This window comes from Columba livia, chromosome 4 (assembly GCF_036013475.1).
Source record: "Columba livia isolate bColLiv1 breed racing homer chromosome 4, bColLiv1.pat.W.v2, whole genome shotgun sequence".
Taxonomy (NCBI): Eukaryota; Metazoa; Chordata; class Aves; order Columbiformes; family Columbidae; genus Columba; species Columba livia.
In genome coordinates this window covers 28,233,584-29,082,683 of record NC_088605.1, presented here as the reverse complement: position 1 = coordinate 29,082,683, position 849,100 = coordinate 28,233,584, and the positions used below count along the sequence as shown (strand labels likewise).

Sequence of the window (849,100 nt, the reverse complement as noted above, 5' to 3'; positions counted from 1 at the left end):
CCTTTTCTGCTGTGGCACCATGCATCTCCTCTAATTTCCCTGGCAAGAGAAACAGGGCCTTAGGTCTCGTAGGGATGGTCCCAGCCCTATGGAACCTGGGCTGACTTTCTTGCCCCTCTGTTCTGGCTTAAAATCACTCTGGTAATGTTACTGTGGAGAGTTTCTGCAAGAATAATGTCACCCTATCACTCCATTTGGAAGTAATTGTATCTGCCAGGGAAGGCTCTGGAAGATGCCAACTGAAGTGTACTTTATTTAATACAGTTTGTCTAATTACTCTGCATGGCCAAAACTCAGTCACAGATACTGAAAATTCTTTATTAATTCCTGTGGTCCGTATACAAATAAAACTAACCATTCACTGCTGAGGGTGGGATTATTCAGTAAAAATAGATTTGACATGAATAACTCATTCCAACTTAAATTAACAAATAGTTTGCAAAGCGATTACCTGCTTTTCTTGAACTTGTCATGCCACATAAGGATTTGCTGGAGGCAGCTGCTGGTCTGGTGGGCACCTTCCATCACCCACCAGCTGTGCCAAGTCACCAGCGCTTCTTATCCTGGGACCTGGTGGGATGAGGCAGTCAAGTTGATGTGAGACCTGCAAACAGCAAACCAGTCTCATCATCATCCACCTCCAGCGCCTGCATTCAGGGGCCGTAACCGTGCTGCACGCCCAACCCAAACTGAAGGGGCTGCTCTCCAGACATCGTAGTGTGGCAATTTTCACCTCTGCCCATGCAAAACTGGCTCATTTTCTACTACATTAGCTGTGCTGCTTCTCCTGTGCTTGTGTGGGGAAGCAGGGAGGAAGGGACAGCAGGCAGATCACTGAGGGAGTGAAACTAAATGAGAGCAAACGGGTTCCTGGAAAACTCTGTGCTGCCATGGGTAGATCACGGCCATGTACTGCAGGGCAGCACCTGCCCCAGCACTAACCTGCTTTCTAGGTAATTAGAAACACTCTGTATCACTTTCTCTATTAGGTTCTTAGTCCTCAGTATGGTACCAAAAGAAGTAGCTTCCTACCATTTGAAAAAGAAAGGTCTCTCACCAGTGAATAAGGAATGTCTGATACATTAGATTTGCTTTCTGATCACCTGTAACCTACCACAAAGGGTAAGTAGCTGCATATTTTTCTTGGACTTCATGCTGTCCATGACGATCCTTTATTATACAGACTAATAGCTTCAGGCTGACTCTTTCAGAAGCAGAAGGGTTGCTGGGGACACTGGTGCAGAATGAATTTGTTTGTATTTCGTATATGCTTGGACCAATGGCCGAGAAATAAGTGACGAGTAACAAACTGCCTACTCAAGTCAGCCTCTCTGGATGTATCCACCTAATTTTAAATAATGCAGTGTGGAAAAAAAGTTATTCACCAAATGCTGTTTCCAAGTGAGTCTCTCTGGTGTATCTGCTTCTTTACATATACACTAAATCATTTGGGATTTGTTAGGCAGTATTATTTTTACTAAAATGATATTTTGCATTCCACAGCTTCCCGTTTCCTGTAAATGAAAACGATCTTAAAATATAAAGCTAAGCCACAGGCAGACAGGAAGAAGCTAATGCATAGGCTGGCTCCACCTGTATAAGCCAGAATTTAAAAAAACAACAGCAAACAAAGAAAAAGTCACAAATGTGAAGTAAAAGCAGAGAGCCTCCCTCCTTAAACTTTGACGTTATATTAACTTCCATGTGTCAGGAAGCACAAAACCATCCACTGTGTAGGCTTTCAAGTTCACTCCTCGCTAGAAGTAGCCACAGCCTTCCTGACCCTGAAATAATTTTGTACTTTTGCCAAGAAAGATTGGACCAGATAATCCTTGAGGTACCTTCCAACCTGGTATCTTATGATACTATGATTCACGGAAAAGAGACGTCTGGCACAGGGTGTGGGACCAAGGGAAGCTGCAAATCACATTGTACCAGATGGCTGCTTCAAGGAAGGAACATGCAGGGATATAGGACCAGCCTGGTCTGGCCAGATTTGAACAAACACTGCAAGTGCCTTTGCTTCACTTCAGCTCACACAGAAAGGTGGCTTTGCGTCTTCCATTGCTGGTGTGCATTTGTGACCTTCTCTGTGCATCACCGGCTTTGTGTGGGCACGGGCAGGCAAGAAAGATTTTTTTACTGGGGTGTGTACTGACAGGAAAAGGAGCAACAGCTTTAAATTAAAAGACCGTAAGTTTAGTTTGGATATAAGGAAGAAAGTTTTTTCTATGAGGGTGGTGAGGCACTGGAACAGGCTGCCCAGGGAAGCTGTGGATGCCCCATTCGTGGAAGCGTTCAAGGGCAGGCTGGGCAGGGCTTAAAGCAGCCTGGTCTAGTGAAAGATGTCCCTGCCCAGGGCAGGGGGTTGGACTACAGGATGACTGATAGTCCATTCCTATGCAAACCATTCTATATTTCTGTGATTCTATGCAGGATGACGGACAAAGTCAACTTTGCCAGTGAAATCAGTGGAGATGACTCTCACCATCCTGGCTGTGCTGGGAGGCTCCTACCCCCGAGCTGGGTAGATACTCACTACAAAAAACATTAGCAATCCTGCATGAAAGAAAAATTAAAGAAGTTACTGCCACTTTGAAGCAATTTCTGGAAAAGCTATGGACAAAGCCACCCTGGCAACTATAGACCTCTCAGCCTCACTTCTGTTCCTGGCAAAATCATGGAAAAGATTGTTCTGGGAGTTACTGAAAAATATCTGAAAGACAACACAGTCATTGGTCACAGCCAGCATGGGTTCATGAGGGGAAAGTTTTGCCTGAACAACTTCATTTCATTCTACAACAAGGTTACCCACCTAGCTGACCAAGGGAATCCTGTTGACATGATCTTTTTGTATTTCAGTAAAGCCTTTGATACTTTCTCTCACAGTATCCTCCTGGACAAGCTGTCCAGCATTCAACTGGGTAAACACACAATGCAGTGGGTGAGCAATTGGGTGACAGGCAGGTCTCAAAGGGTTCTAGTAAATGGGGTTATGCTGAGCTGACGACCAGTCACTAGTGCGGTTCCACAGGGATCCATATTAAGGCCAGCACTCTTCAATGTCTTTATAAATGACTTAGACTGAGGACTTGAGGACTTGCTTAGTAAGTTTGCTGATGACACAAAATTGGGAAGACTTGTCGACACTCTCGAGGGCAGAGAGCCCCTGCAAAGGGATCTGAACAAATTGGAGAACTGGGCAATCACCAACTATGTGAAGTTCAATAAGAGCAAGTGGTGGATTTTGCACCTGGGATACAGCAACCCTGGCTGTACATACAGACTGGGGAATGAGATGTTGGCAAACAGCTCCATGGAGAGGGATCTGGGGGTTCGGTCGACAGCAAGTTGAACATGAGCCAGCAGGGTGCCCTGACAGCCAAGAGGAACAACCGTGTCCTGGGTGCTTCCAGCACAGCATTGCCAGCCGGGCAGGGAGGTGATTGTCCCGCTCTGCTCTGCACTGGTGCGGCCTCACCTGGAGCACTGTGTGCAGTTCTGGGCACCACAGTATGAAAAAGATATAAAGCTACGAAGTTGGTGAAGGGTTTGGAAAGGAAGCCGTATGAGGAGCGACTGAAGTCACTTGGTTTGTTCAGCCTGGAGAAGAGGAGACTGAGGGGAGACCTCATCATGACCTACAGCTTCCTCACAAGGGGAGGAGGAAGGGCAAACGCTGATCTTTTCTCTTCGGTGACCAATGACAGAACCCAAGGGAACAACATGAAGATGTGCCAGAGGAGATTTAGGTTGAACGTTAGGAAAAGGTTCTTCACCCAGAGGGTGGTGGAGCACTGGAACAGGTTCCCCAGGGAGGTGTCATAGCCCCAAGCCTGACAATGCTCAAGAAGAGACTGGACAACACCCTCAGACACATGATGTGAACTGTGGGGTTGTCATACGCAGGGACAGGAGTTGGAGTCATTGACTCTTGTGGGTCCCTTCCAACTCAGGACATTCTACGATTCTATGATTCTATGATACATCAACCCATGGATGAACAAGGCTGGCAAAATGGCAAAGCCCTTGAAGCTACCTCCTCACTGGGAGCCAGACTGTGACTCCCAACACATGTATCATGTGTTGGTGGCATCTCTGAGCCTTTTCTTACCATGCTGGGAGCAGCATCATGGTTGGTGAGTCACACTTGTCACTGGCTCCTGCAGACATCTTGTTACTGCTGGCACATGAGTGGCATCTGAAAAATCACTTCTGACTTCTGCTGGTACTTGCATTTATTAGTCTTGAATTGAAGGTCCTTAAATGACTGGGACTGGAGTCCCTCAGACAACTCCTCCCCGTCTGTGATAACTGAGCTCATCGGCACTGTGGTCAGTGCTGCTGGTAACCAGGAAGATGGTATTTTCATCACTTAAACTGGAGGCAAGGAAAAGTTCTATAAGAGAACCTGAGAGGTTAGAAGAGAAAATAAAAACCTAAGAACAGGCATATCCCAACAAAGGAGAGCCTTTTTTTGTCTCATGCCTTCGACTTCACTGCATCTTCTGCCTTCGCTGATTACAGAATCAACCTCTTGATTTTTCTGACATTTAGATTTTGTTTTCTTTGTTTGCAGCTTCTTACACATGCTTTCCAGTTCTGAATTTGTCGAACCAAGCATCCCAGAAATCTTTTTGAATGTCAGTTGCAATTCCTACTTTGCTGGCAATTCTCTTCTGGGTTTCCTTACTCAGGATAACAGGAATCTGCAGTGTCTCCAGTTCCATTCTCTCAGATATTTGTTTATGAAGAGTTTCTCTAGTTGGAAACAATATTTTTTCAGAACAACAAGGTAAAAATGTAGCATTATGTTTTCAGAAAGCAATGAATGCAACAAAAAAGCTTCCACATGAATAATCATACTGGCTGACAGACACCATGAGATCTCCAAGCCCTTCAGCGTGGTGGCAGTCACCTCTATAACCGCTGCACTGCATCTGCAGATCACATGAGGGGTGTGGAGAATGACTGAATTCTCTAGAAAAATGTGAAACACAGAAAGTGAGTGGTACTACAACCTGTTTATACAGTGTCTTGCAAAGTCAATTTGGGCTTTGCAAAATCACCTCACTTTGGATCAGGTCACTGCTGCCTTCCTGCTGGGTTGTAAGAAACAAGAAGGGCCAAGTGGCTACACAAACCTCATCATTCATGGGGAGGTTCTACATATGAGAAGCAGAGCTGCACACAGATAAGTGTGTGTGTGAGAGAGAACTGTTCTGCTATGGGAAGTTAGCTTAAACTGGTTTATTTTAACAGAACTAAAACCAGAAGGTTTTTCCAACTTCAAATATTTATATGAACAGGAGTACTGTACTATATCAATCAAATGCTTGTGGACTGAAGTCGTGTTGAAATCTATGTATCTGATTCTCTCAGAGAACTCCGTGAGCTGCTTGGAGCTAGTTTATGTTTAAAAAAAAAATAGCCCGAACGACAATACCAGAGCTTGTTAGTTCTCTGTTTACACCGTGTGAACTTAAGTTACTAGCATGACAGGAGAGGATGTATATTTTAGATAACACAATCTGGTTTGTATCTTTTGTATTTGTAGATTTTAATCCTATTAGTATCTTAGCCAAGCAACTGAGTATAAGGTTTAACTATTGTTGCATAGAGGGAAAAATCAATTGAAAAAACAATAGGTTTGAGTATAAAGAGTATAATTCCACTTGGAAACTGAGTCACATTTCTCAAACTTCTTTCAGTTCATGAACCTTGCAGTGGTAAAATAAAAGCAAATGGATTTGCAGAATTTTTGTTTCTGATGCATGCCTTTTTGTCCCTCATGAACAGAAATAGACTCTGAGAACTGCCTTCTACAGGCATTATTTCTCAGCAATTTTCATAACATTTCAAGTAAAACATCCACTTTTCCTCTGCCTGCCTTGTAAACACCCATTTGAGAGCCAAGCCAGATCCTCTGCTCTTTCCGTGTGGTCGCAGAACCCGGCCCCATGCCCAGAGCAGCTCCAGGAGCTGCAGGACCTTCTGGGAGCACCTGTGCTGCACGAACGGGTCACCTTCATTTTCTACCTCACTTACTGCTGCCTCACCTCACTCTCCTGCTCTCTGAAATAACATTTCAAGATAATTAGTCTACTTCTGGTCCAGGGAGAAAAATCTGGAGCCTTGGAAGATATATTAACTAGGCAGCTAGGCAATGGTGCTGGAGCTGCAAATACCAGTTTGTGGGGTGATTTTTTGAGAGATCTGACTGCTCTTGGCAAGCAACACATAGAGCTCATGGAGCTACTTACCTGTGAAAACCCACTGGTAGCATATAGCAGTAATTATGCCCTGAAACCCCATGGTACCGGACATAAGGATAATAAAAAATAGGTGAAGTGCTGTCTTCAGTTGAGGCAATCTCACATATTCCCAGGTGTATCACTACATGAAGCTAAGGCCACCTCTGCATCCTTGAAAGACATTATGCTGTCCTAGGAGAATGGGCAGGTCCCCAAGTTGACCTTAACCAGTTGTGCCTGAGGTTCAGGAGCTGGCTTTGGCCAGGTGGTTTGCCTGAGCCCTCCCTCGCTCCTACTTCCTACTGTCTGCACTGGGTGAACAAGGGTAACCTGGTTAAAAAAGGTTATTGTTGCACTGTATGTGCAAGTCAGAAGATTATGCACGTTGATTTCCACCAAAGCAAGCAAAATAAGGCCACAACAGGAGCTGAGTGCCTGGTTAAAATAAATGGGAATTTTGCCTGAGTAAGGTTTGCAGCTCAGGCCTTTAATACAAACCAACTCAAGAAAAATACGTTTGACTCAGCACTAGGCTAGCTACTTAAAAAGCTCTGAACAATACCTCTGATTTGACTGACCTTGAAGAAATTTTTTATTTATGATGCCATCACCAAAAAGGTTCAAATCCCTACCGAGGCTTTGCAGGGTGGCTTCCTAGGAAATTTATAGCTGTGGTAGCAAAAGCAGCAAAAGCAATTCGGATAAGCAAATAAGTAGATCCAGGCCTGCATTTTTCAGTGGATGTAAAATATAGAGCCAGAGAAAGAGCAGAAAAATTATGTTTTACCTAAAGGATAGTACTTATTAACAGATAATAGTTTGTTAACACATGCTTAATTTATGAGGGACAATATATAGCTCATAACTAGTGTATAACAATCATAGCAGCTTTTACCTATCAGCTCCGACTTGCCAGGAGGACAGACTAGATATCTGGGTTGCTGTGTCATCTCTTCCTCTGCCAGCATATTCCTTGAGTGAGCTTTCCTCACCTGTCCTCTCCTTCTCCTGCAGTGATGCATGCTGCTGCCATCCCTCCTGGCCACCACAGCTACTCACATGCCTCCCCAGCTGCACCACCTGCCCCACCACAGGGTTCAGGCTTGGCTGCTCCTGCTTCTCTCTCCTTACCTCACAGCTCTGTTAATAAAGACCCTGATATAGCATCATTCAGCCTCTTAACAACCCTTTCAAAATGGTGCATTAAACACACTTCTGTGTAAAGAGGAGCAAAGAAATATTAGGGGTTGGCCCCACCTCCAAAGCAATTCTGGAAAAAGTATCTGCAAACACTGGCAGGGTCCCCCTCATGGGTTTCTTTACCCGCAGCCATTACCATCAATGTATTTATTCCTGCTACTCCTGCAAAAGCATGTCAAAATTCGGTAATGCGTTAGAAATGGCAAGATATCTGAAGGCTTGTTTGGTCCCTGTCTTCCTCCTGTTTCTCCTGTGGCCATCACTGGCCCCCACAGCACCACCACTGGTGCAGCTCGATAGGCAGTGCAGGAAGCCCTGAGGGAGCCTGAATTCATACGAATCTGGGACTTCTGGGCATTTCAGATAACCTCACCACAAGTCTGAGCTCACTTTTGCTTCGGTGGTAGCAATGCTCTGCCGTCCCCATTGCCCAGCTGTTTTCAGCCCCGTTACTTAATCTGTGGGGTGATTTATGATCTTTGCTCTGTTCAGTGTGAGGAGCACTACTAAAAGGACAGGGTGAAGGGTATTTTAAAAAGACAGATTACTATAGCCGTGTGACAAAAGTGTGAAGACTTTTGAAGACTTCTCTTGAGAACAAATGAGGTATCAGATGTCATCCTAGGAACACACTGACCTACTCATTTCAAGATACACTGTCAAAGAAAATAACTATCTGATGGTTTTCCTTGTACAGCACTGTAAATGCTTCATATTCATGTTTCCATAGTTTCATATTTTCCTGCAACCATGTATACTTATACCTCCTAAGTGATAATAAATATAGTATGTGTCACATCCACAGCTACAAGGCCTCAAAGCATTATCCAAGACTGACATTTTGGTTAATCTTCAAAATCCTCTAGGTATAGGGTCTGCCTGTGGCAGCCTTAAGTTTAATATGTCGAATGTGAGGCAAGAGGCAGAGTCACTGACTGGAAGGTGGAATCTCAGACATCTGGGTGCCCCATTCCCCTTTCGGCATTTAAAAACCTCTTGTTTTCAGCAGAACTGTAGGCATCACTCCATCATCTCTCTCTGCAAAACCTGAAGGCAGTAACGTGCCTGTAAGGGGATGGTGTGTGTGGCCATCTTCTCAGAAGGCTCAGCTCATGCCCTGTAATGCTCCTCTTCAGTCTCCTAAATTTTTTAATGCCAGCTTTTGTGCACATCGCTCCCAGGGGGTGCCACAGCCTCTCTCCTGACTGCAGCAGGGCCCGGGGGCCAGCACATCCCTGACACTGTGCTCAGGAATGTGCCCAAAGCCAGACTGGATAGATCTGGGTGCAGGTATGCCCAAGGCATGGGATGGAGAAAGCCAGGAGACATGCCCAAGACATGGGCAGGCGGAAATCCAGAAACAGAGAGGGGTTAGAAGAGAAGGGAATGAAGATGGATGAATCATTAAATGAAGGGCAGCACACTGTCTCTCTTTTCACACCCTGCTTACAGAACGATGTGATTTTCTGATTAGACATCATGGGACAGATCAGAGTGCAGCCAACAAGTGACTTACATAATAAGCTTACACTAAAGAATGTGATGCCAAAACACCCTGTAACAAGGATACTAGAGAACAGTTTTAATAACATATTCCAAACTTCCTGAGGTTGTTTATACCTTACTTCAGACTGATGAAAAGCTTTTTCTTACATGTGGACTGGTGTGAAATACCTTTTAGCTAATGCTAAAAGGTTTGGGGCTAGAACACAGCACATACTTTCTCAGCTAAGGACAGAAGAATTGCTTATGTTCCTCAAGAAAAAAAGTCACATAATTACAAGATTTGGGGTTTATTCCAAAGCCTTTCCTTCTATAAATTAACATCTCAAACAGGAGATTAGCTGTTATTTTTAGAGTAATTTTATGGTGTAGATGTTATTCTGCAGCTTTTTCTTTCTCAGACATTAGAAGAGCTTTGCAGATTGATGAAGAGTTGTGACACATCGTATGACAATTGTTAGTCTGACCAGAAAGAGGGCCAGATTCACTTCTGCACCCAAAGTGTATGCTCGTGCAAACCCCACTGTCAATGTCACAAACCTTAAGAGTTACAATCATGAATCAGAACCAAGTCATTACAGATTGAAATTAGTTACTAATGAATGACTTGTTTGGTGAGCCATATGAAAAAAGATGGTGTTTTCAGTACAGATCTTAGAAGACAGATGTCCACATTTCAGAAATTACTTCCAGACTGGTACTACTTGGCACTCTCAGCAGAGAGAAAAAAGATGTAAAAGAACACTCTTCATCTAAAAACATGTTTGTATCTAAACTATATTTACCCACTATGGCCCGTGAAGTTTGGAAGGAAAGACTTGGTTCTGCAGTTGTGTCGTTGATTGTGTCAGTCTCTAGACCTCAGAAATACTTTCATGTGTCTCACTTGAATTGATAAAAAGCATGCAGCTATTTCTAGTTCATCTTCTTCTACCAGGTATTGCACCCCTTTACCCAAGCATCTCCACCACCTGTTTCTAGCTCTTCTGATTTACTGAAATCCCCCAAAGTTACCAGATGAGGACTCTAGTACAAAGAATATTAAATCTCCTCTGCAGGCTTAGGCTTATTAAAAACTTTTCATGGTCCCCTACATAGCTCAGAGACTGGAGAAGACTCCACACCTAAGGGGAACCCCACAGAGCTGCAGGCTCAGCACACATTCAAGGTGAAGGAAACCCCAATTCTGCTCTGCTTTCCTCTGAACAAGGAGATTTGCATCTGCATCCCTTCCCCGGGAGACTATCTTAGCCTTGCAAACTGTTGTGCAGCACTGAAAGGCTTCTGCAGTCTCTTCCCTTGACATGGTCTCACTTTGCACATTACATTTGAACATGAATTGCTCCAGAGGGAGCATTACAGTGTAGTGATCAGGGCACCCAGGTGGGAGCTGGGACATGTGGGACCATCAGCACTAATAAATATTTAATCTTTGTATGCAAAGTGTAACAGCTTCAGCGAGAAAGCGAGCTTCTGCACCCGCCAGCCCCACGCAACCCGGAGCCTGCTCAGCCAGGACTGCGGGAAAACGAGCTTCAAACAGATGGTGGAGTTGAACTTGGATCTCTCAAACCATAAACACATGCTTTAGTCAATCTGCACATTCAGCCCAATTAGTGAACAGTGCCAGATCTGCCAAAGCCACATTTTTCTCACTCTAAATGGTTATCAAAACAAAATAAAACATCTCACCCAGGCTCACCAGTGAGCCTTGCTGCTGCTCATGGCCCCACAGGCAGTGCCAGTGTTTCACAACAGTAACTGTCTTCAGCTGTCAGCATGCATCCCTTGGACACCAGCAGGGAATAAAGCACGAAACTGGAGACAGGAAATTGTTTAATGACAGAAATTAGCAAAGGCAGGTGTAATCCTCCAGCTACTTTCAACTGATTTTAGGAAATAAGCAGGTATCATTTTGACAGCATCCCTTTAGCAAACAAAGGTAGAGATTCCTACGGTAAGATGTTGGTAAATTCCCATGGTCATTCTGTTGGTAAATAGAGAATGCCAGCTTCATCACAGCTGGGGTGGGAGATTTTGTGAAATCAGACTAGAAATGTACATATTAAATTCAACTTTTTTGTGCATTTAATGTTATTTTTAAATGACAGCTATGGTATGATACAAATTGAAGGAAGTCTATTAGTATCTGCCTTTGATTTCACAGCTGCTGTATAAACATAGAATCATAGAATCATTTTGGTTGGAAGAGACCCTCAGGATTGAGTTCAACCACAACCTAACTCCAGCACTAAAACACCAGCTTTGCCTCGAATAGTGCCCTTTCTTTACCTATAGCTGCTCCTTTGCGGCAAGCTTTGAGCCAGGTTTAACTTCAGTTCGTTTAATCTCTAGCACCTTCCCTACCTGTGGACTTGTCTCTGCTCTTTTCCTGCCTCTTCTCATTAGCGTAAAACACACAGTTTTGATTCTCAGTTCTCCATTCCTCATTAATTTATTTTTCAAGAAGCAAAAAGTGAAAATAATTATACATCTAACCCCCCAGAAATTACCAAATTTAAACTAAGGAGATTATTTTTGTGCCGGGAAGAGTTTGAGGTCACACTCCTGTACCGCTCTTCATGGCGACCAAGAGCCCTGCAGGCTCCTTGACAGCTTCCGTGCACACAGGCAGCGTAAATGTAGGAAAAAAAGGGCAACCACCAACCCTTTCCAGCTGTGCCTTCACATACACAGACAAATCCTGCTAGGAAATGACAGGGAGCAGCTAAAGGAAATGGACTTCAGAGATATGAAACGCTCATTGCTGCCTCCCTAGGAATGGACGAGATGAAAGAGGAAGTGTCAAATCCAAGCCAGACCCCGCACGTCCACCTGCGACTGTGTACACACAGCCATCTGAACCTGCAGAAGACGAAAAGCAGATGAACAACTCAGCTTGATAGGGGAATATGGGTGTTTATGTTATTACATGCTAACGACCGCACGTAAGCCAGAGTATAAACCTGCCCTTTGTGAAAAAGGGGGAGACAAATAGAAGTTAATAATTGTTTTCTTGCAGTTCTGATTCTGGGTATAAATACTTGAGACCAAAAGCAGTGCCCGGATCTCCTATTGAGTATAGCCCTTAAACTTTCTTTCAGTTTTATTCAAATTACTGCTAATTATAAAAGCTCATCCAGTCAATCTCCAGTACTGTTCAGTAACAGCTTCTGGGATTCTCATTTTTAAAATGTTACGAGCAAATTGAAAAAGACAAGAGGAAGGATTTTTTTTTTTCCCTGCCAAAGCAGGTAACAGTGCACATAATACCACTTAATCATCTAAATACTGGTGGTTTTCCCAGAGAATGCAGTTCTGGAGAAGGAGCCCTAAAATCTTCTGTGAACTCCCATGGACTTCTGTGCTGGCAGGAGAGTTGGATTGGCTATGCATTGTATCAGGTTGCTTTGCCATGTCTTTGTGATGGATGGTGAAGTCCCAGCTGCTGGAATCACAGCTTGTTCACTTTCATTTGTGCAACATGCATTGCTAGCTCTCATAATTGCAGATAAATATCGTATGAACCAAGCACAACTTGAAATTCCACCAAGTGGAACCGAAAGAACCCATCATGTTTTGGCTTGATTTTAAATCATACCTTGGAGGATCAGCCTATGATTTTTTGTTATTTGGTACAGCAATGCTTCAGGTTTTTTCCTGAGCACCATCATCATTTTGCCCCCTAGACATCTATCGGGGCTAATAATGTCAGCCAGTGAGTAATCAAGACAGACTTTGAGTCAAAATCCTTCTACATAGTAGGAATTTTTCCAGACTTGCACCAGAAGATAAATAGGAATTAAACATCATGTGAGGATATTTTGGATAACTCTGTGATAATATGTTGGAAGCAGAGACAGGAATGGACCTTCATTTACAAAGTACTGAAGAGTCATGAATTCAGGATCTGGAGATGGTATTGGGGGACTGGTGCATATTGTCCATTTATTGTTTTGATAATACTGCTTCTCTGCTTTTTCTTTCTCTTCTCCAATGGGCAAGTCTTGCATGAAAATAAGTATTTTAAGGAGACAATCTAGCTGTGGTCCTGAACAGTGACTCACATATATGTCCCTTCAAAATCTGTAGGTTTCAAACCCAAGACCAAGCAGTGATTCAAAGTATTGCAGTGAGCACCAAGCAAAGCAGCTGTGCCCTCCAGAGCAATGTTCAGATGAATGAGTCACAACACCTGCAGGAAGGGAAGAAGGAGTCAAACTGATTTTCCAAAGTTCTGACCGCTGACATGTAATGGGGGTGATGTGGCCTTAAGGGAGGGGAACGACAAGAAAGGAGAATGGTATTGCTACTTCGTGACTTCCATCATTATATGTTTGCAGAACTAACAGCGAGAGAAGCAGGAAAGGCAAGTATTTATCAGTCACCACTTTCTGGTTGTTGCACACTAAGAGACCTTTCTGGCAATTTATTTGTAAAAAGAGCCGGGCTTGCTAAAGTCTAAGCTGGGGAGGGGTTATATTGAGGCAGGACACATGGGCAGCAGGGCACAGACAAGCCCAGTCACTGCAGATCATCCCTCCTTCCCTAGGACCGTCTTATTGCCTGCCACACTTTGCTTTTATTACTCCATCCAAAATAATTGTATCTCATGTGAAGTTTTGTCTCCAGAGAGAAAATATGGCCGTTTTTAACAGATGTATTGCTGTACATCTACATATTTAGCCGAATTTATTCTACAGAATTACTGACAAAGTCACATCCAAAAGTTGATATGATGGAACTGCGTGTCTAGATTTTAGACAAAATGTAAATAAACCCTTTTTGATGCAGTCCTGTTAACATAATGAAAAGTTTGAAAGAGGTATAACTTCTACAACAAACTAATATTCTCTATTGGTTTGAAGTATTTCTGTCCAGCCTTTGAGCACTTCTAGTCACAGAACTACTAAAGCTAGAAGGATTCAGATAGTTAGCAAAAATTGTATGTCTTCAAGATCTGCCTGCTCTACTAAAAAGATTTGGTCTCAGCCTAGACTGGATCACACAAGACAGACAATATTTTATTTTCTATTGCTGTTGTTAAAATAATTTTTACTAAATTAAATCTCTTCTCTCTTCTAATCTTGTTTTTTCCAGATCCGTAAAAAGTGGAAAACTTCCAAATAATTCCAAAACTTTCTGAGAGATATTTTAATGAAATGTAAAAAATCAGCAAGACATTTATTTTCATTTCATGAATGATGCAGAGGATATATTTCAACGCACCAGATGACCAATATTTGGAGTGCTTGACCATTCAAAGGGAGGTGTACATATATGTATATGTTACATGTATACATTGTATACCTGTATACATATACATGTATGTATATGTTTTCAGAAATATAAACAATCCAATCTTGTGACACTATGGCTACTTGACTTAAAACTCTAGCTAGAAGGAAGAATGGGTGGTTTGAGGAGTTGACAGAAGGATCAATTGTCAACTGTTTGAAACCAGCCCAGATTGCCAACAGGAATAATGGTAGTAATGGAGCTATCACTGCTACCATCTGACAGCTGTTTGGCTTAAGTGAAATTAGTCAGTGGTATGCACAAAATTCAGCATGTCTTGAGTGATGGTAAGAACACGTGGAAATAAGAAACTTCAAGACAGAACCAAAAAACACTCTGAACCCTGAAAGGGCGTCCTTCAGTGCAGAACTAGGACAAAGTGGCTGCTTTCATGGTTTCTTGAAGTTCTTCTGGTGACTTTTTCAAGGCCAAATCCTTATTTGTCCCTGTGTCCCTCTAAGTGGTCTGGGAGCATCATGCTTTTGGACTTAATTGTTCTTGGCCACATCCTTGTGAAATGCTCCTTTGTGAATGAGAACTGAGGTGCTCTGTCCTGGACAATGGTGACAGGGTTTGATCTTTGCTGGCACTATAGGGTGTGCTAGATGATAACATTTACCCTCGCCTCATATGGTCCCATTCCTACTCATCTCCTTCCCTCACTAGCAGATGACCCAGTGCTATCGCCTGTTGCTGGAGGGGTCTCCTGGCCAGAGCTACCATTCCCCCCAAGGCACAAGTCAGATGGGTTTCAGTAGTAGGACCAGCAGTGCATTAATGATGGGAGGATGGGGACAGTGTGGTGGTCAAGCTGCTGGAGATAGAAGAAGACAGGGAGAGAGGTTTGCCATGAGATACATCACCACCATTCTGTAGATATGTAAGAAAACCCTTTATTCTGACTTAGCACTCTCACAAGCCGCATGCTCACTCTTTGGTACAGGAGAAGAAGATGACCTGAGCAGCTTTGTGACAAAATTCAGTGCTGGTGCAGCAGAGCTCCCCTAGCTGAGACAGTCTGGCAGGTTCACAGACAGACATGATGCCTTTTACAAGCCCTTCCTGGTGGCTGGTAAAACCCGGGCAGCACCAGCAATATCTCTGACTGGCATGAGGTTGCAAGACCACGGTGGGGCTCAGACCCCTCCTTTGCGTGGCTCCTGGGCCATAAAGGTGATTGCCCTGTGGGCAGGCAGGCAGGCGGGCATGTGCCCAGACACAGGCACCACTATGTTCTCGTGGACACGTGATCCCTTGCATCAGCAATGCCCCTGGGAAAGGAGGATCTCCCCAGCTCCCACAGCTGGCTGCCACGGGGCAGAGCAGAGGAACAAAGTGCATCTTTCATGTCTGGGCAGGCTGCGCCAGTCCCCTGCCCGCTCACTGAGTGGCACCCTGGCAAGAGCAGCTCTTGCACTCCTGTCCTTCACCAGATTTTTTTTTTTTTGGAAGCTGCTAGGATAATAAATCCTCATAAATACTCCCCTGGAGTTGTAAGGAAACTTCTTACAGCTGTTCTTATGAAAGGTCCTTGTAGCAGCGCAGTCTTGGTGTCAGCACAAGATGTCATAACACCAGGGATGGAAAGGGGGGTCCTTTTCAAGAAGGAGGAAGTAAAAGTAGATTTCAACAGGGGAGAAAAAAATAAAAGCTTGCTTTCTACATTCTCCATAGCGAACATGGCATTTTCAAGAGAAAATTTGAATACCAAAATATTCGAGCCAAAGAATAAAGTTTTTAATTTTTGGCAGCTCAGGACAGGTTTGGGCTGCTCAATTTTTGACAGTAAAGCAACATATATTCGCACCGTTTTTTTTCTTCCTCTTTTACAGAATGCTGACATTTTCAAATGCATTTTCTCTTCAAAATGCCGTTTCTCTTACACATTTTCAACAACACTTTTTTCACAGTATTTTATTCTGTGGGTTTCTCACTGCCAGGGGAACAGCCGAGGATCCAAGGAGGAGCTGTGGGAACGTGTTAGAGATGCAGACTCTCAGGAGTGGTTTGGAGTGGTGCTGGACTCCTTTGACCCCAGCCTGTGGCAGTGGCTGAAGTTGTTTGAGTCTGAATTGGGGCAGGGATGCGGCAGAGCTCCCAGCCCTCTTCTCCAGGGGGGAAAGCTGAAAAAGGTGTGTGGGAGGAAAAACAGCCAAGTCAAATGCACCTTCGAACAAATTGTGCAGTCTTAGCAAGACAGTAGAAAAAAAGCAGAATATGTCATGCCCCAGAATCGTCCCACTGGTTGTGCCAAGGTTTTAACCAACAACCTTGAAGTCAAGGAGAGCATCTCCTGACCAGTTCACAGCTGTAACAGAACAGGGACAGTCCCCTGTGCTTGCAGCCGAAGGCACTAGCAAAAGCTCCATATTGCTGTAGTATGTCGTAGTTGGGATTGGTATAGAGTGTCCTCTGTCCACTCCTGCTTTTGCACACGTAAAAGCCGAGGGCAGGCAGCTCTAGACTGAAGCCCTGGGGAAGGTGGCAGTGGCACTCCTCCTGCTTTGCTCAGAGCAATCTCCCTGGGCCATCAAATGGGGAGACACAACTTGGAAAAGGTCTTGGGACAGAGAGGAAAAACACATTTAACCGAATCCACCTACATTTCTTACTGGGTAGGAATGTTATACCATGTTATACCACAATTTTGGCTACAGGCGTCTTTCCTCCTTCAGGCCAATCCACCTCCACTAACTTCCAGTCAGAGGAATTCCTGTTTCATACACAGAGCATCAGAATATTGTACACACATAACCAAAACTGCCAAAGGCAGCCAGCAAAAACTACACTGAAAGTGATTGAAATGTGTTGATGAAATCCCACTCCCCCGCTCATCCAGCTGATCAGACTAGAAATGATGCCTAACTGGCTTCTGAGCTCCTCTGAGAAAACAGTGTGGAAATATAAGTCTTGGTCTGATGCATGCCCAGAGTGTTGAACTAATAACACTCGTCTCGCATATAAGCAGCTGCAAAACCTGATATTTACACAAGAATTCACAGAGATGAGAAAAGACTGCTTTTTTTCTAGATGACAGGCTCTGGTTCAAATGGGAATTAATTTGGGAAAACCCTCTGGTCTGTGTCATACAGCATGCCAGATCAAGTGACGACACTAGATTATTTTTTTTTTATAATTGAAGGTTGGCCTTAAAGCATTGACTTTGTTCCCACATCAATATAGAAGCATTTTTACCTACCAAAGCACCCATCATTTTGCATGTCAAATAGATTGTGAGCGAAACAAAACTCTACCTTTGAAAGCAATCAATCAACAAGCTCACAAATGCACTTGGTATAAATACAGATACACCAAAATTCACTTGCCAGTGGGAGCCACCTTTCTGCAGAGTTGCTGCTGGTAGTGTGTGCATGCTTGGCTTACCTTTGACAAGGTGGTTCCCATTTCAAAGCTTAGAGCTGTCCTTAAGTAGGCATTTCTAAGACTAACGCATCAGCTCACACATGCTACTCATGGCAACACAATGGCTGTTGTCTCAGCCACCCACAAGTAATATGCAAAAGATGTCTTTTTTGGGGCCAATTACTAGAGTTCAACAATACACAGTTTTCAAATATGCAAGCCCTACCTCAAGTCCCGACCTGAGTTATTTCTCTTTTTTTTCAGTTGTTATCAGTTGCTCTAATAAATCACATGCCCCTTCTTACAAAATTTGCATCACTTTTATGTAAAAATGATGAAGCAGGTGAAGCTCCTGCTGGTGGAGTGCAGCAGTGCTGAAGGCAGGGTAGATATGGAAATGCCTGGTACATCAGAATTTGCTGCAGAATTTGGAGTAGTTACGAACCCAGACTAACCCTCAAACCTGCATGCTTTCTGAGGGTTAGAGTTTAGGGGTTCTGTTAGACCAGTCACACTACTTTGGTATTTTGAGTATCACAAAGGCACATGGGTCTGGTCTTCAGCTCAGGAGTGCTTCTGGCCCCTCATCTACAGTCAGCACAATACTGAAGCAAGAAGAGAATGAATGTAGAAGTAAGAGATACAGCCTTAGCTGAGTTTAGGATATTTAAGGTCTCATTGCTTGCAATATTTAAAATCATGTTCTATTCTAAATCCCTCCCTTTCTTCACTAGAGGCAAGTTTTTTGAGGCAGAGGGTCCTTCAGTGCCATAAGGGATAGCTTGAGAGTCATCAGTGAAGTTTCTGGCTTTGCTGAATTTGGGCTCTGTGCTGTAACACAAAATGGACAACTGTAGCCCAAAAAAATTCTAGGCAACTTCCCTGACTTCCCTGATGCTCCTTTAGTTTTCCCTTTGTTAAGAGTACACTTGAGCATGTGTTTCTTTTGTGAAAAGGAGTGTTCACCACAGGTCCCAGCCTATGGGAAATTATGGTTATCAGAACAGGTTTAAAATTCTTCCAAACAGGACATTTGGAGCTGACGGACAATGTATGTATTTCTTCTTATTGCTCTAAGGCTCCAGCTGTTCTGCCTCTACACTGGCAGCACATCTGTGCTGCTGTGAAAACAAACACAGAAAAGAGATGAGGAAAAGAACAATTTAATAGATTTTTGTCTGATGCTTCCATCTTGTGGCCAACTCGGAAAAGGAAAGTTTGGCTCTTGATTTCAGTAAAAGTATTTTAAAAGGTAAGGCTACATTAAAATTTTTAAAGATGTACCAAATCATTATCTCCAGTTACATGGAGGAAGATGAGGTTGGATGAAGTTTTCCATTTTAAAGGCGCTGAATGTAAGTGCCAGCAGAGGAAGGGGCTGGTGTCTCCTCTGCCACCCGCTGTGTTTTGGCCTCATGCCCGTGCCCTCACACTCACCCTGGCTGTGCTGAGGGGAACGGGACTGGGGTGGGGGCAGGTGGACAAGCCCATGAGCACTGAGCCCTGCCCTTTGCCTTGCTGTGGGCATCGGTGATAGGAGTCCCATGGCATAATGAATCCTCTCCAACTGCTGGCTTCAAGGACCAGCCCAGGTCCATGAGATTACTTTCCCTCTTCTTCATTTTCGAGCACAGATAAGACTTTCCTTTGCTTTCCTCTAGCCTTTCTCGGGGGTTACCCCAGCACACAGCTCCTGTACCACACACCCTCTAATGATGGGGATAAGGTGATGGGATGTGGCCATCTCACTGAGACAGCTGCAAGGGCACCATGACTCAGGTTCCCAGCACTGCCAGGAGCATCTTGAGGTGGCTGGGTGACTTGCTTCTGGCTGATGAACCTGCTGCTCCACTTTGTGCAGCACTCATAATGACTCAGAAGCTTAGCCAAAGGTCTGTTTACCTGCATAAGCTAAATCTTCATAGGGCCCATGTGGAAAGCCATTCCTTACCTTTCGCTTCCCATCCTGGCCAGGACCCAGCCCCTTTTGCTGCTCCAGGCACAGTACTGCTCTCCCCCCAGCTCCTCTCTCCTGGGCTGACTGCCCCTGCCCTGTGCCAGTGGGCTGTCCCTGTGCATTTCCAACCAAATACTTGCAGATACCTTGAGCCAAGGAGCAAGACAATGACTGTGACTCCTGCTGGACACCAGGGCTGCAGTTTTCAGTGCAGTGAGGGTTTAGGCTTTGGCTCAGAGTGGATCTTCCTCCGCAAAAGGGTGAGATACTCACCGTCCATGCTCCCCAATGTAGACACACCCTCGTAGGCACCCACAGCCACACTCTACACACAGGAGATTGCATTCCCACTCTGCAAAGAGGAGAAAGAGGATGGAGAACTGAATATGAGCTCTGTACCCAGCTGCAGGTTCTTGCACAGGGAGGGATTTTGGTACCATCAGCCTTTACTGTGCACAACAGAAATAACAAGTCCATCAGTCCTCATGTCTCACACAGCTGCTGTACTTCCAGAAGAGCAAGTGCATGACTGATCAGGACAGATGTAAGGACACAAGTGTTGCCATGACTCTTTCCCAAACCCCTGAGGTGGCATGAAGCTTGTGTGTCCATGCAGTGTTGTAGGATAAAGATTTCTCTTCAGCAAGGACACAAAGGAGAGAGAACCTGCATAAACTCTCACCTAAGGCAAGGGCCTGGGCTGCTGCACCCTGCTCAAAGAGAGGAGGGTTTTGCTTTGCAATGAAGTGGTGAAGGAGGCGGAGATTTTAGGTGAAAAGTTCATCTCCAAGTATTACATGTTTAATGTCTCTATTATTATTAATGATGTATTAATTAATGTATTATGTATTAATATGTTTTAACAAAGGTGACTGCTCCAGGGACAGGAGACTGCTAACCTGCCTGTTCACAGGGCTCTCCCATGGCTGGCCTTGCCCAGCTCCTGCTGGCAAACTCAAATTCACAATCAGTTATATTCACTGTGTAACATTAATTACTGTGGGAGCACAGAGCCTTAGGACAAAATCTAGTTTGGTTCATAAATAAGAGGAGCTTGCAGCCATAGCTGGAAGCAGAAAAACCATGGCCATTTAAAGGTGAGGCTGGCTAATCCTCTGTAATCATCAAGAGCTTTAGGCTAAAGTCTGGTATAGGTTCCTTTTAGTCCCTTTAAAAAAAAACACCTTTGCATAAAACGTACACAGTGTGCAGAGCATACATGTTGGACACACAGCACAGTGTGTCCATTTGTATCCCCTGCGCCCCCTTTCCTTGGTGTGTGCCGACTGGCAGATGTCAAAGCCACCAGCACACATGATGCCAAGCCTAAGAAGAGCTCCATCTCGTGTGGGGAGCCCTGGACAAATGACTGGGCAGCAGTGACTGGAGCACCACATCTGCCATGTTTTGGGGGACAGCATAGCTCCCCACAGGTGTCACTCGCTATCCAGGTCGTTTGCCATGGGCACTTCCCCACTGTACCCATTGGAAGGGCTGAGACACCTGCTTGTCATTGCTGCTCAATGCCTCTGCAGAGTACTCAGTTAACCAAAAAACACTTTGGAGGAAAAAATTCCCAAGCAGGACTGATTCTATATAAGCACCTCTCAATAAGTGAGTATAGACCCCTCACATATCCTTAAATTATATATCATTTATTGAAATATAGAGATCTTAATTTACAGGATTTTTTTTCAAAGACAAAATATCAGCAGGGGCATTTTGAAATACATTTTGTGCCTACCATCACTCAGGCCAGTTTGCCCTTCTTCAAATATGTCACAACAGCCACCATTTTGGAAACACTTCCTTCTTTATTATTCTAAAATATAACTTTTGGACATTCAAAGTGCAACAGTTAACGTGCCTGTGGAATATATCACAGTAAAAAAAAAAATATAAACAAAGGCAGTGATATAGCTGTCATAAATGTTTTGGCAGTATTCTAGAAGTCTATATAAAAATACTTATATACATATTGATGTATAACATCACCTTATCTCACGTCCTTCATCATGTAATAGGACCATTTTGTACAATTTGCAGACCACGCTGTAAGGAATTGTTTGGCCATTCCAAATCAAAAGCTGTGTTTCATAGGCTAACACTGATTGTCATTATACAATTACCATAGTGAAAGGTTTGGGAATATCTCTTCCAGTGGCTTCTCCAAAATTAAGCCATAAAAAAAAGCTTGTAATACTGATAATCTGGTAAAACTAAATGAAACATCTTCTCACACTTCTCCCTCTCTAGCAAATCCTCTCTCTTCCTCTGTTTCTCATTCCAGTTTTCAGGCCAGTTTATCTGATTCCAAGCCTGCACTGCGCTGAGTTTGACTAGACCCCTGCCATGAATGCAGTCCATCTACACAATATTCATGACAGGATGGAGAATCAACATAACTATTCATTGGAAAGTGAGCCAGCTCTGGTTCATGTCCACTGCTTAGGTCTAGCCCTGAGATGCACTGCGAGATACAGAATGAAACCAGTGAGGGGAAGGGCAGACCACATTAAAGTGTCCTTAGATTCCAGTAACTGGTATAATAAAACATGCTGGGGCTGATTTTCAAACCCTGAAGAATACTAGGCCATGTGCAAAAATGCAGGTGAAATTGCTTGCCTAATTTGAATGTATAGCTGTAATGACTACACATGCAAATTAAGGCACGTGTGGTCTCAAGTGGCCATTCAGATATCTAGGATATCCAACAGACAATTTGTGTTTCCTCAATTCATAGTTCTTAGTTAGAGGAAGACTTCACAGCACCTCATCCGTTCTGGCTGTATCAAGAGTCTTTACATTTCACAGTTACCCCCGTACAGAGCTGTGACATGTGTTTGGCTAAAGCACAGGCTCCCAGGAAGACACTCAGTTTTGATCTGTTGACTGCAAGAAACAGAGGATGCACCATCACTCGCCGTTCCTTCTGATTGTCAGGCTCCATCGGGGTTGAAAACACAGGTGCCTCGCTTCAGGTCCTGTTTTCACATCTGCAGTATGCTTCAACGTAGCCTCAGCCAGGTGACATTTTGAAGCCCAGACCCAGAATTATTTGCCTGTAACCCTGACAATTTTACATTTGCAGCCATTTGATCCACAACTGTCTACAAGTGAAGTCAAGGGGACTCACGTAGCATTTCTTAGGGCCATTAAACTGTAGTTTAACACAGCAGCATGTTCAGTCGGTCACTGCTGGTCCATCTTTCACGCTTCCTAGGTAAAATACTGCAACACAGGGATGAGTCTGCACCACATTTGCATTAGTTGTGTTGTGCCAGAGGCTGAGCATGTCCTGTGAGGCACTCATCACGCTGAATTAAGGCTTAGTTTGAAGGTTGAGCACCAGAAAGGATGGGGCCCTTGGCAGTGGTGTACCTTTTTTCACATGTAAGTTTTCTAAAGCATCGTATCTCAAAAATACATTCTACAGTGACAGGAGTAATCATGGTACTTTGTTCATGTAAGTGGTGTCAAAAAACAATTGCAGGCTGAGAGCAGGTTTGTTTTCATGCACCTTCTGAAAAACACTCTTGGATACAATTACCATTTGTAGTAACAGTCTGCAAAGATAATAGTCAGAATTTTCTGTTCCTGGTTAAACCTGAAAACTAAGACAAGAATATTCACTGCAGAATTATTTCTGCTTATTTAATCTGGGGTTCCAGTCTAGGAGACATATATTTGTTCCTTGTGCAGTTTGAATATCAAATCAATTTTTCACAACTAACCCCAGGACAAGATTTCTTTTGAGTACCCATGAAACTCTAATAATGTGATGTCGCTGGTGCTTTATCATAAACTTCCATTCTCAAGCATCTTGGAAATCTGGCATAATTTTTTTTAATTAAATTTTTAGAACTTCATTTAATCAGAGGACAATAATTGCTTCTAGTATATCTGGTTAGAAAAACTACTCAGCTTATGATAGAAAACTAAATCTTAAATTTTTCTCCATGTTAAAGTAGTTTTATCTAACCAGAGCAGTTACGATTCTGTGTGCAGCCAAATAAAACAATTGTTTCATAAAAATTTTAGGTCATAATTTTTTTGTTTGTATTCTAAAAAGGCTTCTTGAGACTGTGCTTTTACTGAAGGACAATGAATTATAAAATATACATTTAGTGTTATTGAAAACAGTAGTAGTATTATTTTGAAAAAACTATCTTCTATAGTTAATAGACTTACTAGGTTTCTAACACCTATTATAGACTGGGTTTAATTATTATTGTTATTATTATTCCCCTTTACTTGCATTAATGGTAAAAAGTAACACGTTTTGTAGTACCGGTCAGTCCCTTGTGGTTTTAGACCTTTTTGGTCCAAAAGTGGTTTTTGCATGTTCTTCAATTCACATGATAGTTCAACAGCAGCTGACATTGAGATTGAGGGAGGAAGTACACAAAATTCTTGAGCAATCTCTTCCAAAATCCATGGCATACGTTCAATGTGCACCTCAAAAGATCGTTGAGTAGACAGTTATTTACATAATTACAATGGCGAAGTATTGCTGTAGTGGAAATTTGATCCATCAAAGTCATATGAATGCCCTTGAAACACAAAACCGGTCTGTTTGTGGCCTTTTCTTTTGTTTCCTGAAAGTCTGAATAGCAAACAACACTGAGATGCTACTGAAGTACTGCAAGAAGCAACACTAAAAAAATCCATCTTTGAAGTGTCTCTTTCGTTCATAGTCAGGTTGATTCCTCTGCCCATTGCTGGGACTTTCTCTGTACAAATCCACCTCCTCTTCACATCCTTGACATTGCAATAAAGTGGTTTTCTCTGTGGAGCAGAAGTCTGTAGACAACAAGGCAAAATTCCCCATGTGCAGGGCTGGGAGGTGTCCTGGGGCTTACAGGAAGCTGTCCTCCACCAGGTCTGAGGAGTCGATCCCAATGTCATCCATCATGTCAATGTCCTCAATGGTCTCGTCCTCTCTCTTGATGAAAGTAGAGCTACTGGAACCAGTTTCAATGGCACTTTCTTCAGATGTCTGGGAACTGGAAGAGACAAACATCTCAGCGATAAGAAATGTGGCAAATGTGGCTAGGTAAGTACTCCAGCCTCTAGCAGAAGTGAACACTACCACCCTCCATGCTTTCTGACCCACAGCACAATCTTGGGTGACTGACCGCCCGTTTCTTAAGGCATGACACATCTTGTATCTCGAGTAAGAAACCGCCTTGTAATTTAAAAGAGCAGGTTGTTCATATGTTCCTCCAAGTATTTTCTGCCAGACACTCATTAGAGAAATAGCTTTATGACACTGTTGTGACAATAGGTCATTCAGGTAAATCTAGGGAAGTCAGGTGAAAATAAGATAATAATAACAGAGAATAAGATAAGAAAAAGAGAGAGAGGTAATAAATCTTAACCTGGATAGTGCTTCTTAGAGACTTTGTTTATCACTCATTTGAAAATTACAAAAAATATCAAAACAAATAAGTTTCTAGGTTGCTAATTCTATATACTATGAATGAAGGGCTGAATTAATCCACTGCCACCCACAGCAAGGGATACACGGTGTGGTGCTATAGTGGAAGTGGTGATGCAAACTGACAAGGGAGCAGTGAAAAATCCTGGATACCCTGCTGTCAGTCAAAAGAATACTATGAAAAATATTAAAAACAACTTCTCCCAAATTTTGGACCTGGTCTCACATGGAACAAATCAATCCCTTGAAATGTCGTATGCAGCTCTAAGGCACCAAGCTGTAGGGGCAAGATGTGTTGCAAAATGTGCCCACAGAGCCATCAGCCAACCACTGTGACTTGGACAAGCTAGCAAAGGAGTCCCAGTGACATACAAGAGCACTCTACCAATAGTCCCTTTCCCCTGACAGTCAGAAAAAGAGGCAAAATTAGATTTTTCTGATTGAAAACAGTGTGGCCGGTCATATTGTCATACCTACATGGGACCATCCAATAAGTAGTTTATAACAGAATCAAGGAAACCATTTGCAGAATAGGATGCTAAAAATTGTTAATGCACATCACCAAACATGATCCAGAATGGTGACTGTGGGCTATGTGGTCTGTAAATCTCACATACCTGTGCCTGTTCCTTTTGCCAAGCTCATCCTCAGAAACAGGGTCAATGTCAGGCAGGGGGATGATGTACCCACTGTCAGCACTCAGCCTCTGCTCATCAAATCCACTCTCTCTGTCCTTTAACTTGTCCTCATTCTTGTAGGTGACACCAATGTAAGCGTTGTCGCAGTCCCCTCTCATGCGTGTGACAGCTGGGTGATCACTTTTCAGGAAGTCCAGGTGAATCTTCTCATAGCTCTGAAAATATTCATTTCAAATATCTCATTAGATGCTATTCACTGAGGCTGCCTTTCTTCAGATGGTGATCCATTAACCCAGGAGTTATTCTGTTCTATGAGCCAGCAACACTGGATATCTTCATCTTCAAGTGATTGGGAATTTGAAGACAAGCCAGTTTTAGGAGATGCAAGAGTGAGTGTGGCAGCACAGAGCAGGCAAATGGATGTGAAAGAGGGGCAGGGAGTGGGGGAAAGGAGTGAAGGTGGGTGGGAAAATGAAACACTGAATTATGTGGCAGGCAGAACACGTCCAGAGGTATCAGAAATATGAGGGAAAAACTTGCTGGTATCAGGGTTCAAAAAGGGAGATAGGGAGATTGTACACATGGACCAAGTTGTCCCCTTTCTAGAATTCTTTCACTGACAAGAAAATCCCTTGAAATATATATAAAACTCATTCTCCAGTAGAAACATTAAACTGGTAGGATTTCATTAGAATTTGGGAGTTCTGCTTCCGAGCTAATACTGCAGAATTGCTTCTCTCAGTGACCTTAGTTTAATTTTCTCTGAACATGCCAGGTTCCTCTTCAAATAATGTAATTCATATAGGTTAGGGTGTGGCAGTCAGTGCTCATGGCTCTGATGGCTGGAACAACAGTTACAGTTCCCTCTAAACCAGTATGTAGGAAACACAAAGGCAGTTCCAAAGAGCAAACCTTTTTGTACTCTCCAGGCAACAAGCTCTCCACAATTTCACTCAGATGGTAAAAAGAAGGTCTTTTCTCTGGTTCACTGTTCCAGCACTTCACCATGATCTCATACCTGCAGATAAGATGGAAACTAATTTATCCAGCTGGCAAAGGAAAATGAGTAACCAAACAAAAACTAAAGCTGAAGGTGTCCAGAGACTGGCCAGGTGTGGGAAAGCCAAATGCACACGTACACTTCATTGGTAGCATGATCGGGTTTGGCCATTCGGTATCCACTCTTGATCTTATTGTAGAAAGTAGAGTCAACCATCATGCCAGGATATGGTGTGCCACCTGCAGGTAAAAGTGAAGAAAAAATATTATTCTATACTAGACTATCCATGCAGAGCTCCCAAATACTGTCTTGCCGTTCTCGTCAAAAAGTTTTAACGCTATAATTTGACATGCCAACAAAATTAATATTCCCTAGCCAGTGTTTCACATCAGAGTTATTGTCTTGGCCACATTGAGCCCTGACATGAAATGTTGGCTAGTGGGTACTACTCAGAAAAATAAAAGCCATTTGTGGTGTTAATAGAGTATGTTGAGGGGGCACAGAGACTGGATAATACCTAAATCAGGTCATCAGCCTGCAGTCGGCAGACCTGAGATCACAGTTCTGCTCTGCCACTGGCTTTCTGTGCCACCTTGGGCAAGTCACTTGCTCTGTCTGGTTTTAGTGCCTTTGGCACCTGTAGGACAGCTGAGAGTCAAATGGCGCAAGTCGTTCACCTCATCCCAGCTGTGAGGCCAAAGCCTTGCTGTGAGTCTGGCTCCGCCATAGCCGAGTCTTCCCACCTGAGCGACCAGCTTTGGACAACAGCTAATGTATTGGTTGCAGGGGTTATTGAAAAGTTGGGGCTCAGCTGCTGCACTGACAGGTTAAGTGACCATTTGGGGCTGCAGCATATAGACATCAGAGCACTTGTGCTCAGTTGTCATTGACGTGTAAAAGGTCCATTCAAGCTGAAGTTAGTGTTGCAGCAAGATGTCAAAGTTGACCTGCTTAATAAACACCACTGAGGATTTGTTTTGCTTTCTGAGAAAGAGCAGCTTTCTCAGGCAGAGGAGACATACCATAATATTACTCCAGAAATCCCAGCCCTTTCAAAAGCAGGATTTTCTCCTAAAACTGGGCTTCAGAACCTTCCTTACAGGTAGGGCAGTGAAGCACAGGCTTAGCTGTGCCTGAGCTCCTGAGCTATCCCATGGCACTCCCGTGACTCCCAAGGGTGCTGGTGAATGGATATTTTCAGGATCTAATGAAGCACAGAGACTACAGTAAACCATACCATAAAGAATGGCACAACTGCTGTTTTCTGAGAAGTAGCTACTTATTCTAGAAAATAACATTAGGCTTGGACTTGCAGCGGGGCAGTAGCAGATACCATATAGGCATTATTAACTCTGCTCAGAGTAGATCTGGGCAATGCACGCTCACTGAAGCAGGCAACCCACCCGCACGAGACCCTCATTAATCAAGCGAAGGAAAGAGCCAGGCTGCTCCCAGCTGGGAACTGTATATTGTCTATAACTGCTATACATTGTCATAACCACTTTATGCTGCCATAAACCAACTGTGTGAACAGTGCTGACCTGGAAATGAGAAATCAGCATCCCAGAAGACTGACATTTGTTTTCTTTCTGTAATGGGACTAAGACAGGCTCTTTCAAAACGTGCATGAAAAGACTGTTTCAAACCAGCCACTGGGCTGGGCTGCAGCCCAAGCACCCCATTGCAAAGGAGGAGCATTGTCCTTCTCGCATTATAACAGCTAAAAAATCCACCCTGGCCTGGCACACCAATTCTTCAACCCTATATAGAAGGATAACTAACAGTTAATTTCACACATATATTTTTACTATAGAATTTGAAATACTTTATGTAAAACAGCTTAAACTGAAAAAGCTTAATCACTACACATAAGAAAGAGTTCACAGTACATACCAAGAGAAAATATTTCCCACAGCAGAATGCCATAAGACCAGACATCACTTAATGTTGTGTACAGATTGTCAAAAATGCTTTCAGGTGCCATCCATTTTACTGGGAGGAAAGTCTGTAGCAAAAAGAAAGAAACCCCAAACCACACAGATTAGTTATTAAAGAAATGCTTTCCATTACAACTGTTGTTTGAGAGCCAGGATTAACTTCTCTCTAACAAAAAAGCTTGTGCTAACCTGAATCGTGTGTATTTTTAATTCCATATGACACAGAGGTACCAGGATTATAAGGAATGCTAATATTTACTCCCAGCAAAAACTAATTAAGCCATAACTGTATTCATTTTACTACTAGCAAAAAACAGGCTGATTTAAGGTATGATACAAAATCTTGCACCGCCCGTCTAGGTCGGATACGTCATTGACTGATGTGTCACTGCTCTACATATCATAGCAACAGTTCCTTAATAATTTATCCAGTCAAAAACTTGCCAGTTTAAATGTAAGTCTGTGAAACACTAAGTGTGGCCAAGTGCTTTTCAGCTGAAAAGAGAAGTAGGAAATTTACAGGAATTAATGAACTGAAGAAAAATTGTTCTCAGGAGCATTCATCCCAACTGTCTATTAGTGTAACCAACACTGAATGGCAAGAACATTAAACAGCATTTAAAACTGACACTTCTCATTTCAGTTAAAGCAGAGCTCAGGAGATTACAAAGTACATACACTGCCCTTGGAGACATAGTTGGCATCATGCATGATGTCTCTAGCCAGCCCGAAGTCACAGATCTTCACAATTTTTCCTTGAGCGAGGAGGACGTTACGAGCTGCCAAGTCACGGTGCACACACTGTACGGAGAAAAAATAAGTTGTTCAATGATGTGCTAATTCCATGAGGGTCATTTTTCTTACAAAGATTCCTCGAAAATGTCTGTTGACTTTCTGGACACAGTCTTAATAAGACTTTCTGCTGAACAGGCACCTGTACTGCCCCACTTACAGGGGCAGGGAGACACCAGTGCTCAGAACCAGTGAGGTCTCATCCGGATGCACTACAATGGGGTGGAAACAAAAGTGATTCCACCCTTTCCCCTCCTACCCATCATGTACTAATGATACATCTATGTTTCTGACCATGCTGGCCTGTAGCTGTATGGGGTCTCCACCCTGCCTAGATCCACCACTATCTCTGGCACGCTCACTCCATAAGAAGTGATTGGTTTTTCCACCATGGTTATCTCAGCTTCCAGGTAAGAGAGGAAGCTGTCTACAGCCTCAGAAAGAATATTACATTGTGTCCTGTATTCAAAATCTAAATTGAAACCCATAGTTGGAGATTGAGATGTTTTTACACTTACTTACATTTTACTTCCTCTTTTATTTACTTACATTTTTAGAAGCCAAGAATTCCATTCCCCGTGCAACCTGGTAGGTGAAGCTCAGCAAATCCAGTAGGCTGAGGCCCTCTGAGCTGTCGTCTGAAAGAAGATTTTTGACTTCCGATTCTATTGAAAAAGAGAGAAAAATGTGTTTGTGCTGTGGAGTGTGAAAGCAGCATTCATTTCTCCCTACTTATCATGATTCTGAGCTGATGACTTTAACAGAATACCATGACCAAACCAGCCTTTTCATAATAACTAACCACTTTTAGTGTCTACATCAGTCACTGACACATACTGCATTCTTAAAAACATCCAGAATTAAATATGTTTTGTTTTTTCTCCTGTCTGTATACTGTATTATTTTTCCCAGAAAACTGCAGGAAAGGGTGAAGTTAAAAAGGTCCACTGTAGTCCTATAAAGGTTGTTTATAATATTCAGCATGTGGTAGAAAAACATTTATTTAGAGGTGGTGCCTTCATTAGATTTTTGTGCATGCGTGTACATTCTTATCCGTTTACTTTTGCTGAACACTGTTATGTTTCCCAGCAAGTATTCACTGGGATTCATCCAATACCAGCAAAAAGGGTCAGGAATTCTATGGCAACAGTTCTTATTTTTTTTTTATGAAAGATGTCAGCAAAAAAGCAGTCAAAATCCAGTGATTCATTTACCCCAGCTGTCCTAGACCACAATATGAGTATATTAGTCTGCCATGTAAATCTGGGACTGGATATGGTTCAGTTTCCGAGGCCTACAGGCAGAAGTGATGTTGCCTATTTTTAAAGCAAAGCATATTTGGTGTCTGAGCACAGGGCCAGGGAATGGGAGACAACTTCATTATCTTCATTACATAATCCAGGAAAGTATTTGGGAGTGTTCTGCATTTGGTGAGTGTCAGTTAACATGAAATGTAAGTGGAAACAGAACAATATAAATTACTATTATTATTATTTATTGCTGTAGCTCAAAATCTTGCCAACTACAAGACTGATAAAATTGTTGCTTCCAAAGGTTGCCTGCAGCCCCATGGCAGGGGACAACCCTCAGCACTTCAGTTCAGAAGCAAACACGACTGGAGTCCTTCTGCTTTGGGAGCAGGCACTCCAGAGCACGGTGAAATTTAGCTTCTAGCTTATACTTAAGTGCTTGCAGAACACAGCTGAGTAGTTATGTCCATATGGAGGGCAAAAATAAAACACACATTTATACAAGAATTATTTGTATTAGTGATGTATGCAGAAGGGACAGTTCAACATTACCTGACACAGATTTCTTCTTATATGAAGCAGGCCGATCATAAACAGACCTCTGAATATCAGAGTATTTAGAACCCTCCTTCCTTTCCAGCATTGGCACATACTGAGTGGTATCAGCTTGTTTCATGTCCATGTATTCTCCAGTGTTTTCAAATGATAATATCACATAACTGAAAATGGAAAAAAATATAGGTGTATCAGCTAGTATTGCCTAGGTAACTTCCCTGCCAGAGCGTCTTGTAGATCTGACAGTTCTCTTCTGATGTACAATTGTATTGCTGTGAAATATAAGAGCTGGTATCTTGATAGGGAATACATAAAGATCATGTATTACAACATCACCATGTATTCTCACATATTAGTACATGTTACCATGCATCATTGTAGTCAAACACAAGTTCTTCAAACTTATCCTTTTGTCAATAGTCAGGTATGTAAACACATATTGTCTAAGTTCCTAAAATCTCACTGAATTCAAGTATTACTATCTAAGGATTTTAGTTCAAGGTGCCCCAAATGACAGATTCAATTTATTCACCTAGACAGTTAGTAACAAATCCAGTCCTGCTGAACAAACACATGCATCCTGGCTGTATCCAGCTACCCAGTCAGTTGATCTATTTGCCTGAGTGATTTTTTGAAGGAATCTCTGTTCACCTTCTAAATCCTGGCTAACTTCACAACATTATTTTGTTGCCGAATGTATGATGACACACTTCCTCCACTATCATCTGGAAAAAGCTTTGGGATGAACCTTAACCATGAGGAAATTACTGAGACTGAGCTTGGAGAACAAACTCTGCCAGGTTGTTTGAATGGAAGGAGTTTTAGACAGTGGGAATTCCTCAAGCAGGGAAACAAGGAAATCAGGTACTTGTGCTTTATTTTTAAAACTTGGGTGGGCAGAGGCAAAAGGATGTTTTTAGAGAAAAGAGGAACACTGGACTATGCTTTATTAATAGAAATGTTCTTTGTGACCTCAGGATGTCTATGGAGAACCCACTGTGGTCCTGGGACTGCAGGCATCACTACAGAGAAGAAACATGGATCTAAGACACATGTTAGGGAGACTGAACAATAAGTGCTGAAACATTGCCATACCTCTAAAACCTATTAGGGAGGGTTCTAAACCAATGAATGAGAGGAATGCAGTAAGGGTTAGTAATGATATTTCCTTAAAGTGTAAGCCTTTTTTTTTCCCCTCACCTTCTGGTGTTTTCATCAGCTGGGTTCATCCCAAAGATATCCAGATCTTTCTTTGGCTTCTCTGGGTGTCGGCTCAGGAAATTGTCCCTGTTCTTATGCAGATAGTTCACCAAATCGCCATAAAAGCAGTATTCAGTGATGATGTAAATAGGACCTGATGAAATAAAGCAAAATACTGCATTGATGAGTATTTAAAATAAATACTCCAAAAAGAGTAGAAAATAGAATATAAAACATAAAAGGTATTGTGGATTAATACATTTTTGTTTGCTAAGTTATGACTGCAACTACTACCAAATGTCAAGTAGGTTCGTGGAAACTTTTGTTTTAATTTGTTGTTAAATCCCTTACTTGAAACTTGTGTGCTTGTTAAACAGTGAACGATGGCTCCACAGCAAACCTCCACTTTGTCAGCCAAACCCACCTGATTTTGTACAAGCTCCAAGCAGATTCACAATATTCAGGTGGGGGCCGAGATGCGTCATTATCTTCAGTTCAGACATAAGCGCCTGTTTTTCACTGGATCTAGCTGTAGCTGTTGAAAAAACACACTCAGTGAGAGCAATCACCTTTTTCACAATAGCAATTTCTCCTTCCTTGCCACATTAAAGCATTGCTACCATGCATGGGTTCTTGCAGACAACCATGTCCTTTACTTGACAAGGGGCTTTCTTAAGACTTGCAGAGGAGTCACAAATCACTAATAAACAACTCATCTGATCCAGCTCAGTAGCTGACCCAGCCTGTCTGTCCCTCTCCAGGGGTACAGTGCATTGCCCAGGTAGCACAGAGGCACTTTACAAGCTGCCAGTTTCAACACAAGAAAGCTCCTCATGGTTGCTCCAGAATTACTGCGTCAGCTTCTCAGCTCATGAACTGAGAAATCTTCAGTAAATTTAAGATTCTCACAATTCCTCCTTTATTGTATGGCTTTCATTTTTTTTATAAGCATTTGTGGTTATTTCATGTTTTTCTGAACTTGCTGGATTATTGTGACTGCTACAGTCCATACAGTTAAAAACAAACTTTGGATGTTTTCAGAAGCCTGGATACTTTCAGTCTTGAAATACGATGAAGTAATTTAAAGTATATTTTCAAATTTCATTCATTCCACAGTTCATTTTCAGCTTCAGATATGTAGAATCTATTTATATACAGTCAGTGCTCAAATAACCCTGTGGGAAAATGCCCTACCTAACTTGGAAAATGGAACCGCAACAACTTACGTTTCAGCATTTTCACAGCTACTTTCATCACTGGCTGAGAGCGACTCAATCCATAAGCAGTTCCTTCAACTACTTTTCCAAATGCTCCAGAACCAAGGATTCGACCTGAACACAAGGGAAAGCGTTATTTATTTCAGAAAGGAACAGTAGTTTCCCTCGCTTCCTGCTGCCATTCCTCCATAGATTGTTCATTATTATTACTGTTGTTAAGCAGAAAAGGTAAATATATTTTAAAGAAATGCTGTCATTAAGTGCAACGCTTAAATTAAAACAAGTAAGCAAACATCAGGAGCACATCTGCACATGGGAGCTTGTAGGAAAGGGACTCTGAGAAACAGCTCAACTCATTCAAATTTGTCTCCCACTCTCTCTGCCCTGCCACCCTCATTTTATCCTTTCTCAACACTGATTCTCCTCTGATTAAGTGAACTTCTCTGCCTCAGTCAGCACCTGACTACAGTACACTTGTGCCCTAAAAATCTGAATTGAACTCCTTAGCTGTTATTTAGATGTTGTTACATCAGTGCTGGATACATCTAGCAGTAAGATGGACTGAAGTGCGTCAGCAGCACGTTTAGAAACAGACAGGCAGGACATCAGTGTTCTGCACGAAGCTGAAATACATGTTGATCACATATGGGGGGAAACTTCTCTGAAGTTTAATGTACAAGTGTGCTTCATATGCTTGAATAAGTTTTATTGCAAATTTCCAAGTGCTGTAACAAAATGGCTAATGTTTATGCACACTTTACTCTTCCCACAAATCAATTTAGACAAAAACTTTGGATTATCATATCCTGTATCCTGACATTGATAGAGTATGCAAAAGAATTGTGTGCAGATTGAGTGAGATTTTAGAGAAATATGAACTGCACAAATATACTCTAAGATATTATATTTCATAGGTTCCATATTGAAAAGCAAGTTCATTAAGGCAATGCTTGCTCAGTGAACAAACCCATATATGAGGTCCAGATGCCAGGATATTTTCATATTCCTGACAAGCTCCATATTTTATTTTATGTTACTTTTATCTTCCAGCACAGGAAGAATGAGTAGTGATTTTTACTATGGAGATATACAGCATTTTGTCTTGTACATTTGTCTGCAGTTAGAACTTGCAACCATTTACACTTCTGAAGGTGCTATCTGGCATGCAATGCCATGTGTTTCTGTTATCCTCTAGCTACAGCTCGCACTTTTATTGTATACACACTTTTAAAAGAAAATTTCCAGCCAAATGATATTTACATCATTAACAAGCACAAGAAATGGTTAAAGCATGCTTAGCTGAGTTAACACTGAAGAACCTCTCCAAGAATATGACAGCATAGTTTGTCAGGCACACAAAAACTATGCAATTTCTTTTCAAGATTCCTGTGCTCCAAAGGTTATCCTTCCCAGTCAGGATGTGAGAAAGCTTCCCACTAAATTTCCAGCTAATTCAAACAACCTGAGTCTGAAATTTGGCCACTGAAACTCTTCAGACCAAGGGTCTGGGAGCCACATGGCAGGATGCAGCCCTTCAGAATGTGATGGCATTTGCTGATGCTCCTTGATCTTGTTGTCTTCACAAGCCAATTCTTCCCCAAACCATATTGTCGGCTGAGCACGAGGCGCACATCTCCCTCTCCATCACCTCTGCTGAGCTGGGGTGCATGTGGAGACAGTGCAAGCGCTTCCGGAGCGGTGAACAGTGAGCTCTGTGCTTTCCCCTTTTTCACCGCTCTCCAGAGACATAACCCAAGCCCCATATGTTTGACACTTGAAGTTTGGAGCCAGGAGGGAGCTAACTGCTTAAGAGCTGGAGGCATCTGTAGTGCCATCACATTCTGGATGTCGAGGCCTTCAGTGGAGCCCAAAATTTTAACATGTGTTTATACCTCCCCAAGAGAGGGATTGTGCTTGGAGGGGCAAGAGTTATTTCAGCCTCTGTACCCATCCACAGAGCCTATCTGCTGAGACTGTCAGAGAGGTGCTGGTTTTCTGCTCAAGGAGACACAAATACAAAGCTGAAGTCTGCGAATTGGGATTCTTCTTTGGCTAAAATTGAACTGGGATGATCAGTCCACCCCAAATTAAACCATAACTCTCTTGGTCTATATCAAAAGCCAAACAAGTAACAAGCTTTATAATCCACATATAGTTCCTAGACTCATAAGAAATTAGGCATCACATCCTTAAACACTATGTAACTTGTGTCTTAACTTGCCTTTTGCAAATGAGTATGGGTCTGGTTCTGTGTCAGGCCAGCATTTTGATTTTATTAAGGCCAACAGGATAAATGGGTGGCTTGCTGGGAAGCGATAGGAGCAATTCTGCCACAGTCTGCAGCCACCCCAAGATCACGAGAAATGACAGCACTCAGACTCCACTCCTCAAAAGGCCATCTCAGCTGAAAGAGAAGGTCCAGCTCCTGCTGGGACCTTGCTGCTCATCAGCAGAGCAAGGAGAAGACAGTGGCAAGCAAGCAGTGCACTGTGATATTGCATTTGTCATTCTGTTACACATCTCCTAGTCTTGTGCTGGCTGCCGGGTGCTCTGAACAGCAGAGCACTACACACATTGTGCAGGAGCAATAGCAATGGGAAATTTGCAGCATAACCCAAATTTATCAATTGGAACTCCAGCCAGCCAGCATTCAGAGTTGGCATTTAACACAGAATTACACTCCAGGCACTACTAGCTAGAAAAAACAAATAAATGCCAGCTGGCTTACACAGCTAGGATGGGAAATGCTTATCTAGCTGAGCCAAAATGAGTTTGTATCCTGCTTCAGAGCCTCCCTGAGCTAAAGGTGTAATTATTTTGCTGTCATCTCCCACTTAGATAAGAGAAAACCCACACAAACCAGAATTATCAGCCCTAGAAACATAAGAGGTGCCCACCAGAAAGCATTTCACATGGCAAAGCTGCCAGTGGGTAAATGTTAACCGTGTCAAGAAGAATGTTTGTGCAATCCAGATCACTAAAAGGACATGTAGTGTTAGTTTTTAAAGCACTGACTATCCTGAATGTGCTTGTAAACAGGAAGGCATCAAAGTAGGCTGGTCCTCTTGAGTCAGAGGGAGACAAAGTCACAGTGGTGGTCTGTTAACAACTCAGATCTGACAAATCCTATTCAGGCATATAATTAAAGTCTGGGTTGTAATAAAATAATTCAATTAAATATCCACCCTCCTCTAGTTTTCAATTAGCAACATGAATTTAATTAAAGGATATCATTCCTGAACCAGAAATTTTTGTGCCGCTTCTTTCAAGAATTAACATCAATTCTTTCTCTCTGATGGGGGAAAGAGAACTACACCAGAGGAGTATGTTTCTTGAAATATATCAACCAAAAAACATATTTCATCTTCCTCTCTTGTATTTTGTGATACAACTTGGTGCCCAGATACCTCCAAGAGAAGGAAGCCTTGTAATTTAAAACACTATCTGGATAGAACGTTAAAGTTGTCTATAATCAGTACACTTACAATTGATACAAATAACAGATTGGGCCATCTTTGAAGAAGTAATTACAAGTGAATTCTGTATGAACTCCAATGCAGGAACAGCAAAGCAAGAAAGCAGAAGGGTAAAGAACAAGTACAGTAGCCACAAAAATAAGTTATGCAGTTGCTCAGCACTGATATGTGCACAGTGTGGATTAATAATTTTTAAAATATTTTTATAAAACTACATAGCTAGTTGCAGATTTCCCCTGGCCTCTGCACATAAATATATAAATGTCTTGCAAATAAAAATGCCGGTGCACTTCTTGTGGCTGCCTCAGCAGTAGTGAATGTTGAAGAGGGCATTTAGTGCTGGGACAGGCCCCCTAAGCCACGTGAAGGTGGCAACTGCACACAAGGCATGTGGAGGAGAGCTGGAATGGAGGTCCAGGAGACACTGACACAAGGACCTCAAGGCTGACACCACTGGAGAAGAGGATGCTGAAGGAGAAATGAGAAGAACAGACAGATACATAGGCTCTGGACATCATGACCACAATCACAAATCCTAGTAGCACAGATCTCAGAGCTGCCCTTGATCGCCCTTCTCCCCAGAGACAGATGAGATTAGTTCCTTAGAGGAAACTTACCAAGCACTAACCCGTCTCGAGGAAACTCCCATCTGGAATCATAAGGCAGTTGCATTGGGTCCACATAAATGTATTCATGGCCATCAGGGCTGATAGACTCAATGACTCTCCATCTTATCTCATACCTTGGCTTCTGTAAAGCACATTGAATGCAAAACCTACCATTAGTCCTGTGCCTGACTCCAGAGCAGATCAGAACCCAGCAGAGCTCAGCATCCAAACTGAAATACTTTCCTGCATTACCTGTTTCCATATGATGACCAGGACAATCAGTGAAATGATCACAATCACTAACAGCACTAAGACTGCAGCAGCCACCGTTAATTCTGATCGCAAGGCTGTGGAGCAAAAAGACCATATTTTCCTCCTGAGCCGTGAAGAGCATAACACACACACAAGACACCCACCTCCCCTACCATCACAGATCCTGTGTCCTGCAGATGTGGCAGGAGTAGTTCTCAGGGCTGGTGACTGTGAAGTCTTTCCAAGCCCAGAGCTGCTCTGCCTTCCTGTTTCAAAACCAGAGCTTGTCTCAAAAAACATCCCATAGTCCATGGCCATAACATCATAAAATGAATCATGGAACCACATAATAAGTGAAAAACAGATGCACCATAAAGACCTGTAGAATGCCTCATCCTCAGATGAAGCATCAAACTGGCTGCTGTAATTTCACAGAAGGACAAAGCAAACTCACTAGGAGCCACAAGCTTCAGTTCCCGAGTAACAGCACCAAGGTCATTCCTTGCCACACATCGCACAGCCAGGGTTTCCTCTACCTTCTGGAAGGTCACCTGGCTTTCCACCATGTTTTTCTCATCCAGGTGGGCTTCCATGTGTATATCAGAGATATTGTTAGTCAAAAGAGTCCATGAGGTGTCATTGCTGCACCTGCAGAGAAGAATAACAGGGAAAACAGGAGTTGGGCATAGGTATGGATAAAGAAGAGTGAACAGAACAGTAATCACCTTTCCCGATTTCTTCTGACAACAATTGTTTTAAACACCAGAAATGCTTAAGAAGACCACCTCTGTAAAAAGCCTACATCTTTCTTCCCTCAGAATAATTTACTCTCATTACTGCTGCAACTTTGAGGGCCTGACAATGCAGCCCAGTCTGGTATAGGTAGATGTCGGTGTCACTATATATCCCATAGACTTACAGTACTTGACAGACCTCTGTTTCTTCCTGAATCCTTAGTGCTGTACAAGGCTCCCTGGGGCAGGACTAGGAGGACAATTGTCCCACCAGGCAGCAAAAGGTTTTAGTACAATGAGAGTGAAACACACCTGGGAGGTGCCCAGGGCTCCCAGCCTTCTTCCACACACGGTCTCCCTCTCCCTGGTGGATAACCTCCCAGGGAGAACCCTACCTCCCAGCAGTCACAGAAGGAGCCAGTCTAGAACTAACAACAATTACAGTAATTACTCCAGGTGCCTAAAATACTTTGAAGGTGAAAATTATAACTAGGGGGTAAATAATTACAAGTGGAAATATAGAAGCACACCAGAGTTTTAATGAGGCAGACAGAGCTGTATGTGAAGTGATAAGAACTCCCTGTTTGGAGGGATAGCTACTCCTTGAGATCTTTACTCAAACTGGGACTGTAAAATCTGCTGAGTTTGCTTATTGAACACCAGACTTTTATGAGAGAAACCTCCTGAATTGATGCATTGTGTCTTCTCCTGCAAGATGCAGCAGGAAGGGCACTGACAATCTCTCTTGAAACATTAGCAACCTGCCTCTAAAAAGAAAAAAAAACATCTATAGCTTACTGGCCACTGATCAGGAAACCATGGTAGGATAACTAATACTGTGAAGCTAATTAAGGATGCAACAAGTCATATTTTTATAACAAAGAACCCTCTTTTCTTACTTTTTAATGTCTTTGCAAACCAGCCATTCCACATCAGGAAGCGGGGTCCCCTCTGCCAAGCACCTCACCGTCTGCCCCCCTGCAGAGCCATGGTGATCGTCCACGAGATCTAAAATCAGGGCTGGAACTGGGAGGGATACAGGAGTTTGTTAAAATACTCATCAGGTTCTGCAAATGCAGCCTGAAATTTCAAATAAACCATGACAGGTATTGTTTGGCTGACATCTTAGCGATGGACAGAGACACGGACTCATCCAGGAGGTCCTTAATATCTGTAGGACAGAGCAGATCCTGGGCTAGAGCCACGAAAAGGAAGGGCTGCGGTTATGCCGTGTCTTCATGTCACGCTAAATGAGCTATCGTTCCTGCTGTCAGCTAGAATAACTTAGGCAGGAGGATAAAGTTTCTTATTGGCACAAGGCCAGAGTCAAAGTGAAAACCAGGATCAGGGTACAAGAGCTCCAAGGACTCAACATGCACGCACTCCTACAGACACTCTGTTTCATGCCTTTCTTGTCTTGTCTCCAGGGAAACAAATGGATAAGTAGATCAAGACTTTGCTGTGTGCCATCAATTCCGGTGGAGAAGGCTTTGGGGCTCCTTACCTTGTATTAGCAAGGAGAAGGTATAGCTTTTAATCTCATCTTCATTTTCAGCAACCAAAGTGTAGTATCCACTGTCTTCTTCCTTGGCCCGGATCAATTTTAATATACTCTGAAACCTGTAAAAATGAGAGGTTTTGCTTGTATTTTAGGGTAGGCATTAAAAAAAAAAAAATCGCTTTGGTGCAACATATAATCTAGGTAAGTGGAGATTGTAATGTGGTGACATTTGGCACTTCTAGGATGCCTTTACACTAAAATCATTATTCAAACAGTAAATAACTACCAAAATACAACTGAGAAACAGGTCAGCATAGTAATATTTTGCAGGGATCTGACACAGGCCATGGTGTTATTGGAAATAGCTAGAAGTTATTTGTGTGGAGACATGTTGGAGAGACCAAAGAGGCTTAGCACTCAGAAACCAAGATTTCTACAGTTTGGAGAGGTTGATGTTAACAAGGGAATAAGAAGAGGCAAATTAGGCATCTCACTCTAGAGTAGAAAACAAATAAATGATTTTTAAATGCCACTGAAGAAGGAGCAACAAACTGTGGTGGAAAGAGAGAGCAGGAGCTGTGCCCAGGTTTCTGGGGGAGAAACTCAAGTCAAAATGGTAAAGTAAGGGTCAGGAGAATATTTTTACCTTGTTTCCTGGACTCTATTTGAACTAGTAACAATCTCAGTAAGATTTTCGATCAGAGTCACGTTATCCTTCAACCAGTACATTTTTGGAGCTGGGTATGCCTGCACATCGACGACAAAATTTTTTACTTCATGTAGATTGACAGCTTCCAGAGGGCTAAACTGAGGCTCCAGGTGAACGAACCCTTTGTCTGTAAATGAAAATGCCTTGTGTAAACAACCATGTGCAGCATTTTTCAAAAATTGTGTTTTCCAAAATGTTGATAATTTTAGGACACTAAAATCAGACTATACCATGAACTGTAATGACTACTTTCTTATTCTCCTTAACCTCCTTGGTCGCATGCCGAGCAGTACATTCATAATCCCCTGTGTCTTTCACTGATGCCTCAGGAATGGTCAAGGTGTAAACCAGCTTCTGTGATGGGACTTTGATATCATCAAGTTTTATCAAACCTTTTTCTTTCTGTAGTTTGGAGAAGAAAAAACAAAACAAAACAAAACCTTACTTAACTAACTGAGCTGAAAACACACCACCGAGGAGCTATGACGCCACTGAAGTGAAAGCACCCATCTAAACCCTGTATGGCAGAAGAATTATTTATTCAGTCAAGGATGTATTTTTCAGCCACAGGCATAGAAGGTGTGTCTATAAAAATACACCCTTTTCAGGGCAGGCACAGAAGTGTGAGGGCATTGAGAGCTCATAGTTTGTTCACTCAAAGCAAAATACCATTCAAAATTTGGTTGAGCAGTGCAAAAGAGTGTTTTATTGCTTATGCACTATGTTTTTCTCAGATATTAAAGCTGTGGGGGCTTAGTTTTAATTTTATTTGTTCAGTTCCCATGAAATAGGGTGAATCTTTATCCCCTCCACCAGATTAAAAAGTAACCATTTGCTAGATGCTATGTTCTGTCTGCTCTCAAAACACAAATATTTTATTGGCAAGGAGAAGAGTGCTGCAACTAAAACGATGCTGAGAATGGCAAAGCATGTTATCATGAGAGACTGGAACAAAAAATATGCAGGGGATAGTTTTGAAAGGTGGCATATGGCAAAGATTGTAATGTGTAACCTGGAAAACAGAACAAAACCTTCTCAAATCATTTTTCCTCTTGGCCTTTTAACTTACTTAAATAAAAGGTGGGTTTTGGTGCCATAATTAGATAGTCATTTAAACTACTCTATCCGTTCAGTGATCAGACTTTTTACATGGGATACTCCGAAATTCTGCATTGACCAGGACCGGCTCTAACCAAGTTTCACTGAATAATAATTTCCACTGCAGAAGGATGTTAAGCCAGTTTGAAAATTTCTGAGGGTCTCCAAAAGTTTTAAGATTTTCTTACTAGGCAGTTCTCATTAGTGAGTGATTAGAATGACTGCACATAATGAGGAACAACTAAGTCTATGAACCTGAGTCTTTATTATCCTCTATTACGCCAAATAATCCAGGGTTTAAGAGAGCAGTATTAGAGGTTCAGACCTACAGCAGCAGAGCTCCATGCAGATCTCTTACACATTCCCAGATGTCTATTTCCACAACATTTATTTTTTGAACCAGCACAAGACCTGAGAGGCAGCATTCCTCCCCTTAGAGAATGGACTCCTAGTCACACATCACCTTTCTTTCGTGCTTTGCATACTTACTAACAGCAAGCTCTAACTTTTGGGACTGTTTTTTGTGGTAACCTAAGAGTAAAAGAAATTACTTCGTACTATTTTTACAACCCCACCTTCTCCCCCAATAAGTCAGTGCAAACATGTAAACAAAATCAAAACAAAATAAAACAAAAAATTACCACTTTCCCAGGGTAATTCCACTGTAAATTAACCACCTCATTGTCAAAGACCACACAAGTTACCACGATGGTCTCGCCTGTTTTGTAGACAGTTTTAAGAGCTTCAATTTCAACTGGCAGCTGTGAAGTAGCTAAGAGAAAAGAGAAAAGAGAGACAGAGAGAAGACTTAGTTTGAAACAGTATGCAGTTTTCACACAGTGTGCTTTCAGGGGTACATTTCTGTTTTACTTCCTCCACTGAGGAATTACCTGGAAAATTCTGTGAAAATGCTACTGATTTATATGGATATAAACTTTGTGTATTTAAAGCATGAAGACTACAGGCATTGAGATCAATGTCACAAAGAATGATCTATCTCAAATTCCCCTGTGAAAAGGCACTTGGTATAAAAGCAACTTCCCATTTTACTAGTCAGCGACTCTCTTTGAGAATCCACTGCTGGCCAACGAAAACCTTGTTTTCAATATATTCAAATCATTATATTTTTCAGACTACCTGAGGTCCTACAATTTGATGCTTTTGGGAAATAACAGTCTTTTAAGTTATGTTTCAGCAAACAGGATGAAAATACATACATTACAGAAGACATTTCTTGCAAACATTTGGGAGAGGAGATTAAGTTAAGGTCACTTTATTCTCATGAAAATTGTACATAACCACTAAGCAAACTAGCCACTAAATAACTAGCAAAACTTCCACAGGAGCAAGGAGCTCATCATCAGGGAATTATCTGATATAAGCCCGTGATGCTGATGCTAATAAGGCCCCTACAGTGTGAGGAAAGAGCTGGGCTGAATATTCTAACTTCTTTTTTTTTTTTTAATGAATAAAAATAAATACCTCTTAAAATATAGATGAGGAACTCATCGGACTTGAACTCCACACCATTAACCATTGTTTTGCATGTATATGAGCCTGCAGGGAAATTCCCTACAAAACCTTGTTTGCTGTCATAGAAAGCATAGACAGCCTTGTCCAAACTGTTAGTTAAAGTCACTTGAGCACTTGGGTCACTTGTCCGACAAGGGATAACAGTGGGATCACCTTCTTCTACTAGGATGAACTGGTCTTCTGGTATAGAAGGAACAAAAGGCATGTCTGGGTCTGTAAAAAACAAGAGGTAATTAAGTACTGCCTTGTTTGTAGTAAGTCCACATACAAGAACTGGATATCAATGACTACTTATAAATTTTAGCTGGGATGAGTACAATTCACTACTCCACTTTTTCAGAGGTAGGGCATGGTAATTGCATGCAGGGTCTTGGTTTTGTTATTTGATGTGGCATGTAGCGAGGCACTTGACCTAAGCACTGAACAGAAAAGGGCTTGGGATCCTTTAGGATACAGAATAAAAAATACAAAAGATTCCCCACCCCACCCTCGCCCCCCCAAAAAAAAACAAACCACAAAGTATTATTATTCCCCTTAGATATTCCTACAGTGAGGCCAAAAAGATATTAAGTGATAAAAAACAAGAAAATCACTACTGAGTGTGAAAACTTTCATGCAATGGTTGGGGGTGAAAATAAAGATACCCTCATATTATCATAGGCAACTATAAAGATATATGCACAGCAAAGATCTTAGGGAAGAAATTGGACTTGAACATCCTATTTTTATGACACAAGATTTTGCGTTTAGGTACAATATTCACTGCACACAAAAATTATTTAAGAGACTGCCTTTTATTGGCACAAATCACTTATCTTTCTCAGTTAGATTTTTTTTCCTTTGGTGATAGTAGCTGTTCCCTAACCAATATATAAGTATAAGCAGGGGGGGGAAATGAAAAGAATCAAAAATCCAAACACTTTTAATGTCAAAAAATATAAATTATTTTCATGTTGTTTACGTTGAACACCATTAAAGCCATATTTCATCAAAAATGGTACAAGGTACTTATCTTCATGCATTTCTAACATGTCCAACGTTACAGCTATGAGACATAGTTAATTATGGTCATAGCATGTGGTTTTCAAAATATGGTATTCAACCAAAAAAAAAAAGCAAACTAATACCTAGTAGTTTTATTTCTTTTAAAGTCAACAAAATGCATGCCAGCTTTCCTATCTGGCCAGTCCAAAGTCTGACTTTAAAACATAATTGTATAACATATCCAGCTTAAAAAGCATAACCAGCAAATTATCTCTGTTTGGCCATTCGGAATAAACAAATAATCCCTGATAGACTGAAGCTTCTGTGTGAAGCTTTATAATAAAATTTAATAAATCGCAATCCAAATCTCTCCAACAATAGACTTTCTGCTGCACTGGCAGGCTCTTTGTAGCAATATTCCAAACACAGCACTCCATACCAAACACGCTGCCAACTCCATGTATTCATTTTCCCACTGTAATTTAAAACAGAAACAGGATTCACCTAGTTTGTTTTTCTGTGTGCTGTTAGTGAAAATTGGATATTGTGTGAAGTCTCAATGTAATCCTCCTTGGCTAAAGTGGGTTACTGCCACCCATTGCCCTCCTAATTCATTGCAGGAAAAACAATTGTAAAGACAAAGTTTATAGTGGAAACAGAAACATTCTCTATAATTTGAAGAAAAGGATATGTTACTGCACTTATGACATCTTGATGGTTAGTGAGTGGAAAAAATTACAGGGTGTCTCTGCCCTGGAAATCTGGTAGGCGGATGTCTATAGGCATTTAAAAACCAACCCAAAAAGCCCTCTTGAAGAAAGTTTCCATCTCTTGCCTTTATATTCCTTCGCTGAGTGAGTTACAAGACTGCTTAACACCAACAACATCTTTGGGTGATTTGGTTAGAGCTGTGTGGAAATCAAGATACATGTGCCAAAGCCTGCAGCCCCTGCTGGAGCATCTTCTTGCTTCAAGAATGAATGCAAACACTTTACATTTGTTATGAAAAACAGAGAAAAAGTTTTGGAAGAATCACTGTCCTCAAGTCACACATTCTGAACCGCACAAACTTAATGTCGCTGCCAAATAGCCTTTAAAACAAGTCCCATTAGTGCTTCATGACTTTTTCCTCTTCCACAGTCTTCCTTGCAATTGCAGACATCATCTTCACAACATACTGTATATTTTCAGGATTATTTGCAATCTTTTCTTCTCTCTTTCATTTCCTATTCAAAATATTTACTGCAAATCTACTGGCTTGATCTTTCCTGACCCTGTAGTTGTGCCACTCAATACCCTGAACTCCAGCCAACGTCGAGGAAACATCCAGACGGGGCTTTACAAAGGCAATCGGTTGTGGCTCAGCCTCTGGTGCCTATCTCAGCTATGACAATAAAGATCTTCATCCCATGGACAGCATGGAAAGCCTTTAAACAGACTTGCAGTCGGAATGAGGGGGTAGGAAGGCAAAACAGGGGATAGGTACTTCCAAAAAGAAGGGATGCCATTTCTTCTGAGTCCAGCAGGTTTTCCACAACTAAAGAGAAAGGCAGCGCAGGGCCTGGGAAGGCTGTGTTTGCTTTGAAAATTACAGGGCACTGCATTGTAGCACCATATTTTTAATCTTGCATCAGACTGGCCAGCAATAACACTTTTCGTTTCACCCTCCCTTGTGACAGCCTCTCCCAAGACATCTCCACTTCTTGTGCTTCCCAGACCCTGTGCACACATGAGCTTTCTCCAATTCTCAGTTTGAGCCTAATTTGGGTTAAGAACAAGATAATGGTCTTCCTCATCTGGCAACTGTTTTAGTGTCAGACATAGCACTGGTTTGGTCAGTACACATCCCAAAACATCCGCCCAAGTGACCCCTGAAAGGACTGGAATTGACATAATCCCCATCTCAGGGCCAGGCAAACCTGAAGGCTAGACATGCTCCCATAGCTGACCAGGTCTACTACCTGGTCGTCAGAAGAACTCACTCCTGGAGTTGTGAATTCATTCCTCTTCTTGAGAACTAAAACTCTTACCAAAAAAGTGAAAACTGACAGAAAGAAAGAGGAACATATCCATAGACTCACAGGGGCTGGTCTTGATTTACACTTTAGGCAACAGCCCTGGGGCCATTTATCTTCTTCTGGCAGCAAATTGCCACCAGAAATACACCTCTTCTTAACATCCACAGTTCAGCCCTCCCAGCCAAACTTCCCAGTATGGCTGTGGCATCCACCACTCACCAGGAACATAGATGTAGATGTCCTTCCCTTCCACTTCCCCATCCTCCACTTGAGTGTGGTTATAATAGCAAACATACAAGCCCGTATGAGCGGCTGAGGCATTTCCTACTTCAAGCACTGTCACGAAGAGGCCACTGTTGTTTTCCTCATGTCTAATGTCTATCCTGTGGCTTCCCTCAGTCACTGGGTATTGCCAGCTCACTTCGCTGTCTCCGGAGCATTTGAGTGTGAAATTGGAATTCAGCTGTACCACCATTTCATTCCTATTGGGAACAATAGTTGGCAGAGGAAGCTGGCAAAGTGTTAGGAACGGTCCTGCAAAAAGACATGAATAAATAGCATATGAACACACAGAAGTGCCTCAGCACAGGATGTGAAAGAAAACCAAGTGGGTCCAGAGCAGTTGTTTTTCTGACCATTTCAGACATGTTGATGTCCCTGCAAATTTGTCCTTGTTAAAAGTAAGAGCTTTGCCCAAAGGATGGCAAACGGCTTCACTTTGAAATGCTAAGTGTCTGCTTGCTGACTTCTGTTTGTCAAATCAAGAGGTGAAAGACAGAGGTGAAGTTAGAGATGGCTCCCAATCCACACCTCAACTTCCCAGCCCCAAATGTGGGAACCGCTCTGCTACAGACCAGTGAATCCCATACCCTGGCTGCTGGGTCATGGGCATCTTACAGGTCCTCGCAGCAATGATCAGGAAAACAACAGTTCTGTCAGCCTTCAAATAACTTCCCAAGACCAACACCTGCATTTTACATCTGGCTTCTATTTCTTGCAAAGGGCCAGAGTGGGGGCTTAGATCCAAAATTTGTGCATCAGGTCTACCTCTAGCCAAAATGTACATGTTTATAACCGAATAAAACTGTAATTCACTGAAATAGATGTTATAGGTGGTACTGCAATCTACACTTAAAGATTTGCAAGCCTAGGTAATTTGTAGGTGGGCTGGTGCATGTCCAACTCCCAGAAGGAAAATTAGAGGATCCACTCCCTAAAAATGGGGAATTCACCAGGGACAGATTTGCTGTTTCAGTCTGTCAAATGACCTGAACAAAACATATAGGGCAGTTCATGATAAACAAGCACTTAGGTGCTCAGTGTAAAAGTGGTCTCCTTGCAATAAACCATCAGCAGGAATTCACTGTCTTTGAAACCAGTTTCTCATTCCTGCACATGTTACCTCAGTCTACAGACCCTTTCTATATTTGGCACTCTGTGGCAAACCCTCCCCTCCCGGCACCATTCTCTCGGCAGATGTCAGGAGGTTCAGCAGGCAGCCCTGCGGCGAGGTGCTGCAGCGTGGGAGGATGCGGGGAGCCCACACAGGCAGCCTCGCCTGCACCACGCTGCTGGAGAAACCCCTGTGGGACAGGACCAGGACAACTGGAGGTAGGCAGGCTCACTTTCCCTGCGCAGCAGACAAACTGGGCAGGAGGTTATTGCAGCTGTAGGGATGCAGAGTCAGCCAGTACAGGCTAGATAAAGTACCGTCTTTTCAGTAGTTCTTGTCTTGGCCTAGCAAAGGGCAGAAAAATTGAGCCTGTAGCCAGCTGGTGACCTTTTGGCATTTGTTATTGTAGGCACAATGCAAGTGAATTTAAATAAGTATTTACAAAGGAGTAGGGTCAGAAAGGCTTAGAGGACTGAGGAACATTACCTGTGAGAAAACATCCCAGGATCAGGAACGTCCGTGGGGAAGTGCCCATAGCTACCAACAACTGAAACAGAAAGGAGAAGGCAAGAGGGAGCCAGTTAACGGACTGAGAACAGTATGAGAGTTGCAGGACCCCCTTTCTGCAGTGCCCTAGCACAGCTCTGCAGCACTCTGCATAGAGGCACGAAGAGAAATGGCCCAGGGACCCTGGCTCACACCCACAGTCTGTTGAGACATGTGCAAACACCTCCCTGGAGGTACATGGTGCCACAGGCACACCACTGGCATGGGAAATGCAGCAGAGGCACCACAACCCCTTCTCTCCACTGGCAATGTAGAGAAGCAAAGTCTTGACACAGCCCTGTCCCCAACAGCTTGCAAATAGCTCTGATAGTCACAGAACACCCCAGGAGCGAGCCACGAAAACCCCCCTGCACATATGCAGTACCCTCACAAGCATCGGTGAGGATGCAATGGCTTTATGCAGTAATTTCTGACCTTTTAGCTGCAAGCAGCATTTGTGGGAGAAAAAGCATATTTAAAAGCTACTTTTCATACAAATCATACAATCCTGAGTGATATTTTTGTTTTGCCATTGTACATATGTATATATATAGCTTACTGAATACAATACAATACAATAGTGTTTATTGCTTACTTAGCAAGAATTCCCTTGATCGAGAGACATGCTATTTAAAACATATGTTGAAATTTTATAACAGAATAAATCCATGACAGACTGTAGGCTAGCACTGCCATTCGCAGAGCATCTCTTCTCTCCAACAGTGTGGAGAGTCATAGATCACATACAATAATTTCAGCTTTCAAACATATAATCCTAAGGCATCAGTCTTGAAGAGGCAACCATGATAATAAGCATTTATGTAATTTTTGTGCCATCTAATGACATTTCTACTTAAAACCCTCAAGCAGCCTGCTAGATAATTTCCGAAGGAAAATCTCCTACAAACCCTGGTCCCATTGAAATCAATGAATGTTTTGTTGGTGACTTTAATAGTAACTGAATCTGGCCCAAAGCCAATACAGATTAAAAAAAAAGACTGCACTGAAAAATCCCTAATCTGAAACACAGACCAAGGAGCAAAATAAAGGATGATGTGCCAAGACAGGGACCACTTCTCAAAGGTTCTGCAGAGTTTCTGTCTACCCTCTGGTATTCAGCTCATGACGCTGAGTTACGAAAGCACACAGATACATGTAGTTATCACAACTATGCCAGTGCCCTATGAGAGTTAAATGATTACAACATGCCAAGGAGTGTTTCTGAATTAGTCCCTCCTTCCCTTTGCAACACGTGGAGCAGACAGCATGCTTCTGAAAAGCAAAACGTATTTGATACTTGACTCAAGCATAAAGGTCTCAGAAGCAGAATTAGAAGACTTACAAACTACCAACCTCAAAAATATGTACAAACAACTTCAGAAGTTCAGCTGACAACATTCCAACAGAGAAAAGGCATTTTGCCTGATTCTTCAATAAGTGATAATTGCCATGTGTTTATGTATCTGTCTCCCATTGATAACAGACTCTCGGACATCAAAGTCCCTCAGTCTCAGCCTCTTTTTACATTTTTATCAAATTTACATCCTGTAACTATTTTTTTCTGATAAAGCAACCCACTGTAAGTCTTTAAAGACTTACCAAGGTCTGCTTTATTGATTTGACTCCTGGCTTCCCAAGATCTGCAAGACAATGTGCAGTTTTGCAGGCTGTTCAATGCAAGTGATGCAGCACAGAAGGAGAAAAACAAATCTAGCTCAGCTCTTGCACACCAGTCTGCAGAAGCTCTGCCAAAGTGGACTTGCATTGCTGGAGAGCTGTCTGTGCATGTAAGCGAGGAATAAAGCCCCATGACTATGTTGATGCAAGTACAGGTGATGTCATTTCCAAAGTGCTACTTCAAATTTGCTGTCTTGGTTGGGCTGCCATAGAAATCAATAAGAGCTGAGTGCCTCAATCTACCATTGCAGTTTAAAAACACAAGGGCTTAACTAAATCTGTGTTTTCCAGCTGGCTATTCTTTCACAACCCAGAGCTTTGATCTTTCTCCAACGAGCTACTAATCTCATCAAGACCCAGAGCAACACTTCCACACTGTGAAAGAGAATAATGTACTAAGGATTCACCATCATCTATACTCAAAGTCTATTTGAATTGGATTTAACTACACGTGCATCCAACTTAAGCATGCTGGAGTCCATCTAGAGCATAACCTTGCACATCAGTGCTAGAGTCAAGGTTTAATGTGGGAACAATTTCACACTTCTCATTTCCACAACACCAAATAGCTACACTTACCACGGTTTTGTTTATTTACTATCACCTAATTTTTTGTATGCAGTTCTTTGGCTTTTTTATTTTCCTTAGGGTTAAGCAGCATTCTTTGTCCTAAATCAGCTCTGAGTAACTGCATCAGGTTCAGTTCCTAACACCACTCCATCAAACCATAAATTGGCATAACCTTGCTGAAGCCAGTAGATTTATGCAAGCTGAAGCCCAGTATTGACAGCACACATACAACATAAATTTGAGCCAACCTTAATTCCTTGCATACCTTGAACATTGCTAGCTAAAATTGAAACCTGTATGTGTATAGCGAAAGCTAGATAATGCCATGAAGGGTTTGCCAAATTCTCTGCAGGGAAGGCTCGTTGCCCAAGGTAAAAGAGTTTTGCATCTACTTTAACCACTGGATTTTGAAAGGAACTGACTGAAAAGTTGGTATCACTCATGTGCTTCAATGAAAGAAAAATCAGGAAAAGAACATTTAAGGAACTGTTATCAGCAAAGACCCAATCTTCTAAACACTCACTGCCAAGTGCTGGCTTCCTATCAAGAATGGTTTAATTGACTGCACCGTAGAAGGCAAAATAAAGTCAATATCCAGAAAGCAGATGGAAATATGTCTTCAGAAAATGATTGCTCTACACGACCTAGAGAGAAAGTACGGTGGTGGACCAAGAAGAGCCAGTGGTCTATATTTTTTCATATTGCTGTAAATCAGAGATCTCTTTCAAAACAGTAAACTAGGCGGGCTACCACGAGACTGAAGGCTGTACAGACTTCTCTCCCGCCAGCCACTCAGTCACTACAGTTCATCCTCTTGGCCACAAGATGGCAATGTTGATCCACATTAATGAGACAGACGGCAACGCTAGTCTCCATAGCAGATGGAATCTAAACTGTGTCTCCTGGATCAAGTTAAAAATTCAAAATTCTTATATTTTAATTTCATGCGAGTTCTCCGATTTAAAAACGAGTAATAAAACCAAACTCGTCCCTATTGCTCTGTATTTACATAAGTGTTAGGACAGTAGTTGGGTTGCAAATCTTGGCACATAATGATGTGATTATGCTTGTTATGAGAGGGCTGGAAAATTTCAGTGGTGATTTTGTCAGAGTTGCAGTCGGTCCTTCTGGGAAGACTGATCTTTTCCAGGAAGTGCTACGGCCAGCCCAACAAAAGAGGGGGACATTTCTACCTTGTGGTATATGTCACTAGCTGAATGTAAAGGTTCAGACAGCACCTCCTGAAACGTTTGTTGGTTCTCAATTCCCAAACTGCAACCTTAGCTCTCCGCAAGAGCAGGGCTGCCCCACAGCACTAACAGGCGGGTCTAAAGGTTTCACTGGGAAAAGGCACAAAGGACAAAAGAAAATTTATTCAGTGCAGAAGACTGGCACAAATGTCCTCCTAAAATGAAGCTTGTTCCACAGTCGTTTACAAGTATTTGCATCCAGCATAGCCTGTATGCAAGAATAACTACATACCACAACTAGCCCAGTGCTGGGCTCCTGCAGAGCACTTCAGGCTCTGCAGGACACACGGTGATGGCTGCTGCCCGACAAGCCTTCCAGTCAGGCCTGATTCTCTAGCCAAACCTTCAAGGACAGACTCCACCAGTCAAGGAGCTAAAGGTGGAGGGAAATTTGCAAAGTTTAACTTTTCTCACTTAGTCCAAAGAGGACTTTCCAGACTGTCTCAGCAAACAGACAAGTATTCCATCTCACTTAAGTTCTCAGGATCAAACCAAAGAACACCTCAGACTCAAGCTCAAGTGCTCAGAAGCATTGCATGGAAAAACCAATCCATCTCTGTTGACCACAAGAGCTAGAAAGCCTAGCTGTTGCAAACTTTTCCCTTGGGTGTGCATGCAAAGCTTTATTGGCTTAAAAGAGATGAGTCAAGCAGGAGCTCAAGGCAAGAGGGAGAGAAAGGATTATTTGCTTACTTGCTTGCTTTTTTAAAATTACCAGCAATTCTTGCCACCACCAGAAAAAAATAACCTCTCAGAACTCATTCCCTGGTCTTTAAAACAAATGAAGCAAACATATTCTATTAAAATTTGCACAGTTCATGCACAGAAGCAGTGCCATTGTGGCCACAATGACCTAAGGATGCAAGCGAGGCAAGGAGTGTACAAGGTTATACGTTTCACCCTCATTTTTAGACCAACTGGTATAGCTGGAAATAACCAGTGAGGTCTGGGGTATGCAAGGATTTTTCTGCCTATATACATTGTACTCAAATCCTAACTTGGTACTGTAGTACTGTAGAGTGGTATTTTATTAAACTATTTATTACTTCCTGCTCTCTTGAAACCTAATACCTATGTATTATTCTCACAGCTGCACGAAGATTTCCCATACATCAATGAGCAAGTAACAGTGAAGATGGCCCCAGTACCCAATGGTAGCCAGACTGGCACATCTCCGGCCCCTTGCTGCCTGGAGAAGACTATTAGAACAAGGGGTCTCATTTTAAAGCGGTGGGAGAGCGCCTGCAGGCTGGGAGAGCTGGTTTGCTTGTGGACTCCTAAACCCCAGGGCTTCGTGCAGTCTCATTTTCCTTCAAAGTTTTGGCTTTGAGGTTGCTTAAACCACTGTTTAGCTGAGGGCCTTTTCAAAATGCTCTTTGTTAACTAGAAGCTAAAACCAAAGTCCCTTGCTGAGAGATCTTTCCCTAATGTTTCCAGACCCAGAGTTAAAAGTTGGATCTCAGCAGTTCAGATTTTGATCAGCCGATGACAGAGGAACCTTTGATGCTTGTCTCCTTGTTTTGATCCCATCTCTTGTGCCATCCAGGGACATGGAGTTAAGGCAACCAAACTGGGAGCCCAGCTGGGCTCTGTATCGGCCCTGGGAGATGCTGAGGGCATAAAAAGCCTCCCCTTCCCTCTGGTGCGCCCCGTCGGGGAGATGGTGGACAGTCTACAGCCAGCAGGAATGGGGATGAGAAGGATGGGGAGGGTTACGTTTACACTCTCGAGTCCACATCAGCCTGCGGGGGCTTTCCAGAGACTGCCTGCCTGCGGGGAGCCCGGGCAGCAGCCCCCAGGGAGTGAAGCAGCAGCGCTGCCGTGGCTGCCCCTCCATCCGCGGCCTCTCGGCGGAGCCCGACGGCTGGAGCTGCTGTTGATCAAAGGCTGCCCGGGACACCGAGCAAACCTAGCAGAGATGGCAACTCCCAGCCACTCCGCTGTTTGTCTGGGAAACAATAGGAAAGCCTTTGCCAAGCTGGAGCGATTTTTTTTTTTTTTTTTTTCCTAATGCGAGGTAGCCAGGAGAAAGAAAAGTGGGGTAAGGGGGACGGAGAGGAGCAGAGCAAAACCGTGTTCCCCTCCGGGACTGGCTAATTCTGCTGGCGCTGCTACCCGCGGGTTTCTTCTCCAGCCCTCTCCATCAGGCGAGGCATGGACCCTGAGGGCGCGGGATCTGGAAGAGGAGGCGGGAGTCTCGGCGGGGGGACCAGGCGTTGTGCCCTGGCTCTAAGCTGTGGGACCAAGGGAGGGCGACATGCCCTCAGCCCTGAGAACGGGTCCATCGGTCCCCATTTGGACCGAGGTGATGCCCTGTCCGTCCCGGGTGCGCACCTTTGGGCCTCGGAGGAGCGCCAGAGAGATGGAGCGTCTAAAAAGACCTCGCTGAAAATGCCGTCGAGGGGTGGCGGAAACCTGTCCCCCGCGCGGGGGGCAGCCTCCTGCCGGGGTGCGGGCAAGCCCCGGGGCTGCTGCTGCCTCGCTAGGTCTGTCGATGCTGGCTCCAGAAAAAGCTGTCCAAGTCCTGTTCTCTGGAACGGCTCCTGTGGGATCCGCGTCCAAAAATGTTGAGCAACACCGCAGACAGCCAAAAAGCCATTTCCTACTTGCTCCTAGGACTTTTCCAGGGGACTCCAGCCTGGCAGAGGCTGGCAAGTTTGCAGTCTTTGCGCTTGACAAAAATCCAAACGGTGGCCGCGAAGATTTTGCCCACCCTCAGGGTAGGAGGCGGTGGGCTCCAGCAGTCCATCGGGGCGTGCGGCAGAGCTGGCGTTCCCGTTACGAGAGAAGGCTGTAAACTGGAAAGGCTCCAGGTACCAGTCCTGCCTAAATGCAGCATCTTCCCTTCCTCTGAGACACGTAAAAAAAAAAGACGGGGCGCGCAGAGATGGAGATCGGGCTGCTTGCGGGGAGGTTTGTGTGCGTGCCCCTTCCCGAGATCTCGGAGCATTTCAGGCTACCCGGGCAGGGGGAGTGAGGTGGGAAAGGGAATTCGAAGAGAGCAAGGTGGTGAAAAACAAAGGGTGGGGGAAGGGACGGGAGAGTAGCGGGGTGAAGGCAGCAAGGGATGCGAGAAGAGCGGGAGCGGCTGAGCGCGACCCTACCTTACTTTGTCGGAGCGTGTCTCCCCGTCCCCGCGGGCGGGCACCGCCGCTTCCCGCAGAGCCCCAGCGAGTCGCTCCCTCCCCCGCGGCAGGAATGCGGCGCGGTGGCCCCCGCCATCCCAATATGTTTGTCATTAGCGCTGCCCGCGCTGCTCGCCGCCGCGCCCCGACGGTACGCGGAGCGCCGGCTCTCCGTTTCCCTCCGAGGGGACTACTAGCGCCCGCCGCCGCCTGCGCCCAGCGGGACGGAGCCCCACGCCCGGCTCAAAGCATTGAGGGGGGGAAATAAAATAAATTTAAAAAAATACAGTGGAGAGGGAAAGAAGAAGAAAATAGAGGAAGAAAAAGTGAAAAAAAAAAAAAATGAAAAGGTAGAGAAACTGCCACTCACATCTTACCTTCTCCTTTATAATTCACAGCCCCACTCCTGCAGATTGTAAAATATCCAAAATATGTCCACGTCTTTCGTGACTTTCCCCACTCAGCCGCGCTCCTTCCCTCCCGCTCGCCCTCCCTCCAGATCCGACTGTAATGGTCTCACAAACCGCGTCCCGTAATTGATTCAATGTTATAGTCCATCCTTCCAAAACTAATCATTTGCTTTAAGTAAATAGCTGTCAGGAAATGAAGCCCCCCTCCGGCCCCTTCAGAATAAGAGCCGCCCTGGCTCACCCGGCGCCCCCAGCCCCGCGGCCGGAGGCGGGCGCGCCGGCGGGAGGCTCTTACGCAGGCAGGGGGGCCAATCTCTGCCTCCAGATTTCACCAGCCTTGCAGGGGAGGGGGGAGGTTAGCCATATGGCAGGGGCGAGGGGGAGGAAAGGGGAGAGTTTTGCACTGCAGGGGGAGAAAGGAAAAAAAAAAAAAAAACAACACCAAACCCAAAAAACTTTCATGAAAACTCCGAATGCTCCCGATTTCATGAATGAGCCTTCCCTCCTCAAACCCTCTAGGACAGTGGGTCGTGCGCCGGGCTCAGTGTTCACGGTCACAGTGTGAGTTTATGGACGGGGAGTTTGATCTGGAAACGAATTTGCGGCTTCCTCATGTCCTTTGTACACCACTGATCTTGGGCTTGGGCTAGAGAGCTGGATGAACGGCCGAGAGCCAGCCAGGAGCAGGAGGCACTGAGAAAGGGGGAGAGACGAATCACTAACTTTTAGGAATGAAAGACACAACGAAAGGTAACCTTCGACACGACTCAGCCCCCCCAAACCCCGCTGCTCCGCCGGCACCGGGAAAGCTCTTCTGTTCCTCTCTGCCTTTGCTTTGCTCAGCGCAAAAAAGAACCCAGTAATAACCAAGACAGAGGGCACGGCGAGGGCCGGAGGTGCCTGCGGAGGCGAGGGCAGCGCACGTCCGAGGCCGTCCTGTTTGAACACGCTCCAGACGGAGCTTTGATCCCCGCTGGGGAGCAAGCACCGGGTATCTCTGCTTTGTTGGCCGTCGCTATCTGTTGGCGATAAGGGGTGGCCGGGGGAGCTGCCCTCGCAGCCCTTCTGCTGCAGGCTCTGTGCGGAAAGCGGTCGGCGGGGCGATGCGGCGGCCGCGGGAGAGGGGGCACTGCAGCCCCAGGAAAGGCTCAGAGCGGGAGGCCCTGCCCGCCTGTCTCCCTGCCTGCCCGCCTGCCTCCTGGGGAGGGCACCGGCCCCGGAGCTGCGCCTCGGGGCTTCTCCGGCTTCCTCTCCTCCCAAGTCTGGCCCTCCTTCCCCCGACCCCTCGTCCTTTGCACGTCTTTATTATTTCTAGTATTAAACAAAAGAAATTTGTCCTCGAAGTCAAGCGGCAGGATCCGATGTTTTTTCTCTCTCTTAAACGAAGCTGAATTAAGCCTCTGAAGCAAAGATGCCCCGAAGAGAATGGGGGCAGAAAGTAAAACCGTCTCCCGTGAAAAACGCGCTCAGGCTGAGGTGCCCCGGGCTGGGCTCGCAGGGTCCCCGGCGGAGCTCCCAGCCCTTTGCACGCCCTCCACTAGTGCATCCTCGGCTCTGGTGAGTGCACGGCTCAGCTATTGCTTCCACATGTTCCTCCAGGAAATCATCGGAGTCGGAGCTGTGAGCAGCCCCTGGTCGGAATGCTTGCGAATAAACAACAGGCTCCCAGTGAGCCAAAAGCATGCCCCCCCCCAAAAAAAAAAAAATATAAAGGTGGGAGGGGAAGAAACAAACAAACAAACAACCCTGCACCCTGGAACTCTCTACCTGGGCAGTGGGGGCGAGCACAGCCAGCAACCTGAACCCCTTAATTTGTGGAGGGCAAGGTCCTCTCATGACTTGGGTCAGAGTTGCAGGCTCTCATAGATTTAGGGCCCACGAAGACGTGCGGTTCAGACTGGCGGCAAATAACTGCCTGGGAGCTCGGAGGCGATCCAGCCCTGCCAGGCTCGGGGCGTGATTTACCGGCGTGAACGTATCTGTTTTAACGTGCGAGGTGGTGGCGGTGATTCTTGGCGAAGTACCGTCAGGATGGGATGTAATGCGAGAGTTACTCTTACGAAAAGAAAGGAGCAAAAGGAAGAGGAGGAGGCGCCTTCTGGTTGCAATTACCTGCCTCATTTGAATAATGTCTTTGTCATGATCATTATCGAGCGGTTGTTAACGGCTTCCACGTGGGATCTCACAAGACTCGGCGAAAAACAAAAATTGCAAATTGGGGCACTGGCAAAGCTGCCGGCCCGGCCAGGCTGGCGCTGCGGGCGGGGAGCCCGACGGCCTCTGCGGGGGCAGGGACGGTGGTATCGCCGTCGCCTCAGGGCCTCTCCGGGGAGCAGTGACACTTTCCCCGACGTGGCTTCACCCTTCCCCAAGCAAAGGACCGGGCCGCGCTGTCCCCACACTCGCCGCACCGGGGAGAGACCGCACGGCCCGGGACGGGCAGCTGCTGGGCCGATCCCTCTCCGAAATGCCGGCGGTGCCTATGGATTGGTCCCGCGCAGAGGAGATGGTAGTTAAAATAAACCCTCCAGGACGGCTCCTGAGCTCTACCCCCCGCCCCGTGCGGCTCAGGGGGGTCCTGTCCAGGGAGGAGCGGGAGACTTGGGGTTAGCGAGAGGACAGGCTGGGGGTGGGGGGATTTGCACCACTGCAGCCCCCTCTCCTCGCCCCTCTCCTCCCGCCTTCCCCTCCCCCGAAAGGCTGGAGCATAAGGCATCCCGCTAGCGTGTGTTTATGCGGCAACAGATGGAAGCTGCACATCTTAAACAAAACTGCGGCGACCGGGCTAGAGCCACTCTCGCCTGTTTACGCTCCCAACCTGCCCCCCTGGGGGTGTGTTCCTCCCCGCAGCGCCCGCAGAGTCCGGGCAACGAGCCCCGACGGGGCGGGTTTTTGCAGGGCGGCTCGCTCCGCTCTCGGACGCTTCCAGGGGAGCTGGGAGCAGTTGAGCGCCCCCCCATCCTCAAGGAGTCCCAATTTGCTGAGAATAATGAGCCCTTCCCTGCAACTCTCTCCCAAGGGTGAGCCGGGCAGCGTTTAGCTGCCTGAGGCTATTAGGCAGCCTAATAGGTGGCTCATGTGGGGTCTGAACGGCCTCCTGCGGGGCGTGGGCGAGCGAGATGGGGTGCCCCGGCTCGGCGCCCCGCGGGAAGTCCCGTCATGGGGCCGCAGCCTTTTGTCTCGGTGGGAAGGCAGGTCTGGGTTTGATTATCGTTACCCACGTTGCAGCGATGCACGGTGCGGGGGTCAGCTACAGCTGGCTCACGCTTTTGGAGCAGGAGCCCCAGCCTGGTAAAGAGCAGCTCCAGCCTGAAGCAGAGACCCCTCAAACTCCCTAGTGAGGAAGGAGGCAGAACAGCCTCTCATCGTCGCTATAAATCTGTGCTCGCATCTACCGTGGAGGGAGGAGAACACAGCGGTGAGGGCTTCCTACTACAGAAGAGGAGCAAGTCAGGGGACCGCCAAGCCCCCTAGCCCCTCCGGGAGGGGTGTGCTGCCTGCAGGAGGTCACTGTGTGCATTTACAGTCCTACCAGTTGTTGGGAGGGGGATTTTGTGTTTAAGTTAGTTTGTTATTTTTTTTCTTTCCCTCTTGCCACAACATCAGATTCCCTTATTCTGTTTGTTCAAAATGATGTGACTCTGAATAGCAGGGATTCCGTGTCACCGGGAGAGCAGGAAGCCAGACAAAAGAAATTATGGGCTGCCCTGAGTTTGCCCAGTCTCCCCTCAGTAACCTTTATTTTGATTCCCCACATGGTTGGTTAACGTAGTTCCCCGTGCCCATCGTTTTCTCACTGAGGCCGCTGCTGTTGCAGCGTTTTGCCTTCATTGTTGTGTTTGGCTCTTGACATTAAAAGATGCCAAAACAGCCGTGGAAGCCTTAATGTTTGAAAAACAAACTTTGTTTTTCCTTCTTCTCCCTCCCTGACTTTTTAACTGGGACAGAAAGAAAAGGCCACTCTGGTTCAGAAGTGGCCCAAACCCAATTTAAGGGTAAGGCAGCCCAGAAAGGCGAGAGGAAGACGGGTTGTTCCTCCCGCCAGCACTTCACTAGCGCCTTGCTCCGCCCTTCGCGCTGCCCCAGCCCCCCAACCCCCGGGGCGGGGAGCTCCCGGAGCCCCCTTTCACCACCGGCCGAGGGTGCCCGGGCAGCGGCGCCACCGCCCGCAACGCTAGAGGGCAGCGGAGCCCGCGGGAGCAGCGAGCCCGACGGAGCCCGGGGCATCGGGCGCCCCGCCAGTCTGCGGTGTCTCTGTTGTTGATTCGACTGGGTTTGTAAAGAACGGGGAAGACGGGCCGCCCTCCCATCCCCGCAGGTCCAGCCCTGTACTGCCCCGAGCTGTCGTGGGCCGGGCTCAGCAGCTCGGGATGTGGCATGCTGCAAGTAAAGAACAGAGAGCTATTCCTCCCGAGCCACAAATGAAAAGTTTTCTCTCTGAAATCAAAGGACCTCCTGGGCTGATTCAGCCCAGGTTTGATTTCGGTTCATAAGTCCCGAGACCATTATCTCTGCCTTTGTTCTTTCAAGCTGCAGCAATTAATGGATTACAGCGGGACACAAGCACAACCAGACCAGGCTGCTTTGGTTCTTTGTCTACTTACTATTAGTATCAGCTTTGCCCCCTCGGGCAGCTGCGTTTAGGGACCTAGCCCTGAGATCTGCATGGGGAACCTGGCTGGTGCGGAGGCCACCCTGGACATAGTAGTCACAGTTACCCTGGACACAATGGGCATAGGCCAGCCCTGGTCCATGTCAGCATCAACCCCCACATATGCCATGACTGACCTCATCCACTGTACATCCCTCCCACGGGCACAGAAGAGCCAAGGTAGGCTGAGCATCATGGCGGGGGGGAGACTCACAAGAGCCAGACCTCTTTACTGACTACCCTGAATTGCCCAGCTCCAGACATGGGATATCATTTTTCTGCTTCTTCTCAGGACAGATTTTCTTCTGATGCTTAGTGATAAACAACTCATCCCTCTGTGATGATTTGCCACAGAATAACTGGAGCCATGGCCAAGGTTTCTGAATTATAATTTGCTTTCTAAAAGAATCCCTTACCTCCCTGCATATTTCATGCTCTAAAATACCATGACAAACAGAACATTATTCCTCTGTTTCTGTGGCATGTAGATTCTGAGAATAAGTCTCCTCATGCCAGGGATGAAGGGGAAGAAGAGCCAACAATGCCTCCTAAGAGAATGAAGAGTTGGGGTTTGTGTGGAAACAGTGGAGGTTTTGAGTCATCCAATACTTTCCAATACAGGTCAACCCCTAATCCACCATTAAGAACTGCAAGGATCAGCATCAGCATTGACAAAATCAGCAGAAAGCTCCAGACCTGGAAACAAATCTAGTCATTCCTCTTAGTTATTGAATTCAAGTCTTCGTTTTACCAAGATAGTGCTAGAGGTGTGTCGGCAGGAGGTGTGAATCACATTGTCATTCTTCTTGCAGCACTGTGTGTTTCCTGTACTCAGACACAAAACTGAGGTCGGTTCCACAACCGTAATCTGTGATGGAAGAAATCAAACAGATGCCAATCACACCTAGAGCCACTCCAAGAGTGCCGGTGACTGAAGCCTGAACATGCATTCTTGAGTTGGGATGCAGGAGGGACTGATACTGAAAAGTCAGGGCAAACTGTTTCTCTCTTTTTTATCACTTCTAGAAAAGACTATTTTGGCTTTTCTCTTTGTCTGAGGTCACCAGATTCCATTCGAAGCTTCCTCTGATGCTGCAGGGAACACTTGCTACTTCAGTTACAAGTCTGCACATTGTTGACAATCCTTTAGAGTACTCTGTTATATGCACTTCAGTTGGGCAAGGTGGTTGAAAAGGAAGGAATGAAGAAGTGAGATGAGAGGAAAATACAGAGATAGGTCCCTTCCCTGTAGCCATGGCAGTGAAGCTACAGCTCAGGCTCAGCTCAGCCAGGGGACCTCTGGCATGACTCATGAAGAGAGGATACAGCAGTATGTAGGTAGATGTTGATCCTTGGACTTCTGTCTGTTTTAGTCAGATACCCCAGTTTTTAACCTAAACTGTCTTTTGAGAAAGTGTCTAGTGTGGAAACTGGGACAGATTCTGCTTTGTGTAAATCTGGTGTAACTCCAACTTCAAGGGAAATATGCCAGATTAAATCTGGTATAATTACGATTAAAAATTGGCTCTGCAAGTCTTTTCTTTGGCAATAAATTTAGAGAAGTACTGTGAAGAAAAATAATTCAAACCAGAACATTGTTTCAGTGCTGTTTTAAATAACATATGCTATAGGAGCTTTGAAGGCATTTGTTCTCCATGGCAGCAGTATTTTAAAACTTTCACTTTGTTTCCACTAACCAAGTTAACCCTTGATAACCAACTGTGTTTACAATATGTTATATACAGAAGTTTATCATTTTATAGGCATTTCCTCCTCAAAAAAAAAAAAAAAAAAAAAAAAAAAGTTAAAATTATGTGATTGCTGCTGTGGCAGTAGCAAGTTTCTTCTTGCTGGTGAACATTTCACTGTTCTAGCCACAACACAGGCATGGCAATGAATCTGAATTTATACCTCGCTTGTCAACAGTTTTTTTTATGGTGAAAACCTTGTTATCTGACTGCTAAACTCAACACACTGGCTTAGTGTCCCTGGGAAGCAAACTCTGAAAAGAATCACTGAAGGAATGCTGAAAAACTGAAGATCCATAAATTACTAGACATTTTTCTAGCTCCTGTGAATCAGACAACAAGTCCCTTGGTAGTTTCTATGTCCAATATCACTTAATTTCTTAGGCCCATGCCCCTAATAGAAACTATTTCACCATAATTTGATTGTATAGTAGTTGGTGAGAAGACACTGGCCAATTTTTTTCAGGCCTAACATTCAGCTCCAAGAAAATATTGTTCTCTTGAGTGGTCCCAGATCTTCACCACAGGTTAACCTGGTCTTTAGGGTCCGTAGAAAAAGAGGGCAAAAATGAGAATGAGCTACACCTCTCTTTGGTTCCTTGTGGTGTATGAAAAGCACTGACTTGGAAAATTTGGTTTGCTCTTTTTAAGTGTGCTTGGGATGTAGGAGGAGTCAAATCTTGTTTGTTATTTCAAAAATACAGGAATACCAAGCCTTGTCTGCCTTCTTTTTGCTGAAGGACTCTTTGCTGAATCAGTGAACAGAGACATCATGGTGGAGCTGTCTCTTTCACAGAGCGACCTTTTCAGGTGTTTGTTGAGCAGGTTTATAGAGTTAGGGAGCAGTGAGACACACGTCATGCCCCAATGCAATGAGCTCATCCACCATCCCCCCTCCACCTTGCAGGGGTGCCTCAGAGGGATGCAGGATGCAAATGTGGGAGAGTCCAGACCTCAGCTCTGAAAGGACCTGTACTGCAAGAGCCAGGAAGATGGGTCCCAGTCTGATTTTACCAATTTGAGGTTTCTTTCATAGAAAAGGAATAATGGGATTATCCCTCACCTTCCTGGACCCTATTGCCATCCATGTTTTACTTTCTTTGTCCCACACTAACAGGCTACGTACTGAAGAAATAGCTGTAAGGATATAAAAAATGCCTAAATCAGAACAATGCTCTTTGCTGGCTCTCTTTGTCCATCAATGATGACACCGCAAAGAAGGAATAGAGTAGGAACAGGTCATTTCATTCCTATTTTCTATTTTCGTAGTCAGAGGGAATAGAAACATGCTCTCCTCACCGTCCAGAGAATACAGAATTTCCTTTCCCTCTGCCTTTGTGATGGGAAAACATTTGTAGAGCCAAAGTCAATCCAAATAAATTCTTCCAATTCATATCCATCACTGAACTTATATTTTCTCTCCTTAGTTGTTTTTCTCCCAATATGCTTTATACTACTATAAGGAAAAAGTACAGTTTAATCCACGCCTCTATAGAACTTTCTTGGTAAGAAAGCTGCAAGCAGAGTTTCTGGTGGTCTAAATGAATCTATGAGGCCTGCTCTGATTATCATTTTCCAAAACATAGCAGGATTTAGTCAGCTTGACAAGATGAAGGGTGCAAGGAAAAGTTTTACTCCAGAAGCATCAGCAGCTGTACAGTTGGGGACTGATCAAAATAGTGCTCCAAAGTACAACTGTAGCCTCTGCCATTAGGAGGAGAGTCATAAGCACGCAGTTGTGCTTATGGGAGATTAAAACATATAGGTAGTTCAACAGTTTGAGTGGACAGAAGCCATTGTAAATATCTGAAGAGTCGAGTGCTTTTTTTTTCTGGAAGACAAATGGTCCCCCAGCCCACTTAGCACCTGCCAGTGCCCCTCCGTTGCCCTTTGCCCCATGGGGCTGCTTGTTCTGACGGCTTCTGAAGCTCTCCTGGCTTCAAATTCCTTCTCCGTATGTTGGCTTTTTTCACTACTGCCTATCCCAATATTGACTTAGGAAAAAGAAGGAGAGTAGCTAGCTCCTGTACTTTCTACAGACCTTCTGGCTAAGCTTTGCTTTAGGCTCATGAATCACAAACATTGGTTTAAACTATCATTAGCATCTGAATGGAGATAAGGGGAACAAGAGGAGCTAGGGTAGGCAGTCACCTTCTGTAACTATCACCCTTCAATTATTTTGAGGAGTAAAGGAAGAAGCAGGATTACAGAAGAGGATGTTTGCATCCCATTTCAGTAGCAGGGATTATTTGGAATTAATGATGTAACAAATTCACTTTCAAAAAAACACACTGGATCCCTCAAAGAGTCTACTGGAGCCTGAATGAAGCCTACTGTAATTCATGGGTAGCTTAAATTCTTCTCTTCTCCTCAGTGCCCTCCTTGCCCCTAAACTGCTCTGCCCACCCAAACCCAGGAGTAGCAAGTATGAAGTCCCAGGTCACTGGGGTATGCAGTGAGAAGGAAGATGGTTTGTGACATCGAGGGGGGTTCTTACTGCGGTGGGTGGCACAGTTTTATGAAGGTCAGGAAACCTGGGCTCTGTCAGACCACCAGAGAGATTGGGTTTCTCAGCTGAAATCACTCAAACATGTGTCCCTGCACTGAAAAACACCCTTGCTCCAGCCTCCAGGAATGTGTATCTTCCACAGTTAGTAAAAATGTCCCAGAATATCTCAGCGTTGCAGTGTTACACAAGAAGAGAGCCAGACTCTGAGAGAGACGCATTCAAAACGGGATTAGAATCAACTGCTGGCTCTCCACCCAGAAGCAAAAATAAAACGAGTGGCGTCTGTGAGCACAGGCACCACAGGCTCCCACCACCCAGCTCCACAGCTCCACCAGCTCTGCAACTCCTGTGGTGTCTCCAGGAGCTGCAGCAGAAAAGAGACACCACAAAATCAAACCTAAAGTAGTCTGTGGTGAAGTGTTCTTCAGGGACAAAAGCTTTCAACCTCTACAGAGGGTAAAACATGTGAGGAGTGACTCTTTTGAGCTTGTTTGAATTCTGAGAGCAGGAGGTGAGCCCAAAAGATCCCAGCACTGTGGCTTTCCTTGGCAAGGAGTCAGCGCTGAGAAATCTGATGTCACCCTGATGTCAGAACTTGAATGTGATACATTAATATGGCAATGTATTGACTATATCCATGTGGACTTGGGTCTCTACCATTTGCTGAGGACGCCTGAGGACCAGTTCCACCACACAATAAGCCTGCAGATGAGGCCTGGGGGCAGGACAGTAGTACATTTGAGGACATGCTTGCTGACATGCCCAGGTAGCAACCTGGCTGTCCTTGAGACAGAACAGAGATGGAAGGTGTGCAGCCACCAACCACGCAGGTCTTGGGCTGCTCAGGAGGCCACTCTTTCCTCATCATGTCTTCGTGGCTTTAGAGCATGTAAAAGACCATCCCTGTGGCTCCAGCCCTAGAGCACCAGGAGGGTTCAGCTCTGGGGACCACAGGAAGGAGAGATAAAAGAAGAGGGATCTACAGAAGCTCTAACCTAGCCAAAAAGCAATTTTATATTTATGTTCTATGTCATTCTTCAGGTTAACAGCGGAGGCAGAGCTGAGACAGGGTAAATTACAATGAGCAAAGAACTGGACCAAGAAGATGAGCTTGTTTTCTTTGAAGTCACAGTGATCACCTGTGATGTTTTTCAGTTTTGGAAAACTGAAATGGTAATACAAAATATCTGAGAGTATAATATTATATGTAACAAACTGTGTCTACAGGGGTCTCCTAGATGTCTCTCAGAAAAAAACAGTGTTCTAAAGGTAGGGTTCTAAGAAAAGTTTTTAGTGTTTTCATTTCACTCATTCGATCTATATTAAGAATACCAACAAAATGACTTTGTTTTGGAAACACATAAAAATCAGAGCCAACTTTCCACTTCCAGCATCTCCCATTCAGAAAGAATGTGAAGAAGACCTTGATATGATATGAATTAAAAGGCTTCTGTTTTTGCCAGCCCTAAATTCCAGGAAGTGAAACACATCATCCTCATCTGCTCTTGCAGGGAACATTTGTTTTTACTCTAGCCTAAATACCAGACTGTTTCCTAAATCTCAAGAAGTTGACCATTTGCTTAGAATCCTCAACCCCTCACAGCAGAGCAGCAGGCTCTACACAGGCATGTCATGTGCTCTTGTAAGCCATCCAAAATCAGCTTCTGCCCCTGGGGATGTACAGGCGCCTCTGGAAGAAACGCAGTGGGATTCCACCTCACACAGAGCTGGTGGGACAGAGCTGGTGAGACACACAGGCTGCCCAGGGACCAATTCTGCTCAGTGGCAATGCACAGAGTGCTGGGGCAGGGAGATCCCTTGCTATCTGAAGCCAGGTTAACCTGCCAGCTAATGATTCTGCAAGGGAGTAGATTTCATAAAGTAGATTCAGAGTTTCATTAAATCCTTCCATAGGCCTGCAAGGGCTGCTTTCCACTATTGCTTCTTTTATTCTACTCCGTAGTGTCTTCCATTGTTCTACGTTCTGTGCACAGGCAGTGGGCATCCTACCTGCCTAGCACATACTCTCAAAAATGTGCAGAAATTCTCCAGCCCTGGCTCTGAACTGGTGGATATTACTGAGCCAGTCCCTTGCTCTCTGACGAGCAACTGGGCCGACGCTCTCCAAGTGTGGCGAGCATCATGCTAGCAACATCTGACACTCTTCAAAGAGGCTGTACACTGTATCTGACGGAGACGCTGGATTTGCTGCTATCATGTAGAGGAAGGATGCAGATAAAGAGGCTTCTGCAATCACCAGACAGCTATGAAAATTTAGAGGTCCTGATCCTGAGGACAATTGCGTCAATAAAAATCTTAAATTTGTCAGGACGCCTATGCCTGCTGTAGGCTGGTAAACCACATCCCTGCTTGATTCCCCCTCCTCTCGCCAAATTCTGCTGATGGTGGCATCCCAGAAGCACAGCACTGGTGCAGCAGAACAAATAGTTAAGCATGCTGAAGTGTGTGGGGTTTCTCTTGAAAAATAATTAATTAGACCCAATAGCATATTTTGGCAAACATTGATATTTCCCAAACATAAAGAAAATTATCATTGTACTAACTACATAAGAATTAATCAGGGACTCTGCAAGCATTTAGTCAAAACCTGTACCTCTGGATATCATACATAAAAAGTCTTTCTGCTTGGCTATACTACCTGGGACCTGGGTTGAGATCAGTGTTCCCAAAACTCACTATAAGGTGTTTAAAAAACTTCAGCGTGCTACACCCATATATACCTCACCTCATGTCAGAGGTTCTCTTTCAGCATCACTATGGAAGAAACTTGGGACAGTGAGTGTAGCTCAGTATGGCATTTTCCATCCAAAATGCTTCTATGGCTAGCAGCACAAAATCACTGCTTCAAACGGCCTTCTGGCAGCTAACGTAAATGAAAAAGCTTCAACTAGCCAAAACAGGTCACTGTTTTTTTACTGGAAATTTTTAATAGACGTTTGTGGGAGGTTTGGTGGTTTTTTTAATTTTCTCAAATAAATCTCTTCTTTTTTTGACAATATTAAAAAGGCTCAAATTGTAAACTAGAAAAATCCATTTAAACAGTCAGGCTCCCATCTTCCACATTTCTTTATTAATCTGTTTTTTCACTTTGCTCCCAGGGCATATGGGGGAAGCGGGGGGGGGGGGAAGAAAGAGAGAAAGAGAAAAGAGAGAAGAATGAAACCATCTCTGCTGTATAGTGACTTTCCCCAGCTCAAGAGCTGACACTGAACACCCGACATATCTCAACTCCATACTCCAGTTGGGCTTGTTTACTACTTTGTGCAATGGTGCAGTTGTGCTGGCTCACTTTCAAGCTGTTGCAACAGACAGACACATCCTGAGGCTCTTCCTCCATCTGTCTGTCTTCAGACTGAAACACATTCCCATTTACTGGACTGGGGACAGAGAAAAATTGGATCAAGAGAAAGACAGGTCGATGTTTGCTCCTCTGCGACTAAACCAGTGCTGAGGCTATAAGCTGTGCTGGTGGCACAGGCAGAGTGGATACTGCAGTTCTGGACTGAATCAAGAGAAACACACCTGAGAGAGAAGGAGATTGTGATGGGATTGGTGCATCTAGGGATCCAAGACTTCTCTAAACATTCTGAGAACAGACAGTGGTGAAGAACGCGGACCAACAAAATGCAGACAGGTCCTTCCCAGCTCCTTCTCCTTCTGCTACCAGTATCATCTGAGTAGAGATGATGTGACTGGGCATGGGTTCAACAGACAGAGTGACTGTAATCATAAATGTTTGTATAGCACATCAAAAAACAGGAGAGTTTGAAAAAATACTTAATTTTATGAAAATATTGATGAGCGCATGGTATGCTGCCTCATGAAAATGAGATATGCAGTATTTTCAGTAATGTAGATAACATTCATACAAGAAATCTTAGAGGAATGTGACTACACACAATATTTAGGCTGATTTGGCTGAGTTTTACTTAATTTGACAACTGCTTTGAAGAAAATAACATTTTAGATTGATTTTTCGTTTCCTATACTGGTATCAAAGGATTTTGATGTGCAAAGGCCACTCATTTTACCAAAGGGTGTGGTGACATAGATCAAAAAGTTATATCATGACATTAAATTTGCTTCATTACAAACTTTGATCACTATCAGGTTGTTATGATTTCTGCTGGAGGAAAACTTTGAAAAAATCAAGTTCTGATAGCACAGTTTTGAAATGCTATCTCTAGCATTTCTTTTGAAATCCCTTTGAAATATTTTTGTCACATTATTTGTTCTTACTGGTTTGTTTTCCTAATCTTTGGGTTTTACATTTCACAAGGGTCTTCTTAGTGGAAAAAAATATATTCTGAATAGTTCCCTCATAAAAGAGAAAAGATATGCCAAGTTTGTTTATTGTATTATATATTGCTTGTCACTTTGATAATAACCTAATTTGCAGACATGGGCATAATTTCAAGTTGGCAGCATCACCTTAAACTTTTATTTCAATAATATTATTTTATTAACATGGCTTGACAAATTCCCATAAGCCAGCAAAGCTGTGCAATGCTGCTTCTGTGTTTTCATCCTTTAGCACACATATTTTTTTTCTCAGAAGAGAAGGGCATTGTTACATTTTCAGAGCAATGTAGATAAGTTTACAAGATGCCTCTGCTAGAGAAAGATTTCCATAATCCACTGTTTCCTCCTCTAGCTCATCCAGAAATGTATCAGCTGAGTAAATACAAGAAGGGAGAAGACTCATTTAAGGAAAAGCAAAAGAATATAAATGTGTTAACAGATATTGATAAACAAAATAACAGTAAATAAGTAAATATCAACCATGCACATATTTAGGCTGGTGATCAAAATGTTTCCAAGCACCAGAGTGATGAGATTAGAGATGGTCCTCTAAAATGGTTGTCTGGTCACCAAGTGGCCTGCAGCAGCTTGAGAGCAACGAGGATAGAACCGTGCCTAGCTTCACCTGGGAGGTAAAAGACCCCTTATGACCCTTGTCTCAGAGAACCAGGCTCTGTATAATCCTGAAGAGTATTTGTTTTGCCAGAAGAATGGGACCGCAAAGGCAAGTGGGCATCAAAACTGCTGTATCTCATTCCCAGCTTGGAGAACCAAGCTGTGTGGCAATGGTTCCTGTTATGGGGAGGAGGCATCTCCCTCATCAGTAACCTCCCTTATATACACACCAGTTTTTCCCTTGCTGGTGGCTGCAGTAACTGCAGTCTGATTTTCCAGAGCTTTTAGTTGCACAAAAGAGGCTAAGTTATGCCTATGCTGAGAATCAGTGCTGAATTATGACAGTGCACAAACCACTGCAGTGCAGAGAGGAATAAATTTATTAATTATTATGTTTAAAGGTCCTAAATAAAAGGAAATAATTAATTGCCCTGATAGTTCATGAGTTGACTTGTTAGTAGCTCAGTGTTTTCTCAGGATTTCCTAGGTTACTGGGAAGATTACACTTTCCTGAAGCTTGCACTGATTAGCTGGTAGCTACAGTTTCTCCCCAGTATTGAATTAAAATTCTAGGGCGGGAGACAGAAAAAGAACGGGAATGGAACCAAGACTGCAACCTGTTAACTTCGCTGAGACCTGGCACACTCCTCTGAGAGCAGCTCAGCACGTTGTTAGTGCATCAGTTTGTGAAGTTCCCTTCTCACCACACAACCCTTCAGAAGTTGGCTGGAGGTGACAGAGTACCGCAAAATACCTTGACAATGTGTTGAATTGTCTTATTACACTGCCACAAGTAAAGGAACACTGTTAAGTCAGGCATAGCTGGAAGCTGTATTTGCAGAGTGATCTGGACCTCATGTTATTTATATCTGTAAAATGATTAACCCTTGCACTCTGCTTTCAACACGTTGGTTCTATTTTCTTTTTGAAATTACAAAAGGAATGAAGTTTGTGGGTATATCTTAAGTAACTCTGCACACAGCTGCCATCATCTCTTGTTCTCAGGGGCTCTTTTCTCTTCAGCACTCACATCTAAGTTTCTTCAAATAATTATATATAGGGGTTGGTACTGTGCCAGCCTCCTCTCCCTTGCGTATAGTGGTTGCTTCTTGGTCGCTGAGAGACACAGAACAGAGATTTCCCCAAGGTGGAGGGAAATATTTCCTTCTGCCTGCTCAGGCTCACAGTGCAAATGCCACCCTTGCTTCATGAGTTTACCCTGTCATCTCTCATCTCCCCTTCTTCTCTGCTGCTTCCAGAAACGAAAACATTTTGCCTTGGACCAAACTTTCAGCTTTCCACTTGTTGTTTTTGTGAATGGTGTAAGGGAAATTCCTGCTTTTCTTCACTCTAGCAATCAGTCAGATATTTTTTTTCACAAAGCTTTGAGAGTATATACCTGAATAGGGATACTGGTTTACCCCTATGGGTGTGTGATTCACCTTCCACCCCTGGGGACATAACCTGTGACTGAGGGGGCAGAGACATGTATTTTGAAGCTGAAGGATGATAATTCCGTTTCTATACTTACAGCTGATTGAGTTTTAGAAATAATTAATGTCAACTGTGTCCTGAGTTTGTGCCACAGGGCTCACTAATATACCCACAAAATCTATTAGAAAAATACACTGGTTGACTGCATTGATTTAAAATGTAGCATGTTTCCTGCAGAGTGACAAGTTCCACTATTAGCCAATGGAAAATGAGGTCTCTGTATCAGCACACATGGAGGCAGGAGGGGATTAGAGTCCTTTCAATAATCAAAAATGTATAAAGTTAAGGCTTGATTCAGAGCCTGAATCAGAATCCATTGAATTTGCTGGAATAAGTCCAAAGGCAGTAGGCTTTGGATTAGTTCCAGCCTGCAGAAAATAAATAGGTGAAATTTAATATCCTGAGATATATGAGAGGCCACATTAGATGAACTAATAATTTCATTTTGGATTTCAAGTCTGTGCATCTTGTCAAGTCTGAGGCTCTTTTTGCCTCATAAAAACAGTTGTTGCATGAATGGTCTGAAGAAAACACAGAGTAGATGTCTGCAATACACAGCGGGAGATGTTACAGAGATCCCGGAGCCACTGCTGACTGCATGTTGTCCCCTCAGCTGCATGGCACCATGCCCAGGCTAATGTGACCTGCTGAGCAACTGAGCTTGTTAGCATCATAGCATTTTGGATTTTAGAGCATCTCATCTCCTCTGCTCCTTTCACCCATCCTCACATGGAAACCCCATCAGTTCCTGTACTGTCTGCTCAGCTGCTCATGAATTGTTCCCTGATATACTTCTGATGAAACAGGTCAGGTTAGCAAAAATCCCCTCTTTAAACCAATTAAGTTAATATGGACCATCTCTGTTGACTATAAAAAGGGAAGGGCTCTATGGGAGCTGCTCCACAGGCAGATGCAAGTGGTAGGGAGGTGGTGGGAGGATAAGGACAAACAGCTGTGCGAGAACATCTTCTGCCACCCAGCTGCCACTAAAGAACTTAAAGCAAGGAATTTATTCCTAAGACTTACTCCAGAAATAGTACCTGTCAGGAAATGACCTGTCATCTAAAAATGGCTATACCTTTTTCTCACAGCACACCAAGTCCTAAACATCTTATTTTAGGCAATGTTTGCAGCCTTCTGTAGCCCAGACTCTCAGGCACTGACACAACTGTTTCATTCTTGAGCAAAGCTGCAGCTCAGCTTCAGGTCAGGGATTTGGGATTAAGTGTGATATTGATAAATAGGTATCAAGCGCACGTAGAACAAATACAAACAGAAAACTCCTTTACTGATTTATTTTGATACACTTCAATTCTTACAGGAGAGAAAACCAATGTAGAAAAATAATTATATTGCTCCACCTGCTCTTAGTTTCAAAGCAGAAAAACTTTCCTATCATCATAAACACAACCACCAACATGGTAGCATAACATTTTTCCCAGAGTTCAGTTTCATGAAGTCTCATTCCCTCCTGAGACAGTTGATTATGTTTCTATGTAAGAATAAAAACTGATTGCAGGATTCTTGCTAGTGTTGTTCTTTCTAAATATTAAAAGGCAGCAGTGGTGATTTCACTGAAAGGAGATATAGTATGTAACATTTTCCCATCATGCTTTAGAGCTGCTAAGAGCCAGGAAGAGGCCGTAACTCTCAAGAATTCTGGAGGAATGGAAATAGCAGTTGGTCCTTTTACTGCAAAAAGCAGTATTACTCAAATAATTAATCATTTGAAACCTTTGCACAGCCCATTATAACAATATTTTAAATCAAACTGTAAGGGAGTTAACCCCATAAATCTGAAAATGGGCTGAGCCCTCTGGGAATGACAGTACTTGCTTGATAGGCCAGGTTCTGCATGACTGAAATAAAGAAAAAAAATTGACTTTCCAGAGAAAACTTATGAGAAATTTATGTTGTCAAATTTCACCCCATTGTTAAATGACAGCAACACCAACTGAACATATTGAATGCTGTATTATAGGCATTTTTTCTCATCTGTCAAAATATTTTCCTGAGCAGTTTAACAAAATGTTCATCAGCTCAGCCTAAAGAGGTCACACTCTTGTATACATAGGTCCAAATCAGGAGGAGTCGTCCCATTGCACTAGCAACACATCGCTGCACACCTCATGTATGAAAGGAGAACCAGGTAGGACAACAAAGCAGGTGTATGTTACCTGCCATTTAATATAAACTACTCCAGGAAATTTGTACTGAATTGAGAGTCTTCTCAAACTGAACACTTGTTCATATTAATTTTATTTATCCATATTATGTGTACTTGAAAAATAAAATCTGTGTATATATATGTGTTTGACATCTCAAAATACCATTTCCTTTCCATTTGAAAAAGGCATTGGTATTTTTCACCCATGACATGAAAGGTTCTTTTATCATCCCATCCCTGATTTTGAGTGTGCAGTATGAGTTTCCAAACCTTGTGGTACTGCAGAAGTGCTCCATGAATTAGCAGTGTTGAGGAAGAGGAAGCAAAGAATGCCAAGAAATCCGCCCAGTTTGGAAAATATACCAGCAGAGTAACTCTGGGGCCCAATAGGAAAACTTATAAGGATGACTTGAAACTGAGGTCAATATTGACATAAAGAAGTAATGTCGTTAATAAAAGCACATTTAACATTTTATGCCGTGTGTACTACCTTTATCTAGAACTGCTCTATATCATGTGTGAAGGTGCTTCTAGATAAAACCTCACAGAATCACAGTTTATGTGTGGTTACCTATATTATACCATTTTCTACTTCCTCCTCATTTTTCCTTATAAAGCTGTCAAAATAGTATTGCAGATATAAATCAGACCTCTTTGGTTTTTGCCCAGTCTTTGTCTCTTCGCCAAGGCTGCATGAGCTGTGTTCCCTCAACAGCTCTCAGCTCCATGATGGGGAGAGCAGAAATTCCCATCCTTTACATTGGCATCACATACCTGACATACAGCAACCAAGCATGAGCTGCTCTATGAGCTCACTCTGAATCTCGTCCCATGCTCTCACAGCCATGGTGCAGGTTGGATGGGGATGGGTAACTGGGAGGACCAAGGGGTTTGACCCACCTATACCCTGTTTTCTCTCTAGGGGGTTTCATTTCTTGCCTGCCAAAGGGCTAATGTCGAATTACTAGCCCAGGCTGCCTGTGCATCTGCCTATAATTGCTATTCCTAAGTCAAAGCTATTTCAGATTTCCTCTGTTAGATCCCCTAATTAAAAATAAAGCCTCTTTGAAAGGCTGCTACTCACCCTAAGGAATAATCTTCCCCAGGAAGAACTGTAGAAAGTTCGCAAGCTGAGGTGAAGATGAAGATATGGAGTGAGGAGAGAGCAGGGCTGGAAATTAGACCTCATATATACATTAAAAAAAAACCCCAAACTTGAAAATCCTCCCACTTCTTACTACATCACCACCTTGTGTGCAAATGAAAAAGGAAAAATCTAGGAAAAGTAGAAAAATTTCATCTATGCCTTTGTATGTCCCTGTAAAGACAGGAAATTTTCTGAGTTGGCGGGGAATACATCCACAACGGTTTTTCTCCCAGACATTAAGGGTTAACGTTTAGTATTAAGAAAATAAATAGGGGGCCAGACAAACTTAGGAGCAGAAGGCACATGCTGAAGAAGCCTTCTGCAACCTTCAGAGCTCTGACATAAAGAGCAGCAGAACTTGCCCAATAGAGTCCAATGCCAGCTTGAAGGAGTTTTTTTATGCTGAGAGTCAGAGCTGGAGAGAAAGACACTGGCTGATGGAGCTTGTCATTTGGGATGGGGAAATGGGAAACTGTCCAACCTTATTTCAGAGCTATATCCACTGAGAAGGAACTTGGAGCAGGCAGCTCTGGCCATCTCCATGCAGGTACCCAGGCTGAGCTGGTTGCCTCTGCATTCAATGGAAAGAGGGAGGTGTCTTCAGGGAGTGATTCAGGAAAACACTTCATCACATACTTAACCTTTGAAGTGTGCTTAAACAATAGTGAATTCTCTAATTAAAAGCCTGGATACATTTCCAGTGTATAGCCATAGTGATGAGATTAATCAAAGGAAATGAAATACTAAAATCACCAACCCACCGTTACCTCATGTTAGAAACTATTTGCAAGATTTCTCTTTAGAGCACATATGTGCAATGTCTTTTGCTCATCCAGCAGAAGTGGTAGCAGGATCAGGTCTGTAAAGAATTCATTAAATAAGAAAGTCTTCTGATTCAAAGGCTCGTTGGACTTGGTTCCTAAGGGGAAATCCATGTACACTGATGAGTGAGATTAACAATAGCACTGTCAACTCCTCTTGTAAAACCTCTGCAGTACCTCTGAAATGGTTTACTTGAAACACTATAAACAAGACAGCTCTTTGTGCTCCAAACAAGGGAACTGTTTGCTTTTAGTAAAGTGTCTATCTCTCTCTGACACTCTTCTGAGTATTTCAAGCTGAAATCCTCTATGCAGTTTAACAATTATGTTTCTCGAAAAATTTGAACACACTGCTGGGTATTCTAGGTACCTTAAAAATAAAATCAATCTTTTGACAATGTTGACATTATTTCATTACTAAAAAAAACAAGAGTGCATAAATGCTGAAGCATACTTACAGCACTTTACAAACATTACGTAGAGCAAAGGGTGAGAGGTTGTCTTGTCTTTAACAGTTCTCACATTTCTGTAGTCCAAATAAATGGGAAACAACAGGAAGCTCTGACACCCTGTAAAATATATAGCATGGCCAATTCCCATACTTCAGTTTTTTTCTGGCCAATGAGGGTTCATTTTGCCTTGCTTCAGGCATTCAGGCATCTAAGCTATTTATTTAAGCAGATTGGGATACAGTCCATGGAGGAAAATAATTGTGCTGAAGTGGCCCAAGCCTGTATTTTAGAAATGTTATTTCACTTTGCCTTAGGTTGTTATGCTTACAGTAAAATTGTTTTCAAATGTTTTCTTTGATTGTTACTATTATTTATTAACATAAAATAATATGAGTGTAGATTTCAGCTTGAGAAATAAAAAAGGAAAAAAAAAAAAAAAGAAATTTCTTCCCAAGGTGCCTTACAACCTGAAAGTGTATTTGTGTTTTCTTTTTTGTAACAAATACCCCCTTGTTATAGTGTCTTACCACCTTAAGACTGAAGACTGCAAGTTTTCACCCTGAATACCAGAAATATGTTTATCTTTCTGAATCTGCGCTAAGGCTTTGGTAGTGTTCCTGAATCTCAAAGTCAACATTCTGATGGCCACAAAATGACAGAAAAACCTAATGTGTGCTGTAATTCAACATAAAAATTATCTCACTGAACAGTTAATAAAGCACATTAATTTTTGCTGTTTGAAAATGTCTGAAGTGTTTGAAAATGTGTTTGAAGAACAATGTATGATTGAATGCATAGGAGAGTATCATAGAAGTAGCTGTCTCGTGTTATACTATTATAGAATCTAGGTTTTATACATTAAAAGTTCTTATGTCCGTCCACATTACCTTAGGAACTGACTTTGCAGTCCATGAAATCAAATAGTACTTTGTCACTGATTTCAGACAAACATACTCTAAAAGTGTAGGCCTTTCTCGAAATCGGACACTTTTTTCTTCCAAAATTTCAGGTAACTGACTGGAAGATGCAAAAGACTGGAATGGCAACTTGTTGAATGCAAAAGTGGGTATAGAGAAATTCAACAGCCTTCACCAATATTCCTTCTTGTTGAGCTGATTTTGAGTTGTAACTAATATAGCCAACAGCATTTCCAAAATTTGGTCTTTGGTCAACAAGCTGTACTCAGTGGTCCATTATTTTCATCCTCCTCACTCAACATAAGGAGGAATGTCAATAATTCTTCTCTAAGGAACAGATCAGGGAAAGATCCAACAAGCCATACTTTCTACTATTTCAGGAAACTGAGTATCTTAAATAAATACATAAAATAATCTAAAGCAGCATAAAGGCAGTGATAGCTTTCCATTCATTTTTATCAGAGAACTATTTTGAATCAAGGTGCAGTACAGTCCTGCATTTTTTTTCTGCATTGTGAATAACATCTTTATTGATGATTTAGATGAGGGGATTGAGACCATCATCAGCAAATTTGCTGATGACACCAAGTTGGGAGAGAGTGTCAACCTGCTGGAAGGCAGGAGGGCTCTGCAGAGGGATCTGGATAGACTGGAAAAATGGGCTAATTCCAATGGGATGAAGTTCAATAAGGCCAAGTGCCAGGTGCTGCACTTTGGTCACAACAATCCCCTGCAGCGCTACAGGCTGGGCGCAGAGTGGCTGGAGAGCAGTCAGACAGAAAGGGACCTGGGGGTACTAATTGACAGGAAGCTCAACATGAGCCAACAGTGTGCCCAGGTGGCCAAGAAGGCCAACGGTATCCTGTCCTGTATCAAAAATAGCGTGGTCAGCAGGACAAGGGAAGTGATCCTTCCCCTGTACTCTGCATTGGTGAGGCCACACCTGGAGTATTGTGTTCAGTTCTGGGCCCCTCAGTTCAGGAAAGACATTGAAGTGCTGGAGGGGGTCCAGAGAAGAGCAACACGACTGGTGAAGGAACTTGAGCATAAGACCTATGGGGAGAGGCTGAGGGAGCTGGGGTTGTTTAGTCTAGAGAAGAGGAGGCTTAGAGGTGACCTCATCACTCTCTATAACTACCTGAAGGGAAGTCATAGCTAGGTGGGGATTGGTCTCTTCTCCCAGGCAGTTAGCAATAGGACAAGGGGGCATGGGCTTAAACTCTGCCAGGGGAAATTTAGGCTGGATATTAGAAAGAAATTCTTTACAGAGAGAGTGGTCAGGCATTGGAATGGCCTGCCCAGGGAGGTAGTGGACTCGCCGTCCCTGGAGGTTTTTAAACTGAGATTGGACATGGCACTTAGTGCCATGATCTAGTAAACGGACTAGAGTTGGACCAAGGGTTGGACTCGATGATCTCTGAGGTCTTTTCCAACCCAGTTGATTCTGTGATTCTGTGATTCTGTGATTCTGTGATTCTGTGATTCTGTGAATGCAGGAAAATAGATTGGTTCCTTGAGGGTAAACATTGGGCTAACAAAACCTTAGAAGAGTAGAAAAAAGAAAGCTGATGGAAAGCATCCCACATCGCTTTTACTTTCGGGTTGCCCACAGCATGGCTGATGATGTGCTGCAATGTCTCTGTGAAAGTGTTAGCTCCAGATATCCTGCAGATATCTACAAGCAATGCAAGCACCAGTCTCTTCATATTTGCATTTGAACATAACCCATTTCATTCAGACAACAGCCTTGCACCTCCTGCCATTTTATAAGCTGCGTATCTGGAAAATTATTTTGCCGTAATGTTACTGAGATGCATGAATGCATTATGATCCGTTCAGATAAACAGTTGTATTTCTTTCAGTGCACAGAACTTCAAGACTATTCCTTTTGTTCAAAATCTATCCCTTTTACTCAGAATACTGATTATAAATTTAAGATGAGATCACTGACTATACATACATGGTGAATGCTTTCCAAATACCAGAATAGCAGAAGGACAATAGGGTTCTAAAAAAGACAGCATTTTTAGATTATTAAGTACCAGAAAGTATTGAAAAATGTAAATGAGTGAAAATAATTAATTCCTCTGGGATAGATAATTAAAACAGAATTCTAGAAATAGCTTTTGTGTTAGATGGAAAACCTAAATAAACCCTGAATTTGAAGCCATCACCCATCCCATCTTCTCATCTGTACTATGATTTTTTTATTAAAAACAATGCAAAGTAATTTAGAAACTTAGCCTGGGTGTATTTTCCCCCATCAGTACCTCTCAAAGCTGTCATTTGTTTGCTAAAGGACACATAATGTTGAGGTTTCCTGACTGTTCTGGTAAGGTGCCAAGAGTACATAGAGGGGTCATACATCTTCTAATCAGATTTGAAAAAATTCTATTAACAAATATGAGTGTTCTAGAAGACTATATCATAAAGAGTTAGAGGATCACCTAACTGGAGAGACTTGGCTTTCATCCTGCCCCATATTTACTCCCAGTCGTGCTCTGACTATGGCTTTAAGAATTAGCAGCTCTCTAACAGTTCCCAGGAGCTTTTTCCATAAGGATTTGTCTGATCCTCACTGTCATTCACTTCTGAATTCTAGTTCTGCTTCTCTTCTAACTGGATACAACCCAGCAAGCTGATCTTACAAACCAGCAAGATCTTCCCAGTTCTTTCCCAGGAGAGTGGGAAATAGCTAACAGCATGGAGTGGCCCAGGCAAATATCACCACCCTGCTCCACTTTCCAAAACAATTAAAGCAACATTTTCACAGTTTTCTGCTCCAGTTAGTGAGTTTGTGTGAGAAAACTCCCTTTTACGTGTACATCCTGCTTTGCATGTGCAAACACATGCCTGCACAGACACTTCAAGGTTTGTTTGTAGGTCCAGTTGTGTTGCACATATCTGAGCCATGCACACAGCTTGAAATGTTTGTCTCTTGACCTTTTCTGCTTAGAATAAGTGCAGCCCATCTTAGAAAAAAATCTAAGTTTTGGAGTGTTCTAAGTGACTGGAATAGGCTGATATAGAAAGTATTGCCTTAGTCACCTTAACATCACTTTCACTATACTCTAGAGCAGTTCAAAAACATTTATTGATTGGCATTAATGTAGTTAAACTGGAAGTTTCTGTTCTTCAAAGATGAAAAAGTATTTGCTAATGCACTGCTCCGGGGCTATGAGCATGCAGTTGTTCTAGCAAAGAAACTGGCAAATTGTACAAAATAAAGAGTCAAAGGGTGTTAGGACCACACAAGTGTACCTTGTTAGGACTGGAACGGGTTAGCTTTGTGCCATTCCCATTCTCATTTACAATCATTGCCCCTCGAATGGATTCATGTTGTGCCATTTTCTCCTCTGGCTACAGTAAGAATGAAGTTTTCAAATCCGTGTCCTCTCTTTAATTTGATGGTCATTCCTGTTCCCCCTTTTATGGAGGCTGGCAGCTCAAACAGTAAAATTGCCAATGAATCAAAACACTCCCTTTTGCAGGGAATAATCTTGTTCTCTACTTTCCCTTTTCAGCTTTCACCTTTTGCCTTCAACATGCACTCCAAAGAGGGCCCAGATGGGAACCACCACCCCGCTCCCCTGAACTGACCCCAAATTTCAATCCTCTCTTTGGCTGCAGTGGTTTCCCTTCTCTATGAGATGGCAACAGTTCAAATTCCCTCTTGGACCAAATTGCTCCAAGGACTGTACTCCCCACCAAAGTCCCTCCTGGAGCTGGCCAAACCACATCTTCTTTCACTCCTTGTCTCAGGTCTGGATGTCACCCATCCCCAGCACTGTTAATTCTGTAGGCTTGCCAGCATCCCCTGCCAAAAACTTGCCTTTTACAAATGTGTACGATTTTAATGTGTAAATAGCCTTTTTAAATGCACAATTTCCTATGAGTTTCTATAGCTCCTTTCATTATGTAAAAAGAACTGCGCATGCACTCTACATGTCTAATAGAAAGTATGTGTATAAAACCAACAAATTAATTATAAACCAGTGTTCAATATTATTCCGCTTGTTTTCAAAAGGCAAAGATGTTGGAGGGTGAAATGGACCTCCAGAACAGCAAAAAGGGAATAACACAAATCCGGAAAAAAAAAAAAAAAGAAAGAAAAATGGTTTCTGCGTTGTTAGTTCTGTGCTCTGGTAGAAAACCTGGGGTAGAATACACGTTGCTTTCCCATGAAAAAAAAAAAAAAATTGAAAATCTTTCTGCAAAGTATCACCTGGAAGGAGATTCCCAAGCTCCCTCAAAATAAGCTAAGTCTAAATAAGATTAAATGGGAAGGTCCAGGTGAAGACAGAGGGGAACCTGCTGGCTGGGGACTATGGCTTGCTGCAGAACCTGGGGAAGCTGGAAGTTCTAAATTACAGTAAAACAGAAATAGCTTTCAAAGATTTGTATCCCCTGTTAACTATTTACACAGAAATTTCTCCTCAGTTTCAAATGTCAAATTTCTTCATATGCCCCTGAGCTTGTCTCAGAGTGCTGGGGGAACACTAACATAACAGTAGATCTCTTCCATTTCCCTTTAGAATTATGGGAAGAACTAAACACAAGACTAACAAGGGAAAAAACAGTTATGAAAACAACAGATCTGTGCTGTCCTTTGCTCTGAACATGCATTATGTTTACTCACTCCTCTTCCTGCAGTTTTATGCAAGTATTTTCTTTGCCTCTCAGAATCCCCTAGTTCTAGGGGCAAAGGACCACCAAAGCTTAATGACTGCAGGCTCAACATGTTCCTGTTGACATTCCTGTACCTCAAGCATTGTAGAAGTTTTCCTCTGGAAAAACTTCTTTCAAAGGCTGCATTTACATTGGAGGTTTTTCAAATCATCTCAACTTTGACCTAGCAACTAAGGAGTGTATTTTCTGCCAGCAGCTGATACTATAAACCTCATTTTTTAAAGAGATTAAATTTATGAGGGTAATCTGCCTGTCCCTCCTTCTGTCTGTCTCTCAAACTTGTCCCACCCACTCAGCTCCTCTGTAATTTTGAGATCTATTAGCTAATGTTCACTAGGAAGGGAATAGAAATCTTAAAGATATATTGATCCTCTCTCCTCCCATGTAGGTCCAGTGTTGTAAACAGAATGACCTGATCATTTCCTGTGGTTTCATGTACTTCTCAAGAAATGGGATGGAGACAAAGGCAGAAGTTTCCACAGGAAAGAAACAAGTGCAAAGTCTGGGATGGCTCAGAGAAGAGGCAGGGAATGACAGGAGGCAAAGGCCGCTTTTTCCAGCAACAGCACTGGCTTCTTTCATGAGACTCCAGCATAAACTAGGCTGATACATATTGTGCTGGCTGCCTGTGCTTCTCATGATTCAGTTTCATTTACTTTCAAGGGATTTCCCTCAACATTGAAAGTAACATCGTCCCCTTTGTTTTTCTGATGGACACAACAGCTGGTGCCCTCAGGATGGTGAGTTCCAGGACTGATGCTCCAATCTCAGCAGCATGGGTGCAGTCACAGAGCTCAGCACCGTGGCAGGGGATGCACGCTCTCCTACCCCATGGTGATGTGCATCTGCTGCCCCTACTACCTATACTGGTAGTATATGCAATACAGATGCACTCCAAGTATCAAGGTAGTGATCTCAGTCTCTTCCAAAATGTTTCCAAAAGCATCAAGTCCTGAATCAAGATGTTTGAAGGACTCCACCTGTTTTGTAAAAGGTCTCCAACTAACTGGGGTGTTCTTTCTCCTCATACTCACCTGTAACAACAGGTGACCCTGCTGGTCACCTGCAAGGTCTGAATTGTTTCCCTAAAACAAATTTCTAGCTTAAATTTATTCTGAAAGTTGGTTCTGAAGAGAAAAAAGATCTGCTTATTTTATCACAATGTGGGAGATTGCCTCAAGAGGCAATCTGTTGCTGAGGCAGCCTAGCCTGCGTAGACTTATGTTTGGAACTCACTGAATTTTGTCTTTGCCTATGAAACAGCAAAAACTTGAAAGCTACTTTCTGTGCATGCAATCACTTGCTCACATTAAATAGCAGTTGAGAAAGAGAAAAAATTTAGACGATTGTACTGCAATTTGACAACTTTTGCTGAAAACCCAGTAGACTGAACTGCCACAATCTATTAAATTGTACATTGCCTAAGCACACTCAGTCTTACATTAAATACAAAAAGACAAATCAGATCCCGAAATATGTTTTATGAAGAGGAAACAGGCAATACAAAAGCAAGGAAGCAAACCAACCAACCACCTCTGTTTTGTGAACTTTTAATGGCATCAGCATTTTAATACAATGACTTCAGAGCTGGTATGTTTTGCCTGTAAAAAATTGTCAGGTCCTCAAAACAAACAAACAAACAACAACAAAACACCACCTCCTGATGGCTCTTCTTTAATTTGTTAAAATCCAGCTTTCCTTTAACTGAGCAAAAAAAATGCAATCTCAAAACAAAACTGTGGGAGCAGGTGAAAATGATGATAGCAACATGAAAATTGATGCTGTTGGCATCAAGTAGCATTTTTTTCTGCCAGTATCCCAGCTCTACCTCAGAGGTATTGCATTTTTTACACAAGCAAGATTGACTCACCAACCCAGTTCTCCTGTACTCAGCTGAATCACTCACATGTCTAAATTGCTTTGTGGTGTCTACTATTACTAGTTTAGTAAAAGTCAGCATAGGATCCATGTCTGTCTTCTCCAGAACATGCATCAAAAGCCAGGACCAGCCTTTCAGGGGAATTGAAGCAAAAAGCAATGTATCCCTCCTTTATAGTACCTAAACTGGGGGTGTCTACTTGGTTTTCTGTAGCAACATCGAGAATATGAAGCCACAACTGATTTGACAACTGTTATAGAAGAATGGGATAATATTGGTAGGTTAATTAAAATCTAAGTCCACTGGGGAAAAATTAAAATACCAAATTTTTGTTCAAATGCATTGCACATGTCATATGTCAAGTATACTTCTTGGCTCATTACTATTTGCATCTTCCGCATGTATAGTTGACCACATTCTGGCCTAAGCTTCATCCTATTTTGAGATACACAGTTCTGTGGGCAGTGGCACTAGTTCTGAACGAAAACTCATCTGTTATTACAAGAGTTGAATTATTTAAAGTAAGATGACTACGTCATGTAAGGTATTTCTCAGACACCTTGAATTTTGGAGTCTGAAATGGTATTTTCCTTATAGCCATGCATATATTATGGCCCATTGGCTTCGAAAGGTAAAAATTAAGAGGAAACACTATGTCTGGGTCAGTCTTAACCTGAGGTCTCCAGTATTTTCTCTTCTTTGGCTGGCCTTCAGTCTGTCCTAGGGTTTGGTGCTCCTCAGTCTGTGAAAGCCCTTTGGCAGGCTTACAGTTGACCCCTGTTGAGTGACAATTAAAAAATAAAGAGAATTCTTAGGGAAAACCGACAACTTTGCTAGTGTATTAAACTGCAGTTTTACCAGAGCCTGTAGCCCTTTCCTGCAGCGTGGCAGGCAGCCTACTTTGCTCCACTATGCAAACACCCCTAGGCTGGCGGGGGATGCTCCTGGGGGACTGTGAGACAGGCCTGGGGCTCAGGGTTGTGCCCCCCGGGCAGCGCCGCGCCCCGCCCAACCCCGCCCCTCCTCCTCCCACCGCCCCTGCCACCAAATCCATGCATAAATAACGGGACTGACACGTAAAAAACCAAACAAACATACCCAACACCCAACCCAGAACCGCGGTTGTTGGTATTTTTTTCACCGCCCCTTCGCATAATTAATATATTCGCGTTTCCTCCCACTTTCCCAATGGGCTACCAGCTGCAGAGGTCCTGAATAGCGAGCTTAATTGGGCTTTGTCATGCAGAATACCTCCATTTTCTATAGCAGGTTACAAAGGGGCCCTTGGCAGACGTGGCGGGCTGCCCTGGCTGCGGGCCCTGCCCGCCTGCGCCCACCGCCTCTCCGCACGTCGCGCAGGTAGCGCTGCCCCTCCCGGTGCGCTCTGCGGAGTCACCGCCAGCCCGCACCTCCCCGGTGCAGAGTCACCTCCAATCCGCCGCTCCCGGTGTCCGGTGCAAGGTCACCTTCAACCCGTCACTCCCACGGTGCCCGGTGCAGTCTCCACCCACACGCTGCTCCCGGTGCGGGCCATCCCCGTCCGCCTCTTCCTGGAGCTGCCTGCCGCACGGTCACCTCCAGCCAGTCGCTCCGCGGAGCTGCAGGGTCACGGCTCCTGTCCCGCTGCTCCCCGTGCGGCTCCCGAATGCCGCCAGGACACGCCGATCCGACTGAGCCCTTTTCCCTTGCGAGCACAGCAGGGGTCTCAGCCAGGGTTTATTTCCTACGCTATCTAATGTTTTATCGAAACTCGGACTTCATGAACAAATGTTCGCGTTTATATAGCAAATCGGGGTGATTAGGGTTAAGTGGCAAACCACGGACTCAAAACAGATTTGCCATTATAGGTTAATCATACATTGTCTATGTGATATAAACAGTATAGATGTAGGGTGTGGATACTGACAGCGAATTACAGCTAATTATTATTTATATATCAAGCTACTACTTCTGCCCGTTGATTGGCACTGTTGCCTTCGGAGTATCTTTTTTCCACCTCTTGTTTCTTGTTTTGACAGTTTAAATCCAGGTCTATGTGACTTAGAAAGCTAATAAAATTCTCGTTTCATTGTTAATCTGATTTCATCGCAGTATAGGTTTTTACCCTCACACCTGCGTAGCAGGGTGTAATTCCATTAATAATAATAAAAAAACCCAACATATTCATTGCATGTCTTTTCCCTGATGATATATTGTGAGCAGTGTGAGTTGAAAAAGAGCCATTTATTCTCACGGTGAATGAGTCTGCCTGGAACTGAAGACTTCACCTGCCTCCTCAGTCAATTAGGAATGTATCGAAAATTCTACCAGAAAACGAGTTAAATTAACCGTTAGCTAATTTCCTTGTGTCCCTCCTACATAATCCCCCCTTTTCAGCTTGCCCCAGAAATTACCACATGTTGCAAGGTTCAAATAGTGCCTAATGAAACAGTGACTAAATGGTTCGCTCAAATCCACAGTGAAGCCCTTTAGCTGTGCCTTCAAAGCCTGGGGGGCTGCAGCGGTCGGGGGTCCCACTCTTTTTAAAAAAAAAAATAAAAATAAAATAATAATAATAAATCCTAGGGTTTGGCAAAAATGATAAGCCGGAGGGGCTGCGCCCTACTTCCCTCCCCGCCGCACGCACACCGGGGCTGGGGCAGTCCGGCTGCCCCCTGGGCAGGGGAGAGGTGTCCTCTCACCCAGAGCAAAGCGCCTGGGAACCGGGGAGGGCCGGGAACCTGGGGGGACAAGAGCTTGGCCTTGCGCGGGTGAGGACACCCGTGAGCTGCCTCGGGGGGGTACATACAACTTTATTTTCAACGTGTCGAGTTGGTGTTTTCTCGGAGGACGTAGAAAGTGTTTTTTAAAAAGCCTTCTCGGTATTGTCGGGGTCTGCCGGGAAGCAGCGTCTCCCCCCGGCATTTCGATATCTCCCCGTCGCTTTCTTTACATCCACACAGAGCCGAAGAGTTTTCTCACTTTTTCACAGTGGTTCCATGTAAATTGTAAACCTTGCTTTCACCGACGTTACTCAATTTGAGGACGAAAAAACAGGCCCCGGTCGGCAATCTTCTTTGCAAAACCCGCCCTAAGAGGAGTTTTGCCCCGCCGTTACAAGCTCTTGCTCCTGTCTAAAGTGGCTTCACTGAAGTGTCATCTACTAAAACTCGGTAAATTCCGCAAAGAGAGTAGAGTCACTTATTTGAAACGGTGAGGCTAATACAAAGTCATCAAAGCACTATGGTTCTTGTCTTTAAGTGACAACCCTCTTTATTGAACTGTTTGAAATACGCCTCCTGCTTTTCAATGTCTCTCTATCCATCTTTGTCTGCTCTTCAGAAAAGTAGACAATATAAAGCAAAGCCTGGCGAGCTCCCCACGCTCTGGCATGGGCAGTGCCAACTTGAGCCTTGAAATTGTCACTCCTTCATTAATCTGAAACTAGTTGTTTTTCCAGAGCACACACCACACGCTTCCGATCTCTTCGTGTTCACTTCCAACAGCTTAAATCCCCCCGGACACGCTGGTTGGGGTCGGGGCCGGGGGGCGGTGCATGGCCCGGAGCGGAGCCGGCTGGAAGGCGCGCAGGGGGGCGGAGAAGGGCGCGGAGCAGATCCTGCGTGAAATCGGGGCTTTCATGGCCAGAGCTAAGGGCCCTGCCGCACGGACACACGCCCCGAGGTTTCCCGAGTGGCACATTGCATTCAGGCTGTTTGTTATTCCGCTGTCATGCGGGGCGCTCCGGCAGCTGCCCAGCGCACGCGTTTCGGCTCCGCGGAACGGCCCAGCCACCGGCGGGGGCCTGGCGGGGCGAGCGCACCTTCCCAGCGCCGGGGTCCAGCCGGGCACCCCCGGGCCCGGGCTGCAAACCCTTCCTGGTGTTTCTCCCCCAGATCGAAACCCAGAACAAGGTCCGCGGAGGCTGCGGGGTTCGGTTCCCGTTTAGTCTGGCGCTGAGTGAAAGAAAACCCGACCCGTCGGGCTGAACCGTGCGAGAGGGGAAGAGAGCCGAGCGCTGCCCGCCGAACAGCCCAGTCCCGGGCAGCAGCCCAGCCCCGGGCATCACTGCCGACGCTTCGCCCATCCGTGCCCGCAGGGCCAGCGCCAGGCAGCAGTGAGCCGCTCCCGGGCAATGTCCCAGCGGGGTCGAGTCAGCGGGAGGGGCGGGAGTAGGAAATTAGGACAAACTAAAGATGAAAGCAGAGGGATTAGATAAATCGTCCCCTCTCTTTTCCAGCTCCAAAACCGGAGCTGTTTGAGGAAGGAGGGTTTCCCTCAGTCCCCTGACCTGGATATCAGGGTCCCTACGCTGTGAGCCCTCCTCTCCGTGAGCTCAGACTCTGGCTGGTGGACCCGAGCCCGCTCCATTCACCCCTGGGTGGACCCGCAGCCGGCCGGGACCGCTGAGCCCTTCGATCTGGGGATCCCTGGCCCTGAGGCACAGGCGCAGGACGGACAGATCCTGCCACGGTGCCCCGGCCACACCGCGGGTGAGATCAAGGAGCTGCCACCGAGGGCTGCGCTCCCCCAAGTTCAGGTCGGAGGTGCGAGACGTCGGTGATGGGCGAGGCGGCCAGAGCTCCCGCAGTGGGGAAAGGTTTCAGCCGCGCCCGAGGAGACCCAAGGGCGGCACAATTGGAGAGAGCAGCCGAGAGGGGGGGGAATGCACTCCGCACTGCGAGGTGCCGGCAGCCCGCTGCCAGCTCTGCCCTTGGGCAAACAGGTCCGAACGAAGCATGGCAGTGTGTTGAAACAGGGGAGGTACGTGCCGTGGATCTGATCTCGGCCGTGCAGACCAAGGGCAGGGAGACTCTCAAAGACCGACGTTTTCCTGCCTCGTTTTTTGTAATAGGAAAGAGTTAAATCGAATTAAAGGAAGTAAATAAATTTCTAAAGGGAGAAGCTGTGTTGGAGGAATGCTATGTTTGCTCATTCAAGCCCCGAAAGGTTACAGAAGGTCGATAGCGGGGTCACTCACACAAACATAACTCGTATCCCTCGTGCAAATGCAGGGGTTTAATTGCTGCCCTTCCTCTTGCAGCTCCCTGCCTGAGGGGCGGGGGTGGCCGCGGCGGCGGGCTCAGCGCGGTGGGTTCTCGGGGGCGTGGAGGGGTGGCCGGGGCCTCGCCTTTGGGGCTGTCCCATACCTGAAAACCACCTGGGAAACACACGGCCCTATGAAACCGTCACCCTGGGGAACAGGCAGCTCCTCTGCCGTCAAGTTATGTCAAGATTAGCGGCTTTAGCAGCAGCGGCCGCAGATAGCCGCTACATGCTCATCTTTGATCGCCCAGAGTGGGGCACATCTGGTGGATAATGCACAGTAAGTGCAGTGAGTGCAGCTGGAGTATGTCGGGACCATGCCTGGGACATATCCGGTGCTAAAAACGGGAATAAGGCTGGGAAGTTGCATGGAGCCTCAGGATGCGAGGGCAGTGCCGCAACGGCGATCTGAAACTCTCCAAGGCTTCGTTCTCGACCTCTAAGCAGAAGCGAATGTATTGCTCCCACGGGACCGATAAAGATAAATACAGCCATGTTTCCAATGCTCTCAAGATTGTCGTGACAAGTACCAAAGGAAAATAAGAGGGTAAGATTTGTTTCTTGTTCACTGCACTTTCAACAAACATGCCTTGGGATCACACTGAATGGTAAAAGGAAAAATCGGTTACCTGGATGGTGTCTTAGGTTCCCCAGGTCCTCCAGCATCTTCTATAGCTTCTGTTCCCAGCCCTTTTGCTGACCATACCCTCTGCCTCAAGGTCTGCCTCCATTATACCATCTTGTTCCCCCAGAAGACATCCTCCTCCAGCAGGCTGCTGGGCGAAAGACATGCTGCTGCCTCCAAGTTGAGGGTTGCCTGATTCCTGCCAGACTGGATGGGTGGCAGCTGAGGCCTCTCCTGGGTCTGATCCCCTAGCTGGGCTCTGCAGAACTCGTAGGAACTCGACGTCTTGGAGACCCTTGCAGAGCTATCATGTCAGCCGACTGGTTGGCATTGATCACAGGTTTTAAGAGGTATGAAGGAATGAGGGTTAAGTGCCAGACAGATAAGCAGAGTGCCTGCATAATCCGTATTTCCTTAGAAAACAAATGATAACAGGAATATTAAATAGGGAGATGAACACTGACTTTCTTGGGTATTGAATGAGTAGGAAGAAAAACCTGCACCTTGTTGGGGGGGTGGGGGGAAAGAATAAGTAGAATTCGGAAAAAGAAAAAAAAAAAGAGGCAGAAAAAAACCCAACACATTATCATGTCAGGGCACAAGGTAAATTAATTTAATTTGCCTAGGATTTTTTTTTTTTTTTTTTTTTTTTCTCCTAGCTGTTGAACGCTGGACTTTGAAACCCTACAATATGTTTACTGCAAGTTAGGGTACATACAACTTACAGCAGTGCTCCTGTCACACTGGCCTGGAGTTCCCAGTGCTAGGTTCAGGTTAAGCATTGTACTAGCCTTCCGAAATATGTTGGAAATATGAAAATGACCATCAAGTCATTTCTCTTTTCCAAATTTTTTGATACAAAAAGTCTACTTTGAAATAAAAAAAAATCTGGTGATGACAGCAACTGTCTTGACAGGATAGCTTGCATGTGATAATATGCCATTAATTCCTTTCAGCCCTTGAAAGATATGTTAGAACATTGTTTACTACAAGAAATAGCAACTAGTGTATTTCTATTTTATTTTTAAGAAATTGTTAAATACTGCCATTAAAACATTCCTTCTCACATATCTCTGGAGGAGGTTAATTCTAGAAGCAGAGGGAAACAGTCATTTATTCACTGAGCTTCATACTTTCACTGACTTAAACTGAGAACAGACACACTACCAAGAAATATCTTTGCAGTTTTAAAACATCTTTGAGTTCTGTAGTACCACCCATATTAGATTTGAAAGACCGTGGTTCTTTTTCTCCCCCGGCACAGCTTTGCCTTCCCAGGCTGCTGCAGGCCTGTTGCCTCTCTCCTGTAAGAGGATGACATTGTCAAGAGGTTGGGCAGGACTTTCTGTGGTGATAACTCCTCCTCCAGACCTTCTAGGTTGGAAAGGACCTCATGGGTTTATAGGAGCTGGGTAGACACAGGGGAACTGAATCAGAGGAACAACAGTTTCCAGATCAGATTTTAGGGCAAGAGCAGGTAGCCTCCTCAGCCAGGCCCTCCATGAGGTCCCCTGGAAGAAAGTCACCAGGCCCATGAGCCTTTGGCCATCTGGTCTCCCCAGCCTGGCAAGCGAGGGTGCTGCCACTTGGGTGAACAAAATCCTCACCTGCTCAGCTGGGATGTGGGCTGCTGGGCTCTGTACAGGCCCTCAGCTGAGGCAAAGAGGTCATTGTGAAATGGAAGAGTGAGAGTTTGTATTTGTTTTCCAAATCCAGGCTAGAAACTTGGGTCCTTCTGTTCCTTCCCCCTCCTGTCACACTGCAGGTGTGCTGGGCACTGCCTCTGCCCCAAGCCCTGGAGCTGGTCCAGGCTGTGGGGCAGTGGACATGCCAGGCCCCCTCCATCCTAACCCAGCCCTGCCCATGTACCTGATCTCTCCTCCAAATGTGAGCAGTGTGTTGCTGTGCTGTGGCTGCTCTCAGCAGCTCTTCTCAACTAACATCTCCCTCTAGCATCCAGGGCACTGGGATTACTCAAATTGCAATGGCAACAACAGTCATGCTTATTGCTTGTTTTCTGATTAGAAGCAGAGCAGGAAAGTGAAATTGGAGACCTACCCCTGAAGCCGAAGGTGAGGCATCAAACACAAGAAATGTAGGGATTGTTCAGGGAATTATTTACCTAAAACTTTTTGCAATAGTTTCAGACACCCAAGTCAAAAGTGCAGGTGGGGTTGGTGAAAAACCCACACAAGGAAAAGGTGTGAGTGGGGAATAGCACAGTGTGCAAGAGGCACTTCTCATCTGCTCATATGCTGTCTGCCAGGACTCACGAACCAAGAAAGAAAGTTATAAAGAGGCTTGTTTGAGACTGACTTGCTTCAGCCTCACCCTACTGGGCACCAGCCCCCTGCAAGGAGCTCAGGACGGACCGCTCAAGGCAGAGGCAGGACGGAACCCACGGCCGGTTCTCCCCAGCGCAGAATGCAGAGGGATTCAGCCCTGTCTCAGCCTGACCCCACGGAGCAGGTCGGCTCTCGGATCTGCTCTGTGAGCCCGGCCAAGGCATCTGAACGACAACACCACCCAAAAGCCTGGATACTGTCCCGCCGCCTGAGGAAAAAAAAAGTGATTAAAACTGATTTCTGGTTAACACTATCCCGGGATAAGAGAAGCGAAGTTTCAGCCTAGCGAAAGGCTGATGTACGCAGGCAGCCCCCTCAGTGGGGAAGAGCCGAACGGTGCCAGCCGTAGTGTCCGGGCGCGCAGCCCCTCGCCTGGCTCCGCTGTCTGGAGCGGCGGTCCCGGGCCAGCGGCAGCCGGGTGTCCTCGGCGCGGTGCCGCCGGGCGAGCAGACGGGAGAAAGCTGTCAGCCGCGGCGGGGGCGTGCGCTGGCTCCGGCTGTGAATTAACACAAAGCTGCGCGGCTCAGAAAAGCGGGCTCATTTGCATCCCGCTCGGCCGAAGCGGGATCCCCCACCCTCCTCCGCCCCTCGGCCGGCCCGAGTCACAGGGGAAGAGAAAACATAGTCGGGTTAGTAGGCGGTGGCATTTATTTCTAGTTTTTAGGGAGGTCTGACACGTACACACCGATGCTTCTACTGTACAAAGGATTGTGAAGAAACGCACCCTGCCCCAACCAGCCCACCTTGGCTGCTTGGACTAGAGTGGCACTTGGAATTAGGGAGGACAAGAAAAAAAAAATGAGCTCTCGTCTGATCTCTTTTATTTAAATAAATATAAATATAAATTTTATATAAAACTATTCACAAACAACCTGCCGTCCCAAACCCAAACGACTGATCTTTATTTCTTTTCTTATTTTTGTTCATCCAGGAGGTTCGCAGCCTTACAAGTTTTTATTTGCTTTTCAGTTTTTTAATGTCTCGGTTTGTGGTTTTTCTTTTTCTTTTCTTTTATTTCTTTTTTTTTTTCTTTTTTTGTTTTGTTTTAATTCACATTTCCTGGGGAAAAGGCGAGGGGAGGCAGCCTGGGCCATGAGAATCCAGTCCTGTGTTACACGTTAGGAAGAGCAGGTGCCCGCTCCTGGGGTTACATAAATAACGTTTCAGTTGAACTCTCACGACTAAAACATTTACATTCCAAAAATATATTTTCATATATCTCTCTATTACTGCGAAGGGATGAAATGAACCTCCCGGCCGGCGAGGGCCAGCCCACTCCGGGTCGGCGGGCTGCTGTCTCCGGGGCAGCGGTGCCAGGTGAGCCGCCGCCCCGCTCCGGGCTGGCATTCGGCGGCGGGAGTGAAGCTCCGGGCCGGGCTCATAACGGGGAGATCTCTTTATCCTCGGTAGCCGACGAGGGGGATAGAGACTCTTCATCCTCCGACCTGGGGTAGTGCCCCTGACTGGTGCTGCACTTGCAGCCCCCGTGCGCGTTGCGCTGGGTGCCTTTGCCTTCTTTCTTGTGCTTCACCCTCCTGTTTTGGAACCAGATTTTCACTTGCTTCTCGGACAGGTTCAGGTACGTGGCTATCTCGATCCTCCGCAGGCGGGACAAGTACATGTTGGAGGAGAATTCCCTCTCCAGTTCCAAGAGCTGGGTGCTGGTGAAAGCTGTCCTCATCCTTTTCCCGTTTTGAATTTGGCTGGAGTCGGACCCTCCTGGACGGGAGAGAAGCAAGATCTTCAGTGGGATGGGGGAAAGAATGGGGGAAAAAAAAAAAAAGAGAGAGAGAGAAAAGACGTTCTCCCACGTTCTCCCACAGCTTTCCGCCTCGGGGCAGCCGCTCCCCCTCGGGCACCCTCGGGGGAACCCCTTCTCCCCGCTGTCCCCACTCCCCGGCAGCCGCAGGGCTCCTACCCATGCCGAGGCAGTGAAACCTCCGGGGGTCGCTGACGCTGTAGGTGGTGGCGGCACAGGCAGGTGGGTGATGCGCCGGGTGGCCCAGGGCGGCGGCGGCGGCGGCGGGCACGGATGCAGCGGGCGGCGGGTGCTGCGGCGGGTGGTGAGCGTGGCCGGGCCGCGGGCAGCACTGGGCCTCGCCGGCTGCGGCGGGGAACTGGCTCTTGAGCAGGGGGATGGCCCCGCCGCCGGGGCGGGAGGAGTGCAGGTGCGAGGTGACACAGAGCGGGCAGACGCAGAAAGCCCCGCTCTTGCGGGACGGGCAGCCCGGGCCCGACACCGACATGACGAGGGGGGAAGGCATGCTGAGGGGGATGAAGAAGTCCTGGCCGTGATGATGCTCAGGCAGGGACGGTGCCGGCCTCGAGGAGTCTTTGATGATTAAGGAGTCGACATAGAAAGAGCGGGACATTTCGGAGGGCTGCCGAAGCCGGGGGCGGCTCTTCCAAAGTCGTGTTTTTCCTGCTTGGCCAAGTTGCCACTGAAGTCCTGGCGAGGCGAGAAGGTGCTTATGTTTGAGAGCTGAACAAAAGGGTCCCTGGAGAGGGCTGGTCTTAAAGTCCCCCCGCCTGGATCCCTTGCGCCGGGGTTTTATATCAACTATTTAAACACGTGATGGCTGAAAGCCTCGCAGATCTAAATCTCCCCGGCTTCCCAGGCCAGCAGGAGAGGCTGCTGGGGGGGGTGGGGAAGGCAAAGCGGGGCCCCCCCAAAGTGTGCGTGTTCGCTCGCTGGGCGATGACTTCAGTCCTTCGCCTCCGCCCCAGATAAATTATAGGAGCGGGGAAGCCGAGGAGGGGCTGCTGTGCCGCGGTCCCGTAACGCGCCGCGCTCACAGGCACATCCCCCTGTCAACACATCCGAGGGGGTAAAATCAGTCGGAGAAGGTTTGTGGTTGGGGATTTTTCCCCGAGGAGCTCTCTCATTTCCCCTCAGGGAGGGAAGAAGAGAGGGGACAAGGTGATGCGCTAAAACAAGCCGGTCAACACCGACCCCCATCCCGGGTAAAGTGTGGTGCAAAGGGCCCTGACTCCCACGAAGGCGCGGGACCAACACCTTTCGCCGGTCCGATCCACATCCTGCATGCAGGACTCCTTCAGGAGGCCATTTCCACTACAGAGGAGCCAGGATCACAGATACAGGCATAAAATCAGGGATCGCGGGGTGTTTGTACACACAGGTGCATGCAGGGTGGCTTGGGGTTTTTGGGTGGTGTGGTTTTTTTTTTGGTTTGTTTTTTTTTTTTTTTTTTTTTTGTTTGTTTTTTACCTTTTTCACCCCGGGTGAATCTTGCCAAATTGGTAGTTACTCCAGCGGACAAAGCGTTCAAATATCTGGACACTTCTCAGCCGAACGGTATCAAAACGGAAAACTTCCAAGCGAACTTCCCCTCCCGCCTCAGGACTGCAGCGCGCAGCGCTAATGAAAGGCAAACGTGTCAGGGGGGGATTCTTTGATCTCCACCAAGTTTGCTGAAGCAATCATTCAAAGTAAAATTGGATAAACAGCTAAATACGGTCGGTGGCTCCGGAGTATTTCAGATTGCATTAAAAAGCCAAGGTATTCGCAGCATATTACACGATTTTCCAATGACCTGTTTTATGGGAGTTTAAGAAGAGACTTATCGTTAATAGAAGGGCGATCGCGTTCTTGTTTGGCAGATGCGAAGCGGCGTTTAAAACTGACCACGGATCCCATCCCACTTGACTCGGGAAAAGGAAGCGACAACTGTGCTCTAAAGCAGAAAACACAGGCTACGCCTGATTACCAGAGGCTGAGCAAAGCCTAGGGAATGAATCAATAGCCGTAACGTGTTTAGAGGAGGTTATCATGCACAAAAGCCGGATCGGAACGCGGACATTCTACAAGCACTCCCGCACACCCACTTCCCTTCTGTTAAAACGCAGCAAAATAAAACTGCTGCTCACCTTCCGATGGATACGGCATTTCCTCGACCCCGGGACCAGTAAGGCTCAGAGGTGCAACTCGAGTCCTGTGAAGAAAGGGGCCAGGTCTCGCCGTGCGGTCCCATCCTTGTCCCCAGCCTGTCGCGAGCCGTGTAGGGAACCCTCCGAGCAGGGGTCGGCTGGACCCCGCTCCTGCTCTTCGTCCCCGCCACCTCCCCAAGGGCCCTAAACAGGCACGATGCAACAGTGTTTTTAGGGACAGTCCGCACTCGGCGATCTGAGGATTTATGGATGGCAATTAAAGTTTTATGAATTGCAGCTGAGGCTGGTTATGGAGCTATTTGAATGTGATTAGAATTCAATTAGAAAGTGTTTACCGGCCGGCGGGGCTGCGGAGTGTAAACAGACAGCTATTCCAGCAATGCGCTAATCCTGCGTCTTGTGACAACAATTAGGGACTCGCGGGGTTTAGGCGGGTCGGCTCCGACCTCACCTACTTTTCCCCAAACTGCTGCCCAGGGCTCAGCCGAGGCCCCGCAGCCCCGGGCCCCAGGAGCGCTGCCCGCGCCACCGCCGAGGCCCTGGGGGCCGTGGCCCCCGGGGTGTCGATGGGTGCCCCTCCAGGAGGTTCTGCCTTCTGAGCTCCGGTGGGGCTGGAGAGATTTAATCATGGTGACAGTGCACAGGCATAGCATTTTGTCCAGCTCTCCCCGTTTGAAACATAGTTCATCTGGCAGAGATTTGAATTAATCTCTGCGTTTCCTCTCCCTTTTTTTTTTTTTTTTTTATTACTCCTTGCAAGAAGCTATTAAAAAAACCTATCGACCTCAGTGGAAAAAACTGTCTGCAGTGATAGAGCGGATCTGGGGAGGGGGCTGTCGTAAGTGAAGGCAGACAGAGCAAGAGTCGGATCAAAATTGCAATTTGTAATTGTTATAATAAACCAAGTGCAGTGATAAAAGAGAGGAGGGGAAAAAATAACCACATAGAAAAACCCACCCCTGAAAGCCAGAGCAAGAAAATAAGTCATTTGAAAGCAAAGATATCCCAAACCAGGCGGAATGATGTAAGGCGTGCGCCCACATCACATCGGCCTCGTTACAATTTTATTTTTCAATAATTCTGTCCGATAAAATTTCATTGTCCATTAAGTAATCCCCGAAATGAGAGCTCTTATGAGCCTATAATGAGCTCTAATTGCTACGACTGGGAGAGCCACGTGGAAGGATTTAGAAGGTATTAAGCAGTTGGGTACAGAGCACAGGCTGTTACCTAGCCATTACTTTCATAATTCAAGGAGAAAATTAGTCCTTTTAAGGGAAAATCCTTTGATTCCCTTCATTCTGCTCGGGGTGACAGAGTATAGCTTTGTCTGCCTTTAGTTCAAGACAGTGTAACAAATGAGAATGTAACGAAATTGCCCCCTTTTGAAAGTGGAGCAGTTCAAAAAGAACATCAGAGCCGCTCCCCTGGTCCGCCGAGAGCAGGACTGGGTGCTGGTCCCTCTTTTCTTCCAGATGTCTCTAACACCTTTATGTAGAAGAGATTCACGGCTTAAATGACAAAAGCAACTCTTTCCCTTCCCTCCCCCAAACCCCGCAGCTCCCGGCAGAAGAAAAAGCCGTGGCCGCCCGCAGAAAGGGCCGGCTTTCAGGCGCACATCTCCGCCGGGTTCACGGGAGTAGCTGCCTCCGTGGAAAGCGTCGCAGCCCGGGGACGCGTTTCGATCAGAAAACAACAACAACAAAGCCCACGACAACAACAACAAAAACCCCAACACCCCACAAAACCCAAACCACAAAAAAAACAACCTCCTGCAGAGCCTGGTGGCAAACGTCAGGCCAGGGTGATATGCGGTGGCGCTGGGCAGGATGCGCCCCGGGCAGGGTCAGTTCCCAGGCGGGAAAGCCCCGCTCAAAATAAAGCCCTGCTTGGGTAAACGACGGGGCGCAGGCTCCTGCGCTGTAATTGCATTTATTCGCTCATCTAACATCGATTTCTTATTAGTTTCCAAAGCGATCGGCGATCTAGAAGCTGGGTTTTGTGAAGGGAAGGCAAGCAAAAGACAGGACTTGCCCCCAGTTCCCATTAAGGGGGTCATTATAAAAGCGTGAACAAGTCTATTAATGTTTTATTGAAAGCGCATCGTTAACTTGTATCCATCCTTTTCTGAAAGTGGCATTGTGATATTGCTGTCTGTGGCACATCTTACCCAATATAGCCCGAGATTTCTCCATTATCTGTAACCAAGCAACACTTTCTGAATACCAAAAATTGAAAAGAACCGCTTAGTCTTCAAGAAAGTCCTCAATAATAGTGGAAAAGAACAAAGATCCAGGAGACAACAAAATGCCACAGGGGTGACTTTTCATGAGCAATTATCTCTCATTAATCAGAAGAACAGCTGCAATATTAATTTTCCCTCTTTCTTCCTCTCTTTTCACAGTCCCCAACATTTGAATAATCATAAATTTTGATTTCATGGAGCAGCAACATTGCCAGCGACTTCGAGACACAAGCTACCTACGCAGGGCGCACGCTTTGCACATAGCTCTTATTTTAAGTCTGCCAAATAATAAAGAGAGGAAAAGTTTGGCCTGGGTTTCTTCCCCCCCCCGCCCCGCTCCCCGCTTTGCCTCGGAGCACGGATTAAACCAGGAGCCCCTTCCCTCCACCCCTGCCTTTCACTCATGGAAAGTAACGGGCAAATGTACCGAGTGTCTGCACTAGCCTAAAGCGTGGGAGTTTCAACAACCTCGCTGTCCATTTAACTTCCAAACATGAAGCCAAGCGTTGTAGATCTGTCCAAAGAGACAATCTTTGGGCGTAACACGCATTGTGAGACATCAAAAGGCCCTGGCGTTATATGCACTAAGAAGTGCATTCAGCAAGAAGGGTGCAATGCCTCTCTTTTCAGGGGCTCAGCCGCTGATTGTTTAACAAGGGACGTCGCCGCGGCAAGAAATCCGCGCGCCTCCAGAGATAAGGATGCAACTTTAAAACTCGCTTTTTTTTTGGATTTCAAAGAATCTCATTAAGGGCAGGGGCCGGCGACCGCCAGGCCGGGGATGGAAGCCGTGCCCCGGGAACGGGAGCGCGCAGAGCTGCCTGCCCAGCTCCGCGCTACCCGGGGGTCAGACCAGAACCCCTCTTAAACTCTGCAGCCCCACTTCCTTGGGAAACCGGACCATTTCCGAGGAAATGGAGGAGTTGACTGAGAGACCTGCGAAGCCTCGCTGCAAGAAAGAAGGACAGGTCCCCGGCTTCCCTTCCCCGGGACCCCCGAGCCCCTCTTGCCCATCCCGCAGCCCGCCGCGCCTGCCACCGGCGGGGCGGGGCTGCTGGCGGAGCCCCGGGTCCCTCCGCGCCGTGAGCGGCCGCTTCTTGCTGGGGAGAAGTCCGCCCGCTTTTTCACTCCCTCACAGCCCTTGGAGAGGTGGTGCTGCTCCCGCTTCACCTTGTTGGTGCTTATCACTCAGGTTTTTTGCACCCGATCAGATCTAATATTCCACACGAGTCCTTCAGGGCAGCTGCGATCCCTCGAGTTTGAGTGAGTGCTTCCAAAAGACCCAGCAGCAGCCTTCGGGCCGCCCTCTCCCTTCACGGCCTGACTCTGTGTCTTCTACCTTCACCTGCGGGTCTACCACAACTACCGTCTTCAATGTAATAGACAACCAGCAGGTCCTATTCTGCTTTCACTTTTTATTTGGAGTGGGAACTTTCATTAACTTTGTAAGATCCTTCCTAAATGAATCAGGTCTGAACTTAAATACATGGTTGGAAGCCTTAATTCTCTCCCTCTTCGACCCTCTTAAAAAGAGTGTGTGCTTCTTGATGGGTTCCCCTCAGTGTCTGGATGCAAAAGAAGCTTCTTGTTTGTGCCTTCTCATCCTAGTGAAGTCTACGACAGTGTTCCTGCATGGTCCTCCTACAAGAGGTCATGTGGAGGAGCCAAAGGAGGAAATGACCAGTGAGATTATTGTTACCTGCAGTCTTGTCTGATATTTCTAAGCCTGGCTTTGCCATGTCCTTAGTACTCCTCAGATACGGGGCAACAATGGGCCAGACATTCCAGGCAGTCTGGGCCCTGGCTCAGTTAATGACCTGTGTCTAGAGCTCTAGCAGCTAAAATTGTTAGCTGCTACAGATGACGTGTATGAGGGAAAGTTGTGATGGTGAATCTTTAAATGGGATAAAGCTAAACCCCTGCAACAGCCTCAGTGGAGGTTTACGGTGGGAGAGCGAGCCAAAGCCACAGGCTCATGTGAGTCAGAACAAGGATACAAAATGCTGCTGTGGACTCCGGAACATGCCAACCATGGCCAGCTTTGTTTTTACATCTATGCATCACAAATCAACACGAGAGTGACACTTTGTATTAATACAGGACCCAATCCAGCAAAGAACATCAGACTTTGTATAATACTAAATATCCCGTCTTTGAAATTCAACCCTCACACATTTTGATCCTCAGCAGTCATGCTTAGGCTGAAGCATTCTGTTTGAAAGTGACCAAAAAGCAATTTTCTGAATTTGCTGTCAGAGGAAGTGCTGCCTGCTTTTTGTTTGTTTGTTTCTTTCTTTTGGTTTGATTTTGTTGGTTGGTTGGTTTGTTTGTTTTAGGCCAGATTAACAGAAATGGACATTAAATGCTGGTTATGAGAAACATGAAGTGGTCATCGGGCACATCATCTTATTATAGGAGCTGCCTATTTCACAGTTTGAAATTGTACACATTTGGATTTTGCTTCATCCAGCCTAAACTAATAAAATTATTATAATTTCTTTCTTTTTTTTTCTGTAATAAATGTATGGATGTAGGGTAGTTCAAGAACTGAAAAGTGGTGAAGGAACTACCTAAAGAAGAGATTATACCATTCCTGCAGATCCAGGAAGCAGAGGGGAATACAGTTAATGATGGAATTCCTTAGGGGTAAATCTCAGAAGCAGTTGAATTTCTCAGTTTAATTTGTTTTCTTGGCATAGCCAGAAGGACTTCACTGACTTCACTATTCACAGGAAAGCAGTGAAATCAGCATCTGTGGAGACTGGAGAGCCATACTGGAAGAAGTGGATTCTCTGAGGAGTAATAGAAGTGCAACGACAAAGTCAATACAAGCTAGGGGCTCCATGGCTGAACACGACATTGTGACTGAGGCACCTGGGCACGTTAATCCATGTTTACATAGCACCACTGTGGCATGGTCAGGTGGCAGGTATGACAGAGCATAACAGGCAAGGCCATTCCACTAAAGAGATGAAATACTAAAGCAACCATGCATAGGGAAACCTTGTCTAGGATAGCAGATAGTTTTACATGTCCATCTCAGAAAAGGCTAAATCAGAACAGGTCCAGAGACCCTCATGAGGAGACTCAAAGAGAGGAGACATGACTACTGCTTATACCAGTGAAGTAAATATCCAGAGGAGAGAAGAGCTATTCCATCCAAAGAAGAGTATCACCACAAGAACAGATGCATATACTCTGGCCACGTAGAAGCTTAGCCTGAAAATAATAAAAAGCTTCCAAGAGAAATGAAGTTCCAAAATTTCCAAATTTGTGGAATTAACCATTGGGAAGATTAAATGGAAGCAGTTTTAAGAGAAAACTTGACATATTTCTGTTATATAACAGTACCTGAAACCTGGGATATTATTCTGGAGTGAAGACACACAAAGACTGCTTAATATCCATTTTGGCATAGTACTGACTTAAAATTAAGTTGTTGATTATTTGAGGGAATGTATTTTACAATAAAAATGCTGGATTAGTATTTCTAGAAACTAAGGTCCACAGATCAGCTAGAGCATGGCTGGAAGTAGCACTCTACTGTGTCTTCCCTGTCCTCTATTCTGTACCATCCATGTTTGTTGCCTGGTTAGTGTTCTGGATACTGCCTCTGCTCCAATAGGAACTGTTGTGGTTTTTTGGTTTTGTTTTTGTTTTCGTTTTCCTTTTTACATTTGCTATTTGGATAATGGAAGACAAAAGCCACATGTGCCAGAATGGTAGTTTTGTGGGTTTGTTTGTTCGTTTTGTTTTGGTTGGTTGGTTGTGTTTTTGTTTTGTTTTTTGTCTTCTTTCTTTCCCCAGAACAAACATTGGTCTGATTGTGATATGATCTGGAAACCCCTATGAGAAATTAACCTACCATCTCATTTCTTCAGCTCCCTATTCACAACATAGTTTTAGCTTTGTCCAAGTAGCTGTTATGTGAAAACAAATCTCTAATGCATGTGGCTGGAAGCAGCTGCTTTTCAGTTTCATACTTTTATATGTATTTTTATCCTCAATTTAAAATAAAGGAACACATCCAAAAGTTTCAGAAAGCAGAGTTTCAGTGAAGTACAAGCTAGAGCAGGGGTGTCAAACTCATTTTCACTGGGGGCCACATCAGCCTTAAAAGAACTAAATGTAATTTTAGGAAGGTATAAATGTAACTACTTCTACAGTACTAAAATTACATTCATCCCTTTCAAAGCAATCGTGAGGCTGATGTGTTCCCCAGTGAAAATGAGTTTGACACCCCTGGGCTAGAGGTGTCTTATTTCTTGCTTTGCTGCAAAGAAAGTAACATATTAAAGAAGCACACAATATGAGCATATCAAAATATAACCAAAATGAGGACTTGTATTAAAACAATTAAAAAAAAAAGTTTTGCATAGCCTTCCTCTTCCTATTTATAATGAATACACTGTCCAAGCTTATATTCAAAGTTTGCTCTTTGAAAAATCATAGAAACAAAGTACTTTCACATATTTTACAATCTTGTGTAATTATATTAGCTCAAAGCTTATTCAGTCTGCTATAGTGTTGAGGCTATGTCAAAATCTAATGGAAAAAGAATGTCAGAAGTCCTGTAAATTAGTTTATAGGGTTTAGAACACTATTCTAGTGAAAATACATTAAAATGAAAAAAAAAATACAGTATGAAGCTTCTGAAAAAGGAAGAAGTATTGTAACTTAAATGACCAGAAGACATAACCAGGAAGATATAAGCCACAATTTTAAAGTGCAAACAAAATATAGTAAGTATTATACATTGACCAGATGAAAAAACACCAGCCAAGAAAGAGTTCAGTGCTTGGAGAGCAACTCAGACTCAAGTATCTCCACTTCAGCAGTCTGGATTCTCTCTGTTACACTGCAGCTGAGCCAAAGAACTAATATTCTTATTAAGACAGCTATACATCTAGAATACAATTAATACTACAGTGTATAAGAGGTACCACTGTCTACACATTCAGACGTACTGAGATAGACTTGTTACAGCTCAGAAGATCGAAACGTTTGGGTAAAATACTACTTTCAGTTACAGAGCCATAAGACAGAGTTACTCTGTAGCTATTCTGAATGGTGCAGTGGGAGTAGAATTTGGCCTCGTGTTTTCAAAGGTTAGTTAAACAAAATATGACCTTTTTCAGGCCAGGGGAACAAAAGAGGTCAGCTCATTCTCCAGAGCTACAAAAGGTCTTTCAAGGGTACCAAAGAAATAAAAATAAAAGCCATGATCACACTTCCTAGATTCACACATAGAAACAACATTTGTATGTTGAGGTATCACCCAGTAAGGAAAACCCTGGGAGCTTCTCAATCAATGAGAGTCCTGCCAGTAGCTCACCCACTATGGGAAAGATGTACAGATTCAAACAATCCATTTTGTCCAGGGTCTCACAGCAAGGTAGTTGCAGAGCTGGAGTTTGACCCAATATCCTATCTTTCTTGCAGTAAATTACAGTGCTTCATTAGGGATCTTGCAAAATTGCAAAGAGTCTGCTGACTCTGATTTCACCTTAATAACTCCTTGGGCAAAAGAAGCCTAATGAAGCTTCCCCATTTCTTTGTGGGTAGCACTTTATACAGGGTATCCTCCTACTTGCAAGGACATTCTGGTACGAGTTGTCCATTGTGAACAAACAGATCAGTTACCCAAACTTCACTGATTTTATTCTCTGTTGCAGGTCGCAATTGTTACTCTAGTCTCTTTCAGGAGAGAAAACAACTCTACTCCAACATCTTAACCAAGCTGCAATGAGATTTACAAATCTGATCACATAGTGCCTTTGAATCACATACGCAATTCTTCCCTCTGCTGCTTCTTCACACATGCGTCAAGAATTGATAGCATTCATATGGTGATGGGATAAAGCACAGATTTTCACTCTGCTATGTCAGGCCCGATGCTCAGGGTGAGACTGCCAGCAGCCAAAAATTAACTGAAAGAAGTAACCGGATCACAAAGAGAAGCAATTTCTTTCCAATATCTCTCTTGCTTTGAAAGGAAAGTAAGTTTATTTTCAGGTTGCAAATTATTCCCATCTCTCATGCTTTACCAGAGAGTTGTTATTTGTTCTTTACCTTACTTGAGGACCTCATGCTCTAGGAATGTAATATATTCCACTGTAAGTACTTTTTTCACACTTTAAGCAACTTCTTGGAATAAGAGCCTCTATTTTATTCGTGCTGATAAACCAACAGTGGATCATGCCTCATGCTATCAGAGAGAAAAATATATCATTGGAAGCAGAAAAGATGTTATTTTAAAGGTGTTCAGAAGGAAACAAAATTGTCATATCTGAAAGAGACAGCTGCTAGAAATCTCTCTTTGCTTATATGCAATAGCAATGAACATGTTAACATGCCCAAATATTAATGAACATTCAAACGTTCAGAGGAAATCTCAGTTGTTCATGTTTTGATGATTTTAAATGAAAGACATCCTTCTCTGTTCTCTTTAGATCAACATTTGTCACGGTAATTAATGAGGAAGTAATTATAATGTAATTTGTCAGAATAATCTGACAGGCAAAGAATTATGTTCTCAGTCCTAAAGGAATACATAGTTCTAGTTTTCCAACAGATTGGGTACATGTGGGTGGCATAGCAGAGAGAATTTGCCTTTAAGCAGAATAAAAATTTTGGTACTTTCTGCTTTCAAGCAAAAATGGACAGAGGCATTGTCTAATTCTCTAAAACATGTTATATGAAGGCATTTTATCTTAACAACAGATTAGTAAATCTGATTTTAACACATTCTTCATATGAAAGCTAGTTATTTTTACAGTGACTCTGAGATTCACAGTTCAGTTGCAATAGTTAAGTAGTCACTCATTGTTTCTTTATAAGATGCTGAGTAAACAACTTAGTAATTCAGTCATATTTATTCAGAGACCAATAACTGTCCTTAAAATAAACTATGAGGTGAGGCACCAAAGGATGTAAAAACAAAGAAACAACAAAAAATAAAGACAGTAAATGAAAATCCTTGCTGATGTTGAGGGGAGTATGATTACTAATTTCAACAGCAGCTAAAAGAGCCCCACATTTGTCACTGGCTTTTTGTTTGTTTCGTGTTTGTTTTTTTTTTTTAGCACAGAAGATGACTACAGCTTTACCAAACTAACAGCATCTGTACCGCTAACAGATACAGCAGAGGATCCAGCCCACGGTATTCCTTGATACTTGTTTTCAACACTTCCAATAGATATGGTTCTTAAAGGTGAGCTTCTGAAGAAAGGTTTGATACTGTGCATTTGCCATTTTAAGAATGTCTTAAAAAACCTAGAACTTGCTGTTCCATTTGTATGTTTATGTGACTTTGTTTATATTTGGTTTTAGTGGACTTCACACTTTTGTACTTGCAGCATTGAAAACCCCTGTTGATTTCAGTGCTACATTTGTCTCACATAAAATTAGGAAAAGAGACTTTTTGTGTGTTTCTGTTTAATTGATGTGATTATAGGAAAACAAACAAAACAAACCCAAACTCAGGAAGGATTCTGCTATATTAGATTCTTGTATTGATGGGAAGGGAAGAAACAAGTGACCATACATATTTCCTGTATCAGTGAGTCCTACAAGAAAACAAACAAACAAACAAACAATGTCATGTCTAAAAACAGCCAAGAATTTATCCTGGCTGTAGGTATGTGGAACGCAAGTAGGTTTTTAAGTCAAGCATATTGCAAATTCTTTTTGGATTAGGAGATTCTCTCTTCAATAATGTGTTGTCACGTGGTCCTTGAAAGAGCAGGAGTATCCAACTGCACCCATTCACAGTTTTAAAAGACTTAATACTACAAGGACTCTATCTTTCATTTTGTTGTAAGTCAAGAAAATTATGAAAAGGAAGAGTCTGCTTTTCTCTTTAAATGAGATCTATGCTTTTGGTACTTTGTGAGTTACAAAGAGTCTCTTTTAGAAATACTATTTTCTATATAGAGGTACCTTTTGAACTTTCATTAGCCTCATATAAATGCAACATAGGAAGCTAGAGTGAAAGGAAAACAAAATAAAATGCTTGAAAAGGAAAAAAGGCTAATAAAAAAGTGAACTGGAGCTATTCAACATATCTTTTTGCTCTAAGAGCTCAATTCTGCATCATAAAGTCAGCAACAAAAGTCTGACTTATTTTAATGGTTTGGTGTCAAAACATCCCTTTGCTTTTCACACAGAAAACCTTGGTTAGTTTACCTGCGGTTTTACAGAGATTTTGCAAAATAATCAGTTAATCAGCAAGAAACAACGCAACAAAACTGGTCAGAGAAACGAATGCAGTCCTATGGCTCTAACAGTAAGTTCTGCTGTGTTACTTGTATCTGCCTGCTCCTTCCCAAGTTTGCCTTTCTGCATTTCTGCAATATCGTAACTAAAATCTCATTTTCAGGTTTTGTTTTGTTTTGTTGAAACTCGAGGGGCGATGGTGACTGATACCATTAGCCTGAACATTTAAATTATGGACAGCACATTAGCCAGGCTTGTCAAGAGCAATGGGACATCGAAGCAGGACAGAAGAGCCAACCCAGAGATGAGAGGCTTTGTGTCATGGAAGGGACCAACATGAGAGGAGGTCTTGGGGCAGAAAAAGCAAGGCATATCCTGATGTGAGTATCCTTGGAGGCTTGCTACAGTCCCGTAGCTTTGCTAAACTCCCTCTGTAGTGTCAATGAATGGAAGTTAATAGTCCACTACCTTCCTGTCTCTTGTCTCTCTACTCTCCTATCCCCTCCCCTGCTTGCCCTCTTCCCTTGCTATCACCACCCACTCTTGTTTTCCTTTTTACTACCTCGCTTCTCTTAATTAATCAGGGAAAGAAAAACAGAAGCTGTTCCTGCCAGTTTTGCTTTGCTGTCAAGTAGCGGTAGGAGTTCAAAGAACAAGGTTACTCCTGCACCTGCTGCTTGTTCTTTGATGCCCTGTTGCGTGAAACAGTTTCCCTCAGAAGTCCAACAACATACTAATTAACAAAGGAAAAGACAGGGAGAAACAAGCCAAAGAGTGTGGGAGGAATGAGGCCAGTGACAATGGAAAAGATGTGAGAGGGGAGCAGAGGAAAGAAGCAATGGCAAAGGCGGATATGGGAAAGAAACACACAGAAAAAGGAGAGGGACAAACCATGAAGGAGAGGAAAATAAATAAAGCAGGTGGCAAATGAGAAAGAGAGGGAACTGGAATAAAGAGATACAGAAAAATAAACATGACAATGATTTAGACTCCCCTTCAGATTACAGTACACAGCCTTTACAGAGCAACTCTGAGGACAGTCAATAACTTGGTCAGAGAGAGCTGTGTGTGGCATCAGTTCTGCCCCCCTGAACTGCTAGGTGTGGTGACCCAATCCACTGGGGAGGGCATTCCTCCCTGAAACAACAGTACACGGCTCTTCCAGATAGACTTTAGGCCCACCCTCTTTTATTTAGATATAAAGAGAGTAGGTGGCTTTAAAAAGATGATCAGTACAAGCCTGGCGTTACTCTCACTCTTCCAAGAGAAAGGACAACGCACTGTAAATAGGTGTCCCACCATTTCCAGTCAGGGTACACACCAAAACAGTCACCAGCAAACACTGTGATGTGAAAGCATGGACCAGGGAAGTGTATGGCTGGTGGGGGGTTAAGCACATGACAGTGAGGTGACAGAAGTGGAGAAGGAGTGACTGCTCAAGTGATACTTCTTGAAATAGAGAGGCTGATGGTAAGATCTTATTTAGTGTGTGGCAGGACACCAGCTGCACAAAACGGGGAGTTCTCTTACTGCCTGCAACGGTGGCCCAGTATTGCTGAGATGTGTCAGCAAATGAGAAACAGCAAGATTAAGGCAGTTAATTTTTGCGTGACAAACAACACACTAACAGTGCTCATGTGAGATGATGGAAATGTTACTTAAACTGAGTTTTTTGTAGGTGGCTGCTGGCTGCATATACTTCGGTTTGAGTGCCTGTCCCAGAATTCCCTTCACTCAGCCCAGAAACATGGCACTTCCACTAAATACCTGCCACAGCTGTTTGTCTGTTAAAGGTCACCACATACTGAACATCTGGAAACAGCAGATGACAGGACAGGTACTTGTTGGGAAAGTAAGGTGCTCCTAATGCAATGAACTAACCCAGGACCCTAGGACTTTCTTTCTCCCTGTCTTAGCTACAACCCACCAGGTGAGCCAACCAAGCCACACAGCACAGGGATGTGGGACCTCCAGCAGGACAGCTGGGCCCCACCACTGCCACCCGGACTCAGCTGTGATGTGGGCAAGCCTGCCCCTTCAACATCATTTCCAAGAATTCCAGTGTGGCGTTGCACAGCAGTAACTCTGTCACCTGGCGGCTGCCGTGAAACGGCCATTTGGAAACCAACAGGTCATCAAATCCGTGAGCAGAGAGGGCCAGCACCAGGAGGCACAGCTTCACTGGAACCTGCGGGTTTCCTCTTCCTTTGCCAGTACTAAATTTGGGCCATTTTCTCAATTTCGGGACTATTAGGCAGAAGCAATGAGTCATCAGTCCCACTAAGTCCAATTTCCGTGTGTGACACAACTGCAAGAACAGAAACTAGGTAAAAACAACCAAAACAAAACAAAAACCCAAAGAAAACAAAACAAAAACCAACGAAACAGTAAACACATGAACATGCTAGCATGAAAGCAAACTATTACGCAGGGGAATTCTGTGTTATTCTGTAGAAATCTGTTATTTTGGAAATGAAACCTGTTGCAAGTAGCTCATGACACAAAAATACTTAGTTTTCCAATGTGACAGTAAAAGATGCTGCTTTTTTCCTTTACAGCAAAGTGTCACAGACTATCACACAACCATCTTTGTATAGACTTTATTTCTGAGAAATACACCACCAAGATCTTTACGAGTAAAGGAGATTAAGTGGCAACGCAGTCTTTCAGAAAACAGGCTGATCAGTATATGCACTGTAAGAAGACAGGAAAAAAGAATTGCAGGTTTCAGAATTAAAATGATCTAGCAGTGAAGATTTTAAATATGAAAAAGGTGTTATTGTAATTAAGATATATGGAGTGAAGCACTGAGGAAAGGGTAATGTAGGGTAGTTCTTTTCACACTCATGAAAAGCAGGTTTAGCTCCAAATGGTTTCTTGAGAAGTCTTCCATGTTCCTTGAACTGCCATATCTATACAGTAAACACTGCGTAATATGTGACACACCAGTTCACTCTGTCAAATACAAAAGATCTACTCTCCCTTTTCAAAATGTCATCCTGCTACTGCTAAATTCCACCTCAATGCCACCTTCCCCTGTTGTCACAACAGCCAATGGCCTACTTGTTGCTAAGGCCATTATGCTCACACTGTCATTTTCCAGCCTTTACTTTAGGTTTCGGTTATGACAAATACCAAAACTGGAGAGAGAGAACAAGAGTCTCATCTATTTTTAGGGTTTTCTGGTTAGCTTTCATGTATATAGTCCTAAAAGTAAGCTGTGCCTCTGCAAATTCACCGTGTTTGTTTCCTCTAGACTCCATGCAAATGGTCTCAGCATGGTGCTTTTCATGGAGGTGTGAAAGGCTCCTGGAGGTACGGCAGACTAGGATGCAGAAGGCACCAAGAGACATGCGAACATTTGGCATCAGCCCTCATCTGAGTTGGCCAGCCCTGATTACGTGCCGCTTCCCTCACATTCCCAAAAGCTAAGAACTCCTCAGCTAACAGTCCCAGGAATCCCTTGGTTACCCTCACGGACACCCAAACAGGGGCTCAAAGGAAGGGAAAGCAAACACCCGGCTCACACACACCAAACGAGCCGCACGCAGAGCGCCCCAAGGCTCCCGGCGGCGCAGGCCCCCTGGAGGGTACCGCTCGCGCCTGCTGCCCAACCGCCGCCCAGCCACCGCCCAACCGCCAACTGCCGCCCAACTGCCGCCCAACCGCCGCGCAACTGCCGCACAACCGCCGCGCAACCGCCGCGCAACCACCGCGCAACCTCCGCCCGCGCGCCCCCCCCCCCGCCAGCTGAGGCGAGCGCTCGCCCCGCCCCGCGCGACCGGTGGGCGGGGCGGAGGCGGGGCGGAGGCGGGGCGGGCCCCGCGGCCGGATGTTGTTGTTGTTGTTCCTGCCCCGCCCCTCGCCCCCTCCCCCCGCGGAGGGTGACGGGCGCTTCCTTGCGCGGAGCCGCCGCCGCCTCAGCCACCGCTGCTGCCGCTTCGTCGCGGCTCCGCCGCCACCCGCGCCGGTATTGGGGCGTCCCTGCCGGCCCTCTCCCGCCGGCCTCCGCGGCCGGCCTCGTCGCGTCGTCCCCGCTGCTCTCTCCCACCGGACGCGCGGGCCCGGCCATGGCGGACTTTGACGAGATCTACGAGGAGGAGGAGGACGAGGAGCGGGCGCTGGAGGAGCAGCTCCTCAAGTACTCCCCCGACCCGGTGGTGGTGCGCGGCTCCGGCCATGTCACCGTGTAAGGGCTGCGCCGGGGCCTGCGCGGCCGGGGAGGGCGGCGGAGGCCCGGGCGGCGGGACGGGGGGCGGCTCCGTGCCGGGCCTGGGGGCGGCGGGGCTGGGGGCAGCCCGGGGCGCGTAGCCGGGGGTTACAATTAGGGGTACGTCGGGCAGGTGGGCGGGGAGCACCGGTCCCGTACCGCACCCCCGGCTTGCCCCGGTGTCTGTGGGATTGCGGGAGGGCTCTCCTCGGCCCCGCCGGGCGGCCGGTGCCGCCTGGGACGCGCAAACGGTGCAGAGCTCCAGCGAGGCGCCGAGGAAACAAGCCTGACTTGGGCTGCGACTGGTAGAGGAATGTGAAGTATTTGTCCAAAGTGATGAGCTGTCAGGAAGTAAGGTGCATGTGTTCCTGTGTGTAACAGGTATGTGCCAGTGCATGACTGGCTGGACTGTTGTTTAGGGTTGTTTATGTATTTGATACCCACTCCCAGTTAAGAGGTGGCCTGAGGACTTTTAAGAAAGAAAAGGCATCCGTGAGTCAGACAGGTATATGAAAAATCATGTGAAGTTGTGATTGATAAATATTGTTTCACTGCGTTTGACACGGGAGTAATTGAGTTTTGAGCTGTGAATGTTTGGTGTCCTGGACAATCTAGCAGTGAGTGACCATGCATTAGTGTAGTACTTCTCATAACGTGACAGATGAAGTTATCTTTTTTTCAGTCAGTTGTCAGGCTCACTCTACTGAAGTGTAGTGGTTGTCAGTTATGATGCACAGTTTCAGAGGCTGAAATATCAATCTGGAGACAAAACTCAGCAGTGTGAACTTTTTAACATTCACTGTGTAACAGGACTAGGAATATCTTGCAATAGAAAGATAAAAGTTGAAGGTATTGTGGTCTGTTGCTCTGAGTCCTGTGAACTCTACTGATTTTTGGAGACTGACCTGTTCATAATCTGGCATTAAATTTAGAGTAGTTTTGTGAAGCTTTGGTGCATTCTTACCTTAATATTTGGTTGACATTAAGTAATACTAACAACTGGGCAGTGCAGTTTGCTGTCTGGTTAGAAACAGGAAGTCAGACATGACTGACTGAGAGATTTGGAGGATTAGAAGGACATGGATGGGCAAGAGGCTGAGAAGGCCCTGTAAAGGAACAGAGTCATGTAGATGAAGTGTTCAGTGTATAACTCTGTCTATTGTGAACAAACGTTGTTACTGTCCGGTGACTTATCTGAAAACAAACTGGTAGCTTTAGTTTGTTTCTGGTAAGCAGATCAAAACCACAGTTAGATTGTTGTCATATTGGCCAATGCAAAAGTATAAAGAACTGAAATGGAGGCAAGCGCTTGTTTCTTCTATACCGGAAGGTAAGTTATGTGAGACAAGATCAAGGCCTGTTAGTGGAATCTAGAGGAAGTTTGTGTAGTGTGCCTATGACTAGTGAGGGCATTGTGGTTGAAGAAGGATGTTTGCCTCATTAATTGTTCATTAATGGTCACTACCTCGTTATTACTTTAAATACTACCTCAAAATATTTATTCTTTAGGTTTTGGGTGAGCAATGAAATATGAACATGTACATCAAAAATTAAGCAATTGGTCTTCATCTACTTTCCTTATTGTGCTGTGAACAGTTCTCTAAATAGCATCATCCACTCTTACCTTTGTACAGCCTATAACTTTTTTGGTCATTTATTGAAAAACTTGTTATTAAAAGTTAGATCACTGTCAGAACATTCACTTGGTGGATTTAAGGAATAGGTCAAGTCCTATGTATATAATGAATTAGTCTTTCCTGGTATAAAACTACGTATACATTTTTAAGGTCTGGCAAAAATTATCAGCAGTTAAGCAAATACTGGATTGATCTGTCCCTGGCCCTGCAGTTGAAAGAGTTGCTGACTGCTTTTGCCATGTGTATATTTAAACAGAAGCTCTCTTTTTGTTGTCTGTTGTCATATCCTCTCTGATCTTACATAGGAGTCATAATGTTGAGTTTGAAATATGTAATTTCCATGATTACAAATTAATGTCAGAAAGACATTTAGTATTACTTGATTTCATCCAACAGACAATGGAAGTGTGTGACAGTCCTTTCTAAACTGAGTGGTTAAATGCAATTAAAGGAAAGCAGGTAAATATCCAAATAAAATGTACAAAGGCCTTGCCTTTCCTTGGAAAATGGGCCTTTTGATTAGCACTAAGAGTTTTCTTCTCAAACTCACTGTTTGGAGCATGCTGCCAACAATTCTAAAACTTCTTTTTTAACATTGTTTTTCAAATATTCAGTGAAAGTGTTCTTGTGCCAGCAGGGTTTAGATAGCTCTGTAGTCAGGAGTAATATTTGACCTGGTTTCTCATAACTTGAGATAATCACTCCTAATGACAAGAAACTTGAAAGCTGACAAAATATAGAACTTTACTTACAATTGAAATGGAACTCCAACGTATTTCCTACCTTTTCCTGAAATCGTATTAGCATGGAAAGAGTTTGAAATTGCATGAGACGTATGTGCTTTATATATACCAGACTGTATTTATTGGTAATATTGGATTTATTAGTCTTTTTCAGTGCTGGAATGATGGAGAGCCATTGAGATGTGCTAATGAATGTCTTTCTGTGCTGTTTGTCATTGTAGCCTATTGTGTGTTGATGCAGTATGACTATGGAGGGGGAAAAAAACTGACAAAATATATTTTCATCCAAGTTAGTTTCTTTAATGTTAAACTTAAGTTTGCTTATATATTTTTGGACCTCACACTGTATCAAGGATATAGGAGTGAAAACAGGGCTATATAAGAATTATGGGTGGAGACTGTGAAGATCTGTGGAATATATTTTTATTTTGTAAGGATTGTGAATATGTGGAACTGAAGAGTGTGGTTGAGAGCAATGAAGAAATGGTTTAGTGTCCTCATAAGGAGAGGCCAAAGAGGAAGAGGATAAACATATGTCAGTTTTGTGTGTTAGGAAGGTCTGAGCTGCAGGCTGAGAAAAGGTGGTAGATTGGCTGTGTCCTGTACTGTAAACTTCTGTACCCTGAAGTTTTCACCTCAGTATTTCTTTATCCACTGGACACAAAGGCAGGAACTCAGATGAATCTTTCAAGCAGAGTCATGTTCAAGAAACACTTTTTCAGGTTGCAGGAAGGTTAAAGAAAGTACTCATGCATGAGGTGAGCATGGATCTGTGGAAACATGATATAGAATGGGAAAGGCAAAGAGCAAGCAGAGAAAAGTACGTGTCACTGAAGATGGAGTATTGTGTAAAAGAAATCTTGTACTCTGTGAGGACAGCTGTCTGAGAAAATGCATCTCCAAAATATTGATTTCCAGTGTTTGATTTTAACTTTTTGCTGCTTTTTTGTCAGAGCTGTTATGTCTTTACAGTGAACATATAGTAGTGTTCTGTGGAGTTTCTAATATTTTAATTTCCAAATTGCAGCATGCAGTCAAGGATGATAATAGTGAGATCACATAATTGTTTACCAAAGCTTTTAATGTATGGAGTCACCCTTTTTTACTACCTGCATATGGTAACGAAACTGTAATATGGAAAGCTCAGAATGATGTTGGTAGCTTGTTGAGCTAGCTTTGATGTTTCAGTTTCGCTACCCCACTATGTATTAAACATTGCCACAAGCCGTGAGTATGGAGTCTCAGTCTCATTTGCTTATAACTTCACCAAAGTGTAACTGTATTGGTCAGAAGTTTCTGTGCCTTACTCTGCTTCAGCATGTTTGTAGGTTCAGATACCTCTAGAGCTTTGTCAGTAGGGTTCACTTTGTCAGGCATGGCTTTTGCAATCTCTGTGAATATGTGCGTGTGTCTGAAGCTGTCAGCACTTGAATACTTGTAGATTGTGCATTCTCAAAAAAAGCCTTCTGTCTGTCCTTCTCCTTTCTGGCCAACCTTCAGCATGAGACTGAACAGTGCTTTCCCTGCAATTACATATTTTTGTAACTTAAATGAGAGTAGGAAGATTTTCTTCTGCCTTTGCCTTATGTGCTCATGCATCAGAGCAAAGGACTTCCTCAGTATTCTGGGTAGAGGGACAGCTGAAATTTCGTCTCATCTCTTGGTCTGAGGCACAGCTTTCTTTTAGTTCGTGCAAGAAGAGCTGCTTTACACTGAATTATCCTTGTAGTTGGCCATTTCTTTATTGTTCAAATTTATATTTAATTCAATTTTTCATAGTAAATCTCTTCTGGATGTTGAAGCATCAAGTACATGAAGATGATTCTTTGAAGAGACATCTCTTTAGACATCTGTCTCTGATGTTGATTTGATGAATTAATTATATAGTAAAGTGATGCTTAATTTGGAGCCTTCTGATGGCAGCTGTGTATCTTGAGCTTGGAGTGTTTCTCCAGGCTTGGCTGCTTATGAAATGTATATGGATCCAAGGGATTTTTTTGGGCTTTGCTTTCCACTTCAACCTACTGGCAATTTTAAGTAGCTTAACTGATAGGGCATGACACTTGTTTCTGACATTTACATAACTTTTGCCTCAGCACTTGGTTTCACTCAGGATTTTGGAGAAGGGGTGGATGGTCCTCTTGTCATAGGGTATTCAACAGGATTTTCAATGGTAGAGGTATGTTTCCAGTAAGTATGGATTTTCTTTGTTTTTTGTTGAAGTGGTAAATTTGCCAAATATTTCTCTGGTTAACAATTTTAATTTGTTACTTCACCAGTTTTGAGGGATTTGTAGGAGTTGCCTGATCTAGTGACAGGTGGGTTGGACTAGGTGATCTAGGTCCCTTCCAACCCAAATCACTCTATGTTTCTATGATTCTACTGCCTGCAGGCAGTGATAAGGAGGTGACATGTTTACTTCAGACCATAGGTACAAATCACCTACAGCATCAAATTCATAAACTCTCTAGCCCAGCATGCTGTTGCAAACTGTGGCAACAAGCATTGCTACTTATGGGTTGCATGCAAGTCTAGCTGTTCTTGGTGTCCATTCTCCTTGTACTGCCTGGCATCTGCGGTTGTGTAGGATGATGTATCCTTCAACAACATCTTCCCTTTAGTGTCTGTTTGTCAGGGAACTTGTGTAATCTTTCTTCAAATCTGTTGGCACAGCCTGTGTTGCTAACCTCAAGTGGAAACAAACACAAAAGTTTGCTACTTGCAGCTTAAAGAAGCACTTTCTTTTATGTGTTCTAAAACCAATCTCCTGCTACTTTCAGTGAGTGTGGGATTTGGTGATTAACAGTTAATCATTCACCTTATGCACAGCCTTCCTGCATCTTTGCACTTTGATCATACACCCCCTCAGCCTTCTTTCCCAACTTAGTGTCAGCTGTGTTAGTTTCCTAAGGCAACTGCTTTGTTCCCTTACTTAGATGAGTCTTCCTTCTCTCTGCTTTCTCTGAACTCCACCAAGTCCTCCATGAAATGTGGATGCCAGAACCACACCCAGTACTGATTATGCTGGATAAAAAACTGGTTGGATGACCAGGCCACAAGAGTGGTGGTGAATGAAGTTAAGTTCGGTTGATGGTCAGTCACAAGTGGTGTTCCCCACGGCTCAGTTTTGGGGCTAGTTCTGTTTAATCTCTTTATCAAAGATCTGGATGAGGGAATTGAGTGTACCCTCAGTAAGTTTGCAGATGACACTAAGTTGGGTGGGAGTGTTGATCTGCTGGCGGGTAGGATGGCCATACAGAGGGATCTGGGCTGACTAGATTGATGGGCTGAGGCCAATTGTGTGAGTTTTAACCAGGCCAAATGCCAGGTCCTACACTTGGGTCATGACAACCCCAGGCAGCGCTACAGGCTTGGGAAAGAGTGGATGGAAAGTTGCCTGGCAGAGAGGGATCTGGGGGTGTTCGTTGGTGGCTAAGAAGGCCAAGAGCATCCTGTCTTGTATCAGAAATAGTGTGGGCAGTAGGACTAGGGTCCCCCTGTACTCATGGAATCACAGAGTGGTTTGGGGTGGCAGTGGTTAGGGTACTTGGCACTGATGAGGCTGCGCCTTGGATACTGTGTTCAGTTTTGGGCCCTTGACTACAGGAAAGACATTGAGGTGCTGGAGAGAGTGCAGAGAAGGACATTGAAGCTAGTGGGGGGCCTGGAGCACAAGTCTGATGAGGAGCAGCTGAGGGAACTGGGGCTGTTTAGCCTGGAGAAAAGAAGCCTGAGGGAAGACCTTCTTGCTCTCTACAACTACCTGAAAGGAGGTTGTAGCATTAAGGGTGTTGGTCTCTTCTTGCAAGTAGCAGGTAACGAGAGGAAATGGCCTCCAGTTGCACCAGGGCGGGTTTAGATTGGATTTTAAGAAAAATGTCTTCATTGAAAAGGTTGTGAAGCACCACAACAGGCTGCCCAGGGAAGTGGTTGAGTCACCATCCCTGGAGCTGTTTAAAAGATTTGTAGATGTGCTTAGGGACATGGTTCAGAGATGGGCTTGGCAGTGCTAGTAAGAGTTGGACTCAATCTTAAATGCCTTTTCCAACCTAAACAATTGTACATGGGCATATGAGGGTTTTATGGAGAATCAAAATGGTGCCCCCTGTGTTTGTTCTTAATCACCTTAGTGGTGCCCAGTATTTTATTGCTATTTCTGATGGCTACTGCTTGCATTCAGCTTACATTTAAGAGTATCGTGAGAGGTGATAAAAGGTCTCTCCTGAGCTGTAGCTGCCAAACTTTAGTTGAATGTCACATAAGCACAGTTTAGCTTTCCCAAGATTCAGCACTTTTTATTTATCTACACAGAAGCTCATCTGCCACCTTTTGTCCACTGGGTTTTGTGAGGTACTTCCACAGTGGCTCCCCATTGGTACAGCAGTAACTGCCTGTTAGATTATTTGGGCAAAGTTCTCTATTGATGTGCAGATCAATCAGTTCAATAAGGAAAAAAAAAAAAACAAAACACCCCCACCCCCCCAAATAAAAAACAAAAAAACCCAAACAAACAAAAAAAACCCAAACAGATGAACACCAAAAAAACCCTGAGAACAACAACAAACAGCAAAAAACCACACCAAACCAAAACAAAATGAACCCACCACCAACCCTAAGAAATGCATAACTACTCAATAAACATATTGTCTAAGCAAATTATGTCTTTAAATCCTTCAAGTATCAGAGCTCGGGTAAGCTTTTCTGCACACAACTGAGCTGTGTGTGATAGTCTTGCTGCCAGTATTCAAATATTGAGCAGTTTAATTTCTGATTTGTGTTGTTTGCAGTATGTGATAGTAAAACTACTTTGGTTTATATTCAGAAGGTTATTAATGACAAATTACATTTTACACTTGCTGCTATTTACAAAATTACTAGCCAGTCATACAGTTGTATTAGTGACATTTTTAGACTGTATGGTCTCTATTAGAAGTTATTTCCCAGACCAGATGCCAGAAAAAAATCCAGATTTTCTTTGAACTTCATCTATTCATGGACCCAATCAGCCAACTGTAAGATAGAAAACTTTTTTTTTCTTGTTTCATAGGCAAGATGAAACTCTTCTAATCTTTAGAGCTTCTGAAACCCAGAATAGTCAGTAACTCCAGCTCATCTCAAACTGCTTCATAGCTTTATATTCATAATTGTTTTGCTTCTTTCAAATGAGTTATCATTTAAATAATGTTTTTTTAGGTAGCATTTTGTGTTCTGAAACTTGCTAGTTTATTTTCTTCTGAATTAAGAAGCTGGTATCAATTCCATTTTTATGCTTAAACCAGTTATTTAGCATGAGGGGAATAGCACTGGATGAGGTTCTCTTCAAGATACATCTGTACGGATGGAGGAGGCGGGTGGTTCAAACTGTGGCATTAACTTCTCCTCTTAAGTACTTCAGGTTTCACAGTTATAAAGATTATGCTGAACTTGAGCAAGAGTCAACAGTATCAACAGAACTTGAAGAAGAAACTATAGCCAAGATGGATTCCAAAGTGTGTACAATGGTGTACTTTTGTCCGCTAGGATAATATTAGGAATTACTTTTAATAGCAACTGTTTTTTTTTTTTTCCTGAAATGAATGCTGTTGTGATACAAACCCTGAGAGTATTATGACGTGCTTGTGACTTGAGGCATGGATTTGGCTTATTTATAATTCTTGTATGGTCTTCATTTTTTTCTTTTTTTGTAGGTTTGGACTAAGCAACAAGTTTGAAGCAGAATTTCCTTCATCTTTAACTGGAAAGGTGAGTATCTGTGAACAGGAATTTGTAATTAGAGTAATATTTTGTTACAAAACCAAGAATTCCAGGTGTAGACCATTGTAGGAGTAATAAATCACACTACTGTGGTACTAGATGGTGTTTTTTTTCCCTCTTTGCAGGTTGCACCTGAAGAATTTAAAGCCAGCATCAGCAGAGTTAACAGTTGTCTTAAGAAGAACCTTCCAGTTAATGTACGATGGCTCCTATGTGGCTGCCTTTGCTGCTGCTGCACTTTAGGTTGTAGTATGTGGCCAGTTATCTGCCTCAGTAAAAGAGTAAGTTGAACTATTCTTATAATTTGATAGAATTCTACTTGGTTCATTCTCTTTTTTTTATTATTTTTCTCCCCTTCCTTTAAAAACTGTGTGCTAGAACTTGTATTCAATCAATCTGATTTAAATATTTTGGTATCAGTTGTCTGTCATGCTAGTTAAAGTTACAACAGACAGAAATCAGAACTTTGAGCTTATAACTCAATGAGTGCTGGTATAGCTGAATGTCTCTGCTAGAACCATGTACTGTACAGCACTTATTATTATTACAGTAACTTTCAACATACTTTTTAAATAGCTGCATCTTTTCTGTGATACTCTTGGATTAACAGAATTTGACAGTGATTGAGTGTCAGTTTGTTGTGAGGAGCTTCTGATTGCACTGCTGCCCAAATAGCCATGGAGTTTTCTTTCTTTTTTTCTTTTTTTTTTTTTTTTTTTAATGGTTTGGATTTTCCTTCCAAGCTCTAGATTAGTAAGAGGTTATTTTTTACATGAACAACTAGAAAGTAGTGGTTTGTCTGTGTACACTTGGCACTTTGTGTATTGCTCACAACAGAAGCTCATTGCAATTGCCTGTTTTTCACCTCTCTTCCCTCAGTGCAGTTAATTAGGCTGCACTCCCATCTCCTCTATTTTCATGTGCATAAAAATTGTTTTTGGCTAGTCCTATTTCACTACTTTACAAGAAGCCTCTGTGCCTCCCTATCCTTTCCTCTCTGTTGATATTGTTCAACTTGCCATTTCATGGCAAAGCTTGTGTATATTCTCATATAATACCTCTTAGTGCCACAAATCTTGTACAGTTCTATACTCTGAACATCGTCGTGCTTTTATTTATTGAAGTTCTTACTTTACAGGGTCGGTAAATCAAGGCATTAAAAAAAAAAAAAAAAAAAAAAAAGGAAAAAAGTATAGAATGAATGCTGATCATAACAAAACCTGTACACGTTTTTCTGTCATCTAACTTTCTGTGTTGAGGTCTTAATGTTTAGTCCCTTCGAGAGATTATTTAAGATTACAGAATCACAGAATCGACTGGGTTGGAAAACACCTCAGAGATCATCGAGTCCAACCCTTGGTCCAACTCTAGTCCGTTTACTAGATCATGGCACTAAGTGCCATGTCCAATCTCAGTTTAAAAACCTCCAGGGACGGCAAGTCCACTACCTCCCTGGGCAGCCATCCCAATGCCTGACCACTCTCTCTGTAAAGAATTTCTTTCTAATATCCAGCCTAAATTTCCCCTGGCAGAATTTAAGCCCATGCCCCCTTGTCCTATTGCTAACTGCCTGGGAGAAGAGACCAATCCCCACCTGGCTATAACTTCCCTTCAGGTAGTTATAGAGAGTGATGAGGTCACCTCTAAGCCTCCTCTTCTCTAGACTAAACAACCCCAGCTCCCTCAGCCTCTCCCCATAGGTCTTATGTTCAAGTCCCTTCACCAGTCGTGTTGCTCTTCTCTGGACCCGCTCCAGCACTTCAATGTCTTTCCTGAACTGAGGGGCCCAGAACCGAACACAATACTCCAGGTGTGGCCTCACCAATGCAGAGTACAGGGGAAGGATCACTTCCCTTGTCCTGCTGACCACGCTGTTTTTGATACAGGACAGGATACCGTTGGCCTTCTTGGCCACCTGGGCACACTGTTGGCTCATGTTGAGCTTCCTGTCAATTAGTACCCCCAGGTCCCTTTCTGTCTGACTGCTCTCCAGCCACTCTGCGCCCAGCCTGTAGCGCTGCAGGGGGTTGTTGTGACCAAAGTGCAGCACCTGGCACTTGGCCTTATTGAACTTCATCCCATTGGAATCAGCCCATTTTTCCATTAGTTTTGATTGTATACAAAATAAGGTAGAAAAGCCTCCTGGTAATGTTGGAGTCTGTGGAAAAAATATTGTTGACATCAGTGTGAATTATATCAGACCCTAGGTTTTATGTTTTTAGGCTGTCACAAACTAGTACGTCTGCTGTAGAATGATTGTATATTGTGAGAATCTGTTAGAAGAAATTAGAATTTGCTGATTACTTCAACAGATAAGTTGGTGACCTAACTAGCTTGCAAAGAAGATTACCTTTTGCATTCTAGGCCTAGCTCTGGGCTTTACGAACACAAAGGAAGCTTGCGTTCCTACTGCCCATGTTTAACTTATACAGGAAAAAGCTTCTGGTGCTCTTTTATTTGACCCTTTTTGCTCACTTAATGGGCTGTTGTAGCAGGAAATGATGACAGGATGTTCCACTGTAGTGGCTGATGCCACAAGCCCTCATCTTCTGAGCTGGTGTTTCTTAATTTACTACCGTAAGTCACAAATAATCAACTTTGTAAACACTATTAAACTAAATCAGGAAAAAAGGCAAGGACTTGTAGCATCTAGGGCCAGAAAATAGGGTTTGAAGCTGAGGAAGGAGGTTGTGTGTGGCAACCTGGTGAAGCAACAGTTAGGTAAGTGCTTCTCTTGAAAGTTGTGTGGGATAGGAGTTAAGGTAAGCTCCCTGACAAAAGGATAAATCTGGAAAAAATACATTAATACTCCATTTAGCTGCCTGGGGGGTTGTGTAGTCTCCTACTCTGGAGACATTCAAAACCCACCTGGACACATTCCTCTGTAGCCTCATCTAAGTGTTCCTGCTCCGGCTCGGGGATTGGACTAGATGATCTTTTGAGGTCCCTTTCAATCCCTAACATTCTGTGATTCTGTGATTTAGAGGAGGCTGGGAAGAGGTTAGTTCTGTAATTTTTGCTATAATATGCAGACTGCATAAAGATAGAAGAGTTTCAGGGAATGAGCAGCAGGAGAAAAACCAGAAACTTGAGGCCGAATTTCCAGAAGTCATCCTAGAGGTACGGCCCAGGTTGTCAGTAAATGACGCATTTTTCCTGTTAAAAGTTGGTACACATCTTTTCCTGCACTTAAGGCTGGGTGACTCAGGCTGAAACTTGTATGTCCAGCATTAGTGAAACTGAGGGTAGGACTCAGCTGCCTGAACATGGTATCTTGTGCCATTGTGGATGGCACAGCGGTGCTAGACACTGGTGGCACTGAATACCCATGTTTTGGCAGTTTTTTCATTCCTCCAGAATGAAAATCCTTTAAGTCAATTTGGAGACTTTAGATCTTCTAGCAGCATTTGTGCATGTCAGCAGCTCCGCAAACTGATATCTGCTTAGAGGGTTGTTTGTCAGGCAGAGAACTCAGAATCTGGTGTAGGCTGGGCATCTGGGGAACGTAAGGTAAAGAAGACTTGACTGACTTGTCTTCTTAAGGGCAAACTGAAATGTACAAGAATGCTTTCCCAAACTATAACTCTTAATCCTGGACCTGGCCAGGAAAAACTTTATTTCTGGTAGAGGAGGTAAGGAGGAAAGCTGTGGAATATTTTCAAGGACATATTTGCAAATTCTAGTGTAGGAAACAAGAATTTGTAATGACTCTATTCAAGGCTGCTACTCACAGAAAAACAGTGAAAAGTTACTGCCACTTCAAATGCTTGTATAGAATGGATCCAACTTACTTTTCTTTTTTTTTTTTTTTTTTTTTGTAGATGCAGTTCACAAAGTAGAAAGTGATTTAAACCCTTTAAATCCCTTTTACCTGGAATTACAGGTTTTGTGCCCTTAAAGATACCAGATCTGAATTGCATCCACAAACTGGCAGCAGTTGTAAATATAACCTGGTTCATCTAGATTTTAGTCTGTAGTTTGCTCAGCAGATTGCAGTAGAACTGTGACAAAAAGCAACTTCATATTCTTCCACAAAAAAAAAAAAAAAAAAATAATCCATAGACTATTTTGGTTTGCTGCTAGTGCTGCAGTTGTGCTGATACATAGCAGACTAATGTATTCAGAGTGAAGTAATCACTTAAATTTGAACTCTTGTACTGTACTGCTCGTCTCTGACTTTACTGTGTCTTGGAAGAGGGTTGTGTTGATCAAATGATCTTCAGTGCCTTGACTTCTTCAGTTCTTTCACTGGCCAGACTCCAGCCATAGGTATAATCACAACAGCCACAATTCACATCTTGAGGAAACAGGGTTTCAGGGTGACATGTGCCTGTTTTTTCCCTTCAGCTTTTAGATAGAAAGGGTTATTTACCACTGACACTCACAATGTAAAACAATTACAAGAAATGAACAATAAACAAAATGTTACTTATTTTACAGTATGTGCACTTCACTGAGAAGTGTTGCCCAGAGAGCTTTGCTAATTCAGCCCAGTCATAAGTGATTCCTAGTGAAAGGACAGTTACTTGGAACTGGCTTTTACATCCTTTGCTGCAGTGATCACAAAAGACTCCCAAGACTATATAATTAAAGGGTTTGATTTCTGAAAGCAGAATAGAAGTGTTCCCATGTAGAAGTGAAATTTGTGTAGTACATATTTTAATCATGCAATAAAAATATACCAGCCTTCATCTTTCCCCTTTTCTACTGAAATAGAAGACTAATAAATTTGCTTTGTTGAATTGCATGTACAGTGAGCTAACAAGTGGGAGGGTTTATCAAGTTAAGGATTTTATTAAACAATGGTTTCAACTGTACAATTTCTTACTTTTAGTAAAGGGTAATTTTTCTCAGAATGACCAATTAAGAAATTCCTGTTTTAATGAGGCTGAACCAATCTACCATGCTCTTAAATTGCTGGTATACTTTGTAAATCTTTTTCAGATAAACACTTTTTAAGGTTCATGTAGACAAAACGAAAGCTGCAGCTCCAGAGTTTGTGAGGTTACAATAATTCTCTTCATCTTTCTCTGTATTCTGTCTTTTTACTGCCTTTCACTGACTTCTTTTAGTTCTAATGTGGGAAAGTTATCACAAGTGTAAGTATGATTTTTGAAATTACAGACAATTATTGAAAGTTTGTGTGCAATGGGAATATATTTTTTTTTGTTACAGTGAAAAATAACTTATGGGTTTGTCTTCTTAAATCAGCAGGTGCTTCAAACTAGAAATTTGTTATGTCACAGACATTTGTAAGTTTAATTGTTAATTATATCACTTTAATGCATTTCCATGGAATGAAAGCTTTCCCTTCACTCTGTTTTTCTTTTCAGTGCTTTGTTCAGTGCTAGTTTTGGAAGTCTTTGTACAGTATTGTTTCCTTTCTTCTTTTGCATTGAGGTATTTGAGAAAAAGCCTGCTACTCTTCACCAGTAGAATAAATGTTTAATTTGATTCAATATCTTATTGCCTCTTTCCTTTTATGTGGTTTTGATTCAATTTTAATGAAAAAAAAAATACAAGAAATTACAGGAAATACAGTCCCTCGTTTGCAGATTTAGATCGTCAATGATCTTCAGTGGTTTTACTCAGAGATTGTACCGTCCTTTCTGGGACAAGCTCCAGATTTTACAGATGAACATTAAGTCTTTAAGTTACTGTTCTTTAAATAAAAAGAATGACACAGTGAATTATAATTCAAAAAGCACTTCAGGCTGAGGTGCCCATTTGAAGCCACTTTTTCAAATGAATTGACACTCATTTTCACTGTTAACTAAATGCTGTAGTTTCCGATGTGTAAATAGGATAAATAATTTCAACAGAAGCAGTGACAATGAAATCTATGATAGAATTGCAGTACTGTTAGATTTCTTAAAAGCTGGTATTGTACACGTAAATTGCATGTTTTATAAGGTCCATGGGCAGTCTCTTAAAATGAATAGAGCGAGATATTTAAGAGTGATCCGTACTGACACTTTCAAGAGCTACTTGTTTGTTTGTGAATTCACACAAAGCTGATGAATGTTGCTTAAGCCTCATCATTAGTTGCCACTTATGTAGCAGTTTACATCTTCAGAATGCTGTATAAACATAAGCTAATTATGACTTCCAAAGTATTGATTAAATATGTGGTGTAGGAGCTGCAATGAATTTTCTTAAATACGTAGTCTTGCTTTTCACTGGCTGATACTGATGGTAGAAAACGTTAGCTCAGCTTATTTAAGTTACAAATACATTACATTTATTTAAAAAATGGAAGGAAATATCGATTTTCTTCTCTGTCTGTCTGCCAGGGACTTGGCTTTGGAGACATTCTAATACCATAATGCTTTTCCAAGTAGTTCCTCAAGGCAATTACGTAAGACTGAAGGTGCCTTGTTTTTTCACATCTCTGTTGTGGCAATTTACATTGTAATTCAGTTTGGAAGAATCTTTACAATTGTAAAGTATTTATTATGTTTATCCTAACCAGAATACATGTGGTGTCTATATTGGCTCAAGTCAACTTAATAAAACTTTTGTAAAGTAGAGCTTGTATATATCAAATATGCATTCTTGACCATTGTTTTCAAATATATCCAGAGGTCTTTAAAATCATCTCTCTTTTAGTATCATGAAATGAAATTTAAAAAAAAAAAAAAAAGAGAGAAGAAATAAAAACTTTAAAAGAATCAGAAGATTCAGGCTTGGTATATAGTTATTTAAAGAATGTTCACTATAATTTTAGTCAGAAGAATCACTAAGTGGCACAGCTTGTAGAACGTTATAAATGTGAAATCATGATGCGTATGGCTCTATGATTTTTTGTTTCTGTCTCTGAAATTTCCTTCAAAGCACCTTGTAAAAGTGTATCAGGTTTTCATGTGCTTTCCTAAAGCGTAGTGAGTTGGTGCATAATGAGGTGTGGGAGCAGATAGTTGTCATGTCTTTTAATTTGCAAACCTACTTGGGGAGTGGGGCAGGGCAATAAAATTGGCATGAAGAACACTTACAAATATAAGTAAATCACAAAATATTAGTTTGCTTCTTTATAAATCAAATGCAAATCCTTTAGTATTTAAAAATATGTATTCTCAAGTTAAATTTGTAATTTCATGTATTATTAATAATAGGCTTTATATTAATCTTAAGTGCAGCCTATATCTTTGGTTTGTATAGTGAATATTCTAAATGCCATTTAAAATTTAATTACATTTGTAATTAGAATGATATCTCTGAAAATTCTATCAAAATAATACATGTAGGATTAACATTTCCGCGTTAAGTGTCCTTTACATTGTGATGGCTAAGGTGTAAGGAGAGAGCTGTAAGTCATGCAGTGGTTTGGTTTTAATATTGCTTTTTGTATTGCTTTTCATGTCCAATTTGATGTGTTTCTAAAAAAATGAATATGAGCTAGTTGAAATCTGCATAGAGCTATATTGAAAGAGCATGCTCAAAATGATCTGGCTAGTTGTCAGATTTGTAAGGCAGGTTAGGAAGAGTCACTTATAGGATTTTGTCTTTAGCAACCTGTAGATGATGCCAAGTAGGGAGCATATGCAAACACTGTTGAGGAAAGAATTAGAATGCAAACTTATCTGCAATTCATTTTATTAAAATAAGTAGAAAGCATGTCACTGAATAATAACTTTCTAGACTGTGTTATTGTAAAACAAACGTGAGACTAGAATGGGCTGCTGGCAAGTGTGAGGTAGTGACACTGCTGTACTTCTTTTCTTTTTCTCAAAGTAGTCTTGCTCTGGAATGTATTCACTTTTTCACTATATTAAACAAACCAGGGTAAAACATATTCTGCATAAGTGGAGCACTCTCAGTAACTCAAGTTCTATGTATAAATACAGCAACTTGTTATTTAACAAAAAAAAAAAAAGTAGTTCCAGGAAAATGACTGCTGAAAAAAACAGTTGGGAGGATGGGGGGACAGTTTTTCTACAAAAGAGAAGACTGAAAGAGTTGGTAAGTCTTCTGCCATACCAAACATACATGTGAAGTGGAAAGTGACTAATAACTTTTCATTTTGTTCTCCATAAAATTATTTTTGCTGAAATTTGGATTAAATCCTGAATTTACAATAATAAAGATGATGGATTTTTTTTCTTTTAAGTAGCCAGATTTATTTTTTCTAAATTGGTTATCCAGCTACAGGATCAACCTGTGTGAGATTCTGTAATTTTCTGGTTCAGTTCTAGATGGGCAAGACACTGTATAGGATGTCCCTTTAAGAGAAATCGTTCCGTTCAGCGTGCACACTAGCAAAGCATCGGATTTTACAGGGCCTTCTGGAGTTATTTTGTTAAGTTGTGCTGTGTTTCAGTCTTTCTGGTCCTATAGCCTCTCTTCCATTCTTGGCCCCTGCCCTTAGACTCAGTCCTAACAGCAAGAGTCAGGCTTCCTACATACCAATAAATGACACCTGGGAGCGTTCCTAGGAATCGATGCTTTATAATTGGTGAGGCTCCTGGCAGGCTCTGGATGTTGTGTTGTGTTGTGTAACAATTCCTAGGCATTACCAGAATACTCCAGGTACTATGAGTGGCTGGGAGGTTATGAAAACCTACTGATATAGATGAAAACTTACTGATACAGATGTCAACTGTTCCCTGACAGCTGGCTTCAACTGAATGGGAATATTTCTGGCCACAGCTTCATGTTCTAATAGAGATGTAAACTGAAATTCTTTTGTTTCCGCACCTGCACTGACCGTTAACTATGGTCCATGGCATTGTACTGGATATTTTGGAAATAAATGATGGAGACCCAAATTAACATCTCTGTAACCTTAAAAGAGAAGATGGAGGTGGAATTTTCATTCATGTTCAGTTTATAATTTCCCACAGTGGATGATACTAGATGAGTTGTTTCGACATTCAGTCCTATTTCCATCCCTGTTACAGTCAATTGCATCTTGTGTTTTAATTTTCTGTGGCCTTTTCTGTGAGAATGTCCTTCAGCAGGAGGTGGATGCTTTAGATTGTCATAGCCAGATTTGAATAATTTGTTTGCAGGGTGCTGAGCTTCATTGGTTTTGTTTCATTATGATGACAAAGAATCAGAGCTAGAATTTAATCATAGAACAAAAGAGTTAAAAATCTTTCTTTACAAATTAAAGTAACATCATAATTGTAATCCTGATACTTCATGGATCAGTTCAACATCTGTCTGTCTGTGGAATGTGTTTTTCCACATCTCAACTGGACCTTCTCAAGGGAAGCGTGTTCACTCTGCCAAGGTCAAGGCCATTTCTTCTGCAAGGCTTTGCCATAGTGTGAAGTTTCCACCATGGTCGGCTCTAGTCACTGTCATCTCATTACAGAAAGTAGCTAGCCACACTTCTTTGGTGACTTGGCTATTAGAGGGGGGCTAAAATACCGATGACCGTAGTACCTTGAATCTTTTGGATTGTCTGTATTTGAGAGGAAATTTATGTAAGACTTTTGTAATCAACTTTTAGGAATTTGAATTGATAATTTGTCTCTGCCACATGTTTCTACCACAGACCAAAATGACTTTGGAAAATCCTCATCTACTATCTATCAGTTAATACATTGATGATAATACAAGATGTTTCTCCATTGCACTCCTGCTTAGTGCATGTGGGTTTTTTGTGTCTGTCCGCCTTCTCCATTCTCCACATACTTCATGGCTTTAGTGCTTGCTTAAACACTCTAGAAGTTTGAGAATCAAGGTAACCAGAGTCTCTGAGGAATTGTCTTCCACTTAGATATTAAAAACTATTGCATGCAGTAATGTCAAATAATGCTGCTGTCCTCTTTCAATCAGCAGCCGATTTGGTGGAAGAGACCTTTCCAGAAAGTAGTTGATCTGATTTGATTGATTAGGCTTTAAATCTATCTCTCTGTGATGTACCGACCCAGGGCTGAGACCTGTTAAAATTAGGTCAGTTTATGACTCGTGAGGATATTGGACGGTATCCTTGGGGCTGTCTTTTAGAATGGGAGGTTTCCTGAGGTCAATTTGACGCTGTCCATTCTTCTGCTCCAAAATTCTGCTGGTTATATTTCTCTTCGCCTGATCAAGAGCTTTGATCTGTGCTTTGGTCTGGATTCAGTTTCTGCCCAGAATCATCTTAAGGTAGGTCAAGGTGCAGCAATAGTAATCCTGTTGGACAAGGCAGTTATTTCAAGATCATACAAAAAGCACCAGAATGCCACATTTATTTCCAGATATTCTTCGATCTGTGTAGTATGGATTTCACTCACTTTCTTGTATGGATGCTGCAGTTCCTTCTGGGATGAGCACCCTTACAATAGTCTCCAGTAAGAAACATCCTAGCTACTAATAGGAAAAATGATGCAAGATGCACCTGTGTGGTTGAACAGACACCTTTTCAAACTATGGTACATGCTGAAGCAGGTATTCTGGGGTGTCAGGATCTGAAATCAGCTCCAGTTTCACCTTCGTCATCCTTCACAAACAGAGAATTCCTCAGTAAGAAGGGAGTGTTACCAAGTTACAATTTCTAAAGGGTTTATTTGGGGTACAGTGTTCAAGGTGGAGACTTTCTCAGCACAGATAAAGAAATGTGTGATTCAGTTATGCATGTTCCGAGTACAGCTTGAGCATTGTCGTGACACCAATATGGGCCTCAATTGACTTGAGGGATGCTCTGGCATGTTGAAAATGAGCGTACAGTTATGTGACTCAGTTATCTTCTAACTTTATATTTGTTGGTAATTAAATTACTTGTGTATAAATTTTGTAGTAAGGTATGTCTTTGTTTGGAGGATGAACAGAAATTCCTGCTTCCATCATTTCTCTCTTTGACTGAGTGGCGATGGTGTAGTTCAGACCTCTGACAGAATCCTTCACCTTTCTTCCATGGGGTGTAATACAAATCCTCGTCACAGGAAAATCAACAAAAATCTGTTTAACTTTGTCTTCTTGTATTTTGAAATTTGAGCATAAGCTGTATTTTTTTTTAGGGCAATATTAAAAGTGATTAATACTAGATTGTGATAAAGTTTTATACAAAGTAATTTGAAAATCTCCACATAGTATATATTGGACTAATGTTGCACTACATTTACGTATGTTTTGGAGTTTTCAGATGAGAAGTCAAGATCAAATGCATGTAGCAAGAGATTCTTCTGTTGTTCCCAGACAACTACAAATAAAATTCATAGTGGAGGATTGTGTTGTTACTGTCCATGTTGTTTCCCTGCTTAGATAAAGACAAAGGGAGGTACTCAAATTAGCACCATTTTGGAAGTCATGTAAGATCCTTTTGTTTAATATTGTACCAGTCATTCACTGATTTACAGCAGGAGTTGAGGGGGCTTTGGCCCATTCACTAGTACGGTGTAGTGTAGCGTGCGTGTTCCAGGTCATGCACTGCGAGAGGGGGCCCTGGGGCTGCACAGCCTCCCAGCCCACAGAACTGCAGCCGGAGTTGTGAGCTAACTTCTCTAGACACTGCAAAGACATAAGAGAAAGATCTTGCAGTTGGCAATACAGGTAACACACTGTTTGTATTCAGTATTGCCTTGGTTCTGCATGAAAAGTTCATACTTTTTTTTTTTTTTTGGTCTTCCGCGTTTAAGGGCAAAACTTTATTTTACTTAATTGGGAGCAATAAGCATTGATGAAAGCGTATTCCAAGCTGGGCTTTTTTGGTAGCCTGATGTTTCAAAAGACACTACCAAACACTAATATCTTTAAATAGTTATTTTACAGGAATGTTTCATTAAACATTGCATCTAGAAAGTTGATTGAAGAGGTTTATTTCACAAAAATCTGTGGATAACATTAAAGACACTCCTTTTTTTCAGAAAGTATGTTACAAAGCATACTTGCTTATCATTGGTATACTAAAAAGTATACTTGAATTGCAGTTTTAGCTTTGCTCAAATATTGGATTGGGTTTTATAAGAAAAAATTTTAAGAGCTGGATAGTATTAAATCTTCCTAATAAGCAAGTTTCTCTTCCACTTAATTTGTGCTTTTGTTGTAGCTAACAAATAATTTGCTGTATGGGTTTTTCTGTACACCATTGATAGAATATATAAGCTTGTCATCCTAGTGTGCTGGAAATGCTACACTCAAATCAAGTGTTCCTTTCTGGTTTTGTATATCCTCACCTGCTCCTCACTGTAAATCATTGAGATGTCAAGAGCAGTGATTAATTAAGCTGCACGTGCAAGTGCTTTTTTTCACCTGTCAAGTAGGAAGAAAACTTACTATAGTGAATTGTGTGATGCTGTTTAATTAATTTCTTTTTATGCCAAGCTCTGAGTTTTTCAGAAATATGTTACAGTCTAATTTTCATTAACATTTCTGTATTGATAATATGGCGTGATTAGGGAGCCGTGACCATCTTAAATTATACTACAGGCAGATTGTATTTAAGGCTCTGGGAACGTAAATAACTGTGGTCTTGGGCCTGCGTGTATTTTTATCTCACAGTAGTCAAATGACTTTAAACTGGCTTCTTATTTAAATAAACCAATTAATAGTACATAAATAAGAAATGGATAGGTAGTTATGTGTATGTATTGTAATATAGATGCAATTTTATTGGACTTGGAAAAGTTTGCATGTTTTTCACACTCTTTGGGGCAAACAATGAAATTAAATTGTATAGTGATCTTAATCTATTATTAAAAGGTCCTGGAAAGGAAGATTACAAGGTAGATTCAGGTTTTGAATCCGTTTTGCCATTGGTTTAGCAGCGGGTGGGCAGGCAGATGCCTGCTCAGAGTAGAACCTATTGCCATTTTTCACCATTGATAGAGTAGCCTTTCAGAGTCAATGAGCTCTGTCAATGTGAGCTTGTCAAGGCTACAACTTCATAGACCTGAGAGGCGGTTTGAGAGGTCAGCCCTTTTCAGGTTTGCTGTGATGCAAATGAACTTTAATGCTTAAACAACTATTGGAATTTTTATGTCTGCTCCTTGTTCTTTTTTCTTCACAAAGTCATTGACGAGACATTCAGTGCTTTTTAAATTGGAAGTTGCATTGTGCTAAAGACCTAGTACAGATTTACGGAGGGCTGAAAGCAGTTAGATCATGTTCTTTTCATGGTGCGATTAGAATCAAATCGATTTCCCTACAGCCTTCAGCATTCAGATGGCAATTTTAACAAAGCTTGGGGGCTAGACAAGGGACAAAACGACTGAACTGAATGTTAATTACACTCTGCAGCCTTATTTTCTTTTGATTTGGAGCTGACTGGCAACTAAATTAACAAAAGTGTGACCATAACTGCTGCCCTATTTTCATTTAAAAGGAGAGCAGACTCTAAAAGGCTATCTTTACAAAGAAACAAGTGAGGTCTACTGATTATTGTTAAAGGGCACTGTCTTTAAAAACATAATAATAACAATAACCCCAGAAATACTCAATTCCCAATCGAGGTGATGAATTAGTCACTAGCACATCCACCACCTTCTGATAATTCCATGACTTGCACTTTTTAAAATAAAATGTAATAAAAATTCAGTGTAATGAATACTTGTAGCCATGATCTGATTTTTCATCATGTGACCACAGTACATGCTTAGATGGGTTTCCCCACAGCCGCTTTGGTGTTAAACTAGAGAGAAACTGATGTTTGAAAACCAAGATGTTACTATTTGGTGGGAAATGAATAATTTGTTGTCCAATTTTTATTTTGCCCAGACATTCTTGTTTCTTGTGAGACCATTTAGTTTGATTTGTTAAGGTTCATTTACAGTACTTGTATTTTGTAGTAATAACAGCAAGATGCTTTCTCATCCCTTCCCCTCACCCCTCTCTGCCTTGTAAGGAAGCTGCAGCTGCACTAAGTTGTATTTGATCCTTGTCATTGCTCCGTCCTTTTGCACCTGCAGCTCTGTTGGTCTCATCTTAACACCTGGCACCATGAATTATCCTCTTTTTATTCATAGTCAGTAGCAAATCCCCTTTAGAGCTAAGCAGTATATATTCTGGCAGTCAAATGACCATAAATGTCAGAATGTATTTCTCAAATGTAAATATAACTGAATAATTATATTCAAAATGCTGTGAAACTTTACAGCACAGAATGTCCTTTAATACTAGCGTGCATAATCATTAAAAGCTGTGCAGAACAGCTTTCGGGATCCTCTATCTCAAGTGTCAAGTGTGGACAATATAGGCAGTAAAACTTTGCTTTGGAGTCCTAGATATTGGGTTTGCTCTCTATATACAACTCACAGCTTTAGTAATATTCATTTGTGCGATTTACTGCAACTTTCTACATTTAGTTTTCAGTCTCTAAAATCTGGATATAAAAGTAACAAAACCTTCTCTTTTGTTTAGAGTACTGCATAGTTGTACTTGACCTACAGCACTGCAAAACAGTTCACAACGTTTGTCGGTTTCGATGCCGACCTTAGAAGCCGTATGTTTAGACCACTGATACTGGGGGAGCAGTGTTTCTGCTTTCATACTTGGGTCACTTCAAAATTTCTGTGGTTTTCAAGTTAGAACTGCTAGAAGAACCAGGAAGCAGGTTCTGTTCCAGAGTGGTGTGAGGGAGCTATCTGAGTGTCATAAAAAGTTGTTTCTGTTCTAGTTACTATTTAATACCAGAGAAGTTTTGATAGTATTACAGACCACCCTGTACTCAGTCACTGTCCTGTACCTCTCTCCTTTTCACACAAAAGCAGCTGCAAAACAAAGTTTTTCTAAAACCAGTCAAGAGTAAAATTCTTTCTCATTTGTCTTCCAGACACGAAGATCGATTGAGAAGTTATTAGAATGGGAAAACAATAGGTTATACCACAAGGTGAGTGCCGCAGGGAGCAGCTTCGTACTGTTGGAGTTTGAATTGCACAGTATGGAAACAGATGCTTTTGTTGAACGAAAAATATGAAAGGTGGACAAATGGGCTAGTCTGTGTGCTGCAATAAAATACAGCTCATTTTTCTTCTTTTTCTTTCCTCCTTGTCTAGCTGTGCTTGCATTGGAGACTAAGCAAAAGGAAATGTGAAACGAATAACATGATGGAATATGTAAGTTAAAGGGCTGTTTTGTGAGTTTCTCTATTAAATGATCATTTATTTTGCTTCTGATCTTATTCTTTTCATGATTATTAATCAGTAAAGGTGTCAGGAGCTTAATCGCCTGAGTGCAAGGATTTTCTACGGTTCACAGATGCATGGTTTCATGTGCAGGACTGATTTATAAAGTTATGAATGACTTGAAAACAAGGCTTCACTGTGTTCTGAAAAATAATAAATTAATTGCCAAGATAAAATAGCTTGAGCATGTGCTGATGGAGTGTGAAATTTTAGATGCTGTATAAAGAATAACCACAACTTTGGTTACGCAGCAAGTCAGATATGGCTGTTTTATATAATGCTAATGAAGTCTAAAAGTATGGAAGAAGACCTTTCAACAAAGCTGTTGGAGCTTAAGAAACCTTTAGCCTTTTTAGATTTCAACTACCCCTTACGTCAACTGTCTTCAAAGTATCTTTATCTGCAATTGGTGTCACTAAAATATTTTTAAGTCAGTCTCTGGAGTTCTAACTTATTTCTGTCTTTGAGACTCCATAAGCCCATCTTGGAAATACACAGTGAGAAGTGGTTTAAAATGAATGACGACCAATGTGGGACTTCAGTTTGATGAGCCTGCAAACTTTTTGCTGTTTTTTTGGTACTGTTTTTATTTCCATTTTCAAAATATCTTGGAGGTAAACAGAATAGGATGAAATTAAGCTGCTGAAGTGTAAGAAACATTAGAATTTGCATAATTTCTTTTAATGCTCTGGTAAGTAGCCGATAGGGTTCACTTTAAAAAAAAAGATTAACCCTTGAGAAATATTTACGGTATTAGTTCCAGCTTATCTGTGATCTTTCATTACGTGGTACTTCGTCTGTGCTTTGAAACAACAAAGCTATCATGCATATAAGCATTTAAAAAGTAATTAAATAATAGTAAATTATATTGAAATAATATTTTTCTTTTTGTCTTCCCTTTTTTCCTGTTTCTACATTAGATCTTTTTTATAACCTGAAACGTAAAATATTTAAACCACGTTTTTTACAGAAACTCTTCATTTTGCTGCATAAGTAGACTCTTTGTAACATCTGTTCCACAACTTTTTTGTTTAGATATATGAAATGTGACTGAAAATGGAATAAAGCAAATTTCAGAAAGTAGATTTTTAGGTTTACCTAAGTGAAGGGTTTTTAGTTCGCTGCAAATTTTGTTTTTCTACAGGAAAACATTGTCACATCTGATGTGTTGCAGATTAAATTGAAAAAAAACACATACAATGCTAGTTTGTAAATACTATGGCTCAGCAACACTTACAGGTGAACATTCATTCTATAAATACAATTTAAAATCAACTTACCTGCTTACATTGGTAATATGTAAGCATAGGCATATAGTTTTACAGGATAAAGGTCAAAGATTTTATTTTCAGTTTGTGTAATGTCTACCATAGTACCTCTGGGTATATTTGATGAGAAATTTTTTTACCAAACTTTTCTGTACCATTTTCTCATTTTCAGCAAACCAAGTTGCTAGTCCTAGTCTCTTGAAAACTGCCAGTAACATTTTGTTCATGATTTGATTTTAAATAATAAATACATTGTAGTCTTTTTTTTTTTTTTAATACAGATCATTTAAATTAGACTCTGGTACCCAAAACTTTGTGCTTTGCCAACATGGTGTTCTAAATCCACTGTTGTAGATACTAAATTACATAAATAATTAAATAAATTAAATATATTTTACACCTTTGGCTTAAAGACAGTGTTCCAGCTTTGCTTCTTGCTCCCCTTTGGAAACCTTGCCTGAGTATCAGAAGCCCTGGTATATCCGAAGCATTCAGGGGTTGGCTCATATCAGTGATCAAGGGATTTTGAGCAGTTTGCATCATTTCTAACAATAAGTAACTTCTGAATATCTCTAAAGATAACATCAAAATCAGGTGTATAAGTTTATTTCAAAAGAGTTTGCCTTAGAAGTATAATCAGAGACTTCTACTTTTCTGATGTTCCGTATGCTATCAGAGATAGAAGTGTTTACCCTCTAAGCAGCCAAGCTGTGTTCTCCTTTACAATCAAAACCAGTTAAAAATTGTTTTAACTTCTTAGAAAGGCAAGCTCCCCTTACAAGTAAATAAAATCCTTAGCACTGTTGCCTTTAATCGTCATCATGACTTGATGTACTTAATAAAAAAAAAAAAGAGCATGTGAATTATCATTTTGATAGATAATAGGATTGCTGCCAGCTTCCATTTAATATATATTTGTTTTCTTTTTATACAGGTCATCCTTATAGAATTTTTACCAAAGACACCGATTTTTCGACCAGATTAGCATTTGATTTATTTATAGAGACTTATTAAAGTATGTTGTCTTTCCAATGGTGCCTTGCTTGGTGCTCTCCTGGTGGTGACATAGCATTGGTTCTACAGAATCTTGTGGTGTTTTTCGTTATTTTTTGGTTTGTTTCATTTTTGTTTGTGTGTTGTTTGTTTTTTTTTTTTGTTCTTTCCCCCTCCCCCCCCCCCCCCTTTTTTTCTTTTTAATAAGAGCGTGTCAAAGTGCATTTGGTCAAACTTGGCAAAGTCATTTCATGCAAATGTTAACTACTACTTAAGTTATTGTTATCTTACTATTTCTGTTTATTAACGTATCTTAATTTTCTAAGAGTCTTTTATATGTGTGTGCGCATATGTGTACATATATATTACTATAAATACACAGCTGAAAATGGTGTACAAGTGAGCAGGTATTTTTTTATCCCCAAATGACACAACTAATTGACTGTACATTGTTTAAGTCCTTTTAATCATTTGTTTACATGCTGAAGTACCTTCGAAGATCTTCCTAAACTTTTGTCAGCGACTAGTCAGCTGTAAATATTTTTATTTCTTTTTAGGATATTGGCTAGCCTCTTCCAGCAAAAGCAGGAGATAAAGTTCTTTTTGAAACCCAAATGTCACTGCATTAGTAGAAATCTGTGTTTTTCATGAAGAAGCCCTGTCAGCTGGTTCTGAAAAAGTCCTAATTTAAAGGTTAAAAGATAAAAAGCAGCAAAGTAGAATTATATTACTTAGACTAGGAGAATCACTGAGAGAATTGCATGCATCTGGTTAGTAGGATTAAAAATCACAAAAATATATTAGTATTACAGTTTATAATGTAGCTGTTTTAATTCAGGCTAATGCCACCTATCAGCTTTATTCCTATTGTTTACAAGATCCTGTACACAGGGGTGCAGAAGGACTTGTTTTATTAAAAACTATTGTGCAAGAGGACCTTTCGGGGTGGGTTTGTTTTTTGTTGTTTTGAAGCCACATAAACAGAAAAAAGTGATTGAAGAAATTGTGAGCAGTACAGCTCCAGAGACAAATGCAGCATACACTGGGCAACAGTGTAAGTTTAAGTGTGTTAGGTAACTATTTATTGCACCCTTGTTTCTGCTCATTTTGGTTTACAAAGCTTATTTTCTGCACAAGTATAAGACTTTTTTTTCACTGGATATGTGGTGTATGCATGGGTCAGGCCAGTTCTATTTAGTTTCTTCTACTTGTATCTTAGTTGTACATATCTTAACACATTATAGTTTTTTAACTGCAACTCAAACATTTTTAAGTTTGCATTAGATATCTAAAATTACTGTACATGAACAATAATGTAAGTTAAGAATATGTTCCTTGTACAGTTGTGGTAGCAAGCAATAATGTGAATATATGAAAAAACAGATATATTCTGCTTAATATTTGTATGAATGAACAGATGATACCACTACAAGAATAATCTTCTCTTTTTAATCTTTTAAATACAAGTTTTATTTCAAGGTAATACATTACAGGTACCCTGATGCTGTGAACTATTTTTCTATGTCTACAAAATATTTATTATCTTTAAAATATTCTCTAGTGAGTATTATATTCCTAAATTGTTGACAGTGGGAGTGGTCTGGAAAGTGTTAAGTTTTCTTAAATCTAAGCCCTCTGTATCAGTTCCCAAAACTCATCCTTTGCTCAGCTTTTGTCTGTGGATTCCTGCTGTTTACGTTGAAAATAGCTCAGCTCTGCTTTTCACACAAGCATACAAGTGTGTTTTTTTGACTAGACGGAGATATGTTTTTAAATTAACAAATATTGGTTTTGTGCTGCCTCAGTCTACTGTGTCCCACAGCCATTTCTCTCCAAAGTAAGTGGTTATAATTTTTTATAAATCAACTTCGGCCTCTTCTTTACCACAAATCTGGATCTGCAGCGCTCCTCCGCTCACCCAGAAGCTTTAGCAGCAGCCAGTGCTGGGGGCAGCGGGGGTTGTGGAGGATGGAGGTGCAGGGGAGAGGTTGCAATTGAACTGGTGATAAATACTGATGAACAGAAATATATGTTGATTTCTTCAAGTGTCAGTTTCCAATAAAATGACTATTGACCCATACAAGGCCTAGATTTTATTATGAAAATTTTCAGTTGACTGTGTAGATAGGTTTGTGTCACGGATGCAGTTTTCCACTGGTAGTTCATTGGCGAGGAGGGGGAGATTTGATGTGACTTGTGATACGTTCATAGCAGCACTGCATTCAGCGTGAGCTATTCACTTTAGTTTACTACCCAGACTTTCCAGACTACATTCTGTGACACAAATACCTTGCCAGCAGCGTCGAAACCTACCTACAGTAAAGCTAATTTGAGCATGATACGTGCTCAAACCAGAGCAGTGGATAGAGTGTGGCTTGCCGGTTTACAAAGAGTATCTTGTTAGTAAAGCTTCCACATAAGCACTAGTGCTGTTTAAGATCTTCTCTACTTTTAGGTGCATCTGCAGTCATGTGCCTGATTAGCAGGCATTTTGATATTTTAACTGTTTCTCTCTAAGAATTCTATTATAGGGATCCAAAGTAGAGCTCTGAGCAAATAAATAGTTAACTCTCTTGGTAAGGAGCCCAGACTAATCACCCCTTAAAGCATTTCTGATATCTTGTTGAAACAATGTCTCTGACTTAAAATGCAACCAGGAAACTTGAGAAACTGCATATACATATATATGTGTGTGTGTGTATGTGTGTGTGTGTGTATATATATATATACACACACATATTTATATATGTGAGTTTTGCTCAAAAGTGTTACTCTCTTGATGAGGTAGTACATTCACCTGGTAAGAATGTTATAAAACATTTTCATATAATCCCTTTCGATTCATTAATTACAATGATAGAAATTGAACATGGCAGGAACTTTAATCAACTGTTTAATGCCTGCAGCAGTCTTCAGGATTATCCTTTGATGTTGTTTCTAAAATACTGAATCTATTTATTTTGTACGCTAGTGAGAAGACATATATTACCTTTTTTTTTTTTTTCGGTCCAGTTGGCAGAGGATGAAGTTGCAACAGTTTGAGGTTTGAGCAGGCCAGAAGCTGTAGTTGGACCTCCAGGGCATAGCCTACTCTTTGCTGAAAAAAGTATTACATTGTGCTAACTTGTTCAGCTTCTTGCAGCTCAGCAATTTCTAAAAATAACCTTTTCTATTTCCAGTTTTCTTGAATAGTAAGAGTTAGGTACCCACTTGATATTAATAATTTAACAAATGATACTAATTATGTCCGTTTTACCTTTAGCCTGAAAAACTAATAGTAAAGGCATCTATGGCTCACTGTGAAAGCTAATTATTATTATTTTTAGTTATAGTGGCCATTAACTGGCCAATAAAAATTCCTTTCTTACTGAAATACAACCAAATTAAATTATTTTTAACCTTTTAGTGATACGTAGAAATAAGTAGAAATAAGTCCTAAAGGAGAAAGGCTTTCTGTCTGACCATACGTGAAGAATTCTGCAGAGCTCATCTGTTGTTAAATAGCTATGATTTGAAGTTTTTGCTGAGTTGGGCAGACTACAGCAGAAATTAAAATGTGTATGGAGATAGTTTATTAAAAAGACTACTACTGAGCTATTACAAACAAAAATTACTACTTTGTGTAACCAATGTATGCAAATGCAAAATTCCCCACAATACTCAAAATCAACTAGATTGTAAAAACTTCTCACAGCACTTAAATTATAATCTCTGAATCAATTTGTTAAATGATACATTTTTGTGAATCTCGAGGCCATGGTGTTTAAACGTAATACTCTGTCTCTGAGATACATGCTTACTTAAAAGTCAGTTTTCATTTTTTTTCTCAGTGTCATTATTTAACCCTGAAGATTGTAGGAAGAGCTTTAAAATGCAGTCTGTAACAAGCCAGAAGGCAAAGAAAAAGAAGTTGTCCTTATTCCCTTCCCTCCACCCCCACTCCAAAGTCTTAATTTTAAATTGGTCCCCTTGTCTTGGGAGCCGTAGCTTATGGTTTTTGAGCAGCTGGCAACAATGCAAATCGTGCACCAAAAAACCCCATTTGAATTCTGAACAATTTAAAGAGATCACTTTAATTGAAGAGGCAACAGACTTATTAAGCAAAGAAAATCCCTGGTTCTTTTTAAGTTCTCCCAGCACTGCTGTTGTGTAATTAAAAGAAGGATCATGATGACCCTACATTAGGTCAAAATCCAGATGATATTGTGTAAAGGAAATGTTCAATTAGAGACGTCTCGGAGCCCCAAATGTCTTGGATTCACAGTAGTGACTTATTAAGGGTAAGTGTCGCTGGCTAGTTTTGTATCTGTGACTAAAATCATTTATGTTGCTCTTCAGCAACCTTGCTTATGAAGAGAATGCATTTTAGAAATAAGATCTATATTAATCACCGCTAATTTCCTGTAATTTCTGTGCTGCTTCTCCCTAAAGCCACGTTGCATTTTTATTGCAAACAGCTAAAAATGTATGATCGTTATAATGCCTTTAATAGCCATATTGTAGGTAGAAATATTAACTTCTCAGGGACTAATAGGAAATACAGAAATGGAGTTAATGAGCTGAATGCCTAACTGCATGAAGGCTTACTTTGCAAACAGCACCCTAGAAAACTTCTGATTGTAATGTGCATGACCATTATGAATGTTACCAGTATACAGCTATGACAGCTCCCTTTACCCTGTTTTATTAGTCTGCTGAATGTCAAAGTATGTTGTATAAGGATAAATGAAGTTTGGTGGGGTTTTTTTGCTGATTTGGATGGAGTGATTAGTTCTAATGGTGCTACCTTCTTAATTCCTGTGTCTATTCTTTGTAAAGCTCTCTGCCGGCTGGGTGAATCGAGTTACTGGTGTAATTCTTAAGCAAGTGGAAATGTTTCAAGGGGAGAAGTACTCTAGAAGCAAAAAAATGCACTGCTGAAAACACCATGCATTTATTCTTAATTACTTACAGATATGCATTTGGGTTGTTTTGTTGGTAACAGTATTTTGCAGTTCATTAGTTTTTGAACTTCATCTTTTTGCATGCTGACGTTTCAGTCAGCGTGGGCTGAATTAGAGGCCATTTTTTTTAAAATGAAAAGAACCCTTGCATGAAACTTCCTATTTCGACACTTGTTCTGCTGGTGTGTGTATCTCCACTACATGACACCTGGGTAATACATATTTTATAAACTAGATTGTATTGTTTTCATAGAAGATGTCCTTTTAAAAGATTATTCTACTTTGTTTAGCTCATTAATATTTCATTAAGATTTACCTTATTGAAAAAAGATTTGTAGATGCTTGACTCCTCAGAACACAGCAGACCATTAGGAAAGATTTAGTGAGGGAAAAGATGAAACAGGAATTAGGAGAAACACCACCCAAAGATTGAATTTGGGAATTAGGTTTGGAATTTTCTGTTTGTGATGGAAAGTAGTTTTGACCTGAATGAAATAGTATCGAATAATTAAATTAAAAGCTAGCAATCCCTCTAAGTAATTATATAGACTGTCTTCTCAGACACTTTTTTTAATTTTAACAAGTGTGTTACTGGTTTATTTTGATTATGCCCTAATTGATAGACAGTTCTGCTATTATGCAGATTTTGAGGTAAGCTTCCTTCTAAACTCAGCATCTCTTAGTTTAAAATATCCAGATCAAACCAGAATCGCTGATGAGAGCTGCGCAGCGATTGCAGAAGAGTCTTTTCCTAAGCTGGAGCCTGCAATGCACGGCTAATTGTTCCCAAAGAAAATTCTTGCCTTGTCCAGACAGCTCCTGTCATGTGACAGTGTATCTAAGGCCCAGGGGGAGGATCCAGTGAGGATAATTTACGTTCAGGTGAGTAAGGAAGACTTTTGTAGTTAGTTGTAGCTTTTATGGTGAAGGGAACTGTTGACAAATGTTCCCTTTTGCAGGGCAGATAGTAGGTTTTGTAACGTTTATTGAAACATGCTCTGCACCACACTCTCCCCCAACCCCCCCAAAAAACAAACCAACGAACAAGCCCAACAAACTTAATCATTGAAAGTTTCCTTACCTCATGCTGAAAACTAGGCTTGATAGTTACGTAAAGATTTTTGTCTGTTACAGCGGTTTAGGTTTGTGAAGCCAGTTTTTAAATCGTGTTTAGAAATTTTTCGAAAAGTCAGATATCCTGATGCCATATAACTGGTATTTTTAGTGGCTCTGTGTTTAAACTGATTTCATTGTACCAATATAAATATCTCATCCACTCTAAATGTTTATCTCTGATCCTTCTGTGCTTGCAACAGGCTTTCAAACTTGTTAGTATATGCACTGTGCATCCCTGTTAATGTTGTCAATGGACAGTTTGGTTCAGTCAGGTAACAAGAAATTGTTCAAATCATTTGCTCCTGATTTGAAAAGTCTGACTCGGATTCTTGTTTTCATAAAAGACTGAGTATGACAATCAGAACACCGAACTAATTCCAACAACACATTTTAAAGAGAATGGTAAACAACAGAACAGTGCCTATGTGTTGTGTGCTGAATTGGCCCTGTGTAATTCATATTGCTTTAAAAGAATTCACAGAGATTTGCATCTAATTGTATGTGCTTGGGGAAAAAAATGTTAAATGTACGAAACAGTAATGATAAATAAGTCGCTGAAGGGATGTTATCTTTCAAGAAAGCAAACTTAAACCGCAATATTTTGGAGTATGTTAAAAATCCATTTCAGGCAAAAAATGTGTAAGCAGTAATTTAACCTAGAACTGGATATTAAGGAAGCTGCTATTTATGGATACATGATGGTAATTTTGCCTGTTGGGTGTCTTGTCTCATACAGAGTTTAGGAAGATAAGGTTGCTGTGATTTCCGCTATTGTAACATTCCTCTTCGAATATTTTAAGTCTGGCCGAGAGACTGAAAGCTTAGAGGCCAGTACTGTGTTCACAGGGTGCTCGGCTTTGGGAGAAGATAGGAAGAAAAGGACTTTTTTTTTTAAAGTCTGCACAATTGTATATATGCATATTTAAGAGTATTTAACCATGTCTGCTAAATTACTGAAGTGAATCTATTGTTGAATTCTAGAATATTATTTAATACATCAGCATTGTTTTTTCCTGACCTGACCCAGAATTGGACTCCAATATAATTTTTTAAAAGCATTTCTTAAGCTGTATGTATTATAAACTAATAAAAGAATTGTTAACCTATCTACTAAGCGTTACCGTTTTTCATATATCCAATATGTTGGGGGGGAGGGGGAGCATGGTAGGGAGAGGAGGAAAAAGAAAAACCCTAGAAACTTCTGCCTTGCAGTGCAATGGTCTGTTCTAATTTCCAGTTGATACTTTCAGTCTAAATCAGGAAAAAGAAAAAAAAATGGTTTGGGGTAATTTAGGTGACTCTGGGGCTAGAGTTACCAAATTCAGAGGGATTGCCTGCCTGAAAGTGTTTCAAACTGGCTTTTCATTAAGTTTGCGCTTGGAGTTCTTGAAGCTTTTCAAGCCCTAATGGTAGCAGGATTTATTATATGTATCACCACTAGGGTTGAGCAGTCATGTTGAAGCTGTTTGTACGTGTTTTCTTTATACACTAGTGCTTTCAAACAAGATATGCTTTCAGCTAGTTAAGGCAGACACCATTTATTGAGACACGATCATTCCCATCTATGTAATTTATGTATTTTTGAGACTATCAGAGATGAAATGCTGGTTAACGTGAACCTTACGAACAAAAAACTAACCCTGCGCTCTCCAGCGCTCCAAGGTCTTGCTTCCCATCGACCAGCCGCTTTTCTTTGCCTGAAACATTTTACAGCTCTTTGGTTACCCTGGTATGGAGATCTCAACAGCCGCTTCATAATGCGTGCATGTATAGTGTGTGGAGTGTCCGTGGGTGCTGCGTGCAGCTGTGCGGTGTGTGTGCGTGGGGAGGCTGCTCTGCCCGCCGCTGGGAAGCCGCATTCCGGCTGTTGTAATTTGCGCTTCCAAAGCGGTATGATACAATGTTGCTGAGCAGAAAAGCGCACGATAGATTTAATGTAGCCAATTGTGTACTTTTGAAAAAAAGAGTAACTGTTCAGTGTGAGTTAATTTTGGATTTTTTCAGCATCTCTCTTTTAGGCTTTGTGCTGCATTCTTCTAGACAAATGCGTATTCCATGTGGGCCACTGTTCTGCTAAATGCTCTCAGTTCTCCTTTTGCAATCAAGATTATGTTGCTAAGGAGATTTTGCTTTTATTGGTGCCATTGATTTGTGTTAATACGTTTTGAATACCTCTCGGTATTCTTCCGTAGACAAGGCCAAAAGAAAAACTTCCCCGAGTTTCCCCATTTACATTACAAATGGAGCGGTGGTGTAATGAAGCCGATATAAAGTGGGCAGTTGAAAGGGAACTAAAGAAGGGCACTCAAGTGAGAAATGAAGAAATGTGCCGAGAGCGGTCTGCGGGCCGCCTCCGGCCCAGCTGCGGCAGCGGCCTCGGGCCGGCGCCGGGGCCGCGGGGAGAGCCCGCTCCTCCGGCCGCCCGGACCACCCACTCGCTGCGCCCGCTCCGCGGATTACCCCGCCGGGGCTGCCGGGGGACCCGGGGCCCCCTCCCGCCGCTGGAGCTGCCACCGGGCCCCCTCCCGCCGGCCCCTCCGGGCTGCCGCGCTCGCAGCCGGCCCTGCTTTTCTCCTCCGCGCCTGGCTGCCCCTTCCAGCCAAAGGCAGGGCCGGCCGAGGGGAAGAGGAGGGAAGGCTCTGCGGAGCTGCAGAAACGTGGCCTCAGGCTCTACAGTGATGCCCTGGGCGCCTGCACAGGACACCGGCTCCCCGGGGCTCCCGCCGGGGTGCAGAAGCGCAGCCTGACCTGCTTTTCCCATGCACTGCTATGGCCAGGCTGAGAGCCCGCTCCCTTGGTGAGGGGCAGTGGAACTGCCAGGGCACCGCCCGAGCCCTCCAAGTCTTCCTGCGCTTTTAAAAACAAACAGTCCCCCTCAAAAAAAAAAAAAAAAGGCAACAAACCCTCACCAAACAAGAAAAACCAACACTTTAATATTAATTAAAAAAAAAATCCCACCCAAAGCCTTTTAACCTGCTGTTCAGAGATGGCTTTGTTGAAGACAAGCCCCAGGAGGATATCGCACATGTATGTGGATAAAGGTCTCCTTTGGCTGTTTTTGCTCTTCCATGTTGCATACATGAGCTCTTGAAGGACTCAAAGACCTGGGACTTTTTATATGAAAAGATTATTCAGAGAACATTCACACCAAAAAGCCAAAGAGTGTTCCCATCCGCCAGGATTTGCCATCACACAAATCTTCTGCCTGTGATGATCTAAGCCCTTGTTCCCTGTTTGTTGTCGGGATGGCATGGAGAAGACCTTGGTCTACGTCCACAAGCAAGGTAAAAAAACCTTTGCCAAGTGATGTCAGTACTTGCAAAGCACCTTGGTGCTTGCACTGCAGATATTCAGAGACCAGGACCTCTGTTACATGGCCCCCCAGGGTCACAGGGGAGCAGCGTGAGCCCTGTGCCTGCCACATGCTAGTGAATGAGTTGGGACAGTAAATGGCTTCAGGCACCTCTTCCAGGTTTTGGTTTTCTCCTGATACAGGCAGATGATCCAAAGTCACAGTATTGCCTGACTTGTGATCCAAAGGAGCAAAGGTGTTTTGAAATGGAAAGGGTCTCTCTGCCTTTTGCATTGGGATCAGCAGTCTACTTTATGCTGTGTATTACTTGTTGTGAAAGTGTCCCATGGCATTTATGTAGGCTCAGCTTGCTTCTTCACGTTGCTCCACGTTGTTCAAGACGGAGGACTTCATTCTTTGGCTGTTGATCACATTATGTGTAGCATAAACTTCGCTTCTTGCACTCTCACTCTCTGCAGTATTAAGCTCCTGCCAGTAGGATGGGCACTTAGGACTGCTGAATAAGTGGGAGGAGTAGAGAAGCTCAGCCTCTTTACTCATTCTCTACCAGACCTTTGGAGGACTCCAGGTATTAAGTGACTTATTCCTGTTTGTGTGCCTCGGGAGGTCTGGATCTTGAGTAGTTATTTAAGAAAATGAGAGAAATGCGTAAGGATGGCTATTTGATCCAAGGCATGCAAAGATCATTTTAGCAGTGGGTCTTACTCAGGATGTCATGCCATTCTGTATTAATTTCACAGTTCTAAGCAAAATCCTTCATCGTGTTTCAAGAGCGTGTGCCCAAATGCATTATCTTTAATATGCTTTTTCATACCTTTTCCAACACGCTCTATGGAAAGGGCCTGTTTTTAAATGAGATAATGAGTCTTGAGGTTAATGAGGACAGGGCCTAGAATTCCTACTGCATTGTGTGCCATTGAGTATACAGTAGAAATAAATTAAGAGAGCAGACAGTGTTTTAAAAATTCTTTCACTTAGGCATTTTGTTTAGCATTCAGAACACAGCCACATTACATGATTAGCTGATTTTAATGAGTGTTCTCTAATCAGTTACATGAAACTGTGTGAAAAACCTAAAAAGATTACTTTATATTTGCAAAGACAGTCTGTTTACATTGTTCTACCTCAGCTAAGAGGATACTTGGCATGTATGGTGCATCTAAGAGAAAAATGTGGAAGGCCAAAGAAACCTTGAAGACAATTGGATCCAGCTCATTCTCCTCCTCTCCACAATGCAAGCTCTGATGACTTAGTATTTTAATTAATGTCAACCCTTACCATCAGTGCTCATGGGAACAATCATTAAACCAACACAAAAACATTTTAAATGGCTGGCAACCTACCAGATATTGAGCTAAGCATTCCCATGGTAGAGTGGATGGTTTCATAGCCAATTCTGCACTGGATTAAATACGTTCTCTAGCAGTACTGGCTCAAAAGGCTATTATTTTCATACTAAACAATGCAGTATGGTTTCTAAGTTCTTCTATTTTAAAATGTTTTTATATTTACTTCCTAACACTAGTATCAATGTTATTTATGTGGATGTGGTTGAATTGTACTCTTTGTTGTTACTAAAACTTGCTTTTCTTTTTCCTCCTGTTCTCCCCTTTTTTTTTGGTTTTCTTCCTGCTAAACCAAAACCATATTCTCTTCTCTTTCAGATAATTCACATGATCAGTCACAGCCTAAACCAACAATAAGTTTCCCATGTAGCTCTAAAAATTGCTGGCTGAGTGAATTTTAAAATTGGACAATTTATTTATATTTGGTTTCGTATGACGTTACTTTTGCATGGTAGGAACTGGGTCACATCTCTACCTATTAGGTACTCTGTTGTCCTCACCGCTGCAATATTTGCTTGCCAAGTGAACTAAGTAGCCTGATGTTTCTTATTCCTCGAAGGCCTTTTTCCCTCCTCCCATCTTCTGTGTTTGCTGTTTGCTCAAATTGTTTAAACATGGAGCTCAATGACAGGCTATTAGTGCTGACTGGAGCCACACATAATGTGGCCACATGTTGTGTAAGCTTCACAACTTGTCTGCTAATTCGCCTCAGGCCTGACCTGAAATACCCTTGCTATTCTAGCTCTTAGCCCTTCCCCAGCAGCCAGACACTCATGTGAACTCCTATGACACATTGGTGGGGTCTTTGATTGTGGGCTAAGCCTTGCCATGTTTTCTGCTGGTGGTGGTGCTATGGCAGCCGGTGAATCTGCCTGAGGAGGAGAAGAGGACAGAGCCAGTTGTGTCGTGAGGATGGGGGTGAGGATGAGAGCTCTTACCTCTTCTGTTGCGACCTGTCGGGAGCGAAAGCGTCTGTGGTTGCAGCACAGCTGGCATGAGAGGCATTGCTGTCCTCTGCCTGTGGCTCTGGGGCTCCCACTGATGGTTCCCTGGGGAAAACACGATTTCCATAGGAAGTCCACAAGCTATGAGGAAGGAACAGGGTGGGGAAAAACCAGGCTGGCAAGCAGAGAGTGTTCTCCATTTCATTCTTGATCTCTGATGGTGGGAGATTTTGGTCAAGTGGGCAAAAAAAAAATAGCAGCCCGTTTAGGAAGAGGATGAGGATACTGAAATACTTAGCGAGGAGATCAGAGAATTTACTTGTTAGAATAGGTGCTTATTGGACAGAAAATAAATGAACCCGTAAAGATCTGAACAGTGGGAAGTCAAGATAAAAATGTTGATGTGTAGCACTAGTATCCAAAAAAGAAATTAGTTGGAGAAATGGATTTCAGATGTCGAGGTAGGTAGATTAGGAAGGAGGGTGCACAGCAGATTAGGCTATAGGATTGATGTGTTGATACGTCTGATCAGAGATTGGAAATAAATAGAGGAAACCTTAAAAAGACCATAGAAGCCTCAGCAACAGTGTACAAACAGTGTGAAAGAAAGACTGTAAAGCCAAAAACAGACTAGAAAAGGGAAAGAAGAAAGTTTTGGGAGGGTGAAATTTAGGAGAACATGGAAGGGTAAAGTTTAGTGCAAAATAACAAATTATGACAAAAGGAAGAAAAACAGCACAGAAATAAAAAGCAAAAGAGGAAACTGTGAAGACCAGGAGGGAAAGGATTTAGAGGTGAGAAGAGGAGTGCTATGTGAATTAAAAGCATGGGGAAAAAAAGTGACGTGGTCAGAGAGAAAAGGGGGAAAAAAAGGAACAGGAGGAGTATACACAAAATGTAGTCTGCATGCAGTCTTTAGGAATGCCTTTAAACCTTCTAAAATGTGGACAGCTTTGGAAACAGCAAACCCCATGACCACCAGCTCTGTTTTAGTGTGTCCACGGTCACCCTGCAGGATGAACAATTGGGAAGCTCTTTCCCACTCCCGTTTAATGAATGCGCTGTTACTCTCAGGAGGTTTTTCAGTTACAGGAAGAACTCTTGCCCCGTTTTACTCTTCTTTTTGCATCCTGAAACACTCCAATATTCAGTCCATCATCTATCTCAGAGACCAAGACCCACAACAAGCTCTTTCACTGTGTTTTAAGATCCTTGTCGAGCTTTTCCTCATTCACAACCTGAATTCCCTGATCTGGAGAGATATGAATAGCAAGGGAGGCTGCATTTTACCCTTAATAAGCTGCCACAAACATCTTTTGCCATTGAACTGTGATTTTTTTCCTGAAGATGAAGGGTTGTTTTCAAAAGCACTGTAATGATCTACAGGGTTTTTTTCCTTCATTCAGTTTATGACCCATGTTACAAATGTAGGTTGTAAAACCTTCAGTTGCTACAATGTCCAGAAAGTCTCTGGCAAAGTCATCATCTGTTTCATAAAGGTGAAATTTTCTGGAGACAGATGAATAGAGTTTCCTTAGTTGAGACATATACATAGAGCAATAGAATTTTCATGAAAATTCCTCCCCTAGGAATAATGAACAGATATACAGAATTCAGTATGTCATGCCAGACCAAGGGCTAAGGACAAATGTTCAAAAGATGTATAAAAAATTGAAGCCAGGCAGCTAAAAACAATTTAAAGTTGATATAACCAAGATCTTGTCTTTTCTTGAAAGGCACATGTGAAGTGTGTGATGCTCTAATTTATGTAACAAATAAGTATTCCTATTTAGATAGTAAAGTTTAAAAGTTCAAATTAGGATAGTAAGCTTGTTTTCCTATGTGCTGTACAAATATATGTGCTAGAGATGGACCTTGTCTCAATGAACAAGCTAGTAGTTAAACAAGAGAGGCAAACAGAAAAGCTGAATACAAGCAAAATATCTTGTTAGTTCCCTTAGGAATAATGGTGCTGCTTCATCATTTCCCCCCACTCATTTCAACCATGCCAAACCAGCCCTGCCTGGTGCATACCAAGCATCCCCTGTCACCCCCCAGCAAGGATTTAGTTGGGGGAGAGGTGTGTGACAATCAACAGGATTCTTCTATGTTGTTTGGGGTTTTTTTTTGGTTTTGTTTTGTTTTTCCTTCTGAGAAGCAATTGTCTTTCTCAGGTCTGGTATGAATAAAAAGAAAGAGTAAAACCAGCGTAGCTGACACAAAAACCTCAAGGCAATTTGATTTTCTTCCCCAAAAGACAAGGCATCTCACCCCTGAAAAGTTTCGCTTCTGTCTAGCAGCATATAGATGTCTTGCTTTTCCCCATTCAGGTTAGTTGAATGTTAAAACCGATTTTCAAAGATTCTTTTTCTTTCACTCTAGTCATGAGAGAACTGACTCAGCATCCCAACAACAATGCATTTAGAGCAGGCATTAGTTTTGAAAATGTTGTTTCAACTCTGTGAGAGACCATGGCAACAAAGATAGGATGAAGACCTTTGAAGAAACCTTTGAATACTGTTTAGAAGAAGGAGAATGGATAGGAAAACAGAGGGAAAGAGAGTAGGATTCATTTGCTTCTTAGTGATGCTACCATTTTAAGGGGCAGTACTAATTCCTATAATAGATTTCACTCCTGGGCAAAGAATGCTACCGAAAAGCCCCGAATGAGTGCCACTTCCCATTGAGATAATGTCTAGGGTTGTACTGAGGGTTTTTTCCCCCCGTGTTTGTTTTGACAAGTAGATTCTTTTGCTTTATCTCTCTTAAACAAGAGAAGTTTTAAGGCTTAAAGATTTGAGCCCTCTGAGAAATCAAAACTTCAGTCTTTGAGATTGTGCTAAGTATATTTACTCAAGATTTATGACAAATCCCACAGAAGTAAGGAGAATGCTTAATACAATTCAAATAGGCTGGAACTTACCATCTAAATAAGGACTAATCTACTGCCTGCCTGTGCTTCCCTCGGAAGAAACACCACCACTCCCAGTGTAAAACAAAAGAGGACTTTAGGGAAATAGAAAGTCTGAAAATCCTCATAGTCTATTCATGGGTTGTCTCCTTTTAACTGACATTTCAAAAGTTATGCCCGCTCATGACTAATGCACGTTTCAGGTTTTGCAAGTTTCGTTATTTTTATGATTTTTCAGTCCGTGCTAAGAAAATCCTATAATACTTTATCTTGCTCTAGCTATAAACGTGGAAGAATTTTGATCAAAGGAGACTATTTTAACAGCTGTCTTTTGAGGCAACATGTGCAGCTCTCTTGGCAGCTTCAGCTAGTAAGGTTTGAAGAAAACAGAAGTCCTTGCAAAGTCTTTGCACATTTGAGGTGTCAAAAATATTGGATGTACTGCCTTTGCTTAGAGCTTTCTGGGATCTCAGAGCCATGGTCAGGCAATAAAATGCCCTGCAGCAGGAACCCTTAACTCAGTTCAAAGAGACCAGGATGATTGCTTTTGTGGCTTTCTTTTTTAGCATTAATAGTCTGGTTTATCCAGCTATTTGTCAGCAGAAATAGAATTTTATTTTCTTGGATAAATATGGTCTAGGATTAGTTACAGGAAAAAAGGAGGGACTGTTGCTCTTTTTGCCAAAACAGAGAAGAGGGACTCCCCTCCCATTACCTTTTCACGGGCAGGGAAATGAACACTTCCATTATGCTGGACAATGAGGAGCAGGAGTAGCAGGTGGTGACTGCTGCTAATCAGGAAGTTAAGTAATAGCCATACTTGAGCACTTTCTAAAGGATTATTGTTTATGGGAAGATTTGTCCCCTATTTGGGCACCACTGGGAAGGAAAGAGTGAGAAAGATGAAAAGGTGCCTATTGGGTACAGATTTTCCATCCCCTCCCCAGCTCCGCACATGAACACTCACTGGCTGCTGCCCTCCCTTCACTGCCCCAACCTGTTCAAATGGCTCCAGCAGACAACTGGTAAACCCATAAGAATAGATCCTTTACTTAATTCCATCCCTGCTGCTACATTTTTGCTTAGGAAAAGGCCAGTCTTTGCCTTGCACACAGGCTCGTGTCCCTCTGAGCTGTCGCTTGGCTATTCAAAGGGAACATTGACTCTTCTGGAGTAGGCTTATAAATCTAATGCCTCTACTTGTAACAGCACTTTTTGGCAGGGAAGGGAAAGGAAGTTATTACTAACATTTTTACTCCAGGAATTACACATTTATTATCTGACAGATGCCAATAAAGAGGCTGAGATTTGCTAAAGCGCTTTAACCATATGTCCAAACCCTTCTCCATGAAGTACCACAATGCTAATTCTCCAACATGAAAAGAACTGTAGAATCACACAATGGTTTGGGTTGGAAGGGAGCCTCAAGAAGCCTCTAGTCCAACCCCCTTGCCAAGGGCAGGGACACCTTCCACTAGACCAGGTTGCTCAAAGCCCCGTCCAGCCTGGCCCTGAGCACTTCCAGGGATGGGGCATCCACAGCTTCTCTGGGCAGCCTGTGCCAGTGCCTCACCACCCTCATGGTGATGAATTTCTCTTCCTTATGTCCAATCTAAATCTACTCTCTTTCAGGCTGGTCCCACTGATCACCAAATCTTGTCAGTTTTATTGTTGAAGACAGGAGTTGTTTTTCAAATACTCAGGTAGGTCACAGTTTGAATTACGTTGTTACAAATGTTTAGTTTTTCTCTCATACTTCTACCTGATCTTGAGTCAACAATGGCATGCATCTCAAACATACACATGCAAAAGTAGATCAAATTTGATATACAAATCAAAGCCCCAGAACTGCAGAAGTCTCATCACTCTCCTAACATCTCTCAGGCTGCCCTCAGGACCCAGGCTGGGATCAGGAGCCCAGGTGCTTTGCTGAGCCTGGACCCAGCAGCTGTCCTGTTAAGTTCACTGCTTCTCATGCAGGGAGGAGATAGGCACAAAATGATACAGCACTGTCCCACATCTTGCCAAGGAGAGCTTAGCTTGCATATATTTTGTGTGCCATCATCTTGAATATGTCCACAGGTCACAGCTACCTCAACGGTGTTTGGTAGTTTTGGTGTGGGTTTTTTGTTTTTTTAATTTTCGGAGTGGGGGGTCAGGGGGTGGTGGGCAGGGGTGTGTATGCCATTTTTTTAGACTATGCTAGGTAGGGCTGACATTTTTTAGCTTTTGGATCAATACAGGGCATGTAATTCCTTCAGGCAATGAACTGCAGTTTTTCAGGTCTCCCCTCTGGACTAATGTGATTAATACAAATTAGGTATGACCCGGTAGACCTTGCTATACTGCCAGCATGTCCTGGCAGCATAAAAGAACATCCTAAAATCACCAAGTACAGACCTTTCTGAATTTGCCACAACTCCTCCAGGACAAAACCTTCTTTTAAATACTGTTTGCTCCAGCCATTTCAGTACCACTGTTTGCTTTCTTATCTGTTGACATGGTGGCTTAGCTTCCTCAGAACATTTTTATCTGAAAGATCATTATTTTCTTTTCCAAGCATCCCATGAACAGACCAATTGTACTTCATCAATTTTAAATTTTGACTGTCTGCCAATTGCTTTCAAGTCTAAAGCCAATCAAAATTTAGGGAGATTCAGAAAACAGTGAAAGAGGAGCACATCCACTTCAAAAAAGGTTACTCAACTGTTTGTTATTGTTGTTTCATTTTGTCTCAGACTTTATAATGATGGCTTTCAGCATCTTGGCTCTGTTTATGTGTCCTTGTTTAAAAATCAGGGCTGTGCCTGCCCTTCCCCAGGCTCCAGGCACACAAATGAGCTGCTGTGTGGTTCGTCATTCACATTCGAGCCTCTGCCGACTCCAGAGTCCAGTCTGATGAATAACTGCCAGGAAAGATGCCTTCTGCATTTATGCAGAGGGGCTTCACTTTCGCAGCTGCTGATTATCATAAATAACGTGGCTTGGAAACACCATATAATGTCTGTGGGTTTTTATGGGCATCTAATTTTGCTTGTTTTAACAGACTAAAGATAAGCCTGATAGTCGGTTGCAGATATTTTATGAGTAAGACTTTTAAATTAGCTGCATGTCCGGGAACTAATAAATGCTGTCCGTTCCTAGAATAACTAAGGCCCAGTGCTACTTAGCTTCTCAGGACTGAAACAATTCATGCTATAACATCTTTGACATCAATATGATCCCAGAAGGATGAATCTGCTGAAGTTTTCTTATAAAATTGGAGACTTCAACAGAATTCATAAGAAATTATGTAAAAACCTACTGCTGCCTCTCAGGTGTTCAGGTTGTGCTGCTTTACTGACCGCAGGGTCTGTATCTTTGCACAAGCAGACCTGCTGACCTCCACCGTCATCAGGAAACCTTGTACTAGTAGGCAGTGGGAGCAGATGGCTTTCCGCTTTACAGTGACATCCTGATTTCTCTGCTGTCCCAAACTGGCACCTGACCGAGAATTTGAAAAATGAATGCTTCACTGCAAGAACTTGGGGTTGGTTTTCATTATCCAAACTAAGGCAAAAATGTTTCATACGGACAGCTTTGATTTTCTCGAAGCCACGAGTCTTTGTACTTGTGATTGCTTTGTTACAACCAAGCATTTCAGCGCTACTCACTTGAGACTGAAAACTTTGGAAAAATACTGTTTTTTGAAGGTTCAAAGAGTTACTTTCCTCCTCCTATCAACAACAGGAATGGTTTGGAAAGTACTTTGGCTGTAGAGGAAAAAACAAACAGTAAAATGTAGTTACTACTTATGTAAGACAGGATTTTGTCATATTCTTCATGTTTAACAAAAAAGAACAGAAAACAGAAGACTAACATTACTAGTTTTTTACTAATGAACAGTACTGATAATTAATGCTGCCTTTACTACAGTAGTCAAAGGTGACAACACACACTTAGGGGGTTCCATTTTGGGACCGCAGGAAATAGAAACTGATGGAGGCAAATGGGCTCACTCTGTGCTCCACGTACTTTGTAGCAGCAAGGCAAAAGGAGTGTTAGGAGACAGTCGCAGCTCTAGTAAGTCAGGTTTTGCACACAGAAGGCAGACATGGATGCTGAAAGAGTGGAATCAAAGTTAAAAATTACTTTTCAGAAATCAGCTCAAGCCATAAGACTGGATCTGCATCCTTCGGGGGATGAAAGAAGAGCCACATCCCACTTATTTTCTTCTGCTGAACTTGAAATGACAAATGCTGCCCAGAGCAGGTGCCAGTGTCTAGAGAAGGATTTCCAGACTGTGAAGCTCAGTATCAGAGGGAGGAGATGCACACAAGCTGGAAGGAAGAGCATGTGTCTCAGAGAGGGCTGAATACAACCGTATTCCTCTCTCTGGAGTTCCCAGGGTGTTGTCTTCAGCCTCTCTACAGGCATTGTGCTGGTGGTTGCAAGTCCCATTCAGGTACTCCTAACTCTCCCTTTACAGTGTGTTACACTATTTTCTGCAGGAACTATGGTGTCTAACTCAGTAATTTAACTCTGGAAAACATAAGCTGAAAGTTATGAGTGGCAATGAAGAATATAACCCTTGTGGTTTGGGCTGTAAGCCAAGGTAGTTCTGCTGTGGCTGTATATGGTTCATTTTCCTAGGAAACCAGTCTATCTCTCCTTATTTTTTCTTAGTGTTGACAAAGTTTAAGAGAGAAATAGTGGAAGAGTATAAATACCTAGCAAAGTGGAGGGCATATGATTTTAGTTACAGTTTAATTTTTAGTAAAACAAATGAAATATGAATGAGTACAACTTATCTCCTAAGTATTTCTATACTTAAACTGATAGTTTGTGGGAGGCCATTTTGAAGTGCTAAGGTGAAAAGATGACTAAAGCTGTAAATTGTTTAAGACAGTGATTTTTATAGGTCTAAAAAATACCTGGAAGGAGACAACTTTTTTCATAAAATTAATGGACCACTATTGGGGGTAAAGATAGTTTCTCTTCCTTAACTTTGTGTAATGTGAACAGATTTTGTATAGACAAGGCAGAATGCTAGAGGAACAGAAAGGTTTGGTTTGTTTTCTTTGGAAGAGCCAGTTTCAGCCTGACTCTGACAGAAAACAGCCAGATTGTTTAGGCTCTTGTTGACTTACTTCACTGTTGGGGTTCTGTGCTCTTTCCCTCCTGGGAGAGCTCTTGTGTTCCCTATTGCTGCTTCTCAGGCTGTTGATAGCATCATTAAGCACAGTAACATGGTTTAGAAAAAACAGCAGTGAAAATCAGATATACGAATCTGTAATGTTTCAAGAAGTGCAGGTTCTTGTCTAACTGCATTGCCAAGCTAACCAATAAGATATAGCTTTTAAGGTTTACAGGCGGGGCTATTTTTAGTCAATATTCAGTATGTCCTTGTTAAATGATGTTTTGCAATACGATCTGGGAAAGTATCTACCCTCTAAAGTAACTTTGTGAACATATGAATAGTAACTATATGAGAAATCTTAGCCTGCTTTACTTTTGTGTGAAGTACAAAGTATAGTTTTAGGTGTGGTTTAGGTAGTTATGAGTATGATGTATCTGATGGTGACGTACGATGAGGCTAGCTCTCAATAGTACCCACACATTGAGAAAAAAATGTGTGAATCCTACACCTACAACCTTAATTGAAGTTAAAGGTTGCTAGCCTGCGTGGACCACCAGTATAATCTAAAGCAGAAGAAAGAAACAAATGTTTAAGCCATTGAGCATCCCGCCCACACTTGCACTCATTAGTTCCACTCAGCCTGTACTAACACTACAGTCGTGCATCAGAAGCGTACGACAGCCATCTGGCTAACCCCAGAAAGACATGTGGGCAGCTTATCTTCAAAGATGAATACTGGCATTTAGCAACAGCACTAACAGCTGTATCAGGCCAAAGAATGGAAAATAGATCTCCTATGTTCATCTTCTTCCATAAAGGAGCAAAAGGGTTTGACAGCACAGCTTTAAATGGAGACACTTGGTCAGATTTGCATGTACTTCCCTGTCTCTTTGTAAAATGTGCTATACAGCTGATTACAGTTAAAGACTATCAATTATGCCTTGAATCCATAGGATATATTAGCAGATGGATAGTTTTTCCTTGCCTAGTGGAAAAGAGGAATACTCTATGGAGACAAAAGATGAGAAAGTTACCCTTAAGAGTTCATATGATCTTTAGCTTTCTCTTCCTAGTAAGCTCTACATAATCACTGTGAGCTGTTTGAAACTGCTTTGAGAGATGTCTCCTTTAACTCTTACAATTGTATATCTATGGCATTTTAGAAAATAGTTTTGGACAAAGAAGTAGAATATTTTTATTTCAAATCAAGGCCAAGTATCCCGTTCAGCAATGAGAAGTGTTGCGTTGCTTCCTGGATTACTCAGTGTCTTCACTTCCTGCTTACCTGTTGTGAAACTAATGTGTTCCAGAAAGGATAGAGTTACTTGAGCATCTGAATTCCTACAGGGAGTGTGAGGGTGAAGTACTTTTTAATTGTTTTGACTCTACAAATGATGCAAAACCAAGTGCATGGAGCAAAGACACACTGTGAAGTGTGCTGCTACAGTCATCACCCTAAGAATGATTTGTGAATCATTCATACAAACTGAGGTTTGATTCTTTTTGCCTCTTGGCCGTGACATTATTTTTCCCCATTCATTTCGTGTGAAACAGGAAATGACTTGTCTTCTCCCTGAAGAGAACACCTTCATGTCATCTGCTTTGTTAAATGATTCCATAAGATTAATTTTCCTTAGGAAGGTGTAAACACAATAAAGATACTGAATGCATACTTACCACCAGCAAAGAATAAGGATCATGCAGAACAGCCATATTTAAAATAAAAGAAAAAATGCTTCTCACTTTTTAAATGGGAATCCCACTCTTATCTGAATATATACGACTGTAATATCATATGGTCCTGAATTCATCATAGTGCTGTGATCTTGCAGTGGTTTTACAATTACTTGGTCATCCATTATGCAGAAGTATGAATACAAATATATAAGTGTTCTTCATACAAATGATATTTCCAGTGACAAACCTGCAAAGAGATCATTATACAGGCAAGGTCATTCCATGCACATAACTAAGAGACAGAAAAAGAAGAAGATAAACATTCACAATACTTTGCTAAGCGGTTCTTTTAATCTCAACCCATTCCCTTTCTGCTAAGCTCCATTATTAGCCATACACATGGCAACTACAGATATATGGCTGTGTTCTAGGAAGATATAGAGCAGGTAGAAAAAATTCCTCTGATCTTTTCTTATCCCCCCATCTGCAGGGTGCCCTGGAAGAAGCAGATGGAATAAACAAAATACACAGATCCATCTTCAGACTGGTTTTCCACAGTCATGACTATCACCAGGCTCTTGTTGGTGTTTCCCAAAGAAACCACGCCTAGCTCACACATCCAAATTCAGCATCTGCTGCAATAACACACTTTGTTTTGAACTGAAGATACTCTCCCCCAGCACTTCAGCAGGGAACCACAGGGCCTTGTAGACTGATTGTCCAGCTGACAGCCTTTTAACTCTACACCTCCCTTCAGCATCACTTGTTCACCCCCATCCCCACTTCATCATATAAGACCCAAAGACCCTCCCTCTCCTTGTTTGCTTTGTAAAGGTGACTCGGGAGCTGAATCCAGCTGCATCTCATTTCTGAGGTAATTGCCGGCATTGCTACAGCTGCGTCAGGGATGGGCTGAGGTTTTAAATGGCTGCTGGAAGGGCTAGTTTCTTCTTCTCCTGTGTTTCTGACCTTGTGTACTGATTTCTACTGGCAAAGCAATGAGTGCCTCACTGGTGAGGAGAAAATACTTTGGTCCCAAGCACCACTTCTTTTCAGAGAGCAGGAAGGGATTCATCACATCTGCAGCAGAAAAGGTACACGTTAAGGGCTGGGTTTTATTGTGAGGTGTATATTGTAATCAGGCACACAGGGCACATTCATTTAGGAGGCTAACTTGCAAACATTTTCATCACATCAACTTGCTTTAGCAAGCTTTTGGTCATAATTGAACTTTATCTGAATAAAACTGGAAGAACTGCTGCCTGATTATCAATACATTTTATGTGGTTTAAATTGTGTAAAAGAGTTGAAAGACCTACATTAAAACTGCAGAGCCAAGCAGTCAGAAGATTGACTTAAAATTGCCTGTGTGGCTGTAATTTGGTTTCTAAGTGCACGCTTATTGTCATGTTCTCTGGTGATTTATGGTTGCATACTGTTTATTTTCTACTTCATCTGTGCTCAGAACACTTTTAAGAAATACTTTAAGCTGTTTAGTGCGAAGTCTTGTTTCATGTCAGGACTTTGAAGTAGAGACAAAATCCAGCGTTCCCAGGGGTATTCACTAGCTTTAACTGTAACTATCTTTGCTCTTGCACTTATCTCACGACAGCAGCTTTTCACATGGAGTTCTGCTGCACTCTAATCATGACTGTAAATACAGATTGAATGCAATGGGTGCATTAAAGCTTCTAAATGATTCTGTATCAGAAATGGCTTGTGCTCTGCTGACTTACAATGTGGAAGAATCTGTTGTATGGCTCTATGTCCTTGCTCAGTGGAAATCTGGGCCAGGACATGGGATACTGTAGATTCAGTTCTATGAAGAAGCTTTGCCTGTCCAGAACTATGCAAACATCTGCAACTCCTGTCATTGTTTAGCTTTGAAAAAATAAAACCTTCATCTGCAGATAGGCTCCCCATTCTCCCTAAGTTCTTCACTCTTGAAACCTAGATCCTAGGGAGGTTGTTGTGTAAGAGCCACAGGCAGAGCTTTTAGGGTGTCACAGGGTGTAGTTAGGGTGCTGTTATACCTGGGTGACTGCTGAATCAACAGAACTGCAGACCTGGCCTTTTGTGGGGTCAGGTTGGTGTCTGCCTGCCATGGGAAGGGAAGTGGGAGAACTGCAAAGAGGAATGCTCCCGTGGTTCACTGCTCTGATGCCAGGGAAGTTTAGCTGTGCACCTTGATAATGGGACTTCTGGTTTTCTTCTGTCCTTGGTTGTTTGCTTTTTTATTTTATTTTAATTTTTTTTAAGGAGGGCATGTTTGATTGTAGGAGTTAACTGTTCTTAAGGCCATGGGTATTTGGGTGAATACTGCAGAGCTAAGTATGTGCTGAGAAATGGCTTTGGTTTGGGAGAATTACTGAATACCAAAATAAAGACCTGCCATGGGTGTTTTTGTGTAAGTGTAATATGCCATGCTCAATCACAAATACAAATGATCAGAGAAAGTCAGATGGGTACTTTAAAGACCTGGTTGCTTCCTTTTGTGTATTAACCAAAAGGTGTTTGATACACTCTTTTTTTTTTTTTTTTTGACACTGACAGTATGGAGATGGCCATGAGTTCAAACACTGCAACAGGCTCAGCTGACTGCTAATTCAACCCATTCGAAAAATTAACCCTGATAGTGAAGCACAGCAAGTTTATTGAGAAATTCTGATAAGGGAAGGAGGATTTTTTTTTTTGTTCTTTTAAAATGTCTAAGTCTCTTGTCTTGTGGTCTTTTTTTTTTCTTCTCTTAATACCTCTGTGTATTGGTGTGTCTGCTTTGGAAAAGAGAAGAGCCAAATGCATGTTCGTATGGGAAGTCATAAGGTAGCTTATATATAAGCATTTTATCTTAAGTACTGCATAGTAAGACATACTTCTTTGACTTTAAGTGATTACTGCCAGTTTTCTATGCATGGACTTAAAGTCTGTATATGGACTTACAAAGGAATATTTTCTGCAGATCCCTTAATTCTCGGTGGCTTGTGACTGTAATTTTGTCTTCTTTTCACAATAGAACACAAAATTGATTTTGAACTCCTGATGTTTGTTGCACTGACTTATTGATACCATTTTCTACTAGAAGCTTTTCCAGAAGCAGCACTGGTGTAAGCTGAAGCATTTTTGGAAATGATAGCAACTATCTGATCTTGTACGTTGGTCCAGAAGTGGGCTGGTGGTGTGGGCAGGTGCTTTACCCTCTTTTATTAGAGGAATATAAGGAGTATGTACTGCCTGGTATTAGGATGGCATATTTTTAATTTTCACACCCCTGAGAATATGCTTTATTTCCCCCCAATAATTGTGAACATAGTCTGGTAGCATCTTTAGTTGCTGTCTGTGAACATTCTGCTTTCTGATACTTTAAAAGATAAAGGAAAATTAATTCTTCAGTAGGTGAATGGACATTTTTCTGTTAAGTAAATCTATGAAAGAAACACTTTAAATTTTGGGGCATTTAAACCTAACTTGGTCATTTATGTTTTCAAGTTGGTGCAAGCCAATGGAAATTTCACTGCAGTATTTATATGTATCCAGGTCACAATGTAATTAAACACTCAATTTTCTCTTCTAGTTGATTGTTTTTGAAGGTCCTAGCTAGTTTAAGGTCCTAAAAGTTGCTTTTCAAAGTGCTTTTTAGTGGACTTGTTTAACACTGTTTGATACTTTACCCAATGAGTGTCAATACTGTGAAAAGTAGTGATTATATATTAGTCTTACCTGTATGCACAGAGTAAAGTAATTCATAGCGATATCTAGTGCAACTTGTCACCTGCTGTCCATGCATTTGTGTGAATCATGTTGCTTGAAGTAAAAGGCTTCTGTTCTCCAGGCGTATGCTTCTGCCTGCATATGGTAGGCAAATTCACCACTGGGGAGAAAAGAGAGTGAATGTCCAATATCAAAACATGAATAGTTTTGCTCTCAAGCAGTGTGCATCTGACTAGTGAGTAATTCTTAAGTAAACGCCTACTTGGGAATATCAGGCAGAAGAAGGCCCTTCAAAAAAAAAGCCCAAACTGTGTAAATGTACTCAGATTCTCCTATTTTTGAAACAGATTGCTTCCATGTGTGTTAAGAGAACCATTTCTAGGTGGACCTCCTGAAGTTATTCCAGTATAATTCCCTTCCAACTTATATAATACATTAAAAATATCTCCTCCGCTAGTATATGTCCAAAGTGACCCAGGACTGCACATTCGAGACCACTTTATAAGGAAAATTGGTTGAGCAAAGAGAAACAGATGTTTCCTGTCTAAGTTGCATGGAGTTAGTGTGTTGGACAGCCCTCTAAAGTTAGTGGAAGGAAATCCAGGATTGCAGTTGCCATGATATTCTCCCTAAGCAGCTTCAAGACTACAGATTTTTAGCAGCTGCAGGAGGAGACCAGCATCCACTGTAGATGCAGTTACAAAAGCAGAATGAGAGATGGGAGACAAGGATTTCTAGATCAGGAATCAGCAACAAGTAGTGCTGAGTAGATGAAGATTCTGGTTTTGCTTAATGTCAGTCCTTGGGGTCGGCCACCACACCAGATGGTGGCATGGGCTGTAGGGCAGCACTGGAGGTTCAACCACAGTGTCTCAGGTGCCCGTGCCATCAGGATGCTGTGTTGTGGTGGTTTGTGAGCTGTCAGCACCCCAGCTTACTTCAAGCTGCCTTGCGTGTCTCTCCCTGACCAGAGACCTACTGAGAGTTCTTGAAAACTCAGACTAATAAGTTTTCTGGCAACAAAAATTATATAAGAAACTAAGTGGTGGGGGTGGGGTAGAGCGGGTGGGGAAATATTGCAGAAGGCCACCTGTTTCTCCAAAATGCAAGGCAGCTGTTGTCTCTCCTCTGGCTAAAAGATTGTTTTGTTTTTGTTTTGTTTTTCTTTTTTTTTTTTTTTTTTTTTTTTTCCTCTCCATTATGTCCTCCATTTGTAGGCTACTCTTTTTCCCAAGGCCACTTCTGCTGTTCCTGGTCTGCTGTTGATACCCTACCTGTAGGGTGCTCCGACAGCATCACCGCTTTTCAATTTAATCTTACAAGGTAGAGTAAGTGTACGGAAACAGAGGCTCAAACCTCTTATGTATAGCACAGGTTTAAATCTGCATAACCCGCTTGCATAGAGAGTGCCACAGATGCCTGTTTATAAGCCACCCCTAATAAATCCACTGTAACATCTCAGGATGCGTGGAAGAATATTCAGAGTTCCTTAGGCAATACAGGAAATGTTCATGAGGCAACAAAGCATGAAGCTGTGCATTTGTCCTGCACTGGCAAAAGGCTTGTGTTTTATGCCTACTCTTATGACTCTTTCTGTATTTTATTGCATCAATAATTTCAGAAAGATGATCCTTCATTTACCATTGAACTTACTGTTTAACTTAAATAAGCCTATGTAGCTTTTTCTTTTTGCCCTCCCTCCCCAGAGGGAGCTTTTACTCCAGATTATTTCTGTGATGAAATAGTGCATATGCGTTCAGAAAAGATAAATCTTGGCTTCATTGGTGCTGGATGCAAATGGAGAGACTGGTGTAGTCTGGAGCTCTTTCCTGAAGGTATCATGCAGGAGGCTGGTTGCTGGAAATGGAAAAATAGAAAGACAGTGGGCAGATCAGCACCCTATAATCACTGCTTGAGCTGATTTCTAATGAGTCTGGGATTTCAGACAATCTCCTCTTCCCACAAGGCTTCCTGACAGAGACTTTATAAAGTGAAACTGAGGAAGGGACAAGAGAGTTACTGAAAGCATACGTGTGAGGGCTTTTAGCTAATGATTGGGGGTATGGCTTGTAATTACACTCTGAAAATGGTAAAAAGAAACTGATACAATCATGTGGTGTGTGGATTTTTGTGTGTTTTTTTTTTTTTTAACAATCTCTGTTCAGAATGAAGTGAAATCTATTTTGACTTTTTGTATTATTTTATTGGAAAAAGCTTCTGCTTTTATAAAGCAGTCAAGCAACTATTACTTGCATTGATTCATGGCCATTTCTAGTTTTAAGAGTTGAGCAAAAGGTACAAGGGGAAAATTGTAGATTGCAACTATGTTATGTTGAAACTAAGTCTGATTTAGGAATGAAAATAGAGAGAGCTTTGTTTGTTTTATCTGTGAACATTGGAGTGCATTTGCTTTAGTCATGCTACACTGCATAAGGAAGAAGTAGTTGGGAAATTACTTAGTGGGATTAAGAGACTGGGAAACAGTTATTTTTAGACTCAGATTTTCTGTGTTTTCAATATTTTGTCTGGGCAAGAAAACTGGAAGCAAATTGAACACCAGGGATTCATGAAGAGAGGAGGCTGCTTCTAACATCCTCATGGGACTGATGAAGTACTGTGAATTGCTACCACTCATTTTGCTTGTTTGAGTTTCCAGGGAAGGCCAGTAGATGTGAATGCACTTTTAATGGGCTGCAGCCTACACTGCTGTTACCACCTATGTGCATATGACCTCAAGGTCTCCCACCCCCATAGTAGGGAGATAGTTGCCTATGAGTTAGCTGATCCATGCAACTCCAGAATCATATTCTCTGGCAGATTTATCTTTTCAACTATCATATAAAATAGGTGGGAGGAGGTGAGGTATCTTTCAGGTTATGGAGTAAGGAGGAGGTGGGAGGGCAGATGACATGATGGGAAAATATACACCTTTATTTCCAACCCTGGCTTCTCAGTAGCACAGTGAGCAACTGAATCCAGTAGACACCAGTTTGTAATTTGTGACAAAAGCTTGAAATACAAATACAATAAAATTTTCTTACAACTAACTTAAGGAAAAATATAGTGGCGTTTTTTGTTAACTTCCAAACCTTGAGCTATTACTGTGATTGCACATACACTTCCTGCTCTCAAAACAATCCTGTGTACTGTTATGGTAGATTCGTCACAGTGTTTTCTAGTTTCAATTTTCTTTGAGTTGGTGACCGAAGGGACATTGGTGGCTTTTGTTGGGAAAAGCTTGTATTTGGTTGAAATGTGCTGCAATTTCTTCTACAGGTTTATTCCCAGGGGTTCTTGTGATTTGTAATCTTAGGATGGACAATATAGCTGCTATCTCGACAGGTTGGTGGTGGCTGTTTTTTTGAAAGCCACTGTTTCCCCACACAGTCGGGGTAACTCTGGTGTTCTCTCCAGCTATTCTCTGCTTCTTTTTTTTTTCCTAGGGCCTAACAGCTCTTCTTCAGTGACTTCAGATCTTATCTCTGTCTTTTGATTCCTGAAACTTCTTCATTCGTCACTTCTGCCTGTAAGCCTGCTGAGAAGGTATTCCTAAAATACAGACATAATTAATTTATTGAATTCTTAAATATTCCAGTGACTCTTTTACTAACTTGTTTGCATTTGCATAAATACCTAGAAGGAAAATGTCCTCTGCTGAGCTCTCCTGGCTGTCTAATCCCGGTGCACACAGAGGTTGGTACGTTACTACTGGGAGAGTTGTGCAGCAGCTTTGTTAGGAGTTCATTGCAGCTGGCTGAGATAGGTATCATCCATCTTGATTGCAGAAAAGAAACCTTAGGCTGTGAATATTGCTACTGTTGCTTTTGTGGAGGCAGGGATATGGGCTTGATGCTGCTTAAAACTGGTGGCAGTGGGCATGGGGGTGCATGGGAAGGGGGTGAGGTGTTTGCCTGGAGCATGGCTCAGTTCCGTGCAGTGGCTGCTGTCGAGTCATCCTCCTCATGCAGGGGGGACCAAGGTTGTGGCACCAGCAATCACCCCAGCCTACACTGATCCAGGAATGGAGAAACTCTTCCAGCAGCTCACGAGAACATGCCTGTGAAGCACAGATACTGGGATGGGAGGATGAAAGGACTGTCTAGCAGAAACACTGCTTTTAGAAAGGTGTTGGTAAAGGAAATAAGTGTTTTATATTACACAGGGTACATGAAATCATTAAGGCTTGTGCACCATCCACACTATACATCTTTAGAGCCATCAGGGTTCTGGTCACTTAAAATGATATTGATCCTGCATTATTTAGGAATAGTTTAAACGTGCAACAGAGCACCACATTTATGACAGTTATATAAGTCCTTCAACAGATTACTGCAATTAAGTGAAAATTGTCACTTAATCTAGTCAGAAAACTGCAAAATTATTCCAATACTTATCATAATTATGATGACATGAAGTAATTTCTGTTTGTTTTTGTTTCTTTGTAAATGAGATTTAAGTATTGTATCCTACAAAGATGGCACATCTAGCTGCATGACTCCCAGGTGCATGAATTCTGTTTGTCTGCTAATCCCTTGCTGGCTCTGGGCTCTTTGGCAGCTAAGCATCTCCTGGGGTGCACTGTAATAACAGGCAGCTGTCCCGTTAGTTCCACTGAAAAAGGAGATAATATGGTAGACAGCCTTTACTTTCTCCTTGCAGTTCCTTGCAGTTCTCTAAATTGATTCAGGTAACTGCTCTTAGCAGATGATGTTCATGTAGAACCAGGGTGGATTTCTAGGGAGCAAACTTACAAGCTATTGGCTGCGGAGGAGGCAGTGTGCAATAGTTCACAACTGAAACGCCTGTAAGGAGTCAATGTGTTTGCACGGAAGAATGGCCGTTTGTTTCAATACAACTGAACTTTCCCACTGACTTTTATCTGTGAGAAACTGCAATGATGAACAGGCTCTTCTGGATTCTGGGGATTGAAAATGAAGAGCATATTGAATGAGGTGTTGAGGTTTTTGGTTGTCATTTGGTGTAGTGTCTTGCTGGAGTCTTTCCTATCTCCTCTGAGAGGGTGAACACCCCCAGCAACCCCTGAGAGAACCCAGCCTTTTTTGCCCATAATAGAACTTAACATTAATACCCATGGTGACACAGAGCACTCTGTGCTGGACACATGTCAGCTGCCATCACTTTGGCTTGAACTCCTCTTCTTGAACCACCCATGCAAAATAGGAGGTGCCCAGGGCTAATCAGTGTTTTAATACTTTGATATGTCTAGATGTCAAATGTTATGAGGAAATATTCTTGCAAAAGGCAAAGTACTCTGAAGTTAGCCATCCTGGGTTTGATGCTGCGTGGAATCAGTCCTTCGATTTATGGATCTTAAGTAGCTAATCCTGATTACAAAATTTCTTCCCAAGTAAATAATTTCATTTAAAAAACAGTCTATCTCTGTTTTCATCCACAGGCACAAGCAAAGGTCTTTTATGCAAAGAAATCATTTATTTGCAAAACGTGTTTCCACATCTCAGACTATCTAACTTTTATGTATCTCTCTGAATTTAACTGTATCCTTTGCACTGAAGTGAGGTAGTGTTGCATTATCCCCTGGGCTGTACCTGGTGACTTTTACAGAGTTATATCCAAGTCCAGCTCATCTCCAGGGCTGCAGTGTAACAACTGACTTCTTAGGACTGCACATGGCTAAACTACTGCTTTAAGTACCCTTGGATCATGCAAATGGAAACCATTTCATGAATTATTGCTCAGCAGTTATCCTTTTATCAGGTCTTTTGATGCTTGCACTTTTTCCAATGTACTACTCTTCTCTAAGTGTAATGTGTAGAATGGTGTTCAGTATCATTGTAAGCTATAGTTGTGCAATAACTGAAGCCTGTAAAGCAATGATGTTAGCCCTGTAGTTATTCAGTAGGAAAGCAGTTATGTCCTTTGGAAATTAATGTCTATCTTTGTATGGGATTAACTTGTCTCTCTCTAACATGGACTTGATTTTTGTCCTGGAAACTTAAGAATAATTTCTTCATCTAAGTGTTTAGGACTACTTCTCATTTCTTCATTCCTCCCAACATAAGTTAACTTACTTGAAAAAAAATGGACACCTTGTAAGCATACCTGTGGGCAGGATACAATTCATAAGGGGGAGAGGGTGGGATTTCAGCCAGATCTGACAAATTGGTGGAGAAGGGAATCACAGCTAACTTGCCAGCTACTGAAGTCCTTGAAGTTGATTTAATCCTGATGTCAAGCACTCTTTCCAGTGTGGGCAAACAGCCCATAATGTAAACTCTGGGGATGAAACTGAAATTGGTGGTCACTTGCGTGCCTTGCAGCATGAAAGCAAACTTGTGGTTAAAGCATCTGTCAGGGGATTAGGAAGGTCTAAAGTTGAAAGCAATGATCTTCTAGGAAAAAATAACAAGCATGCTCTTAGTAGAAAACATGTATAAGCTGCCCTGCTAAACACTGGCAGTGCATATAATTGCCTTACAATGAATGTGTCAGACCCTTGGTTGGTGGAACGTGACTCTCCTGGCTCCATGCAGCAATACCAACTTAAAACACCCAAAGGCACAATCTGTTGTGTGCTGCTAAATGCGGGTCTGGCGTGGGCTGGTGGACAAGTTTCATCTTTCTAACAGCCCTGCAACGGGCCACTCTCTCTAATGGTATCCTTGTTTGATCAGAGACTGCAAGACAACATAATTCATTTTTGGATAGGAAAGATATCTGCTAGTAGCTCGCTGTTTCCTGAAGAGCACAGTGGTGGGGTAACAAAGTCCTGTTGCCCCTGAAGGCTGCAGTGTGTCTGCCACCTCCTCCCATCATGGGGACAGCCTTTGAACTCCTCTTGTAACTCTGCCAATGGCTCAAGCATGAAGTTAAAACTCACTTTTTTGAAAGTTTGTTTCCATTTTGTTTTGTCAAGCTCTTCGAGGAGCTGAAAAACAACTTAGGAAAAAAATATACCTGAACTGCCTGGACTTTAGTCTTGACATGAAATGAGGCTGAGGAGATTCTAGGTACCTCAAACTTGCATGCTTCTTGGGTCAGTATAAAACCTGCTTAATAATGTGGGTTAAAACCTCTCCGTGCTTCAGTCTTACTCCCATGTGAAACGGAGCTCTCTGGACCTCAGTTTTGCAGTTTAAATTTCATGAACACCTCACAGGAAAATGTGTGATGCTGCTGTTACTGGCTCCAGGACTTTGGGGGACAAAAGGGGAGCAGCTCAGATGGACTTCTTGGGCATTTCTCCTCAGCAGAGGAGCTGACAGCAGTGGTGGCAGTGAATTTGAGACTGAGAATTATAGAATAAGGATTTTCTTGCTTTTTAATGTCTTGTGGCTATCCATGCACAGGTGTAGGTGAAAATCCACCTTGAGCTTTTGGTATCCTATCCAACTACCCAATAAGACTGCGTTTGCTTGTTAATTCATGACACCATGTTCTGTGGCTTTTACAAAATAGTTGAACATATTTTACCTTGTTTGCACAACTTCCAATGGAAAGATTAGATACAAAGAAAATCTAATGCACTAATCTTGTTTCAGGTACCCCAACCAAACTTCATTAGAAGCAGTTATCTTTCTTTTAGCCATGGTGTTTTCCAGACTATCCCTTTAAAACATGATATGTGTAATGCTGTGTTTCCTCAGTGCATTTTCTAATAAATTTCTAATATTTTTGTATTAGCCGAATCTCACAGCTCTAAGAGAAGACTGTGATAAAAAGAAATGACTGCACCTACTGTGAAGATTTATTATAGAACAGACCTTTCTGTCGTGTATCAGAATATTGTATGAATGTTGTGAGCCATTGTGATACTGCTGTTACAAAATTTTCCCTTCCAAATCATTCTGTTGAAAGTGAAATTCAACCAGGACAGAACCTAGCCCAGTGCCCTAATGGCCAGCATGTCACAGCCTCCAGCAGTCAAAGGGTTAAGCTTCAGCCCAAAGAGAGCACTCTATGGCAGTGTCATCTGCCATTGCACTGGGTGCCGTGCTGCTGGTGTAGAGGTGAAAAGGCTTACCTAGGGAAACCTCTGGTTTAGCAGTGCCCACAAGCCTCTGGGGGATGTTTGATTTGCAGCACCCTGTTCAGTTTGTGGGTGCTGAAATCATTACATCAACAACCCCGAATGGCTGGCGGGCAGTGCTTGCTGGTGGTCTCTCTTGAACTGGCTCGTCTGTGTGTTTCCAGCTGTTGACTGCATTACAGACAATTGAAAATTTATGGACACTTTCCAAATATTACTTATCCATGTAAGACACTGTTCTGGTTGCCAAAAAGATGTACTGGGATCATGAATAAATAGAGATGTAGCCTGTGCAAATGGGATGGGAAATTTTCACAAACCAGTTGCGTGTTTTTGTGTTTTTTTTTTTTTTTTTTTTTTTTTTAAATTTATTATGATGATGTCTATACACTATATCGTGTTGGGGAATACCCATATTATCAACTGTGATATTAATGGAGTGTATTGCAGAGATGCTGGTAGATAATATCTAGCGTCGGTTGGCTGGCCATTGGTATTCGGTGGTTATTGTTTCTTTTTTGTTTTTATGACCCACTCTGTGGGCTACACAGATACAAGGATATTCTTTAGACAGCAGATCTGGTCAAAGGCCCTCTTGGCCAAAAATGAGACTTCTATCAACGTTTTCCCTAATGCACAAAGCACTTTGGCTTCTTAAAATAAACAAAAGAATTATTTTTTTTCCTGGGCTTTTGTGAAGCCTTCAGGCTTCAACATGTGCTGCAAGTTGGAAAATGATTCTGTAATTTGATTCAAGCCTACTTAAAAAAAATCAAACAAATAAAAAGCTGGTTCTTGCAGGTTCTGAGGAGGATGCAGACCTCTCCCTTTCTGTCTAACAGGTTCAGGGGTCCCTTATCCCAGGCTTTAAATATCTGCTCATTAGGATCTGAGTTTGGGAGAAGATGTGTGGCCTTTGAAGGCTTTTTGACATGTTCTGGTGTGAGCACTCAACAGTTTTTTAGGATGGTGGCCCTGGTCATTTCAAGTACTCCATCTAAATTGCCACTTGCTAGTTGATGCAAGCCAGAAATAACACTTTCCTGAGTGAAGTTGCTGGAGAGATGTTTCACAAAAGTAACTGTCTGATTTCAGTTATCCTACTATTCCTCTCCAATTAGCTAGTTTCAGCATCGAAGGCTGTATGAAACTGCTGAGCCAAATTTATCTGCCTGTATGACTTCAAGTACATAGAGCAGTTTGGTATCTGGCACTGGGACCTCTTGGCCAGAAGTTTAAAAATGGCACTAACAAAAAAAGTATCTCATGAGAGAATGAAGGACCTTCTAGCTGACTTTTAGCCCTTCAATTCTGCACCTTTCAATGAGGATAAGGGAATGCATTGTAAGAGTGACTGTGGAGTGAAGGATGAGCTGTTTCTCTGGATCACTCAGTAGTTAACTCTCCAAATGCAGAACTACATGGATTATACTGATTTAAAGTGGTCAGAAGTGTTTTCTTCCATCATAGAAGAGAGAAATGACAAGCTATGTCTATGTAATACCGCCTCTGATGCTGGCAAATGTTCAGAATGGTTAAAGTAGATTTTGTGCAAACCCAAGGTACTCTAAAGCAAGCTAACTGTGCTATGTCATCTAAACTTCCCTGCACAGATAAGGCCTGTGATCTCTCACCACAGCTTCTGAAAGCCAGCTGTGTTCAAAGGCAGGCACTGCAACCCATTTGGACTCATCTCATCTCAGGCTCTGGCTGATGTTGATGGAGCTCTGTGTGGAGAGTTGATAAGATATGTCGGTCTCTTGTTTCCCTGCTTTACATCTGAAAGCATGTGGTGAAGATTTGCTTGTAAGGCTACGGAAAGCATTTGATTTTCCCAGATGCTTCACAGCAAGAGTAGAAGGGAGTAGAGGTGTATCATATCTTCTCAGCACCACTGTTGAAGGCCCCAAGAGTTCATAAATAGGTGAATTCAACTGAGACAGGCCTCGACACAGCATTGAGGTAGGAGTCTTGCGGACTTCCACCTAGGTAGAAAACACATCCAGTAAGTTTTTACAGGCTGAGACTAACATTCAATATGAGTGTTCTGCACAGCTGTATTATTGCTGTGCCACACAATTACCTGAGATGACCAAGAACTCAGCCGAATATAAAAATCACATGTGTGACTTGAGATTACATCACTTCACCAACAAAGTAGAAGCAGAGATCTGGATCTGAATGTAGGAGCTGTTGTGTCTCTGCTTTCATCATTGAGTTGGCTGAATTGTCACCTTTATTAACTGTATGCTATATACAGCATGTGTGCACATATATGTCACTGAGGAGAAAGTGGAAAGAATGAACTACATTCCCATCTCAATTTTCATGGTAGGGTTGATATAATCCCCTGAAATTCAAGATCTAAGAAACACTGAATATTGTATCAACATCTAGAGTAACAGGTAATTTTGCTCTATAATAAAATCTGACTTTTGGAATAAAGTCTCAAAACAGTACTGAACTATTTATTAAATAATATCTATCCCCTAATGATGAATTCAATTTCAGTTAATAACAAGTCTTTGTGAAGTATAATGAAAAATACAGTGCCATGCATAGTAAACTGGCCTCTGTTTTCTTTGACAGCATGCCAGTTCCTCAGCTGCAGCACTACTATACTATTCATCTCCATAAAGGGCTCTTTCGAAAGCGTTATTAAACAGCAGGAAGGAATGGTGTATGACAACTTCATTAGTCACTGGGAGCCAAACCTGGCCACTTTCTGCTGGGAATTATTAGCACATTCCAAAACATTCCTGGCTTGATGGCATCCAAATTTTTTTTTTTGCAAATTTTTGGCGTGTGGCCAGCTCTCAGTTTGAAAATCCCGGAATGGTAGTCATAATATCAAGTCCTCTCTGGATGAGGTCAGGCTCTGTTTGCAAGAAAAACATGGACTTCCCAGTCTCAGCAGTCCAGAAATATTTGCAGTGGACTGTTTGGGTTGAAATACAGAGACACAGGAAGCTCATTTCTGCAAGTGCAGAATGTGATCTTGCTGAAACTGCAAATGCTCCAGCACCATCACTGCAGGCAAATCTCTATGTGCCAGATACAAAACTTGAAGATTTTTTTTTTTTTACATTTCTGTGTAGTGTTCATGAAAGGTGAGTCCAGCAGGCAGGATGCTCTGATACGTTAAAAATGTTCATGATCCCATTGAAACCTCCCATGTACTGGTCTCAAGCTAACACAGTGCTTCAAACTCTGCATTGTTAGCCTGAGATCAGCTGTATTTAAAGTGGGGTGCTTCTGAATCTTGCTCAACAAGAGCCTAAGCTACAGGATAAACAAGAGGTGCAGAATCAAGCTCTTGCGTAAATCTGTTGCATGGTTTATTGCTTTTGAAAATATCACAAGCTGTTTGTAAAGTGAATTAACTGTCTAAAAAAATGAAAAAGAACAAAGCCTGTGAAAATCTTGCTGTTAGCATGAATGCTTTAGCTAGCTTTGATTCCAAGAAAACACCACCTAAAAGCCAGTTCTTTGGTACTGAGGCTTTGCTGAAAAGTGAAGTCCAGGGAGTTGATGGAACTCATATTAAAAACACAGTATACAAAGAAGTATTTTACAGTCCAGCTGTTGTTAATTTCCTGTATATTTGTAAAAATAAAATTATCCCTTAATACATAGTTATTTATGATTTTCTACCCACATGGAACCTTCTGTGAGTATTTTACAGGTAACGCCATTCATAATTAACAACAAGCCAACAAATGCCTGGTGCTTGAGTGATGACTTAATGTACACTTGCGAGCTTATCCAAGACCCTGGTGTGACTGAACCAAATGCTGGAGAGGAGATTGTGCAAGAGCGTGCCTCTGCATGCTGTTGGAATTCCTGACTGTGGCTATCTCTATCGGTGTGACCGTTCTGCTTGGGCTGCTTGGTGGACTTGAGCCCAAGCAATAGGTTTGCCTCAAAGTTCCTGGAGGCTCCAGCTCTTGCTGAGCTTCCCTTACAGCCTACACTGGGCCATTGCATTTGCACAAGCGTGCAAGCTTCAGTTTTGGTGTCTCCTGTTGCCAGTAACAGCTGAGATCCTTCAACACAGAGAAGATCACAGGATGCAATTCTCTTCCAACTTATATTTTTTTTTTAACATAGAATATCTGGTGTGAGAGTCAGTTCTCATGATTCTTGGGGGCTCTTCCTTGTTCATGCTATTGCAATGACAGCCTTGAAGCTAAAGTGCGTTGGCCCAAAAACCTTGTGGGGGTTTACTGGTAACAATAGCTGCAAAGCCGCAACTGAAAAGCTGTGTGCTTAATCTACAGGATTAACACAAACAAGATGTCCTTGAGCAGGATAGGTTTACAGCAGCCTAGTAGGAGTAGTTTTCTCTGAGAACAGAAAACAAAACCTTTACAGCCCATGCCTGGGGAGACAGGAGCGGAGCAGCCTCCCAGGGTGACTGTCAGAAATGGGCTACTGGCTCTCCCCACTGCTAATCCAAATGAGCCGCTCTCCGTTTCAGTAGCGTGCGTCTCCGTGTGTGTGTGATGCTGTGATGAGGAATCATTTCCAGTTCTCTGCAAGCTGGAGTCATTGCTGCAAGTGGTTTTTAGTGCAGTGTGCTCTGAGGTGCTGGAGAGTAGACCTTGGGCATGGACTGTGAAGTACCTTCCCCTATACACTCAATTCACTCATGACCTTTCTGGCTTTCCTCAGTGTGTGGAAGCCAATCCCTGTTGAATTACAGGGTTTACTGCTAGTGGAAATAACATTTTGCTACTGAACAGTGGAGGGTTGGAGAAGAGGGTGAATGCCCACTTGTGAATCCCACCACAGTGTATAGTTCCATTCCAGCAGCAACACCAGATTTCTTCCCACAACTCATCTTCATTTCTCCCCTAATGACTTTGCAGTTCATTTGTTCACTGGACTTTTGTTTGTGCATCTGTTTTATTTGCCTTTGCCCATTTGTTCTTGCTGTTGGGCCTCACTGAAAGCTCTCTCTAAATATAATGGGAAGCCATGGAAGGGAAGAATGTTTGATATTATTGTACTCTTTCCAAAGCTACCACTTAAAGTGAGCTAGTCTAAGTGAGCTCGTCTAAAAACTGATTTAAAAGTATTATATTAGCCCCTTTTCTAATCCTCTCTGATAAAGATAATACCTCTTGTTGATATTACTCATTGAATCTCTGTAGACTCAAAGTTGTCTTGATTTATACTTTCAAGACTGTCTATGCATCTAAGAGGACTAAAAATTAATTGTGAAAAATTAAAATATTTCTTTTGAGGTTAAAGAGAATCCCTAACATGCATGAGCTAAACAAATTCATCCTCTCAGAGAAAACAAAAGGCAAAATACCATATAAATCATTAATTGTATAATTGTTTTTCACCGGTGGGAGGGATTGTGCTTATTTGGAAAGGCTGTATTTACTGAGGTAGCATGGGTTTACAGCAGCTTCCCTGGTAGTTGTGTTCTGCAAGAACACAAAAGGACATGTGTGTGTGTATGAAATGTAATCCTACTCCAGAAGTTTTAGTGGACTCATTGTCTACGGGCTGCAGCTTTGCAGGTGTGATGGCTAAATTAAGTTTCACAGCACTCCCTTGGGACGGTGCCCAGGGAAAAATACTAGGCCTGGAGATTTGAAGCTAAATCCCCCTAAATAATTTCAAAAGCAGATTGGTGGCACTCTGGAGAATAGTGAAATGAAGCAGGAGAGGAAGGGAGGGGGCTGCTGCCATCCAAGCAGGACCAAATCAGAGGGGTAGGGAAGGGTGTACCGGCAAACAGGAGAAAGGCACAGGAGGCTGAGTTAACAAGTGACCTGGGTGACATTAGGGAAAAGATTATTTGCTTTTGTAGTGCTAGGAAAAAGACTGATCATTTCCCAGTGCTATGTGTGAAGGCAGATGCTGCAGTGGTGGGTGAAGAAGGCAAGTATGGAGAGGCAGTGGGTTTCCCTGAGTGTTTTACATCTTCCTGTTTCAAAAACTGCTTGTCAAAGACATTAGCAGACTCTGTGTACTCTTTTGAAAATGATTCCAGCCTTTGATATTGTAAACGTAACTGCTTTGTACAGTGAAATAGTACATTACAAAGCAATTTTGGCTTTTCTTGCTGTGTGTTCCCTTTTCATTTGCAGCTTTCTGTCCAACATAGCAATTACTATGTACTTGTACCAGTTGAGTCTCAAGTGATAGTAGTGTAAAACTGTGCTTGTGGTGACTCTGGAGAGTCATCAGAATATTTCACTGGCAGGGCTTCGATAGATGTAGGCGTAGTTCTCCTTAACTTGAGTTGAAAGACCATATATTAGATCAATTTTAAGAAGTGGCAAGAGATGATGTTAGAAACACCGGTCAAGAAGTATTCAACTTCATTTCAGTTATCTGGCTGTAAGATTTCTGAGCTGGGCTTATACAAGATAGAAATACTAATTCTGTGAAGGATTTCTGCCAGTCTCTGAAAGTACCTAGGTTGAGTTTGGCCTCAAAATAATTTCTGATGAAGATTTTGTCTGATATTTGTCTGCCTTAATTTATTGACATGTAATACATTACCTACTACACTGACACATTAACTAGCCTTCTAGCTGAGGTGCCATAGACACCTCTATGCTGTTTTATTGCAACAGCTATGAATAATTTTGGAGCACACTCACTTTTTTTTTCTTTTTTTTTTTTTTTTTTTTTTGAAGAGACAGACAGCACTGACATATCTGTGAGCATTTGGTCCATGTTTCAGATTCACTGTGCTACACATGGTTTGGATATGGTTGCCTCACAGCCAGTCCCAGGCACTATCACATCTCCATCTCACAGCTGAAAATGCTGATGTGACATTGAAGTAGTAGTGCATGGGGTCAGCCCATGTCCCTGTGTTTGGTTTCGTAATGCTGGGTGGACTATTAATAGATAGAGCCCTGTTGGAGTCACCCAACAGTTTGAGTCCCTCTCCAATACCCATAATAGATAAATATTTTCCAGTATGTGGAGCAGAGAAGCCTCTGCTCTTCTGGATAATGTAGTTGGTTATTTCTGAATGATTTCTTCTCCATCGGTTGTAAAGTTAACCAAGTATGTGATGACATCTATTTATTTTGAGAAGGCTTAGGAGGAGACTGAGGCCAGTACAGTAGCATTCATTTAACAGCATAGAAAATGAAAACTCAAGTGCAGTGCATCAAAGACTTTGCTTCCATTAAGCTCTGACAGTGCTTCACGTGATCTTTCTGAGTGGAGAATGATGAATACACGATTTGAAGTGTGGGCCCAGTATCTACATACAAGAGTAAGCTCTCCAAGGCAGAAAGAGTTTCTTAAGCCAAAATGACCTCTCAAACAAGACTGCAGGGCTACTGTGCAAATGGGTGCCAGCCATCTGCTCCTCAGCTGGCAGACATTGACTGCACTTCAGGAGCTGAATAGTCCTCTCCTGTAGTTAATTTCTTTCCTGGCAAAAAATGTTGATGTACAGTTTTGTTTTAAATAATGAGAAGAATAATAAGAACTACAAAAGCAGTCAGAGGAGTTCCATTTTTCTCACTTGGCTCAGTCCCTAGCCCCAGCCATTGCATTGCCATCCTGGTTGAGTTCAGGAGATACCCTGCCTGATGCTTCTTCCAAGGTTGTCTGAGAGTCAGTTGGTGGACTGCACCAAACCAGTGCTGCAAAGAGAGTATCTTTCCCTGAAAAGGGAGCAAGTTGCCATAAGAGGTGTCTTTCTTTTTGGCCTGGGGATTACTGGTGTAAGGTCAGTGATTGCAAGGATAGGGTCATGAGGTACACCTGATCAGCTCCATTCAAGGACTTGGGGCAGCCTTATGCAGCTCCAGGACAGTTGGAGGCACTTCGCTTCCTACTGCTGCCTTGCTGGTCAGAGGGCCTTACTGAACCCCACACCATGCACCTGATATATTGAGTCACTAAAGTACACGTGATCTATGTAAGTGCTTTTTAACTGTTTTTAACAAAAATATGTACACCTTTGTCACTTTCTCCCTATTATTATGCTTTATACTTTAGATATTTATTGTACAATTCAAGTATTTGCTTTAAAGAAAATGTAATTTGATGTTTCCCTAAAGGTTTGCTGCTCCCCATAAACATTGTCTAGAAACATCTGCTTCCCTCATATGGATCTCATAATTTGTGCTTTGGATTTCAGCCAGTGCTCTGTGAAAAAATGATGCCTTCCAGAGACAGAAACCTGATTATGAGAAACCTCATGGACAATAGCGAGTGCCTTTGTTGTAACTGATTTTGGAGAGAGAGAGAGAGAGAGAAATTGAGAGGGGAGAAGCAGTTTTTATAAAATGCATTTTTTGCGGGGACATGCCACACACTCTTTTAGTCTCTTCAGGCAGATGCAGCATAGTCTCAGCCTCTTTGGATTTTTGACTCGTCAGTCATCTCCAACCACATCTGACAGATGGGAGGGTTTCGAAGGTAACCTTGTTCTTGAAGTTTGACCAAAACAGGTGGGTGTAAAAAGAAAAGGGCCATTTTCTCTGAGTGCCCTGACTACAGCATTACATTGTCAGGTATCAAAAAAATCTATGTAGCAGAGAGAACTTGCAAAGAATATGAGAATTAAGCAAACTTTAGCTAGTCACAAAATACAAGCTTGCAGGACACCAGGCTTTTTCATTTCCAGTGTTGATGGACATAGTTGGAAATAAAGCACCTATAGTCTCCAGCCTGAAAAACAACCTGTGCTATGTCCTATACCAAGCAGGAACTGTGCAGCCAGCAAGAGATAGGTCTGATGTTTTTCCTCCTCATCTTGTTTCACCCCTTCTATGGCTGTGGAAGATGATCCTTTCTGCAAAACAGCAGTCAAGAAGGAGGTGGAAGAAGCCCTGTTCACCTGCCTTCCCTTGCACCAGTTGATGGTGCATAGGAAGGATAATGTGTTCATTACCAGCCTATGTACTTTCGGGGCACAGCCGTTTTGGCACTCCTCAGGCCTTGTCCTTGTGGTGAAGAATAACAGCTTTGGTTATATAAACCAGATTGAAAATAAGTAGTGGCAAAAAAATGGTGAAAAGAGGAAGTTACCAGAAGAGGCAGGAATACAAATTTCATTTTGGGTGTTCAGTGTGCAGGTCATATGCAGCTAGCCATTTGTCTTTGCAAACATGATTTGAGGAGGAGATGACAGCCATTACATATGGATCTGGTGGTTAGAGTGTTTACCCAGGGATGCAGAATTCGGGTGTGTCCTCAGCCTGAAATGTCTGTGGTCCCTTGCCTCCTGCTTCCCACACCATCCCCAGGACAGTGCTGTAGTGTTTGGGTATGAGAAGAACCATTTTGCACTACTGTGATTAAAATCTACATAACAAAAATTCGGTTGGACCAAATTTGCAGTTAGACAAGTCTTTTATTGGCTTCAGCTCTGCATTTAGCTTTGCTCCACGCTCTTTGTGGAGCTCTGGATAAATAACTGGTCTGTGCTCTTGTTGTATTGACCTCCTAAACATGTCGCAAGACTTAATAATTCAGCCTGTGGGAGCAGGAACTTAATTTATGTTTCATCCAGTGCCAAATCCTTTGACAAACATTAAGATATGGTCCAAGATTTCCTGTGCAGGGACAGTGGAAAGGTTTTACCTCTGCTTGGAGAAGCGCTGAGGGTCTACCAGGCTGTATGTTCACTTGTGACATCCTACACTTCTTGGCTTTTGGTAGCTGCCCACACCCTTCCCTTGTGTTTGTTGTAATCGGTTACATATGTTGGTTTGTTATTGTACGCATCCTGACCTCAAATCGGAACAGGAAAATCTCTCCTTGGGAATAGCTGCGATGAGGTACATATCCTTTGTATCATTGCTTGTGATCCTTGGTTGTTTGGTTTGGGCTCACCTCCCTGTATGCACACATCAGTCTTGCCAGGCCCCTGGATTTTTTTTCTTGTGTTTTGCCCAAACCTACTCATAGGGGGAGGCTTGCCTTCTTGAGCAGTGCCTTTTGGATGTTCTCACATGCTGCTATGTCCAAATAGCATTTCATAAGCGCATTTACACAAATTGTCTGCTTAAAATTACTGGGGTTGAGGCCTTGGTACCATGCAAACCTGGACCATGGCAAATGTAACTATTGCATCTTGACTGAATGAAAGCAACAGCTTAATTCCTCCACCCTCTTAAAACATTTATTATAGTGCCTTATTTCTAATTCTTCATCCTATGGTCTCCTTATGTTTGAGGAAACTTCTATCTTCTCATCCCCATTCCCCACCCTTTACCCAAGAACCTTAACACAAAAAAGGGTCCATTACTATCAGTGGTTTAATGCTAAACTAGCTGCTGCTCTCTCATTTCATCTTCTGGTCCCTCCTGGGTGCCCCAGAAGAGTGTGCCTGGGTACAGGTCACTGAGCAGCCCCCAGCTGAACAGTGCAACCCCGCAAACATGAGCAGTAACTCCTTGCTCAGGGATGTCCTGGCTCCAACTGTGCTCCACGATGAACAGCCAAGTTCCAGTCAGAGCGTGGAGAGAGGTCAGTATTTATGGGGTCTGAGCGTTACTTTATGTCACAGGAAGAAAAATAGAGTAGATTATGGTTACCAGTCCACTTCTGCTGCACAGACACACAAGAAGCATCATTAATGCTTGAGTCCAGCAAAGATCTGGTTTGTTTACAGCATAGCTCACCATCTTACTCATTTCTGGGGAATAGGTGTCTGCTGTTTTTTAGTCAAACAGTCACCAAATGGTACACTTAGTAAAGAAAGAAAAAAAGTGAAACAGAACAGGAATATGAGTACAGGCTGCCTTTTCAAAATGCAAATTGTGCTGAGGTAAAGCACTTCCCGGGACAGCAGCCATCCCTGGGTGGGGTTGTTTTGGAGGGGGGAGTTTAAGTAAGCATGGACACAGATGAGGCAACTGCTGCAGTTTTCCTGAAATCTGAATGATGTTTTTAAAATTTACATCCTCCCTCAGAGCTTGGGGTTGCCATCTGTCTCTGTTAGGCAGACAAGTCTCAGCTTAAAATCTAGCATAAAGTTCATGCCCAAATGGTCTGCTGGGTGTAGTGAACGTCAGCTAAATGCTTACTGGTTTCAGTGGATTTGGACCACGCATCTGTCTCTGCAGGAGCCCGATCCTTTCCTCCCTGCAGTCCAGCCCAGCGCCTGTTGCTGGGAGGGAACAGGCTCTGGGTTTGCAGTTGGATGCTATTGCCAACTGATGATGATGTGGTTTGGTTTGGGAAAGGCCAATATGCTCCATCCCACCCTTCCTGGCATGACTCTTCTTGCTCATCAACCCTACTCATCCTTTGTTTGTTTTATTCTTTGCAATTACTATTATTTTTCCTAGAATTTAAGAGGTTCCAGGTGGCAAATGTGGGGCTCTCGGGCTGCCCTCTCTTGGGTAGCAGGGATGGTGTTGCACCTTCCCAAAGTCCCTGAGCAGACACTTGCCGGGAGGAGTTTCCTTGACCAGGTTTGGGACACCAGGGACACCAGACATCGCCTGAGCTCATCCTGTCCCCACTGGGATGCCGGAGCCCAAGCCTTGCTCCTGGCTGGGCATCCAGGAAGGGGATATACTGATGTGGCTCTCATGGAGCATATAGAACATCTGAGCCCCAGGCAACTGCACTGCTAAAGCACCAAAACTTTAAAGGGCCCATCTTTATCAGTGTAATGTACCTGCTGCTCTGAGCCCAGGAGAGGTAAAGCTTGGGGCATGCAGTCAAACAACAGTGCAATGGAGCAGGGCTCAGCTTTTCCCTGTGTGGTGTGGGGTTGTGGGGTTTTTTTGTTTTGTTTTTGTTTTGTTTTGTTTTTGTAATAAAACCTTATGAAATATATTTTGCCACCCTCCAGACTTCAGAAAGAGTGTGGGGGGAAGCCCTCCATGTCAGTATGAAAGGTGACTTTTAAAGGCTCGCTATTTATTTGGAGAGAAGGCAAATGGAGCTTGTTTGCTTGCTTTTGTTTTTTTGGTAAGAGTGTTGCCCAATATCTAATCTTCTGCAGAACACATAACTTCTGTTTCCTGTGTTATGAAATCCTGGAAACAGCCCTGAATTTTAAGGAAACCAAGCACACTTCTACAGAGAAGATGCAGCAAAAGAGCTCCCTCTTTTGTCCATTACATGTTTTGGCCAGTTTGCTGCAATTTAAGTGGATCAGGTTAAAACCAGTGTGAAACTGACATTAAATTACATGGGATTGAGAATTTATCTGGAGGATTCTGCTTTATGTCAGTTTAATTCAAATATTTGGAAAAAGATGAGTAGCAAGCATTGGCATTCAACACCCAGCTGAAAAAAAGCCATCCAACTGTTTTTGATAAAGTACTAAAATATTACTTCTGAAATAAGTCCTTAAAACACAGTAGGAGAGAGATTTTTCATGATATCTATAAAATATTCAACAAAACATGGTTTTGATTATATTTTTCTCATCAGCTTTCATTACCAGTAAAACTGCATTACACGGGGTAAAAAAAAACACCTCTATAACCCTCACTTTAAGGATCAGATTGGCTGGGCTGAATCTAGTTGCCATGTCAGTCTAATTAAAAGATGTTTCAACAGGAGCTGTTGAGCCTCACCTATTTCTAATGCTTAATTACTGTCCAAAGCTAGGAAAAAATAATTTGCAAAGCAGCACTTTTTCAAGGTATCTCTAGCAATCTTCCATGTCTGAAATAATGGCTTTCTGGGCACAGCTGTAGTAAGAGTTGCATGTTCAGTGTTAAAGGCTCCACTTAATTTGTGCCATACTTTGTATAGACAAGTTACTGCATTTGTGTACTTGGTTTTCCAATCAGAAGCTTGCATTTAATGGGAAAACAGCTATACTAAGAGGGCAGTTAATGATACAATGCTGCTTCTAAACTGTAAATGTTCACTGTGTTTGGAATATGTTTTCTGTTCTGAAACACATTCTCACCCCTAGATTTAATGTCCTGATTAACCGCATCACCACTTTTATGACTTCATTTTTTATTTTTTTTCCTACTGAAATAAGTAGATTTTTTTTTTTTTTTTTTTAGAAGTTTCAATCTGAAAGCTTTGCAGAAAATCACTCTTCTGCCTTAGGAATAACCAAGTGCTTTTTATTGACAATTCATCTAATGTGACAAAGCAATTGCAGCTTTCTGACAGCCTTGTAACTTCTGCCCCGCAAGAAGACAGAAACCAAGCAGTGTATAAATCTGCCTCCATTTTTTCCTTTAAGTTCCATGTACTCTTACCTAGAATGTCCTATAGATTTTCCCTGAATTCTCTTCACTCAAGGCCAGCCTGATGTTTGTGAAGACATTTAACAGCTTTAGCTTGGACTGAAATCTACCAGTCTTATCAAGGGTGGGGATACTGATTTTGCAGAAGGAGCTGAATGACTGTGAACACCATTAAATGGATCTCTAGTACTCAAGATAAATGATGTTTCTTTAAAACAGTGGGCAGAAAGGTCTTCAAAGTCTGAGACAGGGATTAATTAAAGAGGGAAAACAGATCTTCCACCCAGCTTGGTTTCTTGCTTTTCTTAAAGAAACATTTCACTTAAATTAAAATCTGATGATACAATGAAAAGCTGATTTCATTGCCTTATTTGAAGAGACTACTTCAGCAATTTCAGGTTTCTTGTTACTTCAATAAGACCAGGCATTTCAAATTTTTTTGGTGTGTGTTGTGGTTTTTTGTTTGTTAGTTTGTTGTGTTTTTTTTTCCCTTCTGTGTATTATGTATTTTGTTCAGTCTTTTCATTATATAATGTCAGATTTTTAGGATGGTACTTCCACAGTATTTTCAAAGCACATGGTGAGTTCTGTTACCTTGGTTTTAAGTGTTATACAGGCTCATCTATTGATGAGAGACAGATGAGTACAACTTGAGAAATTACATGCATGTTAAGGAAAAAAAAAAATCTTACTTTAGTAAACACAGACTATGCAAAGGTAGAAAAAAGCAGGTCTTTCCTAGAAAGGAAAACACTTTAGCCTTGTGATGAAAAGGGTGGGAACTTCTTCATATGCTTGTTTTCAGAAGTTTTAGAAAACATTTAATTTGTCCTTTTCTAGTTAAGGCCTTAAAACACCCTTGTGTTTCTCAAGTGGGCTGTAACGTAATGGAGATATATAGCAGATAAGAAATAACGTATAGAAAACAGCCTGGTGGTTTTAATGTGTTAGGTCCTCCAAAGAGGAAGCAAAACTTGAGCTGAACTGTGATGTGTTTCCCTTCCCCTGGCAATGGCTTACGCCGCTGGGAACCATCCCTACCAGAGATGGTTAGAGGAGATGGGCATCCTCACTGGACCACTTCTGCCTCTCCTCTTTATCCCCTGTTGTCCCTTTCCAAGGCTGCTCTGAACCCCAACCCCTGCCTCCTGGGAAAGGGTGACTTTCTTCCAGGAAACTCAATTTACTTCCACAGATACCATGTTTGTTTTGAAAGTGACACTTAGCACACTGAAAGTGGCCTTGCCAGACTGCTGGCTACTGTTTTGTAGAGGCTCTAACACTCCAGTATCCTACTGATAAATCAAGTAAAAAGTAATAATGAACTAGAACAGATATCTGTTTAAAAAAAGGAGATGGGGGCAAGAGGGGAAGGCAGTTTGTTTAGCTTACCTTCACACAGAATCCCAGTATCTATCAGGTTAAACTACTCAGTCTTTGCTGGTTCCAGAATGATTTTGGTGGTATTGTTCTCTGGCCTCCCAATGCTTCCTTTTTTTTTTTTTTTTTTTCCATTTAAATCTCTATGAGTTACTGTGTAAATAAATAAGGAGCACAAGGCTGCACTGTGTTTCCAGAGCGCTCGGTGATGCTGTGTGTGGGGCCAATGCACTGGTTATCCACCACCTCTCCAAGCAGCCACTCACCCCATCTGACAAAACAGATCTCCCAGCCTGGCTTTGAGCTTAATGTCAACAGACAGAAAAGTACAGGAAAAGGGCTCTGTGGAGTGGAGACCCCCAGCCCCCACCAGGATTTGCTGTATATTTTCCTGCAAACCACGGCTAATGGCACACGAATTTTCTGAAAGTGCTACAGAAAAGTATTATGATGTTGATTTTTGAAGTGGTAGATTTTTTTTAGTTTTTCCATACTCATTTGGTCTTAAACAATTTGAGGAGAAATTCAGAAGTAAACAAATGGCAGGATGCTCTGGCTGAAGCTCTCAGGGGGGCATGCTAGTTGTAAGTCAGCTCAAAACCAGTTCAGACAATGGCTCTTTCTTTTTTTTTTTTTTTTTTTTAATCTAAAGAAAACCAGCTCACAACTTTAAAGGCTGTAAGCCATATAATAAAACACAGGTCGGGCAAGGCAGATTCAACAGCTTCTGCTGAAAAGTCCCACACCATCCAGAATGTACAATAATGGATACTATCAGACGGTGAACTCTCATTTACAGGGCCATATGCTTTACAAGGAATGTTGATAGGTTCCCCTTATCTCTGTTTGTCATCACTCCTCTCCTTCATTTCACTGCTTCCAAAGGAAAACACACTAAATTGTTAGTGTCCTCTGCTGAGCCACTGCCATTTCTTATTTCTGATGTTGGTCCTTCCTCCCTGGAGTTTTTACCCCCAAATCTGAACTCCCTCATTGTTCCACTTTAAAGAGTGGTTATACACATGCAGTTGTCTCTTTATAACTTGGTATCAAGCTTGTCACCTGCTGCCAACATCTGAAGACAGGAGTTTAGAAAAAAGGGCACAATAAAGCACACAAGCACATAAAACCACAGTTAGTGATTTGTCATGCATCTCTGCATACTGTTAAAAATGGGCCCTGTTTTCACCATCGCAGTCTGAGGGCTGCTCTGTTCCTTACAAGCGTTCCCCGTATAAACCTGATGCCAGCCTTCATACATGCCAGCAAACCCCACAGCAGAGACCCCTGCTATTTTGGGGTGTCTTCACCTGCAGGATGGTGCATCAAGGTGATTTGCCCAGTGTCCTGGAATGCAAGCAAAGAAATGGGACCAGCAGGACTCTGCTGTGACTGTGTTTGCTAAATACCAAATCCTCTGCCACGTTATAAGACTTCTTTGACAATGTCATCCCTTCTCCAAAGCAAGAAAGTCAAGTATGGTCCCATGGGACCTGGAGGGAACAGCAGAGAAGCGGTGTTACCTGGTCTCCTTCCCTGCTGCTTTCTCAGGGTGTGTGCAGGACCTCCTTGCACAAGGACCTCATGGGACTGGGTCTCAAGGAGCCTCTGCTCATGGGTGCAAAGCCTGGTCAGGGGAGGACTGGTCAACCAGGCCCCAAACCACCCAGCAAGAGGGAGAACAGCTGAAGCTGTGGGTTGGCTCTGGATTCACTGGTTCTTGATCAGTTGTGTGTGGTGTAAATTGATATTTTCTTCCTCTGGGTTTTTCACAGATCAAGCACCTGGCAGGGGCATTCCTCTTCCCATTCCTTTAGGCTTTACCAGTTCCTATACTCACTGAGGTTCCCAGGTGATTTTGCGCCAGGAATGATGCAGACCTGTGGACAGGGACCTGTGCTGCCGTTTGCCGTTCTTATGTGTGAACAGAAAATAACAGCATCCTGGTCTGGTGCTCTCTCTGTCCAAGGGGCCAGGTCTTTTACTGTTTTCTTTAATGCTGGTTTTGTCTGTTTCTTTCAATTCCATATCCAGAGTATTTTCTTACTTGAACCACTTTTTTTGTCCTTACCTCGCTCTTTCAGGGAAAGCAGTCCAGAAACTCCAGCTGTCTAGTACAGAGTGTGAATTACAGCTTGCCCTGTACCACTGCAAAATGCCCGTATTCAGAAAACACGCTTGTTTTGCAAAAATAAGGAAATGGGACAGGTGTTATTGTGTGTAACATTTTGTTTGACTTTCCAGTGTTTTATCTCAGATGGCTTTATAACATCAGGAGAGTTGCACTTAAGGATGCGTTGCAAGCGGGCTGACGTACAAGCCTTGTAGGAAAAGATTGATGGCTAGATTGGTTGTTTTGACACATCTGAGAGTCTCATCTCCCATGTGCTTTTACAAGTGCAGAATGTGTAATTTCCCTTGTTACATAAGGGCTCAGAGGATCTGCTCTTCTGTGCCTCCTCTTTCTGGAGCAGATTTCAGTAACACAGCTCAGATATCGACTGAGCTTATGGTCATGCCTCAGCCGCCTCCTGGGGTTGGATCATTGCAAAATTTGGAGAAGGGGAGGTATGGGCTGGGGGCAGCAGCTGGAGATACAGAAGGAAAACTGTTAATATGGGAGAGATTACCTGTAAGAAAATAACTGCAAAATAATTGGAAAAACTGGGATTTCTTTGCTGGAAAATTATTTTTGTCAGCCTCTCTGATGTCTAGCTACTTAAGAAGAAAGTAATAAAGAAACCTGACGTACTTTTTCACACCAAACAAAAGTGCCTTTCTTCCTTAACAACATACCAAAGGTTGTTTGTTTGTTTGTGTGAGGCAAACAGATCTTTCTGTGGAAGCACAAAACTGCAGGGCTCACAGCTGTGCAAATGCAGGACTGCTGTGTACCGGGGCAGGGGTAGAAAAAAAGAGGCTTCGAAGTTTCTTTTTTTGAGGGTTTACCTTTGTTTTGTTCACAGTTAGCTCAAAGCTAAGCAGGGAGCAATGCTAAGCATGTCTCTTCTTATGCTGGAGGTTTACACATCTTGCCTTATAGCAAATAGGGGCTTATACTGTTGTACAGGAAAAGCAACTATATTTCATAACGGCAACTGCTCTTTCCAGAAATGTGGCCAAGTTCCAGTTCTCCCCTCTCAGCTCCCTCAGGTAATCGAGGTGCAGGCAGCCACCACTCTGTCCCCTGAGAGACTGCATATGCTTACGTACTCCAAGATGCAGCACCACTACTTCAATGGCCCAGGTGTGGGCAGCTTTCCCATCTAAGCGCTGGGGGTGATGCCATGCACAGCGTGTGTGGCTGAGTCTCATTTTCTTCTCTTGCTCCTAGTCTTGCTTCCTTCTCTTGATCAGGTCCCTGGGCCTCACTCCATGATGGACTGGTCCCACCCTGGGATAGTGTCTCATATCTCAACCTTTGCCTTGTAGTGAGCGTGCCCTTCCTTTGATTTCTTAGTTTTTTGACTTCTCTCAGTTCCCACCCTCTTTCCATGTCTTCATGCTTGTCCTGGTCCAACTGTTCACAACCTGGCTGCCATTCCCACCGTTGGCCTTTGCTTTGGCAAACACTGCTGTAGGTAGTGTGACTGAGGAGCGCAGGAGGCTACTAGAAGATGGTGAAACAAAAGGCTGACACATGGCGAAATGCCACTGGAAAAAGATTCCCTGTGGCGAGTGCAGTGGCCCGGAACAGCCTCAGCCCCAGGGCTCAGGGGTTGCTTTTTCTGTGCCATGTTGACTTAACTTTGTAAGAAGCCCATCTTGACCACATCTGAGCATCCCTGTGGAGTTGTCTCTTTGTTAACTGTGTTATCAATTAAAGCCTCGCTGTAATCCGAAGAATCTGATTACCCCTCCTGGCACACTTTTTATTAGAAATGGCTCTTGCTCATTCTAGCTTACTACTTCTCCTACCATAGAAGATATCTGAAGCTTTTCTTCCCAGTTTAGAGCCTCTTTTTGTCAGTCTTGCCATCCCAAAGTACAAAAGGAGCAGCTTACCTGCTTTCCCTCAAAGCTGGCCAACAGGGAACTGCAGACCTTGGGCTTTGTTGCAGCCATGTCTGGTATAAAACAACAGAAATACAGCAGATTGGCTTGTGTTTGTTATTTTTTTCTTCTCCGTGATGGAACATTTTAGAAGCCAGACAGGAAGCTTTTCCCACGTGTTGGGCTGTAGCAAAGAGAAAGATTCCTGGTCATTTTGGGAGAGCTGCTGGGTTTGGAGAATTAATTTCCATTGTATTACTTAATTCAATTTGCTTGTGCTCAGTAAATGTATTTTTGCTTTACTTCTTCTAGCTTAGGTTCGTATAGCTTGATAGAAAAATGGGGTCTGGCTTCTGCAGAAAAAACAAAACCCCAACAAATCTCCCCTGTCCTTTGAGAGCAAATGTTCATTCATCTCCTTGCCCTCGGTGCATTTTTCTGTCGAGATCCCCATTCTCTGAGCTCATTACATTCCCCATCTCCTCTCCCCTCCAGGCCCCAGCAAACATCTCCCACTAGCCCTGCAGTTTGACCTTGCACCTCACTTGCTCTCCCTAGCTGACCCCGGCTGTGGATCCTGGCAAACCTCCAAGCTGGGGAGCTCTGGGAGAGAGGGGGAGAGGGACAGAAGTTTGTCTTTCTTGACTGCTGTTCTCCCTAAGATGCATGGCAGCTGGAATAAGAGGTCATCACTGGGCACGTGGTTTCACGCTTCCTGAAAGAATAATCTTTTGGGGAAAACCTGCCCAAAATTGAGGGCCGAAGTACTTCTGTTTTCTGTACCACTTTGTAAGAGCACAGCAATGCAACATCAGGTTTTGGCACAGTATCCAGAAATTGTAGGAAAGCTGGGAGGGATGAGGGAGATCAAGGGTTTGGGAAACAAGAGACAAGAAGTCTAAGTGCAGCTTAGACATTCAATTATGTTTTAACCTAAACCATAGCTTTTACCAGTCACCTTACTTCTTTCAAGAATGCATTTTCATTCCTAGCTATAAATCAGTTTTACTCAATAACTAGCAGTTTCACCTAAAAAGCAACTGGCCAGTGTGTGGTAGAATGCAAATAGCAGTTGGAGGAAGGGATGATATTAAAATACAATAATGAAAGTTGACATGTTTGGAATATCTGGGAACAGTAACCTACTGGTTGTCTCTCTCTCTCAGTAATTGTAAAAGACAGGCTGCTGCATTTGCAATAATTTAGGAATACTACAGGAAAAGTAATCCAAAAGATATTTTGCAGGAAAGTCTTGTGAAAAATTGTCTCCACACACACTTCATTCTCTGGGAAGCTGAGTACAAGCAACTCTATTTGTATTTTTCGTGAGTGTAATACATCCCTTTAACCTTAACAAAGTTTAAAGGATCTTTGAGATTTATGGTGAAAGAACAGCGACTGCCTACAGAAAATGGTATTTTATACTTCTGGAGTATTTTGTCCACTCTGCTGGCCTTTGGCAGGGCGTGGTTTGAAAGATTCACTACTATAATTAATACAACTTGTGAGGCCTCATTTTCTCAAAAATCTCAGATTTTTTTTTTTCCAAACTACAAGAAGTTCAGATCTCCTAATAGCAAAATGAAACCTGAGTGAGTGGACAGTGAGCCACAAAGGATGCTCTGAACTGTAGAAACCAGCACGTTTACCTTAAGAGCGTTAACACTGAATCCTAATGATATTTTTACAGATCATTATTACTAGCTATTTCTTCACTGAGTTTACAAACAGCTTTTCAGTATCCCATGATAATGGATTGTTTTATTTCCAGGGGAAAAAGGTAACCATTTGGACTTTTTTTTTGCCTTTGGACTTTTTTCTCTCCTTCCTCCACTCTGATGCTTACTTAGTATGAGGAAACAACCTAAAAAAAATATACCTGCACTGAATAATGTTTTCTCTGAACACTGGGATTAACTAATAAACATCAACATCCTGGTCAGATATTAAAATGAAGTCCACACTGTGGCCATGTCTTTGTACGCCTGACCTGAGCAAGCAGCCGATCAGTATTTTTAAATCAGGTACCAGCATGAACACATGGCCAGTGTTTGCTTGACTGTGGTGGTGTCTGTACAGAGATGTCAGAGGAGTGGATACAGATGAATAAACAAACTGGACATGTTTAAACATATGTCTGTAGTTATATAATATAGATTTTGAAAAACTTACCTACTGTTTCAATAGAATGGGGACAGAGAGTCTCTTGGGTAAAGCTGGGCATTGCCCAAATGCCAGTTTGTGTGCTGAAAACCTCTTTCAGAAGTGTATTTTGGAGTTAGATTTTCTGGGAAACATCACAGGCAGCTTTTCTATATCACAAGGTAATTCTCAGCACAGCCAGGCATCACTCTAGTTTCCTTCTCCTGTAGTACCTTAAAATTTTACAACTGCTGTTCCTCCAGCAGGAAAATCAAGCAGACTTGCTGTACCTCTCCAAGGGGAGCTGATGTATGCTGTTATAACATACAATTGCATTTAAAGCAGGGAACCAAGAAGCAATGTGGCATTCCTGGGAGTCTGGGCCCACCATGACTCTGTCTCAAAGAGAAATCCAGGTGTGCACCTTGCTCCTAGCAGAAAGAAATGCATCTGCATTCACTGGGAGAGGGCCAAGCTGTCCCAACAGGCCCCAGTCTGGGTACAATTTCCTTCAGATTCACTCATGAGGCTGGGGACAGATAAAAGAAATGGAGATTTCCTAATCGATCATTTATTCTGTACCACTTTTCCCCTCTGCTGGAAAGTGAATATTGCCTGAGATCTTGCAAAGAAATTTGACTGTGGGAATATGGATGCTACTTGAACGCAGAGCTGTCTTGCTCTGGAATTTGTGGATCAGTGCAAATAGCTGTTGAATAATAAACATTCTGTATGTGTACATGTACTTACGTATACAGGGTCTTTTAAATCACAAACTCATTTTAAACCAAACTTTGAAAAGGATTTTGCAAAAGAAAAAAATAGTGAAAACATGGCTATAAATAACACAGCCAAAATTTGTTCTCTGAATAATCACATCAGCAGAAGACTTGATTTATTGTTTAAATGTTTTTTTATATCTGGATAGAGATCATTCTCAAAGAGTGATCCTTTAAAACTCTTTTAGTCTGCCCAGTAGCTTTGTGGCAGGTACTTTGTCTGCGATGAAACAAATCACTTCTATAAATCAACTGTAATTTGGGAGGGAGTAGTATATTTTTGTGGACTTGGCATTAGTTCATTCTCTCACCAAAATTCTAAACCCTTTGAAGTTTTATTGATCATTCTACACAGCCAAACTCAGTTTTGTTGAATAATAGTTAAGGATTTCAGCAATGTTATTTTCTCCCTGCTGTCTATAAAAAAGACAATCCCCACACTAGGACCAGTGCTTACTCTTTGCATTGGAAGTTCTGCCTTTAAAGAAAATATCAGCATTTCATTTGAATGTCCATGTGTTAACTCCTTCATGAGGCATGTCTAATCTAGATTTTTCTTTCCCGTCAGAGAACCTGAGAACAACAATTTCTGGTGAATGTTTCATTTTCCATGGTTTCTGAATGAAAGTGAACCATTTGGGATTTAGCTACTAGTTCTCTTCTGTGCTTTTCCTAGCCTTCCATGGCCCTCCCATATAAGCTTATCTCAGATCAGAAATGGATTTATTTTTTGTTTTTCCATTTGACTGCTCTAATTTGTTCCAATGTCACTGCCCCTTAGAGGCCAGTTTGGGATTATCACAATAATTTGCTTGTCCCTGTGTGGTACCACTTTGACGACATTTCCCCAGCAGCAGCTTTGCTTGCTTATCTGGTGCAGCTTTCTAAGGCACTTTAAATCCACCACTTCGCATTTATTGACCATTGCTGTTGAATTCCTTGTTTCTTTTTTTCTTCAAGGCTGTTACATGGAGAGGCTACAGCGAAATTGTTTGAAATATGGGTTCTCTTCTGTAGAAGAGAATCAGGGCAGGGGGAAGAGGGCAGAAGGAGGGGAAATATCTACTAATTTCATGAAAGAAAGATTAACAGCAATGACTTTAGCCTTTTGAGTTCTGTTTGTTTGTCTAAGCTTCATTATTTCAAGTGGGCCAAAGCACTGTCTCCAGCAGGAAAACCTTATGGACATAATTAGTTCAAGGCATTTGGCATTTCCTGTCAAAATGGCAGACATTCATCAAGCTGTGAAGATCACTGAGTTTCATGTCTACTTGGGGCTGATGCTCAGACAATTTTGCTGGCATATGACTCTGCACAACTCACACATCTTTGTTTTGAATTATTCCTCCACAGCCAAACCTGGCTCCTCAGTCTCTTCAAAACCTCCTGTCAAACCTGCTGCTTTGACCTTGCCCTGCTCTCTCCTAGGGCATTGGTGACTCCATGAGAGGTGGCTGGAACTTAGCTGTCTCCTCATGCCCCAAGAGGAGCAGTGGGTCACCAGCACATGCTATGGGGATGCTGGGCCTCCTACCTTTACCGTGGTTGCAATGCCTGAGCAGGGTGGGGGTCTTGGAGTCATCCCATGACCTTGTTGTCATTCACAGATGGGTTGGCCAGGAAACTGCAGCAAAAGGGGTGTAGGAGCAGGGGGACAAATAATGAAAAACAAGGAGAAAAGAGCTTTGGACAGAGTTTAAAGGAACAAAGCCTGTGGCTACACGGCTGGGTGCAAGCCAGCTCCAGGCTTTCAGGCACATTAGCAGAAGAGCATTAAACAACACTTAAACAGCAAAATAAAGGAACCTCTTGGCAGCAGGACTCTTCTGCGGGGTGCTCTGCCCCCCAGGAAACCCCCCTGGCATGTATCCACCTTGGGCTGTACAGACACACCTGATGACAGGGAAAGGTTTGACTACGAATAAAACCAATGTATTTAAACACTTATGGGATTTGTCAGCATTTGGATTCCTCCTTCAGCTTTTTGTCTGTTCTGGCTCTTTGTGTATGGTCGCAACTCTCACACTGCTGTCTGGAAGACATGGTCTTGTATTTTTCACTGCCCCCTATTACAGCAGAAATAGAGTGGATCACTCAGAGAACACATCCGTTCACAAACGTTTGTGTTGCAAAGATTAAATCTCAATGAAAGAGTGAAATGGTTTTCTGATTTGTCAGAAGTCCAGCAGGTTATATTTTAACTTAGCAGAAAATGATCAAATTAGGCGTGACAGAAGCACAAGAAGTTCATAGTATAGCCCTGTCTTGTAACTACACTGAAATTAGGTGAACAAATCTGGTTGATAATGGCTTTAGTAAAGTAAATGTAGCATCTAAATTTGACAGCTATGTGGTTGAACTGATATTATAGATATGGTGATTATTGTTGGCACGCGTCAGAAAAATAGAATTACATTGTGTTTAATCAATGGGACCTAGTCTGGGATAAGCCTTGAATCTTTCCTCTACATGAAAACCAGCCTTTAGAACAAAGGAAGTTCTGCAAAATGTTATTTAGTCTTACGAACTACTAACTGTATGTCAAAGCCCTGATGAAGTCATTGCTTACAAACCATTAAGAGATAGCATACAATCGATGTGATGTACTTTCCTTTAGTTGTGAGACATGCTTCTGGCAAGTAATCAAGTGATCAAGTCCAGTGTGCACACACAAAAATTACCAACAAGCTAAGGTATAACAGACAACTCCCTTTCTGCCACCCTAAAAAGAGTTTTCTTTTAAAATGTACTGTAAGACTACTGTTTGTGTTTTCTCTCGTCTCTAATGTGAGTCAGAATAGTAGATTTGTGTGAAAGAGAAAATCTCCAAGAACTAGTTTGATATTAGAGAAAATATGTCTTCTGGCCTCCTATCAAAATTTAATAAGCATCTAACACTGACACTAATGGTCCAGGGAAGAAGTGTATTCTTTGCTTTGGTTAAAAAATTGTATTTTCTGTAGGAAACGAGCCCTTGCAGAATGAAAACTACTGCCAGTAGAAATATAATGAGCCCTGACATATTTGCTGGGGGAAACATTTTAATTTAGTCACACAGTTGACCCCCACTCAAATTCACTAAATCATGAAGGTAAGCTGACTCACCTGATACCAGGGGCTGTAGCTACAAGAACGCAAAGGAGGAGTGAGGAGTGGAACGATGTGAGTGTCACCCATTGCCTATCACAGAATAAATCAGGGTTGAAACCTTTCTTTTGTGCAGTTTGGAAGGCTCGTAGGCCTTGAAGACAGAAGATTTGGACCAAAAGAGAAGTAATTTCTTTATCTAGTTGTAATTAACTGCAGGTGGTTTTTGCTAACATGATTCAGATTTGAGTCTCATTTGTCTTTTTATTTCCTGGAGACAATGTAGCTCTCCCATTTTTGGGAAAAGTCAGAAGAAAAAATTAATTATTTTCTTATTACTGCAGATCATATATTTCTGTTTGAATTCTTGGCTGTTTTTTCTTTCTTTTGATAATGATAACACTACCTGTCACTCTGTGACAGATGAGCTGAACATGACATGGGACAAAGCGAAACTGGTGAAGGCCAGGGCCAACATCTTTAAAACTGAATCTTGTCTATCAGAACAGCTATGAATAGATGTTCCTACTTGTGCATACGTTTCTCTCTCCCTGCCAATAAATCAGTACCGTCAAATCATTTTGCTCAGTCTTACTCTGCATTTTGTAAGAGAAAGATTCTTGAGTGATTTCTTCCTTCTTTCTTCTTGGCTGTGTCAGCTACAAAACCCTGTAGCCCTGACACATCTCTTTTTCCTCTCTCTCTTTTACATCAGTGTAAATCAGGAATAACTCACTGGAGAGGCCAAGGCGGTATAAAGCTGCTGGGACAAAGCTGTGGCTGTTGTTTCTATTCCAATCGTGTTGCCTGAATGCTGCTTGTAATCATATTCCTCTCTGGAAACTGGATCCTTCTTAAGGGAGGCCAGAGCTCTGGATATTTGGCATCTTTCTGGTCTCCTTAGTCTCCAAAGAGAGAAAGAGGCTCAAAGACCAACGGGAAGATTGAGAGGTACAGTGAATTGAAACAGGGTAAGATCTACATGGACTTTGTATGACTTGGGATGCAAGAGTTGTGTGACACGGTTCTGCAGCAATGGCTGAGAGAAGCCAGGGGTAAGCTCCAAGAAGGAGCTTGTGCTTCTCCTGGAGGGGTAAAAATGTTGTGTTATTCTCTCCTTGTGCCACAGCTTAAGCTGGTTCAAGTGATCTGGGGCAATAAGGCTCCTTAGCACAGAGCAGGCAGCAGCAACAGATGTTGGGAGCTCTCTGAAAACCACTTCTCTGTCCATTGCAACAGCAAAGTAGGTGGAAGATAAAACTGCTCCCAGACCCTGGGTTTTAAGGAAATATCAGTCTCTGGTAAGTTTGGACACCTGCAGCAATTGACTTATTTCCAGCACAAATCCAAAGGCATATCCAGCTTCCCAGCAAGTCATTTTCTTGTAGGGAAGAGGCATACGAGAAGGTGGAAATGGAGGGAAGTGAGAGAAGATAATACAAGGACAAAATGTTTTGAAAGCAAAACGCTGTGCAGGCTGCAGTCTGGGAGGAAAGAAGAAAGAAATAGAACATGCAAGACAAAGCATATGTTTGAGGTAGCTGCAGCTGTCATGTTTAGCTTCAGTAGTGGGTGTTATCTTTGGGAAAAATGGTGAGTGGGAAGATGGGCTAATAGGTTAATGCTGTTAAGGTGGGATGGAAAGTCTCAGTGATGCAGGGTAGATATCTAGTTGAGGCAGTTCATTTTGCCGTTTCTTTTACCTCCCCAAAAACCAGCAATGAGACTGAGAACTGAATGTACCAGAATAAATTCCTGTCTTGGCTACTTGGGAGAAATTCCAGGACAACCCTTCTAATATAATCAGGGTCAGATTTTTGCCAGAGCTGTAGGATGTGTTGGGAGACTGCTGCAATAGTCCCCGTGGGCAATGGGTCAGCTCATTTATTACCACACCGAGGGGTTCCCCCTTGCTTAACATGGGTAGAGACCTTGCTGTGACTTTGGTGTATAAGCAGGGTTTCCAACTATTTAGTTTCTTTTTTAAGCGCTTGTGTTATTTTTGAGAATTATGACCTATTTTCATGCTTGTATCACAATTTTTATAGATTTAAAATCAGCTTCCAAAACATTTTAGTCCAAACTTTCCTGATGATTTTAATTTGTTGGTTTTATCTAATTCAAGAATCTACATCCTTAAATAATTTAACTTCCCAAAAATGCATTTGAAGATGCTAACTGAAAACTTTGAGTTTGTTTCAAGCCATTTTTTTTTCTGAACAGCTGTGCTTTCAGCAGTGGCTGTGAAGTGATGTTATTTAGTTTTTCTTTGGTTGACATACCCAAGAAACTGTGTTTGTCTGACACATCAGCATGGAAATCAATAAGGGACATAAGCAAGTAGATGATTCAATTCCCAAAGGATATTGTATTGTATGACATGGATAGGAATAATATATATGCATGCATACACACAAAAAGAGTTATAATTGCTTCATAAACTGTGTACAGATGCATTGGTAGCCAATAGTTAGTGACACCAAATTAGATTCGTAAAGTTCCTAGAATGTGTTAGAAAATAAAAACTAAAAAAAAAGGTAGATAAATATTGAAAAACGTGGATTTAACAGCCAGTATTTGCAGAAAATCTTTAACTTTTTGAAGACAATAGTTATATGTTTACAATGGACTTCTTATGAAGCAGAAGTTATTCAGTCTTCTCAACTGCACTAATTTGCACAAATATGATTTGTTCTTGAAATTTGTAGTGTATTAATGGATTTTAAGTGGTTCCAGCAATTCCATTAAAGGAGGATGGAATAAATAAGTGAGCAGTTTGCCAAAGGTGGAGACGCCACAGTTGTGAAACCAGCCAGTGGTTTATATCAGACACAGTCATTTAAAAAATATAGTGGTGAATTAAAGGAAAAGTGACTTAAAGATTAGGTATTCTAAAAAGTGTTGCTCTAAATGAAGACAGGGGTATGAGCAGTAACATCTGGATGAAATAAAGGTCCATCTGAGAACTGAAGTAAAATAATATTGCTACTTTGAACAATTTCTGTTAGAAAGTAAAACCTAATACCAAGAACAAGAGTCTCTGGGAGTTTTTGGAAGAGGGACAAAAAGCTGACAACTGATACAAAAATTTCAGCAGCTCTACTGTCCATTTTAAGTCAGATACTTTTCAGCATTTGCTTATGACATGTCTATTGCCCATCCCCCCTGCCTGCCTTGGACGACATCTTAGAGGTGTAAAGTCAAGAGAGTGACTTGTAAAGCCAGCTGAAAAGACATCAAGGGTGGCATAGAACTTAATTGTAAATGCATTGTGAGATAATCCATTCTTTGTAGCTCCTTCACCTGAGGCCACACAGGGACTGAACGTAGGTGTGTGCTTTGGCTTGTTGAGAAAATACATGTAACAGCCAAGCCTAGGTTTTCTTTTGTTCAGAGTTGTACTACTAGAGTGGTTTTAGCCACTATGGAGGTCCCACATGCAAAGAGGTTTTTACTTTCATAAGAACCATTGTCTTGCACGTAATACTTTTTTTTTTTATTTTGGCCAGCTTCTTCCTCATTAACCTACTATAGATTTATACACACCAGGGCTTATTTAGATGATCTTTTAAGTGTTGTTCCTGTTTATAGAGTGATTGGCCATGTGCACCAAACAAAACATGAGGCCAGGGAGTGGAGGATACCATGCTAACAGGAAACACATTCATGTAAATAATGGTGATGCTTCACTTTGTCCAGTAACTACCTCTTCCTTGTTTGGAAACAGAAGTATTTCTTCTATTAACAGGATTAAGCGAAATGAGAGATGGCCATATTTGCTTTTAGACAAAAAAAAAAAAAAAAAAAAAGGCAAGTTCTGAATTTGCTTTGGGTTACTGACACTATCGTATCCTTGGGAGAGTTGAGCATTCCTTTGCCTGATGGACTGAGATAATTTCACCTTGATATTATTAGCCTTGACCATATGAAAGAACCTTCAAGTATGCACTGGGGACAGTGGTGCAGGTGATAGAACAGGCTCCTCTGAGTAGTACTGTACTTGCTCAGACATCTATTATTCCTAGGGTACCTATTAATGGCATGGTTATATCTGTTGTTATTACTATATTTGTACCATTATTTAAGGACACATATGGATACCAGAACAGAGACATAACTGACATAAAGTCTTGCCAGATTACTTTCTGAAAATGTAAGTGTCTACATGTTCAAACATTCTTGTCAAATAAAAAAATGAAGACAAATTTGTTAGTTTTCATTGAGAAGGATTGAAAGTTTTTTCTGCATCCAAAATGGACCTTGGTGGTCCCGCAGTAGGTGACAGTTGCCTGTGACCTCCAGTGGTTCCAGGCCTGGATATGGTGCACTGATCCCACCTACTCCCAAACAGACGAAAAACATGATCTAGAAGCTCCTTGGTGGACAAAATTAAACACTGCAGGTCAAATGGAAATCAATTATAAGCTGTGCAGAAGACTGTGGAAGTTAACATCAGCTCTCAGCCATGAACTGGGATGGAGGCAATCAAATGTCAGGTCAGCTCAGGTCACGCTGTGGCTCTGGTGTTCATTTTTCACTCAATATAGGGTAAGGAACTCTAAGCATCTGCAACAGTGGATGAAGTTAATAGATGACTTGGACATACTGATAGATCCTGTGCTGAACACATTATGCCAGTATAAACAAATAAAATTATTTAAGCAAAAAAATAGCTCTTTTTGTAGTAAGCACAAGCACAGTCATGTCCACCTAAACAAAATCTCCTAATTTTTTGCATTTAAGGCTTTGTCTCCAGTTTATATATGAAATCTATTTGGTATCATCTGCCTAACGCAATTAGAGTGTTTTCAACATTGAGCCTGTCTTAATATTTATATGAACACAGAAACCTTTTTCCTCCACAATAATAACAATTGGCAAGACTTTCAAGAAAAGCACCTAAATGAATTAGAAGTTCAAAATGCACTCACTTCTGCTTCTATATAGCACAGTGCTTTGAAATGGAATATCCTAAGATGTTATTTTTATGCCACTAATCTTTGAAAAAAACCCGTGAACTGAGATGGCATCAGTGCTTCAATTTAAATTGCAAGTTGTAATTTCTTGTAACACTTATGTTACATATCTATAACACGTACAAATGTATCCTGAATGAAAAAATTGATTTTTGGTGAATCTAGTGGTTATTGAAGACTTCTGGAACTATGACAAGACAGAACTCATCATAAACTAACTTTACATCTTGACATTACGGAGTTATTTCAACCTAAATTGGCAATCAGAAGTGCAGGGTATTGCAGCCTGGGTCGGGTGTACAATTGTGACAATGGACACGGATGTCTTCACCACTGTACATTTTATTTCCAAAGCATGTACAAAAGTCCCACAGGCACACATGGGATAAAACAAACCAAACTTAGTTTAGCAAGCACCTGACCCAAAAACTGAGGACTGTCCTACCAAAGCTTTTTTGACTCTGAGTGACTTCAGTCTCTTTCTCTGTGCTTTTCTTTACATTTCCTGCTGTTTTTTGCTCTTGTTTTCTTAAAAACCCACCCTCACACAAAACAAGGCTCAGCACAGCCCCATCATACTGCTCATCCATTCCTGAGCAGATGTAGGGCATGCAACCTACTTCTGTTTGGAGTGGTTGTGAATTCCTGCATCTTGACATCTCTGGGCTTTGGTGTCGGTAACCCATAGAGAGGCTGCCTGGCAAACTGGTTGAGAGTTGTGAGCATACCCAGATTATAATTCTTTCAGTGCGTGTGTTGCACTGTGTTAGTGCAACTGTTAGTGTTATGTGTGAGCTTTTGGACTGGCTTGTTTAGATTGGCATTTTGGGACAAGAACTTTATTTCTTGTGCTTGGTGCAGAGTTGAGTACTTAAGGCATATAACCAACAATGATAACCTTGGAATGGGGAACTTGCTAGATTTGTCTGTGATTTGATTGTTCTTTTTTTTCAGCAATATTGTAGCAGTTTTATCTCTGTCATGGATCATGGGATTAACACAGTAAAAAAATGTAATTTCAGCCTATGCAAGATGAAAAGCAACAATACTAGTAAGTCTACACATTCATAAGTATCTCTATGCTGCATTTATTTGAAGAAAGGCTTCTCTTTCTCATAATTATTTTTTGTGCATAGAAGACTATGGTATCTCATGTAAGTCTTACCCTGTCCAGGAGCCCCGGAGGGAAAAGTTAATTTGTATAAAATCAAATTGATAACAGAATCTATGCTTTCAAGATAGGTATGTGTCATAAGGAGGTCCTGGGTCAGATAATTAAATATTCTTACTTGATCCCAGGGGCTTGGCTTCCGTCCATTCTGGGTCCCGAAGTCTCCACTGATGGGTGACTGCAGCTGCCTGTAAGGACTCTCAACTGTGGAGTTTTATGGCCTGCATCTGGCTCACAGCTCATACCTTAAACATCCTCCAGGGAGATGATAGTATCATTTTTGTTCTTAAACACACAAGAACAAAATTAAAATAAAAATCTAAAATGTAAACCTTTTTCCCAAACCATGTGGAGGTCAAGGAAATAACCTCTTCTGCAAAAACATCAGGAAAACACATACAGAAAAACAGCTATCACAAATAAAAGTAAGCAGCTCTTGTAACACCACTAGCAATCTCCTTTTTAAACTGGCTAGCAAGTGTGGAAAAGTTGAAAATGTTATTTCAAATGCCTTCCAACAGCAAAGGATAGGATATTGCACTAGGCAGGATATTCTAGCAGGTGGGTCCCACTACCTTCTGCTCACACGTGTTTTCCATAATAAGTCAAAGCAAAGAACTACTTTCAATGTTTCTGTTTTCTAAAAGTGAACTTTCAAAAGAAAATTCTGCCCCGAGTCTTCCATCACAAGTGGTCTAATGGCAGTAATGGGGACACATGCAGAGCCCTGAACAGAGATGCTGATTATGTCCTTGGGAACAGGTCTCCCTACTTGCCAGCAGGCTCCCCCATGACCTCATGAAGGGCTGGAGGGTTTCAGCCACCAGTTCCTGTTTGTCAGGAGGCTGCTTGGCAGCAGTGTTCCCACATCCCACTCAGGCTTCTGAGCAATGCAAGGGGAGATGATTTTTCCCTGCCCCCAGATGAGCCCTGGCACCTACTCCCTTGCACGAGGGATGCCATGGGAAGAAGGACAAGCAAAACTAATTGTGGACAGAGACGTTTCTGCCAGAAGCTTCTGCAACCTTGCCCTCAGCAGCTCTCAGTTGACCATGTCTCTGGCATAAGTGACAGAACCAGGACTCCTTAGTTGCCATAGCCATAAGCCTGCTCTCCCTGGAGCTAGAACCAGTTCTGAGGCTGCCAGGGGCTGCCTGAGTATAAACGCGTTTGAGTAGAGAAGAGCAGCCTCTCCTCCTACCCACAGGTCAGGAGAAGTTTGGTCCAACTGCTCTATCAATGTGGAAGAACAATGATAATTTCATTACGCACAAAATGAACTGCAGGCCAGTGACTCAGAAAGCCCAGGTCTTTGTTGCAGCATTTGGTGCTGACTGTATTTCTGTGTTTTTTATGATGCATACATAGACTGCAGATCAAAGGCTATTTCAGGGTTATTTTACCTATAAGATTATTGAGGTTTCCTGCTAAATCACTGAGAACAGTGAAAATTTGCAGTGTTTTCTTTAAAACTTGTACAGTCAGCACACAGAAAAATTAGAAGGTATGTCAACTTGGGTATAAGGACCTCAAAGAAACCAAAATACTTCAAAAACCAAACAGTTAAACAAAAGTCAACTTATAAATCTCTTGAAAAGTCCCAGAGACCTCCCAATCTGTCTGCTGACACCTTCTGCCTGTCTCTGACCCTCCTAAATCAAAGCATTTATCTAAAGTACAAAAGTTGACAGTTTGCATTTAATAAAAGTTGCTTGTCTTGTCAGTCTGCAGAATTCTTGTTCCCGCTGGCCATTTCCTTGATGATGTGTTACAACAATGCAAGGGCCAGCAGCACTTACAGAAATAGATGCAAAAAGTGGCTTGATTAATTTTAAATATGTTCATTCTTGAATATAAACTGTAGGTTGTAGGAGAAAAAGAGGGAAGGGTTATAGGGAGATGCTGTGTGTTTCAACTCGCAGAAGTTCTATTTTAGGGGGGTGATTACTGTTCTCAATAACACACCATGGTACAGCAACAGCAACAACAAAGGACCATATTTTGCTCATAGGCATTTTCAAGGGGGTTGTGTTTAACAATAATTCTGAAACTGTTTCAGATTCCTGGACACAATTCTACTCATCAGTAAAGTTAAAGGTCTATTACATTTGCAAGCATTAGAAAAAAACCTTTGTGTAACTATGTGCTGCTGTTGCATTTCTGAGGTTTTAGAGACCTCCAGTCCTGTGTACTTCCACATGGGGCTTTTTTTTACCCAAACGCTGTAAGTGAAACATTTGCCTGCATTTAGTAGAATATAGACTGGCGTCAGTTTGTGATTTTGAGAAGTATGTGTTTGCTTGCATGTCTTGCACCATGTCTTCTTCATAAGCTAATGTTAGTATTTAGCACTAAGTACCCCACCAGCCATCACAAAACAGCCTCCTGGTCTTTTCTAAGAGTATTGAAATTAATTGGTTGTACTTAGTTTTCCTCTTGTTTAGAAGAAAGGTCTTTTATGATACACTGTTGAATACACATCAGATGGAGGCAGTGTAATTAATACTAAACAGTGTTCACTTGTTTACAAGCATTTGCTCTTCCCTGGACTGGAAGGGGACTGTGGAGCCTTCTAGTGACTGCAGATGGCTATGTCATCTGAAACAGCCTCTGAAATTTTAGGCTACTTCAGGACTGTAGACTCTACTCAATAGCTTGGAGGGGAGAGCCAAGTCTGTTGGGACCAGTTTAATCACCAAGCAAGATCAGGCAGGGTGTAGAGCGCACCAGGCTGCTGTCAGCAGCCCAAGTTTACCAGTAGGTCCTGCTGCCTATTTTTCCTATGCTGAGCTGTTGCACCTTCTTCAGGGGAGGGAAGAGGCAAAAGAGAAGTGGGCAGGCATATCCAGGCCCAGTAGTAAGGAAAGATAGGCAGGATAGCTGAGGAAAAGCAAACCCAGCTGAAGACCGTCAGCCTCCCCTTACCTGCAGACCCACACTGATGCCTTTCAGGAAAGCTGGGACGGGGTGTAGGGGAGCAGGTGTTTTAGGAGAAGTGGTGGCATGGCAGTGTGGATGGAAACATGGCACAGCACAGACAGATGTGGTGAGACCAGAGGGTAGTTGAAGACATTTGTGTATGATAAACGTGTGTAATTCCTGGGTTCATTTTTAACAACAGTGTTCGTTGGTAACTCCAGAAACATCCACATAAACCTCGGTCGGGGTCAGAAGAAACAGTAAGGTGTGCCCACTTCTGTTTCTCGAGACTTCCTGGTTGTTTTCTTCTGTCCAGCTCACAAGTACTTTTTGAAAATTTATTTCTGTCAAATGTAGATGGTAACAGAGTTAATACTCTTTTATTGTCCTGGGCTGTCAGAATAGCTTTAAGCCTATGTATTGGCAACATCAAACAGGTATTTTTACTTAGCATAAATTCAGTTCTAATGTCTACTTTATTAGAAGCAACATGCTTTAAATGCATATTTTCTACCTTTATTTTATGGACTACACTCTTCAAAACAAATATTCTCTGGGAAAATACAAAAAGGCAAAGTCTGATATTTATCTTACTTTATTTTACTGTTGTTGCTTTAAAAGGACCAAAGTAATACCTGTGAGTTTTAAAAAAATAATTGGTTTTGAAGTGGGGTTCAGACCTGTAAATTGAGTTCAAGTCCAGATAATTATGCTGGAGTTGCATGGAAAAGCCTGGAAGGAGGTCTTTCAGAGAAACTTACAATTTAAAATTGAAATAAATATTGTATTGAAAAACTAAGTATGCAGACTGTGGCATGAGGCTTAGAAAAACACAGCTGAGGTTCTGTTGACAGAAGTGGAACGCAGCTTTACCTTGTGCTCCTCTACTCAAAGACACTTGTGGGAGGCCCAGCTCATGAATCTTGCTGTTGGACAGTGCTGAATCCTGACCTGCGTATGGTTATAGCAAGAGTGATTCTTTGGACAGTTTGAAATTCATGAGCCTTTGCTTGCAGAAGGCATTTTTAAATAGCAGCATTTTGGACACCGCAAGTGCTTCAGTGTGGAAAAGCATTTCTTTATTCGTTCTTCTCTTAAGGAGCTCTGTTCCAAGCCAGCAATCACATCTTCTGGTCCTGGTTAAGGCATCAGACAAGGGAGTCAAGCTTTACAGTCAAGCTTATGCAAACACACGCACCCCCACGCATCCTCGTTTGTTTTGTTGTAAGGCAAGTGAGGGTTACTCAAAGCTTCAGCCCGGGGAGTTCAGAGCCTTAGCCCTGGCACCAGCTGCTGTTCTAAACAGATGGAGCACAGCAGAGTTGTGATTTAGTTGCCTGTGGTGTTAGTAGTTTGTTAGCTGCATTTATGGAGCTGATGAGAGCTCGGGCTTTTTTGATATCTGGTCTGCAAGGCAGAGCAGAGCAGCAGGGTGGTTTCCTTGGGAAGGAATCTGCCCTTGGACAGTAGCCCAGGATGTGCAGATCCAGGTCAGCACTCACCTGGGTTAGCAAGTGTCAGGATTTGGAGTAATTAGAGAAGTCAGGTTGTGAGATACTACCTTTCATTTGGGAGTCCTGAAACCAGCACAGCTGGTGAAGATGGGGAAGGCCAGGGGGAGGCTGTGACCACCCTCCTGCCGTAACACAGACCCCCTTTCCAGAGGAGGTCTGCAATGTGCCCCTGCAGTCACCCGCCTCCCTCTCTGCTCTGCAGAGGTTTTCTGAGCATGGCTTCCAACCCCTGCTGTCTGCACTGACCACGTAAACCACAGCCTTAAACCCCAGGCTCAGCCTCCAGAGGGAGAGTGTGGGGGTTTCCTCTTCTGGTAGCAGAAAGCTGTGTTAGCAGTGTCTGTGCCAGGCTGCGGTGTGGAGGGAGTGTGTGAAAATGGTCAGTGCCAGCTGGCCCACATGCCCTTGGGACCACTTTTTTTTTTTTTTTTTTTTAATAATTTATCGTATGAAAAATTATATTAGCATAGTTAAGAGTAGCCCTGAGTTCCTTGATTTAGGGATACTTTGAATAACTTCTGGGAATCACAAGCAACCCTCTGGAGTCTCTAATTCAGGGAGACAGCAATCAGCTCCTTTGGATCATCATTTCTATGCTGCTTTTTCACTGGGGATTGCAGACAGCCGTGCTTACTGAGGCAGTTCACATTGCAAAAGCTAGTCTGTCAGAAGACCAGATTTCTGCTTGCAATTAACCTGTGATGGCTTAACTGTCCACCTACAGACTGCAGGTTGGACTGACTTTGGTTTTAGCTGTATTTCCAAATCACCCTAATAGGTTATATTAATATAGATATGTATAAATATATATGTATAATATATGTTTTACAGACAATATCTATAATCTACATCTTATATTCATATAATGCTTGCTTTTTTATATAGATATTTTAAAAACTGTTATTTCCACTGTCAGTCTTACCGAAGAATCAGTTATAGGCTTCCACAGTGTGTCAGTCGACAGAATACTCCTGACTAGGCAGTGGCCTGGCATTGATTTTAAAATTAGATTCTTCTTTAATAACAGACACATGTTTAGTATTGACGGCATTAGGCTCTGCAGTGTCTACTAGAACCATGTTGTTCTGGTTACTTGCCAGATCACTGACCCTATTGTTTCTCTTACACCTCTGTATCGAGTTTTTATGCAGTACTCAACTCCAAAGGAAAAGTTTTAACAGGACACTGAGCCTTCTATTCTTTCCACTTCTCTCTGTAACTCCAACTGCAATGCACTTTATTTAATTCACTGTAACTGCTTCTCCATTAATTGACCATTTATAACCCACTGGAACCATAACAATGACCTATGCGTTAAAATGAGAGTAATGGAGTATCCCACTGACACAGAGTCAGCCCACCTTGAAAGCCCTGACATTACCACCACCCCACCGGATTAGAGGAGATGTGGTTTATATTAGTGACCTGAAGAAGGTTCATGCCCTCTGGAAGAAGGCTGTTCCCTGGAATGGCAGTGTGATTAATGGTTTATTTACAGCACTGACATCAAGGCTGTCAGGACTCTTCATCAGTCTTTGATGTAAAACACACCAAGAGGCCCTAGGTCATTCTTATCTGCTCAGAGAAGAGAAATCAGAAATAGGGAGTGGTTCAGCGTGGCCACAATTCTGGTATTAATATTTTCCATGATAGCAACAATGGAAGAAAAGTACAAGGTCACTTCTACTTCACTGGCCTTACTGGTGAGAAGCTGTGACCACAGAGAGGGCAGCAAGAGAACACTAGTGACAGGTAATGTTGTGAGAACATACAGATGCCTACATCAAATCCACAGGACATTGTTGAGGGATGAGTGCTTCAGTTCTGCACAAATCACAAACCAGGATGGATTTTTCATATCCAGGGTAAAGCTGAGCTTAGACAGATATTTTTAGCGATTACTGTGTAGTCCCCAGCACTATCATGTATAGACATTTACAATTTTTAATATTTAATACTTTAATACTATTTCAGAAAATACTTCAGTTCCTGAGAACTTCCTGCATTTTGTTGCTGAGTTGGCTAAGCAGGGTCTGATTTTCCTCAGTTCTGTGTGCTGGTTCAATCCCACGCAGCCTGCTGCTCTCATGGCCTGGCTGATCAGTGAGATAATGTTGAGGCAGCGTCAGCCCTTTCCCTCAGCCCACTGATGGGAACGGGCTTGCTGACACCCAGCACATTTGCACTGGGCAGCCGCCCCCTCCCCTGCCCATCCAGCTCCTGTGGTGCAGGACTCTTGCAGGAGAGCTTTAGACTTGGGGGTGTTACTCAGTGTTGTGCCTGTGGTGCTTCAGTTCTGCATTGCCCTCACAGGGGACTTGTTTAAAAATGACTAAGATGCCTGAGAAGTTCTCCTGGTCCCAGTTGAAATAATAACTGGATGAAGACCAGTTACTGAATCTGAGCCAGATAGTTGAAAATAATGCTGAGAGGGAAGAAAACTATGTTGGAGAGCCTCAGCTTCCCCAGAATTTCCCTTGGTTAAGAGGTCTGGCACTTGGGCTATCAGCATGTTCCAACCCACTTGGCTTGGTGTGGGCTCCTCATTGTTTCTTGGTGCCTGAGCAGCACAACCTCATGAGATAGCTCTTCTGCCTACAGAAGGTAGGCTGCGTTCTCTCTTATTGGCTTAAGATCTACAGATAGCAATCTGTGACTTGCAGGAATATGCATAGGATATATGCCTGTGAATCAAACCATTGATCTTAATGGGGCTCTGGTTTGTTCAAAACCCTAGTAAGAGGCTTGCTTGGCAGACTTGGCTTCCACTGCACCTTTTGCTGGGGCCTGCTCCGTTCTTGGCTTCTTGTAGAGTACTGGATGGAAGTTAGCATACACAGTGAGGACCACCCAAAGCAAATTATTTCAATTAGAGCTAACAAGACTTTAAACACAAGAGTGTAGGATGTGCATGCAACAGGAAAGTGATTTCTTGACAGCAAGTGTCACTTACAGGAAGCAAAAAGCCTCAGGATGTATTTTAGCAGTAACAAACCACCCAAATAAAGCAATCGAGAAAAAAATACAGAAGCAAATTAAAGTTTGCACACAACAAAACCAGAGCCAAACAAAAATGCACTTCTCTGTCCTAACTTCAGTCCTTTAAAAGGTCTTTAGACATTGCAGTAGATGGCTGCTAGCCCACATGTGAAGATCCTAGCTACCATTGGACAAATGACTGTAATTAGCAGTCTAGTTGATTTTACTTCCTGAAAGTGCAAATTGCAAATAGTTCAAATACTTATTGTTTGATATTTCTTCTAAGTTTCTTAGGGGAGTAATTCTCAGCTGTGGACCATTTACAAATATTTCATTCTCAACATTTGATCTTTTTCCTGTTGGCAACATAAAGAGATTTTTCTTTCTTGATTGGATGCCCATTAATTACTTGAAACCTTGTATGCCAAAGATGATATATGAATGTAAAACCTTAGATTCCCAGGTCTGGTTAAGCAGGTAAAGAGAACGATACTCAAACACTTCCACTAGAATACTGCTAAGAAGCACATACAAACATCAGTGTTGAAAAAAACCCAACACCTTTTGATGCAAACATTTCACACAAACATAAAAAAAAGGAAAGGAAAGGAATTGTTTTTTAAGAAGGTGAAACATTGCTTTCCAGCTTTACCCTAAAAGCTGTAGTATTTTCATGACAAGTGTTTGCATTTGATTAGTACGGTTCTGTGTACAGAACCCAAAACAGGAAGATTGGATAAGACAGGAGAAAAAAAATACACAGAAAACAAGTCTTTTTTGATGACTTTCCTCGTTTCTCTTTCACCCTGTTTCACTAAAGATTCAAGGTAACAGAAGTTTATGTGGCTGGTGAGTCACAACCAACAATCATTATACTCAGTACACCCTATATATATATATTTTGGTATTTTCCAGCTCCCAGTGAAAGTTGCATCATTTTTTCATTTTTTAAAACTTTCCCAGACCACTCCCTTTGTAAAATCTGTTAAAGGGCTTTTAGCCATTTTGTGGTCAAAGCTTTGTTGTCCTTTCAGTGTGCTAGTCCCAGAGTACATTTCAGTAAATTCAGAACAAAGCTGGATTGCTCTCAGTGGCCCCCACTCCCTTTCTTCTCTCCCTCTCCCATCTTCATGCTAGAACTCAAAAGCCTAAATTACAAAATGCTGCAGGGTTTGTTGTTAGTGATGAGCAGCTTCAGCATCGAAATCAACAAGGGAAACCTGGATTTTGGGGCACCCATCTTGGGAAACACCCAGACCCTCAACCTGGTCCCCTCCCACCGCTCTTGTTTCACTGTGGCTACCTGTGTTCATCCCTGGCCACGTGGGCTTTTGGTTCCCTCCATGTCAGCCAGAGAGATGCCTCCTCTCTGTTGTCAGCCTGCCTACCTGCTGAAGGGGACATCTGCAGCCTGAGCTGCTCGGGGCTGCCTCTTTTCATGCTCCAGTCCAAGTGTGCTGGGTGAGAAACCAGAGTGTGAGGGAGCACTCCAGCACTAGCAGCCCAGGTAGCAGCAGGGGAGATCTGTCCTCTGAGTGCAGGCACAGGGAATCCAGAGCTGGTCTGGGCTGCTGATGGTCACATGAGGCTACGGAGCTCCCTGTTTCTGTCAGGCTCTTTCCTGCCTGCAGTGCCCTGGTGGAAAGCAGAGGCTGCCCTCCCCTCACAGGAAGGGCACAAGACTCCTCCCAGGGAGAAGCAGGTGATGTACTTGCATGTTTTAGGTGACCAGCAAGCCAAGAGTTAAAACACAGCTTTTCCACAAGCTCTGTTTTAGGTACAACTCAATAAATCATTAGCAGCTGAATCATATCTGCTTCCCGGATCCCTTCCTAGAGGGAAAGGCAGCCCTGCCAGCTCCCTGTGACACACAGGAGGACCTACCGGTTTGCTGGTCCTGCTCTGTGCCCTGGAGCCAGCTCCCCACCCACCGTGCATGCAGAGGGAGGTGCAGAGACTTTACCAGCAGCCAGTGCAAAGCAGGAGCAGGGGACTGTAGGCCCTGTTACCACTGGCATAGGTTAACGGGATGGGCCACAGCTTGTTTCTAAAACCTGATTTCTGCAGCAGAAGTCACAGCTTGAGCAAGCCTCTTTGCCTGCACTCGCCCCAAAGCAGCACGTAAAATTTCTATTCTGTCTGCTGTATACAGAGTCTGATATTGCTTCTCGAGTCTGACATAACCTGCTTTACATTTCATAGAGTTCTTGCTGTAGGATATATTGCAGGCTCTGACAGTCCTTACATTGTATGTAACAGTTCTTCAGGTGCCAATTTTTTCCAGTTTAACACGCAGCAGATGTGCTCGCAGTCTTTTTGGAGCTGTTTTTAAAAACAGCTACAGTCAATCTATTTTCAAAGCTGGCTGGAAAACTAATACATCCTTGCTTAAGGGTGAATATTTTCATAACTAGCCCCAGGAATGGCTCATAATTTTTCAGTGCTCTGTCTATAATGCACTTCATTAATGACTATTGAAAATCTACTGTAGGATTAATTTGTTGATATAATATGTTCTTTAAAAGTTTCTGCTTCCAGCTGGAAAGTTGATGGTTAATAGTCAAGCTTTGACAAACGCACTTATTCATTTTTACAAAAAGGTATCGTAACTTTTTAATTCTGTAGGGTTTCAGTTATTAAATGTCTGTGGGTTTGGACGAAGTGCCTGAAACATAGCAAAACTAAAACCTAAATGGGGATACAGCACTGACAAACTGAAAAGCAGAGCAACCACAATACTCCAGGCACAATATCCCCTAAGAGTCGTAACAGACTTCTCTTCAAGAGCGCAAGTGTGTAATGGGTATAATGCTGCTGTGTCACAGTTAAAGACAAAACTTCCATTGACTTAACTGGGAACAGCATCAAAGCCAAGCAATAACATCTGATAACAGAGCAAATGGGAACCTTCTTGCACTGGAAGATACAATAAATGATGGTGTACTGCGTTACTGTGCATGAAGTTTTGTTTGACAAGAACTGAGTGTGAGGCATCCAGTCTTGTTCCGGGCTCACAGAAAGAAACATGTTGACACTGGAGTTTTTATCATAATACTTTGGAGCTGTTTCTCCTCCTGTCAAAGCAGAAACACAATAGTGTTAGCTAAATTAGTGTCTTTTTTTTTTACACACCAGACTGCAGCAGTGGTTTTCTGCAAGGGTGGGCTGTACTGTAGTCAGGATACAGGAATGGGGCTCTGGTATGAAATGATAGCGTTTCTCCCCATTGACTTGCTGGGACATTTTTGGCTGTCCGAGGCCTGGATTGAGAGGCGTAAGATAGCTTTCAGCTCCTCAGTGTGGTGTTTGGGTTGTCGTTTGATGCCTCCATGGTCAGGTTTTGTGCAGCTTGCAGTGCTCAGCCATAGCAAGTTGTGTTACCCAGCCTAGGGAGACAGGACCACTGATGTCCTGGGCATCCCATGAACAGATAAGTCTGTTGCTTGTTCTGTCTTAGGGCAAGCCACTTATGATCAGATTGATGGAGGAACTTTCACAACTTGAACAGGATCTGGCTCACATATAGGAAGACCAAGTCCATGAAGACAATCCCCAAAGACCCTGCTCGGCTACTCTCCCAACCTGGCAGCACCCAAATGCTATAGGGCTCCCCCTTTCTTTGGGTTCTTCAGGCAACTAGGGCTCCTGTGCTTTCCCAGTAGTGCTCAGCTCTCTGCTTCAGGGCTTTGTCTGTGCTTGGATCCAGGACTAGATGGTCCTCTGCTGAAGTCTCCTGAAGTATCAAGCACGATACCCTCGCAGCAGATGCTACTTCTCTCTTTAAAAGGCTGGAAAGAGATGGAGAAGCAAGTGGCCTGCCACTTTCCATTCCTGCTCTCCCTTGAGCTAGGACACCTGCATCTAGCTCTTTCCTCTGTTTGAAGGCACTCAAGCCCACTGGTCTTGTCGGCTGAGCAGAGCCACTGCAGCATGTACCCACCTTGCTGCGCTGATTGGCAAGCACCAAAGTGAACACGGCTCTGATGAGAGCATGTGCGTGGGAGGGAGTTTGCAAAGGTGTAACAGGCCTGTCCAGGGCAGCACGGGGTGCAGCCTGGTGAGGACGCCTAGCTGTTCTACGCATGATTTCTGCTCTAGGAGTCCAGGACTAGAAGTCACGAGCACCCAACAGCTGCCTTCGGGATACCGAATTCACAGTCTTGCCCTCTGTCGTCATGCTTTTGCTCTTGTCTATTTGTGACACAGAATTTAATTTAAAAGCAATTTTGCTAGCATAAACGCTAGTGTTACTCAAGGGAACTGGAGTTTACTGGCAAGGGATGAAGTGCAAAGTACAGCTGAAGGAACAGCGTCTCAACATAACACGTTAGCAAGCCCTGAGTCAGCACAGGCGCAAGACTGTAATCAAGAACATCGCCTGCTTACTTCGGTGTGATTAGTATCAATCATCTGTTCTTTGTTTAATGGTTAGATCCTTGATAATAGGAAATTTCCTGGAGTTATGTATATCTCTCAAGAATTTACCTGCTGGCTTTTCACCTTGTGTGGCAACAGCAATGGCTTTGGCACCGGGGTGGCCAGGGGCAAGGCTGATCCAGCTGGAGGTGCTGGACACTCAGGAAATCCCAGAGGTGAATCAAAGCTGAAAATTAATTGTTTTTTAATTTAGCTCAGATCTACAGGCCATGTGTGAGATAAAATAATGTCTGAGATATTAACGGTGTTCCCAGTTACGCTAAACTTTAAAAGGAATCTCTTAGCCTTATGCAGATTAGGTCTCAGTCTTTGACATGGAAGCAATTACTACTTGAATGTGGTCTCTTTTTCACTGTCATCCTGAATTGGCCTTGCCTCTTAGCAAACTAATGCATGTCGAAAAGATTAATGGATTAAACATGGCCAGGGATAAGCCTATTACACTAAAGCCCTTTAAAATCCATCCATAGCTTTTAAAGCAAGAGATCACCTGAAACACAAGCCTCAGGGAATATCTGCAGGGTGCTGTGACCATCCCTACACCATGGCTGCTGTTGTAGGCACAACTAGACTGGACAGGCCAGCTCTGAGTGTTGCACAGACCACAGTCTAGCTGGACACAGGGGCCCAGGAGGAGCTTCTTGCTGCCTCACCACCACCCAAGACATACCCTAGGTAACTAGTTTTAGCACTGAGAAAGATTTGCTCACAGATGAGTTTACTGGACTGAGTTTCCCTTGACTTGTCAGAGGTTTCTTTTGCAATTCATGGTCCAGGCTCAGACTCCGAAATGACTCCCCAGGAAGATCTCACTGGTGTCATCTGCCATTCTGCCTGCCCCATGGAGCCTCACACTTCCCTGCAGCTCCGTGGTTTCTCTTGCAGCATTTTCTCAGGAGGTTTTGAGGGATGTTTCACAAACAATTGGGCTAGCATGCAAAAAAAAAAAATACCCATCTTGTTTATCTATGCTCCAAATTATTTACCACAACTGGTCATTTAAAATTATAGTTTACACAGAGTTTGAACAGTTTATTCCATAATTTAAGGGTTATCTTTAGAGATTTTTAAACATTCTGTAAACTCCTTTTAAAAATAGATTATTATTTCATATATAAAAATGCAAATGAAGAGAGGGACAAGGGAGCCTGACCCTTAAAGCAGTGACCTGGATAAAGAGAAGGAAACCACTGTCTTGAGTCTGGAACCAGCACTACCTCTCTGCTCCAAAGCGCACACTGTAGCTTTGAAGACCTGCACCTGGGGTTTGCATCCACTGGAAGTGGCATGAACGGGAAACAATAGAGATCTGATGCCTTTGAAGCCAACTTTCCATGTGTTTGTGCTGAAGCCAAAGGGATTGCCTACACAATAGGCTACCACTTTCCTGTTTGCAGCTACGGCTGGGTAGCTGACGCTGCGTGTCCAGTTTCATGCTACCTGTTAAACCTGCAGTGGCAGATGACCTTATAAACAGCCTTACAACCTTCTCCACAGTTGGGCAAGTCAGCAGCAGTTAACTTAATACATCAAGATTTTTGCAAGTCAAACTTAATTTGACCTCAAGCCTGCAAGACCTGTCCATGTCTAAGAATGCAAGTATTTCAGAGGGTTAATCTTACGCATGGGAAATATAATATTGGACCCAACTGGAGGCAGCGTGAGCAAACACTGCACAGCTCCCAGGGCACTCCCAAATTACCTGGTTGTGTTGCAGTTATCTGACTTCAGCCGACAGTAAATTATGGTCATTGATCTCCTGTAACGTGATGGCTCTATTCTTGCTGTAGGTCTTTCGATATTAGAAAACCACATGGACAGATCAGCTGCAAATAAGATGCAGACTGAGATAAACTCTTTTTGGGAAAATCACTTCAATGTCAAAGGCAAATTAAAAGAGCCAAACAAGCAGGCTAAGCAAAATGAAGTGAGAATCACTTATCCTAGCATAAAATACAGAGCCTCTGGGAGGGTACAGAGGGTCTTTCAGCCTTGAGTAAACCAAAAGTTAACTAAAGACACAAAGGATTTTGACTGTCTCTGGTGTTACATTTTCAACTGTAGGTAGCTTAACTTTTAGAGGTGTTTTTCTACTCTTTTCAGAAAAATTATGTCTCTTGAAGACCTTAGGTGGTAAAAACCTCACACTGAAAAAATTAAAATGTTTCCAAGGTAGAATCTGCAACTATTAAAATAAATAGTATTACAATTTTTATTAAAAAAGTGAAAGAATCTTGCTCTTTTGAACAGTGTTTACACTACACAGATTTGACTGACAAACTAGAATCTGATTGATGGTACAAAAATGCTCACCATATGTGCCTTCTCTGTATTCCAGGAGACTAGATAAACATACAATGCTTTCTTGAAACGAAAGAAGATTTTGTAAAAGCTATGTACATAAAACATAGAACTTCATGAATAAAAAAGATGTTATCTCTGTAGGTATTCTCATCTTTAGAAACATGATAACTTTTCATTTAATTAGGGTCATATAGGACAATTAGTTTGTTCCACTTCAGCCACATTTGTCTTTAGGTTCTTAAAGAAAAACAGGGCTTTCTTCTTGCCTGAGACTGTTCCTCTGTCTTCCTTTTTCCTTTATTTTTTCAGGATGAGTTTCATGATGTAAATCATATTGACAATTTGAAGTCGCTGTAAAAAACAACAGCAAAAGTGTTTTGTCTTACTGCAATAACGGTGTAAAAGTTGAGACACGGGCTGGAGTACACAGGGACTCTGAAGGTTGTAAGGTCATTTGTTAAGTTTTTTTGAAATCCATTCTCTCTTCATTTCAAATGACCACTGGAATGTCACGAGCATTTGGAAATGACTGCATTTGCCTTGAAGGTATGTTGAATCTTTGCTGTGGAGAATGACCATAATGCTTTAAAATCTAACTGACCATCAACATTTCCAGATGTGCAAGAAGGACTGGATTTCTTTCTCAAAGCTCCTTTTCAACACACAGCTAGCCAGCAACGCAGTTCAGAACATATGGAAAAGGCAGCAAGCGTCTGACCTTCTGCTGGAAGAGACCTTTACTTGAGATTTGTCCAGTGTGTATCTTACATAGAAACTAGTGCTAAGTATACAAAGCAAAACCACATTTTTGGCTTTAGTGAAACAAACTGTAGCCCCTGACGCTCCAAAAGAATGCAGGCTACAGAAAAAGGAAGAAAAAAAAATAATAATGCATCCTAAGTAAAAGAAATCCAACATGTTTAAATCCAAACCCTCCCAAAAGTTGTATTTAAATTAAAACATCAAGGGAATAATTTCCTTTGATAGCCACGGTATTTCTACTCAAAAGGTCCTGTGCAGGTCTCTTTCTGCGTGTACATCTACAGTAATACTTGTTTTCATGATTTTTAATTGTTCTTGATTCTTTAACAGAAAACTAAAGGGAATAATGTTATTTATTTTTGAGAACAGAAAGCCCTCATACAAATTAAATCATACACGTGAAGTGCTACACATTATATGTATTTATTCTATTACACATGTAATGCAACTGCTAATGCCATAACTCCTCCTTCAAAACAAAAGTCTTTTGTTCTTTGTCTCATTCCCGCTCTCCATATAACAAAGCAAAATACCTTTAAATGAGGAAAATTCCCAAAGTAACAAGCAAACAAAAGCTTGATTTAGTGTTGTCATGCTATGGCAGTAAATGAGGACTCAGGAAATGTCCTATTCCAAATGTATGGCTAATAACAGAGACTTAAAACACTGTTATAAAATATAAACTATTCACCAATTCTTCACTGGGCTGTACTCCAGGGAAACTTTATTCTGCTTTGCCGAATTCTAGGGCTGACAGAAATGTAAATAGAGTATATGTCTATATTGGAAGAAGATTTTGCTTTTCCATGCTGAAACTATCTCAGAGAATTTCTAAATCTATGAGTGGGTAATAGTTTCTTTTGCCAAACCCCAGGTATGATAAATTATCCTCTCAGAAGAGCATTTTAGCAATTTTTGTTTTGAAGCAGCAACAGCAGAATTGGTAATTGTATGAATTACAATTTATGGACAACACAGGATGCTTAGCCAGTGAAGTTGCTTTAAGGTTTTCCTGCCAAGTACGGTGCCTGTATCAGTTCAAGTATTGCTTGATTCTCTAGTGTGTGACATGCCATTTCACTTCATTTTGTGCCATAATTTGGCTCCAGAGCTCAGGAAGTACAAGGTGGTTACATAGTTCTTCGCGGTTATCATTCTTGCTGCCAGTAAAATGCTGTGGATCCTGACATGGGCTCAGCCTTTTAGAGACTTTGAAACAAATGTATCTCAAACTATAAGGAGCTATTTTTACATTGGAAAAAAAGGGTGTAAAAAGAACCTTTTATGTTAGTTTAACTGGATCAGTTTATAGGAGTAGCCATTTGGCAACAGCATAACTTTCTTTTTGTAGATAAATCCTGCACTTGGCTTTAGACCCCATTGAAATATACTCTGTCTTTCTACAATGGATGTTACACTTATATATATTTATCTTGTTTTGACAAATTCATCACCTGATGGATGAAATCATGAAATCATTCAAGCACAATGACTGAAAGATGGCTCATCCAAAATACTAACTTTATTTCCATTTTGATGTTTGAGCTATTCCAAATTCCTGCACATCTTGTAAAAGCCTCTCTAATATTTTCAGTCTTTGACCGATGTACAGAAAAACCTCTTTGCAGAAGGTCTCTCTTTATCTTCAAGACACTAACTGAAGCAGGAGTTGTTGTCCTCATTCGTCTTGTCTGGGTTCAGTATGGGCTTTGTCCTCAAAGAAGTGTTCCTTGTCTGAGGCACAGCAAACAATTAATTATAGCCATATCCTGAGGGCACTTGATGAGGGGTGACACAGGCGAATACAGCTGTAGCCATGGGGTATGTGAGAGAATCACTCATGCACGAAGAGTGGACAAGAAAGTGAGAAAGGGGCCAGAAAAAATCCAGGGGACTTCATCTGCCAGAATCAGCAAAGCAGGGATGGGTTACAATGAATTTAGAAAGGCAAAAAGCAAGAGGAAGAAGTTCAGGGTGGTTATATAGGCTGTTGAGTCTGTTCACAGCTACAGGGAAGGGACAGAAGAAGATTTGTTCTAGGCAACCATTAATTGTACAATGAAAGGTTACAAAATGTTTTAGGAAAAGGTGTTGCCCAGGAGTGTTTGTAGATGATTCTCCAGGGGGTGGCAGAGTATAATGCCAAATGTTCATACAGATACACCTCATGCTGCAAAAATCTGTCTGAGTTTGATCCTTTCATCACACTTTGTCAGCTACTTAGGCAACTTCTCTTTATGCCTGAAAAACAGAGAGGGTATTAAAATAGCAATAAGCCATGGAAATCATTAGGGACTGCTTATGTGTGTTCAAGCAAAAATATTTGGCCTCTGGACCCATTTCGTATCTGCTGAAGTTGTTAGGTTGGCAGAGGGGGAGTTCTTGGGTATGAAGGGTTTCGGGCCTTTGGCCACAAAGCCCAACATTCGCTAGGAAGCAGCCCTGACCAGCTTTGAAGGGCTTTCCAGCTAGTCCTTTCTGTTTAGAAAGGTTATGGCTCTGGCATGAGGTCTGTTTGGTAGCACTACGCATAGGCATTGATGTGTTCCTTGTCAATATTTTTAGGAATTCAGATACTTGCTAGCTAGTGCAGCAGCACAATGTTGGAAGGAAGCCCCTAATAGAAAAAAGCCTGTGGGTTTACACAGAAACAAGCTGATATACGAGAATATATATCAGCCTTGGCAGAGCACATTATTATTGAAATCTCCTGTCTTTCAGCCTACTGCAGGGTGGTGTATGCGCAGCAGTAAGAGGATAACTAAGACCTGAAGAATTAGAAGTGATGTGGTTTGGACCCAATGGTCCATGGAGTTTTTTTACTATTATTACCATCATTATGTGTGCACAGAACATTCTCTAGGGGAGCAAGCAAGGTGTGTGATTGTACCACAGCACAAAACAGTTAAGTGATGTTTTCTCTTGATCCATCCTGACACTCAGTTTATGCTCTCAGACTCACAGGGTTGGGACAGAAGCAAGGATGGGGGTCCCAGGTAAACAGGATGGGGTTTGGCATCCCAAACCAAGGGTCTTATATTTTCTCCTTCTCTTATGATTCTGAGTTGAACGAGAAGCTGCTGTGGGTCAGGTCAGTGCAGGGAGGAGGAATCAGTCAGCGCCATTTCGACACATTCAACTTTGACCAGACATTATATTTTTTTTTTTAGCAAATGAAATACATACTAACTCCAACAGTAATCAACTGGTTTAATTTGTATTTTGACTTAAAGGCTTCCAAATGCCATTTGTCTTAAATAAGCCTCTGATCTTGTTTTTCTGAATGTGCTAAGCTGTTTCCTCCAGTCCTACCCCAAATCTTCCACAGCCTTTTCCTCCTTTGTCCTGCATTCACATGGCTGGGTAGCCAGTGTGGGCTCTTGCTCTGAGCTCTGCTGTCAGCCATGCCCCTGGCATGCTAGATAGCCATCACCTCCGCCACGGTGTCCACATCTGGAGGTGGAAAGAATGGAAATTGTCTCCTCTTGTAAAGCATTTTGAGTTCTCTGATGTCTCTCTCCTAAAGAATGGCCTTCAAGCTCTGCTTTCTACGCCACAAAAGCAGATGTTTAATGAGCCTCGTGTTTTCAAAACTCTTCCCATTTTCACAAGAAACAGCAACATTTGTTGGCACCATGCTTGCTAGGATGTTGCCGCAGGAGAGTCTGTGCCCTTTAATTCAGTGCTGAGGCCATCACAAAGACTGCACATTCCTTCTGATTACTCTTTTTGCTTCACACTCCCTCATTTTTTAATTTTTTTATTTTTGGAGAAGATGAAACAGAGTCAATGAGTGCCTGCCTGAAAGAGAGATTAGAGACCATGGATTGTTTGGTTCAAACCTAAGCAAGCGAGGAGAAAGGAGAACTGTCTGTTGACCAAAGTACAAACCAATTGGTTCCCATGGGAAACAACTGCTGTGTTTGCTGCAGTGGGTTTTGAGAATGGGCGCAGGACACGTTTTAATAGCCGGTTACACCATACCTTTTCCAGCACAGCTCCAGTCTCCATTTTACAGAACTCTCGGGGGGATGCAATGTGTGTAATTAATTCTGTCAGCAGAGCTGGATTATATATGAACTTGTCCCTCTGCAAAGGCACAAAAAAGTCCCTCAGTTTTTGCTTGCCCTTTGCACTGTGAAGGGTGCTATGGTAGCTATATGTAGTGAAGGAGTTTCTGCTTTGCTAAAAAAAACCCTTATTCTAAGGTTTACTAGTAGTTACACATAATTTCATAGAACACAGACTAGATGCTCAATATTAGGATTATAAATTGATCTTTCTGTAATTTATATCTAGGACCCTAAACATTAACTTAGAAGCTTAACTTTTGTGACTGGTGTTTGAAAATAATGCTCCTGTATTTTCTTGTATGCTGATCTCTGGAACATTTCAAAAACACGTGCTTTACATCCCCAAAATGTCAATGTTCACTTTCTGTGCAATCAGAAGATACGTCATTCATCACGAAAACAGGGTTTTGCAGAGTTGCTTAGGAAAAAAAGGCCATTATGTCTCTGCAGCATGTGATTTTCAAAGAGCTTTTAATGTAATAATGAGTGCTATGCATGGGACAAGTCCTGCCTCCAATTTACTGTTTAAAAGGACAAGAAATTTACAAGTGACATACAACCCATACTTGTCAAAATGCAAATTCCTGCCATAGTTTTAAACCTTCATGCAGCAGGTACTTAATTCCCCAAATCCTTGGTTTTCAGACTATAACAGGAGCTTCCTAAATAAAAGGATTGAAAAGACTGTTTTCAAAGCTGAGACATGCTTTGGTTCAGAACTCTCTCAGACATGATGGTTCATCACATAAGAGCAATGCAAATCTATGCAGGTTTGCCTTTCCCTGAAGTCAAGAATATTGTGGCTTTCATCCCTGCAAAAAATACATTAAATCATCTGTGTTACTTCAGGGATTTCTTGGTGAAAGACAAATCTGCTTCAGAATAGTCTTTTGGTGCTGCCGCACTGCAATCTGAGAGTTCAAGGTCAGCACACATTTCGCACTAGCAGTATGGCATCCAACTCTTTAATTTGCTATAGGAAAAATATCATCGAGGTTATGTTATCAACATTTTCTAGGTGCTGCTCCTATTAGGCAACTAAGGCAGAAAAACGTGCTAAAAAAGCACTAGTGTCAGCAATGTCCTATTAATTTTCCCTCCAGTTGTCTTCTGTTGTAATTGTGGCAGCACAGCGGGGTGAGAAGGGAGTTTGAAATATTTTGAAAGGACTGGTTAAGCTTTAAAAGGCCAATTTTATTGCACAATAAAGGAAATTTTCATTTATCTCCAGGATTTCACATTTTTTTTGCCGTCAGCAAGTGCCTTTTGTATTCTTCATTCTCCCTAAGCCCCATTACGACTCATTAAAGAATTTTGTTGCAACAAACTGTTTGCTGTTGTTGATATCTAGGGTCAGGTTTTCTAAGGCAGCTCCGAGTAATTCTGCAAAGGACAGGGGTTCTGCTGTGGCCCTTGTTAAGTCATCTTTGTGGATCTCCATGAGCGCTGATTGGGTGCTGGCCTGCTCACACAGTGAATGGGAAAATTGGTGCTTATGTGGAGGGATAGACAGAGGTGAGCACATGGAGCTGGGAGCTGAGCACCAGGAGATGCTGAGGAGAGGAGCAGGGCTTCAACTTTTACCTCTGAGTGATCTGGGTACTTCCCTCCTCTTCAAAACAATTAGTCCCAAGTCCTTCTTGGGATTTACACAGCAGAAGATGCTTAATGACAGCCTTGGTATGAAGTGATTTTGAAGTTGAAGAAGTACCAAGAAATTGGTTACCAGACTTGGTAACAATGGTTAAATTGCTAATGATACAAAAAGGAACTCAGTAAGTATTGATGTCATTTTAAAATAAGCAGTGGCAGGCTGTCTCTAGATCTCATGAGAACAATGAAGTGCTGTTCAGTTTGTCAGTAACCAAGGGGATACAAAAATACATTTGGGCGGAAGAAGAGTATTCAGTTTGGTTTCCTACAGAAATGAGGCAAAAAGGATCTCAGTCTGCCAGATCCTATCCCAATAATTCCAAACCTGTAGACTAATTCTTATGGAGATGTTTCACAGATATCAGCTCCTGCAAGCTTTGTGAAAAACAACAGCTGGGCAGAGGAGAAAAACCCCATTAATGCCTCATTTCATTAAGGAAAACTCAGCTGCTCTCCGTTCTGTTTGGCAGCAGGCAGCTGTTGCCAAGCCTGCAGGTACGTCTTGGCCAGCTGGGCAGCAGCGTGTGGCTCCAGGTTTCCAGGCAGCCAGCCAGATTCAGGCACTCGTATTCCAGAGAAAGGAGCCTCGGGTGGAAAGATGAGGTCGGACACAAATCTGCTTTCATCTGTTCCACTGCTATGGTCCTCTGCTTGCAGTAGAGGCTCCTGAAACAGCTGTCTGCAGGGATCTGAACCCCACTGGCTGTAATTTCTACTATGTTTTGGAAATCCCATCAGAGAAGTAGAGTTGTGCCACGCATGGTAACTAACTATAAACTGGTTAATTTCATGTCAGTTGTGTCAGCTGCCTATTCAGGAACTTAAGTAAGAGACAACAAATGGACTACACTTACAGCAAGTCAGCACAGTTTCAGAAAATACTAGGACATGTTAAACACTCATGATTTCAGAGTTCAAAAACTGAGGCTTGATTGAGGCAGATAGCTGACACTGGAGTTCTGGGACGCATTAACACCACATCGTGTCCTGATTGCAAAGCAGTGCTATAGTGTAGCAAGACACTTAACAAGTGACTTAAGACATGGCAAGCTGACAGATCTCAAAATGTAGTCATAAAAAGCAAATTGTAACTAAATAGACTAGAAATTGTTGTGTGGTGCTACAGGGACCAGTGTTTAACACACTGCTATCTAATGAGCTCATTAATAACCTTCAGGAAAATATTAAATTTCTGCTGACAAAAGTTTGCAAAGGTTAGCATGTTCAGTCTCACAGCATATATTGTAAGTGGAAAAGAATCACCTTCATTGGAGGCTTTTTAAGAGCAAGTTAGGCTAGGTCTGTTGTGAATGGTTTGCATAGTCCTTTCCCTGTGTATGGTGTGGGGGGATAGACTAGATGATCTTTGAGTTCCATTTCGGGGTTATATGTCTGCTCGCTTGCAGGCCTGGACGATAAAGTAGCTATGTTAAGCTTATCATCTATGACTTAGATTTTCTCATAACTTTCCATTGACTCGGTAGCTTGAAGAGTAATAACATCCAAAAGAAAAAGTCACACACAAGCCTGATGCATGTAGAGGTCATCATTCATGCTTAGTCTCTGTTGCCATAAAAGGAGGTTGTGATTTCTTCAGAACCGATGGGTATTTCTTCTAAATGATGGTTTCCCTTAAGCTGTTAAATGGGAAATTATCCAAAGAAACCAAGAAGAACAGAAATATTATTTCCACTTGAATTTTTAAGCAATTCTCTCTAGTAAACTATTGCCAAATCAGATTGTCTTTTTACTAAGACAAAATGTATACAACCTAGTGTAAGCAATTCCTTCAAACAATTCCTTAGTGCATGAACCATCATTGATCAGTGTTTGGAAATTGGGTGGTCTTCCATAGGACAAGAAAGGAGTTTTGCACTGCTAGCCTGCCTCCAAAGTGTTGTGTTTACCCTGATGTTGTTTTGTAGTAGAGCAGCGCTGATGAACAGCAGTTTATAAATTGCTGTGTGCTGGTGGTGTTCACCATATCCATTCAGAAACACAAGGACTGGGCACTTCCATTATTTGGATGACTAGACACAGATCTGTTGAGGTCCTGGCCCCTGTCATGGAGGGGTCCTTTCATGGCCACCCATAAATGGAAGAAGGTGTTTTGGCTGTTACAGGTATTTGTCCATCCAACCCCACTGAGGAGCCAGAAAGACTATGAACTGCTTTCACAGTCCAGACAGGGACCCTCTCAGTAGGTGGCAGAGATTATAGGCAGCTTTTTATACAAAAACTTTCTGTTCCCACTTTTTCTCCTGGGTTTCCAGAAGGCGAGGGAGTAACTACCTGCCAGACAAGACTTTTTTGCACTGATGTTCTTGGGGCTGCAGACTGATTTTGCGCACAGACATGAAGCTGGTCTCTCATCTGAGCCAAGCTCTGCAGGGGAATGAGCCCCCAGAGCAGCTTTAGTTGGCTCCCTGGGGAGCCAGCACTGCCCCCACCCTGCCTGCCCCACAGAAGGCAGGAGAAAGGAGGTAGCTCTAGCCCTTGGGCTGGTCTCCTCTCTCAGGGCAGGACATGTATATGGGAAAAGTGGGCTCCTGCTTTTGGGCCAGTGTGTCTTGATGCAAGAGGAGCAATTGAGAATCAGCCTACTCTCAGCAACATAGAATTCGGGGAGATTAAGGGTGAGAATAGTCTGGCTCATCCAGCGGGGGATGGTGCATGGCTGAGAGTCCCTGGTATGTGTGAAGGGCACTATTCAAGAGCTTTGATTCATTACTAACACCTTCCCACAGTAAATGACATGCACACATATAAACGCTTACATAGGCTGCTTCCAGAAAAGAGGAGACACAAAACCAGCTCTGCAGCAAATTGTGGCAGTGGGAGAGCTCAGGTGTTGGAGTGGGGTGCAGAGGAGAAATGAGGGGCAGTTGCCTCATCTCCAGAGCACCCATTATGGCGTGTCCTAACTCTGTCCATCACACAGCCAGATGAAATTACTAGACAGAAATCATGAGTCATCACACCCTAGTAAAATGCATATGTTACACAGCTGTGTTCTAAGCCAGACACATTCTTATCAGCATGTGTCTCAGGGCTGTGTTAGATGCTCTAGATGCACAAAAAAGCAGTTTCTGGTTCTTTTTGCCCAAGTGGGTGCATTTCCCCAGGCTGGCTGCAGGGACTAAGTTGCAGGTCCAGGCAGGTAAGGTAGCCTGGCACTTTGAGAAAGTATCTTCAAAGAGAAAAAGCAACGTGTTAAACAGTGCTAAAACAGGAAAATCATTGAACTAGTTCAGACAACAACTTCAAAACTCTACTGGGTGTTTTTTCAAAACCAGATGTTCAGCAAGTGATGGGGCATCATCCCCTAACAGCAAAGAATTTACTTTTTCTTGCTGTTGTTTTGTTTTGTTTTAAAAGGTGTGATATTTACATCAAATTCTTACCCAGGAGAAATATTACAAGAATGTCATGAAGCTTGTAAAATCAAACACTCAAGAAATACCATGAGTCAAACTGCAGTGCACTCTTAATTCATCTCTACTGTGAGTGTGTTTAAATAGTAGCATTTAACCACATGAATGCAAAAGTCTCTCCCACTCCTTGTTCAGAGTGGGTGTTTTTTTCTCAAGTAAAATTACAGCTTCTCATTCAGTACTTGGCCTTGTGTCTTTTTTTACAGAATGATTTTTAAGATGTGCTTAGAAGATAAATCTATTAGTTTTTTTTTTTTCCTGGCTTACTCTGATGTCTGTCATGAGGGTGTTTCACAAAAGTTACCAAAGTGATACTTTCATTGAAATAAATGAGCATTATGATGGTCTTGCTCAGGGGAAGTTAGCCAAATGAGGGCAAAAGTGAAAAAATTTGTGGAGTAGGGGTCTTCTGGCACAGGGTTCTGCTCTATGAATGTTCATGCAACTCAGCAAACAAGCAGCTCGAAGCAACTTAGATCATGTAGGTAAAAAGAAAGCAATACACAGTAGCTCACCACTGAAGAGTCATCCAGTTCAGCTAATCTAGTATTATCTAGGTAGAAATAGATGGTAAAAGCTGATTTGCTGGCTGGTATTCTGCTGTATTGCATGTAAAACTAAATTTTTTTCACCTGCAGTCCCCAGCCTTATCTTCCAAAGTTAATTATTTTCAGCAGAATCTGGACTATGCGAAGAGTTTTATTCTGTATTTAAGTCTACTGTGTTTCTACGGGTTCTCTTTCCCTTGCACTGACTACGGTAAGGGATTGTATGGAAAAACTCTATGTACTCATGTATTGATAATTGCAAGATGATAACCCGACAAACAGACATAAAAAGAACTGCTTTTGGCTTGTAGAGACAACTTCATTTCAGGCCTTACCTGGCTTTGTCAAACTTAGTCTTGTATGTACTGGTCTTGAAGTTCTGTTTTTCATTTGTTCCCATGTATAACTTCCCAGTTTACCTTTAAAAGAATAGTTTTATCCCCGAAGGTTTTGTAACACAGTGTAGTAGTGGCATTTACTTGCCACCTGCGCTGCGCCTGAGGCTGTAGAAGCTATTACACAGGTCTCTGGCACTTTAAATAACTTAGTTACTGACCATCACTAATTGCTGCTGTCCACAGGGACCTGGGTGAGAGTGGCAGGAGAGGCCACCTGTCACCAGCTCCTGCAGCAGAGGGATGGAGAGCCTCAGGTGAGCCGGGCTCCATCCTGGCCTTGGGACGAGGAGATGCTCTGGTAAGCAGTGCATTTGTACGCGGGTATTTCTCCTCTCTACCCACTGATTCCTGCTGCTTCTGCCTTCTCCTGTTTCCTTCACCATCCGTTTGCTATCTTCCCTCCCAGGCTTCCCACCTTTGCAGGTGTGGCTTGTGTGCTACAGGTCCCATGTTCCTGTGCTGCTGCACCCAAATCCCAGTCCCTCCCTCAGAGCAAGAAGGCCTGAGAGTCTTTCCAATAAAACCTTGCTAGTGCATAGTGGGTTCTTTAATGTGGGATAGAAAATGCTTGTCCATTAGAGTTTGTTCTCAGAAGTGACTGAAATTTTTAGTCCCAAACTTTTAAAAACTGCAGATTTCAGGCTCTGTTTCCCTCGGTCCTGTCACTCTTTTTTGCTGTTACTGTCTTAAAGGTGAAAATGGGCAACTGCAATAGGATTGGGAAATGTTAAAGGCAGGTCAGGCTAATCATGCAGCCTGTCCTCTATATACACAAAGAACTTAAGGCGTTTATATTTCCCAAAACAGTGCTTGACAGTGTAAAGCGTTTTCATGCAATCCAGTATCTGTGAAATCTACCATAAGTGCTTTTATAGGATGATTTAGTGTCAATAATGGTTCCATTTCATGCCAAAAATATTTATACTATGTGATTGTAACAAACTACGTATTAATCAAGGATAACTGAGAAAGTATGGTGGGCAGGAGGAGCTGGATCAGTGATTCCCCTGAGAGCACTGCAGGGGCCATGGACTGCTGTTAGACCCCAGAATTTCTGGGGAGGTGGACCTTTTGTCTGATCCTGTTTGTACAAATGAGAGATTGTGATGAAGCAAACCAGGAGAGATGGAAAGCTTCAGCTCCTTGAAGGTGCAGTAATAGCTGAGGAGAGGAGTAATGGCACTTGCCCTCCCTTTGACAAAGACTCAATGAGGGAGACTTGAATCAGTCAAACAATGCAATAGCTCTGCTGACTCACAGCTCAGGACCTAAAATCCTGGAGGCTAGAGGCTTGGATCAGAAGCACCACATTAAGTTGAAAGGAAGGTGCCTTCTAATTTGAAGTGGTGGCAAGCATAATTTTTCCAGAAAAATGTAATGAAGTAACTAGTACTGTACTGCAGCACACCTAATCTACCGCATCCCTCCAGTGATTTTTATATTGTTCTGTCAACAGGATGTATTTTGTGGCTGCTCTTCGTTTACACATACAAAAGGTCAGTTTATATTCCCTTCATAGGACTGTCCCTGTTTTATAGTGCCAGCTGCTTGCAAAAAGACTCAGATAGTATATAACTGAATAATTTAATACTGGGTAGCAAAAAAATACGTGTGAAACATATTTTTTCCCTGCTCACTTTAATTTACTTGGTCACAATGTCACAGGGGACTAATTCTGCCATTTTCTGAAGGCACAGTTACATTATTGTTGTGTACATCTGTCTGGTTTTATCAGCAGCGTATGGCATTATGTCAAATAATATGAAGTGACATGACTAGTAGAGTTCGACGGGATGCTCTAGGGGAGCCTCTGAGTGGAGATGTCATCTTTAATGCATCTACATGGAGTTTTAGAGTGTGCTTTGTTCATCCTCACCATTCCCTGTAATTAGTGTGCTAGAAAGAACCTGCTCCTGCTGTGATTGTCCTGGGAAACAGTTTATTCATTTTCTGCCCACAATGTGGGCCACGTCTCAAGTTATGACGTCCAGAGGGAAAATCAGCCTCTGAAGACATCGGCATCTTCTTAAAGTAACCAGAGACAACCTGAACCTTTATCTTGAAGTGTCATTTGCTTTTGCCATTTATTCAAGATTTCAAATGTTTAAGTCCTTTCTGACTTTGCCACATGTGATTTGGGGCCAGAGTCTGCCCAGCTTTTTGCTTGGGGCGAGAGAAGAGTGGCTGGCAGCTCTTTGGGTTGCGTGATCTGTTCGGGAATGTTTGCGAGCATTGTGTGCCTGTGCACACCTCTCTCCTGGGCGGCTGCGGGAAGAGAGCAGCCCAAAAAAATGCAGCACAGCTCTTTTCTTGGCCCTCATTCTCAAACAGTATCACAGAGCAGGGAGTCAGCAGCGAGGCATCCCTCACCCTGTTGGCAGTGTGAAGCAGAGCACTGGTCCTTGGCCTGGTGGCACCTAGATCCTGTGCATTGATGCAAGAACTGCACATCTCTCTGCGTGAGCTGAAGCCTGTCACAATTGCAGTAACATTTTCCGCCCATCCCCGACGCCGAAGGCCAGTCCCATGGGCTGGGGCACTTCTACTGCCATGTCAGACAGCACGTCTCCCCTAATGCTAATGGAGAAGGCTAAGATTAACCAGGAATGTACAAGCAGCTCCCAAATGAGCTGTGGCCAGAAGCCCACGATTAAAGACATAGCAGGCTGCAGGTCGACTGAGGCTGCCAACAAGCCTCCTGAGCAGGAAGAAAACACTTAGAGCTGTCTAAGCACTTAAAGGTACAATCCTGCTCTCTGGGCTTGGCTCCTTTTTTATTTTTTACCTTTTATTTCACCTATTTTTGTTTTTCAGGGAATTAATGCTGCAAACAGTAGGTTACTCTGAAAGATGGTCCTAACTTGAATAGTGGTTTGAATTGTGAAAGGATCGAGGCTTCAGTGACTGAGAAGGGATTGCAATGGGATCAGGCTGCTCTGCTCTCAGCTACAGTGCTGAGTGTCTCTTTGCTCCTAAGTTTCACCAAGTCACTTGAACCCCTCTGCAGCTTCACTGCAGCAAGATTTAAAATTCTTTTTTTCAGATTGAGAGCCGCCTCTCCTAAGACTGAAATTTCTAAAAATGAGGAATTACATGAGTCTTTAGAGGTATTGTGGTAGAGGCAGCCAGTACTTGAAGCTAATGACTGCAAGAGATCACATGTTACAGTCTTTCTTTCTTTCTTTCTCATTTTCTGTATTTTATTTACTTTGAGCATTTGAATTGCTGTGGGGGAAATCCTGGCTCTGCAGATTTCTGAGCACTGTCAACTGCAGTAATACCAAAATATTGCCCTTGGGGTATAGATGTTATAAAGTTTTGTCCAGACAGTCACTGTGTTAGTAACTTTTCCTATTTCTACATGTCTTAACACAGGAACAGAGGAAACATTTACACTTCTTTTTAATAGGAAAAAATGATGGCTAAACCACATCTTGGCAGGGGAAGCAGGGATAGGTGTGCGGGCTAAAATTTCTTTAGCTCTCTTTATATTGGCTAATTGTCAAGTTGACTTGTTTCCATTTACAGTTGAGTACAGTACTGGAAATTTATATGTATGTGTATGTTTCTATATGTGTGCACATGACATGCACATAATTTTTGACAAACTTATTATGCTGTCACTAGAGAAAATAAAAATACAGCTACGGCAGACTGTGTGTGGTGGAAGATGGTTGTTTTGATTTTGTCACAGACAGCATTAGTTTGTACCACTGAGTGGTAGAGTGGAATTATCAGCAGGCTACCACCTCAGGTACATTTGTGCTTATTCTTCCTGATTCATTGTACACTGAGGGAACTGTAAAAGAACATCAAGATAAGCATGCAGTACGCGAGGAAGAATAGCAGCTAAACCCCATTTTCCTGAAATTGTTCAGCTATATCTCTTGAGATGTTTCACACTGAGCCATATACTTAAGGCTCCAAAATTTGGGGTGATTTGGGTATCACACTGAGCTGTGATGAGTTCAGGAGACTACCTACTTGTCTGCAGGAGACAGCGGACTTGCAGAGAAGGGACCAGGCTGTATTTTGGCCCAGTTGGCTTGTGCTGGGAGAACTGGCTGCCCAGCAGCTGCCGGTGGGCTGGCAAGCAGCTGGTAGCCTCTGCAGTGAGGAGGTCCCAGGTGAGCCAGGCTTCTCTGGTCACCCTCCTGCCACTTCCACACTGGTTGCTGCCCAGCTTTGGATACCCAAGCAATGAAAACCAGAAAAATTACATAGATTTTATGCTCTCTCCTCTACCGCTATTTTGCTGTACCAGGCTGGGAGTCGGGTTTTTTTGGGTCTTAATTCCACTGTCTGCAATAGAAGCAACACCTGTAAGCCTTATGATACATTTCTGGATCAGGAGTCCCTAATCAGGGAAGGATTTTGTGCAAATGTGACTTTCCTGCCTGCGAGGGACGGGATTGCTGGCATCCACTCGCACTTTCAATATTTTGAATGCACAGTTATGGATCCTTGTGTTTTGCCAAGCCTTCTAAAATGGGGAATTTGAAGTTTAAAAGACTACAGTGCTTCCTGAAAGGGAAGTCTCAACTGTGCGGACTGCAATATTTGAAATTCAAATTCAGCTCTTGTTCAGGCCAAGGAAATCTTCCAGCCAAAGCATCACAGCTATATCGTGGAATAAATCAGAAAATAACAAATGCCGTGGAAGTCTCTGCTTTTGAAAAGCCCAACAAATCAGCAGCTATTCTGAACTGTTCAGAAACTGTCCAGAAATTGATTCTGTTGGGAATTTTTCTTGTAAACTGTTAGCTAAATTTTTAATTCATATAGACTGTTTCTTTCACCATCTGTTTGCAAGACTCAAACTGCTTGTGATGAGTGTGTGAGGTTTGTCCTTGGTTAGGACAGCAAGTCACCACAGCTCGCCACTGTCTGCTGGGTGAAAAATGGGAGATTGAAGGGACAAGAGTGAGACAGCTTTTCTTAGTGCCGTAGAAGGACTGATGTTTATAATGCATGTGATGAAAAGGAAGCATTTTTGCATGCCTCTTTCTATACCGTGAACAATTGCCCACTTAGTCGGGGGTGGGCGGGAAGGCCTGTGAGTTTAACACAGATATTTTAATGACTTTTTCAGCCTGGGTTCTGTAGTCAGTGATGCTGGCAAGGCCCTTCATGACATGTACATGGCCCCTCCAGGTGCCTTGCTGCTGCTGGGTACTCAAGCAGCTCCTTGAGGCAACTCCTTTCACCTGCAGCGAGCTACAAGTTTATATTCCCCACCATCAGTTGTTGGATAGGCCATTGCAATGCACACCTGTGGTTTCTGGGCTGGACAATAGATACCTGGTCCAATGAGCAGTTTTTCTTCCAAATCTAATTTAGTCTGTGACTGGTCCAGGCTTTCTCATTTGGCCTCCAGCAGTTCAGATTCTCAAAGGAAAATCGCCACAGCTCTCTGCTCATTGCACTGGCCTCTGCAAAGCCACAGGTCTGGTTGCATTTTGCTTTGCACCTTGTAGTATGGCAGTCTAGCCTTGAAGACCTGCACCAGGCTTGAAGCCCTGCCCTGGGGTGACCATTCCCAGCAAAAGGGATCCTTTGACATCCCGTACCAGGAGCCTGAGAGGTGATAAAGAAGGAGAAACTGCTCCTGAGAGCTCAGCTGGTGCAAACACAAGCCGTGGAGGCCTGCTGTTTCACTGGGACTGCCTGGGGTGGCAGAAAATAAAAAATAAAGAGTCCATTCTGCAGAATAATTTGTAAAGGTACACAAACATGTAGGTTCAGTCAGCACATAGAAGGTTTCAGCAGTTAGCCTTGGAAATATTTTGATTTCTTGGCTCGAATTTCAGCCTTTTCATCTAGGTACGTTGAACTAATGTGTCCTCTGTTTTCCTCTTGTGAGCAAGAAGAAGCCAAAGAACACATCTATCAAAAAGATGAGAAATCAGGGGAAGGGTAGAGAAATTAAAAACCCTGTTTTCAGTGCAGTTGTTTATTTCTGTCCTCAGAGGGGACAGAGGTGTGTTAGACTCCTAAGTGTAACTGTGATTAACCATGAGAGCTCAACAAGGTTTGGTTTCTACCAGTCTCTGAATTCAGAGGGCACTGGGGGAAAGACAGCCTAAATCTGGAGGTTTATCCCTCTATTGATGTGGCAGCAGGCTAGTTCAGGAGCTCTCATGCATTAAATCACAAGTTGGTGCATTCAAGAATGAAGTTCTTTAGTGTATCTGCATATTAATTGCCATTAAATTGTGAGAAGAAGGGGAGAGAGAGAGGGAATGAGAGAATCCCATCTCTATAGAGTGTAAAAAACCCCATCACTTTAGTGACTGGACAAAGTCCATTGTCAGCTCAGCTGTAACATACAGTTTTCTGGAGGGCAAGAACTATTCAGGTGTTTCTGAGTTAATGAATAATTGCAGTTGCTATTCAATCAATACCTCACCCTGTTATCTAGAACATATGATATGGCACTACAATAGGATACTTCATTCAGCTTTAACGTGTCTGAAGTGAAAGGTTAGGGATCTATTTATGAACATCCTGCTAAGTCACACTGTGATGAAAATTGGACAGTGTGTGGAGGCATAGACACAGATAATCATAGCAAGGCTCTGAGTGTTCCTATGGTGTTCCTTAGATTGGATTACATTGAATTTGACTTGGCTCATTGGAAAACTTTTTGCATCCATTTAACTGGGTTTCCTGTAACTTCTCTTAAAATTGTTTCAGTCTCAAAATTCTTGGTTTAGACTCTCCCCACTACCACCCCCAAAGTATGTACTTTTTCCCCCCTTATGGTATGTTATTAATGTACAACAACAAGATGTTAAGAAAAAAAAAAGTTTTCAGAATACATAACTAGATTTCAAGTTACTTTATTTTTCTTTGCAGTGATTTCTATTAACAAGCTATATCTAAAAGATCAGAGTATTATAAACTTTTTATTGTTAATTACATAAAGTCTACAAACTACTGATAAATATGTAATATATTCCACCTACATAAGCAGTGATGCAAAAAAGATGCTCATCTGGGAAGGAATCTACTTGGACTAGAAAATAAAATGCATCTAGATGTGGTGTTCATGCAAAAAGCATCCTCTCCTTCCTGTTTTGCAGATAGTTTCATACTTCCTGTGTGCAATTGAGCTATTATTCTTATTTTTAGTTGAGACAGAAAATTGCTTTCCCTCAGCACTCTGCAAGTTAAATGTCTGTGACAATACAGTAGAACAGACAATAAGGTGTTTGAGAGGCTTGTACTAATCCATTGGTACAAAATAGAAGTATGTGGTGTGTCTACAGTAGATCTGATACAGAGCTGTCTTTTCAGCCTCTTTCAGAAATTGCTGTATCTTTGGTTAGTCATTTAAAAATGTGGGAGTCTTTCCTGTGTGCAAGAATGTGAAATTTCCTCTCGTGAGTCAGACCAGATTTTGTATGATTCAGTTTGTCTGAGGAAGGAGCTGAATCACCAGTCCAGTAAGTCCTGGAAGAAGGAGAAGCGGCATCACCATTCAAGACGAAGATGCTGGCCTTTGCTCTGGAAACGTTCCCAAAATGCTAACCCAACATTTTGGAGACATGTGGCTGAAAGACCCATTGTGAATACAAACCTCTGAAAGCCAATGTTTGTGGTGTGAGAGCTGGGGCTGTGACTGCCATCAGTCATCCTCTGACTGATGGTCTCGTCACTTGCAAAATGAACTCAGTGGAAGTATTGCTTGGTGAGGAGACTCCCCTAAAACCCAGACATCTAAATCTAAGAGAAAACACCATTTCCATCTCCTGTTCTCCTAGAGTAGACTCTAAGCTAGTCCCACTCATCAGCAGTAATTTTTCTTTGGCAATGACATTTCTAGGAATCGTGTATAGCTGCTTAGAGCACCACCTCTTACTTGGATAACTGAAATTCAGCACTGAAACCTCTGAAGGTGGCCTATTTCATCCAAAAGCATTTATCCCTCAGATTTAAGATCAGAATTTATATCCCCAGTCTGTAATCATGCAAAACTTAATTTTTGCCTTTTTTGTTTTGTTTTTTAACCTGAGCTTTTCTTGGAGGCTGAGGCTCAGGTGGGAGGACTTTGTGCAGACTGAAACAAAGCTTTTCTGGATTTCATGTGAGCAGCAGTGGATTGCAGTCATATATTTTGGGTTGTTCTGTATTTTTTTTTTTTTTGACTTTTTGCCTTTCTGAGGCTGGGACAGGACAGTACCTGTGCCCAGCACCACAGCTCCTACCCCCAGCCCCAGCAAGGCAGGAAGGCCATTGAGATTAGAGCTGATGCAGATGGCTGTGCTCCAAGGTGCACATTTCCTGCAAGAAAGCTCAGCTGGGAATGCTGAAAAACAGCTGGAAAACCAGGTTAATGTTTGCCTTATGCAGTGGAGTCCTAGACGATATTGGGAAAAAACTACTCTGTCCTGACAAACTGCTGCTCCTTTGCAGAAGGTTTTTTATTTGTTTGTTTACAGCATTTGCACACAGAGGATTTCTCTTCCATTTCTCCCCTTTAGTGATAGGTCTGTGCTGTCATGGTTTGGAGCTCCAGTTCAACATGGAGACGAATTCAGACCACACACTGAGGCTGAAGAGGAGATGTTGGCCTGGTAGAGCTGCACACCAGGTGCATCACCTCCTGCAGAGTGTATGGCCAGCACAAGCTTCCCTTGTTGTGCCAATCAGAAAAAATGCCAGCCACCGAATTCACAAGCCTGCTGCTTACTTTTGCTGGAGATGCCTGCCTCCAAGCACACCCCTTCCCCACTGCCAATGATGCCTCTGCACCTCCTGCCCTCTCAGTCCCCACTCAGGGTCCCCAAAACAACCGTGTCCAGGGCTGTACCACAACCCTCTGTGGTATGCAAACAGGAGATTCCTGGAGGCGACGGGTTTCCTGGGTTTGTAACGTCCCAAGAGCCCATAGGTGCTGGTATTTAGACACCCAGCTTTATATGAAGGAGGTTTTCCTTTTGCGTTCAGTGCTCCCACTGGCCTGTTTGTGATCCAGATCAATTAACCACTGATGCTGGGCTTCCAGAACAGGAGAAGATAAATGCCCGGTTTAACAAAATGAGGGCAATACATGTAGCTGTGTAAAGCTTCCTTGCTCTGCTTGCTCTCAGAGATGGCTTTCCCTCCAGCTCTTGAGGCAGAACAGCTGTGCCACCAAAATATCTTGGCTGCTCTTCTCTGCTGCCTGTTCTGCAAGACCTTCACTTCTGTCTTCCACAAAACAAGAGAAATCTGCAGATGTTGAAAACATTGTGAAATATGACCCATCAGATTTAAGCTATAAAATAGTTCACCCTCTGTGATGTGCTGCTCTAACTCCATAGCTGTTTATTGTTTGAAATGAATTCTTACTTGAAATGAAAAATTCAAAAAATTAGGACAGAAATGGATAAGGGATGTTGATTCATGTGCAAGGGATGCTTAAAGTTTTCTTCAAACCCACGGATCATGGGTATGAGAGAGAGGCAAATGCCACCTCAGCTTTTTCAGTCTTCTTAAATTTGACCTCATTTAACATCTGCCAACTTTGCCTGACCCAGAACACCACTATAAAATTTGAGTTTCTCCAATTGAATTTATGGACTAGAAGAGCTATTCCATACTGTCCTCTGTCACAGACTGACAGGAGGCTGAGGCACTCGGTGTGCAAATAACAGCAGCAGTTCCTTCCCATGGGAGCAGCTTGGCATGAGCATCCTGTCCCAGGGTGGCAGCTCTGGCTGGTCCAGGGTCTCTGCTGCACTGTGACATGACACAGCAATGTAGTCACCCATCTCTATTCTCCTGCTTTCCCTTCCACCCGGCTGCAGATGAGACAATTTGAGCATTATTAATTCATAATTGTAGAATAAAACCACAGGGAGACCAGAGAGAGTCTGTGACCCCTTCCCAGTGTAGCACATGGCCATTGAACTCTGGTTTTGCTTATGTACTGGTACCTCTCTGCTGTGATGGTTAGCACAAGTGTAAATATCTCTGACAGCTCTGAAAGGGAGAGAAAATCTTTCTTAGGTCACCGGAAATAATGGATTAGGTCACGAAACCTTTTTGTTTTAAACAACGTGATTTGCTCAAGGTGGGATGTTTGCATGCAAGCAGGATACTTCAGTACCTTTCAGAATCTGCGGTTAAAATATTCTCCTTAGACTACCTTTTCCACTCATCTAACTTACATAAATATTTGACTTGAACAGATACCACTATTAATCTGTTTAGAATGCTGCTATACTGTTTACACAGAGAGGAAAGCTGTAAGCCTGCTTGTCCAAATAGTTTTAAGCAAGGGCAATGCTGCTTTTTAGCACCTGGCATAAATATTTGGGAAAATTTATAAATCCCAGATAACCTTGCCTCTTTCAGATGTATTTACTGCTTCCTAAACCCTTTTGCCTAAAGGTCTTCTCTTTTTCTGTTGTTCTTTGGGAAGAGCTTGATTTTTCTCCATGAATTTTGTTTGCATATCCTTCATGATCTTGATCAATGCTGTGATTTTATGAATTAAAATGTTTGTCTACCTAGATTTGTACAGGTAATACAATCTAGTAGAATACAGCCAGATCACTTGAAAATGCCTGGGATGTAGGTTAAAACATGCATATTTGAACAGATCATTTCAGAATAATGCAATAAGCTGTCTCTTGTTCTATCTGTCCTAGCTGTCTTCTTACATCCGTTTGAATTGCCTTATTATTCCCTTGAAGGTTTCCTGTGCCGAGAGAGATTGCTTTTAAATAATAAAAAACCATAGCACCACCACAGTGCAGTTGAGTTTTGTTTTGAAGCTGTCTTTTATTAAGCTGAGAGGTGTTTGAAACAGGTCTGTTTTTTAAAGATATTATCCATTACCAATGATTTTCATTTGTTATATCTGCTAGGTGAAACACATATGATTGCACATGCAAGGGAAAAGAACCCTACTGTATTCTCTAAGCAGTTCATGGTGGGTGTTTTTTGTTGTGGTGTGTTTTTATTGTTGTGTTTTTTTTTTTTCTTTGTTGGTTTTTTTTTTTTTTTTTGTTCTTTTTTATTTTCTGGCTTTGAGCCAAAAAAAGATCGACTGTGATATTTTGATATGATTATCATTGTTATTATACTAACATTTCAAGGGCGAGTCATCTGCTCTAGACTCTAAGTGATGCACACAGAGCAAGGGAGAGACGAGTGCCTTAGGGCAGGAGTGTGCTTTGTGCATTGAGATTTCTATACAAACTACTGATAACTGCTATGAGACAAAAGTATATTTATGAAGTGTTTTCCCAGCTTCATTTAAGACTCTGCAGTCTGCTCTTTTTCTTTTATTTTCTTTTATTTACTTAAAAAGAAAAAAGACAAAATTGCTTTTGCACGAGAGCTTCTTTGAGTTTGAGAGATCGGTTTCAGTGCGCTTGACCTCTTGTACTAGTTGTTCAGCCTTTCAGAAAACATTAGCTTCCTGGTTTTAAAAATCTGGGTCTGTTGAATCACAATTATAAAACTGCAATGTGATGAAGACAAAAACTGATCACTGGAGTTAAAATGTATTATAAATAATGATCTTGTTAAGTACAAACTTGCCTCATGAACAAGCAATGATCTAAATTTTGAAATGAAAAATCTAGTTTTAAAAAATGGGAAGAATCTGACATGCCTTGGCATAATTTCCACCTGCCTCTGTCTCAGTTCCCTTGCAGACAGAAACACGGGGGAATGCAAGGAGTAGACCCAGAGGAGATCTGGGGATGGTGGGGTCTGCCTGACCAGGGCTTCATGGGCACTGAAGGGCAAGAGGAGGCAGTTCGGTGATGTAGGAGAAGGAGGTCAGAAGGAGCTGTGGGTGGGGAAGCTGTGGATGCTTAAAGACAGCACACCGCCAGCACTGACAGCACACAAGCTGGGGACAAAAGACTACAATAAAGCCAGGAAAGTTTCGAATATGTTTAGGTGGCTGCTACTAAAATTTGATTTGCAAAGGAGGTTGTTCTTGTGGTCTTGAAGTTAAATCAGATCTTTTTCATAGCGATATGCACAAATATCACCTGGAAATTCCAGTCCGTTTTCCCTAGGATCCGTGGACCTGGTGAAATTTTGTGAATGGTCCAAATGCCATGTGTGCAGGAAATGAATCCCCACATGGAGGAGAAAATGTTAAAGTGGCACATCTTTTCTGAAGAAGTCAGAGGAGGAAGAGGCAACAAAATCTAAGAGGTACTTTTAGTGGAACTGTGCCATACTAACATGCTGTGCAGTGTCATGTTATAATTTCTCTTTAGTTCACAGCAATGTGATTTCTTTCCAGTCAGCTTTCTCATAAGCAGAAACTCCACTAAGTTGCATTTAATTACAACACAAAGATTAAAAAATGATTTGTTCTTCTTGAACTGGTGCTCTGTAAATGTTCAAAGTGCCTGTAACCCCTACTGTATATCACAGAGCAAAGCTATAGCCTCCCATCTCCAGGAAGGTTGCCAGAACCCTATTTCTGCATTGTCTCTCAGTCAGGAAATCTAAACATGTATTCCAGTTTGTCAAACTTCCCAAAGTACTGCTATGTATTTTGTGGCGTGGTGAGACTCTGTTTATACCTCCCTCAACCATGAGAGTGAGAGCACTGAAAGAAGAAAGGAAAAAGAATAATGGGAAAGAAGAACAGAAGTAAGATGTTTCCCATTGGAAACTGCAAGTATTGGTAGTATACAGGCTGTCCGATTTCAAAGTTGGGGGCCCATCCTCAGCTATTACATATGTTCAGCCAAATACATGGAAAAGCTGACAGTGACTGAGCTGGCAATTGTTTGGTCCAGACTTTTAGAAAGAGGGAGAGGGAAGGAGGAAGGGAGAGAGAAGAGGAGGTGGTAGATGCAAACAATGAATTTGTTTAGGTGTTAACAAAATTCATTTGAAGAAAAATGCAAGTACAGATGTCCAACAGTTAATGCACTTCGTTTGACACAAAAATGGTTATAGATTTTCCTTTCCATATGTTCTCTAATTCTGTTGAAACAGAATACAGCAGTTTTGGTGGTAGTTTTTGAGTTGAATGATGATGAACAAAATAAAGTTTTTTAATGTGTACTTGATTGATTAAAATATTTGAAAAATATTAATCAGGTTAACCTTGAAGAGGTCAAAAATCTCCACCCAAAGCTACCTGTTTATTTCATATTGTTAGTATTTACATCCTTTCCCAAAAAGTTAATGCAAAGACCAGATACTCTCAGCATTTTGAAATGTTAGTCACCTATGAAGGTGTCTGGAGGATGCATAGATACTCCATCTGTAAAAGCTGAAGTTTGGAAGTGTTGTGTGCCCCTCCATGCTTACCTGCAGTGGAGCAATCCTTTGTAATAGACCATGAGAAAGGACTCCTCAGGGCTGATGCTCATCTCTGCTCTGAACCTTTCTGCCCAACATAGGAAGAAGCTGTTGAGCTAAGACCTACTTCAACATTATTGGGAAATGAAGACAAGAAAAGCCTCAGAGGGTGAGATGCCAGACAGTCCTGCCCACCCCCACCACACCACAGAGCTGCTTTCTGGCCTGGCAAGTCAGGAGAGGAGTCAGGAGTCCTCTTGGCAGGAAGTCACCATCCAACCTGCTTTTTATTGTCATCCAAATAGTTTCCCCATGTTTTCTGTCATTCCCTTCCTATGAGTACACTTCGCTTTAGTTACTATTGGTCTGGGACCTGTCTGCAAGGAGAGGACTAGAGAAATGGTGGCCAGCAGAAGCTTTTCAGGGAAAGGTAGTCCAGGACACACATGGCATACTGCTCTCCTTGGCATGATCTTCAGGCCATCAGCAGAGTGTGCTGATGTTGACTTATGACAAGTGTTGTGATTCAGGGTTCACATTTCTGCAAAGTACATACCTCACAGAGCTTTTCCTGCAAATATTTTTGAAGTCGTGGAGCTGCCCTGTTTTATGAAAACTGCTGCTCCAAATAATTATGCGTAGGCTGCAATGTAGCATTGGGGCCGGGTGGTGCATTAGCTGGTGACGAGGCAGGGGTTGGAAATTTAGCTCTGCTTCAGCTCCTTTCCCTCAAGCAGATCTCTGCAAGCAGGAAGCAGAAAGAAATTCATGCTTGAAATAGATGAATCCAGGTTGTAGTATTCCACTGCAGGAAAGGTTTTATAAAATGCACAGCCTAAGCCTTATGTGCTGCAGAACAATCCAGGCTCTTCTGCAATTGCTGAAGGAGTTTTCTTCTTGATCTAAAATGCCTGTACTTCCAGAACAGGCTCTGACTTTTACAGTCCCAGATGGAGCAGAAAATGGTTGGTTTTGGATTCAGCTCATCAAAACCACAGACAGAAACACTGTGATAGGCTGCAGTCAACTCTTTCCATGAACAGGCAAGGCAGTGCATTGGATGATATGCTCTGTGGTTATCTGCTACTTAAATATGCTGTCCCAAATCTGTGTTCGTAACAAAAGTCATGGTAGAGACTGTGAGACAAAGCTCAGTAAAGCCTCTACAACATGACTCTCCTGTTGGAAATAATAAAAGAAGAAAACATGACTTGTTTCTTACTCCCTGTTAACACATCTATTTCTGGACAGATTTTTAGTCCTGCATTAACCAAACCCTAACAATCTCCCAAAAGGAGGGAGGATGACAGGAAGACTGAATGGCTGGGGACTGGGGGAATGGATGAATGCTGTGGAACTGGAGTCTCTCCAGGTCTCCTGAGCTATTTCTGGTTTTGCAACGCTAGTTACTTTGCAAAGCATTTTTCTGTAATTTAAACCTATCTGTTTTCATGGATGACTCATTTTAGGAAATAGCGTTCTGGCTAAAGGCAGATCTGCACAATGTGCTTAGAGCAGAAATATCCTTCTCACCAAACAAAAAATGTATGAGATTTTCTGTGTTGTCCAGTCAAATAGTGTGCCTGAGATGGACATGGTTCCCCTAGTATTTCTATTAAAATTTAGTCTCAAACCTGGTAGATCTGAATAGATTTGTGTAGAGAAATTAAGGCAAAAGTCTGACTATCCCTACCAAAAGTATGGAAGAGCCATCTCTGTGGGGCTCAGTGAAACCCTACAAAATGAAAACAGGCAACAGATCAGGAGACAGATGACTCCAAGCACTATAAAAACATTTTAAATAAAATGTATACTTGGAAAACATTTTTCTGGGAACAGGCTTCTTGTATAAAATATACAATCTGCAGCTCAGATTTAAGAGAAAAAGAAAGAGTATGTTCCAGGCTTGCTACGGGGGGTGGTGTAAGAATCAACTGGGTAATCTCTTAGCATTAAAACTAAATATGTAGCAGTCAGAAAAATAGATATTTTACCAAACTGATATTACAATGGAGTAGAGAGATTATTTTATGATCTCTCTGGGTTCACATATGGCAGCTAACAGTAATGTTTGTGCAGAATGATCACCCTCCATGAATGCCTTAGAAACACCTTAGTATATTGAAATGTTCATAGATATGTAAACTTACAGTTTCTCCATGTTGACAAAACTATTCTAATGCTGCTGACATTCCTGTTTTCTGATGAAACAGAGTAGATGGGATTTTTCCTTCCACAGTAAGAAAACAATCATCTGGATGATAAAACAATTTCAAATACTCAGCATCATTGGCACAAAACCCCAGCCATCTGCAGCTGATCTGAAATCATCTCATAAGGAAATTGGCCCAAAATGGCTGGTCAGCGGCCTTGCAGGTCAAATCATACATCGTAGCACAAGCAGTAAGAAGGCTGGAGGAGAGTTAAAAATAAGAAAAACATATCTAATGTGACTCTGAGACTTCAACACACTGAGCTTTCTTCTTCCCAGGAGAGCAAGAACTTATAACTTTCTTTCAGTGAAATAAATTGGTTGATTTTTCATTTCTTAGTGTGGATTTTTTGGGTGTTTTCCACCTTGCCAGCAGGATTCCTTGCTTACCCCTCGCTGACACCCTTTATAGTAATATTTTCGCTACCTTTTAAAGATCTTCTCTTCCTTTATTTTCCTGAGCACTTTCAAATATCTACCACTAGGTGCACGTCCAGATGTGCAGCACCTGTACTCCTCTTCTGAAGACAGACTTCCAACAAATTTGCTCATTCAGTGTCTTTATCCATCATGTTCAGAATATGCTTAGCTCTTATGTGATTGTAGAGATATAAAAAGGCAATGTAGGATGTCTTCATCGTTTGCTGGGATCTGCTAGATGGCTAAATTAAGCTACTACTGTTACTGTGAAAAATAAATAATTGATTACTCATTTTTCAGTATATGGAAGTGGGAGGCAGCTTTCATCATTAGAGGACTTACTTATTTTTCCATATCAAAACTTAATAGGTGGCTCTTTGTTTAGTAAATAAACCTGTACTAAGGATATACACAAAATCCCATTGCACATTATGGCAGCATTCCCAAAGGATATGACTATATGAGAAATAACTCTTTTATAAGTACTCAGGCAATAGTACATGCTCATGGGGTTTTTATGTTTGCGTTTTGTTTTGTTTTTTTAGTGTTCTAAATTCATAGAAATTTGATGTAGACTTTTATTTTATTTGAAATGCACATTTTTTTTCTTGTTACAATTGCTGAAGTACAGGTTTCCATGGATGGTTTTAGTGTCCCCAAGATTGTCAGTCTATATAACAGTGGCCAAAGGGAAAATCTTACCCTTCACCCCATCAACACAGTGGACTGGTTTTCTGATCACAGTTTTTTTAGATGGCAGCTAGCCAGTTTGGCGGGAACTGTTTCTAGATAGAAACCCCACAAGATCTTAATAGTTGCTATCAGTTAGATATGATCCCTGCAGTCTGTCACTGGGACTTGACATGGGTGAAATCCCAGTGAGTGTAACACTCAGGACTGGAGAAAATATCAACCTTGTCATGTGACATTGTATTCAACTTTGAAACCCTTTGAAACACTGTGCTGATGCCAGAAAACAAAAACTCCTGTTTTCCTGCCAGCATTCCTGCCTGTCTGATACTTCAGAGAGCAGGAGCCTGGAGCCCCATTACCTATGTGTTTTACAGCTCTCCCAGGGTTTGAGGTGGACTGAAGGGTTCACACCTTTTCATTTCCCACCTCAGCTGCCTATTGTTTTATTTGCTTCCCAGTATCCAGATGTGTAGACCCTCACTGAGAGTAGTATTACCTTCAGTGCCCACACTACTTTGAATTGATGGTTCAAGCACATAGTTTTCTTTATCAAGCAGGATGCAACCTTTGGTCAAGGTTCCTCAGCAATGGTTGATGGGAAAAGGTAGCAAGAAAACATCTCTCCACAGGTGTTCTGTTCTCTTCCTCTTTCCTGGATGTGTCCTGTGGGGCAGAAGCAGGGTGCTGGGCAGGATTCTCATTCTGACCCCATTTGTCTGCCTTTGTTTAGGAATTGGAGGTTAGCCATTTCATTTTCAGTCAAAACTGCCTAGTTTATGTAAGTGCTAGCTTATTTCTTACTGATGTGTCATCTTGCCACGCAGAAATACTAGCACCAGCAGTGCTGTGTCTCCACAGGACCTTCAGAAGAAGGTCAGGGACGTCCAGCTTGCAAAAGGTTTTGAGTTTCCTTGTTGATCACAACAAGGGTGCAATTTGATTAGGTATCCGAGCATCCATTTTTGTTTTTTTTTTTTTGTCAGGAACATTATTTTTGCTGATAACCTCTCATCTGGGCAAATCTCAGTGTAACTCTCCCCAGGCTGATTGATGGTTTCCTGGAGCTGGTGTTGCAAGGCTGGCTGCTGAACACTGCTTCCTCCAGAGGCTCCGCTGAAGCAGTTTGGAGCTGTAAATGGATCGCATACGCAGGCAGCTTGGGAGCTGCAGTATGCTAATGTTTTATGGGGTTTTTTTCCTTCTCATTATGTCTAATACTGGTCATCCAGGTGCCATGGGCTTTCCCTTCCCCAATCGTCTTTGTCACGTGAACTTGCTAGGAACTGTTTATCTGACATTTATATTACCAGAATAAAAAATTACTGCATTTGTATTTTTCTTTATTTCAAGGTAGTTGTACCGCTCCAGAGGCATTAACAACTGTAGTGCTGCAGGAATATTTGTTTCCATCTTTCATTTGGCTGATTTCCACGTTGCATCTGCTCTTTGCTTTTAGAGTGATGGTAAAACTTGAAGTTCATATGTGTGATAAAGATCTGTATGAATGGACTTAATCAAGATTTCTTCTATAACAAAGTATGGAGATTGTACTGACCTACCTGACCAGTCATCCAAAAAATATGTCTATGGATTCAAGTCATTTATTAGTCTTGGCTCTTATTTTATTATTTTTTTGTTGCTCACCATGAAATTTTCTCTTGCTGAACATGAGATCCTACTGGGGATTTTGATAGCTCTGCTCCACTTCTGTTTGTGTGTGATTGAAATATGCTGCTGTTTTTGCTCTATAAATGTGAATCTCTTTCAGTTGACAGAGGTTTTTGTAGTACAGATCACTGCATCCAGTGTCTCAGTCTGGATTCCATGGTCTTACTCATCCCAGCCTGTTAGTGTTTTCTGCTGGTTTTTAGAAAAACAATTTTAGCTTTTATTTCCTGTCAGATCATCTTCCAGCCCAGTTTACCGCCTCCACCAAAAGTCTCTGAGAGAGAACTATGTAAATGTCTCGAACTATAGTATAAATAGATCTTGCAATTTGTTTATAAACACGCCTTTTTGCACAGATAGTAGGAAAAAAGAGCAATAAAGGCATTTTGACAAAGCAGCACCACTTAGATCACCACATGTTTATTCACTAGCCTAGGCTCTTTCTGGAGTGTATGATAAATAAATACATGACTGAACTAGATTTACTGCATGGGCATCTCCCATGAACTGATGAAGGATGTAGCAAAGCAGGGCAGAAAGTCCCATCCTGTGTGGTGCCAGTTTGAACAATCCTGCTTGGAGAAAGGAGGCTTGTTCCTCCCCAGCCCTCTCCCTGTCCACGGGGGTGGCCGTGCTGCTGCCCTCCTCACAATGCGGTCCTGGGGTCAGCTGGGAGCCTGACCCTGGGCACTGGCTCCCAGGGCTGGTGTGTATGTGTGTGTGTGTGTGTGCGTGCGTGTGCAAGAACCCCCAAGCTAAATTCCCACCTCCCTGCGTGTAGGGCATGTGTTTCATCATGGCCTTAGATTGCTTCCAGATGAGCAGAGACAGCTACAGAGGAAAGCCTGTTTGCAAAAGTGGTGATGCTAGAAATGGACTTTCTGCTTGTGCAGCTTTGCTGCAGGCATGCTGAGGCCAATGTCTGCTCTGGGAACAGCAGAAAAGGGGAGACAAGAGCTGTTGAGCCCCTGTCTACACTGCTCCCTCTCCCGGGGTTGCATTTGTGCTCTGCAGCAAACTACCCAGAAAACCATCTCTGGATCAGCTCTCCTTCCTCCCTACAAAGCAGACAGGGAAGATGGACACTTTGGTGGCATGGGCCAGGGGGCTGCCATCTGCTGGTAATTATTCTTTTTTTTTAAAAAATTTAAATTAATGAATGCAGTTCAACACCCTTTCAGAGGTACCCCAAGACTCTTTCATTAAGTGTGATTATGCTGAGGAGTTGCCCATTGCAGCAGTCGGTGGAGGCAGGACTAGCTGACCATGGGCTGAGGGATGGCTGCGTAGGTGGTGCATCCAAGCAGCGGGTTCTGGAGGTCACAGGGTGTCACAAGCTGCCGTGAGTCAGTAGAATTGCATTGCCGCAAAAAAAAGCAAACATCCCACTGGTTTGTATAAACAGGCATATAGCCTGCGAGAAATGTGAAGTAATCCTTCCGTCCTGCTCCACATGGATAGTGCCTCAGCTGGACTATGGCAGATGACGCATTTCCAGAGGGTCTGGAGAAACTGGAGCGAGTCCAGAGGGCAGCAGCACAAGAAGTCATGTTTCTGAGGCCTGTCGTCGATGAAGGGGAGACTGGATGATTAAGTTTACAGTTGTCTAAGAGGAGTAGTGGTACAGGACCTGGCTGCAGCCTTAAGGGATGCGTAAAAGCTACCAGGGCTAGTCTGTCCTCCTTGGAATCAGTAGAGAGGATACAAACTAACAGACTTCAATTTCATCCCAGAAAATTCAGGTTAAACATTGAGAAGAGCTTTCTCTTGGTGGGGAGGAGGGAAAAAGTTCTTGAGGATAAACTCTCTGACAAGGCTGCAAAGTCACTGGTCGAGTGCTGATGATGTTCTTCTTGGGAGGGCAGGGAGGCAGCAGACAGCCCCGCTGCTCTTTCCTGTCCTCGCCTTCCCTGGGGCATGGGATGCTCCCCTGGCACCCATTGCCCTCCCCACTCACCTAAGACAGCCCCATCGACTGTGCTGAACCCCTAGATGGAAAACAGCTGCCCGATTCTTCTAGCTGTACTGACCTCAACTTTTCAACACAGATTTTGTTTTTGAAGGAATTGACATCCTACATTAGATCTAAAAGTGAAACTAGAAACTACACTGCTTATAATTTTGCTACAGATTTATTCTTGGATAATACTAGACATTACAAAGGTTCAAAACAAGTTAGGTAAGGTCAGTGTTGTGATTCCAGATTGTTTCTTTTCCCCTTTCAGATGTGTTACGCCTGGCATTTTAGTGACTCCAGTTCATAGCCCTATTTTTGCTTTGTGTGTTTTGTTTTTTGTTCAGAAACAAAAAAAAGTGTTAAAATGTGTCATTTAAAGGAATTTTGCAGCAGCATGACCATCTATTTTGGAGCTTGGTAAGTTAAGAATTTCCATATGTCATGGCAGCAGCCCTAAGTCAGAGTACAATGTATGTGTTCTCAGCATGTAGAAATGGTAGAGCATCAGAGTGAATGTCTGGGAGAATCCACCATTTGTTTCAGGTCGATTGCTCAGTCAAAACCTGAAAATATTTTTGGCAAGGCTTTCATAAGCATAACGGTTTCAGGATAGAGCTGCTGCAAGTGCCAGAAGACCATGAATTTAGTTCATTTTTCTTGAGGATCCTGGAAAGAGTATCAGTACAAAACCTTTTCCTTTTATCTTTTGTTTCAACTGGATTTTGATAGTTACAGCTTCCGTTTAGGCTGACTCTGGCAGTGGATAACCCATGATGGGAATTCCACGGGTTTGGGGGAAACAAAAAGTTTTACATGGAAATTTTAGACACCCCTGTGAAGTGTATCACCACAGAAGTGGGTAGTTGAGTAGCAGTTGCAATACCTCTTGGTTTCTAGATTAATGGATTGTTGTTAAACATAAGCATGATCTGTGATTCTGTGATCCCTAAGAGTTCAATAGTGGAAAACAGAGCTTTAAAGTGTTTTTCAGAAAAGAAGCACAGGCTGCTTTCTGCACCTCCCAGTAAACTGGGGACTCAGGAGGATGACAGGAAGCTTGCATAAGTTTGCTGAGGCTCTCCCTGAGGAAATTTCTCTTTGCATCTTTCATGATGGCCAGAAATAATGTTCTAAATCAGAGCAGCACTTCCAAGCACAGGTTCATGTAGTTTGAGCTATATTTTGGAAGAAACTAGTCTGCTGCTCAGATGAGTGCTTTTCACACAGATAGTTCTTATTTGATAAATGCATTTTCAAGGTTGTTGGTTTGGGAGTTTGTTTACTTTTTAAAAGTATGTAATTTGTGTGGAAATACTTTCTTTTAGAGAAAAAGTGAACATTCATCTTATATCCAGAAACACTATTTATTTATTCATCTGTCCAAAGGGTAAAGCATTTGACCTAAGTATAAACATTTTGGCTGTAAAGGTGCCACAAATATTCATGGGAATTTTTGTTTGGGTATCTGAGACTTGTATTTCCCTGGAAAAGATGATCTTCAGCAGATCTTTGGTTCATGTGATGCATTGTGAGCACACGACTGCCATGAGGAATTGCTCTTCTTCATAAGGAGAAGAAAACACACTGTAGCATGAGGAGCACGGCTTTCCTCCAAAACCTACCCAAGGCACAAGCGTGATAGTGCTCCTCTCCTCATGTAATTCGGATTCAAAATATTTTTTATTTCTTCAATTGCAAAAACTTTGGCTATTTCAGGTGAAAAATTTTCAAGGGCAGAAGAAGGCATGAATAACTCTTTTCTGATGAGTTCTGATATAAATCATTGAACCACATTTCATTAATATTTTATTTTGCTGCTGCTATTGCTTAAGTGCCAGGCTAGAGCAGATGCTCAGAAGTTTACTTCTTACTGGCTTCTTAAACATTATCTGGTTTTTTTTGTATCACTTATCTCTCTTTTTGTCCCTCAGAAGGAACTGTCCTATCATAGTGACATAGAAGATACTCAAGTAATTTTTATGCCAGTATGTCTTTGTTTCATTTGTAAAATTCCATTTTCTTTTAAATTCAGGAAAGATGCTGAATGACAATCTTGAAAGCGAAATAGCTATTTTTCCTTAGGAAGCCAAGAGCTTGTTTTGAGTAGCAGACTAGCAATAATGCAGTGAGACTCATTGGTCTAAATTAGGCACCAAGTTTTCTTTTTTTTTAGAGCATTACTTTGGATGTCTCTGAGTTGTTTGGGATATTGTGGCCTCCTTGTGTCTGCTTCTCTTTTTCCTGATCCAGGCCTCTCTTTGAGAGAAAAGATTGGTTCCTCTGGTTCATAACTTTGAAAGTTATCTTTCCGAAATCCGGACTTTTCAAGAAAATCGCACCCTCATTTGGTGCATTTAACATCCCTTACCATTCCCGAACCCCCCAGACCCTGCGCTGTGGTGCTGCCTCCAGCTTGGTAGCCAGCGTTGTGTCCTGCCAGTGTGCAACATGAACCCTTCTCTGGGAAATGGGGCATCTCTCAGCATACTGTATGCCAACAACAACAAAATAATTATTAGTAATAAGCAAATGTGATGGGGTAACTTGAGCAGGTTTCCCCAGCATCAGTTCCAGGAGACCATATCAGAGTGCAAGTGGTTGATCCTCAGTCATAGCACCGAGATATCTTTGCAGTATTGTACAAAACGTTTGTCCATGTTTGCATGCTTGAGAACAGAAGGTTTCTTTTTTCCTTTTTTTTTTTTTTTTTTTATCTCCTTGTAAAAACAACAGATTCCTGAGAAACCCCTGAAAAACTCTGCCAAAATGCTGGTAGAAATGAGAAACATAGTTAAGCTATGAGTCTGAAAATGTGTGCGGCTCCTGAGCTGGCTGGCAGCCTCAGCTCGCTGTATGAACCTGTCACCCGAACACAGGAGGCTTTTTTCTGAACTTCAGAACCATTCCTTTCTTTTCACTGTTGTTTATCTCCAGTGCTGAATGCGGAGAACGGGACATAAATCACAGAATCACAGAATCACAGAATCGACTGGGTTGGAAAAGACCTCAGAGATCATTGAGTCCTACCCTTGGTCCAACTCTAGTCCGTTTACTAGATCATGGCACTAAGTGCCATGTCCAATCTCAATTTAAAATCCTCCAGGGACGGCGAGTCCACCACCTCCCTGGGCAGGCCATTCCAATGCCTGACCACTCTCTCTGTAAAGAATTTCTTTCTAATATCCAGCCTAAATTTCCCCTGGCAGAGTTTAAGCCCATGCCCCCTTGTCCTATTGCTAACTGCCTGGGAGAAGAGACCAATCCCCACCTGGCTATAACTTCCCTTCAGGTAGTTATAGAGAGTGATGAGGTCACCTCTAAGCCTCCTCTTCTCCAGACTAAACAACCCCAGCTCCCTCAGCCTCTCCCCATAGGTCTTATGTTCAAGTCCCTTCACCAGTCGTGTTGCCCTTCTCTGGACCCGCTCCAGCACTTCAATGTCTTTCCTGAACTGAGGGGCCCAGAACTGAACACAATACTCCAGGTGTGGCCTCACTGTAATTTCTGGTATTCTGTAGTTACAGAAATGTGTCCTTGCTGCAGTACGTACTTGCATCTAGCTCATTGCTGCTCAGACTGACAGCAGGTCAAAACTGCACAACACCCATCTCTGGTTTTAAAAATAAATAAATAGCAGACTCTGTTGACTCTGATATGGAGAAATGCACATCTGAATTCTCTGTTGTATGCATGAGGTGTTTCCTCATTTACCAGGCTGATAATTTTGGATGTACTTTCTGTGGTGATGTATCTCACATGAGAGCTCAACAGATAACAGCAGGAAAAGAGGCTGTGACTTGGGGTTAGTGCCATACATATGAGGTCCTGTCTCAGTGGGATTTACTCCATCAGTGATGCTGCAAAAATGTCAGGAGCCCAGAGCAACCACCACGAAAATATGTAAGCATCAGTAAGAAGAAAGAGAAGAAACAAACTAAGGTATAGCAATCCTTTTATATTTCATATCCCTTTCCTTCTGTGGATAGCTGTCACACAGCAAGCAGAGCAGAAAGAAATCAGCAAACAAGTGGAAGGTGCCTTAGATAGATGGACAAGGGCAGCACAGACAGGCGGAGGAGGGAAGCAAGCTGAGTCTGGCCTCAAGCCTCCCCGTGTCCCAAGAGTGTCCATGGTGGCAGGGTCAGGCCCCCTGGCCTGGGCAGTGGCCTTGAAGATGAGCAGCCCAAACTTCTTGTGGGGAGCAGGGACCTCCCGTGGGCCACCTCCACTCCCTGTTTCGAAGGGCAGGTGCAGTAAGGTACTAAGCAGGCGGGAATAGGAGGCTGTAATGAGCCATTAAGGGATGGAAATGGGTTGACTCAGAAAATGACGAAATGCAATAACAAGAGATGGCCAAAACTCCCAGGAAGTAGGAGTGCAGTAAAAAATGTGGACTGTTCCTCGGAAGGAAAGCAGTGAAAGCCTCACTGCCTCTGACAGGAAAAGAGACATACTTCACCAGGGTAATGTTTAGGTTATGCAGCAGGTCTTTTCCATCTCTGATTCCTGAGATCATACAGCCAGGCATGTTAACTATAATTAAGCAAACCATCAGGCAGCATTTACCCAGGGGTGTGCCTTGGCTGCTCTGTGATGCAATTGCCTCCATTAGGCACAGCTATCTGAGCACAAGCATCCGTGACTCACGGGTGGGGGGGCTGTCAACCTGTCTGACTGCTCACAGACTCAATTAAACACCGTCACGGAGCAAAACACAGTGTCCATTTGCACTCTGGCATGCCATGGCAGCCTGGCCTGGTGCGTCAAGTTACCTTGTAAAGGTGCCTGGTCACGACCACGGGATGCGTGGTGGCACCCTCCTGCATGTGTATGTGGAGAGCTGGATGTTGATCCAGCACTTTAATGACAAAATCAGGCTTAGTATAAATATTGCTCTCTGCCACCCCCCCCCCCCCCCCCCCCCAAACAAAACAAAACAAAACAAACAACCAACAACAGACAAAAATCAACCAAACAAACAACAAAAAACCCCCAACAAAAATAGTGGAAGTGGTGATGTACACTAAACACTGTCCTTTTTAGAGGTCTGATCTCTGCTTGCTCTGAACTCAGTCCTTACCTTTATCAGTGTCATTTTTAATGCTGCACACTTGGACTGCTGAATGGCAGAGATCTCCAGTGCAATGCAGGGGTTGGTGTTAAGACTCTTGCCTAATACTTGAAATGCCTTGTTTTTATTCCCTGCTCTGATGGTCTAATCCCAGATTCATCCCAGCTAAATTTAAACACTTAACAACTCTGCCTGAGGTAGGAGATTTACTTCCTTTCCGGAGAAGACAAGAATGACACTGGGCTGTGGTCTTTTTGTACCTTACAATTCTCAGAAGCTGGGAGGGATCTGAGGAGGTCAGGGAAGGGCTGGGAAAATATGAAGAGAATGGAAAAGAAGAGGCACTGCTATCAGTCACTGAAGTGAAGGACTAACCATCAGGTAAAAGCCATCAATTTTCATCTCTGAAGTAAGAGAAATTATCTTTATGTCAGAAAAGGGTAGGGAGGAGGAATGTGTTGAGAGCTGTGAGGCATGTTGATGTGACAGTAATGGGGACAGTGATGGGGACCAGGGCAGGGAACTTTTATTTAGAGACCATGCACCAGTGCCATGTACCAAGTAACTCTTCAGGATCTGAACAGTGTCGAACTTTCCTTATGGGCCTGTCAGGCAAAAGCTTGCATTCTCTGTAATTATTTGAAAACAAGGTGGCAGATGAGCTGCCACCTTTCTATAGGCCTCTAGAAGAGGTTGGAAGGATGGGTTGAACCATGTTGAGGCAAAAGAAGTGTTCGCAGAGATGTCAGTAACAGTCCTGCTTGGTACATCAGAATATACTTGCAAGTGCCCCCGTGAAAGAGAAGAAATGTTATTTTTACAGATATCATGACAATTATTTTTCATGAGTGCATGCAAGGGTTAGAGCAGACATGAAGATTTAAGGGACTATCATATGTGGCTGCATGTCATCATGAAGAGATGACGCAGAGAAGAAATCACTGGATTCCCATAAACAGATGTTAATGTACTGCATCTGGCTTCTTTTTTGTTTTGAAGAGTACACCAAGTATGTTATTACATGACTGTGGTAAAGAGCAGTGGACTCTAATGACCGTAACAAATTAATCCTTACAAAAGCTCTATGAGTAGTAGCATTATTATTATTGTTGGTAAAAGTCTTTAAAGGCAAAGCATGAAGAAAATGTAAGGTGTTTACATTAGCATTCCAGACGTTTGACAATGAACAGCCCCATGGAGATGCACTTGCTCGCACCATCTTCTCTGAAGTATGTCAAAGGTGAGAAGAATACAGTGTTGTGCCAGTCCTGAGGATGCCTTTTGACTTTTAGGAAATGTCGTCCTGTGTCCTGTTGTATTTTTGTTGTGGCTATTGATACTGCTGGTTTCTTTCAGTTCTACAATAGGAAGCCTGGGGGATTGCGTTGTGTCTGAAGAACATCTTATCCTTTGCATCTTGGTGGTCTTCAGCTTTATTATGCAAGATAGCTTTATGTAAAACGAATTACAAGAATATGTCTCTTTTCCCTAAAGCTGTCACTCTAAATAGGGAAGACAGAAGGAAATATGTGTAAAAGAGTGGAAAAATTAAATATGCCTGGCATCTTCCCTGTGTCAGACCTGTAATCCAGGAACCATGCCAAAAGGCTGGCTGCCTTCCTCTCACACAGTCACTATTCTGCTCCTCTACATTTTTAGTATTTTTTTTAACCATTTGGTAATTTCTTTCCCATTCCTAGGATGAGTTGCCTGAAAGTCTTGCTGTTGGTTTGAGAGTAAAACCAGATTCAGAAGAAAGTCTCTACTTAGTGACACAGCATGTGAAACTTCCCACTAGTCTGTGACGCTCGAAGTTTCCATCTTGGGTGAGAGCTGTGCTTGGAGCAGACGCAGGAGGCATCGCCCTGCTCCTGAATTGCTAGATTTTCCTCTAGAGGGGGGAAAGCATCATCCTTAAGCCTGACAGGTGAAGCAGACATCCTGCTAGTCAGTCCCGGCTGTTGTCCAGTCACCCCTCCAGGCAACCGCATCCTGAACACTTCACCCTGCTTCAACTTGGTCACTTAATTGGCGAGAGGCATGGGTTAAAATTAACCCTCAGCTTCCTGAGCTTGTCTGTATTTCATGAAATAAAGATGCCTTGGGGAGCTCTGAACTGTGGATGAAGTTCAGAAGGTGCAAGGGACAAGCACCTAAGAAATCCACCTCTGACAACAGTGAGCCAGTGTGCTTCGGCCTGTGTGAGCTAGACATCATTTCTGTAATTATAATGAATGGGTCACTCCGCTGTCCTTCTCCCTGCTGTGGGTCCCTAAATCTTAATTTAAAGGTGGGATACAAAATAAGTTGCCGAGGCCTGGAGCGACTTGCCCAAGGTACTTCAACAGGTCATTTGATCAAGCAAGGTGGGAGCAGATGTGTATTATCAGGGCATGCTCTGCCCTGGATGGGCTGACGTGCTCCTCAGGTAATACTGTGTGGGATAAGCAGTCTGTGCACGTGCAAGAAACATGTTTGACCTTTGGAAAAGCAATGGTAAAAGCGATGAGAGATTCTCGTTTATTTAGTTATGAGCTCCCAAGGTGGTGGTGGGGCCAGAAGTACTAATGGAGTTGTTTGAATGTGGGTTCAAGGGAAGCTTGGGGGGTTTCGCTCAAGGACAGGGATACCATTGGTGTGAGAGAAGGTTTAGTCTGGGAAATAAGTGTGTGTGTGTGTGTGCTGAAAAATGCTGAGCAAGCTGCCCAGCTTTTGAAAAGGAGGATGAAGGGAACCTGAAGATTATAAGCTCTTTTCTGAGAAATAACACCCTTGAGCCTGGACACAGACCCTGTGACATGTAACAAGCTTTTAACCAGGTATCTTTCCAAGTTTTGTGGTGTGTTACCCAACACTGGGAGTTTTTGAAACCATGAGTTGATTTTTTACTGAGAGAGATGTGTTTAGTTCAAATTGGCACTAACTCAGGGAAGTCCTCTGGCCTGTGTGATAAAGAATATCAAACCAGGTAGATGTGCTAGTCTTTCTTTTGATTTATTAATTTATAAACATTTTCTCCAAATAGTATGTTCATTGGATATTTTTTCCCAGATTGCAAAAGATGTTCTGTGTGATTTTAAAAATTTGTTGTTGTGATCAGCAGTTTGCACTGATTTTTGAACAGGAATGGATTTTCCTGTGAAGTACAACCAACTTCCACCCCCTCCTTTTCACCTCCACCCCAGTTTGTGCATTGCTTTCCAATATGAAATACTTACTAGAAGGAATATTTGGTGGTTTATATTCTGGGCAGAATTCATAGATTGCAAGCTTTTTGTGATCCATTTTATTGCAACAAGATTCTTTCCAGAAACATTATACTATGTGTTGCTGTTTTGTGATTGGGACATGTGGTAACGGTACTTCAGGAATGAGTCAATGCCAGATTCCACAATACATTTCTACGTTGTCATGTGTTAAGAGGAAAATCAGAAACATCTGTCCTTTTTTTTTAACTCATTGAAAAGAAATATTACAAGCTCAAACTGGTATTGGTAGTAGAAGTTGATGCACAAGCATGAAACTAAAACAGCCATGTGGAGGCATATTCTGGAGTTTATTAATAAGAAAGACAAATTATTAGCCATTATTTACTGGTAATAAACTGTGATGTTTAGTATTCTGCATCTCTTTAGAAGTCGTCACTGCTGGTCTTGTGACCATGTGTCTACATGGAAGGTGACTACCAGCTTCCAGTCTCTGAAATCAATTGCGATTTTTCACCTTTGTTGAAGCTTGCAGCTGTGTTTTTAAATATTGGCTCAAATTTCATATTTTAGAAGTTATTTTTTTCTTTAAGAATATATTTATTACTGTGCTGTTCTTTAAACCCTTTAAGGCCAGGTGTCTGTTCACCAGGACACATACTTCCTTTCTGTTCACATTTTACCATGCCATAGCCAGGCAGAACAGCTTCAGTGTTGCTATATGGAAAAATTTCTCAGGCCCTAAAAGTTAAAATTGGGAAGATATTACTGGTGGATTAATATAAAGAAAAACAATGCATTTTGCTTGAAGAACAGCAGGCAGGATGAACAGCTTCTTAGACCTTGTTTGGTACAATCCTTTCTATTATACAAGCTCACAGTCACTCCTATCAATAAAAGCAACAGTCACGTTTATTGTGCTGGGGTGTATCAGCTCCATGGGATAAACTGAGCAGCATTCTTGCTCTGAGTACTTGGAAAGCATCCCTTTATGTCCCAGCTTTCAGCATTCCTGTAGATTAGGAATAGTCTGTCTCTCCTTTTTCACCTTTTGTAATTCATATCAAAAGAGAGATCACTTTCCCTGTGTGCTTATTACAGTTATATTTTTGGAAAACAGCATGCATTTTTCCAAATGCTTTTGGCTGATAATATGACAAGAATATACCAGTGCTATTCCCTTAGATTAACAAATCCCAGTCTAGACAAGACTGAGACAGTAAGGGCTGAGTGAAATATTTCTGTTCAAACTTCTTTAATGAACCTAGGCAGCAATTTAATATGCTTTGAAAAAAATGGGTTTATCACAGCAAATTATGATTTCTACTGGGGAAAATAAGACATAGTTTTAAAAGCCTCTATATCATCTTAAAAATATCAACAAAATATTTTAGAACTCAGAATGATTTCGTTCAAAATGCTTCACATTTAAACACAAATATTTCACCTTCCTAACTGAAGTTATTTTTTTAGTCTACTGAAAACTCTGAAAAATAAATAACCATTAATTTTCTTCTAGCAGAACTACTAACATGCCAGATAATCAGTCACATGCATCATCCCTTGGCCTTGTATTTATATCACTACCAAAATTAAAAGGTATGTAACTGTAGTGATGCTGAAATATTTTTTCATCTTTGTTTCTAATTTTGCCTGGGTAGGGTTTGTCCTCTCTGATACTAGCTCCTATCTGATTTTTTATGATCCTACTGACTTTGTGCATGCTTCTGTAACTAAAATGTAGGACACAGTGCTGCAGACTTTTGTAAAGACCCAAAAGGTAATATTATTCAAAAAGCGTTAGACAGTTTCAATAGAAAATTTACTTGGAATTTCCACTTTATATAAGCTGTTGTCAGTGATCATGACAGAAATGAAAAATGAGCAGCGGTAAGAGTTTCATGAAGATTCAACGAGAGGGAAATGTCGAGAGTGTGCTGGCTTGGTTTAAGAAGCGCTATCAATGTACCCTTTATTGTGCAGGAACAGTCGTGCCTTTGTTCTGGTGGTGCTGTTTTTTGGAAGATGAGTGAATAAGAGACCATTGATAATATATATTTTCCTTTTTGCCAAATCTTACTCATGTCCTTAGCCTGGCACATCTCTCTCTGAAGCGTAAAAATAGTGTGCAACTTTGCTTTTTACATATTTGAGGAGCCAAAAAGCGGGAAAGGCGCAGTGAGTAACAATACTGTTGGGACTAATGGCTAATTTTACTCTGAGACTCAGCAACTGAGGCTGTTCCCTGGCAATGCCAGGGAGCATCACTGCTATGTCCTCAAGCTTGTCACAGCTAGACACATGTTGACAAATGATATTTCCAGATAATGGGTGGCAAGTACCGCAAGAGTAATGGTGTGGGAGAACCGGTGGTGGGAACGGTCTCCTCACAGGTTGTTACCACTGTTGTGCTCGATAGACGTCTGAGATAGGTCCCATGAAGAGAAAGAGAGGGGAGGTGGAGGAAAATGGTGAATTATTGACAAAGGCTGCTCTGCTAGGTCATATTTTTTTCATTCAATTCTCCCTTTGGTTGTAACAGCCCAGACTTTGCATGACAGATGGCTTATTGTTCTCTCCTGTAAGCTGCTAAGAAATTTCTGAGCAGAAACACGCAGTGTTACTTTCAGAAAGGCACTTTGCAACATGCGATCTATAAAGAACCTGGGGTATGCGTCACGGAGACCATAGGGAGGGAAAAAGCGATGGGCTTGACATGTAGCATCCAAAAATATGCTCGCTGCTTCTACTACGTGCTCTTTGATTTTAGTCTGGGATTCAGAAAATGTAATGACTTCCAGATATTGCCAATACTAACACATTAAAATATGTCTTTTTGTGCGTGTGTTAAAATGTTAGTTTAAAACAATGAAAAAAATTACTGGAAGTATAATCTTCCTGTAGAAGAAGTCTGTTTTAAGTTTATAGGCCTTATGGCCACACAGTGAGAAGCAGCATGGCATCTTTAGAAACATCTACAACGAAATGTGTCCTTTTGTAGACAGTAATGAATTTAAGTAAATTTAATTTGATCTTTCAGGTGGCATTTCTTCAATAGCTATTACAAAACTGCATATGAATGTAAACACATCATTTTTATGAAAAACAAACAAACAAACATAAAAAGTAGTTCAGCTTAGATATTGGCCAAGATCTGGTCTATGGCCACAGCAGCAAGTGTGTGGCTAGACCATCAGAGGCCCTAAAATATAGGGTCAGAGAAGGTAGGCTAAATTAGGAATGGTTATTTTAAATCATTGAATATGGGTTGTGGATTTTTTTTCAGAATTCCTTATACCGCAATGTAAGAGAAAAGTTTGGTTCTAGCTGTTTTAGTTTCAGCAAAATATTATACTGGATGTGGTATTACTTTAAAGCTTATCCTGTGGCTTTAATTCCTCACATGAAAACTGCCTAATCTTTATGTATATTTGTGAATATTGCAGCAAGCATAAAATAACATTGTGCTTTATAACAAGTTATTCCTTTATTTGTTTTGTTTAAAGATATAATGAATCTTGCAGGCCAGGTTTGATTAATGATAAATTTGTTTGCTTTTCTCATGCATATCCAGTATCTTGCAGAAACATAGAAGAAGGTACTGGAAAAAGCTATAACTATGTGCAGACTTGCAGCAGTAAACAAACCTTAAATTCTTACCTAAGGACTAGAAGAAAATATGTTATGTCTCTGGCCTATCATTCAAAATATTTGATGACATTCCTCTAAATCCAGAAAAACCTTCCAAAGATGGACTTGTGAAAAGGGGAAAGTAAAAAAACCCAAAAACATAATTAAAAAAAAAAACAACACACAAAAAACCCCAACAAACAAAGAAAAAACAAAACCAAAACCCCAGCAACAACAACTGAACAAACAAAACCCAAACCAACAAACCAAAAAAACCCAACAGAATGCCAGTAAACAGACAACTGTATCAGGTTTATGTAGATGCAAGGTCCTGCTACTATTAGTTTATCCTCCTAACTAACTATTAGTTAGTTAGTCCTCCTAACTATTTAAAGCCAGATGACACAAAGTGCTTTTGAAAATTAGGCTACTTGTTTCCTCCCAGAAATCCCTTGGCAGTTTTCCTCCCCTTCACAGTAGCTGAGATCCTGCCTCCATCAAAGTCAATGGGGCGTTACCCTGACTTGGCTGGGTACAGGTTTGCATTCACATGCTTGTGCTAGAAGAATGGTGAAAATAAGAAGAAATAATGTTCCTGGTCACGTTCTGGCTCAGTGTTAGACTTTTGGGTGCTGTATGATCCTTTGATCTTTTCCTGTGAAGAGCCATCACCTGATAAACCTTGGGTTTGTTTCTTTCTTTTTTTTCCTTTTTGTTTTTCTTTATTGATTACTGTATCAACTTTCTCAGATTTGAATGAAATAAGGAGAGGTGCCTTGATGACCAAATTATTTTTAACTATTTAAATGTGGTCAGGGAAGGGAGTAGGATTTGCATTCAGCAAGCGAGCTTAAGCTCACAAGCAGTTATTTTATTCCTTCTTTACTTGGAGCTGCATAACAAAGATGATTTATTTGCAAATGAATTACTTTAATAACAGGTTTTGAGTTACACAGAACATAGACGATCTTGACCCCATCTCTGCAGCTGTAAAAGTAAGAGCGTGGGTGTGGTTGCCTGGTGGCTGGCCAGGATGATATAGTTCAAGGGGGTGGATAAAATAACATTTACACTTACAGTAACTGTTTAAAAATGTAATTTGAGTTCTGCCAAATCCTTCAAGATCTTTATGGGAATCCAGCTTGTTAGGTTTGCCAACACTCAAATCTTCTCACCCTAGTTTTTTGCAAGTTATCTCCTCCTGCCAGATGCATTTCACTGCAATAGTCTCAGAATCACAGAATGGTTAGGGTTGGAAGGGACCTCTGGAGAACATCTAGTCCAACTGCATGAAACATGAGGTTCCACCAGTCTGCTCTGCAAATGGTGATGGAGGGACACTCCTTGCTGACAGCCCTGCCTGAGCAAGCAGTCACCTAGTCTGGCCCGTGGGATTCAGCACGGAGTGGGAACACAACCCTAGAGGAAGGGTTCCTCTCTGTGTCTGCTGCAGCAAATGCTTCCCAGCCAAACAAGGCCAGGTATTTGTTGGATCCTTGAGGAAGCATGTGGCACAGAGGATGGAGGCGTGGAAGCTGGCACTCAAGCTGCTGAGCTGGAATTGCAAAAGTGCTCCCAAGCAGTGGGGGCACCAGGCACCAGGCATCTTGTCTAACAAAGACATAGGATGAGGTCTTGACCACTTTGCAGTCTCATAGATGCTTTCTGAAAGGGGGAAAGTGTTGCCTGAAATAAGTAGACAACTCCAACTGGAATAAGCACTTTCTCTCCTTGTATTCCTCCCATGGCAGCACCCTGTTTGAGGATACAGGGTGATCTTGCAGCGTGGCCAGCACAGGCTGCCTCACGCAGAGCTTGGCTGTGTCAAGTCCTTGCAGCCCTCACCTGCGTCACTGCTGTGCAGAGCAGTGCAGAAGTGCTGCAGCACTCCTGAACAGAACGTGCAAGGCACTATTTACGGCTGCGAATAACAGTCGCTTCCAACGGCATACTGTGAGCTGTGCTTGCCTATGCAGATTGATGGATTACAGTCTTAATTAGACAAAGAACCCAAGCAGGGTGGTGCTTGGGCTGCTTGTGCAAAGAGAAGCATTTTGAAGAGTTTGCAGTCTCTGCTGGTTGAAGATCCACATTTGCAGTAGGTCTATTCAGCTCACTTTTTAGGAGTACTTGTGGAGTCCTCGCTGTCAACAAGCTATCGCATGATTGTGTCCGTGACTAATGGATGTCTACCATTGCCGTGTCATGCTGGAGATTTGTTCACAGGCCTGAGAGATCACTGCCTGCCCTGTTTAAGTTAGGCCATCATACTTAATTCACTTTGGCTAAAATATGGGAGGATTTTTTGGACCAGCATATAGTGTGGAAAACATAAGAAATGTAGAATCAGCTCTTTGGTGACTTGCTCATGTGGCTAATTGCCTTCTTCTATTAAGAAAAATTCAAGCTTTCTGCTTTGAATTTGGCAAGCTTTTGCAGCTTAAAAATGTGTTGTGTTAGTTTCAGAACAAAAAACCCTCTTAGTCTGAAATTCCTTTTCCTACTGAGGGTACATACATGTCCACACTGTCATCAAGCCAGCCTTATTTTGCATCTGGCTCCTGCAGTGGTGAGATTTGTGATCCTCCTCCCTTTTGTCTGTCAGCTTCTCTAACAAATTTGGAATACTTTGCTGATTCCAAACATATTTGAAAGAGCTTGGAAGTCTCAAAGAAGAGAGTTCATGCTGGCCTGGTGAAAAATTGGCCTGGATAGAGGAGAAAGACTCAGAGAAGGGAGATCTCAGCTATCACACGCTCTGGCAGAGTAGGGACGCAGGTCAGCGTGGATGTATTCCCAGGCTACCTGCAGCGTGTGTCGTCTCAGGTCTAGTAGAGGGGTCATAAGAGACATCGAGACTAGGGGGAGGTTTCCTTCAGTTTTGTTTTCCTCAAGTCCATTTCCTCTCTAAATTGCTACAATTCAGGCATCAGGAATTCTGTTGCTCATGGAACATTTCTTTTTTATATAATGAATTGTTTTTTGCTCATTAACCTTTTCAATAGTGACATTTTCTTCTGTCCTCTGTGTCTTCTTGTCTTTCTCATTAACTCTCTCTGGATGTTCCAGCATCTGAAGTGTCAAACTGTATGTAGAAGTCTATTATTTGCCTTAACAGAGCCATATTCACACGCTTACTTTCTCCTTTCTTCAAAAACTTCAAGCTCCTCTTCCTGCAGTTTTGAAATGCAAATGTTGCTTAAGTGTCATGAAACCCTAATTTGTCTTTGTGGCTGATGATTGCTAACAAGAAAATCCTCTCAGAATAGATCTAGTTTGTTTTTCTTTTAAAACTTCTGAAACTCTGCATTTTTGATGGGGAACTTGGACATTAATTTTTCAAGGAAATTAATAATACAAATCTTCTGCTTTTAAATAGGAAGTGAATATCTTTTTTTCTCTTCACAAGTTTTTATTAATGCCTTGACCAACTTTAAGTGATTCAAACACAGAAACTTCCATTCAGTATCAGGCCAGAATTTATAGAATTGTGCAGTCAAAATTCTGGAAGACATTGAAGAAACTATGCCTCGGCCTTTAGTATTTCTAAGTCCATTTAATCAGGCTGTTGAAGGAAACATGAGACTGTAAAATTGTTTAGACATTCAAATAAATGAAAATTAATTGTGAAGAAATTTTCCTATCTCCATTTACTAAACCAATTCAATTCATGAAATGTGCTTAAGTTATCATTCTAAGTGAGCATTTGGGACTACACTATTTTAATTAGGACATGGCAGTTTCAAATACAACTTTTGGATCCAACCCAAGATTTTCAGTGTACACAGAGTCTTTCCAAAACACACTTAAATATTTGAGCTTCAGCTCTGGTTTTAAGTGCTGCAGTTTGATGAGCTGTTCTAGTCTGGGGCTAGTAAACAAGTCTAGAACTTGCTGGATTTCTCACAGCAGATAAATCGCCATCTGCTTACTTTTAAAGTTGTCTGAATTTGTCAGACTGTCCTGCAATCATCGTCTCCAGGATAACAAGCAATGCAGTCAGCTCATGGGCACACAGAAAGATTTTCAGTTGCAATAATAACATTAAAGTGAGCTTTTTGTGAAAAATCTTCCTCATGGCTATGAAAGAGGTCAGCTTTCCTGAAGGTAAATTCTCACAGTAGTCTGCAAGGTTTTTTATATATCACCCCTGCTGAATTTTAATAGGGATAGAGTGCCTGGTTTTGTGTGTCGTAAAGATGTTTGATCTACTTCCAGATCATGAATTTTGTTTTTTTTCTTTAGCTTCCCAACATGCAACAGCTGTACAGGTAAGAGCAAACTAGTATATGTGTGGATACAGGACAGCATGAAAATGCCAGCTTTTGTGGTTACATTGCCTATGGATTTCCACGGTCAAAAAAGGTCTTTTCAATTCAATGCAACATTTTTTCCAGTTGTTAAGAGGATGTGTGAACATCTGAACATGAAGTTATTCTGTGCTGTGCTTAGACTGAAATATTTTGTGCTGTTTAAAGACAGAAGTGCTATTGTTTTCCCATGTTTTTTGTTGCTTTGTTTGAATTTTTAAATTTCTTTTTCTTACTGTGCTTTTCTTTCCCCTTTATCACCCCAGTACATCCTAACATTTTCAGCTTAAATTATACTTCACATTTAGTATAACTTTTACTGTATAGAAAAATCCCTTTTTAGACAAGACAATCACTGTATTTGCCAAGACTTGCAGAGGTTATTTCTGAAGTGTCTAAAGAGCATCCTACGTGCAGACAATGGTATGGATAGGTGCATGTGAACATGGCAGGTACCTCATTGCATCTTTATCCACAAACATTTTGGATAAAAATATGCTAACACACCAGCTTGCTGTCCTAAGCCACAGAAAGCTTCTGGTCCCTTCTGCTTTTCCTGGCACCCCTGAAAAATACCTGGACACCACATGATATCTCTGTCTTCTTGCCTGTCTTCTTGCTACACTTACTGCAGGGCAGACAGGCCGGTTCATGGTCACAGCTGAGCTCCTTGAACTCTGGCTTGTTTTATCCCCTGAAGATGTGTGTGTATCAAAAAGTAGATGGGCTTTGACACCCAGACATGAAAAACATCTGACCAGCTAGGCCGTGTCAGAGGTCTGGAGGTGGGTACAAGAGGGAGGGGGTTATCTGAGCTGCAAGGAAAGCTGAGAAACTGAGCTGAGTCACAAGTTTCTGACTGAACGGCCTCCAAGTTTCACAGACTTTCTTTCCCAGCAGGGCAGTGGACATCAGGGCTCACCCTGGGAGCTGTGCAAAGGCTCTTTGGCTGGTGGGGGGAGTCTTGCTGGCTGGAAGGAAGAAGACATTTCTGGTTAGTCTTACTCTGGCTGACAAGTTCACTACCGTGCTGACTCCTTGTAGCTGTAACAAAGTCCTTTCTCCCCTCAGAGGGGATGTAAGATCTGGTCTCTGGTGGGCTGCTTTTCTTCTTTTGATGTGCTTTGTGTAAAAAGTCAGAAAGATTTTTCCTTGGCTTTTCACTGAGGTGCTCCTAGTCTGGTTGTTACACGACACTTTTAAAGAGCTATTTAAAATCTCAGCTGACTAAAGTGGGGTGAAGAGAAACCTGTTTTATATTTTGCCACAGAAAATATTATGTTTATCCTTCATTAGATAAAAGAAATGAAATCTTTGTTTTAATGTGGGTTAACTCTAACAGGGGAATTCTTCAGGTCTCCAAATTCGCAAAGTGTTCTTCCTGAGTGGTTAACTGTTCCCATATTTGTAAAAAGGAGGGGAGAGGAAATTGCCAAAGAGGTTTTGAAAATCACCCTGGGCATTAATGGTTGTTTTCTGTTTGTTTGTTCTTTCTTGTTCTAATTCTAATAAAGGTTTCTCAAGTCACACTGTTGTGCCACTCTCTTCTAAACGTCTGCTGTGGAAATAAGAACAATGTTGGAAACATTTGTATGGAGTTGGTCTGTATTGCATTACAAAGCTTTTCTATATCATAAAGCTCTGAACCAGGTCTGTATCTTCATCATTAAACATGAAGGGACAGAAACTCAGCTGGTCAACACTGGCTTAGCTCCGTGGAATACACTGCTGTGAACAAGTTAAAGATTTCACCATTTGTAATAAGATTCCTCCTTGTGAGATTTATTTTCCTTTGCATATGTTAATAATCCCTGAAATATAAAAAGAAATTGAATCGATTCAACCTTGGTTAGCTCACGCAAGAAATCTCATGCGAGGCAAATTGCAAAGGCCGACATGACTCCTCTGGCTGTAACAGTCTGCAAGTGGCAGGACAGCACCATGTTGTGTGGTGCTTGGTCTGGGATTTGCCCATGGGGCTGGGATGGCTGAAGCTAAGTCAAACATCTGCTTGGAGAACGCATGGGTAATTTAGTCTTAGCTTAAGCCTGAATGTGTGATAAACCATGTCTCTCTCTTCTGTGCCAACTCCCAGGAGCCCATGGGTAGTTTCCTGGTGAGTCCAGAGCTGTGGCACAGCCCTTGTGGCACCAGGGCACTGGCCCTGCCTGGCTCCTGGCCACCCTGGCAGAGGTGCTCCCACCAGCCAGGCATGGTGAGGACTGAGCCAGTGACAACTGCAGCAGTGGTGGTACCCAGACCCTGGTGTGGCAGCAGCAGCACTGCTCACACAGCCCAAAAGCCAAGGCAGCCAGCTCCTAAGAGCCCTCTGCTAGGAAAGCATACTGATTTATTGATGAGTTTATATCAACCAGCCACAAAGTGTTAGCTAAAAATACTAGAAGGGCCAGCATTGCAGGCTGGTGGCAGCCACCTTTGTCATCTTGTCAGAGCTGGAGCTTGATTTTGATTCCTGCTTTGCAGCTCTGTGAGGTGACAGAGGACCATATTTTTTAGATGCTTTATGATACCAAAAGTTGAGGACAGAAGCAACAAACTTCTGAATACCTAGCTTGGCATTTACTTATACCATTAGGCTCCTTAGTCCCTTCAGAAATCTCCCTCTAACTTTCTCAGGCAGTCACCCTCACAGGAAATGCGTGTACCTCTTATGGGAGCCTTTCTTTATGGGGCCTAATAATTTTGCTGGCTTCTGGAGGGTTAGTTTTTTTGTTCCTATTCTGTCTTTCTTTGAAACGCAGCCCAGCAGGGTGACAGTAACATAGAGAGTCCCAGCAGAGTGCTGTAGAGCAGTCCCAAGGCTCTGAGGTCTCTGCTGAATGGTTGGCGTGTATGTAGGCATAACATCCTGCAGTAGAGTGAACAGGCAATTAGCCTTCAAAAAGGAAAAGCAGAAAACATGAAAAGTCATTATTTGGAAAGTCTGGCAAGCTTACTCTGAGTTTTTTTGGAAAGGATGAGGTGGTAGCTGTAGAGGTTGTTATTCCATGAGCTAAACCAAGGAGGCAGGAAGCTCCCATCAATTGCTTTGTGGCAGAGTCGTCAGACTGAGTTCCTACCTCATCCTGTCCTTTCTAGCAAAGAAGAAAAATGTTCATCCTTTAAAGTGGTAATTTGAAAAATAATAGAAGCAAAGTCTATGTAAGCAATCACTGGAGAAGTGCTGCCTCTTTTTGTCTTGATGCGACTGTTTTTCTATGCATGGGCTTCTGCACTGTCAGCAGGAAAAGTACAGCCTGCTGGACAGGGAAAAATCCTGAAGAAAAGTCCATCCTGGAGTCAGAAAAAGGAAACCAGTTTAGGAATAAACAGTACCCGCTGGTCTTAATGGCATAGTCGTTCTGCTGCTCACTATGGGGGGTTTCTGGTGCTCATTGTAAGTAATCAATGCTAGAAAGGAATTCTGCATAGGCTGCTAATTCTAGCCACCTGCCAAGATCCCCCACTCCTCATATAATATGGTCATTTTCCAAGATATGGAAGTTTTGTTTTTCACAATTATGTACTGAAAGCAGAAATAATCTTGTTCAAGGTTGGTGGGAATAGTTACATTCTTGAAGATGTCGGGAATTTAACTACTCTGGCGTGATCCAAGCTGTGAAGTATCCTTACTTCTCTTGGGCTCAGTGCAGTAGCTGGGTGAAACCCATGGACCTCAGGAAAAAAGACCTGAGCAAGGCCTAGACCTGGCCAGGAACTCGTACTGGGGAAAGGGATGTTTAAGTGACCTCTGTAGGAGGTACTGGAGTGTATCCAATTCCACCTTGCGATTACTGTATTTAGCATTGCTCTCTGGTGCATGTGGTGGTGTCTTCTTCTGTGGTGCTTGGAGTGCGGGCTACTCTCTACTCACCCTAAATGAAATGGTATTACTGCATTTTTCTCCTTTTCTACACAGAAATTGTATTGTCAGTTCCTTTCTTTCTCCTGTGTAAGGTGGGGGGGGAAGGAGGGAAGATATTTTTTTTTTAGAAAGAAAAGATTGGAAAAAGAAAGGCCGGTATTAAAAAAGTGGCATTTATTTTTCCTTCTTGGACTCCTATTTATCTGAAAGCAACTAATTTTCCTTCTCTTTTAGAACCTAGGTCCTGTTCTCTTGCATCCCAAAGCACAGCACTTGGGTGCACAAAGGTTTGCAATGGTATTTGCTTTCTGATAGCCCACCAAGTGCAAAACCTTGTAGAATTAAGAAGGCTGGAAGAAGGAAACCAGGGCACAGCTGATGCTGATTGGGTATGTCTGTGAACAAGGCCTTTGGCTGCTGCCTTACTGTACCTGGCAGTACTCAGATAAGTTTGCCTTGATATTGCTCTCCTGAGATTAACAGATCCTGTATAAGTGCTCTGTGCAGACTTAAACCATCAGGCCATATGGTGTATGACAACGTTTAGCACTCTAGGGCTGCTTACCTTGCTTCTGAGATATTTTTAAATTGGTGTATCAATTCTTGCATTTCAGTGCTGTGTCTTTTAAAAAACACTCAAATGTGAAACACATTGAATAGATAAGCTAGAATCTGCAGTTGATGGAAGGAGTTAGTTGAAAGGACTGGGTTTTCTTCCTTTCATTACCAAGCTCTTTCAGATAAGGCAATATCATCTTAAAAGCTCTTTAAGTAAATAACCAAATAAGATATTTTAAATGAAGGACTTCATAGAAAGTCTTGAAAGAGGCTCATTTTATTTCCTTTCAATTAATCCTATAGAGTTCACCACAAAAGTCACCTGTTTCTTTGTAAATTGCCTGGACAACATGGTACAAATGTGCAAGCTGAAGCTCAGTCACTTCCCTTGCATATGCATGTGCAAACCTGCAGTTGTACAGGGAGCCCTCAGACAAAACCAGACTGTTACGACAGTATATAAGCACAGGGCTTGGTCACAGAACTTTTGATTTTTTTATTCCTATGTGACATTATCCATGGTTTTGTGAAATACTTTGACATCTTATTTGTTTAAAGGACTTCAGTAAAGAACTCACAATGGCAACATTAACTCAGACAGTTTGCTGCCTTTTTCTGCAGAACAAATGGACTCAATGGATTTTTATTTTAGCTCAAACTCTATTTAAAGTCTGATCAAATAGTTTGGGAATGTCGAGTTCCACACATGAAATGTTGGTTGTGACCAATTAGAAACACATAATGCTGTTTCTGTTCTTGGTTTCGATGAACTCACTATTAAACCAAGGATAGACTTGTAGATCTCTGAACGTCTTGGTGCCAGCACATACTAATTTGTAGTTTTCTCACATCACCACGAGCATGGGAAACATAGAGGAAGTCTAGTCTATAAAATTCTTTCATCAGCATTGTTCTGTGAAGAAGTGCTCTACTGGAGGTGCAGCTCTAAGGTCTTTACATTATCTTGGCTTCTTTTCCTTCTCCAAACCAAGGTAAGTTCTACTGCTAAGAGCATTATTTATAGCTGTTTCTACACCAGGGCTAGTCCCTGCACAAGAGATCTCCATAATTGTCCATATAGCTGAGTACCCTATATTAAGAAATGGACAGTAACAAAAGCCATTGGAAGGGATAAAAGAAATGATGCACAGAGTGCCTGAAGGCATGTTCAAGAACTTTTCAGCTTTGGAAATCCTCAGCCACAAATTTTATATAAGCTATATATAAGACTTACACTATGGCTCTGATCAGGTTATTTTTTGATAAAGATGTGCTTTGGACCTTTTGAAGAGGTTGTAAATGTATTTCCCTGTGTTGGTTTTAAGCCTGCTGCTTGATAACCTGATTGATTGCTGCCTCTTTCCTCTGTGTTAAGGAAAAGGAAATAATTGTCACCCCTGTTTATTTCCCTGTGTCTTTCATTATTTAATAGATCTTCATTTCACCTCCTGTGCTGTCTTGGTGTTTCTTGTAGTTCTATTTATCTCTTTGAGAAAAAATAAAATAAAATAAAATAAATCTGAATTTATCCACAGATGAATTTAGTGAGATAACATTTTCTTCCTTAAATAATTTCTGATGTTTCTTGTAGTGTCTCCAGAGCACTGTGTTGACATTTTCCCAGTGATTCTAACATCTCTCTTCTGAGAGGTAACTGCTACCTTAGAATCACAGGGTCACAGAACCACAGAATGGTTTGGGCTGGAAGAGAACTTAAAGATCATCCAGTTCAAACCCCCCTGCCATGGGCAGGAACACCTTCCACTAGACCAGGTTGCTCAAAGCCCCATCCAGCTGAGCACTTCCAGGGATGGGACATCCACAGCTTCTCTGGACAGCCTGTTCCAGTGTCTCACCACCCTCATGGTGAAGAATTTCTTCCTTATATTTAATCTAAATCTACCCTCTTTCAGTTTAAAGCCATTACCCCTTGTTCTATCACTACATGTCCTTGTAAAAAGTCCCTCTCCAATTTTCTTATAGGCCACTTGTAAGCACTGAAAGGCTGCAATAAGGTGTCCCCAAAACCTTCTCTTCTCCAGGCTAAACAACCCCAACTCTCTCGGATTGTCTTCACTGGAGAGGTGATCCAGCCCTCTGATCATCTTTGTGGCCTCCTCTGGGCTTTAGAGCCAGGTACAGTTAGGTTAATTTTCCCCTGGTACACTACTTTTAATGTACCAACTCCAACGGTAACATGACAAAATTACATTATCAAAATCCCTGTGCCTATACTAGTTCTGAAAAAAATAATGGATAATTCTATGATAAAATATGGCTTTCTTTTCTTACTTTTAATCAACAATATGCCATAACTCGCATTATCCAGTTTGACTCAGCTGTTAGAAGCTGCAACTTGCCTCCTTGGGGAAGCATACAGCATGCTGTTCACAAATGCTTGAATATGCCATGTCTTCTTTTATTTTGCTGTATTATTATTAGAACTATGTGAACATTTATAGGAGTACCATCTCTATTGGGTTTTTTCTCCCTTTTTTTTCCTTGTCAATTGTTAATTTTCTGCTAACAGTTTAATAAATGCATTTGAGAAGTTCATGATCTTAATAAAGCAATTCTTGGTCTGCAGATTATTGCAACTTTGTGAGCAAAGACAGGATTTAGAACATATGTTGTGTTAATTATGCAAACTACCCAATCAAGCCACAAATTGTCACATAATTTAGGACTGGCTCAAGCACAAGAGATTGCTAATTGTATAATTTATGGTGCCAGTTGAGTTGTTTAATGCAGCTGTTAACTATGAAGGAAGCATAGAGTTTAAATTCTTGCCTGACAAAGAAGCATGTGCCTAAGAGAGATGTTGGTTTTAGACTAGTCATGTTTGAACGTTTTTTAAAAGCAATGTCATAGGGCATGGCTGTGTTGTGGAACCGTGATTCTCTTCAAAGATAAATGCGTAATATTTTTGGGGAAAAAATCAGTTTGTAGTTATCAGAAAAATGCAATTGCTTTCTCTACAGCCTTCCTCCACTTTGCTTGTTCTGTTGCCATTTATTTCAACAGTTTGAGCCTTAAAAATTAGGATGAATATAGAAACAGACAGCTCATATGCAGTTCTACATAGGAAAAAGGGGTCACAACTCTGAGAACCTGACTGAAACAATTATATTGGTCACTGAAGTTGCATGTTGCACACTTCACTGCCAACAGGCAAATCTGTGTCTGCCATGCAGCCTGTATGCGCAAGAACTTCCCAGACTTTGTTGCAAAAGTCGTTGAAATGACCTTACAAGCAGCCAGTTAACTTTATTTAAATACTTGCTAATGGCCAAAGAACAAACATAGTGCAAACTAAATCTAAATCTTGGAATTCTGTTTAGCCAATAATTAAACTCAAGCCTTGTAGGCAATGACCTGCTATTACAGTTTGGCTGAAACCCTGGCATTTTTCCCCTGAGAAAGGTGCTGTTGAATGCAGAGCTGTCATGACAGAGTTGCAGTTGCATTCGTTGACAGCATGCCTGAGGGTATGAGACTTGCGTATATACAAGGTGTAGAAAATACTTAATTTACTTGTTAAATCAGTTCCCAGTGCTGTTTCACAGTAGCAAAAGTCTTTGCCAGTTGTGACTGTAGATCCTTCTAAAGCTTCATGGAAGTGGTTTCTTTTTGCTTGTGTTTTTGCAAGTTGGATGTTAGTCCTCTGCATGTTTCAGAAGGTTTGGGAAGAGATTCCTAGGAATGGGCAGAAAGGAGCCACTCTCTTCCGGACTGCCTGGCTGAGCTGAGCCAAGTCATGCAAGCAAGAATTATGTACTTTTCTTCTAGGTGTGCCAAGAACCCAATGCTTCTTTGTCTGTGTATGTCCCTGGAAGCATTAGGTGGAGCATTTTATTTCTGCCCTTGAAGGGAGGTGTGTGCCTGGGCTACCTGGTTCAATATGGTATAGTAGAAGCTGGCAGTATGTAGCACATATCTTTTTAAAAGACATCACCTGCTTTCCTGGCTGCCTAGTTTGCTCTGTGTCTATGACCAGTAAGGACAATTCTTGCTTAAAATGTGAAACCATCCCAAAATGGAGACTCATGCATCTTCAATGATAATACAGAGAGCTAGCAAGTTATTATTAGTGTATGCATACAAACAGCAATAAACATCAGTGAAAACAGAGAAAAGAGGCTGAGATGCATTTGTGTTTGGTGGATTATTAGTTAAAGATTCCAAAGGTTGGCTTGGAGATCCTGTCTGCTACCAACTTTCTGTGTTTTTGAGTAAACCATGTACTTTCCATGTAACAAGTTTCTTACTTGTGGAGAAAGACTTGACTTTTCTTCCTTTTCCATTTGTTTGTTTGGTTGGTTGGTTGGGTTTGGTTGTTTGTTTTACTGTGTGTTTGCACATTGCTTGCATATTGTGTTCCCTTGGAGGCAATACATTTTATGTCAATACAGACATAAGACAGTTTTAAGTATATGTATAATCTAATTGCCTAGACTGTGAAGAGCTTTGAGAAAAAATATATTGCCATTCTAACAACAAAATTAAAGAGCTGTAAATTCTCAAACTGTACATAATTTCTAGTCCTTTTTTGCTTTATGTTTATGTCACCACTTGATTTGTAAAATTACGGTAATGTAATCCAAAAGATGGACAAGAATACTGTTCTTATTCTAGGTGCCTACAAACAAAAACTATTTGAGCAGGTCAGTCAGTAACGTGTTTGTCTTTTAACATCTAAAGCCAAACCCTCTCAAATGGATTGCATGATGAATTTTCTTAGACATAGCTGCCAGACTAGGAACTAGACCTTCCCATTCTGGGGACCTTATTCCAGTATGAACAGGAGAAGTTGGAATCAGGATGCCCTTCTGTCATCTCTAGAACCAGCTGATATATAAGGAAATCTTCTTGCAAAACCAAAAATTTATGGAGATGAAAACCTTTTGCCTCTGAGTGTATTAGCTGGTTTCCAAGTCATTGTTTCAAGTCTGCTCAGAAGTTAAGATTCACTTAGCTTAGCTCATCGTAAAGATAGGACCTGTCTTTTAAGCTTGAATTTAGCTGTGGATCCAGGCTACCCTGGATGGTGTTTGTAAGGCTGGAATTTCCATTCTTGTGTAACTTCATCTGTGGCCTGTGCTTTAGGAGAACAATTCATCACCCCCGTAGCCTTATTTGCTTAGTACCAGTTAAATGATCAGGAGGTCTATGGAAAGGGTTGTTATGATTTTTTTTTGTTGTCGTTTTGGTTTGGTTTGTTTTTTTTTTTTACCTAAAAGAGACCTGATTGGAGGGAAAAAAATACAGGGAATAGCATCACCAGAAAGTAACATACTGTTTCCGTGCTTGATCATTTCCTAACAACTACAACATTTCTAGTGACAGTGGTATAGATGCAGTTACAGAAATTGGAAAAGAATTGGCAAAGAAATGTTTCATTTTGTTAAAACCCAAAAGGTTAGATTTCTGTTCAAGCCAATCTTTTAGGAAAATATAAGTACCACTAAAACTATTAAGTGCTTTTATTCATCTTTCAGTTTGTTAACATTGCTTTCTCAGAGAAATTCTTAGTTATCAGTGTTTCTGAAAAAGGTGTAAGTTGAAAACATTTGAAAATATTAAGATAATTTTCCTTGTTTAAAACTAATTTGTTTAAATTGTGATTAATTTTAATTATAATTTAATTAAACTTTATTAATTCAAGTAATTGGATTTTTTATTACATGAGTTAATATTTTGCACAGATTGCTTGATGACTGAAAGACAAACATCTTGTTGCAAGAAGATAATAACTCAGTCATCCAAGCATGTTGAAGTAGTTCTGCGAGTACGTGTATAGACGCTAGGTCAGGCCTAGCAGTAGCATACTCTGCTGACGGAGAGCTTGCAGGTGCCTTGCTGTTGTAAATTGTCCCATGTTGTAAGTATGTTCTGCAACATGGGAGTAGTTTGCTGGTCCTGCTCCATTCCCTCTGAATAGAGCTGCTCTTCCATAGAGGAGGTGATCAGGTGGCTACGGATCAGAGGGAAGAGGAAGTAAAGGAGACACAGGCTACGTGTGCGGTGACAAATGTGGGGTCATTTCAGGAACAGTCCTGGTAGGCTCCAGAGGAAGCTGCAGCCAGCTGTGCTGTGCCCGGGAGACAAGAATCACAGTGTGATGTAAGGACCCCAAGGATAAGAGCAGTAACCAGCAAATATGGGGGGTTTGTCAGGGCCCCTGTTGTTGACAGGTCTAGCTAAGGCACGAGGGAATATGTTGTTATTCCAGGAAGACTTAATGAGTTTAGCAGTTGGCTTTCAAGGAACCTGCAAATTTTTCTTATTCTGTGTAGTAATTGCAGGTTTCCTGGGATGCCATGAATATATCAGATGCATTTTGATATGATAGTTAAGGTTTGAATCTTTCTTTTCTTATAAAAGTGCAATCTCTTGCTTAATTGCAAATATTCCCCCTTCATGTAACAGTTAGGAGACTTTTAGTTTAGTGTGTGTGTAATTTTATACAAATGTCTGAGATCCAGACTGCTAAGTCTGTTCAACGTGCTCCTAAGAGAGATTTCTTACTTTGGAGAAAGGAACTGCTTTTGCTTTCAGTGTGAATGAGAAAGGAAGGGCAATGGGTAAATACATCAACATGTATATATCCCACATACACATAACTATGTGGAATATGAGAATAGAATATGCATATATTAATGTATATTTGGAACGTGGGTATAATGCTTTTGCGACTGGTAGTATGTGTTTATAGTATAATAGATATGATCAAAGAGTTGGCCCAACCTGTACTTTGTGTTATTGTCAGGCTGGTGTTTTCTAGGTAACTCTTACAAATGTTCGAGTAGCTCTGAAATTCAGTGAAATTCATTATGGTAGATTTCTGTCAGTGCTATCAATTTTTGGTCCCAAATCAACCTTATCAGCATGCTCCTGAACACCAGGAACCACTTTTTTACTGTGAGAGTGACTGAGCACTGGCACAAGTTTCCCAGGGAAGTTGTGAAGTCTCCGTCCTTAAAAAGCTGCCTTGGGGAACCAGCTCTAGGAGGCCCTGCTTGAGCAGGTGATTGGACTAGATGACCTCCAGAATTGCCTTCCAACCTCAGCCATTCTGTTTCTGTGATTCTGATCCAGATTGGAGCTGGTTTGCACGTGTTTGTGTTCAGAAAGACTTAAAGAACTTCCCCTACATTTTAAGCACATCTGTAATTCCCATAAAAAGCGGTAACTAGAGGAATTAAATTTTTTTTCTAGGAAGAGGTGAACCCTCAAGATACTTCAGTTTGTTGATGTATCTTCTGTGCTGTTACTGCATGGATTCAATTTGCTCAGAACTAATAGCAGGCCTTCCAACATGAGGATTATTCATGTGGAAGCGGCTGCTGCTTTCAGTCTAGCAGAGCTGTGCCGGGCAATTACTAGGGCCTGGTGTAAGCTTCTTTCTACTAACTGCTTAATTATCTTAGCAAGGCATGCCCTGTATTTGATCTAGCTCAGCCATCCACTTGGATGACTCACAAAGTTGAATTTGCTGAATTGGAAAGGAATGCAAAGCACCCAGACGACATTGGCACTGCACAGTGCTGGGGGAAGAGCTCCAACATGACAGGAAACCAACCCATCTGGTGTTTTTCATCTTGGTCTGCAAATAATCTGCATGGTCTCATTGCCCGTGCCTGTTCCTATGAACCTGTGATCCTCAAATCCTTATCCCAACTGTGTCAGTGCAATTTTGCCCCTTCGAGTTCTGTACATAAATTTATGAGTTTCAAAGCAACTGGGAGTGTCCCAGTGCAGAAGAATGTTCTGCGTGTGTGTGCGTGTGAGTGCGTGTCTGTGTGTGTGTGTGTGTGTGTGTGTGTGTGTGTGTGTGTTAAGAGTACTTGCTCCCTCCTCATCCCAGCACCAGGAGGAAGCCAAGGATTTCTGCAGTAGGGAAGCCAAGTCTCTTGTGGGAGCACTTGCAGTGGTCCATGCCTCTCCTGGGGCTGTCACCCTTGTTTCCTTCTCACCCCTCAGCTCTGCTGCCTTCCCTCTGGTTTGGGAATGCCACAGCACTGGGGCTCATCCAGCTCAGTAGCTGTATGAATTAGGGCAGATCCCTCTTTCTGTGTATGTGCGTTGCATCTCGGGGTGCAAATCAGGATGAACAGTGCAGTCCCGTGGCATATTGAGCCAAATCTCTACTTTCTCCTGATGTAAGGGAAACTATAGTAATATTTGTGCTAGAGAAGTCTTGTGCAGCCTGTGATTTGCAGTCCACGGCTGATTCATAAGACATAGGAAGGTGATAGCAGACATGATGGCAACAAAACATTCTCCTCTCTGGTCATGGCAATGGCAACATAACTTTCCTGATTGGCAGTGCCCAGGTGAAAGTGTGCAACTGGAAACAAAATGAGCAGTTTTACAAAGCAGTACCAGTTTATTAACTTACTACTAAGTGTGCCATTTCATTCCTGCTCTTCCAGCCTTCAAAAAATATGTGATACAAGAAGGACAGTCTCTTTTCTTCCCTCACAATGTTAGGTTGTACTTTGAGTTTAACATGGCCAAGAAACACTGCTTTTAAGCATCCAGCCTGCTAGCAGGGATTGATCCTCCAGGAAATAGCTGATGTGAAACACAAACAAGTTTTGAAACCATGCTGGCTAAGAGCTGAATGTGACCAGCTGACATATGTACGTGACCATTACTGTTTGGTGTGTTTAAACAGTGTTTAATTAAAACAGGCTTGCTATTGCTCTTGACTTCGTGGCTGCAGTGAAGCCCAAGACAGGTGGCTGCCTGTTATGGGAGAGCGAGTCCCTGCTGCTATGAGAGGTGCTGCTTTCAGCAGTGCTTGTAGAAATTGGGTTGCCTGTGTGTGGGATCTGCTCCGTCCCTTGTGTCTGCACCAGGGCTGCCCTACAGCTGAAAAAATGCAAGGGTAAATCCGAGTCAGAAAGTACTGAGAGGGATTCTGGTTTCCAGGTTTGTTTGAGTGTGGCTTTGGGGTTTTTTGTTTCTTTGGGTTGTTTTTTTTTTTGTGTGTGTGGTTGTTTGTTGGTTTTGTTGGTTGGTTGGTTTGTTTCTCCAACCAACCCCCAAAATATTTCTGTTTGGAATGCTTTAAAGAGAAAGAGAGGAAGAGGTTTGTGAGCGTGTCCTCTTTGTTGAATGGTGGAGTAGTTAAGGGACCTGTCCAGGTCTCCTGTCGCTACTTCATCCGAGGAGCCTCTCCTCTTGAAGTCGTTCCACTTTGGATAAACAACATTTACTAGGAGAGGGACTGGTGCTCAGGAAGTCTCATCTCTCAAAAGCAGACCCACCAGGCTACTGATTCATGCACACACGTGTGCTCTCTCTCAATGAACAGTTAATGTTTTATTAAGAGTGGAGCAGATCCAAGGGGATGATTCAAGTCTCCTCCCTGGATCCAGCACTTGGCTTTCAGCTAATATGCTTTTTATTCTATCAAAAATGTCATTGCTTTTGCACAAATCCTCATTCTTTTCCTCTAAATGTCCTTCTTTCTTTCAGTTTATTTTTGTTTCGCTACTTGCCCGGATGCTGCCCTACGCTACCCTCTCTGTTGCTCCTTTACCCTGGGAGTAGGAGATCTGTGGCTCTGTTATATTTGAGATTAGCTGAACCTGTGGAAGGGTCAAAGGTAGGCTTTCTTTTGAATCGAGCTGGGGAGGGTTATGGTGTTCCTATCTCCATGCTGTCTTCCTGAACATTGAGAGCAAATTGACTCTCGCCTGCTCCATGCTCCCTCAGCAAGCCTGTGGACACTTGGTGCTTCCCAGCCTCCTGCTTTGGAAATCAGCAGAAGTTGAAGGGTGCCTTCAACCCTCAACAAGCCCATTTTCACCACTGCCCATTGCCATCTTCTGTCTCTCTCAGGGTGGTTTCAAAGCTGGCAGTTCCTCGGAGGAACTACAAGTGGTAACCAGCACACACGGGCTGCAGATTCAACCTGCATTGCTTTGCAAAAAGAGAAACCCTGAGGGAAATCCCAAGCTGAGGACCTAAAATAACCTTGATTCTGCGGAATATAACCCCAGCCTAAACTTGAACCCAACCTGAACCTCAGAAACCTTTAGTGATTTTTTTCAACTGCTTTTCATGACTGTGAGCTGTAACTCAGGCTGCAATGTTTCAACCCAGAGTCTGTCCACATGGTGACATTAATATGTATGTTGTTGCATAACATGTTGTTATCTCTGGGGGTGGAAGAAAGTGGAAGTCAGGCTGAAAAAGGTGAAGGAGATGAGGCTGTTGTCTCTGCTCTGGCTGTTGGCTTGACTGGTTGGATTAGTCACAACCTGGAGAAGAGTTAATGGCTGCCCCATGGCTGATAGTAAGAACAGTACCTAAGTGGCACTTACAGGGCCAGGTACTAATTAAAATTCAGATGCAGCCATGAGCATTACTTGTTAACTCTCTAGTTTCTTTCATTTTCTCTTTCTTTTGGCCAACATGTACCTTCTAGCCAGCTTCTCCACCTCTGTAAACTTCACTTGTCTGCTTTACCTCCACGTGGTGACAGGAAAGCTGCATAAAACAATTGTAAAAACACCCACGGTAAATGTCTAGCCAAGCCCCATCTGTTGCAAACCACAGTGATCGCATTGATATCCCAGAGCCATTAAACCATTCCATATGGGAATCTTTGCCATGTGCATAACCTTGCCCACAACAAAGCCTTGTGAAGGAGCCATGATGTTAGGAAAAAACTATACAAAACAAGACAACGGTTAACATATTGGGAGAACGTTCAAGCAGTCTGCCAGTTGTAAATTGTAAATTCCTGTTGCCCACCGTGCAGTGTGGGGAGAGGAATGTGAGTAATGCCAGCATCAACACTCGTATCTCAGACCATTTGCACCAAATGCTTTGATTCATCTTGGTAAATGGGGGTTTCACATTATCTGCTGTTCTTCATGTGGAGCAAGTTGGTTTTTGTGATTCATAATAATGCAGGGCTGTACATTTCTCACCTAACTTTATAAACCTGGTGTGCCTGCTGCCTCCTGTATACGGCTTTTCAAATTGACCTAAAGTCCAGACTTCTAATTTTTTCAGAGCACAATCATCATGTCCTTAAAGTGCTTCCTTTGTTTTGTTGTTGTGTCCAGCCCTCCCACACATAGCGTGAGCTCTACTTCTTGGCTCTCTGAATAAACTCCCTCTTGCAGGAAAATCTGTAACGCATCGTACTGCAGTTTCCACTATTGCATATGTCCTTCTTTTATCCCAAATAGCATTTCAGCTAACTTGGGCAATGTAACATAAATTCAGGTTATGCTATCCTATCCATTTGAGGCTAAGTTTTTCTCCCTACCATGGCAAAAATGAATGATGCAATTACATTGAGATTTAGTGCTTGACTGAAGAGCAGGATCTCACAGGAAATGCAGTAAGAAGGAAAAGTCATTCCACTTTTGAAAACTGTAGCCAATGTTCCCTCCAAAACTTGCTGGCTGCCATTTGCCTTCTGGTTTGCCAATGCTTTTATTAGTTACTTTGTAAAGGTGCCAGAGACACTGAAGAACCCAGGAGTCTTTCTTACAATTGTGGTTTAAATCTCTCCTAGGTGTGATGGTTGTGCAGAGACTATTCTGTAAGAAAAGCCAAGAAATGCCACCTCAAAGTCTTCTTTGGGATGGGGAAATTAGAGCCTAGTAGCCCCCAGCTAAGGAAAGAGACGTCTGAGCTACATCACTCTTCTTAGAGAGGCGATGGTCACTCTGAGGGAGCATGGAGAAAACAACCAAACAGAAATGAGCTCTGATGATTTTCTTGTGTAAACCTGTGCTGTACTGACTTGCTGACCTTCATTTCATCTGTACGAATCATAGAATGTCCTGAGTTGGAAGGGACCCACAAGGATCATTGAGTCCAACTGTTGTCCCTGCATATGACGACCTCACAGTTCACACCACGTGTCTGAGCATGTTGTCCAGTCTCTTCTTGAACACTGTCAGGCTTGGGGCTGTGACACCCCTCTGGGGAACCTGTTCCAGTGCTCCACCACCCTCTGGATGAAGAACCTTTTCCTGATTTCCAACCAAAATCTCCTCTGGCACACCTTCATGTTGTTCCCTTGGGTTCTGTCATTGGTCACCAGAGAGAAGAGTTCCACACCTGCCCTTCCTCCTCCCCTTGTGAGGAAGCTGTAGACTGTGATGAGGTCTTCTCTTAGTCTCCTCTTCTCCAGGCTGAACAAACCAAGTGACTGAGCTGCTTCTCATATGGCTTCCCCTCCAAACCCTTCACCAGTTTTGCAGCTCTCTTCTGGACACTGTTCAGTAGCTTAGTATCTTTTTTATCCTGTGTCTCCCAGATCTGCAACCACTGCTCCAGGTGAGGCTGCACCAGTGCAGAGCAGAGCGGGACAATCACCTCCCTCGCCTGGCTGGCAATGCTGTGCTAGATGCACCCAGGACATGGGTGGCCCTCTTGGTTGCCAGGGCACCCTGCTGGCTCATGTTCAACTTGCCATCAATCAGAACCCCCAGATCTTTTTCCACAGAGTTGCTTTCCAGAATCTTGTCTCCCAGTCTGTATGTACAGCCAGGGTTGCCATGTCCCAGGTGCAAAACCTGACACTTGTTCTTGCTGAACTTCATGTGGTTGGTGATTGCCCAGTTCTCCGATTTATCCAGATCCCTTTGCAGGGCCTCTCTGTCCTTGAGAGCATTGACTGTTCCCCCCAATTTTGTGTCATCAGCAAATTTATTAAGTAATCCCTCAAGTCCTCAGTCTAAGTCATTTTTAAAGACATTGGAGGGCGCTGGCCCTAGGATGGATCCTTGCAGAACCCCACTAGTGACTGGTCACCAGCCCAATGTAACCCCATTTACTAGAACCCTTTGAGACTGGTCCGTCAGCCAATTGTTCACCCAGTGCATTGTGTGTTTACCCAGCTGAATGCTGGACTTCTTGTCCAGGAGGATACTGTGAGAGACGGTATTGAAGGCTTTACTGAAATCTCGAAAGATCACATCAACAGGCTTCCCTTGGTCAACTAGGTGAGTAACCTTGTTGGAGAATGAAATTAAGTTGGTCAGGCAACACTTTCCCCTCATGAAGCCGTGCTGGCTGGGACCAATAACTGCATTGTCATTCAGATGTTTTTCAATAACTCTCAGAACAGTCTTCTCCATGATTTTGGCAAGCGCTGAAGTGAGGCTGACAGGCTTGTAGTTGCCAGGGTCATCCCTGTTGCCCTTCTTGTAGACTGGGACAACATTTGCCAGCTTCCAATCTTATGGGACCTTTCCAGATTCCCAAGAACACTGAAAAATTATGGAGAGAGGTCTCACTATGATGTCAGCCAGCTCTTTAAGCACCCTTGGATGAATAAAAAGGCAACCCACCTGCATTTTTTGCACATCTGTTCCCTATTGTTGCTTGGCTGACTTGGAAGAGTACTGGGAGCAGAGATGCACAAGCTGCTTCCCACTGCCAGCCTTGTACCATGTCCCTGTGTGCAACACAGCTGGGAATTTAGATGCTGGGTTGAAACCAGGTCCTTTTTGAGTGGTGGGGTTGGGCGACTGAGCCTGCAGCTTCCACCCCAATTTAACTCATGCAACATCTCTGCCTCCTCCAGAACCCTGCTGCCTGTTTTGTGTCTCTACAGAAGTCTTGTCCTCTCTTTTCCTAATAATATCATCTCCCTGTGGAGTCTACCAGATTCAGGCAAACTGAAACCATTATGCCACCAGCAGGGTATAAAATTCCCATTTTTCATTAGAGACTTAAAACACATTTTTTTAAAAAAAACAACCCAACAAACACCCAGTGGGGTAAACATTCTGGGAAGCTGACATTTTTCATGTGCAGGCCAGACACAAGCCTTCCCCTTCAATAACTGAACTGCAATTAGAAAGATACAGCTGTGACTCATTCGTGCTCTCCTCTGACAATCTGTGAGCTGGAAGGTTGGAAAGGAGGCTACTCTACACTAGGTCACAGGACTATGGTGGATGTATATTTTACAGCTGCTTTCAGGATGCTTTCTAGTCTTTTCTTAATTTACAGACTTTTCAAGTAGCAGATATTTTAGAATTTTTCTGCAGGAAGTTAAAAGAAATATCATTCATGTTTTTTCTGTTTTTAATGTTGGGGTTATTTTCTGTTTTTCCAGTTCTAAGCAGCTCTTGGCATTTTCTTTCCTCCAGTAACTGTCACGCTTTAACTCTTTTAAAAATCTTTGTTAATGACCATTTTTTATGAGCCTGTGGGACATGTTCCATGAGTACTTTCCTTTTCCTTCTGAACATGTGGTAACTTGGTTTCAAAATACCGTCTTCAGCTTGCCAAGGTACTCTGAAGAGAATTTTTTCCCATGTTTCATGACAGCAGTGAGCAGGCAAATCAAAATGTTGGTTTTGCAGTAAATCAGATACCTATTAGAGGAAAATATTCTCAATTAATACACTTTCTTCTCTGAAGAATGGCAACAACGCAGATGTTTCATCAACTGTGTTTTCCCTGACAGATGAAGGAAATTCTGATCACTGCTACAGTGCTTATTCTGCGCAGATGTATATCTGGGTTATGGTCAGGCCTCCTATCTGTCCATGACTGACACTGACTGCAGAATGAGCGCCTCTTATAGATCTCAAGGACTATGGTAGCCACCACTGCCAGAGCACTTGTGGTCCAGCTCAGCAACGCTGCAGAGCAGATGAAAGAGCACTGTGGTAAATCTTGTCCTTCTTCTCTCAATGACATTAATGAAAAACAACTTTCCACTCTTTTCATAAAGCTTTTTTCGTCTGGAGAGCCACAGGTTTTGGTTAGATAGATAGATTTTTTTTTTTTTTCTCTTCAGTACTTAGAAGAGACATCTAGAAAAATTTGAGGTGCCATGAATTTCACAGCCAGTATTATGTCCACAGTTCTTGCCCATGTATGTACTTCTGCACGAATGCAATCAGATAATCTGGAGGTATTTCCCTATCTCAACAGGCAGTGAGCAGGGACAGCAGAGCCTCTGGCCCTTGTTCAACTAAGACAAGACTGAAGTTCTACCAGCTGGAAGAGAAGAAGGATGACAGGGTTACTGCTGACCCTCTCCATCCATGGGAACGTATTTTCTCCTCCTCTGTTGAAATAATATTGGCCACTGGTCCCATTTCAGCAGTTCCAGGACCCAGTCTGAAGTGCGGGACCTCTTCCTTCAACTGCAGGCACACTGACTGCAATGTAGGCTGGAAAAGACCTAAGGAGAATCCTTGTTTATTTAAAACAGGTTGTCACACACAACAAAATAGAACAGGTCTTCCTACAGCGAGAGAGAGAAAGGCAAAAAAATTAACCCAGAAAGATGGTTACAGCAATGGCTATCCAGATAGAGTGTCTGGTAGGCTACCATTCTGGCTGGCAGATCAGCCAAAAAAGCAGCCTAGTACTTGAGCTAGTACTTGGATTAGAAATCTGGGGATTTTTTTTTGCAGAGACACTCAGAAGAACTATTTTAGGCAGGATTTTGGCAATACTAATGACAAAATGCCAGAAATACTTAATCTCCACATGACTTACCTCTTGTGGACTTCGAACTAGCACTCTGTGAAGAAGTATCTGAAAGTTGAAGGATGATGAAATAAATATAGATGGAAAAAATAACACTGCACAGTGTAAAGCACATAGAGTACCAAGCGTGTGCTTTAAAAGTGAAAACAAAAAGCACCCTCTGCTAAAAAGGAGCTAAAATACTTTGTTGTGTTTTCACTATGTGAGCCGCAATAGTTTCTAAAATGATGTTTCAATTAGCTGTGATTTATTTTCTGTTGTTACGCACTTTCCTTTTCCACGATTAGTGTGCTATATCCTATAACTGAATTCTAAAGATATTTCGGCCTGGGTTTTAAGTCTGCGGCTCTGCTGCAGCCTCCCACCCGTGGTGAGAATGACACTGTGAGGCCACGCAACATGTTCTGGTTGGTCTCTGAGATCCTTTCTGAATGAGTGACTTTGGCCTTGGGAAAGCTATCTGTAAAATGAAGTTAAGGACAGCAGTTCTCATTCATAAGACCTCTCTTGCCTTTTAAGGAAGAATTTTACAGTCATTTCCCCCCTTTATTCTTATCAGTGTTTTTCCACAGAGCAGCTAAATTGGGGTGCTGCCCACCACCCTCTCCTCTGAACTCTCATAAATGAGCAGGAACAGACGTTGTAGTTCCAGCTGGCCAGTAAATGGAGTGTGAAAAAAAGCTTTACCTTTCTATTTTAGAACAGAACAGAGCTTTAAACTGCTCTGCACAGAGAGATTACGGGCATTGAAACAGTAAAATAGCACATATCCTGTGTAGCAGATGGTGGGAGATGAATATTTCAGTCTTTCACAATTTTTACTCCATTTTCCTCAAGTGTTTTATATAGTTCCATTGAGACACCTTAATTGCTGTAGGATACCCTCTCTCAACAAAGATTTCCAAGAGTATTGCCAGTTTGCAATATAGGGAAAGACAAGCAAAACCAACATCCTTAAAACGAAGCCCCTCTTTCCATTATAGACTCTAATAGTACCCTAGTAAAGGAATAAAGTTGGGGTCTGTGAAACAGTTTTCAAATTATATTGTTTTGGGCATAAGCAATGCTGCAGACTCGTGTCAGATATCCGTTAGCATAAACTCAAAATATGAATTGGTTCAAATTGCCTGGAGAAGCTCCAGTTCAGAAAGTGAAAAGGCAGAGGATGGCCAGGGGAGTGGGAAACAGGATGAGCTGTACTCAAGGTACCTGGCTGCAGCTGAATATGGAAGTTTAGTAACTCCAGACTGACACTTCCAAACCCTGTTGACAAACCACTTGTAGGCTTGAGAGAATACCAGCAACACAGGGAAACTCATTGCTGTGTATGTCCAGTAAGATGAAGGAGAGGTGAAAAAAAATCATCTAGTAGTGACCTGAATATAGAGGGCACATTTCACTGATGGTGGTCTTTTGGTTTTTGGGGGTTTGTTTGTTTGTTGTTTGTTTTTTCTTTTTGTAAAAAGTTATTGAGATGTTTTAATATTCAGGCTTACTTTTTTCCACAGGTACAGTTAAGATACTTAAAAACACATAGAGAAAGCTCCTCCTCCTACTGCAGGCATATGAAAGGTTGTCAAATTTCTGCTGTCTTCTTTCTAACAGCAATGCTGAACAAGTAGATGCTGCCCCTGGTGTGGTTAAATGAGCACAGGAGGATGTAAACTTATTTTTCAAGAGCACTCACAAGCTCCTAGAGTAGAATAAGTGACCTTTTTGGGATGAGTGGGGCAGAGCTTTTCTGCTTCTATGGAGGAGAAAGCATTGTAGACACTTAACATGCATATCTCTCACTTGATGATTAAACAGAGGACACAGTTTTGGCCACGAGCCAGGTCAAATCCTGTCGTGATCACTAAAAAGTGTTAGACAAGCCCTGTATGAAAGTGGAACAAACTGGAGTTTATCTCTCAGAAAAACAAACAGAATTACCCCCTCAAAATCCAGCAATCCCAACATCTTGCCCTTACCCATCTGTTACTCTCAGTCCCTGAGATAAAGCGCTCTAATGCCACCAGGAACTCAGCCCACTTCCAAGCTGAGTGACTACTTAGTCATGGTGCCTGGAAAGGGAGAGAGAAGTTCCAGGCATGTCTGTGCAAAAAGACACTGTAATCTGGAGACTGCTGCCATCAGTACAAACCTGTAATTCCAACTCCACTGTCCTTTTAGAGGTTCACTGACTGTAAAGCGGAGCTGCACATCTAACTTTCCAACTGGAGTGAGGATGCAGCTGTAGCATCCTTGGAGGATGCATATTTTGAGGGGGGATAGGAGCCTGCAGCATGACATGATCAAAACCCTGAATTAAATCTGCAAAATATGCAATTTCATGAAACATACCGGTAATTAAACAGCAACGTCACAGCAGCTTATAATTTCAGCTTGAAACCTGTTACTAGTCATGCTATTTGCCTTTTATATCCCCGACTTTCCTAAAAATCTATTGGCATCACAAATCAGCATAATTAATCACAGTGGATGTTCCCCAGTCCTTTTAGGCTGGCTCATATTCAAGTTTCTGTAGTGTTACTTTTTTTTTCTTCTTTAATATTAGGGATACAAGTGTCTTATTTGTTCATTGTTTCTTTATTGTCCTCCTCAATATAAGTGTTTCTTTTGTGTTGCTTACAGTTCTGGTTTTACAGGAGATTATGTTCTCCCTTCCCCTCCCTCCTGGGTGTATGCTTGCTTGAGCTGTTGGTGTGTGAGAGCTCGGCTTTTCTATCTACAGTGCTGAAACCCATGCAGGTACAACTTCTGCAAAACCAATCCCATAGTATTTAGTGCAAGTGTGCCATTTCCTCCTCTCAGGCCATGATATAAATGTGGTTTTTCATATGTTACAACTGGAAACTTTTGGGAGTTTCAATATAATTGTTATGAAGTTACGTGTCCCTTGCAGGTGGCACTGCTGTAGCATGGGGAACTTTTTCCTCACTTCTAATCCATGTGTGAAGGCCAGGCAAGGTTGTTCCCTGGCATAATATTGAACATTAAGAAAGATGCCTGGTTAATGCATGTACACACACAGTGCTCTACAGAGATGTGCCTGGTTAACATGAATGCTGCTGTCAGTAATGAGCTTTCTGGAAGACAAGATGCTCAGCCATGCTCAGAAGCAGAGCACAGGCCATGCCTGGGGACATCCAGTGGCATTAAGGCAGGTATACAAATGGTTTCTTGCTGTCTGCCCTGACAATTTTGTGGAAGCTAAGCAAAGTGTCATTCATGAGTGTGAATGTTTTGCTTGCAAGTGCACTTGTTTTGGCAGCTGGGAAGACACCCACATATGTTTGCTCTTGTCATAGGTAACACCCAGGGAGTGCAAGAAGACTTATGATCATGGACTACAGGAGGATGATGGAACAGAGGACATAGCCTCTGCAGGGTAACTCTTGCAATCTCATGCAGCTGCCTAAATTTAGGCATCTAGTGCCAGCTGAGATGTCCCAGAATATCTGAGACATCTGCACAGAGCTGGCAGCAGTGACACAGGAACTACAGGAGGTCCGTGTCATGCTGAAGGCCAGGCGTCTCCAACACTCGAGTGCCTGAAAGGGCACGAAAAGCCCAGAGCTGAGTTGCACGCCTAAGCTGGGAGGTGACAAAATACAATTCAGGCCTAGACAAGCTGTTTTCTACAGATAGTCAGTGTTTGTCAAATTGAACACAATTTAGGCACTAGTTCAGTATTTTTGGTTGCTTTTCTGCCTTCTTTTGTGGAAAGAAACTTTTCTGTTATGTAGTTATGAGAGTCATCAGCAATGAGACAATATTTGAGGCCACTTAACAGGCCGTGTAGACTACCTTCATGCCTCAATACAATGCAAATGTTGCAAACAAAGGCTTCCTGCAACATGCTGTTTTGAAATAATAATAACAAGGTGATTTGTCTGGCTGATTTGCAGAAGGACTGTGTTCTCAGCTAGTTTGAAGGCTGTGGCTCACCTTGGCCCTTCAGGGATGACCATTTGGTTTCTGCTGGGGAAGATAGATGGTCCTGGTTCTCCCTTAGTCAGGTCAAGAGCTGAGCAAACATTCAGACTTGATAGGCTCTTTCAGGCAGTTCCTCATCAATGGATCGACACCGCGGCTCGCGGCCTCTCCTGTTTTCTCTTTCTCATCCCCTTCCCCCTCCCTGTCTCCATAAATATGACAAACAGCGCTGTGTTATGCAAACTCTTCTGCAACAGTGGAAACATCTGTGGCCTGAACACTCCTGCAGAAATGTCACATGGGGGAATCGCTCTTCATTTTATGAGAAACCTCTCTTTCAAGCCCTCGGAGGGTCCAGGGAGGGAGGGGATGCTGGGCTTGACACTAGTTCTGCGTTGTTTTTCAGGGATTTTGCAGAAGAATGTTTTGTCTGATTTTGTGGATTGTCAAAATGAAGCCAGATGGCAGTGGATTAAGTGTAATGCTGCTTTGTTGTTCTTGGGTTCACAACTGTGCTTCCCCTGGAGCAAGAGAGCCCTCCCTGTGTAGCCCCGTGTGCCCCTGGCCACCAAGTGCCCCTTCCCATGGACTCCCAAAAATGCTGCCCTGGAGGTAGGTAGCGGAAAAGCTTTATTTTGGTGAGGATCACTAATTGGAAACTGTTTACTTGACATTTTTCAAGCCTTGATTATTCATCAAGAGCCTGTTTGCTGCGCTCTGCATCCAAGAAAATAGGGGTATTACACAATTGCAGTGGTCAGTTTGCTTGCTGAAGTGAAGTTGCTGGGTGAGCAGCTGAGCCAGTGAAGCCTGGTTTCTTACAGATTTGTGTCTGGTAGCTGGATTTCCTGATGTTTAGAAAGGCGTGAGTTCAATTGAAGTGTTTCCCATGAGGGATTCAAGTATTTCAGGCCTTTTGTTGATTCTTCACTGTCTAATAAGGGATGTATTTATGCCTCGACTTTCCTCTCCATGTGAATGCTTACTGGGGTCTCTTTTCTCTACCACTTTGCCTAATTTTCTTTATACTTACAGGCATGTAAAATCTTTGAGATCGTCATCCCTTTGTCAAAGTTAAGATACTGAAAATAACCACTGTATCTGAAGATACAGAGGGAAGCAGGCAGGCACAGACAAAAGTGTGATTGCCTCAACTTTGTTTCCCTAGGAAACTGGGTTACTGATAAATTAATAATCAGGAAGAAGGTGAATTTAAAGTTACCATGCTGAGTATCTTCTAGTTTGTTAATTAAACAGACAGGTAGACAAATTTCCTCTTAAAAGGATCGTTCTTCCCTGTACCCTCTCCCCCTGGCATGAAGACCTTCTTTTTCCAGGATAGTTTTGATAAGTTTGGGTTACAGAGCACTGTACTGTCGCTCACGCAAAGTCCCATGAGAGCTGTGCAAGCTCTGGTCTGTTTGCTCAACACCTACAGACCAATGCAATTCCACCAGCTTATGAAAATACCAGCAAAAGGTGCTGTACATTTTTTCTTTCAGACTGCATCCTCACTTCAACCATAAGCTTAATACTTTCTGTTTAACTTACTCCTCCATGAACTTTCATTGAAATTTCCACTTAAACCAGCAATTCTTACTTTGTAACAAATCTGCATTTCTTCACGTAGACCAGCAAAGGTCTGTTCTTAGTTTGTTATAAAGTACTTTGGGCCTGGAAAGAATTCTGACAAAAACCTGCTGCCTTGATAACTGAGGAGAAACCACAAGCCAAGTCAGTGTTGCTGCTTTGTTGTGCTCTGTCCTGTTCTTCCCCAGGACTAGATCTCAGCTACTCAGAAGTTTGTTTGAAAATGAGCTGTACATGAAAACTGTTCAGAGCTTTTTAGCCACCTTCAGCAAGTCACTATCCCCTATCTTTGTCGAGAGTCAGCCTTTCCAGCATGACTTTCATGTCATGCACATCCATGTAATGCAGATCTGCATAACACTGAGTAGTTCTGGATTTCCGTGTGCAGAGCTGATCTGATCTCAGCTGCTTAGCTTGCAAATTCTTTGATGTGCAGACTGTCTGTGTGGCATGCACAGTACAGTCTACCCTGCTGGTGTTTAGAAAAAGAAACTGGGGGAGGAAAGGGACTGCAATTAGGATAATGTTCGCTTTTGTATTACATGTTGTTATAGTTTAGAATACAGATAGCCTTTAGCTAGTCACCGTCTCCAAAATGTAATTAGAGATGACAATTTTATAGTGACCAGCTATTATCAAGATGATCAGAAAGACTGGGGTTTCCTAATCTTCATTTCAGTAACTGTAGAGATAAATTTTTCCCGAGTCTTGAGGAGATACCCTAGTGATATAAAAGAAATTTTTCAAAGAATTTGAGTCCTAGTAGTCAGCCCGTAACCTCTGTATTTCACCTTCTGCCTTGGTGGTCTAGTGGGAGTGGTCTCAACATCAATTCTGACTGTACTTTCATCTTCCTTGAACTACACTGCACAGTCTGGAAGGTATAAATTAGACATATTTCAGTATTCCACTAATGTGCTTAGTCTATTTTAAGCAGAAAATTCACTAATGATTTATTTTCTGTTAAGCAGAAGTAAGTTTGGATGTGGTTTTGTTTTTGTTTGTTCTCAGAAGTATTTTTCATTTATAGTGTGAGCTTCTCCCCCTCAAATTCTTCTCCTGTTTTTCTTTACTGTATCCTGTTGTAATATTCCCTTTGGAAGGCCTTTTAGAGAGTATTTTTTTACGGATTCTAAAAACTTCCTTCCTGGCATTTGCATTCTCTCTTCAGATGTCAAAATCAAAGATAATGGCCCATTGCTGGTGTTTTGGGAAGGGAGGGGTAGGCAAGGGAGTTTGCAGTCTCCACACACTCAGTAAGTCAATGTACTTTACGTGTGGTGTGAGGGACTTAGTGTGTCCCAACAGTAGTTCACTGTTAGCCAGTACAAGGAGGAGACATTGAAATTCAGAGCAAGCGTTTTGAAAATTGTCAGTATTTTCTGATCCATTTCCCCACATACAAAGTGAACAGATCTCCCAAAGAACTTTGGGAACATGGTGTGAATCAAATGGTGATTTTGTTTGTGGGGCATGAATATAGACTTGTTCTGTCTGCAGCAGGGATACATGTCAGGGATGCTCTGAACAACTGCTTCAGCCTGAAGCCTTTGACAGATAATGGCAACCCCATTCATATTCACTGAGTAAGTACCTTGTATAGGGTAAGCTCTTAGCACCTGTTCCCTACCAAAGCAGCAAGAGGGAAGGTTGGTGGCATGAAGCACTGGTATGTCAAACATTGAACCTGTGAGGATTCAGGTTCACCACCTGCCATCATATCATACACAGAAATAGTTTGGTGGCTTTACTGTCCCAGATCTGGAATGTTTCAGCATATGTGGTCTACAGAGGCCTAAAACCACATCAGCAAAATGTTCTGATGTCACTGTTATCAGCTGAGATTCAAGCAGCAGAGCTGTGGTGGAAGTGCTTTTCAAAAAGCTTCTGTATCATATGCCTGGGTCAGGCTTTCATTTTTATCTTTTTAGCAGTTAAAGATGTTCAATACAGATCATCTGGGTATTATTACACTAGAGAAAGCACACAAAACATTCACTGAAGACATCACCAGGCACTGAAAACCGAGTTAAAGGTTTTCCAATGTCAAATAAGTCTTATCTTCTGTAGTTTGCTGAAGAGCTTGTGGTGGTTTTGCTGCAGGCCATAATACACTGAAAGGGAAGTGCACTACTACACTGACCCAATAATATGAGATTTGTAAGTCAGCTAACCAGACACTGTTAATTTGTTTTTATCAGTTTTGATGGACTTACGACTTCTAAGGCATTTCATAGTACAATGCATAAAAATAAACGCTTTCTCAAGGAGCTCTAGTTTGAAATTATACTTAAGCATTCACATTGTGGACTGCAGACAAAATCAGTAACATCATCATCATCTTTCCATTAGAAACTGCTCAAATTTAATTCAAATATTTGTTAAATTTTATATATATGGATGTATTATATATATATATATCATAGTTATATATGCATTTGTTATAGTTTTTGAAAACATGCAAGATCTGAATTTTCCAGTGTGGTAAACAAGTATAGTTAAACAAACAGATTCACAATCATCAGTTCTAAAGTATCCTGTTTTACTGTAGATTCATGAGTACTGTGAGCTCCAAGGGAGCTGTTTGGACATTTTAGACTTCTTTCCCATGCTAGGAATGGGTGCTTTGTGTTTTAGTAAGACATATTCAGTGAGAGTATTCTCCGGATCAAAATGCTGTAAGTCTTTCATCTCCACCTGCTTAACAAACTTGTTTAATTGCTGTTGAAAGCCCTACTCATCTGTCAGAAGTGGTTGAAATTGTTTCTCGAATCCAAAAGTCATCATGGGTTCTGGGAGACTGACAGGTATGCAAGCACAGTTACATGAGCTGCTGGAAACTTAGAAAGTGTTTTCTGTGTTACAGAGCGATGGCAGAAGCCCATGAAAGGCCGGGACTTGTGCTGTGTGGGGAAGGTCATTAAATCAACTGCTCTTCTTTCCACTGTTTTTAGAACTTTGGCTTTGTAAGCAGAAAACTTTAGGAAAAAGCAGCGCTTACTCGTTTTAGCTTTAGGTTATAGCTCTTTGCTAAATACTTTTGCTTATCACCATCTCACAGTTTGTAATGGGCATTGCTGAGGAGGTTTTCTGTGTACAACATGCTATAGGCTTCATTTGTCCCTATGTAAATGTGTTTGTGTGTTCTTACAGCTTTTGTTTCTGATGTAATCTATACTCTATGCATTGCACTCTCCCTTGGATAAATGAATTAGTAATTTAAGCCACTGCTGCATAAAAGGACTTGTGCTTAGACTGATACTTAACTCATTTAATAAAACAAAGAAAGGATGTTTGCAAGGTGGGCACTGCTCCTAAAACAGGCCCTGGTCTTCTTTAGCTAGATTGCAGAGGGTTTAAACACTTTAAGAGACAATCCAGTATTCAGTGCAGTCGGTGCGGGCTAAGTGAAACCTGCTTCCTGAAAGGGTTTTATCTCTTATGGAAAGGCAGGTACCAGCGTGGTGACCAGACATGTGTGAGGTGGTTGTGGGTATTGGCACAGCCCCTGTCCGTTCCTGTCAAGGCTCTGCAGAGCTTTGTAGTTTGTGTTGTGTGAAAAAAAGCAGCTATGAGTGGGTGACTGGCAGACATGTGCAGATATTAATGCATTTCTTCCTCATCTGTGTCTCTTCAGAGAGTTTCCATGACCAGCTCAGGCCAGCACTGAGTCCTGTGACTGCCAGGTTTTGAAAGTATTGCAGCAGACTGTGATTCCTTGATAAGTTGTGCCTCTGTGACCTAAGTGGGCTAGTTGCACTGACGTTAAAAATCTTGTTGCTGAATTATATTGCAAAACCACCTGCAAAAACAGGACTCTCCAACACAGAAAGAACAATGCTGAATGTCATTATTTAAATAGCACTGCAGATACAATATCCCAGCCAGCCTGTGTCAGCATCCAAGGGGTCAGCACAAAATGTCTCTGTTGGTTTTGGACTGACGACATATCATGGAGCAAAACCATGTACTGGCTCGTAATATATGCAGTACTAAATGAGCGAGAGACTGAATAGGTGTGGCAGGGGATAAAAAGTCGTGATGATTAGGAACTGCCACAACTGTATTTAAAGTAACATCACACTGAAGGGGATTAAGAAAGTAAATGTGGTTCAAATTCACTGTGTCAGGAACAAATTAAATCAGCGTGGTAGAAATGCATGTGGAAACGCTTATATGCTGAAGCTGGGAGCCTGGGTAATAAGAGGAACTGGAATTTCTCAATAATCAAGATAAATTCAATTTAATTGTCTCATCAGGTTTCAGTGCTAGAGGGACCTGTATGTCAGAATATTGTATAAGCTGTTTAAGCAGGCTAAGGGAGATAAAAGAAATTGTGAGAGAGGAATGACTTTGTGTATGACCCAGTGGCACATATACGCATAACTTAGAACTGAGAAGTGCAGGATTTTAAGAAATACAGTGTGAGATGCTGATTACCAAAGCCCAGGAGCAAGCATGCGTGAGCAGAGGTGGTATTATAAGTCACTGAACTAAATCTGAAGACAGGATGAGCTACTACTGCATGTGGGAAGAGAACCATGTAATTATGGAGAACTCTATTTTGGAGACTTGCTGAAGATTTCATTTAGCTACCTGTGAAACATCACTAGGGTAGTGTTAAATACTGGATGATAGTTCTATGAAACAAACAGTGTAAATTGTGGCATGGAAGAATTTGGTTTCTGAGTGGCCTGATAATAGATAAAAATGGATTAATCTGCTAGATGGGGAATCACGTTGCCTGAGGAAGAGGTAATCATGATCTGATTACATTCAATATAGTTGAAGAAAAAACAGTCCCAAACAGTGATATGCTGTTTTGAAAAGGCAAATTTCCCAAAGCCAAGGACAGTCCTTAACAAAAGTGACTGGGAAGAGAAAGGTATGAATGAAAACTGCAAGTTTTTCAATAAAAGTTTGCTAACTGGGCAAAACATTGTTAAGAGAACATGTGTGGCAAAAGAAGACAGAAAGTAGAAATGTGCTTACATAGGAGTACACACGCATTTAAACAGGTATATATTCGCCTACACATATCTGTATATGGGTCTATGTATGTATATATATCTATAGACATATGTGGACATGAATACATACAGAACTTACATATATTTAAATAAAGTGTGTGGTTGTGTGCTGGAAAAAGGGGTTAGAAAAGGGGAGCTAGACATCTGTTGTTATTTATGTGTTATGAAGTATGGAAATTACTAGCAAAGGCTAAAGCAAAATCTGCTCTTGGCAAGAAAATGGTGTTCTGAAGGAGTTTTTAATTTACATAAGAAAAAATGTAGCGATGGTGTAGGCCCAGCAAGGACTGAAGGCACTAGAATTGTTAATAAGAAATATATAGATGGCTGAAATGTTCTGAAAATATTTCTGGTTTATGTTTGGAAATAAACAAGATGATGTGCGTATATCAAGTGAGGAGGATGAGTTCTTTTCTAGCCCATTCGTAATTAAGAGAATGTTAGACAACTCCTACTTCAGGAAAAGCTTAAGAACCTGCATAACCTGCATCTGTGTATCCTTAAAAAAAAAATCTGAGAAATTGTCTGGCCCACTGATGTCAACTTTTAATAAATTTGAGGATGTTGGAGAAATTTGCCAAGACTGAAAGCATGCTCATTTTTTTGACAATGTCCTAACAGCACAGATGGGATAATTCTGAGAACAACGGGGCAGCTAGTCTGACCTGACTTCCAGTAAAATGATAGAGACTCTGATACGGGAATTCGAGTAATAAAGAACAGAAATATTATTAATGACAGCCAATTATGTTTGCGTTTAACATGAGTCTTGTTAGGTAAGCCTGGTTTATTTTTTTTATGTAAGATTACCTGTTGGTTAATAAAGTAACTATACAGGTATTACAGACCCTTAAAGGTGTTCAGCTTGATATCCTGACATATTTTGGTCAAAAATGAAGCATTTTACATTCTTGTGTAAGCACATGTCAGGTGGCTAAGAACTGATGTATCAAAGCAGTTGATGAAGAATCACACAAAAAAGGTTATTTCTGGCAAAATTCCAGTGCCAGATCAGAACTCAGCACACATCTGCTATGTTCATTTCTTGGTCTTACAGAAAAGATATTGGATCACTCACCGATCACACATGGTGCTACAGAAAATGGAGTCTGAATTGCGTAAAGTGGGGTTCAGACAAACACAGAGTACTCTAAAAAAGCCAAATGCAAAATTATAAACCTGGAATCAGGAAACATGTAGTGAATCTACAGAAATGGAGAAGACAGCTTAGGAAAAAGAATAGAGACTGTGGAAAGACTTCGGAGATCTTTAAGGACAATCTCAGAACGTGGTCCTATCCCAACAGCAGGTCAAAATATCTAGTGTGATCCTTGAGTACACATGCAGAAGGGAGTCAAGTCAGAGCAAGGACCTGATTTTGTCTGTGTAGCGTAGTAGTATTTGTTGTATGTATGCATACAGGGAGACTCATGTGGAGAAATGTCAATCACATCACAGTCAGCACTTTAAAAGATTATTTAAAAGTTGGAGGAGAAAGCAGGAAACAGCAAAAATCTTACCTAAGGACTAGGTAATATACATGCTAGTTGAGCACAATCTTTTTGGTCCACATGAAAAATAGACTGGGATGTTAGTGCAAGTCTAACAGGTAGTGGTACAAGATGCAGCTACCAGCTTGGGAAGGGCTCTTTCAGCCAGCTAGGAAATGCATAGCATAGACTGATGATGGTAACCTGAAGCAATGTCATCAAATTAGCAATAAATTAGCCATGTGTTTTTACAAGTGTGAATGATTAATTCCCAGAGCAAACTACGAAAGAGGCTAGTGAGTTCCCCACCAAGACAGGAGGCTTTCCTAGAAAGACTCCTGATATGGCTAAACCCAAGGGCACAGAGTAGGGGATGTGGCAGCCTCTGACATGCAAGGAGTTGGGAAAGATGACCTCCTTCTTTCTTCTAACCTTGAACTCTATGGACTGCTCCCAGGATACAAATCTAGCTGTGGAAGTTAGTTCAAGGAGGGACTGTGCATGCTATGCATTTGTACATGCTTTTAATACAGACATTTTACTCCATCTTAAATGATCCCCTTCAGTGTGTTTGACAAAGTATGGGAGAATTAGTGAGATGCTTTTTATGCCAGAGACTTCCTTGGTAATTAGGAGCAAGTCACTTAATTTCTGTGCCTCAGTTTGCCCCCTTCTTCAGAGTGAACCCAGCTTTCCTTAGTCTCTCCCTCCATGCTGGAGAGACCTCTGAGTGGTGCTATGCAAGTATATTCTTCTGAAAAGGCACAGGTAATCAAAAAACGGAGGTAGGGCACAGGCTGACATTTCTAGCAGATCAGAGAGCTTCCGTCCTGGAGAAAGCATTTGCTTTACTTTGGTCAGCAATCCACCCATACCGTGAACCTTGACAAGATGACTATAACTGTTCTGGGGTCAGTTATGTAACAAGCTTGCTTTGCAATTTAACTAATGAATGTGCTGAGAGCCCAGATTAATCTTTTAACTTCAAAAATTTCTCCCAAGGGAAAACATATAGAGCCTGCCTATCTGTAATTTTATCCTCTCCCAACAGCCAGAGTGTTTTGGCCACTTGAATGTTTGTTTTGCTTATGTATGTACAGCTCATGTGTTCACAGCTTTTTTTTTTTTTGGAGGAAGTGGAAGGACCCTGAGTTTCACTTGAGGCTGTACAGCTGGATCTGCAGGCTTTCCCCATTGGAGCCCTTCCTGATAGATGCCACGTGAGCATTTTGGTGGGATGATATTAGCTGTTGGTATGGCATAAGTTGCTGAGGTTTTTTTTGCAGTAGGGCCATATTTAATTATGTGCTCTCTCAGCCCATGAGAGCTGTCAATTTCAAAAAACAGTAGTTTTAAGTCTCGTAGTGTTATTGGTTCATTGATTGAGGACAAGAGATTATTTTAATACCGTGGGTTTGGTTTCCTTATTATGCTCCTGTTCTCCTTCTCAGGAGTTTTCTAGAAAATGTAAAGGTACAGAATACAGAAGATACAGTAAATTTTTATGATAAATGAAACATGACTTCCCAAAGTAATACAGACTGTGTAAGATCCTTGCCATCAGTACATTGCACCAAGTAGGTCAACTTTGGAAATCAATATCCTATTTAAGCTGTCACACTGTAGTGAATTGCTAGTTTAACGTCCATGATTAATGACTGTAGAGTCCATAGTCTGATTTCCAAGAACATCAATGGCACTCAGTAGTCCCCAGAGAGTCCATAATACAAGTGCTTGGCAATCTTTCCTTTTAAGTTTTGTGATCCAATTCAGATTGCTGATTTTCCATCAGAAGGAAACAAGAAGAGGGAATTGACACAAAAACTGGCACAAAAATTCGGGACTCATTTCTAAACCTGATTTTTCTCCCCTGGAGTTTGTTCCTACTCTACAAGCCAAGGTATATATTTGGCACAATCCCACTTGAGAACACCGAACCAAATGCTCATGCGAGATGTGGAAGTGGCCTGCTGTTATTGCAGAGAGGTGATGGCTTTATCCCAGGAGGGACTAAATCTCCTCCTTGCTGGTCTGGCCCCACTGCCCCACGTCATGACCCGCAGCTCTTGATGCTCCTTCCCCAGCTTCCTGTTCTCTCTGCTCCTCCATCAAAGCAGAGTGTCAGTCAGGGTCACACACTCTCCACCTCCGGGTTGTCATCCTACTGTCCATCCATTGGGGGCAGAGATGAGGGTGTGTTTTGTTGTTATGGGGTCAATCACAGAAATACTCGACAGCACTGGAAATTAATTCCCTGTGTGCTTGAATGAGACAGCCCATCTCAGCCACATGCCGGATTCTTGCAGACAGGAATGTAGCTCACACTGGATATTGGTCTTTTATTTTCTTTATGGCAAGCTGGCTGCTGGCTGGCTGGGACCAGGGGCTGGCACAGAGGGCTGAGTGGCAGGAAAAGAGCTGATCTGCCCCTTGCCCTGTCTGCTCTGGTTTCATGGGACTTCGGAGGAGACTGCATGGGCAGTGTGTTTGCCAGACATAATGATGTTTTCAACCTAAAGCAGATGTCATCCATTACAATATTATCACCTAATATTTGATTATTGCAGTTTTCCCTAATTTGACTTGACTAATCTTCTAACTTAGCTTGCACAGCGTCTGCTGCCAATGATTGCAATATATGCTGAAATCTTTGAGCTGAAGTAAATAAATGACTAAATCTAATACAATAGAGTTTATAGCATGTTGTCCTCCTGGAAATAATCTCAGCAGTAACACAGCACAGGCTATCTGCAACTGGAAAGGCCTGTACTTATATCCATATTTACATAGGTTGAGACAAACTGTACAAATTTGTTTTAAAATTAAACAGGCTAAATGTGTTAACTTCTTTCACCTCCAGTGTATGAAGCTATACCAGGGAATTATAAGTTTATCAAGCAAGTAAAATTACACCAGTCATATCTATGAAAGGCTGCTGCCATTTTGATGCAAAAGAATGAATTATATTAGGAAGATACTCTCACATTTTTGTGCCATTAATGAAGAAAATCTGTCAGAGCCTTTAGCCAGTTGCAGGCAAAGGGAGGAACCCGTTTCTCCCCAGCAGATGAAAGACAGTTTCAGCATAGGATCTTCCATCGGTGGGTACAGCTCACCAGCTCTTCGGTTCAGTGCCAATAACTAACTCACTTCTGGGGAATTAATTTGCCAGATATGTGTATGTATGTATGTGTATGTATGTATGCCATATTTCAGAGAGAATAATTTAGACAGGAATGGGTGCCTGAGAGGGCAGTTTGCATAAGCAGGAGAGAGCATTTCTTCTGAGCAGAGACTTAGAGAGTTTGAGTGCAAAGGAAAATAGGAAAACATGTCATGAGATGGGAAAGGCTATTTAAGCAATCCAGTAACATTGGCATGAAAACAAATGAGTCTGAACTGGCCCTTCGTCTGGAAACTTAGAAAAGCCTCTCAGCAGTGGGAGAGGGTGAAAACTTGGCCACTTTCTAAAATGGGATTTAAGTGTGTAGTGGAGAGTGTCTGATGTGGTCACCTGTGACAGCAGGGCTCTGGGCTTTCTGATCTAGGGAGATCAGCTGTGGAGAGACCTCACATGTGAGGAAGGATTTAAACACATGCTTTGCTCTGTGGGGATGTATTTGCTAATGTTTAAGCTTCTGTAGCTCAAGCACGTTTTTAAAAGGACATTGCATATTCATGGCTCAGTTTTGCAGACGGCTGACGCATGAAGCTTACATATCTGGCCTTGTGACCATCGAGGACATCTGGTCCCACGCGGGCCGTGTCTCTCTGTGTTGCACCCATCCCAGGGGAAGAGCAGCAGCAATTCAGCGCTGCACAGTGCCACAGCTCCAGCACGGTGCTGCCAGCACACACCTGGGTTTCGGGCGACTGTGCACCGAGCGGTTGTGGGATAGCTTGGTGGGGATCATCCCAGGTTTCCTCAAGAAACTCAGAGCAGAGGTTTTGTGCTGTCAGGCCGGGAGAGGCAAATGCTACTGAAAACAAGGATCCAGCGGGCTAAGAGGGTGACTGTCTCACTTGCTGGTAGGACTTGACAGTTCCCTTGATGATTTCTTAAAATAAATATTTAGCAAGGGATTTTATAATCACAAGTAGCACATATGCTTTTAAAATGTTTGAAGAGAAACAAACTTGCGTAAGAATGAATTGGAGGCCAAGACCTGGTAGCCATAGATGTTTATATCACAGGCTGGGGATTTCCTTCCGCCTGTTTTTGGCATATACTGCAGTTGTTTACTTCAAGTCCATCTATGAAGCTGCCTTGCTTCCTCTATAACATTTCCTTCCTTAGGAGCAAATACTTATGATGGCTGAAGTAGTTTCATTTATTAGTTATTCAAGTAGTGGGTAGATCAGGGTTTCTTTTCCTCCACTGGAAATAGTTTTTGAAAAAAAAGATCTTTTTTCTTCTGCTACCTTTGTAGTTAACTTCCACACTCAGCTGCTGTGTTACAGTTCAGCAATACAATATTTTACCCCTTTCTTGGGTAGTTTTTCAAATGAAAATTACGGGAAGATAGGGCTATCGTAGTCTTTATTTTGCAATATTCAGAAAATTAGCAAAGCTTTTATTTTCGGCCAGCTGATTCTGGAGTTTACAAATTGCTCTTATGCGGTTCACATCTTCACCATGAACATCAAGCATGCAGGGACAAGGTGAAGATCCAGCTTCCAAAGCATGGACTCAGGATTAGAGCTTGCAGGCCTCATCTTCCTTTTCTATGGGGAAAGCCAAATGAATCTTTTGTCTTGAAGCAATTTTTAAGATGGTCCACTGGACTTTATTAAATTTGAACCACATTGACTGCAAAACTGCAAGAAGAAAAGAAATGCAAGGAAGAGCCATATGGAAAATGGACTTTGATATAAGCCGGAAAGAAAAGTAAAATCTTCAGATTACACTGTTGTCTGAGCAACCTGCACTCGCTTATCTGCCTGCAGGAGAAATGACGGGGAGGGTGTGGTTTTCTAAACCTTAAATTGCTCAGGTTTATGCAATTCAGCTTTTCTTTGTACCTTCTGTCATGCCATAGGCTTCCCTGTCTGATGTGCCACCGTCTGCTCCCTGCCTGCAGAGACGGGGCTGAAGGCTGGATGCCCTTCCCCTGCCCGGTGGTGCTTACCTGAGCCCCAGGATTTCACACCAGCAGGACCTCACCAGCAGCAGATGAGAGACACAGTAAAGCCAGACACGTGAGTTTAAAGACTTATATTGGGGTTTTTGTGCTGTTGCTGCTTTTACCCTTTGGTCAGGTGTGAGCTGCTGCAGAGTGGCAAAGGTGGAAGGAAACACTCCAGCAAACAAACCAGGTTTGTGGCAGGAGGGTCCGAATTTCAGCCTGTGCTCTCAGCAGTGCCATGCAGCAAGGCAGCAATAAATATTTACTATGCCTGCCATTAGTGATTCAGTCTCCCTAATATCTAATGCAGGGATTATTTTCATAATCTCACGAAGAAGGCCATATAATGCACATGTAGGTTGCTGCGTTTCTTGGTAGTGGTACTACATGCCAGTATGCAAAAGTGCTTTGCTTAGTTCATTACCTTCTTGTTAGCTAGATGTGTTTGCTTTTCTGTTTTCCCTTTGCTAAGAAGGTCTTTTTCTTCTGTAAAGCATATTTAAAGACAACTGATTATCTGTGGAGAGGTACCATTTGTACTGCAGCTGTTTTAGCCCATCGTTTTATTAATCCTCTGGAAACCCATTTCTTCCCCTCCCCCAGGTTAAAACCCACAAACTCTCGCTGCAGCTGTAGGAGGTAAATTGAGGTTACGTTCGCCCTTGCTGTATCTTGCAGCTTGATTTTATGCATACAACTGCAGCTGAGGTGAAGAAAGAGAACTTGGTTTAGTTTTTACCTTTAACTCATGTATTTCTCCACTGACTTACATTCAGTTCTTAACTTCAAATAAGTCTTGTTATTCAGTACTGATATATGCAATGGTTGCATCTGAATACACATGAATACAGATAACTTGTTCTAAGTTTCATTTCTACCAATGAGCCTGATTGTTCATGTGAGAACATGTATATGCACAGATACAGCAACATAGAACCCAGGACTGTGATGAGGATAGGCGGACAACCTTGTACACTGAAGCATACGCTTAAAGTACTCACTAGAATAGAGGTCCAGGTACATAAATCATCAGGACCCATGCAAATGTTTAAAGCTAAGCACATTTGGGGGTGTTTTTAATGAACAGGGGTGAACTGTTTGCATCAAGATCTCTGCTGCTTTGACATCTACTGAGAAAAAAAAACAGTCCAGGAAAGGCATGCATATTAGACTTGTAATTCATGCTTTCTCTGTGTGCCTCATGACTAGGAAAGGGTTCCTCCAACTGCAAGAAAAGCAAGAATATCTTAGGTGTCTGTACTGGGCACTATGCAAGGCAATTGTTTTCCCACAGTCTCCTGTAGAAACGGAGCTCTCTCTTCATCCCACCTTCCAAACCAGTTTTCATTTGCTCGTTCAGGTTCATGCAGAACAATATCAAGGCAGCCCCACCATTTCATTGAAATAGCACTGCCTGTCATAAGCTGTCATTAGAAAACACAAATGCTGATCTGTAAATAAAAGCCAGGATTCACCATTAGGCATTTGGAAAGCTGCTGCCTTGTGAGTTGTATCCTCAATGTTCCCATCTGCTTTCCTGAGACTGAAAACTCCTCTTAAGGAAGTAATCTGTTATTAATTTGTTATTTTATATTCTTCCACCCCAAACCTCAGAGCCTATGTACATTTTCCAAAAATGTAAATTGATTCAATCTGGGGAAGCTTGTTTCTTCATTATCTTTTTCTTGCCACCTGAAAATGTTATTTCTCTTGCTGCTAATTCCTCTTACTTGTTCATGGTCCTCTACAAGTTTCCTCCCCTTCACTCACATGAGTTCTGCTTTTTGGAAGGTGGTTCCAGGCTCTTGTGTTTGAGGATTAACTGCATCAGGATTTAATTGTAGCACAGAGTTGGAAGGAGGAATGTTCCTGGCTCCCAGTTGCGATAGTCTATCAGAAGAAAAAATTGAATTGTCTTTTGGAAGAAGTTTGAAGATGCTGGCATCTTCCCCCAGCATAGCTTTTCCTTTGAAAAATGCAAATAAATCTTGCACGTAGGATGAGATGATAGATAAGCTTCATTTCACTGCAAACCAGGAAATCAAACATCATTGTTTCCAGCAGGGAGGTAAATCAGTAAAAGCTTTCAAATGCAGAGCGTCTCCTCCAAGCTGGCTGCTGGAGGGAAGCAGTGAGGTGTTTCTGGAGCTGTCAGTCCTGTCTGCGTGGCTGGATGCTGCAGTCTGGCCCCTCTCATTACAGGGGCAGGTGGAGGCCTGCAGCTGATTTCGAGGGACCTTTTGGGGACCTAACAAAGACCCTTTCCGGTTAAAATGGCGAGGCACTGGTATCATGGCAGACTGTCAGACTTTGTGCTTGTTTGCAGTGCAAGTCCAGTTCTTCCACTGAAATTTTTGCTCCTAGAAACTGGGATGTGCAGAGATGTGGTTGATTTTTTTCCAAGGCTTTCCCCAAAGGCTCAAGCTGAATCTGTAAAACAGACCAATACGTCAGTCACTTGATTCAAGGAACACGGAAACAGGAACTTTGACCTTTGGTAAATGTTCAGGGAATGGTTGGTTAACAGCTCCTGTCAGGTACAGCGGCCTCTGACTGCATACTGTTTGCCAACCCTGTGAATAGACATCAATTACTCCTTTACAAGGAAATCAAGGAGCTGAACACGCTGAAACTTTCTACCTGTCTAGCGGTTCCTGGCAGCCCTCTCCTTGGTCCTCCAGTTTTATTTTAATACACCTGCAACAATCTTACTAAAACAAGGAGCCTCAATGAAACAACGGTTTACATGTGCTAGTAATTTTTTATTAAATGATAGTAGCTACTTCTCTGTCTGGACTCATTCACCTTTTTAGAAAATGGCTTGTCTGAAATGAGGTAAATTTTGATCTGATATTGAATATAATTGTAGTCCACATTTTGCTTGTCTTTTCCCTAGCCTTTTTCTTTCCACACCTACAGATACATAGTATAGATATTGTTGATATACTGATACTACGGGTGACGTTATTGTTTTATTTGCTTTTCTTCTTCAAATCTGATTTTTCTTTAATGGTGACGGTTCACAAAGGATTTTGCAAGTAGAACTCAGTGTTGGAAAGCATCTTGTAGCACAGCTTTGGTTTTTCATAGTTTCAGTTTGAGGAGTCATCTAGTCATACTGCTGCTATTTAGAAGAACACCTCAGTTTAGATCCAATCAAAAGGGTCTGAGGCACTGAAATATCTATGACTTCTAAGAGGAATTTCAAATAATTAAAAAATCCCCTTACCTGCATGCATGCAGCAGATCATATCTGACTCTGTGGAAGGATGCAGGAAGCAGGATAGTTTAAGCACCTAATTCCAAATTGGTTTCTCATATACAGGATTAAGCAGCACACAATTGGTCTTCACACCCGTAGAACCAGTTCTGGAAGCAAATATTAATTCTGCCAAGAGACTTAATAATCTTTCTAGCATCACTCCGATGTCGTGACTGACAAAACTTAGTAAGCCTCTTCGTTTTAAGGACAACGTTACAAGGTTATCAGCAACACATGCATCTTAATTAGCACTGTATTTTATTGAGGAATTCCAACAAAACCCCAATTAAAGCAATGACAAATCCAGTCCAGTGATTAGTACCATACTCAGGGATACTGTTTCCCAGCACTGAGCAGCTGAGGAAGAACCAGGCTCTAGAGGATGTGTTTTGGTAGCTGAGTGCCCAGTCACTTGTTAGACAGGGATCTTAGACATTACCCTGCTACAGAAAGGCGCCCTGGAATGGAAACTATTGCACAACCTTAGCTTGGGAGCTGCTTCCACTCCTGCTCAAATACTTTGTCTTTCCCCATTTGGGAGACAGCTATAAACTCTAGCACACAGCTCACTCCCAAATGAGAAAACGGGACTATCAGTGAATATAAATGGAAATGGTTAGAACCGTTTCGTAAGGGAGAGATAACTGAGTGAAAGACAGTATGCTCCTTGTTCAAGACCCAAAAAGTAACCAGTGTTAGCACCAGAAAACATTGTCCAGCTGCAGTAGCTGGGCTGCTACGTTCAGCCTCTTCAGTGTGCAATATGTTTCCCTCTTTCCAACAGTGATTTTTTCTTAAATGTGAAATTCAGCACTTGGCATTGCGAAATGCCTCTAAGCTCATCCAAACTTCTTCCACTTGCCCTCTGAAATTTGTTTCCAGGTGCATGTTGTGTGTCTGCCCATTATTCAGGAGGCTGCCTCCTAAGTTGTTGAAATCTACTTGCTGACTACCCTGCCTGGGCTTGTGTCCTCCTTTTTCCAGGTGCCTGAATGGGACTGAGTGGCAGGGAAGGGTTTTGGACTGTGTTATTTTAAAGAGCAGAGTGTCTCTGTTTCATGCAGTTTTCAATAAGGACTGTTTGTTCTGGTTAGAATTAGTTTATTCGGTTGGGTTTTTTGTGGATCCAAGTGGCAGGAGGAGGAGATATTATTGAAAGTGTAGACATTTACAAACCTATAACTTCAATTATAGATTATATTTGTAAATTTTAATAATACTAATTTTCATTATTAGATTATATTTATTATCTAATAATAATTATATATAAATTACAGTACTGGAGTTAGGTGCAACGTAAGTGGAATTGAGATACAGATAACTAAACTCCTGCTTCACTGAATTTGCTTAAATTTGCCCATTGAGTGCAATGGGCCAGAGGTTTTATCTAAAGCATTCACTTCTGCTTAGCTGAGTCCCACTGGGGAGCCAGCTGCTGCAAGTTGCTGCTGTCCCCCCATGGGTGCCCATTCATAAAGCAGAGGGCATAGCCCTAGAAGTCAAGAGTTTGTGCAGACTTTCCCTCAGCTCAGGTCTGAGCAGGTCTGTGGTGTGGGAGCAGCCACCAGCCCCTTCCTCTGCTCATCCACCCATGCTGCGGGCTGCTCCTAAAGAAGGTCCCCACAGGGTGTTGTGAGAACTCATTAAGTAGTTTGTCAAGCATTAAGAGACTCCTAGATCAGAGGAGCAGTTGTAAATGCACGGTGTAATTAAAGCATGGCTGGCTTTATTATGTGTTATTAGCAGGGTTATCCATCGTATGTTCTGTGCTTTGTAGTTATTAGACATTGTCTCGTGGTCACGTGTGAGAAGGTGCTTTGAGGTCTGAGGGTGGCAGGTACCATGGCCATGTGAGTCAGGGTGAGGCACAGGGCTTCATTGTCCTACAGGGGAGAAGTCCTTCATGGTGCTTTTTGCCCTTGCCTTCTCATTTCCTATTCAGCAGTAATTCCCTCCCCCGTTGCTGATGGGATGGAGTAGCAGAATCTCCCGTCTGCCCCCCTGACCCTCTTGGGGCCCTGGGAGAGGATTGTGAAGGGAGATTAAGACTTACTGTGAAGCTGTATTAAGATTGTCATATTTCCATGCATTTTGCTTTGCCTATTGTGTTATTTTTTTCAAGTTAAGTAGGGCAGACCTGCACGGAGGACATGTGGTTCACATGCCAGGTTGTTCGTGCAGATGCTGCAGCTCTTGCAGCTGTTTTCTGTTGTGATGTGTGTGTCTGTGTGGAGCGAACATCTGATGGGACGTACAGGTACTCTCGGGGTGCGTTTGTGCTGGCTGAGCAACTTGCACGTCATGAAGCTGAGAGTGAGTTGGGCAAGTAATTCTTCATCTTTACCAACACAAATATCACACTGATAAACCACAATGAAGTTTGTGCCACAAAAGAGATAAAAGATACTTTAAAGCATTTAAGAAGATGCTGAGGGTGGGGTGGTTTTTCTTGGTAATTCTTCCTGGTCCTACAGATGGAGGAGTCTATGAGATTACTTACCCGATGCCTGAAGACACAGAATCTTCAAAGCATGGAGAGCAAAACATTTTAATCAGAACAAGCAAGTCTCTGAGACTGAACAGGCACCACTGGCAGCCAGGGTGCCACCATCTAGGCATGTGTTCTGTCTGTCCAAAGCATGATTACCCCTTTACCCCAGTACCCCTTATCCCCTTACCCTTTACATACTGACAATAGCTTGCAGTCACACTGACGGTCATTTTTTTCCCCTGATGGACCAGGGTCATGAGGGTCACGGTTTGCTGAGCTCTTTCAGCTGGGCCAGCTTGGAGAGTAGCTGAACCACGCACAATGGAGGAAGGGATATCTTGCTCTTCTCAAAGAGACTGAGTATTTTTTCGAGTATTTTTGCTTTGTGGACATAGTAAAAAGTGCATTCACTCATTACGAAGCCAGAAAGCAAAGGGCATGGCTAGGGGGAAACCTTTTTGTTCAGGTAGATACCTCCGCTGACAGTACGAGCCGTGTCAGTGCCTGTGCTGCTGTGTGTGAGAGGAAGGAGAACAGGCTTTCTGGATTATGTATCAGGGTTCAGTGAGCAGAAGAATTAGTGAATGCTATCTCTCTGTGGCTTTGCCTAATGTGGTGTAACTCCAGCATTAGTTTTTCTTGAAGGCTGTCTATGCACCATTCTCTTTTCCTGCCTGTCTATGCTAATATCAAGTATGATTTGGATTTACTCTACAGCCTTTCTTTTTGTGGGAACATCAACCTTTTTTCTCTCCTACCCAGCAACCTATTCTCATGGTAATTATGATAATGTATATGGAGGCTTCTGTCAAATGGGGCTGAAATTGAAAAATAGATCCAAAAGGTACTGGGGAGCAAAAGAGCAGGGACGAGCAAGGAGAGTCACACAGAGACAGAAAACAAGTACAGAACTGCCCTATTTCTTTAGGAAATATGGTAGAAGCAGTGTCGTGGAATTCACATGAGGAACAAAACTCACGCTCTATGTATAGAGCATTTATTTTATTTATTTTGAAGTAAATTAATTTTATTCCAAGTTTTGCATTTTGTAGCAGCAAGGTTTTCATACAGTGTTTCAGTGTTGTCATGTATCCATTGTGGGTCCATAATATGTCTGGGGGCAAAGTTGTCTGGATTAAGGAGCACCTGGCTGGAACACCTGTGGCTCCAGAGTGGTCTGCAGGTGCATGGTTTTTTGCTCTGAAACACTGGAGCAGGGTGGACAGGCACGTGTCCCTCATGTCTCAGACACAGCAGACGGACACCAGGAGCAAGGACCAGGGATGTGCTCCCTCATGCAGTCTGTATGGACTGTTGTACCTATTCCTAGCTACGAGCATCTTGAAAGGCAGCTGGGGCATGTGGTTATGCATCCACAAAATTCAGTTTTGTCATTGGGTCAAATGACTGAAAGCAAGCCTGTGGTATTTGTGAGGCTGTCAGTCTTGCCAAAGTCAGCCGAGCAATCAGCCAAATCAGAGCAGTAACATACCTTTTGTTACAGCCATGCAATTTTATAATTTAGTATGTGAAATGCCGATGGCATTTATTATGTCAATTAGAATGAGCACACATTTAGGAAGCACCTTAGGAGCCAATCATAATTGCTCACACAGCCTTGCTTCAGCCACATGATTGACTTCCTCTGAGCAGGTAGACCGTGTGCCTCTGAGAAGTAGTTACCCACAGCCTGCCCATTTTGCTACAACTTGTCTTTGCACTTGGGAGTCTGAGCTTGTAGTTCTGGCATATGCTGTTGATCCAAGTCTGGGCTTACTGAGCTTTGAAAAAAGCAAGAAACGGAAATTATTACCTCAACTAACATGGTATTTAACAACTAGAGGCATGCCAGCAACAAGTCTTCTCAGAAATACTGCCTTCTGCTAAGGTGAGTTCATTCATAAGAGGTATTCCTGATGGCATGGGTAGGTTAACCTGTGGATATGTAATGTCTTACTCAAATCTTCTCTTCACTCAAATCTTGTCCAGCTGTTCCTAATATTCTCAAATTACTTCTGGGCTGAATTTTTTCATTTTAACGTGCTGAGTAAAGTTTTGTATCCATGAAATTGTCAGAAAGAGCAATTCAGGTTTGCGTGGGCGTGCGAGAGAGAGACAGATGAAAAAGCAGAATGTATTTCCATACATTCCTAACAGACATTTCAGATACGTAATTCCACAACAAAAAAACTTTTTCCAGCATTGGTTTATTCTGTAAATTCCAGCATGAGCCACAGAGAAAACCTTTTTTTTTCAAATAATCTGGTTCTGGTTTTTGAAGTTATTGTGCATGCAGGCACAGCATGACATTTCTGTTAGGTTTCACAGCTTGAGCTACAACTTTAAAAGTCGGGGTTATTCACCTACTGTACTATTGAATTTTTCTATTCAGTTGGAGATGTCTTTCATCACCAAAGGCTCTGCGAAGTGCTTTGATTGTTACAAGCTCTGAGAAGGACTTTTTGACTAATAATAGCTTTGAGAAACCAGCTGGGTCCAGGCAGAGGAGATATTTTGGAGTTCCTGTTTGTTGTCTCAGAGACCTTCTGTACTGATGTGCTGAGCTTTTAAATACAAGTATTTTCTCCTAAGAGCCAGCTCTAACAGTCTTTTCTATGATCTTGAAAGTCAAGCTGAATTCTCATCTGCTAAATTGATACCTCCAGGATCCTCAACCCTTCTCCAATTACCAGCTTTTTATAGAGAGTTATACACCTCAGCTCTGTCCGTAACAAATCTTGGTTGGAGATGGTCTACTACTGATTACACCTCAAGCAGAAAGAAAATGTTGTGACTTTTCTATAGGTAGAACAGATTTAAAATAAGAGAGGAGGAGGAAAAAAGAGAGAGAAAGATACACACAGGAAGAATACTGGTCCTAAAATATGATTATAAGGTTTTAGGCACTTTGGTGTTTTATAACCTTCTTTTAAACAAAGTTTCAGATCTAGGCAGACAGACTCACCCTGTTGGCCTCAAGTGCAGCTCTGCCAAGGTTGGTGCAAATTATTACATTATCTGTTTGACAAGATCTTTGGAATGTCTTTTTGGATGGAAAATTTCGTACAATAGGTAATACTGGAGTATGGGTCACTCTATAATGCTTTCCACAACTGTTGTAGTATTGTGAAATAAACAGACTGCTCAACGACCTCTGAGTATCATCACAGCTAATCCTGCATAACCTGAGGGTTCTGAGCTATTGCTAGGGGAGAAGGAGGACTTCTCTCCCTCCCTCCTTCCCTCCCTCCCTCTTCTTCCCAGTGTGGGTGAGCCACTAGGTGGGGACAATGCCCACATCTCCTGACCTGCCCATGTCTTTGCCACCAGCACCTGGGCTGAGGCTTCACGAAAGAGTTAAGTCTGTGACTGTGAAAGGTGCCAAGTCTCCTAGTAATTTTAAGTGGGTATTTTTTAACATTAGCAAGGGAGATGGCAGTCTCCAGGCTCCTGGCAAAACAAGCTGAGTATCAAGAAAGGCAGATGGTTGCAGCGTGCTTACAGTTACTGTGACAAAAGGAAGGCCAGGTAAAAGCATCTCTGGAAGAATAACAAGCTTCTAATTTTACTTAGCAGCTGGCAATGCTGCTGTCATGGAGCAGTTTCCTTACACACCTACAGACCAGCCCTTGTCCATGCTTTGCCTTGGTGAACCACATGAAGGCTTGCCCTGAGTCATTTAGAGGTCCACATCCACAGGAGGTAACAGCCCATGCAGGGGCTGGGGGAAGGATGCAGCATGACTTTGTTATCTCAGCCCGGCTAAAAAGAGCACAACAGCTCTATTGGTAGTACCTCTGCCTCCTGCAGGGTTGTACAGCAGAAAAACAGGGCATGAAAAGGCATCCCCTTTTAAACACTGGATATAGGATTTATTACGCACATGCTTAGGAGTCCAAAAATAAAACAGGAGCATTAATAAATGTTACTTAAATACACAGAGAGAAAACCAGATGAAATGAAAACAAAAACATCTAATATTTTAATCTCACTGTACTATTCAGAATCCGTTTTCCCTTCACTTGTTGGCCACCCTTTCCCTTGACTGAGGATTTCATTACCCCAAGCCATACTGCTTCAAATCTACCAGAGCTAAATTCCTCTACCTGTTTTACAGCTCATCTGTGTCACTCCTACATTTTCAAGTGATGCCTGTTTGCTGGCTTGTCTGTCACCATTTGGGATTTAAGCCCGTTGCTGCCTTTCCAGTCTCTCTGTCACTGCTTCTCTGGCCTTTAGGCATCTGTTTATTCCTTCTTGTGTTAGCTGCTTCCTCGCTATCTTTCATCACTTGATTTTCTCTCTTTTAGCCTTGGCTACTCAGTTTGTACTACCTGAAGCTTCTTCCATTTTGCACCATGCTACTTCCAAGCGCAGGTTCCTGCGCTGCTGGGTTAATATGTGACAGTGTGACTGGGTAGAGGCAGTGGGGCTTTGCTGCTCTACTCGGTGAGCCCTCCTCTTGCTGCGCTGCTGCCGGTGTAACTGTGACGGTAAGTCAGGATTTAAGCTTAAGGTTGCTGAAATGCCTAATTGGGATGGGACAGTCGCTAGCTTGCCTGTGCAAGGGGATGAAAGGGATTCTCTTAACCTACTTTCCATGTTTACTATCCATGGTTTTTGTCTGGATTTGTTTTGTTGTTCTCTTAAACATGTCTGTTGGCTACAAATTCGTAAGGAGTGAAGACCCGTAAGATGAAAACTCTTTCAAATCAATGCAGTCTGTTGGGTAAATATGTACAAAAATGTGTTAGCTTGATACTGGCTGCCACTGTGGCCACAGCACTTCTTACCTTCATGTGACCATTCTTGTTCCAGCATGTGCCTGAAAGCTTGGCAGAACAGATATATAGGATGACAGTGTTCTGCCTTCATCATTTGCACCATATTCCTGTGTTCCAGCTCTGTGCCTTGGGCTGGAGCTTGACCTACTGCAGTGTCACAACACTGTGAAATTGTTACAAATCAGTATTTAATTGTATTCATCTAAGCCAAGCTGTGCTAGGCAATGTACAACTATGCTAAATCTGGGACTTCAGTTGTTGGAACCTTCCTGTGCAGCAGTGAAGGGGCAAACACTGGCAATGGCTTTTTGGGCATGGTACCACCACCACATCTAAAATCTCCTGCTGCCAATCATCTGTGCAACAACTGGTTCCTGTATAAAAAAGCTCTCGCTGTAAGCCAGTGTGGGGCTGCCTAGGTGACATCCTCGCCCTGCTGAGGTTGCCAGTGGTCTTGACACTGACTGCAGGTAGACACAGGTTTCCTCCCCCCTCATTTTCCTTCTCCTCCTCCCACAAGCACAGGCCTTGAGAAAGAGACTTTCAGCCAAGTAATAATCGCATTTTTTCACTTAGCTATGTTTTATCATCTACCTGTAGAGGGTTCCTTGATCAAAGCATGTTTTATTATTCATAGTTAATAGAAGTACAAATATGTGCTGGTTATCAGCAGGTCAAATTTAAATCCCCTTTTCCCTCTCTTCTACATCGCTCAAGAGAAACCGTTAGCAAATCTCAACATTGAGGCTTTAAGCTTCCTAAAACAACATTAAACTAATTATGTAGCTTGTTGTGACAGCACATAAATGTTATAAATACAAATGACTGCAAACATTTCAAACAACATCTGCCTCTGACTGAATTTATGCAACAACTCCATTGCACGCCCTTTGTGCTAATTCCTGTGGTGGTATAATCACCTCCCAAGGACAGACAGTGATAATTTAATTACTTGATATGTTCGGCAATTTAAGAAGGTTCTTCATAGGTGAACACAGACCAGATTAGCCAGGAGAGGCTGACAGATTTTGTCCCCTCCCTCCTCGCCCCCCCTGAATTTGTGTTATTATCTAGTCTAAATTTTATAAGTAACAGAAGCCCTCGGACTCGAATGAAGTCCTCCTAAAAATTTAGTGCCTGTTACTAATTAACATGGATGTTTTTATTTTCCTGCACTGTAGCAAGTATTTGCAATTTATGAAAACGTTTTAAAATTCAGGTACAGCTCCTCACACCTGCACTTTCTCACTACCAATGCATTATTAGCCTGGCAGGTTTGTAAAGAGTATCTATAATGTGGCCAGGATAATTTGGCTTCGTGTCCACTGGAGCTTCTCTCATCATTTTTGCTGCAGCAGAGTATGGCCTCAGGGTATCAATGCCTCTCTTTCTCCATAGCCATTGCAGGAATAATTGCAGTTGCTTCAGAGCTGTAACACTGTTTCCAGTTGCATCTAATCTGTATCAGGGGAACTGATGTGTTGTACATGTGGGAGCAAAGGAGTGATGCTTCCAGGGTTAGGACACGAGGCCGTTGGGATGCCTGTGCTCCTGTTCCTGCAGCCACTCCTGCCCCAGGGCAGGGCTTCGGGTCCAGCTTTCAGCAGGATCGCTGATGGAAGCCACACACTGGGTCTCCTGCTAGCAGGAAGGAAGAGGTTCTGTCCTTGGGAACATTTGAGGCAACAAAATGTTGGGGTTGGACTTTTGCTGGTGTGCAGGGAGAGCACCCATGTGGATCCACCTGTGTGTGCTGGTACAAGAGGATGTGGCAGGAGAGTGGAGAATCAGCATGATATTGCCCACTCCCCTGGTTGCCCTGGGTGCCAGAAATTTCAAGAATGTAGGAAAGAAAAAAGTTCATAAAGCAATCCTACTTTTGTCCTGCTTTATTGATTTCTAATTCATTTTATGACTATTTTTAAAGCTATAATCCCACAAATTCCTGAGGCGTATATTGCCACTCTTGCAAGTGGCCCTGTTGACTTTGGATGGGCTCCTTCCACGTGTGAGGGATACGGAGATCAGGCGAACGCTCTCCCGCTTCCTCTGTGAAACACAGCTGCTGGTAAAGCAAGCACCAGCTCGCAGCCACCCCACTTGATTAAGAAGCTGGCTAAGAGTAACCTACCAGGAGTTTGTTTCTTCAAAAAGAGCTGTTCATAAAGCTCTGGTGAAGATTATTACAAAAGGAAATGTTTGCCATGGTATAGAGTATTTTAAATATTTACAAGGATTCTAACAGGCAATGATTTTGATTCAAATGAAGCTACTGCTAATCAGGAGACAGAGCTTATGCAGAACTTAGTCTTGCAAGCAAGAAATATTATTATGCAGCCACTTAGCATAATTGCTACATAAGAATAGGATCTAGCAAAGCATTAAAGTGAATGTTTTGACATTTAAACATCTGGTTAGAGTTAGTGGGGCAATCATTTTACCTTTATGTCAGAAAAGCCTTGCTATGTTAAAGTTTAATTTCTCAGGTTTAGAGCCCCTGAGCTTTGCACAAAAATAAGGTGTTGTTTTATATGAAAATGTGCTCTGTCACAGTCAGATTTTTTTTTATTCTTTCCCTCATTTGCCCTCAAAAGTGGGTGTCTGAGGCTGACACATTGTCTCAGCAAATTAAGCCTAGCTGGAAGAAAGGGTACAGTGTTATGGCAGAACAGCAAATAAGATTTACATTTTCAAGGAAGAGTAGTAATTAGGCCATTGCATATTTTATATCATCATGTTTATTTTCAAAGCGGTATATCAAAATGAGCACGGATGTAAAGAGACATAAGTGCTCCAATGAGCAGTTGGGGCTCATCAAGTAAAAACTACAAATTACTCTTCAGTTTTGCTGCCACCCACAGAGTTTACATCTTTAAAATGCCAGCAGGCAGGTGCTCTGGCCAGAGCTAATTGGGTCTGTAGTTAGGGACATACTGAGTGTCTGTAATACATATTATTAAGGAAACAGGCCTAATTTTGTGATACAGTACTTGGCATTGTGTTGTGGACTTCAGCATGTGAGGTATTTGGTGCTTTGGGAAGTAAAATGACATTTTGAGCTGGTTATGCTGGTGCAGATGTTTATAACTTCTTAACTTGAGGCACTCAGAGCAATGATATGCAAGCATACAAACTTTAAATTCAGAGTCTCAGGTCCCCGTGACAAGACAGAGAAGATCTGAACTCTCCCCAAAGTACATTCTTGAGGTCTGTAACACCATTTTGTGCAATGTAAAAGATGGGGTCTTGTGTTCAATGGTTTTGAAAGTCAGGGAGATCCATTTCTGCTGTGGGAAGAGGATGGTCTAGAGGGTCTCAGGTTCTAAATCCTCAAGTGTTCTCCCTCCGGCTGTGTGTACGGTGTTGGTATGCTGCTGTGTGCCAGGTGAAGCTGCTGCTCTCCCTCGCTCTGCTGAGGCGGCGACTTGGGCAGTAACCGTTATTCTTACCTATATGTCTGCACGCAGTCTTGCAATGTTTGCATACACATGATGCTGAATTTCCAGCAGAAGTAATGTGGCCATAAAATCAGCTGACTGGAACTGCAATTATATGCTAATGCAAGGTTTTCAACCATTAAATGCCTGTAGTATTTCTTCCTATTTTGATAGCTTTCTTTACAATGAGAGCAATTGTGTAAACTAAGCTAGATTTAAGAGAAAGAGGTCCCTTGAGTTAATTGGCTACCCTTTTTTTTTCTTTTTTTCCACTTCTTTGCTTCACCCTCCTCTCCCAAAGATACGATCTTTCCCTAAAACCTGCTACGGTACTTCATATCTGCATATATCCTGTAAGTATGGTAAGAGAAAAAAATCCAGAACATAACTCTTTGTCTTGCTTCCCCACAGATCTGATGGCACACAAGCTTTGCTGCAGCTCTCACAAGTAGAAAACGGGTTGGGTGTTCCCGTCTGCCCTCTTTTGAATGGCATCAATTTTGATTATGAGCCAGAAAGAAGAACAAATGGAGGATAGCTTCCCGCCACTCTGTGTCACCTGCGGCCAAGCACATTTACCGGAAGAAAACCACTTATACAACTACACTGAAGAAGTAGATGATGATCTGATATGCCACATTTGCCTGCAACCTTTGCTTCAGCCATTAGACACGCTCTGCGGTCACACCTACTGCATGGTCTGCCTTACGAACTTCCTTGTGGAAAAAGACTTCTGCCCCATGGACCGCAAGCTTGTGGTTCTCCAGGCATGTAGGAAGTCCAGCATACTAGTGAAAAACCTCCTGGACAAGCTAATGGTTAGCTGCCCTTTCACAGAACACTGCTCAGAGGTCGTGCAACGTGGTCAGCTCGAACAGCATTTCCAAAACCAGTAAGTTTTTTGGATAGAATTTTTTTTTCACTCTTTTTCTTAAGGAGGGAAAAAAATATCTTCAGTTAATGCTGATTAAAATAGAAAATTAATGAAAAGAAAGATTTATGGATTTCAGTTGCAATGAACACCTACAGTATCATCAATTTAGAGGTTAATTTAGTCCATTTACATGACAATATTTCACTGTATTTTTAGAATTACATGCATTCAAGGTACTTCATGCTATCATTAGCAGTTCTGGGCAGATATCTTGTGGTGAGATGCATAATGGAACTGTGTATTTAGTCATCTGAAGATGTCTGTGAGTTTTGGGAAGCTGAGTTATTATAAATGTTTTAGTAGTACATTAAGGGTTTTATAATTGCCCTTTCTTCAATCCTTTTTTGAATCACAAATGACCTATATGAGAAGTAGAGCAGAAAATATTCTGGTTTGGTATTGGTCTTTGGAGCTGAGCGCTCCTTTCTTCCAGGTGAGCACTTCCCTGTGCCCTGCACGCTGAGGCTTGCAGAGCCCCTGCTTCTCCAGTGCGGAGTGGAGGAGCTCCCTGGCTGGACCCCTCCTCCAGGCTCGCATCTCCTGGGGGCCAGGACATCTCACCTGCCTCTGGGAGAGATGTCTTCAGAGAGCGCTTTAGTTCCTTTGCAAGGATAGAGCTGGTGGTGAATGATCCTCTGTTTTGCAAGGTAAAAGTGTGTGCTGCTGCTCTTCTCTTGCGTCTTCTGCCTTTTGGAAGGAAGGCAGAACAGTAAAGAGACATATTCAGGGTTGTGATTTCTGACAGTAGACAAATGCTTTGACATAACCCAGGTAACAGCACCTAGGATTTGAGGAGAGGTGGGATCTAAGAGATGCGCTTTTTTGTGGCCTCTATCTGTTGTCCGGTGAAATGACTTCCCCTGTGGTTTGCAGGTGTGAATTGTGTTCCTAGGTGTCTGCTTCTGCCTCTACATTGTGGAGAAAGTCCTGGGCGACCAGCGCCGGGCTCCACACTTCTGCTGGGGGCACATTCCTGCACAAACATGGTAATGCTCAGGGTCAGAGCATCCCTGGTGAGCTGCAGCACAGAGGTGCAGGCTGCAGGCTTCTGGGTCTTGAGCCCTGTAACTGGAAACGGCTCTGCAGCCTGCCATTCAAATGTGTCCCCATTTGAACTGGAGATGACATTTCCTAAAGCACCTGGATTCTCACAAGGAATTTATTCAACATAGTCACTGAAGTTATTGTGGTTTAACCAAAAAAACAAAGTTGACTGTTTTACATTACAAAAACTGATAGACAAATAAATAAATGGAAAATTGGCAATAAACTCCTTGGAAAGGGCAAGAGCCCCACTTTTCATATGCTTGTGGATTTGGGTGCCCTTGGCCTGCCCATTTCTGGACCTGGCTTTCCCTGTTGAAGTTGCTGCTGTCTCACAGTCCGTGGTGTAAGAGGTGGCAGCAGCAGCCTCTAGCCCAGGCTAGCAGTGCTTTTCAAGGTTAGATTTCTGTTGCTAAGGGAAAAAATCAACACAGTTACTTAGGATTTTCTGCCTTTGGTCCGTACTTCTCTGACAGACCTCAAATAGAGATTTCAGCAGTCGTGCAGGTAAAGGGACTGACAGTCTGCTGTGAGCTACTGTCACTGAGATTATGTTTCCCTACAGATTCCAGCCACAAAAATATTGAGTCCCTAGTGTAAATACCCTTTCCCTTTCCATTTCATACAGATGACTCTAATGTACTCTAGAATTTTCTTTTTTGTCTTCAGTTTTTGAGATGGTGGAGCTGCACCCATAAACTAGCAGGAAACCGCTCTCGCACTCACAATAAACAAGAAGAGTGGAATTGTGTTTTTTACATAGAGGCCACACAACTAGTACAAATTCTGATTTCTGTAGCTGACTCTCCTACATGAACATGTGCAAGTCTTTGTTTCTCCTCCTAGACACAATAGTAAAGAAAGTCTTCACACACATGCCTTGCAGAATAGCAGTGTTGTAAACCATTATTTGATCCTGTAAAAGCCTGGCAAGTTTTATTCCAGGGCTTATTACTGAATGTCCATGGCCTGGACTTACTCCTCAGGAATTTCAAGATCCTAGGCCTCTGGCTTACGTAGCCTGAGCCCAACCAGGGGCAGGAAGAATTGGCTTAGTAACCTGTTCCCACAGCTTCTTGCTGTCCTTCCTCCCCTGTGCCAGGCTCCCCATACCGAATCCTGGCTTTGCAAACCCAGGGGGCAGGGGACTGGAGAGACAGAGCAGTGACCTCCCTCCTCATCAAAGCCTAAGGCCTCCAAGGAGGTGCAGGACAAGGCAGTGCTACACAGGCTGGGTGGCTTCTTGTTTGCCACCCATGACATGTGTTTTCCTTCCTCAGTGTGGAGACCTGAGTTATCTTAAGGCCAAAGGGCAGAGGTGAGGGAGTAGGAAATAACGGAGATCCTCTACTGCTGGGGAGTTCAGCTTTCTGGGGCGCAGATAGTGCAGCCTCACTGGCATTCCCACCCAAAGGAAGAATTAGAAGGGAACTTTATGAGTGACCCCTAAATGGGCACTTCTGCAACCTTCTGCTTGAAGGGACTGTGCAGTTCCGTTATTATTTTTAAGCGTGGCATTAACTAATTTATCACCAAGGGTATCTTATGCCTCTGCCTAATCTCATTCTCAGAAAGGCAGAAACTTCCCTTGCCATCCCACCTCCAACTCATGGCAGGGCAGGAGAGGAGAAGGGCGTTGTGCTCTTCAGACACCCGCTCCAGCATGCTGGGGCACAGACTGAGCAGACTGAGCTGCCGCTGTTCTTTTTAATTCTGGTGAATCAATAGAGGAGAGAGAAAGTGTGTGACTTTGCTAATAAAAAAAGTCAAATAATAATCATAAACACTCTGGTGCCTGCGGCGAGAACAGCTCGGTTCCCATCTGAAATCTCGACTGAACGTGATTTGTGCTCTCAGTGAATAAATTAAAGTAGACTCTGCGAGAGTCACCAGGGCAGTCGGCAGTCTTCGCATTTCTTGCATGATTCAGGCTTGGATCAGTCCTGGTTCTCAGAGAGAAAATGAAAGCTTGCCCTGATCAGAGACGAGGTCATTGATGGGACAAGATGAGTTTGCTGTTTTATGCTTTGTAATTGATGAGAGAATTTAAAAAAAAAAAAAAAAAAAAAAAAGTGGTTACCATGGAGTAGTCCATTAAAAACATCCTTATTTAAAATATTTGCTCTTGCATCCTTAAAAAAAAATCCATGTCCTTGGATTATTACATGATTTATGTTTGCACAGAAACATCTGACTGGATTTGGGGAATTCAGACTGAGATGCAGACAGCCAGCAGTTGACTGTGATCTTTTGTGGTGTTTTACTTTAAAAAGGTGTGGTCTTCTGATAATCGTCTGCTTCAAAACTCCACGGGGGGCAATTTTTCCCCCACTTGTCAGACAGCTACACTCTTCCGTGATGCAGTTCAGCTCGTAACCCATCTGCTTGTGGGCAGTGATGTAAACGTACCAGCTGCCTCTGAAGAACCACTCTGAATCCTGCAGGAGGCAGGTCTCTTCCCCGAGCATCGCTCTCCTCTGCAGCATAAGTCACTGTCTCGCCAACCACGCTGTGCTGTCCCTAAACCCTCACATCTACCCATCCAAGAGTCAGATCGAGTAATCCTCTTACAGGTCAACGATTTTTGCAGTATAGCTTTGTTTAAGGGATTTAAGTTTGATTCATAATGTGCTACCATTGCATTGAAATGGAAAGGCTCGCTTAGAAGGGGCTTGGCTGGCACAAAAGCTTCACGTTGTGTGTCCCACCAGCACAGAGAGACAGTTGGAACGAGGAAACCCAGCAGCAGTGCCAGCCCTGCACTGGAAATGAAGGCTCTACTGTTACTGGTTCTACCTTGGCTAAGTCCTGCAAACTACATAGACAATGTGGGCAACCTGCACTTCTTGTACTCCGAGCTGTGAGTACGCACAGTCGCGCTGGCGTCGTGCTCTCTGTCTGTCTGTCTGTCTGACCCGAGTGGCGGGAAGGGGCTCACCATGAGCGTTTTGGGGGGTTGGTCTGTCTTCCTGTGTGTCTGTGTGTCTGTGAAGAAAATCCTGCAACGTCTTGCCAACAGTTTCAAACCACGCTGTGAGCTAGCTGCTGCCCATCTGGAGGGCTAATAATAGCAGTGTGTCCCCATTGCTTTCTCCTTCGGAAGCAGCTGAGGTATACGGAGTGAAGCTGCCTTTTTCCTCATCAACTTGCTTTTCTGTGCTGACATTTTTGGTGATTATTTTGTTTGGTTTGTTTTTGGTTTGTTTCTCCATTTCTGAATCTGTGTCCTGGCTTTCCATAAATAGCTTTTCAGGGAAGCTGGGCACAGAGGAGGGCATCATCAGGATAGACGCCCCCAGTAGAGCTCTCTCTCTGTGTACATGCATAATGTTCTGTGTGTAAAGCTGCACGCCTGTAGCAAAACAATGAGAAGCTTTTCACCAGAAATTATTCACTTGAGACAGGAAAAAAATTTCCCATGTTAGTGTTTTTGCTCACAGCAGAATGTTGTTTTCTCTGTAACGCAAATTTAAATGTAGCAATTCATGCATATATCTTCATGATTTAAAAAACCCCACCACAAACAACCCCATAGCTGATCTCTCCAACCCATAAAACAAATATTGTATGGCATCCTCTGTAAATGATGCTAGTTTAATTTGTGCTTGAATGTTTTTGTACTGGTGTCCCTGCCCATGGCAGGGGGGTTGGAACTAGATGATCTTTAAGGTCCCTTCCAACCCAAACCATCCTATTATTCTACTTGTTAGGGTTTTTATGAAGAGAAATATGTTTTTTTTTCCCAGTGTGTTGCAATTAATTATTATTTGTTTGTGTTTTAATAAGTTATAAACTCCTAGATCTTCCTTGAGATAAGGAATGAAATGGCTAATTCTGTTCAAAAATGGAAAACGACTGTATTGTGCCTACAGTGGGCATGTTTTAATAACAGTTACGATTAGTACCAATGAGGCTAATTTCCAAATGATTTTGCCTCTGCCATTAGAGAAAAACAGCAGTGTTTTGCAGAAACACAAAGTCCCCTTTTGAAACTGTTCCGTGGTATATATGGCAACTATTAATAATTTAGTCACGCTGCATACAACTGCTCAGAATTTCTGTATGCCATAGGTGTTTTTAAACATTTGGCAAATCTGATGTTGAGGGTTGCAGTGATGCCCTCATTTTAATTCACTGACATTTTGTGTAGGAACGTTAATTTAAAAAACAAACAAAAAACAGTCAAGCCAAGCAGTCTACAGGAGCAATCAAGCTAAAAACAGAGCAGATGAATGCTTATAATGGAAACAATGGCATCTGGGGCATCTAGTTTCCAGGAAAACAAACTGATGAGATTAATCAGAGCACAGGCGCAGATGCAGCCTACTTGCTCTTCTTGAGGAATTCAGGTTCACTGATTTGCCCAGGGTAAAGGCCTATGATGTACGGTAGCTATTCAACTCTTATCTATTTAGCCTTCTAACCCACAGAGATGTTAGTCTCACTGGATGTTGGCAGTCATTCTTAACTGAGTGGCTGTGGGCTGGGGCTTGGACGTGCGTCTTTGGCTGTCAGCAATGGGAGGTGCACCTCGCCTCCCCAGTCCCAGCACTGGATGCTACCTTGACACCAGGAGCTGGTGCTCAGGACCTGGTACATTGCTGTGCCTCTGGCCAGGGCAGCGGGAAGCAGGATTTGCTGGGGCTGACATAATCCAAAAGGGCGACAGGCAGTTTGAGCTCAATTCAGGAATTTCTCCTGTTCCTTCTCTTTCTGTATTTGGGGCATCTGGCTGCTGCTGCGTGTCGCACAAGGCACTGATGTACTAATCCGTGGGATGGATTCAAGGTCCTCTCTAATAGCAGCAATTGAAAGAGAAAGAGAAATACTGTTTTCAGTCCTGTATAATCAGTATATAGGAATGTTACAACCCGCAAGCTGCTGCTTCAGTTGCTCAGGCTCATGTATGCAGGACATCTTTCACGCAGAGTTTTGTGAGTAGGACAGCATGGGCACTGGTGTCCAGGACGGCCTTGCACCTAAGGACACAAGTTTGCTAACCCAGCCCTTTTGTGCCCCCAAACCCACAGAGGCAGCTTCATAAATCCTTCTCCGCATGCAACTGTACAGCCACCACCACATATAACGTATCTGACAGCTTGCTCCATGGATCAAAACCATACCATAGTAAGCAGAAACTTTTTTTTTTTTTTCTTTTTCATTATTGCACTATCTTTGGTTGCTGGCCAGTACAAATACTGGCCTCAGTCAGGACTTGTTATTTTGTTGGCTGGCAGCCACCAGAGACACCAGGCAAGGGCGAGGAGGGGACTGCAGTAGGTGTGAGTGGCAAGGCAAGAGCTGGAGGACCATTGGGGATGTGGTCACCATTACTGGTGCTGGCACAAGAGAAAGAATAAGACTGATAGGATTTGCGCTGCCCTCCTGTTCATACATCCTGTCTCTTCCCTTCTACCCTGTTCAAACAAAGTTATTTGTGTTGCACTGCAGGGGTTTGCTTTAGTTTGAGGGCATTTTTTTTTCATAGGCATGGAACAGGCAGCTTGGGGAATAGGGATTACAGTACAGCCTAAAGCCCATCTGCAGATGCAGGCTCTGGAATCTGTCTAAGAAATAGAGAGGTTCTAGGAGAGTCAAGGAGGAGAAATGAAGTTGGGGAAAGTCTATGTCAGACCTTTGTACTTCAGCTGGGTGCCATGCAGGTAGGAGAGTTGTGTGGATGTGTTGCAGTAGCACTTGATGGGACAGATTTTGGGTGCTGCTATTTTTGGTTTTCTATTAGCAGTCTGATAATTATAGGTATTTTCACCAAGCAAATATGTACCTCCTGACACTGTTGCCCACACTAAAACCACTTCCCTGATCATTGTCTGTTGTACCTCCCTTGTCCCCAGCAAAGATCTCAATACACATGATGTTTTTGTCCTTGCTTTTAGCCAAATCCTGTGGTAAGCCAGGGTGCTCCCTTCTCAGGGGAAGCCCATGAGAACACCTAGCAGAAGGACAGGAGAAACCTGTAAGGTCTTCCTTGAGGAAACTCTGGAAAGGAGTGGGATGCAGCCACACCAGCACAATGTCTTCTGGCATCAACAGGGTCTGCATGGGTCTTGAGAAGTCCTCAGTCCATGGTCCATGCCTTCTCCTTTACATCCCTGTAAAGCTACTTTGACAGGCATGTGGTCTCTTTCTTTCTTATCTAAAATATCTTCAGAAAGGAAATACTTGTCCAAGCATTCTTTTGAGTCAGGCTGTGTTATTCCCCCCAGTTAAAAACCTGGTGTATGGTTGGAGAGCCAGCCTGTGGCCACTGCAGAAGGCTTTCCTGAGGGTGAGGACCTGGTGGCACTGCTCATACCAGCCTCCATTGTTGTCCCTCTCACTTCAAAGCAGGACCTGTGCAGTGGGCTATTTCTCAATAGAAGGATTTTTTGCACTTTAAGCTCAGTGAGTACTTAGAAATAAAATTGTGAGGGGAAGGAAGATGCAAGTGAACAAGTTTACCTTGTCCTTTTGAGGACCTCAGTCACGTGGAAAGCGTGGGGTGATTTCCAAACTAATCCTGCTTTGACACATGGCCATACTGACTGAGCGAGCACTTGGGAGGGTGCTGGGCACCCTGTGTGCTCAGCACAGGTCGAATGCTGGGCAGCCCATTGCGACCATGTTTGTTAGCACTACCTCCCTCCAAGGATTAAACAGCTCCTGGCTTCAGTCACTGCCGGTAATCCACCAGCTAGATCCACCCCACTAATTTGAATCAAGCCATTTATTTTAAAATCTGTTGCTTGTTAGAGTGAAATGCACAACCTTCTCCTGCATGCGAAAAATTTCTTCATTTTTTCTTACCCTTCTGGGGTTTTACATGAAACAGTCAAAGGCATCTCACCAAATTAACTGGATCAAGTTTCCCCATATAACTGTTATATGATAACTGCTCTCTTAAATTTCAAAACAGTACTTTGAGCTGGAATAGCTATTAAACTTTTGTTTCTCTGTTCATTCAATTTTAAAATAAGAAACACAAGATCCAACTGTCTCCCAGTGTCCTTGGGCACAACTTTTTTATGGAAAGCACAATTTGGGTTAAGACATTAGGGGTGCCCTCGCAGTCCTCTACCAGCACTGAGCTGAACCATACAGCCTACTTCTTTAATTTCTGTTCAACTCAGTGAAATTTGTGTCTGGCTTCAAATCTGTTCTTGTGAAGTTATCTGCACAGAGGACAGGGAGTACAGGGTACATGTTATTCATGGCAAAATTGATACCCCTGGAGTGCCTTTTGGGGTTGTGTGTTAATCCACTGCAAAAGCCACATGCTGGTGGCCTCCTTATTCCATGCAAAACTACATGTATGGAAATCTGTGTTAGAGTTAAGCTGTGAGGTTAATTAAATCTGAAAGTGTTGGAAAGCGAGGCTTGAATGGAAAGACTCTTGAATGAAAATACAAATGAAATATTTAGAATATCTGCCTTAAGTATCCAGGACAAAGCATTCTGGGATAAAATGTGAAGGTTTTTTTCCAGCGTACTAGAATTGGGTGCCTCTAAGGGAAAACAGAATTGAGATTAATTAAAGCAGAAAGGCATAAGTGCATCAAGGGCTGCCCGTTAGCTTCACCCCTATGCTACAGCCTCACAAAGGGGCCAGGATGAAACATGGCAAACTCTGATCTCTTGCATGAAAGAAAAAATTACAGTCTTCTCAGTTCCTGATTCTTCTTGTCTCCACCTGGAACACTGTGTGCAGTTCTGGGCATCACAGTATAAAAGAGAGATAAAGCTGTCAGAAAGTGTCCAGAAGAGAGCTACAAAGTTGGTGAGGGGTTTGGAGAGGAATCTGTGTGACTACTGACTGATGTCACTTGGTTTGTTCAGCCTGGAAGAGAGGAGACTAGGAGGAGACCTCATAGTGGTCTACAGCTTCCTCACAAGGGGTGGAGGAAGGGCAGGTGCCGAACTCTTATCTTTAGTGACCAATGACAGAACCTGAGGAAATGGCAGGAAGATGTGCCAGGGGAGGTTTAGGTTGGACATTAGGTAAAGATTCTTCACCCAGAGGGCAGTGAAGCCCTGGAACAGGCTTCCGAGAGAGGCGTCACAGCCGCAAGCCTGACAGCGTTCAAGAAGAGTCTGGACAACATCCCGAGACACATGGTGTGAACTGTGGGGCTGTCATAGCAGGGGCAGGAGCTGGAATCCATGATCCTTGTGAGACCCTTCCAACTCAGGACATTCTATGATTCTATTCTATGATTCTGATCTGGATATTATCTTATATCACATCTGAGCCAGTACTGTGGTGCAGGGGAGCCGCAGGCACTGGGCACTCTCAGGATTCCTTTCTGTTTCTTCCCCAAGCTCTACGCAAGGGCAGTAGGTCCTCCTAGGACATAGCTTTCCTTCAGACTTCTGGGATCTCTCCCAAAATCTCCAGCAACAGCTAGTGTCACTTCCCCAACCTGTCCCCTCCCTGACTTGTGTTTGACCACCCCTCCACCCACTCCCCTGGCTTCTGACTGGCATGTGCGCACAGTGCCAGATCTGCAGGTGGCTTTGAGACTTGAGATCACTGTCCCTGGCAGGTGTGGGTGATCCTCAGGCTTCACATTGGGAGGATGCTGCAGCCAGGGCCGAGTCTGGCTGTTGTGTTCTGTGTGTTCTTATAAATGAGTGAGTTGTAGGGTGTTATTGACAGCCCAAGTCCCCATTGTACCAATGACATGCAAAGGGGGAGGCAGTGGCAGGGATTTAGGGAGCAAGCTGAAAACCATCCCTCACGTTGCCACAAGCCATACTGATGAGAAGAATAATTGCCAGCCAGAGGAAGGAGTTTACATGAGAATTTCAGTTTCAAAAGCTAAAGGTCATCTTCTTACACTCGTCTTTATATTTCCAGCTGTTAGAATTGCACAGTAAATCTTGAAATTTTAGTATAAATATGGCCCAAAAGCTTCCAAGCAGAAGCAGTAGGTGAACTGCAAAGTTACAAAAATATCGTATTATTTTTAAAAGTACAGGAGGAGCTGTAGTCTAAACTCATGGTGTTGAGGTGCCCAGTAAGAATTTTCTAAATGCGTTAGGTGTTGTATTCAGGAGTGTTTGATACAGACTATACTGCTAGCATAGGAGGTGCAGCAGAAATTAATTGTTTCCACTGATCACAACTGTTCTGGGTCCTGTCACTCTTTGACCAAGGACTAACTGCACTCTGCCAAATATGCAGCATTTTCCCCTTAGCAACATGGAGTGGTCTGGGTCTCTCCCCTGCCTTCTGCCACCCTGTCCCAGAGAAGGTACCTTTCCCCACCTGCACATCCTGTCTGTCCCACAGTCCAGGCCAGAGAGTGCTGCAGTGTCATGGCCTAAGTGTTACTGGTTAGCATCTTTTTCCCAAGGGCTGATTCTAGGAGCAGAAATAAATCTGTCTGGGGCAGCTCCAGAAAACAAAACACCTTTGAGAGCTTTAAGAGTTTGTTGATTCTGCCTGGGAATTTTGTGTGTAATGAAAATTGGCATTTCAGTTATACTTTGAGAAAGATGTTCCTTCATTTTTTCCATGCATGCATGAAATTTGCCTTTACTTGATTCACAGCTACCTACAGACACTTGAAATCAGGATTAGACCTTTTGGTCTTTCTGGAATGTTTTCCCATGGCTGGAGCCTTCTCACACCTTTGGAAAGGGCAGACTTCGGCCAGTGTCAATCCCAACAAATACATTTTGTTGCCAAAAATAAAACCTGACATAGCCAAAAAAACGTGAAATCCTGCCAAGCTAGAAAGGCGATGCAATAATTATGGTTGGTAGAAAGTTTTCTTTTCATGAATGAGATATGTCTCAGTTATGTCTGATTTTTGCGTAGGCTGCTCATAAGAAGTGTGCTTACATGCTTTGACTGTGTAACAGGAGCAGGGAGGGGGCAAACCTTATCCAACTCAGAGGTGGGTTTTGGGATGCAGACCAGAGAGGGGAAAGTGCTGGGGCGGCCCTGAGAGGCCAGTGGGGTAGCAGTAAGGAGTGAGGTGGTTGGAGCTGCAGGAGGTCGGTGGTTACTTACAAACACCAGACTCTCATTTCTCGTCTGACATTAAGCCACACAGGCCGTATGCTGTGAGTTTGGCCGACCTCCGCATCTCTCTGACAATTAACCTAGTTTAGCACTGGCACTGGCAGCATGACAAGGATATTTTTCCTTGAGCTATTTCTCTGACAAATCTGGCAGAACTGGGCTGTCCTGCAATGCAAGGATAAACACTGCTCTTGAAGATCCCTGTCATAGCTTAAATCCTGCTCTGAATACTGGTGCCGAGACCAGCTGCAATGCAGTTCATTTCATTGTAGTGAAGCAGACTAGTAGGTCTGAGGTCTTTTTTTTTTTTTTTTTAACACTCTTGACCTTTTTGGGGAATCTGCCTTCAAGGTTCCCAGACTACAGAGCAGCCAGCTGCATTTCATTACCTCCTCCATGAGCAGAGCTATCATTCAGGAACTAGAACTGATTTTCTGCATCTTGGCATGTGACTGCATGTCCAGACCCAAGACATGTAAAGACTAGGTGCATGAGGATGCCAACAGCACAGGACACAAAAGCAAAGGTTTTATCGTAACATCACTGACAATCATGGACTAATAGCACAGCCTTTGTGACAGCATAGATGTGTCTGCCTGGGGCTTCCTATTTCAAAATGAGGGTCCTGGCTGGTCACTCTGTGTTGAACGGGTACCTCGATGGAGGTATCTGTTAATCAATGAGATGTCATGGGCCATGATTAAAACCCCACTGCCACCAAAGGGCTCCTGGCTTGGAGCTGAGCTCTATTTGGGGATTTGGAATGTGAACTTTTTTTTTAAACATCTTAGAAAGCTGAATTCACCCCTAGGCCTCAGCAAAGTTCCAGATGGTGAAGACTGAATTTTACCAGTGAATCCTTGGACTCTCTCTAGAACATGCTTTATCCATTCCTATAATTTATTGATTGACAACAGATTCTGAATAGCGATTGAAACAAGTTCAAGGGCAACCTAGTGAAATGGCTGGAGATTGCAACAGATGCTGCACAACATTTACACACACAAAAAATTAACTATGAAATATCCATAACATCTACATATTGTACAATAGATCCTCCTGATATAAAGGAAAAGAGGCTGACTGTAACAGTGGGTAAGTTCAGCCACATTTCTAGGAAGTTTCTGTCTCTGTTGAATTTCTGTTGGCAGCACCATTAAACTTTATCAATAAAAGTCTTGTTCTTCTTAGTAGTGAAGGCAGACAATCAGATTTGTAACAATCACACATAGCATTGACTGAATCTGCTCTGGTATTCACTCACTCTTGTTTTTGTCAAGACACTGAGCTGAGTACAATGGAGGAAATAATCACCATTGACTCCTTTGTCCCTGTGGTGTCGTCTTGCTCCATGACATTGCTGTGACACATGGCATGAAGTCAGGTTAAGACAAGATATTCGCAATTGCTGAAGCCATGCTCATGTTTTATTTCCTCTTCTGCTAACTCACTGCAGATTATTTAGCTAAATAATGTAAAATAAATGAATAAAATGTCTTTAGTGGTATAAATTTCAGCTACAAAATTCAATCCGTGTATTACTTTGGGATTTATTTTTCCTTCTTTGCCTCTCTTGAAATCACTTTGGCAGGAAGCAAGTGTTTCAGGTCAGCAAGTCATTTCATGTGCACATATTGGGAAGCTTACACCTCTCTCTATATTACGCATTGCAGTCCCATAATTCAGTATACAGTGTGTAATATATTCTTAATGTAAAATTTCAATAATTTAATAACCTCTTAAATAGAGGATGAAGAGAATCTGACATGCTCTAAGGACGGTATTTTCCTCTTTCCTCTACAGAACTTAGTGAACTGATAATATTGGTAGACTAATGTCCTCGTTTTGTTTTGTGTTTTATTAAAACAAGATAGTACTATTTTTGAAAGCATAATTCAGGTATTATATTTTCTTCTCCATATGTGATAAACATTACTGTTGTATGTTATTTTTAACATTCAGTTAGCACTGGCGATGTCCCACTGTTTTTAACCCTCCTTCCCATTCAAAATGACTACTGGAGTGGTTTCATAGGGGCATCCATGGAGGCCCCTTCACTTGTGGATTTTATAACTAAACACTATGAAAGGCCAGAAAATGTCCCATGTGGAGCAGGCTTTTATGGAGAGGAGATGGGCATGATTAACCAAATCTGTCCTGTGATCCACAGGAGGCCACTGAAAGCAGAGATTTTGTTATGCTGCTGCTACTGTGTGAGGATGTATAGGTTGATATGGATGAGCAAGGTTGTTTTACTTGATGTATATGAGCATCTCCTGCCAAGAAGCTCAATTACATTCAGAAATAAGTACTCTATATGAAGAGCACATGTTGCAACACAGCCCTTTGCCAAACAGGTTTTGCAGTGGGAGCGGGAATCCCAGGCGGTTGTTGTGACTTGCCCTTGTCAGCTCCCAAAGCAGCCTCACCACTGATTCTGGTTTAAACTTTTGGCACATCTCCCCTTTAGGCATTACTACCTGGTTTGTAATCGCAGCAGGAAGATGGCAGTGCTGGAGAAAGGGTGAATACAATTCTTTCCCAAACGCAGTGTATATATGCTGGTGTTTCTTTGTTGCTCCTGGCATTGCTGTGGTTAGAGTTGTCACTGAGATCTGTTGTGGGGGTGAGAACAGTTTCAAGTGCCAATTGCTGCTGCTTTGCCCCAAACCAGACTGTGATAGAAATATTGATACTAGCAATGTTAGTAAATCAGTCTAGAAATACTGAGAAGCTCCTGCCATCGGTGCCCAGTGGTGGCTACTGCAGTCCATGCTGTCCTCGTGCCCCACCTGGGCCCTGGCATGGGGCTGGCAGCATCCTGCATGTCCCACACAGACTCCAGAGTTGGGAACATGCTGTGTTCTCCACATCTGCTTCCACCTGCTCTGTGCTGCCATGGGCTGAGGGTACAGCCACGCAAATGTACTTTCCTTGGTCCTGTATCTCTAAATTTTCTCAGTGTCCATTTTTAAGTTGCATTTAAATTTTGCATATCTTGATGATTTATAGCAGATTGTGCATCATTTCTAGCAAACATGCTCCTTCCAGTTTTTTCCTCAGGGGGGATTAAATTCCAGAACATTCTTGTTTATCCTTCCAAGGCATGAGTGTAATGAAGTTGGACAGTAATGGTTGTTGCATTTTGCTTTTTTTCTGCTCTTTTCTCAGTGGTCTAAACATCTGTAGGTTTGAAGGCGCTTACAGTTATGGTCTTTGAGTTCAAAATAAATCAGAAGATAATACACCCAAACAAACTAGAGCATTTAATAAGATATATAGTCTACATATAAACTTGCACTTAATATGTTGAGCTGACAAAGCAAATAAAAGCAAAGTCCCACAGATCTGTTTTTTTCATAAGTCAGGCTTGAATAATAGTAACATGACCCAAGGGAACAGAAGATATTTATATACTATAGTGTGTTCAGTTTTGGGTCCCTCACTACAAGAAAGACATTGAGGTGCTGGAGGGAGTCCAGAGAAGGGCAATGAAACTGGTAAAGTCTCTAGAGAACAAGTCTTATGAGGAGGGGCTGAGGGAACTGAGGCTGTTTAGCCTGGAGAAAAGGAGGCTGAGGGGAGACCTTATCACTGTCGACATCTGAAGGGAGATTGTAGTGAGGCGGTCTCTTCTCCCAAGTAGCAAGTGATAGGACAAGAGGAAATGGCCTCAAGTTGCACCAGGGGAAGTTTAGATTGGATATTAGGAAAAAACTCTTCATGGGAAGGGTTGTCAGGCATTGGAACAGGCTGCCCAGGTAAGTGGTGGAGTCACCATCCCTGGGGATGTTAAAATATGCATAGATGAGGTTCTTAGGGACACGATTTAGTGACAGGGTTAAATTAATGGTTAGACTCATTGATCTTGAGGGTCTCTTCCAATCAAAATGTTTCTATGATTCCATAAAGGGAGGTCAAGACCAAGTCACCCTCTTCTAGAGCTGATGAACTGTAATCCACACCAGATATTTCAAAAACACCTGTGCTCTCTTTTACCTACCTCACAACACAATATCTTTTCCCTTCCTTCCTCAGCAGTTGCTCAGTTAAATCCCTCATATTTTTGCTAACTCAGTATCGCAGAGAGGATAACAGTCCCTTTCTTATAGGGAAAATGCTTTTCACAGATTTGTGATGGTCTCCTTGCTTTTGTTAAGGTCTGCTAATTGTTGTTCAGATCTTTTGTGCTTCATGTCCCCGCTGTTTTTCAAATCCCCAGCAAATAGATGTTGACAACCAACGCAAAAAATACCTTAGTGATTTTGTGCCCTGTGGTGCTTTACAACACCAAGCGATCTCACAGCTGACAGCATGAAGATTTTTTGTCTGTGATGAGAGAGCTTGATTTGCTTGCGTGTTGGGTAAAAATAAGAGTTTGCTTTTAAATAGCTGCTCATCTTTTTGCGGTGTTACGTAAACTCTCTTGACGCTACCTGCCAAGTGTGAATTGGCTGCTTCTGCCCTGTGCATGTTTTGAGAGAAGATGCAGGTTTGAAACTCTTTAAATAGGAATCTTTCTGTTGGCTCCTTTGACAAGACCTGTCATGCTCTTTCGGCCTCTGTCACCACTAGTGCCAGGCGGTGTTTTGGTTTCTTTAGGCATTTTCCACCTGGCTGCTCCTGGCCATCCTAAATCTTTGTCTTTTCATTGCTTCCTCTCAATTCCTGTTTTCTTTACACCTCCGTTCTTACCTCTCCCACACATCTGTCCTGCTTGGTACAGCAGTAACGAGGGATCAAGGTTATCAGAAAAGCATGGCCTTGAACACTGCACGGCATGATGGCAGCATGTTTCTTCTGCCTGATGAAGCAGAATTGAAATGGTTTAAAAATATCAGGCACCCTCAGACACAGACTCCATTGTAATCATTCTAGTAAATGCAGAGTCAGGATCAAATAAGGACACAGTAAGCTGGTCCTAGATTTAACCGTAGTAGGTGAATGGAGAACACCCATCCGCAATTTCAAAGTTACTTGAAGCTGGTAAATTCAGTCCATGGAGAGACACTTTTACCGGGGCTGCACAAGCCCTGTCCTTGTAGTCAGTGGTGGTGAGAACCTGTCTGCTCTCTTCTCTCGTCTCCAAGTGCCTGACTGGTCTGTGCAATACAGAAATAGTCTGTGAAAGGGCTATTCCCTTGAGTGTCTTGCCTTTTTCAAGGGTGGTAAGGAGGAACGGGAAAGAGAGAAACAGGCTGACTTGATCTGTCAGGGACTCTTGTGATTTACTCCAATGATGCAAAGTCATGTGTCTTGCATCGCCTCGCACTATTGCAGCACTGCAAAGCTCTGAGCTGTTTATGCTTTTTATTTTAAATTTATGGATTAATGCATGAGTAAATTGTGAATTTAAGCCACAGAGCTTAACTTCAGCAAAACATGGGGAGCTGAAGGCTAAAAGCAAAGAAAGCCTTATGGATTGACCAGGTTTGGAGAGACTCTCTTTATATTAACTTCACTTCAGCAGTCTTGGTGAACTCTAAACATTTATCTGTTAGACTAAACATAGGTTAAGCTAGGCCGTGAAATAGCTCAGTTGTAGAACTGACATCTAATCATATTTTTATCAACTGATCCTCTGCCTAGTTAAATTACCACCTGAACCAAAATCATTAAGAGACTTGCAAAATGGCCTACAAAACCCGCTACAAACAGTGAAAATAAAATAAGGCAAGAAAATAAGGGTCATAAGTTCTTCCCCTGTATCACTCAATTCCTCTTACATAGTTGATTTGTTCGGTTCAAGGACCTTTCTCTAATTGTTACTGTATCTCCTATTCCAGTTCTCAGACAGAGGAAGCTATAGAAGATGGAAGAAGTAATGAAAAGAGTAATATCAATGTGCTTGATTTTTTTCCTGCCTTAGATTACTTCTATATGGTTATTATTCCATTGACTTCAGCAAAATACTCTCTTGAATTTCATTTGAATGAATTAGGAAGAAAATGAGGGTTTGCATACATGGGCAAACTTCTACTTTTTACACCGATATAGCAGAGAGATAGAATAGTAGAGATTTAAAAAAAAAAAAAAAAAAAAAGGAGGAAAGGAGCATCTAACCACACTGATTCACACCATGCGGTTTTTAGCAAAACCAGCAATTTTTAAAAACAGAACATCCCTTGAGGGCATGTGGCTGAATGAGTTGAAACAGTACAAGTAAAATGTCATGGGCTGCAGCTTCTGCAATCTCTGTGACAACCTCCTTCTCCCTCCAAAAAAACACCCCCATGTGTAGGAGCTTTGCAAAACCTCAGACTACTGTCCCTTGTGACAATGGTAGCTGTATGACAACAGATACTGCAAAATTGTGACTTTTCTTCTATGTGTTTGGGTTTTTTGGTTTGGTTTTGTTGGTTGGTTTGTTTGTTTGTTTGGGGTGGGGGTGTTTTGTTTTGGTTTTGTTGAAATGCATTTCCATGCATTGGCAGGAACAACTCCATTACTTTAACACTGACCAGAAAGTCCCTTTTAATCAGAATGTTTTCAGGAGGGTAGCAGGAAACAGTGATCCGTGGCTGAATGGTGAGATCTGCAGCTAAAGGGCAAGAGTGTGGAAAGGTCCCTGTTTGTCTCCAGCCTTGAGGCTAGTCCTTGTAAGGGTCATCCACATCACCACAGAAAGCCTCAGGGGTTTTAGAGGATGAATAGTCTTGCTGCTGTCTCAGAAGAAGTTGAACAGTGTAGCTATAGGCTGAGGATGGATCCTGGTCCCCCCTCACCACACACTTGGTTGACCACAGTGATGAAGCAGGAATTATGGTGGCATCTCCACTTCACCTCAGTGTCCCTGGGCACAAGGAAGTGGAAGGGTTTTTCTGCTGACTGCAGGGAAATTCAGGATTTAAAGGTTTGGTTGTCTTTCTTGAAAAAGCTTCTGTGCATTTTTTCCTCTCATCTCTTTCTGGTAGTGCTCAAGAGTGAGATAGGTCTGGCACCGTACGACAGTCTTCCCGTACTCCATCCCCGTCCTTCCTCTTAGGGAGGCCCTGGGCACCAAGGAGGACAGGAGGCAGCTCTATGTCCACCTGAGCACTTCTGTGACTTGCTGCATGAGCATAAACCTGCAGGAGTTCAAAACAGCCTTGAGATCATGTTTTGCCCCCAGAGGTGTGTGATGTCTCACAGCCTGGGGACAATGTTTTCCTGTGTGTCTGTGGATGCTAGTGGGACAACAGACCCTGCACAGACCTTCCCTGTGGCAGGCGGCTTGTGAAGGGGACAGATGAAGGAAGAGATGTGGAGCCATGGGTATGGCCTGAAACCCTTCTGCTGACATTCCCTGGACATGTCTGTGACCAGGCTGATATGGGGCTATCTCAACTGCAGCATCTACGCTGAGGCATGCCTATGTGCTCCTTTGTCAGAGACAAACAGGGAAATTGGATCCTAAATGAATTTATAATTTACATGTCTGTTTATCAAGTGGTGTTTGCTATCTGTAGAGTTAGTCAGACCTTGGCTTCCTGAGCAATGGTTTCGAGAAAAGATTATGATGGGATGGAGAATTATTCTGGAATCACCTATCTTGCTGTCTGCTAATGACAAGTCCCTTGGCACTTTATTTTTACTCTCTGACATTTCCAAAATGAACATCTGTTCTGTCTATGGTCCCCTGTGCCAAGAAAGCAGTTGCTGATGTTATCCTCCCTTCTGACTGCTGTGCAAAGACTGCTTCTTTCAGGTCTTCCAAAATAGTCGTATTGAAGACAAATAGTCTTTGACCTTCCATGACAATGGTGAGCTGTGAGGTCCAGGACTGAGCACAGAAATTTGGGTGACCCATGATTCTGCATCTTTAGCAACACTTGTATACAATAGAGCTCTGTTTCAAGTCCCAACTTTTTGTGGTTTTAGAAGGTAGATGGGTGTCTCTTATTTTTGTTTCCCTCTTTTTTGCTTGAAATGCTGAAGTATCTGGCAGGGGATAGAAGTGCTTGTCCTACAGTTAGGGCTCTATGGGACTGCTTTTATTCTTATTGCTTTGTGTGCTGTGGTAGTGTAAAGGACCCACAAATGAGCAAACCATGTGTTGTGGGAGACACTGAACAAGAATCCCTAGGGGATTTTATTACAATGTGCAATGCCATTGAGAAGCTAGCACCTAAAATTCACACTAAGAGCTCCCACAGTTTCTATTTGGTGCCCAGAAGAAAGGGCAGAAATTATCCTAAAAAGATGATCTGAGCACAAGTTAATCTATGATGAAATGGGATGTGAAGTGGCAATACAGTTCTTACTCTAGGGTAGCTTCTGTGGTGAAAGCCCTTACTCTGGAACGGGATGTCTCCAAGGAATCTATTCTTGGATGTGTGTCTACACATATAATACCCATGGTGTGGCTAAGGTATCATTCCACAACCACTACAGGAATCATGTACTTCCCTCTTGCAGACAACCCCGTAGGAAGCAGCAACATCTCTGGAGGCTGATGTGGTTAACCTTTGCGTAACACTTCATGCTTGATTTTGGGAGGTGTCCTTAATGCTAATATCTAAGTACACAGCAACCCCTCCTACACGATGCTGTAGCATATTCAGTTAGCTTTTAAAGCAATGAGAAAATAATTTGCTGTGATGATGTCTTGTTTACAGTCACTAAGTTGTTAAGTATTTCTTTCCCTTTCTTCCTCCTCCTCCTCCTCTTTTCCCTCTGTATTGCACCCTTATGAACACATGGTGTTGAGTGTCTGGCTTTGCCCTTCAGGAAGTGAAGTTGTTTCAGGGGCAGTTAAGGAAATTCCTCAGCAGGTACAACTAGCTGATGACAGGTAAACCACCAGCCACTGGTCCAAGACATTGCAAAAAATACTAAAACAGAGAGCCATGTCTCAATTGCTAATATAAATATTTAAATGCATTACCAGTTCTGTTTAGTCAGCCTACTTTTTTTTTTTTTTTTTTTTTTTAAAAATCCACAATGTCCATGTCAGGCTGGGGCAGATATTTAGAAACCAGAAAAAACTTTCTCATTGTAGCTACAAGATTATTCTGTGTTATAAAGCTGGTCAGTTTGGCTCAATGAGCCATCTGCATTGACAGGCTGTTGCAGTAATATTTACATGAAGCAAGTAGGATTTGTTCTATGTATGCCTGAATCTGGGCTGCCAACATGTCCAATGCCCCCAGCATGCTGCTGTCTGCTGGACGCCAATCTAGATGTCCAGCTGGAAATCCTGTCTGCTGCTGATGGCTTGGGTCACCTTGAGTTGTGATGTGGGTAGTGCCTTTGCTGTGAAAATAACCAGGTGATGAGGTATGGCATGAGCACACTTCTGGGGGTTAGATTGCCAGCTCCCTTCTGAAGGATGGGGATCATCTCAGCTTGAAGAAGATGAATTGAATCAGCTCCTTTTCAGAGCTGGTAATGAACTGACATAATTCCCTACGTCACCTTAGTTTTCCTTCAGGGAGTTCATTACCACTGCTAATGAGACCCAAGTCTACATAGATTGTGATGAGACCCAAGTCTACTTAAATTATGACGTTAACAAAATCACAGCCTGGGCTGGAACAGCCTCAGGCGCAGAGGCTGACTGAGTCACCCAGATGCCACAACCTGTCTCAGAGAATTCACAATTTGGATTCATTTCAAAGCAGCCTCTCACACAGCAGCCTCCACCCACTTCGTGGGAGCAGCAAAGTCAGGTAGGATGCCCCTCTCCTAGGACAGCAGAGGCAAGGCCACTGTCTTGGATTTGCTGCAGGAATATAATTGCAGCTCACACTCAATGTTCAGTTCTCCAAACCTGCTGCCCAGGTTTGCCCACAGTGCTCTAGGTGCCCAGCTGCATCTATGATGTTTATTTTTTAATTTAAAAGCAAAAATAGTCATTAGAGCTCGAATATTGGAATTCCTATAGCTGTGCTGGCATAAAAGGGGGAATGAAAGAGCAGCTTCTTAAAGAATATTTTGGGTTTTTTTCTATTTCCTGTATTTTAGTAGGAAAAGTAAAAAATGTGTTTTGTAACAGGACTGTATGAGATGACTGCTTTTTACCCCAGACTTTTAAAAATTAGTTTAATAATTAAAGAAACAAACAGAGTGATAACATTTTTTGTTATTTATATGATGCGTGAAACCTGAGAGAGTAAAAGTGACTAAGAAAACCTAAAGAAATCTATAGCATCTATAATCTATGGAATATGAAGGAGTAGCAGGAACAACTTGAGCTTAAAGTAAGATACGGTGCAAAAAGTTATTTTCTCCTACTTTTTTACAGGGGGAACAATCATTCATGTTCCATTCACATCCTCCCCAGGGATATGGTAGATTTCCCACCACTGGAAGTTTTCACAATGCAACTGGAGTGCTAGACAATCTTGTCTGAGTTCCCTTTCTTATGAAAAGTTGGACCAGATGATCTTTTGAGATCCCTTCCAGCATAGGCTGTTCAGTGATTTTGTAATCCTTGCCATTGTCAGGGAAATCCGTTTTGTGCTGTTGGTAATACGGTACCCACTTCTGAAGGCATCTTCTGTAATTAAGGGGGCCAGGGGTTGGATTCCTGCTTCTACCCTAGTTTATGCACTTAATCCCTTGATTCATCAGTTAAATTCTGGTGGTCTAAGAAAACAAGACACATTTTTATGGAGGGGTTCTCAATCTATATTTGAAGCCTTAAAGGTCACTTCTTCAGCTTCAGACTGAAGCAGGGCTTGTGTGCCTCTATGGTATCGCCCATTTTTCCCCAAGACACTGGTGAGACTAACAGAGGACAGTGCCTTTTCTTATGAACCTCTCCTAACTCCAACTGAAAAGCCACAGCAGTTTTTGAAGCAGGGCTCAGATTTTCCCTCCCCAGGCACCCGTTTTTCATTTGACGATAGCATCAGGGCTCCCAGTTGCTTAACCGACCTCTCTGAATAAGCTTCAGCAGGAGGAGCAGGCATCAGCCTTACTCCAACCTGACCTGAACCTTAGTGGTTAGAGCACTCCCAAAAACTGAGGTGTGAGGGGGTGAAATCCCTCAACCTCCCTTGCTCATGTACAACAGGAGGGAAACTGCACCACCACATTTTTGGATGCTTTCCATGGCATTGAGTGTAGCAGTGCCTGCAGGTAGCAACGTGGGGGAAGGACTGAGTGGATTGGGCTTCTTTTCAGATCGGGCTAAAGGAATTCAGCTTTAAAGTATTTCTGACAGTTCTGTTAAAAAATGGTGAGTCAAAAAAAGTGTTTTACACAATTTTTACAGCATAAGTGAGCATTTCCTACGATGTGAACTTTCAGAAGACTGTAAACAACATTCCAGCCATACTTGTGCTGTGGCTGGATATGGACTTTCTGAAGACTTTAAATGCTTTTGCAATGTGTGCTTATTTTAATGGAAGGGTGAAATATTTCACTGAAATATCTCGTATTTGACTGGATGGAACTCATAAAACCAGAAGCAGTGAAGATTTCTGCATGCCCAGTGGGTTGGGGAGATTTGTTCTGAAAACTGGCTTGTAACATCCTTCTGATCCACCCTCTTCCAGCCATATGTGCAAAGAGGATGACTGCAGAGCCAGGAGGAGTAGAAGCCAGAACGGTGTTTCTCTAGCAAAATGTACTGTTGGCTATGTTATCTTCACAAAATAAAACCCACTAGTGTAATGAGATATTAAGTCAATAGTGTGAGTTATATACTTACACTAGCATTTAGGCTGAAATGCTGGAAACTGAGCTCTGTGATACACCAGGAAATGTTGTACTTTTCCTTCTCCACCCCAACAAGGAGCTTATGACATTTTAGGGTTTTAAGACACACTGATTCACATGCTGTTCAGTTCTTACAGGACAGATTAAGGGTCCTTGTTGAATATCAGACATTGGATTTGATAGGACAGAACTAGTCTTCAAAATAGGAAACATTTGTGACATCTTAAAATACTACTTAGTCATGGTGGTAGAGACTTTTTCTCAATACTTGGGTTTCTGACAGGAACCTCTGTAGCCTTCCAACTTCTGAGAAGGTGTGCTGAGTCCTCCTTTTTGTGACCATTCCCATGTGGAAAAAAGTATGTGTTCAGAGCTTGATGTATACTAAGATGTGACAGCAATGTAATTTAGATACCTAAGATGACCTAAAAGGAATCTCATGTGACTTTTGGGTCACTGAGGTTACAGGCAAGTGCCACCTGAGCTAGAGCTGCGGGTGGCTGTCCATAAAATGTTCTGTCAATAAGAGGGTATAAAGACAGTATTCATTATTTACTGGCTGCAGCCCCCCTGTTTCCCGTAATTTCCAGTGGAGAACATATTAGTAAACCCAGGCGTTGGGTTGAAAACACCTTGAAATTGAACACAATGTCCCCTTGTTATTATTTTACATCTAGATGCTTATGTATAAGTGTCACTGCTTTGTGCTAACAGAAGCCTCAATGCTGCTCTCAGCAGTGCTGGCTTATTGAGTTTGTGTCATAGCAGATACTGTAACTAGTTTTATTTTTAAAAGAAATGTGTGCTAAGTATGTGTAAGTACAAAGTTTCTGTCTGGCAGGCTCTTCTGTCTGTAGCTGCAAGAATTGAGTTATGCTGATACTGTCACTCTTGTCAAAAACCCAAAACCTCTTGTTCCATTGCAAGCATATTTTGCTCACTGCATCATGAAGTCTTTATAGTATAGGTGTGGATAATAAGAGGAGAAGACAATGCTGAGATACTGAGTTCCAGGAGACTAGTTGAATATAACCCAGTGATCAAAACACTGAACAATAAACATGAAAAACATATGCATCAACAGATTGAATGTTTATTCTTAACATTAACTATGTGTGTGTTCACACAATTTGAAAAACAGCGTACCAGATTGTGAGGTATAGCATTGCAACACTTCAAGAATTTGTTTTTCCTTAAACTTGTTATTTTTGTCACAGATAACTTGATTTTAGCAGCATTAACATTTTTTGAGTCTTTGTATATATATGCTGTAATTTTACTCAGGCTCATTTTTCAGTTAAGGTTCTAAATGAAGTATATATTCAGTGATTCTGCTGCAGTCTCATTACATACGATCTCAATTCCTACTGGAAAAAGATTATATTATTATTTTGTTAGTATAAGGCAAAATCAGTGGTCAAGATTGCCTGCAGGGTACCAGTGCTGTATTTTGAGTGATCTTGGGTGAGTCTGAAACCAGCTATGAAGCTGACAGCTGCTGATAGCAAGTGTTATATCACTTTCCAAATACCCAACTGACACTCACTGCATGCGATTGCACACCAATTGTAGATAAAAGAATATACAACTATTGATAAGTACCCAAGTTTTCTGTGAAGAAAACTATCGAGGTCTTCCTAATTTATGTTTTCGCACTTTCTTTGGAAACAATGTCCCAGTTTTACTCTTCTTCATGAATGAGGAAGGCTGAAGCTTTAAGGTATGTTATGTAGAAAACAGTGCAATTCTGGAAGGTAATGAAAGCACCTGGTAGGGTTTCAATCAATCCAGCTTCACTGAAGTAGAGAAGAGTTTTGAGTGCTTCAGGACTTTAATATAACACTTGAACAGGTTTAGCTGGTTTAAATGATGTATTATAAGCTGTTGAACGCCAAAAGCACTAGAAGCTGTCTGCAAGGTTCTCAGCAGCTCAAAAATGTTAGTGCCATGTGTTTTATTTTTCCCTCTTATTTTGCTCTCCTAGCCAGGTACTCATATACTCCTTGCTGTGTCAGTACCTGAGCATCTACCAAGAGTCAGAGATAGTGTGCTGCTCCTCTGTTTTCTTTGTTTGTGTCAGCTGGTGTGAGTAGATTGCATCAGATATGTTTAATATTATTAGCTCACTCTTGGGGAGCTTTAGTATTTAATTGCGTAAGTTTTGTGGTTGAGACGGACAAACAACATAGACCAAGTTCTTCCAGTATAAAAGTAGTAGATGCCATTTATTGCCACAAGTGCATTTTTATACAGTTCTACCAATTCATGTGTCTCTCCGCTATTGGTTACAAGTTACAGCAGTAACATCTCATTGGCTATTTTTGCTATCATCAGTGTTACTCTTTTACTCCCTTCTCTCTCACGGGTACATCCTTAACATCTCTGGGTACTGCTTTACTCCCATCTTTCTCATGGGTAGGCCTTCATATCTTCAAGGCTAATTTCTGTTCCCATGCCCTCTGTCAGGGAATCCACGGACCCACCGTTGTCCTTCACAGGTAAGTTCAGTATAAATAAATACTGTTGTTGTTTTGCATCACAAAAGATCACTGCGGTTCTGTATTGCTGGCCAGTAACTTCTCTGTGATGAAATATGTTTGTTTATAGTAATCTAGGTGCAAATAATGATGAATAGGCTGACTACATTCTTTCAGCCTCACTTCTGTTGCTTGAGGTCTCTTTGTGTTGTACAAACACTACAAACATTTAAAGGCAGCATTGAAAAGGTAGAAGCTGTGGTGGCAACCCAAGGTCATGCCTTATGTCAGTACCGGAAAAGGCTGCGGATGTCCTTGTGCATTCTCAAAGCATTGGTAGCTTGGGCACAGGTGGGGAAAGGGCAACAGAAGGTGAAGCCACAAAGTCAATTGTAAATATTAGATCCTCTAAGGTAGTAGTTGTGTTAGGCACAATAGAAGCTGTGCTAATCCATAAAAGAAATTGGCATTTCCAGCCTGTGTGCTGACTTGCCCATCTCAGCTGTGGCAAACAATTTACAGCTCTGTTCCTCTATATGTAAGACAGCTGCAATTTTTTTGAATGGTTTAACACTAGAACTTGAAATGATGCCTGAACCTTGAGGAGAAATCAGTACAGTCGTAGTTTTAAAATCATCAGTGACAAAGTAATGGCCTGGAAGAACTGTCAGGGGAGGGAGATAATGTGATCTGGATCAACAATTTGTACACGGTCCCAAGAACAACCGGGATCATTGCACAATAACCCCAGCATGATTTTTGCCCACAATTGCAGGCAACTAGCATTGTTTACCTATTTCTTCCAGTTCCCTTTCCCATGATAGAGGTTAATGGGCCTTTTAGGAGATTTCATAAGAGAAGCTGATGATGGTGGCTGCAGTACAGCTTTTTGCTTATTGAATGGAATTAAAAGCTTAAACATGACCACATGTTACATGACTCTTTGGTAGCATGTATGTGATGTTTAAACTCTACAATATTTTAAGAACAAAAGTGTGTTCCAAGTTCTTTCAACCTCCTGGAAATTAGTAGGAAATCTGGAGATTCCTCCCTTCCCTCAGTATGAGCAGTCAAATTTAAAATGGGGATTTGGTTTCCATTGAGTCCTCGTTCAGTGTGTGTCTGGTACCAACTGTCCATCTGTCGGAAGTTTTGGGAACTGTGGGGACTGAACTCTGAACTGCAATTCCATTCTTCACCAATGCAAAATACTTCCAAGAGCCTGTACCAGAATCACTAGCTATGCTTGCTCCTTCTCAGCAACCAAATCACAGAATTAGGAATATGTCACTGTAGCTGATGACTAACGTAGTAATTATAAAAAATGCTCAATATATAGCTTCTTCATATGCTTAGAAAACTGTTGGGTTTGCTGTTGTTTGTGGTTTTGTTTGTTTGGGTTTTTTCATCTGTGGGAACTATAAGTCATTTTTCTAGTGGTGTTCATACAGAGTATCTGACATGGATGTGTAAGTACACAGATATTCCTGCACATGTTCTTTATATAATATACGAATACATTTTGTTTGACAGCATTATAGTGCAAAAACATTGCAAAATGACAGCCTGTCTCTGGGGTCAGATCTTTATGGACAGGACACAACACATCTTTAGGCTTTACCAGTAAGGTAGTTCCAGAGCTTATTGAATTATGATAGCTTCATTAAAAAAAAAACCTCTAAGAAACCATATCAGGGATATGCAGAAATTACACTGGGGAAAAAAAATTATATATACATATATATATATATATATATATATATATATATATGAAGGGTTTTTCCTTTTTTATGGGAAAGTATTTAATCTAAATAATTTTAGCTTAAAGAAATAAATGTTATGAGGACCTTTATAAATATTTAGAGAGTAGTAATGCAGAAATATAGAATCACTATATCCACTATGTGTTTATACTTTAGCAAAGGCCTCTGGTTGACAACAGAGAGCGAATAACATGAGAAAATCTCTCTGACAGCTAGACACAGAAGCCATTTGCCTCATCTGAACTTCTGTCGTAGTTATCGCCATGCTGACACAGGGAAGAGTGTTGTTTATGGGAGTGTAGGCGGAACTGCTCATGCCCAGCCCTCCAGCCCTGTGGAGGGAGCGGGATTCAAGCCGCTGGCCCGTGCCTCTGCCCCAGCCAGCCCCGATGCCCCAGGTGTCAGGAAGCTGTCTCTAAAAGGCTTTTGTTTATGGGGTTATTGAAGTGGAAGAGTAATAGTAACTGGGACGATTTCCCACTTAGGTGAAAAATGAACAGTTATTTTTCCTCAAACAAGATGGCAAGCCTGTGGCACCGTGACAAGGGAAACCATCAGGGAGAGGATACCCAAGTGCATCAATGTCAAAGTACAGAGTTCACAGAACAGCAGTGATGAGCATCTAGAAACGTTGCTGGCATTATGAAATACAGGTGCAGGTGCAGAGAACATCCAGTTTCTAGCTGCATGTTTAGACAAGGTTTTTGCAGCCTGACTTTCAGCAAATGTTGGTTGGAAACTGTAATCCATAAGCTTAAGCTTTGCTTTTTAAATGCCTGATCCTCTTCTTTATGAATATTGAAGAAGGTTTAATGTAGTCAGGACCTCCCTAGCTATAGCTGGTGTCCACAGTAGCCTGAGGAATGCTTTGATATGACACAATCCTTTCTAAAAAGCAGAAAAGAAAAATGCACTAAAAGAAAAAAAAATCAGGTACTTATTTATGTAGCTTTTTTTTCCATGTGCAGCATTCATGCAGCAATTAATCCATGCAAGAATTCAGAATTACCAAGGATAAGGCATTGCTGTTAAGCATTCAGTCCCAGGATTGGTTTTCATGTATAGCCAACAAGAAGAATTTTGCATGTAGGACCAGAATTCACAGGAGCCAGATTTCTGAGCCAATGTGATACAACATCATTGGGTGTAAGAAGCAGCAAGGTATTAGTCACCTTCACTGTTGAAAATGTTGAGCTTCTGGCCACTTAAGCACCAATATGGTTGGTCTGGATGGGAGACTGTGTATTTGCTGCCTTTTAGCTTAGATCCATAACATGGGATTTGGTTGGAGTTCTGGAGAGTTTGTTTTTTTTGCTCTTGTTCCCGGTGCAAGGTGATCAAAAGTAAGATCAGAACAGTCGGTGTGATCTCTGCCTAAGAACTGACAAAGTCAGTACATGCACTTATGATGAAGTTTCAGAAAGCTTTAAAATTTAGGCATTTGGCCTGAAATCCATATGGTAGGTATTTGCGTTATGTTTGGGCTACAATCACTGCTGATGCACACACAGTGCAAATGGTTCCCATGGGGCAGGAACTGCCAACACCCTTTTGTGAGTCAGCCTCTTCACTTCAAATTCCCCCTTGCTTCCCAGACATGGCAGGAACCTCTCACCAGGTCTCACAAGTGAGGTTATCAGCACCTTGGTCACCTTCATTTTCTCCATCAGCCTTTCTGATGGATCGGTTCAAGGGTACCCCAGCAGCCAGGAGAGTTTGTGTGAGAGGGTCGGGATGTGATACGTACTGTTGGTACTTCTGGTCCTGGCTTGTGTAAAGGCCAAATTAAATGAGGATGAAACTGCTTGCAGGGAGGGCACAGCTGAAACACACTTGTCTGCTCTGATCAGGGTTGAGCTTCTGATAAACGATGGCAGCCCATTATGCAGTATTTTCTTCTGCTGGGCAATTGTGAGTGCTTTGTATACGTTATTCTTAATTGCATTCAATGTGTTCATTGCTGCTGCTTTAAAGCAAAACAGACCCAAAATATGAGTGTGCTAGAAGTGAGGTTGGGAAAGTGCTGCTGTAGCTGGGTAGGGAGAGCTTCTGCTCCGTTTATTTGTGCCAGACCTGGCTCACAAGCCCTGTCAGTCTCTAGATTCACTTTTTTCCCCTGTTGCCAGCCCAGACAGTCGGGTGTGAGACAAGGAGAAAGAGGGATAAGCTGTGAAGTGACGTAGACAGAAGGCAGGGCATTTTTTTAAAAAGCAAACACATTATAAATATACACATATATTTTTTGTCTGTGCTATGGTTTCATTTATATCACTAGAATTGAAGTAAAAAAAATCCATGCAGTTGTTCTTGTTATGTTTTGCCTTTACGTTTTGCCCATGTGTCAGCCTGAATGATGGAAATCCTTGAGGTCAACCTCACTTTCAGGCCCTCCTTGCTATGCTGTGTGAGTGTGTGATGCTGCAAGGAAAACACATCTCTGCTTTTAAACCACTGCTTTCATTTGTATTTGCAAATAACATGAAAATGTTTCTGTTGGCTTTCAGTTTGACTGAAGCTTGTTTTTACGAACAGTAGGACCATGTTAAGGCAGCCACAAGGTTTTGGATCTCTGGACTTCAGCGCTTGGGACGTGCAGCTCCTGAGTACTGGGCTGCAGGGCCTTCCTCATGTGTGGAGCAGGGTGCGTGGCAAGGCTTGCTCTGTGGCCACCGGTGCTGCTGCCAGCCCCAGGTGAAGTTCCAGCAGCCACCACTGCCTGCTCGCTGCCTGGCTGCTAGCTCATACAGACAGTATTTAGAACAGCATATTTCTGCTTCATAAAAGAGGCTTGCAAACAGAAGAAACCATTTTCTGAATTTCCCATATGCACCTAGTGACACTGCTTTAATAGCATGAGTTGTACAACACACATTATTAATGTCTGTTTATCTCTCTTGGTTTTGGCCTTCAAATTGTTTCGGTATCTTACGGCTGCACGGATGTACTGATTGTCCAATGGGACTGAGAAGGAACATAAATCTGTAGTTCACCTTGGCCACCAGACAGCATTGTGTTCGCTTTCTGACTGGCCTACGCTAATCAGGTATCTCACTCTTCCAGCTGTAAATCAGGCAACTGATTAATAATCACAATGAGAGAGGTAGTTAGTACTGGTATGTAGCTTTTTATGGATCTCTCTTTTCTGGGAGCCAAAAGCAACCATATGGAAAAACGTAGCTGAGACACTATAAATATGATTCCACTTAGACAGTCGTCTCTTCTGTTTTCTGTTATCACAGCAGTGTCAGCACAAGGAAAACAATGAAAGTGAAGGGATGCTGTTGTAGATTTTATTACAAGTTTGAAAGCTTGGGACTTCTTTTTTTCCTTCTTCAAGGACAGTGTGTTAATCTGAAGAAAGAGGGCTTGATTTGTGTTCATTTATGCCTGCCACAATTATTTAAGAAATAGCTTCAGTGCTCATATGTTGAGAGCTTTGGTTCTCTTTTAACTATTTCTGGCAGAGTTAGAAAGATATGCCTTGTGCTTTGTATCATGACAACTTGTCTTCTCCAATAAGCCACATCTGAAACTGGATCAGCCCTCTCTGCGTTCAAAGTGACTGTCTTCTGTTCATTGCTGTTGGACTGATGTTGTTAACGAGGTGTCTGCAGTGCAGCCAAGCAGCAGCGAGTGAGGATTTCCACAGAAAGTGGAGGCTTTAGTAGTGAAGTGCAGATGAGCACCAGGCAGCAGCTGAATCCACATAGCTGGGCATCTTTGGGCAGAGCTTCTTCTGATCTTCATGTAGATCTTCATGAAATACACTAAAAATAAGAATTGTCTTCTTTGGAGGACACAGTCACGAGGCTGGTGCCCTAATATCAACTGCTGAAACTTTACTGGCATAGTGAAAAAGAGGAAAATAAAATAAATTGTATAGTAGGAGTATCTCCTGTCACATTCTGAAATATAAATGAAATATAAAGGAGAGCGTCATGCCAGGGTGTGGGGTGCTGGGAGAGGTAAGAAGTCAAGCCTCTTTGTGCGGGAAGGAATAGGAAAATGCCTGCTGTAGTGGAGGCAGGAGAGCTCTTCCTTTCTATTTTACATTATTGTTGTTGCAGTCTAGTCTTGGCATAGATGTCCAAACAGCATTTTGTTGGCCTTTTGAAATAGTTGACCATCCTTCTCTTCCATAAGAACATTTTTTTTGAGACACCTCCTTTTGCTTGTGAAAGGTTTTAGAAATAACTTCTGTCACAGCCATTCCCATCCAAACCTTAAAGCGTATACAAAGCCCTTAAACAACTGCATTAGTGTGATACGGTTTGAGTTGGGCTTTTTCTTTTCCTCTTTAAGATGGAAGTTGTCAGAAGCAGTATGAGGGAAATGATGGTAAACGATGGTAAATCATAATTTAGTGCTAAAAAACAGAGTTTAGTTCAATTGTCTCATAAAAAGCCAATACTATAAGAGAAATTAGACCACTACTTCAAAGCTGATACAGAGAGCTCTGTGACTCATCCTCATCTCATCTTTCTGTCCCATAAATCATATCTCTTCCAAGGCTACACTCTGTTCAGTGTAGTAGTTCTTCTTCTGACACTTAACCCACTAGCATTGTGTACTGTATGTATTATGCATTGCCTTTTGTGTATGCCATGTATTACAAAGAGCTTTCTCTCCTTCAGGGTTTCTGCAGTCATTTCTGTGAGTTCATCCTACAGGGCACTTTCATGAAAGTCATCAGTTACCCTTCACTATGAAGAAAGAGATCATAGTAACTGAAAGCAGGCCAAGCTCATTAGATTATGATTAAAAAGCAGATTTTATTTTTAATGCAGTGAATGAGGTTCTAATGGGTGGGCACTGGACAGAAGTGGTGCTGGAGAAATGTCATAAGTGTTGTATCCTTGGACCACTCTGTCTCTTCAGTTGTTACGTAGCTTCAGTTAAATAGTGACTCATGAAGAGTACAGTGACTTCCAATTTCATTCAAGTGACTTTCTTTAACAAGTCTTAAGAAAGGAAAGCCATGCATAGTCCTGCCTCTGCTGTCTAGTATGAATCTAGAGCAGAAGGTTGGGACCACAAGTAAGTTGTTCCAAAGCAGGCTTGTAATTTGCCTCTTACAATGCTGTATCTTCAGCTCTTCTGGGAATATTCATGTCTCCACAGAAATGGAGGATTTTGTTTCTGAAGAGGTTGAGTCAGGATTTAGGATTTGGATGTTCCTCTGGAATTATTTTAGAACCAGCCCTGAGGTCCCCAAACTGGTGGAAGTCCCAGGTTGGCCCAAAGACATTGTTCTGAGGTCTGTGCTCCCTCCTTGGCTCTGGTGGGGCCAGTGGGACACTCCACCACCTCTCGCATGTTTTTATCCACCACGGTGACAACCTCTCTGTTTTAATGTCTCAACCAAACTGGAAATTTCACCTCCATGGCTGGATTTGAAAATAATTGATCAGGTGCAGTTCACGTAGTAAATAGTCTGTACAGGCACAGCATGGGGACTCAATTCCCACAATCGTCAGGCATTCAGCCCTTTCTGGCAGCCCTGCCTTCAAGGATTGCATTGGCCTCTACCCAAAGAGCAGATCCTGCCTCCTGCATGGAGGACCACAGCACTGTGCTCCTGGTGTGACCACTCTGGTGACTGGGAAGATTTGACAGGGCACAGGGCTGGGTAAGGTGCCTTTTATTTCACCAGCAGACCTGGAGAAGTTAATAGGTCTCATCCTGCTCTCTTTCATTGACCAGAGGCACAGGGAAAATTATAGGCCATAACCTCTGGTTTAATTAGCCATCTGCTATCCTGTCCTCTTGCACCTACAGTAACTATTTATACACAAGACTACAGGGCAGGCTGTGGATCTCTATATTTTCTTGACCAGCAGTAGTCTCTCCATGTAAGGTGCTAATTCAGCTAATTTGGAGGACAGTTTTCCTTCTTTATGAGTCTCTGTAACATGATGGGATTGGCGTTTTTGCCCTCTTGTTAAGTGTCTGTGTTTCATCAGCCACTACGATTGTTGCAGTTTGTACTCAGAGTGATTCCTTGGCACCAGATAATTTCCGTAAGTATACAACATTTAGATACAACTTGTTATCATGTCTCCCTTTTGCTCCCTTCTCCTTAGATGTAAAGGAGCATCCCACTACGGCCTTACTAAGGAACGGAAGAGACGTTCCCAAGACTGCTCTCCAGACCATGGCTCCAGCCTCGCAGTGACCTCCCTGGGCCCCGAGCTCTCAGCAGCTGCGGCCATCGCCTTAATGACAGACGAGCCAGGGCTGGTGAACCCGGCCTTCAGCCCCACCTCGGAGGACAGCCAGTCAGGCAGCAGCCCTGGAGAACTGCATCGCAGCAACCAAAACAGAAGTAAGAAGTGAAAGTGGTGGTTTCAGAGATTGGTGGCCTCCTTCAGCACTCATTTTCTGTGAAACATATGTTGTTAGAGGCTTAAAAAAAATTAAAAAAAAAAAAAAAGAGAGAGAGAGTGAAAGCTTTATTTTTACATAGCTTGTCAATTTGCACACTCAGTGACCCAATAGATTTGAGGTGAAAAACACATTTTCTTGGCCAGGGGCATCATCAAGCTGTAGAAGGACCAGCTGCACACATGCAAACTGCAGGTTTTAAGAAATACTCTTAGGCAGATCAGCTCATTTGCAAGACAAAATGGCATATGTGATGTGCCAGAGAGGTGGTGCAGCTGTGTAATAGCTTCACCAAAACACAGTGGCACAAGTAATCCACATAGATCATGCCATGAGCACTTACCCAAAAGCCTGTTGGTAACTGTGTTTGGCAGTTGCCAAGAATTTGCAGGAAAACAGACCTTAAGAAGTGCCTGGGATCTTGGGGGATGTTTGCCGACCTCCCATGGAGGTGTCACTCAGAGGAGCTGGTCCTGCTGAAATAACCAGAGTCAAGGACAAGTTGCACCAGGAAACCTTGCCTTGATCCTTCACCCTGTGACACTGCACCCAGCTCTGATGAGATGAGTGTCATATTCAAAAAACGTGGCCTGGCCCAAAGAAGACTTGGAGGTGTTAACAGTGAGTTCAGAGCTTGCATTGAGGACACTGAAACCAAAGTGAATATCCTACCTTGTGTTGCACCAGCTGCCTGTTGTGAGGATGAATGAAGGGCTGAAGAAAGAGTAAAAAATGAGCAGTGCTATCCTCTTGAGTGCATGGGGCTAGAGAGGTGAGGAAAGGAGGAGGGTAAGAAAAGAACACCAGAATGAAATTAAATCCCACTGATTTCATTGAGCTTAGAGGTCACAGTCTGGTTTGAGGGAATGCTGTATTATTAGATTACTCTGTTTGACTAGCATGCAGAGCTCGAAAAGACAGCAGTAACAGCCACAAAGACATCTTCAGAAGGATGGAAAAGAGCGTGACATGTTTTGAAACTACTGTGATTTTTTTTTTAATTTATTACCTTACCCAAGTTAGATGATGTGATATAGTTGGTGTCTCCCACCTGATAATCTTTGAATTCTTGACATGAAACTGTTGGCAGCTTTGGAAGCATTGCAGGGTTTCGAGGCAGTGGTGCCAGTTTTTTTCCAATAAGAGTTTTTAACAACAGGTTCCAGAGGGTTATTTGGTCAAATTTATATAGCTTGAGAATGGCAGAGCTTATTCTGCCTCAGCTGAGGATTATTCTCTCCCAGGCCACCATGCTCACAGGAGATTTATATGCATGGCTGGTGAAAGAGGGGAGGTGGCAATTCCAGAGTGTGGGACAGAGAGAGGATAATCATACCCAGATTCAGGTGGGTGCAGCCTTGCAGTGTCAGCTGGAGTCAGGTGCAAAGGTGAAGTGCAGGCAGCCTTGCTGTTGCTGGTATGCCCTTTTTATGCCGACAGTTGCAGAAATGACATGGTTCTAGCCCAGAACAGCTGAACTGCATTGATTTGTTTTTTCCTACTGTTGCAGCTCGACACTTTGAACGGTCCACTCTAAGAAGCAGATCTTTTAAAAAAATAAACAAGGCCTTCAGTGTTCTTCGAAGGACAACAAGTGGAAGTGCGGTTTCCAGCCAGGCTGGCCAGGAAAGGGAGACTGTTCGAAACTCTGCTGTTGGAGGGGAAGGTAATGTTTTGCTTCTCACGTGTTATCACTTAGAACGGGGTAGGGGACCTTATCCGTGTGGGAATTTGATGTCCATGACTGACATGCCTTTCATGTGGTGGGCTGTGCATGATTAAAAAAAACCCCAGAAAATACAATATTTTCTTATTTTCTTTTAAAAATTGTTAGTGACTGGCAGGCAAGAATATTGCTGGGGTGTGTGGGACCTCATGTAGGGCTGTTCTGGTAACAGCCTGCATTCTACAGCCAGCACAGTATCTAGCACCTGGGTTGTGGGATCTGGGATCTATTGCTGGAGCTGTTGTTGATTTGCTGTATCATTTTGTTGAAGAGGCTTTATCAGCATGCATGTGTCCCCCTAAAGCAAATGGATCACAGTGATCATACATGATAGGAAATCAATCAGTTTTGGCTAATATTTATGAAGCGCTGGAAATTCCCAGTGAGGGGATGGTATGGAAGTGCAAAGTACTGTAGTTATTCCTGCATTGCTGTGTGATCCTTGGTGACAGACTTGTATTACCTCAGCCAGACAGGTGATGAGGTAAGAATGCTGTGCTCTTAAACAAGGGGGAGAGGTAAGTTTGTCTGATGTACGTCAAGGATGAGGGGTCTGACAGGCACGAACACTTAACATTTGGCATTCTCAAAGCAATAAGCAAATGTTACTAATTGCTTTGGACTATAATTATGAAGCCAACATCAGCATTTGTGCATCAAGAGGAAGTGATGATAGATTTGGAATCGTCATCTTAATCAAGGTCTCCACTGAGCTCATTATTCCTTTGCTTGATGTCTCAGCATCTCACTTCTCTTCCCAGATCAAATGTCCAGGCTAGGAGCTTGACAAGGACCAAATATCCAACTTCTCTTTTCTCTGTATTTCACATTATCATAGAAACCCACACACAATGAGGACAAAAGGCTGCCAAATGCTGTGTTTAGGCACCATTATTCTTGAAGTAATGAACCGGAGAAGAGTGTTCAATATTTCTTCTCAATATTCCCTTATTCCTTCAGGAGAGTTCTACTACATTACTGTGTTATTGGTACTTACTCTCCTGGTCCACATACTTGCTGATGTAGTCAAAACCTGATAATTCAAAATTGTGAATCTTTTCCATAAAAATAATGTGAATCTACTACTTGGCCTGGAAACATCATTACAGTATCACAGTATATTTGGGATTGGAAGGGACCTCAGAAGATCATCTAGTCCAATCCCCCTGCCAGAGCAGGAACACCTAGGTGAGGTCACACAGGAACATGTCCAGGTGGGTTTTGAATGTCTCCAGGGAAGGAGACTCCACAACCTCCCTGGGCAGCCTGTTCCAGTGTCTGTCACCCTCACTGAGAAGAAGTTTTTTCTCAAATTTAAGTGGAACCTCTTGTGTTCCAGCTTGATCCCATTACCCCTTGTCCTATCATTGTTTGCCACCGAGAAGAGCCTGGCTCCATCCTCATGGCACTCACCTTTTATTTACTTTATATACTAATAACTTTAGTGTTTCGATTCTTTTTTTCCCCCCCTGAGTAAAATTTTGCAAGTAATTTGTCTAAATCCCTCCTTGAGCAGACAGATATGTTTCTCATTCCCTAGCAATTGTTCAATCCATTGTAAGCAAAAGCTTGCCCTTCTTCAGCTGGAGTGAAATTCTGCACGCTTCAAGTTCATACTTTTCAAAAGACCCCTCTTCAGGATGGGGCATAGACATTTTTATGGCCACTTTCTACCTGGGTTTATAGCTTACTTTACTGTTTTTTCCACCAAAAGTGCAGTTTCATATCCAGAGTGTGTGAGTATGATCTGGATGCAAACAATACCTATTCAGTAACTCAGCACAGTCCACATGGTAATAAAAGGGAGATGTGAAAATGACACTGGACTTTAGATTTCCAGCAGAATGAAAGGCACTGTTGCCTCCTTTTTAAGGGACAGATAATGGGGCCCAGAAGTGATTGCCCCTTCAGGGTCCCACTCAGAGTGTCAAGATTGCCATTCTGTCCTTGGCTCTGCTTCTGGTTTCATTCTTCTGCAGCAAGCCTACCTGTAAGCTTCCAAATATATTCTGCTGCACTGGAAAAACAAGGTAGGCATGTAATTACTTAATGAGCAGTTACTCTTAAGCATGAGATCACAGAAGCTGGGTACCTAAATTACTGTATTAATTACATATGCAAAGAATGCATTTTAATTACACAGTTCAGCAATTTAGTCTTTAAAAAACTGCAAGTAACTTACAGGAATACAAATACACATTAACAAGGATCGCTACTCAGTCCTCTGCAACAGGTGTTTTATGTAATGGCATCTCAAAGGCTCTCTCTGTTTCTTCTTACTGGAGGAGCAAATGAATACACTTCTTTCTGTAGCAGTTCTCATCCTGCCAGCTGGAGGCTTGTTTTCTTCTATCATTCTGTATGTTTTCTTTTTTTATTTATTTTTAAAAATCCTCAGCTGTTCTGAGCAGTCTGTAGTTTGACTCCTGGTTAGAGTTGTTGGTCAGTCTTTAGGGATAGCAGCAGTATGCTCTGCCCTGTGCTCACTAATGGTCAAGTCCAAACCCATTGGAAAAAAGCATCTCCACATGCCTGTGTCCCCATTGCTACTCTGCTCTCTGGGAATGGAAGTGCTCCTGTGGGTAGTGGTTCCTGCCCCCCCACACCCAGTGTGAGAGCACTGATTCCTGCTGCTGCCTTGCCCCAGGTTTCACAGCTTCGTGCCTGGCATCACCTGAGAGCACATCTCAGCCATGCCTCATTGCTCCAGGAGTTTGGACAGCATCTTGTGATCTCTCTGGTGGCTCCTTTCCTCACCAGGTGTAGTCAGCGCATGAGCAGAATAAAGCTGAGACTGTGCCAGGCACAGTGTGAAATAACATCTTCTGGCTGATAACCTTTTTGTGGTAAAGGAGCTGTCAGATCATCTGTCAAAACTCAATGTATTACAGTCCATCTGTCCCCAGTTTTCAAGAATTTTCTCATCTTAGTTCAGATGTTGCTGATATTTATTTTTTGCCTGTATTTTGGTCAAAGGAGCTCCAAGAATGAAAATCATAGTGCATACCTATGTATTGATCCTCAACATGAGCAACACTGATGTCAAATTTACTATTTGCCCACTGCAGAGTGTGTAGGTGCCTTTAATCTGAAGCTGATATGTCTGTGAGGCCAATGCTCAGCTGTAAGGGTACAAGGCAAAATAATAATTCCTAGTGTGGGAGAAAAACATTTAAATAACCTTGATTCTGCTTAACTTGTAGCTGGATGCAGTACTGGTTTTGGAAAACTCCTCTGCTACCCAGGGACACTGAAAAATTTGCCTACTGGCAAATATATTTCTTTCATAATTATAGCAGAAGAACAGTTACAGTCTAATGCCATCCTATATCTGGAGCTGCTAACAGTCTTGCACTCTGAAGATAACTTCGCGATTCCCATTTGCAACCTGTGGTTTGATTTGTTTAGACAATGTGCCCATTTTGTACTGAAATTATTCAGGCTTTCTTTGTTCCTCTATTTAAATGTTTTGGTGGCATTTTGACAGAGAACTGTTCATTTTCCAAACCAAAGAAAATATTAGAAGTGAATGAAAAATGCAAACACTGGTGAGAAAATATTTAGAGGAAGGAGGCATTAAGATTTTCTTTTGTAATAATTTATAAATTTGTAAATAACACACGCAAAGAAGTATTTGTCTGTAGTGCAGCACCCAAGCTTGTGATACCTGCCTGAATAGTAATCTTATTAATAGCACTTACAGCTACAAATAACTTTCCAGGTCTGAAAAAGAAATTAGTAAAGTTTAAAAGAGATGGTTTCATTCTGAGAAGTGAAGGAAGCTGACAGGAACATCTTTCTGGCACTGATGCATTTAAGATGTAATATCTTCTGACTTTATGTACTAGTGTAAATGACCTTGACAATCTACTTAAATGATAAAATATCCCCAAGCAAAGACTGCTTCAGCTTTGCTATGTTTATTTGTTTGGCATCACACTCTTTAAATTCACTTTGAGGAAATACTGTATCTATATACTCTTTGCTCAAACTGATCTACAGATCAGTCATAAAACAGCTAATGCTTTAGGAGGAAAGATTTTGGGAATGCAACTGCAAAAACCTCTGTACAGATTTACAGTAAAAGGGAGCCATGCTGCTGGTTTTCAAAAATGTTCATCAGTTCCATTTTGCAGTAAAGTAATTATAAAATTAATTGAATTTATGATTGCTTGAGGATGTCAAACATTGTTCAAAGAGAAACTCATTCCTCTGAGTATCATGGTGGCTGCATTGTTTTTGCTTTGCAACAGTTAAGACCAAGGAAGCCCTGGCAGGCGCTAGCAGCACCACAGAAGACACTCTCCTGTCGTATGGCTGTATCTCACTCCTACTGTTCAGTCTGAGTCTCGTTGTGTTTTATATACCTATAAAATAGATAGATATGTATGATATGTACTTCAGTGTTTGGGAAAGGTAGACGAAGAAAAGGAAGGTAAGTGAAACACAGATGGCTCTAGGTATCAACCATTTCATGGCATTAACACTCTCTATATGTAGAAAAGAAAGTGGCTTATTCAGCCACAGGACAAGATAGCAGCAGCCCAACCTTCATCTCAGGGAGGCTGCACCCCACAAAAATCCCATATTGTTCCTGTTTGCCCCAGTTTTGATTCAGCTGCAGTTCCAATTTCCCAAAACAGTTGTGGAAAATCTTACAGGGCTGGTTGAAAGTACTCTGCTCCAGGACGATAAGCCAGGCAATTTTCAGAAGAGATCATTTCTATAGCATTTCTTCCACTGCAGACCAATAAAATTTGCCTGTTTCAGATGAGACAGCTACAACTCTTTTGGGACACTTTCAACTCTACAACAGTTTGAATTTAGTTCTTTTGGAACTCCTTTGGTGAGAGGAATGTCCAAAAGCAAGAAGAGGTATTAGAACTGGCATTGTCTTCTATCTGTCCTCTGTATCAGACCAGCATCCCTGGAGAAATAATGGAAGGCATTAAATCAAAATGATGGCAAACCACTGAGAGAATGAAATGGTAAATGAAAATCAGTTGGAAAGGAAGATATGTAGAACAAAGTTCCATGCTAGTGCAAGTGCACATCACATTCACAGACAAGAATTTTTCAAGAATAGTTTACAAAAGCTTCATTTACGTTCTGGTGATGAGGTGCTGGGAAGCATGAGCGCGTGTCCCTGCAGATAGTGTTATCTGTGGAGATGGGCTGGCATCTCACATCAGTCAGAACTTCTGATCTAAACAAGGACTTGCAACCTGAGACACAGGTTTTGTTTACAGTGACCTTTGGTTGATCTGGACTCCAGAGTCAGGGCAAACAGTGGCTAGTGCTTTGTCACACTGGATTGTGGCAGTGAAGGCAGAAGTTATCCTGATGGCAGTACTGTCAGAAAGAGCACGGTGCACACAGAAGTCAGCTGAAACCTGAGCACTGAGAAAACACTTGCCATTAAGTACCATAAACTGTGGGGATAAAATATTAAGCATACTGTAAAATTTGTGTTACAGTCTCATAGCTACTATACTAGTGAGTGCTCAGTGTCCTACATCATACCAGACAAGTGGAGTTTACTGTGTAAAGCTGGTCTCTCCTATGTTATTTGTTACCATAGTGGGATGTGTGAAAATATCAATAAAATTGCACACTAATATAAGGAAAATATTGCTTGAGGGAAAAGCACGTACTACCTTTCTGAATACAGATGACATTTCATTATATTGACAGATTCAGAATGCTCCATACAACCCTCGGTGACAAAAACACAGCACTCTGTGGGAAAACCTGCAAGAATCACCAAAAACAAGACAGAAAGTTTTCTCCTTTCTAGATTCAGCAGCTCTTCGATATATAAGAACTGGAAATATAAAATGGTAAAGAAAGGTATGCAATACTCCTGGGTTTTCCTGATCTGGAAAACCTGGTTAAAGGGAACAGAGAACTCTAATCAAGAGTGTAAGGGCTGGAAAATGGGGTCTATGCAAACTGATGCTCCAGCCTCACAACAGGCTGTGTATGTGTGAACGGTACAAGCCCTCAACTTAGTTAGGGCCCTTAAACTGGGTTTGCTGAGGCCCCATTCATTGCATGCAACCATGTGCTGGAGCAGGGTCCACCTATTTTGGGTATGGTATACACACTAGAAAAATTTAAGTTGAAGGCATTGCTTTCCCGACATGGCGTTATTTCAAAACAGCCATGGTAGGTTTTGACCAACTGCACACAGTGCATGCAGACTGTTTGAATAAAAAGCTATAGTGAATTTTCTTACTAAAAAAAAAAAAAGTGTTTTTTATACATTCAGTTTGTCAGACTTACCCTGTGTTTATTAAAATAGGCATTGGCCTTTCACTTATGACAGTCTAGGTTGTTGGTAACACAAACACCAACGTGTATGTCTGGGATGAAAAGAAGAGGCAAGTCTTCAGTGAATATAGTAGAAATTAGGGGATCATGGAATTATTTTGGTTCCTTGGCCCATCTGAGGAAAATGGTGCAATTTATTAATTATATTCAATAAAGAACACAGATCAAATGAAGACAGGAGGTGAGACAGTACATCCTGCTAACTATGGAAAGAGAAACCTAGTGACTTGCAGACTGGCAAGACAAATGTCTTGGGAAGATTTGTTTTGTTGAGAATGATGTTAGACAGTAAAAATTCCTCTGAAAGATTCTTCAAAAAGTTATATTGAAAATCAGCCAAGTGCCACTGCAATACTTAATAAACCAATTAAACCATTGTTCAAGATGCAAGGAAACTTATGCATGTTTATATCCTATATAAATATTTATACAAGCATTATATAAGTGTAGAGACCTGTTCACTGCCACATTTCTCTGATCTTGCTCTTGGATAATTACAGGCTGAGATGATGAGGGAGTGTCAGTAGCTTGTTCAGTCCACAGTTCTCCATGGCCGAGAAATGAAACTGGGTAATTCCTTCAAAAAATTTTCAGATTGAGGTATGAGGAATGAAGGCAAATGAGCGTTTGAATAAAAAAAGCACAGTTAGGACATGAGGTGAATGCAAAGGGAATGGAAGCAGTTCTGCTTGGTTAACCTCCAAAATATACGGACATATATATTTATGCTATTTCTGTGCAGAGAGGGTCTGGGGGAGGGTTCAGATTATCATTTGGATTTTTACTTATATACACATACACACCAATAGCCCCACAGAGAGTATTAAATGTGCATGCTTATTCTGATGTATAGGATCAGGCCTTCGGTGATTTTTGAGGAGTAATTGTATCATCTGACTTTAACCACCCCACTGAGATGCCAGCATTGATTGCCTTTCTTCTTACATAGCAGTGGAGAGACTTTAGCACCTCCAGAAGTTAATTAGTGGGTGGTGAAGCTGGTATCACTGCCTTTGGGTGCCTGTGCACTGTAAGGGAAGCCAGAGCAAGCAGATCATCAAATTATGCATTTGGGTTAAAGGTCTGGATTTAGATGGATTTAGATCCATCCTTCAGGCTAGAGAAAAGGGAACAAATTACAAAATGGGCAAACAATTCAGAAAATAGAGGAGTATGGGGAAAATAAAGCACATTCCATTCCTGAGATGTTGAAGTTGTGTACAAAACCGAAGTAAATCTGTATTAGTGCAGTAACTGCTATCACAAGAGTATAAACTAGATGAGTACTTGGATATTAGGTTGATGAAGGCTGTATAGTTGTCTAGATAGGTTTTTATTGCCTGTTGACTCTGTGTAAAACCACAAAGTCAAAGTCTATGCTACTGGTAGGTGCTTTTCACAGATGTGGAGGAAGATGGTTTCCTTCTTTAGTGAGCACATGATCAAAGAAGTAATAAGGGATGCACCATGCTGTTTCTTATACTTTTTCTCTGTTCTTTCTTTCCCCTTTCTCTCTCCCAAGAGGTTTTGGTACCTTGCTAGTTTGTTACCTGCTGATTCTGTAGTAGAAAATATTTATTCTGCTTCACATACTGCTCTGTTAATTTTCATTTAACACTTTACCGCTATGCAGTAACAATGACTGTACTTTCATTTCTAAAATAGGTTATTGAAAAAATATTAGCACTTAATTTATTGACTTACAGGTTTTTCATGTAAGTGCTGGGTTGGACCCCCCCACAAAAAAAAAACCCTCAAAAGCTTTATTTACATGTAGGGAATTCAAAATATTTGAAGTCTGATATACCTGTGCTAGAAAACTCACTGGTGCTTTTGCTTCAGTTTTGCTCACTGTTGAACGTGGATTAAAGTTTTGAATTGACCTAGAAGGAAAGCAAGTATTAGGGACATGCTGTGAAAGCAAACATGCCAGCTGAAAAGTAGGGTTTGGAAGAGGATACTCTTCTCCAGTGCATTATAAATACAGAAAGGACCCCTGCCCACGATTAGTTCCTCTTCCTCACACCCAGGCTGCCCGGCCCAGCAGAGATCTTTCCCTCCAGGCACCTGCAGTGTCCTGTGGGTTTAATACAGACACGTCACAGTAAGGACCAGTTATTCCTAATTCCTAGAGTTCAAGCTGGGATGAAAAGAGAGGGGTCTGGAAGGGAAACTGCTGTTTGTTTTGGGTTGTTTTGGGTTGCCTGAGAAATCTTGCCTTTCTGCCAGCTGAGGGTAAAAGAATGCTTCCTTGGATGTCACAAGCCAAGCACCCAGTCCTCAGCTATGGCACAAAAAATAGAGGAAAACAGGGCAGCTTGGGATGCTACAAGTGAGACGGTGTGCAGCCCATCACAGTGGGGAAGGAGGTTTGTGGAGTGTCCATGCACATCTTCTCTAGGGCCAGCAAGGAACCATGGCCTGGCTTAGAGGGGTCTCTGGTGACTAAAAATGTATTTTGTTCCCTAAAAACATTAGCATGTGTAACTGTTGTGTTTGTTTGTTTTCTTCAGTACATTTCATCTGTTTGGATTACATCAATGGTTTAGAGCTGTGTTTTGTGGGTGGGGAAAAAAAAAAAAAAGGATGTTTGAATGTATTAATTAAAAAAAGATCCCTTCGAGTCCACTCCGCAAACATATATATCCTTTCCTCCCCACTTAGTGTAAGTCATATCCATGCCCAAAACCTAGTTTGGTTGACTGGCAGAAACCTGCAGTTGTGCAGTGCATGTGTCAAGAAAGCAAAGCTGTGATGCCAAATAAATACCTTACAATGTGCATTTCCAGGTTTTCCCAGGTTGTATCACCTGATTCCAGATGGGGAAATTACCTGCATCAAGATCAGCCGTACAAATGCCCATGAAAACCTGGCAATTAGGATTGTGGGAGGCAGTGAGACTCCTTTGGTCCACATTATTATACAGCATATTTATCGAGATGGGCTAATTGCCAGAGATGGAAGATTGCTGCCTGGAGACATAATACTGAAGGTACAGTAATGTGAAGGTACAAGATAAAAGTATCCTAACAAAGAATAAGATGGCGTAAGTCAGTCATAAGATGAGATTTGAAATGTTGCGTGTTTGTGTGGGCAGAATAATGCATGAAGAAAGATGTTCAGTTCCTCTGCATGCTGCAATTATTTCATTCATTTCAATGGGTATTGAGGCTTACAGATTTGTTTATTTTTCCTGTTCTCTACCAAGCCTCTCTGATTTCTACCATCTACAAACATGGTAGATCCAAAATGCAGTGTTACACAATATACTGTGGGAATTTCTGACCCAGTGGTGCCAAAACTTTTTGTGTTGTTTCTACTGAACTGTGGGCTTAAATCTCAGTTAGTGAAGTTTCCATTGCCTTACATTCCTCTTACACCAGGTGAAAAGGGCCTGATAAAGGTTAAATTCTTTCTACATCTAGGTCCCATGTGTGAGGTGTTCAGCACTATATAGCATATGAGGTGCTGCCTGTTCTGATTTTGGGAATGTTGCTCCACCAGCAGCCACAGGGGACATCGCTAAAAAGAAATTTAAGCAGCCTTCCGGTGTTAACTGTTGGCTGCTGCTTCTGCTCCTGTTTCTATAGAAATGTATAAAAGATGAACTATAATTGGGATGGATGGTTAAAGATCATGTATCTTGTGAGCAGTGGCTTCAGCAATAGCTTCTGAATGGCAACTGCACTCTCAGCTACCCCAGTGACTGGGAGATCTGCAAGGATGCTAAATCATGTTAATACTTTAGTCCTTAGAAGGAAAGTGCAGTAACAGAAAATGCTAGTTCCTCTTCTTGCTTCAATACTTTGATGGTGTATACTTGGAGTGCACAGGTATATTTACATTGCATGCCAAAGGTACAACTGAGCTCACCCACATGCTCACCCAAAGCAGCTTTAATCAGCTAATTCAAATATTGGTGACAGCATGGTTAGGGATGGCAAAGAGCTCCATAGGTTTTCCAAATTACAGGCAAACTTTTGAGCAGAGTGCTTTGTTCATTGTGAACCATGCTGCCATGGACAGACTGGTGCTGGTACTCAGACTGACCACTGTGGCATTGCCTGGGATAAGGCTACACGAGCTGCCGAACTGCAAGGCAGGTATGTATGGCCCATGTGTCTGGGCTTGTGTATCTCAGAGTCATCTTCTAGGTGGGCCTCTGCATGTCCATCTTGCTGCCTTCTCTAGCATGCCTGGCTGGTAGGGTTAGTGAGTAGTTCTCCCAGCCTTACTGATTTCTACTAAATATTCCATGCAAGTAATTAGAAAGGGTACTGTCCTTTGAAGTTCAGAACACCTGTAAGCCATCATGCTTTCCAAGCTTTTGCTGACCTTTCTTGTAGCTGAGTATGCTTAAGGCATGTCAAGTTTGTGACATGCCTTCTGCTTCATATCTGATGGACCGCTGGCCAGAGAGTTTTTGCAGGATCATGATGAGGGGATATTTTGCTCCAATACTGTTTAAATGTGCCTCTGGATTGTGGTTCCAGGTGGCAGTTGGATGTCTTTCACCCAGTCATGCATTTTGGGGAAGCTTTTTATCCTGGTGCTAGCACAGAGCAGCAAAGTTAATGGCACCACTGAGCCAAAACTGTCTCTGCAGGGAATATCCAAGCTGCAGTGGGAAGATGTGATTGCAGCATGGACGGGCCCAGCTCAGCACTTCTTGGCCACACCTGACTGCCTGGGCATTTAGCAAGGATTCATGACTATTTCAGCATCATGCTGGTGCAGCTCACACCATTCGTGGTACCCAAGCTGGCAACTCAAAATTACTTTAGCTGTGCCTCCAGGGATGCAGTCTCCCTGTGAGGCCACAGCAGGAACATCTCTGTCATTCCCACACAGGTATTATGCAAAATCAAACACCAGTCAAATGTTTTTTTTTTGTGTTGGGAAATATTTCTGTTGCGGTTTGGAGATATTTCTTAATATTTAAGTGGTCCAACCTGTGAAATGTAAAACTACGTGGAAATAGCTTGTCTCGTTCAATTTTTCCAGTGAGCAAAGAATTACAACCTTGTAACTGGTTTTCATTTAGCAGTGATAAAGTGCAACATCTAGTCACTCTTATACATGTAGACATGACAGGATTGACTGGAAGCTCTTTTTTTCTCCTTCTTTTCCCCAGCCAAATCAAAGAAGTGGCAGTTCTTCAGTTTTACTGCCATCTGAGCTGAATCTTACCTAGAAAACACTGAGAAACATAAAAAAGCCAGTTGTCTAGTGTGGTATATCAGCACAGTTGCTAGTAAATATCCAGGACATTTGAACTTCTACTTGAGGCTCTTTTCTTCATTTTAATTAGAGATTCATCGGTGGGAAACATTTATTTTTACTGTACCTAAAACAACTGGGAGCTAATGAAGACAACAAATGGCAGAAAAGTGGTGGGAGTGAAAGTAAAGACTGGCAAGGTGATTTGAAATCAGAAGCTAGAGGAATAAAACTAAGATATATGAAAGGATGTTGGAGCCTGGGGAAGAGCTGTAATAAAGCTAAAAAATAACATGTATGTCTGGAGAGTATCAGGGAGAAAGCAGAAAAAAAAAGAGGCAGAAATTGTCTGTACAGCATGTCCTTTCCTCAGGGGGAAGGCTGTTCTGAACCACAAACTTGGACTCCTGTGTGACACAGTTTGAAATAGCACACGTCACTTCGTATGAAGACATCTGTGTAAACATATCTGCCCTCTCCAGTGCCAATTCAGATCAAGCAGTCTTTCTGCTGCTGATTTACACTCCTCTTTTCCAGGTAAATGGCATGGACATCAAAAATGTGCCTCACAACTATGCCCTGTCAATCCTGAAGCAACCCTGCCACGTGCTTCGACTGACAGTGCTGCGAGAGCAGAGGTACCGATGCCGAAACAGTGGACTTTTCCTTGATTCTCTCTGCAACAGGGATGACAGTTTCCATGTTGTGCTAAACAAAAGCAGTCCGGAGGAGCATTTGGGAATAAAGCTGGTCCGCAAGGCTGATGAACCAGGGGTATTTATTTTCAATTTGCTGGAAGGCGGCGTGGCTGCCCGTGATGGACAGCTTCAGGAGAACGACCGGGTGTTGGCCATCAATGGGCATGACCATCGGTACAGCAGTCCAGAGAGCGCAGCCCAGCTGATACAGGTTTGTCGCCCCCACTTTGACCCTGGGTTCTGGACTTTGCAAAAGCCAAGAAGCGCATTTTTACCATCCACTGCAAAGCAGGGGCCAAAATTAATGAGTGTGTAGTTTGGGGAGGGAAGGAGATGTGTCAAGCTCTGATGGTACTTTACACCTCTAAAAGCAACCTTGTTTCACTGTGGGTACAAGGATGAATATGGGCATGGACCACCTCCCAGTGATGCCTGTGCAATCCGCTCACTCAGGGGGCTTTGTAACATACAGGTCAATGTAAATCTCCGCATACTCTCTGCATCAGCAAAGCGTGGTGCCCTCTGCCAAAGGTCAGGCCAACCTGTGTCCTGGGAACACTGGGTGCTGCTCCCTGGTGCAGACCCAGAGCAAACTGGAGCTGCCTGAGGCAACCAACAGTATGTGTCAGAATGAATGTCATCCTCCCAGACTCAGTGATTTCCCATGGGGGTGTTTTCTGACCGAAGGTACTCCATACCATGTAGATATTTCTTACCTAAATCCAGCATATGGAAACCCAGATGTTTTGGAGAAAATTGATCTGTATCTGTAGATTTTATAAACCTCTATTTAGACTCATATGCAGAACTAAAGGTGTGCTTCTGCAATGCACTAAACAGTCTTACCAAAAAACGGTCAGAAAAAAACCCTGTGCCTTTCTCAGCTACAAAATCAGTCAACTTCTGCCTAATTTCACCTCCACAACCATCTTCATGTGTTTTCCCTCTTCACAGCCTACCTTTTTGGAAAACTTCTCATACAATGCAAAACCAAGAATCTTATCTTGCTTTTGTCTCATATTCATAGCAATCATTATACTTGTGCAATTTTACATTTCATTTGGAGGTATGCAGAGTGTTCACATATTGAAGAATTTAATGAGTCTCGATAACAAGATGTTAAAGCAGGCTGGCTGCTTTCCCTTTCTGACAGGTACAATCAGGGTAATATGAGTCAGATTGACAGCAGCATTCAAATTAATGCTTTTTTGTGGGAAGGATTCCTGCTTTAGCATAGGTGCACAGTTCGCTGTAGCCAACTTCTATTGGCAAGTTCATAGCCTAGGTAAAGAAAACGGCACCTCCTCGCATAATGCCAGTTGTTGAAATTCTGGATTGCTTTGTGTAGCTCACTAAGTGGGAGCAGAAAGTGGCAGCAGAAGCAGTTTAAATTCTCTGAGGGGAACAAAGTCTGGAATGAAAACCTTTTAAAAAAAAACCCTAACAAACAACAGTTTTTATGGCTACAAAACAAGGCGACAGTGCTTCATAAGCAAAAAACACATGCAGCCCAGAGATAAAATGGAAAAAATGACTAATGAGACAGTTCACACACAAGTGTTTAGAAACACAACTAAAGCTCTTATTGGGTTCCAAAGAGTGGGTGTTACTTATAATAATGCTTGAAATGCACACCAGTGCCTGGGAATTTAAACAACACGCCCATCAAAGGGGAGACTCAGGTTTCCAAAAAGCCAGGATTACATGGCATTGATGTGAGCTCTATGAATCACATTTGTCTCATGCAAAATTCCCAGAACCTGTGTCTTTTTTGTCATGTTTTTTCATCAATTATCATTTGCTTTTCCTGTTTCCATGTCATGCCAGAGAAAAAACATTATACTGAAGCCACAAGTGTTTTGCATTTTCTTCCTACACAAAGGGGTGTTTCACTCTGCTTTCTCAACAGTGTCCTGCCTGTCAGGACCTCAGCGTGTCACTCACAGTACATTGAGGTCTTAAAATTAGCAGTGGTGGAAGTTTCAAATACACCGCCAGTTTCTTTAAAAGCAGAAATAATATTCACTAATATCATAAAAGGTGGCGGTGGCTTTGTTAGGCCAAGCACAGCTGGAAGAATATTAGATTTCTGCGGAATCTGATTAGTTTTGACTTCTAAATAATGAATAATTGAGACAAATTTGATTCTTCAGGCCTTCTTCAGCATATGTGAAGCAGTTGTTAATCAGTGGATTAGGTGTCTGGCTGTTTATAAGCTCAGCCACAAGAACTGAAATGAAGTAAACGCTCAAGCGCTAATTAGGAACGTGTACACATCGTAACACTTGGGAGTCTGCTGCTTCCCATTTGTCGTGTCATCTTTAGTGATGGCCTTGTGTCAGATGTGGCACTTTTAAGCTAAATAACGTGACATTCCACATCTGTTTTCCATGGGAGTGACAAGAAAAGGAACAAGGTAACAGATCAGTGGGCGCTCATGTGAGCCCATCAAGCCAAGCTGCACGGGTTGAGCCAGACTTTACTGCCACCAGATGTTCACCTTCCTCTCTCCATCTTCCCCCCACCACAGTTCAGAGCATCTGCAATGGGCTCACGACCCCTCTCTGTCACGACAACCGCTGTCAGCAAAAAGCAGGTCCTGTGGCTGCTGCAGGCAAACCGTGTCCCTGCTCCATCATCCCTGAGAGGGATGGGGCAGCTTCTGCCCAGAGCAGAAGATGCAGTTGCCACTGTGTCTCTGCTTCCCTGTCTGATTGGTTTTGGCAGTAACAAATTTTAATTCTAGTAGATTGTTTCAGCTATTGCTTGCATTCAGTCTCAAAGCTAACCTAATTTCTTTAATTCTTGCTTCAGTGTAAAAAACAGAAAAGAATTTGTGGGATAAGAGGTGGGGAGGGAGGGATCAGAATGAAGTTGTCAGTAATATTCTGATTAGAATAAATGCTAATGTGTTTTGATATGGAAGTACTTAAATACAAAAGCTGGCCTTGTTGTTTGGATAACTTTTTAAAACACGCTGGACTTCTGAGAAATTACTCAACTGACCTGGAGACAAATGTGACATTGCAGTAGAGACTCTAGTTGAACTTTTGCTAGTGGTTCTACAAGAATCAATCACATTTACAACCTTCCTCTAAATAACTAACTTTGAGACTAACCATGTGGCAGCAGACGAGTTTTAAACAGAAGTTACATAAGTTGAAGCTGTTTGTTTTAGAGAAAACTGCATTTTTGTGGGGCCATATGCCCTTAGGAGGTTTAGTGTTGCATTGTTCAGTTCCATATCAGTCATGTTGCAAACTAGTGTCCAGGGTGGTTTTATTTGTCCCGAGATACAGCATTCTGCTTTTGGGTACCAGATGAATCCAGAAACTAATATTGCATAATAACAGACATGGTAAAAATACCTAGGAAGATATTATGAAATATGTATGTATGTACCAAATGTTATATTATGAAGCTGTGGTGATTTCAGCTACTGATGAAAAAGTTATTATCCCTCAAAGTATTGGGAAAGCGGCAAAGCAGTGCACGTTTTTTACTGAGATACCACCTTCCTTGCAAATAGCACAGCCTGAACGTGCAGATTTCAGGCTTACAGTGGAGGTTTAGGAGAGGTAGGTTGTTTGTTTTGGTTTTTTAATGATAGTGACATTTTTCAAAAGCATTTTTTAACTCTCAACTAACACTATTGAATCCAACTCCAGAAAAGACAAAACAAAGATAAAAACAAAAATCCCAGGGGCCTCCTCTGGCTTCTGTTAGTTGTCTGTGGGAGATTTGATTTCAATAGTGCAGCTGGATTTGGGTTTTGTTTCCAGCTGATTGTTCCACACCAGCTATCCCTGATCTTCTCTCTGGCCAGCAGGGCACATCAGTGCACCAGCAAGCCAGCCTGGAGGTCTGATGTCCCCAAGGCTGTGGTACCAACAAGCATCGCTACTGCAGCCCTAGGGGGGAGCAGATACCCAGACGTGCTTGTGGGGGCTCCACATGAGATCCTGAGCAGTTCCTCAGTGATAACCTGTGAGCAAACAGGCACGAGTACCTCTGAAGACTGGCCCTTGAAAACCCCCCTGCCTGTCATCACACCAGGGTCTTTAGCCTGGACAGAAGGAGATTTGAGGATTATTTTTTTTATTGTCTTCTGAGTATGCTTCTATAGCATTGTGAGCTTTTCTACACTTCAGATTATCTCTTTGTTTTTACATCAGACACCTATGATGTACCCAGCTAAGCCCCATCATTACTGCTGTCTTGAACAGATTTCTATGAGTCTCACTGAGAAAAGAATGAAGCCATCTGCATCTAGGGAAACAGTGCTGATTCAATAAGACAGAAAAATTTCACCTCTACACAGAATTAGTTACACTGATATCAGGCACACATAGAACACACTATAAATAATGAGCAAGCGAAATCAGTGGAAGTTTTGCAGCATCTCTCAGGCACATACATCTCACAACTGTGCTGTGGAAAAAAAAAAAAAAAAAAAGAAAAAAAAAGGCTCAGAAGCAATTTGAGCTTATTTTGAGTTATTTTTGCAGTTCCTGTTCCTAGTGTGAGAGTTTGTGCTAGTTTCACATCCTGAACTCCATTACTCCATGTGCTTTCTTCAAGCTGCCTTACATTTGTCATGCTCATTGCATGCAGGTGGACTCAGTTACATCGTTTAATGCCCATTTTCACCAGCCAAGGCTTGAGCACATCCCTCCTTATAGGGTTAATCGCATTGTGTTCTGAGTTCCCATCTGGCAGCAGCAGCAGCAGCTCTGGTTGCCTGTCCGTCTCTTGTGGCAGGCACATTGTGTTGCTGTATGCAGGTGTGTGCAATAGCTGGTAAGTACTTGTGGTGGTGGGATTGCTGCTTTCAGACAAATTTGGGGCAGATATTTTTCTTCCAAATTAACACCAGTTTTTCAAGAAAAGTAATAAGTAGGTGGCAGTAAACTTTCACAGACTTTATTGATCTGAAGTGATGCTACTGCTTTATGTCATTGCAACCATATTAGTGGAAAATTCAGGAATTTCATTAATTCTCTGGAGCTGAAGTGCAGGGATTTATTGTGCTGGGGTGGTGGGATTCACATTCTGTCTCCTCCCACAGGCCAGTGAGAAGCAGGTTCACTTCATCGTGTTGCGGCAGAACAGGCAGCAGACCCCTGACATCTTACAGGAGACAGGCTGGAGTTATGGTGGCAGCAACCCCCAGCCCTGTCATGTTGAGAGGAAGAACCCCAGCAAGGTGAGGACACAAGCGCTCGCATGGTTTCTCTGCTGTCTGTGGGACTGGGAACTAGGAGGACAGACAGCGTTTTAGGGTGTTCTCTCTGGTTTCTGACAGCAGAAGAAACATGTCTTGTTTTGCAATGGAAATGTAAAAGATGTGTTCCTCATTATTTATACACTGTTTCTGTCCTGCCTCTGGAGTGGGAAGAGAAGGTGAAGGGCAGTGGTGGGACAGGGGCTGATGTGCGCACAGCATCCCGGCCATAGGCATGGACCTGGCCAGCAGTGTGAGCCAGCACGCAGCAATGAGGTCCAACAAAAATAAGAGGCTTATCTGAAGGTTCTCCATCTTGAGCAAAGTCTTCAGGCAAAAAGCATTCATATGCTGGGCTGAGATTCCCATAAGCTCCTTGAAAACTATGGTATTTATTAATCTGTTGCTCATTTCTTAAGATACCCATGCTCTGACCTAGCTGGCAGTCTGGTGGCAGACAGTGGCTGTGGTCCCCACAGATGCTGTGAGTATGTGGTCTTTCTGTGGAGCTTTGGACCTGAAACATGTTGGTTCTTCACTGACAAAACCTGGACTTGCAGGGGATGGGGACTGTGAGGGCCAGCAATGCTGGACACAGACAGACCTGTCCAGAGCCACCCAGCACAGAGCAGCTGTCTCCCCAGATATGGCTCTGTCCCTCCAGCTGCTCCTCTGTACCTGGTTACATCGTGTGTTTAGTGCATTTAGACTTGCAACATGTCCTCTGCATAAGACAGAGAGGCTTTCATGGTCAGATAGTATATGAGATTTTAAAGCAGAAATCAACTCAAAAAGAGCTTTGAAAATACATTTTCTGAGTTTACTCAATGTAATTCTTTGCACTATAGACAGAACAAGGTGTGTCCTTGCAGGAGTTGAATTTATTTCAGTAAATCTAGAGTCACGTGGCTGGTTAATTTATATTAATCACTCTGTCACCACTTATGCAATCCTTTGTGAGCTGGTCCCCTAGCCACTGGCACCAGGGCTACATCAGGGAGCTGGATGGGCATGGTTGGTTTAAATCCATCCTGCCTGATGGGCAGCCAGATGGATCCTAAAAGGGACCTTTGGACTGAACCAGCTGTTAGATCAGACACAGCTGTCAGCCAGGAGACAAGCCTAGCTCTGCATCTTACAAGTGCTTAACGATACCCATTCTTTGCAGGTTTTTTTAACTACATCTGTCTAATGTTTTTATGTATAAAAAAATATGCTAGTGTCTATTTATCTATTTTTAGTTTTCGTTTTCCATGAATCTCAATCACAACCCTGGTTAGGTAAGGCTGGTTCAGCCAGAGTTAAACTAGATAGCAGAGTCATTGCTCAGTAGCTACTACCCAGTAGCAAAGCGTGCCCAACTAATCACACATCTGCAAAGGATTACTTCCTAATGAAGTAATTATTTCCTTAGGGAGATATGTATAGGACAGCAGTCAGCTTGTGTTGCTACTGTATGTTTTCTGGTGATGGTCTGAGCACCTGCTAGCTCTACTATATTAATCTGATTAACTGATATCACATGGGATTATTTGGGAACATGTCTTCCATACTCTGCCCTGGATCCCCATTTAGGTGTTAGTTTGGAATTCTTGGTAAATCACATGTTATTTTGGGCACCTGTGAGATTGAAGGACCAATGTGGACCTTGCAACTGTCCTTCAAATATTGCTTTTTGTTGGATAGACCATAGCTTTTAGGAGGATTTCCAGTTTGCCATGAAGAGATGGGTGCTACATAAACTCATGAGTGGAAATGCTGGTGTGGGCATCTGCCCAGTGCCACCATTTGGGCACCTTTCTGGGAAAGATCACAGCCAAAAACCAAAAAAAAAAAAGTAAATTCCAAGCTATTCCTAACTTCCTTTGGCTTTGTGCATGTGCAGTGGAGGGTTTTTATCAGAGAAAATACACTGGCAATAGATCAGTAGATCAGTACAGCTGACAGACATGATAAGCTTCAGGCACTGCAGGCTCTTGGTCCAATACAATCAGTACTGGAGATTTATTTGCCATTTTATAGAGTATGAGTGTGTCAGTTTGAATTTTTCTCGCTTTTTTGCTGAAGGTGTAACTGAACATCATTTGCAATTCAACATCTTTAAATTCTGGGCTTTGGCAGACTTAAAATGTTATTTGTTTTTAAATAGACATTAGTGCAGGAGTAATGCTTGCAAGCCTAGGGCCTGTGCAGAGTCCTAAAGTGTGCTCCTGCTCAAAACCAAGGCAATGCTCCTTGGCTGCACTTTACTGTCAAGGGATTTTCCTGTGTGCGTGTGGTTTAATGAGTCTGCTACCTGCTGCCATCGGTGGGATTGCTTTCCTATGTGTGGTTGATAGAGAGATTGCTAACTGACCTGAGTTCCGGTGAATTTTAAGGTGTTCGTTTCGACCCTGAGCTTACTGTAGGAGCTGATACTAGCAGGTCAGGAATGCTCTCACTGTAGAGCACGTGTGTAAATGCGGGCTGAAATCTGCTCTCAAGCTTTGACTGTATTCAGCTCCAAGAATAAACTCCAGCTTGCAGCAGCCGTCGTGCTCATATAACAGCTCAGGAACCGCTTTTGGCCAAGCTGTTGCCCTCATGACAGCCTGCCTCCATCTGGAAAGCCCAAGGAGGCAACTCTCTTTCAGGCCAATGCCAATGGCAACCAGCCATGCAGCCAACAAGGCGCTGGAGAAAGAGGACAGTCTGTAATGACCATGTCCTTCTCTGGCAGCAGTGACCTCGGGTGTGTGGTGTGCCAGGAGGCTGGTCTTGCACAGACTCTCACCAAGCTGTTTTCCTGTGGATGGAGATAGAAGAAGCACAGCCCAAAGTGTTCTGGCTGCTGCCTGGATGCAGAAAAGAGAAGATGTCAGAAATAACTTTCTTCTGCAGCCGAGGTTGTTAAGCCGGGCTGTAACGTATAAACAGACCAGACTTGACTTCTTTGAAGTCAGTGGGAGCTTTCTCATTAACTAAATAGCACTTGTTTTTAATTTAACTGTTTTCTTACTCATTTCTAACAAATTGTCTAGTACTTAAAACAAATCTGTTGCCCTGTTGCTAGGGCAGATGACGTTCTCTGCCCATACAAGCAGGTTAGCCTTCAGGTGACACACATTTTCCAAGTAGACCCAGCTACATCCTCTGCTTCTAAGACACGTGTCATGGCTTTGAAGTTGTGCTAATCTGCTGTAAATATTTATTTTACAGTAAAATACAAAAAAAAAAAAAAGAAAAATAAAAAAGAGGAGGAGATGAAGTGTTATGTTTTTCTTCTCCTGACCTCCAAGGTCGCTTCAAAATGACAGAGGAAGACAACTGTTTAGAAGAGAATGCATTGAAATGCAATCACTGATAAACATTGCCTTTTAACTCATTTACTCATTATCAGTTGTACCTCCAAGGAAGCTCTACGTGTGTTTACTAAGAAAGGCTTTGCTTTCCTTTCATCACTGCCTTCGTCTCAGCTGAGTCCCTCAATTCCCTTTTGTCTGCAGTCATGCAAAAAATTACATGTGGAAGAGCAGATTCAAAGGAAAACTGGTCCTACGTGCTTGAGCATACAAGTCCAAGTATTTTTGCGATTCTTCATCGAAATGCAACATGACAATTTGTTACCAAGCACTGCCTTGAAATCTGCTTGTCTCTGCACTGGTTCCTCAAAAATAGGTTTATCAACTAATGCTTTTGGTACCTGAGACATGACGGACACTGAACAATTAACAGAATTGCTCCAAATGCTTGGAGCTGCAAGCCTAATTCCAGTTTCATATTTTGCTACAAAATTTCAGACTGCATTTTTGTGACCATTAGTAGTGTCCCTATCCCACATGCTTCAGGAAGTGGCCTTTTCTTCATGGGAAACCACTCCTTTCCAAGGGGAAAAAAGGCAAAACCATTTTTTACAAATAAGGTACAAACATGGATGGAACATTAAGTTTGCTTTGCATAAAGTTAGAACTATTATGTTTCAAACATTTGCACCTAAAAGACAAAGGTGAAAGGTTAAAATTATCTGGACTAGAACATGCTTTTTTTTTTTTAAAGAGAGTGTTATAAAACCTTCTGAAATTTTAAGGTTCATCTGCAAATGATAAGCCCGTTCACTCTTACACAGTGGCTGTGTTTTGCATGGGTCAGATGTGATATGTCCAAATAACTGTATCAATTTTGTTTTTTTGGGCTGGTGACTAAGAGAAGACCTTTTATACTGAGCTCTTTGTCTTTTTGTTCCTGGAGCTCTGTGACAGCTGCTGTACTTCTGCTCAATCATCTTGAGATCCTTTACTAAGCTGCTAAAAGGTTGTAGGTGTTGTTTTCGACATTGTATCCCAGAAATTCTGGTGTAGAGTTAGTACCACCAAAGACGCCTTTAAGAAAACAAAAAACAACAGCAACAAAATACAAACACACCTTTTTCCCCCCCCCGCCCAATATATCCTGCCCTGCCTGTAAAACAAAACCAAAACCAGCAGCAAAAAAATATAAAACCCCCAAACTGAAATTGTTCCTGTGCTATGGCTAGGCAGGTCATCCACCTTCCTCTCTTCACACTACTTAGTTCCCACCGAGAGGCTGTTCCTTCTTTCCTTCTGCTCCCACAAAACCCTCTTGCTGCTGTCTTCCTTCATCCATTGTTGTCACTGTGAGAGCAGCTGCGGACTCACCTGCTCCATGTTCTGTGCTGCTGGCCCAGGAATTGAGGTGGAATGTCTTTGTGTAATCTCAGGTTTCTTGGAAGAGATTAATGTGGCTTTAAATTACATTTATAGATTATTTTTGCATATTAGAAATGTAAGGTCACACTTGTGAATGAAAAGGTTGTTTGTTTTTTTTTTTTTAATATATATTTGAAATGTATTTAGCAGCATGCTATTGTATCTACATGTGAGCCTGGAATGGATGGTGCTATTCCTGCCGGAAGGACTGGGATCTTTAAGAGTTGAAGCCAGGAACACAGCTTATGAAATACTTAAGTAAATTAAAGCAGATAACATTTAAATCCAGATTTTCTGGACAAGCATCCTTGTTTCCAGAGCTCTTCTGTTAGAGCTGGGTCTGTTGTAAATGTGACATTTGGTTCACAGGTTTTGTTGGAGCTTGTGTTGCCTCTGCATACCAAGGCCGCCCATGAGTTTGTTTCACCCTGGCTCATACACAAGTTGTTGCATGGCCAGGGTGGTGTGTGTAACTTCTGTCTAGAGGCAGGAGTAAGGGCATGGCTGTTCTCAGAGAGTAGAGCGGGCTGTCCCAGCGTGAATTTTTAAGCACAAGCACTAGGAAGAGCACCCTGGAAGCAGCTGGCTCTTCACTCTACAAATGTATTCTCTGAGTGAATTCTCTGAATGTATTCCCACCAGTAACTTACAAAGAAACACAGAAATAGTGAAGAGCAAGTGAAATGTATATCTCCTAATTTATCCCCAAGAGTTTTATTCCTTTAACCCAGGTAGGCAGTTTCCCTTTAACTGTACAAATGATGTGCAGACTGCAAGAAGCTAGATAAAAACCGTGACCTGATAGTCAAAGATAAGAGGACCACTAGTGATATTAATATCAAGAACTTTTTTTTTTTTTTTTTAATCAGATTCCTTATTTGCATTTCAAAGACCTGCTTCTGTTAGTCTCAACACTAAAACATTTCTGATTTTGGCAGGAGTAGTGCCTGACTTTAACTATTAAAGCACAGATTATCTCAGTGGTGGCTCTGACTCCACAGATGCCTGAGCCCTAGAGAGAGTCATGCCAGCCATCTGGCCAGGCACGGCAGGTGGCTGTGAAGTGTTGTGGTGTTCCTTCAACAAATATTCATTTTAACAGAAAATGCCTATGCTGTCGAGGAGGTGCCTGTGACTACTGTGTTTGTTGTTGCTGCTTTCTCCATGACAGAGTACCCTTCATGCCGTCACCTGTCACGAGAAGGTGGTGGCTGTCCGGAAAGATCACACAGAGTCGCTGGGAATGACTGTAGCAGGCGGAGCATCTAATCGGGAATGGGATTTGCCTATCTATGTGATAAATGTTGAACCTGGAGGAGTTATCAGCAGAGACAGCAGGATAAAAACAGGTAAAAAGAGGGTATTTTGAAAGCCTGCTTTAATTCAAAGGCTTCCTTTGGAAAACAGAGAGACAGTGAAAGAGCATTGCACCCTGATATCTTTAGCCATCCCATACATTTTTGGGATGCATCAGATTAGACGGTATGAAGTCAGCTGACAGAAAAGGTTTAGTATGCAGCAATAACTGTTTCTGTGAAGTGGGGTGTAGGCATATTCTGCAAGGAAAAAAAGTTTTTCACAAGAAAATGACCTCGTGCCATCATCTCCTAACTACTGAAATCTTCATTGTGCAACCTTACTGGGTTTTTAATGTAAATTTTTGTGCTTGTTTGTCATAACATTCGTGGCTTTGAAAGAAATATAAATGAGCAGAATTCCCATCATATATGAAGCAATGTTAGTCCTTGTGGCTCAATACCATGTCTGAAAACACTGGCTTCGTAACTCCATTTGGCTCTTGATGTAACAGAGTGACAAAATTAATAACTTCTCTCCTTCTGTATGATTAAGCATTTATAGAAATATGGGGAGCATATTTTATTGGTGGGTTTTGCAGGAATAGGTAGGCAGTAGAGGAATGGTGAAACTCCCAGTTTTTAGGATGTCACATCTCCAAGAGCCAAGTGTCTTTCTTCTCTGCATCCAGCAACCACACAGCTCCCCGTTCCCTTGCCCTTCATCCCCAACACTCAGCTTCCACCCAATTGCTGCCCGGAAGCTGAAGGGAAATTCTGAGTGCGAGGGAAGTGAAGGGACCCAAAAGTGGGCAGAATAGCTGCAGTCCAGCCAAGTCCCACAGGCCTGGGTCACAGCACCTGGCAATGGCACAAAGCGGAACCTGCCCTTTGAGGGAGCTGTGGCTGCCCATCGGAACCCATGTAAGAACGTGACAATGCCAGCAAACCATCAGATTTCCCTTTCCCTCCTGCTGGGAAGTGGCTACCTCTTGGTGGGATACATTTTTCAGAAACTATTCATCATGAGGCAGCATGGAAAATTCAGCCTAGTTAATTCGATAAAATTGGATACAAATAAGTATGTGATGTTGTAACAGCACCATAAGCCTCCTCAGTTGAGAGTAGCCCTTGGGCTGTTTGTCTGATGGAGGCAAACTGCAAGGAGAGGTTAATGTTCACGCGGCACTGCCTGGAGTGCCAGTGAGCACAGCCCTGCCTGGAGGAACAAGCAGGTGAAGCTCAGAGGGCAGCTGGGGAAGCCCTGGCATTGGAACGTGCTGTGGAGGGTAGCAAAGTACTAGGCACTGTGGCTGCTTGCATGGCATTAATGACGTCTTTATTGTTGTCCTTGTGGTAATTGAGGTCATCTTTGCATTTTTCTGTGAAGTTGCTGTGCCTACATTATAAATAACGCATACAGAAAGATGTTTTGGCTTGCAGCCATTCAAACAGGCATTAACATTAAAATAATAGTACGTTACTCTGCAAAACAAACTTTATGAAGAGCCAGCTGGACTGGCAATCCTCAGTTCCTTCAGGCTTCAAGCTCAGGTTGAGTACAAAAGTTGTTATCTGGAAGTGAGCTTCAGAGACCTGGACTAGCATCAGGTACCCTTACTAAAGCTTGACCTTGACTGTGACATTCAGCTCCAGATGCAGGACATATTGTGACAAGAAACCAGGACCAAAGCCTCTGTCCAGCCAGGTGATGCTCATGTGAATGAAACCCCTTCCCTCATGCCTGTGGCATGTTTACTAGCATATGCTTCACATCCACATTAAATGATAGGATTACCAAACAGCCTCATCAGGCAGCAAGTTCTCAGCCCTGGCTTTGACTCACTTCTTTGTTGGGGTGTGGAGAGGATACTGGAAACACTTGCAGGGTTTTTTATCATCCATTTTATTGGTCTCAGGTGACATCCTCCTGAATGTGAACGGTATTGACCTGACGGGAGTCAGCCGGAGTGAAGCTGTTGCCCTGCTGAAAAACACCAACTCGTCAGTGGAGCTCAAAGCCCTGGAGATGAGATCATGCAACAGTCAGGAGGAGCAGGACCACCTGCCACCCCCTGAGGCCATGCAGGCCACCTCTGAGAGCAGCGACTGGTCACCTTCCTGGGTGATGTGGCTGGGGCTGCCACGGTAAGTCCCCGTATCGCATCTTCTCACTGAAGGGGAGTGGGAGGAAAGATTTATGTTTTCTGGCAATTCTTTCCTTTGGCTTGATTCATTGCACTGACATCTTAATTAAATCCAGGCTCTGTCACAGACTTGACTCTAAATACCTCCCTTTTGTAAACAGGCATGTGTACGTGGCAAAATAGACATGCAGATCTGCTTGCAAGGGAGGAAAGGATCCTGAATTGTTCCAGTCTTGAAAATGTATCTGGTACTTAGGGAGTGAAAGGAAAAGTTCTCAGGGACACAGGAGCTTGTTGAACTGGGATCTGGGCTCGACCACCCTGCAGAAGGCAGAGCTACCCCTCCTGCTGCTCTCAAGCCGCAGAGCCCTTCTCCTCAGCCAAATCCAGCTGAATTGTTTGACTTTGCCCAGATGTTGCAAAGTGCATGCAATTGGCCACTGTCTCCGAATCACCTCTTTTAACCCCACCCCCAACCAAAAGAAGTGCATTTGTCATACACAGGAAGCAGCTGTGTTGTCATTTCAGTCAGGATAATAAAAGGCACTTCGCATGTCATTAGGTTCTCTCAGGCACACTGTGCAGGGTGTATACATGCAGCTTCAGAGGCGTCTTGCAAAGTATTCAGTGAGGACATGTTGTGAACCTGTGAGTATATGAAGCTAGCATCACACAGCTGAAATTCTTACTTGGATTCAAGGAATGAAGAATTTAGCCTACCAGTTACTTTTGCCCATATTCCTAACCCTGGCAGCAGCGCAGAGTGTCTCTTTCTCTTTTAAGGGAGGACATGAAATGATGGCCTGCAGAACAGGTGGGCTTTTGCTCCAAGCAGTTTCAGGACTCCTTTTCATTTCCCAGTCTCTCATAGTAGGTTAGATGTTTTCTCCCTTTCTGGATTGAGCCATTTTGAGCTCCTCTGCCTTGCAGCAATGTGCTGTGAGGACCAGATGTGTTTTGGGGCTTGACCTGAGGCTAGTGACTGAGTAACGTGCTGAAGCACTGCAAGAGCAGAAGGCAGGCTAGATGTCTGTCACCCACAGACAAAAGGTTCTTCCTCCAGTGGAAAGGGCTACATCCTTATTCTTGTGAAAGAAAGGCAGTAAAAAGAAAAAGCAGTAAATGGATGGCCCATAACTTGCTACCCAGGCAATGGTAAAATTTTCTTACCCAGTCTCACTGTGGACAGGCAGGCCCAGGGAGTTCTTCGTTCCTGCTCACATCTTCTGCACCCCTGAGCTTGACTAGCAGCATCATGAAGGCACTGGAGCATGGGCAATGCTCCCAGCAGAGAGACAGCAAGCAGACTAGAGGCCTTATAAATGCTGCAATCTGCAGTGCTGAGTCTTGCCCTTGATCACCATCCATTGCTATAGTAGATGGGCTGAAATAATTGCACTCAGCCAACACCTGCCCTAACCCCATCTACGCTGAGCTATATAGAAAACCTGAGCTCCTGCCCACAGCTGCCTGAAGTCCCCATGTCCTCAGCAAGGTGATGGAGATGAAGGACAGAGCTCCACAGTACTGCAGGCTCGCACCCAGGGTTCACATCAGTTCCACTTTTCAGTTTGGGAAGAAAAGGTGTTTTTCCCATTTCAAAAGAAGCCTCTAAGCTCGCTCTATCTGCCCTCCTCTGAAAGCTGCATGTGTGAAGCCGTTCCCAGCCCTTTGGTCTGAAGGAAAATCAGCCCCAGTGTCAGCAAGGCTGAAGACAGGAACTTCATTGTAGCTCTATCCCCAGCTGCGACCCCGTGCACAGAGCACAGCGCGGCCCTTGGCTGCCGAAGAAAAGCGGGGGAATTGGTATGCTGGGCTGGTACGCTGCTCTGAACATCTGCTAGAGACAGGGACCGACACTGATCAGACGTGACAGTAACAAAGGTGTGCTTTGTCCTTATTAGTGGCTGGTCTGTTGAGTAGGGACGTGAGGATCAAGTTTGGGTTTGCACATTAGGTATTATCAGAACCTTCAGCCTTCCCTGGCATGAGTGCACTTACACTCTTACTCTTGTACAGATTCTCCAGGGCCCACACCAGACATCTGGAAGTCCTTTAAGTCCTCTCACCAGGACATGTATCACATCAACTCATTTCCCTCCAATCTGAGCATTTAACCTTTCCCTGTCTGGCATTCAGTTTGCTTTTGGCAAGGATCACATCCCACTAGATCACAAGGTATTGCCAGAAGTCGCATGATGTTTTCCAGGCTATTAGAGAAAATTATTCTCTGCCCAAATATGTCTGACAGGTCCATCTTGATAAAGGTGCCTCGTATGCAACTATAGACAACATGGTTAAGATTCACTTATCTTAATTAAAACTGTGATGTCATTAGTAAAGCTAAACTATTTACCAGAGGGACTGCTCCAAGGCACAAGTCTAAGAGGTTTGGTACAACTGATATTAATAGAACAGTAGAAGTGTCAAAATCATGACTATACAGGAACATGGAAGGTATCTGGGAAGGTGGGCAGGATGGTAAGGACCTACATAACAAAAACTGAACAAATAGAAAAGGTGGTAGAATGGGTAGGCCAGGAACAAAGGTGGCTGGATGGTGGATACTTTAAATTCTGTCAAGAAGGGAGAGTTGTGGCTCTAGATGAGACACAGCAGTGCAATGTATCTGTTCACAGCAAGCAAGGCAGGGAGTGCAGAGGCAGACTGACATCACGGCTTAGAGCGGGAGGCCCAGGTTCAGGTCACTGAGGGGAGAGTCTTTCCTTCTGTGTTCCAAAAACACGGAGTTTTGATAGAAATCCTGTGAAGGATGGTCCCATAAATTGTGCTGAGTTGAGCTAAACACTAGAAGATGTCTACACACCTCTGTCTATGACTGATGAAAAAGAAAACAGGCTAGAGTTAATAATGTTTCGTGATTAAAAATATCTTCCTCACTTTTGAGGCTGGTGTACTATAAATGCCTCATTTTCCACACCAGCACAGAACTTGCCCCTTTCTCAAGGACTGTATGAACATTACAGAGATGAGCCCAGACAAGAGGTGAGAATACTGGGAGTTAGGGAATTATCCCATTTTTCTGGACCAAGACAGTAGCAGCAGAAATCGGAGAGGTTATCTACCTCCTTGCACCAAAGTGAAATGCCTTGGAAAAGCTGTCTTGCATAATTTAACATTTGTGGCTCTCAAATTTTGGCCCTTTCCTTTTGAGATATTGAAATTGGCTTGGGTCACTTTTATATGGCTTGGTAATACATAAACAACTCCTCTGTTCTTTCTGTAGTACAGTCCAATATGTGGTGGTTATAAAATAGACGCACATGTGCATCTGACATCTGTCAAAACTTGGACCGTGTGCAAGCGGAGGGGCTGCGGGCTGGGCGTGGGGAGGAAGCAGTGATGCAGGACCTTAAGCATTCCTGCCTGAAGACTTATTTCAGGGCAGCTAATATAATTGTTTGTTGTTGAGGAAGACAGGTCTGTATTGTTGGAGGGAAATGTTGTGAAGCATGCACAAGGAGCAGCTGGTGAGAAGCATTTCCGCGATGTTTCTTCTACTCTTGCTTGTTTTCTTGCTCTCCCTTCTTTGCTCTCCTCACATTTCCTTTCCCAAGCTAGCACTTAAAAATACTTTACAGATCATCCTGTCATAACATTTGCAAACATTAGTACTTCACGTGAGTGCTTTTCTTCATCCGCAAATGAGATGAGAAAGACAGGAGGTGGTTAAAGTCATTCTGCAAACCAGGGGTAAAAATGGATGTAAAACATGGAATTAGGAGAGAAACTCCCCAAATTAACTCTGTTTGGGCTATAGGGGTCTGATGGGAGTGATTCTCAAATATTATTGTAGTCTACTGCCACTTATCTACTGTAACAGGGCAGGGGGAGGGAGTCGTGTGTTTCATACCTGGTATCACTGGTTTTCCTCCTGAAGTCAGGCTGGTTTTGATTCCCAGAGCATAAGGCTACCCACTTTTCACAAAAAGCAGCAGTGAATTGTGCATTTAACTGCTTGAAAAACAGGCACTTTTAAATTCCTCTTGCATCAGTAACTGATATGCAGTTGTAGTATTTCTTATGATAGGACCCTGTGTCTAGACACTATTTATCCTCAACTCGTGAATCTGAGGCAAGTTCACACATAAATTACTCCTTGTCCTCAGCTTTTGGAACATTTACAGCTAGAGGCAGAAGGCTGCAAGCCACTCTCTTCCAAGGGAGAAGACAGTTCTCCCTGGACCAGTTGCTGTTTAGTGGGTTATGGCAGTTTAACTGGGTCAAAACACACAGACTGGGACTTTCGTTACCGCAGAGAAGTAATCTACTCAAACACATTAAGCATCTTCAGATGACGCAAGTACTTATTTCATTTTCTCTCTGTGGTGCTTTCTAGCTTGTCCTTATTACTGCACAGCTGTGGGCAGACCCAAATGAACTAACTCCCTTTGGGCTGCTCTTTGCTCAGGCAGAGCAGGAATCTCTGCTCATGCACTAAACTACTCAGAGCAAGCAGTACCAGCATTACACGTAGCTCAGCTTCGTGTACATCTGCCCCCAGCATCCTTTTCCTTTAATGTGTAACTGAGGGATGGTGCACTGCCATGTTTGTTCCCTCCGTCCCAGAGGATGGAGATAAGGAAACACCAATTTAAAGGTGTAAACACCATAGTCACTCTACTTGTGTCAAGAGCTGATCTCTAGCTACAGCCAGTGTGATGGGTTGGACCTGGCTTGTGCCAAGTACCTGCACAGCTTCTCATTCATCACCTCCAGCAGGATGAGTGAAAATAGGAAGAATGAGAACAAAAATACTCATGGATCAAAGTAAAGACAGGAAAATCACTTGACAGCCATGCTTGTGGGCAAACCAGTCTTGGCATGGGGCATTTCAAACATTTAATTACCAGTTTGGGCATTGGGAACCAACGGTGACAAAAACACGTAGAGACATTGGAAACCCCCTTTCCTCCCACTTTCCTACACTCAGCTTAACTCCAGCACCTCTCATCCTGCCTTCCTGGTCTCCACTGCCTTGTCACAGGTTACACCCTGTCCCTTCAGTGAGGTGACAGGTAGTGCTGAGGGTTGGAGTCGGGACACAGTAGTTTCCCTCTGTTGCTCCTTCCTTCCCACAGGTTTCCTCTGCTCTGGCAGAGAGCACAGTCCTAATGCTCGTGTGCTGTGTCTACTTTACTTAAATTTAGCGTAAACTTTGACAGCCAGTATGGTTTCTGGACTGAAAGAGACCACGTAACTGATAACCTTACCGACTGTATGTACAGAATGCACAGGAGCCTTGTCTTCACTCTGTTTTCTCCTTGTGTCTTTAGCTGCTCAACGATTTCATTCCAAAGGCATTAGGATTTAGCTGATCACCTCTTCCAGTTTCAGCAACGTCCTCCTTGTGGTAGTGTGTGTAGCACTGGGCAGCAGAGACCCCCTGTCCCCCAAAATCAACACTAGGTAACAGCACCAGTGGCTGAATCCTGGCATCACTTGGTCATGACCTTGATAAGTATCATCAAACATAGAGGGTTTAAGTGATTTTGCACATTGAGGAAGATCACAGATGGTAAAGTAATAATCCCTGGCTGCTGAGGAAAGAAACAAATGTCACCTGTTTCTTGCATTAGCAGCCAGTGAATTCTTGTGCAAATATTATATACCTACCATCCTGGCAGCAGGTGAATATTTGTAGGTCCGTGGGGACTAATCTAGTAACCTATAAAATCCTGCTGTGAAACTTGGCAAAAGCATTATCTGACAAAACTAAAAAACAACTAAAAAAAAAGGTAGACACATCACCCTTTAAGATATTTGTCCTTTTACAGAAGTGTCAGATGTCTCATAGAAACCTAAAGAACCTCTGAATAGAGCTGGTAGCAGCTGCTTGCTGTAGATCAACCCACCTTTTCAGATTTGCAATAGCAAAAGGGTTCTCAGGCCCTTCAGTCACTGCTGGGTACCCCTCTAATGATTAAGTACTGAGGACAGAAATTTCCATTGCTCCATAACTAATGAAATCAATTTTGGTTTATTTTAATGGTTTTTAAAAAAAAAAAAAAGGTATTGAAATTAATTTACTTGGAGCAATAGGCAAGGTGTAAGTGTCTAATAAGCTTACTACTCTTGCTTTCCCCTAGTCTTTTTTTCAGCTAAGCTTTGACTCAGCATAACTTATGGTATTTTAAAATACATTTGAAAGACAAATGGAGGGAGCAGATTTCAGCTTTCTTACCATAAAATCTTGTGTTAATCATTATAGTGAGGACAAGCTGTCTTCTTGACAGCAGCCTTCGAACACCAAAGCACTGACTGTCATGGACAGGCTGTTCTTGTCTTCCACGCTGCGATGTACCATGTTACTTGGTGAGAAAAGCTCAGGACCCCTTCTTTCCCTGGTGCTCTTCTTTGTGCCATCTTGTTATCTTTGTAATTCTGGCTCATTTCATTGGCCTTGAGATTATTTAGCTGGACTGTACAATGTAGGTGAAATAGTTTCCAGAATGAGGGTTTACAGATAACAAATCCAGTCTCAGTTAAGCATTTTTCTCCATCACTTTCAAATGTAACTAGATCATTTCCATGAATTCTTACCCTATAAACCAACTTATTTAATATTTTAACCCTAAAACTACCCAGTAATTTTACTTTCGGGATAACTGGTTATGGAAGGTAGCACTACAAAAACAAAAGGGAAGTGTAGGTGTTCAATGCAGTGTTAACTTTGGTGCTATTTTGCATCTTCAAAGCACTCTATGGGTGTACAAAAAGGCAGATGAATCAGCAAAGATTCATCATAATCTAAAGAAGTTAACTGTAAGACATTTAATTATACTGGTTTGTTTCAGGTATTTGTACAGCTGCAAAGATATCGTATTACGAAGAAATACATCTGGAAGTCTTGGCTTCAGTATCGTAGGAGGTTATGAAGAACATACTGGGAACAAACCATTCTTTATCAAATCCATTGTTGGGGGAACACCAGCATATAATGATGGCAGAATTAGGTAATGATAACTACCTAATGAAAAGTAGAATTTGAGTGTGTCTTCCATCTAGTTCGTTTGAGGGGTTTTGTTTGCTTTTAAAAACAAGTTTTCATTAAGACAGTGGGGGGGAAGACTCATTGATACAGAACTGACCAATCTGGAAACAGGACGTAAATGTCCTGAGCTTGAACAGATTGCTTTCATAGCAGAATGTTTTCAGATGTCCAGCAATCACTAGTATATGAACAAGTATGAGGATAAGTCAGTTTGATCTCTAGGGTAGTACAAAGCATGCCAGCACAGAGCAGCTTTCCCACAGCCCCAGCTCAAAAAAAACCCAACCCAATCAACCAACCAACCACCTTCCCTGCAAACACCAATACGAGTAAATGCAGAATCATGGAACAAACTTATATCAATTAAGAATTCTTAATTGATATAAGAAACATAGCAGTTTCTTCAGAACACAGCTCATTCCCATCTGAAGAAGCTATATCCTATTTTCTTTCAAATACGTCTAATTAATTACAATATTATAAGGAAAAAAAAAACAACAAACAAGTGAAGTATTTTCACCCACTTTATTCCCTTATTCAGGACCAGTAGTTAGCCAGAGAAAGAATAGTAATTCTCATTTCTACCCCTTCCTGCCAGCTTCAGGACAAGCTTTGACATTCGCAAACATTTAAGGTAATAAGTCACCTCTTTTAATTGTTCTCTCACATTTGCCTTCGTTTTTCCAGATGTGGTGACATCCTCCTTGCTGTCAATGGCAGGAACACATCAGGAATGATGCATGCCTATTTGGCAAGGATGCTCAAAGAACTGAAAGGAAAAATTACTCTCACAATTGTGTCCTGGCCTGGCACTTTTTTATAAAACAAGTTTTCATGGAGAGTATGACAAGCAACTCAACACAGGAAACATCAGTCTTCACTCTTGGGGGGTGTCAAGTATGTGTTTATAAAGAAAAGATTTGTGAAATTTCAACCTGCATGTCAAGAAAAGCCAAGTTTAGGCAAAGCAGGGACACCTGTCAGATAATCACTTCAGTGACTTAAGTTACAAATGTAGTCTTTCCTTCCCCGTGTTCTTAAGGGTTTTTATGGTTGGTTGGGTTTTTTTTGTTTGTTTTGCCTTTTTTTTTTTTTACTATATATATTTAATGCATTATAATAGTAATAATAATTAAATGCAAGGAGCGGCAGCTCCTACTCACCCGCTTTAAATTAAAAAATAAATCCTTGAATAACTTATGGAAAAATTTCTTGCAATTTTTCTAGGTGCAAAAATCAGGTGCAGGTTTTTACCCAATACATTAATAGCACTTTGATTATGTGTATTTTTCATGGTCAGCATGAAGCTGGTATTTTCAGGACTTCCAAGTACTGTTTGTTAGTCTGTAAAACTGTGAATTAAATTTCTAAAATAATTAAAAATAACTGTAACTGTGTACTTGTACAGGCATTATTTTCATTCAAAAACAAACGACCTAGTTTCCCAGGTATCACTAATACTATTAAATCTAGGATTTTTATATAGAATTATTGTTTTTAAGGAAGTACGCTGCACCCTGCTAATACCATCGAGTAAATCTCCTAAATAGCACTGTACTGGATGGAGTAAATATGAAAGTGATCATGGTCTTATATTTTTCTTAAAATATATTATATTCTTTGCCTTTACCTATATTCTTTACCTATATTCCAAAGTCTTGTTTTTTCCTTACAAGCTAGCAAGGGGAAGAGAACATGTTCATCCCTCTTTATCATATTAAGGACAGCTGTTCCCCTAGAACAAAAGCCTAAGATGAACTTTCTCTTAAGCCACTGAAAAGCAGCAGGGATGATTATCCAGCTTAACTCACCCAGACATAATTACCAAGCGTATGATCACCACACTCAGTGCTCTGTTAGACTAAGAACAATCAGCACCTTTCCTTGTTTCCCTGATTTTATTCATTTCATCTTAGTACGAGGATCTTGGAGAGTCTGCAGTTCCTGCCTGTCCCTGTAGTAAAGGATGACCTTTTCAGGTATAACTCTAAAAGCTATACTAAACCCACATTGTTCCAGATGTTGGTACATAATAAAGTGAATGCACACTGTTTCTAAAGTCAGTAAAGAATGACCTTCCCACTGGCTTATGAAAAAAGCAGGCAATTTAATATGAAGAATTTAAGCCCTACATATAGTGTAAGAGCATAAGCCTCTAGCTGTGAGATGTTTTTTCACTGCTTCTTAAAAGACAAAAAGTCAGTCCAGGAACCTTAACATGAAAAATTCAATTTTTTTATTTCCAAAAAAAACCAAAGTAACCTTTGATTTCAAACTAACAGAACAAGATTAAGAGCAAATTATTTTAATACCCAGAAAAATAACAAGATTTATAGTAATCTATTTCTGGCACTAATATATATGCAAGTAGGCAAAAGTCACACAAGTCTATTCCACAGGGGCAGCTTCAGTGTTTTCCTGTTCAGGAGCAGGTTCCCCACTGGTTTCTTTTCCTTCTTTGCTTCTTTTGGATTTTTTGTGTTTGTGCCTTCTGTGGCTGTCCCCTTCTTCACTGTCATGACGACGTCTGCTGTTGCTAAACAGAGAGCAAAAATACCTCAAACAATTGCATGACACTTCAGGCCCAATTTAATTACTGAGTACAAAAAACCCAGCCTTTGCATTTATATTTGAAGACTGGCACCTGTTCTGACTCATACAGTATTTGGTTGTCAGCACCAAACTGAACTTTTCATCTAATGGTACATACACCCCCTATCCTGTACTTTCTGTTGGGAAACTGGAAAGATTCTTCACATTTATAACCCATATTTTAATAGCAATATTTTTCATAATCTCATGTCCTTATTGGCATTCCTTAATGATTTAACATTCTTATCGACACCCTTCCCTGCACTTAACCTTTATTTCTAACTTAAAAAGGATCGAGCTGAACAATTTCTATCAAGTGACCATGAGGACTATTTTACTTACTAAGAATGACTGTTGAGTTCTTACATTAATGCTGCTGAACATCCGCTTCACTCCACCTCTTTCTGACCCACCATCTTTATCCCTCTTTCCCCAAATTCATAACTTCTGTTCACTAGCTAAGACTATCACATATATCATTCAATATGAAGTTATCTGAGGCCAACACTGCTTTTTGTCTGTCCACATTTTATACAGCAGACTTGTCCCAAGTAGTACGTCTAAGTGTTTACAGTCTTTCCACAAAACTCCAGTTTGTTTGGGGTTCTTTTAAAAGTTTATTTTTTTAAACTGGTCAAGTCTTTCATATCGTATTAAAAAAAATTCAAACCTTCGAGATGACTTGTGTCTAGTCTCTTCTTTCTCCCTGTGTCTCCTATCTCTGTGTCGGTCTTCTTTCTCTCTACTTGTTCTATGGCGGTCATAGCCTCTTTCTGCATAGTCTCTGTATCTGTGTCGTTCTTCATCACTGATTAAAAAAGAATATATTTTCGGGACAGTAACACCAAGCAGTATACGTATATTGAAACAAACAAACAAACAATTCTTATTCTCAGGATAAATGACAGAAAAATCTTTTATGTTGCTTTGGGGTTTCTAAACAAGATCCACGATGTAGGTTAAAGGGACATTAACTACGTAAGTCTAGTGTGTAAGGTGAAGAGTTTTAATGTAGTTTTGCAAGGGATTGTTCAATAAAAATGGAAAGAAAAAAGACTGTAACAGTGTCACCTTAATTTTATACAGGAGTTATCGAGCAGTTAACTTAAACCTGTATCTAGCTCCAAAAGAAGTCCAATCTACACAAACTTTAGTAATGTTTTCAGATCAGTGTGTGTAACGCCCAACACTTACCAGCACACTTTTTGACTATTGCACCATTTGGGTAAATTAAATTGAATTTTGGCATAGTTCATCTATTTCCTTACATCAGCGTCAAGAAATGAGAAGCTAGGTGCAAAGAGACTGACAGTAAAATATACTCAGTATTTTGGGTTGCTTTGAAAATTAAGTTCTCTACAGTGCCAACGCTGTTTCTACTTACACTCCTCTCTTGGACTACCACAAGGTGCTGCCCTGCCACAATACTGCTAAAACCCCCTAAGAATTAAAGGCTATACAAGAACTCAAAGGCTTTTCATAAGAATGTAGTTTCATCTTTTGACTTGACGAAAAGGGCAATTCTAAGAGTTTAGTGCAATTTTTTTAAAAAAGGAGAGCAGTAGCTATAGTTAGCCAATGCCACGCAAATGCTGCATTAGCACAGCTTAAAAAGACATGCTCATTTCATCCTTTCTCTGACATGAAAATTCTACCCAGAGATGGTGTCCTGTGTCATTTAACAGTAAGACCTCAATACAAATGGACTTACTGTAACTATGTAATATATCACATGAAGTCTTTGTAACCACAGTTCAGAAGGATCCCTACCAAGTCCTAAAGAAAGGTACAATGTGACCACTTTCTGAGGCATTACTCGAAATAAGGAACAATGTAACTATTAAGCTGACAAAAGCCAAGTGTTCCATGCTTTCCATCTTTGCCAACATTTACTAGAAAAGCACGTCTTTTCCTGAAGGCCCTGACAATACCAGAACAGATCACACATGAACAGCTCAAGCCTAAAAACATTCCTCATGTCCTGGAGCAGTGAGAACTTAAATAAAAAAACAATTTATCTGCCATAACTTGGATCTTGTGGCAATTTCTCAAGTGAAGACATTACATTAGTGATTATTAGAGCTAAGTGTGACAACTCAGAGCAAGAAGGGGGAATACCCGAAGCAACAGCATTAGTCTTTCTGTGAAACTTCACGATTATATAATGAAGCAAATTTCAAGAATTAGCAATTCAAGGCACTGTACAGAAGCATCAAAGATCCCGCAGAAAATCCTGGTTTTCTAAGGGATATTAAAAATACTCACACATCAAAATCAGGAAAACCACAGCTATTCCTAAAGAACTCAAAGATGATATAATATTTGTCACTGAGTAATATGACTGCATGAATTGGTGCCTGTATTGTTACACAATCTTGTAACATTTATAAGATTTTATCACACACACACACAACTGCAGATCTGAGAGTAAGCTGATCAAATCCTGCAAAGTACGTTTGTGACAGATCAGAGAACTACAGACTGCTTGAGGTTGGAAAGCATCATTGGAGGTCATCTGGTCCAAAGCCCTGCTCAAACAGGTCCACCAGGACCACCAGTTGCCCAGGACTGTGTCCAGATGACTTTGGTGTATCTCCAAGGATGGAGACTCCATGACCTCTCTGGCCAACCTGCGCCAGTGCTTGGTCAACCTCACAGCCATCAAGCCACTACTACTTCTCTTACATATTGTCCCTCTCTTAAGACAAAACCAAAATTCAAATGCTTACACACTTTAAGACTACGTTAAATCTAACCTCTCTCCCCCACAAGAAAACCCTACAAAAGAGACTTCAGCGTATAAAAAACTGAAGGCAGTACAGCCACAGAACATGGATTCTGACCACACTACTCTACAGCCATCCTGAGGCACCCTAGGTTACAGTCCAGGGTATGAAAATAAATTTGTCTGCTCCACTAAGATGTCCAACACCCAGGCAGGTAAACTAAAGCACTTGGGGGTGGTGGGAAGGGAGAAAATAAATCCCAAATCTTACAATGCTGAAACCTCAACTCCTATGCTTTTAACCCATTTCTATCTGTATTGATCATTTACAATTGTTTTACCCTCAAGTTTTTGCTATCAGGGGAAGGAGGGAAGTGTAGGGGAGACATTTAGAATCCAAGCCCCTTTCTACTCAGTATTTCTTTTCAGGAGAAATTCAGGCTTCGGGTAAGGGGTTAAAACTAACAATTAGAAGAGTTTTCTTATCAAACGTCACAGAAAGATGAAGGTTGATATCAACTCCTAGTTTCTACGACAAGTCACACTGAATAGACAAGCCCAGCTAACACAGCAGTCAGTTTTGCAGTTCAGAATGAGAGTCTTTATTTGATCTGCATTTGAAGTGTGTCTTAACTTGGTGTGTAACAAAACAGCACCATAAAGACAGCACGTTCCTTGCGAAGTCTAGTTGTAAAGCTCAGTTTTAGAATATATAAAAGAGTATAATGTTCAAAATTAAATAAAAATTGTGTTCTGAAATCCACCAAAAACTATAACCAAAGGTAAAGTCTGACTCGAACAACTAAAAATTTTCATTAGAGACGAGATTCCTGTATTAACATACACCTTTAAAGTGCCACTCGTCATTTGCATGTCTTCCTGCTCTCCCATCTAATTGGAAGTTCCCTTGCCGTGTCTTTTAACTTATTACCTCTTGTCCTTTCTCTGTGCACCTTGAAAAAAAGAGTCTGGCTCTATCTTCTTTATAACCACCCATTAGGCAGGCGACAACAGCCTTTAAGAACACTCCTCATCCTTCACCTTTCAAGATAAATGAACTCCATGCCCTCAGCCCTCCTAACCACCTTGTCAGTACTCCACTGGACCCTCCAGCCTGTCAGTGGCATCTTTTTCATCTTTTTCACACCAAAGGTTGCAAAACTGGGCACAGCACTTCGCACGTGGTATCAAGCGCCCCATGAGAGGGGAATAATGGCCTTATCCACACCTACGCTATCGTCTAAAGCAGCCCAATGCATTTTGACCTTTATAGCACATTGAGTGCCGAGTCCCGTTCAATTTGTTGCCCACCAGGATGCCAAGTTCTCTCCTGTAGCCGCTTTCTAGCTGGACAGACCCTTGTCTGCTCTGGTGCTTGAGATTCTTGGGCTACAGGACCCTGGAAACATAGTTGTTGGATTTCGTGGTGTAGTGGTTTGTGGTTTTTTGTTGTTGTTGTTTGCTGTTGTGGTTTGTTTTTTTTTTTGTTTGTTTGTTTTTGTATTTTTTTTTTTTTTCAAATTGCTAAGGGTGAAGCACAAAATGCTAAGGTATCAATCAAATTCCAAAGTTTACATTTTTAGCGGTGACTAAATGACTTGAAACAATCAAAACAGAAAACATCATTTTTGCAAAAGGTACAACAGACCAAAAAGAACAGCATCTTCTCATGGGGGCAGTGACATATATTGTGAAAATGCAGTTTCATCTGAGGATAGTAAAGGTGGAGTATAATATAAAGATAGCTGAAGGTTCATTTCATTTTTAAACCACATTTTGGTTATACTAATAGAATAAAAAGAATTCCCATTTTCTTACAACTTTAAGAAATACTATAGCACAAATACAGGCTTTTTATCTGGAAAAGAACCACTGAAAACATAGAATGCAGTCATTTTTGAGCAGTAAAAAGCTAGAGATGATGCTTACTCCTTATCTCCACCACAGCATTGTTAAAGTTTAAACAAAGAGAATTTAAACAAAAGTAACGTATCTGTGCATTCGCTAAAATAGTTCACATTCTCTTCCTCATAGCTCGTTTAGTTTTATTTTTTTAAGTGGAACTGAAAATAAACCTTCTTAGAAAAAAACATTACAACTGCATGTTCTGTCTTGAGCCTCTCCCACCATCTCTGTGACTTCCAAACCAACTTATACTAGTTAAGGGCTTCCCATTTTCTTACACAGCCATGTGGCAACAGCTTTGCTACAGATGGTGGATAATTTAGTCACATAAAGTTGGGGCCTGCTCTTCCCCCTCCTCTACAGATAACTCTGGCAGCAGCACAGAGATTTCTCTAGGCCTGGAAGCTATTAAGGTTCATTTCAAGCACCCTTGAATGACCAGGCTTCTTTCTGGCCTTCAATCAAGCTGTCTGAGAAACAGATGTTTAGATTGGTCTTGAGTTCTCAGAAACTGACCCTGGAACACGGCACATGGGACAGGACATCAGCACATCTGCATACGTGGAAAATCCCTATCTTACACCCAGTTTGGGTCTTCAGCTGACAATCACTGTGCAACAAATGTTATCTCTCAACTGCAGTAATATGGACTCTGGTCGCTCTCATTCCTCACAGCGTAGAACCACTGGTAAAAACAATCTGCTTAACAACTCATGTATATATTCTGCAAAAACTGAAACTTAACAAAAAACTCTTGAGAGAAATGTCAGGACATTTACCTAGAAATACTTAGCAAATAATAAGCAAAGCAAATGTAGACAAATCTGGCAAGCCAACAGACCTCTGCTCTGTGCAGTCACAGTGAGCTCAACATTAAAGGCTTTGTACTTGTGCACATGCACCACAGAACGGTTGCAGCTTTTTTTTTTCCCAAGTAGTTAGAGGGTTGAAAGGCAAATAGAGTTATCTGCCATTGTTTTCATCATTCGCCTCAAAATGAAAAAAAGTTCTTGACCTTGAGATAATAGTTTTAAAAAAGATAGGGCAGATTATTATTCAGCCAGTGCTAATGACCAAACTAACCAACTTAGCAGCTAATAACACCATTAATTAAGGTCAAGTGTTGCACCACATTGCTCTTAGCACTGAATTGACAACTAAGACTGATTTAGTACTTCTATAGATTTTTCTAGACCTATGGATGCCAAAGAGAGCTAGATATCTCTCTCATACACAGGGCTTAAACTACACCTTTAACCTTCAAAGCACTATGACAAGTATACTGTTGTTCTTACACTTAGAAATATAACTATAATTTCCAAGAGAAGAGGGGAAGGGATGAAAGCCACACCCTCTAGATCTTTGGACTATAAAGCTAAACACTAAATTGTAGCATTGAAGTGCATTATTTAACACAGACACACAGGTTTGAGTAGAGTTCCAGCACACTTAAGACATTTCACTAACCTGTTGAACACACTTGGAGTTGGACTGTGGTCTCGGTCCCTTTCCCTGTCTCTGGTACGTTCTCGATCTCTGTCTCGGTCCCGTTCCCGGTCGCGATCCCGATCTCGGGATCGCTCTCTCTCTCGTTCCCTGTCCTTCTCTCTTCGTGCATAGTAATCCCACTGTTTGCTGGTGTCCATAAGACTAGACCACGAAGGAGCAGAACCTGCAAGGTGCGGAAAGGTGACTAAAGAAAAAGATGCGAGTATTAGAAAGAACAAAATCAGAAACCATATGAAAACTCTAATACTGCTTATGTACGAAAACACAGACATTTGTCAGCCTCCTCCAGTAACATTTTCAAATCTTCGCCTTTCACATAGAAACTAATTCCCAGCAAACCCTGTATTTTTTTCCATGATGCTAATAAAGGCCTCTGGCACCCATTAAAATACTCATTATGAAGATGTACAGAACCAGGATGTACACCTAAGACTGCCTAATCCCTTTTGAAAATAAAAACAAACCCAAAATCTACTGTGTAAAGAATTGCTAAAAGAATTGATTTTGTGTGGCGCAATGGCTTTGTTTTGGGAAAACAACAAAACGAAAACAACCAGGAAACAAAACTGACTTTGAAACTCAGTGGCCCTGAAAGTATATTTCAGAAAAAAAAAAAAAAAAAGAAAGAGAGAAAGAATGCTTCCAACTGTATATTTAGACGCTACTAATTTTAGGTTTTGTCCTTTAAAATCATTGTATTTAAAATACGTTAGTTACAATGTTCTCATTCACTGATTTATATTCTATACTGTGCTATGCCACACTTTTCTGATTATGGAATGTAACAGCAACTTTAGAAATATCTTCCATAAATTCATTCTGTGGAGAAGTAATAATGTTCCCAATTATGCTTGGTAAGATACCATTTTTAATTAATATGCAGCACAACCACTACTACCACTGAAATGTAATACTTTCAGAATTAAGTGTATTATCTTAAAGATAATATGCTTAAGAAGTGAAGAAGGAAGTCATGACACCGTCTCACAAGCTTTTTAGGTTACAAGCAATGGGAAGAGAGAAGGGGTGCACTTCTCCATTGCTTTCTGCCAACTCCAAGGTAATAAATAACTACAACTTTAAATGCCCCAACTGTTCTGTCCTGCCCTCCCTCTCCAGAAGCCCCGTGAATGCCTGTCAGTGCAATATAAGGGCTGTGGTATTTAACTGGAAACAGCACTCTCTAGTGGACTTACAGTACAGAGGACTTTCCACTCTCTGCTTATCTGCTTTGCTAGCCAATGATAACAGAGCCTTCAATAAATGGTTTGTTTTGAGTTCCACTTCATTATCTATAATATGAGAACAATATTCACTTGATTCCATGGTGTCACAAAGAGACATTAATAATATAATTAACATAATATCCACTGAACAATGCACAGTGCATTACTGATGCTGTATTTAATACTGTTGAGTTACAAAACCAGTGGCTTCTCTGGACAGTGACGTTCAGGCTGCCTTGCTTCCAGCGGCTGGGGTCTGCCTGCCCCAGAAAGCTTTGGCAGAAGCTGAAGACAGCAGTTTGCCAAGCGTCCAGAGGAGGAATACAAAAGATCTTTTGAGCAGGCAGCGGAGCAGGAAAAAACACTTCATTGTTAAAATATATTTGCGACGAAAAGCATTATAATTCTCTAAAAAAAGCATTTATACGAGGCTTTACCTCTAACAAAATGCTTGACACTGTTTCACTTTAGGGCTAGAGAGAAAATGAGGAGTTAACAAAAAAAAAATACCCTAATACAATAGTATGTTGTTCATTATACTGCCAAAACCTGAAATTCTTCTAAGGAAAGCAGCCAGAAATAGCAAAAAAACAGCTGGACTTTAAAGACTGCTAATTTCCTTGACTTGCCACTATGTCAACAACATACGTATGGTCTACGAGACTTGAATACACTGGCTGCCAGAATATTCTGATCTAAAGTATAAACTTCAGTTTAACTTTAAATGTATACTACAAACCAATTATTCATATTAATGGTAGTATAAACTTTTATGACAAATTTGGTTACTCCCTCACAGCTGCAGTAGTTCTCAGACAGAAGTATGTCATTTCAACCTCAATAACCTGAGATAAACCAGTTATTTGATACTCTGTGCATTTTTATATCTAGATTATTAACAGTAATTATTCACAACACACAAGAAGCTTACTTTCTACTATGAATTGTTATTCTGAATTTATGACTTAGAATGAAGTAATTTGTCAGTTTTTGTACTTCTACACAGATTATTCCAATAATTTCTACAAAAAGGAAGACCCTTCCAAAGTTTAACTCTGATTTTATTTCTAAAACAGGGAGAGAGGGAGCTTTGAACAGTCAATAGTTTTGGAGATGGTTTAAAAATTTAAAGCTGCATGGTGTCACAGCATATGGCAAACTATTAATACATCTTCTCCGTGCCTCAAAAAATACTGACTCTCAAGCTGTCTCAGTAACACTACATTCCTTGCAAGTTCATAAGATATAAAGACCACGTAGAGCACAGAACAAAACAATGCTTGAGGAAAAAGCGAATGAGCATACAAGTCGCTTCACTGGCAGACCAAACCCAAAGCCATATACATTGATTTCTCAATATAATTCAAAGATCTGATAGCAAATGTAGCACTGAATTGTGAAAGGATTTAAGAGCAAATTGAAGAAACTGCATTGATGCAGTGGAAGAGTACAAAGACAAAATAGATACTCTTGAAGCTACAAATTAAGAATATTGTTTTACTATGCAACCTTCCTAATGTGCTTGCAGCAGGAAACATGCCTGACCACCAGGGAAGAGACCCCAAGGCATGAGATTAGCGATTTGAACAGGCAGAAGAAGGGCTAGAATCTTCATCAAGATTGGTATTTTTTGCAATGTGTTCCATATGCTCATCTTCCCCCACAATTTTAACAAAGCCATAAAACATACAGACTGGCAAAAACAGGCAACTGGTTGGCAATACAATGCTACCATCCAAAGCAACTATTAAATAAATATACTTAGTGATTCTTAATTAAAATGATCACGTGTATCCTGCTGCACTGTTGAGCCCTCAATTCACTTAAGTTCTGATCCACGGGAGAGCACTGGTAAAATACTGGCCAGTGATCACATTGTGAGACAGGGACTATGAGCGCAAGATGCTGGCCAGGAAAACATCTTTCAGTAAGGGATGAATATCAGCAATAAAATGCCACTGACCCATTACGGATCCAAAAATTGGTATGACAGGCACAGCTTACAGACAGACAATTTGCTTAGTGCAGCAAATATGAAAGTTTTTGCCACAACTGGGATGCCAGATATATTGGCAACATGGGAGCAGACTGGGAGGATGGGAGCAGAATGTGATTCTTGGTATCCATAACCATACAAAGACAAGCATAATTTTTTAACCCCACTGAAGAAGTTCAAATTCAATGTTGGCACAATCATGATGACAGTCATCTTTTGTATATTCTTACTGCAATAACATAAGCATGCTATCACCTCCAAAGGTCAACATAAAACTTGGAAACATTGTTGTGTCCTTGACAATACTTGACAGAATAGTAAAGTCTAACAAAAGAGATTCCAAAGTGAAAACATTTTGAATTGGAGATGACATGTCAGATGCAATGGACATACTAATGACTGTCGGACTGCTTTCCTTATGATACTCTGCATGGCTTTAGATGTTAAAGCTTCTGCCAAAATAGCCACTTGGGTATCTTAGTTGTCTGCCTCAGCTTTACCTTTTTGCTAAAATCAGCAAATTAACAGTTCAATTACTGCTAAAAAAGTAGTCAGCATAAAGTAGCTGCTTGCCCACATCAAGAATTCTTCAAAATATAACAAACTTCCATGCATGAAAGGAAAAACTCAGTAACTGATGAGGAGACCCTTTCAATGCCAACAAAGTATCTGTGTTACTCCATAAACTGCTCCAACTTCAAGAAATTACAAGTAATTCAAAAATCATTTTGTATATCCTTTCTAAAGACATATGAATATTTGGGAGGTATGTTATCTGAACATTTGATCTGTGCTGAATGTTTTGTATCCCCAGAACTGGACAGAACTATCCCTACAACTTCTCCTCCCAGCAGCTAGGATCCAAAGGAACAAACAGCAAGGAGACAGAAACTGAGCTGGAAGAAAAGGCACTCGGCATGGGGCTGGGTGTCAGATACACTGGTGGCAGAAGCAGTGACTGGCAACATGCAAGGTCCTGCACAGGCGGCGGGGCAGGACTCAGTACCAGTACAGCCTGGGTCATGAACAGATTGAGAGCAGCCCTGCACAGACATACTTGGAAGTACTGAGGGATGAAAAATTAAATATGAGCCAGCAATGTGAATTTGCAGTCCAGAAAGCAAATCTATCCTGGGCTCCACGAAACAAAGCATGGCCAGGAGGTTGAGGGAGGCGATTCTTCCTCTGTGTACTCTCAGGAGACCCCACCTGGAGTACTGTGTCCAGCTCTGGGGCCTCCTGTACAAGAAAGACATGCTAGAGCAGGTCCAGAGGAAGGCCATGAAAATCACTGGAGAGCTAAACATCTCTCCTAGGTTGTTTAGTCTGGAGAAAAGAAGGCTCTGGGGAGACCTCATTGTGACCTTTCAATACTTAATGGGGCCTTAATAAGAAAGATGGGGACTTTTTACCAGGGCCTGCAGTTGACAGGACAAGGGGCAATGGTTTTAAACTGAAAAGGGGTAGGTTTAGACTGGACATAAGGAAGAAATGCTTTATGATGAGGGTGGTGGGACACTCAAACAGGTAGCTCAGAGAAGTTGCTGGTGCCCCATCACTGGAAGTGTCCAAGGTCAGGTTGGATGGGTGTCCCCGTCTATGCTGGGGGGAGTTGGACTAGATGATCTTTGACAGTCCCTTCCAACACCTACCATTCTGTGATTCTACATTTCTTTTACCTTCCCAATTTGGGCTAGGTCAGGAAGAAGCTGAAAGATACCTTAGTACTCTTTCGGCTCAAGCAGCAGAGCTGTGCTAGGTAACAGTCCTAAACTCACTGTAGGTTCTGTGGATGTTCATTTGATTGCGTATAATGAAACTTTATTTTTTGAAGTTACAGCTCTGCAAAAGCAGCATGAAATGGAAAGAATATCCAGCATAAAAATAAGTAAGCAAAACAATAGTATTTACCAGCAGCTGTTACATTTGCAAGAGCTTGTATCTGTTTACAATGGTAAGCAATAGCTTTCCTAATGAATTATTGAAGGGATCTGTTTAGACTCTTTGCTAAAATCCTGATTAGTATATCAAGCAATTTGATATAGCACTAGTCAAAATTTTCAAAGCCAGTAAGCTTACTCACCGCTGCCATATGAAAATGCACGAACAGAACGACCATCATACCCAGAAGAATGTCCACTGTTGAAAAGAAAATACATGTAAAAACTCAGTTTTACCAAAGCTAACTTGATCAATATACAAAGCTACCTCCATCAGCATACATTTAATATTATTTCCCTGAATTCTTACCACCATACAGACAAAAACAGTGTTTGCTGTAAATGGATTTAAGTCCTCCATTTTGAGCATTACTAATTAAGAACACTGCCCATTGTCACAAATACGTATATCTCATGTTTTACTACATGAGGTGAAAATTGCATTCTCTCATCTTAAAATTTGAAACAAAACATATCCTTATTATCAAAGCTGTTATTTTGCATTTTCAAATGCTGCAGGTACCATGTTTCTGTACAGATACTGAAGTTAATCTTCAGTTGCTTGGAACCGCTTCATTCATGAATGAAGCCATTCTCATGCTTTCTGTTAAAAAGTAGATACATGAGCATATCTAAGAACAGGTGGACTTCAAATGCATAGTTCTATAAATAAACTGTTAAATTAGCTACACATTTTCTAGGCTGACTCCTTTCAGTGGTAGCCAACTCAAGTAGGTAAAAACCAGAAAGCTTAAAAAGGATGGTATGTGAACAGGGTATAATTCATACATACATAATTCTTTCATGACTTTTAGTACTTCCTACATAATTTGAATGAACTATCTTTGCCATATTTAACCTAAGCGTTATTTCTGTTCTTGAAGGCACTAGACATCATGAAATAAGTTTTGGGTTAGCTTAGTTTAAAAACCAAACAAAACCAATGATAATGAAAGGCAAATACAATATCTTAACATCTAAAAGTATGAGATTTAGCTCCTACATTCTACAATAAACATGATTTTTTTACATCGTATTTCAGGAACTATATAAATATTTGCTACAAGTAAATGCAATTGCCATTGCTTAACAGTCAGAAGCAGCAGTGACTCACAGCATCTGTCAGTATGAAATAATACATTTACTTTCATGCCCATCAAGTGCATCCAGTTAGGGTTTTTTTCTGAATTAAATCAGATGAGGATTTTCTGAGAGATTTACCATCATCATCCTGTAGCATATAAGTTAATAGAATTTTCAATTTCAAAGGAACAGAGGTGTGCACCTTCCTTCAGTGAAATCTGAAGGACTGGCAAGAGGTTTGCACCATCTTCTTAAGTGAGCTTTACACATGACCTGGTTTTAGCCTCCAGCAAAATATAAATACTTTACAAAGGCCAACTTTTTCTTCTTCCTTTTATATATGTATATACATATATATTAATATTTAAAAGGTATTGAAAAAATACTGTTAGGTCTATTAAAGCTGAACACTTAGAATAAATACAGAAGGAAAACAAATTTGGATTCCATGGAACTCTGGCATTTTCGATAGCTATGAGGGCTTGAATCTGTGGCCAAATTATTTATTTGCATTTATAGAAAAGGATACAGTAGCGACAATTATACAGTTTACTTAAATCAGCCTTCAGACTATTCAAGAATACTTTAACAATCATTCCCTTGACTTTTTTCTTAAGTCTTGGCATTGACATAATGTCATAACTCAACTAAACTAATAAGTGGTAAAGTAACCTACTCCAAAGAATATTAAGTATCAGACAGGTGAGACTAGTAACATATCTGTAAAAACACTGTAAAAATCTGAAACCATCTCCCCACTCCCAGATAAAACCCATAAAACACTGGGTAGTGTAATTTATTTCAGTTACGAAATACTGATATATCGCTTTATAAGATTTCAAACAGATAATCACCTTTCTATTGTGGGTATAAGGGAAGGTGGAGGACCGCCAGGTGGTGGTGGAAAGCCTGTAATAATAAATCAGGTGAGGGAGGAAAAAGATAACAAACAAAACAACCAAAACAAAACATAAACACATAAAAGAACTGAGCTAAACATACAATGACAAACAAATTCCAGAGAGTATAAGGCAAAATTTCTCACCCTGTAAATGGGTTTTATTTTGTAAGACTGAAAACTATGTTCCAGCTTAACAAAGGCAGAGCATTAAACACATATTATTAGTACTGCAAATCAAATACCTTATCATTCTTAAAAATACAGTAATTCAGAAGCACAGGAAAATTCCTGAGTATCCAACAATACTTAATAAACAAAAAAATCACAACTTTTTCTGCATAACTGACAAAAAAAAATTGAAAGAAAAGAAGAAAGCACAGACCTAAGAAACTGGCTGATTAGGTTCACTAGTCAATGGCATTTTCATACATTTTCAATTCTGCCTGGCATCAAAATAACTGAGCCTACATCTGTACATGAAGTTTTGTATTTATAAGCTTTTATCTGTGTAACTAAAAGAACTGCTAAGTTGCACATCAGTTAAGTTTTCATTTCTTAACCAAACACAGAAAACAATTCTAAGCAAGTTTACCTGGTGGTGGCACTGTTATTGGTATACCTAAAAAGACAAGTAATATATCAGTTACAGTGTTAGTTTAGGTTTATTATCTACAGATCTAAAATCAGATTGAGGTATCACCACATACATGATCAAGGAGAATGATAACTTCTTTCTCAGATCGAAATCTCACATTAATACCAATTGTTAAGATTTTATGCAAGCCTTGTGAAATCTGGCTTTTTATTTAAATTCCTGTTCTTCAGGATCTTATTTAATTAGTGATAAAAATAATGAAGAATTACTCTGGGTCTCATGATTAGAATTAAAACCATAACCTTAAAATGTTTACTATCCAGAAGAAATGTAACATCCCATAGAATATATTTGTTTTATTCTATATTCCATAACCGGACGAAAGGAAATGCAACTGGACTCTGACCTTTAATAGCTTAGTATAGGAAATGGTAGGTCCACATGGCCAAAATATTCCAGCAACAGTGAGCACTATAGACTTTTAAGCCATTCCTATGCCACACTGCAATTAATCCTTCAGTTGTTACTTGGAGGGAAAAAGAGTGTTAAGTACTCTATTTTCTTGTAAATATCTGAGAAAGGAGCATACTTTAGTACAAACAAATTCAAAAACTGTCATAACTTTTCTGTTTTACAGACCTAACCTAGCTGTTACGAATCTACCTAAAAGCTGAGAAATTGTTCCCAACCATATTAGCTGACATAACAAAATATACTGCCTCAGCATACTAATGCATCTTATTTGATTATGAAAGGAATGATTACAAGGTGAAAATAATTCACACACTTTAACGGGCATTATCTCCTCCTACTTTGCAAAGAACTAGCTTTACCCCAACTAAACACACAAAACACTGTTGCATCAAAATAATAAACTGGGCTAAAACAATAAAATCACAAAACAGACTACCACTCATAAATCTATTTTAGTCATGAACAACTCTGCTTGCATTAAAAGACAGGTACTTCCAACCTGACAACACTGCAAGACTTCGGAGGGGAGAGAACAGAAAACTTTGCCAAGTGCTTTCATCGGTTTTGCCATAATGGCATTAACATCCAGACAGAACAGCAGCCAGACCCACTTAAATTAAAACCCATGCCATTCAAGTTCCAGACTTCATCATTCAGAGAATATCCTGGACATACTGGCCACTGCATTATTAATTTTATGTATGTATCACTAATTCAACATTAGAACAAAAAGACTTCTGTATGACAGCAACATTTAACTACATCTACATATTATAACGTCTAGAAATGCCAACTGCTCCTAAATTGCCTTGGCAGAAGGAGAGAATGAAGGAAATATGCAAGTTGAGGAAGAGTAATCTGTATCAACGTTCACTAACTTCTGGTGATTTCACTGACATGAATTCTCACCAGCATTAAGCTGACAGGACTAAACAAACTGAAACAAACTTGAAGTTGCTGCCCAATGCTGAAGATTTAAAATCTGATTTGTTAGCCAAAATGTAAATTAGGAGACAGTGATCCCCAAAAGCCAAATTTCTAAACTACATAAGCCATTTTCTCTTTACCAGCAAGCAAGCTTTCCAAGGCACACTATCATTGTTAGAAACACTGGAAATCACACCATAAAGTTTTGATGCTGTAATGTTTGAAAGACCAAGCACTCCTGAAGAAACTTTCTGCAAGAAAAGCAAGACTGGCAGCCCAAACTGTTACATAGCTGAAGTATCTTCTATTCATCTTTTTTGGTTAACTGTCTATCTTAATAGATTCTTCATGAGCCTACAACATAAAATACATATATACGTATAAATATATTAAAAAATACCTCTGAGACAAAATTTCTCCAGCAATGTTAAGAGCATAAGCTAGAAAAATACGAGTTGTTCTCTCAAATTGATTTATTAGCTCTACGCTATGCTTAAAAATTTCAATTGCTGCACAAGAAACTGTATACTGTAAGCAGTGAACACGGCTCTCACCACTATGCATAGAATTTCCTGGAAAGCCATCAGCTATTACTCTTTACAAAAAGAAATAAATTCTGATTAATCAATTAACATATTCCTCAGAATTTTATCTTGTGCAGAAATACAAATAAAATCTCATCACAAGATTACAAGCTAAATGAAAAATTTCACCTGAAAGCCATGTAAAGTCATGACAGACTGAATCAAACTAACATCCAGAGACTAAACGTCCAAATAATTTCAACTAATTTCTTATGCAGGGTATCATACTAAAAAAACACATCGGCATTTTTTCCTCAAAAACCTTTAAGAACATTTTAAAAGTCATGGTTAACGATTATATAATTTTAAGACAGAATCCAATCTACTTGATGGTATCATGAAGAAACATTCTTCTACATTCCAAGTTCGCAAGTATCACTAAAAAGATCTAAACAAAGTTCTTTTCCTCACCTTATTCACTAACACATGAATGTGACAAAACAAGAAACAAAAAAAATCATGAGCTGCAGTTATAGGAAAATTAAGACTCTCTTAAGTCTTCACTGTTTTGCCTTCTACTAATGCAGTGTATGGAAATACACTGGAAGCACCATCAGCCACATATTACTTCCGAGAAAGAAAAAAGACTCTGAAATATTGGGCCATTTCTTGCAATGTAGGGACTAAACTTGAGTACCATTACAAGAAGGTTACTTGGAGTAGATCACACCACATCCCTAAAACATGTGGTACTGCCACAAAGGTACACCTGGCCTAAGACTAAATATTCAGACTTCTCTGTTAAGAGCAATCTGAATGGCACTAGTGCAGCATTTGACTTTATGTGCTCGGAATTGCTTTCAGGACACTGTACACCATCCTTCTAACTCAAGAATGGTACGTAATTACAGAAAACCAAGTGGGTTTTACCAAAGAAAAGCAATGCCACACGTGCTCCGCTTGCAGAGTAAGTAATCAAACATGGTAACACTGCCAGAGCTTAATGAGATACTGTGAATTTGCTGAACTGTATAAAAACCCACAGCAACGTAATACAAGTCAATGTGATGAAAAACTCCTTTTGCCACAGGCTAAACTAAATCAAATTGTCTCTCTTTTATCACAAGATAAAAAGTTGACGCTTAGATTGCTGGGGCTGAGCTCCTTGCTAAGCCCTGGTACTAGTCTAGGTAGTCAGATTTCCCAATGTTATGCAACAGAAGTTCAATACTCCAGAGTACCTTTTTTTTCTTTTTAATATTTCAAATACATGTCAAATTTTGACCACAGTCTTAAACCAAAACACATAAAACAACTTTTAAAGCCTGTTAAACAGAAGCATCCGCATTCTTCTTTAGATTTAAAATTACTCCAACATAGCAATAAACCAAGCAAACAAAAAACAACACATTTTTTGCCACAGCCAGTGATCTCCTAGGAGTATTTGAGAATTTTCTGCATTTGGGCCTTTGAATTGTTCCAGGACTTCGTTCACAAAAAAAAGATTTGAATCACGAGAGTGAATGAATTCAGAGCAAGAGATCCAACTTCAAAGCAAGATACTTTTTCAAAGGGGTTTTTGGAGGATGTTTTATATTTGGAATACTTAAATTTTCTGGCAAGTAGTCCTGGTTTAATATTGGGTAAGAGTAGATTTTTTCCCTCCCTCTCCACTGAACCTAGTAGGGATGGCAGGTTCTATTTTAAGAACAGCTTTGAAGATAAAGAGCTGGCAACAGCACAATTAAAACACAGGCCTGAAGAAACCAAATCCACAGCTCTTAACAGTTATTTTTGAATCTACTCGAAGCACGGAAGGATGTTGAAGGAGACCTTCTGAACAAGTATATCTCATAAAACTGTCTGTAAACCATAAGACTAAAGCCAAACCTGGTTGCTAGATCTGTAACACATATGGATTTCTTTCACCTTTAAAAGCTCAACAGGTGCAGGGTTTCATAAGAACAATCCAGTATATCTATATGACATCCCTGCACCAAGTGTGTTTGGGGTATCTGTGGGCATTCCTCTCACACTTTTAATAACATACAACTTAGATCACCTTTTCTGTACCACAATTAAATTTTAAAAAATACTTTCTAAAAACGTGCAATGCATTACCTGTATCATTGTATTAGAAAGGTTTTAATGCAACTTAAAAATGAAATTAGCATTAGCATGACATTCCTTTCCTTTCTGTTACCCCTGCAGTAAGGAAACATCACCAATTTGCCAGAGCAGTAGCATTTTCTCTCTTCGAACACCCTATATTTTACATTTATGCACAAAAACTTGGAAAAGGGCACAGAACTATTTCATCTTTAAATCGCTTCCCTCTTCTGTTGTCTAAGTTACACCGTCTTGTGTATGACAATCACCAATGAAAACCAGAACTTGCCAGGCATCAAGAGTTAATAGTTTTAAAATTATCATCAGCCATTGAGGAAAGCAACTTCTTCTATGAGAAACTGAACCCTATAATGCCCCAAACAAAGTTGTTGCATAGAAATAATGATGTTACTTCCTTGCTCATGTGTACAAGTAGTAATAGAGAAACTTTTTAAAGATTCCCTATGTGACCAGAATAGCAAAGAAACTGCTCAGCGTGATTTTAGAACAAGTCAAGCAAAAGAACACAAGGAACACAAGGATAAAATAATGAAAAATCAGTCTTGTCTATAAACATATCCTTCACTTTCCTACTGAAATACTCCCTGAAGTTTCTCCATCTGTTTTCATATCTCACTGACCATTCTTCTTAGTTCCTTGCTAAGTCCTTTTGAACTTAATTCCTTAAAACGACAACACTCAAGTAACTGTCCATGACATTGCCTCCAGTAAATTTCCATAAATATCAAGCTTCAGTAAACGTTCAGTAAATATCAGTAAATTTCAAATCAGATTTTACAATAAGAAGAATGCTCAAAGAGCTCTGATTCCTCTTAGAATCACAGACACAGGACACTGGATAAAAGCATCAAGTGCTAATCTCTGACTGAAAAGACATGGCACAAATGCAATTCTTATCAGACTGTCGGGAATTCAAACATACTGTGATGGGAAAGAAGAATTAAATTTTCCATTGCTGCTTTGACCTTAGACATCTGAGAACCCAACTTCTAACACAAATCCACAGTATGCCACACTCTTAATGCAAAAGTTCATAGAATTACTTGTTAACATGTACCGCTCAATAGCACTAACAGTAGTTGAATTATACAAAGCAGCTTCTCACTTTAATATTTTTCAAGGACACAAGATCCAACATTTGCTTTCTAGGTAATTATTCACTACTTGGGACTACACATACTGAGAAAGTAAAGATGGAAGTTTGTGTTTCTGCCTTGCAGATTAAGAAAAGAATACGAAATTTGGCAATCCTGCACAAATGCATGGAATGTGCCGTCTTTAATTCCTTACAATCAAGCATTTGCATCTCTCACTTTTCACATCATATGTACTGCAGGATATTTACCTGGTGGGGGAATCAGAGGTGGAGCAGTACTGACAGTTGGAGGGGGTGGGAGAAAAGGAGGTGGTGGAAGGTGGGTAGGTGGAGCTCCTGGAGGGAAAAATGGAGGTGGCTTGGTAAAATTGTCTACTTCAGGATTAGATCGTTCTGAAAGAACCTGTAAAATATCAAACTATAGTTACAATTGCTATGTCAAAAGGGTAGAAGGTAGGTTACCTCTCTTTCCAGTTACTACAACAGAAAAGTATTACTTATACTCCTAAAGAGCCATATTCAGATGGTTTAAGTTCTATCTGCATTCCTACGTTCTGTGTCCCATACCTGACAGGTACCTCTGAGGGTCTAAGAGCAGCCAATAGGGAACAACAAACAAAGTTTGAGAGGGAATATAAACCATCTGAATATGGCCCAAAACACCAATGTATATATAAAGGAAAATGTTTTTAAAATCAATATAAAAAGCACGAAAAACCCCAACTTTCAATTACTTAAACACTATGAGATCAGTTGAAAAACACATGGCAGTGTTTTCAATATAAGCACTATAAGCCATTACTATTTTCATTGTTTAACCTTAACTTAAATTGGCACGGAAATGCAGCTAGGGCACCAAGCAACCTTGATTCTTCTCCACATGTAAGTCAGGAAAGAAAAAGTGTATTCAACCTTAATGTATTTAGTTGTTCTCTTAAGATAATCCAAGCCCCTAAAGACTAAATTCATAAAAACTGATCTTACAGTTCATGTTAAAATAATAAAATATTATTTTTAAAAAGTATTATTAACTATGTATTCCTTCACAACTTATTTTTAGGAGACTGCATTTTTCAAACAGCATATGAAAAGGCTTTCACTTCCAGCATTAGTGTCTGTCAGGAATAGGGGAGAAATGGACATCAGTTTAAATCTTTATCTTTGTCACTAAGTAAACAAAATCCTACCCCATGCAGATCTAGCAGAGCCAATGCTGTCTCCTGGATTGTAAATTTGCAATACTGCTCATTTCCTTTCAGTAAGAAGTATACCAAAACATTTATCTTTTGGAATATATCAAATATTTAATCTTAGTATATTTCAATTAACTGCTGCAACTTTCTCCCTGAACTTAAAGCTACTTCTGTATTACTCATTGATACACAATGAAATGTTTGAATCAGAAGCTATGAGGAAAGCAAAAAATGTCTTTTAGTCAGAGACAGTGTGCAAATCTGCAGTATAAAACCTGTATGTTGCTGTTTTCATTAGCACGCCGTCGTCCTTCCACCCTGCTGATAGTGATGGTCTGTCCAATCACATCTATTGTGCCAGCTAATCGCCTGCAACACAGGACAAACCAGAATCAACAAGCAGAATTAGAAAGGGAAAAAAAAAAAAAAATAAAGATAACAAAGTCTTATGGACTTCTCTCATTCTAAATGCCACAAGTTCCTTCTCCTGCATAAAACATAAAAGACTGTTTCTGAAGATAAATTTGCTGAACCATGCAAGTATGTAGAACCAAATAATACTGGAGGATTCAATGGAAGATCAAGTGAAGTTAAGTTAGGAGGCAGAAATAAACAGAAGCCCACCCCACCGTGCGTACTGTTGATACTACAGCACATACTGAACAAAATCAGCTGCCATCCCTCTTATCTTGAAATACAGAATGTATACAAAACTAGTAGACCTTGACTCTTAAATTAAACCTTGCATGAAACTCAAAGGAATCTTAGACTAGCCATTCATACTTCTGTTTCTCAGTTTTCCAAATGCAAAATGTTTCTCCCAAACACCTCTAAAACACTTGCACAGCTAAGCACTATGTTCACTTTCATTAAAGAAACCAACAGAGCAGCACAAGACCCACCTCAGTCTCCCTTAGAACCCCATCAGGCAACAACAGAACATAATGTAAATTAAGAACATCTACCAGAGAAGTAGTTAGTAGTGGATTTTCAGAGAAAGATGACAAGAGAAGTGACATGCATAACACACATTATTTCCCTCCCAGTTTCTGCCAATCAAAAACTTCAGGACTTCCATGCAACTGTGTTTAATAGCCCCGATTAACTTGCATTTTCATAATCTCTTTTAAACACACTTTTACATTTTCTCCAGTGATAAGATTTGTTTCAGTTATTTTCCTGCCTGACAATTTTAGTTGGTGCCCTACAGTCCTTGTGTTTAAAAAAACCAACCAAACAAACAACAAACGCAAACCAAAAACCTGTTCTTTGGCAATGTACTATTTGTGGTACCTCTGTTGTATCTCTTCTCAGTTGTCTGTTTCCCATGCTGAACTAGTCCACATATCTCCTCATAAAAAACTGACTCTATAACTTTCACTATTTGTTTAATCTTTTTGTGAACCCTTTCTACTTCTGCTATATCTCTTCTTGTCTGACATAAGCAGAACCACAGACAACATCCAGCTCTCAATGCATCACGGCTGTATGCACCACCATAATGACCTGTCCCAGTTTGCTCCCCCTGCTAGGGATGACTACCATGCCATCTCTTACTATGGCTAACACTGGCAATCGAACTGACATTCTGGGAAGCAGCTACAATAATTCCAAGATTTCCTTCTCAAAACATATTATTATTAATTATTAATGAATAATTTGAAGAAGTGCGTCTTATTTAGAAAAATGTAATCTAGGATTAAAATTTTCAATTATTTTCAGTGATTTTAGTTCACTACAAACAAGTGATATCAGTCCACACTGGAGTCAAATGTGTGAACTTGAAATCCAAATGTATCTCACTTCAGTTTCCAAACCAGTCCGGCTATTAAGCTTATGCCTGTTAGACTTAAGTTGTTCCTATTATATTAACTTAACTCCCTTAACTCCCATGTATATATTCACCTAGTCTGTTAAGAGAGGTATCTTTCAGGCCCCCACACCATCTGATACTGTGGCCACATAGCTGTCAACTGTAACTTTTTAACTTTTCAAAGCAGACTAAAAATGCTAAACTGGGGGTAAAGGCATGATGGCATTCCACTGGATAAAAAAACCAGTTTTCAAAATCTTCAATAAATCAACCACATGGGAATATACTGACAGTAAAAAAGGATTCCAGGCACCAGACCAGAAAATAATATGACAAGGATCTAAGTGTTACCTACTAAAACTAAAATGTGGTATCTGTGACAACGGAGAACCACTATTTTGAAGAGAGGAAGAATCTAAAGTATAGTGAACTTTCCTTTTTGCAGCCCCAAAACAACAAAACCCAGAAACCTAGCCTTAGAGAGAACTATTATTGTTATGCAGATAGAACAAAACCTACCTGCTTTGCAGCCCATGGGTAATTTCTAAAAGAGGTTAAAAAGCAGGATTCCCTTAGGTCAACTCCATTAGAAAATGAGGTACAGAATTACATTGCTAATGGATGACAGAAACAAAGGTACATCTGTGTCACACCTATAAGGGAAACCATAGTAGAGAAAACTGACAATATTTACCAATAGCACGATACACAACAAAATAAAAGAAAGACTAGGAAAAATCTGTCAATAAATTACAGAAAAGAAAACCATAGAAAGAAAAAAAAAACCCTTCTAGTTTTAAAAGACAAGTTCTTGTACTTTTTGTATCTAGTGGACTACTAACCACATTAATAGCAGGGAGAACAGCTGGAAGTTGGGACTACAGGCTCCAAGTTCTGCCAGACTGACACCTCTGCCCCCAGTTGCTCACACACCTCCACTCCACTGCAGGTGAAAAAAGCACAGCAGATGCTAGAGTATGAGGCAGCAATTAGATCTCCCAGAGATCATCTAAAGTTCCTTGGCAGGCTGCATACTGAGCATGAGCCAAATGCCCTTCCTTTGAGCTCTGCAATGGCTGGGTTTAGAGCTTCCTCCTGGATTTCAAAGCAAGCTCATTAAGCACAATGGTTTGGAGGAAAAAAAAAAAGTCCAATCGTGCAAGAGGCTGAGAACACATCTGCAAACTAAAATGTTATCTACTACACAGCAGCCTCTCCAAGGATAATACAAGTTCAAGAAATTCTCTGATCTTCTAACATCTCATCCTGAATGTCAGATTGTTTCACTCCAAATCCTGAAATAATCAACACCTGCTTTCCTAATCCTCCTCAGTGGTCTTGCATGGTATTCCAGCACTGCCACACTTTTGATTACAATTATTTTGCTTCCAGTAACTAAATTGAAAACACAGTTATTATAAAACTATTTCTAAACCAACTGTGTTTCACTACAAAAAAGACAAATGTGTTTTCATAAACCAACGAAGCTTTATCTCAGTCTTCACTCTGACAGCTCATTTGGTTTCTACAATACTGCTTCTCCTCCATTGCTGGTATCTTGTCTAATTATCTAAAACCAGACTCTAGGAAAGTCATTTTACCTAGCTTTAGTTCTTGTATATGATAGACAAGTCTCTTCTACAGCAAAAAGTCCGTCCTCAGGTGATCCCATTTGGCTCACTGCACTGTTTTACAGGGCTTCCACTTGGGAGAGATGTACGTCAAACTAAGATTCTTTCTCTCTCACATTACTTGCACATAGCCAGCAACTCCTGGAATCAGCATTGAAAACACAGGCAACGGACACCAACACAGAAGTAGTGGGAATTAAAATAATATGTGCATCAACCATACTGCAATAATGCTAATTTAGGCTTGAAAAGCAGCCCAAATAAAATGCTGCATTATTACAGGATGCAAATCTAGACTGGCAGTTGGTTGCTAGACTTCAACTATACTGAAATGAATAGGACTTTCATTTAACTTTTCTAGGGTCTGAAGAATACAGCTATGCTCACTCACGCTCACTGAGCTGGTGCTTTATAATTTTTTTTTAAAAATGTTTTATAGTGGTATGTCCATTCTTGTTCCCAACAGCTGTAATGATATATGAGTTCAAGAACTTGCCATCATACCACAAAGCTGGCAAATTCTCTATTTCCAAGACCGTAATAATGATTTCAGCAAGTACTCCACTTGGAACAAGAGAAAGCATTTATTCAATTGTGAACGGAGCGGCAGACGACACCACTGTCAAAAATGTAACCTTCACAAAAGCAAGAGGGGAATCTGAAATGTCCAGAATGGAACAGTTCATCAGCTTAGTAGAACTGGTAAATCAGAAGCCTTGGATCTTGATTAAGTCATAGCAAGCTGGCACACGAGGAAATTTCAAAGACTCCCCAGCCATTATCTAGCTTAGTGATAAGATGTTAAGCAGCATTACCAGGCTTCTATCTCAGCACTGTATGCAAAGAAAAGGAAGGGGTTGGTTTGTTCCTTACATGATGAGGGCACCTGGGATACAGATGCATTCCCAATTGATACACCCAAACATAAAAAGGCAATCCACGCGTGTGGGATGCACATGAACCCAGAGCAGAGTTCATACAAAGTGTAGCTTGAAAGGAACATTCCAGCAACTCAGTGAGCGATTTCACTCTAATTAGAGAATGGTTATTTACGAGCTATTTTCACCATCAATACCACACTCCATGGAGATTTAATTCAGAAATATATCACTTGGCAAGCTAAGCTTACTTAGGTTCCACAGAGCAAAGACAAAGAGGGGGAAAAAAAGGGGGGGAAAAAAAAAAGAAATTTTTTTTCCAAATTCATAGTTTCAGAAATCCCCCCATCCCCACCACAAATAATATAATGAACTGCTTTTTCAAAAAAAATCAGAAATGGTTTAACTACTGGATGCCACATTTATTCACTAGACCTATGGTCCAGTCTAGGAATTACAGAATTATAGTATACTTAAAAAAACATATTAGATATGTTCCTTCTTATCCTGCTTACGTGTTTTATGCTTTATTCCCCCCCTTGAGGACAGCCTCAGCTTAGTTGAACTCATCACAGATGGATATAATTAAGAAACAAACAAATTTAATACAGAAATCACTGATCTACAAAACATTTTTTTTCAAAATAATATCTGAGTCTTCATCATTTAGTCTTGTGAAGTTAGTTCATGAAACAAGAGAAACTTGTATTTTTTTCCTAGTAATGATGTTATCACAAATCCATTTTCTATAAAAATTCTGTTTACAGAAAGGCCCAAGCACAGAGAAAGCCTAACGCATCCACGGGCTAATTTACCTGAAAGCAAAATCAATTTAAATTTAATGTACTCTTTAGTAGTAACTCAAAAAGCATAAATACATGTTAAACAAAGAAGAGCTTTTGACAGAATGAAGTTTTGTGATAGATAACTATTCCAGGTATTACTGGAATGAGAAAATACCCATTTTTGCATCCAGCTTGTAAATGAAACTTCTGCTTATTCTTCTGCTACTAAATAAATACTATCTCACAGTCCTTGAAAAAGGACAAAAGAAAAAGCACGGGTCTAAAAACCAGTAAGACCTTTCTATGGCCTGGCTGGTTAAGATAGGTTTGAAATATGTTAAATCCTCTTCACGTTCTAAAAAGCATTATACTGAAAAGAGATCCCTTCAGATTTTTACCTTAATTGTGGGCATGCACACAATCTTTAATTAACTAACTCTAGAGAACAAACATTATATTTTTATACCATATTGTTTGTATATGACGTTTATTTACTAAAACATTTCCGTTATGTTCTAACTCCTCTTTTAGAGTTACGCCACACATCATGCTTTTCAATAGCCCGAAATATCACAGAATCGATACGATATGTTCCGGTGTCACTTCTAAACAACTAATAGCTTAGCTATGATTGAGACAGTAATTGTTTATTAATCCAAGCAAAATTACTCAGACACGTTGTATGAACAAGCACTGAAGTTTTCTCTGAATTAAACATTTGGGATGCAATTCTAGTGAAGTAGTAACTTTTATTTGCTGGTGAGCAATAATCCTGTTTGTATTTAGCAAACTACACTCTCCATATTGGTAATGAGTAATATTCTTGCTAAACCTCAGAGAATTTTTATTTGAGAATTTCAACTGAAATCATATGGAAACACCTACTGTACTCAAACTAAAAAGGTAAAAACAGTAGGCACAGAAATACTTTAATGTTTGAGTACAAACAAATGAAAAAAAGCAAACCCCACCATCTGTCCTCAGACTTCCCATTAAAGAGAAATACGCGCTGCAATATCTATTTGTAAAATCATCCACCAAGCAATGCTACAGTCCTGACTAGTAAACGGGGAATTAAAACATTAAATAAGGATCATGCCCTGATTTCCATACCCTCCCTTACCTTAATTTGTGTGTATCCCCCCTATATTGTTTCTGCCACTTTCTGATGCCTGAGCTGGCTTTTCTGGAGACAGTGCTCGTCTGTGACTTCTCTGAGAAGAGGTGCCACTCGTAGTGAGATAAACAGCCCAGGTCTTTCTTTTCTTGTGTCTCTATCTTTTCTGCTTTTTCAGTTCCTCTTCTTATATCCAGCTCCTTACCAATTTCCACACAAAGGCCACTATACCCAGTTGTAGTTTTCCCTCCTTTTCACCAAATAAATCAACTACTGGTAGAACCTGATAGAAGTTTTACTGCTACATGAGAAATGTGTCCAGCAACACCACAACAAAACTACTGCAAATGCTTCATGGCATAAAGGCAATTACTTTAAATTATCAAAGAGTTGGATTGCCCAAAATTTCTGCCTACCTAAAATCAGCTCTTTCATAAAGAAATAAAAAAATCCAATCCCCTAAAATGCTGCCTGATTATAAAGAAATTAGTAATATAATTTTTTATATACAGAAAACAGTATCTGCATTCTGAAGAAGTCATTCAAGTAGAAGTACATGTAATCCGCACAGTTAAGATGCACTCATTCACTGAGCTAATCTCAGACTTTTAAGCATACCATTTTCTTCCAAAACCTCTTCTGACCACTTGGCAGAAATACCTTTTTCTTCAGACAAGAATTTATTTTAAGCAAATGTATCCAAAGGAGCAGATATATAATATGGAAAGAAGTCAGCTTTGCCATTGTAACAACTTACAATTACAGTATTCACACTAAATGTTTATATAGCAACATACTAACTATTGGAATGCATTAAGTAATACAACTAGAAATGTACCATTTTGTTTCTCCTTTATCTACACACCAGATCAACTTCACTTACTGGCTTCTTATTCTTAAAGATATACAGGTTTCCCAACCTTTACTAAGATAAATTTAGTTCCTGGAGAAAATAAACATGTCTTAAATTTCTCAGGAAAGTTCTGATTAACAACCAATATTGTAATTTTAAAAATTTAAAAAGCAAAAAGATGGTCACTTAAACTTGGGATTGCTAACTTCAGGCAGGAAAAGAAATCACATAAAAATGCTGAATAAAGACATCTATGGTAAGATAGGTTTATCTTAAATAGACCATATGATGAAGTTTTTACTTATGAAGCCTACACCATGCACATATATGATCCTATTGTATTACGCTTTCTCACAACAAATGCAAATTTCACAGAATCACTGAATTTTTGCAATGCATTTTTCCTGCAACTTCAAGCTTAACCGTATTTCAATATGCTGGTCATTAACTACTTTCTAAAGTGCTATAGAAGTCTTCTGTCCACCAGTGAGCTGCATAAAGAATTGAAATCCTGTAACAAAACCTGTACTAAATGCAGATACGCAATCTTTACCCTGTGAACAGTACATTCAATTTTGAGAACTCTGTTACAAGAACATCACACATCAGAAGCAATTCGGAAAAGAAAAGGGTTGGTACAAAGTTTGGAAAACCTGTACTACTTCATAGACAAATAAAAATTAATAAAAGCAAACCAACCAACCAAAAGAAAACAACACACTAAAAATCTAGTAAAACAGAGTAGTATAACTTGATAGCTCAGAGAATAATTTAGGCTACCAGGAGGAATATCCTAGGAGTGAAAGAAAAATGCAGGTAAAAGTATCACGATTTTTTTTCCACCCAAGAGAAATAGATTTGGGTGTTGAACTGACTCTTAAGGGACGGAATAAATGAACACTATTGCCTCTGAATTAGTCAAGGTACTTACAGATGCAATGCCGAAGACAAGTCATAGATGCTAATCTTTAACTGTTGATGACACAAGCATACAACCTGCTTTACTTCCCCTGCCACTATTTACAAGACAATTGTTTTCAATCTGTGCAAAACCAAAACATTTATACAAGATCACTTGAAAAGGAAAGAGACTAGGTTCCAGGAATCCTCCCAGTCACTGAACTCATAGCTGTCCAACTACATTTTGTTTAGCTGAGATGTGTTAGCTAATACCCACACCTACAGAACCACAGTCAATCTAATTCTACTCAGAAAACAGTGTTGCACATCAACCTGGATTTTTATAGCTGCCTTGTTATTTGGTTCTGCTGCTTCTTCCTCCCCTTTTCTTCTGCTTTCTCTATCTGAATAGCCAAGAAGGTAGCACAGCATTCATGTGTAACTGTGACTGAAACAGAAAAGTGATGAGGATCACTTTTTCCCTCATTTCTACCTGTTACAGAAATACGTTCTGCTTTTTTCCTACAAAAATCATGAACTTCAAATACACAGAGGTAACAGTATAAAAGTTTTTTGGTCTTGAGTTACAACTATCTAACTGACCTGTTTGTTGGAATTCCTGATTTGAGTAATGCAGGAGGAGATGTGAAATCAGCTTTGGTCGACTGTACTGCCAACTCTTTCTCCAAATTTCCAGTTCTGCCCTGCTGTACCTTCAAAATAATGTTTTATCATTAGTTTAACCTCAGTATAGTAACCCCAACACTCAGCACAGCACATAGTCAATGCAAAAAGAAAGCAGGTTCAACTTTAATCAGATTTTATAAAAAACTGTCACCTTTCATAGCTAATGAAACTCTGTACTTTATAAGGATATATTACTTAAGAACCATGTTTAATATGTATATAAGAAGCAATATGGCAGAGAACAATTTATTACAGAAGATTAGACAGTTTTAATAGTTATTTTCCAAGCATTTGATTTGGATGTGAACAACATACCAAATTGATTTTCCTGTAGTATTTCCTGTATGAACAAAATAACACCTTCATTTTTAAAAGAAGCAAAATTATTATTAAAAAAAAGATGTCTTCATAATCTCAACAACAGAGATATCTAACACGTTTGCTACCCAAGAACAAACCACGAGACAAGAAACAGTCTGTTCTCCATCTGCCTTACTGACCATGAAATCTAGTAACTTAATTTCCAAGTCATACCAGGAAGTCACCTCATACTCTGGGTTATGCAAACTTTAAAAGATTTTTCATTAGTTCAGAATAAATGCTTCAAAAACATACTACTTTTTCTGAAGTACTGCAAAACTCCACTTTATTTAAGCTACACCAGACCTTTTGTGCAAGTACTTGAAGTTTTGTTTGATTTTGGCAGCACGTTATACATGAAAGAAAAATATGTATGGGTTAGCACTAAAGACAAACCCATACTAATTCAGTTTTTAAAGATACTCCCACTGCACCAACCATATAGATACATCACTCTAGCGAGGTCATTAGCCAAAGATGCATTAATCACTAAGCTCAAACCTCAAAATTACAATTGAGAATGAACAGTCTTAACAATACAAAAATCATCCGAAAGTCATAAAGCATTTTCCATTTATTTAACTTGGATACCAGGGATTTTACATAACTAAGTTTCATAAAGAGCAAAATATGCTCATTATGGTACAGGAATCTAGCTAGTTCACTCATGGTATAACATCATACAGGCTCTGATCTCAGAGCTTCTTGTAGGCAAGTGAACTACTAAGGTTTCGCAGAATCTCACTTCCAAATACAAGCATTTCTTTCTCAACCCCCCCAAAATGCACATAAACAGTTAAGATTCACTAAAAAATTAATTAAACTTTAGTATTCAGAAATATGAAAAAAAAAAAAAAACAAACTAAAAAGAGGTTTGGGTTACGTATTTATCTGAAAAATCTGTAAGACTTCTATTAATTGATGAGTAATTGGAAAACGTAGGAGACAAAGTCTTACCAGTTACAGAAGATTAATCTAAACATACCACATAAATATCATGAGACTTAATATTTCAGAAGAGTGGAAAAAAAATAACAAAATTATTTAACAATTACATGCACAATTCTTGTAAAACACATGACAAAGTCTTACTTCAGACTCTTACAACACAATTATTATGTGTACTGTTTGATCACTGGACCCCCAAAGAGTCACTACTGAGACAGAAATAAGGGAAGCCTTAGTTTAGAATAGTTATCCTTCTGGGCAACAGTTCAGAGAAGTTTTGAATGCAGCCATCAGCTACAATGGCAAATCATAACTTCCACTGCCCACCATTTCCACCATCCTGCAACAGTGTTGTAATGATAACTGTGGACAGCCAAAAGCCCTGGAGAACTTCTGTTCTTGCTAAGATAAAGCAAAAATGACCAGAGACTCCTAAATAGCATCTGAGGGGAAACAAATATACCTGTCTGCAACTGACATCACAGGAGTAAACAGAAGAAAACAGTTCCAAGTCAGTTTAATGACAGCTCGTGAACAAAAATGATTGCATATTGAAAATAAGCAAAATAAATAACTGTTGTATTCTTACTTCAAATTTAGTATCAAACAAAAGAGTAAATGAGAAAATGAGAAGTTGAAAAACAATGTTCAATGCTTAAGATAAATCCTGTCATACAGATTTTTCTGCTCTCTGAAAATCAGCATTTCTGAACGTAAAAATTTTATAACTTGAATTATTGCCATATAATCCCGAAAGGACAATAGAAAAATACAGAAGATTGATTTTCACATCTCAGAGTTGCCAGGGATAAGCGTTACAAAACACAATGAGAGCTATAAGGCCACAGGAAAAGTAAATATGCCATAACAGGAAAACAAAAATATGCCATAATCTACAAAAACTTCCTCAGCACATCTGCACAAATTCTTTAATCTGCACAAACAAATGCACTACAACTAAAAATAAAACAAAAATTACTTTCACTGGGATATTTGTTAGTTCACCAGGCCACTAACTCACATGCTTGCAGAATGGTGACGAACAAAGCAACACTTTTTAATTGGCATTTTGTGTCATTCACAAGAAGTCACTGATGTAAATTGAGAGTTCAAAATAATGGCTATGTCCATTTCAGTTGTTCTTCTGTCAGTCTGTGGTGGCATGGGAAGCAATACTCAACAAAAATGAGAGCAACCAACAAAAGTTTACTAAAATTCACCTTCAAAAGATGGTATCTGCCATCGAGAATCTCTGCACTTGGTCTTACTTCCATAGCATTGTCTTCAGCCTAAGTTAAATAACACATTGCCCATTAAGACACCACACAACTCTTAAGTGATGGGCCACAACCTGAATAATGGTACAGATGCAATCTGGCTGCAGCTAGTCTGTCACACTACCCACACAAACTGCCAGTGAAGCAACACAGACACATTCAAGGCTCAGGATAGGGAGGAAGGTGCAAACTCTAACAAATGCACTGACCTGGGCAGAACCAAGCTTATGGCACACAAGCAGCTTTACAGGGAAAAAGCATGTAGAATACAACAAAAGTTGCACTAATTACCGTAATTTTATTTGTAGTTGAGGTAACTGGTAAAACTTCAAGACCCATTCGTATTCTCTTTTGTTTTTCACAGTAAGCTTTCCAGGTATCTTCATTGAATCCATAGTTGAAATAGTCAGAGAGATCAGCTCCTTTAAATAGAAAAGCATAGGTTTTCAGGACATGACAAAGTTGATCTTCACTGAACATACATATAACTCTATTTACAATATCAAAATGCACTAGCTATTGATCTAAAAACATACTACTGAAATGTACGGTACAATCTAAAATCATTAAACATAGAGTATTCATGGCTACCACTATAAAAACATTAAGAAATAATATCTTGCCTAGCATTCTGTCTCAGGGATCACGAGTAGATACTTACAGAATATCATAGGATATTATAATCCCCATATCTATACAATAGGATGCATGTAAGATCTATAGGTTTGCTGTATGCTCAGCGAGCAATCACTCACTTTTGCTTGTTCTGTATATGACTCCTCATTTTGTTTTGACTCCTAATTTCATTTGATGCCACAAAGTATTTTTATTGTAAGAAAGAGACCAGACATAACTCAAATGCACAGAATATATTTCAAATAGCTAACAGTTCAAACACCAGAATATTAGGAAAGGCTTCTTTTTGTCCATGTTGTAGACACTATTTGCTTCACCAAAGCAGTATACGAACACTAGAAAAAACTATACACAGCAACTAGATGTACTGCCACTAAAAAAACAACCAACTAATGCTGGTATTAGACAAGTCTGGCCAAATCACTTGAGCCAACCAGACAATACACACAGGAGACTTATGGGAAGCCCACGTGGTATCAGCTGCTTCTTCAAAGTTTATGGACATCTATGAGTGAACACAAAAAAGCACAAGTAGCTACCTTTCCCCATTCTTCACGCTCAAACCTCCTAGAACTACTTTCCATTCTGCTCCACCTTCTTTCTTATAGCACAGACCAATGACAGCAGATTTCACACGAATACACATTTCCAAGGAGAGTTCAGGATACACATTTTTTAAAAAAAATAAAGGACATATCCTACTGTCTCTTTTTTGCTGACATATGTGTGGGATGTATACCAAGAAACATGGCACACGCACAAACTCTGCAGCATAGCACACAGGGAACACATAAGTTTGCTGCTTTTTCCAAGTTATATTGTACAGTATCTTCTAGCTATATGGTAGACAACATCTACATGCAGTAAATAGGAATTATTGTTAATAAAATAATCTACTGAATACCAATGTATCAGTTAATGTAAACCAGAGCATTACCTGGCTTTCTCCAAGGTTTATCTTCAAAAGAATCTAAATCTACTTCCAGAAGTGGCACACCATTAATACTCCCCGGTGCATCTAGATCCACCCCTTTAACTTTTGCACCTGTGAAGAAGTTAGAAAGTTACAACCTTCTGTATTGCCCGAAGAAAGTTTTAACAGTTGTAACACACTTAAAATAGAAATAAAAAGTCAGATTTAAATTTATCAAGAAGTTTTGGAAGTTAAAATTATTTCCTTCATTCAAAACTATCAAACTTTTTTGCAAAAAAACAATAATTCTGTGTAAATTTTCTTACCAGAAGATCCATAAGCTCGTCCTCCTGTCTTAATATTGAGATTCACAGGTGCTGCTCCATAACTTAAAGAAATTAACAAAACTGAATTAGACAGAGAAAACTCTAAAACTGAAGAAAACACAAAACAAGAGTTAGCTAGATCCAGAAACAAACTGGACCCAGGCTCACTCGCCATCCTGAATCTCTAACTTTCCAAGCTGGTAACACTGTAAACGTAAAGAGATCAGCCTAGGAGGAAGAGAGTATACCTTTCTATGCTCAGTAGCAACTTCTCCAACTAACAAACAGTTGTGAAGCAAGTCCCAGCCACTCTTCCTGAGTTGAAAGGATAAAGACCTTGACAGAAACAAGAATGGACAGAACCAGAAGAAGAGAGAAAGGAAAAACGCAGTTCATTTAGGGATACAGATGACACTCTGGGGATTAGGGTAAAAACAAAGTAAGAAAAGAAAGGGTTTAGACAGATCCTTTTCTCTTTTCGTAAGTATTCCATTTAATCTGTACAAAAGTGAAAACTAAAAGAATTTCTCTACAGTGGTCAAAAGGCTGTCTGTTTCAATGTGCTTCCAACAATCAGCAGCCTTGTGACCAACAGAAAAGTATGTAACATTTCACTTTCTGAAATACTTGAGAGATTTCTTCATAAAAATGCACCCAGAAATCTACACACTGAGCTGATTTAACTACCTTAGGAATTACAGCGTTGTTCTTTTGGAACATTAAGAGGTAGCTCTCACTACCATTTACGTGCAATGTATCCTCACAGGTGGTATCAACTCATAAACATAATGAGATTAGCATATATTAGTAGCTAGAAGGCAGTGTATAGTTTAGAGTACCACTTCCATGCAGTTTTAGTTTTCATTCAAGTGCTACAATGGTATAAAACTGACACAAAACATTGAACTCTCTGATCTGTCATGTTGTATTCGTGCATGACTGTCAAACAAATCTTTCTTTTCTTTTTTTAACAGCAGTTGACTACCATATGAAAAATCATTTAATCCTATAAAAGGAGCCTGTTATACTGAAGTTAAAATGAACAGCAATGTTGAGTTTGTTTTAGATTTCTGCCCTTCCGTGAACTTTCTGTTCAGAAAACAACCAATTCTACATAAAGCTTTCTACTTTAATTAGATTTAGAGCAATCTGGTCATTGTTTTCTGTATTAATGGCAAAAGCACCAGCAAATTCACTGAGAATATAAATCTAGTTTTGCTTTAGTGTCATAAAAGTTGAGGTAACTGCCTACAACACAAGCACACTGCAAACTACCGAAAGCAGGCAAATAAAGAACTGAAAGAATTGCTATTTTTATATTACGTTGATTTGAACAGCTAGTTTAGGATATGAAATACTGGAAGTTTAAAAATATTCTGTTTCAAAAATGAATAAATCACCTTCTTTTAAAGTTACAGACATAATAATATGCATGAGTCAGACCTACCTGCAGACCCGTTATAATTCTACTAAGAAATGATGCCCTAGTAACTCTGGCTTTAATAAGTATAAAAACATCTGGATTGCCAAGACAAGCAATCAGAACACCTGCCTCAGAAAACTTTCATGTAATGAAAAATAATATTTTGGGTAAAACTAACACTGTTCAAAAGCATTCAGTGAAAAAGAAGCCCTTTATCAACAGAAGAAGGAATATGGGGCAATAACAGCAACAAATGTCTTGCATGGTACAAATCCCTAAGCCATGTTCTTCAGAATTTATATCTAGAGATTGGCAGCTCCATCCTGAAGTACGTGAAAATATTATTTGAGAACATCAATACAAACTGAAACTACAGAAGTCTAATTACCACCGTATTCACTACAAACAGGACCAAGGACAAATGTTTCTAATGTTCTCTGTGCTTACCACTCTATCATTTGCAGCAAAAATGTTCCCATCACAATAATGACCCTAAAAACGCTATGTAACGTAGCTATTCCATAATAAAAAACTCTCTACCAATTTAGTACAATTATTTCAAGAAGTCTGAAAACAAAATTTAACTCCTATAACAGCTCTTCCTTTAAGACATTTTATTGATTTTATTTTGCCTTCTGTTTGTTTTCAAGTCACTACATCATTAAAAACATTGTTAAAGAGCTTAAAAAAAAACCAAACAAACTAACAAAAACCAAACAAACCAACCAAAAAAACAACACCAAAATTGAGACTATGTATACAATTCGACATTGGCAAGTATTAGAGAGCCTGAATTAATAATTAAACGTAATCTGGAAACTTCCCCCAGTTAGTGTTCGCAAATAACTTACCCATACTGTGGAGCTCCTGTTTTAATATCCCCTATGGTGACTTGAACATCATCTTCATCATCATCACTATCACTATCACTGTCATCCTCAGCCTCTGCCACCTTCTACGAAAGAAAAAGTCACTGCTTAGACAAAAAGCAGCCACTTACCTTTACAGTGGAAAAATAATCCAGACAAAACTATCTGTACTAGAAATCTTTGAATGATAGAAAATTCTTCTTTTCCTAGACCTCAGAACTGAGAAGCATTAACAGTAAAATTAGAAGGCTGATCTGCTTAAATTCTACAAGTATCTGAAACATCTGGATTAAAATGGGGAAACATCTAAGCTTCTGTTTCTGAAACATGACATTTCCTAAATAAAAATAAAATGGTTTCCACTATCTAATATCCTTGTTCCTTCTATCTAGCTCATACACACCGGTTCTACTCTTACAATGTCATTCAGAAAATAACTTCAAGATATGCAAGACTAGCTTCTTGCCATCTTCAATTACATATATCCACGGTAACTCAAATATTTTTCCATTTGTATATGAGCACTGCCCTTCAGATAAATCTATTCAATTCCTAACATCAGTAGACTATATCAAATATTTGATATTTTTCAGCAAAAAACAGATACAAGAGTGCACTGCATGCTGTTCTGTCCCATAGCATTCAAGCTTGCTGATACAGGTAATAATGCCAGTTCATACCGAGAGCTCATCTAGTCCAGTGTTTTGCTGCTGTGGTTCCCCTCCCAGAGACCACAGGGGAGAGAAAAAACAGGGCAAACACATATGGTGCTGCTCCCTAACACTTTTCTAGCTGCTGATTATCATCATCTCAGGGCATTTCCTAAACCAGTTATGGTTTGACCGTTTAGTAACCCCTAATGGATGTTCTTTTTAAGTACTTGCCCAGATTTCCCTTGAACTCAAACTACCAGCAGCCACACTCTTTGGCAAGGAGTTTCATAGCACTGTCTACTGCATGAAGATCCAACCTCTTTTATTTGTTTTTATCCTGGCTCCTATGATTTTCATTTAACAGTCCCAGTTCTCACACGGAAGAGACTGTGATGAGTCAATCTTTATTTATAGTCTCCATATATGATTTTGTTAGACCCCACCATATCCTATGTATGCCTACCTTCCTGGCTGAGAAGTCCTTGCCTAGTAAGTCTACCTACCATTCCTTGCATGAAAGCTACCTCAACTACTTTTGCTGCTCTTCTCAGCTTTTTCCAGTTGAAGTAAAGCCTTCACATGAAGGGAACAGAACAGCACACAAAATTCAGGGTGCAACAGAACCATGAATTTATTGTATAGTGATATCTTCAATGTTGTTCTCTTCATTTCCTGCTACATCCCAAGGTTTAACTGTCTTTTAGACTCCTGACAAGCACTTAACCACCACTTGCATGGATCTTTCCACATATTGTAGTGCATCCCTGCTAAGTAGTAACGGTCTGCTCAGAGACCGCCATTTTATTTGTAAACCTGGTTTTCCTCCCATGAACATCACTCTTCTTTTTCTATATAGAGTTTCAATAACCATTTATTAACCAGCTGGTTAATATCTTACTATCTTGAATAACTTTGTAACATCAGAAAACTTGTGATCCCACAACTTACCCCTTCTCTGAGTAATGTACAAACACATTAAACAGCACAGGTTATGCACAACATTCCAGAGAATCCCCACTGGAGGTGACCTTCCTTTACTGTGAAAATGGAACTTTTATTTCTACTCTCTGTTTTCTATCTTTTACACATCAGCTACCCATGTGGGACTCTCATCCTACAGCTGCTTAGTTTTCTTAAAATCCTCTGGTGAGGAACTTCTTCAAAAACTTTGTGGAATCCAAGTTAACTTTATCAACCACATCACCCGTATCCACATACTTGTCGAATCCTTCAGCAAGACACTGAACATACCAAAGCCATGTTGACTCTGTCCATGTAACCTGCAATTATCCAAGCACATCTGAGCTCTAGCCCTTATCTATTATACCACTTATTAACTTGCCTGGTACATAAATTAGACAAAGCAGCTGCACAGAAGATGTTGGAGTGCAGTTCCTCCGGTCTATACAACATTAACTTACATAACAATTAAGAGTCTAATCAAGGAGGGGGGGATGTCCAGATCAGCATAGATGTAAATGACAGCTAAGGACAGGCAACAGTCTTGCAATGCCCCACTGCCAAAAAGCACAAGTTCACCACCCTCGCACACCAGGCAACCCACACAGTAGAGAGCCACTTGAAATGCACTGAACAGAAAATAAATTTTGTCTGGAGCATGTACATTTTCAACCAAAATCAATTTCAATTATAAAAAAATGATTTCTTAATACTCTTCTCACAGAAATATTTACCTTTTTTTATTCAATCAATTTGAACACGATCCATTTTTCTAGGTTGCTGCTGACCCTTCATGTGCACCTTTTACCATAAAGTTCTTAATTTATGGAATGTTCTAATGATATCCTAATAATGTGAAGCTTTGCATAGGTGAAAAAACACAAAGATATGCAAGTACAAGGAAACTGCACCAATGAGGATCTTGAGTATTTCTAAATCAGTAAGTCCAAAAAAGTATACTATTGTCTCCTTGTACCTAACATATTAAATCTACTGCCCACTTACAGTATTAGCATCAGCACAAAAAACCTTTGGTGCACTTACAATAAAGAGCTTTTCAGTTTAAATAACCAAAATAAGCTTTTTAAGTTTTTTTTTTCCCCAAGTTGTAGTATCTTTCATAAATAGAGTATTAGACTTACTGAGAAAAATATTTTTGAGAGGCTAGTCCTTAAAACTTGCACAAATACCATGACAATGGTTTCTGCATCACATAAGAGAATTCTTGCAAGATACAAGCTAAAAAATCCAGTGAAGTTAAATTGCAATTCTTTCATAGAACAGATTTAAACTACTCCCATTCACAGTAAACTGAGGCCTTTTATCAACATTGCAACTGTGAGTTTTGTTTTCTGGTCCTTTCCTTCATCACACTAACACTTACGTTATAAGCCATACTGAACACTGAAGACTACTACCAAACCAGTTTGTTATGTTGCCTCTGAAAGGCATGCGCAATTCATCTCTTGAACCATATTTTCATGTAGTTCTGAAAATGCTTATTGTCTATCATGTTTAAAAAAGAAAAACAAGCAGAGGATTTTATTTTCCTGTCAGTGCGTATAATTTTGAAAAGGATGTCTCTGAGAAAAGACAGCTGCCTTGAAGCACAGCCTTTCCCTCAAAAAGCTGGAAGTACTATTGATTTATTTTCTGAAAGTTAGATGTAAAAAGTAGACTGCAGTTGGAAATTGGATTTCCTAATTTTATAATTTCTACAGAGTTCCTGCAGATAGTGCCAAACACCTTTCAGAAAAAAAAAATAAAAAAATCAAAGTTGTACACTTACACATTAATTCATTCAATGGTAAGTCCATAGCCAAATTACAAATACCCCATAAATCAAAACAAGTTAAAGCAGTATTTCAAAAACACATTTAAAACTACCGTTTTCACAACGCCATTTTCTGCAGCTTCCTCTTCGCTTCCAGGTGGGGGTGGAACACTTAAACAAAAACAAATAGGAAAAGATGAAACCAGGTATTTATACACAGACTACTTCACATGTATCAGCTAATGGTGAAAAAAGCCTTGCTATATCATTCCACAGAAGAGCCAAAGCTCCAGCTATTTTCTGCATTAACTAAAATAAATAATTTATTTTTTAAAAAATTAGAAGGCTATAACTTTATATTAGCAGGATAATATCTAGCTACCTTAAGTCATACTAACTGGTTGTTTGTAGAATAGTTGAAAGTAATAAGGCACCAGACCTTGGTCCTTTTTGGAAATCAAAGCGAAATCTTTCAAGATATATGAAGGGAGAATAACAGGTGTTTTTTTTTTTTCCCTGCAGACTGACATTTTTCAAAGACATAATGGAAAAAACATCCAAATATCTATAGGTAATGTTGTGCTGAATCAAAATTCACACATCTGCATCGTGAAATTTTCTTCCATGATATGGAATAGCTACAATTCAATGATTAATTTAATTATACTTTAACTGTAGACTGAAAACTACTAGTCCATCTAAAATGACAAGCACTGTCAAATACATGCAAATGAGCTCTCTCTCATTGGGCTCTTACCTACTGCTGTTTCTTACGCAGCAATATTTTAATTACCCCAGTTCCATTAAATGGTAGGATGTTGCACCACAAATAACAGAGTAAGCAGGGAGCCATTTAGAAGCAATACTCTTTCACTGAAAAGACATCTCTGAAATGCAGTGAGCAACTGCCAATCGTTATTGAATAGAATTATTTTGATCCTGTCTTCTGTTGGCAAAATACCCACTGATGAGTGCTGGCCCAAAACCCAACATAGCCCAGGTATGACCCCAGGTTCCAAGCTTGACCATTTCACTTCATCACCCAGTAAAATGACAGGCTAGCTACAAAACCTAAATAAAACCTCACAATTTTTACTTATGCGAAGAATGCCAAAACTGAGAGATCAGAGACCAAAAACTTCTAACCGGTAAACTGTCACCATGCTTCCAGAGTTCCAAACACAACCCGTAAGATACATAAGCTACCATCTGTTAGGCTTTTTAGTCCATAACTATGTATGGAGGCAGCCACATGCCAAGCTAGACACTCCTGACCAGAAACAGAAGTAAAACACCACTGTTTCTAAGGATCATTTTGTTGCCAAGCAAATAATTTTCTTAAACAACAGTAATACTGAAAAAGGTACCAGGTCAACAAAAAGCAACTGAACACAAGGAATCAATCAATATAGAACAGCTTCCAAATAAATAGCAAATAAATAATTGGAATTCTTCATCCTGGAGAAGACACGATTCAATACGAATGCAACAGTGGTCTAGAAAACGGTTAAGTGACATGGAAAAGGTGACAGGAAAAAACTCTCTTTCTTATACTACAAGAGGTCGTCACTGCTGTAGCACACTGTGTCTGCCAAAGGCTGTCATCAGCTCAAAAAAACAACTGAGCAAGCCTATGGACAGGAAGTCCACCAAAGGTAACTAAATCCAAGAGTTCTCATAGAAAAAAAACTCTGATAACTGGAAGCATTTATAGAAAATAACAATGCATGTTTTCTTGCATGGATTTCCCCTTTATTTGTTTAATTTATCTTGACAATCAACAATTTCTATAGTTTCTCAATTGTGAGACTTTTTTCATTCAGTATGAGACTGACTCCCATTTCCAGTCAGTCCTTGCTACCAACCTCCATCAACCTCGCTAGATTTCCAAAGGACCATCTTTGTGCTTTCTCTCCTACAGTTCCTTATAACTCCAGCGGGCTCCCCCAAATACTTCCACAGCTTTTTCTAACTTTATTTCAAATACTCTCTTATTAATAACAAAATCAACTCCAAAACCCTTAGCAGATGCCTTATGGGATCTGCACATCAAACTACTGAGTAATCTTCCACTGCTTCCTTGTATTCCCCTTTCTGTAACTATATTGTAAACTCTTTGAGAGACATGTTATATTTCATTTCTAAATAATCTAGAATTATCTGATCCATTCCTAAGACTGCAAAGCACAATGATTACAGAAATAAGAGACCTGTCAGCATTTTGTGAGGTGCTACTGTTGTCCATTCAGTTAAAACCTAAAATAACTTTTATACTCAAGTGTCCCAATTTCACAGGTAAAACCATTTCACAGAAAAGACAAGTCATTCTAGCAGACTAAACATACTATCTTAAGGGGATTTTCAAAGACAGCAGTGTGTGTTCAGGCACCACAGACCCTCAAGCAGCTGGGAAGAAGAATGAATACAATGTTTGTGCAGCCACACTACAGCACTTCCAGCTGTCAAGATACTCACCTAGTTTTTTCTTCCTCTGGTCTCTCTGTTTCATTTTCATCTATCGCAAGAGAAAAGAAACACAGTAGTTAAGATTACAACCCCCTGAATACTAACCGTAACAGATATCTTGCCATGCAGATTATTAGACAACCATTCAGTTTACTATCCAATAACCCTTGAGACATTTTCATAACGTTTCAGTTGTGAAATCAGTCGAGCAGACCCGAGCCCTCAGTGCTCTATATTGACAGGTCCACCACAGGTGTAGGGTTTAGTTCACACGCTTCATAATGATTTGAACATAAAGGAAGTCCCTAAAGTTACAAAGAAAGTTTATGCACAAAAGGTTAAGGCTGCTTCAGTACTTCAACGCCGGGCGCCCGGTCAGGGGAGCGCAGGGGAGAGGCTCGGCGGCCCCCGGAGCGCGCGTGGGGTGGCAGCGCCATGCGGGCCTCCCGCTGCCGAGGCCCAGAACGCCTTGGCCTGCGCAGCACCGGCGCCTCGGGGGGAGGGGGCAGGGAGCCGCCGCGGCGGCGGGGAGGGGGCCGCGCACAGGCCCGGGACGGCACGGCCGGAGGGCCGGCCAGGAGGAGGGGACTGAGCGGGGGTGGCGAGACGGGGAGACCCTTTTAAACGGCCGCCGGCTGGCGCGGCTCGATGGGTAGCACTCAGTCCCGGGCCGGCCTGGCGACGCACGCCGCGGCCTATCCACCCCCCCACACACAGCAACTCCCCCGCCGCGGCGGCGGGGCAGAGCACCGGGGCAGGGGGCGGGCGGGGGAGGTGGGCTGGGAACGGGGGTCTGGGAAGGTCCGTACCGCCATAGAGCCACTCCTCCTCCTCGTCCCCGGCGGCCCCGCCGAGGTCCGCCGACAACCGCTCCACCTCACCGGTAGACATGGCCGCCTCCCGCGGGACGCGAGGGCCCAGGCCCGGCGGCGTCGGGGCCTCCCGCCGCTCGGCAGCAGCGCCGCGCCGCCCCGGGCCTCCGCCTCAAGGCCGTGACCGGGCGGCGGCCGGGGGGGTTGCGAGCGCCCGGCCGGCCCAACGGCACCGCTCGCGGAGGAACCGCCGCCGCCTGCTCGGCGCTTCCCCTCCCCCGCCGAGTGAGTGACACGCACAGGAAGCGGGCCCGGCCCGGCCCCGCGGCGCCCTGGGCATGGGCATGCGGGGGGCGGCCCGGCGGCGCCCGGGCGGGCCGCGAGGGGAGGTGGCCTGGCGCGGCCCGGCGCCCGCTGCGCTCCAACAGGCCCGCCCGGCCCGGGGACGCCGCCGGCCGCGAGCGAGGAGAAGCGGAGGGGCCTCCTGGCCGCCCGCGGGAGGAGAGGGCCGCAGGGGGAGAGCGGCCAGGCCGGGCCCAGCCCGCGAGCCGTCCTCCCGCGGAACCGGCCGCGCCGCCCGGTCCGCGCTCTGTGCGCTGCCAGGCGCCGGGACTCACCTCGGCGGTGCCTTCCGCACCGTCCCGGGGCGCGGCGTGCCTGCGAGAGCCGCCTTCCCTTCCTCCCGCTGCTCTTTGTCTCCGCTGCCCTCGGCGGTCCCTCTGCTCTTGTGCATCCCCAGCCGCTCGCCCGTCTCCGCAGCGGGGATCAGTGGCAGCACGGCGGCCTCCTCTGGGACACCCTCGCCCATCTCCAGAAGCGGGACTTGGCCAAACGCATGTACAGTCCAGTGCCGTGCTTCTACTGGCGGCCGATGGCAGCTGCCAGGGGGAGGGTAACCGCAGGATAAACACACGCCGCTGCTTCTACTAGTACTGTCCTAGCTCTCTGCGCAGGGACCCTCCCAGCCGGAGGTCATATTTTAGGTTTAACAACTCTTTATACTTTTTTTTTTTTCTCCACAAAGCACCTAATATTATTTTTAGCTCCAGTAAGAGTGTGTAACGTTAATAGTGTGATGTCAAAGTTCCAGAATTCATGAAGAAATTTCTCTATTTTAAAAGCAGTGGGAAGTCGCAAGCCATTTTTACTGATGATGCTCTCACTTTACATTTATGAATGCTGCATTCACAACTGCAAGATTCATTGGAATATTTAAGTACCAACAACTTTCAAAACAAGTTTTTGACCAGTTCTGTGTACAAATGGAGTCTTCAGTGTTTTGGGATGTTTGTGAAAATGAAAAAAGGGACCCCTCTTTCACAGCAGGACAGCTTGTAAAAAATCAGACTAGAAGGCTTGACTGTATTATAAGCACATCTCAAGCCCAGGCAGGGGAAGCTTATTCTTTGAACTGCCTGCATAGAGAACTTTGTTTTAAAGTTTCATGTATGGCATCACGTTTCACTGGAGCTCACATGAACAAACTACCTTCTCAAAAGGCACTTTTTCTCCCCTGAAATCGGAGGGTTTGGGTGTCGTACAGACCATGAATTATGTGGTATAACTGGGTAGGTTTTCATCATGCAATTCCATTTTTATACCTGTAGTAATGGAGTGAACAGAGGTGTTTTTCATCCGAAACAGTTGTTTCTCATAAAACAAATTTGCCATGTAGTACCTCTTACTGGGCATCAGTGTCTTTCTTAATTTTCATTCCTCTTTTGTTTGCTTGGGCATTTAACATGCTTCTGGCCAACATTAAATGACACTGTAGAACTAATAGTTTCCTTTGATTGCAGAGACAAAGAAGAAGAAAATTCATTTGTGGAAACCATCACAAAGAGAAATCAGGAGTAGGTGCGGAACATAAAATCTCTTAAAATACATCAACACCGATCCTCAAGAAAATTTTTGTCATAGAAGCGTTTAAACAGAGATCACATTCAGCTGGTGGTCACATAAAAATCCATCTTGGAACAGTTTGAGCATTGGAAGCTGGCCGGAGAAGGCTAAGTCCTGCAAACAGCTGCCAGCCTTCCGCCCTTCCCAGGAAGATCTTGCCCCACCTCTGGCTCTGGTTGGGCAGAGAGGGTGCTCTGAACCTGTTTCCTGCTTTGCTCCGAGGTCAAAGTGCCAGCTTAGGTGACATTTTAAATTCTGCCCTCAAAGGTAAAAACTTCCACCAGCCCCAGTCAGGCCCAGCCTCTGGAAGGGACCTTGCCATTTCTCCTTAGTGCTGCACAGCGGGAGAGCAGCAGTTGGGGCCTGAAGAAAAGGTTTCTCCCAAGACCCTGAGTAGCTAAAAGGCCGAGGACAGAAGACAACATTTTTGCTAACTCCTTAAGCATCTTAACCCACAGGTCACACTCCAAAAATGCACAAGATATCAAGTTTACAGGAACCCTTTACTACAGTTCTTTTTCTAACGCAGTAGTAGTGAAGTTGCACGTGGAATAAAATAAGCTGTAAAAACTGCTTAGATAATTCTGTTTGTAATTTAACCACTATGCTTTGAACTGATTAACCTCATTTTGTCTTCTGGCTAGTAATCCTTTTTTTTTTCAACATTGGCATATGCAGAACTAGTTGCAATCTATACAGTATTTATGAAGTAATAGAGATATTTGTTTTCTGAAAAAAAAAGCATCTGCTGTTTTTACAATATGCCTGAGAAAAAACCCAACCTTTTAAAAACGGACAAGCCATAATATATCCAGCGTTTGTCCATGGCACTCAAGCATAAAGCAAAATCTCAGAGATAAATATCTGAGGTAATTCAGGATGAGAGGAGGATAATTCTACTTGTGTATAACTGCAAGGCTTCAGTGGTTAACCATCCCCAATCCTTTCTTGGCATTCATTTTTCAAATCAAAATAGTCAAGAAGGCTATTAGCTTACATATTTTTCTAGCATAATGAAGTTATATGCCCCAAGGTTAAAATAATGGATAGGAATTGGAACAGCACAAAGACAAAGCCTGCATTTGGAAGGGGGAAGAACGCATTGGGGTAGGAATGTGCGTGGAGCAGACTGGAAGGAGAGGATTTCATTTCATTACTGGAAATCTGGTGATTACACATTACTGATGATTTTCAGTGTCCTGAAACCAGCTGAACCTGCAAGAGACCTGAGAAAACCAGCTAAGACAGCAGATGAACTAATTAAATAATCTGTCTTTTTGTTATTGCTGGTAATGCTACTATATCAGAAAAGGTATTCTTCTCATGCTGTACTAAGGAAGTTGCCCAAGTGAAATACGGTGTACTACACAGATTTGCAAGTGAGCATCCATTCTTTAGAGAAGAAACTGTAGATGCATTTACGGCATTTTTTCTAGTTAGCTTTGGAACTGATTTTGAGATCAAGAGATTTCTACAGTGGAAATGGAACTAAATTGGGCATATGTCTCCAACTGCATATCATAAAAGTTGCATTTATTAAAAGAGAATATTTCCTGTTGCTAGCTTTTCAACCACTGGGCATTCAACCACATTTGTTAACACTGACACAAGAAATACAGAATTATAGGACAGGGAATGGTGATGGAAGTTTCACCTTTCCAGTGCTGTACATTTAAAAAAGTATCAGCACAACAGTCATTCTCTCAGTGTAACAAAGATATGGACACAGCACAAAGGAGATAGTGACATAAATAGTGACACTGAATTGCTTTAACATTTACCAGGAGCAAGATCAAGGCGGCTTCCAGCCTTTTCAGGAAAATATCAGGCAAAACTGAACTGTCAGTACTCAGATGTCACTCCGGGCGCCGGCCGGGGCTACAGGCTATAGCAGAGCTGCTAATAGAGACCGTAGATGAGAGAAACATGTTAATGTTTCTCAGAACTTGGCACTGCCAGCAAAACGAAGAGCCCACTCCCCTCTTCTCTCCCAGAGGCGTACCCCTGGTGCTGCTCCCGCGGTGTGACACACCCGGGCTGGAGAACGGGCCAGCCTGACACGGGGAACAGCAGCGCGGGCAGCTGGGCGGGTCCCGCTGGGACGGACGGCCCCTTGGGGGGACACCCCAACACCACACCCGCGGCCCGGGGAAGAAGCCTCACCACAGCCGCCGCTGGCCCCGCAGCCTCCCCCGGGCCGCCCCCTCCCCGCAGACACCGCCGCCCGGCCCTGTCACGACGCGGGGACGACACGGCCTGCTGTGCCCCGCCCCTCCCTGCTGCGGACAACCAATCCTCGATCGCTACGCCATCCTACGGCGCCGGCGGCGCGCCGGCACGTGCGGTGTGTTGTGGCTGTCAGCGCTGCCTGCCGCTGCCGCCATGGCGGTGCCGGAGCTGCGGCGGGTGTGCCGGCAGGCCTGGGAGCCCGTGCTCGCCAGGGCCAGTCGGGCCGTCGTCTTCCTGGACGCGGTGTCCGCGGAGGCGCTGCACTGGGGCGGCGGCGGGGCGGGCGAGCTGCTGGCGGCGGGGGCGCTGGCCGTCAGGGCGCTGCCCGCTGAGGCGGCGGAGGCAGCGGGAGCAGCCCCGGCATCGGCCCGCGTCGTCTTCGTGGTGAGCGGGCCGCTGCGAGGCGGCACAGCCGCCGCCGTGCGCCGTGTGCTGGGCCAGGGCGCCGTGAGGCACTGCGTGCTGGTGACCGGCGGCGAGGCGGAAGACGGCGGGGCGGACGAGCTGGAGGAGACGCTGCGGCGGTGGATGGGCGAGGGCGGCCGTGCCGAGGTGGTGCTGCGGGGCCCGCCGCTCCTGGCACCCGTATCGGCGGAGCTCTGCCTGCTGCCCGCTCTGGCGGAGCTCCTGCCGCCTCTGCCCGGCTCTGGAGGGCCCGGCCCCGCGGAGGTCGGGCTGGGCACCCTGCCTGCTGAGCTGCGGGTGGCGGTGCGGGCCCTGGTGGGTGACCTGGATGCTCTTTTCACCGCCCTGAGCTTGCGGGAGGAGAGCTTCGCCGTGGGGGCCCTCAGCAGGGTCGTTGCTGCTGAGCTGGCGAGCTACGCCCCAGCCAGGAACAGGAGGAGGATGGCCACCAACAAGGCCTCTGTCATCTTTGTGGACAGGACGTTGGACCTTGCTGGTAAGAAAACCACCGCTGACAGGGGCTATCATCCCTGTGGGCCCACATCTACCCCATGAGGAGGTTTTTTGGTAGTTGCAGGAGTCCTCGTGGCCTGGGAGCATGTGTAACACTACGGCAGTGGTGGTTGGCCACACGTCCTTGTTCCTCAGTGGGTCATGGAAACCAAGACAGAAGCAGAAGGCTCTGCTGGAAACACAAGGGTTTGTTTCTGGCACTTCCACTTTGGTGCAAACTAGTGACCTTAGCTGTGCCTGTGTGTCATCCCAAGGTGTGAAGGAAATGGTCTGCAGTGTTCAAACTGTGCCTTGTGGATTGCTGTGAAGCATTTCCCAGCGTATTTATTTGTCAGCCTTAGCATTATAGTTATCTAAATAAATAGACATCTATGTATACACTTAGCTATGTCTATATGCTTGAAAGTGTTGCTGTATGATATATATATATATAAAAATGGGTTTTATATGTTATGCATTATGCTTAGTGTTTGAGTGAAGCAATTGCATATGGCTTTTGTTGGTAACTTGGAAAACATTATGCTTGAGTGAAAACAATACATGATTTTTTATATAACACTCTCTTGGAAGTAAATGGGTGTAAGAGTGAACCATATGGTAAATCTAATGCTGCAAATCAGTGCAGAATTGATGCAAAAGTTGAGAAGCATAGAGAGTACTATGAGACCCCATTGGGAAACTGTCAGAAGGAGAATGTCTAGTATTGTAATCAACCTGCAAGCTTGGTGAGTTGAAGTGTTTTAAGCTGGTAAGATGTGATATCAAAAGGGCAGAAAATGGAAGAGTGACAGAACGAGTCACCAGCAAGGTGCAGGGTCCATGACCCAGAAAAAATTTGTATCAGACTCTCACTTCTGCAATAATGATCTTTTAGAGGAAACAGTAATCTCAGAGAATAATTGATACAGGAGCTGCTGCATTTACTTACCCCATTGTATTATTGATAGATCTGCTTATATATACAGTGTGTGGGCCTGGTTCTGTTTGCATTACCTGTAGTCAGTAAGTCAGGTCATAATTTTTTACCACACATCCCATAGCAAATGCTTGGCACAATGTTGCATCTTCAGCTCATCTGTTTCTGAAATTTTCTTCTGTCTTCTTTTCCCTCTCAGTTTTGGCTTTGCGTATCCTTGCATTGCTGTAGGTTTTGTACCTGTCAACAGCATGCTGAAGAGCATCTATGGATCTGGGTGGTTACTGCTGTGCTGTGGTTTGGGAAGGTTGCTGGGAAGACTGCAGGAGAGTGGACTTGGATGATGAGCCTTGAAGTTAAACTGGGAGAGGTGTCTCTGTTTGGGGTGGGAACCAGAGAAACTGGGCAAGGATTCCTGCACTTGAGTGGTGGGAAGAGTTAAAAGCAAGAAAAGGAACTGGAAATCGTGCATGACAAGGAGCTGCCTGGCTCTTGAGGATGCACGAAGAGAGACAATACCAGCTTAAATCTGGGAAGTGAAGTCTGGAATCTTGTGCTTCCGTAAGAGAATGTTCTTCAGAGAAAATATCAGGGCTGTGGTGGGGCAGCTTTATAGAGGATGCATCAAAGCTCTTGGAGTACAGATGATTACTATTTTCTTAGTAATATATTTTCTTCAGTATCTGTAACCGAAACCAAGATCCCTTCATGCAACTGTTCTTTTTGTCTCCAGAATTCACTGAATGTTTGATTGAAGTCTTCCCGTGCTTTGGACATAATACTGTGCTTTTGTCATCAAGCACAGTGCTAACTGAAGGAATTAAAAATTAGTGCATTTCAGAGGTAAAGAACTGTATGGACCTGAGTTTAGCTCAACACAATGAGATTTTTGTCATTGGTTTCCTAGAGACTGTACAGTAAAAAGTACATGAAAAAACCAGCATTTAGAGTTGTGAAATCAGCTTTCAAGAAGTGGAAAATGGCACAATGAAGTTGTACCTGCAACCTTGATTTTCTTAGGTATATTCAGCCTTTTATATATGCTCTCTCCTGACCCCCTACACCTGACTCCACTGTTTGGCCTTCAGGTGACTGCGTCTGTTGAATTTCAGCCTTGCACTTTGTAAAAGCTAAAGCTTCATGTCTGCAAGTTTCCAGCTTGGCATTTGCAACCGAGCCACTGGATTTTTTTCTAAGCTACAATATGTATTTTCAGTCAGCAGTATAAAAATAAATATTTTTTTTTTCAAATAACAGCTTGGTGCAGGTGGAAGTCTTTGACGTGGACTTTCTTCTTTACAGCTCATTTCAAATTTTTAAATCTCTTCTCTCTAAAGATGAAAGATTTTGGATTTGATTTGTAAATGTCTTATTGGTACCTGAATCTTGTCCAACATGTGGGCTGCAGCTATGAGAAGTGTTTATGTATCCGTGAATTTTGAGAATGCTTTCATATTCCAAGCACTTCCACAAAAACCTGGAGGTTCACTAGGGGCAGGTGCTGGGCTACTCTCTGATTAAATCAGGCTACTGCTTCAAACCAGATGACTGTGAATCACTCTGAATAGGCTATCAGGAGGCAAATATTTTCTAACTCAAAGACCTGGACAGAATACAGCTTTAAGTAGGTCTAGATGATGTCTAAAGGAGTTGCACTAACAGATGTTTTATTTTTGGCTCATCTTCCATGCTTATCTAGAGTAAGTAAGATGTTAAGATAGAATAACTAACAGTTTTCAGTAATGACAATTGATTTCTAATAGTAAAAGTCAAAATGTCTCAAAAGTAGCTTTTCTGGTGCTGCAATTGCAAACAGTTGAACTAAGGGAAAATACTGGTGCTTAAATAAGTATTAAAATCTTTCCATTTTAAATAACATATTAAAGAAGTATTAAGTACGTTTTGGTAAAGAACCTCTGGTGCCAATGTCAAGAAATTGGTTGTTTTGTTTTTTTTTTTTTTGTGAACATTATTTTAAAAAATAGTCACATATAAAATGGCATATTTTTCTGTTAAAAACAAACAAACAAACAAACATATCAGAAGGGATCTGAGTATTTGTTCCTGGTTAAGTCCACCCCTTGGTCACAAGCCCATTTATATGTTGCATCTCTACCTTGATGCCCTGAAGCATCATGGGCCCACCGAGCTAGGAAAAGTTCACCTCTATGTTGCCAGTCCAAGTCCACCTCAGCTACTTTAATCTTAGCAGCCTGTTCTGCCTGCCGGTTGTTGTGGTGTTTCTCAGTGACTCAACTTTTAGGCACATGAGTGTCTACATGGCGAACTTTTACAGTCAGGTTCTCTAGCTGAGCAGCAATGTCCTGCCACAATGGGGCAGCCCAAATGGGTTTGCCCCTGCGCTGCCAGTTATTTTGCTTCCACTGCTTTAACCACCCCCACAGGGCATTTGCCACCATCCATGAGTCAGTATAGAGATAAAAGTACTGGCCACTTTTCTCTTTCAGCAATGTCCAGTGCCAGCTGGATGTTTTTTACTTCTGCAAACTGGCTTGATTCACCTTGTCGCTCATCAGTCTCTCCATAGAGCAGATTTCCACTTTCAATGTTTCCCTATGTGTGATGCTGCTTTTGTTTGCCTGCTTACTGTTTTAAAGTTCACTGCCTTTGTTTTAACTGGTAGAATAAATCCTCCAGCTATAGTGGTACTCTGATAAGTGACACTGGTTAAAGTGAGAGCTAACTCTGGCACCTTAATTGCTGTTTATTTTTATCCTCTAATATTAGTGCCCCTAAATATTTGCATTGTGATTCCATATTGTAACCCCATGCTCCTTCCATGTGTTTCATATTGACCATCTTGCCAGCATTCACACCTTTTATGAATCAGTTTTTCTGGCTTCCTGGAGTTCCTTTTTCATTCATAAGCTCATTGATACCTTTCAGATATTGGTGTTCAGAACAGCTTGACGCATTTCTCTTTCCAGTCTCTTGGTGCTTTGCAGACTTTGGGATGTGGGCTGTTTTAAGTGCAGGGAACAGTGAGGTCTCACCCGCTGGTATGTGCAGGTGATTTTGAAACGCAATACAGTGGGGAAAACACAGAGAAGAAAGAATAGCAGGGGGATGCCTGTGCAGTCAATTTATAGTTTTGAATAATAACCTTATGAGTGTTGTTGAGGTTAGATATTTCAGTGCTGTTGGCAACAGCACTTTTGTCTTCCTCTAGCCCTATTGCATGTGTTGGGCAAAAATCACAGGAATGTTTTCCCACAGCCATGGCTGCAAACTCAGGTTTAACTTTCTGTATTGTATCCCTCATTGTCAGCCAAGCATCATCTTTGCATCACACTCTTGTGCTGGTTGTAGTGTTTTCAGCCTTTTAACACCTACAGAAAGCACAGTTCAGTCACTCATCAATGAGTAGTGTAGACATCATTCCCTTTCCATTCCTGCGAGCAGCCACAGCAACAAGAAAGTAGCAGTGTGCCTTAATTGTCCTACAGCTTAGTCCCATTCATAGAGGAGGATGAGGGTGAAGACTGACGTAAGCCCATGTCATTCTGGTAAAGTCTAGTTCTGACTAATATATCTTTTTGATTATTTCTGTTTTAAATAGCTTGTTTGTAATTGTCTCTTTCTTATGTCATGTCACATCATATAAGCTGAGGCCTTGAAAACATAAATACTGAGGCTTGAGTATACTGAGTACAGGAGTCCACTTTTTATGAACCAGGCTGGAGCTTTGACAACAGGAGGCAAAAGACACTTAAATGATTCTGGTTACTTGAGGTTGTAGACTGCAGCTATGAGGAGTAGTGGCAGCTGGAAATATGCAAATGATGTCAATTCAGTGCTGGGGGTCAGGGCGCAGCCTCTTCTCTGGTGTGGTTTATAAAGATTCTACTATTGTGGAATAGGCACACAAACTTTTATAACAGTTTTTTAAATGCTTCAGATGTTAGGTTTGTTATAGAGGCAAATAAATGGAATGAGCTTTGCCTATTTAAAGAAAACTACAGGTGGCTAGGTCAGTGCAGGGGTCTTAGAAATTGCATGAACTTTCAGCAGTTGCTTCAGCATTTCTTACCTCCAAACTAACTACTCTTTACTTATGTTGCTATAGCTAGTTGTGAGAGACGGGGAATCAGTTATATGCCAGCACTCTGCTGCTGTGTTTGGCTATGGGTTGCTGTGTGCCTACTTCTCTCTTTTTCTGTTTTTGTTTGTTTGGACGGCTTTTTTTTTACATTTTATAGCCAGCCTAGAGGGACAGGTAACTGACTACTTCGATGTTCCTTTGTGCAAAGGAGAATGTAGTTCTATATATTCTGGCAAGGTAGAAGGATGCTCTAGTTTTCCTTGAATGCCTGAATTCCTGGGAACTTACAGGCTGCTTTCTAGTACTGTTCATCAAAGTCAGCTTAAGCTAACACTAGATGAAAGAATATGGCGAAACATTGTTAAACTTTGGAACCAGAGGTCCAAATATCCAGCTTCTTTCAAGGGACTAGGTGTTAAACATTTCTGCCTTTTGATATTTCAAACCCTTCTTTCACTGAGGTGATGCATTGCCTAATGAAAGTTGCATCATAGGAATTGTCCTATGTCGAGAGTTTTGATTGCGGGGTGACAATAAAACCATGGCAGATGTATTGTTAAACCCCTCTCCCCCGACTTCTCCCTTCAGCCTCTCCCTCTCTCCCCTTCCCACCAAGGACAGGCGATCGGGAGGAAAAGAAGGACAGAGAGAAGAGAGTTGGAAAAATTAAAAATGTTTTACTAATGCTACTAATAAGAATAGAGAAAATAATACAAAATGTACAAATCCAATCTTGAAAGTTCCAGCAACTACAGAGCCGGCAACCAAAGTCCTGGATTGGACTCTGCAGCCAGTTGGAGCTGGATTCAGTCTGTCACTAGGCCTCAGTTCACAGGAACAACTATCAAGGTTCTCTCCTAATGTCGGCCATAAGCAAAAGGAAAAGAAAGAAAAGGGACGAGATTCTCATGATCTCCCACTTTTGTATTAAGTATTCACGTGAATGGAATGTTATACTCTGTTGGTCAGTTCCTTGGTCACCTGTTTCTCGTTGCCCCTCTCACGAGATGTGCATCAATTGTTATCATAATTTCGCATTCCATTGCTATGTTTACCAAAACATGTGTCTGGTTCTTCAGGAAAATGCAGCTAATATGAAGCTTTAGCTGACAGGCAAATTCACTAAAAGAGAAACTTGTTTTTTAACAAAACCAGGACATCCTACTACAGTCCTTTAGTGTCAAGTCTTCCTAATGGTGATCTTATTCAGAAAAACACTGGACGAGTGTGCAGTGTTGAAATATCAGGAAAACTGGGATGGGTTTGTTAATTTCTCTTTCAAAAATCACCAGTCCTGAACTAATCTAGAAAGTACTTAAAACAGCAGATGTTAAGAAAGCTTTGATAGTGGAAGCAAGATATGCCTTGCATGCTGTTTTGGTGCACTCTGACCTATGTTTGAATTTTGATCGAAGGAAAAGCCTCCAGTGGAAATTAGCTGCATTAGTTGTTGGCTGGTGAGCAATGCCTTTGTAGGCGAACTTTCTAATCCAAGCTCCTCATGTTTAACAACTGACTTTAAAGTCTTCCTGCTGCCCAAGTTCTCATGTTGTTTCTGTGATATGCAACTGCCCTGTAAATCTGCTTTTGTTTTGTTTGTTTTGTTTGTGAACCAGACAGCAGAACCAGTAGGAGAACATAAGAATTGGAGTACAAATGGTGAGATATAGGCCCGTTAGTGGTCTTAATAAAATATTGATTTGCATGCATGTCACTGATGCCTTTTTGGGGAATGGGGAAGTGTAGTTAATGTGTTCCCAGCTGCTGTTAGAAAATCAGTTTGTTGACTTTGCCAATTGTGCCAGATACAACCTGTATCAAATGTCACAGATTTCGCTTCGTAACTCTTAATGAGAAGATAAAGTAAAATTAAAACAGCATTATACCTGAGATTTCCTGTGTCCTCGAGGCTGGATATTAACCTGGCCTGAAGACTCCTATTTTGTATTGGTCAGATAACTTTGCCATGTCTCTTCAACGTGTGGTCTGTGTGTGCATTGGCAGCATTAAAACTACCAGCTGCTTTGAATGCCATTGGTCATGAGAAGCTGCTGAGGAGGCTGTTGGTTGTCTTTGACAGTAATGAACAGGATGGAAACCAGTCCCATGGACCCCACTGAATGAAGTCAGTGTGACTGAAAAGAGAATCCCCTTGATTTCCTCTCCTAATCTCATGGGGTTTAATTGTCTTTCCAGCCTTGGCTGGTTTGCATAGTTGATCAGGATGAAAGGGATTTTTAAAACCTCCAGAAAATGTTTTCTGGTTGATTCGATGAGGCACAGCAAAAGCCATTAGTGCCTGCGGACTGGTGGGAACCTCCAAGGAGTATGAGTTGTGTTAAGGAGACTGAGATGGCACTTACTTATTGTGAAAGCAACTTAAATACACTGAGACTTTCCTCCTCTGCCAAGGAGAAAGGAGGAGGGTTGTTAATAACTAACATGGATTTACCTGCATTTGAGGTGTTTCCAGTTTAGCTAAATGTCTTGTCTAGCTAAATGTTGCTCACGTGCAGCAAATGTGGAGAGACAGACTGGAAGCAGTCTTTCAGTCCGTGGGGGTGGAGGTTCAGAAGATTGCCATCTGTTTTCCATGTCTGTAACTTTGTGAGTGTTGATAATGGTGGTGTGGCTGACAAGTGACTGACCTAGTAAGAAGAATGCAGGCATTTTGGAGAGCAGATGTCTTAGGGAGTCACAAAGACAACTCAGCTCATTTCATCTGTATTTCAGTGGTCTAAATCTATCTGGGAACGATAGAAAGGAAAGTTGCTGTCATTCTGTGACTATTACTATCTCTGGTGAAACAAATTGGCAGTCTCAATCCAGCTGAGCGGCCAGGTGTCCACGTTGCAGTACCACCACATGCTGGACACATGTGCCTTCCTTGCCTCCTGTGGGTAGAAGCATTGTCAGCATGGAGTTTGACTTTACTTTTCTCCTCCCTTTCCATCCTTGCTTCTCTTTTCAACTTCTACAATTCAGAATAGTTGATAAACCATGTGGTGGTTTTGCAGCATGGATACCTGCCTGCTGTAGACTTGCTGGGGACAACCTTCTGCTTATCCAAAAGCAGTTAATAATCTGACTCCGCTAATGGTCTAGATGTAAGGGATTTATAGAGCATGTGAAGCTACTTCAGCTATGGAAACAGACCTCTGTCTTTGGAAATGATGAAAAATTAGAGCAGATATGGTGCCAGATGGACAGAGTTTGATGCAGTGGGACCATAGCCTGAAAGATTTTTTCCTTGTCTCTCAAAGGTGGCTTCATAAGTCCTTGTTTCCCTGTGAGTAAAGCCAGGAGAGCAAAACTAAGCTCAGTACTGGTGTCCAGCCCTGTGGCGATAGCTGAACTATAGCTAAAGCAGCAGAATACAAATACCTTCAACTTGTTCCTGACTTAAAGGCAATGAGGCTTCCAGTCTCCCTCTCTGACTTTTTCATCTATTTGTGTGTCATGTTGTTCTGCTTTGTCTTAGCTTACAGTCTCAATGTTTTGTAAGTTGGTTTTAGTGGCTGTGTTGAGAGTTGGTGAATGGAAAGAAGAGAATGTGTGTTTGAAACAGGAGAGTTGAAGCAAATGTGCCAGATGGAATTCAGAGTTTATCTTGGAATGTGGTCAAATTGACATTTCATACATAGTAACTTGGGTTGTTTTAGTAACTTCATGTTGGTTTCACCTGGGCTGCCATCAGTCCATATAAGAGTGGTGACCTTGATGGTAGTATGTTGTTAGTAATTGTTTATTGTAATAATATGCCAGTCTGTCTGGGTAGCTGTGTATGCAACTTGCATACAGCCCTTTTAAGCACAGTCCTATTAGTTTAAGTAGAAAAGTGTAATTTGCATGTGAGCATGTATATATGAATTTGCCTCCTTTTTTTAATAACCACTGCAAATCTTGTTTAACAACTTTCTTATTCAAAGAGAAATATTTTGCATGTTAAAGTGCAAAATCAGTGAATATCTAACAGCTGTAAAACTAAGTCTAATTTATGCTTTTAAAATTAATCTTTCTGAAAAGTTGTCAATGCTTTTAATTTCAGACATTCCAGAAATTAATTTTACTTCTGTAGCGAAATATCTTTGAAAAGCTAAATGTGTTCTTGATGTTATGACTACCGGTGTCCTTCTCCCCAAAACATATGGTTATTATTTTGTTCTCAGTTCCTTGTGTGGTTGTTTTGTTTTTTCTTCTACTTACGTACCTGACAGTTTTTTGGTCTCTCTCTTTTCGCCCCCCCCGCTATCCCCCCAGGAGCAGTTGGTCATCATGGCGACAACCTTGCAGAGAAGATACTTTCTGTGCTTCCCAAGCTTCCCGGCCACAAGACCGATGTGATGGTTGACATGGCGGAACTTACATCACTGCAGACTACAGATGAAACCTGCAGCATTATAGCACCTGGCTGCTTAGCGCAACCAAAGTAAACATTCTCTTCTTCTTTTTTTAAGATGTTGAATATGTTTGTTTTCTCTTTGTGAAAAAAACAAACAAACAAACAAAAAGAAGCCTTTTCCTTTAAAAAAAATAATCAAGTTTACAGCAAAAACCCATCTGGTCCTAATTCCCCTGGAACATAATCATCTGTATGTGTGCATTAAGTGAGCAAGCCAGTTAAGTGTCCCAAAAGTGGGGTATGCTCAGGACCTTTTTGGGTTTGGGTTGTTTAAATTGCTGTAAGGTGCTGTAAATAGAAATCAGTACAGGTTAAACTCCAAGATTTCTTCTTTGTGACATTTTGTTTTCTGCCTGAGTAACAGGTCATACAAACAAGTAGGTCTTAAGTGTGGCTTCCTTTTCCCATAAGACTCTATAATTATAAAGTGAGATGCATGCTCAATTCTTGTTAGAGTATTTGCTAACTTAAGGTCTTATCTCTGTTTTCAAACACTATAGCTGTGGAGATAGATAATTAGGCACAAATCTCGATATACTGGCAGGTTCACAAAGGCCTAGTTTTTGCTTAAACAAGGATGACCTAGAAGCAGGAACTTTGAACAGTTGTACTTATTAATAGCTATGTATAATTTGTAGCTAGACTCTGCTTGTAAAGTGCATCAGATTTGTTGTTTCACTTTCTAAAATTAGTTGTCCGAACTGAAACTTTCCTGCAACTTCTCTTACCATGCATAAACCAGGAAATACACCAGGTGCTGGTTTCATTCCATAAAAAAAAAATTACTCAGCAGTGCTCTAGAAATTCATGCAGTGCAAAGGAGATTAAAAGTTCTTTCTCTTTTGCTGTGGTGTTCCCCTCATATGCTAGAAAACATTTTTTCGAGATGGGCTGTCTCATGTAGTTTCTGTTCTGTTTTGACTCCTTTTGGTGCTCCACACCTGCACTCTGCTCCCTCTTCTCCCCCCCGACAAAGATTTCAGGAAAGACTTTCCACTGTTCCAACATGTGGTCTTTATTTTTTGAGAGCCTCCAGATCCTTTATCATCTTCCATCTCTCACACATGCTGTAACTGAGTCCAGTTTCTAGGTTTCATGTTGCATAACTCTCCTCTTGCTTAAAAGTTGGAGAGGAAGCATTTCCTTGTATAGGTGGACCGAATTGTAAGTTGCTGCTGGGGTGACTAACTTGAATAGAATTTATCCTGTTCTTCTTCTCACTGGCTGCTTTCCAGCTGATCTCTGAAGTAGAAGTGAGATGCCCTTAAGATCTGTCTACACAGCCAAATGAAGAGGTCATTGCCTGTCGTAGACATGCTGTGGTAGCAGTTGTTTCTGCTAACTTTGAGTAGCTACCAGAAAGAAAATTTCTGGCAGCATGGAATAGGAAGAGTAAAAAAGATATTTATTGCCCTAAGACTGTTGACTTGTGCTACAACTCCATTATTCCTAACATTGTTGACGTTGAGGAGACTAAAGCTAGTGCTAGTATGCCTCCTCATGCCAAAATTATTACTTCAGTCTTCTTTATATTCATGTTTTCATGAGCAGCCACCAGAGTTTTATTGTGTTCTAAGGTGGCTAATAGTATAAATGTAGAGGTTTGTTTGCCTGTTTGCTAGCTAGTGGGAAGGTGCCCTCTGTTAACAGTGCAGTGAGACTTAACATCGTGTGAAGTCTCCCATGGACGCAAGTGATTAAAGAACAACAGGATTTGGCTACAAGGCACAAGTGCGGCAAAGTTGAATGTCAGGCGCTGATACTTGGTACCAAGGCAGTGGCATCACTACCACACCAGTTTATAAGAGCTTCTCCAAAATACCCTCTCTCTGTGAAGTCATTTTATAGAATGTACTATGCTTCAAATTTTTAAGAACAGATTAGGCAAATATTGGTTTAAATAGGACTGATCTTGCTTCAGGGCAGAACAAAGGGACTAAATGTCTTCCCAAAATCTCTCCTGTGTCATTGTTCACAACTGAAGAAGTGTTGTGTGCCTGAGAATAGTCTCCAAACTCCAGGGAAGGTGGCCCTGTGATGTTCAACCCTATACCTCCTGCGTAATGATTAGGAACTGTTTCTAGTTTAAAAAAGTTATTCCCAAACCAGCTTAAGACAGTTGCTGAAGAATACTAGAAACCATAACAGTGTCTGAATGGGTGTCTGAAGGTGGTAGTTTCCATTCTGTTCAGCAGGACTGCATTCTTAGTGTTGGATTATAAATGTCAGGATTAATCATCTTTGCTAGTGTAAAATGACTGAAGTTCTTTTGAAGCACTGAAGTGGATTTAAAATTCTCACCGCTAAGTTTCCATGTCAGTTCCGTTAGAAGTTCTATAGGATGCTCTCAGTTCTTCATCAGCATGGTTACTGCTGTTGGTAGCTGGCTCAGAAGTGTTTCTTGTAATTGGAAACTTAGGTCTTGATTTATATTGGTAAATGATGCATGGCAAGGAGTGTTCCTCTGCTTGTAAATTTTGTATTTACTCTGGCAAGTGAAAGTGCCAGCACCTTTCCCAGAGACAGAACCAGTAACTTCATTTACACCGAAGTGGAACGTGTGGGGGCTTTTTTACATGAAATGGTGTGATCAGACTGTGGCATTTCACAGACTTGCATATTCAGAATATTTTTCAAATGTTTTCATTATTTTAAATCAAGTAATATTTGAGCATGCTGTGGTTAGGGGAGAGAGAGACGTCTGCTCCTTCCACACAGCTTGCTATATTTAACTTTTCTTATGGAATGCCTCTCCAGCAGAAACATCTGGGCTTAGTTACAGAGTTAGCAAACAGAATTAATGAATAATTTATGGCTGGTGTGGTGAAATAAAGCAGAGTTCTTTTCTCAAATCTGAGGTTATAATGGGTTCCTTTAAAGATTTAGATGAAAATGTAAATGCCACATGCTGCTTAAGTTACTGTACTTTGAAGGTACTCTCTTTGTGAGGAAGGGAATTTCTTAAAAAAAAGAAGAAAAAAGAAAATATCTATTGTAGACCTCTTAATTTTATTAGTCTTAGTAGCCTCAAAAATCTTGCAGAGTAATTGTTTGCCCTACTGTAGTCAATGACATGTTGCTGCTCCAGAGTGAATGTTAGTGCTGAGTTATGCTCTTTGAGAATTGTGTCAAAATGTTATTAATTTTTATATAGAGATGGATATCTGTTAAAAAAAAAAAAAAAAAGAAGGAACAGTTTATAGACATAAAACTAAAGATATCCACTCTTGATCAGAACTGTTGCTTTCTGATTAAGAAAAGCAATAGCCACCCTGTCCTTTCAAACAAATGATGCATAATAGAGTTGGAAATCGTAGTGAAAGCTTAATGGCAGAGATAATTTTAAAAAATATATTGATTACACTTCTCTTGCTGGTCTTTGTATTTTGATAACCCACACAGTGTTTTTCCAGGAATTTCTAACAATTTCAGGTTCTGATTTTAAGCGTACACGCAGTGGCTTCTAGGAGTCGTCTGCTTGGATGAACATCAGGCTCTCTGTGTTTGTGAGCCATCCATCATGTCCATTCCATAATATTTTGGCCACTTCGTTTCTCAGAGCACCTATCTGGTGTTTTTAGAGATTGATCCTGCTGTCAGTAATGGGTTTATCTTGATGGAGGTTTATCTTTTGCTGTCTTCCACCTTTTGCAAGCCAGGAGCTGAGGTGTGCAGAGGCCCCATGGTTCCCTGAAGCCCCAAATCAGGGTTCAGATGCCACAGGTCTGTGGCGTGTGGGAACAGAAGTAAAGAGTTATATGATACTGAACTGTGGGCAACTGAATAAATATCTATGTTTGCTCTTCTTATTCTGCTTTTTTATTACCCAGGAACACTTTTGATGTGCTCTTGTATTTTGCTGAATAAACAGAATACTTAATTAGTTTATGCACATCTCAAGAACTTGCTGAATAGAGATTTCTTGTCTGTTTTTCCACTCTTGCTTCCTTTCTCCACTTTTTGGAGTTTGCAAGCTTCTTGGAATTCAATGCAGTATTAAAATCTCAGAAAGAGACCAGATTTTTATTTAATGTGTATATGTATTTAATGCAATATACAAAGAACCTTTGGGTTTTTTGTATAGCAAGCATTTTTCCATAAAGGTGCAAAACTATAACATAACACACTTCATGTTTTGTCTGCTACGCCTAAAGCAATTCAGTGAGCAATATAGCTGAGGTGTCTGAGCACTTTGGACAAAGCAGATGGAGCCACTAAATCATTTGAATTTGCATTGGAGGAAAGAATAACAAGTTCAGGATGAGGTGATCTTGCTGATGGGTATGATGCAGAAAATATAGATATGCAGGCCAGATGTTTGAAACGTGGCACTTGCAAAGGTCCTTATATGAGGGTGGAAGGAGAGGTGTGCTGGGGTGCAGAGAAAGTGTGGTTAGAAATAAGAATGTTCCTGCATATAAAATAGTAAAATTTCAATGTCGCATGTTAGTGGAAGTTGAAAATACATATTTCTCTCAATTCTCCTTAGTTCTTGAGGTTGTTATTCCCATTTTAGACTGACTAATACTTTTGTTTACAAGTTACTGTTATGGTTTGGACGGAGAAGAAAGCCCCTTTCCAGCTGCACCTTTGCTCTTGGGTGTGATGTGATGGTGCAGAGCTCTCCTGTTACTGGTGGGACTTGGACAACTCTGAGCATAGAGGAGAGCCGTGAGCTGAGGGGACTTACATTCCAGTCCCAGCTCTGCTGGTGGCTAGCAGCGTGATCTTGGGCAGGTCACTTCATTTCTTTTTCCTTCTGTTTCCTCTCCTAGTCCTTGTCCAAGGAACGTGCATTTTAAACTAGTAAAACAGAGAATTTATCAGGATACACGTTTGCAGGCCACATGGTGGAAAATCCTGGGAGTTCTGCTCTTCAGGAGGATACAAATAATGGTGCAAATGATTTTGTGGGTACTTCAGTTTTCAGGACAAGCAAAGATAGGATCTCCATTTGTCCCTTCTTCCCTACTGTGCTCGTCCCACTCCTACCAGCAGTGCTTCGTTGCACTGGGGAGAGGAGACTGTTTTGAGTTGTGTGTCCCTGGCTGCCTTTGCTGTGAGCTGATGGAGCAGCAGTTCCAATGATCTCTGTAGAATACACCACTGCAGTATTCTTTGAACAATCATGTGTGATGTGAATTTAAAATGAAAGATTATTCGTGCTTGTATGGCAAAGAAAAAAGCAGCAAGAATTACAACCAGAAAGGAGATTAAAGTCTCCTTCTAAGATGGGTAATAGACTTTTTTTGAATTGTTGATTCTATTATCTTGATTTCCTCCCCCCCATCATATTTTTAACTGGGAAACAAACATCTGAAGGATATCAGTGATGTTTTTCTTAACACTGAATTAATTACAAACTAAGCTTTGGGGGGATGGTTCTTGGATAATTGTGGTATTTTCAATTTTATTTTTTTGAGTATTTCCTTTATGTCAGCTATACATATTAATTTTAAAAAAAAAACCACATAACTTTTTTGCATGCATAAGCTTATAAAAGCTTGTAATAAGGAGGTAATTTGGGACAGTGTTATTCTTGAATGAGCTGGAAATTTATGGCATAAATTAATTTTCCTTTTTGGAATGTTAATATTAAAGAGGAAATGTTAATACTACAGTAAGAAAATCCAGATGACGCTGCTATATTACTTCATATGCATTGAGAGTCTTGCTGAGGAGGAAGGGTAAACCGAAACAATGGATGGCAAGGCCCTTCCAGACAGCAGGAGGGAGAGCTGTGCGCTGTGAACTGCTCTTGGGTCGTCTCCGATGTGTTGGGGGTGGTTCAGCAGCAGCGGCGTGCTGGTGCTGCCGGGGCTCCCCCTGTCCCAGCTTTTGGGGCGCTCACACTGCTGCTCCCCTGGGACCTGGCCTCTCGCCGCTGCTGCAGGGCCCTGCTGAGCCCGGCACTCGAGTTTTGCGTTAAACCAAAACGCAATTCCTCCCCTCCCCAAAGACAGGACCAACCAAGGCCACAACTCATGTACAGCCTTTTCCTATCTGCCTTTCTGAATAAGGTGAGCAGCAATTTTCTGGAGAAAAGGAGGTCTTAACTGCAGGGTTTTTGAAAAACAGACATCATGTCACACTAAGAGACCCCCTGAAATTTTCCTTCACCAATAACAGGAGAAATTACAGCTCAGCCTTGTGCTTCTAGGACTTATGCTGTGCCACTAAGGTCCATTTTCAGGGAGGTGAATTGGGCTTTACAGGGTTTTTCTGTCGATACTTTTTGCCTTTTCAGCAGTCCAGCCAGGAGATGCTTCTCTAAGCGGTGGGTCAGGCAGTAGGAATGCCCCAAACACAGCGTCCCCCAGCACCACCATGTTCCAGGACTGGTGATCTTCCTGCTCACCACTTTGTTTTACATGTGTGGGCTCAGAGCACAGTCCCGAATGGAGGCCTATTTAGAGTTTCCTTATTGTTTGAAATTTCTCAAGGCATCTTCTTGTTGGGAATAACAGCCCTGGCTGCATCAGCTTCTGGGGTTTGTCAGTCAAGACAAGCTTTTCAGGAGACGCTTTCTGCTCAGTTTCAAACCAGTCTGAATCAAATGAATGTAATTGACTGTTGCCACAGGATAAGATGAACAAGCTGATAAGATTTATTATATCTTACAATAAATGTGTGCGTTTGCCTGGATCCTTTCAACCCGGGACCTCCTTGAAATGGAAAAAAGGAAGGGGTGAGAGGGTGCTGAGGGTGGAAAATTCTGGGAAGAGGTCAAGACCTCCAGCTCGCCTGCGCTGTGTGACGTGCAGTATTGCTAGAAGACCTTGCCGCTCCGCAAAAACCCTGTTTGCTGCAGTAGTGGGTTTGTTGAAGTAACCAGCAGAGGAATCGCAGGAGGGTTCTTCATCTGACCAGGTTCCTGGTCAATAGGTGCCACATTTTTTTCAATCGCCTGTTATGACAGGCCTCGGGAGCCTTAGAAGTTGTGTCTTCTAGATAAGAGGAAGCTTGAAGCTTATTTTCCTTGAGATAAAGAAGGAATTGGGCTGACAAGCTCTCAGCATCAGCTGGGCTGTTCTTCCTTATCTGTGCCTCAGCCCACAAAAAGGACTTCTGGGGGTTGGGGAAAGCTGGACTGCTCAAGACTTCATTCCTTGTGCTTTGAGGACTTTTAAGTGCACTATTTGTCTGGTCTATCCAGGTTTACTGATGAAAGTTTTCAGCCAGAATTCAGGTTTTTTTCCAGGGTCCTCTGACACTCAGCCAAACTCAGAGTGCAGGGATCAAGAGGTTTGAGATGCCATCGCCTGTAGAATCTGCTAGCTGAAAATAGCAAAATCCAGAACCCTTTCATGCTTAATTTTTTGAAGACTTATTTTTAATTCTTCTGGAGAAGGACTCCCTGTATTTATATTATTCTTAATATAATCTCTATTTGAGTACCGTCATTAAATCACAAGTTTTGTGACTTTTTCCTTTGCCTGTGGAAAGACAATAAATTTGAGTGTTACCCAGATGTTGTCCAACCATCAACAGGTCTCTGAGTACTTGTATCTTCAGCTGGTTAACACAGCAAGGTAACTTAATGTCTGTAAGGAAATTCAGTGAGTACATTCAGCTAGTTTATCTTCTGACTGTTCCCTTGTTAGCCTTGCTCTCTGTTCTGCAGGTACATTCCTTGCAAGATGTAAAGGACAAATCTCTCATTGACTATCAGAAAGAGTAACTACTGATGTTTGCAGTCAGGACAGAAGGGGAAGATATTTAGGTTTCTTAGGAGCGGTGGTTTTTTTGGCTGTGTGCAGCATTTATTTTCAAATTGACATAGTTTTCTTATTACCTTAATGCTTTTGTTTGTGACTTTTGTGAGTTTCTGTTTTTCCCCTGTGTAAGTTTGCAAACTGTTTTTCTCTTGGTGTGGCCACAGTGTATTTACCTGCAGAAGTATTCAGAATTCAATAGCAGCATACAGACTGTGTCTGTTTAAGTAGACTTTATGAATCTCCAATGTGAGCTCCAATCTTTCTTGTACAATCTCCTAGTAACTGTTGCTTTGGCTGACATTGTGCTAAGACTAGCTCTCAATCTGCTTGGCCAGCTGCCTTCAGGTTTGCCTTCCGAATGACCTCAACAATGAAATTTTAAAATGCAGTGATATGCATTGGCCTTATTGCATACTGTGGAATTACTCATTTGCTGTTCAATCATAGTGCCAGAACAGAGAGTGACTGAGTGACCTGGAGGAGTGTTTTGGTTTATCATTCTCATACTATAAAGTAAGCCTGCTGTAGCTTACAACAGAGAAAAATGCCCCATAATAGACTGATGAGAAGAACAAATGACAGCTGCTAATACAGACAATGAATCAGTGTTTGGGAAGGAAACAATATTATCTGTTGGCAACAGATTTGCTTGCAAGTTTTAACTATGTGACTTGGATTCTTTCATGATTCTGAGCTTTATATGAAACAGGAGTCGAAGCTTACATGGGCTACAATTTATGTGAAGCGAGCTATTCACCTGGCAGAGCTTAAAGATGCTTTTGCTCTGGAAAGTAGACAGAATCTGTGCATGGAGAAGTACTTCGTTTTTATACAGAAAAATACTTACACAACTATTGATTTTAATTTGTTTATAATTGATCCAAAAATCCAGCCTCCTCTTCTGTTATTTAGCATGGCTAAATAATATGTAGCATGGATTCTGTTATTTAGATGGCAGATCTTTGGATTCTAACTCACAATACCTAGCTCCAGTGCTCACCTCTCTTCATGCATCTTGTTTTCCTGAAGTGTAGCAAAGAGATTCTGAAATGGGTTTTGCTGTTTTATAGCTGCTCTCTGTTTCAAAAGTGGTTGTGAATATTGACCAAACCAAGCCAATTTTTATGCCCTGGTGAACCGTGGCCAGAAATGATCCTTCGGCAGGCTCTGGATGACTGTGCTAATCCAAATGCCACTTAATTTCTACAGATTTTGCAAGCATTTTCTAAAATGATCTTCAACTGGGAAAGATTCCCGTTTGCTGTAGGAGAGAAGAGTTTTATGACCTTGCTTAAGTCTCTCCATGACTGTACTACTCATTTAAATAAGCAACCAGAAAAAGAAATCCATATTGAGCCATTTTCAGTTACTGGAAACAGCCACATAACGCACACTGAATGTGTATGCTGCACGTGGGTGCTCAGGCTCCAGTTACCCTTTAGAAAAAGGAAATTAACTTTGACAGAAAAAGCTGCAGGTCTTATTAGTGACAGGGGAATATGTCACGGCTTCAAACACTCTTTGCACAGGTTGGAATAGACCATCGGTGATACACTGGGTTCTGATGGGAAGGAGAGAATGTGGAGGAGGAGGGAAATTAGACAGCACCCAACACACCTCTTATACAAGCCTTTTTTAGGAGGATGCAGTGTTAATATTGGATGACTAAAAAAAGCTATGGAAAATCCAGAGATTTTGGATTAAGACAAATTTCTGCTTTTCTTACTCATTCTGTGGTAGGCAGAAGTGTATCGGGGAGGGGCTGTGAGAAGATATCCAGAGCACAGGGTAAATATATGCAATGTAGACAAAAGTCCTTATCTTGTTCTCCATGACAGATCAACTGGAGCACGGAAATGGTTATAGAAATGAAAGCCTAAGGCTGGAGCTTTATTCTTTCTGAATAGCTATCAGTTTGGTTTTGAAGGCTAGAATTGGCCATATTAGGTTCTGAAGATGAGATCTGAAGAAGCCAGGGCTCTAGGTTTGTATTAAAACTATGACAAATATGCTACTTTGAAGTGAGAGAGGGACATAAGGAAGATACACAGGGCCAAGCCCTAGCCCTTAAGTTAGTCTAAGTTTGCTTTCACCAACATGCTAGCAGAGAATCTGGCCCTGCCTGTTCAAAAATATGTCTGTAAGATGTAAGGCCTGCTTCAGATTATTTTTTTTACTATTTATTATGGGTCTCCAAGTCTCTACTTCAACACTTGTTCTCAACTCGTAAAGAGAGTATCTTTGACTGTTTTTAGTGCTCTATGCCATAAGACTTCATAAGCAATGATTCTTGTGGTAACTGAGTCACTTGTGGAAAGGATTGTCTTTCCTTCTCTGATGAAGACATGTTCCTGTACATTAAGCCCTCAAAATGGACTAGTCAAGAGGTTGCTTTGGTTACTCAAGGCTTTAGGCCAGCAAATGAGGGAGGGAGGTCAAAGGAGACTACCAAATATTGGCCTTGTAAATCAAAAACATTGAGGAGAGGGAATTCCTGGCATTCCATGGTATCTGAGTTTATTTTCTTACATTTCTCTAATAAGAAAAGCACACTTCAGATGTGTTCTTGGTAAATGTTTTCACTTGTCTCATCTATCTCTGCTGCCAAAAGTGACCCAAAATATATTGGTTTTACATGCCTCAAGGACATGTATTGGATAACTAACCCAGTGCATCTGTAAAAGTGGACTTGGCACGCCAGTGAAATCCTTGAATGCAGATTCAATTGTCAGCACCTCATTACTAACTGTTCTTTCACTGGAATAATTTTTATTAAAATAACCTTATACAATAGCTTTAAAACACAGAACAGAATGCTCTAAAGTAATCTATTATGTTACATGTATTCCCAAGTAATACATATGTTGTAAGGATCAGACTTTATTTTTAGCGTAATTCATTTACTTTGCCCAAAAACGAAATTAAAATCCCTGACAAGTAACTCTTTACCATGTACATTTTAAAGAGCTGCTTGGCAAGAGTTTTGATATACCTTGTAGTGCACAAAATCCTACTCAGAAGCTTTCAATTAACTTGATTCATACAGAACTTGGTCTGGCATTCTGTGTAAGCTGTCCTGCAGCTTGTAGGAATGCAACATTTTACAGAACCATTTTGTTGGACCAAAAGGCAACCAGTAGAAACTTGGACAGGACTAAATTATGATTATAAATATTAGAAAGTATTAAGAAATTATTTGCGTGCACTTTTTTCGCTTCACCCCTGCAGAGTTCGGCCACTGTTAGAGGAGCAGGAGTGAATTTTGGGGTAGTGCTGGAATGATTAAGGTCTGTTTCATTACAGTGACCAAGAAGGCTGTGGCATATCTGGGAACCTTTTGGCATGAAGCCTTCCCTTTACCTTGTGAAGTACTGTATATCCACATCTGGAAAACAGGGTGGATCAGGTCTCAATAATCAATTCTCCTTGCAACAGAAAGAATTTCAGTTTTCAGTGATTTTTCTTTCATGTGTCTTGAAGGAAGCAAACTGGCTTCAGCATTCATCTGGATGGTCAGTCCTTCTGTTTCTCACAGTGTGCTATGGTGTGCTTGGTTGTTTAGATGAATTACAGGCAGGCTAATCCAAATAAAGATCAGGTGCCGCTTCTGCTTTTGAATGGTGGTGGACAGCCTTTTCTTTTTTTCCTTGACAATTTCACGTGCTATTACAGGTTACACATTTGACTCTTCTGTAGGCTCTCCTCTGAGAAATCTTCGAAGACTTCCAAAAATGTATCACTGAGGTGGGAGCAGAAGACGAGGAAGGAGCACTGCTAGACCTGGTCCCATGCTGAGTCAGTGCAGAGGAGCTTAGTCCTGAATAGCTGGCAAGGAAAGAGAATGCTGTTGTACATTTGGAACTGAAACTCGTTTTTGCAAGTCCCAGTGCGATGCATAACTATCCACTGAACGACTGCCCCAGTGCCTTCATAATTGTTTAAGAGCTACTGTTTGAATAATGGGAAAGTTGAGCTAAATATTCTGTGGCCTGTAATAAAGGCTCTTCTGCGGAGACAGCTGGTGTGGAACTAATGTAGAAGGGAGGTAATCCTACCAGCTGGTTAATGGATGAAAATGGTAACAGAATGTATTATGTGTTGTTCAACAGCAAAATTTGAAAAAGAAACAGACAGGGTTTAGAGAATAGATAGAGTTAAAATGTTTTGAGGTGTGCTGACCACATCTTACAGCTAGAACTCTTTGACTAGTTGACAGTTAATCTCTTTGCACAGGACATATTCAAAATCACATCTGTGTATAAGATGGAGCTTAGTGGGATTTAATGATTGAAGGATTACTAAGACCTAAACATCAGTCAGCCTCTATCAAAATCAGTCCTACCTTTCAGAGATGCATCTTGCTTGCTCTCTCTCTCAGTAATCTGCCAGATCCTTCTGCTTAGGGTATCACCAGAAAGGCTTAAAATGACCAAACTTTGTGTTTGGTAAGTACACTTGTATTAGATCAAAAAGAAGAATCCTTAAAAAAGATTAATAGAATCCCTGGTTTATTGGTACACTTGACTTCCAGTAAAGTTTTTGAGATAATCCAAGTTTTAAAAGAGACACCCTGAAATTCATGTATCTTAAGACAACCAACAGCATTTGTTTCCAGGATAATAATCTTGTAAGATTATAGACTTCAGAGGTTCTTGAAGTTGATAAGTAACCATCATAAAAGGACTTCAGGCAAAGATGATGATCTGTTTCTTGTTGGTGTAATTTCCAGGCATGCTTCTGTTTCAGGGCTGTTTGTATGACTAGTGCTTCCCTTTCACTCCTGCTTCAGCTTGGTGAGCAGCAACAGGACCACACAGATTCCTTTTCCTACACCCCGTACCTTCCCGAAAGTGCCCTTGTTTCCTGTAGACTTGCCTCAGGGTAACATCTTCCAGCATTAGCATTACGACAAAAACTTACTGCATGTTGCACAGTAGTCATATAATGGTGTGAAACATCGCTGGCAGTCAGTTTTGTAGAATGTGAATAGAGCTGGCTTCAGAAATGTATTTAGGGAAAGCCTGGTCCTTTGCCACCCATTTCATGCTCGTGCTGTGGCTTCTTCCAGTAGTTCAGCAAAGGCAGCCTCACTTGTTTAGAGGAGCTCTCTTCCTGACAAAACATTTGATAGCTGTTGAAGAAATAATCTTGTAGCAGTATCAGCCACCATATGAAATTGCAAAGCTAAGTCTGTTTGCCTGTATGACTGTGTGTGTGCATTGCAGTGTTATTTTTGAATTAAATTTTCCTGAAGTGAATAGGAGCTTTAGTGTAATGGCCAGTAACTCAATTCAGACTTCTAATAATTTTATAGTTTGCAGACAACAAAGTGTTATGGAATTAAGCACTAGTTCTCATTTTCACAGAGTGGTTTGGAGAAGATGTAGGGTCCTAGTCTAAGCCTCTTCTGCTTGTTCAGCTTATTTTACAGATTTTGATGTATTGCACTTGGATGCCACAGCACCTGTAGGGGATGACAGTTTATATATATTTTTTTCTGCTCTGATGTTGCAAATAGAGATTATATGGTTTATATGCATGTATAGCTTTGTTGGTGTTGGCATGGCTCATCTGCAGAAGGATAACTATGTGAAAGGTAAATTAATCCAGGAGCTTCAGAGATTTGCGTGATGTTTGGCCCACAAGAAGACCTGACCCCTCTTGGTCTTGAGGTTAGTTGTATTTGCAAGGCTCTTGTGTGTTCTTAGTGCTGCTGGTCACAAGCTTATACATGTAATGCAACACATCACTGCTGTAGTTTAACAGCTACAATCGATGTAGACTTAGGGGGTTTATGTTGCTTGTGGCAGTGGTAAGATACAGTATTACAATATTTTGGGTATATTTTTATTCCATCTATGGAATGTTTGAATATTTTCTACTCATTTTGTACTGATTACATAGCATTTTCGAGAAAGCCACAGTTGGTAAATTTCAAAATTGCTCTGTAGAAGGAATTAGTAGTCTTTCTGTAAATCCTCCAAATCAAGAAATCAGGCTCAATAGCTATATGGCGTTTATCTTCTTATATCTTCTCTTACTAAAACAGAAGAAAAGGTATGATACAAGGAAACTGCCTTAATGTTTCACAGCATATAATCCAGTCGAATACTTGATATTATATTGCTTCCTTATGTTTCACCTTTGGTTGACCTTGAAGTTTACAGGTTACAGTGGATATTAATGATCTTGGGAACAGCTAAAATAAACAGAACAAGAAGGAGATGAGAACCCATAGCTCCGCAAACTATTTGTTGGACCGTGTAGTTTTGTTTTTAACACAGGAAAATGCTGGTTTGTCTGTTTATAATCAGATGAAACACTGTAGAAATGTCATCTATCTAAAGGATTCTTCAATGTGACCATATCAGTTTAAATATAAATGTAGTAAATTCTATTGGAAAAAAACTCTGAAAGTTTTCTAAGAACTTTTTCGCTAAGAAGCTGTTCTAATATTAAGCTGATACAGAAATTCTGTATTACTAGTCTATGTAAATGGAATAGAATAAGAGGATTTATAAATTAATTTTCTTTTCAGATACAGTGTATGCGTGCATGTGTTTGTGCTGACTTTTGTTATGGTAAAATACGGTCCACAGATTACTTTTCTGCTGTCTTGAATTATTTTTCTGTTTTGGTTTAATGCACACTAATGTCATTAGTTTACACTATTACTCTTTGATACTGGAAGCAGCAATGAGTGGAGTTGCATTATTTTTCCATAACATCATTCTGTGCGCAGCTGTGTTGTCTCATGTATGCAGTTATTAGCGAGTAAAGTTGTTCTGTGTCATGGATGCTGAACTGTGTATGTTAAACTTTTTGGCTTTCTGAAGCCAAGAAACCTCTTGTATGTGTATCACAGCATATATGTATATAAATATGGCTATATTTAGATCAACGTGAAACAGGACTGTGGTTAAGATGCTTGTCCTTACAAGTTTACATGATGCTTGGATTGAGGAAATGTTCGATAAAACTTAAGATGGTGGGTTTGGCAAGTGACGAACCTGCTTCAAATGGTGGTTGACCACAGTCATCAAACTTGCGTACATATTCTGTTTTCTAAGTATGGCCATCTGTAAAGTAGATACATGAACGAACCAGAAAAGTTAAGTTTCTCTTTTATTTTTTTATTTAAAAATAAAAAGGGTAAAACGTAGAATGCAATGTTACCATTCACTTTTGTTGGGAGGATTTTTTTCTTTTCTTTTCAATCAGTTCCTGATGTGAACTGAATCCTTGCCAACCTTTTAATAATTAATTCTTAAATTTATTGTAATTCAGTTCACCTGTGGGACCAAAAATATGTCAAATTTTAAGAGTCTGATTTACTGTGTATCATCTGTGGAGACAGGGAAAGGAATTGAGCCCCAAGCAAAGAGCTGTAGGTAAACAGAGCAGTTGTGGGGCAGTTTGGGGTTGCCATGCTGGTTGTGTTTGTAAGAACCTCCTGAATTGTTTGGTTTTAAGTTCTCCCATGCTCCACTGATAACAGGGAGCATATTTCTTCCCAGTTTGCAGTATAGTGGTCATGGTTTTATTGGAACACAATAGTTCATATGAAACATAGTGGTTTTGCAACTTAAAATTATGATGTTGTTTTAAAAGCTGTTTTGAGATAATTCTTTCACAATTCCTGTCTGTCTGAAATGAGCTTGTGATTTTGTATATTCTCAGCATTTTTTAGACTTTTGCTACTATGTCCATGAAAATCTTGTCCCATGCTTTGTATGCTTCATTATAAGATGAACCAAAACTTATTCTCTCATGGCACTCAGCAGCAAATTCAAAGAATACTTTCCGATTCCTGTTGGGTTTAAGATTCACCAGACATGACCAATGATTATTTTCTCTTCTCCTAACAGTAGTTAACAGCTTGTTTTACCATCCTGCGTCTGAAAACATTTGCAAAATTTAAGTTAACTTGGCCAGATGTACAGCATTGCCCTGGTGAGTTGGTATCTGTAGGTATGGCAATCTAAAAATAATAGCTTGAATATAATAACTTGCCTATAATAACTGTTCCTGCTCTTACCACTGTGTTTTAACCAACGTTGCCCTGGTGCTCTAGGCAGCATACACTTCATTTGTGAGCTGGAGTTTTCAAAGAATAACCCGTGTACTGTGCCCATTTGTTTGATGGCCATGTTGAGTCAGCTACATGTGAAATCAGCAACGAAGAAAATTTTATCTGTATGCTAATCCTTGCTAAGGTCAAAACAGAGGAGAGGAGGCAAAGAATTATGGAATTTTTGACTTTTAGTGGCAAACAATGTCTTTTTATGAGCAGGTCTACTGTATTAATCCAATTAATACTGTACTTTCTTGTATACGTATATATTGAACAACATCAGTGAACTGGCCAATAAACTCCTGATGATAAAAATGTTGCTTCTAACGCTTGATGCTTACAAAAATTTTACATAGTCCAGAGGGGAATCTATTGTAAAACTTTGTGGCTAGTCATCAGCTCCCATTTTTGGTCTTACACTTTAGCTTTGCCAGCTGCAAGCTCATTTACCACACCTTGAATATTATCTCAAAATTGCTTTTTAAATGCCTAGCAGCTTCTTTTTTATCTGCCTGCTGGTTTAAAGTAAGGGCTTTAAAATTACTTGGTGGCAAAAGGCTGTTAAGAATCTAGTGTATTTTTAATGATTCTTTTTTTTTTTTCTGTATCTTTAAAATGGCCTTTTTTAAAAATTAAAAATATATGCTGCTTGTGTCTTGCAGAAAAGTAGTCTAGTTGTATAAATTGATGATGAAGTTTACTAACATCTAATAAATAATAATTTGGTCATATAGGGCTATGTTCCCTGTAGGAGTGCTTTAAAAGTACAGGAACATTTATATACTAGGAAATGTTCCTAGTTTGGACATAGTAAATAGCAAAGTATATCACATAGGCAAGGCCTCTAGTTTTCTTTTTGGGGGTAGGTTTAATAGTTTACAGAGCTAACAATATAGAGAATTCTCTTATGTGACCCTTGCTGTTGTAGGATTGATTTACTGTTTGCTAAAATATCTCATGAAGTACTTGAATATTTTCTGAACTTTGCAGTGCACTTTAATTGACAGATTAATTTGTCATAGCTTCTTCCATCAATTATTGTAATGTGATTATTGCTTTAAAATTGCTGTTTGCAGTGTAGAAAAATGCAAATCTCAAAACCTTGTGCACTGTTGAGGCAGAAAAGTTGGTGTTTTAATAGCACTCCCCATGACCTTTAGTGAATCAATTGTTTTATCAATCAAATTATGCTAGTAAGAGTTAATTAATTAACTTGATCTTGATGTGACACAGCCTTCCTGGAGTATAGACAGAAAGGAGGGAGAGGAAAGAAGGGTCTGTATAAACACCACATGCAAAGGCTGAAGCTATCAGCCTGCCATTAGCCCTTTATCTAAGTGGCTTTTGGCATATAAATCAAACAATAACCTCTCTGTTTTGACTTGGTGCCAAAGTACACAGCCACAGTTGAGTCTACAGCAGATTACACCCACCAAGCGGCTTGAGGGCTTGCAGTGAAACTGGGAAATAACGGTTAAATTATTCAGGAACACATTTATGTTGGCTGTCGGACTCTTGGTTTTTTTGTGGTACCATTTGCATGTTCTAATCATAAAAACAAATACACAGAGGACATACATCTAAGTGAGGATGTGAGGATAAGGTTCTAACTTGAATGGCTGCAAAGAGCTTGTTTTTTAAAAAGTTTTGTGTGTTTTGCCACGTTGCAATATTTTTAGTAATCTGTGGTGAGGATACTAATACCCAATGCTCCGTCTGCGGTTTTCTGCAAGTACCATACCAAGATGACAGTAGCTTTCTGTTTCCTTTTTTTCCTACAGTTAGGATGGATTAGGAGGTAGTTCAAGTTCCTACTGTCTACAAGGCGTATTCAAGTAGGCTGAGCAGATTGGCCCGCCGTACAAAGTTTCCAACAGCAGAATTACAGTCCGCCATTATAAAGCTTCAGAAAGTTGTCCTTTTACTCTCTTAGAAGTAAAAAGTGTTAGTCCATCCTGGAGATGTGCAATTTATATTTACCTGAAAATAAACATTGTTGGATTTTTGTGTTTTTCTTTGAAGAGAGTATTGCCGCATCTTAAGCTGAACACACATGGGCCAGCCTGCTGAGTGCGCACACTTGGGATGCACGTGCATATGTGGCAGCATGACAGACTGAAGCCCTGGAAATACTGACAGCTGTTTCTGTATAGAAAAGTTCTGATAAATTGCATTAGAGCCTTTTGGTCACTTTCAGAAGGGTGAAACGAAGAACAGCTTCTTTCTCTGAGCCCAGCTTTGTCTGGGCAGCGTGGTGTCACAGAGCTCAGCTCTCTCCATCCCTGCAGCATCCCCACAGCATCCCTGCCACGCGGAGCAGAGGTTTTTCAGGCAGACCACTTCCTCGTGTCGCTGTTGGTTGTCAGGGACGTGGCTGTCCCCCTGAGTTGTCAGGCTGGTCTCCAGGAATGCGCGGTATATCCGCTGTAGCGTTGGTGTGGCCCCCGCGCTCTCCGAAACAGCCAGGGGATGGGAGGAGGGGGGACGTCTCTTGGTACGTGGCCCCTCGCTGCAGGCTCATAGCCAAATCATTGCGTCTTATCGCAGGCTTGTGCTTCTCTTCAGTTTGACGGTATTCGGATGACATATTGCCAGCAATGGATTTGTCCTTTGTAGTAATGGTCTTCTTAGTACCCTGCTGTTGTTTTCTGAAGTGCTATGCACTTAGTGTGGATGTTGTGTCTTCTTAAAATGAATGTGAGTTATTGCAGAGGATACATTGGCAGCACGCTTACTGTTTTTTTTTAGCAGTCATTCAGTTTTGGGCAGCTTTGTGGTATTAATGGAGCTCCAATTTAATCTTTACTGAATTTTTTCCTCCTCTCTTCCTCTTGCAAAAATATATACGCACAGCTAAGCTGTAAAGCTATATTGACATAAGGTGAAAGTTTTGCTGATATGATAACCACAGAATCTGTCTCATCTTGAGACTCACAATTTTCCTTCTGATTTTTTTTTAACTGTAAAAGTACAAACACAACTATTTTGTTATGCTGAAATGCTGTCATTTCAGCTGGTTAATTTTTGGAGCCCACTCACTGTTGATTTCTGTCACTTATTCAGAGCCTGTGTCAGCAAGTTGCTCTTCGAAATCCCATGTCCTTTGCCAGGTATAGAAATAACCATATTCACTTACTCTTCCTTCATTAACATCTTGCTTGTATGATGTCCTCCACGTGGTTACTTGCCATTTCTGATGTAGACTGTGCTTTCACGTGACCCCAAGCAGTTTAAAAACAAAACAGAACTGTACAAAGTAATCCTTTTGTTTCTTGATTGGAGCTGTAGTACATCTGGGAAGGAAACTCAATGTAGATACTGACTTCTCAATTTGGCCTTTGAAAAGGTTATTGAAGAGACTCGTGACCTATTATTAGCCTGAGGCCACAGAAAAGGTTGCATGAAACTTAAAGAGTTTATTATACCAGTGTTTTATAAGGAGAAAATAGGATGACCTGAATTTGTCCTGTTAGGCAACTTAGTCTAGGCAAAAATCCAGTAATAGATAATGTACCTGTCAATTTATTTTATCCTCCTTGACTGGAAATTAGATCATATGAAAATAAATTGCAATAGCTTGCCAGAGACTACAGGTGTGGTTGATAATTTTGGTGATGAAGGTATGCTGCTTGGACAAGAGCGTTTGACTTGTTTTCATTTTGTTAATTATACCGGCTGATTGAAGAAATAACATTGCTTAGCTAATATTATCCATGCTAAGGAGGTTAAGAATGGCCTATTGGTAGATCTGAAAATGTAATGGTAAATGGGGACCACTTAGTTATTGAGTTGACATATTTTCTAGTATGGGCTTATGGTTTTTTTGACCTTTTGCTCTTACACTAGTGACCTGTAAGACCATATTTTAGTAATTTATCAGTAATGGAGAAGATGTGGAGCTGTAAGGAAGTAAATATATTTCTGTATGGGTGGTGTGAAACAAGAGACAAGTTGTTTCAGCCAAGTCTAAAATTGGGGTGTTGTGCATTGTACACCCAAGTTTCCTAAGTGTCTCCAGGTTTCTGTCTTTGCCTTTAGGTTTGTGTCTACTCCAAGAGTTTGTTCTCCATTGACTAGCACTTGATTTCACCTATTTCCAGACTACTGACTTCTGGTTGGTAACAGCACAGACCAGTGCCACCAGCCTCCCACTGTTCTCCCTAAATGTGTTTAAAATGAGTAGCTTTGAGACTAAGCCTACAGATGATCACAGGTGGGGCATTTTCTGTCTGTCAGATGACCTTGGCGGTAGTATCCTTGCAGGACTGGATCAGTCCAGATCAAGAGAATAAGTTACAGTTATTTTAACAGATACAAGGTTAGGCATTTGATTATCAACTCATAAATGTCTAGATCAAACAAAATAGTTGAGGGATCTGAGCTGTGCTTACAAATTACCAACTTTTTCCTATCTGACTCAATGCATAGTCCCACATGGGACATGTTACCACAGCTGAAAGGGAATGAGAACAAGTTCCCCCACAGCGAGTGTTGCTGAAGCTGCTCATCAAACTGCACCCATACTTTTTCTCAAGGGTTTGGCTTTGTCATCCTGTCATCTTGGTGCCAGTGAACAGTAGATTTCGTTGAGCAGTCTGTCCTTTGGGTATTGTAAATTTGGGAAGCCAGCTAGTTAGCCAGTTCACAGCTAACCTGTTCTATTATTGACTTTTGTATTTATTTTTTGGTCTCTCCTATCTTTAGTTAAAGAAAGAGTGCCTCTGGAGGCTGCAGTCAGGGCTGCTTTGAACCGCTTGCAGCTGTCCTTGGTCAGCATAGAAAATCCCAGTCTTTCTGACCTGCTTCTCATCAGCACCCATTTCCTTGCACTGCTGCCAGCTGGTGTCTCATTTCGGGATTCATATAGATTATCTGTTTGATGACTGATCCTTTTTTGCTCTTTGTCTTCACAGTTCAGTTTTGAAAACTGGCATGCAAGTACCAGAAGTAGGGAAGATGCATCTTTCAGCTGTCTAGATTTCTCCCTCTTCCTTTATAACCTTTGTTGTTGTTGTTTTAAAGTCCAAATTATATGCAGGTAAATTTTAAATAGTCTTGGAAATGGCTCATGAAAAATATGCAACATTTATGTGTGAAAGAGGAAATTTGCAATTATCAAATGTCTGTCAAAAACCTTGCTTTATGTATGTCGAATGGTATGGCTGTGTCTAACGGGGCTTTTCAAAGACTTCAACCTTATCTCTGGACGTAACATAATGTTTTTGTTTAATGACCTTCTAATTTGTCTACTAGATAACTGCTACTCTTATTTTTATTATGTTCTGTTTTCTGAGATGGCTGGTTCATTAGGTACTATGACCATGATGATAAAAGGCAGGACAGGGTATCAAAACCTGTGAGCAAAACTCTAAGCTTGTTGGTGAAACTGGTTAACGGTAGAAGCCCCTGACTTTTAGTGCTTTATCAGGCTTGCTGTGCCCCTGCAAAACATTTTGTTACAGAGATATGCACAGAAGTGTGCACTGAATTATTTACCTATTGTCGTGACATTGATTTGGAAGAGTGGTTTAGAGTTCCTGATCTGTATTGTAGTGTAACTATACAGAGTTTATTTTTTCTTAAGCAAAACAACATGATTCAGACAATATCTTTAAATATTTTGTAATGCATAAAATATTTTTTAAAAATCTACTTAGTTTCAGAAAACTACTGCAGCAGTTCACATGTAAACCAAATAAATAGTCTTTGGGAAGTCAAGGAATGCAAGAGGAAGGAGGAATTTGAATTGGGGTACTGGGTCCCATACAAATCACTGATTACAGCACCAGTGTCGTCAGATTAGAGCATTTGGACCAAAGCAGAGGAACTGCAGATGGGAAAAAGAGGAGGGGAAGGGCACTGTGACAGGAGCTGGAAGGCAGTCACAGACAAATGTCTCACCACAAGGGGAAGATAAGATAATATTGTTTCCGAGTGTTAGAAATCTCTAAAAGGAAAATGTTGTGGTAACTTCTTGGATCAGGCAAGAGGCAACACCAGAACTCTGTGCTGCGTCCTACTGACTCATTTCCAGCAGCCATTCCTGTCCTGTCATTGATGTCCTGTTCAAAGCAAAATCCCTTCTCTAAAGATGTATTAGATGGAGAATGGGAAAAGTGTTTTCAGCAGAAAACATACAACTACTTTTCTTGCTCTTCTTCTCTATTATAATTTCAAAATAAATGGCTGAATGTGGGAACTGTTGCTTTCTGTGGATTGACCTAGTCAGTTGACTATGTATGTGAGCTATTAAGATATATTGATCTCAGCCAGTTTGTGTGTTGTTCTATATATCATAGCTCAACCACTAGGTATTCTGCAAAGCAGTGGGAAGAAAAATGCCTACAGAAACTCAGTAGATTACACAGAGATCCAAGCATACAGGAGTGTGGTTGCCCCCCAACTGCTTTTTGGCTGTACCACAGTTGTTTCACTTTTTGCTAATTTTTGTGTGCTAAAGAAACCTTCAGGGATTGCGCAAATTTAGGTCCTTGGGATTAAAGAAAAACTACGATGGCTAAAGGAGGAAGAGCTTACAAAGCAGAAAGCAAACCTCCCCTTGCCCTTTTTTTTTTTTTAGTGCATTAGTATGACTTCTTTTGTTTGGTTTAAAATAATTAGTTTGTTATTTTAGAGAGTTTTTTATTGTTTAAACTAATAGCAAGAAGAAGTACCAGCTGAAACAGGGACTTGTAGCCATGATTACACAAGCATAGCATACATTGCTTGCAAAGACTGTGCAATCCAAATTGACAGGACTGATCAACAGTTGGTGTGGCGAGAGAGCAGCAAGCAAGGACAGAGGGCAGAAAAATGGTGCAAACTTATCACGTACATTCTGACTTTTACTGAGGTCTATAGATGCTTTTGGGATGATTTTTCTACACTTACTATTTGCTAAATTCCTTTATAAAGTATGGAAGTGAGAAAGATGAGACTACAAAAAACAGTGCAAAATTTGGAAGACTTATTGTAGTTTCCTTGTGTTGTTTGTTTTGCTTTGTTTGAAAGTCTTGGCTCCTGGTGTCTGTGTTCATGCAAGACTCTGCTTAGATTTATGATGACAAAAAGAACTGGGAAAATAAGAACAGGTTAAAATCTTAGAAAACAGAACTTAACTTTTCTTCCAAATAGGAAAAAAAAAAAAAGGTGTTTTTGTAACTAGCTTCCTGATGGTTTAGGCCTGATTCCTGATCTCTATACATTTTTATTTGGAGCTGCATGTTTAGGAAGGGATTAGTTAGCAGGCAAGCAGTGCCCTCTTGCAATCCAAACCTCAGGTGTGCTTGTAAATGACAGTGAGACACACCCTGGGAATGTGATGTGAACAGGATCAACAGGCTGCATTTAAAAGTGATGCTGGGTGGGTAGGACTGAATCATAATAATTGAGTAGATAGCCTGTAAAAATAGCGTACCCAAAGATCCATTACTTAAGGGAGACTGTGTTGAAGCATCTGTTAATAGTTGCTTTGGGAATCTCTTTCTTATTTCTTGCACTGTCATACATTATAAATAGCTGTGGTTTTTCTCATGAGGAATCCCCTTGGAGCTGCTGCCCATGAGCAGCGTGCAGCATCAGTGCTCAGGTCGCGCTTGGCGATGGAGAAGAAGGAGCTGCTGCAGATGTGCTTGGCTGCTTCGGGATGTTTTGGGATGCTGCTTCCTCCCTCCGACACCAGGGGAAGGCTGAGTTGCACTGTGTGAAAGAGAAATGGAAGGACCGTGTCATGTAATCTGACTTTTGCTTCCTTAAAGCGTGGCAATAGGATGAAATTTTCTCTTCCTATATGTTTGTGATTTGTTTAGAAGAAAGGGCACTCAACCTTCTTCCCACGGTCCTTTTACTCACACAGGCTTTGACAGAGGATGTGGGTTCCTGGGGTAACAGGAGTGGGGCTTTACAATCCTTTTACCTGGTTTGGGAGATTGCAGAGGTTTGCTAGCAACAGCCCTGCTGTTGCAGCAGACCGTAAGCACAGCTGCTCTGTAATAGGTATCAAATGATTTGTTGGGGCTTTTTTATTTTCTGTGAAACAAAGCTTGTTTTGGCATGTTTATAAGTATGTTGTAAATGACATCAAAACGTATTTAGGAGTTAAATGTCTCCTGAGGAAAAAACAGAGGGAGGTTTTTTCTTTAAAAAAGAAATTAAATTTTAAAAAAATTACAACACAGTTAATCCCAATGTGTGGCTTTAGCCCCAGGCGAAGGCTTTTCCTCCCTTCTCCTCCCTCCTACCGAGAAAACACTGAATTCATTCAGGACAGCAACAAATGCAGTGTCCTGGAGGAGAGAGAAGACTGACAGGGAATGGAGTGCAGATGAGCCACACAAATTCCTAATTTAAACTTAGCAACAGCAACAATAAAAAGGAAGTCTGTAAATACAGAAACCATAAAGACAGTTACATTCTGCTATGGATTATTCTTTTCATGTAAGGAGAATCCATGACACCCAAAGTAACAGTAGCTCATCAAATCATACCAACAGCCTTGAGCATTGGAAGTATTGGCTCTGGGATTTGAGCTCGCCTGGAGAGCCAGAGCCCGTCCTTTTCACAGCTTTTTAGTAACTGAAGAAATTTGGACTGTTTCTGATGTTCCCGTGGTTGTACAGTAGTGGTTACTTTGAGGCTGACATGCTTATTTATTATATATGAATTCTAATGCTTTCTAATTAGCAGCGAAAAACTCTAGATTTTTTTCCTGTAAAACCGTAGCAACTGTTCCACTAAGAAAAAATAAAGCTTTTATATCACTTTATTTTTGCTTGTATCCTGCCCACCTCAGAGGATTTACTAAGTAGAAGCACTCATCTTAAAATATAAATGTTGTCTTAAGCTTACTCCATTATTCAAGCAATGTTTAGTATAACCCTGTCATTTTCTTATAGTGATCCAGCTGCCAAAGCTCTCTGGGAGTCCTTCATGAACCTCAAACAAAAGGAAGCTGTGATGGAGGCCAGGAGACACCTTGTGGAAGCTGCGAGCAGGGAAAATTTACCTATTAAGATGAGCATGGGTGAGTAGTGTGACGCTATACAGTGGTAATGTGAAAGATCATGTCATCTCCTCTTCTTCCACTTAACACTCTCAGGGAGAATCTCACCCCATTCTTGGTTCATCCCCATCCTTGTCAACAAATTTCAGGTGACCATCGTAGCTACCACAGGATCTTTCTCGTCTGTGAGAGGCAAGTGTCTCCTAAATATAACCACCTTAAAAAAAGTGAGAGCAGTGGTGAAGCAGTGAAGTTACAGGAAGGAAGGTATTAAAGGCATGCAAATGTTTTTTTGTGCAAAGCATGAGAATATGGTTATTCTTAAAAAGTCAGCAAGATTTGTGTCCTGACAGCAGGTGTTGTAAATAGCAGCTGATCTGATGGAAGGTGTGCAGATCTTGCATTTGATTACATTGTAAAGTGATTGCATTATGTAGGTAGTGAGGTTTATGTGAAGTAAGGCTGCCTGGCCTAAGAGAGTTTAAGCTGAAAACCACATCTGGGCACTCTTTAAACCTGAATTCTTGAGAATGTTAGATAGACAGAATATAACATAATGACTGTCAATAGCTTTTTTAGAACCTCATTCTCACTATATCCTGTACTCAGTGAAATGCAGGAATTGATATCATGTTAGGCTCATAAAAACTGGAATTGCTCTATACTGCAATATTTTTTTTTTTTTTGCATTTTATATACTCTGGGACTATTTAATGCCGAATGTTTCATCAAGAGAGAAAGGTCCTCATGGAATAAGAGTAATAGGCTTTTATCTGGGACTCCAGAGTAAACTGCCAAGATATCATAGAAGAATTAGATGTACAGCCAACTCATGTACTCTTAACAACTATAATATTTCATATATTGTATGGTCTTTACAAATACCTAGAGCATGCATTTAGTAGATTATTAATCAGAAATACTAGATTTCTGCAACAGTAATGCTGTAAGCTGTTTTAAGGAAATGGAAAAGGAGCAGCTGTGAGAGGGCTGTTACTGTGCCTTACCTCCTTCAGACAAGTTTGTAAATAATAGAATTTTGTTTAAGGTTTCACTGATAACGTGTGTGTGAGTATTCACCATGATGGCATTAAGAAGCCCCCACTGTTTTACTATTACATATGCCTTAAAAAAAAAGATTATTAATGTTGAAATTCAGATTTGTTTTAGAAGTAATTACTTCCTATCTTTGAGACGTAACAATCCATCTACCTTTGCTGCTTTGTGTGAATGATTAGATCAGCCACCCCTTCCCATGGTATCCAGTGAAGGCTGCAATAACCTGGATCTTAGTCGTATCAGCAGACACTTACTGGTGGCAGACTAAACATCTGACATGTGTGGGCCCAATATAGTGCTATGTAGAAGCACTGAAGAGTTGACGGTGAAACAAATTTCTGACTCTCTAGTTCTTGAGACTTGTGTTTTCTTGAAGCATAGCTGTAATTCACTAATATTTAGGGAATTTTGTTATTTATTTTGTGAATTGTATATTTATCTTGTGCTAGAATCATAATCAGTTGTTAACTTTGTAGTTGCACTTCAAAAGGTGAAACAAAATTTGAGCCAGTCTTGTAAATGATTGACATGCATAAAATTAGAAACAAGGAAAGGAGGGCACTGCAGTCACCAAAATCAAAACTTCTTACTTAGCGTAAATGCAGAAAACCTACAGCTCATGCCTAGATATCACATTGTCCAATGACAAATATTTATTAATGAATTTTTAGAACAGATCTGCATCTTTACCGCATTCATTGCTTGTTCCTCACGCTACAGAACATCTTAGTTCTTTGTAGAGAAGCTGGAAATTGTGTTGTTTATCAATTGCTGCTTTTGCTGAGAAGGAAAAATTCTGGTGGCCTGTTCTGGTCCCGATTGCTGTGTTTTAGTTGAAAGGCTCCTTCTTGCGGCTGTGGTATGAGGCAACACTGGCTGGAGAGAAGAGAAATACTTTCTCTCTTTTCTGTGCTTAGACTTGAGTTTTTATGATTTTTACCTCAGGTTCTGCCTGTATCAGAAGATCTTGGTGGATTGCACACTGGTTTTCCCAACACTTAGGATATTTTCTGAGCTTTTTATGGCCCTAATATTAAATGTAAGAGAGTTTTTCTAGCATGAAAGTTGCCTCTTACTTTCTTTACCAAGACCAGCTGTGTCAGATGGTAGAGTATTTTCTTTGCTACTACTTTTTTTCCTTCCCCCCCCTCCCAGAAATAAGGAGTGAATTACATTTGAAAGCAAAGCTTTGAATTCCATTTGGTGTAGCTGAGCCCTCCTGCAGTGGCCACCTGCGTGAAAAGCTGCATCACGTGTGACAATGGCAGCACAGGAGCCCTGTGCAGCGGTGAGAAACCCGATCCCATCCTGTTTCCGTATTTTCAGTGCAAGGAAAATAAATTCTGTTGTTTTCTGGGCTTTAAAAGGCTGATCATTACTCTGAGGTCTGCGTGTGCTTGCCTACGTTTCCCTGGCAAGCAACGTGCCTGACGCGCGGCTTTCCTCTTTCTCTGCCTGGCTGCGTGTGGCGGGAGCCCTGGCAGTTGTGGGAGGACACACAACACCCCCAAATGTCCCAAATGCCACCGGGAGCTCCATTTTTTCCTGCTGAAATCAGGAGGAGTGGAGAGAGAAGTTCTGAGGAAGAAGGAGAAATAAAGGAAATGAAGAATTTTGTCCAAATTTTGAGCTGAGTAGATTTTATTAGTTGTATCCAGGGAAGTGGTAGTGGGGATGCCTGGAAATCCTTTTGACTGTTTCAGGAGAGATCAGCATAGAAAGAAGGTGGCTGAAGATAAGCTGGCAACATTTTACTGAAGGTTTTGGTGGATGGACTCTTGGAGAAAGCCCAGTTTCAATTTACAAATGTCATGGAGATGGTCTTAAATAGGGCAACATTCTCTCCTCTTTCTGTAGCCATCTCATACTGAGGTTTTTGGGTGGGCCATTAAGTGGTTTTATACCATCTTCAAGGAACATTTGTATTTTTTTTCCTCCATTTATGTCTGAGGAATAAGTGTATTTTTATCTGTAATTTCACTATATCTGTGAAAGAACTACACTGTTGTTAAAAATTCCAGCAAGTGATGCAGGCTAGTAAGCTGTCCAGAGCTGTTCATTGCAAGCCTTTTAAAATGCTGTGTATTTTTTAAGGAAGAATTGCAAGTCTTAGGAAACCGCATTACAGAGGGAGACAAAGTGGGAAGCGATGGTCCATAAAACCGACTAGCACACAAAGCTATGGAGCTACTTTGCTCTTTCCTTACACAACAAAACCTGAGCTGTGTAGCTAGGTAGTGTGTTTGATTTTCTGAGGTCCACCTTGAAGAAGGCAGGCAAAGCCCTGTGCAGAATTCTAGCCAGTATGAAGGATTTACATGTGCTATATCCAGCTTACTTACTGTTTAATTAATTGCATCCATAAATACATTACATGGGTATATGGGTTTTGAAGATGTGATTTCCTGTGGAGTTTAGTAATGCTGCCAGTATTGACTTTTGGGGAGAATTTCTTTGGTATTCCTTACTGTGGGCATGCTGACATTGAGCCCCTTCTTTACAGGATGCTATAAATGTGTTGAAACCGTGTTACTAGCATAGTAGTTGCACCTAAGTTTTGCCTTAACCCTTTCAGGTAGATACATTTCCCAAAACAGTAAACAGGTGTCTGTCTTTTACTAGATGCCTATTTAAATAAAGAGGCATTAAAATATTCCGTATCTGTATACCTATGTGCACATACACACAGAAAAAAATAAAGCAAGCCATGAACAACAATTTTTAAGAACTACATCAGCTCCATCTTGCCTCTGAGGCAGTCCCATTTGTGTTTGGGATAGCTAAGTGATCAGTATCTGGGGAAGATAAGTATTTGCCAAGTTCTGGTCGGGTAGCCTGTTGTGTAGGTGTAAATTAATTTGGTGTAATAAAAGCCCTGGCATTTAAGGAAATCTATTTTATTTAAATAATTAAGTCTCCTGTTGAAAAGCTCTTTGGAAGACAGTGTAGAAGATCATCAGAATAGCTTTTGGTGAGATTTATAGGTTTGTGCTAAATTCAAGTGAGATTGCAAATAATTACTTCTGCTCACCTCTCCAGGTAAGGGACTGTAAGGAGTTCTGCTCAGAGGCAGCAGCCTGACTTACAGTACAGCCGAAAGGTTGCTGGTTTTTCCATTCCTCTTCTTCCCATTCTGTTCTTCATAGGCCTGATACATATCTTAATCATCTTCTGAACATGGCAGCCTATGAATCTCTTGTTGAAAGCTTTGCTATTAGCATAGTATTTGGCGGTGGTAAAAACTGTGCTACAAATGTTCTTTTGTTGCTTTAGAAGCACCCTTGGTCTTCTCTTTGAAAAGACCACAGTAAACCTTGATCGAGTCTGAATTCCTTTATTGTGTCTTTTTACTGGCATGGAGACTGATGAAAGTCTGGTTTAGTAACAGAAACAAAGTGCAATGTGCTGTTACATGAGCCTGTGTTAAAAGAAGAAAAGCCTTTTAATTTCTTTCTATTTGAGCTGTACAAATGCAGTTCTAAAAATCAAGCTCACTACAAAATCAGCAAAACTTCAGGAGTACTGTAATTTTTTCAGATGGGCTGGTGTGCATATGTTGAATTGAACTCTGAGTAGAAATGGAAAGATCCTGAAATTTTGTCCTGGAGATATGAAAAAACATTTTGAGTTCAGAGATATGAAAAAACTTTTTGAGTTAGAAAAATAGCTTAAAATGGCCAGGAAAATGTAGAAGAATACCTTATCTAAAAACATTATGAATATAAAATGTACATTTTTTTTTTTAATTGATGAAAAGTTGCATTGGACTGTAATGGTGTTTAACATGCTGTTTGTTCTTCACAAGATCGATGCAAAAATATTCAAGATTCAAGACCATGAATTCCTGTAGTAAACTATTGGGATAAAAGCTACCCACTAAGAAAATGAGCTATAATAAAGTAGATAAGTATGTACTTATCTTTCCAGATAAATCAAGCCTGATCTCTGATACCTAAATGCACCTTGGCCACCCATTAGGACAATTCTGTGATGGAGACAAGTAGTGAGACAAGGTCAGTCTGGGTTTGAGGTACTTACAAAGGAGGAGAAGGCAGATCGACATTGCAGGGCTCAAAGTTATCTGCAGGGTGTTTGAATCCCTCCTAAAGCATATCTCTGGGTACACGGTGGGTACCTGGGTAACAGCTGGGCTTGGGAAACACTGCAGCCCCCAGTTGTGCAGAGAGATCATATGGTAGACTGCTTCTTGGGATGTTTATGTACATTGCCCCGTTGCCGGCTTACCTGGTCTCCAGACCCATCGGGAAAGCAGCTGCAGAATTGGTGAGGAAGCAGCCAAAGTCTCCTTTTGTGAATCCCCATGAAGCGGGAGGCTGCCCGGACCACCTCGACTGAGACAGGCCTGGCTCAGCCTGAGATGTCCCGAATTCCAGACGATGGGTCTCACCGTCCTGCTCTAGGGGCTCACCGGTGTTCTCGGGGCAGTTTTCCAAGGAGAGGGGATGCTCCTTGTCTCAGACCTGAACTCCTTCCACTACGCAACCTGGATCCTGAGTAGGCAGTTCCTGAGTTAAATTAGTCTGTTCTTTGCTTTGTCAAAAGTAACGGAAGTCTTGCAGTGTGGGACTATCTAGCCAAGGAGATTTGTTTTTTCCAGCCTGTTGCAATACTGAGTTCCTGATTTCTCCCTGTAGTGCGACTAAAAACGAAGTCTTGACCTGAAGCAAATGTTCCCGATCTCCATGATGGTCAATACAGCAGATGTTATGTTGCATCATTCACCCCTGGAGGCAGGAAGGCTTTTTGCTTCTCAGAGTGCTAGAGTTTTTGAAAAGTTTGAAGTGTTTCTGAATGTTTTGGATACATTCCTATTTGGGAGGCTTCTGTGTAGGCATTTGCATTCCCGGAGGAATGCTCCTTGAATATAGATGAGTTAGGCTTTCCCTGATAACTTTTGATGAAGACCGTCTTTCTGAATAGTCACTACCATATTAAGAACTGTAGAAAGAAATTGATCTTATGGCTGTGTCACCTTGCAGTGTTACACTAGGATGAAGTTCAAGGTTTCAATCCTGTTGAGTATGGTCAGAGTGTTCACATAAGTAGATCCCATCTTCTGATAGTCACCTGGTTTTGCCAGTCTAGGACAGAGAGGTTGGTCCAAGCTCCAGATGTGCAAAGAGTATGTAACTGTTTTTCTTAAGCAACTAAACTTTTCAGGTCATCTCTGTAGCTCATTAGATAGAACAGAAAGGATGAAAGATACTGATATTCCTGCCAACAAAGTTCTCTGTTTTTCAGGAAATGTGACAAAATAGCTGAGATGGAGAGATATTCAGGAGCAGAGCAGTTTGTCTTTCATCAGTAAGTGACACTGCATTTGTGTGTAGTGTTGCCTAGAAGCATCACCACCTGTGGTACCATCCTTGCACTAATTATTATGCTTCTTTCAAAGTTAGATGCTGAATTCAGCAAAGTGGTGTGTCAGTTCCTTTTTCAGTCTCACCTGCTGATACATAGAGTAGCAGCCTTGAGAATACATAACAGTTGCTTGAAAGAGAAAACAAATATGCTTCAGAATAACTGAAACTATGTGAGGTGTGATGTCCATGTGCGTATTTTTCAGTTTGTCCTCCATCCCTTCTTCTTCAGTCTAGCACATAAAGGTTTCTATAGTTGAAAGAAATGTGTGCTTTATGAGGTGAAAGCAAGCACTGGTGGTCTTGATTTGAATCCTGTGCAGGTTGAGAAGTGAATGGAGTGCTTACTGGGCTTGGAAATTGCTGTTAGTGTGGAAACAACAGCATGGCAGAGGCTTTGTGGTAAAGAGGAAAATAAGACAGCAGCAGAAGGCTCATTTTGAGAGCACAGGTATGCATCCTTTTTTATCAAGTGCATGGCAGAGAAAGAATTCTGTAATATGAAGTTAACTGAAAAGGATTGCCAGGAGATTTGCACTTCTTGATGACTGCCTTCAGCTTAGCACAGAAGGAGCAGTATCAGCAAATATGGATGAATTTTCAAATAATTTTAAGTTGGAATGGATTTCTAGAGGTCATGTAGTTCAATCCCCTGCTCAAACCAAGGACAGCATAAGAGTTAGAATAGATGTGTTGGACCTTGTTCAGCTGACTTTTGAGTATGTCTGAGGATGATCTTTTGAGGTCCCTTCCAATCCCTAACAATCTGTGATTCTGTGATGACAGTTCCACAGCTTCTCTGGGTACCCTGCACGAGTCTTAACTTATCTCATGGAGAAAATGTTCTCCTTTATGTATAGGTTGATTTTTCACTTGGTGCAGTGTGTGGCCATTGCTTCTTGTCCTTTCACTGTGAGCTTCCAAGATGTCTGATTTAGTCTTCTCTGTAGTCACTCATTATGTCCTTGAAGACAGTAAGTAGATCACATCTCTGCTTCCATTTCTTGAAACTTCACAAGCCCATGTACTTGTGCATTATTTTCTCTAGCCCCCTAAATCATTTTAGTGTCCTTCACTAGACCCACTCCTGTGTGTATTGTACTGTGGAGCCCAAAACTCCATACAATACTCCAGATGCTGTCTCACGAGTACTAAATAGAGGGTTATAACTACTTCCCTCTGCTTGCTGGCTGAGTTTGTGCTGATGCCACCCAGTACGTTTCGCTTCTGTTGCTGCAAGGGCATACAGCTAATTCCTGTGCAACTTGGCAGACACACTTCATCCTGAAATTCAGAGTGGTTTAGGTCACAGATCCACTGTTAAGACTATTGCAAATTAAAGAAACACAGGAGAAGTTGAAATAAAGGCTGGAGGGGGGCAAAGAAAGGACTTTATGATTACTACAAAATGGCATGTTGAATGTGGCAAAAGACTTGCTAGTGTCTACAAGTATCCATGAAATGTGTTAGTGAGTGCTGTTTTTTCTGAAGCTGAAAAGAGAACTGGAAGCTGCTGTGTCCCAAATGTTGAAATATTGTGCTAGCAAACAATAAATTTTAATCCTTCTTGATGGACTTTTGCTCAGACACTGGAAATCTATAAAAATAAGAGGTCTTTTTATGCACAGTTACTTAAACTTACTGTTGTTAATGGTATTTGTTTTATTTGGGCAAGAGCTTGAGGACTGAAAAAGAGTTACTGTGCCAGGTCCAGACACAGACTGTGACTCTTTACTTTCAATGAGTTTGAAGGTGAAGGAACTCTGAACTGGCGGAGCAGTGCAGTGTATTTCATGAGGAAGAAGAAAAGCCTAAAGCAGTAAAGGTGGCTGTAGGTAGCTGGAAGTTCTTACCCAGCTCTGTCTGTCTCGTAGCTGCTCAGCTGATTGAGCCAATTCTTTTTCTTTTAAATAGTTTACCAGTTTCTTTCCTTCTGTCTCTCACCTTTCCCTTAAATGGTATTTCATAGTTGTGCTGCTTTATGGCTTGGGGAAAACACCACTTTACATCTGCCTGTTACTTCTGCACTGCTTTGTCTATCCTTAACAGCAGAGTATCAGTTAGACCCCTGAAGTACAGATTTTTTTCTGGGAAATATCCATGCTAAATTCTATCTCGTTGAGGAGAGAAGAGAGGAAAAATGTTGATAGAACATCCGTGTCATTTACACACCCTGGCTGAAAAAAGTACCTAGAAATACCCAATCTTCATCTTAATTGCTGAGATGAAAAGAATGATGTGGAATGTTCTCTTACTGCAACAAGAGCTGTAGCTTTTGGGAATGGGTTTGGAAGTGGTCCTGGGAGTTACTGAGTCCTGTGTTGTGGTTAAAGAAAACATGCTTAATTTAGAGGAGGAGACTGCGGCAGGTATTGTGAAGTGAACTCATGATGAAATGAAACAAATTTTAAACAAAACAGGTTAGCAGAGACTTTTTTAATCTAAAACTGAAGTTACTCAAAATAGTATTAGAAAAAAATAGAAGTTTTGCAAAGCATCATGTTACTTGCTCTATTGCAATACATTTATTTGGAGGCAAATTTTCTCCTTCAAATTTTAGGAAGGTATTCTCTGCAGGTGACTGTAAATGGCTTTTTGCTGTGCTGGTTTAGGAAATCCAGTGTTGCTCAGATTTGTTCTGAGTGTTGTGAGTGTGGTTTGCTTGGGTTGATTTGTTTGTTTGTTTTTCCAGAGTGTTTTGGGATTTTTTGTTGGTTTTTAATGACTAAACTACTGCATTATGCATCATGTAAATTACCATAAAAAAAAAAAGAAAGAAGTGTAATATTGGGACTACTCACACCTATTTTATGTTAAATGAAAGACTTCAGTTAGCTCTGGAGTAGCAAGTACCATGTTTTACCCTAGGCTCTTGTTATATCTTAAAGGTTTTTAATCCTAGGTTAAGTTACAAAGTTTCAGTAAAGGTGTTTTAATCTCTTACTGCAGCTTTGTCTTTGATCAATGAATAACCTACGGCATGCTAGATAGTCTCTTGTGAGTGTAAGATGGGTAATGGTTTAAATCCCAACAAAACTGTAAAGTATGCCATACTAGTGTCTCATACCTCATTTACTTCACACTTGACTGCTATAAAACAGTTAGCAGATGCAAGTGAAACACAGAACCCTGTGCAGTGGTGTGAAACAGAGAAATGTGCTGGTGGTATGTTATCTTTGATTAAATTGTAGTTGGCAGATGGATACAGGGCTATTTAGCTAACCTTACTGTTCCTTTTAAGGAGAGAGTGTGGTGACAATAGCCTTTCTATGTGTCTGGAATTTTTTTAAGTCCTTTTTTCTTTTTTTTCCTAATCTTTAAATTTTAATTTTTGTTATGGATGGTAAACTCAAACACTTTAATATCAACTTGTGGCCAGATCTCCTTCTGGTTGTGATTAGAGTTGAAGATAATTCTTAAAAATTTAAAAGAAAACAGCGGTGTGTTGCTCTTGCAGGAGTTCTGCAAATATATAATTTCATTATTTGTATTCTTTGTTAACATAATACTGCAAAGCTTATATTAACTTCAGTATGAAGTTTTTTTGTCTTAATAAAAGTACTGTGAAAAAAAGCCTATATTAATGTGGTCTTTCTCCAGAAAATTTACATAACATTCACAATAGTTGGGAGTAAACATCAGTGTACAGATGAACATTTGTTGAAGTTTTGAAACAAATATTTAACATAAATGTACGTTGTTATTAATTTTTACAGTGTGTATGTTTTGGCGGAAAAGACTTTGTGGGTTAAAAGCTTAAAAATTTAAATAGCATTTGCTTGCAAATATGTTTAGTTTATTTTAGGGCGTGTTTAAGGATTATCATAAATGTAAAGCTGCATTCCTAATACTTACAGCCATGCTTTATAAATCTCATCAAATATTTTTAAATGACTGTCTTTTTAAAGAGTATTCTGACCATGGTTCATCACACAATCTCTTGAAATCATTTTTATACTCATTTTGAGATATAAGAGTCAGGTCAAATAATCCCCTTTGAGAACAAACCAGATTGTAAGTAGATCTCACTAATATTTAGAGTTTTAAAATATAGCATCATAGAAACAGAATATGTTGTGGAAATAAAAAAAATATTTGCATAAACTGAATCATGCATCTCTGAATTGCAAACAAGTGTTAAGGTATTGTTCATTCACTTTAAAGGATTAATCAGCTTTTGAACAGATATAACTGCTATCTTTTTTTTCAGAAACTACTAGCTCGTGTTGTTTTGAGAGATGTCATAAGTACAGGACTTCTTGACTGGCTGGAATCTGTAGTGGATCACAGCGTTTCTAACATGTCTAAGTAAACAAAGCAAATTGCCCAGGAGAGGTTGAAATGCTTCTTCCGGTTTTTGATTACCCATTAGTCAGTAGTAGCTATAAAACTAGATCAGTAATCTATAGAAATAAGCTGATTTTATGTATATACAAAAATATAAATAATCAAATATATAAAAGCAAAGCATGAAAAATACTATTATTTGGTTACTGAAGAGTGATGCCTTTTCCTGAAATAAAGTAATTGTATTGCCATCTTCTGTTCTCTGCTAAAATTTATCTGGTATTTTTTCAGGTACATACCAGAGATTTCTTTTATTCACTAAGATTATTTTTTGCTGATGGTGTCTTCTGTTGTATCTTTTCAGTCTTGAAAATAAAAATGTTGAAGTTTCGAATTTGATTTAAAAAACAACAACAAAACAGACAACAAAATCAAACAAAACAACCAACCAGCCAACCGAACAACACCGTACTTGTAGACTCTCCGTTTGTGATGTTCAAGACATGGTTAAAAACACTGGAGCAGGTCCATTAAGACTCTGTGAACCTGGGTGAAAAATAAAGCATGTATTCATTAAGTCCAAGGAAAGGAAATTTATTGCAGTTGCTGTTTTTTATATTTGTAGGGAAGCAGCATGGCTGGAAGTAAGATACAGCTCGCTGTACACGTGCTCTGTGATATCTTCATTTAATAGCGTGTGCTACCCATAATGACTCTGTTTGATATCAGAAGGAGAGTTCATGGATAAGGGTCGGGAGATGCTGATTCTGGTGTGTGGTTGGCACACAGGGGAGACGCGTGGCACCTGTGCTTTGCTGGGACACTGGGGCAACTCTGGGGATCAGCACTACATACCGTGCTTTGTGTGTTTCACCAGATGACAGAAGGGGCTTAAGAATTCATTCATGTCAAGAAAAGAGCCATCTAGTTAAAAAAAGAGGGGAACACATTGGAAGAAAGCAGCTGAAAGTGATGTATTGTTGTAGTAAAGGGAGCAAAGCATCACGGAGAACGGCCTGTGCTGAAGGGTTTAAACCAAAAACAGAGTATGTGCTGGCGCACTTGTGAATTCTCTGAAGTAATATTTGAGGTGGAATGTGGCAATATAGTAAAACTGGGTGGTTTGCCCAGTGCTTTTTTTTTTTTCCTAGCATAATAGTGTAAGTCTCATCGTTCAGTCTCACAAAAGTTGACTCGTTACACAAGAGACATGGTGAATTACGTACGTACATACTCATACTTCATCATGTTTTCCATCCCTATTTATTTGCTTACCACCCAAAATGATTGTTAGGATATTCTCAGCTGCAGAAGTCTTCCAGAAATCGTCAAAGAAATAATCAGTCCTGTGAACAATGTACCAAAGAAGAACAACGACCTCTCTTTCTGTAGGACAGCCGGCCAAGAACACTCTGAAGTGCTCAGTGTCTGAAAACATATGTCTTAGTGCTAAATGAGGACATGCGTGAGCCACCTGAAATCCTTTGGGCATGTTATTTTAAGACAAACAAGTTAATTCATTTCTGGAGAACTTTAAAGCATCCAGGAGATGATTCACCCAAATTTGCAGATTTCAAGTCGCTTCACAGTCACAGTGAATTACTGTTTTCAAGGGTTAGGTTTTTTTAGGGCTAGAGACCCTCTGGTTGGGACTTGGCCTAGTGCTCACTGTTTTTAACCTGGTTGAATAGGTGAAAAGTAAGGTAACAAAATACAACCGTGATACATATTTAGTCAAGATTAAGAAGGGCATTTGAGAAACCATGGTATGCCAGTATTTAATTGGAAGTTTAATATAGATGGTGACTCATAGGAAGCTTCATTCTGGAAGATAAGATTTCACATATTTATTCAAACAGTTCTGAAATTTGCTTTGACATTTGGGAGGGCAACCATAGAATATTGTAGATGCTGGCTACTGTTGGTTGTTACTTTTTTGTTCATACTGATTTACCAATGAAAATGAGAAACTGAATGGTAGAGTACAAAAAGAAGGAAAGAATGGGTTGAAATGGCCATGCATTTAAAAAAAAAAAAAAAAAAAAAAAAAATCTCTGAAGATCTAAAAAGAAAAAATTATCAATGTATATTGAGTCACATAGGCTACCAGTTATGTTTGTCAAAAGCTTCTGAATGTACTGGGAAACCTGAAAATGTAGATAATGTGGGAACTGTAAATTATAACCGGCATCGTATTTAGGCATCTGCATTTAGATGCTTAGAACTGAAAATCTTGAAGATTGCATTAGAGTGCTTTAGTTACAATTGTCTCACCTAATTGATCAAGTATTCTTTGTTTTAAAAATTTTGAAAGAATAGTAACAACTGATATTTAAGCATGGTTTTCGTTTTGTAATAAAAGACTGAGGCTAATTAGCAGAGAAGGCTAAAATAGCATATGGCACTTGTGTGAATATAAATTATCTATATAGGAACACTGTTAAAACAAGGATTTGATGATACCCTACACATCTAGTGATAAAAAATAAACTGCTTTTGAGAAAACTAACTCAATGTTACAACTGATGAGACTGAAGCCAAGTTGGGTTAGATGTTCAGGCTCCTATGGCAAGTCTTAGTTGAGTGGTAAATAGAGTCCAGCCTTATTTGTTCTCTATTCCAGGATTTGCTAAACCTCAGCATAGTTGCCACCATTGTCAATTACTTCTATGTCCTTGAAAGCCACTGGAGCGCACACCTTCAGATGTGTGACGGATGAAAGACTCTGCCTCTTTGAAGGTCCATCAGTCTGGAGTGACTTGAGCTGTACTGGAAAGCCCATGCTAGGCAGGGCAGAGCGGCCGAGCTTCAGTGCCCATGTTCTGCAGCTGCTGCCAAGGTAGCAGGAAGAATGGGGGTCTGTCAGGGCCAGCGAGGGAGGAAGGCTGGTCACGGCTCTTCCTCAGTGGCACAGTCCTGTGGGAGGCTGCTGCTGCCATGCAGTTTTGGTTGTACTTCAGGGCTGCTCGGCCTCCAAGGTGGACTTACCATGGGGCTGCTGCAGTGGGGACTTGCTGTTTGTTGTCGTACCTGTGACCATGGGGTTGTCTGAATACTAGTGCTCCAGCAACAGAAAAGGGAGGCAGGCATACAAGTGACCATCAGTCCCATAGCAGATGGGTTTGTGCTTGTGGGAGATGAGCGTGTGCTCTTAGAAATAAGCCTGTGACATCTGCTTTCAGTCTGCTGTGAAGTTTAGCATTCTTCAGGTCCAGAGCCTGATTCTGGAGAAGCCAGCCAAGCAGCATCTAATACTGGCCTACTTTTCATCTCTCCAAAGAACTAGGGAGTAGTTTGCGTTCTTCTCGTCTTTATTAACAGTTTAAGGACTGGATGACTTTTTTAAGTTAACTAAACAAAAGTTGAGACAAAATTATTTTTGTGGTACTTGCTGTTGAAGAGTGTTACTGAAACTTCCTAAGAAACACAAAAACATTTAGAGTTAATAAGAATAACATCTGGAAATTACACTAACAAGGAGACACAAAGGGCGTCATCCATCCTACTAAATTGCTCTCACTTAGTCTGCAAAATATCTGACTCCCTTAGCAGCACCATTGTCCAATTGGCTTCATGCACTATGAGGGTTTTCTGCATTCCTCACAAGTATCCAGCATTGGACATGATCGGGACAAGCTGCTGGGGGAGATAGGTCCGTATTCCTAAGACTGTGGATGAGGAAAACAATTTATTTGGAATTTTTCAGCCCTCTACTGCCTTGAAAAATCTCACCTGTGAACATAAGTGTGCCAAGTCCATTTCTGATTCTTGGTTCTGTCAAGTGAAAAATGGACCTCAGCAAAAGCACTCTGGCCACTGAAGCTCAAAATGCTCTTGCATGAAACTGAACTAAGTTTAAAGCTATGTGTATTTGGCGATTCTTGTAGTCTTGGAAAAGCATCCACTTATTTATTCAATCAGTCACAAAATGTACTTTCCTCTTTACTTGTTTTCTTGTCCCTATGGAGATAATTAACTAAGTGTTAGATGAAAAAATAAAGACTGTATGTTTGCAACAGCACATTGATAAATCTGACCTTTGCTCTTTAGACACCTCGCTCATCCATAAATCCTTACATTAAAAAAAAATGCACTTTGGGATTCTGAATTGTAAAAATTTGCTTCTACCAGTAAATCTATCTTGAAAAATAATTATTTTCTTGAAGCAATGCCTGTGTTGCACTATGTAGACTGCAGCATTAATTTAAAATGGAAAATTGTCATATTGTGGAATTGTGTCTTGATGTCTACAAATGTGGTTTGTCTAGTTAACTTTTAGTTTAACTGTTGAGGTGAAAGTCTTTCTCTTCTACTCAGGCTACTCTCACTACTCAGAAACAGATTTTTGACAGACCTTTAATATTAGTTGCTGGTAATTTCTGCCTCAATATGTCTAACTTGAGTGATCTGCCTTACTCATAGTAGAATTATTTCTTCCCTTCAGTCTTACTGTACATCATCATTTGTGTACGTAGTATTAACTGCATTTTATATATGATAGAGTGTTGCAGATGTTGGTATTGAGTGCTGCTATTTTCATATTTAACAAAAAATCATTTATATCAATTATTTTTTTTTTTACAGACAAGGTACAGCTTCTGTAACTTAGAAGTTGGCAAAGGTGATCTGTTGGTCTTTTGGGATCTGCTCTGAGTTCTTGAAAGCTGGAGGTGGAACTCAACATCTGTATGTCACAATATGTTTGCCAATTACTTATTGTAGGAGTGAAGGATCGATGGGGGCCATTTGTATTGAATTAAGTCTTGTGAGCATCTATGCAACTGCTCATTAGACACTCATCAAACCTTACCTTAGGACAAGTTAAATTAGTTTGCCTCTACTCATCTCCACTATTGGAATATCGATTGATACAGGGACATGTTTCTTAATATCTTGTGTAAATATATTCATGCTCTATTATGTCCATTGGTTTTGTACCAATGTTGACCCTTAATGTAAACATTTTTTAATGCATTTATAGAGATCTTTATTTTTTGCCACGTGGGGCAGGGAACCCATATAAGTCAGGAATTTCTGGTTTGCTTTCCTAACTTAAGTTCTCTGTCCCCCTAATCGTTACAGAAGCCTCCCTGTGCAGGCAGCACAATTGTGAGTTAAACTTGCAGGGATGGGGATGGTTGTAGCTGCACGGAGTGCTCCAGGGGGAGCAGCTTTGTACTGAGGCATTTCTATGGCCCTGTTTTTACTGTAACTATATCACCCAGTGCGGATTGTACCTGCTTTTTTACAATAAGGAGGCCTACACGTTATTTCTTCTTCTTTCATTTCCAGGTTTTAACTGCCAGTTTAAAGCAGATGCTTTCATCCTAGCCTCAAAATGCATAATTTTGTACCTTATACTGTTAAATTTCATCCCACTTACTTTAAAACAATGCTCAGAGCAATCCAGCTGTGCCTTCTGCTCTTTTTCCATATTAATGATGTTTCACAGCCTTGTGACAGCACCCATTTTGGCACTGTTTAGTACCAAAATTTGTACTAAAAATATGTACATGTGCATACAAGCAAACTCTTATTTTACTTTTTCTTTTCATATGCTAGTATTTCTCTACTGTGTTTTACCTGCCGTCTACTTTTGGAAGTTTCTTACATATGTTACAATTCTTCTAAGCCTTGTCTTTTATCACTTGAATATGGTTATGGCATAGTTAATGCTATGCTAAATACATGTGCATTATAATTAATTCATTAATTGTTTATGTATCAATTTGACATTATATTATTTGATAAATATACTTTGCATTTTATCCCACTTGCCTATGTGATGCAAGGTATTTTATCCTTGGACATTTGTCCTGAAGATTTTCTGATATCAGACTAATAAGGCAGTTAATTCTCACCAATTTCTTGGATATAATATTAGTTTTCTTTTTTTGTAATCTAGCCTAGTCCCTGTTATCTCTTCCTTTTTATCCCCAGTTTATCGATTACTAAAATATAGAGCTGTTCATCACACTGACTTTCAGTGTTCCTGGATGGAACTGGCTCTTCAGTAGTGAGACTGGTACCTGGTCCATCGTGTTTCTGTTACTTCTGTAATGTCCAGTTTCAGCCCTACACTAATTTTTTGTTCTTCCTTTGGTGCACAAATACTTTGTTCCTAAGTAACTATTCACAGGTTCTTAGCTGAATTAATTCCTGCACTACATGCATCATCAGTCTATCAGCATTACTGTTTTCCTTCCCTGCTCCCCATCCTCCTGTGTTCTATTAATATTTGAGTTTCAGTGTGAGATTTCCCCATTGCCACCTACTCATTTTATCCTTTCTACTGTACTTGGGAAGAGGCGTGAAGCTTTGAAACATTTTTTTGTTTCTGATGTTGCTTGCAGTAGATGTTGTTTTTATCGAGTACTGTATCGTGATTAAATGTAGTGGACAGATTTTGGAATAAATGTACCTATTTCACACATGCTACACTTGGTAACTATTAATGGTGAAGATTACTTCCCAGACAATATGGAATTATGAGTGTTTGTGCAAGAAAGGTTTTTGGTACTTTTTAAGGGAGGTTGAGGTCATGCTTCTCTTTCTTCCAATAACCAGGAATTAAAAAATAAACGAGTGCTTTGTCAGCATAATGTATCCCTCACGAGTCAGATCTCGATGCTCCCACAGATGTCTGGCTATGTGTCAGGTTTTGGAGCAGAGCATGACCATGATGGGGCAGGAAGAGAAGAGAGCAGGGCAAGGCACTTAGACTGCAGTCCTTGCTGCCCATAGTTGCTTCTGCCTGTGAATCTCTGGATTTGCTTCAGAAGAACAAAATCAGAGTTGAAATACGATGATGTGGTTGGCATCTATCTCATTTTGATTTCATAGGACCTGTCTGCCACGTTGCAGTACAAAAGGACTTGGAACAGCAGAGGGGCTTTAGAAAAAGTAGAAGGCTGGTGGGAATGGGATTAGATTAAATTCAGTCTGTTGTGCTGAAATCTCCCACTGTGAGCAAACAGCAGGAAAGGTGGTGAGGATTTAGGCCTGAGGAAAAGTCATTTAATTGCTGATTATCACCAATCACTTTCCCAAATTCCTTTCCTCATCTACTGGAACATTTGTATGCATCAGCCACCTGTCCAGGGAGATTTCTGTGTAGAAATTGGATGGAACTCTTGAACCCAGGATCCAAGTGGTTCCATGGATATTGTAAATATCACAGATGAGATGCTGGACTCTTTAATGCCAATGTAAGTTTTGTTAATGACTTACTAAGGTCAGGATTTCACTTATGTTTACATATGTGTTGGACTTTCTCTTGGTGGTACTCTGAGGGTGGGAAAGAATTTGATTGTTTATCTGAAATGGTGCTGAATGGATCTCAGACTGATCCAGTGCTGCATCTGGATTCAATTTCACAAGGGACAATATGGAACAAAACTCTTAGATATTTTTTTTATTTTAATGAAAATCAGAAGTCTTGAAAGCCCTCCCATGTTACTGTTTCATATGAGGGAAGGGCTGGCAACTCCATGTTTTCTCAATTGAAGCAAGTTATCAGATTTTCAACATGCTACTATATATCAGGACTGCTCTGGGTAATAATGCAGACATTATCCAAGGTATGCTGCAAGGCATCATGGGCTCACACTTTCAAATCACCATGTAAATCTGCCTGCCACAGCTTTAAAAGAAATAAAACAAGGCTGAAAGCTCTAGTGTTTAGTCTAAAAACACACATGGCTGTGGTTGCTGTTTTAGCCTATGTGGGTTAACTGTGGAAGCCTTTTGTCAGCTCTCCGGCCTACTGAGTGGTGTCAGCTTGATTTGTGTGTTAATTTGCTGACTTTTTGTTTTGATGCTTTCCATTAAAATTCACATAAAGAGCCTGTGTGGTTTTGCTTTATTTAACAGCTCTCCCTAATCTAAATGCTATTCCAAAGAACACCATTGGTATCACTGAAACTAAGAGAAAGTGCTTTCAACATTTATTCACTGTTGGAATCATTTATTCACTATTTATGTGATACTGAAAAGATGGAGGCAGGTGAAGCACCTTGTGAAGTGATGATATAACCAAATGCAGAGAAGAAACACTGTGGCAGTCTTACAAGATCTCTCCCTTACGGAAAAGTACTGAATAAAATGATGAGTGGTCTAAGCCATGAACCACCTAGGATCAGTTCAGCCTTCCTGGCACCAAAGCTTGTTTCATTTAAGTTAAAGGATCTACCTCACTCCATCTCACATGTCATTGCTCTTTAGGTCTGGTTTGCTTGAGGAAGATGATTCGTTACTGGTAGAGGCTGCCAGAAACCAGGACACAGCCCTGGACTGGATGTCCAACCAGACTTGCAATTAGGATGATGTTTTGACACCATTTTTCCTTGTGTGTTAATGGCATGTGTGGTGGTCTGTGATAATTTTCTTGAGGCAGATGAGGTACTAAGGACTTTCTCCCTGGAACATATCATTTCTAAAATGTAAAGTGATTGAACATTTTAGCTGGCACTTTAATGTTGGATGGAATAACTGCTAATTCTGTAGTGTTTGTGTGGCCTGAATGACTCCCCTCAGTCTTCTATTAAGGCAAGATCTACAGGCCAACGTATGGGCACCGGGATGTTTATTTTCAAGTAATGAGTGAAATCATGCTACGGTGACTGCATCTGAGAAACTGAAGAGTCATGCCTTGGAAGTGTCCCTTCCAAGAACAGCTCCAGAAAACAGTTCCTTGAGTCACTAACATTATCTCTATGTTTTTGAGTCAACACTGATCAAAAATGCACCCTCAGGAAGCAGCTGGAGGGTGTGGGTTTGGTGTAAGGTAGAAGGCTCACAAATTCCCATTGGACTATTAATAAAAATAGAAAGATTGACCATTGTTTAGAAGTAGTCACCAAGTATTATTTCCCTAGCTTAAATTAATGTCCCTCTATGTCTGAAAACAAAAAATGGTATTACCCTTTATGTCAGCATCTGTTGGGTATTGTTAAATACCTGCCATACCACATACCTTCATGGATGAAGTAAGGCTTTGTCCTGGCCTATTGCTGGAGCTTGAAGCTCCCAGTGGTTGCACTGAAGGTAGGATCAGGCCCACAGTGGAGAGAGCCTCTAAAGTTTTCTATAACCCACTCGGTATAATTAAAAAAAACTGGATTTGTATTTGCCACCACTGAATGCTGTGTCCTGTTTTCCTTTCCACAGGCAGAGTCACCCCAGAACAGCTCAGCTCATACATTCAGCTTTTCAGAAATAATCTCAAAGCTTTGGAAAATCATTGTGGTCTTCTGCAGCTTGTGCTGGCCACGGTCCAGACTTTGAAACACCCCCAGACTTCCAAGTGGGACAACTTCCTTGCGTTTGAGAGATTACTTCTGCAGGTATATATTATTTGAATTCATTTTACATAAGTAGAAATGTTTTATTTAATGTTTAAATTCCCATTTAATTCTGTAGCTTTTATTTTTTCCAAAGAAGTGTGTCGGATGTTATGCTAAAAAGCTGTTCTTTATTGCCAAACTGATAAAAGGAATGGGAACCTACATAGTTAATCTTTTATAGCTTCGTCTAAGAATAATTTTAGAAGCAAAATGGTAGACATTAAAGGTGAAGTACATAAATAATCTGAATTGAGTGACAGTTTTATATCTGTTTGAAATTTCAAGATGATATCACTTTTAGCATTGGATAACATTATAACTATTAGAATTATTATTATTATTGCTACTACTCCAAAGGTGCTTCTTCAGGTAATGTGCCGAATCGAATGTAGAGAGGACTTTGTTATTATGTGAGTGTAAAACTTGTGTAATTTACTGAGCAGATGAAAGCATTGAAAGCATAGTAGGAAATTCCATGCACCAAGAGAATTTTCTCTTGCTCACAGCTGTAATCTGCCCTCAGCTTTTCCCACCACCACTTTTTTACAGCATCCTGTTGGTGACCACAGTATTATTTACATACCATTTTGTATCACTTGGATTGCTCTCAGGAAATTAAGAGTTAGTGGTGCATTGAACTCTATCCTAGTAGCCTTTGGAGATGTACCAAACAAAGGAGGAGTTTTTCTAAGAACCTAATAGAGTTAATTTCTGCTGAAATTCATGGAAAACTCAACACTTTCATTGCTGTACTGTTTTTTTTGCCATTGTGTTGTTTTTATAGGAGCTATCTTCTGAAATCCTAGCAACAGGCAAGTCTTCATGAGCTAACTTCTAATTAAGTTAGAGTCAGACTTAAATGAGTGAAGTGCATAGTGTGGTCCTTACTTCTTTTGTAAAAATAAGCCATCTTTGTTTAGATGTTGAAGACAAACCAACAAAATTACTCTCCCCGTGATCAGCTGGATATAATCTTTGGTTCTTTGAGAAGACTCAGCCCATACTTCATTAATTTGTAGTCAGTGAACGTCTGTGACATTCAGGGTGCAAGATATGCAAAACTTAAACACTAGCAAGCTCTTGTCTACATTAATTTTAAAAAACTATTTTCTTTTGTTTGAATAACATATATAGCCTTCTGTCTAGTTAATAAACACATCTCAAGTAAAAGAACTCATTGCAGCCATTCTTTGGTTTGTCTGAACTGCAGAGTGTGGGACGGACAGCCTGTAGTTCCCTTCCCTCTCCTTCAGTGACTCAGGTCACATAGGCCTTCTCAGAAACTGGTTAAGTTCCATCTTAAAACCAGTTCAGCTTTAGAATCAAAATAAAGCTGCAAGCTCAGCAGTGTTTTCACAACACCAGACAACTGTAAAAGCCATGCTGTAAATCATCAGGGAGTGGAAAAACAGAGGTAAAACACAACCAAACCATATATTCCATAAAAAATAAATGTATAACAAGCACTCTCATAATCATAGGTGGCTTTAGATTATACCCACTGCCTTCCACCCATCACATTAAGGTAAAATATGTCAGCCAAAGCAAACTTTCTAGGCTAACATTTGTAGCTGTTTCTTAAGCACATACTAATTTTCAGTAGTTCAAACAACAATTACTTTGAATTACACAATGTGTAAAGCATGTAACCTTTTACTGACTCTATTTTGAAGACAGAGTCTGAAATGCCTTGTCTGCTTCTGAGCACGTGGCCTGTCACTGATCTCTTGACAGGGGCTTGTAGGAAGAGCAAAATAGTAAGAGACCCAGAAGACAACAGAGATATTTTTATTAAAAAAAAAATAGGCTAGGGCATTACATTGTGGGTGGCTGGTACATAACACTCTGCACTAAGTTTGATGCCATGGTAGTTTATTTCAGGAAACCTACTGAGAAATTCCTTAGCATAATTGTTATATTTCAGATATTTTAAAACAATAAATCTTAAAGAATACTCAGTATAAAGTAATTGTTTCAACATGAAAGTAGAATTGTTACTATCCTATACTGCAACCGTGTAGAAGATGACAACTGTTTGCAAAAGACCTACTGGGAGTAATATTATTAGACTTGGACAGTGTAGGAATTCTAGAGTTTTCACTGATGGATGCATGTCAGACTTCAGCTGATGCCAAAGGAGATAACCCAATATAAACAGCTGGTGTTAGAATTCTCAGGTTTCCCAAAAAAATAAATCTGCACACTTTTGGAATTTCTCTCATTACCGGATTTTTCTGATGGGTCTTATGACTGTCTACTTTGTTGACTTTGTGCTTTTCAGAAAAACCACATTGCTGGCATCAAACCTTTAATCTAACTCTTATGTTGATAAATGTCTTCCATTTTCCTTCTCTTTACTCCTCCTTGATTCTTCACTACTTTTAGTTGATGTTGCAGCTATTCAGTTCTAATAATAACCTGACAGAGGAACAAAACAACCCAATTCCAGTATTTTATTGTCATTAAAGATATGTAACTCTACAGTTTTCAGGCCTGTGTTGTCTCAATAAGTTTTTTACAACTCCAGCAAGGAAATTAGGTTTTGACTAGAAGTTTGTTGAAAGTCAGTGCAGCTGCACACTTAACTGCAGAGTTGTCCTCTCCTTAACTGGGATGGATAAATGGTCTGAGATTGAAACCGGATTTTGATGGAATCATGGTCTTGACCTCAAAGGAAAGAGGCTGGTGTGCTGGGTTACAAGTAATGCATCAGGGTGATTCATCTGCTCAATAACAAGTTTTCTTTGTGTTTGCTGCTCCACCTCTGCACATGATGGAGGTTTTACTACCCAGAAGTTTTAAATGCTTTGTGGATTGAAACAGTATATCCTGTTCACCACGGAGATATCCCACCCTGTTGTATTTTCCTTCTCTTGAGGTCCTCTTTCCATTTTTCTAATTCTGACCATCCATAACTGTCCCTGCCTGCAACTTCTCAGTATCTCTCATGTAAATGTAACTGCCTTGCTTTCCTACAAGTGAGGATTTAAAATTCAGAGGGGTAACAGAAAGTAAGAAAGAGTGTTGTCACTCCACACAATTCAGCTCTGTTTAGCAATATCCCCTGTTCGCCTCAAAATTGTGACTTTCATGTAGGTTTATTAAGCAGTAGAAGCCCATGAAATACAAAAGCACAAGGAGAGGAGCTCTTTCCAGAGTTTAAACAAAATGTGAAACTGAGAGAAAAAAAATATTTTTGTTGTTTCTAGCATATACTACTCATATATTCACTGAGCAGGGATTTCTGCCTCCAAATTCAGTTTAAAAGTACTCAGCAGCAGTAAACAGTGTGAATGGGGGCATAATGTGCCCTAAGAGAATGTGCAGTTGCTCTGGGAAGGGTATTGCTCTGAAACTTCCCAGGCTGGGTGCTGCCTTTTGGAATTGACTGAATCCTTCTGGTATAATATTGCTCTCAAGATTTAAGAGTAGTCTATATTATTTATAGCCCCATCCACTTAAGTACCAGGGTTGGGGTTTATTCAGTGCAAGGAAGTATATTGGGCTGTGTTTCTAAAATAGCATATGAAGTACTTGAAATGTTTTTTCCCCCAAATAAAACAGACATCTCCAAGCAATATGAAATTCTGCCACTGCACTTTGGAGTAAGACAGAAGAGGGAGGATTTAAGTTGATTCCAAGCTTCTGTAGGTTGCTGTGAGAAAAAAGTTTACTCATACTACTGCCATTTCTGTGCAGCAGCAAATTCTGGCGATGGTTGCACCAGTTGCACTGCAATGGCAGATAAAAGGTTTGTTACATCTTGTTCTCAGCTACCTGTTTGGTGCACATTTTTAAATGCGAAGCTTTCTGCTAAACTGGGTGGATTTAAAATGCCAGGTTCTGTGTTCTACGGTGTTTGGATCCCACAGTAGAAAGTTCCCGGTGTATATGCCTATATAATGTTTTCTTTCCATCACACACAATGACTAGTAATAACTCAAACTAAAACAAGCATCATCTCTTCCACAATCATATTGTTGTATCCTGCTTTATTCTTTACAAACAACTCCTACTTTATCAGGCAGGTTTTTTTGCACCAGGACTGTTAAAAGCAAACAGCTATTTTAACAGACCCGCCCCCCCGCCCCACATTAAAAAAAGGTGAGAGGTGTGTTTCTGCTTTAGGATGAGGATATTATCTTTTTTTTTTTTTTGAGATGTCTGAGATAAACTTCATTATAAAACTGCAAATGTACAAGGACTGTTATCTTAAAATAACTCCATTGCCGAAAGTAAGGAAATCTTAAGTACTACTAAATACATTGTTTGTTATTATAGTGTTGGGGAAGGGATTATTGTTTCTTAAGACTTTACAGTGGTGCAGATATCTTACACCTGCTGACCAACATTTCACAGTTTACTGGGAAATTAGGCAGCATTGGTATTGACCAAGAAGCCAAGATGCTACATTTGGATCTCAATACTGTCAAAGTTTTGGTTTGTGATGCTCAATAATGTCACGTAATCTCAAGGGTAAGTGGAATTAAGTATCATACTTTAAAAACAAACAAACAAAAACTCCAAATCCTGAATATATTCACAGTTTCATTCTATAGATGGACAACTGTAGTGTGAACTAGGGGCTATTTTGTTCTGGTCGGCTATAATTAGCTTTATGATTCGTATCCAGCTAAAAATCTTTCGGCTTTTACGTATTTGAATTGTCTGGCTTCTCAGACTTAGCTCCTTGAATTGGGACCACGTCCTCTCTGGGATTTGACTCCCTTCATGTCCTGTACTTGTCTGTGAGGCAAGTACCTTGTTGACTGGACCGGTGCTTCCACACTTAGCATCTCCCAGCTATGGCATCAGAAATGTCATTAGTGGGTTTGGAAATTGCATGTTTCTAGCAGATATTGAGGACAGCTACTCAACTGACAGGATGATGTGTGCCACCACCTCACACACATTGTCCTGTTGCTCTTGGATTTGAGCTCATGATCGGTGTACCCAGCTCAAGAGTGTTACTTCTAGACTTCTAGTCTCTGTCAAGAGCATACAGGTGGGTACTGCGCATCACCTCGGCTGCTTAGAAAAACAAATACGGTGCTGTAATGATGTTTAGCCACTAAAGATAGATCTTACAAGATGGACTGCCATGTATCTATGTATCCAAGTTGTCATTATGGGTGAATTCAATCTAGAATATGTGATATATTTATCAGTCATAACTGTCTAAAGTTAACTTATTTGTTTTCAAAGGCTGACTTGGTAATTTTTTTTAACTTTACATGTTCTTTTCCATTTTTCTTTCAAAACTGTGCTATCATAGGAAACAGAGCACTGTAATATTTTAGCACAAGTATCTGGAGTCTTTAGTGTCTCCTGGTAATCCTGTAAGTGCATCAAACACTCTAATGGTAGAAGCTGTGCACACTTGCTTACATGGAGAGTTCCTGACAGTATAGTATCTTCACATTTAAATTTTCAAATACTAATTAATTGTGTTTTATTTTGGTTCTATTTTCTCATTTTTGTGCCCAAAAATTTATCAGAAGACAGATTATTTTTTTGGTCCTTAGTGTCTTGAGAAACAGAAAATATAGACGTGTTTTTAAGAGAAACAGAAACTTAATGCCAGATGGTCATTCCAATGTTTTTATTTTTCTGTTGGCAGAAAGTGGTTATGAGGTTAATAAAATTACATCATTCTTTCTCATATGAATATTAGAGTGCAAACTCAGGAGAGAAGTGGAAAAAACTGCAATACAGCTGAATATTTTACATTGTAGTTACTGTTCCAGTAGCAAGATCTAATAGCTTGAGTACTGATAACCATTCTGTTCTGTGCTATGATTCTTTACCATCTTTTACAAATGCAAGGTACGCGTGACTCATTACTTAATCAAGGATGACATTATTATTTACTTGCCCTTTTGGCCATTGCAGAATATGGTAGGCGTTGTTCACTTATGCGTGCCTGCACAGGACCCCATGCCAATAAAATTTGGAAACTATAAGCCGCCAGCTTCCAGACTTTCCCAACCTAGAACTCACTGTAGTTTTCAGAGTTCTTGACTTTTCTACAGGGTACAGTAGTTACTAGGTGACATTTATTGACTCTAAACCGGTATAGACCAAAAGCTTAATTGTGGGCTTCAGGGCTGTTGAAGCAAGTGGTTTGATAGAAAACAGTGAGGAAATAGTAAAGCTTTTGGAGTAATTTCTCTTGCTCTGCAATAATAATACATAATTCAGCTGTAGTGAGACCTTTATTTCTACATAGAATAGACTAAGATTAGTGGCATTTCTTGTAATTATTATTTATATTGCTTTAGTCTACATGGAATGTATACTTACATAGTTCAGCTCGGTGCAATAAACCGTCTTTTTGATGGCATATGATGTTGCTTGGTAAGTCTTTTTAGAAGAGATATTCCAACAGTATTTGGAAAGAAGAGTCATGATGTTAGCTGCCTGCAATAAGGGATCTTATATTATAAAAAAAAAAAAAAAGAAATTAGATCAGTCACTTTTCAACATGAAGTTACATATGGCATAAATTGTCTTGGTGGGAGTCTTGCATGATATGATGTTGATTGCAAAGGTCATCCTCTGGAATTTGGTACCTTTTGGATCAGGTTGCAGTTGTGACACTGATATGTATTCTGTCTTGCAGAGCTAGAGAATCAAATGTAATTTGTTGATGACTTCTGAAGAGAAAATAGTCCTGCGGCAATCAGTTGCTTAAGCTTCCAAATTATTTACAGCAAGTTTTAATTTAACTGTTTGTTAGGCTTGCTCCATTTAAACTGGAAGTCATTTCCAGAACATGGAAACCCATTTGGATTCTGCCTTTATACATGTGATATTTTTAACTTTGGAAGTATTTATTCTACATATTATTTTTGTTAAATTTCATGGCCTTGCTTAAAAACTGGTGTGTACCAGCCCTGAAATAGTGTTGCTTCTTGTCACGTGGCTCACATGGTCTCAGTTAATTTCTTCTGCCTATTCAATGCCTCTTATGTTCATGATACCTTGTTTTTAACAATAATTCAGTTGTGTTTATGTGTTTTCTATAAGTTTCTATAAAACAGAGCCCTAACTGCTGGGGACACCTCAGTGCTGCACCAGTACAGGTAAAACAGTGGCCTAAGTTTGTGGAAGTGATAAGCTGTTTTGAGTATTTTTTTTTTAATGCATCACCCATTATATATGTATATAATTCCTCTAGTCTGTATATGTTTATATATAATTCTTCTATTTAAACTAAATTTCTGTGAGCAGAATGCTCGTCAGACTACTCTGAAAGCAAAATAACACACAGGTTTTAATATTAAATAAATCCTTTGAGAGTGAATAGAAGCTGTTTCTACTGACAATTTATTAGTTGGTTGAAAGAAAACTTAGTTTCTAAGTTTTTCAAACTCTGTCTGACAAGGGGTTAAAATGTCTTAAGTGGGGTTACCCTACCATATGGGAGTTAAGCGTATCTTTTTGTATTCTTGTCAGAGAAATGTGTTTTCCTTTGGTCTGAAAAATGGCAAAGTATTGCCATTTTTGCTCTCATTTAAAAAGTAAAGACCTCCTTTCCTCATCTTCTGAAAGAGCTAATATTTTGTATCCAGATAAGAGTCCTGTAGAGCCCCTAAAATGAGCACTGAATAAAGAAAAGGCTTTCTTAAGTGAACAAATGTTCACATCAATAAAACTTAAAAAGCCTTGTGGGAAGAAGAGGCTAAACATATTAAGTCAACGGGAACTGTTACATTAATATTCTGTGTACAAACCCAGAATACTTGATGTAAAATAAAAGAATCCTGATGTACAAATTATGGTAATGGGAGCCAGCTCTTGGGAGGGGGACAGTAGAAAAAAACTACTACCACCACCCCTACATGCACATATTATTTTATTAGAAGTTTAAAGAGTTAATACATTTTTCTTGCCAGTTTTCTTTTGAGGTGCATGTTGAAATGACACAGCAGTTGATATGTGGTTGACCCGTGTTGCAGAAGGGCAGCATGGTTCTCAGTTTCATATGGACACTTATTGCCTGTGATAGTCAGAGCCCTTCACCAGCCCCAGGGAATCCTTGTGCGGAGCTGTGGCTCTGCCTGGCACTTACCATCCTTTCTCCTCTGTGACTCTTCCCCTTCAAAATGTAGTATTAACTGCTGACTTGCTGTAAAAGATTACATTAACTGGGCTGAAAAGCAGATGCCCTCACTCCCTACCCGTATACGTGGAGGAATTGTGGAGAGGCATAATATTGACAGTATTGAATAAGTCACCATTTACATAGATAATTCTGCTCCAAGAGGCAAAGCTGCTGTCGTGTGTACTCCCAGCAAGTCCTTGCTTTGCTGTCTGCACTACTCCACTGATAGAGAGTTATGTACTGCCCAGTTTATGTTGGTGGCAAGATTTGCTTTCCAGTCCCTAACTTCTTAAGGAGACTGCTGCCACCCTCAGAAAAAAAAACAAAACCACTTATTTCTTTCTGTTATTATTTGCACTGGTCAGACTGAGTAGCGAAATGTTTTTTTTTAAAAAAAAGCTCTTCCAAAAACTTGAGAAATGTCTCCAGTGGACTGGGCAAATCTCTTGGCTTATTAACCTGCAAAAAAAATGGCATGCACTATTTCAGATCTAACACAGTGAAGGATTCAAGCACTCTTGGTAGCAGCATCTTACATGTTGCGGGCGGGGACCTGTAAGTGGTGTCTTTTTAGATGTGACATGAGTGGTCACAGGTAAGCAGTGGAAGAGTGCAGATTCCATCTTTTTGCTTCAGCATCAGAAATCCCATTAGCAATGCCCATTCGTCAGCGTTCTGATGGACAAGTTAATTGGCCAGAATTTGATGAGTACCGAATTAAGAGTGTTATTGTGGTTTTTAGTCTCTGCTAATAAGCTCATTAATTTGGTGCTAATCGTGTGTTACTGGACAGGCAAAGTTGTGTGTGAATGGAGACAGGGAGGTAGGAGGCTCTGTCTGCTCTAGCATTATATTTTCTATCCATTCTGTTCATTATGATACCAATGCTTTTTGATAAAGAACCTTGTTTGGTGTATTTTTTGGATGCTTTTAGTCTAGATGGTTCATTCAGCATGTCATCATCTAGGTTAGAAAAGCAGAGGGGTTTTTTAAGAGGATGCATAGGGTTTCTTAGCTCATAATCCTAAGTGGATTTTGCCCCTGCTGTAGGTTTTGAGCAGGGCTGCATTAAACTTTCAGTTTTGTCTGCTTTCACTAATTATATTATTGTCTTTAAGGAAATGAACATTGCCTCATTTTTACAGTCTATGAGTTGTCCCTAGGTAAGATTCCAGGCACTGTTGTAATAATAATGAAATCAGCCCCACAGAACACAGCATCTTGTGAGAGCTTTACTCATAGGAACTGCTTATCATTGTGGTTGTTAGCTCAAATGCAGTAAATCACCTATCAAATCTCTTATCTGCAAAGCAGTTTGATAGTGCCAGCACTGTATGTAATTATATTAGTCTGTCAGCCTAGTTTTCCTCATTTTTTGGAGGATACACTTGATTATTTCCTACAGACTGGCAAGGAGAAAGAACAACACAACTGAAAATTAATGAAAACTTTACTGTGGGCGACATCCAAAATCAAGAGTGGGGCTGCCACGTTGCATTCTCTCTGTCTCCCCGCTTTGATGAGTGGCATATTTCCCTTGCCGGGGGCCCACGCACTTCCCTGGCTCACGGACATTTCTGGGCACAGGGTACGTGCACAGACACACAGGTGCTCACTGAACTGCTGTTTCCCACAGTCTGGCTTGTCTGGGAGCTAGTCAGCTCCAGCCTGCAGAGCAGATAGTCCCACCGGCACAGCACCAATCCCTAGCTGTAAGCCTAGCGTCCCCCTTTGCCTTGTGTCCTTTGGTGAGCCTTGTCATGCCTGTGCAAACACGTCTTTACGGCTGCTGCCTACAAATCTCAGCTCTTGCCTCTGTCTGCATGAAGCTCATTGAAAGCACAACTGTGCTCTGATGCTGAGGCTAATATTTTTCCTCAAACCATTATTTTCAGTAGGAAACTAAGAATATTCTTAATTTGATTTTGCTTACTTGATGGAAAACAAGGTGATGTTAGTTCACCGAGTTGTCAGATCAGCCAATAGCAAGGTGGTCTAGGACTTAACTACATTTCCTAACTTAAGATTTGGTCTTTTACCTGGGGCAAGTGAACCTGCAGTGAGTTAGAGAACTTTCAACACTCTGACTTGTTCTTTACCATGTTTCCAATGAAGGAGAGTCATGTTGTGTCCCCTTCTCCACCCCCAAAGGAAGCTACACAAAGAGACAGTGCTGTACAACAAGTTGATTGGCGCTCAATCCAGCTATGAAGCCGTGGTAGATTTTCGTTATAAATTATTATGTCATTACTTGCAGATGTGTGGACTTGCTTGATATATCATTTGCTTGCTTCCAGTGAAGAAGTCAGGCTCGGGTCTCCTTGTCTAGCTTAGAAAAGCAGGTCCTGTTTGAAGGAAACATGCTGACTCAAACAACAAAATCGTAGTGGAATTTTACTTCTGCAGTAGGTCATGAAGGATCATTTTTGAAATCAAATCTGACTCGTCAGAGGTCTGCCTGTGTAGTATTCGTTGTTTTGTGACCGGTTACCTGTGCCTAAACAAAGTTGTAACCATAACTCGTGTCTCTTGGAGAGGTGTAAAATATTAGGATTTAATTAAAGTGTTTACTACCACCTCTGATGTCCCACAGGTATGTGTAGGAGACAAATGACTCAATACTAGTTGGTGTTTCCTACATGTTCCTGAGGTTTCCTGGAAAATGGAGAGAGATTTTTTATAATAGTATTCTTTCTTTAGATTTTCTCCAGTTCACATCTCTTCAGTTAAGTTACTTTTCATTGCCATGAAGGTTCCTAAGGGACTTTCTTGATCTAAGAAGATACCTCACTGGAAGCCTGCCTGTTTCACCCCATGGCACCATATTTGAGTACAAGAATATTAAAGTCAGCATACGGCAGGCCTGGCAAAAGTGGATTAATTCTGGAAGGTGCTGCTGGCTGTGATGTTCCCAGCTTGACATGGAGCAGCGTGAAGGCTGATACAAGAGACACTGGTGTAACAACAGCACTTCCTTCTCATTTGCTCCCCATCCTCCCTCAAAAAGCAAAAGGGAATAATTGTTCCATACCTAGAAATGAGCTGCCTAATCTGAGGCTTCTGTAGCATTGTTTTCTCTGTGTTTACTCTTTCATATATTCTGTAAGTATGCTATATTAATTAAAAATTTAGTAGGCACAGGAGGAAGAATGAAATTTATCTCCAAATGTCCTCTCTATACCACCCCATCCCAGGGTGCTGCCCTTTGTATGCCTTTAAAACAAATAGCATACGGTTCTGTGAGTGTTCCTGTAATTCAAAGTAGTCATGTTGCCTGCAGAAATGAAGGGCATCGTGCAAACGTAAAACTTGTACAGTATTTTCTAATGAAGTCTGACAGCCCATTTGTGCAGCTGTGTCTAATAAGGCATGAATACAGTTAACTGCTATTTACCTCCTCACACTCTGTTTATTTGGAGTACAGAAATGCTGTACATTCACATTAGGCAATTCAGTATAGAAATCTAACTTGGACTATTGATGGGAAGTATTTCATAATTTCATAGCAGGTTAAAACATATGGTTGTAGTTAGATAAATAAATGGCTTAGTCCATAAACCACTGCCATTCAGCAAACTGTCAGGTTGATGTAGGTTTATCCTTCAGGAAAGTAAAATGTTGGTAATGGATAAGTAATAAATGATAGTCTGGGGTCTCTGCCTGGGGAAGGGAAAAGTTTCAAATTCTTTTTAACAAGGGCATTAGTAAGAGAAGAGGGAAAGCTAATGTACCAGAGAAGAGAAACACTCCAAAAATGACTTAATTCTATCCATCGGTTCCTCTTCTAGCGTTTCTACCCATCCCTAAGTCCAGGGAAAGTGAAATAGCTGCTAAACCATTGGCAGCAAAGGATTCAGATGTTCTCCTCCATAGTTTCATGACTTACCCTCACATAGTAGTGTTGCCTTTCCTGAGCAGAGCAGAAGGGTTCTTCTCCGATAAAAATGATGCATGTTTTATTTATGTTCTTTTAAATGTCTCCAGTTTTCTCTAAATTTCCTAACCTAGAGAAGTAAAGATAACATGGAGTAGTGTGCCCTTTCTCATCCTGCTTCTCTTCTGTAACTCCAGTTGTAAGACATCAGGAGAACACTCTGGCTGGGCACTTAGTTATCTTGTCCTTTTCCTGCATGTGCTGTTCCTAGGAATTTTATTTTCATAAAATATGTAGAGGCAGAGGATACCTTTAAATCTTTTAACTCTTAAATGTTTTCAGTAAGTAGTGACACGGGCACTGAATTTCTTATGTAAAAACACAAAAGCTGGATGCTGTCTCACAGAGGGAGCAACATATTTCATGCAGATGGGCTCTCAAATCACCATGGAAGCAGGAACTCGTGGACAACCAGGTGACCTGTTTTTCTGTCCTGAAAAACTAAAAATAATTTACATACTTTTGTTTTTAAAACCTTTGCATGTCATCTTGGTATGATTACTGGCACATGTTGTATTGATTCAACTTTATTGTTGCATTATTCTCTTGCATTCAAGGGCCACATGTGCTCCACATCTGGTGACCATTCAAGGGCCTTTTGAAAAACATCACCACATTTCTGTTCTTAGAAATACTCATGATAAATATCACACTCTTCTGCTTCTGCTATTGGTCACAAACAGGGTGCACTAGGCTATGCCTACTGTCCAGTTACAAAACCACCAAAAATAATGTAATACCTTTCCTATTAACCAAAGCGACTAACTGCTTGACTGTTGGTCCCTGTTCCTTGCACCAGAATGACCATGCATCCTTGTTCTTGTGAAATCACAGTGGACTGTGCTGGATGTGGATCTCTTTCGTTAGACTAGGCGATGTGGGAAAAAGGGACAGCAGGAAGAAAACCATTGCAGTGTTAGGAATGAATAGGAACCCTTTTTTTAATATTTATTTATGCTAAAATACAATCTTGCTTTTATGGAGAGCATGCCTTAAAAACTGCTAGCGTAGTATTCAATGTCAAAATTCACCAATAAACTACTACTTAAAACATTTGGAAAAAGTTAGATGCTTTCCTACAGATCTGTCAGTACTGTTCTGGTTTGGTACATTGCTCAATGCATTTTATAGTGTGACTGCATGACTATTTACCATGCTTCATGACGATGATGTTGCATTTATCGTGAACCTCTCACGGTGTGAAGTATACTCATTCTGAACACCATCTGTTTAGAATATACAGTTCCCTGTACCAAATCAGTTGCATGCAAAGGAGATTGCAGTGTGCTTTTCACACATTATTTATTATGTAGCGTAAAGTTAAAAATCATTATTAGCATCTTCTTACATTTCACCCTTAGGTGCATAAAATATAAAATCTCATTTGAAGGTACCTAAAGCCAAACTCAAACCTGAAACATGTTTAGTTGGTCTTAGAATGAAGGAGAAAATATTCTCCTGACTCAATAATGAACTTCATTTCTCTTTTGGGACTTGACTTCTGACACAAAAAGAAGGCCAAAATAAAAACCAGAGTGACTGAGGGCCCCGACTTAAACCTGCTTTTAATTAAGCCTTGTAAAGAAGCTTTTCTGCTAAAACTCTCAGGTTGAAGAGTTCATGAAAAAAAACCTCCCTGTGGCTTATGAACAGCCAAAGTGGGGACATTCAAACACACATTTTTGAATAGTTTAAACCAGAAAAAAAATACAAGTGAGAAAGTCCATATTATTTGTTTAATGCAGTTTTTAGCAGCCCACTCCTTTTTCCAGTTACTTTCTTTTTATATCATTCTGTGTGTTTCAGTTTAAAACGTAATGCTGCTGCAAGATGTTTTGATATTAATAAACATGAAAACTAAATTGCTTTGGTTTCCTTTTTGCCTAATTGCACATAAATCTGACCCAGTTCAGCTGGACGCAGTTACAGTGCGTTAGAAATGTAACACACATTTAAAATCAGAATCCTTGCACCAAGTTAAAGGTCAAAGTAATTTTCTTGTTTGTTTGTTTTTAAAGGGATTAAATAAATGTAGTTTTACCACAAGGAAAATGGTAGTGCCCATTGCTCAAGTATGGCTTTCGAGTCCACATTTAAATGGGAGCGGACAGCCCTGTCTGGAGCGGTGGCGGGGATCATTTCACAAGTGAAGGTTGTGTGCTTTCTGTGCAAAGTGATGCTCATTGTGCAAGACTTCTGCTAGATCACTTACACTGCTGACCCCAGACAAGAGCTTACACCACACTAAAATAAAGCTGTGTCTTCCGTGACAGACTGTAAACAGAAAAGGGTGGGATACAGTTAATGGCAGCAGTATAGGGCTAAAGAAAAATAAATAATTCCCTTTTACTTGCAACTGGCAAAGGCCCAAATCCTGAAACATCATCAATCATCCTTGATGACTAGATGAGATCATAAACTGAATGAGGAAAAATAAACTTGAATTCAAGTTAAATTGTGATTGGCGCAGTAAAAATTAACTTTCACCCCAAAAAATGTTTTCTTCTTCCAAAACATTTCTAATTGCCGCCCTTCCCAGCTTTTCCCCACCCATTGCAGAACTTCCAAGTTCTCTTCACTGTTGGTAGATATCATCCCTTATCCTTCCATGTCTGTTTCAGCATGTGCTTTTAGGTTTCGGTTGAGAAGCAAACCGCTTTTACATTTCTTCCAAGAAGAAAAGTGTAGTCTTCACATAAATACTGAACATAATGTTATTCATAACTTCATAATTCACCAGTCTACCAGCTGAATAATGTAGCAGGCATGGAAGACTGAGGAGCAAAGGATGTTACACAGACCAGAAGAGCCATTCTGACAAAAACCTTTTGGGGGAAAAACTTCCTGAAGAAAATACGTGAAGTTTCTATTTCAATTCTTCACACATCTAGAGCTTATTATGAACAAAATACACACTCTAGGGAACAGTTATGCACTGTCAGGAAAATGACTTGATATTTTAATTTTTACAGCTGTCCATATATTTCACTGTGACTTTTTACAAGGTTTCTCTGTAATAGCCTTTGAGCGAGAGGTTTGTTCTTCATGAGCTGATAGCTTTAAATGTAAAAGCAAAGTTCTGGAAAGTTGGAGACCTGGTAGAAATGATACTAAAACCCCTCCAACAGTATGAAGTCCTGAGGTTGTGAAGTCAGGATTGGAGCTGGCAAACTATATCTTTATTTAAAAGATAAAGCAGTGTGTTACAAATATTGCAGTCAGGCAATGGTCATTACCGATTATTTGAGAAACATTAGACACATGGCTGGAAGAACTGGTTTGATGCTTTTTTTTGATAATCAGTAAGCAAGAAAATTTTGTAGTTTATATCCTTGGTTTAAAGGCACTGTTACATCTTAGCTGTCCATGGCACACATGAATTAAGTTGAGAATATCTGTCTTGTTTTTAGGGGACTAATTGGTGCCAAATTGGCAGAGATTGAGTAGGCAGAGATCTTGGGCTACCCCCTAACCTCTTGAGCTTTTGCATACTTACTGTATCAGTTGTGTAGATAAGGGGTTTTGCTTCACTGTGCTGTCAATCTGGCCCTTGCTGTAGGATGAAACCACTGAATTTAATTATGTAGCCGTGGGCCTGCGTTCAGCCATCCCCGGTGATATCAGATGTGTAAAGTGAACCTTTGCTGGAAATTAGCCTGTGTTACTGATGAGTGTTGGGAACAAACTATGTGAGTGATCTTTTCAATAGATACTGTGAGAGGTTTAGGCTTTTCCCCCCTCTTAATTAAAAGAAAAAAAAAAAAAGGTATAAATGCTGACTTAGACTTGCTCTTGTTATGTAGTGTTGAAATAGTGGACTGGTCATGCTGATTCTGTTTATTTATTTATTTACATAATAAGATTTCTTGGGAAAGCTATTGTAGACTGAGTTAAATTTCAGTCAGCGTATGACAATGCCACGTTATTTTGGATGGAGAGAACATTGTAAGTTGAGAACTTGTGATTTTGGAGGAATGCCTTTCGAAGGCTCACTGCTGGTTGCAGCTTACAGTACCAGAGGGATGGAGCCAAAATAGCATTTTAACTTCTCTTTTTTTCCCCAGTTATACATGTCAATTTTTCTGGCTGTGTTGGCAGAAGTCTCAGTGTGCGGATAGATGTTTATCCTTTTATACGTGATCATGTTCATGTAATCATTCTTGCCAAAAAGCGGAGACTTAAATGCAGAGGATTTTGAGACAGACAGTGTAGATTTTGTGGATGTGGGGGTTTTGACAGTAGTTTGTGAGACCCTTCCCAGCCATCAGTGCACGAGTGCTTGGATGTGAGAAGTGTGGGCTTGGTGGCAGCGCTCTGCTGTTGTCAAGGGAGGGAAACACCGCTGCCGTGCACTAGGGCCATACGGCCCTTTCAGGGCCATGATGTCCCTTGAAAGCACATACAGTAAAGGTTCAGTGTAATGTGTCATTCTGGGGTCTGTTGCTTCAATTCTGTTTTCCTAAAACACACAGATTTCTCAAGTGGTTGGACACTGAGATTTAAAAGCCTTGTCATGGTATTTTTAGGTGAGAATGGTGGCCAGTGAAATCTGTGACCTAATTTAGGGATGAGAACTAGTGGAGTGATCCCTTAGGACCAGTTCTGGGGTATTTTGCAGTTGCCTCGGTATTTGCTAGTCTGTGCTGCAAAGAAGGGCTAAGAAAAGAAAACGGCTGTGCTGCGTCCAAGGAAAGCTGCTTACTGCTCAAAGCCAGGTCAGCTCTTGCAAATCCCGTTAATACCTGGATCTCAGGATGCAGAGCAAGCTTCAACATCCCAGTGATTCCCAAAAATTCCTAAATGAAGAAATTACTTTTCTCATTGTTTTGCCATTGCCATCATCAAAGTTGCCTTTGCTGTTACCTAGTAGTTATCCTCATGCTGAATGTTTTGCTCTTTTTTTGAATTCAGCATCCCTCTGTGCAATTTAAGATGAGGATTTGCCCCTCTTACCAGGATTTCGATAGCTCCATGCCAAAAGTTAGTTGATTCATGTATTTGGCAGATAAGACTGTACAGGTTCTGGAAGATTAGTTGAGTAATGAGTGTAACCTTCAGGCATCTTCCATGAATTCAGTCTTTCAGATGAAGTGTAAGATATGGTTGTTGCTATAGTAATAAAAAAGAATTTAGTTTTTTTTTTTTTCTTTGTAGAAGCATTAAGAAGAATATGGGGTAACTGAGAGATTTTAGAAAAAAAAATCTTATGATTGTTTCTTATTATGGTAACAGCAAATATGTATTCCCCATGTCCTTCTGCTTATCAATGTGTACCAAAAGGTTGCAAGTTTTAAAAAATTGCTAGGCTAGTTAAAGAATCATTCTTCTTGTTCCTCTCATATCCTCCGGGAATCGGGTACTGGGAAGAAAGATTCCAGGAGCCAGTTCTCCTGCAGAAATGAGGAATATGGATCACTGCTTTTGGAGTATTTGTCCACTAAGTGGGCTGGTTTGAGTGTCAAGATCTGGCAAAGAAATTTAGCTGGCTTCCCTAAGGGGAGTGAAAGCCATGGAAGGCAGGGAATATATTCTAAGTAGCTTCATTCTCCTTTTCTAGCGCTTCTGCCAAGGATCACCTAAGCCCTCAGAAAAGCTCTGCTAAGTAGACGAAAACTGTTGCACTTAACGTATACATTTGCCTTTAGTGGCTAATGGAATATTTGTGCCATATATTCACATCATCTTTCATTTCAGACATGAAATGTATAGCGACTTCTGTTTTTTCTTGGAGTTCAGTTTGTCAGAGAAACATCTGGTTTATGTAAATGAGGAAAGAATTTGGTCTGCGAGAAGATGGTTGCAAAATAGTATCTATATGGTAAAATAGTATCTATATGGTAAAATAGTTTGTATATCGCTCCATCAGTAATTCAGCTACATTTTGTAAAAGTAAGCTGGCCCTTTTTCAGTGTTCAGTGTTAATGGAGTTGTTTTCGTCCTGCGAATTAAAAAAAAAAGAAGTAAAATATAAAAAGAGAAAGAAGGGTGCTGGCACTAGTGAAACAGCAGCATGTCCGTGCTGATCGGTGTTTGCTGCAGGCGGCGGAGCTGCAGCCGGGATCGCTTTCCCGCCGGCGCGTCCCGGCCCGCGCTGCAACACCGCCCCCTGCTGGGCCCCGCCGCGCCCTACAGGGCCACGGCGCGCCCGGCCCGGCCCCAATGGGGCAACGGGGACAGCCCGGGGGCTCGAAAAATCACGGAATGTTAGGGATTGGAAGGAAGGGACCTCGAAAGATCATCTAGTCTAATCCCCCTGCCGGAGCAGGAACACCTAGATGAGGTTACACAGGAGGGCGTCCAGGCGGGATTTGAATGTCTCCAGAGTAGGAGGCTCCACAACCTCCCTGGGCAGCCTGTTCCGGTGCTCCATCACCCTCACTGAGAAGTTTCTTCTCATATTTAAGTGGAACCTCCTGTGTTCGGGAGGCTCAACTCCTTTCACATTGTGTGGGAGAGGAATGGTGCTGCTTCGGGCTGGGCCATAACCCATGGGTTTGTTTCTGTCCCACTCTTTCGCGTGTTTAGGAACAGTTGCACATCCTGGGATCTGGCATGTTGATGTCCGGAGAGCTCTACAGGCTGCCCTTCTTTCTTTTGCTTAAAGCAAGCTGAATAAATTCCCTTAATAATAACCTTAATAAATTCAAAGCGCTGCTAAGCACGGAAAAACAGTTCTTGTGTCAAAGTTTATTTATTTATTTATTAATCTGTTTCTGACTCAGTCATGTTTTATTAAAATTATTTCAGTGGCATTTCTGTTGCATGTTTTCCGATGTGGAAAAACAAGTCGAAACCTACTTATCGCATGAATCATTGTTAAAGTCAGCAGTAGTCCTCTGTGTAAAATCTGCAGTAAAAGCCGGGAGGATGGGGATTAAACCTGGAGCACATTAAATTAGTTCCAGTCTATCCCGAGCAGGCTCAGCATTGCTTGCTTAGGCAGGCAAAACGGAAACAGGCAGTTTATAACAAGGCTGGTTTAAAAACTGTGGGGTTCATTTGAAAAAGATTTATATCCCCCACTTAGATAAACATTACAAATGTGGGCTGCAAGCAGGAGGCAAATCTTTATCGAAATCTCTTTAAGAGCTTTTTCATTGTGAATAAAATGGACAGCATGTACACTTGTTTGAAGATTTGCCAATATTTACACAATAATCTTTTCTCAGTGCTCTGACTAATTAAAATACGGCTCGGGGTAGAACAGTGAGACCACCAACCAGTAATTTGTTGGGATCTGACAAAAGTGGTGATGACTGAGGTGGTGGAAGGAAATTATTTGGACACAGGAGAAAAGATTGTCCTGAGACTTGTCTAGGTTTTCTGTAATCGTTATTAAAAAAAATAATAATTATTTTAAAAAGTAAGATTTTTAAAGAGAAAACAACTATTTCTAGATTTATCTCCACCCACTCCCCCTTCCCTGGTGGATGCTGCCGTTCTTAAACAGTAGCACAGAAATTTTGTGGGTTTTGTGATCTTTGCTAGGGCCTGCAACACTGTCTGCTGGGAAGGTTGGAATGTTTGCTTCAGGAAAACTAAGAGTAGTCTGGGACGTGAGGGTCCCAGCTGATGAATGGAGCAGCTACTCACATTTTAATGTTTGGGGGTAACTTAATTGTGATTATGTTATTTTGAAAGTCTGTTTTTTGAAAGGATTAAACATACATTAGTGCAGTAAAGAATCTATTTTTATGGGTAGTATTCACACAATTTTATTTCTAGCTGTTGCAATACAGTTTTACTTTGTTTATTTAGGCTACATGTTATAAGAATTGTTCAGATCCTGGATTTAACAGAAAGTGCTTTTCATATTTCATTTTGATGTTAATAAACAGTGTCTGAAAGAACTTTATAATACTATTCTGCCTTCCAAAATGGGATCCAAGTCTCAGACAAATGACTTGAAGTATTTTATGAGTTTTAATATATAACCAAGATCCTCTGGATTCTCTCATTCAAACTATGGTTTTTCATACCCCTTCTTTTTGTTGCCTTGGTGTCTTCATGCGGAATATCTCTCATGCCTCAAACATCTGATTCTCGTGGACTGGTAGATGGCTTGATAGAAAAGCAGGACCTTCCTGTGCTGTGGAGGGGGTGAGGCATTTTCTAGTAGCTGCCAAAAAAGAAATTAATATTTTTCTGCTGTTATAGTGGTACGTGTACACTGCAGAAGTCATGTACAGTAGAGACTGGAGACACTCCAACCCTGAGGTGTGGGGAGACAGATAAGAAGAACAGAAACTATAGCAAAGCACTGTCTTTTCCCTCTTGCAAGAGATTAGTGCAAATAGCAATGGTGAGGTAGATAGACCTACCCCATCCTGACTTTTGTAAAGGAAGCCAGGTAATACTGAGCTCCATCCCTTGACAGCCTGATGACTGTTGACACTCAAACTAAATAGGCAATGGTGGGCTCAGAATGTGCCTGTGCTGTACCATGACTGGCGGCCTATGCAGGGGCTGCGAAGGAAATTATTTGCTGCACTGAACATTATTCCTCGTACCTGGCACTCAGCATCAGGCTACCAGAGCAGCTGAGTTAACGCTTGGTAGCATGAGGAAGCTGCTCACAGGTGGAGAAAAGTGAGAAGCTCGCAGCTGGACCTGGAGCTGGGCATCGGGCTGCAGAGTGTCAGCCTGGTGCCAGACCACAGGGCCGTAGTTCCTCTCTCTCCTATCGAAATGGGGAATGAGAGAATATATCTGCACCTCAATCTCTAGCATGTACAACTGAAGTTGGGAGGGGTTTTTTGGTTTGCTGGATTTGGGTATTTTGAGTGGATTTTTTTGTTGTTGTTTGCTTGTTTGTATTTAATTTGGTTTGGGCTTTTTTTTGTGTGTTGTTTTTGTTTTTAATATTGCACGTAGGGCCATTTTTTTTTTGCTGTTGCTGAAATCTGAAGTGCAAGTGTTGTAACTCAGCACATTTTGGTAGCCTTCTGTGTTTTTTGTTTTTGTTTTTGTTTTTGGTTTTTTTTAAAGTTAATATAAAGGTAGCTTAGGACAGGTCTGGGCTTATCTTTAAGGCTGGGTTGTTTTTTTCTAGTTAAAATGGCATGGAATATCCATTTCCCCAGATCCTCAGATTGAAACTTGAACATAAGAAGTCCTTTCTGCATGAAGCAACTAGGACATATATATGAAAGTAACTGAAAACTTCTGAAGTCCTGAAGTGTTTGGAATGACATGCATGATTTAAGTGTTTTTAGATATTGGGACCAGATGTCCTGTGCTGCACTCGCTCCCTTTGCACAAATGTGATATCATGAGGGATAGTTATGCTGACTCAGACATTGGGCTGAGTGGGAGGGAAATCCCATGGGGACAGAAAGCCGGGATTGTTTTTCTAGTTGTAGCTCGTGCTGACCAAACAGCTGGGGAGGAGTTGTGGCAGGAGCAATCCCTGGCAGCCAGGATGCCCTCACATGGCCCTTGCAGCTGTTGGTGGGAGAGCAGCTCGATGTCTTCTCCACGCAGAGCAAGGATCCAGCTGCAAAACCACTGCCAGTGCCACCCAGCACAGCCTGGCTCAGTGGGAGAGACGATGGGAGCACTGAAAGGAGCCAAAAGAGGAGAGGACTTGCCGCATGCCAGCCGCAGGAAAGGCACGTGGGCTAAGGGCCATGGAGAATCACAACTGAGAAGCAGATGTTTGGTATACTTTTTAGTAACCATCATCCTAGAAGGTCATAGACCCATGCACAGGCGTGCCCAGCCTGGAGTGTGCAGTCTGTTCACCACCCTATGGGAATTCCAGTGTTGAGGATTCCTGCTTCGTTAAGGAGCTGAAGGAACAGCTCATGAGCTCATGAGTTAAACTGTGCTCAAAGAAAGAACTGTCAGCTTCTAGAGCAAGAAAAGGTTTCCAGGATGGGATGAGAAGATTAAAAGAAAGGGATTTCAGAAGTTTTTCACTGAAGCACTATCACAGTGGAAAAATAATTACCATTTTGCCCATTCGTAAATTTCGCTCAATGTTTTATGTTAAACGTATGATCAGCAGTCATTGCGGCTGCTATTCTTGCACATTTATGGGGAAAAGTCATATATCCTTTACTTTGAAGTATCATTGTTTTTTCTGCCATCCACTGCTCTCCAAAAGATGATAACCTGGTTACTTTTTAATGGCAGTGGAAAGTTGGATGGGAAAATTAAGGTTTTAACCTGATGCATTTCACAGAATGTAATGAGGTGTAGTTGTATACTTACGGTTGTTTTATTCTTCCCAATATGAAAAAGGGAAGTAAAGTGTTCTTCCGTGTGCAAATTATGCCAGTGAAGACATCCTGTCAATTAAAAATTCCTTCCACACACAAAAATGGATGAGGAGTTCATAAGTTACTTACTCATGTGTGTGACATCTGCCTTTAATCATCATGAAAGCCTGAATACCATTTACAGCATGGTGAGCCTTGTACAAGGGCTAGAAATGTCAGTACTCTACAGTGATAACATTGACTGTACTGATTAACAGCCGTGGAGCTTCACAGTGGATGGGAATCTGCGTTCGTCTGTCTCTGGGTTACTTCTCTCTCCTTCCTGAGGTTCCAGCCATGACTGTGGGCAGAGCACTATGGTCTTCTCCTGTGCAGACCTCCCATGTCCATATATTTTTGCTTTGTGGTGTATGTCATGTGATATGTCTTTATCCACCTGCATACTGAGGTGTAAAATGTTTTAAAGATAGCTACTGTTTAAATTTGTATCTGTAAAATGCAGTAACGTGATCTGGCGTCTAGTCTCGTGATCTGGCATGAGCCTTCTCATGCAAGTTGATGCTTTAAATGTCTTTCAAGTTTCTCTTAAGAATTCCAAATCCTAGTATTTTGGTAAATTCCAACAATTTTTGCAAGTGTGTTTATCTTAGTGATAGGTATTCGCTATGTTCCCTGGTTTGGTTTGGTTTTGGTTTAGAAGAGGGACAGAAAAAAAGGCGTGGGAAGAGAAAACACTGCTTTGCTCAGATCTACATCCATTTCCATTGAAATTGTCAACAAAAAGCTGGATCCCGGGGGTACTGTGAAATGGGGTATGTTTTAGCCAAATAGCATCCTTATTCAATGTATTTTATGTAATAGTGTAATCTTTAAGCATTGCTAAAAGCTTTCAGGTATGTGTTTGGCCATAACTTAGTTGGATTATTTGTTTTGGTGCAAACTGGCATTGATGCCTGTGGCAATGTATGATAGAAGTCCCGATTGTGTTAGTATCAAACTTCTAGGGGCAGAAGTTGACTGGATTTGTTTAAAAAACTTTGATGGTGAGGCAGCAGACACACAAAAAAGCCAAAAGCAATAAGAAAACAAATGTCTTTCATGTGAACCCAAACAGTCACGTGGGCTCCAAAATCCTTTTGTTTTTCACTCATTCGGAATAGACCTGTTTTCCTATTTTGCCCTTGTCCCAGGCCATCTTGTTATTTCATTTCTGGTACCAGTGGCCACCATGGACTGAACCTTCACCAAAGGCCTGGAGGTTTCCCCGCAGCCCTGAGGAGTTTGTGGGACATCAGATGTTAGACTAGTGGAGGAGTGAAGGATGATGCAAAGGGCTGAGAGGGAAGAGGTGCCTGAGAAGGCAAGGATGTGAAGGAAAAGGCCCAAAATGGGGTTATTTTGACTGTCAAAGGGTCTCCTTTTATAACTTACTGCTGTGTGCCAGCCCTCACAGCACGTCCAGTATTTCAGCATGTATTACCTTTATCCTTTCTGCTATTTCTAAATTAATTTTCCCTCACAGTTCACAATTCCTTTCACTGCAGTTATGCACTGTGCCAAAGGGTTTATGGTTCTATTCACCAGATGCATTTCACACATAGTGTTTTATTGTGTGAGACCATGGAGTTTGTGCTTTTTGCTTGTTTTTTGTCCTCTTGCCCTCTAAAGTCTTTCTGAAATATGCATGCCACTGAGGATCTCCACTAACTTGAGGATTAGAAGAAACATATTTTCAACTCCCCTTGTTTCTCCTGTGCCTTTCTTGTCTAGATACAAGAGCTGTCTCATACTCCAAAATTTTCTTCTCTTTTAGTTATTTTGTAACTCTTTCCAACATTATCTCTACTGTTACACAGCTTCTTAGAAATGTGGACACTGGAATAGTGCATGATACATTGGAATTAATCCTGACAGTGCCATGTACTATAATAAACCTGCTCACCTACTTCTTTCCTCTGGATACCGTATTTTTTAGTTATATTGGCCTTTTTACCATGGCTTTGAGGTAAATATGTCTGTTCTGGATCGGATCAAAAATGTAGCTGAGCTAGTTTGCTTTTTCTAACCATACTCAAAAGCAACTGCCTACAGAAGATTAAGAGAAAAGGACAAGGTTATATGATACTCTCCAAGCTCAGACCGTTTTGAGTTCTGAAGCAGATGTGGTTTCTGTATATTTACTAATATTTGACAGAAATTTTTTCCCCTGTGAGTTTTCCCATCATCGTTGTGAACTCAAGAAAGAATTTAGCAGCGCAACAACCTTTGGTAAGGAGTTCCACATCTGAGCAAATTGTATGAAGAACTACTCCGTTTAATTTGCTTTTTAAACAGACTCTTACCAGCTTTTTTTATTGCCCGTTAGTTCTTGTGTTGGGACAGAGGGTGAGCAATCAATCCCTACCTGCCTTCTCTGGTACACTCATGACTTTTTAGACCTTTTATCCCCTCTAGGTCATCTGCTTTTCAAACCTGCAGGGTTATGGCTACTGATCTAAGCAGGGATTCCTGTCCTTGCCTTTGTCCAGAGCATCTCTCCAATCTTTTTCAGAAACCATCTCCCAGGAGAAAGTCTGCTCCTTCTGCAGATACAGTCTGCACTGTTGGCTGACGGATTTGGTTGTACTATATTTTGCTTGATTTGTACTCCTTTTATTTGTTTTCTGTCCCTGTGGATTCTTACCATTTGCTTTGTGTAGTGACTGAATGCTTTCCTGTTGTTCTCCTCAAAGCCAATGTGGGTTGGAACCTCCTCAGATATGTTATCTCCACGCCCTTTTCTCAATATTGAAACCCTACCACCTTCTGGCAGTTTTCCCAGTATTCTAAGGCTTATAAAAACAACCAGCCTACCTCAAAAAAACGCATACAAGATCTTTCTATGATACATGTTTTATCTTGATTGTGCCCGTGCTGCTTTTTCATTCTTCTGACACCGTTTTTGCTGTGCTGATTCATGTTTTTACTGAGAAGGTCTGTAGAAGCCATCACAGCTAAAAGTTTTTGACGGAGCAGGTTGGAAGTGCTCCCTTTTTAACTTGCTGATGAGTGAGTCTCTTATGTCAGACATGCGGTGATTTAAGTAAAATTGCCCTTATCCTTGCAGAGCTTTGTCTAATAAAATCCAGACTTATTAAATATCCTTTTTTCAGTATCCTGTTGCTGCTGAGCCCTCATGAATCCAGTAAAATATCTTAACACAGCTGCACACTTAGATGGTTTCCAAAGAGAGAGGGAAAAAATAGACTATATGATGTAATGATACATTGCCAGACAGCATAACTCACAGGGATGAGGTGATTTCTGTACTGTGAAAGATTACATATCAGTGGGTTTACGAGAAGCTTTTGTGATGGCATTTAAATTTTCTCAAAATGTCTGTATAAGTCTTGCAGTTCTGACATAGTAACTGGCTCTGCCTCTTGTAACGCAAGAAACAAAAATAACTGAAGAAGTTGTGAGATGATTGAAAATGGGGAAATTGCTGTCAAACAACTGTGGTGCTCAGTAAAGGCAGGAGAAAGGTGATAAGAAGAAATCTTAATTATGTTGTTCAAAATATAATTTATTTTCATGTCCTATGGAAGCTAGGTTAAAGAAAAATATTGGAATATACTTCTTTGGCTGTGGGATAAAGGTGTAATCCAATTGCTTAGGTCATGATGATAGGCTAGGGAGTTTTTGGCTGAAAGAACTGTCCTGGGCTTTGCTTTTGTTTTGTTTTCTGAAATGATAGGGGTCGAACAGCTTGTTTTAAATATTTTTGTTGCTATCACATATTAGCTGCTAAGTGTCAGTGGTAGGGTTTTTGAATTGTGCAAGATACATTTAAAAAAAAAATCTAACTAGAAGAGCTTACGAATGTCATGCTTTTTAAAAGATTTAAGTTTATTTTTCTTTCCTTTGACTCATCACTGTGTTTAGCAGTGCTAACATCATGCATAGATACTCAGTAGGTATAAATTGGCAAAGGACTGTAAATGTCTGTAGTGCTGACTGATAGGCACCAATTAAGAATCTGGCCACATGACAGTGTATTGAGGAAGTCATCCAAAGAGCAGGTGATTCTTTACATAATCTTCTGGTATATCTCTTGGCAACCTTAAACTCTAGCTCATGTAGACTTTAAGCCAGAGCTGTTGCATAAGGAATCAGCCCAGTCCTTGGCCTTCAGGGCTAGCCTAAGTGTTACTGTGGCCAAGCAGTAAACCCGAGCAGAGAACCAGTCTGGGTAAAATGATCTGTTTCAATGCACAGTGACAGAAACACTTCAGCAGGTGCAGGAGCAAGAGGCTGCTGTCGTGGGCAGAAGGCAAGAATGAAGGCCAGCTGGGAAACTGTGGACATGGGATGTATGTGAATCTGTGTCTTTGACAGCATGAACCAGGTTAAAAATAGCTTTTAAAAAGCTTACTCATTTTCTTTTATTTGCTTTTTATCTGTTTACGGTAGAATTTTAAGACTCCATCTACAAGGGCTGCCTGGAAATTGTCTCTGCAGTTTTGAGAATATGGTTCCTGGGGCAGCGCTCAGAATGGGTGATAAATACAGAAAAGAGGACAGGAGATAGAATTGACTCTGTAGGGATGTTTCATTTAAGACAGAGGAGTCATTAAGAGTAATGACAGAGGAGAGAGGTCATAGATGCTTTTACGGTTTCCTGTGTCTCTCACGAGCAGTTTCATCTTTCTCTGCTGTTTTCTTTATATGCGTGTTCTTGGTGGATTTCTGTATCATCTATCAAGTGAATAGACAGATGCTGCCATTAAAGAGAGGAAGATGCAAGTCCTTTGGTACTGACAAGGGCAAGTCATAAACCTGTTTTGGCCCCCAACAAAATGTGATCTTTCTCCTCATCTTTAATGACTTACTCTTTTTTTTTTTAGTGGAAGCGAACGTTTACTGCCAGCATCTCACACCTCCAGCCTCAAACTGCTGTGAGGGTGCTGGATGCTTCATCTACTTTCCCCTAAGGCTAAAGTTTGCTCCTTCCTCCTGCAAGACGAGGCTTTGTCAGCCCTTCAGAGCTGGAAACATAAGTTTGAGACTCCAACTTTTCTGTCATCCAAACTCACTTCCTGCAAAAGGAAGTGTACAGACAGTGGACTTCAGTTATCAAAATTATTTCATCCTCTTCTGAAATAGCCCGCCTTAATAATTGGATGCTATATATTTTTACAGTGACAGATTGAGGGGTTTCCTAATGGTGAGAGTTTAGTAATTTGAAGACTTTCAATTTTTGTGTTGTGTTTTGGGTTGGTTATTCTTCAGTCATACCCTTCAGGTATTTAAAGAGAAGACAAAAAGAAAATATGTTTTTACAAAAACCTACCTAAGTCAGGAATCATAATGATTTCTAGAGCTTCATATGGAAAAACATAATTTACATGATAAGATCATACTTATTGTGTCAAATCACTAGTCACCCATAGGCTGTTTTATGAAAACAAAATACATGAAGTGATTGTTTTGCTGGGAGTAGGGAGTACAGGCGTCTTCTCACCCATATGGAAATTGCATGAAATCAACCCCAAATCTCAGGTGGCCAAAGAGTGTAAAACAGCGAGTAACAGAACTGCAGCATTTGATTTATGAGCAGCTGAGCGCTGCAGGCAGCTGAGACTCCTCCTTAGCTTGGCAGCATCTCTCATTTTCGCTAAGATGATTACTGCTGCAGAGATCTGCTGCTGTCAAAGGATCCGAGCTGGTTTTGTACATCCATGAGGTCCTCCCTTGGTGCTGATGTCACTTTTAGCGGCTAGAATATTCTGCCTCCATCTAATAGCGGGGAAGCTAACATGCTGTGTGGCAATATCATGAAACACAAAATGTCAAACCCAGGTAAAACATGGCAAATCGGATAGAGCAACATTGGAAAACTGTTTATCCCACAACTCTTGAAACCTCTTTTCCCACCTATGTTATGAGTAAAAGGAGCTTCTATTAAACAGGGTGGTCTGGGAGCGCAGGGCAGCACATGAACCAAGAGCTTGGGAGTTTCCACTGATCTTCCTGCTGGTTTTACCTGCAGCTGGATTTTGGAGTTTTTAGTTTTGTTTTTTTGCCAATAAAATTCCTCATTCTTGTAAAGCTGTGTGGTTCCCATTCCAGAAAGTTCTGTTAACTCATGCAACCTCCGAAGGAATTAAACATATTTTGCTGCCTAGACGGAAAGCCACTAGAATATTTACATAGTGAAGTAGTCTCTTAAGATTTATCTCATCCTTCCTCCTGGATTTTAAAAGAAAATAAATTCTGCTTGCTTGAAGTTGATTTTTGCTTTAATATTTTTAATGATGTGTTGAGGACAGTGGGCTGGAAGCACGGGGATTAGAGTGCTTGGTTCTCCTCTCAATTTTGTCAAGGACACGTGTTAATTCAAGTAAACTCTGACCCTCCTCTTCTCTTCCTCCCCAGTGCACTCTGTTTTCTTTTGTGTAAAAGATGTATAATGATTCTATGGCTTCAGATTCTTACAGGTTTATTTAATACTGAAAATAATGCCTTTCACAGAAATGCAAAACCTTTTTTTCTTGGGTTTATTGCACTTCCTGTTAATTCCTTTAGATCCTTTAAATCATGTTTTAAATATCACTTTTGAAGCACAATATCATGTTCAGTGTTTAAGAACTGAAAAAAAAAAATGATTTTTGTACTTTCTTCACTATCCTCCCATCTGCCAAAACTGGGGCCTTTTGCAAAAATCAGCAAATTGACGTCAGTTCATTTACCCTTCGGGACAGTAAATTGTTACACAGCTTAAGTGATAAAAATAAATAACTAAGGCGTGTGGAGTAAAGAGATGGAAAACAACAAAAATCTATCACAAACTCTCCCTGGATTCTGAAGAATACATAATTATAGCATTACAATGCCTGAACAGTCCAACTGAGCAGAAGGCGTTAGAGCTTGGGCCTTAGCTGGCGCTGCATTAAGCTGTGTTAATGTTTTTATACAGCCTTTGGAAAGCTCAGACCTGACCTGGTTTTATTATTTTTATTGGCTCCCTTGATAATAGACAAATGAGGCTAACCTGAGGCCAACATAACCAGCAGGAAATTTGGGTCATGGGTAGTTACATTTTTAAAACTTGTGTTTTAGGGTTGTTCAATCAGGGTAATTGATTGATTGTTAGGCGGTGCAGGGAGCCCTTAAATCATCAGAGGTGGCCAGATAATGACAATCTGCCAGTGGATTTTGTTTGAGGCAAGTTTCCCAGCTCCCTGCGGAGCCCGCTCTGCAGCGAGGCTGCGAGTCCCTTTTTTTTTCATGTGTGCTCCAGTCCAACTGGCCTGTTTGGACAAAATGGCCTCTGAAACTTGGCAGTTCCATTTGAAGTCGTCTGTAGCGCCATTTCCCAGGAGATAAGGGAAAAACATTCCAGAGAAGTTCATACCCCAGAAAGACCCTATGTGCGTTCTGAAGTTAACGGTTTATTATAGCTCTTTAATTTTCTTTTTCTCTTTCATTTTTACTTTGAAGATAAGAGGTGGCAATTGTTGCTTTAAGTCGCTGTGTTTTAGCCTACTCTTCAGTAAATCATCCTGAAAGTTTAGACCCAACATTATTTTTTTTTTTATTATGTATGTTTGAAAGTTTGCCAGAGATGCTGTGCACGTGTACTTTCAGGAGCTACTATCCTCAGGCAAGAGCTGGTGACCCCACTTTCTTGTACGATCATGTGCATCCTCAGTGCTCCATCCATTTGGGTAATTTGTGCATGCAAAATAGAGCTTTTTCAGGAACTTGTCTTCAGTATCGTAGGAGCATGCTATGAGATATTTAGAGATGGAGCGAAGTAGAGTGTTTGCATGTTAAGAGGGGAGGGAGGAATAGATTAAGTGGCAGTAGATGATAGATAATGTTCAATAATACATGGCATGGGGCTTGCCTTTCCTTAAAAGTGCATTCAGTTTAGTGTAGATTGAAGTTTGTCCGCTGTTCCAGAATAGCTCCACATGTAGGTTAATGTACAGCTCTTAGATTTTTAGGAATGACTCGGCTTTTTTTGGTTGTGGGTGTCTTCCTCCTGGTCGATGCATACCTCTGAATTCCTTGAAGTTTTGTCTTTTTCCATTTTAGGACCTGGGTGATTAGGTATTTATTGAGCTGGCATGCAGATGATAATTTGTTTGTGCCACTTTTCAAGAAAAGAGCAGGTAACACCGAACTGAGGCAGGGCTCAGTTCAAATTTGGGAACCAACCACCTTGTCCCGAGGGTGGCCCAGCTGCCTGTGCCAGAGCAGCGCCAACCACCAAAGACTGACTTGCAGGTGGAGCAGCGCCTGGACTGGCTGTGCTTGTGATTTAATGCTCCCTGCCCAAACACACACAGGGTGCCAAGCCCTCCCAGATTTCCAAATGTTCCTTTTTGGCTCCCAAATGATCTTGACCACTGCAGCTTTGTAATTTACTGCTTCAAGTCCACAGTGTGCACTTACTGGTAGGTTTAGCATGTGGGTAGTTGGAAAATTCTTCTCGAAGGTATGTATTTGAATAGGAACATAACATCTGACCACATTAAAGTCCCTTGAAAGATGGGCCTATGGCAAAACTGGTATGTCAGGAGCAGGGTGGGGCCCAAAATCCATAGAAGTGTTGTTTCCTGTAGCACAGGCTTGGAAAAACTTTATTGAGAGCTTGAGTAATTCGTGCTTGCTATATGATTGTGATCTGTAGTGGATCAGCGTAGGTATAAAAATCACAGTTCATGAGATGCTTGTTAGTGTTTCTGAGATTGTCAAAAAACAACTAAAACAAAATACAACCAGAACTAGGACCCCTTGAAGTGTTGTATGGAGTACACAAGGAGATGAGACTTTCAGTTTTCTTGTTCCTGAGGTCAGACTCTGGAGTCCCTGCCCAGGTTTCAGAAAGTCTAGGAGATCAGAAATATATTAATGCACTTAAAAGCAGTGATAAACTTAATTGTATGTTTTTGTTATTGTATAAATCTCTGTCTTTTTCTGGTTTGTTTGTTCTGTATTTTATTACTGTGAATCTATTTAAAGTGTGTATTATTGAATGTGATGCATATTTACCATGACTGGCCAGTTTGAAGTCGGTGCAGTAACAACCGAGAATAAACGTTTGCAGGCTCAGCTCTTTGGATTACAGGAGATTCAGTGTTTCACTGTACACTATGAACTGACACACAGGTTTTCACAGGGAGCTGTTTGGCAATCACAGAGCAAGGGGCAGGGTACCGAAGGTGGCATTGCAGGAGACATCTCAGGTGGATCTGACTGATCACACCACCATTAAGAAAGGAAAGCCATCTTCTCTCCTCCCACACGTCCGTCCCCGTGCAGGAACAGCGTGCTCCTCCTGCTTGCCTTGCACTGGCCTCGCTTCTCACCTGGTCCCACTGCAGACTAACCCACAGCAGAAAATTGGTGTGTGGGCATTTCACATGCAGCTGTGTGTGTGTGCAGCAAGGGCAGCAGTTTGCTGCTACCATTAGTCACTCTGCTGTCCCGAGTGGCAGAGACTGGCACAGTGAATCCAAACCCCAGCCCTGGTGTTAGGTGATGTGGATACCGGCGTGGCGCTTCAGGGGATTCGTGTCTGAAGTCTCCTTTTTACAACAACAGGAAAGCTGAATGGACACCTCTCCCACAGAGGACCTAAGGCATGCCAGTATACTGTTTCCCCCCTCCTGTTCTCTGTCAACCTTCATCTCCTTGTGTACCTATTATGATCATCTTTCAGCCTCATGGTCACATATTTCTCCTCGCTTCCACATGGCCTTTGCCTTACCTCGCTGCATGGATGTGCCATGGGAATGAGCCTGACCTGCCTGGCAAAGAAAGCTTTTTTGATGTGGAAGGCCCCTGTTACATGGCTTGAGAAGGTGGTGAGGGTGCTGTGAAGAAAACAGAGGGACAAAAGGTTCAGGGCATGTCCCAGGCAGGTGATTGCTGCACTGTCCTTGCTCCTGTTGTTCAGCTCCTCTAGGAACACACACCAGTCACCTAAACCACACACTTCACAGGTGGCTCCCTCTGTTTCTAATTTTCTGGGTTTCTAACCTGAAAGGATAGGGTCAGGTTTGCGGATGTGCTGAGAACTTGCAATAGCAGTTGAAATCAATGGGAGCGGGATTTCGAACTGCCCGCTCAAGTACAAAATCAGGCCCAAGGAGGAGACCCAAAATTTAGAGGAAGTATTTGACCTTGTGCTTTGTACCATTTCTGCCCATAGCACAGACACTGATGCTCCTGTCCTCTCATCATACTGGTACATGGAAAACATGTAATCATCAGGCTTTTCAAATGCTAAGATGCTGCTGTCGTGAGGCCCTAGGAGAAAACTTGTAGGAAAATGATGTATTTACTGTCTGAGCAGCAAATAAGTCACAGGACTATGTGCTGACAAGTGAGAATGCAAATATTGAACAATGTTTCATTAAATGAGCATTACTGTTATGAGAAATAATAACTTGTGGATACAGGCAGGAGCATGTCTGTTGGTAATTGATAAGCACTACATGGTCAATGTGACACAATCTTTCTTCTGTTTTTCAGACTATTGGTGAGTCAGAAATGCCCAGTGTTTTGAACCAGTTATTGCCAATGATCAAATCTTACAACGAGAGGATGAAAGATGATTATACCTGTGAAGACTTCCTTGTCTTGCTGGTATACATGTATTCTGTGGTTGGAGAAATCAAAAGTGGAAAAGAGCTGGATGCAGCTGAAGAAGAGGTGAAAAAGGCCCTTGTCAAGGCCATTTGTGATGAACCGGAGCCATCTCCTGTGTTGCAGAAAATAACAGGTAAGATTCTGCTTGTGTGGTGTGAAACTGCATGGCTGCGAATGTGGGAACTGGGCGAAACACAAAAGCAGCTTGACTTGTCTGTGGTGCTGAGGGTATGTGAGTAAGCACAAGGATTTCCTTTACATTTGTTCTGTCTCCCATGTTCATATATGCCAAATGCTGACAAGCTGTCCTTGAATAGTGCTGAGTCTGATGAAAGCTCTACAAGTTGTTCTTTTTGTTAAAGGTTGGCTAAGTTTGGGTGTTTTCATAAGGTAATCTTGTCCACAGTTTCTTTCATTGATCAGTGTAAAGCTGACCTCAGGAAGTCAAAATTAATTCTGGAAGCATGTTCAGTCAACCACAGTTGCTTTGTGAATATGAGGAGCTGGCCTGTCTGGCATAAAAGAAGAAATGTGTCTAAAACCAACATCAAGCTTTTTGCTGAAACGACATGAACATTAGCCTTTAAAAATAACACGCTAAGCCTTTTTTTAGATGAGCACTCACAAAGTAGGAAAGCCCTAACCTCTTGCTGCTGGTGCCACATTTTAGAAATAAATAATTGTTAAAAACATTTGTTAAAATGAACGAACTATGACTCAGGGGTGGCATACCTGAATGGCAGAAGGGATCTCACTTCCTGTGGTCAGTTTTCTCAATACTTGCTAATAGCAAGCAGGTCACTAAGTCATCTTTCAGGTAGGGAGCATATGAACATAAATCAAGATGTTGTGAGGAACTTAAGATTGAAAGCCTTTGCCAAGAATGAGCCTAAGTGGGAAGTCTGAAGGGCAGTGGAATAATACTGGTGTCGGTTATTCTGGTACAATTGCCTGTGGACACTTCTGCTGTAAAATACAGGTGTGGTCTGACCAGTCTGCTGTTGCTTTGAGTGTAAAATACTGTAATGGTTAGCTGCAGAAATGGGTATGTTCAGTTGTAATTGCACTGCACTGTTGTTTTAACACTCCTGGCCATGGTGCCCACTATCTATGGCTGTATGTGCCTGGCACTGCTCCAGGTTTCCTGTGGACTTTTGATCTCCTGATTTCAATATGTACTGCACATCTTGTCTGCTACATGGTGCTTTCCTCACAACTTCAGTGGTGTCTTCCACTGGATATGGTGTAGTCCAACCCCTTATTTATAATCCTCCATTTTCATATGTTGCCTTTTACCACTAATTTTACCAGTTTCTCCTTGTTGTTCCTAAGAAACCTAAAGGAAGATTTGGTCTCTAAAACTGGTTGAGTACCAACAAGAAGCTGCATTCCTGTGTACACAGATGCTTCCCTTGTTGCTCTTTGTACACTTAGGTTATTTAGTTGCAAGCACAAATAAATATCAAAATACACATTGTGCTTGTCTTATATTCCATAACCTGTCAATAATTCCATTATTTTTATGAATACACTTTTATGCTTGATTTCCAGCATGCATGTTTCTGGAGTAAAGGTATCTGTGTGTTTGCTCTCAAATTCTGAGGACATGAACAGGTGAATGAATGTTTCAGTTCAAAGACTCTTTAGTTTAAGAAATAAAATTACTTCTCTGGTTTTACATAGTGGGCAGACTGTTAGAAGCATGATGGGTGTCTGAAGTACGGCATTCATCTCCTTATGCATAAATATTCACTCTGTTACGGGGGCATCTGACTATGAAGAAGGGAAAGTCTTGATGCTGTGCAATAGCCAAAGCATTTGTGTATTATCAACACTTTTTTAGCCACAAATCCAAAACTGTACAACAACTACTGTGAAGAAAGATAACTCCATCGCACCCAGACCCCATACAGGTTTTAGACCAAGCACACCATTATTACATTACGAAGTTAATTGCATGACACAGAGCCAGGGCCATTGCAACTTTTCACTTCTGTGCCTGATTATTTGTGCTTTTTGTCCACATGTGTGATAGTATTCCCGCTTGCTCACATACTTTTCTTGGTTTATCAGCATTCCTTGGTTTTGCATCTTATTTAGAATGACAGCTCTTTTGCCTTATTCATAGAAGAGGAAAAAAAAATATCAACAATTACTGTTCTGACCAAAATTAAGGATTGTCTTGGGAGGAAAATATAAAATGGAATTTCAAGGAATGCCCTTTTGGTAGTTGTTAAGACTTCATTCATGCAACAGTTTGCTTTCTCAGCATTAGTGGTATTTGCTGAATTTGTAATTTGCTGAACAGTTGAATTGGAGAGACTGAAAAAACATGAGCAGCCTTAGATCTGCTTTTTCTTGACTGGTATTTTGCCGGTCCTGTGTGTTCTGCATCCTGCTCCCCTCTGAATCTTGGGTTCCTTACTCGCTGCTTGAGAGGGAAATCAAGTCAGAACCATCAGAGCACCTGCAAGCTTTCTTTCAAAGGCACAGGAGGATGTTCTCTGCAGCAGGGCTGAAAGTCAGGGAATAGATGGCAGTGCTGGTTTCCCCTTTTGGTACGATAGCAAGTATAATGCTGAGATGTCTTCTGCTTCCAGCAGACCACGCTGTGAACTACAGCTACTCCTTTTAGCAGGTAGAGGTTGGCCTGTTTTTTTACAAGGTCAGCCCAGCTCTGCTGGATAGCAACAGCCACGGGGCTGGACAGGTCGTGGTCCAGACCTACAGCATTCTGCCCACATTTTACTATAAGTCAGAAATAAGAGCAAACCTTTTCTGTTCTTAAATGGTCAAAGAAGTTAATTAGACTAAAATAAATTTCAGTAATTCTTGGAATCTCTCATTCATGATCCGAACAAAGCAAAATGTTCAGTATTTTATGTTGAGTTTTCCATCAAGGTACATGATAGGTGGAATGTTAATTTGAACATGTCAGGAGAGGAAAGTAAGCCAGTTACTGGGTAGGTTCAAGACACTGCCTGCTGGCTTACTCCTTGCCTCCAGATTCCCATGTAGAGCCCAAGTTCCTGAATATTCAATATCCGTTCTGCAGTAACTCTGCTCTTTCTGAGGAGCTTAACCTGCACAGCCGCAGGTTTAAGTTTCAAACCCGGCTCGCGATGCATGATTGGACATTACTGGTTATAGCAACAGACAGCAAAATTCACTGTTACCTTTCAAAAGGCATACAGAAATAATATCGTGTAGGCTGCAAAGCCAAGCACTTCAAAGTTGAGAAATGACAGTAACTCAGTTTCCCATGCAGCCATCGTTTGACTCCTGTGTGCATTGCAGCAGAGTCTTCAGTTTCGTGATTCTATAGTGTATTTTCTATGAGCCATGGCTGCGTTCAGTGTTATGGAATGAACACCATAGAGAACCAGAAAAACATAACTTCAGTTATTCTAACACGTTATGAATAAGTACTAATAAAGTAGGTGAGACTCTGTATGATATTCATCAAGTGACTTTCTCTGGGACTCAGTTTACAGTCCACGAAGTGGGCTGTCGCAGTCAGCTTTGTGTGACTCATTTTGGAACTTGAAGAAGCTTATTAAATTACTTTTTTGGGTATTAGTGACTACATTTATTTGCACAGAGAGGACTTTGTGCTCCACTTCCCAATACACCTGATGCCTGATGCTTTGGTTTTAGTTTGGACCCAACACTGTACTAACACTGTTTGATTTAAGCTGAAATTAAAAGGCGTTATGTCAGCTGTGGCTCTGAACTGCTGCCTGAGTTTTTCACTTTCCTCTTCTCTGTAAGGTGTTCAGTCTTGACAGATACAATTTTTAATTGATTTTATTTGTTGTTCCTGTGAAGTCAGTTGAGAAATAAAATGTAAAACCTTCGTGAAACTTTAGAAAACTTTATTTTTGAGGTCAAGTCATCAGTCAAAGTAATAGCTGGGTTTATATGAGGTATCTTTTATTCCTATTATACTTGTTAAATATAAGCTTACTTTTACTTGCCTGAGTCTATGCCTATAGGAAATCTCCAGTGATGTGACTACCTCTCAGAACTAGTGCAAACCTCCCTCAAAAGATGCAGCTCATCAGTGCACAGGAGATAGTTATGTTGTGTTTGTTTTTTGGTTAAACTGGGTTGGTATTTGCTTAGGTGTGTCCATAACAAGTAGAAAAGAAAGCGATTCTCAGAGTTGTTAGTCTGTCCATCCCATTGGCCACACTGGATTTCCCTGATGTAGCCTAGTTGATTACAACCCTCTGCAGAATACATTAAGATGCAGCACTTGCGTAAGCTTATATTGTGAAAGAAGCATAAGCACTCACGATTTCCCGGCTGTTGAGTGTTAGATTCTCAGCCTTATTGTTGCCTGAACATGTGTTTTCCAAAATATTTGTATGATAACATTCTGCATGTAACACCTTGTTTCACTGAAGCACTAAAAATATCCTGGAACTGTTAATTAAAATGAAAATGCAACACATTAATCACCTAATGAGATTTAAGAAATATGATACAATTTTTTTGCATGCATAATAACATAAAAGTATATTAGTGGTGTTGTGTTTGATGGAACTGTTAAATAATACGTGTTGTGGTAGACTGTCTTAATGTCTTGGGTAATATAACTGAATGTAACAGCTCTGAGATTTCTCCTGGGTGTAATTTACCGCAGACATATGTTCTTCATCACTGTTTCCAGCAGAAAGTTACAAATTGGAGGGGAAACAGAACAGACCAAAACATAATGGAAAATGATGCTTTTCAACAGAATGTTGGGTTGGGGGGCATTTTGGGAGAGGTTCTTTTTGGCAGCTGTTAAAAAGAAAAAAGCTGTAAAATATCATATTTATTTTATAATCTTATCTGTTCATCTAGTTTTCCAAGTGTCCACGTAGAGCTACAAGCACATGCAAACGTAATGCTAATAGAGCCACAAAGCAATTAAAAAACTGTTTTTTCAGCTGCATTGCTCTCTCTTTTTCATCTGCAAACCTCCATGGGAGCTTTGTAGAGCAGACCTGCTGCTTGTGGCAGGCTCGGGAGGGCACGGCTGGGCTGGGGGCAGCCAGCCATGCTGCACACAGGCCGGGGGAGCCAGAGGTTGCCCCTTCTTGGGCACAGGGGTAGCAGGAACCTTCTTGTGCCAGGAACTGCTGTTTATCAGCCTTTAAAAACTGAAATTTTCAATCACAAAATGAATATCTGGGCTTTTTCATTGCTTTTTCTAAATGTTATGTGTTCAAGTATAGGCATTGCTGTATTGGGTTAGACACACGCTGTTTTTTCTGCTTCTGGTTGTCCTCAGCACACAGTTCTTGGGGGAAATGTTACCTGGAGACGTATCATTACCTTACTGTCAGCATGGCCAGAGTATCATGAGTCCTAAAGTCAGTGCTGGTTTTGCAATGAACATTTACATTCCTAGAAAGGGATTGCCAGTTCGCTCAGAGGACAGACACACTTTCATTTGGCTGTGGTCTTGGCTTCATTGCTGGTTTGGAGCAACGATTTCCCAGTTATGGGTACGTAGGTACGAAATCAGGTCCTGGAGTGGGGTTATAATGTGGGCCCTTTAGATCTGATGGAATGTGCCACCCCTGTTGTGCAAGGACACAGGAGAGCATCCCCGGCTTCACGGTGGAGATGTAGCTCAGGGATCTACTGGTGATCTCTACCCCCTCCTCACCCAGTTCATGCAGTTCAGGAAAATACTGTGAAACTAACATTGTTTAAAATTATAAAATCCAAGAGTAAAGGCTGAGTGGTTTTAAATTTTGCATGATTTTATCGAGAATATCTTCTATAAGGTTTCCACTAGTTAAGTGAAAGACTAGCCTTATCTTGCACATCTAATAGCTTATTTCCAAGTAAGCCATGAGTTTCACAACAGAACTGATTAAAAAATTTTAAAAAGTAATGGCTAGATGAAAACAAAAATACTTTTTTCACACGTTCTTGAAAGCTAAATGCTGTATTAATGCCAGCATGTAGCCAAATTAGAGAAGGATTAATCTGGTATTTCTATGTAATGTGGGTATTTTTGCCGAGAATTATAACTGGCTATATTTATCCAAAATAAAATAAAGCCACAACCATACTGTTTCTTGCTGTCTTTTAGGGAAAAAAACAAAATTCAATATTATCCCTTCTTAGCTTTCAAAGAAATGCAATCCAAGAAATTCAAAGTTCTGTTCTTTTTTTTGAACATTTAGAGATGTCTTAACAAGCTGTGCTGTCTCCCAGCCCTTCTCAAGGGTTCCGTTTTGCCCATTAACACTTCAGGAGCTCTGCATTTGCATTGTCTGCACAAAACCAAACCAAAACAAACCCCCGAAACAAACAAAGGAAAATAAAACCAACCACCACCACCAACAAAAGAGCCACGTGTTAGCAATGCTGGGTCCTTCTGGGACAGTCCCACAGGTCTGGGGTGCAGGACTCAGTTTAAGGGTTGCTCCTTGCTTGCAGGCATGCGTGGGAGTCTGGCTGCAAGTAGATAGGGATCAGCTCCCCACCAGAGTGAACGTTTATAAACTAAACTGTTTATATTAAAAGTTCATAGAGGGGGTTACAGAGGGTGGGGTAATACCTCAACACATCGAATAGCTAAACATTTTGAATGTCCAGACAGGCTTCTCTCTGAAATACAGATTAGCTGTCTCTAGTCCCTTTTGCTAAAGGGTCATTTTCATGCCCAACGTTAGCGGGAAAGCTTTGCACTCAGGTTTGAACTAGGAAGAAGTGGTCTTCCCAATGGGTTAGGCTGTTGGATGTACATGATTAGTATAGGCCAGGGGTGTCGAACTCAAGTAGTACTAGTTACATTTATACAGTCCTAAAATTACATTCAGCCCTTGGAAGGCAACCGCGAGGCTGATGTGGCCCATGGTGAAAATGAGTTTGACACCCATGGTACAGGCTGTGCTGTCTGGGGACTCTGCTCTGTCCTATAGCCAGCAAGTCACAACTGCTGCTCTGTAGTGAAGGCAAGTTCCAGAGATGCGACCGAGTATTGTCTGTGTGGAGCTAAATCTGCTGTGATTTACAGAGGATCTGTAAATGCTGGCAAAATTCAGGACTGCTGCCATTGTTGTGGATGCATTACAAGAAAGAAAAACTTTCTGATAGGATGGCTCCAAGCAAAGGATGGAAAAAGAAAGCCATCTCAGATTATGGCAATGTTTCTTACTTCCATGCCTCCTGTGTCTCCCTCAGTAGTGAGGAGATGGTCCTTGCCCCACAGAGCCCTCCCAGGCTGGCATGCAGACAAGGCTCAGTTGGAATGAGTTTTCCCTTTTGCATTACACAACGAAATATAGTCTCTGTTGATAGAGCTAAACAGCTTCATCCTGCCACAGTGCAGACATTATTACTGCAGCCAGAGCAAACTCAGACCATTTTGTCCCAATTCTGAAATGGGAGTCGGATATCCAGGAGGCTTTTTTTCCCGTTGCCCCAGCTGATTTTATAGACAGCTAAAATACCCCTTTCTCTGACTGGCAGAGGGTGTGTGTAAGATGACCTCCTGCTATCTATATTATTTGTATTTTCTCAATGCATTTTGGACATGACCTAGTGGAAAGTGAGATCCAGCAGTCCCAGAGGATGGCGGATCTGATGTCCCCCCTGCCAGGAGCACCGGGCAGACACAGGCAAAGCTGCTGCCTGGCCCTGCAAGAGGGGCTGCCGAGGGAGCTCCTGCAATCCAATTAACCCCAAGATGCTGCCACTTCTGCAACGCTTCAGGCCTTTGCTTCATGGTAACAGAGCTTTTGGGGAAAAAAAAATCGCTTCACATGTCCCAAGATGTTTGTCTGATTTACACAACAGTCAGAATGATCAATGAGGATTGTTGTGACCGCTCTACAAAAATAGTTAGAAATTGTGTATGCACCAAAGCAATGACCTGCTCTGCCTTAGCCACTGGCTGCAGGCACAGAGTACATGTCCTGATTTTTGTCAGCTCTCCTTAGGACCCTTGAGCTCTCTGAGACCTTCAGTACCTTTCTGCTATGGCCTTTTTAAAGGCTTTTTTCCCATTTCTGTGGGAAACATGCAAACCAAATCAGTAGTCGCTGACTTCAGGCTTTGTGTCGCTGTCTGGGTGGATTCCTGGACTGGGAAACACAGAGCGCTTACTAGTGAATTGTTTGGGAGACAAAGTAGTGTTCTGGATTAACTTATATCTAAATTTGCATATACATATTTTTGTAGGTCTTAAAAATATGTGGCATACCCTAAAAATCAGTGTTAAAAAGCTATGGGCCTAAAAGTGAGAAAATCAGGCTGCTTTGTACACATACAGGGATATTTTGTTTGGATTTCGTGATGTGTATTAAAATGTATGGTAGAAGACAACCCAAATAGAAGCCCAGTGGTGTTGGGGATTTTTTTTTTTACTTCATATGTTGTCTGTTTATTTTGTCTTCAGCACCTGGTCTCAGTTGGCTCTGAACTGGATAGTGATTTTCATTGAAGTGTTTATAACATGAGGTCTTTTTTTTTTCTTTTTTAACATGAGACATATGCCTGCAGCTCTGCAGGCCACTGTCTCACTGCCAACTTAGCGGGACAGCCAACTGCAACAGGAAACTGATATGGTGCAATTTTCATTAATGATTTGTATTCTTTTTCAGCATGTAAATTCAATAGCATTGAGGAGATGCTTCTAACATCAAATATCTTTTTGCTTTAAGTATAAAATGAAAACAAAAGCTGCTTTAGAATTAGGTAACTATTTAAAAGGTACTTTTACGTGTGTATGTGGCATAGTTAAATCCTTTTTTTCTTCTTTCCGTACGAGACACTTCCTTGCAAAACCTTCAACTTTTGGCATAATGCGAAATGATGAGGAAATTCTTGCTGTTTTGCAGAGCACACCCAGCTGGGCAAACCAAAAATGGTGAAGTATTAAATAACCGTCAAAGAAAAAAAAAAAAGGACTTGTTGGTGTTCACCACCCATATGACAGAAAACTAATGTGATTTTTTGAGTTTTGCTTTTCTTTTGTACACATACACAAATGTTAAGGTGTTTGCTGCAGATTGCAAAATTTTACTTCGTTCCATTTGAATGCCTTCTTGTAAGAGGTTTTTAGATATTCTATTATAATTCTTGTCAGTTTGGTATCTATTTTAAATACCACGCTGTGTGCTTGGTCTGATGGCACAAGGGCCGATAGCATTGCCTCCACTGCGGCAAGGAGGAATAGCTGTCAGCTTTTGATATTTTTAGCTGTTTTCTTCAGCTCCATGGTAGTAGTAATTCTCTTGTGCTTACCATGAGATTTTCTCAAGGGTGAGTTTTGTCCTTTGAATTTTGGGCAGTCAACCTATGTCAGGCTAGCAATCTGCATGTATTTTAATGATGATGCAATACGCTGAAATACAGTATTTCAAGAAGCAGTCGAGCCCAGATGTAAAATGTCATACAGCCCTGTGTTATCGCAATGTTAAACCAAATAAATTTCTTGAATTATTGATCATAACCCATCTTTTATCTTGCAAAACCGTTGCTGTGTTGGTCATCTTAACATTTTAATAGCAGAACCAGGAATGCGAAAATCATGTTGAAAAGGATTTCTAGAATTTAAGAAATAGCTCAGGGTTTTATGGCTTAAACATACGTCACTTGCCCATGCAGTTCACTAGTCAGCATGACCTAATTTTCCCCTCTTCATCTCAGGCTTTGGAGGCTCATCGATTTTGGCTCTGGAGGTCTTCTGTTCAATCGTTCATTATAGTAAAGATAATTTGCTTTCACATATATTATAATTTAAGGGTCAGATTCTGCTTCTGTATAAATCAGTGTGAAAATACACAGTGCTCCTCCTGCTTGCACAGTCCCGAGATCAAGTTTAAGGGATGGATCAAACCATGGATCAAACTGTTGCAGTGTTGTCTATGGATCAGTTCTGACATAAAGGGATAAGCAGGACTAAATATTTTAATTGATCTGTCAACCTTGCTAATAGAACTTTCTTTAAAATAAAATAATTTAAATATTTTCCTTAGAACTGTTGTTAGTGCTAAGACTGTTTTGCTTTCAATAACATCAAAATATTTTCATGTACTACAGAAGTTCAAAAGTGGTACCTTATTTAAATCAGTACTTTCTCACAAATCCCTTCATCTATCCTCAAGCCATTACTATAAAACTAAAAGGCAGATCTCTCATGGTCTTAAATTTCTAGATCACCATGGAGAAGGTGCTCTTGTAGTCCCTTTCTCCTTATTTGTTCTTGTTTAGTTTTAAATTTTATAGTTGAGTAAATGTCACCTCTGGTGGTTAAATTTCAGGTCAAGTTACATTTTCCTGTGACCCTCCTGCTCTCTTTTGCAGACACTGGGACTGCGGTCTGTCAAGACAGGAAAGTTCACAGATCACAGCCTAAGGATTTTTTTTTCCCCTTTTCTTTCTTGGATATCCTTTCGTCAGGCAAGGAGAGCAATGTTTGTAAGATTGGATTGAGAGAACTCTGTTAACTCAGAGTTTTGTGCAAATAACAGTGATGTTTGTGCACTACACAATTTTAGAAAGCATTATGTATCACTGAGACTTGTTTAAAACCAGATGTCTGATTCTCCTTTAATTTCCCACTTTATTCATTAAAATAAACATTACTGTGGAAATGGTTGCCTGATGAGAGGTGGCAACAGCCAGTCGTAGTCGATTAGACACATTTATTTGATTAAAAAACAATACAAATATGTATATGACTTGCCTGGATTTGTGTTAATATGGGGAATGTGTGGATATAATGTGTGAATGTTCCTGGTTTATTCAAATCTCCTTTTTCACGCTTTTGTTTCTGGTGCTGTCTGTGCATATTTGTTTTACAAATCTGTGCATACCATGTGATTGATGGAGCCCCCAGGATTAAAAAAAAAAAAAAATAGAGAAGAAAATAGAAAATGCTGCTGCCTGTTCACCAAGCAGAGCTACCTGGATGACAACTTCTTTCCCAGGCTGTTACTGAATAGCAGCCCAGGAGGCTCCTCAGAGGTAGGCCGCGGTCCCGGCAGGAATTCTGCCTTTCTTTTCTTAAAATGTTGAGCAATTGGAGAAGATATAGACGTGGCAGAGGCACCCATGTGTTAGCTTAAAGGTGGCTTATTAGAATGGAGGCTGCAAAAGAGAAAAAAAAACTAATAACATAAACATTTGGAAAGAGCTTTGCCTCTGGTGACCTTACCTAACAAGATATGAGAACTGGGAGTCAGGGAAAGAGAATCTAATTCTTCAGTTTCTTCATCATCTTTTCCTCTTCTGCCCCTTTCTGCCATTTTCTCCATACTCCGCTTGCACTCCTGCAAATCCTGTGTGCTAAGTGAGGAAGAAATGGCAGAAGAAATAGGAAAGGCCAATCGGTTGCATTCATATCTTAATGTCCATGCTGAGGAACCATTATTCTGGCATTTGTTAATTTTTGAGTGCTTGCTTTCATGAACTCACTGTTTTTCCTTTGATGTTTCCGACATCATTTTTGAAGCAAGAAAGCAAAACACTTAAAAGCTGAAACAACATTTTGACTGTAGAGAATGATACTTATTTTATTGGCAAGTTCACATGATTTGGCTGCACATCATAGCTGTCTGCTGCTTGCACTAGTGAAGGGATCAGTGCGATAGCAGGTTTTCTTCCAAATGGACCAAATGTTTACCACCAGGTAAACATACTACCTGGGCTTTGCAGGTGTTTGACAGCATCAGGGTACTAAGGTTTATGAATAATTGATTCACTTTTAGATTTTCTGCCTATATTCTCTTACCTTCTTTTGTCTCCTCATGCCAGAGCTCTTTTCCCCCACCACCCATGTCGTCTTCCTCCCTGTGCATCTGTTTTTACGTCCGCCCTCATTTCCAGCCCGCTGCCCCAGTTCTTCTCCCTGTGTCTCCATCACCCACATAGATCCAGTCCACCTTTAGCTCCTTGCTACACTCGCTTTTTTTGTCTACCACCTCCTAAAGTCTTTCTTTGGTCTCCCTAGGCTCCCTCCTCTAGGCTGTCTCACATCTCTGCTGAATTTGTGTATGTGAAGTATCTTCCTGCCCTTAGTTATTCTTTTTTTTCAGGTCAAGAATTTATGGTGGGGAGACTTCAGTGACCAGCTGTTATATCCCCAGGTGAAAATGCCATGTTCTTACTCTCCTACTCTTAGATCTCCTCTGTTCCTCAGAACAAGCTACTGTAGGACAGTTCCAGCCACAAATGGTTACCAACTTGATTTTTAAAAAGGAAAAAAAAATAAAACTACAGTAAGCAAAGGCATTCCATTTATTTTTGTATAGCTCCCTAAAACCCCTCTGTTCCCACATTACTCTCCCAAAACACTTGTACGGATCAGGGATGGAGATGCAGTCCGTTGGGGTTGTTCCCACCACCCTTCTTTGGACGTTACTTTAGTGCTCAGTGCCTGAGCTGCTCCTGGGGGCTTTCATCAGTAAAGTTCAGGTTGGAAAAGTTGGATGTTGCTTTATTTTTGTCCATAATTTTTAATTTGTGCCTTTCTATTCACTTCACATTCTGGAAACTCCTCCTTTCTTCAGAAATAGTCTTATATTGAAAGTTCACCTGCTTTCACCGGCACTATCCTTGTGTAAAGGTCTGGATATTCAAGTTCATGGCCCCTAAGTTATGTTCATGGTGGTTCCTTCTCAGTTCTTGTGTCTTAGTATTTTTCTGTTGAGAAAATACGCATTTATCTGGCATATATTTAGAGAAACAAGCATTTGTATAAGTGATAATATAAACTCATTTACAGACAGTTTTATGAGGCAAGAAATGACAATCTTTGTTATTTTTGCTTCAGTTTTCCATGCCTATTTACCATCTGCTTCTCCAGCATGGCAGTGTTTCTGGCAGACTGATAGGAACTGGGAGTGCATTGTGCCTTTTGCTTTGCAGTAAGTGGTGGTTGCTGCACTTTACATTGTACATGTCCCCTCCATAACTAACTCCCACGATGGCCCTGGGTTTGAGGTGCTGTCTTGTGTGTTGCCCGTGCAAATAACTTCTTCCAGTCTCTTACTTGTAGTGGCAGACGGAGCGGTTTGGTTTGTTTTTCCTTGTAGCAGCTGTGATGGTTAGATTTAATATCTATTTGATTCTAATATCCACTAGTATCTCTTTCCTGGCTTTGAGGAGATAAACTGGGATGAGTCATGGAGCACTTATTCCCAGAGATAGCTTCAGCAATCAAAAAGAGACCATGAATACTTGAGGCAAAAGTACTAGATGTTAGGCATAGATGGTATGAAGGTCACTGGTTTTTGTTATTTTTTTTTCCCCCCTCCCTAAGTAGATGAAGTTCTCTTCAAACAGACTGCAGAAATACCAATTAGTGTGCTTCATTCTGAAATGTAATCAAATTTAAAATGTAAAATATCCCTTTCGGCTACAGTATAATCGGACCCCTAATTATAAAAGGCATATGTTCCCCTCCATCTTTCTTCCCTCCACCCATGTAGATAATTGTCCATCTTGAATGATTTCTTCTTTGTAAAAATCTTTGTGACATTCTACTCCTGGTTTGCTCAAAGCAATGCTGTTATCTGGTGCATTAGGTTTGCGTTGTTGGATTCTTACAGGATAATATACAATATAGTTACACTGATTACTTGCTATTTCATGTGTCATCTGTGTTTTGGAATATCTCAAAGCTTGTCAGTCTTCCACTGGGGATTACATCATTTTGGGGGTCTCAACTGTTCTGAAACAAAAGCATACTTCAGTGGTAAAATATGTATGCCCGGACAGCTGGCAGTCTTTCAAGGCTCCAAACTTGACTTGTATTTTCTTCTCTTCATAGTAACTAAACAATTATTTCCATGTCTTTTTTCTTCCTTCCCCCTCCTCCAACAACCCCCACCCCTGCCCTTTCTTAACGTAGGGTTTTCTTTACAGATGGTAGTTACTGACACAAAATAAATTTCTTTGTGTTTTTCCCATTCACTGGAGGATTTATTCTGGGATGGTGATTTTGGTTTCTGCATGATCCTTGAATGTTCTGGCAATGGTCAATTCAAATTAATAATTGTTTATTTAGTGGTAAGCCTGATCTTGTTTGAAACGTGGAAGTCTCTCTGTTATTAGGTTACTTTTTTTTTTCAGCTGTAGAAGTTACCTGCACCTGCTTAGCTACCTTGTCCCATACTGAATTATTGGTGCATATACTAATTGGTATCACAGACTGTGTCACCCAACACACAAGCACCATTTGTGTCGTAAAGGCTTCATACGGGTTGAATTGAAACACAGCTTGTTGCACTGGGATGAATTTAGTCCCAATATTCACTGTACAAAGTGGCTTCAGAGCTGTTAAGAGAAGACACGAGAAAAACCAGCAGTGCAAAACTGGACCAAGAATTTGCCATGTGTGTATTTAATCTAGATTTTCGTGCTATTCCTACTACTTTGCTAGGTTTAAAAGATGTATGCTGCGTTTAACTTGTTCTGAGGAAAACCTGTCTGCCAGATACCAACTCCCAGCTGTTATTTGGGCAGCCCAGCTCCAGGCTCATCCCCTGATGGGTCCACGGTGGGTTCCAGCTCCTGCGACCGGGCTGACCCATGGATGGGCAAGGGGAGCTGCTGCGCTTAGAGGCACAGTGAATCTCTCCCGCAGACCTGCTAGGTAAGAATGTGGCTCAAGTCAAAACACCTGCAGAATATTCTCAGCTTCAACAGAGCATCTATTTTATTTTCCTAAAGTATTATTTCACCAAATATTCTTATCATACCTCCCTAATGTTAAAAATTTGTGTTTTCATTTGGAAGAGGATTTAGGCATAGATTTTTAATAACTAATATGAACTAATAATAACAAATATAAAATGTAAATGAACTATTAATATTAATTTATTTTCATTTACCATACAGTACCAATAAGTAAATTAGTATTATTTGATCTAGTTCTATATTTAATTCACCAGAAAACTTGTGTGAGTTAACTTAATAGCTTGCAGAAGGCAAGGTTTCCTCTTGATTTTTCTGATACAGTTTTCTTTAATTTTTGAAGATTCCCCACAGAGTGGGAAATTTATGCTTTTGTTTCACATAAGATGCCAACATCACTGGCGTGACAGATTAATTCTTTCTATATGTAGAAAAGCATTTAATAAGTGGAAAGATAATATGAAAAAAAATTGGGATATTTTTTAAGATTGGAGGTTCCAAAGCCACTCCTTAAATATATTTTCTATCTCCTTTTATTTTCCCACAGATTAATGAAACCCATGTTCTTCTTAATTTTAGTGAAATTTAATTTTATTTACTTTTTTTTTTCTTGTGTGCAAGAACTTTCCAACATAAAGAGATTAGATGACCTTCATTCATTCTTTTCAAGACACACCACTGCCAAAAGAGCACTTTGTAAGCAATTAGGCGGAATTGCGCAAGCTCTTTTTGCTGTTGTTTAAATCTATGGCAAATCTGATTTCCCACTGGTTGCATGCAAGTCATACAGTCAAGTATCTAAGTATGCAGGTCATGCACATTACAAGTGTAATGAAGGGTCAGTACAGTTATCAATGGCAGCTGTTCATAGGATCCTTAACACTAGGCTGAAAATTTGTCTTTTGATTTGAATGGTTCTCACTCCTAAAAACATTATAAGGTCTCAAGAGCATTACTATTTTTAACTAAATAGTGGTTATGTCTTTCAGTTTACTTAGGCATCAGACCAAAGATCATTCAAGTCAATATGAATTCTTCCACTTACATCAGCGTGCTCTGGGTCATGCCCTTAATAAACTGTTGTGTTTGCTATCCAAACCAGAAGAGATTACAGAATAAAAACTGGTGCGGTACGAACCCAAATGGATTCAACAACAGCCTGAGGTACTAATTCTTCCTCCAGTCAAGCCAGTGGACGATATATAAACATCCCATGGGAAAAGTTGGACTGTTTGTTGCATTAAAGTTACCTTTCAGGTAACCTGACCGCAGTGAAAATGTTTTGGCGTGACCACCTTGCCCGCACACCGATGTTAGTGATCAGAGGTCGGGGTGGGTGATAAAATGCCATTTTGGAGTGTGGGAGTTTATTGTTGGGCAAACACTGGGCTCATCTGTGAAGTGAAAGAAAAAGGGGTTGATTTTTGTTTTGAAAGTCTTTTAATCATGGTAGAACAATAATATTTATACTGCAGAAGTTTTGAAAGACATAGTGAAGATGATTGAAAGTAACAATTAAGAAACCCTGTATCAGGAACCCTAAAAATATGCTTGGAATAGAAGATTGGATAGTCTAAAAATTAGGAATTCGGGTATTGTAGTGTATGAAAGTTTCATAATAAGGAGAAAGAAGGAAATATGTGATGTTATGCAACATTACTCCATTAGTGTTCAGAGGAAAAAAATGGAAGGAAAAAAACAAATCAAAATACTGTATTTAACCCTGTCAGATCGTTACATTATAACTGAGTAATCCAGTGGAATTTTAAAAAAATTTTGTAAGTAGAAAAAAAGGAAAACTAAATACCCTTATATAATACCCTAATATTAAAAATACTCTGGACAACCAGTTAATTTGGGATAAAAAATGTGCAATAGAAAAAATTAAGTAGCTGATTTTGAAGCTTGATTTTTAAGGCAAGCGTCTTCAGCCTTCTCTCTGGAAAGGGTTAGAAAAGCAGAATTTTCTGCATTAAATGAGGCTAATTTTTGATTGTTTTGTGCAGGTCCTTTTTGAATGTCAGAAGAGGAATATTCCTAGAGGTGAAAAACATTGTTAGATAATTTCAGTCTGAACTGAGGAATGACACAGATAGTAAAATGGAAAGTCCTTCACTGATGGGTCTGAAAGAGCAAATCCTTTTACTTTCTTTTGTTTGGCAGATATGTTAACCTTGTGGGAATCCTTAATGATAGTAAACGTTTTTGTCTGTATGATGCTAAATTTTAGCTTTGCAACAAGAAAAAGTATGAGCTACTCAAATGTGATAGGTGTATTCAAGCATCTTAAAATTTAATTTTGTTTAGTTTAACTTTGAAAATGTAAGCTTATTTTTGAATTATCAAAGGGGAACTGAAAGAAATGGATATCGTCGTGCTAAATTGTTGTCTGCTTTCCAGTTTTGTTCCTTTCTAAATTATTCCCTTGACAAACAGGATAGAAAGTATTTGTACTTCAGACATTCTATGATTAATCAGCCCCTGTGTTTGTGTCTGGCTTAGTAAAAACAGAGCTACTGTTGAAGGGTGGAAAGAATCCTGCTGGCTTATGCCTGCGGTCAGTACTCCTACCTCTGTTGGGTACATTTTTCCCAATGTATATCAAATACTGTATAGAAGGCGTAGCAGTGAGAAATTTTGACTGTGATGGGGGAAACAGCTGCTAGAGGACTGTTTAGGCAAAGCCTTTCACTTGGGCTCTACACAGTTGAGTAGCAGAGGTGCCTTGGTATGAGTGGTTAGCTGTTCGTGTTGGGTGCCCAAGATTCATTTTTGATGGTGACATTCTGAAAAGGTGTTTGTTACTATTGGCCCAGAGATGGGGACTGGTTGGGCTTGTGCTCCTCACCCCTGAGAATCAGGTCTGCCCCATTTTTTAAACTGGCTTTATGGTCCAGACGATGCAGCGGATTCTTTGAAGAAGAAAACCGTGGACAAAGTGCTCCTTTGGTAGAAATTGCTTCTCTGATATTTTGCAGATGCTCCCAGAGGGGATCTCAGCTCGGGTTTCTGGCTGCTTATTATAAAGCCGTGTGGCATTCAGGGGGTGCACCGTGCATCACTGAGGACATCTGAAGGTCAGACTTATCTAAGAGAAGAAGCTGAGCCTCGGGGTCCACACTTTCTCCCATGTGTCCGGGTCAGGTGGAGTGCGGGGCCAGTGCTGTTGATCAGTGGAGAGGTGAACACCATGAATACGGGCTTTGTTCCTCAACCCTGTTATCAAAGAGGAAGGTACTTATTAGTACAGAAGTGAGAAGGGAGTGTTACTGGCCTGGAAGTCACTGTTATCTGGATTTTTTCATGGGAATAGATGGAGAGAAGAAAATGTTCCTCCAAACACAGCCTTATCCACTAGCTCGTCTCATAATTTCCTTCACACAATCAATTTGCATTCTTTACTAGCGGTGCCTTGCTTCTGTTTTTTCTCTACCAAGGAGAAACAGAAGTAGATGGCTCATTTTCTTGTATGACTTTGGCATCTTCCACACTTTATAAGAAACTGAAAATTTTCTTCTAAAGATGGTCTCGAATACAAGCGTTTTTTATGGTTTAGAAAATGAGGCAGATTATTTTGACTGGTAACTGAAATTGTGCATGCAGCTTTATAGTGCATGTTCTTACTTACGTGCCCAATGATTTGTTCAGAAAATCCTACACCATAAGCAAGTGCTATCATATGTAAAGGTCAGTGTAGAAAAGCAAAGCAGAAGGTCATAATGAAATTACCATGATGATTTATTGATTATTATAAATATTAACATAATAATGTAAAATGATTGCTCAGTTTTCTTTAATATCTGCAAAAAGGTGTTTCCATATGTAGGACAATTAAGCAGAAGTTCTTTCTGGCTATTAGCCTAGGGACAAATAATCAAAAGCTCTAACAGTTCACGGTCACTGCAGATCAGCGGAGACTTATAGTGGCTTACAGCATTTGTTTTACAGGTTGCTGCTGTTTTTAGCTTGGATTAATTCCCTGATCTGGTTCACCGTGCATCTTGTCTATCAGCTCACACCAGCGTGGCCGAGGGAGCCAGTTTGCAGTGCCGGAGGGTGCTGGAAGGGGTGAGGACGCCTCCTGGCATCTTGGCTGCTGGGTAGCCAGGACAACCAGTTGTTTCATGAGCTTTAATTCCATGTGATTAGCTCTTTATCAACCAAATTCACAGATTCCATAGCTTTCGCCAGGACATCCTCCAGCTTCTTCTGTTCAGTCTTTCCCCTGATTGTTGAACTGTTGGTGAAATAAAATAGCAGGCAACCCTCCTGGAGATAGAAGTCAAGTCAGTCCTCTTTCATCACCCTTCAGCATGTAGCTGGTGCCATCATGGTCCTGCTGCTTTTGTCTCCTAGTGCCAGCAGAAATGCATCCTAATGAGCAATCAGTTGTGTTGTTGGATGGGTGCTAAATCCCACTTCCCTTTTCCCTCCCCATCCCCACAGCACTCCCAGCATTTGTCTCTAAGGACTCTGGTTATATCTTTATATCCTCTCCTTTATTCATTTTAATCTAATCTACCTCCCTTACGTCATTCTCCTCTCTTCCTGCCGGGAAGTCGTGCTGGGGGAGCTCCCCTGGTCCCCCGAGAGTTGTCTCGGGGATATATCTTGTGCTGTTGAAGGCCCCTTTTTACACTTAGTGGAATGCAGATTGTCTAGACGCAAATTGCATTTTGTCTTTTAACTTAAAGCACTGCATTTTTAACACATACCTCCAATAAATAGAGCAAGAGGAGAACCAGTTAGCAATGGTTCCTTAAGGCACGTCTTCCAGTTGTCTTGGAGTTTTGTAGTGCCTCAGTATGGCACATTTATGACCCCTTAAGGAACACAGATTCTAGGGTATGGGGTTGCAATAAAGCAATACCACAGTACTGTTGATGTGTGAGCTTAAGTCCTTGCCATATTTTTGCATAATTTGTTCTTTTTAAGTACCTGTTGGTTTTGCTGCTCCACAAGGGTCTGTTGCATCAACACAATAGTAGAGCTTATTTTGTTCCTTAGAAAGTTATGTCATATGTAGCCACATTTATTTAAGCAACTACATAGCTTAGCCTCTCTTTGCGATTTTTAATAGGTTATTTTTTGCGCATAATCTGTACCAATCTGTCCAGGTGAAATGTGAAGTTAAATTTTAAAATTGCAGACAGTTTTTATTTTTAATCAGTTATACAAAGCTTCCTTAAATGTGCTGAAGACTTTTAAAAACCTGTATTCAAGGACATTTTGATAAATTTAAATGCAAGTTTTTCCAGTTAATAATAGAACCGACAGATCATCGTGTCCTAAAAACTTCACTTGACTAGACCTCATCCGTTGCTATCTAGTTTTTATCCGTAAATTGGAAATTGGTTCTCTGTATCTAACAACCAAAGATTTTCTCAGCTTTGAGTGAACTAGCCTTTGAATTGAGCAAGATGAATAAACTGACTTAAATAAAATGTTCTCCCTGCACCTGCAGAAGAAGCTGCAGCTGCAAAAAGATGAATACTTCAAAAAACTTGGATCCCTAGGATTTAGCCAGTGATTTCTGCCAGTTCAGTACTTTGATGTTCTTTGAAAGTTCAGCACCAAATGCACAGTAATGGGGGTTATTATGTAAGAATAGCCCTTTTCAAAAAAAAAAATAACATAATCTCAATTTGGAATCTTAATAAGGAAAAAAATACATCTTAAATAAAACTGTTGGTGGAGGCAATTTTTTAATACCTGCTTTTTATTCATCCTTTTATCTCTGAAATCAGCACAGGCTGACTCTGTCGGTGCAGGTGATGCAGGTCAGCTTCCAGCAGAGAGGTATTAATTTAAAAGCAAAAAAGATAGAGCAGGGAGGGAAGGATCGTTTCCTTCAGTCACTAGGGATGGAAGACCTTCATCCAAGGTCTCCGGAAGAACTTCAGGAAGCAGCCGAGTTACAGTCCTGTGTACCTCCCTGACAACATTTACTTCAGCAAAGAAACGTGGCCATTAGCATACCTAGCTTATGAAAGCGGGTGTAATTACGAACCTGACTTTCCTACTGGCACAAACAGTGAAGTGCTGGAGGGAGAAGTGTGAATGCAGGAGGAGGAGGTGGCTGCTGAGCCCTGTGGCACAGGCAGGAAAGCTCTGGGGTGCAGGGGAGGGAAGTGCCCAGGGCCAGGGCTTGCAGGAGGCAGCGGTGACCCAGGCACGAGCTCACCCTGGATTTTAACAGCGCTTTATCTAAATTGCTGCTCCTCCTGATGGAAGGAGGGCAGTCGTCAGGGTCCTGGATCATCAGGTGTTCTCACATCACCAGGGGAGGAGGAGGGAGCTATTCAATATACTCTTCACTTTATTCTGCTTGGAAATGCAGAAGGATTGTGATAACTTCCAGAAAAATCAAAGATTTTGCTAATTTTGAGAAAAATCTTATGCAGTTAGAAAACAGGTTGCATAACTTTGCTGCGAACAAATGCAAGGCAGCAAGCATTGGAAAGAGTACATAACTCTCCCTTTGTCCTGTCTCCAATGAAAATGAATTAGCTGTATGTTTTAAGCCTGTATAGCAGTTGTCAGATACATGAATTTAATATTGACATCTTTTTTGAGGCTGTTATTTTGACATCTACAAATTGCATTATCGTTCTCTTTGTTATGTTCCACTCTTGTCATAAATGAATAGAAAAGGTACAGAAATGAAGCAACGGGAAGTGAATAGCCAAAAGATCACGTAAGGAGCCGGGGTTATCTGCAAAAGTTTGGAACAGACATGGGTGAAAAAAAAAGTCTAAAGCGTGAGATTTTGTATGAAGAGTTTTGTTCAGAGTTCTTATTTGCCTGTGACAAACGGATGCTGACATTAAAGTGACAGACAGTTTAAATGCCATCAATGGAGATGTTATTTCAGGTGTAGCTTTTGTGTTCATTTTCTGATGTGAACCCACGAAACACGCACAGTTGCATGGTGCACATATGTACCTTCATGTACCTTCGTGAAGATACGTGCCCTGGAAAGTCCACCCCTGGCTGGAAGAGATGATTCTGCAAAGGCAGGGTCTAACACTAGATTCCTTTCTCATGCTCTTGGCCGAGCAGACTTTGCAGGATCGGATCACAAACAGTCACATTGCAGGGAGCACAGGCTGGTATTTGAGATGGTCAGGTGTCACATTTTTAAAGATAGTAAAAAGAAAAAAAACCTCAAATACTAGAACAAAATAAAAAAAATGAAGTTGAATTATATCAGAGATACAGATGAAATACATTCTATTAGTAGTGATGATGTGGTAGAAATAGAAATAAAAGTGCCATATTTCACAGTAGGACACTTCAAAGGATACTCCTCTTCCAGTAATCCTCTGATCTGCTTCATGTCACAGGTCACCTAAACAGTATTTACAAACCTCCTGGCTGGAGTTCTCATTCAGGATTTAAGATGTCGCAACTTTTTTTTTTACATCAAAAGTTCAAGTGCACTGGTATTTTTCAGAGATTGTTACATCAGGGTTCATTTTTATGTAGACTCATGTTTATGAACATATCTCCTCAAGATCAACTTGCCTGGAGAGGGGGAAGAGTTTTCTCCTGACGGGCAGGTGATGAGGTTAGACAGCATCTGGTAGGCAACTGGGCACTACTTCGAATGTACTTGAAAAGGTAAAAACCAAAGCAGGATTCAAAAGGCTTGCCTTAACCATTGCCTGGTGTGTCGCTGAGAAACTGCTGTGAACTCTGCATTCCTGTTACATCTGAGTGCAAATATTAATGTTCTCCTCCAAAGTGCTTTTCCACCTTGAAGGGTAAAATGCATCGATAGTAATTGCTGCTGTAATTTTGAGTGTGGACTTGGATGTAAAGTCTCCCTTTTGGCACCAAATTTGTCCTGGGAGGCTCGTGTTTACTGTGGGGTGCTTGGACAGTGATGGATTCTGCCCTCTCAGGCAGGCATCGTCCTTGGTTCTAGGTGGCCTTGCCAAATCCTCCAACTCATGAAGGTTTGAAAATTCTGTACTGCTCAGGCTGTTGCTAGTTGCTTCCATTAGGTGGGTCCTATCTTCTACTCTTTCCACATAGTAAGCTTACCTTGTACTCTGTCTTATTACACCAAGCAGATGACACCATAAGCTGATTACTGCAAGTCCCTGTGTGGTTTCTTGCAAACCCTTGCAGTAGGAAAGCTGCTCTATGAAGCCCAAGTGTTAGGCACGTTGGCAGGCATTTGAAGAGACTTTTTTCTTGCTTTTTTTTCCTGTTATGTTTTTACAAGAAATAAAAGCATACTCAAAATATTTCTACAGCACCAAGGTGAAAGGACCAAGTTCCTAGGGTCATAGCTGAAATAAAACTCCTGAGTATTTTACTCTTGCTGAAGTATGAATGCCTGGTTGCTTTGTCCATGAATGATTTGAAGGAAGAAGGATATTTTTTCAAATCTGTTTAATTAAGATGCCTCTTCAGCTCTCCCTGCCCTTCATTTCAATAGGTTTTCAGAAGCTTTCAAACCAGAACTACACAGGGCTGTATTTCAAGTGCGCTGTAAAGAGTTGATAATATAGCCTCTGTGGCTGGAGCACAGAATCTTCCTTATATAGCTTTCCTCAACAGGATATGCTTGTTCTGCAACAGATCTGGTGTTGTTTATTCCCAATAACCGTTCTCAAGTCAGTATAAATGACACTTCTAGATAACTTTCTTCCTCCCTGATAACAATCTGGTAGTTTATACCACTTTCCAGAAGTGTATATTTCTGTTTAGTTTTTTAGGGTGCATTTAATATTTAGTATGGCTGAAGTAGTAATTCTTTCAGTATCTGCCAGCTAGATCAGTTTTGAGAAGTGTCTCTTCAAAGCCATATCTGTTTAGAACTGACTTATTTATGTGCAGTTTCTATTTCACAACAGAGCAGTCAGAGAAACGGAGCATCAGTTCCTGGTGCCTGAGAAAGTGGCCTGAGAAAGGTCTCAGAAAACAGGTATGGTTTAGAAAGTCATTTGCAAGATCGCTGTGTTCTGAATAGCTGTGTACTTGTGCGCATTTCACATAGCATTTTTAAGGCTTTGCTTTTTGAATGAAGCACTGATGGATGTGGAAGTGACAGTGGGTCGTGCTGCAAGAGAAGCGATGGGGATCCAGGAAGGTTACTAGCAAAGCTCTTAAAGGATGCTGCTCAGGATGGTTGCAGGGTCCCATAAATTGATTTAGCATATTAGGGGTGCGCTTATGTAGGTTGCTGGTGACTCAGAGTTGTCAGTACAGGCGAAGGTGGGCTTTCAGGCAGAAAGAAACTGGACATCAAAGCCTCATAGAAATGGGGCAGAATTTCATAGGTCAAAATATATGTTAAGACTAATAATGAGATTTTCTTGGCTGGAAGGAGTCACTGTGGTATATTACTGAGGGATCACAGACAGGTGATTCTGAAGTATAGCCTGGTATTGGTGCATGTCAGCAAGTTACAGCTGGGCAGCTGTGGCACTGATGCTGGTGAACTGGGGCTAGGAGATTTGCCCTGGTTCTGTTTGCCCACACGCATGAAATTTTGACTGTAGCTGAAACAAGTTAACAAGAGAGCTTGCTGGATGCCAAGGAGGGAGTTGTTGGATACTAAAGAGGCATATGTATTTTACAAAATAGAGAAGAATGCTTAATAAGAATAGAGAGCAAAGCAGGGGGATCTTAGGTGGGAGCGCTAAATATTATAGTGTGAGTTACATAGCATAGCAAAAGAAAGACAAAGAGAGAAGGTGGTTGCTCCCTGTAAATACACTTGTGAGGCAAAACCCAGACAAAGAGTGGTGTTGATTGCATCCACCAGCTGATAATACTGGTGTAAAAATAAATAGCATAATCCTGATCAATCGTTAATAATGTAGGAAACCAGTAACAATTTCTGGATGACAGCAAATATCTTTGGAAAAAAAAATAAATGTAGGCATTCTCATCTGGGTATACCTATATGATACACAGAAACACTGCCCATTTTGAGCTTTTAGGTAAATGTTTTAAAATGTTACTTAAAAATGTTACTTAAAATGCAGATATAAAAGTAGATTTACCTTTTTTTTTTTTCCAGCAAAGCAGATCATACTCCTCTCTCCCATTTTTGCTTACCAAAGCTTCCTGTTCAAATCAACAGGCGCACATGGATAGTCCTGGGAGATTTTTTTCTAGTTATAACTAACTCTTTCCTAAATAGCAGAGGAGAAGTCTTCTATATGTGTTTTTTGATATGGAGCCAGCTCTAATACATCCATGAGAATGGTTTACATTAAAAGATTGCTGCCCAGATACCTATAATTAAATCTATGCTGAGTTTTTGAACAGGAGTTGTAGATTTATTCACCAGCAGTATCTAAACCAGTTTCAAACAGGTGATTGAGAGCTTCCCACATCCCCTTCTCATTCCCTGGAATTTCAGAGACAGCTCCATGCCCTCTGCACAGAGAAGGGCTCCTGGAGTCTTCTCATCACTCCTGAGGAATTCCTGCTTCCCATCCCTGCTAGCATCAGTCACGGCACTGGGAAATGCAACACTCCAAAATATGTTGTTCAGAGCAGTTGTAAAGTGGAATGAACCAAATGGATTAGTCTGTAGAATAGTTGCAAAGTCTGCCAAGCATGCTCTATCCATTTCCATCTTCATGGCTCTGGCTCAAGCAATGATGGTGTGTCTCAGCCTCTCTTTAAGAATGGATGCTTGGAGTCTGCCTGACTGCCAAGGTCTGTGTAATTGGGACCTCCCTTCTTAATGACTTAACAAATTGAAGACTAAAGAGGTATGATGTGGAGCGGACCAAGAGAACAAGCTGGGGCACCAGAAAGGAGTTTCAGCACTGCCTGGTGCCATCCTCTTCTCTTTCCTGCTGAAGCAGTAGTTGTGCAGCAATCACTATGCAGGACGTTTCCTCTGTGCATGCAGAATAGGGCTGGCACATCCCCAGCACACTGGATTCTCCATGCATGGGCTGCACGACACATGTTGCTGTATAGACTGACGCGTAGCAGAGATTTCTTTTACTGAAATATGGGTGCCACGTGTGCGCGTGCCTGGATTACGTGCCATGACTGTGCAACATCTTCTGGCCAGGTCTGCTGGAACTATCCATCCCATGCAATGATCCTGTGCCACACAACGTGGGTTTGCTACATATTGGAGTAAGAAAAGGGAGTGACTCCTTTCCACACATCAAAGCAATGAGAGATGGGAACCCCAATACTGAAAGATTTAGGAAGTGTGAATCTCTGGCATTTTTTCTCCTCAAACTAATTTTGTCTAGGGTCATAGCTAGGCTTGGCTACACATCTGTCTTTAAACTTCTGTAAGGAAGCATGGCTGTTGTAAATATAAATGTCTTTACAACTTCCACTTAATGGATAATTCCACAAATCTACAGTGTTTTAAAATTGCTTCTCCACATATTTAACTACTAAGAGCACTGAAATACGAAGGAACTTTGCAAAGCGATGTATGAAGTGTAGCTGTTAGAATTGCAAGCAGGTGTGTATGGAAATTACACAATGCCCATAATGTACTGTGACAGCAGGGGAGGTGGTTTTGCAGAGAATTGGTGAATTTTTTAACTTTTAAGGTCACTTTAGACACCACTGTGGAAATCACCCCTCAAAACTGTAAGACAGAAGAAACTAATAAATGTTTTTGTGAATGCAAAAGGTAATAATATGAGTGGCTCCAATAACATTTATGTGAGCAAGAATTAAGGATCATAAAAGCATCTTTAGAAGAAAAGAGATAAAGTTTCTGAATAATCTGTAATAGAATTTAAACCCATTTGAAGCTTGGAATGGTTTTGGGTACTTTTTTTAACTGAAACAATGTATAGCTTTCAGTGTGGTTAAAACTTTCATTCAAACGCAGGTATGTTATTTATTCTTTTTAATGCTGTAGCCACAGAAAATCCTCATCCATTTTCTCGCTGGTTTAAAAACAGACATATCTCAGCTTTCTGAAGTAGGTGTTCTCGGCGGGATGGCCGCTGATGAGAACCATGCACAGCACAGGAAGTTCAGAAGACGGGGGATGGCGGCCGAGAGCGGCTCCATCTGCTCGGGAAACGCGGTGCTGTACAGCAGAGGCCAAAACAACTGACAAGACAAAGTCATGATTTATGGAAAGACTCCAAACTCTGGCCGTTTGTCAAACTTGATTCGAGCAGTCTGCTGCTGGCCCTGATGAGCTAGCAAGTATCTAACATAGATTTGTGCTCTAATAAATGTCAGATACAGAGGCGTTACTGAAACAAATTGCTAAAATATTAGGAGAAAAGGGGAATGTACATTGAACAGTGAAAGACTCTAGTCACTAACCTCACCAATAAAGACTGGAGAGCCTCAGAACGCCTTATTTTCAAAGGAAAAGCATCGGGGGAGGAGTGCGATGTCCCAGCCCTGAAACCAAGGGTAGAACTCTCATTGACTGATACGGAGCTGGGGTTTCACCTGCCGTGTGCAGTGTTTCAGTATGCTTCTCCATCCATCGCTACAGGACCTGGGATGGTTCATGTGTTTGTGAAAGTTTCCACATCTGCCTGTTTAGTAGAAGTTCCAGTGCCCAAGCCAAAGAAAAGCTGCCCTGTTCTCTTCAAAAATGTGCATCAGCAAGGACAAACGATATCTTTTAGACCAATAAAAATGATTGGGATGACACTGTACTTTTTTTATATTAACTTCTGTTGAAAGCTGAAAGTAACAAAAATATCAGCCAAATCAGTACGGATAATCTCACAGCCAAGTCAGGTTCGGTGCAATTTTTTTCTGTTGTTTGTGGGTGTCCCAAATCTTGTCATCATTCTCAAATATGTGAATTATATCATGTTAGAAGATTAGCAGAAGGAAGACTTTATTCTGTAACAGCAAAGTATGCGTGCAATGTACAGTCAACAAATAGAAGTTCATGTGCCTTCCTGCTCAATTGCTCCACTACCTGACTTTTAATAGAAATTAGTAATTTGTTGTCTTCAAAAAGTGTCATGATTCTCCAGTTAGGCATTTTATATTGCAAAAATACTCTCTAAACATAGGCATTTCTAAAAAAAATAACCCCAAACTTCCTAGTAGGAAGCCTGTCTAGATTCATTGCTTGGCTGCATGACACACAGCAAGAAAGGGAGCCACATGTTCCTGTCTGGAAAGTGATCAGTTACATTATTCTAAACATTAAAATGTGTCCGTATGCGTGCATCTGCACACACAGAGACACAAATACTTCAGATCGTGCTGATAATGACATTTCCAGTCTCTAAAGAAGAATAAATTGTGTATGAAATCCTTTATTTACCAGGCGTACAATTTCATTGTTGTCTACCCCTTCGACTTTAAAACTGCTCTCTATTGTGATGGCAAGAGCAATTAACTGATTCTTTGTACAGCTCTCATTTAGTCTGTTAATGAAAAAAAGGAGTACAATGATCTCCTACTTTATTTATTGTATTTTGTCCAGTGTAAGGGCAGGTTATGTATATCTGTAGTTCTGTATAAAGTATTATATCCATTATAGTCCTGTATGTTGGATATTCTGGAGACCTGAGGGTGTCATGATGAGTTGTAGTCATGCAACGGTCATTTATCACATGCCTGTGACAGTCTCACCTGTGTGCTGGCCATTAATCTGTTCTCCAAGAACATCTAACATTACTGTCCCCAGGCAATATTGCAGTTTCCCTGCATAGGAAGGCAAAAAAAACCCACCCTCCTACAAAACTTTTCTGTCCATCCTAGCAAAGGTAGAACTTCCTCCAAAACTGCCCTCACTGAGGTCTAAAGTAAGCAAGGTTCAGGCTACAACGAGTGATGAAGTTGTGGATGCCTTATCTTTGGAAGTGTTCAAAGCTAGGATGGACAGGGCTTTGAGCAACCTGGTCTGGTTGACAATGTCCCTGCCCATGGTAGGGGGTTGGACTAGCTGATCTTTGAAGGTTCTTTCCAACCCAAACCATTCTGTGGTTCTGTGAAGCCTTCCCTGCACTTCTCCTATCATGGTGTTCCTCACTATCTGCTTAAACAGAGCACCGCGGGGGCTCCGAGCAGTGGGTCCCATGCCATGGTGGGTCTTCTGCAAACAGCAGAAGAATGTTATTGAACAGTATTTATTGTCATGAAATTGAGCTGCATTTTTTCTCTGTTAGGATTGGTTTTTGGGGGGTTTGGGGTTTTGTTTTGTTTTGTTTTGGGTTTTTTTCTGTTTGTTTTTTTTTGGGGGGGGGAGTAAATTTATTTACTTTTCATTCACTTAATTGTAATTTTCAGTGCAAAAGACAAGTCTCGGTTTTGCGAAGGGGAGAAGAGTCAGATATTTTACACATGAACAACCAATTCCTAAGTTCTGCACAACAAAGGTTATTGTGCATTTTTACTGCATTTGATATTCATTATGCTGTACATGATCCGTGCTTTCCATGAGGAATCCTGCAGATGTAAAGGCTCACACTATGGTTGGTTTAATTAGAAAGAAAGTGTCAAGAAATTTGGCACCTTTTTTATTCTTTGCTCAAATAACAAATGTTAAACACATGGACACCAGTTAATTCCTGGAGCAATTTAACTGGCTTGAGTGCCATTATATCAGGCGTCATTTAGCCTATGATATCCATTTAATTATTATTTTTTTTTAATTAACTTCTCAAATTAGTGTTGCCGTCTAAAAATCTCTGGTAAAAGGAAGAATAGCCTGAGGTCTGGGAAAAGCCTGAGATCATCAGCCACACTTCCACTTGTCAAGTCACTTGCTAGGCAATTTTCTGAATGTTGTTATTTTGTTTAGGGCTAGCATTGGAGAGAAGACACAATATTTTAACTAATCTCTCTTTTTTTTGGTTAGGGAGAGTGAGGACTGTTGCAGATTACTGAAGGTCCTCTTCTGCAATTATAGTTCAGTCATATTCTTGCAGATTGTAATCTGAAGTAGCTTGCTGCTGCAAGTTATTGACAGTAATGTTTGCAGAATTGGGCTCTTAAGTTACAATATTGTCAAAGAAGCTGTTACAAAGAGTAATAAGACCATTAAAATGTTGTCATTGGGACCTGCTTTAAGAAATAGCCATTTCACATGCCCCCGCTGCAAATGTTAATTTGTATGTGTGTCCATACTCATTTCCAAGGTGCAAGATTAGCAAAGGACTTGTGGAATGAATCAGTAAAGCTATTATGCTCTGTGAAGGAGTGAATAAACCAGCTATTTTAACCCCAGCCTAGGCTTCCCCTCTCCTGGGCTTCCTAGCGGATCCTTTTGAGATATATCTGTTCACAAAATAAAGCCACTTTTTATGCTTTTTAGTACTTGCTGACTATTTGCCAAGGATTTCTATGAAGTATCTGTGAATATAGCCTGAGACAACACGACACTGCTTCCCCTGTTTCCTGTGCTGAATGGCCAGCCCCAGTGATGAACTGTAACACTACTCAAGGTAGGAAGGGTGAGCTGCCAGAAACTATTTATCACTTCACTGGCTTTGTACCATGCACATCCGTCTGAAGTTAAATTGAGGTTATAAGAGGAGTTTTCTTTTTGCTCCAGCTTTGCCAGCGATAGTATCTTGCATAAAGATGAAAATAGAAGTTCAGTGTTTAGCCCTCAGATGTTCCCATGGCATGAAAAGAAGATGGAAGTGATATAAAATTTGACTCAAACACCTTCAGTTTCTGACAGCTGGTGCTATAATGTTAATCTGCCATTAACTTCGATAACGTGAATGCCTCTTTCTAGTGGCAGATTTCAGGATGATGCTTTGTGTACTAATATGCAAGGTCAGGTTTCAGCTCAAATGTTCATCCTTGTGGAATATTTTAGGAGTTTTTAAAATATCTCCTTTCATTCTATTTGATGTTACTGTTCAGGATAGATCAGTGGCTTCTCTTTTGTAGATATTCTAAGCTAAACGTAAAACATGCATTATATTCTAAGGCAAAGCTTTGGGTGATTCTGTGCAGTTCAACTCTTTATAAATCCATAACTCCAGGTAAAGTTACTCTTAAATGTTTCCTATGATAGAATGAGAGTTTACTTTTTGTGATGTTTCTCTCTTATTCAGTGTCAAGTACCATGAATCCCACAATACTTGAGATAACTGTGCTGTAAAATGGAAGCATCAAAAAACTCAGCACACACTTGGCAACCAAGCACTTCTCGATTTAGCACATCCAAAACAGACATGCGTCTTCATTTTCAGTGCCGGTTGTGTTTTGATGTGAGTGGTTGTGGCAACTGTTGCTTCACCTGAGAAAAAACTGAACGAAAGAAACAACAGATTTGACTAGTGACAAGACAGTATTTGAGATGCATTATCCCCTGGTCACTGGGGTGGCTGGTGATGCTCTTATGCATCTTCGGATAATTCACTCATTGCAATTGCTGCAAAATGTGTCTTTGCTGAGACATATTCCCTGTGATTGTATCATTGCTTTACAGCTTTCATTTCTATTGACTAAAGTTTGCTAAAGTTTAACCTATATTTTTTAACTGTTGGCTCATGCTGATAGGAATATTGGCTGCCTCTCTCATTGGCTTGAGCGGGACAGGGGGCTCGATCCGACCACCCTGCTGGCTGAAGAGAAGGAGCCTGGGAGCAGAGCACAGCGCTCAGGAGCAATTACGTGCTGGGTGAGCTCCCAGCCGCTCCACACAGAGCGTCCCCTTTCCCATGCCTCCTCCAGACCTTGGCAATGGCAGAGCTACATGGATGAGAGGGTGCGGTAGGAGAGGCTGAGCTGGAGGTGAAGAGAGGCAAGGAAGGCTTTATTTCTAGACCCTGGAAGAGTGTGTATGAAGAAGCCTTCAGGAATATTTTGCATATGAGCCCAGAGCTTTAAGTGGGACATATTTTGAGTTAATCAAAATATATCATTGAAACAAACTTCTTTGTATAACCAAAATTCCATCATGCAATCAAAATTCACTTACTTTATATTTATGGCAATAGCAAACTTATTTATGTTCATGCTTTTCTAAGCAAGTCAAACATGCTTAATATATCACTCGAAAAATGTTAGTGCAATAACTATGTTTTCTTTTATACCAAAATACAAAAATGCAAGATAAAGTGCCATGAAGGGAAATAATTGATTGCTAGTCCATGCTGTAGAGACTGGCTGACTACACAACACCCTTAAGTAATTAAATTGTTTTAACCACAGATAGCTGGGCCAGATTCCTTTACACGATTCCCACCCCCCACCCAGGATTCATCATTTCGTTTCACTTGATGTTGACCTTGCTGTAAGCTAAAAACACACAGATAATGTGTCAAACCCAACTCATAGTCTTGTTTTTGCTTTATGGAAGAAAAGAGTGGGTTTTACTCCATTATTTTAATGTCTGTTCTTAAAGAACTTCAAAAAGGTCAGTTATTTTCAGTAGTTCAATGTGTTAGAGGTTTTCTTGCATAAATAAGTGGTGATATTAAAGCTACTCAACTAAAGGAGACTTTTTCAGATAAAAATGCCTTTCTCATTATTTGCTGCCTTGTTTTACCATGTATTCCGTTTTCATTTTGAATTTTGCTCTTACAAGGAAGGATAGCTAAATAAATACAGTAGCACAGAAGCAAATGGAAAACATCTGTTGTTCTTACTCAGGAATTTAGTGAGTCAGGTTTTATGAACATCTGAACTCAGCACTTTTACATATTTGTAGAATTATCTGTAGTTTAAGATTATTATTGTAAAATGTGCTCAAAGACAATCCTGCAAGAAGCATTGAGAGAAATGCCAAAGCTGAGCAGGAATAAAAGGAAGGTGCATTTTGGTTTTGTTTTCTTTTTAATGGAAATGATTCAGAACCCCAAGGAAATAAGACCACACTGGAACAAAGCACAGTGTAGCCTGGTCTGGTGCCTGTGTTTGGCAGTGGCCAGTACAAGGAAAGGAAAGACGTGCTTTTTCCAGAGTGATCCTGCCCTTACACCGTCCTGTTTTCCAGCAGTCGGGGATGTAAAATATTTGCTGAGCAAGGAGTGGATCTTGTGATGACAATGGCAGCATAATGGAGATGGATATTCTGTGATTTATAATTAGCAAGGCTAAAGGGTATTTGAAATAGATGGAAGCACAGATTTTTTTACAGGAAATTAATAAGTATTGTAGCTTAAAGAGAAACTCACTGTAATATAGCAACTTCCAAAATTATGATGTTCTGATAATGAAGAAAAGTGATTTTACCTAAAATATTAAGAATGCCTTTCTCCATATTTCATCAAGTTGAAAATGACGTCTTACAGTAGTGTGGCCTATTTTTTGTATGGGTGATGTCATTGTGAAAGTTCTCATGCTGTCTCTCACTCCTCAGACCATGAGCTCTACTCCTTGTTCCTCTAGCTTTTCCTTCTCTGCATTCAGAGCCCCTTAAAAAACTTTATTTGGTACAAGCCTGGTATTTGAGACATATGGAAGCATCACCGCATTACCAGAGCTGCATGCCATTACTTTTTTAAAGTCACCTAATGTTCCCACATTTGTATCTGCTCTTGCTGAGAACTATTGCAAATGTTCAGTAATTCAGTACCTGTTATGTCACCTTTATTTTGGCAGCCTTAAGGATAGGAGATGTTTACTCTCACCCGTATTCCTTACCTGTGAATTGCTAAAAGTGGGCATAAATGATTCATGTACCAAAATCCAACTCTTCATAGAGATTATTTAAATCCCATTTTATTGAAAGCTAAGCAGCTTTTTCCTGCCAAATGCCAGTGTGCATTTTCTTGCAGTCACGGCTATCACAAGTACGGTTTTAGTAATCTGTAGAGAACAAGAAGAGCTTGTGGCTTCTGTATCTTGAGCTGGTAAAGTTTGAAAACTGTGAAAATCCAATGCCTCCAAAGATTTTGTTTTGGCTTCAAGTGGTGGACACCCAGTCTGTTAAAACACTACATGCTGGGCACCAACAATCTTTGAGTCATTCCTTAAAGTGTATGTTGAAAAAAGAAATAAAGGAGACTAAAAATGCTATTAGTATCGCCTAACAGAAAATATTTTGTTCTAACAAAAATAAAAAATACGTGTATTAAAACATGCATATATTTCAATCTGAATTGTTGAAAAAGGTTGTGTGGGCAACGAAGTTAAAAACTGTCAATTTTGCCAGGAAGGATCTTCTTTGTTGGCAGATGTTGGGTTGCAGCCGTTCCTCTCGTCTGGAGAGATTTAGCCTGGGAAGGTCTTGTGCAGTTTGAAACATGGAAAACTGGGTATACCCAATCCACCATGATGTGTTGAGCACTGAAATACTAACACCTACTGATACAGTCAATGCCAGCGCTATTTTCTGTATCTAATTAACTCTATGGAGAACAGCACCTGTTTAGTGAGGCTCACCCATAAAAAGGATATATGTTTTTTTTAATGTCGCTTGTATGTGCTAATTATTGGCTTGGGCGTGCATGTTCTTCATTATTTTTTGGCAGAAATGTGAAAAAGGCAGCTAAAAGGAAGAGGTGGGAGTAAGAAAACGTGGTTTGTAGTTGGTCCAGAGTGAACTGGGAAGCCATCCCTCTCCATCTCCTGCTTATGCAATTTCGAATCCTGTACCCTTCAAAGTCACTTGAGCCAGGTTAGAGCAATTCAGAGGAGCTGTGTGCTTCGTAATTTGAACATCCTGTTGGCTTCAGGTTTTTCTGTTAGATCTTCAGTATCTTGTTTTATGCCTCCTCAATGGCTCTGACAATTTGTATCCCCTGAAAAGCCTCACTTACTTATAATAGGCTTGGCAGCTGTGCTCCAAGTAGTTGGGTTCCTTTGTCTCTTGTGCGCTTTCTCAAACTTCCAGCCTGGTCCCAGTTTTAAGATTAATAGATACTGAAAATGTTTGGTTTTCCTTCAGGACACTTACTTTTCCAAAAACATTTCTGTTGTTTTCACTTCACATAAAGAAAGCTGGGACACAGAGCCTATCATTGGAAATGGCTTTATGCTATTCTATGCTCTATGTTTACAGATATAATTAAACTGAAAAGAAACTATGACTTTGCTCACCTACTGCAATGACAACAGCAGTAGGTAGTTTCTGATCTTGACTTCTAGACAGTTTTTGTTAAGTCCCAAAGTACATGCTATTGATGCTGCCTAAGTAGTAAGTAATGGTGATGAGCTTTCAAGTAAAAAGCACAATTTCCGTTTGTCTTCGGAGCTGTCAGCACGATATCTGAATGTCTTGATGCTGTTAACCTCTCAGGTGGACAGATATGTCAGTCTGGAACAACTGGCAATATCTTAACAGGAATAAACTGTTTTAGCTACATATAACTATTGAGCACCTGTGTTGTTTTAATCCAGCTGAGAATTCGTCCCATAATTTTGATCGGGTCTGTGTATGGTCATCATCCTTAGAGAATGCTGCCATTTATCATGAGCTAAAAATCACATTCAGCTCCTTCTTGTCTCAGTTTAAGGGTTCCATTTTTGTTGTTGGTGGGGGTTTTTTTTAAAGAATTTCTGAGATTGAGGTTTCTCCCGAGAATCATTTTCCCCTCCTAATGAGAAAACCAAAACTCTTTCCCCACTTCCATAAGAGTTTCTCTAGCAGATTGCTACCTTTGACTTGAAATGAAGGATTTCAGATATCCCATCTGTGTCAGACATGCATCCTTAGTTCATCCTGCTCCGTGTTGTTACATTTATTGGCAAAAAGGAAATTCTAGCTACTTCGTAGGAGTTTTCTACTCTTCACGTCCATATTTTTGTCCTTCTACCTTATGTACATATTGATGTGTGAAAATCAATGTCTGTCTTTTTTTTGTTATTTGTTGGGGTTCTTTGTTTGTTTGGGGTTGTTTTGTTTTTCTCAGCCTGAACAAATCTCTTCATACAAGAAGAAAAAATGTCTTTCTTTATTACAAAATTCCCAAAATGGAGAATGGAAATACATCAGATGCAGTTTTGGGCTGTATCTCTTACGAAGTAGAGACAAAGGTAAAAGAAGATGAGGAATGACTCAGTTGAATTTAGGTGACTTTTGCATCATCTTTTGCTGTCCTAGCTGCTGGACTGCTCTGGGGATGGAAGGCTCTTCTGGCATAAGAGAAACAAGCTTAGGCATGCTTAATTTAATGCAGCACCCAAAATCTGCTGAAAAGGCGTGAAGTTTTTTATCATTTCTATGTCAGCTTCTTCTTCCACCACCATTTTCAATATGCCAATGATTGTGAAGAGGTTCTTTGGAGGACTGTTTTACAGCAATCTGCCCCAGTTTGGTACCAACAAGTCTTCCTTGAAAAGGTGAGGAGTAGTCAGATTCCTTTGTACCACATTAGCCATTTGCATGATGACAGTGTGGGGAGGAAGATCTCATCTTCAGCTTCATGCCAGTACTTAAGAGGCTGGCCTGATTCACATAATCAGTAATACCTTTGGATAAATGCATTTGAGGTTTCTAGATGCGGGACTTTGTTTTCTAACTTTTCATCTCAAAGTCCTGTACAAAGATTGGTGAATGCTTTCATCCTTCTCGTATACCTGTGAAGACAGAGACTGTGACATGTTCAGGATAACAAAGGGAATAGTCACAAAAGCCAGGGTTAGAAATGGAGTTTCCTGACTCCTGATCTAGTTTCTTGAGCAATGATTGTTTCCTTCCTTTTCAGAACCATCTTACATGATCATATCTCCTATCCCATTCTCTTAATATACAAAGCAAGAGTTTAATTGAGTCCTTTAGATGATTTTACAAGCTCAAGCGGGTCATCGTTGTGAGCAGACAGACTTGAAACAGGCAAGACGAGTGTTCTTGCTGTACCCTGTGCTTATCAATGTGTCAGGTTGGACCAAGAACATTCTGTAAAAGTTATTCCTCATTATGACAAATCCCCTAGCTAGATTACAGCATCAACAAATTTTTACCGGATTCTTACTGCCAAGTTCACTGGGAGCACATCTGGAACTATTAGACGTCGCCGCGTCTGGCATATCATGTTCCTTTTCTATTTAGGGCAGGTTGGTCATTGTTGGGAGAAATCCTAGCTGCAGTCCGATGTCCTTTCCCACCGGTAACATAAAGGAATGGCCTGATTTCCTTGTTCTCCCCTATTTGACATAGTCAACATCTATAAACTGAAATAAGGAGGCACAGAAAAGAGCTGCATTTGTGTGCTGATACATCCATTAGAGAGTTTACTGGGCAAGGCATTTACATGTGTGTTTGTGTCTAGAGGGAGAATCGTGCCTCCAAGTCCCATGTCTTGTGCATTACAGGAGGAGTCTGACAGGACCCTGAGACACCTCCCAGGGCATCCCCTGGCTCTGGGCAGGATCAGTTCTACCTAAGCACTTCCTACCAGGTGTTTTTTGCCCACTTCTTAAAAACTGCCCATGAACTCCCCTAAAACTTCCAAAACTCCCATAGAGAATCAAGTGCTTAACCCCCCCTGCTGCAAAGTTTCTCCTGACATCCAATTACCTCACTTATTCCTACAACTTAACCCCAGCCTCAGTGGCCATAGAAAAGTCTGTTAGGTAAAAGGTGACTGAGAAAAGTATTTGAAAAATGTGCCTCTGTTCCTTCCTGTCTTCTTTGCCCCAGACTAAACAAACTAAGGGCTCTTATTCTTGGGTTTGCTGGCATTGCGATGATTTCGAGTGCTTTGCTCTAGGCTGTCTCTGAGTTCTCCATGTGTTTCCTCAAGTGCAGTGCTCACAGCGAGGAGTATTACTGCAACGGAGTCATCCCTGCAGAGCACAGGACTGGATTATTTTGTGTTTCTCCCACGTGATGCTTCTGTCTGCAGTTCCCAGTGTGGGACTTGCTTCTCCTGTGGTGGAACAGGACTGTTTGTAAGTCTGTCCTGTTCCTGCACTCCCATTCTGGCCTTTTAAAACTTCATCCGTTGCCTGTGCCTCCTCAAAGAAAGCCTGTAATGGGTCTGAGATTAGTTCACTGACTTTTCAAAATTCTCTCAGGTGCAATTCATCTGGCCCAGCTGACATGAAAACATCTCAGCTTATCTAGTCTGGTTTTCCTCTAGCCTATCCTTGATCATTTTAACCAGCTGATTGCGTTATCTTTTCTAGCAAAGGCTGCAGCAAAAAGGCATTAAATCCGTTAACCTTCTCAGTAATAACTGTAGATAGATTTACTTTGCATTCAATAATGGTATTTTTAATTTTGTCATCTCCCTGTGATTCCTTCTGTTCTCTCCTTTTTCCCATTTCCCTTATTCAAATGGTTTCTTGCCACCCCTCTCAGGGGATGTCAAAAGCAGCTTTGTGCATTTTGATTTTGCCTGTGTGCCTGTATTTCATCTGCAGTTGTCTGACCTGAGTTGCACTTCCCATGACTTCTTGTTTTCTGAAGTCAATGAAGACCTTATGATTTAGCCAAGTGCATCTCCTTCTGTTCTTCTAGGTTTTCTGCTTTGTAGGGCAAATTTATGTTTGTGTCTCATTCTATGTCTTTTAGGAAACAGTAACTCTCCTGAGGTCTTTTTACCTTGTAGTTTTGATTTGGGTGTACACTTGTATACAAAGTTGCTTAGTTTTTTCAGTCTGTCTTAAATGTAGTTCCTTTCCGTGCTCCTGTTCTTCTTCTTCCCTTCCTGAAACAAGTGAACTCAGTCGTTATAAGATTTTTGTTAATGTAATTGCCTTCTACAGTCTCAGTAAGTTCTCCAGTGTTTGTAAAAATTAAATCTCAACGAGCCTTGCCTCTAATGACTTTTTTCTATCACCTGCATAAAAAAAAATTATAAGCTGTACCTTTCAGGAATTTACTGATTGTAATATAGGAGCTAAAGGTTATTTAGCTAATTAAAAATTGGCAACTTAAAAGTGGAAAATTGTTTTTATATGTCACACAGTCTGTGGAAAACATGACTACAAAATCTCTAAGGGCAGGTTTGTATTGTATTTTTAGTGCAACCTCAAGTGCACATTTGATTGCGAGATAGCTTAGCATCCCAACTGCTGGTGGTAAGGGCTGCCTGTGTCTGCACTGAGGGTCTCAAGTTTCTGAGACGAGAGGGTAAAGTACAGGGCAGAGCTTTAGATTCCGCAAACCCCTTCCACAAGTTCGGTTACTTAACCTGCCTGGTAGATGAGCCATCCGCAGCAATAGCCAGGTCTGCCTGGCCAAGTCCTTTGCGTCATAGCCTGGAATGTCTTGCTGTGATATCGTGTGGCTGATGTTGGGCAGACAAGGTGCCTGTGCGCTTCCCTACAAGGGCCTGACAGCTATTGCAGCGAGTCAGCCTGAGATGGAAAAGAATTACAGATGTTTGTCAGGAATGCAGACTTGTGGATCTGGGAATACCGTCAGATCTGTGTTTTACAGGAAAGCATACTCATAACCACAGGTGATCAACAACTTGCTAGTAGCCAGTAGCAGTAGTTCTATAAAGAAGACTACTGCAAAAGACTGTATAAAAATGCTAAGAATGGAGTATAGAGGAGATAGACTGATCAAACATTTTGAATGCTGTATTTTATGGAAGCTTTATTTGTGTAGATGTTGCACAGTCAAGATGAAAGATTACAGAAAATAAGCTGTTTGATTTATAGTTTTGTTTTGCTTCAACAAGTTATGCTACCATTTCCGTGTGTGCACAGGTAATAGGGTCATTCTTAATGATGCTGATAAATATATGGCAAAGGGTGAATGGTTGTTCTTGGGATGCTCTCTGTTTCACTTTTTCTATTGCCTGTTCTGTAAATTAATGCCTTGCATATTTTTGTACTATATGTAAGACTAAGGTGACAAACATTCACATGAACTTGAAGGGAAACTTGCCTATAGCTACAGGTTTTAGATGAGCAGTGGGGTGTGCCAGCAGAGGAAGCTTTGATCAGTGTTGCTTTTGGATGAGATGTAGTAGCATCTTCTGGACAAGCTTGAATTGCCCCAGATTATTTTTCTAGCAAGCAGTGGAAATGTGGCCACAAGATCACTTGGGATCTGGAGGTGGCCTAAGACTGACCTTCCCTGTGTGACCACGGGGCTGATTTCAGAGGGGTCTTAGAGGCAGCAGCGGAGTTGCTGAGAGTGTGAGTACAGGTAGGCAGCATGACATGTATAAGCCCGTTCCCCTCGAGAGCTCACCCTGCCAGGACTGACATCTCCACCTTAACACCAGCTTGCTCAACAGTGGTACTGAATGTTCAGGCTTCTTTCAATTTTGACAGATCAAAGATCTAGTATACAAATCTGTCACTCTGCTTTTGTGTTACATCACAGGTCTTGTTGTGTTTGTGCTTTTGTATCTTGTGCTCCTGAAATTGCTAACTCTTTGGAGGTGTGCACTCTGTGGATGGTTTGGTATCCAGTATTGGATACGTAGAACTGTATTGTTCAGATGCAAGAACGAAAATATTCCTTTCCTTCCATAAAGAAAAATGTTGTCATTTTTGTTTAAACTTTATCCTTGCATTGTGAGCTTCTCTGAACTGAGAGAGAATAAAATAACCATTCCCCAGTGTTTGCATGTACTTTGCCATGTATGCACTGGGACACTTACTGCCTGGGACAACCACATCTTTCCTTTACCACAAAGTAAAAATCAACAGGGAAAATTTTCAAAATTGCTCTGGCATACGTCTCTCAGAGATGAAAAAGAGCTGTAGGTTTATTTCTTCTTTGCGTCGTCCAGACACAGCAGCAATTTTCTGACCACAAAAAGGGTGTATTCTGGTATATACCCAATTTTAGGAAGAATGGTGCTTCTGCCAGTTGAATCTGTAAAAGTTTTGAACATCTGAGCACCAGAAGAAACTGCAGCTAAGAGCAAATGTTGCATGATAATGCTGGAAATGCTCTTCTGAGTTCAGCAGAAGTGTTTGTTCCTGTTCTTAAAATTCTGAAATGAATTAGCAAAAACTTGCAATGTAAGGGAGAAGTCTTTGCCTGTATATCTGAAGCTATGATGTTGTGCAAGTTGGGAAAAATGGGAAAGTTTAATTGCCGTGTGCTAACGTGAAAGAACTTACATCACAGTTGCCATGTGGTATTTCATTATGGTGGCCTTTTTTTCTTCATTTTCTATGCTTTGAAGAGAAGTTGGGGTGAAAGAAGCAAGTTTGTGACAAGCAGCATATGTAGACTGTAAGGTGGAAGTGGTAAATGAATAAGACCACATTTGGAAGAGACAGATGGTGCTTTTCTTGATCATATGGTAGCACTGGCAATAGAAATGTTTTGGAGTCAGGGAAGTGGGGAGGCCAGACACATTTCCTAAATGCAGGATGATTTATTTGTAGAACATGCAGAAATGCAGGGAACAAAAACATTTAAGCAGCCCTTGGAGACGTGCATGAACACGATACATTTACATGTGGTTTACTCTGTACTCCTGACAGTTCACATGGGATCTTTGATTCTGTATTCTTGCTTTTGCTGATGACATCGTCCAGAATCTCTTGTCCCTGTTGCCAGTTTCTCTTTCTCTGCCACCTGCTTGGCTCTTGCTGCTGTGCACCTTCTTCCAGACCCCATACCAACCAAAATTGTCTTATCTCTCCCCGTAGTTATTTCTGGTTTGATTGTTTGTAGATTAACCTTCAGTCAGCTACACATTTATTCTTGATTAACAGGTGCAGCTGTAGGCCTGATTTGGCAGAAGCCTGGATATTGGGGTAGTTTATGATAATACTAGAAGGCATGCAGACATTCTCCATCAGAAGGAATAGTGCAGTGCAGGCATATAAAATTGATAAAATCTCATTGTGTGCTCAGGAGGAATTTTATAGATATGTATATATATATATATATATATATAAAAATATATAATGAAAGGGATGATTTCTAAAATTCAGTTGCTGTAAGAAATAACTCTCTGCAACTTTGTGGTTTTTGTAATTTCTTAGCCAGCAATTCATGTCTGTTACTACTAACAATATGTAATCACAAAGACTTTCTGAAGGATAGTGTAGCAAGCAAAAAGTTACACCTTTTAATTATTATTTGTTTGATTGTGTTGTGTTGTTTCTAGGAAACTTCTATTTTTTATTGTGACTTGAACAGTGTATCTTAAATCTTTTTAACTACTGAGTGTCTGAGTATATAAACCAAAATTTTCATAGCAATATATGGAAGATACATTCTGTGCAAAAACGTTTCTAGAATATGCAAAACAAATGCTTAAATGTAGTGGGAAAGGGAAAAGAAAGGGAAAAGAAAGGGAAAAGAAAGAAAAGACAGTTTGCAAGCAAAAGCTTTATGAAAATACAAGAAGGTACTTTTGAAAATCCACTTATCTTCTCTTTTATCCTGCAAAGATGATGAAACTAATGGCATTTCACACTACTCATGGAAGGCAATAAAGCAGACCTTTCAGTTAATAGCATGAGAAGAATTTTGCTAAAGCTGGAGCAAGAACTGCAGAATCTACAGCCCTGCCAGCCTTGGAAGTTTAAACCAAATCTGCTTGAAAATCATCTAGTCCTGCTTAGAGATACCTTAAATCTTTACAGAAGATTGAATATTCAGTGGTTTTGACTTTCACAGCATTAAAGTATTGTCCCTTGAGATTCACTGTTTTGTAGACTGAGGGAAAATGTGTTTGTTTATAGTAAATATGAATAATTGGGAATTTTGAGAGGAAAATTATGAAGACAAAATGCTTTTGAAAACTTCTTCACGTTATAAACTTTGCAAAAGGCTGGATGCTGATTAAATGCACCTCTACGGGTTGCAATTGCATTCATACCGAAGACCTTTCAAAGACCGACTTTAACATATTTTGCATTATTCTTCCTGGGCACTGCTCTGATACACCCTGGCAGGACCCGCTCAGCTGTGGAGAGGCACGCTGCAGGAGTATGGATGGTGTTAAAGGGCACGGCTGCTTGAAGGGAACTTCTCAGTCTGCACAAACCCTTTGCATGGAATGGTTGTGTGATGCGAAGTCACGGCTCCTGTTGAGGTGTGAGGTGTTTAGATCACCTGGCGCTGAAGTTTGTGGAGACAGCTCCACAGCTGGCCCTTAGTGCTGCTTAAACTTCTGAGTCTTGTACATTTGTAATTATGTTAAACTTTATTTTCAGATTACCATGAGAGCTGTTGGGTTGGTCAGATGTCTTCTGAGTCCCTTGTTTAAGTCTAGGCTTGTCCTTAACTGAGAGTTAACTTCAGTTGAGTCTCAGTGATTTTAAATAGTAGGAACCCATCCACCTGCAGATTCCCCGAGGGCTGTGGTGATGCCCGTCCCTGTCCCCATCCTTAACGCACCCCAGACCTGTCTCGTGACTCAGCCTCACTCTCAAAGCAATTGAGCATCGTGTTGGCTCGTCCTTACTCCTCAACGGTACAAAACATATTTCCCTCTTTCCTAGATTTCCTGCGGCTGGCAGGCCTTCCCTTCATTTTGCAGCCCCAGCTTGAAGTGATTTTATATGCAGCAGTGAATTGGCAGCGCTGTTGGCTGAACGAAGTCGCTGTAATCTTCCTTCCAGTGCTGTGCTGGATGAATGCTGAAAAGTTAATCCGTTTACCTGAACTGGAAATGCTGAGTTTCATTGACCTGTTCCATATTACTTGTAGAGCTGTGAGTTAGAAAGTTATGTTTAAATGCTAGAAAGTAAAGCTTAAGAGCTACTGCTGCATGTAGCAGGCATTATTCAAACAGAAGTGTGTAATTTTGATCATGTGGTGAAACTATGTGATAGCTGGCCAAGCAGGCATGGGAAGCAGCGATGGTGGGGATCAAGAAGCTTACCTGATTCATTGCTGAGGCTGTGCCAAGTATAATTTTGGTAAGACTGATAAGGAAGAGAGGATTGCGTGGGACAATGAAGTAGCAATTCCCCTCTCTTTATTCCAGGAGTGTGGAGTGTTTCAGACAAGCTTTTTGCTTTATCTAAGTAAAAATGCCCAGCTGGCTGCACAATACCCTGCTGCCCTCGACTCAGGTACTTGGGTTTCTCTGCATTGGAGACTTTTTAGGATACGTTACTTATCAGCTGAAATCATGGAGGTTGTAGTTGAATCAGACTCTTAGTTTGCAGAGGATTGACCTAAAAGATACCTTGAAATGGGTCCTTGGAGCTCTGAAGTTTATTTTTGTTTCTGTGCAGCTGGTGTACATGTGTTTCTCTAAGACCACATGTTAAACATCTTATGAAACAGTAGAAAATGACTGTATATGTCATGGACTTGCTTAGCAAAGCCTAGTATCTTTATTACTTCAGAAATAAAAAAATTATTAGTTTGCCTAATTTGTCATAATAGGTTAGTCCGTATTTACTTTTTTCTTGTAATGAAAGGCAATTAAGTAACTTCAAAAAAGATTTGATGTTTACTAGACTAGAATTTGTATCCTTTCAAGGTTTAGAACAATGAGACTGTGTTATGGAGTTTGGTTTGTTTTTCTGGAGGGCCTGGAAGCAGTAATTGGAATCCTGAATCCACTGAAGCTGATGGCACATTCTTGGGAACTAAAATTTCATTTTTTATTCGTGGCCTGTATGATGTGTTGCTAATTACCAGCCTTGACTGACTGCAGCAAGTTAGAAAAGCATTTGTAGCAAAAACTTTGGTAGCCACTAGACAGAAGCAGACTTATGGTAGGCCATGAAGAGTGAAATCCTAAAAGGAATTATGAAAACAGATGAACTGAAGATGTAAACAGTGATTAGAAAAGACTCTTGCCACAGGCCTAAGCAGTGCAGATATAACTACCTTGGTATTTCCCAACAGTGAACCTGTTACCTTTACCATAACTGCCTTCAACTAAGTTTTGTCTGAAGCTGTTAAATGTGGAAATTGGCCCATGCAGCTTCTGCCCTATGAATAAATAAATTTTTGCATATGTTTCAAAATGTTTGATATGAGATTTGCTCTACTTGTGAAGCTGTTTGTTAGCTATTTCTTGTGATAGACTAATGAGTTTTGATCTCTCAGAGCTACGGCCTCAGAGACATGCAAAGGTTGTCCTGGTTTTGTTAAAAACAAGTTTATCTTTTAGTGAATTTGCCTGTCAGCTAAAGCTTCATATTAGCTGCATTTTCCTGGAGAACCAGACACATGTTTTGGTAAACGCAGCAATGGAATGTGAAGTTATTGATAAGCATGGATGGACATCTCACTAGAGGGGCAACGAGAAACAGGTGACCAAGAATCTGACCAACTCTGTATAACATTCCATTCACGTGAATACTTCATACAAAAGTGGGAGATCACAAGGATCTCATCCCTTTGCTTTTTTCCCTCTTTTCCTCATAACTGATAATAGGATAGGACCTTGCTAGTCATCCCAACTGAGGCCTAGTGACAGACTGAATCCAGCTCCGGTTGGCTGCGGAGTCCAATCCAGGACTTTGGGGGGCTGGCTCTGCAGTTGCTGAGACTTTCAAGATTGGTTTTGTATATTTTGTATTATTTTCTCTATTCTTATTAGTAGCATTAGTAAAACATCTTTAATTTTTCCAACTCTCTTCTCTCTGTCCTTCTTTCCCTCCCGATCGCCTGTCCTGAGTGGGAAGGGGGGAGAGGGAGGGGCAAAAGGGGGAAGTGGGGGGGCAGAGGAGGTTAACAATACATCTGCCAGGGTTTTATTGTCATCCCGCAATCTAAACCCTCGACAAAAGGTCTTTTCCTGAAAAATGTGTTTCTTTAAATGCTGAACTGTGTGGGTTGGTGACGATGTACTAAGCACTCCATGATCTGCTGCAGTCTCAGTCTTCTTCTATAAGACCTTCTGAGCCATTGAACTAAACAAACAGCTACATTTCCTGCTGTCCTTCAGAGAAAAATATAAGTGCTTTAACAGTGAATTACTATGTAGGTAAATCAAGTTCTGCATTGTGTTTCGAGGCTGCTCTTCATTTTGCAAGTGCAGTAACTGTTGTGCCCCCTCCGTGGTTCTGCTCATTTGAACTACTTCTCTGAAAATGTTGGTCAAATTCTGCCATTAGCTTATAAATTAAAATTGCACATTTCAGTTTCTTTTTGTGAAACATAAGCCAAATCTTGCAGAAAGGCTGTTTTTGGAGAAATCAGGAATAATTTGGAATAATTCACATCAAGAGTTGTCTTTCATTAATTAAGCAACTTGATTGCTCTTGCTCTGATGCATTGCACAACGGCTTACCCGTCAGTGCTTGAAAAGCTCCTTGTAGCATTGCTGACTTTTGCTTCACTGCTCATTAAGGCACCATTTCTGGGGGAGCTCAGGCAGTCACAGACTCCTAAAGCCCCAAGACATTGTGAGAAGGGGAATCTCTCTGTCTTCCCTCTCAGTAAATGCCATTCTTGTATAGCTCTTGCAATCAACTTCAGCTGACATACCAAGGGCCAGATTTGCTCACTGATCTCAGCTGTTCTGCACTGCTCCAGACGTCCCCTGATGGTTCCATAACTGTGAGCTTTTCTTAGTTGGGGGACACACACACCACCGGCTTTGATATATCAGTGAATATGCACCTAAGAATATATGTATAAGACTATTACTGCAGATCTTCAAACCCTGGAAATAACATCTATGACATTTCTAATAATGTATAAAATTAGGAATGTTTACAGAGTATTAAAAAAAATAAAGACTTAAGGATAAAAGAAATGCAGGGATGATGCAGTTATGCTCAAATCAAGGATCATAAACTGTAGTAAACCTTAAATTCAGAGTATACCCACCCTTGAAAGTAATCTGAACATTTAAACAGAAACAGTCTTAACTCCCTTTGGTAATGACATGAAATTAGAACAGGGGGAAAAAAGTCCTTAAAAATAGGTTTAAATTCACCTGTGATTGCAAATCCTTTAATTGCAATCAAAAGTATAGCACAGAATAAGCGTAGGACTGAGTTACAGTTGGTTTTGTGCTTACCTGTACAAGTATTACCTGGTATGTCTGGATTTCCTGTAAGTATAACCTTATAGTATAGCCCATGTATATTTATAATCTTAAGTATAACTCTGATTTGATTCTACTTCTGACCAGTTCTCTTTTGCTAGGTTTATAAAATGTCTATTAATAAATAATATGAGATCTCAAATGGGGAGTGTGGAGCTTCAGTGCAAAGTAAAAGGCTGGAAGGAAAGTCACCCCAGAGTCTTTTTGTAATTTGTAAGGGAAATATTACAGCTGTGTGGCCAAATTTGCAGAAAGAATTGAGCATTCAGAAGCTTCTGCCAATTATTTGCATCCCAAGGCAACCATTTATGAGCCAACTATCAGAATCAAATAGACCAAAAGAATATAGGATACACTAAAAGCTTTCCCAGCATTTATTTTTTTTCTTTTAGTACTGTTAAATTTCGTAGTATTTTTTTAATTTTTGAAGAATATATATAGAAAATCTGCATGAAGAGAGCAGATTTCGATCAGTGTAGCTTGTGCACAAGCCTTTCAGAAAGAAGAGTATTTTCAGATTTAGCCTGCAGGCTTATTTTACAAAAGAGATTGAATTTCTAGAAAATCCCCTCCATGAAAACTCTGAAAAAACTATTCAGTGCAATCAAATAAAATATTTTTGTTGGGGGTGGGGGGAAGCCCAAGCTATTTTACTGGGTGTATTTGACATCCCCCATGTAAACTGATCTGGTTCTGATCACAGCCATGAAATGTGAGGTCTGATTGCAACAGTTCTTGACCCAGACACAAACAAACAGTGCTTCTTGCTTTAATTTAATTTGAGTCTACGGTTGGAGCACCACCTCCACCAGGGAATAAAACTCCCAGCTTGTTAGAAACATGCAAAGTAAAACAGCATGACTGCAGAATCACCGAAGGCACGGACCATTCCGAGTCTTTGGCTGCCTTTGTCCTTATTGCCTTAAATCTACAATGAAGGCCAGCAGTTGGTTATTTGTTGTCACTCTCAGTCCCACCAAACTGAAAGTATATGTGTTTAGAGTGTAGACCTTAAAATAAACTCAAGATATTTGAAAACTGTAGTTTTCTAAAGTGAATTCTTTAAGCCTGTTGGACACAAGAGCACACATCAAATTCCCTCGTGAAAAAGGAAACGACAGTATCTGAAAAGCAAAAACTGTTGTGCATCCATGTCCAGCACATAAATTGCTGGTGGAATAGGATAGTTGGGACCTGTTCCTGCTCCCATCCTGTCCCATGTGAGGGGTAGTTTTCCTCTAACTTCACTGAAAGCCAAGTTTGTCCCTAAGGAGAATTCAAGCAGTCATCACGTCTTAGCTGCTCCAGACTTGGCCACTCTGCAGTGATTAAAGCCAGAAATTGTTGATACCACCATTTTCCTCCTTTGCCTGTTTCTCATCTTGAGTTTCGTATTTGATTCCCCAATAACCCTGTGTCCCAAAGTCCTCAGACTTGTTTAGCTCCTGAAAGTTGAAGCTATTTTGTGTGTGTATTGGTTTTTATACCCAGAAACTTGAGAATCTGACAACTGCCAGAAGCCAGACCAATGCCATTTTTGGTTTATTTTGGACCCCTGAATCATCTTCTTTTTCTGTTTTCTCAAGTATTTTCTGGCCACAGAGGCAGCAGGGCCAGACACTTAAGGCTGTTTTCAGCAGTTCTACCTGGACATCCTCCCTTGTGCCATGCAACCACTCTCACGCCTGCAGCCTTTGTCCACCATGGAGAAGGTCATTACGAAGCTCATCTGTGATGATTTAATCTCTCTCCTCTCACACTGCCAGAATTCAGGCTTGAACCAGAGAGTTTTCCCATTGCCATCCCCCATGGGAGGAGAATTCTGTTCGTAGCCCCAGTGACAGGGTCCAGTCCGCAGGCAGCCCAAAGGCACAGCCGGGGCAGCAGAGTCTCCCCCGCTCCCCACCATGAGAGGCTGGGCTTCTCCTCCTTGGAGATACCATGGTTCCTCCCCTCCCTCCATCACTGAACTAGTTCAAAGGAGTAAGAAAATGCTCAGCACAATCTCGCTGCCACTAGAAACTGTGTATCTATAAGGCCAGAGCCATACTTCTAACTAGCCCACCACCAGAATATTTGCTCTGTTTCATTTCTCGTTCCAGGCTGTCCTTTCTGTCCCCACCTCATCTCCTTGTCTGCTGCTTACTTTTGCAGTCATCTTTACAAATTCATATGCGTTTAAGCTGGTGGTTGCCCTACAGAGCTCACACCACCTGTGTAGTTCAGTGCAGCCGTTCATGGGGTTTGGCTTTGCTGGTCATTGCTTTAACTGTTGTTTAGTAAAAAATATAGCCCAAGTCTTCCTCTTGCACTGCCTTTGATAAATATGTGAGCATTTGAGAAGGTAATCTTGCTATTTGATTCAAAGCTTATCAAAAGTAAGAGGAGAAAATGTAACAAACTCAGTGAGTGATTTGAGGAGATTGCCATTGGGATTTCCTTGTATATGCTGTACCCTGAAAGCAGCAGGTTTCTGTCTGCACTTGTTTATTCTGTGGTATGTGCTCTTACTAAATAGCCAGCAATATTCTTAGGCTGTTGTATCCAAATGCCTTACAGAAATTGAGATAGCATAAACAAGAAGCAAAACACATTTCAGGTGTTGGTGTTTGAGCAATCAGGGTTAGTTTGTAGTCTGAGTTTTCCATGTTGGGGAATACCTAGGGTGGAAAGGAGGGGTTTCAGTTCCATCCTGACAGTGAAGAGATGCTGGCGGCTCTCCAGCTCTCCCACCAGGCTCTTTTGACATGGCATTTCATAGCTGCAGGCAGTTGCTCATCCTCCTCATCCTCCTTGCAGGCTCCCACCTCTCCCAGTGGAAGCTAAACCAAGTGATTTCTCAGCAACTGTTAGGAACCATCACAAGGAAAGACTTTGCAGAAGAAAACCATCATCTTGGAGCTGTGTAAGGAAGATACAGACTGCTGAATTTTGAGCCGATTAGTGCTCTTTCCTTATTTCAGAGACCCTGCTCACTTTCACTTTTTAACAGAAGTCTTTCTGTTCCAAACAGTCCTTCAATAAGTTTTGAATTACTTTCGAGCCGTAACTGGTTATCTACATATTTCCTGTCCTCCAGCTTTCTTAAATGCTTAGAGTGAGACCTTGGTGTAAAATGATTGTCTTCAAAAAGTTCCTCAGAGCAGAATTAATTATCCTTAGTCTTGCTGAAATCTAAATTATAGTTATTGAAAGTGATTGCAAACCCATCATGTCACAACAGAGGTGTCCAACAGTTTTACCTTGGTGTAAAATTCCTGTTTCCTGAGCAGTGTTAGGAGATTTTTACTACCTTTGGGATGGAGATGGCTCTCACTCTGTCATTCTTCTTCCTCATCCTTGGTAACCTTTGGAATAGGTTAGTGTTTCTCAGCTGGACCTGTTTGAATTCAGAAAAAGAGAGTTGTATTACATTACATTGCAGGCAGCCTCTAAAATTCATCAATCTAACTCTCTGCTGCACTAATAGGCAAAAGGAGGGGGAAATAGTTACCTGAAACCTGGCTCTGCCCAGCAGTTAGAGAAATAAATTGAGAAAAGACATCGGGTTCTTCAGAGTAAAAAACGTTCTCACTTAATACTGAAATCTATGACAGTGCATGACAAAAGCTGAGTATCTCCCTGCATTATTATGGCTTTAAAATGATACTTTTTGCTTCTTTTATTGTGAAGCACTTTCTGTCTACTTTCCTTTATTTTCTCTCCAAAAAAATATTTACAGTCCAGAGCCGATTTACTGAGGAAATATGTCCTTTCACATTAATATCAAAAGAGCAAAATGATAGGAGTGCTTCCGATAGCTGGCAAAACTTCTTTTACACCAAAAAACCCAAAAGCACAGGAAGGTCCATGTTTTTATAGGGCACTGTCCTGTAAGCCTCCTTTATTCCGTACCCTGAGATGCTGGCAGCCGGCTGTTTGGACAGGGTTGTCCCGCTCTGTGATGGGTTCCAGCTGCTGTCTTGGCACCGTTGTTCAGGAGGTGTCTCTGGGTTCCTCTCTGGGTCTCTCTCGTGCCAAGAGGCCTTGCAGGAGAGCAGGCTATCCATTGCCTCTCCTGGCAAGGAGGTCTTTCTTTTAGCAACACAAGATTGTGATGATTTACATAAATGGAAAGAAACTGCAGTTTTGAAGAGACCAGACTCTATTGTGTGAGGTTTCTTCTACGGAAGGAGCAAAATATTATGCAACGAGCGTTCTTTTATTGTTTTTCTGCGAAAATGAGAAACAAATTATGCAGCTTTTTAAATTTTTCAGATGTGCTGAGCACAAATTGAACTAGAAGCCCCGTTTTGCATTCCTGAGAGCTTCAGAGCACAGCTGTCCTCTTCAGAACAAGTCACTGTCAGTGCACTCTCCGTTTTTTGCTGAGAACATCATATTTGCGGGCACACCTCAGTTTGCCATATGGTCCTAACATAATAGCAAGCAATTAAAACAACATCTTTATCGCAACATTCATTCAGTGATGCATTGCTTTGGAAAGAAATTCCTACGCTATTCCCCAGCGCATGTTAAAAAGGTAAAAAACATGATTTGTAAGGGAAACAGTTTTGAGGTTTTGGGTCTTGTTTTTTATTTTTTATTTGCTCTCTCCTTGCACTGATATTTTAAAGTTAAATGCTGAACTTAGTTACGGAGGATTGTTTTGTTTTAACAGTATGACAGTGTTTATATTAAGTTAATTTCTAAGTTAATTTCAGCAAACTCCACATCTTCTAGTGGGTTATTCTTAAACGTAGAATTAACTGTAATAAAATAGTGGGTTTATTTTGTAAAGTGGAAGATTTTCTTTTCCCTGTCAGTCAATACAGCATGTGTCAAAAGAAGACAAGCTCAGCATTTGTGAAAGCTTAGAAAGAACAACATTGACAGTTGTTGTTCCATTAAGACTATAATTTCTTCATGAACAAAGAGGCATTTGGCTTTTTTTGACATTGGAATTGAAATTCAGTGCTCACAGAGGAGAAGAGGATCTTCATATGGAGGGAGGTGGTTATTTTCACATCAGGAGAACCCACCAGAAATGGGAAACAGTGCCATGCAGGGATTGTCTCACTCATCTCCTGGATCTGCTGAAAGTCTGTGCAATGCCTGTTGCCCTGTGGGTTTGGGAAGACTGGAGGTCAGCACAGATCCCGCTTGTTGGTTTAACGTGTCGGCACCATCGCAGGAGATGGCTCCTCAAAGAAAACAGACATGCTGGGAACAGCCACTGGTGTCTCCTCATATTAGATGAACTGTCGGTGCTCACGCATGTTGAGGAAGGCTCTGGTTGAGTCCTGTTGTGGTGGGGACTCGGATGGAGGGGGTCGCTCCTGCCTGGCCTGGCAAGCCCACTTCATCATCCCTCATTGGAGGTGGGGGACAAGCGGCTCTCCCACCCACTCAGCAAGATAGTGTCAATCCGGGAGGCTTCGGGACTGACCTCTTTAGCCTCTGCGCAGCACATCGCATTCAAGCGGTAATTAGCAATGGGGTGGAACTAACTCAGGGAAGGCAGGAACAATGCTGCACCCAGCTAGTAAAGAAAAAGCTGCTACCCGTTTAAATTAGATCAGTGTCTGGGGAAAGTTACTGACTTGTCCCTTCCTCCCCTGCCTTTTCTGCTTTGTCCCTTGCACCCCCACTCAAGTATTTCTAGGTTGAGTTTCAGCAAAAGCTGCAAATAAGAGCATTTTTCTATGATGCAGACACAACTGATTATGGGTATATAGCGATAGTTAATTATATTTCTGTAGTGGAAGCAAAACATTCTTATCCATTTTCAGCTTTGTTATCAGCTTTTGTGTTTTTTATGGGATAGTATTTCTGCACTACTAGCAGCACTGCATATGCAATTGAAAACTAGATACAGTAAATCATGACCGAACACCAGCAGTCCAAAGGTTAATTTGATTGTGCAAGTACATTCCCAGAGTTATGTATGAACATATGCTCTACATACTTATTAATGAGTAAGGTCAGACTGGCATGAGCTGTGTTGTATTTCCTGAATATTCTTCAAGAGTTTACATATGATCTTCAGCACAGATAACACAGAGATCTGTTTTCAGGAAACGCCTATTTAACCATAAAGAAAGTAGCAGGATGCAAATTGTTAGCTGTAAGGTTGACTGTTTTTCAGTTAATGGAGGGGTTGAGCGGGATCTGAAAGGGTGCCAGTAACTTGTGGTTGGCATCACCCTCAGGGCTCTGTGCTTTTGGGAAAGGCACAAAGAAGGAAACCCGCGAACCCTGAAGCATTTGCAAGTTGTAGTTGGTTGTGCTGTTGCAAGACTACTTCAGGAAACCTGGTCTGTACATTTTTATTTCAGTGCAACTGGCTACAGCTTGATAAAAGGCTCTTTTGCAGCACCCACCATTCTGAAATCCCGCTGCTTGAATCATCTCTCTCCTTTGTGCCAAAGGATCCGGGAAGCGAATACAGGGTGAAGTGAAACTTCACAGTTATATTTTTTCTAGTGATACAGGACATTTTCCTCTAATCACTTGCTGTACATTAACCTTACTGGATGAAAGTGTAACCTTGCTGGGTGAAAGAATCCAGCCTCATGTTTCCCTTTGTGTAGTTTCAGGCTTTCTTCATCATATCTGATTTACTGCATTAGTACATTATTATAGCTTAGCATAATGAAATCCAGTTTAGTGTTCACACAGTTCATTCAGTCTAGGTGTCTCATTGTGGACTTAGGGCTTAAAAATAGTGATGTTATTTAGCATGCGTGTTATGGCAGAATCCAGGTGCACTTGGTGGTTAGTTTTGATGACCTAACACAGAAACTCATCAAAGTGAAGATAAATTATACTCTTTCTGCCTAGGAGTAGCAGCTTGGTGAATTGAAGCTCCACAGTTTTCACAAGCTGTGGCTCTGCTCCAGCGTTGAGTCCACATGTGAGGTGGATGCCCAAGTGATATAATTAAACTTGTTTGCTGACCAGTTCTCCTTGAAAGTGTTTGTCCTCAGGTGTTTTAACTGTGAATTCTACTGGAGAATGCTGCCTTTCAGATACTTGTTCTCCATAAACTTTCTAATATAACCTGAAAAACTAATGAAAAAAAAGTTAATCAGATGCATTCTAGAATATCCAAGGAATTTTTTAAAAATAAATCTAGTCTTCTCTTTCTTGAGAGAAAAGGGTTGGCTGGTGGTTATCTGAGGCTGGCTTCCTGCGTTGCAGCAAAACACTTGCCCCGTTGTTCTCTCTGTACATTGGGTAGGTTATGGGGTTGCTATGGGATTTAGTGGAGCCTAAGGCTGACATTTTCACCCAAGCTTTTCTTCAATTTTTGATATTTTGAGATGCATAACATGAGTGTGTCATGCTTGTAAAAGGAGAGAGTTTAGGTATCACAAATGTTGACAAACATCATTTTGATAACCACTTGAAAGGGTGTGAATATACTCATTATAAACTGCATCTCTGTTCTGTCTTTTTGAGCAGAGAGCACTGGCATCGCTTGTGGTTTGCGATACGAGCCTGCTGAGGTGGTTGTGAGAAATGTGGAGGGAGAGAATCGATTCCCCTCTGTGCCTGAAAGACCAGAGCAAGTGGTGTGTGTGAGCCCGTGGGCTGGCGGCTTTCTGCTGGGGCAGGGGAGCAGCTAATTTCATTTGCGGGGGGAGGCAGCAGCTAGAAAGCAAGTGCTTCCATATACTATCTTGCTTGTTATTGCCAGTTCAACTTAATTCAATTCTGATAATGTCAACAGATCTCTCTGTACAACATCTTTTGGCCGTATGGAGCTAGTCTGGCAGCTCCCCCAACCCAAATGGGCGTCTGGCACTATCCATCATCTTGTTCATGAGGTTCAGACAGTGTTTTATCCAGGATCATGTAGGAACCTCAGTATATATGCTACCCAAAAGTAGGTCTTAGAAGTTTGCAGTGACCCCTCATGTACCATGACTCTGTGCTGGCCTTTAACAGTGTCATGGTGGAGAATTGTGGCCCATACTAGGCTCTTTCCAACAATTTGAGGTATATAGACATCACAGAGAACAGCATCACTTATTTCTTCAGTGCAGCTGCTCCTGCTTTTCTGTGTTCATGTTAAGGTGGGAATAAAATATGGCTGTAGAATAGCACTGTTGAGATTGTCCACTCCCTTGCTCATCTCTGTCAGCAAATAGATCATTTGTCAAGGGAAGAGGAGAGTCTCAATTCTGCTCTCATAGCCGACAAGTTCAAATCTAGACAAAAAGATTGAGCAATCTCCTGTGCAAACAAAAGGCTGTGTATGATTTAAAGAACTACTTTCCTGTTGGGAGGAATGTTCAAACATTTTATAATAGACTGAGACAAGGATTCAGTTTTTTTACTTGCTTTTGGAGTTTTATTTTCTTCCAAAATATCGTTATTTTCTGTTGCAGTCAATATATACCAAGTGATTTCTAAAAGATACGCTTGGTCTCTGTGAACCTATTCTGTTCATGTGTGATGCAAAAATGTTCATACTGCTAAATTTGTAAAATCATATTAAATTCCATGACAACCACCTAATGTTGCAAACAAAGGATTAATTGTTTTGTTGTGGGATGAAGGAGAACAGAGTTTAGATCACATGAGGAAAAAGTGAAGTGCCTATACAAATGCAGACATAATGTAATTGCAGAAGAAATATAGCAAAGGAAGAGCTAAATATGTTTAACTAAATCTTGAAATTCATCAAGCTTGTTTTAGTGTTAAAAGTTGCTTTCTGGCAGAAGATGTACAAGAATATCAGTGAATTCCTTATGCAAGGCTGAAGAGCTTATCTTGCTCACTGGTCAAGCATCCAGACTGGAACTGGCCAAACATCTGCAGGCAGACAAAGGCAGCTGTCCTTCATGACGCTGGAGAAACCCACACATCTTGTGCTGGGCCTTTAGCAAAAGCCAGGAAGAGCGAAAAAACGCTGACAATTCCCTCCAAAAAGATCAGCGCACTCCCATTTGTTAGCATACAGTGCCTTCTTGTGGGGAAGAGTTCTCACTGCTGGATGGAAGCATTGGCATGGCAGCTGCTTCCCCTTCCTTCCCCTTTCTAACTCAAGGCAAAGTCGGGGAAGAAACCCAAGGAATGTAAAACATGTGGGTTTAGATATAGAAATTGCAAACGCATGTGAAGCCATCTAGTTTGCCATACATCACAACTTTCCATTAATGAAAACTCTCTTTTGAAGTCTCCAGAGATGAGATGAACGTAGGGTTTGACTTTCACAGCACTAAGGAACATTTTTCCTTTTTGATTTAATTTTGTTCAAGAAAAAGATGTAATCGCACACAGAAATAGTTGTAGCAATACCTTGCCAGGCATTTTCACATCACCCCTCCTCTTTGCAAGAAGGTTTTCCTCTTTCTTTTAAATTCTGACACACATGCATACACGCACATGGGTACCAGCTACTCAGGCGCATACACGTACAGGGCTTGGTGGATGGGACAGTAAATCATCTGTCGTTTCTGGTTTCCCTTTTCTGCCCAGGGAATTACCCAGCTGTGCAGGGTACCACAGGCACCTCTGGGCAGCAAGCCCTGGAGCAAGCTGCGGTCCCAGCCCTGCAGCATCTGTCCTTCCCCACACGTCCCGTCCCTCCACCTCCTCACTCCTCAGCCCCAAGGGTTCTCCAGGTGGGTGTATTTACAAGTCTCTCCTCTCCCCACAGCATGTAAACTGGGATATTTCGGTTACCACAATACCGCCATTAAATCCAATGCAAAGTGCCAGATCTGATAAGCAGGCAGGCTGGCTGTAGGCGTAGGGACGCTCATTTCTAAGCGGGAGGAAGAAACCCCAATTGGCAGGCCCTATCACTATTTTTCATGTAATTGTCACATTCTCTTTGTAACACTTTTATAGTAAATACAATAGCTGAATACTTCGTCTTCAGCAGATTTTGAATGTTTGTGAGGCTAAACTGCAAATGTGTTTATTGCTGAGATGAGGCTCACATTTGAAAACAGTTCCTGAATTTGCAGCTTCTTTCATGCAGCCAGTATCAGTCCAAGTGTGGTGGAGTTGAGTCTAGCGAAGGCCTCTTCCTGTCATAAATAAGATTACTTTCATTTCACTTGTGGAGTGTGTTATTCCTCAGAGTAATGAATTTCCTCTGTGCCTTTGAGCACATAAACATGGTTTTCATTAGGTTTCTATAAAAAAAAAAAAAAAAAAAAAAAAAGCAGAGTAAAATTAAATTAATAAGACGGCTGTTAACTCCATAAATGCAGATGTGTTTTCACTGTATAACCATGGTGGAAGTAAACAGCTTCTTCACTGAAGAATGCAAATTGCAGAAAATGAAACAATTTTGCAGACCTAGATTCTGCTGTCAGAGAACGAAAGTAGTTGGAAAATCTGTCTGTTCACAAACTAGTTTCTCAGAAGGAAAAATAGACTATAGTTCTCATGAGGAAAAATAGACTATCAGATTAAATGTAGACAGACAAATAGCCTCAGGCTTTTTACTTAATATGTAACGTATGTGATAACAATAGTTTTAAGCCATATATTTAGAATTAGCTTTACAGCCAGGAGTTTGAACTTTGGTTATTTTTTTCTTTTCCTTTATCAGATATACCCCTGCAGTTACAGAATAAAGAATAGCAACATTTGCATATATTTCGTTGATACACCATGTAACTCGTAAAGTCTTCATGTACCGTTTGCATTTGCGGCTTAAGATCTCTGTCAAGTGGTGAATCCCTGCAGCATCTCTGCGGTTTTCTTTTTTTTCATAGCTACCGGTGTTTTAAACACAAACCCCAGAATTACCATGGAGGCGAAGTCAGGCATTCGCAGAAATACAGACCCTTAAACTGTTGGTGCCTCTTTCCACTCCCCCAGTCAAAAGTATATCATAAACTGATAGAAATCAGCAGTTAGAATACATGCTTTTTCCGCTCCTCTAATTTAATTTTTATTGAGGAAAACTGACATCGCTTTGTCGCTTGTCAGATCTTATACAGTAGTTCTAACTTTCTCAAAATGAAGTTGCTAGACTTCAGCAAAAACTCGGTGCCAAAAACTGCAGCTTGGCAACTAATTAAATTTCAAAACATGACCAGCTTACTGTGTGTAATTTTATATTGTCCTGTAGACCGTTTTAAGCCTTGTTTTTCCAGAAAATAAAAATTCTGAAATTTTTTGTACATAGTTCCCAATTTCATTCTGCTTGGGCAAATTCAATGTGATCAAGAATATGCCATCACATAATAGCTGTTATTCTTAATGCTAATACAAGCATGAGGTCTACCAAGACTTTTTGCTTGGGCACAAAATATAAATATTCCTTTTGTATATCAAATCACTGCTTTTAAAATAAAATATTTTTCATTTTTCTTCTCAGTATTTGTTTCCTAGTAATTCTAGGAAGGAAAGGAAACTCTGCCACTTTACCTGAGAGCGATTTCAGTCTGATGCTAAACCTGATAATTTTTGTTCCTTGTTACCATGCAAGTTTTTCAGTGTCTTACTGTAACAGTGCAGATGTTTTTTTAATTTAAAATGGTAGAGATAGCATTGTTTAAAGAGCCAGTCTCACTTATGGGTGAACATTGCTAGTTGAAACTTCAGCAACAGAGGAAGAGGGATCTTGAATACCAGCTCCCATTTCCCTTAGCTTTTGGGCAGGAAATTGGTTTTCGGGGTTTATTTATTTATTTATTTATTGGGGGGGTTGAAGATAGAAAGCCCTGCACATTAAAAATTCTGCTCAGTTGTTTAATATTTGCTCAGTAGTGTGCTATTCCCTAATCAAGCCCCTGCAAGCTGTAAATCATGGCCACTATGTCAGTGTTTTGATTGGAAGCAAGAGCTGTACCATGGCAGATCTCTGGGGACAGCGAACTTCTGCAGCTGCAGAAAGCTGGAACTATTTGCTGTTATTATTAAAGGAATCTGAGATTCTTTAAAAAATGTAAAGTCATAGTGAAATGCATAAGATGTGCAGAGATTTCATATGAAGGTTTTACAGAGAGTGTGGCCTCTAACAATAGTGCTCCAGTAACAGAAACTGAGTTGTTCTAATTATCAAAACAGAAAAACCAGAAATTATAGCCACTTTCTCACCTCTTCCCTTGTCCGTCTTAGGATAAATTATATGCAGATAATAATAAATTATTTCTGAATGTAAAATACCAGTCAAGCATTTGGGGCGTCAGTAAAATGTCTTCCTGTTGAATGGAAGAATAGGTTTTCCTTCTAGAAACATCCTGGAAATTTTTACCATAATTTTGTTTTCATGAAGGTGTTTTGAGTGTTTTTGGGGCTTTGACTTCTGAACCACGGCCAATATAAACGGAGCCTAAGGATGGAAATATTAACTTCTCCATAAGTGCAATGTAAATACTTGAGTTAATTTATATACTGTTTATCGTAGAGAAGTCTAGAGCTAGATGGTAACTTTTCATTAGAATATTCTCTTAAAGATACTCTTAAGTGCTTCCACAAGTTTAAACTGAATGACTGCAGAGGAAATTAATTGTTGATATATGCAAATCCTCCACCCTGTATTCATGTGCATTGGAATATTATTCCCAGATGCCCTAATCATATGTTAGGCCGTGATTAATTAAAGTAATAACATAGTCATGCTGGGATTTTTCTAGCAGTAGATCTGGCACTCTGGTATATCCAGTTCGAAAGAGCAGAAAAGTGGAGGAATTTGAAAGATAGTGTGCTTATTGACATGTTGCTTAAACTAGCAGTTACAAATCAAAATAAAATATGGATGGGGAAAAAATCATTCCTGTTGGACTAAAAGATGGCTTGATCATATTTTGACATCTGAAACCAACCCAGGAATTTACTGCAACAGCATCCTATACAGGAGTATGCCTCAAATTCCTGGTGATGTGTGACTGTTTTATATAATATATAATATGCTGTTATATCTGGCTAATATATAATATATAAAAGATGCTTCAAGAAGGCCATGGGCCTTTGATTTAATTATTTCATCTTTGAAGAGAAACGGGTAAACATTGAATAAGCAAGCAGAGAAACAGGCTTTGCTGTCGCTGTCTTTTCAGTCAGTGAATAGTTACTCAGCATAAATAGAAGTGCTGGGTTTCCACAGGGCTGATGCTTCTTGCCCTGACTGTTTTGGAAGCCCTGTAGCTACCGCCTGCAATCTGCCCGGCTTCATTCAGAGTTAGTCATAGCTCAGCTTTCACGATTATTAAATGAGACAAATTTACATGCCTCCTTATCCAGATGCAAATATATTTTCACATTGCTGCGGAAATAAATGCTTCCTAGCAACAAACCCTCTTCATTATTCCTAAGATTTGATAAGAAGCAGTAAAAGGTGATGCTATGGTTGGTAAATGTTCCTCAAGGGATCACACACTGAATGTGACTCTCATTTCTTGTTCCCACATAAGTCCCTCTGACTAGTCTAAAGTGGCCTTGAATGAGCACAGGACATACTTTGGGCCTTTTTTACTTAAACTCATATGAAAGAGATCTGGCAGAAGGCAAATTGGGTGTATGGTATTTTAAAATGTGCTGTAAAAGCATCAGTTGCATGGCATACAGAGTGGCTCTGTGAAGTGGTCTTTTTTCCCCTCAGGTACAGAAATAGAGCCGATAGACTTGCCCAAGGCCACCCAGTGTGTGAACAGCACAACTGGCATTAGAGCTCAGGAGCTGTTTCTGTGCAACCCCATAGCTAATCCTCGGCTTTGCGTGACGCCCTTTGTGTGGAACACGTGCAGGCACAAACGCACATTGCTCTGCGCACGGGAGGACAAACAAATCCAGCCTTCCTGGCTGCCCATGGTCGTGAGCCCTGTTCTACCGCCAGATCTGCCATGTTGGCAGCGTGAAGTGTAGGCTCATCTCCACATAGTCCATCTCAGAGCATTTCCTGCACTGATGCGTATTTAGTCCAGCCTAGAAGCCCCAGCTGGGACGTGTTGCAGTGTCACCAGGTGGCTGCAGGTAGGGAGGATTTACTGCTGCTCTTTGGGCACTCATGGTCTTCTCCAAACAAACAAGTGAGCTTGCACACATTTGTGTTCACTGCTCTCCATCTTCGTAGCAACTATTGGGGAGAGCAATGATATAAAAATCCCCTCAATGGCCTGTTTCAGTGGATGTCAATCAGGAAAAGAAGGCTCCTACAACCTTGCTGAGGAGTTACTTAAAAAGTGTTTTTTATGGGGTAGCAAAGTGAACATTGAAAAAAAAAAAATCCCAAATCCAGTTCCTGGGTGTCCTTGTGTCACCTCAGCCATCTCTGCGTAGACAGTAATTTTCTCTCAAAGTCATTTTGAGAGACTGGATTTCTTGTTTTTTCTTTACATCCTTCCCTTCCAATCCTGCATATCACAGTGAAATCTTACAACAGAGTCAGGTTGAACATGCCGGTGACTTTCCTAAAACATCCCTACAATGTGAAAGTTAAATCCCAAACTTTGTTGGCTATGTAGAAGCATAAGCCACTGGTTCTTTTTCATTTTGAACTTGCTTTTGTGCTTTGCCGACTATAATAACATAATGGGCACCTTACCTCATTTTTCACGCAGTATGTTCTGAAAGGTTGTCAAATACTACCATTCTAGCCATATGGCATATATTTAATAAGACGTGCGTGTTTTTTCACTACAAAATAATTAAGAGTATTCCGACATTGTTCACTCATGACCTCATAGCAGACTAAATACCAGATCCTGTCCAAAATTCTTCAAGAAAATATTAGTGGCCCAAATCAATTTTGATTATTTCATAGTCTTATAAGTCACCCTAAGAATATCAAATAGGAGAAGGCTGATAAAATGTCATGTGTTGCATTACCTACCCTAGAGCTACTTTTTAATTCAAATAGACTACCCAGTAATATTATGTGCATATTATATGTTGAATTTATTTGCTATTTTATATTGAGTGTATTTGTTCATTTATTCACCTGCTGTTCAGTGGAAGAGTAAAATATAGTGCCACTTTCTGATAGCACTTTTTCCTCCCTTGTAATGCCCAGCCTTTTGAGGAGCTGTGTGTCACTTGGCATGACTGCCACATTTTCTTTACTGCATGCACATTTTACAAAACCAAGAAGAAATTCTCATCTGTCATATGTGGACAGTGAATATATTTCGCCTTATAGTATACGTGGATCTACTGTATGTCCAATTTGTAGTAAAGCTCTTCAGCTGTGGAGCAGAGTTGGTTTTCCCTGTGTTTTTATAGATAATACTAATTTCAGTGCCAGAGTTCTTCAGTTGCAAGGACGTTATTTGCAGGACACGGTTTGGACAGAGTCCTGTTTTGGTCTGCTGAGTCAGACTAATTGTTTGCTGTAACCATTTCATCCTTTACCAAGTGCTGTCTGTAAGACATAACCATACACAGTGGTCTGGTGTTGCCCTCTGTGGATCAAAACTAAATATCTAAGTACAACTTCTCTTTATGGCAAAGTATCGCTATCACAGTCTTTAATTAAAGGAGAACACAATTACCATTTAGAAGTCTAGGAAGATACTCAGAATCCATTGAAGCTATTTTGGACTTGTTGGGCTGTGCAGCTACCTAAATAAGTGGGATTCCCCTTTCTCATTATTTACTGCTCTCTATTGCAACCCCCCTTGAAAAATCTAGCCAAGTTTACCCTTGTGGCTTGTATCACATTTGCATCCAATATAATTTTTAAAGCATTTTCAATGTAAGCAGGGTTTTTTTCTCCTGGTGAATTTGATTATAGGTGCATTAGTTCTCAAATGTCAGAAACCTCCTTTCTGTGGGGCTGGGTTGGTGGGTTTTTTTTGTTTTAGCTTCTCTTTAAACCTGTGTCATTTCCTTTTCATTTTCCCCATCTCGCTCCCAAAGGAATCAGCAACAAACTCCCTTTGAGAAAAAACATGGCAGGGGAAGAAAAGTACTTTTGATGATTAAGGCCCTTCTGTTCAAACAGTTCCTGCCTACACTATGGAATCCATAGATACTGGAGATATAAAGGAGAGGGTTAGAAGATAACTAAGACCCCTCAGGCTTGATATGTAATCAAAGAAGTATTGTTTGGGAATGACTTAAGGGGAAGCGGAGTGGCTAACATTTTGGCCCTGATCCAGCTACCGCTGGAGTTGATGGCAGAGTTCCCACTGACTTCAGGAGAAACAAGAGCAGACCTTTTGTCTGGTGAGGACAAGCGTCTGAAAACACAATGGGAAAGATGACAGCCATGCAAATTGGGAAAGACAACTGCCTACAGATTCCTTATGCAGAGGATGTCTCTGCCTGGGTAAGGGTGTTTGATGAGAGAGGCACATTTCATCTTTGGGTCCTGGGCAGTGCCCAGCTCAGTCAGCGGCACCTTCTGGTGGAGGCAGGATCCCACTGTCCAGTTCCAGGAGTACGGCTCTGCATCTTGTCAGCTGCAGTTGTAAGGGCAACTGAAAATTAACTAATGAACGACATAAGCACAGTTGTGCTGGGTAGGAACAACGACCTAGCTAGCCTGGCAATCTGTTTTCTGTAAAGGATTAAATAGCAGAACAGGGCATACAAAGCGCAGTGCATTCCTTGGTACACCATCCCAGCCTCCCTAAATCAATAATTTAGAGCTGTTTGGGTATCAACTACATTTCAGAACATTGTGTTTAAAGACTGTCAGTGGACCTGTGTGCAGACAGCTCCAGTCTTTAGGTGTAGCATCTCCCGTTATATTTATGTTATGTAGTTTATTAGATGAACTGCAGAGCATCTCTTTTAAGGCCAGCCCCTGAAAAATGTGCCGTCCACCCTTTTTGTTGTTGCTGTTGTGTGACTGATGGAAGGCACCTCTCTTGGGGCTGGTGACTAGTTTCCAGGGTGTCTGCAGCCCAGGTGTTACAAAGCCAGTGCTGGGCTCCGGCTTCTGGTTGGGATTAGGCCCCCCTGAAATATGGAGTTTTCCTAATTAGCAACAACAGCTATGATTGGCACTCCTTGAAGTGGAAGGGTTCAGATGTCTTAATCCTGATTGGGAACCAGCACTGGGAGAACAGGCAAAATCCACAGAGAGAAAAGTACACCTTTAGGAAAGGATGAGAAGGAAAATAAATACGCAAGTTATAGAAACCAGGGAAAAAAAAAAAAAAAAAAAAAAAGGAACAGAATATAAGAGAAACTTGACAACTGTGCTGGGACCTGCAAAAGGAGCCACATCTGTTCTGGCACTACCCCAAGCCATGAACAGGTCCAACATTCACAGAAGAAGCTTTCCCCATGCAAAGACTGGAGAGGTGTTTGGTGGAAAGGCTGCAGTGTAAACTAGCTGTGCTTTTCCTCATCTATGGTCGTATGGTTCCCATTTATTGGGTGGAATTGAATAGCTGCAGACTTGCCACTCTCAGAGGAAAGAGATCGTCTTACTTACTGTAAAAATCTTGGGGGCTCTTTTCCCTTGAATGTTTGAGAAGAACGCTTTGGCCGTGACCTGTGAAACCACGCAGAGTGCACAGCAGGAACTGCAAGGTGGTTTTGCTTCAGTGCAAGTGTGAACGAAGGGCATGTGTGGACACAAATAACATTCAGCTGCTGAGACAGTCTTCTCTGAGCAGAAGCAGCCCTGGTACTCTGACATCCGCTCCATACCTTTCGCAAAATAGGATCAGAAACAAGAAGAAATGAAAGGGGTGTGTGTGGGAAGAATTAATTTGGCTAAGGAAGATCCTGGGCATGAAAATAAGACTGTTTTCTCTCCACCTCCCTCAGGTCCTAGCTGTTGGGAGAAGCGAGTGTGATGCCCACTCAGTGCTGGTGCAGGCAGGGTCAGGGTCCTTTGCGATTCTTCCCCTGTTCATCGCTCTTCCACTTGCCCCATCTCCAAGTCTGGCAGGTTTGGGTCTTTCTCTTTAAACTTCAGCTGCTGGGTTTGGGCTATTACCTGCAAATCTCATTTGGAAGAAAAATAAGTTGTTATCCCTTGTGGCTGCAGGGGAGAGGCTGAAAACGTGAACCCAGTTTGTGTCAAGGCCAATGAAAATAATTCCAAATTTAAAATGACCCATGGATTTTTGAAGCCTTTTTCCTTATTTCTTATTGCTAGTTCAGAAATAACTGAATAATTCAGGCTAGTAAAATTGTGCAGGCAGTTCTCATGTACTGTACCAACATGAAGTGATGTAAAGCCCTACTGTTACTTATTTAATTACAGAGAGTTTGGGGGAATAGTTAAGTGAAGGGTACCATTTAGCCGTAGTCAATGACTGCCTGTTTCAGGGGTAACATGGAAGGCTTAAAAAAAGTTATGCCCTTTGTATCTCACGTCCTGAGATACAGGTCCTGAGATCTCAGCTAAGTTCTTCTTCAAGCTTGTTTCTCACTGTGCTAAATAATCGAGTCTTTTTTGTGTTCCTCAGATTAATCAGAATTGTCTGATTTAGTAAATTATTTTTTCTTATTCTGTTTTTGACAAAGTTACTCTTTAACTGAGTATCCTCTAAAGCACATGACTATTTTTCTTGTTAATTATTATCTCATAAGCAAAATCTCTTCAAAATTTTTCTTCGTTGGGTGTTAAAACATAAATAATAATAAAAATTCTGATCGTGTTTAGACCTGAGCAGTTACTGTCAACGTTGTTGTGCTGCAGAGGTGTAATGCTCAGTAATAGACAAGAAAACTAATGAACCGGTAGCTGCTTCAGTCATGCTGGAGAGAAGTATCGACATGGCTTTTGCAGAATTAAATCTGACACAAAAGTGCTCAGCGATTAGAGTAAGGAAGGAGCCAGCAGTCAGCCCTGTGGTTGAGACTGTCCAGATAATACACTTGCGTTTCATCAACAGCCCTCACCCAAGGCTTTTACATAAAATAAACGGTCATGGGTCAGTGTGGAAAATTCACTTATAGCTTACTAAATGCTTACAAATTAAGAAATATAAAAAAACTACAAGCAGGGTACCAAAAATAGCCACAGATGTTGAGTGTGCCTCAATTTCTCCAGACACACTGAAGTGTGATACTAGTGATTGTCTTTGCCGCTTCTCTCCCATTTGACTGCAGAGCAAAGAGTTTACACCAAGTAGCTACTCGATTACCATCCCAGGGGTGAATGAAACATGAGTGAGGAAGATAATATTAGGAAATTGCACCACTTCTCTCGGATTTCTTTGGCTGTATTTTGACAGCTGAATTAACTTGAGTTATCTGTTCTCAAGTGAACTTCCCCCAGCATAGCACAGCTTACTTAGGAATGGCCATTCTGCAGAATTATACCGGAGCTGCACAGACAAATTAGGGGATCAACAATGTAACTGTAGAGCAGCACAAAGAGATTAAGTTGGGCAAACTAAATATTTTGCCTCTTTATTATAACTTGAGGCAAAACACACAAGTTAAAAGCATCATCACTTTTGAACTAATGTTTTCCTTTATGGACAGAAGTCTGCGTAGGGCTGAAATTTTAGTTTTGGCTCAAATTAATGCTACACTGGAGATGAGTGCTTTAATTAGCATTTTACAGAAAAGTTTATTCTTGAAAAACTTGCTTCACCCCCCTTTTAAAGGATGTCCAAGCAGCTCTTGGAGAAATGGCTTCTGGGACTTAATATTTTGCCTCTGATTCATTCTGCTGAAGAACCACTTCTGGAAACAAAACTCACATCCCATATTCTCTGTTTACCTGTATCTCATTTTGTCCTGGAAAGAGAAAAGGAAGTTGTATCTGACAGACAAAATGAGATTGGAAAATTAGCAGAATACTTGAAAATGAGATTAAAATTGCTTTCCTCAGCCAGAGCCTAAGTGCAGTGGAGGTAGAAGCTCCTCTTGTTTTAAAGCATTATGGAGCCCTCAGGAGCATGTGTTAGACACACAGCGATGGAAATGTAAAGCCATGAACTCAGTGGAAGTTCAGTTTGTTGTTTTTGTTGTGTAGTTACTTTAAAAAAAAAAAAAGTCATATCTTCATCCTGATAAAGCCCTGAATTTTCCAAATGAGACGTTCAAGAGGGAATCTTTATCTCTGTGTTCTCCAGCTTTGGCAAAACTGCTTGTTTCTTATGTCTAGCAAAAAAGGCTTTTTTTTTTTCTGGAGAGAAGTCTCAACTGCAGACAGCCTAATTTGTTCTTGGCACATCCTAGGATTTGCATTGCTGTGGGGGTCAGAAACGTAATAATTCACAAATCTATCAGCCGAGCTGGGCTCATTTAGTCAGTCTTCTTTTTGTTTTCGCTTTTGCAGTCGCCTTTTGGGAAGGGCAGAGCCTTCCCTGAGCAGAGCAGAGCCTCTCGGAGCATGTTGTGGACCTGAGTCTGGCAATGCCGCTGGTGAGACATTGTCTCCGCTTTCTGCAGGGGTGGAAATGGGGCCTGGGAGAAGCTGCTCGTCTCCTCTGGCCCCTGGGCTGCTGCAGGCAGGAATTGCACTCCCCTTGCTGACATTTAAGACACTTTCTTCCATTCTTTAGAACAGGGGGTGTCAAACTCATTTTCACGTCAGCCTCGTGGTTGCCTTCAAAGGGACAAATGTAATTTTAAGACTGTATACATTTAGGAGTAGTTACAGTAGATGCCTTTGAAGGCAACCACGAGGCTGACGTGGTCCCCGGTGAAAATGAGTTTGACACTCCCACTTTAGAAGATCTGCAGGAAGTAAAACATTCTCATTTGTGGCTGGGGCTTCATGCTCCCATGTGCTATCAGAGTTCAGTTCTCTGCCCATGCTTCCTCCTTGGTAGACCCTGGCAGAAGGAAGCCACAGGAATGTAAATTCCTCCTGTCCAAGGAAGGTCACAACCCGCCTCGGGTTACCTGGACTGTGTACAAACAGTAGAAATAACCTCAGGTAGGAGCTATGTGGTGATTCAGGCTTCACACAGTCCTGGGATCTCCGAGCTGCTTCTTGATGTTTCAGGGGCCATTATTCACAAGCTACAGCTGTATGTTTTAAAAACGCTTAAGACTTGGCTGTATCAAAATGGATGTTGACCAGACACAGTAAAATATATACCTGCTAATCTCAAACCTGGGTCTAAGCTTCCCAGCTACTTCTAGGTGTTAGAATAAAGATAAGCAAAAGAGCTGCTGAAAATATTTAAAAGTGCAAGGAATTTAGTCTTTGTTCCCAGAAGCAGCTGAAGTATTTTTTTAACTCCTTCCAAGCACATCCACTTTCTGAAGAGAAATTGGGTAAAGAAGATACAGTTTTGACAGAATTATGAGAAACTGAAGAAGGACTTTTGCATATAACAGCAACTTTCAAATAGAGCTGTCACTGGCAGCTCCAGCCGTAATGAGACGTCACATTTCGTGCAAGTAAAGGTTAATTACATGGTAAGACTTTTTCAACATCCACACCAAGTGTTGTTGAAAGCACAATACACTGACTTACAGAAGTACCTGATATGGGAAACGTGGTCACGGAGTAGCTCGGGTACCTATATAGGGTCTTACTAAAGGCAGTGGGACCGAGATATGATTTTCCTCCCCCTTTCTGTGTTGTGGGTCGGGGTCTTAGTCTTTTTGGTAAACAATATATAGTTGTGGAAATGTTAAAGGAAATGTTCTTTAAGTAAGATATTTCATTGGTATTACACTGATTGTGGAAACAGTCCACAAAATGCCAACATTTCTTCTTTGCTGCCATTGATGGCAGAACCATTAAAATCTTAAGCCATTCATATATTAACTAATATTGAGAAACAGCAGCTTTTGTAACATCAGGTGAAACCTCTTGTTCAGTAATAATTCTTTTTCTCAGCATTCTTTATCAGTATGCATATGCTTGCAGATATTAGAATAGTAAGAAATCAAAGTTCAGAATTTAAGATATGAAACCCGTTTGGTATGTGTCTGTATATACATACGTAAAAAGTACTAGGCAAGTAGAAATATTGTTTCAATGTCTGTGTTTACAGCTATTGAAAATATGTGGTCAAATGGTTGGAATATATCCTTTATTCATAGTTCTGATATTTGTTTCCACCTAATGAGATGCTTTAGACCAGCAGTTGGAAAGCCCTAAATATTGCGTGCCAAGCAAGAATTTTCGGTTGTGTCAATTAAAGTTCAGCAGTGGGATAAACTTTGAAGTATATCTCAGGGGCTGAGCCAACAGAGTAGAGGTTGGAGAACCGGGATTTAACAGAGGGATGTTGTTTTGGAGTAGTAATAAACGCCAGCTAATTGTAAATAGTCTGGGAACACAGCGAATTCAGAATATTTGAATCATCAATTTTAAGGCAATAGAGCTTTTGTGTTATATATTATATTAGGTTTTTTACTTATTTGGAATGTCTTGCATGTTATCATTCATTTTGTTTCTTTATTGAGAGTTTCGCAAGTGTACAGTGATAAGAAAACAACAGTGAGTAAATAAGCAAAAATTCAGACTACACTATATAATTGAAATAACTGTAAAGGAAATTAGGAAGGAACTTAGGCAAGAAAATTTACAGGGGGAAGGAAATACAGCGGAACTGCTGAATTTGTATTTCCTATAGATTTGTGTCTCAAGTGCACTAAAATCTTCTCCCCCCTCCTTGCATTTTTTGAGTTCAAATCTAGTAATGTGATGGGAAGCATTCTATGACTATTATCTAAGAGGTATTTTTATTGAGGTAGAAGCTGTGAATTTGGTATGACACAGCACAGAGAACAATAGCTGATACATCAAGAACTCAGACGTACAGCACACAGCAAAAGTAGCAAAGCTCGATTCAAAATTCATGGCTATTTTCATTTCCCATTTATTTAGGCATCTTGGCAGACACAACACAATCCTCTCAAATTGTTTCTGGTTAGTTCAGCACATCTCTGTCTTAAGTCCTCCCCTGGAGCGCAAGTCACACTGCCTGCAAAAGCTCTGTGAAGGAGAACTAATCAACTGTGAGCTCCCCCGTGGATGTGACCTCTGTCAACAAGCTGTTTATGATTCCCAGAATGGATTTAAATGGATACCAGTTCTTCCTCCTCTGTGAGAAGCTGTTGACATGGTTGCAGTTGTTTAAAAAAAATCGCTGAATCTTACAAGAGAGTAAGTGAATCATTGCTTTATTTAGGGAGCTTTCAGATCAACACCTTGCTCTTTGAACAAAAGCAAAGGGCAACAAAACCACCTGCGGGAGGTGCTGGTGACACCCACCCATACCAGACTTTCTGATAGATTTTCTGCAGCTGGGACAGACAGACATCTGGAAGGATTTCTCTCTTTAAACATAAAGAGCAATAAGATAAATGTATACTGCTTTTTTCACGAAGTAAGGAGGGTATGGCTGAAACGGGAAGGCTGGGGAGTTCTTGCTGGGTTCTTGAACAGGCTGTCTTTCCCAAGACAGCAGAGGTCACTGTGCTCTGCAGGAACGAAGTGGGAAAATCGGGAGGCACTCGGGATAATTCAGCTCTCGGGTGACAAATTCAGTGCCTTTCTTCCTGTGAAAAGGAATTTCTAATTCAGATTACTTTTCCTGTATTAAAAAAAATAATCTCTCAGCCAGCAGCAAATACAAAATCTACATTTTTGAAGAATCCTCTGAATTCTCACTGCTGTTAACCTGAAGAAACTATTAAGAATAATTTGGGCCTGGAGACCCCACAAATTACTATCTGTTGCTCAGAGGACAGAAGGGTGTGCAACAGTGCAACAACAGACCCTGCTTGGGCAGGTTTGGGTCTTCTCCTTAGAATACCAAAAAGCTTTTTAATGGCAATTGTCATTTGCAAGAACAGCCCGAGAGGTTTTATTATCATGTGCTTTTCACTAGAGAGCTGCAGTTTTGAACACAAGCAATTTGACAGCATGCCCTGCCACGTTAGGGAAGGTGTTTTGGTGCCCGTGTAGCCCTTATTCAGCATCTTTCAAAAGACCCTGGTTAGAGTCGAGGGCAGTGTAACACAGGAGAGAGGTAAGACTGGGGAACAAATAGAAATTGCAGTAAGCTTTTTTCCCAGTCAAGCAGTTTCTGTTCAGTCTTCAGTACGGTCAGTGCTGTAGTACCCACCATGCACATTTTAAGTTTCTATCATTTCTTATCATTATAATTCTTATAATTCTGACAACTGTCATTAAAATTTAGTTTTTCCCTACCTTGCAAGGAAAAAAAAATAACAAGCTGTCACTTGCTTGGTTGTCTGGCTGCTAATTTTCTGTCCAAAACCAGCAGGCTGAGGCTGGAACGGGAGAGGGCAGTACAGGAGTGTTTGAGCAGCCAAACTATTGGAGCAAAATAGGTAAGCAGGATACAGGCGTCTAGGAAGCATGTTTTGTTTCCATCGGCAACAAGACAGAAGCTCTTAAAACTCCATTTGCTTTCTTCAAATAAATGTTTCTGTTTAGACACACTGTAGATGAAATTCATAATTGTGTAGTGGCTAAAGCTAGAGAATGCTCTTATTTTTGTTGACATGTTGGATTTATTTATTGTGATAAAGAGAGGACCATTTCTTGTGGGGACTGAAAAAAGCAAGACAACAACTTTTGTTCCAGCTAAGGATGATCTGGAGTATTAGACACACATATTCAGGAATCTTTCTTGAGCTGCAAAACAATCAGTGTTTCATGGGATTGCATCCCTGCATCCAGCTGCATGTGTTGGGATCTGTGGTGTGGATGAGCAGGGGGAGTGCGCTGAGGCACGGCTTAATCCAGAGGCACGCAAAGCACGTACCATGAAGTGAGGAGCGACACTTTTGCCTCTGACACGGGGCAGGAATTGAGCCTTTTAATGCCGTTCTTTCACAGAACAGCAGTGCTGTAATGGCTCCGTAATCATGTGCAGCTCAATGAGCACATGAAGGAGTGTCAGTGTTTCTGTGCGTCCCGACATCCTGATTCCCCTGACCTCTCCTGGAGGGGCTTCTCCCACCAAGCTTTGCCTTTCTCTGCCTTTATAGTGCTTCCATAGTCCAAGAAATAATAGCACAACACAGAAAGATGCATTTAGCTCCTTACTGACCTGTTTTCGAGAGCCTGTAAGAAAGACCTGCTCATAATTTACCGTAACACAGATCTCTTAGGGGCCACTGTGTCACCCAGTGCTGTCCAAGCAGTTGTCAGTACAAGCAGGAGAGAAACTTCTGCTCTTTAAATCCCTCCTAGCATCTGTGTGACTGGCACTGGTATAGAAGGCAGCATAAAGGTTCATCTTAGCTTTGCGTGCCTCAACTTGGTTGTACCCTGCGGATTTGTGACCCCCAAAGCTACAGGTACAGCACAGAGAAGGGCTGTACTGAACTGGCATCCATTACCTGCTGCCCTTGTTTGGATTTGGCCAACTGGTGTGGGTCTTTTCCACTCACGTAGCTAAATTAAACTCCCACACACAGTGTGCATGTGGAAATAAACAGGAGGCAACAGAATTTGTCTTTTTTGTTGTTTTATAAAAAAAAAAGATGTTGAAAGAAACTCGATCAAAAAGAAAAAAGAGAAGGATCTGTTTAAAGGCTGATATTTATGGTGTTAATGGTTCCTTGAGCTCAAGTCTGCTTTGCTTTGTGCATCTTTATGGAAAAGGGTGACCTAGACTCTACTTACAGATTTTTTTGTTCATTCTTTTCTTTTTCCTTTCAGAGCCTCTCAGTATCTCCTCCCTTTCTTGTCCTAACAATTCTGAAATGTTTACTTCCATCCCATTATCTTTTATGGTACTTAGCAGCACTGCCATTTGTTATTTTTAGAGCTTTTCAAACAGCAGAAGGCTTCATTGCAGTTTTGCATGTCTTTACTGCCTACTAATGTTACTTTACTTTTTTTAAATCACATAGCTCTGTGTGTATATCATAGCGTTTTCTATCTGAGTGAAGTAACTGTTTCCCTTCTGCTTATTCTCCATATACACTGTCACAGCCGATGCTGAGGATCCAGGGTCCACACTTGATAAGTTGGAGACTTGTTCTCATCTGCTCCTGTGATCTGGGTTAGTCATTGGAGAACGTTTTTTATTTAGTTTCAGTGGGAAGGAATTCAGTTTGTGCACTTCAAGGTTACTCTATACTGCAAATTGAAGCACAGCAAGTGAGAACTAGAAGATTCTCATCAAAACTCTTAATCTGGACTAAAATCTAATGTAAATGCAACTAGTGGGACCTAAATGACTATACTAGAAAGGCAGTTTTTAAAGTGAGCCAGAATTACTTCACAGCTTCTCTACAGGTATTTTTGAACAGAACACACAGAGTAATCGACTTTCACCATGGTCATGCATGGGTAACAAGTGGCAACACCACTGAATATCTGTTCTAGTTCAGCTGGTTGTTTTTGTGATTTTAGACAGTCTTTAGAGCTGTTAGATGTTCTTGACTTGGGGTTTGAGTAGCGTGACGGGATTTTTGGTATAGAGTTTGGTTTGCACAAAGTATTTTTTTTCTAAGATGATAGAGCTGATAAACATAGATATATTAGAAATAAATATTATGTGTGTATGTGTGTATAGGAACATGTCTTAATTAGATTTCTAAAATGTTCAGGCTCATGCATTGGGAATCAACAATCAGATCCCAAATTTTCTTCCCAGGGGGATTTATAAGCATTTAAAATTCTGCTTGCATAGTGCTGACCTCTTTTTAGCCTCCACAGATTTACTGTTCAATACACTGCATCAGTAAACTTGACCTCGAGTGAAGAAAAGGAGCTCTTTTTTCAGCGATGCAACACAATTTGCCAAATTAAGTTCTTGATTTGAGAAAGACCTTTATTTTGTTAAAAGCACAAATGAGTATTTACTGAAATGTTACCGACTAACAGATAATTGCTTGCACTGAGTGTGATTACCAGCTTTCTCTAAGGTATCTCTTCCAGAACAGATTTTTCTGCATTGCTAAACACAGTTCTTGACTCTTTAATTTTTCTCTTTTAATTAGCCCCTCAGTTGTAAAACCCCTTTGTAAGTAACAGAAGTGATGAGACTTATGCTATTACCCAGAGGAGGACATCTGTCTGGATAGACAGATACCTTAAAAAGCCTACTGCTCCTTTCTAAAAGTTGCTGTTTTCCCTAAGGCCATGCCTTGAACATCAGAGGCCAGAAAGCAGCATTAAGGCCAGGAGTAGCTGTATGCAATGGCATGCCCCTTCTCAGTCTAATGAATGTGTAGAGGGATCATTTCAAGTAGTTTATAGAATTGTGGGTTGTATTGCTGTTTCTTTGAAGTAGCTTTTTCACACTGACTTGTGCTAAAATTCATGCTTTCGTCCTTAGGGTGGGGAATCTCCTAGATGTCTGTCAGAGCAATTGGCTTAAATCCTTCGATTTGAAAGATATTGCAGTATTGAATTACCAAAGGGATTTCTCTAAAGAAAGGAGAGAAGGGGACTTGGGGTAAGCATGGGCTGTCTGTACCAAAACGGTGGCCAAATAGCCTTTGCTTGTACTTTGCCAGGATCACACCACACAAGTACCCCTTTCTTACTTGTAGCTTCTAAGTACCCTGAAAAGATGATAAAAATATGTTTGGTGGTTTTTTTTAAGTCATTTAATAGCTGAGCAGTTGTTGCAGTTACCGGAGGGTTCAGATGCAGTCTGGAGGTGGAGATACGGAGGCCATTGCTGTTGAGAAGTGATTCCAACAGTGAAGAAAGTGTGAGCCTCCCTCTTGAGCTTGGGAGTTTGGTGGCAATTTAGACATCAGGCTCTATTTCAGGGTGGTTTAGAGTATCGTATGTGTGTAACTTAGAACTGAAATAATGTCTTAAAACATTGATTTTACATACCTTAATATAGTGTGAAAATGTTTAGTACTACTGCATTTCATTGGCCTGCTTGCTTCTATCATGTTTATATGACAATAAACTAACCAAAGCAGAAATAATTCACCCACCATTTTATGATGGAGGGATCCTAAAGTCTTCACAAGTCTTCACAAGAAATCTTGCCTTTAAAACCAAAAGAAACCATGAAAGTTTATTATAACAATGACTTCGTTGTGTTATTGCTTGCACTGTCACTCCTGAGTGATCCAGAAGGATGCTGGTGTATTCTTCACAACAATTGGACCCACTGCCTCCTTCAGTGTATGTCTATCACTTGATCTAATATTAAGTATACGGTCCATTGGTTAAATAAATCCGTCTGCCTGTCTAGGCAGGCCACACTATAGCCATTGCTACAAAGAGGCTTAATCAGCTATTCACACCGCAGCGCTGAGTGATTGGGTCTGGCACGCTCTCCGCATTCAGGTTCCCCACCCATACAGCAGGCTGGCATGCTGCTCGTTCTCGTAAGAAAAATAAGCTATGTTTTGTAGTTAGGGGTGGAAGGGTTCAATTAATCTAGACACCTCTCTTGCTGACATCCAAAATAACATTTTTGATTGCTAATTGAGAATACGCTGAGTGTAAAATGCAATTCCAACATCTCCGATTTGAATAAACACAGTTATAATGGGATTTTCAACAGTGCTCAGTGTTGTGTTGCTCCAGTTTTGCTCCCTATGAAGCAAGGGACAAAATGCATTTTCAGTGAAAGTAAAGCTTGGAGCATCCAGTTCAATTCTTAAAATATTTTCAATAATTCTTAGAAGTTTCAGTGGTGAAATTCCTATCATAACAAGTCTATGGTGTTTGCAGATGGTCTTCCCCATTTGTGAAATTAATGTGATGGCTGTGGAAGATACACATTGACAGCCAGGGAAACAGAAATTGCTGGTTTTAACATGAAGCAGGGGAACCTAAGGCAGCAGCACTACAAGCTTCATCATGCTGCCCAGCATCCTTGGCAGATCCAGGCTATTCTGTCTGCCAGTTCAGTCTTCAGCTTTTATTCTGATCAAACTGGCTTTGGTGGTCTATTTTGCAGGTACCCACAAAAACAAAAAGGGTCTGTCAACTCAGGTCACTTGAGTCGTGGTTCTTCTATGAATAGGCACAAAATAAGATCAGTGATATCCTGAAGACACCTGTGCCACACCTTAGCTCTACAGAGATACCTCTTCTCTAGAAATCAAGCCCCTGAAACAGGTTTTAAGCCCATATTTGCAGAACAGATTAGTGCAATATTTTGAGCCTAATTAACTTGTGTTCGAACTTTGACTCTAATACTCCTGGTGCCTCTGGTTCTTAAAGCTTCTGCCCAGGCTCACTGCTAATCTTCTTGTAATATAGCCCGATGATGTCACTTCAAATCCTACGTTTTTGGTAACTTTGTGTGGATTTCTTTTCTCATAAAGTTGTAAAAATAACACTATAACTTGCAAGCTAGTAAAAAGATTGTCAGCTGAACCAAATTAATAATCTCCAACAAGAAACTGAGTTCATGATGTCCCACAACTGCTCAGTCTTCCAAGGTTTCACTTGACAGCGTTCGATGCGTCCTTCCCAAGTGTCTCCCCATTGAGCTGGAGGTCTGGATAGAAGTCACTGAGTCTCTTATAGAATCCAAGGAGCTGAAAGGCACATGGAGCCGTCTGGGTTTGAGCCATTCAGCCCATTTGTATTGTTTGTGACTTACACAGTATTTTAGATTCTGATCATTCCTGCATCCTCCATCCTGAGGGCAGCAGAGCAGCTGCTCTCACTGGGGAACCTCCTGTTGAGCAGGATCACCAAGCAGCAAAAGCGCCCAGTCCCATCCTGATCTTCTTCCTGGTGCTTATGCCAGGTCCCCTGGGGTTCCCTGCCCCTGGTTCTTCTGCTATGCTTCATAATAAACTTCAGCCACATTAGGTCCCAGATTCCTAGTAATCTCTATGTTTTATGGGTCTGTGATGGTCTGTGATTTTTTAAAATGCTTTTTGTGGTTTGGGGTTTTTTTGAGTTTTTTTGTGGGTGTTGGTCTTTTTTTTCTTTTTCCCATTGCAGTATTTTAAGGCTCCCTAAAAATGGAACCTGATAAAATTCCTTCCTTGCATATGACACACAGACTGTTGCTTCCTGACATCTGATTATACATTCTTGCAGCAACTGCTCTTAAAACTTTATCAAGAATGTAAGAAACATTTGGCCAAAGGACCCATTTTTCTATCCTTACCTTTTTTTTTTCCCTTTCATATATAATTTTTATACAAAACATTTCTCTGATGAACTAGTTTTCTTTACTGTCTCCCTTTCTGTAATTCCTTCCATATGTTTATTCTCTTTTGTAAAAAGTATGGAGTAAATGATTCCTACTGAGGTCATGTCATTTTGTTTACATTCTTAGTAAATATGAAGAGCTTGATTGGAGCCTTTCAGGCATCTCAAGTATGAATGTCTTTTTCCTGAGTCTTGTGTAAAAACAGGATGCTGAATTCTGTGGAGCTAACCTGGCAAGGGATAGATTTAATAAAATAAATAGATGTCAGCATCATAAATTTGTTGATACGTATAGTTGTTTTTTGTTAAATTCCCCTGTAGTTTACCAGCTTACTAAACATTTTAAAAAAAATAACTTTCATTTTCAATATGAACTTCATCTTTTGACAGAACCTTGTCATTGCCTGAGTGCCATTAGCAGCCTGCTCCTTGCTGCAGCTGTGGGTCTATCCCCATGGCACCAGCACGGTGGCTGAGCAGCTCTGGCCCGGGGAGAGCCTAGTAAATGGGACAGGCTCGTGGTGTTTTGTGAAAATAGCACATTTTTTGCTTTTTGATCACAGTTAGGAGCTGGGAAGTAACGAATCACAGCCTGCTGCTCTTTAGTGATGATGAATGGACTGCTCTGTTAGCACTATGTCCTAACTTACTATGGAGTAAGTTTGGCAATAGCATCCTTATATGTCTTAATGGTGAAAATCCAGCAAGGCTTAACTAAGCACGTGTGAGCAATGGTCTTTCAGGGGTTTACAGCTTGCCCAGACTGGACCAAACTTCCAGAGGAGCAAGGAAATGCATGTCCCTAGCTATAGGGCCAGGCTGTTGCTATATGCCACTTCCCTCTTCTGGAGTACAGGCAGCAGAAGGTGTTTGGAATATACTTTCTGACAGATATATCATCTGCTTCATCCTCCCCTCTGTTCACCTAAGCTCTCTAAATAGCAAGGTGGTGAGTCTGCCTTTCCATGCTGCCTTTCCATGCTGTGGTGCAAGTCCTGCCCTGCAAGAGCAAATCACAGGTCCTACAGAATCCCATGTACACCATAAAACCTCGTGTTTCTCCTGCCATTTAGAAACATAACACATACAGCTAGTTTCGAGACTTGTGCTTGCCTTGCAGCCTCGACCTTTTCATTACTTTGCCTCTCTGATGACCTTTCCACACTTTTTCACTGCTGAAGCAGTTTGGCTTACTAGGGAAGTGAAAGAGCTACACATCTGTGTTCTCTGTTGGCTTTACTATTCCTACCAGTATTTGCAGATGGCTGGGCAACTTACTCAACATTTATGTTTTGAGAGAAGGAAGAGAATTGTAATAACTTTGTAGGGGGAAAAATATTTTCATTTCTATTAGAGGTTGATTCCCAGCTTTGAGCACTTTGTCATTAACGCGTTGTAAACCTCTCAGACAGGCTGTCCGCTGAGCCATTTGTCAGGGCAGAAAAATGTGCCTGGTGAAACTGGTCACTGACAGCCTGCAGCTAGACTGAACCAGGCTTTTAAAAGAGCTGCCAGACTTTTCTATGCTTTTAATAGTCAGAATCCTACATTAGCATTTATGAGCACATCTATAAAGAGTTGGAGCAATTGCATGGTTTTTCTCCTAGATGTAATATTAAATCGCTGAAATATAAAAATTATTTGAAATTATCAAGAGTCTATGTGGAAAGACAGAAACAGGGAGGTGCTTCCCTCACCACCAAACCAGCCCCCTGCTCCTTTCAAGGCAAACGTATAATATAATCTTGTTTATACACTTATCAAAATCCATCTTGAAACTGCTCTTGTTTCCAGCTGCATCCATTTACTCTTACACAAAGGCGCTTTCAGGACCTTCTTCCTTTGATGATTTGGTACTTCATTCTACTTCCCAGCTTACATATCTTCAACTTTTCCTCTTGCTGAGCTGAGCAAGCCCCATTTTTTTCAGATAAAAACTATTTCTGATTTCTGTAGTCATGCTCACAGACCTTCTTTAAGCCTGTTCCAGTGTGAATTCAAGCATCTCAAGCATCAGTGACCAAAACTGTTTCTGTTGCAGTTTTATTATTTTTTAGGACAGAACTAGCATGTCTGTGTATCTACAGGAAGTAAATTATCTGATGAGTTTTACATGCCTCATGCAGTGCCCATAGCCCAGGGTTGTCCCCAGATCAACCAATACCACCCAAATTCTTCTCTTCCTGTTGTTTTCCATCACAGAGTCCCGGCTAATGGGGAGATTTCTTATTATTACTCACTAAGTTGATGACCTTGTTGAGGTTTATCTCATTTTGTGTTGCTGTGCTGGTCTGCTGTTTCTCATTTCTAGTGCTTCAGAACTTAAATCTTGTATAATATCTCAGGCTTCTACCTTGGACAATGCCTCATAATTTCATCGTCAGCACTCCTACTTTTTTGTGCAAAAGTCAGCAATAAAAATAATAGGACCAGTCCTGAAGGAACGTTGCTAAGAGTCTCCATCCAGCTCAGGCCATTGTCATTCCTTCAGCCCGTTCCCTACAACTCTTATACTAAGCCCCATCTCTTCACTCCAAACTAATTCTCCAGGTAGCAGTGTATGAAATGTTTTACTGAAATCTGAATAGACTTCATCTACCCGGCTTCTGTCAGCTGAACAGTCAGTTATCTCACTCAGAAAAATGTATGAGGAGCCTGGTTATCACCTCCATTTGTCAGCTTTTTTCCACCTTCCTCATTCATTTTTAACACTTGTTTTTTCTTTTCAAAATCTGCTTGAACTTTATGCCTATTTGAAAGTCAAGAGACTAGACTGTAGTTGCCTGTGTCATTTTTCCTCTTCTCTTACATCTATCTACTGCATTTGGTATTCTGCAGTTATTCAGTTATTTAGTCTTCAACTGAACACAACCTATACGCAGAGAAATGACTTGCAAGCACCTCTGTGGGGGTTGCATATTTACAGCCACTGTGACTCATATCAAATTTCTTCAACTTACAGCTGCAAATACATTTTTATAGCTGCTAGCTCTGCAAAAACACTCTCAGATTTGAAAGCCAACCTGTGTCCATTTTGGTTCACACATCGGAGCTTCAGATTCTGCTGCTTTTCTGCTCAGTTTGCTTCATTCTGCTTTCATTTGGCTTCCTTTCTGTACAAGAGCTGCTCAAGGCAATCTTTGTGAAGACGAGACATCTTGACTTTGGTGCAGCACTCCAGAGAAGCTGTGAAAAAGATTATGTAAAAAAGACCAAATAAATAAAGCAAGTATTATACATATTAAGGGCTCCTCACAAATGGATCATGTTCCATTTATCATTTCCAGGATAAGGTATCATCTAGCTGATATCTCGGTACATTTTCGCTTCTGTAGCATTGGCATAAGCTGAAAGTAGGACAGTTTATTTATATCTGCAAAATAAGCAGTTCTGACTTTGAATGTGCTGGGGGCTGATGGCAGCATCTATTCATAGTTGGTTTTTAGAAGAACAAAACGTGTTATTATGCTTGTCATAGTTCTTCTAGTCTATAAGTTAATCCTTCTTATCACAGATTTATATTACTTTAGCTTATTCCATGTTGATGCTTATTATTTCACAGAGTTTGATGTTAGCAGGTAAGGCTTTCCAGAATCTACCTATAGTCGATGCAGACAGATTGTCCTTTCAGGAGATTCCCTGGTATAAGATAACAAGAATGGACTAGATTTCTGGTTTCAGCTGGCTAACACTATTAGAGATGAATCCCACCTCAGAATATTTTTAAAGGACCAATAATCAGTGTAAGTGCTGTTCTGCAAAAGCGACAAAAGGTCTAATTAAACTTATGGAAGTGCAGAGAGTTATAATAAGCTGTAACAGGACAATTCAAATCACAGTAGAAGCTTAAGCATTACATTCCACCGCGTGCAGAGAGACCATTGCTTGCTGTGTGCTCTGTTCGGGGACAGCTGTGTCCTGTCAGCTCTGGAACCAGAAGCAGAAGAGCTGTGCCCAGAAAATGCAGCACTCCAGCCTTGTCTTGGGCAGACCTGGTCAGTCTGGAATGAAGCATCATCGTCATGAGACGGTGCTTCTCCCAGGAGCTGAATGGTGTGGTGCTGCACTACAGCACCTTCTGAGCTCGGTCCAGGAGCCTGAGCATGGTGCTGCCTTCTGCCATGTTCCTATAGCACAGAGATCTCTGTTAACTAATTGCCAGGCTCTGCCCTCATATTTTATTCAGTTATTGAGCCTGTTCTGCTCCGCTGAAGAGAGGAAATATCTGTGCAAGAAAATTGTGTGTTTTCCAGATGCTGTACAGAATATCATAATATAATATTTCAAATCCTTTGCTGTAAAAATAAAAATACATTATTTTAAAAAATTATCCCAAGTATAAGGAAGAGAAAACCTTATTACATCTAAGATTGTGGACACAGATATAATTTTACATCTGAGGATGGCAAAAACTTCTTTAATAAAATGCCAGGGGAGGTTTAGATTGGATATTAGGAAAAAATTCTTCACAGAAAGGGTTGTCAGGCATTGGAACAGGCTGCCCAGGGAAGTGGTGGAGTCACCATCCCTGGAGGTGTTTAAAAGGTGTTTAGACAAAATTCTTAGGGGCATATTTTGTTGCTAGAGTTAGGTTATGGTTGGACTTGATGATCCTGAGGGTCCCTTCCAACTGAAATGATTCTATGATTCTATGAAAATGGCGGAGAAAGCCACCATAACATTGGCAAAGATTGTAATGGTGACATTGCACAGAATCTATGGTAAACAGGCGACCCTTACTGATGCTTTTCCTGCAGGGTTGTTTCAGTGCCCCAGGTGCCTCTCTGAGAGCGTAAAACACAGTGTGTACCTAAATTTCAGTCACAAAAGTGCAGAGCCACACTTCATTGATACAACATGTCAAGTAACATTTCCAGCTGAGACAACAGTTTAAAATAATAAGATGTTTGCCTTATTTCCATTTCTCTGGTTGAAAATACGGTACAGTTTTTCAATGACAGCCAGCACAAGATAACTGATGGCGAACTCTGTTGTGCCCAAAGCTGCCAGAAGTTAACGAAGAGAAGGCAGGCGAGCTGCGCAGAGACAAAGCTTCAAAGAAAATAGGTATATATTCAATGGAAGGAGAAGAGCATGACTGGGAGTGGTGCTGTTGGTGCTGGTTTGTTTTCAAAATTCTCCATTCTGCAGCTTAAAAATTAGGTGAAGCAAAAGGGAGGTGAAATAGCATTCAGAAATTAGCCACAGAGAGCAGCATTTATGTCTCCAAATGTGCCACCAGCTTATCAGAGAAAGGCAAGGTCCAAGTTGACCAGTAGGGAACACATCAAGGAAGCAGATAACTCACAGTTTCTATGATGTGGGGGTTTTTTACAGTTTCTCAGCTTATTCCTTAACTTTTCTTTTACCAGTTTCACCATTCCTTTGGCTAAAAGATTGAAAGTGGGAAAAATGAGCCCATTCTTCTGGTTTCAAGATCTGCATTGAAGTGTGAGGCGTCTTTCCTTCTCTGAGTGGATTTGTATAAAAAACATACAGGGAAAATTAATGAACCCTTATGAATGCAGCCCCGATTAATTATAATTAGTAGTGAATGAGGGAATGTAACACTGTGAAAGGTTCAGTCAGGTTTGATGTTAAATTTGAACATGGGAGAAAAAGCTGTAGCTGTGTTTTCACAGTGTTTAACATTCACAACATTCGTATAATAATTCTTCCCTGCGCGGGAATTATTCATTGAGATCAGTGGTCACAAGCTGGTATCAGGACTTTGGGACCAAAATTAGTCAATATTTTATCATTCTGAAATGAAACGTAGTTATGGTAGGAGTCTCAGGAGTCTCCTCCTCTCCTCCACTGGCTCTATTACATGTGGCATATATCCATGGAAGTGCATCTATGCCTCCCAATCATTCTGAGAATCCGTTAGCTTAGATATATTATTATAAATATTTCTATTGCAGTTATAGAACTGCCATTGCACAGGCATCCTGCAATGACAGTCTTTGGTGTTCTGGAGCCACGGCGCCTCTAAGCTGTACTCACCCCGTCCCCTGATAGCAAACAGCATTGGGCTGCCACAGATCAGCCCCACAGCGAAATTGCTGCTGTCAGTTCTTCAGACTTGACTGGTTGCTTGCATTTACTAATCTCTTTGGTTCCTAAGTGGAAAAAAAAGAAAAATCATTTAATTTTGAAATTGTATGTCCTTTTTAATTCTTCAATGGGCACAATTCAATGAAAAAAAAAACCCCGATGCTTCTGCCGTATGCTTGAAGCATAAATCATGTTATCCTTATTCTTTTGGCTACAATAAATAAGCAAGTGTTGAAACTTGACTGCAAGATTATGAGTGTTTTTCATTATTTCTTTTTCCTGGGAACATTAACAATTTATACTAAATGGAAATTACTGCAGATCCCAGGCATTTTCTATCAGTTGTTTCTTCAAGTCTGTGTTAAAAGCTGTGTTTTCACCAATGCATACAATGTTTTCAGTTTGTTTTAAAGACAAAAAATGTTAATTCTTAAGTGGTTAAGAAAATGTAACATTATAGACCAACTCCACAAGCCATTCAATTGTTTGTTAATTAAAACAGCACAATTATTTCTGAATTTAAACCAGAGAGTTTAACCCTAATTCAACAAGGCACTTAAGCACTGGCCTAGCTTCATCCCATCACACCTTTTAAGCTTCTCTTTCTTCTTCTTCTCCCTCCCCTCCCCTCCCCTCCCCTCCCCTCCCCTCCCCTCCCCTCCCCTCCCCACTCATCTCCCCTTCCCCTTCCCCTTCTTGCTGGCTCCTTCCCCTTCCCCCTTCCTCTCCCCTTCCCCCTCCCCCTCCCCCTACCTTCCCGAGGTGTTAATGTCTACATCGTGTTATTTGCAGTCTCTTAGAGAAAGGAAAAGTAACTACAAATAGCACGATGCCAGAAACTGGTTTCTTGACCAACAACGTTGCTTCAGCATGCAAGGAACTGGTTCATTCTAAAGTGGTCAGAGTTGTTGACGACAAGAGGCTTTTTATTTTAATATGGCGCATCTTTTGGTCCATGTGAAAACAAATTTGAATGTTAAATATTTTCTGACACTTTGGAGTTACTGTTGCTCTTGCCATTACCTCCTCTCCTCTCTTCTCCTCTCTTTCCACAGCCTCACTTCTTTTATTTTGCTTTTGACCAAGAATATGCTTTATAAAGTCTGTGTCTTGTCTCTTGTATAACAATGATTTCAATTTAAAAATTAACATAAAGTGGTATAATTCATGCAGTGCTTTCTTTCTAACTTGCATTTTGTATTGGTTTATTATATTATATTGGTTTATTATTGTTCTTTTTGCGCATGCTTTTTACTTGGTTGCCTTTTCTTGTATATCTGCAGATTGCTGGATGTTTGGACTGGACTGTATTCTTTTGATCTTTGCAAAGTGCAGTGAACAATTTCAGTGTATTATAAGAGTAAATGAACACAGGAAGACTTTTAAATTGTAAGTCAGTGTTATCTGCTTTCATAAGGAAAAAAGCCTTCCGTGAAGGTATTTTTTATAGGATGTTATTCTCACTGGGCTTTGAAATATTCCTGAAACAAGAAGAGTTCTCTTTTGACACAGTACTCCAGCAATGATTTCAAGTAAAATAGCTTTACAGTGGGTGATTAAAAAATATAAGCAACCACTTAAGCCAAAGCTGAAGACAGAAATTTGCCAAGACTTTTTCTGTTTTATTTCTGACTCCAAATGCAATAGTGGTTTTGCATAGGTATTTCCATGAAATTCATGAAGAGTAAACACCTCTGCAAAATATGTTTTTCCTAATCTTATCAGAGAGATAACGCCTATTCCAAATAACATAATCACTCATGCCGTAGGCCAAACTATCATTTACTTTTTTATCAAGACACAAAGCTTTCTAATATCAAACTCTGGTAAGGTGACAGTCAGTACAGCTTTGCTTTTATAGCAGAATTTAAATGTTCACAATTCATAGCTTCAAAAATTGAGTCAGGCGTCCCAAGCCCACATGTACAACGTTGTGCTTTACATATAGATGGTTAGCTGTAAAAACAGTAGCAGTTTTTCCCTGTGTTGTCTGCAGGGGAAGATCTGAAACACAGTAACATCACATCAGTTCATTTATTCAGTAGATCAATACAGTGACTCACCAGAGGCGGGTTTTTCATTATGTAAAGGTGGCAATTTTCAGCATTCCAGTTTCTAGTCCTTTTACCCTTGGTCACATACGACTTGCAGTGTGGTAGGTTGCCACTAAAGTACAATACTAGTGATTTCAATGTGGAGAATTGTTGCTGTTGCTTTCAATAGTGTATTAAAAGTTTTTTCTTTATGTTATGCCTTCTGCTGTAAATATTCCTGTAATTTTTCTCTAGCAATTGTTATTTTTCACTTCTCATTTGCAGGATAGAAGGGCTTACCCTGTTTTATCTCCATATTCCACCTCAATGTCTAATATCAATATTTGTTTTCAGGGGAAGAGGCATCAGGAACAAAACAAAAGTACAAAATGGTCCTTGTCCAGTACAACCCCTAGTCTCCAACAGAGCGTCACAAGCCAATTTCTCTGGTTTTCAGTATCGTTAACATTTTCACACACCATAGCCAGCTTTGTGCTGCATTTGGGAAGGCAGAGCTTGGTGCAATTCTTACACTACTGATGGAAGAAAGAAAGAAAGCCTTGTGCAACCTGCTGGGTAGGAAATTGTTCTCTCTAATGCACTGGCAGGTGCTTGATAGTACAGAAAAAGGGGAACCCTTCCTTCCCCCTCGTAACACCTGTAGCCCCTGGGAGATGGGCCCCTTGACTTTCTCTTCTGATCAGCTTGTGCCCATCAGGCCACCGTAAGTCACCCTTGTCATTCCCTCGGCAAACCTGCTCTTTACTGAGCCTGGAGTGAGGTTTTTAATTAGACAGAAGCAGCATCTGATGGACCCAGCTAAGTCAGAGTTCCTGTGGGCACGTGGTACCAGGCGGCTTCTGCCCGAAGGGACTGAGAGCTGGAAGAGATGACCGAGGAGATGAACTCAAATATTACTATTTCAAGTGTAAACACGGGCATAAGTGTAACAGCCAACTGGCAGTTAGATGCGTGCAGGTGAGTGCCGTTACTCACAGGCTGCACTGGGCTGAGTAGGACCCCACGCAATGGTAGTGTATCCCGCAAAGGGCTCAGTGCCAGCGGGAAGGACCCAGGTTCCTAAATTCGTAGCTGAGTCTGTGCCTGAGCTGCAGGGTAGTGATTTACAAAATCATCCATCTACCTGTTCGTGGCCATGAATTTTCCAAATTCTATTTGAAATGTAGCCACAAGATGGAAATATTCAACTTTGGTGTCATTAACATATACTGTGACTGTATGTATCATTGCCACTGTCAACTAAATGCTTTTTGAAAAAGGCAGCCCTATAAGACATTTCACTGAAATTTGAGTTAGAGATCACCAGGGGAATTACCATGAAATGTCCACTTATGCTGGGCATTGCTCTTGGTTACAGTCACTTTGCATATTTTACCGTAACATGAATGATTCACCTGTAGTAAAAGTAGAATAGTAGGATTTCTCTTTCCTGGGGAGATGGGGTCGAAGTTCTCCTGCCTGGATTTCAGTGGGACTTCACATATGGTTAAACAGCACCAAACACTTCAGGACCTTACAAACAAACTGAACTGTGAATGCAAAAAACATTGTTCATATTAATTTCCATTGTGCAAACTAAAAAAGGAAATATCAAGCAAAAATACTGGAAGACTTATTTCATTTTGTTATTGTTTTGAAAGTGTGATTCCTTGTAATGACCATAAATAAGAAATGTTTAAAACAATAAGGATACTTACAGATCTTGCCGTGTTTTCCTGAGGTTCCTCTCTGAAGCCAAGTGGGTAAAGCATCTAGATTCCTGTGGACTTCTACATGAGCTTCCTCCCTGCTCTGCTGGTTATAGTGCAGAGACAAAACAGGCCTTTGGCGTGTTTCTGAAGGGCTTTAGACACAGTTGCTTAGGAACACTTTGCATGTGATTTTCTTCAGCTCGGAGAGTGTGAAGTGCTGCATTGACAGCACTGTCTGCACATAAGCAGCACTGTAGCCTTAAAAAAGGCTCGTCTGTCTTCAGCTGGTCTCACACACAATAGCGGCTTGTAGATGCTTGGAGAAAGAGAGGAAGAAACAGGACTATTAGGTCCTGAGTAGGTACATTAGGAAAAGCAGTGGTGGGTCCCATCCATGTCCCACCATGCAGGCTCTTCCAAAGGAGAAAAGCCGTACCATTGCACATGTGCAACATTTCCTCTGTTCCGGTGCGCGCTGACCAAGGAGGCTTTGCTGTACTGGTGGCACTTTCTGCTTCACCTGCTGCTACCTGGACACGAACCTCACCCCTCTTCTCCATGGATTGCCTGTCCTTTGCGTATGCGGTACCTCTGGGAGTACCTTGCATAGCAGGTGAGAGGCAGCAGATCTGAGGGTGAAACTTCATGGCATCACAGAAGGTGTTGGCCCATGAGTGACAAAAAGTCCTTGATGGGAGCAAAAATCTGTCCCTGCCAAAGTGCAGCCACCAGGCTGAAGACCAAAGAGGGTAGCTGAGAATAACTTGTGAAAGACTGAGGACATTTGATTGTGCAGGTCCTAGAGCTTTTTTTGCATAAAGCTCTAGAGCATTTAGTAAAACTTGAAGTTTTACCAAGTTCTTGCAAGAACATTATTGGAGGCCTTATTAGACTTACAGGCACTTACCATAGCTTTATTAACATGTGTGTTTTTTTAATTAAGATATGGACTACTTGAGGGAGCAACTGAATGGTTCCCTAATGAATTTGTTACATTAATTTCCTTCGGAAAGCACATCTGAGCCTAACTTAAATTCCTCCTGCAATTAATTTATGTAATTTATTCTAGTAAGTGCTGTAGTCTTTCCCTGTAATTGTTCACTGAATTGACGGGTTTAATTTCATGTAACTTGAGAGCCTCCAGTACTGAGTTTGCAGTGCTTCATAAAAGTTGATATTACTTGTTGTGCTGTTGAATTTTGGCAAGAAGAAGGCAATAAAATATTCCCGTAAAATTGAAATGTCCAAGTGACAGATATTGAGGCCAATGTAAAAAAATGTAAAAAAAAAAAAAAACAGGTCTCCAAAAGTAGGTCTTAAATCCATATTTAATCGCATAGTAAGTGGCCAGATTTTCACATGTGCAGCATTCAGAGCTTGATATTCAGCAAAGTATTTAGCCACAAGGGCTATGCGTGCCTTGCACGCCAAAGAGCAGCTTCCAGAAGAGGTTCAAAGATGTGAGGCCAACAAGAAGTTTTCAAAGCACGCTGCTGGCTCTTGCCATCCCTCGCCTGTGACCTCCAGAGACTGCAGGATGTGCCCTGTATAATAAACATCAGATCTGTGCTGAACTGCCCCTGGAGACATACATGTGCAATCGCCGGATCTTCAGCACTGCTAAAGTTTGGATGCTTATTTAAAAGCTGAAGTGGAGATTTCAGCTTCTAAATTTAGTTACATGCTTGGCTTTTCTCTCAGATGGGAAATGTTTGTTGTGATGAAAATAAGCTACAAATCCCACCTTTGCTGGTCACAATACTGGCTCCTGTGGTTTCCTGGGTGGTGGATAGGACCCTCCTCCTCCCATCACAGACACCACATCCACAGCATCACTTGCTCTGCGTGGTGCTGGGGACTGCCCCGGAGCATCCCTGCATGCTGCTGTGTGTTCATTCTCCGTGTGCCAATCAGATCATGAATGACATTTGTAGAAATGTGGAGCTGACCTTCTCTGTTTTGTGGCTTCTCAAATAATCCCTTTGTTTTATTCTGAAGGTTCAGGCTTCAGCTGGAGCCCTACAGTGACCCTCCCTGTGAACCTTGGGTTTCAAATAGGTTCAAATCAGATGTTGCTAGTAATTGAAGGAAACATTCTGTTTTGCTCTTTAACATCATATACATTTTCCTTACCCTTTCTAGTGTTTTTCTCCTATACTGCTTTTTTTGTTTTCCTCCTCCCCTCTGTTTATTCCTCTGCCTGCTGGTGTTTGCAGTCTGTTATTCGTGCTGTGTGGACTGGCAAGAGAGCTGGTCAAGCCCAGGGCTGGGAAATCCCAAGTTCCCACTCTGGCTGTGATGCTGACCTCTTGTAACTTCAGAGAAATTTTGGCCTCTTCGCCTCTGGTGCACAAATAACTTTCCTCTCCCCAAGGAGGGTGGTGGGGATGGAGAGGTTTTGCAGCAGTGCGGTCCCAGCTGAGCTCAGCCTCCCCAGTGCGATGAAGGGCTGAGGCATGGTGAGGGGCAAGGGGCTGTTGCAGGAAAGGGGAAATGAAGAGGGGGATGAGAAAAGGAGTTGAATGGGGACGGTGGCTTAGAAATCTTCTCTGTTTGCTGGTAGGGTAGGATGCAAGAGCGTCCCGAGGCTGTGGCTAGGGACAGGTTAACTCTGTACCTCTGCACTGCCCCTTCCCCAGCTGATGAGCTCCTGCCCCTCTGTGCCAGCAGCACAGACACACTGCTTTGCCAGGGCTTCAGCAAAACTGACCTGCTATTTTTATATAACTTGCACCTGGTTTTTACTAAGTGCCTTTTGTCTTGGGATTTTAATTCAACTTTGAATTCCAAATACCATTTTGAAAAATCTTTCAGCTTCTGCCCTGTTTATTTTCACCCCTGCTTTCCTCTCATCCAATCCATGGCACCCATATCAACTGCTAATGTCAGAAAAGCTAGCCTGTTTTGAACTCAGCCCACTGCAGTGTTGACTTGGCCTTCAGCATTTCAAAGGTTACCAGAGGTTTGTTTCTCGCTGGGGCTGCCAGCAGCACAGATGTGGCTGCCCCAGCTGAAGCCACGCACACTCTGGATGGTTTTTTCTCATGAGCTGGGGAATGCATCTCTCTTCCATAATTTTGCAGTCCCCCAAACTAAAATGGAGCCAATTCTGATTTTTCACCTTCAGCTGATGCTGCTGTTGGGCAATAACAGATATGTTGTATTCTGGCCCGTCCTTCCTTGTCCCACAGTGTCACACTCACCAGCTCCCCTTTTAGACGCAGAAGAGAGCACGATTTAATAAAAATCAGGTTTAAGAATAAAGATTCAAATTTGTGGCAGAATCCATCAGGAAGAAAGGTGAGTGCAGAATCACACGAGTTTCATCCTAGTTGTGATTTTTACACATTTTTTTTCCTTGCAAAAAACAGCCACGGTCTGTGTAGCCATACACATTCGTACCTACTTTTTCGTAACAAACTTAACGCATTAATATATCAAAAGTATTATAAAACATATGGCTGTGGATATATATATACATGCTTTTAGATTTATCTGCTAGAAAAGAAGGGACTCCATTTCTATGCTATCATCTAAACTATAAAAATAGAAAATTTTCATTAGTTTAATATCGTAGAGCAATATTTTGAGTTCTGACCCTCCAGTCACCCTATATCTCTGTTCTTTCTCTATCTTTCACGGACAAGCAAATTAACTCTGCATATCTAAAAAATAGCTTGCATAATGCAATCCTGATGCTGGATTTTCTCGTTGTTGTAGTACCAGTTTTCTGGTTTAGCCCGTGCTTCAGTGTGTGCTTCTAAAATGACTTGGCTACTCTGCCAACTCCATTCCAGGGTTTGCAAGATTTATATTGGTTTACTTCTTTAAACAGATTGTAGAGGCAGCCTAAGGTAGAGAAAGCCTGAATAAATACCAATAAAACAGAGTAAACTGGTAAACTCTCAGCTTTCCTAAATTTTTATATCTTTGTAAGATTGTAGCCTTTCAGTCATGTCCTGGAATTATCAAAGGCCTTTGCAAAGTGTTAATAATTATCATACTACTTTAGAGATAGAACATTTGTTTATAACACCTGGACCATATACCAAAAGAGACAAAGCACAGTGAAAGATCTGAAATTGTCATTTGATTCACTGAGGAAGGGAATAATCAGTCACATGCCACTGTATAGTCATGGATCTCATGCGTTCACAATGTCTGTGTCCTTTTCTTAAAGCATCTTCGTTCTGATTTCAGAAACAGGTAGAAAAACTGGTCCAGTTTAGTTTCTGGGTCACCCCAGACAGGAGAGAAGGACATCTCCATTCCTCTCTTTTCAAGCTTCTTGTGAAAATGACTTGGTTTTGGTACTAATGGTCATGCAGATGATGAGAGATGTGCTCTCTCTGTTGAAAAAGTGCAAAAGTAGGTCAAATATAAGGGCCTCATCGTGTCAAGTGCTAGATTCAGCTCCTGATGCTCTCACTCTCCTCGAAATCATCACAAGTGGATGGAAGCAACAGGAGCAACATCAGTGAGGTTAGGCACCACTTATGCAGAACTACATTGTGTTCTTCTTGGGATATCAAGAACTTGGGTATGTGCTTTAAAACGTTTAGTCTCATGCTGGTTAATGGTGAAAATTTTTTTCCACAACTGTTTTTTTTCAAGCCTGACAGGAAAGCTTTATCCCAAAATTTAATTTATATGCCTTTTCCTGTATAGAATAGGGCAGGCTTGGGATTCAAAGGATTTCATTCAGCATGCTCTCTTAATGCCATTTCACTTCCCGTGAAAACACAGTAACAGGAAGAGTTGTTTTAATTAGCACACGAGCTGTGCAGCAGCTAATGTATTCCACCTCTTCATTGTTGTAAAAGGAGCAGATTTCTCGGTAACCTGAAGCAGGCTGAGAAGAGGGATTGTGTTCTGCTCCCCATATGCACACACAGCCCCATTCACGGGGAAGGTGTGAACGGGAGGTGATTTGTAGCCGCCTGCCATTTGTACAACACAAGCTTATGTTGTTCTCCAGGCTGGAGAGAGAGCCGGCCCCCCTCTTCCAACCTACTGCACTGCCACAGGTACGCAGCAGCCTTCGGAGATTTTTGTTATTAATCTCAAGGGTAAGATTGCAAAGAAAACTCTTTTTGTTTTTAAATACACATTTTAAAAAATAAGAACTGGATGTCAGCCTGGAAAGAGAGCTGTGACTTCCCAGACACGTGATATTTCTTGATCAGAAGTCTCAAGGAAACCACACTTTAGAGCAAGCGTTGAAAGCACACCACTTTGTTGGAGCGAAATAAGGACTCAGCAAAACAAGTCGATTCAATGTGAATCACGCTAAAGCCATTTATTACAGAAACAAGTCTTACATACACAACTATATTCTAATCACATGTCCACGCTCCAAGCATGGATTCACTAAATGAGTATCATGGGCTGTCCATGCACTGGAGTCTCACTGATGATAGGTCCGATGATTCACGCCACGCCAGGACCCCGGTGATTGAGGAAAGCCCCTCTTTCTCACAGCAGATTCTGTTCTCAGCTTCTTGAAGTGGCCTTGAGGTTCCTTTGAGCCTGACTAATTCAGCAACAAATCTTTATCTATCAAAACCCCTCCACACCTCTTTCCCCTGCATCTGGTCAGCCTTAAACTGGTGCTGGACTGGAGGTTTTATTCCCAGTACCCCCCAGCTCCACACTTGGTCCAGCACCGCGCTGTGCTATGGAGGCTGGGAGCACACATTGAGCCCCTGCTGCGGTGCTCCTGGAGATCGGCTCTGGTTTGCTGGGAGGCACGGCTGAATGTGGAGGGTGAGGAGCTGCAGGAGCACTGCATGGCGTGCCAGGCTCTCGTTTCGGTTTGGGTGACGGTGATGGAGTGATGTGGCCTGTTAAGCAGATGGTGAGGGTGAATGATTTCCTGGCCTCCTCAAGCCCACGAGTGCATCAGCACAAGTTGTAAAGCAAGGCCCGAGCTCTGGGTGGCGTTTCGCTGGCAATGAGGTTTGAGTGGCGAGTGGTGCTACAGAGGCTGCGCTTCACTGAGAAATTGCTCGAGAGGAGATTGACTCTGTAACAAAAAGCAAAGCGGGACGCACTGGGCCAGGCAAGGCGAGGAGCATATTGGGGGCTTCCAGCCACAAAGCCAGACTGTGGCCACTGGAAACTGCCCTGCAGATCCAGAAATGGGCAGTGAGAAGCTGGTTTGAAACTTCTTCGTCAAAGGGCTCTTGTTAAAATAGAGTGAGAAGCGATGTGAACAGGAGAAGGAAACAAACATTTATTTTCATGAGAAAAATAACTGTAGGGCCAAAACAAAAGACTTTAAATGGTCCAAGAAAATAAACAATTAAGAAAAAAAGACAACTGTCCAAAGCAAATCAAACTTGGTGTGATTTTTACCTTGCTTCAACTTGTTCAATGCGGGGGACTTGCATTCACTAGTGAAAGGAAACATTGCAGAGATGGCTTGGCCAAAAGCAGTGCCTTTTGCTGAGACAGGATTGAAGAGAGGACAAAGAAAATATAACTATTGACATTAGTTAGGAGCTGCTTACCTCTCATGTGGCTAAAACAGAGAAAGCTTGTCTTTCGGAGAGAAGAAAAATCTAGTAATACAATAATAAGGCACTTCATTTAATTTTTCATTTGCAAAATGCTTTTAAATGTGAATTATTAAATATGCACAGCCTCTGAATTGGGAGCTGACAGGGACTGCCGCGTTTTCTCATTCCTGTGTTTTCTCATGGGCAGGGTAAAAGCACACTGACAATACACGGCCTCCTCTGAATATTTTGCCTGTGTTGGTGATAAATATAAACCAGGATTAATCACCTCAGACTTATTTATCAACCTCATGTATTCAGGAGGTGTTCTGTTTCACTTTTTTCTGTTAGGTGAGAAAGAGCTGTTAGACACTGTTAGACACTGTTAGACACAGTTCCTTTGCACTTAAACCAGCGCAAGTTCACTCACAGGAGCCAGCTCTGATTTTGAGAGTACCAGTGGAGTGGGGTAATGAGCTGCAGAGTGGGGTTTGTGTTCAGGGCTTTCACTGACAACACATCAGCTCCTCTGCCAAATGAAAAACTAAGCTTTGGTCAATCAGAGTATCAGAGCACACAGATCTTGCAGTTACATAACCAAAAAATACATATTTCTGTAAGTTATTTTGCACTCATTTAAAAAACAAAAACAAAAACCAAACTTCAAGAGCCCTGTCCAAAAATGTATGAGTGTCTGCTTAGAATTACAACATGACCTCGAGTCACCAAGGTCCAGTCTGTGTTCACGTCATTGCTTTGTCGAATATAATGGCATAAATCCTCAGCAACCTGGTCCGATGTAGCCCCGCAGAAGTACATTCACTTTTTCTGTTCTGCTGCACCAGCTGGGTATCTGACTTGGAGCCTTTCAACAAATGATACTCAGACACATGAAAGCTCAGTGTCTAATTACCATCTTGTAGGAATAGTTTCAGACCTCTATAAGTGTGTGTGGATGTTTATACATTATATACATATTCTGCTGTACAGAATTCAAAGATGTGAAAGAGTGATATCTAACTCTTAGAACTTCTCAGTAAATTTTGAAAATTTGTAGTGCCTTTTTCATTGTTCCTTTAGTGCTTAGGAACTCCATCTTCTGTCAGTTGTAGCAGAAAGTTTGTTCAGAAGAAATCGCCACTAGAAATCCAGGCACAGGTGCAGCGGGCGCTGGGACCTGCAGGGACAGCCCGTCCTCTCAGCAGGATTCTGCACAGACACAGAGATTTGCTGGTGCAGGACCGATCGCAGGACTGGGGGGTGGACACAAACCACTACAGCAGCATCCCCCAGAGAAGGCACTGGCGATAAGCAGGAGTGTGTGTGTTTGTGTGTGCATGTGGCAAGAAGGGTTATTTTGTGCTGCATCTTCCACCACAGGGACGAGGAGTCAAGCGAGAATTGAGCCGGGCAGACATGTCAAAAGGTGTTGACAGGGCAATACAAATGCCAAGTGACCCAGTTATCTCTCACTTGGATAAGTCGCATCAGCAGGTCAGCTGAGAAAGCATTTTCTCTACTCATCTGTGGAACACAGGTCCTGTGGTGAGGGGGATGGAGCCCAGGATAAGAATTTTGCTGTGCCAAGGTACTGCCTGGCCACCTGGAGGGACCTTTTATGTGGTCCTCTAAATGGAATTTGACCTCGGTGGAAGATAAGCAGTGTATCTTTGCAGATATCTTAGCTTTGGGAAAATACATTGAAAGTAATAACTTTGCCATTTTGAGTGATAAGGACTTTTTATGATTATACAGCTCTTCCCAATGCATAGATATCATGTGTGCTGTATTTAGCATGGTCTGTTCCTGTTTTTCTTGTTGCAAAGGTAGGAAATGCATTTGGAGTCAGCATTCTGCCATCCAGAGCTCCGTTCCGATGCTTGAGCAGCAATTCCCTGCTTCATGGCTGTTTTGCCCCAAAGAGACCAGCAAACCGGCTGGCTCCTTTCCATGTGTGGCTTTTCTTCAGGGCCTGCTAGCATGGGATCTTCTGTTTGCTGTGGACAGCAAAACATACCCTGTGCCGATGAAATTGCTGTATGATGTATGTTACAAATGTCCCACACTGTTCACTTCACTTGCTGTCTAGGATTTATGGCTTTTTGCTTAGCTACAGAGTCTTGTGCCATGCTGAGGATGTGCTGTCTAACAAGCCCCTGTCTTTCTAGAATATAACATGATGAAACTAATTTAATTTTCCTCCCAGTTATCCTTTCCCTACTGCTTATTATCAAAACACTTGAAAGATTTTCACTCACTCAGCTCCATGTTTCTTTATTTCTTTAGGCTGTGACTCGTCGCTGAACCTGACATCTCAGAAAGCAGCAGATGCAGTGGACAATATCTTTCGGTCCCTCAGGGATATCGCAAGAGCTCGAATGCACATGAAACAGTTTAATTCCATACATAATCCAGGCAGCAACACCCACCAGGCAAGTGGATCTTTCTTTTCCCCGTGTACATTATTTCTCTAGCATGCTGTCAAAATTACAGCACTAATTTTGCTGATGTGCTAATCCTATATATGTTCTGCCCATGTGGAAAATATTTAAGTACAGATTTTATAATTGACCTAATCATTAAGAACTTCCTCAAGTCCTTCATCCAAACTGAGGGATATCTCTGTCAATGTCAACAAAGAATTGTCTGAGGAAGAAATTTGGCATTTTCTCTGCAGCGCTGTTGCAACATGCCCAGTGAAAGGCAGAGCTAGGACAAGACAGTGCTGGGCTAAGACCTCTCATGGCATAGCAAAGCAGGATACCTGCAGCCATAGAGCAACTATATTTCTGTGTTTTTTCTCTCCTGTCTTTATAAGTGTCAGAATCAGATCCATTCATAAATAGGTGAAAAATGCACCCATTTTTTCTATAATATGAACACATCAACTGTGATACAACTATAGATCATGAGGATTAATATATAATGTTTCTCTGTCTCTCCACCTCCCCAACATGTTCTATTTTTTTCAGTTAAAAATAGAATGTTATGATCCAAAGCACATATGGTGAGTTAGAGAGAGACTGTAAAACTTAATTACAGCCTTGAGCCAGAACAAAATCCTTCCAAACTCACAAGTATGCTGTGGACCGGCAAAGGGATGTAGTTCAAATTAAGCAATGCTTTGTAACAACAGGAATCGGGAGTTTTGCAAAATGTCGCTGGAAAGCTAAGGTGGAGAAAACCTGTTACTGAAGTCTCCTGGCACTGGGGACCTGTCTGGTGTCTGAAATGGGGAAAATTGTTAAACATTTAATACAGTTCAGTGGGGGGGCAGTTGGATGGAAGAAAATACCCTCTAAAAGTTTCCTGGAAGTGTAATTAGCATCAGTATGTTCTTTGGATGTAACCCAGGGTGTTTGCTTAGGGCTAAGTGCTGGAACGCAGCAAGGGATACATTAACACTTTGCAGCCTCCTACTCTGGCCATGAGTTGGATTTAATAGCTTGAATAGGACCAACCTTCTGCTGAGGGCAGTTCAGGAGGTTTGGGGCAGCAGAAACAAGCAGGCGGTACAGTTTTTTCCATCACACATACAGGTCTTTACAAATGTTTCCATCAGGTTATCAAAGCAGTTCACGTAGCAACTGTGCAAGAGCAGAGTATTTATTTTACCTGATACTGTAACTACTGTTCTTTTCCTTTCATCCTGATCTCAAGTGTATTCCTCCCTCCCTTCTCCCATCCCTCCCTCCTTCATCTTTGCCTCTCCTTTTCTGGTTCTCTTTCTTTCTCTCACTTTTTCTCTCTCCTTTCTCCTTATAATTTTGTCTGAGGTATGTCCCATAGCCATCGAGGTTTTTAGCAACTGTTTTAAAGGCAATTTATGCCCAGCCAGAATTAAAGTTGATGAAAGGTTCATTATATGAGTTAGAAATCAATGCAGCTGTTGGGGGTTGTATAAAAAATACAGAAAAAACTCCCTAAAAATGTAATAGATTATTTTCAAGTCATAAAATATTTTGAAAATATATGAAACTATCATAGCTAAAAAAAGTTAAGTGATCATAGTACCTGCCTTTTAGTATCTGTGTAGCCAGAGTGGATCACTTTGAAGGGCACTGAATTTTGAAAATTCAGACATACAAAATCATAGCACATTTTTAATGTCTTTTGGTAAATAGTTTTGCTTAAGTCAGATGATATTTGTCCTTTAATTCTGTGCAGTAAGCCTCTCTGTTCGACTGTGATTTGATCTCTACTCCAAAAATATTTCATTCCTAATCTCTTTCTGTTCCTCATCTATGAAGATATTAATCAGATTTTTATACACGGGACTTCATGCTTGCATGTGTATTTTCCAATAGTTGTTTATTGCATGACTAGATTTGACACAAATCTTGGCATGTTCTCCTAAATGATCCTGTAGCTCATGTTTGCTGTAAATTGCTTTGTTGGCTCAATTAAAAATTATGCATGTGTTGTGAGAAGAACTAGATGAGTTGTATAAATCTTCGTTGACAGGATTGTATTTAAAAACTCTTAAGTTTTGTTTCTCACTATAAAGTGTTGAATGAAAAACATTTCTTTAATTACTCCAGAAAATTTTACTTTCCAGCCAAGCAGCTTGCTTTTTATTTTCCATCCATGTATATGTTTATTTTGCATTATGTCTTTTGTAGATATCATCTTTACAAAATGAATGATGTTACACTTGATTATCTTAAGAAATCCAGGAGGTGATGTATACCTGGGCTAGTCCCAAAGGAAGACAAATACGCTAATTTGAAAGCTTCTAATGGTCTAAGACGGTTGCACTTTCTGAAACCATTGTGGCTTCGTTGCAGTTTAGGCAAAGCTGAAAGCAGCAAAGCAAAAATCCAACTGTGAACTAAGTAAGGTTGAATTTTCATTAAAGAGCATTTCTCCATAAATTCCTAAATTTTTTATCCTAGAAACTTTTTCAGGATGACAGTGTGGTTTAAATCTTGGTAAAGGAATGTGGAAATTTCTGGGCTACTAATTCATATTCAGCACAGGTTTGTGGACCCTGAAGATGTAGGGTGGATCCTTTGGAAGTGGATCTCCCAGGATGCTGACCATTTGTACGTTCACATGTTCTGCTTTTCCTGGTCCCTAACTTCTCTGAAACTCTGACATGCATGATATCAGTGGGGTTGTTTGGCCTATTTTTCTCAAGGTTTTCCACAGGTGGTGTGGAAGCTGAAGGTCTAGCAGGGACTCCTTAACTCTGCTCTCTCATGAGGGACAAACAGGCAGGTTGACCTCTCCCTAGCCCTCCTGTTATCCTCTCCTAAAAATCCCTGTTTAAGTGTTTCTAAAATCATTACAAAGGGAATGAGGTCTTCTGGGTGCACGATGGGCAACAGAGTGTCATCCCTATTGCTGTCCCTTTCTGTGCTACCTCCAAAAAGATTCCAGAGAAACTGGAAGCCACATTTTTTCCTTGTCTTCCTTTACTCATGTAGTACACACAGGCAGAGTAGATGTGTGGCCATATTCCTGTCTTTGGAGGTTGATGCTGTGCTGATGCACACCATTTGTGGGCAAGGTCACAAAGACCGCTGCTGCTTCAATAGTCTTTTAGCTCTCTGAATGGTGTCCTTTCTAGGATAGTTATTTTTGTTAACTTTAATAAAAGTAAAACGTTTAGAAGAGCACTGTCACCGAGTCTAAATAGATTTATTGACAGTGCTGTGTTATTTTTGTGCAGGCTTCTTACAAACCGCTGCTGAAACAGATAATGGAAGAGATCTGTAATCCTGAACGACCTGATCCTCTTGATATTGAGCATATGTCATCAGGTCTCACTGATCTCCTTAAAACTGGATTCAGCATGTTCATGAAGGTAAGCCAGGCTTTCCAAGCTCATCCATAATATTCTCCTGCGCCTCATTCCTGATATTCCATAGCATTGTGTGGCAGTGGCGTATTTTATGTATTTGAGTTGATATTGTCCAGCAGAATTTAAGGGACAGTTAGGAGAGTTAAATCCTTGCAGAGGGGGCTGGAATAGCTTGAAGCACCACATTGCAGGTACAGTATGGATGGGTAGCACCTGCTGAACAAAACAAGAGGAATGGAGCAGACTGCACACCTACATAAGGATGATGCTGGACACCTGAATAAGGATGATATGTCTAGGAGCAGACAATGTGGCTTTGCTAAAGGGAAGTCCTGCCTCAGTCCTACCTCACTTAGCTTTCAGAGGTCTTCAGAGACACCCATCAAGCAAATTGATAAGCAGGTGCCGCTTCATGTGATCTGCCTGGATTTCCAAAAGGCATTCCACAAGACACTTAACTCATCAAAGGAATTTAAGGACAATGAGCAGCCTTGAGATAGAAGAGAAGTATGAACGGTCAGGTCTCACAGGGGAGGAAGATCATCAGAGGAGCTCCATATTAGGTGCCTTTTCTATAACTTGATATGGTTCAACTTGCAGTGGGGAGGAAGGAAGCCTGTTAGTCAGAAATTGCCTTATGGATGCTCTTAGCATGTTTTCAGACAGTCGTTCTACAAGAGCTAACTCTGCTTTATAAATTAGCCTACGCTGAGTGTTCACTAAGTGTCTACTGAGATGAAGTGTGGAGTAGCTAGCATGCTGCACATTTAGCTCTGTCCTTCTGCATATCCTTCACTGAAGCCAACCCCAAATTTGCGTCAGACCACATCAACACTATGGTTATGAGTGCAGTATTTTTTTCTGTATCGTGCCTGGTGTTCTTCTTCCAGTTTTACCACCACCACTCCTCAGCACAGAAGAGGTATCATCAAACTGTATGAGAAAAAGTGGACACAGGTTGCAGCATGGGAAATTCCAGTTGGATATAAAGAAAAAAAGCATTCACCATAAGAGTGCTTAAGTCCAGAGAGGCTGTGGATTCCCAGTCTCTGAGATATTCAAAGGCTGGCTGAACAAAGCCCTGAGCAACCTGATATAATTTTGAAGTTGGCCTTGCTTTGGGCAGGGAGGTGGAGTAGATGAGCTACGAAGGTTTGTTCCAACCTGAATTATTCTGTGATTCTACAGTAATCAAAAAGAAAAAGGTTTTTTCTATTTTGTGTTAATATTTGCTAGGCTTGCCATGCATTTAAAGACTGAAGACAAAAATAGTTTTGACTGTTGTGTTGGTACTATTCTAGAACCCACTATCAGAGAAACAAAGTTATTTTTATGTTATTTCAGAGCAAGTTAGTCTTAAGCACAAAATCAGATATGCCTAAAATCTGGTGCTAGTTTTCAGGAATCTCTGTCCACTATTGAAATGGATTTCCAAGAGGTATTTAGCTAGGTTCCTAAATGGAAATTCTCAGCTTTTCGCAGCTTATGATAAAGCCCTGAGACAAAAGACGATATTTGTAGAAACAGTGACCTGGTGTTCTTTCCATTCATATATCAGTACTGAAAAAATTAATGCCAACACTCCAAAAACAGTAGAAGAAGAAACAGATATTCCACCATCAAAGCAGACAAGCTGGTGCACACAAGTGATGTTTTCAGTTATTGGTTTTATTTACCAATAACTCTCACAATTGTGTTTATTTCATTGTGTTTGGTTGTTTCCTTTATTTTTTAAGCAGCAACATAGCTTGCCTTTGTTTACCAGAAAAACAAACAAACAAACAAACAAACAAAAACAAACAAGAAATGGATTCCAGAAAGTCTAAAGAGATGGAGACATTGAGACATTGACATCTTTGGCTAGTTGCAAGTCTATTCTATCCTTACTAATAATTTGAGTGCGTGCGTATCACATAAGTATATTATGAGCAATATGTACCTGTAAGCACTTGCATCTCTGCTAGTAGGAAAAATATCCTACTGTAAGGAATATATAACAGATGAGCAAACGAATCTTGTGTAGGATGAATATTTAATAGGCATCATCATGTACTTCACAAATATGTGGCCACGCTTGCTCATTTAATTTGTATCTTGGCTTGTTGGCAAGTGCTCAGTTGTTACGTCAACAAGTTTCTGACCAGCCTGTGTTTCTCACACAAGAGGATCTTCTCAACTTACTGCACCACCAGCACTGTAATTATTTCATGAGCTTCCTTATATTTTTATTTCTTCCTCAATGCCTGAATATAAATGCCAACTCACATAAACATGCTTTGGTAAGTGATGGACTCAGACATGTTCACCCAGGACAGACTTTCAAAGACACCTCTCATGCAGAAGTTGTTTCTCGGGTGGATGTGTTTGTTTTGAATCTTAGAGAAGGTGAAGGGAAAAGGACTGGCTGCCACAGGAATTTGTCTTCTGACCACTACTGTAAAACACAAGTGGTTTATGATGATCTGAGCTTGGTATCATTGATGCCATTGATACTAGTCATACATTGATGCTAGTTTCTGATGATCGATGTGTTTTCCTTTTTCCAGTTATTCAGCTAAATTAATTTGTTTCTGATTGGTCACAAATACCAGATGCATTGGTGCTGGTGTCCTGGTTGGCAGAAATACCTGTCACGGGACAGTGGAAGTTGTTTCTTCTGACTTTCCTCAGAGGAAAAGGCTGTGTTTTGTGATCTGCCATGGGAAAAATAACTGTCCTCCAGCTCCTTCCTGTTTCCATTTTAGAGTTTCATTCCCCACTGTCACCTCACTTTCTCATCTCCCCTTCTCACTCTTCTCCATACAGAAGGAGCCCTCTGGCCATCAGCATCATGAGGAAATGCAGTAGTGGTGGGCTCGGGGCTGGAGGCTGGCGTCCACCTGGGATGCTCTGCTAGCTCAGGGGAACAATCCTCCTTCTTCCTTCAGGCTCCTTCACTTGGTGTAATCAATTTGCTTTTTTCTTGGCTAGTCATTCTATTTGCCCAGGATAACCATCCCAATTTTTTTAATGGGTGGCATTTTGAACTGAATGTGAATTTCACTTGGGGATTTTTGCAAAATGAAGATTTCACAGTAAATGTGATTCAGAGACCTCAGAAATGTTCCAAAGCAACAGAACTTTAGAAGTATCTCAGAAGACACACATTGCTTTTGTTGCAGTCCATTTTAGTTCTTCTTCTGTATCACAGAAATAAGCTGTGTTTAGCCACATGCAGCCAGTTCCTTCAAAAGAGAGAGCCTTGGGTGGTTGTATTATCAAATAAAAAAATCTTGGCAGAAACTTGCATTCTTAACACAGCCAAATATTTCGTACCCAAAGTATTGTCCTCCTTCAAAACACTTGTGCATAGCATAACGAAATTACAGATTCCAAGAACTTTTTCATTGCAATTTTAATTTAATTTAGGGTTTGCATGCCTAATAGTATTTTTAATATGCATTTCTGGAATTTGTGGTTTGAACTTTAGTCTTCTGAAAAATAATAAGTTTTATATAGGCACCATGTGTTTGGATCTAGGTTTATTTTGACTGAAGGAAATGATTTGTTAAGACATTTTCTCTTTAGTATTGCCATGAAAGCTTGTGTTTTCCAATTAATGCTCTTATACTGGGTGTCCTTTCAGTGTGTCCAATGTCACGCATGCATGTTTATGATGAGTTTGTTGTCATTAGGAACGAGAAACTTTATTCAATAGCAAGCTTCTGAAGTTCAAGCTCTTTGCATATGTCTTGGGTCCTTCAAAGACTTCATGAGATGGAGTGAAGCTATTTGCTCTGGTGACAGGGTTAAGAAGAACAAAGATCCATGAAAAGGAACAAAACAATAATTCCTGTATTATCTTGAAGTACCGTAGCAGACCGTTTTGTAAACTTTTATCTTTGCCATCTTTGCAAGCAGTTATTTCTTTAACCTTGTGTCACTCCTTGCAGCAATTATGGCATGAAATACTCTAATGTTTTAGCAGGTAAAAGATCTATCTGACTTGCATCGTAAGTAAATATTTAGGTCTTACTTAAACTCCTCATGGTGTTTGTAACAGGAATGGACACTTTTTCATTTGGGGCTGGCACTATGTTATAGGCAGATAGTAAAAAGTGAGTAGTCTGATGTCAGAAAATGCATACAGAATGTCTTTGTAAGCTCTAGTGTATCAATTTAATCAGTCTGTTGGTGTAGATGGAACATTGCTCAATATCACACCAGAACTGCAGGACACCCTCCTGAACTGTAGCATATAAATATGCTATCTGTGCCATCAGTTCCATGGCTGGCAAAGTAGGGGCAATTAAGATGGTAAACACCCAGTACACGAATACTCAGCTCACTAATACATCTATCTAAGGGGTTTTTGTACTAGTTTCAGACTCCCAGGGAGCAGCCCTGTATAATCAAAGGGCAGCTGGCCTGGAGACAGAGCACACTGGCCCCTCGTGTGTGCTCCAAACAGAAGAGTCTCTTCTGAAGGTTGCCAGTCAGAAAGCCTGACGGAGTAGCAGGAAGAAAAACTGCCCAAAACCTAAACCTGGGGCAGCCACAATAGGAAGGCAAGAAAAGCTAAACCCTGAGGAGCCACAGGGATACAAGGCAACTGCCATGGTGATGGAAGCAAAGGAGCCACGTTACGCCCAAACGCGGGTTGATGACCGCTTTCATTTTGTCGAGTGAATGCTGTCAAAAACCTACGCTTGTGGAAGGAGAGGGGGCGTAGAGTCTAAAAAGGAGTAAATTAAACTGTTCTCACTGTCACTTTTTGGAGACAAATATTTGGAGTGTTTCGTACTCAAGGGTGCTGTGACAAGAGCAATCGCACGAGCTCCATTGACATCACTGCCAAGGACTGGAGCGAGGCGTTGTCAGGGGAGTGTGTTCTGTCAAGAAAGAAGGAGTTTGCTAGGAAACAACAAAGCAATCAAACTTCTAGGAGTGGTTAAGAGGAAAGTGATGTAAAGCATCACCTTTGCATTTAAAATTACAATGCGGTTTTATAAAGTCTTAACTGAAGTAGAATGTTTGTGCCATTTTAATGATAATCGGGGAAAAATAAACCAAGTATTTTGTTTGAGCTAAAGTTTCTCTATGTTAGTTATAATCCAGTGACAGAAGTATTGAAAACTCTGAAGTGAAACAAGCTAGAAACTGATTTTATATTATAATGAACCTGATTTGTTTTCATTGGAATTGTAAAGCATTATTTACTGGACTGGTGAAACACATTACGATTCTTTCCACTGCTGACCTCAGGTGGGGATTCTAGCATGTTTAGGCTGGACTCCATGCTTCTACTGGGTGGTGATTTACCCCTCATTCCTTAAAGCTCCATGCATTTGTGCGTCCAAACTGCACATCCACCAAAGTATCCTACTCCCATTCTGAGAAAGGCAGGAAAGAAATGAAGAAGGAATGGAGGGAGAAGCCCTCAGACTCTGTGAGAAATTCGCTTGGATTTCAGTGGAAACCATGAAGACTTCATTTCCCTGGAAACTGTTCATTAGTTTTAACTAGGCGTCATCCTCACTGATCTCCTTCTGAGCTGCTACAGAAACCAGCATTCTATGAATATTTCTTTCTGAGCTTCCTCATTAGTCTTCCTCCAGCAGCTCAGGGAGCCAGTCACTGCTCGTCTATAGGTTTGGAGTTGGACTGAGCAACTACAAATAATGCTTTCCTTCATTTTACAGGTGAATCGCCCTCACCCTGGTGATCATCCTCTTCTGATCATCTTTATGGTTGGTGGAGTGACAGTCTCTGAGGTCAAAATGGTAAAGGACCTGGTAGCAACATGCAAAACTGGTACCCAGGTAAAAACAGCTCTAAAGATACCATTCCTATCTGAAAAAAGACTAAGAAAATTCATCAGGTAGTGTTCCCTGTAGCACTGGTACTAAACTTGCCTGAAGCCACAACCACATAGATAGGAATGGTGTTAGGATTTTGCTGTGAAACATGAGGCACCAAGGGTCTGTGTTTTACATGTTAGAGTCAGCAATAAAAGTTCAAACTCAGGTTAGAGGGTTCAGGACAGACAGGCATTTTTCTGAAGGAGCTTTCATCATGTCTCAAAAGATTCATTTCTTGGTATTCTTTATAAACAGAAACATTTGCTGTCCAAAAGGCTGTACAGGCTCCTTGGCATTGAATCTACAGACCATAGGGCAGCAATGCTCAGAAGAAGCCTTCCAAGGGCCTGGCTACTATCTAGTGACATATCAGTGGTGATCCTGCAGACAAGTCAATTAGCATTGCAGAGGAGCAGGATAAATTAGCCTGGATATAGCTGTACTCTTTCTGGGCTAGGCCAGGGATCTCTGATAGACACCTGACTGCTACATGCCTTAAGCAGCCTGAAGCAGACGGTGTGGAGAAAGCCCCAAGTCTCTGCAAGCCCTTGGATGTGCTCTTGGATCCCTGAAAGGGGGATGGCTCCTGCGGTGAGGCTTCAGTAGTGTCCATGTGCCTGGTCTTTGCCTCTTCCACTCTCTGGCACCAGAACCTGAGTACAGTGGCTGTCATCTGAATGGAGTGGGGAGGAAGAGGAGGATGATGGATGGGCTCCATCAGTGTCTGAGACGTTAAAAATCATTGTTAACTTTAGAGAAGGATGTACAAGAGCATTTGGTTATCTGCTAAGTAGTGCAGATACGCAAGGTAATCTAAAAACTGCAGGGAAGTTCTGTGTACCAGCTGCATCATAAACGTAAGTCTAGTTTCCAGGGTGGCTTGTAAACATCTTCTTTTCAATTCCTATGGAACACAGTTTTGATTATTGAGAAATCATTAGCAAAATGGAGCCAGCCAAAGGCACAGCAGCCCCTCAGTTTGAAATGTGTTTTCCACAGTTTAGTTGTTTTGCAAGGCAGTCTCAAACAGTATTTTGTAAAACGAAGCGCCATTTTTAGCAATGTTGGTTTTTTTTTTTTAATCTGATAACACATTTCTTCCCCATTAGCCTATTGTTAATCTCAAAATAACAAATCAAATTCTTTATCCTCTTGGAGGGGGGGTGAGTTGTGACACACTGATGGACAAGTTAATCCACGCCCGAAATGTATTAATACACCCTGAAAGATAAGCAGAGGGTTAACACGTGAGTTGGCTGAGAACTATGCAGGGAGACTTTCCACTGGCTTTCTAATGGGACTTGAGGCTTGACGGTGGTGACATGGCATCTGGTGTTGCTTTGCTTTGGCTTAACCCTGCCGGCAGGTCACCCTCTGAGGCAGATTCCTAAAGAATTTTAAGCTTTTACTGCAACTTGCCCTTTGTCCAAATGTGCTGTGTTAGAGGTGAAAGGACTTTGGGGGAGAGGCAGGAGTGGGAAGAGAAAGAAGAAAAGAAGCAGTTGTACAAGTCTCTCATATGAAAAAATTTATGAGTTTCTTGGATTTACCTGGATTTATGCACTATAGCTGTGAATATGTGCCACCTGTTTGGGATTATTCTCTTTTCAAAAAGCCAGGCATTTGTCTAACTTGAGCCAGCATTTAACAGAGCTTTTTTGTGGTGTTCAATCAGGGTCAGGCATCAGGGGAACACTGGCCTCCCAAGTCCCCTCCAGTCAAACAAAGCACTGACATTTATACTAATTATTGGCTCTTGGAGAAATGGAGTGTGGGTGCAAAAACAAAGAATTGACGAAAGTAACCAAAGAACTGACAGGACGCACTGATTACTTCAGCAGTTGTTTGGAATTGAGGCAAATGACATTTAGATATGGAGTAGGAGACACATGTTTCCATCCACAGAAGTGATCTGCATCTGAATGTGAATGACAAATTTGTTTCTCATGGAGAAGCACAAAAGAATAACGCATTTCCTACACATCATTTGTTTTGGATGGTGGTGTATAGCCCCCCAACCTATTGAGAAGTATCCTATTATACAGGGAAGAAATTACCTTTTTTTTCTACTTTAATTGGGGGACTGAAAAAGGGGAAAGAGCACAAGTAGATGTTTCACTCTCCCTCCTCCAAACATGCACAACCATCTATATGGCTGTTGCTGAGACATGCAGACAGATAAGCCCCTCCAGACGCACCATCAGACGTTCGCTGCATCCTTCCCTGCCCTCCGCTGCGGAGGAACTGCCCCTCACAGTGTGGTGGGTCGGGATGGGAGCTCCGGGCTCCTGGCTGCCAGCAGGAGGGGCAGCCCTCCAGGTGGAGAGACAGGCACATTGCACTGAATAAGGAGATCTTCAAAGGAGATACACTGTCCTGAAGAGACCTTCCTGGAGAAGAGGTGGGCATTATTTCTCTGGGCAATTCTCCCCTTCTCTGTAAAAATGAAGGAACAAATATTCACATTTATCCCCCTCACTGAGCCCTCAGAGATATTGAAGGCAAAGGAGTGAAGTCCCACTGTATTTGACTGCATCCTTTCTCAGACATTCAATTTGGAGCTCTCATTTTTCTCTCTGGGCTTGCTATTAGTTGCACAAATCCCCTCAGGGTTCAGTGGTGGGACTCCAAGTAGAAATTGTTTTTATCTGGCAGTGGCTATTGTTGATGTTTGGCTTGTAGACCCAGAAAACTTCAATAATGTGTCCGCTCATGTTTTTCAGAATTAAATTGCCTGATAACACAATGGGCACATACTGTGCTGTAGTTTGATTCTCACGTAACGTAAGTAAGACAGTGTCAGGCTTTGGCATCTGCAAATTACAGTTTTTCAGCCGTAGGAAGGAGAAGGGATAATCAGTGTCAGTTTGCCACAGATTGTGTGGGAGGACAAGGGAAGGGAGAAGTGAGGGGGAGACTATCATCAGTACAGAAGGGACCTGTAGTAACTTAAGTCCAGATTCCTTTCATTATTTGAAGTGAAAAGATGAAAGAAAGAACAACAAAAAAAGTTGAAATGCAACAGTACCACACATTTAAGCTGTGCCATGAAGGGGTACTGCAGGAAACACACACAGACATACTCTGCTGTTGATGCGTGTGCTTCCTCGCCTCTGATTTGCACTGAAGAAGCAAATTCATGTTCAAGTGGGCTAGTAAGATAAATCTGCCTTCACATCCCTGCCTGCAGGCCTGACCCAAGAGACACTGCTGAACTTGGGGCTTGGTAAGAGCAGTGTCCTATGGCTTCAACCCCAAGTTAGCTCCATGCAGCAAGAGCATATGCACTCGCTCCTTGCTGGTAGCTTTGCCCCTCAGAGCAGCCTTCATGCCAGGCACCTGCATACTGGCTTTCACTTAAGAAACACAAGATACCTGCATCTAGCAGGGTGTGTATCATGGCTGTAGTGAGCAACAGTTTCATACATCACACCCATGTTGGATTAAAAACCTGACCAAACAAAAGCAATAGCATCTCGGCAGTGCCCCAGGTTGAGCTTTGGTCCTGATGTGCAGAACAGCCTGTGCTCGGTCTGAAGAGATGTTTCTGAGCAGGGACTGTGGCTCCCTACAGCAGCACTTCAGTGGTTCTCACCTCGTCTCCAACTGAGAGGCAACAGCCGTCAGTCAAAGCTGTGCTATAGGGGAGGAAACCCCTGCTTCATCAGCTGCTGCCGCGCAGTAAACACAGTGGCAGTCACAACAAATCACAGGGTAAGATGTGGGTAGAAATGAGTCAAAGCACACATTCATTAAGAGTACAATGCTACCAGTCATTATGCTCCTTAAAATGACTTAACTACAGTTATTAGCAAGCAGACAGTTTCACTGGGCCGGTTGTATTGCCCTGTCAGTAAACACCAGAAACATGTAGTCTGTCTGGTGCTGGGTGAAGCAAACAGCTAGTATCCATGGCTCATTAGTGCTCTATCCCCCTCAGTCCCCTTTATTTTGACTTGTTGTTTCTTGTCCCCCTTCTTTCAGGTACTTGTGCTCTCCTCCGCACTCCTGACACCACATAGTGCTATTGAGTTGTTGTTTGCCGCAAACCGTCTCCAGCCTGACGCCAATATCTGATGGGGCAGGATCTGTGGAGAAGACGAGTGAGTGCCTCAGCTGGAAACATCAAATCCCTGGTCTGTCCCTCTTCCCAATAGCCTTCAAAAAAATTGTGTCCCCTGCTGCAATCAGGGCTCCAGCTGAAGTGGGGTGAAGCAGCAGGGTTTTCTGGCTGCATGGGGACATGTGCAGCTCATGGGCAACGCTCCAAAATGGTCCACTTGTCCAGTGACAACTCCCCCCTCCTTCATGGTAATACCATAGGATGCTGAACCACAGCATCCACACTCTGCATGGCGAGAGTGATCACTTGTAATAAGTCCCTAGAAAAGGGGTGACTGAGTTCCATGCTGAATTTGCACTCCCTGAGCAGTACTTTCCTGATGGTTTCGCTGGGGTTGCTTCTGGTGGGAAATGCTGCTGAGGGAATGAAAGGCTAGCAAAATCCACCCTCTCTGTCACGTTACCTTGCAAAACACATGTGTCTTATACAGCATTAACCACCTCTGCTCATACTTGGTCCCTCAACCCAGAGACGATGGAGCGCAGCCCTGATTTAGCCAGCAGAGCAGCTCCTGGTCAGGGGATGCTCTCCCAGTGGGACTGGTCGGGGCAGAGAGGCAGAGAGCCAGGCTCAGGGACTGGGTTATGTGGCTGCTTCTCTCTCAGCTTCCCAATTCCTGCTCTACTTTCTCCACCCACAGTCCCAGGAGAAAAGACTGTTTCTGATGGCACACTTCTCTGTTGGTTTACACAGTAGGACATATGGGCTCTGATGGTTTGATAACCCTGGAAGAATACTCCCCTCACATGCATTTAAAAAAGGAGAGGAAAAAAAAAAAAGATCCTGTTTTCAAGAGGCCGCAGCAACAGATTCTTTCTTGAGCTGGATTTCTGAACAGCATGAATAGTGAACAGCTTTTATTTTTAATTTATGACCATGAAAGAGCCGCTATCAAATTGACTTATGTAATTTTCCTTATAAAACTTTGATACAATCTGTGATAAAAAAGCAGCAGCCAGTAGAGACTGTGGTTGCGTATAGCACCAAGAGTTCTGAATAGCAACATAAAATGGTGGAGCTCTAAAGCTACATCCTCTTGCTTCATCCAAGGGATGCTAAGACTACAGCTTACACTGAGATAAGAACATGAAATTATAAGTGACATTCACTCTATCATAGCATTCTTTATTATGCCAAAGGAACATATTCAATGGGAAGGAGCTTTTTAACCTTTGTTCACTAGCTAGCATAAGTTCTCTTAAATGTTTATAGTGGTCTTCAGAAAAGGGTGCATTTTGATTTAAATTGACTTTTGGGTGGCTAGAAAGAAACAATGGACCCATTATAAAGCATAGACAATACTGCTTCTGTGGAAGCGAGGTTTATAAGAATTACTATAGAATGGAACTTTGTGCTATAAAAAATGAGAAATATTATGAGATTGCAATGTTAAAAGCTCATGAAACAGTTGGAACAGAGCAACTGGAAAGCAAATACCCAGTCTCTTGGTTTCTTTTCTGTCTTTCTGTACTGTTTAATCTTAGAATATGGATGTTTTGTTAATTCTGTAATCAATAAAGCAATGTTCTTAAAATGCCAAACTTCATCCCTCTTCTCCTTCTCTCCTAATGCGCATGGCTACACATACCAGGACTGTATTCCTCTGACCCATTTTTATTTTGCATTATTTGATTCCCGCTGAGAACCTAAATCTTCTGTCCTGGGAAGAACCTAGAGAGGTTTTCACACAGCTGTGGCTACGGATACTGGGACTCAAGCACCATCTCATAATTAGTAGCCGAAGAGATGAAAAATGGCCATAAAAGCTGCTCCTCTTGTAGCCCAAGAGGAGTGCAGTGCTTCCAGTGGCCCTAGTGTAATGGTTAGCTCCTTATTTGTAAGAAATAGCTGTGCTTGGGGAAAAGGCCAAGGGGATGAGGGGTGTCCTGCTAGGTACGTGTGAGCAGGAACAGCACAAGAGAAGTTGCTTGGACAAGTGCAGGGCCACGGCAATGAGTATCCAAGCCCTCTGCATGTGACACTAAACTAAACTCAAAAGGTAGGAGGAGGAGAAAATGCAAACCCACCCTAGGCAGATGGGCTTACTACTGTGTTACTAAGCTAAGCAGTGTTTGGTAATAAGCTGAGACTGGAAGGGCAAGCTCAGTTTTGTTTGCAAGTCCAGTCCTAAGTCACTTGGCTAGTAGCTCATGGTCAAGAAGATGATGATCAGCAGGACCTTGTCAGGCTTTCCCTGCACAAGATATGAGCTGTGTGCAGACCAGGTGAGCCTGTGCTGGTCATCCTTGTCACAGCACAAACAGCCTTCTCAGGATGGTGCCCAGTAAAGCTAATTTAAATATGAATAGAAGTTCTTCATTGTGATATAGCTCAATATATTAAGCTTCCTGACTTTTACCCACCTCACACCATTTCTTTCTCACTGGAGTTTTTTTGACAAGGGGAAACGAAGAATCTCGTTTTAATTTGAAAGGTATCTGCCTTATTTGGTTCCTCTCCTAAAAGGATTTCTTAAAAAGGAAGTTGTAAAGCAGTTGTGAGAGGTTCCCCCCTGTGGTTTATGCTAATAAAGCAATAGTATAGGCAGGAAAGGCCTTTTGACTGTTTCTGCAGTGGATGTTAACTACCTTGAGAAAACCATTACTTCACCTAAACAGTTCACTGGTTATTGCCCATCTTTTCTCACCCACAAAGAACACACAAGAAAACACTCAATTCAGAAATTTAATGTTGAACCAGGCAGTAAGAAAGAAAATTCCACTCCCTATGAGGAGTAACTGTACACGAAATAAATAAGTTACAGTTTAAACAAAAGCACAACTGGCTTTTTAAAGTGCATGTGTATAAGGCCTTTTAGCCTGTGAACTCCATTGGCTCAATGTAATTAAAAATAAAATTATGTACATATGAAACTGCCACCTGTGTTTAAGGATGAAAAGGGAGTGGCTCAGCTCTGAACAAACCACCAGCTTCATTGCCAGGAGCCAGCTGTGCTTCTGTGCCTGTTGCACACAGAGGTGCATCTTACAGTGGCAGCTATAAGGGACTATCACTCCAGCTCCAGGCTTATTCCTCAAAACCTTCATATTGGATCATTTAGTCTGGACAGGATTTTTTTCAGACAGTAAAAAAAGCCCACAAGTTATTCGTAATTAGGTGTGTTCATACCCTGAAGACAAGAGTTTCGCATATGAAGTCTGTTCAAGTTGTCAGTAATAACATAGCTAGTAAAAAAATAAAACACCATTTTTTACAGTCTTGATACTCAGTCATGTCCACTTATTTTACACTTATTTTTACAGAACAATTTCATGTTTGCTTATTTGCTCCGAAATACATGGGAAATATACTGTTCTACCGTGCAATTAAATTAAACAGATACATCATGCTGCCCTTCATCCTTGTGAAAGCAATACTCAAGTGATTACATCTGAACAGTGAACTGCAGTTCAGGGTGTTTTCCTGCTCAAGTACAAGTTGAGTTACAGCTAAAAGATTGTTTCTGCACAAATGAAAGCCCAATCTGTCTGACTGGAGAAAAAGTAAACTTGTTTCATTCACTGGAAAGTTCCTTCTCCAAATTAGAATACTCATTCTATAAGTCACATACTAGAACCATTTCAGGAGTTTGGGTTGTTGTTTTATTTTCCCTTTTCCAACCTGCCACCGTTCCTTTTTTAAGAAACAAGCATTTGCTACAGCCATGCAAACGCTGCCTGAACCAGCCTGCTTTCACAATGCCTTGGACTCTAGATGCGCCAGTGTTGAATGCTCCAGGTTTCAATCTCAAGCTGGGACTGAGGCTGGGAAGACCAATGGCTCTGCTGTCAAACAGAAGTGACAGTCCTCACTTTGGCAGACAAAGCTTGCTTGAACCTTCTCTTCAGATCCTGCATGTTGGGTGACTTTGGCCGTGGAATAAGAGATGTTCTCCTCCTCTCAGGGGTGCTGGTTGTTTGCTGCTTACTGACTTCTTTACAGAGGAGATGGAAGGCATTGAAGACATCATTATAGTTTTCACTGACTGATACTTCATAGAAAGTACAGCCCAGCATGTTGGCCAGCTGAAGTCCATGCTGAGGTTCCACCTCTTTGATATGCAAGAGATCAGCTTTGTTTGCAACGATGACAACAGGGACAGTGTTTCCTGGATGCAGCTGTCGAACATGATGGTAAAGGTGACTGAGTAGTTCATAGCTCTTATAGTCTGTGATGGAGAAGACAATCACCAGGGCATCTGCCCAGCGAATGCATCTGTTCAACTGCTCATTACAATCCAGACTGTGTTCATGGACCTGAAAAATGAATGGTCTCAAATTAGATGGCTGAAATCATAAAAGATTAAAGGAACCTGTCTTTAAGAGTCTGTAAAGCCTAACAGCATTTTATAGTTTCAGACATAGATATTTGCATTTCACATTGTAAGTACAAACTTAATCTGTGCATGGTGAATAAATGCATATGTTGATTCAGCTGCAAAAAGCTGGAATTTAACACTGGAGTTTGGTATACTCAACTGGAAAATTGACCTGAGTAGTTCTGCATGCAGAGGAAGACTTTGTAGTTCCACAGAATGGGAAATTAACTGGCTAGACAGTAAGTCTGGGGAAGCAAAGATATGAGCTGGAAGCATTTAGACCTGGATTGTTGCCCAGTTCAAAAAGGCAACAATCCAGCATTACTCAGGCCTATATGTTCAAAACTTTAACTTGTGACACACTAATGAGCACAACCACAATATAGCAGACTTTGCTTTCCATCATACACATTTATAAAGCCTGTTGGGTAGCAGCCATGACATCTTTTTCCTACTTGTACCTTATTTGCACAAAATTGTTTTCAGTTTTGTGTCTAATGTTCCTAATACACAGGAAAAAGATCTTTCAGTAATTCAGCCACTCAGAAGTAATGGGCCTGCAATGTACAAATGATTCATCAAAACAGCGATTTGCTTACTTTTACTACCAGCACACTACAGGCACGCAATGTATCTGGCTTGACTGGTTGAAACCAAGTCACCACCTCACCCACACAGAACACCAAACTCTGAAATGGACAGCAAAATGTTTTCAGGAAAGACCGTGACAAGATGCCACACACAGAGGGACACAAGCACACACCGATTTAGAGCTGCTTTGGCAAATTGCATGGCTGCATCCAGCTCACCTGGACTCCTGGAGTGTCTTGCACTTGAATAGCCAACATCTCTCCATCTATCTGGATGTGCCTGCTGTAGAGATTACCTGACAAGAACACCAACATGTTCATAAGTACAGCCACCACTCTACACACAAATGTTGCTTCTGCTGCCCATTAGTTATTTATGAAAAGTTCTATCACTGTTTATGAAGCAAGGAACCAGTGTTACTGACTTTTTATGTGTAACAACCCATAAATCTATGGCATTATTAGAAGCCTGGGATTTCATCTTGCATTGACTAGTTTTGAAGCTTGGCATTTAATAATGTGCAACTTAGAACTTAACTGCTTCTTAAAGACTGTCTCAGCTTAGATGTTAAAGTGTGGAAAATAACCAGTTTTTATTACAGAAAAGCAGTTTACTTATTTAGCATTTCCACATTTCCGTGAAGCTCTCTGTCAGCTGGCCTGTAAGATCTGTTGGGTTTTAATTTGTTTGTTTTTTTTTTTTCAGGCTATTTCCTCAGCAAAATTCTGTATATTTTGTATTCACATCAGTTAAAGTTCCCACTGCACTACACTCAAGCAAGTACCACACATCTCTTCTTCATTTTCCCTGTTAAGGTGGCACTGCCTAGACCATTTAGATGCTGGCATTCAATTTGCAAAGAATAATGCAATATTAGGTTTACAGAATGTTTTATTGTTTTAGCTAAGAGACTTCTTCAAAGAGGGACATTTTCACCATATAAAGTAAACTTCACTAGAGACCAGAGCTGCAGCACAACACAGCACCAGCAAAGCTCTCATCAGAAACTGCACATTGGCTGGGACAGGTATGCACCTTTCCGAAGGTTGCCAGAGCTGCACAGGGAACAAGTTTTCAGCGTGGTGTCAACCCTGTAACACTTCGGTGGCTTTGGTTGGTAAAAGCACCTGGTGGATGCCCCATAGCCCCGGGTTCAAGCGCTGCCTCTTGCCCGCGGGCAGTGGCTCACGCGGGGTTTCCACACTTCTCTCCAGGACTCGCCCGCCCCGCTCTCCAGCCGGGCACCCCAGGGTGGCTCCAGGGGCGCCGCTCTCCCCCGGGGGTACCCACCCCCCGAACCCGGCCGCGGATCGCCCGATCTCCGCGCCCGACGGGAACAAAGCCGCCCCGCCGCTCGCCTACCTGCGTTCCTCTCGTAGTCGCCGATGAACCGCCGGGTGAGGAACCGCACCACCAGCGCTGCGGGCAGGTACAGACAGCAACGTTAGCCGCGCTCCGCCACCCCGCGCCGCCCCGCACCGACCCCACGGCCGCCCCCCTCACCTGTCTTGCCCACGCCGCTGCCCCCCACCACCGCGATCTTGACGAGGCGGGGCCGGGCGGCGGCAGCGGCGGGACAGGCGTCCCCGCCGGGCGCGCACTCGGCGATGGTGCACATGCTCTGCGTCAGGCGCATCGCCGCTCCGCCGCCCGCCCGCACCCACGGCCGCCGCGGCCGCTCCCCCGCCGCTTTTCTCGCCCCCGCCTCCGCCCCAAGCCCCGCCCCCGCTCCCGGAGACCACTCAGCGCGCTCGGCCGCCGCCACGCCCCGCCCCAAGCCCCGCCCCGTCGGGCAGAGCCGAGCGGCTACGCGGGGCTCTGGGGCGCTGCGGGGGCGAGCGGCCGAGTGGAGGGCGGCGGGACCAGGCGGAGGGAGGTGAAGGCTGACGGAAATGAGGCGTTTTTAGGCATGAGTCGAAGCCTAGAAATGGGCACATGTGCGTGTGACCTCCACACTCCTCCACTGTCGAACACCTCCAGCGCTTAACGGCGACCGACGGAGCGTTTCCGAAGATCTGGGAGCTGGGGTCACCTCCCAAAGTCCCGCCGGGCTCACCCAAACGGACGCAACAGTATAACGGCTTAGCTGTCTGGTGTTCACCCTGCCGGGGATACACCACTCCTGCTTCCACGCAGGGCCAGGTGCCGGTCCCACATCTCCGTCCACTGCCAAAAAGCCTTTTCCCTTTCCCTTCCTCCTTCCTTTTCCCTTCCCCTTCCCTTCCCCTGCCCTTCCCTCGAACGACTTCGAAAAACCACACTGGGATCAGAACTGCAGCAACGGCGGAGGAAAGAATTGAAATCAAAGAATGAGGCTAGGAGGGGGTCTGTGCCCTCTCAGCTCAGCTATAACACACAGAAATTTAAAAAAAAAAAATAAAAATCGAGTAAAACATGGATATGCCAATGATTGAAGAAACAACAGAAGATAATGGCAAGGGAGGAGAAACATAAATGAGATGTGCATGGGAAATGGAGGACTGCATCAGCCTGAGAGCCGGGAGTTATCTATACAAAGCACTTGAAATCCTTGCCGGCGTAAGCAAGGAGCCTGAGCAGCAAAATGGAGGAATAAAACCTTCCCACATGTCAAACAAAGCTTGCTAGGACAGAGTTAACAGAGTAGGATAAAACCAGTCTCCTGTATTCAGGAACAACAGACCTCATAGTAAAGGCCACTGGGTAACACCGATTGCTAATTACACAGACAGAGTAGATCCAAAGTGTTTGGCTCAAAATCTCAGCAGGGAAAGTGCTAAAAGAGAGTCAGGGGTAGGACCGGAAGCCTCATGGTGACATTAGCCAAAGACGGTCACCATTGCAGCAAACACATGTTTGTGCAGAGCTTTCTATAAGCTGTAAAACTATGTTTGCATATGAAAAAAACATATCTGGAATATAATGAAGCAAAGTGCTGTTCCCACAGTAGCTGCTGCTGTCCCAGACAGAAAGGTGAGAGCAGATGCTGTGAGTGATGCCTGGGGCTGAGCAGCGCTGGGTATAGCAGAGGAGCAGCTCTCTTTGCCAGCCACCAGACCAATGAGAGGTCATGGTGGTTTAACTTTGTAAACCGTGAGTATATTGCAAGCCTAATAAGGGCAGAGGGAAAAAAAATGTTTGATGGGTGCAGTTTAATATAAATAGATGGGTAAAACTCAGATTTATAAAAAGGCATTCTTTGTCAAAAGAGGAGAGAGTAAGAGACCTAATTAGAAAAGAATCAAGGCTGAAGGACTCAAGGACTTGAATATAAAGGAAAGACTGGATTTCTTTATGCCAGAGCCAGCAGAAATGATCTGGACATTTTATCTTAAGAAAAGAGGAAAAGTTTCAACAGAAGATTTCCTAGAAGTTTGGTAACCAAGGTCACTGGAAACAGAAAATCTACAGGTAAGATTGAGGAAGATCGCACTCCTAAGAAAGTTTTGTCTTCAAGATGAGGACAGCCAGAAGCAGTTACTTCAACCAGGGAAAAAAGAAACAGGGCTATCACACACTGAGAAAGGCATACAGACTGAAGCAAGTGTGGCAATATTTCCAAAACCAACAAGCATTTTGCCTTCGTTTTTAATAAAGATGATTATGTGAAAGATGGGAGCAGAAGGAAAATGAGTAACAAGAAGAAAGGCACAGGTAATTACTTCAGTGGGGAAAAACAAATGATCTTGTCCAGAGTGAAGACAGGCCAAGTGTGTGAAGATGAGGGTGAAATGAGGAAGAAGTTTTACTGTAGTGCTCAAATCATTCTGGAATACTTGCATTAAAGAAAGGGAGAAAAACCACTCACAATAATTTGGATAAATTTTGAAGAGTAATTAAAGATATGTCAATAAATGCGATAAAATGAAGGATGGAATTACATGAAATGTTGCTTAAGTATATGTTTCCCAGATATAACTCTGTTTCTCTTTTCATTAAAGAAAGGAAATGTGGTAGATGCAATATTTGGCGTCAATAATACCTGATCCTGTCCAGACAGGAAACCGCCATTCAAGCCAAAGAATGTGAGGATCAGGAGACAAGGACAGAGGGGTCTTTTCTATGGAAAGTGTTAGGCAGAAGGAAAGCTGCTCTGTGGGATTCATCAAGGCTCCTGTCGTCCTTCATATTTACATTATAATGGTGTAATTGAGAACATGAACATTATAATGAAATATGCTGTTGGCAGAGCTGGGAGACATCCCCAGTTTGAAAAAGGGTGGGAACGGTATCTTGGAGAAACTACATGCCTCTTAGAACTAGATTGATGAAAATATTATTAAATTTGATAGTACTAATGACATGCAGAGATTAATTGCAAAAATCTCTTCCATTGACTATGAGATCAGAACTTGGAAAAGAAAGACTAGTTAATCACGAGATGAGTAGGAGCTATGTAAAAACGGAAACATAAACCCAGTTATGTCAGATGAGTAATTTCAGAAAAGATCTGCAGTACAATGTGTGATTCTGTCAGCCAGTCAAGAGTAAATCAAAGTGGAACAAGTATGGACAAAAACCACTATGATGATCATAGACTGGACAGCCCATTTCAGAGGAGGATAAAACAAACTTGGTGTATTCAGTTTGGCAAAACGAAGAAACTGGTGCTTGGGAAATGGGGGAACCAGAAAAGTTAAAACTAAAAGCCAATGTGAATGTGAGAACAAGTGGGTATAAGCTGAACTCTGCAGCCCGAGTAGCAAAACACTGGAACAGCCCTCTGATAAGAGTGACAGGAGCAAAATCAAGACTGATTTCTTTTAAATGGAGCTGGAGGACTTTATAGAAGGGATTACACCATGTGGTTGACTGCAGTGGGAGTGAGATTGGATGACCAAGAGATCCCTTCTAGAGGCCTACAGAGAATTTCTAATACCATTGCATAAAAAAACGTTTAGGCCTAGCGTATAGCAATGCATGCAGCAGTGGTGTTCCCCACACGTAAAGGCGTATGAAAAAAAAGAGAAAAGGGAAAGGGTGACAAAAAGGAGACGACACCTCAGTAAACTGGTTTTATGAAGATGATTAATTAGGAAGTGGATGAAGTGGTAAAATAACCAGAGAATGGGTTCTTCTCCCTCTGTCTCAGAACACCAAAAGCAAAACAATCAGACAGATTGGAAGGTGGAACTTCTGGAGAAACTGAGACACAAAATGTATTCTTGTAAAATACGCAATTGAGCCACTGAGTCAATTGTTGTAGGAAGACGCTCAGTCAAAAATTAAAATCATCACTGTACAAAGAAGGAGTGTACATTTATAAATTTTGAGAAGATGGGGTTTTACAGTACTTTGTGCTAGCACAAAATTCCTAAGCATCCGTAAATTAATCTCCTCAAATTTTGAACCGGTCTCTTTAATATTATGGACCAGAAAGAGCTTTAACACAGTATCAACAGGCTTCCTCATGCATCAGCCTTTTTAATACAAAATTTCATATGACTTCTCAGTTATGCAGAAGTGACTGCTGCCAGACACAAGGTCTTTGCCCAAATGGTCGTGGGTCAGAGTGAGTGTGAATATACACTTCCACACTCCAGACACACATCTCTATAGTTTGTTTTGTGCTGCTGAAGTTGCATGCAGCTTACACCTTCCATAAAACACTTCCATTGACAGCCAGGGAATGAACCTTACGTTGTTATCTAGTGCTCTGGTAATTAACTTGTAATGTGTTTCTTCAGAGAAACAAGTGGTGTGGACACAGTGTTCAGAAACACAGGCGATGTCTGCTCATTCCAGATAAGTATTTGCTTCCCAAAGCACCTTGGATTCTCTCTTTGGCTTTATGGGAGTAAATACAAGAAAGTACTCTGTTTGTGGCACTGTACACGTGTCCCATGCTCCCAACATGTACAGCCAAGTCCACCAAGCCCTGTGAAAAGCCCGAGAAGACCAGAGTTTACCTCTCCTCTGGCACAGCCCTGAGTCACCTTCCAAGAGCAGAACAAAAGAGGGAGGAAACAGAGATATTAAAAGAAACTATATAAACAAGAAAACAATTCCTCTCTGTGCTGGGAGAGATCTCCTGGCCAGTGAAGGCCCAGCTTATGGAGTAAGATAGGATCTTCATTCCACAAAGCGGGGCGGGAGGGACACGCTCCATGCACTCTCACCTACCCACAGACCCTACATGGTTTCTATAGCAGCACAATAGCAGACATTTTTCTCTCTCCACAAGAAAGCCTGAGTAATGTTTTGCAATTATATTAGCCTGCATTTTAATCAGATTTTATCTTCCTTAAGCTTGCATTTTTTCCCATTTCCTCCTTATGTAACGCTCCCAAACTCTCATCCAAGTGGAAATCTCAGAGTTTTCTTTTCTGTTCAGGGCTCCCCATCTGCTGCCAGTATTTTTTTTTTTTTTGTCTTGGTTTGTGCCCCCACAGTACAAGCAGTTGTTCTGCACACAGAATGCTGGTTTGAGCTGAAAAGCTGGGGTGGGGAGAAAGCCCTTATGACAGAATCTCTTGAATTAATACAAGCTCTAATGCTTAAAAATGTATATGAGAGCACTCAGCAGAAATTTTGTTTTCCATTTCAGGAATGGCTCAGGATCTATACTAAGCCCTCTAAAAACTCTAGCATTAAAGTGCCGTTGCTGGCCTCTCTAAATCTCATCTTGTCTTACAACTGAGTCAGTTTATCAAGGGGCTGAATGCCTGGGTTGCTGACAAGTTCTGCTGTGCCAAACAAACCTTAGGACAATGGTTGCACCAGCAGAGGAGTGCTGGGTGTGGTTACAGCTGCTCTCAGTTGCTAAGCAAACGAAATATATGCTTTTTGCATATACCATCTGCAAGTCTAACCTCTGCAGATCCTTTAACTTCATGGAGTCACCATGCAGAATTTGCATTCATGAAACTATAGAGGGGCAAGGCAACGTTTTGGTTACCACCTCTCCAGATGCTGACTGTCAATTCTGGACAGGCAGCAACTGGCCCTACAGTGGGTGCACATGTCCTGCCCTGCTCAAATGGGTCAGCCAGGGTGGCACAAGCCCTTGTTGAATGTGGCTTGAGCTGACCTTGTTCTGAAGTGGAAAGATACTGAAAGCTTTACATTTCTAATCAAACTTCTTTGGTAAGAAGGATGTAAATTCAAGTCATGCCTCCATAATAAAACAGAAAGTTATGATGAGTGAACATGTAGGTTGCAAAGTCAAATGCAGAAAATACAGGAAATGCCAGAAATAAGATTTTCTGGGCAACCTTAACTCATCCTCCCTCCTGCATATGCATTTCATTACAGCCTTATTTGTATAATGTCATACTATTACACCGTCTCCTGTCATACTGGCAGTCTGTCTTCTATTTGCCCATGGGAACAGAACACCAAAATATATTTGAAGATCTGGATGTTATTCAGCACTCCTTTTAAATCTTCAGTTAACCAGTCCATGGTGTTACAGAGGAAATATTCCCTTAGTACAGGAGTTACTAACTCAGTCATAGGCTGGTCGTGGTGTATAGCAAACATACACGAGAAAAGTTCAAACTCTAAGCTGACTAGACTGGCATGTACCTTCCACTGAAACTCCTTTCAGTTGCTACCTCATTCTGTAGTGAAGACCCATAGACACATCGCATTGAAGAAGAGACTGTAGCCCTGGAGTTTCTGAGATGAATGGTTGAACTACCAGGAAGGACCCCTCCTCTCTCTTTACCTGAATGACCATCGAATCCCTCAGGGCAGTGGAATAATTGTGATAGGAAGTCTAAGAGAACCGTGTCTCGTGTACACGCTAGACCAGGTGTTTAAGCTTGTGTCTGTGAATGTCACAGACCTGGGGCCAAAGGCTTCCTTGGAAATGGGGAGGAAAGAGGCAACCTGGATACATGGAAAGCAAGTGTGACAGTAGGGAATTACAGGCCAGGTACCTGGCAGGGAAGGGTGGTGGGATGGGTGAGAGGTCCCTGGGAATAGCAGGCACAGGTCTTCCCACCCATGCTCCAGGTGCAACTGGTGTAGCAAGGAGCTGTGGGGGCAGTTGGAGGGAGAAATGCCTGTTTTACAAGAAGAGAGGAGGAAAGGCTGGCTTGCTTGGCCTAGCAAGCGGTGCCTGCGAGACAGTAATTACTTGCTGCCAGCTCGCACAAGAGGGATCATAGAAGAAAGGAGAGCACCTTAGAACAGGGAGCAGCTTGTCAGAGGGTTTGCCTTCTGAGTGGGTCTTGCAGACCTTAAATGTCTAAAGGAATTAGGCACTCCGCTCCCACTGCCTTTCGGTAGTGTTTTAAAAATGCAAATATTGTGAACAATTTGTAACTAACAGTTTTTTAAAAAACCCTGAAATGATGGAGATTTCCATAAGAAACCTGGTATTCCAAAACATTTTGGCAATAATCCAAACTAGATGAACAAAGAAAAAGGTAATGGGGCAGGTTGGGAAGGAAATTATTCCCACTTGGGAAATACTACTAGTAAGTTGCATAGATATGAAGGGTACAAGAAGCTGGTTACGTGTTGCTTCACTGTGTCTCTATACCATAAGTTTTCTATAGTCTGTTTTGTCTAAGACTACAGCCCATTTGTGATACTTTGTGAAGGATGTATTTAAGGCATTTAAATAAGCAAGCACTGCTGCCTATGAGGCAGCCTTAAAAAATTATTCATCAAAGTTTCAGGGTATTCATTAGCATTCACACAATTATTATGTGGGCAGATGACTATACATAGGCAGCCAAAATTGTCACAGGAATGACATTCATTTTATTAGCCAAAAAAATGAGACTTCGGAGCTACTGCAACACCCAACATTTTAATAACAATCCATTTTTCAACGATACACTGTTCAGCTGGCTAAACGCACGCGGATTAAACACAGGAAGCTTAAGAGCAGACTCTGTCAGCTATGTTTGTTTTCTATAAATCCCTTTGTGATTATGATGAACTGTACCATAACAGAGAAGGCTGATTTAGTATTATTGTATAGATGACTCATATAGTCTCTATGGCTCGACAAGAGCACAGGTTTTTTTCTAAATAAAGCAAGTAGTCAGTCCCAAAATAGAAGTAACACTTAAAAGAATGCAGCTCCTGGAGGAATTACAAATTCCATCTACTAAAAACGCAGGGGTTGGTATGCTGGGGCATCTCTGCTGAGGATATTGTGTGAAAGCCATTAATTCTTCATCTGGAATGTAAATCTATGCCGTCCAAATGGGATTTAAGTATTTCAAGGTAGGACTTGTGTTCCTGGCTGGAACCAGTTCTAACTGGTTGGGCAATTTTCATGGTCATTTTTATATTTGCTTTCTTGCTCGGAGCCCAGAGTTATTTGCCCTGTGCTACCTGCAGCGCTGTGACGTGGTATGGCTGGAATGGGTCCCCAGGCCAGGAAGGAAATGGGGCCCTGTCCCACCAGCCTCTGCTCTTCACCCCTGGCAGGGCCCCCTCAGCCAGCAGCCTCCAGGGTCATTGCACTGCTTGCAAAGTCGAAGGGGACACTGCTGCCGCCGTGTATTCCACTGCATATTTAAAAGTTTAGTGACATCTTATTCATAGGAATAAAAGGAAAGCATCAATTCCAATTAGAGAGAAAACATTTCCATTTCTTTCTTATGCTACACCAGAGCACTTTTCCCTTTTCCCTAAAATATGCAGGAACTTTGAAAACAAGTACTCTAATTTGCCTGAAATATCCTGGAGATGGGTTTCTGTGGCTGACCTACAAGTCACCTTTGACACAGTCTCACTGAATTCTCAAAAACAAACAAACAAAGTCCCAGCATATGAATCCATTAGTTATGTATTTTTACAGAATTCTGTAATTCATATAGAATCTCCACCAAATGAGAAAGGAAAACACTAACAGAGAACAACTTATTTTCTAGCTTCTAGCTAGAAGCTGTAGGGGTAAGACCCTGGGACAGGTGGTGCCTGAATGCCTCATGCACTGATGCACCATAGCTCTGGGTGAGTTTTATCCAGCTGCCTAGAAATCATTTGTAATTCAAACCAGGTTTAAAATACATCCTGAGAGGAAGTTTCTGTTCACCTGTTCCAAAACAAAGCTCATCGCTACTAATGCTTGTCAGACATGGATGAAGGTGTGAAAGAAAACCTGTGCTTAAAGTACTTCCATGGAGAAAGGCCCCTCTCCTGGCTGCATACTGGGGCAGCATGTTTGTGGAGATGGACAAGGGAGCTCCCTCTGACCTTAGGACGTCTCTGCCTTCCTATATTAACTGGCAAAGGGAGGACCGGAGCTACAGCCTCTATTAAAAGTCAACTTGAAATGCGCTGCACTTTAAATTTAAGATTACATGGCATTTGAATGCAAAGTACTACCTTTTTTTGATTAAAGTGTGTAAACAAACGCTGCATTATATGCTACAGTATTACTGATGCAGTATGTGTTTTGCTACAGCTTTGGTTCCACCTCTGTTGATATTAGTAGCAAAGTTTACATTAATTTTGATGGTATAGGGATAGAACTATTAATTACAAAATGCATTCCCATAGTCTGAAGTTGTGCAAAAAAAAGGTATCTAGAAAGTCTGGGAAAATGTATGCTTTTTCACAGTTACATTTGTAAAACAGATCTTTTTCTTTTCATTTGAAAAAGCATTCTGAGCAAGACTGACTTGTAACTCAAGATATGATTTCAAATTGCTGAAATGAGTACTAGGAATGAGCATTAAACTAGCTATAAAGCAAAATATATGCTAGCTAAGAGCATATAGAAAAAATTGTGTAACAAGTCAAGCTTAAGAGCAGTTCCAACTACAATCAACTACTGGAAAATTAGACAATGTTGAAATGTAATATGTATTAGGTATTTACTGCATTCTAGACAAAGAATCACTGTATCTGCAGATCTAACTACAAACAATAGTGATTTTGCCCAGTAATTATTGTCAGAATCTCTCCTGAATTGCCATAGGCATGAAAGGGAATTGGCTTTGCACAAAAATAATTAGGAAAACCAGTCAAATGAGGTGTTATTCTGGCCATACTACTTAGCTGTAGATGTAGACAGCAGCTGACTCACTGCTTAGAATCACACATTCTCTCACATCTTGGCACCTGAAATAGCTGAAACATCACAAACTGATAACAGGATTTCTAATTGAGAAGGAGAAGTATTTTGCATTAATATTACATGCAGCCATGAATTAAACATTACCACGTAACTAGAATGTTTTTCACTTGTATCTAAGCAGTAACTGCAATCTCAGCTGTTTCAAAATATGTATTCTTTCAAAATACCAGAAGGCAGTTGTATATAAAAGATTCATTCTCTTTTGGTGTATGAATCAGCTATGAAAGAACTGAAGTTGCAATTCATTCTCCTCTCTGTTCAACAAGGAGTGCAACTACATTATTACTGATTTGGGACAGTTCCTAAAGTTATGATTAACTCTGAGATAGAAACTCCTGGGGAAAAAAAAAGTCAGCGCTCAGTAAAAATACTCTGAGAAAAACAAACAAACAAACAAACAAACAAACAAGCCAAAACCAAAAAACAATTGGCTGAGACTACAATAGAGCATAATTTTCTCTAACTGTACTCATACTGTATTTTCTAAACCAGTATTTACATTTATTAATGAATGTCCCACTTTCTTTGACTAGTAAATCATTTGCAGAAGTGGAAACCTTTGTTCAGAGTTATTATAAGAGATTGTGTTTACAGAAATAAATTTTTCTTTTCCCAAAATTCTCTGGAAGCTGTACAGCAGCTCATCTATGCCAATTTAGCTTACAGTTTTTCCTAACATTAGGACAGACTGTCCTTTAGCTGGCAAAGTATTACTAAGCAGGGATATTTTATTTATAATTTCTTATTGTTTTAAATAAAATATAAAGGCAAATTATGTGAGTCTTGGTCTGTGCTTCAGGCTTGTAGTTCCACTAGGGTTTGAAAAAGTGCCCAGTTGTGTTTTCAGGGAAAAATTCTTCAAATATGAGAAAAGAAGCATGCAAGAAGTAAAGAATGGAGGACAAATTCTGCAAAGGAAGTGAATCACAGCTGGCACTTGGGATGGGGAAAGAGACAGACAGTGTGGGCAGGCTGGACACAGAGCCTTGTGGTAGTACTCTGGAAACTGAGGGGTTTGGGAAGAACATGTTCATCCTGTAATATTTTGCAGTTCATAACATGTAGGTTTCTTAAATGATGCCATGCTGCTGTGTTCTGCAGGAAGTTGCTTCAACTGTTGCACCCTCAGAGCTCTGTCAGTCAGCAGGGGTGCTGGGAGACGAGCCCCGCTGCCAGCCCCACCTCCCGCTACGCTGGTGACCACTGACTCCTGCGGTCAAAGCAGCAGAAGGAAATGCAGATGTGATTCATCTGCCTCAGAAAACAGAGTAGCTGTTGCTGTGAGCAGAGAGGCATATGGGCAGCTGGAGGTGGAACAGGGAGAGCAGGAGAGGTGAGAAACCTTTCTCTTTGCTCAGTTCAACCTCAGTGCACAGCCAGATCTGATACTCACTGAAATCACTGGGGTTTCTGGAGCTTGGTGGTCTTGCCTCAGGGACTCCAGGAGGTGAGTGTCCTCCTAGATCCGAGGTGCCCGAAGGTGACTTGAGTGTCACCACTCACAGCAGTAGGTACCAAGATGTAAAGTAGCAGCCAACACCTTGAACAGCAGTCACCACAGGCCTGCCTCTGGTCACACCTTCAGGACAAAGCATGTCCCAGTTGCCTCACTCCATCTTTATGTCACCCACCCTAACACCAAGCCAAGCCCAACCAAACTCCCATGCCTTCCCCCCCACCGCCTTGCTACCCCAGAGAAACTCACACACCGAGTCCAGCCCTCGCGCTTCTCTGCCCACCTCGACCCCATGCCTCAAGCTGTCTTTTGATGCCTTGAGCCAAAAGCACAGCTCCCACGTTGGCGGCATTCCTGCAGGCTTCCATGCCAGGCCACCCTTGCATCTCAACACTCGCTGGGTAGGGAGCCAGAGCCTCCCCCATCCCCAGCCTGTGCTGACAGGACACCCGAGACAGCCACTGGCTGCTGCTCCGGAGCTGCCAAGAGGAGAGCAGAGCCAGTTCCACGTTTGGGTGCACACCAGCTCATGGTCTCACTGGTCGCAGGGGCACCGGCGCACAGTGGTGGTGCTGTGCGAGGGATGAGGTGTCCTGGGTCTGAGGTCAGGAAGCCCTGGCTCTCAGGACAAGCCAGTCTGTTCACTCTCACAAGGCTTTTTCTTCCTCTCAACATCTTTTCACATATTTTCCTCTGGCTAATTGCCATAAAGGTCTGTCATCACGCAAGGAACTGCCGGTGGCTTGTAGGTGAAATTTGTGACTTCAGGCTTGCCTTGGTTGGGGGATGTATGAGAAAACATAAGCATTGTGGGTGTGCGGGGCTGTTGACACTCCCAGGGAGAGGCTGCCAGCACGGGCAACATGGCTGGATACAGAACACATGCAATTTACATTTCGTCACATATTACTGGAGGACATATACTTCATGTCTAGAAAATGAAGCTGTTATTACAAGATGAAAATCCATACAGTACGAGGCTTGTTTTTGGCCTTGCTGCAAGGCTGTTCTCTCGGGAGCAGAGCTGCTGTGAAGCAGTAAAGGACACGCTCTGATTCACTGTGAGACCCAGCAACAGCTTCCAGACCATGGAGCTGTTGTTTTTCTTACAGTTGCCAAACGGCTTTTGTTTGCCTGCCAAATTCGGCTGACTTGTCCTGCCTTGCAGCCCTTTGGGAAGACAGAGCAGACTCAACTGTCGCACACTGTAGTCACAGCTAAGGCAAGGTCCTCCCAGCTCAGATATACTTCAGCCCATGGAGAAGACAAGCTGCAGGTAAAGATACACAATATCTTTCAAGGAGACAAGTGGAAGCAATATGTGCTGTATCAAGTACTAGAATGTTATGTTTTTGTGATACATACTGTTTTTTTGAGAGAGCCAGAGTAAGATTAGTGGGGTCTGCAAGTAACCCCAAACAAGACCACTGATACAAGGACCATATGAGCTCTTGGAGCAGCCCCGTGACTCTGGAAGTTTCTTTGGCGTCCCACTAATGCCTTTCTACATACTTGCTTTTTGGAGTCCCCAGTAGTCAGCCAGCTTTACCAAGAAGAAGCATGCTGCACACAAAATAATATTAATAATAATAAAAAAATACATGTTGCTGATTTCTTAATTGCAGGAAAATCAAGCAAGCACTTTATACATGATTCAAGCAGCTTGTTTCCCATTTCCCTTTCCCTCTCTTCTCCCTTCCCATTCTCCAAGTCCACTGATAGGTTTTTTGGGGGGTATATGAATTGTGGCCACAGAGTGTGCATTTCTAAAACACGCTCTGCTCTTCACCTAGCTATAAAACATGTAGTTAGGCCTTTCCAATAGACCATAAATACTGAAATATTCACCTAGCTGTTTGCTGTAATGCTGTATTACTTCCAGTTCTGAATTACATCTAAAGCAATCTAAATTGACTGGTTCCTCATTTTCCCCATCTCTGGAATGAGGCAATAATGTTTCCCATCATCATCAAGGGCTCTGAGGTGGGTGGATGAAAAAATTATCAAGGTGCGAGGCATTGTAAATAAAATAGTGGCTTGCAAAAAAATGTGCAGGTGCTTTTGGAATGCAAGCAAAGCCAGATTGCAATGGCAAAGGATGAAAGTTATGGGAGCTTTGTGGTACTGAAGTCTCATGACTCCCTAGCAGGGTTTAAGTTCTATCAGCTTGGCAAGATGGCAGAGCCAACCATCAACGAGAATGAGGTAAAAAGCCTGGAGGCTCTGCCTGCCCTGTTGTCAGTGGTGCTCCTCTTCTGGGACATGGCCAAAGCAGCTTCGGGAGGAGCTCCACAGGACTTTTTCTGGCCCACAGAGCTTCACAGGGACTTTGCTATCAGCCAGAGTCAGTAGGAAGGATGATGTTTTTATTTCCATCCAAAAGGATGTAGGGTTTCGTGATGATCTTGGTTGCAAATACACAAGTGCTGTGAAGTTCCTTAGGCCAAGCTTTACTAAGACACTCAGGTATAGTGATGCTCAGAGACATAGGTTACTTCTTTGGGTGAAGCTGTTCAGCTAATGTTTTTCACTTTAGAGGACAGAACGATGGAGTCTGCCTATGATCACCCATAACTGCCTGGAGGTTGAAGTTCTCATCTAGAAAGCAGCAGACCTACAATCAGTGCTCTCCTCTGCATGAGTCAATTCAAAGCCATACCTTGCCACTTCAAGGAGTCTCCTCCAGCCACTGAACTGCTTCTTCTATGGAGATAGGGCATTCCCTGCCTCTGTTCTCAAAGCAGAGAGACAGGACAGAAAAGAAACAAGTGTCAGAGAGTGAGAGAGGGCAAGCAAGAGAGCACCTCTCTATGTCGTCTACTAATGTGGGCATTCAGTTGAAGGAAGGAGGCTTTGGATCCAGTCTCCTTTCAGAAGAGCTTACATATTTTTTTCCAGTCCTTTACAGCACTAAATATTCGGGGCAGGGAGGAAAAGAAACAACTGTACCTGTTATTTTATGAAATACAGAAGTGTTAAATCCAAAGCTGCTTCACCATTATTGGCATTTGCCAACGCTAAATTTTAAGAGGAGCTTAAGTGCTGTATACTTCCATCCCAGCTGTGAGAATAATTAACAAGAACAGACCTCCCTCTTGAAAAATAAACCATTTTTTGAGTAAACCAAGCCAACGACTGTTGCTGGAATGTCATATCCCATCTAAGCAGAGGCAAACCAATGATTCATTAACAATTCCAGCTGGAAAGTTAGGGGCTGTTATCCTGTTGGTGAATGTAACCTGCTATCTCTCATTAGAGCACAGATTGGAAACAAGCCCAGGTCAACCTTCATTATTATTATTACGAGTCATATGCACTGTGCAACTGTTCGGACCTCCCCTGGAGCCCTCTTGTGCTAAGTGAAACAAGGCAGCCTGAAAACCAGACAGTTTCATAGACCTGCCCTGTTCTCTGACTATTGCAGTCACAGGTAAGCGCTGCAGTGTTCTCAACTGGGGCTCAAAAATTGCCAGCTCAGCAGCGGGGCAGCCTGACAATAACCAGTTTGTGGAGGGTTGGTGGATTTTTTAAGGTCATGGTCAAGTTCATGCATTTTGTGGTGTTCATTTTCTTCCCCCTGCTGGCTCTGCTTTTGGAAACAGCAGGGGATAGGGACTGACAGTGATCCAGGTCTCTGAAATGCTTGGAGGGGGAATGCAGGTCAAGGTCAATTATTTCTTAATTGATAAGCAGGGAGCCAGTAGCCATGATATGGGGACAGGGCAATGTACCTGCATGTGTCCTGCACCCCAGGCTTGCTGCTAATGCTGGCCTGCCTGCTAGAGATGTCTAATGCTCATCTAGCCCATCTTCTTAGTCCATCATTCTTCATTATCAGATTTCTCATTTAAAGGACAGCATCAGGTTTTACTCTTGAACTAATTTTCTGGGTAGCCAGGGACGCATCTAGACGTTAAGCCCACAGGAACCACAACACTTGTACTGTACAACTCAGGTTTCAGGTACAACTGCCTTGTACCTGAAACCTGAGAAAGGCCATCTTAAAAATAATTCAGCTAAACAATATGAAAGTTACACAGAATAAAAGGTGTTTGTACTTATTTCCAAACGTCAATACATACTCAGCATATTAGAATCCTGCACAAAGCTTAAGGTTTGTATCAGATATTGAACAGTCATAAGAATGTTTTTACAAGCTGTGTTCAGTGGAAAGAAATAGTACTCTTCAGTAAAACTAAATGCAAACTTTTTGCAAGGGTGGGCAACAATAAGGCAGCTGATCTTTCAGAACAAACTTTTGTCCTCTAAAATCTACAGCTTAGTGTCATGAAAATACAGAGTCAAAGAAAATCATGGAATAGTGAAAATAAATGAAAATTTTATCACCCAGCTGAGTTGGACCGATGTTGTACATTTTGAAAATATCTCCAGAAACTTACTACTTAATCAAAAGCAATAAAGCAGGTTAACAAGCCAAACAACCCAACAATGTCTCAAAACCACATTACACAAATTAATGTGCTAACTCTGGAACCTGTTGAGGTTGAACTTGTGGGCCACGAAGCAGCCACAAACCCCTTTGAGATTACCGTCTTTTTAGGTTAAGCTCATTATTTGTAGTAATTCTTACTGTGTTTATAAGATGGTTAATCACTTTTCTTGGATGTAAAGGGGAACTAGGAGCTGGGCAAACTAGTAAGACAAATTCTCAGCTGACAGCAGATTTTAAAATGAGCAAGTAAAAGTAGAGAACGAGGTGAGACTGCCCAGTCCCACTACTGTAATGGCTTGTTGGGATGGGAAGAGCAACAGATGCTGTTAAAGACAATAAATACTTGTAACTTGGTATTAAAATGTTTGGTAGCTGCTCTACTAACTTCAATGTAATACTGAAGATTTAAAGCATATAAAGAAAGGCTTTTTAGACACATATGATCCTAAAGCCATAGTAACTGCCCACATACAAAAGAGAGAGGTAAAATAGCATAGTTACAAAATTCTAGGGGGAAAATTACAGACGATTTCAAAACTGCTACCGTTTTCTTTACTGCTTTGAAGGAATGCAGTAGGTTATCTGCATTAGACAGGCAGGCTTAGAAAATGGTTGTCTTAAAAGTGTTAATACCTTTGGAAATGTCTACACAACAAAAGAAAGGACACAAAAAGCATGGTAAACCTCAACAAGCTTTTATCTTGCTATTACAGATAATGATAGCATAAAAAACATAGCAAATAGCAAGAGCTTTCCACACCAGCATGTGTCTATGACATCTGTGTAGAGCCCCAGGGCAGTTTGTATTTGAGCTGATGGTTTGTGCTCTAGTCTGTGTCAGTCCATCTTGTGTTTGTAGGCATGTTGTCTTTCTTACAGGCAGTAGATGCAAATTATAACAGTGCCTAATTAATGGAGCTCACCCTCACCCAACAGATCTGAACAGACTGGGAACAAAACTGATTGCATGCAACATCAAACAGTATCACAGGCAATCAGCAGGAGGTTCCTTTTGCATATCATGTCCATTTTAACTGTGATACCAAGAGAACAGGACCTGTTAAGAAAGATCGGCAGGGAGGAAAGTTTTCAGAACACAAAGACACATCTAAGTTCCTGACTAGTACTTATTATTGGATATTTGGCAGCTTATGTCTCTATGGGTGATGTCTGAATACCAAATTATTTGGGGAACGATCCGATACAACAAGAGGAGAAATGCTCAATGAAACTGTCTTTAGACTGTCTCAAATCCATCCTAGTAGGTGGTGATGAGAAGGTCTGGTTAATGTCTCCTGCTTATTGTTTAAATTACTTACTTTTAAACAATCATCATTAAGACTGTTATTTGCACTGTGGCAGGTGCTGTACAAATAGGGCAAAGCAATAGGGGAGCCTAGTGCAAGGGGAGGAATGAGGTGAATGCCACTAATTTGTGTTAACAGGCCCCTGAACAGGCTCTGGACAAGAAAACAAGGCACAAAATGGCACGCCGGTAGTACCAGAAGCAGCAGTTTGCTGTGTCCAGTGGCTACCACTCACCTGGCAAATATACAAGATCCAGCTCACATTTATCACTATCAACTATCAACTCACTACAACACTGAATTATTACACTGCTTGCCTCTTTCCACACCAATACCTGAGTCATCTGCATATCAATTTCCTTCAGGAAATGCACTTTTATATATTGCTAATTAGAGCTAGATGGAAAAAATGTTTTTTTGCCACTGAAAAATAAACTGTTTCCATAAAAAATCTAACCTAGACACCTTTCTTCCATTTCTGAGATACAGCTTGTCCAAAGAAAAGTAAAAAAATGTGGAGGAAAATGTTAAAGAAACTGATCTCTTTCTACTTTACTTAGTTGAAAACACGGTACTCAGGAAAAGATCCTGATATAGGAAGGCTATGTGTGCATTGACTGGTGTAAGTCAAATTGCCAATCAAGATGAGGAACACAAGAGAAGAGCACCTTACTTTGTCCCACCTGTTCCAGCTGTCTGCCATCGCAATGGCGTGTTTAGCCTGCAGTCATCTCAATGCAGAAAAAACATACAAAGCTAACCCGGATACTAGAAATGTGCCAACCCCAAACTCAGGGTAAGTTAGTTTATTCAACAGATAAGGAGCACATCCATAGCTGTGACAGGCACACCTTTACGTCGTGTCCGTGTAAGTCACTTTACATGGGTGCAACACATGTATATTAATGGCATTCCATTAATAACCTTGCTGGTGTATGTTTTTCTAAAGCAGATAATGAAAAATCGTTCTGTCTTTCCACTTGAGAAATGTCCTCATCTTTTGCTTTGACAACGGCAGTAAAAAGGACTCAACTTGGTCACATAGTCCAATCCCACCACCCCCACCACAGGCAGGAATGACTAAATTTACACCATCTATCACAGGAACTGCTTACTATACTTTTCTTGTCTGCTCACACATTCTTTTTAAACCAACCTTAACCTTTCTCTTTCAATTAAAAGAGGATGGAAGGTATCTTTCTTGCTTAATAGACTTCCTGCTGCTTCTCTCTTTCTGTGTGTTGGTTTTGCTGGATGTTTTTCAAAGTCGAATGCCCTTCCTAGGAATCTGGGCACCTTGTTGTTGGAACTAAAACTGCTGTCGCAGTTCACTATTGACTAATGTGTGGAGACTGGGATTGATGTCATTTTTGTAAGAAAAGCAAATGCGTGGAGGAAAAGAATGAGAATACATATTATTGTGGGCATTGAGATATGCATTATGTAGACAGTATGCTTTCTGTTTCTTATCTGATAATTTCCCTGATGTTCTCAGACAGATTCTCAGCTTGTACAAACACAATTTTAAGTATGACTGACCCATGCCAATTTATGCTCAGCAATAAGCTTGTTCTCTCTCCCATCAGATAGTGTATTTGAGCAACCTTCAATGAGAATTCACAGTATTTCTCTGTGGCTCCAGCTGCACTGTACATGATGGTGTTTACCAAGAAGAAAATATTAACCTGTGGGAAAACACAGATTTGTTTAGAATATGCAGGACTGAGGAAAGAGCAAAGGCACCCTTTTTGAAATAGAAATTTTGCTTACAAGATGCTGTGGCTCAAATCTATATTTTTGCCAAAATTCTACACTCTGACACAACATAGAAGAGTACAGACTACAAGAAATAAGCTTTGATTAACCAAGGCAGCATAAGCACAGTTATCACATAATTATGTCTCTGTCATTCTCTGCTGCAAAGACTGTGGAGTCCAGGAAAGCCCCAGAATAGTAAGGGCATGAATACAAAATAGCCATTTTCTCATATTTCAAGTGATGCAGAAAGAAGTAACAGTCCATCCATTTTCACTGTGCAGTTTTTAGTGTTCCTGAGCAGGGCCTGGATGGTAAACACTTCATAAAAGGGGGAAAAGAGAAAAAAAAAAAAGAAAAAAAAAAGGAAGTCTCCTGCCCATTTTCTCCTCGTATGTATTAAACTAATTACTTTGCTTTAACAAGGGGGGCTTTGTTCTTATAATTTCCAAGTTTCATTCCAGCCCCTGCAGCTAATCATGACCACAGTCCCTGATAATGAGTAGTAAATTGTTATAGTCCTCAGAGCCTGATAGGTACATTCCAGCCTGCATCATGTAGCCCTGCTTCTCTATACATTATTGTTCACAGATGGTAGCTGTCAAACTCTGTCAACTTCATATACACATTCAGAGAGTCACATCCGCATTCCTGGAATTTATGACTGCACAGCCCTCACCTTCTAAGGCCCTTAATTCAATAACATGTCATGTCTCTTCAGTTTCGCCCTCCTTTTAAATACTTTCACCCACTTACAGACCTTCCATTTAGTAAAAAAAGACAAAAAAAGAAAAACAAAAAAAACCCCTACTGAGTTATTACAATGTAAATATTTTAATAGAATGAGGGGGGTGGGGAAGCCTATCTGGCTCTAAACAGCCCCATTATTACATTCAGATTGATGGTCAGGAGCTAATGGAACATTTGCTTTAAAAGTTTATTTAACTATAGGGAAAGTGGATATAGAATATGTATCTACTGATTGCCACATCACCGAGTCTTTGGGTAACAGTATATAATATAAAGGGATATTTGCAGGGGCTTCATTGTCTAAAGGGTATTATTTAGTCCAACTTTATCTAATATTTGAACCCTAATCAAGACAAAAATAGGTATGAATAATTTCAATTTCATTTTAAAAACACTTATTTTTAAATGACTAAATCACATTTTAAAGACGGATGTCTGGAGATGCTATCACTAATAATATGAATGAAAAAGGAGAAATTTATTCCTCTGCCCAGACTGAGAAAATGAAGTGCAAGGAAGTAAACAAGGCAAGTAAAGCATAGCAAGTAGATTAAAAGACAGACTTTTTTTTAATGCCTAACAAAGCAAAGATTGTTAATAGTCATCCTGACAGAGACCATACTTGCTGCATGTATCCTCCCTTCCTCAATGGGCTCTTCCAGCCAAGCTCCCGCAGGCTCAGGAGAGGAAATCGGTAGAAATGTCTTTCCAGAGCTTTTGCATTTTAGACTGTCTTTGTCTCTAGCTGGTCTTTTATGCTCCTTCGCCTGGGACCACCTTCCAGAGAGGACTCAAATAAAGCAAGCTGCAGTAGTGGTCTGTAAATGGATCCCATCTCAGGGCTGGACATGAATCAGCCAGAGCTCTGAGATGGATCTACCCTTCAATTTCACACCTTTGAGTTTCCCAAAAAGACAACAAGACTGAAGGAAGCTGAATTTTACAGGGACGTGCACTATAAATACTTCTAAAAGACAGCAGACTCAAACTGCTCACATGTCAGAAGTTAAAGTGGTTGGTACCTAACTCTTCCCTGTTCCACTATGTCCTTAAAGACAGGCTCACACTTAAAGGCTTGTTTGGTTTGGTTTGGTTTTTAATTTCACCTCTCTCAGAAATGAAGAGCACAGAAGCATTGCCCTGCTGACACTTGTGCGAGTGACTTGGCAGGAGCGCAGCCCTGTGCACAGCACAGTTCCCCCACTAAATCAGCAGCCACACTGGCTGTCTTAGAAATGATGGTACTGTCATGCTGTGAACAAATTGAACTGAGTTTTCCTCCTACATGCCTTTCAAGCTAAAGTAAGCTGGTCTATATCCATGAATAATGCAGCAGGACATAGCTCGCCTTGGAGAAACACTTCAACTACACCCCCACATGCCCAGTAAGAGGAGAACTATGAGTAATCTGATAGGGGTTACTCTGAAGTGCAGTTGCAATGCTGGAGTCTCCCTTCCCTCATTAACCTTTTTAAAATAACCCCAGAACTCTTGACGGCATCCCTGGTGGGAACTGGTGCCACAATTAAGGGCATGCAGCGCAAATACACTGTCACATTTATGGCCATCTCCTCTGCTGCCAATATCACTGTGAACTCATTGTTGCAGCAGTGATGTATAAGCCAGGCGGAAGGTTTGTGAAGCTATAATTTACCCAGAGCTGGATGTTCTGAGATGACAGTGGTGGTGATCTCAAGATCATGTCACAGTGGGGCTCCTTTATAGGTTCCCCCACACAAGAGTGCATCCTGCCAAGGTGGAGACGCAGCCTGGGTCAGAGGCTGGCTCTTGTGAAATCTGGGGAAAAACATTTTGAAAACAACATGTTCTGTTGTCTTCCTTCACCTCATGTGAAAGGGCAACAATTAAATAATTGCAAAATGCATCAAATCATACTAAAATGGACAGAGATTTAACTCGGGATGTGATTTTAAGTCTACACATTGTCAGAAAAAGTGTGATAGACCAAGACACCTGGGAATGTAAGCAAAACAAAACCAAACATACAAAAAGGCAAAAATGCATTCATCCCATTAGTAAAACATTAACAAGGTGAGGAATGTTTTGGTAGTCTGTAATTTCCGAGATTTCAGTCTGATCCCCGCTGCCACAGCTTTTCTGTTTAACTGTGCAAATTGTGTGCAGCCTTGCTCTATCACAGTGGAGATAAACACATTCAAGACTCCAAAACCACTCAGATATCAGAGTAAGAGTGGCTGTAAAAGGGACTGCATTATCACAGGTCTGGACTTGAGTCAGGAAAACATCTTTAGTAAGTAAAGCTCTTCAAGTCACTGAGAGATATGGCCTGTTCACAGTGACAGTGCCCCAGTGCTCTGCTGTTTGTCTCTTTGGAGAGCAGGAGCAGGTAATATGAAAACTATTCAGTTAAAGCTTATCTGTTTTTAAGATATTGGAAGGGGGGAAAAGCCATTTATAGGCTGTGATTTTGGAAAGACTCCTATGTATAGGTTTTTGTTGTGACAAGAAAACGTTTCAATCTGTTCTGTATATTCTTTAGTGCTGCAGGGCTGAAAAGAAAGGAGCATGACATGGCACACAACCTGCTAACAGAGCCAGCTGGGCCCATTCTGGCTCTTACTCTGTTGCGATTTCTTGCTAACTGTTCAGCTAGAGGTATATTGGATATCTGAGAAAAATAACCTCAAGAAATTAATCTAGTCTTCCCAGGAAAATCTGTCTTGATCAGTCAGTTGTCTAAATGAAGGGAGCCATGGATACCAGTTACACATCTAGGTGCTGGTCTGTCACCTGTGACGTTTGGTGGAGATCCACGGTAACAGAGTGCAGAGCAACAGTTAGGACAGACAGTCACTCAGTGCCACTGAATCCTGTTGCCCAAACTAGCGATCCACATGATTCTGCAATGACCTGTATGTGGGTAAGAAAAGTACTTCTCTCCTCCTATTGGTATTTTTAATTTGAATAGCTTACCAAAATAAAGACTGCCTGACCACAAACAAGCATATGCAGAGTTCAGCAAAATGTTACTTGGATCTTAGTTGATAACTTAAGTGTTAATATATGACAAGAAATTACAACACATATGCAAAAGAAAGTGCTAGAAAAAATACATGACTTTTGAAAGAATGGTTATAATTGCTTTCTAGATTTTAAAAAGGGGGAGCTATTAATTTGGTCTTACCTACGAGAAGAATTGCAGGTTACAGAGGAAAAAAAAATCTAGTAATTGTAAGATTGCCTGGATTTTGATTCGCAAACTTTTTCTACCATTGCAGTATCTGAACAAAATCCTAGTTTTTGAAAACCACTGAAATTTTTTAAAAAACACAGATCTAAGGCTCTCTAACTCTATGCACTACTTGTTACAAAAACAAAACAAACAAATAAACAAACAAACAAGTTGGCTTCCCCCACCCCCCCATTTATATATCGGTTACTGATTAACTGGGGATACAGTGGAGCTGGTGTACTGGTGACTTGCTGCTGATCTACACCACATTCCTGCAGGTGCAGATTAGAGCTGTCTTATCAAGCAGCTTTGTGCAGGTGCACCAGGGAGCACGCTGCTCCGGCAGCAGCCTGGGGAGCGTTCTTCCACCAAAATATCAGGGCCTAATTACACAGCAGTCAGTGGAGAACACATATAACACAAAGCATTTCTGATCCAAAGCCCACAAATAACAGCAAAAAGCATTTTCTAATGTGAATAGAAGTGATGTTGCAAGCCAGGTTTTCACTTCACCTTGGCAAGAGATTTAAATAGAAACATTCCTTTGCTGAGTGAGCCTGTGTGAAAAATACACAACCGAATCAGGAAACAATGAAACTATTTATAACTGGCTTGTAAAAACTGCATAGGTCCACATTTTTAAAAATATGTACAGGTCTGTAGTACACTGGTTATTTCCAAAGTGTTGTGTACCTTGAGCAGCAGGATTGTGGATTCCCCGTCTGACCGGGTGAAGAGGAGAGGTGAAGGTGGGTAGCAGGAAGAAGACCTGGCAGAGGCATGAAGCATAAGGGTTTTGGAGGGAAGATAATTTAACCAAATCTACTACTCACCTTCCCTTCTCTGCTGGAGTCTTGCTGGAGAAGATGGTGCTGAAGGTGAAGCATCATGTTAAAAGGCTAGTACTGGGGGAGACACCCCAGAGACAGCTATAGGAAAGAAGATGGGGGGCACAGGGGATTGCTTGGCAGCCAAGGAGAAGCTAGACAAAGAAATTGTTTCATGTGAGGAGTTGCAGGAAACCCATTTCCTTACTGGGACAAGCAATGCTTTAGACCAGAATTAGATTAATTATCTCAGCAGCAGTTGCAAAAACCACTCCCTCGTCAAACTGGTGTTCAATGTGATTTTTGTACAAGCCAAACTGTATTCAGAACTATAACCAGAAGCTTTCAAGATCTCCAATGGAAGAGCATGTCCAGTGTGCTGAAATCACCACATCTGCAAACAAACACCCACTTCACAGGTGTGGGTCTTCCTGGGTGCTATGATCACCCAGCTGTTTGGGGCACTTTTAGGACAGAGCTTTTTCTAGCTGGCATATCGGAAGCAGAAATAGGTTTGTTTGTTGTTTCAGTTGGAGGGGTTTGTTTGTTTATTCATTTTTTTCACTGAGAGAATAAGACATTTTGTTGAATGGCAAAGTATCAAGGTTTTGCAATGTGATAATATGCAGGGCTGAAATGTTTCTAGGCAAGACAAAGAAACCTTGATAACAGGTTTGTGGAATTTGATTGCTGCAATAGCAACAACTTCAGAACATACCTGTTCAGCCACTCTGATCTTGATTACATTATTTATGTGAAGATATGAGTTTAAATTAATTACTCTTTAATGGTTCAATAAGGTACTCCAGTTGTACTGTGGGATACATTACTTTCCATATTTTTAATAAATATATACATTAGGTTGCCCAGTTTATAAAGAGGCACATGACTGCATGAAGATACACATGGTGTTACTACCTCCTCTATGGAGTACAGGGTCAAGGATTATCTACATATAACCAAGCAACATGGACACTGTGTATTGATCTATGGTACTCTGTGGCTGAAGGGTTTTTGTTACAGTGCACTGTCCTTCTGACAAAAAAAAAAAAAAAAAGAGAGATTTCCAGTCTAAACTGGTATCCATAGGATTCAGCAGCAACTCCTCTGTTGAGTCTTGTGCTGAGTTGTAAAATCAGTCATCCTTTATGGCTCTTGCTTTAAATAAAGGGAACTTTTCCCTCCTCTTCATACCGTGCTGCCAGATGAGAAAGCTCACACTGTACTAGTTCTGGGAACAAAAGGAACGGTTCTTTTCTCTAGTGCTGACAACCTGATACCATTCACAAGCACTGCCAATCTATATTAGGAATGTGGAAAAGGTACAAGAAGTTTAGGCAGCTTAACTGAATGGACGTGCTTATTGAAAACTGCTTCTGGTACCCTGAGTTTGTATGCAGCCGGCAGAGCTGCTGAGCCAGAAAAATCGATCCCTAGGAACACAAATGCGGATGAGGCATGATTCATTCAATTAAGTGTTCAGTGAGATTTTTGTCCTCCATCTAGGCATTCTAGCAGCAAATGTACCCAGGTGTTATTTTTAAAACAGAATTTTAATTTGAATATTGCCAAGACAATAAGATCATTCCAGGAAGGTCACAAGCATCCTCAAAAATAGCATGAATTGACCTGTTTTCTAGTGACAAAAGGCCTTGCAGGTATGATTTTTGACACCTTGCATTCAGTTACTTTTGTCTCTCAGTGTTTCAATATCAGCATCCTAAGTGTTACCGTATAGCGGCATTAGGTTCCTCACACTCATGCTGGAACAAGAAGGAAAACTCAGTGGTGTTCTTTCAATTTCCTTGCTAAATGTTGTTGTACACAAAGAAAAGAATAAGTAAGAAGCTAGGACAGCACAGTCTCCAGTACCAGTGGTGAAAGATCATAGCCTAGTTATTTCAAAACCTCTTTAAAAATTATTCTGAGCACAAAACGTACCTGTATGCATTTTCCCAGTATGCTGAGAGATTAGATGAGTATGGAACAGTGCATGGGCTTCTTGTCTCCGTAATAAAAGAATCACCAGGCTCTGACATAGATCTGCAGTAATTCTAAAATGAGATTGATATGGCTATTACTAGCAACTATTTAGCAAATGTCTCAGCTATCAGTTTCTTTGAGCTACAAAACAAAGGCAAAGAGGAGAAAGCCACTAGTCTTTTCTCCAGTGCCATCTTACCAACTCCACATAACTTCAGTGCTGATTATTAACCCTTACTTGTTTTCAGTGGTGGGTTCAGATCCTACACAGCCTCATGGAGATCTCTGTGCAACCCTCTGGATAATTTTCTTCCCTTGTCTCCTTGCTTTGTGTAAGTATGAGATTTTTCAAAACTGAAAAAAAATGGATCCTAGGTGTCAAAATGAGTTTTATAATAGAGTAGTTTTTCCCCTGGGTTGATGATACAATGCAGTGGTTTTGCTTTCCAGCAGTATGATCCAGCATGTTGCCACTTGTTCTGTTTCAGCTTTTCCTCCTTTCAAGCCAACCCACTTCAAATGTTGCAACTTGAACAAGGCAAGGTTTCTGCATTATACAAAATATCCTTGATTTGATACACTAACATTTCCTTCACAAGACAAAAAGCCTTTTTGTTACAATTCATTATGCTTCAAAAACCTGTATATGACACTTCACAAGAATTCTTTTATTTCTGGGACTTATGGAAGCTTCTTTCGTCTTGCTGTGAACCTGCTATAAGCTCTCGCTTGGTAAAAAGCAGCTCTGTTACCGTATGCAGGGAACCTAACAATTAAGACGACCTGAACAAATTGGGCCCAACTACACCTTTAAACAAAATGACCATTTGTCCTTGCGCAGCCAGGGTGTTTGGCTGTTATACAATGGGTATGATGAGATATTGAATAAGACAAGTAACTAATTTTCTCAATACAGTAAAAGCTGTTATTTATAGAAGAACGATTGTAAGGAGACATGTTTGTTCCTATTGCTTTCCACACAATTCCAGCTATTTAAAACACTTGCAGAAATCAAAATTATTATTGTTAAAAAAACATTAATGCTGTATATCTTCTGTGGCTGCTGGATGCTCAACACTAGAGAGAAACAGGTACTTTAGGATATGTCCTGGGGCCATGGAACAAAATCCATACCAAAATTAGGTCTAACCAGGTTAGCTTGCATACTGCAACAAACCTAAAAACAATTTTATGGTGTTTCCTATAGGCTTATTTACCATGTTACTCTCTGCTACCACAACAAGGGTTGATTCTGTATAAATTACAGCTGACTTTTGTACACTGCACCCATCACATCCCCTTGGGCTCATTTGTAGATTTGCAGCTCCAGGGAGAAAACAGAAAATGAACTCCTGAGGGAACTGTACCCTCCTCTTGCCCTACAAATGTCTGAGAGCACATTTGCACAGCTGTGCAAACTGTAATGAGGCCTCATCCATTTCCATTACCTAACTCAACCCCCAGCATTGTGTTCAGCAGAGCTACAACTGAATAAGGCACCAAGAGCCACAGTCCAGGATCCCAACCAGTTCTGGTTCCCATTAGATGGGGACAAAAACTGTGCGGTCAGTCACTGACACTAACTGCACTTGAAAACTCAAAGACATTCTCAGTGAATTTGAGCACTGCTTTTCTAACAAGGACAGGTGATATTACCCTTGGCGATTTTTTTCAGCTCAATCAACAGCAATTACATGAATGAACAGTTCTTTCTCTGGACAAGCTGCATGAAATTTATTGGGGAAAAATTATGCAAGGTTAAAAAGATAAGCGAGCTTTTAGAGCAACATTACTGAGTCGTTATGTAACAGACTTGATCACATGGCTTGTGTTTTAGACATCTTTTTAGTAGACTATGATTGTGAACAAAATATATTTCAGGCTCCGAAACTATCCACATACAGACACTAATAACCAATTACTTGTATTGAATATCCTACTTCTTGCTAAATTATAGATCAGAAATATGAGAAGTGTGTGAAATGTTGCTGGTTTTGATACAGAATCTATCAAACAAGAAGAAATATTAGTTTAACTTCAATGCTGACTAGATATATTGAATTTTACAAAGTGTCTACATTTTGTTCTGTATTTTGGTCTGTTCTTGACAATTTTATATCAGCTCTGGATAAGTTTTGATCACCAACTAATTCTCATGTCAACTTTGACTTTATAATTCCTCATACACCAATACTTTGTTGGTGGAACAGACTACTGAGCTTATGTTGTCACAAACAATATTTAACATCTCTCTAGCATGGGACTTTGATTTTTTTTTTTTGTACCCTCAGTTAATGCTTTTAGGGGACTGAAGAAATAGACTTACCACAATATGTAGCATACAACTTGTGGTGGTTATTGAATTATTCCAAACCAGAACAACTAAAACCAGCTCTCAAAGTTCCTGAACGATGTGTGAAACACAAATCACTGCATCTTCACTTTCTGTTTTCAGTCCTCAGAAGCCTTCACACAGCCATATCTACACTTCTCTTCAGTCCATGCCAAAAATCTTACATAAAATTTTCAGTAGTTTTCCAGTTTAAAAATAAAATTGGAATTACAACACCCTTGTATGTGATGACTATTTTCCTTCTCTTTCTTTCATCTTATGGTGCTCCCTCAAGCTACCATTTTTTAAGCAGATTTGTGTCATTATTTTAATTCCATGTCCATCTGCTTTTTAATTACATTTAATTACATATTGCTTAAATAGGATTTTCTTTTACCCCAGTGATGATACCACAATGACACTAAAACATACATACAACCATCTGAGACCGACCTTGTATTCTGGATCAAGTCTTCCATACCATTCTCTATGTGAAATTAATCTTTTCCTAAAGCTCCTTCCTTCATTGAATGCTTTATTTATAGGTTTGCCCTGTGGTATGTTACAGATCATGAGTATAAACTGTCTAGTTCTTATTAAAAACAAACAAACCACCCCAAACCACAAACCTCACAACTGCATAATGAGTAAAAAACCCCAAATGATTTCCTCAAATCAAGCTCCTGTTTACTAAAATAAGTGATACCTGCAGGACTGCTTATATCATGCAATGCCTCTATTTGATCATATGTAGGGCACAAACTAAGGTTTCTTGAAAGGCAGTCTACAACTACATCTGTGTATTTTATATTTCTTTCAGTACCTACAGGATAATAAATTAATTTTTCCTCTTGGCTTAGCGATGTAAGTATGAAATTACATTATCTACAGTTTCAGTGTGGACAATCCAAATTACTTGGCTGAACCAAACATGCCCTGCCACCTGAAGAGATTAAGGAATGCCAATGATTTTGCTTTTAGTAACTAGCAGTGGGATTTTCAAACTATGCAGCACTGGCCAAATACTGCTCTATTGACATCAACAGTAAAACTCTGATTTCAGAAAGACTGGAAAGAATCCAGTTCTTCATACTTCTGAAAAAACAATAACAAACCACATAAACAGCAAAACAAAACAACCCAACTTTCCCTAAAAATCTTCATTTCAAATTACTTCAAACCATGCAATTTATAGAATCTAGCATGCGAAATTCTGCCAGAGTGGATCTGAAAGGCAGCTGGGAATGTAAGCAAAGAGATGATCCATATGATATTCTTACTTGGAGCTTTGAAATATGACAACTGAAAATAATTTACTGGTAAGGAAAAACAATTCCTCTTCACCCACATTTCAATACACAAAATAGTCACCTCTAGTTTATTTTATCACAAGAAAATGACAACAGTATTTTGCATTGCTGAATTTTATTGAAGACAAGCTCAAGCAATCCAACTTGTAGCCAAATCTCAAGGTAATAAAGACTTACATAAACTATGTAAAAGTCTAACAGCATAAAAACAAAAGCACTTAAATCACAGTCTATAACTACTTTAAAGTTTCCAGTTACAAATTGCAAGGGACTTTTTCTCTCTGTCTTCACACAAACATCCACAAAATATTGATAATATATTAAATAACACTCTTAAGGCAGGCTCAGTAATAATACAATTACTCTAAATGAAAACAAAGAGTGGTGAAAAGGGAATAATTTGCAATTAAACTCCAGAAACCACAATGGAAGGATAGATCACTTATATGGAAGAAGAAAGATTACTGTTCTTAAAGCTGAAACCAAAGGTAGTACATGGGAAACTGTATGAGTCAAGCCAGAAACTTGTGACACCTGCTGAACAAGATCAAAGAGGAGTTCAGGTTAACAGCATGAGGATTAGTCAGAAATGGTATAAATAACCCAACTTTATATAACCCCGGACCTTCAGACTGTGCCAGGGCACCTGGCAGCCCAGCACTGCAGGAATGGTGAGGTGAGCTACTGAGATAACGATGAGGCGAGGCTGAGGACAGGACCTCGAACCCTTTTAGACATTAGGTGACTAATAGCGACCTCAGAAAGATAACCAGGGTTTGTAGAGAGGAGCTGGGGGCCTGACTCTCTGCTGAAGTAAACCAGCACAGTTTCATTGAATTTCAGTGAAACTCTCTGAAGACCTGCCCTACATTGGTGGTGGCATGCTTGTCATCCACCATACTGATTTACAGAAGTTTTGAGGAGACCCATAGGTATCTGGAAAAAAAAACAGTGGTATGTCACAGCATACTAGCAACTCTAAAAACTTGTGCCATACTGGACCTGAAATCAGTTATCTTGAGTCTGAGTATGCAGGAGAGAACACATTATTTCTGGAAATAGACTGTATCCTTCTGTGTAATTTACTTGGCTTTATTTCCTTCTGGTTACTTTACCAATAAAGTATGCTGTATGCATTTTATGTTTACACTTTGAAGGGGAAAAAAAATAAAAAGTGATGAATCTAATAGGACCCATTACTAAAATCCTGAGAACATTACAGTTACCAGTCTTTTCAGGTAGCTTGCAGAGAATTTTTTCTATAGAGTTGCTATTTATTTTCTTTCACTTTCCAAAATGCGTGAGATAATTTTCTATTTTTAATACATAGGCCACGATATAGCCAAACAGAAGTTGGGATCTCATCTTCCCACATCATCTGTAATAAGACTTGACAGCAGGAGCTCTAATAAAATCTAAGCCAAATACCTTTATATAAATTACTTTCATGTAATCCCTTCACTTATCAAGAGAAAGTCTGAAAAATACTCTGAATCATAGGCCACATACCACCTCTGCTTTGATGTGCAATATACCATTAAGAAGGAAACAAAACAACCTCACCTGCTACTACATTAAACAAAACCGGGGATCCGCATGACCTGTTGTCTCCAAATCCAGTGAGTGCTAAAAGCAGAAACTTCCAGCATTTTTTCACTCCCTGTTTTGTGCACACTGCTCTTCCTCTGACTCTGCCTATTCCCAACTACAATCTGAAGGTAGCAAGTCATTGTCAGCTTCCATACTTCTTTAATCTGAAACACTATGGATATTTGCCGTATTATAGTGCTCAGTATTTATGCACTGAGTCAAAACTGTAAACTTAAATATCAAAGCATGTGAAGAAATCTCTTTACATCAAAGTCCACTGAACAGAAGAGGCCCTCTCTGCAGCAATGAATGTCAGTGAATGTCACACAGCTTTCACCTTTATTGAAATAAGCAAAATTGATGTGTGAAAAAATCCAGCGTGCATTGCATCCAAAACCAAATGAGAAAAGTTTTAAGAAAATGTGTTCTATATAGGCCTCATATCTAATGACCATTAAAAGAGGATTTTTTCCATCTCATAAACTGTGGTTTTGTAAGAAATGTGTGCCTGCATTGATCCAAACCAGAATCCATGGGATGCACAGTCATTGTTTCTAAGGTACAAGTGCATTCTGCGTATATTCTTACCCTACTGCTGTTTTGCTCTTTGCATGAACTCAAGAAACTTGAATATGACTGTAACGTTATGGGAAGGAATGAAGAAGATGCAGACAGCTAACCACCAATTCAAAAGAATAGTTAGGACAAGTAGCTGTTATTACTTGACTATTGCCTCCAAGCTTCCCACCAAACAGCAATAAGTATGTTTTATTAATGTAAGGCCACAAAAAGTCATAAACCTAACTCTAACATGAATTAATACCTGCACCCAAACTTTAGATTCTCAAAAGTGACTCAATACATACCCTGGAGATCACAAATCTGTGTTACTAAGTAGAAGCCATCATAAAAATTCTGGTGTTGCCAAGCTCCTCAGAACTAAATCTCTTGGGAGTACCAGACTTCCAAGGTGGTAGGCCAACAACTGTTAAAATAAATCTGAAAATAATAATAAAATAAAATAAATCTGAAAATAATAATAAAATAAAATAAAATAATAAAATAATAAAATGAAATAATAAAAGGGAAGAACAAGCACTTTTGTCTCTTACTAGAATCTTGCACCGAACACAAAACAAAGTTGTTGCACGTAGCCCTGCACAGAGAACACAGTCCAGGGCTTAGCACATGTTACTCCTGAAGTACATTTCATTCTTCAGCTTTTTTAAATCTGAATTTCCTTTGCTCATTGAGTCTCAACAGTGGTAACAATTTACTAAAAGGAAGTGAAGTAGGAAATACAATGCTTTTCAACTGTCTGCTAGAACATGAAATCCAGAGACATGAAAATATTCCCCCTTTTGTCTGACAGCCTTCAGTCTTGCTGAACAAATTTAACATTCTTGCAGATTTAGTCAATGAAAAGCCAAAGCAGCATTCTTAAATTTGCAATCAAGAGCTAGAACAAACAGCAATGTACAGATTAAAAGTTATATTATAGCTTTCCTCCATTTTATTTCCCAAAAAACTCTCATATAATGCCTGTTGTACAAATCATACATACAAAAATTCATAAAATGACAGAATTAGGCTTAATGTCACTAAGCCTGTAACAAGGCTAGTTAATACAAATCTGTGATGGTGTAAGCCAACTACTTAGTCCTTGACTGTTCTCCAGAAAGCCTGGTAATTTTTCTTCCATTAGTCTTCGCTTTTCCAATGAGTAATAAAAGGGAAAATTGCGATGTTATAACTTCATTTAGAGGATACTGTTCATACAAGTCAGCTCTCTCAGTGAACTGCACAGCCCCTACTATACAGTCCCACAGGGGATTGGTCAGGGTAAATGATCTAATTTACAACAATAAAGTTATCAAATTTAGACTTACTTCATATTCCTAGACTACTACTAATCCCTTTTGTTTTGCTTCACTGTTTTAACATGTTAGATCATAAAATTAATTAGGTGAACAGTACCTGAACTGACACATTTACATTCCAAAAAGCCTGAAGGTGGAATAGAAACAAGGCAAAGTTAATTGGTAAGAGATTTCATATTATAACTACTCATGAGAAGTCATAGAACAGAGTACTGTCAAGTGACCTGTATTTCCAACCAGTGTTTCTTCAAAATAAACCTTCAGTATAGAATAATGGCCCCAACTGAGTGACAGCACATATAGTCAAAGGTAAAGTCACAGGCCTTATAAACACATGAAAAAAATTATACTTATTTAGTTTAAAATATTAACTCTGCTTTGATTTTGTTTTAAACCTGTTGTACTGAAACACTCTTTCCGCTCTTAAAGAACAGTGCCTTAAGATTGCCTTGTTACCTAAATAACAAGGTAGGTGAAACATTAAATATTCACACAGTCTCATAATTTTGTTAGTAGCCACAGCAAATTAGGACTTCCCTAACACTGCAATTTTATTGGGAATCTTGGATAATATACTGTCAGTACACAGTAGAATCAATGAGCAACTAAACTACTCTAAAGTCCCGGTTAAAAGGGTGCAGTATAGCTAAGCAGATAAAATGTTGCTTAAAAGACAAGTTTTAATCAGTCTCAGGGGCAAATCAAAACACACAAAAATGACAGCACTTTTAAACTGTGAATGTACTCCACAGTGAAGCTGCATCTTTCAGTAACTGCAAGTCATACTGAACCAAAGTAAAAATAGTCTGTATGACACTGAAGCAGCAGAAATACTTAAGGACCAATGATAAATGAATAATCCAATCTCTTCAAATTGATCAGAGGGAGACAATCTGCAAAAGAATTTGCAAGCCCAAGAAATGAGCAAGTATGAAAGGAGCCTTTGAGAATTTCAAGGCTACGTTAAAAAAGCCAAATGAATTATTTGTCTGTAACAGATCTTACTTTCCCGAAGTTTTTAAAAACTGGGGATGAATGAACAAAGACTTGCCTGAAACATTTTATAACAAATTTGTGAATAAGGATCAAGTCATTAGGATTTAATGGTTCTTTTTATCAATTGCACAGCGGTAAGTTGAAGAGTAGTAATGCCAAACAAACAAACAAACAAAAAAAACCCAACCAAACGCACCAAAACACAAAACAAACACCCACCGAGTCTCTGAAGGAGTCAGCATCTAAGAACAGAGCACAACTCAAAAGAATATATTTTTTGAAGTCTTCAGATGAGTCCTTCAAGAGCACGATAGCTACCATAAAATAGAAGGGAGCTTTAGTGTACTCTTAGGCCCTTTAATTTAGAAAGGAATAGTTTTCATAAGTGAAAAAGGTTCAAAACTACGTTTTCAGCATCAGTTGATGTGGAAAAAAAAAAAAAAAGACAAATCCAAAAGTTCAAAGCTAACCATGACTGCAGATTCCAAAAGATCTTTATTCTGACAAGATCTTTGTGGACAGAGCAGCGGATGGAATTTTGTGCCATTGATTGCATGACTAACGAATCTGGGAAGGAAAACAATCTTAAATCTTAAATAGTTTCTGCTCTTCTCACAAAGTTCTGGAAGATTAGACAGTTCACTGAAAACATCATCCCAAGCTATCAAATGTAAACAACCTTAATAGTTAAGGGAAATACAAGCCAGCATTTATAAGTCTCTCTATACTGAATACCATCAGTTAGTGCTGAACCCAAGAGAAGCAAGATTTATAATACAAAACCTGCACAAGGCAGCATAGATCAGATCTGAAACCACACTCAAGACTGAATAGACTAAAACTTAATCCTCATGCATGACTGCAGAGGCCCAGAGGACTATAAAATGACTGACAAGGCTTGAAGGAAAATGATTCATTGTTTCTCTTAACAGGAACTAGACAGTTGTGAGACAGATTTAGTATAGAAGAGAAAGTACTTTCGGATATCCTTCAAATTTAGTTTCACCTTTTAGAAAAACAAATCCAGAGGAAAAGAAGCATTTAGGGAAGCCTAGCAGACTACAAGTACAATAGATCATCACTAAATACTCACCCCATTTCGTACATGTTCAAGTAAAGATAACAAGCAGAAACTCTTCCTGGCTATCTCAGAGTTCGATCTGACCAAGTACATAACAGTTAGGTCTTAAATCCACACTAACTCATTCTCCTGTGCCAGGCACTGCCCACAGCTACTTCAAACTGTTTTATATTCTTGCTTGTGCAGTCTTAAGGAAGCACTGGCCAGGAATAGGGTGAACATAAATCACTTTATGTTCAGACCTCCCACTGGGGAAAAAATGTTTAATGTTTACTTGGAAATAAGCAACTGAAAAGCACATATGCGTTTTCAATTGCTCAACATTATTGATCTTGCTCTTCAAGGATCTTTCCACTGGTTGTTCTTTACATGGAATATTGCAAATTTGTTTATTTGAAACAGGCAGGTACTTGTTCTTTAAAGTCTGAGACAACCTTTTGACTAGTTGGAGGAGATGTGAATAACACATACAACCTAATGAAATAAATGAGAAGTTGGCCAGTTGACCTCAAAGTGCTTTGGCATTCTAAAATACTTCAGAAAACCATGATCAGATATTCAGAAGATTTAAGAGACCTGCTTTCAACAGCTTTTTAAGTTGAAGATTAAACTTATTAATTTTGCACTTGGCAAGAGAATGTGCATGACAGCACAGGAGTGTCCACATCCATGAAAAAAAGCCTTCATCCAGGAAGCACCTACACAAGAAAGCTTCAGAACACACAAATTTCTGGTAGCATTCTCTTTTATTTCAATTAATCCACACAGACATAAAAATAAATTATAGTTTTTTCTTGAGAAACTTCTTTCAACAAGTTGTGAGATTCCTATTTAAACATAAGCATAAGCATTGAAGATGTATAGTTTTACCCACTGGTTGTTTTAATCCCACTTCCAAGAATATACATTACAGGTGACCACTGGAGTCATCTAGTATGAATTCAGAAATCAGCCACTCATCAAATCACGAGCTGATGTTTAATATCAGTTCAAATCCATTGGACATGTTGGTTTTCTCCCTGTAAAATAAGTTTTAATTTGCAGTCAGCATCATGCACACAAGAAGGAACTGGCCTAAAGTTGACCTGTATGAACATCCTACATGCACTAACCATTAAGCCAGAGCCATTTCTCAATACAAATTTCTTCATTTCTACAGGACAGGACTTTCTTTGGATTCTATATTTATATTCTATATATATTATTTTACATATATATATATGTATATATATATAAAAAATTATATAGGTATATATTATATTCTATGTCTATATGAATTCTATAGCAGAGGCCCAGCCAGATTAGAATAAATGGATACGATAACTGTCTTGCCTAGAAAAAGTCTGATGAAAGTTTATAATTTGGATTGGCTAAATCTCTATAAAGTTCGAACAATTACCATTAGCAGGTTTCCACTACTGTAAACTAGTTTGGGCTTTTTAGTGGTTTTTGTTCTTGTTTTCTTTTGTCTGTTTCATTGTGGAGTTCTGTGGCTTTGCTGTTGGTTTTGTCTGATTTGGTTTTTAGTTTTCAAGTAAAGGATAAAACTTCCTTAGCTGTATAAAGCAATCCATTTACCAAAAACCAATAATCTTTTTCACACTACATACCTGGAGACCAACCAGTGTACAAGGAACTCTTTTCACTCGAGATGTGTATCACACAGGTTCATAAAGCACTGACACATCTGAGCAACCTGAAAAAGTAAGATTTACATGAAACTGATACTAAGACTCAAATAATATGAGAATCAGATGACAATTTAAAATCTAGCTACAAGCTACTAATCAAGTTGACTCTGTGACTTCCTGAAGTGCAATAGTTCCATGAACATGTTCCTCTCAGAATGATCCAAAGAAGAGTTTCAACCTCACCTCCGGGTTTGAGAGAGAAGTTTTATACCCCTCTGTGTTGGCCACTTAAGACACTGCCAGACTTAAGAGGGCAAAGCATAAAAGGGGAGTAGACAATAGCACCGATTTTTTTCCTGTGAACTAAAATTACCTGAAGTTGCCATTTACTCAAAAGAGATATCATAATTTACTTTAAATTTATGAATTATCAAAAAGCAAGACTTAAAACTATCTACAATTGTCATTACACTAGAGCACGCTTACCTACTAGCAGAACATTCCAATGAAGTCCTGAGCATTGCTTCTGATTTAGGTGTGATCCTCCACCCCTTGAACACCTCAAATGTGAAGTTGCTAAGTGGGATCCCTAAACAGAAAAAAAAAACCAAACCCATCATATTATGTCTTATTACAGACCTTAAAGCCATCTTCTACAAAGCTTCAGAACTAATTTACATAAAGTTTAACAAATAGAGATGAAAGAGTAGTAAAAGGTTCAATTTGTTAAAAACATTATTTTCTAATCAGACCACTTTAACTACATAGAACAAGTATATTGATAATCAGAAGCAATGTAAAGTTTATTAAGTCTAAATTGCTTATAGCACTGACACTACTCTGAAGTAAACTGCAAATTTCCAGATTTAACAGACTGATCTTTACCAGCCAATTCTTTGCTACCTTGTGCCTACTTACACGTAACTTGTAACAAATTATATAGCACTGAGCCCAGAGACTGTCACTGTTACAGACACAGTGGAAGACTGGGCCGAAACCCTATGCAATCAGTGACTTTGTTTCAACAGTTAAGTCTATTTGAACATGAATGCCTATAGCATTCAGTACCTTAAACACTGCAGCTTGTAACTGTAGTTTTCTTGATGCAGTCTATTAAAGAGAAACCACTGTATTGAATCAGATTTAATGTCTGTGTAGCTCTGTTCTTACAGTTTAGAAAAGAGTAGAAAAGTACAAATGTACACAAATACTTCATTGGCTCAATGACATAGACATAGTATTCTCATATGTTTGTCTTCAGGTAATACAAAGCCTCAGGATTTAAAGCCCTCCGTTTCTGAAGCCCAAAGGCTTATCCAACGAGCCCCAGGCTGCGAGACACTATGAGGTCGGCGTGCCCCCTTACCTACAGCCCTTCAAAGGCGAGGCTCCAGATCCCCAGCCGTCGAGGCCTACTGTGCTTGGCCTTCTGCCCGCGCCGGGAGCAGCCGAGCGCGGCGGGCCGGCACACAAAGCCTCCGGGGACATGGGAAGGCCTTGGCGGTTCCTCGGGACGCTTTCTGCTGCCGTTCCCCTCGCCGGGCACTGAGGAGGGAGAGAGAAGTCAGCCCGGAGCAGCGCAGGGGCCGGGGAGGGGAGAGGGAGGAGGGAGCGGGAGCGCATGTGCCTCACGACAGGATGCAGGGCGGAGAGGAGGCTCCGCGCTGGGTTTCTGTGAGGGAAAGCTGCTCTATCCCCCTGTGTTGACTCCCCGGAGCACCGCCAGGCTCCGAGAGGGCAAGATGTGAAGGGAAGACCCGAGGAGGCCCACTCCCACCCGTTAGGAGCGCGGGGGTCCTTGCTGAAGCGGTTGCACACACCTTACCGCGCTGGCGGGCAGCGGCGAAAGGGAGGAGGCGGCGCCTCCTGGGCCTTTAAATACCCTCCCGCGAGACCACGCGCGGCGCTTGCCGCCGCTGGAGGGGGCGGGGCAGGGGGAGCCAGCGGGAAGGCAGAACTGGCGCACGTGACTCCCACCCCCCGAGGGCGGCTGCGGCAGGCCGCGCGTGCGGGGCCGGTGGCCGTTGATTCGCGCGCCGGAGCTCCGGGAGGCGCCGAGGGGACCCGGCCTGGGCCCCCGCGGGCGCGGACAAGCGGGCGGCCCGCTGCCTCATGAGAAGCGTCTCTGTTGCTCGGTCGCGCTCCACGCAGCGGTCGCTCAGGGGCGGACCCGCGGCCTGGGTCATGACGGAGCTTCCGTCTTCGTTGGGATGTAATTGTCGACCTCTCTTCCCAGGCCGAACTCTAGGGGCCTAGAGATCTTTAACATACAGAAACAAAGCGTCTTCGGTGTGAAGCAGCAGCCGTGTAGCAGGTTTGAGGAACTAAATACTGTTGATCTCTGTCTAAACTGCCATCTAAGCCCTACTTTAGGCGGCTTAGGATCTGTCTGTAAGGATAGTGAAGTAAGCCTCAAGCCTGCACTAATACCCTCTCTGACCTTACAGCACATGCAGCTCACTCTGAGCACGCCTTGGCTGCAGGTCACAGGCTGTCACGCTGGAACTGGACCTGTTGTCCTGCGAGTTAGAGCACAACATGGGTGCAAAACATGGCTGTTGTTCTACAACAGCTGGGATGTGCTGCCTAATTTTAGTGCGAGTGCAAGCCGATTAGCATGAAGTGGAAATCGGTAATCTGCAGCACAGAGGCTTTGAATGTTGTCCAGCAAAGCTAGTAGGTAGGAACCACAACATCTTGGTTCCCATGGAGTTCTGAATTCAATGTAAGTCCCTGCTTCACAAAGAGGTGGATATGTTGCTGAAAATTCATAGCTTCCTCTTTCAGTGTCAAACACTATGCCTTGGCTCATACTGAGTAGCTACCAGCACAGCACCTGAAAGTGTGTGCAGAAACAGTTGGCCCACTATCCCTAGGAGTTTTCTGAACCCTGTATTTTATTCACCTTGAACACGTCTAAAGCCATCTGATTCAGCCCGAAACAAACAGTGACATAGTTGCAATCAAGAGATAGCTCTAGAAATTGTTTCTTGTCACTTCTAGTTACCTCTTCTGGAAGTATTCTGGATACTTGCTTAAAACACTGTTGCACAGGCAATCCCTGTGCCTCTAAGTTTAGTCTGAGTACATCAGGATTCAAAAGCTGTATGAGTGAAGTAAGTCACTCTCTGGATATGAATTTGTGAGACTTGTAACTTGACGTTATTTCCAGTGGGGTTCTCTGCAATTACCCTTTTCTACCGTCAGACACACAAGTCAGATCAGTCCTTGCAATGTAGCCAAAAAGATGAAGTGGCATCCAACCTTCACATTTTTACCATCTGTGCCAGTGGAATGTACGTCAAGCTCAGTTTCTTCTTTTCCAGTACAGAATGTAAACTGGTAACACTGTTAGTGCAGCAAACCAGTGATCAGTATCCATACCAGATAAGCATTTTAGTCATTCAGATAAAGTCCTACTCCTTTTTCTTCCCCTGCACGAGTTTTCTTCTGTCTTCCACATACAAACTTTGCATTGTTTGCCTTCTCTCTGGCTCCATGGAATCTACTTTCTTGTCTGATAGTGGCACAACTTCAAGAGGAAGAATGCGGGGTCTCTTCCTAAAGCTTCCCTAGAGAATAGACTACTGTCCTAGCAAGGAATTTGAGTCTCTTTACATGCAGGTAGTGTTCTCCCATTTCCTGGGCAAGTGCTGTAAATATTGAGTTATTGCCTACAAGACTGCAGGCAGATCTGCTGATTTTATGTTTTGTTGGAGGGAAAGGGCTGCCTCTTAACTTTTACCTCAACAAACTTCTCAGCTGAGCACTCAGTCTGCCTACAAGCCTGGATATCTTGGGGACTTTTGGGAAAACCCATGTTACTGGTGGATCTAAGTACAGCCAAGATGGATCCTGGATCACTGATCAGGAGAGATGCAGTTCTGGTCATGAGCAGAATTTGCAGGAACTTCAGTTATCATGGGAGCTTGAGCAGTGACCATGAAAATTTTTAAGGGGGGGAGGGAGGAAGTATGCATAGTTGTTAGAAGAATTACACTTAAGGATCAGATACTTAATGTGCTACCTTTGTTCCACACTGGTCACCTTATGGTGAAGAAGATCCTTTGCTGCTTATGGGTGTGAGAGGTTAGCAGGTCCTATGCACGCCCAGGAAAAGCCATCAAGCACCTGGTCAATCATGCCAGTAGATGTTGTTAGATCTGTTTACATTAGGGCACTCCCACTTTAGGCAATCAAGGAAAAGAATATCTGAAGGTCCACGTTTCGAAGTTAGGTAAGCAGCAGCTGGTTTCCTTGGTTATTTTGTGGAATTAGTGTTGAGCTTTTTAAGGAGTCTGTAGTGATCTGAACACAGTTGATCAAATCTTGAAGGGTGGTGCCCTAATCAGCCAAGTCTTTTTTTGTGGGATGCATGAATTTAATCTCAAATTTACCGGTCTGATACCTCTCTCAGCTGAAAGACTTTGGAAAAACATTTGTTTAAAAATATCTTGTTGTGGTCACCACAATGCATGATTATAATTAATGTTTCATTTCAATTTCACTGTCTTTCTCTGCACTTATATGAAGGAAAACCAAGCAAGTAAAATCTTGATGTGACCATCAGTCTTTGCAGCTGAATGACAGTATCAGTCTACATTAAATAATCGACAGGTTTGGGACCTTAGAATATAGCAGCCTCGGGTCTTTTTACTTGATTAGAACTTTGAGATGCTAATGTAATATAAAAGTAATTTGATAAATTTATGCCACATTTTACATAAAATGAGAATACTACTTTCAATTCTTGATGAAAATAGACTGAATGCCACTTAGAGCCTGCCTGCTGTCAAAATATCCTTTCCGTTTTGTCCTCAGAGTATATATGTTAGTTAAAATTAGAGCCTGTAGAAAAATAAAATAATATAATAATAATAATAAATACATTTTTTTGAGAAGAAGAGGAAGGTGAGCCAGAATTGTTATTTCCTTTGTAGAGGCAGAAAATAACAATATATTTCTGTTAGAAACTTGGGTTTTCTGTTTTTTTGCTCAGTGAGTTTCCTCTTGTTTGATACATTACTTCCATGGATAAAAACTTTGGCTATCTCTTTCTAGCCAATATGTATGACTAGAACTTACACAGTATCTTTACAACTGAAAGCACATTTTGTAGAGGTAAAAAAACCACCAGTAAAGGCCATTCTTCACGCTTCCACCTTACAGAAATATTTGAATATTTTCAGTTGAGTAGTCAGTGTCAGGGAAGATCAATATTATGTAAACTGATGAAGAAATACACAGAAGTTCTCTTATTACCACTGTTCAAGGCTCCTAATACAATTTTTTGAAACATAGTTAAACAGGAGGAAAAAAACAGGAGTAAGATAATCACACTTCTATGCCATTATGCTGTGGAGCATTGAACTGACCGTAAAGGCCTACACAGCCTTTCATAGAATAAACTGTATAATGGTTATCACTATAGAACTCTCAGCTCCTTTTATTCACTCAGTCAGCTTTTGGTGTACTTGATATCCATGTATTTGTCTTATTCTGTTGCCTTTGGGCTTTTAAATCTGATGTCTGGGGAAAAAAAAAAAAAGGTCATCAGATGCTGTATTTTGATTTCTTGCCTAAAATAGCAATTTCTGAGAAAAAGAAAATATTCCCTCTCTGCCAACTAGTATAATGTTTACATTAGCAAAGATAGGCAAGCCTCAGAGATTAATGTAATGCAAAGATGCAAAGCTTTCTGTGTTTCATATTTGGTAGGTGACAGCAGTGTGACTCATTAGGAATCTAAATACAAAGTTTTACTGTACTTTTAATCAGGAGAAACAATTTCTCAGATAATTTGAACATGTTAGGTAGAGGTTGCTTTGAAGCTGAGAGACTTAGAGATGAATAGTGATTCCAAAGTTGTTGTTTGCTTTGGGTTTTTTGTTTGTTTGTTTTGTTTTGGGGTTTTTTTAGACTAAGGAGCCCCCAGGAAACTCAACACGTTTTCTGTGGATTGCCGTGAATTTTTCATGGACTAGCATCCTTACCATTAGAATTTCAGGTGTAAACAAAGCGGCTTCTGCAAACCTGTTAGGAGCCACGCACTACAACCTCACACCATGGGCTGCACATTGCTATTTGGCATTGTACTAGAGCTCCCAGTCTGTTCTGCAGTGGGGGACAAGCTTCATGGAAAATATTTAGTCCTCATGCTTGTGTTTACATATTTGTAATTCTATTAAAAACACATTGATATTTATTGTAGAATATAATTTAATGTGAGAAACAAAATATATAAAATGTTTGTAAAATTCTAAACGCAGCACTGAAAGTATAGTAGATATTTGAATTATCTTTTAATTCTTATATATCCTCACAGCTTCCAGAAAATGTGTGTTGTTTTAACTGCCTTTACCATCAAAATGCCCTTTTAATTGCCTGTAAATGTATCCTAAATTTGATTCTGTTCCAACCACTTGTTCAGCAAAACTGACTGATGGTTACCCATTTCTGAACCAGAGTTTATCACAAGTAAAACATAAAAGAATCCTCTGTGGAATTTTCCAAGGTTTCTGGAGAGGAAATGCAATATCCTCTTTGTAGCACAGAACAGATATTCTAGTCCCAGCTTTGCTACTAACTTTCCTGTGTAACTTTGGACAAGTAGCTAAATTTCTGCTGCCTGTTTTCTTGCTTTGTAAAAGAAGGTAATACTAGCTTGCCACCCAAAAATTTGACAAGTCTGAGTGAATGTTTGCAAAGTACTCTGAGAATGTCAGATGGAAAATGTTATGAGAGTCCAGGCCTCCGCTAGCCAAAGAGGGTATTTACAATAGGTTCTTATTTTATGTACTGAAATAAAAATGTTCAAGCGTATAGCCAGATGAGACCAAGACTGCTCTAAAATTAAATGCAGGAGGCATTTTTTGACCTTTCAACAGAAATTATATAAGCAGTCTTAGGTTATAAATAGTTCTTTGTTTTCCTTCTCTTTGTCTAACACTCAGAAGAAACACAGGGTTAGTTGTTTGTTATGAAGAGATAGGGCAATGCTCTAGAGTGGAAACAATTGGTCACTGTTCTTTATTTATACAGTTCCTATAATGTTTGTAACTAGCATTTGTTGCTTTTCTTAGGACTTTTTATCTTTAGAAAGCTACAGAAATAAACTTCCTAGTCCTGCAAATAACACCACCAGAAGAAAACCAAAACACTCACCAGTCCATTTCAAGTGTGAAAGTTTCTTTTCCTCTTTCCCAGTTCGGTATGTGACTGAAGAGCAAAAAAGCCAGTGCTAAAGTGTTGTTAAACTGGCATATAAAGACTTGTATGCTGCTTCCTATTTTTATTAGGAATCCTCAGAAATAAGACACGAAATGCATCCACCTTTAAATGAAAGTATTTTTATTAGTATTAAGGATAATGATCCTGAATTCTTCACAGAACAATTTGTGTATGTATTTATGTCCATCTTTCCAAATATGCTTATTTTCAACAGTAGTAATTTGCTTGAACAACCAACAAATGCTTAACTAATAACAATTAAATTCTGTATTATATTAAAAAAAAAAAACAAAACAGAAACCAACTTGAAACCTTACCCTGAAATGAAGTAATTAGCATCAGTGAGAAAGCAAAAGTGTGAAAATACCACTTGCCTTTTCCTTACTTTTTTGTTTTCCTACTTCGTATGATTTCTCTGAGGTTCGTATTTTGGGAATAATGTCCTCGCCATTAAAATATATATGAGGTAAATGGCTTTATTGATTATTACATTTTATTCCATTTATATTTTTAATTACCTTCCAAACCCATCCATTTACTTCATAACTTTTCACTGAGAGCAAGTACGATCTCAACAGTAAACTGGAATAAATACGCTGCAGCAGAGTGCACAATTAGGCTTCTGGAATAAAAGGGATCTGAGGTTTCAAAGCCAGATGTAGTGCAGTACTGTCAGTCCCCGGAGGCTACTTAGAAATGCATTGGAGACCAATCGGGCCTTGATTGCTTCCCAGATGAGGCTGGGGGTGGCCAGTTCTGAAATGACACTGCGGTTTAACTCCCATTTCCCTTGGTTATGTCAAGAAAACCCATGATACTATGTATAATCCAGTCCTCAGTGTTCAAACAAATTAAACGCTTGGGATCAAAATTCACACATAATGTAAGATCATGGACTTAACAGAATTATACCAAAGATTAATTTTTCTCAATGTTATATTATTTGATGTCTCTTTTACATAGTGATTTGTGGATTTATGAAGCAGTTTAGTACCCCTGATGACTTCACTCCATAACTTCCAAAAATCATTCTCCATCCTGTATTTCAAATGTCTGCAGTGATTTAATGTAACTAATCCAACTTACGGGGGAAAGAAAATTCTGTCTCTGTGACAACTCCATTTTGAGTTTCTTTGCTGAAACTGTCAGTAGAATACCAACTAACGCCAAATTTGATACTGTTTTTATAAAGTGGGCACTTGTCCACGATGAGCTGGATCAAGGCCAGTTACCTAACAGTATTCTAAGGGTAGGAATTTATCTTTAGATGCTACTGCTGATGCCAGATTTTTATTAATAATCATAGACCTTCTCTTGAAATAAATAAATAAATAAAATAACTGACTTCTGAATATTTCCTCTAAATAAAACCTCTGGGGCCAAGCTCTATAGACTGAAATTATTATATACCAGCATCACAAAGTAAAAGTGTGCCATGCTTCCAGGTGCTGTTAGGAGCAAAGGTGCCTGTAGAAATGCTAGCAGTTATCTCTCTTCATTTTAATGGTTTCCTCAGCATAGCAGAAGAACAATAAATGGGCCTTAAGCTTCTGCTGAAAACAACATCTGCTAAGGAAAAGGGGAATTCTAAGATGAGACATTGCCCTAGCTGAACTCTGTTCTTGCTGCTCTCAGAGATTTGCTGTGTGGCCTCAAGTTAGCTGTTTAATGGCCTTGTGCCTCTTAGCACATGTGTGAATTTAACACACTCATGCTGCTCTACTTGGAGAAAGGCATGGGCCTCAACTTACTTGTGTTTGAAGAGGTTATTGCACTAACAGTGTTGTATAAATGCCACGTGTTGTAAACTTGTGAGCACTTTGGCACTAAGACACGTGGTGTGGATATGGTTCTAAAAGAGCATTTGTGAAGACAGAAGTTGTCTGCAGGAATGGCAAGGCAAAGCACCTGCTGTAGGCAGTAAATTACATTCCAGCCTACTGTTCTGGGGTTTGTGAGTGCCTCAAATGAAGCAGAGAGAGCGTGTCCCAAAGTACAGTGCTGCCGTCACTGCCACACATCCAATGTCGTCCTGCCTGCACTCTGCCTTCCTGTTCTTCACCCTACTGCCCGCCGATTAGAACTCGCAGGCCGGGCGGAGGCGGCAGGGGCAGCCCACCCGCACCCCCTCTCTCCGCAGCGCACTGGCTGCGGCGGCAGCCGCCAGCCGGGCCCGCCGGGGCTGCCCCCGTGCCGGTCACTGCCTCTGACCTTCCTTCCCCGGCGCTGTCAGAGCGGATCAGCGGGCGCAGCGCTGCAATGGAGCGGCGAGCGGCAACGGCAGCCGCCAGGAGAGGAGGAGGAGGAGGAGGGAGGGAGAGTTTAGCGCCGTGCCGGCTGGCGCAGAGGCGCGGCTGAGCGCTCCAGCGGGAGCCCGGGGCCCTGCGGACCGTGCGAGAGTCAGAGGCGGAAGGAGCGGAGATGCGGCTGCTCTCCCCGCGCTGCTAAAGCCTCCGGTCACTCGCCCGGAGGAAGGAGGGCAGGAAGGTCCGTCCTTCTCGCTGCTCTGCGGGCGCAAAGGGTGCCTGTGCTGTCCCCTCCTCTTGCTTTTATCCCAGCCCAGGAGCAGGAGCCGCTGCCGCCCCCTCTCCCTTCCTGCGCTCTTCCCACCATGAGCGGGGCTGTTTTCACCTTATAAAGATGGCGGTGTGGGATCGCTGCAACCTTTAGACTCATGACTGTCAGAAACATCGCCTCCATCTGTAATATGGTGAGTGCTGGCGGGCAGGCGCGCCGGCGGGGGGCGGGGGCGGCAGAGCAGCCCCTCCGGGGGCAGGCCCTGCTGAGGCCGGCGGAGGGGTGGCGGGGGGCTCCCCCCGGGGGCGGCAGGCAAAGGAAGCGACCGCATCCCTGCCCCCGGCGGAGGGGGCGCCGGGCAGGCTGCGCCAGGACCTGCCTGAGACGGAGTTGGCCGCCGGAGAGCGGCGATGTCCCGAGGAGTTTTGCCGGAGCAGCCCGGGAGTGGGCCGGGGAGGGGCGGAGATGCTGAGCCGGTGCGGGGCCCTCCGGCGCGGGGCTGGCCCTGGCCGATACGCGTTGCAGACGGAGCCACAGCCCTTCCTCCTCCTGCCCTTCCGCCTGCCCTAAATAATCCTGCGAAAGGACCACGAAGTTGGTCTCTGAATCCACGTCAAGTCAGTGACCGCATTTAACCCTCTCAGGGAGGCACCCTCTGGTCTCATGGGGCCAGAAGCTCCCCAGGTTATACAGAAAACTAGGATCTTCAGATACCTGATAGTATGCTTTCTGATCCCGATGCTAGGTACCTGTTTCAGGAAGTCTTGACTTTAGAGCTGACATCAAGGTTTAGCTTGTACTGCATGCCTCTCGGAGAGGACTGCTGTTTGTCAAGTACTCTTGAATCACTTAGCTTTCTCTAAATCAGACTAGGCAATTAGGAAGCAATAAGGAAACATTAATATTCGTGTTTGTCATGTTCAGACTTCGCCACTTTCCTCCCCAGGAAGAGCCGAAAGGACACCTTCTGTGTTGTGCTTGGGTCTAATTTTAATCCTAGCAAATTTGGAACACCTGATTGGTTTAGATTTTTGAAACTTCTTGGTGGGGGAAGGGAGAGCTCGAATTTTGCCTGTCCAAGGTTTGTTACTACAGTGAGGCAGTAAAAAACTTGTGAAAGAAATGGATGTGCACTAAGCACCCCAGTGCAAACCAAAGATGAGCCTATTTCTGAGCATCTTGTTAGTTTAGTCTGTATTTCCACCCCCCTTTATTTCCAGGTTCTTCAAGAGTAGCTACACGCAGTTGCCAGCTTCCCTCCACGTGGTGCCCCGGTGCTGGTACTGCCACACATACCATTTACTTGCCCTGGAGAAAGGGTAAGGCAACAGGCATAGCTCCAGAGGCCTGGCTGCTGTGGGGTCAGCAGCAGTAATCTGGGGGAGGGAGTGTAGATTGTGAGCCTGCTCCTCTTCCATGTGTTCATGCTTCCACTTAAGTGGGCTTGCTCTTTTCTTTCCAACCAGATGCCCAGAACATCCCATGCTTACATAGTTCTGACTTAAGCCTCGGTTCTCCCTTCGAAACACCTGCTCTGAAGTGCAGAGAGGGAGGGTTGGATTTTGGGTTAAAAAAGCTTAATATAGATTTGGGTAAGATAGTTTGGGTCATCACGCTTCACCAAAAAGTAAGTAGTTTTCTGAACTTCTCATCGTTCTTAATAATTTCCAGTCCTGTGTGACAGTGGGCCTGGCATACTGCAAAGAAAGGTTTAGGAAACAGTACAGGACTGAGGAGAAAACCCAAACGCACTTCATTCTGAGGCAGACTCTGGTTTTTATTGCTGAAGAATGGTGGGTGTGATGCCCTGCAGACTGCATAAGAGAGCACAGCATGAAGGGGAGCTGGAGACTTTTAAGTGGTTGTAAGACTTCAGCACCAGCATAAAGTACTAGAAACTCCGTGATTTCTTCCGTGTGCTTCAGACAGATGCACTTGTATACAGTATGATTCTCCCAAAGACTGAACAGATTCACAGCAAAACTGATGAGGCGGTTCTAATGATGTCATGCTTAGCTGTTGCTGCCAGTATATCCTGCAGAAGTAGTGTCCGAGAAATGGGGAGACTGAAGGGAAGAATTAGAGCCTTGGGCAGAAAAGGCATGCAGAGGCTCATAGTTCAAGGCAATAGTACCATAGCTCATAGTACCAATACTGTGACAGAAGGTGAAGTTGATTTAATGATAATGATGTTTTAAAGCTACATAATCCTTGGGGTCTGTGTACTTAGCTTTTGGAGATGATGTGTTATGCTGGTCACAGTCTTTTCTGGATAACCCATGGGGACTGGAAGTTGTTTGAGGAAAACAAACAAACAAAACTGAGATTTTCAGAAAGCTACAGGAATTTGGACTGTAAGAGAAACATACATTCTTGGAAGTATTGGCAACACTGAGTTATGGCTTCTACAAAAATGTGTTCACTTAGATGTGGTGCTGGACTTGAACTCAATGGTTTGTAGGAAGAGCTATGACAGCCCTCCATAAGAACAGGACTTTTAAAGGTACATAAGGAAACCATTTAACAGTATAAAACTTGAATATTCACAGTGCTAGGTTGATTTAGTGCATCTGTAGAAATCTACAACACAAAGATGTTAATTCCCAGACCTTGTTCCTGCAGTATAACATATTGCTTGAAGAACTGAACTACGTACACTTTGTGAACAAGCTGCATGATTCTTAGGTAACAGAATATATTTTGGTACGTAATGCTGTTGGTACGTAATTTTAGTATGTTTCTAAGTTTTTTAACTTGGTTGAACACAGTAATGAAAAAACCATTATGTTCTTATCTTTCTTCCATTCCTGTTCCACTTGAGAGTGTTTTCTTTCCTTAACTTTTGCAAAAACCTGGATGATGTCTAGCTGATTTTCTTGGGAGGGGGGTCAAGGGGAGAGAGACAGAGGGAGGAATTGGTCCTGAAATACTTGTCCTTTTCTGAATGGAACACAGATCGTGTTTTCAATGTTAGTCCTTCTTGACAAGGTTTTTGTGTTTGTTTGTCCAAGTACTTTCGTGTCTTGAAGGGGAAAAATAGATCAAATTTAGCTGGATGAATTTAGTTCAAGGGCACCTGTCTGGTCAGCATTTTAGGATGCATGTTTGTTATTTAATTGACTGTCTGAGGTCTAGTATCTCAGGTTGTAATTTTGGTCTCCTGAAGATGGTAGAGATTTGGTCTCTCTCAGGAAGGATCAAAACAAGTGTAGTGAAGCAAGGAAGTCAGGGACAATATTTAACTTGCTTGCAAAAGAGATTTACTACCATATGTTCACTGGATAAGCTCTCACATGCTGAGGCGGACACAGTAGGAGCTACCCAGTAAGAAAAAATGTTAGGTGCAAACTTTCCACTTAACCCATTTATTTGTAATAATAAATATTCAAATACACAACATCTAGAATTAAAGAATATTCTTCTATTGTCTCTTAACAGTTTTGTCCTCCTAGTTATAATAACAATAGTATTCGCCTTTTCCCCTCCCCCCCCCCCCACTGATTTGGTTAATGACACCAAAGAGCTAAGATATGTTCTGTTGGGGTGGAGGGAATGAAGGCAACTGTGCCTGAAGTAATCCATGGGGCTCTTACATGGGCACAGTGGTCACCCTCACCGAAAAGGGATGTCTAGTCCCAAGGATGTACCTCTTACCTGCCTTTCAGACACTGAGAGGGTTTATCAGCTCTGTCTGCACACCAGGTTCATCACAAAGGGAGGTACACAATAGGCAACCATCAGATTTTATGTAGTACAGGTACAGTAGATGTGAAGAAGAAATCCTGTTTGAGGGAATAGCCACACCTGATGCCATGTAACCCTTGTAGACTGTAGACACAAACTAAGGATGTGCTCTTAGCCCTGGGGTGCTGTAATGTTTTTGATATTGTTTCTGAGAGATAATGTGATGACTCAGGTACAAAATGCTGGTTCAAAGGTAGATAGGCATGCTGGCATTTTTAAGATTGTTGCTTACTGAAATCCTCTGCAGTGTGTTTCTTTGTTGACGAGCTTTTGGCACAACCTTGAGTTCTGAGTTAAGCTCATGCTGCAGCTGTGGCCTAGGGATATTATTTTATGTGCAGTGAAGGACAACTAACCATTCCAGAATGTATTGACATGTATTTTTACAGAGATGGCTAGCAAGCTCTGTGGACAATACTTCTCCTAAATACCCTTTAGTGTTCTGCTGAGAACATGTACTCATCCCCCTCTCTCGTAGTTTTGTAATAGTATTTGAAATAATCTGGTCCACACTTCAGAGTGCTCTGTCGATTTAATCAATGGGACATTCTGAAAAAATTCAGATCACTTCTGATACAAGATGTCATCTGAGATACCTCACAGTTGCTCCTGATAGTTGTATAGATATCCTTTGGGAAAAAAATCAGTTGCAATTTCTCAGATTAATTTTGGTTTTTATTAATTGGGCTTCCATGTTACCTGTTCTCATAGGTTCTATGACTTTCATAACAACTGTGGTTTTTCTTCAGGAAAACATTCACACAGTTCACCAGGAATTTCATGAATATCTATGAATTTCAGGTTTCATTTTTAAAATCAAACAAAAGTTTCTAACCACCCTAGAAACTAGTTGTAGAGAAAAGCATATAAACTTGGGAGTCTCTACATTCAGGAATCAAACAAGAATAACTGTTGTTTTTTTTGTTTGTTTTTCATGTTATCATTATAGAGACTTGTTGCAGGATTTGTTTGAATAGAGAGCATTGGCAGAATGAGAACTCAAAATACGAACACAGATTTGGAAAATGTGTGATAGAAAAGAATTACAACTGTAATTCTGTAAACACAGTCAAATTCTGCATTGTACAGTAAGAGTGTTATTGGATTAGAGAATTGATGACTATGACTTTCAACTGGATTTATTCCTTTGAACAACCTGCAGCATATATTTCTTCATGGCTTTTAAAACTTCTCATAAACAGAGATTAAGGCAGAATAATATGTGCCAAAACACCTATCTGAAGGCATATTTAGGTTAATAAAGGCAAACAGATTTTTACAGCTGAAAAGATTAATTACAGGCAGTTCAAGCAATGCAATTTTAGAAGCATAGGCTTAAGAGTGCAGAATTTCAATATGGCATATATAGCAAATAGAGAAGCAAAAATATAAAAACTATAGAGAATGTGAAGTCTAATTTTTGTAATAGCTTTCTGCAGTAATGAGAAACTTGAGAGTATGGCTGACAAATGGGTACTGAACTGACAAGCAGGAGTTTGCATTCCATCAGAAGACAAACAGAACGCCACAAAAAAAAGTACATTGGATATGCAAAGCGAGAAACATCCTAATGTATCATTTCCAATGTATAACCTGGACTAATGACTGAGGCTTGTCTTGCATGAATACTGCTTTTTTATGGCTAAAGTGGTTATCATGCACTTACTAGTTGTTTAGAAGATAAGGACAACAGGACAATTTATGAATAAAATGCATGTTTTACAGTGTGTTTCTTTAGATGCACATGGTCTTTAGCTTCAAGTTGCTAAATTAAGAGCAAACCAGTGGTTATGGAAAATATCTTAATAAAGGAACCTCTTAATTACAGCTCAGCAAGGCTGAGCGAGTCTGAATTGCAGAAGAAATGGGATTAAAAGCAGAATCTGAACACTGATTAACTGTGTGTGGTGGTGGTAGGCAGGTACCATGCAGGAGGTGAGGTTCTGATGGGCTTGAAGAGCCACAGTCTGTTGGGTGTAAACCATGGCCAGTCAGAGAAGCAGTCAGCAAAATCTCTTTTGATCTTCATTTAGCCACAAGAAACTGTCCTTGGCTGGCTGTTTGGTAGATACACTTACATACATTTATGTACATTATGTGCTCTTAGCACCACAGTATATCAGTACTTCTGGGGAAGAAATGAGCTTGCATCTCCACCATCAGGGCTCCGTGGGTTCTTGGATATGCTCACCCTTTGCAGAGAAGCTGCTGTGCTGATGGTTTTGAGCCAGCCATTACTGGATGTTGTGTGTTATGGTTATTTGATTTCACAACTAATGACCTAATAATAGTTGCATCTAAACTGTCCTAGGACAATCAAGTCTCTAACTGTCCACTGGAATTCCATTTTGTAAACCTAACTTGAAGACTTCCAGTGGCAGTGGCTACATCATCTCTCTAGGCAGTCTATCATAATGCTTCACTGTCCTTACGACTAGAATGTTTCCTGATGTTTTAATTGATTCTATATTGCTGTAATTTGAGATTCATACTTCTCATTGTGTCTACCCTTGAGACTGAGAACAGACTAGTTCCTTTCTCTAACAGGATATGTACTTGAAAATATTGTCATCCCCTGCCTCAGAATTTTCTGTCTTATGCAACACAACCCTCTTCAACTCTTTTTTTACTGGTCATTTTTCTCTAGAGTTGAGTTTTTCATTTTGACTGCTTTCTTTTGGACTCTCTCCAGTTACCTTCCTCTTTCTTGAAACCTAGCACCCAAATCTGGACATAAGATCCTGTCTGCAGTCTTACTAGCGACAAGTTAAACAGGAAAGTTACTTTACGAACTTTGTAGACTCCTGTCTGCAAGAATTTCATTATTTTGCCTACACTTGTTGTTATGTTTTTTTTTCAATAGCGCTGCACAGCTGATGCTTATTCATCTTACACTATGCTATAGTCTCCATACTTCATTTTTCTCACCTTGCTTTGCATTGTTTTGCTTTTCTTTGCTACCTTAGTCAGCTGTTTCCCATTCTGTACACGTACAGGTGATTCTTCTTCTTCTCATGTGCAGAATCTTGCACTTGTCTCAGCTGAATTTTAACAGTTTTTAGAGCATTTATCTAAAATGAAAATAATAAAGTAAAAAATTGACTGTCAAAACCAATTTTGAATTCTAAACCTGTCCTGCAACATAACTGCAGCCCTCATAACTCATGTTATATTGAGACTTAATGAAGATATTTTTACTTCTGTCTCCAGGTTATCAAAGAGTACTCCAGCTGGTGCAGCTGTGATGAAGTCTGGAAGGTGCCTTGCCTTTAGAATGCTCCGAGGCACCACACATGCAGTCTGGGTGGCCCACACAAAAATGTTATTGAAGAAATTATAGTTTGTAAGCAAACCTCAGTCTCTTTTTCATTTGTGAGGCCATCTTGAGGTTATGTGTTCTGAAGAAGGAAAGTGGCCAAAAAAAAAAGCTTTTGCTACTTGTTCCAGGAAAAGGCTGAGTGCCACTAATCTAAGAACAATTAAGCTGGAAATAGAGACTGATTTATGAAAGAATACCGAGTTGCAGTTTGGTGAAGGTTATTTAATCATGGAAACTTTAAAGGTCAATATTTTTAAAAACATTGCTTATGGATTTAGATGCTGAACTTGTAACACTTTGTGCTTTGAGAAAAACAAGGTTTTAAAGCTATATACAACTAAGTGCCTTAAACACTTTGTCCAAGATTTTAAGTGATTCAGGATTTCAGGTATTTCAATTTTTATCTCTTTCTTGGTAACCACACAGTAAAGATCTAAAGTTATTGATGGTATATGTAATACTTAGATCTCTGATTAGAGATGGTTTAGTGCATCAACAAAAAACAAGTTGGAAATCTCCTTTCAAGCTCCTATAATGTGCCTTTTGGAAAAAAAGGCACGAAAATAATTGATTTAGTTACATTGTTTTAAATCACCTTTCCCTTAAAAACATGAGTATGCAGTGGTTTTTAGGTCAGTCAATAACCTTTTACTGTTTACTGTAATCCCTGATATTTTTCACAGCACCATCTCTCTTCTCTTTTATCTTGTGGCAACAAAGTCACAACATAGCGCTTCTGGAGGAGCAATAAAACATTTCTTTGCAGAAAGAAAAAAAAAAAAAAGCTAATCTGGTTAAATTCAACCATCTTGTGGGACTTACACTTTAAAAAATACAGAAATATTTCAGGTTTTCTATCTATGGTCTATGAGTTTGGAATGAGGCTGGATTAGCTATTCCAGTTACCATCCCTCTCTGGAAGCTGAGCTTGTCCCCAAGGACAGTCAAAGTCCAACACCAAGGACTGGTGCTGTGTCCATTGAAAGCAGTTGCATATATACTGTATGGTGTGATACTGTTCGCTCTTCTCTAATTTTCTGTGTGTTGTTTCTAGGAGCTAATTTTGGATTTCATTTGCAGTTGCTTCCTCTATTTTGAGTTACCCATCACTGCCTTTCACGATCTTTATCTTCTTTTTCCTTTCCTTCCCATATGCTGTGCCTTCCAAAATCCCCAAACCCATGCTGCCTGGCCATGAAGCCATTTCTATTTTTATTTTAATTTCTCTTCTACCAGCCCAGACATCACCCTTAGTTTGTCTTAAGTGTTCAGTTTCTCCCTTCAGGAAACAGCCCTATTTCTAGTACATTGCTCTCACTTTCCCTGAATGCTAGAAAAAGAAATCTAGTTCACAGCTGTATATGATCTGAAGCCCTTTGTCACGGCCCAGCTAACTTCCTTTATCAGTTCTTAGTATATTTGTTAAATTTCTGTTTTCATTACTCGATTTTATGTGTTTTTTTTCTTATATTTGTTAGATTTTTATCCTGACCAAGGTATTTCTTGCTACTTCTTATTTTGTATTTTATTGTTTGATGGCTATTCACACCATGTTTCTGTTTATTTTGTGATACTTATCTAATAGTTTTCCACAGGTGACTTACGAAATGTCTTTACTGCACTCATTTACTTTAAATTAAGCACATACATATTTCTAGAAAGTTACTGCCATGTTTTATAGCTCTGTCACACTAGAAAGTAGAGTCTGATTTGCTGTCTTCTGTTTGCAAGATCTTATGTATTGGCTCTATTCCATTTCTCATCCTCCACAGAATAATTGTATTCAGGTTATTTTGTTACATGTGATTTAATGAGCTAATCTGATGTTTGGGTTTTTTTTGTCGTTGTTTCTGTTTGTGGATTTTTTGTTTGGTTTTGGGGTTTTTTTGTTCCTTTTTTTTTAAGGCGGGGCGGGGAAGCGGTTGCTTGTTGTTGTTTTGTTTTTTGGTGCATTTTGCTTTTTTCCCTGCATTATTTGTGTTTACACGCTAAAGTGCAATGGAACAAGAGGTTTTTTTTACTTAATCTCTTTCATGTGATGCAAAGCACAAATTAAACTCCTAACATCATTATCAGAAATTTTAGCTGAAATGAAAACTGGCAGACTTATCCATTGAAAAGCCTAGAGCAAAATAACAAGAGAGGAAAAAATACAGGTCATATGGTCAGAATGTTTTTGGAACGATGCTGTGGTTGAAATCTTGGCTTAGCCTGAATTGACCCATGCTTGGCTATGTCTCCAGCTGTATGTCTTTGCCATTTTATAAGGGTTGAATACTGATTGTTGAATTAAGTGGTAAAACTTCAGAGAAATCAAAGCTCACCAACACCACAGAATACATAGTAGGAGTTTCCACATTGACCTAGTTCTCATTCTCATAAGGTTTAGCCACCACAGTCACTTTGTTGCATTTCCTTCATTAGGGTATTCATTTAAGAAGGAGCCAGTCTCCTTTATTGTATTTATACCCTGACATGAATTTATTTAATAGCCCCAGATTCCTATTTATTGACTTACATGGGTTCTCCTCAGTTCAGGCTCTGTGGTCACACTGCCACTCTCAGTGTTTTTTTTATGAAACAACAGTAAAGTCAGCTGCAGTAGGATATTTCTCCTAGCTGAACCACAACACCATTTATAAATCCATAGAGCAGGTTGCCTTTTAAGGGCCGGACGTATTTTTAGGACTGTATAAATACATTTATAATTAAATACATGTATAAATACATTTATACAGTCCTAAAATTACGCCCGGCCCTTTGAAGGCAATCACGAGGCTGATGTGCCCCCAGTGAAAATGAGTTCCACACCCCTGCCATAGAGAATGGATGGCATTAAAAATGTCTGAGCCAGTTTCCACTGCAGAAGTGACAAAACTGACTTGGTGGGAGTGGAAAGAAGCACAACCATGCTTAAAAACATGTTAACTAGTCATGGCTGATTTTTGCTGTAGATTAGCCTCAAAAGGCTAACATGATTTCTATATTTGATATGGTTGGTTTAAACTGAGTTCTAAATGATCTTTAACTCATCTCTAATAATGTGTTTTTTTCCAGTTTAAATGTGGCTTGGGTGTGCAGTTTCTGGTTTTCTTTGATTGGAAAGATTTCCAATAATTTCTTCTTCCATCATGTCCACAGTTTCTTGAGGAACCTTCCTATGCAAAACACATATATAAAAATCAATGTAGCATGGCATGGCTCAAGTTCACTAAATAGTCTGTCTTTTCTTGATGTAAAAAGATACACTGTTTTGAAGTATTAGACCTCTGTGCTCCTCACCTGTTTTCCTACTCTTCTTTTTCTATGAATTTAACAGTGTTTTTTGGACATCTTGAAACAAAGCAGACTGAAATTGCCCTTCCTGCAAGAAGGCACAACTCCTAATAAAGTCTGCAGGAGTCATGTCAGCTTACCCAAAGACTAAATTTAGCCTCTCTGTTTTACTGGGAAACTGGCATACAGTGCTTTGTGCATTTACAACAGCCAGGATCTGGTTTTGGAGAACAACCTATATTGTTTCAACAGCATGTATTTTGAAAATTTCCTTGCAATGTATTGTTTTTATGTGAAGATAAATTAGTGCATATTATGGATTTGTTTGGTTTTCAGTAGTAATTTTGTTTGGTAAATCTTGATTCCTGCTCTTTTTCACAATATTTACAAGACAATTTGGATGCTAGAAAGAATTTCTCAAACCATCTGGCATCCTCTGAAGTAAGAAACCCTGGCCCTGGAGGAAAAGAAAATGAGTAATGTAGGAGCAACCACTTAGCAGAGCACTTGCACTCTACTTGTTTAACAGCATACACTGAGTAGAAGGTTACTTTTTAGATATATTATTTTCCATTAATTCCAGAGGGAAAATTTTTTTGAGTTTGGAAAATCCTTCCTGCAAAACTGGAAAAAACACTGATTTCATTCTTATGTTAGGGAACTCGATTTAAATGCTAAACGTGTAATCAAAAGAAACCTTTGCTTTGTTCTGAATGTCATACGATGAGTATTATTATGAAATGGTTTTCTTCACAAGCTGCATTAATCTTCTGTAGTCACGCTTTTGTTTTATCAAAGTTTTGAGGGTAACAGTGGCTGTTTACTTCCCAATTAATATCAGATGGGCAAATGTCTATCAGTTTCCTCCCTCTTGAGAAGCTGAATTTGCACAATTTGCGCATCTTTGGCAAGGCTGTCTCTGCAAGCAAAGAATTCAATCTTCATATAGAACTTACATAATTATCATGCTGTCATCTCCATTGAAAGGTAGCCAATAATTACTTTGTATAGATCATTCTTTTTCCATGTTTGTCACTGAGGCTTAGCAGAGCCCAAAAGAATGACAACACGTCCCTTAAAGTTTTTATGGAGCTTTGTGCAGCTGAAGTACTTTGGTCTCAAAAGTCTGGGAAATCACATTCACTCAGCCTGAGAAATGAGCCGTGTGTGAGAGGGAGAAATTGAGAGATTGGAAAGAGATCTGATAAGGGAACGTGAAATACAAAATCTTGGGAGCTTCTCTGGAAATGCCAACTTGAAGGAGCTGTTTTACTTTCAAGGCTTGCAAATTCTCAAAGAGCACCCATGCTGAGTTTCACACCACCGATGCTTTTGACTGAAATCATCTTCTGTCAATGACCTGACATGAAATAATAATCTAATATAGCCAGCAGTGGTGCTGGTAGGTGCAGTAAGGAAATACAAATCAAGCTTTGGGGAGAAGATGGGGAAGGGACACCAGAATTATTTATTTTGATTATCACAACCTTGAAAATTTGAGCTGAAGAGCCCTCTGAGCAAATGTTTTATTGAAAAAACCCTTGGGAACACAGGAAATTTCAGAAATTTTCGGGTGTTTTACATGTTTACATGTTTACAGGGTCATTTTACATGATTTTATGGAAGTCAACCAACTGTGCTGTTCTTGTGTGAAGGAAATTCTAAGGCATCATTATTAATACCTCATACTCCAGAGCATGTTCAAGTAAGGCAATAAATGTATGATGTCAGTAAATCAATTGTCACACAGCTTCAATATTGGCTAACTCTAATGATTGTATGTAGGAATCCTTGTCCAAATACAGCATTTTTAGTGAGGTCCTACAAGGATCTGTATACTTATACAGTGGACCGCAGTTACGACACTGGCTTTGGCAGCAATCTACCTTCCTTGCCTGGTAATCTAACACAGACATTTTAATACAGCAGAACTACTTGTAACACATGCAAAATTAGTGATTGTGCTCACAGACCGGTAACCGTGAAAGCAACTTTGTTGTTGGAGTGAAGATAAAGCAGATCATAACTTGCCACACTGAGGCAGTGACTGAGAGATGGAACAGTTTGCAGCTTTGATGTTAGACAGGACAAAACGGCAGGTCTATGTTACGCTTGCTTTTAGCATTTGTGATGCTGGTTCTAGAAGTAGGTGCCTGTCTGGAGCCCAAGTATGGTTAAGGGCTGCTGACGAATTAGAATGGATTCAGAGGAGTTTCAGTAATGCTTTGAAAACCTGCCCTACATCTAGAAAATGGTTTATTCAAGATACCTTTAATGGTTTCACTTCATATCTACAAGTATTTTTACAAAGCAAGAGGGTAATGGAATCCAGCTGTTTACGAACAAAGTAAAAATAAGACAGAGATGGATGAGGGGAGAACCACTGTTGTTGTGACCTGTTAGCTTCTAATCAGTCATTACTAGAGTGTCCAGGTCACACCAGCTCAACTACCTATAACTGCAAATATTTTTGTTGGCTCATGTGACTGTCGTGCTTGCCCATTATTAGTACGAGAGAGTTAACTTGGCTAATTGTAGTTGAAAGGAAAAAATGAGTTTCTGTCTTGCTACTACTTTATTTTAGAGCCTTAATATTCTAAATAAAATCTTTGATCTTCTTTTTAGGGCACCAATGCCTCTGCTCTGGAAAAAGACATTGGCCCAGAGCAGTTTCCAATCAATGAACACTATTTTGGATTGGTCAATGTAAGTACCATTTTCAGTAGGCAAACCATATACAGAACTATGGCTGTGATGTTACTTGAACACTGGTGTCTTTTTTTTTTTTAATTTTATTTTTCCTTCCTCCAGTCCTGTTCTAATGTTGATTTGTGGGGTTTTTTTTTTGTTGTTGTTGTTTTGTTTTGTTTTGTTTTAAAGTGCAGCTCATGTTCCAATTTTAGGCAAAGTGAGCTGCAAAACTGTATCAGGTGTTTGAAGATAGATTCATAGATCCCAGAGAAAAAAGTTTGCTGTTCCACAAATATTTTCAGTTATTAGAAATTACACTTCAATAAAGTCTACTTTAGCAAAGAAATGTGAGGGACAGTCTCTTGAAGTGATGCAAATATGTGCAAGTTTTGGTACAGCAGCCTGCATCAGGGACTTTCTTAGGAGAAGCTTTTTTATCTGACTAAAGAGAGCATGAGTGGGAAGGCTGTTTATTGAATTGTTTATTCCCATACAAGTAAAGCAGATATAGCATTTTTTCCATTGAAAACATTAGTCATTCTGCTACTGAGCAGCAAGATAGAGCCCAGCAAGGGTATATTAATATATGGAAACAAACTTAATGAGATCCACTACAATAAATATAACTCTTGCAAGCGGAAACTTCTGCTTTGTATCCTAGTTAATCTAGAACACCATAGTTGTTTTTGTTTTGGTCTGTTTTTTTCCTGTGAAGTGTCAAGTGTGGGTGTGGAAGATATTTCTACAGTAGCTGCACAGCAAAATGGTTGGTATGTGACAGGGACACAGAAGCCAGAGTTGAATGAAGCAACTAGTTTTATTGTGATGCCCAGGGATTAAGATTGTTTTTACTTTTACATGGCAGTTTGGGAACACCTGCTACTGTAACTCCGTGCTGCAGGCATTGTATTTTTGCCGGCCGTTTCGGGAAAATGTATTATCATACAAGGCCCAACAGAAAAAGAAGGAAAATCTCTTGACTTGCCTGGCAGATCTTTTCCACAGTATTGCTACTCAGAAGAAGAAAGTTGGAGTTATTCCACCAAAGAAGTTCATATCAAGGTTACGAAAAGAGAACGGTAAGCAGAAAACTGGAACCCTCTTAGACAGTAATATGTTGATCAGTATAAATAAACGTGGCTTCAAGGCACAATGTGGTCATATTAATCAGATGTTCAGGCTAGTTTTGTAAGTTGCTTTTAGTACTTTTGAGGGTTTAGATATTAATGTTTCAGTATCTGTATACAGGATATTATGCTTGAAATAACAACCATACAAGGTTTCATACGTTCCCAGAGGTGCACGAATTAATGATGTTTTCACAGCATGGTGGGACAGACTACTCTGAACAGTGACCTGGGGCTGGGAATAGTGTGATACTCTGTCACAATTTTTTAATTATTTTTTTTGGTGCAGTACAGCAGAGAAAACCATTGCAGGCAGTTCGCAGTATAGAAACTGCGTGACCTAGGAGGGCTACAGGCACCACTACCCCAAAACACCTGGAGGATAAGAGGGGGTGTTCAGTGGACTACATGTCCACTGCTGTTCTTCTTCGTAAAAGTGGTGGGCAAAGTCTTACTTTGGGAAGCATCAAGCCCTTTTTAAGCATTAAGCTGGCAACAGCATATGCTTAATTTTGCAGTAGTTCTGTCTAAGGGAAATGAGGAACATCTTGAAATAAGGAAGCCTGCCACACAGCTCCATTTTGGCCTAGATTCATATCAATGTGGGTGGTATGCTTAGAAACGGGGGAGCTTTGAATGGAGAGATGAAGTTGAACACCTGGAAGAAATTTCTTCCTGGTGACAGCATATAAATGGGCAGACTGTTCATTCCAGAGCAGGCGTTTGAAAGTGTGACAAAGTTAGCTCTGAGTCATGTGGTGATAAATGCCCCCACACTGTTTGGGATCACTTTTAGGGACTGGATCTTATGTTTTCAGCTTTTTTAAATTAGGGCCAAACTTGAAGTGTATTAACCTGGGCTAGACACTGCAAAGACAAAGGATCTTTGCCATATTTTCTGAGGAAATCCACGTGAGCTTTTTCAGGAGCAGGGGGATAAAAATACACATTTATTGGGAACACAGATTCTTTTCACTTCAACATGGTAGGCAAATTAAGCCTTCACTGGAGAAGTCTGTACTAAATCACTGAGATATTCTCCCCTCCTCCTGCAAGCATTTCTTATTGAAAAGGACAAGTCTCTGCTCATCAGATTTGTGTGCGTGAAAAATGAGCTTCATTAAATAGTGTTATTATTACTGTTTGTGGTGAGTTAACCTTGGCTGTCTGCCAGGTGCCCACCAAGCTGCTTTCTCAAGCCCATCCTCAGCAGGACAAGGGACGAAAATAAGATGAGAAAAATGTATGCATTGAGATAAAGGCAGTCTAAAAATCAAAACAAAACACACACCTGCCCAAATAAACACATGAAAACCAAAACCAAACACACACAAAAAACCCAACCAAACAGAAACAAACAAACAAACAGCAACGGCCGCATACAGAAGCAAAGCAAAACCAAAAGCGGTTTATTCTCTGCCACCCATCAGCAGGTAATTTCCAGCCACTCCCTGAGAAGCAAGCTCTTGGTATGCATAGGAGCTGCTCTGGAAGATAAGCGTCTTAACAGTGAATGCCCCCCACTCCTTTCTCTTAGCTTTTATTGCTGAACACAATGCCACATGGTATGGAATATCCCTTTGGTCAGTTTGGGTCAGCTGTCCCAGTTATGTCCCCTCCCAACATCTTGCCCCAAAAAGCTGGTAGGCTGGGGGGCTGGAGAGCCAGCCTTGATGCTGCACGAGCACTGCTCAGCAACAACCACAACGTTAGTGTGTTACCAACACCACTGCAGCCAGATGTACAAAGCACAGCACTGTGTGGGCTGTTAGGACACGGAACTGCATCCCAGCCAGACACAGCTCACTGGTATGTGTCAGTATCCAAGGTCTTCAGCTGCCCCAGCTGCATGTCTCACTGTCCAAACTCTGTGATGTTCCTAAGTGTCTAAGGGACTTGGAATATATGAGTGGGAGGCAGTGCTGTTTAAAGTTAGACATCTAGTCTAAGCAATTAATTTATGCTGAGTCACCCACTTGCTTTCTTCATTGACGGTAGTGGGAGCCTACACAACCATCTCCACAGAGAGCCTAACCTTTCAAGCAGCTGAAGTTAGGTGAGATGAAACCTTCTCCCAAAGTAGTTTCACTGAAGCCAGCATGGCATCATTCTAAATGCTTTGCTGAGCAAGGACTAGTATATTTATTTGAAAAGAAATAATGAATCTAGTTTGCTTTCTTGAAGGAGAGGATATACTTAATTTTTGAAATCTCAACTCTCTTCTTCACAGATCTCTTTGACAATTACATGCAGCAGGATGCACATGAGTTTTTAAATTACCTGCTGAACACCATTGCAGACATTTTGCAGGAGGAGAAGAAACAGGAAAAGCAAAATGGGAAACTGAAAAATGGCAACATGAATGAAGCTGAAGAGAACAATAAACAAGAACTCACCTGGGTGCACGAGATTTTTCAGGGAACACTGACTAACGAAACTAGATGTTTGAACTGTGAAACCGTAAGCATTGGGATAGATATCTATATTTTTTTTTGCTTGTTGCCCATTAATTGCTAGATACATTTTATATATATAAATATATGAATTTTTCAGACATCTGAGAATTGTGGATATTCCTGTAGACATAACTTCTTGAAGTGAGTATATTCTTTTCTAAAAATTTATTTTTCTAGGCATCACTTGGTTAACCTATGCCAAGTCTTGCTGTCCTAATACATATCTCTACAGTTAATATCCTCACTAGTTAACCAATACAGTTCCTTAGTACTGTAACTTTGGAAGAAGATATTAACATCATTATTCCATGAATAAGCGAAAAGTTAGGATGAATTTGTGTTAATTCAATCCTAAGAATGTGACTGGCATACAGAGGGTTTGTTATTAAAAATCCATACTCTTATCTCCATAATATTTTCTAGAGAATGCTGTCAGTTTGAAGGCTGTCATGTTTGAAGTATGAGTAAAAAGTAGTTTTAGTTAGGAAACCTGATTACAAGCCTCATATCGATTTATGTGGTTTTCAATCACACGCTTCTACTTAAAGGGAAAAAGAAGTTTCTGTGAGGTTGCTATGTGAAAGACTAACACAGACAGGAGAAAAAAATCTGTTTAGTGAAGAACAGTGACATTGACTTTCCAAAAAGTCTGGAATTAACTTCACCTAACCTTAGCTTCGTAAAAGGTGGGTGTCAAGGATGAACTAGTTTTCTTAGCTCCTTCTGTAGATGATGGAGATCGCAAAGGAGCTCCTGCAGGAAGCTCTCTCCATCTGTCTCCAAGTCACGTCATGACACAAAAAGTCTTGAGCAGTATCAGGCATTCTGTCTGCTCCACAGAGCTTGTTCTGGTTCCAAGTTGTTACCGAGCAGCTGCAATTGTTGGTGCAGCAATACCGCGAACTGGGTCAGCAAAGTGATCTCACAATCATGTGTTTTTAACTCAGGCCGGTACCGCTGCCAAGGACTTCCTCTAAAGAAAATGCATCTTTAGATCACCTGCATTAAGATGGGAGGAAAAGGTACCTTCAGAAAGCAAGATGAGGTTAAATATCTAACTTTGGATAGCTAAAGTTACATGACATAAACCCTACCCAGGTCCTAGATGTGTAAAAGAACATGTTCCAATATTTCTAATTATAAAGAATAGCGCTGTACTCCAAGAAAATATGACTTTTCTGGGGATTTGGGTAGAGAGTAAGAAAAATTATGCAGTGATAGTCAACATAAAAGGACAAGTTGGACCAAGTTTGGAATAAGCTTGTGTAAGCGTAAACGTGAGAGAGATTGAAAACTATTTATTTAATCTATTTCAATTATAAAACCCCAAGTAATAACAGCAAGTTAAAATAAGCAAAAGGATAGAATTATTTTTTAACTCAGAAGCTTCTTTAAATGGCTGTGGCCTAATTATGAGCTAATATCCAGTGTTTATTCAGACAAACTGTACTGAAGTCAGGATGTGTCCTTGGATAACAGCAAAACTGCACAATACCCTATTTGTAATTCCAAGTGACCAAGCTTTATGGAAAAAATCATGCTAACTACTGCTGCTGTGGGAAGGCTTGTCTGTAGCCTCTTGTGAATGCAGAAATACTATATTCTACTGAGGATACTTTTCTAGTTTGTTTGATTTTTTTCTTGTATTATTATTTTATCTTGAAATCTTTGGGAAATGGTAAAATGGATTAAAAGGTGTTCTTTTGCTAAAGTATCAATACGTAGTGCATGAAGAATCATTAGATTCCAGTAGTTCTTATTTTCACTCAGAGTGAAACTTGCAGTTTCCATCTGATTTTCCAGCTACCTTTAGTTTTGGTCTGTATTATTCTTGTTACAACTAGCTCATCTCCTCCTTTCAGTAAATATTTGATATTTTGAAATCAATAACAAAATTCCTAGCTTCTTTGTGGCATTCAAAAGAAACACTATACTTGTCAAAGACTTTTCCAAGTATTTAACCTCTTTCTTGATATGTCGTGCATCTGACAGAACTCCAGTTCCGGCCGTAGAGACACAATGTTCTCTCAAGCTTTGTTGCTCTACCTTTCAAATTCCAGCTGTGTGTTTATACTGCAGTTGACTGCTGCCAGTTTTGTGGTTTCCTGTCCCATGGGTCAAGTCATGTCTCAGGGAGGATTTGTGTCTGAAGAGCTGCTGTTCATTTTAATTGGGTGCACTTTATCTTGATATCAAGATTCATCCTGCTGAAGGTGTTCCTCTGGATTCAGGATGCATACAGGCTGCATTCACTGTGTTTATAGTATCTCTGATATAACACAGAGACGAGCTGAAAGCTGGACATAACTTCCACATCCACAGAACTGCAGAAATCTGAGCAGGAGGGACTTGTGTCAGAACAATGGATTCAACCCCTCACTGAAGTTCTTGATTCAAACTTAACTATCCCGTCATATGATTTAGTTATTCTAAGGAAATGTAGTCATAGGAGGCAAAATATGGTGTGTTCATGCAGCATTTTATAAACAAAATGGTTATTATGCATATGACTAAGTTCACATGCAGTAAGTAATTCTGCAGTCTTTTTAACTCACTGAAGTATTACAACAATTATCTGTTTGTATTTTTTTTTACATTCTTTCAAGATTAAACACTAAGTGAAAAATAATTTTCAAAGCAAAAATCAAGATCTGCCATTCTGAAAATATTTGAGGTAGTTTTTAAAAAATAAAACCTTTTTATTAGAATTTTTCTCCTCTTGTTCCTTAAAAAAATAAAAATCAGAAAAATCAAAATTATTTTGCAGGATATCATCACTTTGCCATTTTTACCTATAATCTTTTAATTATTTAATCAAAATTATTGACCAGGAACAATATTCAATGAGTGAATGCAGCTGTGTCAACCAGAAATACAAAGCCAGCCTTTGGAACTCTCACTGGAAAGAAATCACAACATGGTTAAATATTTAATTTCTTGACAGACACTTATTTGGGATATATCTTCATTGCATCCTTAATAGTGGAGATAATTATGTAGGGCATAAACTTTGATTACATAGTGTAATATATTCTACAAATGGTGAATATAATTCCAGTAAAATAAGAAACTAAGCTGTTTTGCCTAACAAGGGAACATACATAATATACCAGTCACATCTAATATAGGCAATGATGGTCCCTCTTTAATGACCAGTAGACGGCAGTCACTGGTTGGTGGGTTTGAATAAGTGGAACAGACAGAAGCTAAATTACGTGAAACCTGGATTGGTAGAGTTACTAATAAATACAGTCATGGTGAACTAGAAAAAAACTTAAAAGCATTGCCATGAATTATTTCTGTGTAATTCATTTCTGCAGAAATTGCTCTGTCTTTGACATTTGCATGTAGATATAAGCAATGTTTTGATGTATGACATTTTACTACATCTCTGTTTTACATGTATACTTTTTGCAACAGGTTAGTAGCAAAGATGAAGATTTTCTTGACCTTTCTGTTGATGTGGAGCAGAACACATCAATTACACACTGTCTAAGGTAAATGAATATATCTCTCTGGTAGATAGTTCTGTCTGACTTTGCTAAATGTCCCAAGCCTAGTAGGTACAGAAAAGAGAAGCAGAATAACATCGGGGTCTTGAGCTTTTCTTAAGCAGAAGAAAAATAATGTAAACTGGATATTTCCTCTAATGACAAAATGTACATTAATATATTTTCTTTTACTCACTTTCTCTTTCAATTTATGTGTCTGAAAGAGAAAAAAATAAGATAATTGATTGCCTTGTCATCCAGAAGAATTACTGCAGAATAATAATTGGCTTCAAAGGGATTTACGTGCTTATCTTTAAGCTTCTACTCAAGTGTTTTGTTGATTAGGAGTTAGTACATATTAAAAGTTAAGTGTGTGCTTTGCAGAATGAATGCTAGAGTCCCTAGAGGGCAAAAGATTTCAAATGTCTACTATTAGTGCCATATGAGTTTCTTATTCTGTGCTTCAGCCTCAAATTATCAGGAGAGGACTTTTATTCTAAGTTTCAGTTCTGCTCCTAGTACACTCTTAACTATTAAACAAATACTTCAGAGATAAAAATAAAATCAATATCTATCAAATTTCTACTATCTGTATATATTTATGTTAGAAAAATATTATTTCCATTGTTTCACTTTGAGGTGAAAAGGAAATTAATACATTCCACAAGTTAGGTTTTTGAGGTGGGTTTGTGGTGGTGGTGGTGGTGTTTGTGTTATTTTGTTTGTTTTAAATTTATGTGTTAGGCATTGAAAATAAACGTCAGATTCCTTCCTTAATAGAAGACCTAAAACGTACACAAACACATTCTTTTGAATCTTGCAGCATTATGTTCTCCACACATATAACCCATCTCTAATATTTTCTGAAGTTTCAGCTCTTCATTTGCCATTCCCTGAAAGTTTACCATGTTTTTCAGAGGAACTGTCAGAATCCAGTTATTTTTGTCTTTAAATTCAAATGTGAAATCAGATGTTTGAGATCAATGTTTACCATTGAAGAAAATATTTTCCAGTGATCATGCTTTATTTTTCTTTTAGGTAAATAATCATAGCTACGGTCAAAGTTTTGTTGCAATGTTATCTTTCAAGAGATGTATTTTGTCCTAAATTTCAGCACTTCCTGATCAAATTGTTTAAGACCATAACAAGAAAAAAAAGAAAATAAATCCTACACAACTAGTTAAAGCATTCTCAGTATGAATATTATTCAGTCATGTGAAGTGCCTCTCTGTCATGCTCTGTCAACCTTTAAAGAACTTAACACTTTAAAATGGAAAATCCTCCCCTTTTATGAAGTTATGTAAATAACTTCTAATAATCTATGGCCTGGTAATCTATATAGTCTTCAGCTCTTCCATCTACCTCTGTGGTGATGATGCCAAGAAGAAATAATCATCCAGAATCCTCCCTTTGCCTTTGTCAAGACGATTCTGTGCTGCCTACTGTGGGAGCAGGCTGAACTGGCAGACAGCGCAGCTTCAGCCTCTGTCCATGTGGACTGCAATGCTAAATTGGAGATTATTGGGTCAGCATGGGTCCAAATTAGTCTGCAGTTCAGAAGTCTATTAGGTACAATGTAGGTGCAATCAACAGGACAGTTCTGGGCTTCAGATGTATTTGAGGCCCAAAGTCACAAGAAAACCTGTGTGCTTAAGCTGGGAGATAGGTGCTTATGTCTGTATTTGCAGTTCTCAAAATGCCTGCTATTTGAGGATGACAGAAGTGGCACTTGAAGCTGTTCCATTCTGCAAATAATTTTAAAAGGGATTGGACGATCACAGATGAGAGTACACCCAAGTCTAGGCAGTCCCTTGATACATAAGAGACCAGGATATAAGTCTCACTTTGAAATATCTGACCCTCTCCCATATCCTACGGAGGGGCACAGCTCTGTATATAGGCTTGTCACAGCAGCCAGATACCGTAAGTCCCTTTGCAAACCCCAGTACAGCTGCTTTAGATACTTGGACTCAATGGAGAGAAGATTTCATCCTGTCTTTTTAGGGTTCCAGTTCAACAGCAGAAGTGGGGCAAAAGTGTTAAGATCCTTCAAGAACTGATAATTGTCTTTATTTACAGAGACTTCAGTAACACAGAGACATTATGTAGTGAACAGAAATACTATTGTGAAACATGCTGCAGTAAACAAGAGGCACAGAAAAGGTAAGCGAAGAGCAGGCTATTTAACCATGACTCTCCTGGGCTTTGACAAACCTTCTCATTGATATTTAGTGTTTAGATACCCAGAAGCTTTATACCCTGACTGCCTTCTCTGTGTGCACCAGAGAACCTACAGGCAGATTCGAAGCTACATGTCTTAGTCTAGAAGCTACTGCTAGTCGACTACTGTTACTTACTAAGTGCTTTTATAATGCAAATGTTTACTCATTAGGGAAAGACAGAATAGCTTCGAATTGGTCAGGTCTTTATCATATGTGCTGTAATTGTTTCACAGGATGAGAGTAAAAAAGCTGCCAATGATTCTTGCCTTACACCTCAAGAGATTCAAATACATGGAGCAATTGCACAGATATACTAAGCTTTCTTATCGAGTAGTATTTCCTCTGGAGTTACGTCTGTTCAACACATCTGGTGATGCTGTCAACTTAGATCGGATGTATGACTTGGTAGCCGTTGTTGTTCACTGTGGAAGGTAAGATACTTTCACGTGTAACTTGAGTTATTGCCAGACATTTGCCAAGGGGAGAGGCATGCCTGACAAAATGTGGGGAGACTGGGAGGGAGGACACAAACCCTGCTGCTGCACCAACATGGCCTGAACCTCTTAGCCACCCTCAGTAAATCTGTACTTGTTTGAAAAATAATGCCTCAGGCCTCCAAAAGTCACAAGGTTGGCTCAAATTAATGGAGCCGACTACTTCCTCATCAGCCCACTTACCAAGCTTGGGAGCCAGGGCTCTGTGAGGGCCAGACACTGTTAGCATGCAGGCCCTACAGCGGCGCACCTTGGTCTCCTGTCAAGGCAATGACAATTATGGCTTTAATAAACATTCTCACATAGTGGATATTGTCAAAGAAAAAAAGAATAAAAAATCCTTGGGGCTCTAGGATTACAACTTATTCTCACTTTTCTCAAAGACTACATAACCAAATATTCACGGTTGATACCAAACAATTTTCCTTCCCAAATTTAGTTCATAATGTTTTAAAAATACTTGCCACAGTTGCTACTGGTGATGAGCAATTTTTTAAGTGTTCTATAGGTTAATTTGCAAATGGTCGCAGCACAGATGAAAATAACACATTTAGCTTTCAGTCAATGAAATCTTTGCAGTAAGTCAGTAAAAAGGTGAGCTAAGTACATGTTGTCTCTACTGCCAGGTGTGGATTTACTATGTTCTTCATAACATTTAGTTATACTTCAGACTGCTTGTATATAGAAATGGATTTATCAAAATGGACTCAACAGTATCTTCTAGTATTTCAGGTTTTGTGTTTTTGTTTTGCTTTCTAGTGGACCAAATCGAGGGCATTATATTACTATTGTGAAAAGTCATGGATTTTGGCTCTTGTTTGATGATGACATTGTAGAGGTCAGTATGCTGAAGGTCATGAGCACAATATTTGTGTTTATGTTCTCCTTTCTATTTGGGGTTGAAATTCTGATCTAGATCTGGGTATAGATTACTAGTTTTCAAAGCTACAGTTTGGTTGTAATGTGACATTGCTAACAGAGTTGAGCTGAACTAGATTGCAAACACAATTATTAATCCTGTGGTTCTTAATGTCAATGTCAGAGGGGGTTTTACTTCAGAGCAACATCAAATGTTTTTAATATCAGACTTCAAGGGTTTAATTTGGAATGATTTAATTATTTTGTACATTTTTTCATATCTAATAAAATAAATTTAATTCATCAAAACCTAAAATATCCAGGAACTATTTTGCAATCCTTGGCAGTATCACTTGGCAAAATTAGACTGGATAAAGTTGGTGTTGCGGTAGAATTTCAATCTTCGAACAACTGGGAAGTTACAAGAAAGTCGGGACTCTGTAGTCATTCTCGGTTTGTCTGAATGTAAATTAGAGCGGGATCTGGCCCACAGCTATTACAGATTCTGTCTAAGCACACTGCAATTAATTCCTAAGCAAACACTTTATGTCACTGTGGCACCTTAGCAAAACTGGGGTCTGGAGTCTGATTTCCCTGAAGTAAATCCAATGGAGGAAAGTAAGCACTGGGACATTTGATGTGTCATGTCTTGAAGAGGGTTTCTGGAAATTGCAGAAAGGTGGGGTCCCGTGGTCACATTTGTGTGTTTTAACAGTGTTCACTACTGCATTCCAAGGAGTCTCTCTGCTGTTGGGAAAAGCCTAATTCGGTTAGGTTCTCGGAGACAAACACTCCTATTGACTTCCATGAGTGAGACCAGTAGGGCTCAAGCCCCTGAATGTTACCCTTTCCCCACTTAAATTGCAAACAGAACTTGTTATTTGCTACCCTGAAACAAATCACTTTATTTGTCTTTTGTGTTTATAGAATCATTTAATTCATGTTTGGTATTTCTTTTACCTGACAGCACATTAAACAATTTTATTTATTTTGCAGAAAATAGATGCTCAAGCTATTGAAGAATTCTATGGTCTGACCTCTGATATATCAAAAAATTCAGAGTCTGGCTATATTTTATTCTATCAGTCAAGAGAGTGACTTGGCAAACTGTGACAATTGCACACAACAATGCTGCACGCAACAGAAGGTGATAGTCCCCCTGAACTGGCTTTTACACAGACCACATCTTGTGTGGTTGAACAACAACACTCTGTCTCCTATTAACTGGTCTATGTGGTATTGACTATAACCATCCATTCTTGACATGCAGAACTTTGTTTTGCAGGGGATGTTTGTAGTTTTTAAGTCTGATTGAAGAATTAATTGCAGTCAGATTTTAGTGGAATTTATACAGACTAACGTTTACAGGTAATAAGATTTGGATGTCAACTGTTAAACCAAATACAGCTAAAGTAGTATTTTGTATGAAAGCATTCATTGCATTTAGGGCAAAATTGTTTAAAACTTTTTACATGGCTTTGGGGTGTACAAATTTACAAAGCATTCCTTTAAATACATCCTGGTATACACTTACTCATTTTAAATGTAAGAAAAAAACCACCTGTTTCATAATGGAATTGTGATTGCATAGGGGACTTTTTTACACATTACTTTCTGCTGCAAAAAGGTGTTCTTCCAAAATAATTTAAGCCCTGTGTTGTTAAAACTTCCAGTGCATAACCTCAGGCCTAAAATTCACATAGAGGGATTTAAATTACAGTGCAACTAATTCGCTGTGTCCAATCACTTTGTTTATCATGAGGTAGTACTGATGAAGTGAGATTTCAGAACTTGCAGAGCACTGGGAGCAAGATGACATGATACAGAGATAAATTACATTTATAGAGATCGAACTTATCTTTCTGTTAAAACAATATCGTAGGTTGTTTTCTTAGTTGAGCTTGCAGAAATTGCCAGACTGCTCATATATACCCATCAGAACTGAAATTACACAGTCCATTCAAATAAGTATTGTACATACAATACATATTATAGGGCTTGATTCTGCAATGCTATGAATATCTGTAAGTCCCATTTTAACTTCAGACAGAGTCCATTTCTGAACAACATAATACATAAAACCCGTTAGTTTACACACACTGTCATGTATACAGAATCATAGAATGTCCTGAGTTGGAAGGGACCCACAGGATCATTGAGTTCAGCTCCTGACCCTGCATATGACAACCCCACAGTTCACACCACATGTCTGAGGGCATTGTCCAGTCTCTTCTATATGTCATATCTAACATTTCAGACATGTTTGACATCATCTGGGTCACCACAAAAACAGACAGGGCTCTGGAGTATTTGATTTTAAAAACATCAAAAGGCTTAGTTTGTGATTTTACTGAGTGAATTTGTCTGGCACCATTCATGTACTGGCTAATAAAACTGCTGAACTCGCATGCTGGAATTTGGCAAAGAATGAATATAGATGAAAGTAGCAATAGGGTATGAGAAGGGATCTACAGGTTGTGGCAGTGGTAACACCAGGTAACTACCTTGCTTGGTTTGAAATTTTCACTCCATTATACAATTCATGGACTTCAGTAGCGAAATTCCTATTCCAATGACGTCAATGGCAAAATCACTCTCGTCTTCAGGTGAATGACAGTTGCTTCTAGTATTTACAAGGAAATATTCTCATCTCACAGAATTTATTTCTACCTGTTATATTTTATTCACTCTTGTTAAGTATTTATCAGACAATGTTGCTTTTGGTCCTTCTTTTCTTTAAGAAGCCTGCCTGCCACTTCATGGCCAGCACTCCATTTCAAGAAATGTCTTTGGAAGTGCAGCTAAATCTTATATTTTAGTCTTCCGTAGGAAAGAGACTAAGTTTTATTTCATTGTGATCTACTGTGAATGTGAAATATCTTTTGTCAAATAATGGTGAAAATGAAGTACTAGCTTCTACTGTAACATCAAGTGAAGTTCAGTTGGATTTATCAATGGCTGTTTTGTAAACTAAAGAAATGTAGCACTTTACACTAAGTGAGAAACAGAAGTGGACCTTTCATCCAACATTATTCATCATTTGTCATGTTATACTGATACAAGAAAAAGGATGCAGAATGTAACCTCAGAGTTCTTACCAGGTGAATAATAGTAGCACTCTACAAAGATCACTCACATGAATGAAGGCTGGTACTCACGTTCATGACAAGCATCATGGGGATGTAGCTCCAGTTCTTTTATTGATGTTAGAACAAAATGTTCTGTCTCTAACACAGACAACAGACATCTTCCAGGAGATTTCACTTCTCACTGAGGCCCAGGAGCTTTTCCACAGGAAAGCTAAACCTGCAAATCCCTCTTTAATAGATTTATTGATAAGCATTCAGAATTTCCATATAAAAATATAATAATCACTTGCCTTTTAAACTGGGTAAGGTTTCCTCACTGTGAATGATGACAAAGGCACTTTCTAGATCAGCATTAACCAGTACTGGTCCAAAGGTCTGTACTTCACAGTTTACTGATAAACATTCTTAGGACATTCTTCAATTTTAAAAAAGCAACAAAAAATATATTCTTAAGGTATCATTTGAATGTTTAGGCCTCATGTTTATAGGAACATAAATTTTTCATTAAAATAACTTTACATCAGTTTAATTTTAGGAAATGTTTTCTATATTTCAATTGACTTATGTGAAAATTCATTTCTTTAATGTTAGTAGTATGAATTAATATTTAAATGCTAAAGTACAGGACTATAATCTCTGGTTTTATTCAGGTGCAAGACAGCTCTAGGTTGTAAAACATACAGATAATTGCAATATATAACTGAGAGTAAAATTACTTGAATAGGCATTTTCGTAAATTGTGAAAAAAACATTTTAAATTCATGCTAGCCCATGAAAAGATCACAGCACTGGTGTCACACCAGTCCAACAGCGGTGGTCTGACGTCAACTCTGACAAAGCGTGGAATGTTCACTTGATGCTAACACCAGCTAAGCTAAGGAGCATTTTCTTTTCATTAAAAAAAAAATGCAGTCACAATTCTATAAATTGTAAGCAGTCTATACTGTGCTGAACGCCTTGGCTTCAGTCCAGCAAAAGTCTGTCCATCGCAGCCGTACAAATAAGAATGGCACTATTTGTATGGAAGCAGAATTTCTCTCCTATGTCAAATTAAGCACATTCACTTGTATTTCTTTAGGATTGGAATGCTCACAAGATGTAAAATATTTTAGTTGATTAAATAAAACATAATTCTTTTTCTCTTATGCTTACGTGTAGACTTCCAATCCCTTATGAAAGAATGGAAAAATATCTAGGACAATAAAAGCTTTTCAGCAAGCAGCTAGAAAAAAAAATGTAGCACAGATGCCTAATATTATTCTGTGCTTCCCTAAAATGTCTACTTTTATGTCATTGAGTTCTGTGGATATTGGGCCTAATGACATCTTAAGTTTCCTACTTGTTTCATATGCTGTTGCTGAGACTTGTCCATTTATAAGTCTCACTACTATTTTCTTAATTGGAAAAATAACATTTTTATCCTGTGCTGGTTTTCTTCTGAACCCAATGAAGCACTGCAGTGCTGATGAATCAGTTGTCTCAGAGGATGAGCTCAGACTTCAACTTCTGTGTTTCACAGAAGAGGTTGTCAGGATTTTATGTAATTTCTATTTTGGGGACATAGCAGAGGGAGGCAGAATAGGGGAGTGATGGAGAAGCCATACCAGGGAAGCAGAACACCTTGTTGAATTTAAGTCCCAAAATTACTCCTGTCAATTTTGTTTTAATAATTTACAGTTACCTCAGAGCAGTAGATTACATTTTAAAAGTCTTGTTCCTTTAGCAGCTGGAGTAATGAAAATAAAGCAGTAGGTATTTCCTTCTCATTAGATTTAATAAAGATATTGAAGACCTAACTAAAGGGAAACTGAAAATCACATTAGATGGTGGATCCTAAAGTGCTACGACATCTTGTCTTTTAACTTCAGACACGGCATTTCATTCACTCATCTGTTACAGCTCCATGTACTGGGGATCTGAGCCGACAACTTGCAGCTGCCTGTGATTTGCTGCCTTTCAGCAGCAGAACCTTCTCGTTCCATCTCTTTTTTGCTGCTTGTGGCTGACAAATGTGGGGAGTATCTTACAGCTGAATGTGTACTAGAAATTTTTTAAAGTTTTGGCTGTGCACCTGTTCTTTGCTAGTACCTTTTATCAGTGTTTGTTTTAAGTTATTTCTCTTTTGTTAGTCTGTTATTCTATTTGTATAATAACTTGTGTAGTTAATATTATTAGTTTTGTTTTAATTTTTATGTACTTTGATTTTTCTAAAATGTAATCAACCCAAGCACTTTAAGCAACAACGTCAATCTTATGAAATTCCAATCAGCTTAACATTTTGCCTTTGTCTTCTTGCTTTTGCAGCTGCTTGCTTGTGATCCAATGTCTCTAGTTACAACCCAATTTCCATTTTTAGGCTTGTAGTCCTAGCTGAGTTGTACATTTGGGAAGCCCAAATTTTTTCATGCACATTTGCTCAGACATAACAAGGACACAATACTTACTACATGTCTGCTGCACATAGCAGTATGTACCTGACTAGCTGGACCCACATTGCACATTTCACAGCCTTTTTTGCACTCTCTACTTGCTAACCTGTCTGAGCATGACTGTAATGCTTTCATCTATGGCACAGTTATCAGTGACTATAATTTAGAAAAGCTTCGTCTCTTACAGGGGAATTCGCTTCTACCAAACACAGAGTTAGCTGTCAATCAGCTGATGATACAAGTATTGCTCTCTTTGTTATTTTATCTGCACTCTGTACAGTCTCAAGTTCTAATGACTTTTTCATGGCCCTTGTGTGAGTGCTAGAAAGCAGAGCAAACTTTTTTGCATTTCACTTCTCTACACTTGGGCTCATATAAAGGCAAGAGATAATGAAGCGGGATAAGTGCTGGTGTAAAAAAAAAAAATCCCACACCATCTATAAAAGACACTGGATGTTTCTTAGAGGCCAGAATCTGTGGTATCCATATCAGAAAGTCATTACCTTGCTGTGTTGTTAATGCAAGGGTTATTCTTAGTTTTTTAGATATTGTATTCTCTTTGATCAATGAAAAGACCAGGGCTTTTTCTGTTGCTGAGACTCTTCTTCTCAATTTAACATGGCACTTAATATTTAAATAGCCCTTGGTAAGCCTCGATAGACACAGTTTTGATTTCTTTCCAGTTAACATGCATTACTTCAAAGAGATTGCTTGAACCTGTCCACTAGACTTATTCAGATCAACACACTCCTTTTGCATACAAGGTCAAATAACACCTAACAGGAGATATGTGCCCACCTGGTGGGACCATCTGGGCTAAGTCCATGCATTTTTACACAGTAATGATTCTTTATCCCCTAAGAGGTTTATTTGCTGGCTTTGCCTGTACAATTTAATATGAAATGGCACATAACTCCCTTTATTCACGGTCTTGGAGTTGCTGTAATTCTTTAATCATTCTGCTTCATTTGGTTATTAAGACTGGGACTATTGCACAACATAAAAGAACCTGACTTGTATGTGCCATTCACAGTGGTCAATTTAACAGCCTAATGCATCTGATGAAGGCTGTTGTAAGTGGCAACTTGACTATATGTAAGAATATTAAAGAGTAAGTAACTTTTCCATGATAGCCCACACGAGCTGGACTGGCATGCAGCTTCCAAACCCTCAGCTTGTACCCAGCTGAAGCTGGTGCTCCTATAGATAACCCTAACCCTACTATGGGTTCCGAAGTGGCAGGAGCAAACCCTTTGTGAAGACCCTTTGCGGTTCACCAAAACATCTTGCTTGCCACAGCAGCTAATCAATGAATACTTGCAACCCCTCTCTCCCTGCTCCCCAAAAACCTTAATTGTAAGTATACATTCCTTAAAGTGGCTGAGCTTAAACATCAGCTTTGTATTTGCAGTGGTGTTCATCTTTGCAGATGTCCCAAGACAGATTGTGTTCACATACCAGGTAGTTTCCCAGTGTCCACCCATCTCTCATTCTAACAGCAAGAGCAACATCAGGGCAGCCACATCACAGATTCAAATGCTTTTCCTGGAGACAATTTCATAGCTTCAGCAGCTTTTGTCAAAGAAGACCTGACACAAGCTCCATAACTCATCCATGACTCTTTAGGAGTAAAGTCACCTTATGCTGTTTGAATGTGAGAATAGGGTAGGATGAAGAAGAAAGAGAAGAGGAAGAAATATAGAAAGGGCTGGTTTTTGAAGGCATTGAATACGTATATCTGTTTGTAAATATAGAGGCCCTCTCCACCTTGTCAAAATGACACATTCATAATAAAACTATTTAAATATTTTGTGTTAGTTTTTAAGTGGAGTAAGAGGTAGTAAAATTATTAGGCACACAACCGGGGACACATAAAAATACTGAATTTCTAGTAAAGCATACAATACATGGTGTATGTGTACAGTTGAGTATTGCTCTTTTTAATCATGTACATGTAATTAAACCCTGCATTACCTGCAGAACTGTACAATAAATCTCATGTTGATTATTAAGGTTGTAACATAAGAAAACAGTATTTTCTCCTGTTAACATGTTTATATTTTACATAAAATAAACTCCCTAGCTGATCTTGCTTCCATTCAACTTGCTTTGAATTCAGCTGGAGACAGACTAAGGCTGGACATTGATGTTGGTCGTTACACAACATGCTTCTGAATGTCAGGTATCTGTATTCTTACAGATAGCAAGATTGCTGATGCTTGCTTTTTATTTCATTTAATGTAGTCGTTGCATTTTCAGTGACTTCAGAGAGTATTTCACCACCTGGGCTGCCTCTGAAGTGTCTCAAAGGGACCAAATTCTGAATGCAAATCATGAGTTGTCTCAGTGGAATATACACACAATTGCGTGACTGAGCTGTACCTAGTCAGAGCACATCGCTGACCTTGCCAGTGTTACTGAGAACAGCTAAAACTGAACCAACCAAAAAAAGCAGCCAGAATTGAACTACCTTTTGCACCAGGGAACAATGAGAACCCCAAGCCCTTTAGCCTGGGATTTTACCTGTGTCTACTGGAGTAGGAAAGCGTTTTGCTAATGAGGTCTAAAATTCTGTCAGAGAATTGAAAGGTTCCTGTAGTCTGCTCATTTTCCTGAAGTTGTTCATTAGCAAACACAATTTACTTACTCAAAAGTGGAGTAAATAAAAGGCTGGAGTTTCTTGCTCTTGTCTAAATGGATTCTTGTTATTCCCTCAGAACCATTTAGAGAACCAAAATCAAACATAGCTATCAAACGGCATGTTAAATTTGTAGCTAATATGCCATAAGATTTATGGCACATCATACTATCAAAGGACTAGGTTGAAAAACACTTCATATCTTACAGTACAGATTTCCTCTCAAATTAAAAAACTTGAACCACCTTCAAATGTATTTCTAGGTTATTAGAACACAAGCTTTTAACTGCAGAATGGAGAGATAAATTTAAAGCACAGGAGATGACTGAAATAAATAAATCTCAAATCAATACTTTTAAAGCACTTTAAAGAAATGGAATTTAAAGTGTACATATAAAGAAACGAAGAAAAGTTTTCCAGTAGCAGGGTACGTGGGCTCCACTAGAATTGCTCTCACTTCAGAAATGCGTTTTTCCAGAAGCTGTATGATGTTTACATATGTATCTGTTCCTTATTTTTTTATGTGAGTTAGAATAATGATTTTAGATTAGATTGGTCTGTGTTCTGTGTACCAGATAAACAGAAAAATGCTAAAAATAACATTTCATCTTGATTGAAAACTCAGGTATGGTAGGAGAAAATCATAAGCTTCCTCATTTAAATACACTCACTAGACTTGACACAACATTATTAGACATGACTAAATATATGACATGGAAGACCACGTTTCTGGAGATGTTAATTTCCTTGACTGTTTGTGTGCCGTTTAAAAATCACACAAAAATTTTTGAAAAGTAGGACAAGCATTTTCAATACATATATATAAGTATATATATATATGGTAACAGAACATTTCAATTATCTGTTCTGAAAAATATCCCTCTTCGCTTATTAATTTTATATCAAATAGTAGAGTACTTCATGGCCTTGTTAAAGTTCACTCACCCTCACGGCATCCCCCATTCGTCTGCTCCTCTGTCACCTACGGACTTCGAGCTTCCCTCAGCCTGAAGAGACCGTAGTCACATGTCCCTGCTGTCTCTGGGAGACTCCTGCGGCACCAGCTGTGGGGCCAGCAGCCCCTGAAGACCTCCAGCTTCGCGGATCCTTTCTCCCATGGCACACCACACCAGTGATGGTTCTTTCCACTCCGCACCTAAGCAGCTTCAACATACATTTCCCCCCAATCTCCTCTTTCCAGGAACACCTGGTGCACAAGTTTTGTATTATTTCCAGTACAGAAACACTTTGCTTCACATGGGAAAATACATTAGCAGACCTAGAAACAAAGATAAACAACCATATGTTTGCTCATGTGGTCTGAACCTGAGAAGATTCCTTTAACGAATCAGTCCAAGACCTCTCTGAACCATAACAACTTTTTCCTTTTTTTTACCTCTATGGTTCTCCTCCTCATACTCTTATATGGCTGGAGGGAGGCACATTCCTTCCACTTCGTCACAGCAGGTGTCTACAGCTCCGAGCACAATGTCAGGGTTCGGATGTGAAGGGTGGGCTTGCTGTGAAGGAAGTTACTGGTGGCATTCACCACTGTAAAGACTGATCATTATCAAAGTGCCCATATCAGTTTAACCCACCACAAACACTTAGCCTGGTGCTAAAAGTGCATTTCATGTCACCACAAATGCAGAAAACAGCAGATGAGGCAACAACATGGAGTTTGCAGGGTGCCCCAAAATGCACAGAGACCTACCAGGATCAAACACAATCCAAGAGGTGGAGATTGATAGACATTTTTTTGCCAAATCACTGCAACGGTAGAATAAGCCAGAGTAAAACATTATCTTTTCGATTTCATTTCACACACATACGAGAAAAAATATTCAAGTCATGTTCCAGAATAGCAAAGAATTTGAAAGAGAAGATACAGATTTCACCCAAATTTGCAAACTAGATACCAAAGAGACTACCTGATAGAGACCAAGTTCTACTGTTGATCACTTTGGTGTAGCTGTAAAGAAGCTCCAGATAGGTTTGCAGTTCTACAGTGAGATTAATAGTAACAGGAACTGGAATAAATTTTCTTACAATATCCTCACAAAACCTTTGGTGTGCAGAGCTGTGTCTTCTGTGCAGCTGTAAGACACCGTTATGTGTGGAACACTGTAAGCACTGCAGAAGAACTTCAAGCAGTATTATCTCTGGTCTCTGAAAACACAGTTGAGAAGCACAAACAAAATCTTACACTTTATTTAGTGACTAATCATATAATTGTCACTGTCATATATGAAGCATTTTTCATCCTCAAAATAGTTTACCAGATAATAACTTTTCAGTTCTTAATTTGGAGAAAATTGTAGAAATTGGGTAATGTGTACCAAAATGCCTGCATATTTTAGATAACCACAACTGGAGTTGAATCTGGCCACCTTCAGCCAGACCAGTTTAACCAGTAGGAACATTTTCACCAGCTCCTTGTCAGCTGCCTTGATGACCTATTCACTTCTGGCTGCAGTTTGAAGTGCAGATCTTGTAGCACATTGCTCCAGTATAACCTGATCCCTTGCTATCTGTGAACCAGCTTGTCTTGCCTGGAATTCACTGGGGAAGCTGAGGTTCCTCGGGAAGTTTGTTGTAACAGTGCTTTACTTTCCAAGGAATGGATTAGCTTTCTTTTGCCCCCGAGTAATTGTTTATTATTATACACCAGCAGGAAATACTAGGCAAAGCAGGGATGATAACATTTATTTGGTTTATTTATTTTTCATCATTCTGGATACTTCTGGTTACATTTTCAGATAAACAAAACTATTCTGAGCTAAGGTCACTGAAGGTTTTACTGTTTTAATTCTGCAAGATAAGTAGTTCGGGCAGCGACCAGTGTTGTCTAAGACACCAGAACGACACTCAGTTGTCTCTCAGAACCTGACCTTGAGGATTAAAACCCAAAAGGTAAGCAGAATTCTTCCCCCTACCCTTTAAAACCATGATATTTTAAAATGCTCCAGCACAGGTTGCTAATTCTGCTGTTGACATATAGGGATATTTCTGGGCATACTGCATCACTGTGCTGTACTGTGGTTTCAACCAACATCAAGCACACTTTTGCAATAACATGTTTCAGAGTAGTGTTCAATATTTATATTAAACTGTATTTTAACCATGGCTTAGAGAAGGTGTCACATGAAATCTAAAAGCTCTACTTTATGACAATGTTACACATTCATACTCATTTTCTGTCACCAAATGCAGCTACGGAGGATGAGGAAAGACAATCAGTTTGTCACAAAGTAATAACACAGGCCATGCTCAGCCAGAGTTTAGTGTGGTAACAGCACTGAATAAATGCTTGTTGTTTAGCACGTCTGTTTAGTTGTCATGACGCTTGTAGAAGAAATGTACCTAGAGAATGTGTTTCCTTCATATACTGAACCTCTTTCTCTCTTGTGCAGTCAATCCCAGCCTCCAGATACTGAGCTGAAAACAAATCACTCTGTTCACCATGCTCTATATACAACTGAACTTTATTTATCCCGAAGTATTTCACGCAAAACCCTTGTAATACAAAAATTAGCCTCATCCCCCAGGAAAAAACATTTATCTTGAAGCTCTGTTAAACCTGAATTCATGCAACCATTTCTCAATGAAAAAACAAACAAGCAAACAAACAAACAAACCACCACCACCAACAACAAAAACCTCAAGATGCAAGTTCCCTGGCATAATTCTAAGTGACGGTCTGCTCCCTTCTTATTGTTTTGGGTTGTGGGTTGGTTTGTTTCCCTTAAGCCATGATGTATGGGCTTCTTTATTTTTCTTATTACCCCTATTATCTTGGACAGTATCTTCTACCTTTCTAGCTCTCACTGAATGGAAGAGCATTTAGCTTCTCCCTCTCTGAGGGATTGCAATACCAGTCCACCACCTTCAGTGAATTTTGCAACCATTTAATACCCAATATTATAGGGCATATTCACAGGAGCCATCCTTCAGGACAGGACATTCAGGAAAGCAGCAAGGTCTATAGACTGGAAAGCCTGTGATTTCCATTCTCATCCCTATCAAGAACTCACATGGTGCAAATAATGCAGCATCCCTCTTCCTCTATTTCCCACCTAGAAAATGGGTACGCCAGTATTTCTCTCTCCCCTCAAGCAGGGACATATGCAGACAGTAAGATGAGCTGACCATTATTTGACAGGAAAAGATCTTTACAAAGAGATCAAAAAACTGTCCAGAGGTGGCAGGAATTAATTCAGTGATATAAATATATGCCAGGTTTTTCCTGAAAGGTCACGATTATTGAATTTTATTTCCAAGCAACTTACCCCATTATAACCTGAATCAAAGCCAGTGGGCAAAGATCAGGTCCAGAGCACATACGAGGTGATCTAACATGGGAGCTGCTGCGTGTTTCTTTCAGCTCCGTTTCTCACAATGACTGTATCTATAGATTTCAAAGGGAAGGGGGAAAATTCTGTTGCAGACAGCTATGAAATAAATGGCCCATTAAAGCAGATCATTTCCTTATAAAAACAAGAGAGGAAAGTTTCCAAGGGATAGAAACTTTCTCTCCAAACTTAGTTAATTGTTGCTTTTTTTACAGATAAGAAGTAGGCTAATGGGTTATGCATTGTGTACTGCTTTGTTCTTTATGGATTTGCTTAGCTCATTTACCCCCTAAAAATATATTGTCACCCAAAATAGTTTTCCATTTATGGCTTAGATAAGATGCTATCATGTTATTTACAGTATTACTTATTGTATCTTAGACCCTTGGAAGGATTTTAGGATGACTACAACATCATCAAAAGAACTGACCTAACAAGGACAAGATAATACAAAACAAAACAAACCCCCGCAATCTGCCAAATCCTCAACGTTTTTATGAAATTAAATATTTAAAAGGTGAACAACAACAATTTTTTTCCAGAACCCTTTTCTTACATTATTTCCCTCTTCGGTTTTGTACTCTTCATTTTAACCTTATTGCAATGTTCTGAGAAGGAAATGGTTAATATTCATGAAGGAGAGTAAGAAATGCTGTGTTCCTTTTATAAAGGGCAATTCCTCGCCCACATGGGCATTTGGAGCTCATAAAGATCAGGTTTCCAAAAAAACCCACGTTTTGAGGCTGGAACAAACCCTGGAAAATATGCAGAAGTGAACGATCCTCAACTGTTCGTGGGATGGACTGGTGGTTTAAAGAGCTGATGTTAATTTTCAATGTCCATTCTTATCAGACCCTTTCTACTGGGCACCAAGCAAAGAAAAGGCAGTTACTCTCTTCCAAAAGCTGATAAGATCTTTTATAGAAGAAAATTTGCATATGGCTGAATGTTAATAAGTAATGCTGTCCAACTACAGAGGAATAATTTGCTTTTGTTGCCTCCCCACACCCAACCCACACAGAGCCACAAAGGGACTCTACCTAACTTCTTCAACTCCTTTAAACAAAGTAGGCAAACTTGTATAACTGTACAGTTTTTCAACTTAACAGAGAGATACTTCACAGAACAAATAAGAAGAGTCAAAGACATTTGACTAGAGAGTGGCTGTCCCTTAGTTTTGGGCCATATCAGCTATTTGACACAACAAAGTTTTGTGCTTCTTAGTGCTTTTCTTTGTGGACTTTTACTGAGTATTGCCTTTACTCTTTAGCTTCACAGTCTTACAATCATCATCTCAGCATTCCCAGAATTTGGGAAAGGTCAGATCCAGACGTAAAACCAGTTACAGGTTTTATGAGTTTGGTGTGAAAACATTACTAATATTTGTTTTTAGAAGCAGCACACAGGACCCAACTAAACTCACATTAGGCCTGCAATGGGTTTACAAGCCATATGGTTCAAATCCATCCACAAGTGGCAAAGGCTGGAAAGTTTGTACCCAATCTGATGGGTGACACAGTGGACTGGACAACTAATGTAAGTGTATAACACAGGAGCCTGTAAGTGGCAAGGATTTTTTCTAAACAGTTAAATCATCATCCACTTATACTTACTTCTCAGACAATACACAGTTTCACACACAAAAAATATTCCCTTGGGTTTGAGGTCTGCTCAAGAAAGTGATGGGAGAAGTGATGGATGCTGCCTCGGGCATGAGCCTTGGGACACAGGCACCCTTGTGCTGCAGTGTCCTGCAACACTAATGAGAGTATCAAGCGCCATCCTCCTGTCAGTGTTTAAAAAAGATTATTCTCAGTGCCACGTGTGCCCAACTGTTTTGCAACAGCGGCTTCTCCCCCTGTTGCTGTTTTCTCCACACTGTTAACACAGATATTAATCAAATTAGAGAAGCTGCAGTAGGAGAAAACCGTGATCTTGTTTCTCTAATACAGTGTATTTCCTTGGTAGCAGATGTCTTTTGACACTGATCTCATTCACACTGGAACTGTATTTTCCTACTTCTGCAAAAAAGCACTGCTTTTCTTTCTCCTAAATCCTACCTGCCATCCTTCCATAACAGGAATTTAATAAAAAGCTGAACAAAGCAACCCCTCATGCCTCAAAAAGTCATAACTGAGAGTGGATGAAATGTACCCAAGTTCTCATGAACATGGTCTGATGAAAGACGAGCTCAAAACACAACACAAGTAACCCCCAACTGGCATGAATTATCATCCTCTACGTTCATGCAATATCCAGTGCACATGAACAGATGGGAAAGAAATCCTGCCTTTAGCATGCTGCAATCCAGTGTGCTTTGGGGCATTCACCAAAGTAAATGTGACCAGTTTTTATCCTGTTGTGTTGAAAAACTGGCTAGGACAGCCAGTAACTAAGTGTCTGTTAACTGAAAGTACACGTATGATACTCATAACTAGGTGCATGTTACTATACTTGAAAATGTAGTGCAGAGATATTGGACCTTGGCTTTCCAGGACAACTTCCAGACAACCTGAGTCTGAAAAGACAAAAAAGAGCCAGGTTTCTGGAGTAAATATAAGGTCCAGGAGTGTGGCTCCTCATGAAACAGTGGGGTTTGGAGGTCAGTAATTTTTTTCTCCGCCCTCTTAGTAGCTGGCTGTAATCTAAGGATTTGTACACAGGATCTTGAATAAAAACAACTTCTAAGCCGTTTGATCAAGAGTTTGTTTCACAGAGGTCACTCTTTGGTGTTGGAAGCAAAGGGAATTTACAACAAGCATATGCTAAACATGACCAAAAAATACTCAAAAATATTCTCATGCTGTCTTTCTTCCGATAAAGTGGTCCACACCCCAATAACTCTTTGCTGCCTGTGCCTCATCAATATGTATTTTGTCTCTGCAGCAGTAAATTTGAAGTTTCCAGTACCACAGCAAACAGAAGCTAACAGTTAAATTGAAAATTATGACTATTCTTTAATTATTTTATTACTGCTTTGATGTAAATCACTGCATTTGAACTGCCTAAAATCTGTCCTACAAATATCTTTTGTATGCATCTCTATAGCAACCCATAAAGGAGCAGAAGTTTTTGGTTTACTGTGTGCATAAACCCACATTTTACAGATACTGGCATAACATGTAGTCACTATTTCCTTAATTAGCTTTTTTGGGGGGAAAAGGCTGGTATGCTCTTTGGAACAAGAGGGGGCAAGTCCTAGTCTCCCTTTCAGGACTGTGCAAAGGGCAGGAAGCCTGAGCTCTTCAAAAGCAGTTTGAGGAAATGTGAATCTTTCATCTTCTCCTTAGGACCCTTGAGGTTACCTCTGGAAATAGATGAACGTGCTCTTTTGCCAGGACCCAAAAGCCCTTTACAAGGGTTCATCCAGGTAAAGTCCTTAAGTGGAGTAATACAACACCCCACTGACCAATGACCAATAAAACCCAGAGCTCCTAATTCCTACATCTTCCCAGGCCCATCAGGGCCCCCCTTGCTCTCATTCACACCCCAGACTATTCATCCTTCTTCCCATGCCCACTGGCCCATGGGACCTAGAGGCGACTACCTGGGTTGTTTGTTTCACCAGTGAATATCTCTTGTTATTACAAAAAGGGCAGCAAGTCACCTGTCTCTGAGAAGGGCTGAGACTCAACTAAATAACACCACTAACAGCACCAAAGTGTCTCCCACGTAGAACAAGAGCGGAAAGACAAATGTCATGGTGATGTGTGTACACATTATACAAGCAAAGCTGAGAATATCCTTATTATAATTCTTTCAACTTTGGGATGGTTTTGTATTAACTTTAATGCAACATACTTCAGCTATTTTGTGGTTATTCAAAATGTTCTATTTTCTGGCTGGAAAATAGGCAAAGAATATATAATTGCCACTGACATGGCTTGCTTCTGCTCTTGCTGAAATCAACAGGGAAATCTTTCATTTGAATTCAACAGATTTTGTATTGAGGTTGCATTAATAAAGCTGTGGGGTCTGGACCTGGTCAGTGCTGGAGATGAGAACAGAATAAGTGTTCATTTGGTCTTACACAACTTGCATAGTATGGCCTCTCCTGACTTCAGTTTATTTCAGTGGAAATCTACCAAGTTTAAGGTACCAGCCAAAATTGCTTTAATCAAATGCTACATTTTAGTATAGCTGTTTATCTAAATGTCAGGATGTTATGACTGGTTAACAAGCATTTATAGCTAAAAAAAAAAAAATCAGGGTATTCAGATTGGATATTTTATTCTATCCACAGATCCCATGTGGATTTTAACAGCATTTAAAAGTTCATAATAATATTTCTTGCTCCTCCTGGCCCCCTCTATAAGTTCAAATTCAGTCTGTGATCATTGCTGCTCTTCACAAGTTAAATTGCTTGTAATTTCTTTTTCATTAAGTGATAACTTCATAATCTAATGAAAGCCACTGAATTAGAGAGTCCTTTTGCAGTTCTACTGTATCTTAGCTGACAGACTCATCATCAAGGAAATAAATCAAATCAGCTAATGAGATTAAATAATCAGAGAGCTAAAAGATTGTATGCAGATTGCACCATCTGAAGAATATTAAACAAGGCAGGCCAGTTCATATCCCTTGTATTCCATTATAAACCCCTATTTTCAGGAGCCTCTGTCATTGAATACACTCACAAATTCCTATTTCTTCTGTTTGAAATTTACCATGGAAAGTTTCCATCAAGGTATTTCATCAGTGTTATCTAGTTCTCAGAGCAAAGAAGACACCAGAGCTTTTCCCCAACATGAGCACGTGTTACGTGCAGAGTTTTTAGCCTTGTCTCTCCTGCTCTGGGGCTGCCTGGCAGCTTGTGAACTCTGCTGTGAATCTCCAAGAACAGAGTCATCTTTGAGAAAGAGCCATGCAGACATCTATGGAGCCAAGTTTGGGTTGTTTTTGTTTTTCTGAAATAGGCCCGGTAGCTCTGCTGGGAGCCAAGAAAACTCACTGATTTTCACCACAAGGAAACCACCCTCCATCATTAATTGTTGCTGTCTCTTCTGAACCAGGTGGTTCTGATTTCAGGCATGTAGCCTTGGGGCGTCTAGGAGCCGCTATATGAAACTCTTTGTGAGTTACCCCTATAATGTTTTGGTACATAATATCACGGAAAAATCACCTATCACTTTCCTGTTTAGTTTCCTATTAAAATGAATTACAGAATCACCAAGAAGAGATAGAGCCAAGTATCTAAATTACACTTTTGCAACAAAGCAGAAAACTGTAGCTCTGCTGTTTTCTCACAGGAACTAAATAAGATTCCATTTTACCCCTGTCTTCATGATTAGATGATGCAAAGAGTATCTGTGCTGCCTGCCTAATGCAGATAGTTGTTTCTTCTATTTGTAACAGAGCATGAGATGGGCTTTCTAAAAGCACTTACAGTGGAGTCACAGCTGCTCTTCCCTAATGCATGCTTGAAACTCCCACACCAGCAGGCTTTCATATAGGCACTTCTGATTCATATGGCAGTATAGTTGAGTTGTACTTGGTATATGCACTCATAAAAGGAAAAATATGAGCACATCTATCTAGAAATAAGCCCTGATTTTTTTAACTGTTACACTGAATCATTAGGAAACGTTTTGCTATCTTTCCTAATCTTCATAAACTGGGGAAAAAAACACCCAAATTGTTCATCACTGAATATAAACTGCTCCACAAGGATGTGGTCTTTCTGTTTGGAAAGTGTGGGCAGAACGCTGTGACAACTGCAAATGAAACAAGTGTCCCAGCAGGAAGCAGAGGGTGGGTGCCATGCAGGGGTGCTTCCATGCCCAGTGCATCACCCACACAGCAACTGCAGCTACCACCTGCATCACACCAAGCAACTGCTCTGCCACCTTTGAAAACCAGGACAAAAAGTCAGAGAGGAAAAATAAACCAATCAACCAAACATACAGCTCCCCACCCCATGCAAATTCAATCATAAAGGCCTGTGTGTTCAGCAGTAACAAAGTCTGGGCTGCAAAAAATGAACTGCCTTCAAAAAAGTTGAGGACACAATACCAGTATAACAAAAGATATGAGCTATAATGAATCACTGGGTTTCTTGGTTATTGGACTAACTTGAGCCACTTTAACCAGAAATGCTTTTAGACAAAGCATAGTGGTTAATCTAATGTGAGTCATGTGTCCACTGAAAAGATGATTGAATTTCTGTCGTGTGCAAGTGACAGTAACATATTTCTGTCAATAACAGTGAAAAGTAATGTTAACACAGCAGAACAAAGTGCTCCTTTCTTGAGTCATAAGCCAATATTAAGTAATGGTTTGATGTCATGTTGGGAAGCAAACATTGCACTGACAATATCAGAGATGAAAAAGCACATAATACAGAGATGACAGTATTTTTGAGACTGAGGAGGTATATGTCTGTGATAATTTTTCTTTGCCTTTTTCTTTTGTCTTTCCTGTTACTCAGAAACAGCTTTTTGTTATTAAAGATAAGGATTAGGCTGCTACTACAAAAACATTACTAGTTTATCTCAAATCTCAAACGTTAGAAATAGATTTCTGATTTAGGGTTCTTTGACTTAGGCACCTGAACATCAGTGATACAGACTGCAATCTTGCTTATTTTCCTCTGTCAGGTGGCACAGGGTACAAGGGGACATGCAGAGGCACTGTCAGGGTGACCCAGTCTTGCTCCTGGACACCAGCCTTCTTCATGGGGGGAGCCAAGTAGCACCAGCTGGGGACCCTGGCAGGGACTGAGGGAGTTGTGGGATACTGGGCTTTGTTTGGATTTTGGGTTTTTTTTGTTTGGTTGGTTGGTGTTTTTTTATTATTATTTTTTTGTTAACTGAGGCATCTGCAAAGGTTGGTGAACATCTATACACCCAGAGATGGGGCAGGAGACTGGAACCATCTAACTACGAGCAAAGACTACTCAATTTCACATTTGAACCAGGCCTGGCAATGAAAGTCAGAAACATTTGTTTACACAGACTGCTACTGTTAGCTATTGTTCTTACAGTCATGAATTCAGCATGAGTAAGGGATAATGCTGTCTTTTTCTGCATCTCTGCAGAAGATGTGGGCAAACAGTGTCAACAAGAATTACGTGAAACGGGAGAACTCGAGGAGGAACATGATGACTTGTGGGCAGTCTGGAGTATCAAGACACTCAATTAAAAATGTCAACTGTGAAGAAAGGTAACAAATTACATCATACAGCATCTTACAAACCAAGACTTCATATGACTGGACTTCTGCATAAATGGTAAGCAGCTCATCTTCACGATACCCTAGCAAGCTTTTGTCTTCCTTCGAAAGATACAAATTTGAAAGAAGCATATGAATTGTCCAGTGTGATACTGTCCAGTGTTCCTGGGTCAGTGACACACCCAGGAACAGAATGTGACAATTCATATTTCCCTCTTTAGAAGAAAACAAAGCCAGGAATCAGTTGAGGTTTCCATCTTCGCCAATTATGACTATGGCTCAGCTAAACCCTATCCATGAGGATCATACTACAGTTGATGGAATTTGTTTCACCTACAAACACAACTGACTGCAATTGTCAGTACATATCGGTCTTACACTGGAGCATAATTATTTTTTTTAGCTTTTAAAAATTAGTATTATTTTTATTTAAAGACCTTTACCTCATTCTACTGCAGTGACTTTGTTGGTCTGGTTTCCCTTCTTGCACAATGGCCAGTTCTCTTGTCTACAGATATTTTGCAAATACAACTCTCTGTAGCTATTTCTAGGAGATACCCACTGCAGTATCTCTTAAAAACAGCTTTATTTTATTAAAGAGTCCAAGAGTCTCATTTCTATACCACTGCAATTACCAGGTGACAAGTGTTTTTACTTTTAAAATACCATTTCCAAGTTTATCATCTGACTCCGTGACTTGTAATTCTTCTGGATAAACATGTTACAAATCTGTGATGGTATCCTTGGTGATGGTTGCCATAGTGCTTCACAGGATTTTATTTCTGCTCATTCCTCAAAAGCAGGACTTTGGTTCTCTGTGGGAGGCCCACAGTTGCACCAGTCTCACATTTTATTGTCTTTGCTATTCTGTCCCCACTAGGAAATAAACCACCCAGACATGTCACTGTCATCTTTACCATATTCTCTCCACTCTGCCCAAAATGCATCTCACAAATCATTCTCCTCCTTTCTGTAGGACCTTATTACACATCTGCTGAAGTTCTCATTGGTTTCTTCTTAGTTTCCCTCTCAAGCACAGATTATTCTCCATTAAAACTTCAGGCTACATTTTCTAATGTCATGCATAATACACTGAGCTTTTGAAATTTCAGTTATGCTCAAATATGCTTCAAAATACTTAAAAATGGGAAAAGCAAAACCACTGTGATTCTAATTGCCTCAAATACTATACTTTCCACAGGAGCAAATATATCTACCTCTGACCAGTTCAGTCTCGCTTGTTTTGATAAATACCTTCCCTAAACCCTTTCTTTTTCCTAAGACCTTTAGAAAAACTGCTGAGTCTCATTTCTACAAAATTACAGATGTAATGACTGTCTCAGAAACCATGTCAGTGGCAATTAGGCAACAAAATCTCTTTAGGAAGCTGAGCTGTGCTGATGCATTTGAATAGGTAGCCTATTTCCACTATCTTTGCTTATGTTAAAAGGTACTTTCAGCAGTGCCTTGTCTAAACAAAGTAAAAGCTGAAGGATCATTTAACATAACAGAGGCAGAATATTGGTTCACTGCAGTTTCAAAGTTAAATGTTCAAACTGTGGTTTCTAAAGTGCACATATATAAAACATGTATTACAATGAAGCCTCTACTTCATAGAGACAGAGCAGTCATTTTGAGTAAGCAAGCACAGATACATGTATAATGTACTGTATAAAATAGTAGTATTTGTTTCTCTTCTGCAGAGTTTGCACCTTCAGAATGACTGAGAAACAGAGAAGCATAAATTAACTCTCTTAGAGCCCAATTTAATTTTTGAGATGTGACCAGAGAACAAATTTACCATAAAATATTAAAAAAAAAAAAATGCACAGGATGAGATTGAAGGCTATCAAGGAAGAGAAAGCTTCCAGAGGAACATGGGCACAAGGCAGAAACCTTCCAAATTCCCCATACAGTTGTTCAGATATGCTACATATCTGGGGACAGAGCAGTCCACCACTAAGGCAACTATCTTGTGACCCCTAGGTCCCATCCCAAACAAAGCGGGTTACATGAGCAGCAGTACTTGCCCACACACAATCTTGCCTTCCAGATCCATGCTGCTCAGCATGATGTGGCAGGATGGAGGTGATAGAAAGGTCACAACAGCATCTGTCTGATCAGAGTTGCCCAGAAAATGGATTCTCCAGCCCATGACAGTTTCAGATTGTAGACATTTTCGTGTTACTTGTTAAATAACTTTTGGAGCTTTTCTAGTTTGCAAGGCAATAATAAAGCATAGAAAGTGTTTCTGGGAAGACTCATGACCAATCTTACTCCTAGTCTCCATATCAGCAGTAAAATACTACTCATCTCACTTTGCTTGCTAAACCATATCAGTGAGCAAAAAGCAAATTTCTCTTTCCCTGTGGTAAACGGACCTACCTACCTGAACAGGGAGTGACGGCAGCAGCTGCAGCAATTTTAAGTTTGTCTGTATCCACTGCAATAATTCTCCTTTCAGAACATTAACCAAACTGTATGAGCTGAAGAAAGGAAGTAGAAATCACCTGCCTGGAGGGTAAGGGTCAGCATGCCCTGTTAGGATACCCGAGCCAACCAGAGGAAGTTAAGCAGCTAAGTTAAAAACCCCATCAGTGTACTGTTCTGCCTGGGGGAATACACCTTGTTGATTAGCAGGACTAATTAATTCCAACAGCTGTGCATAGATCTGCTGCTGCAACAGGAACATTCCCTAGTGCAGAACAGGGCTGAGTTTAAGCCAAAGAGAACATATAGTGCCAATAAATCAATAAGAAAATGGTGTCATCCATTCGTAAAGATGTCAGTCAATGTTCATCTACTTCAGGTAAAAATAGAAACTCTCATGTAATGACCTAGTTATTCTGGTTCACACTTCTACCTCTGTATAAACTTGCATCATTCAATTGGAAATTCTAAACTTTCAAGAGAAGCTAAAGCTTGCATTTATAAACACATCACAGCAGATTTACTGTTAGACCAATTATACTATGTGTGTCTCTAAGAAACACTCAATAAAAAATTATAAATACTCCAAAGAGGTTTTAAGTACTAATGAAAAAAATGGACCCTGACCATTGGAAAGAACTAGATGTGGTTCAGGCAGGCACCAGCCAAGCTTCCTCACATACTTCTCCTCATGTCTCCAAGGCCTGACCCACAATACCCTTTTCCAGGGGCAGCTTCCCTTCCTTCCATCACCGCATGTGTCTGCATGTGTCCAGGCAACCATCCCCAAAACACCTGTCGTCAAAAAGAAGCAGGGAGGTGGCATAGCCTGAATAGATGAAATGCATACATATATGCATATACACACCTACCTGTGCACACATACTGTACTAGCCTCAGGGCTTTTAATAGCTGAGAGAGAAAGAATGTTGGTGGAGTAACAGCAGAGAGTGGAAAGGAACAAGTGACAAGAACAAGTACACGGTATGAAGACAGGGCAGGTGGCTGTTAAGAGCAGAAAGAAATGGGACGTGTATGGCTTCTCAAGAGGTCAGATGCATTTAGACACTTCATGAGATAAACAAAATGGTCAGTGGTATCAGACGGCAATATTAGCTACAAGAGATAACAGCATTTAACCTGTGCTGCTGACTAGCAAGAGGGGAAAAAAAACAATTGCACTGGAAGATGTGGCAGATTGCTCAGGTGGAGCTGCTCTCCAAAGCAGCAAGCACATGCCACCATCAGGAGCAACTGAAGAATCCAGTAAGGACAGACAGATGATGGAAAGAGACAGGGCTTCCATAGGTGAACAAAACCAATATTAGTTAGCCTTGCCTCAGAATCAGAGAAGCAGCAAATAAAAAGGCTGATTTTTTCCTGAAACTCAGGGAGAAGGAGGACTTCTTTACAGAAAACCTCCTCTTCTTGGTATCCTGTTTCTCCTGCTGTTGCTAATGCAGCTGAACATTCTTTGAAGCTGAAATAATTTCCTTCATCCCAGTTTTCTCCCCTCCACCCTTGTTCTTAGCCTGGTTGAACTAACAATTTAAATTAATTAAAAACATACTTGTCTAAGTCAAAGCTCTTTTATACGTGTTAAGAAGAAATATGACACATGGTTATAGTAGTTTCAAGTTTAAGAGGTTTTACCTTTCCAAGCTCTGCAGATTTTCCCTACTGAGAAGACCAATTTTCTGTGATTAGAGGGGTATCGTCAGAGCATAATTGTCACCAAATTTCATTCATTCCTCCTTCAGGAAAAGACCTTGATCTTCCCGACTCTCCTCCCATTTCACTGAATATTTTTTAATGCATAAAATACTTGATTGTTTTTCAAACTATTGACATTCCTCCCTTTCAAACCTTTTGTCCTTGTCCAATAGGATTTCTACATGCTCACAATTCCTGGGATATTTCCTCTGTATCTGTCTGTTCCAGACTGAATTAGCTTTGGGGGGCTTTGTGAACTTCTGCACATTTTCCTAGAAATACTGGCTTCACTGTCTCTGCTTACTGATCTTATCGTAAGCCATTCACCATTTCCATTTTATCCTTCAATTAGACCCTTCTTCAAACCCATTCTTTCACATTCCTTCCCTAGGTTCTATAAAAGAGAGGTCTTTAATCTCTCCTCTAATTGAAGCTGTCCTTCCCAGTGTGTTTTCCACTGCCATGCTCTGGTTTTCATTAGGCAATGTCAGCAATACTCGGGCTGCTGTTACTTTCTGTTTAATGTGGTTTTGCAAGAATAATAACAACTTTTTGTTTTTCCACAGAACATGGAAAGTTTTAATTTATTAGCCTCATTAAATAAAGTTCTGCAGTACTGATGCCTAGGGTAAGGAAAAGGCAAACTTCTGTTTAGGTCCCAAATAGGTAATGCATTACCAAGGGTTGCTGCGTGATTAGACACTGACACACCGATACCTTCCAACTGTTACTAGAATGACTACAGGTCAACCATGTTAGGCAAACAACATGAGAAGGTAGAGCTGGCATAGAAGGAGGAAAGGCTCTCTAGGTCCTGTAATTGTGCTATCCAGGGGCACGGTGCACATAAACAGTCACAAAATCCTGGTCCAGATCTGCATAGATGGAGGAGCTGGGACTAACAAATCCCGGCAATAACTCAGCATAAATTGAGGGGAGACATTAAACTTTCAGACATTATTCTCCACTGGAAATGCACTGATTAGCAGCCACTGAGGATCTAATCAGATTAAAATAAGACAAATAGTGGCTGTTTCCATAAGCAGGAGCTCTTGGCCTCCAGCAATCAACAGAGCTCTGCTATTATCCACCAGCTGCAGAGCTAGCATTTTCTCAGATAACACACACAAGCAGTGATAATACAGCAAGTTCCTATCCTGGCTTGACTCAATGTGCAAAATTGCCAGTGCTTTTGGGGTGTGCAGTTTCTTAGGATCACACTTACAAACAGCTAAGTTTGCTCTGAGACAGACAATTGATGAAAATGAAAACAACACCCTCAAAATGTGCTGTGAATCACATACAGTTGTTGGAGTAGGATAATACCTACTTTTCTCATCGTTTGTTTTTAGATAAAAAGGAAAAACAAGCACTTATTGTTTCTGAGTGGAAAAGAAGGTGGCAAATTGAGGAATGAAAAACAATTAAAAGCTTCTTAAGAAGTTTTCTGGTGTTTGGTTTTCCTTTCTTCCAAGATGTTTGAAGATCAGCCTGAACTGGAAGCAGAGAATACACCAATGTTCAGGGTTTAATCAAGCTCTGCATTATAGTAAGATATGGCACAAAACCAGCTGTTTCTCACTTACATGATTCAAAGCCACTGCAAAACATACAGGGTGTCTACAAGGAGCTTCTCAGGCCAGCATAGCTGCGACCAACGTGTTTCTAACTATGAAGACATATCATGGAAACAAAGTTACAGGTTCTTTAGACAACAAGGGCTCTCACTTGAAAAAAGGATTAGCCATTTTTCCAGGTATTATTCCTATTACCAATTTCCTCCTACTTTCAGAGTGATATTTCCTATAAACAAGCATTTAAATAAAAGCCTAATTATGAAGCAGCATGTTCTGATTGATAAGCATGGTGGTGGAAGTTTTCACTTCCACTTCAAAAATAGTGGTGATGATGTGCTTTGGGGAGTAGTTCCCCATGAAACATGATTTGGAGCCAGAGACATTGACAAGGGAAGCTTCTACAGGAAGACTGTTGATGTAAGGAGAGTTTCAAGATTCGGAGCTTGCTGCCCCAGTTCTTGACTCATCTTTTGCTAAGTTGGTTGTTTGTTTTTCTTGTTTGGCAGGCAGCTCTTGCCTGGGTTTATTCACAGTCAAGTCCATTTGATTTTTCTGAAAAGAAATTATGTAAAGCAAGTAGAGCAAAACCTGCACTTCCTTTCTTCTCTAAAGCATTGGCCACCATGAGGAGTCCAAGATGTAGTATTAGTCACCACATTTTTGTAAGTAAAGCTCTTCACATACGGCGCATTGCCAAGTAGCAGGTTTATTTCATGCTGCATGGTTAGTGCTGCATAAGGATTAATCTAGTCACTAAACCTGATAATTCTGGTTTGCGTCTGGAAATGTTTAGAATAAAAAACATTCCACTTTGCCTTTTGTTCCCAGTCAATGCTACTCATCATGATGTTTTCAGATTTATTTTTTTTTAGACACTAAAGAATTTTTGTGGATTTTAAAAGCTGCTTTGTAATGCACTGTGATGGAAAAAAAAAAAAAGTGTTTTGTTAAAAGACCTACTTTCCTTTAAGTGTATTCTTAGGATTTTATTCTAAAGATATTCATTAGAGCTTTTCTTGGTTGTTATCATATAGAAGTATCATTAACTGTGGAATGAGGAAATTTAAATAAACCAGCCTATATTAGTCATCCTCTGGCCTTTAATACTGAGCAGATTTCAAATAGCTGGGTAAAGTCAATGACAGTTTTAATTAAGAACTTCAGTTTTTACAGCTATGCACTTAAGCCTGAAGTTTTGCTCAAGCCTAAGTAGCTATACCACGTTTACGAAAAAGTACCACAATATCCCCTTTCCTGCTTAGTGAAACCTGTGCAAACTGGGCCACTTCCTAACCAGAGAAAAGACTCTTCCCCATCCTCCTCCTGCCAGCAATACACTATACCGCAAACATGAAGATGAAGCGTGTTGCATATTGTCATCACTGTGCAGTCTTCATTGAGGCATCACTTTTACCCACTGTCCTTTTTTTCATGCTTGTTTCATTCTCCTTCCTAGAACAGGTTACACTGGGGAGATGGCAGCCAGGGAAATAAATCCTCTAACAAGATTTCTGCAAATATGAAAAATAAATAAGAACACGATGAATAATGCAAATTTTAGCTTGCATCAGCAAGCACACAGTGCAGTTTAGAATGCAGGCAGAGAACAGTGGGGGCTGCTAGTAGCTTGGCAGTGGCTGTTTCCTCCGTGGCGATCAACAAACTGTCCTCTTCCAGGGAGCAGCTGAAATGACAGTGCAGTTGGGGTGGGAGGTGTTCACTGAGAAGAGCCTAAACCATACCCTAGGATTCCACATGAACTTCTGTGCCACAAGGCAAGCAAGCAAGCAACAGTTAATTAATGGTGAAGATCAGTGCATGCCATATACAGCATAATATGGAACACCTGGAGTAATTTCACTGTTAAGCCATGGTCCATGTGCTGTCAACATACTTATTTTCAGATGGCTATTTTTGGGTCTTCATTCATTCTTCATTATTTCAAACAGTCACCAATCATGTTTTATTGCAACAGTATCTGTGACTGATGGCAGGCTAAGGTCAGCAAGAGCCTATCACACTTTTCTAATTGGAAGAATGCACTTTCTGTTGCAAGTGGCCTTAAGTACCACTCTTAGTCTTACCACAAACTGCCTCTTTTATCAGTGTCACATAGCGTACCCTTGGTTCCTTCAGACAGTGGCTAGAGCTGTTTAACAACTTTCAGTGTCATCATGATTATTCATTTTGTTCTGATGCTTCGTTTTTAGTCCTAACCCTCATCCACGGGAAGTGGGGGAAAAGAAAGGCAGAGAAAAGCTTTATCCAGCTCACACCTTTGGGTCCCACTCTCCAGGCTCACAAACTCAATTCACAGTGCCATAAAGCTCTCATCATCCAACATCAAATGTGCCAGGCTGGAAGAATCACTGTTCTCTCCTGCACTTCCCTGCTACTCATAGAAGCCAAGTCCTTGCCAGCTGCCCAGACCTTAACAGAGACACAGGGGAGGTGCTTCTGTAGCACAGTGAGTATTGCATCTTGGCAGAAGTATTTTTAACAGTACTTTGAGTTATGATGGGTGAAAAATGTTTCCATCACACACAGAGAATCTTTCTAGGTCTGATGGAATATGAACATCTGTGTTAGTTCAACTGAAAATGAGTTGATTTTCTTCATGAAGTTAGAAACCTTTCTTTTTCATAGCTAGCACATTATTTGAACTTAGTTTGAGAACAAGAAAATAACACCCCAGCACAGAGATAATGTTTTTAATTGCTCTGGTCTGAGAACCAAGGCCTCTGAGCTCTGCCCACAGGTGCAAAGCAGCTGGGAAGGGGGGCAAAGATGGGGCAGAGCATGACTGACATCCAGACTGATCAATAAGAGTATTCCACCCCATTAACAATCATGCTTCGTATTTAAGGAGAGTCAGGGTTTCTAGTGATGTTAGTTCTGCTTCTTTTTTGGAGCCAGGACAGAAACCTGTTTGGGGGCATTCTGTTCAGGAGTTTTAGTTCGGCCTTTTGCCTTTCTGCTGTTTGCAGAGGCCTCTGGGCCTTCCTGCCCTTTTATCTTTTCTCTCTCTGGGAATCAGCTGTTGGGACCAGGTGCTGCTGCCTGGGACTGGCTGCTCAGTGCAGATGGAGTTCACGAGGAATTGCATTGAGTATCTTTTATTGTATTGTATTCATGCACAGACAGATCTTGTTTAGGAAGGAGCGCGGAGCTGGGCAGAGCAGAGAGCTGAGCCAGGCTGAGACCCTCTCTTTATTAGTCAGTGACAATTCATAGGATTTACAGATACAGACCTGGACTAAGACGTTACATAAGATGTTTTTCCAATAATTGTTATTAAAAACACACCACACTGATGTTATCTTTGTTTCAGTTATGTTCCCACTCATTCACAGACCAGGCCCCAAGGACATTCACACATCATACATATGGGGGCAGTTTTCCAACCTGAGATATCATTCTCACAGGCCTGGGCTATCACTTCTTACACTCATAAAAAACATACTTCTGTATAATCTGTCCGAGGCCCTTTAGCTGGAACTGCTGTTCCTACATCTCCCCCTTTTTTGTTTTTGAACATCTGGTTCACAGTGAGCACAACAAGGACCCTGGCTTTATTCTTCTTTTCATTCTGTATCATTCTCCAGATGATTCAGAAGACTACAAGAAAAAACATTACACAAGCACATCCAATTCCCACAAAAACCCATATATGCAGATCGAGGCCTGAAAACCAATTCTTTAGGTCTAATCACTTTATGCTATTAGATAATGTTAGCCATTATGTCTTACAGTGCTAATTTTTACAAACTATGCAATGGTCTGGCAAACTAGAGGCCTCTGACTTCAGAGTACTCACAAGAAATAATCACTACCCTGGGTTAGGCAAAGTCTTATTCAAGGATACATCCTGTAAATAATCACTCACCCAAATGCGGAGGTGAGGTGCTCTCAATCCCAGGAAGTCTGCTCAGACTGTGTTCTTGTCTAAGGAAAGGACTCCAGTTTACAGACCCGCATCTCCAAGACCACCACTCAAAGGGAATCTTCATCAGGAACCCCGTTTTATAGTCTGGCCAGATGTGGCTGTGGGCATTACAACATAGTCCAGAAGCTAGTCTGGGCACCTCCTCTGTTAAGGACCCTGTCAACTGACCGAGAGTCTCACTCCTCCTGCCCCATCAGCTGGTAGAGGTGAAGTCACCCTGCCCTGAGGCAGGGGATGATGTGACTGACAGCACCTTGATACCACCCTGGTGTGTCCTTTGGGACAGGCACAGTGAGGCACAAAAGGTGCCAAAGAGCCATAAACCTCCTAATTGAAGGCTCCAGATCTCAGAGGAATGTGCAACTGCCACACGATCCACCCTGTGACCACCATCATCTGACAGGCTACTTTGGAGTGGTGCTGCAGTCACCTCTTGTCTCCAAAGTCAGAAGGGGGCATTCTGTTGGTGAGTCTGAATGCCCATGGTGGATCATCATACCTTACGTGTCATTTTCCTGTTATACATTATCATTACAAATCAACCTACAATAGAATAGAATAATGCAAATTACAAAAATTACAGCTATTAACAAATATTGGAGAAAGCTAGTTAGCCAGCCTAATAAGGAAAACAAATGCACTGAAAGTTTTTTTCACCAGTTAGTCCCCAGTCCAAATAATGTATATCTGTATCATTCTGATATGCTAGTGCCTCTTCCTTTGGTCTCTTCTGTTTCTTTGTTGCCCCCTGCTGCAGGGACAGATGCTGTATCTCTGGAATTAGGTCCTGCATTGTGTTTGTCCAACTCATAGTCAGGTTTAACATATTTTGTAGGAAGTCACTTCAGTCCTGTTGGAATAAGAACACACATATCCCCTTCCCCAGGTGATTAAATCTATAGGCCGTTACCACTGACTGTTGTATAGGGGATCCCAGTACAAAACCTTTGGTCTATGAGATAGTGACTGGAACACGGAAGTGTTTTTCCACTGCTGTGATAGAGGAGGGAGGCATAGTACAATTCAAAAAATTTAAAGTATATATTGCATTGTCTAATTGTTCTTGAGGCATCATATTCCCCCTTTTTTGTTTTAATAACATCTGTTTCAGTGTAGAATGCGCTCAGTCAATGACAGCCTGTCCAGTGGGAGAACGTGGAATACCTGTGACATGCGAACCACCCCACTGCTGTAAAAAAAATACTGCGTGAATCTAGCAGTGTATCCAGGACCACTGTCAGTTTTAATCTGTTGTGGCACATATATGACAGATGGGTCATGGCCTATTAAGATCTGAATCCACTCTGTGTTTTTTGATCAGAGTAACAATTCTAGAAGCTGAGTAATAGTTTTGTGGAAAGAATTGGGGAAAAAAACCCATCCATTCCAAATATATCAGTATGTTAGCTTTCTCATCATATTGTCCTACAATAGCCACAGCTTGTTTTTGTGTTGTAACTGTAAATAGACAAATATACAAGTCCAATCAAATGCAGTCAGCCTGTAAGGTTGTCATAAAGTTGTTCAAGGTCTCTAACTTCATTTTGGCTTTCATATCTATTGGATATTGTTTTTCCTTACCGGATCAAAGTCCTGCTTGAGTTCTATCAGTATGGTGTTGGCTTTACTGATACTTTGGTTGCCCGTACTAGTGGAAATACAGCGTCCAAAATTTCCTTGGAGATTTCTTGCTTGCAGCAAGCAGATCTGCACCATCCAAGCATCTTCTTATGGGACATGCAACTGAACAGAATTCTCAGAAAATGTTATTTGAGCTTACAATTTACTTAACAAATCTTGACCCAAGAGAGGTATAGGGCTTTCCGACAAATACAAGAATTCATCGGTTAAAACTTTGTTCCAAATTTGGCATTCCATTGGTTTCAAAAAATGGTCTTTCTTTCCCACGATCTCAAAAACTATCACAATGAATTTACTAAGAAGTCTTTTTACAACTAGTTACCACAGAATAAGTCTATTAAACTTCTGGTTTAATTTCCCAGTTTCATTAGAACTACAATCTGCTAAAGATCTGCTAGGGATGCCTTTAAATTTCACTCTCAGAGTGCTCCATTCAGTACTACAACATCACTGCAGTGGGGGGGGAGAGAAAACCCCCCTTTCACCACCTTGAAAGCAGGCAGCCAGGTTTTTCTATTTTTTTTTTTCTTTTTTCTTTTTCTTTCTCCTCTTGCTGCAGTTTAGGTACAGGCAAGGCCATACAGGTGGTGTTAATTGCTGGTGCTAAGTGGGATGCCCAGGAGCTGCCAGGGAGCTAAGTTTACCTAGAAGCTTGATACAGGCCTGGAATTTATGTTCAAACAGTACAGCACAGGCCTGGGATGTTTTGCTTTTTTATTTTCGCATTTCATTCCAGCCATAATACACTCTATATGCAATTCTAATTAGCTGAGCAATAGTTACATTCCTCAGCTCCATGTACGTTTTGCAATTTCTTACAAATGTCAATAAACAGCATATTAACCATCAATCCATTACTTTAATTTTCCTAGATCCAAATCAGGTCATATTCTAGCAACTTTTAAATACAACCTCCTCCAAGTTCACATCCATCACAGCATTAGTTTTCTTTCCCATACCTCCAACAAACACATAAATTCAATGCGAATCAGAGTTTAACAACTTCAACTCTTTTCTGGTCTCAAAATTATTAGATAACAATATAAGTAATTACTCTAATGTGTAAGGATGCATCCTAAGGGGGAGCAAGGTGGTATTTTAGTAGGAGAACCAGTTCCCATTTTGTAATTATCTCTCCAAACAAAATTCTTTTGGTATCAAATATAAATATGCAAATTAAAATACTGAGCTCAGATATGCAAACCAAACACGAAGTTCAAATATGCAGATGGATCACAATTACACCAATTCAAGACAGCATCTTGATTTTAGCATTGAACGTTTGAACCGCCTACTGCTCAGCCAGGTGGAGGTACCACTGAGTCTCCCTGACGAAACAGGTCAGTGTGCGCTGGAGCCCAATCAGGACCTGCCCCCCTGCTGCCCTAGGAAGCTGGACAGCTGGACTGGGCAAGGCTTTTATTTGTGTCTCATCTGGGGTGATGCAACTGTTATCCCAAAATCAGGATTCTTTATCCAGTGCACATACAAAAGAGCCAAATTTAGCACACCGAGATGAGACACAGCCTATCACAGAGTTGTGCAAGTCTGGATGTTGGAATAAAGCTAGCATGATAGAAAGAAAAGTAACAGCTGTTAGACACAAAATCTTATCATCACATTCACACAGTAAAGAACTGAATTACGGTCTTCTGTATAATCACAAAATGTACATTTTGAGTCCACAGATTCTCATGTTTTAGCAGTCTGTGAACTTACTGTACCATATAACAGGCAAAGACTTATTAAACTGTAGTATGCTTAAACAGATACCTACAAAGAAAACAGATTAATAAGGAAGACATCTATGACTGCTGTGTTATATAGCACTGTTGAGGACAGTGTTTACTGACATGACACTCGTTACCACAAATAAAGCACTTAAGACTTGCTTGATTTACACTGAGCTGAGACAACGCGGCTGCTAATACCAAAGCCCGATATGTTTCAGTCCCTATGTTCTGACAAACCTTTACATATTGCGCGATATCAGTGGCTTTACCTTTCACCGACAACAAAGCAGCCTGGCAGTCAGAGTTAGCATTGTCATATGCCAGTTGAAGCAGTAAAAGTTTTGCTGCATCTTCTTTTTCAACCTGCCTTGCTATAGCGGTTTGCAATCTGTTAATGAAGTTTATATAGACTCCTGCGGTCCCTGTCTTATTGTTGCAGACAAGCTTATGCGCTGCCCTGCCTCTGGGATCCGATGCCATGCTGTAATAGCAAGACAAGTTGCCTGTTCAAAAACCTGCTGCGGAAGCCCAGCCTGTGCCTGTGGAGTGATATACTGTCCAGTTCCTAGCAACATATCCTGATTTATCCCTGCTCCTGATGACACATTTTCCAAGACCTGTTCAATCACAAGATCTTTATTCTCTAATTGCCACACAGAATATTGCGCTGGTGTCAAAATTGTTTTAGCAAGCAATTTCCAATCCCATGGAGTCATTATGTACGTCACACCAATACCTCCAATAATTCCAATAATTGTAAAAGGACTGTGTAACCTGTTCTCTTGCACAGAATTTTTTAACTCCTTAACCATTGTATAAGGATGTCCATCATGTTCTGGTGGTTGTTGTGGCTTGTAAATAACTGGAAAGGCGAAAGAAAATTCGCCATGCTTCACAGCCTTTTCACAGCATTTTTGCATCACCCCTTTGTGTTCTGCTGTCTTAGTCAGGATGGGGTTACTGTGTGCTGTATAAGCATCATTAAAATCAGGCAAAGGAGGTACTAAGGGCAGAGTTTAAGACTCCTGACCCAGCTCCTCACAAATTTCTGCCTTATCTTTACATGACTGTGATGGCAGTAATGATGGATGTAAAACTGACTCTTTTTCAAGATCTACAGAGCTTGACTCAAAAGGATTAGTGCTGTCAAGACTCAAATCATTAGCAACCTGCTCATTTGTGTTTTTTCCGTCCATCCTCCCCCGTTTGCTCTTGCATTATTTGCGCTGCTGACTGTAACTGCGATAGCACCGAGTACACAAATCTCCAAGCAACATGCAAACCATTGGGGACTATAAAACTGGAATTCTTTTGCACGTGTAGATATTCCCTGACCTGTTTCCAAATTTTACTGTCAAACGTCCCCTCACTCTGAAACTAAGTACAATTCTCTCTCACCCATACCAGGAGCGGAGCAACCTGCTTCTCAGAAATATGATACTCAGAAAAATGTAAAATCTGCAGTAAAACCTGCAAATACAATTTATGTTCCTGAGAAGGGGCCTGCCCCATACTAATGCAATCCCACAGCTCTCTCATTCAATGAGGACTGCTTGTCCCTCTTTATACTGTAGGAATTAATGTCGCCACAAATAAAATTTACTCACCCATTGGATTGCGTGGTCGCCGCCAAACACACTGCTCGATGAAGGGCCTCCAGGGGTCACACACTCACATGGGGCACTATTGGTAGCAATTGGAAATGACATACACCAGGGCACAGACAAAGATTCACGCACAGACACAGATCTTGTTCAGGAAGGAGCGCAGAGCTGGGCAGAGCAGAGAGCTGAGCCAGGCTGAGACCCTCTCTTTATTAGTCAGTGACAATTCATAGGATTTACAGATACAGACCTGGACTAAAATGTTACATAAGATGTTTTTCCAATAATTACTATTAAAAACACACCACACTGATGTTATCTTTATTTCAGTTATGTTCCTACTCATTCACAGGCCAGGCCCAAGGACATTCACACATCATACATATGGGGGCAGTTTTCTGACCCGAGATATCATTCTCACAGGCCTGGCCTATCACTTCTTACACTCATAAGAACCATACTTCCGTATAATCTGTCCAAGGCCCTTTAGCTGGAACTGCTGTTCCCATAGTCATCATTGCTTTTCCCCACAAGAACCTTAACACCATTCATATGTTTGTACTAAAATCATCCTTGAAGTTGAACCCTTTCTCTATTATGGGATCAGGAAAGTAAGACTTAATTTTTAAATGCCAGCTGGATAACACAAATGTTCAAATTAAAAACAAAAATCTAACTAGTAATGTTAAATAGCATTAGCATGATCAAATGTAATGGAGGAAGTAATCACAATTCCTATATACAAGATAGTAATCCACAAGAAACAGACACCATTTCGCCATTAAAAGAATTTGTCTGATCTTGTTTTCAGAATTACAGAATAAAATTCCATTATTTAAATGAAGAAGGATAGCTAATATATTATATTTTTTAATTTAAAATACATGTACTACTAGAAAATGGAAACACAACATCCAAGATCATTTTCCCTCTAGTTGTGTTATGCAGCATATCAAAATTTGAGATCAATTCAGGTAATGCAACAGACCATAGTGGCAAAGATTGGATTTTATCTGCCTGTGTTTACCTGACTACTAGTTGATGGGGTGAAGGTGAATACATTACAATAGGGAAGCTTGCAGAAACTGTTCAAATAATCCATTTATTCTGATTTGTTCATGGACAAGAAAAAAGAAATCTAGAAGCATACACCAGAAAACACACCAAGAAAATTAACATGAAGGAAAGCTGATTTATTTGTGATAGGATAATCCAATTAAGGATAGCTACATTTTAATGGCCTCTCTCAAAGTCCATTTAAGTCAAGTAATGTGGATTACTGACTCTCATCAGAATGAGTGATAGCCAATGCCAAAGTATCTTTTATCACTACGTTTTCACTCCTGAAAAATATGACTGGTTTTATTTATTTAGATCTTTTACTTTCTAGCTGATCACACCTCTGGATGAAACCGCATCTACTGTCTTCAGTCATAACTCAGGGTTGGAGAGAGACACAGTTTGCTAGAAATTGAGGAATTCTAACAGAACACATCACCAGACAACGCGGCTTACTGGAGTCAAAGTATCTGATGGGAATGTACCCATTATAGCAATTCTTCTTTGTATTACTGTCAGGGATCTAGTCTACTATCTGTCATTCCAGTTTGCCCAGGCAAGCTGTTTATGGGCCCATGTCTGTAGGCTGTAGGCTGCCTAGCAAACCCCTCAGAGTCTGCTGGAAGGTCAGCAACACCAGAGTTTTCAGGCTGTCAGGGAGAGGACACGAAGCTGTGGGAGTGAGAGGCCCAGATGACCCCAGAACTATTCTTGCAGGAGTATTTGGACCCAAAATTAACCTAAGACTTGCAGCTGTAGAACAAGAGCTAAAAGGGCCTTCCACCTCTTACCTGGAGATGAAGGAAACCCTTCTGACTGAGAAACTGAGTATCCTTAAATTAAATAGCTGTTTAAAAGGCAGTCTCAGATTCTGTAGCCTCTACTGCATGTGCCTGTCTTTGCTGTCCAGTTAGGTCTGCTGGTTTTAACAGGACTGCTGATGTATATCAAGTTGATCATGCCTTGCTAGAATGAGCCCTTTCCACTTCTCTGCAACACACCAAAGACCAGACCTCTGCAGTAGAAGAACATGACATGACAGCCAACTTACAGGTTCGTAACATCATAGCACAAACTTAGTTGTCCTGTCCCAAGGCTGATGGTCTAATGCCAAGCTGTCCCTGATACATTCCCTGGAAAGAAGAAGAAAGGAATAATGGAGAACCAGGCAGGGTACAAAAAGCTCAGGAGACACAGGTTGGCCACTTCTGTTGCTGCAGGGCTTTGGCTAGGTAGGAGAACCCCTTCCCCTGCTGAGCAGTATGACTGTCCTACTCTACCACTGCCCCACACAGTTTGGCCCATCTTCCATGGCAATCTAGGTTCAGTCCCAAGGGGCTGAGGTGGTTTTGCCACTGCTCCCAGCAGCCTGATGCCAAAGAGAGCTGCCTGCCTGCACATACATTGTCTTCACATCAGAGCAGGTCTCACTGACTGGTCTAAAACCTGCAGTGAGAGCAACCAGGCCTTTTTGGCTAGCAGAAGACCCAGATCCAGATGTGCTGATGCTATTCTGCATGTCCATAATATTGATCTGTGCACACCTGTCTATTTGGACATGTGATGGACCTGCTGGATTGTGTGTAAATGCATGGCACAGCAGCAGCAGCTTTGTTATGCCCTGATCCTGGAGCAACCATGCATGCATGATCTAGTTGCACAGACGTTATCAATCTTATCTGGAGACAGCCATGTTGCTTGCCTTTTAAATAAGGCAGTTGATCACAGATAGATTACCTTTATCCCTGTGCACAATGCCATGACCTTTCTGGACTGCTATATAAATATTTCTTTTTTTTTTTTTTTTGCCACCCAGTCATTTCCTGTGCTTCAAAGAGATTACTAAACACAAACACATTTGAAATAAATGCTCAAGTAAGAGTAAACTCATCATTCCCTTCAGTGAACAAACACAGTGTAAACCTGACAAGAACAAAACTGTTGTAGTCTGAAATGCATTCATTACTGACTGAACATAGGCTATGGCTGTTACTACCGTTTATTATTTCCTGGTGGCAAAGCAGATCCATGACTAAGCAATGTCGGTGATCACATAATGCTCTTCTCTGTGCATAGTCATAGTCTTCTTATGGCCACAAAAATTTCAAGCTCTTACATTGTATATATCTGAAAACCTAGAATGGACTTAAAAATTAAAAAGTCCAGAGATGCTTGGACAGCAGCCCTTTTCAGGTCATACAAACCAGCTCTCTCCAGTGGGTGTTCCTTTTAGTCTCATTTGATAATCCCATTAGTAAATTTAGAACAACAAAATCCAAAGAAAGTAAAGCACAATCCATTCTGGCCTTGCTTTAGAAGGCCATTTTTCCAGGCAGCTGGCCAGGGTCACATCAGCCGCTGTCCTGACCTTTCCAGGCGACAGATTATGTGCTTGCCAGTGCTATTAACAGTTGAGACCACAGAAGAGGAATACCTGAAGTAAAGCACTATTTCCAGAATAGTCTTTCAAAGGTACCTTAGGTTCAGATCTCTTTGGACTGAACAGATGTTAAAAGATTTGGTTGGTTCTGCAGCTGTGAATCCCCTGCAAATACATTATTTCATAAGAAACCTTTCCATTTTAATCAAAGACAGATGTCTTGCTGAAAGAGGCTGTGTTGGTCTGGCCTAATAACACAAATAAAGTGGTAATTATTTCCATCTGTGCCTTTTCACCACTTCAATGTATTTGAAGCTGTTACTGTCTTTGCTGGTTCTCTCTTCAATGCATAATATGAAATCCCTCAGCAATGGTGAGTACTTCAGATTGAATGCAGCAACAGCAAACAGCACAGACACAGCACAGTGCTAGAAAGGTAAAAAATGTTTCCCTTCTTTAGGCAAAAGCTTAGCAGGGGAAAAAAGCCAAACATTTTCAGAGGAAATGGGATACCACTTTTCAATCAGTTCTTTACTAAGCAAAGACTGCAAGATTGTTTGCCACCTCAAAGGTCATTTTTGTTCAGATACTGAAGCAGAGCACTAGCAGAAAAGCTTCAAAAGCGAAGAACAAATAAAGCAAGATTACTCAGAGAAGCAAAAGTAGAACAAAACTTGAAGTCTGGAAAAGTTTAGGCAAAACCAAATATGGAAAAAAAAAAAAAAAGGAAAATCTCTATTACAATTATTACAATGCACAGCAATGCAATTAAGATGGAATTACATCTGTAAATAATGGCTTATAGTTGGAGTGAGACAAGATATTTTACCACTCTTACAGCGATAAAAGTGAGATCAGCTATCCTGATATTTCTTATATCTCAAATAACTTTGAATCATGTCAGAAGGTTTTAATCAGACTCATATTCTGCCAAAAAAAGTATCATTTCAGTTCTGGTATCAAGAGAAGGAGATTTGTTTCCTTGAGGTGCACTGGACCAGTCAAGAACGTGCAAAAGATAACAGGTGGGGAGGAAACAGCATCTCCAGAGCAGTGTTGGAGAGTGAGGAAAGGAGCAGATTATGCATTGCACTGATTCCTTAGGTGTGTGGCAAGCACTGAGGCAGGCTGAAGAGCCCAGATGGGGAAGGTGAGAGGTTTGCAGAAAGGAGAATGGAGCTGGAGGTGCAGGAGAGAGAGAAAGCTGCAGAGGGTCAAGGTAAAGAGGGCAGAGATGAACTTTTGAAGAAGCAAGGAATCTCGGTTAATATATTTCCTTGTGGTGACCATACTGACCAAAGATATTTCTCTGTCTACTCTTGAGTTCACTGCCTTATCTGTAACCTGTGTCCAGGAGGTTCTTAAGAAGGGCTCAAGTTGACCTATTTTTTTAAGTATCTGATTCCAATGGTAAGTTTTGTATAATTGAAGGATTTCTGCACCCACCCCCCAAATAAATGGGTCAGTGCTACATTTCTTTCTGTTTATCACCCTCAGCTTTGTGAGAAACTACAGACATCTTCCCTTCGAGGAAAATGATCAGTCAAGTCTGTATTCGCCAGAGAAAATACAAACAAAAAACATTTTACCAAATTATGAGATAAGTTGATTTCAAGTAGATGCACAGACACGAAGGAGACCCCCTAAACTGATTTGTATAGAAGGACTTCCGGTCTCACCACAGTTACCCTATAGAGCAGGGAGAACAGCTGACCATGAAGACTCACAGGTCATCACCAAACATACCTTCTGTACCAGGGGTGTCAAACTCATTTTCACACAGGGCCACATCAGTCTTGCGGTTGCCTTCAAAGGGCCAAATGTAATTTTAGGACTGTATAAATGTAACTACTCCAATATTTAGGATTTTATGAGTTTGACACCCCTGGTATAGGGCAATCCCAAGAGCACAGTGAATTCCAGGTTACTCGCAGGAGTTGGTATCCACCATCCCTGTTGTGTCCTGCAGGCAGCTGGAATTCTTTTTACTCTAAGGTTACTCAGTCCCACACACCTAGTGTGAAAGCTTTCCAAGGACAGATGCCACAGTCCTTTCAAGAAAAACTCAAGTGAAGTTAGCAAGCTCCACTCCGGAGTAGGTAAGTGTCCTTTGGGATATACTCTGCTTTCTCCCAGATACACTGGCAAAATCACCTCAGAGTTCATCCTAAAGTAGTTCCTAGTCAGAATATGTAGATGAAGCAGTAGTAAAGTAGTTCAGTTATCATGAGGTTAGAACCACAACACTGATTAATACATAAGCAATACTGCCCACTTCTTTCAGAAAAATCTTTAAGCTATCTTTCTTCAGACAAATGCTTTTTGAAAAAACACAACGTATCAATTTTTCTCACCTTAAATAAAACCCGTTTGTGTTTTCCTAAGCTTTTTTTTTTTTTGCTATCATTGTACAATACCACATTGTCTGACACAGCATCATTTTGTATACCAATGTTCTATGTCAACATCCCCAGAAAGCAGCATTTTTAACTTCAGCATCAATGTCGCTTCAAAGTTATCACAATGTCACATTAGATATTTGTCACAGAGGCAACTCAAAAGCCATGTTAGGCTGGCAACAGGGCCCAACAAACTTTATTCTAACCAGAACAGCTTAGCAGAAAACCAACTACAAACCAGGTTTATCCAAAATCACTCAGTACTCCAACAACATTATAAAACACAGAGTCAGGTACCATTTAGGAGCTCAATTACTACATAACTGATTCAAATTCAAAGGATCAGGTCCCAAAACTCTAGAGTGATGATTCAAAATGTTCATCTTCCCATTCTTTTACAAAGTGAGGACTCTCAAAGGTACCCAGATCCCTTTCCAGGTCAGCAAGGTTCTCAGTCCCTAAAGAAGCTTCCTTAGATGGCCAGTCTAAGAAAGAAACTCTTCACCTGCACACCCCCTGCTCAAGGGAACACAAACACCATGTGAGGCTCTAGCAGGCTCCATTTATCCCCTAACTGAATCTGAGCTGTGGTCATTTATGGCAATGGTCCAGAAACTTCTCTCAACTAAGGCACCTCATTGGTCAAAAGCCCTGTCTGTCAACCAAGGGGTGTGAGCATGACCTGACCATAGTGGTCAATCAGCCTAGAAGTTTCTGTTGCTCTTGGGGGGTGTGGAAGGAAGTGCATCTGCCGCATCATCTGTTGCAAATCCAGCAAAAATTATAGTATTGTGGTATTTGCTCTGCTTTCTTACTAATATAACCCTCCTGTTGAAATCACACAGTGAAAATGGCCTAAATGATAACAGAGTAAAGAAAGCTGAATAATTTCTGATGTAGAATAGTTTCTCAGGACATTAAGATAGAGGAGATACTAAATTCAATGTGTAGGTAAACTACAAAGGTGTCTTTTGCAGAGCCTTGTGAAAATGTAGAAGAGCCTCAGAAACAGACAATGGGATGAGCATAAAGCAATCTTTTTCTTTAATCAGTGAAGATGGCTACAAGATCATTAAACCAGACAAAACAGGAACAAAGCTTTCTCTCTGATTAAAGTCACAGGAAGAATTTATGATCTAAGAAGCACCAAAGGTATTTACCTAGAGATAACTCCTAAATGTTTTAAGCAGAAAAGAAATCCACAATGCAGAGGGCTTTCGTTGTTAGCATGGTGCCAGTCTTTCTAGTGAAGTAAAATACTATTTCAGAATGGTATCATTACTTTGTGTATGGAGAATGGGCTTAGTATTAACTGATTTCAGATGGAGCAGAACTAGAGCAAAATTGAGCGCTTTGAGAAAAAAACACCATGGCATTTTACAAAGACAGAAGACATCCTTACCAATCAAAAGACAGCACTGACATTCACGAAACATGGCTGTAATCCTCATCTTTGTCATTGGAATCAGTGTATGGCCACAGGGAAATTATTTAATTTCTTTATGCTGGAGTAAATTGCAAGAAATGCAATGCTAGTCCCTCTTTGGGCATTCTCAGTTTTTTGGTATGAGACCAAAGAGTTCTTGCTATTTGGTTGATGGGTTCACATTTTACTGACAAATTAAGAGAGTTTTGACTTCCTTCATCTGTTTTTTTTTCCATTAATTTCTCTGCCATAAAATATTATTTCCCTTCTCTCATACAGCACAAAATTAATTTTAGTGCCATTATCTTCAGTGGAAATGGCATTAGAAACTTTCACAGAAACCCCTGGCAGTATTGTGGAAACATTGGAAACTACCATGGAAACTTATTCATGGAACCATAGAATCATTTTGGTTGGAAGAGACCCTCAGGATCATCAAGTCCAACCATAACCTAACTCAGGCACTAAACTGTGTCCCTAAGAACCTCATCTAAATGCCTTTTAAAGACTTTCAGGGATGGTGGCTCCACCACTTCCCTGGGCAGCCTGTTCCAATGCCTGACAACCCTTTCTGTGAAGATTTTTTTTCTTAATATCCAATCTGAACCTGCCCTGGTGCAACTTGAGGCCATTTCCTCATGTCCTATCACTTGCTACTTGGGAGAAGAGAGCAACACCCCCCATGCTACCACCTCTTTTCAGGTAGTTGTAGACAGTGATAAGGTCTCCCCTCAGCCTCCTTTATCCAGGATAAACAGCCCCAGTTCCCTCAACTGCTCCTCATAAGAGTTGTGCTCCACACCCCTCACCAGCTTTGTTGCCCTCCTCTGCACTCTCCCTAATATGTCATGGAGGCCATAAGAAGCAGAAGGAGTAATTTTAAAAGTCATACTCTTAAGCTGTGTGGTTAGCTCTGGCAGCAATAAGTGAGATTCTTTAATAGACCTAATGGATGATGTCAAATTCCATGTTTAAATATTTGATGTGATTTAACTGCCTGAGAGTATCCGATGGCGGGTTGTCTGGCTTTCGAAGGACATGAAATCTGATCAGACACCGAATGCATATAACAGTAGACTCCTAATAGAGCAGTCAGTGTGTGACATGATGTCAGACTTCTCTCCAGGGATCTCTCTTCAGGAATAATTAGTTGCTGACATTATTGCTCAGAAAGAAGAAAAACAACCCAGATAAGAAACATTAAGTGATTTCAAGTTTTCTAATAGGTGAGCACACACACAGAGCTTGAATTTAATGCGGACTCTTCATGTTGTGACCACTACTTCAGATTCCACCTCCAATCAGCAAGTGCTTGAACTGCTTGAGAAGTCTGGTAGTTTGGTTTACAACATAGGGCACATGTCCTCGAGTGGTATAAACTGCTACTACAGTAGGAAGATAGTACTTTGTATTATCTGAAGGTCTGTAGAATTGTGAAGATAATTTTCCAATATTTTATCATTTTCAGGGAGTTCAAGGGCTGAAAATTTTGACAATGCCACTTGAAAGCATGTGAGTGATTTTACAAGCTGTTTTGCCATCTCCTGTTCTCAAGGGTGTTTAGCAAGTTTAATACGACAATGTACCACTTGATAAATAAGTATAAAACTAATCACATCTGCCTGCAGCATTAGACAGCCACATCTTTTCTATCTCAACATTGTTTTATCTGAAATTAGCCTGGAGACACAGGAAGACTAAATACCAAGTGTGATTATTAAAACAATAAATCCTCTCACAAAAGTCACCAACATTTCAGTTGGATGTGATAATCAGTAGAAGAAAACTCATCTTGCGTCATGCTGAGATTCTAATAGAAATCAAACTATCCCTGATTTCAACTTCATTGATTTTTGCTTTTTTATCAAAGGAGTCAATATTTTTAGCACATATATCTCTGATCAATATACAAAAATAGACTGCCTGGTGGAGAATATTGCTGGGGATACAGTTGTTACAAAGCATATAACCATCATAGTTTCCATTTATTCCCTTGTCCTTAAAGGCTTTAGTGTGTTTACATGCAACATTTTGTCCGATAGATTGGCTATAAAAGTTGCTGACAGTAACATATACTCATCATAGAAAATTACAGGCAGATTAAAGGCACTGGGCTTCAGTTATTACTTTCTGAAAGCTTCCTTTGCACTACTCTGGTTGTAGAAAGAATTATTTTCATAAACTAGAACCAACCTCATTGCTTTGACGAACTGCAGCAGCATTTCAGAAGTGATCCATGCTCTATTTGAAAAAAAATAATAACACAGTGCTCTGGAGGGCTGATAATGGCATCAGTGAGAGAAAAATGTGAAATTCTTTGCTGGTTTAAACTGACATGGTCTTATTGAACCAGGCTGCCTTGTGAAAGGTAAGGTTATTTTCTGCATATCACAGTATTGGCCCATGTCTATACTGGTTGCCTGGAATGAAAATCAAGGAAAGTGGCCAAATAAAATGGCAGGCAGCCTTGGGCTCCACAAGCCCATTTCTTTCCCTTCCATACGAGCATGTTTTCTTATTTATCTTGCAAGAACTTTGCAAGAGGAACTGGAGTGGCAGTGGTTCACACCTCTGGTACTCAAGAAGCTTGTGGATGTACTGATCACAGGTTCTTTCCTTGTATATGGCAAGTTAAACCAAGTGCCTCCTCAGCCTGAAGCCCACCTGCATGGTGATGGGTGCACTCAGAGCCTCAGCAACCTCAGTGGCAATACATTGAGTCAATGGTCCCTCTCGTATCATTTGAGAACCATAGCAATGGCTTCTTGGCAGATTCAGAAGTTTCACGAGTCTCATGCAGAGTCTGATTTGCCCTCTCTCCCCGGCACTAGAGTGAGTAAAACAGAAAGGGCAATAATTGTTTTTGGTGTAAAACTTAAGTATTTTTTAAAAATGCAGAAAGCAACAAAAATGTACTTTTAGATTTGGCTTGTTACTTTCATTTACTTGCTGTTCACTTTCACCATTCACACACAATGTACAACACCGTAAAGCTATCCAGTAATAAAAATCTGCATAAAAGTAGAGGAAAATAAAGCTTGGAAGCACCTGCATTTGTTTTATTTTAAGCTGTCAGAGCAAAACAAAGCAGAAGGTTCTATTACCATGTAGTTATGGAGATGGTAAGAAAACAAGGGTTTATCATTATTGTATGTTCTGCTGCTTGCAATTAGACAGCAAGTAATTTCCATGGAATATTTAATTTGAGGACTTTCAGGGTACATATAATTATCTGTAAAAATATAAAAGCACTTTTTTCCTGTGTTTTAATTAGGACAGTTGCTTTGCACTTTACAGTTTATTGCAAATCACTACTGCTTATTGAAAGTATGTCAGTTTTTTATGCAGCAAAGGCATGTTACGTTAGGCAAAGGCTGTCTGTATTAGAGATAGGAGTGAAAACCAGCATGAGTTCTGTTGACTCTGTGGTCTGAGATAAACCACATTTGCTGTCTGAGTAGTTACATGTGTGGCACACGTTGATACCTGGGCAGAAGGTGTATTAGAATTACAGCCAAGAAAAAGAAGTTAAAATAACTGCAGACTGCTTATGAATATAGGAATGACTTTTTGGGTGAGCTTGCATGAGGGAAAGACCACACACACACCCGCGCTTGATGTATCACAAGTTTATTTTTCTCCTGCTATAAAAGAAACAAAGGCCGTTTGTAACTCCTCAGATCCTCTGCATCTAAACCAATTATTGATAGTACAGGCTCTCATGTGAGTCACCCCAACCCTCTGACATTTAGTAGACAGTTTTCTTGATGATCTCTGTATTTTGCTCATGGGTGAAGCAGCTAGAGCTGCAGGAAAGAGTTGACCTGAGTTGTCTTGATGCACGGGCTGATGTAGGGAAACACCAGATGCTTCTAAGAGAGCCAAAACACCACCTTTTTTTCTCATCAACAACAGCCTCCAGTGATTTTCCAAAGCTTACTAATTCTTACTTTGTCCCTGTACAAAGCAGAGGTGGGGTGAGCATCAACTAGGGGAAATGAGCTGTCTTCTGCATGGCAGAGGTGGCGTGGAACAAACCTAGATGCGAAAAGTGGTAGACTTTGTCTAAGGGAAAGATGTACTGCCTGGAAAACCTTTAGCCAAGATGTCAGTGTTTTACATAGAGCCTGTGGCCATGGCCAGGGAGCTACAGAGAACTCAAAAGGGCTTAGAATCATCATTGCTTCCTTTTTCCAAGCTAAAAACAGAAATCAAGAAAATAAATTTTGGCAAAAACAATCTGATTTGGCTGTTTGACCTCTGTGGGGCGGGAATGGAGAACTTCACCAGGTAACAGTAGCTCACTCTCTTGAGTAGGTTGCAGGCCTCCTGCATGAACTGTAATAAGTTTCTGCATACAAAACCCCATCACAATCAGTTAAAGCACATCAGCGAAAATCCAACATTCTATGTAAAAGCAAAGCTGTGTCCCTCTCTGGAAAACCCTGAGTAAATGTGCTTTAAACAAGAGACAGCTTTGGAACAGAAGAATTTAACTCCTACCTCAGAGCTCCCCTAAACCAAAACTTCCTTCTGGTGAGAAGCTGGGACTGCAGTAGCAACTGCTAAACCAATGTTGCTTCTGCTTCTCCCTCCTGCTGTCTCAGAACATATGCATATATTTTTCTGAACAACCATCCTGGTGCATTTGCACACACCTGTACACAGTTGTACTCCGCTCTTTTGGAAAGTGCAGATTTTCATGCAGACTTGAGGAAAGACAGCCAAAAGTCATGTGTGGGAGTAGGAGTCAAGGAGAAACATCCATGAATAATTCACAGTTCAAGCACTGTTGTCTTCCTTGCATTGTCTCAATCTTGCAAAGTAAGTAGTTGCATATGAACAAAAGCATCCACATCCCAGCTGGCAGGTATCTGCGGTTACTGTGCATTATTAAACATTTATGGAGGAGCAGCTTCCAAGAACATTGGGTCGAGAACAGAAGCAGCATTTTCATCTAATGTTACCTCAGAGTCCAGATGTCATTTGGCTTGATCGATGTCTTGGAAGCTAACTGTGGCTGCAGCAGTTATAATTCACAGAACACCACCGTAATTTAGTCTTGTCTGACTTCTTTAAAGTGTACAAGAGTTTTATTGCATGCTGCAACCTTACACTAGTTGGTGACAGCCAAAGCTTCAGAAAGCCTTAATCCACGTCATGCCTCAATTGGGAAGCCAAGACCAGGTTGTTCAATCCTCACTTCAAGTTGATTTTCAGAGGTACCTTGTTCCCTTCTTCAGCTAAACTCAGAGACGTAGTTCTAGATATGATTTGAAGCATGTGCGGATGAAGGTCTTGTAGTTGCTAATATTATTTTTAGCTTGGTAAGGTGAAGGTCTTGTAGTTGCTAATCTTATTTTTAGCTTGGTAAGGCTGATCTCCACGGCACCTCCCATAGCTGGATGAATCAGACAGGGGGCCACCCAGCACAGAAACCAAGCCTTAGGTGCTCCTGGCTGTCTTCTGGGTGAGCTTATTTCTGTTCCTTTACCAAAGAGAGGGCTCAGAAAGATACGCTTCATAAGGCCATGCTCCCCCTATCATGGAAGGGCTTAGGCCTGCCAGAGAGCAATTCAGAAATAAGGGGCAATTTGCAGCTTTAGAGAATTACCTCTCTTATCCAAATTACCTGCAGTTGCTGCTTCCCAGCTCAGTGGAGAAAGCTGGTCCTCTCAGAGATACAGTGTTAGCTTTGGTCACCAGAAAGTTAGAGGACAATTTTACTGCAAAGTACTACTTTCACCAATCTGTTGGTCCCAATTCAGAAAACAAATACTAGAACAAAATGTCACTACACTTAAATGAAAGCATAGCTTTGTACATCAAACTTTGCTGGCTATACCCAGAAGACGTAACAGGTGCTGGCTCAGTCACCTCGCTCTGAGAGGCAGCAAAGCTTTTCAAGGGGCTTTCATCCTGCAGTTAGCAAGAAGTAACTGAAATAGTTGTGTAAATTGTGATATTCAACATGCAAATCTTACTTTGCACAAGCCCCCCAGATCCTTGAGCCTTGCTTTATACTCATTGCATTCCGTTACTTTACTTACCATTCCTTGATGCTGTTTGTTGCAAGTGGACTCAAAGATGAAGCAATTTCTGTATTGTTTTTAAAAGAAGGCTGAAGTAAAAGCTAAGAGTACAATCCTGTATATTGATTATTCTCCCCATCTTTTACCAGTACTGGAATTCTCACAATTCTCAGCTGCTGTGAGGTTTATGAGAAGCTGCCAAGACATTGCCATTGTTTGTACAAAGTTTAGCTCTCTCTCAATAAGCTCCTGAATTTTATAATAAAACAGCAAGAGCAAAATGTACTCTGGAAGATGGCCTAATGCAAAACTGTGGCACTGATTTTAAATCATAATGTTACTGCCTTTCTGGAACCTTTTCCCATTCTAGTGTGCATGTCAGCTGTGATAAAAATATTGAGCAACAAGATTTGAACTATTTTGGTGCTCTGTTTAAGTGTTTGAACAATACTGCCATGTCAATTTAGCTACTTTTTCCAATAATCGGTGATTTAGGACAAATTATAGAGTAAGCACAGCATGTCTAAACTAAACAAGTTCTTTTGAAGATATCTAAATGAAAACATATTTAAGTCAATTGTTATTGTACAATTACCATGGTAACTATATAAAACTTACTTTTAATATCTATTCTTTCTTAAATGCTTTGTGTTGCCTAAGTACATGAATTGAGCATAACTGGTGTGGTATTTTAATGGTCAGTCATGGAACAGCATGTCCTTTGGAACATGCTATAACTGAGTTAATCACTGCATTTACTGTATGTGAAATGGAAGTTTATACCAGCTTTGTTATGAAAGAAGGGAACAAAACTTTCAAAACACCAGTGGATGTTCTGGATTAAGTATATCTCAATTCACTGCAAAGTTTTAAAATTCCAATAGAGAAAGACTTGGTCAGATTCACCCCGTAGTAAACTCAGCTAAAATAAATGCAGTAATGTTTAAAATAAATGTCTTTCACCAGCTTCAGAACTGAGACATTTTTTCAAGGATGTTGTTAGAGACATAACCACATTCACAGCCTGGCCCAGGTTTCAGCAAATGTGATGACCCTTTCCCAGGTTTGCAAGGACAGCATATAAGTGCTTGATGGAACCTGTTATATAAATCCTTCCCCAATATACTTTATGGGAGATGAGTGGTAAGGAACAGATAGTATGCACACACAATTCAGTCAGCCTATTCCTAAACCTGTGAAATTGCAAGTACCAGCACTGTATTTTTTGTGTACACATTTGTACACATACGGAAGAGCCATTAACAATCCCTTAACAGTACATCCCTGGAGTATATTTAATAGCCTTATTCTTCCACAAGCTCAACGTTCCTTCTGGTGACCCCAGCTCAGCTGGAGATTGGTTTCAACAAGGGCTACAAGGGCTGTCCACATGCACAATATCAAGCTGCAATTTTTCCTCTCTGCAGCCCCTGAGAGCAGTGACTGCATTTCACAGGCTCCTCACATCACCTATTAATGACAGCAGGAGAGACCTGAGGCCTCTTGCTTTCTCCACCATTGCCCATCTGTGACCAGACTCATGCCGTGGGCTCCCAGATACCCCTCAGGGCTCATGCCCTCCAGCAGGCCCTGCAGATGCCAATTGCTTCTTGTTGCCGGCTGCAGCTTCAACACTCTGTTCAGCAAGGAGAAGAGAGGCTGCAGCAAGGCAAAGAAGTCCCAGGCATAACAGGTGAGATACGACAGGCCTGAGTGTGTGACCACTGAAAGAGACCTAAAGCTACATGTGAATGGCACCACGGGCAGATTGCAGTAGGCAAGTGAAGAATCCTCATGTGAACCTCATGACAAAAATGCACATACATAAACAGAAATGACATAGTGTATGAATGAGTGATTGGTTTCCCCCATTTCTCTAACCATTAGGTGCCTGGTTTGCTTATCATAACGCCATGGCACAGCAGTGACTTCGGCAGTGCAGTTTTGGAGCCACACAAGCAGAAGCAAAGGCAAATTTTTTTCAAAGAACCATCTTTAAGTTGAAAATTGCAGTATCAGCCCAAGGGAAATGCATAGTGATAGAACACACATAGCTGAAAACAAAATTAAAAAATACATATAAATGCATTTCAGCTGTCTTCTTTTATACTATTAAAGTGCTTGAAATTTAAATTTGAATACATAACCATCTGTCTCAAGGATAAGTTTTATATTAGCTCTTATTCCAATTTACATACATCTTACTTTGCAAAATGCCTTCTGAAATTCATGCTAAGTAATGCACAGAGGAAGTAATGCATTTATCTTCCAAGGATACAGTACCTCCTTGATGTGCCTTTTGATTAAAGACCTGAAGAATGTCCTTCAGTCAGTGCTGCTCAGGCTGTTGCATATTTCTAAGTTCCCCACCTTGAACCAGTTTCTCTGGGAGCAGAAAAGGTCAAATTATGTAGTAGAATTCCACTCTCTAGTGGTGAAATCCTGGCCCTCATGCTACTTCTTTCTGTGGCTCCATCACGTTCCCCTTGCTCTCTTTGTTTCTTCAGATTAACAAATAATTAACCTCATACATGTTGTTGCCAGGAGCTATTTCTATTGAAGAAAGCACAGTTACCAGATCTTCTCAATCCAAAAATTAAAAGGGAAAAATTGAGGCTTAGCAAAGAAAGCTTCAACAGCCATTTCTTCATATGCAGTTGTTGAAGGAGATGAATAAACACCAACCATGTGCATAAGCACACATGAAAGAGCATTTGATGCAAAATCTTCCCCTGCTAGATAAACAACCACACATTTGACATGAATTGCTACTGTTAAATTACCAGTAGGGATGTCCTCATACAGGCTCACCATAGTCCCAGTGAATTTGTTCTTTACTCATGAGAAAAAGGCTTTAGATTAATCTCATAATTACCATTTATGATCTTGTCCAAAAAACACTGCAAAAAAATTGTCCAAAGCTATGTTCCTCCCAGAAACTGGGAAACCTGCACCCTGAGGACAGACTTAGCTTGAAACTAAGTTTCATGAGATTTGCTGCTGTGTGTTGTGTGCACATAATTATAGCATTTAGAACAACACTGGGGATGTGGTGAAGTATGGCCCCACAGGAGGAGACTGAAAAGCCTATTCAGTCCACAGAAGGAAAAGATGCCCTAAATTTTGCCTCTGCACATACTTGAAAAGTCCGTGTTCATGTCATGCTTTTGTCTGCACTGCAAATACATGCAGCCACATCCTGAGGCAATTACAGCTCAAGACCATAATCTCCACTAAACTGCTGGATGTGAGAACACCTTCCTCACTACATATCTGTAGCCTCCTTGGAGTGTAACCCAAGCTTCAGGGCCTAGTTTCAGGAAATCCTCTGCCAAAATCCTACAGTTTCATTCCTGTATCCTATCTGCATTTGCACAACTCTGCTTCCTGCACAACATTTGATCTCTTTGCCCCGCAGACAGTTGCAGATCACTTGCAGTGCTCATTTTTGTACAGAACTGCTGTTTTCTCTCTTGCTAGTCTCTCCACTATGGCCTCCCTGTACTCAACAGTTTGGCCACAGAAGCACAGCTACACGAAGGAAAATATTTGCCAAGCACTATATTTTGGCAAGACCAGTTGGATGATCCACTTCCATGATATGATTTTGCAGTAGATTGCTTGGTCGAGCATTCACAAAATCAGAAGTGATTGCACTTTTAATGCTTCAGTGGTAAATCTACATTAGCAAGTAATTTTGTCCATGAGGAACGGATCAGTAGAGGGAAGCAGCTGGAGCTATGATGTATGCAGTTCAAGGGTTCTACTGTAAACTGTTTTCCTGAGCCACATATTCCCAGTATGTATCTGGTTAGACCAAAGATTGCATCAGACTCTAATGTTCTTCTGAGGGGTGGAAGGTTACAGGTGTCCACCTGGAGCAGAACCTCCAATCCAGTTTCCTCTGAAAGGAACCTGGTCTTACATTCATCAAACTGCTCCACAGTCTGGAGCAACACATGCTGAACTCCAGTGCAGAGGGGCAGCTTTGGTACACACCATGGGAAGGGAAGGAGTGGAACACACGGTTTAGGCTCATATCAGGGTCAAATTGCTCTGTTATGCAAGAAAACCACTCTCTTTGCTCCATGGCACTTTCTTTCCTCAGTTTTAAACAACTGAAAGAACAAAATGGAGAAATGACAACACAGAAGATATGCATAATGAGCATCCCCAAATGCAAGACCTGATTTGTTGGTAAATGTGGTTTTCTGGAAGTATGACAAGGTGAAATTTGATGTAATAGACTACAACAGGCTGTGGGGATTTTGCAGCACAGACAGTTGAGGTTGCCCATACATGATCAAATGACCACTCTCTTCCCTTGTGGGGTATTGGTAACGGCACACAGAAGGATCTGTTCCCGTTTTTTACATGTAATAGAAAACCTGACCACAGAATATAAGGCCAGAATATCTCAATCTCATATCTTCCAATATGGTCCAGTTCTGCATCATATTTGGGTCAGGATCCGAATTTCAACACTAGATTCTATTCTTATTACAGGATAAATCAAAATCCAGACTAAATTCAACGACTCTGGGGGTAGAGGGAGAGGAAAGTATTAATTTATATCTTAATTTTGCAGCCGAGATTAAAGTCAAGGCTTATTGTTCAAGATTCTGAAATTCAGACTAATTAATCTTTTCTGTGAAACCCAGCATTTTGTTATCATGAAATCAATACGCTGGCTCTCATCTTACTTCTGACCCTGTCATTTAACCCCTTCATGTGTCTTTTTTGGTATTTTATTTTGTTTCATGAGCTAGTATTCTGCTCATTTAAAACTTGAACGAAGCTTTCAGATGCCTCGAGGGGAAAACATTCATGTCTCTTCTTGAAAGACCACGGGCATATCTGTTGTTTTCGATGCATTGCAACAGAATCAAGAAACCTCCACAGGACTTGCTTTTGCCTCTTGAAGGAAGTAAATGATTGCAAAGCATGACCTTGCCAGTGCTGCATTTGAAAACAAGAGGAAGATTTGTCATGTCAAGTGCAGCTGAAATACAGAACATACCTTTGTTCTAAACCACCTACAGCATAATCAATATGAAGCATTCACTTATTGTGCTGTTTGCGTCTAAGTGTATACTTAAACTTGAATGACTGTCTAACAAGTGTTTTTCTTATCAAATTTTGAAATCTGCTGCCAGCATTACCTTTCATTGTCCTAAAATATTGCAAGAGTTACAGATGACCCTGTGCCCACTTCATCAATAGTCCAATGCAAAAATAGCCTGCCATTGTGTGGTTGCAAGCCAACTTGTCCTGGTCAAAACACAGCCTCCCTTTTTTTTCCCCTGATGTTTGCTCACCACCCTAGTTAAGCCCCTTGTGCAAGTCTCCTCTCTGAGTGCTGCCACCCATGCCTCAAGGTCACAGTCACAGAGGTCTGACTGTAACAGCAGAGACTGACCAGGTTTCTGGGACTCTTCAAGCAAACAGTAAATAAGCAGAAATCAACAAACCATTTGCATTCCTATTGGGAATGCCCTGCTCATTTGCTTTGCAAACATATGGAAATTTGACTCTTTGAGCAAGTAGTTGGGGCAGAGAAAAAAACATCAGCGATGGAGTCATCTCCAGCCGTTCCTGTGTCCACAGAATGTGCTTAGTCTTTTGATGTCTGAATACAGGAAGATGCTTAATGCAGTTTTAAGGTACCCCCTTGCAGGTGTACCCTCCTGCACATACATCCTCAGCTTTGCATTGACCATTCAATGCCTGTCAATAAATGATGGCTTTTAAACACTAGATATTCTATCTTGTTTGATTGCTTGGTGATTTTGTGAGCTGCTGTGGTTTGAAAGTTATACATGGTGTTTATTTTTAGAGATGAACCTGACCTTTACAATCTGAGCTGGGTTTCAATTTCCTCTTCACCTCTGGAGAAGTCAGCGTAAGATTTTTGCCCCAGCTGTAAACCAAGTGTCAAGGTCAGCTGTGGTATTTACATGAAGGCCTGTGTTCAAATAGTAAAACATTTCCCTCAATATTCTTCAGAACTGGTACAGCTCAGTCCATGTCCACAATACCTGGTAGATCAAAAAGAACCTGTATTATCTAATTCAAGGTTCCTTACAAAATACAGACTGATCCTGTGAATTTGCCTCATGTGTCTAATCAAGCTGGTGTTCATGAGTTTATTCATATATACTTTACTCCTCTTCATTACTATCAGCAAACCCTGATTAATGCTTGTTTCAGTTTATCTTTATGGATTCAGCTCCATCAAAGGAATGTCTATACTAAAACTATCACTCATCAAATTGCTTTATCTTCTTTGAATGACACTTATAATGGGCTATGAATAACATAAATAATTAACATGGAAAGAGACATGTGATTTTTCACAGCTCTCATTGAATTATATATCAAACAGTTTATCAGTCTAATAGTTAATGCACTCAAACAACAGTATTGTTTACCAGACAACTTCTTTGTACAAGTTTTTTTTAGGACAGGAAGTAACTGGATACCAGGACTTTTTGTTCCTTACTATTCCTTACTCTGTAACAATCAACAGCCGAGAGTTCCAAGAGTTCAGACAGCTCCTCACTGAGATATAAGCAAGAATACATGGATTATACAGCCATTGTTATTCCACTTTTTCCTAGTTTTCCTATGTTTCCTAGGGTTCTTTGTATTTATCTTACCAATAAGTTGTATTTCTCTGATCATGTCTGTAGGGAAGGAAAAAAAAAAACAAAATGAGGTATTTTTCTTTCATCCACACCATTCCCCAGGGCCATTGGAAGAGTTCTGAGCAGCTGCAGGTAGGAGCTGCTTAGGTCCCTTCTAATGGCCCTGGGAGACTCCCCAGTGTCCTTCTCCCAGCAGCAGCATTAGCACCTCTGGCAAGACAAACCCCTTGGAAGTACCCAGTCACAGATCAGAAGTTATTTTTCCTTCCTCCTTCTCCACAGTTTTGCTTAACCAAGATCAACACTTCAAAGCAACCAATGTAACTTATATTGTGTGCCTCATACTTCACTTTTTCTTTTAGTGATGTTGTAGCTCTTGTGAGTTTGCATCAACTACTAAATATGCAAAGTCTTCCATATGTCTTCAAAAACCTCCTATACTCTTTTCTTGAATGATAATTGGTCCAGCTCCATGAATGTGTTTGCTATCCTGATAAACACTGGGAAACTGAGTTTATTGGGATGTCTCAGATCTTTCTCTGCAGCAAAGCTTCCAGAGATATCTCAACCATTATTACTGTCCAATGTTGAATAATCAGAGAACTTAAAAAGTCAAACTGTTGTGTAGCTAAAACATCTCACAGAGTCTCACTCTGTCAGACACTCTACAAAAAAATTAAATCAATCCATATTGCATTTATCTTATTTCCAGACCACCCACTTGCTCTTTGTACTGGATTTTGGTTACTTTTGTTATCAACACTAATTTATTATAGACTACCTAAAGAAAAGTCAACATTTATAAAAGGCCATATTTTTCTACTTAGGAAAGGGAAGATTTCTTCCCATGTTTATATAATCATATTTGTCTCCAGCGTATAAAATTATTTCAGGGACTCTGACTAATGAAAAGTTTGGGACAGGATAAAAACAAACCCTGATGGGTTTTGCTGCAACTGGCTACTAAGTGGTTTGGGTTCTTTTTCCTCTTGTCAGCTTCTGTTCTGCAGCATGAATCTGAAACACATGAACAAATACTCAAAAACTTCCACTGTGGTCTTTGATGTTCTCAGCTCAGGAGAGTGTTCAGGTTTTCAGCTCAGTGTCCTGGAGGTGGTCTGTTACCCAAGGTGGATGTAGGAAACACCCTCCACTTACAAGATAAAATGATGGATTAACATTATGGGGGAAGGCTCCTATTTCCCTTGTATCCCTTTTGAACTCAGTTTATATAGTATTTGGTTCAAGGCGGTAGATCTTTGATCATAGCATTCCCACTATGGAGCTGAGGATTATACAAAGCAAGGCAAAGAAGAGAAAGTCTTTTCAGCAATTATTTTTCACAGCATTATCTCATCATCCAAGTTACGACATTTTTTTTCTCGGTAGGAGGCTTTAATACACCTGGAAGAAAACACCCTGCAAATAGGAATTGCGCTTATTCTCATCTATGACTAACCTCCATTCCCTGAACTTTGACTTCAAGTAGTTTAATCAAGCATCATTGCCAAGAGGCCGAAGCCAGTTCTTTTGCATGGTAATCATTATTGTGGACTGCAACAGGCTTTTGCGTTTAACTTGTCCAAATGTACATGGAAGACTTTCAGATGACTGTCACGGCCCTTAAGCCATTAGAGCCACAACAATTTATACTGGTGAAGGACCTGTCTTCTAGTGAAAGATTTATCAATCTTTTACCTCATTTGTGCTTTCTTTCATTTCTTAATTAGAAACAAGTAAGTAAAGAGGATTGATCAGACATGAAAGCATGGAAAGTCAAGTCAAGTCTTCTAACACAAAGAGTACAGCAACACTCAATAATTCTATATCAAAAGACTTCCCCCAGGATTATGGTTAGCTCCTTTCCCAAATGCCTCACTGTCCATTCCAGCACGGTTACCTCACCTGGGGCTTCCCACAACAACAGGCAAGCTGAGCAGGGCTTACTTGTAATGATGTGAATATCTATCGACTAAGAATCAAGGTAAAACCACAGGTTCCCCTTTCACTGGCTAATTGATATCAAAGAGCTCTAACCAAATGGTAACAATATTTAGCTACAAGCCACCTGGGATGATATTTGAACCAGCAACCTCTTGGTAAAAATAACATTCAACATCCCATCCGTGTTCTCCCATAATTGGCTAGGAAGCCTGAAGGAACCTGTTTCCCACAGACACATAATCACATCCAGGAAACACTCAGCTCAGGGCAAACTATGCAATGTTTTGCCTTATTCATCATCTGACACTCTGCTTCCGTTAGCCAGGACTGGAGCTGGTCAAGCTGGGATGATGAGGAAAGCTCTGTGAGCTTGCTCAAGCTTTTGAATAAGCTGTCTGCCACATTTCTCTGGTTAATCCCTTTTGTTACAGCTGGGGAAGCAGGGTAGTGTCTTCAGTTGCTCCCCTCTGCTTTCTAACTCCCATATGATTTTACTAACAGTTAAGCAAGTAAATCTCTCCAGGACAGAGCCACTGGCATGAGCGATAGGCTATGAAAAACCCCATGGGTGAGGAAGCAGTGTCATCCTCTTTAGTATTATCGAGGCACAAAACTGCAGAGCTGGCCTACTAAATGTGGGATTTTCCAGAGACCTCACAGGAGATTTAAGTGAAAGAATTCCTTGCATGGTCTGTAGGCACAGAGGCACCGCTGTCTTCGCCTTCACATGCAACAATTTGGTGGTTTCTTGCTGTGAAACTACTGGGTGATCGCAAGGAATGCAGCAACAAAATCCAGCAAAAGATGGGGCAAACGCTTAGTAAAGGTGCTGATAAATACTTTTGCAGAGTTTCAAGTCTTTGTTAAGTATTTAAATGTGTCTTTGAAAGAATGAGCTAACCTGCCAAGTTATTTTAATAGCATTGGATAAACAAAGGCAAAAAACCCCTCAGTCTTTTATTTCAGCCTCTAACTTTCATCTTCCTGTTGCAGTCTTCTGTAACTCTACAGTAGTTTCCTAGTGTCTTCATGGCTGGAGTGTTGTAACTCTGCACACAGCATGGGCAGGATGTTTGGCTGCCAGGGGATGCAGTTCCTCAAGCTATGAATCAATTTTTAGCAATAGCTCTTCTAGCTGACCTTCTCCATCTCCAAGATGAAGAGAAATGGGATCAAGCCTACTCCAAAGTTTTGCTGTGCCTGATTAAATGCCACCCTACAGAAAAAGGCATAAGAAAGAAACAAAAAGCATGCTAGAGGACCATTTAAAATGCAAACACTGGATAAATAGATCTGTGGTCTCACCAATTCATTTACCTTCCTTTTGACTCCTCTTTGATCCTATTTTGGTTCACTTACATTGTCTCTATGCAAACTATGTCTGGGATAAAAATAAATGGTAATAGAATAACAAAAACTGAGGCATATCATCTGTTTTACCTCTTGGGACTACAATCTTCATATCTACTTAGGATAAAGCTTGTTCTAATTTCAAAGAGAACCCTCAAAATACACATGTCATGGAGGCACCCCAAAAGTTAATTTAGACAGTCAAACAGACTTTATTCTAACCGAAACTGTTTAGTGGAAAACAAACCAGAAAAGGGTTTTTCCAGAATTATTCAGCACTCCAACAACTTTATAAAACGCAGATTCAGATATCAGTTAGGATATCATTTACTACACAGCTGATTCAAACTCATGGGATCAGATCCCAGAACTCTAGAGTGATTATTCAAAATGTATATCTTCACAATGTGTTACAAAGTGAGGACTCTCAAGGGTACCCAGATCACTTACCAGGTCGGTAAGGTGTCTCAGTCTCCCAGGAATATTCCTTAGATGGCCAGTCTAAGGAGGAGGCTCCTCAACTGCAGACCCATCACTCCAAGGAAGACCAACTCAAAGGGGGTCTCCGGTGGGCTCCTTTTATACCCTAGTTGAATGTGAACTGTGGTCATTTATGGTATTGGTCCAGAAATTTCTTGTGAGTTAGGTGTTTCATTGGTCAAGGGCACTGTCTGTTGACAAGGGGCATGTGCATGACCATAGTGGTCCATCAGCCTAGAAGTTTCTATTGCTTTCAGGCAGTGCACCTGCCACAATACAAAATTATATATTACAGCCACAGACCTAAGAATAAGAGTCTACTGGCTTGCTGGAATTTTAATTGACAATTGGAAAATGATCCAGACTGCAGGCCTCTGGGAGACAGCTTTATACAAGTGGAATTTGGCTCACTAGTCTATGCTAAACCCTGCTGTACACTTTATTAAAGCATTTGGCATTGATACCTAAAGAACTGCAATATTAGCCAAATTTCCTCTAAGCTAACACCTTGCTAGGAAACAGCTAGCAATAAAAATAGAAATCAGATACAAGAAAACAGGTACAGTGAAGAATAATTCGCTAAATGTTCCCTATGGGGTCATCATCACTTAAAAGGGGAAAAATAGCCAGCCAGCCCTAAATACAAATGCTTGACCATCTATTAGCAAAGCTGGCCAGACCCAACATGTCACAGTCTTGTTTTCAGCTCAGCCTTTTTTGATTTAAAACCCAAATTAATTTGTAAATGACTGGCCTGTTTTCATCTATTGCCCTTCCAAAATGCAAATCATGGCATGCTAAGATAATTTCAGCCAAAGCAGAAACACAGTTACCTCCAGTCATTCATCAAAGCATTAATATTGCTCTTTAGTCATGGTTAAAACAAAGTTTTAAGAGCAGTGCCTTAGCTTCACACACCATTAACTACAAGTGTCTCAGGCTGTACGTCATATGCTTGATGAAATGGCACTCATGCTGTCACGTATGCCAGAAAATCAAAGCATTAAATATTACCTTTTTTGGAGGGAATCTCAGGCATCTTAGTTGATAAGGTCACGCATATTGATACAGCCTATTTGGATTTCTGCAAGGCATTTGATTTAGGAGCAGCCGCTGACTCACCCTTCCCTCTTTCTCCCCAGTATGGGAGAGAATTGAAAGTAAAAGGAGAAATTTGGATTGAGATAAACACGGATTATATGAAATATAAAGTAACAAAATACTAATACAATACTGATATCTATAAAATAGAAATAGAATATAAAATAAAAGATACTCAAGGCAATTCCTCACGAACTCCAGCCACACCAAGCAGCCAGAAAAAAAAAGGCAGAAAAGCCCAGAGGCCTCTGCAAAATGGCAAAAAGCCAAACTAAACGTCCCAAACCAAAACTCTCCCAGCTCCAACAAAAAGAGCAAAGAAAAAATGCGTGCAAGAGAAAGTGCCCCAGAACCAGACCAAGAGTGAGAAATGCCCGAGAGAGACCAGAGGATCCCAACTGTCCTTAAACTCTTATTGATCAGTCTGGATGTCAGTCATGCTCTGCCCCATCTCTGCCCCTCTTTCCAGCTGCCTCACACCTGTGGGCAAATCGCTCAGAGTGTCCTTGGCTCTTAGAGCAGAGCAATTAAAAACATTAGCTCTGTGCTGGGGTGTTATCTCTTGTTCTCAAACTAAGTCCAAAAAATGGCTGTGCTAGCTATGAAAAAGAAAGGTTTCTAACTTCATGAAGAGAATTAACTCATTTTCAGCCAAACCAGCACAAGATGATATTTTGTTAAAAAATTTTTTATGCAGAAATAACAGAGTACATATTAAAATCCCTAAAAATTGCCTCATTGGTGAATCTCATCATGTCGTAAGGGAGTTGTATCTGCCACTGAGGCCATTCAGCCTGGTCCATAGGAACCAGTCCCCAAACCAACACTAATAGTTTATCAGTCATTTAGAAACATGAAACGTTTGCTGGTGATATTCACTGTAGAAACAGAAATAGAATAGCACACTGTGGAGGCAGAGTGATCTGAATTGCAAGGTGACCATCCAACCTCCACCTAGGATTCGGGGATGCAGATGATAGCCATGGACTGGGAGACTCACACTTGTGATATCAGCTGTGACTCATGTATTCTTGAAAGTAACTGCCAATACTGCTACTAAGGCTACTGTTACCCTTTGGCTAAATATGAAGAGAAATAATGAAGAGAGGTAGCGAAGCGAACTTGCTCCCGTGCACAGTTTCAGTAAAGCTGCTACTAAGAAATTCTTTCTCTGTGTTCGTACATTTAGAAGTAGATGGGAATACAAGAGGGAGCAGAAGTTGTTCACAAAAATGTTTCGAACTTATCCAGCTTCTCAAAGAGACTTGACACACCATATAAAAGATTTATGATAGTCTGAGGAGAAAGAAATCACAGGTTTACTCATGCTGGAAAAGACTTAAGGTCTGACAATTGAGCTTGGATATATGAGAATATTTATACTTTGAAGCAGCCGATAAGGGAAACAAGGAACTTGTTGCCAAGTGCACAAATCAGATCCCCAAACACAGGTAGCATGTGGTATTTTGAAATGCCCCAGGGCATCCCCAGATGCTGGTATGGAGGATACTGGTGTCCTACAGCCCCAGTGATCAGAGATGGGCCAGCCCTCTGCCTGTTCCAGACACCCAAGGGCATCTCCAGTGGGATTTCACCCTGGCAGGGTTAAACATGAGATCAGACACTGCTCCAGAGGAGGAGGCTAATCTACGGAGGGAAGTGAGGGCTGAAGGGCCAGGGTGCTCACCCTCAGCCTCTTCTCCATGTGGCCAGGCTCCCTTTGTTACAGACCCCCTCCCTGTGCCAAGCTTGAACATGCTTAGCCTGTTCCTGACATTTCCAGTGCTATACTAAAATAGTGGTTGAAATCAGAGCTCCAGGTTCAGGGCCTCTGCTGGCCTCCTGTGGGGCTTAGGAAAGCATTTTTGTGGTGCACAATGACTGAGACACTTGTTAAGGAGGCCCAGACATGGACCGATATCCATGACACTGAGCACTGTACAGCGTGGAGTGAAAATGCCGTGAACATGGCTTGGTGTGTCAGATTTTCTCCCCTCACTCCAAGGGATAAAGCAGCACTGGCATGTAAACCCTGCCAAATCTTACTAATCTGCTCAGAGTGCAGTTGTGTTAGATTTGGGATCAGAAAGGAATTTTCTTCAGCTTATATTAACAGGGATCAGAGATCTCATCTGCTCTCACCCCAGGGCCATAAAATTCAGTCTTTATGGTCTGAAAAACAAATTAATAAATAGATAATGAATAAATAGAATAAATGAAGAAATAGATCTATACTTTTGAATTTTCAGCAGACACTGGGTGTGGAAAGGACAGATTAAGACAATTCTGGTACATCTGGAACACCATCTACTATAGATATTTTGCCATGGTTCAATGCAATATATCTCCATGCCCAGAAGGGGATTCACTCATTGCAGTAGCACTACATGCAAATGTGAAGTCAAGAATTCATCAGCACAAGTGTCAAGCTTGTGAAGTTCAGATCTGAAAGGAGAACTTTCCTGCATGCATTCAGAAATGCATGAACACAGAGGCTTGTAAAAGAAATACTCTTGCACCATAACCATCTCAGATTTTAAAACAATTATTTCCATCTCTTTGAGTACATTTTAATATCCACCACCAAGTGCTTAATTCAAAACCACTGACATCCGTAGAAACCTGATCACCACAATCCTTCTTTTATTTTAGGATTAGAATTTCTGCTCTTCAGAAAAATAGGTTTTTCTGCCTCACTTCTGAGTTCTTTTGAGTATGAATTACCTGGTATGCTCCCCACAGCTCACTGCCTTCAGTGGAATGCAATGTGGGAGCCAAAAAGCTTCACTTCAATGCCCTGTGAATTGCCCTGGCATTTTATTCCCCTAAACAGTACAGTGACCCAAGCCCCACCTTTGTGGCCTTTTCTGTATTTTGAGAGGAAGGGAATAAGGAGAAATTTCAATATTTAATACCTAATCTTCAGATTTTTCAAAACATTCATCAAAATTTTATTTTTATCTCAACATGCAATCTGAATTACGTCTGTTTTAATGCAGGAAAAGTATATTTTCCTAATAGTTTTCTGTTTCTAGTTTCTGGCTTCTTTGAGATGTTGACAGAGCAACAGATGGCAAATCTTGCAGTCCCGTTTTGCGTCAGTGGAATATAGGGCACACTGCAGTGATTAAACAATCCAGTTGAGGGGTTATCCAAAAATGACTGCCTCAGCACTGAACTGTGCACTGCTGTCTGTAAAATACACAAAGCAATGCTTGTAACCCTCAGCCACTTTGTTCAAATCCGCTCATATGAGAGTAGATGGGATTTGAAAATAGAGAAAGATATCTCACTATAAGAGGGACTACTGCTAAAATTATGATAACTGCAAGAATTTCTAGGACACGTGAAATTCCACTTCAAAAATCAGGCAGCTGTAACAATAGGATTTTGCCAAAATGAGGCACGTGTCAGCATTCCCCAAAAAGCACAAGGCAGGCATGGGTTGTCTGAGGAATTCTCATGGCTCCCCTGAGAAGGGGTTTCAGGTGTTCATGAAGAGAGTAAGAAATACCAGAGAACAAAGGCAGCAAAGACACACCAGACAAAAACAGATGCATCATGTCATCTAGTACAAACACTGATAGAGAGCTTTAGGATTAAGGGGTAGCTGTGATTGATTTGTGAATGTCAAAGTATTTCTACAGTCAGTTTTTTTAAGATGATGCTGATTGCGAAATAGCTCCAGGCTGTTCTATAACACCCAAGAAATGCCAAGGAAAATTACACAACCCAGTACTAAGTCAGTAACAGAAATTCAAAGAAACTCTGATAATTTCCTGTTCCCACAGAATGGGTGAAGAGGGAGGGTGGAAAAGAAAAAATTGTGGCACGGTAAGAAGGTGACTAGCTGCCAGATCACCCAGACATGTCCTTTACTGAAGCTGATTTCCACAGCTAAGGGGGACAGCTTTAACACAAAAAACTACCTCACGTTTTGAGAAAAGTGGGGTAGTACATACAGGTAATCTACTATTTTGTTTAGATCCTTACTGATCTCAGGCTGTTGAAGTAAAAAGCTGCTTTAGAAATACTTGTGTCCCAAATGCTATAAACCATAAACATGCGTGGACACAAAAGTGAGCACACAGGAATGACCTTGGAGAGCACTGGAAAGGTCCAAGAAAAAGTCCATATTGGTGTCTGCTGGGACAAGGAAAGGTAGCATAGAAGAGGGTAGGTCCACAGTTCAGACCCCAAACACAGCAGCCCAAGTGAGTTTCCATCACTAGTTGAAGAGACCACGAACTTTTCTGGGTAAAGAAATACTCCCCTGTTTGATTTGTCCCATGTTCAGTTTGTAGGTTTTGCGTCAGAGAAGGTTTAGATCCCATATCGTCTTCTCATCCCAAGAAGAACATCTTATGGGACTCTTATTATTGTTTAGACACCTGAGCCAACAAACAATGCCAAATTTTATAATACTGAGATTCTGGGAATGCTTTTCAAGTACTGTATGCCTGCCCCACATGCCAGACTGACATACTAATTGCCCCTCCTTGTGCAGTCTGCCTGTATGTTCTTAGGTAACATTAAAAAATGCATTGAATAATCAAACAATTGTAAAGCTTTATTCAAGCATTTTCTGTTCACTTTTAAACAAAATCAGAATGAAACATGGCCTAACGGCATTAGCTCAGTTGCAAAATCCTTTATATTTGAAATAGAGCCCATTAAGAAGCATTTGTGAAGTTACATCTTCATCTCTAAACCTTTTTAGTAGGATTCAGTTATTTTCCAAATGAATTCTCCAGGACAATTCTATTTAGGTTAATTTCCAGTGTACCAAACAGCACTGTTTCTAGGCACCATTAACAAAATAAATCTAGGAGAGTTAATTCCTTTTTCTTAGGTAAATAGTTATAAGGAGAATGTGCTTCTCTGACAAATGTTTGGAAATTTCTGTTCTCCTAATGTTAACAGATTGCAGAAAATAAAACCCACTGGGGTAGTTTTATTGTAGAAATCAACTTCACTCACTAGGAGACAGATTATAGCTTTGGAAAAAAACCACCGATTGGGCCAGCAAGGCTAACACAAGGAAAGAGGCTTTTAGCCTTGCTTAGAAGTAGAGGGATTAACAGAGAACTATGACCTGTTTTTCAGAACTGTTGATTGACACCTATAAGATTCACTGGTCACTTCTGAAAACAGCCCTGCACAGGGTGGCGAGAGGAAAGAACAAAAGGGATTACTACATAAATGTCAGTTGTGGGGAATGACAAAATGAGGGAATGCTTAAAATCATTACCTCAAATAGTTCCACAGAATCATAGAATAATTTAGTTTGGAAAGTACCTTTAAGATCATCAAGTCCAACTGTAAACCTAGCGCTGCCAAGTCCACCTCTAAACCATGTCCCTAAGCACCACATCTACATGCCTTTTAAACACTTCCAGAGATGGTGACTCAACCGCTTCCATTGGCAGCCTGTTCCAGTGCTTGACAACTCTTTCAGTAAAGAAATTTTTCTTAATATCCAATCTAAACCCCCCCGGCACAACTTGAGGCCATTTCCTCTCATCCTATAACGTGTTACTTGAGAGAAGAGACCAACACCATCCATGCTACAAACTCTTTTCAGGTAGTTGTAAACAGCAATAAGGTCTTCCCTCAGCCTCCTTTTCTCCAGGTTAAACAGCCCCAGATCCCTAAGTGATTCCTTACAGGTCTTGTTCGCCAGACCTTTCATCAGCTTCATTGCCCATCTTTGGACAGGCTCCAGCACCTCAGTGTCTTTCTTGTAGTGAGGCCCCCAAAACTGAACACAGAAGGTGGGGCCTCACCATTGAAGGTGGGGCCTCACCATTGCTGAGTACAGTGAAACGACCACTTGTCTAATCCTGCTGGCCACACTACTCCTGATACAAGCTAGGATGCTGTTGGCCTTCTTGGCCACCTGGCTACACTGCTGGCTCATATTCAGCTGGCTACAGACCAACACCTCCAGGTCCTTTTCCACTGGGCAGCTTTCCAGCCACTCTTCCCTGAGCCTGTAACGCTGCCTGGGGTTGTTTTGACCCAAGGGCAGGACCCGGCACTTGGCCTTGTTAAACCTCATAAAACTGGTCTCAGGCCATCAATCCAGCCAGTCCAGACCCCTCTGGATGGCCATTCTATCCTCCAGCAGATCAACACTCCCACCCAACTTGGTGTTGTCTGCACTCAATCCCCTCATCCAGATCTTTGATAAAGAGATTAAACAGAACTGACACGAATACTGAGTCCTGGGGAATAGCACTCATGACCAGCTGTATTTCACTCCATTCCCCACAAGTCTCTGGGCCTGGCCATCCAGCCAGTTCTTTACCCAGCAAAGATTATGCCTGTCCAAGCTAAAAGCAGCCAGTTTCTCCAGGAGTATACTGTGGGAGACAGTTTTGAAAGCCTTACTGAAGTCTAGGCAAACAATGTCCACAGCCTTTCGCTCATCCAAAAAGCAGGTCACCTTGTCAGAGAAAGAGATTAGCTTGGTCAAGTAGGACCTACCTTTCATAAACTTGTACTGATGGGGCCTGCTCACCTGATTGTCCTGTACATGGCACTCAAGTTGATCAACCTTCCCCAGTACCAAGGTCAGACTGACAGACCTGTAGTTCCACACATCTTCCTTTTGGCCCTTCTTGTAGATGACCATCACATTTGTCAACTTCGAGTCAACCGGGACCTCCCCGGTTAGCCAGGACTGCTCATAAATGACGGAAAATGGCTTAGTGAGCACCTCCACCAGCTCCCTCAGAACCCATACAGCTCCATAGACTTGTGCATGTCTAAGTGGTGTGACAGGTCACTAACAATTTCCCCTTGGATTATGGGGGCTTCATTCTGCTCCCCATCCCTGTCTCCAAGCTTATGGGGCTGGGTAAAGCCCAGAGAATGTAGGAGTGAGCAAAGGAGTAAAATTAGGACCCATGACCGCACTTCCAGCTGTCTCAGCCCAACCCCTTTGGGAGAAACATAGCTTAGCAGAAGGATTTGGCTATTAAAACATCCATGGGTCCTGAAGCAGGAAGAAGGTGAGTCCAGTCCTTAATTCACTTTGGAGTGAGGTGCTTTGTAGAAAATCAATCACTGTGAAATTCCAGGTGGGAAAAAGTATTTTTCATTCTAAGAGGTGTAAGCCTATCTTGATGCATGGGTGACATGTTCTGGAAATTTACCAAGCAGCATATTCCTGCCTTAGGTGAGAAAACAAATTTCAGCAGGTAATCCATAATATGTGCCATGAAGAGTGAGAGAAAGAAACATTTTATAAGCAGTTAATTGTACGGGATTATGTTACTGTGTTATGCCTAAAGGCAAGGCTACGCTGCACTTCTTGCAACTCAGCAACAAGCAAGGTGCTTTTACTATGCAGCAATACTTCAGGGAGGAAACAGGGATGAAAATAATTAAGGAAAATATAAACAACAGAGAAACAATGCAGTTGGCAAAATACATTCTGTGGTATTTTTCATGGATTTCTACAAAATATTAAAATGGATTAAATTCTGTGAAAATTCATCTAGGGCTAGATTTCGGTTCAGTGGTGAGACTAAGACATGGAGTGAAATTTCCATCCTTAGACTCTTTTCATGTATTTTTGTATTTTTTTTTTCCTCAGATGTGTAATTTAACCAGCAAATTTATTTCCAAATTTATGAGAAACATAGGAACAAAAATTTCAGTCTACTACCTGTTTTATGTTAGAACCTTTCAAAGATACCAATTCTCTTCTAATTTAAAACTACATTTCCTATCTACTATTTATTTTAGATCCCAGAAGTCTTCAGAAAATCACAACTACAATGGATAGTGTAAAGTGGAATGTAGTTCCATGATGGGGGTTTTGGTCAATAAAAATATGGTTGGGTTTTTTTTATTCCTTGGAAGAAGAAGTGTTTCTAAAATCCACCTGAAAAGTTCTCAATTGAGAGTGATATTGAACTTGAAAAAAATCAGCATACGTGGTGTTTAATAGTAGACCGTTATGTAAAAATTTCTAAGAATAGCCCCTGAGAGGGATCCTGGGCTATTCTGTACAGCTGTCTCAGCAGTGGCAGCTCTGGTTGAGAAGGTGCTTGTCTGGTCCATGACACTCGACAGCACCAAAAGCAGACCTACACTAAACAGAGGTATTTGTCACCCAACATTTCTTTACCTTTTTCTCTTGAAGTTAAGATGTGTCCATCTGAGATTTTTGTGTGGTTCTCATTACCATGGAATATAAGCAACCATAGTCTCCAACAGCAGCCTGTTTATGAAAAGGTTGTGGTTACTTTAACTTCAATATAGAGTCTAAATTCCCTGGATTTTAGGGCCAAATCCTGCTCCTACAAAACCAGAAGAAAAAAAAATAATCAGAGGACATTTTAGACAAAAACTCTACATTCTGCAGCAGGTTATAGATAGTACCATTGATTGCAATTAATTTTATCAAATAACAATTGAACATTGAAATATGGAATTAATGTGGAAGATGGTCCAAACTGAAGGTGTTGAAATAAAAAATAAATGTTAGGATTACATTACATAAGAACATAAGGATAGTTTCACTGGATCAAACTGGAGGTCTGGCTCTGCTGCGTGCCATCAAAATGTGCTCTGTCATGCTGAGTACTACCTTATCACTTTGCCAGCCAGTGATAGCAGGAAAAAATGCCAGGGTTTGGCGGGACGTGTTTCTCTAGAACAGCTGTAGAAAATAAACCATGAACTACAGCACGCTTGTGATTACTTAGAAGAAACAGTGTTTAGCAGTAACTGATGAATGAGAATCCGAGCTAGGATGAACTTCTTGAGTTTCAGTGAAACTAGACCAGCCAGCTTCACCCTATTACCTGCTTACACGACAATGCACTGTCTCAGCTTACAATATTACAAAGAAATTAAAACCACAAACCAGTGAAAAGTACTCTCTTCTTCCATTAATCATTTTCATCAAAAGTGCAGGCCCCTTCGTATTGTTTTCCATGTTCTACCTTCTCCTCTACCACCCTCCATGAACAGCTCTCAAATTCAGCTGAACCACTTGCTGTGTTTCTTTATCATCTCTGTCCCAACACTTGAGAAACAGTCTTTTAGAAGATCACAAACCCAACCGCTTTTTTAATCATATAGCAGGGAACCTGCTAAATTATTCTATTTATGTAAGAAGTCTCTCTAAGTTGAAGATTTTGCTGAATTTTGCAAATGTTTGTTCAGCATGGAAATAACTAATCTGACCAGACAAGAAAAATGATGTGAAGAGCTTAAGACCATTCACCTTGAAAGATAATGGCACCATTTCTAAGGACCATATAAAGCTGAACATTGCTGTGATCACGGTAGGGGCAAACAAGAATAGGAGCAACGCAACTGGACTTGTTTTATGCCAGATCACAGAGCTGATCTGTACCTGCCTGGAGTCATACATGTTATTGCGCACATGTTACCAATTTGTTGCTTTACAGGCAGGCATGAAGACAAACTGTGACAGCAGTTTCAGTCCCTACATTTGTGGGCAGCTACTCTCATCCCTGCAGGAGATACAGATGCCACTTTTGTTAGTGCTGTCACCAGTAACTGGGTTTCCACCCTGCATCAACACATTTAGGGTACATGCTGGCAGGAGAGTGAAGGGAAAGTTGCGTTACCTCAAGTTTTGTTTATCTAACCACTAGCTAGGCAAGCAATAAGGTCCATTTCCATGAGTCTGTAGAAGAAAAAATACCATTTGTTAAAAATCACATAGTAGCAGTGACCCTTTTGCTTTGTCCTTCAGCACAAAATGTTTTCCAAATGTACATCTCCCTTCAGCTATTTGCAGAGCAGAGGAGAAAAGCAATGCAGCCCAGCAGCTCTCATCATTATATAAGACATTATTTATTCATAGTCAAAGTAAGTGAAACATTTAGCTGTGTGGTGAAAGCTAACCATAGCTAATTTCAGATTTTTATAGCTTTTCAACACGAGCATGGTAAAATGCCATATGGTGCTCTTGTAGCTGGGCAAAGTCTTCAAAACCAGTATGATTCCCTTTCTGACCCACTTGGTGAGGCACGGCCATGCCTTCCTGCTGGCTATGGCCCTGTGACGGGCATCACTCCAGCCCCGAGCCCCCTACCAGCATGCCGCCTGGCAGCCTGGGGCAGGCAGAGGGACCGCGGGCAGCTTTTGCAGCTACTGTGTCCAGAGCGCAAATGTCAGAAAGTGGAACTTGACCCAATTTATAAAATTATCTTCTTTGTCTCTTGCTGCCCTCTGCTGTCACAAACCCTGGCAGCTCCGAGAGAGCTGCCAGCAGCAGAGCTGCAGGGCTGGAGGAGCCGCGTACGGCTAGGAGCCACAGCAAGGCTGGTTACCCCAAGGCATGAAAATCTGCCCCTAGGGGAAAAATAACGACAGGAGAAGCCAGCCATAGGGTCTCAAAGCCAAGTCACTCTGAAACAGCTCAGAAGTTTCTCCCTTGTGGGAATTTACTTGTGCTTTGTTCACATGGGACATCTGATGCTGGGATGTCATGTGTAAGCAAGGCAATGCATTGGCTTGGTCCTATGTGGCAACCTGGGAAGGAAGAACAAATGGGAGCCAAGGGGCCTGTGAGCACTTGACAGCCTGTGTAAAATCCCAGGTCACAACTGTAACAGTTTCAAGGGTTTTTAGCACATAAATTAATCCAAGAAATATAAGTGAATCCAGCAAGTTCAAGCCATATTACTTTCACCTTTAACAATTGTAATCAAAGGCAAACTGACAACTGCGTTAACTCATCACATTGACTTTCTTGGGTCAGCCATGTCTTTCTGAAAACGCACTTTTTACAGCAACAAAACTTCTATGCGGAACAGAGCTGAGGCTTCACGGATATTTCTCAAATGCTTTCCAAATGCTTGAGTGAACTCAGAGATCTGTAGAACACCTATGAACTCAATGTGAGGCTCTCTTGCAGCTCCAGCTGACACATGGTACCACCTGGAGGCGCACCACCAAGATGTTCAGCAGCACTCACCAGGCACTGAGATACAGAGGAGGCCACCTCAGGGCAACCATAGCCAGAGCCAGCTGTTGGTTCACACCCTCACCTTTGTTTCAGGCACCACTTGTTCTTGCTGCTCCTTTAACGGAGGCTTTCATGAAGAGCTGGGGTGCTCCTCAACAAGATTTAGGTTTCTTTACTCATTTTGATACATTCTCTGTTATATGTATTACAAAGCACTGTTTAGTCAACCTGTCCTGCAGAAGATAGAGGTAGCACTGAAAATCTTGGTGCAAATGCAGCTCTAATGCAACATTATTTTCATCTGCATCTTGATTGCATCAAGGCTTTCCTAGATTAAAAAACAAACAAAGCCCCAAAACAACAAAATAAAACCTGGACTGTAACTAGAGCTACAGCATGCCCAAGAGACATTTAAGACTCTCCCTGACAGAATTCCCACTCTTTTCCTCTATCACACATCCTGCCTCCATTCAGTATTTCTTACTGTGGAAATGGCATTAGGAAATGAGTCTTACAGCAACACCCACAAATCACCAAATACCTAAAGCACTCTCAAGCACAGATGATGAATCTTCAGTTCTTATGCAATAAGCTAGGAAGCTGTCAATTTTTTCCAGTGTGTCTTTTTTCTTCCAGAATTTGGAGTAGGCACTGCAAATTATGTGGAGCAGTTTAAGGCAAGGAATTTTTATGGTTTTTTACAACAGTGAAAACTAAAAATAGATACTTCAGCAGTTTGTTCTCAGAGATCCCTCAGAAATGGTGGGAATTTTACAAGGAGGAAAGAATATCTGCAAGAAAGACATTCTTGTCCAGGAGTGTTAGCTGGATGCCGATGAAATACACTTCCAGTCCTGGACTTCGGTTTTAAAAGCACTACAGGAAATCTGGTCTAGCCCTTGAGGCGCTGGAGCCCTTCTGTCAAAATCTCAGTCACCTTTTTTTCCCCTGCAGATGTCAAGTGCATCCATTACAATGGGAGAGGGAGAGATTGGGTGATGGTTTGTCACTTGGGCTGTGAGCCCAGATAGGAAAACTGAAGGAGCTTGGGCTGAGATGAAATGCCCAAGGAAGGAAGACTGGGGAAGCAAGGAGGAGTATGGGATGAACCGTGATTGGAGAAAACTCGTGAAAAAACTTCAGAGAACAGCAAGAAGGCCGTGCTCTGAGGGCACAGTTGCCTCCAGACCCCAGAATGCTACCTCAGTTTCCCTAATGTCTTTATTTCTCTAAAGTGAGAGAACACCCATGACACCATCTGGCAAGAGTTCCAGTCTGCCTCCCATCCCCGTCCCAACCTTTGGTTTTTTGCCTGTAACATAAAAACAGAATCACCCCCAAGGCTTTTCTGAAGAAAAATGCATAAATGTTAATGAAGCCCTCAAATACACCAACAAGGAACACCACAGAAAAACAAAGAAACTACACGTTCAGTTTTCCCCAGGACTTTGAGTAGTGTGCAGTGAATGAGGCATATAAGGCACATTCAGCCACTTGAATAAAAGGGAATATTGAGGCTCATTGATTTGTTTGCCAGCACTGCATGAGGCAAGGTTGCCAGGGGAAAGGAAAAATTATGTCTTGTGTCGTAATGTATATAGTACCTAAGAGGACTGAATTGCTCTTACATATTTAATCTAGCATTTCCTAGCTTTTGAAGGTAGAATTTGCAGTCTGAATTATAATCCTTTCCTGTATCTCATTTAGTAAGCAATGAATATACAGGAGAAGATTTAAATCGCAGCTCTTGGGATTTCAGGTCTAAAAGAAAGGAAAGTAGATAAGATTTCCTCTAAAGCTTTGATATTCCAAAGTCAAATGAGTGATATAGCACCAGCAAATGTAAGCGTAGAGGCAGACAGGCTTGCCCTTGGAGCTTAGTTTTTTTATTAATTCTGCATAATGGTTATCATAAAGTAGCCCTGGCCTTTAAGCACTGTTATAATAGAAATAAATAATAAACATTTGAAGAATAGGTACTGCCTTGACATGTTACTTAGAGCTTATTTTATATGTGGTCTAACTGTTCAGTCTGAGTTTCCTCTTTCTTCTGGAGTTTGCTGTCATGTTTGTTTATCCCAGGCAAGAGAGGCCCTATATGAAAATACGCAACAGCTGAGCATTTACAAAAGAATATTGTAAAGAGAGTCCTGGGCAAAATCACTCACATTCACAGAGGAATCACTAGCTGGCTGGGTATTCCCTCTGAATGAGGGTAAGTTCCTCTGCAGAATTTACTCTTGGCCAGCTGTTCTTGGCATGTGCACCTTTAGAAAATGAGAATGAGGTTAGCCAAGGTACCTATGTATGGCATTACTTGAAGGATAATAAAACAGAATATAGATGATTTAGTGGGTCATTTATTTTAAGACGTAAATTTTTAAATGCACATGGAAGGGCATTTCAGCTCACATTTCTCATACAATGTTATCCTGGGCTGCTTTACAACCACCATATCCAATATGCTGCTTAAGGGGTTTTGGCCCAGAAATCATTTTAGTTTTAGCGTTGCTATTTATACATACAAACCTGCAAAGCATAATTCATGCTGAAATCAATGGGACCGTGCTTGTGGATTCAAGCCTCATGTATTACATATCATGGTGCTAAATTAAAGGATAAGAAAATATTTTGGGGTGGAAAGGAATGAGGAGGGAGGATAAATTCCTCTTTTTTATGTTATGAAACAGATAAGTATCTCACCATTTAAGAAATAAAGCAAATCATTGAGGCAACACTTGAATCTGTCTTGCAACATGCTAGAGCTTGTTTGGAACATTTGCTAGAATACAAATGCTAAAGGCTTAAGTGATCCCATTGTTTGGGTTGTTTGGGTTCTTTTTATTAAAAAGACAGAAAATGGAAAAGCTGATGCATAAATACATAATCATATTACATAGACTGTACTGACAGAAGTCTCATCCTAGTAGAAAAATGGGAGATGATCTTCTATAAGGAACATAGTAACAAAAAAAAAAAAAAAAGGTATTTTTCTTTTTTGCCTCCACAACTGAGGTGGATCAGTTTAATTTAACGTGAGGGACAGATTAACTTTTTGTGCATGGGATTTGTGCTCCTTTCACCACACCTGGGTAAACTGGCAGTGAAGCTCTGATTGCCAATTGCAAAAGGTAATGATCACTAGGAGCAACATCATCCCCATATGCAATACAAGAGCATGATATCAGACAGCAAGAAAGGAACAAGGCTGTTGGCCAGGGAACTCCAGATTGGATGGTGAACACAAGCCAAGGCTGTAACAGGTGATTTGTTCACGTTACTGTATCACGCTTTACACACATCTCCCAAGGACGGCCCCGGCAGCCAGCGCACGCCTGCAAATCGCAACTGGGCTGGTCCAGCTCTGCCTGCAAACATGCCAAACCCAGGGCTGGAACGCTCCAGGCTGGGTGCAAACACAGGGGATGTGAGGGAGGTACAATGTTACCTGGGCACTTCACTTTAAATATTATTATGTAATTAAAAAAAAAAAAAAAATCTTCCTGAAGGCAGTATTTCTTTCAACATAGGGTAGAAAAGTTCTGTTTACAAGCAGCTTCCCATTATCACTGTGAGTTTTCACATATTATTTAAAACCCTCCTAAATTCTCCTTTGGGGAATGATCCTTTCCATATTTGGTCCCAGTCCAGGGATGAACAGTGCACAGTATGTGGAAGCTGTTGGAAAATTTCCTTCAGCTGTTTTTGAGGTATAGCGGTGTGAAACAGAGCCCCCCACCCTGCCCAGTTCCCATCCACATATACACTTTTTTCAGTTCAAGGAATTTTATTTTAATTCTGTTCCCCCCCCCTCAGTTGTTGGGTGCCTAGTACTGAAGGAGAAAAACAAAACAAAAAACAAAAACAGACAAACAAAAAATGCCAAAAAACCCCAACACACTCAGAAACACAATAATAAACCCAATACCACCACCAAAACAAGTTTCTCAACAAGTTCCCCCAGGATTTCTCATAGCACACCCAGGCTAGGATAATAGGGAGTGCAATGTAACAATCTTTATATCAGTTGTCTTTAATTAAAAACTGAAGATTTATACATAATGGCAAAAAGAGAGTGAACCAAACACAGTTTTTAAAGTTTCCAATATAAAAGTCTGTGTGAGTCTTTTGGTGTTTAAGAAACAGCAATTTGTAATTGTACTCCGCCAGCTTACTTTGAGTGGCTGATAAAAAGAAAATATCCCAGAAATGCTTTTTCCTTAACTAGAATTTAACTGAGAAATAAATGAAACGTGTATCCTTTTTCCCCCATTTTTTTTTGTTTCTTCGTTTACAAGTAATGTTCATATTTCATCTTCAACAGCTTTAGAGTGATGGAGAGAAGCTAGTTTGATGGCACCTTAAAGGCACACCTGTGAAAGCAGATCACTGGCTCAAAATAAGCTCCTCCATCTGACATACATAAGCATAAAACTGGAATTTCTCTAGATTCACACCAGTGATTCAGAAGTCAGCATCTGGCCTGAAAGATTTAAGTCATTACATTTTTGGAGATCAGTGTTGATGCTGGCTGTAGTTTGGTTTAGTTTAACGTAAAAATATACTGTTTCAACAGCTGGAGAAACAACTCCAGACAAAGCATACATGATGTTATAATTGCCATACATAATATAATAGAAATCAGTTGTAGTGCTGTTCTGGAGGTGAAAATCTACTTTTCAGAGTTTTGGCTCCAAGTCCTATCCTTCCACTTTCCCCATTTCAAGATCAAGCAGAGCCAACAGAAGTGCCAACATCCTTCAGCGTCACCCAGATGGGCAATTAAGAGGAAGGCTTATCCTAAGGCCACCACAAAGGCATCCGGCATGGAGAATGCCAGACAAGACTCACAGATGGATGGAAAAGCCTTGCCCTTTGGATGATATTGGGAAACAAAGGCCCCCAAGTATTTGCTGTGTAATTCCACCATGGGGACCTGATAGGATGAAGCAGTTTTATCAGCTGAAAAGTTAATTGCTGCCTAATAAGCAAGAGCAGGGTCAATAACCATTCATCTTCATTTCCTTTCTGTAGCGCTCACACTCATTAATTAACTTCCAAATCTTCCCCTTTCAGATTTGTTTACAGCAGCGGAGAGCCAATAAAACACCGATACAGGCATACCCAAACATGCCTGCCAAAAGCACTCTCATGCTAACAACACACACATTTTCAGTCATGTATTTGTTTTGCCAGGTCCTTAACTCTTGATTTTTGTCCAAAAAGACACTGGAAACATTGAAGATGTGTCAGGTCTCACCATATGGTGAAGGACCTGGATTTCGTAATATGGTTTATCAAAGCTGAAACGTCTACGGAGGGTACTGTTTCTTTTCATGTATCCATTTGTTTTCAATACTATTGTTTGAAATAAAAGAGAAAAAAACCCTTACTTTACACTAGATATATCAGAACATGTCGTGTTTCTGTGCCCGGATACTCTTTTTTCCACAAACATTTCTGAAAGAAAATGTTGTAGAGTTTTCTAAATTACCGTGAACAGATGGAAAAAATAGCGATAGCCCTAAACCACCTCCCTTGATCTTTAGCCACAGATATCATTGCTATCTATGGGTCAAATCCACATGTGCCTGTAGATTTTCTGTTTGTACCTAACTCACGAATTTTCTGCACATAGATCAGATGCTGTCTGAAACTGATGGTAGAAAAGAGCTACAAGTGCTGATAAAAGCCACCAGCATTGCCCAAATTGGCTGTGGAGCTGTGGGGGATGCGGGAGATGAGGAGGTACTGGTGAGGAAGCAATACAAGGAGGACCAGAGACACCATCTGGAGCTGGCAGGAAAGAATATAGGCAGTGGGAAGCAAAGACAGGACAAGAGAAGGCAGCAGGATGAATGTCAGGCTGAAAAAGCTGTTGGTAACTACCTTTTTAGTTTGATTTTCTGCATGGGCCAGGCTAATTTCTCTGCTGGTCATTCCTGCACCTGGCCCTACCACTGCTGCTGATGTGCAATGATTGGAAAGACATTCATTCTTGACTTCTAGACACCCAGTATTAAGAATTCATCATGTGAATGTTGCTATTAGAAACATCCACCATATTTCCAGCAAAATTTTGTCTGGGATTGAATTCTAGAGCTGAAGTCTCTTTCTGCTGTCATACATCTTGAGTCACCTATTCTCAGAAAAAATAGTATCCTTACAGAAGTATTTTGAGATCAAGACAGAGATCTATTAACTTTTTCTTCAATCTTTCACTGTAAGGAAATTTTCCAGATTGAATCATTCCTGTACTTTTCTTCCAAAAAGTTTCCAATATGTCAATGTTCTTTTTGAAAAACAGAACTACTCAAATTTGCTAAGCCAGAAAAATAATAAAACCAATTGTGTCCTAAAATATCTTGAGTTTGTCCTAGAAACCCAATGTCCAGCACACTCCTAAGCACTGAACTTGTAGGAAGGTGCTGAAGTCCAGACTTAACTCTGTCACTGTTTCTTCATGAGGAATCAGCTCGTGGTGGGATTAAAGCTCTTATTCAAAAGCAATGTTTTGAAATTCTCACCATCCCTATGTTTTGCATTGCTCTTTGCAATCAGAGATGAGATTCTTATGAATGCCAGGATTGCTGTGGTCTCAAGTAAGAAACCTAAGCCTTTGGAAACTTGTGAACTTAAATGGAGAGAAAGAATCAGCTAAATCTACTCCGATGAAAGTCTTGGATACTAGGCTAGTCCAAAGAAAAATCTGATTATTAACAGAATGACTTCTATTTTGAGGAAGCGAAGAAGTCTTAGTTTTTGTGATAGCTATATGCTCTTTGTACATGGAATACAGACTTTCTGTTCAGATTGCTAATTTGTCTTGGTGCTGCAACAGAATACTTTTTAATATCTTTTTGAAAAGATCTCACATTTTGCTTATTTTTTAATATATAAAACTTTTAAAATGCAACACTTTAGTTTCAACTAAAGACTGCAGTGAGCTTTAGGTAAGACTTCCCTTAATTATTTACTTGTCTTCACTCATGACTATTAATACAGTGATCTGTCTATTTTATATCTGTATTTTAGAAGTTAATAGTGCCATGTGCATGCTACTCCCTGCTTAACCCAGTGAGAAACTTCACAAAACCTACCTATACACAACAGCCACATGACTCAATTCACAACTGGAAAAAATATAAATAGTGCACGGACTAAAGCATTACTCAAGTAAACCAGGAAAAGAGTAATCAGCTATAGAATATGCTTCTGACATGGACAAATAGACTGTCAGCTGGGCTGGAAATTAGCTGAACTGCCAGGCTTGAGGGTAGTGATCAATGGCATGGTGGCTGGTTGGCAGAGTCTCCCTGAGGTCAACACTGGGGCTGATATCGAGTGGCTTTTTCAACAACCTTGATGACTGAATCCACACGCAGTAAATTTCCAGACAACACTAAATTTAACATTAAGAGGAACAGAGTTTCAGTCCAGAAGGATGTTGAGAAACTTGGGGACTAGGAAACGCCCCCCCAAAAAAATCAACAAAATGTTCTGCACCTAGGTCAGGATAGTCCTTCACATCAACACAGCCTGTGAACCAAGTGGCTGAGGGGCAGCTCTGCTGAAAACAACCTGGGCACTGTAGTGGACACCATGTTGAATAATAGCATAAAGCAAGCTTCATACTGGGCTACGTGAGGAAAGGGATGGCAAACAGATGGAGGTAAATTATTATTTCTTTCCCTACTCAGCACTTCTCGGGCTGCACTTAGTATATACTGTGTCCAGTCCAGGGACTCCTAGTTCAAAAGGGATACTGCAAAACTGGAGAGAAACCAGCAGAACGCTGACCAACGTGATCAGGGGGCAAGACTGCAGGTTATACAAGGACAGGTCAGGAAATCTGGTTTGTTTAGCCTGGGAAAGTAAAAGGGAAGCTAACAGCAGCACACAACTTCTTGAAGGAGAGTGACAAAAATGAGAGAGTCAAATTTTCCATAGTGGCAGACAGTGTCAGAAGAGGGATATCATAGTATCACAGTATGTTTGGGATTGGAAGGGACCTCAAAAGATCATCTAGTCCAATCCCCCTGCTGGAGCAGGAACGCCTAGGTGAGGTCGCACAGGAACATGTCCAGGCGGGTTTTGAATGTCTCCAGAGAAGGAGACTCCACAACCTCCCTGGGCAGCCTGTTCCAGTGCTCTGTCACCCTCACCGAGAAGAAGTTTTTTCTCAAATTTAAGCGGAACCTCTTGTGTTCCAGCTTGATCCCATTACCCCTTGTCCTATCATTGTTGGCCACCGAGAAGAGCCTGGCTCCATCCTCATGGCACTCACCCTTTATATATTTATAAACATTAATGAGGTCCCCCCTTAGTCTCCTCTTCTCCAAGCTAAAGAGACCCAGCTCCCTCAGCCTTTCCTCATAAGGGAGATGCTCCACTCCCTTAATCATCTTTGTTGCCCTGCGCTGGACCCTCTCCAGCAGTTCCCTGTCCTTCTGGAACTGAGGGGCCCAGAACTGGACACAATATTCCAGATGTGGTCTCACCAGGGCGGAGTAGAGGGGAAGGAGGACCTCTCTCGATCTACTAGCCACCCCCCTTCTAATACACCCCAGGATGCCATTGGCCATATACCGCACCTTAGGAGAAGCTTCACCAGGAGAAAGGCAGTGCAGCATGTGCAGGACTGGAGAACGTTGCCCAGGGAGGTTCAGGATTCTCCACTCATGACAGTTTTCAAGGCTCAGTAGACAAATCCATGGCTGACCCGCTTCAACTTGGACAGCAGCCTTACTGTGGGTGGGAGGTTGGACTGGAGGCCTCCAGGAGATGTTCTAGCCAGCACTTCCATTATTCCATAATCCATGGGATAAACTTCAAAAGCCACCTATGAGAAGCAGTGCTGATGAAAAGAAATATATTAGACCTAAATATTATTTTCTCAGACAACTCAGACAATTAAATACAACTTTGCAATGAATTAAAAAGAAGTATATTAATGATCAAATGCATTAAATACTTTTCTTCAAACCTCTAAATTACAACAGCTTTGAGGAACAGCATCAAGTTTGTGGCTAGATGAAGCACAGACACTAACCAGAGGAAGATGAAAGAACCTTTGTTCTCTGGTACAGCCTCGAGTGCTATGCTTTCAGTGTTTCTCAATGCTGCTAAGAAACAGTCCAATTTCTCACCAACAGTTTTGTTAGACCTCGGGGTAAAATCTCTCTAAATCAGGGTGAACGTTGCCCTTATAACCCTTAGCTGTAAGAAACAGTTAACATCATTATAGGACCAGAGAGCTTAAACTACCGTAGCTTTCCTTCCAACCACCAGCACATGTCACTGTCTAAAATAAGGGCACTTGCAAGACACGTGGGTGGAAAGGTTTTAACGGCCATTGTTTTGTGAGCAGTTGGGTGTCTATAAGAGAGAGACAAAAAGATCAAAAGAAGAGACAGATGGTGGCAGGGGAAAAGCCAACACCACAGACACAACAAGGGCCAGGAATATGCCTCCGAGAAGAGCTAAGAGAAAAGGGAAAAAGAACTTTTATAGTAAGTGTTTAATGGAAAATAGACTTGAGCTGTAAACAGAGGCCATGACTCTTCTGCAATTCTTGCTGTGCAAAGAGAAAAAGGGCTTTGTCTTTTCTTTACAATTAAATGGGATTGCATCAGAGAAACCTCGTTTCAGAAAACATCCATTTGTCTTCCTAGCTTGAGCAATCCTTATGGCCCAGGATTTTTATTTAGGTATGTATCCAGTTCATATAAGTTTCACCTAGGAATGTGGTAGCATTGATCTACTTACTCCTAAAGCAGAGCAGCCAGCTCAGCAGTCAGTCAATTTTGTTTCTAACATGCCTATTGCTGTAACACTGGAAGAGCTGCAGTTCAGGAAGGATTCAGACAAGCTGGTAAAAGTCAGATAATGGTGCAGCAATCAGCAATGAAGGGCAGAGTGGTGGTGGGAATGCTTTTGAGTGGCTTCTTTCTCATCTTGTCTTGTTTTTATCAGAGTGAGCCCTGAGGAAACACTGGCACTGTCAAACCTGAAAAATGGCCAAGCCCTCTTGCTGTAATGCTGACAGTCTGACTCTTTGCAATTAAAGTGAGAAAAGTGCTTCCTCTTTGGGAAGTGGACTAAACTGGGGAAAATGCCTGTTCCCTTGTGGGAAACTACAGCAGGTCTGTGGAATCCTTGACAGAGAGTATGGGAATAGAGATCAGCCTTGGAGATATTAAGGTTTACCCTTGAGAAGGATGGGAGTAAAGGAGTATCCAGAGATATTAAGTTGTACCTGTGAGAGAGAAGGGGTGTACCCGTGAGAAAGAAGGGAGTAGAAGAGTAACATGGATGATGGCAAAATTAGCCAATGAGATGTTACTGCTGTAACTTGTAACCAATAGTGAAGAAACACATGAATTGGTAGAACTGTATAAAAATGCACTTGTAGCAATAAATGGCATCTACTGCTTTCATCCTGGAAGAACTGCGTCCATGTCTTTTGTCCATCTCAGCCATGACATTCCCTCATTTACACACCTTTTCCTCATCTAAAAGTCCACAGAATACAACCAGCAAGATGAGAATTTGGAGGAGTTTGTAGATGGCAAGACATATACATATATGTACCACACTGCACAGAAAGGATGACACTCCAACAAGATAAGCAGGTTATGCCACATTCTTTTGTTCTTGAGGTTCAGCACGGTTTGCACTTGCCTTATTTCCTGTGTGCTGTCCAAAATCTGCTCCAAAAACAGTATCCTTTGTTTCCATATAGGTTTTTTTGTGAGCAAGCTATTCCCTTATAACAAGGAACTCCACAGCAAACTTCCTGCATAGTATCACTTGGAAGTAAAGGGGCTTGGCAGTATCCCTTCACACAGAAAACTCGTGGGTCCCAGGAAGATTAAGGCCAAATAAAATGATGTTGGACGTGATTTTAAATTCCCCAAAACAGTTTTTTTGAAGACTATATTGTGTTCAGAGCATGGCTCCCACTGACTTCAGCTGCAGCTGTGAAAGTTCAGCACACCTAAAAGTTCTGCACCAAGAATAAAAACAGTGTGAAATTATTGACAGCTCTGAGAAGATTGGCTCAAGTGACTCAGGTATCATCACATGTGAGCTGTATGACAGAAAAAGGGACAGTATTCGATTCTCCAGGGTAGAACTTCATTGTCTTGCCATATAGTCTCTTCCGAAATTCTTCCTCATTGTCCATACTGTTTTCCATTTTTCCCATTTCTGGGACCAATTAAGTGGGAAGGGGTTTCATAGTGTCTTTAACTGTATAACCATGATCAGTTCCCAGAACTTTCTGTACTGCTTGTATAACGAACGCTGTCATAAAAGACAACCTGCATAAACACAAGAAGCACCAAAGTTTTCAGCCTTAGTAATATTTTCTTCAGTTGGCATGTATTCTTCTTGATTTTCAAAAAGAGGAACAAATTCCTTGTGTGATGTTGTGCTGCCATTCACAAAGACTACCAGGAAGTAAATGAGGCCTTTAAATTCACGGGATAGATCACTGCTGTTTGGCTAAAGACAGGACAGAAAATGGTGGTTGGCGTCAGAGAGCACCCCCAAGGAGCTGGGACGTGCACCTTGACTGCCTGTCTCATTTTTTCACCAGCCTCTTCCTAATTCTCTCAGTCCTTATCCTGATCTTTTCCCTCAGCCAGTCCCATTCCTACTTGTGTAGGTATAGTATCCTTGGCAGATCTACAGCTACTCAGACAGCCACAGTTTCTCCCCTCAAGTTTCAATTGTTGACTTTGATTTGAAGCTCCTTGCTTCTCCTTTATTAAATCTTTAGTCAGCAAAATAATTTTTTTTTTTTCATTGCTTCATTCTTAGCAACAACTTTACAGAAAGTTTCCAAGAGAAAAGAAATCAGTCCAAAGAAGACCCTTAACAATGGAATAGTAAATTTTTCACAAAATTGTAAGTGACTGAAAAACAGGAGATCTTTCAGGAGACAAGAAGAGGTCTGTCTCCAGTATGAATAAAAGTTAGTTGTATAAAACCTTTAATTATTTCTCCAACTGTTTAAATAACCCTGTACTGATGATAGTTATGCTAATATGAGGCATTAAAAAAAAGATAAAGCATTAGAGACTGTATTCAAATTCTCACCTAAGGGTATTCATTCCTTGGCCTTAACACTGGAGTATTAGTTGCATATAGAATTTGCTGCTTTACCTCCTGCCACATAGCCCTGAAACATGCACCGGACTTGCAAAAGAAAAAGGCATCTCTATAGAACATCCACTTCAGATAGTTGCTTCCAGATGCTTTATGAAAAATAACCAAAAATCTCACTTCCTTGAGCTATAAAGAAAGAGAGGCAGGAACAGCAGTGTCAGCTATTTCAACTACCTCATCAAAGACGGATAATCAATCCCCAGCATTTGTGGGGAGGCAAGGAAGGAAAGCAGCCAGTTTCTACAGCTTACAGTCCATGTGGTTTAATGCACTTCTGGCAAGGGAGATACTTGGGCTAACCTGCCTTGCAAATGGGTTGGAGAATATGTGATGAATGCCACTTAAAACACCAGCCTGGCAGTCCCTAAGTGCTATGGTCAGTCTTCATCTGGGAACGTCCCGTAAAATGTTGCTGAATTGAGTGAAAGTGGCAGGCACCCTCGCTGTTTGCCTGCTGGTAGGCTTCCACTTGTCACCTGCAATTGCTTGCTGTAGACACCATTCCCCTCCCTTCGCCCCAGGCCCAATGTTTTTGTTTTGCTTTTGTTTCTTTTCTTTCGGACTGAGAAGAAGCTGGGTAAGAAATGTTTATTTTGGGAAAAGAAGAAAGAAGAAGAAGAAAGAAGACTACTCTGGAATTGTTAAAAAAAATGCAACACAGGTTTCAACAAAGAGCCACTTTAAAGAAAGCTGAAGAGCTCTATACAGGTCATTTTTTAATTTTTTTTCAGAAAACAAAGATGACAGAAACAGCTGGAGACTGTAACGCGGAAAACTGAGAAAGTAAGATGAATAAAACTTCCTGTTTTCCTCTTCTATCTCAACCTGCAGGGGACAGGGTTGGGGGGTAACCTCTTCAGCCCCTTTCAAAACAGATGTTGGATTCCCAAGGGCTTCAGATTTGGACTTTTTTTTTTTTTTTTTAAGCAAAAATATCAATTATTCTTTTGAACAGTGCTCTGGAATCTTCAGCTCTGCTATAGCTTGCCACACATAACCAAACATGACAGATTCTACCGCCTAACTCTGATTAGCACAAAAAAAATGATACTAGTAAACCTTAATCATTATGGCTGATAAATACCATTGCTTTCATCTCCCTGTCTCAGCAGAACTTTCTTACCACAGTATCTTGCAGTCCGCTCCTGTTTTATCCTATTCACTAGTGCTACAATTCATTGAATGTGAAAACACAGTCATGAAATGTGTCTTGTGAAAGCTCTTACTGCAAGTGGTAGGACATTATTCTGCGTCATTTTCCCACCTCTTTTTAGTTATCCCTTTGGGTGTGCAATCTGAGACACTTCAAGGCTCAGAAATATTTGAAAAAAATACAGAAGTGGCTCAGATCAAGCACCCAAAATTTAGATTTTAGTATTTTGGGGGCTATATTGGCTTAAACACAGGTGCACCACAGCTAAGAGACACTGTGTAATGAAGCTGTCCTGGCTGGTCTCTTAGCACATTCTACTGCTATAAGAGCAGTGAAAACATTGCTAAACCCCTTCTAAAGCAGCAACATAGAAACCCATAAAAGTGAGCAGAACCAGAAGATCTTGTTTCCGTTCCTAGCAATGCTATTGACCTCTGAGATCCCAGCCAAGTGACTCAACTCCTCCACATCCCCACTTCCCACAGCTGTGGAGGGGAAATACTGACCTTTCTGTAGGACACTTTGAGATACCTGCTCAAAAGCTTTTGTTTTTTGATAAACATGGAGCATGGGCCTAAAGTCATCCAGAAAACAATGTGACCCCCTTCTCTCATTTCAAAGATTTCAAATATTGAATATTTGAATACAACTTCCTGCTCCTACTGCAGGAAGTTGTAAACATTTTATAAGGCAGACCCACAGTCTTGCTATGGTTTATACGCCTTAAGCACTGAAGTTCACCATTTCATCTTGTATTTTTTTTCCTAATTAATTTCCAGTGATACTGTGAATGATCCAAATGAAGATGGTTTGGGACCTCTAACATATTCCATTATTAGAAGCTTTTTGTTGGGTTGTTCTCATAAAATCTACATCAACTCTACCTCTATTTCTGTAAAAGACATTTGTTTAAATTACAGCAAAAATTTTAAACAAAGGTGTCTTAAATCCCATATGTGTGTATAAGCTCCTCAAGCTGCAAAACATAAGATCATGGAATCATTTTCATTGGAAAAGACCTTTAAGATCATCAAGTCTAACTGTTGACATAACACTGCCAAGTCCACCACTAAACCATGTCCTTAAGTGCAATGTCTTTTAAACACCTCCAGGGATGGTGACTCAACCACTTCCCGGTGCAGCTGTTCCAATGCCTGACAAACCCTTCCATAAAGAAATTTTTCTTAATATCCAATCTACACCTCCCTTGGAACAAGTTGAGGCCATTTCCTCTTGTCCTATCACTTGCTGCTTGGAAGAAGAGATCAATGTCCACCTCACCACAACCGCCTTTCAGGTAGTCATAGAGAGCAAAAAGGTCTCCCCTCAGCCTCCTTTTCTCCAGGCTAAACAGCCCCAGTTCTCTCAGCTGCTCCTCATAAGACTTGTTCTCTAAAGCCTTTACCAGCTTCATTGCCCTTCTCTGAACTCTCTCCAGCACCTCAATGTCTGTCTTGTGGTGAGGTGCCCAAAACTGAACACAGTATCCAAAACAAAATAGATGTAGAAATTCCTGGTGATACAGAGACTGAGGCAGCAATCACAAGTACATCTGAACACTGAGTATATATGACAGAGGAAAGGCATCACCTGTAGCCACAATCTACCATGGATAGAAGTAAAAAAATCAATACAAGCTGAGGAACAATTCCTTCTGGTTTGCCAGTATCTACTGAACAAGCATTTATTTTCTCTTTTGTTGTCAGGGATGTCTTCTAAAGATCTGAATCCTCATGCACATCTACATCTAAAAGCCTATGTTTGTTATTTGGGCCCTTAGGTCATAAAATGTTTTACTTGTGGCCCAAAGCCAGGCAAATTTTATCCTTATTTCATTCAACCATATATTCTGGCTCACTAATTTTCCCCTTATGTACAGACCTCAGCTAGCCTCAGCTCTGGAACTGGCTGGGCTTTTTTTGTTGGACAGCTGACAGACACGGTTGATTATGTGCCAGTTTCATTTTTCATATTAAACAGTATTTTAAGATTAAACCTCTCAATATATTACTTATTGTGATATGCACTGAGAGGAGTGAAGGAAATGGCAAAATAGTGTCTCACCTTCATGCACTTAAACCCACTTTTATACACCTATAGCAGATGACAGGAGCTGCTCTTCGTAAACTTTTTGTGGGATTAAATGGATGTGAGATATCTCTGTCTCAAAGCAACATAGGACAAAAGCAAATTACTTTGGCATCCATGGCGCTCACCAAAGCTGCTCCCTGTGACTGGAAGCACCAGCAGAGCTGGACACGTGCCATTTGGGTCAGGAAGCCTCACTGGCAGCAGCAATCACTCCACTCGCCTGCAAACACATGTATCTCACCATCTATCCCCAGGTGAGGACCTGGCTCTGAGTCACTCTTCTCTCTAAGGAAAAAGCAAGTGGTCTGATTTACAGTTTTGGGTTTCAGGGCTGTAAAGAACCTCTGCTCCCCTGCTCTGGTGAGGGAGCTCCCACTAGATGAGCAATCAGCACAAACAACTCTGTTGTACTGGTCCCATGTGCATTTGCAAACAAGCAGTAGACACAGATCATGAACCCCCTGAAGTATTTCTGTACCTTCAGATTTACTTATTTCACACAAGCATGAGAAACATGGATTAATCACAGCATGAGGGCGCAGCAGAGATTTAGGTTTATCTCTATACCCCAATGCACTAGCCAGAGCAAAATACACATTTTTATTTTGTTATCTGACTGGAGCCACACAATTCTTCCCCCGCCACATCAGAGATGCCAGCATGCTGAGGATGCTCCCAGTCTTTCTGTACACCCCTGAATTATTCCTGCTGCTCTCAGGAGCTTTGGGATATTTGAAGCTGTGCAATGGTAGAGCAGAGGCTTAAATTGTTCTCCCTGTATTTAATTTTTATCTAACATTTGAGGCTGGGGCAAATGATGTCGTTGGCACCAGACTCAAGACTTCACATAAAAGTTAATTGAGAGTATTATTAGTATACTACACAAGCTAGGCAAACTTGCCCAATGATGTTTTTCCACTTTCTTTGAAACAAGAGCATAAAATATCACACTCCCATAAGGTATGAAAGGTAGCCACTGTTTTTGTACTGCTGCCAAACATTGACTTCCAACAGCAGCAAGGTATTTTATCTCCTTGTGTAGCTCAGAAATGTTCTTTCCCCAAGGACAGCAGCACTTGTGACATTGCCCAGGAAGTGCATCAGTGTTACCCTCTACCTCATCAGTAAGAAATCCTTTCTGAGACAGCACTGGTATGGGACTGTCGGGCTCTCCTCTAATCACAGACAGAGCTAATGAGGTAACAGCCTGGGGCTACACTACAGGGCTAGTGTGTGACACATCTGCCAACTGTGTTCACTTACAAATAGGCTGGACTTTGCTCTAATTTGAATCCATTCATCTGGCTTTGAGCAAGACAGTTAAACAGTTTATCATCCAATGCTATTCTAGGAATACCACAAATGTCCAAATAAACAAATTGGGAAGGCAGTTTCTGACTCATCAGGAACTTGCGTTCTTGGGTAAATCCGATTCACGAAAAACTCTTTGTTGCCACATGTTTATTTCTCCAAAGTCATCACTGAAGGGATTTGCTTGGGTGGAAGCTCCCTTTCAGATGACACACAACAGGGTGAGCCCATGAAGGAGAGCTATAAATAAGTCAAAGGTCTTCAACTATTTTCTGCAAACAAAAAACACACCAGACAGGACCTTAGTTCTCTAAGGAAGAGTATAGACTTATAATCCTGAAGAGAAAACGCATATACTTGGGGAACTGAACTGAAAGATTCTCATCTGTCTGCCCAAGACTAATTTAAAAATGCAATGGAAATGGAAAGATATTCATCAAATTCAATAGACTTTAATATTAGCCTGTATATTTTTTTCTAGATATGGATGCAAATTTGTATAATTGAACAAAGTTCTTCAGTCATTTTGGAACAGAACTTACTGCTGAACTTTTAGAGAGGCTGCTTGGTGAGAGAAAAGTATATTGCAAAAAACAAATGCTGTTTCATCTTGACTAAACCTATTTAACCAGCAATTAAGCATCACTACAAGCAATTTGACAAGGAGACTTTAGGGAGGGAAGTACTCAAGTAAACTTCAGTGGGATTTGGGCACAGAAAAATAGACTGATTAAAATACCAGCTCAATATGCAATATGAACATAAACAGTTAAAAATAATCTCCTGAATTATCCATCAAATAACATCCAAATAATAAACTTACATTTAGAGAATAAAATATCTAATGATGACAGAGATTTTGAGATTACAGACATTCTGATAAACAGTGGGAGGATGAACTGAGGGATATTCAAAAATCCATCACCATGTTGTGCAAGGAGGATTTATTTCCCCATAAAGACATAATAAAAATACAAATATACCAGTATATTTATGCTGCCTAATAAAGAAAATAGTGCACAATATCCAAGAATATGGAAACGTAGGTAGAGCTGGCTTCAACTGCATGCAGAGGTACTGCAAATACAGGACAGTCACATGGAGCAGCAATTACTGAGTTACTTGCTAGTAACACACAAAACTGAGTTCAGGACACATGAGAGTTGAGCCACAAAGCAAAACTCACTGCAGCAGGAATGCTTTCAGCATGTTCATCAAACTGATCAGGGCTGTTTCAAGACTCATAATAGGAGAGATCAAAACCAGTGAAAGAGAAGGTCAGAACTGAGGAAAACAATGGTTTCGAACTGTCTGTGGAGCCTTGATAGAGGACATTGTGCTAGCAATCTAGAAGTCAGGGCGGAAATAACATACGCAGGCACCATCAGTCTGTAGAACTGCAGTTCTCATCACCACAGGAAGCGAGTCCACAAGGCACAGTCACATCTCAGGTTTGAAACACTTCATTCTTCTGTTTCCAAAAAATCCTTAACTATTTCTAGGTTTCTTACACTGGTTAAGGTACAGAGCAGAGTGGCTGCTCGCAGGCAGAAAATGATGAGCCAAAACCCTGCTATAGGGCTGGAGTTCGGGTGCTTTCATTGCTGTTGTCCCAGTGCCATAGACTCACCCAGGCAGGGGTGGGGTGGCCTCCTCAGTGCTGAGGGGTGTCCTGCAACTCTGGGGTTTATTTCAGTGAGGTGGTCTTTGAACCGCAACAAGTCGACAGTGCCTTTGAAGACCAGCATGTGCTCTTCCAGAGGACCTGTACACCACCTTAGCAGAACAGGCTTCTCCAGAAGAACCTACAGAAGGTGGTTTCAATATGGGAAAAAATAGGACAACCTCAAGGAAAGTGCTGCTGCTAGAAAGTATAAGGTTTCTGGATAAAAGACTAAAATCTTCTAGAGTCTCCTAAGGTAATTATAAAGCAGAACCAGCTCAAGTCTCAGCATCTGATATAGAATAAGGTCTTCAAAATGGGTTAAGACAGCACAATTTCTGGAGACTGGCTCATTTTAGCAGGTTCAGGTCCTGCATGGAGATGTCTGATCACCACAGGAAACCTCATTTTATTCTGATTGACACATTCACAAATTTGGAGACACCAGCCTTACACAAGGGGTTTAATTAAGGAGGATTAGTACAGTCAATAAAACCTGGTGGTCTCTGTAATGTATTCTGGATCTTTCAGCCAAGCCATCAGAGCTATTTCATGAGAACACTCTCCCTTTTGTTCTCAAAAGGAGTAACTGCATGCAGCTACAACTGGAGATGGATATCTGCCACCAAATTTGTATTAAGCAGACACAGTGCCTAAAGGGAGATGTCTAGATACAAATATTAAAAAAAAAAAAAGTCACAAAAAAGTCATAAAATTAAACAAAAGTAAAATGAAAAAGTAACTGAGCAAAGTACTAAACATGAAAGAACACTCCTTTTTAAAAATGGATCTGACGCTTGTTTCCTTTCCTGCTAGGTATCATTTAGCTAAACATTTGGAGGTCACCCACACAAAGAAGTTCTGCTTACATCATTAGTCTCCTCCATCTGCCAGCAAATAAAACCCACTCAGCTGTTTGTTGAGCCAGCAGAAATATGGCAGGGTTAATGGTTTTATTCTTGAAAGAGCCATGATTGTGTCTCCCCATTCAGGGTCCGTTTTGTTTGAATACAAAAGGATTTACTGGGAGAGGAAGTGTCCATTTCGTGCCTGCAGATCAGAATTCAAAGACCAGAGATACAACGAGCAGGCAAAGGTAATAATAAAAGTATTAATCACCTAACTTAGCAATAATTTCATTCACATACGCCTCTGACCTGCCACATGCCATTTCCCTTGGATTGTTGTGAACAGGAGATTCACACATCTCTGTAGTGGCAGTTTATACTGGTATAGTTTACATGTGGTATAGCTTTTTATTGCTAGTTTTAGGTAGTTTGATGTATCATGATAATACCAAAAAGACTCAGTTGTAAAAGGTTCACAGTCTTCTAGTTCAAGACTCATAATTTTACATCAGTAGTTTTGGTAAGATAAAGCACACAAAAGAGGGACCACTTGCATGTCAAAAAGCTACAGGATTCAGTCTGAAATTATTACCTTTCATTACATTGTTTTCATTTACAGTTGTGTAATCAGCAGCGATTATCTTATCAATGGACTTTCTTAAAATAAAAATGATCATAAAAAGTTGAAGTAACCTAAGACTTAAAACCCAAGTGAATAGATGTAGTAAATTGAGATTAGCACAACAATACTTTAAGCCTGAAAGAAGGATCCAGACCCTTAGATTCAGGCCATCACTAGTGTTTCATATGAGGATTTATTACAAAATCAACACAAAAAGATGGCTGTATGTCTAATAATGAGCAAACAGGAGAGCGATATTATGCTGTTCTCATTCACCTTGGTGCAAGCCTGAAATAAGGGCAGCTACTCCCTATTTATTTCAGAAGTAGGAGACAGAAACATACTGCAATTCTGTATAAATTGTCTTCCTGATTTACTAGAAGTAAAGGATTCCTCTTAAGTGAAAGAAAACAATTTTATCCTTTTTTCCTCAAAGGAAAAATCCCCGAACTGTATTTTAAGACATGAATTATGGTACATGGCATTTTCTCCTCATTCTGCTATTAGGTTCTATCCAAACAGTACAAACTGTTTGCAACACAAGCAGGATTTAACTGGTTTTCTGTCCATCATATGCAATAACTTCTGGAAAGTTTGTATGCACTATGACTATTATGGCGCATAACTCTTTAAGGCTTTTCAGTAGATTCCTAAAAAAGACCATTAGTTTGGATGGCTAATTTGCAATTTCATTCCAGCAGGACCTATGCTGTTCACAGGTTTTATTTGGCTTAAGACAGTTATTAGGAAACTGTTTTCCCTCTTCTCCAATATTCCTCAGTTAGAAACATTTTACAAAGCAAAACATTGCCACCAGCAGTATCATGCATTTGAAACCCACAAAGAACCAAGTTTGAACAAGTATGAACCTCTTCAATAAGAAGTTGAACTGGCCTGAAGGATGCTCTCCTGGCACCCAGTGGAGTATGTCCTGGTCCCACAGCTCCTGCTTAATTCCGCACCACAAGGAAAAAGTACTTAAACAAAATTACACAAAAATCCTCCAAAAAAGCTCTGCTTTTCCCATGATTTATTCCACTATTGTTCAAGGCCTTCTCCAGCTGGGAGGTAGCTGGCTGTAATGTTTTGAACTCAGTGGGAGTGAGATATGATACACTTTCTAAGACAAGCACCATCAATCATTTCAATCAAGCAGATATTTTTAGATTATTAAAAACTTTGAAGGTTGCGCTTTCTGAGTTTCAGTATGGCACCATATCTGGTACATGGCTGTGCATTTTTGCTGCTCTACCAGGCATTTTACATGTTTTCAATTGTAAGATATCAAGCCCAGCATTTATCAGCTGTAAAGATTTGATAAAACTGACAGGAGATGAAAGTGGACCAAGTAAGTTTCAAAGTAACATTGGTGATTAATCAAAGTGAATTGCCCAAAAGTCCCAAGATCTGGAGCAGAGAAAACTTCCACCATCTTAGAAGTTGGCATTCAATTCATATGTACTTATGAACAATTATTTTAAGAAGTCAGTTTTATGTATTATAGAAAAATTACTTATTTGGTTTGGCCTTAAAATATTTGGTGTCGCTCTCATTTCAGCTAGAAATACTCATACTTCAGAATGGCCAGTTAATTAATTTTGCTATATTTCTGTTTGTTTAATGAATGCAAAGTCTCTGCTATGCTCTGTGGAATTATAAGTGGACATTTCTGTTCCAATATGTTTACAGTAAGAAAGCAGCACAAAAAATATTGTACACAAACCAAAGTGCTGGAACCAGGTCACTTCATTCTAGGTCATTCTTAATTTTTCAGCCTGGTTTCCTAAGGAATCCTGTTCTGTTTGCTTGTGTGACTGTTTACAATAGGTGACCCTTTCACCTCATCTCATCCCAATAGATTTGACCCCATTAGCCAATACAAAAATAAAGCTGTTGGTAGCTGGTGAGAGGTAGAAAACAGCCAGAGGACAAAGTCCCTCTCTGACCTTACATGAATAGAAAAATGCTGTGAGGGCAATCTACAACATAACACAGAGCATCCCCACAAAAAAAGGATGGTTACGGCCACCCTAACTTCAGCAACGTCTTCAGTCAGACTTCATATTTTATAAATTACTAGAGAATCACTCTTGGAAATTACCAGAGAGAACAGTTCTTCAGGTTTCTCACCTGTTGGTGAAGATTTGTTGGTGTCCAAAAAGCCAGACTGAAGCTTTTCCAAGGTGTTACAGTATTCACCAAATCTTGATCCATAGGAGCATGCTGAGGCATGTTCCTGCAAAAGTCTTAGCATAATCCCACCGAAATCATGATCAATGAGGAAGTTCAAATCCAGTAGAAATCAGATTCATATAGATACAGCATATGCCCAAACTACTCATTTATAGTAAGGATACCACACCTGCCAGCAAGAGTTATCTTTTGGGAATAATATGCCTCAAAAGAGATGGGCACCCCAGTACAGAAGCCACTTTGTGAGTATCTGGGACTATGCAGAAGATGGGATGATTCTGTGTTTGGGCAGAGCCCAGGATCAGATGTCGGTGAGAGCAAAGATAGTGCTGGGTAAAGCTGAATAGAGAAGGTCCAAGATGGAAGCAGAAGAGGTGCTCAGAGCAAGACTGAACCTGATGGACAATGTAAGCAGGAGCCAGAGCTGGACTTAGGAGGACCAAAGACACAATGGAGCAAGAGGAAGCAAGAGGGAGTACTGCACCAGCCAAAGGGCGTTGATTGCCAGCACATGATATTCCAAGCCAAAGTTAGAGCAGAGGCATGTGAAACAGGATTCACATGGCTGTCTGCAAAGCCTGCTCCATCATTCTTACACTAGGATGGGAAGAATGATGTTTTGGAAGAATGACTGCTGAGAGAGGAGTCTGAATATCCAACTTTTAAAAAGCTGGATGAGACAAATTCCATCACGGAGATGGGCTTGGAAGGAAACATGCCACACACACCAAATGAAGAATGAGCAATCTTCAACTACAGCCTCCATATGCAGGAGAGGAGAGAGGACTGGACATGACATAGGAAACTGAACTAGGCAAGTGAGGTAGAAAGAGGAATTTGCCAGAAACTGAACCAGCAGACAAAACTCCAGGTTAGTTTTCATCCTATCAGTATTCAGCACAAGCGTTCACAGGAAAATATGTCAAAGAGACCACTGGAAAAGCAAGGCCTAAGAATAGTACAGGGAGAAAAAAAAAAAAGCTGGACTTGTCTACCAGATTCCTTCAGCCTTTTTATCTAAAACAGTCCACCGCAGCAAATTATTTCTCAGAAGAAACAAACAAACAAAACACCAACCAACAAAAAAACCCTCACACTAAGAAGCTTTAAATTGTCAGATTCTTTATATATGTGAAGTCAGAAACCATCCTCATATTTCCATTATAGTCATTCTTGCAATGCTACACAGCATCGACAGGCAAAATTAACTGGATAAAAAGATGATGTAATCTAAAAGAATACTGCATGTAACTCAGCAGTCCTTATATTTTGTGAAACAAATGCTACCAATTGAGTGGCTCTATACCAAATACCCTCTACCCATAGTGGCCATTCAGCAAGATCAGAAAGATGATTTGGTGAACAGGACTTCAAACTCACTATGCTGTATGAAGGCTGACAAGCTGATTGTGAAGTTCAGCTTTTTAATAATTACATGTGACGGGAATGTCTGGATTTTTGTCTGAGTATCCACATTAAAAGATAACGTGATGTTTCTGGGTGTGATTCTTGAGGCTTGTCCTCTTCTTTAAGAGACAAACACAACAAATTACACAATCTAGATTTCCTGAAATGACTGCCAAGTCTGCAATTTGGTTAAAAAAGAGAGGGAATAACATAAAGCATACATAAAGCTTACATAAACTGTTACCATTTTACACACGCACTGGTGTTGTTTAGCTGAACATATTTCTCCCAAGCTCTAACATTAGAGACCAGCAGTACTTTGGAAGTCTTTGTTGAAGTGGGGACACTGTGGCTTGTAACCAAGAGAAGGAAGCCTGCTCCCCTATACCAAGGGGTTAACTTTCACTTTGCAAGACTTACACATGTAAGAAATTTGCAACAAAAATAGAATAGAAATCAACAGATGTTTGTGGAAAGAAATTAAACAGGTGTCAAAACTAAATCCCAAGGAATGATGGGAAGACAAATGAAGAAAATATGCAATATAACAGATTAACACTATATATCTGTTTCTGATAGTGTATCACCTCTTCTTGCCAATTTCAGAAAACTATGAATATAATCTTCTGTTATTAACTCCATTGATTCGTACTGTATCAGCTTCTCTGATGCAAAAATTTCAAATTGCTTAGCCAACATGAATGTTCTTTTGCAATATACTGGAGGGGAGGAAGGTAAAAAAATCTTCCAAATCTTCCTCCTCCTTTTACTATTTAAAGTATGCCCTGCCCCTTTCATCAGTTTTGCCATTCAAATGTGCGTGTCAAATGAGCTCCTAAGTCAACACAGGCCAAGTGTAAAAACTGACTAAGACCAATTCCCAGAGAAGGGAACTGCAGGCCAGATATGCATCACAATCGCTCACCAAAACTCACCCCATGGCGGCAGCACTGACTCTTTTTCACACTGATACACCCCCCCACCTCCCCCAGCTTGTTGCTCCGAAAGAGAGAGCCTCTGCAGTGCCACTCCAACACTTGTAAAATCAAGTATCGGTTACATTAACGTTTTAAAGTAAAAGGCAAACAAATTTGCAGCCTCCAGAGAACAGTCCAATGCAATGAGTGATGTTATGTTTCACTGCCAACAAAGGCAGGCACAGACAAGTCTGGACATATTTAAGGAATAACAGAAATTTGAGATTCTCTTCCTCAGCTCCAGCTTTTCTTAAATAAGGTGTCACATCCCTTCCCTTATTTCTCACACAGATTTTTCTCATGAAAAATCCTTGCTTTTTGCTGATCGGAAAAAAAAAAAAAACAACATAAAAATCCAGATCTGCTCCTTTACAGAGGGTAACACTGCTGGGTTTCAGCAGCGGAAGAGTGTGGTAAGGGAAAGAAAGCAGCCAAAGAAAGTGTTTGTGCATGGCACATATTGATAAGGCTGTGGCACCTACCACAAAAATAAAGCGGGGACTGAAGGAAGTTTTACAGGCAGTGGTTTGGCAATTTTAACAGAGAAACAATGAGCAAACCCATGGGGAAGGAAAGTCAATGGTGGTCATCAATCTGTTTATAATATAGAATACTTGTTGGGTCTTATTCACACTGTGGACCAGAGAGGTCTTGTTGCCTTGCATGATTACTTTGGCAGAAGTTGCCAGTGTAGATGCTGTTTTATCATGGTACCAGTGCTCAGACGAGCATGGCATCCCACCAAAAACTGTTAGAAGGGACAAGAGCTTTTATAGGTGCATTTGTACAAGGTGCTTTAGCCACATACCACTGAAAGAATTCAGCGTAAAGAGGTCTGAAAGCCATGTTTCACTTAGGGTCAAGTAAGTCCAAGGGTGCAGGTACAGAGAGAAAAGTAGGGTGGAGAAGTTTCATTTGCCTGCGGGACACATACTGAAGTACTCATGTGCACACTTTTGCACTGCCTCCATCTTGAAATCATACAGGTAATAATGAGTAGGCAGTTCAGATAAAAGAAAAACATTTAAAATTGAAAGCCACTATTTTTGACCAGTTCAGTAGTTTCTGGTAGTGATCCAAAGGCTGAATCAACCAGTTAAAAAAGGACCTTGAAAAGGCAAAACCTCTCATCCCTCATCTTCTGATCTTTATTTTGCTTAAATGGTTTTTTTTCTCAACAAAGCCTCTTTTTTCTCTATAATCCCTTCAGATCCCAAACTGATTAGTTAGTGTCCACTGACATGAAAGCTGTTCTATAAACTCACTGAACAGTGGATTGGCCACTATGAGTTTAATGCTGCACTTTTTTTCATCATTAACATCTTTGGACATCCCTCACCCTCATTTCAGGTGAACATGCACAGTATATTTCATACATACTTACAAAACCAACAGTCTCTAATTTCAAAGTGAAAAAATATATGTCACAATTATGACCATTTCAGCTGTGATGAAAAATGCATCTCTAATATGAAACCTAATTCTCATGTGTAGGACCTGAAACTGTGGACATCTGTCAAGAAAGTGGACCCAGCTGTTGTATATTCTTCTAATCACCCTGCTATTTTTTTTTCCTTTTTTTTTTTTTTTTTTTAATTCTGGAAATGGGAGTCTAGTGTAAATGTAAAGACTTAGATACACAATTTTAGAAGCAATTTTCATTTTCTAGGCTTCCATTTGCTAGAATATTGGATCTATTTAAGTATGCACCATTAACTTTGCTTCATAACTGCTTTATAATATCTTGGCCATGAGCACTAGAAAACACAATGTTCAGAAAGGAGCTGTTGCTTCACCTAAGATGGAGTGGCTATAAAAGGTTGATTATTATATAGTTTCTGGTTATATTTATGGTGAGGTTATCTCTTTCTAGTATAGCCCAGAAAGCAAGCCTAGAATAAGTTACAGAGAAAGGGATTGGATCCATAGCTTCCACTCTGTGTCTGTGGAATCTAGATGATCCCTCAGCCTGAAACATAACTGAGGTTTTCTAAAAGTAAAGACATATAAATCCAGAAAAAAAAAAAAAAAAAAAAAAGGCAAAAAAAGCAGCTTTCCAATGGTGTCCACCACATATGTACATCTTCACATTGCACCAAAAATGGATCTGATTCTAGGTTGCTATTCTCCTAAACAGTAACCTTGCACCAGCTGATAAATCAGAGACACAGAGCAGTCTAGATCACAAATATCTCAGAGAACATCTGGTGAGACCACCATCATTTCTGAAACCAAAGACATTCTCACAGACTTTCACAGTCAGCCTTGAAAATAAGGGCTGAGAACTTGTTTTTTCAGTGAGCAATGCCATGAATATAAAGGATCAAGGACAGTTTGGAGACTGCAGTCACACTTCTGACACTGCTTCTGGGATAATTTATCAGCCTGGATAGGAAGAGGCTGCAGAACTGATTTCCTTTTCCAGTCTGTCTTTGGGTGTCACTCCGTGTCCCTATCTACTCAGCTACATACTACAACAAATCCAGAGAGTGAGCCAAGCAGGGATTCAGATCTCCAGCCCTCCAAGCCCAGCTGTCAGCAGCTGGATAGTCACTGACCTTCATCACCCTCCTCTGCACTCTCTCCATACTTCAATCTCCTTCTTATGATGAGGGGCCCTAAACTGAATACAGTATTCAAGATGGGGCCTCACCAGTGCCAAGTAAAGTGGCACAATCACTTCTCTAGTCCTGCTGGCCACAGTACTCCAGGATGCTCTTGGCCTTTTTGGCCACCTGGGCACTCTGCTGCCTCATATTCAGCCAGCTGTCAATCAACACCCCCAGAACCCTCTCTGCCAAGCAGCTTTCCAGACACTCTTCCCTGAATCTATAGCGCTGCCTGGGGTTGCTGTGACCCAAGTGGAGGACATGGCACTTGGCCTTGTTAAAACCCATACAACTGGCCTCAGCCCAATGACCCAGATGGTCCAGATCCCTCTGTATGGCCATCCTAACTTCCAACAGATCAATACTCCCACCCAATTTGGTGTCATCTGCAAACTTACTAAAGGTGCACTCAATCCTCTCATCCAGATCATTGATAAAGAGATTAAAGAGAACTGGTTGCAATATTGAGCCCTGGGGCACACCAGTCGTGATCGACCGCCAACTGGATTTGGCTCCTGAAGGTCTCTTCCAACTGAAATGATTCTATGACATGGATGGTGACTGAGCAGACCTCCTCCCCACTCTCACACCACTCATGCTTTTTCCGCAAAAAGGAGACCACAAGAGGTGCCAAACTTTGCTTGGAGTTGCAGTTGATGCCAGGAAGGCAAACCAGCTCCAACAGGAGCAGGGCAGCAGGACAGAGCTCTCACAGATGAGGAAACCCAAGTCTGTTTGCTTCTACTGCTTTGTATGGTGGGCCAGATGTGTACAATACTCACCTCACCTGCATCTCTGGGAATTAATCATAGTCAAAGAAAATTAGGGAATGAAAGAGCGATAAACCCACACTCCAGGTGAATCATTCATTAAGAAAGAAGAGCTAAAGACCCCCAAACAATAAAGACCTCTCAACAGAGCAAAGCGAGTGATTTGAACCAGAGCATGCTTTCTATTCTCTTTCCCAAAGAAAATTTCCTCTCTTTATCTAACACATGTTAGCTTTGGATGTCTGAACTAATTCATGCCAAGGGCAGAACATAGCCAAGTGCTGTCTCCTGGCTGCATTTTTCTTGGACAATACTGAGACGTTTTATTGTGTTCTAACATTGTTGTACATATCAGCACCTGTTGCATGCGCACATTTTAAGGTTTATGGTTTTATTGTTTTATTGCGAATTTCCTGCTCTTTCTTTATTGAAAGCAGATAGCTGTGATTTTTCACGCCCATTTTAAGAATATGGGCAATGGTCGTCACATTTTAGCACCTCAGATGCAAGCAGTTTCAGCTTCCTGTCTAAAAATCATCCTGCAGATTATATCACCTTGAAATCCCATTTATAAGTTTGAAACACAAGTATTCGGTCCACTGTGGCTGGCTCTTTTTTTTTCTTACAGAGGTTTAAAAATCCATTGAGCCATTCTTTGGAGATTTTCACCCTGAGAAATCACGGTACATTTTTCCTGTTATTTTTCCTTACATATCTCAATGCTTTCAACAAGAAGAGCCTTTATCTTTAGAGTCTGATACCATTAAAAAGAAATATTGCTCTAGAATTAATCAGTATCTGACATTTTGTAAAAAGGATCTATTGTGATCTGGTCCTATTTGAAGATAAACTGACATTGGATTAGTATAATCTAATATTTTAAAATGCTAAACTGCTAGCTATTTCCTCCACAATTTTCAACAATAAGGTTTAGGCATTTCAGGAAAAAGAAGGCTTCTATTTAATGGAAGGAGCTGAGCAGTTCTGTATTCTTGTTAAACATAAAGACAGAAAATCTGTTTCTCTGTAATGCATCATTGGGTTGTTGACATGTTCTATGTGCCCATCACAAAAATCACTGTCCAACATGTAGACAAAATAAAGATACATACATGAACCTTTGGCTTTAAAAGGAAAATGGTCTCATACAGTTTAATACCAAAATAACAAGTAAGCCTCTACTAATACTTCAAATTTTCTTCAGCTAAAACCAAACAACATTTGGTTCATCTCAAAAGGAGTGCTTTAAAGCAAATGAAGCTCAGTAATGGAGGGCTAAGAAAAATACTAACCTGCTTTCTCATAGCTTCTTTTAAAACTCAAATTAGCCTTACCACAATTAAAAAAAAACAAAAAAAAAAGTAATTACAAATTTATAGATACTACTAACCACTTGTTTTTATCAGTGTGCACAGTCTCTTGAGCAAAGCCTCCAGCTCCAAGCACAAGCTACTGTCCCAATGGTAGGAGCCAGCATTTATGAGCTCTCATTGTTGGGTGCGTTGGTCTTCAGATTACAATTTAGTCATGGCCTGAAAACATTTTCCCATTGCAGTTCTGACCTGAGCTATGGCTGCCCTCAGCCTTCTCACCAGCAGCAACCTGATGAAAAAAAGATGGAAAAATCCATGACGAGACCAAAAAAATAAAACAAATAAACAAACAAACAAATAAAAACAACAGACATAGCATTGTTGTTGCTTTGATAATAACTCGCCCAGCTGAGAAGACCCTGGAGAGAGCGGGACAGAAATTCAAACACATGAACTTTGAATGACTCCTGCCCTCCATCCAGGGTAGCCCAGGAAAAGAAGAAAAGAACTGAGGAAACCATGAGTGGCTGTGCCAAGATTTCCTGTGATGGGCCAGCACAGCTGCCACAGTACCGACCATGACCTGCCACAAAGGCACAGCCATGTACCTCCCACAGTCTCTTGTACCCCAGAGTACAGGAGAAAGGAAAGGAGCAAATCATACTGTCATGGAGCCTTCTCACATGTTCTGTGGCTGTCATCCATCTGAGCTGCTTCACCAGTGTGGAAATTTAGGTTATTACAAGGTACATCCAACTTGCCTGGAGGAAGAGTGGGTACCCCTAAAGTGATCTCCTGCCCTTTGGGGTGCTCCCTCAGGTAGGACTGCCATCCATGGAACACTTCTCTTTTTCTCTTTTTATTCAGTGCCTCTAGTTAGGAACTCAGCCATATACTATGAGTGCAGACATTAAAGACCAAGAGAAACCTTACAGGAAAATCAAGAGTCCTACACTTGAAAAGGCACAGTGCTGGCTGGCTCAAGCAGCCACTTAAAAATACAATTGGGACAGGAAAGGCACAGTATGTGAGCAGACTGTCATGAATGGCTCTATTTAATGCAGAGGAAGAACCAAAAAAAAGAGATTTCTAAAATAGCCAGGTCAGACATTCCCTTAGAAAAAAGATCCTGCGGCATGCTCCTGAGGTGCCAAACACCCATGCGGAGCCAGTGCTACCTCTCCAGCCTCTACTCAAGCTCAGCTCAGTGACTGGCAAGGAGCAGCATGTGCTGCCAGAGCTGATGGACTCTACAGCAGGGTGGGATGCAAGTGGCAGAAACAGAGCTCCTGGAGGAACGAGCAAGTTTTTGTCTATAGACACAGAAATGGGATCAGCTTACCCAAGTCCAGTGCCTGTTCTTGGGAAGAAACACATTCTTTTCTTCTGACTTTAAAACCTGTCTGTTCTTCCACACACATTCAAAAAAGAGAAAACTTATGGGTGAATGGATGTGGTTTTGTTTCTTAAGTTTGCCTTTGTCTCTTTAATTCCCTTGTTTCCTTTTCAGAAAGAACATTTTCCCCACCTTATTAAAGACTGGAAGCATGGAAGAACCCTCTTTTCAAACAATACTCTTGGCTACAATCCATGTATATTGTAATTGCATTTGTTTTGAATCCCGTCCAGCTAAGCTGGTTAGGTCCTGTGCCCATTTTCCCTGGTTTTAGCTCTGAAACAAATGATGACTTATTTTCTGGTTGTTACTGAAGCGCATATAGATGTGATCTTTGAAGGAGCCTCGTTTGTCACTCAGGACTCTTGGCAATCATGCACAAGAAACTAATCAAAGTGACTAAATGATGTCAGCTGACTGCAATATTATTTTCCAAAACTTTAAAGCAGTGCTCTGCAGCTGTGTGTAAGTAACCTTTCTACCGGGAATTGATGTCTTCTAGGGTTTTGTGTTTTGGAGGAACATGTGTTCAGGGACTTCACCAGCTGCCTATGAAAAACCATTTTTGCTCTTAAAGCAAAACCATATGTCAGGCCAAGGTAAGGAAAGCATTTGAAAAAAAAGAAAAATGTTTTAAGAAGTGATGCTGAAGACTGTCAGACAGCGAGCCATGCACTACAGGAGGTGGCAGTGGGTTGGTTCCCCAGAGCTACAGGAAGGCAGGGCGCTCTGCAAAGGGGTGAATTTCCATTCGTCACCTGTGAAGGCAGGAGGGAAAAAATTGAGCTATAATTAGAGGTTTGGCAGCAGCTCTCTTTTGACTGAACAAGGCCCCACAGACTTTTAGGCAATGTGCCAGCTCTGTTTGCCCACAGGGAACTTACTTCAGTGCCACCGGCACCAGCACTGCACCCTGGGGTCTGGTCCTGCTCCCCAGCAGCTGGTCTGGGGGGAACCATGCCAAACCAGCAAAGCATTGCCCAGAACTGGGGCTGCAGACTGCTGATAGCCAAGAGAAGGCTGAGGAACAGACATGAAGAGCTATTAAACACTCATGATGGCAAAGGAGAAGAGACCACAGGCAAGAGTCCACTCCAAAGACCAAGGTCTGGCAGGTTGCTAGCACAGCCCTGTGAAACACAACATTGGGTAGCAGCACCTATGCAAAATAAACACAGCAGTGTACAGGTGTCCTGAGTAAATGTGGAGGCAGGAGGGGAATCCATGTTGCTATAAATTCACAAAAGAATTTGAAAAAATTTGTGCAATGTCTTGTCCATTCTCCCAAGCCTGCAATATATGCCTGTGAAAACCATATACACACAGAACCTGTACACTCTGCTTATTAACCTTTTGCTCTTTGGTGATGCTCTTGTAATAGTGAATAAGATAATTATCAGTGTTTAACTGTAAGCCAAGTATGAATGTAATCTCCCACTACACAAAACAAGTAAGAAGCTGTTACGTCTGTCATATATGTCATATATATGTTAATGACGGAGGCAGCAATACAAATAACTTGGCTACTGCACCTTTGTGAATACTTCCAAAACACCAGTAGTATTAGAATAAAAAGAATAAATAACAACAGCAATAATAAATATCTAGATATTACTTTCCAACCTGACATCAAACAGCAATGTGAAGATGCTTCTGGAAGGAGTATAAATGAGTAAAATTTGCTCTGCTGAAAAACTATATCTCCATGGTATTAAAAATAGACCTCTCCCACAGGCACACACCCTAGAACTTGAAGTCAAGATCCAGTACCTCTTCAGTATCACCACTTCCCCAGCATTCATCATAATCTCCATGTCCATTTTGTCCCTTTCTCATCCTACACCCTGGCAGATCAGCCTCCTCATCTGATTTCAGTCTCTTTGTCTACACTGTTGTTCCTTTTCCAGCCTGTCTGGGTGCAAAGGAGAAGAGAGTCACAAGAAAGACAGGTGTGCATCACCTCTTACCGCACTACAGACCAAGCAGTGGGAAATGACCATCACAAAGTCCTTCTGGCACCAACTCCGCAGCCTGAGCCTGGAGCAGGCAGTGCCAAGTCTGTCCAGCACATGGAGCTCTGGAGGCACCAACACACCACAGAGATTTTCATTGCTAAATTCTAACAAGTTTCTACTGAGTACGAAAAAAAATGTAATTTTTAAACTGTTTATAACTTGGCAAAGCATGAGTGGATTTTCTCTAAAGGACCAAAAAGCACATCCGTGACATAAAAGCATCTCTTGTGCCAAACCAAGAGCCCCTACTGCAAAGCTCTAAGGCACTTGAACTTCCCAAAGAAAAAGTCACCTAACCTTTTTTAGCCTTGGAAACCAACACATTGTTTAGCCTTCGCCTTGTTCTCATAAACAACAGAACTACTTTGACTGATACTTTCAGAAATAAACCTGCCCAAGGCACGGAAAACTTGCCTAAATGAAGTTTTGGAAAAGTTGCGGAAAATGAAGACCAGAGTTTAACTGTGGGAAATAATAAGCAGCCTGGCTAACAAGGCTGCCAGGCCACCTAAAGCCATGAGATAACCAATGTGATAGAGGTGGGGGTAACTGCACCTCTCCCTGCCCTGGGCTCCTGCTATACCTGCACCCAAAACCACAGGCTCCCGCGAACACACGAGCAGGGCCTTGTGCATGCAGGTCCCCCTCCCAGGCCACCACCAGCCAGACCAGTGGGGACATGTGAGTTCAGTGAACACTGGTTTGGGAAGTGACTGTCACCCATAGCAGAGCAGCAGACACCAGTGATACCAGGGCTTGACTGACGGGTTTCATGACCATGAGCCCAATATTTCAAGCCAGCAGCAAGAGGCCAAGAAGGAGCTTGTGTGTCAACAAGGTCCCTGCACTTCCCCGTAGAAGACACTCCACACCACAAGCAGCGCGTCCCGACACGACTCATAGACTAAATAGCTAAATCTCTCTCTTCCTCCAGATCTCTACAGACTCTCAGGGCCATAATATACCCCATAATGCATTCCCACAAAGCCTGCAATAATTCACTTGTCATAATACACCAAGGATACAGGCCAACAAAAGCAGATTTGTGTTTCATCTTACATTCTGATCTCTGAAGTTATGCTAAAAGAAAACAAACTGAAATGCAGAGGCACTTTTTTTTTTGGATCCCGTTTATGGTTTATTATTACAATGAGCTAAACAGGCCTGGCAGAAATATGTGTTCTACATAGAACACCCTTTCATGTCAGCCAAAAGACCATTTCCACCATTTAAAAGGATCAACAAATATCAGGACAGTTCTAAGGGATGGCAAAGAAAAGGTGTAGAGATGAAAGAATTAGCTAAAACCCTTCACAGAAGTAATAGGAGGACCCAACAACACTGTTCTCTCTGTTTCCACAAAGGATACAGCTGAGTACATTCATTTTCCTTTTCCCAGAAATAATCAGTTCTTAGATTAAAGTCACATACAGTATTATAAAAATCAGATCACATAAAAAGATCTGTTCCATATCAAACAAAAATGCACTTGTGAAAACATATGGAGGCAACAAGTTGGCATATCTGTTCGTATTTACTTATCCTGGCAAAGAGGGAAAGAAACATAATATTTATAATCATTTGTTCTTTATTATGGTGTTTTGCTTTGCATCCCAGATGCTTTTTTGCAAGCTAGCGATCTGCTGAATTCCTACTTACATCTACCTTTGTACCTGACTTTTTCATCTGTGTTTCTTTCAGGTACATACTTTCTAAATCTCTCTTCTTTTTCTGTTTTTTGTTTGTTTTTTTTTGTTTCCCACACACACACAGTGTTTTGTTGGGATTTTTTTTTAGCATTAAGTTAGTTTCAACCTGGAATTAATTTCAGTATGGAGTTCATTTCATGCTTGTATAGCAAATTAATGTTGGACACTCATCTCCAACAAGTGCTGAAGAGGTGTCCTAAACTGTTAGCAAGAGGTTTCTTCTGAACCAGCTGGAGAAGCTGTATTTACCTTTCTATTTAGGCAGACAGTTTCATTCCTAATCCCAATGGGTTGTAATAGCCATATAAACTAAACCTGAATGCATCTGACAGTCAATAGAAGCAGCTGCCAAGGGGAGACATATGTTGAGGATGATGAATAGACATATATGGCATCTATAACAGTATCACAGGAATGTAGCAAACCTTGTCTGCCTGTGGTGGCAGGAAACTTTTCATTCTTTCTCCTGGCAGACTGGAAGAGTTGCCCAAGAGAGTTATTTCCAGCCATGGTGGCTGAGAGCACCCATGAAGTCACATTCACACAGAGGTATCCAAGAACACATGTAGTGCAGCCTCTTCAGGGAAAGTGATAGACATGGTTATTTCTTTGATGCATTCCTATTGCCCAGCCAACATCTTTGTCTTCTCTGTATCATTTTCAGCCACAATAATATGCATATATATGTTTTCTTTTCACCTCCCTTCTTAAAAGCAGTGGTCGATGTACTCTCTGGACAGGGATTCAGGTCACAACTGGGATATTTACACAAAGTCCTCTTAGCACATGAAGAATGCATGAGTGTATTTAAAGTCTTCACTTTTCTTAGGTTTTCTTCATTCACAGAAGGTTTGCCTGATCCTTCCTGCAGCTGTAGCATTGTAAGGTTTGAGGAAAAAATTATTCTGAATGTGATCGGGAATTAATAACAGCATTAGATCACAATGTAATGCAAAGACATTGCAGAGGCAAAATCTGCAGCATTGTCATCACTGGCCTCCTTGATGGCACCTAAGAAATCTTTATGCATACCTTTCCCATTCCACGATTTAGTAATAGCCAACTTAATTAATGCCTACCAGTAGATTGCTTAGTGCATGTTCTACATAACGGAATTTACATCAAGTACAAATACTACAAGATGTAATTACATTTTATGTGTTGAACAACATAATGTGAATAAAAATTATATATCTGCCAAGACAGATTAATGAGAAGTGTTCCTTCTATACACCAAGATATAAAGGTGAAATTTAGAATTTTGTCTCAGGTACAAAAAAAAAATCTGGAGAAAGAAAGTGACATTCATGTTCAAGGCAGAGTCTTGGTTTTAGTGGGTTACTGTTCATTTTTGCAATCACAGCAGAATTTTTTTTCTCCACTATCTCCAGGCACTGTCTAGAATTTCAACAAGGGAACAGCTACTGGCAACATTATTTTCCTGGACTGATTTTGCATGCCTTTTTTTTTTTTCTTTTAAAATCTGACATCCCTTTAATTAACATCTCCAGAGGAGATTAGGGCATGGATCTCAGAGCTTTGCACTATTTCTAATTTTTCATATTTACACTTAGCAAGAAGGAATCTGTATTCAGTCACTGAATTTTAGATTTAGGCATACTTGTTATTCCAGCAACAACTCTTTCCTGAAAATTACAGGTTGCTGTGATTGTCTTCTGCCTATGGAACTTGGGGTCTTTGAGTTGGTTTGGAAAAAGATGCACAATATGTGAAGCATATCTCTCATCATGAAAGATATCACCATCTTACTGACATCTTTTAATCAGTAGTGCTTACTTGATGCCTTTAAATTCCATTCTGGTGGCTTAAGAACTCAAAATACATTTTCACTGTTCTTCATCCATGCTGTCCTTAAGACAACAAGTCATGGCAAGAATCCAATTTGCAACTCAAGAGCTGGAGTGTGTTCTTCCTAGATATCCTCAACAGACCTTCTTAACAACTAAAAATATCACCCAAAAGCTTCCTCTAACTTCCAAAAATTTCTTATAGACAGTAATACATAAAACAGTTCATTTCCAGTTTAGTCACATTAGCTTTGCACAGTTAAGAGCTAGATAAAAGGAAGAGGAGACTTATGTACAAATTAAAAAAAAAAAAATAGGCACATATAAATGCACATGTCTATATACAAGTATGCATACACTCACGCTCTAGAAATGTGCCATTTAACTTCTACAAGGCAGTTTTCACAGCGAGACCTCACTTAGTCAACTGGATCTAGATCCTAATAAGAGGTTCAGAGGGCACTGTCCTCACAGATGAAAAACTCCCAAGAAGAAACATCTGTTTTGCTGCAAAGGAAGTCCAAATGCAAAAGTTTATCCCCTACCCAGAACACTGCTGCTGGTTAGGATTTAATGGGTATTCTGGCACAAGAGAAGACAGTCATCTTTGTTTCCCACACCATCATGAAACAGTAAAAATCTTCAGAGGCAAATCAGAGAGTGTAGGAACAAAAGTCAACAAAGCTACAGTCACACAGGTTATGCTTGAATTGTTTTATTTTTCCATGTATAAAGCAAAAAAACCCTTCAGGTTTTGAAGCTTTCTCATTTAAATCATATAGAACATTTCCTTATATATTCACCATATATCTCATTTGTGGTTCTGAAAAGGAGGTATACACATTGTAGGTTTTAGGTATCTAAACTGGGCAAAACTCAAAATGCATAAGGTGTGAATGTGCGAATGGAAAATGAGAGGTATCTCCAGGGGGCTTTTCTGAGCACCCTGATTAGACACTTAATATTGATTGCAAATTCCCTCCCCAAAACTCTCTGTGTAAAACTGCATTTCTAAACATTGTTGCAAAACTACTGCAGGTTTCTCATTTAAAAAAAATCCATACGACAGTAGGAAGAAATCTTCCAGCAAAATACTATAACAGAGGGGCCACAACGACATTTTTATTAAAGTTATATTAAGAAAGTAATAACGTAGGCAAGACATAAAAAAGAAGCAATGAATGAATCAAGCAGCCACTGTAAATCATCTGCGAGGTTTCTTTTCATACAGCACCTTCAGGAAGAAAAGCCTGAGCTTGTCTGGAGATCACAGGAGTCAGAAGACTGCACTTTCTGCACTGTATTATTCTCACATACAATTGCTAACCAGATAGCAAATATATTCTGTACTGAAAATCTCACCCCATGCACAATATGCTTACAACTTGAGAACTTTCTCCAACCATCCCTGGGCTTAACAATGTTGACATCTACACCTGAATAAATTCCTTTTCTTCAACCAATCAGAACAAAATTTTATTTTTAAAAAGATGTAGCCTAGAATGACACTGACATCAAGTGACTCCAGTTTCACTTGAGTGTGATGCACAGCTTAATAGTGTCTTTCACTTCTCTGTAGTAGAAGAGACAACTATTTGGCTGTCACTTCTAACTACTAAAAAGCTGTGTACTGCAAACACATGTGGAAGAGGACAAAATGGTATTTCCCAGCTCTTTTTATGCACGACACAGGGGAGCAGAATACACAAGAGAACTAAAAGCAAACAAACAACTTAAAATGAGGGACAGAAGCTTCAAGACAACTCATCTGCCCTAAAACACAACTACAAATGACTCATACAGAGACAATATTTCAGTGTAAATACCACGCAATGCCTCACATACAGAGTTTTAAAGGAGGGATTAAACACAAGACTATCCTGAGCTTGGCTGTGCCCTGACCTCAGATCTTCTTTGATGAAAAGAAAACCCAAGCAGAAGCCACTGTGGAATTAGCTCCAAGATTTTTATGCACTTCAGATTTAGTCTGTGATTACCTGAAATTCTGACCCAGTGAGCATCGCTAGTCCCAGGCCATGCTTTTGAGGTGCAATTTGTTCTCCTGTGCCAAATTACAAGCAGTCAGCAGCTGTCTCCAGGCTCCTGGGGAAAGGAGAGTCCCTGCAGAGGTGTCAGAGATGCACATCCCTCCTGCTCACCAGTGGCCACAGCGAGGAAGGTGCAAGACAACCTTCCCTGTCTTCACACCTCTCCCAGCACCCACCACTCCATTGCTGAGTGGGGAGGCAGTTTATGATGCCAAATCATCTGTTTTATATGGCTACCTCAAAATTACACCCTCCATCTGAAGGATAAGGGCCCCTAATATGTGCTGTCACTGGCTCATAATTACATCACAAGTCTACCAGATTTAAAGTTTTTCCTAACTCTGGAGTCATGCAGCACCTAAGAATCTCAGATTTTGTTACAAAATGTAAATGTCTAAACCTCATAATGTAGAGTACTCTTTTCAAAAGTTCAGACATAGAAAGCAAATTGTGTAAACCTTTCAAAAATAATTTTCCATCAATTGGTCTTCTAATATCTCATGCCTACAATATACCTGAAACTGCTTAGGATCTTAAAGTTGTTTTAAGAATAACATATGAAAGTTAAATGTAAATAACGCTATTTTTATTAACAATTATCAATAGAGAGAATACAGCCTGTGTTCAGTTCATGTGCTACTTTTTAATATTGCTACTAGAACATGTAAGCAGTAAATCATAGGTTACGAGGAAGCACAACCATTTAGTCAGAAATTCAAGACGCTGAGTAAATTGGATGTCTCTATACTCATTCCTCAGACTCTTTCTTTCTGGCCTACTATTCCTCTAGTTTTCCTGGCAATATTCCTGTAAAAGGTCACAGTCTGATCTTTAAATACTGAAACCGCACATGTTTCTAGTAAGAAGCAAGAGTTTAGAAATATGGAACTGCTTCAGAAATATTCATGTTTGACAAGCCATATACTTTTTTCCTTTGGAGTGTGCTTTTCTCTCAGAGGAAGGTGCATGAATTAACATATAAAATCATTACATCAAATGTGAACTTCTGTACTGTTTCCAAAAGGGATTCTAGCCTGTATTCAGATACATACACATTTATACACTAAACAATGACCTGCCTGCTCACATTATACGGGACAAGTAAATATAATTTTGACAACTTGTTTATCTACTGAATTGCAATCATCTATACAAACCAAACTCTGCAGCTGCATCAGTGAATTGGCAGAACAGTGGCCAAAAAGGATAAATTCTACTCTTAAGTCTGAACTGTGCTGTGGAGATTGTGACAACATTTTTCATTGTCAGAGGTTTTAGGCATTATTCTTCATAATAAATATTTCAAATTTGCACCAATGTCATCCTAGTGAACTAAGAATTGTGGGTATTCCTATGTAAAACATCGTATCTGGTATTTACTGCACATGCACAAACATCCCAACCACAACAGCTTTTATTTCTGCTGAAGCAGAACCAACCCACTCATCATCCACAGAACTTCCACTCCACTAGAGTTGCTTAAAACTCAGAGACTAGCTTTATACAAAGAATACAAAACCACAGCACTCTAGATGAGAAGGATTTATGATGAGACTAAAAGCAATTACTGTTTTCCAGGGTGGCGTAACTCTTGAAAAAAAGTTTATTTCCATTTTCCTTTGGGGGAAATGAGAGGAGAGTCTGACCCAACAGCATATTTACTATTTGATGCAAACAAAAATAAACTCAAATGTCTAATTGTTTTCCTTGGGTCCTGTCCAAAGTGTTGTGCAAGTGCATAAACAGTGAACAAAACCCCACAGCTAGATCTTCCTCTCCAGCTGAACCATGTAACTTTTCTGACATCTAGTGGCAGATAACTGTGGGGTTTTTTCTTCATGACCTACAGCATGTTCAGAATCAAATTACTTCCTCTAGGAATTTTTGGCAGGGTGAGGCCTTCACAAAAGCAAATTATATGACAAGCCTTGCGAACCCCCAGGTTCTCACCTGAAGAATGCGTCTATTGCAACATGTACTGAAGACACATGGGGCACAGCACCTAATCTGGAATATGCAAGGGGTCATTCTACCGGCTTTATGAATGCCTTCTTTCCAAATGCAAGCTGTAAGATGGCTTGCTGGCTTCTCCTCACAACTTTAAGAGCACCTGCAGTAAGTCACTGCAAGCACCTTGCTTGAAAAGCTGTACTATTGCTCTGGAGGACTTTTCCTCAGCTGCTGCTGGATGGTTAAGAGGAAGACAAATCCTTCCCAGAACTGGGTCCATGTGGCTTCTAGGCCTTCCAAGTGAAGTACAAGTGTTGCAAAGAAGTCAAGTAGATTTTCCTTTCTCCTGGAAGCACATCTTAAGGCAGAATTTGGTCACTTTAAAAGAATATAATTAATTTTTCCTTGGGTTCTTAAAGCTCAGTAAATGCCCAGACATTTTTAAAAAATGAGCTATTGAAATGCTGCCCACTTGAAGTTCTTGAATTAATTCACTGTATCAACAAAAGTTGTATGGGGAACGTGGAAATGACTACAAAGAAATTCTTCATCTTTAAGACTTAGCATCCTGTATTCCACACATATCTCATAGTTTGGACCCAGTGACTTCAATGGGACTATGCATACACAATTAAGTAATGCTACACTACAGCAGCAGGTCCATAAAGCAAAATAGCTGGTGCTGAGAATATAACATCCACACAAGCCCCAGCTCAAGGGGGAGGACCACCTCAGAGAAGCTCTAGCAGTCCAGCTGCATGGACAGGACATCCACCAGCAGCACAAGAAGCACTCTCTTGTTGCACACCTTCCAGTTCCTTCTCCCCAAAGGGATGCAGTTTGCATACTCTGAGACTAAAATGGTAACATAGATGTATTTTCGTCTGGCTTCATGCATGAGCATTTTTCTTCCCTAAAGATCACTCATCTGCTTATAACATGCCAGGAGGCTGAGCCAGCTGTGCTGCTCTGTGTTGCCTGCGTGCCTCTGGTCACACAAGGTCCTAGCAGCTGCACAGTCATCTCATCCACATGCTTGTGCTTCTGCCTCTGTATTGACCTGCTCTGTAAAATGCTTTAAATTCTATGAATTAAAAAAGAAAATGTCAGACTGAAGCTGTAGTGTCCCAGCAGAAACAGATATAGCCAAGTTACTTCTTCCATCAGAATGAAAAATAAATAAATAAATAAATTTTTAAAAGGCAGCAATGTGGAAAGAAATTGAAAGACAAAAGCGACCGTGAGACTGAACAGTCCCAGAAAGATGGCCCTCATTATGTACATGATTGCCAAGTAGTAAGATAAATGGTGACTTTGAATTCCCCGAGCTAACCATAGGGAAACCATAGCCCAGTTTTGCACATGCTTTTGTCTCCATGTGCCTCTGTCCTATACTCCTCAGTGACCTTGACAGGGATAAATCTCTGCTTCTCTAGCACCCATTCATCTCTCCCTGCCATTTTTACCAGGTTCACCCTACTGAGCTTCCTTTACAAAATTAAATGGAGAAGCAATTTTCTCCTCTATTACTCATCAGTTATTAATGCTACTCATTACTAAGTCTTTATAGGCAGAAAAGACAGATTCTGGTTTTCTTACTCATAAGCACCGCCCCCCAATCAATAGAATTGTTAATGCAAAATATTTACAAGATATAGAGGTAGAAATAAAGGCTTGTCTTTTAATTTCATCCTTAATTTCACCTGTTTCACATGCTGGCTCATAGTTTTGCATATAGCTAACATTGTTTATAGTTTTCTTTGTCTGAACACACAAATAATATGACAAATGCATATTAGGGTTTGGGTTAGTTTGTTTGTTTTCCCTAAGACAATATTCTGTTTGCATTGCAATTGTTTTATAATCCATGAAAATTTTCCACCCATATGCAACTCTGGAGTGCCTGACAGATTCCCAAGTGTATTTAGAAAGATTTTTCAGAGGAACAATGCTGATGTGAGTCTTGCAACAGGACAGACTACAAAGAATCACCTTCTTTGTAAAGAGGTGATGATTTAAAAGCTCCATTTTGGCACGTGCAAAGCACAGGAGAGTTCTCATCAGCATCCCATCATCCAACAAGATGTACAGATGGTGCAGAGGGAATTACAAAGCTTACGAATTCAGACAGTGCTGTGTACATTAAATACAGAACATACAGTACTTCATAGTGAGTAGGGGAAGAAATCTTCCTTCCAAAAGAGATCTGTCACCTTGACAAAGATGTATTGTCTGTATCGCATGAATGTCTGCAACACCACTTAAATACAGAACCTATAATGAGTCCTGCAGTTATTCTGGAGCGAACATCCTGTTTTATTTTTCACTTGCATCAGTGCAAGGCAGGAGTCATTCCCTGAAGTCTTTGGTGTCAAAGAGACATTTTCAAAATCAGAGCCACAACTCTTTTCTTCAAAAGCAAAAAGCATTAACTGCCTCCAGTTCAACTCCCTTTCAGTGAGAATCACAGTTATCACTTGGGCTTGAACATCTTCATGAACAATTATAAAGCTCTTCTCTAGTCAGTGCTGTTACCCCAGTTCTTGACAGCAAGCAATTTATGTATGAAGCTTTGGCCAAGGGACCTTACATACAAACAGGAAAGTGAGAACTATCTTCTCCCCACTTTCAAAACAATATTGACTATTTCTGTGGTTCTGTATGAGTGTACTAGTATTATACCCAACCAAGTCACTTGTAAATAGATTAATAACTGATCACCACAGCCTGAAAACATTAATGGGAGAGAAACCTAGTGCATTTTCATCCATATAAAGAGAGCATGCATGAAAAGGAAACTGGTTCATTTTGGTTTTGTTTTGTTTTTGTTTTTTCTAAACAATGTGTCCAAGACTACAGGACAAGGTTCTTCCAAGAGCTTGGTACCCTAAGCTCTTATTTGGCTGAATGGGATCTGTCTGCGTTCAGGTTTCTATGCATGACCCTTCCCTAAAATATCAGCTCACTCTCTGCAAGAGAATGGAAGTTGAAAGCCCACCTGACTGCTAAAAACCACAGTGCCAAGAAATATGCCTTCCATTTACTTTGGGACTGTGAAATGACACTTATTTGAAAAGAACAGGAAATTTAAACACTTTTTCCAAGCACTTTTTTTCTTTAGTATCCTATTGAGAACAATTTAACCTCAGATGCTGGAAAATCCATGCTTTATTGCAAACTGGGAATTTTCTTTGCATGATGAGTTGCTTTTGCACATATTAACTGAGATTTCATGATTCCCAGCGTAGCAATTGGGCTAAGCAAGCACCTGCATTGCAAGATCTCCAAACCTGACCAGACCGAGTTGTGCTTACTTGTTAGGTATTGACACTTAATTGAAGCATAAACTGTGGAATAATCAATTCCACTTAGTCCTAGTCCATTTTTTTAAGAACCCAGGTATTATTTAAAAGTTTGTATTCATGCCATCTAGACCTTAGGGAACTGTCATTTGAGAGTTAAAAGACTTATATGACCTGATACAAAATCAACCAGTTATACCTTTTACAAAATTTCTGTAAACACTGAACAAACAACAACAACAACAAATTAACCCGAGTCTCTGTAAGGTAATTAAAATAATATTACAAGTTTATCATTTTGTACCTTATCTCGCAAAGTGAATCATTTGTACTGGGTCTGCCCCAGTGCAGTATAATTCAGTTGTGGTTTAAATAAGATAAACAGCTTTAACTTCACCTGGGTTATAGCTGCTTCCACTGTGGATAATTTTGCCACATGGGTTCCTTTATGTATAGGTAACACAGTGAGAATGACAAAGACACTCGATGTTGCATTTATACTATAACTAATATATTTATGAGCATACAGAGAATCTTATTACCAAATACCGTGATGTGTGGGAGAGAAGAATATCAAAGGAAGCATCACAGTGGGTGTTAGCTAGTTTCTGCCAGTGAAACCAGGTCACAATTCTCATGAGTAGAAACAGGAATCTCCTGGCATTTAAAATATATATCTCTGCCCCCTGTGCAACCCTGTCAACGGAATGTAAAGCAGAGAGTGGCTCAAAACATGCCATATCCATTCAAAACATGTGCACATCTACCTGAATGGCTTGTTGCCCTTCCCCCATTAGAGTACAGAAGCAGATTCACTCTCAGGGATATAAAATTTGCGCTTGCTCTTCTTTGCTCATCTGTAGCAAGAAGAAGACCTGGTAACAGTTTAAAAAATAACTTTGCTAAAAAGATGCCCATAAACCATTTCCAGTGCAACAATCACCATATACACAGTGTGACTAGCTAAACAATAAGGGCCAAGACTCATTTTTCAGCAGGGCAACCCTACTAAGATTCACCTTGTTCCTCTTAAAGAGGATCTTGGACCGTAGTATGAAGATTGACTGAAAACAAGACTGAGGAGAGAAAACAATCATATCCCCTGGTAAATAATTCCTGGTTTACCTTCCAAAAAACACAGATGAATGTTAGAACAGGGTCTGGATAATGTATTACCTAATGCTGTTCAAGGCTAGGAGAATTACCTGCTGGAAATTATCTGGAAGGGTCCTAATGAATACCACAAGGTTTCTGCTAAACAGACTTTCTTAGCCAGTCTAGAGAGATTCTACCTTGGAACACGATTAATTGCTTGGATTTCATATGGTGCACCAGATGTCAGGGTCAGCAAGTCCTCTTGCTGCTCCAGGAAAACTGCCAAAATATCGGCTGGCTGTATTCCAGGGGACTGACTTCATGCAGCAGCAGGATAGCAGTCACCAGTCATCCTATAAAGGTTTTAATTTCAATCCTGATTTCTAAATGGTGAGAACTATAGATAAACAGGAAACTGAAGAGGTTTTTTGTGCCTAGAGGGACACACATGTACCAAAATTAATTCAAGCGTGGCAAAGGATATGTAAGATCCGTCAGCTGAGACATGGCATAAACACTGGCCATGAAGAAAAACAGACTAAAAAGTAAGGAAGATGTTTTAATTATTCCCAATCAGACATGAATTAGTGCCTTTGACTGTCTTTTGTCTGCCCGAAGAGTTCATTTTGGAAATCCCAATGTAAATTATTGTGGCACTTTAAGCTCTTCTACTGCTAGAGGTCAGCTCTCATCAGGCTGGTGTGTCTCCTCTCTGGGCGAGCCAGAGGAAGCTGCCCACCCTTTCCATCCCAGCAAGTGGTGGTGGCAGCTCAAAGCAGAGCAAGGCAGGTAGGAACAACTGATTTGTTATGACAACAGAAATCTGTGTTTTGTTTGCCTTCTTCACCCAACAATAACAACTTTTTCACTTCTGCTGTTCAAAATCAAATGGTTTAGGCCTAAAACCCTGCCTCAAATTTTGTTACTGAAGTTTCTGGACACGGATACAGATGTCATCAGATTCTTTCCTTTTATCAATTCAAAGCTGTTTGTAACAGCAAGGGACACCTGAATGTTATAAAAGGCCTTAAAGAGCACAAAAAGAGCAGCAGGATTAGGTTAGCTAAAAACATAGGACACCCAAGCAGCAATGAGGATGGGTGTAGGGAACAACAGCAGGCAAACGATGAATGTTTTCCATCTTCTCACAACAGAATATGAAAGCCTATGAGGGAGAAAAGCTGGAAGGGAAGGGTACAGAGGGCTGCTGGTATGGCTGCTAAATCTTTTCTGCATTGGTTTAAAACAGTTTACCTCGGATTAAAACCAAAGCAGCGGGTAACAAGAGACCATATCCACCACCCTGAGAGCTGAACCCTAGCTAGACAGCTCTGGCCAGCTGAGACAAAGCGCTCCTCCTAGACCTCCTGGGTTTTTTTAGCCATCTATTCTCAGAGAGTTTGCCTTTAGTGCTTTGGGCTGGTTTACCCCTAGAGACCTTCAACCATCTGTAAGCTATTCATTGGAGAATGTGCTGTAGGTAAAATAAAGGGGAAAAGATGCTTGGAGAAAAGTGAAGATGCCTTCACTGGGGAGCTTACTTTCACTGTGGAAAAGTCATCCATTTCCTCTAATGTTCATGACTCATTTACTGGACTGAATTATTTTTAGTTTAGGTAGTTGTTAAAGATGGGATCATAAGAGGTAAATGGATGCCTCAGTGCTATTCCAACCACTTTTCCTTGACATTGTGAATTGATATTGCAGGCATCGTTAGATAGTTTGTACTCTAATGGGTAGGGAGCACTGTTAATAAAAATATACTTTATACACAGCCTCCATGTTAGCCTTTTTTTTGGCTCATTTATGGTTGACTCTAAGCTATTTAATTCTCTGGAAAACATACAAAAATATCCATTGCCTTCTCAGCTGAAACAGGAACCTTCCATAAATTAGGTCTCCAAGAAAGAAGGAAGATACCAAGGGAATTGAGTATTTCATTCTATAGTTACCCAGACACATCAAGCCTGTCTCTTTGAATTTCAGTAGACATCAGCTGATAGGTCAGTACAGAAGAAATATAAACAATTAAAGCCAGTAATTTACCCCTTCAGAACAGAAAGGTAAGCAGCACTTACAGTGCTAAAGGATTGCACTACAATTTATGAATCAGAATTTTAACTGTTTCATGATGGGCTTACTCTACGTTTTCAGTATGTTACTTTAGTCTGGTGGTCATAAAAATAATAGCATGTATGCTCTACAGAGTGCAAAAAGCATAATAATGGCATTTCATCATCAGGTTATTAGGAATATTCATATGTGTGCAGTTACCTTGAATTCCTAGCATCTTGGCTTTCTGCTTTTTCTTGCTGTTACCATTTAACTTCATACTTGTTTGCTGCTCAATCAATTGTCACAATGGCAAATAAAGATGGAAGAAAATTCTAGAGGTCGTCTAAGACATTGCTCAATTTTTTAAGGGAACTGACTGTCCTTTTGGGTTGGGGGAAAACAAATCAAATTGATTGGAATGTGTTATTCCTTATTATCCATCAGGAGACATAATTGCATAACTAACACTAATGGGCTATTTTACAGAGTCATTTTTATATTCCTACAAATTAGATTACAAATGCAGTTAATATAAATATTTTAACACTACTCTCAAGTCCACGTCTCTATAACAGCTAACCATGACTGCAGCATTCAATTCATGGCAGTGCTTTCATGGCCCATCTTCCCAGCCTCTAAAACCTGATTTGGTTTTTGACTGGACAGGGAGTATTCCTTTTTCACATCTGCAGTGCTTCAAGGCAATCACTCTCAGTTCAACCTTGCTTTCAAAATATACTTAGGTTGATAATTAAAACAAAACAAAACTGAGGTGTGATAAAAGGGGTTATACTGGAAATTTGAACAGAATGTTCACTAAGATGTCTGCTGCCAAATGATTGACAGCATAGTGAGGAATAAAATACAGCCAGACAGCCTTTCAGCAGCAACAAAAACTGAAGTCATAGTTTTAAAATCTGATGGAACACTGTCATCTGGTGGCAATTTGCAGAGAGTACAAACAGACTCATCCTCATCTGTTTTCTCCCATCTGAAGAATTTTATTCTAATAATCATTTAATTTGCTTCAAATTATTTAGAAGTCAGGCCACAGTCTGGATTGTTTGCATCATTAAAAAGAAAGCTTGGCACTGCAAATCCTGCTAGTTAAGCCACAAATAAGTTACCACAAATTACAACTTACATTGGAAGCAATACCTTAGTATTTCAGTTCTGCGAACTGTCACAGTCTCCTGCAGCAACCCAGCCAACTGTTCTGCTGGGCACAGAGCTCATTTGTGCAGAAAGTTCAAAGAAATATGTGAAAGCAATTAGAAATCTAACAAAATAAAAATTTCATATGCTACATGCAGGTTGTATCTTACTTAGCAAACTGCCGAGCAAGCATCTGTCTTAGCAATTCTGTTGTTAAGTGTGGCTGGGCAAAGTCATAAGTGTTTTTAAACATGAAAAAAACAGCTTGGCCATTTAGCTTTTGTAATGGTAGGGAGACACTGTTGGAAATATTTTTGTTTTCTAATTTCAGATACTGATTTCCCTCTGACAAATAAGCAAGTCTCACTTAAGATCTCAGCAGAGAAGTTTATGATGAAATATGTACCTCAATACCTTTCTGTTGAAAGAAAACCTAAGGCTGTACAATGACCCACAACACAGTCCAAAAAAAAACAGCCTGACAAAGTTAGTTTTAGGTCCATAAATTGACCAGAAATGTATGTGGAGTCTTACATATACAGTCTCATCATCAACAACTTGCTATCAGGAGCTCCCAGTCCTGAGTTCAGACCCAAAAAGGGGCTTAGCCTGTCTTAAATCTTTTCCTCGGGCTGTCACTGTCCTTGTGAACACTACTTGGGGAACTACCAGCAGGCCATTTTGGAAGCAAATACTGCCCTCTGGACCACTGCTAAAGCTCCAGTGTGTAGGACTCTAGCAAGCAATGGGACTGACTGATGCCTTTTATTATATTTACTAAAGGAATTCCCCCAAGTGATAACACAGGCCAAGAGGTAGCAGCTGTCACTGAAGGAGATCCAGGGCGATGCAAGTGCTCTGAATGCAACACAAGAGCAAGGCATGCTTGCAGCTCTGAGGCAGTACAAATGCAGGTGCAGTCAACTGTAAATGGGAAGAAAAAAGAAAAAAAAAAACCCATACATATGTTGAAGAGCTCTTACTCATACTCAGGAACAGCAAAGAAACAAGGAGCAGCAGAAGAAATCAAGCCAGACACTCAGCTGTGCTGCACAGGAAGATGGAAGTGGACCAGGTAGCTCCAAGCCAGCCAATTCTGTAATGTAAAACCACATAGGGACTTACATGAATGACACACTATTACCTGCAAATTTACAAAAACGTTCTAAGCATTTGGAGCTCCCTCTTGCCGCAGCAGAATGGATAGGAAAGACAATTGTGGCAGACTAGAATAAGCATCAAAGGATGAGTATCTAGATTTTTTATTGCAATAGGGCAAATGCCAAGGCTCTTGTTTGGTTTCTATTCATGCGAACTTGCTGCCTGGAATTAGAGGTTTGTGGGACAGACAAAGAGAAATAGATAAGTTAGCCCTACATTTATATTTTAAATTTCTGGCCTTGACAACATACACGGAATTGGTGGATGACATCTAAAGACCTTTTGGTAGAATTAGGTAGTTATTAACTGTCTGGTCACAGCAGGGACATGGGAGAAGGAAGAGTTATGCAGTTTATCGTTTGATACCACTCTCTGGAAGGAAGACCACATCTTTCACTGGCAAGAATAGCTTTAAGAATTTGTATTTAAATTTCTCTATTAATGATGAAGCTGGTAAAGTCTCAAATCAAGGTTATTTATACAGAATACAACCCGGGTCTTATGACTGACATCTGACCCAGACTTTAAGACTGAAGACAGTCTGTTAGTAGTTACTATTTTCTCTTTGTTTAACCACAGGATTCATCCTTGTCTTTGCAGTTAAGCTGTCAAGGCTGCCTATAAATTAGATTCACCAGTCCAGAGGAAGCAGTAGCAACCCAACAAGTATATCAAACTCAAAATACAACTGACAAAATTAAATGTTAGATGAATCACTGCCAAAAATAGCAGTAGTAGCCACCATTTGAAGCTTACAGAGAAGGATTCAGGACACCTGAATAACATTTATGACAGGATGGATTTTAGCTATCTCTGTTGACATCCTAAATGATAGTCTGGTCTGTCTAAAGATCACTGCACAATTATGGAGGTGATAAACTCATTAGCTGTCTGACTTGGAGAAAGAGACATTTGTCTTCTGCCCAAAACTCCTTGCAAACCAGTCTAAGGCAGACAGACACCAAGCAGCACGTCACTGTGTCCTGGTGATCAGGGCACCCAGCTGGGACAGGAAACAGGTAGATTTGTTTCACTTCAGGGTCAGCCAAAGCTGGAAACCAATGCTGTAACCAATGGAGCAGTACACCAGAGACAAGCAGTAGCCTCACCATTGTGTGGACTATCTCCTGTCAAAACTGACATGCAATATTTAATAAGTCCCTACATAGTAAACTGAGAGCTAAATCTCTCCCTCAGAAGAACAAGGACATCATCAGAAGGCATCTCAGGTCCACATGCTGCCAGGGGAGGAGGAGGCAGGTACCTCTGTAGATCAGCACCAGGAGAGGTGATGTGTCTGAGTAAGGGCTTCCCCAAAAGCTGAGAGGAAGTGGTCCTCTGGTTCCTGTCCCCACCTTCAGCCCAAACAGCTAAAGCTGATGAATTAGTGCAAATGTTAAGGACCAAAGCTGGGCAGATCAGATTCCCTCACGTGTTTGCGTTCTGTTTTTAAACAAACCCTTCAAGTGAAGGAAAAACAAGTTGCAAAGACAAACTTGTTATACAGAAAAGAAAACCAGATGAAAGACACTCCATACGTGAGACAGAGGCAATTGTTCTGCAAACAAGTCTTCTTGTCTCTGGCAAGTAAATGCAGTGAATAAGATTTTATATGTCCATTGTATTGATGCTAGTATAATCAAGCAAAAAAAGTGTTTATAAACCTCGTAAAAGCATCCACTGTATATTTGATGACAGCCTAAAAGCCCATATAAATGTCAAACAAGCAACAGAGCCCTGACAGATGTGCTAGGTTAAAGACTCCTTTGACTTAAATTACAAGCCAGAAAAAGAAAACTATGAAGACTAAAGTCAGCATAGACAGCACAGAAATTAGTGCTTTCAGATGAAGCACATTAATTCAACTTAGTGATATCTAAGTTGGGATCAAGCTGGAACACAAGAGGTTCCACTTAAATTTGAGAAGAAACTTCTTCTCAGTAAGGGTGACAGAGCACTGGAACAGGCTGCCCAGGGAGGTTGTGGAGTCTCCTTCTCTGGAGACATTCAAAACCCACCTGGACATGTTCCTGTGTGACCTCACCTAGGCGTTCCTGCTCCAGCAGGGGGATTGGACTAGATGATCTTTTGAGGTCCCTTCCAATCCCAAACATACTGTGATACTGTGATATTGAACTGAGGTCAAAACAAGTCCCACAAAAATATACGAAAATATATACACGCTCTGGAAAGCTGCTGAACATTTAGTATGCTATGTTACATTCCAAGATTATAAAGCTATGTAAGTTAAAAAGCTAAGAAAATAGTTGCCACCAAGACATTGGCTGCTTTTACGTATCTTGTTTCCCAACATTTTGCTATATGACCATTTTGGGAGAGAGATTGTGTACAATCTCCAAGTACCTTCATCAAATTGATCATGCACTCAGAGCCAAAGTTAGTGTTTTTATGATGGTTTATCATTTATGTTTTTTTAAGTGGGGGTAGCCATGTGTAGGATGAACCTAGAGAGTCCACAGTATTAAATGCTAGTTGGATACATCTACAAAGGTATCATGGTCTGTTCTTGTTGGGACTGTAAACATTACAGCCTAAACATCCAATCTTTACTCTTGACTCTCTCTTCTTCCAGAAAACCTTGCCATGAGGTAGTTGAACAAAACAGTCAGGTGTCATATAGGAAAGCCACATTAAGCCATATTAATAAGATAAACTTTACGCTATATTGAGGTTATCTTCCTTCTTGACCATATTATAACTCATGACAAACAGGATTGCTGTCACTGCAGGTAATTCAACAGCACCTTTTGCCTTTCAGAGAACTGAAGATTTTGCTTTCCTAAGTTAGGGTTTTATTTTATTGCATATTTTAACTATTTCAACAGTATGACTTTCTTTGATTACATAGAGCTTTTACATCAAAGGGAGAAAATGCAGTCCTTTCTGCCAAGACTGTATCCTAGCTGCTTTACATTCATGGTAGTTTATGTGCCTTCAATTGAGGGGGATTTTTTTAATATATGTAGTCTGCAAGAAGATTCTCACAGCTGTTTAACTGCAAGAATATCAAGTTCTTCTTAGGATCTGGCTTGCTGGGCTTCATATGTGTCACCCGAGACAGCATTGCCATCAACCCAAGCATGAGCGTATACTACAGCTCAAGGACTTAGGTCCAACATTCAAAGATCTGGCAAAATAACCAGATGCAAATGACTCATAGGTGTTACTAACCTTAACATACAATAATCGTAGAATCAGGGGGTAGGTCACAGAATCGTTTTGGTTGGAAAAGACCTTTAAGATCATAGACTCCACCTCTAAACCATGTCCCAAAGAATCTCATCTACACATCTTCTAAAGACCTCCAGGGACAGTGACCCAACCACTTCCCTTGGCAGCCTGTTCCAGTGCCTCACAACTCCTTCAGTGAATAAGTATTTCATAATATCCAATCTAAACCTCCCTGATGCAGCTTAAGGCCATTTCCTCTCATCCTATCATTTGCTACTTGGGAAAAGTGACCAACATCCTCCTTGCTACAACTACCTTTTGGTTAGTAACTCTAGTTGGAAGGGACCACAGGAGGTCTGTAGCCCATCCTCTTCCTCCAGCACAGCCAGCTGGTAAGATCAGACCAGGCTGCTCAGGGCTTGATCCAGTTCAGTCTTCAAAAGCTTCAAGGATGGAGGCCTGCTCAACTTCTCCAGGCTACCTGCTCCAATTCTCAACTGTCCCCATGGAGTTCCTTATATCCTGTTGAACAACCTTGCTGGAGATACCAGGGGGGCTGTTGTTTGCTACCCCCAAAGCCATCTCTCCTCCAAACTGAACAAGCCATAACCTGTCAGCCTCTTCTCACAGAGCAAGTGCTCCTGCATGACCAATCAGTGATTCTCCTCCAGACTAGTTCCAGCTTATTACCATCTTTCTTTTTTTGGCATGAGGAAAGATAATGACCCCTCTGGATCAGCCTACACTCCTGTTAATGCAGCCCAGGATGCTGTTGCCTTTCTTCACTGTGAGGGCAGGCTACTGCCCATGCCCAGATTGCTCCCCAGCCTGTATTGTTGCAAGGGTTTATTCCTTCCCAAAGTTATTCCTTGGTTTTGTCCTGCTTTAATTTCATATGGCTCAGCCTTTGCCTGACTGAAAGATCTCAGCAAAAAAAAAAAAAAAAGTTAATTGTCCAGTTACTCAGCAGTGTTGCTTGCCTGACAGTAAGTTTCATACGTAGATTTTCTTCTGGAAAAAACACTAGATATGTAAGACTTGCAGTGACTGCAGACTGAAAACAGAGGTTGTACTTCATTGGATATTCTACATCAGGCAGAGATCCAGCAGCTTCTAGAGCTGCTTTAGTAGAAAGCGCTTCCACCCCTTGGGCTAAAGTGGAAAGCAGAACTGTTCAAATATTTATTGCCCACAGAAATAATAAGCAAGAGTAGAGTCCAGTATCTCTTCAGTTTTATACCCCAAGAGGCCACACATTCAGAGTGTAAAGGCATTTTTTTTCCTTCACTGAATATTAACCATAGCATGTTGTATACAGTCATAAGTACCTCCCAATATCTTGTCTTAGAGAGAGCTACCAACTGACCTGTGGCACTTCAGCTGTGCTTGCAAATTGTCCATAAGCCCCTAAGTCATGGGGGAGGCTAGATGATCCATCACTTGCGCACTGAGATACCATATAAAACCTCTTGCTTTTGGCTTAGTCACGAATAGGTTCCTCCAGAGAAAAATCTTAAAATTCCTTCTCTATGGTTTGTATTAGATGAGGGTACTAAGGTTCCCTATTTGTCACCTTTCTAGTGGTAAGAACCCTGTGACCCAATTTGGGAATTATCCCTCAGTGCTCTTACTGCAAGGCCATCGAACTCACAGAGGAACAGCTTCTCCCTACCTGCCCTTACATAAGGCAACAGTTATATCTGAGAACACCCAATACACCTAAAATCAGCTTGATAGTCTGACTTAACCAGCTGCTCCTGGAGTGAATAATATTAGAGATTCTGGGGCCCATCATAAAAGTATGCCTGAACCAGAGGAGTTACCAGCAGGATTTGTGCAATCTCCATGGCAGTGGGGAGTCTGTTGGAAAACCATCTGTTTGCTCTGGGGAACTTTTCTTCATGCAGAGCAAAAGTGCACAGTCCTTGACCAATTGTGTGATTTCACAGACAAGAGTTTCAGTGACTCCTCATACAGGGCAATCACACATTAACACTTCACAAGCTGCATCTGAAACCCAGATAAGTTTATGGGTTAGCTAGATATGCAGGCAGCTGTAATTATCAATATAAACAGGCTTTCAAACAACCAAGTTATTTAGTGATTAATTGTCATTAAATAAGTAATCTGTAACACACTGGCCAGAAGGCACAGGTAGAAAGGAGTATCCTCATGCACAGCAGGTCCTTTGTCATTTTTGATCACTGGATACTGATCCAGCAGCAGAGATTCTGGCTCACTATATTTAGATCCCAGACACATGATTCTTAAGCTGCCATATGCCATGGCTAGGGTTGGGAACCTTCAGAAATAATTTCTAAGTACAAAGGATATGTGCATTCATTCAGTTCCTCAACATCTGTTTCATAAAATTGCATAATTTATCTGTGTGGCACACCAGCTTAATTTCTCCTCTTTGCAGTAGCTGATCAACCAAGACATGAACAAGTTAATAACTATGTCTTCTTACCATACCCTGTTTGGAGTGCTTTGTTTTGACTTTTGTGACTAAGCAAATGAATACTATAAACCTTCTTTGTCCCAAGAAAGTGAACTGAGATCCATAATTCCAGCTTTTGATGAGATTTGTACAAGATGTTTGGAGGAGTCTAAGAGAACTCTGCGTCAGAATTAACTTTTCTATTTTGCTAGACACACTACAATTTACCCTTCCAAATACTCAAAATGAAAGTGTCCCTCATTTGCTTACAAAAGCGATGTCCTACAATGAGATCCAGCAGCTCTTCACAGGTATCAGAACCAGGCCCTAGAGAGAAGCCACAGGGAAGGCAGGAATGGAAAGGGACTAAGCAGATCTCTGCCTTTTCCAAGGGAGGGAAACACAGGCAGACAGCTTGAAGAAAACCAGTCCCCAGGGAACCAGAGTTCACTTACAGATGAATGCAGCTTAAGAAATATTACCTTGTCTCACAATCTAATACAGGAAAATGTAGCAAAAGCCATGCAGTCAGAAGATCAACTATTTTATAGAATCATAAAATATAATCACTTCAGCACTATTAAGCAGTAATGAGTAGTTGAGAAGGCTGTTTCAAATTCAATTTGCACGGCATGCTTATTAGCACCATTAGTCATGGGACCTACATGCAGTTTGATACCCCATCTGAATGTCATCAGCTGTACAGACAGAGAGACAGCCTTGTCAAACTGATAGATTATGACTACCTCTTGTTTCTGACAGTGTCTGGTAAAATGAAAGAGAAAAAACACAAGATTAAGCTTTGCTTGCCAGCAAAGCCCCATGAGATATTTCCTGTCATCTCAAAGTGTGACTGACCCTCAGGAAGCAGAAGCAGCACAGTAGTTACAGACCAGTATTAAAACAGGTTCAGTATATAGTCCAGCTGTATCCATCCAAGAGAAGCTTTGGCACTAGCTAGGTCTCAAACCCTCCTCTCCTCTTTCCTACATCTCCACCACATCATCTTTTCTCTGTATCCCCAGAAAGGAGCAACACCAGGCATAATATCTTCACAGGCTTGCAATGTGGAATCCAGCATATTGCTTTGGATATAGTGCCAAAAGTGTTCTTGTACACTTTTAGATCACTTAACTGAGGGTTGCAAAAGAACATATGTGAATAAAAGCACAAGAGGTCATTTCAGCCAAGTTAAAGGATGTAAGTTTGTTTTTAAAAAAATCCTTCTTCATACATTACATAATTCAGCTGCAGAACTTGTGGCCAAGAAATGAGCAAGATTCAAGAAGCTAGATATTTATATGAATACCCAGAACTTCCTTTAGTTAGATATTTAGGTATAGACATTACATATTTTACACTATTAAGTTCTTCATTTCAAGATCTAAGCTAAACCTAAAAACCAAAATGGGATTTAATAAAACACATCAGCATTTCATACATCTTCCCATGAATCATTTGTACTGGCTACATCCAGGGACAAGACATTGAATAATATCAACTTCTGGTATCACTAGCTCAGGACTACTTCAATTTTCTACGTACCAGAGCATCCGTACAATGTAGAGATATTCATAATTACACTTTTACAGATAAGAAAATTAATGTGCAGAAGTAAAAGAATATTAGCTTCATGCAAATAATGAGAACAGTGAACTGAAGTTAATTTTGAAGCCTTGGCTCTAGCCATTTCTTAAAAGTAATTAAAGAGCACACTTTGCACACTCTTTCATGCAGAAAATGATTGGGGTGACAGGGTCTGTTACCAGCCTGGTTTACGTCCAGCTTGTGCTGAAGTCACATTTTCACAGATGTCCCTAAGCAGCACTACATCTCAGTGTGTTTTGTTACACACAGGGTAAACTATCCTCCTTATGCCTTAAGCCCTCCATTTACTGTTTCTTCTTATTATCCTTTAATATAAAATTAAAGTACAGCTCAGTAACTGTTGCACGCTATGACAACTTAACATTTCTGCCTATCTTGTACTTTCAAAAGGGACACTACTGAGAAAACACACTGTGCCTGTGTTCCAAATATCACTCCTCTTAAGGCTTCCCAAAGTTACCTGCAAGTACAGAGTACATCATGTAAATCTCCCCTAGCTATGCATTGGAAGAATAAAATTATGCAATATCCTGGCAGAGAAGCGTTTAGGCATTTTCAGCTCAACACCACCCCACAATTTGCTTGGACAGCCCTACTCTAAGCACTTCATTCAAAGCATTTGATTCTTGCTATCATGATGTGATGAACCTGGATCTTAATTCAGCTGGTCACTCTGCACCAGTGCTGGATTACAGCTGTGGCACCACAAACATACCTGCTATTCAGGGACCAAATGGTGTCCAGGTGTCGTTAGAGGCTACTGAGGAATAATTGCTGATCAAATTCACTTACAGAGGCTTTATTTTCTCCAGAGAGTTATGCAGACTTTATCCACTAGAGTTCAAAATTCAAAGCCTCAGGCTTGCAAGGATGCCAAGCGCTATTAGATAACATCTTGCCTATCTGTGATCAGAAATATTTCTGCTGCCAGTTGTATGCAACTCTAAGAAGAATAAGAAGCAATACATCCTAAAGAGCATCATGATCATTACACAGTATCACTACTGACAATAGTAAGGGGGATAAACTCATAATACACATCCCGTAGAAGGGAGCAAGGAGAGGATTGAATGTACCATAAAGCACTTTGAAGCCAGCTTCAAAAATGGATGACAGCTGGCAAACTGCAATTGTTTATAGCTTGTTCAGCATGTGTAAATCATATTTTCCCTCACCTTTTATAGCTTTCAAGGAGCTATGGATGGTTTCTGAAACCTTCAAATTGATCTAGTCCCTGAAAATTGAAGCCAAAGTTAAGGTGTATGGACTCAATGCTTTGATTTCATCTGACTCAGATAAGCTGTAGTAGTGCAGGTTTAATTAGCATGTGGGTTCCTAAGGGAAATAAGGCCCTTTATAGTTGTTCTTCCACAGAAAACTGCATGCCAGATGCTATGGAAATCCATATGATCTGCACCAAATAAAAAAGGGAATAATTGTTATTACAACAAACGCTTCAAGAGGCTACTGGAGTTTTCTGCTTGTTTGTGATTTCCAAACAAGCTAGGTATGCACACTCAGTTTCATTTGAAAAGGTACTTTTCACTGATGTGAAATTTTCTTTAAAAATCTAAGGTTTTGCCAAGAACCTGTGTGTCCCTTTTCAGACAATTAAGTGCAGAGCCAGACAGCTGTGCACAGCATGCACAAGCTTCCAGGACACCCTCCTGAGGATCAAAGATTCTGCATCAGATTCTGCCAGCTGGCTCCATATTTCTATTTTGACTTGTAACAGACACTGCAAATAATGCAGGAGTACCCCAAGGTCCCATGAGCAAGTCAGACCATCCTGTTCATGATCCCAGGGCTGGCAGACCCTGAGTGAACAAGGCACTATCAGGCCCGTTTGCCTTGTCTGAGAGCATGAATAGTCAAAGAAGTCTCATTCCACCTTAGGAAGAAGCCTACACAATACTCCAGAACTGATTCTACCATAGAAAGAGGACAAATTTGTCACAGTATGTCTACATACCTAATTTCATGCATTACTTAGAGGTCTATAAGGCCCTGATGAGGCTGGTCCTAAAACAGTTCCTTTTCTGCCCAGTTCATGGCTAAAAAAAACCCCAACAAAACAGTAAGGACAAGCTAAATAACTTGCAATACTATTACACAGTATGTAGCTGTATGGAATGGAAAAGTAATTTGGAAAAAAAAAAAATATATCATTGAGTCCTTATCTTCCACTTTTATTATATAAAAATCCTCTGAAGTTATTTAATGTGAATGTATTCATTTGGTTCAAAACACTGAAGTATGTTACTCAAAATGTGTACTTTAGAATGTTATAGCATATACTGAAGTAGCATTTAGTATGAGTTTACTCTGTCTCCAGGCCAAAAGCTGTGCACACAGAGAAGCTCTTGCACAGCCTAACAGAGGAAATAGTACAAGTCTGTACAGACAAAACACCTGGCTGAGCTACCAGCTCTCAGGTCCAAGAGAAACTGCTCATCATTAAATGATGTTGTATTTCCCCTTCCTGGGGAAATTCAGAGTAGAAACAGCCATAGCCATATGAATTGCTGCCAACCCAGAAGAAAAAAAAAAGGCTTCTCATTGATGACACAGAGAAGCTTAAATGCATTTAGACTGAAGTGTGTTAAGAAAGACACCTCACCAATACAGCTATTTTGTCAACTGTCCTTAAGCAATTTCAAGTGTTTCTTAGTATACAAGCACATTCAACTCATATTAAGTATAATGTGGGCATCACCTAAATCTGATCCAAGCTTGCACAGTCTAGTTCACTTCTGGTTAACTGGGAAGGAGATGTTTGAGTTGCTTCTAAAGAGCTCACTTGTGTAGGACCCTGTACCCCAGTGCTGTGAGTTCACCTTCTCCCTCGTTTTCTTAGCCTCCAACCACAGAAACTGCTGCCAGCAAATGGGAGGTGTCACTCCCTACCACCAGAAGATCTGTCTGGTGTCAGAGTGTTCCTCCAAGCAAAGGTCTGTGTAGGCAGTGACACTTGCTGCAGTTTCCAACACTTCTTGACTTGCACACATATCCTTTCAGCCCATTTTTACCAAGGTTTCAGAGACTTCGGTAGAGCAGGGAGCATACTTTCTTCCCTCTGTCTCTTCTATTAGGTATAAAATGGGTACCAGCTGCACAGAAACCCCAAAAAAGGGAAGTATCAAATAACATACACCAAACAAAACACCTAGGGCAGCAATTCTCCATGTGTGAGTAACCTTTACCAGGCAGCTAAAGACTATTGTAAAAGCCTTTTCCAACTCTGCATCTGCAACAGCTAGCACCATAAAACAAGAACCTAAACACAATTCAAAAGCTGTTTCCCAGTACTCAGTTCTGTTATCCAAGAGTGAAAAATTTCATATTCTTGTAATCTTAAGATCACTTCTGCACGTATTACCAGGATTTCTATAGGAGCCCAGCATGAAGGAAGAAATAATTAGAGAATGCAGGAAATGAAGATGGTATTAGTCCAAGGGTGCAAGAGGACGTCCCAGAACCTGAGTAGACAACAAAAATCTCAGGAGATTAAAAACAAACAAACAAACCCACACACAACACCACACCTTCACAAGAGGTCTCACTGCCTTTGTTAGTTAGACATGATAAAAATATACATAGTCCTCTAGTTGCAAATCAGCAACTCCTGATCAGTTGCTGCACAGGTGTTACCAGAAGTTCACTTGCCTGCTGTATTCATACCATTCAGCAGATGTTCTTATTTTGCATTTCTTGGCTTTGCAATCAATTGAAGTTCCTGGATGTGGGCAATCCTCTGTGTTACATAATGCTTCCAAGTTTCTCATTGTGTTCACCCCCAAGCAGAGCTGCTCACTCTTGGGTCTTGCATCTCAACAGCAAGTTCAGCTGCCAGTAAAAGGACCAACTGGATGCCAAGACACACACAACACTTGGGTTGTCTAGGTGCTTTGTTTTAGCCTTATACTGAATCTGTGAGGCAAAATCAGCTCAAATCCGCTTTTCTCCACCTTAATTAAGAATTGCGGTGGTTCCTAAAGACTAATAAATTGTTCACTTTTTTTTTTTCCTCCTCTAAAGTATTATTTCAGTTGCAGCACAATGGAGAAAGCCAGTATCAGTTATTTATTATCATTGGTCTGAGCAGGACAGGGTGACCATACATCTTTGCCTTCAAATTGCTGCCATCACTGCAAACACTGGAGAGGTGAACAGGCCAGAGCTTCATATCACGATGTCCCAACACTTCTTCACACTCTACTCACCAGCAAAACGCTTAGTAATACCTCTCCTTAGCTCTCTTCAAGCACTTCCCACGGCACCAGGACAATACTATCTGGAATTCTGAGAACTGCTCAGATACTTCCATCCACAACCAGATCTGTGACTGGCCTCCTGTCCTGGAGCAGGAGGCCATCAAGTCCTCAGCTCCTAGGGCACTCAGCTAGTCTCCACCTCAGACTAATCATTCCTTTTCTCTCTTAGTAATGAGTTTGAGTACCATACTTACTCCTAACAAGGCAATCCTCTTCTCATGTTATCCATGCTCCCTTGCATACTTTATCTCACAGCTTCCCAATCCAGAAGCTCCTTTTCCTCCAGAAGATGTAAGCAACAGACCAACATGCACACAGCTGCATTTTATAATTTCATCATTATGTTAATTGACTTTCTGGTGCATGTCTGCTGGCTGAGTGAGTTCCCAAGGTGCTCAGCTGTTTAATGGATCAAAATCCCCATTTTTGCAATGTTGCTCACTTTTAGAAAAGTTCAGGCAAAAGAGGCTACTTGACAACAGGCAGCATTTGGAGGTGGGATGTCTCCTTCAACCATCAGTTCTCTCAAGTGTTGAAAACTGAGTGTAGGGACTTCATTCCAGAACTACCACAGCTGTCTCTCATTATTATATTCCTTTTCTGTCATTTCAGAAGAAATGTTTTTAAAAATCTGCAGTGACAAAACAATTCTATAAGATGCAAGTGTGAATACATCTGTGGAGAAATGGCAGTTCACAAGATGATCCCAATGGTGACAGGTGAATAATGGGCAACTGTGATGCTCACTGCTGTACGTAAAGGACTGCCATAGTAACTATGGCACACCAAGTAAAATCATCTATGTCTGGAATACAAAATAGGAAAAATCCCAGTTCTATTGCAGCCATTAATTTTAAAACAGGAGTTTGGTTCGTACTTTAAGAGCAGTCTTGTAGCATAAGGAATGAGATTTTCCAGTTTGTCAGAAATTTTTTTAAAATCTTTTAAGTTTGCCTTTCTAAATGGAATGAAGACTCAGAATTTGGTAATTTCCTGCATAAAGAAGGTGTTGTTCCAGAAAGTTCATGATGACTTTTTTGAAATCAAACTGAACAAGGAGTCACCGTGGGTCCCTGAGACTTTTCTCTACCTTTCCACCCAGGGAGATCCCCCCAGGCAGCCTCTCCTGGAGCGGTGAGCTCAAAAGCCTGTTTAGGTTCTGGAAGTTTCTGCCTCTGCAAAGCCATCATCTCCTGTAGGCTCCTTCTACAAGTCACACGAATTGCTCAAAAAAATCTCAATTCTCCTACACATTTGTTTGAGCTCTAGCACTGACATTAAATAAAACTGTTAAGGAGTTATGAGCTGTAACCATCTGAATTCTTCCCTCTGCAGCAGAGAAGCCTATAAATAGAGTAGGAAACTTATAAAAGTTTCATGTCTTACCCAAGTCCTTTAACTGGCTAAATTCCATGTCTATGCAGAGGATTTCTACTTTGGTCTTTGACTTGTTAGGTGTGGAACTGACATTTTAGCTCTTTCAGTCTTTACTCACATCAGCTGAAAAGCTCCAACTGCTGGCAAGATGCAAGCCCAGACAGTCAGCCCACTGTTCCTGGCACAGCGGGGACCACCAGCCTCGGAGACTGGGAAGCGAATGAGCTCAGGACACGGGCCAACCCTTGCTAGGTCCAGCGACTGTGGTGAATGACCAGTCCCGCATGCTGGAGCCGGGACACAAGGCATGGAGTCCTTAGCTAGAGCAACAATTATTCACTAGACCCAGCTCAGATTAGATGCAAACTTAAACACTGAGGTGATGTCTATACGACTGGCCAGATAAGCTCACAGCAATCTGCACTTTCTCTTCTGACCAAGAGAAATGGGGGACAGCCCTATCCCAGGCATGCACTTATTTAGATAGACCTCTCCCACACTGGTGGGGCCACCTGGAATCCCTCTGAGTCTGTCAGGCTTTGAGGACATCCATAGGAGATGATTCTGAGGCAGATAATCCAGAGAAGGACAGACTATGTGGTCACCAAAAAGTGACCCCACAGTGTCTCAGCCCTGAAGTGCTCTGCAGAATTTACAGCTCACAGAAATGAGCACCAGTCCCCTGGGGTTCACTGCATGCCCCCTTGAAAGTCTCCATCCCCATGACGTGTACAATTGTGGCTGCAACAGCCTCACCCACAAAGGCAAAAGCAAAGGAAAAATTAATCACTGTCAGGATCCCCTCTCAGCCTCCACATCCAGCAGCTTCCTTGTTACCCAGATGCACCATTACCAAGGGATTTCGTTGGGGTGGAGACAGACCTCCATAGAGGCTGAGAACATCATAGATGTTCTCTCACCCATCTGCTAAAGGTAAATCCATCTTCGGGACCCCTCAGGAGCTGGTGAAATCAGGCAGCAAGATGCTCAGTGTGCCCAAATGGTTGCTTGGCAGAGCGAGTGATAAAGGGCGACTGTCAGGAGGCTTCACAGTGCTCAGTAGCTGGAAGCCCCACTGCACCCACAAACTGCTGGGTACACTGACCCCGTGCCAGGCACCCCTGGGGGTCCCCATTCCCATTCTCCTTCTGAGCGACAGCCATCTCAACTCCATTCTGCTGCAGAAGGGAGGTCCTGGGTACAGCAGATATGCCATCTGCTCCTCTGCCCCATTTCCCAAGCATGTGCAGGAGAGAATGGCAGCTTACTGCCCTCTTCCTTGGGGAAAGTAGAGAAGAGAGATAGCTTTGTTGTCCAACAGAGATGATCCACTCTGACTTGACAACATCAAGGTGGGCTTACAGGTAGGCACAGGTATTTTCTGTATGCAGCCTGAGACCCCTGCACATCTTAAAAGTGCTGTGTTTTTAAACAACAGAGTTCGTGCTGGAAAAAGATATTAGTATGAGCCTGGAAACAAGACCTGGTCCTAGCAGTGTGCCCTGGGTTTTTCTCCATCCTGCTTGGGTGGCCAAAGAGCAGGACAAAGCTCCAGTGGGACCCTCTAAAAATGTTGCACCTCTTTCTTCAGGTTTAGGAGATGCCAGCATAGACTCAGACAAACCATTCATTGTGCCACATCTCCCTGCAGCAACATCAGTCGATAGGAGCACATCACCCACAAAATCCTTGCCATGTGTCATGCCAGCCACGGTGGCAGGGTGACACCAAGGGGCTAATGAGCTGGCCACAGCACAATCCCCATGCACAGCAGTGGCAGCCTGAGACATGCTCATGAAGGTGGCTTAAAGAGCAAACAGCAGGTCTGGCCTTTAAGATACCTGCTCTGGTGCTCTCAGGATGAAGCACTGGTCAAACTGCACCCCAGGGACAAACAGGTGCAACTGAGGGCTGAGTTAAAATAACACTTGATTTACGCCTAAGTTGGTAGAAATGAAGACTCCACATGCATTTAAATTATACAATATACATTTCTATATGGCCTCAATGCAAGATTTAAGAAGTTAAAAGAAAAAAAAAAAAACAAAGTTAAGCTCTTGAATTAAGCTTTGCTATCTTCATTTTGGCCAGAAGACAAGTTGGCATGTGTTATTCAGACAGAACATGTTTTAAGAAAGGGAACATGTGTGCCTAGGGAAAAAAAAGGCATAGATTAAAAACTTCGTGATCTCATTTGGATGATCTTATGTGAGTTACTGCCATGGAAAGCAGAAAGTCTTTGCTACTGAATACAGGGGGAAAGTGTAATTTGCCAAAAAATCTCATTGAAAGACGAAATAAAATTCCTTAAGCTAAAAGTACTCAAATGCTAGAGAATTTGTATCCATTGCCTATTAGGCTATAATTGCATAGCTGACCACAGTTTAACCAAACACTACAGAAAACAGAATATTCCTTTAAATACTCATTTTAATTAAAAAAAGAAAAAAAAAAAAAAAAAATCCATTTGGATCCCCAAAGAAGCATTTGTCATTGTTTAGCAAACATATTTTCAACTGCTTTTGAACACTAGGGCTATCTGAGGCATTTATGTCAAGTTATACTTGTCTGAGTTTGTATCTGAAATGCCATCCCTCTCCATATGTTTAGTCATGATAAATGCAATTTGCTTGCATGTCCTCCACACTTTTTCATTGGACTAGATACTACACAGAGGTTGGTTTGGTTTTATGCTCCCAGAATCTATTCAATGTACTGACATACTGGAGATTGCTCCAGCACAGGCAGGGAAAAGTGTTGTCCTGGGGGACAGGAGATTGAGAAGTCCATTGCCAGACCAGACAAATCAGAGGAAACAACACAGCTCACAGCAGACAGACCCTTGATGGACATCACAGTAAGTGCAGCCCATCTAGATGGTTAAAGCCACTCATGAAGTGGGATCAATATCCTATTTTTTTCCAAAGCAGATTTAACCAAAATCAAATATAAACAAGAATATCTCATCCTCTCAGTCTCAGCCATCCTACAGAAGAAAAAAACAGCTGTCATATTTTAGTTGTTGTATTTTAGTTATATGCCTCAGATATGATGACTCTTGATTTATCTCACAGTATGAATCTTTACTGATGAGTACAACGGACCTTACAACAGAGAAATAAAAAAAAAAAAACAAGAAACAAAACCAAAACCCACTACAACTATAGTGTCATTTGACTCCAGGTTGTAAGATTGGTGATGGAAGGATTTCCTTGTTTGTTTGCACACTGTAATGATCACTTAAAATAATCAATTTTTAAAAGTCCAAAAAATGAGGAGCCATCAAATTACTATCTGGGGTAGAATCTCTCTTGCTCTGGGAGCTGCTCTGAAATGCCTGTGATTTCATTAACTTACCACGTTCTCTATATCACATGCAGCGTCAGCATGTCCAATATCAACCTCATCACGATTTTAAATGGTAAAGAACCTGATCTGGCCAGCTTTGCCCGTATCATACTATACCAGCCAAAATGGAGCCCGAGCTACAGTTTGCTGAAGTTTTCACTTTTCTGGGTACAGATTTTCCCATGTGATCTCTCATCATAGAGGTCATTGATGTCTTCCTGGTGTCTCTACTGCAACACTGGAAAACAATTAACACCTATTCCAAGCAATGCATTTTCTTAATACTCTCTGTAGGGGCACCCCAAAGGCTACCCCACAAGCCAATGTGTCTTTGCTCACAGTGAAACCTCTCCTGAAGTGAGCAAGGCGTTTCTGGTCATGCTCATCTCCTCCAACTCTTTCTGCACAGTACACTTCTGCAATGCTGCCCTGCCTCCCTTCAGCCACAGTCTCACACCTCATTTTCAGATGTCGACCGTTCCAAGCAAAGACCAAAACCTCTGTAAACAGACCCTGCAGACAGAAATGGCACATGTTCCTCCACTTGCCTTGCCAGGCATGGCTGGTAGAGCCAACCTCAGGTACTACCCTCCAGCTGGGGGACATGATTAAAGCCATACACCCTGCTAAGCACATTGTCTACTTTGGACTGTGTTACCGCCCTGCCTGTCTGCTTTCCCCTCCTTGCCTTCCAGCCAGCAGCAGGAGCCTTCCATGGGCTTTCTCAGGAGGGATCTGCTGGCAGGGCACAGCTTGTGTGGATCTCACAGCTGCACAAGGCTCCCACCTTCTTCAGTCATAGAATCATACCATAGAATCGTTTCAGCTGGAAGGGACCCTCGGGATCATCAAGTCCAACCATAACCTAAGTCTAGCACTAAATCATGTTCCTGAGAAGTCGAAGAGTATTCAAGCCTACTGACCTCCAGAACAGGCTGGAAACCCTATTTCCTCCACCCCTTTGTGATGAGGAACAGGAGATACCCTGGGAGCCTGTGAAACAGCAAGGTGTTTCTAAGCTTCCATTTTCCAGCAGTTTGCTTTTATTCAGAGGTTGTGGCCGTGATGAACTACTGTGTTTCTCTTCTTAGTCTCTATATTGGTGTTTGTGCTATCCAAGGAATCAGTAACCCAGTTTTTCAGAGACAGTGACAGCGTGGTCAGCAGGACAAGGGAAGTGATCCTTCCCCTGTACTCTGCATTTGTGAGGCCACACCTGGAGTATTGTGTTCAGTTCTGGGCCCCTCAGTTCAGGAAAGACATTGAAGTGCTGGAGCGGGTCCAGAGAAGAGCAACACGACTGGTGAAGGGACTTGAGCATAAGACCTATGGGGAGAGGCTGAGGGAGCTGGGGTTGTTTAGTCTGGAGAAGAGGAGGCTTAGAGGTGACCTCATCACTCTCTAGAACTACCTGAAGGGAAGTTATAGCCAGGTGGGGATTGATCTCTTCTCCCAGGCAGTTAGCAATAGGACAAGGGGGCATGGGCTTAAACTCTGCCAGGGGAAATTTAGGCTGGATATCAGAAAGAAATTCTTTACAGAGAGAGTGGTCAGGCATTGGAATGGCCTGCCCAGGGAGGTAGTGGACTCGCCGTCCCTGGAGGTTTTTAAACTGAGATTGGACATGGCACTTAGTGCCATGATCTAGTAAACGGACTAGAGTTGGACCAAGGGTAGGACTCGATGATCTCTGAGGTCTTTTCCAACCCGGTCGATTCTGTGATTCTGTGATTCTCACAGCCCTTGTGTTGCTCGGCAGCACAGAAAATGTAGCTGCTGAAGTCTGTGGTGAGTTTTTTTTTTTTACAAAGGCTTTTTCAGTCTAAAAGTATAAATAATAACTACTTCTGAAGCTCTCTGGCATCCATGTGGCCATGGATGGCTTCTTGCACCTGGAATGTGTGAAAACCTGATTCCAAAAGAAGTTTCTACTTATACACACACTAGGTTGCTGGTAACAGACTGGCCAAAGGATTGCTTCCATTTCACACTTCAGCTAAAAATAAAAAACATCTGCAATATCTTTTTCTTCCCCTTGCTGTAATTTTCTAAACAGATCAGCTGAGGAATTATGCTTTTCCCTATAGCACCCACCAGAGCCCAGATGGAGCATCTTTTAAGCCTAGAGAATGACACCGAAGCTTTAAATAGCATATTATTCTTAAATTTGAGTGTTACAGGACCTCTGAGAGCCTGGTGCCACCTAACTCCATCACACCTTCCTATTCTGGGACACCTCTTCCCAGGTGGGACGGACACAGAGGCCTTAGGTGTTAAGTAGAGAGATAATCCATACAGAATTAGAGAAAGAGACAGAAAACTTTTGAGTGTGAAATTTACTTATTCTTATCAAAAATGCATTACATAAACCAGATCTATGCCCAGAGCTGTGTCTTAATTCATAGTAAGCCCTTAAGAAAGGATATGTGCAGCTAACGGAAAACAAATGTCTGTTTTGGCAGGGCCTGCAGCTAATATCAGTTATTTCCCTCCCTTTGCCAAAGAAATAAAGAAATCATCAAAATGAAACAGGCTGACTGAAAAGTTCTGGTTTACTCTTAACTGTTTGAGTGCTTCTCTGATATACAACGTATGCAACAGACCTTATCTTGGTGGTTCATGAAGAGAAAAAAAGTGCTGAAGAAATCATGTTCTTTTTCATTAAAACATATAAAGTCCTCGGGAAGGAAGTTCAAAGTTGAAAACAGATATGCTTCATAGCTTCATATGTCTCAGTGAGGACTGCTTTAATTAGAGTGTAACTTCTAGACTTTGTTTTGCTGGAGTCTGGCCAAAACCAGAACAAGGGTACCAAGCAATCCTTAAACTGTTTTATAAAGAAAACAAAAGCCTGGAGAGAGCAGAATTATTAGCTGTGGCCTAATATCTCTAAGCAAATTAATACAAAGTGTCGTTACTGCTCATTTCTTGGGAAAGAACAGTGCTGTCAACACAAGCATACAAACCACCAGAAGACAATTCATCATCAGGATTATGGCCACTATCTCAAATAAACCCTACCAAACCACAAATACTATTTTCAACCCAGAACACAATTTGGAGTCTGACTTTAACTCAGTAATGACATGAATCTGGGGTCGCTGAACAGCCTGAGGGATGTCAGTTCATAACACAGTTGAAAAATGAGTAATATGGAAATACCAGGGTGGGCAGGACATTCACTGGATTTTTCTGTCCTTGGGCCCAAAGGGTCTGATTTCCCAAAGCCTTGTCTCACCTGGGACAGCTTGATTTGCAGATCCCAGCAGCTGTGAGGGTGGACAGAAGAATCACTCCTCTTCCATGCTCCCTTTCCTTAGGCAACCACTCAGAGCACGACTAGAGGGAGACCAGACTGGCCTTCATTTCATCAGGTGTGGCCGTTGTGTTCTTTCACTCTTCTCCAAACATGTAGCTGACAATGGTCACGTAATCATAAAAACGCTCAGTGACGCAGAATGGAGAGATGCTGCCACATAATTCTGTGCTCACATATCTTCATATCATGACAGCGTCTTATCATGAAGTTGAAGACAGCTATAGCCTCTCATCATCAAGAGAGAAAGAACTGTTTCATTTTCTGGAAACAAGTAGTCAATAGAGGCCACTTCAAGCCTCAACAGGTGTCCTCTTGGCCATGTAAGGACACAGGAGCAACTACTCCAAAATTTGAAATATGTGCATGTAGGGGCTTGGCGTTACATTGGCCAAAGAAGCACAAAGAGAGAGAAAGGCAGCAGCCAGAATACAGGCACAGTCACAGTCTCTTGTGTGTGACCCTGGGAGAAAGCCATGAGAGTTTTCTGGGATAGGTGCTAGGAAATGTGGTTTGGGACTGTAAGAGAAGAAATAACCATATGTTGTTGGACTGCTCTTGTGTTCAAGCCAATGAGCTTTGTAGGCTCTCTAAAAATAAAGATATTTCACCAGAAAAAGCAGTAAGGCAGGTAGAATTAATAGCTTTCCATACTCAAGGAATGAGGCAAGTCACTGGTATGATCAGAAACCTAACTATTGAGGGACAGACTTCCCAAGAAACAGAAGAGGCCAAGAGCTTTTATGACAAGTATGGAAGTTGCAAACCTGAGTCTCACTGGAGTGACTGATTCCTCAGGTAACCATTCCTCTCCCTTCAATACAAGGAGAAAACCTCTGCAAGACAACAGCTCACAGCCAGCAAATGACCACATGAATGTTCTTTAGACCCTCCTGTCTGCTCAGACCCTGTTGCTTTGCTGTGCTTTGCCCTTTGCGCTTCAGCTCAAACACCTCTGTGCATCAGACCTGACTAACCCCGCTGACTGAGGCTTTATTTAACCTTTACCATGGCTCATGCTTGTCACCACAACTGCAACTTGTAGGCTAACACCCTGACCCTCAGGGTCAATGCCTGCAACATCCTTGCTCTATCCCTGAGCTCATCATGGTTCTCCTGGTCTCCCTGCTTCTGTCTTCATCACAAACTCAACCCCAGCCTGCCTGTCTGCTGGGCTTCTCTTCACACGTGCTAGACCCACTGATGAGGTGAGCTGCTGATGAGATAATGGAGCCAGGAGGTATTAAATCCACAAAGAAACTAATGTTCAAAAACCCCAGTCAAAAGTCACCACCTGCATAATGAATTGGACCCACCAGACAACTTTGCTAGGACAGGAATTTCACAACTTTTTTGCAACCTACAGAGATCCAGGAAGTAGAGATCAGATTGTCTCAGCTCAAATAAGGAAAACATCTGCTAGTTTAAGGAGACTATTTGCTAAAAGGCTTATTTCTCTCAGCTTGTTATTCAGCCCACGTAAATGGCCGGGAAGATGAACAGAAAAGAGTATCCATCTTGAAGATGTCAACTCTGAAAAACACTAAAGGAAAAAGGAAAATGTGGTAAAAAACTTCCTCACTATTCAGTAATTGCAAAGTGGAAAGCCATCTTACAGGACATAAGAAATTGTTTCAAGAGCCTTTGGCCATCACGTGTTGAAGGACAAAGACATCAGAGACCATCTAGGGTTGACTGTGGAGAAGTAAACAAAGTCACTGGGAAGGAATCATAAGCTGTACCCCACACGGATGCTACCCTGGGCGCTGTAGTGGGCCCACTTGTTTTTACATGCTGGATTTTAGAAGGAAGCAATGACCAGTGAACCCAGAAAATGAGAGAATGCCTATAGCACAGTGTCTGAGTCAATAGAAAAGAGTGTGGTCACAGCAATTTACAGAATACGGGGATCACTTTGGAACAGCTAACAGTTACTGCATGACAGACCTCTCTTTGCTGCATCTAAATTCAAACTTGTTGCTTGATTGAAAATAAAAAAATCAACATTCAGAGAAGCGTAATCAGCAAGGAGGGAATTTCTACAAGTAAAAGCAAAGTAATATTGTGCAGAACTGGCCAGATTTCCAGCTTTACAGATGTGCAGAGCTTTGTAGTGCTCTGCCATGACAGAAAGTTCACTCAGGGCTTTTACAGGATCCTGGAAAAACTGCACACGGTCAAAATGGGAGAGCATTTCTTTGATCACCTGAATGCACTGAAACTTCTCTAGAATTTAAAAAATCCCTCATAACCACTCCTGTCTTCATCTTCTTATATCTCAAAACTGTAATACTGGACACAGGTACTACCACATATGGTTTGGTGGCAGCATTATGACACCAGAACACACAAAAAAAACATTAAAGAATGGTGGACTGATACAATAAAATGTAGGACCCCAGAGATAAATAATTATGCTGCCCATGAGAAGCATCTGAGTACAAATTACTCGTGGCACAGCTTTTCCATAGCAGTATTATTATGTTCAGGACAGAGTCTCTTCCATTGCTAGAGTTCTTTGTCTTCAGGAGTACTAAGGGACAATTTGCAACCTGTCTGGAAAAGCTGGAGCACTGTCATTTTAGAGTCACACAACAGCTTTGGCATCAGCAGCAGCAGTCAGATGGTGCTGGTAAGAGCTGAAGGTGCTTTTGTAGGAGGAAAGGAACCAATAGGTTTCTCAAAGAAGGAGGTGGGCTTGAGAAGGAATAGTCCTGCCTTCCCTTGATGTTATTTGTAGAACCAGAAATTTCTCACACCAATTGCTCCTCTAGTGTTTTCTCGCAGGAGTGGGCTACTTCAGAAAATAGCCTTAAACACATAAAGCAGGAAACAGACACTCTGACAGCAGCAGCAGTTCTCATGAATTAATGCTGAACCTGTCCCATGGTCTTTCATGCAGTCTCCCTTGGTCTGTGCATATGCTTTGTATTTTAATAAGCTTGTACAACTCCAGTAATTCAGAAAACTCACTTTTTTCTGCTGTAATTATTTTTCCCAGGAAGCCTAACAATATGCCCATAATCCAAAGGGAAGTAATTGGAATTGAAATCTCAGCTGTAACTTCCTGCAATAGCCTTTCTGGGTGATTCAGCTCTCCGACTCTGTGCAGCTGCTTTGCAATGCATTTGCAACGTGCTGACACCGGGAGCTCTTCTGGCTCAGCAAGGATCAAGATTAGATCATGTGAAAGGTTTGATTTCCTGGGACCTGCTGGAACTTCTTAGGAAACAACAGGAGCTTGTGCTCTCCAGTCACCACCTTCCTGGGCTTTTGGGAGTCTTCCTGAAATACGTGCCAAGTCAGTGCTTCCAGAAGATGTTTTGCAAACATTAAGGTTGTGAGCAGTGTAACCACACCATGAAGTAGGCACCAGTGGGCACACAAGGCAAAACTGCACCCAACCACCACTGTGACTGCTGAGACACCCTCTCAGCAGCACTTCTGGCTACTTCTGCTGACAACAGCCAAGTTTCCAGTGTCAATACAGCTTTCCTGATAGCACTGCCCTTGGGCTGGTACCTCTCCTTCAGCGTCCAAGTGCAAGTGAGTAGAGAAGAGACAGAGCTTCAGTTCAGAGAAGGAAAATGCTGAGAATACTAGGTTTTTAAATGTTCCAACTAAAAGTGGGAACACTTTTTATGGGGAAAAACAGATTAATAAAAAAATGGCCTACATCTTCATTCTTATAATCTGCAAAGTTTTATGAAAAAGATAAAATAATTTTTTTTCATGTTGCTGAAACCAAAAAGTCTTTGTTCTTTCACTCCCCTAACTAAAGAAAGGACAAAACATATCAAAAGATCTTTCCATGTTGTCTTCTGTCTCCTGCATCTTCCCCTGCCTCTCTGTCTGCGGCCATGTGGAATCCTGCTAATCCAGCCTTTCACAGGGAGGTGAAAAGATCATTCATAACCATACACTTAGAGCAGATCTCTAAGAATTTTTCCAGCAAACCATTCACTATAGTCCTCTGAAAAAAAAGGTATGAAATAATCTCTCCATGTTAGTATTACATTATTTGTGCCTCATTCCAGCTATCTCCTTGTTTCCTGTGGACAACATGTTGATTTATTCATGCTGTCAGGCAACCTCCTCTGACTGTGTTTCCAGTAAAAAACTGAAAGGGAGATTTAGCCGCCTACTCCCCAGATGTGCAGTGGCTCCAGCTCTATGGCATCTGTGTAAACATCAGCAATAAACTTCTGACTTTGAGGTTAAATATGGGGAGGTTTTCCTTTTACCCCATGTTCAGGCGCCTTGCAGCAAAATATTTTAAAGGCATCTTTGGCATTTTTTTTTTTATGAAAGCATTTTGCACGCTATTCATCAATGAAGTATGTCCCCAGGAATCAAGCCACCACTGGGAGACATGAAACCATAGGACACCCCCATTAGAGGTCAAAGCCATGAAATTCCCACCAGGGAGTATACCAAGGAAGAGCACACCTCTGAGCTGCTCAGGTATTAAACAGGGCTGCAGATGCCTGGTTGTGCTGTGGAGGTGTCACTGGTATCTTATAGACGGTGGACAGCAGGATGACAGCCAGCGCTGTGCCCTTGTGGCCAGGAAGGCCAATGGCATCCTGGGGTGTATTAGAAGGGGGGTGGTTAGTAGGTCGAGAGAGGTTCTCCTTCCCCTCTACTCTGCCCTGGTGAGACCACACCTGGAATATTGTGTCCAGTTCTGGGCCCCTCAGTTCAAGAAGGACAGGGAACTGCTGGAGAGAGTCCAGCACAGGGCAACAAAGATGATTAAGGGAGTGAAGCATCTCCCTTATGAGGAAAGGCTGAGGGAGCTGGGTCTCTTTAGCTTGGAGGAGACTGAGGGGTGACCTTATTAATGTTTACAAATATATAAAGGGTGAGGGTCACGAGCATGGAGCCAGGCTCTTCTCGGTGACAACCAACAGTAGGACAAGGGGTAATGGGTTCAAACTGGAACACAAGAGGTTCCACTTAAATTTGAGAAGAAACTTCTTCTCAGTAAGGGTGACAGAGCACTGGAACAGGCTGCCCAGGGAGGTTGTGGAGTCTCCTGCTCTGGAGACATTCAAAACCCGCCTGGACGCCTTCCTGTGTAACCTCATCTGGGTGTTCCTGCTCCAGCAGGGGGATTGGACTAGATGATCTTTTGAGGTCACTTCCAATCCCTAACATTCTGTGATTCTGTGACGAGGATGCTGTAAGAGGGGTTATCTAGGGGCATTTAAACATTGGCAAGTTCAGTATGCTAATTAACTGATGATATTTAATTAAATATAAGAGGAAAAGAAAAAAAAAATCACCAACTCGATGCTTATCAACCTAGTGATTAATTCCCCAAAATCAGTGATCTGTTTCAGTATTTTGTAGGAGTCAAAGCAATGGTTCTGTTTAACAATATACTCCAGAAATGGCCGAGAGGAAGGGCACCAGTGGAGCGTAGCTGCCTTCAGTGGGAAGTGCATCGTCTGGAAAGCTCCTTTCCACATGAGACAGGTTCAGTTCATTACCCTAATGACATTTTTTGCTCTATACACTCATTTTGTACAAAATACGCCATTGTACTTGAGCCCACAACTTGCTGAGGGGTAGAAGAAGGGCTGTAAGAACAAAAGAAATCAACGCTTGCACGGAGTAGCCGGTAGGGTAGGTGGAGGCAGAACAGCCTGGTTCACACCGACCCCAACATTTTCTTAATTGTAGCTTACTGCAGTAGTAGATTTTGACCTGCAGGACCCTGCCAGGGACAGGCCCTCCGTTTCCTCCCATATCACTCACTTTTGGCTCCATTTTAAATCTGCTGGAAAAGGAAGTACTGGCTGGGTCTACACTGGTATTCCTGATACAGGAGTGCTCAACTTCTCAAATGTGACAACATTTTAATATAACAGCTGGAGCAGTTTCTCTTTAAAACTCACTGAAATTTCCTCTCTTCAGTGATTAGTTTAATCCCTGAATCAATAACACCCACCAATAAAAGGCAGGAGATCGCTATTACTGCCCCGAATTGGTAATGCTGCTGCAAGAAGGAAGCACTATGTTAACATAGAACAGATAGACCATGAGCTGTAGAATTAGCTTGTGTGGTTGTTTTTTCAGTTCAGTAACAGCTGATTTCAATCACTCCTAAACAAACTTCTGAAGCGTTTTGTACAACCAGCTAATGTCTCTATAAATATCTTCTGTTTAACTATGGACAAATTATCTCCCAGCTTGAAAAGTTAACCAGGGTTTGTTGGGGGTGGAGGGTGTTTCCTTCATCTATCTATGACAAATAATTATCAATAAGAGACAAAATGTTGCTTTGGAGCTCACCCAGCTGAATCACGCCATGTGTACTGTGTAGCTATACAGCACAGAACCGCAGCATCCTGTATAGCTTTGTAACTTTGGAAAACTCTAGCAGCTTCACAATTAAACTGCGTGCTACTTTCTGAGTCAAACCTCAAAGCCCAAGAGTGCCCCAAACCTCAGGTTAAAAAGAGGGGAGTCTCTTGACCCTACTTCACCTTAGAGTGGAGCCCAAGATGTTGTGCACATCCTTGTCTGACAGACTGTCCCAGCAGAAGGAGCTGCTCCCACCTGCATCCCATCCAAGCCCGTTGGGAATTACACAGGATAATGCATTTCCCTAACTTAACCTCAGCTCTGTGGAATAGCCCAGACTGCCCCTGGGCCAAAGCACTTGCTCCTGGGAGCACAGGGCACACTTGTCCCTTAGCTGTCCTCTGCCCGCCCATGTGCCCATCCCACATGTCACCCAAGCACCAGGCAAGCTGTGTGCAGGAGTTTTCCCTCACAGCACGTGGCAGAAAAGCCAAGGAAAACAGTGAGCCAGGACTTAGCTGACTGATGCCAAGCAAGGCTCAGAGCCCAGCGCAGTGGCAAACAGCCATGGTCAGGGTCCTGTCCCCTTTCACAGCCTGAAACCTTCTGCTTGTACTGTCCCCACAGGAAGATTCCCAGTGGGAAAGGGAAGATGATGTAACACAGGCAACATTCTCCTGTGACCCCTTTACGTTTAGACTTGTCCCCATCTCTCCCCTCCTGTGGCGTCAGACAAAACAACATCGGTTGGACTTTCTGACTCAAACGCACATTTCCTGATGTGTTTTGCTATAAGCAGGACCTTTAAAACTATTTTCATAAAAGCTGATTTGGCTTTGAGTGTCATTACATGTTTTATTTGAGTGAAAGCCATGTCTTCCTCCTAAGAACTTCTGGTAAACAAAAACCTCCTTGTAAATCCTGGTGGGAACTACTGTGAGGAAGCTGGTGCACTGCACATGCCAGCCAAGCCAGAGACAGCCAACACAACCACAGCTCTGAACGAATGACCCAAATCACAGATTTCATTTCATTTGGGAATTGTGGCTGCAGCAGAGAATACGGCTCCAGAAAAATGAATTCATCAGTAAAGAAGCCCACTATTTTGGCTAAAGTCTAAGATAAAACTAAAGAAGTTACATTTATGTCTTTCCTAAATTCAAACTATGTGGTGTGCCATATGCGAATACAAAGGAATTGTTTAAATCTTGCTTTATGCTAAAGTTAGACCCAGCTTTGGAACATCTGTCTGTCAATGGCTGTATCATTATGAGCAGATGCTGCCTTCAAAGAATAAGATGGGAGGAGATATTTCTTTTTCTCTTTCTCCTGTGTGTATGTGCATGTAAACACATATACAGCAACCAAGAGCAATTGCATTTAAAGAAAAATATGGAGCGACACCACAGCACACTGCCATAATAAACACATATATGACTACAGACGTTCATTACGCACCAATGCTATGGCATATATTCATAACTTTATCACGGTGTAATCCCCCTTGATTATACTGACAGTCCTAATAAGTTCCAAAGAGCTTGGCCTTCGCTATATCCTGCAGCTGAAAAAGCTTGGCAAGAAATAAGTCAGCAGAAAACTTTAACTTCCTACATATACCTTACTGAAAGGAAAAAAAAAAAAAAAAAAAAGAAAAGAAAAGAACCGCACAACTTTGGCACAGTATCCAGGTTTAAAAGAAAAACAGCATAGCAGTAGTGAAACCTACATCTTGAGTCTGTGTATGTATCACCTTCTCTTTTCCTCTTTTTAAAGACAATCCCCATAGTAAGATAATGCAAAAAACCACACCCAAAGCAGGAAATTGCCATATACTTGAAAGCTGCTGTGCACTGCCAGTAACTAGAATTTTGCTAATATTATCATTATCGAAGAGTTATCTGAGGAATTCAGTGACTACCAAGCAGCAAGGAGTACACCTGGAGTATGCCTAAATAGAAATTAAAAAAACACATTCCTTGATGCTCTGTGTGCTGTTACTGTTCACTAACCAGCCCTTTATGAAAGGTGCAGCTAGACAATTTACCTCTTAGGTCATCACTGGACTGTGATTTGCCATGACACAGCACCCAAGCAGCATTTACATCACTGCAAGTAATCAGACACTGATAAAGACTGCCAGCACCATCTGCAAGAAAAAAAAAAAAGTATGGATTTTAATATTCTGACTCTGGTTTGGTATGATGGGAAAGGAGAAGATTATTTACAGAAGAAGGAAAAGGACCTATCCAGACAGGATCTCAAAATCACTTTCAAATGAAACAAATAAATGGTTGCTATTGCTGGCAAGGGCCACACTGGCTCACACTTCATTCCTGTGGCTGCACTTTCTTCTGCGGGATCAGGATTTCCCGTGAGAAGTAACTGGGTAAGGGAATGGCTGAATCCAGTCCAGGAGGTTGCTGGTTTTATCAATTTGATCTTGTGAATTACTATGCCTCCCTCCTTTACTAAGGAACCTGCTGTCTCCAAATGATGCAGATCTGCATTTTTCAGTGTAGTCTGATGTGATTACTGTATGTTCCACTATGCCACCGTTAGCCAAGGCATTCCATTTCTAAAAGTCACTTCCTCAAGTGTACACAGAACTTAAATATTCATCATTAATACAAATCATTTCTTTTTCATTGAAAGGCTACTTGAAGGTTGACTCCATGATTTTCTGCATAAGACCTAGTACAAGCCTTTTACTTTCCTCTCATAGAAGGCAGGGCAAAAATCAGTGGGGTCCTCCACGTAGCCAGGTGCACACGCAACTGGAAGATTCTTCTGTATATCCATTTTTATGGGTGTCTTACCCAGACAACTTTTTGCAAACAAAACACTTAATATATTGAATGCCACTCTTTCAACATTCCTGGAAAATGGCTTTTCTTTTGTTAAACATGGATTTTTGCACACCATGAGCCTGCATGACACACAGTTCAGTCCACAGCTGTAAAAATGTCTTCTGCTGCCTGTACTGCCCTGGCTGCTTGAGTGGTGAGGAAGCAGCAGAAGCCAGGCTGCAAA

General features: G+C 41.3%; 8 protein-coding genes, 6 long non-coding RNA genes and 1 other non-coding gene across 52 annotated transcripts; 7 read left to right on the top strand and 8 right to left on the bottom strand.

Moving 5' to 3' along the window:
* Positions 1 to 21,209: 21,209 nt before the first annotated feature.
* Positions 21,210 to 55,741, bottom strand: PDGFRA (platelet derived growth factor receptor alpha). Of its 3 annotated transcripts, none has more exons than XM_065060899.1 (23): positions 55,449 to 55,741; positions 48,397 to 48,457; positions 46,737 to 47,051; positions 43,465 to 43,728; positions 42,624 to 42,754; positions 41,115 to 41,286; positions 40,822 to 41,011; positions 40,179 to 40,294; positions 39,574 to 39,700; positions 38,395 to 38,588; positions 37,941 to 38,035; positions 37,698 to 37,830; positions 33,614 to 33,718; positions 32,812 to 32,922; positions 32,388 to 32,541; positions 31,185 to 31,351; positions 29,932 to 30,047; positions 29,269 to 29,391; positions 28,547 to 28,658; positions 26,793 to 26,892; positions 26,566 to 26,671; positions 25,633 to 25,868; positions 21,210 to 24,581 (listed from the first exon to the last, which is right to left on the bottom strand). In XM_065060899.1, exons 2-23 carry the CDS (start codon positions 48,443 to 48,445, stop codon positions 24,434 to 24,436), a joined length of 3,264 nt encoding a protein of 1,087 aa, XP_064916971.1. In that variant the 5' UTR covers positions 48,446 to 48,457; positions 55,449 to 55,741; the 3' UTR covers positions 21,210 to 24,433. The 3 variants fall into 3 exon arrangements, with proteins under 3 accessions (XP_064916971.1, XP_005501264.1, XP_064916970.1); XM_005501207.3 differs by having other exon boundaries at positions 55,456 to 55,738; XM_065060898.1 differs by lacking the exon at positions 55,449 to 55,741 and adding an exon at positions 55,058 to 55,311.
* LOC135579349 (uncharacterized) lies at positions 54,290 to 61,954 on the top strand. Its single transcript, XR_010472217.1, has 2 exons — positions 54,290 to 54,766; positions 56,008 to 61,954. It is a non-coding gene; the product is annotated as an uncharacterized LOC135579349 (long non-coding RNA).
* Positions 61,955 to 82,487: 20,533 nt separating this feature from the next.
* Positions 82,488 to 87,238, bottom strand: LOC135579348 (uncharacterized). 2 transcript variants are annotated; one of them, XR_010472206.1, is made up of 2 exons: positions 84,310 to 87,238; positions 82,488 to 83,677 (listed from the first exon to the last, which is right to left on the bottom strand). It is a non-coding gene; the product is annotated as an uncharacterized LOC135579348 (long non-coding RNA). The 2 variants fall into 2 exon arrangements; XR_010472205.1 differs by having other exon boundaries at positions 84,329 to 87,238.
* Positions 87,239 to 91,699: 4,461 nt separating this feature from the next.
* On the bottom strand, positions 91,700 to 95,068 carry GSX2 (GS homeobox 2). The gene is made up of 2 exons (XM_065060896.1): positions 92,814 to 95,068; positions 91,700 to 92,614 (listed from the first exon to the last, which is right to left on the bottom strand). Exons 1-2 carry the CDS (start codon positions 93,265 to 93,267, stop codon positions 92,274 to 92,276), a joined length of 795 nt encoding a protein of 264 aa, XP_064916968.1. The 5' UTR covers positions 93,268 to 95,068; the 3' UTR covers positions 91,700 to 92,273.
* On the top strand, positions 92,334 to 108,910 carry LOC110357867 (uncharacterized). Of its 3 annotated transcripts, XR_010472203.1 has the most exons (7): positions 92,334 to 92,474; positions 92,719 to 92,876; positions 102,725 to 103,048; positions 104,135 to 104,262; positions 105,218 to 105,336; positions 105,430 to 105,646; positions 106,945 to 108,151. It is a non-coding gene; the product is annotated as an uncharacterized LOC110357867 (long non-coding RNA). The 3 variants fall into 3 exon arrangements; XR_010472204.1 differs by lacking the exons at positions 92,719 to 92,876; positions 106,945 to 108,151 and adding an exon at positions 108,523 to 108,910 and having other exon boundaries at positions 92,337 to 92,474; XR_002411819.2 differs by lacking the exon at positions 92,719 to 92,876 and having other exon boundaries at positions 92,337 to 92,474.
* A 189-nt stretch (positions 108,911 to 109,099) lies between these two features.
* Positions 109,100 to 142,083, top strand: CHIC2 (cysteine rich hydrophobic domain 2). Its single transcript, XM_065060897.1, has 6 exons — positions 109,100 to 109,455; positions 117,544 to 117,598; positions 117,736 to 117,891; positions 132,306 to 132,362; positions 132,529 to 132,588; positions 134,860 to 142,083. The coding sequence occupies exons 1-6, from the start codon at positions 109,337 to 109,339 to the stop codon at positions 134,908 to 134,910; spliced, it is 498 nt and encodes a 165-aa protein (XP_064916969.1). The 5' UTR covers positions 109,100 to 109,336; the 3' UTR covers positions 134,911 to 142,083.
* An 81,788-nt stretch (positions 142,084 to 223,871) lies between these two features.
* Positions 223,872 to 381,271, top strand: LNX1 (ligand of numb-protein X 1). 11 transcript variants are annotated; one of them, XM_065060900.1, is made up of 14 exons: positions 223,934 to 224,019; positions 225,178 to 225,217; positions 297,170 to 297,329; positions 311,642 to 312,122; positions 345,208 to 345,449; positions 347,019 to 347,174; positions 352,929 to 353,084; positions 356,357 to 356,559; positions 359,325 to 359,696; positions 364,554 to 364,691; positions 370,587 to 370,764; positions 372,630 to 372,858; positions 379,676 to 379,834; positions 380,560 to 381,271. In XM_065060900.1, the coding sequence occupies exons 4-14, from the start codon at positions 311,719 to 311,721 to the stop codon at positions 380,693 to 380,695; spliced, it is 2,373 nt and encodes a 790-aa protein (XP_064916972.1). In that variant the 5' UTR covers positions 223,934 to 224,019; positions 225,178 to 225,217; positions 297,170 to 297,329; positions 311,642 to 311,718; the 3' UTR covers positions 380,696 to 381,271. The 11 variants fall into 11 exon arrangements, with proteins under 11 accessions (XP_021141606.2, XP_064916979.1, XP_064916972.1 ...); XM_065060903.1 differs by lacking the exon at positions 225,178 to 225,217 and adding an exon at positions 293,264 to 293,350 and having other exon boundaries at positions 223,965 to 224,019; XM_065060902.1 differs by lacking the exon at positions 225,178 to 225,217 and adding an exon at positions 293,264 to 293,362 and having other exon boundaries at positions 223,972 to 224,019.
* Positions 235,680 to 238,206, top strand: LOC135579347 (uncharacterized). Its single transcript, XR_010472202.1, has 2 exons — positions 235,680 to 235,889; positions 237,098 to 238,206. It is a non-coding gene; the product is annotated as an uncharacterized LOC135579347 (long non-coding RNA).
* Positions 381,272 to 382,085: 814 nt separating the features above from the next.
* FIP1L1 (factor interacting with PAPOLA and CPSF1) lies at positions 382,086 to 425,049 on the bottom strand. 11 transcript variants are annotated; one of them, XM_065060909.1, is made up of 18 exons: positions 424,767 to 425,049; positions 423,967 to 424,006; positions 421,605 to 421,662; positions 418,087 to 418,190; positions 415,813 to 415,874; positions 415,511 to 415,618; positions 414,229 to 414,359; positions 413,881 to 413,949; positions 411,269 to 411,378; positions 402,964 to 403,057; positions 401,745 to 401,898; positions 396,342 to 396,368; positions 395,703 to 395,757; positions 393,909 to 393,964; positions 389,800 to 389,895; positions 388,562 to 388,787; positions 383,135 to 383,272; positions 382,086 to 382,408 (listed from the first exon to the last, which is right to left on the bottom strand). In XM_065060909.1, exons 1-18 carry the CDS (start codon positions 424,846 to 424,848, stop codon positions 382,261 to 382,263), a joined length of 1,758 nt encoding a protein of 585 aa, XP_064916981.1. In that variant the 5' UTR covers positions 424,849 to 425,049; the 3' UTR covers positions 382,086 to 382,260. The 11 variants fall into 11 exon arrangements, with proteins under 11 accessions (XP_064916981.1, XP_064916983.1, XP_064916982.1 ...); XM_065060911.1 differs by having other exon boundaries at positions 388,562 to 388,766; XM_065060910.1 differs by having other exon boundaries at positions 418,087 to 418,187.
* A 3,940-nt stretch (positions 425,050 to 428,989) lies between these two features.
* SCFD2 (sec1 family domain containing 2) lies at positions 428,990 to 626,888 on the top strand. Its single transcript, XM_021285832.2, has 9 exons — positions 428,990 to 429,801; positions 439,058 to 439,226; positions 463,886 to 464,013; positions 483,888 to 484,063; positions 516,855 to 517,104; positions 611,865 to 612,010; positions 615,253 to 615,387; positions 621,066 to 621,185; positions 625,209 to 626,888. The coding sequence occupies exons 1-9, from the start codon at positions 429,054 to 429,056 to the stop codon at positions 625,299 to 625,301; spliced, it is 1,965 nt and encodes a 654-aa protein (XP_021141507.2). The 5' UTR covers positions 428,990 to 429,053; the 3' UTR covers positions 625,302 to 626,888.
* On the bottom strand, positions 586,477 to 603,222 carry LOC110357871 (uncharacterized). 4 transcript variants are annotated; one of them, XR_010472218.1, is made up of 4 exons: positions 603,085 to 603,222; positions 599,283 to 599,398; positions 596,300 to 596,462; positions 586,477 to 586,702 (listed from the first exon to the last, which is right to left on the bottom strand). It is a non-coding gene; the product is annotated as an uncharacterized LOC110357871 (long non-coding RNA). The 4 variants fall into 4 exon arrangements; XR_002411824.2 differs by lacking the exon at positions 586,477 to 586,702 and adding an exon at positions 589,942 to 593,506; XR_010472219.1 differs by lacking the exon at positions 586,477 to 586,702 and adding an exon at positions 602,782 to 602,916 and having other exon boundaries at positions 595,123 to 596,462; positions 603,085 to 603,205.
* Positions 626,889 to 628,018: 1,130 nt separating the features above from the next.
* Positions 628,019 to 631,958, bottom strand: RASL11B (RAS like family 11 member B). Its single transcript, XM_065060921.1, has 4 exons — positions 631,760 to 631,958; positions 631,619 to 631,675; positions 630,475 to 630,551; positions 628,019 to 629,603 (listed from the first exon to the last, which is right to left on the bottom strand). Exons 1-4 carry the CDS (start codon positions 631,890 to 631,892, stop codon positions 629,136 to 629,138), a joined length of 735 nt encoding a protein of 244 aa, XP_064916993.1. The 5' UTR covers positions 631,893 to 631,958; the 3' UTR covers positions 628,019 to 629,135.
* A 6,717-nt stretch (positions 631,959 to 638,675) lies between these two features.
* Positions 638,676 to 670,193, bottom strand: LOC102088309 (uncharacterized). 10 transcript variants are annotated; one of them, XR_010472215.1, is made up of 8 exons: positions 669,671 to 669,826; positions 669,217 to 669,395; positions 668,337 to 668,439; positions 667,830 to 667,915; positions 666,232 to 667,238; positions 665,358 to 665,452; positions 663,129 to 663,261; positions 638,678 to 657,101 (listed from the first exon to the last, which is right to left on the bottom strand). It is a non-coding gene; the product is annotated as an uncharacterized LOC102088309 (long non-coding RNA). The 10 variants fall into 10 exon arrangements; XR_010472209.1 differs by having other exon boundaries at positions 638,690 to 644,011; positions 645,401 to 645,470; positions 655,054 to 657,101; positions 663,129 to 667,238; positions 669,671 to 669,827; XR_010472212.1 differs by having other exon boundaries at positions 638,677 to 657,101; positions 663,129 to 665,452; positions 669,671 to 669,827.
* Positions 668,050 to 668,167, bottom strand: LOC135579487 (small nucleolar RNA SNORA26). The gene has a single exon (XR_010472635.1). It is a non-coding gene; the product is annotated as a small nucleolar RNA SNORA26 (small nucleolar RNA).
* Positions 670,194 to 676,622: 6,429 nt separating the features above from the next.
* USP46 (ubiquitin specific peptidase 46) lies at positions 676,623 to 708,891 on the top strand. Its single transcript, XM_005501211.3, has 9 exons — positions 676,623 to 677,790; positions 690,562 to 690,642; positions 691,493 to 691,706; positions 693,985 to 694,214; positions 697,631 to 697,707; positions 699,781 to 699,864; positions 700,157 to 700,354; positions 701,177 to 701,255; positions 702,272 to 708,891. Exons 1-9 carry the CDS (start codon positions 677,755 to 677,757, stop codon positions 702,371 to 702,373), a joined length of 1,101 nt encoding a protein of 366 aa, XP_005501268.2. The 5' UTR covers positions 676,623 to 677,754; the 3' UTR covers positions 702,374 to 708,891.
* The last annotated feature ends 140,209 nt before the right edge of the window (positions 708,892 to 849,100 follow it).

Bases quoted from the DNA above. Each gene is read 5' to 3' on its own strand.
- PDGFRA (XM_065060898.1), bottom strand. From the start codon at position 55,192: ATGACAAACATATTGGGATGGCGGGGGCCACCGCGCCGCATTCCTGCC. The intron at 48,458-55,057 runs GTAGGGTCGCGC...TTTCTGTTTCAG, and splicing joins ACACGCTCCGACAAAGTAAG to TTGTTGGTAGCTATGGGCAC. The intron at 29,392-29,931 runs GTAAGTAAATAA...TTCTCCGTACAG, and splicing joins AATTCTTGGCTTCTAAAAAT to TGTGTGCACCGTGACTTGGC.
- GSX2 (XM_065060896.1), bottom strand. From the start codon at position 93,267: ATGTCCCGCTCTTTCTATGTCGACTCCTTAATCATCAAAGACTCCTCG. The intron at 92,615-92,813 runs GTAGGAGCCCTG...TCTCCCGTCCAG, and splicing joins GTTTCACTGCCTCGGCATGG to GAGGGTCCGACTCCAGCCAA.
- CHIC2 (XM_065060897.1), top strand. From the start codon at position 109,337: ATGGCGGACTTTGACGAGATCTACGAGGAGGAGGAGGACGAGGAGCGG. The intron at 132,363-132,528 runs GTGAGTGCCGCA...CTCCTTGTCTAG, and splicing joins ACAATAGGTTATACCACAAG to CTGTGCTTGCATTGGAGACT. The intron at 132,589-134,859 runs GTAAGTTAAAGG...CTTTTTATACAG, and splicing joins CGAATAACATGATGGAATAT to GTCATCCTTATAGAATTTTT.
- LNX1 (XM_021285931.2), top strand. From the start codon at position 311,719: ATGGCATCAATTTTGATTATGAGCCAGAAAGAAGAACAAATGGAGGAT. The intron at 370,765-372,629 runs GTAAAAAGAGGG...TATTGGTCTCAG, and splicing joins AGACAGCAGGATAAAAACAG to GTGACATCCTCCTGAATGTG. The intron at 372,859-379,675 runs GTAAGTCCCCGT...GGTTTGTTTCAG, and splicing joins ATGTGGCTGGGGCTGCCACG to GTATTTGTACAGCTGCAAAG.
- FIP1L1 (XM_065060909.1), bottom strand. From the start codon at position 424,848: ATGTCTACCGGTGAGGTGGAGCGGTTGTCGGCGGACCTCGGCGGGGCC. The intron at 411,379-413,880 runs GTGAATTTTAGT...ATTATTTTGAAG, and splicing joins GCAGATACCATCTTTTGAAG to GTACAGCAGGGCAGAACTGG. The intron at 382,409-383,134 runs GTTTGAATTTTT...CTCTCTGTTTAG, and splicing joins AGACACAAGTCATCTCGAAG to CAACAGCAGACGTCGTCATG.
- SCFD2 (XM_021285832.2), top strand. From the start codon at position 429,054: ATGGCGGTGCCGGAGCTGCGGCGGGTGTGCCGGCAGGCCTGGGAGCCC. The intron at 517,105-611,864 runs GTAAGATTCTGC...TTATTTCTTTAG, and splicing joins TGTGTTGCAGAAAATAACAG to GCTGTGACTCGTCGCTGAAC. The intron at 621,186-625,208 runs GTAAAAACAGCT...CCCTTCTTTCAG, and splicing joins CATGCAAAACTGGTACCCAG to GTACTTGTGCTCTCCTCCGC.
- RASL11B (XM_065060921.1), bottom strand. From the start codon at position 631,892: ATGCGCCTGACGCAGAGCATGTGCACCATCGCCGAGTGCGCGCCCGGC. The intron at 631,676-631,759 runs GTGAGGGGGGCG...ACCTGCCCGCAG, and splicing joins CAGCGGCGTGGGCAAGACAG to CGCTGGTGGTGCGGTTCCTC. The intron at 629,604-630,474 runs GTGAGCTGGATG...TTCATTTTTCAG, and splicing joins AAGACACTCCAGGAGTCCAG to GTCCATGAACACAGTCTGGA.
- USP46 (XM_005501211.3), top strand. From the start codon at position 677,755: ATGACTGTCAGAAACATCGCCTCCATCTGTAATATG. The intron at 690,643-691,492 runs GTAAGTACCATT...TTTACATGGCAG, and splicing joins ACTATTTTGGATTGGTCAAT to TTTGGGAACACCTGCTACTG. The intron at 694,215-697,630 runs GTAAGCATTGGG...TTTTTGCAACAG, and splicing joins GATGTTTGAACTGTGAAACC to GTTAGTAGCAAAGATGAAGA.